The sequence below is a fragment of the Natator depressus genome, chromosome 16 (genome assembly GCF_965152275.1).
Source record: "Natator depressus isolate rNatDep1 chromosome 16, rNatDep2.hap1, whole genome shotgun sequence".
Taxonomy (NCBI): Eukaryota; Metazoa; Chordata; order Testudines; family Cheloniidae; genus Natator; species Natator depressus.
In genome coordinates this window covers 2,367,591-3,409,857 of record NC_134249.1, presented here as the reverse complement: position 1 = coordinate 3,409,857, position 1,042,267 = coordinate 2,367,591, and the positions used below count along the sequence as shown (strand labels likewise).

The following is a 1,042,267-nucleotide window of genomic DNA, read 5'->3' as shown; positions in this document are numbered from 1 at the left end:
GGGAGGTCAGCATTGTGGGCAGGGGAGCCTGGAAGGCAGCACAAGGGTGATGGGGAGAAGGATCCAAAGGGGGCACGGAGGGAGGGGAGCAGGAGGAGAGCTGGGCAGGGCCTCCCTGGGAGAAGCAGCCTGCCTGTGCTGGGGGGCACAGCGGGAGCAGTGCCCAGAGCTGGGGAAGTGCGTGACATGGGCAGGACGGGGGTTAGTAGCAGCCCTGGCTGGGCAGCGAGGTGGCTGAGGGAGTCCAGGGGAGAGATGCCCAAGGCTGGGAGCAGGGTTTGGGGGGATGAAGAGCAGAGGGGCAGGCTGGGGTGGGCAGGGGGCCCGGGGGGCTGCAAAGCTGGGTGGCGGGGCAGGAGAACAGGGACCAAGGGGGCAGGAGGGGATTCCAGGCAGCAGTACCAGTACTGAATGGTATTTCCCTTGGTCTCCTGCTGGCCCCGGGGGTGGAAGGTGAATCCGCTCAGACCTGCACAGTGTTGGAGAGCCTCAGCTGGAGCAGTTTGGGGTGCTGGGGCTCAGGGATTGCACACACCCTGATGGCTCTCCGGGTTAGGCTTAGCAAGCTTGCCCCTTGGCGTGAGGGCAGAGCCAGGCGCTGGCAGAGCAATGCCCCGGCTGGGGGTGTGGGTACCTTCTGAGCCACGCCCAGGGTGCACATCTCATTGTGCACATTCCCGCGAAGGAAGTTGATGAGCCCTTTGTTCTGAGTGAGCTTCTCCTCCGTCGAATGCGCAAAAAGCTTCTTCCCTTGTTCTAGAGGTAAACTGAGGATTTCAGTCAAAGGGCAGACCCAGGTCCCTCCCCACGATGCGCCAGGCTCTGACGGGGCAGGCCTGGCACTGCATGCTCTGCTGCGAGTGGGTGGAACTCACCGTCACAGAATTGGTGCCCAGGGCACGTCACTGAGGTGACCAGCTGAGGATCTGGCTCCATGTTTAACCCCCACCCCTTCTGGATTGGATAATTCTATGGAAACATCTTGGGATTTCCATTGTAGAGGCCAAATTCTGCATCCTCAGCCAGCCACACATTGCTGCTGCAGAAGCCAGACAGCCCCATGCACCCGTGGTCTGACCTACAGCAGCCCCCGCCCAAACCTTGGGCAGGTGACTCCCAGTCTGGGGTGCCCCTCAACAGCTCCTGTCACCGAGGGCCAGCACAGCAGCCTCTCTGGGGTTTTTTGCAGGACCCAGACCTCCCTCTGCCCAGGGGATTTCTGGTGTGTGTCCATAAGTGTTAGGCAGCCAGGATTTGGACCCATATTTCTAAAGGCTCACAATGCCCATCAGGCATCACTGCGGGTTATTGGTCACTAGACCTCCATGCCCACGCCCATCTCCCAGCTCATCAATATCTGTGGGGTTTCCTTCTCCCCCATCTCATCTGAGCCCTCTCTGGAGCCTGCTGCAAACCCAGCTACAACCTCATCGGCCCTGCTGCCTAGGATTGCACTTGGCTCCTGGGTCCTGGCAGCTTGACAGGCTCAGGAAGGCTTTTCACTCCAGCCTGTCACAGCCTGGCCAAGAAAGAGAGCATCACCTTGCAGTGAGATGATGGCACGCAGCTCCCGGATCTGCTGCTTGATGTCCCTCTTCCTCTGGAGCTTCATGGTGGCAGAATGAGGCAGAGAGTATCCTGTCACAGTCACTCAGACTTTGGGTCCCTGCCTGGAGACACTTCTAGCCCTCTCCTCCCACCAGCCGCTGAGCAGGAGAGAGATCTGCCTTTAGAATCAGCTTTTCTATTGTCCTTTGACTGTGACATCAGGAGGATCTTTGTGACACAGTCACGCATCACTGGGTTCTCAGTGGTGGCAGTTGGGTGCGTGTGTGTTCTCTTTGCGTGCTGTCACAGCCCTGCACAGGGAGCTGGTCCAACAGGCCTCAATAACACTACCTAGAAAGACCACAGACTGGGTTCGGTGGCAAAGGCCTTGGCCAGGTTTATTGTCAACGGAGCACGGCCCTAGGACCCTGGCTCCCTGGTTACAGGGACACTAGCACATGTATGCCCATGACAATGGACCAGATCAGCCAGCAGCGGGACTGTCTGCTGCCCCCTCAGCTGGACACGGGTGCCCCTCCGGCGACTGCTCCTTCCACACATCGGTACAAACAAGTTCATCCATCAGCCTGTCCTCCCATCCTCGTCTTACTTGGGGTCGTGTGTTCCTGTGCCAGCTCCCAGGATTGTGCTTATATCGCACCTGTGTGCTGGGGTGGACCTGGGCTTGCCTTCCGGAAGGTGTTTACATGAATACCCAGGGCCTAGGACTTCCTGGGAGGGCCTGTGTTTCAGCAACGCGAGCTATGCCTTTGCCAAGTTCATGTGCAGGACATAAACTTCTAAGCAAGCATCTGGTTTATGATGATTGGCAATCCCTCGATTCGAGGATGATCTATACCACAGATTTGCATATGGGTCCTGAAAGGACTCAGGAGTCTGATCCTGGCACCACAAATCCACCCGCAGTAGGTACAGACATTTTGTGGCAGGCCAGCTGCTTGCTGGGAGAAAGTTATTTCTTTTTCCTTCCTCCTCTTTCTCTTTTCAGCTTCAAGGACAAGACGCTTCTCCACAAAGCGGGCCACTGCCTGATGGAGGATATGGCGCCATTGGGGTCAGTTGGTGGCTTGCTCCTCCCAGCTTGTGATGTCCACATCAGTTTTCTTAAGATACACTTTCAGTGTGCCTTTGTAGCATTTCCTCTGACCACCACAGGATCTTTGACTATGGGTGAGCTGAGAGTAGAGGACTGGTTTTGAGAGGCGAGAGTCTGGCATCTGCACCCAATGTCCAGCCCAGCGAAGTTCGTGCATAAGAATCATTGCTTCACTGCTGGTGACATTGGCTTCAGTGAAGGATGCTGGCGTTAGTGTGGCGATTTTGCCACTTGATGAAAAGGATCTTCTGGAGGCATCATTGGTGATACCTCTCCAGACTCTTGTGGTGCTGTCGTTAGGTCATCCAGGTTTCGCATCCATAGGGGAGTGTAGGAACAACAATTGTCTTATAGACCTAGATCTTGGTGTCCTGCTGTAGGTCACAGTCCATGAAAACGCATCGGAGCAATTTCCCACAGGAAGCATTTGCGCACTAGATCATGTGCTGGATCTCATTCTCGATTTTTGCATTTTGAGAAAGTTGGCTACAGAGGTAGCAAAAGTGCTCAACTGTCTCCAAAGTCTGACCCTCGATGGAGATTTGTGGTGGGTCATGTGCAAGGCTTGAAGCAGGTTGATAGAGCACTTTAGTCTTCCCTATATTGAGTGAGACTGTCTCCTCTTGAAGTCTAAAGTCTTCAGGGTGTTGGGATGTATATATACATTGTGATTCATATATCCATGTAATATGTTATAGGTCATTGTGGCCTGGTATGAATGACGCGTGCTTGACATGAATGCGTGCATTGCAAGTTAGCAACCAAAGCAAGGACTTAAGGTCAAGGACTATTAGAACTCTGTGCAAAAACAATCTTATGTTCTGAGAAAAATATGGAAAATCATCAGAAAAGGAAATAACACCAGCTGGACTGATATAAAATTGTATAAGAATTGGAGGAAATGGCACACCTGGGATCATGGCGGCCCGCCTAGGATTGTCTCTTTGGAATTGTGTGGGTAGAAGGCCTAGTAAACAAAGGCAAAGAACCGATGATGCGACGGAATGGACTATAAGTGGGTGCCTATGATCTCTGCAAATCGGAGTCGTTTATTGACCCAAAGTCCCGTGTGGATATAGATGTGGTTTTCGCCAGCTTCCCGCAACTTATGATCCTATCCTGACGGAAGGAACCTTGACTGGGCAACGGGACCATTCTGACCTTTGGACTCTGGTATAGTATGTTTGGGGTGTGAATGCGGAGTGAGTAAGGTTTGTTTTGTAATCAATAAAGAGCATTTAGAGCAGGGGCAGGCAACCTATGGCACGTGGGCTGAAGGCGGCACGCGAGCGGATTTTCAGGGGCACTCACACTGCCTGGGTCCTGGCCATCGGTCCGGGGGGTTCTGCATTTTAATTTAATTTTAAATGAAGCTTGTTAAATATTTTTAAAACAGTATTTACTTTACATACAGCAATAGTTTAGTTATATATTATAGACTTATAGAAAGAGACCTTCTAAAAACGTTAAAATGTACGACTGGCATGTGAAACCTTAAATTAGAATGAATAAAAGAAGACTTGGCACCCCACTTCTGAAAGGCTGCCGACCTCTGATTTAGAGTATTATATACTAACACCGTGTCCAGTATCTGCTTGCTCCCGTATCCCATAGGAAGACCTCTATTGCGGGTCTAACAAGTGGTGGAGAATGCGGAGGGGAGAGAGATATTAAGGAGTGCCGGATTTCGAGATGGGGTCTTACAATGTTGGGGGAGTCCTTATTTAAGACTAATAAGGGTGATTCCTTATTTGTGAAATGTGTGAGAAAAAAAAAACGTGTGAGACGTGGTGTTAGTGTAATAATGTTTAAAACACTGTTTAAGAAGAGAAGTAAAGGAGTGGAAGAGGCACCCCAGTGGACTAAAGTTAAAGTCCCTTCTCTGTTAGAGAAGGAGATTATTGCATTTGGGACATGCTCTTGGATGGAAGGTGCGGTGGAACCAGATGTAATATTTGATACCTTAGAGAACATGTTTGAGAAATATGTACAGCTGTACAAGCCTAATGCCAGTAAAAAGCAAACGGCTGTAGTATGGCTGTTGTGGCAACCTGTAAAAAAGGTAATTGCATGTAAGGGGGAAATCTGTGAAGAGTTACAAACATTACAAGAGAATTTTAAAACTTGCCAGGAAAATATGGAATGGGAAGTGAGGCAGGCACAGATAATGCAAACTCAGAACTAATGGGGAAACAAAATAGGGAATTGGAGAAAAGAATGATAGATTGGGAAAAGATTAAAGCAGACAAAGATAAATTAGACCATCAAGTGATAGGAATGAAACAGTTAATTCGAGATTTGTCTAAGGAAAAGGAAGAGGCGATCGCAAGCATTTCTCACAGTTGTTGCCAGAAAACTATAGCAGCATTGAAAAAGCAAGAGCAAATACAGGAGCTGCAAGTTGTGGCTGTATGTCAGAAAGAGAGAGATTTGGATTTGGATTCCAATGATATTTGGTATGGAGAGGATTTGTGAGGGGGGTCAAGAGAAAAGGGAATTTGGCCAACATTGAGAGGGGCTTTATACTATGTTGAGGGAAGAAATAAGAAACTGTTCGGGAGAGCCTAAGCCAGGAAAGTCTGTAAGAGCGAGAGAACCGAGATCAACCATTAAGGATGCAGCAGGGGAGATACAGTCAGAGCAGACACAAATAATCCTTGCTAGTTCATCAGAGTTACAATTGATGGTAAAGTCAGTAGGCCCAGTGAATATGAAAAATTTAGCCACGTGGCTAGTACAGTGGGCAGAATTAGGAGGAACAGAGAATTTAAATATGAGTGAATTTTAAAGATTAATCAGGGCAGCTACCACTGGAGAGATTAGACAGGCAGTAGATAGAGTGAGAAATGCTTTGGACAGGCAGCCAGAAGCACAACATCTGATACCATGATTTATTATGCTGTTAGGGAAAGAGACAGGTCAAAGACCCATGAAGGTGTTATCCAGTGCAGATTACATGAAGCCTGGAGATTCACCCAGGGATTACCTGTTAAAGAGAATAACTTTGGGATTTGTTACCAGCTTTGCCTGTTACTTTTGGGTATGCTCATTTATTAGGGTTACTCTCTGGGGGGGGGGAGGTGTCTGTACTTCTATCAATGTACTGCTTGTGACACTTATGTTCTCACACGGAGCTCTACCTCTCCCTGCTGCAAGTTCCCTCCCAGTGGAGCTATCCTGGAGGACCTAGGTTCCCCAGGGCTGGGTTCTTCCAGCCCCAGAATCAGATGAACACACAAACACAGACACATTAACAGAGCAAATCTGAAAGGACCAAGTTAATCAGCACTCCCAAGCTGACCCCTTATATGTCCCAGGACTCAGCAGGCTGGATCCAACAGCACCTCTAAGCTGCCACCCTCATATGTCCCTGGTTCAGCACATCTCTACCCCCACTTCCACGTTACAATTGTTCTGGTCGTAACCCACAGGAGGAGCAAACCCCACAGGATTTTTCAGCACTGCAGGGATCTTTAGCTTAGGTACGAGGAGTGTTGCTGCAGAGCGAATGAGGAAACCAAAGAACACCAAAGAGGGGGAGAGAAAGAGAGAAGCAACCAGCTTAATCATGAAAGTTATTTATTGCAAGGTGATAAACATAGGGGAGCCAAGCAAACAAAACAGTTATTATAATAAATCTAACTTAAACTTGATTATGAAAGTCAGGTTTAGAAAACTATAACTGATCATGCAAATCAGGGTCAGAAGGCTATATTTGACAAAGCCCTGGCTGGGATGATTTAACTGGGAATTGGTCCTGCTTCGAGCAGGGGGCTGGACTAGATGACCTTCTGGGGTCCCTTCCAACCCTGAGATTCTATGATTCTATGATCTAGAGAGAGAGAGCTGGGTTCTCACCACTCCGTGAAGCTGGAATCGATCAGGGGTCCCAGCTGATGGTGGTAGCTGAGGGACAGGCAGAGCCCCCAGCATGATCAGTCAGGAGAAGTTGAAGTCCCAATGGACCTGATGCAGATTTTGGATCCAGGCATCAGAGCACTCACTTGAGCATGGGTCGGGGTTTTTGTAGAGAAACAACAGTGGTTCAAGGGAGAACACTAGATTTGTTTGTGTAAACTGATGGCTCAAGGGAGTATCCCAAACTTGTTTTGTTCAGGTTAGATAATGGGAGCTGATCATCCCTGGCTATGGGTGGTGTTCCTTGGAGGGAGCTCACAATGTAATTAGGGAGCTTCACTATTTTGGATTTATTACTAGAATTGGTCTGATAACCACTGAGCTGGGTGTGTGTAGGTGTGGGTTCATTAACATCTGGAGCAGAGATCCCCCATCATGCAGTGCTTCCCTGCTTTTCTGGTCCCAGAGTTCCATGCAGTTCTTGCCTTGGAATCTCTGTTCTCCATTCTATATGCTAATGGAGATGCCTCCTTGTCCCATCTTTGATGTAAATGAGGCTAGGGGAGTTTCTTTAATCCTGTCACCCTTATCCCAGGGGTTTAGGTGTGTCTCCCACGGCCTCTTCATTGCTTTTTGTAAGTCTTTCTTCTGATCAGTTTTGCTTCAAGCAGAGGCTGCAGGGGGGAAGGTCTTTCATAAGTCAGACAGGCTGGGTACTGTGCCCTAGTTCCCCAAGAACACAGAGCTGCAAGGTTATTGGCTGGAGAAACTGGAGGTTGCCAGACATGTCACAGATGGTTCTTTGATGGCAGTTAATTTGATTCAGAGGGAATTTTGGAATGATGTGTTTAAAGGATTAGACAGACATTTTTTAGCACTGTCTACTAATTTGGTGAACCAAGCAGCCCAGGATGAGGGGTTAACTGTTATGGATGCACTGGAGCACTGGATAGTATGCCAAAGAATAATTAAAGGGGGAAGCCAGGTAGAAGGATTGAAACCCAGAGTACCTTTTGTTGAAGCAATAACATATTCAAAGGAGAGTGCTGATCGATCAGGATACCGTGAGAGAGGAAGAGGCCACAGTAGAGGACAAAACATCCCACCTCAAGGAGGTAGAGGGTGGAATAATCAAAATGAGCCCCAAAAGGGAGTAGACATGGAGACGTGGGATGGGAGACAAACTGATGAATTGACCAGAGAAACGCAAAGGATGGAAGGAGAAATGTTTAAGGAGCAGAAAAAGGTTGCAGCTGGGCAAACTGAGGGTTCAGCGAAACCGGCTCCACAGGGAAGCCCGGATGACCAGTCGCTCCCCCTGGAAATGGGTCCTGAGGAGTGGGAGACGGTAACTAGAGTACGATGGGATTCAAACAGGGGGCCTAGGACAACTGTCACTGTGGGAGATAATGGACCCAAAAGTGCCCTATTGGATAGTAGCGCTGGTGTAAATATTGTAAATAGAAGTTGTGATTTGACTCGATATGTGTCAGAGATCATTACAGCAGCCTCCTTTATTGGGGAAGGAGTGACAGGAAAAATGTATCATTCAGTCGAAGTAGCTATACCCAGAGAGAGTGGGGGATTTTTGTTGTAAAGAATCAATGTTTCAGATAGATCAGGCGGCTGAGCCAGTAATATTGGGGACTCCTTTTCTGAAGAGGAATTGGGTCGTTTTGGATTTAACGAATGGAGTTCTGTGGCATGTGCCTGGCTGGACGGAAAGTGTCCTGACAGCAGGGTACACTCCAGGAATACGTGCTGCAGACGCAGTGGAGGAGATTATACTGGATCAACAGGATGTGGGTAAAGGGGTTTCCCGACGTATGGATTAAGAATAAAGCAGAATGTGGTAAAATCAAAGCATGTGTTAAAATCATGGGGGACGAAGTGCCACCACAGAGACAATATAAATATCCTTTGCAAGCAGAGGCAAGAATTAAGAAAATAATTGAATCATTAGAACAACAGGGAGTGATTGAAAAGGGGAATTCTGCATACAATAGCCCAATCTGGCCTGTATTAAAAGCCTCTGGAGATTGGAGATTGATAGTGGATTTAAGACAAATTAATAAAGCTACCCCGCCTCCCACACCCCTCCAGGCACCAACAGTAGCAGATCTACCTCAAGTAATGGCAAGAATACAGGGGGCCCTAAATGGGTCTCTGTCACAGATTTGGCAAATTGTTTTTTCACCAACCGACTGCATCCCAATTCTTGGGCCTGCTTTGCGTTTACTTTCAAGGGAAGACAGGACTTATTTAAAAAAATTCCAGGGCCTGCACGGTGCCCCGGCTATTGTACACCAACATGTGGTGTGAATGCTGGATCAATTATCCAAAGAGGATCGGGAGAATGTCACCTCATATGTATACAACAGATTAGTGTGGGGACACTGAAGAGGATGTGACTGAGTGGACTACAAAAGTGTTAAGAGTAATCCAGGAAACGGTTTTCAAGGCTGACAAAGAGAAAGCCCAACTAGTGCAGAGAAGAGTGAATTATTTGGGGAGCAAGGAATTCAGGTAGAAATTTACCAAGGCCAGAGGATTCTCATGCATTGAGGGTGATGTTAGGAGGGTTTAACTATTTAAGGAAACACACCTGGAATTCTGCTGCTATAACTGGACCCTTGTGGAGTTTACTAAAAAAGAAAGTAGAACGGGACTGGGGGCCGGAACAAGAAAAAGCTTTTTGTCATTTAAAACAAGCCTTGATGCAAACTCCAGCTTTGAAATTCCCAGAGATAAACCAGCCATTTGTGATTAAGTTGGCAGCAACTCAATGAAGTCTAGTGGCGGTATTGATGCAGGAAATTGACAGGAAGTTAATCCCGGTAGCATACAAGTCTAGAAGATTAACTCTAGAGGTGGTTAGGGACTATTTAGAAAAGCTGGACGTGCACAAGTCCATGGGGCCGGACGAGTTACATCCGAGAGTGCTGAAGGAATTGGCGGCTGTGATTGCAGAGCCATTGGCCATTATCTTTGAAAACTCGTGGCGAACGGGGGAAGTCCCGGATGACTGGAAAAAGGCTAATGTACTGCCAATCTTTAAAAAAGGGAAGAAGGAGGATCCTGGGAACTACAGGCCGGTCAGCCTCACCTCAGTCCCTGGAAAAATCATGGAGCAGGTCCTCAAAGAATCAATCCTGAAGCACTTGCATGAGAGGAAAGTGATCAGGAACAGTCAGCATGGATTCACCAAGGGAAGGTCATGCCTGACTAATCTAATCGCCTTTTATGATGAGATTACTGGTTCTGTGGATGAAGGGAAAGCAGTGGATGTATTGTTTCTTGACTTTAGCAAAGCTTTTGACACGGTCTCCCACAGTATTCTTGTCAGCAAGTTAAGGAAGTATGGGCTAGATGAATGCACTATAAGGTGGGTAGAAAGCTGGCTAGATTGTCGGGCTCAACGGGTAGTGATCAATGGCTCCATGTCTAGTTGGCAGCCGGTGTCAAGTGGAGTGCCCCAGGGGTCGGTCCTGGGGCCGGTTTTGTTCAATATCTTCATAAATGATCTGGAGGATGGTGTGGATTGCACTCTCAGCAAATTTGCAGATGATTCTAAACTGGGAGGAGTGGTAGATACGCTGGAGGGGAGGGATAGGATACAGAAGGACCTAGACAAATTGGAGGATTGGGCCAAAAGAAATCTGATGAGGTTCAATAAGGATAAGTGCAGGGTCCTGCACTTAGGATGGAAGAATCCAATGCACCGCTACAGACTAGGGACCGAATGGCTAGGCAGCAGTTCTGCGGAAAAGGACCTAGGGGTGACAGTGGACAAGAAGCTGGATATGAGTCAACAGTGTGCCCTTGTTGCCAAGAAGGCCAATGGCATTTTGGGATGTATAAGTAGGGGCATAGCAAGCAGATCGAGGGATGTGATCGTTCCCCTCTATTCGACACTGGTGAGGCCTCATCTGGAGTACTGTGTCCAGTTTTGGGCCCCACACTACAAGAAGGATGTGGATAAATTGGAGAGAGTCCAGCGAAGGGCAACAAAAATGATTAGGGGTCTAGAGCACATGACTTATGAAGAGAGGCTGAGGGAGCTGGGATTGTTTAGTCTGCGGAAGAGAAGAATGAGGGGGGATTTGATAGCTGCTTTCAACTACCTGAAAGGGGGTTCCAAAGAGGATGGCTCTAGACTGTTCTCAATGGTAGCAGATGACAGAACGAGGAGTAATGGTCTCAAGTTGCAATGGGGGAGGTTTAGATTGGATATTAGGAAAAACTTTTTCACTAAGAGGGTGGTGAAACACTGGAATGCGTTACCTCGGGAGGTGGTAGAATCTCCTTCCTTAGAGGTTTTTAAGGTCAGGCTTGACAAAGCCCTGGCTGGGATGATTTGACTGGGAATTGGTCCTGCTTCGAGCAGGGGGTTGGACTGGATGACCTTCTGGGGTCCCTTCCAACCCTGATATTCTATGATTCTATGATTCTATGATTCCTACGGAGCAGCAGTTTGGAATCTGTGAAGGAGAATGTTTAGCTGCTGTGTGGGCCATTGAAGCTTTTGCTTTGACTGCTGGCCCAGCCGCTATTCTAATGCAACACCTCACTCTCCCCTGAAGTATATTTTACCAGGGAAACTGCAGGGGAAAGGCGTATTAAATAGCAGGATGGCCCAATGGACCTTGATGTTAACTAGCAGAGATGTTACTTATGAGAATAACAAGCAAGCAATGATGTCACCATATGCCCTCCTGACGGAAGGAGAGGAGCCTGAATGCCCACTTCCAGAAACTGCACCAAAGTTAGTTGAAGAAGCACCCCCGGTAGATGAAGTGTTAAGCTGCAGGGAAAAAGAGGTTTGGTTTACAGATGGTAGTTCATACCATGAGAACTCAAATTGAGGGGGAAACTATTTCTGATTCTATGAGTTTGACTTCAGCTCAGGGAGCAGAGGTCAGAGCTCTTGGTGATCAGCTTAAACAGAAAAATAATGTTGCAGACTGTCTTTATGTCTATATGAATTCAGACTTTGTGGAACAAGGACTGTTATACCGGATTGGGATTTGGAAAAAGAATCACTGGGAAACAGCTGAGGGGAAAAATGTGGTCCAAAAGTAGGACTGGAAATCTCTCTATGATTGGTTGAAAAAAGACCCAGGAAAATTAAGAGTAAGACATATTAAAGGTCATCAAAAGCGGGAAGGGAATGAAAAATATTGGAATGATAAAGTGACTGCATTAGCTAAATTAGCAGCAAAGGAACCTTTGGGAGTTATTTCGGAGTAACAGCCGTGTTAGTCTGTATTCGCAAAACGAAAAGGAGGATTTGTGGCACCTTAGAGACTAACCAATTTATTTGAGCATGAGCTTTCGTGATGTGCCATAGGTTGCCTGCCCCTGGAATAGAGAATACTCTCTTTAAGATAAAACAAATTGGAATATGCCCTGAGGCGCAAGAGGACGTAGAAAACTTTGTTAAAAACTGCATAAGGTGTGCAGCAGATGGGAATAGACCACCGAATTCGGGACCCTTGTTGCACGAAAGAATTTGTGGGGCCATGGAGTAGAATACAGGTTGATTATATTGATAAATTGCCTAAGACCCAAAGGGGGAATCAGTATTTATTAGCGATAGTAGATTTCTTTTCTCATGGGTGGAGGCGATTCCCACCAGAAATCATACTGCAGAGACCACTGCCAAAAAGTTGCGAGAAGTTGTGTTTAGTAGTAGTGTTTTACTTTACTCCAAAAGTAATTGATTCAGATAATGGGCCACATTTTGTAGGAAGAGTAATTAAAAGTTTATTAAAAACCTTTGGAATTAGCGATCATCCTCCAGGGACAGTCGAAAGGACGAATCAAACTATTAAACAAGCTCTATGCAAAGTAGTGCAAGAAACTGGCAAAGACTGGGACGATAAATTGCCAGTGGTATTGGTGGGAATACAAAGTAGTGATCAGCTGGGTCCTGGCTACCAGTCTATCAAATTCTCTTTGGAAGGCCTATGAGACTGCGGAGCCCTTTACTGTGTGAGGAAGAAGAAGAAGAAGTATCAGTTACCAAATGGGCCAGGGAGTTACCAATAGAACTTAAGAAAATGGAATTTAAACTGACTGACGCCATTGAAAAAGCAAGAGACTATGTGGACTCTCATGTGGCTCAGGACAGTAAATTATGGAAAATCAGAGACACAGTAATGTATTTGAAATTAACATCGAAAAATCATGTCCTGGAGCCTAAATCATGTCCTGGACCATTTTCCATCATGAATGAAATGTCACCTACTGTAGTGCAGATTAACAAGGGGGGAAAGGGAAAGTGGGTCCACACATCACAATTAAAGTTATGGATTAAATAATGTTCCTTTCTTTTTCTTTTAGTTTATCTTCCAGAGGGAAAGGAATGCCCAGTTGCACCGGAGATTATCCTGTATGGACCTTGGATTTGGAGTTTGTATATGGTGCTACAATTTTTGTAATTGGTTTATTGCTTATGTTTGCTTTGCTTTGTATTTTGTGCTTAGTAGAAGAATTATGTTGTGTGCATTATATTTTAGGAAGAAAAAAATAATACCAGAGCTTGAGCGAAGATAGACGAGGTTAGTGTAAGTATTTAGAATAATACGGCTGGAAGCATCAGACATTATTCCTATGGAATAATGGCCATGGATGCAATATTGAGGATCCTCATAATTCAAAAAGGGTGGAAATATGGTTTCTGGCTTTTATGTTTTTTGAATATTTGGGGAAATTTAGGGGTACATGGACATACATATGGGAGCATCTCTAAGATGGAGGTGTGGATGAGAGGGAATTATACATTTGACTATTCGTGGGACAGAATGGGAAAACAGGATCAAACAAAACCAGATGTAAAGAAAAACCTTTTGAAGTAAAATTTGAAATATGGTGGGAAGATGGCAAAAATGTGACATGGGAGTATCTAAAGCCAAAAGTTTTGGAAGAGGAATGGAGATATTTGTACATACTAAGGAGGGAAGGTCACCTAAGGTTTAGATTTAGTAATGATGAGAACAATCTGAATATGAGTACTCTGAACTGTATCTTTTGGAGTTTGGGATTTGATGTAGTCACCCTAGATGTGACTAATGAACAAGAATTGGCTATTACTCATGTGGGATGGAGTGAGTCAATGGCTCTTAAATTATGGGAATATGGTGTAGTAGCAAATCCTTCCATAATGATAAGATTGAGTTGTTTTAGGAAAATCAGTGGGGGAATATATTTTGGGGGATATGGTTGGTTTTTTTTGTTTATTAATCACTAAATTTGTTTATTAATCACTTAATTCACTAAACAAGATTGCACCAAGAATCATGGCAGATGAGCACCCATATAAGAGGGGAGAAGTAATTGAAGCCCCAGCTGTTGTGGATAAAACAATCTGGTTGGAAGGAGCCTGGCAACAACAATGGGGAGACGGGACTATACAAAATAAGAGAGGTATAGGGGAACGATCATAGGTAGTATTGGTGCTGGAGCTGGAGTTTTAAACTCATTTGATATTGAGACGTTACAAGGGAAAATGTCAGCTTTGGGTAAGATTTGGGGGGCTATACAGACACGTGTGACACAAAATTTTGGTGCATTATCGGAAAAAAGAATCAGAAGTGTGGAACTCCTGTTGAACCAAGCCCAAGCCTTGAAAATGTCTCTAAATGTAGATCTGCTAGGTGTGTCGGGATTGACAATAAACGGTACCAGTAATACAATGTGCACAGATGCAAACTTAGGGGATACAGTACCTAGAAAGAATGGTCAATCTGTCAGGGAATGGGCAGTGGCCTTTTGAATGGTTCAAAGATCCCCATATATAGAATCAACGAATTACAGGGTGAAAGAAATATAGGGAGTTTAATTGGGATCAAGCCACTCTGAGGGGAGAGTAGAAAGGCAGAATGCTGTTACACAACACAGGGAAGCAACGAAAAGCAACACAGGGAAGCCACACAATGGACTGGGTGTTGTCAAAAATTATTAATGGAGAGCTATGGCAAATAGAAATAAGTGGGACACGCTTGATTCAAGAAGAAGGGGATTATAAATTAGTGGAATTAACGAAACATTGTGAAGAGTGGGGATGAAGCAAATGGGCGTGCTCACAACTAACTTAGTCCCTAGAGGGATGTCATTTGAACCATTCAAGCGGACAATGTACCATGCAATATTTAGCCTCTAATGGCACAAGAGTGTTTGATTTAGGCAATGGGTGTATTTGTGTGATAACTACTGAAAAACATGTATTTTGTGGAGGTATGACAGAAAAAGGCCCAATTGAGTCATGTAAATGTAATGTAACAGAGGTCAGTATGAATGGAATTATTTACCGAGGGGATCTATTTTTAAAAAGGGAAATTGTTTGGGAACCAAAAGGTGCGGACTGGGCCTTTGATCTGGGGATACATGGGGAACAGTGGGGGAAAACTGATGAATGAAAGCGAAAAAAATCAGGCAATATGCAAAAGATGTCTCCAAGCCTGCTCAGCTGGGGAAAATTAACATCCTGATCCACACGGGTCAAATATTAAACCTCGGGAAAGAAGGAGAAGAATTGGTGATTTCTCATTGGTTTGATGTTTTTAAAGGATGGTCTCCCACGGTACCAGCTCTTCTAAATTTAATGCTACATCCTAGTGTGATATTATTTGCATTAAAGAGTTTGTTAACCTTTATTATGCTATGTTTATACTGCCAAATAACAAAGTGACAAGAAGTTTTGAAGCAAGTGATCTATAAAATTGAATTGCTTGCGAAATTATAATGTGATACAATAAGTAATGGCATTAATCATGTATCAAGGGAGGGAATGTTGGGATATATATATATATATATATATATATATATATATATATATATATATTGTGATTCATATATTCATTTAATATGTTATAGGTCATTGAGGCCTGGTATGAATGACATGTGCTTGACATGAATGCGTGCATTGCAAGTTAGCAACCAAAGCAAGGACTTAAGGTCAAGGACTTATAGAACTCTGTGCAAAAACAATCTTATGTTCTGAATAAAATATGGAAAACCATCAGAAAAGGAAATAACTGATATAAAATTGGATAAGAATTGGAGGAAATGGCATGCCTTGGATCATGGCGGCCCGCCCAGGATTGTCTCTCTGGAATTGTGTGGGTAGAAGGCCTAGTAAACAAAGGCAAAGAATCGATGATGCGACAGAATGGACTATAAATGGGTGCCTATGATTTCTGCAAATCAGAGTCGTTTATTGATCCAAAGTCCCGTGTGGATATAGATGTGGTTTTCACCAGCTCCCCATATCTTATGATCTTATCCTGACGGAAGGAACCTCAACTGGCCATCAGGACCATTCTGACCTTTGGATTCTGGTATAGTATGTTTGGGGTGTGCATGTGGAGTGAGTAAGGTTTGTTTTGTAATCAATAAAGAACATTTAGAGTATTATATACCAACACTGTGTCCAGTATCTGCTTGCTCCCCATCCCGTAGGGAGACCTCTATTGAGGGTCTAACAATATGCTGATGATTGTGTCATCCTTGCGCACACTGAGAATGACCTTCAGCCCATACTGGTTTTTCTTGCAAAAGCTTACCGAAGCCTAGGACTCTCACTCAATATTGACAGGTTTCAGAGTAGCAGCCGTGTTAGTCTGTATCCGCAAAAAGAAAAGGAGGACTTGTGGCAACTTAGAGACTAACAAATTTATTTGAGCATAAGCTTTCTTGAGCTACAGCTCACTTCATCAGATGCATTCAGTGGAAAATACAGTGGGGAGATTTATATACACACAGAACATGAAACAATGGGTGTTACCATACACACTGTAACCAGAGTGATCGGGTAAGGTGAGCTATTACCAGCAGGAGGGAGGGGGTGGGGGGGAGAACCTTTTGTAGTGATAATCAAGGTGGGTGATTTCCAGCAGTTGACAAGAACGTCTGAGGAACAGTGGGCGGGGGGAGGGGGGGAATGAACATGTAATGACCCATCCACTCCCAGTCTTTATTCAAGCCTACACCAACATTCCACACAAAGATGGACTACAAGCCGTCAGGAACAGTATCTCCGATAATGTCATGGCAACAAAGTCCGTTGCCAACTGTGCCCACATATCTATTCAGGGGACACCATCACAGGGCCTAATCACATCAGCCACACTATCACAGGCTCGTTCACCTGCACATCTACCAATGTGATATATGCCATCATGTGCCAGCAATGCCCCTCTGCCACGTACATTGGTCAAACTGGACAGTCTCTACGTAACAGAATCAATGGGCACAAATCAGACGTCAAGAATTTTAATGTTCAAAAACCAGTCGGAGAACACTTCAATCTCTCTGGTCACTTGATTACAGACCTAAAAGTGGCAATTCTTCAACAAAAAAACATCAAAAACAGACTCCAACGAGAGACTGCTGAATTGGAATTAATTTGCAAACTGGATACAATTAACTTAGGCTTGAATAAAGACTGGGAGTGGATGGGTCATTACACAAAGTAAAACTATTTCCCCATGTTTATCCCCCCCCCCACACACACACACACACACTGTTCCTCAGACATTCTTGTCAACTGCTGGAAATGGCCCACCTTGATTATCACTACAAAAGGTTTCCCCCCACCCCCCCACTCTCCTGCTGGGTAATAGCTAACCTTACCTGATCACTCTGGTTACAGTGTGTATGGTAACACCCATTGTTTCATGTTCTCTGTGTATATAAATCTCCCCACTGTATTTTCCACTGAATGCATCCGATGAAGTGAGCTGTAGCTCAATATTGAGAAGACTAAAGCTTTATGATAGGGCCCGACTGGCTCACCGCCTGGCTTTTGCTGCGTTTGGTTCAGGCCTCAGGTCCTGCACCAGGCCCGGTGCTCCAGGCGCTCTCTCTGTGTGCCCTTCAGCAGTTTCTGCTGTCTCAGGACTCCCTGCCTCCACAGGCGAGCCTGGCAATGACAGCCCGGTCGCCTCATGTCAGTCCCAGGCAATTGGCTGAAGCTGTAGAGAAGAGCAGAATTCTCAGACACATAAATGAAAACGATTTCTTGGGGAAGAGTTAACATGGCTTCGGTAAAGGGAAATCATGCCTCACCAGTCAGACAGCTGCAGCGGCACAGGAGCCAGCAAGCAGAGCTGTAACAGGGGAGTCTGAGGGGGAGTGTGCAAGGGGAGTTTGTCTTGTGGTGCTTGTTGAAGGTTTGTTTTTGCTGTGGGTGGTGGGTTTTGGTGGGGTTTGTGTTTCCCAGATTAACAGGGTTTACGTGGGAAGGGTATGACAGATACAGAGGCAGCAGTGGGAGTGACCCAAGTAGTGGAAGACACAATGAGGATGACTGGATGTGGAAGCTGTGGTATGTCCATGATCCTGGAGGGGGGACCTGGAAATAATTTCGTCTGCATGAACTGCCGCCTGATAGAGCTGATGGAAGAAAAGATCAGAGGATTGGAGATGCAGGTGGACAGTCTGCTTGAGTTTAGAAGGGGGTTCGAGCAAATTATGGAGCAAAGACACGAGGCGGCTGAAGGGAAAATCTCAAACTTGCAGATGGAAGCCGGACAGAAGAACTCTGAGGGGAGACTGCTGGGTGAAGAAAATGGACAGTGGAAGCTTGTGACTAAGAGAACCAGGCAGAGGAAAAGATGGGCTAGTGAAGCAGAAATAGAGCTCAAGAACAGGTTTGCAGAGTTGGAAAATGAAGAAGGGGCTCAGCAGGTGGTCACTGAAGGTGGAAGGGCAAGGAAGAAGAGAAGAGCGGCTAGTCCTATAGGAAAAGGGGAAGAGTCAATGGAGACTACACCAAATATGAGCCCCACATGGATACAGGATGGGTCAAAGAGCATTACAAGGGAGAATAGGAATGGAAAGAACCGGGGATAGACGGGAGAATCGCACCGTCACCAGAAAAGGCAGGTCTACGTGATCGGGGACTCCTTACTGAGAAGAATGGACAGGCCTGTAACCAGAGCTGATCCAGAGAATAGAAGGGTGTGCTGTCTACCAGGTGCTAAGATACGGGATGTGGACCTGAGGTTGAAAAGGATCCTAAAGGGAGCAGGAAAGAATCCACTGATCATCCTTCATGTGGGAACAAATGATACCGGTAGATTCTCGCTGGAATGTATCAAGGGAGACTATGCCAGGCTGGGGAAGATACTTAAGGAAATCGAGGCGCAGGTGATCTTCAGTGGGATTCTGCCTGTTCCTAGAGAAGGGCAACAAAGGTGTGACAAGATTATGACTATCAACAGATGGTTCAGGCAGTGGTGCTATAAGGAGGGCTTTGGGATGTATGGCCACTGGGAGGCATTCATGGACAGAGGACTGTTCTCTCGGGATGGACTTCATCTGAGTAGGAAAGGAAATAGACTTCTAGGATGGAGGCTGGCACAACTGATTAAGAGAGCTTTAAACTAGGAATTTGGGGGAGATGGTTGCGAGATGTCCAGGTAATCTCCACGCCGGATTTTAACATTAAGAGGGAAGAAAACAAAGTAAGAAAGGGTACAGCCGTGGGTAGGAGAATGGACATAAGGAGGAAGGGCAGTGTGGGTACCAGTCTAATAGGTGATACTGGCGGTAGAATGTCTGTGCCTAATCGGATAAAGAATGTGAGTGAGGCCAAACAGCAAAAATTAAGATGTTTGTACATCAGTGCGAGGAGCCTAGGTAACAAAATGGAGGAACTAGAGCTACTGGTGCAGGAAGTGAAACCAGATATTCTAGGGATAACAGAAACATGGTGGAATAGTAGTCACGACTGGACTACAGGTATTGAAGGGGATGTGCTGTTTAGGAAAGACAGAAATAAAGGTAAAGGTGGTGGAGTAGCATTTATATCAATGATGAGGTAGAATGTAAAGAAATAAGGAGCGATGGAATGGATAAGACGGAGTCCGTCTGGGCAAAAATTACATTGGGGAAGAAAACTATTAGAGCCTCCCCTGGGATAGTGCTTGGGGTGTGCTATAGACCGCCGGGATCTAATCTGGATATGGACAGAGCCCTCTTTAATGTTTTTAATGAAGTAAATACTAATGGAAACTGCATGATCATGGGAGACTTTAACTTCCCAGATATAGACTGGAGGACAAGTGCTAGTAATAATAATAGGGCTCAGATTTTCCTAGATGCGATAGCTGATGGATTCCTTCATCAAGTAGTTGCTGAACCGACTAGAGGGGATGCCATTTTAGATTTGGTTTTGGTGAGTAGTGAGGACCTCGTAGAAGAAATGGTTGTAAGGGACAACCTTGGTTCAAGTGATCATAAGCTAACTCAGTTCAAACTGAACGGAAGGATAAACAAAAATAAATCTGCAACTAGGGTTTTTGATTTCAAAAGGGCTGACTTTCAAAAATTAAGGAAATTAGTTAGGGAAGTGGATTGGACTGAAGCACTTGTGGATCTAAAGGTGGAGGAGGCCTGGGATTACTTCAAGTCACAGCTGCAGAAGCTATGGGAAGCCTGCATCCGAAGAAAGGGGAAAAAATTCATAGGCAGGAGTTGTAGACCAAGCTGGATGAGTAAGCATCTCAGAGAGGTGATTAAGAAAAAGCAGAAAGCATACAGGGAGTGGAAGATGGGAGGGATCAGCAAGGAAAGCTACCTTATTGAGGTCAGAACATATAGGGATAAAGTGAGACAGGCTAAAAGTCAAGTAGAGTTGGACCTTGTAAAGGGAATTAAAACCAATAGTAAAAGGTTCTATAGCCATATAAATAAGAAGAAAACAAGGAAAGAAGAAGTGGGACCACTAAACACTGAGGATGGAGTGGAGGTTAAGGATAATCTAGGCATGGCCCAATATCTAAACAAATATTTTGCCTCAGTCTTTAATGAGGCTAATGAGGATTTTAGGGATAATGGTAGCATGACAAATGGGAATGAGGATATGGAGGTAGATATTACCATATCTGAGGTAGAAGCGAAACTCAAACAGCTTAATGGGACTAAATCGGGGGGCTCAGATAATCTTCATCCAAGAATATTAAAGGCATTGGCACGTGAAATTGCAAGCCCATTAGCAAGAATTTTTAATTAATCTGTAAACTCAGGGGTTGTACCGTATGACTGGAGAACTGCTAACATAGTTCCTATTTTTAAGAAAGGAAAAAAAAGTGATCCGGGTAATTACAGGCCTGTTAGCTTGACATCTGTAGTATGCAAGGTCTTGGAAAAAATTCTGAAGGGGAAAGTAGTTGAGGACATTGAGGTCAATGGTAATTGGGACAAAATACAACATGGTTTTACAAAAGGTAGATCGTGCCAAACCAACCTGATCTCCTTCTTTGAGAAAGTAACAGATTTTGTAGACAAAGGAAATGCAGTGGGTCTAATTTACCTCGATTTCAGTAAGGCATTTGATAGGGTGCCACATGAGGAATTATTAGTTAAATTGGAAAAGATGGGGATCAATATGAAAATTGAAAGGTGGATAAGGAATTGGTTAAAGAGGAGACTACAGCGGGTCATACTGAAAGGTGAACTGTCAGGCTGGAGGGAGGTTACCAGTGGAGTTCCTCAGGGATTGGTTTTGGGACCAATCTTATTTAATCTTTTTATTACTGACCTCGGCACAAAAAGTGGGAGTGTGCTAATAAAGTTTGCAGATGACACGAAGCTGGGAGGTATTGCCAATACAGAGAAGGACCGGGATATCATACAGGAGGATCTGCAGTAATAGTAATAGGATGAAATTTAATAGTGAGAAGTGTAAGGTCATGCATTTTGGGATTAATAACAAGAATTTTAGTTATAAGCTGGGGATGCATCAATTAGAGGTAACAGAGGAGGAGAAGGACCTTGGAGTAGTGGTTGATCACAGGATGACTATGAGCCACCAATGTGATATGGCCGTGAAAAAAGCTAATGCGGTCTTGGGATGCATCAGGCGAGGTATTTCCAGTACAGATAAGGAGGTGTTAGTACCGTTATACAAGGCACTGGTGAGACCTCACCTGGAATACTGTGTGCAGTTCTGGTCTCTCATGTTTAAGAAGGATGAATTCAAATTGGAACAGGTACAGAGAAGGGCTACTAGGATGATCGGAGGAATGGAAAACCTGTCTTATGAAAGGAGATTCAAGGAGCTTGGCTTGTTTAGCCTAACCAAAAGAAGGTTGAAGGGAGATATGATTGCTCTCTATAAATATATCAGAGGGATAAATACCACAGAGGGAGAGGAATTATTTAAGCTCAGTACCAGTGTGGACACAAGAACAAATGGATATAAACTAGCCATCAGGAAGTTTACACTTGAAATTAGACGAAGGTTTCTAACCATCAGAAGAGTGAAGTTCTGGAACAGCCTTCCAAGGGAAGCAGTGGGGGCAAAAGACTTATCTGGCTTCAAGATTAAACTCGATAAGTTTATGGAGGAGATGGTATGATGGGATAACATGATTTTGGCTATTAATTGATCTTTAACTATTCATGGTAAATAGGCCCAATGGCCTGTGATGGGATGTTAGATGGGGTGGGATCTGAGTTACTACAGAGAATTCTTTCCTGGGTATCTGGCTGGTGAATCTTGCCCACATGCTCAGGTTTCAGCTGATCGCCATATTTGGGGTCGGGAAGGAATTTTCTTCCAGGGCAGATTGGAAGAGGCCCTGGGGGTTTTTTCGCCTTCTTCTGCATCATGGGGCATGGGTCACTTGCTGGAGGATTCTCTGCACCTTGAAGTCTTTAAACCATGACTTGAGGACTTCAATAGCTCAGACATAGGTGAGAGGTTTATTGCAGGAGTGGGTGGGTGAGATTCTGTGGCCTGCGTTGTGCAGGAGGTCAGACTAGATGATCATAATGGTCCCTTCTGACCTTAATATCTATGAGTCTGTGAGTCCATTAGAATTCACTGAGGGAGTTGTGAAGCAAGGAGATTCCTTTCCCCAAGAATCAGGCAGGCGCAGAGAATACTGAAGAGGTTTATTTACGGCACCAGAAGACTGATAAACACCTTCAAAAGTATGGTGTTACAGTGACCAATTATATACCTTTTCTTATCAATCCATCTGCATTTATCTTGTACTTACAGAGACAAACATTGTTTCAGAGAGAGAGCGAGAGATCACTTAACTCGATAACGACAAGAGCAGAACATACACATTCTGATTACATCAATTATCTATGACTGCCCTTAAGGCGAGGGGTGGGGTGGGGGTGAGTGTTTACAGATATCCGGAGAGCTCTGGAGGGGTTGTACTGTTCTTTCTTACTGAGAGGCCGAGTTACTGGCCAGACATCTGACCATGTAAGTTATCAAGTGTTTACAGCTGCCATTGTCCTTGGGCCTCTGGTATTCCTGCTTGTTAGTTATGTGGGTTTCTGCCTCAGCTGCTAACTGAATTTTTACCTCTTGCCTAACAGGGTCAACAGGCATGTAGACAAGGGTGACCCAAGTGGCTATAGCGTACTTGGACTTTCAGAAAGACTTTGACAAGGTCCCTCACCAGAGGCTCTTAAGCAAAGGAAGCTGTCAAGGGATAAGAGAGAAAGGCCTCTGCTGGATCAGTAACTGGTTAAAAGACAGGAAACAAGGGTAGGACTAAATGGTCAGTTTTCAGAATGGAGAGAGGTAAATAGCAGGCTCCCCCAAGGGTCTGTACTAGGCCCTGTGCTGTTAAACATATTCATAAATGATCTGGAAAAAGGGGTAAACAGTGAAGTGGCAAAATTTGCAGATGATATTAAATTGCTCAAGATAGTTAGGTCCAAAGCAGACTGCACAGAGTTAAAAAGGGATCTTACAAAACTGGGTGACTGGACAATATTGATAAATGCAAAGTAATACATACTGGAGAACATAATCACAGCTATACATACAAAATGATGGGGTCTAAAATAGCTGTTACCACTCAAGAAAGAGATCTTGGAGTCACTGTGGATAGTTCTCTGAAAACATCCACTCAGTGAGCAGTGGCTGTGAAAAAAGCTAACAGAATGTTAGGAACTACAGCACTGGGAAAGGGATAGTTAGTAAGACAGAAAATATATGCCCCTATATAAATGCGTGGTACGCCCACACCTTGAATACTGCATGCAATACTAGTCTCCCTATCTCAAAAAAGATCTATTGGAATTGGAAAAGGTTCAGAAAAGGGAAAAAAAATGATTAGGGGGATGGAACAGCTTCCAGATGAGGAGAGATTAATAAGACTGGGACTTTTCAGCTTGGAAAAGAGAGGACTCAGGGGGGACAGGATAGAGGTCTATAAAATCATGATTGGTGTGAAGAAAGTGAATAGGGAAGTGTTATTTACTCCTTCTCATAACACAAGAACTGGGGGTCACCAAAGGAAATTAATGGACAGTGGGTTTAAAACAAACAAAAGGAAGTATTTCTTCACACAGCACAGTCACCCTGTGGAACTTGGTGCCAGGGGATGTTGTGAAGGCCAAAAGTATAAGGGGGTTCAAAAAAGAACTAGGTAAGTTCCTGGGGACAGGTCCATCAATGGCTATTAGGCAGGATGGTCAGGGACACAACCCCATGCTCTGAGTGTCTCTAGCCTCTGTTTGCCAGAAGCTGGGAGTGGACAACAGGGGATGTCACTCAATGATTGCCTGCTCTGTTCATTCCCTCTGAAGCACTTGGCCCTGGCCACTGTCAGAAGACAGGACGCTGAACTAGATGGACCTTTGGACCTTTGGTCTGACCCATTTTTATGTTCTTATGCCTGTCCCCCTGGGAAGCCCCTGCCTGCCCTCATCCAGATTCTTTCATCTCCTGGAGCCTTTTTCTACTACAAACAGCAATGAAGTGAGCTTATGCTCATGAAAGCTCATGCTCAAATAAATTGGTTAGTCTCTAAGGTGCCACAAGTACTCCTGTTCTTTTTGCGAATACAGACTAACACGGCTGTTACTCTGAAACCTTCCTAAGCTTCTAGTGGATAAAGCAGTGCACTGGCACTATTCCTGGTTCTGCCACTGACTTACTGTGTGCCTCAGTTTCCCCAGCTGTCTAATAGGGATCATGATACTGCCCTCCTGTGTAAAGCCCTTTGAGATGTATGGATGAAAAGCCCTGGATAAGATCTAGGTGGTATTGTTATTACTCTGTTACCTGCTACAGGTTTCCCTACACACCAGTGATAAGTGGTGAGTGCAATATGCTCACAACACATGGCTCTCAGCAGCTGTGATGCTGCTCACACCCTCTGGTGTAAATCCCAAGCAGCAGAATTCTGGCACATGGTGAAGGGCCCGTACAAATTTGGTCTCTGATTCTGGGAGAAGGGCCCTTGGTGGCTTGGCCCTGTCACATTCCGTCTTGTCTGGCTCAGTGAGCGGCTCCGATCCTTCAGAGTTAGCCCTTCCTATGCACTCCTTTGATCCTTCCGCCTCTTGCTTGGAGGCTTTGTGCATGCCCTTGGAACAGCCCCCCCCCCCCCCCGCCCCATATCCACCAAGTTCCTTTCCTCTACTGCTTTGATGGGGCCATCCTACCCAGAGCTCCTCCAGAAACACTTATCCTGCTGAGCCGCCTTGCACTGGTGCCATTGGCCTGCACTTTGAATCTGCAGGGCAGTGTCGCTGCAGGCCTCTGGACTGCTGTGTGCCCTGCCAGTGTCCTGAAAATCAAGGGGCCTCCAGCTCTTTAATTCTGCAGACAAGAGAGAGAGATCATCGTCTCACTGTCTCACTGCTTGGGGAGCCACAGGTTTCCTTCTGCAGCCCCCTGGAAGGACTCATCCAGCCAATCTGAGAACCACCATGAAATGGGCCAAACCCCAAACCTTTTAGCCTAGCCCCCTCCCAGCTCCATATGATGGGGGTCTGGATGAAACAGCAGCCAGCAATTTTGCAAAATCAGAGAGATGAGATTTGCGGGGGAAGAGGCAGGATAGGTGGTTTGGTGGTTGATGCCTAGGACTGGGGATTGGGACCATTTCTATTCCCACTTCTGCCACTGACTCATTCTGTGACCTTGGGAAAATAATTCCTTTGTGCTGTGCCTCAGTTTCCCCATTTGTGAGATGGGAAGAATACTTCCCATGCTCACAAGAGGGTGGCAGGCTAACACCATCCTTTCTACAGCTCTTTGAGATCCTCCCATGGAAAGAGCTTCAGAAATATTAGTATTGGGTTAAAACAACCTCAGCCCGTGTCATTCCAGTTTGCCAATGACAGAGGCAGCCCCAAACCAAACCTTTTATCCGCCCTCCTGCCCCTGCGGCAACAAACCCAGATGGTTCTTATACAAGGGAGCCTGTCTCCAAAGCAGCTCTGGGTCGGCTTTGGAAGAACTAAAGCAGCTGTTGGAGGAGCATCTGGCTCATGTTGCTCTGCGGCTGGGGGCACACAGCCCCTCATGGCTGCAGGCTTTTATCAGAGACTCTAGCAGGAGTCTGCAGGATGACCCAGGCACCCAGAGCCGGGGGTGGGGCAGGGCTCGGCTGGAATGAAATTGCCCCAACAGGGAGAGGAGCCAGTCGCTAGCTGAAAACCTCGGGGTTGCTGCAGATCATTCCCCAAGCTTTAATTTCCCACCGTGCCTTTCTTGGATGAAGCACTAGAACTGCCACTTTGACTGACAGGAAACAGCTGTGCCCAGTGTCCAACATACCACGGTGATACCTCCTCCCATGGGTGCTCTCGTTGGCCTGGCAATGGCAGTGGTCCCACTGTGCAATGCACATCCATCTGCTGGCGAAAGGCACTGGCTCGACAGGCCTGGAGAGGGACCCTCACAGCCCGAGACAAGAGCCCTGTGAATGGTAACAACCTGCTGCTGGTGAGTCGAAGGACGGAAAGACGGAGGAGAGCGTGGCCAGCGTGAAACCAGCAAGGAGGCCTGCCGTGAAATCTCTGCTCTCTCTGCTGGGAGATGATTAGCACACGGACCAACGGGCTGCTTGCTGAAAAGAACAGACCCCATTTAATGTGAGGAAGGAGCACTGCACCCCAGCACACCTCCTGCTTTCTGGGCCTCTGGAGCTAGATTGCTACACAGCGCTCTTAAACTGATTCAACTGTGTCCACACGCTGCTGCCACTCAGTCCCCAACACCCTGCCCTTGGGTATGGACCCCCACTGCATACCTCAGCTACCTCCTTGCCCCAGACCTGCCCTCTCTTCCCCTATCCCCTACCCCCCGGGGGAGGGGGGGCTTTTGCTCAGTAGATTCTCAGCTTTCCTTCATACAAATGAGATGATTCTTGTGGTGATAACCTTGACAAGGTGAACCATGTGCAAGGCCTGTCTGTGTGTGCACAGCACCTATGCAATAGCTCTGTGGTGTCATCTGCCCTGTTCAGGGCCCTGGGGACTCTGGGATTCTGCAGCCATTGGGGTGGGGATTATTCCAAGATGCCACAAAAAAGTTAACCTTTTTGCTTCAGAATTTGCCACTCGATGACAGCCAGGTGCCTGGGTTTGGTTTCCTGGCTCCCTACCCAGCCAGGACCTGCCTGCAGCTGCCTCTCCACCTTTCGCCACCAAGGAGTATTAAACAGGCTCACAATGTATACTCCCTGCCCAGTTCCAAGGAGCCAGGAAGCAGGGGCTGGAGGGCCAGAGCTAAAATTCACTGCCCAATACTTCGTTAATGCAGAGATCAACTTGAGTGGCAGCACCTTGCACCCCGCCAGAGCATTAGTGCACCTCAACTTGACCCTCTGAAAACCAGGAACTACCCACCAGGCATCCCCAATCCCTGTCACACTGCCCTCCCCACTCCCCCATCTCCATCCCCAGCCTCACCCATCCCATGGCCATCACCATCCTCAAGCCCTTCCAGTCCTATTGCCACCTCCAACCCCTACCCTTGGCTCCATCCCCATCCCCAGTCCACCCCGACTCCATGGGCTGGGAGTCAAGACTGCTGGATTCTATTCCCAGCTCTGGGAGGGGTATGGCGGGACCTTGGGCTCCAACCCTGCCTGTTACTGGCTCATGTGTGATGCTGGGCCAGTCACTTTCCCTCGCTGTGCCTCGCTTTCCCAGCTGGGACGTGGGTAACAACGCCCACTCCTCCCTGGAAAGAATGGTGGGGATCTGGGTGAAAAGCCACCGGTGAGTCCTGAGAACAACTGGTGTGAGCTAGCCCTGCAGGCCACACCTCAGTTGCAGTGCACAAGCCCAAGTCTTCACATGCCCCTGGGAAGGTTTGCTCCTAACCCAGGTGCGTGGATTGTCCTGGCTCCCCGGGTAGCAATGCTTTGAGAGCCTGGTCCTCACTGCTGGGTTTCATTGTCCTGGCCCACAAGGTGGAACCACCTCGAACCTCTGCAGGGTCTGAGAGTTGACAGGTCTGTTGCCCCCGACTCCTCTGCAGCCCTGGGCCCTGCTGGCAAGAGCTGCATTCCCACACCTAGCATAAGAATCCTGCTTTGTGGCCCTATCAGCTAGTCCTGGGGCAGCTAGCCTTTTGCCAGTGGGGGGCATTGCCAGAACTCGGCACATTGGGCACATCACCAGGGGAAACTCAGGGGCCTACAGGATCAGGCGACAGCTGAGAGGTGGTTTGGAGAATCACAGAAATGGGCTGGAAGGGACCTTGAGAGTTCATCAGGTCCATCTCCTGCATGCTGCAGCAGGACCAAGTTAGCTTAGCCCAGCAGTTCTCAAACTGTGGGTTGGGACCCCATTGTAATGGGGTCATCAGGGCTGGCGTTCGACTTGCTGGGGCCCAGGGTTGAACCTTGAACCTGGAAACCAAAGCCTGAGACCCACCGCCCGGGGCCAAAGCCCAAGGGCTTCAGCCCTGGATGATGGGGCTCAGGCTTTTGGCTTTGGCCCCTCCCCTGGGGCAGTGGTGCTCAGGTGGGCCATCCTCTTGGGGTCGTGTAGTAATTTTTGTTGTCCGAAGCAGGTCGCAGTGGAATGAACTTTGAGAACCTCTGGCCTAGTCCATCCCTGACGGGTGTTTGTCAAACCAGTTCTTAGAAACTTCTCATGATGGCGATTCCACAAACGCCCTAGGTAATCGAATGCCAACAGCACAAAGCGCTGCACAGACACCGGCTTCTAATTTTCCCCAGGGGTGCTCAACCTTCACTCAGGCTCTGGCCCTGCCCCCACTCCACCCCTTCCTCCAGCCCCCACCCCACCCAGCCCCACCTCTTCCTGCTCCCACTCCACCCTCGGCCCCACTCCTGGCCCCACCCCCGCTCCACCCCTTCCCCCCAGACCCCACCCTCCCTCTTCCCCATCTCTTTCCATCCCCTCCCCCAAGTGTGCCCCATCCCACTTCCTCCCAGCACCTCCTGCATGCCATGGAACAGCTGATCACAGCGAGCAGGAGGCGCTGGGCGGGGATGAAGTAGATTGGTCAGGCCGCCAGTGGGTGGGAGTGCAGGGGAAGGGAGGGGAGTTTGGCTGCTGGTGGGTGCTGAGCACCTGCTAATTTTTCTCCATGGGTGCTCCAGGGCTGGAGCACCCATGGAGTCGGAGCCTGTGCTTCGGGGCCTGAAGAGGCAATTAGGGACCTCGGCCCACAGTCTCGCCTTCAACAGTGGCTTTAAGAGATATTGATTCTTGTTCCAGCTTATTGCTCACCATGGGGTGGGAAATGTTCTGCATCCCTTACTTGGAGCCAACCCTGAGCCCCATGGGACTGGGCCTTAGCTGCATCGTGGCACTAACCATTGTGAACTAATGGCTTCGGGTGACTTGCCGTGTGTACCTGCCCCCCCGAGCACCTGCACAGCAGCTTTCAATGCCTGGGCCCCCCACCATCCATGCTGCACCCAGGAGGGAGCCGGTGAACTGGAGGACCCAAGACTTTTAGCTTCCAAATTTCAGCTTCTCTTTCACATTTTCTGTGTTTCCCACCCCCCATTTCTCTTAGTTCATCAAGTATCTAATCAGAGTTCTCTTCAAAACAAGCGCTGGGGGTTCTTACGGGCCTATTCCCCATCGTTAAATTAGAACTGCCTGCCTGGAACATCCCAGTTCGGGACCATGGGAAGAAGCCTGAATCCAGAAGGGTGTAGGCCCTATTCAGACACACAGATCCTGGTTTCATGCTAACGTCCCCAGGTCCATCAGAGAGCAGAGACTCAGGAAACAAAGGAGACACAGAAACAGAATCTTACTCCAAGTTCTCCAGGAGGCATCAAATGCTGCGCAAGGCTGGAAGCGAAACCAGGCCTGGTTAGATAAAGACCAGGAAGCGTGACTTCGCCGGCTGCAGAGGACACGGTGAAGGGAGCATGGCAGGAGAGGGTGGTGGGAAAGAGAGTCGGAAGTGATGGATGGATTGGATCAAAGAAGATGGGGAGCTGGTGGCTCTTAGTGCTGCCTCGGACAGCTGATGGTGGCAGATGCTTACACATCTTGGTGATGGGATAAGGGGAAGACCAAGAAGAAAGTCCAAGGGATGTGTGCACACACACACTATGCTCATTTATCATTGTTTATTTGAGAGAGATTTCCTGTTCATTGAACCTGATCTGCACACAATCAGCACAAACATTATTCCAAATGCTCTCCTAGCAGGGGCTCCCTGCTGGGGCTTTTTAGCGATTCCAGCTGTCACTCCCCGTCCCCGGGTCCCCTTCAGTTGGACAAACCCAGAAACTCCTCCTCTCCTATAAGAAAAGGGAGAAAACGTGTCACCACAGGCTATGCACAGAGCTGCGCACGCACCCAGAGGCCGTGGCCGTGCGCATGGTGTGAGTGCTGGACAGGCAGCCGTGGAGATCGCAGCGACTGCAGTCCCGCCAACACCAGAACTGTTCGATCAATACAGACACAGAATTAGGAAACAATTTCTTTCAGCGGGGTCACAGGTCTGCACCCCCTGGGAGGGTGCTTCCCAGCATGGGTACACACACACTAGCTCTGCTTGAGCCAGTGTGCTAAATAGCAGTGTCACCAGAGGTCATGCAGACATTAGCTCAGGCCAGCCACCTGACTACAAACCCGCCCAGACCCCCAGGGACAGACGCAGGTGGCTATCCCAAGCTGCCCCCCGGCCACCCTGCTATTTTTAGTGTGCTAGCTCAAGCAGACCTAGCACCTGTCTGCCAGCCCATGCCGGGAAGCCCGGTCCCAGCTGCAGTGCAGGATAATACTGCTGCCTACTGAGATCAGCCTGACCATCAGCCCCAGAGTCTGTACCCTGCAGCAGCCACTGTCCCTTCCAAGTGCTTCTCGGGGCCTTTTGAATGTCTTCATTGGTTTCTCATCTATGGCATTTCTAAGGGGTCCATCACCAGAGGCTCGGGTACACAGGGGCAGATTCGACATTCCCTACTTAGGCCAAAGACTCCGAGCTCATGGAGAGCGAGGCCTGCCTGACAGGGCCTCCACTGCAGAAAGGCAATGGCAGCAGCCGGTTGACAGTCGCTATGTATGTGAAACTCCTGAGCAATAGCATAGCCGCTTGCCAGTGGCTGGAGCCCTCATCCAGCCCAAGGTACGCTCAGTGGGGAACAGGTGAGCTGCAAGACCTCCCCTCCATCACAGACATGGCTTCCTTAATCCTTGACCCACACAGCTGGCACATGATATAACCCCAGAATTAGTCCTTCTTCCCATCAGAGCTCAGCAGGGCCTGCCAACGTTCCCTTGAGATACTGGCACTGGGCTGGGTACCTGGCAGATCTGGGATGTACCTGTGACAGGAGGCAGAAGCCAAGTGGTTAATGGAAACCTATTTGCCAGTAGCAGCTCAGAGCTAAGTGTATCGTGTAGCAGAGCTGTTGACGCATTCAAGACCAACCCAGAGGGGAGTAGCACCTACTGGCTAGAGTAGGGAACTGGCCAAAAGGATACCTAAGTTCTGTTCCTGCTTCTGCCACTGACTCAAGTGACCACGAGAAAGTCACTTAGGAAAACACTTTCCAAGGTGGGTGCCTGCAGTGACCACCTAGATCTGTGGTTCCCAAACTGGGGTTTGTGAAATGTTACAGGGGTTCTCAGGGAAAAAATTCCCTAATGGCGGACAGAGCTGTCCCTAGGGACCCCGGGCAGCATGGGGCAAGCAGCCCGGAGCCCCTGGATTTCCAAGAGCGAAGCAGGTTAAAGCAAGCATATCTATCACACTGTGGAGATTTAAACTTCAAGACTCTTTGTAAGAAATAGAAAGGGAGGTGGATATTTTTTGCTGTTTTTAAAATTAAATAGGCAGCTAGTATTGTTTTTAAAATGATTATGAAGAACAAGTTTAAGCTTTGTTGGAACATGCGTCGTTTGCCTGGACTGCTCAAGACCTGAGTGCTTGTGTAGAAGGAACTCTATGAGTTGGCTTCTTAAATCCCTTCATGCTGTTTCACAGCTGATACTCCTTGATGAAACCCAGGAGCCTTGTCTTATAACAGGCTTATTCAAAGTGATACAAGCTACGAAAGTGAGATCTGGGAAGAGTGTTGCTGTTTTCATAATGTAATAAAAATACTGTAATGATAAATTAATAATAAATAGTGTGTAATAAGCATGTCATAAAAACAAATTTTATATTTCCAAGATCACTGCTTTTATAATTTATACTCAGGTAAAGGAGAGAATCCCTGGAAATATTCATTTTTAGAAGGGGGATCATGAGACTTGACATTTTAGTGAAAGGGGTTCACAGGTTGTTAAAGTTTGGGAACCACTGCCCTAGAGCCATAAACCAGGCACACTGTGAATAGAACCAGCCAGATTTTCCAGCGTGTTGCCTTTACTTGGAGCTGCAGGGACTCAGGGTCTCTGAAATCCAGGCTTTTATATATGGATTTAGATACTTAACTGTAGGCACCAAGTTTGATAATGTTGGCACTAGCCTGTCTCTGTGGTGTGCCTCAGTTTCCCTGCCCATTAAAAAGGAGCAACCTATTCTCCACAGATGTAAAGGACTGGTGAAAAGTGCTGCATGGCAGGAAGCAGGGCCTGCCACAGAGCCAGTCTCCGGGTAACCTAACGAGCGCAGCTGGCCTGTAGCCAATGAGAAAAGCCAGCAGACCAGTCTTAAGCCCAGCAGCGGCAGTTTAGTGGCTGCTCAGAGCACTCGCTCCCGACTGTGATAGCTCTTGTTCACTGCCAGTCCTGCTCCTGCCTTGTCTCACTCCAGGTGACGTCGGCTCTGACCCTTGGCTCTGGTTCTGACTCTGGGCACCAGCTCCTGTGCTAACCATGAGGCATGGCTCCCGCTTTTATCACAGGGCGTGATCACTCACTTCCCAGTCACTGTCGCAACATTAGTGCCAAGCACTTGTTATGGTTTCAAATGGTTAAATCTGCTCACTCACCAGCGGGAGCAGGCAAAGCAAAAGACAATAGGAGACTGAGGGGAGAAAAGGGGGGCCCAGGTGTGGGGATTTTCACCCCAGGGGGAGACCTGTATGCAGCCGTGGCACCTCTGAGCAGGGCAGGAAAGAGGACGTGAGAGGCATAGGCACCAACTCTGTGGGTGCTCCAGCCCTGGAGCACGAAAACAAATGAGTGGGTGCTGAGCACCCACTGGCACTAGGGTTGCCACCTTTCTATTTGCACAAATCCGAACACCCTTGTCCCGCCCCCTGCCTCACCCTGCCCCGCCCCTTCTTCAAGGCCCCGCCCACTCCATCCCTCCTCCCTCGGTCTCTCGCTCTCCCTCACCCTCGCTCATTTTTCACTGGGCTGAGGCAGGGGGTTGGGTGCGGGAAGGGGTGAGAGCTTCGGCTGGGCCAAGGATGAGGGGTTTGGGGTGCGGGGGGGGCTCAGGGCTGGGGGTGCAGGCTCTGGGGTGGGGCCAGGGATGAGGGGTTTGGGGTGCAGGAGGGGGCTCCAGGCTGAGGCCGAGGGGTTCAGAGTGGAGGAGGAGGTGGGGAGGGGCTCCAGGCTCAAGTTTGGGTGCAGGAGGGGGCTCAGAGCTGCAGCAGGAGGTTGGGGTGCAGGAGGAGGTACAGGGTTCAGACTCCGGCCTCAGGCAGCTCCTGGAAGCAGCTGGTATGTCCCTGGGAGGCCTGGGATGGAGCTGGGGGTGGGGGGGCGCCCAGAGGAAGCCAGTGCCTGAAGCGAGAGAATCTGGGGGCAGGGCTGAGGGGGTAGAGAGATGGGGTGTCTGCTGCGGTGTCAGGTTACATCCTTAGTGGAAGAACCAACTTCCCCGAGCTGCAAATGCTGGTGGGCCGAGAGGGCCGGAGCCGATGGCTGCTGCAGGAGAGTTAGCTTTGTGATAGTACCATGCGAGCCGTACCGTCTGCTGGGACCCCGCAGTACTCCTTGCACTCCTTCTCCGTGTAGAACTTGTTCCCGTTGCCCTGGCAGCCTCCATAGTTGAAGGTAGTGCACTTGCCCTGGGTTGCATCAAAGGCCCAGAGCATCACTGGTTGCTGACAGGGCCCTGGAACTATGGGTAACCTGCAGGCCGCTGGGAGAAAGAGACAAGAGGGGAGAAAGAGTGGGCAGGCAGCAGCATCTGCCACACTGGCATATCTGGTGGGTGGAGGAGAGGAGTAGGGCTGTCAGGGGCAGGCTTGTCTGTACCCGAGTGGTAGGGCTTTAACTGCACCGGCCTAGGTAAACCAGCACAATGCCCCCTCTTCCCCACCCACACTGTGGAAGCAGTTATACCTGTGCTTGTACTGGAATAGCTGGTCCTGTACAGGGAATTGGCCAGACCAGCAAAGCCCCCTTGGAGAGCTTATACTGGCAAAAGGATTCTTTTACCCATAGAAGTTGCATCCGCACTCCTCTTTGCTAGAGCTCTGCTGGCAAAATGTGTAGTGTAGCCCTGGCCTGGGAATGGGAGTAACAGCAGTGTACAGCATCTGTACCCCACTCTTAACTGCCCCACACTACAGGTGGTCCCATTCTATTGATATCAGGCAAAAAGGCCACCCCTGACCAGCACAGTTATACCAGGACAAAACAGTGGGTGTAACCCGGACCTGAGGCCTTTCTAGAGAGCCCATCACCGTAGTATCTAGGCATGTTCTCTCCATCCCCTCATTTCACTCCACAGAGATGGACTGGAACGGATTTCCCGGAGTTGCTCTGAGCCAAGTACAGCAGTTCAGGGCAGAGAGGTTGGGAAGGTGCAAGACACCACAACAGTGCAGCAGCTGGGGCAGTGGCACAAGGGCAAACCCACAATTCCCTGACCGCAATCAGCCAGGCCCGCCACGGGGCTTGTTTGGTTAGGCTCATTGTGCCGCCCGCCCTGCGGCTGAGTATCTTATATTGATTGTTGGGGATAGCTGTGGCTGAAGGCCCCAGGGTAATCCAGGGGGGAGACCTGGGAAGTTAACCGGGTCAGGTCTTTTATGGCAAACAGACACAGTTGGGCAACATTTTTTTGGCAAACAGTAAATTTCACTGAAAAATGCATTTTGGGGGGCACTGAAACTATTTGCAAATTTGGGTCGAATTCAGTGAATAGTTTCAGCCTCCAAAAAAAGAAAAGGAAAAAATTGTTAGAAAACAAGAAAACAACTTGTTTCAGCCATTTCAGTATGAAATGTTTCGAGTTTTATTTTAAAATTGTGTTTCCTTTAGAAATATAGCTAATATTAAACAAAAGGTGAAAACCACCCAAAAATGACCCAAAATGAAACACCAAAAATAATTTCATTTTGGGTCAAAGGAATCATTTTGTTGGATCCAAAACAGATGGGTTTTGCTTTGGCCCCTGAATCACAAAAATCAGATCTAGCCACCTCTCCATTTTCAAGTCACCTCCTGCAGTCGGGCCTTGGACACGGATGCTGTCTTGTCTCATTTTGGCCCCTGGCTGATTTCTCAGAGCTGTCCCCACTGCGCTGAGCTCCCTCCACACTGACAGCACATGAATGTGTCACTTCCCCCCGGCACGGAGCCTGGGTCACTTGAACAAGGAAAGAGCTCTGAAGCAGGAAGCCTTGACCACAAAGGAGGAGCAGAAGGCTGGGGGCCCACAGATCAGAGGGATGGCGAAATCTGCCCCTCCTGCACTGGCCAGGGACTGCACAGATGGTTGCTTGGACTTTAAAGGGCTTCCCCCCCTTACCCTCGGTTCTGCAGGTCTGAAGACACTCCTTTTCCGAAGGGAAGTTGTTCCCATTCCCAAGACAGCCACCATAGTGGAAGATCTCACAGGCCATAGAAGAAGAGTTGTAGAAGAACCGAACTTTCATCCCCATGCAGGGGCCCACATCTTTATTCAGCCGACAGAAATCTGAACACATCAAGAGGGTTGATCCTAGTGAGCTGCATTTTACGGCCACAGAACCACATGGTGTGTGATGGTGACATCCAGGGGCTACGTGGCCGTGTCCCCTTCCCTCTGCCCACTGAGCTGTCTCCCCGGGGACATAGCCTAATCCCCAGACCTCTGAGGAGATTCAAACATCTCCCATTTCCATGTGCTGCTTTCCCCCACCTGTGGGATTTCCCATGGAGATCACCCAGCTCTGTGGGGCAGGGGGAGCAATGGTCAGACCTGGACTAGGGGCAGGTTTGTAGCATAGGAAGCTGTGTCCCACAGGAAAAGGCAGAGAGTCCCAGCTCTCTGATGGCCACACTGCAGTTGCCAGTAGCCCTGGAAGGTCCCGAGGCAGGAGACTTTAAAGTGATAGCACCTGGCTGCCTAGAAAAGCTATTGCAGGTAAAAATCGAGGTTTTCAACATGAATTTATTCTGTGTTTCTGCTCCTGCTGAGGTCTGTGCACAGCCATCCCTTTTCCAGGCAGAAGGAGAAGAGTTCCAGTGGGAGTACTCCAGCCATCCCCAGAGCGTGGTGATAACTTCATCCCACCCCACCCCACCCCACCGTGCAGAGACCCCATCTTTGTACAGACCTTCCTTTTTGCTGCTGAGTGGTGGCAGGGGACCTGCAGCTGAGCCCTCTTGCTCGGGCAGGACAGCTCTCCGAGACCTCTGCACACAGAAGAAAGAGCAGCCCATTAGGTGAATAAGTTTCCATCGACAATGCAATGGAACAACCGTGAGCCATAAGTCCCAGCATCTCTCCAAGGATGGCAACGAACGCAGACATTCCCCAGGCCTATAAGATGAGGGACACACAACCCTGCTGGGAGCAGGAGCAGGTCCATGGGCGGAACCTATTCTCCCAAGTGAAGGATGGGCCCAGGAAATCACTGGGATTTCTAACAGAGCTTCTGCAGCATTCTGTAGCTTCCGCTCCCTCTTCACCCCTGGGAACGGCTAGGCGGGGGGTGGGGGGGTGTCAGTCCCAGTTTGGGTAGATGTATGGGGGGTCAGTTGGGGGGGTGTCATCCCAGCTCAAGTAGATGTACCAGCAGGGGGAGGAGGGGACAGCTGGGGGTGTCCATCCCAGCTCTGGTAGAGGTACCAGCGCTCTCTCTGCTCATGGCAGGTGGGCTCCAGCCAGCTGTCCAAGTACGTACCTGGGGGACGCATGGGACTGCACTCACGTGGCTAGTCCATCCATGTCACAGTGGCCATGCTGCTATTTCAGCTTGAGCAGAGCTAGCACAGCCACTGTGCTGCACAGAGGTACCCACGGAGCCAACCCGAACAGCGCCAGTCAGTAACGAAGCGAGCAGCTGTCGTCTATCAGGCAAAGAAGTTTGTGCATCCCTAAGAACGGGCTACCAGGGCCGTAGAACAAAAAGCTGCAGCTTGCACTAGGTGCCCCGTTTGAGAGGACCCGCAAGCCAAGTGGCATGACCTGGAGTCACAGTGCCAGTCAGTGAAGTTTGGCTCTGCTCTTGGCCTCCGTGATATCTTGTAGCAGTGAGTTCCACAGACTAAGTGTGTGTTATGTGAAAAAGTACGTTAGGTCATCCTGCGATTTGGCAGGAGCTGGACTCCTGGGACAGGTAATGGGACATGAAGTCTTTCGCCTCTTTGTCACCTAAAAGTTATTGGCCATTTGATAGCCCCTGTATGCCATGCATTTAGTGGTCTCAGACCACTTCCTACTGAGCAAGTGTCTCACAAATAACCTCCACTACGGCTAAGACTAATTGAAGGGCTGTTGGTACAATTGGCACCAATTTACCCAGCTGAGGGCTTGGCCCTAAGGTTTAAACAGGCCACAGATTCTGACGTGCCTTCTCTCTCTTCAAAGAGGGTCCCTCTGAGTCCAGGTGGGGCACACAGGTGGACGGCGGGGCCTCCCGGATCCAGAACTAGCTACTTGCACCAAACATGGAACATTAAAGTAAAATCAAATGTAACAAAGCGGAGTCTTCATGGGGTCTTGCCTCGGCTTAGAAGTTAATCACTTGCGCCCATTTCGTTCCACTGTACCCTAGGCTCCTTACAAGGTCTACTGTCATCAGGGATACAAGCACATCAGGAGACGTCAGTGCTGGTGAAGGGCCATCTCCCAAGGTGGCTGAGAAAGCCAGGCTGGGCCCTTCTGAAGAGCTGCCAGCCTGAGCAGCATGCACCCCCTTAATCCAGCGGCCTGGTTACCACAATGAACGTGGAAATCCAGACTGCACTTTCTGGAGGGATGCCTAACGCTCCAGCGCAATTCTCTGAAGACCCAGGAAATTCAGATTGTGAGGTTCCTTCCAGCCCCACAACTCACCTTGGGTTCAGGTTGGGTCTCGCTGGGAACACATTCACCTGCACCAAGGGACAGGACAGGAGAGCGTTAGTAGGATGGGAGATAGGAGTTGGAAACGGATGGAGAGGCAGCTGCTAACTGGCCTGCCCTACTCTGTGCAGTTTGCCTCTATCATCGCAGGACACATGCACTCTGTCTGTGGACTTCTAGGAGGCCCCAAGCTCCCCCCAAGGTCTGCACACAGAGCGAAGCCTAGGAATCCCACCATTGTTCCATGCTATCTCCATGGCCCCTTGGTGCGGGTGGAGTCTGAACTACATGGAGCTGGCGAAGGCAAGAGCGGGCGGAGTGAGGGCAGGAGGAATGGGCAGGTGCAGCTGGTTGGGTCCTTGGATTCTCTCCCACCACCCAAGACCTATGTGACAGATGTTAAGGCAGCCCCAGGCTTTAGTACCAGGCATTGCTAGGGAATAGGCTGGCAAGGCTCTCATGGACCGTGCTGCGTATCTGTGTCAATACAGCCCTGTCCCCATATAGCACATGAACAGAAAGGCTGAGATCTACCCTGCCTGCCCCCATCAGGAGAGTTTCCTGCATAGAACGTCTGTGATTTCCTTACCCTCCCCTCTGGCCTTTTACTCACCCATCAATCCCCCAATGCTTACACTTCTGTTTGGATCGCATCACCCTGAAATTGCAAGCCCACCCGCACGGCCACAGCTGTACAGTGCCTGGCATGAGCAGGTGGGGGCAGTTCAGCGTCTAGAACCAGAGAAGTGTGGGGCTGGAAGGGACCTGGAGAGGCCATCTCATCCAGCCAGACAGGACCAAGTCCCCCTCGCCCATCCCTGACGGGGTCTGTCCAACCGGTTCTTAATCCCCCCAAAGATAGGGATTCCGCAACCTCCCTCACGAACCTATTCTAGTGCTTCACTGTCCTAACATCCAGCCTAAATCTCTTTTGCTGCAGATTACCCCCGTTCCTTCTTGTCCTGCCTTTGTGGACACTGATCTTTATAACAGCCCTTAACATGGCTGAAGCCTGTTGTCAGATCCCGACTCAGGGTTTGTTTCTCAAGACTAGGCGGGCTCAGTTTTCTGAACCTTTCCTCACATCTTTCCTAACGTGCAGTGCCCAGAACTGCACACAGCACTCCAGCCAAGGCCTCCCCAGTGCCAAGCAGGGCAGGGCAGTTACCTCCTGTGTCCTCAGGGAGCTCCCCATCAAGTGATTCAAATGCAGAGTGACTGTGTGTCTTAGTAGTTCAGCCCTTCCAGTGCCACAGCCCATGCTCCCCTTTGGGGCCTAGGATCACACTACAGATAGTCTGCCTCAGTTTCCCCTCTTGGAGTGTTCAAATAAAACATCCCCCAGGCTTTCCCTTGGCCAGAAGGACTCCTCCTTGGGGACTGGGTTTATTCATATGAAATAAACTACAAATAAAACTCAAAATCCACATCTGAGTCCTCCCAATATACAGTTTCTCTTCCTCCTACCAGGCTCCTGGCCTAGGGCAACTGCCTGGTCTCAGGCACCTCTCTGCAGAAGCCTTTCATCACACTCTGCAACAGCTTCCCCCAGGGCAGCCTCTTGCTGCTCTCCCCAGGCACTCACCCTCCCCGCATTGCACACTCAGCGGTGGCGCTGCAGCCCTACGGGGCAAGCCACCCTGGTACAGCCATGTGGACCGTTCAATCCCTGGTTCTTGTCCCTTTCCTTCTCCACCGTGGGGGCTCAGCAGAGCTGCGGCTGCAATGAGCTGAGCAGGGGGGGCTGTGTGTGGACTGTCACTCACCAGGGACCTCTCTGGCCAGCTAGCGCATGAGCTCACGGAGGGGAGTCTGTCTAACTCATCAGTGGAAACGCATGCAACCTCGCCGGTAGGGAGCGCAAGTGGGTGTAGTGTGAGGAACTCCCCCTCCCTGCCGGGGAACTCCTGGCATTCAGAAGCGGGGCAGCGTGTGTGGGGCAATCACCCAGCGACGAGCGAGGGTGCTGGGGACACATCGGGGCTGGGAATGATGACAAGGGTTCCCATTCTCCACACTAGTGGGAAATCATGCTGCTTGGGGGTGCACTATGCCTAAGCCTCCTGGAGGCCTGCAGCCATCTAACTAACCCGTGCCCATCACCACAGCATCTGGGCACCTTCGAGCCCATCATGCGGCTCTGTTCTGGATTGTAGCTGAAGGTGTGTGGGGCCTGGGAGCCTGATCCATTCAGAGACGGCCAAGTCGCCTTGTCTCCACACAGCTCCTCTCTGCTACTTCTTACTCACCACAGATCTCTCTTCCTTTCTCCCACTTTCCTGCCTCTTGTCCATCCCTTCAAGCCCCTGGCTGCTCTGCTCTTCCGACCTGCCCGTGGCTCTACACCCCATAGTCTTCACAGTAATATTATTATGATATGATTATGGCATAATTATGATGTATTTTGTGCAAGATAAGGCATGTGAGATACCATTGGAAAGGTTATGATTTACTGAATGTGATTATCCTATTTGTGCGCATGTATCACGTTGGTATCTAAAGTTAGGAATATTGTCTACGCATCTATTACAAATGTGTTTACATCTGGGGAATGCCCACTAGACAGAATGCAATCAGTCTAGATGGCTCGCTGGGAAGGGCCATTAGGGAAAACAAGAGGTCTGAGAACAGGGGTGGGCACACTTTTTGGCTCAAGGGCTACATCAGGGTTCCGAAACTGTATGGAGGGCTGGGTAGGGAAGGCTGTGCCCCCAAACAGCCTGCCCCTGCCCCCTATCTGCCCCCTCCCATTTCCCACCCCCTGATTGCCCCCCTCAGAACCCCCTACCCGTCCAACCCCCCCCGATCCTTGCCCCCTGACCGCCTCCTCCCAGGACCCCCTGCCCCTAACTGCCCCTTGGGATCCCACCCATCCAACCCCCCCTGCTCCCTGTCCCCTGACTGCCTCGACCCCTATCCACACCCCCATCCCCTGACAGGCCCCCCAGGACTCCCACACCTATCCAACCACTCCCTGTCCCCTGACTGCCCCCTGGGACTCCCTGCCCCTTATCCAAACCCCCCTGATCCCTGCCTCCTTACCATGCCGCTCAGAGCAGCAGAACTGGAGCTGCACCGCCCGGCCGGAGCCAGCCACGCCACCACGCTGCCCATCAGGAGCTTGCAGCCCTGCCACCCAGAGTGCTGGTGGCACAGTGAGCTGAGGCTGCTGGGGAGGAAGGACAGCAGGGGAGGGGCTGGGGGCTAGTCTCCCCAGCCAGGAGCTCAAGGGCTGGGCAGGATGGTACCATGGGCCAGATGTGGCCCACGGGCTGTAGTTTGATCACCTCTGTCTTAGAAGATGCTAATCTCCCACCGGGGAGCCTTCCTGGGGACACTTCCTGAGGATGCTACAAACAGCCTCCAAGTAATGTCTGCTGTGTCCCTACAGGGGCATGTGACCAAGTCACCTGGTACTGGACTCCATCTTGAAATACCAGTGTTTTTCCACTGACTGGGTGTGGAAACTAAGAGACAAAGGGTTCCCGCCATATACAAAAGCTATTTAAGGCAGTGGAGTGACACAATTGTGGTTCTTCACTTACTCCCTGCCCAAGAAGATTGCTGGAAACACCTGAGAAACAAAGACTGGACTAGGGAAGAAGGGCTGAACCCAGGCTAGAGGGATTTGTAGCCTGTGAAAGAAATACCTGGAGTTTTGAGCTGCAAACAAGTGTAGCTTGCCCTCAAGAATCTCTACGAACTGCCTAAAACAAAACTTAGGGTGAGAATTTGCTACTGACATCCAATCTCTTTCGTATATTAGGCTTAGATTGTGTTTTAGTTTATTTGCTAGGTGATCTGTTTGCTATCCCTTATAATCACTTAAGATCTATCTTTTGTAGTTAATAAACTTGTTTTTGTTTTGTCTAAAACCAGTGTATGGGAATCATAACTGGGGGCAGTAAGCTGTTGCATATCTTCCTCCACATTGAGGGAGGGGGTGAATTTCCTAAGCTTGCACTGTACAGTTCCCTGTGCAGCGTAAGATGGTATAATTTTGGGTTTACACTCCAAAAGGGGGGCGTGTACCTTAGGAAGTGTGAGGTGTCTTTGTGGAGCCTTCCCATGCAGAGAATCCCTAGATCTCAGCATGTGTGTGTAGTTGCAGCTGGGTGTGTCCCTACCAGTATGTGTGTTGGAGGGCGCTTGAGGGCCTGTCACAGCAATACAGTGTAAAGTGAACCCAGGTTTGTGGGTCAGGCGGACTCAGTGGTACCCCAATTCCAGGTGGCACCCTGGGGGGAACCCGTCACACAGCCATGCTGCATTCTCCCTCCCTGCTATCGGGCTGGAGTGTGGTCTGGGAAGACCGGGCGAGTAACAGAACATAGAGACCATGGAGGTGCCTGAGGCTGAGGGGAGGAGGGGGGCCCTGCAGTGACATCTGATCATAGATGGGTTACCTTTGTTAATCATGATGAAGATGGAGTCCTCAGGAATCCCCATCTCCTGAGCAAACTGCCTGAAATCCACAATAAGGCCTTCTCGCAGCTCCGGGCTCCTGCCTGGAGAGAACCCAAACTTCAGCAGGTGTGTGAGTGGTGTATGGGTTGGGAGAGGGTTTGAAATCCCACCTCCTCTCCCTCCCACAAAGCTCCTGTAGCTAAAGGCAGGCCCACTCTGGGCAAGCTTCCCCTTTCCAACTCAGTGTGTGGAGCACACCATCTAGAGTATCAGGTCAGACCTTTGCTCCATCAGCCTGTCCCCAGCAGTGGCCAAGTACTTGTAAGGACCAATATTTGTATTGCACCTCAGTCCTGATGAGACACAACCCTTGACACCCTAGCCCTGGGCCTCTCCTGAGCAGACCCTGCCAAAGCCAGAGCAAATGACCCCTAATTGGGGGGATAATTGTGTGGGGACTGTGACCAAAGTTGGGCTGGGCCAGACTCTCCAGTTCGGAACAGGTGGGGAGCCCCACACAGGTCAGATCACACCCGGGCAACAGCCTCACTGTCACCCCGTGATGAATGCTGGGGCCTGAGCGCGTTGCCAGTGCCACAGCCAGATGCCATGGTCACAGACACCTGCCATAGAGTTTGGCTGTAATGGTCAGTCCGAAGCTACTTTTCTTCTGCATTAGAATGATGGCGTATTCCTCATAGTTGGTGTGCACCACGTAGGAGTCGATGGTCACGTCCCAGCCTGCAGAAAAGGAAATACACACACAGCTGCAAGAGGGCACTTCTGTAAAGGGACATGAATAGGGGATAATCTGCCAATTGAAAGTGGGCTAGATGAAATGAGGCAGCTGGGCCAGGGTCCTAGCCTGTGCTATTTGCTGAACCTGGCTGCTTCTGCCTAAGCCGTGGTGGCTTTGAAGTAGCCACAGTTTGAGCTAACCTGGACTCACTGCAGGAAGAATGTACCATCCTTGCAGGGCCCCAAGGCTACCCCACAGTGTATGCGCTGCACCTGACCTGATTTCACTGGCCATGATTCACTGCTGCATTACTCTCATTTTATACCCAGGTAACTTCACTGCATCTAAGAGAGTTAAAAACAATGGGTGATAAACAACTTAAACTGATTCAAAAGAGAAACTGACAGGGCTCTTTTAATTACGATTACTGTTCGGGGATCTTCAAAGTTAGAGGAGGAAGAGATCTAGAACAGGATTGGCCCCTGCACTACTTTCTTCGGACCTTTATCCCAAAGCCTGGATTTAAATGTCCTAAGCTACGGAGCTTCTACCACTCCATTGGGAGATTGTTTCACAGTCTCTACTAGATTTCCATGTTAGACTTTACTTCCCAGGTTGGTTGCATTTTCCTTCCCTTCATTCCATCCTAGCTGGGCTGTCGTCCCTTCTTTTTCTACATCAGGTTCTGCATCCAATGGTTCTAAGTACATGCAGCTCTAGGAGAAAAGCAGAGTTGTCCTTCCCACACTTACTGGGATTATAGTAGGTGTATTTTCCAGGTATGTTGGTTTTTTGATACTCTCCGGAAACCTGTGTGCAGACACCTTGCCTGGGAAGGGGAGAGAAAACCTCTAATAACTGCAGCTATTCCCAGTCCCACTCCAATCACGGGCCACCAGAGTTCTTTAGTCACTGCCAAGTGACGCACTGTAGGCCCCTAAGGCAGTGGATCCATTGGCCCTGCCCCCACCCCAGCACCCATCACAAGAGACCTTCAACTCCCCCCACCCCTACTTTCTTGTCCCAATGAGTCTGGTGGACCTGGGCCTCCACAGATGAGAAATAAGGAGCAGGATTTGACCCTGCATGATTAGTATAGTGGGACAGTACCAAGCAGTTTTGCCTCCTTTTATTTTGTACTGTCATTTTAAGGCTTTTTAGGCTTTGGTGCTGGAAGCAGGGAGGAGCCTGTGTAAACGTCTTTTGATGCTACCACGTCAAAAGGTCCCAGGCACCTCCAGTAACATCAGCATCAGTCAAAGCTGCACTTGCTCCTCAGCTGGAGTAGATAACAGCTCTGCAATCAACTTGTGTGTCTGTTCAGGGGCTCCCTGACAATCACGTGGGTGGTTTGAATGTTTGTACTTCCATTGAAATCCATTCCCTCCTTCCAGGGTGTAATTCCAACCAAGAGATGCCTGCGATTGAGAGTTAATTTCTCCTTTGGCTCCTTCCCGCTGTGCCCAGACTCTCCTCTCATTTCACCCCCAGAGCTCAAGGGGTTTCATGAATAGGCTGTTTAGCGATACCCCCATTTTGTAGCTGGTGAATCTCAGGCACAGGCGGGGGAGCCATGTGTCCATCATTGCAGAAGGCGGCATGTAAGCGGCCCCCTGCAATACTGAATCGCAATGGGCCCGATTTTCAGGACCATCCAGCTGAAGCCAGTAGGACCTGCAGGGGGCAGAAGCTCTGAAACAGGCCACTGGAGGGAGCTGCAGCTCTGAGTCTCCGGGGTGCACAGTACGTCCGGGTTCTGCTCCTGTGTTTTGGGTAACTGGGGAAGAGTAGTTCCTGGGAGCCTACCTGAGTCTGGTGCTGGTGGTGCTGATCCGATTACTGGTCAGCCCTGGCCCCAGCACCAGCGTGCCCATGTTGAATTTATCCTTGTATTGCTTCATCCAGGTGCACGTTGTGCCCGTGGCAATGTCGTACCATTTCCCGTATATCTAGGGGAAAGGAAAGCACAGCCTGTGACTGCCCCACCCTGCGCCCCAGACAGGCCCGCCAGGGACGTGCCGCCTCTGCTGAGGATTTGGGGAATTTTCAGGGTTTTCTGCAGAGTTTAAACTTTCATTGCAAAATACTGATGAGCCTGATCTTGTGGGGCACCAAAGGTCAGCTTAGGTGCCCGAATAGCTCTGAGGGCCTGGGCCTGAGCCCCTACAAATCCCACGGACTTCAGTGGGGTTACAGGCTTTTCAGGAGCAGGTCCCAGCTCTTCTGGCTGCTTTAGGAGTGTGAACCAGGCCTGACCTGCCTGGTCTTCAGCCAGCCTGCACCAATGACAATGCTAAGAGGGGTGAGCTACCCCATACATCTCCAAGGTATATGAATTCCAAAATCTAATGATTGCAATTTAAATGTTATCATTAACCATTTCACTGTGGGTTGTCCAGAAACATCTGGCTAATGCACTTCTACTTGCCCTCCCAACTTAGTGTCAGACCCACTGCCTCCTGACTCTGCTGGTGGGGCAGCAGGGAAAGCTGCTGCTGAATCCTAGCTGTTCCTTCCCTGCTGGGCTCAAGCTCCAAACCCTTATTCTCACATAGCTGCGCATTACACCACTGGGCCAGCCCTATAGCCATGTCTCTGACCAACAGCTTGTGCCAAGGCTGAAGAAAGCAGAAGAGACAAAGTAGTTAATGCACAGTACAAAGCCTAGATCAGAGGTCCCCAGACTGTGGGGCATGCCCCTGGCGGGTGGGCAGAAGAACGTTTGTGTGTGTGGGGGGGTGCTGCTGGGGCCCGGTGTGCTGCTGGGGCCCAGGCAAGGCCACATGGGAGGAGGGGAGGGAGCGCCACCCAGCTCTGCTCCTGGCCCCAGCCCTGGCTGCTTGCCCCACACCTGGGGCTCCACTCCCGGCCAGCCCTGGCTGCCAGCCCAGTCCTCAGGGCTCCGCTCCTGGCCCACCCCCAGCTGTGGCCCCAGCCTTGGCCTTCTTATCCCTATCCATGTCCGCCCCCCATCCCGGAGCTTCAGCCCCACTCCCGGCCCTGGCTCTGGTGGGAGGGGCATAGACAGGGGTAAGGTGGGGCGTGAGGTAAAAAGTTTGGGGACCCCTGGCCTAGATAGATACCTAGGTTATGTCTACACTACAGCCTGTGTCGGCAAAACTTATGTTGCTCAAGGGTGTGAACATTCCACCCCCAATAACATAAGCATTCCTGGGCACCGTGCTCTGTCGGCGGGAGGTTCTCCTGCCAACACGGCTTCTGCCGCTCGCAGTGGTGGTTCTGCTACGCCAATGGAGAGCTCTCTTCCCCACACGCTCTGCACTGACCCGGACAGCCTCACCATGGCTCAGCCTGGTAAGCAGTCTGACTCCTTCTCAGGGTGGCCTTTGAAAAAAGTGTTGTCTGTTAAACGCCACTTAAAAGGAATCGGACGGGGACCACTTGGCTCCAGAGTCTGGCACTGGTTCATGTGACAGCTCTGCCCACAAGATAGTTTCCCCTCAGATCCCCTTGACTGGTTGCTCGCACTGCAGTCTATGCGGATTCTTTTCCACAAAGCAACTTGTTCCCTGTCTGATACAAATCCTGCAGCCCCACAGCCATGTACATGGGCACCCTACATGGGAAAGGTGCATTGCCCATATCTGTTATATCACACACACTCACTCATTCACTTCCCCCTCTGCACACACTTAAGCCCTTCCTATCAGGGTGTCTGCAGTGAGATGCAGCACCTATCCCAATATGCATTCATCACAGGTGCACCCACACTAGCACCCTAGCTCTGTACCCCCCTAATTGATGTCGGTCAGAGTGAGACCTTTCCAGGTCTGGCCCAGCTCTTGTTGGAAGAGGACCTGAGACAATGACTGAAAACACTGGCATTTTTAGAGACAAAACACACTTCACTTTTCTAATCTGCTCCTGAGAATTAATGTAAGCGCTAGACAGTTGTTACCCGTTCAGGGTCGAAATTCTCCTGCACTTGGATATCCTGGGCTTGGCTCCCAGTCGGGCTCCCTCTGGCTGTGGGCAGATTGGAAAGAAAGAGAAGGAAGAAGACCCCCTGGAACTTCATGGCCCCGAGGTTGGTTGTGCCCCTCAGCTTCAGAATGGATGGACTCAGCCCTGGAAAGTGGATGCTGCAAAATGTGAACTCCAAACCCCTGGCCACGGCAAGAGGTGAATGGCCGTGGGTGGGCAGAGCATGTCTGAGTACATCCCAGGCAGCCAATCAAACAGAGAGTGCAGCCCTGAGGGATCCAGATAGTGCAGGCTCAGTGAAATGGAGACTTCTGGATCAAGCTGGGGGCTTGCGGCCTCAGAACCGCTTGCACCTTTCAGGTGGCTGACCAGTTCACATTGTTTGATGGGCTATTTCGCTGCCAAACAGAAATGAGCTGGTTTCTCTGGTGAAGCAGCAACGGGGTTAACACAACAATCCGCAGTATTTTAGATGTTGTTAGCAGCAGTCACTGTCAAATAGCTTTGTATGAATGCAAGTGTCTTGAAAATGAGGGACTGATAGTCCTGGCTAGAACAAAGCTTGCTCCTCACAGCTCTGCCTGTGCCCTTTGTCCCAGCCCTGGGATCGCTCTGTGTCCAGCTCTGCCACTGCCCCTCAGTCCTGACCCACAACCTGCCCCACTACCACCACCAAGGCTGATCCAGCCCCGGGATCTCCACATGCAGCTCTGCCAGTGCACCTCAGTCCAGCCCTGGACTTCTCTCCCAGACTGAGAAGCATGTTGAACTAAGTGGCATTTTGGTGATTTGAACCACTGTCCACTAGCGACTCAGAGGAGAAACCTTGGTGCTATTTTTGTTTGTGCCCTGAGACAGAAGATACATGTACAACTGCTGAGCTAAAAGGCTAGTCAGAACAACACTGCGTTCTTCGAGCATCTTCCAGCTGAGTCCTAAAGGCCCCCTCTGGCAGGGATGATGGAAGTCTCCTCCTGCCGCTGAGATGGAGGTGCAGTGAGACATGCTTGCAGCAATGCTGTTGAGCCACTCAATACCTCAGTGCTGTCCTAAGTGTCCAGAAAAGTGAGGGGTCTCCAAGAATGAAGCCAGGAGATCACTTGTTTTGTTTGTGGCGCATGGCTCCCAAATAAAAGCCCATTGTTTAAGAAGGTCTGTGGCTCTGTATGTTATGACAGCAGGGAAGCAGCATTGTGTCCACTTTTTAGATGGGGAAACTGAGGCCCAGAGTAGTGAAGTGATTTGCCTAAGGTCACAGAGTGAGTCTGTGACAGAGGCAGGAACAGATCCCAGGTCTTTTAATCCTCCATCCTGATGTTTAACTGTAAGACTTTCCTTCCCCAGGACTAACCCACAGGGACTAACCCACCATCTGGTGAACAAAGCCTTCTCTCCCTTGGTTACTTAGGAGCCATAGAGAATGGAAAGACAATGTTTTCCATGTGTAGCTCCCTAGTGATATCTATACTTAGATTGGATTTGATGGGTTATTGCAATCAACAAATGGCCGAACTTCTTGTTTCGTCCTCCACAGATAGGATCAGATTTTGCGACAAACATTGTGTTTGCATCAGTTCTCACTGCAATCTCTTCTGGAAGCCATCATGTAACCATCAGCCATAATTAAGTAGCTGTCGGCATGGCCAAACCACAATAAATCTTAGCAACTGACAATGAACCTTTATCCTCTAGCCCCAGAGAGGCTCTTTCACTCTCTTACAGTAGCAATGGAAAGGGTTTAATACAGATCAGTCATGCAAGGCCAGGTTGTCTTCATGTTCCCCTTGCTGCTCCCCATCACTGTTTGTGTTCAAAGACTGATTAACTAAATCAAACAGTGAGAGGGAAACTGCAAACAGCGCCAAGGACACCCCCCCCAAAAAAAAAAGTTTAAAATCAAGGTTTTTAACTAATATTTGCAAATAAAGGAGCAGAACCAGAGAAGCTGGCTGCAAACCATCCTGCCCTTTCCCCCACTCCTGCAGAATTTTCCAATCTCTTCTTCTGGATCCCAAGCCAATGGGCGTTTTGCCTGAGAGAGGCATGAGTAACCAGCTGCCTTTAGTCCCTCCCCTTTGTAACTGAGAACGCCTTCAATTATTAAAGCTGAAAGAATGTTTAACTAAACAATGAATTCAGCCTTCAACTAAAAAACAACAAGGAGTCCAGTGGCACCATAAAGATCAACAGATTCATTTGGGCATAAGCTTTTGTGGGTAAAAAACCCACTTCTTCAGATCTATGCATAAGCACTTCTTCAGATCTATGCATCTGAAGTGGGTTTTTTACTCACAAAAGCTTATGCCCAAATGAATCTGTTGGTCTTTACTGTGCCACTGGACTCCTCGTTGTTTTTGTGGATACAGACTAACATGGCTACCCCTCTGATACGTGGTAGCCTTCACCTAGGATGCGATTTGCTAGTGCAAGATCTTCCACTCTCTTTCTCAAGTGTGGAGCTGTGTGGGAGAGGGAATGAGCTTCCCGCACCTGGCTGCATGTCACTGGCCAATAAAGCTGCACATATACATTTGTGTTGCCAAGAGTGGGCCAGAAGAACAGCATGTGTGAGAGTGACTGTAAGCAGATATGTTGCATTGACACAATGCTGAGGTCTATGACAACAGCCACAAACAACTGGGGGCTTCTCTCCTAAGCACTCTTTTAACAACTGGCTGATTGCTATGGTGGGCAACTGCCTGACTACTCCCAGATGAGCTCTGTCCTGACGCATGGACCAATCCAGACTCAATGGAGGCCTAGGAGATAGGCTGGAGCCTGTACTTCCGTGTGTCATTTAGAACTGACCTTGTTTGGAGTCTGTTATACTTAAGGAATCCAGAGATGTTCTACAAAGACTAGAGCTCAATGCCTGTAATGAAATGGAGCCACCACCGTCTGCACAATAATAGCTGGCACAGAGCTGTGGAACGGTTATATTAGAGGGGAAATATTGGCGGGCCACCTCAGTAAGTGCTTGGGGTTTTAACTTCCACATGGACACCCACTGGCAAATAGCTTGGGTCAGCATCTGACCCAAAGGGTAGCATCCCCAAGGGTGGCCTAAACAGGCATGAACCTGGAGTAGGAATAGAACCTAGGAATGGCCATACTGTGTCAGACCAATGGTCCATCTAGCCCGGTGTCCTGTCTTTCAACAGTGGCCAATGGCAGGTGCTCCAGAAGGAGTACCTTCTGGCATGGCAATCACTGAGTGATCCATCCCCAGTCATTCATTCCCAGCTTCTGGCAGTCAGAGGCTAGGGGCACACCTAGAGGATGGGGTTGCATCCCTAACCATGTTGGCTAATTGCCATTGCTGGAACTGTCCTCCATGAACTTATCTAGTTCTTTTTTGAACATCCCCTGGCAATGAGTTCTACAGGTTGACTGTGCTTTGTGTGAATTACTTGCTTATGTTAGTTTTAACCCTACTGCCTATTAATTTCATTGGCTGACCCCTGGTTCTTGTGTTATGTGAAGGGGAAACTAACTCTACATTATTCATTTTCTCTATAACAGTCGCAATTTTATAGATCTTCATCATATCCCTTCTTAGTCGTCTTTTTTCCCCCCAAGCTGAATAGTTCCAGTCTTTTAAATCTCTCCTCATATGGAAGCAGTTCTATACCCCTGGTCATTTTTGTTGCCCTTGTCTGTACCTTTTCCAATTCCAATATAACGTTTTTGAGATGGGGCGACCACATCTGCACGAAGTATTCAAAATGTGGACCTACAGTGGATTTATATAGTAGAATTATGATATTTTCTGTTTTATTATCTATCCCTTTCCTAATGGTTCCTAACATTCTGTTCGCTTTTTAGACTGCTGCTGCACATTGAGTGGTTGTGGATAATTCTCTGAAAACAATGTCTCCAAAATCTCTTTCGTGAATGATAACAGCTAATTTAGACCCCATTATTTTATATATATAGTTGGGATTATGTTTTTCAATGTGCATTATTTTGCATTTATCAACATTGAATTTCATCTGCCATTTTCATGCTCAGCCACCCAGTTCTGTGAGATCCCTTTGTAACTCTTTGTAGTCTGCTTTGGACTTAAATATCTTGAGTCAATATAATCTGCAAACTTTGCCATCTCATTGTTTACCCCCTTTTCCAGATCATTTATGAATCAGTTGACCAGCACTGTCCCAGTCCAGATCTTTGTGGGACCTACTATTTACCTCTCTCCACTTTGAAAACTGGCCCTTTATTACTACCCTTTGTTTCCTCGCTTTTAATCAGTTACTGATCCAGGGAGGATCTTCCCTCTTATCCCATGACTGCTTACTTTGCTTAGAGCAGGGGTGGGGAATGCTAGCTGGCATATCGAACTGAACAAAAGCAGCATCACTTGCCCCATAACTTCAGCTGAGTAGAACACAACGCCATCCACGGCCTCAGAAACAACTCTGACATTATAATCAAAAAGGCTGACAAAGGAGGTGCTGTCATGATCATGAATAGGTCGGAATATGAACAAGAGGCTGCTAGGCAGCTCTCCAACACCACTTTCTACAAGCTATTACCCTCTGATCCCACTGAGGGTTACTAAAAGAAACTACACCATTTGCTCAAGAAACTCCCTGAAAAAGCACAAGAACAAATCCGCACAGACACACCCCTGCAACCCCGACCTGGGGTATTCTATCTGCTACCCAAGATGCATAAACCTGGAAATCCTGGACGCCCCATCATCTCAGGCATTGGCACCCTGACAGCAGGATTGCCTGGCTATGTAGACTCCCTCCTCAGGCCCTACGCTACCAGCACTCCCAGCTATCTTTGAGACACCACTGACTTCCTGAGGAAACTACAATCCATCGGTGATCTTCCTGAAAACACCATCCTGGTCACTATGGATGTAGAAGCCCCCTACACCAACATTCCACACAAAGATGGACTACAGGCCGTCAGGAACAGTATCCCCGATAATGTCACGGCAAACCTGGTGGCTGAACTTTGTGACTTTGTCCTCACCCACAACTATTTCAGCTTTGGGGACAATTTATACCTTCAAATCAGTGGCACTGCTATGGGTACCCGCATGGCCCCACAGTATGCCAACATTTTTATGGCTGACTTAGAACAACGCTTCCTCAGCTCTCATCCCCTAAAGCCCCAACTCTACTTGTGCTACATTGATGACATCTCCATCATCTGGACCCATGGAAAAGAAGCCCTTGAGGAATTCCACCAGGATTTCAACAATTTCCATCCCACCATCAACCTCAGCCTGGACCAGTCCACACAAGAGATCCACTTCCTGGACACTACGGTGCTAATAAACAATGGTCACATAAACACCACCCTATACCGGAAACCTACTGACCGCTATTCCTACCTACATGCCTCCAGCTTTCATCCAGACCACACCATACGATCCATCGTCTACAGCCAAGCTCTGCGATACAACCGCATTTGCTCCAACCCCTCAGACAGAGACAAATGCCTACAAGATCTCTATCAAGCATTCTTACAACTACAATACCCACCTGCTGAAGTGAAGAAACAGATTGACAGAGCCAGAAGAGTACCCAGAAGTCACATACTACAGGACAGGCCCAACAAAGAAAATAACAGAACGCCACTAGCCGTCACCTTCAGCCCCCAACTAAAACCTCTCCAGCGCATCATCAAGGATCTACAACCTATCCTGAAGGACAACCCATCACTCTCACAGATCTTGGGAGACAGGCCAGTCCTTGCTTACAGACAGCCCCCCAACCTGAAGCAAATACTCACCAGCAACCACACACCACACAACAGAACCACTAACCCAGGAACCTATCCTTGAAACAAAGCCCGTTGCCAACTGTGTCCACATATCTATTCAGGGGACACCATCATAGGGCCTAATCACATCAGCCACACTATCACAGGCTCGTTCACCTGCACATCTACCAATGTGATATATGCCATCATGTGCCAGCAATGCCCCTCTGCCATGTACATTGGCCAAACTGGACAGTCTCTACGTAAAAGAATAAATGGACACAAATCAGATGTCAAGAATTATAACATTCAAAAACCAGTCAGAGAACACTTCAATCTCTCTGGTCACTCGATTACAGACCTAAAAGTTGCAATATTACAACAAAAAGACTTCAAAAACAGACTCCAACGAGAGACTGCTGAATTGGAATTAATTTGTGAACTGGATACAATTAACTTAGGCTTGAATAGGGACTGGGAGTGGATGGGTCATTACACAAAGTAAAACAATTTCCCCATGTTTATTTCCCCCCACCTCCCACCGTTCCTCAGACGTTCTTGTTAACTCCTGGAAATGGCCCACCTTGATTATCACTACAAAAGGTTTTCTCCCCCCTCCGCCCCCTGCTCTCCTGCTGGTAGCTCATCTTAAGTGATCACTCTCCTTACAGTGTGTATGGTAACACCCATTTTTTCATATTCTGTGTGTATATAAATCTCCTCACTGTATTTTCCACTGAATGCATCCGATGAAGTGAGCTGTAGCTCACGAAAGCTTTATGCTCAAATAAATTGGTTAGTCTCTAAGGTGCCACAAGTACTCCTTTTCTTTTTTAGTAGTGGTTTGTTTATATAATCAGCTGATCTGAAAGGACACATTCATCATGGTCTAATCTTGTGCCATCAGAACTGATATATTTTTATTAATATTTATGAACATTTTAAACTCTTTAATATGACAAAATCTATATCAGTTAACAAACAAAGTATGTCTTTTACCAAATCACATCTCTTATTTTCTTAAATTTGCAGCTCTAAGCTGAGAGAGTGTGTCACATAAAAACAAGTTTTGAAACTTATCAAATGCCAAAAAATTAACAAGTGTCTAAATCTGAGGCCCGCCTTGGAGCTTGAGGCTCAGGCCAAATGGCCCTTCTGGGCCCCCCACAATTAGCCCTGTCCACGAGAGGGGTGGAGCCTATGTCATTGTCTGTGTAGATGCTGCTGTTACTTACATTAGCTGTTTCCTGCCATCAGCTGTTGGCTGTCATTCTTGTCAGTTTCATAGCTCCTTGCCAGAGGCATCATTTTGGAGGGTAGGGGTTGGCTCCTGCCCCTCCCTGAGTTTCATACAGGAGGTGTGCTCCCAGACCGAGCTCTTAACTGCAGCACAGCGTGAGTGTGGAATGGGAGTTCTGCAGTGGAGAGGTGCCCCTGGGGCAGGGAGCCAGTATTTTGTTTACAAACGGAGGCAGGGTGATTAAGATAAGAAAGGGCTGGTGATTAAATTAAGAATCTGGATGTAGACAGATGAGCCTGTAAAACAGGAATCCCTCTGCAAGGGTGGGGGGTGTTGAAGAGAGAACACAAGGGAATGGAAGAAATACAGCCAAGCCCTCTCTGAGCCAAGGTTACATTAAGAAAAGGGGGAGATTTGAGGGGTGTAGGTGAAAAGAAGGGGCCAAACTCAGGGAAGGGTTAACAGTGGTACAGAGACATTCCCATGCTACCTGTGGTATTTATGTGGCCCCATCACCATAGTATCTGAGGCTGCACCTTACAAGGTCTCACCTATTTCTCCTCCCAGCCCCTCGGTGAGGTTAGGCCATGCTGTTATCCCCATTGTACAGATGGGGCACTGAGGCATACACAGACTAAGGCTGGATTTTCAAAGGTATTTAGGCACCTCATGGGATTTTCAAAAGTGCCTACAAGGTTAAGTTCTTTGTAAACCCATCTAGATGCCTAGCTACATCTTTGGGTGCCTAAAAAGGCTTTGAAACTCTGTCCCTAGGCACTGGTCCGAGGTCATACAGGAAGTCCCTGGGGGGAAGTAGCACCCAGGTCTCTCAGCGTTAGCTCCCTATCCACTGGACCAGCCTCTCTTTGCTGCATACTGCAAAAAAGGAGGACTCGAATAGATGGGAGCAAAACCAAGGCGTCCAGTTCTCTGAGCCCCAGTCTACACTACAGGGTTAGATCCTATTTAGCTGCATTAGGTCGATTTTATAATGAATACGTCTACACAACCAACCCCGTTCCGTCGACCTAAAGGGCTCTTAAAATCGTCTTCTGTACTCCTCCCCAGCGAGGGAAGTAGTGCTAAAATCAACCTTGCTAAGTCAAATTTGGGGTAGTGCGGACACAAATCAATGTTATTGGCCTCTGGAAGCTATCCCAGAGTGCTCCAATGTGACCGCCCTGGACAGCCCTTTCAACTCCGATGCACTAGCCAGGTACACAGGAAAAACCCCGGGAACTTTTGAATTTCATTTCCTGTTTGGTCAGCATGGCGAGCTCAGCAGCACAGGTGACCATGCAGTCCCCCCAGAATTGCAAATGAGCTCCAGCATGGAGTGAATGGGAGACACTGGAGCTGATTGCTGTATGGGGAGACGCATCTGTGCAGGCTGAACTCCTATCAAAAAGAAGAAATGCTAATATATATGCCAAAATCACACAGGGCATGGTGGAGAGAGGCTACACAAGGGACACACAGCAGTGCCGCGTGAAAGTCAAGGAGCTCAGGCAAGCCTTCCAAAAGACAAAGGAGGCAAATGGTCGCTCCGTGTCAGAGCCCCATAAATGCCGCTTCTGTGATCAGCTGCATGGCATTCTAGCAGGGGGACCCTACCACTACCCCACCACTGTCCATGGACATCTGCAAGGGGGAAGTCTCACACAACACAGAGGAGGATTTTGTGGATGAAGAAGAGGAGAAGGAGGAGGAGCAGAATGCGCAGCAGGCAAACGGTGAATCCCCGGCAGCCAGGATCTTTTCATCACCCTGAAGCCAATACCCTCCCAAGGCTAGATCCCCAACCCTGAAGGAGGAGAAGGCACCTCTGGTGAGTGCACATTTGTAACTACAGTACAGGGTTTAAAAGCAATAGTGTTTAATGTTTGATTTGCCCTGAAGACTTGGGATGCATTCACAGCCAGTACAGCTACTGAAAAAGTCTGTTAACGTGTCTGGGGATGGAGCGGGAATCCTCCAGGGTCATCTCCATGAAGCTCTCCTGGAGGTACTCTGAAAGCCTTTGCAGAAGGTTTCTGGGGAGGGCTGCCTTATTTCATCCTCCAAGGTAGGACACTTTACCACTCCAAGCGAGTAGCAAGTAGTCTGGAATCACTGCAGCACAAAGCATGGCAGCGAATGGTCCTGGGTTTTGGTCTCATTCAAGAAACATTCGATCTTTATCTTTCTGTGTCAGCCTCAGGAGAGTGATATCATTCATGGTCACCTGGTTGAAATAGGAGAATTTTTGTAAGGGAACAGTAAAAGGACCCCGTTCATGCTGGGCTGTTTGCGCTTGGCTAAAAGGGATCATCCCAAAGCCACATAGAGGGGTGGAGGGGAGGTGTGTGCTGCACATCCACCCCAAAACCACAGCCCCTCCTTTTAAATGGCAAACCCAACTGGCATTGCATGCTATGGGAAAGGAGGATGCTGCAGTTTGAAAACATTCTCACATGTTATGAAGGCACTAGTAGCCAAACCCCCGTACCCTTTGGCTTACTATGGCTGCCCAGAAACCGAATTTTGTTGCCCAGCCGTGTCACCATACCGGCAGGCTCAATATAAAAGGCACAGAGCACCTACCTCTTCTAATCGTCCTGGTGTCTGGCTGTTCAAAATTGGCAGCCAGGCGATTTACCTCAGCCTCCCACCCCACCATAAATGTCTCCCCCTTACAGATATTATGGACCATACAGCAAGCAGTAATAACAATAGAAATATTGGTTGCACTGAGGTCTAATCTAGTCAGCAAACAGTGCCAGGGAGCTTTTAAATGTCCAAAGGCACATTCTACCACCATTCTGCACTTGCTCAGCCTATAGTTGAACTGCTCCTTACTACTGCCCAGGCTGCCTGTGTATGGGAATAGGGGTAGGCTGGGTCTCCAAGGGTAACTATAGGCATTTCAACATCCCCAACAGTAATTTTCTGGTCTGGGAAGTAAGTCCCTTCTTGCAGCTGCTCAAACAGCCCGGAGTTCCTAAAGATGCAAGCGTCATCCCACGTTGATGTCGGTGAAACATTCCTTGTGATCCACCAGTGCTTGCAACACCATTGAGAAGTACCCCTTGCAGTTTATGTACTGGTTGGCAAGGTGGTCCGGTGACAAGATAGGGACATGCGTTCCGCCTATCCCCCCACCACAGTTAGGGAAACCCATTGCAGCAAAGCCATCCACTATGACCTGCACATTTCCCAGAGTCTCTACCCTTGATAGCAGAACGTCAGTGATTGCGTTGGCTACTTGAATCACAGCAGTCCCCACAGTAGATTTGCCCACTCCAAATTGATTCCCGACTGACCGGTAGCAGTCAGGCATTGCAAGCTTCCACAGGGCTATCGCCACTTGCTCCTCAACTGCCAGGGCAGCTCTCATCTTGGTATTCCTGCGCTTCAGGGTGGGGGAAAGCAACTCACAGAGTTCCAGGAAAATGGCCTTATGCAAGCGAAAGTTTCCCAGCCACTGGGAATCATCCCATACCTGCACGACTATGCAGCCCCACCAGTCTGTGCTTGTTTGCCGGGCCCTGAATCGGCGTTCCACTGTATCAGCCAGCCCCACTGCCACAATGATGTCCCAATTGCCACATCCCGTGCTTTCAGGAACGTCTGTGTCCATGTCCTCCTCAGAATCGTCCTCGTGCTGCCGTCTCTTAGCCAGGTTCTGCACATACTGCAGTATAATGCGCGAGGGGTTTACAATGCTCACAACAGCAGCGGTGAGCTGAGCGGGCTCCATGCTTGCCGTGCTATGGCGTCTCCATGGGTAACCCAGGAACAAGGGCGAAAATGATTGTCTGAAGTTGCTTTCATGGAGGGAGGAAGGGGAGACTGACATGTACCCAAAGCCACCCGCGACAATGTTTTTGCCCCATCAGGCATTGGGAGCTTAACCCAGAATTCCAATGGGCAGCAGAGACTGCTAGAACTGTGAGATAGCTTCCCACAGTGCACCGCTCCGTGAGTCGATGCTAGCCACAGTAATGAGGACGCAGTCCGCCAACTTAATACGCTTAGGGGGGACATACACAATCGACTGTATAAAATTGATTCCTAAAAATCGACTTCTATAAAATCGACCTAATTTCGTAGTGTAGACATACCCTGAGACTCCAGCAAATGGTCCCAGGTGATCAGGAAGGATGTCCTGGTTGACAGCATGAAAAGCAGCACAGAGGTCAGGAAGGATGAAGAAAGAGAGACAATGAGAGTCAGATGAGAGGAGAGCACTTAACCCCAGTGGGTGGCAGGCTCTGCCTCATGCTGGGTTGTACTGGCTGCTGTGCAATTTTAGATTCTAACTGAAAGCCATTTTGTTTTGTCATTTTTTGTTCTGAGTTGGAGAAAAGGAAGGAATGAGAAAGAGTTGTCTGAGTATCAGATGTGATTATACATCAAATTCTTAGGGTTTCAGATGTATCCAGGCCAATTCCAGAACAAAGAACAGAAATTGCATCCACAGAGTCCATAAAGTCGATGATTATCGTCAAGATTTGTATTATTCACTGGGCACCATCTGTGTGCTCAGCACTGTTCAGAATATGCCAGAAAATGTAGTCCCTGAGCCAATGCATATAAGCTGTGTAGCCCAGGATAAGATGGCTCAGATATTTAAGTATGAAGTGTAGAGTTGAGCATTTCCTAATAATCAGTGCTGAGGCACTGATGGGAATAGAAGTTTTATTTAAGGACTAGAAGATTTGACTTTCCAACTTTCTTTCAAGAGGAAGAGCTGCCCAGAGCTCCTGTGTCTATTTTCCTTTCCTGTCTTCAGTGGCCCTGATATAGCTCAGAAGGCTCAATTTTTTTCTCAACTTTAAAATGTGTTTGGTTTTAACTATTCTCCTGTGAGAATTGCAACTCAATCAATGCACTGTTGTGTTTAAGAGCCGCCTGGAAAGTCACGAGCCTTTTAAACTGAAGGGAAAGCCGTGTTGCCAACTCTCATGATTTTGTCATGAGTCACATGATAATTGTTTCCTTAAAGCCCCAGCTCCTGGAGTCAAGGGGAGATGTGATGATTTCAGCCCTCAGTCTTAAAGAAAAATGAAGTTTCTAGCCCTTGTGACTGTGGAGAAAGCTTCAAAATGTGACCCCAGTGCACCTAAAGATTCAAAAAGCAGAAGGCAAAGGAAAAGAACCCCACAGCTATGATTTGTACATAATCCCATGATTTTAAAGCCAATCCCATGATTTTTTGGTGAGCCTGACTCAGGATTTTTAACATGTGGGGTTGCAGTACTATGAAAGCGACTTGAAACTGTCAGTTTCACTCCTGTTCAAGGTCAGTTTCTAGTCTATTATTTGTAGTGATAGAGCTCCAGGCAGGTGCACTATAAACACATGGGGCCTTGCCCTTTTAGGATACTTCCAAAAGTTAAATGATCTATTCCAAAGCTTGGGGAATGGCAAAAGAGTGACAGAAAGTAACCTAGATTTTTCTACAAATGTTTCAATTGTTGTATTGAAGAGTTAGTAGCAAAGTAAGAATATACATTAAAATTTTAAATGTAACCAGTGTCCCTTAAGTGACTTGTCACAAGATGTCAGAACATGTTAGTATTAGAGCTGAGTGGGTCTAATAATTATTTATTTTTCTTTCTTTATATAGGAATTCTGCTGCAAAATCCTACCTCAGCGCCTCATCGTGGCAGAGCGGTGACCCTGGCCGTCTGACAGCTATGGTAGTGGGGCATATACCCTGGTAGGCGTAGCCATGCTACAAAGGTGTCGGACTATCCAATCCAGGGACGGGGATTGCTCTCTCAGAGGAAAAAGCGCTTTTCCTTCTCCTTAGAGGTTGAAGGCTAGCTAAGCTTGAGGAGGTACGCATGTGTGCTCGCCTAGCCAGTGGGATGGCTTGAAGTTAACAGCTAAAACAACACAAGTAAATGGGTCTTAGGTCCCTGCACGTCATTGAACCGTTCTATGGTGCTGGAGCAGAAATTGAGCAACGAGAGGTTGCTAAAAATGCCAGGTGCCAGGCCAACATGGAAAAGGCCGACGCTCACTGTGTGTACTTACAACTGTAGGTCGCTGGCGAGGGAGGAAACTTTAAACCATCTGATGGAGGAGAAGAAAAGGATAAGATGCGATATCCTCGGTGTCTGCGAAACCCGATGAAAGGAGGAGCTGGAAGCCAACTGGAAGGATGGAAGCGCTATGAGGCTCGGAAAGGGAGATGGTGCTGGAAATGTTGGAGGCGTCGGATTTATGGTCAGTAAGGATTGGCCTTCGAAAGTCATATCATGCCAGCTAATATCATCACGTACTGATGTGCTGCATCTTCAGATGGAGTCAAAAGCTACCCTCAAGGTCATCCAGGCCTACGCTCTCACAAGTGCAAGTGAGGACGAAGAAGTGGAAGAATTCTACCGAGAGCTCGAAAGAGCCCTTGCGCAAAAGTCCACTTACACTGTCACAATGGGAGATTTCAATGCCAAGGTCAGGAGAGGGAAAGCTGGCAAAAAGTTCATAGGGAGATAAGGCAGCAGCAAAAGGAATGAAAGAGGAGAAAGGCTGGTAGCAATGGCAGAAATGAAAGAACTGTACGTGGCAAACACCTGGTACAAAAAAAAGACCACAAGAAGGTGGACGTGGATCTCGCCAAACACAAAGAGCAAGAATCAAATCGACTATATTTTAGCCAATAAAAGGCGCATCGTTCAAGATGACAGGCTTCAGAGTAACAGCCGTGTTAGTCTGTATTCGCAAAAAGAAAAGGAGTACTTGTGGCACCTTAGAGACTAACCAATTTATTTGAGCATGAGCTTTCCTGAGCTACAGCTCACTTCATCGGATGCATACTGTGGAAACTGCAGAAGACATTATATACACAGAGACCATGAAACAATACCTCCTCCCACCCCACTCTCCTGCTGGTAATAGTTTATCTAAAGTGATCACTCTCCTTACAATGTGTATGATAATCAAGTTGGGCCATTTCCAGCACAAATTCAGGTTTTCTCACCCTCCGCCCCCCCACACACAAACTCACTCTCCTGCTGGTAATAGCCCATCCTGTGTATGATAATCAAGTTGGGCCATTTCCAGCACAAATCCAGGTTTTCTCACCCTCCGCCCCCCCCCCCCCCCCACACACACACAAACTCACTCTCCTGCTGGTAATAGCAGGAGAGTGAGTTTGTGGGGGGGGGGGGGCGGAGGGTGAGAAAACCTGGATTTGTGCTGGAAATGGCCCAACTTGATTATCATACACATTGTAAGGAGAGTGATCACTTTAGATAAGCTATTACCAGCAGGAGAGTGGGGTGGGAGGAGGTATTGTTTCATGGTCTCTGTGTACATAATGTCTTCTGCAGTTTCCACAGTATGCATCCGATGAAGTGAGCTGTAGCTCACGAAAGCTTATGCTCAAATAAATTGGTTAGTCTCTAAGGTGCCACAAGTACTCCTTTTCTTTTATCATTCAAGATGTCTCTGTGGTGCAGCCCTTCAACACCGGCAGTGACCATCGCCTGCTTAGAGCGAAGTGATTTTCGACGAAGCGGTGGAAAAGAAGGCGCTACAGATGGCAAACAGGAAACAGCGGCCGAAGACATTAGATGAAGCAAAGCTGAAGAAAGCGATTTCTGGGTTTGACTGGAGCCAGACGGAAAAGTGTGATGAGGACTATAGTGTCTTTGCTGACAAGCTGAGACATTGCATAAAAGCAGCTGAAATTGAAAAGCTGAAGAAGGCGAAGGGAAGAATCTTGAATGAAACAAAAAGCTTGTTGGAGAAGAGGAGGAACATGAAAAAGAGCTTGGATAACAACCTTGAGTACTCCATTCTGTGCAAGCTTATACGGCGAAAACTGAAGGACAACTTTGAGAACTTCCAGAAAGAAAAGCTCCTCAAAACAGCTGAATCACACAAGAGCCTCAAGACATGCAAGCGGGAATTGATGCAGTATAGATTGAGCATAACAGCATTGAAGAACAAGGACGGAGAGACAGTAATCGACAGAGCAGGGATGGAGGAGGTCTGCAAGGACTTCTATACAGAACTGTTCAAATCAAGAATCAATGTCCCTCTCCCAACGCTCCAAGAGTCAGAAGAACGCATCCCCCCAGTAATCATCAGTGAAGTCCGAAGCGCACTACACCAGATGAAGAAGGGAAAAGCTCCAGGCAAAGATGGAATAATGTCAGAAATGATTTCTGCAGGAGGCGAAAAACTTTGGAAGGCCCTCGCTTTAAGAGTTAGTCAATATCTTGAAGAAGGAAAAATACCATCAAGCTGGAAGGAGTTGAATACCATCTTGCTGCACAAGAAGGGTGATCGAAAAAAGTAGCTCCTGGAGTTTAAAGTTTCCTCCCCCAGCAAAATCTGAAATGGTGCCCCTGCTGGCTGGAGCTGTGAAAATACCATCAAGCTGGAAGGAGTCGAATACCATCTTGCTGCTCAAGAAGGTCAATAGAGAAAATCTTAAGAACTACCGCCCTATATGCCTGCTCTCTCACATCTACAAGCTCTTTACAAAGGTGATAAGGAACCGACTCTCGGAGAGTCTGGATGAACAACAGCCCAGAGAGCAGGCAGGGTTTAGAAGAAATTTCAGCACGATCGGCCATATATTTACCCTTAGCCAGCTCCTAGAAAGAGCAAGGGAATACAAACTCCCCCTGTGCATTGCTTTCATCGACTATGAAAAGGCCTTCGATAGCATCGAGTTTAACGCACTATTAACGCACTATACTACTCATTGGTATACATCCGATGAAGTGAGCTGTAGCTCACGAAAGCTTATGCTCAAATAAATTGGTTAGTCTCTAAGGTGCCACAAGTACTCCTTTTCTTTTTGCGAATACAGACTAAGACGGCTGTTACTCTGAAACCTGTCTTCAGAGAACTATCCACAATGACTCCAAGATCTTTCTCCTCATTAGTTGTAGCTAAATTAGCCCCCATCATATTGTATGTATAGTTGGGGTTATTTTTTCCAATGTGCATTACTTTACATTTATCCACATTAAATTTCATTTGCCATTTTGTTGCCCAGTCACTTAGTTTTGTGAGATCTTTTTGAAGTTCTTCACAGTCTGCTTTGGTCCTAACTATCTTGAGCAGTTTAGTATCATCTGCAAACTTTACCACCTCACTGTTTACCCCTTTCTCCAGATCATATATGTCCTAGGACTGAACCTTGGGGAACACCACTAGTTACCCCTCTCCATTCTGCAAATTTACCATTTATTCCTACCCTTTGTTCCCTGACTTTTAACCAGTTCTCAATCCATGAAAGGATCTTCCCTCTATCCCATGACAACTTAATTTACGTAAGAGCTTTCTGGAAATCTAAGTACACTATGTCCACTGGATCTGCCTTGTCCACATGTTTGTTGACCCCCTCAAAGAACTCTAGTAGATTAGTAAGACATGATCTCCCTTTACAGAACCCATGTTGACTTTTGCGCAACAATTTATGTTCTTCTATGAACATCCGAGAGTGCTAAAGGAGTTGGCGGATGTGATTGCAGAGCCATTGGCCATTATCTTTGAAAACTCATGGCGATCGGGGGAGGTCCCGGACGACTGGAAAAAGGCTAATGTAGTGCCCATCTTTAAAAAGGGGGAAAAGAAGGATCCGGGGAACTACAGGCCAGTCAGCCTCACCTCAATCCCTGGAAAAATCATGGAGCAGGTCCTCAAGCAATCAATTCTGAAGCACTTAGAGGAGAGGAAAGTGATCAAGAACAGTCAGCATGGATTCACCAAGGGCAAGTCATGCCTGACTAATCTAATTGCCTTCTATGATGAGATAGCTGGCTCTGTGGATGAGGGGAAAGCAGTGGACATGTAGTTCCTTGACTTTAGCAAAGCTTTTGACACGGTCTCCCACAGTATACTTGCCAGCAAGTTAAAGAAGTATGGGCTGGATGAATGGACTATAAGGTGGACAGAAAGCTGGCTAGATGGTCGGACTCAATGGGTAGTGATCAATGGCTCCATGTCTAGTTGGCAGCCGGTATCAAGTGGAGTGCCCCAAGGGACGGTCCTGGGGCCGATTTTGTTCAATATCTTCATTAATGATCTGGAGGATGGTGTGGATTGCACCCTCAGCAAGTTTGCAGATGACACTAAACTGGGAGGAGAGTTAGATCCGCTGGAGGGTAGGGATGGGATACAGAGGGACCTAGACCAATTAGAGGACTGGGCCAAAAGAAATCTGATGAGGTTCAACAAGGACAAGGGCAGAGTCCTGCATGTAGGACGGAAGAATCCCATGCACCACTAGGGACAGACTAGGGACCAAGTGGCTAGGCAGCAGTTCTGCAGAAAGGACCTAGGGGTTACAGTGGATGAGAAGCTGGATATGAGTCAACAGTGTGCCCTTCTTGCCAAGAAGGCCAATGGCATTTTGGGCTGTATACGTAGGGGCATTGCCAGCAGATCTAGGGACGTGATCGTTCCCCTCTATTCGACATTGGTGAGGCCTCATCTGGAGTACTGTGTCCAGTTTTGGGCCCCACACTACAAGAAGGATGTGGAAAATTGGAAAACATCCAGCGGAGGGCAATAAAAATGATTAGGGGACTGGAACAGATGACTTCTGAGGAGAGGCTGAGGGAACTGGGATTGTTTAGTCTGCGGAAGAGAAGAATGAGGGGGCATTTGATAGCTGCTTTCAACTACCTGAAAGGGGGTTCCAAAGAGGATGGATCTAGGCTGTTCTCAGTGGTAGCAGATGACAGAACAAGGTATAATGGTCTCAAGTTGCAGTGGGGGAGGTTTGGTTGGATATGAGGAAAAAATTTTTCACTAGGAGGGTGGTGAAACACTGGAATGCGTTACCTAGGGAGGTGGTGGAATCTCTTTCCTTTGAGGTTTTTAAGGTCAGGCTTGACAAAGGCTTGGCTGGGATGATTTAGTTGGGGATTGGTCTTGCTTTGAGCAGGGGGTTGTACTAGATGACCTCCTGAGGTCCCTTCCAACCCTGATATTCTGTGATTCTATGTGTCTGACAATTTTATTCTTTCCTATTATTTCAACTAATTTGCCCGGTACTGATGTTAGACTTACTGGTCTGTAATTGCCAGGATCACCTCTAGAGCCCTTTTTAAATATTGGCGTTACATTAGCTATCTTCCAGTCATTGGGTACAGTAGCTAATTTAAAGGACAGGTTACAAACCATAGTTAAGAGTTCCGCAATTTCACATTTGAGTTCTTTCAGAACTCTTGGGTGAATGCCATCTGGTCCCGGTGACTTGTTACTGTTAAGTTTCTCAATTAATTCCAAAACCTCCTCTAGTGACACTTCAATCTGTGAGAATTCCTCAGTTTTGTCACCTACAAAAGATGGCTCAGCTTTGGGAATCTCCCTAATATCCTCAGCAGTGAAGACTGAAGCAAAGAATTCATTTAGTTTCTCTTTGATGACTTTTTTGTCTTTAAGTGCTCCTTTTGTATCTCGATCGTCCAGGGGCCCCACTGGTTGTTTAGCAGGCTTCCTGCTTCTGATGTACTTAAAAAATATTTTGTTATTACCTTTTGAGTTCCCCCAGAGTAAAATGTAGAGCTCAAAGGGACCTTGAGAAGTCATTGTAGGGGGCTGGACTGGATGTGGCAGGATCAAGTAAACCTAGACCATCCCTGAGGGTGTTTGTCCAACCTGCTCATAGAAACCTCCGGTGATGGGGATTCCACAACCTTCCTGGGAAGCCCATCCAAGAGCTCACCTGCCCTTATCATTAGAAGGCTTTCCCTACTATCTCACCAAAATCTTCCTCACTACAGATTAAGCCCATTACTTCTTGTCCTACCTTCAATGGACCTGGAGAACAATTGATCCCTGTGCTCTTTCTAACGGCCCTTCACTTATTTGAAGACTGTTATCAGGTCTCCCCTCAGCCTTCTTTTCTAAACATGCCCAGGGTTTTAATCTTTCCTCATAGGGCAGGTTTTCTAAACTTTTTATCAATTTTGTTGCCCTGCTGTGGACTCTCTCCAATTTGTCCACAGCATTCTTAGCCCTGGCCTACACTAGGACTTTAGGTCGAATTTAGCAGCGTTAAATCAATGTAAACCTGCACCCGTCCACACGATGAAGCCCTTTATTTCGACTTAAAGGACTCTTAAAATCGATTTCCTTACTCCAGCCCTGACAAGTGGATTAGCGCTTAAATCGGCCTTGCCGGCTCGAATTTGGGGTACTGTGGACACAATTCGACGGTATTGGCCTCCGGGAGCTATCCCAGAGTGCTCCATTGTGACCGCTCTGGACAGCACTCTCAACTCAGATGCACTGGCCAGGTAGACAGGAAAAGAACCGCGAACTTTTGAATCTCATTTCCTGTTTGGCCAACGTGGCAAGCTGCAGGTGACCATGCAGAGCTCATCAGCAGAGGTGACCATGATGGAGTCCCAGAATCGCAAAAGAGCTCCAGCATGGACCGAATGGGAGGTACGGGATCTGATCGCTGTTTGGGGAGAGGAATCCGTGCTATCAGAACTCCGTTCCAGTTTTCGAAATGCCAAAACCTTTGTCAAAATCTCCCAGAGCATGAAGGTCAGAGGCCACAACAGGGATCCGAAGCAGTGCCGCGTGAAACTTAAGGAGCTGAGGCAAGCCTACCAGAAAACCAGAGAGGCGAACGGCCGCTCCGGGTCAGAGCCCCAAACATGCCGCTTCTATGATGAGCTGCAAATGCCATTTTTGGGGGTTCAGCCACCACTACCCCAGCCGTGTTGTTTGACTCCTTCAATGAAGATGGAGGCAACACGGAAGCAGGTTTTGGGGACGAAGAAGATGATGATGATGATGATGATGATGAGATTGTAGATAGCTCACAGCAAGCAAGCGCAGAAACCGGTTTTCCCGACAGCCAGGAACTGTTTCTCACCCTGGACCTGGAGCCAGTACCCCCTGAACCCACCCAAGGCTGCCTCCTGGACCCGGCAGGCGGAGAAGGGACCTCCAGTGAGTGTACCTTTTAAAATACTATACATGGTTTAAAAGCAAGCATGTGTAATGATTAATTTGCCCTGGTATTCGCGGCTCTCCTGGATGTACTCCCAAAGCCTTTGCAAAAGGTTTCTGGGGAGGGCAGCCTTATTGCATCCTTCATGGTAGGACACTTTACCACACCAGGCCAGTAACACGTACTTGGGAATCATTGTACAACAAAGCATTGCAGTGTATGTTTGCTGGCGTTCAAACAACATCCGTTCTTTATCTCTCTGTGTTATCCTCAGGAGAGTGAGATATCATTCATGGTCACCTGGTTGAAATAGGGTGCTTTTCTTCAGGGGACACTCAGAGGAGCCCGTTCCTGCTGGGCTGTTTGCCTATGGCTAAACAGAAATGTTCCCCGCTGTTAGCCACAGGGAGGGAGGAGGGTTGAGGGGGTAGCCACGCGGTGGGGGGAGGCAAAATGCGACCTTGTAACGAAAGCACATGTGCTATGTATGTAATGTTAACAGCAAGGTTTACCCTGAAAGACTGTAGCGACTGTTTTATAAAATGTGTCTTTTTAAATACCGCTGTCCCTTTTTTTTTCTCCACCACCTGCATGTGTTTCAAGGATCACAGGATCTTCTCCTTCCCAGAGGCTAGTGAAGATTAGAAAGAAAAAAAAACGCACTCGAGATGAAATGTTCTCCGAGCTCATGCTGTCCTCCCACACTGACAGAGCACAGACGAATGCGTGGAGGCAAATAATGTCAGACTGCAGGAAAGCACAAAATGACCAGGAGGAGAGGTGGCGGGCTGAAGAGAGTAAGTGGCGGGCTGAAGAGAGTAAGTGGCGGGCTGAAGAGAGTAAGTGGTGGGCTGAAGAGAGTAAGTGGTGGGCTGAAGAGAGGGCTGAAGCTCGAATGTGGCGGCAGCGTGATGAGAGGAGGCAGGATTCAATGCTGAGGCTGCTGGAGGACCAAACCAGTATGCTCCAGTGTATGGTTGAGCTGCAGCAAAGGCAGCTGGAGCACAGACTGCCACTACAGCCCCTGTGTAACCAACCGCCCTCCTCCCCCAGTTCCATAGCTGTAGCCAGACAGCCAGCCCCCCGCCCCCCAGACCAGCATTGCTGGAAACACACGGGAGCCAAAAACCACAGGGCACTTAACATGAATTCCAGCACAGCCTTTGAAGCTGAGAGAAGCACAGGTGTGCTGCTACAATGTGCCTCTGGGAACATATACAACAATTGGGCTCACAGCAGGCAGAGGCGCTGTGACAGACATGGCTCTTAGCCCCTACTAAATAGCGTGATGCACACACACCAACATCCTAGGTGGGAAAATATTTACCCTAATAAAAGGAATGTCCGGTAGTCGACACTTCTTGTTTCTCTCCCTTGCAAGCGTGAACTTCTCTTGCGAGAGCTGGCGTCACCCCGACAGACCAGCCCCAATTTGGCATAGAAAGGAGAAAGAGAATAAAGGAGTACAGAGGTATAAGTAGGGGACCTACAGCACCATGATTTTTGAGTGCTTTTCACTATCTATCTGCTGGTCAGATAAGTGACAGCCTCCCAAGGCTTCTGCAGCTAAGAGGGTCCCTAAGCCTTGTCCCTTATTCGTCTTTCCGCGGAATTGAGTGACCGATCCTGGCTTGGCACCGCTGGAATCGAGAGATGCAAGGAGGGTAAGAAGCACCCACACCTGATCTCCTATCTTTAGTGTACACATATTTTGAAATAGAGCTCTATACTTTGTTTTCTTTCTTTGGGATTGTAGCTTCAGTTTTGTAACTTGTTTGTGTGTGTAACATCTCTACACTTAAATAAGTAGGCACTAGCAATTTTGTAACCACATGATTAGAATCTAGTTTAATAAATTTTGGTAACCATTTGTGCATAAGCCTGACTTGTTTCTCTGGTTTACTGTGAAGCAGCCAACACAATTAAAAGAACCTCAGCCGTTTTGGCTATAAAGCCTGGCCATTAGGTGAGAGTACTAAGAGCCTAGCGTTGAGTTGTGCCGCCTCCACGGAGCAAACTCTTGGGGCACCTGTCAGTCAATCCTGACTGCCCGCTGCGAAGGAGCTCTGAGCTCTAGCAGTTAAAGTCACGGGTGTGGAGAGGCTCTTAGTGCTGCCATTGGGGCACCTGTCAGTCAGTGTTGACTGCCCGCTGCGAAGGAGCTCTGAGCTCTAGCAGTTAAAGTCACGGGTGGTTAGGACCTTGGGGCATCCGTCAGCCTAGCCCGGGCTGCCCGCCGCGAAGGGACAGTGCCTCCTAGCGGTTAAAGTCACGGATGGTATAAACGGGCATAGCTGGCACCTCACCAAACATCCCTGGCCATCGGCTAACAGATTTGGCGTCACGAACAGGATTGTGATATAGGCTGCACTACAGTAACACAATGAAACCAGTCATGATAAACACCACAGAATTCCCTGAGCTAGAGAAAAGTTTGACCCAAGAGGGATGGGGAAATCCTCTGTGGAGCAAAGAACTGCTGGAGAAATATTGGGGAAAACCAGCAGAGATCTGGCAGCATTTCTGTAACTGGAAAACTGCCTGCAAGATGAAGAAAGGGAAAGGAAAAGGTGCTTGTATATGGCTGCTTACTAACATTTGGCAAGCTGCCTGTAAGGATTATCATAGTCTGGCAATAGAATTTAATAGGCTACAACAGGAAAGGGACACACTGCGCAAGGAATGCCAGAATTTAGATACCAGAGTAAGAACACTGAATAGGGATATGGAACATCTTCAGAAAAGATTACTTCCCTTAATTGAGAAAGAAGGGATAGAACGAAGGGAAAAGCTGGAGACTAAAACACGCAGAATCAACCGGGCTAAAGTTGAGACTGCTCTCTGGCTAGACCCTGAGGAATGGGATGGAGACATTTGGGATTCAGCACATGAGTCCCCCTCCTCTGAGGAGGAAGGTCCCTCTGTAAAATTAAGACCAGCTATCACACAGCACAAATCAGAAGAACATGAGGGAAATTTGAGTGGGGCAGAGCTGGATGAAGAAGGGGATGACAATGATCCATCCACCTCTTCAAAAACAAAAAAGGGAGGTAAAAAGGGAAAAGGGAATAAAGCTCCAACACACTTTACCAAAATTACCACCCGCCAATATACTCCCATGGAGTTAAAAACAATCCAGGGAGATTTTGCTAAAAAGCCTGAGGAAGGTATAATAGAGTGGCTGGTCCACCTCTGGGACACTGGGGGTGGATATATACGCCTGACAGCCCAAGAAACTGAGCGCCTTAACTTAGGTGCAGGAATATTCCTGGAACATTCAGAGGGGAACACCCCTAAAACACTTTGGTCTCTGGCTTGTCGATGGGCAAGAGGAATTTACCCAGCAGACCGAGATGAACCCACAGTAATGCACTGGACCAACATAGATGAGGTAAAAGCAGCTCTATTAACTGTGGCTGTCATTAGCATGCTTGGCCAAAACCCTCAAGAGTTAACCTATGAAAGTCCATGGGAGGGTCAGGTAAATGTAGATGATCTCAGACCCCTGCTTAAGGGAGCTCCGAGTAACCATAGGGCTATGGCACTGTCCCTTAGATCAGAAGCTGCAGCACATAACAGTACCTTTCGGGCACTGCTAAACCTTCTGGTGTCATACTTTAGAGAATTCAGAGACATCAGAGCACTGACAGGCAAAGCTAAGATGCGTTCCCTTCAGGGAAACAAGGGGGCACCATCTAAAGGACATAAAAACAAGCGAGAGCCAACCCAGGAGGAAAAGGAGCTTAGAGCCAAGTTGTGGAGACAATGTCTGGCTTTAGGTTATCCCAGAGATGTGATAAATGGACTGCCCACAGAGCGGCTAAAATTATTCACCACCTTTAAAAGAGCTGACTGGGAGACAACTAATGCTACTCCCAGTGCACCTCTGCAGCTCTCTCCTCCCCCCCACCTGCAAACACCCGGTATACTCCATTGCTGCAGCAACTGCAAGAGTTACCAGAGCAGGGAAACTAGCTTGCGGGGGTCAGTCTCCTCTCCTAATAAACCAGCTTAAATCCAAAGAGGAGAAAACAACAGCAAAAGACCCCCGGATACACGTAACTGTAAATGACAAACACATTATTCCTTTCTTAATGGACACAGGGGCTCAAATGTCCATGATTAAGCGAGAAAGTTTTCAGGGCTCGCCACTTACTGGCCGAAAGCAGGTACTTGTTACAGGAGTAAATGGCAGTACCATAACTTACCCATTAGTTAAGATAAAACTGGATATCCCATTGCAACCCCACCATCAGCCCCGAAAATATGAGGTGATTTTGGGCAATGCCAACATACTGGGCATGGACGTTTTAAGAGGAAAGAAGGGAAGGATTAATGGGGAAAGATGGGCTTTTGGAGTCAGTTCTGTTCCTCATGCCACCCACCTGGAAGAGGAAAGCCCTCCCCACTATTCTGTAAACTTACTTAGCAGCGCGCCTGCTCTCCCGCCCTCAACAGTAACAAACATAAAGCAGTATAATGTCCCAGCTGAGGCCATAAGCCTGGTTACTGACCTGATCAAAGATTTGGAACAGCGAGGAATTTTAATTCGTACCCACTCTCACTTTAATTCTCCTGTGTGGCCCATCAAGAAACCAAATGGCAAATGGAGACTCACTATAGACTATAGGAAGCTAAACAGTAACACTGGACCATTAACTGCAGCAGTCCCTAGCATAACAGATATTGTAAACACCATACAAACCTGGGATAAACCTTGGCTAGCAGTATTAGATGTAAGGGACATGTTCTTCATGGTCCCTTTGCAACCAGCTGACCAGGAAAGATTTGCTTTTACTTGGAGAGGTGTACAATACACTTTTACCCGAATGCCACAAGGGTTTAGACACTCACCCACTATTTGCCATGGGGCACTGGCAAAGGTCCTAGATGACCTTATACTGCCACCCAATGTACAAACTGTGCAATACATTGATGACATCTTAATAGGTGGGAAAACCTCAGAAGAGGTACAGGAGGCTATGAATCAAATCAAAGAAGCACTAGAAGCCCTTAATTTAGAGTTACCAGCTGAGAAATGCCAAGGTCCCTCCCAAGAGATAAAATTCTTAGGTACTGTATGGATGGGAGGTAGGAGGTCTGTGCCTAATGACACTGTGCAAGAGCTAAATCAGGCACCCTCCCCTGAAAGTAAAGATCAATTGAGACAGATTTTGGGAACCCTGAGGTTTTGGAGAAAACATGTACCTGGCTTTGCCATTATAGCCAGACCATTGTACAATTTGTTAAAGAAAAGTGCTGCCTGGGAATGGGCTCCTGCCCATGAGGAAGCCCTCAGGCAACTGATAGGGGAGATACACACCTATCAGGCTCTGGGTCCCATACATCCTGAAGCCCCATTCCATTTGTACCTAACTGTGGGAGCCACTGGAATGTCTTATGCTCTCTGGCAAGAAAGTGACACTGCTCCCAGACGACCAATTCAGTTTGGTTCCAAGTCATGGCAAGGGTCACAGGCTAACTACACGCCTTATGAGAAGGTGCTCCTGGCAGCTTACACAGCCTTGAGAGAAACTGAGGAATTAACTCAGGATAAGGACATCACAATTCACACTCCTCTTCCAATCATTAAACCTATATTGGAAGGGAAAGAGTTACCACCTGGTGTAGCACAAAAAATGACTATCCAAAGATGGGCACTTTACATACACCACAGGGTAGGTAGTGCAGACACTGCACAAAACCCCACTATGATTCAGGAATCCCTATGGAAAGTAGGAATGCCTGATGAATACCGCCTGCCTCCACAGCAGTCTCCCATTAAGGATGCTGCCCCATTTGATCCTTCTAAGCCTGAGGGAGTATGGTTCACTGATGGCAGTGCCAGGCTGGTAAAAGGAAAATGGAAGGGAAAAGCTGCAGCAGTGCCTGCAGACACCTCTGCAGCACCCCTAACTGCTGAAATTGATGGGTCAGCACAACTTGCAGAATTGGCTGCAATTAAACTGGCCTGTGAAGCAGGAGCCACCGCAGTATATACGGACTCCTATGCGGTATGGGCAGGTGCCACTCAGTGGATCACTAACTGGAAAAATAACCACTGGGATATAGGAGGTAAACCAGTATGGGGACTGGAATACTGGAAGTGGTTATATCAGCATGCCCTGCAACAACCCCTGTCTATAGGACATGTCTCAGCTCATCAGAGGAATAATACCCCAGCTGCACAGTTAAACAATTCAGCCGATGCAGCTGCCCAGCTCTTTACCACACAAGTAGAATGGGAACGCTTATATTCATGGTTACATGATAATTTAGGACACACAGGAAGTGATGAGTTAGTGCGGCAAGCACATATCAGGGGGTGGCCTATCACCCACAGACAGGCTAGAGACCTGGTGCAAGCCTGCGCTATTTGTGCTGAGACTAGAAAACATATAGCAGAAGGACAAAGGTTTGCCAGGCTAAGAGATGGGAAAACACTATGGGCAACCTGGCAGGTCGACTATGTCGGACCACTGCCCACTACAAGGCAGAGGTGGAAATACATCTTGACTGGGGTAGAAATTGTTTCAGGGATTGGCTTTGCATATCCAACCCGATTGGCAACAGGGTTGTCCACAATTATGGGACTAAACCGCTTAACAGCAATTGTCCCAATGCCTCAAGAAATCCAATCAGATAATGGTTCGCATTTTAAGAATAAACTTGTAAGGGAATGGACCCTTAACCATGGAGTCCAATGGACCTTCCACCTTCCATATCGACCTCAATCTAATGGCATGGTCGAGCGCTGGAATGGGTTGCTAAAGAATCACTTGAAGCCTACTGATGGCACATGGGGAGACAGATTGGACGAAGTGGTGCAGAGATTAAACAACAGACAGACTCCTACAGGAAGTCCAATCAGCAGGGGATTCTTCCCTAAAGGGAAAGCTATCTCCCCTGCCAGAACACCACTGCACAGTTCCAAGTATGCTCCTGGAGACACTGTGGTGATTAAACACCCAGCCCTGGGAACCTTTACCTGTGTTTTGCACGCCTATAAAGAGAAAGGTGTATGGAGTGCCTTAAATGCTGATAAAAGGCTAATAACCATTACAGAGGCTTGGATCGCATCCAAGACCGGCTGACCATGTGATTTATTGCAGGAATGGTCCCATGGTTCCGAGCAACCTGCCAGCTAACCTGTCAGCAAAATGGACCATGCAGCAGACCTGTTTGATCACTAGAGACTACTATGGACTGTTGATATATTTGCCATTACTTATAATAGCAGGTGTAATTTTTGCTTTTGGTTTTAAAATAAGTTTTTTTAGCTAGAACACGACCTACCAGAGATATGTTCCTGCAAGCCCTCATGATCCTTCTGTTGGCTCCAGTCACCTTGGCAATACCAGAACATCCTCTTCGGGGAGCAATCCAAACCATCGCCTCAGCTGCTGGTGCTACAAATTGCTGGATGTGCACCTTGCTAAATTCAACCAATGGACTGGGAATTGAATTTGTACCACTCAGCCTAAATGATTGGTGGAACAAAAGTGACATCTTTCAGTGGGGAGCAGCATGGTACACCAACAACCCTCGCATTGACTTGGGGGAGGTGGGACAATGGCATCGCACTGTTTGGGGACGGCCTGTGAAATATGTAACGGGATCATCTAAAGAAGTTTATGTAAATCATTCAGGGCAAATAGAGCAAGATGTGGTTGCTATTAAAGGTGCAGTTAAAATTTTACATGCAGTGGCTGAGAATGGACAAACCTCATGGATGCAATGGTTAGCTCAACACTTGGGATTTTCCCTCTCCCCGTTTTTACATTCGGTTGTAAATACTGTTTTAACCATTTTAATTATTGTAATTGTTTTTTGTGTAACTTTATGTATTATGAAACGTTTGATTCAAACTGCTCTTTCCTCCACACAAATCAGATACCTAGAGCTAAAAAGGGATCCTAACCAATTCCGCGAACCCTCATCCTCTAATTTGGTTGTTGGGTATTTCTAGATTTCCCCAAGGAGGGCAAGAGGTGCTGGCATCACCGCCACCTTGCAATCTGGGATGTAGTGTGGTGCATCAGGGGGTGGAATGTAGCCAGACAGCCAGCCCCCCCCTCTCAGACCAGCATTGCTGGAAACACACGGGAGCCAAAAACCACAGGGCACTTAACATGAATTCCAGCACAGCCTTTGAAGCTGAGAGAAGCACAGGTGTGCTGCTACAATGTGCCACTGGGAACATATACAACAATTGGGCTCACAGCAGGCAGAGGCCCTGTGACAGACATGGCTCTTAGCCCCTACTAAATAGCGTGATGCACACATACCAACATCCTAGGTGGGAAAATATTTACCCTGATAAAAGGAATGTCCGGTAGTCGACACTTCTTGTTTCTCTCCCTTGCAAGCGCGAACTACTCTTGCGAGAGCTGGCGTCACCCCGACAGACCAGCCCCAATTTGGCATAGAAAGGAGAAAGAGAATAAAGGAGTACAGAGGTATAAGTAGGGGACCTACAGCACCATGATTTTTGAGTGCTTTTCACTATCTATCTGCTGGTCAGATAAGTGACAGCCTCCCAAGGCTTCTGCAGCTAAGAGGGTCCCTAAGCCTTGTCCCTTATTCGTCTTTCCGCGGAATTGAGTGACCGATCCTGGCTTGGCACCGCTGGAATCGAGAGATGCAAGAAGGGTAAGAAGCACCCACACCTGATCTCCTATCTTTAGTGTACACATATTTTGAAATAGAGCTCTATACTTTGTTTTCTTTCTTTGGGATTGTAGCTTCAGTTTTGTAACTTGTTTGTGTGTGTAACGTCTCTACATTTAAATAAGTAGGCACTAGCAATTTTGTAACCACATGATTAGAATCTAGTTTAATAAATTTTGGTAACCATTTATGCATAAGCCTGACTTGTTTCTCTGGTTTACTGTAAAGCAGCCAACACAATTAAAGAACCTCAGCCGTTTTGGCTATAAAGCCTGGCCATTAGGTGAGAGTACTAAGAGCCTAGCGTTGAGTTGTGCCGCCTCCACGGAGCAAACTCTTGGGGCGCCTGTCAGTCAATCCTGACTGCCCGCTGCGAAGGAGCTCTGAGCTCTAGCAGTTAAAGTCACGGGTGTGGAGAGGCTCTTAGTGCTGCCATTGGGGCACCTGTCAGTCAGTGTTGACTGCCCACTGCGAAGGAGCTCTGAGCTCTAGCAGTTAAAGTCACGGGTGGTTAGGACCTTGGGGCATCCGTCAGCCTAGCCCGGGCTGCCCGCCGCGAAGGGACAGTGCGTCCTAGCGGTTAAAGTCACGGATGGTATAAACGGGCATAGCTGGCACCTCACCAAACATCCCTGGCCATCGGCTAACAATAGCCTCCACACCCAGACGCCCAAGAACGCGGTGGGGGGCCACCGGCCAACCAGCCACTCTGCCACAGAGGATTGCCAAAAAAAAAGAAGGCTGGCATTCAATAAATTTTAAAGTTGTAAATTTTTAAAGTGCTGTGTGGCATTTTCCTTCCCTCCTCCACCACCCCTCCTGGGCTACCTTGGTAGTTATCCCCCTATTTGTGTGATGAATGAATAAAGAATGCATGAATGTGAAGCAACAATGACTTTATTGCCTCTGCAAGTGGTGATCAAAGGGAGGAGGAGAAGGTGGTTAGCTTACAGGGAAGTTGAGTGAACCAAGGGGTGCGGGGTTTCATCAAGGAGAAACAAACAGAACTTTCACACCGTAGCCTAGCCAGTCATGAAACTGTTTTTCAAAGCTTCTCTGATGCGTACCGCGCCCTCCTGTGCTCTTCTAACCGCCCTGGTGTCTGGCTGCGCGTAACCAGCAGCCAGGCGATTTGCCTCAACCTCCCACCCCGCCATAAACGTCTCCCCCTTACTCTCACAGATATTGTGGAGCACACAGCAAGCAGTAATAACAGTGGGAATATTGGTTTCGCTGAGGTCTAAGCGAGTCAGTAAACTGCACCAGCGCACCTTTAAACGTCCAAATGCACATTCTACCACCATTCTGCACTTGCTCAGCCTGTAGTTGAACAGCTCCTGACTACTGTCCAGGCTGCCTGTGTATGGCTTCATGAGCCATGGCATTAAGGGGTAGGCTGGGTCCCCAAGGATACATATAGGCATTTCAACATCACCAACAGTTATTTTCTGGTCTGGGAATAAAGTCCCTTCTTGAAGCTTTTGAAACAAACCAGAGTTCCTGAAGATGCAAGCGTCATGTACCTTTCCCGGCCATCCCACGCTGATGTTGGTGAAACGTCCCTTGTGATCCACCAGAGCTTGCAGCACTATTGAAAAGTACCCCTTGCGGTTTATGTACTCGCCGGCTTGGTGCTCCGGTGCCAAGATAGGGATATGGGTTCCGTCTATGGCCCCACCACAGTTAGGGAATCCCATTGCAGCAAAGCCATCCACTATGACCTGCACATTTCCCAGGGTCACTACCCTTGATATCAGCACATCTTTGATTGCGTGGGCTACTTGCATCACAGCAGCCCCCACAGTAGATTTGCCCACTCCAAATTGATTCCCGACTGACCGGTAGCTGTCTGGCATTGCAAGCTTCCACAGGGCTATCGCCACTTGCTTCTCAACTGTGAGGGCTGCTCTCATCTTGGTATTCATGCGCTTCAGGGCAGGGGAAAGCAAGTTACAAAGTTCCATGAAAGTGCCCTTACGCATGCGAAAGTTTCGCAGCCACTGGGAATCGTCCCAGACCTGCAACACTATGCGGTCCCACCAGTCTGTGCTTGTTTCCCAAGCCCAGAATCAGCGTTCCACAGCATGAACCTGCCCCATTAGCACCATGATGCATGCATTGGCAGGGCCCGTGATTTCAGAGAAATCTGTGTCCATGTCCTGATCACTCACATGACCGCGCTGACGTCGCCTCCTCGCCCAGTATCGCTTTGCCAGGTTCTGGTGCTGCATATACTGCTGGATAATGCGTGTGGTGTTTAATGTGCTCCTAATTGCCAAAGTGAGCTGAGCGGCCTCCATGCTTGCCTTGGTATGGCGTCCGCACAGAAAAAAGGCGCAGAACGATTGTCTGCCGTTGCTCTGACGGAGGGAGGGGCGACTGACGACACGGCTCACAGGGTTGGCTTACAGGGAGCTAAAATCAACAAAGGGGGTGGGTTTACATCAAGGAGTATTTCAGGCAGGACTTCACGGAGGGTTCCAATAAGAAATGGTGCACCTAAGTTATTGTTCTTATTGGAACAAGGAGGTTAGTCTGGCATCTGATTGATACATGGCTAGATTTACCTTGCTGCACCTTCCCTGTGAGTGACTACAGTGTGACCTAGAGGAATGAGTCCCCTAGACGGGGGAGGAGGCAAATGAGTACAAAACAAATCTGGTCTATTTCTTGTTTTGATCCACTCCATCTATCTTTTACATCTTTGGCTGGCAGCAGACGGACTGCATGCCATCCACATCTCATGGCTGCTCGGCAGAAGATGGTGCAATAGGACTGCTAGCAATCTGTATCGCCTGCCTGCTCACCATAAGACGGTTCAATAGGACTGACTGCAGGACTAAAGAGAATGACCTGGTCAAGTCACTCCAAATTTAGTCCCTGCGCCCATGTCTGCCCAGGAGCTCCCAGTCGACATGGCCAGGAGCACCTCGGACACGACGATGACGGCTACCAGTCGTATTGCACTGTCTGCTGCCACAAGGCAATGGGTTGCTGCTACTGTGTAGCAATGCAGTACCGCGTCTGCCAGCACCCAGGAGACATACGGTGACAGTGAGCTGAGCGGGCTCCATGCTTGCCGTTGTATGGCGTCTGCACAGGTAACTCAGGAAAAAAGGCGCGAAACGATTGTCTGCCCTTGCTTTCACAGAGGGAGGGAGGGAACGGGGGCCTGACGATATGTACCCAGAACCACCCGCGACAATGTTTTAGCCCCATCAGGCATTGGGATCTCAACCCAGAATTCCAATGGGCAGCGGAGACTGCGGGAACTGTGGGATGGCTACCCACAGTGCAACGCTCCGGAAGTCGACTCTAGCCTCTGTACTGTGGAAGCACTCCGCCGAGTTAATGCACTTAATGCACTTAGAGCATTTTCTGTGGGGACACACACACTCGAATATATAAAACCGATTTCTAAAAAACCGACTTCTATAAATTCGACCTTATTCCATAGTGTAGACATACCCTAAAAGTGTGGTGCCCCAAACTGGACACCATACTCCAGCTGAGGCCTCACCAATGCTGAGTCAAGTGGGACAATGACCTCCCATGTCTTACATACGACACTCCTGTTAATACAGGCCAAAATGATATTAGCTTTTTTTTCGCAACTGCATCACATTGATTCACATTCAATTTGTGATCCACTGTAACCCCCAGATTGTTTATAGCAATACCACCACCTAGCTAGTTATTCCCCATTTTGTAGTAGTGCACTGATTTTTTTTCCTTCCTAAGTGAAGTATTTGGCACTTCTTTTTATTGAGTTTCACCTTGTTGATTTCAGACCAATTCTCCAATTTGTCAAGGTGAATTTTGTATTCTAATTCTGTTCTCCAAAGTGCTTGCAGCCTCTCCCAGCTTGGTGTCATCTGCAAATTTATAAGCATGTTCTCCATTCCATTATCCAAGTTATTAATGTAAATATTGAATAATACCAGACCCAGGACTGACTCCTGTGGGACCCCACTAGATATGCCCTCCAAATTTGATAGTGAACCATTAATAACTATTCTTTGACTACTGTCTTTCAACCAGTTGCACTCCCACCCCCAGAGGTGATGCGGGGGGGAGGGCATGGAGGGTCAAGTGCTCCCCCCCAGATTGGCTTGCCGGGGGTGGGGAGGGAGAGGGGCTCTGTTCTGCTCTCCCTGCGCCACCCCCGGGCACATTCGCCACTCTCCCTGGTACGTTCACCGCTCTCCCTGGCAGCTGGGTGTGGAGCAGGATGGAGCCACTTCTGCCTGGGAGAGCCTGGCTGGGAGTTAGCAGCAGCCTGCTCCCTGCCTGAGCTGGGCTGCTGGGGACAGGACTGAGTCTGTCGCGAGGGGGAAACTCTCGTATCTGTCCACATATTCAAGTTAGGCTGACTGGTCTGTCATTCCCAGGGTCCTCTTTGTTCCCCTTTTTAAAGATAGACACTGTGTTTGCCTGATCCAGTCCTCCCTCTGGGACATCACCCATCCTCCAGGAATTCCCTAAGATAATTGTGAACGGTTCCAAGATTCAGCTTCAGCTAGTTCCTTAGGTATCTAGGATTAATTTCATCAGGCCCTGCTGAACTGAATACATCTAATGTATCTCAATATTCTTTAACCTGTTATTTCCCTATTTGACTTGCGTTCCTTCCCCCTTGTCAATATGAGTTGTGTTGAGTGTCTGATCACCATTAACCTTTTCAGTGAAGACTGAAGCAAAATACGCATTAAATACCTCAACATTCTTGATGTCACAGTTCTTAGCTCTGCTTTGTCACTAAGTAAAGGACCTACACTTGCCTTCATCTTTTTCTTGTTCCTAATGTATTCAAAGAATCTCTTATTGCCTTTATATCCCTTGCTAGGTGTAACTCATTTTGTGTCTTTGCCTTTCTGGTTTTGTGCTGTTCTATTATCCTCCTTAGAAATGTATCCATTGTGACAGGGTCGGGCCAGATGGCTATAGGAGAGTAATAGAAGGCAGATATATTAGCCCCAGGTTAAGTAGGTCCCTTTTCCCAGGGTAAGGTAACAGGGAAGGTTCCAGAACAATCAGGAACCTTCTGGAGACAATTAAGGCAGGCTGATGAGAACACCTGCAGCCAATCAAGAAGCTGCTAGAATCAATTAAGGCAGGCTAATCAGGGCACCTGGGTTTTAAAAAGGAGCGCACTTCAGTTTGTGGTGTGCATGTGAGGAGCTGGGAGCAAGTGGCACTAGGAGCTGAGAGTGAGAACGCGGAATGTTGGAGGACTGAGGTGTACAAGCATTATCAGACACCAGGAGGAAGGTCCTATGGTGAGGATAAAGAAGGTGTTGGGAGGAGGCCATGGGGAAGTAGCCCAGGGAGTTGTAGCTGTCGCACAGCTGTTCCAGGAGGCACTCTAGACAGCTGCATTCCACAGGGCCCTGGGCTGGAACCCGGAGTAGAGGGCAGGCCCGGGTTCCCCCCAAATCCTCCCAACTCCTGGTCAGACACAGGAGGAGTTGACCTGGACTGTGAATTCAGAAAAACGGCCAAGCTGAGGGCTGCCATGAAGCTCCAAGGCGAGCAAATCCGCCAATAAGCGCAAGACCCACCAAGGTAGAGCAGGAACTTTGTCACACCATGTTTCCACTTTGTGTATCATTCCTCTTTGATGTTCAGGTCATTAAAGAGCTCCTGATGGAGCCATATTGTCCTCTTACTATATGTCCTGTCTTTCCTTCACACTGGATTAGTTTGCAGTTGTGCCTTTAATATTGTCTCCTTGAGCAACCCTCCTCTCCTGAACTCCTTTTTTCCTTAGATTTTCTTCCCATGAGACCTCACTGTGATATTACACCCCATATTCTTCATAGAAATATTGTTGTGATATGAATAGGCACTGTGTTTGATATGTAAAGATATGTTTTACGCAAGATGGGTCCTGTGGGGTATAATTGAAAAGGTTATGATCTATTGAATGTGTTTATCCAGTTTGCATGCATGTATCATTTCTGTATCTGAAATTAGGAATATTGACTATGTAACAATTACCTCTGTGTGTATATTTGGGGGAACACCCACCAGACAGTAGGCAATCAGTCACAATGGTCCATTAGGAAGAACAATAAGATTTGGAAGATACTAATCTCCTGCCTTCCTGAGAAGCTCCTGGGGTTGCTTCTTTGACACTACAGGGTCAGGTGATCATGTCACCTGGTACTAAACCCCCATCTTGGGCTTTCAGTGTTTTTCCATTAAGAGGGGATGCGGGGGGAGTCAGACTGGGAAACAAAAGATTCCTGCCTTATGTAAATTCTATGTAAGGCTGGGCAGTAAGTCAAGTAAGTAAGTAAGTCGGACTCTTCTTCATCGCCTCCTATCCAAGAAGGAAGATTGCTAAAAACCCCTGAAGGGAAAGGCAGGGGCTGAGTCCAGGCTGAGATAGGGGTCCAGTCTGTAAAGAGAAATAACTGGAACTCTGAGCTACAGAAACTCTGCAACCTGCCTAAGTCAACATTTAGTGTGAAAAATTACATTATGTAACCTGTTTCTTGACTGTATTAAGCTTAGTTTGCACATTTTGTTTTATTTGCTCAGTAATCTGCTTTGTTCTATTTGCTATCCCTTATAACAGGGGTGGGCAAACGTTTTGGCCCGAGGGCCACATCTGGGACTAGGAATTGTATGGCGGGCCATGAATGCTCATGAAATTGGGGTTGGGGTGCGGGAGCAGGTGAGTGCTCTGGTTGGGGGTGCGGGCTCCGGGGTGGGGCCAGAAATAAGGAGTTCAGGGTGCGGGAGTGGGCTCCGGGCTTTGGGGTGGGGCTGGGGATGAGGGTTTTGGGGTGCAGGAGGGTGCTCCAGGCTTGGATCAAGGAGTTCAGAGAGCAGGAGGGGGATCAGGGCTGGGGTAGGGGGTTGGAGCATGGGGAGAGGCTCAGGGGTGTAGGCTTTGGGCAGCACTTACCTCAAGAGGCTCCCAGAAGCAGCAGCATGTCCCTTCTCTTGCTCGTACACGGAGGCGCAGCCAGGAGGCTCTGCACACTGCCCCGTCCACAGGCACCACCCCTGCAGCTCCCATTGGCTATGGTTCCCGGCCAATGAGAGCTGCAGGGGTAGCACTTGAGGCGGGGGCAGCGTCCAGAGAAGAGCCCCCTGGCTGACCCTACATGTAGGAGCTGGAGGGGGGACATGCCGCTGCTTCCAGGAGCCATGTGGAGCAGCCCCCAACCCTGCTCCCCAGCTGGAGCGCCGGAGCATGGCAAGCCCCAGACCCTGCTCCCCAGTGGGAGCTCGAGGTCCAGATTAAAACGGCTGGTGGGCAGTTTGCCCACCCCTGCCTTATAATCACTTAAAATTTATTTTTTGTAATTAATAAACTTATTTCTTGTTTATTTCAAAACCCAGTTTGTGCAATTCATATCTGGAGGGACGGGGAGGGCAAAAAGCTGTGCACATCTCTCGCCGCACTGAGGGAGAGGGCAAATTTTTATGAACTTGCACTGTACAGATCTTTCTATGCAGCGCAAGACAATATTATTTTGGGTTTATACCTCAAAGGACGTGTGCACGTGTGTGCTGGCCATTCTCCTAGCTGACCTCAGTCTGTGTCTGCAGCTGCATGTTGCCTTATCTGTGTGCGTGCTGGAGAAGGCTGGAGAGCCTAGCACGGCAAGAACAGGGTCAGGAAACCCAGGCTGGTGGAAAGAGCGGGGCTCAGTGAGACCCCAGCACATCGGGTGGCACTCCAAGGAGTGGGGTCCAACCTGTCACAGTTACCTACCAGTTTGAGTTTGCTAAAGTCTTTTTTTTAAGTCCGTTGTCCTTATTTTGCTGCTCGCTCTTTCCTTTCCTTAGACTCATGAAATCTATCACCTATCCATGCCACAGAAGACCTACCTTACCTGTTCAGCTGCAGGTCACAAGAGGACCTTAGTCTTCTGATCCTTACTATCTCTCTCCCTTGCTTGTTGACAACCCTGGATAACGCACTCCTGGTTGCCTGGTAACAAGATGGCATGGTTCCAGTGTGTAAATTTGGTCACTAAAAATTATTCCTGCAAAAATGGAAATGTCTATCCCCACCAAACACTGATGCCTGGCTCAGTGATATGGCTGACCTCGCACCTAACAAACAACTGGCATTCTGCAGAAGGAGAATGCCCGAAAAATTCAAAGCAATGTGGGCTCCCTTTTTAGAGGCTTATGATTAATGTGGACCCTGAAGATAAAAATGTCTCTTCTCTCCCTTTATTGTAACCTTTTTTACTTATGTTGTGTATTGTGATGAATCAGGTATTTTGGTGTATCTGTTAGGTTTGGAAAAAATAATAAATTATAAATACCCCAAAAAAACCACTAGATGGTGCAATAGACTAAGGCATGAGCTACTCACTTCTGCAGATTTCCAATCCAACAAACAGCTAGTGAAATCCAACAAAACCCGTTGCCAACTCTGTCCACATATTTATTCAAGTGACACCATCATAAGACCTAATCACAATAGCCACGCCATCAGGGGCTCGTTCACCTGCACATCTACCAATGTGATATATGCCATCATGTGCCAGCAATGCCCCTCTGCCATGTACATTGGCCAAACCGGACAGTCTCTACGTAAAAGAATAAATGGACACAAATCTGACATCAGGAATCATAACATTCAAAACCCAGTAGGAGAACACTTCAATCTCTCTGGCCACTCAGTAAAAGATTTAAGGGTGGCAATTTTGCAACAGAAAAGCTTCAAAAACAGACTCCAACAAGAAACTGCTGAGCTTGAATTAATATGCAAACTAGATACCATTAACTTGGGTTTGAATGGAGGCTGGGAGTGGCTGGGTCATTACACATATTGAATCTATTCCCTTAAGTTAAGTATCCTCACATCTTCTTGTCAACTGTCTAAATGGGCCATCCTGATGATCACTACAAAAGTTTTTTTCTCCTGCTGATAATAGCTCATCTTAACTAATTAGCCTCTCAAAGTTTGTATGGTAACTTCCAACTTATCTGTATGTGTGTGTATGTATATATATATATATATATATATATATAAGATGTGCCCATACAAATATACATACGTGCACAGTCCCATCTGAAGAGGCTGTGCTCAGGTCTTCACCTGGCTCTTTGAATTGCCTACTCAAAACATAAGATCTCATGTGCAGCATACCCTTTTACTGTCTGCCAAAGGCAGGGATGGAACCCATTGGTCTTCACTATATGTCACATTGTCATTCCCAACATCTTCTCCCACTTACATGAATGCACGTCCCGGACAATTCCCCCACACCCACACACCATGTATAGTGAGCCAGGTCCCCACCAAGCAGTTTATGTTCACCCAATCTCAATCAATCAGGCTTCTGTGTCCAGCACACAGACTTTCATTTATAATGTGAATAGCAGCTAAAACCCACCCTAAATCCAACATTTACAAATTCAGTCCCTGGCTGCAGCAGACCCAGTCATGACCCACCCTTTTGCGAAACATGGTCTTAGAAAGTGTATCATAGAATCATAGGGTTAGCGGGGACCAAATGGGTCATCTAGTCTAACCCCCTGCCAAGATGCAGGATTTGTTGTGTCTAAACCGTCCAAGACACATGGCTCTAGCCTGCTTTTGAAAACCTCCAGTGAAGGAGCTTCCACAACCTCCCGAGGCGTCTGTGCCGTTGTCCTACTGTTCTGACAGGTAGGAAGGTTTTCCTGAGATTTCATCTAAATCTGCTGTGCTGTAGTTTGAACCCAGTGCCTCTTGTCCTGCCCTCTGTGGCAAGAGTGAACAACTTTTCTCCATCTTTTTTATGGCAGCCTTTCAAGTATTTGAAGACCGCTCTCATGTCTCCCCTTAATCTCCTCTTCTCCAAACTAAACATACCCAGCTCCTTCAGCCTTTGCTCGTGTGGCTTGCATTCCATCCCTCTGACTCTGGCTCCTTTCCAGTTTCTCAGCATCCTTTCTATCCATTGGTGATCAAAATTGGACACAGTGCTCCAGCTGAGGCCTAACCAGTGCCGAGTAGAGCAGTACTATTGCCTCTCATGCCTTGCATGTTATGCCTCTGTTAATGCAACCTACAATTGTCTTTGCTTTTTTTTGCAACAGCATCGCATTGTTGACACATGTTGAGGTGTGATCCACCACAGCTCCCAGATCCTTCTCAGCAGTGCTGCTGCCAAGCCAGTTCTTCCCCATTCTGTATTTGTGCATTTGGTTTTTCTTCCCTACGTGTAACGCCTTACATTTATCTTTGTGGAATTTCATTTTGTTGTCTATAGCAGCGTTTCTCAAACTGGGGTCCGCGAGGGAACTCCAAGGGTCCGAGGGCCCCGCTGATCAACTCCTCCCCGTCCCTCCCAGCACCTCCTGCACACCGGGAACAACTGTTCAGCAGTGTGCAGGAGGCACTGGGAGGGAGGGGGAGGAGCAGGGACAAGGCGCACTCAGGGGAGGGGGCAGAAAGAGGCAGGGAACAGGAGGGGCAGGGGTGGAGCAGGGCTGGGAAGAGGTGGGGCGGGGTAGGCCTTGGGGGAAGGGGTGGAGTGGGAGTGGAGCCTGAGGCTGAGCAGGGTGCTTGGGGGTCCGTGAAAATTTTTAAATCAAAATGGGGGTCCTCGAGTTGCTAATGTTTGGGAACCTCTGGTCTATAGCCCACTTCTGCAATTTATCCAGATCCCACTGAATTTTAGCTCCAGCCTCCAAAGTGCTGGCACACCCCTCCACACACACCAGGTTTTGTGTTATCTGCCAATTTGATCAGTGTGCTCTCTAGACCTACATCCAGGCCATTAATAAAACTCTTAAACCACATCGAACCCAGAACAGATCCCTCTGGAACCCCACTAGAGACCTCCCTCCAATCCGACATCATTCCATTAACAGTTACTCTTTGTTTGTGGATGTTTACGCAATTATGTGTCCACTTAATGGTCGTTCTGCTGAGCCCGCATTTCTCCTGCTTACTTGTCGGAATGTCTTGTGGGATGTGTCAAAAGCCGTGCTGAAGTCCAGGTATATTACGTCCACTGCATTCCCCCTATTCACCAAATCAGTTACCCCATCGAAGAAGGAAATCAAGCTGGTTTGGCCTGATTTGTTCTTGGTAAATCCAGGCTGGATGCTGGTGATCACCCTCCATCCTGCAGGTGTTTGCAAACTGAATGATTTATACATTGCTCTAGTAGCTTCCCAGGTATCAAACTCAGGCTGATGGGTCTTCTAGTTCCCCAGCTCCTCCTTTCCCCCCTTTTTAAAGATGGGCCCCATGTTAGCCATTCTCCAGTCTTCTGGGACCTCTCCTTCATCCATGAGTTTGTAAATATTATTGCCAAGCTTTCTTCAGCTAATTCCTTCAGTACCCCTTCAGGTTCTCATGGGGGACTTCAATCACCCTGATATCTGCTGGGAGAGCAATACAGCAGTGCACAGACAATCCAGGAAGTTTTTGGAGCGTGTTGGGGACAACTTCCTGGTACAAGTGCTGTAGGAACAAACTAGGGGTCGTGCTCCTCTTAACATGCTGCTTAAAAACAGAGAAGAATGGTAGGGAAGTTGAAGTGGGAGGCAACCTGGGCAGCAGTAACCATGAGATGGACGAGTTCAGGATCCTGACGAAAGAAAGGAGAGCAGCAGAATACAGACCCTGGACTTCAGAAAAGCAGACTTAGTTTCCCTCAGGGAACTGGTGAGCAGGATCCCCTGGGAGGCTAATATGAAGGGGAAAGGAGTCCAGAAGAGCTGGCTGTATTTTAAGGGCGCAGGAACAAACCATCCCGATGTGCAGAAAGAATAGCAAATATGGCTGGCAACCAGCTTGGCTTAACAGTGAAATCTTCGGTGAGCTTAAACACAAAAAGGAAGCTTACAAGAAGTGGAAATGGAGGAGTATAAAAATATTGCTCAAGCATGCAGGGGTGTAATCGGGAAGGCCAAAGCACAATTGGAGTTGCAGCTAGCAAGGGATGTGAAGGGTAACAAGAAGGGTTTCTACAGGTATGTTAGCAACAAGAAGGTCAGGGAAAGCATGGGACCCTTACTGAATGGGGGAGGCAACCTAGTGACAGATGATGTGGAAAAAGCTGAAGTACTCAATACTTTTTTTTGCCTTGGTCTTCACAGACTCCTAGACTGCTGCACTGGGTAGCACAGCATGGGGAGGAGGTGACCAGCCCTCGGTGGAGAAAGAAGTCGTTCGGGACTATTTAGAAAAGCTGGACGAGCACAAGTCCATGGGGCCGGATGTTCTGCATCCGAGAGTGCTAAAGGAGTTGGCGGATGTGATTGCAGAGCCATTGGCCATTATCTTTGAAAACTCATGGTGACCAGGGGAAGTCACGGATGACTGGAAAAAGGCTAATGTAGTGCCCATCTTTAAAGAAGGGAAGAAGGAGAATCTGGGGAACTACAGACAGGTCAGCCTCACCTCAGTCCCTGGAAAAATCAGGGAGCAGGTCCTCAAGGAATCCATTTTGAAGCACTTGGAGGAGAGGAAAGTGATCAGGAACAGTCATGCCTCACCAACCTGATCGCCTTCTATGATGAGATAACTGGCTCTGTGGATATGGGGAAAGTGGTCGATGTGATATACCTTGACTTTAGCAAAGCTTTTGATATGGTCTCCTACAGTATTCTTGCCAGCAAATTTAAAAAGTATGGATTGGATGAATGGACTATAAGGTGGATAGAAAGCTGGCTAGATCGTCGGGCTCAACAGGGAGTGATCAACGGCTCAATATCTAGTTGGCAGCTGATATCAAGCAGAGTGCCCCAGGGGTTGGTCCTGGGGCTGGTTTTGTTCAACATCTTCATTAATGATCTGGAGGATTGGGATGATTTGCACCCTCAGCAAGTTTGCGGATGACACTAATCTGGAGGGAGAGGTAGATACGCTGGAGGGTAGGGATAGGGTCCAGAGTGACCTAGGCAAATTGGAGGATTGGGCCAAAAGAAATCTGATGAGGTTCAACAAGGACAAGCGCAGAGTCCTGCACTTAGGATGGAAAAATCCCATGCACTGCTACAAGCTGGGGACCGACTGGCTAAACAGCAGTTCTGCAGAAAAGGACCTGGAGATTACAGTGGACGAGAAGCTGGATATGAGTCAACAGTGTGCCCTTGTTGCCAAGAAGGCTAATGGCATATTAGGCTGCATTAGTAGGAGCATTGCCAGCAGATCAAGGGAAGTGATTATTCCCCTCTCTTCGGCACTGGTGAGGCCACATCTGGAGTATTGCATCCAGTTTTGGGCCCGTCACTATGGAAAGGATGTGGACAAATTGGAAAAAGTCCAGTGGAGGGCAACGGAAATTATTAGGAGGCTGGGGCACATGGCTTACGAGGAGAGGTTGAGGGAACTGGGCTTATTTAGTCTGGAGAAGAGAAGAATGAGGGGGGATTTGACAGCAGCCTTCAACTACCTGAAAGGGGGTTCCAAAGAGGATGGATCTAGACTGTTCTTGGTGGTACCAGATGACAGAACAAAGAGCAATGGTCTCAAATTGCAGTGGGGGAGGTCTAGGTTGGATATTAGGAAACACTATTTCACTAGGAGGGTGGTGAAGCACTGGAAAGGGTTACCTAGGGAGGTGGTGGAATCTCCATCCTCAGAGGTTTTTAAGGTCAGGTTTGACAAAGCCCTGGGAGGGATGATTTAGTTGGGGTTGGTGTGACATTCCCCTGGTGTTATCTGGACTGGTGATCTGGTAGATCACTCCAACCCTTGACTCTGGGAGCCAGCCTTACCCTGCTCTGCTGTGAGAACCCCCACTCCTGGGCTGTTCACGCACAGCCTCCAGCATGTAAGCTGCTCCTTGGATTGTGAAACCGAATGACACGAGCCGATATCTCTGGTCCCAGACACAACCCTGGGAACCTCCATCTTGCAGTGTCCAGTTATGCCCACTGGACTCCGCAACCTAAAATGAGTTTGTCAATTTAACAAAGAAATTGATACGTACCAGGTTTGTTATCCCAAAGCGAATCTCTGACATGCTTCAAACCAAACACACTGCCTCAGGTAGAATAAACAAACACATTTATTACTACAAAAGATAGATTTTCATAGAATCATAGAATATCAGAGATAGAAGGGACCTCAGGAAGTCATCTAGTCCAACCCCCTGCTCAAAGCAGGACGAATCCCCAACTAAATCATCCCAGCCAGGGCTTTGTCAAGCCTGACCTTAAAAATATCTAAGGAAGGAGATTCCACCACCTCCCTAGGTAACGCATTCCAGGGCTTCACCAACCTCCTAGTGAAAAAGTTTTTCCTAATATCCAACCTAAACCTCCCACACTGTAACTTGAGACCATTACACCTTGTTCTGTCATCTGCTACCACTGAGAACAGTCTAGATCCATCCTCTTTGGAACCCCCTTTCAGGTAGTTGAAAGCAGCTATCAAATCGCTCCTCATTCTTCTCTTCCACAGACTAAACAATCCCAGTTCCCTCAGCCTCTCCTCAGAAGTCATGTGTTCCAGCCCCCTAATCATTTTTATTGCCCTCCGCTGGATGTTTTCCAATTTTCCACATCCTTCTTGTAGTGTGGGGCCCAAAACTGGACACAGTACTCCAGATGAGGCCTCACCAATGTCGAATAGAGGGGAACGATCACGTCCCTCGATCTGCTGGCAATGCCCCTACGTATACATCCCAAAATGCCATTGGCCTTCTTGGCAACAAGGGCACACTGTTGACTCATATCCAGCTTCTCGTCCACTGTAACCCCCTAGGTCCTTTTCTGCAGAACTGCTACCTAGCCATTCGGTCCCTAGTCTGTAGCGGTGCATTGGATTCTTCCGTCCTAAGTGCAGGACTCTGCACCTGTCCTTGTTGAACCTCATCAGATTTCTTTTGGCCCAATCCTCCAATTTGACTAGGGCCCTCTGTATCCTATCACTACGCTCCAGCGTATCTACCTCTCCTCCCAGTTTAGTGTCATCTGCAAACTTGCTGAGGGTGCAATCCACACCATCCTCCAGATCATTAATGAAGATATTGAACAAAACCGGCCCCAGGACCGACCCTTGGGGCACTCCACTTGATACCGGCTGCCAACTAGACATGGAACCATTGATCACTACCCGTTGAGCCCGACAATCTAGCCAGCTTTCTATCCACCTTATAGTCCATTCATCCAGCCCATACTTCTTTAACTTGCTGGCAAGAATACTGTTTTAAGTAATTATAAATCAAAGCACAGTCCCAAACTGACCAAAGGAAGGGGGGTGACTCACTCAAGAGTCCAACAGATCCTTTGTTGCTGTCTAGGCCAGTGTCCTTTGTTCCTATTAGGCTGAGCTGGGTTTGTCTCAAACGTGCCCTGATGAGGTGTGAACTGCCCCTCTGCTCTTGGGGAGTTTTTGCCTGGGCTTGCCTTAAGCCATGAGGACTCATTTTCAGCCTCATAACTATATACATGAAATTACAACATATAACATTACTATAACAACAATTATTATACCATAACAACAATGCTCAGTACATCATGAGCCTTCTGAAGACACCCGACATGACAAACTTTACATTAGATACCACACAATCATATTATAAGGATGAACATGGGGGTGGAGAGTGTTCCCATGAGGTACAGAACATCACAGTTGGTCCTGCTCTGAGCAGGGAGTTGGACTAGATGACCTCCTGAGGTCTCTTCCAACACTGATCTTCTATGATTCTATGAATAGCATCTGGCCCCACTGATTTGAATTCATTCAAATTGGTCTTAAAGTCTTTGATGTGTTCTTTACCTATCCTGATCTGCATTCTTTCCCCTTTATTGTCTGTGGTAACTTTGCTAGTCGTCCGATCATATGTTATTTTTTGTGAGAAGACTGAAGCAAAGTAGGCATTGAACAGCTCTGTCTTCTTCTCGTCTTCTGTTACCAGCTCACCACCTCCATTGAGCAGCAGACCCACACCATCCCTGAGTTTCCTTTTTTGTCTGACATATTTGAAGAACCCCTTCCTGTTATCTCTAACATTTCTTGACAGCTGTAACTCATTCTTTGCCTTCACTTTCCTGATTTTGTCCCTACATGTTCGTGCTATTCCCATGTATATTTCCTTGGTGACATGCCCCTCCTTCCTTTTCCTGGATGGATCCCTCTTGGTTTGTAGAGAGCTAAAAAGCTCCTTGTGCAGCCACATTGGCCTCCTGTGGCTCTTCTCATCTTTCCTCTGCTTGGGAATAGCTTGATGTTGAGCCCCTAGCATTACATCTTTTAGGAACTGCCAGTCCCATTTGACTTCTTGTCTTCCTAATTGGTCTTTCCACAGGACCTTGCTTGCTATTTCTCTGAAATCCTGTTGAAATCCTCCTTTCTGAAGTCCAGTGCCCTAGTTTTGCTGTTCTCATGTCCTCCTTTCCATAGGATCTTGAATTCTATCAGATCATAGAATCATAGAATCATAGAATATCAGGGTTGGAAGGGACCTCAGGAGGTCATCTAGTCCAACCCCCTGCTCAAAGCAGGACCAATCCCCAATTAAATCATCCCAGCCAGGGCTTTGTCAAGCCTGACCTTAAAAACTTCTAAGGAAGGAGATTCCACCACCTCCCTAGGTAACGCATTCCAGTGTTTCACCACCCTCCTAGTGAAAAAGTTTTTCCTAATATCCAACCGAAACCTCCCCCACTGCAACTTGAGACCATTACTCCTTGTTCTGTCCTCTGCCACCACTGACAACAGTCTAGATCCATCCTCTCTGGAACCCCCTTTCAGGTAGTTGAAAGCAACTATCAAATCCCCCCTCATTCTTCTCTTCCGCAGACTAAACAATCCCAGTTCCCTCAGCCTCTCCTCAGAAGTCATGTGTTCCAGACCCCTAATCATTTTTGTTGCCCTTCGCTGGACTCTCTCCAATTTATCCACATCCTTCTTGTAGTGTGGGGCCCAAAACTGGACACAGTACTCCAGATGAGGCCTCACCAATGTCGAATAGAGGGGAACGATCACGTCCCTCAATCTACTCGCTATGCCCCTACTTATACATCCCAAAATGCCATTGGCCTTCTTGGCAACAAGGGCACACTGTTGACTCATATCCAGCTTCTCGTCCACTGTCACCCCTAGGTCCTTTTCTGCAGAACTGCTACTTAGCCATTCAGTCCCTAGTCTGTAGCGGTGCATTGGGTTCTTCTGTCCTAAGTGCAGGACCCTGCACTTATCCTTATTGAACCTCATCAGATTTCTTTTGGCCCAATCCTCCAATTTGTCTAGGGCCCTCTGTATCCTATCCCTGCCCTCCAGCATATCTACCACTCCTCCTAGTTTAGTATCATCCGCAAGTTTGCTGAGGGTGCAATCCACACCATCCTCCCAATCATTTATGAAGATATTGAACAAAACCGGCCCCAGGACCGACCCCTGGGGCACTCCACTTGACACCGGCTGCCAACTAGACATGGAGCCATTGATCACTACCCGTTGAGCCCGACAATCTAGCCAACTTTCTACCCACCTTATAGTGCATTCATCCAGCCCATACTTCTTTAACTTGCTGACAAGAATACTGTGGGAGACCGTGTCAAAAGCTTTGCTAAAGTCAAGAAACAATACATCCACTGCTTTCCCTTCATCCACAGAACGAGTAATCTCATCATAGAAGGCGATTAGATTAGTCAGGCATGACCTTCCCTTGATGAATCCATGCTGACTGTTCCTGATCACTTTCCTCTCATGTAAGTGCTTCAGGATTGATTCTTTGAGGACCTGCTCCATGATTTTTCCGGGGACTGAGGTGAGGCTGACTGGCCTGTAGTTCCCAGGATCCTCCTTCTTCCCTTTTTTAAAGATTGGCACTACATTAGCCTTTTTCCAGTCATCCGGGACTTCCCCTGTTCGCCACGAGTTTTCAAAGATAATGGCCAATGGCTCTGCAATCACAGTCGCCAATTCCTTTAGCACTCTCGGATGCAACTCGTCCGGCCCCATGGACTTGTGCACGTCCAGCTTTTCTAAATAGTCCCTAACCACCTCTTTCTCCACTGAGGGCTGGCCATCTCTTCCCCATTCTGTGATGCCCAGCGCAGTAGTCTGGGAGCTGAGCTTGTTCGTGAAGACAGAGGCAAAAAAAGCATTGAGTACATTAGCTTTTTCCACATCCTCTGTCACTAGGTTGCCTCCCTCATTCAGTAAGGGGCCCACACTTTCCTTGGCTTTCTTCTTGTTGCCAACATACCTGAAGAAACCCTTCTTGTTACTCTTGACATCTCTTGCTAGCTGCAGCTCCAGGTGCGATTTGGCCCTCCTGATTTCATTCCTACATGCCCAAGCAATATTTTTATACTCATCCCTGGTCATATGTCCAACCTTCCACTTCTTGTAAGCTTCTTTTTTATGTTTAAGATCCGCTAGGATTTCACCGTTAAGCCAAGCTGGTCGCCTGCCATATTTACTATTCTTTCGACTCATTGGGATGGTTTGTCCCTGTAACCTCAACAGGGATTCCTTGAAATACAGCCAGCTCTCCTGGACTCCTTTCTCCTTCATGTTAGTCCCCCAGGGGATCCTACCCATCCGTTCCCTGAGGGAGTCGAAGTCTGCTTTCCTGAAGTCCAGGGTCCGTATCCTGCTGCTTACCTTTCTTCCCTGCGTCAGGATCCTGAACTCAACCAACTCATGGTCACTGCCCCCCAGTTTCCCATCCACTTTTGCTTCCCCCACTAATTCTTCCCGGTTTGTGAGCAGCAGGTCAAGAAAAGCTTCCCCCCTAGTTGGCTCCTCTAGCACTTGCACCAGGAAATTGTCCCCTACGCTTTCCAAAAACTTCCTGGATTGTCTATGCACCACTGTATTGCTCTCCCAGCAGATATCAGGAAAATTAAAGTCACCCATGAGAACCAGGGCGTGCGATCTAGTAGCTTCTGCAAGTTGCCAGAAGAAAGCCTCATCATAATCACTTCCTCCCATGAACCGCCAGCTGAGGGAGGCTAGCCCCCAGCCCCGCCCCTTCCGCCCAAGGTGATGCCTCTTCCATGCCCCCCTCCTGCTGGAGCCCAGCGCCCCACCCCCCCCAACCCTGGAGCACTGGGAAGGTGAGCGGCACGGCCCGAGCTGGGGCCACCCCACAGGGTGACTGGAGCCATGCCAAGAGGGAAATGGTGGGGGGGGTTGGGGGCGGAGCGTGGGCAGGGCCAGCCTGGCTGTTTGGGGAGGCACAGCTTCCCCCAGACTATGGTACCCACTACCCGTGCTTCCTCCCAAGTTTCCAACCACCTTCACATTCGCAACTAATTCATCCCTGTTGGTCAAAACTGAATCCAAAACTGATGTCCCCCACATTGTTTCTACACATGCTAAGAATTTGCAGGACATCTTCTGTTTTGCTGTAATTGTCATCCAACAGACAGTGTTGGTCCTGCTTTGAGCAGGGGGTTGGACTAGATGACGTCCTGAGGTCCCTTCCAACCCTGAGATTCTATGATTCTATATTCTGGAGCGTGCACCAAGCAGCAGGATCTGGCTGCCCTGTTATGCTGTCTGCCCAAGGGTGCAGTTAACTGTTAAATCCAAGCTCTGTGGGCCTTAGTGTGAGCAGCCCCGTCCCAGGGCCCATCATGCTGCACCAGGATCTCCTGCTCACCAGAGGCGCTATTATTTGAATCCTGCCAGGGCTCCGCTGTGCTTGGCTCTGCCCCGCCCCCCCAGAGAGGAATGTGGCCAAAATCCACCTCCGGGGGTTAAGCACCAGAGACCACTCCCACCCTCCTCAGTGGAAAGAGCCTCACTGGAGTCAGTGGGAGTCAAAGCAGGTGCTAAACAGGTCGAGGGAGGAACAGGGAGAGAATGTCTCTGGGGTCCTCCATTCCTGATCACCAGGAGTCTTTGAGGGGTCCAGTTAGCCTCTGGAGTGAGCGCCCCACAGCCCACTACAACCAGGAGGAGCCCCTGCCCATAGGCGCTGACTTCGTGAGTGCTCCGGGCCTGGAGCACCCACAGGGGAAAATTAGTGGGTGCTCTGCACCCACCGGCAGCCAAGCTCCCCTTACCCCTTGCCCCACCTCCTCCTCCTACCCCCTGAGCACGCCGCATCCCCGCTCCTCCATCTACCTCCCAGCCACCACCAAACAGCTGTTTGTCGGTGTAGCAAGCTCTGGGAAGGAGGGGCAGGAGCAGGAACATGGCACCACTCAGTGGAGGAGGCAGGGAAGAGGCAGGGCTGGGCTGGGGATTTGGGGAAGGAGTTGAAATAGGGGCAGGGAGGGGGCAGAGACTTTGGGGAAGGGGTTGGAAGGGGCGGGGCAGGGGTGGGAAAGGGCAGGGCAGGGGCAGGGCCTCGTGGAAGGGGTGGAGTGGGAGTGGAGCCGGGGGTTAAGGGGGGGGTCAAGCATCCAGAGGAAAGCGGGGAAGTCGGCGCCTATGCCCCTGCCACCCGGCTCCTAGTCTAGGCACTTGGGCTGCCTGGAGCTGAACAGGAGAGCAGAAGAGACTCGGAGCGAGTGAGTGGCAGGGTGGCTGGTTTGGTACGTCTGTACTTGGAGCCGGCAGTGCAGTTTTCAGTAAGGGTCGATGTACGTGCATCACCCCGAGTGTGAGCTCACCTGCGCGGTTAGTACGTCCTGCCACCCATGCTACACGCTGCTGTCAGTGCACGAGCTCGTCTGCCCCGGCTGGGAATCCAGCTCCAAGTGTAGACGCCTTCTGTCTGGTTCTCAAAAAGAAAAGGAGGACTAGTGGCACCTTAGAGACTAACCAATTTATCTGAGCATAAGCTTTCCACAGTATGCATCCGATGAAGTGAGCTGTAGCTCACGAAAGCTTCTGCTCAAATAAATTGGTTAGTCTCTAAGGTGCCACAAGTCCTCCTGTTCTTCTTGCGGATACAGACTAACACGGCTGCTCCTCTGAAACCTGTCTGGGTCTGTTAGTGTGTGTGCAGTGGTCAGCTCTGTGGGTTTGTGTGGGGCAGTAGGTGGCCCAACGTCTCCTTGAGAGTACATTTGTGTGTGTGTGTGACAGGGCGAGGGCATCTCTTTGTCTGGGCGTGTCAGTGTGTGCGTGCCTGCATGTGTTAGTGGGCATGTGTGTCAGGCACCTCTCTGTGTCTGAGAGTGTGAGTGACTCTTGGTCTGTCTGGGTGAGCGCCCCCCTCTGGCTGGCTGGCTGGCTGGGTGCGTGTCCCCTTTGGCTGGCTGGCTGCAGGGCCGGGGCCCTGGCTCAAGGGAGGCCTGCAAAAATAAATCACAGGCAGCGATGTCTGGGGTGCTCAGGCTGCCTGCCCTGGCCCCACGCTGCTCCCAGAAGCAGCTGGTTGCTGGCACGTCTTTGCAACTCCTGTGGGGAGGAGGGCAGCTTCGCCCGCTGCCCCCGCCTCCAGCACCGTCCCCGCAGCTCCATTGGCCAGTTCCCAAACTCCCTCCCAGACCCCGCACCCCTCCTGCACCCCAATCCCCTCCCCAGCCCCCTCCTGCACCAAACTCCCTCCCAGACCCCACACCCCTCCTCCACCCCAATCCCCTCCCCAGCCCCCTCCTGCACCAAACTCCCTCCCAGACCCCACACCCCTCCTCCACCCCAATCCCCTCCCAAGCCCCCTCCTGCACCAAACTCCCTCCCAGACCCCGCGCCCCTCCTCCACCCCAATCCCCTCCCCAGCCCCCTCCTGCACCAAACTCCCTCCCAGACCCTGCACCCTTCCTGCACCCCAATCCCCTCCCCAGCCCCCTCCTGCACCAAACTCCCTCCCAGACCCCGCACCCCTCCTGCACCCCAGTCCCCTCCCCAGCCCCCTCCTGCACCAAACTCCCTCCCAGACCCCGCACCCCTCCTCCACCCCAATCCCCTCCCCAGCCCCCTCCTGCACCAAACTCCCTCCCAGACCCCGCACCCCTCCTCCACCCCAATCCCCTCCCCAGCCCCCTCCTGCACCAAACTTCCTCCCAGGAAAAAGACTTGTATACAGGGGCCCACAAAATCTAATAGCCCCGGGCCCACAGGTGAGTTAATCTGGCCCTGGCTAGCTGGGTGCATGTCCCCCTCTGGCTGGCTGGCTGGGTGTGAAGGAGGCCCAGCTCCCCCATTCACGCATTGGCTGTGAGCGCTGCCCCAGGCTGGGAAGAGCCCGAGGTCGGAGCAGGACTCTCCCTGCACCTTTGACAGCGTAGCCTGGCCCGGCAGATGGCTCCAAAGCAGCCCACGGGCTACAGTTTTAACCCTGACATGCAACTTCTTTTTGTTGCCTTTCCTTCTGTGTCGCCCTCACCCCCCCCCGTTCCCCCCCTTTCCCCTCTTCCCCCCCCACCCCCCCCCGCTCAAACCACACACACAAGTGAACTTTGCTGCATTTTCCAGCCATTAAAAGAATAACGCAACAGTTGTCTGCAGGCAGGGCATGGATCCTGGCGGCCTTGATTTTCTGTGTGGCTGGGCCGGGTGAATGGGGCTATTGAGACCCCGACGACTGGCACCTCCGAGAAGGGATTGTCTCCCCTTCCCCCTCCCCCTGCCTTTCCCCTCCTGCCCACCCTCCTTCTCGCTTTCAATTCCGTCCCGGGGAGAGGTGCTCATTGGCCAGGGGCCTGAAAAGGAACAGAGGAGACAAGGGCAGGATTAAAGGCACACTGGTTAGGAACAGGCAGTCTGAATGCAAGATGCACCGTCTGGGAAAGAATGGGGGCTCAGTGGGGCACCAGATCAGTGCGCCTCCCCCCATTCAGTCCTGCCCGCATTCCTGCATCGCTAAGCAGGGCCTTTTCTCCCCACAGCCAGGCCTGCCAGCTCCACGCTGCCTTGTAGTGCACCTGCCATTGCAGGTAGGCATGGGGGCAGGGGTCTTTCTGTGCTGACTGCACATAGTCCGTTGGTATTTGGTTCAGCTGTAGGTGCCAGGCCCGGTGAAGGCTGGGGGTGTGTCAGAGGGATGGGGGAGAGGAGAAAAGGAGCAAAGACGTTTTGCTAGGGAATAGCCCCCCCGGCACTCACAGGGTGACCTCTCGGCGCAGCGCCGTGCCCCCTGCCTGCGGGCAGCCACTCTGCTTTGGATGGGGTGGGGAAGCCTCGTGCACAGGCGGTGGGCAGAGCTAGTCAATACTTCCCCACTGCTCAGTGGTTTCAGCCGTGACATGGGTACGGAGGGCAGAGGACACCAAGCTGGGAGGGGAGGCTACTGCTTCGGGTGACAGAGTTAGACTCTGGCAAATTACAGAAATGGGCTGAAATCAACAAGATGAAATTCAGCAAAGGCAAGTGCAGAGTACTTCACTTAGGAAGGAAAAATCAGATGCACAGCTACAGAGTGGGGAGTAACTGACGAGGCAGCAGCATTGCTGAAATGGATCTGGGGGTCATAGTGGGTCACAAATTGAATGTCACCAATGTGATGCAGTTGCAAGAAAGGCTGATGTTTTGGGCTGGATTAACAGGAGTGTTGTATGTAAGCCACGGGAAGTAACTGTCCTGCTCTGCTCAGCACTGGTGAGCCCTCAGCTGGTGCATTGTGTTCAGTTCTGGGCGCTGCACTTCAGGAAAGAGGTGGGTAAATTGGAGAGTCCACAGGAGAGCAACAAAAGTGGTCAAAGGGTCAGAAAATCTGACCTGTGGGGAAAGGTTAAAAACCCTGGGCATGTTTAGTCTTGAGAACAGAAGACTGAGGGGGGACCTGATAACTGTCTTCAAATCTGTTAGGGGCTGTTATAACAAGGAGGGGGATCATTGTTCTCTGTGACCACTGCCACAAGGGAGCAAGGGAGATTTAGGTCAAGTTTTAGGAAAACCTTTCAAACTCAGAGGCGCTAAGCTCTGGAACAGGCTTCCCAGGGCAGTTGTGAAATCCGTCCTTGAAGGTTTTTAAGAACAGGTGGGACAAACAGGTCTCTGTTTACTTGGTCCAGCCTCAGCACAGGGGGCTGGACTCGATGGCCTCTGGAGGTCCCTGTCAGCCCACGGCTATGACCTGAGGCCTGGCATGGCATCGTGTGCCAGGCTGATCAGTGCTGAGAGGACCTCAGGGGTCCTGGGCGGATGCTAGCAGTGGAATCCCCAGAGTCCCCATTTCACAGGTCACAGCACAGAGGGATGAAATGGCTCAGCTCACAGATGGGGGGCCTGGCTGCCAGCCGGATGCTTCATTTACTAGCCTCCATGTAGGAGTGATACATACTGGGGACCAAAAGGCAACCCATAGCCTTGCCGCTGCCCTTGGTCTCCTCTTGCTAGTCCAGCACCAGGCTTTGCAGTTGTGACTTAAATCAGGCCTTGACCACAGGCCCTGGCCCCCATGAAAACCTTGGGCACTACTGACTCCATCCCCCACTCGTGAGGCTGAGGCTGCACACGGTGGAGCAGAGGGACTGGCCACGGGAGGTGGCAGGCAGGGAGTGGGGACAGCTCTAGGTCTTGGCCCTTTCCCTGATCCCACTGTGATTAACCTGGGTGGAGAGGAAGGGGTCACTGTGGGTCTCCTGTGGGAGCCCAGCGCAGTGGCAGGCAGTGCCCCTCGTTGTCTGTCACTAACCCAAACCAGCACTTCCCAGGAGGAGACCCCTGGCCTGTGGGATGGAGCTGCCTTTGCTGGAATCTGCTCTGTGACTCTTGCCAATGGCGCTGAGGATCCTGTGTGTGGTCCCAGTGGGAGGCCTTGGGAACGGGAGCAGCGGTGTCCGCCCACAGGACACCGTGGCAGCTGTGCTGTCCCCTGAGACAGTGGGAGGCCGCAAGCTCTGGCAGGTGGGAGCCAGGAACGCAGTCTGGGTTCTTACAGGACCCCACCACCATGGGACCAGCTCAGCACCCAGTGTCCCACTGTGACACCGGTGCTGAGCTCTCAGAAACCTCCAGCTCATGTGCTCCCAAACAGCCAGATCTTTTACCCTCCCAGCACCATGGTACCTACCTGGGGAAGGAAAGAGCCTTCACCTGACTGCCTCTGCGGGGCTGAGCCCTGTTCCCGCACTGCTGCCAGGTGAGCCAGGCTGGACCTTGGTCACCTCCCTGGAGCTTGAGTGCCTGGTCAGATGACACACACCTGGCCATGCCACCACAATGGCGCAGCCCCCAAAGCCCAGCAGGAAGCTCCTGTACGTGTGCCCTGGGCGTGGCATGAAGCCTGCCTGCCCACACACCCCCCACGGAGAGGGCAAGAAGGGGCTGGGGCTGAGCACGAGCCCTCATCCCCCATGGGGAGCTCAGCTCCCATGCAGCAGTGCCTCTGGTGCAGGGTTGGGCTCCCCTGTCCCCCCAGGGCTGAGCACGAGCCCTCATCCCCCATGGGGAGCTCAGCTCCCATGCAGCAGTGCCTCTGGTGCAGGGTCGGGCTCCCCTGCGCCCCCCCAGGGCTGTGTGTGCAGGGGCCAGGCGCTGCCCAAGGCCACAGCCGCTGCTTGGAGGCTCTGGCAGGTGCATGGGCATCACCTGCGGGCTTGTTCTGAGGCTAAAGGAGCCATGTATGGGGCAGCGATGACAATGCTTTGCATGTCTGTGGTGCTCTCCGCTCCCAAACCACCTTCAGATCTCCCCAGGGGTGACAGACGGGCAAACAGTGGAGGCCAGGGCTGGGCCTGTCCAGCCGGGCTCGGCACGAGACACCCAACTCCCACCAACTTGCCCCGACTCCTGTGAAAACCCCTGCCTGAGGGTTCAGCCCAAAGTGACGTGAAAAGCTGGGGAAAGGGCTCAGCTCTCCTCAGAGCGGGGCCAGAGCTGCTTGCCCAGGGCAGCCTCCCCGCCAGCCAGAGCATGTCTGGCTGCGGCTAGCAGAGCTCGCATGGCCAAACCAGCTCGCACGCGTCTGCACTGCGCTCGCAGCATATGGAGCAGCTTGAGCAGATGCTCCCAGACGTGGCAAGTGGGGGCATCCTGGCTGGACAGGCCCGCCCAGAGCTGGGGAATTGACTTCCATGCCATGGCTTCACTGCTTTGGTAGCCGGGCTCGCTAGGTAGGTTTGCCAACTTTCTAATTGCACAAAACTGAACACCCCTGCCCTACCTTCTGCCCGAAGCCCTGCCCCTACCCTGCCCCTTCTCTGAGGCCCCGCCCCTGCTCACTCCATCCTCCTCCCTCCTTCTCTTGCTCTCCCCAGCCCTCACTCACTTTCACCGGGGTGGGGCAGGGGGTTGGCATGCAGGAGGGGGTGAGGACTCCGGCTAGGGGTGCGGGCTCTGGGAAGTGGCCGGGGATGAGGGGTTTGGGGTGCAGGAGGGGGCTCAGTGCTGGGGCAGAGGGTTGCGGTGTGTGAGGGGGAGCAGGATGCAGGCTCCGGGAGGGAGTTTGGGTGTGGGAGGGGGTTGAGGGCTGGGGCAGGGAGTGCAGGGTGCGAGCTCTGTGAGGGAGTTAGGGTGCAGGAGCGGGCTCCGACCGGGGCAGGGGATTGGAGTGCAAGAGGGGGTTCAGGGTATGGGCTCCGGCCGGGCGGTGCTTACCTCAGGTGGCTCCCAGAAGTGACAACATATCTCTCCGACTCCTAGGCGCAGGGGCAGCCCTGGGGGCTCCGCACGCTGCCTGCACCCACAGGTTCCCAGCCAATGGGAGCTGCGGAGCTGACACTGGGGGCAGGGGCAGCACGCGAAGCCGCCATGGCCGCCCCTGCACCTAAGAGCCGGACATGTCAACAGATTCCCGGGAGCCGCACAAAGCCATGGCAGGCAGACAGGGAGCCTCCCTTAGCCCCGCTGTGCCGCCAACCGGACTTTTAGCGGCCTGGTTAGTGGTGTCGACTGGAGCCACCAGGGTCCCTTTTTGCCCAGTGTTCCAGTCAAAATCCCGCCATCGCAATGCAGACACACCCTTCGTTAACTCCCAAAGCAAAACACTCCCAATGTCTGGGGAAAACAAGGTGAAGTCCGGAGCTCTTTGGGTTCTGCACAGCCCCCATCCCCACAGAGAGGGCAGAGTCCAGGTTGCTGGGGGAAGCTCAACTGGGCCCTGGTTGACAGCAGCTGGTCAGGAAAAGCCCATTCATCGAAATTGAAACTTTTTGTGGGAAGGGCTTGGGTTCAACTCAACTTATATCAGGAAGGTCTCTCAGGGCCAGGGTCTGGGTCATGACAGACAGGCAGGCAGAGAGACAGGCAGGCAGAGAGCACCACCTGCCCCAGACTTGCCAATAGGCCAATGGTTAGCGACAGCACCTGCCATGGAGGAGGCTCCATTTTAAGTCCCTAACCTGACTCAACAGGCTGGAAAAGCTGTTGTCTGGCCAGCTCTCGTTCTGAGGTTCCAGGGTGAAGTTCTCGGAATTCACACCCTGATTGCATGCGGTTTTACAAAGAGCCCGGGAGGCCCCAGAGCTGGAGTCTGTGCTTTGAGTCGGAGTCTGCACTATAGTTTCTTAGGGGTGAGATTGCAGCTTGGGCTGGCCTACAGGTGCTAGCTTTGATCTAGCTAGTGTGACTGAAGATGAAGCTACCCAGGCTAGCAGTGTGCGTAGGGACGGCATGGTTTGTGCTGCTGTGACTTTCTAGCTTGATTAAAGCTATGGTATGTCTACCCGGGCTGCAATTACCCCTCCCACTGCCAGGGAGACGTCTCTTGGGTGGGGCAGTGCTTGCTGGCTGCCCAGAAGAGCTGGCAGCTGAGCTGGTTGGCAAATGAAGAATTAGTTTCACACAAAGTTTTTTAGTTGATATAGTTTTCTAAACATTTGCCCATTTTCAGCTTTTTAAAAAACTTTTATTTCAATTTCTCTCCCTCAGTGTTTTTATTGCAAATGTGTTCAGAGCTGGGCTTTTGGTAAATCAAAAATGTCGATTTTTTTTTTACATTTTTGAAAACTGTAGTGAAAAGAAGGCCCGATTCTGTTATCAAACAGTGGGGAAAGTGAGTGTCGATAGCGTTCCACGGAAAATTCCATTGGCCACTGTCGGCAGACAGGACACTGGGCAAGATGGACCTTTGGTCTGACCCAGTGTGGCCGTTTTTATGTTCTTTATGCAAAAAAAAAAAGGCAATTTTTCATCCCCAAAACTTTTTGACCAGCCTATATGGCAGGGAAAGAGAGGGTTAAAACACATGAGCATTCAAATATACCACAAGGACCAACAAAGGCTGGGAAGGTAACACTGCGAGCGCTGACTCAATAGAGACCTTCTGGGATTGAACACTAGCAATAAACTGGGGAAACCCACCACACACTGAGTGAGCTGCTGGAACCAATGTCGATTTCCCAGTTACTATGATTTACTCTCCGTCTTGCAGCAATGCCCGTTCACGCAAGCCAGGATCAGGACCCTATTGTGCCAGGTGCTGCATGTACATGGTAAGAGAGGGCCCAGCCCCTGAGAACGGGTGGGGGGCAGGGATGCAACCCACATGCAAGTGATCGGGGGAGGCTGGCAGCTGTCATGTGAGTTACATGATTTTTATATTTCGGTGGGTTTCTCTAGATCTGTAAGTGCCCGGACGCACGTGCGCACAAGCACACGCACACACTCATACATACACCCGCGATACATAAAAGTTGAAGCTGCCTTAGGAATTTAGATGCTCTTTTCCTATTAATCTCTCATGGGAGCTGGGTGTTGAACTCCTATCAGTAACTGCGAATGTCAGCTAGTTGTCCCCTGGGGCTGGCTCTCCTGGGAATCTCACTACCAGACGTAGCTGCATGCTCCTTTTTGTGCTGTGTGATTGCCTGTCTCTCACAGCAGTGGAGATCGGAGCAGGCCCTAGTGGCACTGGGGCCCCACAGTGCAGTGCCACCAAGGAAGAATGGAGAAAGAATAGCAAGTCTTTCCTCAAAGTTTGGGCTCCTGGGCTAGATTAAATAGTATAAACTGAACTATTTCCTTTCCTAACCCTTGCTGGGCTTAACCGGCAGCACTGTTAGCAGTGCCGGTAGCAGGATTTGTTACAATGCTCCTTGGATTCATGTTCCTCACAGGGGGAGGGATAGCTCAGTGCTTTGACCATTGGCCTGCTAAACCTAGCGTTGTGAGTTCAAGCCTTAAGGGGGCCATTTAAGGATCTGGGGCAAAAATTGGGGATTGGTCCTGCTTTGAGCAGGGGATTGGACTAGATGACCTCCTGAGGTCCCTTCCAACCCTGATATTCTGTGATTCCAGCACAGAAGTGTTTGTTTGCTTTTAAAGGGAGCCTCCTTGAACATACAAAGTTGAGCTGCCAGCTGGCCGAGGCTTTGTCCATGTGATGCTTTAGTCCACGCTAGAGGGGTATAAATTCTAGCACCCACTGGCATGCTGCACACTGACTGGCCCTGGTGGCCCCTGCTGGCACGCACTAAAGGTTCCCTAGTCCACATAGTGTCGTCCTGTGCCAAACAGGCCTCCACTACTGAGCACTAGGGAGTTTTTAGTGTGCGCCACCAGGGCCCACCCGGGCCAGTTAGTGTGTAACACACTAGTGCACAGTAGGATTTACACCCTGCAGTGTGGACTAGCACAACATGTAGACAAGCCCCTGGTGTGTTTTTTGGTCACTCCTGGGTCACTAGGTTCAAGGTCTTCAGGGGCCATGTCACCGCAGCTGGAAGGCTCCATGGTGAAGCCCATCATGGGTCAGTCCCAGCCCGCGCTTTCCTTGCAGCTCCCCGTGGGTCCTGAGCCCCTCCATCCCCGCCAGCCCTCAGCAACTGCGAGCGTGCCAGCTGAAATTCTCAACGGCTGTGCGGCCCCTCTGGCGAGTCTCCCACGGATCTCCTTATAGCGAGCATGTGCATCGGTAATGCCAGCTCCTGGAGTCACGGGAACGAGCGGAGTCTCAGCTCTCATCTGGTAAAGTGAGTTTCTTGCCCTTGTAACACAAGAAAGTTTGGGGCCCCCTGAGCCCCTGCGCGCGCTGGGAGAGGAAGCAGAGCGGGACCCTCGGGTTTATCATGATGTGAAATCTGAATTTCAAACCAAGCTCATGCCTTTTGCAGCATCACTCCTGGATTTGAACTCTGGGTGTTGGCAATTGCGCAAGGACAGGGAGTGATTCTTAGTGCCTCCATCTTTGGGTTTTCCAAGAGAGGCCCTTTAAAGGAAGATGATTTTCAGAGGGAGAGTATCTCTGCTTGGGGCCCCCAACACCATGAATCACTTTTGACCAGTTCGGCTGCCCCAGGTAATAGAATGGACAGGTGGGAATAATGTGCACTACTGCCCTCTGCTGGGTGGAATCAGAACGGCTCAACTGTGGATGGTCATGTTGCCTTCTTGTGATTTAGATCTACAAACTCAATATATGGCCCAATGGTAGTGCCAGGACTACAGTGTCCAAGCTGGGGGAGCTGAGGTCACATGTTCTTGTCTGTGCTCTTGCTGATGGCTAGGATGATTATGGACATCGCAAGTGCACAAGACACAATGTCCCTGCTGGGGCCCAGCACGCTCTATGCTGCCATGAAATGTGCACTGCATGAGATGGACATCCTGGAACCTAGCAGAAGCAGCTATCAACATTAATAAGGCTGGAGCAAGGAGATTCTGAGTTGGTACCATCGCAGTCCCACTGGCAAAGGCTGAATCAGTTCATCCCCCAGCCTTCCTGAGCAGGGACCCAACCAACCAGCACTGCCCACTGTCAGGCCACTGCCAAAGGAGAGGTTACGTTTACTCGTCCCATCTCCTGGCAGGTTTTCCACTGCTGGCTGCTTCCACCTGATGACAGCTGGCACAGATCCAGGGCTGAATTTCACCCAAGAGCCCCCCCTTTGGAGATGACTCTAAAACTAGAGACAAAGAACACGTCATGTGCATGCACACATCTCACGCACTCCCCCATCTCATACACACACCCATATATACCCACACCTCATACAAACACACATCCATGTGTCCAGCTGACACACACACACCTGGTCTTATTCCACTCAGTGAGATCAGAAATTATTTGCATAAGAAAACCTGAATGATCAGGTTACTTGTGACAGGGAACATGCAGACTAAGGTGAGTGATTTAGTGACCGAGGCTCCAGTCCTTTAGCATCTGTGTAATTTTAAGCATGTTGTGAGTCTTTGCAGCTATGCACATGCCAAAAGTTATGCCTGTGCTTACAAACCTTGCTGAATTGGAGCCCCAAGCAGAGCACTGGGAATCAGGATATCTGGCTTCTAATTGCAGTTCTGCCAACTGCTGCGTGAACACATGCAAGTCACATGGGGCCAGATTTTCAGAAGAGCTCTGAGACAGATTCTCAGGTGCTTGGCCCCCACAATCAGGCTGAGTGCTTTTGAAATTCTAGCCCTTAAAGAGACACTGTCAGGGAGCTGGGCTTTGCAAATAGGGGCGGTTTTGTGCGGGGCGGGATTTTAAAAACATACATGAATTTTCAAGTGTCTGTTTGTGCGCCAGTGGACAGAGTATTCCATATGGATTTGAACTTTCTCCTGCAGTCACTAGCGTATGAGAACTTGGAAGCAAAACTACCAGGAAGTGAGAAGAAATGTGGGTGTTGGGAAGAGCTGGATTTTCAGTCTGGTTTTGGCCCATCTGTTATTCAAGAAGTGAAGTCCATGTGCCTTTCTAAGAGTGTGCGTATGGGTATTGGTAAAAAAGCAATCCCTCCCCTAGGCTCTGTCTAAACAGAGAGGGATTTTGCTGATGTAGTTAAACCAGCAGTAACCTCCGCTGTGCCCAGTCATATACAACTCCAGTGTAGACAGTGAAGCATGTTAGTGTAGATGCTTCTTAAATCGACACCAGGGCGAGACACACGCTAGGTCAGCAATTTGTCGGACAAGGTGGGTGAGGTTCTGTGGCCGATGCTATGCAGGAGCTCAGGCTAGATGAACACAATGGTCCCTCCTAGACTTAACATCTCTCATTCCTCTCGGCTAGTTTGGGGCCTGTGTCCCTCAGTGGGGTGTTTGTTCCACATTTGGTAAGCAGAGAGTTCTGAATGACAGACAGACAGACACTTCAGCTGGTGCCTCACTAGCACAGAGCAGAGCCCCTTGCTGCAGTGACTCCTCCAGCGTACAGGAGATGGGGAGCTCTTGTTAGCAGCTCCCCCATCGTTCTGCTCCAGCCAGTGCAAAGCCTGAGTGTTTACATCTGATTTCCTAACAAAACCAGCAGCTGCGCACGCCGCTCGGCGAAAACCTGAACACTGCAAAGAACAAAACCTCCACAGAGGAGTAAAGGCCTCGGCCACCAAAGAAAAATGAAATTAGCAGCACAGGTGAAAGAAAATAATCTGCCTGTGGGCTGTGCGGGGCCCTTTGTCCCCTCTCCTGCTCGGACGAGGGCTGAGAAGTGTAGTATTTACAAATTCCGCGGCAGACACAACCCCAGTGCCACGAAGCCCTGCATCTGGGAGCCCTTCCTTCTGCCTTATTTGGGGGAGATGTGCAGTGTGGTTTGGTTTGGTTTTTATGCAGTTCTATGAATACCCCGGGCCTTTCTGCTCACTGTTTAATGGATTTGAATGTGAAAAGGTGGGGAAATTGGGGAGAGGGCAAGGGGAAGAGGAGGGGGGCTGCCCTTTTTGTTCGGGAATGCCGCTCCCGCGGTGGATTTATTTAGCTTTTGGAGGGCTCGGGGTCTTTCTCTCTCCCCCTCACAGAGGCTCTCTTCCTTTCTGCCTTGCACTCATTAGCATAGCAGCTGCTCCATGAGAAGGGCTAGTCAAGAGAAAAGGACAGAGGCGTCCTGGGAATGAATAGGGGGAAAATAGCTGAAAAGGATGGAGGCTTTGAATGAGGGGGAGGCTGAAAGATGTCGCTATAGCTTTGAATTTGTTCAGAGCGAAATAAGAGGGCGCTCTCAAAGGGACAGCCATGGAAGGGGAGCGGGTGGGAGGGACAGCCCCTCCCCCCTCCCCTCCCGAGGGTGACTGCTGCAGGAGGACAGGAGAAAGCAGGAATAGCAGCTAGAGAGCAGTGAGGGACATCGGACCCCATAGAACAGCGCTGGGGGAGGGGGCAGAATGGAGGGGATCCAACCCTGGAGAGAAGAGTGCAGGGATCACAATGGGCCTCCCTTCAGGCCGCCACCCCGGGCTCCATTCAGCAGGGGAAGGTGTTGAAATCCACCTGGAGAGAAGCGTGCGCATGGCATCCACTTCTGTCAGCAGCCCTTAAAATGGTGTCCTTTGGCCACCTCTGTCCTGCAGACCAGCCCCACCAGCCAGCCCCACAGGCTGAAAGGACTCCTGCCCCAGTTCCCCTCTGGAGTGGGGTGCTGTTACGCTAGCCAGCTTCCCAGCAGAGGGTGCTGCAGTGTGCTTATGTCCAGGGTCACGTCTAGGAACACGGTACCTATGGAAGCAGGAATAAAGATGGAACGATGCACTTTCTTGGCTCTGCCTTCATGCTCACACACAGAACATGGGGTCAGAAGGGAATTGGCTCTCACAGGCATGTGAAATCAGAAACTAGGACTAGTGCAAAAAAAAAAACCAAAAACCCAGAGAGTAAACAGTTATCCTGGCAGCAAACCTGATCCCTCTCCCTGAGCAGATGGACAGGAAGGAGGATGAGTTCAGCAACTGGACAGTCTTTAGAGTACAATGGGAAAAATACAAAATTGCAGCAGGCCTGGATAAAAGGGAAGAGAAAATAAGAGCAGCCACACTCTAACAGGAATGGGCAAAGGCTGTCACATGCTTCAGAAGCACCTGGAGATGTCAGAGGCAGATTGAGATGTCAAATGCTAGAAATGCTCCAAAAACATTTTCAACCCATAAAAGATGGCATATATACAAAAGGGACATTTTTAATCGTTATCACAAATCTGGAGAAACAACACAGCCATATACTGCCCAACTGTGTGAAATGGCTGACTCGTGTGACTATCAAATCTTAAAAGATGAACTGATTTATGAGAGATTAGTAATAGGGATGAAAGATGCAGGCGCTCGAATCAGAATGCTTAGAAAACCTACTCAAACTTTGCCAAGAGCTATAGACGTGCATAGCTAGTGAACAAAGTCCCACCCCAATGCAGAGCATAAGTGGAGCATAAGACAGAAGTAATTCATCAAGTAGCACAAGGAAAGCATAAAAATACACCAAAAGTTGTGCAAAATCAAATGCACCAATACAAAGCAAAGGAAATAAGCAAAATGCAAAGGAAGACCTGTGGGTGCCGTGGAGAAAAACATGATACTGGCAAATGCCCTGCCTATGGGGTCATATGGAATTATTGTGACAAGAGAAATCGTTATGCTAAAGCTAAAGCTTGCCAGCAAGTAAAGCAAAGAAAAAAATGCACCCAACTGAGGACACAAGCAGTGACTAAAAGAACGAGATTTTGCATGTGCATGACGTAAATATGGTACAAAAAAGCAAACTGAAATGGCTTGTAAAGCTCAGACGAGCACCAAATGCAAAGCCAATGCAGCAGCCCACAACCAAACAGGAAATTGAATGCCATCTAGATAGCGGGGCATCCAGGAATGTGTGAGGCTGCAAAGACGTCTTCAGTAGGAGGAGAAAGCGAAATTGCACCCAAGCAAAGCCAGATTGAAATTAGATGCTGGAATGATTGGAATGCCATTAAATGACAGTGTAAATTACAAGCAGAAATTTCAGGTAACACACACAACACAGAAGCTACTGTATTCAGCTAAAACAATTTCTAAACCTTGGACAGACAATTCTTACAATAGAATCATAGAACCATAGGGTTAGAAGGGGCCGCAAGGGTCAGCTAGTCCAACCCCCTGCCAAGATATAGGATTTGTTGGGCCTAAGCCATCCAAGGCAGATGGCTCCAGCCTCCTTTTGAAAACCTCCAGTGAAGGAGCTTCCACGACCTCCCTAGGCGTCTGTGCCGTTGTCCTACTGTTCTGACAGTTAGAATATTTTTCCAGAGATTTCATCTAAATCTGCTGCGCTGTGTAGTTTGATCCCATTGTCTCTTGTCCTGCCCTCTGTGGCAAGAGAGAACAACTTTTCTCCATCATTTTTATGGCAGCCTTTCAAGTATTTGAAGACGGCTATCGTGTCCCCCCTTAATCTCCTCTTCTCCAAACTAAACCTACCCAGCTCCTTCAGCCTTTGCTCGTATGGCTTGTGTTCCATCCCTCTGTCATCTTTGTGGCTCGCACCTGGATGCTCTCCAGTTTCCTTACATCCTTTCTATCCATTGGTGACCAAAACTGGGCACAGTGCTCCAGGTGAGGCCTAACCGTCGCCAAGTAGAGAGATACTATCACCTCCTGTGACTTACATGCCATGCCTCTGTTCACACAACATACAATTTTATGGTTTTTTGCAACGGCATCGCATTGCTGATGCCTGTTGAGGTGTGATCCAGCACAGCTCCCAGATCCTGCTCAGCAGCGCTGCTGTCAAGCCAGTTCTCCGCCATTCTGCATTAAGAGGAAAAAATAATGGAAACAATAAAGCAAATGGGAGAAGAAGTCAAAGACCCAAGCAATGTAAACAGAGCACTGGGAAGAGATGACTACCAAATAATTACAACTGAAGAACTATTACCTGACTTGGCAAAAGCAAAAATCTTGTCAGCCAAAGGCGGATATTGGCACGTGCTATTGGATACAAAAAGCAGCTGTTGCTCCACATTCTGGACATTAGCAGGTCGCCACAGAGGCTGAGAATCCCATTTGGGATCAAACCTGTGATGGAAGCCTATCAAAACCGCCCAGAAGATGTGCACACAGGACTTGCAGGGATCAGCCTCATAGCTTATGGCACTTTGGTGTACAGATGCGGAGGCATCATTGTGTAAGCAATGGCAGATCACGATCACAACTTCATCAGTCTGCTACAAACAGACGGAACATCTGAAACTGAATAAAAAGAAGATGAAATTGTGACTGGCCGCCGTCCTATACATGGGACTCATGCTGACCTTCATGTGCTACGACCTGACCCTGAAAAGATAAAAGCAATGCAGCAGATGCCCATACTTCGCAATATTAAATCAGGTCAGAGACTACTCGGATTTGTAAATGAAATTTCTTCCAAGCCTCTTGGCTGTGTGCGAATGCCTGAGGCAACTCCTGGACAAAGATGCAGCATGGACCTGGTTACTTCAAAGTACCGAGGAGCTGGGGGCGACTATCCCACTGAAATATTACGGTTTGAATGACGAGGCAACTGATACAACGTGATGCCAACATGACGGGGCTTGGGACATCACTCCTACAAAAGGGACAGCTTGTAGCTTTCTCATCAAAGTCACTGTCACCAACAGAACAAGGATACACCCACATTGAAAAGGAATGTCTTGCAATAGTGTTTGCATGTGACAAGTTCGGCCAGGCCAGGATGGGAAACCGTTTGAGTAGATAGTGCTCATAAACCACTAGAGAGCATTTTTTAAAAGCTACTGCTGATAACTCCTAAGCATCTTCAGTGCATGATACCGAAACAGAAATGCTACATCTTATCTGTATGCTACAAGGAAGTGACTTCAATGTACACAGCTGACTTCTTATCCAGAGCAGCCTTGTTGCATGAAAATACAACAACCGAACAAGAATATCAGATCCTCAACATGCTAGAAACACAGAAAACAGAAAGATACAGAAATCATCACCCAAGCCAGACATGTGCTGATTGAATAAATCTGAAAACAAATGATCCGAGACAAAGCTTCACAAGTGCTAATATCTGCCATTCTGTCAGGATAGCCTGACATCCAAGGAGAAGCCCTGCCTGCCTCTCAGGGATATTGGAACTAACAAGGTGAACTCAGTTACTATGTAGCATCAGATATAAAGGCCGTCAAATCAAAGTATCCAGATCATTGAGAACAGACCCTCTCTCAAGAATACATCGGAGCCATTTTGCAATAGAAACATGTGTCCGGGAAGCCTGTGATACCAAACGTATATGGGCCAAACTTAACCGTGGGTATCCGAGGACTGGTGAGCAGTTGTGATCCCTGTGGGGAAATGCAGGCTGCAGCAAAGAGAAACAATGAAAATACACACCCTCCTCAACAGAGCTTGGAAAGTAGGAACGGACCTTTTCACCACAAGCCACAAAGACTACCCCATTCTTGTAGATGACTATTCAGACTTCTGAGAAATAGATGAACTGCCAGACACTACTGCAGCAACCATCACAGACAAAGCAAGGAAGCATATCAGCAGGCATGGTATCCCGAGCCGTGTAGGTTCAGAAAATGGACCCCAGTTGACTTGCAGTGAGTGTGTGCAATTTACCTGGGGATGGGAATTCAGTCATATCACATCATCAGCCTACCATGGCCAATCAAATGGCAATGCCAAATCAGCCGTTAGAATTGCTAAGATTCTCTTAAAGAAAGTTGAAAAAGCAAAGACATCCTGGCCATCCTTGAATGGAGAAACACTCCTCTAGAAGGCACGAATAGCAGCCCAGTAGAGCGCTGGATGTCAGGATGCACAGGTTGCCTCTGGGTTTGGGAAGGTTGTTCTTTCACACCTGAGTATTGTGCCAATAGCCCCAGCAGAACTGTGAGCAGCAGTGGTGGAAGGAGTACCAGACAAAAACAAGAGAGGAACACAAAGGCCAACACCTACCATGACTGATGAGCTGAAGACCTCCCAGAACTACAATGAGGAGACCCAGTCAGGATAAAATTACTTCCTCAGAACAAATCATGCACTTGGAAACAAGCTCCATGTGTTGAACAGATCAATCCTGGTTTATATAATGGCATATATTACACTGGAAACACAATTATATACACCCACTATGAACACAAGACAAAAATAATGATGTGGAGGATGGTGACATGCGTCCTCCGCTGAGACTAGATCAGCAGGACCCAGAAAGAACCCCGGCTGATGAGTGAGTGATAGGTCTTGGAACAGACTGTCAGAACTACCCCACCAGGAGAAAGAAGTGCAAGGTTATGTCATCATAAGAAAGACTCGCACATGCTCCAACATAGAATCATAGTACCGGAAGGGACCTCGAGAGGTCATCTAGTCTAGTCCCCTACACTCAAGTTAGGACTAAGTATTATCTAGACCATCCCTAACAGGTGTTTGTCTAACCTGCTCTTAAAAGTCTCCAGTGACGGAGATTCCACAACCTCCCAGTGCAATATATTCCAGAGCTTAACTACCTCGACAGGAAGTTTTTCCTAATGTCCAACTTAACTTCAAACTGTCTGCAAAGAACATGCAAGACTATATTATACAAAGATGTGAAATAACAACTCACCCAGTTCCAGAGGAAAATACCTTAGTTTCCAAGAAAGTTAAGATTTATTTAATTTAAAAAAAGAGTTAGTGTTAAGTTGTGTTAAATGTTATATGCATACACACACACACACACACACACACACTCTCTTAATGGGGATATAATAGAAAGTTAAGTATGGAAGCTGGTTCTGGTATTCATTTTTAATTTTGCTTTCTCCAATCAATGCGATAAAAGGGTTGTTATGATAGCTAATTAGCTTCCTGGCAGGAGGCGCTACAATGTGATGATGTACGAGGCAAGTCTCGGAACTTGGAGAACTCAGTTTCGGGAAGTGCTTGATGAGGGAGGATAGTAAATATGGAGGAAGAAATGAAGCTGGAATATTGCAGGGTCTTGGCTTTCTCTCTCTTTGTGCTGGCATGCAGAATGGGCTGTATGTGACACAAAGGATAATGCCCAGTGACTACTGTCTCTCTTTATGAGACATTTGGAGGATATTTTCTTGGGAAGGGGAGGTTTGTCACGATTCCATAACCAATGAACTGCTGCTCCCGCCATTCCCTGCCCCGTACACCTGGGGCCTGGATCAAAGGAGAGGCATCATAGGCGTGCGCAGCACATTTAATTAGGGCGTGCACTCAGGGAGCCCCGCCCTAGCCCTGCCCCCACCCCGCCCCACCCCCATCCCCTCCATCCCACTTCCTGCCCCCTGACTGCCCCCCTCACAATCCCCAGCCCATCCTGCTCCTTGTCCCCTGACTGCCCGCTCCTGGGACCCTGCCCCTAACTGCCCCCCAGGATCCCACTCCCTATCTAAGCCTCCCTGCTCCTTGTCCCCTGACTGCCCCCTCCTGAGACCCCTCCCACTGTAACTGCCTCCCTAGGACCCTACCCCCTACCTGTCCCCTGACTGCCCTGACCCTTATCCACACCCCCACCCCCAGACAGACCCCCGGGACTCCCACACCTATCCAACCACTCCCCGCCCCCTGACAGGACACCCAAAACTCCCGACCCATGCAACTCCCCCTGCTCCCTGCCTGCCCCAACCCCTCTCCACACCCCTGCCCCGACAGGTCCCCCAAGAACCCCTGACCCATCCAACCCCCCTGCTCCTTGTCCCCTGACTGCCCCCTCCAGAGACCCCCCCGTCCCCTAATCATCTCCCAGGACTCCACCCCCCCGTCCCGACTGCCCTGACCCCTAGCCACACCCCTGCCCCCTGAGACTCCCACGCTCTATCCAGCGCCCCTGTTCCCCGTCCCCTGACTGCCCCCAAGACCCTCTGGCCCGTATCCAACCCCCCCGGCCCAACCGAGCCCCTTACCACACTGCCGCTCAGAACAGAATCCCCACCAAATCCCACCCTCTCAGGGTTCCCTCCCCACTCTGAACTCTGGGGTACAGACACAGGGACCCACATGAAAGACCTCCTCAGCTTATTCTACCAGCTTAGGTTAAAAACTCCCCAGGCACAAATTCTCCCTTGTACCTTGGGTTTAAGTAACGCTGCCACCACCAAGTGATTTTAACAAAGAACCAGGGGAAAGGACCAGTTGGAGTTCCTCTTCCCCCAGCAATCCTCCCAAGCCCTTACACCCCCTTTCCTGGGGAGGCTTGAAAATAATATCCTAACCAATTGGTTACAAAATGATCAAAGACCCAAACCCCTGGGTCTTGGAACAATGGAAAAATCAGTCAGGTTCTTAAATGAAGGATTTTATTTAAAGAAAAGGTAAAAGAATCCCCTCTGTAAAATCAGGATGGTAAATACTTTACAGGGTGATCAGATTCAAAACAGAGAGGATTCCCCTCTAGGCAAAACTTTAAAGTTACCAAAAAATGAGATAAACCTTTCTCTACCAAAGGGAAAATTCACAAGTTGAAAACAAAAGGTAATCTAAAGCCTCTTGCCTTATTTACTTACTCTTTTTGTAATATCAGAGACTTGTACAGGATGGTTTATACGAGAAGGAGTTTTTTTCACCTGATGCTTCTCTGCTTTCCCCAGAGAACACACCACAAAGCCTTCCCCCGCCCAAGATTCGAAAGTATCTCCTTTCCCCATTGCTCCCTTTGGTCAGGTTATTTGAGCTTCTTAACTCCTTACAGGTAAGGAGGAATTCTAGGCTACCCTTAGCTGTATGGTTATGGCACACCCCCTGGACATCCCCTCGACCAATGACATGAATCAAGCCGGAGCGCAGCGGTGGAAGAGTGCTATGACTGACCTAAGTCAACAAAGGTCACGTGTAGCGCTGGAGAGGCGGTGATTGGCTGGGCGGGCCCAGGCAGGCGGGGGCCCGGGGGGGGTCACGGTAGCAGCATGGGGTTCGCTGTGTGACACAATTACAATAACTGTGCAGCTGCTGGGGAAGTTTGTATAGGCAACAAATACACCCTGTGCGGGCAGGCGGGGGGACCCTGTCACCAGGAGTGGCAGGTTTGGAGAAATTTTGGTGGTGCCCAGAACCCGCCCGCACCCAAACTCCGCCCCAAACAAACTCCGCCCCCCACCTGCCCAAGACTCTGGGAGGGAGTTTGGGTGGGGGAGGTCTGGAGTGCAGGCCCTAGGCTGGGGCAAGGGATTGGGGTGCAGGGTCGAGACTCTGGGCGGGAGTTTGGGGATGGGAAGGGGTGTGGAGGGAGGGCGTGCAGGTTCTGGGAGGGACTTTGGGGATGGGAGGGAGTGCAGAGGTGAGGGGTGTGGGGTGAGGGCTGTGGCTGCAGATGAGAGGTTTGGGTGTGGGAGGGGTTCAGGGTGACAGTAGGGATGTAGGGGGTGAGGGATCTGTCTAGGGCTGAGAATGAGGGGTTTGGGGTGTGGGAAGGGCTCAGGTCGAGAGTAGGAGTGTCGGGGGTGAGGGCTTTGTCTGGGGTGGGGGTTTGTGGTGTTGGAGGGGGTTCAGGGCTCGGGCAGAGGGTTGGGGTGCAGGGGGATGAGGGCTCTGTCTGGGACTGGGGATAAGGTGTTTGGGGTGTGGGAGGGGCTCAGGGCTAGGGTAGAGGGTTGAGGGTGCAGTTGGGGGTGAAAGATTTGGCTGGGGGGTGTGGGCTCTGGGGTGGGGCACAGCTGGGGATGAGTTTGGGGTTCTCATCCGGGACAGGGGCCAGAGAGTTTGGGGTTGCTCCGGGACAGGGGCCAGAGAGGAGGACTCCCCCCAGCCCTTTCCCTGCCAGCAGCAGCGAGCTCTGGGGGAGGAGCCCCCCTTTCCCGCCCCCCGAGCAGCACACTCCCCCCCACCACTGTCAGTGCATGTGGTCCCAGGGCCCCTCTCAGGCCCAGGAATCTCCCTCGCCTCCCCCGTGGTGGGTGCCGGGGGGAGCTGCGTGCGCCTCCTCCCCTGCTGTTGCCCCTGCCTGTAGCCTCACTGGGGGCGAGGGATGGGGCTGCCCCTTGCCCAGCGTGGGGCAGGAGCGGTGACTGCGGGTGGGGGGGCCCCCTTTGCTGGTGGAGGGTCCCGCCGGAAAGGGGAAGGGTCTGAGGTGGAAGGGAGGCTCAGCGTCAGTCTGCCCTGGCAGTCGAGAGGGGCGGTACTGTGGTAGTAGCCAGCAAAGGTACTAACAAACTTCAACAGGGCTTGATTTTTTAAAGTGGAAACGTCTTTTCCAAGCTGCTGCTGCACCCTCGGTAGCTCTCCCTCAGCCTCTCAACTCCTCCCCCCTCCTTCCTGTCCTTTCAGACTCCAACAGCCAGTGCTCCCAGTTCTAATAATTACAAGCAACATCTAAACACCACAGTCCCTCCTCTCTTAAGAAACTCTCCCAATTACGATAAACGTTGTTCTAACCACAGGAACAAATAGGAAACAAGGCACTATACTGTTGACAGAAATATTACACTAAAAACACTATAGATACCACATAACATAGTCTCTAGTCCAGACAGGTGGTCGTCTGGGTCTGACAGGCCGTCTCTCAAGCCCTGGTTCCAGTGCAATGTCCTGTTGTGTTGATACTACGGTGAAGTCATCCAGTGCAGACTGGGTGTTGGCATAATCTCCTCTTGCTGCATAGGCAGGTGCAAGATAAGAAGCATTCCATACCTGCCCATCAGAAAGTTGATAGATGTCAGGTCCCTTCTTCTCTATGATTGTAAGAGGAGCTGTGAATTTACGGTCCCCTTTGCATAAAATTCCAGGTTTTCGTATTCTAACAAAGGAACCACACTCAAACTTTGGTTCCTTAGCACCCCGCCACTTGTCTGTGAAAGCCTTAGACTTTGCTTGGTTCTGTTCAACTGTTTTTCTCACATCATCCTCAGTTGGGGCCTCAGGTCGTGCCTTTAACAATCCAGAAATGTTCAGTTTAGTATTCATCGGCTTCCCACGCAGTAACTCTGCAGGTGATCTTTGCGTTGTGGCATGTCGTGTAGCCCGGCATGCTTGCAAGAAATCAGTAGTGAAGATTATCCACAATCACCCTTCCAGTTTAGCCATTTGCAAACTCTCTTTCAAACTTCTGTTAAACCGTTCGATTTCCCCATTGGCTTGAGGATAGTATAGGGATGACCTGTGTAAAATGTTCCTCTCTGCCAGAAAAATTTCAAACTCCAGGGAAGTAAATTGACTACCATTATCTGAAACCAGTTCTTTGGTGTTACCTTCCCTCCTAAAAACTGAAGAGAGGAACTTAATTACTGTAGCAGAGGAGATTTGCAATGTAAATGCTACCACAGGCCATTTACTGAAATCGTCTATTAAGGTGATTGTGACAGGGTTAGGCTCACCACTGCAGCGCCTCCTGCTGTTCACTCTGGAAATTAGCTCAGTTCATGTGGAGCGCCCTCTGCCAGTGGTGTCCCGTCCGTCTCTTGCCCTAGATTGGCGTCTCAACCCGCGTTGCTCCCAGCTTGCAGCGTCCTCTTCAGGACACTTCCCTCCGGCAGTGCCCACTGCTCTGGTCTCACCCCCTTCTGGGGGTTTGGTGTTATCAGCAGTCCTTCTCTTCGCCCCAGTCACAATGGCCAACCACACCCCAGAGTCTAACCCCTTTTGGCAGGGGTCTGGTGCAGTCTGTGATGGCCACTCCTAACGGCCAGGTGGAAGGGGGGACCCAGGCCTGCCGTCTACTCTGGGTCCTGACCCAGGGATCCTTTGGCAGAGCCTTCCTGCCTGCCCTCCTTCTCTCCCTTTGTCCATCTCTGTCCCTGGGCCATTTCCTCTTTGGCCCCTTTGCACCGACTAGGCCCTTTTTCTCAGGGCCCGCAGCCTGGCAGGTACCAGGCGGGAGTTCCCTTCTGCTCCCCCAGCCTATCCAGCACTGCGCTGTCCCTGGTGCTAGTCTCCTCATGCAGGAGACAGATCTTCACCCTCCTAGGCAGCCTTTATATAGGGCCTAGCCTAGCCCTGATTGGCTGGCTGTAATACTCTCCCTGATTGGCTGCTGCCTTGCGCAGTTGCTCTGGCCTGTTGTAGCCCAATCTGGCATGGGGGTGGGGCACCACACCACCACAGTGATGGCATAACGACAGTCACTTGGAGCAGTATCAAAGGGTCCTACAAAGTCAATCGCCACTTTTTCCCATGCAGATTCAGGAAGAGGAACAGGCTGTAATGGAGGGGTACAGGTCACTGCTGTCTTATCATGCATTTGGCAAGTGACACAGGATTTTATGAATGCTTCCGTTTGAGAGTCCATCCCTCACCATCAATACAGATCCCGTAGTCGTTGTTTGGTTTTGACAATTCCTTGATGAGTATCGTGTGCCAGGTGTATGAGTTTTGACTGTAATTCTTCTGGCACAAGTAGCTGGTGTGTACCTCGTAGCACACAGCCATTGAGCAAAGAAAGTTCATCCAGAACTCTAAAATAAGGCAGCAAAACTGGGCCATGGTTTTTAGGATTACTGGGCCATCTGTTTGTCAGAAATTCCCGTAGTTTTTGTTGAATTGGACATGCTGAACAAGCAGCTTGAAATTGTTCTCTTGTAACTGCAGTAAGAGTGCTTGTAATAAGCACAACTACTACATCCTCATTCTCCGGTGGACCATCTGGTGAAGGCAAAGGCAGGCGAGAAAGGCCATCAGCGACCACATTTTGGTTTCCAGGCTTATATTCCAGTTCATAATTGAAAGACAGTAGTCTTGCAGACCATCTAGCAATATGATATCCTGCTCTTCCCAGTCCTTTCGTGGTGAGCAACGTCATCAAAGGGCTGTGGTCTGTGCACAACTTAAACATGCGGCCCCACAGGTAAATTCTAAATTGTTCAGTCGCCCAGACGCAAGCAAGTGCTTCTTTTTCGACTGTAGAATATTTTCTCTCAGCATTACTTAGTGTCCTTGAAGCAAATGCAACAGTCCTCTCTGTGTTGTCCTCATGAAGTTGCGTGAGGACACCCCAAGTCCATAATCAGAAGCATCAGTAGTTACAATTGTGGGCAATGCAGGAGTGAATAGTGCAAGTACTGGACTACGTACAATCAAGTCTTTTACCATTTCGAAACTAGCTTGTGCATCCATTGTCCACACTAAGGTTGAACTTCTCCATAGTAATTCTTGTAATGGTTCAATGACAGAAGCATAATTGGGAATGAATTTTGAATACCAGGAGGTAAGACCCAAGAAGGAACGTAAGGTCTGCAAATCTATTGGAGGAGGAGCATTTGAAATTGCCAGGATATGAGCCGGATCAGGTTTTAGTCCAGCCTGTGAAATTGTATGCCCCAGAAAGGAGAGTTCAGTTTGTCTAAATTTGCATTTGGACTATTGAGCTTGAGGCCTGCTTTGCTGATGCAGTTTAGTACAGACTGCAGGTTATTGTCATGCTCCTCAGAAGTATTTCTGAACACGATAATATCATCCAAATAGCGCTGAACTCCATGTTGATTCTTCAGAATAAATGACATCATTTTTTGGAAGGCACTTGGGGCTGATGCAAGATCATATGGAACATGTTTAAAACGGAATAGTCCCTCGTGTAATAAATGCTGTGAGGTCTCTGCTATCTTCATGCAACATAACCTGGTAGTATGCAGCCTGCAAATCAAGAGTAGAAAACATCTTTGCTCCATGGAGTTCTGCAAATACTTCTTCTATGTGAGGAAGAGGATGGCTGTCAATCACAATAGCTTTATTTGGCTCCCTTAAGTCCACACAAAGGCAAATGCCTCCACCCTTCTTCTGCGTCACTACTATAGGTGAAACCCATTCCGAGGAGTCAATCTCTTCAATAATGTCCTCTTGAACAAGTTTTCTAAGTTCCTCTGAAACAGCTTCCTTGACTGAAAATGGTAAGCGCCGTAATTTCTGTCATATAGGCATCACATTATTCCACATTTTAACTTTATGCAGAAACCCATAAGCACAGCCGAGTTTCTCCTCAACCTGGTGTTGGGTCCCAGCTGAAACTGGTGTGTGTACCGCAAGAGTGCTTTGCTGAGGAAGATCAATTTGTCCGTTAACTATCCTGAGATTTAAAGCAGCCAATAAATCTCTGCCAAGGATAGGAGTGCCTTTGTGGACAATGTAGAACTCTGCAGTTACACAGCAATCACCAAAAGTGACTATTGCTGGCAGGCAGCCATGTACTGGAATATGGTTTTTCAAATAGCACACCAACTGAAGTTTGGGTTCAGTAAGAGACACATCTTTAAAGTAATGCAAATAGATGGAATCAGGTAGTATAGATACTGCTGAGCCAGTGTCCAACATTAACTGAATAGAGTATGATTTGCCTGAGGGTATGGCAGAAACGTTTACAGTGCACTTTATTTGTTCTGGAATATGTGCAGTAGTGATTTTGTCCACGCTCAGCACAGTAACATCTGGTATTGTAACTGCATGCACCTGTTGATTGAACTGGCTGCTGCGACATACTTTAGCAAAATGCCCAATCTTTTTGCAATCATTGCACTGAGCTACTTTTGCTGGACATCCTATTTAGCTTAAAAGGTGTTGTGGGGATCCACAGTGAAAGCATGCTTTTACTGTATTTTGAATTTGCTGATTTGGTGGTTTTTCATTAGTCTCTTGTAATTGTTTGTCTGCAGTGATAATGAACTTTTCTGCAAAGGAGTCACAGCCTGGACTGTGCCTCCTGTATCCATGCTCATTATTTTGGCTTCAGCTGTAGCTGACTCAATCTGGGTAGCAATGGTTATTGCTTTTTCTAGTGTAAGTTGTGGTTCTCGAAGTAAATGTTCTCTTACACGAAGCATGGTTGTTTTCTCAATGAGCTGGTCTCTAATCATCTCATCTGCCATATTCCCAAAGTCACAAGTTACAATCAGACTCCTCAGGGAAGCAATATACTGCATTATAGTCTCCCCTGGTTTCTGTTCACGCTGGCGAAATCTGTAGCGATTAGCTACTACATTCACTTTTGGTACAAAAATTTCTTTAATGCAATGAGTGCAGTCTCATATTTCTCGTCTGCAAGGGGGAAAGTGTAAAATATACGCTGCCCTTCTGCTCCAAGGCAGTGGATTAGCAGAGCACTCTTTCTTACTTCAGAAATCTCTATAGCACTGATTGCAAGCAGATAAGTCTCAAACATATGGATCCAGGCAGTAAAAGCAATTGGAGGCTCACCTGGGCTTTGTAGAAAGGGTGCAGGTGGGTTCAGAGGCAGAAGATCCATCCTCGTTGCCAAAATGTTGTATAGCTAGGCAAGCTACTAACAAACTTCAACAGGACTTTATTTTTTAAAGTGGAAACCTCTTTTCCAAGCTGCTGCTGCACCCTCAGTAGCTCTCCCTCAGCCTCTTCAACTCCTCCCCCATCCTTCCTGTTTCCTGTCCTTTCAGACTCCAACAGCCAGTGCTCCCAATTCTAATAATTACAAGCAACATCTAAACACCACAGGTACTAGGACCCTGCGACAGCAGTTGCTGCAGGGAGGCAGCATTGAGCTGCAGCGAAGAGGCAGGGACGCTCTGCTCCAGGGCCCAGGGAGGTATGCGGGGGCAGCAAGAGCGGGCTGGGGGAGGCACGGGGGGCAGCAGGTGGGGCCGGGGGGGACACCCGGCCCCAAATATTGGTGGATCTGGGCCCCTGGGCTGACTCCACTCACCCCACACCGCTGGGGCCAGCAGCGCAGCAGTGATGTAAACACGGCTCCACCGCCATCACTGCCTGCAACTGCTGCAGCCTCCTCCTCTTCCTCCTCCCACCCCCCGTGAGCCTCCAGCGGGGGAGGGGGGAGGAGCAGCCTTCCCAGCCAGAGCTCAGGGCATTAGGGTGTGCCTGGGCACACCTGGCACACCCCATGCACACGCCTATGAGCAGCATGCTTCCTGTGGTCTCACGTAACACTGGTCTGCTGAGCCTTGTGGCAGCAGAATGCCTCCTGGGAGGGTTTACAGCCACTTAGTGCCAGCTTTTCAAAGAGTGCCCATCAGTACTGAGCTCACCAGAAAACTGAGCTCTGATTATGGGTGCTGAGCCCTTGGAAATCTGGCCCTGAGCTCTTGGAAAAACCTGGTTGTGATGGGTTACCCCCCACTCCAGGGTGCCACCTGATATACTGAATCTGCCTGTTCCACCAGCCTGGGTTCCCTCACCCTGTCCTGCTGAGCCAGGCCCTCAAGCCTCCTCCAGCACACATGTACAGGTAGGGACACACCCAGCTGCAGAAAAACACAGACACTGAAATCAGTTCTGCGTGGGAAGACTCAGCTCAGGAATTGCCCAGCACTCAAGTGCGCACCCCCTCTGCGGAGCAAACCCAAAATTGTATTGTTTTGCGCTGCACAGAAATCTGTACAGCATAAGCTCATGAAAATCACCCCCTCCTTCCAATGTGGAGGAAGATATGCACAGCTTTCCCTGCCCCTCCCCCCAGTTATGAATTGCACAAACTGGGTTTTGGAAAACAAAACATGTTTATTAACTACAAAAAAAAAAAAAGGATAGATTTTAAGTGATTATAAGGGTGAGCAAATAGATCAAGGCAGATTACTGATCTCTGAGTAGTTACTACAACTCCTGAGTGAGCTCGTGGGAGGAAGGTAATATGGATGGGGGGTGTTCAGCTGTTGTGACCTGCACTGGATGTGCCATGTTTGTCTTTCTTCCACAGGACAGAAGTGACTTTGTCTGTACAAAGTGCAAGCTGGTCTCCATATTGGAAGAGAAGGTTCAAGGTCTGGAGCAACAGGTATCAACCCTGCGTTGCATAAGAGAAACTGAAGATTTCCTGGACAGACGTCAGGATATGCTTCTACAGGCACAATGTTCTGAAGATTCAGAGCAGGCTGCACAGCGGGGACTGGAGGACGGTGAATAAATTTGGCAGCATGTGACCTCCAGAAGAAGAAACGGGAGCGTCCATGTACCAGCAACGCAGATACAGGTAAGTAACCGTTTTCATGTTCTCTCCACAGGTACTAATGCGGAGAGTGGATTAGATGATACATCTGAGGGAAGGGAACAGGAGACTCCGCCGATTGGAAGGCATGAGATGCACTGTCCTAGGGATGGGGGTTCCACAACCACCGCTCCCAAGAGAAGGAGGCGGGTGGTGGTGGTCGGGGACTCTCTCCTCAGGGGGACTGAGTCATCTATCTGCCGCCCCGACCGGGAAAACCGAAAAGTCTGCTGCTTGCCAGGAGCTAGGATTCACAATGTGACGGAGAGACTGCCAAGACTCATCAAGCCCTCGGATCGCTACCCCTTCCTGCTTCTCCACGTGGGCACCCATGATACTGCCAAGAATGACCTTGAGCAGATCACTGCAGACTATGTGGCTCTGGGAAGAAGGATAAAGGAGTTTGAGGCGCATGTGGTCTTCTCGTCCATCCTCCCCGTGGAAGGAAAAGGCCTGGGTAGAGACCGTCGAATCGTGGAAGTCAACGAATGGCTACACAGGTGGTGTCGGAGAGAAGGCTTTGGATTCTCTGACCTTGGGATGGTGTTCCAAGAAGGAGGAGTGCTCCACCTAACGAAGAGAGGGAAGAGCATCTTCGCAAGCAGGCTGGCTAACCTAGTGAGGAGGGCTTTAAACTAGGTTCACCGGGGGAAGGAGAACAAAGCCCTCAGGTAAGTGGGGAAGTGGGATACCGGGAGGAAGCACGAGAAGGAGCGCGCGAAAGGCGAGGGCTCCTGCCTCATACTGAAAAAGAGGGACAATCAGCGAGTTATCTCAAGTGCCTATACACAAATGCAAGAAGCCTGGGAAACAAGCAGGGAGAACTGGAAGTCCTGGCAAAGTCAAGGAATTATGATGTGATTGGAATAACAGAGACTTGGTGGGATAACTCACATGACTGGAGTACTGTCATGGACGGATATAAACTGTTCAGGAAGGACAGGCAGGGCAGAAAAGGTGGGGGAGTTGCACTGTATGTAAGGGAGCAGTATGACTGCTCAGAGCTCCGGTATGAAACTGCAGAAAAACCTGAGTGTCTCTGGATTAAGTTTAGAAGTGTGAGCAACAAGGGTGATGTCATGGTGGGAGTCTGTTATAGACCACCGGACCAGGGGGATGAGGTGGACGAGGCTTTCTTCCAGCAACTCACGGAAGTTACTAGATCGCAGGCCCTGGTTCTCATGGGAGACTTCAATCACCCTGATATCTGCTGGGAGAGCAATACAGCCGTGCACAGACAATCAGGAAGTTTTTGGAAAGTGTAGGGGACAATTTCCTGGTGCAAGTGCTGGAGGAACCAACTAGGGGCAGAGCTCTTCTTGACCTGCTGCTCACAAACTGGGAAGAATTAGTAGGGGAAGCTAAAGTGGATGGGAACCTGGGAGGCAATGACCATGAGATGGTCGAGTTCAGGATCCTGACACAAGGAAGAAAGGAGAGCAGCAGAATATGGACCCTGGACTTCAGAAAAGCAGACTTTGACTCCCTCAGGGAACTGATGGGCAGGATCCCCTGGGGGAATAACATGAGGGGGAAAGGAGTCCAGGAGAGCTGGCTGTATTTTAAAGAATCCTTATTGAGGTTACAGGGACAAGCCATCCTGATGTGTAGAAAGAATAGTAAATATGGCAGGCGACCAGCTTGGCTTAACAGTGAAATCCTTGCTGATCTTAAACACAAAAAAGAAGCTTACAAGAAGTGGAAGATTGGACAAATGACCAGGGAAGAGTATAAAAATATTGCTCGGGCATGCAGGAGTGAAATCAGGAAGGCCAAATCACACATGGAGTTGCAGCTTGCAAGAGATGTTAAGAGTAACAAGAAGGGTTTCTTCAGGTATGTTAGCAACAAGAAGAAAGTCAAGGAAAGTGTGGGCGCCTTACTGAATGAGGGAGGCAACCTAGTGACAGAGGATGTGGAAAAAGCTAATGTACTCAATGCTTTATTTGCCTCTGTCTTCACGAACAAGGTCAGCTCCCAGACTGCTGCACTGGGCAGCACAGCATGGGGAGTAGGTGGCCAGCCCTCTGTGGAGAAAGAGGTGGTTAGGGACTATTTAGAAAAGCTGGAGGAGCACAAGTCCATGGGGCCAGATGCGCTGCATCTGAGAGTGCTAAAGGAGTTGGCGGATGTGATTGCAGAGCCATTGGCCATTATCTTTGAAAACTCATGGTGATCGGGGGAAGTCCCGGACGACTGGAAAAAGGCTAATGTAGTGCCCATCTTTAAAAAAGGGAAGAAGGAGGATCCTGGGAACTGCAGGCCAGTCAGCCTCACCTCAGTCCCTGGAAAAATCAGGGAACAGGTCCTCAAGGAATCAATTCTGAAGCACTTAGAGGAGAGGAAAGTGATCAGGAACAGTCAGCATGGATTCACCAAGGGCAAGTCATGCCTGACTAATCTAATTGCCTTCTATGACGAGATAACTGGCTCTGTGGATGAGGGGAAAGCAGTGGACGTGTTGTTCCTTGACTTTAGCAAAGCTTTTGACACGGTCTCCCACAGTATTCTTGCCAGCAAGTTAAAGAAGTATGGGCTGGATGAATGGACTATAAGGTGGATAGAAAGTTGGCTAGATTGTCGGGCTCAAGGGGTAGTGATCCATGACTCCATGTCTAGTTGGCAGCCGGTATCAAGTGGAGTGCCCCAAGGGTCGGTCCTGGGGCCGGTTTTGTTCAATACCTTCATAAATGATCTGGAGGATGGTGTGGATTGCATGCTCAGCAAGTTTGCAGATGACACTAAACTGGGAGGAGAGGTAGATACTCTGGAGGGTAGGGATAGGATACAGAGGGACCTAGACAAATTAGAGGATGGGGCCAAAAGAAATCTGATGAGGTTCAACAAGGACAAGTGCAGAGTCCTGCACTTAGGATGGAAGAACCCGATGCACCGCTACAGACTAGGGACCGAATGGCTCGGCAGCAGTTCTGCAGAAAAGGACCTAGGGGTTACAGTGGACGAGAAACTGGATATGAGTCAACAGTGTGCCCTTGTTGCCAAGAAGGCTAATGGCATTTTGGGATGTATATGTAGGGGCATTGCCAGCGGATCGAGGGACGTGATCGTTCCCCTCTATTCGACATTGGTGAGGCCTCATCTGGAGTACTGTGTCCAGTTTTGGGCCCCACACTACAAGAAGGATGTGGAAAAATTGGAAAGAGTCCAGCGGAGGGCAAAAAAATGATTAGGGGGCTGGAACACATGACTTCTGAGGAGAGGCTGAGGGAACTGGGATTGTTTAGTCTGCGGAAGAGAAGAATGAGGGGGGATTTGATAGCTGCTTTCAACTACCTGAAAGGGGGTTCCAAAGAGGATGGATCTAGACTGTTCTCAGTGGTAGAAGAGGACAGGACAAGGAGTAATGGTCTCAAGTTGCAGTGGGGGAGGTTTAGGTTGGATATTAGGAAAAACGTTTTCCCTAGGAGGGTGGTGAAACACTGGAATGCGTTACCTAGGAAGGTGGTGGAATCTCCTTCCTTACATATTTTTAAGGTCAGGCTTGACAAAGCCCTGGGTGGGATGATTTAGTTGGGGATTGGTCCTGCTTTGAGCAGGGGGTTGGACTAGATGACCTCCTGAGGTCCCTTCCAACCCTGATATTCTATGATTCTATGATCAGAGCAAATAGAACAAACATGCAAACTAAGCTCAATACACTAAAGAAACTGGTTACAAGTAGTAATTTCTTACCCTAAATGTTGTTTTAGGCATTTCTTTCACAGGCCAGACACCTTTTCCAGCCCAGACTCAGCTCTTCTCCCCTACCCTCCGCCCCAGTCCTTGTTTCTTAGATCTTCTCAGCAGTCATCCTGGGCGGGAATTCAGTGAAGGAGGAGCCCTGATTAAGTCACTTCCCTGCCTTAAATAGGATTTACATATGGCGGGACTCCTTTGTTTCCCAGTTTGGGCTCCACCCCTTTTTGTGGAAAAATACTAGCAGGTCAAGATGGGGTCCAGTACCAGGTGACATGATCACATGACCCTGAAGTGTGAAAGCAGTATCCCAGGAAGCTTCTCAGGAAGGTGGGAGATTAGCATCTTCAAAGTCCTATTGTCCTTCCTAATGGCCCATCCAGGCTGATCGCCTACTTTGTGGTGGATGTTCCCCAGGTGCAAACACTTGATTGATACAGAGTCAATATTCCTAACTGCAGATACATGCATAGAAATAGTAAAATCATAGTCAGTACATCATAACCTTTCCAATGATACATCACACGACCCATCTTGCATAAAACACATCTTAGTTATGCCATATTCATATCACAACAATATCTCTGTGAAGAATATGGGACATAGTGTCACACTGGCGTCATCTCCTTTTGCACTGTTATTGTTTTGTCACCTCTTTCCTGGTTGCGGGTGTGAATATGGGGGCACCAGAAGAGGGAAATCATTCCATTTCTTCACAGTCACCATGCATTTTCAAAAGAGCTTCATGAAATTCTTCCTCTACTCTAAAAAAGAAAAGGAGGACTTGTGGCACCTTAGAGACTAACCAATTTATTTGAGCATAAGTTTTTGTGAGCTACAGCTCACTTCATCGGATGCATTCCTCTAATCTATCTGTTTGTCTGCCTGTCCTTTGGGTATTTATATCATACCAAAGCGCTGCTGGTTGAGCACACTTGTTTACTAAGGAGAATGCTGTCAAGTAGTATAGGCTCACAATGTCTTCTTCTTCGTTGCCTTTATTTTTTAATTTATTTTTTGTAACTAAATCAAAATAACAGAAGGCCAGAGCCTTGGGCTGTGTGAACAGAGCTAGGGTGAGTTACACCAGCTGGGAATCTAGCCTAGCGGTTGGAGAAACTAATCTGAATGTTTTCAGTAAATAAATAAAAGTTTTGAGTGAAGACAGGTCTAAATCTTCTTCCCCCGCAGTTCTGTTTAATCCTTTGCCTGCAACCTAAACACAACTGCATCCCAAGACATGGAAAATGCAATGGAGGAGATGCAGAACATGAAACTGACCTGACCAATCTAGTTCACTGTCCAGATTGAGTGAAATCCCCTAAAAGTAAATGGTGGAAAGTAGAGAAGACGAGTAAGATCTGTTTGGTCTTAAATCAACTCACATGTTAGCAACCGAAGGTAGGATTTTGTTTTAATCTTGGTATTGTCCCTTTAACATACCACAGAAAAATATACTGTCCCTTTTTTCCCCCTATTTTTGGCACTGGCTTTTTAATGAGCTTTCCTGCGTGAGGGAAATGATTATTAACAGACTGGTAATTAACAGAGTTCCTAGAACGAAATGCTAGTCGCTTTAGAGCTCAGGTTAAATCAATGAATAAATAAACAAATCACCAAATTCTGGCTGGGAATAGCTGCACGGAGCCCAGCCAGATTTTGGGGCGGGCCAGACATGGAAGGGGGAGATGTGAGATCTCAGATTTGTATCAACGGTGATTCCCATTTTTAGATCAGCATAAATTAAGGCCTCAATCCTGCAACCAAACCCATGTGAAAAGCGTCTGGCTCCCATGTGGAGCCCCAATGGGACACTAGGCCCTGCTTAGTCCTACTCCTTTGTCTCTGACTGTGTCACTTTTTAATAGCACTTGGTGTTGAGCTGTTCCTTGGCGGGGAAACACAGTGATGGTCTAGCAGAGCCCTGGGGCTCAGCAGTAGGAGAGTTTAGTGGGTGACGTTTCAGACTGGAGCAGCTCAATGTTTATGGAGTGAAGATGAAATTAATGCCAAATCCTGCACCTGCTGATGTGGATATATTTCAGTGCAAAAATAATCTAATCTAATTTAACCTAATCTATCATATTTCTAAGGCACCTGTCACTGAGGTTTCTCATATTTGTGTATAAAGTACACTTGTGAATGACGCCTGTGTGTAAACTATGGTGCTGTGGAAATAATAACAAAGATGGTGATGATGTCTCTGCTTCGGCCCTGCATTGACTTGCTCCTCTCTCTGTACCAGCCGCAGGGGATGTGTATGCTAGACACACTATCGCACCGTAGCGCAGACATCACTTTCCATCGCTGTAGGAAATCCTCCTCTCTGAGAGGCAGTAGCTGGGTCAACAGAAGAATCTCCCACTGACTTAGCACTCCCACACTGCGGCTTTCGTCAATCTACTTCCATTGCACAGGGAATGGGGGTAAGACAATCTAACGTTATAGACAAAAGAAAAGGAGTACTTGTGGCACCTTAGAGAAGCTGGTGCATGCATCCGATGAAGTGAGCTGTAGCTCACGAAAGCTTATGCTCAAATAAATTGGTTAGTCTCTAAGGTGCCACAAGTCCTCCTGTTCTTTTTGCGGATACAGACTAACACGGCTGCTACTCTGAAACCTGACTTTATAGAGCAGACCAGCCCTTACACATCACAAGTCGTAGTGTCACACCCAACTCCTGGGCCCGTCTCAGCTCTGCTCCCTCTCTGGGCGGGGACAGCTCTCTGGCAGATTCCCCACTCCAGCACCCTGGGGGGCAGCATGGAGCCTGGCACACCTGAAAGACACGCTGGATGGAGGGGATGTGGTTCAACAGAGTGACCAGGTAGAGTGGCCACTCACCATGTGTCTCCCTCGGAGCCCACAGTGGAGGAGGAAGAGGGCAAGGACAGTGCTGATGGGTGTCTTCTAGCAAGTAGATGCACTGTCCCAGCAGGAGCTCCTGCAGATGTCATACCCCCTAGCACACCCGAGGGTGCAGGCTCTATAACACCCCCAAAGAGGATGCAGCCTGTGAGCCCACCCATGGCCAACCAGCTCCTCTGGCCAGTGCAGCTGGGAAAGCCAGAAGGGCCCTGGCACTAAGTCCCTCCTGCCCTTTGTGGAGCTGATCACCACTAATCCCAGGCACCCTGAGTGTGAGGATACCCTTTGTGCCTGGCTCCCGCCACTGTCTCCTGCCATGCACACCCCCCGGCCCTGAGTCCTGATCAGTCCCAAGCACATGTCGGGTGAAAAGCAGCCTCACCACTGATGCAGGACCAGGGCAAGGACCACAGGGACATTCCAACAGAACCAGGACTGCCTGTGATGACTGTGGTTACGCGGGCCACGCCGACGCAGGGCAGGGTTGTCTGAGGTCTCCTCAGGCTAAAGAGAAATGGAGGCTGAAAGGCCCAGCGCCTCTCCTACAGAAAATCACATGTAGTGAGAGCCCCACTGGACACAATGGCTGGGGAAAGGCCAGGTCTAAAGCAGAGCACACTCACTAGGGCAAGGTATGCACGTTCTGGAGCCTGCCCGTGAGAAAGGCATCGCCAGGCAGACAGAGCCCTCCCAGCCAAGCACAGACTCGGCTGGGATCCATCGTGCAAGTGGGCGTAACACGTGGGCTTCCTCTGCTCGGGAAGGCTGCCAATAGTACTGAGCAATGGGGGCAGGGAGCAATGGCTCTGCCCAAATCCCACATTCAGGAGGGGATGCGATCATGCATAAGCCGCTGCTCCACTGGGCCCAGACCTGTGTCCTTCAGGCCCTGCGTACTCTGGCAAGCTGGACCGAAATCCCCCCGCAGGTCACTGTGGGGTGGGCTGCTCTGCAGTGGCCACGGAAAATTGTCCAGGCAGTTCTGTGCCACTGTCAAAGTGGAGGTCTGGAGCAGATTAAACCTGAAGCTGAGCCCCATGCTCAGGGCAGGCGCTGTGGGGCTGGTATTCGTTCCACTGATTGGATGCCATGCCCATTCGCAGTCATCAACGGGCAGCAGATTTCTGTATTGACAATACACCAACTGCCTCACTGAACTGGGGCACTTGGGAGCTGGGTTGGCGAGGGAGGTAGCTAGAGCCGGTGGGATGAGGACATTCACTGGGTGTTTCTGGTGCCATGCACAGTGCTGAAAGAGTGAATGGTGTCATCGTTTGACTTACTCTGGGCCCCACTGACCACAGCTCCCAGGTTTCTTTTGTAAATGATTCTGGATCCCATTCTGCAGCAAGAGGATGAGCAGGGTCTGACTGCCTGCCAGTTCCCAGCTGCACAAGGGTGCCCTTGGGGCTCTGCTAATGTTGTTAGAGCTCAGCTTGGCTGTGGAGCTCAAGGCCACGTTTGGCCAGAACAAAGAGCGTGCAAATCCAGAGAGCAGGTCTCACCCCAGCCCGCTGCTGAGTCTAACTAGCCACAGAGGTGAACAGCCTGTGTTATAATATGTACATACAAACGGAAAGCCATTGCAGAGACACACTCTGGTTAGGCACCATTCAAACGAGATCCACTAATGCAAACCAGGGCCATACAATGGACACGTGACAGTATATACAATAACAGTACAATAGACACGTGACGCACAGCCTGCTTGTATGCTCAACCCAGGGCTAACCACATGGAAGTGCCCCAGGGATGGCAAGCTGGCACAGTTGGCTCCTATATTTGCCTCCCTGCTGCCCCTGTGCAGAGGTCACCGGGGCCATGTCCGAGCGGAGTGGGGGGAGGGTTGAATATGCTGCGCTCCTCAGCTGGCCAATGCCTTTCCCCCGCCCCCCCACCCAACTGTTCTAAAATGTGCAGAGAATCTGGAAGCTGTAACTGGCTCCCAAACATCCCCCATGCCCACCGTTGCACTATGGAAAACTTGCCTACATGTTGGTGCTTTGCCCGTGCAAGATGGTGCAGATAAGCCAGGACTTGTCTCCCAATAAGCATGAACTCTGCTTCGTACAACTGAGACTTGCTGGATCAGCCACTTGCATCAGAGGGAAAGGGCAGATGCCAAAGAACAAGCATGTACAGTGGGGAAAGGAAATGCAAATTCCACAGAGGGCCCACAAGCAAGGGCACTGCGAGGCAGCCAGAACCCAGCAGCAGCAGGCACTCCAGCTCCACAAGGGCACAGACCCTGAAGGGATCTGCTAAGGGAGCTGCAACAGCGTATGGCATGGGCATGGGTCCCCTTGGGTCTCCGGAACTGTCCCTGGCTATGGAGCGATGATGTGTGCATGTGTGAGGCATGGGGTCAGACTGCAGGAAGAGGCCTAAGAACCAGCAGCACCCTAGCGGGGTATTTTGAGCCAGGCACGGACTCTGCACACGCCTGCCTGGAAAATGTGCGCTGGGCTGAGATGCCTGGTTCGTGACTCTGGGTCTTGCTTGGTTCTGAATAGTCCCTGCTTTGGAGCCTCCTGCACCCGTTTCCCAGCATGCCCTTGTGCTCAGAGCCCCAGTGCTCCCTTTGAACCCTGTGATTTTAGACCAGGTCTCTGTGGGAAACATGCAGCTGACCCCCTGCTGGAATGAGACCTTGACAACCTGGCCAGGAAGGGAAACTTTTACCTGGAATGACAACTAATGACCAGAAGGGTTCCAAGCATTGCTTGTGTTCCCACCCTATTGATGGTGATGAGTCACGCTCAGGGGCAAGACTGGACTAGGTACCCCCTTCCGCTGTGTGTGGGCTCCGTGGATCATGGCGCAGAAGTGGGAAGAACTGCAGGGTATGACATGCAGGGAGAGGTGTAAGTGGCACTGACCTGGCCAAGGTCTCTAACATATTCCCTCCCCACTGGAGCAACCAGAGAAATAATTGTGCCTCTTAGGCTCCAAATTCATTCCCAGCTCTTACTCTGGGAGGTCCTCGCCTAGTCTCACATCACCATTGCTTCTATTGCTCATACCGATCCTGGCAGCATGCTGGGCCCAGCCCAGTACAAGCCCAGAGCCCCAAGGAGCTTCGAGGCTAATCTGAGCTCTGCAGGGCGGGTGAGAGTACCAGCCTAGGGGAGGCAGCACGGGATGTCAGTGGGACACAGTCAGGTATTAGGGCTGTGCCTGTTTTAAGGCAGACTGAAGCTGATGGCAAATGAGCTCACTCTTTAGAGTCATAGACTTTAAGCCAGAAGGGACCATCTTGATCATCTAGTTCAGCGTTTCTCAAATGCGCACCAGGGGCTTTTCTTGTGGCCACAGCTGCCTGGGCTGTGATGGGGGAGAGAGGGGGTCTTCAGTAGTGGTTGGGCCCTGCCCCCCTCTGGAGAGACAAAAGCTGGAGGAGCAGGCAGCCAGTGAGTTCCTCACCTTCCCGTGGTTGTTGGGTCGGGGTTCAGCCCATGGGTGGTGGGTGGCAGGCTCCAGCCGTGGGGCTTCAGGCTCCGTTCCCTGGCCTCGCGGTGGTGGGCTCTGGTCCCAGTCTCTCACGCCCCATCACCCTGGTCCTCGCTGCCTCTCCCAGTGCCTCTGGTGTTTAGATGTTGCTTGTAATGATTAGAACTGGGAGCACTGGCTGTTGGAGTCTGAAAGGACAGGAAACAGGAAGGAGGGGGGAGGAGTTGAGAGGCTGGGAGAAAGCTACCGAGGGTGCAGCAGCAGCTTGGTAAAGAGGTTTCCACTTTGAAAATAAAGTCCTGTTGAAGATTTTTAGTACCTTGCCTGGTTGATACAACACCACCTCCCCATCCAGGGCTTAATTTGTCCCCAGGCTTGCCGGGACTGAGTAAGTCTGCTGTGAAAAGTGATATTTGTATGTTTGTTAATATCGCTTTTCACAACAGATGTACTCTCTAGCAAGTCTTAAAAAAAAGCAACTAAAAAAGCAAAAGAAACAACAAGAAAAAAGACAAGAATGTGCAAAACACCTTATTTGTGTTTCTATTCTGTTTAGGTCCTGTAAAGAATAGAGACAACTGTACATTATTTTTAATATTGAGTCTGCAAAAAAAATCCTACATAAATAAATTACAATGATTTGGGCATGTATTTGTGCATATGTATTTGTTTTTCCTAAAGTTAATTACGTATTTTAGGAAAAATTGTGAGAGCAACCCCCAGCAAGAGTTGGTAGCCGCACTCTTGAGGCCCCCACAAATTTTGTTGTGAAAACCCCTGATCTAGTTTGACCTCCTGCTCAGTGCAGGCCACAGAACCTCACCCACCCACTCCTGTGATGGACCTAACCTCTGGCTGAGGTACTGAAGTCCTCAATCATGATTTAAAGACTTCAAGTGACAGAGAATTCACCATTTACACTAGTTTAAACCTGCCAGTGACCCAGGCCCCATGCTGCAGAGGAAGGTTAACATGCGCTTCCCCCCCCCCCCCCCGGGTCTCTGCCAATCTGGTCTGGGGGGAAATTCCTTCCTGATCCCAAATATGGTGATCAGTTGGACACTGAGAATTTGGGCAAGACACACCAGCCAGACACCTGGGAAATAATTCTCTGTAGTAACTCAGAGCCCTCCCGCTCTCGAGTCCCATCTCTGGGTGTTAGAGATATTTGCTAATAGTAGGTTTCAGAGTAGCAGCCGTGTTAGTCTGTATCCGCAGAAAGAACAGGAGTACCTGCGGCACCTTAGAGACTAACCAATTTATTTGGGCATAAGCTTTCGTGGCTACAGCCCACTTCATTGGATGCATAGAATGGAACATACAGTAAGAAGATATATATATACATACAGAGAAAGTGGAAGTTGCCATACAAACTGTAAGAGGCTAATTAATTAAGATGAGCTTTTATCAGCAGGAGAAAAAAACTTTTGTAGTGATAATCAAGATGGCCCACCCGCTGATAATAGCTCATCTTAATTAATTAGCCTCTTACAGTTTGTATGGCAACTTCCACTTTCTCTGTATGTATATATATATCTTCTTACTGTATGTTCCATTCTATGCATCCGATGAAGTGGGCTGTAGCCACGAAAGCTTATGCCCAAATAAATTTGTTAGTCTCTAAGGTGCCACAAGTCCTCCTGTTCTTTTTCTAATAGTAGTCGCAGATGGGCCATATGGCATTGAGGGCAACTCATCATATAACCTATCAAGCTCAGTCTTGAAGCCAGTTAGGTTTTTTGCCCCCACTGCTCCCCTTGGAAGGCTGTTCCAGAACTTCACTGATCTGATGGTTAGAACCCTTCATCTAATTTCAAGGCTAAGCTTGTTCATGGCCTTGTAGCAACACAGCCATTTTAGGAAGGGTTTGAATGAGGAGAAGGCAGTGGTGTGGTGAACGGGAATTGCGAGGGGGGCAGGAGGTCCATGCACTTGGACAGTGTGGGATGTCCCTGTGGGTAGGCCTGGGTATCAGGGAAGCTCTGAGGCCAAGTGTCTCTTGGACTTCCTGCAGACGGGATTTATGTTTCTGGGGAGGTTAGCAACTGGCAGGGGAGTCCAGGCTGGGAGCCCCACCCCCCCAGGACTCCCTCCCTAGTTTGGTGTTGGGCCTTTCTCAGGAAGGAACTGAAAACTGAGCTGAGAACTAGTGTCCCATTTTGAATTGATTTTGGGCTACTCACAAATGAGGCCTAGGATGAAATGAAGCTGACTCAGCTTACTCAGGCCCTAGTGCAGAATGTGAACCCATCCTTTGCACTCCAAGCACCAGCTCCAGGAGCCTTTGGTCTCGCTTTCATAGTAGCTCAATGGCAAAACCTTCACATTTCCCCCCAGTAGCACATGGTGGGCATTTACCCAAGCACTGGGATTAAGTGCTAAAGGCATAGAGAAGCAGAGGCAAAAACGTAAGCCTGGAAACATAGCTGCCTTGAACTTCTATACTTAAACCCTCTTCCTCCCTGCAACCCTAAAGAGTAGTCAACTGTGTTTTTTAAAAAGGTAACTCCTGTTCTGATCTCCAGTCTGGTGCATTATCATAGTCATACAAACTCCCAACAAAGCATCTATTTAAAATGGGCTGAATTTTGATTACAGGCCTTCCCCTCTCTCTCACAGGCTTTCTTTCTCATTCAGTACTTACTGTGTTAAGCTCCCTGAAATTCAAATAAAATCCCCCGCCCCCCAATGTGTTGTTTGATTCAACCCTGATGTCTAAGCTTGACGAATGAAGGGGAATCTAACAGAAAGACAAAGCTGTGGGCTATGTTGACTTCCCATCACCCCCGAGGACTGGGGAGACTGATCCATCTGTTTTGGAGTCAGTAGTACAAACAAAAGCAAGAGACAATGGCAGGAAACACTTGAAAGTTCAGATTCTTTCTTTGGTTTCTCTTGGAACAGCAGAATCTACGTAATGTGGCCAGCGGACAATAACATGCAGCCAGGGAGGCACAAAAATGCCAGAAGAATGTGCTTACGACACGAAACAAAGACATTTTGGAACAAAAATAGAAAAGGGGGGGAAAAACCTTTGGAGTTCCTAGATTTCTTGGATTTGGTTTCTGTAGAGCAGAGGGCTGCAAATCAATGTAGCCGTGTGAAACTTCTGCTAATAATTCTGATAAAGGAAAATCTTTTATGGCACCTGATTGTGTTTTTCCTTAAAGCCGTGCAACATAGTCTAGAAAACAACTTTCTTACCCTGCAGTTGTGATTACACTGTATTCTCTTCCATCGCCGTCTCTATAGCAAGATGCAAAACATTCCCATGATATTGGGAGTTTCTCCCGAATTTCTTACCCGTGCAGGTGCAGGAGATGTGACGTAGCTTATCATGTACTGAGCCTGGAGCCAGACTTGGGCCAGTTTCATATCTGTTGCCTGCAAAGGTTCTATGTCCATGGTCATATCCTGCTTGCCTTATTCACACAGGTCATGCCACTGTAGGATGAGTAGGGGCTGCAGGATCGGACACACTGAACAGCTGAGCTTTACCGCCTTGATTTGGCTGGAGAGCTACAAGCACTGGATGGTGAGTTTTACAGTGGTATAAGATATATGGTAATCTGATGAGGTTCAACAAGGACAAGGGCAGAGTCCTGCAGTTCGGATGGAAGAATCCCATGCTCTGCTACAGGCTGGGGACCGACTGGCTAAGCTAAGCGGCAGTTCTGCAGAAAAAGACCTGGGGATTACAATGGATGAGAAGCTGGATATGAGTCAACAGTGTGCCCTTGTTGCCAAGAAGGCTAATGGCATATCGAGGGAGGAAGATAGCTCAGTGGTTTGAGCATTGGCCTGCTAAACCCAGGGTTGTGAGTTCAATCCTTGACGGAACCATTAAGGGATCTGGGGCAAAAATTGGGGATTGGTCCTGCTTTGAGCAAGGGGTTGAACTCGATGATCTCCTGAAGTCCCTTCCAACCCTGATATTCCATGATTCTATGATTAGGAGGAGCATTGCCAGCAGATCAAGGGAAGTGATTATTCTCCTCTGTTTGGCATGGGTGAGGCCACATCTGGAGTATTGTGTCCAGTTTTGGGCCCCCCACTACAGAAAGGATGTAGACAAGCTGGAGAGACTCCAGTGGAGGACAACAAAAATTATTAGGCAGCTGGGCCACATGACTTACGAGGCGAGGCTGAGGGAACTGGGGTTATTTAGTCTACAAAAGAGAAGACTGAGGAGGGATTTGATAGCAGCCTTCAACTACCTGAAGGGGGGTTCCAAGGAGGCTGGAGCTCGACTGTTCAAAGTAGTGGTAGATGACAGAACAAGGAGCAATGGTCTCAAGTTGCAGTGGGGAGGTCTAGGTTGGGTATTAGGAAAAATTATTTCACTAGGAGGGTGGTGAAGCATTGGAATGGGTCACCTAGGGAGGTGGTGGAATCTCCTTCCTTAGAGGTTGTTAAGGCCCAGCTTGACAAAGCCCTGGCTGGGATGATTTAGTTGGGGTTGGTCCTGCTTTGAGCAGGGGGTTGGACTAGATGACCTCCTGACGTCTCTTCCAACCCTAATCTTCTATGATTCTATATGGTGCCAGGGAATTGATGAGCCCAATCCATTTCCAATTACAGTTAACCGAGTAACTCGGTGGGAATTGCAGGAAAAGCAGCTAGCAGGAGAGTGCAGGAAGGTGGAAGGTAAAATAGGCCAGCCAGTACTTCCACTGGCAACTCTTCTGGGTGCTCAGGGTAGAAAAGACAGCAGTGGAGACTCCCTGGCCAATGCGTAAATAACTCCACAGCTGAGTTTGGCCCAAAGTATTTGGCCTTCTAGAACATTTGGGCTTTGAAAAATGATTTTTCTGACTGACTTATCCCAGTGTACCCTTGTCAACTGAGCCTCTCAGAGAGGAGCTAGTGAAGGCAGAGCAAAGGTTATGGCTGATAACTAGAAGCCAGGACAAGGAAACGGAAGTGTTATAGACAGAGGCATGAAGGGGTCTGTGAAAGATGTGCCCCAGGCCGTAAAGGGAGCCCAGGGTTGGATTAGAGCTGATCCTATGATCAGCACACTACGCCAGTGGTTTTCCAACCTGTGAGCCCTGGACCCCTTGGGGTCCACAGACTATGTCTAAGATTTCCAAAGGTATCTGCACCTCCATTTGAAATGTTTTAGGGGTCTGCAGATGAAAAAAGGTTGAAACCCATGGCACTGGCCCACAGCTATACACCCACATTACATTTCTGGCTGGCACTGGATCCTGACTATGGCAGTGTCCATGCCAGGCAGTTCAGATATGCTCACACTCCAGACACGTGTCCTCACTCCACGAGAGACAGCAGTGCATTCTACAAGGTCTGTAAGATGTAAAGTAGGCTAGTCATTGGATTTGGACGTATTTCTTAGCCCTGGTCTACACTACAGGGTTAGGTTGAATTTAGCTGCGTTAGGTCGATTTTATAATGAATGCGTCTACACAAGCAACCCCGTTCTGTCGACCTAAAGGGCTCTTAAAATTGACTTCTGTACTCCTCCCCGACGATGGGCGTAGCGCTAAAATCAACCTTGCTTGGTCGAATTTGGGGTAGTATGGACGCAAATCAACGTTATTGTCCTCCAGGAGCTATCCCAGAGTGCTCCAATGTGACTGCTCTGGACAGCACGTTCAACTCCGATGCACTAGCCAGGTACACAGGAAAAGCCCCGGGAACTTTTGAATTTCATTTCCTGTTTGGTCAGCACAGCGAGCTCAGCAGCACAGGTGACCATGCAGTCCCCCCAGAATTGCAAACGAGCTCCAGCATGGAGTGAACGGGAGACACTGGAGCTGATTGCTGTATGGGGAGAAGAATCTGTGCAGGCTGAACTCGGATCAAAAAGAAGAAATGCTAATATATATGCCAAAATCGCACAGGGCATGGAGGAGAGAGGCTACTCAAGGGACACACAGCAGTGCCATGTGAAAGTCAAGGAGCTCAGGCAAGCCTTCCAAAAGACAAAGGAGGCAAATGGTCGCGCCGTGTCAGAGCCCCATACATGCCGCTTCTATGATCAGCTGCATGGCATTCTAGCGGGGGACCCTACCACTACCCCACCACTGTCCGTGGACACCTGCAAGGGGGGAGTCTCACACAACACAGAGGAGGATTTTGTGGATGACGAAGAGGAGGAGGAGCAGAATGTGCAGCAGGCAAGCGGTGAATCCGTTCTCCCCGGCAACCAGGATCTTTTGATCACCCTGGAGCCAATACCCTACCAAGGCGGGATCCCCAACCCTGAAGGCAGAGAAGGTACCTCTGGTGAGTGCACATTTGTAACTACAGTACAGGGTTTAAAAGCAAAAGTGTTTAATGTTTGATTTGCCCTGAAGACTTGGGATGCATTCGCGGCCAGTACAGCTACTGGAAAAGTCTGTTAACGTGTCTGGGGATGGAGCGGGAATCCTCCAGGGTCATCTCCATGAAGCTCTCCTGGAGGTACCCTGAAAGCCTTTGCAGAAGGTTTCTGGGGAGGGCTGCCTTATTTCGTCCTCCATGGTAGGACACTTTACCACACCAAGCGAGTAGCAAGTAGTCTGGAATCACTGCAGCACAAAGCATGGCAGCGAATGGTCCTGGATTTTGGTTTTGATTTTGGAAGCAACATTCGGTCTTTATCTTTCTGTTAGCCTCAGGAGAGTGATATCATTCAAGGTCACCTGGTTGAAATAGGGGAATTTTTGTAAGGGAACAGTAAAAGGACCCTGTTCATGCTGGACTATTTGCGCTTGGCTAAAAGGGATCATCCCATAGCCACGCTGCGGATGGAGGAGTGGAGGGATCATCCCAAATAGCCACATGGAGGGGTGGGGGGGAGGTGTGTGCTGCACATCCACCCCAAAACCGCAGCCCCTCCTTTTAAATGGTAAACCCAACCGGCATTGCTTGCTATGGGAAAGGAGGACGCTGCAGTTTGAAAATATTCCCACAAGTTATGAAGGTGTTAGAAGCCAAACCCGTGTACCCTTAGGCCTACCATGGCTGCCCAGAAACCGAATTCTATTGTCCAGCCGTGTGTGATGTGTCACCATACCGGCACACGCTCAACATAAAAGGCAAAATGCGACCTTGTACCTAAAGCACAAGTGAATTGCTTGATTCACTGTGAAAGAGTCTCCCTTTTGTTCTCAGAAATGCATCATCTTAAATTTTACTTTCCCTTTATATCCCCCTGCAGGTGCAAATGTTTCTATGCTCCTCCTATCATCTCCGTCCCTAAGGTTATTGCAGATTAGAAGGCAAAAAAAACATATTTGCGATGACATGTTTTTAGAGCTCATGCAGTCCTCCTGCACTGATAGGGCACAGCTGAATGCATGCAGGCATTCAGTGGCAGAGTCCAGGAAAGCATTAAGTGAGCGCGATGAGAAGAGGCAGGATGCAATTCTGAGGCTAATGGAGGAGCAAACGGACATGCTCAGGGGTCTGGTGGAGCTGCAGGAAAGCCAACAAGAGCACAGATGGCCGCTGCATCCACTGTACAACCGCCTGCCCCCCTCCCCAAGTTCCATATTCTCCTCACCCAGACGCCCAAGAACGCGGGGGGAGTCTCCAGGCACACAGCCACTCCACTCCAGAGGATGGCCCAACCAACAGAAGGCTGTCATTCAAACAGTTTTGATTTGTAGTGTGGCTACAATAAGCAATGTGCCCTTGTCCTTCCCTCCTCCCCCACCCCACCCTACCCCACCTGGGTTACATTATCAGTTATCTCCCTTTTTTTTAATTAATAAAGAAAGAATGCATGGTTTCAAAACAATAGTGACTTTATTTCCTTTCCCAGCTGTGATTGAAGTGGGGAGGATGGTTGGCTTACAGGGAATTAAAATGAACAAAGGGGGCGGGTTTGCATCAAGGAGAAACACACACAATTGTCACACTGTAGCCTGGCCAGTCATGAAACTGGTTTTCAAAGCCTCTCTGATGCACAGCACACCTACCTGTGCTCTTCTAATTGCTCTGGTTTCTGGCTGTTCAAAATTGGCAGCCAGGCGATTTGCCTCAACCTCCCACCCCACCATAAACATCTCCCCCTTACTCTCACAGATATTATGGAGCACACAGCAAGCGGTATTAACAATGGGAATATTGGTTGCGCTGAGGTCTAACCAAGTCAGCAAACAGCACCAGCGAACTTTTAAATGTCCAAAGGCACATTCTACCACCATTCTGCACTTGCTCAGCCTATAGTTGAACTGCTCCTTACTACTGCCCAGGCTGCCTGTGTATGGGAATAGGGGTAGGCTGGGTCTCCAAGGGTAACTATAGGCATTTCAACATCCCCAACAGTAATTTTCTGGTCTGGGAAGTAAGTCCCTTCTTGCAGCTGCTCAAACAGCCCGGAGTTCCTAAAGATGCAAGCGTCATCCCACGTTGATGTCGGTGAAACATTCCTTGTGATCCACCAGTGCTTGCAACACCATTGAGAAGTACCCCTTGCAGTTTATGTACTGGTTGGCAAGGTGGTCCGGTGACAAGATAGGGACATGCGTTCCGCCTATCCCCCCACCACAGTTAGGGAAACCCATTGCAGCAAAGCCATCCACTATGACCTGCACATTTCCCAGAGTCTCTACCCTTGATAGCAGAATGTCAGTGATTGCGTTGGCTACTTGAATCACAGCAGTCCCCACAGTAGATTTGCCCACTCCAAATTGATTCCCGACTGACCGGTAGCAGTCAGGCATTGCAAGCTTCCACAGGGCTATCGCCACTTGCTCCTCAACTGTCAGGGCAGCTCTCATCTTGGTATTCCTGCGCTTCAGGGTGGGGGAAAGCAACTCACAGAGTTCCAGGAAAGTCGCCTTACGCATGCGAAAGTTTCCCAGCCACTGGGAATCATCCCATACCTGCACGACTATGCAGCCCCACCAGTCTGTGCTTGTTTGCCGGGCCCTGAATCGGCGTTCCACTGTATCAGCCAGCCCCACTGCCACAATGATGTCCCAATTGCCACATCCCGTGCTTTCAGGAACGTCTGTGTCCATGTCCTCCTCAGAATCGTCCTCGTGCTGCCGTCTCTTAGCCAGGTTCTGCACATACTGCAGTATAATGCGCGAGGGGTTTACAATGCTCACAACAGCAGCGGTGAGCTGAGCGGGCTCCATGCTTGCCGTGCTATGGCGTCTCCATGAGTAACCTAGGGAAAAAGGTGCAAAATGATTGTCTGAAGTTGCTTTCATGGAGGGAGGGAGGAGAGACTGACATGTACCCAAAACCACATGCAACAGTGTTTTTGCCCCATCAGGCACTGGGAGCTTAACCCAGAATTCCAGTGGGCAGTGGAGACTGCAGGAACTGTGGGATAGCTTCCCACAGTGCACCGCGCCGTGAGTCGATGCTAGCCACAGTAGTGAGGACGCAGTCCACCGACTTAATACACTTAGTGGGGACATATACAATCGACTGTATAAAATCGATTTCTAAAAATCGACTTCTACAAAATTGACCTAATTTCATAGTGTAGACATAGCCTTAGAGCCTTGACTACTATGTGGGCTGAGGGTGCTCAGTTTCTTGGCCTCAGTGTGCCTCTATTTCCCTCACTGTAATGGGGAAAATGCCCCTTGTGCCTCAAAGGGGGATTGTTGAGCAGCTCAGCTTGCGAAGCACGCAGTATTACTCCTGGGTGTCAGGTGTGGTACAGATTCTACCCAGTGCATAGGCTCTGAGCCGAGCTCTCTGGCTCTCTCCCACAAACAGGAGCATGTAAGACCACAGGCAGAAGCCAGTTCTGCAAGCGCCGTGCACCTGGAGCTCTCTGTGAACTCAATGGGAGTGCTGTGCTGGAGCGGCTGACGGCCTGTTCCCATGGATGCATCTGCTCTAGTGACAGTGGCTCCCATGGGTTTGGATTCGTTAACGTTTCAAAATGAAGCTGGGACGCAGGTCAGAGTCATAGAGTTCAAGGCCAGAAGGGGTCACCAGCTGCCCCCAGATGTCACACGCCACCTCCCTCTCCTGCACACTAACCCAGAGCTTTGGATTCTTTACTATTTTGCCCCTAGAAGGCTGGAGCTGGAGAAGGCTCTGTCCTGGAACTCCTAAGCTAGGCCTCACAAGAGCCTCCCACATGCTGCTGCCTCCCACATGCTCACCCTCCCATTGCCACCCGTAAGCACTAACCCCACCAAATTGGCCTCCCACCCACGCCTGGCTGCTGCTCAGAGCCCTGGGCAATACAAATGCATTGAGACAAAATGTTATGACTGGTGGCTTGGGAAGGTTTTTTCCTGATAAAAATGGAGGGATTATTAATGTGCTGCTCTTCCACCCCAGCCATACACAAGCTGCAAGCAGCCTGTGTGTAAACAGCAGCCAGAAGCTGCAACTGCTAAGTCACAACTGCATGCCCACCTCACCGGCCGCTCCTGAGGCTGTTGCAGGCTGTTTGTGATGCTACTCTTCAGCATAGCTCAGTTTCCCAATAGCTCAGGAGCCAACACCCATGCAGGAGCCATTGCCAGAACAAGCTCCATTAGGGTAGGAAGCTCTGGAGGAAATGAATTACTTGTGGACACAGCTATTTTTCCTCCTCTAAGTGTTGTGAGGTTTGTAATTAGGCATTTTCAGTGCCAGCAAAATTATCATGAAAAATGCTCCAAAAGCAAAGGCCTGGTCCTGACTCAGCCAAACCTGCAATCAGCTTCCTTGCGAACACTGCCTCAGCCAAGCTCGAGTGGACAGCAAGCGCAGAGTGGGATCTTGCCTCCTCCATGTGCTGGGCCTTTGGGCAACTCTGAAGTCAAAAGAATGCTACCCTCTACACTCCTCCTGCCCAGGGAAGACCCTTCCAAGTGTGGGCCCAACCTCACACCATCACAGCCTGTGGGAACCCACTGGGAGCGAAGCAGTGGAGTTAAGGGGCTGACCCCTTTTCAGGGGTTCAGAAGTGTTTGCTCCAGGCTGCAGCCTGGGCTGCAATTAGTTTTATGCAGCTTTCAAAATAAAAATCATTGCTTGCTGTAGTCAAGGGATTGGCAGCATTCTAGGGAGAGCTGGGCAGTTTCTGCCCCTTCCTGGCATTTAACTGAAATATGTTTCTAAATAAAACGTACAGGGTCTTACTTCATAAGGCATATCAGCCCATGCTAGTATCACACCAGTACTGCACCCAGGCTGGTATCACACAGATGTGACCCAGACAATGCTGAATGTTTCCCAGAGCAGCTGGGCAGTCAGCTTGCTAGGGTTATATATGCTTGTGTATTCACACTTTGGCAAACCATGCTCAGGGCTCTGGTAATGCACATCAGGAAGTGCTCTCTCACCAGCCTATGTGCAGGGTCCAAAATTGTTAGCCTGGGGCTCGATCCGGCATCCATTGAAGCCAACAGCAAAACTCCCATGGATATCCATGGGCGCAGGATTGGGCATTTATAGAAAGATGGGGCAACCCCAAACCAAGCTAATCTCCACCAGCCCTTGGGAATGTTCAGACTAGGGTCCTATGCTTTGCATGATGTATGGCCCGATCCTGCTCCCATTGAAATCAACAACAAAACATCCACTGACTTCAAGGGGTATAAGCTTGGGCCCACAGTTCCAGTAACAAGAGCCTTTATCTAGAAGTGTGCATGAGCAGATCTTGCCACACAGCAGCAGAGGAGCCTCCTGCAGAATGCTGAGCACCTACAAGGCCAGAGGGGCTGGGCAGGGCAGCTTACACCTCTCACACATTGCCACAGAGCTTGGGTTTTTCCATTTAACTTTATTTTCAGCACATTAAACTGAAACACTCCACTCAGGAAGTGACTTCAACTCCCCAACCCAGCAACTTAAAGTGTAACCTAAAGCACCCTCATCAGCCTGCGTGGCTCAGGGACAATGGGGTTTACGAAATAATGTGCTGGGTGTGTGATGGGGAATATCTACATGCCCACTAGCCTGATCCAGGAGGTGCTCCCATAGACTTCACAGTGGGAGCAAAGGATGCCCAACACCTCACAGGATCAGAGCCTCGATGCTGGGATTGAACGATGACAATGCCTTGCAACCCTCTGAATGACACCTCTGGGGTTAGTTAGATGCAAGAAGGCTGCTATATTTATTTTTCTATACAAATGAATGGAGACAGCAGTTTAAAACTTAGACATGGGATTTCAAATCTAGGGGATATAATTGTATTGAAGCCATGGCTAGAGGAAGACAGTATTTACTCATCATCCTGATCTAAACCAGCATATTCGAGGAATAATTAGCACAGAGGTAAATGCAACGTGATTAAAAGAGAGAGAGAGACTAACTAGTTCACTGTCAGAAAATGAGAGTACAATCCTGTAGCATTTACAAGCCTGAGATTTATTCCACTCCCTGTTGCTTGGAAATGCTTCACAAATCTTTATTTACTCCAGAGTTCAACAGATGCGTTGGTTTTCCATGTTCCGCGTTTTCAAATACATTCAAGGACACTTGGATGAAAGGCAGGGTACAACACAAGCTTCTGATCAACGTTTTCAACACTGGACAGGAGCAATGCCTTTGCAATGTAGCTAACTGCTTTCTTGTCCCAGGCACATGGGGAGTTGTCATTACCAAGATTGTCACTTCACTGATGTACGTGTGGGAAAGAACAAACCAAAAAGCCACTTTTTTTTATAAAAAGAAAATGAAAAATTTATTTATAAATTTCTCACTCTGGGGCTACAAGTCTATGTCAGACACTCCGGAATCTGCTGTACTGTACAGACTTTATCCAGTTAGAAATGATCATATAGTGACCCACATACAGCTTCAATATAAGCCTAAAAATTCTTAACATTAATTAACATAATTAAAAAAGGTATTCGCATCTAGAGAAAAATCTACAGAAAAACTCCTTTCTGGAGCAATCTGTGCATCAGCGTCAATGTCTGCTTCCTTCACCGACATTATCAATATAGTCTTCTGACAAAAACAACAACAATAAAAAAAGATGACTGCCAAAAGGGGACCAGTCATGCACAAAAGAGCCTCCCCCAACCTGTCTTTTTCTTCTACTCCCCATTTTGGCATGAAGGGTCAGCAGCACTATGAGCCAAACAAGAGGGGGGAAAAAACCTCATTTAAATTTGAATAAATCAGCATCCCTTTTATTTCTCAGGATAACAAAATATATATATATATATATATATCTCTGGGGTTTGCGGGGTTGCATAGAAAATTGAAACTATAGGGACTAGGAAGGGCAGCAGCTTTTCAGTAAAATAAATTTTAAAAAAAAGTGATGCAAAAATACATCAACGCACAATTCCAGAGCAAACCCCCTTCCCCAATGTACAATTTTCAAATTCGAATCATGCCTAAAGCTCCAAGAAGCCGAAGAGGAACAATACTTTTCTTAAACTCACTTAGCAATTCACACAAGAGATTCACAGTCTTAACAGGTATTTTATAAAAATATAAATATGGGTTACATTATGTTGTCTTTACAACACTGGACAGAACTCCCTTTAGCATTGGGTTTATAACCAAGATTTCTTTTAAAAAATCAATCTAGAACTTGGCTTTAAAATACACGATGGTTTTAATAGTATGCCATAAATGTTATGACACGTCATGGTGGCAAATCCGTTAGTTTAAAAAATGTGCAACCGTCTGGTAACTGTAATAAAACCTCATTAGAAAAGATATTGTCCCCCCCTAACAGAAGCACCAACCATCTTCAGTGCTCACAGAGAAAGTTTGCAAACTAAGAAGTTCCTTTTAAATTACAGCATTAACAATAGACACTTTCAAAAGGGCTTCTTTTTTTTAAATCTGGAACTTTTTAATCATATAAATTGTTTAAGAGAGAAAAAACTGCAGGTGAAACCATCATAGACAAAGCAGAATATTCAGTGCAATGAAAAAAACACCCATGGCAGACTCAAGTTTAGTTTTAAGACTAGAAAAAATGCATATTTTCCAAACCGTACTTTGAACCACTCACAAATAGCTTCAGACAAAACCAGGCACACAAACGTCACCCACAAATATATACATATATGATAAATAGTTATAACAACAACAACAACAAAACAGTAGATAACTATTTTTTTTAATTGTAATGGTTTGGATAAGGGGAATACGAGAGGACAGCAAGGAGATGGTAAGGGGTTTAGTGCAGACAAACATAGAGGGATAAAAGGCCAACCGTGGAAAGGAGACTTCTGAAATTTTCTGCATTTTTTTAAATGGATGTTATTGTGCCATGGCAACAAAAAGCAGCATTGCAATTCCATGTGCAGTCACTTCCAAATGCAGGTTAAGATGGGTTCCTCTTCCGCCCTTTCACTTATATAAAGTCAGATGGAATCATTCTGCATTGAGAAGTGTTCGCCAAGTTTCACCAAAGTTAGAAAAAGAAAAAATCCCAAACTATTTCTCAGTAGTTTTCGGGTTGTTCTTGAAACTTTCCTCCTAGACTGCAGGGGGCGCTCACACTCTTTTTCTGTGCAAAAGCAATTCCTCCGCCTGGAGAGTGGAGCTCGTTTCACGTCCATTGTTTCACCTCCCGGGTTCGCTCGTCCCACCCGCGTTCGCCTCCCCGGGACGGGTCGCGGGTCTCTCCCGCGACTGCCGCGGGCGGGGTCGGCTCACGAGCAGGCCTGGGCTGGGTCACACGCTCCAGGGGAGATGCAGGAGGAGGCGGGGGACGTGTCACCGGGCGCCGGTGCGGAGCCCCGGGGAGCGGAGCGGGCTGCCGGGGGGACGCTCCCGCTCCTGGCCGCGGGGACGGGAGCTCGGCTCGGCCACCCGCCCCGCGCATGAGGGGCCCGAGAGCCTCCGCTCGCGCCCAGCTCCAGAGCTTGCATTAACACAGAATGAAAGGAACAGCACCGACTGGTTTTCAGCAAATCACATTCTGAGCTGTTAAAAATGCTGAAATGGATTCACTTCGGAGCCAGAGCGCTTTCAACCCAGGGACAGCTTCCAGGGACTGACACGCCACCAAATGCATCAGCTGGGGGGGTCCGGGGAGGGGGGAGGCGAGCGCACTTTAAAGCATCTGACCAGATCTCTGCCTGAAACCGTGAATACTGTGAGCGCAGCCGAGGTAGATGGCAAAAAAAAAAAAAAAAAAAAAAACCACCCCAAACCAACCAAGACAGAAAACAAATTACAGTAGGAGAAAAAACCCTTGAAAGACAAAACCCCTTTGAAAGCAGTTAAATGGTTTTTCAGTAAAATCTTTGTGGGCCCCCAAATTTCTTTGCAAAAAACATGGAGTCCAAGCAGCTTTGTCATTTAAACAAAAATAAACAATCCACCCAAGCCCCACCTCTCCCCTGTGTCCGGCGATGCGGCTGCTTTGCCCGCCCCGAGGCGGGTCAGTCACGGCTCCCGGGCCGCGGCCCCCCAGCCCACAGGCGGCCGGCTCACCTCCCCCGGGGGCCGCCCGCAGCTCGGGTCAGCGGGCGCGATTTAGGAAGGCACCTTTGTCCCGGGCTAGGCAGCCGGGGGGAGGAAGGGCCCAGCCCGCCCCTCGGAGAGGTCCCCCATCTCCTGGAGGGCCGGGTCCTGCCCTGCCTGCCTCACCTGGAGCAGCCCGCGGGGCGCAGCGCGCTGGCCCAGGGCGGCCCCTTCGGCGGCCGGGGCTGCAGTCCGCAGGGCGCCCGGCGCGGGGCAGGGGCGGGAGGCAGCCCGGGCGGGAGCCGTGTGCGTGCGGGGCGGGGAGGTCCCGGGGTTGCCGGCTCCCAGAGCGGCCCGAGCAGACACGGCCCCTGTCCCCGCCCCGGGGGGCTCCAGCCGGTCCTGCAGAGCGCGCCGCTCCCCGCCACGGGGAGCCACGGCCCGGCCCCGGCTCGCTGCGCCCCGGCCCGAGCCCGGCGGCCGCGGCGTCACCGGCTGCCCGCGGAGTACTTGGCCTTGGTGATCAGGTAGAGCACGATGTCCTGGTGGCCCCCGAAGGCGGCGATGTGCAGCGCGCTCCAGCCGTCGCGGTTGGCCAGGCGGATGTCGGCGCCGAACTTGACCAGCAGCTTGACGAGCTCCAGGTTGCCGTCGATGACGGACTGGTGCAGGGCCGTCTGCCCCTCGGGCCCGAACGAGTTCACGTTGAACTCGCAGTTCGTCATGTTCTGCAGCAGCGACTGCAGCTCCTTGGTGTTGCCCTTGCGCACCGCCTCCTGGAAGATGCGCTGGCTCTGCGGGGCCGAGCAGGTGGACAGCTCCGTCTGGCTCATGGCCGCGGCCGGGCAGCGGGATCCGGGCGCAGCGGTGCCGGGCGGGCGCAGGTCTCCGCGCCGCCTCGCCCAGCTCGGCAGGGGAGCTCGGCGAGCCCGAAGCTAGGGGCGGGGGCTCGGTGCACCCTGCGGCTGAGCGCGCGGCCTCCGGACAAGCCCCCGGGCGCGGATGCTCATGGAAGCCCGCGAAGGTCCGAGCGCGGCGGCGGCGGCGGCGGCGGGGGGCCGGGGCGCGGGGCAGCCCGGGGGCTGGCGGATCGGATCGGGCCCGGCTAAGGGGCCCCCTGGGCACCACGCTTCCCCGCCGTGCGGCTGCGCGGCCCCCCGCGCCCGGCCCAGCGACTTCCGTGCGGCTCCCGGGGTGCGCGAGGCGGGCGGCCGGCGAGCGCCCCGCTGCTGCCGCCGCCGCGGCTATCCGCCCCGGCGGCGCATCCAGGTGGAGCCCGGCGGCCGGAGCGGGAGCTTTGCTCGGTCCCTCGCAGCGGCGGAGCGTGGCGGGGGGGGCGGCGCTTGGAGTCTCTGTTGTTGAGCCCGCGGCCAGGGGGAGATGGGGCAGCTGCTGTGCTTATCCCGGAGAGGGGCTCTCGTCGGGCAGCGGATCCCCCCCTTCTCCTGAGCGCTCCCCCAGGCGAATCCCCCCGCAGCCACTTCCCTGGGCGTCTTTAGAGGGCAGGATACCCCGGGCAGCTCCTTTTAGGCAGCTTTTATTTGCATAACAATAGCAAGTCTGTGACGCTTCGCCGTATCCACGGGGGCGGGGAGGAAGGACGGTGATTGGATTTCACCCAACGGGGAAGGCGGGGGGTAGGGGATGGGACATTGATACATTGCAGAGGGCGGAGCTCCCCCCCCCCAGACCACGCTGGGGGGAGGGGCGGTGATCGATGGAATGTTGATACGTTTAATTTAAGAAAAAAACCCGCCCCCCGTGACTAGGACCCTGTGGGGAGCTGAGGGGGGGGAGGGCAGGCGTGGGGGTGTCTGCATTGCGCAGTGCTCTTCTCCACGCATTGCAGTGACCAGTTCGGAGCAGTCGGAGATGCTGTTTGGGGCAGAAATACAGCACTTGAAATTCCTAGTTTCTGTAGATTTTATTTTTGTGACAGGGGCATGTAAAGCGTGTTGAGCTCCAAAGGCCACCACGTGCAGAGGGCGACCCTATTTTCCCTTCCGATCTACAGGTCGTGCTTTCCTTCTCCTGCCCCTCATGCAAAGGATCCGTGGCCTATGGATTTGAAAATACTCAATACAGCTTGATCCGAAATAAATGTGGAAAGAATTCAAACCACGTAGGATTATTGCGCTCTCTAAAGGTAGGGGTCGCTAGTGGACAAAAATGGAAACCAGAGGGCTCTGAATTTCTGTGCTTCGCAAGGAAACAGCCTGCAAAGGGTGAAAGGGATAAGCAGCGTGACCCGGGGTCAGTTATTTACAGTGTGAAGAGGCAAAAACTCGGACTAGGACCCTCCGGCTTTTCTCCCTTTGTAAAACATCCAGGGGACTTGTAATATTTCTCCCCACCCACGCCCCGCACCTTGTGCTGCATAACTATGGAGCAGATTTGTAAGTGACACACAAGACCAATGATAAACAGGTCGGCAGTTTTTAACTTTCCAAAATGGGTAAGGGGCATTTATTTAGAAAATAAGGCAATCTCTTCTTTTCACCCCTCTGTTGATCACTGCAGGAAATGGGTTCCTTTTAACCACAGACTTTTACTTGTATTTTGTCTTTGGGGAGTTGCCATTTGTTGCTCTTGCCTGTCATAATCTCCAGATCAGCTCATGTTATAATTAATCTTCCGAAAAGGGAGGCTGCCTTGACTACCAGTCGGATTCAGATGGCGGACTTTAGTACAGCTAAGGAATTGCTGCCAATTTACTACGAATATATTATTTCCCAATCCTCCAAAACCAACAATCTGTGAAGGCTGAAGACTGGTCATTAAGGAGACGACAAGTAATGAAACCCCAGAAAAGCCAGGATAGGCTGTTGCACAAGATCCAGTAGAATCCTGTGATTACTCTGGTTTCTTTGGAGCACTCCCAAATCAGTGTGAGATCTCTGATCGTATTAATAAAAGCAAAAATGCTTTAAGAATATGGGTGCTGAAGAGATGCTGGGGGTGGAGAAACAGGAGATTTTGCAACTAGTTTGAGGACCTCACCAGGCTAGTAGAAATGTGAGAAAGCCATAGCCTCCTTCCTTGTGACAGTGCTAGCTAGCTACCAGGATGTTTAGTGCTTTAAAAAGCCTCCCTCCTTCTCTACAAATAAAAGGTATCACTTCTCCTTATATCATGTAATGGCAATTCTGAGATGTATCTTTGTCTCAGACATGGCTCAGGTTCTGCACTCGGTTAGGCGGCTGTGTGACTGAAGAAAGTGCCTGATCCTGGGAAGCGCCAAGCGCCCAAATTCCAGGGTCAAAATTTGGAAGCACACTGCGTTGAACTCTCTGTGTAACTGAGAGCAAAATCTAGCCCCATATTTTTAAATTAATGACTGCACCTTTTCTAATACATTTTTTCAGCAGCAAGTTCCAGCCGTCAGGTTTCCTCTTGGTTTTTTATAGTTTATGGCTTGTCCTGTGGTTGCTGGAAATTAAAAAGAAATAATTCTTGATAGTTTACAGAACAAGATACACATCCTTGCATTGTATGGCATGTTACAACTTGTGTCCCCTTTGAAACAGTCCTGCTGGCATTCAGATTTGTGAGGGGATTCTCTCAACTTCCAGTGTGGGGCTGCAGTCAGTGAAAGGGGAAGAAAATTTATGATTGCATAAATATCTGAGCAGACTGCAAGCATGACTCCTCCTGCAGACCCCTCCTCCAAATAACAGCATCGGTAAAGCCAAGACCTGGAGAAAAGATATATACATACAGACTATTGGCCATGCATCCGTCAGTGCTTTATAGCCAGGTGGATAACATGGACTAGCAGCCTGGGCTAATGCTAGTTAATATAATATTTAGCAAACAAAAACCTGAAGATCAGATAGCGTTTCTCAGCAACGTTACACTACAGACATAGCTAACAGCAAATGCAATGAGGGAAGTACAGGCCAGGCCTGCTTTGGAGCTGTATTTGGAGCTCAAGTGAAACAGTTGAGGGCATTTTAGATGGAGCTTTCAATGGCTGAAATGTTGCGAAAGAGGATTTTCATTAGGGCTCTCAATTAATCACGTGATTAACTCAAAAAAATTAATCAAAATTAAAAAAATTAATCACAGTTTTAATCGCACTGTTAAACAATAGAATACCAATTGAAATTTATTAATTATTTTGGATGTTTTTCTACATTTTCATATACATTGTATTCCGTGTTGTAACTGAAATCAAAGTGTATATTTTTATTACAAATATTTTCACTGTAAAAATGATAAACAAAAGAAATAATATTTTTCAATTCACCTCATACTAGTACTGTAGTGCAATCTCTTTGTCGTGAAAGTGCAATTTACAAATGTAGATTTTTTTTTTTGTTACATACCTGCACTCAAAAACAAAACAATCTCAAACTTCAGAGCCTGCAAGTAATAGAACCATAGAATATCAGGGTTGGAAGGGACCTCAGGAGTCATCTAGTCCAACCCCCTGCTCAAAGCAGGACCAATCCCCAACTAAATCATCACAGCCAGGGCTTTGTCAAGCCTGACCTTAAAAACTTCTAAGGAAGGAGATTCCACCACCTCCCTGGGTAACGCATTCCAGTGTTTCACCACCCTCCTAGTGAAAAAGTTTTTCCTAATATCCAACCGAAACCTCCCCCACTGCAACTTGAGACCATTACTCCTCGTTCTGTCATCTGCTACCACTGAGAACAGTCTAGATCCATCCTCTCTGGAACCCCCCTTTCAGGTAGTTGAAAGCAACTATTAAATCCCCCCTCATTCTTCTCTTCCGCAGACTAAACAATCCCAGTTCCCTCAGCCTCCCCTCAGAAGTCATGTGTTCCAGCCCCCTAATCATTTTTGTTGCCCTCCGCTGGACTCTTTCCAATTTTTCCACATCCTTCTTGTAGTGTGGGGCCTCCTTCGATGGCCATGAATTTTCAAAGATAATGGCCAATGGCTCTGCAATCAATCCGCCAACTCCTTTAGCACTCTCAGATGCAGCGCATCCGGCCCCATGGACTTGTGCTCGTCCAGCTTTTTTAAATAGTCCCAAACCACTTCTTTCTCCACAGAGGGCTGGTCACCTCCTCCCCATGCTGTGCTGCTCAGTGCAGAAGTCTGGGAGCTGACCTTGTTTGTGAAGACAGAGGCAAAAAAAGCATTGAGTACATTAGCTTTTTCCACATCCTCTGTCACTAGGTTGCCTCCCTCATTCAGTAAGGGGCCCACACTTTCCTTGACTTTCTTCTTGTTGAAGAAACCCTTCTTGTTACTCTTAACATCTCTTGCTAGCTGCAACTCCAAGTGTGATTTGGCCTTCCTGATTTCACTCCTGCATGCCTGAGCAATATTTTTATACTCTTCCCTGGTCATTTGTCCAATCTTCCACTTCTTGTAAGCTTCTTTTTTGTGTTTAAGATTAGCAAGGATTTCACTGTTAAGCCAAGCTGGTCGCCTGCCATATTTACTATTCTTTCTACACATCAGGATGGTTTGTAAAATACAGCCAGCTCTCCTGGACTCCTTTCCCCCTCATGTTATTCCCCCAGGGGATCCTGCCCATCAGTTCCCTGAGGGAGTCAAAGTCTGCTTTTCTGAAGTCCAGGGTCCATATTCTGCTGCTCTCCTTTCTTCCCTGTGTCAGGATCCTGAACTCGACCATCTCATGGTCACTGCCTCCCAGGTTCCCATCCACTTTAGCTTCCCCTACTAATTCTTCCCAGTTTGTGAGCAGCAGGTCAAGAAGAGCTCTGCCCCAGTTGGTTCCTCCGGCACTTGCGCCAGGAAATTGTCCCCTACACTTTCCAAAAACTTCCTGGATTGTCTGTGCACGGCTGTATTGCTCTCCCAGCAGATATCAGGGTGATTGAAGTCTCCCATGAGAACCAGGGCCTGCGATCTAGTAACTTCCGTTAGTTGCCGGAAGAAAGCCTCGTCCACTCAGTCCTACTTCTTGTTCAACCAATCACTAAGACTAACACGTTTGTTTACATTTACAGGAGATAATGCTGCCCTCTTCTTATTTCCAGTGTCACCAGAAAGTAAGAATGGGCATTTGCATGGCACTTCTGAAGCCAGCATTGCAAGGTATTTGCATGCCAGATATGCTATAGGCGCTGACTCCATGGGTCCTCCGGGGCTGGAGCACCCGCGGGGACAAATTGGTGGGTGCTCTGCACCCACCAGCAGCTCCCCGCCCTGCCCCCCCACCCCAGCTCACCTCCACCTCTGCTCCGCCTCCTCCCCTGAGCGCGCTGCGGCTCCACTTCTCCCCCTAGCTCCCAGCGCTCGGGGAAGAGGCGGGGCCGGGGCGGGGATTTGGGGAAGGGGGTCCAGTAGGTGAAGGGAGGGGGCGGAGTTGGGACAGGGACTTTGAGGAAAGGATTGGAATGGGGGTGGGGCAGGGGTGGGGGCGGGGCCAGGGGCGGGGGGGAGGTTGAGCACCCACCAGTGCTGGGAAAAGTTGACGCCTATGAGAGATGCTAGACATGTGTGTCCCTTCATGCTTCGGCCGCCATTCCAGAGGACAGGCTTCCCTGCTGATGACGCTCGTTAAAAAAATAATGCATTAATTAAATGTGTGACAATGAGTTAATTACATTAGTGACTGAACTCCTTGGAGGAGAATTTCATGTCCCCTGCTCTGTTTTACTCGCATTCTGCCATATATTTCATGTTATAGCAGTCTTGGATGATGACCCAGTCCACGTTGTTCATTTTAAGAACACTTTCACTGCAGATTTGACAAAACACAAAGAAGATACCCAATGTGAGATTTCTAAAGATAGCTATATTCAACCCAAGGTTTAAGAATCTGAAGTGCCTTCCAAAATCTGAGAGGGACGAGGTGTGGAGCATGCTTTCAGAAGTCTTAAAAGAGCAACACTCCGATGCGGAAACTACAGAACCTGAATCACCAAAAAAGAAAATCAACGTCTGCTGGTGGCATCTGACTCAGATAATGAAAATGAACATGCATCAGTCCGCACCGCTTTGGATTGTTATCGAGCAGAACCCGTCATTAGCAAGGACGCATGTCCCCTGGAATGGTGGTTGACGCAGGAAGGCACATATGAATCTTTAGCGCATCTGGCATGTAAATATCTTGCGACGCCGGCTACAACAGTGCCATGAGAACACTTGTTCTCACTTTCAGGTGCCATTGTGAACAAGAAGTGGGCAGCATTATCTCCTGCAAATGTAAACAAACTTGTTTGTCTGAACAATTGGCTGAACAAGAAGTAGGACTGAGTGGACTTGTAGGCTCTAAAATTTTACATTGTTTTATTTTTGAATGCAGTTTTTTGTACATAATTCTACATTTGTAAGTTCAAATTCATGATAAACAGATTGCACAACAGTACTTATATTAGGTGAATTGAAAAATACTATTTCTTTTGTTTTTTTACAGTGCAAATACTTGTAATAAAAATAAATATAAAGTGAGCACTGTACACTTTGTATTCTGTGTTGTAATTGAAATCAATATATTTGAAAATGTAGAAAACATCCAAAATATTTAAATAAATGGTATTCTATTATTGTTTAACAATGCGATTAATCCCGATTAATTTTTTTCATCGCTTGACAGCCCTAATTTTCATTGATGTAATGCAATATTTATAGGATTTTGCTTCCCTGGAAAAGGGAAGTATAATTAGGCAGACCAAAAAAGAATAGACAACATACACAAAAGCTAACAGCAGGTTTTTTTTTTAAGGTACATCAGAAGCAGGAAGTCTGGTACACAATCATACTGGATGATTCAGGTGTTAAAGGAGCACCCAAGAAACACTAGGCCATTCGTGGAGAAGCTAAATGAATTATTTGCATCTGTCTTCGCTGCAGAGGACATGAGAGAGATTCCCACACCTGAGCCATTCTTTTTTGGTGACAGATCTGAGGAACTGTCCCAGATAGAGGTGTCAAGAGAGGCGATTTTGGAAACAAATTGATAAATGAAACCGTAATGTCACCAGGACCAGCTGGTATTCACCCACGAGTTCTGAAAGAACTCAAATATGAAATTGCAGAATGGCTAACTGTGCTATGTAATCTATCATTTAAATAACCCTCTGCACCAGATGACTGGAGGGTAGCTAATGAAAGGCCCATTTTTTAAAAAGGCTCCAGAGGTGATCCCAGCAGTTAAAGGGCAGAAAGCCTGACTTCAGTACTGGGCAAATTGGTTGAAACCCTAGGAAAGAACAGAATTATCAGACACATAGATGAACACGATTTGTTGGGGAAGAGTCAACACATCTTTTATAAAGGGAAATCATGCCTCACCAATATATTAGAATTCTTTGATGGGGGCAGCAAGCATGTGGACACGGGTGATTCAATCGACGTAGTGTACCTGAACTTTCAGAGAGCCTTTGACAAGGTCCCTCACCAAAGGCTCTTAAGCAACGTAAGCAGTCATGGGATAAGAGGGAAGGTTCTTTCATGTATCATAACTGGTTAAAAGACAGGAAACAAAGGGTAGCAATAAATGGTCAGTTTTCAGAATGAAGAGAGGTAAATAGTGGTGTCCCCAGGGGTTTGTACTGGGCCCAGTCCTATTCAACATATTCATAAATGACGTGGAAAAAGGGGTAAACAGTGAGGTGGCAAACTTTGCAGATCATACAAAGCTACTCAAGATAGCTAAATCCCAGGCAGAATGCGAAGAGTAAAGAAGGATCTCACAAAACCGGGTGACTGGGCAAACAAAATGGCAGATGAAATTTAATGTTGATAAATGCAAAGTAATGCACATTGGAAACACAATCCTAACTATACATATACAATGATGGGGTCTAAATTAGCTGTTACCACTTAAGAAAGATCATGGAGTCATTGTGGATAGTTCTCTGAAAACATCCACTCAATGTGCAGCAGCAGTCAAAAAAGCAAACAGAATGTTGGGAATCATTAAGAAAGGGATAGATAATAAGACAGAAAATATCATATTGCCTCTATAGAAATCCGTGGTATGCCCACATCTTGAATACTGCGTGCAGATGTGGTCACCCCATCTCAAAAAAGACATATTGGAGTTGGAAAAGATTCAGAAAAGGGCAACAAAAATGATTAGGGGTATGGAATGGCTGCCATATGAAGAGAGATTAATAAGACTTGGACTTTTGTGTTTGGAAAAGAGACGAATAAGGGAGGATATGAGTGAGGTCTATAAAATCATGACTTGTGTGGAGAAAGTAAATAAGGAAGTGTTATTTACTCCTTCTCATAACACAAGAACTAGGGGTCACCAAATGAAATTAATAGACAGCAGGTTTAAAACAAACAAAAGGAAGTATTTTTTCACACAACGCACAGTCAACCTGTGGAACTCCTTGCCAGAGGATGTTGTGAAGGCCATGACTATAACAGTTCAAAAAAGAACTAGGTGAGTTCATGGAGGATAGGTCCATCAATGGCTATTAGCCAGGATGGGCAGGAATGGTGTCCCTAGCCTCTGTTTGCCAGAAGCTGGGAATGGGCAACAGGGGATGGATCACTTGGTGATGACCTGTTCTGTTCATTCCCTCTGAGGCATTTGGCATTGGCCACTGTCAGAAGACAGGATACTGGGTTAGCTGGATCTTTAGTCTGACCCAGTAGGGCTGTTCTTATGTTCTTCTTATGTACTAAAAATACCCATGACAAAATCTTAACCTTAATAATAAGACAGAAAATATCATAATGCCACTCTAAAAATCCATGGCACACCCACCCACAACTGTGTGCAGTTCCAGTCACCCCATCCCAAAAATATATATTAGAATTGGGGAAAAGTACAGAGAAGGGCAACAAAAATTATGAGGGATACAGAACAACTTCTGTACAAGGAGAGATTAAAAAGACTGGGAGTGTTCATCTAAGAAATGACTAACGGGATATGAGAGAGGTCTGTAAAAACATGACTAATGTGGAGAAAGTGAATAAGGAATAGGAAGTTACTCACCTTGTGCAGTAACGATGGTTCTTCGAGATTTGTGTCCTGTTGGTGCTGTAGTGTAGGTGTGTCTGTGTCCTTGCACTGCTGATTGGACAACTTTGGTAGCAGTGTCCATTTGGCCCACAAATGCGCCATCTCTCCTCGTGCTGTGCCATGAGGTTAGCAAGCATGCGGGCGCTAACCATCCTCGGGTCCTTCTCTACCCAGAGTCATAGTGAGAACTCTGAAGTAGAGGAGAGGAGGGCAGGTCATGGAGCACCCACATTGTCAGGGACACACATCTTGAAGAGCCATCGTGACTGCACAAGGTGAGAAACGTCCTTTTTTTTGAGTACTCTCCCTATGGGAGTCCACTGTAGGTGACTCCAGAGCAGTGTCCCCCTTGGAAGGCTGGGACTTCAGAGTCGGGTCAGTCACAGATGACAGGACTGTGGAGCCAAAGATGGTATCGGAGGCAGAGTCCCCAGCGATCACATAATGTTCCGCAGAGGTGTGGGCTGACACCCACCTTGCCACTCTGCAGATCTCTGAGATGGGGACGTCCTTGAGGAAGGTGACAGATGAGGAGCTCGACCTCGTGGTCAGTGACCCCAGAAGCATCACATTATGAATTTGGTAGCTGCCTGATGCAATTCAAGACCCACTTGGAGAGTCTTTGAGCTGATATCGCTGAGCCCTTAGATCTTTCCACCATAGAGAGAAATAGTCTACAGGACTTCCTGAAGGCCCTTGTCCTGTGGAGGTGGAATACAAGGGCTCTCCTAACATGTAAGGTGTGTAGTATGGCCTCCCTATTGTCTCGGTGAGAATCATAGAATCATAGAATATCAGGGTTGGAAGGGACCTCAGGAGGTCATCTAGTCCAACCCCCTGCTCAAAGCAGGACCAATCCCCAATTAAATCATCCCAGCCAGGGCTTTGTCAAGCCTGACCTTAAAAACATCTAAGGAAGGAGATTCCACCACCTTCCCAGGTAACGCATTCCAGTGATTCACCACCCTCCTAGTGAAAAAGTTTTTCCTAATATCCAACCTAAATCTCCCCCACTGCAACTTAAGACCATTACTCCTTGTCCTGTCATCTGCTACCACTGAGAACAGTCTAGATCCATCCTCTTTGGAACCCCGTTTCAGGTAGTTGAAAGCAGCTATCAAATCCCCCCTCATTCTTCTCTTCCGTAGACTAAACATCCCCAGTTCCCTCAGCCTCTCCTCATAACTCATGTGTTCCAGGTGTGAGGCGTGGGGTAGAAGGCAAGAAGGTAAATAGGTTGATTGATGTGAAACAAGGAGATCACTTTAGGGGTGAACCTGTGATGCAGCCTAAGTGTAACCCTGTCCGGGAAGAATACTGTATATGGGGGATGCGCCATCGGAGTTGCTATTTCCCCTATTCTTCTCGCTGCGGTAATTGCAAACAGAAAGACCGTTTTCACCAATAGGTGTGCTAGCAAAGAGGTGGCCATAGGTTCGAAGGGGGGCCTAGTCAGCCCTTTCAACACTACGATTAGGTCCCACGAGGGAGAAGGAAGTCGAGGTTGAGGGAATAGGTTTGTTATTCCCTCTTAGTGGTTGGGTGTGATAGAGCCGAGCACCTAAGTTCCCTCTAAGCTGCATGGTTGCACAGCAGGCTATAAAGGGCCACGGAGTCATGCAGTCACAGGGGCCTGGAGAGGTAGGGGTGGGCAGGGACTGGAGAGGGGAGCAAGCTGGGGCATGCAGGGCTGCCATGGGCCTCTCCCCCGGCCCCAGAGCTCCTGCCACTGGGGAGAGGGCTCAGGGGAGTCGTCTGGCCCCAGCCCCGGGGCAGCCTTCACCCCAGACTCCTTATCCCTGGCCTCACCTCAGAGTCCTCATGCCCAGCTAGAGCCCTCACCCCTGCACCCCAATCATCTGCCCCAGCCCTGAACCCCCTTCCACACTCTGAATCCCTTGGCCCCCACCCCCACCACACATCACCTCCATATTGGTGCATATAACAAAATTCTGCACATGGATGTAAAATATTAGAGGGAACATTGCTGAGTACCCTTCTAAGGTTTGGTGAAATGCTGTCATAGCTGCTAGGTGGACCCTGAGCGAGCACAGGAATAACCCCAATTTTCTAAGGGTCAGAACATATTCCAGAATATGTGGAAGAGTTGCTGACACCAGCGAGATCTGTTGGGACGTGCACCAAATCTAGAACCTGGGCCATTTCTGCAGGTAAGTGTGCCGTATGGCGGACTTCCTGCTGTGCAGTAGAACCTCTTGCACTTCCTCTGAGCATGAGCTGTCTAGGTGCTGGAACCACATAGCAGCCACGCCTTGAGGCGAAGGAGCCCCATGCTGTGATTTATGGTGCGCCCTTTGTCCTGAGAGAGAAGGTGCAGAGTGGCCAGAAGGGAGATCAGTGGGCACATCACAAGCTGCATCTGGCAAGGGTACCAGGTCTGTCTCGGACACATAGGAGCAATCAGAATTATGTGAGCTCCGTCCCTCTTTATCTTCAGCAGGACCTTCAGCAGAAGAGGAAACGGACGGAAGGCATAAAGACAGTCCTTGTCCCAGAGAGTGCTGTCCACTCCCCACCCTGGAACAGTATGATAGACACTTCTTGTTCTGGTAAGTGGTGAACAGGTTTGTGGATGGTGTTCCCCACCATGTGAATAAGTTGTGAAGTACTGACGAGTGCATCTCCCACTGGTGGTCATGCAGGAATGTGTGACCAAGTTTGTTCACTATCTTGTTGTGCATGCCCAGGAGGTAAGCCACGTACAAGGAGATGTTGTGAGAGATGCACAGCTCCAGTTTCATTGCCTCCATGCAAAGAGAGGGCAATCTGGCTCCTCCGTGGTGATTGAAATAGTATATGCAGGCTATGTTGTCAGTTAGGATCTTTATTTGTGACCCTGTTATCAGTGGAAGAAAATGGGCACAGGTGTTCCTGCCTGCTCTCAACGCGAGGCGATTGATATACAGGGATATCTCCATTTGCCTTGCGCTGGGAGGCATTCAAATGCGTGCCCCGTCCTAGGAGGGATGCATTGGTGGTAAGGAGCAACAAGGGTGGTGCCTGATATCTGCTGGGAGAGCAATACAGCGGTGCATAGACAATCCAGGAAGTTTTTGGAAAGCGTAGGGGACAATTTCCTGGCGCAAGTGCTAGGGGAGCCAACTAGGGGGGGGCGCTTTTCTTGACCTGCTGCTCACAAACCGGGTAGAATTAGTGGGGGAAGCAAAAGTGGATGGGAATCTGGGAGGCAGTGACCATGAGTTGGTTGAGTTCAGGATCCTGACGCAGGGAAGAAAGGTAAGCAGCAGGATACGGACCCTGGACTTCAGGAAAGCAGACTTCGACTCCCTCAGGGAACAGATGGCCAGGATCCCCTGGGGGACTAACATGAAGGGGAAGGGAGTCCAGGAGAGCTGGCTGTATTTCAAGGAATCCCTGTTGAGGTTACAGGGACAAACCATCCCGATGAGTCGAAAGAATAGTAAACATGGCAGGCGACCAGCTTGGCTTAATGGTGAAATCCTAGCGGATCTTAAACATAAAAAAGAAGCTTACAAGAAGTGGAAGGTTGGACATATGACCAGGGAAGAGTATAAAAATATTGCTCGGGCATGTAGGAAAGATATCAGGAGGGCCAAATCGCACCTGGAGCTGCAGCTAGCAAGAGATGTCAAGAGTAACAAAAAGGGTTTCTTCAGGTATGTTGGCAACAAGAAGAAAGCCAAGGAAAGTGTGGGCCCCTTACTGAATGAGGGAGGCAACCTAGTGACAGAGGATGTGGAAAAAGCTAATGTACTCAATGCTTTTTTTGCCTCTGTTTTCACTAACAAGGTCAGCTCCCAGACTGCTGCGCTGGGCATCACAAAATGGGGAAGAGATGGCCAGCCCTCTGTGGAGATAGAGGTGGTTAGGGACTATTTAGAAAAGCTGGACGTGCACAAGTCCATGGGGCCGGACGAGTTGCATCCGAGAGTGCTGAAGGAATTGGCGGCTGTGATTGCAGAGCCCTTGGCCATTATCTTTGAAAACTCGTGGTGAACGGGGGAAGTCCCGGATGACTGGAAAAAGGCTAATGTAGTGCCAATCTTTAAAAAAGGGAAGAAGGAGGATCCTGGGAACTACAGGCCAGTCAGCCTCACCTCAGTCCCTGGAAAAATCATGGAGCAGGTCCTCAAAGAATCAATCCTGAAGCACTTACATGAGAGGAAAGTGATCGGGAACAGTCAGCATGGATTCACCAAGGGAAGGTCATGCCTGACTAATCTAATCGCCTTTTATGATGAGATTACTGGTTCTGTGGATGAAGGGAAAGCAGTGGATGTATTGTTTCTTGACTTTAGCAAAGCTTTTGACACGGTCTCCCACAGTATTCTTGTCAGCAAGTTAAGGAAGTATGGGCTGGATGAATGCACTATAAGGTGGGTAGAAAGCTGGCTAGATTGTCGGGCTCAACGGGTAGTGATCAATGGCTCCATGTCTAGTTGGCAGCCGGTGTCAAGTGGAGTGCCCCAGGGGTCGGTCCTGGGGCCGGTTTTGTTCAATATCTTCATAAATGATCTGGAGGATGGTGTGGATTGCACTCTCAGCAAATTTGTGGATGATACTAAACTGGGAGGAGTGGTAGATACGCTGGAGGGGAGGGATAGGATACAGAAGGACCTAGACAAATTGGAGGATTGGGCCAAAAGAAATCTGATGAGGTTCAATAAGGATAAGTGCAGGGTCCTACACTTAGGATGGAAGAATCCAATGCACCGCTACAGACTAGGGACCGAATGGCTAGGCAGCAGTTCTGCGGAAAAAGACCAAGGGGTGACAGTGGACGAGAAGCTGGATATGAGTCAGCAGTGTGCCCTTGTTGCCAAGAAGGCCAATGGCATTTTGGGATGTATAAGTAGGGGCATAGCGAGCAGATCGAGGGACGTGATCGTTCCCCTCTATTCGACACTGGTGAGGCCTCATCTGGAGTACTGTGTCCAGTTTTGGGCCCCACACTACAAGAAGGATGTGGATAAATTGGAGAGAGTCCAGCGAAGGGCAACAAAAATGATTAGGGGTCTAGAGCACATGACTTCTGAGGAGAGGCTGAGGGAGCTGGGATTGTTTAGTCTGCAGAAGAGAAGAATGAGGGGGGATTTGATAGCTGCTTTCAACTACCTGAAAGGGGGTTCCAAAGAGGATGGCTCTAGACTGTTCTCAATGGTAGCAGATGACAGAACGAGGAGTAATGGTCTCAAGTTGCAATGGGGGAGGTTTAGATTGGATATTAGGAAAAACTTTTTCACTAAGAGGGTGGTGAAACACTGGAATGTGTTACCTAGGGAGGTGGTAGAATCTCCTTCCTTAGAGGTTTTTAAGGTCAGGCTTGACAAAGCCCTGGCTGGGATGATTTAACTGGGAATTGGTTCTGCTTCGAGCAGGGGGTTGGACTAGATGACCTTCTGGGGTCCCTTCCAACCCTGATATTCTATGATTCTATGAAAAAAGGAGATCCCTTTGCCTACATTGGCTGTGTTCTTCCACCAGTCCAAGGAGTTCCTGATCCGGGTGGGCAGTGACAGGGGTTTGGCCAGACGGTCCCTGTTCAGTCTGTGAACGAAGCTGAACCACAGCTGTAGGCATTGCAGGTAAAGTCTGGCGTATGAAATCACCGCCGTGCCGGTTGCCATATGCCCCAGGAGCTAGAGGCAGATTGTAGCTGGCACTCAAGGGCTGCATTGAGCCCTTTCTATAAGTGATACCAGGGATAGAAACCTGTCCTGAGTTAGGAAGGCTTTGGCCTGTCGTACGTCTTAGGTCAGCCCCTATGAATTCCAGGTGTTGCACTGGTGTGAGGATTGACTTCTGGGAATTGGTCTGTAAGCCCAGCTCTGTGAACAAGCGTATCATGTCCTCAGTGGCTCGACAAGCCTCCAGAAGTGACTGGGCTCTGAGGAGATAATCGTCCAGGTAAGGGTAGATCATTATCCCATGGGATTTTAGATGGGTGACTACCACTGAGAGAACTTTGGAAAATACTTTCGGGGATGATGAAAGTCCGAAGGGGAGGACCCTGTATTGGGAATGGTCGTTTCCCAGAGTGAACCTGAGGAAACATCTGTGACCCAGTAGTATTGAAATATGAAAGTAGGTGTCTTGTGGGTCAAGGGCCGAAAACCTGTCTCCCTGTTCCAGTGACAGAATGATTGTCAATAATCTGACCATCGTGAACTTCTGAGCTTTGATGAACTTGTTGAGAACTCTGAGGTCCAGGATGGGTCTCTAACATCCCTTCTTTTTGTGTATTAGGAAATAGCGAGAGTAGAACCCTTTGCCTTGTAGATGTTGAGGTATTGGTTCTATGGCTCCTAACTGCAGGAGGCGATCTGTCTCCTGCATAGTAGACTGTCGTGAGAAGGGTCCCTGAAGAAGGACGGGGAAGGGTGTTGTGGAGGGGTAGGAAGGTGAAGTGGATAGAATATCCTGATCTGATGATGTCTAGGACGCATCTGTCCAAGGTTAGGCACTCCCAGGCACTGCAGAACGCTGCCAAATGGTGGCTAAATGGGTGCATGGTCACAGATAGTAGTGGGGAGTGGTTTCGCGGTGCCTCGACCTGCCTGTCAAAAGTGGTGTTTAGGGGCAGGTGGTTGGGTTGAGGTCTGGGAGCCCAAAGACATTCGCTTTGAGAACTTTCCCTTTTTCCCTGGGGCTCATGGTTCCATTGTGACAGGAATTGGGATGAATAAGGCCTCTGCTGGTATTGAGGGCTAAAACATCTCTTTTGTCCTGGTGTGTAGATTCCCAGTGACCCGAGAGTGGCCCTGGGATCCTTCAAGGAGTGGAGAGAGGCATCGGTCTTCTCAGCGAAGAGCTTCACCCCTCCAAAGGGGGGGATCCTCCACCGTGGTCTGCACCTCCTTTGGGAATCCCGAGAGGTGGAGCCATGATGCCCGTCTCATCACCACTGCCATGGAGTGTCGAGGGCCGATTGCAACGATGTGTTTGCAATCGGTTGCCCCTCCTGGAGGATGGCCTTGAAGGAATACCGGGAGCGCTCCGGCAGCTTATCAAAGAAAGTTGTGTAATTTATTGTAATTTGTGTCATACTTTGTCATGAGTGCCTGGTAGTTGGCATTCTGAAATTGCAAGGTGGCCAAGGAGTACGCCTTCCTACCAAAGAGAGCAAGGTGTTTCCACAATCTCTGTCATAGGGTGTTGTCGTAGAATGGTGCTGTCGGCCATGAAGTTCCCAACATCTACCACAATGGAATTGAGTGGTGGGTGGGTGAATGGGAATTCTGATTCCTTTGTGAGGACGTAATATTTTTTGTCCACCTGCTTTGTCCCCGCTCCGGTGTCAACACAAGAACAAAGTCTTTTCTTTCTTCTTTTTGTTAGTTTTGGGTTTTTTTCTATTTTTTTTAGGCACAGCCATATAAAAGCCAAAAGAAAGCTAAAGGTTTCTAAAAGCTAAAGATTAACAACTGAAAAGGAGAGTTAATGATCTGCTAACGGACAGCTAAGGCTCCATTTCCAGTCAGGGCAGTTGAGAAGCCGCTGAGGATAGCGTAGCAGGAAGAGAGACAGCGAACTGACACCGTTACTGAAGTTCTCCGATCAGCAGCGCAGGGACACAGACGTACCTACAGTGGAGCACCCATAGGGACACTACTCAAAGAAGAAGTTATTTACCCCTTCTCATAACACTCGGACCAGGGGTCAGCTAATGAAATTAACAGGCAGCAGGTTTAAAACAAACTAAAGGAAGTATATCTTCACGCAATCCGCAGTTAACCTGTGGAACTTGTCAGGGGATGTTGTGAAGGCCAAAATATAATAGGGTTCAAAAAAGAATTAAATAAGTTAATGGAGGATAGGTCCAGCAATGGCTATTAGCCAAGATGGTCAAAGACCCAACCCCATGCTCTGGGTTTCCCTAGCCTCTGACTGCCAGAAGCTTGGACTGGACGAGTGGGAATGAATCACTCAATGATTGCCTGTTCTCTTCACTCCCTCTGAAGCATCTGGCATTGGCCACTGTCGGAAGACAGGATACTGGGCTAGATGGACCACTGATCTGACCCAATCTGGCCACTTGTATGTCCTGAAGGTTCCAACAAAGGCATGTTTTCTCCTTGTTGCCTTTGTGGGCCTGGCCCTTCCTAATGTTATTGGCCGACAATCTAGAGGCTCCTACCTCTGCCTCCCTGTGGTTATGAGTATAATGCACTTAAGGCCAATGAGAGCTTTCCATGAAAACATCTGTCAGGGGAGCCAGGGAATTCTGGGAGCTTCACCTTGCCAAGTTTCTTTGGAATCATCCCATGGGGGAAGGGGGAGCTGACCCCATGGAGCAGGCAGTGGTTGTCGATATGCAAAAGATCCATGGGGAAATCCCGTGGGTCCCAGGGCATCTAGAGGTCTAGTGCCTCCATGTGGCAGCCCAGCCTAGCCCCCACCAGTATCCCAGTTGTGCTTGGGCAAACCATCCCCTTCAGTAAGGCTTGCACAGCACAGAATGGGAGAGAGAGTCTGTGGAAACCCCCTTGGGTTTACAGGTAGATGATGCCACAGAGCTTGGTTTATTCTAGCCTCATACCCACACTGGAAGAAAAGAACAGGTAATATATTTAAATAAATACAAATAGATAGGTGCCTTGACATACCCAGAATGTTTTGCAGAACAGCAGCTGAGTTCTCCCTGAATGTACCTGAAATAATTGACAAGTGACTAAATAACTTGGGATCCAACTTTGATAATGTGTATTTTGGCGCACTGAAAGCTGTGTTAAAATTACAAGCTATCACTTTAAGTTATAAGGGTTTCCTGGTTCTGCTGGTAGGCTAGGGGAGTCTGCAGGGAAGAAGCAAGTGATTACAGCTGCAAAGAGTTGGCCTCTAGAGTGGGGTGAGTTGTGTTTCTCTGCTTTGGGGTGCAACCTGCTTTGTTTCTCTCTGTTTTTGTTTCTTGTGTGTTAGAATTCTGGATTCTAAGAAATAAAGTCGTGTTATGTTGTAACTTCCAGAAAGAGTATTTTATGTTTTCATCTACTTTTTCCATGTGTGTGCAATGAACATAACACATATAAATTCATATTTCCCTGTCCCTGAGTTCCTTGGGAGCTCCGTCTAGATCTCTAACTGTAAAGGGCCCCTGGGGAGGGTAGTGGACCTTGAATCTGTCTGTGCTTGCAAGGGAACATAGTACATGGCACAGTGGTTGCTGACTTTCTGGCTCATTAGGGCTGACGGGAGGCAGATTCTAGTCCTGTGAGAGCATATAGTGGAGAGGGAAGTGCTCCCACGTGGGCAGGAACCTGGAAAACTGGGGTGTGCTTAGGACTTAGGTGTACTTGTCTACACTGAGCTTTTTGCTGCCCCCAGACCAGCTCTTTGGTTGGTAGCAACGGCTGCGGAGCTGGTTAGTGTAAAGAACAAGATTTTTTTTCACCACAGTGTTGATTTAATTTGCCATGAACATGGCTAGACACATGTGCATGGTCTATTCCAGAGCTCTTACCATTAATGGCAGTGCCATGGTGGTAGGTTCTAGGAACAATGCTTGGGGGCAGACACAGCCTTTTACTTACAGCACCTGGTGAACTAGGGACCATTTCCTGGCTGCACAGATGAGTGATCATTAATCAAGAGAGAAACCTGCATGAACTGTGGAATATTTCTGGGTGAATGATGTCCTTTATTGTATATGTGCCCTCTGCTTGGGCTCCAGGGACAGCAAGACTACATAACTGGGTGCTTTGGATTACCGTGCCCACTGTTTTGAACAAATGATAAAGGTTTACAGGCAAACAGCATGATCAGAAACCTAGGGTACTTGAGCCCAGTGGAATCTTGCCTACCCTTCAGGAATGTTAATTGCTGTTTAACTGTTCATGTACCAAAGTGTTCTGTGCCCATCTGAAAGCTGCAAGTGTGATTTATATTGTGTAGAGATGGTCTAAACTCACTTTAGAGGCTGCTTGTCTTCCCCAGTGAACATGGTGGCTGACCCAGACCACCATCCTGCCCAGAGCGGCCTCACTCAATACAATTCAGACACAATGTGCTTTATCTAGGATCAAATCTCTTTCAAAGCAAATGACTGAATTGCTGAAGACAAAAGTGCAGGAATTGCTGACTATAAATGTTTCTGGGAACAACATGCAAGAATGGAAACTGAATGTGGACGGAAAGCCTGGGGAAAATGTACCAAAATATTACACCATATTGGGTAACAAAACTATGTTTGAATAACGGGTGTTTCGGCATTTCATTCTGGGGCTTTATCTCTGATTTACAAAGGCTATCCCTATTCTTACCAGCTCATTCCAAAAACAAATGATCCCAAACTCCTCTAATTCCCAGCATCATTCACCTCTGACACCACCTTGTGTCTCTCCATATGGCCACTGGGAAAGCCAGTCTTGGTGGTGGATCTGGCAGTGTAATGTCTTCCATTTGGCCCAGGTCTGGAGCAAATGGTGAAACCTGGGTGGGAAATGTAAAGCTGGCCACCACATTAGAAATGTTGGGTGTGACATTTTCATGGCAATTATGTCCACTGAAAAAGGCAGCATAAAAATACACCCATCCAAATAAAGGATCACATGATCAAATCTTACTGGTAAAGACAGCTTAGTATCAGCATAGCGCTAAACTCCTCTATTCTGGCATCACCACGGAGACAGCACTGCTCATGCTAACGGCAGTGAGAATAGCCGAGCTGCCTGCAGGTTGCTTCCAGAGAATATTCTTCCTGCCTGGCATTGCTGGGCTGGGATTCTGTGATTAGGAGAGGTACAGTAAAAACCAAGTCAAACCCCAAATGAAATCTCCTGAACTAAATATACCGGGACCTAAACAGCAGACTGATGCTTGGAGCTACTATATCACCACTCCGAAGACAACAACCCACGTCAAACTGCCTTTCCCTTCCCCCAAGCCACCCGGAGTGCGCTCTTCCCACGGTGGAGTCAGTTGGAGTTAACTTTCTGTGACCCAGCTACCCAGAGTGGGCACATTTGCAGTATGGTTCTCTGTGCTCCAGATCCCGTGAGCTGGATTTCCACTAGGAAGGAAAGCCCTTTTCGTGCCAGAGGACTACTCAGCCCATGATATGGCTTGCACTCAGCGAAGGAGTTCCATGGCGTGGGAAGATAGCTGTCGGTCGGGTGCAATCCAAGAAATTGGTTTCCAGGACCATTCTACATCAACTGAGACACAGACGGCACCTCTCCAAGCTGTTCCGTACCCTGAGTTTTACTGGCCATCACTGATTTCATATGGCCTATGATTTAGCCTTTCCCACTCCTGTCTCCTCCCGCCTTCCCAAACACAGCTTCTCCCACCCCTGCCCATGCCCTGCCTCATGAGTGCAGCCTCTCCCTCCCTGCTCCTCCCCACCCTCCCTCCCATGGCCATCCCCTCCGCTCCGCCTCCCAAGCACGGCCCCTTTCGTGTGCCCTTTCCTCACACCGTCCCAGGCTGGTTTTCCCACCGGCTGTGTGGTGGCACAGGGCCGAGTACTGAGGGAGGCTGTCGGAGGCAGGATCTCTGTGCTTCGTTTGCTGCAGTGCAGAAGTTAGAAAGGGTGTCGTGAACGAAGCAGGGGCTGTGGGGAGAGAGAGGATGGATCCATGGTTCAGGCAGTTAATAGCCACCCTGGAGAATCTGGGTCTATCTCTACCTCAGAATTCCTGTGTGATGTTGGGCAAGTCTCTTAAACCAAATTGGTCATAGGTGGTCACCCTGTGACCCAGCGTGAGACCCTGGGGTCTTATTGCAGAAATGCTGAGCACTGGGAGCTGGGCTTTGAACCTAGGACGTGCTGCAGAATGCTAAGGACTCAAAAAAACAGGTCCTAGATGTCTCAAATTGAGCACCCAAAACCAGAGGGTACATTTTTACCTTAATCTCTCTGTTCTCTCAGCTCCCCAGTTGTGAAATGGGGATAATACCCACTCATTTCACAAGGGCATTGTGAAAATAAGTGCATTCATGTTTGTGCATTCATTCAATGCTATCATGGTGAGCACCAGAGAAAAGCCCATGAGGAAATAAATAATTCTGTCTGGAGAGGATGGTTTGAATAGTAAATGAGTGCATGAGGCCATCCATTGAAGACTGAGGATAAAACAAAATACCAAATAGTTGCTCATTAAGTGAGCACCATCCATCCTGTGCACTGAATGAGGCAGGGTCCTACGGGAAAGAACAGCATGTGATCATGTAATTAAAGACTGTCTCCTAATGCATACACACAAGGGGAGCAAATGAAGGCAGCAGAGGCAACCTTAATTCTGGCATTACCTCATTTTTGAGTGCTTGACTTTGTTATCTTAATAATGTTCTTTGAACACAGTTTTGTGTGTGTAATACAAATATAAATCTTAGGGGTTGTCTGCACACAGACTGGCACTGAATAACAAAATGGGGTGAATTTCAGATCTGTTATTTCAGTGCCCATCTGAGTGTGGACTCTCTCAGAGTTTTTTATTTCGATTTAACTGAAATTGGTTAAGACCCTCAAAGGTGTGACTGACTCACCATCATGTTGGCAAAGGTGTGAATACAACCGTCAGTGCCAGTGTGTGCCTTAGCGAATGCTCTTTTTCTATAGCACAGAATATGTGGGATGTGCAGCGTTGCCGGCCTGTGTCGTCACACGCTCCCGTGTTCCTTTGCATGCACACACAAGCCCGTTTTGCTTAGCAAATGTAAAAAGTATTTTTAATTGTTCCCTTTCCACCATTTCCTCTGCACAGGAGCCTTTACTGCGGAGTTGTACAGCACAGGACTTAATGTCACAGGCAAAGAATTGACTACGTGCAAATCTGGAACTGAATTAACCCCACACCCCCGAGCATGCACAACAGGGGGAAGGAATGAGCTCACTTTGGCCCACTCAGGCTCCCTCCACCATTGGAAAGAGCCTTGATGGTTAGGGCTAGACTGGGACCTGGACTCCATGTCTCTGCCCAGGAACAATGGGGACTAAGAACTCCTAACACACCCTGGTGTGGACACCTGGCCCTTTGGACTGGGTGCACCAAAGGAAGTGTGGGTGCGAGTGAACAGCGTGGTGGGGAGTGGAGCAGCCTCTCGGCCAGCTGAGCTGGCCTGGGGTGGCTGCTGCCATTTGCTGATGGTCTAAGCCAGGCGCAAATGTTATCTCCCCTCCCTCTCCTCCTCCCCTGTCCCTGGAACAAGGGGGCTGCAGGGAGGGAACTGCGGCTTTGGGGGGAGGATGTCTCTGACTCACAATGTCTCCAGCCTATCCCTGGCTTAGAGCTGTGTTGAAAGGCTTCCTAACCAAGCTATGCAACAAACCAAACTGAAGTGTTTGGGCTAAGTCTTTATACCACAGGAGTCCATGCAATAAGGAAGGCCAAGCAGAAAGCCAGCCTGCAACGACAGCTAAGCGAGACAGGGTGTTTGGGATGAGCAGACTGGAGCACTGTCAGTGGCTCTTAGTGCGTTCCTGCTTCCCACAGATGGACGTCAGGAGTTATCGCATTCAGCACAGATCCACGGCTAAAGGGAAACCCCTGGAAACAGAGAATTGCCCACAACGGTTTTACTCAGGAGAAACTTGTCTCCTTCCTTTCAGGAGGTAGCAAGCAAAAGCTGGAAAAAGGGGGAAATGGCTTTTGTTGTGTGTATCTGACGTTTGACAGACGCAGTGTGAGCAGACCAAGGCCGCTCTGTGATATCCGGTGTGGGAAAAGTGGCACTGATAATTCCACGAACCTAGCGTTAGTAAATCCCTGTCATCTTCCTGCTTCAGCTGCAGTGAGCTGGAGTTTAACCAGGCAAGCTGTGAATTCCTTGGCAAAAGGAGACCCTCGGCTCCTAAAGGGGCCAATTCTGCCACCTTTTCTCTGGCTGAATAGCACCCGACTGCTCAAACAGTTCCCTGGAAGCCAAAGGGGCTGCTCGTGGAGTAAACTATTACTCAAGTAAGGGTGTCTGAGTCTGGCCCAAAGGTGGCAGAATCGAGCCCAAAGTAAGCTCCTTCCTAGGGCCTGTGTCAATCAGCTACTCACGTCACCTCATTTTGTTATTGTTCTGCCCTATCTAAATATTCCAGATCAGCCAATTTTGCTACAAGAAAGTTGGACACCTATCATGGGCCCAACCTGTGAGGTGCTGAACATGCTCAAATTTCCATTGCAAACAATGGGAGCTGGGGATGCTTAGCACCCTGCTGGATTGGGCCCTGACTGCAGGAGTATTGCCACTGCAAGCAAGCTGGTGAGCAAAATAACTCATCAGACAGGAAAAGCACAGAACAAATGTTAATTCCTGGCAGAGGGGCAGGAATCCATGCTGGGGAAAGGCCAGAAAAAACTCCAATTTAACACACAACAGTATTTGAAGTTTCAATTTTTGAATGAAAGACAAACCATGTGATGTGTTTCTGTGTCTCTCCCAAACCCAGGTCGGCTTTCTGACACCAGTTAGAGTTTCAGGGTGTTGAGAGCTGGGATTGTAGCCAACCTGGTGGCAGTAACTTTCGAAAGCCCAACAGATATTCCACCTCCCCCAACTCTTGGGTTTTCCTTGCAAAACCAGTAGTCGCACCCAGTGATTTATCTGTTCTGTTCTAGGAATAGGGGGGTGGGGGATGTCACACAAAGGTCTGGATGCTGCAGACATGGGAGTGGGGGAGGGGGGAGAACAGTGCACTGTAACACGGTTAGCAAATGACCATGCAAAACAACAGAGAAAAACAGAGAGCGGGAGAGAGAGAGGAAGAAAATATTTCCCCTGCTTAGGAAAATTTAGCGCCAGAGATCAGGGGCTGATGTTCCCCTGGCTTCTTCTTAATCCCAGCCGCATTGACTGAGAACGTGTTGAATCCTTGGGCTTAAATGTGCTTTACAACACTCAGCGCCGTGGATTGGGCGCGCTGGATTTCTGTTTGCAAAGAGCAGCAGCCAGGCAGTGCCCTTTGGGGAAGGAGGCACAAGAGAGCCCAGCAACCCGCCCAGGCCTCCTTAAAGGGAGCCGAGGAACTCAGGGGGCGGGGCCAGAGGCAATCAGGATGGGGGCGTGGCCCCCAGTTAATTCATTGAAATGTGTCAGAGGGAGCGTGGGAAAGAGCAGAGCGTTTCTTCCCAGCGCCAGAGGAGAAAGAGAGGGAGAGTGGATAGCGATCAAACAACAAACAGGCTCAGGGCGAGCGGAGAGGAAGCACTGGGCCTAGTGCAGGAACTGCGGCAGACAGGCACTGGGCAGGACGGGCCTTAGGCGTTCGCCTTCGCCGCCAGTCACTCCTTAGAGCAGCAGCATGAACGTCAATCCGAATTTATGACTGAAGATGTATTTCGGAGGGGGACGGGATATTGACTGATGCCCTGGCTCAGGGCAGGGGCCCATCTTGGATGCCCTGGGCTGAGCTCTTGGGCATTTTTCTTCGCTGCTGGGTTTTTTTCTTGTGATTTAAAAAAAATGCAAAAAATGATCATTGTTAGCTGCAGGAAACAGATCCGGATTCCCAGGTCGCTCTCGCAGTTTGCATTCCTAGAATATAAATAACGAGGGCTGGAGATGGAGTGCATGGGAAGAGACATGCTGGCTATGGATGTAGAAATTTAGGGGTTTACCTTGCAAACTGCTGAGTACCCCTAATGCCCCCTGGTTTCAATGGAACCTGAAGGTGGTGAATACCGTGCAGGGTAGTGGCCTCCCATCCAATCCGTGCATCACGTTTACACAGCACCCAATGTGCCCTCACCAGTGTACAAACCAGTCATCTCATAGACTGCCAGAGGATGCACCGTGCGGTTCTGGGCATCGGAGCTGCTGCTGCACAAAATCCCATTCTAGCTGGAGCAGCCCTACCAAACACATGCCAAAGGAAGAGTTCAGAGAGTATAGACAATGAAGGGAAATCATTCACCACTCAAAGGTCCGAGCTAATCTTTACCTACAATGGCCCATTGGAACAAATAGGGCTACTCACGGAGTAAAGGCTGTTCACACGAGGAAGAGTTTTCAGGATCAGTCCTGTCTGAGTCATAGAATTTCAGGGTTGGAAGGGACCTCAGGAGGTCATCTAGTCCAATCCCCTGCTCAAAGCAGGACCAATCCCCAATTTATGCCCCAGATCCCTAAATGGCCCCCTCAAAGGATTGAGCTCTCAACGCTAGGTTTAGCAGGCCAATGCTCAAGCCACTGAGCTATCCCTCCCTCTCTCCCATTAGAATATCAGGGTTGGAAGGGACCAGGGACCAGGGAGTGCCAGTTCTAAACCCTGCTTAGAACCAGGCCCCAGTTCAGCTCAGAACTTCTGCATGTGTGTAAGTCCCACTGATTTTTGGGCAGCTGAGATATTCAGCGCCTTACTAGCTCCAGCCTCAAGTTGGCAAGTGCTTGGAGAAATCAGGCAGCCAGAAGTGAGTGGAATTACAAAGCCAGGGCCCTTGAAGAAGTGCAGGAGAGGCCTAGGTGATACACAGCAAAGGCTGCCACTCCTGCTGCTAACCCCTTCACACACACAAAAGTGGGAGATGAAGGAGTGGGGCAGCTTTGGTCACATGTGCTCTCTGAATGACACTTCAGCCTTTGAAAGTTGCATGGGAAACTACAAATTGCATATTCCAGGTTACCCTGGAATCCATAGAGAGCCTGGTCAAACACAGGCCCTGATCCTGGAAAGACTCATGCACATTCTTACATTCACTCTTCCGCTGACATCAGTGGGATTAGTCACAGTGCATAAAGTTAGGCAGGGTCATAGGTGCTGATCCTGCAATGGGATCCAAGCCAGGGGGCACTTAGGCCTACCCGGGGATCCATGGACCCCAGGCAGGTGTCTGCACAGGCCCTGAGAGCAGCAGTGCAGATCCAATTGCCCTAGTGCGGCCTTAGATTAGACTAGCCTCCCAGAGTGTTTGCAAACAGTGTTTCACAGCCATGGAGAGGAACACCATGCTTTCAAGTTTAATACATCAGGTATTTCCATTTCCTCCCCATGGCAACAGTCACTAGGCCATATGACAAGCCGGCCCAGTCAAACAGCATCAGAGTGGATTTGGCTTAACCAAGAACAGACATTTGTCAAAAATGGTAAACAGGGACTATTGGCACCAGTATAAATGTAAGAGAAATGGTTTCTGGTTTATGTGGTTTTATTTGCTCTGGAGTTTATGCCATATTTTAGCTTGAAAATAATTTTATGGCTCGTTTAATACTCAGTCCCTAATGCTAACAGTTGATAATGGCAACCTGCAATCTGACAGCAGGAAAATGCTTCTAGGCCAGTGGTTCTCAAACTATTTACCATTGTGGGCTGCATATGCAGCTCTCTGTATTTTAGGCAGGCCACATCCACACAATATCTATACTACCTGCATGGCCCTGATGTCACATGGGCCGCAGCTATGTGCTGTTTGGGCCGCAAGTGGCCCACGGGCTGTGGGTTGAGAACCACTGTTCTAGGCCCTGGGCTTCATGGTTTTAATACATTTACATATGGAGAAATCTCCCCCCTCATTCCTTGGCTAGGATCTGAGTCCAGTGGACCCTCCAGCAGCTCTCTGATCCCTGGGATGCTATATTCAGTGGATCCCCTGTCAGCTCTCTGATCATGGGATGCCATGTTCAGTGGATCCCCGCCCTGGCTGCTGCCTGATACATGGGATGCTATTATATAGATATCAAATGGTAACAACTTTTTGTCACTACCACCGGGGCTGATTTCAGGGCATTCTGAGTGGTCTCTTGAGCCAGCCAAGCCCCAGACATTGTTCATTTTATACAGGGAATATTCAGCCAGAGTGGAATGTTTGATTCCTAACCAGGACTCTGTCCTGTGAAATCTCCATTCCAGGCTTTGCCATGAGCCCAGGGCATGTTGGGACAGGACTTGGGGAGTTTAGTCTGCACTGGTCTGCATGAAGTCCAGGCAAGGCTTGTGATGTATATATTTCATTGCCTAAGTCAGTGCCTTGATTTGAGGCTCTCTCCTGTCCTCTGGGGTGTAACTATAACCCTCCTTCAGAGACACCCCAAAGGGAAGCTCTGAAGCAGGGGCATACTCATGGCTGAGTGAAGATGTTGAATAGACCAAAAGCTGTTTGCGCCTGTAGGTGGCCTATGAGAAGTGTTGCCTTGGGTTCAACCTAAGTCCCAGGGGGCAAGTATCCACTTTGCACACGAAAATACCCCCCACAACCAGCCACTAACTGCCCCCCCAGCTGGCAGCCAAACCAAGGAGAACGCCCCACCCAACAAGGTCAGCACGTCAGCACAATGCGGGGCAGCGTGCATTGCCACGACCTCTGCTGTAGCCCCACTGGGTACCTAGACGGAGTCTCTTCCCAGCGCTGCTGTTAGCCTTCATTTAAAAGGCTGCCAAGGCCATCTGAGGACTCGATCACTGCACCTAGTTCTTGAACTCACCCAGCCATGAGCCAAGTAAAGGAAGCAAAAATCTGTAGCTTTACGTGTTGCCTCTGCTCAGCGCTCTGAGCCCAGAGATAGCGCCGGAGGACAGGGCTTAGCCAAAGCCTTTGCTTCACAGAGGTGTCCCCCAGTATGGGTCTGACCTCCCCCAGCCCGGCTCCAATTCAAGCCACAAAGTCACGGCATGGACAGCTAAGCTGCTTGCTCACTGAGCCAGTCAAATATGCAGCATGGTTTCCGCTCCAGATTACACCAGGAAGGAAGTTGGCTCGGAAGGGGATGGGGGCTGAGGTGGGGGGAGAGGGGAGGGAAGCACATTCCTGGCTAGTGAGGAATAGTGTTTAAAAATTCATTTGTAAACGGAAGCTAGCTGGAGCGCCAAACACCTTGTCCCTATCAAACTCATAAGGCTATGCAGGGAATACACAAGGGGGAAACCGGTACTCAGACAACATAAGAAGTAGCATGCAATTGGTCAGTGTTTGCAGTTCAGCTGGGCAAGTTGTGTTAATCAAAGCAAGAAATCCAGCTCTGGGCTAGTCGCTCAGTGTCAACAGCGCAGTGTCACTGCTACCCAGCAGTGTTTAGCTCTGAAACAAATCCAGCCCACAAGCCCTGCTCAGGCCGCCGGGACGCACAGCCGTGTTCAAGACAACCCCGTCCGAAGGTGGATTTCTGAGCATTGAAAACTCAGCGGCTCCGCAGTGAGCTAGACTGAGCCTTAACTGCACTGGTGCTCCTGCCCCACTGGAATAAACACCAGCCAGGCCAAATGGCACAAAGCGATTTGCTCAGTGGAGGCCAAGGAGAGTGTGTGATCAAGTGGTTCTAGCACAGGACTGGGATTCGGAGACACTGGTTCTCAGCCGGCTGTGTCTTAATCACTTCCCATTTCTGGGCTTCAGTTTCCCCATCAGTGAGAAATGCCTCGTAACAGCTCCTTCCCTCTCTGCCAGGGTGTTACACACTGTCACCGAGCACAGCGTTAGCCTGGGGAACTCACTGCCTCACTGAGGCCAAACCTTAGCATGTTTCAAAAAGAGCTTGGCCATTGATACGGCTGGCAAGCCAATCCGGCGTCAGAATGGTAGAACAAGAGCTTTTCAGAGGCCCATTCTGCTCCTCAGTCTGACCTCCTGCAGAGCGCAGGCAAGAGAGCCCGGCTCTATCCAGCCTTCTGCTTCAGGGATTGAGCCACTCTCACATAGAGGGGGTCCCTCAGAGGCAGATTATCTCATTGCTGCCTGCTGCAGGGTCCTTGCATCTTCCGTCCAGCACTAAGCACGGGCAGAGCCATGCTGGAGCAGCTACACTGGGCTGGCCAGTCCTGGGTGCCTGGGCGGTGTTTGTGCAAAAGGCTCTACAGGAGGGGGCGTTACTGTTACTGCTGGTAGCCACGGGGGAGACGAAGGCCAACGATGAGTGTTAACAGGAGCTTTCACAAAGGGGCTTTCAATGGAAAAAGGCCTCCATTCCCAGGCCAAGCGCAGTGCCAGCCATCTCCCCATCAGAAAGGGAACAACGTCCCTGGGCAGCCAGTGTCTCTCAGGTGAGCTCCTTCCACCTCATAACTTCATTTATGAACCACATGTGCCTAACACACCCAGGCTGCCCTTGCCACATAGGCTCACACAACAAAGAGAAAGGGCTCATTACCGTGCTAATCAATGTTAAACATTAGTACAGCAGCAACAATGGCTTCAAAAAAAGCCGCCAATTAGGAAAACAGTATTTTTGTCTGATTAAAAAGCTGGGTTGAATTCTCTTTGATGTTTACCCACCATTCAAAACTGGCCAGTTTATGACTTCCTGAGTGCTGCTCAAGGCCGGTTCGGCAAGGAGCTGGGCTTTGAATCCACCTTTATTACTAGAGATAAGCTTGGCGCGCAGATTACATCTCCAGCGTCGTCGCCTTTGTGCAAGGTGGAGCCGAGCCCCAAGCCACTGGGAGCTAGCACTTGGAGCCTTGCTTCAGATGGCTCAAACCTACCACCTGCAGATCACAGCCCAGGCTGCTTCCGCTTCCGCCATCGGTATAACTGGTGAGGTGGAAAAACATATTGCCATCCTCTTTGTGGGCCAGTCCATACAGGGAGTCTCCCGGGGGTTACACAAGGATGTGTTATCCAGCAGGGTTCTGGCCTCTAGCCCACTGGGAACTGTAAGGTCTAGTGGTTACAGACAGCATAGCGCCATGTAACAATGATCCTGCAACCGGGCCTTTTGCTTCTAAGCAGACGAGCTGTTACTACTTGAACTGACAGCACTAGCAGAGCCACAAACCTTTACAGGTGGTTGGGTGGGGGAGGGACACGGAGCCAACGTTTCGTGGGGGTTACACAAGCACATTCTGAATGACGGTAAGGTAAAGTGGCTGGAAGGTGGGGCTCTCATCCTAGAGATCTGGGTTCTCATTTCAGTTCTGCCTGATGTGACCTTGTGCAAATGCTCAGTCACTTTAGCTGTGAAAAGGATGATGGACAGTAACCCCCCCCCCCCCCCCGCAGGAAAACTTGGCACATGCTAAGCAGCAGGAAGAGTGCAGTGATATTAACACTAATCAGTGAAAGCGCTGGGACCTGACGAGCTGGGAGGTGTGTTGCATTCACTCAGCTCTCCCGTCCCCCAAACTGTTTCACGGCATGACTAGGTCATAGAATATCAGGGTTGGAAGGGACCTCAGGAGGTCATCTAGTCCAACCCCAAAGCAGGACCAATCCTCAATTTTTGGCCCACATTTCTAAATGGCCCCCTCGAGGATTGAACTCACAACCCTGGGTTTAGCAGACCAATGCTCAAACCACTGAGCTATTCCTCCCTACAACCAAGGATGAACACACCTCGCTGGCCGGAGAGGCACTAGCATCAGCAATGCTGAGCTCAGATTTCTATGGCAAGCTTTTGTTTTAGCCTGTGTGGGGCGGGGAAGAGTGCAGCGGGCCTGACCCCCTCACCCAAGAAGATTATGCCCTGGCTTCTGAGGTAAGAATGGGGGAGGGGGCTGCTGCCTGTGCCCTCCCTGACTCTCTGGGGGTGGTGAGAGGACCCCTGCTGTGGCTCCTGAGGGGAGGGGACTCTGGTGCCATGACTGGGGAGAAAAGGGGAACCCCTGGGCCGCTTCAAGAAGGGGATGGCATCATGGGGTGGGGATGGGCCCCTGTGTCATGGGGTGCCTAGAGTCCCAGATGGCCTTAATGCGGCCCCAGGCCTGACCAGCCCCCAAAAGATCCCTGTAACAGCTGCATCTAAAAGTCTGTGAGAGAGATTCTGACCCAGTTATGTTGGTGTAAATCTGGAGCCACTGCAGTTAAGTTAAAAGGTTCCTCTGACTTCCCAGCAAGGTGTTTGAGACCAGGATCTGGCCCGGCCACTCCAGCTCTCTGTCCCGAGGAAGACGAAGAGAATTTTCTTCCAGAATTACCAAGCTGGCTTGCCAAGCAAGGTTTGCAGCACTTCCTGCGGGGAATTTGACTTCCCTCCCTTCTTGCCCTAACGCAGCCAAAGGTTTGGCTGCAGGAAACAGGGTCCCCATCTCTCACAGCTGTCCATGCCTGCACCGGTCCCTGAGCCAAAGGCTGGGGTCTGGCCTGGCAGCTCCTAACCACGGCTTTGTTTAGTTAAGGGGCTCGGCAGGGCTAAGGGCAGTAGCTAAGGGCTGGTCTGCAAATGGAGAGGCGCTGAAATAACGTCAAGTCCCAGCCAGTCAGTTCAGTGCGAGGTTGGGGGTGGACACGCATATTTGGGGGTAAAAGTGGCCCATTGCAATTTACGTCAGATTAACGCAGGGTAAATTCCAGAGTAAATGCGTCCACTTCTGAGCTGATCGGCGGGGCTGCCGGTGCATGCTGAGCACCACTGTGAGTCTCCCACCCTGGAGCACCCAGGGAGTCAGCGCCTGTGGCTGAGAACATCTGTCCTCGCCCTCTGCTACTGAACAGCCGAGCACTGCGCTCCTGTCTGGTGTCGCTCGTCTCACATGAGGCTGGGTGATGTAGAGCTCAACAAAGCTAGGAGCATTGTTACCAGGACTACCGATACTTAGTAACATAGCACCGACCCAAATTCGCTCGGAGGGGCTTCCAGCTAAGATCCGTGAGAACAGTGACCTGCCTTTGGACGCAGACCTCTTCAACCACCCACCAGGTCGCCTGCCTTCCAGAGGTCCTTTATGGTCACTTAGGCCATGGTGAAATCTGCTTGGCGCAATGAGTGATCAGCTGCAATAGGCCTTAATCACTCACTCGTCACTGACCCTACTGTCAGCCCACCAGATTTTGACCTGCCAAGGTACCTGCGGTCATCCCTGGACCAGTTTCAAACAGGACAGGACAACTGTGTGGCCAATCTCTTCAAATGGGGTTTCTCTAACATCCCGTGCTGCCGTGCAGTCAGCTTCAGACTGTGTCGCTTAGCCTTGACGAGTCCTGGCCAGCTTAATTCTACAGCGGCTCTCCGCCTGGCTGATGATGGAACTATCAAATGGCTGAGCACTTTGTGGGTATGTTGCTGAAGCCCATCTCACAATCGGCCCCATGACCTGACCTCAGAGAAGAAGGATGAGCGAAGAGCTGGGACGCAGCCTCCCCATCGCTCTGGGGGTTTCTGAGAAGGAGAATAACGACACGTCTGGCTCGTCTGCTCTGAAAGCACCATCGGTTTGACGTGGGAGGCACAGAAGGGACGTCAACCACAAGCCTCTTGCCCCGTATGCCGCTCCCCAAAGGGTAACAACAAGCTGAGGGAGTAAAATCACCCGCAGCTTTTTAGACCACAGGCTGCTCAGAGTAGCTCACACCCTCGCCCCCTGAAGAGCTGTAGGCTGCCCCAGAGTAGCCAAAGCAACAATTCTGCTGCAGAGCACGTGGAGTGGGACAAGAACTGTGTCCTATAAAAACAGCTTCCCTGAGTCTTTGGGCCAGCTTGGCTCACCTCCCTCTGTGTAGCCCCACCCCTGCTGCAGGCCTGGCCATGAACCCATTGTGCCTGATGCCCTGTGCCCCACAGGCCAGGAAGAGGCATCTGCTTATCAAAGCTGGTAGCTACATTCTGGACCAGGCTTACAATGACGCTGGGCCCACACTGGCAAGGGGCCCATCATGGACCCATCTAACCCATCCTCACAGCAGGGTCTGGCCCCTCACCCAGGCAGTCCAGCGCCCAGGCTTTGCTATGTGAGTGGCTCCCAGCCAGCAGGTCCCGCTGGCCTGCAGGGGGTTTGCCACCCAGCAGCTGGGCTCTGCCATGTGGGCTCGGCAGGGCTGCTGGTTGTGGGGCCAGTGGGCATGGCCAGCCCAGGCAGGTTCGTGGGGGTTGAGTTGCAAGGGTCTGCCCTGCTCCCCAGCATGGCTCCGGCTCCAGCTCCAAGCAGTCTCTGCTGCCCGCCACTTGTGGGGCCCTGCCTGCCTCCCCGGGGCTGAGCCACCTGGGACTGATGCAGAGGCCTGGCATGTCTCAGCCAGTAGGAGGGGAGGAGCGCGAGGGGCTCAGGCAGGCCCCACAAGGCAAGTGGGTCCTGAGGGGGCCCAGCCCGGCCAGGCCCCAGCCTGCTCTGGCCTGGCTGATCGCACTGTTCCCGAGGGGCTGACGTGATCCCCTCCCTGAAGGGACATCCCCATTGCCTCCAGCTGGCCCCTCGCTCCAGGGAATGACCCTCCCCCCCGCGCTATGCCCCATTGCCCCCATGGGAGCCCACAGATATGTTTGGCACCAGGCCCACAAAAAGTTAATGAGCCCTGGCTGTATTGTCCTGTGAGATGAGGGGCTGCAGGACTGGGACTGACTCTTGCTCATGGTAACTAGATTTGCTGAGGGCTCGCCTCCATGGTCTTGTCCCTCAGGGCTGGGGCGTGATTTGCTGCAATTTCCCACACAGCGTACATAGTGAGGAGCCACCCACACAGCAAGGACACGTGTTCAGCCCTTCTGTGTCCAGATGGGGCCATGAGCACAACTCCCCTCCATCCTCCTTTTTGCAGGAACAAGGACTGAGCTGAGGGGATCCCATCAGCAACAGACCAAGTGTCTCTGCCTGAGAGTGGAGACAGCATTTTGGGAGCAGCAGTAAAGCCCAGGGAGACCAGTTTACTACCAGCTCTGCTTCAGGGGCACAGCAGAGAGGACCAATGTATCTGTCCAGCAGGCAGAGCAGGGCAGGGTCCTGTCTGATCAGCTGGCAATTGGAGGCATTCCAGTGTTTACTCCATCCTTTCATGCAATGGGACAAATTCAATCCTGCAATTTTCAACTCTATTCAACAAACTGTAGAAGGCTCAGGCTGGCGTCCATGGAATCTACCAAGGAGGAAAGCGAAGCCCGTACCTTTCCCCCAGCACATGATTTACCACAATTGGTTGCTGCCATGCGTCGCTTACCACTGGCATGGATTATCCCAGGCATTTGGTGAGTTCGTCCAAGGAAACTCAGGAGAATGTCAGACAGTTCTGTGGCAGTCATTCTAAGCATGGTCACCCTAAGGCCTGGGAGACTCCAGTCCCCTATCCTGCCACAGACTTTGTGTGTGTGTCCTGGGGCAAGTCACTTAGGTGCTCTGGCACCATGGGTAAGAATGGGATAATACGACTTCGTTAGCTCACAGGGTGTTGGGCGAATAAATACATTAAAGCTTGGGAAGTGCTGTGAGCGTGACTGATGAATGCGCTCGGTAAGAGATAGGGATGATTATTTCTACAGCACCTTTCAGTCCACAGTAGTCCAAGCCTTTTACACACACAGCAAGCTGAAATGTGTATTATTGGCAGGGATTATGGCATCCACCATTTGAAATGCAGCCATCTCTGGGGTGGAACACAGGAGCTGTTTAACAGCACAGGGCAACACGACACAATAGGTCAGTGCTGGCAGCTAAGACAAATCTTGCATAATGACAGGTTTCAGAGTAACAGCCGTGTTAGTCTGTATTCGCAAGAAGAAAAGGAGTACTTGTGGCACCTTAGAGACTAACCAATTTATCTGAGCATAAGCTTTCGTGAGCTACAGCTCACTTCATTGGATGCATGCAGTGGAAAATACAGTGGGGAGATCTTATGTACACAGAGAACATGAAACAATGGATGTTACCATACAGACTGTAACAAGAGCTATCAGGAAAGGTGAGCTATTACCAGCAGGAGAGCCGGGGTGGGTGGGGGAGGACCTTTTGTAGTGATAATCAAAGTGGGCCATTTCCAGCAGTTGACAAGTGAGGAACAGTGGGGGGGAAGGAGGGGGGAATAAACAAGGGGAAATAGTTTTACTTTGTGTAATGAGAAAAGGAGTACTTGTGGCACCTTAGAGACTAACCAAATTATTTATTAACCAAGAGATCTACTTCCTGGACACTACAGTGCTAATAAACGATGGTCACATAAACACCACCCTTTACCAGAAACCTACTGACCACTATTCCTACCTACATGCCTCCAGCTTTCACCCTGACCACACCACACGATCCATCGTCTACAGCCAAGCTCTGCGATACAACCGCATTTGCGCCAACCCCTCAGACAGAGACAAACACCTACAAGATCTCTATCAAGCATTCTTACAACTACAATACCCACCTGCCGAAGTGAAGAAACAGATTGATAGAGCCAGAAGAGTGCCCAGAAGTCACCTACTACAGGACAGGCCTAACAAAGAAAATAACAGAACGACACTAGCCATCACCTTCAGCCCCCAACTAAAACCCCTCCAACGCATTATTAAGGATCTACAACCTGTCCTGAAGGATGACCCAACACTCTCACAAATCTTGGGAGACAGGCCAGTCCTTGCCTACAGACAGCCCCCCAACCTGAAGCAAATACTCACCAGCAACCACATACCACACAACAGAACCACTAACCCAGGAACCTGTCCTTGCAACAAAGCCCGTTGCCAACTGTGCCCACCATCTATTCAGGGGACACCATCATAGGGCCTAATCACATCAGCCACACTATCAGAGGCTCGTTCACCTGCACATCCACCAATGTGATATATGCCATCATGTGCCAGCAATGCCCCTCTGCCATGTATGTTGGTCAAACTGGACAGTCTCTACGTAAAAGAATAAATGGACACAAATCAGATGTCAAGAATTATAAAATTCATAAACCAGTCGGAGAACACTTTAATCTCTCTGGTCACGCGATTACAGACATGAAAGTTGTGATATTACAACAAAAAAACTTCAAATCCAGACTCCAGCGAGAAACTGTTGAATTGGAATTCATTTGCAAATTTGATACAATTAACTTAGCCTTGAATAGAAACTGGGAGTGGCTGTCATTATGCAAGGTAACCTATTTCCCCTTGTTTTTTCCTATCCCCCGCACCCCCCCAGAGATTGTTGTTAAACCCTGGATTTGTGCTGGAAATGGCCCACCTTGATTATCATACACATTGTAAGGAGCGTGGTCACTTTAGATAAGCTATTACCAGCAGGAGAGTGGGGTGGGAGGAGGTATTTTTTCATGCTTTGTGTGCATATAAAAAGATCTTCTACACTTTCCACAGTATGCATCCGATGAAGTGAGCTGTAGCTCACGAAAGCTTATGCTCAAATAAATTGGTTAGTCTCTAAGGTGCCACAAGTCCTCCTTTTCTCATTACACAAAGTAAAACTATTTCCCCTTGTTTATTCCCCCCTCCTTCCCCCCCCCACTGTTCCTCACTTGTCAACTGCTGGAAATGGCCCACCTTGATTATCACTACAAAAGGTCCTCCCCCACCCACCCCCGCTCTCCTGCTGGTAATAGCTCACCTTTCCTGATAACTCTTGTTACAGTCTGTATGGTAACATCCATTGTTTCATGTTCTCTGTGTACATAAAATCTCCCCACTGTATTTTCCACTGCATGTATCCGATGAAGTGAGCTGTAGCTCATGAAAGCTTATGCTCAAATAAATTGGTTAGTCTCTAAGGTGCCACAAGTACTCCTTTTCTTTTTAAGACAAATCTTGTTATCACTTGATACTGCTGGGAGACAGGAATGGAATTACAGAGGTGGGAATTCAGCCATGACTCTGAGGCACACCTCTACCTTTATAAAAAATGCCATGCGATTGTCATTCTCACACCTGGCCAGGACCTGGCTTTTACATCTTATCTCAAAGATAACCCAGATCACAATTACTTGCAGCCTTGGTGCAGCATGGGGCCAGAGGACAGCATGACCAGCACTCTGTGCAGCATGCTGGGGCTGTTTCTTGGAGGTCCCATGCCCGATCTGACCAGTGTGGTCTGGGTTAGCCTGTGAGCCCTAGGACGAGAGCTGCACAGGGTGGTACACCTGGCATAGGGCCGTTCAGAGATCAGGTTGTCTTAGCCAGTGTTTCCCAAAGGGTTGAAAGCTGAGCCCTGCTTCAGAAAATCATGCTCCCCTTCAGTCCTGCCATGTGTGGTTAAAGGCCTGCACATTGCCCCGCCCTGTGGGAAACCCTGGGGTGTGTGTTTTATAGTCATGTAATCCACTCGTCTTAATACTAAGGCATTGCTAGTAACCGAACAACAGGAGTTAACATCTAGCCAGAGCTTCTTAACTGTGGTCACGGTCGGACTAAGGAAAACCCAACAGCCACTGTCAGCTCCCGCACCCTGGAGAGTCTCGTCATTCTCTTAAAGCTGCAGTAACACCATGTTAATTTATTTCCATTTAGCTATATAGCTATAGATCAGAATTAGCTTAACAGCACTCTGTAAGTCTTGCCACAAGTTTTCTTTGACACAATGACCTTCTATATTTGCTTCTATATTTGCTGTTTTACTGAAGGTCTTTTTATTTCGAGGAATGATGGCATTTGCATTTTCTTGCAGCTTTTGGAGCACTACTGCATCATTTCTTCTTTCAGCTGAGTCTAGCCTTGCAGGTGACACTTGCCAATGTCTCTGATTTCGTCTAGACACTTGTCCACCAGTAGCCCTGACATCAGAAGCTAGCAGTGCTACCTTTCCCCATAATTTGCAAACTGGATACAATTAACTGAGGCTTGAATAGAGACTGGGAGTGGATGGGTCATTACACAAAGTAAAACTATTTCCCCATGTTTATTTCCCCATCCCCACCCCCCACTCTTCCTCAGATGTTCTTGTTAACTGCTGGAAATGGCCCACCTTGATTATCACTACAAAAGGTTCCCCCCCACCCCCCTTGCTGGTAATAGCTCACCTTAAGTGATCACTCTGGTTACACCCATTGTTTCATGTTCTCTGTGTATATAAATCTACCCACTGTATTTTCCACTGAATGCATCCGATGAAGTGAGCTGCAGCTCATGAAAGCTTATGCTCAAATAAATTGGTTAGTCTCTAAGGTGCCACAAGTCCTCCTTTTCTTTTCCCCATAGTGGCTCTCTGAGCCCAAATTCTACCATTTCAGAACATATTCTATCATTCACTTTCAAATAAGGTGGTTCTTGTGATTCTCAATCCTAATAATTCTTTTGAAAAACCTGACTGATATTTAATCCTTTCCCTATAGCCTTCTTAAAAAACCCTAGGTAATCTGTTTCTAAACTTTCTGTTAAATAACAACTGTGCAAGTGATAAACCTGGTTGTAATGGCAATGGTGTACAATTTAATAATGCCAGAAATAAATCATATTTGTTTCTTCAGCTTTTGTTCGTAATCTTACGAGTTTAACACTATTTTCAACTAGCCCATTATCTTGTGGGTAACCTGGACTTGATGTACTATGTTTGAAATCCTATGACATGGCAAGACTTTTATAGACTCATACACATTAAGGCCAGAAGGTCACGATCATCTGTCTGACCTGCACATTGCAGGCCACAGCACCTCACCCACCCACTCCTGTAATAGACTCCTAACGTCTGGCTTTTAAATCCTTGAGTGTGAAACTGAAATCTTTCATTTCTTTTTGGTAAACAGTATTCCTCAAATTCTTTAAGACAAACTCATAGTCAACTTGTACTCTAAGCTTAAGCTCAAAATATTTTTTTATTAAAGCTAATGTTAAAAATGATATAATACACAGGTTAAGGAAAGAGTGTCTGTAAGTCTGGGTATAGTGCTTAGTCCTTTGGGCCCTCTACTGGTTTAAGCATTTCCAGTCCAACAGGTCATTTTCAGCTTCTCATAACTCTCTCAAAGGTTTGAATTGGGCAGTATGTTCATTCTTAGCACTCTCACACTTGTTCTCAGTACGCTCAACTTCAACACAACTGATCTAAGGGCTAGTCTACACTACCGCGCTCCATCGCCACAACTGCACGGATGCAGCCCTAGTGCATCTGGTGAAGACACGCTATGCCGACAGGAGAGCGGTCTCCCATCAGCATAATTACTGCACCGCAACGAGAGCCTCTTCCGCCGACCTAGTGCAGTGTGGACACCGCTCTAAGTCAGTGCAACGTATGTCGCTCGGAGGGGAGGGGGGGCTTTTTCACCCCCCCCCGAGCAACATAATGTACATTGACTTAACGAGTAGTATAGACAAGCCCTCCGAGTGCTTGCTACCGGCATGCTGTTCATCAGTACCCTGCTCTCCGCACGCCTGCGCACAGAGCACTCATTCTCAGTGCACGCGCTCAGGACGCCCACTCGCCGCAGCCTAGTCCTCACGACGCGTGCTTGCAGCATGCTCACTCCCTGTACACTTGTGTTCAGCATGGTCACCCTTCGCGTGCCAGCTCCGCATGCTCATTCACAGCACGCTCATGCTCGCCAGGCTAATCCTCAGCACGCTCGCTCACCAGACGCTTGCTCTCAGTACAGTCACTCTCAGCAGGCTCGCATTTAGTCAGGGAGCCACTGGTCTCTGGAAATGTCTCCAGTTGATCAAGCTGTTGTCAAGTACAGAAACTGAAAAAGAAAACAAATGCCGTTTTTCTGATAACATAAAAAATGACGTGAGCATTTTTAACCAGCTCTCATGCCCCAGTGAGGGCTGATGGGCCCTGTGAGCGAGACGAAGGCCCCGCCCAACATGCACTAGGGACTTACAGGTTTCTCTGGTGCATAACGTTAGGTGCGGCTGACATGCTGTGCTGGCTGCGGGGGCCATCGTCCCCAGGTCGCCCGCAGACCGGTTGGTGGGCTGAGTTCGCTGAGCCTTAACAAATGTACTTCATGCTGGCAACAACCACCTTTGCTTTGTCACTTCCGAATGATTCACTTGACATCCTTGCAGTGCAGTCAGTGTGTCTGGAATACGCTAGACAGTGCTCTGCCCCTGCTCTAACAACACTGGCATTTGCAATAGGAACATAAAAGTTGTGGATTATTTTAGCTGCAGTGACAAGGAGCAGAACAGCCAGGGACAGAGCTATTGCTCTACCCCTCAGCTGGCCTAGGACCTGAGCATGTTACACTTGCCTAGAAGTTGAATTAACAAGAATCTCAGGGCTGGGGTGGTGGGTTTGAGCTGGCTGCCTTGTCCTGGCTCTGGTCTCCCACTGCTGTACTCAGCTACATGCAATCTGGTCCCACTTCAACCTGGGACGAGCCCCCTAAACTATCCTATCTTCCTGTATTTGAGCTAATCTCTGTTCCCAGCATGGCAGCCCCCAGGGTGTGAGCCTAGGTTTGAACTACACAGACACTCTGGAGGCCCAGGACTCAGTCTGAGCTGGGTCATAGAATATCAGGGTTGGAAGGGACCTCAGCAGATCATCTAGTCCAACCCGCTGCTCAAAGCAGGACCAATCCCCAATTTTTGCCCCAGATCCCTAAATGGCCCCCTTAAGGATTGAACTCACAACCCTGGGTTTAGCAGGCCAATGCTCAAACCACTGAGCTATCCCTCCCCCCACCCCTTCATCCTTGAAAAGTACTGTAGAGCAGGGGTTCTCAACCTCCTTCTTTCTGAGGCCCCCTCAACATGCTATAAAAACTCCATGGCCCACCTGTGCCACAGCAACTGGTTTTCTGCAGATAAAAGCCAGGGGCAGAGTGAGGAGGGGAGCAAACAGGGCAGTTGCCCAGGCCCCATGCCACACGGGGCCCCCACGAAGCTACATTGCTCAGGCTTAGGCTTCAACCCTGAGTGACGGGGTTCAGGGCCCTGGGCTTCAGCCCCATGCACTGGGGCTTTGGCTTTCCACCCTGGACACCAGTGAGTCTAACACTAGCCCTGCTTGGCGGACCCCCTGATGCCTGCTCGCAGCCTCCCCAGGGGGCCCCGGCCCCCTGGTGGAGAACCACTGCTGTAGAGAACCCAAGTACCATGTAGCTAGTTACATGGGGGTCTTTCAGATGAGCCTTTACAGCCCTGTTCGACATAGACCCTGAAGCCCCCAGGGCATTTCTGAGAAAGCAGCGATGTGTCTTGGTCATGCTTTTCCCCATGGCTGTTGTGTGCATTGTCGGCGGGGCTGGCACCCCCTGCAAAGTGGGGGCTGCTAGTTTGGGACACTTCCCACTGGGGCTCACTATGGAACTGGCAGCTCTTATTCGCTCCTGGAGCTCAAAGTGAAACTGGCTGTTTCCTCCATCACCTGATGGGCAATCGAACCCCAACTGCAGTGTCATCACCCTTGCAATTGTCACTGCTGTGCTGGGGAGCTAAGAGACTGGGACAGCCTTGTCAGTATGAGGATGAGTGGGGAGGGAGGGACCGCAAGCTGCTGAGGCCCTGGACAAGCCAAGGAGTTTGCTGTTCTTAGGCAGCATGGCCATCACCAGTCTCAGACCAGCGGAGCAAGGGCTCCTTGGAAAGGGCAGTTTTAGTATCGCCAGTGGGGACTCGAACAGGGACGAATGACTAAATAAAGCTGCACAGGTCATTGGAGGGATCCAACTGACTGCCTCTGCCCCTGCCGGCTCAGCACTGTGGGTGAACACTGGCTGCCTGAAGGCTGTGGCCTGGAGGGCGGGAGCCGCAGCGTTAGCACGGTGAGAAGCGTTTGGAAGACATGTCTGGGAGTGCAGCGTGAGCTGCCTGTGCAGGAATTCCACTGGCCCGTAAATGACATGCTGAAGCCAAGAGACCCTCAGGCCTTGTTAGCAATAACAGCAGTTCCTGGCAGTTAATGAGGATTAAGTGAGGATTTCTGCAAATGCTCCTTCCATAAACGAGGGTGGAGCTTTTCCAGCCTGCCACGGCTGTGAGCAGCACAAAGCCAGCAGTGCCTTAATGCTGCGAATAACACCAGGCAGCTCACAGCTCCTCTGGCTGAGGGCCTCCCAGGGAAGCTGGTGGCAGTGTCATGGTTACCTCTGTGCCTTCCAGCAGGACCCCTGCTCCAGCTCCCCTAGCACTGGCCACGGTGCCCAGCGGGAGTCCCGGAGGAGACCACTAGACCACAAGGAGACTTTCTGTGGCTGACGGGGGTGTGCCCAGGGCCCTCCTTTGCTCACAGAGCTCTGCCATTGGGCATCCCACAACTCCCTACATTTCTCCTTAGCGCCGGGGTGCTGAGCTCAGTGTCCCCCATCAGCCACCACTTGCTGCACATCCCCCTTCCCCAGCCCTTGACCTTTGTTTTCATTTCAGTTGGCTTTGGGGACCTCCCAGCACGCTGATGAATGGGCCATTGTTGCTCTCCTGGGCAGGGCCTGGCCTGGCATCCACTTAGGGCAGTAAGCCTGCACCCTTGCCTACACCCATGCATGCTTTGTCCATGGGCACCCGAGTAAGGCAATTCAGCCATCGGCTGGCTAGCTCCAAGCCGAAGAGAGGCTGCTTTGGAGCGCCCTCAGGCAGTGGCTTGCAGGCATTTGTGGTTGGAGGGCTTTAAACTAGGTTAGATGGGGTCAGGTGACCTAAGCCCACAGGTAAGTCAAAAACATGGAACTATGGGAGAAGGGTAGGAATCTGGGGGGAGCATGGGCTGTTATAGCAGGGATAAAGGAGAGATAAGACAGAACTGGGGGGGAAATTAAATCAGCATCTTAGATGTCTGTATAGTAATGTGAGAAGTATGGGGAATAAGCAGAAAGAACTCAAAATGCTAGTAAATAAACAGAACGATGAATATTGGTATAGAAGGGTACAGCTTGCTCAGGAAGGACAGGCAGGGGGAAAAGAGAGGAGGTGTTGCCTTCTATATTAAAAATGTACACACGTGGGCTGAGGTTGAGATGGAAATAAGAGACAGACTTGTTGAGAGTCTCTGCGGAAGGATGAAAGGGGTAAAAAACAAGGGTGAGGTCACGGTCCGGGGCTACTACAGACCCCCTAGCCCGGTAGAAGAGGTGGATGAGGCTTTTTTTAAACAACTAACAAAATTACCCAAAGCCCAGGACTTGGCAGTGAGGGGGGACTTCAGCTCCCCAGGCATCTGCTGGGAAAATAACTCAGCAGGGCACAGATTATCCAACAAGTTCTTGGAATGCATTGGAGACAATTTTTTATTTCAGAAGGTGGAGAAAGCTACTAGGGAGGAGGCTGTTCCAAATCCGATTTTGACAGTAACTGGTTGAGAATTGAAAGTGGAAGGCAACTTGGGTGAAAGTGATCATGAAATGATAGAGTTCATGATTCTCAGGAATGGTAGGAAGGAGAACAGCACAATAAAGACAGTGGATTTCAAGGAGGCAGACTTTAGCAAACTCCGGGAGTTGGTAGGTAAAATCCCATGGGAAGCAAGTCTAAGGGGAAAAACAATTGAAGAGAGTTGTCAGTTTTTCAGAGAGACATTATTAAGGGCACAAGAGCAAACTATCCCACTGCGTAGGAAAGATAGGAAGTATGGCAAGAGACCACCCTGGCTTAACTGGAGGTCTTCAATGATCTAAAACTCAAAAAAGAGTCCTACAAAAAGTGGAAACTCGGTCAAATTACAAAGGATGAATATAAACAAATAGCACAAGTATGTAGGGACAAAATTAGAAAAGCCAAAGCACAAAATGAGATCAAACTAGCTAGGGACATAAAAGGAAACAAGAAAACATTCTACAAATACATTAGAAGCAAGAGGAAGACCAAGGACAGTGTAGGCCCGTTACTCAATGAGGGGGGAAAGACAATAACAGAAAATGTGGAAATGGCAGAGGTGCTTAATGACTTCTTTGTTTCAGTTTTCACCAAGAAGGTTGGTGGCAACAGGATGTCTAACATAGTGAATGCCAGTGAAAATGAGGTAGGATCAGAGGCTAAAATAGGGAAAGAACAAGTCAAAAATTACTTAGACAAGTTAGATGTCTTCAGATCACCAGTCCTGATGAAATGCATCCTAGGATACTCTAGGAGCTGACTGAGGAGATATCTGAGCCATTAGCGATTATCTTGGAAAAGTCATGGAAGACAGGAGCGATTCCAGAAGGCTGGAAGAGGGCAAATATAGTGCCCATCTATAAAAAGGGAAATAAGGACAACCCAGGGAATTACAGACCAGTCAGCTTAACTTCTGTACCTGGAAAAAGAAAAGGAGTACTTGTGGCACCTTAGAGACTAACCAATTTATTTGAGCATAAGCTTTCGTGAGCTACAGCTCACTTCATTGGATGTGAAGTGAGCTATACCTGGAAAGAGAATGGAGCAAATAATTAAGCAATCAATTTGCAAACACCTAGAAGATAATAAGGTGATAAATAACAGTCAGCATGGATTTGTCAAGAACAAATCGTGTCAAACCCACCTGATAGCTTTCTTTGACAGGGTATCAAGTCTTGTGGATATGGGGGGGGGGGGAGCGGTAGATGTGGTGTCTCTGGACTTTAGTAAGGCTTTTGATACTGTCTTGCATGACCTTCTCATAAACAAACTAGGGAAATACAACCTAGATGGAACTACTATAAGCTGGGTGCATAACTGGTTGGAAAATCGTTCCCAGAGAGTAGTTATCAATGGTTCACAGTCAAGCTGGAAGGGCATAACAAATGGGGTCCCGCAGGGATCGGTTCTGTGTCCGGTTCTGTTCAATATCTTCATCAATGATTCAGATAATGGCACAGAATGTACACTTACAAAGTTTGAGAACGATATCAAGTTGGAAGGGGTTGTAAGTGCTTTGGAGGATAGGATTAAAATTCAAAATGATCTGGACAAACTGGAGAAATGCTCTGAAGTAAATAGGATGAAATTCAATAAGGATAAATGCAAAGTACTCCACTTAAGAAGGAACAATCAGTTGCACACATACAAAATGGGAAATGACTGCCTAGGAAGGAGTACTGAGGAAAGGGATCTGGGGGTCATTGTTAATCACAAGCTAAATATGGGTCAACGGTGTAACACTGTTGCAAAAAAAGCAAACATTGTTCTGGGATGTGTTAGCAGGAGTGTTGTAAGCAAGACACAAGAAGTAATTCTTCTGCTCTACTCAGCGCTGATTAGGCCTCAGCTGGAGTCTTGTGTCCAGTTCTGGGCGCCACATTTCAGGAAAGATGTGGACAAATTGGAGAAAGTCTGGAGAAGAGCAACAAAAATGATTAAAGGTCTAGAAAACATGACCTATGAGGGAAGATTGAAAAAATTGGGTTTGTTTAGTCTGGAGAAGAGAAGACTGAGAGGGGACATGATAACAGTTTTCAACATAAAATGCTGTTACAAGGAGCAGGGAGAAAAATTGTTCTCTGAGGAGAGGACAAGAAGCAATGGGCTTAAATTGCAGCAAGGGCAGTTTACGTTGGACATTAGGAAAAACTTCCTGTCAGAGTGGTTAAGCACTGGAATAAAGAGGGTTTTGCATACAGCTTTAGTGCCCATGGGCATTGCCAAGGCTTCTGCTGCCCACTGGGTGCCTAGCTGGCATGGGGCACGGTTTGTGCTGCTGGAATGTCAAGAGGGGCGAATGTCAGAGCCTTCAATATGGTTTCTGTCTAGCTTTGCTAGTGGCACAGCAACCAGGTGCTGAGCGCCAGGCCAGTGCCTCCTGGTGTCGGCTTTGGCACCAGCACTGGCCCTCTAGGAGCATTGGCGTGGTGCATGAGTCCCTCTTCCGCAGTCCCACAGTGTCCAACCCTGTTGGCAATGGAGGGGAGGGAGGGAGCAGGGGAAAGTTCACCAGAGACAGTCAGTGGCTTTGCAGCCTTGCACGACCACTGCGCTATGCCCTCTGAGGCATGAGGCCGATGGTAATGTAAAGGACTGTCTGTGATTCCATGGTGAGCCTGGTGGAGTGATCCAGGAGTTCACATTTGTTACTGGCTTGGGGAAATGTAATTACAGACTACACCGCCAGTTTGGGGCGACTGCCCTTGTTTTCTGACAGTCTGCCCTGAGGTAGGCACTCACAGTCGTGAGCCACTCCAGACAGCATGACATGTAGCCTAGTTTGGGGATGGGGGTCTGCTGCTGACTGAGCCCTGCAGCCCCACTGTCTCTGCCTGGGGTTGGGAGGGGAAGATGGGGGAATGGAGACCAAGCTCCCCACCAATGAATAACCTCGCTGGGAGCCCGCGAAGTCCTAGCCCTGGCCCTGTCTCCCCAGACTGGGAGGTCCAGCATCCACTGCCTCCCTCTTAGCTGAGCAACCAGCCCTTCGGACAAAGATGGCCACAACTTGTTGCATTTCAGATGAGCTAGGTGAAGCCCTGGGGTCCTGGCGATTTGCCAAAGGGTCCTTGGCTGGGCAGGGCCTGGGTATCACCCATGCCGCAGGGCAATGTTACGGGGAGACAAGAAATGATACAGTGCTTCATGGAAGCAAAGGGAGGCACTCAGCACCTTCTGGAGGAGCCTCCAGTGCCTCTCAGGATCAGGCCCAAGAGAGAGACAGCTGAAGCCTGGGGACTGAGGAGGTGGCCAGCTCAGTGCCTGCAGGCTGGGAGGTGTTGGGGAGCAGTGGAGTTCCTCACATCACATTCACGCCCCACTCTGGAGCTGGAGGGAGCTGCTCTGTGGCAGGAGGGCTGTGTGGATGGGGGTTCTCTGAGGGCGGCATGGACATGGCTCCATGGGTGGCTACTGAGCAACACCCCTTCCCCCAGTGACACCAGTGCAACAGAGGACAGGGATTGGTCCTGGAACATCTCAGATTTAATGATCTCCTTGGAGGCCATTTGATATCAGGCCTGTAGGTACCATGGCCCATTACAGTATGGATCATGATAACCCTTTGCCCCAAACCTCAGATAATGGCTCCCCCAAGGAACCAAACTCCCATCCCTTAACATCAAACCAAAGTCCATTTCCTGTTAAAGCCGCAGTGGCTCATCGGGGAATCAGGATCCAGGAGAGATTCCCAGTCCCTAGTCAGGAACCCTCCACCTCAGCTCAGCTCAGCTCATAGAAGCTTTGGCTTCCCTCTGCGGTGCCCAAAGCTTCCTTAAACTGAGAGACCACTCGCCCAAAGTGTGAGCCCTCCCAGAATACTTTGCCACACTGGGTGCAACAGTAGAAGTAAGACAGGTCCGCTTTGCCCAGCACCCCAGGCGGGATGGCTGCTAGCTGCAGGGAGGCACCTGTGGCCAGTGTCATGGTCTCCACATTGAGGTCTGAATCCTCTAGCCACTGGCAGTTTGGATTGTAAACTGGCTGCGGGTAGTCAAATTCTGAGGTGTCAGACGCTGGGTTTGTCTTTTGTTTCTCTTCAGACTTTGCCAGCCACTCTGTGGAAACAGGAGAGAACAAACAGACACTGAATACTGAGTAACAGGTGTGATTAGCTGGGTTGGTGCTCAGCAACCTCCCCCCCCATATGATCTTTCTTTACTCTAGGTTCATCAGCCACCCAAGGAACTGGGATTGCAGGCAGAGGGCTGAGAAGACTGTAAGCCTTTCTGATTCTGGGCTGCTGCATGGGCCGATGCAATTCTGGAGTTTGCTTTAAGGGTCTGTCTCTCCTGCAGTCAGAGGTGTGACTACAGCACGGGGGGATGTCCCCAAGCTGGCTTTGATCTAGCTAGCTCGGATAACAACAGAATGGACTAGCCGCTTGAATACATACCCAGAGTCCTGGCTGGCCTTGTCCACATTGCAAGGGAATGTGCAGGCAGGCATAACCATGCTAGCTTCACTCTAACTGGAATACAATACTGAAGACATGGTGACGCAGGCTTCAGAGCAGGGTAGAAACCCAAGTATGTACACAGGGTTCTGGCAGGCTTGTGATCTGATTGGTAGCCCATGCTAAAGCCCTTGCCACCAATGCTAGCTAGATTAAAACTAACCTGGGTAAAATGACCTGTGCTACATCACACCTTCCTTTGCAGCGTAGACATACCTTATGTTTAGGGCCCTGTGTAAATCACAATTTTATGAAGGGCACAGAAATTGTGATAATGCCCCCAAACCGTGATATTTACAGTATATTTTAAAAGGAAAATGTCTATAATAAAGTATTTAACACAAGAGATGACCTCAGCTTACAGTGCTGTGTGCACGCAGAAGAACAGAGTGCTGTGCACATGCAGGGGCAATCCATGAATGAGGAACGGTCAAGGTTCCTTCCCCACTCTGAACTCTAGGGTACAGATGTGAGGACCTGCATGAAAGACCCCCTAAGCTTATTCTTACCAGCTTAGGTTAAAAACTTCCTCAAGGTACAAACTTTGCCTTGTCCTTGAACCCTATGCTGCCACCACCAAGTGTGTTAAACAAAGAACAGGGAAAGAGCCCACTTGGAGATCTCTTCCCCCCAAAATATCCCCCCCCCCAAACCCTACACCCCCTTTCCTGGGGAAGGCTTGATAAAAATCCTCACCAATTTGCATAGGTGAACCCAGACCCAAACCCTTAGATCTTAAGAACAGTGAAAAAGCAATCAGGATCTTAAAAGAAAAATTTTAATTAAAGTAAAAGAATCACCTCTGTAAAATCAGGATGGTAAATACCTTACAGGGTAATCAGATTCAAAACATAGAGAATCCCTCTAGGCAAAACCTTACGTTACAAAAAGACACAAAAACAGGAATATACATTCCACCCAGCACAGCTTATTTACCAGCCAGTTAAACAAAAGGAAATCTAACGCATTTCTAGCTAGATTACTTACTAACTTAACAGAAGTTCTGAAGAGCATTCCTGACCTGGTCCCGGCAACACCATCATACAGACAGACAGACAGACCCTTTGTTCCCCCCCCGAGCTTTGAAAGTATCTTGTCTCCTCATTGGTCATTTTGGTCAGGTGCCAGCGAGGTTCTCCTAGCTTCTTAACCCTTTAGGGGTGAAAGGGTTTTGCCTCTGGCCAGGAGGGATTTTATAGTTCTGTATAACGAAAGGTGGTTACCCTTCCCTTTATATTTATGACAGGAACAAGTGAAGTGACTAACGATGCTTAACTTTAATTCACAAATAAAACAGAAATAAGCAAACATTTAGGGGATTGAAGATGCTTGTGTTTGCTGCAGATTTTAATTGTAAAAAATCATTTATGTTCAATTGTAATATTCATTCCATGCATATGCCTTGAAATTGATTAACTTTACTTGTAAACTTCATTCTGGAAACTCTGTGAAATTCAAGATTTTTGCCATTGACACTGCCATGAATTTTCTAAAAACATAAATCGTGACTCAGCCAGGGTGTCAGTTACAGCAGCCTCTCTGGTGGTGGTGCCTCAAAGCAGAACAGCTGTAGTCATGGGCACTGCTTCCCAGGCCCTGGGTCCACCCTCTGCATGCTCCTACCCTGGGGGAGTGTAGGGTGTGTGCCTATCATGGCCCACAGCAGTGCCTACACCAAAGGAATTCTCCCTTGGCCCCAGTGACATACAGGGGCCAGAGTGAGGAGCTGGGGGGACCCTACCCCCAGAGTATCATCTGTGGCTGCTCTAGACTGTATGGTATTGGGGAACTCTGCTGATTGCTGTGGCCAAATGAGGACACACAGAGCCCCCAAGTTAAGCTTCAGCAATTGCTGCTCATCCAGGCGGCCTGCAGCCATGTCACTTTGGGTTGCCTGGATGTGCTTGGATAGGAAACCACCAAGGAAAATGCAGGTCCTGGTGATCAGAGGCAGGGTCTCTACTGAACCAATGGCAAAATGTGTGGCTTGTGGGTCGAGTGCTCATGGTAGTGCTGTCTGTTATGTGTACTTTGAAACTGAGGTCCAAACAATTGAAGCTCATTAAATATCAGACTGCACATTCCACAAGAGGAGGGATATTAACCAATGTCTTGGATAAATGCCAGTTTGGGCAACACATTCTGTAATTCCCTCTAAAGTTTATGTCGATATGGTATTCTTTGCTTCCTGACATGAGACGTTGTGTAGTTGCTGTGTACTTTCAAACTGCTGTTGCACTACACCCCAGAGGTGGCTGCATTTCAGAGGACACCGATAGAGAGAGAAAGCAGAAAGCTTGCAAAGTGTTTTGTGGTCTGTGAGGATGAAAGGAGCTGTGCAAATGTTAGATAGCATTATGAATAATTATCTGGATTAGCGATCAGCTTCGGAAAAGTAATTGACGCAATTAACAATCTACACTGGATTGTTCTAGATTCAGGTCCTAAAGGCATCAGGCACTAGATGGTCTAGGTGTTGTGTTTTGCAGAAACACAGAATTGGAGCACAGTTATGCAACCCCCTTGTTCCTCCCCTCTGTCCCCCCAAAACAAGGTGATGTTTGTTCTGAGGTGAAAGAAGCCAAAGAGACATGCTCCTCTGACTCCAGGTGATGTGATCCTGCACTGATAGCTCCCTGGGGAGTTCAGTCTGTGCACCTGCTCCTGGCAGGCAGCTTTGGCTGGGCACTTCCTAGAGCATACGTGCTTCCATCTAAAATCCCATTGTGGGTGCAGGGACCGATGCCATTGCCAACAAAGACACAACACCTATTAGTTTTTGGCACTGCAATGCAGGTTCTCATTGCTTGTGTCCCAGTGGCAAGGGCGCGGCTGGGTCTTGGGATCAAGGAGGCAAAAGTCCAAGATTGACTTGACTGTCATCCATCAGGAAGTCTGGCAGAAAGTGACACAGGGAGGCAGACTGAGTATATTAGCAGGGGCTGATTCATCCTTGGCATGGAGAGCTCTCCTGCCTAGACAACAGTTATAAAACAAAAGGCAACTTACATCTATCTGGTATGACATCACTGGGGCTGTTCCTCTCCAGGGCACAAGAGAGCTCCGTCAGGAGTTGCCTCACTGTTCCAGGGAGTGCAATAGAGTAATACAGGAATCGTACTTAGCTCTTCAGCCCTAGATCTCAAAGCACTCTGCACAGACGCTCAGTGCCATTCTCCAGTGCCTGTGGCAAGTGATGAAGTGACCTGCCTGAGGTCACAAAGCAGAGCTAGGACTGACTCCTGGGCCAGTGACTCCTCCACCAGCCCATAATGCCCCACGTGGGTGGAGACTGGAATTCAAACACAGGGTGGTGTTGCTGGAGAAAAATCCTAGGGTTGAAAGCAAGAGGGTTCTAGAGACGTATGTAATACGTTCTGTAGAAATGGCTCTGAAATCCTATGGGGATAAATTCTGTTCTGTCTCCTGGGAGCCACAGCCCAGGGGGGCAGGGGAGGGGGAGCTTTAAATCACGTTTACACTCTCCAGAGTCTGTGCTGCTGTGGGGACTGCATGAGCAGCCCCAGGGACGGCCAAGAATCCCCCCGGCCCCAGCACTCAGTGTGCTGATACTCTCCGTGCTGAGCCCACCGTGCCCTGAGGCAGATGCTGCAAGAGAGCGCTGTGGAGAAGCCCTTACAAGAGCCCTGCACAGCTGGAGGAATCTTTCTCCTGCCTCTTCCCGCTCCCTCTGTGGCCCAGGAATGCCCCAGAGCGGCACACAGGAGTGGAGCAGAATCAGCCCTGTGGACGGTCCAGACGCGGGTCCTTCCTTCGGGCTGGTTAACCCTCGCGTAGAATTCCACGGCAGGGAGAGTTCAGTTTCCTGCCCCACAGCGCTGTGTGACCATGCATGGAAAGAGTAAGGGCCAACTCAACAGAGGTGTATTCCCAAGCCAGGAGCACTGCTAAGCATGCTCTAAGCGCCTGGCTATGCAGGGCCCGTACCATGTGTACGCATTTACACCTCTGCCAAGAGGCTGTGAATTGCTATCAAACCAGAGGAAGGGTGGCCGTGTGGTCAAAGCACATGTTTGGCACTCAAGGGCCCAGGTGCCTGGTTCCAACTCCGATAGAGCTGATCTTGGAGAAGCCACTTCCTCCTTTGTGTCTCAGTTTCCTCATCTGTAAAACTGGGGTAATAATCCCTCCCTCCCTATCCCCCAGTGGCATTCAGAGACTTCACTAATTAATGTATAAAGTACATTCAGATCCTCTGATGGAAGGTGCTGGAGAAGGATCCAGTATTATTATTCTAAAATAACGGGTTTCTCAGCATGTGTCTATAATCCTGGCCCCAAGGGGTGTGAGAGTCATGACAGACACAGCTACCACGTTAGCTGATACATTTAAAAATGTCTAAGCACCCTGTGACCAGATCCAAGCACTGCTGATCAGTAAAACGGGAATGCCCTGTGAATGTATTATATGCCTTTTCTAACATTCCATGTGGGATCTCTATTCTAAACTATCCGACCGCCACAGAAAGGAAACAAAGAACTGGGTAAATGTGATGACAGACCCTGACCAAAATGTAAAGACATGAGGGCTGTCACTCAAACCAACACCACCCAGGAAGATTTCAGGACACAGTCTATGGCTGGCTTAAGACACTCCTTGTCCTAAGCTTGTTGTGTTCAAGTCCATCCATGGAGTCTTTAAATCAAGGCTGGATGTCTTTTGAAGGGAGCCACGTGCTGTTAAATTCAGTGCAGGAGACACTGGGGCAGTTCTTTGCCCGGTGCTATGCAAGAGCTCAGCATAGATGATCACAGTGGTCCCTTCTGGCTTTAAAAATCTGCAAATCTAGGTAGGGACTTTTCAGTTTATTTTGCCTGTTTGACAAGGGGCAGGCAAAGCCGAGGGAGGCACCGATTCCAGGCCAGAAGGGACAACTGTGATCATCTAGGTGGAGCTCGTGCACAGCACAGGCCAGAGACCTGCCCAACAGTCATTCCTACAGCAGAACTTTTAGAAAAACATCCAGCCTTTGACTTTAAAACTGCCAGTGAAGGAGAATCCACTAGGACCTTGGTAAGTGGTTCTAGTGGTTTATTATTCTGACTGTTAAACATTTACCCCTTATTTCCAGTCTGGAACACAGACTGACTGTGTGACCGAGGACAAGTGATTACTCTCCTGGGCCTCACTTCTGCAGAATGGAGAGAATAATCCTTCCTTTCTCCTGCCCACCTTTTTTCTGTCCTGCCTATTTAGATTGTAAGCTCCTAGGGACGGAGACTGGCTCTCACTATGTATCTGTGCAGCGCTCAGCATGACGGGGCTTTGTACCTTGGCTGGAATCTCTAAATGCTACTGTAATACCAATAATCAGGGGTCACCCAATGAAATTAATAGGCAGCAGGTTTAAAACAAACAAAAGGAAATATTTCTCACACAACGGACAGTCAGCCTGTGGAACTCATTGCCAGAGGATGTTGTGAAGGCCAAAACTATACCTGGGTTCAAAAAAGAACTAGGTAAATTGATGGAGAATAGGTCCATCAATGGCTATTAGCCAAGATGGTCAGGGATGTAATCCCATGCTCTGGGTTTCCTAAGCCTCTGCCAGATGCTGGGACTGGAAGACGAGATGGATCACTCGATAATTGTCCTGTTCTGCTCATTCCCTCTGAAGCATCTGGCTCTGGCCACTGTCAGAAGACAGGATAGGGGCTAGATGGACCATTGATCTGGCCCAGTATGGCTGTTCTTAAATTCTAATAATGATCAATAATAACGATGACCTCAAACACAGCAGTGTGGAGCCCCCAGAAGTATTGCACTGATTTTCAGGTCGGTGGCTGTATTCAAAAATAAAATGAAAAAAAAAAAGACAAACTGAATTTTGGTCTTTGTCTCACTGAAATGAAAACCCACAAAAAAGTCATTTGGGTTGAACGAGGCAACATTTCAGAACATACTATTTGCCAAAAAAATCCACCAGCTCTAGTGCTGGGGATGTGGTAAAATCCCTGGTTTGCCCTATCACATCGCCCCCCTTCTGTCTTTGAAAATGCATGTTCAGCCCTGAAATGGTTAAATATAAACACCCCTTTCGGTTATTTTCTTCTCTGAAGGTACCAAGCTGTCATGGTTGGGCTTTACTGATAGTCAGTTGAGCTTTTGTGCTCTTCCAGGAAGGCCTGGCATTTCCCCGTCTCTTTGGAAATCTCCCTGTCTGTCAGCCATGGTGCAGCCCCGCGAGCTCTCAGCCACGGGGACTTCACACCTCTCCCACCGGTAGCGTGTGGGATTTAAAAAAAAATTCCTCAAGGCAGCCTGTACAGCGTGAAGTACCAACTCCCCCCGGCCACCACTCCCCTTCCCCTGTGGGATGTGACTGGTGAGACGGGAGGGGGCGGGAGGGTCATTGTTACAAAGAGAAGGAGAGAAAGGCTTGTGACACCCAGCATTTTGCCTTTCGATCAGCCCCAGCCCCCTCTTAATTGTGGTGCTTCAATGGGTTGAAAATGCAACATCACTTCAAAGTAACAATTTTTCAATGGGAGCTTGTAAAGCTCCCGCCCCACCCCCCTTGATGGAATTCAGTTCAAAGGCTTTTGAAGATGCCTGTGTCCCTGTGGCAGCCTGTCTGAAAAGGCCACTGGGAGCCAGTAAGCAGGGTGCCAACTCAGCAAACAATCTTAGAAAAAAGTCGCTGTGAAAAGGTCATCTCCGTGGTGGCTCTGGAGAGAAAGGGCTTCGTTTGGAAGGGGCTGGGGGAGGAGAGGGGAAGATTTCTTTAAGGAGGGATTTTTCTCCCCCTTCCTTTCCTAAAGCAGGGTAAATATGGCGCCTTATCTTGTGAGAGTACTAAAATACACAAAAATGAGGAGTCCTTGTGGCACCTTAGAGACTAACAAATTTATTTGGGCATAAGCTTTCGTGGGCTAGAACATGGGCTCTGGGACGACAGAGTCCAACAGCCTTTGTGCAAAGGGATTTTTGACATTTTATTCTGTGTACGATTTATAGCCCACCAAGGGTTTGACGAGCAGAATATATCTCCCAGCTTTTAAACACCTAAGTGTGCTAAAAGCAGGGGTGGAATTGGGAAGTGACAAGTAGAGCTATTCTTCCAAACTCCTCCCACAAACTAAGCTCCGCCCACTGGAGCTGCCAAAAGGAGCTGCCACAGACAGCATAGGTTGCACAGATCTTCACAATATGCACGCCCTTTCCCCATGTTCTGTGTGCCAGAACTTCAGTGGCATTAGCAATGCTGACTTTCCCCTCAGGACACAGGTTACCTCATGAGACTCTCTTGGGCAATGGCAGACTCCTTCACGCACACCCATTGATGTGGGTCTCATTACCCCACTGCGCACAGCGCCCAACCTTCTGCTCTCCTAGTGCTGGCTCAGCCTAGGAAACTGGATAAGAATCATAGAATATCAGGGTTGGAAGGAACCTCAGGAGGTCATCTAGTCCAACCCCCTTGCTCAAAGCAGGACCAATCCCCAATTTTTGCCCCAGATCCCTAAATGGCCCCCTCAAGGATTGAACTCACAACCCTGGGTTTAGCAGGCCAATGCTCAAACCACTGACCTATCCCTCCCCCCAAGCGATGGCCATGTCCTATGCCCTATGCGATGTCCTATGCTCATGAAAAAAGAGACACTGACAGGAGCAGAAATCCTCATTTCCCTCCACTCTTTATCTAAGAGTCTTCTCCCAGTCATCTCTGCCAGGGCTGCGACTTGATGCTTGGGTTCCAGGATCCAAATGCAGCTGCGCTGACACTGAATGCATCCGATGAAGTGAGCTGTAGCTCACGAAAGCTTATGCCCAAATAAATTGGTTAGTCTCTAAGGTGCCACAAGTCCTCCTTTTCTTTTAGCAGCAGTAGTAAATATTTATGAGGGTGGCACTGGAACGATGGGATGGTCTCCATGACGGCAGGTGTTGGTAGTGCCGTAGAATCCAGATTAGCCAAACTGCCGGAGTGGTTCGGATATTGGGAGGCAGGAAGAGGATCACAAAGAGACTGTGGGAGGGCTGGAAGGAGTGGCAGGCCAGCTTCCTGCGTCCCACTGTAACAATTTTCATGGCCTATTCCAGGGCCTCACTTTCACACTGGTAGCAGTGCTTAATCCCGCGCTATTTAGGGTGAAATGGGACTTCTTGCCTGTTGAGACAAACCCAGTGTTGCAGGGAGTCAACTAATCTCCATGAAGAGGAGTTGGGGCTCTGGAGAGGGGGACATGCCTACACCTTGTGAGGACAGCTGAATGCCCAGGCAGCTCTGAGGTCATGAGGGGTAAAAATAAAGGTGGTTACTGTATTCTTATTGATGAAGTTCATTCTTGGAGAAATGAAGCCCCCCCAGACAGGGGAAACAATGCTGGCAGCAATCCAGCTCTCGGAGCGTGAGGGAGTGCTTCTCTGACCTGCTGTCTTCCCGAATGAACGCTCCCCCACTGGTCAAACACATAAATAACGACCCCACTCACTGTCCAGCTACAGATCCCAAAACACTCTGCTTTACAAAGCATTAACTCCACTTTACAGACAGGGAAGACAGGCCCTGTGAGGTTAAGTAACTTGCAAGCGAGTGTCGGAGCTGGGACCAGATCCCAGCCCCCTGATTCCTATCCCATGCTCTTTGCCCTCTGTGTAAAGTGGTGGCTAATGAGAAGCCAGGCTGGAGGCTGGCCCAGCTTGAGGGGGATTTGTTTGAGAGACGAAGGACTAGAAGGGGGAGACCTGGTGATCAGAAGCACTGAATTCTCCCTGCAGAATATGATTGTGGTACATTCTACCCACCCTTGTTAAGGACGCCAGTGGAAGGCATGAGCTGACCAGTCCCCCCAGTGTCCTTTATTCATGACAGGGCACTCTGCAGAACCAGGTCCTGGCGAGCCTGGGTCCCATTGTTAGCAGGATCCCCCGCACACCAGCACTGAGTTGGGCACAGGGCTGGGGAATTCCTCGCATAGCACCCATGGGAAGAGCAATGGACCAAGAGCAGGGGAAAGGTGGTTTTCAAGGATGGGATTTTTTAATGGAGCTTTGCTTCTCCATCACTTAGGCATTTTGAAACCCCTACTCTTAAATGTTTGCTTAGGCCAATCAATGGTAGATACCATGCTTTAAAAATACTCTCCATATGTCGTGTGAGTTCCAGGCTGGGGTAGGAGGCTCTCCCAAACTTGGACCCTGTCGGAGGGTATTAACCTAGTCTCACTTGGGGTGCTTATGCCACCCCAGCAAAGGGTCCATCTCCTATTCTCTTCTCATACAGGCCCACCTGTGGCAGACAGCCTGCATTCCTACCCGTGAGGCCGGAGAGCTTGGACCTGGGCACCAATGCTCTGGTGTCTGTACTGGCTGGGCAGCAGCAGTAGGTCCCTGTGGAAGTGTGATCCTCGAGGAATAATGGCCACCTGCCATATCCTGAGACACACAAAGTTCTGCCAGGCAGTTCTGACATGCTCACAGCCACACCCAGCTCTCAGGGCTGTCACTGTGAGCACTTCCCTCACACTGGCAACATACTCCCTTGTAATGTGGCCAGTAAGAGCTAGGTGTTCTGAAGAAAGCACTTGTCATAAAGACTTTGCACTAGTCTGAAAACACACCCGGGAGCATTCTCGGAGGACAAAGGTCCATGAGAAACCTTCCCTTGGTGAGAGATGGCTCCTGATAAGGGAAGTTCCGAGCCTGAGAAACACACTCTATTGAAGGGAACTGAAGATGCCTGATTATCTTTTCCTTCCAGATAATTGTGATAAGCAAAGGACAAAGGACTCTGGATTGTGCAACCAGTGCAACACAGGAGGGGCCAAGTTCTTAGGGCTTTCTCGGAGCCCGGTAGGATGGAGATTGGGTGCTAAGCCCTGTGCCCCTCTTTGCCCTGCTGATGCAAAGCAACAAGGCAAAAAATGACATGAAGCAGACCAAGACTCTCCTCGCTCTCGATAGGGTTTCATGGAAGGGAAAGGGATCATGCTGGATTCTCTGCCTTCCCCCTAGCCTCCCCAGAAACCCTGCCTGGCACCCCCTGTCCCCGACAAGTGAGCACAATGTTTTGTTTTGCTAGGTTTTACTCTTGCAAAAGCAAAGGACACAGTTGGCTCTTGCTTATTCTCTGCTCACCGTCAGTATAATACTGATGTGATGTCTGCACGGTTCTGGGAACCCACAGCTACTACCTGTCAGGGTATCTGCAGCATGGGAGAGGGAAGGGGGCTGACAGACATTTCTAATGAATATCCAGCCTCTGAGACATTCATGCCGGGCTCTAGGTCTATCCCCAGCTCTGCCCCTGACCTGCTTTTTGGGGCAGGGACTCTCTCGCTGTGTATGTAGAGCACCAGGCACAGTTCAATGCCATTACTATTTGATATTTATATTGTGGTAGTGCCTAGAGGTCTCAAACAGGCTGGGGCATGTTGTGCTAGGTGCTGCACAAACCTGTAGGAAAAATGGGGCCCCAATCTCATCTGGGGACGCTAGGTGAGCCTGTAATAAACAATAATAATTCAGAACAACATATTATGGCTATGGGGTTGCTCTTTCTAGTGTACACTCAACCTTGCACTGAATGCTAATCTTTCTGGGGCAGTTTGGTCTAACGGTTGAGGATGGGAGTGAATATCAGGACTTCTGCCTTCTACCCCGGCTCTGCCACTCGCTGCCAGACCTCATGGAAGCTCCATCACCTAGCCGTGCCTCAGTTTACCCATGTGCAAAGCGGGGATAATAGTGCTCACACACCTTTGCCATTGATGAGTGAAAAGAGGTATGTGGCTCCTTCAGCTGGAGATCCCTGAGCACTGTCCCTTGGGGTCATTACTCTAAGCCCGCTGCGTGTGTTCATGGAAGTCTGGGCTGGGTTACTGCATGTCCACCCTTATGTGGCAATTGGATCGGCACAACATTCAACATGGAGTGCCAGAGTGCTGGCTTCTACGCCTTGTAGTGGAGCGAGCCAAAGTAGCATGCAAAGGTCAGGCATGAGATTCTGTAGCATCTGATGAAGTGGGTTTTAGCCCACGAAAGCTTATGCCCAAATAAATTTGTTAGTCTCTAAGGTGCCACAAGGACTCCTCGTTGTTTCTGTAGCCCTCTCGTGAGTCCTCAAGCCTACCTTATTTTAAAGTGACAGCTCCATCTCAGCTTCAAGTTTAATTAACGGAGGGCTCTAAACAGACTGATGCCTCTTTAGCTGCAGACTTGAGTCCATGGCTAAGGAGGCTGTGGGGTTCACCAAGTTGTGAGGAAGTGCCGGTGGGTTTTGTGCATTACCCTGGCAGCCCCTAGTGTCAGAATCACTGGCCTGGCTCCAGAGAGCTTCAGTGGAGAAGGGGGGGGATGTAGAAAGACCCCAACTCTTCCCTGGGAGACATGGGGCGTAAACCTCAGCACAGAACAATTTATAGCTGCAAAGCTTTCCCTGTTTGGCTGCTTCCTCCCCCCTTCCTGAGATCACAGGCCACACCGCAGAGTGAAGGGCTGAGAAAATTCTCACGCTGTAATCAGCAGTGCAGTGAAGAGTGACCTTAAGAAGCTGGGGGGAGGAAGGGAAAGAAATACTGAGTCACTTCTGCGGGCAAGTGAGTGGGAAACGTGCTGAACAAACAGGTGTCCAGGGTCACAGCCAGGGAAGCGCTCATGGGCTGTATGCACAGCAGCCTATCTGCAGCAACCCCATCTTAACAGTCATTTTTCCCATGCTGTTCGTGTGACACAAACAAGGTTCCTCCATCCACCCTCTTGCCATTTGCACTGTCCCACACCAAGGGTGCCTCTGGAGCTCACCACACTGCCCAGTGCTGCATTCACAACCACCAGACCTTTTAATGAACAGCCCTGGGTCTCTCCAGGGATTTATTCCCAGCTCTGCTGCTACATGGAGCAAAATCTGGGAGGACTGGAAGGATCAGTAGCATCAGCTTGAGCCTGGCTCAGTGCAGGAATCTCAATCTTGACCTGCAGCATCCTGCTAGTCAGTCCTGGGCCTGCACGTGTTGTGCCAGTGCACCTCCATCTTGAGATGAAATATCCCTGTTTGTCTAGCGTCAGGGAGCCACAGCCTCTGCCAACACCCGTCACTACTGCCACACAACACCCCCGGCTAGTCCAGCCTGAGCTGCCCTGCGTTCTGTCAATGCCTGCCAGTCCTGACCTACAACTCCCCACCTCTGCCTGCCCTGCCACCCCCGGCTAGTCCATGCCTGGACAAACTTTCAGCAAAGACTCGCACCCCTGCCAAAGGAACCATGGCACAATACACAGGCAAGGTGGAAAAACACCCACTGGAGATGAGGACGAGGTCACCAAGATTGTTTTGCTACTGACCTAGAGAGGATTGGAACCCGTCAGGAGTGAATGCCAAGATGATGAACCCGTTGTGAATCCTCGGGCCGAGAGCTTTAGCCACGATCTTCCACTTCCCATTGGGGTCACCATCACTGGTAGAGGAGAAGAGCCATGTTCTGCCACGTCCTCTTCCTCCCTCTGCAATCTCAGCCACCAGAATGAGGCCCCAGAATGCACTGACTTCTCTCTCTGGGGCACATCCATCAGAGAGTGACAGCACCTAATGCAGCAGCTGCAGGGTGGATGAGGTAGCTCTGAGGACAGCCATCCGCAGCAGGACCAACCATGGTAGTAAAGTCAGATCTGTCACATGGCAGCCCTCTTCCCTGGGCAGCAGGTGCGGGTCGCACCCCTCTAGTGTGAGAGGCAGATATCCGACTGCCGCTGCAAAGGCTGTTCTATTACAGCGGGTGGAGCGTGGGGGGGCGCAGATGGGTCTTTCAGAAAGGTCTGATCTATTTCACTTCTGTGGGCTTTCAGTGCAAGCTGTGAGGAAGAGGGGGCTGGAGATCCAGTCAAAATGCAACAGAGTAAGTTATTGTTGTTACAAATGCTCTGCAGTTTGCTTATACTAGTGCGTCACATTGACTCAGCAATTCTCAGATTCCCAGGCCAGAAGGGATCATCTAGTCTGATCCCCTGCATAGGACAGGCCAGAGAACATCCCCAAAACAATTCACTGTGAACTAGAGCAGCTCTTTTAGAAAAACAGCCAGTCTTGATACAAAACTTGCCAGCGATGGAGAATCCACCATGACTCTGGGTAAGTTGTTCCAATGGTTAATTACAGCTTCAACATGCTTTACAAGTCCTGGCTCAATGCACCTCCAGCCCCCTGTGAGGCAGGCCAGTATTATTCCCATTTTTCAGATAAGGAAACTGAGGCACAGAGAAATCAAGTGATTTACCTAAGGGTAGCCAGCATCAGAGTTGGAATCTGAAGCTGGTTCCAGATTCCCAATCCCCTAGCTAAGCCACTTGATTACACATCTCATAGGAGCCACTGCAAATCCTGAATGTGGCAACCTCTTGTGATGAAGATTGTAATGCGAGTTGGAAACACTGCACACCAGCTATCAGCTGAGACAAAAATTCTGCACACAACAACGTGCCCAAGTATTTGCTCTCTGTTCTCAGAGCTAGGATACCCCCTCTGCATGCTATGAAACAGCTGCGAGCTTGACATCCAACACGTCAGCAACACATCCAGCCCAGAGTAGCCTGGCTCTGCCACTGTGCACAGCTTTGCAATCAGGAGCAGGGCATCCCAAGGTAACCGTCTGGTCCCTCCTCATATGTCCTAGGTTGATATATCTGATCCTCCATCATTCTCAAGCTTGGAATGGCAAAAGGAGTCACAGACAGCATAGGAAAATCACAGGTGCAGTAACGAAAACCGACTCATATATTCGAAAACCAGAAGGGATCTGTTGATCATCTAGTCCAGGGTTCATCAACCTTTGGCACGCGGCCCGTCAGGGAAATCTGTTGGTGGGCCAGGACGGTTTGTTTACCTGCAGCGTCCGCAGGTTCGGCTGATTGCAGCTCCCACTGGCCGTGGTTCGCCGTGCCAGGCCAATGGGGGCTGCGGGAAGCGGTAGCCAGCACATCCCTTGGCCCATGATGCTTCCTGCAGCCCCCATTAGCCTGGAACGGTGAACAGTGGAAGCTGAGATCAGCCGAACCTGCGGACGCTGCAGGTAAACAAACCAGCGCGGCCCGCCTGCCGATTTCCCTGACGGGCTGCGTGCCAAAGGCTGATGATCCCTGATCTAGTCTGACCAACTATATAACTTAGGGCCTAGAATTTCTCCCATCAAATTCTGTATCAAGGTCATAACCCCTGGTGTAGCTAGAGCATGTTTTTAAAGAAGAAGAATATCAAAGGCAATGAAAAGATGCTACTAGGAGGCAGAACAAGGCTGGCTGTTTGTATGTTTGCTCCTGATTTGTTGGGAGGCCATTACCAGAGCTTGCCAGATTGAAGACAGGCAGACATGAACGCGTCTGAGTGCATGGCATATATGGGACATAGCCAGGCATGTCTACAAAAGTCAGCAAAAATAGTGACAATTTTTCACAAAAAAATTCAAATTTTTAATCTAAAGTACCCAAGCATGACTTGTGTCTGGGTTCTCACATTGCCTGATTTCTCCTGTCACAGCCCTACTAAGATATCAGTCACCAGGGCTGGCCTGCATTACAGTAAGTCTAGGCAAGTGATATTTTTGATCTCCCCTGGCCTGGTTCGAATGACCTATGTGACGGTCTCCCATTCCACACTGTGGCTGAAACCAGCCTGGCCAGCGGGTGGCGCTCCACTATAGTGTCCCTGGAAACGTGGTGACCTAGGTGTGGGCATGTGTCGCCCGGGCCTAGTGGCCCCATTAGGGACCCCACATTACATCCCATGTAATTTTTAGGTGTCTTATCATTTCAGTCTTGTTTTTGCAAAATCAGTTTTGCAGCAGAATCCTCCCCAGCGATGTTCTTGGGGTTCGCATCGCTGGGGTGAGGGTGCAGTGCTAAGCTAAGGGAAGGCACAGCTCAGTGAGCCTGAACCACCAACCCACAAACACAAAACTGACTTGCTCATTTTCCCCCCTTTGTCATGGATACATAAACCACCCCTGGGAAAGCGGTGGGGACCACCATGCTGGGAATTCCAGGTGAGGCAGTTCTGTCTGGGCTTGTGAGCAATTTCTGGCAAATCTGGATAAACCCTAAACAGACTGGATTGGAAAATGTGCCCAAACCTTGGGAAACCTGTACAAAGCCCAAGGTAAAAATTCAAATGAGTTATTATACAAGGATTAAATGTCCATTAATAACATACAAGCCCAGCCATAAAAAGGAAGGGAAACAAGTCAAACAGAACGGCACGGAAAAATACCTTACTAGAGACGTTTCCAACATGGCAAGTGCCAAGGGGTTCTTGTCATTCACCGCCTGGACCCCCCGCAAAACTGATCGGCCTTAGCAAATGGCCCTTTGCAGCTTCAGGCCCATCTGCACGCAGAGGGCCAAAACCGTGCTAGCTGCATCCTTTAGTTGCATTTCAGTCCCCTGGGCATGGTCTCCATCCATATGTGACTCTCACAGACAGCTGCTTTGGCATCACATACTCCGTTATCTCACTGTTCAGTCCCCTAGCAATCACAATTGTCCTCCCAAAGACCCTGAAAAGGCCACAGTTGAAAACATTTGAGGAGACAGTCCCCAGCCTTGCTTGGAGAGAGTGGAGGAGATGCATGGGTTATTGTGGAGAAACTGGAGATTATTCTCATTTCAGGGAACTGTGGGATGCAAAGGGCTGGATCCTTCAGGGCAGAGTGGCTGCTTTGTGTTGCACTGCCAGCATAATCTGGTTACAACCACAGCCCCTGGAGTATTGCCCCAGTGCAAAGGTGACCTTGCAGAGACAGAGCTAATGCCGCATGCCCTCTCTGGTCCTAAAATCTATGAATCAAGGTTCCCCTAAAATCTCTCAGCCAGAATTGCTGGCATGTGATTCAGATTGTTGGCTAAGCAAAGCGAGGGCCTATGCTCAACTCTGTGGCCTTTCTCTGCCTGCCTGTCTGGATGTAATGCAATAACTTTTGGACACTGCATCTGATTTCAGGGATGTTCTAGGCATAGGTGCTGGAACTAGGGTGCTGCTTCACCCCCTGGCTTGAAGTGGTTTCCATTATATTCAGGGTTTACAGTAGGGGTTGGCAGACTTTCAGAAGTGGGGTGCCAAGTCTTCATTTATTCACTCTAATTTAAGGTTTCACATGCCAGTCGTACATTTTAACGTTTTTAGAAGGTCTCTTTCTATAAGTCTTTAATATATAACTATACTATGTTGTATGTGGGCAGAACCTATTGATTGCAATAAAAAACAAAAAACCAGATCTCCCAGAAAGAAAAAAATAAAATAAGAATGGAAGGAAGGGGGGGGGGCACAGTATGGGGGAGGGACATACAGAGCCCCTGGTACCGGGAACACACTCAGAGCCTCTGGCATGGGAAGGAATGAAGCACCCAGGCATGAGAGGAGAGCAAATGGGGGGTATAGAAAGTGGCAGGTGTGTGGGACAATGGTATGAGGGAGGGGATACACAAAGTGGTTGCAGGGAGTCCCTGAAAAAGGGGGAGGGTAGGGTAGGACATAGGGACTTTGTGGGGGGGACACCAGGGGAATGCAGTAAGCCCCAGGTGTGTGCATTGAGCTCAGCTGGCAGAAGCAATGACGTGCGAGACGCTCTAGTCACATCACACTCCCTATGCACTACGCTCTGAGGAGAAAGGGGCACCTATCACAGCTGAATATAAACCAAAGCATTTCTCTTTTCCCATTCAGGACTCTGGAAACTGGCTGAACAAGCTGGGCCAGTCTTGGGCTACTGTGGAATGGGAACAGCTCTCAGCAGGGAAAGCTCTGACAGGACAATTCCCCCCAGCCAGGCAGAGTACTGGGAATGACAATCACACATCTACTGCATCTTCCCCTCAGCCCAAAGGTCCTTGCACTTAATCAATAGTAAACCCTTTGCATTTATAGAGCTCCAAGTGTTTCACAAAGTAAAGGAATGATCATTGTCCATACACTACAGAGACAGGGAAACTGAGGCAAGGCCAGGTTAAGTGACTTGCTTAAGGCTGCGCTGTAGGTCAGTGGCAGATCCAGCAATGAACTCAGATCTCCAGACTCCTCTTCTAGTGCACTGCCCACTGGACCTCGTTGCCTCTCATCACAAACTGCTTCTATGTCACTCACTGAAATGCTGCCACAACGGGGGTGAAGCACGGCAGCTGCAGCCAACACCACAGCAGAGCAGATTAAGACAGGAAATGAAGAATACCTCCCCACCGTGTCTCTAAGGCAGTTCGAGCTGGACTGTAATCGCTCCAGCTGCAATCCGACCCAGTTTAAGAGTAGCCGTGGAGGCAGCATCTGGGGCGTTAGAGACACTAGCAATGAGAAGCCACTTTGCAGCCTGTGGTTGACACAGTTTGCAGAGAGTTAGATGGGAAAGTCCTTCGACTGTAACTAATGCATCTACGGGAAATCATTGCACCCAGCGTTCAAAACAGCCCTCTCCACCCAACGGCCAGTGGATGAGTTCTTCTAAATCATAGTGCAAAGGAAAAGAATCCGTGTGGCTGGATTACTATAGCTGTGCTTAGAGGTCCTGAAGTTTTTCTGATCAGGGTCTTTGTTTGCAAGCTCAGAAGGGTCTTGTCTATGGTGCAAGTCCTTGGCAAACCTACACCAGGTCTGGAAATGCTCTTTCCAGGCTGAGCCTGATTCCCTGGCACTCCGCACCCTGTGCAGACAGGTACACCAGCACAAAGCGGGGGGTGAAAGACTCTGAGTCTGATCTGGTAACGTTTTACACGCTGCACCACAAGGTGCAGCCTGCAGAATCAGAGGCTTCCTGTCTAGAAAGGGCTAGAATATCATCTGTGTGGGGCTGGGTTTTTCCAAAGGGGGAGCTAGCCCCCCAACTCCCATTGGCTTTGAGTTGGGTCCCTAACTCCTTCTGTAAAAGCGGCATACAGTCCTGTGGCACCTTATAGACTAACAGACATAGTGGAGCATAAGTATTTTGCTCCAATACGTCTGTTAGTCTACAAGGTGCCACAGGACTCTTTGCCACTTTTACAGATCCAGACTAACATGGCTCCCCCTCTGATACTTAACTCCTTTTGGAAAGCCCAGCTGTAGTTCTTGCTGCAACGTTTATATTTTATGGAACTGCTATCTCAGTAAAAAGACTGGAAATGAGTCCTTCAATTAAAAAGGCCACACAAATAACAAGGGGCTTTAGGAGCGGCTACGGCACTATCTTTACAATACCCAGCTGCATGGAAATTGCTGGGGAGAAGAGATGATCGAGGAATTGCAACACAGTGCTGACTTCACCTATTGCAGCTCTGTACCTGAACACTGTCTACACACCAATACTATTGTGTGGGTCTAAATCCTTGTAACTTATTTTTGTACTGAAGTCAAATGACCAACAAATCACACGCACAAAAAAGCTGCTATAAAATGTCTACTTTAAACACAATCCTCATCCTGCAGTTACTAGGGCTGGGTTCTCAGCTGGTGGGTACCGACATCAGTGCCCTGAAGCTGACGGAGCGACACTGATTTACACCATCTGAGGAACTGGCCTACAGAGCCTCAGGATGCTGAGACATTTAACAAATTTGGAGTTGGTCCCTGGGCTATTGCAAATCCTGCCAACAGAGTGCAAAGGTGCTCCAAGCGCAGGAGCACAGTCCCCTCACCGGCTCAGGCAGGAACGCAAACCCCTGGCCAGGCTGCATTAACCTGTTAGGTGCCCACTCTGTTACCTGCATTATCTTCTTCTGTTAAGAGTCCACCGAACTGCATCAATTGCCTCATTTGGTCTTTGGAGATCTTCAAGTACTTGTCGCAATTACACAACTGGCAAAAGGAAGAGAGAGGAAGATTAGAAAGAGGGTGGTAGCAGAGTCCTCTGCCGCTCTGCAGCACCTTCTGTCCAAGGATCTCACAGCATTTTGCAAACCAATGAATTCAGCCCCACAATGGCCCTCTGCGGTTGGTCAGCATCATCAGCATGTTACAGCTGAGGAAACTGAGGCACGGGGTCAGAGAGTGAGGCTGTGACAGCACTAGGGCAGGACACAGATCTCCAGAGTCCCAGGCTTTGACTCTCCTTCCTGTAGTAGAGGGCAATAGGGAAACCCACAAGAGAGTTACAAGATCAGGGGGAAAAAAGCAACACCCCAACCCAACTCATCGCTGCTCACACTGGCTATGCAGCCGGGGTGGCACTCCCAGCCTGCTGCCGCGTCACAGGGCTGCCACATGCTCCTCCAATGACACTGCATCCCCAGCCCAGTGTCAGGCACAGAGATGAGCTGTGCCCTGCGCCAGGCCTGCAGCAACATGCTGCCTTGTGCCCACTTTGGATTCTGTCATGGCCTCTGCAGCCAGCTGGCTAGGTGGAATGTGAACTCTTCACCCATCTGACAGTGCAGCCCCAGCTCAGGGATTTCAAGGGATCTGTTCAGGCTTCCCCAGATGCCAGCCAGCTCAAAGTGAAGAGTGGGGTATATGTGTGGGTCTGGAGGAAGGTAGCTGGGGGAGGCACTCTGCCCCAGCTAGTCACTTACAGCAAACCCAGTTTATAGCTTGAACTCTGGGTCAAAGTCTCAAGAGAAAAAATAGCTGCCCAGCTTTATTGCGTAATGCTCCCATAAAGAATAGTGTACCAAGATGACCATTAAAAGCCCATGATAGGGCTTATTCATTAAGAGCTCATAATTTAACATGGCAAATCCAGCAGTGCTTTCTAGGAATCCCCATCCTGCCCCCCAAATAAATGAATGCCTTCAACCTTTCATGGCTAGCCAACTCCAACCCAGTTCAGCACTGGGAGGACAGACACCTGCTGCTTCGTACCCTGAAGTATAGCTCGCTCAGCTGGGACCTGGATGCTGCCATAAAGCACCAGAAGCTGAGACTGTCTGTAAATGTCAGCAAGACCCCATGAGCCAGAGTTACAGCTTTGAAACTCACTCTTTGGCTCTCCCTACAATATTTGCATAAATAGGCACAGAACTGAAAAGCTTGCTGAGGTAATGAGCTTTCTTAATGGGGCACCGTTGCCTTACAAATCACTTCTCTGGGACAGATTTTACTTATCACAAGTAACACACATGGGCCCACAGTCTCCAAAATGACTAGTGATTTAGGGGTCCCAATCTGAGACATCTTAAAGGGGCCTGGTTTTCAGAAAGCACTGAGCTCTGTGACAGGTTTCAGAGTAGCAGCCGTGTTAGTCTGTATTCGCAAAAAGAACAGGAGGACTTGTGGCACCTTAGAGACTAACAAATTTACTTGAGCAGAAGCTTTCGTGGGCTGCAGCTCACTTCATCAGATGCTGCAGCTCACGAAAGCTTATGCTCAAATAAATGTACTAGTCTCTAAGGTGCCACAAGTCCTCCTCTTCTTTTTGAGCTCTGTGAAAATCTGACCCCTTCACGGTGTGCTGGGGTTGGGCCTCAGGAACTGAACACACCGGGTCACTCTGCACTTTGGAAATCTTAGGCCAAGATTCCTAGCACTGAGATTGGAGGAAAAAATATTTCTCTCTCTTTTCCAGTTGGTTGTGACTGCAGGTAAAAATCCTGGCACAAGTGAAGTCAGTGCTCAATCTCCCACTGACCTCAATGGGGCCTGGATTTCACCCAGGGCCTTTAGTGGTGCTCTGTTGCATCAGTTTCACTGTTCTCCCTTGTACCGGCAGTTAGTGTAGGTCTTCCTCACAGCAAAAGGGGAGAGACAAACTATTTAAAACGTGGGATGATGTGACTAATGCCACAAAAATTTACAGGGGGACTCAGGTGTGATTCCCAAAGTGACCTGTAACTCACTAAAAATCCCAAAAGACTAGGCTCCAAGTTGACTAGTCCCTTGAAAGAGCTGCAGCCAAGGCAAGTGATTAGAATCATAGAATCTCAGGGTTGGAAGGGACCTCAGGAGGTCATCTAGCCCACCCCCCTGCTCAAAGGTGCATACATTTTAAATGCAGTGAGTTTCCTGGTTGGGGTCTGATCCAAAGTCTACTGTATGAAGTGAGAGTTTCACTGACTTCAGTGGGCTTCGGATCAGGTCTTTAGCACTTCTGATATGTTTGTGGAGCACTAGCTGGACGCGGCAGAGAGGTCACATCTGGCGGCTATGGCTCCCCTTCTCCTCAAGTGGGAGAATCAGAGAGGAAAGTGGGACAACTATTCGTTAGAAAAAAATTTACAATCACAGCTCTGGCACCCACCTCCCAAACCACACGCAGGGATGGGGCAGAGCTGTCCCCAGTCTGGACAATAACCTGGCAGTCAGGCACTCCAAGAAATGAGGCAATAAACCCCAGCCTGCAAATGACTCAGACTGTAAAAGGCCTCTGCCTTCCGCTCTCTGAAGCTGCATTTCAAGCAAAGCCTCAGACAGTGGGTAAAACGGAAAGTCTCAGAGAGGCCATGCTATCGGGGACGAGAACTCTTCAGAGAACTCACTTTCTATGCACTGTGGCAAATGCTTTGAGTTCTCTGATCAGCCACTTCCTTCCAGCCCTGTACAGCTGTTTTGCAGAGTACAAGGTGCCCTAAATGCAGTAACATCCATTTTCCCCCTCCCCTCCTCAGTGCATGGGCCTTGCCACATGGCTGGATCAGATCAGACTGGTTTGGAATCCGGCAGTGACCAAAACCTTTGCAAAGGAAGGAGACTATCCCCAGGGTTGCTGGCCCATTGAACTGTGCTGTACAGGGAGGGCTGGAAGGAAGCCTCCCCTCAGACCCTGCTTATGCCCTTCAGTAGGAAAGCTGATTTGGTTATAATTTTAGGGCCAGATTCTGGGATTCTCCTTGGGTGGGGGAGAGAGGAAGCAGGGAGCTCCCTTGCACACCTGGTCCGTGGCAAAGCTCCCACTGACTTCAATAGGTCCCGGATTTCACCCCAAGTGAGTGCACTGGGGAAGTCAGATGCCCCAAAGAGGGTGTGGCTGAGTAAGGATGGCCCCAGGGCCTCAAGCCCTTTCTGCACCAGCTAGTAGCTCAAAAAGTGTGTGGGAACCTCACCTCTGTGCCCTGGAGCCTGTTGGGGGCTCCCCGAACCTCTCCCTATGGTGGCGGTGACTCTAGAGACCATGATAATGGCCTTGGTTTGCAAAGCTACCCAGGGTATTATCCACTGAACCCAGAGCTGTGGGAAGGGAACAGTGTAGCCCCAGGCTGGGTTCGCTGACTCCTTGTGGATAGATCACAGAACAGCCTGACCGGCAAGCCTGGAGGCCTTGTGTGGAGTCCAATGCACACAACCTGCCAATGCCCTGCAACTTTCTCTCTTGTCAGCAGGCTCAGACAATGCCGTCAGCCAGTGGTCACAGGGCCTGACAGAGCAGCACATGGATGGTGCAGGCATAACCTGGGGAGCTGAGGTGATGCGGCAGGAAGAGGAGCTCACTTTGAGGAGCTTGCAGGGGTATTAACCTCTCCAGCCATCAGAGGTCTCTGCCCTCCAGCCAGCCAGGTAGTGGACAGCCTGGGAGTCAGCACTGATCTGTGACTCTCAGATTACAACAGTGTTATGAAATGCTGGCTTCCCATTCTGCCTGGTCCCCTCTTCTCAGGCAGGGCCTGATCACCCTTCAACCCCTCCAAGCCAGCCTACAACAGATCACTCTGCCTGGCATGAAGGCAAAGGCCACAGAGGAATGACAGCTTACAGAGCCCACCGAATCCCGTCTCCTACGCAACAAGGGCACTGCTCTAGCTCCTCATTCAACACCTGGTCACAGTCTAGGACCTGGTCCTGATCTTTAAAGCCTTCAACAGACTCAGGCCTAGCTACGACCGGAGATGTGAGGGGCCAGGGAAAAATGGAAACTGGCTGGGGGGGAGGAGGACATTTTTTCCCTGTTTTTTTCTGACACCTGGTATGAAAGAACTGGAAATTTTGGGACAAATGTAAAAGAAGCTGTTATATACAATATTTTCTCTCAGAATGAACAGTGAAAGAACTTTCAGAGTAATGTTTAAAGCAATGTTACTGCTGCCCTTCTAATGCTTTCTAATACTAGTAAGTATTGAAAATGAAGATACTTTAGAAATGTACAGTATTAGAAGTAAAGAAAGTTTAGTTTTGATAAGCAAGTAACTACTACAGATATTTCAATTTTTCCCAGAATTTTGGGGGAGGTTTGAAAACCCCCAGAAACACACATTTTTTCCCCATGCCTTCAAATTTTTCTGAAACTTTACATCCCTAGTGACAGCACCTCAGAGACTGCTCCTCCATCTGTGACCCAACTGCCCTCCAGGGGGCTCTGCAGATGTTAGGGTTTGTGGGGCAGGACGTTCTCAGGGAAAGGCCCTCAACTGTGGAGCTTCACACCAATGGAAATCAGATCGGACTCAAGGCAGACTCCACTTACACTCAGCTTAAGACCTCCTTTTTCACACCGCCTGATCCCAACAGCCAGGGCTGGCTTGGCAATAAGGATGGAGAAAGGAGACAGAAGAAGTGAAAGAAGGAAATCTAAGTAATGGCCCCTGATTCCAAGAGTGTAGGGGAGAAAAGAGACCTCTGTAGGGTAGTGTCACTAAGTATTCAGAGCCTATATACGGTACTTCATTAGCGAGAGAGTGAAAGAGAAACATGGTGATGACAGACAGGCGGACAGAGTCAGTGGCCTACTCCCCTCCTAAGTACGGTTCTAAATCAACAATACCAGGATCACTTTTTGATACCACGTGATTTGCAAGTTGTCTGCACACATGGGAAGAGGGACCCTGCAATCTGATTCCTCATTTCTTGTTATATGCTCTGTATTAAAACATGAGGCTTCCCAATTCTTCCAGTTCTCAGATGCTGCAGAGCAAGCAGCTTTCGATCCTTTCCCAAGCATTCATTTCCCTGAAAACCTGCACAGGCTTGTTGCTTTTGGGGTTGGTTTGTTGTTTTTTTTTGACACTTTCATGGAATGAATCTGGTTCAGTGGGTGGTGCCCAAGTGACTCCCCCCAGCGGTAGGAACACAAATGGTCAGATGTGACACAGAGCTCCTGCCAGAGTCTGGGAAATACACAGCCCAGGGAGGGAGTGGTGCCGATGCAGCCAGATGGAAAAGGGCAAAAGAGCTTTGCAAAAAATTTAAGGAAACATTTTCAAATTCACCTACATGATGTAGGAGCCTAAGCCCCATTTTCAAATGTGACCTAAACCCCACGGATTTTCAATGGGACTTAGGCTCCAAATGCCCATGGCACTTTTGAAAATGGTGCTTCAGCTCCTAGGTCACTTAGACCCAAATCCTCAAAGGTATTTATGCTCCTAATGCCTATGGATTTCACGGGGCCAATCTGGGCCACAGGCACTTTGGAAATGTTACCCTTAATCAATATTTCTATGTCTTTTCTTCCTTAACATTTCCAGAAGTGTTGGCCAACTCAGGCACCAGCAAATGCATGGGGAGCGTGAGACCTGAGCGTGCTCATGATTACCAACAGGAGCAAAATCTAGGTCCAGCTCTGGGCCACATGAGAAATCCCTGCAAGTCTCCCATTCCAAGGAACCGTGTCTCCCCACTGAAAACAAACATTCCTCCTTCACTCTCTTTTTTAAAAAGACTCAACCAAGGAAAAAGTGACACCAGATGCGCTCTTCTGAAACACCAGGAACTCAGCGGAAAACCTGGTTGGGAGAACCAGAATTCTCAGAGAAGTCAGGTCTGCACTGTGAAGAATCACGAGGGAGTCACTTCTGATTTCCCGAGGAACAAAACATAAGGCAGGGTTAAATTATAACTTCAGGATGTTATCGGATCAGATCTTCTCAGGGTTTAACTGTCTTGAATAAACACAGACCTTAAATCTCATGATTGTCTCACTTTTCATTTGCGTGCCACTCCTGCATTTTAACTGCATCTCTTCTAGGTGTAACCATGCTAGGGCTTAGACAGAAACTCAGAAATGCTTCTGCACAACTTGCAGGTGAGGTTGAGATGGGACCAATTTACTGAAATGCCCTGAAAAATGTTTGAGAAAAACTGGTGCACTTTTTGACCACAGGGGAAGAGACTGTTTCTCTTTTCATTGAACATGAGCTCTGTCTGCACGGCAGCTGGGAATCGACATGGACTCCCATCAGTATTTCCCATCTCTGAGGCCAGCTGAAATGCTGATGTCCAAGCTCTTGATAACAGAAGCTCTGGGGCGACTGAAGGTCAGTTAGGGATTACTGTCTGAAGCTCAGCTCCTGAGCTGTGCAGGATCATCTCCAGAGTCTCTAAGAGCAGAGACCTACTGCAGCTTCTTTCCTGAGACGTTCAGGAGCCCCTCAAACCAGTTCACTCTCCTCTAGCCTCCTCATTGCTCTGACACTCCTGGGTATGACCTTGGGTCTGTTTACACATAACAGAGACCTGTTCTCCCACTCACAGGTTGAAGGCGGGTCCTCTCCTAATTCCCGTTAATGTTACTGGGAGTTAGGCCCATCACTGGTTCCTCCCCGCGGTGGGCGAGCAGACCCCTTTGTGGGGAGGTTCTACAGCCTTCTCACGTATGCATCTGCCTTTGCACACTCCACTTGCACGGGAGACTGCTGGGGCAAGGCCTCTTTTGAGTGATGCTGCCCCCTACAAGCTAAGAAATTTTCTCCTGGGCAAGATTTGCACGTGATGCTGAACAGAGCTACAAAGGCTGCTGCTCTGCAGGGCACCTGTGACCTACCCAATGTGTATGTCTCACAAGCCGCCTTGGGACATCTGGCATGGAAGGTGCCTTATAAATTTTATTGGATTGCAACACAGCAGACAAAGGTGAATTGGCCGCATTTATTGCATTCCCTTCCTTGTCACACATGCAGCTTGGAAAGCTTGTGCCAAAGTCTGCACAAGGCAGCCTCCCTCACTATACAGCTCCCAGTTCCATCCAGAAGGAAAGAGCACCTTGTTTGATTTGTTCAGAAGGGATTACAAGGTGACTGAGCCAGCTCTGTGCCTGGGAGAGCAAACAGTCAGGCTTTTGGGTGTGTTTTCCGTCAAGCAGTATCATTCTTCCAAAACATGGAGTGCCGAGTGTTGCAGGTTCACACAGCACTGTACAAACACAGATAAGGAAACGTTCCCTGCCCCGAAGAGCTGACAGTTTAAATAAGACAGGCAACCCTAAGCTATTCCAGATGGGAAGAACTTAGGGGAGGCTGGTGTAGGCCTAGAAAACAGGAGACAAGGTGCTCAGGAAGGAGGAGAGAAAAAGGCTATTGGCAGATGAATGAGAGAGTCTTGCGGGAGTAGGGGGCAGTGTGATGGTAGCCATGGACCTGAGGGTGGGAAGAAGAGACAAAGGAGATGGAAGGGGACAGGACTGGGAAGAGGCCAGATCTCCTGGCTTCCAGCCCAGTGCACTGTCTATTGGTTCATGCCAGCACTTGCTGGTCCCCATTGTTAAGAGTCTCAACATGAGGCCAAGGGCTGGATGGGCCATGGAGGCGTAACTTCCCTCTGGCCTCAAGAAGTGGTCAGACCTGAGACACATTGGTAGGAGGAGGAGCTGATGTTTCTGTTGTGGGGATATGCACAGACTGGCCATCTCTAGAACACAAAATCACATTAGCAATAATTCCAGCTGTTCAAAATGAAATCTCTCCTTGCAGTTTGGCAGAGTGCTCCAGTGGACAAGGCACAGGACTAGGACTACTGGGTTCTCTCCCCAGCTTGGCCACAGATCAGCTGGGTGACCTGGTGGCCTATGGGGGGAATAAGGTTTATCTCCTAGTCCTAGACCAGAGGTGGGCAAACTACGGCCCGCAGGACCGTCCTTGCCTGACCCTTGAGCTCCAGGCCGGGGAGGCTAGCCCCCAGCCCCTCCCCTGCTGTCCCCCCTCCCCTGCAGCGTCAGCTCGCTGTGCGGATAGTGTGGCTGGCTCCATCCAGGCAGCAGGGCTGTGAGCTCCTGATGCTCTGAGCGGCATGGAAACGGAGCAGGGGTGGGATAAGGGGTAGGGGGTCCCGCGGGGCAGTCAGGGGACAGGGATCGGGGGCAGTTGGATGGGGCAAAGGTTCTGGGGGGTACGGTCAGGGGATGGGGAACAGAGGGGGTTGGATAGGGCGTGGGAGTCCCGTGGGGCCTGTCACAGGGCAGAGGTGTGGATGGGGCCAGGGAGCAGGGGGGTTGAATAGGGGGTGGGATCCCGGGGGGGGGAGGATTGGGGAAGGGGGGTCCTGGGAGCGGGCAGTCAGGGGACTAGGAGCAGGGGGGATTGGATGGGTCGTGGGTTCTGAGGGGGGCAGTCAGGGGGCGGGAAGTGGGAGAGGGAGAATAGGGGGTGGGGGCCAGGCTGTTTGGGGGCACAGCCTTCCCTACCAGGTCCTCCATACAGTTTCGCACCCTGATGTGGCCCTCGGGCCAAAAAGTGTGCCCACCCCGTCCTAGACGCTCTCTTGCTATAAGGCTACCCTCCCTCCTGGGCCATGAACACCACGACCAACAAAGCCATCCCCAGGCCCCAGCTCCCAAAGGAGTGGGGCAGGCACAGCAGACAAATAACCACTTTGTGGCAGTGGCAATTAATCATCATAAAAATTTCAATGAAAATGGGTTTAATATCCCCCCTAAACATGGTGGAACCAATTGAACGGCGTGGGCAGCTTCCCGTCAGGAACGCTGCCCTGGTCAAAGCGCACCAGCCATCTCCTGTAGAGGGGCGAGACGAGCCTGCCGGGGCGGGCAGGGGCAGACAGCCGCACTGGCAATGCTCTCCCAGAGCAGCCTTCTCAGTCTGAGCTCCGCTGATGGGGAGTTTTACAGAGGTACTGGTGGGGAAGGAAGGAGCCTCTCAATGGGAAAAGGACTGACTTGCATACGTCTGTTTTCCCTGGACCTGTTGTGCTAGGTTAGAAAAAAACAGGGCCCAGAAAAGGTGGTGCAGATATAATTAAAGCCAAAATTCATGGGAACATTCTTCAGCCCTTACTGACGATGACACAGCTAACATGAGCCTTGCAGTTCCGATGGGAAAATATTCAGAGGGGTTGAGACAGCTAAGGCGGAATACAACTGCCTGGCCACATGACTCCCCTCAGCCAACGGGACCAGGAAGGGGTTGCATTTGAACAGGGGCAGGCAAGCTGTTCGTCAGGTAGCAAAGGGAGAGACAATGTCTCCTTTGGAGCAGCAGCAAGAGGACATCAATCAGAGCTGCCTGAGCGTGACAGTGACGGGCTGGAGCTCCGCCTGGAGAGCCGCTTGGCTTCCCTGCGCACGACACCTGCTAGAGCTTGTAGCTGTGTCAGGAGGGTGCAGGGAGCCTCAGCACTGCCCCTGCAGCACCGCACGCAGCGATGAGCTGACCTGCTGACTCCAAACCCCTGGCACACGCCCAGTGAATGGGCAGGAGCAGAGCAGCCAGTGCCTCTCCTCTTCCTCCATGCACAACATCTCAGGTGAAGTTATGCCACATAATCACAAGCCCCTGTGGAGCAAGGAGAGCATCATCTCTCCAGGCGCCCCAGCCTTGTCCTGGGTGGCGTCAGTGCTAGGGCTGGCTCAGTCTCTGGGGACTCTCTGCTCAGATGGCTGCCAGCTGCTGTTAACGGGATGTTATTCCATGGGCCGAGAGCAGCTGGCAGGGGATACCCTTTGGCGATTGCCAGCCGGGGCTGGCTTCACGCTGCTGACCTGGAGGTGAAAAGCTCTGCCCCAAACCCTGCAGGTCTCCAGGAACACAGGGCACCGGGTCTGGGACACGTGAGCAGGGCAGAGAAGTGCTGAGAGAGAGAGGGCTGGCAGAGAAATGCAGGTTGCCGCAGAGCCTTTATTCCAGGTGAGCACACAGCAGAGGAGGAGCCCTCCCTTTCTCACGCTAGGGCAGCCCTTGCCAGCTCACGCTTAGTCACCGGCAAATCCCAGGCTAGCTTCGTTCTGCCCCCTGTGAAATGGATCTTGGCTGCGCCCCTGCTGAGGCAATCCCAGACCTCGGGAGCTGTGGCAGGTGTGTGTTCCCACGGCAGCCCTGCTTCCAGCTGCCAACTGCTAGGCACAAAGAGTGCACGGCGCTAGCCCCATCGGGCACAGGAATCAGGCATCTCACACATGGCCCGTCTGTCTGACAAGGGCTAGGTCAGAAGCCAGGAAAGCCGAGTTTCCTGGCTTGGAGGGTGATTTGGGGGAATGAATAATTTCCCAGCTCATTGGAAAGAGGAAAAATAGGGGTGACTGACAGCTAGAGCCAAAGGTGTTTAAAGACTCAGTGGTTAGAGGGGAGGGCTTGAGGGTTAGGACTCCTAGCTGCCACTGACTCACTGTCTGGCCATCAGCAAGCCTCATGGCCCTGCCATGCCTCAGTTTAAATGGGGATAAAACGCCCCATCTTTGTATGGTGCTCTGAGCTCGGTGGCTGGCGGGGGACGTGAGCGCTGAGTACAATAATAACCAGGTGAGTGCAAAGGCTTCAGCCAAATGACCCCCCCAGCATGGCCAAGGCTGGACTGAAGCATTCTGCACGGAGACTGCTGGGCAAGGCACTTGCGGAGCCTCTTCCGCAGCAGAGCTACCTGGGGCGGGGGTTGGGCTCTTCGCTACCGGGCGGCCCCTGAACTGCTACTTCCCTTGGAGCAAAGAGTCTCAGAAGCAGCTCAGACAAGGGCCCTGCTGGCACGACTGGCTCTGATTTCCAAGCTGTTTGACTGGGGGACGCAGATAAATGGCATACAGCTGCCCAGCAGCAACTTCTCCATGCACAGAGGTGCAGGACAAGTAACCCAAGGAGAGTGCCCTGTCATCTGTGACAGCCTCCTGCTAAGAGGGGAGAGAGTGAGATTGTAGGGAAATCACTTTAGACAAGAAGATGCATAAAGAAATGCATTATTGAGCCCTAGAGAACACAGGGGACAGTCCTGAAAGCCACGTCCTTCCTGAGCCCCAGGGAGTGGTGTGGCCGACCCATGAGCCAGCGGGCTTTCCTGAATGGCCAGCGGCCTGGGATGGTGATTCTTTGTCAGGGTTATGGCCTAGTGCAGGGGTAGGCAACCTATGGCATGTGTTCCAAAGATGGCACGCGAGCTGATTTTCAGCAGCACTCACACTGCCCGGTCCTGGCCACCGCTCCGGGGGGCTCTGCATTTTACTTTAATTTTAAATGAAGCTTCTTAAACATTTAAAAAACCTTATTTACTTTACATACAACAATAGTTTAGTTATATATTAAATACTTATAGAAAGAGACCTTCTAAAAAAGTTAAAATGTACGACTGGCACGCAAAACCTTAAATTAGAGTGAATAAATGAAGACTCAGCACCCCACTTCTGAAAGGTTGTTGACCCCTGGCCGAGTGGATGGGGGGAAGCAGTAGACGTGCTATGGCTAGATTTTTGTAAGGCTTCCGACAGCCCCACATGACAGGCTCATGAGCAAACCAAGGAAATGTGGTTGAGAAGAAATTACTATAAGGTGGATGTACAACTAGTTGAAAGACCATTCTCAAAGAGCAGTTATCAACAGTTCTCTGTCAAACTGGGCAGTTGCATCTAGTGAGGTCAAACACGGGTCTGGTACTATTCAATATTTTCATTAATGACTCGGATAATGGAGTGGAGAGTATGCTTATAAAATGTGTGGAGGCCACCAAGCTGGGAGGGGTTGCAAGCACTTTGGAGGACAGAATTAGAATTAAAAAACAACCCTGACAAATTGGGAGAATTGGTCTGAAATCAATAAGATGAAATGTCATAAAAACAAATGTAAAGTACTCTGCTTAGGATGGAACATGCACAACTACAAAGTGGGGAATAACTTGGCGGTGGCAATACTGCTGAAAACCATCTGGGGGGTTGTTATAGTGAATCACATGTTCAATGAGAGTCAACAATGTGATGCAGTTGCAAAAAAGGCTAATATCATTATGGATGTATTAACAGGAGGTAACTATCCTGCTCTACTCAGCACTGGTGAGGCCTCAGCTGTAATGCGGCGTCTAATTCTGAGTACCAAATTTAAGAAAGATGTGGACAAATGAAGAGAGTCCAACAAAAACTATGAAAGGTTTAGAAAGCCTGCCTTCTGAGGAAAGGCTAAAGAAACTGGACCCGCTTAGTCTTGAGAAGAGAAGATTGACGGGGGGCCTGAGAACTGTCTTCAAGGGTTGCTATAAAGAGGACAGAGATTAATTGTTCTTCATGTCCACTGAAGGTAGGATAAGAAGTAATGGGTTTAATCTGTGGTAAGGAGATTTAAGTTAGATATTAGGAAAAACTTTCTATTAGGGAGTTAAGCTCTGGAACAGGCTTCCAATGGTGGTGCTGGAATCCCCATCATTGGAGGTTTTTAAGAACAGTTGGGACAAACACCTGTCAGGGATGGTCTATGTTTATTAGGTCCGACCTGAGCACAGTGGGCTGGACTAGATGGTTACTGAAGGTCCCTTCCAGCCTGACTCGTTCATGATTCTATGGCGTTGCAGGATTGCTGGCACCACATCTTTTGGCTGAAATGGAAAATTGCTGTCCTGGCCACTTGTCCCCATTCCAGATCCCACGGGCACTTCCTGAAGGAATCATGGGGTTAGTCCCAGTGTCTAAGTCCAAATCCAGCTCAGGTGAACCTATGCTTTGCCCCCTAAGTCTCCCTGCTGTTTCTATTAGCTACAGCCCTGTTCCCCATCCTGGTCCTGAACAGCTGTGCTATTTTCTAGGATTAGGGGTGTGGGAGTATTCTTGTAGCAGAACCCTCAGATTGGGGTGCATTTAATGGGAAGGAGAGATGGGAGGGGAGTGGAGAGGAGCAGGCTGGGGACACAGGTCCCTAATGGGGCAATGGCTAGTTCTCTCCTGCCCCCTAAAGCCTTCCATACTCCCACCCTGACTTACAGCTTCCCCTCTGCCTCACCACAGCCTTTCAGCCTCCTCCTGTAGAAACTCTCCCTTTTTCAACAAAATCTGCTTCTCCTGACCGGCTTGCTCCATGATGTCAGAACTCAGTGTTTACGACACTGAGGTGCTGGTGAATGTGATGTCACCAACGCTGGATTGTGACACCACGAAGTGAGTCATGCAGGAGGAGCGGCTGTTTCTACCCAGCTATCTTACAGACTCAGTGAGGATCTGGCCATGTCACAGGGTTAGTGTCTTTGCCTAGGCTGGCTGGGACATGTCAGAGGTTCTTTAAGACCTCTGTCCAGTGCCACTGCTGTGAGCTCCCTGAAATCTGTAAGGACAGGGATCAAGTTGCAAGCATGCCCACTGCAAACTAGATATCTTCAGAAATCTGAGCAGACTCAGACAGAGCTGAATCCTGGGACTGCCCTGTTTAGTGCATACTGAATATGACACAGTTCAAAGGAATTAATGAGCCAAACGGAGCCAGGGGAAACACCCCTGATGGTCAGATTTTCTCTGTGTATATTGGACAGGGAGGAGAATGCAGGTGAGAACGCCTCTGGAATGGTAGGACCAATTGGGGAGTTGGTTTGGTACTGGCTCTTCTGGATCCTGTTTGTGCAGAATGATACCTACCTTCTCTCTCCCACCTGGGTGGGGAATTGACACGCAGGTTATTTCAGATAGGGAAGGTGATGCAAACCACAGATGACATTCTTCCCTTCCCAGAGCTAAATGCTGAGCCAGTGACAGAGGAAACCTCAAAGGGCGCCAAGCTTTGGATGCTCTGAGCTGGAATCCTGACAGTTTCAGTGACCTCTCCAGCTCCTCTCAGACTCACAGGGGGAACAGCTCCTCTCTTTGGGCTTCCATCCCAGCTCCAACCCAGGAAGCTGAGAAGCTTAATGAAAAACTTACAAGACACAACTTTAATAACCAAACTTTCTGGAATCTACAAAGCTCCCAGGGGCTAGGGTGAGTTTGGCTGAAGTTCTGGGGGTTGGTTGGTTCAGATTTTAACTAAACCATTTTTGCTCAGCCCTTTATCTGCCCACCCTTGGTAGTCCTAGGAGACCCATCAACCAAGTATGAAATCATCAACCTAGTACTAAATCAGGGGATTGGTCCTGCTTTGAGCAGGGAGTTGAACTAAATGATCTCCTGAGGTCCCTTCCAACCCTGATATTCTATGATTCTATGATGATTTAGGCTTTGAACACAATAATTTAGGTAGCTGTAATAATGTCCAAAAGAAAATCCACCTCTCTTTGGCCCCATGACAGCAGAGGTTGTTTCATTATTTCTGTAGTTATATGGAACAATGTGAACCTCATGCTGCCTGTTTAAGCCATTATATGGACTGCGAGTTGAATGTTAGAACTGGCTTGGCTGGATCTACACTGGTGAAGTGTCACCTCCTTGCGCCCCTGGGACTTTCTGGCTTGGGAAAACCCTCGGTAAGTCAAAAGAAATTGTAAATGTCAAATAAGTTTCCAAGTGCAACAAGTCAACTCCTAGCAGCGCCTGAGGTCAGCGCAACACAACAGCTGTCTTTTACTCAGCATCTCTCTTTTCCTAATCAGGTCCCAATCTCTTCCATTCCTTTCCTTCCCCACCATCACTGCATGGTTGAGCCAGATGTCACCAGGTGGAGTGATAATGAGAAAGGGCCACTCCCTGATGAATGCAGATTGCGGGTCTCATTTCTGCTGTTACAGTCAATGAGCCTGTCGTTAAACACAGGGTCCTGGGCATCCAAAATCTTAATTCAGTTGTGCATCCAGATTAGAAAATTCACCAGAATGGAAATGAAATGAACCTGAAAAGCTTGGCTAAGTTTCCTCATCCTAATGGCTCATCAGATCAAACTGTCCTCCTCCACTAGAGGCAACACAGGGAGAACAAGGGTTTCTCTGGAGAGTTTGGTACCTCTGCTCCTTCCCCAAAGCAGGAAGTCCAAAGACTTGAGGAAAAATTAAAAGTAAAAAAAAAAAGGGTAACGAGATTTTACAAATTTCAAATAAAGGTTTGTGTTTTGGTTTGGTCTCAGTTTGGGTTGAAGGTTTGTGCCTGGTTTTATTTGATCTGCATTGGTTTGCCCAGGCCCTGTGTGTGTGCAAGAATGTTTACCAGTGTCAGTGTATGAAAGTGTGTGTGTGTACCTTTGTATATATTTATATTTTCCATCACTCTTTTCCCAAGTTTCCAGCTCCTCCTTGTGACATACACAGTTCTGATCCCCAGAAAATCCCATCTTGTTCTCATAAGCTCACTGGGCCTAATTCTCTGCTGCCATCATGCACCTTGTGGTGTCATTTACACCGTTGTAAATGATGTCTGCAAGTGCAGAGGAGGGAGAGTCAGCCTATGGACAGCCACTCCTTCCCTTGGAGAGAATGGCCATCACTCAGACATGGCTTCAGAGAACAACAAATTTCTGAGCATCCTGAGGTGTTTCTATTTTCCCTTTGCACTAGGCAACTTTTATCTTGAGCTACTGACATCCTGGTAGCCGGGAATTCTACAGCTGATGTCAACGTGTGGCACCCAGGGAAGATTTAATACCATCCCAGTGTAGGCGGTGGCGGGGCAGTGAAGAGATGCTCGTTTTCTCTTGTTGCTTTTAAAATGAACTTACATCTTGCCATCGTCTATCCCCTGAAGGATCCCAACGTGCTCTACACCTACAGTCTATGCCTGACTGATCAGCGATCACACGCAAGGCTCTGCTAGCCCACCCCAGAAAAGCAGCAAAGATTTGACAGCACACAACAGCTCAAGTGACCCATTGTGGACAAACACTGATGAGCACTGTATCCTGTTTGATTATATAACAGGGTGGCCTGTGAGAGCAAGGGCCATGATTCAGTGACCAAGGAGGTCCCTTAGTCCTAAATTAAATCTGCAGGGGGAATTTAGGGAGGCAGAATGTGACGTCCTAAGCTGGAATTTGGCCAGGACTAACATCCCTATTTGTTCAAGGAACGATGGTATTGTTATGACCGTAAGAGACAGGTCTCTGCCTGTCACTGGGGAAATGGGAGTCGTGTTGGGGCAGTGGTACACTATTTATTGATTCATCAGCATCACTTCCCTCATGGGCACCCAGGCATTCCTTAGAGGTCTCTCATGCAAGTACTGAGCTAGCCCAACCCGCTCAGCTGGTAAACTTTGTGGGATCACAGCCCATGACAATACAGCATTCCCACTGCTTTCTCTGCTCCCTCTTCATTATTAGTCATAGGTTTCTGGAAGGTTTCTCATGCATAAGAAAGTGTTTCAACTTATATCAGCCAAATACTCCTATTGTGAGTGACCCACTCCAGCTACTGTGAAATACAGAGTTGAAACATGATGTTTCTATTCCCCTTGGAGGTAAAAGGTGTGGGAAATCAAACATAAGGAATGTCTTTAATTAGTCTCATTTGCATAGCAGTTGGAGAGGCTCACCTGATTGTTAAGGGCCTCATTTGTTTGGGAGCATGAAACAAGAACCTCAGTGCATTCAAATGGAGCAGATTAGCGGAGGTTCTGTGATGACAAGATTGGGAGATACAGCTGGAGGTAGGTCATCCATGGGTCAGAGTCAAACTGGCCAGAATTGAAGGCCAGACTTGTTGGGTGACTTTAAAAGGTACTATCTCCAGCTGTGTTTTATTTTCAGCACTCTGAGGAATTGCCCCTTTGAAGCCATCTCCTCCTGCTTATACAGCCATTTTCTTATGGCTGCCCATATCAAGAGGTTAATAGCAACAGGCCTGATCCTGTGAGGTGCCGAGCATATTCTGGGACCTACAACTCCCCGAGGTGCTCAGACACCCAGGGGATGGACATGTGTAAGAACCCAGGTGGAACAGAACAGAAATGACGTCAATGGGAGTTCAGAGTTTGGGCACCCCCCCAAAAAAAGTGCTCAGCACATTGCAAGATCAGGGTCTATAGTGGTTGCTGCCCAAGTCAGCTGTGCTCTGAGAATCCAGTAGCCAAGGCAGCTGTTTCACTCATGGACAAAGCTGTTGGTACCGACCAATAAGATATCAATTCCAGCATGCGCTGGTTATTGTCGGTCTGTCTGAGCGTGCTACAGGAGACACTCAGAGCAGCTACTTGGATCCCCCAGTCAGCTAGCACAGGCCATGCCATTGTCATTCGTGAGCTTTATTCTGGGAGCTTTAGAAATACATGAAGGAACTCTGCTTTCAATGACCATAGTGATGTTCCAGTGCTCAGAGGGCGTGGGAAATACAGTGGACCTGGAGAGTGGTACTGAGTTCTTTGAGGACTGCTAAGCTTTTTGCATGCTCTGGATACATGACACCCACACTACTGGCTTGTCACACTCAGACACTTGCTGAGCGTGCACACAGCCTGGGATACACGCTGTCATGGGGCAGCCCTGCTTGGCACACCCTTCTGCTGTGGTCTGTCGCATGACAGGCACACCTGCTTCACTTTTCCCTCTCCAGCTTTCTTGTCTCATTACTACCCCTCCTTAGGGCTGGTTTATTACAACAGCATAGTCCAAATAGTCCATACCGAAAGTCCCAACCCTGCAGTCCATTCCTCACTCCAGTGCAGGCAGTCACTAAAACTCTAGACATCTCGTCTCTTAATGGCACCAGCACCTTGGCCACACCTGGACTTGCTGTCAGTCCTCCCCAGCCCTGATACCAGTACAGCCATCCCAGCCCTTTCAACTGAAGTGCAGTCTCGCTCTTCCCAGTGTGAGCCCCAAAGCCTCTCTGCTGGGAGCATCCCTGGACCTCTCGCTGTCCCCCTGGGTCCAGCTCTCTGACTCCTGGAGATGGCAGTGGGCAAGCTCCTCGCTGCCTGCAGCCCTCTTTAGCTCTTGGCAACAGCTCTCCAGCTTACAGCCAGCAGGCAAGGCCCTCTTGCTGCCTGCCTGCCTTCAGCCTTCCTCCAGGAACCACCTTCTGCTTCCTTCCAGGACTCCTCCAGTTCCCTGGTCTCTGGCAGCTTTTACCTGCCCTTCCTGGCTGAACGAGTCTGCTCTGATGCACTGGAACCTTCCCCTGGCCTCTAGTTCACCAAGTCTCTCCTCTACCAGTTCTTGTCTTCACCGATCCTTCATAGCCCCAAGGTGCTGCCACGCCCTCTTACCCGACTAGCTGGGAGAGGGCATGGCAGCTCTGGTACAGGAGAGCTGGACCTACTGCACTTCATTTACTGGGGCCAGTTACGCTGTGACACACCCCCAATTCCTCAGTGTGCACCAGGTACACACAACAGCATGCCCTCACCACACATACCCATTCCCAGCATGCCCCTGCTGCATGCATCCCCTGTGTGCAGCACATCCATGGGTTCACAGTGCATGCCACCCACACCCAGACCCACAAGGGTGCACTGCTGACACTCATCCACAGCCTGTGAAGCATGACACACTTGTGGCATGCCCTGGACATCCTGATCCACAGCCTCCCCAGCATATGCACCCCCCGCCGCCAACGAGCTGCACTGCAATCCACGGATGACCCGCTGAGCTCAGAACAGCATGTATCACTGAACCTGGCACACGGGGCTTTGTCTCACATGCCTGGCACATCCAGCAATGAAGCATTTAACCCTCCAGAACCAGATCCATGGCAATGGCATGCAGAATATTTCCATTTCTTTGTATATACAGTATATGCCATCCCGCAAAGCTTGTACACAGCAGTGCAACTCACTGATCACTGGGCCCCCCTCATTCTACTGCCTTAATACTACATTGCCTTGGGCATATAAAACTGAACTTCCTGGGCTTAGTCTCTCTGACATGAAGGGTTTCATGTCAATGAGACTGTCCCTAACTTGCACTAAAACCATATGCAGAATTTAATTAACACAGATCTCAAACGGCATATCTTTATTTTTCTATTCTCCTTCTGCACATCAGTAAGCAGCCAAACCAATAAGCATCCAAACTTGCATTTGTCCTGACATCTTGCCAGCTAAAGTTTGATCCAAATCAGAACATATGAAGAACAGCTGTGGTCTAAACCCTTTTAGAAAGCTGGGTCTGCAGAAGCCCTAACACAACCTTAACTGCAGAGCCCAGCAAACGCTGCAGCAGGAGCACTGTTTGCACAGCGCCTAGCACAGCAGGGTCCTGGTCCATGATAGCTGGGGCTTCTATGGGGCTCTGGGAACACAAACAATAAAGGAAGAAAGAGTGTTGCCTAGCATCACCCAAGCTTTAGTTTAGAGAGTAGCATGCCCAGTTTTAGCTGTGGATGGTCCATCATTATGAGGAAACCAGGAGGGTGGGTGCGGGGCTGGTCTCAGCCCAACTGTAGGAACATCTTGCTCTGTACTTGGTTAGAGAAAACGAAACCAGCCCATTTCCATTCTCATTCCTGCTGCACCTGGTTGCACCCTGGCCATGCACATAACATGCCTTGCACCAGCTCAGCACGTCGCATTCATGCCCAGCTGAGAGCATCTTCGTGATGCCATACACCTCCCAGAACAGGATGGACCTTTCCTGTGTGTGTGAATGTGCAACGTGACACCATCAAACGCTGGAAACGTGAAACACACAAGTCTGCTCCTGACCATTCATGTGACTGACAGCGGCAGGACCACCTTAAAAAAGCATGATGGTTTCCTTGCTGGTACAGCACGGCAGAAGAAGGGTTAACATTCCAGGGCTCGGTCTAATTACTGTTACTCTTGATCATGCTAAGCTGTATCCACCTAGCTACACCTCTCCCGCTGAATACAGGAGTCTGTTCTTTTTGGACTGAAGATGGCCAGGCCTGGTGAATATGGATTTGTTTCTTCTTTTTAATACGTTTGAGCTAAAATTGACCCAGGTGCTTTAGAGTTAATCATGTGTGACAAACATGAGGGTTCTTCCCCTCTGCTCCAACTGGAAACGCTGCGTCCAGAAACCTGAAACACAACCTACACTCTCGTGAAAGCCATTGAGGTTGGCTTGCTCTGCAGAGCTCACTGAGACCAAAGGCCAAGAAGGGGGCAGCAAGGCGGCACGCTGGGGGCACCAAGGAGGCAGCAAGGGGCACACTGGGGGCACGCTGGGGGCACACTGAGGGCATCAAGGGGGCACACTGGGGGCACGCTGGGGGCACCAAGGAGGTAGCAAGGGGGCACACTGGGGGCACGCTGGGGGCACGCTCAGGGCATCAAGGGGGCACGCTGGGGGCACGCTCAGGGCAGCAAGGGGGCACGCTGGGGGCACCAAGAAAGCAGCAAGGGGGCACACTGGGGGCACGCTGAGGGCATCAAGGGGGCACGCTGGGGGCACCAAGGGGGCGGCAAGGGGGCCCGCTGGGGGCCCGCTGAGGGCAGCAAGGGGGCCCGCTGGGGGCACCAAGACAGAAACTCTGAGCACAATAATTGTGCCTCCTGGGCAGCTGCAAAGCTGTGGGTGTTTTACGCCTGAGAAAGACCCAGGTTTGTCACACCGGCGCAACAATTCATACAAACCCGACGGCGCGTTTGTTTATGCGGCGGCACTACTGCAAGTGTCAGGTCATGAAATCAAGCTCTGAGATGTCAGCTCATTCGAAAAATGAAGACTGAATGGTCACCCTTAACTCTGCCCTCCAAAGCACGCACGGACATCGAACGCTGGCCTCCCCTTTCACACTGTATCTCATTCATCAAGTAACACAAAACACGATACGCACAAAGCTGGAACTTCCATGCAGCAGGCACATGTCTGACTACCACGTAACACAGACTCTGTGTCTGATGTACCAAAAGCCAGCCCCTCTGTCGGCAAAAGCCTTCAGAGCAGGAGCAGTGGAATTTCCCGAAAAGTGGGGGGGGCCACGAGAGCCTGAATCATGGCCCCGTCCCAGCATTGCCCCTTCCCCCTAATGCCCTGCCATCATACTGCCCCTTCCCCCAAAGCCCCGCCCCCATGCCACCCCATCTTCCCAAGGCCACCCCCCCACACCGCTTCTTCCTCCCAAGCACCTGCTTGCCCCACCTCCAGGGCTGTGGATGTGACTGAGGCAGGCCAGAAGGGCCCGGCTCCCTTTCAACCTGACTCGTTACAGCCGAGTCCCCACTGGTGCAGTGACCTGCCTGGAAGGGGCAGCAGTGTGTTGAGGGTCACAAGCAGGCGCGGGGGGAGGGGAGGGGAGGGATCATGTTTCAGTTGTTGTCTTAAGCTGGGAACACATGCTCCTGTACGGTGCACTATGGAGTCCTGAGGGGACGCTCTGCCCCGCACATTTGAGTTGGATCCCAGCTGATCACTGCCTGCTGCTGTGTGTTTGCTCCAAGCTCCCCTTTCCACCTCAGCCAGCAGGAGCTTGGTTCCTAGGCAGCGCTAACTCGGGCGTGTCCCCCTCCCACCATCATTTCTGGTGTGACATTAGAGGCCATATAAGTAGGGGCATTGCCAGCAGATCGAGGGACGTGATCGTTCCCCTCTATTCGACACTGGTGAGGCCTCATCCAGAGTACTGTGTCCAGTTTTGGGCCCCACCCTACAAGAAGGATGTGGAAAAATTGGAAAGCGTCCAGCGGAGGGCAACAAAAATGATTAGGGGTCTGGAACACATGACTTATGAGGAGAGGCTGAGGGAACTGGGATTGTTTAGTGTGCGGAAGAGAAGAATGAGGGGGGATTTGATAGCTGCTTTCAACTACCTGAAAGGTGGTTCCAAAGAGGATGGATCTAGACTGTTCTCAGTGGTAGCTGATGACAGAACAAGGAGTAATGGTCTCAAGTTGCAGTGGGGGAGGTTTAAGTTGGATATTAGGAAAAACTTTTTCACTAGGAGGGTGGTGAAACACTGGAATGCGTTACCTGGGGAGGTGGTGGAATCTCCTTCCTTTGAGGTCCCTTCCAACCCTGATATTCTATGATTCTATGATCAGACTGGGCGTGTTTCACACCCACTTTGCACTGGTGTGAATGACTGTGCAAGATGCAGGGCAATGGGGAATCAGGCAGCAAACAAAGAGCAAACTGAAGATCCTTCCAGACAAGGAAGAGGAGCGTACAACAATACACAAGTCAGGCCTTGGATTAGGCTGGGTACATCGGCGCTGGAGTCTAACAGCCAGAACCTGCTATCTCTGTCCTTCTGCACCCCCAGTCAGAAGTATCTATGGCTCCGCTCTGGCATGCCCCCAACAATGCTCAGAGCCCTTCACTACAACAGAGGGGAGAGCCACTGTATTCCAACAGTGCAGTCTACAGCCACCCTCATCTTTGTTAGGAGGTGTGGCCATAGACAGGAGCCAGAGAGAGCAAGACATGCTGGGACTTACAGGCTTCACAGGCTGTAGCCAAGATGAGGACAGCTGCTGGGCAAATTAAGTGCAGCCACTGGATCCTGGCAAGTGGTTAAGATGGCTCCTGGCTACGCAAAGTTTAGGCAACCCCCTGAGTCCTGAACACAGTAACATAAAGCCTAAAGCAGTGGTTCTCAGACATCTGTATTGGTGACCACTTTCACACAGCAAGACTCTGAGTGTGACCCCCGTTATGAATTAAAAACTCTTTTTAAAAAATATTTAACACTATTACAAATGCTGGAGTGAAGCATGGTTTGGGGTGGAGGCTGACAGCTTGTGACCCCCCCATGTGATAACCCTGTGACCCCCCCAGTTTGAGAACCCCTGGCCTAAAGGCTCAAACTCCAGAAGCTTATTCAGATTGTCAGCTCTTCGAGGCAGGGACTGTCTTTTTGTTCTGCGTTTGTGTCAGACCTGTCCTGGAGCTCCTCTAAATACAGCTCCTACCACTAATACGGAGAAGGCAAACAAGGAACCCAACATTTATTATTGTTATGACTCTCTCAATTTTAAAGCCAATTTCTTGATCTTTAAGGCTTCCAGTTTGGTGGCCCTGTAACCATTCATCTTCAGGTCTTGTGGGATGGATGGCATCAGGGCAGAGCATGGCACCTCACCCACCCCGAGTGCTAGGATCTTTAGGTGTGTTTCAAATGCTGCTTTTTCTAGTGAGACTTAAACAGAAGCTGCAGTAGAAAATGGGAATTACAAAAAAAAAAAAAAAAAAAGCGTGAGAAAGGAAACGTGAGCCAGCCCCGAAGCGATGTAACCAATCCAGCAGAAACAATAGCCCGGGAAGAAAAACCAGTTCCTACACACAAGGTGGAATAGGCAGGGAGAGGGAGGGGGAAGGGCATGGAAAGGCAAACCCAGTGCACTTTCAAGCACTGCAAAACAACAAGGCGATTATTAGCCTGAGAGCTGCTAAGGGCAACGCTCCCCCCTTCCCTGGGGGCCCATGTGAAATCAAGATGGATAGCATGGCAAATGTGCCTTCCCAGACGGCAGGGCTGCGGGGTGCCCCCGGCCACTTCCCAAACTGGCTAAGCAGCTGGGGTGCCAGGATTTCTGGTGTCTGAGGGCAGATCTCCACAGCAAAAAACACCCTGCGCAGTGAGGCTTAGAGCCTGGCTCACCTGCGGTAGACGTTTGAGCTCAGGAGCCTGGACTCCAAACCGCGCCCGAATGGCTACACTGCTGTTTTTAGCCCTGCAGCACGAACCCCGCAAGCTTAAGACAATTGACTGAGGCTCTCAGACTTGCTGCTGAGGGTTTTCTTTCGCTGTGTAGACGTACCCTAAGCCACTTGTCATAGGAGCCTGACCGGAAAAAGCTGCTACTCGCGGGCAAGATACTGACACCCCAAAAGGCCCTGCCTGCCCATCACTATGATGGGAGGCCTAGCTGCCCCTGCTGGGTAGGCAGAGTGACACAATAGCTGCCCTCTAGGTCCCACAACGGGGCCAGATTGTCAAAAGAGCTCCCACTGAGGAACCTAAATAAGGGATCAGAGTTTCAAAGGGCTCCTGGGAGAGTGTATGTGCATGTACGCGTGTGTGCATGCATGTGCCTGGGTTAGCATACGTACATGCACATATGTGCGCTTGTATATGCGTGTCTGTGCGTGCATGTGTACATGTGTGAGTATGTATGTGTGCATGTGCATGCATGTTTAAGTATGCTTGGGGTGCACATGTATAAGTGTGCATGGGTGTGCATGTATACGTGTTCTGGTGGGTACTTGTGGATGCGCACATGTGTGTGTCTGCACATGTTGGGCATTGACCCTGGTGAAAAGGTAGCCCTGATTTAGGAGCCTAAATGGGAGCTGAACTCCCTTGGGGGGGGGAGGGATAGCTCAGTGGTTTGAGCATTGGCCTGCTAAACCCAGGGTTGTGAGTTCAATCCTTGAGGGGGCCATTTAGGGATCCGGGGCAAAAATTGGGGATTGGTCCTGCTTTGAGCAGGGGGTTCGACTAGATGACCTCCTGAGGTCCCTTCCAACCCTGATATTCTGTGATTCTAAGCATCTGGCCCCATCTTGGGATGGATTTCTAGCAAAGCAGATCATCTGCTACTAACTCCTAATACACAGGATTTGGGTCTACCAGATACCTTGCTTTGGGAGATATAAGGATGGTCCTTAGGGGAGATGGAAAGGGACACGCTGAACATCACTGAATTCTGGGGGACGGGGGGTTGGACTGGACAGAGGGTAGGAACGTCTTCTCATCTGTATGTTTCAGAAATCATCATCAATAAATTACACAGGTAATCTGTCCATCTGTCTCTCCGTGGCACATAAGCCAATAGGGTCCTTTTGAGACACAAGCCAGCAGAGTATAACCTGTTTGCTGGTCAGTTAATGGGGTTATCTACTTGGTCTGGTTTTTCTTCAAGGGTCAATAAGGATACAAACTATTGCTGCCTATTGACCTAGAGTCAGGACAGACAGCCAATCAGCTCCATGGATTGGCTCCAAGTTGCTCATGTTCCCAGACACCTCCGTGAGGAGCGCCCATGGCATGTGGTGAGTGCAGCGTGAAGGCCTACCAAGCTAGGCTGTAACAAATGCCTCACGCTGGCGAACTAACTACTCCTGCCCAAGGGGGCCTCGATATTTATCCAGTAGCGCTGCCCAGCCCGGGAGTGCACTGGCAACTTCCCGAGCCTGATGGCGACAATGGAGCCAACTGCAGGGGCCTTCGTCTGACACAATGGACAATGGGTCTCCAAGGAATCTGTCGCAGGCCTAAAGCCCAGACTCTCTCTTTGTTGTGAGATCAACCACCAACCTGAGAAGATCGACAAGACTATTGGCCACCAGAACTGCGAGAGGGGAATGTCGATGGGGGGCTAATGGAATGTCTGGCTCTGCTGATGCCATATCTAGTCCTGGAGGACTGATTGTGTCCTGAAATGCCTCAACCTCCTCTTCAGGTCCAGGCTACCGGTTATTACACCAGGATTCCTACTGCTCCTTGCCAATAAACGGGAGCAGGGTGAAGTGCCTTCCTCCCCGGCACTGTCTCATCAGCACTCGCCAGGAACTCATATAGCAAGCGGATGCTGTTTGGCCATGTCTGTACTAGGGACATTTGCTCACTGATACCACCCCCAGATCAGCTCTGAGGTCCACAATGCAAGGGGAATGCTGGCTGCCAGAGGTAACAGGTGTGCTCTACATGCCTGAAAGTCACATCGACGGATCCCCTAATTTCCAAAGTCCTGGCTGGTTAACTCGGCCTGGGATGCTCTCCACTAGGCAGGATGCACCACAGCTTGCTCCCTCAGGCTTACACAATCTTGAGGAGGAGCCAGAAGCAAGCATGTGCCCCTCCACACACAGTTTCTCAGCAGATCAGCACTGGCCCTGGACCTCACACTGAGATTCCGAGTCAGTTGTTACCATCACTAGCCCTGCTTTTATACACAGCATAGAGACAGGAGGGGAATCGAACAAGGTCACACAAAGAGTCACGGGGCGAGCTCAGAACAAAACCCCTGTGTGTCATTCACAGCCCCCTGGGCTAACCACTAGACACAAGGCCTCTGCCTTTCAGTCCGGAGTGAAGTCAAATGCCGTTGGCTCACATACTCAATGGTATCTCAGCAACCAGAAGGGGTAGAGACTTTTGTTTTTAGAAGAGAAGCTTAGACTCTGTAGAAAACATCACAATATGCAAAATCTGTAAGGACTTTTCTTACCCTGTTGATTTCAATTGCCCCGGCCATTAGTATACAGCCCGCATTAGAGCTGCCTCTGCTCCTAGTATTCATGAATGTTTCTTCCTTGGTTCGAATGCAGAGCCCATGGCCATGGGATCTGAGCATCATTCCAGGATCCTCTCAGTTAGTTATGGACAATTCATGGGTAGTCAAATCAATGTGGGGACAACAAAATCACATCATGTTTCCATAGGCCGTGCTGAGTTTGTCCTCTGGGTCAGTGAGCCGATATAAACAGCATGGGAAGGCACAGTCCTAGCTCTTTCTTCTGGCTATTACAGGCCAAGCAAGAGTTCGTGTACGTCTCCGGTTTTTGCTGTGGCTCAGAAGAGGGTGAGGATGTAGCTCTGTTCCCAGCAGATGTTTCTGCCTTGACACGCGGGTGAGCCCTCAGAACACTGCAGCTGGATTGCTGCTTCCCATCATCCTGAGTCAGCTTTCCAGGAGGCAGAGCTCTCTCGCTCCCAGAGACCACCAAAGGGGGCCTTGGATTCTCAAAATACCTGTCTGAACTCAACAGAAGATGGCTGTCCAGGGTGGTGGTGGTGGTGGTGGTGGGGGGGGTGTTTTTAAATAATTGGTATCAGCATCTTGATAGCCTGAAGTTCTCATGGTTACTCCTGTAACCTGTCAATCTTAGCACTCATTGATAACTCACAGTTGGCTTGGAATCTTGGCCACACAGTGATCGGCTGCTGTGTGACTGCAGCTTGTCCGAGACACATACAGATATGTGACCTGAGTACCTGACATCCAAATTCAGCCCTTCAGTTAATAAGGGAATAAAGATCTGAGGGCAGGGATCCCACATTTGCAACACTGTGGGCTCCACAGGCAGCTTTCCAGTAGCCTGAGGGTGGCATGTATGTTGCACACTCAGGTACATGCGGTCTACCCCAGAAATAAACCCAAATGGCCATTCCATATGATGGGGGTAGCTGTGCCTGTACAGGGTGGAGTACTTGATCCCTGTCACCCTGATCCGCATGGCACTTTGGACTCCTAGCTCCACAAGTACGACACCTTGGCTGTCTGAAGGCAGAGGCGGAGTGAAGGGGTCACAGATGCATTACGGGCTTGCAGGTTGCACTTTCGTCTGCCCAGCAAAAGGAGACTAAAAGGCCAACAAGAAAACTCTGGGAGGCTGGGAACAATTCACAGAGATGCCTCACAGCAGAGTTTTCCTCTGTGTCAATGGCACTGGGGAGTCCATGCTTCTTGGTCAGTGGCTCCAGGTCAGCTCTGCTCAGCTCTTGGTTTTTCTATTTGCTGCTCCTCCAAACTGAGTCTAGGTGGGATCTTTCCGGATCACACATCCTCAACAATAAAGCATCTCCAATTGCAGCGTTGTCCTCAGTGAGCTGGAACTGAACCCAACTCCCTCTCCCAAAACCATGCTTTTGTCTGCAGCACTACTGCAGTGAGGAAAGCCAGCAGATACAGCTCTGATTCAGACAAGGAGCCAACTATGAGAAGATGCCATTATATGCAATCACATTTCAGAGTAGAACAGTTGCTGTCTACTCTAATACTGAGTGCTTCCCATTTACTGATCCTTGTATCTCATTTTGGAATCTTCATTTCGAAAGCCTCATTTATTTACAGTGATCAAATGCTCCCAGTTTCCGTAAGATGGCTAAAGGTGTGCATTAAGACCCAGAGATTACAGCTCCAAGCATGCAATTCTCCTCCTTAATCAAAGTGACCAGAACTTTTAGATCAGAGGAGTAGACGTCATGATGGGATTTCTCTGTAATGTATGCTTTGAGTGACACACTTGCAAAAGGGCTGCTTTTATTGTATACCTGACCTCAGCCCCTTGTGCGCTATTGTGATCACCTCCACATTTGTTGCAAGCTAATCTTTTCTCTGCCATTTGTTTCCCCTTATGTTCTATCTTTGTGCCTTGGGATGCATTTTCAATTAGATGCACTTCAGTACTTTCACTGCTTGCTGATGCTTTCACTTAAGCAGATTTCCCAAGTTCTCCAAATATCCACTCTTCTTTCCAAAGCCAGGTCCTATTTCTCATAATATCCCTTGTTATCAGTTATGCCACAACAAAATTAGTTCTCCCATCAAACCGTCTGTGAACAGTTCAAACTCACACAGTTTCACTTTATTCCATAGGTTGTAACATACTGGCCAATCTTCTCATCGAGAACCTGGTTTCTTGTGAAGAAAACGTGCCTTTTCCACGTGACGTCCTTGAATGGGTCACAGGACCTTCTCAGGTTTCTGAAGGCCTCTGCCTAGCAGTTTGCAGTCCTTCCTGCCCTTGTGGACATGCTATTGCTCTCCAGTGCCTCTGGACCTACCATACGCAGCACGGCGGAGAATTTCACCCTCCTAGAGTTGCCAGCTCACACTATTGTATCAGAAGCTGGGAGTGGACGACGGGGGATGGATCACTTGATGATTACCTGTTCTGTTCCTTCCCTCTGGGGCACCTGGCATTGGCCATTGTTGGTAGACAGGACACTGGGCTAGATGGACCTTTGGTCTGACTCAGTATGGCCGTTCTTATGGTCTGATGAGTCTCCTGACATTTGGCATTTGCTCCTGGAGTTAAATGATTACCCAAGAATCTCAGTTTTCATTAGAGAAAAAAAATTGTAGCTTCCTTGGTTGTGGAGTAAATCCAGGAGGCAAATGAGCAGAACCCTCAATGTATGATTTTTAAAAAATCTTGTGGTTTTTGTGAGCCTGATGTGATCTGTGAACTCGTGGAGTTGGCAATACTGGATTTCTCTTCGATGCCACTCTGGCTGGGCTGCAGCCACCTGCTCCCATTCTCTGCCAGGATCCCTCCCAGACAGGGATTCGGCTGGTTTCCTTTGCTTCACTTTTGTCCGAGATGTCATTTACATGTGACACCATGTAATACTGGTGCGACACACAGGAATGCCAGTACGGCAGACTGGTCTTGCTTCCTACTCACAAACCTCATGACCCGGGTCAGGCTAATATCCCTGTGCCCCATGGCAGGGTTACTATATGTTGCCTGCAGTGGTTGCTGTTCCAGCCCTTGGTTTTACAATGTTTGAAAATCCCTGGCTTCCAACTCTCCCCTCGCTGTCCCCTTTCACAGGGCAGGAGCTCTTACAGATGCAGGGAGGCTCAGCTGATGAGCTCATGGCTGCAATCCATGACAATAACAGGAGACATGCCTGCAAAAACTGAAGGCTCAACACAAACATGTTGTTTCTCTGTCTTGCTGACCCAACCATACAGCTCTGATTGTGCAATCAACTAAGCCACAATCCATCCCGTGGCACTCAGCACAGACATGCTGTCACCATCTGCCTCTAGGCCTGCCGGGTTCCCTGGAATCTCTGACTTCTCTGGGGCCGATGCCACTCAGCTCACATGCCTGCTTTCCGTGCCAGGGCCGGGTTTTGTGAGCTGCGGCACAGAAGGTGCAGCCCAGGAGGAGCAGGGGAAAAGGCGGCTTTAAACGTGCTTTGTGCCATCTGGATTCTGGGCTGGTGCAGGAGTGAAAGTGGCATAAATCAGAGCAACCTTTCCTGGTTGTCCATGGCCTGAATCACAACCCATAATGCCAAGTGCTATGGCTGCTCTCCCTCCTCCACTGGCAGAGCAGGGGTGAGTGCAGCATAAAGCAGCTTGTGACAGCCCTATGCTGCTCCCATGCTGGCCCCCTACAGCTCACTGATCACCCCTATCTGTCACTGGAGCAATTTATAACCGGGGCAGCGCGGGGGGCAGAACCAGCCCTGGACATTTTAAGAGACTGTTTCATTGGATTAATACAACCATAGAACCAAGGTGTGTCATGAGGATAAGTGTGAAACTGACCAAATCCCAAGTGTTTTTCTCCTGTTTCTATGGAATTCTTTAGATATTTTCCCCACAACAAATGGTTCAGTGCATTTTTTCCTTAAAGCACCCTAATAGCTAGCAACCCATGGGCAACCCCACAATAATAAATAGGACCCTGCAGCCCAGTGCTCATGAGCAACCCTACAATACTAAACAAGTATGTTTAACCCACCATCCATATGAAACATTACAAACCAATATGGAGAAAAAGGGTGCAAGCAAATACATTTCAGTTTCCAGCGTCCAGAGGCTGTGATTAACATATGACTGATCTCTGGCAATACCTTGACACATCAAACTTTGATGAGATGTCAGAGAAAGGCTCCCTCTGTCTCCAACAGCTGGGGTGAGGAGAAGGAATCTAAGCGGATCTCCTAGCACCCTACTAAGCTCACAGAAAACGGATCTGCTCTCCGTCCAGGCGAGCTGTCACCAGCAATGGGGCTGGAGTGGGTGGGTAGGAATGCCGGACGTATGAGCAACTTAAGCGAGACATGGTGAATGTGTGGCAGGGAAAGGTCTTGTTCCACCATGTGGAAGATCTAGAAAGAGACAGGCATGGTGCCCCAGCACGCTATTATCTCGGGACGCTGCTGACTGAGAGGCCCAATCTCCGCTGCAAAAAGAGCTGGAAGAGCCTAAAACACTCACTGGAGGGAAAAGGTAAAAGCGAGAGCTACGTGGAAGCTGCTGGATCCTGCCATTTATTGTGCCCCAAATCCCGCTGCCTATGTAAAGAACATGCACCCAAGGAGCCCAGTCCCTGCCATTCTGTAGCAAAACAACAACACTGATCTTGGGCATGAATCCCTGCTGGGTTCTGCACCCAAGCCCCTTAAATTCCACTGTGAAACTGACCTGGGTCCTGCTAACATGGCATAGCATGGCCATGCTGCAGGGACCCCCAGCACAGCTGTGATGGTTGGCCTCTCTGCACCTACACCCTGCCCGAACAACTGTGCTTGTGCCAGTGCATTCTGGGAAACAGTCTTAGCTGCTGGGGTGGGGGACAGAGGGTTGTGGGGTGTCTCCCCACTGCACAGGCCTGGGATTGGTAACCTATTTACGCAAGGCACAGGTGGAAGGACCTAGGGGGAGCCTGACACTTAGGTTACAGTCATCTGTTGAGCATGAATGTGACACTGCTCAGTAAAAACAGCGAGGGAACGCATCTTGAGAAGGATTTGCCCCACCCAGCCTGGCTCTGTGTGCTACTGCAGCAGCATACGTGAACTGAGGAAGCCCCTTATAACTCCTAGTGCAGGCACTACATAAGGCTTCAGTGACTCCTGTGAACCACAGTTTAGGGGCGTGCCGGAGGTGGGACGAGGTAGGGGTGTAGCACGTAGATCCTGGGTGAGGCAGCCAGAGACGGGCTAGCTAAATTGTATCAGGAACTGTGCCAGCCCCTGGAACAGTCTAGGATGGAGAGGGCAAAACACTGTTAAAAGCCACCCCTAGGCTGCATGCACGATCCTGCCACCAGCATTCATCCAGAGCCCTCCAGGTGCTGCGGGGCAGGAGTCTGTTGGGCTGATTGGAGTGTCCTGGTGTGACTGAGAGTTGAGTTTAGCCCATGGGCAGAGGCAGGTTGCAATTTATTGAGGCCCTAGGCACAAAGAACCTTTGGGCCCCCCACATTCTGGGGGCCCAGAGGCACCAGAACTGGGGCAGCCATGGCCCCCCACTTTTGAACATGGGCGTAGTAGCCTCAGACAGGTGTGGAACAGCGGCAGAATGGGCATAGTTCGGGGGGCAGGGGGGATGTTGCCTCCTCAGACTGCAAGGCTCAGGCCAGACAGGACAGGAGGAGTGGTGCCTCACGTGGTTACTATCTTGGCACAAAGCCCAGGTGGCAGCAGGGGCAGCCTGTCACCAGGAGCAGGAAGGCTGAGCCAGAAGCAACGGGAGTTGGACCAGAAGAGCCCTCCCTGCCTGTGACCTTCCCGGGGCTCCCCACCGCCTCCCAACCAGGGCAGGGCCTCTTCTCCCAACAGAGCATGTCTGCAGGCCTTGAGGAGGGGCAGAGGGCCAGACTGGAGCCCCCGCCCTGCGTCCCACCAGCAGCAGTGTGCTCTGGGGGTTGGGGACTCAGGCTGGGGGCTGCTCTCAGGCACCACCCCACCCCCTGCCCAGGGCAGGCAGTGTGTGTCGGGATCCCCACAGCAGCCCTGGCTCTTACCACTGCCTGGCTTTGGCTTCTGGCCTGGCCAGCGGGTAGGGCCCCGGGGGAAAGAGGAGAAGCAGGGAGCGGGGCCTCAGTTCTGGCACCAGTGGCCTCTCCACTTGTACCCAGGTTCCAGTGCTCCTGCGGGGGCCCCTAAACTGGCTGGGGTCCCTGGGCATGGGGCCCATGGGCCCAGGCATTAATCCACCACTGCCCATGGGCTATCTATTTCTGGGCTGGGTGAAAATCTGTCGAGCTCAGGGCCTCCCTGGTATCATGCTGCCCTGTGAAAAGGTCCCTATAAGTCATCACAGCCAGGCCCTTGTTGGACATGCTCAGCAGAGGGGCCAAGGGTCGAATAGGCCGTGGAGAGAAAACTCTCCTCTGACCACAGATGGGGTAGGTCTGGGGTGGGGCTGAAGCTCACTCTTAGGGTACCTGGGGGAACCGTGCACAGCCACTAGCCACGCTGTCCGTGAGCTTGGGGTGCCAGGCTCCAGGGCTTGCATCTCAACACACAAGAATCCCTTGTAATTCAGCCCAGCCAACACTACTTTGGCATGAACTGTCATGTGCCCCAGCACTGGGCACTCTCCTTCGCCATGGCTACGCTCCTGGGCAGGGCATCCCTCATAGTAAAAGAAACCTGAATGAACCCTCTGCAGAAGCAACTCATATCAATTCCTCCACTTAACCCCACTTCCCGGCTGGCCTCTCCCAGCACAGGGGTGACCTCATGTGGACTGTCTGAATACACAGGGATTGCCCTGTCTGTCTCATGCCAGCACTGAATCTCTGGCTTTACTGCAGGGACCACTAGGCAAATGGCATTCTAAGGAGTTTGCAGCCCTCGTGCAGTCTCTGTTGGTTGCAGGTTCACACCCACAACTGGTCCACTCAGTCTGCGGTTTAGGAAGCTCCTGGATTCCTCACCAACACAAAGCTCACACCTAGCAGCATCCATAAGCAATGCTTTCGATCATCTCTGGGTGGTTAGGAGACTCTCTCCCCTCCTGGCCTGAGTTATACCCACTGTCATCACCTCTCACCTGGGCTACCACCATGCCATATACCTGGGCACTAAGCCATCAGTGTTTAGGACTCTCCAACTAGTTCAGCACATCTCAGCAACACAGCACGGCTTCCCACAGAACAGACAATCCAGCAGAAAGTCTCCATCCTTATCTACAAGGTGCTCCATGGAGTGAGTCCAGGATAGCAAAAAGATTACCTCCAGCTGCAGGATGAAGACTATGGCCAACAAATCCACTCTTCTGGCCCAATGGGATTCTCAACAGTAAGGATAAAGCTCATGGCTGCAGGAGACAGAAGTTCTTGGGGGCTGGTCCGAGATCATGAAATGAACTCCCCCAGGAGCTAACGACCATCACAAATCAACCTAGCTTCTACTGCAAGTGCCGGGCGCACTTCCCACACTGGCCTTCTCTAACCTACTGTGTGTAGATAATATATATACATACAAATCCAACACAAGACACTCCACCGAGAACAGGACCATGGAATTACATTTCTCCTCTGCACTTAGGGCCTGATCCAAAGCCCTTTGAAGTTAATGGAGTCCTTGTACTGGGCTTGACTGGGCTTTGGATCAGCTTCTAAGAATTGACTAGTCGCATCTCAGGGCTTTTCCTGCCCCTTTTTCGCTGCACAGCGACACAGCCCAAGGGGTTGCACGGCTTGTCCCCAGCGGGTCAGGAAGCTGCACTCCGCTGGAAGGGCACGCTTTGTGGGGTTATACCTGATCATTCATCACAAAACTCAGGAGGTCTCTGGGGTGGAGAGGGAAATGATGGGAACAGGAAACAAAGGAAGGTAAAGAAAAGGGTCAATGAATTTCTAAGAGGCATCCCATTTAACTGCACTGCCTGGATCTGTAGCTTGAGGAGTTCACTTTGCCGCAGAATAAAGAAAGGAGGGACCCATGAATATCTGAAGTCCCGAAATCCTGTTGTAATGGGAGTAATAATTCAGTGTCTCTTAGTGTACCATTCAAACCCAGAATTAGCCCTTCAGTCGGGCTCCAAACAGGTGAATTCTCCCCTGCCTGTGTGCTAAGGGCTACCTTCCCCAATGACTTTTAGTGTAGGTCCCAGGCACTGGGACTCTCATCATCTAGAACTCTCATCATCAACCTATGAAGCCCACACTCACCATCAGATGGCAAAGATGCTTGGAGTGGAATCCCCATTACTCCCTGTAGGGCTGAAACCATTTCCTCTGCAATGGAAACATGATCCCAAGGTGCAATCCCATGGCCTATTGATTTCATAGGGCATCCGGATCCCAAGGCAACGAACCACAAAGCTTGCTACTGATAACAAATCCATGCAGGGAGCAAGGAAAGGTGGCCTTCAGTGCAGCTGTCTGCTGGAGGCTCTGCACTGCATGGGATGGGGAATTAGAGACAGAGGAGCCAAGGTAGACATAGGAAGGCAAATGGAAGCCACAGGGCTTTAAGGTGGAGACCAGATGTGAGCATCCACCTGGGCGAAGAAAAGGGCAGTGTCTGGTCACATCCCTGCATAGGCTGGGAGCTGGACTTGGAGCAGGAATATGGAGGGATTTAGGTTGGGAAAGGGCACGGAGCCCACGGTTCCCAGCAAACCTCTGCCACACAGACCTTCTGGGTTGGTTTTTGCTCAGGGACCAACTCATCACCCTCCTGCACCTCCAACCCCGCATCCCCAGCCCCACCCCAGAGCCCGCACCCCCAGCTGCAGCCCTCACCCCTCCTGCCCCCCAACCTCCTGCCCCAGTCCAGAGCCCACTCCCACACCCTGAACTCCTCATTTCTGGCCCCACCCCAGAGCCCTCACCCCTTCCCGCACCCTAGCCCCCAATTTCATGAGCATTCATGGCCCGCCATACAATTTCCATATCCAGATGTGGCCCTCGGGCCAAAAAGTTTGCCCACCCCTGCTCTATCTCCTACCCACTCTCCTGGCTGCACATTGCATCTCATGCCCACATTAAACACGAGCACATTAGGCAGCCTGTGGGCAGGCTGGGGAGTGAGGAGGAAGGGAGGGTGCATTCACAGATTCATACATTCCAGGGCCACAGCGGACTATTGTGATCATGGTCTGACCTCCTGCAGAACACATGCCTGAGGACTCCCCACAATAATTCCTACAGCAGATCTTTCAGAAAAACATCCAGTCTTCATTTAACAATTGTCAGTGACTTGGTAAATTGTTCCAGTGCTTCATTATTCTCCAGGTTAAAAATGTAAGCCTTATTTCCAATCTGAATTTGTCTAGCTTCAACTTCCAGCCATTGGAGCATGCTACATGCTCTGTGCTAGACTGAAGAGCCCAGTATTAAATATTTGTTCCCCATGTTGGTACTTATAGACTGTGATCAAGTCACCCCTTCCCCGTCAGCATCATGCTACTGCAGTTAGAGCGGGTGAGATGCAGCACTCCACTGTGCAATGTGCCAATGAACGGAGGGAGCAGGACTAGCTTGGGCTGAGCAGGCTGCCACATGAAAGGCTGGGCTGAGAGACACCCCACTGGCCATCCCTCACTGGCAGCCAGCTGCCTCATTCCCACTGGAAGTCAATGGGCGTTGCGCACCTCACTCTCATCTGTGCCTTGGAAGGTCTTCCCCAAACGACCATCTGGACAGGAATGGTTTCATGATTTTTTCAGACGAGGCTTTCCCCTTGTGGATTGGGAAGCCAAACCCCACAACACTCTGCTACTTCCTGCCTGAGAACCAGAGCCCGAAACTAACGACAGACACAGTTAAACTCAACTGGTTGCAAACAGATCAGGGCAGCTTCTCTCCTCCGGCTGAATGAAACCCACAGAGCCCACAAGCAGCAGGACGCCACAGAAGCATGCTCAAATGGGAGCACGCTTCCAGTAGGGGTAACCAAGGCTGTTGTTACTAACACAGGCAGGAAAATATTGGGACAGAATTTGCAAATGCGGGTGCCTCACCTCCACCCACATCTGGTTCCCACCCTCTGGGAGATGTGTTGCACAGCCCCATTGAAAAGCAATCCTGACAACATTTTCACCCTGGAGTTAGGCACTGCATCCAGATTTAGGCACCTGAATACAAGTGGCTGATTTTCAGAGGTGCTCAGCAGCTACAGCTGGCTACAATGGAAGTCAGGTTTTCCCAAGGAGCAGGGCAGCACCAGATGGTAACTCTGAGGGTCTCAATCTGCTCAGGGGACTGTGCCAGTCCTTTGGTGCTTCCTCCCTGTTCTGTGCCAGCTCAGCTGTCCTGGCCAGCGCGTGCACAGGGCAGGCAGAGCCAACTCCCTGCCCACTGTCACTCTGAAAGAGAGGTAACAGCACAGAGGCAGCTGTTCTCCCTCCACAAAGGCTCTGGTGAAGCACGTGGCCTGTACAGGGATGTAAGGGGCTCCTTTCACCTTGCTCCCTGCTTGGGCCCAGCCAGACTCACTGCAGAGCCCAGCATGCACTGGGGATGCTCAGAATCAGGCAGGGGACTCAGCACCCCTAACTCACAGCACTTGCCTATTGGCAGAACTGGGCCCTCATTTAAGGGCCTGCAGACGTGTGGCCACCTCACTGTGCCCCCTAGTATCCTAAGGACAGCCCTCCACCTCATTTTCCCTTCTTATTTGGGACCCCCAAATAAATTCCTCTCAGGGTTTTCCAGTCCGGCCACAGCAGCCCTCCTTAAGGGCTAATTTGTTAATGTAACACTCAAAACTAACTACAAACATCTTCCTTTCAGCCTTCGCTTGGCACAGCCCAACACCCCTCTCTGAGTCCTTCCCTGCCCTATCTAGCTGGAGCCATTCCCTTGCTCAGGGTCTTCCTTGCAGGTGCCTCTTTCATGTCCCCTGTCTCAGTACAGCCTCCTGAGCTTCCCCCTTCCGGCAGCCACCAACCAGCCACCTTTCTAGCAAAGGTGAGGCCCACTCTGTGAGCAGGGCTGGCTTGGCCTCAGGGTCTGAACCCAAGGCAAAGCCACCCTGCTACAGGACCAAAATGTGGATTTTGTTGCCTAACCTAAGGGACAAAAGTTGCACAATGTTGGACATTCTGCTTTCTGTTGTCATTGCACAAAAAAGCTTTGGCCTCCCTGGGTGATGGGGCCCACACCTGACAGTGCTGCTGTTAGAAACAGGGCTGTTCTGAGTGCACGGCTGGATCCTTGTGCAGCATGGCTGGGGCTCAGCACACGACATGATTTGTCACCTGCCGCACGGAAACAGCGCCAGAAGCTGGGTACGGCTTTGGCTTATATGATAAAAAACAAAGTTTTTTCGGTGACTCTCCTCCCAAGTTTGTGTCTGTTCCACTATTTCTCTTTTTGCAACAGGGCAAGCTGCTGTTCTTGTTTCCCATGTTAGAGGACACGAGGGTTGTGAAGGGGATGGGTCAGCAAAAAACACAGGAAGCTTTCTGAATCCAGTGCACTGGATCCATTTTTTTTGCCAGGTTCAGATAAGGATCCTCCTTCTGGGGAATGGGGTAACCTATGGGATTGGAATCAAGACTTTGGGGATTGGGAATGGGCAGTGGAAAAAGGCAGGAAAAATGGTAACCTTTGCACTGGGTGCACTGGTGTCCTGATTTTTATGGGGACTGTTCTATACTCTGCTCCACTTGCTGTCATTTCACCCAGCAAAACAGCAGAGGTCAGCTCGATAAAAGGAGTGTTTCTCTGCTATCTGGCAATCCAGCAGGCTCATTCCTGTACGTTTGCCTTCGACCATCCAAACACACTCGTTCTCTTACTAACTCAGTGACTGCAAACAACAGAGTTCATGGAAGTGAATGACTCTCCCTCCTTATTTACCCTCTTCTCACGATGCTTCCCCACGGCCCCAACCTCCTCCCCACGCCCAGGAGCTGGGCCCATGGTGAGAATGTTATTTACTCACAAAACAGAAGCACACTTGCCAATTTGTCCTGACAAGAGGGCTGCCCATTTAAACAGCTGTCCGGAAAGCTAGTAAAACAGGCTGACTGTCTGTAAATGGACACAGCATCTGGCAGGGTTGGGACAATGCAGAGACAAACAGCTCAGCAATCAGGGCTTGTGCTCCGTTGGTGTCAGGAGGCAGAGACGATGCTCTCGGCTCATCCAGCTGCAGGAAAAGGGCTCTCTCTTCTATCCACACATGGGATCTTCCACAAGACAGGAGCCAAATCGGCACTGGGTCAAAGAGCTGCACGGCTCTTGTGTTTTGTTGGTTGTGTTTTGCTGATGTCAGGCCCTGATGTGCTCCTGACACATTCCCACCTGCTTGGGAGGCAGTGGGGAAAGTGACACTCCTTAGGACATTTAACGGGATGCACTGAGCAATGGTCTGCAAGGAACAATCAGGAGATGGATGATATGAGACCTAGGAGGGATTCCACTTCCAAGGCCTATGACAGGAGCAGCCTCAGCCTCAGATTCCAAGTCCCCCGGACCTGTGATGAACACAGGAATTAGAGTGGGTTGGAAGGTGGCTTTAAGTCGTCAGTGTGCTGCGGCTCTCTGGGTTTGCCTGCCAGCCAGCTTCACTCAGAACAGTGTTGGGAAGCACAGAACAGCCACAGCACGATGTGCTCCAGGCACGTTACCCTCCCCTCCCATCTCCCACCCCAATCCAAGGCCTGGACCAAGGCAGGTACTGGCGGAGAGCTCCCTCGCCCAGCAGCTATTCCCGAGGGCCGTTTCCACCCCCTGTAGATCCCATACAAGGACAACAGCACAAGGATCAACTGAGCCCTTGGATCTGTGGGCAGGAGGGAGTGAGAATGAGGCTGTGACCACGGAGGGCGATTATGCCTTGGGGGGGCCCTCGATCCTCCAGCCCTGCTCTGGGAAGGGGATCAGGATGTCAGTCTGTCAGCACTTTCTCCCTTCTAAATTTCTCAGGCGTTTATATAGTGCCCCTCACTGTGGCATCGGGGCTGTTCTCTGGGCAAGTGACCAGCTGAGGAGACTGTGAAGCCAGCTATGAAGTCCAGCCCAGTGGGGCAGCCCCTCCTGGGTCTGCCTGCTCTTGGCTCAGACGCAGCTCAGCTGAGCTCACGCACCTTGCCTTCCATGTCTTGCTGGACGAGTTTGAATGGATTTTTCTCCCTCGAGGTAACTGAGCTCACGCAGCCTAGAGAAAACCCCAACCCAGCTACATGGAACTATCCTGACTGGTTGAGAAACTGACAAGAGCCAACCGGCCCTGTCTCTGAATGTAGTTCAGAGCCATCTGCTTCTGACAGGCAAGCAGTCGGGGCGTGCACGCCATGTGACTTGCTCTGTCACTGCCAGACCCCCAGCCAACACAGACAATCCCCAGGAGGCGCAGGAGCTGTTTTACTAGAGGAAGCCTTGCTTTTCATGTCTCAGACAATGGTGGTGAGGATCGAATGGTTTCCCCTGGTTTGTCTCTGCCCATTCAGCATGGCATCTCCATCTCTCACTGCTCTTGGTGCCACCTCCCAGCTTACGTCGCCTTCTTCAGTGAGTCCTCCTCCACCTCATCTCTCTCCCAGAACTGTCCAATGAGCGTGGGCCCCCCCCAGAGGTGTGGGAAGTACTGGCCCAGCTATCAGGTGTCTTTCCCATCAGCCAGCTGGCAGCAGAGGGCCTAGTGTAGCTTCTCATTTCTACCAGAGTCCTTTCTGGTGCAGAAGTCCCTCCCAGAGCATCAGCACTTGGCATCACAGCTTCCGTTACTGCCCCATGCTCAGCTACCCGAGGCAGGCAGCACATGGTACTGAACTCCCATGCACCTGGAGTCAAATTCCCTTGGCCAAATTCACTGCAGTTGTTTGGCTCTCAAGTCAGCTGAACCTGGACGTGCCCATTACTCATAAGAGTCCGGTTTAGCTGTGCGTGTATTTCCCTTTGCATCTTGCATCACTCGGATGAATTTTCGTGCTTGTGACAGTAGCATGGTGTACATGCCACTGGCAGGCACGCTGTGGGCAGTACCTCGGTTGTTATCAGCAGCCTCTGCTGTTCCCACAATGGACATCCCCTGAGCGGAGGCGGTCACATTTCCAAAGGACATGTGGTGGCTTCGCAATGTGGACAAAACCCACCAAGGGTCTAGTCTGAGCCCAGCAAACCCCAGTTCTTCCAATTAGCTTAAACTTTACTTTTGTGTTGCACGCAATGAAAAGGGTTAACGAGCATGCATGGGATGCACTCACACACACATATACACTGGTGTGCACTCACACATGTGCATACATGGGATGCACTCACCCACACACGTATACACTGGGATGCACTCACACATGAGCATACATGGGATGCACTCACCCACACACGTATACACTGGGATGCACTCACACACACATATACACTGGGATGCACTCACACACACATATACATACATGGGATGCACTCACACATGTACATACATGGGATGCACTCACACACACACATACACACTGGGATGCACTCACACATGTACATGCATGGGATGCACTCACCCACACACATATACACTGGTGTGCACTCACACATGTACATGCATGGGATGCACTCACACACACACATGCATGGGATCCACTCACACACATACACATGGGTTTGCACGCATATATACATACATGGGTATGCACTCTCACACATACATGGGCATACACTCACATACATAACAGGGTTATGCAACCACATACATATACACACACGGGTAAGCACTCACATTTGTGGGTATACACACAGGCTCACACGCAGATTCATACACATTCACATGTGCACACAAACACACTCACATATATAGGTGCAGAATGGGACTCTTCAGGTTGAAGTTAAAGTTAGGTACCTGCTAAAGCACTTTGCTGGATTGGGGCCATGGCGCTCAGCTCCTTGCAGGATCGAGCCCTTTCTCTGCCCCTGGATATTTTAACCATTCAGCATGACTCCTTTCGCTAGACATTGCACTCGCAATAGGAGACTTATCCCACACAGGACAAGGGCTGTTAATCTCATTAGACTGGCTGCCCTTCTGTAAACACCTCCCCACATGCACACACACACCTACACACACTCATTAGTGAGCAGAGGAGTTTGCAATAACTGACCCGGAGTGAGGCAGATCAAAGCTCTTAGTTTGCTAACAACTATTAGCCAAACTGTCTGTGGGTTTTGGTGGCTTTGCTGAGAAGGAACCGTTCTCTGGCTCAGCCCCCACTCTGCTAAGATGTGTCACCATGAGACGGGCAACACTTCCTTCTTCATTCTCGGCCGAAGCACTGCTGTGTGGGGCGTATCTGGGCCCCCCTCCCCGCAAGGTAAAGGGAGAGAATGAGAGGGCAGAGACTTGAGCTTTCTACAAAGCCGTCACTAGCAGGAATGTTGTGATCACTTTGGGAAGCCCTTGAGCTGCTTCTAAGCTAAAAATACTCTCCAAAGACATTTCAAAATCTGCCCTCCTTCCCCTGGGAGCAGGCTAACCCTTGCCATGCCTTCAGAGATGTGCAACAGACTGCAGCAAAGACAAGATGTGCCTATCTGGAGCCCAGAATTCGGCATTCACTGTGCGCTGTCCTATTTGCTAACCCCCTTTTCTTGCTCTCTGTTTATCTGCACCTGCCTCCCATATACCTGAAGTGGCTTTCACATAAGACTAGCACACTGCAGCTGCTAACCTTCTCAATGACCCTGCAGAAATGATGGTGCCATTGGATCCTTGCTCATTAATCCCTGCCCCAAGGAAAGCCAGTGGAGTAAGTGCAGATACCGTTAGAAAGCACACAGCCACCTCTGTGGCGATGGGAGCCACCTGATAGACTGTGATCACCTGCACTCTGCCCACCACGCCATCGCCACCAGCACTACGCCTCCGTGCAGCCTCGCACGGCAGCCACTGGAGAAAAGAACTGACCTGCCGCAGGAGTGTCAGTGATGTGCTGCTGCCCCGTTCAGAGCTGTCTCGATGCTGGAGAGATGTGAATCAATGTCTCTGTCCACTTTACCTCTCCTCTGTGATTTGCGTTGCCCTGGTATGTGGCCAGTCTGCTCCCTCCCCGGCTGGTCCAGAGAGATGCACACACAGCGTTAGATCTCAGCAGCGTGGCTTGGCAGAGCCCTGATCGGAGGAACACTCCTAGATGTTAAGCAGGGCCAGGAGGGGTCCCCTCCCCAGTGCCCAGCTCCCTGCTCTGGCCAGGCAGCATGGGAGGCACTGGTGAGCAAAGTGGCTGAGGGAAAGCAGCAGGAGGCTGTGGTGAAGGTCTCCCCCACTGGCAAGGCCTCTCATTGCTTCCTTGTGCTCTCCCATCCCCGTTTTCTCTTGTCTCAGACTGTCAGTTCTTTGGGGGAAGGGCTCTCTTTGTTCTGTGTCTGTACATCACCTAGGGGTACTGGGTCTGGGCGGAGGCCCCAGGTGCTATGGCAATACAAATTCATACAGAATAATAGTAATAATGTAACCACAGGTTGAGGTTGAGCAACTTCTTGAAAATGGACAGCAGTAGGAGTCTACAATCCCCAGCAAATTCCAGTTCCATCCCAGCTTTTCCAGCCTGGCTAGGTTCCTTTGTGTCAGGGAGTGTTCAGAATGGTTCACTGCCTGCTTGACTAATGAGAAGAGAGATTTCCCTGGGCCACTGAGAACAGGTCCCCCCCTGGGGCACTCCTGCCTCTGAGAGCCCCGTCCTATGCTGAGAGCAAGGCGCCTAGCACACAGTGAGTGCCAGCTTGGAGCACTCTAAAGTCAGCAGCAGTGACTCTGAACTAGGCTGTAGCAGAAATCAGGGCAAACAGCTCTTCCCCCGGCAATGGGCTTGCCTGATAATTCTGTGAGTTACTGAGGAGCTGTCAAAGGTAACCCGCTGGACCACTATGCTATAAATTGATTTGTAAGCAGTACTGCGTAAATACCATTTCAAGCAAGGCAGACAAATCGCATCTTGAACTTTTAGCAAGAAAAATTCAAAGGGATCCAAGTTACAGTAACAGCTCTGCCGCCCCTTGGAAAACTCTCTGCATGACCCCACTGGACAAGGCAATGCTTGCGGTGCAGAGCCAGTCTGGGATCGGCGAGCTAACCGTGCAGCTGTCAAATGAGGGGACTATTACACAGTCTTGCGCTGCTGGCCACTGTGGCTTGACCAATGTTTTAGCATGTGAACAGCAGGTTCCCAACAACCCAAACTGGGTAACGTGATGTCTCACCATCAATTCCTCCAAGATTTCGAATGATCAGTTTCCTGCTAAAACGCATCTCCCCTTGCATTGTGCTGATGGAGGAGCACAAGGACACCGGGGTCCGGGCTCCGGTTTCAGCAGGATTTTTGTTTCATAAATCACAGCAATCGTACACGTACGCAGAACCTTTGACACTAAAGCAGAGCTCGGAGGTTGTACTCTCAGCTGGTGTAAAATGAGTGTAGCTGCACTGACCTCAATGGAGCCACCCCACTTTACACCAGCTAGCCCAGACCAACGCACTCAGACTCAGCAAAATATTTGTTGTTGCCCACACTGCTCGCTTACAGAGCTATAGAAAGCAGAGAAAGGACCCAGGCACCTCCTCCCCATCCCCTGCAGACACAGGACATTTATCATGTATCTAGACGCTGCTCGCCCTGACAGACTGTCATCCCTGCTCAGCACCGCAGAAGGACCAAAGCCTTCAAGCCCCCGGCCAGAAAGCCATGCCTCCCAGAACCCATAATGTGCTGATCAATTCACACTTGGGCAAGAATCCTCGGGTTACGTGTCTAATCCCATTCAGACCCGTGGAGACCTTTGACCAGGCACAATTGTAAGTGAAAAGGATCCTGCATGGAAGAAATCAAATTCCTTTCCCCGCTGCATTTCCTGGGCTTGCTCACAGCCCAGGAGTCACCAGCATTTCCCCAGAGAGATCAGCCTCCTGGTTCAGCCAACAGTGCCCTGGAGGAGCTGCCTCAGTGGGTCAGGCAGTGCCAGTACAAAGGGGAGAGGGCTTGGTATGAAAGAAGGGCGTTGTACTGGCACCCCTTCTGAGATGTATTAGCTCCTGGGGGCTCCACCTGAAGCTATGCTTGAGCCGCCTTTGAGGGTGTAAACGTGCATTGTATCCCTGGGAAAAACAACAGTCTTAGAAAGGCTTAACCAGGAAACCCTTTGGTACAGGAGACAGTGGAGGCAGATGATTGGTTCCTGGAAGAGGGGAAACCCATGGCAGCCCAGGTTGGCTGCAGGCCTCCTAATGGCCTCGCTTGGCTCTGCTTTGGCGCTTATCTTGCCAGGGCATTTTGAAACCTGCCTTGCCCTACGTCCGGCAATAGGGGAGGGTTTGTGAGTTAATGGGCAGTCCCTTTATTGGCATGGCAGAAGCAAAGCACAGAGCAATGTAGGTCCTCCAGAAACAGTAATTGTCGCCTTGCTCTTTAATTCAGAGACAGAGTGGTGGACTCGTAGTTGTTTTTAACTGCGTGGACAATCACTTTTAGTGGAGATCAAATTCCGGGCAAAGGAGCACTGCGTGCTCCAGGGATCAAGAGTGGAATATGGACTTATTCAAATCAAGCCCAGGTGGGCAGTGACCAAAAACTATGACTATCTGGCCAGCTGCTTGGTGGAAAGAGGGGGTGACTCTCCAGTGTCAGTGAGAGTTGGTGTCGGTAGCACAAAAACTCCATCGCAGCTGGCACTAACTGCTGACAATCTCACCAGCAACACCAAGGTCAGAACATGCCCTGGAGACCGAACTCTCCTCCCTGCCCTAAGTGGGGGTGAAGTCACACTGGTGGGGCACTGTTAGCACACAGCAACTGGGTGGCGTCTCTTTAAAAAGTCCGAGCGTCTTTAGTGGTGCTCACTGTGTTCTGAGTTTTAGAACCCAGCCGGAGCAGCAGTGCGTACACATGCTGCGTACAGTGAACAAATCGTTATTTGGATCCCCCCTTGCCCCTGGGGTTTCTCCGTGTTATTAGTGTTGGGCAAAATACACAACAACTGGCAAGCTTGTTCTGCTGATGTCTCTGCTGTGCCTCCTCTGGAAGTGACTGGAAGACTTAGGGTTCGACCCAGTGCCTATTAGGAGTGCCAACTTTCTACTTGCACAAAACTGAACACCCTTGCCCCGCCACCTGTCCCTCCCCTCCTCCAAGGCCCAGTCCCTTGCTCACTCCATTTCCCCCCCCCCCCCGGTTGCTTGCTCTCCCTGCCTTCACTCAGTCACTCATTTTCAACAGCCTGGCTGAGGGGGCTGGGGTGCGGGAGGGGGTGAGGGCTCCGGCTGGGGGTGCAGCCTCTGGGGTGGGGCCAGAAATGAGGAGTTCAGGGTGCGGGAGGGGATTCCAGGCTGAGGCAGTGGGTTGGGATACGAGAAGGGGTGACGGCTCTGGCTAGGAGTGTGGGCTCCGGGGTGGGGCCAGGGATGAGGGCTTTGAGGTGCAGGAGGGGGCTCAGGGCTGGGGGGTGGAGCCGAGGGGTTCGGAGTATGGGATGGGGCTCTGAGCTGAGGCAGGGGGTTGGGGTGTGGGGGGAAGTGACGGCTCCGGCTGGAGGTGCGGGCTCTGGGGTGGGCCTGGGGATGACAGGTTTGGGGATCAGGAGGGGGCTCAGGGCTGGGGGGTGGAGCCGAGGGGTTCAGCGTATGGGATGGGGCTCTGAGCTGAGGCAGGGGGTTGGGGTGTGGGGGGAAGTGACGGCTCCGGCTGGAGGTGCGGGCTCTGGGGTGGGGCTGGGGATGACGGGTTTGGGGTTCAGGAGGGGGCTCAGGGTTGGGGGGTGGAGCCGAGGGGTTCAGCATATGGGATGGGGCTCTGGGCTGAGGAAGGGGGTTGGGGTGTGGGGGTGGTACAGGTTTTGGGCTGGGGGTGCAGGTTCTGGGGTGGGGCCAGAAATTAGGGGTTCAGAGAGTGGAAGGGGGCTTTGGGCTGAGGTAGGTGGTTGGGGTGTGGGGGGAAGTGACGGCTCTGGCTGCGGGTGCGGGCTCTGGGGTGGGGCTGGGGATGAGGAGTAGGAGGTGCTCCAGGCTGGGACCGAGGGGTTCGGACTGCGGGAGGGGGATCGGCGATAGGATCTCTGTGGTTTGCCCGGGTGCTTTAAAAGGGACCGGGGTTCTCGGCCACGGCCACTGCTTCTGCACCAGCAGGAACGGCCAGGGGCCCCTGTGCAATTGCCCCCTTTACCCCCCCATCGGCAGGCCTGACTCGGTTAAATGGGCTGGAGGGGGGCGACTGGGAGCACAGCCTGCCCAGGGAGACCAGGGATGGAAGAAGATCAAGGCTGACAGGGGGAGCAAACCGGCCCCACCTCTCCTGTCCCACAGAGGCGACACACGGCAGTCAAAGGGAACTTTACCTGCTTGCAGACTAAGCAGCGGGACTAAGCTTAGCTTTCCAGCCTGGGAGTGGAGTCTAAGTCACAATCAGGGCTGGTATTCACATCGAGGACACAGGGCCCAGGGCCAATTCAGAGCTATCAAACACCCATGAAACACCAGGGTGCTCCAAAGACCCTCCGTGCTCATGTGGGCAAAGTCTTCTTCCAGGTAAAGCTGTCACAGCCCAAGTGTCGTGCAGCTGGCAGAATCCGCACCGGCACTCCCCTGGCTCCCTGCTCCTCACCCCAGCCCACCCGAAGCTGGGCCAGGGCAGTGCATGCATACAGTGCCTGGCTGCGCTGTGCGTGCACACACTCCAGCCAGTGGCCATGCACAGTGTGTGTGGAGTCAGCATGGCCCTGCCGTGGGAAGGCTGGGGCTCTGCAGGAGGAAGCCAGGCACTGGCTGGTGTGGGTTTGTCGAGCTGCACAGGACCAAGCAGCTGTTTGGCTGCAGATCAACCCCCCCGAGCGAGGCAGAGGCTGGCTGCTGGGGCTGAACTCTGGCTGCCACTTCACAGAAGGGAATCTCTGCTCTGCATGAACGGCTAAGCCCCCTGAAAGAGCCAAAGTCCTGCCACTTAGTTTGGAGTAGCCCCTAATGCCAGCCCCAGTGCATGCTGACCGCCTGTGCTCCCATCATCTGGAGAGTCCAGCAATGCCACTGCCTAAGGGGAATGAGCTTGGTAGCCAAGCTATTCTGTGTCACCTGAACCATACCTGCTGGGAGCGGAGTTATGTTCACGTTCAAACAAGGCAGGCTTCTAGTCCAGTTTCCCTGACCAGCGTAGCCAGGGATTAGAATCATAGAATATCAGGGTTGGAAGGGACCTCAGGAGGTCATCTAGTCCAACCCCCTGCTCAAAGCAGGACCAATCCCCAACTAAATCATGTTTGGGAACCATGTTACGAAGCCGCTATAGGCTACCCTGTGAAGTGTGCTCTGCACACCTTGATTTGGAGGAAAACCCTCTCCACAGTGACATCACACAGAGGTTTAAGACAGGAAGTGAAGAATAACGCTGTCAATGGGAACTACACAAGGAATTTCAGGCAGGAAGGACATGACTGCTAGGAATGGAGTTTGCCGGGCTCTAGGGTGAACACCCTTCTCTAGCCAAGGAGCTGTACAGTCCACAGGGGCGTAGGGACATTCACTTCCCCTCTCATCCAGCGGCAGCTCAGAGGGAAGAGGGCCCCTCACTGAGTCACCAGCCCACAGCGTGGCTGGCAGGGCGGGATCAGCAGCAGCAGCATTCCTGGAGCGCTGTCCCCAGGCACCATGTTGGGGGGTTGAGGGGGGTTCTGTCATCCCAGCCCCCTGTGTTGCTCTCATGGAGGGGATTTTGCAGACTAAAGTGCTCCCTGGGCCTGCCGCTCTCGCAGTGGGAGATAGCAGTGCTCCTACTCGACCCACGGGGCCCTCCCAGCAACACCACTCCACAGCAACGCCTGCTGGCAGGGCAAGGGACAGCCGCCCATCCCGGCTCCAGAGCAACGCTCCTTCCCGGGCACAGTGCCAGCAGCTAATGGGAAAGGTCAGGGGGCAAGGAGGGCAATAGGGATAGGCATATAAAGGACTCATTGTGCGGCCGGGCCCTCTCGGCTGTATTCATGCAGGGCTAGTGGTTAAAAAACAAAACGCAGGCCAGAAATATGACAAGACACCTCTTTCCCAGGCTGCTGTTAAATTCTAATTAAACATTTCAGCACGCTTGAGCCGACGTCTGCTTCTCAGGCCCAGATACTCAGCTGGAAAACATCCCGCGCAGCTTCCCCTCCAGTGGGAACGTGCTTGCACGAATACTGACCCCGAGAGATGCCTGGGGCCGATGTGGGGGGTGGGAGGATCGGCATTAGGGCAAGCAGCCTGTTCCCAGCCCTGACAGAGCTTGGCAACCCCAAACCATTTCTCCTGCATGTTTCCAGGGAGCGCGGACATGCCTGGTGCAGAGAAGGGAATGGGGGGATTTCGTTTCCAGGTGTCATCGGAGCAGCCCTCGGAGAGGGCAACACCTGCCACCAGCTGCGAGATGCTTGGCTGGGCAGAGCAAACAGGACCAGCTCCAGAAACGTTCAGGCATTGTCAGGCCAGGGGACTCGCCTGACAACCCTTCTCCATGTGTGTCTGGCACAGGGCAGAGCGCCTCTCCCTCCTCCTAGCCCATCCTCACACCAATCACCCCACACTGAAGGAAAGGGGAGCGGGAGGAGTGGTTCTCCCTCCAACACCCTGTTATACACCCTTCTCTGAGTCTACCCCAAGCAGGGAGCTGTCAGCCAGCTCCCCGCACAGACCCATTCCCCAGCTCTTTCTCCAACACCCCCCAGCCCCCTGCAGCTCCCTGGGACACTGCCAGACAGGCAGAAATAGGAATGCTGGGTCCATCCACCCACAATGGCAGGGCACAGTCCTCTGAGACAGCAGATACGAGAGAAGGTACGGGCAGCTTCGCCCAACTGGAAGGGCCAGATAGTCAGGGGACTCTAACATAGCCTAATGGTCCCGTGCACACCTTTGGCCACCCCCTCCGCAGGGAAATGACCTGTCTCCTCCAGGCTCACACCTACACACACCTCCCCTCTGTGCTGGGCCCACTGAGCCCTGGTCTATACTGGGAAAAAGCACCAGGCAGAAAATATGGCAGTATGGCCAAGGGCAGTCGTGTGTGAGCTGGCCCTGATTAACCCACACGGGGCACTTTCTCCAGGCCTCGGTTCCCCATCGGGAGAGAGGACTAATGACACTTCCCCTCTACCCAGCCCAGGAGCAGCCTGAGGCGGGGTCTGTCTCTGGCGCCCATGGGACACACATCTTAAACTCTTCTGTCACCATCAGCAAGTCTTTAGCCAGACCCTGTGCGCAGAGGAGTGAGCAGGGTGGCCGGGAATCTGTTATGCTTGGGGGTGGGGGGAGATGCCAAGACAAGCTCTGCTCCTCGTTATCCAATCGACGCCTGTAACAATTTATACAACAGAGCTTTAGCAGTCGCACTAGGGTGGGCAGCTGGCTCCCTTTTATAAGTTATTTATATTACCCAATATATATTATTGTTCTAGGCGCTGTACATTGTTTATTAGGTGTATTATGGTAGCACGCTGGAGCCCCAGTCCTGGCCCAGGCCCCACAGTGCTAGGCGCTGTACATTTCTTATTAGGTTTTGTAGCAGGCTGCACTCCGATCCTGCCTTCCAGCACAACAGAAACCACTCCGACTACAGTGGTTGTGTATCCACACCTTGTCAATTACTCGTGTTCCCTCCAACAGCACCTTCACAGTCCCAAGCAGCAGTGCTGGTTACAGCTTCCCCTGAGCTTTTGGCTCTTTCCCCAGGGCCTGAGAGGAACAGAGGTCTCCCTTCGCTGAGGTCTCTGTGAGACTGACTCAGCTAGCCCTAGGCCTGTCCCTCACTTCCTTTCTGTGCCCTTCTGAGCAGTCGTGAGCTGATGGGCTAATTGGCTCTGCAGCACACCCAGCCTGCCAGCCTGATTAGTTAATTACATCCCAGTCCCAATCTGCCCTCTCTGGAGAAACCGATTAGTGCCATCTCCAAGCCATGTCACAGGAGTGTTACGGTAGCACCTAGAAGCCCCGGTCATGGCCCAGGACCCCTTCGTGCTCGGTGCTGTACAAACACAGAACTGCTGCTACAAACTAGCGCACAAACCATTTGTGTCATCACAAGGCCTGTACCTTGTCCTGATCCCTGCATCGCCAACCTCCAATATTCACAAATCATGAGTTGCCCCCAGCTCCAATCATCAGACTGACTTTAAACTCATGAGATGTTTTAAAAAAAATAATCAGTATTGGGTTTTCTTTGCTTTCTGCGGCTGGAGCCTTGAGGAGTCTTGTTGTCAAACTTTTCTCCACAACCAGGAGGGGTAGACACTTATTGTTTGTTTGTAAATGAAAGCTGAGATTCTTATATAATCACATGACTCCAGAAGCTGGGGTTTTAAGGGAAACAGTAAATAGCATGAGATCTGTGATAAAATCGCAGTGTCTGTAACACAGTGACACTGGGGTATAGCTACAGGGTTCAGTCTTGTGTTTTGAAGGCTCATAGGCACCCTCTTGGTTTTCATTCACAAAGAATGTGGCACATTATTGGGCCCTGACTTCTAGCTGGTTCTGAACTATTAACAACAACAAATAATAAATTAACACAAGAGCCAGCAGGAGAATTTTCATTCAAAACAAAATGTTAATGGTGAGCAGGTTTCCAGGACCATTTTCACATGCGTCCTGAAATCTCTTCCCGCCATTTTCTGACAAGCTGAAGTAAAACAAAATGGGGATCGTGCCTCTTTTCTGCTTTTTCGTGGTCGACAGAGGTGGTTATGAAAGGTGGTGTGTTATTTTTTTCAAACAAAAATGCCCAGGGCTCAGTGGAGTGGGGTGATGTGCAGAATTATGCAGCTTGGTCTAATTTCACATTGAACAGGGACAGAGTTAGGCCAACAATGAGTCATTCTGAAAAATCTCACCCTTAGGTCTCATCTAGACTTTAAGATCACGTTGACTGGAGAACTCGTGAAATGATGGCACAGCAAGAGGCGAAAGATGAGGTAATGCTGAGTTGGGGTTTGACTCACACTGTTCAAAATTCTTTGTTGTTAATGTCTGTAAAATTTCAACAACTACTTATCTCTCTGGAGAAAGGAAGTCTTTGCTAAAGATTTAATGGGCTGATTGGCTCTTCCAATCAAGGTGTGATTGCTAACAACGAGCAGACTTCAGTAAGTGCTTCAGAAGAACCAGGCAAGAGCAGAGTTGACATTCCTGATATTTTAAAGATAAAAACAAGCAGAAAAACAAAACGAAACCGATGGAGAAAAGTTTGAATGCTTTTTTATCCACCAGAAAGAACCAAAATAAGGGCAAAGCCCCAATGTTTTTAAATTGATTTGGCGGTCACCTTTAATACATTGAAATAGTACAATAACTGGTCGAGATAAAAAAAGAATAGTCAAAACATCTGAGGAACCAACATCTATCTATCTGGCAACTCTCAGCTGGTTTTTTTGGGTTCTTTTGTGCAGCTGTCTAGATTTATTAAATACAAGTGGAGGTTTGAATATTAGTTTCAATAATATATCACTGTACCTGTTCCCAGGCACTTAGAGACAATCAAAACACAACAACTCACATGGACTCCAGCAAAATTCATGTGTCCATATTGTGTCTATATTAATCACTTTGCTACTGGATTAAATTATAACACTGTGCAAAGCATGTCTCTAAAAGGCTCTTTTAAAGAGTAACAGGCTGAATCCACATCAGAAGTTGCCTCTCCACTTTGCAGGACAAAGTAGCTGCCCACTAACTGTTGTTTTGCTGAGCTATTTTTTGCCTGAGTTTCCAGTACCTGCTTATGCCATTTTTAAGAGACGTAACATTCCCCTGCCCTGACTTAGGTAAGTAACCGAGCTGTAATGTTCTGGCACGATGTCATGTTGTTTGCCTGGGTGTATTCTGTAGGGAGCAGCTTTGCACCTCAGGCATGATACAATCTGAGAGGCTGGGGCAGAGAGAACCAACTGTACTGAACTTTCCCACCTTCAGAAGAGAGCTGCCGCACTACCCCTCGCCAGCACAAGGTTCTCCAAGAGCTGCATGTGTCTGCGCACAGTGGCACTGTCTGCACCTAGAGCTGGGGGTGTGATTCCCACGCGCCCAGACGTGCTGGTGCTGGGGAGCAGAGCTGTGGTAGCTCAGGCCGTGGCGACACAGGCTAGCCACTCCACATGCATGCCCACAGAGCCCGGGCGGCTGCCTGGGCTTGAGTGTGCTGGTGATGAGAGAACGAGTATGGTTGCGGAAGCATCATACCCCCAGCTCCAAGTGTAGATGTAGCTGAGTTAAGCAGAACTTTTAAGAGCCTGTCTTCACTGCAGTGCTAGCTCAAGGTAGAGCCTGAGTGTTGCCCCAGCCCAACTCCTGTCCACACCATAATCTCTAGCTCGAGTTACGTGGTGTTTTAAATTCAAGCTAGCTGCCTTGTTGAGGGCAGGGTTGAAGCTTGAGCACCACGGACACTAGAGCTACTAATGCAGTGGGGACTCAGTTAATCCAGCGCCCCGTGCAGCTCCAAGACTGCTTTGCAGGTGACGCTCTCAGTCGAGCTAGACTAACTCGAGAGGAGTTAACTCGAGTGTGGATAACTTGAGCTAACACAGCCGTGAAGACAAGCCCTAAGACTATCTATGATATCGCCATCCAGTGGCTTCCAAACATATGACACAAGTGACCATTGCAATCTGTTGAAAAAGTATAAAAACTAAATGCACCAAAAAATGAGGAAAATCCTTGAAACCGTCCACCAAGCCTGGCAACGTGATCCAGTGCCCTTTACCTGCAGATCACTGGCTCAGCTCTGGACCAGCTTGCAACCTAAAGTCATTCGCACTAGACAGTTCTTTGCTAGCCAACATGAAATAAGCTGCAGTTTCAGCCCATGCCCTTATGAATGATATCCATGTAATAAAAACCACCACTACAGCTAACAGCCCCAACCCCCTGGAAAGAGTGTAAATCCATCATTCGAAACTTGCAAGGCCCTAGAACCCTGTCCTGCCCTGTCGGTCACAGATCAGACGGTGACAGTTTGTTCTGGGGATGCAGTGGTTCAAATTTAGACTCCTGGGTGGGTGGAATTCTGTGGAACTGGTCTCTCCTGCTCTGAGAACATTCCATCCTCCCTGCTTGCGTAATTGGAATTAAACACCCCTAGTAAATATAGTTGTTCTTTTCTAATTCACCTTAGAACTTATTAACTATTGCTCCAACACACAACCCCTCAGGCACAACAGGACTGGCCGGGGGCAACTGAACTTCCCTCTCCCCCAGAGAGGCTCCAGCCTGTTCAGAGTTGAGCCATATGGGTTGAGGGCACTGGGGTAGCCTTGCACTGCTGCTATCCACGCTATACCTGTTTCACGCACTCAAGACTGCAGTCTATGGTGCTAGTAATGCAGCATTTTTCTCCAGCATGGAATTCCCATAAGAAAAAGAGAAAAACCACCCTCAGTCGGTGCCCATCTGTGTGAGCAGCAGCAAGGAATCATTGCTCACAGCCTGCGGACTCCGTGGAGTCCACAGTCCCCCATCACTGCAGTGGCACAAGGGGTCACAGGACTCCCTACATTCTTAGTAAGTTGCTGCAGCAGAATGGCTGGCAATACAATTGAAGAATGGAGAGCCACAGGCCAGATCTTTACTTGGAAGCTGCAAGTTCTGTATTTGCAGGTGTCATTTGCACTATCCTTCAGTCAGGCTATTAAGGTAGCCAAGCAAAGTGCACCTCACTGGAAAGCAGTGGATGTTGGTTAATTTCAACCTCACCTGTAGAGATGTTGTTGCACACAAATCTTACTCACAATATCAGGGCTTTGGAACAGTCTCCCCAGGGAACAGAGGTGCCTGCTCCATGCACGGGCCATTGAGAACTAGGTTATGCAAATCACTAGATGATTTACTGTTGGCACAATCCTGGGGAATGGACCACATGGAACCTAACAGATCTTTCCCAATGCTGACTTCTTGAATTCTGTGTTAATTTGCATCCCCATAAGCCTGCAGGGGACAGTGAGACGCAGCTTCCACCCTGAATCCCATTCCCTAGGGGTGGGAAGTTTATAGCTGCACTGTTTTAACATGCACTAGACTGAACTGCAGAAGTATATCTCCCCTTAGCCTGGGCCTGAAAGCACAAGGCTGCTACTGTTGTGGTTGTGTGGCAGGGGTCCAGGGATGGGAATCAAGAGAGCTAGTTCCCAGCTTTACCACACACTTGTTGAGTGGCCTTGGGTGATCTTTGTGCCTCAGTTTTCCCACCTGTAGAAAAGGCTAGGGTCATTTATCTGCTCCTCTGAAGCGCTTTGAGGTCCTCAGATGAAACAGCAATTTGTAAGTGCTAAATAGCAGCGTTATTGCTGCGAATGGTCCCAGCTGTGCCTGGCTCCCACTCTCCCCTTCGTCAAGAATGGTCCTCGGGGCCATGGGGACACCAGTGTATAAAAGATCTGCTCCGATACAAACTGGATTAGTTCAGGGAAGCCCTGTGGACGGTGCTCTACCGGAGGTCAGACTAGATGATCACAGTGGTCCCTTCTGGCCTTAGAATCTATGACTAGTGCACACAAATGCAAGGGACCCTGTTGGCTGCTTTGTTACCTTCCCAGCGCCGGCCAGCTCACACCTTCCTTTGCACCCATTAGTCACGCCCAGCACAGAAGGAGGCTGCAGGAGCCCCCAAGTTGACCGACATGCTGAGGAGCAGAGAGGGAGGATCAGAATTCCCCGGCCAGGCTACAGCGTAACAGGGTCAAGAGAGGGCAATACCGCAGTGCACACACAGGGCCCTGGGCAGCTGCTGAATGCCAACCTCTGACTGGTGCTAGGTGCCCACCAGCTAGGTGGAGTGCAGATGGTGGGCGCATGCATCAGCATTCCCCACCCGGGGCACCTTGCTCCATGGTGGCCATAAGGCCAAACCCAGTGACCTCACTCATGTATTGGTCTCTGCACCCCTATCATCCTGTTGCTGTTTGTTTTTAAACACCCTGCTGCAGAACCTCAGATCAGGAGACACCAGCCTGATCGCTGACTTAGCTGACAAGTTCTCAGGCTTTTCCACAGCCTGCCAATGCCCTCCCTCACTCCCCTTGAGGAAGCGCGCTCCTGATGAGAGAGTATCGGGAGTAAGAAAGAAAAGGAAACAGACAAAGAGTCTGACATGTTCTGCCCTCCTGTCATCTTGACACGGAAGGAGGAATGCTGGCAGGGAGGGAAGGGTTCCCAGGGAGTAGGAACTTCTCCCTGGGCTGCTGTCACCTCGTAGTCCCTGGGGTGTGAGAATCAGACTCTTTATCCCTTCATTAGGCACTAACATACTGTACTAACCTTTTCACATGAAAGCTACAGTCTGTTCTCCAACAAAAGCTCAGAGTTAGTTCCCAGGCATGGGGGAAAATCAACAATCCTGAGCAGGGGCTCTGGGGCAGGCAGCCTTTCCCTGTTAGCGCTCTGTCAAGATCAATGGCCAAGTGCTGATGGGCACCCCAGTGCCAAGGGCTGTGTGTGATGCCTCCTTATAGGGGAGCAACACCCTCTGACACCAGCCTCAGCCAGAGAGGAGCCTGTGCTGATCTGTACTGACGTGGCTCAGGCTAGCTCAACCCACTGAGCGAGAGGATTGTGGTGATATGGCTGAAAGCTGAGGCAGGAATTAGGAGGGACAGCAGCAGGGTCTCTGGCAAAGCTGAGACACATCTGTCTGGGAAAGTTGAACCCCATTGTGAACTGCTGGCCATGCAGACCATGGGCCTCTGTTGACTTCAGTAGCATCCCCTCCGATGCATGCTGGTTTAAGTGAGAACAGAGCCATATCCCAGAAGCTGGCAGGGCACATAACCAGCAGAGATTCCTCTCTCCTATTCCCTGCTGTCCAGTCAAGGGAACGGGTTACAGGGCCCCACTTGTGGGTGGATGCTGTGGTAATTGGCTTCCTAGCTAATTAATCACACAGCCAAGGAATACTGGGAACAGGAGGTGACACACAGAGGCTGCATTGTGGGAGGGACAGAGATGCACCCTCCAGAGATGAGGCAGTGGCTGGGATACCCACTGCAAGTGAAAGAATCAGCAGAGCCGCAACCTGCGCTGAAGTGAACTGAGGCTTCAGGGGCTTGGCTTGTTTCTCTGAATTGTTTTTGCCCATGTCCTCACTTCAGCCCAGATGGAAGCTGGAAGGACCAAAGCACCACACTTCTTCTGACAACTCTGGCCAGCAAGATTCCCAGGCCACCAGATGGACAAACATGGAAGCTTCTGCAGCTACTGTTCAGTGTGGCTGGGTAACTGTTACCACACCCATTTTACCCATGGAGAACCCAAAGACCCCATTTTCAGAAGAGCTCAGCTCCTGGTTAAGCCCATAAATGGCCAGGTCTTCAAGAGGGCTGAGCACATGGGTGCGCATTGGCTGCTGAGCTCTGTGAGGGAGGAACACGTCACACTGGCTAGGAGATCCCTCTATGGTGTACAGCAGGAAGGAAGGGGAACACTGCTAATTTGCTGTGGGAACATCTTTCCTCCTCAGGCTATGTATTGAAGGTGATTGGCAAAGGGTGGAAAATTGAGTTTGTGCCTTTTTTTTTTGCTTCTTGATATAAAAAAGTGGGCTCCAGAGGGTCCTGTGTTAACTGAAAAGAGGAGTATTTTTATGCTTTTTAAAAACTTTAACATAATCAGAAATGTCAAGTCTTGTTATCCCTGTTTTTGCTGGAGAACTCTTTGGTTGACTCAGTAAGTGGAGCTGAGAGGTTTCTCAGCCCTGAATTGAAGGAGTTGGGGCGCTGAATGCTTAACAAAGAGAGCTTTTCCCCAGAGTGTTTGGAAACAACAAAGAGTTTTAAAGACTCTGAATAAAAATCGCCTCCCTTCTCACTTAGTCAGGTGTCACGGCCTCACTGCTTCTACTGTCAGAAACACTCAAGTTCCCTGGGTGTCCCTAGTCTTCCAGAGTAGACAAAACCTGAATTTCTAATGTGACAAACACACACCCACACCCCCCTCCCGGCCCTTCTTTCTTCATGACAGAGAAACAAAAAGGGCCATGATCCCATGTTATTTCTTTTGCAGATCTTCTGTAACTCACTTCTCGAGTTATTCATCTCTGTAGCTGTACCTGTTGTGTTACCAATCATATGTGATGGCAGGCTTACTCTGAGAGCTGGTATCCCATCCTTTAGGATGATCTAGGAAATTAGTGCACACTGTATGGTTCATTCAGCCCTTGACCGTACTGAGAAGGTAACGTTGGTGGGTTTTGTGCTGTGGACACACGTTCACTAGGTCCTGGACTGAGACCACTGAGTCATTTCCTTAGGGCCTCTGGAGAGCCAGGGGATGGAAACTATAGGCATAGTTTGACTTCTATATTTGGGGCGGGAGACCGGGGGGGGGGGTTGGGGGAGGGGGGCATGGGGCTTAATACTATCAATAAGAGGTATAGGTCTAATTTCTGAATTTACTGATTGCTAGTGGTACTTAAATTACAGTGTACTTGGAATCACAAACACAGTTTACATTCATTATTTAATTACCCTTTATTTTAACTTAATTATTTGCCATGTTTACCAGCTACCACTTAAAAATCAACATTAGCAGGAAAACAACAACAGATTCTTGGCTACACAGATCAGAGCACTTTCAGGTAACTATGAATCATGTCTCACTGGTTTTCATAAACACATACATAAATACATAAACACATGATGCACACACCAGACAAACCCATCACTAAAGCCTGTCCCCTTTGCCATCTGCCTAAGCGCGTTCCACTCCCATGTAACCTTCCCTGCTCGCTCTGTCACTACCTTGGGCTTGACACAGTCAGTGCTGTACGCTACACAGACCCTTGGGACACACCTCAGATCTTATGTTCACTTGCTCCAGTGTTACCAGGGCCGATTAGAATGTGGCCCCTGTGGACCTGGATGCACAGAGTGCCTGGAGTCACCACTCCCCCCACCAAATGTTCCTCCGCAGGGAGGAAGCAGGCCCAGATAGATGGGAGAAATCCAGGCGCATCCCTAGAGTTGCCAGGAGTCCGGGTTTCGACCAGAACTCCCGGTCGAAAAGGGACCCTCGCGGCTCCAGTCAGCACTGCTGACTGGGCCATTAAAAGTCCAGTTGGCGATGCAGGCAGGCTCCCTACCCGGCTCCATGTGACTACCAGGAAGCTGCCAGCATCTCCCTCTGGCTCCTAGGCGTAGGGGCAGCCATGGGGGCTCCGTACGCTGCCCCCGCCCCCAGCGCAAGCTCAGCAGCTCCCATTGGCCAGGAACTGCGGCCAGTGGGAACTGAGGAGGCAATGCCTGCAGACAGGGGCAGTGCGCAGAGCCACGTGGCTGTGCCTACGCCTGGGAGCCAGAGGGAGGTGTCGCTGCTTCCTGGGAGCTGCCTGAGGTAAGCGCCACCCGGAGCCTAAAACCCCTCCCGCGCCTCAACCCCCTACCCCAGCCCTGAGCCCCCTCCTGCACTCTGAATCTCTTGGCCCCAGCCTGGATCCCCCTCCTACATCCCAAATCCCTCATCCCCATCCCCATCCCCAGCCCAGAGCCCGCACCCCCAGCTGGAGCACTCATCCCCTCCTGCACCCCAACCCCCTGCCCCAGCCTTGAGCGCCCTCCTGCACCCTAAACGCCTCATTTCTGGCCCCATCCCAGAGCCCGCAACCCCACACCAGAGCCCGTACCCCCTCCCATACCCCAACCCCCCGCCCCAGCTTGGAGCCCCCACTCACACGCCGAACCGCTCGGATCCACCCCCCAGCCTAGAGTCCCCTCTTGCATTCCAAACCCCTCATCTCTGGCCCCACCCCAGAGCCTGCACCCCCAGTTGAAGCCCTCACCCCCTCTTGCACCCCAACCCCCTGCCCCAGCCCAGTGAAAATGAGCGAGTGAGAAAAGGTGGGGGAAAGCGAGCGACAGAGGGAGGGGGATGGAGTGAGCAGGAGCCTAGGCCCCAGAGAAGGGGTGGGGCAGGGGCGGGCCTTGGGGAAGGAGCGGGGCAAGAGAGGTCGGTTTTCTGCAAATAGAAAGTTGGCAACCCCATCATGTGTCGCCTCTGTGACGTATCCAGTTTCGGGGGGCCATGCCCCTCATGCTTTCCCCGATCTCCACCCATGATGGTAACAGCTTCCAAGAGTCTCACTGCTAGTGTCACACACCCACATAATGGTATAATTGGTGCCACGCGTCACTCTGTAAAGTAACGGCGTTAAAACTATAAAACGCAGTGGTGCTGCCTGCCTGGAGACATACCGTAGCCCGTCTGGGGGCGCCCCCCGGGAGTCTCCTGAGGTAGCTAAGCTGCTCTTACAGGAAGGCCACTTTTCTTCTAAGCTGCTATCGTCTGATTTGGGTCATCGGGTTTGATCCAAACAAGTCAGAGGAATGGAATTCAGGGAGAAGCAAAGGTAAGATAAACGCACTCTGTACAGGGGCCTTTCCTGGGCTTGGTTCGTTGCGGTGAGTTGAGTTAAGCAGTCAGGTTCACTATGACTGTGAAATACTGGTCACACAAACCCGCTGAGAAACACTGCACGAGTTTAACTTATTGTTCGGTACGGGTGCCTCAGGATCTGACAATGTGTGCAAACCCTACTGTATGCGTGGAATAAATATTTTAGCTAATATGCACTTCTTATTCACTATTTGTATTTCAGTAGCATCTGAAGACCCCAAATCAGAGCAGGGCCCCATTGTGCTGGGTGCTGTACAGAGAGTGAGAAACAGTCCCTATCTTAAAGAACTCGCCGTATAAATGGATAAGACACAAGATGGGAGAGGAAACTGAGGCACAGAAACTTGCCCAAGGTCACATGGCAGGCCAGTGGCAGAGCCAGGGACAGAACTCAGGTCATCTCAGGTCAGTCAAGGAGTAGTTGCAGCCAGGTCTACATTAAAAGGTTAAGCCGACCCAGCGATGTCGCTCAAGGGCGCTAAAAATCTCAGCCCAGTGCCCTGCCCATTGTACGCATGTCCCCTCAGGAGCTCACAATGCTTTAACCAAAGGTGATGTGTTAAATCTCACTACAGTCCTGAGAAGTCGGCTTTCTCAGACCCATACTGCAGATGGCAAAACTTAGGCTCTCCAGGCGAAGCCGTTTGCCCATGGTCCCACAGCCAACTGAGGAGTACCACTGGGAATAGAACCCAGGAGTCCTGACCCCTAACGTCCAGCTGGCTTGCCCTGTTCTGATGCTCACAGTGTATGCTGGCAGCTTGGCACAGGACAGCCAATCTGAGACCTGAAGTGTCCTTTTAATCTAGAGATTTAGGCCCAGATCCTCAAAGGTATTTAGGCTCCTAACTTCCATTGATATCTAGGTTCCTAAGTACCTCTAGGTTGCGTTTGTCCTGGACGAGGGTGGATTTCGGTTTCTGAAAGGCCTCCCTGATGTTTGTTTAAGGGAGGCTCCAATGCAGACACCATGCTCTCTCTCTGTTTTGAATCTGCCATGGCCTTTGGGTTTCAGTCCCTTTCCCAGGCTGCCACCTGCGATGCAGGTGGTCAAGGCAGGGCAATAAGCCCGCACCTCGCAGCCCACTGGCCCCTTGAACAGGAACGTTAGATGCCCCTGAGTTAGGAACCCTAGTGATGCCCCTCTGGCTGAAATTAAGGTCTGGCAGGATGGTTTCTCTTTGGATCAGAAATCTGTGAGAGAGTCCGGGGGACATTCATGGGGCACTCTGCTTAGTTACAGGAATATACCCCATGTCCTGCTTCCCCGAGCAGTAGGAGCATAGACACCAACCTCTGCAGAAAATCCTCAGCCAGACGCTCCAGCCCTGTGCCAGGGGTAGCTGCAGCCAGGTCCACACTAAAATGTTAAGCTGACCCAGCGACACTGCTCAGGGGTGTTAAAAATCCACCCGCCTGAGCAATGTTGGTAAGCCAACCGACCCCACAGTGTAGACAGCTACCACGTCTCGGGGAGAGGTATTAACTACAGCGACAGGAGAACCCTGCTCATCACAACAGTGATTGGCTACACTGAAGCATGCGCTGTCGCGGTTTAAGTGTAGACATAGCCTGTGACTCTGCTCCTTTTTTTCAGGGTCCCACTGCAACTGCCTCTGCCTACTCACACACAGCATGGACTCAACCCTGGCTGCATGGGCTGGTCACCTGGCTCCAGGCATGAGCCCCCCTTGCGTCCAACTGTTCTGCACTACAAAACTCCCTGGCTCCTACTGATGGGCATGACGGAGAACGCTTCTCCCCCGCACCCCCCACTGAGGCCTGTGATTGTCTTGCACAGAAGACCCCTGCTGGGCGCCATTAGCACTTTTCAGCATAACAGTACCCATGTCCTCAGGCTAAACTAGCCTCTGCTCAGTTTCACCCATTCCTCTTCTTACAGACCTGATTCCCAGCCCCGTTGGGGTGCCTTCTGTATATGAGTGGATGGAGCAAAAAGTCTTTCTAGGAGGCTAGTCCACCAGGAAGCTCGATTTCCTGATGCTCTTTATCTGGCCAGGCATCCTGGAATGTACATATGCATGATACCGACACAAATATTTGCCTTGTGCCACTGCCCCAATCCCAGGCATTTAAATGTGGTCTCTCACCAGCCACACGGGGGCCTGGCCTGAAGGCTGGCTTCCGGCCATGGCTCTTGGGCTTGGACCTGGCTGTAGCTGTTGACAGCCTAGCTCCAGCGGGGCAGCTCGATAAGTGGCCTCCTGGGTCGCTGCTGCTAAGGCTGTAGTGCTTGAGAGTGATGCACTCAGTACTCAAGCTGCACGTGTGCTGGGAGGATCAAGGAGCTACCCCAGCTCCTGCACACTCAAGGAGAGACTCTGGCTCTTTGGTGCTTGCCTGTGAGCTGAATACGCCACCCATTGATGCTCAAGGTATTCCGGCCTTTGAGAATCTCCAAGCAGTTCAGCAGAATCCACCTGGGCAATGCACATGGACTCCATTGCTAACTCTACAAATCATATTATGCTCAGTCCAGCTCCAGTGCCTTCTGCTCAGAGCCATGCAGAGCATAAGAACGGCCCTACTGGGTCAGACCAAAGGTCTATCCAGCCCAGCGTCCTGTCTTCCGACAGTGGCCAATGCCAGGTGCCCCAGAGGGAATGAACAGAACAGGGAGTCATCAAGTTACCCATCCCCTGTTGCCCACTCCCAGCTTCTGGCAAACAGAGGCTAGGGACACCATCCCTGCCCATCCGGCTAACAGCCGTTGATGGACCTATCCTCCATTAATTTATCTAGTTCTTTTTTGAGCCCTGTTATAGGATTCATCCTCCCCTGCAGTGTTTATCCAGTCAAGCCTGGCCATTATTATTTCCAGGGGACAGATGTCTTTGCCCCCTCGAGTCACTGCAGTCTGATTGGAAGCTCCCAGCTGGCTTGGACTGGCTCTGTGGAACCAGGGACAGCAGCACCGTACGTGGCAGCAGCGGGAGGGACAGTGAGCACCTCTGGTTTCAAGCTCGGGGACTGAAACACACGAGGCCGCTTGAGCCCCCTGATTGCGCCTCCTCCAGGAACGAGCAGCAGCACTTGGCAGCGCTTGTCCATCTCGCTCCCTGCCTCAGCAGTGGGTCTGACGGAGGAAATTCAAAGCAAACCTCTCTGAGGGACCTGTCTCCTTAAGACGGGAGTTCACAGCCGCTGTGGGAGCATTGGGAATGGGGGCCTGAGCTGGTCAGAAGGGGGGGGCCGGATGGGGGGGGGAAAGAAGTCTGGGAGGACTGTTCCCAGTGAGCAAATGGCCACAAATCACCAGACCCACTATCCCTGAGGCTGAAGACTGACTGGGCCAGGGGGACCACACTGCCATTTTGGCCCTGGCAGACAGGCCTCAGGCGCACTGGCAGAGCAGTGCAGGGGAAGCTTAGCCTGCCAATGCCTGTCCTGTCTCTGTTTTGTGTATCCCTAAAAGGCTGCAGCCCCCCAAGGCTGCCAGTCCAGCCCTTTCCCCAGCCCTCATGTTGCACACAAAGGCAACATAAAAACGACATGAAAAGATCCACATCCAGGCCCCTGACTAGAGCCTAGTCTGGGAGACAGCAGCGTGGTTTGAGCTTCGTGACTGAGCTATTGTCCCAGCCTTTCTGTGCAAGGCATGCATGCAGCTCCCACACCAGCGCAGGGCTTCCAGCCTGCGGTCTGCGCTCACTTTACAAGACATGGAAAATGATTCCCATAAAAGTGAGAGTTACAGGGAGTTTTGAAGCAGAACGCCCTTTGGCGGCCCGTCTGCCAGAGACACATCTGCTTGCTCCTGTTTAGTCTGACTCCTCTCAGGATCACTGCTACTCTGGCTTTGTCTTGGCCAAAGGATTGTTCATAATAAAAGGGCACCTCTGGCTCCATGCCGTCTGTGCCCTGCTAAAATTACAGAGTCTGAGTGGAACAACAAACAAGGCATCGAAACATCTAGGCTGGCATGCAGCTGGACTGCTGGAGAGCATCCAGGGCTAATTAGACGCTGATTAAAATACAGAGAGAAAGAGCAAAGGGGCCTGAGTTTGGATTCTGAAAACACTGCAGACACCATCACTATCTGTCACGTTTCCAGCAGCTTGGTTAGTAGTTTGTCAGCACAAGTGGGAAGGGGCTGCCTCCCAGCCACATTGCCAGGGCACTCGGATCACCTCCTGGAGGCTGAGATCCAGGATCAAGCTGGCTGAGTAGCTGAGCTTGCTCCAGTTCTGCTCATTCCCTGAGGACAATCCATCCTGGCCACTGATCACCTGGCACAGTCCCAGCGAAACCCGAGGCAGTAACGCCGGTCCGGTGCTACAGTAAATGGAGCCCATGACGCACCGTGTCCATAGTGTTGTGACCATCCCCGTCATCTGTGGGATCTAACTGTACAGCTGAAAACCCAGGGAAGGAACGACCTGGTCCCAGGGGCACAGAGAGCAACTTGGGGAGACAGGGAGTCAAGAGGAGGCAGCATGAGCCACACAGCTCTCAGGGGAGGAGAGGAGAGAGCTCATGCTGCAGCCCTGTTGGCTGACCTCTACCAGCAGCAGGCATCCTTGGCTGGCAGTCGGCTGTCATTTCCTTCTCCCTCAGCCATGGGCAAGCAGATGCTTCAAAGGAGACCACTGCCCAGAAGCAAGAGGCAAGGAAGGCCCAGATGCAGAAAGGGAAACGAGCACTCAGGCAGAAGTGCAAGCACATGGCGCCTTCACCAAGGGTCGGCAGTGATGCTTTGGAAAGCAGCACCAGAGCCGAGGTTGGTGCAATCGCACCCTGTCCTTTCGTCCTGCCTCAGCGGACGGTGTAAAGCCATCTTTCTAGGAGGGTCCAGTGCTGTGTGCAGTGGGGTGACAGGGTCGTGATCTCCCATTCATAGAGCTGTCACTCCTATGGTGAGAGCAGATCCAGAGTGGTGGGTTCCATAGATCTGCTGCTACGAGAAACGAGGCAGCGAGTTCAGAATCCGGCCCTTCCCGTAGACTGACACTTTTGTAGGTCAGCTGTGTCTTGGCCAGGCACCCCCCTCTCTGAGGGGGTTGGTATTCTGCAGGGCTGGGGACCTTGCGGCCTGCGAGGTGGATGTGCGTGGTGAGGTCTCCAGGGGTTTGGATAAGAGTCTGAACTTTGAGATGCTTATCTAAGGCAAACCCATGCTCCAGTCGTTTCAGGGTAAGGCCATTGTTCATTTCCATGTGGAACAAGATGCCTGGGTACTGCTTTGGAGCAGTAAGGAAAGGTTGAGCCACCAGGCAGTGGTGGGTGTTGATGGGGTCTCTCATTTCACATGCCCCAGTAATTCTCCTTTTAGACTGGTGCTTGACCCATGTACACAGCTCCTAACCCCATCTGTGCAGGGCTATTCACCCTCACCAGGAACCTCCTAGCTTAGAGACAGCATCTAGAGAATCAAGAAAGCTGCTCAGCTGGAGAGACCTCCTGGGATGAGCTGCACTCTGAATTCCGCAACACCATCCCAAATCCCAATAATAGGATCATAGAAGATCAGGGTTGGAAGAGACCTCAGGAGGTCATCTAGTCCAACTCCCTGCTCAAAGCAGGACCAACACCAACTATATCATCCCAGTCAGGGTTTTGTCAAGCTGGGCCTTAAAAACCTCTAAGGATAGAGATTCCACCCCCTCCCTAGGTAACTCATTCCCGTGCTTCACCACCCTCCTAGTGAAATAGTGTTTCCTAATACCCAACCTAGACCTCCCGCACTGCAACTTGAGACCATTGCTCCTTGTTCTGTCAGCTGCCACCACTGAGAACAGCCTAGCTCCATCCAATTTGGAACCCCCCTTCAGATAGTTGAAGGCTGCTACCAATCCCTTCCAACCTTTAGATTGGAGGCTCTGTGCTGCAAGCTGCAACACTGGCCCTGCCGGAAGAGGCCTCCCCATCCAGTCCGACCAGTGCCAAACCCTGTTCCAGACACAGGCACAAAACTCCATCTACAACTGCTTCCAACTGTGACTTTTCACTGCTGCTCAGCTGATAGTCCTCTGGGGCTTGACAAACCTCTTACAGAAAGAGCAACACTAGGAATCTGGCAGTATAATAAACTTTGGCATTTAATTCCTCAAAGTCAGATTTGCAATTTCTTCTGCTGATGACCTAACATTTGTGTTAACATGTCCCCCAAGAGTGTTAACCGTTGACTTATATTTAGCTTGTGATCCACTATGACCCCCAGATCCCCTTTCTGCAGTACTCCTTCCTAGCCAGTCATTTCCCATTTTGTATGTGTGCAACTGATTGTTCCTTCTTAAGTGGAGTACTTTGCATTTATCCTTATTGAATTTCATCCTTTTTACTTCAGACCATTTCTCCAGTTTGTACAGATCATTTTGAATTATAATCCCATCCTCCAAAGCATTTACAACCCCTCCCAGTTTGGTATCGTCCACAAAACGTATAAGTGCACTCTCTATGCCATTATCTAAATCACTGATGAAGATATTGAACAGAACCAGACCCAGAATTGATCCCAGCAGGACCCCACTCGTTATGCCCTTCTAGCTTGACTGTGAACCACTGATAACTAGGGCTGTCAAGAAATTAAAACAATTTTAAACTGGTAACAATAATAATATACCATTTATTTAAATATTTTGGATGTTTTCTACATTTTCAAGTAGATTGATTTCAATTACAACACAGAATACAAAGTGTACAGTGCTCACTTTATTTTTGATTACAAGTATTTGCACTGCATAAAAACAAAAGAAATTGTATTTTTCAATTCACCTAATACAAGTACTGTAGTGGAATCTCTTTATATGAAAGTTGAACTTACAAATGTAGAATTATGTACACAAAATAACTGCATTAAAAAATAAAACAATGTAAAACTTTAGAATCTACAAGTCCACTCAGTCCTACTTCAGCCAATCTCTCAGACAAGCAAGTTTGGTTACAATTTGCAGGAGATAATGCTGCCCATGTCTTGTTTACAATGTCACCTGAAAGTGAGAGTAGGTGTTTGCATGGCACTGTTGTAGCCGGCATCCCAAGATATTTATGTGCCAGATGTGCAAAAGATTCATATGTCCCTTCATGCGTCAATCACCATTCCAGAGGACATGCGTTCATGCTGATTACGGGTTCTGCTCGGTAACAATCCAAAGCAGAGCGGACCGACGCATGTTCATTTTCATTATCTGAGTCAGATGCCGCCAGCAGAAGGCTGATTTTCATTTTTGGTGGTTTGGGTTCTGTAGTTTCCGCATCAGAGTGTTGCTCTTTTAAGACTTCTGAAAGCGTGCTCCACACCTCGTCCCTCTCAGATTTTGGACGGCACTTCAGATTCTTAAACCTTGGGTCGAGTGCTGTAATTATCTTTAGAAATCTCACATTGGTACCTTCTTTGCATTTCGTCAAATCTGCAGTGAAAGTGTTCTTAAAATGAACATGTGCTGGGTCATCATCCGAGACTGCTAGAACATGAAATATATGGCAGAATGCAGGTAAAATAGAGCAAGGGACATGCAATTCTCCTCCAAGGAGTTCAGTCACACATTTAATTAACACATTTTTTTAACGAGTGTCATCAGCATGGAAGCATGTCCTCTGGAATGGCGGTTGAAGCATGAAGGGGCATACGAACGTTTAGCCTATCTGGCATGGAAATACCTTGCAATGCCAGCTACAAAAGTCCCATGCAAATACCTGTTCTTTCTGGTGACATTGTAAATAAGAAGTGGGAAGCATTAGCTCCCATAAAAGTAAACTTGTTTGTCTTAACGATTGGCTGAACAACAAATAGGACTGAGTGGACTTGCAGGCTCTGAAGTTTGACATTGTTTTGTTTTTGAGTGCAGTTATGTAACAAAAAAACTACATTTGTAAGTTGCACTTTCACGACAAAGAGATTGCACTACAGTACTTGTATAAGGTGAATTGAAAAATACTATTTCTTTTGTTTATCTTTTTACAGTGCAAATATTTGTAATAAAAATAATATACACTTCGATTTCAATTACAACACAGAATACAATGTATATGAAAATGTAGAAAAACATCCAAAATATTTAATAAATTTCAATTGGTATTCTATTGTTTAACAATGCAATTAAAACTGAGATTAATCACAATTCATTTTTGTAATCGCGATTAATTTTTTTGAGTTAATCGCGTGAATTAACTGTGATTAATCGACAGCCCTACTGATATCTATTCCCTTGGAATGGTTTTCCAACCAGTTATTCAGCCACTTTATAGTAGTTCCATGTACGCTGTATTTCCCTAGTTTGTTTACGAGAAGGTCATGCGAGACAGTATCAAAAGCCTTATTAAAGTCAAGATACCCCACATCTAACGCTTCCCCCCATCCACAAGGCTTGTTACCACAGGCGCCACCGGCTTCCTCCAGGCACCAGGGATGCTCAAACCCCCACTCTGCCCCAGGCCTTGCCCCCACCTGACCCGTTTCCCCAAGCCCCCACCCTCGCCCTGCCTCTTCCTGCCCAGTTCCACTCCCTCCCCCGAGCGCACCGCAACCCCGCTCCTCCCCGTCTCCCTCCCAGCACCTCCTGCACGCCTCAGAACAGCTGATTGCGGCGGGCGAGAGGTGCTGGGAGGGAGGGGGCGGAGCTGATTGGCAGGGCTGCTGGCAGACAGGAGGCGCTGAGGGTGAAGTGGGGAGCTGGCTGCCGGTGGATGCTAAGCCACTAATTTTTCCTGTGAGTGCTCCAGCCCTGGAGCATCCATGGAGTGGGCGCCTATGCTTGTTAGCCTGTCAAAGAAAGGTATCAGGTTGGTTTGACACAATTTGTTCTTGACAAATCCATGCTCACTGTTACTTATCATCCTATTATCTTCTAGATGTCTTGCTTAATTATCTTTCTGGGTACTGAATTTAAGATGACTGGTCTGTAATTCCCCAGATTGTGTTTATTCCCCATTTTGTATACTGGCACCATATATGCCCTTTTCCAGCCCTCTGGAATCTCTCCCATCTTCCACGACTTTTCCGAGATAATCACTAGGGCCCTACCAAATTCAGGGGCCATTTTGGTCAATTTCACGGTCATAGGATTTTAAAAATCTTAAATGTCATGATTTCAGCTATTTAAATTTGAAATTTGACAGGGCTGTAATTATAGGGGTCCTGACCCAAAAAGGACTTGTGGGGCGGTCACAAGATTATTGTAGGGGGGGTTGCGGTACTGCTACCCTTACTTCTGCACTGCTGTTGACGGCGGCGCTGCCTTCAGAGCTGGGCGGCTGGAAAGCGGCAGCTGCTGGCCAGGAGCCCAGCTCTGAAGGCAGAGCCGCCCTCAGCAGCAGCGCAGAAGTGAGAGTGGCCTGGTACGGTGTTGCCACCCTTACTTCTGCGCCGCTGCTGGTGAGGTGCTGCCTTCGGAGCTGGGCTCCCGCCCAGCAGCCGCTGCTCCCTAGCTGGCCAGCTCTGAAGTCAGCACAGAAGTAAGGGTGGCAATACCCTGTCCCCCCTAAATAACCATGTGACCCCCCCCACAACTTCCTTTTGGGGTCAGGACCCCCAGTTTCAGAAATGCTGCTCTCCCCCATGAAATCTGTATAGTATAGGGTAAAAGCACACAAAAGACCAGATTTCATGGGGGGGGAGACCGGACTTCATGGTCCGTGACGCATTTTTCATGGCCATGAATTTGGTAGGACCCTAATAATCACTAATGGCTCAAATATCTTGAAAAACAGCTCCTTGAGTATTCTTGGATGTATTTCATCAGGCCCTGGTGACTTGAAGACATCTAACTTGTCTACATGATTTTTAATTTGTTCTTTCTCTATTTGAGACTCTGATCCTAAGTCATTTTCACTGGCATTCACTCTGTTAGACGTCCAATCACTACTAACCTTCTTGGTGAAAACTGAAAAAAAAAAGTCATTTAGCACCTCTGCCATTTCCACATTTTCTGTTATTGTTTCTCCCCCCTCACTGAGTAATGGGCCTACCCTATCCTTGGTCTTAGTCTTGCTTCTAATGTATTTGTAGAATAATTTCTTGTTACCCTTTAGGTCTCTAGCTGGTTTAATTTCGTTTTGTTCTTTGGCCTTTCTAATTTTCTCTCTACATGCTTGCATCGTTTGTTTATGTACATCCTTTGTAATTTGACCTAGTTTCCACTTTTTGTAGACTCTTGTTTGATCATTGAAGATCACTGAAGATCTCCTGGTTAAGCCAGGGTGGTCTCTTGCCAGACTTCCGGTCTTTCCTACGCAGTGGGATGGTTTGCTCTTGTTTCCTTAATAACGTCTCTCTGAAACCCTTCCAACTCTCTTGAACTATTTTTTTCCCTTAGACTTGCTTCCCATGGGATCTTACCTACCAACTCCTTGAGTCTGCTAAAGTCTGCCTCCTTGACATCCATTGTCTTTATTGTGCTGTTTTCCCTCCTACTCTTCCTTAAAATCATGAACTCTCTCATTTCATGATCACTTTCACCCAAGCTTCCTTCCACTTTCAATTTTTCAACCAGTTCCTCCCTATCTGTCAAACTCAAATCTAGAACAGTCTCTCTCCTAGTAGCTTTCTTCACCTTCTGAAATAAAAAATTGTCTCCAATGCATTCCAAGAACTTGTTGGATAATCTGTGCCCTGCTGAGTTATTTTTCCAACAGATGTCTGGGTAGCTGAAGTCCCCCATCACTGCCAAGTCCTGGGCTTTGAATGATTTTGTTAGTTGTTTATAAAAAGCCGCACCCACCTCTTCTTCCTGGCTAGGTGGTCTGTAGTACCCCCCGACCATGACATTATCCTTGGTTTTTACCCCTTTCATCCTTACCCAGAGACTTTCAACAAGTCTGTCTCTTATTTCCATCTCAATGTCAGTCCAAGTATATACATTTTTGACATATAATGCAACACCTCCTCCCTTTTTACCCTGCCTGTCCTTCCTGAGCAAGCTGTCGCCTTCTCTACCAGTATTCCAGTCGTGTAGTTACTTGATTTGTATCTGAAAACGTGGGGCTAGCTTGGTGCAGTGGATTCATGCACAATTTGCACAGCTCACCTATTACACAGGCCCACTGAATGCTTGACCTGACAGGTTAGTTTAGAAGATATCATCTCAAATATCCAATTGTCTCAATGAAGTTCAGCAGCCGAATTCGAATATACCCTTTTATCCAATGCACATTCCTCTAGCTGCTGTCTGACCCATGCTCAAGGCCCTTCCATCTAAAGGCTTTTACACGTGCTGCTCCTTAGGCTTCTGCATACATTGGGCCAAAACATGTGGTTTCATTCCTGGGCACTGAGCTCTCCCTGGCTTTGAATGATGACAGAGCCATGTGAAATTTGGTGGTTTCTGGTCACTGTGGTTCCTGGATCACGATCATAAGATCATAGTTTATCAGGGTTGGAAGGGACCTCAGGAGGCCATCTAGTCCAACCCCTTGCTCAAAGCAGGACCAATCCCCAATTAAATCATCCCAGCCAGGGCTTTGTCAAGCCTGACCTTAAAAACTTCAAAGGAAGGAGATTCTACCAACTCCCTAGGTAACCCATTCCAGTGCTTCACCACCCTCCTAGTGAAAAAGTTTTTCCTAATATCCAACCTAAACCTCCCCCACTGCAACTTGAGACCATTACTCATGAGCCACACAGGGTTCCAGTCTCTCCATTCCCCACTGACTGAGGTGTGAAACCAAAGCCCAGTTCAGCCCAAACTGCCAAGTTTTGCCTGCTCTCACATCTGTGCAAAGCTGTGAGGTTCTCTTGCTTTCACCATGAAGCCATAACCTGGCCCAGACTGGCTTGAAGATGTCTGGCCTCTTGATGAGCTTGGCCTGGGTTCTGCATCTGGAATGATACACAAGTTTTCCCTGTGTCTGCAGTGAACATTCATGAGGTTGAGAGGCTGCCCTGTAGTCACTTATTTCCTCAATAAATAGTTAGAGCGTCAAAGGAAGCATCTCTTCCCTCCCCCGCCCACTGCAGCAAGTGGCTTTTCACAAAGCTTTAAAAGGTTCCGCTGACTTTAAGGGTTCACACACTCCTCACTTCCTGGTTTTGGCTGTGAAAGGAAGCTGAAGTACGGAACGGCTCTAGGGAGAGTACTGATTCCTAGCCCTGAGGACACCAGGTGGTCCTTGGATATCATGGGAAAACTTCAGTCTCACATCCCCAGCCCAAGCAGATCTGCTAAATTCACATACACATCTGAAATTCTAGGGCTCACCCAAAGTGAACTAAACCCCCTTAATAATATGAGATGCAACCACTACATGTCACACTTAGGTGCATTTTTTTTGTCTGAGCTGTTTTTCCTTTTCTGCTCTGGTGCTTGTGAATCTGCTAAAGAAATCTGGTTTGTACAATATAGTCAAGCTGGAATTCCCACTCCACAACCAGATGATTGTTTGGTTCTGCTCCAGCAATGGTGCCATGGTGGTAATTCTAGTGTAGACAGGGCAGCCTCAGGTGTCTTAACTACAGCTGCTTAGCAAAATACAACAATATTTTTTGTGAGATAAACTTTTTGTAGATAAACCAAAACCTGAAAACTTTTGATTCTGAAATTCTCTCTCGAAACGACGTTGAACATTCCTGCACGGAAATGTTTCATTGATGTTTCTGGAACCAAACCAAAGTATTTATTAGTTTTGACTTTGTTCACCGTTGAACTGTGTGTCACATGGTAATGGGCCCCTGCACGTGGAAATGGGGCCAGCCGCCAGCCACAGCTATGCCATAATTAATTAGATGCTTCCCAGTCTGATTGGGACTGATAAGGACAGACAACTGGGCCTTACAGAAGGCCTGAGAGCGCAGACTGGATGTGGGGCCAGGGCAGCAGACAAGCTCCTGTGGACGGCCCTGAGCCAGGCTCTGCAGGTGGCTGAGTGCTCCAGGGGAGCCACCATGAGGGTCCTGGGCTCTACAGCAGAGCAGAGAAGAATGCAAGAAACAGAGCCTAGAAAGGGGCTGACAATGGCTTCAGGTAACCAGCCTGGGAGAGGGGAAAGACTCTCACAGGTACCCCAGAAGGGGCTGGGAACAGGGCCTAGAAAGCAAGCTGAAGTAAAGACCCGAAGGGCTTTCTGTTTGTCTGGTATTCTTCATTTGGACTTTTGCTGTTCTGGAAGGGGTTATGTTTGTTTATCATTTGGCCAGAGGGCTAAGCTACATCTCCAGCACAGACTGGTGTGTGGAAAACCAAGGGGGGAGGGAAACTGAGGCAGGGAGTGGTAGCCATGCTACACTTAGCCAGCAGGGGACACTAAGGGGCAGCCATGTCCTATGACACTGTGTCTTGCTGAGTCGCTGTGGTGCCTCATGGGAATTGTCATTTGGGTGCCTCATGCCCTCATTTTCTTCTATGGGCTGGGGACCCTAGCTGGACTACATATCCCAAGATGCACTACTCTCTCCCATCTTGCTGAACTGTTGTGGTGCTTCATGGGAGATGTAGTCTGGCTGGCCCATAGAGGAGGATGGGAGCATGAGGCACAGCAGAGGCATTGCCAAATCAAGCTTTTTGGTTTTCAGGTGTTTGTTTTCTCAACAAAAAAAAAGAAATCAGTTTTTCCCCACAGAAAGCAGATATTTTTCATGAAAAAATTCCTTTAGCTGCAAAGGTGATTTGTCACTGAAAACAGACTTGACAGAATTACGCACTATTCACAGCAGGGCTCCATGGCACAGAGCATAACACACCGCTGGCTGCTGCTCCCCTGCCTGTGCTAGCGCGCCCACCCTCTGCTACTATTGGCGGAGCTGAGTCATGACAGCAACAGCAGGAAAACTCGCAAAAGCAGCCTGCATACAACCCAGGCTAGGCTTCGCTAACCGGCTCTCCGCTACAGCATCCGGGCCCCAGTTCCAACTGGCCAGCACCTTCAACCAGCACTCATGAGATGCCCCACAAGCATCTCAGCCAGGGCATAACCCCAGGTAGTGCCATTAACTTGACTGCAGCCATTCTCTATACAGGAGATTCTGGGGCGCTTCCAGCCTGGGGCGCTTCCAGCCTGGGGCGCCAGTAGAAATGAAGACAGTGGAACCTTCGTAACGAATAAAGCGATTCACTGAGAAAAAAGCATCGGCATTGTTAATTGAGCCTATAAAATGTCGATGTAGTGCTGAGTAAAAGGCAAAAATTACAACTGTAAAGCTCCCTTTGCAGCTTCCAAGATTCTCAAACAGGGACAGAAAATATCATAATGCCACTATATAAATCCATGATACACACCAACACCTTGAATACTGTGCGCAGTTCTGGGCACCCCATCTCAAAAAAGATATGCTAGAATTGGAAGAGTTACAGAGAAGAGCAACAAAAATGATTAAGGGTATGGAACAGCTTCCATATGAGGAGAGATTTTTAATCTGGGACTTTTCATCTTGGAAAAAAGACAACTAAAGGGGATACGAAAGAGGTCTATAAAATCGTGACTAGTGTGGAGAAAGTGAGTAAGGAAGTACACAAGAACTCGGGGTCACCCAATGAAATTAATAGGTAGCAGGTTTAAAACAAACAAAACAAAGTGCTTCTCCACACAGCGCACAGTCAACTTGTGGAACTTGTTGCCAGGGATGTTGTGAAGGCCAAAAGTATAAGTGGGTTCAAAAAAGAACTAGGTAAGCTCATGGAGGGTAGGTCCATCAATGGCCATTAGGCAAGATGGTCAGGGATGCAACCCCATGCCAGAGTGTCCAGCCTCTGAGTGCCAGAAGCTAGGAGTGGACAACAGGGGATGGATCACTCGACGATCGCCTGTTCTGTTCATTCCCTCTGAAGCACCTGGCATTGGCCACTGTCGGAAGACAGGACACTGGGCTAGATGGGCCGTTGGTCTGACCCAGTATGGCCGTTCTTATGTTTGTTGAGCACTGGGCTGACGTCACCAGCTCATTTCACATCAGCCACCAGATGGTAACAGCTTACAGTAATTACTAAGATTGGAGTTAGGGCCTTAAAGGAGGAAGACTGAAAGGGTGTGTATCCCCTGGCTAATTCAACGAGCCATCCAGCCCTCCCATCTCCATTTCAGAGGGCATGAAATCAACCAACACTCACCCCATCTCCTTCCACCTCGGCCCACCTGGATTTTTCTTCCCTCCCAATGTGACCTCTCTTCCTTTACCGCACCTAGATTCCCTGCATAGATCCTCCTGATAAGGACCTCCAATCCTTTTTATGAAACTCTGGGCACTCTTGCTGTTGAGCCAGCCAGACATAGAGAAATCCAACCCCGCAGGCATATTTAGCGGTGTACAGTGCTTCTGGGACAACTTTTACCAGGGCAAACCCTCCCCCACGATGCACTAGTGGTAGAGGCAGAGGCATGGCATGGCAGGCACATACAGGGCAGGAGTTTGATTAAACAACACAGGGGAGTGGAGTTACCAGGGGAAAGCAGCTGGGAGAATGGTTTTTGTTGAAGGAATTTGAGTTTGGAATAGACAGGGAGGACTTGGGATCAGGAGGGCATGTTGAAAATTATGTAAGTTATCCTGCAACCAGTGCACTGGGCCACATCACTTCTCTATACAGCCCTGCTGGAAACCAGCAAACCCCTTTGACCATACTGAGTCAAACCTCCTCCTGCTGAACTTTAACCAAGTAAGGCCCACACCAGTCAAGAGAACTGCTGTATAAATTCCTTTCACCAATATTTTATCACAATATTTCACTATACTCTATTTGCAACATACAAATCTTTTTATGACTGTACTGAACTGGCCAGTGCATGTGTGTGCATGCACATGTGTGTAGCACTCCCCACTGCTGGATCAAGTCAGAATTCCTCAACTATGTTTCATAGTCCCTACACTGCTGATAGCTAGGGAACAGTCTCCTATTTCAAGTGATAGAGCCTGTGCTTTGGGGGCAGGAGAACCTGAGCTCTCTCCCTCCTGCCACCATGATGTCCTGCGTAGCCACGGCATGCAGCAGAGCATGGGCTGCTACAAGAATTTCATGTATGTTTCTTTCCAAGAAAACCCGGTAAAGGTTATTTTGGTTTATAAAATGTGCAGAAAACCCTGCTCGCTGGGATCCACATGGAGCACTGACAAAGAAACATGGGGCCAACCTGACCTTTTCATGCAGGAGCTCGGCTCTGCACCAACCTGCCTCCATGCTATATAGGGTGAACAATTCCTTCAGCACATGCCCCCCTGGAGACTTACAGCCTTCCAGCCAACATCCTGACTGCACTGCAGGGGCTGTAGGTCACAGAACCACTGCTCTGAGCTTTGTATCTGGCTGCCTGGGGTAGCTGAAGCTGAGCGTCAGCCTGCAGTTTTGCTCCGAGGAGGGCTGCAGTGCCGTCTGCGCCCTGCCGGGCTCCGAGTGAGCAGGGAGTGTGCTGTGCACAGTGAGGAAGCCGCTTCTGCTACCCTGGGAAAGTACAAAGTTCAGACGATACCTTCACGCTGTGCTGAGAGCCACAAGGCGTAGACAGCAGGGAAATGCTTGCTGAGCTTCCCCTGATCTCTCATCACCTCTGTGCTTCTCAGCCCTGCTGCCTGCGGACTCTTTCATCTGAAAGAGCAAGTGGCCCTTTCATCTTGATCAAACTGCAAGGAGGTGAGAATCCACACAGCAACTCCTCTCCGATTGCAGCAACATTTCACTCTTTGCAAACAGCCTTGGTGATTTCCATGGTACCTTGGCGGTTAATTGGATAAAAACCTCTGTGACCAAATGGCTTGTAGTCAAAACAACACCACTTCCCCCATTTGTTCTCATCAGTCTGGGTCACTTGGCAAAACTGCTCATCTGCAAGGAACAGTTTCAGATGGGTGAGGAAGGAACGTATCACTGGCCAAAGCTCGTGCCTGAAACCATGCTTAGGCACCGATATTCAACGTAGTCAACATTTGCTTAGGGTGCTCAGCTCCCTGAAAATCTGGCCCCTTTTACTTTGGTACCTACAGACAGGCTTAGATGCCTAGCTCTAAGTAAGAATGGTTTGAAATTTTTGGCCTTTCTTTCTTTTCATCACTGCTGTTGTGAAGCATAAGGAGATGTCAGGTTTTGTTCTGGACTCACTTACACCACTGTAAACCATTAATAATTCCACTCATCTCACTGGAGTTACACTGATGTAAAACCCAACCTAAGTAAGAGCAGGACCAGCTATATCTGGACTGGTAGATTTCCCCACCACATTTGGAAGGCCACTTTCAATGAGAATTGTCAGGTGATCCATAGATTTGCCTGTTAGAAGGTACCATTATAATCATCTAGACTGACCTCCTGTGTAACACAGGACAGAGAATTTCACCAGGGATTCCTTCAAGTAACCCAACAATTTATGTTGAATTAGAACACATTTTTTAGAGAAAAGAAAAGGAGTACTTGTGGCACCTTAGAGACTAACCAATTTATTTGAGCATAAGCTTTCGTGAGCTACAGCTCACTTCATCGGATGCATAAATTGGTTAGTCTCTAAGGTGCCACAAGTACTCCTTTTCTTTTTGCGAATACAGACTAACACGGCTGTTACTCTGAAACCTGCCTTTTTTAGAGAGTCGTCCCTTCTGCATTAAAGCCTTCAAATACTAGCCATACAGAAATCACTAGCCACAGAAACTTGCCAGTTCTTTAACAGGAAGCCAGAATTCTCATTAGTCTCACATCTACCCACATAAATAAGAATAAAATTAATAATGATTCAGCAAACAGCCTTAAGCTATACAGCTTCCACCAGCAGAGCATTCCACATCCAAGTTTTGCCAGTGTTGATACTCCCTAGCTAGCAGCACAAGGGACTCTGAACTGGTGAGCAGCAGAGGATATTAATTCATAGCCAGCTGCTGGGAGCAAGGTGTGTGGTGACTTGAATTCAACCTTACCCTTGCTGCACCTTGAAGAGACACAGAATGATCTTGTGCTTAATGAAAAGTACTGGAAGAAAGAATGCCTGAATTCTGTTCTTTGCTCTTTGCGTGACCAGAGACAGCATCAGCTTCCCTGTGCCTGAGTCTCCCTGGCTGTGTTATACTTCCCCACACAACGGCAATGTTGTGAGACCAAATTAGTCAATACTCATGATGTGCTTTGAGATCCTCCAAAAGGAATAGGTTAGAGGAGGAAAGGTACCTATCTGCTGTTGGTATAACCCAGGCATGTCATTCATTCCCTAGCCTCCCCGAGATGAGTTGTCTCAGACTCCATGCTGTGCAGATGGTGTGGGGATGGAGGCTGAGAACTGCTTCTTCATCAGCCGTATGCAAAAACCCAAAGGCATCAGGGACGGCACACTTGCTTCCTTTAGGAAGGGGAGAATCCCCCAGCCAGTGTCACCATTTCTCATTACCTTTATAGGACTATACCAAACCCGGCACAGTACAGACAAGGGCCCTGCCCTAACAAGAGAGGCTGCACTGGAAGGCCCGGAGAAGGCACAGTTTGTGGGAGCATAACAGAGAGAAGAAAAGGAGAAAGGCAGATTGGAGAGGAACTCAAAGAGGAGGGTGCACGTAGTTAGAAGCACTGCTGGACATTGGAGCAGGTGTGCACAGATGTGCAGAAGCAGTGATGATGGGGGGAGATACTGGTTTAGCACAAGGCAGGACTAAGGCTGAAAGAATCAATAATGCAAATATAGGCTGCACATGCCAGCCGCACAGTCACATTGCAGGAGGGAGGGCTCCCTGGCCACAGTCTCCAAGATCAGTCAGACTGGAGGCATTAAAACCACAAGAGGCCCTACATTCAAACTCAAACCATGATCAAAATATATGTTGGGGTGACAAAGCAGGACCAGGCCAGGCTGGATCCTAACAGATACAAGAACAGAAGATACCACAGCTACTACCAGAGAGTGTGGGAAGAGAACGCATGGTCAACAAAATGCGAGAAGCTCTTAAAATAGGGATGAAAACCTTTATAATGCAATGTCAACCAAGAAGGAGAAGAGGGATTTCCACTGAATACAAAATAAATGTTTGGCCAGATCCCCTAAAAAGCTGTAAAAACAATGAGGAGTCCTTGTGGCACTTCAGAGACTAACAAATGTATTTGGGCATAAGCTTTCATGGGCTAAAACCCACTTCATCAGATGCATGGAGTGAAAAACGCAATAAGCAGGATATATATTACAGCACATGAAAAGATGGGAGTTGCCTTACCAAGTGGGGGGTCAGTGCTAATGAGACCAATTCAATCAAGGTAGAAGTGGCCTAAATGGACTCAAATCAGACATCAAGAATTGTAATATTCAAAAACCAGTAGGCGAGCACTTCAATTTCCCTGAACACTCAATAACAGACTTAAAAGTGGCAATTCTTCAACAAAAAACTTTAAAAACAGACTTCAACAAGAAACTGCAGAACTGGAATTAATTTGCAAACTGGACACCATCAAATTAGGCCTGAATAAAAACTGGGAGTGGCTGGGTTACTACAAAAAAGTAATTTTCCCTCTGTTGTTACTCACACATTCTTGTCAACTGTCCACCTTGATTGAATAGTCCACTTCCATCTTGACTGAATTGGCCTCGTTAGCACTGACCCCCCCACTTGGTAAGGCAACTCCCATCTTTTCATGTGCTGTAATATATATCCTGCTTACTGTATTTTTCACTCCAGGCATCTGATGAAGTGGGTTTTAGCCCATGAAAGCTTATGCCCAAATACATTTGTTAGTCTCTAAGGTGCCACAAGGACTCCTCGTTGTTTTTGCTGATACAGACTAACACGGCTACCACTCTGAAACCTAAAAAGCTGTGTGAGGCTGTGTGGGACTGATGGTTCCACAACCCACTAACCTTGGGGAAAACGCAATGGGTGGGATTTTCAACAGCATCTAAGTGATTTAGGAGCCTCAATGAAAATCATTGGGATTTGCACTCCTGAATCACTTAGCCTCCACCCAATGGTTCCCAGCTTGGCTTTATAAAGTGTAAGTCAATCTTCCTCTGCAAGCTCTTCATAAAGCAGATAGACACCCTGTAGGGTCAATGTGAAGTACCAGTGTATACATGTGTGCACACACAGACACATATCATAGCCCAGATTCTCATCTCATTTACACCAGTGTCAAACCGGAGTAACTCAGCTGGCTTCAATAGAGTTAGTGCAGATACCAGTGGCATCACTGAGTTCAGAATGTGACCTTGAGTAACAAACCATGCCACTCTCACCATGTGCAGCAGTATTTTATTAATAAAGTCTAATAACAAGCTCTTACTCTACCCACCCTGTAGACACTAAAGCTAAGCTAACAGCCAGGAGGCTGGAATGGCTCAGACCTGGCATCAACAGTCTGACCAAACAGGTTTTGTACCAAGCATAAGGCAAGTGTTTAATGTCGTCCATTGGAACAATTTGGTTCCGCCTCCTCCCATGTGAAATTAGCTCCGCATCGGTACTGTGACAGGGGGTGGATGGGATCGGAATCTAACTGCAACAGCTGAAGCTGCTGACCCAACGGTGAGCATGAGAATGGGCTGTAGGCACACTGGAGGAGGCATAAGGGCATAAGGGAAGGCAAGTACGTTAGACAAAAACAAAACAGTTTGTGACCAATCAGTTGCTGCCTTCGTTTACAGCAAACGGCCCAGTCCAAGCCAGAGGTGACACTGCAAATTCAGGGGGCTTGGGAAGAAACTCACCTGTGAAAGAAACATGGAGATCACTTTGTACCTGGGCACGATCTGCTGAGCCAGGCCCTGTCTACACTAAATTGGCAGTGCTGCGATCGATGCAGTGGTGTTGATTTAGAGGGTCTAGTGAAGACATGCTAAGTCGATGGGAAAGCGCTCTCCCATCGACGTCTGTACCCCGCCTCCCCGAGAGGCAGAAGCTATGTTGGTGGGAGAGCATCTCCTGTCGACATAGCGCACTACAGACACCGCTCGAAGTCAACCTAAGTTACATGGACTTCAGTTACCTACCTGAACTAGCGTAACTGAGATTGACTTGCAGCATCAGTGTAGACCAGCCCTTAGTGCTGCTACTCGGGTGCAAATGCAGCCTTTAGCACTTTACACAGCCAGGCTGGGACGTAGCTACATCCCAGCCTGCAGCAGAATGTCTTGGGTCCCAGGACAAAGACACTCATGAAACAATTGAGATGCGGCTGAGAAAACACCAGCGGGAGGACAAAAGAAGCCAGGATGAGGCTGTTTGGTCATGGTTAACTGTAAACCTGTTTGTGATGGTGTCAAGAATCCTGGGGTGGAAGGAGGATGGTTGGGAGGGGGAGTAAGAAAGGGGGAAAGGAGTGGAGGAGGGGGCTTAAAACACTTTCAGAAATACTTCCATGAACTCTATTTGCCTTTCTGATCGCTTTGAATTTAGTCATTTGAAAGTAAAACAACCCCTTGTCCCAGGCAGTAGATCATCTCCTTCTCTGTCTTAGATCATGAGTCCCGACCCTGGAAGGAGATGTATAAACGGAATTGATTTGCTGTCATTCATGAGGTTTGTTTACCTCATATCTGTCCACATTTTAGAACAAGAACAAGAGTAACACATAGGGATGGATCCTAAGCTGTGAGGGGATGGATAGAGCTCCACTGATTTTGATTTACATCAACCGTGGAGCTGGTCCGCAGGCCAAGGCTTTCCAAAGTGACTAGTGATTTTGGATGCCCAACTTGAGGCACCTTAAAGGGACCTACTTTTCAGAAAGTTTTGAACATCTCCCCTCTGAAAAATAGGCCCCTGTAGAAATGCCTCAAGTAGGGCATGCAAAATCACCAGTCTTTCTGGAAAACCTTGGCCAAAAGGTACAAAATGGGTCTTGACGGTGGGGTTGGCATTTCCTGCTTCTGCCGCAAATAGCCAAATGCTTAGTGAAGAACAGATTGAAAGCAGCTAATGAACCAAGCTCTCTTCAAACAAATCAGTGATTGGCACCTTCCCCTTCTTCATTCATCCCTTGTGCCTGGTTCTCTATCTCACACAGAGTGCCCCTGCTCTCTGTCCTCCACCTTGCCTTCTACACTTCCAGGCAATCTTCTCTCCATTCTTTCTGGTTGTTTCCCTCATGCTAATTTCCCAGCAGTTTTCATCCTTCTGTAAGGGTCTCTCCCCCTCTTTGCTCCACCCCCACTTTCTTTCCTCATAACATCTCTTTGCTTTTCCAACTGGCCTTCCTTCTTCTAGCTCTTTTTACCTGGAACAATTTCTCTCTCTTCCCCCTTACTATTTTCTCGACCATTCTTTCTTCCCTTTATTTCTCCTTCTCCCTTAGTTCTTTCCCTGTCACTGTCTTCTGTTTCATCCTCAACTTGACCTCCCTCTTCCCCTCACACCGGTTCCCCTCCCCATGTTCTCTTCCCGCATCCACCACTCACTCACTGCAGAAGACTCTAGTGTGAGCATTTTGCACTGTTGGTCCCATAGGTTCAGTTCTGTGGGGGAAGCAATGGTGGGAGTGCAGTTATCAATTGTTCTAATTGCCATTTCATCTGGCCCTGTGCTGAGCAGGTTCAATGGCATGTAACTTGAGATTCCAGCAGCTGGAATACACTAGCGTTCTCCCCATTGGTGACAGCCATGCTGAGGAATTTTAAGAAGAAAGTCTAGTGGATGCAAAGCCTGGAAAATGTGACAAGTCACTGAAGCTCAAGTTCTGACTCAGTTTCCCCACGGCAACCCATCTAAAGGCTAGCTGTGTCCATTGAGTTGGCCCCATCAGCTTATTCAGAGATTCCTCCCCAAACACACTAGATGATGACTTGTGCTGCAGAAATGAATGAACTGCAGTTCAAGAAACTGAAAGCCACAGGGGCAGTTCTAGAGCTGTCCCACTTGATCAGTCAGAGGTTCCCTTGTCATTTCACTCCCCCCAGTTCCACAGGTACCAGAATAATTAGCCAGGACAATCTGGGGGCAGAGGGAGAGACAGACACATATTTGGTGGGAGTGGTTGGGGAAGAGGTTGCTACTGATATGCCCTGGGCTCCATGAACTTTCTGGAGGGATGGAATGAATTAAAGAAAACAAACAAAGCAGGGAGTTCCCCCTCCTGGAGAGGGTCACTTGGGACGCCTGCACTTTTTCAATCCATTTCCAGTTTGGCTCCTGCTTCCGCCTTTATCTGAAACCAGTTTCCGTTGTTTATCCCCAGCGCAGCAGATTATGAATGAGACACTATTAAAAGGTTCATTCTTCTGGCTGTCAGGAACAGCAGAACTGCCCCAGCTTTAGTGTGAAAAGTCTGCACATCTCTTGGATCGAGATAAAGGTGCGTGTTTGTGGATGGAGGGGTGTGCGTGTGCAAGTGTAAGGAAGGGAATAAAGGTGTGAAATGGACGGCACAGCAATCTGCCTCCATGGATGCTCCCTCAAGGGCCTGGGATTTTCGTCACTCCATGTCCTGACTAACACCGCAGTGAGCTCCGCAGCAGGAAAGGCTTAAAGGCTCAGGATGGGAGGGCTATGAGCAGAGGGGCTTGGAGATAGCCAGTGCTGAAATGGTTGAGGAGGATCAATGCTGTTTTCTCGCTCTGGAAAACCAGCTCTTACCTATTGAAATAAACAGTGCAGGAGGACAGTGGAGTGTTAGACCTGTTATTGAGCGAACAGGAAACAGCTGTATTCGATTAGGCCGGACTAATTTGGTGACTCCGATAGCCTGGGAAAAAAGCTCCCGCTCCAGCACTATTTCTTTTCTACAGAAAATCAAACAGAAAGTAAACACCCTGGTCACATGGGGAGGGAGAGTGCCAACATTTCCCTCACTCCCCTTCTAGGGTCTGCAGGGAGGGGTTTGAGTGACAGCTCCTCACAAAGCCCAATACCATGTGGTTAATCTGTGGGTCAGATAAGTCAAGGGAGCCACTGGTTGTGGGGAGATGCCATGGCCTGTGGTGGTTCAGTGGCTGAGGTCATACAGGAGAGTGTGATGGGCTGAGTGGGGGTCCTTCCAGCAGGGCTGGTGTCCTCTCTCCCTGCTGATCACCTGGAGATGACACTAAGATGAAGCGATTTGAGGAAATGGCAGAAATCCTGGCCTCATCCGCTAGCAAGGGCACCTGCCCACCAACCCTGAGATGGTGCCCAGACAGCTCCACTAGAATTGTCACCCGAATAGCAGCAATGCCCAGCCAGGGACCTTTGCCTGCGTAGAGGCCTAAGTGCTCTTCCAGCTGCAGCCTTGTCTGAGGCCATTCATGCCCCCATCACGTCACAGCTGCCCTCTTGCACGGTGCTATACCTAAGGCTGAGTGTGGAAGCCAGAGCAAAGCATCAGCTGCTAGAATAAATAGAATCCCAGCTCCTGATCCTGGCCAGCTCCCAGAACAGAGTTAGACTAGTTGGTTTTGTGCCATCCCTCTGCCCCAGGCCCCAGCTCAGTCCTTTTGGCGAGTGGGGCAGGAAAGCTGAACGGTTTGGGCATGGCTACACTGGAAACTTCAAAGCATTGTTGCGGCAGCGCTCTGAAGGGCGAGTGTGGTTGCACGCGAGCGCTGGGAGAGAGCTCTCCCAGCGCTCCTGGTAATCCACCTCCACAAGGGGATTAGCTCCAAGCGCTGGGAGTGCGGCTCCCAGTGCTCAGAGCCTGTTTACGCTAGCGCTTTAAAGCGCTGACTTGCTGCGCTCAGGGGGGTGATTTTTCACCCCCCTGAGCCACCAAGTCAGAGCGCTATAAAATGTAAGTGTAGCCAAGCCCTCGGTGTGCCCCCTCCACTCCCATGGTCAGGAACCTCCTGCACTTGCCAAGTGCTGACTCCTCACCGATCACACTCCTGCTCTCTCATCTCTCCTGAGTCGCTGGTGGTGGCAAACAGCAAGTGAGTCCAGACACACTGGATTCAGAAGCCTGGCTTCTCCCCTTCCAAATTCTAACCCAGGGGGCACTTGACGGCCCCCAGAAGCCCTTACTCAGCACTTTTGAGCTGCCCTGAACATCAGGACAGGTGGTGACTCTCATTCCACCCACCAGAGAGCCAAAATCTCGCTTCTCGGAAGCCAGGCCCGTTTCCTTCACAGCTCTTTGAAAGAACTGGCTGTTGCCCAGCCTTAATAGAGATGGGAATTTAGGAGCTGAAGAGGCAGCCTAAGTGGCCTCTAAGAATATTTATACTGCTGTCCACACAGATTTCTCAGAGATGGTAACGTGTCTCCTTAGCGAGCGGTGCTGTGCTGGGCCTCTCAGTGACGACCATATTCCCTGCTGGCCCAGTCACACACCAAGCTGCCTTGTTTTGCCAGCATAATCCTGATTCTTAGAGGAGGCTTTTGTTTTACATCCGTGAAATTTCTCACCTGGAGAAACACCACCCCAGGGTGGGCAGCAGCAAACATGTTTGTCGCTCTCCTGCTTTGTCTCACTGCTGGAAAGCTAACACCAAGTCCTGGGGTGACCCATGCACATGGCTTATTCAGATGCTTACGTATCAGCCCATCTGAGCTTTCATTATACTGCAGCTTCAGCTGGCCAAGGCCTTGGAGTCATACATTACTGGGATCTGTAGTGAGAGCCACCAAGCTCATACGGAGAGTGAGATGCTCAGAAGCAAGCTTGCATCCTCACCTCTAGGCGAGTCTTTGCAAATATAACTCATCCGAATGACTCGGTTCCAACAACAGGAGTAAGAACAAAGGTGAGAGGTAGGAGTTATCTCCTAAAGAGTCACCTGTTGACTGAGACATAAAACCAAGGCCCTGACCACTTATGGTCATTAAAGGACGCATGGCATTTTTTGTCAGAGTAGTTAGTCTTGGAACCATTCAAAGGGATAAAGTGTTCTTCACTGCCTGTCCTCCACTGTAGTGTAGTGTTGCGGCAAGCCGCTAACATTGGTTGTGTTCGACCCTGAAGATGGATGCATTTTAATGCTGATAAAGTAATCTCTTTGGGTGTGTAAGTGTGTGTGTCCAAGCACCCACACACAGACCAGAAAACCGGTCTGAATCCTTTTGGATGAAACACAGTAAACATACAATATCCCTAACAGAAATGTTTAAGCATCCCTCTGTTATTAGCAGCCTCTTGCCCTAGAACCTGTACAGAATTTAAGATTGCCTGTGGGGTTCTCGCTGTCAGCTTGGGGGATTAAACACTCCATGACTGGTGCAGGACTTAGTCAAGGGAATTTGCTCCCCTGGGTGCTTTGGTAGAGTCTAGCAAGCATCACAACCTGATGCAAAGACAGCTGAATTTGATTTAGCTTCACTCTGGTTTGGGTTTTTTATTTGGTTGGTTAGTTAGCCAGACAAATGTGCACTGGGTTTTTAATGCTACCTGGTTTGGAGTGACGTGTGCTTTCTATGGCAGTGTGGCCTCACTGCAAAGTTAAGAGTTAGGGAAGTTCTGATCTGCATCTGAACTTCCTGCCTGATTCCGATCCCTAGAAACCAGAACCTGGACTTTGATGAAACTCAGATCCAGACCTGAGCTGTGCAGCTTCCAGGGCATTTCTCTAATATTCCCCCACAAAGGCAGCAGGTGGAAAATAGAGCATTTCCCTTCCAAGTTCAGGTCTTGCTGTGAGACTTGATTGGTCAGATAAGAACCCTGCAGATGGAGTCAGTGCTGATCTCTCCTGCCCTGCCTGCTGTGGTTTCAGAGAGAGCAACGGTTTCCGAGATATTCCCTGTACTTGAACTGGAGACACTGCTAGAGCCAGTGACGTCCAGAATCAGGATGGTCTGTCTGAGTGAGCCCTCTCTAGCGTTTCTGAGGACCGGCTGGTAAAGGGAAAGGAAACCAACACTTGCCAGGTCCATTTGTGTTACCCAGGGAGTGAACCTGCCCCATCCCCTCTGTCTGGGAAATGTTATTGCTACAGGGATATGCCAAATGGCCAGGATAAAAGACAAAGCCTCTGACCAAACCTTCCCTCCGGCCTTTCCTGGAGGGCTGATAAACTCTGAGTCACTTGTTTTCCATTTCACCTGCTTCAATCTGGGCTTCCTGCTTGCAGTGAGTCCCGTGGAGAGGCCACCAGGAAGGCTGTTCTGGTGAGACCTGTGCCTTGGTCACAAGCAGGAACACGTGGTTCCCATCCCAACGCTGCAGCTCTACAGATGTGGATTAACACCCCAAATTCAGGATCCTCATGCAAATGGAAAGGCACCTTTTAGCCTTTGGAGAGTCCCCCCTCACTGCTCTGGGATTGCTCCTACAACCTTTTCTCATCCTGAATACTATTGTACAGTGCATTCTAGGCTGGTTTCTCACCAGTGTCTCACCAGGGTTACGGTTGTGTCTCACCAGGAAACTGGCTAAAGCCCAAGAGGCTATTCTGGGTACAGACTGTAAGTCAATACTTGAACCTCATGCGGAACTGATGAAGCACAAGGTCTGTCAGCACATTTGCCTTCAGCGTCAGCCAGACTCTAAACCGAATGGGAATCTCAGCCTGTATCTGTGAGGATCCCAGTGATAGTGGCCTACGCAGGCCCCTGGCCTAGGCCAGAGCGTGTGCTGAGTTCTGGGATGCTGGTTCCCACGTACTGCTATGACACAGCCAGCAGAACGCAAGAGAGAGGGAGTGAAAGAGGGGCCCTTTCAAGTGTGACAATGGAGCTTTCCCCCATCATCACTAGGCAGCGAGATACATGCTGCGCTGACACGGAACTCTGCACAACAAAAGCCAGTGTCCAAACAAATCTTCTCAGGCACTGGAGTCCCCCGGGTGACCTGGGGTTAGCCTGGACTTTTGCTACTGCCTGGCCCTCTGGAGGAAGAATGTCCCTTTACACTGTGCGCCACAACCGGTTCCCACGGATTTCAACCTGCTCCTCTATTTATCAGCACCGATCCTCTAATCCCTTTTGTGAAGCGCTGATTCAAGCTCAGTACAATGTAGCAAAAAGGGAGGGGGGAAGAGAAACAGCCCCAAAGAAGGAATTAAAACCCTTTACCTTTCCATGGCAATTCCCAGCCGCACTCTTAGGCCTTTACCTTTGTTTGTAGAGCTAACCTGTGGAAATGAAGCCAGGAGGAATCTAATCGGCTGGTGACTGGACTCTAGGCTGTGTTTAACAAAAAGTGCTAGCTGTTTTCTCCCAGGTTAATCCAGCTTTGAGTCTCTTTTGTGTTCTTTCAGAGCCCAGAACATTCTAACTCCCAATGACTTCCTTCAGCATCTCTAAGAAATCAGGCCACTTGTACACAGGGCCTTAAATGTGGATCCAGGTACCTACTTTAAGGCAACCACTGTTACAAATTTTTGCACTAAGGGACTTTCCAGTCAGTACCAGAGCTGGGAATAGACTCTCAGTCTCCTGTTCTAACCACTAGACCATAGTCCATCCTGGATAACACAATCTCTGCTGAGCAAATGTCTCACTTCAGGAGCAGTGACAACTACACCCCAGAATATGCTTTCTGCGTGCAGATTGACCAAAGCTGGATGCTTGATTTGATGCTGCCTACAGATACTTTTTAACTAACACCATTCCTTCCCCCACTTAAACCCCTCTACTGACTCCTGTGTGCATTAACAGAGGATCCTTGAGTCCTTCCCGAGATAACTTGGGAACAAAACAGTTTCCATGGGTTGTGCTACTTACAAATGAGTGGTTTTCAACCCATTGTCCTAAATCCAATGCTGTTTTCTTTGCAAACTGCAGGAAAAAAAAAAAAGTAAAAGAGGAAGAGACAAGCCCAAATGCTAATCTTGTTAGGTCAAACTGTTCTCTAAACAGATGGAGATATAAGGCAATGGGATTTTTGTCTTTTCTGGGAAGGGGTTAGATTTGCAGGGCACTAGAGGTCATTCCGGGCAAACTGGCAGCTTTGGTCTTTGTGTCACAAAAGCGAGCAGAAAGTAGAGTTATAATAAATGCTTGGAGCTCAGCCCCTTATTTGGGGGTCTGGTTAGGGATTTACTTGCTGCCATCATTGTCTCTCCAGGATAAAGCTACTGTGAACCTTGGCTCCAGGTCCCACCTCCAGCAAGGCCCAGTAAAAGTTGGGAGACTAATGTACAGAATAAAAGGCACCTCAGGATGAAGACTCGGTAAGAAAACCCAGAGGTTCATTTCAGCAAAGAGCTCTACAAATGCGCCTTGCTCAAGGAGTGCCGTTCCCCAGCTGGAGAGTCCTTTCCCCATTGCAGCGTACGGCTGGCAATGGGGAACAGCCAGAGAGACACCAAATAATTCTTCCTCATTAGGGTTTGCCATGGCTCTCGTGTCTACAGGCCTATGCCAGGTCCCTGTGCCGCTGTACGTAGGATATGGCCAGGCCCTGAGATGCCAAACATGCTGCTGATTTAATTAATAACCCTTAGTATGAGACCACCCAAAGCTCAGCAGCATAGCACCAGTTCAAACACAGGGCCTCCAGCTCCCAGCACAAACACAAATGTCACCTCCACGCACACAACCATACGCATACCCTAATAAAATGGGGAAAATTCCACAGGCCGCATGCAGGCAAAACCTTCATCGAAGGCAAAGTACTTCACAACGAATGGGCCCAGCTCCTGACCTGGGTTCTGCCAACAGGACAGGGCTGGTAGAGAAGAGTCTGGTTGTAGCAGAGGGCTCAACAGAAAAAAGTACCAACAACTCCCATTCTGCCTTGTCCCCAGTCTCCCTGAGATGCATTGACTGAGTGCATCTCCCAGAATGTCTCCAAAGCCAGGGCTTCTGTGGAACTCCAGCCAGTTTTAAAGCCACTCCCCAGGGAGGAGCCTCAGGAGGAGGGTCCTGGGGTACCCCTGGGGTGCAGCTCCCATCAGGGAGGTACAATCTGTATATCCATGTGCTCAGAAACTGAGTTCATACAAGCACCTTAAGGCTGCAATTTACAAAGGAGATTTGGACATGCAATTCCCATGAATTAATGTTAATAGGACTGGTGCACCTAAACCCTTAGGAGGCTTGGCAAATCTCAGCCTAGGGTTCAGAAACTCCCGAGAATCTGATGGGCAAAGCGAGCCCAGCTGGCTCTGCAGTGAGACAGGCTCTCACATTAGATTTGTAGCACATGCTGCTCCCACTGGGGTGGCAGAAGCATGAGAAAGGCCTCTGTGTCAGTGCGTTCATTTCTGGGCCTGGCCCAAGACAGAGGCGAAAGGGAGCTCAGCAAGGTTTAGTTTGGGGCGGGGGAGGGGGAGGTCTGTACTTTCCCCAGACTGGTTCATTGATCCCTTGCTACTTCCCAGACTCAGCCAGCTCGAGGCAAACAGCTGGCCTAGGACATTCGGAGCTCCAGAACTGCACAGAAACCAGCAATTGTCCTGCAGCCATCCCCTCTTCCAGGCCACTTGGCTGACCCTCATGCCCTGCCATTTGCTCACAAGGTGCTGACTCCAGCAGTCAGCAGCCTTCTCCAGAGGGCAGCTCCCCAAAGGAATCCCTGAGTTTGCCGTCCAGATGGAGACCAGTACTACCTAGCCATAGGGTTGCTAACTTTCTAATCACACAAAAGTGAACACCCCTGCCCCGCCCCTTCTCCCCCCCCCCGTGCTGCTCCCCTGCCCCGCACACCCCTAGGGGACTGTGACAGGGGAGTGAGGAGCAATGTCAGGGCTCCCTGCATCCAGGTCACTTTCCCTGCCTGGGCTGCATATGGAGAGGGCAGGAGAGCAGCAGCTCCTGATGCCTCAGCCCAGCTCAGGTGGGGAAAGTGACCTGGATGCAGGAGCCCTGGTGTGTGTGTTGGGGGGACTGTGTGAGGGAGACTGTGTGTGTGTGTGAGAGAGTGTGTGGGTAAAACCAGCGAACAGAAGCCAGAGCTGGCCAAAACACCAGCCATGTGCTGCTCCCCCTAAAAGGGAACCGTCTCACTAGCTCATCCTTCACATTTCTCATATTTCTCTACCAGGGCTTGAATTAAATGTTTGTATGACATTGGGGTGAATTAAAAAACCGTTTAAAATGTTTTAAAAATAAAAAATATGAAAAACTTTAATACATTTTATTTACAGTGTCATTATTCATACTAGTCTTGCTAGTCCTTCCCCCCAGGCAGAGAGGCACAGAGATTAGGATCAGGACAAGCTGTGCCCTCAAAAGACCAGGCCCACCCTCCAAATCGGACCCGACCCGCATCCCTCCCCAGACCAAACTGGACCAGACCCACATCCCTCCCCAGTCCAAACCCCCTGAACTGAACCAGACCCACATCCCTCCCTAGACCAGAGGCTCTGGTGAGGGGATGGGGCAGGGGGAACTGGGTCTCCCCCAGGAGTGCTGGTGAGGAGATGGGAAGAGGGCACTGGGTCTCCCCCAGGGGTGCTGGTGGGGAGATGGGGCAAAGGGACTCCAGTTGCTCCGTGGAGCCCACGCTGAGGGCGCTTACCTGAAGCAAGGAGCACCCCCTTGTCAGGGTGTCCATCCACTGGGTGCCGGTGCCACCTCCTGCCCAGCATGGACCGGGACCCCCATGTTCCCTGGCCTCTGCATATGAATAATGGTGGGGCCAGGGGTGGGAGGCTGCATGCGCAGCACCCTTCCACCAGCGGTGCCCCAGGCCTGGCAGGGGCCCCGAGAGCCCAGGGAGGAGGTGGGGGCCACGCCACGGTGGAGCCCAGAAACCCCTGGGCCTGCTGCCTAGCCTCCCCCCTGCCCTCTGCTCGCTCCACCAAGTGGTATGAGCCTCTGGAGAGGAGGTGGGGCCGGACTGGAGCTGCAGCGGCTGAGGGCTCCTCTCCGTCCCCGTCACTGGCCGGAGGCCTCAGCTGGCGGCCGGCTGGCTGAGAGGAACAAGTTGGATGGGGGAGGAGCAGGGAGAAGGCACCCCTGGGCCTGCCAGCCGAGAGGAGCGAGGCGGGGAGGGAGGGGCTGGGCTCGAGGGAGAGGAACCAGAGCCATTACCCTTCCACTTTCTCCCCTGGGTAGGTGCTTTGCCCTCAAAAGGCGTCAGCAGGGAGCAGTTTCTGTTCTCAGGAGAGCAGTTGGTCTGCACTGCTTTGGATCGTTATTGAGCAGAACTCTTCATCAGCATAGAAGCATGCTCCCTGGAATGGTGATTGAAGCATGAAGGGACATATGAATTTTTAGTGCATCTGGCATGTAAATATCTTGCCACACAAGCCACAACAGCGCCATGCAAATGCTTGTTCTCACTTTCAGGTGACACTGTGAACAAGAAGCGGGCAGTAAACGTAACCAACCTTGTTTGTCTGAGTGACTGGCTGAACAAGAAATAGGACTGAGTGGACTTATAAGCTCTAAAGTTTTACATTGTTTTATTTTTGAATGCAGGTTTTTTTTGTACATAATTCTACATTTGTAAGTTCAACTTTCATGATAAAGAGATTGCCCTACAGTATTTGTATAACTATTTCTTTTGTTTTTATGCAGTGAAAATATTTGTAATAAAAAATAAATACAAAGTGAGCACTGTACACTTTGTATTCTATGTTGTAATTGAAATCAACATATTTCAAAATGTAGAAAACATCCAAAAATATTTAATTAAATGGACATCTATTATTGTTTAACAGTACGATTAATCACAAGATTAATCGTGATTAATTTTTTTAATTGCTTGACAGCCCTACTATAAATCCAATCCCAAGGAGAATACTGCTAAAGTCCGGGTGAGTTAGCAAATGCAGACCTTCCACTCTGCTCACTCCAGCCACAAGGATGCCCGCAAGAACCCTGTGCTCCCCCAGAGTGACACCAGCATGGGAGTGTCCCTTTGCTGGGAATCCCAGCACAGTAGGGCCAGCCCCTCTAGGACCAGCCTGGGAAGTGTCCCTTGAAGGATGTAGCAACATCGAGTTACTAACGGACTCTCAGAGAAAGATACTGAAACCTGGGTGTCTGCACTTCGGTACCTCAATCTATACATGGACGCCTAAGTAACGAGCCTGATTTGAAATGGCCCTGGCTTCACATGGGAGCTACTAGTGCTCTGTGCTAAAACTCAGGCCACATATTTTGGTGTTTAACTTATAAAATCTTAGCATCCAGCCTCAGCCACAGATGTTTGGTTGTTGCCATCTGGGGATTTCAGTTCCAGCCACCTGTAGAATCAAATGCACTTCGCAAACAAGAGATAACTCTGCTCCTGACCTAGGGGAGAGCAAGGGTGTGCGTCTCCTATGCAGAAGGCACCACACCCTACCTGACTCCTGCACTTGATTATGACTCCAAGAGAAAAATCCACCTGTCTAGGCAAGAGGCCTTTAATTGGGTGTAGATGTCACATTCTGCACATCCCAACGCCCTCCCATGCCCCAAAGACTTTGGTTGTTTTACAAACAGAAGCAGAAGCATATAGTTTCCTCTCTGTACCGTCCCAATCCCCTTGAATGCTGATGTTTGGAGACATTCCTAAAGGGCTCGAGCTGCTGCTACGATTATTTCTCTCTTGCTTTTTCATCGGGAGGGACAGAAAAGAGAAGTGTCAGCTCTGTGCTAAGCTGAGAGAAAGTGAGGCCCAGTTCCCAGACTCAGGGGAAGTTCTAGGCCAGGCGGACATGCCTGCCTGAGAGCAGACGTGGCCCCATGGGAGCCGAGTGTGAGAACCTGCTGATTGCTAAGCAGTGTGGGAAAGTGGGAGGATGGGCAGGCCAAGCAGACTGGCTTTAGTCACACTAAAGGCAGTGGGAAACAAACAGCCTGAGAGAGCAGGAAGGAGTGGCCAAGGCTGGGAATTTCTCTGTGCGCGCGCACAGAACTACATCAGAGCAAGTGAGTTACAGTATTTGGGAGAGGGGGGCACTCGGATCAAAGCAGAGCAATCAAGCGATTCATAAGGAAACAATTAATCTGCCACTCACTGGAAGGGATGCACTCACAGACATGCAGCCTGGGGAGCTCTCTGTGTTCAAAGCTCCAAGACAGCCTGAAATGCTGCCCGGTGAGTGCAATGCTGGCACTGCCAGGGCATCAGGAGACAACATATAGAGAGAATTTTAATTTCTTACTCCCTAAAAACAAATGGGTGTTGCTGGAAAATGGTTTTTAGGCTTTAGAATGCCCCTGTTGTGTACTACAATATACCACAGCCCCCTGAGCAGCCTGGGACACAATGATCTCTGCATATATCTGCACCCTTCCCTCATTTCCCCCCCAAAATCAACTGCCATTAAGGAGTGCAGGTGAAAGTGGTCGGATTCTGACATTTCACATTGAAACAGGCTCCAAGGGGAATACCACATTCTGTGTTACTGTGGATTTAGTTTTGCTTGGCTAACACTGACAGGTGCATGTGACCTTGTCTACTTTCCAGTCTCCTGCTCTCACCTGGCTGCGCCCTGTCCTATTCAGGCCTCACTGCAGCCATTGCCGTGGGATCTAAGTGTCGGGGCTGGGTCTGCCCCAAGAAATAGGGTCTGATATGAAATAACCTGGTTGATCTTACATAAGTGATTCAGTTTTGCAACTGACATTAAAATATTAAAGCCAAACCCTGAGGTACTTACTGGGCCCTATTCAGACAACCCCCCATTGGAGCTAGTGGGAGCAAGGGCTGAGTAAAACCTGAGGAAAGAGGTCCACATCTGGCCTGCAGTGATTAAACCCTTTGGTGACTAGGAGCAGCCTTTACTCCAGCGTGGTACCATTCACTCCCTCGCTCTCCTGCACTAGAGACTATCACCCTCTCTCCAGCTGACATGCAGGGAGCCCATATCTTGCCCAACTGAGAGCCACACTAGAAACGTGCATGGAGCTTGAGGGCAGTATGGTCCCATGGACAAGCTGCATAAAACAGAGTAGATACAGTTGCCCTCATCTTTACTAGGGAAACACAGCGCATGGAAACTAGAGGCCTCAGCATGCAATGCTCCCTGCTGAGCCAATCATCCCTGCATGCTTGGCCCTGCAGCCTCCACAGACCCAACTCGATACTAGAGACAAGAGCAGAGCCCTCTGGGCCACAGCTTTGCCCACCGATCTCCCAGCATCTTTGTACTGGCACTGCCTTTAACCACAGTCCCTGTGTTCATGAATAGTGCTAAGTCAAGCTTACTCTATACTGTGCATCTTCAGCACAGTGTAGATGCAGGACAGGGAGGCCAGGCTGACATGGATGACACGACCCTTTGCAGAAGATTGCTCTGTTACTATCTTTCTCCCCTTTGCAATGAAGGCTCTAGCCAGCTTTGCTCTGATATGAACTAGACGGGGGATCAAATGATCCCATAAAAAATCTTGCTTGGGAAGTATTGCTAAGCCACTCATTCTTTTGTACCTTAGCTGACAAATATTGCAGATCTTTGGCTATAAAATGCTGCTTTTACCCTTCCAAACTTTGCCTGCAAAGGCTGTGTTACAATCCAGGGGATCCCTGGGAGCCCCGCAAACCTAGTGTGCTGGTGCTAAATGTTTTCAAGATTTTCAGACTCTATTTAGACTTTGATGCTGCTGTCAAGAGGCTTAGCAAGTTGACTTCAATTGCTAAACCAGATGGCAGGCACTGGGAATGAGCTGGGCTTCTGAAAGTTAAGAAGATAGCAGAAATATAGAGAGAGTGGAATTGGCACCCGTAGCATGATGCCCCTGACAGCTGTCCATCTGTCATCTTGGCTGAGAAAGGATACTGTGGAGGGCAGACTGTGCTAATGCCAGCTGAAAAAGGTGGGGAGAAAGAGGGCACCTTCTGCAGCTTTCACTTTTCTGCCTGGATCTAGTCATGCAAGGTGCTGGGCTGGGTTTTCCTGCCCTAAACAGCAGCTCTGTGGCACTCTGGAGAACAAGGGCAAGTTACTCAGCAGGTGGGAAAGAGTGAAAACTGATGATGCTAAAAGGCAGGGCTGGCACTGACTCGCATCTGCACAGTGCCAACCCCTTGCTCCCAATGTCTCAATCTGCACACACAGCCATGTGTGACTGCACTTGCCCACACTGGTAATTTGGGATTGGGAGAAATATGGCTTTGTTTTTTCCTCCCTCAGCTTGTTAGAGACTCAAGCCTGTCCTGGGAATCATAGAATAGAATCACAGAATCATAGAATATCAGGGTTGGAAGGGACCTCAGGAGGTCATCTAGTCCAAACCCCTGCTCAAAGCAGGACCGATCCCCAATTAAATCATCCCAGCCAGGGCTTTGTCAAGCCTGACCTTAAAAACTTCTAGGGAAGGAGATTCCACCACCTCCCTAGGTAATGCATTCCAGTGTTTCACCACCCTCCTAGTGAAAAAGTTTTTCCTAATATCCAACCTAAATCTCCCCCACTGCAACTTGAGACCATTACTCCTTGTTCTGTCATCTGCTACCACTGAGAACAGTCTAGATCCATCCTCTTTGGAACCCCCTTTCAGGTAGGTGAAAGCAGCTATCAAATCCCCCCTCATTCTTCTCTTCCGTAGACTAAACATCCCCAGTTCCCTCAGCCTCTCCTCAGAAGTCACGTGTTCCAGTCCCCTAATAATTTTTGTTGCCCTCCACTGGACTCTTTCCAATTTTTCCACATCCTTCTTGTAGTGTGGGGCCCAAAACTGGACACAGTACTCCAGATGAGGCCTCACCAGTGTCGAATAGAGGGGAACGATCACGTCCCTCCATCTGCTGGCAATGCCCCTACTTATACATCCCAAAATGCCATTGGCTTTCTTGGCAACAAGGGCACACTGTTGACTCATATCCCGCTTCTCGTCCACTGTGACCCCTAGGTCCTTTTCTACAGAACTGCTGCCTAGCTATTCAGTCCCTAGTCTGTAACCGTGCATTGGATTCTTCCGTCCTAAGTGCAGGACTCTGCACTTGTCCTTGTTGAACCTCATCAGATTTCTTTTGGCCCAATCCTCCAATTTGTCTAGGGCCCTCTGTATCCTATCCCTACCCTCCAGCACATCTACCTCTCCTCCCAGTTTAGTGTCATCTGCAAACTTGCTGAGGGTGCAATCCGCACCATCCTCCAGATCATTAATCAAGATATTGAACAAAACCGGCCCCAGGACCGACCCTTGGGGCACTCCGCTTGATACCGGCTGCCAACTAGACATGGAGCCATTCATCACTACCCATTGAGCCCGACAATCTAGCCAGCTTTCTATCCACCTTATAGTCCATTCATCCAGCCCATACTTCTTTAACTTGCTGGCAAGAATACTGTGGGAGACCGTGTCAAAAGCTTTGCTAAAGTCAAGGAACACCACGTCCACTGCTTTCCCTTAATCCACAGAACCAGTTATCTCGTCATAGAAGGCAATTAGATTAGTCAGGCATGACTTGCCTTGGTGAATCCATGCTGACTCTTCCTGATCACTTTCCTCTCCTCTAAGTGCTTCAGAATTGATTCCTTGAGGACCTGCTCCATGATTTTTCCGGGGACTGAGGTGAGGCTGACTGGCCTGTAGTTCCCAGGATCCTCCTTCTTCCCTTTTTTTAAAGATGGGCACGACATTACACAATCAAAACAGCTATAGGCACAACCTGGGGCTCACATGTGTAGGGACTAAGAAGAGGCTGCAGTGTAGGAAAATCACTAGCTAATGAGGAACACTAGGCCCCTTGTGGAATTCGTAAGGGCGTAATTTCAGACTCTGGGGACCCGAGAGGAGTAACGACGAATCGCTGGCCTTAGTTTAAATCCCTTCAGTTTTTCTCTAGCTCTGCTAACCCCATTATTATTTTTCTGTTAGTTTCATCAAATCCAATTAAACCCCCTTTCTAGCCACACAAATCTCCCCTCCTTTCTCACTCCCCTTTCTTGTCTTGCCTCTGGCAGACTCTAAGGAACGCCTGCCCTGGGCGCTAACTCTTCGTCCACACTGCAGCTGTACAGGAGTCAATGGAGTCAAGTATGACCTGACCCAGTTCCAGAATAAAGATGGAGTATAGATGGGACCCAACCCATGTGCCTATGACTGGGTTAAAGCACTGGACTAGGCAGGGTTTTAACCTCAGTCTTGTCTCTGTTTATACAACAACTATTAACTGAGTTATAACCAGTTCAGGAGACAAATGTGGGGTAATCAAATCTCCCACTTCAGCGGCAGTCACAGGGCCAGATCCAGCGGCCTGGCTGACAAACCTCAGCTGGGTATATTGGCTGAGCTCCGTTGACATTAACAGAGTGATAGTGATTTTCCCCAGTTGAGGATCAGCCTTAACACTAATTCAGTGGACAGACAGATGCGTTTGTAGGACACTCAGTACAGACAACACAAAGAGCTACTGGTACTGAGTTAGCAGTGGCAGGCAATTGCAACAGCCAGGAGGTTTACCTTCCTCATGTTGGTAACTGCTCCGGGGATAAAGGAAATCCATGTTATCAGCAAGAAGCTACAACCTCCCAGAGGCTCAATAGCACTTCTGATCTTAGTCAGAGATAACAGACCAGACAACTACAGTGGCAAGGCACTGTGCAGCACCCTGGGCTGCAATGCTGAGCTCCTGAAGTACTGTCATTTCCCTGTGGGTATTCCTCAGCTACCCTGACTGACTCATCCACCAGCATCAACTTCATCTCCATGCTCAGGTACACGCACCAATGTATCTATGGAGAAAATTTGTGAATGCACAATTATGTCTGATCATTTACATACTCAAACCATGGTTCCCTCACAGCTGTAACTTCGTGTCCTGTGTATACTCTATACATCCTGCTAAATGGATACCTGAGAGCAAGGATGTGGTTAATACCCAGAACTGGGCATCAGGAGACCTTTGGTTCTAAACATTTTCCTGTGTGACTTTGGGAAAGTCACCACTCTGTGCCTCAGTTTCCCTAACATGTGATGGGGATAATATGTACTGTGATTGATTAGTTGTACTACAGTAGTGCTTAGAATCACCACGAGAGCAGAACTGCACTGCGCTAGGTGCTGTACAAACACATAGCCATAGTCCCTTCCCCAAAGAGCTTGCATTCTAAATAGACAAGACAGACAAAAGGTGGGAGGGGAAACAGAGGCACAGAAAGTGGAAGCCACTTGCCAGAGCTCACACAGGAAGTTAGTGGCAGAGCTGGGAACAAAACCCAGCTCTCCTGAATCTGAGCCCAGTGCCCTATCGACCAGACCATCCTGCCTCTCACTGAAGAAGAGAAACTTAAATAATGAATGGTTTCAGAGTAGCAGCCATGTTAGTCTGTATCCGCAAAAAGAACAGGAGGACTTGTGGCACCTTAGAGACTAACACATTTATTTGAGCAGAAGCTTTCGTGCGCTACAGCTCACGGCATCGGATGTTTGTCAGGCACTTTGAGACCCTTGGATGGATGCTGCTGTAGAAGGGCAATGTGCTGCTACTTAGGCACGTTGCCCATGCTACAGTTATGGAAAGAGTCACAGCCTTGAATTTCCTGCTTTTTGTACCTGTGCATTCTCAGCTACGGTGTTATTTCTATTTATTGTTGGATTGATGTAGAAGGAACCTGTGACAAATCAGGTCAGTCTCTGAGCAATACTGAACAAAGCAGGAACTATTAAGAATCAGTCAAAAGAACCAATTATCTTAAATAGACAGCCAGCTAGAAACAAGGAACGTCTCAGAGGATGACAATGAGCAGCGTACACCCATGAACAGGATATGCTCCCAAATGATACACAAAGAAATGGGACCGGAAAGGGAGGGGCCCTAGAAACGCAGGTGGGACAGACAGGATTTGCTGAGCAGCCAAGGGTTTTAGGAGATCCCCTCTGCGAAGGTGTTCCCTGCCAAGGGACCTTCACTGAACATGCCCAGCCTGCCAGCTGGTGCTAACGGGCCATAGGAACTGAGCCAACTATAGGATCAGAGACATCAGGTGAGAGGTGAGTGTTCACATACTCAGATGGAGATGTGGAATGGTACTCTATGCGGGTGACAAGACACAGGACAATAATGTGCTGTTGCCCCTGTGCTTGACATTGAATTCCTTGGTATTATTTTAAAGGTGCTGGTGTGTTTCTCTTAGCAAGGGGCTGAGGCTCGCCCATCCCTGTTCTTCCAGGCTGGTTTAAAGTCATCTAGAACCTGCAGGTCAATGAAATGCAGTAGGGCAATCCATGCCTGGAGTAAGCAGGTACAGCTACCACTGAAACCTAGTATAAGCCAGGGTTCAATTTGGCTCAATACCTGAATGAATCAGAAATGATGGCCCCTGAGACCTACAAAAGAATGGACATCTTCCATTCTCCCATGCTCAGTTCTCAATTCGGCTAATCCATTCTAACAGCTACCCAGGGCTCCAAAATAATGCATCTCATTTTCTTTTCATATCTCCTCCTATTGGGAGACAGTGGCTCATCTCACTGGCATGCCAAAAACTCAGACACTGCACAGCTTTGATGGCAAAGGCTTACAGATGTGCCTGGAGCAGATAGTTGGGTGGTGGCTGAGCTCTATAACATTGGAAGAGCCTGGTGAGCTGCCAGGAATTATTTAAGCTCAGTACCAATGTGGACACAAGAACAAATGGATATAAACTGGTCATTGGGAAGTTTAGACTTGCAATTAGACGAAGGTTTCTAACCATCAGAGGAGTGAAGTTTTGGAATAGCCTTCCAAGGGAAGCAGTGGGGGCAAAAGACCTATCTGGCTTTAAGATTAAACTCGATAAGTTTATGGAGGAGATGGTATGATGGGATAACATGATTTTGGTAATTAATTGATCTTTAAATATTCATGGTAAATAGGCCCAATGGCCTGTGATGGGATGTTAGATGGGGTGGGATCTGAGTTATTACAGAAAATTCTTTCCTGGGTATCTGGCTGGTGGATCTTGCCCATATGCTCAGGGTTCAGCTGATCGCCATATTTGGGGTCGGGAAGGAATTTTCCTCCAGAGCAGATTGGAAGAGGCCCTGGAGTTTTTTCGCCTTCCTCTGTAGCATGGGGCACGGGTCACTTGCTGGAGGATTCTCTGCTCCTTTAAGTCTTTAAATCACGATTTGAGGACTTCAATAGCTCAGACATAGGTGAGAGGTTTTTCGCAGGAGTGGGTGGGTGAGATTCTGTGGCCTGCGTTGTGCAGGAGGTTGGACTAGATGATCATAATGGTCCCTTCTGACCTTAGTATCTATGAATCTATGAAACTTAACCAACATCAAATTGTTCTGACATCAACTTCATTCACAAATCCTGGACAGTTCTTGGGTTAAGCATTAGCTTCCCCATGCCTGCTGTGAGCCCTTCTAGATGCTCACACCTGTGGCAAGAATGGTCCTTCCTCTTTCCATTATTCTAGTACTGCAGAATCAAATGGACAAATCCCTGAGCTTTCTGCCTTGGGGGTTACGTGTGAGATTCCATCAGGGTTGGCTTAGCAGAATTCCATGAGTCAGGAGGCCTGCATAGCTAAAAGCATCTCCATGAATTTTGTTCCCATCTATGTGGTCTCCTCTGCCTTTCCGTCTGCACTGGGAGCTGGGTTCTGAAGCACTGCGTGATCACTCGGCCAGTGCAGCAGTTCCAGTTGGCTTCATATTTTTCTCTCAGCACCAGCAGCAGTTGCAACCACATGAATGGTTTGGCGGTTGCAGACGTCTGGCTTTCTTACTACAGCATGAGCTTTTTCTCACCAGTCGCTCTCACACTACACTGTCTTGTGTCTCAAAGCGGCAGTCACAGCGTGGTCTAGGCTGGAAATCTGACAGTCTCTCCCGTGTCATTCAGAACAAACAGAGATGTAAAAAAGCAGCTTCTCCGCAGTGTCCAGAGAGCCATGTGAACAAAGCAAGGGAGAGATTAAGTGGGTGGAGTGCCAAGAAACTGGGATGGGGACCTACAGGACTATAATAATAAATAAATAATGGTCATAGTGTGTGTATATATTTATCATCCTCTCTACACCCCACCAGAGGGGCTTGCGAGGCCAAACATCACAATGGAAACAAACACGAGAGTAGAGTCACAGCCTCTTAAAATACGACGTATCAACACAAACCAAGGGCCCCAATTTTAAAAAAATGCAATGAAAGGGACTGGAAGGCAAGGCAATAAATGTAGGTCAGTGGTGTGAGCTAAGACACCCTCCAGTGCCAGGCTCAAGGAGCAGACTGAGAATAAAGCTAGAGTCAGCACCATTAAAGATTTTCCTTAAAGTCGATCCAGCCACAGTAGAGGAGCCAGGGCAGGTGTAAGAGAATCAAAACCCAGTAGCTCAAATCAGTGAGCCCCCATGCTCCTGCACTCTGAGCATGCTGCACCACTCAGAGGTCTAGTCTGCCCTTACCCTCAATTCACACTACACACATGCATTTGTTTTCCAGCTGTACTGAAGCCTCACTATAAGCAAACACAATATTAAAATATGCCCTTGTTTTTGCGGACCAGTTTTGCCATAAGAAGTGCATGAACATGCAAGCAGGAGCCACACTGGTTAGAAAATTTCCATTCCAGGCAACTGATCTGATGAGCTCACAGCCAGTGACTAGACACTGCACTATATATTTGCATTCATGTTGCGGACAGAAATAATTGACTTTTCCACATTTTTCAGAACACCTGAAACTATGTCAGTAGGTCAGGGGACAAAACTTAGCATTTATTCAGAGTGCATATGCCTATGTCCACCCATGATATCACTGACCTTCCACCACACTGTGGATTGCAGAGGCACCAAACCATAAGTCTGTTATGGAGGCAGCTCATGGAAAGCAGAAATCAAGTGAAAAGTATTGGTCAAGAATTCTTATTAGGCGTGTGATAAGCAGAAGAGATCATATAAGGGAAGCTGGAGTTCGATAGCTGCATTCATGTGTGTGTGCGCGTGTAGATATACACATAGGTATGTGTGTACACCCTCCACGTGGTTACATTTACACACATCCACATGACCATATACACATATATCCACCAGATGTGCATGCAAGAGCGGGCACCATACACACACACCCATTTCCTGGAGACCAGCATCTTTAAACTACCCATTCAGCATTACATAGTCTTTAAATATGCTTTTCTAGCAGACAATTTCTCCACCACTGCCTTGAATGCATGAGATACAATCAAACAGGAAGAGACATAAGAAGTCCCAGTCCATAGGGGCCAGTCCTACTACCCTGACATGACTGGGTATTTATCATTGATAATGACTGCAGCAGGATGAGGCCCATAAGGGAGCTGTTTTCTTCTCCTGCATGGGAGAACCCACTTGTACACCACTGCACTGCCTGAGCCACAGAATTCCTAGTCAGATTTCAAACTTCTTCTGCATTAAAAAGAAGATCAGCCGGACGTTTGGATCAGTGGCCTTGGTCTGGCTCGTTACAGAGTTAGGGGCTGGACAAAGGTCAGGAGTGTTGGGATCCCAGGATTTGGGTTGGGCCCATTTCTGCTATAAACACGGTTCCAATACTTCTGATTTCTCTGCCCCACTGTGTGTGAAATGTTGGAGGTCATGAAAATGATACATTTGTGATCAGATCAGGCGTGGCTTCTTCCACAGGGTAAATTTCCGTCACCTATGTTATCTTTAATAAACAGAATGCTGCTTTTTCCGCTGAGCTCTAAAACAGAGAAACTCGTGTCTTCTTTAATTTATTATTTTTCATTCTGTGAACATTTTCCCGGAGGGGAAAGCAGAAGTGACCTTCTGGAGAACCTCACTGGTGTGAAAGCATCATAAAAAAGAGAAATGTCACCAGCTACCCTACAAAGCAAAAAGGGAGGATAACAATGACCTAAACCTCCCAGGAATGTTACATGCACTGAGACCAAAATTCCTATGCTTGGATGGCACCAGTTAAACACTTAAATATGGATCTAGGAGGCTAATACTGGGCACTCAAGTGTGAAGATGTTGGACTTCATCTGTGGGTTCTGTTTCAATCAATGAATTCCTGTTAAGATAGGAGCTTGGTGAAAGTCACCTGGCTCTACAGTCCTGTTAAATGTGTTCTGTACTTTGTTTAATAAAATGCTTTTGAAGGTTGACTAGCTGGCTCAGGAGACTGTTAGTGGGATATAACGTCTTTTGTTTCTACCTTGCCTGTGTGAGTCCAGCCCAGATTCGCAGGGGAGGTAAATCAGCTTTGTTGCCACCCACTGGCTGTCCAGTAACGCATATGAGGTGATTTTGGAGGGTCTCAGTCCACGTCACAGCAGGCAGCTTTCGCATCACAAAAAACCATCCTCACAACGTGCAGCATTGTTGGGTGTCTGCACAAAGGCCAGAGACTGATACTGGTTGCATGGATTCTCCTGTGTCTCAAATATGGGACCTTCAAGTCAGGGGTTACTCATATCAGTGGGACACCATGATGTACCAATCACGCCATACCTGTTAAATGGTGGGCCTCCGTTCCCCAGAGCTGTCAGTCCAACACCCCGCACAGCAATGAGCTCGCTCACAGACAAATTAAAACAGAATCACCAGTGATATGGACTGAGAGTCACTCTCTGCTGACACTGATTATTATTCTTTCTCCTGTCTTGAAGAGGAAACTGTTGGAGCTTTGGTAAAAACAGGAGACAAAATACTCATCAGGCTGCATGTGCATGTACCTCGGACTCTTGTGCTGAAAGGTTCTTGTGTAACCACCTGTAGAATGCTTTTCCTTGGTGAATAGCAACAGATAACCCCTACCTTCCTGTCTCCCTGGCAGCCATGCACTAGGGAGCTATACATCTTCATTCTCCAGCAGAAGAACACTTACCAAACTGCACTAGTTGACTACTCAAAGCAACACATCCTGCATTTAGGGCAAATCACGTGGAGGTTCCTTAGAAGTGGAGCTGATATGGCTGAATGGGGGTGAAAGCAAGAAGCCTTCATGTAGGGATCATGTAGGGTGTGCGTATCACCGAGATCAACTGGCAGGTGTGAGCAGGACATGGTGGGCCAGGGGGTGGATGGGTCAACCATCCTCCTCAGACACTTGGTGTGGGACTGCATAGAGGGCTATGACCAGGGCAGAGGACTTGCTTTATAAAGCACACTATCAAACAAGTGAAGTCTCTTTAAAATCCCTCCATGTCCAGGAACAAACCTGGCACCCAATCCCATGCGCACCCCACTTCCTAGCAGCAACAGATGCTCCCGTGCACAGCCTTGTGAGATCGGGCCATGAAGCATCAGATTTGGCCTGGCGATGGTGATGGAGTAGCTCTTTGAGTGAGGGTGACTGTTTCACTGACAGTGACAGCTTCATACCTGGGAGCACCATTCCAGAAACAGGACTGCTATTTTCTACATAAAGGGAGGCTGAACTTCCCAGCAAATCACCTCATGGGCAGCTGGAATCTGTTTCATAGGGAGCTCATTGGGAGGCTGGAATTGGAGAGCAATAATTGCTAAATATCTGTCTTGGGAGAATGAAATGTTGGCTGACCGGTCAAGCTTGGCTCATGTGATCTTATGGACCCGAGATGTTACCAGGACCCCAACTGTGAGCAATTCTATTCAGACTTTACAGTTATCCAGAGTATCCCAACCACATGGCAGCAGGTTACAGGAGGAGTAAAATTAGATGTTTCATCCATCCAGTTTGGGTACTTTGCCTTTTTATGTATATGATGCTGGAATATTACTGCTTTATTACCAGTCAATACAGAAACAAAGTATCAGTCACTAAACTTTAAATATGCATGGACTCTTGAAGCCTATGACCTTACTTAATCATATAGCCAATGAAATGAATAATGATCATGCTACTTTGAAATCAGTTCTCTCTGCCCTCTGATAAGGAAAGACTTGACAAATCCTCTGTAATCATCTATGCTCGACTGTCCTCGATTGTAGACAGATGCTGATCTCCATCATTTTCAACAGCACCAGCAGCATCTTGAGGTTTCTGCATTTGTACTAACACCGCTACTTGCTTCTGCTGTCATACAACTTTTCAGTTGATTATTCAACTGTTCAAAGAGCCCCTGAATCCTAGGTCAAGTTAGGTAACTGCCCTATGTGTTAGGTTAGATCTGGTCCCAAATACGCCGTTTTACTTGCCTGTGTAGCTAATACTGATGCCCAGCAAATAGCTTCATTATCCTGCTATGTTTTACAGGACAATTAAGGTCCTCACATGTCCCTGGAATAATACACAGCAGGTCTAATTAAAACTACATGCCCCAGTACTTCCTTTGACCACCTATGAGGGTCTGAGACCTTCAGGCTTCTCTACTCCTGCTTGCAGCAACAGGAAGTTCAGTGGCTACAATCCTTTGTAATGAAGTTCTTGCATCAGGTGATGCCACTGAAAGCCTCAGCAGTAAAGGCCTCTGTCCCCAACACAAATACAGCACAGACACTGGCCATACCAGCTTCTTCACCATGCTACTGCATCTCAGACCTGATCCAGAGAAACTACTGCAGAGCTGAGAGATCTACCCCCATGGCCCCTTCAGCCGTTGGCCTCTCTGCTGGGAATGCCAACGAGGGGGCAGTGGTATAATGGCACTTGCTCTGATGTGGAGAGTTACCCACTGGGGACTGGAATGAGACCATCAAGGCACTTTACACAGGCCACCAAATGGCCATCACGTAGTAATAGCACACAGTCACTGTAAGCCCAGGCTGCAGTCATACCGGCTCTGTAGCCTATGAGCACTCCTATGAGTCAGCCAATCCCTCTTCAAGAGCATTTCAAAGATATCTGTACATTAAGAAAAATCCCTGTAGGGATAGTTGGCTTTTATTCCTTGATTGGACTCTGCTGACTCAAATTGGACCCAAAAAGATCATTGTTCGCCCCATCTCTAGAGCCACATTTCACTGGTGTTTGTAGGCAGGCTGCCGATGCTCCTCTCTTCTGTTCAGAAGCTGTTTGCCAACATTGTTCTCAAAAAGGCCACTTCTGCTTTCCCATCTGGGAAAATTCTCACAGAAAGAAAAATAATAAATGAGAGACAACAAGAGTTTCTCTTTCTCTCTTTTTTTTTTGGAGTGGGGGTGGAGGGAGGAATACAGAGAAAAGCAAAGTTTTGTTTATTGAAGCTATCAAAGGTGATTTAAAATATATCATGTGACAGACCCACAACGCCTTTCTAAAATAAACACTAATCACAGACTTGTGGGTTGATGGCATCAGCTGATGAGCTCTCATGGGAAAAAACAGAGCAAAAGAAGAAACCGTGTTCTCCAACACAGAGAAACTGAGTGAGTGAGAGGGAGAGATGGAGAATTGTTACTGAACTACACACATTACACACAGATAAGGCCTCTGGTGCGGCAGCTATAGCCCATGTTGACGCCACCAGGCTGATTTCACCTCCTGCCAATATTATTAAGTGGAAGGGAAACAAAATCCACAGACTGTTTGCCTCCTAGCAGCTCACACAGACTGGCAGCAAAAAATAAAAAGGCAGTTCTGACTAACCAAACCAGATTCTTTTCTTAGATGCATTCTCCGTGGATCACACTAAGACACTCTGTCTCCTTCTATAGTCAAAAATGCAATCAACAATACAGATGACCTATTTTTGCTTCCATTATTCCACTGTCTACCACCCTGATCACTCTCCTTTTGCTCTGTGGTCAATGAGTAACTCTGCACAGTTGTTGCCAATGCAGTTCTCAGAGACAGTCTATGGAGGACAACATGGAACCTTTGTGTTTGCACCATTATCCCACAGGTCAACAGAAAATCCATGGAAGATACTTTGTCACTTGGCATGGGAGCTAATGTCCATTCCGGAGCTCCTGCTCTGTAACAATTTCTGGCGGAGCCAAGGAGCCAGCTTGATACAGCATTTGAAATTATGTCTTGTCCAGCTGCTGGTATCCTAATGGTACTAGGCAGAGTCTGCTCCTTACGTAAAAGACAGAACTGGCTAAAAATTTCTATGAGACACACCAAATGGAGCACTACATGGTAGCATGGAAGGATTGCTCAGGCTGTACATTAAATGCAATTCAAACACTCTCAGCCACTGATCATCGTTGATACAACACTAATAACAAGCCCACCACAGTCATCCCAGAAACTGAGCGTTAGAGATGTTGCAGGTAACTTCATGCAAATCTGGAATAGTTGCATGAAAACACGATCCTTGATGCTTATAATTCACTGGCGCCAACTGCTTAATCCCAGGGAGTAGTTATTATCCTGTCCATGATAGTGCATCACAGCTAGTTGCTGTGGGGATGATAATGACATCAGTGGATGATGGAAACATGGGGCAAGAGCCATAGAAAAACTAATTTCTAAAGATCCTGTTTTCATGCAAATATTCCGGTATTGTTTTAAAAAACACAAAGGCAAGCATGAGGCTCCATAAAATACTGGGGAAAATGCCGGAAAGACATTGTGCTGTATTCTCCCATTGAACAAATAGTACAAATGTAGACTCAGCCACAATCAGCCATAAAATCTGGATTATTGACCCGCTGTTCTAGCAACCCACTGTGAACTATTTCTGAACTTGTCACGGCTCAAATGTGGGTTACAACATGTGACAAAGACAAAAATGAAGGACACCAAAAATTATTCATATAGAAAACTTATAATGATATTAATTACTTTTGTGTAAAGAACTTTCTACTAGATTTATGATTCCTTATTTCTGACCCAAATCATTTTTGACAATTAAAGTTAGGGGGACATCAAATGTGTGTAGAAAATAGGAACATAGGACATACGCCTAGATAGGTCCTCTTGGGTCACTGAGTCCGGTGTTGCTGTTGCAGACGACCCTGTGATGTCATCCTGTTTGTAAATGTATCACGTGAGGAATATGTAAGAACTTTGGGATTAAAATGAGTGTCATCACTCAAAAAGAGGTTCCCTTGAAAGTTATGACTGTGAAATGTAATTTGCACTGGTCAGCCTGTTCTGAGGGGAGACGGGTACACGTTTGGTGTCGATTTCCAAAGGGGATGCTTTTTTTTTTTTAAAAAATTATTAAAGTTTCCTGCAAAGTCTCAGAAGGACCTAAAGGAACTTAGGAATCTTTTTTTTCCATGGTTTGGAAAAGTTTTGCATCTCCCTGCAAAGAAAAAGAATGAGAGCTGCCGAATTAAAGCCAGAGAAGATTTACAGTCTGTAAAATAAAAAGGTGAGGAGTTCCCATCTGCAGTGAGAAATCATCATCATCTCTCATGTAAGAGGAAGCTGGTTTGGTGGGAAAATGTTCAACTGTCAGAAGAGGAGAGAAATATTGGAACTAACCCTCTGAAACTGGAAGTCACTTTGGTGACAACTATAAACATTTCAACAAGGTCAAGTGAAAAAAGTCTGAGCCATGATTGCTGTATCTGCACAAATCAGACCCCAAACCATCGAGCCTCCTAGTTACATCGAACAGGAAGAGAACATCTCTGTTTTCTTGCTGCACATTTTGGAGCCAAGAGCTCAGTTTCTGGTTCAGGTACCTTTACAGCCTCCTCCTTCAAACACTACAGTGGAAACAGAATGGTCCTGAAGACCAATTCACAGGGCAATGGCAGTCCAAGCCATTCCATTCACAGAATCATAGAAATATAGGGCTGGAAAGGACCTCAAGGAATCATGAGCCCACTCCCCCCCCCATACTGAGGCAGGATAAAGTATATCTATTCTAGCCCATTCCTGACAGATGTTTCTCTAACCTTTTCAGCCACAGAGGGACAGGTAACAATAAGGGAATACTTTGACTGCTTCGGCATCATTGCCAGGAGAAAGCTAACAGTTTGATACTGAATCTTTCCAATTACAGCATCTGAACAACTCACTGCCCAATATTTCTTCCAGGTCCCCTGCCTTCCCAGTCAAAGCTGCTACTCTGGCTTTACCAAGGGCATCAGTTCAGCTGTTAGAACAACAGTAGTTTGAAGCAGTGCTTTATGTTGGTTACAAAGTGGATCTCGAATGGCGTGGGAGGGTTTTTAGTGAGGCTGTTTTGCACTAGCAGTAATATCGGCCTACAGAAAGTATCATTTAGACACATGGTCTGATCCTCCTCTCAGGTTATGTCTACACAGGACCTGGGAATCTGTCTGCCAGCTTGGGTAGACAGATGCACGAGCTGTGCTCAAGCGAATGTGCTGAAAATAGCCGTGTAGCCAGAGGCAGCATAGGCAGCAGCTTGGGCTAGCTGCCTGAGTACATAGGGGGACCACAGGGGTCTGTACTCTGATGGCTACCCCAGCTACACTGCATTTAGGGCATGGGCTTGGACAGAGCTAGCCCAGCTGTCACCTGTGCGGAGAAGCATGCTCCCAGCTGCAATGCAGACAGACCCTCAGAAGCAAACAGAGCATTCCAAAGCATCTGACACCTCTCCTGCTAATAATCTAAAAGCCCTTTCCACCAATGTACACATAGATGCACACTGGGGAGAATCAGACCCTCCTAAGTGTATACCCAGATGAGGTATAACGTGCTTTGGGAATTCTCAGTTTACAGATGTTACAGAAATGCAAAATATTAGTACTGAATTTCCTGGCTTTTGCCAGTTTTTGTCAAAATCCCCACACTATTGTTTTAATTTAACCACATACACACATAGAGCTCCAATAAACTCAGTAATGTCGAAGGAGTTTGATTTTTACCAACCGTTCTATCAAATCCATTGCATGTACTTTGAGAAGGCAAAAGAAGAAGAAGAATGTGTGATTTGGGGAGGCAGAGAGACTTCACGTAGGTGTGGTTGAGAACAGCCCACACTGCAGCAGCGTTCTGATGGTTCCAGCTAAGATTTGACCAAACCAACAAAATATTCCCTTCCTCTTTGTAAAACACCTACCTTTCTTTGTTCTCTTTAACCATGCAACAGGGTAAACAGGGACTTTCTGGCTGTGGTGGAGTTGCAAAACAGGGAACATTTACATCGGAACAGTTCACTTGGCCTGTAATGAGCTCTGTTCTGTGCTATTTGAGATATTTGTACTGGGTAGGATGTGATACCCCAACAGTCCTGCTGCTTTTCTGCTTGCTCCTGTAGTGAAGCCAAGATGCTGTGTTCATAGCATTAGTGTCTACTCTGACTTTGAGGGATATCTGAGGTGTCACAGACTGCGTAGTATGGGTGGGATTTTCAAAAGCATTCAGCACTGGCCGAGCTCAGCTCCCATTGGCTTGAACAGGAGCAATGCTAGACCAATGATGATCACTTCTGAAAATTCAATCCTGCAGCTTCAAATGCAGGACTGAGTTAGAGAGAGAGAAAGAAAAAAAGACTGATATCAGCACGGAGCTTCAAGAGGGAGTGAAACTGACTCAACAAAGAATTCCTCTGAATATGAAAGAAATATTACATATATGTACCATGTGGAATACAAAACATGAATGGACTGTATTGGGGCATCAGTCATGTCAATTAATTTTCCTGGGGATCTGCCATACAATTACTTCCAAATTCTTTCACAGCTAACAGTTCCAAAAAAGTGGTTTCTTGTTACACATCTCTTGTGCATTAAAATTTAAATTCTCAATCAGGTCCAGCAGTTAACCCTCTGAATAAACTACTGCAGTCCGGAGTGGATGATTCTGAACTGGATTTGTGTTAAAGGTGAGTTATTAATAAAATAACAGCAATACTCTAAACGTATGCAGCAACTTTCATCCAAAGATTCCAATGTGCTTTGCAAACACGGTCTCTTAATAACTTTGTGCAATAAACAATGTCATCCAGTTTTACAGAAATGAGTCATGGAAGGGTGAAAAGACATGTGAGGTCACACAGTGAATTAATGGCAGAGCTTGGGCTAGAATTTATTGATCCTGAATCCCAGTATTCTGCTCTAACCCTGAGACTCAATTCAGTGATAGACTCATGAACACTACAGCTGAAATATTATAATTGCCTTTTTGGAAAATAACAACCATTCCCCATATATATGATCAATATATTGCAAAGCTGTGAAAAACATATGAGACACCTACAAAACATTGTACTCTAAAGGTATCTAGTGTGAAGTTGGATAATCAACCTAATTAACATCTAAGGGCTAGACTTTCAATCTCCCACATAATGCAAGTATTTTAAACCAGGAATTGTGTGCCCAGGTGTGGGCAGCTTCCAGTTCTGCCAGGCAACATTAGACAAAGAGGTCCACTCCTACGGACAGCCAGATTTTATAACAAGTATATTAATGCCAGCAGAAAAACCCTGCTCCCTCCTTTAGCTGATGAAATGTATGCTGGGGAGTGGGGATGGGTTATAAGGAAGGGGAACCACAGAAAGATCAGTAGACAATACCTCAGAGACCAAGGGCATACTTGTAGCAGTTGTAAATTGGCAAAATTCTACTGATTTTGATGGACAGATGTCAGTGTCCACCAGCTGAAGATCTGGCCCTGAATGTTTTAGGGCATGGTAACGGGATACAGAGTCTTCCATCTCTCCGTCACTGGATCAAATATAACTGAGGGTGTTGGCAACCAAAAATTACCATTTGACAGCTATTCAGCAGTCAGAGTGAAATGAGTTTGGTTGTTTCCAGTCCGTTTGTAGTGGGCAACCATCTCTATTGCAAAGAACATTATGGCCCCCAGCGCTGGAAGTCCCAGTAGAGAGGTCAAGAGTTGGATGGCATTGGAAGCTCCAAGGGACTCAAAATCAGCTTTGGTTTAAGTTCAGCCTTCTATAAGGGTATCTACAAATATCGTGTGGCTTCTCTCTGCCACTGCATGTAGACTTTTTTCTGTGTTTATTGGGAAAGGCTGCCACATAATGCAAGTCATGTAGGATTTTCCTGTATATCTGCTAGTGCTGGCTGGAGTTAGAGCAATTCAGAGAGCCCTAGCATGGCCGGTGGGCTTACAGAGGGATTCAATCATGGGAGAATGAGGTTTTACAGACTTGTGGGCCTGTGACTACACACAACCTCATCTCCAATATGGAACATACTGCAAACCCCTTTGGAACTGAAATGAAAAAGTTTGAGCAGCTGCAAAGCAAACACAAATGGAGACTAAACCCAAATTATGGTAGAAAAAAGGAATCTCTTCTCAGTGGGCTGTTGTATGGGATATGGCTGCTCCATATTTTTAGTTCACATTCTGCCCATGTTTTTCTTATGTCTGCATCTTTGCCATAACATGCAAGAAGAGAAAATTTCAAATCAATGAAGAACAGAGATTTGCTAATATAAATGTAGCACCAGATGGAGGAGATAATTCCAACAACCAGGGGCTAAGGATGCAGAGGGCTGGTCTTTGGAAATGGCCTACAATGCAGATAACATTACTAATAGCAAATTAGACAGCAAACAAAAAGGGAACACAGACATAAAGACACTGCAGTGTGAAGAACAGTGCTTTGAAGGCACAGCACTAAATTCCCTGTAATTCTCAGGTGCACTGGAATCCTGGAGTGAGGAGTAATTTGAGAATGGTGGGAAGGGAAGGAATTAAGTCTGAGATTTTCAAAGCTGCAAGAGAGATTCATATGCCTACATTAAAATTAATTGGAACTGTGCCCAAATGCCCTTAGCAGCTTTGAAAATCTCAGCCTAAATGCACACCAGAATTTTGACAGACTATAATCATATGGCAGGCTCAGGGTGAGAGGCTGGCACAAAGGTCCAGGCAGGAAATGGTTACAGCAGGAATCAATCTCATCAGCTGGCATGCCATTGCCTATGTATCTATGAAGATTAAACAAATGATCCCCAGAAGGTTTTGCTCATGTCCCCAGACAACTGAGGAAAAAATGTCAGCATCAAAATGTCGTATCCACCGTTGTTGTAGCCTTGTTGATGTGACAATATTACAGAGATAAGGTGGGTGCGGTAATATCTGTTATTGGATCAACTCTGTTGGTGAGAGAGACAATCTTTCGAGCTTACACAGAGCTGACCTGAAGACGAGCTCTCTGTGGCTCAAAAGCTTGTCTCTCTCACCAACAGAGTTGATCCAATAACAGATATTACCTCACACCCCTTTTCTCTCTAGAATCAAAATGATCACCCAAGTAAGTGTCTAACCCAAAGGACAGGGAGTAGTTCATCTCAGTAAGAGTATCAAAACAATGACAGAATAAAGATACTTTCTTCCTCTCTCTCCAACTACTTCTCATTTATGCATTTGCCTCAAATTTCTAATATTCACTACCTTCATAGTCACTTTATATCGCCGGAACTTGGAAATGGAGTACTCTTCCCAGAGAGACTGAACGGACACAAAGAGCTCCCTCCATAAGGATTATGGGAAAGTTAACTTGACCCCTTTGTGACAAATACCAACAGCATTTACGGTAGTGCTTTGGACAACCTGTCGCTGTTGGCCATCCAGAGGTTATCTGTATCACTTGAATAGAAACCCCATCAGAAAGGTCGTAGTGCTCAGTGGAGCTGGGGGGAAAATGGGACACGTTTTACAAAACATTCATCCCCTTGTTTCCCCCTGGGCACATACCCATGACATTTTTCATGGCAATTTTTACTTTTACATTTTTCCATCAACTCCAGAGCTGACTGAAAAGCAGGATGAATTTTTCATGAAAACGTTGTGAAAAATTCATCATATTTTTTTTCATTAAATGACCAAAAATGATGAGAAAGTGAAATTCAGAATATTTTGATCAGCTCTGCTAATGGTGTTTGTCAATGAAACACAAGTGGAGAGTTTGTTATTTCATGCGATAACTGATCTCTTCTTTTTTTGGGTAAATTCCCAGTGAGATATGGCATTGTAGTTTTTAGCTAGTTGAGGCATATCCCAAGTAAGGGATATAGGGCTGATCTCAACTGCCTACATCAAGGTAAAAACTACCTGTGACTTGTTTCCACTATGATTTTACCTCAAGATAGCATGTCTTGATGTAACAACACACCCTTCTTGCAGTGAAGACATAGCTGTAGGTTAGTCCAATGTGTCTGCTATTTCCCGGTGGTCTCTCTTTCGTCTGAACACATCCTTGATCCTGCAATGAGCCTCCAGTAGGCCCTGCGCCTAAGCCCACTGAAGTCAAGGGAGCTCCATCCACACAGACCTTATTGCAGACTCAGAGCTTGTCTGGCCCTTGCTAAGAAAAACTTTCCTGGGGCTAGCATTACTCCGTGCTCTGTACATTGCAAGGCCACAACCTCCAGACACTTTATAAAGTGCGATTAAAAAAAAACAGAAATAAAAAATTGCTACAATGGGATTGGCATGGAATCTGTGAGCAGCATTCCAGTGATCAATCATCCCAAGGAAACAGTGCACTACAGAAGTGAGAGCAGACTTGTCTGATGACACATAGCACACTGAAGGCTGTTCTGCAAACATCTCTGATTGCTTTTTAATGTACAACTTGATGATTGTTGTTCTATATTTACTGAGTGTATTTCTCCAATGCAAAGAGCACATGCTGTAAAACACCACATAGAATCACCGAATCATAGGAATGGAAGGGACCTTGAAAGGTCTTCTAGTCCAGTCCCCTCCACTCATGGCAGAACTAAGTATTCTCTAGTCCATCTCTGACAGGTCATTGTCTAACCAGCTCTTAAAAACCTACAATTACATTCCACAACCTCCTGAGGCAATTTGTTCCAGTGCTTAATCACCCTGACAGTTAGGAAGTTTTTCCTAACGTCCAACCTAAACCTCCCTTGCTGCAATTTAATCCCACTGTTTCTTGTCCTAGCCTCAGAGGTTAAGAAGAACATTTTTTCTCCCTCCTCCTTTTATGTACTTGAAAACTGTTATCATGTCCCCTCTCAGTGTTCTCCAGACTAAACAAACCTAATTTTTTCAATCTTCCCTCATAGGTCATGTTTTCTAGACCTTTAATCATTTTTGTTACTCTTCTCTGGACTTTCTCCAGTTTCTCCACATCTTTCCTGAAATATGGCACCCAGAACTGGACACAATATTCCAGTTGAGGCTGTATCAGTGCAGAGTAGAGCAGAAGAATTACTTCTCATGTCTTGTTTGCAACATTCCTGCTAATGCATCCCAGAATGATGTTCACTTTTTTTGCAATAGTGTTACACTGTTGACTCATATTTAGCTTGTGATCCACTATGACCCCCAGATCCCTTTCTGCAGTACTCCTTCCTAGCCAGTCATTTCCCATTTTGTATGTGTGCAACTGATTGTTCCTTCCTAAGTGGAGTACTTTGCATTTGTCCTTATTGAATTTCATCCTATTTACTTCAGACCATTTCTCCAGTTTGTCCAGATCATTTTGAATTTTAATCTCATCCTCCAAAGCACTTGCAACCCTTCCCACCTTGGTATCATCCACAAACTTTATAAGTGTATTCTCTATGCCATTATCTAATATTGATGAATATATTGAATAGATCTGGACCCAGAACTGATCTCCATGGGACCCCACTCGTTATGCCCTTCCAGCTTGACTGTGAACCAGATGTGTGACTGATAACTACTCTCTGGGAACAGTTTTCCAACCAGTTATGCACCCACCTTACAGTAACTCCATCTAGGCTGTATTTCTGTATACAGGAAGCAAAAGGTGTACATATGTTAGTGACCTTCACTCAGGGAGTATGCAAATGACAGCACTGCAGAAGCATTGTGTGATGGCGGGAGTACTCCAGAAGGAGCCATATGCTGGTCGTCCCACATGAGAGTCATTAGAACATTCCACCCCAGCACAGCATCCTGTGTTCTCTGGAGGCCTCATCTTTCACAGTGTCAGTATTGCAGAAGGGTCTAAGTTTTGAAAATGTTATTGGCATTCATTTTTGTATCCCTCCTCCAGTAAAGTTCGTGTAAACCCATGAGTTCAACTATCCAGGCCTCACAAGCCCTATCTACACAAGGAGAAAAAATGCTTTAAAAAATGAAATTAGCTCAATTGAGTTAGTTTAATAGGACTGGAAACTCCCCTTAGCACCATGTAGATACAGTTTAACACCTAACAATTGTGAGAGTTGGTCATGTTCCCTTAAGATTTCATAGCAACTGGAGGCATTGGGCTGTCAGCTGTGACTCCCTGAGCATTGCTGTATAAAGGGACCACAAATCCTATTTCAGCATAAGGGCCCAGACAATGAGACTAGGCAATGTTACAATTAATGCACCAGCCATTCCACCAGAAGGCAAGGGAGACAATAACAAACAAAGGGCGAGACAGGCCATTTACAATGAAGAGAAGGCGCTCGGTGTTATTTGGATGCAATTATTTTTTACATTTCACTCATCACAAGAAAATCTTTCCCCAAGACAAACAGCGAGGCGCTCACTTCATTCAAAATCCAGGAGGCCCAAGAACAGATAGTATTTCATTGGTCAATCTCAGTGCCGTTACCCGGACAGGGGAAAGGCAGCTAAGAGCTCTCTTGGTGAGAGTTCCCATTGCCCAGCCTTCCCGAACACTGGGTGAGATATGGGGACAGCACATCTACAAACAAACAGCTTGAGTTAATGGGACAGCAGTTAGTTCTGGCCCAAAGGGAGTTCACACCCTGTGTTGTTTTAGTAAATGACTGTAAATGGAACTTGTGGTGCAGGGAACAGGATGGAGAGAGACGGATGGGAACCAACTCATTCAAGGTAGTGGGGGAAGAGCATCACGTCGTGCTGGTGCTAACAGGAAACCAAGTGCTTCACATACATTAGCACCTCATCATATTAACACTTTTATTGCCACCACATCCTTTAGCAGCCACATCACACACAGAGAGAGAGAGAGAGAGAGAGAGAGCAAAAGCAAGATAGAGAGCTCCTCGGCCTTGCTGCAATAGTTCAGCATGTCACCAGAGAAAGGGCCTTCTCCAACACTGCAACACCATCAGTGAGAGGCAGCCACCACTGGCACTGGGGGTGCTTCTAGATCTGTGCTGGGAAAGCAGGCTTCTGTGGTCCAAGTTTGCAGATGTTTTTTTTATTTTAAATACCAAAGCTTTGGCATTATTGTCATTGGGACCAGTCTGCTGACAACAATGGGCAGCGCTTCTCTGGCGTGAGGAGTTTACAGAGCTTTATGACTTTAGTTAAGCCCCATCACACTCCTGTGGGGTAGGCCCATATTTTGCCCATGTTACGATGGGAAAACTGAGGTACAGTGCAGGAATTGACTTGCTCAAGGTTTCACAGAAAATCATTGACAGATAAAGAAATCCTAACTCCACATCACTTGCTCTCACCACTGGACCACACTCCTTCTCAGAGCTCAGAACAGAACCCAGCAGTCCTGACTCCCAGTGTCCTGCATTGGTGCTCTAGTAACAGGGAACAGAACTTTACAGTTTGGTCTCCTCCCACTCCTACAATTTCCTATAAGCCTCAATGCAAAATTATGTTTCATGTTCCTATTTGGGAGCTGGCTGGAATGCTTTGGGCACAAAAGTGGGGCTATTACAGTCCTCCAGAACATCAGAGGTGGTCTGCATCCTTGCCCAGGGCTCTGGATATGCTGAGACGTAATATAAACAGTTTCTTGACATCTGCATTTTTTTGGATGGAGTGATGACTCTTGAAAGGAGTCCATCGATAGGGATTCCCAGTGCTAGGGGCATACAAGAGGCGCAATGGCTGAAATGCTCTGACTGTGTCTCTGTACCAGGGAATGCTGGGAATCTCATATACAAAAAGCACTTTAGTTGTGTAAATGCTAACTTCTAACCACGGGACACATTCAGCTTGGTAAAAACAAGAACATTCCGAGTCCATCTCTATCTCCCTTTGCACTGCCTGAAGACTGCCTCAGAACAGTGCTTCACAGGTCTGTGACTACAGGTTGAGCAGGAGAGAGATGGGGTAAGTCACGGACAGTCTCAGCCTTAAATCTGAATTTCCTTGCTTTTGTCAGTTTTAGTCAGGTTGCTAATGAGGTTTTATAGTGGCAATACTCACAGTCCCTTAATGGCAGCAGCATAGGAGGGTACAGCTATACCTGGAGAAGACAGCTCTAACACGATTGCATCTCCACACTTTCTGCCAGGGGCAAAATGCCCAGCTCACTGGAGCTGGTTTCCAAAAGACAAACCTTTTGCCTGATCTTAGAGCATCTCCAGCTCCAGAGACGGCCAAACAAATGTCTCGATGAAAGGAAATAGAAATGGTGTCCTAAAGATCTCTTGGAACTCAGGCAGTGAAACTGCCCGGAAATGGGAGTACAGGCAGCTCAGAAAGTAAATAACTCATACAATAAAATAATCATTATTATAATTTACATGGGGGAGAGGAGATGGTGGGGCCGTGATGAGAGACAACACAGGTCTCTCCTTTGCAGAGCACCACAATAATCGAGGAACTAACACCACATTTTAAATACTGCTGACGGGTACTCTGAACACTGCAGATGGGCATCTCCTCAAAAAGCATTTTTCAACAAGGAATGGTACTCAAGGAACTGAGTGCTGCAGACGGAACCCTTTCTTTGGCTGTAGTGCCTCCCAGAACGTCTATTACATAACAAACCCGGGTGCCAAACCCACGATCTTTTCATCTGAACCAGTAGATGAAGGGGGAAAGGTCCTAGGTACAAATAGCACCCAACTCCCATTGGAAATCAATGCATCTGACTGCCTTTGAAAATCTCCCCCGAAGCCAAATAATAAATAAACAAATAAATAATACCCCCTAGCTCTTCTCTAGCACTTTTCACCAGTAGATCTCAAGGTGCTTCACAAAGGAGATTATAAACATTATCCCCATTTACAGTTGGGGAAACTGAGGCACAGAGCAGTGAAGTGACTTGCCCGAGGTCACCCAGCAGGTCATGGGCAGATCCAGGAGTAGAACTCTTATCTTCTGACTCCTAGTGCAGTGCGCTATCCACTAGGCAACAAAGCCTAAAATTGTGGGCATTACACTGGATTGGAACAGCAAGTCAATTACCACAATGTCATTACTTGTTAAAGTTGGTCCAATCCTAGCTTATTCACTATGGAGATGCCAGTCACTGCTCCATAGGGAAGGCTGCATGTATCCTGGGGCACTAACTCACACATACGCATGTGCCTCCTTTCTCCACTGTGTCGCCAACTGTCATGATTGTATCAGGAGTCTCAACGGTAGGTTTCTGTTAGAACCCAGCTTCTGCAATCATGTTATTACCCAAGAATATCAGTGTCCACTTAAAAATAGCTTCTGGCTCTCACCGCTCGAGAGAAAAACTTGGAACATGAACCTTAAACATTCCAGCACCAGAAGGCAATGACGAAGAACAAAACATTTCATATTTTTTAAATCTTTATGATTTTTGGGGTGCTTGATTCACAGTTTTTTAACACTTGGAGTCTGTCTGTAATATCTGTCTGTCCCACAACAAGCCTCTTGTCTCCCTTCCATTGGGCAAAGCACCCTGGGCATCTCCCTGCCTATCACATGAGAGGGAGAGAGACTTGCTTAATGCCACCCCCTGGGGAAAGAACATAAGAATGGCCATACTGGGTCAGACCAAAGGTCCATAAGCCCAGTATCCTGTCCTCTGACAGTGGCCAAAGGCAGGTGCCCCAAAAGGAATGAACAGACTGGTAATCATCAAGTGATCCATCCCATCACCCAATCCCAGCTTCTGGCAAACAGAGGATAGGGACACCATTCCTGCCCATCCTGGCCAATAGCCATTGATGGACCTATCTTCCATGAATCTATTTAGCTCCCTTTTGAACCCCGTTATAGTACTGGCCTTCACAACACCCTCTGGCAAGGAGTTCCAGAGGTTGACACTGCATTGTGTAAAAAAATACTTTCTTGTGTTTATTTTAAACCTGCTACCTATTAATTTCATTTGGTGGCCCCTTGTTCTTGTATTAGGAGGAGTAAATAACACTTCCTTATTTACTTTCTCTATACCACCCACAATTTTATAGACCTCTATCATATTTCCCCTTAGTTGCCTCTTTTCCAAGCTGAAAAGTCCCACCCTAATTTCTCTCTCCTCATACGGAAGCCATTCCATACCCCTAATCATTTTTGTTGCCCTTTTCTGAACCTTTTCCAATTCCAATATATCTTTTTTGAGATGGGCGACCACATCTGCATGTGGGCTAGGCCAACCCAATCACCTGAGTGAAGTTTGCATTGAAGGCATATCCTTAGAATCTCTGTGCCTCAGCTCCCCATCTTCATTTCTCCCACCCTTTGCCTATCTTGTCTACTCAGACTGTGAGCTCTGGGTGTAAGTACAGAGTCGCACAATGGAGCCTTCATCTTGGTCTGGACCTGAAGGTGCCCTGGTAATACAAATAATAGTAATGAGCAACAATATAGTGATGGGAATGTTTAGTTTTCCTTAGCTAGATTTCTTAGCACAGGCTGCCTTACTTTGCCCTGGCAGAATTAGCCAATAAAATACTAATTTAGATATATGCCTTTTCCCTTAGCTGGACCTCAGCGCAAATTGACAGAAAGAGTAGAACTGGGGGAAAGCTTGAAGCGCTAGGAGCTTTCTCCTGCGGAATAGATATGCATGTAAATCCCACTTCATGTCCCATGCGCTGAGAACCCTCACGCATGCAAATATCACTGGACCTATGCACAAAGTGCCATTGTGCTGGCGCAGTTCAGGAGGCCAGTTCTGGCTGCATGCAGAGTCAACTGAACTCAAATATTTGTACAAGCTCAGTGCAATCCTTCTGCAGCATGTTGAGCCATCCTTAGGCATGGACATGTCCTAATAGGAAGCCTGGTTGGATAATAGTATCTCAGTGATCGCTGCCGAAGATGTGAGAGCAGAGTCTATTCTTTCCCTGTAATATGGAAGTTTTGAAAGGAACTGGCGTTATCTGTTCCCCCCTCCCCATGGATCTGCTGCTCTCTGATTATTGCCATGGGGACAGTGGGTCACCGTTGATGGATGAACTCCTCAAACCTTCGTTTGATTTGAGATACAAATCCTGAAAACATGGTGTTTGTAGACCCATAAAAACCTCCCTGGGGGAAAGATAAGAGCTGAAGGCAAATGACCTAAATGATGCTCAGAGGGATTTATGGGATCATCTTAAAAGGATTTATTGGGGATTCTTTTTTAATGAGGAAATAATTAGTAGTTTTATCTCTGCTTTTAGCAGCTTTCTCAGTTTTACTACCTTAAGCAAAAGGGTTGTGTGGGCTTCTTAATACAACAGTGACTTAGCCCTACCAGACAATCCCTTTCCTCAAGGAGAAGTGTATTTTAAAAAGCCCTTTGCAGGGTAGAATACACAACAGAGCCCTTGAGCAGATGGCATTGGTTAGGGCTATAACACCGAGCTATTAACTAGCTAGTGCAAGTGTGAGCCTCATCTGCACTAAACTATTCTTCTACTACCTATGGAGGGTGAGGAGCCCCAATAGGCCAGTCTGTATTCCACCCTTTTCTCCTCCCAGGGTAAAATGTGACATCACCCACCAGACGATTTTGCACACAGCTGGTGCAGTTAAGTAGGGGGATCAGGGTTCAATGGAGACCCAAAAAGAAATCATCCTTGCTGGTTTGCCATAAGGAATGTTGCTCCTAGGAGATGACAGGTCTGTATGCTGTGCATGGCATGTGCCCATTCCTACTCACAGCACTGGTGTGCAATGGGGTATGTTCTGCAGGGCCTGTGTTGGGGTGCAGTCCCATCACTCTCTGTTTTAGCATGCAGCACATCACAGCCTGACACAGGGATCTGACCAGTTGTGGCAGCTCCAACACACCATGACACTCAGTGAACTGAATCATTTCCCAGTGTCAGTGACCTTCACACCGAGTGCTAGGGGACTGCTAATGGGCTGCTTCACCAAACCATCCCTTCCAAGAGCTACTATGGCTCTGTAAAAGGAAGTGGATGTTGTTTCCCTACCAGGCATTTGATGAACCATTTCTGATGCTAGTGAAATTGACAATTTGGGTTCTGGTTGGTCTAGGTCTTAATCCTGCCTCAGTGTAGTGGGTTGGACTAGATGATCTCTTCAGGTCCCTTCCAGACTTACCTTTCTCTGATTCTGTGATTTAAATGTATGGTTCCACTAGCAGTTATTCCAGGCCCATGTCATTAAAACACAGATGGCATCCTAGACTACTACTGGATACTGGAAAAATTCCCCATCCTTCTATGGGGCCAGATTGTGCTCTGTCCTTCTGTAGGTGTGCAGAGAAGGAAGTAGAGGAGAGGAGGGAAATGCAAGAAATTTCTCTCCCCTTGCCACAGCCAATACAAGGCCAGGGCATAGTAGCAGTCTCTGTGAGCAAGGACTGTTTGGTCTTTGCTTGCTCTGAGGGGCAACTCACCCAGCAAAGTGCAGGGAGAGGCCCAGCATACCACAGAAGGTGCCAGGCGGGGCTATGAGAATTCTTTTCTTCTCACACCTGAACAACATCATTAGTTCAAAGGCTCTGCAGGCCAAACTCTGCCATCAGTGACACCTGTACAACCCCATGGATTTCGCTAATTAACTGGAATTTAGCAAACAATCCAGTTGATGCATGAGAAGGAACAGCTCCCTCTTCCAAAGCTGTGTTAGCTCTGCTGGGCTCCCAGGAGGGAAACGCAGTTCAAAACACTGTCACTAGAATCAGCAAAGCTGATTCTGGATATGTATATGCAGCCGCCTCCTGGAGAAGGGGTGATTTTTCAGAGAACGGCACTTTCAGTTCCCTGAGGTCTCTGGCCTCTCCCTTAGCAACGTCAGTTCTTGTGAAGGAAACTTCCCTCCCAACTTGTCTGTTTGCCAAAAGGTCTCTTTTCTTCACCAGTTTCCAGAGTCCCCATGCCAGACCCAGCAGGTCACCAGTCAGGCTGAGCTGGCCTCACTCACACCTGTCACAGTAACCTTTCCATACCCTGGAGCTCCAGAGCTTCCAGCCTTTAACTCTGCATTGATTTTTATGCTGAAAAAATAACTGTCTCTAGTGCATGTTAGTGCTGGAAAACAGTGCCTGACTGTCAGCTCTGGGTAGGGAGTTGACTTCATTTCTGTACAGATCAGATATACCCTGAGTGTTGGCACAGCAAGCTTCTCCCTTGCTGCCCCACTAATGACCTGGAACTCTGGAGCTTTCTGGCTTAGGCCCATAGTGCCAGGTGGGACTGAGCTGGGTTGAGACTTTGTTCTCATGCCCAAAGATGGATCAGACCCTTGGGAGCTCTCTTTTACCGCAATGAAAAAAAGAGAAATCCCCAGGATCCTGCTCCTTGAATAATTATATAGTATTTGCTTTACAGATACTCTTAGAGACACTCCCCTGGGATCAGAAGTGGGACCGCTAAACACTGAGGATAGAGTGGAGGTTAAGGATAATCTAGGCATGGCCCAATATCTAAACAAATACTTTGCCTCAATCTTTAATGAGGCTAATGAGGATCTTAGGGATAATGGTAGCATGACAAATGGGAAGGAGGAGATGGAGGTAGATATTACCACATCCGAGGTAGAAGCAAAACTCAAACAGCTTAATGGGACTAAATCGGGGGGCCCAGATAATCTTCATTCAAGAATATTAAAGGAACTGGCACATGAAATTGCTAGCCCATTAGCAAGAATTTTTAATGAATCTGTAAACTCAGGGTTTGTACCATATGACTGGAGAATTGCTAACACAGTTCCTATTTTTAAGAAAGGAAAAAAAAAGTGATTCGGGTAACTACAGGCCTGTTAGTTGGCCATCTGTAGTATGCAAGGTCTTGGAAAAATTTTTGAAGGGGAAAGTAGTTAAGAACATTGAGGTCAATGGTAAATGGGACAAAATACAAGATGGTTTTACAAAAGGTAGATCGTGCCAAACCAACCTGATCTCCTTCTTTGAGAAAGTAACAGATTTTGTAGACAAAGGAAACGCAGTGGGTCTAATTTACCTCGATTTCAGTAAGGTGTTTGATACGTTGTCACATGGGGAATTATTAGTTAAATTGGAAAAGATGGGGATTAATATGAAAATTGAAAGGTGGACAAGGAACTGGTTAAAGAGGAGACTACAGCAGGTCATACTGAAAGGTGAACTGTCAGGTTGGAGGGAGGTTACCAGTGGAGTTCCTCAGGGATCGGTTTGGGGACCAATCTTATTTAATCTGTTTTATTACTGACCTCGGCACAAAAAGTGGGAGTGTGCTAATAAAGTTTGCGGATGATACAAAGCTGGGAGGTATTGCCAATTTAGAGAAGGACCGGAATATCATACAGGAGGATCTGGATGACCTTGTAAACTGGAGTAATAGTAATAGGATGAAATTTAATAGTGAGAAGTGTAAGGTCATGCATTTAGGGATTAATAACAAAAATTTTAGTTATAAGCTGGGGACGCATCAGTTAGAAGTAACGGAGGAGGAAGTCCCTTCTGACCTTAATGTCTATGAATCAGCACCTCATAGTGCTAGACACTGTGTATCTAGTCACTGCCCCAAGGAGCTTGCAAATTTAGCATATGTCGAGTGACAAACATTAAGAGCTCACCTCATTCTTATGTTGGAAAGTCTCTTGGGAAGGTGCCAACTTTTTGTTAAGTGTATGTACAGCACATAGCAGACTGAGGCCCTAAAACTGAACAATGATCAGGTTTTGGCTGATTGCTGCAAAATTCATAGCAGTTAGAGAGAGAAAAGACTCATGAGCCCATCATACCCATCCCCTGGCAGGAGAACATGGTCGATTCAACTGGACTACACTGGAGCTTTGATAACAGGCCAAAGAGAAGAGAGAAGTCCCTAGGCCAGGGGTCGGCAGCCTTTCAGAAGTGGTGTGGCCCAGTCTTCATTTATTCACCTAATTTAAGATTTTGAGTGCCAGTCGTATATTTTAATGTTTTTAGAAGGTCCCTCTCTATAAGTCTATATTATATAATTAAACTATTGTTGTATGTAAAGTAAATAAGGTTTTTAAAATGTTTAAGAAGCTTCATTTAAAATTAAATTAAAATACAGATCTTATCAGTTTAGTGTGATCCTTGCCCTTGCTTTTCCTTGCTGCGTTTTCCAATGTCTGGCATGTATTTGGATACTTTAAGCTGCACGCAGGCTTCTGAGTGATCAGAACCGGCTCCGAGAGGGACAGAGGACAGATTTCATGCACACAGGTATGTGGATCCAAATACTGAAAGCATTGCAAACGCAATTTTCTTCATCTTCAAACAGTTAAATTTTACTGGCAGGGATGTCCAGCAGGTCAGAATAGAGGCCCCATGATCTCTGTCGGTAGCTTCAAGTGCACTCTGCAGATCTCCAAGCTTTGGTGCCCACAATTCTGAGCTTTTTAACTGAATGAGCTGCATTTCGAAATCTTCAACACCCATCCATTGAAATAGAGACAAATCCAAGCCCTGGTCTACACTACGAGTTTAGGTTGAATTTAGCAGCGTTAGATCGATTTAACCCTGCACCTGTCCACATGACGAAGCCATTTCTTTCGACTTAAAGGGCTCTTAAAATTGAGCCCTGACTCATGACATTTGAAGGCATGGGTTTGGCAATGCTGGTTTTGCATTAGGATAATCTAGAGGTGTCATTACTGTTACTGTTGCATGGAAAGTCAGAGAGAGAAGAGAATTGAAAATAGATCAAACCAATTCAGTGAAACGACTTTACAGTGTCTTTTAGCCACCAGGATGCTGGCATTTTCCAGCATGTTAGCCAGCAAAAGGCTTTAAGAGGCTGCAGGCCAGATTCTGATCTCAATGATGTTAGTGTACATTTGAGTAGCTGAACTGGAGTCCATGCAGTTACTCTGGATTTTGACTTGTGTAGAAACTGGCTGTATGTGTGTATGTCTCCTCAGCATCCAGAGGATGGCGTAAAAAGCAAAACAAGGAGAGAGATGATTCTTAGAATTACCAGTGAGCAGATGAAATAACAGAGCAATAGCAGCTGCTGAACAGCTTAGGGGACACTTAAGTGTTTTTGAGATGCAGCCTCATCCAAAATGGCTAGTTAGCGCCTTAGGTGAGAGCGCGAATGCACAGTGCTAGATCATTCGCCATCCCCCTTGCATTCTTCTCTTGGGAGTCCTATTGTTTCTGTGCATGGAGGGTAAACTTTCCAAGCCCTGCACGAGGAATTTTGTGAGCAAGCAGGGTGAGTGATTTCAATGGGAGCTGTGCCCCTAACTCTCTGCAAGACACGTTGACATTTAAGCCTTCAGGTTTCACAGGGCCAGAGCCCTGTGCTGGTTTCTTAGCATCCCCTCTCAGACAAAATGGGGCTGCAGTGAAACCAGATGCAGAAGAGCTGACATTTTCTGGGACTCAGACTCTCCAGCTCCATGTTTTATATTCACTGTAGAGCAGATAAGAATACCAGGGTGTTGTGGGAAACAGGAAGACTTTATCTCTCATCCCATGCTGCTATCATAGCCTCTCTTTTTTTCCACTGGTCTGTTTGATATAAAAAGATACACATTAGGCTGAGGTGGCTTTGTGTTTGTGCATAGTGATTGAGCCTCTGATAGCTCCTTCTGCATGTGCCACAAACAACCATGAAGTGTCTGGATCTCGCTAGAGTAAACTTATAGGCAGCTTTACAAACATGTCTTAAAAGCCCAGAGATATTTGGATTCAGACTGTAAGGGGCTGTCAGTACATTTCAGCTCCCCCATCCTTTCGTGGATGCAGGAGGCAAGCCTAGGTGGGGTATAGCAATCAGTTTTTGACCAGTTAATAAACCATTTTAAATACCTGCTAATACAGCAACTGAATTATAGCCCATCAGGACTGTAAATATTGAAACCCTGCTTATATTCCCAAACAAAAATTGTTTACATACTTAAGATTGCTACAGTAAGTACTATCAGCATTTCATTACAGCTTAAAAAAGCCATCAAAACATAACCATTAAGAAGAATGCAAATGCTAAATAAAGGTTACGTGTATAATGATTTGAATATCCTTACAAATTCATAAATTTGCCAACAAAAATCTAGACATGTGAACACTAATATTAGATGTCCAATAACAACCTTAATTCTGACTCTCTTTGTCCTTTATGTACCACAGTTGCTGAGTCTTCTAATAGCTATGGCATAGAATCATAGAATATCAGGGTTGGAAGGGACCCCAGAAGGTCATCTAGTCCAACCCCCTGCTCGAAGCAGGACCAATTCCCAGTTAAATCATCCCAGCCAGGGCTTTGTCAAGCCTGACCTTAAAAACCTCTCAGGAAGGAGATTCTACCACCTCCCTAGGTAACGCATTCCAGTGTTTCACCACCCTCTTAGTGAAAAAGTTTTTCCTAATATCCAATCTAAACCTCCCCCATTGCAACTTGAGACCATTACTCCTCGTTCTGTCATCTGCTACCATTGAGAACAGTCTAGAGCCATCCTCTTTGGAACCCCCTTTCAGGTAGTTGAAAGCAGCTATCAAATCCCCCCTCATTCTTCTCTTCTGCAGACTAAACAATCCCAGCTCCCTCAGCCTCTCCTCATAAGTCATGTGCTCTAGACCCCTAATCATTTTTGTTGCCCTTCGCTGGACTCTCTCCAATTTATCCACATCCTTCTTGTAGTGTGGGGCCCAAAACTGGACACAGTACTCCAGATGAGGCCTCACCAATGTCGAATAGAGGGGAACGATCACGTCCCTCGATCTGCTCGCTATGCCCCTACTTATACATCCCAAAATGCCATTGGCCTTCTTGGCAACAAGGGCACACTGCTGACTCATATCCAGCTTCTCGTCCACTGTCACCCCTAGGTCCTTTTCCGTAGAACTGCTGCCTAGCCATTCGGTCCCTAGTCTGTAGCGGTGCATTGGATTCTTCCATCCTAAGTGTAGGACCCTGCACTTATCCTTATTGAACCTCATCAGATTTCTTTTGGCCCAATCCTCCAATTTGTCTAGGTCCTTCTGTATCCTATCCCTCCCCTCCAGCGTATCTACCACTCCTCCCAGTTTAGTATCATCCACAAATTTGCTGAGAGTGCAATCCACACCATCCTCCAGATCATTTATGAAGATATTGAACAAAACCGGCCCCAGGACTGACCCCTGGGGCACTCCACTTGACACCGGCTGCCAACTAGACATGGAGCCATTGATCACTACCCGTTGAGCCCGACAATCTAGCCAGCTTTCTACCCACCTTATAGTGCATTCATCCAGCCCATACTTCCTTAACTTGCTGACAAGAATACTGTGGGAGACCGTGTCAAAAGCTTTGCTAAAGTCAAGAAACAATACATCCACTGCTTTCCCTTCATCCACAGAACCAGTAATCTCATCATAAAAGGCGATTAGATTAGTCAGGCATGACCTTCCCTTGGTGAATCCATGCTGACTGTTCCTGATCACTTTCCTCTCATGTAAGTGCTTCAGGATTGATTCTTTGAGGACCTGTTCCATGATTTTTCCAGGGACTGAGGTGAGGCTGACTGGCCTGTAGTTCCCAGGATCCTCCTTCTTCCCTTTTTTAAAGATTGGCACTACATTAGCCTTTTTCCAGTCATCCGGGACTTCCCCCGTTCGCCACGAGTTTTCAAAGATAATGGCCAAGGGCTCTGCAATCACAGCCGCCAATTCCTTCAGCACTCTCGGATGCAACTCGTCCGGCCCCATGGACTTGTGCACGTCCAGCTTTTCTAAATAGTCCCTAACCACCTCTATCTCCACAGAGGGCTGGCCATCTCTTCCCCATTTTGTGATGCCCAGCGCAGCAGTCTGGGAGCTGACCTTGTTAGTGAAAACAGAGGCAAAAAAAGCATTGAGTACATTAGCTTTTTCCACATCCTCTGTCACTAGGTTGCCTCCCTCATTCAGTAAGGGGCCCACACTTTCCTTGGCTTTCTTCTTGTTGCCAACATACCTGAAGAAACCCTTCTTGTTACTCTTGACATCTCTTGCTCGCTGCAGCTCCAGGTGCGATTTGGCCCTCCTGATATCTTTCCTACATGCCCGAGCAATATTTTTATACTCTTCCCTGGTCATATGTCCAACCTTCCACTTCTTGTAAGCTTCTTTTTTATGTTTAAGATCCGCTAGGATTTCACCATTAAGCCAAGCTGGTCGCCTGCCATGTTTACTATTCTTTCGACTCATCGGGATGGTTTGTCCCTGTAACCTCAACAGGGACAAACCAGAACAGAACAGAAAGCCAGTTGCATAAGGATGATTAATAATGTAAGTACAGAGCTGTATTATGGCCAAAGTTTTCAAATTTCAGTATCTAAAGTCAGGCAACTAAATCCATATTTAGTCACCCATAGCTTCCATTGAAATAAATTTTAACTGCAGGCACTAAGCACCTTAAAATGAGACCATTCTAATTAAGGTGGCTAGATATTAATTAATTATTATTATTATTACTGTGGTAGTACCTAGAAGCCCTGGTCATTGACAAAGACCCCAGTGTGCTAGGTGCTGTACAAACACAAAACAAAAAGATGGCCTCTGCCTCAGAGCGCTTACAACCTAAGTGTAAGTAATGGGTGCCTAACTCTTCTGAGAATCCCAGCGCTAGATCCCTAACTTTGCACAGCCCAGGTTACAAGTTTTGACTAAAGATTCCCTGAAGGAACATGTCTTAGTTATGTATTAGGATTAGATCGCTAACAGCATTCTTTGTGTTATGAGCACATGCAATTCAACAGTCAGAATGTTAATCTGCAGCTAGATGTGTGTGCACTAGACCTGGGTATTGTTTACACCGTATGATGCCAGGCAGTTCTAATTACAGTCACAGTGCATGGGATTGTATTTTTAAGTCTTTTTCTTTTAGCTCGAGAGAGACTCAAGCCATATTTTGGTTCAGATCAGGACCCCATTGTATCCAACCCCAAAATTTGTGATTGTGTGTTCAGATAAACCTTCCATGTTTGTCCAGTCTCAGAGGTACTGGAGTGGGTTGGGTAAAACTAAACCTCATAAGTCAGGTTTACATTTACTAAACCAAAGTCAAGGGTGGTTCAGGGCATTTCATCCAGGCCAACAAAATACAGGGAGAGAAGTTCAGATGGAAGGTTCTGGCTTGGGCCCAGCTGTGATTTCAGCATTTATCCAATGAGGGGGATTACTCTGTTCTGCTGGCTTGTTGGCTGAGCGCACAGCCTTCGGAAATTAACACCACAGAACAAAAATTTCTCATGAAAATAACAAATCATACACAATACCACTGCTACAGAAATGAGTGCTCTGGTGTTAAGCAGTCCCAATCAATTCTGGACAACAATCAGGGATGGTTAATGCACACAGGGCTGGTTAACTGTATGGTTAATTCTAGCAAGGGCTGGTTAACCAGTTTGCATGAATATTTGTCTGTCCAAATATAGATGATGTCACGTATGATATGGTTCTCATGCATTTGCTGGGTTTCTGTTTATGCCTTCCATCTTATGGGGCTTAGAAATCCCTTTGCGTGTGCATGTATAACTCATGTTAACAATATCTACACACACATCCCACAGAAGAGCAGAGCCCTGAATTCCTTACAGCATCTTTAAAGTTCAGACAACACTTTATGGCGCCTGCCTCCCAAAAAGGTGCTACTTTGCGGGAAGGATGGAGACATCTGGACTTTGGGTCTGAACTTCAAAACCACCAAGAGGAACAGAGTCACTAAGGGGGAAAAAATATGATAAACATCCAGACCTGGAAGAGGAGAGGGGAGGGGAATCAAGGGGAGGGATTAGCCAGGGGTTGCTGGAATATTGGTTTGCTTTTAGCTCCTTCCTCTCACTTGCTTTTCCTTTTGGGGCAGTGTACCAGGGTGGCTACCCCACTCCTAAAATAGAAGGGGTTAAAAGCAGCCCTGGAGAGGGCAATGGCTGGGGCTGGCTGATTGGCCACCTGGCCTGTATCAAAAGGCTGGGAGCCAGAGGCCCCAGGAGTCTCTCTCCAGGCTGGGAGAGAGCAGGGCCTGGCTGCCTGCCTGACAGGGTACTGAGGGTGGTGCCGTGCTGGGGAAGGAGCAGGCTGAGCGGGGCGCTCCAGGCTGGCAACTCCCCAGGCTGCAGGGCCTGGTCCAAGGCCCATAGAGGTACTGGGTGGCAGAGGACGGCAACAGGCCCAAACCCACTTGCCTATGGTGAGTGGCCTTGTGTCTGCTCCAGGGAGCAGGGGCTTGGTGATGACTGGCAGTAGCTCAGAGTGAGGCAAAGTGGGGACAGTGGGTTGGGGGTTCCCCAGGAAGGGGAGATGTGTGGGGGTACTGCCAGGGGGCAGAACCCCAGAGAAAGGGGCACCGGGGTCTGTGAGGGACACGGGGGCTAGAGCTGTGCGGATCACCGGCCTGCAGAGAGCGCTCCAGGCTGGAAAAGAGCTAATTCCCAAAGACCAGCAGGAGGCGCCGCAGGGGTGAGTCTGCTCCTTTACAGGCAGAGTTCAGAATTACAAATAGTAGAAATACAGATCGGGTTTCCCTCCCGCTGACACATCCCAACAGAAGTCATTCCCAGAAGGTCTGACACTGCTCACCTCTCATGGCACACCCATTAAACAGGGCCAGCACACCTCATACAAATTTCAAAGGCAGTTTTGCTCTACAACTCATTGTACACTTGAAACACAATTAAATGCATAGGTATGACATAAAATAGTAAACAAAAGGACACATTAAGTCAAAGAATCAAAGACGAATATAATCATATCCCAACACAGCTCAGTAATGCCAGGGAAGTCTGAGGAATACATAGAAATACAAAATGCTCCACATGGTAGCTGCTATGGTCACTAGGGTTGCCAACTTTCTAATCCCACAAAACTGAACACCCTGCCCCTGCCCTGCCCCTTTTCTGAGGCCCCACCCTCCGCTCACTCCATCCCCCCTCTCTCTGCCCTCACCCCTTCACTCATTTTCATCAGGCTGAGGCAGGGGGTTGGGGTGTGAGCTCCGGGGTGGGGCCAGAGATGAGGGGTTCAGGGTGTGGGAAGGGCCTCTGGGCTGGGACAGGGGGTTGGGGGCAGGCTCTGAGGTGGGACCAGGGATGAGGGGTTTGGGGTGCAGGAGGGGACCCTGGGCTGGGGGGGTGGAGATGAGGGGTTTGGAGTATGGGAGGCAGCTGGGGTGTGGGAGGGTGTACAAGCTTTGGACTGGGGGTGCAGGCTCCAGAGTGGGGCCAGAAATGAGGGGGTTCAGGGTGCGGGAGGGGGCTCCAGGCTGGGCCAGGGGGTTGGGGCGCTGGGGGTGCAGGCTCCAGGAGGAAGTCTGAGTGTGGGTATGGGCAGGGGTTGGGGTGTGGGAAGGGTTGCAGGCTCCAGGAGGGAGTTTGGGTGTGGGAGGGGGCTCAGGGCAGGGCTGGGGTGCAGGAGGGGTGAGGGGAGCAGGATCCGGGCTTACCTCAGGAGGCTCCATGGAAGCTGCGACATGTCCCTTGGCTCCTAGGCACGGCCAGGAGGCTCTGCATGCTGTCTCCGCCTGCAGGCACTGCCCCCGCAGCTCCCATCGGTCATGGTTCCTGGCCAATGGGAGCTGCGGAGCCGGCACTCAGGGCAGGGGCAGTGCATGGAGCCCCCCCTGGCTGTGCCTCCACCTAGGAACATGTTGTCGCTTTCAGGGAACCACATGGAGCCAGGTAGGGAGCTGCCAGCCCCACCAACTGGACTTTTAACAGCCCAGGGTCCCTTTTTGACTGGGCGTTCCAATCAAAAACCGGACACTTGGCAACTCTAATTCTGAAGGTGCTTACGGGACTGGAACATCCAACTCCTATTCATTTAGTTTTCATAATTTCAGCTTCTCTCTGATAACGTCTAAAAGTTATACATATAATACAAGGAACAAACTGGCATGATCCTTCCTGAAGCTGCCCACAATCTTAGGCCTTGATCCCACTCAGACTTGTGTCCTGCACAACTTTGTACATGGGAGCAGGCTCACTGAAGCCAAAGGCCCCACTCATGTGCACAAAGTTAACTGGGTGTCTTTGCAGGAGTGTTGCCCTGACGGTGAAACAAAATTTTACCACTGAAGACCTCAGTACCACAATGCAAAATCTGAACTAAAACCTTTCCTATCACACTCAGTAAAATTTGACTTTGACACTTAGGGTATGTCTACACTACCTGCCGGACTGGCGGGCAGCGATTGATCCAGCAGGGATTGATTTATCTCATCTAGTCTAGACGCAATAAATGGACCCCCGAGTGCTCTCCCGTCGACTCCTGTACTCCAGCTCTGCAAACGGCGCAGGCGGAATCGATGGGGGAGCGGCAGCTGTCAACTCACCGCGGTGAAGACATCACGGTAAGTCAATCTAAGTAGGTCGACTTCTGCTATGTTATTCATGTAGCTGAAGTTGCATAACTTAGATCAATCCCCCCTCTCCAGTATAGACCAGGGTTAGTAAAGAAACCAACTGCTGAAATGTAGTGAACATCCCAATTGAATACACCACATAACAAAACAACATTTTACATTTAGATACTGGTGCTAACACTTCCAAAGCATCTTCATGATATAAAAACAACGAGGAGTCCTTGTGGCACCTTAGAGACTAACGAATTTATTTGGGCATAAGCTTTCGTGGGCTAGAACCCACTTCATCAGATGTATGGAGTGGAAAATACAGGAGCAGGTATAAATACATGAAAAGATGGGAGTTGCCCTACCAAGTGTGAGGTCAGTCTAACGAGACAATTCAATTAACATGATGTAGAAGCCCGAGTCCCATTTCCAAAAGTGACCTAAGCACTTAGGAACCTCATTTAAAGCCAGTGGGACTTAGACTCCTCAGGCCCAGATTCTCAATGGGAATTAGGGGCCTAAATACTTTCGAGCATCTGGGTCCAAGGGCCAGATTTTCAAAGGTATTTAGGAGTGTAAAGATGCAGACAGGTGTCTAGTGGGATTTTCAGAAAGCACCTCAGCAAGTTCAGCACCTAACTCCCATCCTATCTTCATCTTTAGGTGCCTAAATACCCTTTAAAATCTGGCTGTAAGTTATTTCTGCAAATGGGATTTAGGCTCTGTCTCTTTTATCCAAAAGGACCTAAGGGAGTCAGAACCAGCTGGAAGGTCAGAGTTAAGGCTGCCACTGAAATATGCTGTATGTGAGTTTTCACACATCTGCATTTTTAAAGAGAATGGAGGAGCTGCAAAGGCACGAGAAACTTTGGGGAGGATTTTCAAAGGGTTCAGCACTGGCCTAACTCTGATTGACTCCAATGGGTGCACAGAGAGACCAACCCCGTGTTTATATAGTTTTAATTGATCATTTCCACATTTTTAATGCTTTAGATTTATCAGATGTAGCATTCATAGTTTGTATTATTTTCTAGTGGGTAGATAACCTACTCTAATATACTTACCACTAAGTTAAATAATTTTTTGGTCTAGAAAATGCCTTTAGAAATATTGGTGTAAAGGTATATTAAAAACAAAACAGACTCCTGCAAGCACTGGACTTTATCATATAAAACTGTATGTAGTGAAGTGTCCCAGTCTAGCTTTCACTCTGTCAATGTAAAACCCAGCATATTTTCTTTTCCCATCTCCTCTCAGCAGACCCAGATGTGTGTCTGCAGGTTGATTTGAGGGTATAATTCCGACTCAGGACAGACCTGTGGATGAGCTAACTGCCTCGACTACCCACCCGTCTGAGATGCTAAACATAGTCTCAGGCAGCTAGCCCCTGACACTGCTCTATTTTTAGTGCATTAGCTCAATCAGAGCTAGCACAGACCTGTCTCCTCGAGCTCCTCAACTCAAAGTGTAGAGGTACCCAGCTATGCCACACAGACTGAGGGATGGGATTTTGAAGTGCATTAACCCCAGCTGCGACTAGGAGATGCAGATCCAACACTTCACACTTGATTTCAGCTAGGGAAGTCAGTAGCAATGAGGACAAGGCACAATGCAGCTCATGAAATCTTTTGTTCATATAGCCCTTTGTGACCAGAAGGCTCTTTGTCGTACAGATTGCTATGTTATTCTGGAAGTGCTTGTTGCAGCCCCATAGTTAAGCATGAGTTGAGTTTTCTACTTACTGTTAGTATATTATGGCAGAACCTAGAGGCCTGGGCAGAGACATTGGTGTTGGTGCTCGTCTCCAATTAGCCCATGATGCCTGCCTCCATTGCCGACTTGGTACATTTTCAAACAAAGACCTTGGTGCTTTCTCCCGTGCTACCCCAGGCTTGGGAGGTACTCCCTGTAAACCTCTGCAGCATGACCTCCTTAGCCACCTTCCAATCCCTCCTCAGAACTCTCCTTTGCCATGGCGCCTCCATAAACCCTGACCATGGTTAGGCTGCTGGTGTGCAGAGGCCATTTCCTGTCACATGGACCAATCCTGCCTCATTGGTTATTTGCATTCTCCTATCTGGTGTCTCTTGTCCTGTACTTAAACTATGAGCCCCTAGGGCAGGGACTGTCTCTTTGTACGTACTGCCCCATGGGGCACTGGGCCATGCCCAGGGCTCCTAGCTGGTACAGCAATAACAATCATAAACATGTTGGGTCCTGTACAGACACAGAATGTGAGACTGTCCCTGCCCTAAAGAGCTTTCAATCTAAATAGACAAAGGGCAGGAGGAGAAACAGCAGCACCAAGGGGTGAAGTGATTTGCCCAAGGTGACACAGCAGATCAGCCACACATTAGGGAAGAGGGCTGATGCAATGCCCTCCACATCACTTAAGCTCTGGGAGTGGCCACGACAGCCAGCGTAAAAAAGTTAAAAACTTAAAAAGCTTAGGCTAGTGTTAAAAAGCTTAATGTTCCAGGGGTGTTCCAGAGATGGACATGGAGAGGGGTTTAAATCCAGATTTATGTGGATCCAGTGACCAGGAACTGATACAATCTGCTTGAAGGGGCTGTACCTACTCTTCCATCCCACAGGTTGGAAACAGTTGTGGGGGTGGCCAGTGCCTGGCCCCTGAGAAGTTTCCCTTCCTCAACTGCCCTGCACTTCCCTAGCATAGACTGCAAATGCGGGTGAAGTTAATTTCACCTTAACAAAAAATCTTGGTAATTTTTCCTATTTTTAAAGAGCTTCCTTGGTTCACACTGGACTCTGTACAGGAGATTGTGATGAAGATCCCCACACCAAATTTCATTGCACTAGAAATACAGAGAGATGCAAAGGCCTTTTGATCACTGACACTCTCTGAAGAAGGAGTGATCTGTCACGGTTTGCAGCTCTGTAGGCCTGTCCTGGATTTCCTGCCACCGACTGGAGGAAAATCTCCATCCTGACACCTAACCTTCAAAATCTGGAAGTAGAGAAATATGCATTTCATGATTTTTTTAAATAATCTGCTGCTAATGTAATCATTCTTCATAAAATTCCATAACACCCAGGCCTCCTCAGAATTGGAGGGAAGGTTCCAAAAATCCGATTGCCATGGTTTTAGTAACTGGTTTCTTTATCAAGAAATGGAAGTTACACTTTTCAATGCTACTGAAAGCCCTTGGTCCTCTCTAGTTCATCATTACAGCATCACAAGCTGGCCAAAACCCACCACAGATCTTCCATTCTGAAAAACAGAAGACAAAGCTATTTGGAATGGAGCTGACAAACTTCTCCATAATCAATGGATTTATTCTTTTCCTTTCCACTGGATTTTGCCAATAGATGTTTGGGTATTCATTGAAAAACTGCATTCACTTAACTCTCCTTTGACTTGCCTAAACATTGCTTTATTATGTTTCCAAAGTAACAGCCGATGCCAAAATTAGAATAAGTGCCCTAAATGGATAGTAAGTTGTTTAATTTAGCATTTCAGCAAATGGGAACCATTCTTTATTACAGCTCCTAGGATAGCAGGAGAGTCATATAACAGACCTAGGTGGTTAAATTAAAAACATCATCATATTTTAAATTCATCAGACGCTGTTTAGATCCCCAGAAATACAATACCACTCTTCAGTAAACAGGTGTGATCCAAAAGCAACTCTGAAGGGCCAGCTTTGGGGTGTATACACACCTCTTTAATGCTTTCCATGAACTTCAATTAACTTCAAGTGATCCATAAAATAGATTGCTGATGTTTGTAGAGTGCTCTGACAATGTAACGTGCTGTGTAAGGGACAGGTATTATTTATTATTATTATTACTATCATGGGGGTATGGATCAGTGCTCATGTTGTACTCCCTGTCAGTACCCGGCCCGTGCCGGGGAAGCTAATGATCCAACCAGCGGACCAAATTTGGTGATGAATCCTGGCACATTGCGCATATGCTATTTTACAGCCAAGACATCAGCCAGCTAACCTTTCTTCTGTCCAGCAAAAACAGCAAATACAGACCTAGCAACACAACTAGATAATTTCATACATTAATATGGCAGTTAAGTATAATCAAAAGAAACTCAGTGGCTAGAGAGTTTGGAGGAAAGTGACTAAGTAATCTGCATAGAATCATAGAATATCAGGGTTGGAAGGGACCTCAGGAGGTCATCTAGTCCAAACCCCTGCTCAAAGAAGGACCTAATCCCCAACTAAATCATCCCAGCCAGGGCTTTGTTAAGCCTGACCTTAAAAACCTCTAAGGAAGGAGATTCCACCATCTCTCTAGGTAACCCATTCCAGTGATTCACTGCCCTCCTAGTGAAAAAGTTTTTCCTAATATCCAACCTAAACCTCCCCTACTGCAACTTGAGACCATTACTCCTTGTTCTATCATCTGGTACCACTGAGAACAGTCTAGATCCATCCTCTTTGGAACCCCCTTTCAGGTAGTTGAAAGCAGCTATCAAATCCCTCCTCATTCTTCTCTTCCGTAGACTAAACAATCCCAGTTCCCTCAGCCTCTCCTCAGAAGTCATGTGTTCCAGACCCCTAATCATTTTTGTTGCCCTCCGCTGGACGTTTTCCAATTTTTCCACATCCTTCTTGTAGTGTGGGGCCCAAAACTGGACACAGTACTCCAGATGAGGCCTCACCAATGTCGCATAGAGGGGAACGATCACATCCCTCGATCTGCTGGCAATGCCCCTACTTATACATCCCAAAATGCCATTGGCCTTCTTGGCAACAAGGGCACACTGTTGACTCATATCCCGCTTCTCGTCCACTGTAACCCCTAGGTCCTTTTCTGCAGAACTGCTGCCTCGCCATTTGGTCCCTAGTCTGCAGCGGTGCACGGGATTCTTCCATCCTAAGTGCAGGACTCTGCACTTGTCTTTGTGGAACCTCATCTGATTTCTTTTGGCCCAATTCTCTAATTTGTCTAGGGCCCTCTGTATCCTATCCCTACCCTCTAGCGTATCTACCTCTCCTCCCAGTTTAGTGTCATCTGCAAACTTGCTGAGGGTGCAATCCACTCCATCCTCCAGATCATTAATGAAGATATTGAACAAAACCGGCCCCAGGACCGACCCTTGGGGCACTCCACTTGATACCGGCTGCCAACTAGACATGGAGCCATTGGATCACTACCCGTTGAGCCCGACAATCTAGCCAGCTTTCTATCCACCTTATAGTGCATTCATCCAGCCCATACTTCTTTAACTTCCTGGCAAGAATACTGTGGGAGACCATGTCAAAAGCTTTGCTAAAGTCAAGGAATAACACAGCCACTGCAGTTCCATAGTAGTTACTTGTTTTAAAGTGAATGGCATTTGGACATTTGCAATATTTCTCATTTGTGTAGTTAGAACAGTTAGTGCATCACCTGCTTCTGCAATGTGGGCATAGCACAGGGCAGCACACAGCTCCAGTCTGATTTAACAGGAGCACACATTCTGTGGGCCTTATTGCACATAATTCATGACTTGGAATTTAATTCCTCTCTAAAGCCTACCCTTTCCTACCGGTGTCCCACCATGTGGGACCTACCTTTCAGGAGTAGTCAGGTTTGGCATTTACCTATTCTGAAACTTGAAATCTGGTCTTTTCCCCCCATTCACATAAACAGCATGGTGGAGAGTGCAGTTCACTGGCCTGCTTCTCCCATGAACATCTTTGGGCTTTCTTCTATGCCGGTCCTTGCACATGAAACACCTTCCCTGAACTAATCCACATGGGCACTCCCCTCTCTTTCCATTCTTGGTCACTTCATGTACCTTGATACAAACTATGTTGCAAGTATTTTGGGGACAGACTGTTTCTTCTTGTGTGTCTGCACAGCACCCAGCACAATCACTGGTAATTTTAAAATCATGATGGGATGTTTTTCTGAAAGATCTGCTCTGAATCAAACAGGAATTATTTCAGGAAAGTTCCCTGGCCTGTGCTATGCAGGAGGTCAAACCAGATGATCACAGTGGTCCCTTTTGGAATCTAGGAATCTATCCTGGAGCTTGGGTATTGTGGCTACACAGATAAAAGTAACAGTAATAAATGTCTTTCAGATTTCTGTCTGTAACAGAGTGGCACAGACATGGCCTTTCTCTATCCCAGTGGCCACGATTAGAAGAGCAGACTCTAAGGAAACACAGCCATGGTCCATCTTGCTTTTTCTGTAGTAAATCTATGTGCCTCTCAATGTTTTCCCATCATGACTTTCAATTCCCCTGAAGAGTTAACTTCAGGCTCATTTTGAAGCCCCAAACTATCTGTTTACTTCATCTCATATATGGTGACTAATTCCATCATTCTAAGAGTTGACCATGATGAGAACAAGTGGAACAATCAAGAAGCAAATTAAAAATAGCCAGCATGTGGCACTGTGTCAAGGGTTCATGTTTAGATTTTTTTTTTATTCCAAGTTTCTTTGATAAAATATTTTCCCATGCTGAAAAACACTTGGAATGTCCCCTTCAGAATGGCATTCCTGATGGATGAGCCAGGCGCTCAACAGATTGCATGCCAGCAGAATTGTATTCCCCATGCTCCAGAATTCTCACTCCCACATGCACACCTTAGAGCTGAGAAAGTTGTATATTAATATGTACTAGATAGGACGGATACGTCTTATGGTAAGAATGCCATTTTGGAAATAAATGGTAAAGGAAGGATGACGGTCTTGTAGTTAATGCATTGGACTGAGAACCACAAGATCTGAGTTCTATTCTTGCCTCCACCACTGACTTCTAGCTGGCTTAGGGGGAGATTTTCAAAGGTACAAATGCCTTTCACTTTCAATGGAAGTTGGGTGCTTAATTGTCCTTTTTCCCTTTCAAAATATCCACCTCAGTTTCTCTGTGCCACAGTTTCCAATTTTCTGCTTGTACGTTGTATTCCTTTCTCCCATACTTTGTCTGTCTTGTCTGCTTTAGACTGCAAGTTCTTTGGGGTAGGGCTATCTCTTCCTGTGTGGGTTTACAGCACCCAGCACAATGGGATCCCATCTTGGGTGGGGCCAAAACTGGTCAAATTTTTTTCTGTGAAAAATGTTGAACAAAAATAGTTTCATTTGAAATTTTGTATTTTTCAAGTGGAAATTTTGAAACAAAACAAAAGTTGGGTTTTGATTCCTTTGAAATAATTTTTTTTAAAAACAGAAAACTGATTTTTTTTATTCTGAATTTGTTTCCACCCCCTTTTGTCCTAGAATAAATGATCTCTAGGGTTCAGCTTTTTCAACCCACTTTTTCTTTTTTTCATCTTTCCTTTTCCCACTCAGTAACTTTTCAACACTTCTCCAACTTGGGAAAAGTTACAGAGTGGCAAAGTGATAGCATTTCACTTTGAGAAGTTATTGAGTGGGAAAAGGAAAAATTAAAACAAGAAAGAAGTGGGGAAAACGCTCCCAACCCTAAAGATTGGATGTCATTCATTCTACTGTGTTAGGTAACAAATAAGGAAAAAAGAGTGGAAAACACATTCAAAATTTCTAAATTTAGAAAAAAAATTGGTTTAAAAAAATATAAAACAAACATTTCATTTGAAATTAAATAAAACAAAAATTTTGTTTTGCTTTGTTTATCAATTTCCCATAGGGGAAAAAATGTCAGTTTCCTATAGAAAAAGTTTTTCATGAAACCCCATTTTTCACCAGGAAAAAATTTTGGTCAAAACATTTTAACCACTTCTACCAGGGCCAGTAGTTACTGTAATATAAATAGGAAATAATAAGCCATAAAGCAATGCTCCTCTTCTGTACATGAGCGAATACACTTCCATTACAAGAACCCTTCTTTTTTTTCTCATTGGTGTAGATCCTTTTGACATAATTCAACCACATTATTCACTAGGCTTTTTGTTTGTTTTCTAATATTTTCATACAAGGATTGCCATTGAAAAATCAGCTCTTGCCAACAGTTGCCACTTAGTAGATTATGAAAACCTGCAGATTCCCCATACACTGAGACCAGAAAATAGCTGTGGCCTCTCAGACATCACTGTGCAGCCATTGTTGGTGAACTGACTTTTAAATGGTGACCACTGTGATTTTAAGTGAATTTAGTGCTGGATTGATAGGTCTTATTGTCACAACATTCTCTCTCTCTCCCCATCTCCCTCTGCTATCACTGACCTACCTCTGTCCCTGTGATGTGACATTCCATATTCCTTATGAAAATATGCTTATGATATAACTGAGATGTACTTTATGCAAGATGGCTCATGTGAGATATCATTGGAAATGGTATGATTTACTGAATGCGATTATCCAATCTGTATCCCCGTATCATTTCTGTATCTGAAGTTAGGAATATGTATCTGTATTTCAGCTGTGCTACTTTGGGTGATGCCCACTGCTAACACTTTAGGTACAACAATGGAAAAGCCAGACAGGGCTGATGGCTCATCAGCGAGGACAATAGGCTGTGAAAAGCTTGGCCTTCCTGTGGATACTCCATACTGCCACGTGGATGCTGTGATACTACAGGGTCAGGTGGTCTTGTCACCTGACACTGAACATTACTTGGGACTTCTTGTAACCTTCCACTGAAGGGAGGGGGGTCAAGTCTGAGAAACAAAGGATTCCCGTCTTATGTAAACCCTATTTAAGGGTGGAGAGGAAGGCAAATGGGACTCCTCCTCTCCATGACCTGTCTGCCCAAGAAGAAAGACTGCAAAAGCCAACTGAAGGGAAGGTAAGGGCAGGGAGTCCAGACTGAGACAGGAGTCCAGTCTGAAAAGGAATAACTGGAGCTCTGAACCACAGAAACTTTGCAACCCACCTGCAACAATATCTAGGATGAGAAATACTATTTGTAACCAATTTCTTTAGTGAAACTAGCTTAGTTTGCATGTTTGATTTCATTTGCTTAGCATTCTGCTTTGTTCTGTTTGTTGTCCCTTTTACTACTTAAAATCTGCACCTTTTATAGTTAATAACATTTGTTTTGTTTATTATTAAACCCAGTTTCTGTAATTTCTAATGGGGGGGGGGAAGAAGTGTGCACACCTCTCTCCACATTGAGGGAGGGGGCAAATTTCATAAAACCTTTGAGTATGTAGCCCTTAAAAGGAGCAAGCACCAGAGTGTTGGAGCAAGTCCCTTAAGATGAGTCTTCCCAGAGCTGATCTACAGCTGGGTGTGGACCTGCCTGTGTGTGTGTGTGTTAGAGGAGGCTTTAATAGCCTGGGCCCGTGCTGGCAGAACATGTAGACTCAGTGGTATCTCAGCACATCAGGTGGCTTCCTCAGGGGCATAACCTGTCACATTCCCCTTCTCCTACCTGTCTCAGATCTCTGTCTCACTCATATTCTCCCTGCATAGTCTCCTGTCTTCCATGTGAACCATTGCCAATAAATTTCCCTACTTCTCTCTGCTGCTCTCCTGCCCCCTTATGCTCCCTCCTGCATCACCTTATATTCCTCTACACATATTCCCCCCCGCACCTACCATTTATTCACTTGCTCCTTACAGTGCCCTTCATAGAATCATAGAATATCAGGGTTGGAAGGGACCTCAGGAGGTCATCTAGTCCAATCCCCTGCTCAAAGCAGGGCCAATCCTCAACTAAATCCTCCCACCCAGGGCTTTCTCAAGCCTGACCTTAAAAACTTTGAAGGAAGGAGATTCCACCACCTCCCTAGGTAAAGCATTCCAGTGTTTCACCACCCTCCTAGTGAAAAAGTTTTTCCTAATATCCAACCTAAACCTCCCCCACTGCAACTTGAGACCATTACTCCTTGTTCCGTCATCAGCTCCCACTGAAAACAGTCTAGATCCATCCTCTTTGGAACCCCCTTTCAGGTAGTTGAAAGCAGCTATCAAATCCCCCCCCTCATTCTTCTCTTCCGCAGACTAAACAATCCCAGTTCCCTCAGCCTCTCCTCAGAAGTCATGTGTTCCAGACCCCTAATCATTTTTGTTGCCCTCCGCTGGACGTTTTCCAATTTTTCCACATCCTTCTTGTAGTGTGGGGCCCAAAACTGGACACTGTACTCCAGATGAGGCCTCACCAATGTCGCATAGAGGGGAACGATCACATCCCTCGATCTGCTGGCAATGCCCCTACTTATACATCCCAAAATGCCATTGGCCTTCTTGGCAACAAGGGCACACTGTTGACTCATATCCAGCTTCTCGTCCACTGTAACCCCTAGGTCCTTTTCTGCAGAACTGCTGCCGAGCCACTTGGTCCCTAGTCTGTAGCGGTGCATGGGATTCTTCCATCCTAAGTGCAGGACTCTGCACTTGTCCTTGTTGAACCTCATCAGATTTCTTTTGGCCCAATCCTCCAATTTGTCTAGGGCCCTCTGTATCCTATCCCTACCCTCCAGCGTATCTACCTCTCCTCCTAGTTTAGTGTCATCTGCAAACTTGCTGAGGGTGCAATCCACTCCATCCTCCAGATCATTAATGAAGATATTGAACAAAACCGGCCCCAGGACCGACCCTTGGGGCACTCCACTTGATACCGGCTGCCAACTAGACATGGACCCATTGATCACTACCCGTTGAGCCTGACAATCTAGCCAATTTTCTATCCACCTTATAGTCCATTCATTCAGCCCATATTTCTTTAACTTGCTGGCAAGAATACTGTGGGAGACCGTGTCAAAAGCTTTGCTAAAGTCAAGGAACAACACGTCCACTGCTTTCCCTTCATCCACAGAGCCAGTTATCTCGTCATAGAAGGCAATTAGATTAGTCAGGCATGACTTGCCCTTGGTGAATCCATGCTGACTGTTCCTGATCACTTTCCTCTCCTCTAAGTGCTTCGGAATTGATTCCTTGAGGACCTGCTCCATGATTTTTCCAGGGACTGAGGTGAGGCTGACAGGCCTGTAGTTCCCAGGATCCTCCTTCTTCCCTTTTTTAAAGATGGGCACTACATTAGCCTTGCTCCTTACAGTGCCCTTCTCTGCCTCCTGACAGCATCGAGGCTGCCATCTTCCCTTGGCTTCACTCCCACTGGGACATTAAGAGATGGAGGCCATCTTTGCTAAGGGCAGCCTAAACGTCCTTCAGTCCAGGTTGTAGGCAAATGACAGTCATGCAGACAGCCTCACTCGGCATTAGTTTCTGCAGACAAGGTTTTATGCCTCCACTTCTGCTGCAGGCAAAACAGTGTGTTGTCAAGAATGGCAAAATCATGCTTAACCATAAACATTTCTTTTAAAAAAAATCATTGTATTAGATCTATCCAAGATTCGCCTCTGCAAATTTTTGTGTAGAGCATATTGTCTTAAAGGTACACACAGGAAATAAAACATGAGAAAGCCTGATGAATACCAGTCAGACACCAATACCAAACACTTCCAATTAAACATTTTTAACACCAAACCAAACAAAAATGACAAAGGAAACTCGGGGACTTGAAAACTAAAATTGTGTGAAAGTTCACGCTCAAAAATGTTATTTACATGATTTATATTCCGTGTTAAGCTAACTTCGGAACACAACTTCCGTAGTATGTAGCCATGACTAGCACCCCCAGATATACACACACAAGCAGGGATGTGTGCATGTATGTGCATAAGATTTTCCTTTTCTGTGGAACATGGTAAGCAACCAATTCCAGATGGCAGCTTCTGCTTCTAATAATAAGCCTCTGGTCCCGCTGCAGACTTCCCTCCTTCCCTCAACCACCCACCCACAGAAACAAATGTCCTCATTCAGCTGGCCTGTTACCATGACAGAGATAACTCTCAAACACAGAACTGGCATTTATCTTGAACGGGAAAGGGTCAAATTCTATCCTTATTTCCATCTGTTCAAACACCACTGAACTGTGGCAGAATCTGGCCCTAAGTTAGAGCAGCCTGAGGGTCTGCGCCAGCCTTGGAGAAGGACTCTGTCAGGAGAAAAGCCATCCTCCCACTAGAGAGATTTATGCTTCTTTTGTCATGGGACATGTTACCATTAACCCCCACCCGCCAAAAAAAATCAAAAAGGGAGGTTAGCCTTTCTGGTGGGAACACTGGACAAGCTAAGTAAGTTTCCCTTAGGGAATGGCACTAAAATATCGGAAGAAAGGGGGCGGGGGGGGGGGGAGAAGAGGGGAAAGAATAAAAATTAAAAAGGCTGCGTAATCCTCCTGGGAAAAGAGCACTTTCAACTGCATTCGTGAGCTAGTCCATCTGATTGTCACAGTTCAGAATAGTTCAGATTAACATGCAGGGGGAAGAGCAAACTGCTTCCACAGTATTTCTGTCACAGCCTTATTTCAAAAATTGGAGCCATACTATCCTATTCACATCAATGGAAGTTCAGAGCCTGGACTGAGGGCAGGGGATGGCCTTTGAAAGAAGAAAGGCTATGGTAATGGCCAAAGGTTCAGAGTCCTCTCCAGTGTGTGAGCATGCACAGCTGTGCGTCTTAGAAAAACAGCTCCTGCTTTTGCATACAGATTCTGGGCATTACACACAGGGCCCTACATGGAGTTTGTCTTCCATGTTTTAGAATACAGTGCTCCCAAAGACAAGTGTTTCAAAAAGCACTGAAGACATGGCAGACCTGGGAACAGAATCTTGGAATCTGGACCCCAAGCCTCGAGTTGTAATCACTGGACAACACTCCCTGCATTTATATTGCACTTTTTGTTGCATTACAAGTGCAAGGCCCCTAGGTGACATTCCGAGTCACAAGTATGTAGGGACAAAATGAGAAAGGCCAAGGCACAAAATGACATTAAACTAGCTAGAGATATAAAGGGTAACAAGAAAACATTCTACAAATACATTAGAAGCAAGAAGACGACCAAGGACAGGGTAGGCCCATTACTCAATGAGGGAGAACACATAATAACAGAATATGGAAATGGCAGAAGTGCTAAATGATTATTTTGTTTCAGTTTTCATCAAAAATGTTAGTAGTGCTTGGATGTTTAACATAGTGAATGCCAGTGAAAATAAGGTAGGCTCTGAGGCTAAAACAGGGAAAGAACAAGTCAAAAATTACTTCGACAAGTTAGATGTCTTCAAGTCACAGAGCCTGATGAAATACATTCTAGAATACTCAAGGAGCTGACTGAGGAGAGATACTGAGCCATTAGCAATTATCTTAGAAAAGTAATGGAAGACGGGAAAGATTCCAGAGGCCTGGAAAAGGGCAAATCTAGTGCCCATTTATAAAAAGGGGAATAAGGATAACCCAGGAATTACAGACCAGGCAGCTTAACTTCAGTACCTAGAAAGATAATAGAGCAAAAAATTAAGCAATCAATTTGCATGCACCTAGAAGATAATAAGGTGATAAGTAACAGTCAGCATGGATTTGTCAAGAACAAATAATGTCAAACCAACCTAGAATCATAGAATATCAGGGTTGGAAGAGACCTCAGGAGGTCATCTAGTCCAACCCCCTGCTCAAAGCAGGACCAATCCCCAACTAAATCATCCCAGCCAGGGCTTTCTCAAGCCTGACCTTAAAAATATCTAAGGAAGGAGATTCCACCACCTCCCTAGGTAACGCATTCCAGTGTTTCACCACTCTCCTAGTGAAAAAGTTTTTCCTAATATTCAACTTAAACCTCCCCCACTGCAACTTGAGACCATTACTCCTTGTTCTGTCATCCGTTACCACGGAGAACAGTCTAGTCTACTCCAGATGAGGCCTCACCAGTGTCAAATAGAGGGGAACGATCACGTCCCTCGATCTGCTGGCAATGCCCCTACTTATACAGCCCAAAATGCCATTGGCCTTCTTGGCAACAAGGGCACACTGTTGACTCATATCCAGCTTCTCGTCCACTGTCACCCCTAGGTCCTTTTCTGCAGAACTGCTGCCGAGCCATTTGGTCCCTAGTCTGTAGCGGTGCATTGGATTCTTCCGTCCTAAGTGCAGGAGTCTGCACTTGTCCTTGTTGAACCTCATCAGATTTCTCACTGATTAGGCCTGAAACTGGAGTATTGTGTCCAGTTCTGGGCGCCACATTTCAGGAAAGATGTGGACATATAGGAGAAAGTCTCCATCATTGGAGATTTTTAAGAGCAGGTTAGACAAATACCTGTCAGGAATGGTCTAGACCAGTGGTTCCCAAACTTGTTCCGCCGGTTGTGCCGGGAAAGCCCCTGGCAGGCCGGGCCAGTTTGTTTACCTGCCGCGTCTGCAGGTTCAGCCGATCGCAGCTCCTAGTGGCCGCGGTTCGCTGCTCCAGGCCAATGGGAGCTGCTGGAAGTGGCGGACAGTATGTCCCTCGGCCCATGTCCCATCCAGCAGCTCCCATTGGCCTGGGGCAGTGAACCGCAGCCATTGGGAGCCACAATCGGTCAAACCTGCGGACACGGCAGGTAAACAAACCGGCCCGGCCTGCCAGGGACTTTCCCTACAGAAGCGGCGGAACAAGTTTGGGAACCACTGGTCCAGATAATACTTAGTCCTGCCATGAGTGCAGGAGACTGGATGAGATGACCTCGCAAGGTTCCTTCCAGTCCTATGATTCTATGATTGTGCTCTGCTGTATGTGATGTGTGTGCATGAGAATGTGTGTAAGCTTCTTGACTTGTGCTGCAAGCAGTTGATGAACTGAAACATGAGAACTGAATACACTAATTTTAGCCTTCATAGCTACTATTGTAATCACTGACCAGAAAATGATGCATCCGCTTTTAAAATATCTAAATGAGGAGAGGTTCCACTCTTTGTTTCACAACTTCAAGGAGTGATTCTGGGATGCAGTCTGAGAGACTAGGTGTAGCTTGGATCATGCAGAGAAGAATGTCAGAGTCTTACTGAATTCATCATCTGGACCCATGGAAAAGAAGCCCTTGAGGAATTCCACCATGATTTCAACAGTTTCCATCCCACCATCAACTTCAGCCTGGACCAGTCCACACAAGAGATCCACTTCCTGGACACTACAGTGCTAATAAGTGATGGCCACATAAACACCACCCTATACCGGAAACCTACTGACCGCTATACTTACCTACATGCCTCCAGCTTTCATCCAGACCACACCACACGATCCATTGTCTACAGCCAAGCTCTACGATACAACCGCATTTGCTCCAACCCCTCAGACAGAGACAAACACCTACAAGATCTCTATCAAGAGTTTTTACAACTACAATACCCACCTGCAGAAGTGAAGAAACAGCCTGACAGAGCCAGAAGAGTACCCAGAACTTACCTACTACAGGACAGGCCAAACAAAGAAAATAACAGAACGCCATTAGCCGTCACCTTCAGCCCCCAACTAAAACCTCTCCAACACATCATCAAGGATCTACAACCTATCCTGAAGGATGACCCATCACTCTCTCAGATCTTGGGAGACAGGCCAGTCCTTGCTTACAGACAGCCCCCCAACCTGAAGCAAATACTCACCAGCAACCACACACCACACAACAAAAACACTGACCCAGGAACCTATCCTTGAAACAAACCCGTTGCCAACTGTCTCCACCTATCTATTCAGGGGACACCATTATAGGGCCTAATCACACCAGCCACACTAACAGAGGCTCGTTCACCTGCACATCTACCAATGCGATATATGCCATCATGTGCCAGCAATGCCCCTCTGCCAGGTACATTGGCCAAACCGGACAGTCTCTACGTAAAAGAATAAATGGACACAAATCAGACGTTAAGAATTATAACATTCAAAAACCAGTCGGAGAACACTTCAATCTCTCTGGTCACTCGATTACAGACCTAAAAGTGGCAATTCTTCAACAAAAAAACTTCACAAACAGACTCAAATGAGAGACTGCTGAATTGGAATTAATTTGCAAACTGGACACCATTAAATTAGGCTTGAATAAAGACTGGGAGTGGATGTGTCATTATACAAAGTAAAACTATTTCCCCATGTTTATTCTCCCCCCCCACACACACACAATGTTCCTCAGACGTTCTTGTTAACTGCTGGAAATGGCTCACCTTGATTATCACTACAAAATGTTTTTTTCTTCTCTCCTGCTGGTAATAGCTCACCTTACCTGATCACTCTTGTTACCGTGTGTATGGTAACACCCATTGTTTCATGTTCTCTGTGTATATAAAATCCCCCTACTGTATTTTCCACTGCATGCATCCGATGAAGTGAGCTGTAGCTCACAAAAGCTTATGCTCAAATAAATTTGTTCGTCTCTAAGGTGCCACAAGTCCTCCTTTTCTTTTTGTGAATTCCTGTAGACTCACAAACAAGGACAAAACCTCCGTTTTCTCTAGGATGCTTTTCCTCCCTTCCCCGGTAGTGGGACTGTCACACAGCTCAGCCTTTCCTCTCATCCTCCTGAATTCAATCTTCCTATAAAGAAATATTTCCATAGGTGTGGAGGGCAAGTCTAATGACACTGACAATCATAGAACCATAGAATTGGACTGGAAGGAGACCTTGAGAGGTCTTCTAGTCCAGTCCCCTGCACTCAAGGCAAGACTACGTTTTATCTAGACCAGTGGTTCTCAAAGCTGGTCTCCCGCTTGTTCAGGGAAAGCCGCTGGTGGGCCAGACCGGTTTGTTTACCTGCTGCATGTGCAGGTTCAGCCGATCGCAGCTCCCACCGGCCGCGGTTCACTGCTCCAGGCCAATGGGGGCTGCGGGAAGCGGTGCGGCCCAAGGGGCGTGCTGGCCACCCTTCCCACAGCCCCCATTGGCCTGGAGCGACAAACTGTAGCCAGTGGGAGCTGCGATCAACTGAACCTGCGGACACGGCAGGTAAACAAACCGGTCCGGCCCACCAGGGGCTTTCCCTGAACAAGCAGTGGACTGGCTTTGAGAACCACTGATCTAGACCATCCTTGACAGGTGTCTGTCTAACCTGCTCTTAAAAATCTCCAGTGATAGAGATTCCACAACCTCCCTTGACAATTTATTCCAGAACTTTACCACCCTGACAGTGAGGAAGTTTTTCCTTATGTCCAACCCACACCGCACTTGCTGCAATTTAAGTTCATTGATTCTTCAACTAGCCTCAGAGGTTAAGGAGAACAATTTTTCTCCCTCCTCCTTGTAACAACCTTTTATGTACTGGAAAACTTATGTCTCCTCTCAGTCTTCTCTTCTCCAAACTAAACTAACCTATTTTTTCAATCTTCTCTCATAGGTCATATTTTCTAGACCTTTAATCATTTTTGTTGCTTTTCTCTGGACTTTCTACAATTTATCCATATCTTTTCTGAAATGTAGCGCCCAGAACTGGACACAATACTCCAGTTGAGGTCTAATCAGCATGGAGTATGGCAGAAGAATTACTTCACAGATTCAAAGGCCAATGACAGAAATTGCACTGACGACCTTCTGTCTTTCTCTTTCATCCTCCCCCTGTCCACTACACCATGTCCGGGAAGCAAAGCACATCCCAATGTCCATGTTCTGTTTTCAGCACTCGGCTCCACATTCATATACAGAGGAATGTTGTGACAAACAGGGCAACGACTGCAATCTCCTGGACAAATTGTATCGAATTAAGTTAAGCCTTACTGAATTAAGTGTAAGTATGTAGGAGTTCACTGTATTACAAATGCAAATGTTTACGTATTTGTGTGGGGTTGCATGGAACTTCTTTAGGACGAAGTATGATTAATGCAATCTCTGGGAAGCATTATTAACTACAAAGAACTGCTTGGGACAACACGTATGAAGTGAAGAGACACTTGGCAGGCCTTTAGAAGCTAAGCCCTGGAGAGAGAAACCCATCGTCTACTGATTACCTGCTCCTGGAAACTCTGGTTCAAAGACCCCCAAAATGTATAAAGGACAGACTAAACTTTGTAATGAGAGTTCTTGTTCTGAGAAAAGGGTTTTATGAACTTGAAACCAGTAGAAAACCCGTGTGGGATTAGAAGGACTGCTCACCTGCCAGAGCCCATGCTGGAGTTGGGGTGATCGTTGGAAAACTTATCATATGTGTAGGTTCTTTTATTGATTTTATGATGTTTTCTCTGCATTGTTTTTACCTTAAGAATAAAACATGCTTGCTCAGAAAGAGCTGTGTGGTAGATTAACCGTGGTAATTACACTGTTAACAATCTCCGAAGAGAAGTCAAAACAAGCCTGCTTAGGCTGCCTGTCTTTTGCTGGGGATATCACAGTGTAGGCAGGGAGCTGTGCAACCTGGAAATATCTTGGTCTGTAGGGAGAAAGATGTATGTTTCAGCCCAAGAGAGGCGAGGCTGAGAAACCAGAGTCTAGAGGGGGTGCCCTTGCAGGACAACAGAGGGGGAATGCAGGGTGCAGTTGCTCTGAACTGTGACAAACATACTGCAGTCAAGATAAGGCATGTGATTCTGAGAGAAGAGTGATGCTGTGTTTCTATGTTTGTCAGTTAGGATGATCGCTTAATTCTCTTGTGCAATGAGATGAACCTAGGAGTTGGATGAGCAGGGTCACTGCTGATGAGTGAATGGAGAACGGTATATTTAGTGTATCTCAGTTTATTTACACCTAATCAAGGAGTGAGCCTGCAGCCTCCTTTTTAAGAGTTGTTTGTTTGTAATAAAAATAATGTGGGTGTGGATTGAGAAGACGGGAGTCACGTTTTGCACAGAAAACTACAACCAGTGGAATGGATTGTCCTCTCATTCAGCACAGTGTACATCAGAAGGATCTCCACTGGGTCTGATTCTCCTCTCTGTGACACTGGTGTACATCAGGAGTGACTCTGTTGAAGTCACCAGTGGGGGGAAGAAGAGAATCAGGCCCACCAAGCCTAGTCTGGAGGAACAACATGATAGGGTTGGGCTGGTCTGTGAGTGATACTGTATACGCTGTACAAACAGACAGGGCAAGCTGCACTGGGGAGACCTTCTGGAATACCCTTTAATCTCTGCCTGGCACATTGCATCGACTGTAACGCTGTATGACAGCCCTCTTCTCAAAAGCAAGGCTCTCTACAATGACAAAGAGTTAAGAAGCTCCCAGAGGCAGTTCTGTGAGAACATTTCTCAGAGGGCAGTGCACTTTTATTTGAAACAATTTTCCATTCCATTTATATCTATATAATAGGAGGTGGCTCTGGGGTCCCAGTTTTCCACAAGACCCAGACTTCATTTCTCTGGCTGTGGATGACCCCGAGTCAGCTGCCCTAAGAATAACAGAGGAAAGTTCAATGGGAGAAAAAGATCCGCTCTTTATGATGTAAACTCCCAAACACTGTTTCATGATGCTGATGGCATTAAATTAGCACTTGGAAATTACGCATTTCTTATTTAAATGGATCCTAATATAATGAATAATAAATGAATCACATAATATAAAATATAAATAAATATATGTCCCTAGAAATGTACTTCTGAGAGAATACTAGGGTTGGAAGGGATCTCAAATGGCGTTCTGCGGTTTTATCCCAGAAAGATAATTATTCATCAGTGACAAATTGTGTGATACCCAAAACCGCTTGGGAAATTATTTTTCTGTTTGAAATAGTTTGACAAAAATTATATTTTTTTTCATTTTTGTTTATATGCTTCCTCACAATGTTCTGAGGTATTGTCAAAAAACTAAAATAGTAAATACTTATTTTTTCAGTTTTAGGGGTTTTGTTGTTTCAATGGCAACCCAAATTTTTGGACAAAAACATTCTTTTTCCACAAAAATCTCCATGTCAAAAGCTGTTTTACATAGAAAGAGGAAGTTCCTTACCTTGTGGTAAGTGGAAATTCTTTGAGATCTGTGTTCCACTGTGGGTGCATGCAAGCACTCCATGCACATGGAGTCGGAGAATTCTTGCAAGGAGTGTCTGATGGTCCATGTGTGTACCCTTGCCCGCATCATGTTTACAACTGAGGGCAAACAAAGCAAAGTGGACCAACCCCAGCTCCTTTGCTACCCACAAATCCAGTAAAGGTCTGAAACAGGGAGAAGGAGGGTGGGTAATCAAATACAGATAGGGAGCCCACATCTCAAAGGACCTCCAGTGACAACAAGGCAACTAACTTCCTCTTCTTCTTCTTTGAATGCCAGTCCCTGTGTGTATTCCATTGTGGGTGACTGACAAGCAGTTTTCCTGTAGGAGGATGCAGATGGCAGAGCCATTTGGAGATTGCTGTACCAAACGACAGGTCAGTGGTGGAGTTCTGCACTGGAGCATAATATCTTATGAACGTATGGGTGGAACTCCATGTAGCTGCCCTGCAAAGGTCAAGTAAAGGTACTTCCTGAAGCAATGCCACTGAGTTGCTTGGACTTCTGTAGAATAAGCCATCACTCCATGAGGTGGAGGAAGACACAACAACTGGTAACAGAGCAGATGTGACAGGGTGCTGGGCAAAGGGTTGCTGATTCAGCCCCCTATCACACCAGCTCCCATTTAGGGAAATAAATAGCTGGCTGGAGATAACCTGGCCCTAACTGGGAAAGTAGAGACAGCTGCCACCTAATTACCCTGGAGCTGTATAAAAGCCTCAGGGGAAGGAAGCCAAGGGGGAGCAGAAAGAAAGGGAAAAGGCAGGGAGTGGAAGCAGGGAGGTAGCTCTTCCCTCCTGCCTGCAGATGGTGAACAGCCAACTGTATATAGTGAAACGGTGGTGGGAACAAGTCTGTGAATAAACTGCACCAGTGGTTACTAACCCCAGGGTCTCAGAGTGACTTTGTGAACCTAGCAGAGGCAGGAGCCATGGAAGCCCTGCCGTGCTCTGCTACACCAGGATACAGTCTGAGATCCATTTAGAGATCCCCTGGAAGGAAACAGCTTGACCTTGAACTCTTTCTGCTACAGCTTAGAAGTCTTTGTGCTTTTCTGAATTGTCTTGTCCTCTGTAGACAGAAGGTGAGATCATGTTGCATGCTGATGGAATTAAGTCTCTTCTCCTTAGATGCATGTGGTTTTGTGAAAAAAACAACAACAAGTAAGTGGATAGGCTGAGTTATATGAAACTATGAAACTAGTTCGGGGGTGAATTTTGAATGTAGTGACATAGAGACTTCATCCTTATGGAATATAGTGTATGGCAGATCTGCACCCAGCTCATCTTTTCTGCTGGTTGAGGTAATGGCCACAAGGAATACAACTTTCACTGATAAATGAGGCATGGAACATGTAGCTAATAGTGTGAAGGGACGGTTAGTGAATGCCAAAGTACAAGGTTTAAGTCCCAATGAGGGGCAGGTTTCCCTATTGGCAAGAAGGAAATTCTGCTTAGGCCCTTCAAGAATATGTTAGTCAATGGGTGAGTGACAACTGAATGACCGTCTGATGGTGGATGGCATGCACTGATGGTTGCGAGATAGACATATAGAACTAAGGGAAAGCCCAGCCATTTTGTGAGAAAGAAGCGGTCCAAAACAAGCTGGCAGCCGGTATCAAGTGTAGCGCCCCAGGGGTTGGTCCTGGGGCTGGTTTTGTTCAACATTTTCATTAATGATCTGGATGATGGGAGGGATTGCAGCCTCAGCAAGTTCGCAGATGACACTAAGCTGGGGGAGAGGTAGATACGCTGGAGGGTAGGGATAGGGTCCAGAGTGACTTAGACAAATTGGAGGATTCCCCTCTATTTGGCACTGGTGAGGCCACATCTGGAGTACTGTGTCCAGTTTTGGGCCCCCCACTACAGAAAAGATGTGGACAAATGGGAGAGAGTCCAGCAGAGGGCAACGAAAATGATCAGGAGGCTGGGGCACATGACTTGCGAGTAGAGGCTGAGGGAACTGGGCTTGTTTAGTCTGCAGAAGAGAAGAGTGAGGGGGGATTTGACAGCTGCTTTCAACTACCTGAAAGGGGGTTCCAAAGAGGATGAAGTTCGGCTGTTCTCAGTGGTGGCAGATGACAGAACAAGGAGCAATGGTCTCAAATTGCAGTGGGGGAGGTCTAGGTTGAACCTGAGGAAACACTATTTCACTAGGAGGGTGGTGAAACACTGGAATGGGTTACCTAGGGAGGTGGTGGAATCTCTATCCTTAGAGGTTTTTAAGGCCCGGCTTCACAAAGCCTTTGCTGGGATGATTTAGTTGGGGTTGGTCCTGCTTTGAGCAGGGGGTTGGACTAGATGACCTCCTGAGGTCCCTTCCAACCCTAATCTTCTATGATTCTATGTAGAGGAATATGAGTGGACTCAGGAGATACATGTTCCTGCTGTGCCCAGATGGAAAAATGCTTCCACTTGGCTGAATAGCATTTCCTACTGGAATCTTTTCTGCTATTATTAAGGATGATTTGTTGCAAGGATAGGTTCCTGGGTTAGTGGTTCTGTTGTGTGGTGTGTGGTTGCTTGTGAGTATTTGCTTCAGGTTGGGGGGCTGTCTGTAAGCAAGGACTGGCCTGTCTCCCAAGATCTGTGAGAGTGATGGGTCGTCCTTCAGGATAGGTTGTAGATCCTTGATGATGCGTTGGAGAGGTTTTAGTTGGGGGCTGAAGGTGATGGCCACCAGCCAGCAGAACCACTAACCCAGGATCCTATCCTTGCAACAAAGCCCCTTGCCAACTGTGTCCACGTATCTATTCAGGGGACACCATCATAGGGCCTAATCACATCAGCCACACTATCAGAGGCTCGTTCACCTGCACATCTACCAATGTGATATATGCCATCAAGTGCCAGCAATGCCCCTCTGCCATGTACATTGGTCAAACTGGACAGTCTCTACGTAAAACAATAAATGGACACAAATCAGACGTCAAGAATTATAACATTCAAAAACCAGTCGGAGAACACTTCAATCTCTCTGGTCACTCGATTACAGACCTAAAAGTGGCAATACTTCAACAAAAAAACGTCAAAAACAGACTCCAGTGAGAGACTGCTGAATTAGAATTAATTTGCAAACTGGATACAATTAACTTAGGCTTGAATAGAGACTGGGAGTGGATGGGTCATTACACAAAGTAAAATTATTTCCCCATATTTATCCTCCCCACTCCCCATTGTTCCTCAAACGTTCTTGTCAACTGCTGGAAATGGCCCACCTTGATTATCATTACAAAAGGTCCCCCCCAACCCCCCGCTCTCCTGCTGGTAATAGCTCACCTTAAGTGATCACTCTGGTTACAGTGTGTATGGTAACACCCATTGTTTCATGTTCTCTATGTATATAAATCTCCCCACTGTATTTTCCACTGAATGCATCCGATGAAGTGAGCTGTAGCTCACGAAAGCTTATGCTCAAATAAATTGGTTAGTCTCTAAGGTGCCACAAGTACTCCTTTTCTTTTTGTGAATACAGACTAACACGGCTGCTACTCTGAAACCTGTGAATAATTCACATCACTGTCTTGATTTCTCTTTAAGTTTGTAGTAAACTATCTGTAAATGGCTGAAGATTGGTGATAACCTTATGCTAATCAATGGAACTAATTATCGGTGATGCTTAGGAAATAGGTCTACTTCAAAGCCATAATGCTTCACCTATTGTCACCCAAGGACTGCATACTGTCAAGAGGCTGCAAGAGATCTACCAATCCCAATCCAAATTACAGGAAAATCACTTAGGGTGGAGTTTTCAAATACAGGTTTCAGAGTAGCAGCCGTGTTAGTCTGTATTCGCAAAAAGAAAAGGAGGGCTTGTGGCACCTGTTAGTCTCTAAGGTGCCACAAGTCCTCCTTTTCTTTTTTCAAATACAGTCAGTGTTGGCCTAACTCATCTCCATTGAAGTCAATGGAAGGTTTACCACTCCTAGCTTCCATTTCACTAGTATCTTTCTGACAAGAGATGCTAAACAGCCCTTGCTCTCCACTCACTTCAGGCTTCTTTACAGGCTAAGCCTCCATCTAAAAATCTCACCTACACACCATATTCACTGTCATCCTCTTTGAGGGCCTGAAGGGCATGGGCTACATTTAACCAGAATGGCTTACATTAAAGTCTTGAGAAATAAAGCATCTAATGAGCACAACTGCTAGTCTTGGCCACAGCGCTGTAAATATATCACTTTCAGCTGGCAGGTTTTTAGTCATGAATGAATGCATTTTGGAGTCCCACCTTTGAAAACTCCAGATAAGATTCCAGTTGCACTGCAACATGTATTGCTTTGGTACTTGCCATTCATGTCAATTAGCTGACATGTTCTTTTCCTTCCCATAACCCTCTACTGCTGTCTCCAGTTCATCCCCATGAAGTTCTCAGAGAATGGAAACAGAACTGAGTTAATACATCCTTCCCAGTGAAGAGCCAAGAATGGAAAAAGACTGTCCCTGGAAAACTACTCATCCAGGCACGTTTTATCCTTGTGATAATTTTCCTGAACTAAAACCAATTTTCTCACTAAGAAACATAGGACCTGACATTAGACAACTTAGATTTGTCACATTCAATTTGTTATTTACACTCTTTACTAACAATTGTGTCTCACTCTTCCCCGTGTCAGAGCCAGGATCCCTTCCATTCTGGACTCACTGGGCTAGGAAAGAGTCCCATCTGACCCTTCTCAGCTGAAAGGCATGGGTATTTATAGTGTGCATATACAGAGCACTTTACACTTTGTTCATTCTACTCCAGCTTTTCACTCATATGGGTAAATTTACTTTCATTCTATACAAACCAGGTGGAATCTCACATTTGTCATTCCATGTCATGGATACCAAAACTGCTGATTCTGACTGAGGTAGGTCCATTTGGCTTTTGTAAGCAGCAGTAAGAATGTTTGAATCTGCTTAGGAGAAATTGTGGAAGGTAGAGTAGGAGAAAGAAAAAACAAACAGGGTGAGGGAAAAAAAGGAGCAAAAATGGGGGAAAGAGAGAAAAGTGAATGCAAAACATAGATTATATGCTGTAAGACACCCATGTGTCCCAACCGAAGGTTAGGTTTCCACTATCCTGATTACACAGCACAGGCTGTCCTCTTGCATGAATATTTTGTTTAATTGAATCACTCTTGAAATTAACCATGTAATTAAAACACTAATTTTATGTATTAAAAAAATAGAGACATTGGCAAAACTTGCAACTCCACAAGATTCCTCCATCTTCTGTTTGTGCAGATAATAAATTAAGTGTTGTCAATGCAAAAGCCACTTACTGGAAATACATTTCATAGAATCATAGAATATCAGGGTTGGAAGGGACTGCAGGAGGTCATCTAGTCCAACCTCCTGCTCAAAGCAGGACCAACCCCAACTAAATCATCCTGGCCAGGGCTTTGTCAAGCCTGACCTTAAAAACTTCTAAGGAAGGAGATTCCACCACCTCCCTAGGTAACCCATTCCAGTGCTTCACCACCCTCCTAGTGAAATAGTGTTTCCTAATATCCAACCTAGACCTCCCCCGCTGCAACTTGAGACCATTGCTCTTTGTTCTGTCATTTGCCACCACAGAGAACAGCCTAGCTCCATCCTCTTTGGAACCCCGCTTCCAGTAGTTGACAGCAGCTATCAAATCCCCCCTCACTCTTCTCTTCTGCAGACTAAATAAGCCCAGTTCCCTCAGCCTCTCCTCATAAGCCGCCTAAACATTTTCGTTGCCCTTTGTTGGACTCTCTCCAATTTGTCCACATCCTTTCTGTAGTGTGGGGGACCAAAACTGGACACAATACTCGATATGTGGCCTCACCAGTGCCTAATAGAGGGGAATAATCACTTCCTTCGATCAGTTGGCAATGCTCACACTAATGCAGGCCAATATGCCATTAGCTTTCTTGGCAACAAGGGCACACTGTTGACTCATATCCAGCTTCTCGTCCACTGTAATCCCCAGGTCGTTTTCTGCAGAACTGCCGCTTAGTCAGCCAGTCCCCAACCTGTAGCAGTGCATGGGATGACTCTGCCCTTGTACTTGTTGAACCTCATCAGATTTCTTTTGGCCCAATCCTCCAATTTGTCTAGGCCACTCTCCCTACCCTCCCTATCCCTACCCTCCAGCATATCTACCTTTCCCCCCATCTTAGTGTCATCCGCGAACTTGCTGAGAGTGCAATCCATCCCATCTTCCAGATCATTAATGAAGATGTTGAACAAAACCGGCCCCAGGACCGACCCCTGGGGGCACTCCACTTGATACTGGCTGCCAACTAGACATTGAGCTGTTGATCACTACCCGCTGAGTCCAACGATCTAGCCAGCTTTCTATCCACCTTATAGTCCCTTCATCCAATCCATACTTCTTTAACTTGCTGGCAAGAACACTGTTTGATACCATATCAAAAGCTTTGCTAAAGTCAAGGTATTCATGTCCACCATTTCCCCCATGTCCACAGCGCCATTTATCTCATCATAGAAGGCAATCAGGTGGGTCAGGTATGACTTGCCCTTGGTGAATCCATGCTGACTGTTCCTGATCATCTTCCTCTCCTCTAAGTACTTCAAAATGGATTCCTTGAGGACCTGCTCCATGATTTTTCCGGGGACTGAGGTGTGGCTGACCAGTTTGTAGTTCCCTGGATTCTCCTTCTTCCCTTTATACTCCTCCCTAGTCATCTATTCAAGTTTCCACTTCTTGTAAACTTCCTTTTTGTGTTTAAGCTCACTGAAGATTTCTCTGTTGAGCCAAGCTGGTCGCCTGCCATATTTGCTACTCTTTCTGCACATCGGAATGGTTTGTTTTTGCGCCCCTTCTAAGGCTTCTTTAAAATACAGCCAGTTCTCCTGGACTCCTTTCTCCCTCATATTAGCCTCCATGGGGATCCTGCCCATCAGTGAAGTCCAGGGTCCGTATTCTGCTGCTCTCCTTTCTTCCTTTTGTCAGGATCCTGAACTGGACCATCTCATGGTCACTGCTGTCCAGGTTGTCACCGGCTTCTACATCCCCTACCAATTCTTCCGTTTGTGAGCAGCAGGTCAAGAGGCGCACGGTCCCTAGTTGGTTCCTCCAGCACTTGCACCAGCAAGTTTCCCCTAACACTCTCCAAAAACTTCCTGGATTGTCCGTGCAGTGCTGTATTACTCTCTCAATAGATGTCAGGGTGACTGAAGTCCCCCATGAAAACCAGGGCCAGTGATCTGGAAACTTCTGTTAGTTGTCCAAAGAAAACCTCGTCTGCCTCATCCTCCTGGTCTGGTGGCCTATAGCAGATGCCCACCACGACATCATTCTTGTTGCTCTCGTGTCTAAACTTAACCCAAAGACTCTCAACAGGCTTTTCTCCAGTTTCATACTGGAGCTCTGAGCAATCATACTGCTCTCTTACATACAGTACATACCCTCCACCTTTTCTCCCACACTTGTCCTTCCTGAACAGTTTATACCCATCCATGACAATGCTCCAGCCATGTGAATTACCCCACCAAGTCTCTATTATTCCAATCACAATAGTCTTATTGTAAAGCAAACGTATAGAACAGATTGTAACAATTCGGTTTTGTACTGGTAAGGTTAGTTATCACTTATAAAATTCCATGGGCTGATCCAGCTCCAATGACATCCATGGGAGTCTTTCTATTGTTCTTCCATGGGCGCTGGGCCAGTCCTTTATCAGCACTTGAAAATTCTCCTTGATCAATATGTTTGTTTCTCAGTGAGTAGAGGAAAGAATCCAAGCCCATATATGTCTGCAGATGCCCTTAACTTCTTTTTGGCTTTGTAATGAGTTATTTGTATTATGACAGTGCTCATGTGCTAGGTACTATATGGACATATATAAAGACAATACATGCTCTGAAGAACCTAAAGTCTCTTCCCCTGCTCCAAAGAAATCATAGTAATTAAATCTTATATCTCACGTAGTTTTGGAGAAGCCTCTGATTTCTAGTGTGTTGTTCATTATTTTTCTTTGAAACTGTAGGAATGTATCTTTTCTGCAAGGTTGTCAATATGTACAACAAATACAGGTTGGAAGAGAGCAGGATTTATTCATTTAATGCTGAATTTCAAAAGTGAGGTTGCAGAAAACGTTATACAGCAATTTTTGCACCATTAGTTTGGAAACTGATGTAGATAAATGTGTGCACTTCCTTAGTATAGCCACAGTTATATGCGTATAAAGGTGCTTATATAGCTATAGCTTATTACTTTAATGTAAGCTATAGCAGGTTAGTACTAATAGCTATGGTGACTGGTGGGTCCAACAGCAGTTACACATTTGGTATTTGTAGCAATTCTGCGGAGCTCACAAAATGGATGACAAAAAGGTCAGGGTTCAGGGATATTGATGAAGTACTGTGGGAAATCTTGCAGAGCAACTGCCCTTGCTGTAGCTGTTCTGTAGAATGTGTTCAGTCTTCATGGGCCAGCAGCAAATTCACTTGGGGAACAGATAATTCTGGGCCTGTGTACATGGGGATATGCAGGAAAATTAATCGAAATTAACTAAAGGTGTGAATTTGAAGTGGATTATTTAAACTGTATTAAATCCCTGTGTGAACACCCTCATTCGGAATTAAAGTTAAATTCCAGCATGAATTAAATTAAACTGAATTAAGGCCCCTTTAATTCTGAATAATAGCATACAGACAGGGATTTAATGAGGATTAATTTAAACACTTCAAATTCACAACTTAATTTGGATTAATTTTCCTGGATGTTGCCATGTAGACAAGCCCTGTTACACGATGCAAACGATGTGTGAAACTGCTGCCTTAGGTAGGGGGCAGAGCTGCACACAATTTCTGGGTTTCTTATTTTATGGTATCAAGTTGGCAGGAAAAGAAAAACATTCTGTAAAATGCTATGAATTTTGTGAAAATATTTGCAGGACCAAATTCTGCCAAGTCCATACAACATTCCACAGTGCATACACATAGGCTTGCTTGCTGGCACGCTCTTTGTAATGATATTTATTAAACATTTGTGGATTTCCTGATAAAAAACCATGCGAAAGAGCAATTCCAAAGAGTGACTCTTGGGTGAAATTGACAAGATGCCAGAAATTGCAAAAACAGAGAGACTGCACATCCATTCCTTTATTACCACAGTAATCCCTCCAAGTCAGGACTGAAATGCATTTGTGGGGGAAACTTACACTGACACTGCCAGCACCTATTCTAGAGATAAAGAGAGTCCTTTAGTCCTGCATTCAAGAACATTTCACCAGCACCAAATTAATATAAACACTTCCCATGTATGTAATTTTTTTCTTTAAAATGGGATTGCTATGGTCTCTAATTTTCTCTAGACTGTAATCACAACTGTGCAATGCTACACAGCTGTTGAAATAGTGTGTTATGCATGGAAATGGGCTGAACTTGTAGCTATAGTCCTGGTATATTTCCAGCACATACTGGAGTCATGCCATGATGCAACCAGAAAAGTTAAGAGCATAGCCGGCTTTTAGACAAGGACCCCTGGTTTCAGTATGTGCCTCAGAAAGAACTGACCCCACTTCTGCATAATGAGACATTACAAGTTTGTGTTACCCTCTGGCCCATACAACGCTATAACCCCTTCTTTACATCTGCATGGGGCAGTGACCATTGCACCATTCTGTGTGTAGGAGGGCAGCAGTTTATAGCAGCATAATCCTAAATTTATTTCCAGACTCAGCTATCACACTTTAATGAAGGTTTTCTAATGAGCTGTTTAAATAGTAATTAGAGGCTAACACTGAAGAGGGAGATAAAGTCTGTGGGTATCTAACTCTTCAGGGAAGGACCTGATAAGAAAGAACTGAATGATTTTTCTTCTGGGATCAAATCCAAACAGCAATTATCCCCTTGATATCATGCTGCTTAAACACGAACAGATTGAAAAAATACTTTACAGTGGCTGGTGATGAATGGGCTACTTTCCCTTCATTTTATTAGGAAGGGACTGGTTTTTCACCAGTACCTTAGAGACCAAATGTTTTTTCTGCATGCAATCAAACTCTGATTTTTATGTTTAGGCACAAGCGGCTGGACCTGGGTTACTAACTAACACTCTCAGATCAGAGGTTGCCAGGTCACTGACCCTTTGCTGTTTTAAGTAAGAAGCATTAAACTTTACTAAAAATGAGTCTCTCTCCCCTAATTACGTCGACATTGTTCCAAACACTGCGGCTATGAGCTGTGACATCCATGCAGGATGACATGACTCAGACCTAAGACTCTCTCTCTGTCATCTGAGGTTGTCTGTAAGTTAAATAAATTCTGCAGCCTCAGGTGATTCACCGTGCTGCATCACAAAACAACCCTTTATGGGATTTAAAAAAAAAAAGAGGAAATGATCGAACCGTTAATTTTCTACCATACGATGACAGCTCTGGGAGCTGCTGGCGGCTTGGCTCAAACTGTTATGAAATTAAGCAAATCACAAAAACAGTGTTCAATATAACATTCAGGGCAGATTTTCTGAGAAGTGATTATTATTTATTAATTGTATCACCATAATGCCTTGGAGTCCCAGCCACGGGTCAGGAACCCATCTTGTGCTAAGCACTGTATAGACACAGAACAAGAAGTCAGTTGCTGCCTCAGAGAGCTTCCAGTCTAAGCACTGCCCAGAGCTGCAGAAAGTGCCCAGAGCCACAGAAAGTGCCCAGAGCCGCAGAAATGTGCTGGCAGGCTCTGTGTCTGCAGAAGCCCACACGGGCAGGCAGCAAACATGGAATCACAAGCATAAGGCTCTAACTCAAATGAGAAGGCAAAAGAAAATCTGGAATTAAGGCACTCTCTCCATCCACCAAGGATTTCACTCCGTGCCCATCACTATCGTATCTGAGCACCTGTGGTGTTCAAACGTTGCAGGGATTTCAGATGCTAGATACCACATGCGCTATGATGCCTTGACTCACAAAAGCAAAGTTAAAGACAGTAGACAGACATAATTCTCCATTATCTAGTATTTGGTGGTGATACGCATGAAACCAATACCCTCCGTATCCCTTCTTTTGACATACTAACCAGTCTATGGCTTGTACAGATCCTTGAGGTTCTGCAAGACAGCCGTGGAAAATGGGAGAGCCATTTTCATTGGCTGGAGGGGGATGCTCTTGATAGTTAGCACGATCCCCTGGATCCTGGTGATGAGGCCAATAACGTCAGCAGTACTATCTCCTTTTGGCCACGGGAGTGTGAGACTAGGATTATATCTACACTGCAATTAAAAATTCACAGCTTGCCCATGCCAGCTGACTTGGGTCACAGAGCTCAGATTGTGGGGCTGTTTAATTGCAGTTCTGGCTCAGGCTGCAGCCTGAGCTCTGGGACCCTCCCACCTCGCAAGGTCTTGGAGCCTGGGCTCCAGCCCAAGCCTGAATGTCTACACAGCTACTAAACAGCTCCTTAACCTGAGCCCTGCGAGCCCGAATCAGCTGGCATGGGGCAGCTGCACGTTTTTAATCACATTGTAGACATGGTAGGGACAGGTATGGCTGCATAACAGTGCACAGGCTACTGCTTTGCTTCTGCACTGGCCCCCAAACTCATTTTCAATCCTGAGTCTGTCTGGATTCAAAGCCAGGCCTCCAGCTGGAGCACTAAATATTTAAATAAGGCATCTTCTCACAGACTGACTCCTTCTCTGACTTAGTCCTATGGGGGATGGTGAAAACTGAATTCATATGCATGTTCAAGGAGATGGGGGAATGCTACAAACTCAGATTCACTGCATAATGGCACTGTCCTACCTACCTCCCACGGGGCTGTGAGGATTCCTCTGTTAATATCAACAAAGTGCAGTCAATGAGAGAGAGCTGGGAGGGGAGAGAGAAAGGTCTTATTCAAAGACAGATCTTGTGGTCCCAGCAAAGGGAATAAGACAGGATCTGCCAATGAGAATGGCTAGGTATATCAATGGACCCCTTTAAAAAATGTGCTCCCTGACCACAGTCCCCCAGCCCTCCAAACCTGCTCACTCACAGGTGTACGGATTACGTCAGTCAGGTTTCTGCTCTCTGGCTGCACTGATGCAACCTGCAGGGAGAGACGAGATTCTTGGAGTTAAATGGGACAGACTCAGGGATAACTGTAGCATTTAGACTCTTTTTTTTCTTGCAGTAAATATCCTAAGCATATTAGGGTTTCATTTGGCTACAGAATACAGGGAATATAATGCACAGCCACAAATCCTGAGCATGGAAGGAGAGAAGGAAAAGCAGATCCTGAGAGTTCCCTAGACCTGTGCAGCAGGAATCTGTTCTTGCATTAGCATGACTTGTCTGGGGGAAGGGCATGCAGAGTGCCAACCGCTCAAGCTAACACAAGGACCATCGCAGGTCAGAGGGTACCAGAGGGTTACACACTACAATTCCTTCTTTGGCTCGCAGATTCAAAGGCTCATCCTGAGTAGTGTGCAAAGAGTGGGTGCAAGGACTCTGGAACTGTTAACTCTGCAAAAGGTCTCTCCTGGGAACATCTTTTAGAATCCACTGCCTTAGAACATTTGTTCGTTGTAGCAGTAACACACCACAGGAACGTATTAGTCAGCTATACCACCACCTGATCGTGCTTGGCCAAAGGATGCTAGATGGGGCCCCAGGACTCAGTACTTTGCTACCTTGGAATATCTGCAGTGAAGGGGAGAGAAGGAAAGAGTGTGCTTCAGAAAAAGACATAAAACACCCCAACCCTTGGAAACTGTCCAGCCTTCGCTGGGAAGTTGAGCCATGCCTTGGAGGGGATGGGAATCTCCTTGGAAGATATTCAAAGATTTGAAGTCTGCTACTTCCTTCCACTTACAATGATAGCTAAATCAGAGAGCCTGTCCCTCACTCCCTGCATGTGACAGAGATTCCATGCCAGCGGCTGGGAACCAGGGCTATAGGAAGCAGTCAGAGCTGGGGGGCTTGGAGGGGAAGAGGGCGGGGAGCAGAACAGCATCCTCAAACAGTTTGTGAAATAGAAACATGTTGGATGCATGGCAGATATTGGGAGTGCTTCCAAACTCCCACTGCAGCCAAGAACAGTCCAGTCCAATGTAACAATAGAGAGTTTTCATTTCCTGAGGGCTGTTCCGTCTTAGGAGGGGCACATTCCAGGTGCTACTGACATACTGGAGCAAAACCAGCCTTCGAAGCAGACTCACCTCCCAAGGTGCGTCTGCCTGTTAGCAAAACGTTTACTTTGTAAGTAACCTAAAGCTGTGCATTTCACCTTACAATTCAGCTAGGAGTACCCAATCTCAGTGGTCTTTGAGGTAGTTTGACCCTAAACAGGTAGGTCAGCTGAGCAAGACTGTTATTCTGAGCACTCAAAGGGAGAATTCACAAGCATTAGTGGGAATAACTAGAAAGTCTGACAATACTATTTTTATTGTGATGATTATGCAAAGCAATAGGGTTCACCCTCTGAGTAAACAGCTATGGTCTAATCGGTAAAGCACAGAATCAACAGTGAAGAGATACTGGTTGTAACCTTGGCACTGCTAAAGATCTGGTGTGTGACTAAGATCATTTAAGTGGTATATGCTTCAGTTTCCCCCATTCTAAAATGAGGATTACACAGAATCGTGTGCTTCACAGGGGTGTTCTGAGTGTTGACTTATTGATGTCAGGAAAGTGCTCTGAGATCCTCGGATGGATAGTACCAGAGAAGGGCAAGGGATTACTATATGCTAAGGTTTGGCACCAATGATTAGCTAAGAAGAGAATTCAAATTCCTGTAGTTAACACTTGGCCCAGTAAACAATGTGCCAGATAAGGACATTTTGGAGTGGGGCTGACACTGCAGCTGTGTTCTCCGGATTTCCCCGAATCCCACGGCTCTGTAACCAGGGGAACGATATGCAAGGAAGAGGATGAGAGGGACGCAGACCAGCAGCATATTTTCCTGGCCCAGCCAGAGGAGGTGTCAAGCTCCGCTCACCGCTCCTGTTGAGGGATGATTTCCAGCTAATTGGCTGGGTCAGCACAGATGAGTAGAGAAGGGTCTGAAATCCAATGCAATTAAAGATCTAAACAGCATAACCTGAAAGCTGCTTTGACACTGACATTCCTCCCTTAATAGCCCCATCACAGGAAGTCGAATACCCATAAACACACACACACACACCTCTCCCACCACAATGGATCACATAGAAACCTGTTTGTTTAGTACTGGTCACTCCACTGTCTGCCCATTCCAATCAGCAGAGTAAGACCAGCGTGGTGTGTCCCTGAGTTGTTAGTAAGCAGTCAGACATGCAAATCTGTGCGAATGTGTGCGTGTTGCAACGAGATGGAAACTGCCTGGCAGAGAACTGTGGAGCCTTTTATGAGTAGATTTAGAAGAAAAGCTCAATGCACCTCCATGAAAAACAAATGTTTCCAGATGTTCATTTAAATTTCATATGCCTGGCAAGATTCCAGCAAAACACACATGGCTTGGACTTGATGGTCCCAGAAGGTGGGATTCAGACACAGATCCAGGTAAGGCTGAACTTTGAGACGTCTCAGAGCTACAGATTCCCATTTGAGCAGACTGCTGAAAAAAATGCAGGGATCAGCCATTCTCACAGGGAGAGAGCTGTGTCGCTGGAGCTCAGCAGTGTGTGCCTTCCCTGGCAGGAAGCTGTGTGTCTGAGAGGCGAGGAAACAAGAAGGCTTTGGAGACAGCAATCCCATGCAGCTCCTCGCTGGCTTTCCCTGCGACTGATCCAAGAGTGCCATGTTTACTTACAGCCTTCCTCTCTGCTCAACTGCCAAGCAGCCTTAATGACCGGACAAGAACCACTGGGCCAGGAAATGCACTGTATCACATCAGATAAAAAGGACATTACACAGGGATACCTTGCTGGCATTAACCCTGATTTACCTGGGCTCCAAGTGCTCTGCCCAGGGGCCATGGTTACTCCAGGACAAAAGAACTTTCGCCCCCTTTTGCTGCAGTGAAGGCATGCACCTGGGGGAAGCATTCCCAACAGCAGCTCTTAGTTACCAGAGTCAGAATGTTAACGCCACAGGGTGTTGCTAAAACTGACATTGTTATAGCAGATGTGATTGAGTCCAACCAATGATAAAGATTTAGCAGCATACAGGGCTAGGGATCTGGGTTTAAATCCTCCTTATGACATGTGTGCTTGCTAGATTTTGCATTACTGCCTCACTCCCTGCATCACTGGAACTACAAACCCATCACACTGTGTGCTGCTATTGATAGCCACCGTTTGAAAGAGCAAGCCAGGCACTGAGAGTCTGGAGTAAAGTACGGAGATGGCCAGCAGAGTAAGATCTTCCAGTTCAAGCTGGATTGATATTAAAACATGACGACAAAGTAGTTTTTAAAAGCTGTGAAAGAGGTGAATGAGATTTAACCCTCTAGCTCACGGCCGGGGAGGAGGGGCATTGGACTGAGACTCTGAAGATTAGGGTTTAATCATTAGCTCTGTCACAGCCTTCCTGTGTGACCTTGGGCGTGTCACTTACTCTCTCTGGGCTTTGGTTCCTATCTGTAAAATGGGGACAGTAATTGTCCCTTTCTCCCTTGTTTATTTAGATTGTAAACTCTTTGTAACAGGTCCTGTCTCTTATTGTGTGTCTTGCACATAGCCCAGGAGGTCCTCAACCTCAGCTGGGACTTCTAGGCACTACCACAATACAAATAATAGTAAAATATAGAATAATGTATTGGAGAAAGCATGTTTTGTCTCTCTTGCCTTTGATTTAGAGCTGCACATACAAAACATGTCAAACTGTCAGCAAGGCAGGGCTGCAAATCTTTAGAAACAGTGCACAGTGCGGAATGCACCAGTCTTGAAGCATAAAGTCTTTTTCATGGTGACTTTACAGCTAGGATGAGACTCAGAAATGCCCAGGAAAGTATCAGTTTTCCCATAAACAGCCATTCTGACTTGCTGCTCCTCAGTATGGTATATACTGTACTCAGTAAACATTATTACAAAGACACAACGTACAGTGCAATTACATCCATGAGCTGACCTGAGCTGGTAATTCCGCAGCCCTTCCGTGGTGACTCCATCAGTTTCTACAGCATTTAACATTTCATTTAAATTTCTCCCTCATATGGCTGTGAAGGAAACCATCTGTTTGTGACCTGATGCAGTGCTGTCTGCCTGAGTCTGCGGATAGACACAGTAAAACACTAAGCCTTATGAGAGGTGTGAACTGACACATCCACCTCAATTGGTTGTTAACTCTTAAGACCAATGATGGCAACTTGTAATTATTTCATTGCCGATCATTTTAGCAGATCAGCCAGCTATTCCGGGATTGTGGGCAGACTAGGGGTTATTTCTATAACTCATGGTAGCTAAGGCAACAAAACTTTGCAGGAGCAGAGAGACAAAAACAGCACCAATAATTTTAACAAAAACATTAAAATAATTTCCTAAAATAGTGTTTTCTGCAAAATTTGAGGTGGCAGAAGTCTCTAGAAATCCCTTGCCCTATAAACCCCACTTACCTACTACACTATCTCCTTCCAGTTACCTAACCTACCAACTCTCTCCTACTCTTTGCTGCTTAAACACCTGCCATCTTGTCTCCTTGCCCTCTTTCTGGTAATGGTGAAATGAGTCATCTAGGGACAACTAATGATTTATCCTAAAACATGGTGTAACGAGGGTCGGAATGGGTGGGGGAGAAATGGCTATATTCTTCTGAAGCACCACCCCTAAACCCAAGCTCCACCCATAATGAAATATTATAACATGTTGTCATAGCAATTCAGGCAGCAAGACTTTACAGGAGGGAGAGGGAAACGGGAGCACCAACCAAATTCACATGGTTTCTGAAATCTCTAGAGGACCTTTTCTCTCGGATAAACTCTGTGATGGGGCAGCTGCTCCCAAGCAATGAGGTAATGCCAAACGGGTGCCAATAAGCAATTCTTATTGCGCTGCCATACATTCTGATACACTCACATCCTCCCTGTGTGTAAAACAAGATAGGGGTATTTACAAAAATAATGGACATGTGGTCAAACGACCAAAAATAATGTGTGTTAGTGTGTTATAGCCCCGTGGCCGACGTGCTAGCCAGCAGCTCAGGTACAGAGGAGGGATAGCTCAGTAGGGGAGGAGGAATAGCTCAGTGGTTTGAGCATTGGCCTGCTAAACCCAGGGTTGTGAGTTCAATCCTTGAGGAGGTCATTTAGGGATCTGGGGCAAAAATTGGGGATTGGTCCTGCTTTCAGCAGGGAGTTGGACTAGATGACCTCCTGAGGTCCCTTCCAACCCTGATAGTCTATGATTCTATACAGAGGGTAAGAGTTTGTCACACTCATTCTGATTTTGTTAGGGCTTTTCAAAGAGGTTCAAACTTTTCATTAAATTAAAATATCCAAAAGGCTAATACAGTAAATACTGACTGGGACTGAGAGTGAGAGTACAGCTCCTCTGATGGTGCTGAGTTGTCTGGAGCCAAAGGCTGAGGGCAATATTAAACCACCTTAGGGAGCTATTTTAATCTGGCTGCATAAACCTGGCTGCATTTGGATTTTACATCTAAGTCTCCTTTGCATTTACTTCCATTCTACAGTAGTGAACAATAGAAGCCTATTCACAGAACAAAAACTCTTGCCCATTAAAACAAGACATGTAGAGATGCAAGAGAGCCCCTTTTAAAGTGAACATCTGATGAAAAGGGGTAAAAGTATTGTTCATTTTGCTTCTTCATTAGATGTCTTTGAACTGAATTGCAAAACAGGACCCTTTCTGCAGCTCTACGGCCTTGCTGTTATTTTTTAAAATTTATAATGTTTTATTATTTTTTTCAAATACAAGAGATATACCAAAATACAAAATTCATCATAACACACAGAGTAAGTAAAGAGGGCTAGGATAAGGCAGGGGAAGGAAAGCGAAATATCTATTTTCAGTCTGCATTAATCAAAGACCTCTAAAAAAGCAGCCCAAATTACTTTGAATTTTTTGGGCATTTCCTTTCTGTGGAATGCCAATGGTTCGCAAGGAGGCCATATCATTAAGCCAGGCATGAGCATTTGGTGGCGATCTCTGGCACTGTTTAAAGAAGCATCTTCACAAGGATATCCATCCAGTAGCCCCCTCCCACCTCACAAATCAAAATTAACAAGACCTGGCAGTAAAGCACAACAGCAAAATATATCTCCATTAAACACAAACTTTTATCTTCACTTGTAAGGCCCATCACAGCCCAATCCCACCCAATTTACCACGCTTTATATTGGGATATTGATTCCCACCTCCGCTCTGCCAATGGTACGAGCTTTCACTGCCCAGGTGTTACACTTTTGAACAATCACCTTTGGGGTTTCTCCCATGCTGCTCCATACATTTGCGAGGAGCTCCCTGTAACCATCTGCAAAACCAACTCATTGTCCTCCTTGAAATTCTCCTTTGCCGTGATGCCTGCAGAAAGCTCCTCAGTGGTTAGGCAGCTTGTGTGCCATGACGGCTACTTTTCATGCTGACCACGGTCATCTCACTGTTTCCTTGCCCTCCCCTCATCTGTTTGCTGCCCATGGTCTTACATTGCAAGCTCTTTGGGGCAGGAAGTGTCTCTATTATATGCCAGTACAGTGCCAATCACAATGGGGCCCTGCCTACTGTAATAATAATAAAATACTAATATCCTACCCCAGCAAAGAAAAAAATCAAATCCACTCCAATTCTGTCAGGGCCCAAACCAACAGACAGTCTTTGCAGTGTGTCCTGAAGGTGGACATATTCATGGAATTCTGGACTTGAGGCAGTGATTTCCAGAGCAAGGGATCCTTGTAGTCCTACTTTCTCTTTTATACAGCTCCAGCTGTGGTGGTATAGCACAGGGAGAGAGCCGTCTTTCAGGTAGGCAAACTCCACCCCATTAAAGGTTTCTTTATAACTCAAAAACAACACCTTCAACTTCATCCCGATACCAAAAGGCAGCCAATGCAGGTCTTGGTGCACAGGGGTCATGTGCTCTGGGCACAATACACTGTGTAAGAAGCAGGCAGCTATCTTCCACACCAGTTGCAGTCCAGTGAAATTAAGGTGTAGCCCCACGCTGGTCACGCTGCATTAGTGGGATCCTGAGGGGCAAAGGGTATGGATAGGAGTAATGAGATCCAAAGCTGAGGGAAACAACCACAAGCTCCTAATCAAGATGGAGAAACACAGCCCTAGCTACTGTTTGATACCAATGTCTATAGACACTGCTAAGTGGTGAGTTCTGATGGCCAATGACAAGCACTCTCCACCAAAGGGGCAGATACAGCCTCTATCACCTCTTCCAGCCGCTTTCTTCAATTTACCATTATTGCCTCAGTCCTGTCTGGACTGAGCTTTAGCCAGCTTGCCTTCACCCAAGCCTCAGGCCTGGTCTACACTACCTAAGCTGCGTTAAGTCGATCTAATAATGTATGTGTCTAAACTACCAAGTCGCTTCTGCCAAACTAAGAGGCCTGTAAAGAACTGCTTTTAACCTTGGAGGCCATCCCTTCACAGGTCCAATTGCCAGCAGAGCATGATGCCCGGGAAGGCACCTCTGGTGAGTCCACATTTCCAGTCAAACTGTCGGGGTTACATGCTATTATTTTTTATGTTGAATCTGAAGAAAAAAGGAGATGTCGTGGGTATCAGTGACCACTCCAGTTACGCAGAGGGAGCTCTCCAAAAAAGACTGTTTATGTGCACGGAGATGGCCCTGGAATCCTTCTTTGAGATCTCTAGGAAGCTTTCATGGAGGTACTCTGCAATCCTTTGCAGAAGGTTTCTGGGAAGGGCTGCCTTATTTCGTCCACCATGGTAGGACACTTTCCCACGCCACTCCAGTATTAACTCTGCTGGCATCACTGGGGCACACAGCATTGCAGCATAAGGACCAGGTCTGTACCCAGACGCTTGCAGCATTTGCTCCCTTTCCGTCTCCGTTACCCTCAGGAGAGTGATATCGTATGTGGTCACCAACAGGAAATGGGGGAAGTTTTAAATGCTAGCCCTTAAACCGCAAGCAATTTGACAAGTAATCCACCCCCTTTGGTGAATTCTGGGTCACACAACAACACTTTCTCAGGCGTGCCCTGGTTGTGGTTGGAAGGGATCACTGTGTATTGCAAGAAGCATTGAAAAAAAAAGGGGGGGGCAGCTTCCTGTTTGTCTCCCTTCCCCACAACCTGGTGCTGCTTTTGTAAAAAACTAACTATTTGGAGGCCTTTACACTGGTGCCTGTCCTCAAGCTCCATCCAGGTTGCTAGGGAAAAGGGGCCTTTTCTCAAGTTCCAACCTGTGATCCCAAGGATGTCTTCACAAAAGCAGGTTTCAGAGTAGCAGCCGTGTTAGTCTGTATTCGCAAAAAGAAAAGGAGTATTCATGTAGTGAGCTGTAGCTCACAAAAGCTTATGCTCAAATAAATTTGTTAGTCTCTAAGGTGCCACAAGTCCTCCTGTTCTTTTCACAAAAGCAGCAGCACAAGACCTCTCGCCCACACCTCGTGGTCTTACTCACCACGGCTGGAGCAGCAAACCAACTCCTGCAATAGCCAGTGGTTGTGATTACGTTGTGGCTTGCAGGGAAGTGCATTGAGGGGTGTTTCTTTTATAAAAAGAATTAACCTTGCACCAGAAACAATGCATGCACTGTCAGTGCTACCCTTGTGCTTTGTATTCTTTACAGCTGAAACCTTGTCTGTTGGCACATCCTCCACACTGGGACAGAGTCTTTCCCAGATTAGAAGGCGGAAAAAGACGACTCGGGAGGACATGTTCAATGAATTAATGTACGCGTCCGAGAGTGACAAGATGGAGCTCAGCACATGGAGGATTATGCTATCCAAAAGCCTGGGCATGGACAGCGAGGACAGGGGAGCATGCAGGGAACAAGAGTGTGCCACGGAGGAAGAGATGCTGTGGATTATGAAGGAGCAAACAGACATGTTGAGGCGTCTGACTGAGGTTCAAGAAAGGCAGCTGGATGCTAGAGTCCCTCTGCAGCCAATGCTGAACCTGCTACCATCATCACCCAGTCCTACATCCTCCTCCTCGAAACGTCCTATGAGGCAGGGGTGGGGGTAGGTATCCCTTGCACTCAATACCAGGGGAGGATACAAGGACCAGAAGGTGCCCGTTCCCGCACCTTCGATTGCTACTATAGTGCATCTGTAAGCAAGCTTTCCTGGTTTCTCCCCCCAGAGTGTTATCAGCCCTTTTGCCCCAGGTTATCTTTCTTTTCTTTGTTGTCTCTGTGTGTTTGTGACCATAACAAAAATTAAAGGATTGAAGAGAAAAGGCTCTTTATTCATTCAGCACATGGTGGTTGGTGGGGGTGGAGTTTACAGGGGAGAAATGCACTGGAGGGGACAGTTTGGTAGGGAACAACACAGGTAAGTGTCACATTACTCTGGCTCATTGCTGAAACTGGCTTTCCGAGCCTCACGGGCAGGGCTGGCTCGACCTTTTCTGCCGTCCCAAACAGCAGGGGAAAAAAAAAAGTGCCCGCCGAAGAAGAATAAATAAAAAATGCCGCCGCCAAAGGGCCGGCGCGGGAGGCGTGCCACCCCAGGGAAGGCCGAAGGGCCGGCGCGGGAGGCGTGCCGCCCCAGGGAAGGCCGAAGGGCCGGCGCGGGAGGCGTGCTGCCCCAGGGAAGGCCGAAGGCCTCCCCAGGCACCTGCTTCCTTAGCTAGTGCCTATAGCTGGCCCTGCTCGCGGATACGCAGAGCCCCTGGGACACAGCCTGGGTCAAGGTGTTTGAAGGAATTAGTCTCCTATGGCCCCAGAAGGTTAAAGGATGACAGATCAGTCTCATGCCAGAGGAAAAGATGAGCTAAATAAAAACAATTTCCTGTCCATTGCACCAGTGCCTGTTGCAGGAAACAATGGATGGTTCCCAAACGCAAACTGTCCCTGGTAACAAACCAAACATGCCAATGGGCTTTACACACCCACCCAGAGAAGGAGCTATTCCTGGTGGCTGCGGATTTCAGAGCACAGCTGTGGGTAACAGGAAATGCTCTCTACCACACTGATCAGGAAAGTTTCTTCCCTTTTTTCCCTGTTGTGATTCAAAAATTGAAAAATTCTGACCAGTTTTCTGAGGGGCTTTTCCTGCCTCACAGACTTATAACAAATGTACCTGAAAGCAAAACTAGAGAAAGGTTCAACTCTTCCTGAAGTGACACAAATCCAGCACTATTCAGAGCAGCTTCTCCACGGAAAACGACTGATTTCTACTGAGAATTATAACAGGTGGGGAATCTAAGAATGGCCTTTTTTTCTCATCTCCTCAGATGCACAAAGCCCCATAATCTTGCTTCCCTGATGTTTAGGCTCTGTTAGCAAATATTTCTGACACACTCTAACCCTACTGCCAGCACGGTTCCTATTTGATTCCATTAATCTTTCCCCCCCTCCCCTCCTCATACACTTGCACAAAAGCCCCAGAAGCCCAAGAGGAAGCGATTGCACGTTTGACATATTTGTTATTGTGTCTAGCTCTCTCTCACGCTTTTTGAACCCAGGCCATACAGCAGAAGGACGTAACCTTGAGCTGGGCTAAACCCTGCCGTTCCCAGCAATGGAAATGGGAGAGGGTCTGGAGCTGGAAAAACAAGGAAGTGGCTTTCCCCTTTCCCTTCTGCAGCAATTCTCCCCTCCCTCCCATCACCCAGACATTCCTGTCACTGCACCAGGCGGGACATTAGACAATTAAAACCATGGCATATTAAAGCAGAGTGAACGTCCCACCTGGGAGTAGGCAAAGTCACAGCACGCTGCTCAGAAGCCAGAAGGAAACTCGCAGGCTTGCTACTAAGGTCGATACAAGACACTGACTCACTCACCCAGCATTAGCGAAACAGTCCCCAACAGTCCTTTTCCTTTAGGAAATCCCATCAGAAATAGGCAGACATTTTGTTTTCTCTGTTATCATTATTTGTGCCAGTGGTTAATGGGAACTAAAACAGGTTGCTCTGTTGCCTTGTCTGTAATGGTGCTGTAAGCAGTGTGTCTATCCCACCGTGCAAGGAGCACACCACAATGAAGCCCTACAAATATACGTTGTGATTCCTCCTTCGCCATCGCAAATCCCATGACCACTGTGGGCCCTGACTGGCTCCCTGGTCTGGGCAGTCTCAGCAGACGGAGCAACGAAGAGGCAGGTCATGAACTCTCCTCTTACCCGGGCCCTCTGGGTCAAGGCTGAGGCATGTTGCTGGGCTGGGCTGGGGTAGTAGCAATGCAGGTTTCCCATGTGGTGTAGATAAATAGAGGACTGTGACCCTCCGGGCTGTCAATCCCGCACCTCCCACCAGATACTGTTTACTCTAACCATTTAAAAAGAATACAAATCTTCCCTTTCTCTTTAGCTTATGCTGGACGCTCTGACAAATACTGTTATAAGGGCACATTGTCTGAAGGAACTTGTACTAAGGTCGATTGGATCCAGCTGCCCTGGTGGAAACCCAATTAGGGTTCTGAACTCGCCTTGGAGAAAGTGTTGTATATTGCTCTCTATCAGCTTCACCAGGACACATCAGGAGTGGTTCAATAAATACATTTAATAATCAAGGACATGTCCAGCTAAAAATTATGGCTTCCCTGATGCATTTCTCTTCCAACCGTACAGATCTCTCTCCTTTCCTTCTTCTACTGAGCATGGTTAGTAAAGGCTACTTTGCCTTTATGTGTATGTTTGAGAGGCACAGAGTCCTTAAAAGAGAATATACTCAAGAAAAGCATCTTTCATGTTTCTCTGTTACTACTAATGATATCCTCCCAGACCAGCTACTTTAACTGCTGGATCGAGAGCTGAAATCATGACTTTGCCATATCCCATCACAAGTGAATACAGTATCACACACACACTCTAATGATTTCACTCCAGGATCAAGCAGGTAGAGAGGACTGGCTTAGAAGTAGCAGAAGTTATCAACTTTGATAACTAGTCAATAAGGCAATGGGAGGGGAGAGAGAGATGATAGAAAAAATGGGGAAAGAGTTGTGCTTTATAGTCTGACAGTTCCCCAGTATTTAAGGCCCTTTCTAACAGATCAGCTTCTTGAATCGGGGCTCTTCTAGGAGATGGGGGACATGGTGATTTACAATGGGAATGAGAGAGAGAAAACAGTCACTTTGGGTGTCAAAGATCCTCCTGAAAGATGCCCTCAACTCCCTGGACATAAACAGAGGTTCAGAAGGAAATGGAACTGATCTTACTCTGCCCTGAATATCCAATGATGTAATTTTGTCAACATGCAAGAAATACCTCCTCATGGTTTTGCCCAGCCTTATAACAGTGGTGTGTGTGTACCAACTGGCAGACAACTACATGACTATGTCATGACTTAAAGATGTTTGTATCCTTGAGATTTCACACCCAGAGTTAAATAGAACAAAGCCACATTAGCCATGCCCAGACCTGTTGTTATGAGGGTTCCCAGGTACATGATACAAATTGAACCACCAGGGATTTTTTCAAAGAAGATGCAAGAGTGGCCAGCGGTGATGGGGTTATCACCACAAAAAATACCCAGGGCTTGAACCCTCTCTGGTGTAGACTGCCATGGCTCCACTGAGCTTAGGAGAGAGAACCTTTGTTGGTGTAAATTGGTATAGCTTCACTGACATTCAGTTGAGCTATGCTGATTCATGCTATTTGAGGATTGGGCTCTCAGATTATGGATTAACAGAAAACCCCACTGGCTTCCCATTTAGGGATGGAAAGTTGAGTATATGTTACTTTACAACACAGTCACTGTCTCAGTGACTTCACAGCAGTTACCAGAAACATCTGTCTCTGCACCACCCTCCCAGCGAGGCAAGGAGAGCACCGCACAGCAGAATTAAGATACCAGAAATGTCAATCAGGAAGTAAATATCAGGCCCAAGATGCTTGGGGATGAGACAGGAGTCGATTAGACGTATCACACAAACCCCTCCTCTCCAACAGTGTGCTCCCCGTGAACAAAGCCATCCACGGCTCTTTTCACAGCTAGGGTTGGGAAAGGAGAGAACACAGCAGATAATGTTTCTTTTTTCACTGCCAGCACCTGCTTAGAGATTGCTTTCTGTGATCTTCATGGGTAACCCTGTACCAGGGTTTTACTGCCTTGAAAGAGATGAGAATGATCATGCAGACTAGAGGGGAGGACACCAGAGAAAGGGACCATCCCCCTTGCTCCCTTCCTCTCTTTGTAATGCCTCCATCCCCTGCGGACACATGGCCTTTCTGAATGCTTTGGGTATGCGCAGTGTACTCAATTCCCTGAGGGCAGCGTGCGTGCATGCTCTCCCATCATACTAGAGACCAAGAGAGGAATAATATGAACATATATATTTAGCAGCAGCAAAATTATTTCTCTTACAGAAAGAATATTTCCATGCTGGGCTTTTTCCCTTCCCTTATCACAGATTGTATATTTATAGCGTGAGAATCCTACCTCGCACAAACAAATGCTGCCAGGCCACTGCGCTCAGAAAGGGATCCAGTTCTGCACTCGTCTAAATGCCCCTTTTCGGACAACCCCAATCTCAGCTCCTCTCGTGGGAAACGCTAAAGAACCAGATCTCCCAAGAGATTTAAACCAGGGCCTCAAGCCTGGGAGTGCCTCTAGCATTGCCTTTAGGCAACTGAGCCAGATAAAAAGTCGCTGAGCTAGATCCTGAGCCTCACTCCAACGACACAAAGTAGCCCTAAAGCCAGCAAAGCTGCAGACCGCTGTATACGGCAGGCTCCTCAGCGATGCAGAGCCACAGTAGTGATTCCTACATCTCTTCCCCTCCCAGATCCTGATGCAAGGGGGACTTCACAGGGGAAAGGAGGATGGGCTGAGGCATCCCGGCCGTTGGGAACTGCTGGCTGTTAGAACAGCCTCTTGGGGGGCTACACAGAGGAAAAGAACCTCAGCTGGTGTCTATAGGTGTTATGTTATTGACTTCAATGGAGCTACTCTTGTTTACCCCATCTGGGGATCTGGCCCAGAAAATGGAAAGAAGATGCTAGCTAAGCTTAGTTTCAGTGTCCAAACTGAGCGCAGCACCATGACTAGCTGGTGCAGGGCCATGAGAGCGTGAAATTCCTTCCCGCTAACCAACAGCTTTTTAGTAGAACAGGAGACATGCTGTCCTACTCTACAATTTTTCTCTGGTTATTTGTCCCTATAACCAACAGGACACTGCTTGCTGTGATAGCTGGGGGTAAGAAAACTGCCATCTTGCTATAGACAACAGCCCCCTGAGGCTACTTCCAGCAGCTGCCAACAGAAGGGGCACATCCCAACTCCGTACATCAGTGAACTGCCCATTGTACCATGGTGAGAAACCGTTCTTAATCCCTAGAAGAGGAGGTTGATTTCATGGCAAAATTTCCCCCGGGTTTACAGTTTGTCATGGATGAACAGGGGGGAAAATGTTGTCAATTATGGTGAATGTGAGATTTCTGCTTTGAAAGGGAGTGAAATAATACAATTCCTCTGGGCTGACAGGGCCTGGGGCACCCCTCCCAAACTCACATTTAACGCATTTCAGACAAAAATGCATCCAATGTTCCATTTCCACAATGAACATGGGGATTTTATGGTCTGTGTGGCTTTCATGACATTAAGGTTGATACAGGCCCTTAATCATAGGTAACAGTTTGCTGGATGAAGCCATAGAGTGAGGGTTCGGGGTGTCAAGAGCCAGCTCTGCCTTTTCTCTTGCACAGCTTGCTTTATTTTCTTCACACCGGTATGTGGGACACCACCCTTCAGGGTGAGAACAAAATGCCAAGTCTCTGGGCTTCTTGCAAACTGCTGCAGTGAGACTTCTGATTTATATGAAAATAATCACAATAGAATAGGAATGGAAAATGCATTTAAATTACTGAATACTAATAATATGCCATGGTCACAGGCAGAGACTTCCAACCAAAGATTTTAATGCTCTGGAGAAAAGTTAGTTAAGTATCACAACAGTGAAAGATAAACAGCATGACATCCATTTTAGAGATGAAACTGAGGCACAGCACAGTGACTACCCCCATGGTCAACTAGTGAGTCAATGGTAAGTCTGGGTCCAGAACCTGTAAGTCCCACCTCTAATCACTAGACCACACTGTCTTCCAGCAGCTATCGCTGGGTAACTTTCTGCATGCAATGGACAAAGCTAAGCCTTCCGAAGAGTGAGAAAACTTGAGTGAGGAAATACTTGGAAAGAGATTCTTGGAAAAATCAGAAAGGCGAGGAAGGAAATCACCAAGCTACCTGATTGACTTAGCTACGTCATACGTGGCTGTGAAAAATGTTGTCCCCTGAGCACCACAGTTAGGTCAACCTAGCCCCCACTGTAGATGTGGCTAGGTTGACAGACGAATTCTTCCGTCAAACTAGCTGCCACCTCAGCATTGGGAGCAGCAGATCCACTACACACTGAGGCTGGGTATTTCTAAATCTGCTTTTCCTCCACTCATCCTCTAAAGGGGGAGGGAAGGCTCCTATAGACATTGTCCTCCTTTGTCCACTTCCACACTGTATTATCATCATGCCGAATACGTTTCAGGCCCTTTGGAATGCTCAGTATGTGGGACAAGCCCATGGAAATCAGGATGGTCAGAGTGTCTTCTCAGTCTCCGGAGAAAGGCCTGAGTGGCAGAGACCTACAAAGCACGACACAAAACGACCTGAAGGTTAAAATTATGGGTTGGGAGGTGGATTTTATAAACTCAGAAACAAAGGACTGTGTTAATCTGCAGACATCAGGCCAGATTCCAATCTCCGCTACGCTGGTGTAAAACTGGAGTAACTCCACAAAAGACTCCAATGTAAAGGAGAGGAGTGATGAAGTGGGTTCTAGCCCACAAACGCTTATGTCCAAATAAATTTGTTAGTCTCTAAGGTGCCACAAGGACTCCTTGTTGTTTTTGCTGATACAGATTAACACGGCTACCCCCCTGAAACCTGGCCCATCCTGTTTATTTCAGGCTTTTAGCTTGAAGAGCCCATGTCACCTGTGTAGTGGCCAGACTAGGAAAAGGGAGGGAGTCAGCCTGGAAACAGGACACAGTGCTGAGTGAACAGGATGCTATGTGGGCTACTGTTCAGAGTCCCTGAGGTTCATTCTGCACCGCTGCAGAGTGACAGCTGCAACAGAAACCATCTGCCTGCATGTTGCACTGGGCAACCGGGAGAGGAGAGCAGGATGGATTTCCACGAGGAACTGGCCCAAAGGGAGCCAAGGTTCCCTTTGCAACAGAGGAAACTAGGTTTGGTGGAGACTTTATGAGGGTAGCCATCACTTCAGAACAGACTAACAGAGACTGAGCCCAGTCGAGCCCCAATGTGTATGGGGAGGGTGTTCCATGCACTATGAGGAAGGGTAAGAAAGGATCGAGACAGAGGAACCAGGACAGAAGCATCAGGAGAGAAGAAAAAATTCCAGTGAACACAGTCACCAGCAAATATCTGGCTAGAACTTGATGACTCCCTTTGCTGCCTATTCTGCATGGGGACCTGGGGACACTTTGTTAATTAGCACAGTTGTGAGCGGGCAGTTTAATTTATCAGGTGGAAATCCCAAAAGGAACAGCTGAGCTCACAGGAGCCAACAGGTCTGCACGGAATGGATATGGGGGTCACTTTCAACTGAATAAACTGCTCTGGAAAGAGAGGATCTTTCTTTGCTCATTATCTTGTTGTTTCATCTGCCCTGTAATGGCAGGTGTTTTGATTAATGTATTAAAAGGTCACATCCAGTGGTTTCACTCTGGCTTGGTAGTTTTCACACAAGTTAGCAGGTTGAGTTAAGGACTAGGCTCTGCCATCGTTTTTAACTCCATCTGTGAGCTCATGTGAAAACTACAAATAGCCTCATCTTCCCTAGGATTGAGCTGTGAGTTAGTTAACCCAAGGGGGCTCAGTAGAGTTAAAAACACACCTTTTTCCTAGTGAAGACATAGCCACAGTGGCAGAAAGGGAAGTGTTGAATAAATATTTCTGTTCTCTATCTGGGGAAAAACAGATGATATGATCTCATCACATGGTGATAACACTGCATTCCACTAGTATCACTGGAGGATGTTAAATAGAAGCTACTAAAATTAGACATTTTTAAATCAGCAGGTCCAGGTAACTTGCCTCCAATGGTTTTAAAAAAGGTGGCTGAGGATGGGCTGGATGTTAATGTTGATTTTCAATAACTCTTGGAGCATCAAGGAAGTTACAGAAGACTAGAAGAAAGCTAATGTTTTACTAATTTTAAGGAGAAATGGGATGACCCAGGTAAGCTTGACATCGATCCTGGACAGCATAATAGAGCAGTTGCTAAGGGACTCACAGAATACAAAGTGTACAGTGCTCAATTTATATTTATTTTTGATTACAAGTATTTCCACTGTAAAAAAACAAAAGAAATTGTATTTTTCAATTCACCTAATGTAAGTACTGTAGGGCAATCTCTTTATCATGAAAGTTGAACTTACAAATGTAGAATTATGCACAAAAAATAACTGCATTCAAAAATAAAACAATGTAACACTTTAGAGCCTACAAGTCCACTCAGTCCTATTTCTTGTTCAGCCAGTCAGTCAGATAAATAAGTTTGTTTTCATTTTCAGGAGATAATGCTGCCCACTTCTTGTTCACAATGTCACCTGAAAGTGAGAACAAGTTGTTCTCATGGCACTGTTGTAGCCGGTGTCGCAAGATATTTACGTGCCAGATGCGCTAAAGATTCATGTGTCCCTTCATGCTTCAACCGCCATTCCAGAGGACACGCGTCCATGCTGTTGACAGGTTTTGCTCGATAACAATCTAAAGCAGTGCAGACAGACGCACGTTCATTATCATCATCTGAGTCAGATGCCAGTAGCAGAAGGTTGATTTTCTTTTTTGGTGGTTTGGGTTCTGTAGTTTCTGCATCAGAGTGTTGCTCTTCTAAGACTTCTGAAAGCGTGCTCCACACCTCGTCCCTCTCAGATTTTGGAAGACACTTCAGATTCTTAAACCTTGGGTCGAGTGCTGTAATTATCTTTAGAAATCTCACATTGGTACCTTCTTTGCATTTTGTCAAATCTGCAGTGAAAGTGTTCTTAAAATGAACCTGTGCTGGGTCATCATCCGAGACTGCTAGAACATGAAATATATGGCAGAATGCAGGTAAAATAGAGCTGGGGACATACAATTCTCCTCCAAGAAGTTCAGTCACACATTTAATTAACACATTTTTTTAACGAGTGTCATCAGCATGGAAGCATGTCCTCTGGAATGTGGCCAAAGCATGAAGGGGCATATGAATATTTGGCATATCTGGCAAATAAATACCTTGCAACGCCAGCTACAAAAGTCTCATACGAATGTCTGTTCTCACTTTCTGGTGACATTGTAAATAAGAAGTTGACAGCATTAGCTCCTGTAAATGTAAACAAACTTGTTTGTCTTTTGGCTCTAAAGTTTTACATTGTTTTGTTTTTGAGTGCAGTTATGTAACAAAAAAAAAATCTACATTTGTAAGTTGCACTTTCATGACAAAGAGATTGCACTACAGTACTTGTATGAGGTGAATTGAAAAATACTGTTTCTTTTGTTTATCATTTTTATAGTGCAAATATTTGTAATAAAAATAATAATATAACTTGAGCAGTGTACACTTTGTATTCTTCATTGTAATTTAAATCAGTATATTTGAAAATGTAGAAAAAAATCTAATATATTTAATACAATTGGTATTCTATTGTTTAACAATGCAATTAAAACTGCAATTAATCGTGATTCAGTTTTTTGAGTTAATTGCGTGAGTTAACTGCGATTAATCGACAGCCCTAATTTTTATCAATTACCTGGAAGAAAACATAAAATTATCACTGATAGAGTTTGTCGATGTCCCAATAATTGAAGGAGTAATAAACAGTGAAGAGGACAGGTCACTGATTCCAAGAGATCTGGAATGCTTGTTAAACTCGGCGCAAGCGAGCAATATGCAATTTAATACAGCTAAATGTAAATACAGAGATCTGGGAACAAAGAATGCAGGCCATATTTATAGGATGAAGGACTCTATCCCAGGAAGCAGTGACTCTGAAAAAAGATTTGGGGGTAGTTGTGGATAATCAGCTGAACATGGGTTCCCAATGAGAATGGAATCCTGGGTTGCATAAACAGGGGAATCTCAAATAGTAGAGGTGTGATTTTACCTTTGCATTTTGCATTAGTGCAACTGCTGCTAGAAAACTGTGTCCAGTTCTGGTTTCCACAACTGAAGAGGGATATTGATAAATTGGGGAGGATTCAGAGAAGAGCCGTGAGAATGATTAAAGGATTAGAAAGACAAGGTGGCTGAGGTAATATCTTTCATTGGACTTACTTTTGTTGGTGAGACTACATAAAAGATTAGAAAACATGCCTAGTGATGAAAGACTCAAAGAGCTCAATCTATTTAGCTTAACTAAGAGAAGGTTAAGGGGTGACTTGACTACAGTCTATAAGTACCTACATGGGGAACGAATATTTAATATTGGGCTCTTTAGTCTACCAGAGAAATGTTTAACACAATCCAATGGCTGAAAAGTGAAGCTAAACAAATTCAAACTGGAAATAAGATGTAAATATTTAACAGTGAGGGTAATTAACAATGGGAACAATTTCCCAAGGGTCCTGGTGGAGTCTATGTCACCAACAATTTTTAAACCAAGATTGGATGTTTTTCTAAAAAAATCTGCTCTACAAATTATTTTGGGGCAGTTCTCTGGCCTGTGTTACACAGGACGTCAGATTAGACTATAAATAATGGTCCCTTTTGACCTTGGAATCTATGAAGTGAAGAGACCCAACACAACCCGCACAACAAACGGTTAACCAGTGGAACTCATTGCCAGGGGATGTTGTGAAGGTCAAAACTATAACTGGGTTCAAAAAAGAATTAGATAAGTTGAGGGAAGATAAGTCCATCAGTGACTATTAGCCAAGATGGTCAAGGATGCAACCCCATGCTCTGGGTGTCCCTCAACCTCTGAGTGCCAGAAGCTGGAACTGGATGCCAGGGGATGGATCACTTGATGATTGAATGTTCTGTTCATTCCCTCTGAAGCACCTGGCATTGGCCACTGTTGGAAGACAGGACACTGGGCTGGACGAACCATTGGTCTGACGCAGAATGGCCGCTCTTATGTTTGTGGAGTGAGGAGGGAACTGCATGGGCCCTATAGAGTGCAGTGAACAGGCTGGGCGAAGGGCAGGGAGAGATGTGCATGGCCGCTGCACAGTGCAGTGACAGGGCTGGATATGGAGAGAGAGTTTGCATGGCCTCCGTCCCACTCAGGAAGAAGAAACAACAAGAGGAAGAGAAGAGAACTAATTCAAACAAACGATAAACAGAGAAGCTATATAGTGAAGCCAGAAGTTGCTAATTAATATCATATTGCCTCGAGAGGATTCAAAGTGGAGAGTTCCCCTCAGAAACACAAGCAGACAAAGCTGGCTTGAAACTTCTGCAGCTGGGGCTCTGCATAGGCAGCCTGAGCTCGTGATCAGAAATGTTTGCAGCTGCTCTGGCTGAGTCCAGTGGTAGCTGCTGCTGGTACTGACTTTTCACTTAACTCCCTGAATGTGCTGGGGAGCTGGAATCGGAGCAAGCAACCCACGAAGGGGCTCCCCTCCCCTTCCTTTCCCTCCCCTTCCCTACAAGCCCTTAAACCACTAGCTTCAGTTCACCTCGACTGGGCTGGTGACTTACATCTTCCTCCCCTCACAGGCGGAGATTATCCATGTGTACTTCTGTAGTACCTGGGAGCCCTAGTCATGGGCAGGACCCCACGGGGCTAGGGAGCCTCTCTCCATATCCCTGTCCTGCTTTTATCATTAGACCACGGATGCGGCTACTTATGGAGGGGCTGCTGCTCCCAGCATTTGGAACCACGCTGCCCAGAGCTCAGGGAGGCTTGGCACAAACAAACACCCCCTCCGCTATGGGCAGTGGTTGAATATGCAGTTGGGGAGGCTAGCCCCTGGCCCCTCCCCCTCTGGCCGAGGCCCCACCCGTCCCCTTCCAGAGACCGGAGCACACATCCCCCTGCAGCCGCCAGCGCTGGGTGGGCAGGCGGCGTGGCCGTAGTTCCCTCAGTTCCAGCATCCCCAGTGACAGACGGACGGTCAGCGCAGCCGTGGACCCAGCCCCCACAACCCTGGGCCTTGTGCACACCGGCCCCAGCCTGCCTGCCCCCCCAGCCTCTCGGCCACACTGGGAAGGGAAGTGGAAACAGGCAGATGGAGGCCTGGGGGCAGAACGTGGGCGGAGCCACACCAGGCTGTTTGGGATGGCACAACCTTCCCCTGCCCATGCCCCCTGCATTATTGTATCAGCACATCCACCAGAAGGTCAGCAAATAAAACAAACTGCAGTAGCTGCTGAGTGTCTCTCATATGCTGTGCGATAAGGAGATTTACTGGGGAGCGAGATGAAGAACAGCTCCAGAGTCAACAGAAATAACTAAAGACAAGAATTAAACTCACTGTTCAAGCCCAAGGGCCAGTCAGGAACAATCTGGGCTCCGTAAGACCGGAAATGACACTCATTAGTGCATGTGTGCGTCTGTCAGAAAGGCTCAGTGACCAGTCAGGACATCAGCGTTACAAGTTGACTGTGTGTGGTGGGCACCAGCACTCTACTCCACACGGCCCATTATGAACAGTGTGGCCCCCTGGGCACCTTCACACTGCTGACATTATCTTTCACTAAAACAGGTTTCCTTCCCCCCATTATGGAATCCCCCCATCCCCCACCCTGCCGAAGTGCAGAACTGTCAGTATTCGGCTCTAAATCACAGACAGGCTTACGGGTCTAACATCTGGGACAGACACAGCTGTTTTACCCCACTGCTGAGCTGGGATTCCTGGTTTTCTAAAGGGCTAAGGGCCAGATCCTGCTGCTGTCGAAGACAGTGGTGAAATCCTGACCCCACTGAAGTCAATGGGAGTTTTATTGTTCACTAATATGGGGCCAGGATTTCATCCTGGAAAGTTTCCCACTCACTGCAATGGAAGTAAGATGGTGCTCTAAAGTATCTGCAACCAGTAGTGAAATCTATAGACCTGTGACTTCCATAAAATTGCCTGTTTACACCTCATACTGACAACTGGATAATTTGTGGGGATTAGGGCGGTAAATACAATAAACCTAGAGAACGGCTGCAAGTTAAACTGCTGTTAAACATTATTGTTAGAATCAGTGTAATTAGTGTCCAGTTTTATTTTGTTCTAAAGTCAGCATTGAGATGGGATGTATTGGATGAGGTAACTGGAAAACACCTTGTTCATCTGGATGCCTTTGACCAGAACCCTCCATTCATTTATAATTCTAGCCAAGCAGTCTAAAACCACTGTCTGTTTTTCAGGTCTGTGTGTAATCATGGACTATTTCTCTATCAGAGGTGCAGGATTTACTTTTTATTGTCCTGATCCTTTGTATTACGTGGGACGCTGCCCAGGAAGATCTCAATGGAATTCTGCAGATTCCTCTGGTCAGTTTGTTTCATGAGAGCGTCCTCACTAATGAAGTAACTGTCTGGTTCTCTTGCTATTTTTGACTCTAGAAATGCAAGCGTAACGATCTTTACAGCATTCTCCCACACCTTTCATGCCCAATCATAGGACGCTGTTCTGAGGACTAAATGAATTATCATAGTTTCAATTCCCTGGTATCCTTCTGGTTCCTTTTCAGGGGATGCAAGACCGGTTCTGTTTGCTACCCTAAAGACTGTCTGGAAAAGCATGTGACTATTTGCTGCTTTCATAAAAATGTTTGGTTTTTTAAAAATCTGTTTGCTTTTCGTTGTCTTTTGTGAGCAAGTTATGCTGTTTGTATTACACCCAGGTGTTTGCATAATATTTACTTTGAATTACTTTGTTTCTCTAAATACAGAATCTAAGCCTTAGGTAAAGAGAGAAACATTTGTAGTTTTTGTACATGGCCTTCCTACTGCTGAAAACCAAGTCAAGATCCAAAGAGGATGGAGCTAGACTGTTCTCAATGGCACCAGATGACAGAACAAGGAGTAATGGTCTCAAGTTGCAATGGAGGAGATCTAGGTTGGATATTAGGAAAAACTATTTCACTAGGAGGGTGGTGAAACACTGGAATGCGCTACCTAGGGAGGTGGTGGAAACTCCTTCCTTTGAGGTTTTTAAGGTCAGGCTTGACAAAGCCCTGGCTGGGATGATTTAGTTGGGGATTGGTCCTGCTTTGAGCAGGGGGTTGGACTAGATGACCTCCTGAGGTCCCTTCCAACCCTGATATTCTATGGTTCTGTGATTTAAAACCAACCAAATGCATAACTCTTTACAATGATAGGGAGAACCTGAATTCTAGTTAATTTTAAAAAATCAAGTACTTATCTGTCCTGAGTCCCTTTGCCTGCTGTTTTTGGTTTTACTTTTACATATTCCTGTTTAATTTTTAAAATGGTTTTCTTTAACCTGCTGCTGTGTGAAATACCCAAACAAACAACAAGGCAAACTGCCTAGCAAATTAATCAAGGGAAACAGTGAAAGTGATGGCATACAAAGTACTGTTAAATGTCCAATTAAAAAATAAATAAAAGAGAAGCATTTTTCTCTGTTTCATTTATATACATCCTGGGGTTTACAAATCACAATAAGGAGTTAAAAAAATGTTCAGACAGAAGCATGAGTTTTAAGTTGGCAGAGTTCCTGTAATTCTAACATATGATTAAAATGCTAATTTAAAAGGCATACCAACATCTACTACTGGTTAAAGACGCAAGGAACCCATCATTTGCAAGCAGTATGGATCTCACTACAGGAAACTGCTGAGTAGAATTTTCCAAAGAAGTTGCAGACAGAAGCTCTGTGTGAAGGAAAATCATGGAATTCAAACAAGCTGGAGGATTTTTCTGTGCTTTCACCAAGAAAATCAGAAGGCCAAGAAGCAACACTCCCTACAAGTGCTTACAATTTTCCTTGAAACTATTTTTCAATGGAAAACTGAGCTTTCAGCTAAACAACATTCTTTGCAAAGAGTGTCTGCTTTCTATGGAAAATTTAGATTTTATTTTGAAAAACGGAACACCCGAAAACCAAAATATTTCAGTCCACAACTGAAATATTAAAATTTGGAAAACTTGCTACAGTGCCTTATGGGAGTTGTAGTTCAGCTGCCTCATGTTCCCAATCTCCTCTGTGAGCGGGGCTCTGTAGCCAGACTACATGACGCACCATGGCCAGGAACCCCATGATGCACTACTTCTCCTCTCCAAGAGGAGAGACCATAGGGTATCACTGGAGATGTATTTCAGAGGGGTAGCCGTTTTAGTCTGTATCAGCAAAAAGAACGAGGAGTCCTTGTGGCACCTTAGAGACTAACAAATTTATTTGGGCATAAGCTTTCATGGGCTAAAACCCACTTCATCAGATGCATGGAGTGGAAAATACAGTAGGCAGGTATAAACACAGCTGGGAGACAGGCCAGTCCTCGCTTACAGACCGCGCCCCAACCTAAAGCAAATACAAGCCAACTACACACCACACAACAAAAACACTAACTCAGGAACCAATCCCTGCAACAAAGCCCAGCGCCAACTCTGTCCGCATATCTATTCAAGGGACCAGGGCCAGCCCACAACATTTTGGCACCTGAGGCGGGGAGCTCAAATGACACCCCCATGCCTCCTCGCTTGGGCCAAAACTTTGAAACGTCTCAATTCTGCCTTCTTCCTGTTCTACTCCTCTCATGGTGCTGCTCTGCTACCTACCCAATAAAGGAGAACTAACAACTTAAAATGCCTTGTTCAAAAATTTTAAGTAACACAACTTTCAAACGCCTCAACAGCAAATGTAACTTTTCTTGTCTGCATAGTAAACACGGGCATTTTTATCTGTTTGAATAGTCAAAGTGGTGCTTTCTGTGCCTTCTTGGTTGCAAAGATTTGAACTCCTTCCTGCTGAAGGTCCACAGTCTGGGCCAGCTCATGCTCTATTGAGATGGTTGCAAGGCCGACAAGCCTCTCCTGTGTCATTGTGGAGTGTAGATGTGTTTTTATTAACTTCAGCTTGGAGAAGCTGCGTTCTCCACTGACAACTGTTACAGGAAGAGTTAGAAGTATGCGCAGAGCAACAAAAGCATTTGGAAATAGGGTGGTCATCAAAGAGGGTGGTCATTTGTGCACATATATTCCAGAGCAGCCTTTGGAGTTGATCCTGCTGAAACGTATCTTGAAAGGGCTTTCAGTTCATCACCTAAGTCACTCGCATCAATATCGCACATGTCATCATGTGTCAACACTGTCTCTAGTGCCCTGCATTGCTGGTGTAGGTCTTCTTCAGGTATAGTGAGGAGTTTTGGAATATCAGACAACATCCCAAATATACTGCTGTGTTCCCTGAGCTGCATGAAACGTTCTTCAACTGACTGTATTGCACAATCTAGCACCTGGTTAAAGAATTCAACTTTGAATTGTTGTTTGGGGTCTCTTATGGGATTATCCCGTGCCTCGATATCAAAATGTCATCTTCTTCGATGACACTTGTATTCTTGAATGGGTGGGAAAATAGCTTCAGTGTGAAGTTCCTTTGCCAGTTTCTGAGCACTCTTCAGAACGTTTCAAAATCCCTCATCTGACCAGTAAGACTATAGGTATGACTTTGCTTTGTCCAGTTGTTCCATTGCTCCAGAAATATCAAGGTCAACACCTTGGGGTCTCTTGCTTACAACATTTATTTCAAACAGTATGTCATGCCACAACACTAAGCCACACAGAAATTTGAAGTTATGTATGTTTCTGGTGGTTTCATTTCCCTCTGCCACTGTTCTCCCACGAACAGTTCCTGTCATAGCATTATCCTCCATAATGGGAACTACGGCATCATCTATCTTCCCAATTTGGCGTTTGATAGGCTTTATCGCCTCCACTCAACTTTCCCATCATGTGGCACTCAGTGGTTTCAGTGTCAGAGAGGATGTTTCCAGATGTTGCTTCAAAATTTGCCATCGATGAGTTGATACAGAGAAAAACACATAGATGCTTTGAATTACATTAAAAAATTCAGCAGCCTCACTAGAAGCTGATGCTGCATCACTGACCACAAAGTTCAATGAATGAGAACTCCATGGAACAAAAAAAGCTCGAGGGTTTAACTCTCGGATCCGTGTCTGCACTCCTCTGTTCTTTCCTCTAATGTTGGCACCATTATCGTAGCCCTGAACTCTCATGTCAGCTATCGCAATTCCCGAATCTTTCAGTTTTTTAAGAAGCACATTTGTCATGTCAAGCTCATGCTCAAATAAACTGGTTAGTCTCTAAGGTGCCACAAGTACTCCTTTTCTTTTTTCTTTTTACGAATACAGACTAACACGGCTGTTACTCTGAAATTTGTCATACCAGCTCCTGTAGTATCATCAATGTCAATAAATTCTAGAAAATGCTCTCTGACAGTCACCATTGCAGGGACATTTTCACTAGGTTCTGTTGTTGTTACAAAATGCACCATTAAAGTCATTTGTTCTGTATGGTTGATGTCAGGTGTGCAGTCCAGAATAACAGAGTAATATCTTGCTGACTTCAGATCTGCTACAATCTTCTGTTTGACTTTTGTTGCCAGTAACTGTATGATCTCATTTTGAATTGTTTTTCCAAGTAGTGTTGTGTGTACATTTCTTGGGTGGTGACTCTTCTTAGATGCTCCTGGAGCACAGCATCAAACTCAGCCATCAGCTCCACAATTTTAAGGAAGTTTCCATTGTTTGGCACATACAGCTGATCTGAAGTGCCACGCTGTCAAATATAAAGGGAAGGCTAACCACCTTTAAATCCCTCCTGGCCAGAGCAAAAAACCCTTTCACCTGCAAAGGGTTAAGAAGCTAAAGATAACCTCGCTGGCACCTGACCAAAATGACCAATGAGGAGACAAGATACTTTCAAAGCTGGAGGTGGGGGTTGGGGGTAACAAAGGGTTCTCTCTGTCTGTGTGTTGTTTTTGCCCGGACCAGAGCAGGAATGCAGTTTAGAACTCCTGTAAAGGGCTAATAAGCAATCTAGTTAGATATGTGTTAGATTCTGTTTTGTTTAAATGGCTGATAAAATAAATTGTGCAGAATGGAATGTATATTCCTGTTTTTGCGTCTTTTTGTAACTTAAGGTTTTGCCTAGAGGGATTCTCTATGTTTTGAATCTGATTACCCTGTAAAGTATTTACCATCCTGATTTTACAGAGGTGATTCTTTTACTTTTTCTTCAATTAAAATTCTTCTTTTAAGAAGCTGATTGCTTTTTCAGTGTTCTTAAGATCCCAGGGTTTGGGTCTGTGTTCACCTATGCAAATTGGTGAGGATTTTTGTTAGGATATAGATATTCAGGTCTGTCTGTAAAGGCCTATACTCTAAGAATTTAGGTGTATTCTTATCACTTGGCTAGTTATAGAGGTATAAAAGAAAGAATCAAAATCACTGTCTGCCAGTGTAAGGTCCTTCTCTTACTGTGACAGTCTGAGGCCCAGTTCTTAGGCTAAGGCCTTTGGCTAAGCAACAGGCAGCCATAAACTGGGAAGCGACCGGTCACAGCCTCACATTCCAAACTAGTCACATTGAAAGAAGGTGCTATTGGGGTGTTAGGAATACAATCCTGTCCTGATAGTGCCTATCACCTCCAGAGAAAGGGAAGTGCCTAGAAAATGTAAAAGGAAACTTAGTTTGATAGCATCCTGTCTGGCAAGAACTCACTTATCAATAGCTGGGATGTGAAATCCTCACTTCTATATTGTTTTGTCATTATAGTTCCTACTTTGCTATTGTTTGTCCGTATAATCTCTGTCTGGTTCTGTGATTGTTCCTGTCTGCTGTATAATTAATTTTGCTGGGTGTAAACTAATTAAGGTGGTGGGATATAATTGGTTACATAATCATGTTACAATATGTTAGGATTGGTTAGTTAAATTTCAGGAAAATGATTGGTTAAGGTATAGCTAAGCAGAACTCAAGTTTTACTATATAGTCTGCAGTCAATCAGGAAGTGAGTAGGTGGGTGTGGGTGGGCATGCGGGTGGGGGAAATGGGAACAGGGAATGGGGGTGGGGAAATTGGAATCATGTTTTGCTAAAGGGGGAAATGGGAACAGGGAATGGGAGTGGGGAAATTGGAATCATGTTTGGCTAAGGGCAGGAATGGGAACAGGGACACAGGTGTAAGGCTCTGTGGTGTCAGAGCTGGGAAGGGGGACACTAAGGAAGAAAACTGGAATCAGGCTTGCTGGAAGTTCACCCCAATAAACATCGAATTATTTGCACCTTTGGACTTTGGATATTGTTGCTCTCTGTTCATGCGAGAAGGACCAGAGAAGGAAGTGGGTGAAGGAATAAGCCCCCTAACAATTTTTATCAAGCCTTCCCCAGGAAAAGGGGTGTAGGGTTTGGGAGGATTTTTTTTTGGGGGGGGGGACGTTTCCAGCGGGCTCGTTCCCTGTTATATATTTGTTAGATGCTTGGTGGTGGCAGCAATAAAGTCCAAGGGCAAAAGGTAAAATAGTTTGTACCTTGGGGAAGTTTTAACCTAAGTTTAGGGGGTTTTCATGCAGGTCCCCACATCTGTACCCTAGAGTTGAGAGTGGCGAAGGAACCTTGACACACAGTGCTAGGTTTTGCGTAGCAAGCACTCTCACAATGGCAATGAGCCTTTTCAGAACATTTTGCCAGTAAAGAGACTCTGATGCAATCTTCTTTAGCAAAGCTTTTGACACGGTCTCCCACAGTATTCTTGTCAGCAAGTTAAGGAAGTATGGGCTGGATGAATGCACTATAAGGTGGGTAGAAAGCTGGCTAGATTGTCGGGCTCAACGGGTAGTGATCAATGGCTCCATGTCTAGTTGGCAGCCGGTGTCAAGTGGAGTGCCCCAGGGGTCAGTCCTGGGGCCGGTTTTGTTCAATATCTTCATAAATGATCTGGAGGATGGTGTGGATTGCACTCTCAGCAAATTTGCGGATGATACTAAACTGGGAGGAGTGGTAGATACGCTGGAGGGGAGGGATAGGATACAGAAGGACCTAGACAAATTGGAGGATTGGGCCAAAAGAAATCTGATGAGGTTCAATAAGGATAAGTGCAGGGTCTTACACTTAGGATGGAAGAATCCAATGCACCGCTATAGACTGGGGACCGAATGGCTAGGCAGCAGTTCTGCGGAAAAGGACCTAGTGGTGACAGTGGACGAGAAGCTGGATATGAGTCAGCAGTGTGCCCTTGTTGCCAAGAAGGCCAATGGCATTTTGGGATGTATAAGTAGGGGCATTGCCAGCAGATCGAGGGACGTGATCGTTCCCCTCTATTTGACATTGGTGAGGCCTCACCTGGAGTACTGTGTCCAGTTTTGGGCCCCACACTACAAGAAGGATGTGGATAAATTGGAGAGAGTCCAGCGAAGGGCAACAAAAATGATTAGGGGTCTAGAGCACATGACTTATGAGGAGAGGCTGAGGGAGCTGGGATTGTTTAGTCTGCAGAAGAGAAGAATGAGGGGGGATTTGATAGCTGCTTTCAACTACCTGAAAGGGGGTTCCAAAGAGGATGGCTCTAGACTGTTCTCAATGGTAGCAGATGACAGAACGAGGAGTAATGGTCTCAAGTTGCAATGGGGGAGGTTTAGATTGGATATTAGGAAAAACTTTTTCACTAGGAGGGTGGTGAAACACTGGAATGCGTTACCTAGGGAGGTGGTAGAATCTCCTTCCTTAGAGGTTTTTAAGGTCAGGCTTGACAAAGCCCTGGCTGGGATGATTTAACTGGGAATTGGTCCTGCTTCGAGCAGGGGGTTGGACTAGATGACCTTCTGGGGTCCCTTCCAACCCTGATATTCTATGATTCTATGATTCTCTTGATGCTGATCATCTTTGGTGGCCTTTAACCTTAGTCTCATCTCATGCTCTCTGGTGATTTGCTGCCTTCTCATGGCATGCCAGATTTCTAGCCAGATTTTTCCAGTCCTTTATTCCTGTAGAACCCAGCGTGGCTGGAACATTAGACTGGAAGAGTTTGCAACAAAAACAGTATGCAGCATTCTGGGTTTTTGAGTACATAAGCCATGGCCTCTCCATGTTGTCACCATTGAGGATTTCACACCAGTAATGTGTTGGATGGAAACTTCTATTTTCATTGTCTTTGGGGAACATGAAGTTTTTCACTTGCTATGGCCCATGCAGTAAAAGGAAGTCCCTCAGATTACTGCTCAAGTGGGTCCACAGTCCTGGATCATCTAGACTTAACGAACTAAACTCAGCAGCAGCTGTTTCTTGCGCCTCCACCACACTCTTCTCTGATTTACACTTTTCTTCAGGAATGTGCATGGTTACATCCCATTTGAGATGGAGATATGGATGCTGCAGTCGCTGCCAGGTCACCTGCACTCTAACTGGAAGATCAGTCATCTCCTCACCACTCACATCTTCATTGGGGCCGGAAGGTTCACTGTGAACATGTGTGTCTATGTATCTCAGGAGAGCTCCTTCCTGCTTAGATAGAAAAGTTTCCTTTGCTTTCTTTCTTTTTCTGAATACTGCCCCAGAGGGGGGTTTTCTTCTTTCACTCATGACTGCTGTTCTGGGCCAGCTATAGTGGCTCTTAACACATAGCTGAAGGGGACAAATAAGCAGGCTGGTAGCAGGGCCTGAGTGAGGGAAGATATCAGCATCTTAAGGGCCTAACTGGCTCCTACTACTTCAGTTGACTGCCTGTTCTCCTCAAGTGAGTTCAGGGAAGCACCAGGAAACAGAAAGCTCCCTGAGAAGCCGGTGTTAATCAGTCCAGGCTTCTGGGGGTGCTAGAGGGGTACATAAGAAGCTCCTCCTCCTCTCTCTCCCTGCAGCTCCTGCTGCTGTTATTCCCTCTCACCTTTTCTCCTGTCTGCCTGTTATATCTCTTGTGCCCTCCTTCCTCCAGCACAGCACTCCACCATCTCTGTGCATCTAGAGCAGAGAGAATACATATGCACCAGCAGCAGACACAATTTTCTACACTCTGGGTCCTAGTGGCACCCCTTCCTCCCCTCACAGTCTGGCACCTGAGGCAGCTGCCTCAGTTAGCCTCATGGTAAGGCCAGCCCTGCAAGGGACACCATCGTAGGACCTAAGCACATCAGCCACACCATCAAGGGCTCATTCACCTGCACATCTACCAATGTGATATATGCCATCATGTGCCAGCAATGCCCCTCTGCCAGGTACATTGGCCAAACTGGACAGTCTCTACGCAAAAGAATAAATGAACACATATCAGACATCAAGAATTATAATGTTCAAAAACCAGTAGAAGAACACTTCAATCTCCCTGGACACTCAATAACGGACTTAAAAGTGGCAATTCTTCAACAAAAAAATTTCAAAAACAGACTCCAAAGAGAAACTGCAGAACTGAAATTAATTTGCAAACTAGACAGCATCAAATCAGGCCTGAATAAAGACAGGGAGTGGATGGGTCACTACAAAAACTAATTTCCCCCTAGTGAAACTCATACCTTCTTGTCAACTGTTTGAAATGGGCCACCTTGATTACATTGGCCTCATTAGCACTACAAAAGTGATTTTTCCTCCCTTGGTATTCACCCCTTCTTGTCAACTGTTGAGAATAGCCCACTTACACCTTAACTGAATTGGCTTGTTAGCACTGACTCCCACTTGGTAAGGCAACTCCTATCTTTTCATGTGCCGTGTATTTATACCTGCCTACTGTATTTTCCACTCCACGCATCTGTTGAAGTGGGTTTTAGCCCACAAAACTTATGCCCAAATAAATGTGTTAGCCTCTTGGGTGCGACAAGGACTCCTCGTTGTTTTTACTGGAGATGTAGTACAACCAGAGAGCCCAACCTATAGCGGAGAATGGGAGCTTAAGGCACCTGAACTGCAACTCCCATGAGGTGATATGGCAGCATTTCTAAATCAAAATATTTCTATTTTTGGATGAAATTTTTTCGTATTCAGATTTATGCCAAAACACCAACATTTTCCATTGGAACCTCCCTCTCCTCATTTTTGACCAGCTGTAAGCCTAGTTACTAATGCCAACATACATTTAAATAAACAAATAGAGGCACCCTTAGCACTGACAAACACTTTTATGCCACTCTCCTCAGGTGAGCATGAAGGGTCATGGAAACCAGGACTGTGGGCAACAGGCTGACAGAAGCTCCGTAAACAGCCTAGTATATTGTTGAATTTATTGGTGGCTTCTTTCTCTTTTATAAGTAGGAAGGATGGTCTCATGAGTAGGCCATTGAATTGGGGACCTGGATTCAATTCCTGGCTCAGCCACAGACTTTCTGTGAGAGCAAATCAGATAAACTACTCCATGTCTCAGCCTCTCATCTATAAGATGTGGATAATACTTCCCTATTTCACAGGCGTGTTAAGGAGAAAGTCCACTAATGATTGTGAGGTGCTCAGGCACTGTGTGGATGAGGGCCATATAGGTACCTAGATAAATATTGAATGTTTCTTAGTTTTGAGGAGTTTGTTTTTCCAACCCCAACAGTGAAGTAGACTATCCACTGGTTAACAAGAAAGAGAACAACCTGTTCAAAGACTCAGCAGGCTGTGTGCTTGATGCATGATTTTACAGGGCCCGCTCAGGCTGGTTACAAGACACGAGGCTTTATAGTGCTTCAGAGTATAAAACAAATTAAAAGGAGTCTGCTTCTGAGGCTGCTCCAAGGCTTGGACTGTTGGGAAGGAGAGATCCGTGGGCACAGGGGAGTTGAGGGGGAAAAAGGGGCCTGACAAACATAGACTGTCCCCTGGCTATAATAGGTACATGTATTGTATGTCTGTGTCCAGAACAAACGAGAGTGGCTTGTGACAGGATTTATCAACAGGAGTTGGGCTGGGACAAGTTACTCACAGATGGTGAAGCAGCATGAATTATGAAAATCATCACAAGCAAAAGCCTTTATACCCTGACACATTACTGTGTACTTTGTATATATTGCATATTTACGGGGGGGGGGGGGGAGGGGAATGTAGGAGTATTTAAAAGTGACTATTTATTGTATCCTTCCACCTGTTAAGCTAAGTGCCTTAGTTAGCTGTGCAGGGCTAAGAGGGAGAACTTGGTTCAAGCTAATAAATGTAATATAATTCCCACCCAGCATGACATAAAATAGCTTTTCTAGACCTAAAGATGTCATCCATTTAAACTCCAGTATGCCAGGCCCTTTCCCGGCAAGAACTGAGAGCCAGGCTCTCTTTCCACAGGACAAAGCTCCCATTTACAGCCCTGCAGGATCCTGAGATATTGGACTTTAGAATCTTGACATTTTTATGTATATGGAAAGGCGGGTTATCGGGGCAGAGTGTTTTCACTTAGTTCTTATGAGGTGTGACAGGGTCAGGCCAGATGGCTACAGGAGAGTGTTAGAAGGCAGATTAGTCCCAGATTAAGCAGGTCCATTTTCCCTGCGAAAGGTAACAGGGGCAGTTCCAGAACAAGAAGGAACTTGCTGGAACAAATTCAGGCAGGCAGGCTAATTAGGACACCTGGAGCCAATTAAGAAGCTGCTAGAATCAATTAGGGCAGGCTGGCTAATCAGGGCACCTGAGTTTAAAAAGGACCTCACTTCAGTTTGTGGCGTGCGTGCGAGGAGCTGGGAGCAAGAGGCACTAGGAGCTGAGAGCGAGAAGGCGTACTACTGGAAGACTGAGAAGTACAAGCATTATCAGACACCAGGAGGAAGGTCCTATGGTGAGGATAAAGAAGGTGTTGGGAGGAGGCCATGGGGAAGTAGCCCAGGGAGTTGTAGCTGTCGCACAGCTGTTCCAGGAGGCACTCTAGACAGCTGCAATCCACAGGGCCCTGGGCTGGAACCCGGAGTAGAGGGTGGGCCTGGGTTCCCCCCAAACCTCCAAACTCCTGATCAGACACAGGAGGAAGGTCTCTGGGCTGTTCCCCAACCCACATGGTGGATCAGCAGAGACTGCAGGGATTGTTCTCCTTCCTTTGTCCCATGCTGGCCAGCGATGAGGTTACTTGAGTGAATGGCAGGTTTGAGCCACTAGCAAAAGTGGCCAAGCTGAGGGCTGCCATGAGACAAGCAAATCCGCCAATAGGCGCAGGACTCACCAAGGCAGAGGAGGAACTTTGTCACGGAGGATAATTAAAATGAAAACAAACCAAAAAAAGTAGTCTTCCAAATTGATGAGAGTCCATTCCAATGTGTCGGAAGATCAATCAAGCCATTTGAACTGGGATACAAAATCAAGATGAGGATTTTAAACGTGTAACGATACTGCATGTCTCTACCTATGTGGAAGACAAGCCCGCCTGCTTCTGAGTCTCTCACATCTGGACTCCAGGGTTCTCATTTCTGGAGCACACTGACCAGTTTCTCTTCCTTATGAAGATTCGGATTTCCCATCCATAGAAAACCCTCTTCCTGTCAGACTGGAATGCACGATGCTTCACTACCTCAAAATGACTACTTCCCCACTTTATACTAACCTTGCTTTAAAAACAGCCAGACTGTGCAATTAAGGCATAGCCCAGGGCTAAAGGGCCCCAGGATGTGCTGAGCACTGTACAACTTTTTGAAGGGTGCAGTGTACACTCTCTTCCATGTCTGGCCAGTTGTGCTGACCGGCATGAGGAAAGACATGGCTTTAGCCTTCCAATTTTGCAGAGGCAGCACCCAGGGATGCATTAGTCTGGGGGACTATCTCCACTTAGATATAAAACATTGATTAAAGCTAATGTTAAAAAATATATATAATATACAGGTTAAGAAAAGAGTGTCTGTACATCTGGGTATAGTGCTTAGATTATCCACAAATCCAAAGTTTGTTTTTAAAGTCATAAGATACATATAGTGCATAATCAGCAATAACCCAAATTTAGGTGAATAAATTTAACAATACAGTTTAGAGATTAGCACCCAAGTATTCAGGTACATCACTCACAAGAGTGTCATAAGAGGCTGCCTATAACTTAGCAACATCTAGTTCCATCTCACATGCAGAGTCATGGAGGTGGGACTGAAGATGGGAAGGGGACTAAGCTGATAATCAATTCCCTTGTTCCAGGGGCCACGCTGATCACCACACAGGGTTGGGAAGGACCCCTACCTCCTCCCATAGCATTACACAAATGGCCTGGAGCAACATTGGGATTTTCACCTTTCTCTGAAGCATCAGCTATTGGTCACTGCTAGAAGTTGAATTCCAGACACAAAGAATGGATCAACTGTCTTAGAGGAAGTTCTATGTTCCTGAGCTTGAATGAACAGCTGAGTTGAAAACAATTGTTGGCTCGCCCATGATAGTGATCTGTACATTCAGTTTAAAGGCAGGTGGGATAGTCCAAGAGGAGGGGGAGGGTGAAAGTCTGATGATATTGCTGGGAAGACTTAAAAGCCATTGCCTCAAGGGTTACTGGCTCTTTGGAACCAACCTATGGTCTGAAACACTGATGATATAAGAAACAGGATAGAAGACTACTTGTGAACAGTGTATGGATATTTTCCCTTTGTGGCTGGCCTGCAACGAAGCAGCCCCTTCCTATCACAAGTGCACATATTTTGTGGATTCTCTTGCACTTTCATCTCTTTCTCTGTATCCTCTTTTCCCTGTATGGCTGAGATGTGTGATTTTGAATATGTGGGTGTTCAAAATATGAAAGGATAATGAGCAATGGGTGATTCTTTTTCCAGTGATCTCAGAACTATGGTTAAAAAAAGGAATACGGAAGAGCTTAGTGGTTTCAAATCTAGAAATATCTGCATTCCTTAGAAACACAGCTTCAAAATGCACACACAAGTGCACACTTAATTTACATGCACGGATAGCCAGTTTATGCAATAAATCATGGTATCTGCATTCAGAAGCCCCTTGATAATGTGCATCTCTGCCCATTTGTATGTGCAAATACCTAATTCATGTATGCACTCGTCATGGTAACTGAATGCAAAAATCATGCACTCATTGCTTGTACATTTTTGTCCAGGCAAGTGCATCTATGACATGAGTATCACATTCAAAGGACATTCATGAATGAGTAAAGTCACTTGGCAGAGTTGTGTGTTTCTGGAGAGAAGGATAGTCATAAAGGATATGTCAACACAGCTGCTGGTGACAGACTTGCACCAGTGGGGCTCACGCTAGCATGCTACGTATAGCAGTGTGAACGTTTTGGCTTGGGCTGGAGCTTGGGCTCTCATGTTTAGGAAGGGGGGGGGTGCTTCACAGCCCAAATATCAGAGCAACATCTACACAGCTATTTTTAGCATGCTAGTGAGAGCCTGTTGCCCCAGGCTATGAAACACACTCTCAGCAGCTGGGCAGACATACCTGGACTCAGCCTGTGCATTTTCAAAGCACCTCATTCACATATGTTTTCTGTAAGAAACAAATATTCTATATGGGTGACATTTTCAAAGGACTCTAGAAAAGTAAGATACCCAAATCCCAGCAGTCCTCAATGGGTGTCTAACCCCCTTAGTGTCCCCTGAATACCCTAGCCCTAAGGTTCTTTATCCAGCAAAAATCATCTTTCCCCTGTTCCACCTAGGGATGTAAATATTGTTTTAAAAAGTACCCGTTTAAACTATTAAAATTATATCTGTTAACTGTTTAATAGTTAACACAATGGGGGTCACACTCTGGGGTCGGGCTGCCGCCCAGCCCCACCGGGGGCGTGTGTGTCAGGGTCCGGGGCTGTTGCCCGGCCCCACACAGCAGGGCTTGGGGTCCGGAACTGCTACCTGGCCCCACAGAACAGGGCTCAGGGGCCAGGACTCAGGGCTGCCACAGCGTGGGACTCGGGGTTTAGGGTCTGGGGCTGCCACATGGCCCCACACAGCGGGGGTCGGGGCTGCTGCCTATCTGTTTTAAACGTTACCTGCAATATACTAACGGTAAGCCTAATACTTATCAATTAACCATTTCATATTTTAGATCCTTAGTTCCACCCTGATCTTAGAGAGAGGGTGTGACCTGTAAAATACAGCATGAAGTAGGAGTTGGAGCAAATGCCCAGGGTAAAGGGTCTGTTACCAGCCTTGCCCCGAACAATGTCACCTGTGGCGAGGCTGTACACATTTTAAAGGAAAAGGAAAGAAGTGTTGTCTACTGGTTATAGCAAGGGACAAGAAGTTAGGTTTTTGGAAAGCTATTCCTGGCTCTGCCACTGACTCATTGTGTGGCCTTCAGCAAGTTACTTATGGTATCTGTTCTGTGCATCTGTTTACTAGTCTGTAAAATGGCTATAACACAGAGGTGGGCAAACTACGGCCCGCGGGCCACATCCGGCCCACAGGATCGTCCTGCCTGGCCCCTGAGCTCCCGGCCGGGGAGGCTCACCCCAGGCTCCACCCCTGCAGCCTCAGCGTGCTGCACCACCGGCAGGGCAGCAGCGTGGCTGCAAGCTCCTGCCGCTCAGAGCGGCGTGATAAGGGGGCGCAGGGCAGGTTGGATAAGGGGCAGAGGGTCCCAGGGGGCAGTCAGGGGATCGGGAGCAGGGAGGTTAGATAGGGGGGTGGGGTCCCGGGGGGGCAGTTAGGGGTGGGGGTGTGGATAAGGGTCGGGGCCGTCAGGGGACGGGGGGGTTGGATAGAGGGTGGGGTTCTGGGGCTGGTTAGGGGCAGGGGTCCCAGGAGGGGGTGGTCAGCGGACAACGAGCAGGAAGGGTTGGATGGGTTGGGAGTTCTGAGGGGGGCAGTCAGGGGGCGGGAAGTGGGAGGGGGCGGATAGGGGACAGGGTCCAGGCTGTCTGGGGAGGCACAGCCTTCCTTACCCGGACCTCTATAAAGTTTCGCAAGCCCAATGGGGCCAGAGGGCCAAAAAGTTTGCCCACCCCGGTACAGCAGTATTCAGCGTTGCATGTGACAGAATGAGCACACACCTTTATTACTAGGCTGTAAAATGCTTTGCACTTATTTCATTAAAAGCACCATAGGAGCTCCAAGTTTTATTATTTGTAAATCTTTCTTGTTTCATGTGTGACTTGTCCAAGTTACTGGCAAGTGATTATTTTAGGAAAGGGGTTTATCATAGGACTGGAAGGGACCTCAAGAGGTCATCTTAGTCCATTCATGGCAGGACTAAGTATTACCTAGACCATCCCTGACAGGCTCTTCTAATCTGCTCTTAAAAATCTCCAATGATGGAGATTCCACAACCTCCCTAGGCAATTTATTCCAGTGCTTAACCACCTTGACAGTTAGGAATTTTTTCCTAATGTCCAACTTAAACCTCCCTTGCTGCAATTTAAGCCCATTGCTTCTTGTCCTAGCCTCAGAGGTTAAGAAGAACAATTCTTCTCCCTCCTCCTTGTAACAACCTTTTATGTACTTGAAAACTGTTATCATGTCCCCTCTCAGTCTTCTCTTCTCCAGACTAAACAAACCTAATTTTTTCAATCTTCCCTCATAGGTCATGTTTTCTAGACCTTTAATCATTTTTGTTGCTCTTCTCTGGACCTTCTCCAATTTGTCCACATCTTTCCTGAAATGTGGCGCCCAGAACGGGACACAATACCCCAGCTGAGGCCATATCAGCACGGAGTAGGGCCCAAGAATTACTTCTTGTGTCTTGCTTACAACACTCCTGGCTAATACATCCCAGAATGATGTTCGCTTTTTTTGCAACAGTGTTACACCGTTGACTCATATTTAGCTTGTGGTCCACTATGACCCCCAGATCCCTTTCTGCAGTACTCCTTCCTAGGCAGTCATTTCCTATTTTGTATGTGTGCAACTGATTGTTCCTTCCTAAGTAGAGTACTTTGCATTTGTCCTTCTTATTGAATTTCATCCTATTTATTTCAGACCATTTCTCCATTTTGAATTATAATCCTATCCTCCAAAGCACTTGCAAACCCTTCCAGCTTGGTATCATCCACAAACTTTCTAATACAGACTAACACGGCTGCTACTCTGAAAACTTTCTAAGTGTACTTACTGGGCCATTATCTAAATCATTGATGAAGATATTGAAGAGAACTGGACCCTGAACTGATCCCTGCGGGACCCCACTCATTATGCCCTTTCAGCATGACTGTGAACCACTGATGATTACTCTCTGGGAATGCTTTTTCAACCAGTTATGCACCCACCTTATAGTAGCTCCTCAGTATAATATGCTTATAGCATGCTCTGGAATTAACAACTGAAAAGTCGTTTCACTGCAGAGTAGGCTAGCTTGAAATTGGTCCTTTAAGACCCAGCAGGCTGGATTCTCTTCTGTGCTATTTTTACACTAATGCAGCTGGGAGGGAAAATGGGATAACAAAAATAATCAAATGTGCACAATTCTTAGCCAAATTAGGAGCACATACCAGGTTCCGTATTCCTGACAGCACTTGAGAGAAGTTTCTATCCCAATTGGGTGCCAGCTGGACTGTCCACTGCAACCACTTCTGAAATTACCTCCAAATTATAGCCGAATAAAAGGGATTATCAATGAAAGCCATCAGTGCTCAGCACCTCTGCAGATCAGGCCCTAACCACCTCTAGTCTCTGATTCATTTTTAAGTCCTGCTCACCTTCCTCCCAGTCCATGTGATTTCTTTAAGCGAGTGTGTTTAAATGATGTGCTGAATTGGAACTAAAAGTGTAGTTTAGTAAATTTCAATAAACATATCTTCTAAAACAAAGTGCTCAGTACAGACCCCGTTCCACAAGCTAACAGAACAGCCCAGCCTCCCTTCACAACAGCTTTATGGCCTCCAGCATTGAAAATAATCCAGCATAAATCTAAAAATATCAACTTTTCAGGATGGAGAAGTAAGATGCCAAAAGACTCCACGTACACAAACAACTGGAGATTGGACTCCAAGTCAAATTTGCATTTTTCCATCGTTACCTAGCACTAGACCCAGCAATCTAATCTGAGCCACCTCTGGAATTTTTCTAATGCTGTCTTTAAGGATGATCTTGGCATAAATCAGTGAAGTGCACATTTCCTTTCCTACTGAATGAGGTTATTACAATAACGTGGCTTGACAACACAGTGCATTTGAAGTGTATTACAAGAGCTAACCTGTAGACATGCCTGAGTTTAGCTGACACACTTCAACAGTGGAGCTGATCCTTAGGCACAGTGAGATGTGTGCCAGCATAATGCATCCACTCAAAAACCAGCACGCAGGAAATTAGCCAATTAGCCAGCAACGACATGTAGCAGAATTTGTACAAAGGGACACTGTTATAGAAGACTAGGTGGTGGAAGGGACAGTCTTCATAATAGCCAAGGGCAAGAATCAGAGGGGAAATGAGGAGTTTGTTGAAGTATAATCAAACATTTATGATGACCCTTTTGAAAAGTTATCCTTGAATCTTGTTTATAATTAGAGACTGAATGTCAGAATTAATTAGGAGAACTTATTAAAATATGAACAAACACTTTATGCATAAAAACCACACGGTTTATAAATCTCAACAACAAATTGTGTGTCAGAAGCTTAAATTAGTGGTACAATTTGAATCACTTTGCAGATCTCCCGGTCCCCCAAGTTCCCGGGGGTGATAGAAGCGGGGAGTATGGCAGCCCCAGGAAGTGAAGCTTTTATCACTTAGCAGGGACCCTTCAAGGCCATTAAGAGAGTTGTTAGTGTATTGTCAAGGGTGTCCTATCCAGTCCTCAGTGGACTGGTAATTAACCACTGGAACAATTTACCCAGGGTTGTGGCGGATTCTTCATCACTGGCATTTTTTAATAAGGACTGGATTGCTTTCTAAAAACTGGTGAATTAATTCAGCGGCATCCTATGGCCTTTGTTAGGCAGCTGGACGGGTTAGGGAATCACAGTGGTCCCTTTTGACTTTATAATCTATGAATCAAAAGTGATGTGGAGGAACTTCAGGGCTCTCCATCATGCAGAAACATCCTGATGCTGGGGCAGACAGACATAGAAGCGTCTATTTCTCCTTTTAATAAAGCAAATGTTATCATCAGAAAATATATGTTTTAAATCAAAATTCCATGCAGGAGACTCTTTATGATAAGAATTGATAACTTCCAGCTCTGTATGTTTTGCAAAGTTACTTTCAAAACAGCCCATTATCAGTGAGAAGGCAGCTAATTTATTTGATCAGAATGATTTCCCTTCTATTTGAAAGTTAGAAGAGAACAGAGCTAGCTCTATTATTTTAATACTAGAAAGCACTACTTTATACTTTCTGAAAGATTGTCACTTTTATCTAAGTATCCCTTGCAACATGTGCATCCACACATCACATATGTTACAGTTTCAGAAACATTGTAAAATGGCAAATTCAACGGTGTCCCAATATTCCTCTGTTACTATCAAGACTTCCCAGATTTCATAGAAAAAAGTCTTCTCTCTCCAGCCGTCTGCCCATTTCTCAGACTCTCTCTGCTCTGTGGTCCTCTGCCACAATAACTTTCAGCTCCGCATCCTGACCTAATCCACAGAAGGCATTAGCCATTGCTTGCCTATGGTTCGGCACTGACACCATTATTCTCATGTTCTGGTATTGAGTGACCAATCCCCATATCATCTCTTCCCCACCACCACCAAAGCTGGTTGTGAGTGGTGGGACTCCAGACTGCAGCCTCTCTCCCATCCCCTGGGAATACAGGCTCTCTGGCCTCTTCTGGCCTTCCAGAAAAAAATGCAGAAATAATGGTCTAACACCAAGGTCAGGGCTGACTCCAGCCTTTGTGGAAAAATTATATCATGTTTCCAACAACAAGTACATCCAAATGGATTCCTGTGGCAGCTCTGAGGATACAGCTCTCTGTGGCATCAGGACAGGGCACTGGTCTCCCCACATCAATCAGATCAGAGAGGAGGGGAGTGCAAAGAAAAAGGGATGCCTACATCAATGAATAGGTAGGAGAAAGAGTACATCCTCTCCAGCCACTTTTGCCCCCTAGACAAACTCCTTTCCCACCCTGTCTGCTATAGGAAAACTATTCACCAGGGACTCATTCAGAAGTGAGAGAAGGCCACATGACTGAGCCCTCCCTGCTGAATGGGAGAGTTAGCACTTAATAAATATTTCCCATGCTGTTTGCACCTCTCCCTTCTGATCAGTGCTGCTCTCACTCATTATGCATCCCTCTCAAGAGTACACGGGAACACACATCCGAGGAAGTGAGCTGTAGCTCACGAAAGCTTACGCTCAAATAAATTGGTTAGTCTCTAAGGTGCCACAAGTCCTCCTTTTCTTTTTGCGAATACAGACTAACACGGCTGCTACCCTGAAACCACACAAAACACAGACAGCGATGGAAGAAAAGCCACCGTAATCGCTCTGGTGAAGGTATATTTCATCTCTTTGGTTTTGTTTCAGTTCAGGTGTAAAGCCCTAGAAGCACACTGGTGGCTTTTTCCAGCCATGTGCCCTGTGCTTCACCTCTCACAAGAAAGTCACTACATATAAATTACTGTATAAAGATTACCTGGGGGATTTTTTCCCCCCAGTGTAAAAGGATGTTATTTTATGATTGCCTGTTAGCTGAATCCTCACCAAGTAAACAGTTAGAGAGGCTGCATCTTACGCGTGAATAATAATTGCTCGAATACCTACAGATGTTTTCTTTCAGCTGTACAGTACACACAGGATACAGCACTTCACTGACAAAAAACTAGTGTTATGCCAGTGAAGGCATTTTCCATTCAAAGTCCCTAGTCCATTAAATAGTCACAGCCACACAATTCACTCTGTAGGCAAGTTGTTGTACACTGAAGGAACAGTGGCTGAATTTGAAGAGTAAACATTACAGTAATTCCAGTATCTAAACATTGACAAACATGCATCCAGATGAGAGTAGTTGATACAATCCTGTATAACTATTTTTGAGATAGCAGAGCATCAAAATCCTGTGTTTATCACTAGTTAATTAAGACATTTTCCAGGTGCATTCTTTGTGCTTGAGAAACTTAAAAACTGCTTTAAAAACAGCTAAGAGCAACTCCTTGTATCCCCCAAAACCTAAACCTTCAACCCTGGCATGGAGTTAGTCCTCAGCAAGGATTGGAGTCTTTGACATGTCCGATATGATTTACAAACAACAACATGATAAGTGTTTAAATTCTAACCCTTTATGAGGCTGCGAACTGCCTTACATATTGACTCAGCTGTGTTTATTTAATTCAATACTCAAGCATTTATTTAATGTAAAGTTAAAGATTGTTTTTTATTACAAATATCAAAGGCAATTAAATCCAAACAACTGAGTTAGTTTGACATCATAAATGAGATTTTAAATTAACAAATGCCAAGAAATTCAAGTTATGATTTTGACAGGAGCTGTAACAAAAGCACACTGCACATATTTATCGCTTTATCAAGTAACACAAAGTCTAGCATAAGTGCGGGTGTCTAGTGAGAGCTGTTGTGGAAAATACTATTTTGAATTTCCTGATTTGTGTGCGTTTTAAATCTTAGCCATAATGTTTGCATTAATATAGTTTTAGCATTTCATCTATTGTATTTCTATTTCAAACACATACGAAGGAAAGAGTAAAAAAACTGTGTCTGACAGCTTTTAAAATACAGACCACAGGCCACATCAGATAGATGGCAAATACCTTTCTTAGACATAGTTTTCTTTGTTTGGCAGGGGTGAAAGTGGGCCGGTAGTGGCCGGTACCGTGTACCGGTAAGAACCCGCTCCGGCCCATACCCAGCCCACAGTAAAGCGTTGCCGTGGCAGCGCTTTCACCTCCCTGCCCCTTTCGCCTCCCCCGTCGGTGGCCCTGCTGGTAGGGTCCGTCCCGGCAGGGCCGCCGACGGGGGAGGGAAGGGAAGGGGCAGCGACGTTAAAGCGCAGTCGTGGCAAAGGACCGCCCTTAAAGCGCTGCCGCGGCCCCTTCCCCCCCGTCGGCGGCCCTGCCGGTAGGGTCCGTCCCGGCAGGGCCACCGACGCGGGAGGCGAAAGGGGCAGGGACAGGAAAGTGAAGCCACGGGACCGCTTTAAGGATGGTCCTTTGCTGCCGCCGCGCTTTAATGTTGCTGCGCCCCCCGTCGGCAGGGCCGCGGCAAAGCCCTGCAGCGCTTTAACATTCCTGCTCCTTTGGGCCCCCCCCGGCCGCTGACGGGGGGGGGGGGGGGGGGCAAAGGGAGCAGCTGCCCTGGGGCCGGCGATTTAAAAGGGCCCGGGGCTCCAGACGCTGCTGCCCCTACGGCAGCAGTGGCATCCAGAGCTCCGGGCCCTTTAAATCAACACGGGAGCCCTGGGCGGTGCGGGCCAGCTGGACTGGAAGGGCTGGCTGGGGGATGCTGACCCCCAGCCCCGCCCCTTCCACCCAAGGCCCCGCCCCTTTCACCCGAGGCCCTGCCCCTTCCAGGGGCTGGAGCTGTCCTGCCCCGTACCGGTAAGTCGCCTCAGTTACTTTCACCCCCGTTGTTTGGGTCCCCAGACATTGGTTTGAGTTCACGAGAAGGAGGAATTTGCTCCTACGATAAACAACAACATGAAAGACTGCTAAAAACTTGTCATGGAACAAGAAGATGTGAAGGACCAAGATCTACCAATGCTCAAAACCGCTATAACTGAGGGATATCAGTCTTAAGGGAGGCAACAGCCTGACACCAATGGACAATTCCTGAGTGCTCCCAAGGTAAGTGAAAAGTCCCATGGTCTGTGCCGATATTCTATGGGGAAAATGCCTTCCCAACTCCTCACTGGCTGAGGATTCCAAATGTGTGCACATGAGCAAGAATCACCAGGTTTAAGTATCTGATCCCATTATACTCTGAGAGAGTCATAGAATTTAATGCCAGAAGGGATCACCAAATCATTCAGTCTGGCCTCCTGAACATCACAGGCCACCAACACCACCCAACACCCACACACTAACCCCCACCGAACAAACCAGCCTGGCTTGTTTAAACCAAATTAAGTAACCAACCAAACTCTTAAATTCTTCACAGATTTAAAGGCAAGAAATGCTCTAATTTGCTACATAACATAGCCCAAAGAACCTCAGCCAATAATTTCTGCACCAAGCCGATGCCTAGAAATGAAACAGAAGTTATCTTTTAAAATGACAGCCAGTGTTGACTTAAAGACTGCAAAGGATAGAATGAATCCACCATGTCCCTAAGTGAGTTGTGCCAATGGGTAATCACCCTTCCTGTTAAAAACGTGTCCCTTGTTTCTAGTCTGAATTTGTCTCGCTTCTTAAAGAGCCACTGTCAATAGGCTGCTCTGCCCAATGTGTAATCCTGTCTCCAAAGGACATAAACCTGTCTGCCTGTCATGCAGAAGAACCACCCCCTAGCAGATCTCAAAAACGCAGGATGCAAACCTGCTAGTACCCCAACATCTCTGTTGCTTGAATCACAAAGACAAACACAGGCCCTGCTGTGTGATGCCACAGCCATTATGCCTGACTGGCTTGCTCTGGTTAGGAGACCTGACTCTACTTCTGATAAGGATGATTTCTCTATTCATGTTTCCAGGAAGAAAACAGACTGCGGAGCTGAGGGAGAGCAGCGGGCACACAAACCAGCCCACTGCTGGGAGGTGTAATTATAGGCCTGTAAGCCATGCACGTGTCTTCTTGAACACTCTCCTTGTGGTTTTACATCGGGAAAGGTCGGGCTGAGCAGGCACACCTGCTGCCTGGTTTTCACACGAGGCCTTCATCCGGGAGGAAGTACCTGAAGGACCTGTATTAATTAATTAACATCTTTAAGTCGTTGTTATACTCCCACAATGACTACACCACACAAATGGAAATCTATACAATCAGAGGAAAGGGAGAGGAGATTATACTGATGTTGTAGGCACAATCTCCTGTTACCATCCCTGAAACTTCACTAGACATAACCTCTGTGGTATGTAACCTAAGCAAAGGGGATAAACCATCCTTCTGAGCTAAGAAATTCTCTGAGCTGGAGTATGGTCTCACTTTATGGAGTAACAGGCAAAACACTCCACAGACATCAGCAGGTGTAAAGCACTGGCCCCCCAAGAGACTCACTCACACTGAGTTATCAGCTTATTTAGTCAACATTACTGTATTTACACTGGCTTTCCATTAAAGTTTACACTGCACTGAAAATTGTTTTGACAACATGAAAGCTCCCTGACCAGAGTATCTCAGTGACCTCCTGTTCCCATTGACAACAACTGTAGTTTTCTCTGAAGTCTAGCAATGCTAGTCTTCTGGGGACTCCTAGAAACAAGCTCAGACCACTTGGATTTTGAGCTTTAGCTGTCGTACCCTTCAATCTGCAGTTCTCTTCCTTTGATCAAACTGAGTTAGTCCTCTCTCCTTTAAGGCTTAACACCATACATCTATCCTCCTCAAAAACTTATCAAGATCAAGAAGGTATTTAAAGTTCATTGGGATGCTTTGGGAGAAAGTTATAGGAGAACAGAAAGTACTGCACCAGGAAAATCTTTATTGTGACAGAACGGTGCCTATAAAAGGTGTGTTCCCTGAGCCAAAGCACTTAAACATTTGCTTAACTTTATCAGCAGTTCTCAAACTGTGGGTCAGGCCCCCAAAGTGGGTTGCTACCCCATTTTAACCAGGTCACCAGGACTGGCATTAGACCTTCTGGGCTCTAGGGCCAGGGCCAAGGCCCTGAGGGCTTCAGCCCTGGGTGGCGAGGCTCAGGTTACAGGCCTCCCACCTGGGGCTGAAGCCCGTGGCATTGGGGCTCAGGCTTCGGTCCCCCCTCCTGGGGTTGTGCAGTAATTTTCATTGTCAGAAGGGAGTCGTGGTGCAATGAATTTTGAGAACCTTAAGTCAATGAGACTTAAACAAGTGCTTAAATGCTTTGCTGAACTGCAGCCTAAATGACCATATTTGGATGCAATATTACTGTATGTCTAAGTGAAAAGGGACATTTACTAATGTGACAATAAAGATTTAAGATCCTAAATCAGTAACAGAATGTACCGTACAAACACGCATAGACCTAAAAATGATTCTTGGCATTAGCTAAGCTATCCGGAAAATGGCAGCACAAGCCACGTCCTGGTAGGTAAAGGAAGGAGAAACTGAAATATCTTGTTTATTCTTTTTTTGGTAATTTTCAAAGCCTATTGTCACTGATGTGGGATCTTAAATAGTCAATTAAAATAATGCATTTATGGTGCACCAATTCAAAATGTGTGGAGAAATGCAATGAAAACAAGCACAGGAAGAAACCAGTGAAATGAGTGCGCAATGCAGTGAAAAGTAAATGTAATTAGAAAGCTGAGCTAGCAAGAAACAACTAATTAACAATAACTAAAACCACTTTATTTTTTAAAGTGCCTGGATGCTCCAAGCAGAGCAAATTCCACACTGTCTGAGCCACGCTGGCAAGAGTTCAGCCACCCATTGACCTCAGGTGCAAAGCTGGAACCACTAACAGTGGATGTTGATTGAACACAAAAAGCGAAAAATAAACCATCTCAGAGAAATTCTTTTGAACTGAATACGTGAATACAAAATAGGCCTCTTCACGTTTTATTCTGTGTGAAAGGGTCGATCTTCTATAAGATGCCTCCTGCATATATAATTAATAGTGCTTTTGTCTATGTCACATGCATCCAACAAAGTGGGTAGTCACCCTCGAAAGCTTATGCTCCAATACGTCTGTTAGTCTATAAGGTGCCACAGGACTCTTTGCCGCTTTTACAGATCCAGACTAACACGGCTACCCCTCTGATACTGTCTATATAAAGTAACTTAATGATAGATTGTAAAAGGAAGGAATGATGGTCAATCCTAGTGGATGATTCCTATAGAAACCATACCCTTACTCCCCATAATGTAGGAAAGGGAATGTTTTGAAGCTTTTAGCACAGCCTTGGAAATCAAGCCACAGAGTCTTGGAGAGCTGGGCTCATTCTGTACGTGAATAACTCACGTACTTCTCATAGCTTGTTGGCTCAGGTGACATCACATTAATCCCATTGCAGCAGGAAGCAGAACTGATACGTGGCTCACACAGCAATGAGAGTCCAGCAAAGGTAAAGGAATTGTGACCCAGCATCTATACTCTGCAAGAAGGAACAAATTACTTGAGACAAAACAGCACTCTCACTGACTAGCAGCTCCCAGCAACACAATGAAAATGTGTAACAACTGCGAATAGTTAGGCCACTGTTCTCCATGAATGATAACTTCTACTTGGACTCTTCAGTAGAGATAGTTACACTAGTAAATGGGGACTACTGTCTTTATGCAAAAAGGCACACCATAAATTTGACATAGTTACAGAGGTATAGAATACAAAGCTATCAGACAGAAGGCAACAATCAAGTTAGCACAGTGATAACAGCAGAATTTAGTTTCCATATTATACTTCACAGCAGGATTTGCTGTGTACCCTGGGTTCAGCCCTGTAACCCTGCTCAACCAGAAGCAACATCTCCTTTCTACGTAATGGCTTGGTGCTAATCACAGTCTCTGTTCAGAGGAGTTTACAAGGCCCAATCCCAAAAAGTGTTGAGCACCCAACTCCCAGTGAAATCACTGGGAACTGATGGTGTTTAGCACCTTGCAGAGTGAGGTTATTAATCGGTACGTTAATGAAGGATTTGTCCCTTTCCCCTTTTTAAAAAAAATAAGAGATATATCGCCTGAATCCACATATCAATATTAATCTCTCCCTGATAGTGAAAGTTTTCCCTGTGTGGGTGGATGCCATCTTCCCTGATGTTGCTTCATCACCAATGGCCAACTAGCAGGCCGATGGCTCAACTTACCAGTGGTGGCCATCAGCCAGAGTGCAAATGGCACTGGTTCTACAACTGGAGAGCCTGCTGCCACTGACAAAAACATCAGTGCCTAAGGATGTTTCTGTTGCTTTTGCCCATAAGGAGCTGCCAGCCACCAACTGCCCCCAAGCTGTGTGTAAACACTGTTAATAATTAGTGAAGACCTTGAAGAAAGCGAGGTGACAAAATCTGCTTGGGGGTTTGAATCCGCTCCCATGGAGTAAAACCTCAGAACTACCACTGAGCTCAGGGCCCTTGCTGAGGCACTGATGTGACAATGCTTGTCAACTAATTTTAGTAAAAACTGAACTTGGAGAAATTATTAACTTCAAAACCTGAAACCTGCCCCTCCCCCTGCACAACCCCCATCTTCAATTTGAAAAAGAGAGTTTTAGCCTGAAAAAAATAAACCCCAAAGTGTTATTTCACGGGATTTTTCTAAACCCACATTTGACCCTCCACATTGTCCCGATCAGGAGTATCCCATCTCTGTTTATGTCCCCTTTGACAGTTTGCTTTAACCAAATAGCCCCCTCCTGCCCCTGCCACCCATTCACTTGAGCTGCTCCAGGGCTTCCTCCACAGTGGAGTTTTCAGAAACAGCTGAGTACAGATGCAGCCCTAGGAGCCAACAAGCAAAGTCTGCTCCAGGGCTGTAAGGCTGTAAGGCTTTTAAGCCCTTATGCAGAAGCCAATCAGCAGATGGTTGGGAGATGTCCAGGTAATCTCCCCGCCGGATTTTAACATTGAGAGGGAAGAAAATGAAGTAAGAAAGGATACAGCTCTGGGTAGGAGAATGGACATAAGGAGATAGGGCAGCGTGGATACCAGTCTAATAGATCACACTGGCGATAGAATGTCTGTGCCTAATTGGGTGAAGAAAGTGAGTGAGGCCAAACAGCAAAAATTAAGATGTTTGTACACCAATGCGAGGAGCCTAGGTAACAAAATGGAGGAACTAGAGCTACTGGTGCAGGAAGTTAAACCAGATATTATAGGGACAACAGAAACATGGTGGAATAGTAGTCATGACTGGACTACAGCTATTGAAGGGGATGTGCTGTTTAGGAAAGACAGAAATAAAGGCAAAGGTGGTGGAGTAGCATTTATATCAATGATGAGGTAGAATGTAAAGAAATAAGAAGCGATGGAATGGATAAGACAGAGTCCGTCTGGGCAAAAATTGCATTTGGGAAGAAAGCTACTAGAGCCTCCCCTGGGACAGTGCTTGGGGTGTGCTATAGACCTCCAGGGTCCAATCTGGATATGGACAGAGCCCTCTTTAATGTCTTTAATGAAGTAAATACTAATGGGAATTGTGTGATCATGGGAGACTTTAACTTCCCAGATATAGACTGGAGGACAAGTGCTAGTATTAATAATAGGGTTCAGATTTTCCTAGATGCGATAGCTGATGGATTCCTTCACCAAGCAGTTGCTGAGCCAACAAGAGGGGATGCCATTTTAGATTTGGTTTTGGTGAGTAGTGAGGACCTCGTAGAAGAAATGGTTGTAAGGGACAATTTTGGTTCAAGTGATCATGAACTAATTCAGTTCAAACTGAACGGAAGGATAAACAAAAATAAATCTGCAACTAGGGTTTTTGATCTCAAAAGGGCTGACTTTCAAAAATTAAGGAAATTAGTTAGGGAAGTGGATTGGACTGAAGCACTTGTGGATCTAAAGGTGGAGGAGGCCTGGAATTACTTCAAGTCAATGTTGCAGAAGCTATCGGAAGCCTGCATTCCAAGAAAGGGGAAAAAATTCATAGGCAGGAGTTGTAGACCAAGCTGGATGAGCAACCATCTCAGAGAGGTGATTAAGAAAAAGCAGAAAGCATATTGGGAGTGGAAGATGGGAGGGATCAGCAAGGAAAGCTACCTTATTGAGAACATGTAGGGATAAAGTGAGAAAGGCTAAAAGTCAAGTAGAGTTGAACCTTGCAAAGGGAATTAAAACCAATAGTAAAAGGTTCTATAGCCATATAAATAAGAAGAAAAAAAGGAAAGAAGAGGAGGGACTGCTAAACACCGAGAATGGAGTGGAGGTTAAGGATAATCTAGTCATGGCCCAATATCTAAACAAATACTTTGCCTCGGTCTTTAATGAGGCTAATGAGAAGTTTAGGGATAATGGTAGCATGACAAATGGGAAGGAGGAGATGGAGGTAGATATTACCATATCTGAGGTAGAAGCAAAACTCAAACAGCTTAATGGAACTAAATCGGGGGACCCACATAATCTTCATCTGAGAATATTAAAGGAACTGGCACATGAAATTGTAAGCCCGTTAGCAAGAATTTTTAATGAATCTGTAAACTCAGGGGTTGTACCGTATGCATGGAGAATTGCTAACACAGTTCCTATTTTTAAGAAAGGAAAAAAAAGTGATCCGGGTAACTACAGGCCTGTTAGCTTGACATCTGTAGTATTCAAGGTCTTGTAAAAAATTTTGAAGGGGAAAGTAGTTGACGACATTGAGGTCAATGGTAATTGGGACAAAATACAAGATGGCTTTACAAAAGGTAGATCGTGCCAAACCAACCTGATCTCCTTCTTTGAGAAAGTAACAGATTTTGTAGACAAAGGAAACGAAGTGGGTCTAATTTACCTCGATTTCAGTAAGGCATCTGATACAGTGTCACATAGGAAATTATTAGTTAAATTGGAAAAGATGGGGATCAATATGAAAATTGAAAGGTGGATAAGGAACTGGTTAAAGGGGAGACTACAGCGGGTCATACTGAAAGGTGAACTGTCAGACTGGAGGGAGGTTACCAGTGGAGTTCCTCAGGGATCGGTTTTGGGACCAATCTTATTTAATCTTTTTATTACTGACCTTGGCACAAAAAGTGGGAATGTGCTAATAAAGTTTGCAGATGACACAAAGCTGGGAGGTATTGCCAATACAGAGAAGGACTGGGACATCATACAGGAAGATCTGGATGACTTTGTAAACTGGAGTAATAGTAATAGGATGAAATTTAATAGTGAGAAGTGTAAGGTCATGCATTTAGGGATTAATAACAAGAATTTCAGTTATAAGCTGGGGACACATCAATTGGAAGTAACAGAGGAGGAGAAGAACCTTGGAGTATTGGTTGACCACAGGATGACTATGAGCCGCCAATGTGAAATGGCCGTGAAAAAAGCTAATGCGGTCTTGGGATGCATCAGGCGAGGTATTTCCAGTAAAGATAAGGAGGTGTTAGTACCGTTATACAAGGCACTGGTGAGACCTCATCTGGAATATTGTGTGCAGTTCTGGTCTCCCATGTTTAAGAAGGATGAATTCAAACTGGAACAGGTACAGAGAAGGACTACTAGATGATCCGAGGAATGGAAAACCTGTCTTATGAAAGGAGACTCAGGGAGCTTGGCTTGTTTAGCCTAACCAGAAGAAGGCTGAGGGGAGATATGATTGCTCTCTATAAATATATCAGAGGGAAAAATACCAGGGAGGGAGAGGAATTATTTAAGCTCAGTACCAATATGGACACAAGAACAAATGGATATAAACTGGTCACCAGGAAGTTTAGACTTGAAATTAGACGAAGGTTTCTAACCATCAGAGGAGTGAAGTTCTGGAATAGCCTTCCAAGGGAAGCAATGGGGGCAAAAGACATATCTGGCTTCAAGATTAAGCTCGGTAAGTTTGTGGAGGAGATGGTATGATGGGATAACATGGTTAATTGATCTTTGACTATTCATGGTAATATGCCCAATGACCTGTGATGGGAGGTTAGATGGGGTGGGATCTGAGTTACTACAAATAATTCTTTCCTGGGTATCCGGCTGGTGAGTCTTGCCCACATGCTTAGGGTTCAGCTGATCACCATATTTGGGGTCGGGAAGGAATTTTCCTCCAGGGCAGATTGGCAGAAGCCCTGGGGGTTTTTCACCTTCCCCTGCAGCGTGGGCACGGGTCACTTGCTGGAGGATTCTCTGTACCTTGAAGTCTTTAAACCATGATTTGAGGACTTCAATAGCTCAGACATAGGTGAGAGGTTTATTGCAGGAGTGGGTGGGTGAGATTCTATGGCCTGCGTTGTGCAGGAGGTCAGACTAGATGATCATAATGGTCCCTTCTGACCTTAAAGTCTATGAGAACTGGCAGGAGCAAGGAAGAAATTACCTTCTATTCCACATCATTTTCTCTTAGGGGGCTGTTGTGAACCTTCCTTTGGAGTACTTGCTACTGGTGGTGTTGGAGGCAGGCTGCTGGACGTCATGGCTCATTGGAGTGACGTGGTTTGGCAATTCTATGTTCCCAAACTCCTACTGGTGCAGGGGTGGGCAAACTTCTTGGCCTGAGGGCCACGTTAGGGTATGGAAATTGTATGGCGGGCCATGAATGCTCACGAAATTGGGGGTTGGGATGCAGGAGGGCATGAGGGCTCTGGCTGGGGGGTGCAGGCTCGGGGTGGGGCTCGGGATGAGGGGTGCAGGAGGGTGCTCCAGGCTGGGACCGAGGGGTTCAGAGGGTGGGAGGGGGATCAGGGCTGGGGCAGGGGGTTGGGGTGCAGGAGGAGGTCAGGGGTGCAGGCCCTGGGCGGCGATTACCTCAAGCAGCTCCCAGAAGCAGCGGCATGTCCCGCCTCCAGCTCCTGTGCAGAGGCGTGGCCAGGCAGCTCTGTGCGCTGACCCATCTGCAAGCACCGCCCCTGCAGCTCCCATTGGACACAGGTCCCAACCAATGGGAGCTGTGGGGGCGGCGCTTGGGGCGGAGGCAGCGCGCGGAACCCCCTGGCTGACCCTACACGTAGGAGATGGAGGGGGGACATGCTGCTGCTTCCAGGAGCCACACAGAGTGGGGCAAGCCCCCGACCCTGCTCCCCGGCTGGAGCAGGGCAAGCTCCAGACCCCCATCCCCAGCTGGAGCTTGAGGGTCAGATTAAAACTTCTGGAGGGCCAGATGTGGTCCCCGGGCCATAGTTTGCCCTCCCCTGTACTAGTGCATACATGCAGAGCTGGCATTAGTGAATAGCACATAGAGGGATGAAAGTCCCTCACCATGCAGTCAGTACAGAGATAATAATAACAATCTACAAAACACTGGCATTTCTCTGAATGTGCATAATCATAAGCGATGATGAGGATCACAAGCTGCTTGATGGGAAGTCTAGCAGGGCCAACCTTTGGACTCATACCACTGCCTCTCATCCACCCTGTATCTTTAACAAACAGGATCCAATTCATGATGTTTGTTTTCTCTCTCTTTAATAAATCCCCTCTGCTTCTCCCCTCCTCCCCCATATTATTATTTCTTGGGAGGTTTTGTTTGTTTGCCTCTAACTCTTTGGGAGCAGAAGCCCAAGAATGGCAGTGGCAACTTCTCGAATCACCCCCGGTCAAATGGCAGAGATGGGTGAATGACATTCCAGAGCCGGCTGCAAGGAGATTGCTCCAATCCCCATGACACTTGTTAGTGAACTCTGACCTTGGTCCTGAGGGCAGAGGGGGACCTGTGTCTTGGAATGGTGACGGGATAAAAGCATTACTCAACCTTGACTGAGCTACAGCTGTTACTCACATTACCACTTAGCCCGGGGAACACCAGCCATGGGAAAGTGCTCATTATTATTGATGCCAGTAAAATCCCAGCCTAGCCAACAGCCCCACCAAATTTAAAATAATCCTAACAGTAGGGGGGCCATGGCAGGATTTCATTCAGCGACTCTAACTTCTCTTCTTCCAAACCTCAGCTAAACCCAAGTGGTATTTCACAGTCCTCTGTGCTGCAGGGTTTTTCGTTTTAATTAAGGTAACTTGATAATACTGAGTGCAAGGGACTGGACTAGATCAGTGGCTTTCAAACTTTTTTTCTGAAGAAAATTGTTGATGCCTGTGACCCAACGGAGCTGGGGATGAGGGGTTTGGGGTGTGGGAGGGGCTCAGGGCTGAGGCAGAGGGTTGGGGGTGCAGGAGGGGCCAGGGCTCTGGGCTGGGGGTGCAGGCTCTGGGGTGGGGCCGGGGATGAGGGGTTTGGGATGCAGGAGGGAGCTCTGGGTTTGAGCAGGGCTCAGGGCAGGGGCAGCATGCGAAGCCCCATGCCCCCCCCCCCCGCCTAATAGCCAGACCTGCTGCTGGTCACTTCCGGGGCGCAGCGTGGTGTTAGAAGAGGTAGGAACTAGCCTGCCTTAGCTGGGCAGCACCACCAACGGGACTTTTAACTGCCCAGTCGGCGGTGCTGACCAGAGCCGCCGCGAACCAGTGCCTTCCATTCCGATATCCAGTACTGGGTTGTGACCCACAGTTTGAAAACCACTGGACTAAATGACCTCTCGAGGTCCCTTCCAGTCCTATGATTCTATGATTTGCTCCCTGAACTGGAAGATAGAATGCTGGTTACCTGGTAAGTTCGACACTGACACAAGGCCAGCAGTGGCAATCCTGTGGTTTGCTTTTCAAAGCAGTGTGGTGTGAGTGTGTCACAGCTGGGTCAGGGGCAGCTGGACCCAGTCATCAGAACTGGGGCCCACCGTCATGGGACGGGAATCAAGAGTTGGCTGGGTCAGGATACTGGGAGATCAGAAGCAGGAGACAAACTTGAGAGCAGAACCACAAATCGGTAAGCAGAGTCAGGGGGTCAGAGGCAGGAGACAAACTGGAGATCAGAACCACAAGTCAGACGCCAGGAGTCAAGCTGGGTTGGGATGCCAGGAAGTCAAGCCACGGGAGCGGGAAGCACACAGTTCAGAACAGAGTGAATCCCAGCTGTATGAGCAACTTGTTCCTGTGATGGGTTTATATATAAGCTGTGGACCAATCAGGACTCTCAGGATTCTGCCAGTCAGGTTCCAGGACCAAAGTCCTCTGTTGGGATTCAGCTTCCGCCCTAGGAACTGTTAGCACACCACTGCGTGTCAGATTGGGGCTTCCTAGCTCTTAAGAGTCCTAGGGACCTGGGTTCAAGACCCACAGTTCCTGATAGAGTGCACAGCGCTGTAGGCAGAGGGCATTCCCATCCTCTGCAACCTGCCCTCACTTTGCATTGTCAGTGGCATTTTGGGCTCCCACCTTTTATGGATGGTCAATGAGAAGGGCCATTAAGGGTGAACGCCCCAGGGTATTTAAAAGTGGAAAGGATACTCTCAACTGGTTTATGCTGCTGCTTTCACAGGCCTCAAAGAAACAATCAACTAGCAGCTAAATTATCAGGCCACCTCCTACTGGAAAGAGAAGGTGAATAACAAGGGACTGTGACCACTGGGCCAGGCCCTGAAATGGGAAGAAACCTGCAGTAATAGACTGTGGACAAGAGCGATCCACTTAAACACCATGGGGTTAGGGACAGCTTATTTATTCACAGTCAGCTGTTCCAGGGCAGGGTGTCACCTTAGCCAATTGCTGAACATTTTTGGGGGCGGGGATGACTAGGAGACACTGGGGAGAACAGAAGGTGCATTCTGTCAGAAGAAGCTGGTATCTCAGACATCATTCAGCATGTTAAATACTTATTAAACTGCTCTGGCAATGTGCATATTGACACGCAGAGCGGCTCTGCCAGCCCAACACTCATTCCACCAAAAGAAGTTGCCTATAGCTCTCATGCTCAGAAGCTATCTAGAGAAATTACACACACAAAACTACACTGAAAACATTATTACAATTGCAAAGTCAAACATGCAGGAGTTAGGAAATGCCAGAATGAAGGTTACCCGTACAACCATATTTCAACCCCCTTGTGCATATGCATTATGACAGTCTTTAATTACATAATGAATAATTTTCTTTGAATGTGTTATTTTGTGTATAATTTCCTAAAATTTTTTTTTAAAGGGAAAAACCCCAGAAATTCCATCATGTGGCATCACTCTGACATCCACATGGGTCATCAGCAGGGCTGGACCCTGTAGATCCACTGCACAGACCGCTGCCATTGATTTAATGGAATAATTTAGAGCAGTAATAGGTTGTCATCCTCTATGTGGACCAGCAACACAAGGGGATGAGATACACACTTTGCCAGGAGGTTTCACAAGCATTTGCTGACAGGAGAGGAATTATGACACTCAAGAATCTTGGATTCCTGCTTCAGCTTGTTCCCCAGAAGCTTAACCCCTTCTGCCTTGTTGCCGCCAACCTATCCCTGTCCCACTCCTGTCTCTTCCCTACACATGGCCCCCAGTCCCATTCACCTTGCCTATCTTGTTCCTCTTTTCAGGCTTCTCACCCCATCCCACTCTCTTTGACCAACCAATAGCCTTAATCTCCCCTTCTGGATCCCTGTCAGAGTCCCAAAGTAGGGCAGATTTTCACAGAAACAGCAAAAGGCACAGCACCTATCAAATATCAAGTCCTGCTCCAAAGCCTGGGGGCAGTAGAACTTCTCAAACAAAAGGTCACTTTTTTTTTTTTTTAAATACTGGAAAACAACATCTTATTCCCTAGCCTCTGTTCTTGGAAACACTTGACCTGATTTGGTTGAAACGTTACTGAAAATTGAACTAAAGCACACCCTTTGAATAGAAAATTTCCGCCCAAATGACTGAAGTCTGGCAAAATTATAAGAAACCGAAAATATGATCTCCAACAGCAGAGGCAGATTAAGGTCTCCTAGGGCCTTGGGCCAGAACAAGTTGGGGGGGCCCGTCACCAGAACCGTGGCCCCTGCCCACCCTTCAGTCTACGGACCCGCTGCCATTCCTCCCCTTCCATCTTCGGTCCTGCTCCCATTCTGCCCCTTTGGCCTGCAGCCCTGCCCGTTTCACCCCTTCCACCTGCAGCCCCACCCCTGTTCCACCCACAACCCCACACTGTTCTGCCCCTTCCCCTGCAGCCCCACCCCTATTTCTACCCCTTTCCCTGCAGCCCAGCCCCCGTTTCACTCATGGTCCTGCCCCATTCCTCCCCCCATACTGAGGCCTCACCTTCTGTTTGCTCCTTTCTGCCCCCCACCACTGCAGTGCCAAGACCGGAGAAGCTCTGTCCCCTACCATGGCCTCGGGGCCACAGAGGGGAGTGAGAGCTCCTCCAGCCTTGAGGCCCCAGTAGGGAGCGAGAGGTCCTCCAGTCCTGGCGCTGCAGTGGAGGGTCCAGGCTCTGGGGCTTCCTCTGCCGCCCTGCGCTTCTGCCAGGGATCGGGGTCGGGGTGCTAGGGTTTCCCCTGCCCACCCCGTGGCTTTTGCCAGGGCTCCAGGCTTTCGCCGCCCTGTGACAGATTTCTGCTGCAGCTCCCAAATTGGCCAGAGCCCACTGTCCAAGAGGCTTGTAGTTGGGGCAGCCCTCTCCCACTGCTCAGGCCACCACTGTAGAGAAGACTATGTGGGTACTTTGCAAAAGTCCTGGACTGAGATAGATCTGAAGCTGGGAGCAAAAGCTGCTCTGCCCTGAACAGAATGAGCCTTCACGTGACCTTCACGCTGCAGGCCTGCTGGACTATGGCAGTGAGAGATGTAATCAGAGAGCCTCAACTCTTGTGACTATAATGCAAGTCTCACAATATTTGGCGTTTTTCTTAAAGTTCCAGCTCCTAAAGTAATGTGCTTATATGATACTCTCAGCTTTCATTTAAAAAACAGCCAGTTTCTAGCCTTTGTGGTTCTGGATAATAGCTTGACAATATGATCCCTAAAGGCTCAAAAACATTATTTTTAAAATCTCCTGATTTTTTATGCCAATCTCCTGATTGTCTGGGCCTGACTCATTAATTCTGAATGCTTGGGGCTGATAGAACTAAGTCGTCCAGACACGATTTCTTGGTGTTGGTGTTGGAGGAAACAAAAAGCCAGGAGGACGTTCTAAAATTTTTATCCACTACACGTAAAAGCAGAAGGACACTGCCCAGAGTGGCTTTCCTTGGCTTATGCACAACCCAAATCAGACATAGACATACACTGATAATGGGAATTAAAGTCGGGATTTAAAGTATAATTCAAAGAATTCTCATCCTTAACTCTGTCCTCTGCACCCCTGGTCATTCTTTCCTCACCCACCCTCCTGTTAGGAGTAGAACATTCTGCTCTGGCTCCACCTCCTGAAATGGGTCACGCCTTCTGTTATCCTGACCCACACTTCTCATGCAGCATTAATCTTCCTCTCCCCGTTGTTGCCCCATTTCAACATTTTGCACTCCCATTTATTCTAATGTTATCGTGCACTAGCTAAATCACTCTGTATTTGCTAATTATATTGGGAACATATTAAGCAAGGTTCTAACCTCTTGTGCCAATGTTTAATGACTCAACCTTCAGAAGGGATATCGTTAGACAGCGTTTCCAGACTCTGAGGAAGCAAATGATAAATTCCCCCAAATCAAAGAGTAAGCAAAGCCGTGGTGAAAGCCTCGAACCAATAACTATGTGGTTCAGAAGCATGATATCTTATAACCGTCCTCCTCATCTCTGGTGTGCACAGAAAAGAAGTGCTTTCCTAGCTGATGATTACAGATGGACTTCAGCACAATAGAGCTGCATTATTCTCTTTTCCAGGGGTAAGATAAACTGCCAAGTGAATTGGAGATTAACTATCCAGATGAAAACAAATTCATTGCTATGCAACTGATAGGACTCAGGCATACCACAGCCTAGTTTAGGGCAGGGTGAAGTCAGGTTTGGATAGCTCTCTCAATGGCAAAATAATTTATAACCTGTATTCATGGCACTCTCTGTAAAAGGCCGCCTAACAATGGAGAAGCTTGGAGTCATTGTTCCTTTAGAAGGGCTCACCACTATAGCCCTCACGCCCCTGCCCCCATTTTCTCCCCCAACCCTCCTGATGATGCACCAATAGGCCTCCCTGGTGCCCTTCCCACACCCCACTGTCTCTCTGATCACACAGGAAGAATGATGCGGGGGGGGGGGGGGGAGGAGGGGTGACCACCACCGTCAAATTAGCTATTCATGTTCCAGGCCCCCTTGCAAATCCTTAACTTCTTGTCTCTTTTTAATCTTTTTCTCTAGAGAAAGAAAAGATCAAAGGGCTCGGGGCTGATGCTTTCTGAACTAGACACTTCTTGCCATGGGAAACAAGCGACAGAGGAGGGCTACACAAAGATGCACTGGGGGTGGAAGGAGGCTTTCTTCTTGGGAAATCCTTTCTACAAGCCCTTCCCCACAACCTCTGAAAGCAAGCAGCAGCCACCGAAACACTTACATCACCAGGCCAGGCACTGAAAACAAAATGCCCAGTAGAATTTTTTTAAGGGGTCACTGATTAATAATAGGTTTCAGAGTAACAGCCGTGTTAGTCTGTATTCGCAAGAAGAAAAGGAGTACTTGTGGCACCTTAGAGACTAACCAATTTATTTGGACTCCAAAGGTGCAGCTGAGATGTTCAGGGAAATTCAGAGGGTGGGCTGTCTGGCCCAAGTGCAGGCTGGGGCTGCGTCAAACAGCAAGCAACACTCCATTGCTAGGTGTTACAGCAAGGACATTAGGCTGGATTCAGAGCCTCCGCGCTACACTTCCTGCTTCTTCTGAGTTTAGAACAGACCCTTGGGAAGAAATTTTCACAGGGAGGAGGAATGGGCACACCAACAAAAATGTAGACACACCCCTTCTTCCCCCAACCTTACAACACCAGCACTGATTCAAAGCAAAGAAAGCAAGGGTGAGCGTGCAGGCACCTCTGCATGCCATGCCCAGACCTGGGCACGCCGACGCAGGGCTTCATCACCACAACAGGCACCTGTACTTTGTCGCTGTACTGTGGTATTACCATGGTGGGCCTTTATTTATTTTTAAGGCATGCTACAAGAGAGCCGATAGTACTTATGGGCCACACGCTCCCCACCAGCACCAACAGCCAGGGTGGAGGGGAGCTGAAAGGGCCAATCTCATGGAGACAGGGGAAGAATGCAAGGAAGGCAAGGCAGCTATGCAGTATGCTTCCACCTTCACCTAGCCACAAGTGCTGTGATGAAGCCCTGTACCCTTGGCTGTGTCAGGGGAAAGCTGCTCTTTGCAGTATGTTTCCCTTGAACTCCATAAGAATTACGAGACATGATAAGGACCATTGACTATTCCCCTCTAAAGCTTTTAAACACTCAATAAGGGGGCTGAGAGCAACAAAAGGAAATGCCTCAGAGCAGGTGTTGGGGCTGGGAGACCCACAGATGCAGGGTCCTGCCACACAGAAGACCAAGGATCTATAAGTTTCTCTCCCAGGGTGTCCTGGATTTTGAACCTTTTTGGCCCCAGCTGTTTGCCGTCCTGCCCAGCTGCTTACCTCACTTCTGCAAAGGGGAGATGTGGCGAGGTGGCAGAAATCCAGGTATTGTGGATTTGCCCCAAATTAAGGATGTTACTCACCTTTTGTAACCTTTGTTCTTCGAGATGTGTTGCTCATGTCCATTCCATTCTAGGTGTGTGTGTGCCCACATGCACACTTGTCGGAGATTTCTGCCTTAGCGGTATCCGTAGGGTCGGCCATGGCGCCCCCTTGAGTGCCATGCTCATGTGTTGGCATATTAGGCGCTGCCGACCCTACGCTCTCTTGGTTCCTTCTTGCCGGTAACTCTGACACAGGGGTAGGAGTGCAGGTAATGGAATGGACATGAGCAACACATTTCAAAGAACAAATGGTATTCTATTATTGTTTAACAGTGCGATCAAAACTGCGATTAATCGTGATTAATTTTTTAATCTCATGATTAATTGCAATTAATTTCTTTAATTGGTTGACAGCCCTAATACAAAATGATGGGTTCTAAATTAGCCGTAACCGTTCAAGAAAGAGATCTTGGAATCATTGTGGCTAGTTCTCTGAAAACATCTGCTCAATGTGAAGTGGCAGACAAAAAAGCTAACAATGTTAGGAACCATTAGGAAAGGGATACATAATAAGACAGTACATATCATAATGCCACTATATAAATCCATGGTCACCCAGTGAAATTAATAGGCAACAGGTTTAAAACAAAGAAAAAAAGTATTTCTTCACACAACGGACAGTCAGCCTGTAGAACTCGTTGCCAGGGGATGTTGTGAAGGCCAAAATTATAACTGGGTTAAAAAAAGAAGTAGATAATAGATAAGTTCATGGAGGATAGGTCCATCAGTGACTATTAGCCAAGATGGTCATGGATGCATCCCATGTTCTGGGTGTCCCTAAGCCTCTGACGGCCAGAAGCTGGGACTGGATGACATGGGATGGATCACCCAATAATTGCCCTGTTCTGTTCATTCCCTCTGAAGCTCCTGGCACTGGCCATTGTTGTAAGACATTCTTATGTTCTTAGAAACTCCCTAATCGGTGTTCTGGTGGAGGTGCAGGTCCTTTCCCCATTCTGCAGAAGCAGGAATGTACCTCTGGGTCCACTGTTGTGTCTCATTCTGGGCTAGAGATGCTCCACTGAGCTTACTGTTGTAAAAACCAGGCAAGGTACTAACAAACTTCAACAGGACTTTATTCTTAAAGTGGAAACCTCTTTACCAAGCTGCTGCTGCACCCTCAGTAGCTCTCACTCAGCCTCTTCAACTCCCCCGCCTCCTTCCTGTTTCCTGTCCTTTCAGACTCCCAGCAGCCATTGCTCCCAGTTCTAATAATTACAAGCAACATCTAAACACCACAATTATGTTAGTGTGCTCCTTGGGTTCAGTCATACACAAGGCATTAGGAGGGCTCAGGCTTGTTTTATGTATTTGATGTTCCAACATGTTGGGTCCAACCCTGCACCTGTTTTTGTCAATGGCAAAACTCCCATTGACCTCAATGGTATAGGACCAAATGCATTGGCTAAACCCCTACCAGGAAAAGACAGATGCCAGGATACTAGGATTCATGAGATACAACGTGCTCAGAACATGCTGAAGCTCACCCCCATTACAGTTAGAGGGGGCATCATTCCCAAGTTAATTGTGTTAACACAATTAACTTGGGAATGATGCCTAAGTTAATTGTATCCAGCTAATACAATTAACTTAGGCTTAGCTAAGCCTAAGTTAATTGTATCCAGTTTGCAAATTAATTCCAATTCAGCAGTCTCTCGTTAGAGTCTGTTTTTGAAGTCTTTTTGTTGTAGTACTGCGACTTTTAGGTCTGTAATCAAGTGACCAGAGAGACTGAAATGTTCTCCGACTGGTTTATGAATGTTATAATTCTTGACATCTGATTTGTGTCCATTTATTCTTTTATGTAGAGACTGTCCAGTTTGACCAACGTACATGGCAGAGGGGCATTGCTGGCACATGATGGCATATAACACATTGGTAGATGTGCAGGTGAATGAGCCTCTGATAATGTGGCTGATGTGATTAGGCCCTATGATGGTGTCCCCTGAATAGATACGTGGACACAGTTGGCAAGGGACTTCGTTGCAAGGATAGGTTCCTGGGTTAGTGGTTATGTTGCGTGGTGTGTGGTTGCTGGTGAGTATTTGCTTCAGGTTGCGGGGGCTGTCTGTAGGCAAGGACTGGCCTGTCTCCCAAGATTTGTGAGAGTGTTGGGTCGTCCTTCAGGATAGGTTGTAGATCCTTGATGATGTGTTGGAGAGGTTTTAGTTGGGGGCTGAAGGTGATGGCTAGTGGCGTTCTGTTATTTTCTCTGTTGGGCCTGTCCTGTAGTAGGTGACTTCTGGGTACTCTTCTGGCTCTGTCAACTTGTTTCTTCACTTCGGCAGGTGGGTATTGTAGTTGTAAGAATGCTTGATAGAGATCTTGTAGGTGTTTGTCTCTGTCTGAGGGGTTGGAGCAAATGCGGTTGTATTGTAGAGCTTGGCTGTAGACGATGGATCATGTGGTGTGGTCTGGGTGAAAGCTTGAGGCATGTAGGTAGGAATAGCGGTCAGTAGGTTTCCGGTATAGGGTGGTGTTTATGTGACCATCGCTTATTAGCACAGTAGTGTCCAGGAAGTGGATCTCTTGTGTGGACTGGTCCAGGCTGAGGTTGATGGTGGGATGGAAATTGTTGAAATCATGGTGGAATTCCTCAAGGGCTTCTTTTCCATGGGTCCAGATGATGAAGATGTCATCAATGTAGCGCAAGTAGAGTAGGGGCATTAGGGGACGAGTGCTGAGTAAGCGTTGTTCTAAGTCAGCCATAAAAATGTTGGCATACTGTGGGGCCATGCGGGTACCCATAGGAGTGCCGCTGATTTGAGGGTATACATTGTCCCCAAATGTGTAATAGTTATGGGTAAGGATAAAGTCACAAAGTTCAGCCAGCAGGTTTGTCGTGACATTATCGGGGATACTGTTCCTGACGGCTTGAAGTCCATCTTTGTGTGGAATGTTGGTGTAGAGGGCTTCTACATCCATCGTGGCCAGGATGGTGTTTTCAGGAAGATCACCGATGGATTATAGTTTCCTCAGGAAGTCAGTAGTGTCTCGAAGATAGCTGGGAGTGCTGGTAGCGTAGGGCCTGAGTACCCGCATGGCCCCACAGTATGCCAACATTTTTATGGCTGACTTAGAACAACGCTTCCTCAGCTCTCGTCCTCTAATGCCCCTACTCTACTTGCGCTATACTGATGACATCTTCATCATCTGGACCCATGGAAAAGAAGCCCTTGAGGAATTCCACCATGATTTCAACAATTTCCATCCCACCATCAACCTCAGCCTGGACCAGTCCACACAAGAGATCCACTTCCTGGACACTACTGTGCTAATAAGCGATGGTCACATAAACACCACCCTATACCGGAAACCTACTGACCGCTATTCCTACCTACATGCCTCCAGCTTTCACCTAGACCACACCACACGATCCATCGTCTATAGCCAAGCTCTACAATACAACCGCATTTGCTCCAACCCCTCAGATAGAGACAAACACCTACAAGATCTCTATCAAGCATTCTTACAACTACAATACCCACCTGCCGAAGTGAAGAAACAAATTGACAGAGCCAGAGGAGTACCCAGAAGTCACCTACTACAGGACAAGCCAAACAGAGAAAATAACAGAACACCACTAGCCTTCACCTTCAGCCACCAACTAAAACCTCTCCAACACATCATCAAGGATCTACAACCTATCCTGAAGGACGACCCATCACTCTCACAAATCTTGGGAGACAGGCCAGTCCTTGCCTACAGACAGCCCCCCAACCTGAAGCAAATACTCACCAGCAACCACACACCACGCAACAGAACCACTAACCCAGGAACCTGTCCTTGCAACAAAGCCCGTTGCCAACTGTGTCCACATATCTATTCAGGGGACACCATCATAGGGCCTAATCACATCAGCCACACTATCAGAGGCTCATTCACCTGCACATCTACCAATGTGTTATATGCCATCATGTGCCAGCAATGCCCCTCTGCCATGTACATTGGTCAAACTGGACAGTCTCTACGTAAAAGAATAAATGGACACAAATCAGACGTCAAGAATTATAACATTCAAAAAGCAGTCAGAGAACACTTCAATCTCTCTGGTCACTCGATTTCAGACCTAAAAGTCGCAATATTACAACAAAAAGACTTCAAAAACAGACTCTAATGAGAGACTGCTGAATTGGAATTAATTTGCAAACTGGATACAATTAACTTAGGCTTGAATAGAGACTGGGAGTGCATGAGTCATTACACAAAGTAAAACTATTTCCCCATGTTTATTCCCCCCTCCACCCTCCACTGTTCCTCAGACGTTCTTGTTAACTGCTGGAAATGGCCCACCTTGATTATCACTACAAAAGGTTTTCTCCCCCACCGTCCCCCCCCGCTCTCCTTAAGTGATCACTCTCCTTACAGTGTGTATGATCACACCCATTGTTTCATGTTCTGTGTGTATATAAATCTCCCCACTGTATTTTCCACTGAATGCATCCGATGAAGTGAGCTGTAGCTCACGAAAGCTCATGCTCAAATAAATTGGTAAGTCTCTAAGGTGCCAGAAGTCCTCCTCTTCTTTTTGTGAGACCAGACTAGAGACTATACTGTGTTAGACTGTACGTCCCTCGAGGCTGGGAAAGTGGGACAGTGTCACCCACATCCATGGATCTATAGCCAGAGCAAGCTGTAGTTATTAACAAGAACTGAACTAACTGAAAGTGAACCTGTGGCCTTTTTGATCTGCTGGTTTAGAAGCTGAGTTTAACTGCTGTAGATTTTAAGCATGTGTTTCCTCAGTAGATTCAACAAATGCTGAAGCTCCCCTGAGCCAAAGACAACAGCTGCCCCTACTCACCCTTCTAATACTTGAGCTACTTTCACCAACACCCCCCTCCCCCAACAAAGGAGCACAAGGGTTTTCCTATTATTGTAGCAGCTAAGTGTTTGTGCTGAAAGAAAAATTAAAACTGCCTTGGAAACAGATGCCAAATTAGCACAAGTCACTTACAAACAAAAATGCAGAAATTCTCCAGTAAAAAGATAAAATCCAGCTCAATGTGTTAGTAAATTAACCATCAGTCTGAGGTGATGGCAGGCGCAGTATCTGACGTCCGTAACCCGTGGGTGTATAAATGTATGATTCTTATAAGTCATGCTTTCAGAGTATTTCCGCTGGGCACAAAACAAGCAGAAAATGCCTCCATCCTAAACTAGTCAAAGACTGTAAGTTTAATTAAACCATAAAGACCTTCTCAGTTTTAACTTAGATGGCAAAATCTCTCTCCCACTTCAAGTTTGACCTGTAACATAAACTCTTGTGCCACTCCTGGGTCCCTTTTGAGCAGTGACCAACAAATCTGCTAAACTGAGGAGTGATATTGTAAAATAGACAACTGTCCAATGGGAATAAGCATGACACTCAGATGTCTGTCTACCAGCAACCTAGACAAGGATTTTCATGCAGGTCTCCTATAAAAAACTTTACAAGTGCTAAGTATTCTATGTTTAGCGTCTCTCCTCCCTACCGATAACTTAGTGTTTGTCCCCAATATGTCCATACATACAGGGAAAGAACCTTAGTGGTCCATAAGTACTTTTGATGGAGGATTGTGCATCAAAAGTACTTGATTAGCAATTTGCCTTTTGAGATAAAGAGGGTATTAAAACAAGTACATTAAGTACATTATGCCATGTAACATCTATCCAGCACTCAGATACTGTAGCAGTTAGTGCTATAGAAAACCCTAAGAGGAACAGATAGACAGAATCTCCTGGTCGCCTTACTTAACAACTAAGGTTGTTTTCCCAGCTTAATAAAAACTCCCATACAACACTGTTATAGGTCAGTGTGAGCTGGATCCTGGCAACTGGGTTGCCATTATGGTGATGATCTGCAGAACGAGAGGAGCTGGATGAATACTGTAAAGAGATGTCCTTTTTTTAAAACAAAAACCCATGAATTCACTTTCACAGAATCATAGAAGATTAGGGTTCAAAGACACACTAGCTGTGTCTGCACTCCTTTTATGTCTTTCCATCTCTAACAAACTAGTTTACTGGAAGGAATGTATCCACACAATGAATTTTAAGAAAATTCTGGAGAATATTCCCAGAAATTGAATTTTGAGATTGTAAATATGAACATACGCATTGGAAACCAGGTTCTAACAGTTCTTCTCAACTAATCAGGGAACAGAAACATACCAATAAAACAATTCAGCAAGTCAAATTTCAAAATACTCCAATGAACTTTTTGGGCCAATATACAGACCACGCACTATTGATTAGACTGGAATTTTCAAAGGACCCTAAAGGAGTTTTGTGCTCAAATCCCATTGAAATGCAGTGTGAATTGGAATTCTAACTTTCACAGATGCCTTCAAAGATACCAGACTGAAAATCTTCAGCAAATAATTTCAAGTTGTATACAAATTACTGAATGAAGGAAAACTACAAGCAGTTTGCAGGCAATTTCTGACAAGATTCAGAAGTGAAATTCATAAAGTACATTATTTGCTCATTATAATTTTCAGTGTAACATCCTGAAGAACATATAGCAAGTCCCCAAGAAGTCTTGGTGTCCCTATGAGTGTCAGGCAATATTCCTTACGGCACAAAAATAGCAACAGTTTACTTAGGACTAACCTTCTCTCCTTTCTGATCTTAAAACACGTACACTGCCTCCGTGCCACCCATCACAAAGAAAATCTGAAGAACATAACCACAATCCCTCAGGTCTGCAGGACTTGCCCAGTCACAATGAATATAGATTTTAACAGTGTACAAAGGAATTCCTCTCACTTTGACCATATGCAGGAACTAAAAGACAAAGTAATGAATACTCAGCAACATAGGAACAGCCTCCACCAATGCCCAAGAGGACTGGTTCCCCACGGCCTGCTTGTGCGGATTATCCCAAAGTGATCACCTCTGAGGCCTGAGAACTTCTGCCGCTGTTAATGTCATTGAGTGCTCTTGCAAGTGTGGATAAGGGATAAGGCTGGAAGTTCATTCACCAAAATTAGGAATTTCATTCAGGTCTCCCAAAAGATAGAGCTTCTAGTGTAGTGCAGGTGCTCAGTAAACAGCTCTTGAAAACATTTAAACACTCAGGATGCTAGGGAGGGGTGGCAAAATGTGTGTCCAGGGCTTCTTGCCTCTTGCTCTCCACTTCGCTCATTCTCAGCCTGTCCATTTATATTCTTCCAGCAGTGTCCATCAGCTGTCACCTCTGAGACTGCCACAGGAAGATGGAAAGCCCCCAAAGTGCAAATTTCCACCCCGCTTTGCTATTTTGTGCTTGTAATTTCATTTATTTTCATAATTGACTATGAAACCATAAACATCACTGCAGAAGCTGAGCTGGAAGGCAGAAGTTATTATTACAAGCATACATTTTTCACTAATAGGAACTGGGAAAAATACTGGCAGGCACTTCTTGTACTAATATGCTTTATTGTACAGGCCCGTATACTGAATAAATAGTTTTCCGAGGGTCTGCAGAAGGATTCGGCTGAGTCCTAGTCCCTCTTTAGCCTCCAAAAACCATTTAATGGTTCTCTTTGTGCATTTGCAACAACTGTTATGGTTTTATTGGAAATGGAGACTGTTCAGTGGAGGATCAACAGCTAACAAAGGAAGACTCTTTCAAGCAGGGACCGGAACACTGAGCATTTGATTACTGGTCCACAATGCCCAGATGGCTTTGCAATATGGGAGTGCAATGGCTCAGCACTGCCCAGAATGGAACCCAGGTCCATTTTGGGATAACAGCCTAAAGCGACATATAAACAGATGCAAAGAATGGTTATTACAGGCCCCAGACTGGGTACCTCTTTTCTTCCTCTCTCAGCTAGTATGATATTCATCCAGTGGTAGCATGGTAAACTGAGGACTTATCTTCACTATGGGGGTAAGTCGACCTAAGTTACACTACTCCAGCTACGTGAATAACATAGCTAGAGTAGACTTAGCTTAGGTCGACTTACCCTGGTGTCTTCACTGTGCTGCGTCGATGGGAGGCACTCTTCAGTCGACTTCGCTTACTCTTCTCGGAGAGCTGGAGTACCGGGGTCGACGGGAGAGAGCTCTGCTGTCGATTTAGCGGGTCTTCACTAGACCTGCTAAATCGACCCCTGCTGCATCAATTGCAGCAGCATCGATCTCCCCGTAGTGGAGTCCAGCCCTTAGTCTTAGATATGGCCTCACTCCATGAGTCCCCCTCCTCAGCTATAGTTCTTTCAGCCCAAGGGCAACTTCAGAAATAGATTAATGATCTGGAGGATGGTGTGGATTGCACCCTCAGCAAGTTTGCAGATAACACTAAACTGGGAGGAGAGGTAGATACACTGGAGGGTAGGGATAGGATACAGAGGGCCCTAGACAAATTAGAGGACTGGGCCAAAAGAAATCTGAGGAGGTTCAACAAGGACAAGTGCAGAGTCCTGCACTTAGGACGGAAGAATCCCATGCACCACTACAGACTAGGGACCGATTCACTAGGCAGCAGTTCTGCAGAAAAGGACCTAGGGGTTACAGTGAACGAGAAGCTGGATATGAGTCAACAGTGTGCCCTTGTTGCCAAGAAGGCCAATGGCATTTTGGGATGTATAAGTAGGGGCACTGCCAGCAGATCGAGGGACGTGATCATTCCCCTCTATTCGACATTGGTGAGGCCTCATCTGGAGTACTATGTCCAGTTTTGGGCCCCACACTACAAGAAGGATGTGGAAAAATTGGAAAGCGTCCAGCGGAGGGCAACAAAAATGATTAGGGGACTGGAACACATGACTTATGAGGAGAGGCTGAGGGAACTGGGATTGTTTAGTCTGCAGAAGAGAAGAATGAGGGGGGTTTAGGTTGGATATTAGGAAAAACTTTTTCACTAGGAGGGTGGTGAAACGCTGGATTGCGTTACCTAGGGAGGTGGTGGAATCTCCTTCCTTTGAAGTTTTTAAGGTCAGGCTTGAGAAAGCCCTGGCTGGGATGATTTAGTTGGGGATTGGTCCTGCTTTGAGTAGGGGGTTGAACTAGATGACCTCCTGAGGTCCCTTCCAACCCTGATATTCTATGATTCTAACATGGAATGAAAACAGACCATCTCATTTTTTCCTATTACTCATTTTATTCTACTGAGCTACTGCACATAGAGTCGAATCTTTATTTTGGCTCATGTCCTCTTCCAGTATCATTACCCCTCTCACAAAGGAAAAGCCCTCTGGAGATTTCCAATGCAAACAGGCCCTTATTTTATCTACAACTATTTGAGTACATGACCTCAGATAACCCCTTGGCCAACTGTGTGCCAATTTCTAACTGCAGCCATGGGAACTTTAAATACAGGGAAGATTTTCCAGCCTCTCTCAAAGGAGAAGACACTGGATTTCTTGCTTGCTTTTGTTGCTGAATGAGTATAGGTAAATTAGGGCCTTTGGCCTAAGGGAGGAAATCCCCCAGAACAAACAGTCTCAAAAGGATGCCATCAGATTGTCCCTCTGCAACAGGAGGCTGTTCATTTGACACAGCAGCTCAACCACCTGCGACCACTTCCAGGCACTATCTTCATCGCTTCAGAATGCAGTTGTTCAGCTTTAGGCTACTCCAAAGACAAAGTGTTGCACTTGGGCCAACAAACACATTTAAGGCTGTGTTTGGATTTTTCAAGGCTGGGGAGGGTTTTCATCTTCGTTAGTTGGCTATTTCTGTTTTTGGAGCCTGTGACGGGGTGCCTTAAGCATTGGATAGGGATCTCAATTCCCTCCTGTATACACATCTCAATAAGGCTATGTAGTAAGGCTGGGATTCTGAAGAGCCCAAGGGACTTAGGTGCCCAGCTCCCATAAAAATTCAATGGGAATCATAGAATATCAGGGTTGGAAGGGACCTCAGGAGGTCATCTAGTCCAACCCCCTGCTCAAAACAGGACCAATCCCCAATTTTTGCCCCAGATCCCTAAACGGCCCCCTCAAAGATTGAACTCTCAACCCTTGGTTTAGCAGGCCGATGCTCAAACCACTGAGCTATCCCTCCTCCCTCTTGGGAACCTAACTCTCGTAGACTCCTTGGAAAATCCCAGCCCAACAAAATCAAATAACTAACATTGGAAACAACAAAATGACAGCCCTACAATAGTGATAATTATCTGTCACTGGCACAATCACAAATTGAGAACACATTTCCCTGCATTCATACTGTTATTGGAAGTAAATTAATGAGAAGAAGGAGAGTGTCTCTGAGGTGCACACACTGTGGTGGGAATGCAGGGGCAATCCTCACCCTGACAAAACAGCCCAGCAATTCTGCTCGCATAGCCCTTGTTTCAGTGATGGATTCTGCCACAGTACAACACACACAAAAGGCTCCCTTATTTTGACCCTTCCATGCACAGGAACCAACCTCAACAAAAGATTTAGCTTGTGCTGGAGACCCACAGGGAAAGCTGATTTCCTTTTATTTACTGGTACTCCCAGGATCATGGAAAATGCAATAGGGACATTTCCCCAGTAAGAGCGGGGGTGATATCATGTGCTCATTTCATGAGCCAGCTTCCTCCCAGCTCTATGCTGGCACAGATGCTCCGCTCATTGTTAATAGTTGAAGGTACATCAGACTTCCTCCAACTTGCTGCAAGAAACACATTAGTTTCCAGTTTAAAAAAATACGTTGGTGGTGAGAACTCAGAGATTCAGTAGATGTGTCCTGGAAGCAGCTACACTCAAAGTATCATGTTGGCAGCTCTGTTCAGCTCCTGTGGCTGGGAGGCAGCAAGCCGTCGTATAGTGACAGGTGGTGACCTTGTGGTCCAGACCGCGTTTAATTAAAACAATGGCCAAAACGAACATTTTCTCCCCACTCAGAAAATGTGCTGCTGGCAGTGAACCTTACTCTTAATGGGGAAACTTTTAAAAAAAATATCAATGTGCCGGATCTTTTTTTAAAGGCTGCTGTGCAATAAAAGGCAGCGTCAGTTCGCAAACACTGAACAGGCTTGGGGTGACTGTGCTAGGCAGTGAAGTCATTCCTCTACCTTACAGACGTACAGAAGCAGCACGTGCTTTCCACCTTAGAGGGAACACCTTCAGAGGTCAGACCTCCTACACCTTCTTCCATTTTTGACCTCTTTGCCAAAGTTGCCTGACAGGGATGCCAGCTCAGGTGGGGTATTTTGAAGAAGGCACTTGACCATTAGGAACTGAACTGAAACCAACAACTCATTGAAACCAGGCCACTGAAGACCCATCAAATGATAATGGCTGTCCTTCACTAGTGACTAGCCAGATACAAACCAATGACCTGGAGGTGAAAGACTTCAAGACTGCCTGACTAGAAAGGGGTGCAACTGGGGCTGACAGAAAGTTCCTGCTGCTAGAATTATGCTGGAAAGGTATGCGCCTCTTCTATAAACACTACTGAAAGATATAAGACTCAAGGCCAAGCAAAAAGCAACTGAAAATAAGCTGAAAAATAAAACCAAAAATAATCATGACTAATAATGTCCCTCCTGATCTGGATACAAGCGAAGGGTAACCACAATGAGGAGAGTCCCTTCACTTTGTAATCTGCTGGGCTCCTGCTATAACATTAATACTGTAAAGGCAGCAGATTTAAAACAAACAAAAGGAAGTATTTCTTCACACAACGCACAGTCAACCTATGGAACTCCTTGTCAGAGGATGTTGTGAAGGCCTAGACTATAACAGGGCTCAAAAAAGAACTAGATGAGTTCATGGAGCATAGGTCCATGAATGGCTATTAGCCAGGATGGCCAGGGATGGTGTCCCTAGCCTCTGTTTGCCAAAAGCTGGGAGAGGGCAACAGGGGATGGGTCACTTGATGATTACCTGTTCTGTTCATTCCCTCTGGGGCACCTGGCATTGGCCACTGTTGGAAGACAGGTTTCAGAGTAGCAGCCGTGTTAGTCTGTGTTCGCAAAAAGAAAAGGAGTACTTGTGGCACCTTAGAGACTAACAAATGTATTTGAGCATAAGCTTTCATGCATCCGATGAAGTGAGCTGTAGCTCACAAAAGCTTATGCTCAAATACATTTGTTAGTCTCTAAGGTGCCACAAGTCCTCCTTTTCTTGTTGGAAGACAGAATACTGGGCTAGATGGACCTGTGGTCTGACCCAGTCTGGCTGGTCTTATGTTCTCAAAGGAGAAAAAAAAATTCCAGAATTTTGAATCCTCAACTTCAAAAGCAAAAACTTGATTCAAGAAGCAGTGTCCGGTTTCTGGGCTGGTCAGGATTATGGAATCCCTACCCACTTTTTTGTTGAATTTAGCCATTTAACAATATGTGCTATCTGGATGTCTTTGCATTTCAAGCCTTTTGTTATTCTGATGTTTACAACCCCTTAAAAAAGGGGTTAAGCTATGTTCCTTCATTTGGAATTTACAAAAGGTCATTTCAAGGCTTCATTCATTTCCCCTGGTTCCAATCTGTGTGCTCTTGGTGTTCTTCCTCTTCATTTATAACCTGATAGCTGCAGGGCATTTAAAATACATCATCCACCACCAGTTTCCTCTCTCCTTCAACATACATCAAGTTTTGCATTTAGGTTCTGAGAGCTTTAACTACTTGGTACAACAACAGCACAGTTCAAGATACAATGCCATGGATAAAATTTAACTGAATTTTTTTCTTTAATGTCTATATTTTTTGCATATGAGGAATAAACAGATTTAAATTATTTGGATTCTGGGAGTGAAAGAATGAATCTTTAGCTAAGTGGCCCAGAGGAAAAAATGATTCCTAGGGGCCATGTGGACTTCCATTGTATTGGTGAATAAACCCTGCAAGGTTTACTCTCAGAAGGGCTAGTAAAGAACCAACCCCTGCAGATCCCCTGGGGAATTCATATTCTAATCTTAGAGAAGAATCTTTCTCACCATGAATAATCTGGGAAATGTATTTAAAAATCATTGACCATGTTCTGCAGTGACGTAAAAGTTGTTGTAAATTACACAGTATTGTTGTAGCCAGGTTGGTCCCAGGATACAAGAGAGAGGAGGTGGGTGAAGTAATATCTTTCACTGAATCAACATATTACCACACCCACCATGTCTCTGTAAATTACACATCAGTTACGAGATGACCAGCAAACAGCTGTGAAAGGGAGCCGAACTTCCACCACCCGGCGTTCAGCGTGTGTGCCACCGCTGGAGCCTTTCCCGATGTGAAATTTACACCAATTAATAAATCTCTGGGGACAGATTTCACATCTTGGCTTAAGCTTGTGTAACACTCATTGATTTCAGATTTCAATACAATAGGAGTTGACCAATTTATGCCAGGGTTCAATGTGTCCCTCTGAGTGTTGGGGAAGGGACAGATGGATGTTACAGTGTATGGACTGTTTGCAGGTAAACTGCTTCATCTTTAAGCCTCATTAGATGCAACTCCTTCCCCCAGCACTGTGTTAGGCCTCGTCTACGCTGCCACTTTACAGCACTGCAACTTTCTTGCTCAGGGGTGTGAAAAAACACACCCCTGAGCACTGCAAGTTTCAGCACTGTGAAGTGGCAGTGTAGTCAGTGCACCAGCGCTAGGAGCTACTCCCCTCGCGGGGGTGGTTTTCTTACAGCGCTGGGAGAGCTCTCTCTCAGCACTGCTGCCACGACTACACAGCCATGTCAAAGCGCTGCCGCTGCAGGGCTTTAACGTTGCTAGAGAAGACATACCTTAGTTACACTCATTTTGCACACCCTTGGACTGTCAAGCCAATGCTAATTGCACTAATTCCACTTACACCTGCCTTTTGACCAAGATAGAATCATAGAATCACAGAATATCAGGGTTGGAAGGGACCTCAGGAGGTCATCTAGTCCAACCCCCTGCTCAAAGCAGGACCTAATCCCCAATTAAATCATCCCAGCCAGGGCTTTCTCAAGCCTGACCTTAAAATCTTCTAAGGAAGGAGATTCCACCACCTCCCTAGGGAACCCATTCCAGTGTTTCACCACCCTCCTAGTGAAAAAGTTTTTCCTAATATCCAACCTAAACCTCCCCCACTGCAACTTGAGACCATTATTCCTCATTCTGTCGTCTGCTACCACTGAGAACAGTCTAGATCCATCCTCTTTGGAACCCCCTTTCAGGTAGTTGAAAGCAGCTATCAAATCCCCCCTCATTCTTCTCTTCCGCACACTAAACAGTCCCAGTTCCCTCAGCCTCTCCTCATAAGTCATGTGTTCCAGTCCCCTAATCATTTTTCTTGCCCTCCGCTGGACGCTTTCCAATTTTTCCACATCCTTCTTGCAGTGTGGGGCTCAAAACTGGACACAGTACTCCAGGTGAGGCCTCACCAATGTCAAATAGAGGGGAACGATCACGTCCCTCGATCTGCTGGCAGTGTCCCTACTTATACAGCCCAAAATGCCATTGGCCTTCTTGGCAACAAGGGCACACTGTTGACTCATATCCAGCTTCTCATCCACTGTAACCCCTAGGTCCTTTTCTGCAGAACTGCTGCCAAGCCATTCGGTCCCTAGTCTGTAGCGGTGCATGGGATTCTTCCATCCTAAGTGCAGGACTCTGCACTTGTCCTTGTTGAACCTCATCAGATTTCTTTTGCCCCAGTCCCCTAATTTGTCTAGGGCCCTCTGTATCCTATCCCTCCCCTCCAGCATATCTACCTCTCCTCCCAGTTTAGTGTCATCTGCAAACTTGGTGAGGGTGCAATCCACGCCATCCTCCAGATCATTTATGAAGATATTGAATAAAAGCGGCCCCAGGACCGACCCTTGGGGCACTCCACTTGATACCAGCTGCCAACTAGACATGGAGCCATTGATCACTACCCGTTGAGCCCGACAATCTAGCCAGCTTTCTATCCACCTTCTCGTCCATTCATCCAGCCCATACTACTATAATGTCCTGGCAAGAATACTGTGGGAGACCGTGTCAAAAGCTTTGCTAAAGTCAGGGAACAACACGTCCACTGCTTTCCCCTCATCCACAGAGCCAGTTATCTCGTCATAGAAGGCAATTAGATTAGTCAGGCATGCCTTGCCCTTGGTGAATCCATGCTGACTCTTCCTGATCACTTTCCTCTCCTCTAAGTGCTTCAGAATTGATTCCTTGAGGACCTGCTCCATGATTTTTCCAGGGACTGAGGTGAGGCTGACTGGCCTGTAGTTCCCAGGATCCTCCGTCTTCCCTTTTTTAAAGATGGGCACGACATTAGCCTTTTTCCAGTCGTCCGGGACTTCCCCCGATCGCCATGAGTTTTCAAAGATAATGGCCAATGGCTCTGCAATCACATCCACCAACTCCTTTAGCACTCTCGGATGCAGCGCATCCGGCCCCATGGACTTGTGCTCGTCCAGCTTTTCTAAATAGTCCCGAACCACTTCTTTCTCCACAGAGGGCTGGTCACCTCCTCCCCATGCTGTGCTGCCCAATGCAGTAGTCTGGGAGCTGGCCTTGTTCGTGAAGACAGAGGCAAAAAAAGCATTGAGTACATTAGCTTTTTCCACATCCTCTGTCACTAGGTTGCCTCCCTCATTCAGTAAGGGGCCCACACTTTCCTTGACTTTCTTCTTGTTGCTAACATACTTGAAGAAACCCTTCTTGTTACTCTTAACATCTCTTGCTAGCTGCAACTCCAGGTGTGATTTGGCCTTCCTGATTTCACTCCTGCATGCCCGAGCAATATTTTTATACTCTTCCCTGGTCATTTGTCCAATCTTCCACTTCTTGTAAGCTTCTTTTTTGTGTTCACAATCAGCAAGGATTTCACTGTTAAGCCAAGCTGGTCGCCTGCCGTATTTACTATTCTTTCTACACATCGGGATGGTTTGTCCCTGTAACCTCAATAAGGATTCTTTAAAATACAGCCAGCTCTCCTGGACTCCTTTCCCCCTCATGTTATTCTCCCAGGGGATCCTGCCCATCAGTTTCCTGAGGGAGTCAAAGTCTGCTTTTCTGAAGTCCAGGGTCCGCATTCTGCTGCTCTCCTTTCTTCCCTGTGTCAGGATCCTGAACTCGACCGTCTCATGGTCACTGCCTCCCAGGTTCCCATCCACTTTTGCTTCCTCTACTAATTCTTCCCGGTTTGTGAGCAGCAGGTCATGAAGAGCTCTGCCCCTAGTTGGTTCCTCCAGCACTTGCACCAGGAAATTGTCCCCTACGCTTTCCAAAAACTTCCTGGATTGTCTGTGCTCCGCTGTATTGCTCTCCCAGCAGATATCAGGGTGATTGAAGTCTCCCATGAGAACCAGGGCCTGCGATCTAGTAACTTCCGTGAGTTGCCAGAAGAAAGCCTTGTCCACTCATCCCCCTGGTCTGGTGGTCTATAGCAGACTCCCACCACAACATCACCCTTGTTGCTCACACTTCTAAACTTAATCCAGAGACTCTCAGGTTTTTCTGCAGTTTCATAGCGGAGCTCTGAAACATGATGAGTAAGTTACACCACTGTTAACATCATGTTGGCATTTGGCCCAGACTCCCATGGGAGCTACCTCCACTTACCCCAGGACACTTGGGGCTGAATTTGGCCCACCTTGGTAAACTGGTGACATTCCTAAGCCCGTAGTTGTGGGGGTCATTCCTCTATTATTATTTGTGTTATGGTAGTGCCAGGGACTAAGGACATGGCCCTAGTGCAAGGCTTTGGACACAAGTAAGAAGCAGTCCCTGTGGCAAAAGGCTTCAATATAAATGGAAAGGAAAGCAGTGTTAAGGGCTGAGACTGCACACAAGCTGCCTGATCAATGTGATGGCAGCCACCAGCATGCCAGTGTCATGATTAAAAATAAACCATTGCGTGGGACTTGTTGGGATGGAAGGAGCTTGTCACTGCGGAGGACACTTACATGTGGCAGGAGCCTTTCACTGCGCGAGGAGAGGCTCTAGCAGGAGGAAGCAGCGGGGGAAGGCCTGGGTATGTAGAGAGCCATGCAGGGTACATACCCTGGGGATTCAGGTGTGTCGGGCACTCTGCTCACCTGAGCCATGCCTCCCTGTCTGCACTGCTATTTATACCCGTGCTAGCTGGGCGTGCAGTGTCTGTACTCTACATGCCACCATACATGTAGACGTACCCTCAGATTCTCTGCCTCCTCCTAAAAAATTCTTTCTCCCAAGCCCACATGGCCCAAGGGAGGAGTGTACTATACAGGTCTGGTACACAGGAAGCCATCAGGAAAGGGTAGTGGTAGTTGAGCCCCATCATTCTCTGCAGGGTACTCGGAAATGACCTGCCACGTTTGCATACAGATTTGTCAGCCACAGAGAGAACTTTAACCATGAAATGTTTCTTTTAGAGTCAACATTAAGGTTTTTAAAAATATTACACATTCACTAACTTAATAAAGCACTTATCTGTGACTGTGATGCTTCTCACACACCATGCTCATCTTTAGGAAGGACATTAAAGCCTGCAGGAATTGGTCTGAGCCAGCCTGCTTTCACACAACTGACTATTTTAAATCTAGGAGATTTTCTGAACAATATCTGAGCAAAGAGAAAGACTAACATTCACTGTCACTAAGGACCACCAAACTTCAGAAGAAAAGAAGAAACTCAAATGAAAGGAAAAAACCCACCTTCTTGTGAAAGCCACATCAGGAATAAGTTGAGCTGAGAGTAACCTTTTCAAAAGTGCTTAAGTGACTTGGGAGCCTAAGTCCCATTTTCCAAAGTGATTTAGTCACTGACTTTCAATGAGACTTGGGCTCCTAAGTGCTTACATCACTTTGAAAATGGGATCTGTGCTCCTAAGTCACTTAGGCCTGGTCTACACTACGAGTTTACATCGGATTTAGCAGCATTAAATCGAATTAACCCTGCACCCGTCCACACAACGAAGCCATTTTTTTTTTTGACATAAAGGGCTCTTAAAAGCAATTTTTGTACTCCTCCCCAATGAGGGGATCAGCGCTGAAACTGACACCACCATTTCGAATCAGGGTTAGTGTGGACGCAATTCGAAGGTATTGGCCTGTGGGAGCTATCCCACAGTGCACCATTGTGACCGCTCTGGACAGCACTTTGAACTCGAAAGCACTGGCCAGGTGTACAGGAAAAGCCCCGGGAACTTTTGAATCTCATTTCCTGTTTGGCCAGGCGAGCTTATCAGCACAGGTGACTATGCAGTCCCAGAATCGAAAAAGAGCTCCAGCATGGACCGACTGGGAGGTACAGAATCTGATCGCTGTATGGGGAGAGGAATCCGTGCTATCAGAACTCCGTTCCAAAAATCGAAATGCCAAAACATTTCAAAAAATCTCCGAGGCCATGAGGGACAGAGGCTACAGCAGGGACGCAACACAGTGCCGTGTGAAACTTAAGGAGCTCAGACAAGCGTACCAGAAAACCAAAGAATCAAATGGACGCTCCAGGACAGAGCCCCAGACATGCCACTTCTATGTTGAGCTGCATGCAATTCTAGGGGGGGCTGCCACCACTACCCCACCCCTGTCCAATGATGGGGTACTCTGCCACGCCTGAGGACTTTGCGGACCTGGAAGATGAGGAGGAGGACGACGAGCTTGAGGAGAGCACACAGCACACCTTTCTTCCCGACAGCCAGGATCTTTTTATCACCCTGACTGAAATACCCTCCCAACTCAACCAAGCCGGAGAAGAGACCTCTGGTGAGTGTACCTTTTAAAATATGTTATAAAACATGTTATAAAAGCAAGCGTTTTTTAATGATTAAGTAGCCCTGAGGACTTGGGATGCATTCGTGGCCAGTACAGCTACTGGAAAAGTCTGTTAACGTGTCTGGGGATGGAGGGGAAATCCTCCAGGGACTTCTCCATGAAGCTCTCCTGGAGGTACTCTAAAAGCCTTTGCAGAAGGTTTCTGGGGAGAGCAGCCGTATTCCGTCCTCCATGGTAGGACACTTTACCACGCCATGCTAGTAGCAAGTAATCTGGTATCATTGCATGACAAAGCCTGGCAGCGTATGGTCCCAGTGTTTGCTGGCATTCAAGCAACATCCGTTCTTTATCTCTCTGTGTTATCCTCAGGAGAGTGATATTGTTCATGGTAACCTGGTTGAAATAGGGGAATTTAATTGAGGGGACATTCAGAGGTGGCCATTCCTACTGGACTGTTTGCCTGTGGCTGAAAAGAAATCCTCCCCGCAGTTAGCCACGCAGTTGGGGGGGGGGGGGGAGGGGGGGAATTGGCGCTGAGCTGTTTGCGTTTGGCTAGCAGGGATCTTCCCTGATACCAGCCACGCAGTGGGGTGAGGGGTAAAGCAATCATCCCAGAGAATTGGATGGGGGGGGCGGGGATTAGTTTGGTTTCTGCTGCTGCACGTTAACAGGAAAACCGCAGCACTAAATGGCCAACTCAATGGGCTTTGCTTAGTATGAGAGAGGAGGGCGCTGCTGTTATGAAGGTTGCAGAAGCCAAAAGACTATGGCTTACCATGGCCGCCTGCAAGCCGAAATCTGTTGCCCAGCACTGCGTGTGTGATCTCTAACACCAAAGCCACAGGCACTCAATATAAGATGCAAAATGCGACCTTGTACCAAAATCACACATGCTATGTAATGTGAATAGTGTTGTTCACCGTGAAAGAGTATAGCCATTGTTCTGTCAAATGTATCTTTTTAAATACTTCATCCCTTTTTTCCTCCAGCAGCTGCAAATGTTTCAAGCCTCCCTCCTCTGTCCCAAAGGGTATCTCAGATAAAGTGGTGAAAAAAATGCACGTGCGATGAAACGTTCTCTGAGCTCATGCAGTCGTCCGGCACTGACAGAGCTCAGCAGAATGTGTGGAGGGACACAATAGCAGAGTACAGGAAAGCTGCCGATGAACGTGAGGAGAGGTGGCGGCAGGAAGATCAGAGGAGGCATGAGGCAACGCTGGGGCTACTGCGGGGTCAAACGGACATGCTCCAGCGTCTGGTGGAGGTTCATGAACGGCGGCAGGATCACAGACTGCCGCTGCATCCCCTGTTTAATCATCCCAAACCTGCAACACTATGCGGTCCCACCACTCTGTGCTTGTTTCCCAGGCCCAGAATCAGTGTTCCACGGCATGAGCTTGCCCCAGTAACACCATGATCTCCAAATTGCTGGGGACCGCGGTTTTAGAGAAAACTGTGTTCATGTCCTCATCACCGCGCTGCCATCGCCTCCTCGCCTGGTTTTTCAGGTGCTGATTCTGCATAAACTGCACGATAATGCGCGAGGTGTTTACAATGGTCATAATTTCTGCGGTGAGCTGAACAGGCTCCATGCTTGCTGTGCTATGGCATTTGCTCGGGCAATCCAGGGAAAAGGGCGCGAAATGATTGTCTGCAGATGCTTTCACAGAGGGAGGGAGGGTTGACTGACGACATTTACCCATAACCACCCGCGATAAATTTTTGGCCCCGTCAGGCATTGGGAGCTCAGCCCAGAATTCCAGTGGGCAGTGGGGACTGCGGGAACTGTGGGTTAGCTACCCACAGTGCACCGCTCGGAATGTTGACACTTGCCACAGTACCTTGGATGCACATCGCCGAATTAATGTGCTTAGTGGGGACGCATGCACTCGACTTTATACAATCTGTTTCCAAAAATCAACTTCTGTAAAATCGGAGTATTCGTAGTGTAGACATGGCCTTAGACATTTTTAAAAATGTTACTCTCAGTCTATAGATATCCCCATGCTCTTGTTATACCATTCGAAAACATATAGTTATAGCTCTCCTATAAGTCCAACAAGAATCCAATGTTTGAATTATTCAAGATCTTTTGGTTTTGTTTGTTTGTTTGTCTTAGAGTAATAGTGACAGATTTTCAAAGTAATTAAACTTCAAGTCTTCTAAGGATTTCTGCCCAAATCTGCTTATTTATTTATTATTATATACATTTATTTGATATCCCCTACTGACACAGCTCTCTCTCTTTTGCTAAGCAGCAGAATGAATTATTCTTTGCTTGTAACTGAAAAAATAACCAGCCTGATCCTGCTTCGGTAGGAGAATTTGTCTCTGCACATTCCTCCTGCCCTGGGGCTCTGAAAAAGGACATCCTGCAACTTCTAAAGCTTGGAGGTCTTCAAGAGTTTGGCAGAAATCTTCCAGGAGGCCCATCATTAGCTATTTAAAGCTATCTATGGTATGGGTCTGAATTGCAGAGTTTTACAAAGCTGTGCAGAGGTAGCTGTCAGGAGAAGCTCCTGTTACAGGCAGGGACGAGTCACATCAATAACAACAAAATACCAGGAATTTTCATTGGGGACTTTAAAGGGTCACTGAGGATGTGTTTTTATTAACAAATACGAAGGCAACTGAGAATTGTCTGTGACACTAAACTGAATATGAATGACACTGTATAAAGGCACAGAACACAGAAGGCATAAACCTTTGCTACCTTTCAAATATATGTTTATTGTTTCCTGTTGTAATGCCATGATTCCGTTTTTCACTTTTGGAAACCTTGACCATCGTAACAGAACGTGACCCCTCCCTTACACCTGTCATCAGGGGATCCTAAGGCATTTACTAAGAACAGCCATACTGGGTCAGACCAAAGGTCCATCTAGCCCAGTGTCCTCTCTTCGACAGTGGCCAATGCCAGGTACCCCAGACAGAATGAAAAGAACAGGTAATCATCCAGTGATCCATCCCCTGTTGCCCATTCCCAGCATTTGGCAAACAGAGGCTAGGGACATCATCCCTGGCCATCCAGGATAATAGCCATTGATGTATCTACCTTTCATGAACTCATCTAGTTCTTTTTTGAACCCTGTTATACACTGAACCCTTCACCTTCACAACATTCTCTGGCAAGGAGTTCCACAGGTTGACTGCGTTGTGTGAAAAAATACTTCCTTTTGTTTGTTTTTAAACCTGCTGACTATTCATTTCATTTGGTGACCTTTAGTTCTTATGTTATGAGGAGGAGTAATAACCTTCCTTATTTTCTTTCTCTATACCAGTCATGATTTTATAGACCTCTATCATATCGACCCTTAGTTGTCTCTTTTCCAAGCTGAAAAGTCCCAGTCTTATTAATCTCTCCTCATACGGAAGCCGTTCCATACCCCTAATCATTTTGTTGCCCTTTTCTGAACCTTTTCCAATTCCAGTAGATCTTTTTTGAGATGGAGCGATCACATCTGCACACAGTATTCAAGATGTGGGTGTACCATGGATTTATATAGCGGCAATATGATATTTTCTGTCTTATTATCTATCCCTTTCTTAACGATTCCCAACATTCTGTTTGCTTTTTTGACTGCTGCCTCACATTGAGTGGATGTTTTCAGAGAACTATCCACAATGACTCCAAGATCTCTTTCTTGAGTGGTAACAGCTAATTAAGACCCCATCATTTTATATGTATAATTGGGATTATGTTTTCCAATGTGCATTACTTTGCATTTATCAACACTGAATTTCATCTGCCATTTTGTTGCCCCTAGTTACCCAGTTTTGAGAGATCCTTTTGTAGCTCTTTGCAGTCTGCCTGGGATTTAACTATCTTGAGTAGTTTTGTATCATCTGCAAATTTTGCAACTTTCCTGTTTACCCCTTTTTCCAGATCATTTATGAATATGTTGAATAGGACTGATCCCAGTACAGAACCCTGGGGGACACCACTATTTACCTCTCTCCATTCTGAAAACTGACCATTTATTCCTACTCTTTGTTTCCTATCTTTTAACCAGTTACCAATCCATGAGAGGACCTTCCCTCTTATTCCATGACAGCTTAAGGTTTAGCGTAACAGCCCCCTGTGGTGGTGGATCATTCTTGTTCCCCACTTGCCCCCTCCCCACGCCCCCCGAGGAAAGAGACATACAGGGAGAGTAAGCGATTTGCCCAAAGTCACCCAGTGTGTGAAAGACTGAGACACAGATAGAACCCAGGAATCCAGACACCCAGTCCCCTGCTCTAAGCACTATACCAAACCAGAACAAATATTTTACTAACAACTCCAGAGCTAAAGGTGCAGAAAACTTTCCAGAGGATTGGGAAAGCTCAGTTCAGTTAAATCCTGCTATTCTAGATTTCATCCAGATGATAACTTACACATATCCTTCCCCTTTGACCGTATCACTTGCACTCTGTCCATAATCCATCAACTATCGTTTCACTACTCTGAACATGGCAAACATCTGCCACTGAAGAAGAAGAAAATCCACACAATTTGTCCGTCCCCTCCCTGCCCCCTGAGGCACAGAATGGACACTAGAGACAGTTTTAAGGTCCAGTATTTTGAGAACAGCTAGTTCTAGAAATGGGTGCTTTATCCTTTTGGAGAATTGGAAACCCTCTTTCCTATGGTAGAAGGTGGGAGATCTTCTGCTAGCCCTGACAGATTGTGCAACCACAGGCATTAAGATGACACTGTGTATATGAAATCTCTTTTGATTAATGTTTTGAGTTTTGTAAATGTATTGGTTATAATTTCTCTCTCTCTGAAGCCTCTTTGAGTCATGCCACTAAAGCAATTTGAGTTTACAGGGGGAAAGAAACAATAAATAGATTTAAAAGCATTGCTCAAGCAGGTTTTCTCTGAAGTGTGGGAGCTGACTGTTTTGCTGAGGATGCCTGAGGCAGAACAAAAATAACGAGGAGTCCTAGTGGCACCTTAGAGACCAACACATTTATTTGGGCATAAGCTTTCGTGGGACAAAACCCACTTCATCAGACGCATGGAGTGGGGGTTTTAGCCCACGAAAGCTTATGCCCAAATAAATTTGTTTGTCTTTAAGGTGCCACCTCATTGTTTTTGTGGATACAGACCAACACGGCTACCCCTCTGATACTTAGTACCACAGAGAGAACATCAGCAGAATGGCATTCTCATTGTGAAAAGAATGAGGAGGACTTGTGGCATCTTAGAGACTAACAAATTTATTTGGGCATAAGTTTTCATGGGCTAAAACCCACTTCATCAGATGCATTCAGTGGAAAATACAGTAGGAAGATATATACGTATTTTGTGGGTTTTAGCCCACGAAAGCTTATAACCAAATAAATTTGTTAGTTTCTAAGGTGCCACAAGGAGTCCTCGTTGTTTTTGCTGATACAGACTAACATGGCTGCTACTCTGAAACCTGAGGCAGAACAGACTGCCACTTTCTCCCCTATTATCGTACTGGATCTACAAGGCTAACAGGAGAAAAGTCATGTTAGTGTCAGAGAAGTGAGTGGTGTGATTCAGAAACACTTGGGGGCTGATACAAAGAGTGACTTTTCCTCTCCTGACCCCCCCCCCAGTAAAATCTTGAGGTTGGCAGTGATGTGGTGGCAATAGGGAAGGCAATAACAAAAGAAGAAAGCACATGACAGAAGCCTATGAAATCAAACCCGCTCATTCTGTCTGCATGGAATCTGCATCCCAAAGAGGAGCGTTTAACAATGACTACGGCTCTGTACTGCTCACCTAAGTGGGCAGCCAGGTGAGCCTGTGAGAGAAACCATCAGCCATCAGGTACTACTTGTGTGAAAAAGAACACTGGCCTAATCTGTGCAAGGCCCCAGGAATAATGATCCGACAAGCATTAGCCTCTTCTTAACCGAAATGACTAGGAAAGTCCTTGGGCAAAATTCCAGGCCCAAATCTCACCACTTCCTTTGGTTTGGTAGTTTATTCTTTGTTAGGGCTATTCTGGGTCTGTTTGGATTGCAGAGCAGTATTCTGCTGACATGCCAAGCCTCAGAGCGTTGATGTAAACTGACCACCTGCGTTTTGTTTTCCTTTGACTTGTATTTCAGGACCTAGACTGCTCTGTCCCCATGAGCCAAATTTAAAGGTATCAGAAGGAGTTAGTGTACACAGTGGCTGCAGGCTTGCACTGCAGATTAGCTTTCACTTTCACACCTCGCTGGCCGCAAATAAGAAATCTAATCTAAATGGTGGAACTTTGCATAACCGATTATTTTCACTAGTGTAACATGAGCTCTCCAGTAAAAGGCACTATATGCTGCTGATATAGGGAAAGCCCTGTTTGGGGAGGTATGACCTAACACCAGAGGCTGCTGCAAAATGGGATCTGCCAGAGACATGGAAGGGTGATGCAGGGTAAAAGGTGGGTCTGCCATCGGTAGGGATCATTCCATAGCCACAGGGTCTTTTTCTCTGAATGGTGAAAAATTCATTGTGCTTCTTTACTTTTGGCTTATTACCCAACTTGTTTAAACAGTGAAAATCAGGAAGAGTGCGAGAAACCATGGCAACAGCCGCAACCTAAAGGAAATCACCGGTTAGCCTGGTGTGCAAAAAGCACAGCATCAGCATGTTTGGCCTCAGTGGTTCTCTATAGTCCTTTTCCATACAACCCTCATCCTCAGGGACTTCAGTTTCCACGTTAACATCCCGTCTGCCTGTTGTTCTCCCACCTGGATCAACTCTCCCTGTCAAGATGGCAACTCACTTGACTTTGTCTCCACTAAACATTGCCCCTTGATCTCTCCATTGCTGAGGTCCCTCTGTCCACCCACCAACTCATCTCCTTCACCTCAACCAGCCCCCCTGTGATCTCCAGCTCATTACGGTCCATGACTGCTCTGCCATCCTCAGTAGCCTTCCTCTACTCTCTCCCGCTCTGCTCAGATCCAGTTGTCAGGTCGCCACACTCTAATGAATTCCAAACTGAATTAAAATAGGCAACAAAGACTGGATTTAGATTGAAAATTTATTTAAATCCAGTTTTCTTAAAACCTCACTATGATCCCCAAGCACTGGCACCAATTTTCCAAACTGCCGGGGGATGCTCAACCCCCGGCTCTGCCCCAGACCCCGCCCCCACGGCCCCACCCCGCCTCTTTCAGCCCCCGCTCCATCCCTGACCCCTCCCTGACGGCACTGCGTACTCACTCCTACTCCCTCCCCCCAGAGCCTCCTGCCTGTACACCACGAGTTTTGGCCAAAACTCTTATGCGTGCGTTCTCATTCTATTTTTTTCCTCTCTTGGCCACATCACTCATGTCATCATGGGAAATCAAAGGTTATTTATGTTCTTTCTCTTTAACAGAAGTTTATGTTTCTGCTGGGATTTTCTTCTCGACCCATATTCCTTCAGCCAAGTTAGAATCTTAGAATCATAGAATATCAGGGTTGGAAGGGACCTCAGGAGGTCATCTAGTCCAATCCCCTGCTCAAAACAGGACCAACCCCAACTAAATCATCCCAGCCAGGGGCTTGGTCAAGCTGGGCCATAAAAACCTCTAAGATGGAGATTCCACCACCTCCCTAGGGAACCCATTCCAGTGCTTCACCACCCTCTTAGTGAAATAGTGTTTCCTAATATCCAATCTAGACAACCCCACCCCCCACCCACGCACACACACTGCAACTTGAGACTATTGCTTCTTGTTCTGTCATCTGCCACCACTGAGAACAGCCTTGGAACCCCCCTTAAGGTAGTTGAAGGCTGCTATCAAATCTCCCCTCACCCTTTTCTTCTGTAGACTAAATAACCCCAGTTCCCTCAGCCTCTCCTCGAAGGCATGTACCCCAGCCCTCTAATCATTTTCGTTGCCCTCCACTGGACTCTCTCCAATTTGTCCACATCCCTTCTGTAGTGGGGGGACCAAAACTGGATGCAATACTCCAGGTGTGGCCTCACCAGTGCCGAATAGAGGGGAATAATCACTTCCCTCGATCTGCTGGCAATGCTCCTACTAATACAGCTCACTATGCCATTGGCCTTCTTGGCAACAAGGGCACACTGCTGACTCACATCCAACTTCTCATCCACTCTAACTCCCAGGTCCTTTTCTGCAGTACTGCTGCTTAGCCAGTCGGTCCCCAGCCTGTAGAGGTGCATGAGATTCTTCCTTTCTAAGTGCAGGACTCTGCACTTGTCCTTGTTGAACCTCATCAGATTTCTTTTGGCCCAATCCTCTAATTTGTCTAGGTCACTCTGGACCCTATCCCTACCCTATAGCATATCTACCTATCCCCCCAGCTTAGTGTCATCTGAAAACTTGCTGAGGGTGCAATTCATGCCATCATTCAGATCATTAATGAAGATGTTGAACAAAATTGACCCCAGGAGTGACCCCTGGGGCACTCCACTTCATACCAGCTGCCAACTAGACATTGAACTGTTGATCATTTCCCATTGAGCCTGACGATCTAGCCAGCTTCCTATACACCTTATAGTCCATTTATCCAATCCATACTTTTTTAACTTGCTGGCAAGAATACTGTGGGAGACCATATCAAAGCTTTGCTAAAGTCAAGATATATCACATCCACCGCTTTCCCGATATCCACAGTGCCAGTTTTCTCAACATAGAAGGCAATCAGGTTGGTCAGGCATGACTTGCCCTTGGTGAATCCATGTTCCTGTTCACCTTCCTCTCCTCCAAGGGCTTCAAAATGGATTCTTTGAGCACCTGCTCCATGATTTTTCCAGGGGCTGAAGTGAGGCTGACCGGTCTGTAGTTCACCAGGTTCTCTTTCTTCCCTTTTTAAAATATGGGCACTATATTTGCCTTTTTCCAATCGTCCGGGACCTCCCCCGATTGCCATGAATTTTCAAAGGTAATGGCCAATGGCTCTGCAGTCACATCAACCAACTCCCTCAGCACCCTTGGATGCATTAGATCTGGACCCATGGACTTGTGCACGTCCAGCTTTTCTAAATAGTCCTTAACCTGTTCTTTCACCACTGAGGGCTGCTCACCTCCTCCCCATACTGTGCTGCCCAGTGCAGCAGGCTGGGAGCTGACCTTGTCTGTGAAGACCGAGGCAAAAAAAAACACATTGAGTATTTCAGCTTTTTCCACATCATCTGTCACTAAGTTGCCTCCCCCATTCAGTAAGGGTCCCACACTTTCCCTGACCACCTTCTTGTTGCTAACATACCTGTAGAAACCCTTCTTGTTACCCTTCACGTCCCTTGCTAGCTGCAACTCCAACTGTGCCTTGGCCTTCCTGATTACACCCCTGCATGCTCTAGCAATATTTTTATACTCCTCCCTAGTCACCTGTCCAAATTTCCACTTCTTGTAAGCTTCCTTTTTGAGTTTAAGCTCACCGAAGATTTCACTGTTAAGCCAAGCTGGTCGCCTGCCATATTTGCTATTCTTTCTGCACATCAGAATGGTTTGTTCCTGTGTCCTCAATAAGGCTTCTTTAAAATAAAGCTAGCTCTCCTGGCCTCCTTGCCCCCTTATGTTATTCTCCCAGGGGATCCTGCCCAACAGTTCCGTAAGGGAGTCAAAGTCTGCTTTTCTGAAGTCCAGGGTCCGTATTTTGCTACTCTCCTTTCTTCCTTTTGTCAGGATCCTGAACTCGACCATCTCATGGTCACTGCTGCCTAAGTTGCCACCCACTTCTACTCTCCCTACCAATTCTTCCCTGGTTGGTTATAAAAATCCATGGAGGGCTGGGAAGTGTGGGGAGTGAAACAACACTTTTAGCCTGAGCTACCATTGCCAGCAACTGACTCCAAGACAACACTTCAGTTTAGCTAAATATAAACCTACTCTGCATTAAAGCATTGTTATCTAGTGTTGTCTTGTCAGGACTCCTGGAGTCTATCGTTGACTCTGCTACTGACTTGCTGTACATCCTTGGGAAAGTCATTTAATGCCCTACAGACTACTCGTCTCATATTTTACCTCTTTCTGTTTCTTAAATAACCTGAGATCCTTGGATGAAAGGGGCTGTACAAGTCCAAGACATTATTTTACTGTCATCTGTCATATCACTTACAGCAGCTGCACCTTTTGGGGAGTAAAGTCTCCCTGAAAGGCCCAAGCCCTGTATATGTTGCTCACTAATTTTACCATCTATTAGCTTCTGACTGAGAGTGCCTTCATATCAACAGATGAAATGCACCTGCAACAAAAGACATATTATTTTGAATTATGGTACATAGCAACAAGGTTTTTTGTGATTTTGGGTGTGATATACTTCATACAACCAACACTACGAATGGTAGAAATTGTCCACTTTCTGGACAGGTGTGATTTAGTGTTTAAGATCTTCAGATTAACATTGTTGTGCAAGTCCAAAGTAATAGTCTTACAAAACTGATGCTGTCAAAAAATTACAGATCTGACAAAGTCTCTGACTGGAATCAGTAGATATGATATACTGTACTATATACACTGGCAGAACTGAGCACTGAATCATTAATATGACATGATGTGTGAACAATAAACATTATAAGGGCAACAATGGACACACAAAAAAGCTCCAAAGCTTACGGAATGGAGAGAGAAACAGGAATCAGAATTCTGACTTCTTGACATAGTCAACACACTGAACTCTGACCTTTAAGAGACACCAGGGACTAGAAACCAACAGAACTTAAATTGGCTACAAATATGTTTTCTCATGACATTGGAGAGAAAACATAGGGGACAGTTTCTCTCAGACACATGGGAATTATAGCTGTGTCACTGCCTTCTACAGAGAATTCTGCCTTTTCCTTACAGTCACTCTGTCATTGTCACCCTGTAACCTTTCCTTATTTTCTCCCAGTGTACCAGAATCGTTGCTGGCCAATATACTTCACTGATCTGCCCAAAACCAAGAAAAGTGGGGAAAGCCTCATGCAGAGCGCTATAAAAGGAAATTTAATTTGTGTTACATTGTATCTCCTCTACTATGCTAGTCTAAATAAAAGTGCCATTTTCACTTTGGATCATTCTTCACTGGCTCTGTTTCCACTGGCTAAATTCAGCATATTTCCAACCGGTACTGCTCTCCAGGAAAAAAATGCACATCCATACCTTGATTGGATTTAGTGCTGCAGGACTAGTCCAGCTCCAAGAAATAAGGATGAGAGTCCTCAAATGCAAATATTTGCTTTGTAAATTGAGGATAATTCAATTGTAATGGCAAATTCGGCCTTCTCAGTTCTGGCATTGTGAAATACAGCCCACTGCATAACTAATGCTATTTTTTCAAAGTTTAATATTCACCTACAGCTTTGCAAGAGAAATGAGAGAAGATATACAACTACACAAAACAGAACCTGGATAGACTCTTTCATACACACACACAAAAAGGATCTACAGTCAAAACTCTGAATGGGAAATTTCACTGCAAGTGAAGCTTTTGCAGACACTGAAAAAGAAAATCTACAACATCATATTGACTTCCTTGAAGAAACAGCTGATCTGCTGCATTCCCATATTTGACTTCCACTGGTCTGTGAAAAATATAAACTTCAGGCTAAAACCCTGTGAAAACAGCCAACATGCTAGAGAGACAACAGTCTGCTCAGAGCTGGTAAAAGGGGGAAAAAATCCCAGGCTGTCATTCTTTCCTTGCTGTGACCTTCATGCTCCACTGGATTTCTGAAGATACTGAAATCTTGGCAGGAAAGTGCACAGTCTGTGGGAACCAGGCACTATTCTCCAGGCTCGCTGCTAAGAATTAGGCCCAGTCAAGTCTTTTTTTTTTTTTTTTTGGCCCTGTGCTATACATGTAAGATAATGCAGTGAAATGCTAGTTTCATGCTGGAAATTATTCAGACCTTGTGCTCCAGGGCATAAGCTGACTGGCAGCAGAGGTCAGGAAGAGATTTTTTTCTACTTGTATACCACACTGCAGAACTGGTCAGGGCATTATGCTTTTTTCTTTGCCTTCTTTGGAAGCATCAGGTGTTAATGCTGCTTACAACTTAGGTGAGGTTTTGTAACACAAACAAGGAACCCCAAGGCGCTTTCTTACACTAATCACAGAGCTACACACTCACTGGACTCTTTACTCATTACATGTAAAGCTCACTGGAATGTGTTCCCAGTGCCGCAGAAAGAAGCAGAGTTGTCTCTGACTTTTCCCTCAGCTTCAAGTGAGCATCATTTCTGGAAGAGCTGGCAAAAGTGATTCCTATCACAATGAATTAGTGATTCCTATCACATGCTACAGCATGTGAAAAAAGGGATCTATATTCATGACTGGGTAGTCTCTAATAGTTAGAACAGGAGACAAAGTCAGGACTTCTGGCTTCTATCCCCACAGCTAACTAAATTTTTGACCCTGGACAAGGCATGTATCTTCTGGATGGCTGAGTTAACCTATCTATAAAATAGGTATAAACAACACCTGCCTATTATGAGATGTTATAAGGCTTAATTAAGGATTGTAAACCACTTGAGAACAACAAATACAGTACCTCATATTAAGGTCCTAAAGAAGTGCAATTTGCCCTTGATAAATTAGTACAAACCCTGCTGCTGATTAAACATTGTTGTGTAAAATTGCTCACACTGAAAAGGAGGCCCAGCTCTTACAGACGTCCATACGGAGTTCGAAGATGAAAACACTATGTAACTACTCAGTATAATCATTGATGAAGCCTGCTCGCTCAAACTCAAAACAATCCCATGGACAAGTATCTTTTGAGGCCAATTCACTCCTTCTGCTGCCCTAGAAAGAGAGAATAGTACCAGCTCTGCTTCCCAGTCAGAATCTAAGCGGTACAAGTTGCAGATGATATCTAAAGTGCAAGGCCCAGGATAAACAGTAAGAGGGTCTTACCCTTTGTGTTGAACAATTACACTTTGAAGCAAGAAATCAAAAGTTCCACATTGGACAAGCATCAGACTGATTTTTCATCTCAGGGTGAGAGGGTGGGAGGACTAAGCTGCTAACTCATAGAATCACAGAATATCAGGGTTGGAAGGGACCTCAGGAGGTCATCTAAGTCCAACCCCCTGCTCAAAGCAGGACCAATCCCCAATTAAATCATCCCAGCCAGGGCTTTCTCAAGCCTGACCTTAAAAACCTCAAAGGAAGGAGATTCCACCACCTCCCTAGGTAACGCATTCCAGTGCTTCACCACCCTCCTAGTGAACAAGTTTTTCCTAATATCCAACCTAAACCTCCCCCACTGCAACTTGAGACCATTAGTCCTCGTTCTGTCACCTGCTACCACTGAGAACAGTCTAGATCCATCCTCTTTGGAACCCCCTTTCAGGTAGTTGAAACCAGCTATCAAATCCCCCTTCAATCTTCTCTTCCGCACACTAAACAATCCCAGTTCCCTCAGCCTCTCCTCAGAAGTCATGTGTTCCAGTCCCCTAATCATTTTTGTTGCCTTCCGCTGGACGCTTTCCAGTTTTTCCACATCCTTCTTATAGTGTGGGACCCAAAACTGGACAACTGTACTCCAGATGAGGCCTCACCAATGTCGAATAGAGGGGAACGATCACGTCCCTCCATCTGCTGGCAATGCCCCTACTTATACAGCCCAAAATGCCATTGGCCTTCTTGGCAACAAGGGCACACTGTTGACTCATATCCAGCTTCTCATCCACTGTAACCCTTAGGTCCTTTTCTGCAGAACTACTGCCTAGCCATTCGGTCCCTAGTCTGTAGCGGTGCATGGGATTCTTCCGTCCTAAGTGCAGGACTCTGCACTTGTCCTTGTTGAACCTCATCAGATTTCTTTTGGCCCAATCCTCTAACTTGTCTAGGTCACTCTGTATTCTATCCCTACCCTCCAGCGTATCTACCACTCCTCCCAGTTTAGTGTCATCTGCAAACTTGCTGAGGGTGCAATCCACACCATCCTCCAGATCATTAATGAAGATATTGAACAAAAAAGGCCCCAGGCCCTTGGGGCACTCCGCTTGATACCAGCTGCCAACTAGACATGGAGCCATTGAGCCCAACGATTTAGCCAGCTTTCTGTCCACCTTATCGTCCAGCCCATACTTCTTTAACTTGCTGGCAAGAATACTGTGGGAGACTGTGTCAAAAGCTTTGCTAAAGTCAAGGAATAATACGTCCACTGCTTTCCGCTCATCCACAGAGCCAGTTATCTCGTCATAGAAGGCAATTAGATTAGTCAGGCATGCCTTGCCCTTGGTGAATCCATGCTGACTCTTCCTGATCACTTTCCTCTCCTCTAAGTGCTTCAGAATTGATTCCTTGAGGACCTGCTCCTTGATTTTTCCAGGGTCTGAGGTGAGGCTGACTGGCCTGTAGTTCCCAGGATCCTCCTCCTTCCCTTTTTCAAAGATGGGCACTACATTAGCCTTTTTCCAGTCGTCCGGGACCTCCCACGATCGCCATGAGAACTCCCATCTGGGCAAACCATGAGTGCTGTTAATCATAGGTCTTCTTCACCTGCAGGCACTGACAAATTGCATCCGATGGATGAGCCTTTTATTAAACCACAGAGGGTTTCAAAGCAATATTACATTTCGCAAAGCTCTCAAGCTGGTAAAAAACAGTCCTTGTTATTTCTTTATGTACAGCACTAGTCGCTTTACATACACACAGCAAGACACATCCCTTCCCAGAGAGATTACAGAGCACACGACACTGTACAGGCTCAATGGAGAAGCTGAAATGTTGTGACTTCTGTGAATTTCAGTTTTTTTACACTCTTTGCTGATCTTGTGGGTCATGCTTTAGATAAAAAGGTAACTGAGTGACAAATGTTATTTCAAAAAGATGGCACAGCCCCAGTGGGAGAATCCCTCTGTCTCTGGAGAAGAAGAAAGGCCTTATACAATTAGGCTCCTTTTAATCTTCTAGGTTTTGTGCAGAGCATAACAGAAAGCACAACAGTTACATTAAAAACCCATGATTATTGCCCTTTTGTAAAACTTCTGTCAGGCCTTCCCAAGCTCAGAAAAGGGACCACAAAACAAAATTGCTCTGGTCCCGCTTCCAAAACACGATCAAATGGGGAGATAACTACTCAGCTTACAAGTTTGTGAGAAAGGAGATGGCTGGATGTTCTCATCCTCATCTGGACCAACAGCACAACCACATAAAAGGATCAAAAAAGCCTGCTGATCAGATTGCCGTGACAGAAGCTAATGAGACACATGCACATTTTCAAGCTAAACTACAGCTTGAGGGATCTATATTATTACTTATCGACTAATATTGCCAGGGTTCCCAGGCTGGCCTCAAAGCTTCCTGCAAAGTGCCCTAAGCATAGTGTTTTTCATCTAATCATAAGGCCTTTACATTTGTCCCAGACAAACGGATTGCTCCGTGCCATGTTCACTCTGCGTAAATCAGAGCTTGCACATGATGAGCTTCACAGCCATGAGGTTTGTTACCTTAACCGCACAAAGATGGAAACATTTGCTGAAACTGCTGTACCATTTCAGCTTCTAACTTGGTGGTTTCCTCTCACCCCCAGTGGTTTCAAAAAGGCTGGAGCAAGTCGCTTTGAAACTGAAAGGGCAAAGAACATTAGATATCAGATCTCCAGACAATAAAATATAGCAGCTAACTCACATCCTGCAGGACTTAGGCTGAGGTAATAAGTTAAACAGGACACCAGTAAAGATAAAGTGATTTGCTTATTGGGGATCAGCGCATTCAATGAAGAGAAAGAAACAAGCTATTAGAACTTACAGATAGTTACACAATAAACAGGGGGAGGTTCAGATGAAGAAACTGCAGTGGGGGTCAGAGATGTGATTTTCTTTTCTGCACGTTTGATTTTGGAGGGGTATTATTTGGTTTGTGATACAGTAGTGCCTACAAGCCCCAACTGAGATCAGGTCCCTATTTGTTAGGTGCTGTACAAACATATTGCGGGAAACAGAACTGTGCCCCGAACTGTTTCCAAGCAGAATAGATGCAACAGACAAAGGGTGGGAAAGGAAACAGAGGCCCAAACAGGGGAAGTGACTTGCCCAAAGTGACCCAGTAGCTCAGTGGTAGAACCAGGAACAGAATCCAGGTCTCCTAGAGTCCCATGTAGTTATTTATCCACTGGAAAATACTGCCCTCCAAGCAGGTAGCGGAAGAATTCTTTCCACGTTCAATGGAAGAGTGACATTTCACACCAGACATTCAAACACCAGCTTACAAGCACTTTGCCATTCCAGTTTGAAGCTTGAACTTTGTATCCAAGGAGAACAAACCCAGCACATCTGGAGATGGACAGGCCCTCCTGGCTGAGAATGTGTCTGTAGGCTTCAGGCCAGAAAGATTTTACAGCCAAGTTATAAACCCTTACAGACTGTGCTCTTATATAGCAAGAGCAACCTTTTATCTATCTGTCTGCTCTTTGAATCACAGTGACAAGCACTTGCAGTAAAAAGGCTACCAGGGCTCTGAAGCTGATACCTTCCATTGCATATCTCCTCAGTTCACCACCACTGAAACTGCAATGCTGCCTGTAAGATATCGCATAGAGCAGTATTACTCCCAGTGGAAAGTTTCCTGCTCCCCTCTCCTGAATTTAGCTCCACTATCACAATGGGTTTTCTATGGCAAAAATCTGTTTAGCCAGTAAAAGGAAATGATAGTCCTGTGTACCTCAGTCCTATTGCAAAAGATCATTAAATAAACAAACTTATCACTGTACAGTTAGAAATGTAAATGAAACTATCTGCAGCTGTTTCACTAGAGTTCATGTGAGATTTTATTGAGAGAGATTTCATAAAACCACAGGAGTCAGAGAAGAAAGATCTAGTAAGTCATCCGTCTCTGCCAGTACAGGTTTGTTCCCTACAGTATCTTTAGTGTTGTAATCAATCTACTTTTAAATGTCCAATCAGCGGAGTTCCTCTGCTTTCCTTCAGAGATCATTCCATGTCTAGCAGATAATAATCTAACCGATCAAGGTGCTCGGGATGCTGTACAACAAGATGATGTTGGTGAAAGGCAGAAATGGGTATTGATATGGGGTCTCAAACTTTAAAATTAATTTAGAATGTCCTGGATTTCAGCTATATGTACCTGTGTGTACAGACAGACAGACAGACACTCACACACAATGGTCTGCTGAGGCATAATTTTACAACCTAAGCTTCATAAAGTCTTCCAACCAACCTGGTTTGGTAACTGACCTTGAAAAATCCCAGGGCAGTCCCTAAGAACTTCTCTAGGTCCTTCAAGATGAGCAAAGGCACCAGTATATGGATTGTATGATCTAAAATCCATCTTCTAAACTCTGCTCTGTGAGACAGGGAATCAGGCAGGATGACACATTGCTTCCTGACAGGTTTCAGAGTAGCAGCTGTGTTAGTCTGTATCCGCAAAAAGAACAGGAGGACTTGTGGCACCTTAGAGACTAACAAATTTATTTGAGCATAAGCTTTCATGGGCTACAGCCCACTTCATCAGATGCATAGAATGGAACATATAGTAAAAAGATATATATACATACAGAGAACATGTCAGATCTGACATCAGGAATCATAACATTCAAAAACCAGTAGGAGAACACTTCAACCTCTCTGGTCACTCAGTAACAGACTTAAAGGTGGCAATTTTCCAACAGAAAAGATTTGAAAACAGACTCCAACGAGAAATTGCTGAACTGGAATTAATTTGCAAACTAGATACCATTAACTTGGGCTTGAACAGAGACTGGGAGTGGCTGGGTCATTACACAAATTGAACCTCTTTCCCTATGTTAAATATCCTCCCATCTTCTTGTCAACTGTCTGAAATGGGCCATCTTGATTATCACTACAAAAGTTTTTTTTCTCCTGCTGATAATAGCTCACCTTATTTACTTACCCTCTAAGAGTTGGTATGGCAACTTCCACCTTTTCATGTTCTCTGTATGTATATATATCTTCTTACTATATATTCCATTCTATGCATCTGATGAAGTGGGCTGTAGCCGACGAAAGCTTATGCTCAAATAAATGTGTTAGTCTCTAAAGTGCCACTGTTCACATTGCTTCCTGCAACACACAGAAAACGCTTATCTGTGATTGACTATCACAGCTGATAATGAACCTCCAGCTCTCTGGCAGTGGAACAGAACTTTCTTCAGCCAAGGGCCTGTAGTTCAGAGACCATTAAGCTCAGCTCCATGAAGACAAGGAAGGATGGTGATGCAGGTCAAACATCCACATTGCCCAGCTGACCCTGCTGAATAAATATTATACAGTGCTTGGGCTTTCCCATTTGTTCCCTTGAAATCTCTGCACTAGCTTTTGTCAGATTGCCAATGGGACTTCTGTGATATGAAGAGAGTTGAAAGCTCCTGATTGCCTTTGCAGAAGTGACAGCTCTCATGCCAAGGGAGCACCAGAGTGAGCTCATATTCAAAGGCCATGGTCCTTAAGCCAGTCAAGACAAAGGGCTTGTCTACACTACCTGCTGGATCGGCGGGCAGCGATCGATCCAGCGGCGGTCGATTTATCATGTCTAGTGGAGACGCGATAAATTGACTGCTGAGTGCTCTCCCCTTGACTCCGGTACTCCACCAGAACGAGGAGCACAAGCGGAGGCGTCGGGAGAGCGTCAGCTGTCAACTTACTGCAGTGAAGACACCGCAGTAAGTATATCTAAATACGTCGACTTCAGCTATGCTATTCACGTAGCTGAAGTTGCGTATCTTAGATCGACCCCTTTGGGTAGTGTAAACAAGCCCAAAGTCAGAGTACATAATGTGGAGGGAATGGGGGGGATGGCTTACGGTGGTTTAAGGTCTAGTCTGTTCTTCATTCATCCTGAGTAAACACAATTAACTCCATTAAGTTTCTTATGGGAAGTGCAGTGGGGCCTTTTAGACAAGATCTTAAAAACTAAGTTTTGCATACTCTGTGTTTCTATTGAAGATCCCAAGGAACAGTAGGGTTTTGCCTGGCCCCTCCCCTTTTTTTTTTGGTTAAAAATGCCCCACCAACACGGTTGTACAGCATGATCTGCACTGGTAGTCTGATTTCCAGAGGTCCTGGGTACCCAGTACTCCCACTGGAATGAGGCAATAGCTAGTGAGGAAGTGATTCCTGTAGCATAGAGGTGTAAGGGGTTTGGGTTTCCTGTGAGAGGAAAGGTACTGTACACAAAATAAGTTAGTAGTGCAACCTCGGAGACATCTGAATCTTCTTGGTTCTGGATGCAAGTCAGCACTGAAATGCCACATCCTTACAATGTGGTTACATTTAATATAAGATATAGAGGAGATCAACAGGGCGGATTAGACAGCCCCAAAAGCGGGTTGAGAAGCAGCAGGACTTTAGCCAATAGCTACTTGTAACATCCAACAAACAGAGAAGATTTTGAGCTAAAATTACACAACTACAGCAACTACTTGTAGACATATCAATGTAGAACAAGATACTGCAACAATATTTAGGCAGCCGCTTATATAACAATACTGCACCGCATACTTGAGTCCTCACCTGCATATCACTGTGCTACAACCTTTAGTCCTATCTCTCTATTTTATACATATATTTACCTGTGTGCTTCACTCTAAATATCTTTTCAAAAATACAAACCAATTTGACTCAAAAACAGGGCCTGTCCCCTAGCATGTGTGAATAAATACAGCTCTTTTACCATCATAATACACAGGTACAGATTTTTTCTGGAAGGAGGAGGGTACGTAATGGATTTTGCTAGGCATTGCTTTATACAACATAAATAACGGTGGCTGAAGAGCAGCACAGATTACAGAACTGCGATGTTAAGTAGTTCTAACACCTGTATCATAAACTGGGGTACAGCTGTAGTCACGTGGGCCCAGGATACTAGAGAGACAAGGTGGGTGAGGTAAGATCTTTTATTGGACCAACTTCTGCAGTGAAACACACGCTTTCGAGCCACACAGCGCTCTTCTTCAGCTCTGGGAAAGGTACTCCCAGCACCACAGCAAAATGTGAGGTGGAACAGATTATTTAGCATAAATAGCACATATTCTAAGGGACCATTCAGGGTAGGTCCTGCAAAGTTTATTAATGGGCCACTCCACCTTGAATGGCCCCTCAGAATATGAGCTAATTACTTACGCTAAACAATCAGTTCCACCTTACATTTGGCTGTGACGCTCAGAGTACCTTTCCCAGACAGACCTGAAGAAGAGCTCTGTGTAAGCTTGAAAGCTTGTCTCTCTCACCAACAGAAGTTGGTCTAATAAAAGATATTACCTCACCCACCTTATCTCTCATAAACTTGGGGGGTCAGTTTTATACCACAATTTCCAACCCAGCACTGAACAGCACGCTAACCCACAGAAACCTTCCTACCAATGCTACAAAAAGAAGGATTCTGTGTGGACTCCTCCTGAAGGTCGAAACAGACTGGATTCTACATAGAGTGCTTCCGCCGTCATGCACGGGCTGAAATTGTGGAAAAGCAGCATCACTTGCCCCAAAACCTCAGCTGAGCAGAACACAATGCCATCCACAGCCTCAGAAACAACTCTGACATTATAATCAAAAAGGCTGACAAAGGAGGTGCTGTAGTCATCATGAATAGGTCAGAATATGAACGACAGGCTGCTAGGCAACTCTCTGACACCACATTCTACAGGCCATTACCCTCTGGTCCCACTGAGGGTTACCAAAAGAAACTACACCATTTGCTCAAGAAACTCCCTGAAAAAGCACAAGAACAAATCCTCACAGACACACCCCTGGAACCCTGACCTGGGGTATTCTATCTGCTACCCAAGATCCATAAACCTGGAAATCCTGGATGCCCCATCATCTCAGGCATTGGCACCCTGACAGCAGGATTGCCTGGCTATGTAGACTCCCTCCTCAGGCCCTACACTACCAGCACTACCAGCTATCTTCGAGACACCACTGACTTCCTGAGGAAACTACAATCCATCGGTGATCTTCCTGAAAACACCATCCTGGCCACTATGGATGTAGAAGCCCTCTGCACCAACATTCCACACAAAGATGGACTACAAGGCGTGAGGAACAGTATCCCCAATAATGTCACGGCAAACCTGGTGGCTGAACTTTGTGACTTTGTCCTCACCCACAACTATTTCAGCTTTGGGGACAATTTATACCTTCAAGTCAGTGGCACTGCTATGGGTACCCGCATGGCCCCACAGTATGCCAACATTTTTATGGCTCACTTAGAACAACGTTTCCTCAGCTCTCGTCCCCTAGCCCCCCTACATTACTTGAGCTACATTGATGACATCTTCATCATCTGGACACATGGGAAGGAGGCCCTTGAGGAATTCCACCAGGATTTCAACAATTTCCACCCAAGCATCAACCTCAGCCTGGATTAGTCCACAAAAGAGATTCACCTCCTGGACACTACAGTGCAAATAAGCGATGGTCACATAAACACCACCCTATACCAGAAACCTACTGACCATTATACTTACCTATATGCCTTCAGCTTTCATCCAGACCATATCACACGACTCATTGTCTACAGCCAAGCTCTACGATACAACCGCATTTACTCCAACCCCTCAGACAGAGACAAACACCTACAAGATCTCTATCAAGCATTCTTACAACTACAATACCCACCTCCTGAAGTGAAGAAACAGATTGACAGAGCCAGAAAGGTACCCGGAAGTTACCTACTATAGGATAGGCCCAACAAAGAAAGTAACAGAACGCCACTAGTTGTCACCTACAGCCCCCAACTAAAACCTCTCCAGCGCATCATCAAGGATCTACAACCTATCCTGAAGGACGATCCCTCACTCTCACAGACCTTGGGAGACAGGCCAGTCCTTGCTTACAGACAGCCCCCCAACCTGAAGCAAATACTCACCAGCAACTACACATCACACAATAAAAACACTAACCCAGGAACCAATCCTTGCAACAAACCCCGGTGCCAACTCTGTCCGCATATCTATTCAAGGGACACCATCATAGAACCTAACCACATCAGCCACACCATCAGGGGCTCACTCACCTGCACATTTACCAATGTGATATATGCCATCATGTGCCAGCAATGCCTCTCTGCCATGTACACTGGCCAAACCAGACAATCTCTACGCAAAAGAATAAATGGACACAAATCAGACATCAAGAATTGTAACATCCAAAAACCAGTAGGAGAACACTTCAATCTCCCTGGACACTCAACAACAGACTTAAAAGTGGCAATCCTTCAACAAAAAAACTTCAAAAACAGACTTCAACGAGAAACTGCAAACAGGAATTAATTTGCAATCTGGACACCATCAAGTTAGGCTCGAATAAAGACTGGGAGTGGATGGATCACAACAAAAAGTAATTTTCCCTCTGCTGAGACTCACACCCCTTCTTGTCAACTGTTGGAAATGGGCAACATCCACCTTGATTGCTTTGGCCTCGTTAGCACTACAAAAGTAATCAACTGTTGAGAATAGGCCACTTCCACCTTAACTGAATTGGCCTCGTTAGCACTGACCCCCCACTTGGTAAGGCAACTCCCATCTTTTCATGTGCTGTAGTATATATACTGCTTACTGTAACTTTTACTCCATGCATCCGATGAAGTGAGCTGTAGCTCACGAAAGCTTATGCTCAGATAAATTTGTTAGTCTCTAAGGTGCCACAAGTACTCCTTTTCTTTTTGCAGATACAGACTAACACGGCTGCTACTCTGAAAAAAGAACAAGTACATTATCGGATATCTGAATATATCCATTTGTCCTGATGCAGTATCTGACCCAGACTATGTTCACACCATCTGCTCAGCACTGTGATATTCCCATCTTATGGGTGCTCCTGAACATCTGGACCACCCGCTTTCTGAGTGACTTACAGACACTGTTTCAACAACTTTTGAAATCAGATATAAGTGGAATTCTAGGAAAGCACACTCTGATGTGCTTTCCCAATATTCATTGCCTTTGGTGCAAAATTTGCAAGCTCCACAGTTCTGGGAGACCCTGGTAGCTATTTACCAGAGGGAATGAAACAGAAGATACTGTTTCTTGGCCCACTGTAGACTTGGCTCATTTACCCATAAAGGAATGCTCCCTTTCTAGTTAGTTTTGTATATTTCTTCCCTTCCTCTCTTTAAAACCCTGATAAGATAAGAGATGTTACAAGTCACAAGATGTTACAAGTCACATTACAGTTTTCAAAGGAATCGATTTCAGCATGTTAATGTAATGACTGAAACAGTGAAACTGGAGGAGATCAGAGTATGGAGAAGATTGAGGCATAACACAATCAATAATTATTTTTAAAAAACCCAAACAATCCAAGAGTATCCAATGCCAAACACAATCTGGATCTATCAGCTGGCAACAAAGTAACCAACCTAACAGACCCTGAGACAAAAAAACCTAGCCTTCAAAACCTACAGACCCTTCCCCATCAGTGTAATCAATAGTTATCAAAATGACAGAGCCAGATTAACCATGCCTTAAAATTAAAACAGCACATGCTAGGTAGAGAAAGGAGGAACAAAGAAGACTATATCCATGAACATTAAGGTTAAAAGAAGATCTGAAACCAGATGCTAACACTCTTCATGTGCATCTGTGCTATTCTAACTTTTTCACCAACATTTCTAAAGGATATTAGCACATTCCAAAAGACACACTCCTTTGTGAAACCTTTCCCAAGTCCAGGTGGGAAACCTGGAACCTCAAAGCAAGACCAAAGGATGTGAAACCCGAGTACTACAATGGTGTCAGCTGTGCACAGCTCAAGCAGTGCTGCTAATTCAGAAAGGAAGAGTCCTACCTGACAACGGCTGAAGACATCTGCAAGGGATACTTGAACATTGAAGTGCTTCAGAACCTGGAGGGCTTGCTCCTTTGCTTTTTCCGAACAGTCCACAGAGAAACACCTTCCTTCTCCTACCTGGGACTGCAGCTTCAAAAGACAAAATCACACACCAAAGAGATGTCAATCAATGCACTCACACTGCTGGGATCTGGGCTCATTCCCATATGGTAGCTTTGGTTTTAATAACAAAGTTTGATGCTATTGTGTTAACTCACTAAATTCAGATCTAGCAAACACAGAAGGTAATTTAACACTTAGCCACCTTTGTAAAGAGCTTTGAGCTTGCTGGAGCAATATAATGTTCAGAATATACCACATGACAGCCAGTTTGAATTCCCCTTTAAATTAGATACACAACTGTAGAGGTGCTCTCTAGGATGGAAATGGGGGATTTTATTTAACCATTGCTCTCATACTGAGGCCAGCTGGAAGATTGTACGCTGGTATGAGAAAAAACAAGCTAAGAAATGAGAAGCTAGCACTTGACAATAGCTTGGCACTGTGACATTGCACTCTATATGATTTTATAACAATATGCTAATGAGTGTGAATATAATGTAACTGGAATATGCTTCATGCAAAAGGTCTCTTGTAAGGTATCATTACAAAGCTTATAATCTACTGAGTATGGTCATCCTATTTGTATAAATGTATCACTCTTGTATCTGAAACTAGAAATATGAAACATAACTCTGAAGTCCTATTGTAGTTATGCAAAGTGTGGGCCATTAATGGTGATTTGGAATCTTAATGGCTCCCATTAACCAGGACGATTACCTGTAGATGGCTCTGTTTTACTTGTAAGTCTTCCTGTGTACCTGTGGGCTGGCAAGTGGGTAATGAAGTCTTACAGTGACATGTGATCATGTCACCTGAACAGGAATCCATCTTTAACCTGGTGCTTTTCCATTGAGAAGAGGGGTGGGAACCCAGAGGGACAAAGGATTCCCGCCTTACGTAAAAGATATGTAAGTGGGTGGAACAGAACAAAGGGGGCGGCCATCATGAGAAATCCCCTAGCTACCACCTGAGCTGGAACAAGGGCTGTACCATGGGAAAGGATTGTGCCCAGACTAGGAAGGCATCCAGTCGGTGAAAGAAACTTATTGAAACATCTCTGAGGGTAACATTTTATCTGTAATCAGTTTTATTACTGTACTAGACTTAGACTTGCGTGTTTTATTTTATTTTGCTTGGTAATTCACTTTGTTCTGCCTGTTACTACTTGGAACCACTTAAATCCTTCTTTCTGTATTTAATAAAATCGCTTTTTACTTATTAATTAACCCAGAGTATGTATCAGGGGCAAATAATGGGGGGCAAACAGCTGTGCATATCTCTCTATCAGTGTTATAGAGGGTGAACAATTTATGAGTTTACCCTGTATAAGCTTTATACAGGGTAAAACAGATTTATTTGGGGTTTGGACCCCATTGGGAGTTGAGCATCTGAGTGTTAAAAGACAGGAACACTTCTTAAGTTGCTTTCAGTTAAGTCTGCAGCTTTGGGGCACGTGGTTCAGACCCTGGGTCTGTGCTGGAGCAGACTGGCGTGTCTGGCTCAGCGAGACAGGGTGCTGGAGTCCCAAGCTGGCAAGGAAAGCAGGGGCAGAATTTGACTTGGCACATCAGGTGGCAACCCCAAGGGGGTTTCTGTGATCCAACCCGTCACAGACACCACTTCACCTTCCTAAGTTTATCTGCACTGCACCTTTTTACCTCGAGTTAGCTGGTTGCCATTTAGCTTGGGTAGTAACTGTGGCCACTCCCCACACGTGTGTTCCACAGACAGGTTTAGCACAGATGTTTGTATCCTGGAACACACATTTAGGGAACGTCCAGACTAGCCTTTGTAAATGTGTTAACTACTTTGAGATAATTGGCAATCAATTAACTTTAGTAAACAAGCCTAGTGTTTACTAGTGTATAATCCTGCTGTCATTTTGTAACATGCACAAGGGATGTACAAGTGCTATGTATCAAATGGCAGCAGTCAATTCCCAATACAATACTCTACATCCTAAAGTAGTTATTTTCCTAGTGCAGTTCCCTCCCTCTGCCTCCTACTAATGGGTCTGATCGTGAAGTATCTATGGAGACAGGAGAAGTGTTAAAAGTAGAGTCAATGGAAGCTCCACTTCTGTTATGACTGCAGCACTGAGCCCTAAATAACCAGACAAAGGCCACGTCTATACGATCACTTATGCCAGCAAAATTTATGTGCGCTCAAGGGTGTTAAAAAAAACACACCCCCTACGACATAAGTTTTGCCGGCATAAGTGGTAGTATGCATAGCGCTATGTCGGTGGGAGAGCTTCTCTCGCCATCACAGCCACCAGCACTCCTGGAGGTGGTTTTATTATGACAATGGGAGACCTCTCTCCCGTCAGCACAGAGCGGCTACATGAGTGATCTTACAACAGTGCAGCTGCATCAGTCCAGCTGTAAGCTCATTAGTGTAGATGTGGCCTCAGTATTTAAAGGGTTCTCTCATGCACCCAGCAACAAACTGTATTAACTAGTAAACCCGCAAGGTAGATTCTATGATTACTCCAGCTCCAGGTACAAACAGAAAGTGAAGACAGGTAGGACTTTTTGTATCTGCAGTCTGGAATCTGTCGTCCTCACAATCCCCAGCGGTTTTACTGCTCTAAATGAATTTGTGGGTCACAAGACAGGGCACGTGACCTTCTACAATGGGTACTGTATCATTTCAACTACTGAATGCTATAGTTAAACGTATCCCCCCCAACACTGCATTAATGGTATTTGGGAGGGTAATTGCATTCTGTTTCATTGAGGGATATGGGCATTTGCTATGGGGCTGAGTGCAGGGGCTGTTTTATTTTTTTTCACACACATAAAGCAACTCAAGCTTCCAATTGGGCCTGTGTTTGGCATTTCCAGCCTATCTCCTCCAAGCCTAAAGAAAAGCTCCAAAGCATTAGAGCAGCAGATAGTGTTGTCAGTACTGATACAGCCAAGAAACAGGAATCTCTTTTTACTCCTTGGTGAAATGGATGGGAAGTGAATTGCATTGAATCATGATGGATAAGCCGCACAGAGCCACTTTGTTCTGGGATGTGTTTGCTTTATTTTACATTGTGAGATGCAGTGTAATTTCTCTCACCTCTGGTTGAATATAAAGTGTAAAAGAAACTTATTCCCATCCCTCTGACATTCAGAGCTAGAACAAGCCTTACAAAATCCTTTATATGTCAATGGCGTTCAGTACAGGAAACAGATGAAAAGTCAGTCCAGCTGTTGCTTTCACATTTGACTTTTCCTCTCCTCCACTTTATGCATCCCAGTCCATGAAATGACACTACACAAGAGAAATGCCAGAAACACTTAGCACTTACTGTCTGATATGGGAGTCCAGAAGTTAAAATGACCCTTCCTTCCTGCCTCGCAATCTGTGAACGATGGAAAAGCCCATAATTAACACGGGTAAAAAATACCAATGAAAAATACCTCCCAATCAGATCATATTAAAAAACAAACACATTTGGTGAAACAGATTCCATGCCATAAAGCCTCCAACATGAATGAAATGAGCCTCACACCCTTGTGAGATAGGGCAGAGCTATGGGGAACAAAGGCACAAAGACTTGTCCAAGCTCACACAGGAAGTCTGTGGCAGAGCTTATCTCATGACTTCCAGACCAATCCTTAACCACAAGACCATCATTCCAGTACAGAGTTTGTTCCGAATGATTGAGGGGTTCCCAAGCCGTAATCTTGATGTTCGTGATTTGGTGAGATTCATTTGGAATGCTTTGGTAACGAAACAGGCGAGTGACTCTAGAACCGAGATGCTTCACAAAGATGAAAATGTGCCTGATCTCTGTGTGACAGAGCAGTATCCCCACCTGTAAATGTACTACAGGCTGCTGGGGTAGATTTCCCCTCCCCTTAGGTACTGTATATGGATTTACGTTTCACTCCTAACAGAGGCTGCACTCTGAACTAGGAATGCGGTTACCTCTCATCTCTATGCCTTGCCCTGTGTTCTGTTAGAGTCCTTACTCTCTCTCTATGTATCCGACCTCAAGACATTGGGGCCTCTCCTCTGGTTGGGAGTCTGGGAAGCTCCCTCTGGCTCCTATCAACACTAGTCATTATGCTGGCAAAAGGAAATGCCTAGAGATCAACGCAGTGCAGTCTCTCTACTTTCACCCCAGAATGAGCTGGGCTGTCACTAAGTGTAAACAGGAAAGGCAAAGCTTTAGAAATTAAATTGTGTGTTTTTTAAAACCACTTCAACTCTCTCTCAGCTACAAACCATTGCATGTTCTTCTTGGGCCCATCCAGTCTAGAGAAACACATTAGAAGAGAGAAATCCCTGAAGTCATAATCTCCCTTTGCAGTTGATTCATCCATGATTCAGCTAGGTACTATTATCATTATTATATCTTGAGGAGTTTGCCCATCACATGGAACATGATAAGGGTGGACTACACAGAGCTTTGTTCCGAACATGTCTTGCCAGAGGGCCCTTTTTATTCTTACCTTTGTACAGTTACTAGATACTACCACTAGGCTGAGAGAGCACTCAAGGCCACCCCCTAACATGCTGGATGGTGCTCTGACGCAGACAACAAGCTTACTCTCTTAGTAAGGCACAGGTCTCCAGAGGAACTGGGGCCATGGGAGTGAAATCACCAGGTCAGCTCCAACTCACACTCTTCAGTGAGCATTACAAAACAGCACCAGGAAATCCAGAATGTGACTGGCTGATGGTGAATCACTGCTACAGCTTATGGCACATTAGTGCCTGCCCTGCTGGACCTTTATCGCTCAATTAAATTACAGGGATTTGCCAACAAGGGAAAAGAGATCTCTTAAATTCCTTCAGACCTATGTGTACTTCAAAATAAGTCTGAGGATTTCACAGCGGGAACACTTCATTCAGACTTCCTGCTGCTGGGGTTAATTAGTTCAAGCTCGATAAAAGCCCCTTATCTAAATGGCACTGGAAAGGCAAGGCAAGTCACATAAATAAAAATAAGAAAAGCAATATTTTTTCCTGAAATGTTTGTCGGCTTTTGTAGCAATGCCTGGCTGAAGTGCACACAGGCCAGAGGAGCCTATCTTAGACGGAAACCAATGGGAAACATAATTCAAGGAGAAGAGCACGTTCTCTCCTCTTCACAGAGAGAAATAAACAAATGGAACTCTGGTACTAACTGGCCAGGAGTCAAGTAAAAGGACAGACACCAAACTCCAGGCTCTAGCAGCAAGCTGGAGTGGGCCAGTGCACAGCACTCTGGACCAGGAGTCAGGGGATATGGCCTGTTCCCAGCTCTCCCAGGAAACACAGAGGTGACTTTGACTAAGTCACTTCACCTCTCTGGGCCTCAGCTTCACACTCAGGAGAGCAGGGATGATGATACAGACCTGTCTTTGTAAGGCGCTTTGAGCTCTCTGGAGGAAGAACTCTGTATAAGAGCTAGCTACTAGTATTTATTACTTGAAAAGGCACCATATGCCAAAGGGACTATCCTGTTCTGCTGTGGAGCTACTTTCAATGGCATTAGCTATGCAATAAGTATAGCGTTCTTCAATATGAAAGCACAATCTAGGTACGATAGGTGTTGTGCAAGCTTCGTTGTACAGTGTTGTCTGTGCATCTCAATCCACACCTGCACCCAGTTGCTATGCCAGGCCCTGCAAATGTATCTCATGCTAGCCAGCAACACTCATGAGCCTTAAACCACTATAAATATGCTTTAGTCCTGACCTGCTGTGCGTTTGCTATACCCCTGACCTGCTATATCCCTGCTATTTGAATCCTAGATTTCTCCTAAGCACACATTCCTGAAAATGAGCAACGGCTCCAAATCCCGACTGTAGTTTCATAACACTGGCTTATGAACCAGACCAAAACCATCCAACTCATTTGTACCAAGATCACACAGACATTGGGTTTGGTGTGAATTTAGGGAGCAGTATTTCCCAAACCACAGGAGGGATATTGCTGTACCACTACCATAAGCATTATTCCAAGAGGGTACAGTGCAAACCCAGAGATGCAGGCTGGCATCTTGCTTTTAAGCAACATCTCAGATAAAATCCAAAAGCTGAGACCATCCACTTAGTAATATTCACATTTGCTTTAGCAACTGGTGCTGGAAAAACAATAGGAAGCAAATGCAAGGCTATTCAAGGGGCCTTGCTTGGCAGATGAGTTGCTAGAGTGATCTTTGCAATGTGAGAGCAAGAAAGATGTCTGTGTGTGTACGTACGTGTAATAATGATATAATTGAAATAACTGTAATGGAAAAACAAACCCTGACTTTGCGTGTGCATGCTGTGGGCCCAGGTGACACTGGTGGGTTATTGTGATAGCATCTTTCAAACACACCAAGCCCTGGTGATCACTCTTCAAATCTCTCTCCTATTTCTGGGAGAGCTGCTTGCTGCCTTTCTGTGTGCGCAATGTTCAGCATTCAATTTTTATTTAAATCATGATTCTCAGATATAAAGGGGGCAGAGATATCCATTTTTATCTCTGATTATCCAAGCACACATCAAAGCTTCTGCAATGCAGTAACTCTCCAAGGGCTTTTGATAGCGAAAGGATGTTTGCCTGGTCACCATAGAGAGTACAATCTGAAACATCCTGTCCAGAGTATGATAAGGCATCAGAAGGAGAAGAGATGGATGGGGGGGGGAGGTAGATGAGGGATAGCTAGTGTGTTTTAATGACTCATGTAAGTCAGGGATGAGATATTAATTATTTCTTCAGAAGTTAAGGACCACTCAGGACTCCAGCCAAGCAGACATCTGAAGAAGAAACTTCCTGTACACTAGGCCTGGTCATCACAGCATATTTGATAGCAACATATTGCGTGGGCTGGATATCTCCATTTCTGTCATAGCAGAAATATGTGTGAAATGAAAAAGTGTGTGTCTCTTTCCTCCTAGCCACAGGGGGTCAGACAGAGTGGCTATGGGAGTCCAGATTCAGTGCTAGCCACCTCAGCACATTTTACAGGTACTTCCTTCTTGAATGTTCAATTCTGATTCATTTCTAGACATCCTGGAGTTGTTTAGCCAGGCTGGGTGTACGTGTACCCCATACTAGCAAGCTAGGAAGTTTCCTGATATTTTATCCTGGACATCTTCACTCACATGCAGCACAGTCCTGCTTTGATTATGTTCCCTCTGGGGTGTCTAAGAAACAAGCCAGACAAATTATTTCCCTTCCTGTGGTTCTATCCCATTATCGACCAAATGCCTTCTGGGCCCCAGTCTTTTGCCCTAGCCGTGATGGCACTGCACCATTATAAATACTCGTAAACTACTGGTCACACCTCATGCACTTTTATTCTTTTAATTGCTTGGCAGCTCCCAGCACTGCTGTCCATGACAGAAGAGTGCAGCTATGAACAAGCCTCGAGATCACAGAGCTCTAAGGTGCCCCAAGTACTCCTTTTCTTCATGCAAACAGGGTTTGGTCCCACCCTCTCTCCCCATGAAGTGGAAAGCATAGCCAAAATGATAACCATGGCCAGGTCTGCGAGGCCACTTGTGACAGTACTGAGACAGACAACGGGGTGTTAGCACAGGAACAGGATAAGTGTGTAGCAGGCAACGCTCCCAGGCTTGTTGGGCACAGGGGAATATTAATCCCAACTGAAATCACATTCGTTTAAACACTGTGCTTTCCCTACGTGGTGACAACTAAAGCAACCCAACCAAGACTGACCTCAGCAGCTTTTCTATGGTTGTCACCATTCTCTAGCGTGCGGACGTCCACTCCGAGGCAGCGAAGGTGGCGCCCAAGTCCCTGCAGCATGTTATCACAGACCACGCTGAACTCCTTCGGGGAGACAGAAGGAGGGGGATGCAAGGCCGCCATGCCAATCACTTTGGCTTGCTACAGAAAAAACAGACATTCAGGGTTGACTGAAGTTTGTTTATTTTAGTTCAAATGTCTGCTGCCTGGAGAGTCCCCTGAGACACCATCCCATCTTTGGGAGGCTGTATTAATGTAGCAGGGAACCTAATCAGGGTACTTGGGGCTGCAACCCCAAACCAGCCTCCAATGCTCAGCTTTGCTTCTAGTATCTTCAAATTAATAGGCCGGGTTGCTTGAAAGACCTGTTTACAGTCTGTAGGTGGTGACAGAGCTTAGAACAGGGAGCGGCTGCAGGGGGCGTTATTAAACGCAGCATCGCGGCTGCAGGGGGCGTTATTAAACGCAGCATCGCGGCTGCAGGGGGCTTATTATACGCAGCATCGCGGCTGCAGGGGGCGTTATTAAACGCAGCATCGCGGCTGCAGGGGGCGTTATTAAACGCAGCATCGCGGCTGCAGGGGGCGTTATTATACGCAGCATCGCGGCTGCAGGGGGCTTATTATACGCAGCATCGCGGCTGCAGGGGCCGTTATTATACGCAGCATCGCGGCTGCAGAAGTAGTATGGGTTACCAAATGAAATAGGCAGCACGTTTAAAATGAACAAAAGGCAGTATTTCTTCACACAGTGCACAGTCAACCTGTGGAACTCTTTGCCAGAGGATGCTGTGAAGGCCAAGATCATAATAGGGTTGAAAAAAGACCTAGATAAGTTCATGGGGGATAGGTCCATCCATGCCTATTAGCCAGGATGGGCACGGTTGCAAAACCATGCTCTGAAGTCTCCCAGGCCTCTGCTTGCCAGAAGCTAGGAATGGGCAACAGGGGATGGATCACTTGGTGATTACCTGTTCTGTTTATTCCCTTTAAAGCGTCTGGCATTGGCCACCATCAGAAGACAGGATACTGGTCTGACCCAGTATGGCCATTCTTATTTTCTTATCTCAGATACCAGTGGGTGGTCGCTGTGAGTATATGCTCACTTTTCAACGGTGACACAGTATGAAGATATTTACACTTTTAAATCTATGTTGCTGCCTTTTCTCAAAGAGACTTGAAGCTCTCTGGGGCAGGGCTTCTCCCACTTCGTACTTGTGCAATGCCCAGCACAATAGAGCCCGGATCTCAGTGGGTCCCTGGACACTACTATAATAAACATCAACAATAGTCACTTGACTAATTAATTGGATTGTACAGGTGACAATGATGGATCCTGAGTTCACAAGGAAGTCCAAGCCTGTAAAACTTATTGTAGCAACCTTTGCAGCAATAGCCCAGATATGTTTAATTTACAATATTCCCATTAGTTTAGGATAAAAAGAAAAAAGAAAAGGAGTACTTGTGGCACCTTAGAGACTAACCAGTTTATTTGAGCATGAGCTTTCGTGAGCTACAGCTCACTTCATCGGATGCATAGCATATCGTGGAAACTGCAGAAGACATTATATACACACAGAGACCATGAAACAAAACTTCCTCCCACCCCACTCTCCTGCTGGTAACAGCTTATCTAAAGTGATTATCAAGTAGGGCCATTTCCAGCACAAATCCAGGTTTTCTCACCCTTCCCCCCCCCCCCCCACACACACATACAAACTCACTCTCCTGCTGGTAATAGCCCATCCCTCTTTGAAACCTCTCTTTATAATGCGCATGATAATCAAGGTGGGTCATTTCCAGCACTAATCCAGGTTTTCTCACCACCCCCCCCCCCACACACACACCCCCCTCCAAAAACCACACACACAAACTCACTCTCCTGCTGGCAATAGCTCATCTTACAATGTGCACAGCAATAATCCAAGTTTAACCAGAACGTCTTGGGGGGGGTTTGTAGGAAAAAAACAAGGGGAGATAGGCTACCTTGCATAATGACTTAGCCACTCCCAGTCTCTATTCAAGCCCAAATTAATAGTATCCAATTTGCAAATGAATTCCAATTCAGCAGTTTCTCGCTGGAGTCTGGATTTGAAGTTTTTTTTGCTTTAAGATAGCGACCCTCATGTCTGTGATTGCGTGACCAGAGAGATTGAAGTGTTCTCCGACTGGTTTATGAATGTTATAATTCTTAACATCTGATTTGTGTCCATTTATTCTTTTACGTAGAGACTGTCCAGTTTGACCAATGTACATGGCAGAGGGGCATTGCTGGCACATGATGGCATATATCACATTGGTGGATGTGCAGGTGAACGAGCCTCTGATAGTGTGGCTGATGTTGTTAGGCCCTGTGATGGGGCCGTCACCTTCAGCCCCCAACTAAAACCCCTCCAACGCATTATTAAGGATCTACAACCTATCCTGAAGGATGACCCAACACTCTCACAAATCTTGGGAGAAAGGCCAGTCCTTGCCTACAGACAGCCCCCCAACCTGAAGCGAATACTCACCAACAACCACATACCACACAACAGAACCACTAACCCAGGAACCTATCCTTGCAACAAAGCCCGTTGCCAACTGTGCCCACATATCTATTCAGGGGACACCATCACAGGGCCTAACAACATCAGCCACACTATCAGAGGCTCGTTCACCTGCACAGCCACCAATGTGATATATGCCATCATGTGCCAGCAATGCCCCTCTGCCATGTACATTGGTCAAACTGGACAGTCTCTACGTAAAAGAATAAATGGACACAAATCAGATGTTAAGAATTATAACATTCATAAACCAGTCGGAGAACACTTCAATCTCTCTGGTCACGCAATCACAGACATGAGGGTCGCTATCTTAAAGCAAAAAAACTTCAAATCCAGACTCCAGCGAGAAACTGCTGAATTGGAATTCATTTGCAAATTGGATACTATTAATTTGGGCTTGAATAGAGACTGGGAGTGGCTAAGTCATTATGCAAGGTAGCCTATCTCCCCTTGTTTTTTTCCTACAAACCCCCCCCAAGACATTCTGGTTAAACTTGGATTATTGCTGTGCACATTGTAAGATGAGCTATTGCCAGCAGGAGAGTGAGTTTGTGTGTGTGGTTTTTGGAGGGGGGTGTGTGTGTGTGTGGGGGGGGGGGTGGTGAGAAAACCTGGATTAGTGCTGGAAATGACCCACCTTGATTATCATGCGCATTATAAAGAGAGGTTTCAAAGAGGGATGGGCTATTACCAGCAGGAGAGTGAGTTTGTATGTGTGTGTGGGGGGGGGGGGGAAGGGTGAGAAAACCTGGATTTGTGCTGGAAATGGCCCTACTTGATAATCACTTTAGATAAGCTGTTACCAGCAGGAGAGTGGGGTGGGAGGAAGTTTTGTTTCATGGTCTCTGTGTGTATATAATGTCTTCTGCAGTTTCCACGATATGCTATGCATCCGATGAAGTGAGCTGTAGCTCACGAAAGCTCATGCTCAAATAAACTGGTTAGTCTCTAAGGTGCCACAAGTCCTCCTTTTCTTTTTTCTTTTTACGAATACAGACTAACACGGCTGTTACTCTGAAACCTGTCATTAGTTTAGGATAGTAAATTTTGCTGAAAAACCTTGTATGCAAATAGAAAGATGCTAACATCAATGGCAACTTGCTATGTTGTTTGTATTTCTAAACGACATTTTCCAGCGGAGGAAATAAATGCACTGACCTATGCAGGGAACCTTGTGTTTAACCCCACTAGTGCCAGTACTCATTTCCCCAGTGAAATAGGAAAGTGAGAAGGATTTTTGCTACCCCAGGACTAGAGAAAGGCCTGCAGACAGGCTTGACAGGCATGGCTAATAGCCTGCTTGAGAGGTGAGGCCACTGTATACTTTGAAGAGATTGGGAGCAATGTATAGTTCTTTGAAGATGTTTACAAACCTGCTTGGAAGCTGATGGCGTTTCTTGTTGATTCATCTGCTTCTTTGCCCTGGGTTTTGTGGTAGGTTTACCCACCAGGCTCTCAGTGAGATCTGAACACAGGCCAAAGCCTAACGGATCTTCACACAGTTTCTTATACACCTCCAGCAAGCAGTATGCATCAGAAGCTACAAAACAGAATATGCCCATCAGTTTGGTTTTGACCAAAATAGAAAGAGAGGCTTTTGTGATGAAAATAAGAGTGACTTCACCTATACAAATGCAACTACATCCAATCGCCCTTGGTAGCTGCAGGTATCTAGCACTGTATCTTACAGTCTTGTATAGATTCAGTAAATATAATAATCAAACAGGCTTTGACCCAGAATCCCATTTCATCAGTCCAGAACTAGCACAAATGTGGTATCTTTCCCCTCACAGAATTCAAAGAGACGGAGCCACACTCAGCCTTGACACAAAGAAGCTGCAACTCCCACTGTTTGAGACGTTCAATTCTAACTTGAGGATTTAGCCACGCAGCCCCCATTCATTTCAATGGAAATTGTGTGACAAAATCTCCTAGTCAGCTATGCATATCTCAAACACTGACCTGAGTGGGAGTTGCCTCTGCTTACAGAAGGACTGAATTTAACACTGGGCTGGTACTGTTTTACCACTCCGTGGATTTCCGCTGTCTCACTGTGACTCATCTCTGGATTTATCCCTACAGTTCACATTGACCTGCCTGGACCAAGGCCCCTACAGTAGAGCTCCGAACGCCATCCATGCCCATTTTGAATTCAGTGCCTCCTTGCGATACACAGGACATAACAGTGGTTTCCCAGAAAAGCTGTGTGCAGTGAAATGAAGCAGAAGGAAGTGGACTTTTTTTCCTTTTCAACTATTCAGAGGAGTTTCCATTGAGATTATATTTCATCAGAGTAATTTGACTGGTAAAGAAATTCTTTTATCAGAGAAACAATGATTCATTGGACAGCTTACGCTCCAGCCATTAAAACTAGGTCCATAAAAGGACAAACAAAACATGTGCTGGCTTCTTTGAACAGGAACTAATCTGCAAAGCCATTTTCCTCTCTGCTAGTTAACATTTTTTCAGCATCTACACATCTGATGAAATGCGGGCCCATGACAGAGCTGTCCATAGCACCTTGCTCTACAGTTACATGCTAACCAGACCTGCATAGAGGATTTGTTCCTCCCGCAGCGGCCGTTTCTCCCAGTTGGAGAGCTGCTCAGTTTTATTAAGAGGTTTCCCCAGGACATGCTGCACCAACAGACTGAGCCCTCTTTCTGGCTGCCTGAACCCTCTGTCTCCACAGCTCTTCTCCTGTGACAGTACATCAACTTGAAGGCTGCTCTTCCTCCAGCATTTCTGTAACTGAAGGGGGAGAGAAAGATGCAAAACAAACAGATTTCAAAACAGATCCTGAAAATATCACATGTTGCAGTGGGGTGGAAAGCACAATCAAGGCATGTGGTCAGGGAGTAATCCTAATGTAATCACCTTTCACTTCAGTAAAGGTACACACAGCCCTGCTATCTCAGACAAGGGCTGGCATGGCAAACTGGATACCTGAACAGATATTGGATATTTGCTTGACAAACACACTTGTTGGAAGTGAACTTGGTTTCAAAGCCTGGAAGGGAAACAACAGCCTAGTTTGACTGCATCATAACGGGAGCGCTTTTTTGAATTATTTTATTTCATACTTTTTATTAAAGCAAAGTTACAATAAAATGTTAACAAACTACATTGTACATTACCTATTACTTAGTCAGGACCAAGTTCATATTCAAAGAACCTGGCTAAAGATTCTGGCTTGCTGACTGTGGAGCCCTCCTCCTCTGAGTATGCTAAAAAGGGTGACCAAATTTCTCCTGGAGCATTTTCCTAAGATGTTAAGAAGTTGGGTCAGGGAGTGTCTCTTCTCACGCGTTTGCAGAGCACCCAGAGGAGAGAGTCCCTGAGCCAACTGAGACCACTGGGCACTAACACAATACAAATAATAAAGAAATAATTACCACAGAACCCCAGCATCTTCCTCCCCATTTTGTTTTTTCTGAGCTAATGTGTTAAACAGAAAAGGTGCCTCAGGATTAGAGCAAACAATGACAATTCTGAAATGTCCCTGACTCAGTCTGGATAGAACTAAGGCTGTGACTACCTGTGGACACTAGAGTTTCCCCAGCACTTCCTGAGTTACGACGACAACCCCAGGAGTTTGGCTAAATCCCAACCTACCTCCTTAAATTCCCCCTGCAGTTTCAAACAGATGCAATTTTTTATTTTCTTACTAAAATTACTGCATGCTGCTGCACAGCTACTGAGTTCTAACCTAGAGCCAGCTGCATTTCAGTAGCAGATGAGTGCAAATCCTGTACTGCGCTGACTCTACAGCTCCATGCTCTTAATAAGGAGCTGTCTATGAAATCCATAACAACTCTATGGACACTACCAAATGTCAGAATAATGACACTTTTATAACTTTTATAATAAACTTTCATAAGTTTTATAAATTCTGCAAGAATTTGCTCATAGCAAGTATGAGTGTGATGGCTGTGTTCAAAAAGCCCCCTTGGTGAATGGACTTCTGGCTCCATTTTAGTTCCTTTCATAAAGGTAAAGTGGAGAGCTATTAAAATACCCAGCCATGTCTTTTTAGCTAACCAAAACTGAATGCTTGTGTCTCTCTCTAAAGAATTACATCACCCCAGGAACTAGAGATGGAAAAGACCTATTAGGTCATCTAGCCATCTCCCTGCCAATATAGGATGCAGAAAGACAACGCTGTGAAATAATGACAGTTATCTTCCAGTATAGTCAAGAGAAGGCATTTTCCAAATCTTCAGATTCCCATTCTTACTTGTTTATCTACTGCAAGCAGGTCCACTATGCCTTGCACCTGCTTAACCATTTCTTTAAAACCAGAGCACGTAGCAGCTAGGCTGTGCAGGTCTCCGGACGTCCCATAACCTGCAGAGACAAAGCCTCAAATCACACAGATAGAAAAATGAGTTCGGAGTACTGGTGCATGGCAGGCTAACCTGAAAGCTCTGGGTTCTGGTTCCAGGTGTGCTAACCCAGAAAGATATCAGTTCTGGTATTGGGTGGGTTAACCCAGAGAGCTATGGGTTCTAGTAGCAGATGAGCTAACCCAGAGAGCTATGGGGTTCTGGTTCCATGTGGGCTAACTTGGAAAGCTCTGGGTTCTGGTACTGGGTGCTCTCTTAATTAGCCTGGTTTGATTTCTGGTACCGAGTGGGCTAACCCCAAGCATCGTGGGTCCTGGTACTGGGTGGACTAACCCAGGGAATTATGGGTTCTGGTATGGAGCAGGCTAACCCAGACAGATATTTGTTCTGATACCAGATGGGTTAACCCACAGACTTGTAGTTTCTGGTGTGGGGCAGGCAGTGGTGGAAGCTGTTCATCTAATATAGAGGGCTCCCAAAGCGATAAGAGAAGCCTGTTCTAACTGGACTACATTACACCCTACTGGGGAAGGCCCCATGTATAGAGGGCAGGGAAGATGAAATTCCTGTTGTTCCTATGTATGTGAAGTAGTGAGAAAGGCTGACAGTTCCTGCAGTGGAAAGCAGAGCATAGGGGAAAGCTTAAGTTACCTAGTTTAATGATGGTTGGATCTGAGAAGAGGGTCTGGACAAAGTGAGAAAGCTCCTCCATCTCATCTGGCTTGAGGAGCTGCAACAAATCCAGGAGGAACACCTGCTCCTCGATAGCAATCTGCATCACCGAGACGCGTGGCTTTCCCACCACTCCAAATGATGGCCTCCACTCCATGTCGATGCCAACAACCTGGCCGGGCTGCAGCACATACAAAAGGCTTTCTTTACTCAGGGCTTGTCTACACGGGACATAGACTGGAACAGCAATTGTGGAACAGCTCCCTGGCTGGACACTCTACTCTGGACTAAGAGTGACTTTATTGCAGAATAATTACTCTGTTTTGGAAGTGCACTAATTATTGTGAATAAAGTGGATTTTATCCAGATTACAGTGTCCCATGAGAAGTTTTTCCTGGTAGCTCGGGGTGAGCAAACTTTTTGGCCCAAGGACCACATCTGGGTATGGAAATTGTATGGTGGGCCATGAATGCTCATGAAATTGGGGGTTGGGGTGCAGGAGGGGGTGAGCACTCTGGCTGGGGGTGCGGGCTGTGGGGTGGGACCAGAAATGAGGAGTTCAGTGTGCAGGAGGAGGCTCTGGGCTAGGGGAGGGGGTTGGGGTGTGGGTGATGGGGGGGATGAAGGCTCTGGCGGGGGTGCGGGCTCTGGGGTGGGGCCAGAAATGAGGAGATCAGTGTGCAGGAGGGGGGTCCTGGCTGGGGCAGAGGGTTGGGGTGCAGGAGAGGGATCAGGGCTGGGGCAGAGGGTTGGGGCATGGGAGGGGTTCAGGGGTGCAGGCTCTGGGTGGCACGCATGGAGTGGCCTCCAACCCTGCTCCCCGGCTGGAGCATGGGAGCAGGGCAAGCCCCAGACCCCGCTCCCCACTGGGAGCTCGAGGGCCGGATTAAACTGGCTGGAGGGCCGGATGTGGCCCGTGGGCTGTAGTTTGCCCACCCCTGTGATAGCTTATTCCACAATAGCTATTCCAGTCAATCTCCAAGCCCACAGGCCTCAGAGATTTCCTACAGAAAGTGCCAGGCATGCTCCTGCTGCTCCTGGCATAGGCTGACATGTATTTGATGATGAAGGTCACAAATATTCCACCCCATGTTACATAACTGACACTAAAAAACCAACAGCAGGGAGATGCTTACCTGCAGCACCTTCTCCCTCCACCTCAGTATCCCTTCCCATGTCTGCAGAAAGTGAATATTCTCCCTGGGAATGGGGATCTGGTAATAACCCTCCTTCCTATCCTCTTCATAGTCATCCATTGTGCTCTCGGCATCTTCTACCCTGCACAAAACAAGAGCCAGCAACTTTTAACAGGGCCATCCTAAGATTTCAGAGCCCAAGAGACATCAGAAAGTCCTAGAACCCCTCTCCTCACATCCCTGTCACCTCCTCTCACTCCATCTCTCTTCTCTCTCCACTTTCTCTGACCCTTTCCTTACTCTTCTCTTTCTTTCTGTTCCTTTCAGCCTTGACTCACCTTCTCTCCCTCATCCCCTGCCCCTAAAATCAGCAAAAAACATCAGTGTATGTGAGACAGAGATGGAAGCTTGGAGCACAAGTCCATTCCATCAATAACACATACACATTGGAAGTAGCCTCCAGACTAGAAAAGCCTCCCAAACCCAGACTTCTCATCATGCATTACTCACACTCCATTCTCTTTCCCAGAACTGACGTGACCTTGAAGCCAGCAAGCGAGCTCTAACTTCGAAGATAGCACATTGTAAGGACTCGACTTCCAGCCCCTCACCATGAACCCAGGAACCCACTAGCTGGCATGGCCCCATGCACGTGGACAGGCTGGCTCTGACCTGCTTAGGGCCCAAACCAGAGCTTCGGTTTTCTCATTAGACAGGAACAGGCAGAGAATCACAGGCTGCCCCACCTACAGCAGGATTTCCACCACCTAGGGGCCATTGCCTCTGGCTCAAGAGGCCTCCTCTTCCATTAGCTTAGAGTGGGATGGCTCATAAAGGGTTCACTGACCTTTCCTTCCTATGCCAGTTTCCCCCAGCCCTTTCCCTGTACAGCATCTACACCTGTTATTCCCTCTGTTCTATGGAGCTGGACAGACAAAAACCCCTAGAAGGTTTTCACACTACTCCACCACCTCCCTGCACTTTGGGGTCTAGGTGCTAAGAACAGTGGTAAGCTGAACTCACACCCAGACTGAGATTCCCCACCTGTTTCACTCTCCTACACTAAGACTTCAGGCAGTGCCCCAGAGAGAGGCGTAATGCGAGTGCATTAACACCCTGGCACTGTTAGGGAGATGTCTGCAGAAGTGGGGTTTGTGAGTTATCATGGATTTCCTAGAACAGAATCTTACACAGCACGAGTTGGTTCCCCATACAGCAGAGGTTCTTGCAATAGCTTTGTAAATGCTATAATAGCTTTGTTCTTGTGAACCTTCCAGATGATGCAATCGAAGGAAAGTAAGAGTAAGAGAAAAACAGCTATTTTGTACGTATCATGAATTTCTGGCTAGTCTCTTTCCCACAGAGACTTTAAATGGTTTATTATTTGAGAAAATATTTACTAACCTTGTGTTTCAGGGACTGTGTGACTAATTTTGTAACATAGCAGCTTGGTGCTGTGCAAACATTCCCTCGCAGAGATGGTATGTGTGCACGGTGAAGTCAATATTTGTGTAAAATATTTGATGAAGGTGTGAAATCTCATCTCTCCCGGAATATTCTGATCTGCACAGCTCAAGAGGAGCATGTGGTGGGACCAGCAGCAGAGGTGATGTCATCATTCATACTCTGATACCATCTCTTTCCCTTGCAGCGTGAACGCCCTCTGTGGGAACCTGCTGCTAGATTGTTTCAAGTGCTAAGAAAAGAGAAGTGGCTACATTTGGATCCAGGGCTCCATGGACTGCAAAGTACGTCACCATGGTGGGTTAGGATTCTTATCCTAGGAAGACTGCGGTACAGAGGGCTTCACTTACCCATCCAAATACACTGCGAATGGCGGAGCTGGCATATGCCATTGAGGTTACTGACATGCTGAGTTCTGATGTTGGTTTCCTGCCACGGTGCATGCCTGGAGTTTGTGGCTCTTTCGCAGGCATGGGCCCCGCCTGCCCGCTGTTTGGGGGCTTACCTTGTATGCAAAGAAAGATCATGCGCTGCCAGTAAGGTACTGCCCCCCGCCAGGGGCAGTCTCCTGCAGGCCCAGATTTCAGTGTCTCCTGAGCATAGCTGCTGTGCTTCCCTTTCCACTAGGCTCTGTGCCCTTTGCTGGCTGGTGATGAGGTGGGGGCAGGCTATCATCTGTCTCCCGTGGCAGAGGCTAGCGGCTGCAGGACTGATAACGCTATGCAGTCCATGAGTCCCCAAGTGCAAGGCTGCCATTGCACCCAGGCTACTCAGCGAGACAGCCCAGAGCTCTTCTGCTTTGTACTAAACATTCAGGGCCAGATCCTCTTCCTTGTGCAAAGTCCAAGTAAATGCACGGGCTGCTTGGGGGAAAGAATACCTCCTTCCTTGGCCACAGTGGGCTGGTAGAGCCAGCAGCAGCTTCTTGAGAGACCAGAGGACTGCAACAGCCTTGACTGAGGCTCTGCACACCTGCAGGAATCTGGCTGCTGTGACAATCTGGCTGGTGGACAAGCATAGGAGCGTATGGATCCACGTGCCTCCTCCAGCTTGGCTCGTATCCAAAACACCTCCCCATGCTCTCATGGTTTAAGCCCCATGGAACACATTTTCACCGCAGATGGGAGTCGTGGACACCACTGCATGGATTCTCTGCATACTGCCTCCCTGCACAGCATAACCGCACCAATTCTGCTACCTTTTATATCCTACGTGCTAGAGGGAATGGGCAGGTTGTGCCCCTCAGGTGGCGACATCACCAGTATCATGCAACTTCTGGATTCTTTAAACTTAGTGCTCCCACCCTAAGATCTGGCTACTAGATGTTTTCCTGTTAACTGCCTCTGTCTGAAATACCTCATGTACACTGCCTGAAAAAAAGGGTGTGGGGGGAATATACTCTGAGACATGAGTCAGGAAGGAAAAGCAAGATTCAAGAAAGAAGCAAAAAGAGGAGGAACACCAGACTAAGCAGCTCCTCAGCAGTTCGCTCTCAGCTATTTGCACATGGATTCTTCAGAGTGTGGTGGATTTAACTTTAAACTGTGGATTTAACTGAACAGCTACTGGAGCTCAGACAACCATTTGCAGTGTGAGCTGTAGCCACGAAAGCTGATGCTCAAATAAATTTCTTAGTCTCTAAGGTGCCACAAGTCCTCCTTTTCTTTTTATCCAAATGCAGCCTCTCTCTCTGCAGGCTGGGATTTCCCTCTATGAACTCAGCAGTCCAGTTTACTCAAAGGGGGACGGGGGGTAAGATTCTGTGTTGTGTCTCTAAGAAATAAAGTACAGAACTCTCCTCCTGAGGGCACTTTAAGCCACTTTTGTCTCTCCCAAATCCAAGCTGCTCTGGGGGCCAGAGAGGTCACTGGCATAATTCATATATTTCTGAAGTCGGTATAATCCATGATATTTACCTCTCCTGGACCTTGAGCTTCTGAAGTTCATCGGCCACTCCATAAGGCAGGGTCTTCTCAGGTAAGCTATAGCGGAGAGCCCACCTGGCTGCTGTGTTCAGATCACAGTAGCTGACTAGCAGTTGGATCAGCTGCTCTTGTAGCCATCGATTCTCCCCAACTGTGTTCTGCAAGAAAGCAAGAGTAACAAAATCTGTTGGTGCAGGTTCCATCTTCAGCACATGACTATAAATTTCCAAGGACAGGGTGCCCGACGTGAGGAACTCTAGGGCCTCGACAAGAACTGGCAGCCTGAACTGACAGAGGAGGGAGCAAGAAATGAGCATGTGCATGTCCTTCCCACTTTAGAAGTAACATTGTTTGAGCCCAGACTGCTTTGGCTTACTGTACAGGCCTACTCTTCTGCCATGCAGATGGATTGCTCCTGGGGACCATGTGACTAGGGCACTCCAGATCATCTGAAGACCATGGGCAGAGCAAAGAGAGGACACTTGCCAGCAGTGTACCGAAGGACAATGCAACTCAGACTGTGTGATGACCAGCATGTCCAGTTCATCTCACATACTGACAAAATAAAACAGAGTCAGCTTAACAGCTGGCCAGACAGAGAGCAAAGGTCTCCAGAGTCTGTTAGCTGTTTGAAACAGGATTGGATTAAGGCAATCTGGGCTGAGGCATACCATGACACAGGGCCCACAGTGGCCTTACCATGACACTTCCCCACTGGCAAAAGCATTGGGCGGGGGGGGGGCTCTCCTCCCCTCCCAGAGAGGAATAGCAGGATGGGGCTCTTCCCCCCACCTTGAAGCACCTGTGTAGGTGATTGGGCCTGCGCTCTTCCCCTACAACACACAGAGGGTCCTGCTGGGAGGCGTCAGCAAAGCCTCTCCCAGAGCAAAGGGGCCTTGGGGTTAAATTGAGATGAATGGGACAATTCACCCCTCTCAGGGCTATTGTTTCAGGCTGTCTGAAAACTCCGGCAAATGTCACTGCATCAGCTCCAAGTCTTCAGGCTTTTCTTCACAACCACCAGGTCTAGAAACCCACTTAACAAATGAAAATGACGACTCTGTTGTAATCACATGACTTCAGGAGCTGAGGCCCTTATAGAGCCAATGCCTTATCCAACCCTGCTCATAAACATCCATTATCTGCTTGTGATAATTGCTAAGCTAAAGATGCTCTCAACATGCTAGCTGTATTTTAAAAATCCCTGTAACATTTCATTACAGTGATTCACAGCAAAAGGTGGAATACGAACCGCTTGTCTGTTACATAATGAATTTCAGTTTTGCACGTAGTAAATTAATTACTGAATTAAATGAGCATTGGCAAGGAACCGCCTATCTTCATAAACACTGCAAAGTTTATGGGCCCCTTTTTGCTCTCCAATAACCACAGCCAAAGTGATTACTTTGTTGTGTATTAGGAAGTGTGCTCAATTTTGCCATTATTTGAAACTTTTCTATTGTTTCCTAACACAACTAGGTGCAAAATCCCCAGTGTGCCAGCTGTATCTGGGCTCCCACAGAGTTGCTATCTAAGCAATAGCCTCCATATGCCAGATGGTTAAAAGGATCAACTACGTACTAAGGCATATGTGAGCAATGCATTGCCAAGGGAATCCTGCTGCAGACTGGCAGCACCTCTTGATGCTTCAGAACAAGACTGGGCATATACAACAAAAAGGGAACAGTTCAAGTTAGGACCACTGTGTCACCTTGCACTTGCTCTGCAGGAGCCATAGCCTTCCTGGGGATGTGGCATTTGGCTTCCAGCATCAGTACCACAGAGACAAAAAGGAGTCCGGTGGCACCTTAAAGCCAAACAGATTTATTTAGGCATAAGCTTTTGTGAATAAAAAACCCACTTCTTCAGATGCATGGAGTGAAAATTACAGATACAGGCATAAATACACTGGCACATGAAGAGAAGGGAGTTACCTTACAAGTGGAGAACCAGTATTGATAAGGCCAATTCAGTCAGGATGGATGTGGTCCACCCCAATAATTGATGAGGAGGTGTCAAAAATAAGAGAGGGAAAACTGCTTTTGTAGTGAGCCAGCCACTCTCAGGATTATCTGGCTGTTTGGACTCTCTCCTCAGACCCTACGCTACCAGTGCTCCTAGCTATCTTCGAGACACCACCAACTTCCTGAGGAAACTACAATGCATTGGTGATCTTCCTTACAACACCATCCATGGATGTAGAAGCTCTTTACACCAATATGCCACATGAGGATGGACTACTAGCGGTCAGGAACAGTATCCCTGATGAGGCCACGGCACACCTGGTGGCTGAACTTTGTGACTTTGTCCTCACCCACAACCATTTCAGATTTGGGGACAACTTATACCTTCAGGTCAGCGGCACTGCTATGGGTACCCGCATGGCCCCACACTATGCCAACATTTTTATGGATGACTTCGAACAACGCTTTCTCAGCTCTCGTCCCCTAGCGCTTCTCCTCTACTTGCGCTGCATTGATGACATCTTCATTATATGGACCCACGGGAAGGAGGCCCTTGAAGAATTCCACCTGGATTTCAACAATTTCCACCCCACCATCAACCTCAGCCTGGACCAGTCCACATAAGAGATCCACTTCCTGGACACTACAGTGCAAATAAATGATGGTCACATAAACACCACCCTATACTGGAAACCTACTGACAGCTATACTTACCTATATGCCTTCAGCTTTCATCCAGGACACATCACACGATCCATTGTCTACAGCCAAGCCTTAAGATACAACTGCATTTGCTCCAATCCCTCAGACAGAGACAAACACCTACAAGATCTTTATCAGGCATTCTTAAAACTACAATACCCACCTGGGGTAATGAGGAAACAGACTGACAGAGCGAGATGGGTACCCAGAAGTCACCTACTACAGGACAGACCCAACAAGGAAAGTAACAGAACACCACTGGCCATCACGTACAGCCCCCAGCTAAAACCTCTCCAGCACATCATCAACGATCTACAACATATCCTGGAAAATGATCCCTCACTCTCACAGACCTTGGGAGGCAGGTCAGTCCTCGCTTACAGACAGCCCCCCAACTTGAAGCAAATACTCACTACACACCACACCATGGAAACACTAACCTAGGAACCAATCCCTGTAACAAACCCCGTTGCCTACTCTGTCCCCGTATCTACTCTAGCAACACCATCAGAGGACCCAGCCACATCAGCCACACCATCAGGGGTTCATTCACCTGCACATCTACTAATGTGATATATGCCATCATGTGCCAGCAATGCCCCTCTGCCATGTACATTGGCCAAACCAGACAGTCTCTACTTAAAAGGATAAATGGACACAAATCAGACATCAGGAATGGTAACATACAAAAGCCAGTAGGAGAAAACTTCAATCTCCCTGGACATGCAATAACAGATTTAAAAGTAGCCATTCTTCAACAAAAAGCCTTCAAAAACAGACTTCAAAGAGAAACTGCAGATCTACAATTCATTTGCAAACTTAACACCATCCATTTGGGCTTGAATAGGGACTGGGAGTGGCTGGCTCACTACAAAAGCAATTTTCCCTCTCTTGGTATTGATACCTCCTCATGAATTACTGGGCGTGGACCACATCCACCCTGAATGAACTGGCCTTGTCAACACTGGTTCTCCATTTGTAAGGTAACTCCCTTCTCTTCATGTGCCAGTATACTTATGCCTGTATCTGTAATTTTCACTGCATGCATCTGAAGAAGTGGGTTTTTTACCCACGAAAGCTTATGCCTAAATAAAGCTGTTAGTCTTTAAGGTGCCACCGGATTCCTCATTGTTTTTGTGGATACAGACCAACACAGCTACCCCTCTGATACAGCACCACAAAGAGACCATCCGCAGAATGGCATTCTTATTGTGAAAAGAACAAGGAGTACTTGTGGCACCTTAGAGACTAACAAATTTATTTGGGCATAAGCTTTCGTGGGGTAAAACTCACTTCATCAGATGCATGCAGTGGAAAATACAGTAGGAAGATATATATTTATTTTGTGGGTTTTAGCCCACGAAAGCTCATGCTCAAATAAATCGGTTAGTTTCTAAGGTGCCACAAGGGCTCCTCGTTCTTTTTGCTGATACAGACTAACACAGCTACCACTCTGAAACCTGATCCGTATTGTGGTGACACTCCATGACTCTCTTCTTAACTGCAGACATGGTGGTTCTACCGAAGAACAAAAATACTGTACAAATGGCCATATTCTGCAGACCTGGTCAAAGTTTGGCCAGTATGGCTCTGTCAGTTACGAGTGTGAAAAGTGCCAAAATAGCTAAGCCAGCAAAAGCCCTAGTGTTTTGCCAATATAGCTTATTTTGTTCGGGGAACTGGTATAAGTTATACTGGCAAAAGAACTGTTTTGCCAATATACGCTGCACCTCCACTATAAGGGTTTGTTGGAATAGCTATACTGGCAAACCCTTTCCAGCGTAGACAAGGCCACAGGAGCTAAATGTAATTTTTTAAGAAAGCGCCATGTTCCTTCTGCACATTCACCAAAGATCCCTGCCCAGTAGCACAGCTGCACCTAAACTGTATTTGCAGGGTTGGAATTCATTCCCAGGGATTCTCTGCACCTTGCTTTTTCACCCAGGACATGTGCAAACAAAGCTGAACCCGTGGAATGCTGCTGGGGCCATCGGGCCTCATTCTTGAGATTCTTTGAGCAAGGAAAAGGTGAGACGTTGTCTTCAAAACAGACAGTCCTGCTTCAGATCAGGAAATAAATCTGCTGATGGCCCAAAGTCAGAAAAGGAAAAAGAAAAACACAGAAATGCAAAGAAGATAGTGATTGGGAAAAAAGAAGAGGAGGAATCATGTTTGCAGGTGGCAAACATGAGTTAGGACAGATAGCTGCATGAAGCCAACTTCATTGCAAGTATCACTGGCTAAACTCGTGTTGCATTTCCGTGGCTCTGCCAAATGGTGAAGCATTTTTTTTCTCATGACAGCATCATTATTTTCAACCCAGTTGCTAAGGTGAAGGGGAGACATCCAGGAGGAGACAGAAGTGAGACAGGTGTAAGAGGAGATGGGAGGTGGGGAGATTAGCAGGCAAGGAAAGTCAGTGTCTATATCCTGGGGTAAAAGGAGGAGAGGTTATTAGAGGGGAAAGTGATGGAGGAGGAGGAGGTGGGAGATTACAGCAGGTTTTGCAGTCTTCTCTTTGAAATGACTGCATATTTCTGCACAGAAAGGAGGAGGGCAGGATCTTGGGGAGGGGAAAAATAGGTAATGGGGATCATAGGAGCTGTACTCCTCATGGCTGGAGAAGCAGAGCTGCTTGGCAAGAGATAGGGGTGACCATGATCAAAAGGGAGAGAATAATCCTCTAATGATCATGCACATGGGAAACAAATCTGAATAAAACTGGAAAGAGCAGCAATGAGCCTGACAGGACTAGCCTTCACATGGGCCAGTTCCAGAACCCACTGAAGTAATGGGAGTCTTTCCATGGACCAGCATGGCTATTGGATCTGGCTCCTATTCACTACACGAAGACCGATCCTGTCATAAAGCGATTATTTCTGTGGCCTCATATCCATGACTTTTTCTGATTTAGCTATTTGTAATAACTCATTTCCCCCTCCACACCTTCCCTACTAAGCATCCCAGTCTGGATGCTTTGTCCATCTCCCATCTCTGTGCCTTCTTCTATGGCACCTTATGCAATGTGGCCTTGCTTCAGGAAAGCACTGAAGTATGTTTTTCAGCGCTTTCCTGAATCTTCCCTGTCCCAGTGTGCCAAGACCCTTCCTTATTCTCATTCAAAGTCCCTCCTGAACACTCACTTCTTTTGCAATGAATTAATAACACAGTAAGACTACAAAGTCAGTCCTTCCTCTGGGTTTCCCACCATCTGTCCTGTCATCTCTCTGTCCGACTGCCACAAAGTAACTCTTTAGACCAGGGACTGCCTTTACTTTACTTTTACACAGTCAGTACTTAATAGATAAATATTACTGTTTCAGTGATTTACATCTGGGAGGGATGATGGGTTTTTTTGAACTGTAACAGAATTAATTTTTAGCCACAACAGTGGCTTTTGAGAAAAGTTAAATTTCCTCAGAGATATTACATTCTGAATCTGCGTGAAATGGAAAACAGCTTCGGTCAACAGAAAAAAATGCATTTGCTGCAAAACTAACTATTCCATAGAGGGCAAAGGCTTGCAAACGAACGACTTAGCAGGAGGCTATAATGGGGGTGTTTTGTCCCCAGAATGGCATGTGAACTGATGGAGATGGGAACATACCTCCTGGATGACATTTGCCATTACACAAATATTTCTGTTTCTGTAAATGAAAACTTTTGAAGAGAAAATAGGTATTTTCCCATGGGTCCATTAGCAAACCAGACTACAATGGATCTGTTCTGATTAACGTCAACAACGACCTGCTCCACTGTTCCTCCGAGCAAGAGAAAATTATACATCAGCAAGGCGTGTTTACATCCCTTTCAGATTCCTAGACATATCGTCCTACCCTTAATCCACAGCCACACACAAAAATTCCCTAAACCACCATTATGAATCACATACTTGCAAAATCTCACTGTCACAAATGAGGCCAATAAGTGTTCCATAGTACAGCAGGAATTGATGACATCATTGTATGGGCAAAGTCATTTCAGAAACAATTGCAAGAGTAATCTAGTTACAGTGGCACTCAGAATGATCCCGGGGGGTAAACTGAAGAAGCATGCAGTATCATTCATTCAGGTTAGCCTCCCTAACTTTCACAATTCTGCCTTGGGGAGCGATGGGAAGGGAGCAGGAATACTGGCTGCAGCGTTCTCTCTCTGCAACACATTTGCTGCTGAGGGCAGCCTTCACACAGGCCTTGGGGATGAGTGTTGGGACATACCTTGCTGCTGGAAATAGGAACAGCAGTCTGCAGGACATTTGCTGCTGAGGGCAGCCTTCGCACAGGCCTGGGGGATGAGTGTTGGGACATACCTTGCTGCTGGAAATAGGAACAGCAGTCTGAACCTCCCAGCTCATAACCAGAATTCCACATATTCAAAGCACTTTGTAATAAGACTGAGGAATCCTCAAAACCCCTCTGTGAGGCAGGTCCATCATCATTAGTATCATTATTTCACAAAGGGGGAAACGAAGGTGGATGGGAAAGTCATTTGCTCAAAGCCTCTCAAGGAGCCATCAGCAAAGCCACAATTAGAACTCAGGAGCATCTACTTCCCTAGTCTGTGCCTGTTAGACCTCACCTGGAGGACTGTGTCCAATTTTGGTCACCAATAGACAAAAAGGATATAGGAAAACTGGAGAGCATCCAGATGCAAGCAACAAAGATGATCAGAGGGATGGAATGCAAGCCACACGAGCAAACGCTGAAGCACCTCGGTATGTTTAGTTTGGAGAAGAGGAGATTAAGGGGAGACATGAGAGCAGTCTTCAAATAATTGACAGGCTGCCAGAAAAAAGATGGAGAAAAGTTATTCTCTCTTGCCACAGAGGGCAGGACAAGAGGCACTGGGTTCAAACTACAGCACAGCAGATTTAGATAAAATCTCAGCAAAAACTTCCTGTTAGAACAGTAGGACAATGGCACAGACGCCAAGGGAGGTTGTGGAAGCTCCTTCACTGGAAGCTCTTTCAAAAGGAGACTGGAGAGCCATCTGTCTTGGATGTTTTAGACACAACAAATCCTGCATCTTGGCAGGAGGTTAGACTAGATGACCCTTGTGGCCCCTTCTAAGCCTACGATTCCTCCAGACTACACCGCCTCCCTAGCTGTACTCTCCTCCAGACCAAGCCCCTCAAACAGCAGATCACACCCTTAGGGGACATGTGAGATGGTTCATTAGCCAGCCCTCCAGTGTCACCAGAATAGTCAGCAGAGAACTCGTCCGCCTGCTTGTGTGTTAGGGAATAAGGTTCCCAGCATCACCTCCCTCCCCAGAGCCAGCACACTACCCAGGAGAGGGTAGGAGTTACCTCTACAAGAGCAAAAGTGCTTACAAAGACTAACAGACTGCTCCATTATTAAATGAACCAGATTTCAAAGGGATCATACAGCTTCCAGAGCCCACCTTCCACACTTTCTCAGATCAGTTACGAAATGATGAGGCCAAGAATCACTATACTTATCTCAGCCCTGGGTCCTGCATCTTCCACCAGCAGCCGGACTTCAACAATATCCACTGACAAATTCAGGAGCCCTTTCAAACAGGGATCTCAAATACCAAAGATAAAAGAATCTGCCCTGACATCCTTGTAATACATGGCAAAGAACCCTAGAATTTAGGAGACATTTAAGCTACAACATTCAACTGACAATATTTCAAATAAGCAACATGTTCTCACCCTCACCATTATCGCAACAGAAACATCTATAAATTCTCAGGTATAAGTAATTCAAAAACTATTCCATTTGTTAAGCCAAAGAAGTTAATTTTGTGCTTCTTGTATTGTTTCTAAGATGCACCACCTTTTGGCACAAGCCCCCGCCACCCCCTGCAGACCAAACTCCCTTCATTCTTAGCATTAGAAGTCAGCGTTTGGTACTGCAGGCACAGCATGCTGAAGAATCAGAGGGGGCAGTGCAGAGTGGGGAAGAAAATTGGCAGCATGTGATGTCCAGAAGAAGAAAGAGGAGAACTCATGTACCCACAATGCAGATAGAGGCAAGAAACCATTTTCAGGCTCTCTTCACAGGTACCATGGCGGAGAATGGTTTGGAAGAGTCATCTGAGGGAAGGGATCAGAAGGAGACCCCATCGACTGGAAGGCATGGGATGCGTTGCCCTAGGGATGGGGGTTCCACGACCATCACTCCCAACAGGAGGAGGTGGGTGGTGGTGGTCGGGAACTTTCTCCTAAGGGGGACAGAGTCATCCATCTGTCATCCAGACCGGGAAACTCGAGACGTGCGCTGCTTGCCTGGAGCTAGAATTCAGGATGTGACAGAGTGTCTGCTGAGACTAATCAAGCCACTGGACCACTACCCCTTCCTACTTCTCCAATTGGGCACCAATGATACTGTCAAGAATGACTGTGAGCAGGTCACTGCAGACTATGTGGCTCTGGGAAGAAGGATAAAGGAGTTTGAGGTGCAAGTCATGTTCTCATCCATCCTCCCTGTTGAAGGAAAAGACCCAGGTAGGGACCATCGAATTGTGGAGGTAAATGCCTAGTTGCGCAGGTGGTGTCGGAGAGAGGGCTTTGCATTCTTCAACCATGGGATGTTGTTCCAGGAAGAAGGATTGCTCGGAGGAGATGGGATCCACCTAACTAAGAGAGGGAAGAGCATCTTCGCAGGCAGGCTTGCTAACCTAGTGAGGAGGGCTTTAAACTAGGTTTGCCGGGGGATGGAGACCTAAACCCTGAGGTAAGTGGGGAAGTGGGATACCGTGAGGAAACACAAGGAGGAGGGTGCAACAGCGGAGGCCTCCTGATTCATACTGAGAAAGTAGGGCAATTGGCTAGTTATCTTAAGTGCCTGTACACAAACACAAGAAGCCTGGGAAACAACCAGGAAAAAATGGAAGTCCTGACAAAGTCAAGAAACTAAGATGTGATTGGAACAACAGAGACTTGGTAGGGTAACTCACATGACTGGAGCACTGTCATGAATGGGTATAAACTGTTCAGGAAGGAAAGGCGGGGGAGAAAAGGTGGAAGAGTTGCACTGAATGTAAGAGAGCGGTATGATTGCTCAGAGCTCCGGTATGAATCTGTAGACAAGCCTGTTGAGAGTCTTTGGGTTAAGTTTAGAAGCAAGACCAATAAGGGTGGTGTCGTGGTAGGCGTCTGCTATAGACCACGAGACCAGGATGATGAGGTAGACGAGGCTTTCTTTGGACAACTAACCTAAGTTTCCAGATCACGGGCCCCAGTTCTCATGGGGGACTTCAATCACCCTGGCATCTGCTAGGAGAGCAATACAACGGTGCACTGACAATCCAGGAAGTTTTTGGAGAGTGTTGGGGACAATTTCCTGGTGCGAGTGCTGGAGGAACCAACAAGGGGCCATGCTCCTCTTGACCTGCTGCTCACAAACAGGGAAGAATTGGTAGGGGAAGTAGAAGTGAGTGGCAACCTGGGCAGCAGTGACCTTGAGATGGTCGTGTTCAGTATACTGACAAAAGGAAGAAAGGAGAGCAGCAGAATACTGACCCTGGACTTCAGAAAAGTAGACTTTGATTCCCTCAGGCAACTGATGGACAGGATCCCCTGGGAGACTAATATGAGGAGGAAAGGAGTCCAGGAGACTCCAGGAGGAGGCTGTATTTTAAAGAAGCCTTATTGAGGGCGCAGGAACAAACCATCCTGATGTGCAGAAAGAATAGCAAATACGACAGGAGACCAGCTTGGCTTAACAGAGAAATCTTCGGTGAGCTTAAACTCAAAAAGGAAGCTAAAAGAAGTGGACACTTGGACAGATGACTAGGGAGGAGTATAAAAATATTGCTTGAGCATGCAGGGGTGTTATCAGGAAGGCCAAGGCACAGTTGGAGTTGCAGCTAGCAAGGGATGCGAAGGGTAACAAGAAGGGTTTCTACAGGTATGTTAGCAACAAGAAGGTGGCCAGGGAAAGCATGGGACCCTTACTGAATGGGGGAGGCAACCTAGTGACAGATGATGTGGAAAAAGCTGAAGTACTCCATGCTTTTGTTTTTGCCTCAGTCTTCACAGACAAGGTCAGCTCCCAGCCTGCTGCACTGGGCAGCACAGTATGGGGAGGAGGTGAGCAGCCCTCAGTGGTGACAGAACAGGCTAAGGACTCTTTAGAAAAGCTGAACATGCACAAATTCTTGGGGCTGGATGCAATGCATCCAAGGGTGCTGAGGGAGCTGGCTGATGTGACTACAGAGCCATTGGCCATTATCTTTCAAAACTCACTGGGGGATTGGGGGAGGTCCTGGAAGATTGGAAAAAGGCATAGTGTCCACCCTTAAAAAAGGGAAGAAGGAGAATCCAGGGAATTACAGACAGGTCAGCCTCACCTCAGTCCCTGGAAAAATCATGGAGCAGGTCCTCAAGGAAACCATTTTGAAGTACTTGGAGGAGAGGAAGGTGATCAGGAACATTCAACATGGATTCACCAAGGGAAGTCATGCCTGACCAACCTGATTGCCTTCTATGATGAAATAACCGATTCTGTGGATATGGGGAAAGCGGTGGACATGATATATCTTGACTTCAGAAAAGCTTTTGATACGGTCTCCCACAGTATTCTTGCCAGCAAGTTAAAGAAGTATGGATTGGATGAATGGACTATAAGGTGGATAAAAAGCTGGCTAGATCGTCGGGCTCAACGGGTAGTGATCAACGCTCGATGTCTAGTTGGTAGCTGGTATCAAGCGGAGTGCCCCGGGGCCAGTCCTGGGACCAGTTTTGTTCAACATCTTCATTAATGATCTGGATGATGGGATGGATTGAACCCTCACCAAGTTCGTGGATGACATTAAGCTGGGGGCAGAGGTAGATACGCTGAAGGGTAGGGATAGGGTCCAGCGTGACCTAGACAAATTTGGGCCAAAAGAAATCTGATGAGGTTCAACAAGGTCAAGTGCAGCGTCCTGCACTTAAGACGGAAGAATCCCATGCACTGCTACAGGCTGGGGACCGACTGGCTAAGCGAAACTTCTGCAGAATAGGATTACAGTGGACAAGAATCTGGATATGAGTCAACAGCGTGCCCTTGTTGCCAAGAAGGCTAACAGCATATTGGGCTGCATTAGTAGGAGCACTGCCAGCAGATCAAGGGAAGTGATTATTCCCCTCTATTCGGCACTGGTGAGGCCACATCTAGAGTATTGTGTCCAGTTTGGGGGCCCCTACTATGGAAAGGATGTGGACAAACTGGGAAGAGTCCAGCAGAGGGCAACGGAAATGATTAGGGGGCTGGGGCACATGACTTATGAGGAGAGGTGGAGGGAACTGGGTTTATTTAGTCTGCAGAAAAGAAGAGTGAGGGGGGATTTGATAGCAGCCTTCAACTACCTGAAGCAGGGTTCCAAAGAGGATGAAACTCAGCTGTTCTCAGGGGTGGCAGATGACAGAACAAGGAGCAATGGTCTCAAGTTGCAGTGCGGAAAGTCTAGGATGGATATTAGGAAAAACTATTTCACTAGGAGAGTGGTGAAGCACTGCAATGGGTTTCCAAGGGAGGTGGTGGAATCTCCATCCTTAGAGGTTTTTATGGCCCATCTTGACAAAGCCATGGCTGGGATGATTTAGTTGGGGTTGGTCCTGATTTGAGCAGGGGGTTGGACTAGATGACCTCCTGAGGTCTCTCCCAACCCTAATCTTCTATGATTCTATGATTTATTCAGTCTTCTTCACTGGCTGCCTCTTACTTCAACTGGCCTCTGAGAGTTCAAGCTCAAACTTGCAAGATTCTGCTTTGGGTCATTTTTGGTAGTGTATAGTATATGCTATTTGCATAATTCTTTAGGGCCCTATTGTGTCTTCAATCCACATTCACCATGCCCATGGACATGAGCTGTGTGTACGGGATGTGGTCCAGCCCCTCCTGATGGAAGATTCACCTAGCAAGACCTATCTTTTTTGCCTGATGAAAGAATGTGGAAGGTGGACAACAGAACAGGTGTTCTTAAATTCATACGTGTATTAGGCAGCATGTTTGTTTCCTATTATCACTCTGGTTCCTCTTTCTTGCTTCATGTTATTTGGAGACTTAGCTATAGACGTTTTCCTTTTCAATAATATGCTAATATGAGATCCTCACTGGATGACACCTTTTCTGAAAATTCTTCAAAATGCTTAAATAAAATAATGAAGAGGAAAATACTTGCCCAATAGCACTGACTCCCTCACTGGCAGGCTATGAAAAATAGAACCCTATATTAATGACCAAGACTTGGGTTATTACTTCTAATTTTTATTTCACCAGTCAAGGAGCTCACATGGCAGCAAGCCAGAGCTACAAGAAGTATGTTTGTGGGATCTTTAGCAAATGGAAGGATCGGCAGTGGATTTTTTTTCTTTAATCTCTCTTGGTGCATTTAAACTCCTGGTGCTTTTTGTTCTGTTGAAGGAATGCTTGAGAGGGCAAACTGAATTAACTCTGAAATTCACACCCTGGCAAATTGGACTGATTTCCTAAATCCATAATTACAACATTCCTCAGAGACACACATTCTTTCAGAGCAAACAAGCAAAGATTAGTTTCCTGATTTTTGTTTTGTTTTGTTTTTTGCTTCTAAACAATCATCTGTTTATGTGGTTCTCTTCTGGGCACCAAACTGGTGAAGTAATCTTGCCTAAAAGTATAATAGAGCCAAGCTATCAACTGAAAATAGCCCAAACTCCTCTGTGAAATACATAAGATTTGTACAGTCCCTTCACAATCCAGTGTATTTCTTGCAGAAGCACTCAGATAGATAGTGATCCATTACAGGGCTATGAAATAATCCAGGATGATTATTGGATGACTGGACTGTTTTACTGCTGGAGGAAACAGAATGCAGGGGAGAGGGGTGTGTGTGTGTGTAAAATGTTGATAACACTGAGCAAATGTAGCTCTGATATCTGAGTGCCTCTTCTGGGCACATATAATACAGTTATAAAGGTCTAGATTGTAGCATCAACACCCTCCCCAAACTGGGGGGTAGGTTAAGATATGCGCAGGGTGCCCCCAGAGCTCTGGGGAAATCATAGGCTTCAGCAGCCCCTGCTACATCTTTTTATGGTACAGCGAGCACTTCCTCTTTCCTTGGCTTTAGCCCGTATGGAAGAGTGGGCAGCCCCATGGCCCCTCACCTCTGGTGTGCATCTCCCTGACTCCTTTGGGGAGTCTGGTACCACTGTGGCTCCTAGACTCCCATTGTCTTAGTGCAATGGGAGCACAAAGACTTGGGTTTTTCAGTCATCCTGTGGACTGCTGTGTTTTCATGGGTTAGGTGGAGTCCCGTTTAGATGTGTTGTACAGGTTACTATTTAGAATGCAGAGTCTTATATGCCAAAAATGGGGGATTATTAGGTTTTTTTGCCTAGTAATTTTCATAAGAACATACGAACGGCCAGACTGGGTCAGACCAAAGGTCCATCCAGCCCAGTGTCCTGTCTACCGACAGCGGCCAATGCCAAGTGCCCCAGAGGGAGTGAACCTAACAGGTAATGATCTAGTGATCTCTCTCCTGCCGTCCATCTCCACCCTCTGGCAAACAGAGGCTAGGGACACCATTCCTTACCCATCCTGGCTAATAGGCATTCACAGACTTAACCTCCATGAATGTATCCAGTTCTCTTTTAAACCCTGTTATAGTCCTAGCCTTCACAACCTCCTCAGGCAAGGAGTTCCACAGGTTGACTGTGTGCTGAGTGAAGAAGAACTTCCTTTTATTTGTTTTAAACCTGCTGCCCATTAATTTCATTTGGTGGCCCCTCGTTCTTAGATTATGGGAACAAGTAAATAACTTTTCCTTATTCACTTTCTCCACACCACTCATGATTTTATAGACCTCTATCATATCCCCCCTTAGTCTCCTCTTTTCCAAGCTGAAAAGTCCTAGCCTCTTTAATCTCTCCTCATATGGGACCCAGTCCAAACCCCTAATCATTTCAGTTGCCCTTTTCTGAACCTTTTCTAATGTCAGTATATCTTTTTTGAGATGAGGGGACCACATCTGTATGCAGTATTCAAGATGTGGGCGTACCATGGATTTATATAAGAGCAATAAGATATTCTCCGTCTTATTCTCTATCCCTTTTCAAATGATTCCTAACATCCTGTTTGCTTTTTTGACTGCTGCTGCACACTGCGTGGACGTCTTCAGAGAACCATCCACGATGACTCCAAGATCTTTCTCCTGATTAGTTGTAGCTCAATTAACCCCCCATCATACTGTATGTATAACTGGGGTTATTTTTTCCAATGTGCATTACTTTACATTTATCCACATTACATTTCATTTGCCATTTTGTTGCCCAATCATTTAGTTTTGTGAGATCTTTTTGAAGTTCTTCACAGTCTGCTTTCGTCTTAACGATCTTGAACAGTTTTGTACCATCTGCAAACTTTGCCACCTCACTGTTTACCCCTTTCTCCAGATCATTTATGAATAAGTTGAATAGGATTGATCCTAGGTCTGACCCTTGGGGAACACCACTAGTTACCCCTCTCCGTTCTGAAAATTTACCATTTATTCCTTTACCCTTTGTTCCCTGTCTTTTAACCAGTTCTCAGGCCATGAAAGGATCTTCCCTCTTATCCCATGACAACTTAATTTACATAAAAGCCTTTGGTGAGGGACCTTGTCAAAGGCTTTCTGGAAATCTAAGTACACTATCTTTGCAACAAAGCCCTTTGCCAACTGTGTCCACATATCTATTCAGGGGACACCATCATAGGGCCTAATCACATCAGCCACACTATCAGAGGCTCGTTCACCTGCACATCTACCAATGTGATATATGCCATCATGTGCCAGCAATGCCCCTCTGCCATGTACATTGGCCAAACTGGACAGTCTCTACATAAAAGAATAAATGGACACAAATCAGACGTCAAGAATTATAACATTCAAAAACCAGTTGGAGAACACTTCAATTTCTCTTGTCACTCGATTACAGACCTAAAAGTGGCAATATTTCAACAAAAAAACTTCAAAAACAGACTCCAACGAGAGACTGCTGAATTGGAATTAATTTGCAAAGTGGATACAATTAACTTAGGCTTGAATAGAGACTGGGAGTGGATGGGTCATTACACAAAGTAAAACTATTTCTCCATGTTTATCCGCCTCCGCCCCCCCCACCCTCCACTGTTCCTCAGATGTTCTTGTCAACTGCTGGAAATGGCCCACCTTGATTATCACTACAAAAAGTCCCCCACCCCCCACCCCCCGCTCTCCTGCTGGTAATAGCTCACCTTAAGTGATCACTCTGGTTACAGTGTGTATGGTAATACCTATTGTTTCATGTTCTCTATGTATATAAATCTCCCCACTGTATTTTCCACTGAATGCATCCAATGAAGTGTAGCTGTATGCTCAAATAAATTTGTTAGTCTCTAAGGTGCCACAAGTACTCCTTTTCTTTTTAAGTACACTATGTCCACTGGATCCCCCTTGTCCACGTTTGTTGACCCCCTCAAAGAACTCTAATAGATTAGTAAGACATGATCTCCCTTTACAGAAACCATGTTGACTTTTGTGCAACATGTTCTTCTGTGTCTGACAATTTTAGTCTTTACTATTGTTTCAACTAATTTGCCCGGTACTGATGTTAGACTTACTGGTCTGTAACTGCCAGGATCACCTCTAGAGCCCTTCTTAAATACTGGCGTTACATTTGCTATCTTCCAGTCATTGGGTACAGTAGCTGATTTAAAGGACAGGTTACGAACCATAGTTAATAGTTCCGCAATTTCACATTTGAGTTCTTTCAGATGAATGCCATCTGGTCCCAGTGACTTGTTACTGTTAAGTTTCTCAATTAATTCCAAAACCACCTCTAGTGACACTTCAATCTGTGAGAATTCCTCAGATTTGTCACCTACAAAAGACAGCTTGGGTTTGGGAATCTCCCTAACATCCTCAGCCGTGAAGACTGAAGCAAAGAATTCATTTAGCTTCTCCGCGATGACTTTAGCATCTTTAAGTGCTCCTTTTGTATCTCGATCGTCCAGGGGCCCCACTGGTTGTTTAGCAGGCTTCCTGCTTCTGATGTACTTAAAAAACATTTTGTTATTACCTTTTGAGTTTTGGGCTAGCTGTTCTTCAAACTCCTTTTTGGCTTTTCTTATTATATTTTTACATTTAATTTGGCAGTGTTTATGCTCCTTTCTATTTACCTCACTAGGATTTGACTTCCACTTTTTAAAAGATGCCTTTTTATCTCTCACTGCTTCTTTTACATGGTTGTTAAGCCACGGTGGCTCTTTTTTAGTTCTTTTACTGTGTTTTTTAATTTGGGGTCATTATTTAATGTAATTTAATACATTTAAGCTGAGCCTTTATTATGGGGTCTTTGAAAAGTGTCCATGCAGCTTGCAGGGATTTCACTCTAGTCACTGTACCGTTTAATTTCTGTTTAACTAATCTCCTCATTTTTGCATAGTTTCCCTTTCTGAAATTAAATGCCACAGTGTTGGGAAGTTGAGGTGTTCTTCCCGCCATAGGAATGTTAAATGTTATTATATTATGGTCACTATTTCCAAGCGGTCCTGTTATAGTCACCTCTTCGACCAGATCCTGAGCTCCACTCAGGACTAGATCAAGAGTTGCCTCTCCCCTTGTGGGTTCCTGTACCAGCTGCTCCAAGAAGCAGTCATTTAAAGTATCGAGAAATTTTGTCTCTGCATTTCGTCCTGAGGTGACATGTACCCAGTCAATATGGGGATAATTGAAATCCCACACTATTATTGAGTTCTTTATTTTGATAGCCTCTCTAATCTCTCTTAGCATTTCATCATCACTATGACTGTCCTGGTCAGGTGGTCGATAATAGATCCCTACTGTTATATTCTTATTAGAGCCTGGAATTACTATCCATAGAGATTCTATGGAACATGTGGATTCATTTAAGAATTTTATTTCATTTGATTCTACATTTTCTTTCACATATAGTGCCACTCCCCCCGTCCCACCCCCCACACAACCTGCTCTGTCCTTCCGATATATTTTGTAATCCAGAATGATTGTGTCCCATTGATTGTCCTCGCTCCACCAGGTTTCTGTGATGCCTATCATATCAATATCCTCCTTTAACACAAGACACTCTAGTTCACCCATCTTATTATTTAGACTTCTAGCATTTGTGTACAACCACTTTAAAAACTTGTCACTGTTTATTTGTCTGCCCTTTTCTGATGTGTCAGATTCTTTATGTGAATGTTTCTCATCTGACCTAGCCCATACTTTATCCTCTTCCATCCTCTCCTCCTGACTAAAACCTCTATCTATCAATAGACAGGTTTCAGAGTAGCAGCCATGTTAGTCTGTATTCACAAAAAGAACAGGAGTACTTGTGGCACCTTAGAGACTAACAAATTTATTTGAGCATAAGCTTTCGTGAGCTACAGCTCACTTCATCGGATGCTTATGCTCAAATATGCTTATGCTCAAATAAATTTGTTAGTCTCTAAGGTGCCACAAGTCCTCCTTTTCTTTCTATCAATAGACTCTCCTCTAAGAGAAGTCTCTGTCCAACCCACGTGCGCCTCTGCAGCAATTGGCTTCCCCCCCATCTCTTAGTTAAAAACTGCTCTGCAACCTTTGTAATGTGAAGTGCCAGCAGCAGCCTGGATCCACTTTGGGTTAGGTGGAGCCCATCCTTCCTGTATAGGCTCCCCCATCCCAAAAGTTTCCCCAGTTCCTAATAAATCTAAACCCCTCCTCTCTATACCATCGTCTCATCCATGCATTGAGACTCTGAAGCTCTGCCTGCCTACCTGGCCCTGTGCGTGGAACTGGAAGCACTTCTAAGAGTCATCTTTTTGATTATAACTGTAACTGACATTCCTCTGGCCACTGCTGTTAGTAGGCGGTGACAAGCACTGCGGAAACAAATACATTCATGAGATCCTCCATTTGGCTTTAATGGCCCTTGGTCCTCAGTGTGCTTCCACTTCTTTCATATGACCCTGAAAGTCTTGGGGTGCTTTGCACTTTGTATTGTAATATTCACAGCAATTGTGCTCCTTATATTTGGCTAGCTAACAAGTTCCTATGTGTCCCTGCTGTAGAGTTTAACAGTTTGCTGACGGTTGCATTTGTTAATCTAATACTGACCCTACTGAACCTGTAGCCATAAGCCAATTACCTTCTTCTTTATTCAATACAAAATCGCTTTCTGGTGAAGCTGTGCTTTCAAACGCATGCTTATTAGTGACCAAAACTTGTACACACTGTTTAGCAGCAATCTAGCACCATTGGGTTGGGGGTTTTAGGATTAGAAAGCTGGTGTTGCCTCATCAAAAAACATTTTGAAACAGTGTAAAGAGATTTTTCTTTGCAGTACTTTCTCCCCAGCTCTCCTCCCACTCCCACGTGCTCACGGATGCTTGAATTAAGGAGCTTTGGCCAATGTTTTCAAAGCTGAGGCGTAGGGAAGTAGGTGTCACTACCCCCCAGAATGCAGTTGGAGCCTGACTCACACTGAAACCCAGCTAAATAGAAGAGATTGATTTTCAAAGCTACAGTGCAGCTGCAGCTCCCAGCCTGGAGCTGCTCAGACCCTTTGAGAACCATCCTACTCCCAGTCTCAACCCGTCTGGCGCTCGGTTTGGAAACTGTCGGTCACTTTCCCTTTAAAACGTTTCATGGTTCCTGCTCCATTACCCCAGCCTCACGTCAAGTCATTAGCTCGTTTGTGCCTCAGGACAACTGACTGCTCTGGAAATGGCTAGTCTGTCATCAGAAATACAAACCATTATAATTAGGACATTATAATCCCCCATCAAGCAGGTATGTTCTGGTATTTACACTTGGTGACAAATCATGTTTTGCCAGGTCTTTTGGGGCGGGGGAGGGGGCAGAACATGCCATTTGTCCAACTTTCCCCATGTATTTCCCCCCAAACAGCTTCAGGTTTGTTGAATAAGAAGGTCCAATTTCCTTTAGACCAACAACACTAACATTATTAATATGGATGCACATTTTACTGCTGTCAGTGTAGAAAGCAGAATGTAATTAAAGATTAAGTGGTGCTTGATCCTGCAGTAAATGCAGATAGACCTGCTTTCTGGGTCAGACCCAGGTACTGTTCTCAGCAAATTGGGTCAGTTTTCAATGTCTGTGATGTTATATCAGCTATAAATAAAGAAATTAAACTACTCACTAAATTTAACTGGAAAAATTAAAGAAAATCTATTTCTGAAATCTCTAGAATACCAATGTTTCAGCTACTTCCATTCCCCTAACTTCTGTGAGAGCCTTCATATTTCATAATGAACCTATCTACAAACTACACACTCTCTCCGAAGTTCTGTGATACTAAGTAATGTGTACATGAGAGGCAACAAACAAAAGCAGAGAGCTCTTCATGATTGTTACTTCTTCCACACTTCCTCCACTACTGGGCTTCCGGTCAGTTCCTGATAGTGTCACAAGGCAGACATGAAAGGCAGCAAGCAGAATGATGAAAGGCGTAGTAGCAGCAGCGAGGGAAAATTTGAAACACAGCCCTGGGAGAGGGAAGACACTGCCAGCTCTCAACTGGTACAGAGCAATGACCTCATTCCTAGGTTCATGAGATTTTGGACTTTAAATCTGTCACGGATCCAGGACTGAATATTGCCTGTTCTGCAACTCCCCAAGCCAGGGGAGAATGAGAAAGAAACCCCCCTTTCTCATGTTTTGTAAACATGGCAGCTGTTTAAAAGCTGCTCCAAGTTTTGGAATGTTAGAAGCAGCTCTGGTGCAGATTGTTTAACAGGCAGAGTGTATGCAAGGAGTCAAAGGTGACTGACAGCTGTCACATACACAGAGACACACTATAGTCACAGCTACATAGATTCCTAAGTGCAGATCTACAGCTGGTGTAAACTGTCACCGTTCCTCTGGTGGAGCTATGACAATTTACACCAGTGGAGGATCTACCCCATTTATTTTAAGGTCACAAGAGACCATTCTGATGATCTAATCTACCTTTCAGGAAGACACCATCTTCAAGTGATGGAGAGTCTACCATATCTCTAGGTAAATAGTTCACTCAAATATATAGTAAAAATAGATTCGCTAGACAGACAGGTACAGAAAGACATTGATATATCAGTTGGTAACTATTCCTTGAATGACACTGTACTTTGCTTAATGCCTTGTAGATCCTCAGTTCCTTGCAGTACATCAGAGGGAATTCAGATCAACTAAAGTGGCTGACAGAAGTCAGAAGCCCAAATGGAGCATGTTTATAAACTAAGCCTGTGACCTCTTGTGCTCATTAAAGATCCGACAACTAGTAGGAGTATTAGCCTGTTATCATGGCCAAACAACTTAAGTAATAACTTTCTCCCTATTTCAATTCCCCTCAGAGTTTCAACAGGATTCTTCTTCACTTCGTATCCTGAAACCACTGTGGGTTGTTGTCCTGGAGCAGACTGGCTGTTGCATTTTAACTCCAGGGATAGCTACATTTCAATGGAGGATGAAGAGATCCCTGTAGATCCTTTGGGATTAAAACGGCTTAAAGGATCTTTAGCTAAAGGACTTTGGGAGCTTTGGAGCTGTAAATACAGGGTATTATTGATGTTTGAAAGACAGATAAATAATTAGAGTCTAAGAAATGTTAGAGTCTAAGAAAATTTAAGCCTGTGGTCTCAAATTCTGACAATCATTGAAGTGTGTTTTAGATAAAGGAGGGTACGTGGTCCATGCCTATCTCTGCATGTTATCTCAGGACTTCTATTGGAATAGCATTTCATATGGTCTAGATCTTGGTGATCTGGGTAGTTTTTTTGGTTCTGTTCTGTTTTGTTTTACATTTTGTGGTTACCTTATACTGTAAAGTCACATTAGTAACAAGCCTAGAATTTTTGTGGGAATAGAGTTATATAATTGCAGCAAATCCTAGCATCTGACCCCAGGGCCCTCAGAGAACAAGGCTTATGAGCTCAGCATGTTCGATTTTCATGGTCAGACATTTTAAATAAATAAATAAATTCTCTCATTGTCACAGCTGGGAAAGGAGACCTGATTAGCTGCAGCTTCTTCCAGAGCTGAACCTAGCTAACAGCTGGCTCCAGAGTCCAGCGTGCATTACTATAACACTAGGGTAGTCTGCAAACCAGAGGTAGGAAGTACAGCAGTGCCTACCAACTTAAAAGTACACAATGCCGCCAAACATTAGCTAAACTAAAACAGGAAAGGATGATGAACTACAGCTTTACAATGGGTGACTAATAAATCAGTGAAATAATTTAGAAATGCCAGCTCATGGTCTGAATATTAATTTTGCAGGTGTTTCAGTTTTGAGAAACGAGGGAATGTCCTTTCCCATGAAGACATCTCTTCAGCAATTAGTGCAGGACATCTTTCGGACAACGTAAAAAGGCCCTGATCACTTGAGGTCATAAAACATGCCAGGGCACTATCTGCAACCTTGACAGCCTGGCTATGTTCCACTGGACAATTACATTCCGCCAACATTAAATGTACTAACTAGTTTCAACTGCATCCAACACTGTTGTTAGTTACAGGTAGTGTTGCTGTGTACTGTTATAAAGTTACACCATTCTACCCCACAGGTGAAGGGATTTCATCAATGGGCAAATGACATACTTTTACATATATCTAGATATACACACACACACATTCTTATAGTCTCTGGAACAATTCAATGCACATCGTAAACAGTCACACTGAACAGCTCTTCTACGGAGCTCACAACCCTGCCAAGCCCAAGCTACTCTTTGCTGGAATGCCCTATGTCCTCAGCCAAGCCTCCCTCTCTATACCCACTGGCTTACGTACTAGAACAGCAAAAAAAAAAAAAAAAAAACCCAAAACACAGGGTTTTGAGGTTTTGATGGGAGACAGCTTTTATTTTCTTCCCCCTTCATTTTCCACAAACTTAAAACAGCTCAACTTTCTTAGTCAAACTTTCACATAACAAAAATACTGAGTGGTGGGCAGAGCCAAGCCTCAAACATCTCCTGGACAAATTCACAGCTGGTATAAACGGGCACAGTTCTAGTTAATTCAATGGAGGGAAATGGTGTGAAAAGTTATAGGTCCCTGAACACAAGAGAAACACCTAGTCAAGCTTAATTAGTTATTGTTAGCACTCCAACTATAATGAATCTACATGAGACTGGGAGAGTGTGATATCAAGCATATTTCTGTAAGTCACCCATGACTTTTCATAATTCATGAGTGGCACAATGAAGTACTCATCCCTAATAAGTGAAAGTGTCCTTTATCACACAGCCTTCTATTATGCCTCCAGTTTTATACAATATTTTAATAGGTTTTTAATGTGTTCACTTTTTAAAGTTGGTAAAATGGCTGAAAAATATAGTCCATGTTTTCAGACCTAAGCAAAGTAATTTTCCATAGCATGCTTCTGAGACACTCCTCTTGGGTGGGAAACATCAGGGTCCATGGCTCTAGCTCACCTATCATCCACCAAAATTAGAGGACAAATTAGAGGATTGGGCCAAAAGAAATCTGATTCCCTCTGTCATACATATTTGATCAAAGTGATTTTTTAAAAAACTGTTAAGCATGCTGTGTGTACCCTTCCTTAAGCCAAAGGGAAGAAAAACCAACCAGCCTTCAATCCGGCTCTATTTCCGAAGGGGACTGGGGACAATAACCCGGGCAACTTGATTTTGTTCTGTTTTTTTCCTGCTTTTCCTCCATCAAAACACACCTTACCATCTATTTGTAAAGATAGAAACAATTTTTCTCTCCTGTCCCTTTCTATGCTACTTGTGAAGCAGTAAGGCAAGCTGACGCACAGCAACGCAGCTGGCATTCCTCTTGACCAAAAGCAGCACTTCTTCCCCCTCCCTGCACTCTCTAGGCATCTACGCACGGGGAAGGTAAGGGAGGATGTATCTGTCCTTCCCAATTAACCACATGTTCCCTGCCTTCAGCAGAGGCTGCAAACGTCACATATTTGATTCAACCAGCAGGCAGATACACGAAGCTCTATCGTGCCTTTTTGGCTGAACATAAACCTAATTCAACTACTCAGCGTAGAAACATTATGTCACCTGGCCACACAAATGTGATATATTGCCGGCACCATGAGGACAGGGAGCTCCAAGGTTCTGACTCTCAGTTTAGATCATGGTTGTTGCTTCGATCGGCTCAAAAAATGGTTTTTAACCCCATGGAAACTTTCAGCTTCTCAGAGAAAAATCAAAATGCAAAAATTTTTCGTTGACAATTGAAAATTTTCACCTGAAAATTTTAATTCAGAAATATCGCTGTGGTGCCTCTTGGGAGTCATAGTCCAGATGCCTCATGCCCTAATGCTCCTGTAGGCTCTTTGTCTGGACCGTATCGCCTGCTATGCAAAGTCTCCCCCTCGCTGCGCTGCTCAGTGCGCCATGAGAGATGCCATCAGGTTGTGGAGCCTGACCCCTGCAGAGGAGGCACCTGAACTGCACCTCCCATGTAGCACTGCAGCAGCGCTCTCACATATACATTTTCAGTCTGCGCGTGTTGTTTTTCAACAAAAAGTCAAAATTTTCCATGAGTGGCAAATGGCCGATGCTACTGTCGTGGGTCCTGTACTTTTTCTTGGTGTGGTGGGTCAGGGCGCCGCCCCTTGCCCCTATTCTTGGGCATTGTGGGCTCCGCTAGTGCTCCGGTGGGAGAGAGGGGAGCAGGGAAGGGGCCCAGGTCCGCTCTCCTACGCCTGGTGCCAGCCCCTTCAGCTTTGCGGGCTGCTTATCCTCTCTCCGCTTGGGTAGGGTTTCCCTCAGTCCTCTGTGCTGGAGGAGTCCCTCTGCCTTGTTTGGGCAGGGTTTCCCTTCCCCTGGTACTCTGGTTAACAGCAATACTCCCCCAAACTCTAGTCAGCTCTCCTTCCCACTCTGTCTGACTGAAGCAGGGTTTTTCTTATTAGGTCTTGGGCGGGGCCTTAATTGGCTCCAATTACCCCATAGTAACCTTTCCCTAGTCTACAGAGAATAAGGCCTTGATCATCCTAGGGTTTACACACCTCCCATCTACCACTCTCCTGCTGCTCTCTGGCCCTGCTGTATCACACATGGAAAGCAGATACTTTGTGTGAAAAAATTCATTTAGTCAAAACCCCAATGTTTAGAAGGGGCCAGTGACAACTATTGAGTTTGTGCTGAAAAATCTCCCAAGAATAACAATACAGAAAACAGGATTTCTGAAACATGCATGGAGCACATTGCCACTTTGACCTTTCCTTTTTTAGTGCAGGTTTCAGAGTGGTAGCTGTGTTAATCTGTATCAGCAGAAAGAACAAGGAGGACTTGTGGCACCTTAGAGACTAACAAATTTATTTGAGCATAAGCTTTCGTGGGCTAAAGCCCACTTCATCAGATGCATGCAATGGAAAATACAGTAGGAAGATAGATAGACATACAGAGAACTTGAAAAAATGGGGGTTGCCATACCAACTCTTAACGAGACCAATTGATTAAGGTCGGCAATTATCAGCAGGAGAAAAAAAGCTTTTGTAGTGATAATCAGGATGGCCCATTTCAAACAGTTGACAAGAAGATGTGAGTTATAGTAGGGGGAAAATTAGCATGGGGAAATAGTTTTTAGTTAGTGTAATGACTCATCCATTCCCAGTCTTTATTAAAGCCTAATTTAATGGTGTCCAGTTTGCAGATTAATTCCAGTTCTTCTGTTTCTTGCTGGAGTCTGTTTTTGAAGTTTTTTTGTTGAATAATTGCGACTTTTAGGTCTGTAATAGAGTGTCCAGGGCGGTTGAAGTGTTCTCCGACTGGTTTTTGAATGTTATAATTCTTGATGTCCGATTTGTGTCCATTTATTCTTTTGCGTAGAGACTGTCCAGTTTTGCCAGTGCAGTCGCCTTGTTGGCATTGTGAAGCAGAAGCATATCTACATGTGGGATTATTTAGGTTTCCCTTCAGAAGTACGGGTACACACTCTAATTTCTTTAATGTGATGCCAAAGACAGTAATCACTGATAACCATAAGAGTCAGGGCTGATAACAGGCACGGTTAAGCAGAACTGCTGTGATTATTATTTAGTTGTTAGAAAGATATAAATTGGCTGCAGAAACCAATGCACACTTTTCCTTCTAGATTCAGACAGTCCAGCATTTGCATATCCTCTAGTTTAGAGACATACAAAGAAACTCCTGGCTACATTCATCATTTAGTGAGGCCTTATTTAACTCTTGATGTACAAAGACAGAATCTACTATGGTATTGGTAGGTGTCTCAGCTCCTGGAGTAGGTACAATCCTTCAATGAGACTGTATATATAATGCACTCATTCTCCATGAACTGGCTGATACATTTTGTTATTTTATACCAATCTTTTTCTATATGTCAATGTTAGATAATGGAAACAAAGACATGAATAATATCGGGTTTATCAATTATCACTGAAGATACCTCCATTTCAAATACAAACGTGAATTCAGAGGTTTTTGCCAAGATGACGATTACCAACCCATTGCTAATCTTTCATCGGGCTCTGATTTGGCAAGGTGTTTGAGCATGTGTCTAACTTTCAGCATTTGAGTAGGTCCACTGAAGTAAAGGGGAACTGCTAGGGTTTTTTTTTACTTTGAACTCTGGGGTACAGATGTGGGGACACGCATGAAAGACCCCCTATGTTTATTTTTACCAACTTAGGTTAAAAAAATTTTAAGGCACACATCTGTTTTTGTTTTTGGACAGTATTGCTACCACCACCAAGTGATTTAGACAACATTTAGGGAAAAGGGCCACTTGGAGTTCCTGGTTTTTTTAAATATTTTTCCAAGCCCCTTTACCCCCTTTCTTGGGGAGGCTTGAGAATAATATACTAACCAATTGCCTTTAATAAAAGTACAGACCAGACCCTTTATTTTTAGGACACTAAAATCAATTAAGTTTTTAAAAGAAAAACTTTTTTATTAAAAAAAAAAAGTAAAAGAAGCACCTTTGTAAATTAGGATGGAAGGTAATTTTACAGGGTAATAAACAGATTTAACACACAGAGGATTTTTTTAGGCTTAACTTTAAAGTTACAAAACAGGAATAAACCTTTTTTTTAGCATATGGAAAATTTACAAGCTAAAACAAAAGATACTTTAATGCGTTTTCTTGCTATTACTTACAATTTTGTAATTTTAGATGTATTATTTTAGGATTTTTTTAGGAGATGGTTTTTTTGCCATTTTTTTGTTTGTTGTTTGTTTGTTTGAGAGGGCACACAACAAAAAAAACACAAACAGATTTTTTCCCCCCAGATTTGAAAGTATTTTTTTTATTGTTTTTTTTGGTCAGGTGCCAACTAGGTTGATGGAACTGACTAACCCCTTATAGGTAAGTGATTTTGTACCTTTGGCCAGGAGGGATTTGATGTTATTGCATACATAAAAGTTGTTACCCTTCCCTTTATATTTATGACAGGAATACTCACACGTTTAAAATTAGGCGCATGCTTACATACCTTGCTGACTGAGGGCATTACAAGATAAGGTCACTGAGGCCATGTCTACACTACAGAGTTAAGCCAACCTAAGTTATATTGACTATCATAAACTGCTGTAATTACATCACTTGTGCATGTTCACACAGTGCTCCCTTTGTGTCGGCAGAGCGTGTCCACAGTTGGTGCTCTAGCACCAACAGAATGAGCAGCGCACCGTTGGTAGCTATCCCACTATTCAAATCGCCACTTTCTTCCACGAGGAGTTCTGAGAATGCATTGCCGTGCATCATGGGGGTGGGATCACCACCTCATGAGGCAGTTTTCTCCATCCCATAATTCAAAGGGCCTCCAACTACATTTCATAACATTTTTCAGCTACCCCTGTAAACTTTGTGCCTGCCATCTCTGCCTGAAAGCACAGATCCTGCACTGTTCACCAGTCTTGTGATAAGCATTATGAACACAACATGGCTGATCCTGCAGTATTTCATGAGCTGTGAATCTGAACAGGAATCTGTGGTGCCTACCCTGCTGTGTGCCACGGAAAGAAACAATTCAAGACTGATGTTGGCATTCACGGAGCAACTACACACATTGGACCGTTGCTATTGGGCTCTCAAAACAAGCACTGAGTGGTGGGATTGTGATGCAGGTCCGGGATGGCAAGCAATGGCTGCAGAACTTTCATATGCACAGAGCCACCTTCCTTGAACTGTGTGCGGAGCTCATGCCTGCACTGCAGCACATGGACACCAAAATGAGAGCTGCCCTAATGGGTGAAAGCGAGTGGCAATCACTGTGTGGAAGCTGGCAACTCCAGACTGCTACTGGTCAGTTGTGAATCAGATTGGAGTTGGGAAGTCCACTGTGGACAGTTGCGGTGATGCAAGTGTGCATGGCCATTAATCGCCTTCTGCTGCAAAGGACTGTGACTTTGGGCAATGTGCAGGAAATAGCAGATGAGTTTGCGGCAATGGGATTCCCTAACTGCGGCAAGGATATAGATGGAATGCGTATCCCAATTTTGGCCCCAGGCCATGTTGTGACAGAGTACATCAACAGAAAGGGATACTTCTCTCTGATATTGCAGGCGCTAGTGGATCACCGTGGTCATTTCACTGACATCAATGCGGGGTGGTCAGGGAAGGTGCTTGACGCATGCATCTTCAGGAACATCGGCCTATATAGAAAGCTGCATGCAGGGACTTTCTTTCCAGACCAGAAGATTCCACTAGGGGATGTGGAAATGTCCACAGTGATCCTGGGAGACCCAGCCTACCCCTTACTCCCATGGCTCATCAAGCCTCACACCCAGAAACTCTGACAGCAGCAAGGAGCACTTCAGCAACAGGCTCAGCAGGTGCAGAATGACTATAGAATGTGCGTTTGGCAGATTAAAGGGTTGCTGGTGCTGCCTTTTTGGAAGGTTAAACCTCAAGGAGGAAAATATTCCCCTGGTCATAGCAGCCAGCTGTGCTCTGCATAATATTTGTGAAGTCAAGGGGGAAAAGTTTCCCCAGGGGTGGAACACTGATGTGTTTCACCTGGCAGCTGATTTTAAGCACCCAGACACCAGGGCTAATAGGGAGGCTAAACAGAAAGCTATTCAAATCAGGGAGGTTTTGAAGCAGCATTTTGACAGTAATGTGTCTTGCTGTAATGCATGCAGCCAGGCACTGTTTACTTGCCACCTTGAATGACGTTTGTAATGATTCCTGCCCGAGTATTAATTGTAGTCTGAAAATGTGCTGATTGCCACTGTGTATGAATTTCTGCTGAAACCGCCGTGTAGGTCAAAAATAAAGAATCATTGTCTTTGTAAGACTAAATTTTTATTAACACAGCAATACACAGATTAACATTTCTTACAAGGGACATAACAGTGAGCAGCACTCTCTGAAATGAGGATCTCACAGCTGTGTGTAAGTCCAGTTGTCGTTATGGCAAATGTCCCTGGGGTGGAGTGCCAGGGATACTGAGATGGGCCGGGAACATGTGAGGAATGTGTGTGGGGAGTTTGGGGAAGGTATGGAAAGCAATTCTGTAAGGGCTATAGGGGGAGTCGAGCATGCATGTGTTCCAACTGCAGCACAATCAGGGACCTGAGCATCTGTGATTGGTCATCTATGAGTTGTATTGTCTGCTCCTGGCCCTCAATTATCTGCTCTTGCCCCTGTCTCTTCTCCTGGCTATCTATTTCTAGTTTTTCATTTATTGTCTATCTCCATGCTCTGTGCTTGCTATCAGCCTGATCAGACAATTGCAGCACTTCTCAAAACATGTCCTCCTTACTCCTCCTTGTTCGCCTCCTTATCTGACAGAGGCATTCCGCTGGTATGTAGGAGCTGGCCCTCAACGGCACATCTGCAGAAGCAAAGGAAACAATACACAGAGTCAGTATTGCATGTGCACTCAGAGTCTTGAATCATAAAAGTTACACACACTTCTGTCTCATTTTCCCTTGGCAAGCATGAAGCACAGCTTGAGAACTAAACATGGTGAGTCCTCCCTGGCTGCGAGGGAGAGAAGGTGGGACAAAGGGTCTGGATGGTTTCAGAAGGGGATCCGTACAAGCGCCTAGGGACACTATTCTGAATAGTGACACCATTTTCCACAGGCAGGGGTGATCGAAGCTGAAATCACACTACTGAGGGTAATCGAAGATGCAAGGGTGCATCTCCTACATGCGTGCAGCTTCAGACCAGATCCGCATGCTGCTTGCCTGTGTGCTGCTTTGGTTCCTGCAGAAGTAATTGCTGATTGGCGCAGCAAAGTTTCCTACAACGGGGGAAGAAACACAGCAGCTCTGCCAAGGAACCTTCGGCAGAGGATTGCAGAGTACCTGCAGGAAAGTTTCCAAGAGATCTCTGTGCAGAATTTCCAAGAGATCTTGGTGTGCATTAACAAACTTTTCCATAGGGCCTCCACTGGATAGCTGCACAGGGGAATGCAAGGCAGATGCAAACAATATCTAGTGTTGTTAATTTCAATCTCACATGCACCATGTAACAAAATAAAGGACTCCTCTACTTCATATCATCGTGCAGTACCAAAGAAAAATGAGTACTTACCAGAGCTCCCTCTCCTGCGTCAGGCACGTCAGAGCCAGACTGCTGGAACTAGCTAGACCCGTCTGGAGTTAAAAAGAGGTCCTGACTCGCCACATCACCAGACGAGCCTGTTGCTTTTTGCACATCCTTCTCTAGCTCAACCTCCTCGTCCACGGGATTGACTCTGCTGGCCGCTGCCTCCAGTCCCCAGAAAGTATCCACAGGGCTCTTGGTGGTGGAGGTGGGGTCACTGCCAAGGATTGCATGCAGCTCCTTGTAGAAGCAGCATGTTTTCAGCACCAAGCCAGAGGGACAGTTGGTCTCCCTTGCCTTCTGATACACCTACCTCAACCCCTTGAACTTAGCATGGCACTGCTGCATGTCTCTTGCATGCCATGCCACGAGCAATCCGCTCACAGGTGTCAAGTTCCTACAGCTGGATCAGAGATAGTCTCCTCTTCCCACAGACCCAACAGGTCCAGCAACACCAGTGTACTCCAGGCGGGATCACATTTGCTGCGGAAAGCTGGCATGGTCAGCTGGGAAGATGCATGTGAGCTGTCCACCCCGAGCAACCATGAAGAGGAATTTCAAAAATTCCTGGGGTTTTAAAGGAAGGGGGTGCATGCCTGTGTACCTAGCTGTAGGGCAGCAGAGTAGGAACTGCTGACAAGAGTGGTCATGATGGGCATTGTGGAACACCTCCTGGAGGCCATTTAAGATGACACAAGCAAGCACATTGTCTACAATGATACTGCATCACACTAATTTCGTTGAAAAAGCTCTATGCTGCTCATCCAGGTGGTTTTATTATGTCAGCATAGCAGGAGAGTTAAATCAGCAGGGGGAGGATTGTTGTGTATAGACTTCCACAGTTTTGTCAACAAAACCTGACTTTTGTCGACAAAACTGTGTAGTGTAGACAAGGCCTGAGGTCGCAGAGGCAGGAAAACTCCAGCAGCTCCTTTCCATCTACCACATCTTTAGACCCCTCATAATCTGGTTACAGACCTAGAGATGCATAGGCACTGACTCCCTCTCTACACAGCGGGTGTGCTCGACCCCTCCTCTGCCCCAGGCCCGCCCCTACTCCACCACTTCCACCAAGCCCCCATCCCGCCTTTTCCTGCCCCCCCTTCACCCCAAGTCCCACCCCACCCCTTCCCCCAGGCCCCACCCCCGCTCTGCCTCACCTCTTCTCACCCCTTCCCCCAAGTATGCCCCATCCCGGCTCCTCCCAGCACCTTCTGCAGAACAGCTGTGGCATGCAGAAGACACTGGGAGGGAGTGGGAGGAGCTGATCAGAGTGGCCACCGGTTTGCAGGAGGCGCTGGGGGGAGGAGGGAGCTTGGCTGCTAGTGGGTGCTGAGCACCCGCTAATTATTTTCCATGTCGGCGCTTATGTAGAGATGGCACTAGTTATGTTAAAAGATCTTCTCAAGCCTATGGACAATAGTCTACACCGGTATTCTTAGACACACCGGCAATGTTTAACAGTTGACAAGGCGGGATGCTGACCTGTTTGCTTTGTCCTGTCTCTGATCCTGAAGAAGAAAGAAAGCCCTGTGTAAAAGGCAAAAGGCACTATATCTCCCCCCTCCTCCCTCCCTCTGGATCCTCCCCTCTCCTGCTTCTCTATAAGCGAAAAGAGCCAACCCCTGGAAGGAAGGAGTTCACCATTTTCCTTCTCATGTTTAACAAACATACAGCTATCCTACTGGTGCTAACAGCCTGTTAAGTGGCTGGCAACCTGTTCCCTTCAACTGTCCAACCAAATCAGAGAAGTCTTTTAGCTGCCTGAGGTCTACACCCATAAGTATCAGGGGGTAGCCGTGTTAGTCTGTATCCACAAAAACAACAAGGAGTCCGGTGGCACCTTAAAGACTAATATTTATTTGGGCATTCACTTTTGTGGGTAAAAAACCCACTTCTTGAAATGCATCTGAAGTTTATGAAAGCTTATGCCCAAATAGTCTTTAAGGTGCCACCGGACTCCTTGTTATTTTTACCCATAAGTATCTGCCTCTGGCACCACCCAGCAGGACAATGCTGATAATTTAGGTGGGATTTTTAGGGGGAACCCTAGCTAGCACAGCCACAGCTTTTTAATGACAGCAGGACTCTTACAGAGAGAGAGAGAGAGAGAGATTATAGGATTTCTCTTGGAGAATAAGAGAGAGCAGTGAATGCAAAGTTGTACTTCCTTAGGGATGTTTTGTGGACATCAGAGATCACACGAGTAGTGGTTTTTCATCACAGAATTTCCTAGCATTTCATTATTACATATATATTTACTTACAATATTATGTCAAAATGTGTCTCTGAACTCTCCTGTTTACACTCCAAGAGAAGCCATATTCAATACTGTTAATTAGTTTTGTATCAGTGCTAACAAATCCATATAATGGTACATCAACACTAATGAATCATTACTATCTACTGTACTATGAGACCCAGAAACCATAAATACCTTACATTTATATAGTAAACCTGCTGAAAATTCTCAGGACAAAGAAGATGATTTTCTGACTATGTTTACTGGTGGCCCTTGACAGTTGTCTTACATAATTTAATAAATATTTGTAACTAAATAACCTCAGTATTTGCAGTGTTCAACGTGTTTCCTACAGTAAATACAGAGAATCACAAGAGAAGACCACAGTAATCTTGCCTATTTACCCTAGGTAAAAATGGCAAGTCTTTTACAGCCAATGCTGTAATCATAGACACATACATACCCCTCTACACACACAATTATGCCATGTGTGTAGGTAAGTTCTGACCAAGCTAAAAAGCTGTAATAGTGTAACATATAGTAAATTCTTTTAACACCAGAGTGGGATATTTTTAAATGGTCTTAAAATGAGGTCCACACAAAGAAACCCTAAAAAAAGTGGTAAGGGAGCATTTCACACTCACCTGAACATGATCGGCCCAATTCTCCTGAGTCATGGTTTTCTGAAAAGACACAAAAAAATCTCTAAAAAATGTTTTTAAAACATCTGGTATGCACTGAAAATCTCTGGGTTCTCATATATCATCATGAAGAGCACATTAGAAAAATATTGCTTAGATTAGGTTGGATATTAGGAAAATTAGGTTGGATATTAAGAAAAACTTTTTCACTAGGAGGGTGGTGAAACACTGGGAATGGGTTACCTAGGGAGGTGGTGGAATCTCCTTCCTTAGATATTTTTAAGGTCAGGCTTGACAAAGCCCTGGCTGGGATGATTTAGTTGGGGATTGGTCCTGCTTTGAGCAGGGGGTTGGACTAGATGACCTCCTGAGGTCCCTTCCAACCCTGATATTCTATGATTCGTTAATTCAGAGAAATGTTGGAGTACAGCACAAGACTATTATCCAAACCTCAATCTGCGCTTACAATATGAAGGTCACACAGAATCCTATCCAGATCATAGTGAAGCTCCTCATATACATTATAAAATAGAGATAATCCGACCAGACCTACTTTGTAGTAGGTGTGAAACTACAGATAACTTCCAACTGCACAGCTAGGTAGGACTGCTGAAAACTGAGACATTGCTGAACTCAGTAAAGCAACAGAACAGAATGTAACAGAATACTTAAATTTCATGATGCTCTTAGCACACCCAGTGCGATCTCCCAGAAACACAGGAGAAGCCTCCAGGCCTATTCAGGCTGCTGTTGAGCAACTGAATACTGGAAAAAAAGTTCACATTGGTCACACGGAGAAGCGGCCCTCTAAAACATGAGTGTGCTTCTATTCAGGGAATTAATGAGCTTGGAATAGGACAAATGGAAGGTACCCTTCCCCTGAACACCAGCTTTGTCTTTGTTAATGTACTTAGGATGACTACACTGCCAAACACAGTGGATCAACTCTGTCCTCCTTGAGACCCAAAATGTTGATTGTGAGAGAACCTCTTGCAGTTTACTGAACACCCTCAACTGCCACTGAAGTCAGCGGGAGTGGACAGCATTTAATGACTTGCAGGAATGGTCCTTATCATAAATATAATAGTATAATAAAATATACTCATAATTCTGAACTAGATGTATCAGTCTATAATATCTCAGTCCAAGCACTCGTAACAGAGATTTCTGAGTCTCAATGCCTTTCTGTATCACTACAGCATGACTACACTTCGCTTCCATACCAACCTCATATTTCCAGCACCTCTATTATATTGTTCAAATCACAACAAAAATAAATCCATACACACATTGTACAAACATACCTCAACAAACCTCTTGTAGAAGAGATATTTCAGAGAGCCTAGGTGTCGCTGATTTATGACATTTGGACAGAGAACTGAAACAAAAGAAAGGCCTTTAAGTCAACACAACTTCTGAACTTCCTTGAAGCGTTCTTTTCTAGATAGTACTTTTTTCCTCCCCTGATATAAATATCACTTTAAATGATGCAAACACAGAAAGACGCTATCCAAACCTGAAACAAAGAGGGCCAGAAGCATCCTGGCCTTGCCTATATTAACACTGCTAACTGTGTTTAAAAACCAGATTAGTATTTGTAGTGTAAACAAGCCCATAAATATATTTTGCAATTTGGCATGTGCTACAATAGGCAGTTTTCTGCTGCTGCTGCTGCTTCTTCTCTCTCTCTCTCTTTTTCTTTCTTTCTTTTTTTTTTTTTTTTTGAGGGGGTGGTGAGAAAAATCATTTAAGCCTTAGCGATATATGCACTGGACATAACATATATCCTAAATATTCAGGACACGTTCCAATATAGAGGAAAATGTGCAAGAATTTAAACACTGTGGAGCAGATTCAAAGAACAAATTCAAAGAAAACAGAATTACCAACATCAAGCAGAAAGTCACAGATTTTCAAGAGACGGACTACACACATCTTTGATGCACCAAGATGTTCCAGTAGCAAAAACAAGCTAATACAAAAGAGTAAAGACAAGGGGTACATTTTCAAAAGCGCCCAAATGACTTAGGAACCTAAATCCCATGGACTTTCAATGAGATTTAAGGTCATAAGTCACCTTGAAAATGTGACTTGGGCATTGTCTACCCTACACAGTTTTTGTCAACAAAAGGCAGTTTTTACTGAAAAAATAAAATCACCTCAACGAGAGGCATTGAACTTTTTGCAGCAAAGTTAAAGCGACAAAGCGTCAGCGTAAACGCTGCCATTCATTATATCACCAGAACTGGCCTCACCCAGTATCCCACAATGCCCACTGTGACCGCTCTGCTCACTGTTTTGAACTCGGCTGCACTCAGAGGTGAAAGTAAGCCGGCAAGAGCCGGTGCGCCGTACCAGGGTGGATCGGCTTCCCCAGGCGCAATTGAAAGGGCCTGCAGCTCCCAGCAGTGGCTGGAGTCCCCGGCCCTTTAAATTGCTGCCAGAGCCCCGCTACCGGAGCCCTGGGGTAGCAGCGGCCGGGCTGGGGCGGCAATTTAAAGGGCCCAGGGCGGTAGTGGCAGCCAAGCCCTGGGCCCTTTAAATCATCCCCAGGGCTCCGGCAGCCTCCGGGGACAATTTAAAGGGCCCGGGGCGGTAGTGGCGGCCGGAGCCCCTTCCCCAGAGGCCTACTGCCGGAGTCCTGAGGAAGTGGCGGCGGGGCTCTGGGGATGATTTAAAGGGCCCAGGGCTCCAGCCACCGCTACCACCCAGGGCCCTTTAAACCGCTGCCAGAGGCCCCGGCTGCCGCTGTTACCCCGGGGAGGGGGAAGGAGGCACTTGCCGGTACAGGTTGGGCCGGGGCTGGCTCTGACCTCCCCCAGCACCACCCCTTCCGGGGGCCAGAGCCGGCCCCAGCCCAGCCCCGTCCTGGTAAGTCCCTAGACTTACTTTCACCCCTGTCATAGGATTTTCAAAATCATAAATTTCATGATATTAGTTACTGAAATGTCACGGTGTTGTAATTGTAGGGATCTTGGCCCAAAAAGGAGTTTGGGGGGGTGGGGGGGCCGCAAGATTATTGTGGGGGGGTTGCGGTTCTGCTACCCGTACTTCTGAGCTACTGCTGACGGCGGCGCTGCCTTCAGAGCTGGGCAGCTGGAGAGCAGCAGCTGCTGGCTGGGAGCCCAGCTCTGAAGGCAGAGCCGCCGCCAGGAGCAGCGCAGAAGTAAGGATGGCCTGGTATGGTGTTGCCACCCTTACTTCTGCACTGCTGCTGGTGAGGTGCTGCCTTCAGAGCTGGGTGCCTGGCCAACAGCCACCGCTCTCCAGCTTCCCAGCTCTGAAGGCAGCACAGAAGTAAGGGTGAAAATACTGTGACCCCCTAAAATAACCTTGTGACCAAGCTTGCAACTCCCTTTTGGGTCAAGACCCCCAATTTCAGAAACGCTGGTCTCCCCAATGAAATCTGTATAGCATGGGGCAGGGGTCCTCAACCTTTTTCAACATGCTATAAAAACTCCGGGGCCCAGGGGTGGTGGAACTCGGGGCTCTGGGCCGAGAGGATGACCCTTGGGCATAGGCAGTTTGACTTCTATTTTGGGGGGCGCAAGGACTGGGGAGGCTCAGGCCAGCTCCGCACAGCGGGGTTCAGGGCGGGAGCACCACCTCCACCCCCGACTCACCGCAGCAGACCACCCACCTGTCTGGGTTGTGGGGGGGCCTCAACCAAAAAATATGACTCAGCTCAAAAACTTTGAAAACCACTCAGGATGCAGGGAGGGGGTAGCTAGGGGCTGTGTGTGGGCAGGGGGACAGATCAGGTTGTAGGGAGGGGATAGCTCAGGATGCAAGGAGGGGAACAGGGGGGCAGCTCAGGGTGCAGACGGGGGTAGCTAGGGGCTGTGTGCGGGCAGGGGGTAGCTAGGGACTATGTACAAGCAGGGGTAGCTACGGGCTGCATACGGGCAAGGGGGGTAGATTAGGTTGCAGGGAGAAGGACAGCTAGGGGCTGTGTGCCAGGAGGGCTCCCCCTGTGGTGGCTGCTCCCCAAGGGCTCTGCTGGCCCCAGAGCTGGGTCTCCTCATCCAGGCAGCTCTTACCAGCTGCGTGAGCAGTCAAAGAGGGCTGGAAGCTGAGGAGCAGCCGCAACCCCGGGCACCAGCAACAGACGGGGGAATGCCATGGCTGCCCACTCCATGGCACCACCAGCCAGAGGAGCAGCTACCCTGCACTGCCTGGCTCTGACTTCCCACCTACAACCCGGCCAGAGGGCAGGGCCTGAGGAGGCCTGGGGGAGAGGAGAATGTGCAGGGGGATGGAACAGCTCCCAGACTGCCCCACTCTCGGAAAGGCACTGCAGTCGGGGGGGCCAACACCCTTGTTCCCTGCTAGCTCTGCCCATGGGCTAACAACGTCTGCCTGCGGGGAGCACCAAAGCTTAGAGCTTCAGTCCCACATGGATCCCAGCTTCAGTAGGGAGTGGGGGATGCTGGGGCTCCCGGCTTCAGCACCGCACCGCTCCTGGCTTTGGTGGGTGGGGGAGCAGCTTCAGCCTTGCACCACGCCCAGCTTCAGCCCCGCAAGAGGGTGCCGGGGCTCCTGACTTTAGCCCCATAGGAGGTGCCCGGGGCTCAGGGCACCGGGTTTCAGCCACAGGACCCTGTGGCCCCCCCCGAAAAGGCTTGCAGACCCCTGGTTGAGAGCTGCTGGTATAGGGTAAAAGCACACAAAGCACCAGATTTCATGAGGGGAGACCAGATTTCACGGTTCGTGATGCGTTTTTCATGGCTGTGAAATTGGTAGGGCCCTAGTCATGTGGGACTCTGTCACAAGTCTTACTAAAATCAAGATATAGCACATCATCTGCTTCCCCGTTACTCACAGCGAGTAACCCTGACAAAGAAGGCAATTGGGTTGGTTTAGCGTGATTTCTTCTTGACAAAATTATGCTGGCTATTCCTTATAATCCTATTATCCTCCAAGTGCTTACAAATTGATTGATTGATAGATAATTTGTTCTAGCAACTTTAGGCTGACTGGTCTATAATTCACTGGGTCCTGTTTGTTACCCCTTTTAAAGAGAGGTGCTATGTTTTCCCTTCTCCAGTCCTCTGGGACATACACCTGCTGACCAGGAGTTCTCGAAAATAATTGCTAACGGTTCTGAGATTCAGATTCAGCTTAGGTACCCTAGGATGAATTTGATCAGACCTTGCCGACTTGAATATATCTAACGTATCTAAATACTCTTTAATTTGTTCTTTCCCTATTTTGGCTTGTGTTCCTTCCCCCTTGTTGTTAATATTAAGTGTGTTGAGTATCTGGTGAGCCACAATCTTTTTGGTGAAGACAGAAGCGAAACTGGCATTAAATACCTCAACCTTCTTGATCTCACCAGTTACTAGCTCTCCTTCCCCACTCACTAGAGGACCTACACTTTATTTAATCTTTCTCTTGCTCCTAATGTATTTAAAAGAACCTCTTCTTATTGCTTTTTATGTCTCCTGCTGTGCCTTAGCCTTTCTGATTTTGTCCCTGCCTGCTTGTGCTACTCTTTTGTACTCCTCCTTACCAACGTGTCCACCTTTCCACATTTTGTAGGATTCCTTTTTGATTTTCAGGACATTATAGAGCCCCTGATGGAGTCATATTAGCCTCTTACTATTCTTACTATCTTTCCTTTCCACAGGGATAGTCTGTAGCTGTGCTTTTGATACTATCTTCTTGAAAAACTGCCAGGTCTCCCAAACACCCTTTTCCCTCAGAATTTCTCACCATGGGACCTTACCTACAAGTTCTGGGAGTTTGTTGAAGACTGCTTTTTTTGAAGGCCATTGTCCTTATTCTGCCGGTCTCACTCCTTCCTTTCTTTAGAACCATGACATCTTATAATTTCACGATCACTTTCACCCAAATTGCCTTTAGATTTGCAATCAATTCCTCCCTGGCACTCAGAATTGAGTCTGAAATGGCTGCCCCCGGCTATACAGCACTTTTCATCAGCAAATTTCCAAGCAGGTCAATATCATTATCCCTATTTTACAAATGAAGACACTGAGACACAGAGAGGTAAAGTGACCTGCCCATAGTTACACAGACCAATGACAGAGCAGGGAATTGAACTCAGATCTCCTGAGTCCCAGCCCACTTCCCTCTCCAAGATAGCATAAGACAATTTGTTGCAAGCGCTTTGGAGAAGGGGCCGTTCTTTCATTACGTGTTTGTACGGTCCTGGGCCTGGTGCATGGCTGAGGTTCCTACGCACCAGCACAAAGCAAATCTTGCATCTTGGCAGGGGGCTAGACTAGATGGCCCTTGGGGTCCCTTCTAACCCTGTCGCTCTACGATTCTAATAAATACTCCCTCCCTCAACATATATCACTGGATGTGTATTATTACAAAATCTTGCAGTAGCACCATAATGGGATTTAGTCTGGATTGCATTTCGCATTTGGGACAGACATGTGAAACCAGGAATTCCACCCTTCCACCCATCTTAATCATTTGGTAGGGAGGAAGCCTAATACTAACAGCCAGAAAGCAAAAACAAATGTGATGTCCTCTTTACATACAGGGTTTGAAATAGACATACACACACACTGCACTGGCGTTACATGGTCTGTGGGTGTCTTTTGGGATGATAGCTCTTCAGTTTTGTAGATCTGGTGATTGACTGTATAAAACTGATAATGCACCCCATTCCTTCTGATTCACTATTAGGTCCCACTCAACCCTGTCTTTACATTACAGCAAAAGCCTGATTCTCATTTGCACTAACTCGCTTCACACTGCTCTTGCAATGTTAAGGGGCCTTCGTGTAAACGAGAACCAGCTCCCCAGAGTTGAAATCTTTGGACATAAGGAAATAAGAGAACTAAAGCCTTTATCTTCTGTACTGAGGGATATTTCCTATGGTCTATTTGGAAGAGGGAAATGTTTTAGACCCATAGCACTTTCTCATGAGAAGAGTCCCTAATGCAGATTAGGATGAAGTGGCATAGAGTGCAGCTGGATAGGATATCCTTTTACTGTAATTTCCAGGACCCATTGATTTTACATAATTTCATTCAATGGCCCCAGGAAATAGGAAAAGCAGTCTCCATAGGGGAAAGGGAGTAAAAATCCACAGACTCTCGGAGGCTCTTGACCATCCCATTAAACTTGTAGTCCAGACACCAGCTGGGCCTCCCAAGAAGGCAGAGACACAATGCTAGTGTGAGCACTTAGATGAGAGCCGAAAGAATGAGTGCCACACAGTGGGCTTCTGGCTCATCTGACGACGTGGCAAACTCTGCTTCAGAACAAGAAGGGAAGAGTGGGTTTGGCCATAACAGAGTGCAGAAACCAAGAGACCTTTGGATTGCTCCAGAGTCCTCACACAGAGTCTTTTCCCTAGATTAACTAGGGCCCTTTAGGGGTCATCTTCAGCAGTAGCTTGTACTTCAAAGGGAAAAGACACAGTTCTTTAGAAAAACAGGGAAAATGACAAGGGAAGGGCCCAGACCAGCAGCATGTTCGAAGCCCAACTCTCCTTCAGCAACCTGGAGAGAGTGAGTGGTGATTTGGCTTACACTATATTTCATATCCTTGTGGGAGAAGGTGGGTGTACAAGCCAGTGGTCACTTCCAGGTAAAAGTTCCTGACCTTGTGTGAGAGGCTCACATCTCCTAATAATGAATTCACACAGGCATAGACAAAGTTGCACTGGTATTTGACAATAGGGCTGAGACACGCAGCAGGAAAATCTTCCACAAGTGGTGGGAAACAATGGTTTACAACCCCAGATGATCTAATTTAATGGAACAGTGAATCCTTCTACCTGAACTAATGCACAGATTTCTGAGCAGCCCTCTTCTGCCCTCTACTGTTTAAATACTTGAGAAATAATAATTCTCAGTATATATCGTACACTGTTATCCCTAGGGCTTAAAGGTTTGTACAAAATGCAATTCAGGATTAAATGTAAGGGAAAAGCTGGTGGCAAAAACCACAAAAAATAAGCCAGCAACAGCATTCATGCCAGCAAGTTAAAGAAGTATGGATTGGATGAATGGACTGTAAGGTGGATAGAAAGCTGGCTAGATCGTCAGGCTCAATGGGAAGTGACCAACGGCTCAATGTCTAGTTGGCAACCGGTATCAAGTGCAGTGCCCCAAGGGTTGGTCCTGGGGCCGGTTTTGCTCAACATCTTCATTAATGATCTGGATGATAAGATCGATTGCACCCTCAGCAAGTTCACAGATGACACTAAGCTGGGAGGAGAGGTAGATATGCTGGAGGGTAGGGATAGGGTCCAGACTGACCTACACAAATTGGAGGATTGGGCCAAAAGAAATCTGATGAGGTTCAACAAGGACAAGTGCAGAGTTCTGCACTTAGGACAGAAGATGCACCATTACAGGCTGGGGACCGACTGCCTAAGCAGCAGTTCTGCAGAAAAGGACCTGGGGATTACAGTGGACAAGAAGCTGGATATGAGTCAGCAGTGTGCCCTTATTGCCAAGAAGGCTAACGGCATATTGGCCTGCATTAGTAGGAGCATTGCCAGCAGATGGAGGGAAGTGATTATTCCCCTCTATTCGGCACTGGTGAGGCCACATCTGGAGTATTGCATCCAGTTTTGGGCCCCCCATTACATAAAGGATGTGGACAAACTGGAGAGAGTCCAGCGGAGGGCAATGAAAATGATCAGTGGGCTGGGGCACATGACTTACAAGGAGAGGCTGAGGGAACTGGGATTGTTTAGTCTGCAGAAGAGAAGAGTGAGGGGGGATTTGATAGCAGCCTTCAGCTATCTGAAGGGGGGTTCCAAGGAGGATGGAGCTCGGCTGTTCTAAGTGGTGGCAGATGACAGAACAAGGAGCAAGTCTCAAGTTGCAGTGCGGGAGGTCTAGGTTGGATATTAGGAAACACTATTTCACTAGGAGGACTGTGAAGCACTGGAATGGGTTACCTGTGGAGGTAGTGGAATCTTCATCCTTAGAGGTTTTTACAGTCCGGCTTGACAAAACCCTGGCTGGCATGATTTAGTTGAGGGTGGTCCTGCTTTGAGCAGAGGGTTGGACTAGATGACCTCCTGAGGTCTCTTCCAATCCTAATCTTCTATGATTCCATTATTCTAAGCCCTTGTTATTTATGCTAAGAAACCATTTAACAGGATAAGGTAAAACTTCATGGTTAAGGTAGTAAGTAGATAGGCTTTTCAGTTAATTTATGCTGCAATGGGGCAATATCTATAAAGATCTGTCAGTTGACAGTGAAAGCAATTTCCATCTCCTCCCTCGCTAGTTAGGTGCATCAGGCATGCACATTCATTCTAACTATGATGATGATGATGATTATTACTTGCTTTACTGAGGGAATCCCTCACTCACAGTTACAACATCAGGTACAATTTGTGAGATTAGCTCTACTTTTGTGTGTGTTACTCTGCTTCCATATTGTATTCCTCCATATATACACTGTTTAGAGAGAGCATGGAATACCAGCTTAACGATTTCAATCCCATAACCAAACAGAAACTTTCAATAACAATATCTGTAAATCAGCTAGTTCAGTCCCAGAGGGTCTCCAAAGTAAATATCCCATAATAATGAGCAGACTTGTTACAGCAGAACATACTGACCTATCTTTATATGCGAGGACCAGCTCTATGAAAATGAATAGCTTTTCTTCTCTCAGGCAGATGCCCATAATCTTCCTCCTTCCCCAGTTCAGCTAATTAAACAGAATTTGCATCCACTTTACTGGGAAAGCTAAGGGACTCAGAACAAAATCCCAGTGATGAGTGCATCACAGTTGTGTGTCAAGAGGAGGGAGCGTGCACAGGGCAGAGGAGGAGGACAACAAACTATAAGACACATGGAGCTATCATGTGGCTGTTTATTTTCGCTGGGACCCCATCTGCTGATATACTGAATCATCTCTGGTCTGTCTCATAACTCTTAGGATCGGTAACAACATAAGTTGTTTCGCACATTAAGGACTGGCCAGCTCCTAAATCTTGCTTAGGGGGATCAGTGGGGTTTACTGCACTGGGAGAAGGGTGAGTTTTCAGATAATGGGACTTGCCTAGAACTGAGTCGCAGATGGGCCTGCTTTCCCATGCCAAGAACCTCTACCCTCCTCCAGGCTTCCTTACCAAAAGCAACCTCCCCCTGCTGCCCAGTTTGCCTGGGATCTGTCTGAGAGGAGGTACGCTAAGTCTCGTGAATCTCGTGAAGAGGGTTACTGTCTGTTCGGTGGCTTGCATTGCTGCCTGCTTTTAGCAGGCAGTTGTCCAAGTATGGGAATATCATAATTGCATTTCTGCGCAGGTATGCTGCAACCACGGCCAATACCTTCGAAAACACTAGAGGGGCAGTAGAGTGGCCAAAGGGAAGGACCCTGTATTGGAAGTGGTCCTGTCCGATGGTAAAATGGAGAAATCTGAGATGAGAGGATGTATTGTTACATGAAAATACGCATCCCGGAGGTCAAGGGATGAGAACCAATCACCTCTTTCTAGAGCTGGAATTATGGTACCTACTGTGACCATCTTGAATCGTTGTGTTTTGACAAACTTGTTGAGTCATTGTAGATCGAGTATTGGTCTCTAGCCACCGGATTTTTTCTTTGTGAGAAAATAGTGGGACTAAAATCCTCTCCCTCTGTGTTCTCTGTGAACGGGTTCTGCTGCTCCTAGCTTCGTGAGGTGGCTCACCTCCTGGCACAGTAGAGACTCGTGAGAGGGGTCCCTGAAGAGGGACGGGGAGGGAGGATGGATAGAGGCGTTGGGGGAAAAATGGGGGATGGAGTAACCAGTTTGTATGATTTCTAGCACCCATTTGTCAGATGTGATGGTCTTCCAGATTGGATAAAATGGAACTAGACAATATCTGAATGGTTGGGAGAGAGATGGTGTCACCAGCACAGATAGACCTGGGGTTCTCGTGTCCTCAACCAAAGCTTCAAATTTGTTGTCTGGAGGTTGATGGTTGGGACTCAGCTACTGAAGAAGTGGATTGGCATCCCCTCGGGGGCCTGTGACTCAAATCACCATTGTTGTTGCGAATACATGGTCTGGCAAAAGTGTTGGGGTACATAATAATTTCTCTGTTTTTTCCTGGGTTTTGGTGTATAGATTCCAAAGGATTGGAGTGTCGCTTGTGAATCCTTGAGGGAGTGGAGAGAGTCATCTGTCTTCTCATCAGAAAGAGTTTGGGACCCTCGAATGGCAAATCCTAAACCATGGATTGCACGTCCTTAGTGAAGCCGGAGAGATGGAGCCATGAGGTCTCTCTCATCACAACAACTGTTGCCACTGAACTTCCAGCTGTGTCCGCAGAATCAAGTGCGGCTTGCAGGTCTCTTTTGGAGATGAGTTGTCCCTCTGATACAAGTGCTGTGAATTGTTCTCTCTTGTCCTCGGAAATAAAATCAGTCAATTCAGACATTTTTGTGTAGTTAATATAGTCATATTTTGCCAGAAATGCCTTGTAGTTGGCTATATGGAGGTGTAGTGTAGCCGAGGAATAAGCCTTGCGGCCGAAAAGATCAAGTCTTTTCCACTCTTTGTCATGAGGTGTGGTTTTGGGCTGTTGTTGCCTATCACGTTCCTGGACCGCATCCACCACTACGGAATTGGGCGCTGGATGTGAAAAGAGGAACTCTGTGCCCTTGGCTGGTACATAATACTTTTTTGTCAGACCTCTTGCAGGTTTTGACAGGGTCCATCAGCACATCATTCATAGAGATTTTTGAATGAAGCAGATGTATGCAAAATGTCCACTAGTTTGTGTTGTGCCACTTGGACCTCCTCAAGGGAGATGTCCAGGGAGCTAGCCACCCTTTTAAATAGATCCTAAAATAGTCTGAAATTGTCCCCTATATTATTGGGAGGAGGCATAATGGTGTCATCTGTGGATAGTGATGGCAAGTGGGTAGGTGGTGCTCCTTCCAGGATCGGAGGTTCTTCCTCATCTTCCTCCGGTTCCCCTGCCACCATCAAAGATCCAGGCACCGAAGCTGCAGATGACTGCTGTATGCCGGGTCTGGATGTGGCAGGCAGTCCCTGTTGTGTGGGGTATGCCGCCCACGGGTTCCAGTATGCCCACTGGGGTGGGGGAGACGTGCGGGCCTCCAGGGCTGGCCGTACCATTGAAAATACTAGGGATCAGTGTAATATGTCCCCTGAGGGGGTCCTGAGTTAGTCAGTTCATGGTAGAGAGGAGATTGTGGAGGGAGATCTCCTTGTCCTTCCTCACTCTCATCCTCCTCTTCACTCGAATAGGGAGGAGCAGAATGTATTGGAGATCACAGAATCATAGAATATCAGGGTTGGAAGGGACCTCAGGAGGTCATCTAGTCCAACCCCCTGCTCAAAGCAGGACCAACACCAATTAAATCATCCCAGCCAGGGCTTTCTCAAGCCTGACCTTAAAAACCTCAAAGGTAGGAGATTCCACCACCTCCTTAGGTAACCCATTCCAGTGCTTCACCACCCTCCTAGTGAAAAAGTTTTTCCTAATATCCAACCTAAATCTCCCCCACTGCAACTTGAGACCATTACTCCTTGTTCTGTCATCTGCTACCACTGAGAACAGTCTAGAGCCATCCTCTTTGGTACCCCCTTTCAGGTAGTTGAAAGCAGCTATCAAATCCCCCCTCATTCTTCTCTTCCGTAGACTAAACATCCCCAGTTCCCTCAGCCTCTCCTCAGAAGTCATGTGTTCCAGTCCCCTAATCATTTTTGTTGCCCTCCGCTGGACGTTTTCCAATTTTTCCACATCCTTCTTGTAGTGTGGGGCCCAAAACTGGACACAGTACTCCAGATGAGGCCTCACCAATGTCGAATAGAGGGGAACAATCACGTCCCTTGATCTGCTGGCAATGCCCCTACATATACATCCCAAAATGTCATTGGCCTTCTTGGCAACAAGGGCACACTGTTGACTCATACCCAGCTTCTCGTCCACTGTAACCCCTAGGTCCTTTTCTGCAGAACTGCTGCCAAGCCATTCGGTCCCTAGTCTGTAGCGGTGCATGGAGTTCTTCCATCCTAAGTGCAGGACTCTGCACTTGTCCTTGTTGAACCTCATCAGATTTCTTTTGGCCCAATCCTCTAATTTGTCTAGGGCCCTCTGTATCCTATCCCTAGCCTCCAGTGAATCTACCTCTCCTTCTAGTTTAGTGTCATCTGCAAACTTGCTGAGGGTGCAATCCACACCATCCTCCAGATCATTTATGAAGATATTGAACAAAACCGACCCCAAGACCAACCCTTCGCGCACTCCACTCGATACCGGCTGCCAACTAGACATGGAGCCATTGATCACTACCCGTTGAGCCCGACAATCTAGCCAGCTTTCTATCCACCTTCTCGTCCATTCATCCAGCCCATACTTCTTTAACTTGCTGGCAAGAATACTGTGGGAGACCGTGTCAAAAGCTTTGCTAAAGTCAAGGAACAACACGTCCACTGCTTTCCCTTTATCCACAGAACCAGTTATCTCGTCATAGAAGGCAATTAGATTAGTCAGGCATGACTTGCCCTTGGTGAATCCATGCTGACTCTTCCTGATCACTTTCCTCTCCCCTAAGTGTTTCAGAATTGATTCCTTGAGGACCTGCTCCATGATTTTTCCAGGGACTGAGGTAAGGCTGACTGGCCTGTAGCTCTCAGGATCCTCTTTCTTCCCTTTTTTAAAGATGGGCACTACATTAGCCTTTTTCCAGTCGTCTGGGACTTCCCCTATCGCCATGAGTTTTCAAAGATAATGGCCAATGGCTCTGCAATCACATCCGCCAACTCCTTTAGCACTCTCTGATGCAACGCATCCAGCCCCATGGACTTGTGCTCGTCCAGCTTTTCTAAATAGTCCCAACCACTTCTTTCTCCACAGAGGGCTGGTCACCTCCTCCCCATGCTGTGCTGCTCAGTGCAGAAGTCTGGGAGCTGACCTTGTTCGTGAAGACAGAGGCAAAAAAAGCATAAGGTACATTAGCTTTTTCCACATCCTCTGTCACTAGGTTGCCTCCATCATTCGGTAAGGGGCCAACACTTTCCTTGACTTTCTTCTTGTTGCTAACATACCTGAAGAAACCCTTCTTGTTACTCTTAACATCTCTCGCTAGCTGCAACTCCAGGTGTGATTTGGCCTTCCTGATTTCACTCCTGCATCCCCGAGCAATATTTTTATACTCTTCCCTGGTCATTTGTCCAATCTTCCACTTCTTGTAAGCCTCTTTTTTGTGTTTAAGATCAGCAAGGATTTCACTGTTAAGCCAAGCTGGTTGCCTGCCATATTTACTATTCTTTCTACACATCAGGATGGTTTATCCCTGTAATCTCAATAAAGATTCTTTAAAATCTTTATTGAGGCAGGGCAGAAAAGGTGGGGGAGTAGCACTGTATGTAAGGGAGCAGTATGACTGCTCAGAGCTCCGGTACGAAACTGTGGAAAAACCTGAGTGTCTCTGGATTAAGTTTAGAAGTGTGTGCAACAAGAGTGATGTAGTGGTGGGAGTCTGCTATAGACCACCGGACCAGGTGGATGAGGCTTTCTTCCGGCAACTCACGGAAGCTACTAGATCGCATGCCCTGATTCTCATGGGTGACTTCAATTTTCCTGATATCTGCTGGGAGAGCAATACAGCGGTGCATAGACAATCCAGGAAGTTTTTGGAAAGCGTAGGGGACAATTTCCTGGCGCAAGTGCTAGGGGAGCCAACTAGGGGGGACGCTTTTCTTGACCTGCTGCTCACAAACCGGGTAGAATTAGTGGGGGAAGCAAAAGTGGATGGGAATCTGGGAGGCAGTGACCATGAGATGGTTGAGTTCAGGATCCTGACGCAGGGAAGAAAGGTAAGCAGCAGGATACGGACCCTGGACTTCAGGAAAGCAGACTTCGACTCCCTCAGGGAACAGATGGCCAGGATCCCCTGGGGGACTAACATGAAGGGGAAGGGAGTCCAGGAGAGCTGGCTGTATTTCAAGGAATCCCTGTTGAGGTTACAGGGACAAACCATCCCGATGAGTCGAAAGAATAGTAAACATGGCAGGCGACCAGCTTGGCTTAATGGTGAAATCCTAGCGGATCTTAAACATAAAAAAGAAGCTTACAAGAAGTGGAAGGTTGGACATATGACCAGGGAAGAGTATAAAAATATTGCTCGGGCATGTAGGAAAGATATCAGGAGGGCCAAATCGCACCTGGAGCTGCAGCTAGCAAGAGATGTCAAGAGTAACAAGAAGGGTTTCTTCAGGTATGTTGGCAACAAGAAGAAAGCCAAGGAAAGTGTGGGCCCCTTACTGAATGAGGGAGGCAACCTAGTGACAGAGGATGTGGAAAAAGCTAATGTACTCAATGCTTTTTTTGCCTCTGTTTTCACTAACAAGGTCAGCTCCCAGACTGCTGCGCTGGGCATCACAGAATGGGGAAGAGATGGCCAGCCCTCTGTGGAGATAGAGGTGGTTAGGGACTATTTAGAAAAGCTGGACATGCACAAGTCCATGGGGCCGGACGAGTTGCATCCGAGAGTGCTGAAGGAATTGGCGGCTGTGATTGCAGAGCCCTTGGCCATTATCTTTGAAAACTCGTGGCGAACGGGGGAAGTCCCGGATGACTGGAAAAAGGCTACTGTAGTGCCCATCTTTAAAAAAGGGAAGAAGGAGGATCCTGGGAACTACAGGCCAGTCAGCCTCACCTCAGTCCCTGGAAAAATCATGGAGCAGGTCCTCAAAGAATCAATCCTGAAGCACTTACATGAGAGGAAAGTGATCAGGAACAGTCAGCATGGATTCACCAAGGGAAGGTCATGCCTGACTAATCTAATCACCTTTTATGATGAGATTACTGGTTCTGTGGATGAAGGGAAAGCAGTGGATGTATTGTTTCTTGACTTTAGCAAAGCTTTTGACACGGTCTCCCACAGTATTCTTGTCAGCAAGTTACGGAAGTATGGGCTGGATGAATGCACTATAAGGTGGGTAGAAAGCTGGCTAGATTGTCGGGCTCAACGGGTAGTGATCAATGGCTCCATGTCTAGTTGGCAGCCGGTGTCAAGTGGAGTGCCCCAGGGGTCAGTCCTGGGGCCGGTTTTGTTCAATATCTTCATAAATGATCTGGAGGATGGTGTGGATTGCACTCTCAGCAAATTTGCGGATGATACTAAACTGGGAGGAGTGGTAGATACGCTGGAGGGGAGGGATAGGATACAGAAGGACCTAGACAAATTGGAGGATTGGGCCAAAAGAAATCTGATGAGGTTCAATAAGGATAAGTGCAGGGTCCTACACTTAGGACGGAAGAATCCAATGCACCGCTACAGACTAGGGACCGAATGGCTAGGCAGCAGTTCTGCGGAAAAGGACCTAGGGGTGACAGTGGACGAGAAGCTGGATATGAGTCAGCAGTGTGCCCTTGTTGCCAAGAAGGCCAATGGCATTTTGGGATGTATAAGTAGGGGCATAGCGAGCAGATCGAGGGACGTGATCGTTCCCCTCTATTCGACACTGGTGAGGCCTCATCTGGAGTACTGTGTCCAGTTTTGGGCCCCACACTACAAGAAGGATGTGGATAAATTGGAGAGAGTCCAGCGAAGGGCAACAAAAATGATTAGGGGTCTAGAGCACATGACTTCTGAGGAGAGGCTGAGGGAGCTGGGATTGTTTAGTCTGCAGAAGAGAAGAATGAGGGGGGATTTGATAGCTGCTTTCAACTACCTGAAAGGGGGTTCCAAAGAGGATGGCTCTAGACTGTTCTCAATGGTAGCAGATGACAGAACGAGGAGTAATGGTCTCAAGTTGCAATGGGGGAGGTTTAGATTGGATATTAGGAAAAACTTTTTCACTAAGAGGGTGGTGAAACACTGGAATGCGTTACCTAGGGAGATGGTAGAATCTCCTTCCTTAGAGGTTTTTAAGGTCAGGCTTGACAAAGCCCTGGCTGGGATGATTTAACTGGGAATTGGTCCTGCTTCGAGCACGGGGTTGGACTAGATGACCTTCTGGGGTCCCTTCCAACCCTGATATTCTATGATTCTATGAAAATACAGCCAGCTCTCCTGGATTCCTTGCCCCCTCATGTTATTCTCCCAGGGGATCCTGCCCATCAGTTCCCTGAGGGAGTCGAAGTCTGCTTTTCTGAAGTCCAGGGTCCGTATTCTGCTGCTCTACTTTCTTCCTCGTGTCAGGATCCTGAACTTGACCATCTCATGGTCACTGCCTCCCAGGTTCCCATCCACTTTTGCTTCCCCTATTAATTCTTCCCGGTTTGTGAGCAGCAGGTCAGGAAGAGCTCTGCCCCTAGTTCCCAGCACTTGCATGAGGAAATTGTCCCCTACATTCTCCAAAAACTTCCTGGATTGTCTGTGCACCGCTGTATTGCGCTCCCAGCAGATATCAGGGTGATTGAAGTCTCCCATGAGAACCAGGGCCTGCGATCTAGTAACTTCTGCGAGTTGCCGGAAAAAGCCTCGTCCACTTCATCCCCCTGGTCCGATGGTCTATATTAGACTCCCACCACGACATCACCCTTGTTGCTCACACTTCTAAACTTAATCCAGGGACACTCAGGTTTTTCTGCAGTTTCATACTTGAGCTCTGAGCAGTCATACTGCTCCCTTACATACAGTGCAACTCCCCCACCTTTTCTGCCCTGCCTGTCCTTCCTGAATAGTTTATCTCTATCCATGACAGTACTCCAGTCATGTGAGTTATCCCACCAAGTCTCTGTTATTCCAATCACATCATAATTCCTTGACTGTGCCAGGACTTCCAGTTCTCCCTGCTTGTTTCCCAGGCTTCTTGCATTTGTGTATAGGCACTTGAGATAACCCGCTGATCGCCCCTCTTTCTCAGAATGAGGCAGGAGACCTCCCCTCTCACGTGCTCCTGCTCGTGCTTCCTCCTGGTATCCCACTTCCCCACTTACCTCAGGGCTTTGGTCTCCTTCCCCGGGTGAACCTAGTTTAAAGTCCTCCTCACTAGGTTAGCCAGCCTGCTTGCGAGGATGCTCTTCCCTCTCTTCGTTCGGTGGAGCCCGTCTCTGCCGAGCACTCCTCCTTCTTGAAACACCATCCCATGGTCAAAGAATCCAAAGCCTTCTCTCCGACACCACCTGCGTAGCCATTCGTTGACTTCCACGGTTCGACGGTCTCTACCCAGGCCTTTTCCTTCCACGGGGAGGATGGACGAGAAGACCACTTGCACCTCAAACTCCTTTATCCGCCTTCCCAGATGCGAGGAGACTCGGTGCCGAGCATGACATGTTTGCGTTGGTGCCGATGATAGGGGAGTCAGGGACAACTAAGAGACTAAGAGACCCTTGTGGCTGAGAAACTGCTGCGATGTCTGTTTGATTGGCCCCGAGGCAGTATCATTGTCGGTGCTGGGAGCTGCTGTGTATAAGCTTGCACTGAAGGCTGCGCCGCTGTGTGTACCGAGCATGCCTTTGAAGGAGCCACCGTTTGTCCCAGTGCCATGCCATTGCGTGCGGATCGCAGCGTTGGTATTGGCAGTGCCGAGGCATGAGGTTTAGAGTTCCCCTTAGTGCCTCTGTCAGAGCCGGCTCATTTAGAGTCTCTGCCTCTAGCGGTACCAGTGGTGCTGGGTGGTCCTGCTGTGTCTATAACCGGTGCTGACAGTGCAGTCGATGCCGGTGCTTAGTGTCCACTCGTGGAACGTCATGTCTTGGCTGATTCCTGCATTGGGGACACAGGTGCCTGCCTTTTTGACGTTTTTTGGCAGGTTGCTCAGATGCATGGTTGAGGAGGGACCCCTGTCAGAAGCCGTGGTCAGAGAAGTTTCACCAGGAGGGCTCCGGGCTCAGATGCAGGTCTAAGAGACTTCTCCTTAAGGAGGAGCTTTAACTGCAAATCTCTAGCTCTTCTTGTCCTAGCAGTGAGCTTGAGGTAGTGCTGGCACTTCTGAGTTGTGTGCGTTTCGCAGAGGCAGCGAACACACTGATCGTGGCCATCTGAGACAGGTATAGCAAGCTTGCAGTTGAGACAGCGTTTAAAGCCCAGGAAACCAGGCATTCCTGTCAGTGGGGGCTTTCGCTCTCAGAGCGGCTGTGTATTCGAAGGTTCAACTGAAACTTCTGCCCAGCCAGTAGTTCAAAAGAAAAGGAAAAGGAAAAAGGGTTTTGTTTTGTTTTAAACTAGGTGACAGGGATAAAACAAAAAGGGAAACAATGTAAATAGCTGTTAATGAGAAAACTAAGAAACTAACTGTTAAACTAACTAACTACTAAGTAGCGAGGCACTGCTGATTGCTCTGACTCTGTAGCGGAGGGCATAGAGAAGGAACTAAGTGGGGGGGCTGGTCACACAGCATCAGTTAACTGCCTGAAGCAGCATGAGATGGGGACCATGCATGTGCGACCCAACCGGGCACTGTTACCAAAAGTCTCTGAGTACAAGCACAGGGGCGCACAAACACCTAAAATGGAGCACCCCAAGGGACAGCACTCAAAGAAGAACAATTGGAACCAAATCCTCAAAAACCGCAAACACCTGCCAATGCGTGTCCTGACTTGCAGCATGAGCTCTCCCTGGAACATTACCCTGCTCATATGCATGGAATTTCAGGGTGTACTGACATTTACAATAAAAAGAAAACTGATCAAAGGTTCCAAGTAATTCTTCAGTTATACTGTATGTTAATACCCATAGGTAAATTCAAGGGCTGAATTTTTTAACTGAGGCATTGTTTTTATTATCCTGCACTAACAATAATACAAACAACAATGTTACAGATCAAGCTGGTGGCCAAATCTCTTTCACACTGCAGGTACCTTGCTGGGGAAAAGATGAGGGAAACCTTTGGAAATATGAACATACATTGGGGTGGTGCACTTAAAGTCCCACCCGGGTTCCAGAAATAGATCCACATAGGAAATTCCATTAGAACAGGCAGAATCCTTCAAATTGCTGGAGTCTTTGTCACTCATTGCCCTGGCAGATCCACCTACCCCTATCTGCTGTACCCCCCAGTCTCTTTTTGCAGAACCACTGGTACATACCCTACAGTCATTAATACAGCAGGTGCAGTTAGACAGATCTGGCAGTGTATGAATAAAAATCCTGAAGAAGCTAAAAACTCACCAACAGGACATGATGATAATAATGATGCTTTGTAGTTATACCATATAGTGTTTTATACCTTCAGTGTGATTTCTAACCCTGGGTAATTCAACGGGCACTGTAAACTCCAAAAGCACATTTCTGTCTGAACTGTTTTTCTTACTGTTGTTACAAGTAACATCTAAGGTTAAAGGAAACAAATCTCTGTTTTTTTTCAGCTTGCTCGCTCTGTGCTTTGACAGCACTTTATGCACGGACAATTGCACCATTTCTCCTGTACAGTCTGTTTCCTCTGCGTGTGGGTCTTTCACAGGTTTGGGAGAGCAATTCCTTCAACTCCCTTTGTAAATTGACAGGGGAAGTATGACCTACTGGATGTTCAGGCTTACAAGGCAGAAAATCCTCAGGTCTAACCCTGGGTGAACCATCAACCTGTTGTATGGTTTTAAACAAATCTCTTAATTCCTCAGTGCCTCAGTTTGCCCACCAATACAATGGGAATTAATTACAATTACATGCTCCAGGGGAGGGTTTGTGAGGATAATTCATTTATGTTTGAGCAGCATTTTGGAGATGTGAAGATGAATATGTAACACAGTATCACTACAGGATGGAATGGAATTCACAGCTTAGGTTAGCAAATAACATTCAGTCCCAGAAAACAGGGAAATATGCAATATCCAGTTGTGCTGATGGAGTGAGGGACCTACACCGGATGCAAATTATAGGGGGCACCTGAGGATTTCTGCCAAGAGTCATTACCTTGTTAATGTCACAATGCAAGGAAACCTAATTACCTCTCCCAGTAATAATCAATGCAAAATGTTAAACAGAATGGATTCTGAGTGACATTTAGGAGTGAAGCAGATCCCTTAGAAGGATGTGAACTGTATTACTTCTCCCGTAAGGTTGCAAGAGCCCTTTAAATTCCCTTCAACAGCAGCCATCCCTATTTCACAGGAAAGATATATGTGCCTCCTTCTTCTCATGGCTTATCTCTTTTAAGCTGATTGGCTTGTAACTCACAAAGTCAGAATCCCCAGATGAGTAATGTGTGGCCTCTTATGTGAGCCTGATGGAGCCAGTACTCAAAGCTGACCATCACATGTTTATGCAGAACCATTCTGAAGCCACGATTTGTGCCATATCATGGAAGAAACAGCCAATTAGTCACTAGCATCTAGTTCTTCAACAACACAAAGTGAAAATTTCCATAATTTATGTGCTTTGTTTTTAAACAACATCAATTAAGCTCCAAATGACAGCAGACGTTGCTTGCTGGACATGTGGGAGGATGGATTAAATGATTCACTGGAAAGGTGATTAAATGATTTAGTGTAATATCACATACCTGGATCTAGATTATATTGTTCTAGGAGCCTGAAGACCAGTTTGCTTAACATTTTGTGGTTGAGTTTGTTAGGTCGTAAACCTTGATACTGCCTGTAAACAAAACAAAACAAAAGCAAGGAAGAAACATCAATGCAAGCAGATAAGATACTTCTCCCTTTTAATAGCAGGGATGTTGTCTGATGCTTGGTGGTGGTGACAACCTCTTTTCCCTCCTCATCTATTACAGCTGAGCCTATACCATTCTTTCCTCCAACTGGGTCTAAATTAGCTGTTACCACTCACGAAAGACATCGCGGATAGTTCCCTGAAAACATCCACTCAATGTACAGCAGCAATCAAAAAAGAAAACAGAATGTTAGGAACCATTAGGAAAGGGATAGATAACAAGACAGAAAATATCATACTGCCATTATATAAATCTATGGTACGCCCACACCTTGAATACTGTGAGCAGTTCTGGTCACTCCATCTCAAAAAAGTTGCATTAGGAAGGGAAAAAATGCAGGGAAGGGCAACAAAAATTACTAGGGATATGGAACAACTTCTGTATGAGAGATTAAAAAGACTGGGACTCTTACATTTGGAAACGAAACAACTAAGTAGGGATATGATAGAGGTCTATAAGATCATGACTGGTGCGGAGAAAGTGAATAAGGAAGTATTATTTACTCCTTCACATAATACAAGAACCCAATGAAATTAATAGGCAGCAGGTTTAAAACAAACAAAAGGAAGTACTTCTTTACACAACACACAGTCACCCTGTGGAACTCATTGCCAGGGGATGCTGTGAAGACAAAAACTATAATTAAGTTCTAACAAGAAATAGATAAGTTCATGGAGGATAGGTCCATCAGTGGCTTTTAGCTAAGATGGTCATGGATTCAACCCCATGCTCTTGGCATCCTAAGCCTCTGACTGCCAGATACTGGGAGTGGATAAGAGGAGATGGATCACTCGATAATTGCCCTGTTCTGTTCATTCTCTCTAAAGTATCAGCCACCATCAGAAGACAGGATACTGGCCTAGATGGACCACTGGTCTGACCCAGTCTGGACATTCTTATGTTCTGGAAAGTCCTAGCCAATAAAGCCTCCATATGGTCCAATTAAACCTTCAAAACACTGCTTCTGAGACAGCAGCAAGGTGGAGAGCTTACTTTAAGGTAAGTGCTGCTCTTTCCATCAGTTAGCTGATACTTGTGTCTTCGTCAGTCTCCGATTCTCCATTCAAGGGCTTTAAGAGTTCACATCAGGACCTGACTTCCAGCAACCTAGTACGTAATACCCACTCTGCTTTTATTAGCATTGTATCTGCTGCATGTATGCTGTTATTTTGATTGCACTGCTGGTGCTTACTTGGCATAAGCCACTTTAGTGGGAGGTGGTTTATAAATTAAAAAACAACCCTGATAATTTCACTGGAAAAGGAATGATGAGTATATACATTTCTTGTTTTTTGCCACTGTATCACGGGAATACTAGACACACATGCATGGAGTGAGTGCAAAGGCTTTTTACTTTGACTAGGGCTATCTGCAGATGGCTCCCTCACAACTGCACCACTTCCTGGCTTAGCACTGCTATCTGAAGCTGACGGAAAGGGAATTTTCAGTTAAAATTCAACTGAAATCAGGGTTACCAACTGACGATCCTCATTCTCATCCCCACGTCTCTCTGCCAGATATGCACAATGGATATTGCGACTCTCAGCCTTCCACAGCAAAGCCCCAGAGTCAGACGGCTGTTGAGGTCTCCTGGATAAGATCTACTTCAATGTTTTTTCATTTTTAGCTTCCCCGCGCAAAGTGCTCAGCCCCTGACACTTCCAATGATATCAATGGGAGTGATAGGTGCTCAGTGCCTCACAGAATAAGGCCTTCGGAAAGACCAAATTTCACAGTTACCAGAAATTTTCCCTTCTCTGATGGGAAGTGACTTACCCTGTGGCTTTTAACATGTTATTAGTGAATGTAGAAAGAGCACTGGAAAACATATTGTCCTTAGCTGATAGCTATTTAGCACCTGCTCATAATGTTATATAATATTGTATGCTGTTTGGATATAAGAAGGACAAAACGCTGGAAAATAGAATAATCTTCTACCTTGAGATATCTGTAGTATTAAAATTAGGTTCACACCACATATCCAGGGTCTGCAAGAGTTTGCACTGGAGATCAGGATATTCTGCCACATAAGCCTCCACTAGGTTAGTTTTCTCTTGAAGTAGTAATGGAGTGCACATCTAGGAAGAAAAATAGTTTTACACTTGTGAAGCACTACAGAGACATTGTGCTTTGTACCTAGTGCAGACTGCTGCCCATCGCATTGGCTCAGCAGCACTGGCCACAGCACTGGAGAGGCGGAGCCAAGTCTCCAGCCACTCCCAGCCTACAGGCACAGGAGCAGTCCCATTTTGCTGCTGCTCAGAATGTGGAGAGTGAGCCTTATACCCCTGCATGCGTGCTCGGGATGGGCCACACTCTGTCTCAAAGTCTTCAATACCTAGGTCTGTAAGTGCTTGAGAAAAGTTTTCTGAATTGCTTCAATGTTAGAAAAATATTTCTACACTGAAATATGCTTCAAGGAAGTTTTCTACACAGAATTTTCAACACAAGTATTATCAATAACATTACAAACCTTTGCATTAGAATTTATTTAACCAAGGCCACCTCTTACCACCACGTAGGTAGAAAATACCTCTTATCTTCCTACACCCATTATTCTGAATGGGGGGAGCAGGGGAGGAGATGAGATTATTTTTGCATTTAATAAACCTTATTACAGAAACAATAATTTGCAAAACAGAATCAACACAGCTGGAGTATCATCCCAGTTAGAAAAATATTCTATTAAGATGGAATGTGGTATAAAAAAATCTTTCAGCCACTTCACAGACTGAAATGTCATTTTTAGCAGCTCCCTAGCGACTTCTTGCAAATTAGATATTAGTGTATAGTACTGGTATATAACTTCCACTTTTGTGAAAGACTGTGCGTCTTGTTTAGCAAAGGATACATATGATGATAGAGGAGACTACAGGGGAAACAGACTTACCTTCTCCACATCTAGTTCCAGCTGTAAGTTTAGCTTTATACTCAGAATGGCTGCCTAGAAAACACAAAAGGTAGAAAATATTTCTGGTTGTAGAGGAGAATGTGTGTTTGGGAGAGCTTATAAACAGATGTGTTTCTAAACTGAAGTATAGATGGTTTATACACATTTTCCACAGAATGATTCTTTTTATTGTTATATTCTGAATGTGCTAATTACATGCATTTGGCTGCACAGATTTCATTTAGAAATCCACAAAAACATCATCAGTGGCACTACACGTTTTAAACAGTATTAAACCTCAGAAGAAAAATTCTGAGATTAAGCACTCTATTAAAAAATTTAGAGCGAAAAACCAGAGTCTCTAGTCAAGTGTTTGGAAAGACTCAACTGACAGGTAATTTTCTCCAGAATATACATTTAAAAAAAGGAACAAAAAAGGATATTTATGAGTTAACTTGAACACAAATCTTGCTGCTTTTAAATTTTCTATGTAGTTATATTTTGTGAAAACATCTCATTCATAAATTTGAATACAACTAAAATAAGATTTTTAGTTTCAATCACTTAAATGTAGCTCCACATACACGAGATGCGATGAATCACAAATAAAAGGATGATAATGATTATATTGTGCCCTTTTATGCTGTGTTCTGAACATTGATGAACTAAGTCTTGTAATCCCCATGTGAAGTTCCTCAGAATCAGTATCCTAATTTTGCAGATGGGAAAGTGAGCCACAGAGTGGCAAAATGATTTGAGGAAGGTCACACAAGCAGTCAGTGGCATAACCAGGAATAGAACCAAGATCTTCTGCATTCAAATCCTATGTTTTAACCCCAAGAACTTGCTTCCATACTGGCTTCAGTTTCCCTCCTCTACTAGGTGCAACTCCCACCCTAGTACAATAAGGTGATACAAAACAAAGGATAACTGTTGCTCATGAATTCAAAATCAATACACCCATACCATTCTGCCAGGGGGTTGCTAAAACATGTTCTTTGAGCCCTGATTCAGCAAGGCACATAAACAGTCCTTAAGCCCATCCCTATTCAGCAAATCACTTAACCATGCACTTCAGTCTCAGGCCTTGTCTACACTACCAGGTTTTGTCACCAAAACTGCCGTTTGTCGACCCAAACAGTGAGTGCATACACACTGCAAGGCAACTTTTGTTGGGGAAAATGCCTGGTTTGGGTGACAAAACTCATCCACCCTCACGAGAGATTTAACTCTTTTTCCTCTACATTTTTGTTGACAAAGTGCAAGTGTAGACACCACGCTTCATTTCATCGCTTTAATTGGCCTAAAAGGAGGTATCCCACAATGCCCATCCTGACCCATCCCATCTGGTCAGCAGTTTAAACTCCACTGCCCTGCAGAAAGGTAAACAACCATCCGCCCCTCCCCCTTAGAAGCCCTGGGAATTTTTGAAATTCTATTTCCTGTTTGCTTGGCGTGGAGAGGTCTCATCGTATTTTCCCAGGTGACCATGGTGGCTTATCGCAGCAAATGCTGTCCCGCTTGGACCACTGCAGATCTGTTGGATCTGCTCAGTATATGGGGAGAGGCAGCTGTGAAGTCCCAGCTGCGCTTGTGTCAGGGTTCCTTCCCCACTCTGAACTCTAGGGTACAGATGTGGGGACCCACATGAAAGCTCCCTAAGCTTATTTCTACCAACTTAGGTTAAAACCTGGTACACTGCCACCACCAAGCAATTTAACAAAGAATCAGAGAAAAGCCCACTTGGAGACGTCTTCCCCCAAAATATCCCCCCAAGCCTTACACACCCCCTTTCCTGGGGAGGCCTGAGAATAATCTCCTAACCAATTGGTTACAAAATGGTTAAAGACCCAAAACCCTGGGTCTTGGAACAATGGAAAAATCAGTCAGGTTCTTAAAAGAAGGATTTTATTTAAAAAAAAAAAAAAAAAAAAGGTAAAAGAATCACCTCTGTAAAATCAGGATGGAAAACACTTTACAGGGTAATCAGATTCAAAACACAAAGGATCCCCCTCTGAGCAAAACTTAAAGTTACAGAAAACAGGAATAAACCTCCCTCTTAACACCGGGAAAATTCACATAAAACAAAAGATAAACTAATCCGCCTTGCCTGGCTTACCTATACTGGTTGCAATATTGGAGACTTGGATTAGGATGTTTTGGAGAAGATGGATTTCTGTCTGGCCTCTCTCAGTCCCAAGAGAGAACAACCAGATAAACAAAGAGCACAAACAAAATCCTCCTCCCCCGCCAAGATTTGAAAGTATCTTTTGTCCCCATTGGTTCCTTTGGTCAGGTGCCAACCAGGTTATTTGAGCTTCTTAACCCCTTAAAGGTAAAGAGGAATTTTAGGCTACCCTTATGGTTATGACAGCTTGAGACGTAGGAATTGGGATACCTATGGGCAGATGTCCCAAGGCTTGTGCAAAAAGGGCTAAGATCGGGACATGTTAGAGTGCAGAGCGAAGATAAAGGAGCTGGGGCAGCCGTACCATAAAGTGAGGGAGGCAAACCGTCGCTCAGGTGCTTCACCCTAAGACCTGCTGGTTCTATAAGGAGCTGGATGTTATCCTCAGTCGTGACCCCACCTCCATCACCAAGAGCCCCGTGAATACTTTGGAGGGCACAGAGGCAGCAGAAAGAGGACCTAACCCGGAGGATGAAGTTATTAATGAAGAGGTGGAGTTAGATGAGAAAGTGCAGCTCCCAGTGGAATCAACCGGTGGGGCGGTCAGGCAGCCAGGAACCATTCTCCACTCCAGAGGTGTCTAGCCAGTCTCAGCAGTTGCTCTCCGGTGAGCAAGAAGCAGGAGATGAGGTTTCTGGTAAGTGGCTGTGGTTTGTGTAGTATGGAGGTGGGTTCAGGGTATAGAAGTGTACAAGGTTGGCTGTGTTTCTGTGAGCTGGACATTTCCCTGTATAGCTAATCAGTATGGGGAACAGTGTGTTGATGCACGCCAAGATCTCACAGGAATCCTCCAGAGAGATCTCCAGGAAAGTTTCCTGGAGGTACTCGGTAATCCTCTGATGAAGTTTCCATGGCAGAGTAGCTTTGTTCCTTCCCCCATTGTAGGAAACTTTCCCACACCACTGGTCAATCACCTGTGCAGGGACCAAAGCAGCACATAGACGAGCAGCATAGGAAGCAGGGCAGAAGCCACAAGCATGGAGTAGATGTAGCCTCGTTTCCCTGCTTACCCTTAGCAGTGAGATATCTGCTAGAATGACCCCCGCCTGTGGAAAAGTGTGGAAGAATTTTAGAATTTGTTCCCCAGAATGCTGCATCACAACCCTTGCAAACAGTGTGTGCTCTTTTCCCCATGTGAAGTAGCCCCCTCTCCGCCCCTGCCAACACTCCCCATGCTTTGGCTGTTCGCGGAGATGTGTGCCTGGCTAGGGTCAGTGAGAAAGTGACGGCAACTTTGCAAAAGGCGTATTTAACAGAAACGTTTCAATGCTGTGCGTGAATTTAACAATCCCATGTCTGTGCATTATCCCCTGTGCTTCACCAGATGTGGCCTTCAGGAACACCCCACGTACCCCAGCCAAGCGTCTCCACCAGATAAGAAAGCGCCCAAGACGCAGCAAAGACGACATGTTCCGGGAGGTCCTGAAGTGCAGCAATGCAGAAAAAAGAGAATGAAAGGAGTGCTGGGAAGCCAAACGGCCGGACAGAAAAGAGAATCATGTGTTTAAGGATGCTACTAAGCAGATGATTAAAGTAATGGAGAAACAAACACAGATGCTGAAGTCCTTAATAATGCTGTAGACTGAGCAGATCAGTGCTTGACCTCATCTGCAGCACATTCAGAACTCTTTTCCATGCCTCCCCCCAAACTCTGCCCGCACATTCCTTTCCACCTTCCAGGGCTTCTCAGTTTCCCCTTCACTCCAACCCCGCAGACAACTTTCACAATGACAGCTGGACCTACACACAGCTGCGGGATTCTGCCCTTCCCTGGCTCCTCCTTTCCCGCCAAGCATCTGTGTGTTTGTGTGTGCTGTTTCTTGCGCAATAAAAGCAAACTTTTATAATGGTAAATCATCTTTATTTTTTTTTCTACAAGATGAGATTGCAGGCACTGCCAATACATGCACAGGCATTGTAATCACTTTCTTACAGGAATTCAAGACCCCCAAATGTCACCATTGCCTCCTAGGGAAACTACATGGGATGTAACATTGAAGCAGCTCAGACAGAGATATATGTTACTGGTGGTCATTGTCAAAGTGCTGCCTCAAAGCCTCCCTGATTCAAATAGCTCCCCTCTGGGCTCCTCTGACAGCCCTGGTAACTGGCTGCTCAAAATCAGCAGCCAAGCCGTCTGCCTCAGCACTTGACCCCTGAGCAAACCTTTCACCCTTAGCTTCACAGAGATTATGCAACATACAGCTATGACCATAGGAATATTATCCTCAGTGAGGTCCAACCTGCCATAAAGGCATCGCCAGCGTGCCTTTAATCTGCCAAAGGCACATTCCACTGTCATCCAGCACCTACTAAGCCTGTTCTTGAACTGCTCCTTATTGCTGTCCAGGTGTCCTGTGTAAGATTTCATGAGCCACGGGATACGCAGGGTCCCCCAAGATCATTATGAGCGGTTCAACACTCCCCACTGTAATCTTCTGGTTAGGAAAGAAAGTCCCACTTGCAGCTTTCTCTACAGGCTGGTATTCCTGAAGATGAGTGCATCATGCACCTTCCCAGACCACCCCATCTTGATGTCAGTGAAATGCCCACGGTGACCTACAAGCACCTGCAACACCACAGAGAAGTACCCCTTCCTATTGATGTATTCCATCACAAGGTGCTCTGGTGCCAAAATTGGAAAATGTGTGCCATCTATTGCCCCTCCACAGTTTGGGAAACCCATTTCTGCAAAGCCATCCACTAATTCATGCATACTTCCTAGAGTCACGGTCTTTCGTAGCAGGTTTAAAAGAGAACTGGATACATTCATGGGAGGTTAAGTCCATTAATGGCTATTAGCCAGGATTGGTAAGGAATGGTGTCCCTGGCCTCTGTTTGTCAGAGGGTGGTGATGGATGGCAGGAGAGAGATCACTTGATCATTACCTGTTAGGTTCCCTCCCTCTGGGGCACATGGCATTGGCCACTGTCGGCAGACAGGATTCTGGGCTGGATGAACCGTTGGTTTGACCCAGTATGGCCGTTCTTATGTTCACCATTCAGTGCTTGTTTCCCGAGCCCAAAAGCAACGTTCTACCCTGCACACCTGCTCTGTGAATGCCAAAAGCAATTTAAGTTGCTCCTATCCATATCACGCAGAATGTTGGGCGCCTGGAAGTCTTCAGTTAGGAACTTCACGATTAACTGCACTGCCATCTGCACTGTCTTCAGGAGAGTTAATAGAGCATAGGAAAGCAGTGCGGGATCCATCCCTTCTCACAAAGATGACGGGGTGCACAGCAAAGAAGGGCCGTTGAAAAATGCCGCGAAAAAAAGCCCATACTCCATGGGACAAAAAACAATGCATCACGGGACATTTAGCACTGTCCGACAGAAGGACTGCGGGATAGGTACCCACAGTGCATTGCTCACACTGTCAATGATGATGCCCCCACTATGGATGTGATCTGCTGACAGAGGGAGCAAGTGTGAACACAAAATTACGATTTTTATTATGTCGACTTTTGGGTATCGACGTCACTTTTGTCAACACAAATTGGTAGGGTAGACATGGCCTCCGTGAGTTAAATCTCAATCTTAAGCACATACTTAAGTGATTTGTTGAAATGCTTTTCTTGGTTTTATGACTACCAGTGTTAGAAACAAACAAACAGAAGGCCCTATTGAAGGGTATATTTACAGAGTCCAGATCTTTGAACAGAAAGGACAACATCAGATAGTATCAGCATGTTTACAATATGAATAATAAAAGAAGAGATAAGCCTAACTGAACTAAAGATGTGACTGACTTGGCTACTGTATCTATTTTAATATTTATTTTGTTATTGTGATGTTTGGTATTGTTCAACTCCACAAAAAAGTCTTCTATAAAATTACCCCATTTTTAATACTATTTTTACAGAGGATAAGATCTCCAGGGATGTAACAACTCATTCAGGGACTCATTTTGCTGTCCGATAACAAGTATTTCAGCATATAGATTATGTGCTTTAGCTGATACTTAAAGATACACCCCACCACGGTCACTGAGTATTTTTCCATCACACAGCTTTGTGCATACTCTACACTGGACCAAGAGTAACCAGAATAACTGGAAACTAGTAATCATGTTAACTTAGTTGTAGAAGCATCAGATCAAAGTTGGATCTGCAAGACAATAGGAATTCCAAATCCTAGCTGCCTTCACCACCTTCCAACTGTTAAGCAAGACCAGCAACTACCTTTTAAAAATGATCCCCTCAGCACGTTATCCAGGAACCCTAAAATCCTTGTAATGTCTGCATGCACAATGCATTTATTAGGAAGGCCTCTACACGCACTCTAAAACCAACATAACCCACATGTGAAAATTCCTCTTACAATCCTGAATACTAGCATGTGCTGCTTTTTCTGCTCCTACTAATGCATTCCAGTTCCCAGTAAGAATAAAAACAACAGCAAAGAAATAACCCAGGCAAGCATTTGGGCTATATTAACTCCCCTGCCCCTCCCACATACTTCCAAAGTGGATCAAATTAGAAGCATAGGAAAGGTATATGTTTTTCTTCCATTTCCCTTCCCAAGCCTATGGAGGGTAGGTACGTGATGAGGGCTATTTACTGACAGGGGTGCCTGATACAGGAAAAAGGGTAAAACAGGAAGAAAAGGTGATGACCAATGGTCTGATCCAAAGCCACTGAAGACAATGAGTCCTTTTATTGTCTTCCAAGGGCTTTGGGTCAGGCTCTGTTCAAGCAGCAGTCAGAATAAACATCATATCTGGACAAAACACAAAAATGATCCAAGATGCTGTTCACATGGGAACCGATGCCCACAGCTTGCCCGCAGTTAAGACATTCTTCTTAAAATGGCTACCATCTCCTATGGTTCTCAGTGGGACTCGGATGACAGGCAAAGATGACCGTTTACCTGCTCCTCAGTGTTCTTCTCCACCTCATCCCACAGGGGGCTGTCATCTTCCCTAAGCGCAATTTGGGGGTGACCATTAGGAATGATGGGATGTGGGGGGGAGATTTTGAAAGAGGATGATTTTTTGTTTATCCGAAGATTTTGTGTGTTAGCCTTTACTGATGGGAAAACTTCCAGCTAAAAAAAATAAAAATGAAAACATTTACCAATAAATGCAAGTATTTCTCTTCAGATATTACTTGTTACACCAGATCTACTCAAATAGAGGGGGAAACTCAGATGTGTGTGTGCGTGTGAGCACACACACATGCACAGTGTAATGCAGAGTACAGGGGGGATGGGAAAACAGGTGTGTGCACATGCAGGGGACTGTGGAGAACAGGATGGAGGAGAATCGGGTGTGTGTGCAGAGGCATCTGGAGGACAGGAAGGACAGGGAATTTGGATTGGAACCCTGTGTGTATGCGCATGCACATAAGTATGTTGGAAGACAGGAGGAAAGGGGAAACTGGACTGAACACTGGCTGTTTTGTGCAGCTTCGATGACACAGCACAGCTTTAAACCCAGTGTAACTAGTCAGTATGTCTGGCCAGGCTACTTTGTGATGCGCCTGAGTTACATTAAGCAACAAGAGTGTATCTGTGAATCTGGCCCTAAAAGGTTTAACGTTGATACTACCGTCTTCCAATTAGAAATAACACATAGAATCATAGAATATCAGAGTTGGAAGGGACCTCAGGAGGTCATCTAGTCCAACCCCCTGCTCAAAGCAGGACCAACACCAACTAAATCATCCCAGCCAGGGCTTTCTCAAGCCTGACCTTAAAAACCTCAAAGGTAGGAGATTCCACCACCTCCTTAGGTAACCCATTCCAGTGCTTCACCACCCTCCTAGTGAAAAAGTTTTTCCTAACATCCAACCTAACCCTCCCCCACTGCAACTTGAGACCATTACTCCTTGTTCTGTCATCTGCTACCAATGAGAACAGTCTAGAGCCATCCTCTTTGGTACCCCCTTTCAGGTAGTTGAAAGCAGCTATCAAATCCCCCCTCATTCTTCTTTTCCGCAGACTAAACAATCCCAGTTCCCTCAGCCTCTCCTCAGAAGTCATGTGTTCCAGTCCCCTAATCATTTTTGTTGCCTTCCACTGGAGGCTTTCTAATTTTTTCATATCCTTCTTGTAGTGTGGGGCCCAAAACTGGACACAGTACTCCAGATGAGGCCTCACCAATGTTGAATAGAGGGAATGATCATGTCCCTTGATCTTCTGGCAATGCCCCTACTTATACATCCCAAAATGCCATTGGCTTTCTTGGCAACAAGGGCACACTGTTGACTCATATCCAGATTCTCGTCCACTGTAACCCCTAGATCCTTTTCTGCAGAACTGCTGCCTAGCCATTCGGACCCTAGTCTGTGGTGGTGCATGGGACTGTTCCATCCTAAGTGCAGGACTCTGCACTTGTCCTTCTTGAACCTCATCAAATTTCTTTTGGCCCAATCCTCTAATTTGTCTAGGGCCCTCTGTATCCTATCCCTACCCTCCAGCGTATCTACCTCTCCTCCCAGTTTAGTGTCATCTGCAAACTTGCTGAGGGTGCAATCCACAGCATCCTCCAGAGCATTTATGAAGATATTGAACAAAACCGGCCCCAGGACCAACCCTTGGGGCACTCCACTTGATACTGGCTGCCAACTAGAAATGGAGCTATTGATCACTACCCCTTGAGCCCAACAATCTAGCCAGCTTTCTATCCACCTTATAGTCCATTCATCCAGCCCATACTTCTTTAACTTGCTGGCAAGAATACTGTGGGAGACCATGTCAAAAGCTTTGCTAAAGTCAAGGAATAACACGTCCTCTGCTTTCCCTCCTCCACAGAGCCAGTTATCTCGTCATAGAAGGCAATTAGATTAGACAGGCATGACTTGCCCTTGGTGAATCCATGCTGACTCTTCCTGATCACTTTCCTCTCCTCTAAGTGCTTCAGAATTGATTCCTTGAGGACCTGCTCCATGATTTTTCTAGGGACTGAGGTGAGGCTGACTGGCCTGTAGTTCCCCGGATCCTCCTCCTTCCCTTTTTTAAAGATGGTGTGACAAAGCTCTGTCCTTGCCTCCGTGGGTCCCACGTTTCCTGGCGGATTTCGCTAGCCTCAGAGGCTCACTGTGATCCTCCACGTAACCCTTCTTTCTCTAGAGACAAGGGTCACAGTCTACTGAGCCATTTTCATCATAAGCCAGCGAGGGAGGTGAGGAGAAGTTATCCTTCCTTGCACAGTCTCTGTTGTCTCCTAGTCTAACTGATTAATCAGGGGGTGGCGGAGCCCGGGTCCACCCTCTACTCCGGGCTCCAGCCTAGGGACCCTAATAGTATCAGCTATGGTAGCTGACCTTTTAGAAACATGACATGTACAATTCCCTGGGCTACTTCCCCCACAGCAGCCCTCACTTCCTCAAGCTCCACTTCACCCTTACCTCAGGGCCTCCTTCCTTGTGCCCGATATGGTGTGTACTACTCAGCCTCTCCAACAGCGCAACTTCCTCCCACAGCTCCTGACATGCACACCCATCTGGCTGACTGGGAGGCTTTTAACTAGTTTCAGCCAGCCCCTGATTGGCTTCAGGTGTCCCAATCAACCTAGCCTTCTCCCTGCCTTCTGGAAAGTTCTTAATTGGCCCCAGGTGTTTTAATTGACCTGGAGCTGCTTCCATTTCACTTAACCTGGTACCAGGGATTTGTTTAGCCTGGAGCTAATATATCTGTCTCCACTACTTTTCTATAGCCATCTGGCCTTGCCCCGTCACAATGGGCACTACATTAGCCTTTTTCCAGTCGTCCAAGACCTCCCCCGATCCCCATGCATTTTCAAAGATAATGGCCAATGGCTCTGCAATCAGATCCACCAACTCCGTTAGCACATGATAACATCCTCATTGAGTTTCTTTTTTATTGTTCACATCTTAATTTTTTAATTAAAAAAAGAAAATTTCCACACAAGAACTATATTAAAATGCAGTTAACATATCAGTGTTTTGGGGTAAAATACATTACAGGGATGTTTTAATTGTGCACAAAGCAACCCAGGAAAGTCACAGTTAAGATTAAATTTAAAAGCAATCCAAACATATTAAGGTCTGGAAAGTCAGTTAGAGAACCCAAACAGCTTTAACTCTGCCCTATAGTGACACCATAGCAAAAGAACAATATAATGTATATTCTAACATCAGTTGAATCTAATCAATTTAAGACTACAAACATGAATATGCTATAATCATAATCATATTAGGCATCACTAGAGGGCTGAGTTAAGGTAGTCTGCCTGTCTGAAATGTGAATTGCTAGACCCTTAACATGTTTGGATTTATTTTAAGTTTATCCCTAACTCTGAATTTCCTGGGTTTATCATTCTTGTTTTTTGGAATAATTAAACCATCCCAGTCATGTATTTTACTCTAAATTACTGACATGTACTCTCAACCCTAACCCTGTGTTACTGCAGCTTTTGTTTGAGACCACTAAGATGGGTGTATTTAAAATAAATAAATGGTATATTTTAATGCCTTTACCACCTAATTCCTAATTTTAGCAATTAGCCCTAGATACAATTAACAAATCTGTCTCTTTTATTGAAAACGAGCAAATATTAGCTCAATTCAACATATTTATGAAATCCATTTTCTGTACAAAATCAATAAATACAGAAGGAGAAGGTAATTTATTTGTTAAAAATGAAATGCAAAAATTATCTCCCCATCCCTGCTAAACCTTAACCCCAATGTTCTTGTATAAAAAACAAACAGAAAAAGAAAAAAGTTCCTAGATTTCTAATGCAGAGAGCTTTGAGTGGGAGTTCTCTCAAGCCCAGGAATATTTCTGGTTGTCAGAGGATAAAAAGATTATTTATTGTTTCCTTCCTAAACCCAGCTCCACTACCACCTGTTCAGAATTTAATATAAAGCTGTTAAACAAAACCAGAACTTTGATGCTGATTGCGAAAACAAGTTTCACTGTATCTGACCCGAGAAGCACTTACCTCTGATCCACAAGCAAAGGAATTTGATTTTTTTTTAGCACAGCTATCTTTTTACCTTTATAAGCTGTTTAAAAAATGTAAATAAAATAACTCAGTGGACAATAGAGGGCATTCATCCCCCAGAAAGACAGCCGCCACCCTTAGACATGAAATATCGCAGCACATTAAGTCATGAGACCCCGCTAATCAAAGCTGACAGGGCACTGAATGTGATTTCTGCTGAGACTTAGCGATATCATGGGGCACTGAAGCATGCACAGCCTGCCAGACTGCCCCGTTCATGTGACAATGGCTTTTATTCGCTAAAGGGGCCTGCAAGTGACAAGAGTCTCCTTTGTCTTTAGATTCCTGCATTTGGAGTGCAGGAGAGGTTCATTCAACCAGCCCCAGACACTCTTTGAAAGGCTGAAGTGTAACATAAGATGACCATGAAACACTAGCTTGCCTTCTGCCTACCCCTCATTCTTCTAAAGCACAGCCTGGCCTATTCAGCGTCTCTTCACAGAATAGCATCGTACTATATTAGCCTCTGGTCTGCTGAATTCCATCATTGTTTAAAAATACCGGTGGCCATCTTGGTTTTCATAAAGCCATTCACCAACACCGAAATGGAGAGCTCAAGAAAGAGAGTTCTGAAAGACTACAATACTATCAGCGCCTTGGAGTCCTGCACAACACATGGTGTGCATGAATTTAGTCCAGGCTCAGCCTGAACACAAAACGGTCTAATACACAAACACTAGATAGCTCAATGTATGGTTTAGGACAACTACTGAAACTAACCTTGCAACTATGCTTGGCTCATGAAGCAGCTATATAAGAAAGAGGCAACTATATCTAAAGGCACCCCAGCTGGAACTGTATAAATAGACATTTTAAATCGCTCTGCTTAGATACTACCCCCGTTACCAAACAATAGCATACACTCTAATCGTCAGCTTTAAAACCCCTTTTTGTCAACACCATAGTACTGCATTCCATCAGCAGCTGCCATCAACTGCATTCACACCAGAATGGATACACATCCAGAAACTTGCCACACAGCCACTTCTGCCTTTTTCCTTAACTGCCACCTTACTTACAGTCAGAAAAATAAAGCTCCCTCTGTATGTTTTGGGAGCACTAGTGCCATCCAGTGGCCAGTGAGGCTCATCTCATCCTCGCCTACTCCAGGGGTGCCTCACAGAATGCATCTACTACCTGCCACTATTACAGCAGAACCTCAGAGTTACGAAAACCAGAGTTACGAACTGACCAATTACACCTTATTTGAAACCAAAAGTACGCAATCAGGCAGCAGCAGAGACCGGAAAAAAAAAAAGCAAATACAGTATAGTACCGTGCTAAACATAAACTACTAAAAAATTTAAGGGAAAGCAGCATTTTTCTTCCACATAGTACAGTTTCAAAGCTGTATTAAGTCCATGTTCCATTGTAAACTTTTGAAAGAACCACCCCAACATTTTGGTCAGAGTTACGAACATTTCAGAGTTACGAACTCCATTCCTGAGGTGCTCGTAACTCTGAGTAGCAGGAATTATTCACTTCTGTGGCATCTGACAACAAAAGGGTGCTATCTCCAAATAATTCAAGATTTATCTTCCCATAACTATTTTTTATCCCCCCACTACTTCCATCCATAGCCACAGTGTTCTAATAGCACTGGAGGAGACAACCCAAAATTCACAAATCCCAAGAGAATGCTTTGCTCAGCTGCACAAATAACTGTTATTCTGACAGACAAATTGGTTCAGCCTTCGAGAAGTTCTAATATTGAAGGCGATGGGAGGGATCAGTTCTCCTTTAGAAGTAAATGAGATAACAAGCACACCAGTCTCTAGGAACATCAGGGACTTCATTGTCTGCAGAGACACTGTTCTCTTATGCAATTTGTGAGGGGTGGGACATGAACATGTGAGGCAAGGATGCAGACCTCTGAAAAAACTGTGCATTGTTCACATAAGAATATTAAATGTGTCCAGTGGCCTAAAGGGAGTGTATTTCTCTGGAGTAAAGACTGAAATCTTGGTGCCCCATTCTATAGATAACCCTTAGGGCTTAAACAAGAAGTTGGAGAAAGCAGAGAATAATATCAAATATTTAAAAGGATTTCAACCTTCCGAAGACTTAAGGTGGGACAGAAGGGGGCGAAGAGGCTCACATCTGAACATTTGTTACTGCCCCATCTGAAAGGAGCCCTACAGAAGGCTACAGCAGAATCAGCACAGGGATAGCTCAGTGGTTTGAGCAGTGGCCTGCTAAACCCAGGACTGTGAGTTCAATCCTTGAGGGGACCATTTGGGATCTGGGGCAAAAATTGGGGATTGGCCCTGCTTTGAGCAGGGGGTTGGACTAGATGACCTCCTGAGGTCCCTTCCAACCCTGGTATTCTATGACTCTATGAAAGCACAGTGTAGACATCCTCACCATGGCTTGCAGCAGAGGCCTCATAGTCCTAGTGCCAGGATTGTCTGTCACATTCTATTACTCTACTCTGTCTTGGAGCATACAGGCCCAGCACTTGCATTTGTTCTTTTGGTGATACTATAATTGGGAGGAAGATATGGGTAAGGGAAATGAAATAGCTCTGATATCCCATGGACAACACTGAGAAAAAACACCTTATTTGGTTCTTCTTCTTAAGGAAAAAGGATTATGAGCCAACTCTTCCTGCCCGAGGAGTGCTCAAGTCAGGGAAAGGATCCTAGAGAAACAGCTTCACACATAATTTGGAGCTTTCCAGTTCAAAATGCTTGAAGGAATCTGAATTTTCCAAAAGATAGCAGTGAAAAACTCATCTGTGTCCCTAGAGCCTCAAATGTCCAGCAAAATCTTATTTACAATCACACTTGAAATTAGTCAAAACACCTTGATTCAGTAATCCCATGAAACAGAGAATCTCGTTGGCAAGATTTTCAGTCAGGTGATATATACCACAAAAGATGTCCCTCACAATATTCCATTACTGGTCAAAACCAGGACATGTGGAAGGGATATTTTTTTATTTTAAGTACCCAAAAAATTAACCAAATTCTTGCGAACCTCACAAACGGAGTTGGGTTTGACTGGAGTTGTGTGCTCACCCACTACGAGGCATGAGGTTGAAGGAAGAGTAAATAAGTACCACCACGTACAACGATCATACGAAATTACACCACGCACAGCCCTTGCTGCCGTTACAAAATAGAACTTACACAGAAACATAACGAAAAACAGGCCCAGACACAAACAGAATCAGAGCTCTCAGTGTGCAAATCAAGTTGAAAATCAGGACCCACCTCTTTGTACTTGCCCTTGTGGTAAACATGACCAACATGTCCAAGCAAACTGTTCTGGTCTGCTGTACGTAGCTGAAAAATGCCGATCAGCGGGTCAAGGAGATTAACTTGGCTCTGGGCTAGTATTCTGAATACTCGGGCCTGGAGTTTCTTCAGCCTCAAGCCAGACTAAGAAATCAGAATCAAACACAGGCTTCATAAAGACCAACAGAATTCAATGACAGTCCAAAATGTAGTTTTTTAAAACATCAGACAAGGCAATGCATTGGAAAGGGGTTCTCCAGCTCCCCCTTGAACTTTGACACACAAATCAGGGCAACACGCTACACACATCATAGGCACCGACTCCATGGGTGTTCTGGCTCTGGAGCACCCACAGAGAAAAATTGGTGGACCCACCGGCAGCCAAGCTCCCCTCCCCCACCACCTCACCTCACCTCCGCCTCCTCCCCTGAGCGCACCGCGTCCCTGCTTCTCCCACTAGCTCTCAGCGCTTGCCACCACAAAACACCTGTTTCGTGGCGTAACAAGCTCCGGGAGGGAGGTGGGAGGAGCGGGAACGTGGCTCACTCAGGGGAGGAGGTGGGGAAGAGGCGGGGCTGGGGCAGGGATTTGGGGAAGGAGTCCAATGGGGCAGGGAGGGGGCGGAGTTGGAGTGGGGACTTTGGGGAAGGGGTTGGAATGGGGGCAGGGCAGGGGCGGGAGGGAGCGGAACAGAGGTGAAGTCGGCACCGGGCCGGGGGCAGAGGCAGGTTGAGCACCCACCGGCGCCAGCAGAAGTTGGTGCCTATGACACACATTACTTCACAGTAGCCAGTTAAAACAATATTAAATGTTGGTGGGGTAGAACTTGGAGAGGCCTGGTGCAAACATTAATCTGAGCATGGGGGAACACCCCTTTTTGCTAACAGAACTTCTTGCACTATTCACACCTCCAACTCAACACGAGAGTAAGAAACCAGGACAGAGGAGGTTCCTTTTGTGGTACGTGCCCACAGTAGAAACAAGCCTCGTGGCGCTTGCATCCACCAGCTCTCATGCATAGCAGGGAAGGGTTGCCTGTGGAGAACTCAATTTTATTCCCAGTCTTGTTCCCAGGCCCTGGAGCGGCCCTGAGGCAAAAGGATGGTGTCATGACACAATTACTAATACATACTTTCATACATAATCATTCTATTAAAACTTTGGAGTTCTTGACTCTCAACCCTGTGTTTGATTCAACTACAACAGACTGTAATGGCAGAAAATAGAGTTCTTGGGGCTCTGAATGGAGAAGCTGAACTCGCAAACTCAGGCAGTTTGAAAAAAAAAATGAAAAATGAAACAATACAAAGACAAAACCACCTAAAGTTCACAGGGAGCAATATAGAGAAAGGAAAAATCTCAAGGTATCAGAATGCAACCCAAGGAAATGAATGAATTACCACTTTGATGACCCTACAACTTCAGCTTGATCACCCAAGCTACCAGGAAGATTCATATTGTTACCACTTTCAGCACTCTGAGTGACAGAAGCTGCTACCACATTGCCAGAGTTACATAATCATACAGTAATTGTCTTCTATGTGCAAAACTGGAAGAGCATACAGTGATTGGGCTTATGGGATGTTGGTTCCAATGGGAAAGCCTCCAGCCAGGGAAAAGACTGAAAGGTCCATATTCCAGCAAGGCAGCTTGATTTGGGGAGACAGAAATTCTAGGCAGTGGGAGGAAATGGAGAGATATTTTAGCACCATTGGTGTTGTTTCACTTTCAGGCCAGCGTCACTGGAACATGCTACCTCAGTATGAATTCCATCAGCAGGTCACATTATGCTTGTGGGTACACTAATGGAAACTGGACTATGGAATAAAGTGATTGGAGGAGGGGGAGGCAGTTTGGGAGCATGAATATCCCTCTCTCTTTTCTCCAGGCTCTGTCTCTTTCTCTCTCTAACCTGCTGAACAGCAGGATGTTCCTTTATCCAAAGTTGCAACTCATTGGTGATGTAATACCCCAGGGACTGCCCTTTCCCCTTCCAGTCACTGCTGCTCTCCAGCATGTCCAGGAGTCCTGCCAATGGGTCTTCCAGAGCTGCAAAACCCCGCCTGGTTTCTTCCTTGAGCTGCTGAGATACAAAAACACATTGTCATGTACAAATAGATTAGTGAATCCTCCCTTCCCCCAGCTTAACACAAAGATTTTTTATTATTATTTAATTAAATCTATTCAGAGAGGTAACTGTTGCTATTCAACCACCATCCATGCTTCTAGTGACTTTTCATGTCATTTCAGATTCCTTCATGGCCCACTGCACCTCAAACCCAATGGGAAAAGCAGCAATTGTCCACACTAATTATCCCATAAAGACAGAGAAGTTGCTCTGCAGGACAGACAAAGGGGCTTAGGATTTGGAGGAGGCGGGTGTTATTGGAGAAGTGGCGACAGTAAAGGCAGGCAGGTTTACAAACCCTATTATCTACACTTCTAACATACCTACAGATAAGAACACAGATTAAAAAAAACAACTCTCCATTCCTGCACTGTAAACCTTTACATTCATCACATAACCACTGCAATCACAATTATGCAACACCTTACATTAGAGTGGAAAACCCTGAGACTAAAATAGTTAAAGTTTTAAATACAGGATAAAACATTTACCATCAGACTTGCTGAAAACTCAAATAGCCTTATCTGAAATCCAATTTTCCCTTCTCCAAAGAAGGGTGAGGTATTTGGTTTAGCCTACCATTCCCATTTTAGAGTGGACATCTCATTAAAGTTATAAGATGAAAAGTTTGGAACATGGACAAAATTTATGTTATAAATCTAAGGAATTTCAGGGTGATCTGTTTAAAAAAGTTAAGGAACTGAATGCTCACTTTGTGAATGTTAATAGGCAACTTACTACCCACCTGGTCTAAGTGATAAATTATCAGTACTAGGCAATATCTTTATAATGTTTACATTAGAGGATAGTTTCCAAGAAACTCAGGGGGTTGGCAGGGAGAAGAAGTGGCATCCTTCAGTAGCCCCACAAATACCTTTCACCACATGGTGCATGTACTGGCATGGAGCAAGGGGAGAGCAGAGACAGAAGAGAAGAATTCAGTAACAGCAGCTGCTCTCTTTTTTCTGGCTAAGAAGCAAAATCTGAAGGGTGTTGATTTCTGCTTGCAGCAAGTTTTACTAATTTATTCTACATGATGATCCCAGTTGCAGTTTCCAATGGAAACAGTATAAAAAAGACGGAAAAATGACATGGAAAACAAAAGAACATCTAGAGAAAATATGCCAGTCAGTTTTTTTTTTCCTTTTTATTCATCTAAAATATGTATTGGAAGACAGTGTGATTTGCCAGTAATTTTCTGTATCCCCTTTCATGTTGGGAAAACCTTGAGACTATAACAAATATAAATCTGTTTCTCTTTCCTGGGTTATCAACTGCATCAAGAAGAATACTGATGACTAACAAAGATGTGTGTTTAGACAAAAGTCTGCTAAACTAAGTCTCCCTAAGTATATTTCCCTGTGGCAAGAGATTGTGATGTCAAACACAGGACTCTAACCTCACTGCAAAATTCAGCAGAAGGAGAAGCCAGGCTACAGTGGAACGTCAACCACAAATATCTGACACAACAGCCAAAGGAAAACAAAGCGACTAGCAAAATAAACTGCACTATGTATAAATGGTCTCTTTTTTCAAAGCCCCACTTCAGCACATTTGAGATTGAATGAGAGCTTTCTCCACCCAGCTCAGGATCTCCTTGGCTGGAGTCAGAATCCGAGCTTTGGCAAGATTCACCACAGAACACAATGGCCTTATAAGACAGCAAGTCCTCACTCACACACACATATCTCAGAACAGTTGCAAAACTGGCAAGAACAGCAATGACAATATGTCTGGATTGATTTTTGATTAAGGATCACTCAGATATTCTAAGCAGTGGGAAAATCTCTCTTTCAAGTCTGCTAGTGATCTAAGGGAGTGATAAATGGTATGACAAATTAGAAGATTGGGCCAAAAGAAATCTGATGAGGTTCAACAAGGACAAGTGCAGAGTCCTGCACTTAGGAAGGAAGAATCTCATGCACTGCTACAGACTAGGGACCGAGTGGCAAGGCAGCAGTTCTGCAGAAAAGAACCTAGGGGTTACGGTGGACGAGAAGCTGGATATGAGTCAACAGTGTGCCCTTGTTGCCAAGAAAGCCAATGACATTTTGGGATGGTTAAGTAGGGGCATTGCCAGCAGATCAAGGGACGTGATCATTCCCCTCTATTCGGCATTGGTGAGGCCTCATCTGGAGTACTGTGTCCAGTTTTGGGCCTCACACTATAAGAAGGATGTGGAAAAATTGGAAAACGTCCAGCAGAGGGCAACAAAAATTATTTGGGGGCTGGAGCACATGATTTATGAGGAGAGGCTGAGGGAACTGGGATTATTTAGTCTGCAGAAGAGAAGAATGAGGGGGAATTTGATAGCTGCTTTCAACTACCTGATAGGGGGTTCCAAAGAGGATGGATCTAGACTGTTCTCAGTGTTAACAGATGACAGAACAAGGAGTAATGGTCTCAAGTTGCAGTGGGGGAGGTTTAGGTTGGATATTAGGAAAACCTTTTTCACTAGGAGGGTGGTGAAGCACTGGAATGCGTTACCTAGGGAGGTGGTGGAATCTCCTTCCTTAGAGATTTTTAAGATCAGGCTTGACAAAGCCCTGGCTGGGATGATTTAGTTGGGGATTAGGTCCTGCTTTGAGCAGGGGGTTGGACTAGATGACCTCCTGAGGTCCCTTCTAACCCTGATATCTATGATTCTATAATTGTATGTAATGTGCAGAAAGTAGTACATGAATGAACATCTGAAATCAGAGATGAAAATACCTATTAGGTCACCATGCTCATCACTCTGCCAGTGCAGGATTCTTCCCTAAAGTACATTTGCAATTATATGGCAAGTCTAGCAATGATTCACGTGACAAGGCTGCCTTGGGAGACTATTCCACAGCCTAATAAATCTCATGGTTAAGAAACTTTTGCTGATGTCCAGTCTATTTTCTTTTGCCCATTAGTCTGAGTTACAAAAGCAAAGAACCTTCTGCTAATCCCGATGGATTACTCAAAAATTAAGTTTATTTCTCTTCTATGTACAAATCATTGAAGTCTCTAAAACCCCAGAATTGGGGTCCTAGCCTAAGGTAGAGATCTATTTTTCAATCAGTGTTCAAGGGGTGGAGAGGTGGGGGAGGTTAATGGAAGTGATTAACTCTCTTTAGCATTGACAGGAATCACATACATAAGCCACCGCACCCTGTGCCCGGTTGAAGCAATAGGTGCCTTGGTGAAATCAATATATCTAATCTTTAACTTTACTCATTTATTGTTAATTCAAGGTTAGGGTCACTTTGCTTCAAATTATTTTGTCTGGAACAGTGATGATGTCAAATGGTAGATAGGGGTGGGGTGAGTGGTTAGAAATTCAGGGCCTTATTCTGTTCTCAAATGAATGCATGAAGTTCCCCTTGGCATCAACACGGGACACAACTGTGTATCTGAAGGTAGGAAATGTCCCAAAAAACTGATTAGTACCGTTGCGTGGCAGCAACCTGATGACAGCTGAGAGAGAAAAGTGTGTGTGTCTGTCTGTCATATGTCAGTGCAGACATCAAGAGTACAGTCCCCCCATTAGAATCACTGAATCATTTTACCCCTCATCGTCATTGCCATGCTTCCCCGTCTCCTGCCTCATCTATACAAATGACCTTTCTACTGGTCTGGAGGCCCATCTTTCAGTTTCAAAGAGAAGTGGCTCATCTGCATTGGCAGATGTAGAGATATGGCAGTGTAGTGAGTGGGATCCATGTGGCTGTGCATGCTTGTCATGAGCCCACACGTGTATGATGAACATTTAGTCTGTAAGGGGGTCTGTCTTCCTTTGGCGTAATTCAGGAGCAGTTCACAGCAAATAACCTGAAATCACTTGCATTCCTGGGATGATGCAGTCTGAGAGACTTGCTGAATAAGTTATGTAGGCTGGGATGAGCCATGGAGACCCTTAAGTTACAAAAAAGATGTGGTACAGTCTGCCCAGGACACTTTAATGGGAGGCTTTTTCATAATATTTTGGTTTGCAATCCACCCAAATTCCAGTTTGCACAGTGTATAGATTTTGATGATTATTTTTCCCTGTTGTTGTTCTGGTGGAATGACCTGTCCTCAAACCCTAACAATTAATGTTTTCCTCTTTCTCTAGCATAACTTGATAGAAAGCCCCCGTCTTCAGAACTGTTGAGCTCTAGTCTGTGTCAGTAATTGATGATTCAAAAAGATACCTCTCGATCGTTGTATTTCCAGCTGTTCAATTACTAAGGCTGGGGGACCGCAAGCCAGAAGAGCTGGAAGGTCTAAATGCACCAATCAAGTGTGATGACCGAGCAATTCCGACCCCTAGGATGTAGCACGTAGGCGAGGGCCCTTTGGGCACACTAGCACAGTCGACTGGATATATTCCACACAACGATATCATATTGTGCAAGTTCCCAAGTATTTCAGGAAAACATTTCTGCTATTAACCTGGCTGCAGAGCAGAGACTGCTAAGCACGGGAAGCTAAACAGCAACCAGGTATGTCTAATTTTTTTGTTAATTTCCTGAGTTCCCAAATTTAGATGAAGTATGTATCATTCCTGTGGAGAAATCTATACATGGCACCTAGAAAACATAGGGCTGTTTAAAAATATATCAATAATTTCACAGAGACACTGTCCAGCCAAATCGCAGCACACTGCTCCAAAAATCAAAAATGAAAAGACATCATGAACTATGAAGGCTTAAATATTTATCCACTTAGCAAAGCGCCCCCACCCCCTATGAGTAGATGTGCAGGAGATTTCAACACTCTCCTTGCCAGGCATAAGGATGACAGGGTACTTCACATCTTCAGATTTCTTACTCTCTACATTAATTGGACAAAAAATGTTTAAAATAAAAGATAACTTTGATTTTTTTTTTTAAACAACTCAGCCTGTCTACTGCAGCCCTTGTATGTGCGTCCCACGACTGCTGCACATTGGACAAGGCTGCCTTTTATTTTCCCTTCACACTGCAGATCCGTAGGTCCTTCCCCTATGTATTGGAATTGAAAGCCATCATGAAGAATTGTGGGTCTGACCCAAGGGCTTTGAGGCTGGACATGTTTTGCATACCGTTATTAGCTCCAGTGTGAAGGGGAGGTTCACTATACAGCCTTACCTTGTTCATCTCTTTCTTTGTCCAGAGGGACTGAAGAGTTTTCAGCAATAGGAGTGAGTCCTGGCCTGGAGAGGAGGGAGGAAGGGGGAGAAGGGAGAAAGAGAGGGATATGGGAGAAAAACAAAACAAAACAGATTTAGTGCTTCTGTACAGGCAGTCCAGATACACTGGGGCACTGTTCTGCTGAAGAGAAATAGGCCCCTCCATGCCACTGTTTGAAACCACCAACCTTCCAACTGTCATTCAGGATTAAAGTGCTAAAATCCCTCACTCTGGAAGCCTAACAAAACCACAACAGACATCATCCATGCATAGCTTTAACTAAACACCCACACACATGTAAACGCTTATTCAGTGCAAAGCTCTCGGAGTGTATTTACAACGAAATCGTGTCACCATTCTTCAGCAAATATGACTGCACTGATCTCTCCCATTTTTGAAATAAAAAACTGTACAGTACCAAGAAAAGGAGTACTTGTGGCACCTTAGAGACTAACCAATTTATTTGAGCATAAGCTCAGTACTAGAAGAGTTAGTTTCCTGCTTGGTTTAGAAAGGATTATCAATGCTTTCTGAAACTTTCACTGGAATAGATGGAATAGACCTGGGCTTGGACCTCATCCCAGCACTCAGATGAGAGACAGGAGTGGGTGAATTTGTTTGGAGGCCGCCTTAGTAATTGTAGGAGACACTCTGTCAGTTGGCAGTAATTGCCAGGCTGCTGTTCTTCAGCTATACTTGTTTGTGTTATTAGATTAGGCCCAGAGTTTATGGTGATCCTGGCAAGGCATAATTTATTGGAGGATGACAGAGGATGATATACTCAAAACCCACAAATGTGATGCCGACTAAAATTACGGGAACGTCATCTGGGCTTTTCCACTGCTTTTACAAACCAAACCAATAATCACAGCAACTTTTTAAGCTTTCTTGACAAAAAGTGTCATCAGAAAGTTTTAAAAGTAGATTTTGTAACTACTTGAAAATTTAAATTAAAATCCCTTATTATGCATCAAACCAGTCAAAATGGGGTTCCTGGAGCCATCAACATTTAGGCATATTTAATTTAAAAGGCAATACAATTCTCAATATTGGTCTCTGCATGTTTCATAAGAATATTCTTACTCAATTTTGCACCAATGAGAACATGTTACTGGGGAATTTTTTGCTAAACTGTGAAGTCCAGAATGTAGTCATTGAAAATAGGCTCAGGCCTCTTGGTTAATTAACAGGTTTCAGAGTAGCAGCCGTGTTAGTCTGTATCCGCAAAAAGAACAGGAGTACTCGTGGCACCTTAAAGACTAACAAATTTATTGGAGCATACGCTTTCATGGGCTACAGCCCACTTCATCAGATGCATAGAATGGAACATACAGTAATGTAATATATATATATACACACACACACACACACACAGATAAGTTGGAAGTTACCATACAAACTGTGAAAGGCTAATTAGTTAAGATGAGCTATTATCAGCAGGAGAAAAAAACTTTTGTAGTGATCATCAAGATGGCCCATTTAGACAGTTGACAAGAAGATGTGAGGATACTTAACTTAAGGGAATAGATTCAATATGTGTAATGACCCAGCCACTCCCAGTCTCTATTCAAACCCAAGTTAATGGTATCTAGTTTGCATATTAATTCAAGCACAGCAGTTTCTCGCTAGAGTCTGTTTTTGAAGCTTTTCTGTTGCAAAATTGCCACCCTTAAATCTTTTACTGAGTGGCCAGAGAGGTTGAAGTGTTCTCCTACCGGTTTTTGAATGTTATGATTCCTGATGTCAGATTTGGTTTGAACAGAGACTGGGAGTGGCTGGGTCATTACACATATTGAATCTATTCCCTTAAGTTAAGTATCCTCACACCTTCTTGTCAACTGTCTAAATGGCCCATCTTGATGATCACTACAAAAGTTTTTTTCTCCTGCTGATAATAGCTCATCTTAACTAATTACAGGTTTCAGAGTAGCAGCCGTGTTAGTCTGTATCCGCAAAAAGAAAAGGAGGACTTGTGGCACCTTAGAGACTAACAAATTTATTTGAGCATAAGCTTTCGTGAGCTACAGCTCACTTCATCGGATGCTTATGCTCAAATAAATTTGTTAGTCTCTAAGGTGCCACAAGTCCTCCTTTTCTTAACTAATTAGCCTCTCACAGTTTGTATGGTAACTTCCAACTTATCTGTATGTGTGTATATATATATATTACTATATGTTCCATTCTATGCATCCGATGAAATGGGCTGTAGCTCATGAAAGCTTATGCTCTAATAAATTTGTTAGTCTCTAAGGTGCCACAAGTACCCCTGTTCTCTTTTTGGTTAATTAAATAAACTTGAAAAAGAGACACAATTAAACTACCCTCTGTATGCTATATATAAAACCTAAATAACTGACTTCGAAATGTGGGAAAACTTGTATCTTAGTATCCCACTTCGGCTAACAGAAAAGCAACCTCAAGTGCAAAAACTTTTGCCTCAACTCGGCTACATTATAAAGTGTGATAATTATAGAATATTGTAAGAAGCCAGTTGATTGCACGTTGAACCGAAAGCATTGTATCACTTGTTCAGGTATTTCTACCATGCGGTTCCCTCTAGGAAATACCACAATCAGCTTGACTTGATGTTTACAATTCATTGCATAATATTTTACATCATCATTGGAAAAGTCAAGCTCCACAACCATTGTTGAGCCACTGACTTTTGCAAGAATAAAAATGCATCTTTTACACACACAAACACATAACCCTCTCCTATTGATTTCAAAGGGGAGGTGTGCCCATGTGAAAAGTCAATATATAGCCCAACGTGTTCAACAGAATTCATTGCAAATCTGAACCATTATTAATGTGTGGAACGCTTTGGGATCATACAGAGAAACTAAGAGTTATGACTTTGCATAAGGCCAACAGTTAAACCTGTTACAAGCTTTCTAGACCTCTGTCATCAAAACAAGTTCCTTCTTTGGTGACCCCCCCCCCCAAATCTTTCCACAGTTGAAGCAAAATCCCACCCAAATCTCATGACTGCTTGAATACAAGGATAGAACAGTAGCAATGCAAATAGTCGTTCCAGTCGACTTCCAGTGACACAGCACTGTCACCAGCTCTTCTGAAAAACATATGCTCATCTCCTCAGATGTAGGATAAATGCTACAATGCAATCACAAGTGCAAACCAACTTCAAAAACAATTAAAGAATTTTCAATGGGATGTATACAACAGACAAGTAAGCTATCACTCCCACATTTGCTCCCTCCCTGTCTATCCTGCTCCTGCATTTCCACAGCCCTGGTAGAACCCACACATTCAGCAGACTGTAAGATCTTCCCAGCAGTTACTCCTCCTTTGAAAAAATTAGATAAGTTCATGGAGGATAATGGCTATTAGCCACGATGATCAGGGATATAACCCTATGCTCCAACTGCCAGAAGCTGTGACTGGACGACCAGGGATGGATCACCAAAATTGTCTTCGTCTCTGCATTCCCTCTGAAGCACCTGGCATTGGCCATTATTGGGAGACAGGATACTGGGCTAGATGGACCATTGTTCTGACCCAATATGGCCGTTCTTATGTTCTCCTGGCTGTCCGGGGCTGCTGTCAAGACACAGTTCCAGGCAGCCAGGCTACTTCTCCTTGTCTTTCCTGTCTTCCCACACTGCTGGCAGAGAAAAAGAGAGGTGGCAGTGGAGGCTAGCACCGGCTGCCGCAGTCTCTCTTGCCGCGGGAAGGTCTGGTGGGAGAACAGAGGAAAACAATGGGAGAGAGGGCATAAGCAAGGCAAATTGGATAGGAAAGAAAGTGGGGAGTGGGATCGGACAAAGCGATACACTTACAGGGTGTGTGTATGTGGGAGAGCACAATAGTGAGAATGAAACAAAACTACAGTTTCTCCCTTGGAAAGCAACCACACTCCAGCTCACTGCAGGCCCCTTGTCTACATCCAAGATTCCACTGAACAAGGAATCATATATAGAAATAGTAAGTACACTACACAAATCCTAATTCTCAGCAGCAGTCCCCTCCTCTCCCTTCTACAACCTCATGCAGACTTGGGGATGTCTATGAGAACATTCAATCAAGGTTCGGTGAATATAACATCTACAACCCAGTGACAGACAAAAAGACGGATTTGTGGGGTGGGAGGGCACAAATGAAGCTCAGAGGCAACACCCTTTGCTGCCCAGCTCCACTGCAATGTTCACAAGGAAAGGGGAGAGGGTGCTGGAGTTTGTATTGAACTCTGCTTGGACACCCTTATCTGTCCTACCAGACTTTGTGTAAGTGGGGGAATGGTCCCGCTACTGTGGGGAACTTTCCTGGCTTATACACTACCCCGGTGGAATGGGCTAGCGAAAGGATCTGAATCCTCGCTCCCGCTCCCTTTACCCAGAGGCCTGTCTGACCTTGAGGGCTCCCTCCCACTCTCCTGTGTGGCAGAGTCCTCGTAACCCCAACAAGGCTGGGCCCAGGATGCCTGGGGGGCTCGACCCCCCACCTTGTTGTGGTCATGCAGGACAGGGGCTAGGGTGTCCCCACTCCGGGGTGCTCTCTGTGCTCTGGATGCTTCCCTGACCCACTGATCGTTCCATACAGTTCAAAGCAAATACAATTTATTAAACAGCAATCAGTTTAAAAATAAGGAAAAACGGGAAAGGTAAAAGGAAAACCCATCACCCCACTCTCTGGCCTGGGGACGTCACAACCAGCATCTCTGGAACATCATGGCAGTTCACAATCTGTCTCTCCCCCGGCCGAGGCCCCTGTCCAAGCCCTGGCTGTGCTGCAGGGATGCTGCAGGTCAGACACTTGCTCTGGCGGTGGCCAAATGCCCTCAGGCTCTAGGTGGCAGGACCCTTCTTCCCAGCGTCAGCCCCCCATCAGGGTTACAATCCCCCTCCAAGTCTGGCCTGCAAGGCCTGTTGGCTGGGAGCATCTCCCTATGCTGGGCCCGCTGCCCAGGGTCCCCCCTCACTCTCCCCAGCTGCTCACCATATCCAGCTCTGGACAGCTCCAGCTCCACCTCCACTGTGCCTCAGCACTGCTGCTGCTCTGCCTCTAGCCTCCTGGGCTACTACTCTGGCCCCTCTGGCTCTGGTTGCTACAGCTCTGCTCCCAGCAAAGGTCTGCTCTCTGGGCTGTTTCTGTGGCTCTGCTCCCAGCACTGACATGCTCCCTGGGCTGCTTCTCTGGTTCTCTGGCTGGCACAGCTCTGCTCCTGGAGGATGGGACCCCTCTTGCCTCCGGACTCCCTCGTTAGCCTGCCCACCCTGTCAATCAGGCTGACATGGAGCATTGGCCTCTCCCCATTATTCCTGGGTACTGTCAGTATCAGGGTCCTGATTTCCCATTGACACTTCCCCTTTCTTTTGGTACTGGGAGCTAGACAACCAAAAAAAACCCGTGAGTTTTAGTAAAGGGCCAATGTCCTCTTACATTTGGCTAGGAAACATGATATAAATTTGAAGTTCTTACCTTCTCTGGCTACTGGAAGGGAGGAGGCACTGTCTGTCTCCTCTTCCCCAACCAGAACCTCTGGGGGCAAGATGGAGGTCTCTCCCCCATCCCTCTGGCTGCTGTGAGGGGTGGAAAGATGTCTTCAATATTTTCCCTCTCCCGCCATGGTTTGGCCCTTCTCCGCTGAGATTATCTCTAGTGCCTATCCCTGCAGCAGCCCTTAGATTTCACAAGCAGCAGCATGAAATCAACACTATTCTTGACAGAACAGTGTCAATAGTGCTGCTACCACAGGGTTGTCAATAACTGCCCATGCAGGGTCTTGTCAGTTTCATTCTGCTGTGTGCTGTGAGCAGCACAAGGGGAGCAGCAGCATAGGAGCTGGCTGTCTGCAGGTTCAGGAAGAAGAACCTGCGTCGCCTCAGGTTTCTTTCCAACCAGACTAGATATTTTTCAGATAAAAGTTATATTCAAGAGAAACTGATGGCTTGCTATGGAAAGCTCCCCAATAACTACTGGCAAGTGGATTTTTCAAGTCCTGAATTAGATAAACTAACGACACAGGGATGGACCCACAACAAATAGGTGTGAAGATGGTGTGGGAGAGCTGCACTCTTAGCCTCCAAAACATGCATGCCAAAGAGAATAGTGGGGAGCAAAGTCCAGTGTAGCCAGTGAGACCATGAGTTTGTGGTGAAAAGTCTCAGAGTGCCCTGGATTGGCGATCTACTCTACTTCCCAAGGCAAAGCAGAGACATCAATATCACATAAACAATCACTACAATGGGCACTGATCTTCATCCTCATTAGCAGGCTCCACAGAAGTGCCAAGCTCGGAGGGTGGTCCAGAAGCTCTGAGCCCTAGAAGAGGTCCCGCAGAAATACCCTGGTGGAGCCCTGGGAAAGAAGCATATTCTGCACCTGCTCATTGCAGGCGCAAAAACCTGACTTCCCCTCTGGCCCCTTCCCCAAACACTAAATTCATGTTTTAATAATTGTTTTTACAGTAATTCAATAACATTTAACATTTTTAATTAAGAAAATAAACCCTCTTCCTTTGTCCAGTAATAAAAGGGGGTCACTGTAAATCCAGTCTTTCCCAGTTCTCAATGTCTGCGGTTGCATTTAAAAACCATGAAAACCACAGGGTTTATATTTTTAAGTTGGAAAAGTGCCTCTCAGGAAAGCCAGAAACTTCTTTCTATTCATTCTCTTTTTTCTTTTTGCATAGATCATTCAGAACACATTGTGATCATGACAAAACTGGCACACACAGGCTGCTGAAGTAAAATGATGGTTTGGTCGTGTGCCATCTCAAAATTTTACTGAAATGTACTGGCAACAGAAATCCATTTTCTAACCAAAGCCACTCGTGTATCTTGCAGGGGAAAATGAGACTTCAACCCCCAAAGAAGAAATTCACCAGTGAAAAATCTCTCCGTGTTTTTTCTTTGTGTCAAGAACCAATAAATGCCATACAGCCTGAGACCTGGAAGAATTATGGTCAACTAATTAAAAGAAACTGAAAGTAAGAGAAAGAAGATAATGTGATTGAAATTTAGGATTGCATCAACCAGTCAATTACAGCTGCACTTTATAGCTGGTAAAGGTCAAGTTCTATTTGCCAATGCTCAGGCCTTCTCTAAGGCACTGTTAACTCACATCTCTAGCCTGAAAAATGGGCGGGCTTTCATTTTTTAAAAATTAAGTCTTTATTACCATGTCTAACAAGAGGCAGATAATAAATATAATGATTTTCAAACCAAATCCACCCATCAATTAGGTCATAAACAATTTTAACTTTCCCCTTATGGTTTTTGCCTAAAATAATACTAAAACCCAGGAAACAAGCCTATCCTCAATGAACATCTTCAGTGCATCAGAATGATCATTTGGGACAATTCTGCAAAAGAAAAGAGGGTTGCAAATATTTAAATATCATACTGTTAAGCTGTACATACATGTATGCAGCATATCTGGAGCTAAGAACTCAACAAATAAGTAGCTTACAAGTTGGAGGTGCAGGGTTGCGGGCAATCACACTCATATCACAGACACAAATGTACAAAACCAAAGCCATGGTCTCAACTGCCTTGATTCCACATGCAAAGTAATAAACAGTTTAGATTTACTGAAGCCTTTATCAAAACCTGATTTGTCAACAGTCCCTCAACAAAACATTTGTATCCTGACACGCAAGGTACGCTGGATACATAAAGTGGAAGGTTAGTGGGTTCAGGGACCAACTTGAAATTGTTTGGGTGACATTAAAGATAAATTTCTATCTTTTCTGATTATCAGATATTGTTTTTTAAGGTAACTAGCTTTGAATTTTCAGACTAACATTGGGGATAAAAAAAAAAAAAGATACAAAGTTCCTCCATAAGCAACAGATAGATATTTACAACCTTAAAGTTTTCAGCCTTGAATATTCTTCATGTACACATCTTACATAAAGAAACTTCCAACTTCACCACATACTGGTTGGAATAATTAGCCTCTCCATCCTTACTGCACTGTGTAAAGGGATTCTTTGAGCTTGTGAACATGTTTTTACAGGAAACTGCTCTTGCCATTGTGAATTCCATACTTTCTTTGTAATTATACACTCATTCATAAAAACACATGTAACAAACACCTGAAGCAAGACATTTTTAAAATATTTGGGCAATTTTATAAGAACTAGCATTATACTTCACAATATACATTTTGAAGCCCTGCATCATAACTGCATTTAAGAGCTCACTAAGAGAAAGCAGACATTAAGAGGAGAGGAAAAACAAGCAGTAGATGAATTTTGGATAATTTGAGAGACTGGAGAAAAGATGAATGTACAAATACCCAGATAGAAGTATACAGAAGGGAGTGCAACTCTCCTGGTGCTTTATAGGAGGCTTATTAAACAACTCATTACTACTGGGTTTTACTGTAGGAAAAAGAAAAAGCACTGCCAACATGCTGACTAGCTAGTGGAATGGAAATACATACCAATTAGAGATTATGGTTACCTAGCCAAAGGATCGTTTAGCTCATTCATTGATTTTTAAAGTTAGAGTCCTATTACTACAGTATTGTTGGATCCTGCCAGACCCTCCTTGCTTTGTGCTGAACACTCACTGCCTCCCAAAAGACTCATTTAACCCTCTGTCAGCTTCAGTATGAGCATGAGGAGTCCCCGAGTAATGTAGGAGCTAAATGGGGAAATCCCTCAGAAAACAGTTAGAAGCTCAAAGGAAAGAGACCACCCACTGTCCAACAGCCCTGAAACATGTTCCTGAGAACTGGGGATTCAGTGCTGCTTTTTCCAATTCCTTTTGCAAAATTTATCATGCTTCAGCAGTAGAGGCATCCAATTAAAAATCAGACTTATGGCCAACTAACATAACCCTCTTCTGGTTTAAAGCTTCTCTGGCTGCAGAAGAAAGGAATGGGGCCAAGCAATCAGTAAATCAGAATAAGCAATAGAAGTAGGCGGAATTCAGTCTCTGAATGGCAATGGTTTAGCCCATCAGAATTTAGGACAATCTACAGCATTGAGAAGCAGGTTTTTCATTACTATCATTCCGTCTCCTTCAGATCAATCAACTATGCATTCTCCTCCTAAGAACATGTGTTTTAAATGACATCTAATGGTATAGCCATAATTTCCACATACTTTCCAAACAGTGCCAGGATCACATTTCCTACTTTATTCACAGTGCAATGCAACCCCTGCTTATTTTGTATTTATGCTGATACAACAGTATAGCTAAAATCGCCACTATTGATTTTCTACAACTGTACAGTCATTTTTTCTTTTAATATTTCCATTCTATTCACTATCTTGAATAGACAACTCACAAAGCACTTCACTGAATATAACATGGCATCATGTGGCGTAGTTGTGTACAAGAGTTGGTGTGGTAAGCTACTGTAAAAATATAAACAAAATAAAAATACAGGTTTCCAACATTGAACATTTTTGAATATGAACATTTTTTATAGTGATCAAAAAATAAACACATCAGGAGGTAATGGAAGAGACAGCGCTCCAAAGCAATGATAAACTCTATCATAAAGATGAGTAATACAGCAAGGAAAGTTACTAGCATGAAATTGTCATTGTCGCAGGGTAGGTCCACCTGTACAGGGGATGTCAGTTTGTGAGGGAATTAAAGTAGAGCTTGGGAGACCTAAATATCCTAGTCTCCCAAGTCGCCACAGCAGCCCTGGCTCCTCGGGTAGCGTGGCCTAATGCTCAGAGACTGTGCAGCAGCCCTTTGGTTTTGGGCAGCGTGGCCCGAGTCACTAGGACCACCCTTCTAGGTAATGCAATGCGGCCTGGTGGCTGGAGTCAATGGGACTAGCCTTTCATGGCAAGGCAGTGTTGTCTAGTGGCTTAAGTCAATGGGACTACCCTTTTGTGGCAGGCCAATGCTGCCTAGTGGCTGGAGTCAATAGGACCACCCTTTTGTGGCAGGGCAGTGTGGCCTAGTGGCCTGAGTCAACAGGACTGCCCTTTTGTGGCAGGGCAGTGTCATCTAGTGGCTAGAGTCAATAAAATCGCCCTCCATGGCATGGCAGTGTGGCCTAAGCCACAGAGTGGGGTGGGCTGCCACCCAGGGGTGGGCAGCAAGCTAGGTAGGGGGACTTAGGCCCTCATTACTCCACCAGATCCCAGCCCAGGCCCTGTCTGCTGCGGGATTATCTGCCACCGAGTCAGCGGGTCTCATTCTGAAACACACTGAGTCAAAGCCCTGTACCTCAACCAGATCAATGCTTAATCCCCTGGGGCTACTTCCTACCAGTTCTTGCACGGCTGGTAGTCTCAGGGGTTCCACGCTCTCTCCTCTGACTGTGGCATCAGGTGGCTGGTGGTCAGTTGGAGCCGCATCCCGGCTGGCTTCTGCACCCGTGAGTGCCAGCAGTCCCTCCGCAGAAGTCTGCAATGCAACTCTGTTCCCTTCAGCAGTCAGCCCAAACTGAGCTGAGCTACTCCCTGGTTAGAGCTGGAGCATGCCCAGCAGGGACAAGGGGCATGGCCTTCTTAGCCCTCAGAATATGATTAACCCCTGCTGAACCAGTGCAGGGTAGGTACACCCCGTCACAGTCATGCTCAGAGATTCCAAGGCTCGATGGGACCGCTGTGATCATCTAGTTTGATCTGTATAACACAGACCATAGAACTTCCTCAAAAGAACTCCATTTTGAAATAGGTCAGTGTTTCTCAAAGAGCTGTCTGTGGACCAGCACTGGTCCCTGAGATCTCCCTGACACAGTTTAGGAAGGCAGCAAGCTGGTCCCTGGCATCAAAAAGGTTGATAAACACTGAACTAGAGCATAAGGAGTGTATTGCCTCTGCAGAGCCACACCCTTGGAGTACACAAGGAGACTCAAGTTCTCCAACTGTTCTTATTTGAAAGTTCACTCTGCAAGGAGGGACTCCATTAGCCTTCTGGTCCCTTCTCGAGGCCCAAGACAGTGTGATTCTTCCTGGAACCATACTGTTTCCTCTTTATTTCCACAAACAGCACCACCAGTTCTCATAGCAGTTTGGTTACGATGGTCCTGCTTTGAGCAGGGGATTGGACCAGATGACCTCCTGTGGTCTCTTCCAACCCTGATACTCTATGATTCTATCCTCTCCCACCCCCTTCTCTGATGTTTGGGAAGTTTCAAAAACTGCCTCTCCCTCAGCGACCCCAACTCCTCCCACACCTTCTCCCCACAGCTAAAAATACATCAATAGGTTCATGGCCTTGGGGGTGTGTCATAAACATACAGCTATGGGTGGCATAAAATCCCTCCTTAATCTGCAAGGGGTTAAGGAGCTCAAATAACCTTGTTGGCACCTGACCAAAAGGACCAATAAGGGAAGAAGATACTTTCAAATCTGTGGGGGAAGGTTTTGTTTGTTTCTCTTTGTTGTTCTCTCATGGACAGAGAAGGACCAGGGCAGGAAGAACCATCTCCTAAAACCCTACCTGAAATAAGCATCTCCGATTACAAAAATTGTAAGTAATAGCAAGGAAATGCGCTAGATTATCTTTTGTTTTAGCCTGTGAATTTTCCCTGTGCTAAGAGGGAGTTTATTCCTGTTTTTGTAACTTTGAAGTTGAGCCTAGAGACGAATCCTCTGTGTTTTAAATCTTTTATTACCCTGTAAAATTACCTTCCATTCTGATTTTACAGCAGTGCTGCTTTTAAATTTTTTCTTTATAATAAAGTTCTTCTTTTAGGAACCTGATTGATTTTAGTGTCCTAAAGAAAGGGTCTGGTCTGTCCTTTTATTAAAGGCAACTGGTTGATATATTATTCTCAAGCCTCCCCAGGAAAAGGGTGTGAAGTGGCTTGGGGGGATATTTTTGGGAAATAGGAACTCCAAGTGGTGCTTTTCCTCAATCTTTGAATGAAACACTTGGTGGTGGCAGCAATACCATCCAAGGACAAGGAAAGAATTTGTGCCTTGGGAAGTTTTTAACCTAAGCTGGTACAAATAAGCTTAGGGGTGCTTTCATGCAGGTCCCCACATCTGTACCCCAGAGTTCAGAGAGGAGAGGAAATCCTGACAGGGTGTTATATAGATAGAATCATAGAATATCAGGGTTGGAAGGGACCTCAGGAGGTCATCTAGTCCAACCCCCTGCTCAAAGAAGGACCAATCCCCAACTAAATCATCCCAGCCAGGGCTTTCTCAAGCCTGACCTTAAAAATATCTAAGGAAGGAGGTTCCACCACCTCCCTAGGTAACGCATTCCAGTGCTTCACCACCCTCCTAGTGAAAAAGTTTTTCCTAATATCCAACCTAAACCTCCCCCACTGCAACTTGAGACCATTACTCCTTGTTCTGTCATCTGCTACCACTGAGAACAGTCTAGAGCCATCCTCTTTGGAACCCCCTTTCAAGTAGCTGAAAGCTGCTATCAAATCCCCCCTCATTCTTCTCTTCCGTAGACTAAACAATCCCAGTTCCCTCAGCCTCTCCTCAGAAGTCATGTGTTCCAGTCCCCGAATCACTTTGGTTGCCCTCCGCTGGACGTTTTCCAATTTTTCCACATCCTTCTTGTAGTGTGGGGTGCAAAACTGGACACAGTACTCCAGATGAGGCCTCACCAATGTCGCATAGAGGGGAACGATCACGTCCCTCGATCTGCTGGCAATGCCCTTACTTATACAGCCCAAAATGCCATTGGCCTTCTTGGCAACAAGGGCACACTGTTGACTCATATCCAGCTTCTCGTCCACTGTAACCCCTAGGTCCTTTTCTGCAGAACTGCTGCCGAGCCATTCGGTCCCTAGTCTGTAGCGGTGCATGGGGGTCTTCCGTCCTAAGTGCAGGACTCTGCACTTGTCCTTGTTGAACCTCATCAGATTTCTTTTGGCCCAATCCTCTAATTTGTCTAGGGTCCTCTGTATCCTATCCCTACCCTCCAGCGTATCTACCTCTCCTCCTAGTTAATACTTGCTGAGGGTGCAAACTTGCTGAGGGTGCAATCCACACCATCCTCCAGATCATTAATGAAGATATTGAACAAAACCGGCCCCAGGACCAACCCTTCGCGCACTCCACTTGATACTGGCTGCCAACTAGACATGGAGCCACTGATCACTACCCGTTGAGCCCGACAATCTAGCCAACTTTCTATCCACCTTATAGTCCATTCATCCAGTCCATACTTCTTTAACTTGCTGGCAAGAATACTGTGGGAGACCGTGTCAAAAGCTTTGCTAAAGTCAAGGAACAACACGTCCACCGCTTTCCCCTCATCCACAGAACCAGTTATCTCATCATAGAAGGCAATTAGATTAGTCAGGCATGACTAGCCCTTGGTGAATCCATGCTGACTCTTCCTGATCACTTTCCTCTCCTCTAAGTGCTTCAGAATTGATTCCTTGAGGACCTGCTCCATGATTTTTCCAGGGACTGAGGTGAGGCTGACTGGCCTGTAGTTCCCAGGATCCTCCTTCTTCCCTTTTTTAAAGATGGGCACTACATTAGCCTTTTTCCAGTCGTCCGGGACCTTCCCCGATCGCCATGAGTTTTCAAAGATAATGGCCAATGGCTCTGCAATCACATCCGCCAACTCCTTTAGCACTCTCGGATGCAGTGCATCCGGCCCCATGGACTTGTGCTCATCCAGCTTTTCTAAATAGTCCTGAACCACTTCTTTTTCCATAGAGGGCTGGTCACCTCCTCCCCATGCTGTGCTGCCCAGTGCAGTAGTCTGGGAGCTGACCTTGTTCATGAAGACAGAGGCAAAAAAAGCATTGACTACATTACCTTTTTCCACATCCTCTGTCACTTGGTTGCCTCCATCATTCAGTAAGGGGCCAACACTTTCCTTGACTTTCTTCTTGTTGCTAACATACCTGAAGAAACCCTTCTTGTTACTCTTAACATCTCTTGCTAGCTGCAACTCCAGGTGTGATTTGGCCTTCCTGATTTCACTCCTGCATCCCCGAGCAATATTTTTATACTCTTCCCTGGTCATTTGCCCAATCTTCCACTTCTTGTCAGCTTCTTTTTTCTGTTCAAGATCAGCAAGGATTTCACTGTTAAGCCAAGCTGGTCGCCTGCCATATTTACTGTTCTTTCTACACATCAGGATGGTTTATCCCTGTAATCTCAATAAAGATTCTTTAAAATACAGCCAGCTCTCCTGGATTCCTTGCCCCCTCATGTTATTCTCCCAGGGGATCCTGCCCATCAGTTCCCTGAGGGAGTCAAAGTCTGGTTTTCTGAAGTCCAGGGTCCGTATTCTGCTGCTCTACTTTCTTCCCTGTGTCAGGATCCTGAACTCAACCATCTCATGGTCACTGCCTCTCAGGTTCCCATCCACTTTAGCTTCCCCTATTAATTCTTCCCGGTTTGTGAGCAGCAAGTCAAGAAGAGCGCTGCCCCTAGTTGGATCCTCCAGCACTTGCACCAGGAAATTGTCCCCTACCCTTTCCAAAAACGTCTTGGATTGTCTGTGCACTGCTGTATTGCTCTCCCAGCAGATATCAGGGTGATTGAAGTCTCCCATGTGAACCAGGGCCTGCGATCTAGTAACTTCCGTGAGTTGCCGGAAGAAAGCCTCGTCCACTTCATCCCCCTGGTCCGGTGGTCTATAGCAGACTCCCACCACGACCTCACCCTTGTTGCTCACACTTCTAAACTTAATCCAGAGACACTCAGGTTTTTCTGCAGTTTCATACTTGAGCTCTGAGCAGTCATACTGCTCTCTTACATACAGTGCAACTCCCCCACCTTTTCTGCCCTGCCTGTCCTTCCTCAACAGTTTATATCCATCCATGACAGTACTCCAGTCATGTGAGTTATCCCACCAAGTCTCTGTTATTCCAATCACATCATAATTCCTTGACTGTACCAAGACTTCCAGTTCTCCCTGCTTGTTTCCCAGGCTTCTTGCATTCTATATAGGCACTTGAGATAACTCACTGATTGTCCCTCTTTCTCAGTATGAGGCAGGACCCCTGCCCTCTCGCGTGCTCCAGCTTCGTCCCAGTATCCCACTTCCCCACTTACCGCAGGGCATTGGTCTCCTTCCCCCGGTGAACCTAGTTTAAAGCCCTCCTCACTAAGTTAGCCAGCCTGCTTGCGAAGATGCTCTTCCCTCTCTTCATTAGGTGGAGCACGTCTCTGCCGAGCACTCCTCCTTCTTGGAACACCATCCCATGGTCAAAGAATCCAAAGCCTTCTCTCTGACACCACCTGCGTAACCATTCGTTGACTTCCACGATTCGACGGTCTCTACCCAGGCCTTTTCCTTCCACGGGGAGGATGGACGAGAACACCACTTGCGCCTCAAACTCCTTTATCCTTCTTCCCAGAGCCACGTAGTCCGCAGTGATCCACTCAAGGTCATTCTTGGCAGTATGACTGGTGCCCACGTGGAGAGGCAGGAAGGGGTAGCGATCCGAGGGCTTGATGAGTCTCGGCAGTCTCTCCGTCACATCGTGAATCCTAGCTACTGGCAAGCAGCAGACTTCTCGGTTTTCCCGGTCGGGGCGGCAGATAGATGACTCAGTCCCCCCGGAGAGAGAGTCCCCGACCACCACCACCCGCCTCCTTCTCTTGGGAGCGGTGGTCGTGGAACCCCCAACTCTAGGACAGTGCATCTCATGCCTTCCAATCGGCGGAGTCTCCTTCTGTTCCCTTCCCTCAGATGTATCATCTAGTCCACTCTCCGCATTAGTACCTGTGGAGAGAACATGAAAACGGTTACCTACCTGTATCTGCGTTGCTGGTACATGGACGCTCCCCTTTCTTCTTCTGGAGGTCACATGCTGCTAAATTTCTTCACCGTCCTCCTGTCCCCGCTGCGCAGCCTGCTCTGAATCTTCAGAACATTATGCCCATAGAAGCATATCCTGACGTCTGTCCAGGAAATCTTCAGTTTCTCTTATGCAACGCAGGGTCGATACCTGTTGCTCCAAACCTTGAACCTTCTCTTCCAATATGGAGACCGGCTTGCACAATGGGATAGAAAAGGAGGTTGTCTACGCACTCAGGAACGGAAGAGGAGATGGTCTCTGGGACGGTCTTTCTACTAAGATGTAGCCCACACTCCAAAAAGTTGGAGACCTCCAGCTGTCTATAATGTAATAACCACCTAATGTATGTATAACAGATTGCCAGTGTGAATTTCAGATATTTTTAAAGGAATATTTTCCAAATTCCCCAAAGTCAGTAGAGGCTAGTTACTAGGAGCCTGGTAAGTTTGAATTGTACGGAATAGCTGTTCCTCACCCCTGGAATGTTTATAATGAACTGCAGAACACACACACACACACACAGGATGAAATCATACAAAATGAGTGATTACTTACTTTCAGAAGCAACAAACCTTTTTAACAAAAATATTAGAATTTACAATCTTTTGTTACCAAGAGCAGTTCTTATTTCTTAAGCTTCTCTCCCTGAAACCCAATAAGACAAGTATGCCTTTCTAAAATATATAACTATGCTGACATTAACTGGATCAGAGCAATAAGAAAAGAAAATGAAGTAACAACATGGTTAGCAAACGGAGGGATCCTTCTTTATTAGGTATTTCTGGCTCCACTCCATCCTTAGGCTCAGTCTCCAGCTACAACTTTCTAAATGACAAGTGTTGTGACATCTACCACAGTTCGAAAGTTGTTTCTGAAGTTGGAGACGGAGCTTGAGGATGAAGTGAAGCCAGAAGTACCTAATAAAGGAAGACCCCCTCCGTTTGCTAACTGTGTTGTTACTTCCAAGCTCGGGATTAAGCAGATCTAGTGTTTCTTACTGAATTTCTCTGGAGAAAAATTTGAGACATTCAGAGAAACTCCTCAGAAACGAATGGTGGCCATGAGCCAAAAACAACCCTTCACGTGATCAGTACATTCTGCAATGCCTCTAAGAGTCTGTCATGTTGACAAGATGATGGTAAAGACCTAGGAGAAGTCGGAATTTGGAGACAGAGACTGGGAGACAAAAGGGTGAGGGTGGAAAGGGAATGGAGCAAAGGGGAGAGAAAAAAGGGGTAAAGGCTGGGGGGGACGACAAAAGGGTAAAACAAAGACAGCATGAGGAAGGCAAACAGAACTGCAGTAAAAGACGGAAGGGCTAAAAGGGAAGAAAATATTGGAGAGCGAGTCAAAGGAGAAGCTTTTTATAAAGACTAAGCTGTTAAAAACACACATTTGAAGGCAAAACTAATCTTTTCTGGAAAAAATTTTTTTACCCTAAAAACACCTTTAATCTTTTCATTATAAACTCATCTTTTTTTACATAAGGCAACAACCTTACCAAAAAAAAGTCCCACTAAGAAGTCTTTTTTAAAGGCACTACACTTTCCAAAACCCACTTCATAAACCCCCACCAAGAACATAGCAATACAATTTTTACTTATTTTAACTCTCAGTTTAGTGACTTTTTCCAATTATATTTTTTAAGCGATAGAAAAAAAAAGTGGGGGGGGGGACTTTTCTCTTGCTGCAGATGCCCCTTGAATGATAATGTTGACGGAGGGACGAGTGGGATGGGGGATTACATTTCTGAAATAACAGATGGGGCTATTTGTTTAAGAGATGGGCTATCCAAATATCCAGACGCTCATCTAACCTCAGCAGTGCTGTGTCTTGCTGAGCCTTGTTGCCTCTCTGATAATCTAAGAATATAGGCAAGTCAGCCTAATCACAATATTAGTAAATATTTCTTTATTTCATTAATCATGGTTTCACAGGACACAAAACTACAACAGAAAAACACAATTATAGAAAGCCAACAGTGTCTTCCTATAAGCCCAGGAAACCTGGTAAAGATCAGAAAAAATTATGAATTCTAAAATTAATATATAAACAGTTTCCTTTCTTATCCTAAACATATTATTCTTTCATACTCAATGGTGCTGAGAATACCACAATAAAGGGACAGCAGGAGAAGCAGCAGACTGGAACTAAGTTTACAGGCTTTCAGTTAGGTATCCTAAACACTTTGCAGTTCAGAGGGAAGGATCAAATGCAAAATAATTTCTGAAAGCAAAAATAGTTTACCAATGTCCTCCCTTCCAAGCATCTCTGGAAATGCACAAATCCTAACGCTAATAGCCTTTGACTGGTTTTCCGTAAATACCGATTCTTCTATGTAAAACAAACTGTCCATAGTGAGGACTTCTATTCAGTGACTTGATGCTATTTGGTTCTGGTTTGAAGGGTATATCTAAACTTAAAACACTGACACTTTAGTCTCCACTCAGGTTCGGATGATATTGGCAGAGCTATGTGAAGGGAGAGAAGGAATCCACACTGCACCTATTTGGTCCTACTTCCCCTCTCTAGCCAGCATAACAAGAATCTCACCCTGGGGTTTGCTTTTTTTAGAACTAATTATTTTACAGTTCCTAGTAAACTGGCCAGATCTAGAAGCTTTACAGTTTAAAAAAATGGAAAGTCTCCAGCATTCTGATTCTGACATGAAGTATTTCTAGATTTTCTAGTATTTGTTCTTCCTGGAAAAAGATCATTATAACAGATAGTGTCTTTTTCTTAACACATAGACTAGAAGGCCAAAGCTGTCACCTGTGAGAATAATTTCCCATTAACATTAGGTATTAGAGAGAGCATCAGTCACTTTGGAGTTAAGGTTGTAACTAGCTTTCCTAATAAAAACCATGGTTTGTTCCATCCCCTCTACTATGCCTGACATGGAGAGCATGCATGGCAGTCGGTGACTGGAGCTGAGTTAATGATTTTGGGCGTACTTTAATTTTGCATTGCTATTGCTTTTGTTCTGTGTTAAACATTAATCTAACTTTGAAGGTCCCAGCTTTCCAATATTTGTGGGGCTTTGCCTCTCTCAGGGTCTGATTCAATGCCCACTGAAGCCTGATTTCACAAGGCCCTTCAACTGCAATGTACTCAGTGTTTCATTCCACTATGTAACAGATATATATTTACAATCTTAACTCCAGTACATCAGAGATCTTTTGGCTTGGGAATTTGCTATGGGAAAAGTCTTGGAAAACTGAAATGGATGATTCCTCATTCTTTATCTTTACGGGCTTTTTAAAATACAAATAGAAACAGACATTTTCGGGGAGTATTATGGGGGCTGTGGAAATATGGCTCCAATTTTTAACTAGTGTCTAATGAAGCTTTTACAACGGAAGATACTTCAATTTATTCTTCTCCCGTTTTGTGGTGAGATGCTGAACAGAATGTCCTAAGTGCGATGCTGCTACATTTTCAAGAATGCTGTCATATTCTCTCCAAATACATTATATTTTGTTTATTTATTCAGCAACTTGCATCTAAATCAGTGGGCGAAGATAAAAGGAGTGCACAGAAACTCACCAGCAATGTTTCATCTCTCATTCTCAGCTAAGTGTGGATCAAAGTGTGGATCCCTTAGCCATGCCTGCCTGTGCCCCATAGACTGCTCTGCCTGCTTTCCCAAAGGTCTGCTGGGATGCTGCCATTTTCCTCTTTGAACCCTCAGAACTCCAGATTGTCATAAGCTATCACCTTTCCACCTTGTGGGTAAAGCACTCTCCCTCATCAAGACAAATGCCAATCCAGACAGCAGTGAGTAATCTTCTACCCTTCCCAATCCAAAGAGCTATAGCAACGTGGCAGGTTTTCTACAGTGACCTGTTGCCTTACCCAAGCAAGCACATATTCTTTCAAGGGAAGAATTTAATTGGAAGAAACATTGTCAGCCCCCAACAAGCTGCAAACAGAGTCTTATTTACATAATGGGAAAGGTCCAAAAACCTTAGACAAAAATAATTTAAAAAATCACAAAAAGTTGGAGATAGAAAGGACCTACTAGACTGCCCAGTCCATCTGCCAAATAATTTGTAGATTCTGGGCCTGGTTCCCCTCTCTGCTTTGCTAATGAAATTACCTCGATTTACACCAGTGTAAGTGAGAATCAGGTCTTCCAAATGCAGACTGACACTACAAATCACTGTATTTTAAAATAAAATATTTCAAAATTATTTCCTCCTTTATTTACTCGCACCCCAAAGTTGCTATTTTCCTCAGCAACCGTGAATGACAACCCCTCATACAGGATATTATGGGCAATACTGCTGCTTCAGCCGTTCCTAGGTGGGATTTTCAAAAGTGCAATGGGAGTTGAAGACCTACCGTTAGGAATGTCACACACTGCTTGTAGGAGGCTCAGAGAACCCCGGTGACTGATCTTTGCAGCTCCAAAGCTTTCCAGGTCACCTTTAAGTAATCCAGTCAAGAACCAAATTTATTTTCACCAATTGGCTCGAACAACCCCTTCTCCAATATGAGTTGTGTGCACTACAAATAAACTCAGGCTAAAATTTGCCAATTAGATAATGCTTTAGTTGACTACATAATTTGCCTCTGAATTTTCAGGATTCCTGGTAATGGGTACAGGAAAACCAAAGACAGAGAGATCACGTAAAAATGGCAATGTCCATTTATTTATGCAAGGCAAAACTGACATGTTTACTCCTTTATCTGAGGTAAAATTGGAAAGCTCTGGTGCCCACCACACTTGACGCTTGTAAAGTTACAGCACACATACTGGAAGCTGAAGTACAAAAGAAAAGATACCTGTCAACATACCACTGACACATTTCCAAGAGGCCTATTGGTTGCTATAGTAAATGGGGAGGGTTATGAGACTGCCTGGTTACAAGTATGACTGACGCACATCTCAAACAATTGTTCTTTTCCTGTTCGTATGACAAAAACAGGATGTTGAGAGGTGTTTATCTGAATGAATAAGATAAGCAAGCACTCTGACATTCATGGGGCAACACTCCCTCCCCCAACCCTAAACTATCAAGTGTTATTATATAACGTATGGAACCATGGTTTCCCCACTATCAAGAAACTGCTCAGAAAATTTTATATGATCCATGAGCACCATGGCTGATACTACAAAATAAAAGCATTTTGGTTTAGACCATAATATGCAGATATTCCACAATTTTTTTCCAGGAAAAAGCAGTCCTCTTTATTAGAGGTTTTTCAAAGAAAATAAATTTGTTTTCAAAGTGAAGTCTGTATGTACTTCACTTCTAGAGGAGATTACAGTCCTGGCCTCTGTGGTAACACTAGGTGGAGCCTCTCACAATACCCCGCAGAACAGACTGCTTTACAAAGGCATTTGTGACACTGAATTAAGTTACTGTAACAAAGTAAAAACACCAGATTAGTTTGTGATACCCTGACTCATACTTAGTCATACCTTGCTTCTCTAACATTAATTTTAATGGGACTACTGGAGGGATAAAGTATTACCCAGTGTGACTAAGGTGTCACAAAACTGCTAGATGTTGTGCTCATTGCCCAAAGTACTCCCTATAGGGCTCATGCTAGTAAGCCCCATTGTACATGCAGCAGCGTTTGCAGGAACTGGTCCAAAAGGGAGGGAGGCAGAGGAACTTTCATTTAATCTGAGGTTTCAGAGTAACAGCCGTGTTAGTCTGTATTCGTAAAAAGAAAAAAGAAAAGGAGTACTTGTGGCACCTTAGAGACTAACCAGTTTATTTGAGCATGAGCTTTCGTGAGCTACAGCTCACTTCATCGGATGCATAGCATATCGTGGAAACTGCAGAAGACATTATATACACACAGAGACCATGAAACAAAACTTCCTCCCACCCCACTCTCCTGCTGGTAACAGCTTATCTAAAGTGATCATCAGGGAGGGCCATTTCCAGCACAAATCCAGGTTTTCTCACCCTTCCCCCCCCCCCCACAGACACACATACAAACTCACTCTCCTGCTGGTAATAGCCCATCCCTCTTTGAAACCTCTCTTTATAATGCGCATGATAATCAAGGTGGGTCATTTCCAGCACTAATCCAGGTTCTCTCACCACCACCACACCCCCCACACACACACACACCCCTCCAAAAACCACACACACAAACTCACTCTCCTGCTGGCAATAGCTCATCTTACAATGTGCACAGCAATAATCCAAGATTAACCAGAACGTCTTGGGGGGGGGGGGTTTGTAGGAAAAAAACAAGGGGAGATAGGCTACCTTGCATAATGACTTAGCCACTCCCAGTCTCTATTCAAGCCCAAATTAATAGTATCCAATTTGCAAATGAATTCCAATTCAGCAGTTTCTTGCTGGAGTCTGGATTTGAAGTTTTTTTGCCTTCAAGAACACTATCCCCGATAATGTCACGGCTAACCTGGTGGCTGAACTTTGTGACTTTGTCCTTACCCATAACTATTTTACATTTGGGGACAATGTATACCTTCAGATCAGCGGCACTGCTATGGGTACCCGCATGGCCCCACAGTATGCCAACATTTTTATGGCTGATTTAGAACAACGCTTCCTCAGCTCTCGTCCCCTAACGCCCCTACTTTACTTGCGCTATATTGATGACATCTTCATCATCTGGACCCATGGAAAAGAAGCCCTTGAGGAATTCCACCATGATTTCAACAATTTCCATCCCACCATCAACCTCAGCCTGGTCCAGTCCACACATGAGATCCACTTCCTGGACACTACAGCGCTAATAAACGATGGTCACATCAACACCACCCTATACCGGAAACCTACTGACCGCTATTCCTACCTACATGCCTCCAGCTTTCACCCTGACCACACCACACGATCCATCGTCTACAGCCAAACTCTGCGATACAACCGCATTTGCTCCAACCCCTCAGACAGAGACAAACACCTACAAGATCTCTATCAAGCATTCTTACAACTATAATACCCACCTGCGGAAGTGAAGAAACAGATTGATAGAGCCAGAAGAGTTCCCAGAAGTCACCTACTACAGGACAGGCCTAACAAAGAAAATAACAGAACGCCACTAGCCGTCACCTTCAGCCCCCAACTAAAACCCCTCCAACGCATTATTAAGGATCTACAACCTATCCTGAAGGATGACCCAACACTCTCACAAATCTTGGGAGAAAGGCCAGTCCTTGCCTACAGACAGCCCCCCAACCTGAAGCGAATACTCACCAACAACCACATACCACACAACAGAACCACTAACCCAGGAACCTATCCTTGCAACAAAGCCCGTTGCCAACTGTGCCCACATATCTATTCAGGGAACACCATAACAGGGCCTAACAACATCAGCCACACTATCAGAGGCTCGTTCACCTGCACATCCACCAATGTGATATATGCCATCATGTGCCAGCAATGCCCCTCTGCCATGTACATTGGTCAAACTGGACAGTCTCTACGTAAAAGAATAAATGGACACAAATCAGATGTTAAGAATTATAACATTCATAAACCAGTCGGAGAACACTTCAATCTCTCTGGTCACGCAATCACAGACATGAGGGTCGCTATCTTAAAGCAAAAAAACTTCAAATCCAGACTCCAGCGAGAAACTGCTGAATTGGAATTCATTTGCAAATTGGATACTATTAATTTGGGCTTGAATAGAGACTGGGAGTGGCTAAGTCATTATGCAAGGTAGCCTATCTCCCCTTGTTTTTTTCCTACAAACCCCCCCCCAAGACGTTCTGGTTAAACTTGGATTATTGCTGTGCACATTGTAAGATGAGCTATTGCCAGCAGGAGAGTGAGTTTGTGTGTGTGGTTTTTGGAGGGGGGTGTGTGTGTGTGGGGGGGGGGGGTGGTGGTGAGAAAACCTGGATTAGTGCTGGAAATGACCCACCTTGATTATCATGCGCATTATAAAGAGAGGTTTCAAAGAGGGATGGGCTATTACCAGCAGGAGAGTGAGTTTGTATGTGTGTCTGGGGGGGGGGGGGGGGGGAAGGGTGAGAAAACCTGGATTTGCGCTGGAAATGGCCCTCCCTGATGATCACTTTAGATAAGCTGTTACCAGCAGGAGAGTGGGGTGGGAGGAAGTTTTGTTTCATGGTCTCTGTGTGTATATAATGTCTTCTGCAGTTTCCACGATATGCTATGCATCCGATGAAGTGAGCTGTAGCTCACGAAAGCTCATGCTCAAATAAACTGGTTAGTCTCTAAGGTGCCACAAGTCCTCCTTTTCTTTTTTCATTTAATCTGAGCAACCACCACAGGAACTCTGGGACTTAGAACGACTTCAGTACTTGGAGGAGCCCTTACTATCTCAGCATAATTTCAACGATGAATTACGCAGCTTAGCATTAATGTATAAACACTATACATATGCACTGAAGCTGCTATATCTTTAAAACATATTGTTCATTGTCCTAGATCTTCTGCTTCTGAAAGGCAGATCGGCTTTCCTGATACGTGCATCTTTCGAAAGGCAAGTAATACTGCACACAGGTCAAGGCTTATTGAGCTACTGCGAAAATATAATCAAAAGACATTCTGAGCAAGCCAAGAACACTAGATATCTACAGCTCTTAGAGCTCACGCTTAGTCTCAGAGTGCTGGTGCATGTTATAACTGCTTACTTCCACTTGCAGTGAACATGCTTCGCCATCTTTCTCTAACCTCCCCAGCAGTTCAGCAGAAAAGGACCTAGGGGTTACAGTGGAGGAGAAGCTGGATATGAGTCAACAGTGTGCCCTTGTTGCCAAGAAGGCCAATGGCATTTTGGGATGTATAAGTAGGAGCATTGCCAGCAGATCGAGGGACGTGATCGTTCCCCTCTATTCAACATTGGTGAGGCCTCATCTGGAATACTGTGTCCAGTTTTGGGCCCCACACTACAAGAAGGATATGAAAAAACTGGAAAGCGTCCAGCGGAGGGCAACCAAAATGATTAGGGGACTGGAACACATGACTTATGAGGAGTGGATGAGGAAACTGGGATTGTTTAGTCTGTGGAAGAGAAGAATGAGGGGGGATTTGATAGCTGCTTTCAACTACCTAAAGGGGGTTCCAAAGAGGATGGATCTAGACTGTTCTCAGTGGTAGCAGATGACAGAACAAGGAGTAATGGCCTCAAGTTGCAGTGGGGGAGGTTTAGGTTGGACATTAGGAAAAACTTTTTCAGTAGGAGGGTGGTGAAACACTGGAATGCGTTACCTAAGGAAGTGGTGGAATCTCCTTCCTTAGAGGTTTTTAAGGCCCAGCTTGACAAAGCCCTGGCTGGGAGATTTAGTTGGGGATTAGTCCTGTTTTGAACAGGGAGTTGGACTAGATGACCTCCTGAGGTCCCTTCCAACCTTGATATTCTATGATTCTATGAACACTTCTCCTTACCTCTTCCCTTACTTACATTGTTGTTGGGGACAGGTGCTCACCTGCTGAAATTCAGAGCTGTCAGTGCCAAGAAAATAAACTGACAGCAGATGTACAGAACTGCTGGGCCACCTCTTAGCAACCTAATTCTCCTCTCCTGGTCATGTGATATATGGGCAACACTATTGGCTAGAAACTGCAAGGTACAAAACTGGCTTTGTAGCATATTAAGAACATAAGAACGGCCATACTGGGTCAGACTAAAGGTCCATCTAGCCCAGTGTCCTGTCTTCCAACAGTGGCCAATGATAGGTGCCCGAGAGGGAATGAACAGAACAGTTATCAACAAGGGATCCATTTCCTGTCACCCATTCCCAGCTTCTGGCAAATAGAGGCTAGTGACACCATCCCTGCCAATCCTGGCTAATAGCCATTGATGAACCTATCCTCCATGAATTTATCTAGTTCTTTTTTGAACCCCGTTATAGTCTTGGCCTTCACTACATCCTCTGGCAAGGAGTTTTGCGTTGTGTGAAAAAATACTTCCTTCTGCTTTAAATCTGCTCTCTATTAGTTTCATTTGTTGACCCCTAGTTCTTGTATTATGAGAAGGAGTAAATACAACTTCCTTATTTACTTTCCCCACACCAGTCATGAGTTTATAGACCTCATAGACATAAAGGTCAGAAGGGACCATTATGATCATCTAGTCTGACCTCCTGCACAATGCAGGCCACAGAATCTCACCCACCCATTCCTGCGAAAAACCTTTCACCTATGTCTGAGATATTGAAGTCCTCAAATCATGGTTTAAAGACTTCAAGGTGCAGAGAATCCTCCAGCAAGTGACCCGTGCCCCATGCTGCAGAGGAAGGCAAAAAACCTCCAGGGCCTCTTCCAATCTGCCCTGGAGGAAAATTCCTTCCCGACCCCAAATATGGCGATCAGCTGAATCCCGAGCATGTGGGCAAGATTCACCAGCCAGATACCCAGGAAAGAATTCTCTGTAGTAACTCAGATCCCACCCCATCTAACCTCCCATTTATGGCCATTGGGCCTATTTACCCATGAATAGTTAAAGGCCAATTAATTGCCAAAATAATGTTATCCCATCATACCCCCCTCAATCATATCCCCCCTCAGTCATCTCTTTTCCAAGCTGAAAAGTCCCAGTCTTATTAATCTCTCCTCATATGGCAGCCGTTCCATACCCCTAATCATTTTCGTTGCCCTTTTATGAACTTTTTCCAATTCCAATAGATTTTTTTGACATGGGGCGACCACATCTGCATGCAGTATTTAAGATGTGGGCATACCATGGATTTATATAGAGCAGTGGACACCAACTTGTCAATTGTAATTGACTGGTCGATCCTGGAGCCTCTGCCAGTCAATCATGCTCTCCGGCCACTAAAAGTCCAGCAGCGCAGGGGGGCTCAGGAAGGCTGCCTGCCAGCCCTGACCCCACAACGCTCCTAGAAGCACTGGCTGCTGGCACATCTCTGCGGTCCCTCAGGGGGGAGATAAGGTGGCTCTGCGCACTGCCCCAACTCTGCGGAGCTGCGGGGATGGCGCTTGCAGGCGTGGGTAGTGGGTAGTGCATGGAAACCCGCTGCCCCCCTCCCCCTCAGGGGCCTCAGAGACTTGCCGCAGCACCTCCCAGCCAGAGCCTGCACCTCGTCCCCCTCCTACACCCCAACCACCAGCCCGAGCCCGTAGCCCCCTCCTGCACCCAAACTCCCTCCCAGAGCCCACATCCCTCACCCCCTCTTGCACCCCAAGCCCCCGCCCCATCCCGGAGCCCCCTCCTGCATCAAACTCCCTCCCAGACCCTGCACCCTAACACTCTAGCCCAGCCTGGAGCCCCCTCCTGCACCCAAACTCCCTCCCAGAGCTTGCACCCCTCAGTCCTGTACCCCTACCCCCTGCCCCAGACTCAGCCAATGCACACCGCACAGTTGAGAATGTTACACTGATTTGTGACAATCCTTGAAGGATTTTGGATCTCTAAACCACAAATGACACTGATAAAAAGTAAAACTCATGAAATGTCCAGTGGATTCTATGAGACTAGGTGCAGTGTGACCTTATGACCCCTGTACCAAACTCCTTCCCAGAGGCTGCACCCTGTCCCGCATCCTCCCCTTCGTCCCAGCCCGGTGAAAGTGAGCGAGGGTGGGGCAGACCAAGCAATGGAGGGAGGGGGGAATGGAGTGACTGGGGCAGGGTAGATCCTGGGTTGATCTTAAATTCAAAAAGTGATCTTGTGCCTAAAAAGGTTTGAGACCACTATATTATGATCACCAAGTGGTCCAGCTATATTCAACTCTTGGACCAGATCCCGTGCTCCACTTAGGACTAAATCAAGCATTGCCTCTCCTCCTGTGTGTTCAAGCTGCTCCAAGAAGCCGTCATTTAAGGTGTCAAGAAACTTCATCTCTGCATCCCATCCTAAGGTGACATGTACCCAGTCAATATGGTGATAGTTGAAATCCCCTATTATTATTGAGTTTTTTATTTTAATAGCCTCTCTAATCTCCCTGAGTATTTCACAGTCACTGTCACCATCCTGGTCAGGTGGTCGGTAATATATCTCTACTGCTATATTCTTATTATTCAAGCATGGAATTACTATCTATAGAGATTCTATGGTACAGTTTGGTTCATTTAAGATTTTTACTTCATTAGATTCTATGCTTTCTTTCACATATAGTGCCACTCCCCCACCAGCATGACCTGTTCTGTCCTTTCGATATATTTTGTACCCTGGTATTACTGTGTCCCACTGATTATCCTCATTCCACCAAGTCTCTGTGATGTCTGTTGTGACAGTGCCCCCCATAAAGCTTTAGGGAAATATGCTTATGAATATATATATGAGACATAACTGGAATGTGTTTTATACTACATATGCCATGTAACATATCTATGTAAAGATTATGATCTACTGAATCTATTAATCCTATTTGTACGCATTTATCATTTTTGTATTCCAAGTTGTGAATATTGGCTGTGTACTGGCTTAATTTTTAAGTAACCTTTGTAAAGCATTTGGTCGGTTTCTTGAGAGAGGAATGTGCAAATTAGGTGCCCAGTCAAGAAGCACTTAGCGAACAATGGATCTTGGAATGCTTCAATCCACATAAGAAGTCTACCTGAGGACATTCAAGGAAGCATGTGAACCATGGCTGCTCCCTGTAAGTTCTGAGTCCTGCATGGACATGTGACTTGCCTGGGTGACTCCAAAACTCCATCTTGGAGCTGGACTTTGTATAGGAAAGAGGAGGGGGTGTCCACCCACAAGAGAAAGTCTATTTAAGCCCGTGGGAGACCCCTCCATTTTGTCTTCAGCTTGCTCAAGAGAGAGCTTCTCCACCCCCAAGAATACCTGAAAGAAACTGGAACAAAGGATAGTAACTACAGGGGGTGTGAGTGCTTGCTGGACCCAGACTAGAAGGAGGCTAGTCTGTAAAAGAGGCTCTTTTGGGAACAGAAGGCATGGTAATTCTGTGAGCATTCAGTAGAGAAGGGACTGGACACTGCAGGGCATGTTCCAAGCACTCGGGGGTTGCTGTGTGCCTACCACTGCCTGTACAGGGAGAGCAAGGCATGCAGAGGCCAGGAAGGCAGTGCTTGTGCTTCCAGAGGCTGGTGGTTTCAAGGAGCTGATCTACAGCAGGCACAGACAAGACTGCTTCATGCTAAGGGCAGGTAGTGGTAAGGTGCCTGACATCCCTGGATAGCCCTGAGGAGCATCACACCATGTTTTCATTGTATACTGCTAGGCACAGAGTCTTCATCTAAACATGCAATATGATTTATAAAGCACCAATTGCCAAATAACTTGTTCGCTGTTGTATGGACTTGACAAGTGATGTACATAATTAAAACATGATAACAGAACATAAACACACCCTCTTAAAATTCAAAATGCAAGTATAAACGTGGGGCCAGCAATAGTTATATTTAAGACAGCTGGACAGTGGAAAGAGGAGGGAGATGGACTAAGATGGACAAGAGGGAGCAAGTTGCATATGCTAGGGATCAACAGAGCAAAGGCCTTAGCCCAATTGCCTGCTGTCCTAAAACACAATGGTGGGATCCCCAAAAGGCAGGTGGTATGTGAGGACAGCTTGGAATCATAACACTTGACTGTGACAATCCGTTGCCCTTCTATACCACCTTCTATCCAAGGAACTCAAATCACCCATGAGAATTCATTACTTATAGCTGGGGCAAAACCAGGCAGCTGCTTAGGCCCGAAACCTGCAATAGACTCCACATGGATGTAAGGAACTGCCACAAGGAAACACATTATAGGATGAGGGTCACGGTGAGTAGTGTTGCTGCAGTGAGTACGATATTAGTTCCATGAAGTCTGTACTGGCTTCTTCTGTGGTACAACTCAAGGTTCTAACAAGTTCTATAAAGCACTACACAAAGCTACCTGAGAAACCCACCTCTCTCTATATATGATGCTGCAGGCTAAGATCACCTTCAGCACTCTTACATACAGTCTCTCTAAACTGCGGGAAGGAGGGTGTGACATTCTACATCTTGAGGGAGTGTCCTGTAACCCCCATATTCCTCATTTACATATAACTTGCATATAAAGCATGCCATGTGAAGTATCAGGGGAAAGGTTATGAACTGCTGAAACCCACAGTTCGTCCTATCTATCTATCTACCTATCTATATCCTTAGTGTATATGAAGCTCCTCAGAGACAACAGCAAGGAAAGTAACCAATGCCTGGGCAGGGTGTCAAACAACCATCAACAGCCATTCTCCAGCAAGGGAGCTACAATGCAATGACTCACCTGCATAAGGCCGTGCCAGGGAAATTGCTCAACCTTGCCTGGAGACTCAGCAATACCCCCCAGACATGCCTGGACTTGTGTTCTCCAAGCACATGGACTAAGGGTATAAAACAGAACACAGGGGGGCCATGCTTGGCCTTTCTCCTGCCCGCACCTATGCTACAAGCAACAAAGACACTCAGAAGAAGACTGAAGACTTCAACAGAAGAGATTAGCCCAAGTTTAAGGGACAAACCTGTATATTAAGGACTGCAATATCCAGTGGGGTGAGAAAAACTGCTTAATCTAGATGTTGCCCAGTATAATTGGATTGAGAGTTTAGACTACATGCTTATATTTTATTTATTTTGGCAACTAACTCTGACTTTTTGCCTATCACTTATAATCACTTAATATCTGTCCTTTGTAGTCAATACATTTGTTTAACTGTTTATCTTTATTAGTGAGTTTGCCTGAAGTGGGGTAAATCTGCACAGGTTTGCAAAGGCTGGTGTATATCCACTTTCCACTGATGAGGCAGTTAACCAATTAATAAATTTGCAGTGCTCGTCTTGAACAGTGCAAGACGGTATATTCCTGAGGTACAAGGTTGAGAACTGGGGGGATTTGGCTGGTGCCTTTCTCTGTGTGATTCATGAGTGGCTCTGGGAGCATTCATGCAATCTAGCTGGATGTGGGGCTCCACATGCGTTGGTCCCGAGTGATAACAGCGCCTGGAGCGGTTTGCTGCTTGTCATTAGCAAGGCATTCTGAGAAACAGCGCAGGCTGGACACAGTTAAGGGGGCATAGTGGTCCCACAGTCCCAGACTGTACCCCACAGATCCCGTCACAGAGGGTTTGAAGGGCTCTGTTTTTGGAACCTGATTTTTCAACCAATCTGAAGGCATAATGTTGAGTCAGAATCTGTTGACCTTCTTGGCACAATGCTTTTACAGTGATAGTCATTAACATCTTAATACTTTCTCTCTGCAGGTCTTTATTGTTACCATGTCATGTGCCAGCAATGCCCCTCTGCCATGTACATTGGTCAAACTGGACAGTCTCTACGTAAAAGAATAAATGGACACAAATCAGATGTCAAGAATTATAACATTCATAAACCAGTCGGAGAACACTTCAATCTCTCTGGTCACGCGATCTCAGACCTAAAGGTCGCAATATTAAAACAAAAAAATTTCAAATCCAGACTCCAGCGAGAAACTGTTGAATTGGAATTCATTTGCAAATTAGATACAATTAACCTAGGCTTGAATAGAGACTGGGAGCGGCTAAGTCATTATGCAAGGTAACCTATTTCCCCTTTGTTTTTTCCTACCCCCCCCCCAGACGTTCGTGTTAAACCCTGGATTTGTGCTGGAAATGGCCCACCTTGATTATCATACACATTGTAAGGAGAGGGGTCACTTTAGATAAGCTATTACCAGCAGGAGAGTGGGGGTAGGAGGAGGTATTTTTTCATGGTCTCTGTGTATATAAAAAGATCTTCTACACTTTCCACAGTATGCATCCGATGAAGTGAGCTGTAGCTCACGAAAGCTTATGCTCAAATAAATTGGTTAGTCTCTAAGGTGCCACTTAAAAAGTACTCCTTTTCTTTTTAGAGAGAGAGAAAGAGACAGACAGATATAGAGACACAGAAAGACAGAGGGACAAGGATGAAAGAGAGGAGAATGAAGGAGAGACTCAGCCAAGCCAAACAAAATTTTGCTTGAATGATTACATCTGTTGGAGAGTCCCCAGCTTGCTCACTTCCTTGCTGAGGAATTGTTTTAATTCTGTCTAGGAGGTTTCAAAAATTCCCAAGGAAAGCTTCACTGTACTCACTAAAACTCGGAACTGGCTGAACTTCTGTTGGGCTGAGTTTCTAGGGTCCTGCTACATTCATTGCAGCAAAACCTGAAAACTACCCTGTGCGAAATTTTTCTGAGGTAAAACAATGTAGAATGAAGACACATAATAATACTTATTTTAGTTTAGTTATCCCAGGAAAAATAAATAGTTCTAACAGTTTTTATCATAATGTCTGGTTAGCTGACTGCAAGGAATGTCAAGAACAGAATGGAAATGGATAACAACAACTAGCTCTTACACTACTCATAAATTAAAAAAAATGAGATGCACGAGTCTAGAATGAGGTGAATGCATTACAAGCCAGATTCTCAGCTCGTGTGAATTGGCATAGCACCATTTAAATCAAGGGACTTACCTCACCCATGACTCCAAGTCATCACCACATCCCTAGTCACATGGTTTCTCACTTGCTCTTAGAACAGGAGTGGGCAAACTATGGCACAGGGGCCGCATCCGGCCCTCCAGCAGTTTTAATCCGGCCCTTGAGCTCCCACTGGAGAGCGGGGTTCAGAGCTTGCCCTGCTCTGGCACTCCAGCCGGGGAGCGAGGTTGGGGGCTTGCCCCGCTCCACATGGCTTCTGGAAACAGCGACATGTCCCCCCTCCAGCTCCTATGCATAGGGGCAACCAGGGGGCTCTGCACGCTGCCCCCGCCCCAAGCACCACCCCCGCAGCTCCCATTGGTCAGGAACCATGGCCAATGGGAGCTGCAGAGACGGCGCCTGCAGACGGGGCAGCGTACAGAGCTGCCTGGCCACGCCTCTGCATAGGAGACATAGGGGGGACATGCCGCTGCTTCTGGCAGCTGCTTGAGTTAAGCACCTACCGGAGCCTGCACCCCTGACCCCCTCCTGCACCCCAAACCCCTGCCCCAGCCCTGATCCCCCTCCTGCCCTTCGAACCTCTCTGTCCCAGCCCGGAGCACCCTTCTGCACCCCCCACCCCAGAGCCCACACCTCCAGCCAGAGCCCTCACCCCTTCCTGCACCCCAAACCCCAATTTCATGAGCATTCATGGCCCGCCATACAATTTCCATACACAGATGCGGCCCTCGCGCTGAAAAGTTTCCCCACCCCTGTCCTAGAATGTAGCTCTGGAACCTCTGGTGGTGGTACGAATTGTCAGTAGGGTAAATAGAACCTCTCTCTCTCTCTCTCTCTCTCTCTCACACACACACACACACACACACACACACACACACACTTACTTTAAAGGAAAATTGTTCTTATGATAAATACAGAAACATGAAAACATGTATTTAAGTAAACATATGCAAACAGCATGTCTTGAGATAGCCAAGAGGGATCTGATTCCTTGCTGGAAAGGATGCATTTTTCTCCCGGAGGGGAGGAATATATGAGACTAATGGGATTTATTTCAGGTAATAAATCAAATTGGGGAACAAACGGGTTGGGGGCAAGTCTTTGGTGGCTATCAGAATTCTGCAATCTGACTAGCTGTGCATTGGCCCTTTCAGTCTGTATTCTCTGGGAGAAACAAAGTCTGAGCTGTAGCAAACCAAGTCACAGAACTGACTTCCCCTTCCACATCTCCTCTGAATTTGTCCTCTGAATTTGTAACATTGCATCATTCATTATAAAAAAGGAAGTGTCATAGGGTTGAGTGACCCACAGAGCTTCTCAATTCTTACCTACAAAAGGAGATACAAGTAGTTACACAGTGAGCTTCAGTACTAAGTACAAAGACTTCTTCAAAGTGTACTACTTACACAGTCCCCAGAAACATCTGCTTTGCCTCGTTAGCAACTCTATGGATTTCTATTTCCAAATTTGAGGGTTGGGGGGAGGAAATGAGCTGTTGTAAAGATGCTACTGATGGAACTAGGAGCACAGAAAAGCCACAAAAAAGACTGGGACAAAAACTGACATTAAGAAACAAAGATACAAATCTGTGGTTTTGAAGCTGGCCATCTCCCCACCACAACCACGTGCACTGTTGGCATGCCACAGGTGTATACCACAGGAGAAAGTGGAAATGTGATTGCTAGGGGAGGGCTGGCAGTCCTGCATCCATAAAACATTCATCCAGAGGTGCATTTATGCCTCTGTTACATTTTCCAAAGTGTGTGTGAACTAACATCTTTGGAAATATTTAATCTCTTTGCTGCTGGCAGGAATTTTTCCTTGTGCCAGCACTAACCACCATCTCAAAAAACAACCCACACCTAATTTGTCCTCACTTCAACACTTCCCATTGTGTCAGGCCTTCTATGTATCTATATTTTCGGTTGTAAGCCTGTTAGGGCAGAGACTATCTTTATATTTCTGTATTCTACAATCCAGAGCACAGGGTCTCTTAACTGTGCCAACAAGAGTTTTCTACGGAACAAACTCAAGTGACTGGCCCGTCTCAATACACCAGGGACATTCCAGCCACAAAGTGGGCTTACTTCCCCAGATAGGCCCATTACACAGTACTGGTCAGCATGTGGTTGTGGGAGTCACAAGAGGGCTACACAAAAATGCAGAAGCATTCTCATCAGGAGTAAAGTCACAAGCATTGTAGTAGGGATGCAAACTGATTGGGACCCTTTTTTAAAGGTCATCCAGATTTTTATTTTTAGCCATTTGTACAACATTTGAAAACTCTGAGCAGTTGTAAAATATTAACCCTATCTTTGAGATAGGAGGCCCCTTCTGCGTACAATGTTGCCCCACCCCTTGAAGAGATGTTTCTATTTTCTCACAGCGGGAATCATCATATTAAACACTAAGCAGCTGTATCTAGTGACCTTTCCACAATGAGGATGAAGGGAATTTTTCTGGAAATAAGGCTCACTGTCCAATGGTGGAAGCAGCTGAGATCAATGGAAAAGATGGCTGTAGGGCAGCCATAAGAGTCAGTGAAAGAAGGCCACCCAGCCAGTGCCTATGAAGGGCACCTAGCTGGCCCAATGAGAGACACCCGACTAATCAGGGAGACAAAAGGCCATCCACCCCTATCAGAGAGCAGACTGAAGAGGAGTGACTTGCAGGACAGGTGGAAGATTCACTTGGGAATATTAACTGAAAAAAACTCATCACCATCGAAGAGTCACTTACTGGTTTTTGCCTTGGGGAATAACATTCATCTCCAGTAAGCGCAGCCCAATACAGGAAAGACTCTCTGAGCAACAAAGCGGGAGAGCCCTTTAGGAGTAATAACAAGCAGCACATTTTTATGAAAAAGCAACAGGACCAGCATAAAATAAATCAGGGGTTTTGATTTAACAGGGCAAATACACTGAGCCCTCCTACCTGCTGCAAATCTCTGTGAGGAGCAAGATCTGGCTTCATATTTACCTAAATTGTCTGTCGTTCCCAGTTTCACTCTGAACTGGCCTAATGCCCTGAGGTTAGACTGTAGAACTCAGTCAGCTTTTGCACTCATATGACTTAAGAAATGGAATGTGGCCTTTTTTCCCACAAGCCCAGAGAACATCATAAAAGCTGAACTTTAGCCCCTTTTTGAGCAGGCAGTACAATAGCAAGGAGGATGCTGTCAATCCCTGGAGGCTCTACCACTGAAAAACATCACCAGTCTGAAGTAAAAGGTCAGTGGTTACTTAGGATCGCATCTCTTGTTTTCTTCAGTTTTTCCTCCTCTGTCAAAGGCAAACAGTTAAACATTCCCCCCTCCCTCCTTCTCAGAAATGCAGGAAGGAAGTGCTTGCAAAATAGTTTAATTTAAAAAATCCACAATCACACACAAAGAGCAACCACTGGCTTAGAACCTGGACAGAACTAGTTCTGTTTCTACGACCTCATAGTTCTTTAGAAAAGTAAAAATGAAACTTGATTATAGCAGCGTCATTCCCCTTGCTCCAAGTACAGGTGGAGGCTGTGTTTCTACTCTATTACACTTTTATTTAGGTGTAGATACCTCACATGTAAACATTTGAAACTGGTTGCTACAGTCACTTTCTTGTACTCCTACAGAGCACAAATAGCTGGGTGTTCTTTTTAAACTGAAGAAGTCACAGCCTATCTTGTGGAGAAGGTCTATGGAGTAGGGGGGAGATGAAAAACAGCAAACATGTTATGCTGATAATAGCCACTGAAGAGGACTAACAACCTCAGGTGTGGTACAAAGATACATTTCTGGTTCAAATCTGGCCCTTCTCAGTAGTGACCAAATTCTGTACCAACTGTTCTAACGGCTGTTTAGTTACTTGTGTCCAGTTTATTGCTGCAAGTGTCTATGACACATACAGCATCACTCCAATTTGCAGTCCATTTTCCCAGTCTAGTGGGGACCTGGCTGGATGTTGCTCAAGGCCATTTTGGTATAGCTGGGATTAGCCAGGTATTCTGAAATCCACTAATCTTATGCAGAAGAATACAAATGGGAAGAGACAGCTGTGGTCTTTCATCTTAACTACCTCTGCCATGCACCAGGTAGCCAGCTGATGGTCCAGCTGGTGTACAGACCCTGAAGCCATGAAAGGATATTCATGGAAGAATTCTCAGATATTGGTAGTTTATGCTCTGTGTCTTTGGGCATATCCTAAACATAAGCAGTCCGTCCTTTTCGCTGGACTGACTCATTTGGTGAGTTTCAGAGCATTGCCTGTTCCACACCAGCATTAGCACAACAGCTAGTCGATTTCTTCAAGGCCTCAGAGACGAATGACTTCCATGGATTTCTGTGTTTCTTATTGGTGCTGAGGCATCCTGTCTTCCCCTTCTAATCAGGATTATGACCCATAACTGGTGTTAGAAGAGGCTCTCAATTCCCCAACTGCTTCATACACTTTGTGACCATGAGAACTGGTGATTGTCATTCCCTTGAGATAGTGCATCTCTGTTGCCTGCAGTTTGTTCAGAATGCAGCAGCACTTTGACTCAGTGGTTTAAGTCAAACTATGATCATGTTACTCCTGCCCTGCGTTCCTCACATCGCTCGGCTAGAATGTGGCGGACTGATTTCAAGTTGGCAATGAGACACTGTCAACAAATCACATTTCTGCTGATTTCTTTTTACCCACTATTATCCTAAGTAATGCTTCGATAACTGTAACTGAAAAAAAATGAAGATAAACCCTTTTTTCACTTTATTTAGGAACACAGGAATTGCTAGACTGGCTCAGACCTGAGGTCCATCTAGCCCTGTATCCTGTCTTCAAGACTGGCCAGAACCAGATGCTGCTGAGGAAAGTTCAAGAATCTCTACAGTAGGCAGATTTCTGCAATTATAGCATTTTGTGTATTGCCCACTTTCATGGCTATATAGTCAGTTTAATAAAGCAGGGAGATGAAAACATTTACAAAACAGGGAAACAGGGTTGTAAACCAACATGAATTGACCAGGGGCTGAGGCTGGGTAGGACCCGAAAATACTTTTTACTAATATTTGAAACTGACATAATTTTAAACTGACACATTGTTTCTTACATCCCTGAGGGCTGTACAATCCTCTAATCACCTCCTCAACCCTCATCCTCTTGGCTATCCATGCTCCATGAGTCTCTGTATATTACTGCTATGTTCCAGGCCAGCACTTTGGATGTTGGTGCTGAAGGCTATGGGGTGTGGAAACTGCTCCTCTATGCAGACAGTTGTCTCAGTTCATTTTCCCCCACTAAAGAAACATCTCAAGATTCCTTTTGCGTTTCAGAGCTATCCCTGTTATTAAATTACAACTATCCAATGCCATATTTCACTTTCTTGCTTACCCCAATCCATTTTAGCCTCTTCTTTAGTCACTGTACTCTTTTAATCAGCATTATCTGTATGTGTTTTAAGAGGGTTTCTAAAAATATATTGTTATTATTTGTACTGCAGCAGCACCTAGAGACCATAATCAGGATAGATAAGGGCCAGGGCTGGATTTAGGGGTGCCATCATGATGTCAACTATGCGATTTTCTAGCCCAACTGGGCTATTTTTAGCTGTCAGTTGCTGGGGGATTTTGGCAGCTGTGAATCACGGTATTTGGGGCTATTTTGCTGCCCTGCTGCTGCTGGCCACACTGCTCGGATGTTCTTGGGAGGGAAGGAGCCTCCTGATCTGCCCCACCCCCTGCCAAGATGCCCCACACGCTGCTTGTTGTACGTTATGGCTCCTCTCCTTACGTGACATTTGCAGCATGCGCAGAATTCTTGTCCAAGGAAAGCAGAATTTTTTTCTGCAGAAAATATGTTGCAGTTCTGCCTTTTGCCCACCAGATGCCACTGTGGCACCAGAACAGCCTAAGCTGGCTGATGCTGACTGGTCTGGCAGGCAGTGGCAAACAGCTACCAGGTGGGTAGCTGATGCACTTTTTTCTCAAGTGAAAAGCCACATCAGCCTTCTGGGACCCAGTTTAGGAGGCAGAGAGGACCACACAGGGCTGGTGGGGGGGGTCACAGGATCATATGGGGATTCCGGAGGGGGGCTCCAGGCAGGGCCACATGGGAAGGGAGGGCACTGACGATGCTGTGCCTAGTCGCGTGTAAGGTGTAAATCCAGCCCTGATAAGGGCCCCAGTGTGCTAGGCACTGTACAGACACAATGTAAGTAGCAGACAGTCCCTGAACCAAGGGCTTACACTCGAAAACAAAACACCACAAGGAGATGAAACAAAACAAATGGAGGAGAGTGGATGAGGCTAATAGTGGCAGGAACAGATTGTTCGATAGACTAGCTGAGTACACAGTCTTTTCCTCACTGCAGAGTTAGCCCAGGTTCTGGTATGGATGTTGCCCCAACCCCCCTCTCATCCACATAAAAAATCCTCTAATCCAGGTTTCAGGATGCTTTAAGCCTGGGCTAGCAGGATATAGGCTTGAGCTCAGGTTTTGCTTCAGCCTGAGCTGAAAACCCACCTGCTCTGCAGTGAAAACTCAGGCTAATCAAGACCAGGGGTTGTTAGTCCTCCAGTGCTATCCCCCAATTCCATCTGAGCTGTACTTTCTTGTCTAATTCCTGCCTTATTCCACACTGTATTTTGGCCCCATGTTTGCCTGCTCAATTTCTGCTACACTTCCACAGAATCAGAGATGCCATCCCAGATGCCTTTGCCCATGGTGCCAGCTGGCCAGAAGCTGACACCAGCCTTCTGGTAAAGCTGTGGCGTGATAGTAAGACCCATAAGAGCACTTCTGCACAGGAGCTCAGGAAGGACAGACATGTTCTCCCAAAATACACTGTGAATGAATTTATAGTAGCCCAGTTTAATGCACCGCTAAGAACCCTGGGATATCCTGCCCAGCACACAGCTAGTACAGCACTACTGTAGATGCAGCCACACAGTTCTGGCATGGGTAGGACTTTCCCGTGGAGATGCTCCACCTGTGCTGGACTAGCCTTGGTTAGACTAGCCTTGGCTAACTTTTTAAAGTTGTAAGCCTTTTAATTGTTTTATTATTGGGGTACAACCACCCTGATCTCCTCAGCTGGGGCAGGGGGCTTTATACATAAAATAGTAACATAATGGGCTGTAATACTTTGGTCTAATTTTGGTCGATGGGTTTAGTGTGCAGGTACTGGGTGGTGTTAGTGACCTGTGAAATACAGGAGGTCAGACTAGGTGATTTGATGGTCCCGTCTGGCCCTAAACTCTATGACTCTACCTAGGCCAGTGGGTAGAAAGGACAGGATTCTCCTATACTAACCAGGGTTCAATAATACATAACAAGGTTTTAGAATATACCCTTTCACAAACTGCCTTCTACGAGTCTAACCTGGAAACTGTTTCATCAACACAATGAATTCATTCTCTGAGTACAGAGTTTACAGCATGTATTCACGTTTTAGCCTTGTTTAGACAAATTTAGCCGCCAGACAATTTTACTACTGCCAGTAATATATTGGGAACACTGTAAACAGAACTGCACTGAACCTTTTTAATAATGATGGCTCTTTCAGAAAGAACAAATGAAGACTGACAATCAACTAAAATTCAGTGGTATCATGGAAAGGCTGATAGTACACAGAAGACATCCTAGTTCAGGGCTTCTCACAAGAAAATTTTTGGTGGCCGCTCTGACAATTTTTCGTAAAATACTCAATTAACTTTAGGAAAAACAAATAAATATGCATATATACTTGTCCAAATCATTGTAATTTATTTATGTAGGGTTTTTTTGCAGACTCAATAATAAAAATAATGTACAGTTTTCTCTGTTCTTTACTGGACCTAAACAGAATAGAACCAAATAATGTGTTTTGCAGGTTCTTGTCCCTTTTTGTTGTTGTTTCTTTTACTTTTTTTTTGGTTGCTTACTTTTTTAAGACTTGCTAGCTAGTAAGTCTGTTTGTGTGAAAAGTGATATTTGTATTTTGTTAATATCACTTTTCACAGCAGCAGACTTGCTAGCTAGCAAGGAGGCAGTGAAAAGTGATATTAACAAACTTACAAATATCATTTTTCACAACAGACTTATTCAACCCTGGCAATTCTGAGGGACAAATTAAGCCCTGGATGGGGAGGTGGGTAGGGAGGCAGCTCGGGGCCAGGGGTGATGCGGGGAGTGAGTCCAGGGATCAGAGCCCTGCAGCATGGGGCATGGGTTACTTGCTGGAGGATTCTCTGCACCTTGAAGTCTTTAAACCATGATTTGAGGACTTCAATAGCTCAGACATAGGTGAGAGGTTTATTGCTGGAGTGGGTGGGTTAGATTCTGTGGCCTGCATTGTGCAAAAGGTCAGACTAAGATGATCATAATGGTCCCTTCTGACCTTAATATCTGTGAGTCTATTAGCTGCACAGCCGGTGAGTCCGCGGCCGGAGAACGCAGTGGGGGCCATGGGGGATGTGGAGGGGTGGTAAGCTTGGGTCTGGTAGTCACTGCCACATGGCTGGGGGTTGGGGTTGGATTGCATGGCCCCATGGGTGGAGTCCGATACCCTGTGGCTGGGGGTCAGAGCATAGGGCCAGAGCCTGGGGCCAGAGGAGGCAGCAGGTGTGTGTGTGGGGGGGTGAGCCTGGGGCCAGGGCCGGAATTAGGGCTCAAAGCCCGTAGCCAGGGGATGGAGCCTGACACCACACGGCTGGGGCCTGCCACCTGCCACCCCAGATCTGAAGCCTGAGCCCCGCCACCTGCCTGCTCCTCCAGCATTTGTGGCTCCAGAGTGGGACAGGGCCCAACCCCTACTGGCAGCCCTGGGAGGGGCCACTGCTTTGCTCCTCCCACATCACCATCAAGGAGGCTGTGGCCACAGGAAAAGCCCCCAGTGGCCGCATTTGAGAAGTGCTGCCCTAGCTGATTTAGTTAGCCCCTTGCACTTGAATTCTTTTCTCCTACACTAAGAACAGATGCTGAAGTTTTAATATATTCAAAAGTAGTTTTCCCCCTAAATTTATACTTACCCAAATGCTCCTGATTTTCCTGAGCAGCCCCCAGCCAAGGCTTGATTAAGCAGATCTCTTGATTTAGAGACCTATATTACCCCAAAAGGGATTTATATTATAAAGAAATGTAAAATTGACTGTTGATTTGAGGCCTGGCCTAACAAAAGATGCCTAGCACTGTAGTATAGCATAGTACTGAGAATGTAGCTAAATGCTGCAATGCAATTTCAGACACAAAATTAGAAATATGGAGCTTTTATGAAACAGAGTTTCATAAATGACTCTCCTAACCCTTTCTGAAAGAGAGCCACTGCCCCCATACCAGGGATGAGGTCTTCAGGTTCTCCACCATATTTATTCCTTCTTTTAAGATGCTGCACTTCAGCCTTATATACCATGACTCTCATCACTGCCCTGCTCTGGAACCCATCAATATTACTGCTTGAATATCTGGCTGGGACATATGCCCTAGTAATATGATACTGACCAGTCACCTCCTACGCCTGGGTACTTCTGGGGAATTCTGTGCCACTGTGCAATGCAGAAATTAATATTGTGCGTGCAGAATTTCCTTTCCCCCACAAAATTGACTGCAGTGCTGCTAGCCACCACTAGGGGCTGCTGGACCCAGCAGAGCCCAGCTTGCACACAGAACACACTGCTGTGGCGAGGGAGAGGGAGCTTGAGGGTTCCCGGCAGCTGCTGTTCCCAGCATGACCTGAGGGAAGGAGAGGGCAGCGCGCAGGAAACTCCATGCAAACCTGGGACCGAGCATCAGGCTGTTTCTTCCTCTGGATTCCTGGGCTCTTGGAGATGGAGGGGGGTTTCTGGCCTGGGGGGCCACAACTGGGCTCTGGAGGGGAGGGGTGCGGGTATCTGGGCAAGGGGGGCCCCATATCAGGGCTCTGCGGGGAAGGGAGTACGGGTATCTGGGCAGGGGCGCCCTGTGGCTGGGAAGGGGTTCAGGTATATTGGCTGGGGTCCCCCACAGCTGGGCTGTGCAGGGGAAGGGGTTGTGGGTGTCTGGCCCCCCAGCTGGGCTTGGGGGAGGCAAGAGGGCAGAGACACAGGAACTGGGTTGTCATGGGGTTTCTTTAACTCTTTACTCCTGGGGGAATTTTTGTGTGTGTGTCTGTATTGTTACTCACATATTTGACAGGTATTTTGAAATAAATTACCAAAATAATTGAAACTGGCGTGATTATGTACTGTTGTTTTGACAAATAACATTTGCAGAATTTTTTATTTTTTGTCACAGAATTTTTAAGTTTTTGGAGCAGAATGCCCCCTGGAGCCAAAGGCACCACTTCCATTGTGCTTCTGACCAGAAACCAAGCTCAGTCATTTTCTTGGCCTAAGACTGTATAAATTCTATTGACTTTTGCCAATGTAGCAACTAGTTTATTAAACAAATCTTATTCTTTTTTTTTTTTTTAAGTGTCCTTTAAAGGAGAAAAGTTTAGTGACCAAGACATCTGGTTACAAAAGGAAGGGAAGAAAGTACCGAATAATCTCCGGTCACATGTAACTCACAGATTAATCTGGCTTGTATGTGAATTCCAGTGGTTTGGGATCATACAGCCTCCAAACTGTTTATGTGAGACATGTGTTTTTCCTGTTGTACTGCAGTAATTGTTTTGCTGATCCGGGTGATGGATGGTGGAGAAGGTTGTGTCTGGAAATGTGCTCAGAAGTCGACAGGAAGCTGAGAGGGCCCTTGCCAGGACTTCCTTCCTGTAGACAAAGGGAGGAGGGAATGGGGGAAAAACTTGGCTGTGTCTGACTCTGAGAAAAGTCTTACCATTCCAGCTGGATTACATTAAAATATTTTAAATTTTTCAAAAGATTAAAGTATCCTTCTTCTCTAACTCCTACCTAAGTGGTAGGCTCAGTGGGGGCTTAGACAATGAATTGTATTGAGGTTCTAAAAGTTGCAATGCAGCTGTAGAAGCAGAATCAGGTGTTGGAAACTGAACAAATGGAGATCAGATTTCAGAGATTTCCAAACAGAATGTCAGTCTTATTTGCAACACAGCTGGCAAACCACAGGAACATAGGGATTTCCACAATGGATCAGACCCAACATCCATCTAGTCCAGAATCCTGTATCTGACAGTGGCCAGCACCAGACGGAGATGTAAGAACACCCCAGTAGGTACATGTGGGATATCATGCCCCCCATGAAGGTCTCATCCTGGTCTCTATTAGTCAGAGATTAGCTTAAGCCCTGAAGCACAAGGTTTAATATCCCTCCCCAAATTCTGTTGTCATTAATTATAACAACTTCAGCTATTACTGAGCTCCATATAAATATCCAAGGCCTTTTTAAATCTTGTTAAGCTTTTGCCCTCAATGAACAATCCAGGAGCATTCTGGCCAACTCTTCCACCTCTCTCAATGGAGACAAAAAAAGATTTGCTTAAGGAGCCTTCCCTTGCACAGAGTCATCCTAGCACATATTTGTCACAGACACTAAACTGTGATCCCTCGCACACTTAATTCATCTGCCCCCTATAAACTCCTACCATGGAGCCATCTTCCATCCACATCAACAAAAACACACAGAGGACACTCAAGAGTGGGAACTCTCACTCCCCTATATCAGTGGTTCTCAACCAGGGTTTTTTCTGTGGTGTGGTGTGTAGATGCTGGTGAGTATTTGCTTCAGGTTGGGGGACTGTCTGGAAGCGAGGACTGGCCTGCCTCCCAACGCCTGTGAGAGTGGGGGATCGTTTTCCAGGATAGGTTGTAGATCATTGATGATGCGCTGGAGAGGTTTTAGCTGGGGGCTGTACGTGATGGCCAGTAGTGTTCTGTTATTTTCCTTGTTGGGCCTGTTCTGTAGTAGGTGACTTCTGGGTACCCATCTCGCTTTGTCAATCTGTTTCCTCACTTCCCCAGGTGGGTACTGTAGTTTTAAGAATGCTTGATAGAGATCTTGTAGGTGTTTGTCTCTGTCTGAGGGATTGGAGCAAATGTGATTGTATCTTAGGGCTTGGCTGTAGACAGTGGATCGTGTGATGTGTCCTGGATGGAAGCTGGAGGCATGTAGGTAAGTATAGAGGTCAGTAGGTTTCCGGTATAGGGTGGTGTTTATGTGACCATCATTTATTTGCACTGTAGTGTCCAGGAAGTGGATCTCTTGTGTGGACTGGTCCAGGCTGAGGTTGATGGTGGGGTGGAAATTGTTGAAATCCAGGTGGAATTCTTCAAGGGCCTCCTTCCTGTGGGTCCATATGATGAAGATGTCATCAATGTAGCATAAGTAGAAGAGGGGCGCTAGGGGACGAGAGCTGAGGAAGCGTTGTTCTAAGTCAGCCCTAAAAATGTTGGCATATTGTGGGGCCATGCGGGTACCCATAGCAGTGCCACTGACCTGAAGGTATAAGTTTTCCCCAAATCTGAAATGGTTGTGGGTGAGGACAAAGTCATAAAGTTCAGCCACCAGGTGTGCCGTGGCCTCATCAGGGATACTGTTCCTGACCGCTTGTAGTCCATCCTCTTGTGAAACCAATCCCAGGAACCAGTCCCTGTAACAAACCCCGTTGCCTTCTCTGTCCCCATATCTACTCTAGCGACATCAGAGGACCCAACTACACCAGCCACACCATCAAAGGCTCATTCACCTGCACATCTACTAATGTGATATATGCCATCACATGCCAGCAATGCCCCTCTGTCATGTACATTGGCCAAACCGGACACTCTACGTAAAAGGATAAATGGACACATATCAGACATCAGGAATGGTAACATACAAAAGCCAGTAGAACACTTCAATCTCCTTGGACACTCAGATTTTAAAGTAGCCATTCTTCAACAAAAAGCCTTCAAAAACATTCTTCAAAAAGAAACTGCAGAGCTGCAATTCATTTGCAAACTTAACACCATCAATTTGGGCTTGAATAGGGACTGGGAGTGGCTGGCTCACTACAAAAGCAATTTTCCCTCTCTTGGTATTGACACCTCCTCATCAATTATTGGGAGTGGACCACATCCACCCTGACTGAATTGGCCTTGTCAACACTGGTTCTCCACTTGTAAAGTAACTCCCTTCTCTTCATGTGCCAGTATATATTTATGCCTGTATCTGTAATTTTCACTCCATGCATCTGAAGAAGTGGGGTTTTTACCCACGAAAGCTTATGCCTAAATAAAGCTGTTAGTCTTTAAGGTGCCACCAGATTCCTCATTGTTTTTGTGGATACAGACCAACACAGCTACCCCTCTGATATGAGGATTTTCACTGTCACTATTGAAATGATAAAATTTCCTCATGTAGATAAAGTCAGAGACAGACAAACCCACCTAAACAAAAAAACCCAAATCAAAACAAACAAACAAAAAACCCAGAAAGAAACAGACTCACTATTCCTCTCAAGGAAAAACCAAAACAACAAGTAGGCCGAGCTATCACAACAGCCTCTACTTTGAAAAAGGAATCTGACCCTCCCCTCCCCCAAAAAAGCCTCATCCACAAACAAAGAATTGGAAACAATGGAAACCATGAAAATAGCCCTCACATCAGGATAAGAACAGCTCTTTACACATCAAAATAAGCGCACAACTGAATAGGAGTCTGACACTTTATAGACACCGCTTCTAGGTTCATAGATTCCAATGCCAGAAAGGCCAACTGTGTTCATCTAGCCTGACTTCCTGCGTAACATAGGCCACATAACTTCCCTGAACTACTGTCTGTTTGAATTAGAGCAGATCTTTCAGAAGAACATCTAATCTTGATTTAAAAATTTCCAGCAAATCCACTACAACCCTTGGTAAACTGTTCCAGTGGTTAATTACTCATACTTAACATAGTTCTGAGGTCCCTCTTTCCTGCATAGGATTGGGACATGATGCCACTGTTTTTTATTACACATACACATGCACGTGTGCACACACACATCTATGCCTTTGCTGCACGTTACTTTGTAATCTAAATAGGAACTCTTTTATTAGACGGATAATTACTGCTGACACATGACTGAATAAAAGAAAAACTAGATGATGGATAAAACTGAATGATCACTTGTGTAAGGCATCGTAATTAAAACTGTACATTCCTGTGCACAGATGGGGGTTGTTGAAACACTACAATTGTCAAACATTTTTTTAAAATCAGAGTCTAATTCCCAATGTTCTGACAGCTGACTATTCTCAGAGAGTCTTGAAGGTCCAGTCGCCTTCATGGCACATTGTAAGATGCATTTGACTGGTTAGCACTTGATTCACTGTTTTTGTTTTATTCCTGTTTGGGGTTTAATTTTCTGACACTACAGAAATTAGTAAAACATGCACAAAGCAAATCTTACTGACCAATACAGATAGATCAGAGTGCCTGCACAGGCAGAAAACTCACCATCAGTGTGATCGCTTGGGTTGCTCTCCTGATTCATCCTTTCTAGATGGACACCAAATTAAAATGTTGAGCTAAAATGGTGCAGTCAGCGCTCCCAATTCTGAAAGGAAAAGTGCAGAGTTACTGTCCTGTGGAACCTTCACAAGTTTGGAAAAGGAAATTGTAAGTTTTCACTCCATAAATAAAGGGGTGTTTGAACTCGGCAAAGTGGGGGAGAAAGTGCCCTGGGATCTATTTTCTCATAGAAACTGCAGCACACAGTTTGAAGGATGAGGGCTCCTAAGGGCAGGGCTGGCCAACCTGAGCCTAAGAAGGAGCCAGAATTTACAAGTGTACATTGCCAAAGAGCCACAGTAATACGTCAGCAGCCCCTCATCAGCTCCCCCCCATCCCGCTCCGAGCGCCTCCCACCCACAAGCAGCCCTGCCAATCAGCGCCTCCCAATCAGCTGTTTTGTGGAGCGCAGGAGGCTGGGGTGGGGGGAGGAACGAGGGCATGGCAGGCTCAGGGGAGGGGGCAGGACCTGTGGCAGAGCCAGGGGTTGAGCAGTGAGCACCCCCCGACACCTTGGAAAGTTAGCGCCCGTATCTCCAGCCCTGGAGTCGGTGCCTGTACAAGGAGCTGCATTTTAACTTCTGAAGAGTCGCATGTGGCTCTGGAGCCCCAGGTTGGCCACCCCGCCTAAAGGTATATCTACACTGCAGCTGGAAGATGTAATTCCCTGAGAGGGTAGACATAGGCATGCTAGTTCTGCTCAAACTAGCACCTAAAAATCCTACCTGACATGAATTTGGGCAGCTAGCTAGTGCCTGCTTGGCCATGCTGCTGTGTTTAGGCACTACCTCAGGCAGAGCTAGTGCATGTAGATCTAGCCAAGCTGGGAATCATACCTTCCAGCAGCTGTGTAGACACATGCTGCACGAGGAATTATTAATCTAAACCCATGGTGGAAGACAGCACATCATCAGATGAGCACATCATCTCAATTATTCCCACATATTCAACAATGCAGCTTGATTTCTACATCAATGTAACATTAAATTTTAGGTTCATATTTCACAGACGCCAATGTAAGTCAAAGCCTCATCTTGAATGTTATCTGTTTATTTGTCCCCATTAACAAAAACAAAACCTACATAACTTTACAATTTTGCAAACTGTTGATACAACAATCATATTTGCATCATTGTTACACTGCCCCACCTCCTTGTTTGCTCATCCATCCATTCATTACATCTTGGCTGTGGCTGGGAATAGAACCCAGGTCTCCTGAGTCCCAGTCCACCGCCTTAACTACATCCTTCCTGCTGACTCACATTAGAAGATTGTTTGTCAGGAATAAAATTCCCCTCAAGAACACCCAGATTCAGTGTTCTTGTGAACAGCAATGCACAGAAGCCTACAACTATACTAGGAAAGAGAAGGGATTTAAGTTATTGGATAACCTGTTAAAGGCTTACTTCAGGTATGTGCACTTTTTGAGTGTTATAAATACGATCCATGTGAAGTGAATGGTAGTCTCATGAGCACTTCAGAGGACAACATGCAACCCTAGAAGATGACTTCCCCAGGGTTCTAGTGAGATATAAACATCACTCTGAGGGTGTCACTCACAGTTTACAGTGTCACCAGAAACTGACAATAAAATTATCGGTTTCAGAGTAGCAGCCGTGTTAGTCTGTATCCGCAAAAAGAACAGGAGTACTTGTGGCACCTTAGAGACTAACATTTATTTGAGCATAAGCTTTCGTGAGCTACAGCTCACTTCATCGGATGCATTCAGTGGAAAATACAGTGGAGAGATTTATATACACAACGAACATGAAACAATAAGTGTTACCATACACACTGTAACGAGAGTGATCGGGTAAGGTGAGCTACTACCAGCAGGAGAGTGGAGGGGGAAAAAACCTTTTGTAGTGATAATCAAGGTGGGCCATTTCCAGCAGTTGACAAGAACATCTGAGTAACAGCCGGGGGGAGGAGGGGGAATAAACATGGGGAACAGTAGGAGGGGAAATAAACATGGGGAAATAGTTTTACTTTGTGTAATGACCCAACCACTCCCAGTCTCTATTCAAGCCTAAGTTAATTGTATCCAGTTTGCAAATTAATTCCAATTCAGCAGTCTCTCGTTGGAGTCTGTTTTTGAAGTCTTTTTGTTGGAGAATTGCGACTTTTAGGTCTGTAATCGAGTGACCAAAGAGACTGAAGTGTTCTCCGACTGGTTTTTGAATGTTATAATTCTTGACGTCTGATTTGTGTCCATTTATTCTTTTACGTAGAGACTGTCCAGTTTGGCCAATGTATATGGCAGAGGGGCATTGCTGGCACATGATGGCATATATCACATTGGTAGATGTGCAGGTGAACGAGCCTCTGATAGTGTGGCTGATGTGATTAGGCCCTATGATGGTGTCCCCTGAATAGATATGTGGACACAGTTGGCAACGGGCTTTGTTGCAAGGATAGGTTCCTGGGTTAGTGGTTCTGTTGTGTGGTGTGTGGTTGCTGGTGAGTATTTGCTTCAGGTTGGGGGACTGTCTGGAAGCAAGGACTGGCCTGTCTCCCAAGATCTATGAGAGTGATGGGTCATCCTTCAGGATAGGTTATAGGTCCTTGATAATGCGTTGGAGAGGTTTTAGTTGGGGGCTGAAGGTGACGGCTAGTGACGTTCTGTTATTTTCTTTGTTAGGCCTGTCCTGTAGTAGGTGACTTCTGGGTACTCTTCTGGCTCTGTCAATCTGTTTCTTCACTTCAGCAGGTGGGTATTGTAGTTGTAAGAACGCTTGATAGAGATCTTGTAGGTGTTTGTCTCTGTCTGAGGGGTTGGAGCAAATGCGGTTGTATCGTAGATCTTGGCTGTAGACAATGGATCGTGTGGTGTGGTCAGGGTGAAAGCTGGAGGCATGTAGGTAGGAATAGCCGTCAGTAGGTTTCCGGTAGAGGGTGGTGTTTATGTGACCATCGCTTATTAGCACCGTAGTGTCCAGGAAGTGGATCTCTTCTGTGGACTGGTCCAGGCTGAGGTTGGTGGTGGGATGGAAATTGTTGAAATCATGGTGGAATTCCTCAAGGGCTTCTTTTCCATGGGTCCAGATGATGAAGATGTCATCAATGTAGCGCAAGTAAAGTAGGGGCATTAGGGGACGAGAGCTGAGGAAGCGTTGTTCTAAGTCAGCCATAAAAATGTTGGCATACTGTGGAGCCATGCGGGTACCCGTGGCAGTGCCACTGATTTGAAGGTATACATTGTCCCCAAATGTGAAGTAGTTATGGGTGAGGACAAAATCACAAAGTTCAGCCACCAGGTTTGCCGTGACATTATGGGGGATACTGTTCCTCACGCCTTGTAGTCCATCTTTGTGTGGAATGTTGGTGCAGAGAGCTTCTACATCCCTAGTGGCCAGGATGGTGTTTTCAGGAAGATCACCGATGGATTGTAGTTTCCTCAGGAAGTCAGTGGTGCCTCGAAGATAGCTGGGAGTGCTGGTAGCGTAGGGCCTGAGGAGGGAGTCCAAATAGCTGGACAATCCTGCTGTCAGGGTGCCAATGCTTGAGATGATGGGGCGTCCACATTTCCAGGTTCATGGATCTTGGGTAGCAGATAGAATACCCCTGATCGGGGTTCCAGGGGTGTGTCTGTGCGGATTTGTTCTTGTGCTTTTTCAGGGAGTTTCTTGAGCAAATGCTGTAGTTTCTTTTGGTAACCCTCAGTGGGATCAGAGGGTAATGGCTTGTAGAAAGTGGTGTTGGAGAGCTGCCTAGCAGCCTCTTGTTCATATTCCGACCTATTCATGATGACGACAGCACCTCCTTTGTCAGCCTTTTTGATTATGATGTCAGAGTTGTTTCTGAGGCTGTCGATGGCATTGTGTACTGCACGGCTGAGGTTTTGGGGCAAGTGATGCTGCTTTTCCACAATTTCAGCCCGTGCACGTCGGCGGAAGCACTCTATGTAGAAGTCCAGTCTGTTGTTTCGACCTTCAGAAGGAGTCCATCCAGAATCCTTCTTTTTGTAGTCTTGGTAGGAAGTTCTCTGTGGGTTAGTATGTTGTTCAGAGGCTCTAAAGGTCTAGAAAACGTGACCTACAAGTAAAGACTGAAAAATTGGGGTTGTTTAGTCTGGAGAAGAGAAGACGGTGGAGATGAGTGGGGGAGGACGACCATGATAATAGTCTTCAAGAACATAAAAGGGTGCTATAAAAAGGAGAGTGATAAATAGTTCTCGTTAGCCACTGAGTACAGAACAATAATTAATGGGCTTAAATTGCAGCAAGTGAGATATAGGTTAGACATCAGAAAAAAAATTTCCTGTCAGGGTAAGCACTGGAAAAAACAACCTAGAGAGGTTCTGGAATCTCCATCATTGGTGATTTTTAAGATAAGGTTAAACACCTCTCAGGGACAGATAATACTTAGTCCTGCCTCAGTGTAGCAGACTGCACTAGATCTATCAAGATTCCTTCCAGTCTTATTTTTCTATTATTTTAATGGGTCTGCATAAATATATCACACTAAGATGTGACTTTTTCCTCCCTACTGTGATTGTGACCCCCAAATATGTTGGCAGCAAAAGAATGCAAGGATAGGAGGAAGATTATTAAACCTATAAAATGGAGTATTCCCTTAATCCTCTCTAGAAAATAGTAACATAAGTACATTATTGACCAGTCCAAGCAAACACACCCACTGAAACGGCACAGGACCCTCCCAGGAATATGGTCATATTTAGTAGGCAGCGGCAAAGGAGAAGAGCTTCCCCACTTGTAAAATAACATCTTTTCAGGTTGCTCACTCATGAGTTCCAGACCACAGTCACTGGCACAAACATTCAGCATTTGGGCAGATTTTCAGAACTCTGACAAGATTTCTTTCAAATTCCCTCTTGAATTTAGATGAGTAATTCCAGAAGACCAACTCTATAACAGTTCTTACCTATTGGCAATATTATTTTAGTGAGCAGCCATTTTAGGAAAGACCACAGCATACAACATCAGCAGTCACGTTCAGAGATCTATAGAATAGTTTTTAAAATGACACTTTCAGCTCTTGCTTCCCACAAATACCTCTTCTATTTGTTAGTCAGAACCCTGAGAATACCCCACTGTGACGACTCATGAGAGGGGCACAAAACAGCAAGTGACCCTCCAGCAGGGTCAGGTGTCCCCAGCAGCTGGCCCAGGTGGGGAGAGGAAGGAGTGGTGTCAGAGCCAGAAGGGAAGAGGCAAGGCCAGAGCCTCTCCTCTTCCAGCCACTCTGCCTGGTATACTGCCTGGTGCAGCGCAGTGGCTGACCGGGAGAGTGTGCCTGGCTGCGGCAGCAGCAGGCTGTCTCCCACCCAGGCTCAAATTCTGGGGACAGGAGCTGACTCTGAGCATGCCGAGGATGGCAGGGTGGCTCCGACTCACTCAGCTGCTGTCCTGGAAGCCAAACCCAGGTGGGAACCAGCCTGCTGTCACCGCAGCAGGCATTCTCCCAGGCAGCCGCTGTGCTGCACTGGACAGCATCTGGGAGTAGCTCCGCGGCCTGGCTGCCAGGAAGAGCAGTCAAACATGCCAGGGGGAGGCGGCAGAACAGGAGGACAGAATCCCCCCTCCCCTCCCCTCCCCATCCCAGGTAATGTGGGATGGGGAGGGGAAGAGCATGGGGGCCCCAGGCTGGGGGCGGGGTGGAGTCATGTGGGGAGGTCACATGTCCTCCCCTGTGTGTCCCTTCCATGAGTCACCTACCAGGGAAACTCATACTGATGCTGCTCCATAGCCCCGTAGCCTGCTTCCGAGAAATAAATGTCTCTCATTTTCACTCAGGTGTTGATCACTCTCCTGCTGCTGCATTGCCAGTGTGTGAAGAAACAGACTGGGAATTAAGTTAGGCATCTGTATAGCCATGCAGAGCACTAATCAAATCCCATTGTTTTGTGGATCAGGTATTATCTTAATAACTAGTGGATGTGATGACTTGTGGAAAGTACCTTTTTCTTGGATACCTTCAGAAAAAAAACAGGCAAGTCATATCTCCATTTTGGCTACTGCCTCAAAACTATGTAAATTAGGATGGAATTTGTCATTCTACATATTCTGCTTGGACTATTTTTATTGTATAGAGCCCTGAGAATCTAGCCTAGTAAAACAATAATCTAAGAAATTATTTAACATACAAACTCTTCACATTTGGGCTGCACACAATGAGACTAGGTGTCCAGACGTAATGTGATGTTTGAAATGTTTAGCCATGGCGCAAAGAAGCTATACTATTAATGGCATTTCCCGCCCCCCTTCCCTTTTTCCAACTGTGACAGCATGGGGAACCCTGCTTTTTGTACAATACCTGTTTTTAGTTTCCCTCTGCAGACGTTTGCAGTTTTTCAAGTCATTGGCATTAAACGGACAGGTCCCATAATTCATTAATGTTTCTTGGCAGAAAAAAGAACCTCCAGACGCTGCTTCTATTTTTGTTGAATGGTAAAAAAATCACAATTTCCCTTCTGTTTGTGGTTTCTTTCAAGCCTAAGGTTTTTAAAAAAAAAAAAAAAAAAAAAAAACCACTTCTCTCTTTTACATCGTATTAGAGTAATTTTGGAGTGGATGTTAAATTTAGTTCAATTATTCTCCATGCAGAGAGGTATTTTCTCATTTCTCCCTACTCGTCTACTCTTCTTACTTTCAGGCTTGAGTCTGATTGTGCACCATGAGTTAGTCTCATCAAGGACTGAGCCTCATATGTCTGGAGGAGGAAAATGTCTCTGACTTGGATCTTACATAGAGCTCAGCTCCACCAGACTTCACTAGTTTTGCAGTGGTTAATAATGACACATTAGCAACAGGCCATTGTCATCGTGTACAGAGTGTCTTCAAAAATAAACCTATATGTGAAACTGACAGGTTTCAGAGTAGCAGCCGTGTTAGTCTGTATTCGCAAAAAGAAAAGGAGGACTTGTGGAACTTTAGAGACTACCCAATTTATTTGAGCATAAGCTTTCGTGAGCTACAGCTCACTTCATCGGATGCATTCTGTGGAAAATGAATGCATCCGATGAAGTGAGCTGTAGCTCACGAAAGCTTATGCTCAAATAAATTGGTTAGTCTCCAAGGTACCACAAGTCCTCCTTTTCTTTTTGCTATATGGGAAAGTTAGAGGAAGAGAGTTCCATAAACAGCTTCTTCACTGCAGAGTTTAACCAATGATTTCCCCCTCCAACAAGTATCTCACTGGCAGCTCCCAAGAAACTGTCACCGTGCCGTTCTGTTGGTGCTGTGAGAGCTATAGTTCATGGCTGTGACACCACTCCAATGACAGGTTTTGTTCTGGGCTTTTTAAAAACCAAAATGCCATAATGAGTTTCACAGCAATTTAACCAATCAGTTTGCAGAATGAAAATGATTTGAAGTCAGCTGAATGAATGCCTAGTTCACCTCCTGACAGCCCCAGGGCAGGGAAGGGGGAGGAAGGGAGTGCTCTGGCTGTGAGCCTCACGTGGGGCTGACAGTTCAGGCTGTCAGCACAGGGGAACAGGGCTCCAGTGATGTATGTAACACTGTCTATACTGACACTGCGCCACCCTAACTACATTGGCTTAAGTGCTACACTTCTCTCGGAGGCGGAGTTATTAAGTTGCTGTAGTGCCTGACTTACATCTGTGGGAGCCTAATTGTAGCACAGACACTTATAGAGTTAGGTTGACTTAAGCCGCCTTATGTCAACTTAACTCTGTAGTATAGACCAGGCCTTAGCAGCACCTGAGATCATGACTAAAGCTACGTTTTAGTCACGGACATTTTTAGTAAAAGTCATGGACAGGTCATGGGCAGTAAACAAAAATTCATGGCCCGTGACCTGTCCATAATTTTTACTATATACTCCTATCTAAAACTTGGGGGCCGCAGGTGCTCCGGGGGGTGGGGGGGGCGGGAGGGAGTGGTAGTATTCCAGGGGCGCCGTGGGTGCGGAGGGGGAGGGGGGCCAGGACCCCTGCTAGTCCTGCGGGGGAGGCAGCTGGTGGCCCGTGATCCCTGCTGGTGCTGGGGGTGGGGTGTACAGGCAGTGGCACGCAGCCCGGGACCCCGATGGGTGGGCAGGGCAGCAGGACCCCTGCTGGTGCTGGGGGGAGGGGAGGCTTGGTGGGGCTGGTAGGCTCCCTACCTGGCTCCAACTGGCACGTCCCTGCAGCTCCCAGGGGGAGGGACGGCCAGCAGGGCTCCGTGTGCTGCTCCCACCACAAACGCTGGCACCGCAGCTCCCATTGGCCAGGAACCGCAGCCAATGGAAGCTGCGGGGGCGGCGCCTGTAGGTGTGGACAGCATGCAAAGCCCCATGGCCCCTCCGCCTACGAGCACCCACCCACACCCTGAACTTGGGCCCCTGAGTCAGCACCAGCCGCTGCAGAAGTCACAGAGGTCACAGAAAGTCATGGAATTCGTGACTTCTGTGACCTCCATGACAGACTAGCAGCCTTAGTCATGACTAATACTTAGTCCTGCCTTGAGTGCAGGGGATTGGACTAGAAGACTTCTCAAAGTCCCTTCCAGTCCTACGATTCTATGATTCTAACAAAATACAGGGAACTGAAGGCCCTGTTTTCTTTTCAATGCTATCAGTGCAAGTGGGGTCACAAGCAAGAGTAAGCAAGATACAGGAGGCAGGCACAGAAAAACAAGTATTGTTTTTTCTTTGACATTTTTAAATACAGTGTTGCCAGTTCTTGCAATTTAATCACAAGTCTCACAATATTTGGTGGGGTTTTTTAAGCCACAGCTGCTAAAATGAAGAGACCGCATGAGACTCAGATTTTGACAACCTCAGGGAACTGATGGGCAGGATCCCCTGGGATATCATCATGAGGGGGAAAGGAGTCCAGGAGAGCTCGCTGTATTTTAAAGAATCCTTATTGAGGTTACAGGGACAAACCATCCCGATGTGTAGAAAGAATAGTAAATATGGCAGGCGACCAGCTTGGCTTAACAGTGAAATCCTTGCTGATTGTGAACACAAAAAAGAAGCTTACAAGAAGTGGAAGATTGGACAAATGACCAGGGAAGAGTATAAAAATATTGCTCGGGGATGCAGGAGTGAAATCAGAAAGGCCAATTCACACCTGGAGGTGCAGCTAGCAAGAAATGTTAAGAGTAACAAGAAGGGTTTCTTCACATGTTAGCAACAAGAAGAAAATCAAGGAAAGTGTGGGCCCCTTACTGAATGAGAGAGGCAACCAAGTGACAGAGGATGTGGAAAAAGCTAATGTAGTCAATGCTTTTTTTGCCTCTGTCTTCATGAACAAGGTCAGCTCCCAGACTACTGCACTAGGCAGCACAGCATGGGGAGGAGGTGACCAGCCCTCTGTGAAGAAAGAAGTGGTTCGGGACTATTTAGAAAAGCTGGATGAGCACAAGTCCATGGGGCCAGATGCGCTGCATCCGAGAGTACTAAAGGAGTTGGTGGATGTGATTGCAGAGCCACTGGCCATTATCTCTGAAAACTCATGGCGATCGGGGGAGGTCCCGGACGACTGGAAAAAGGTTAATGTAGTGCCCATCTTTAAAAAAGGGGAGGAGGAGGATCCTGAGAACTACAGGCCAGTCAGGTGAGGCTGAGTCCTTGGAAAAATCATGGAGCAGGTCCTCAAGGAATCAATTCTGAAGCACTTAGAGGAGAGGAAAGTGATCAGGAAGAGTCAGCATGGATTCACCAAGGGCAAGGCATGCCTGACTAATCTAATTGCCTTCTATGATGAGATAACTGGCTCTGTGGATGAGGGGAAAGCGGTGGACGTATTGTTCCTTGACTTTAGCAAAGTTTTTGACATGGTCTCCCACAGTATTCTTGCCAGTAAGTTAAAGAAGTATGGATTGGATGAATGGACTATAAGGTGGATAGAAAGCTGGCTAGATTGCCGGGCTCAACGGGTAGTGATCAATGGCTCCATGTCTAGTTGGCAGCCGGTGTCAAGTGGAGTGCCCCAAGGGTCGGTCCTGGGGCCGGTTTTGTTCAATATCTTCATAAATGATCGGGAGGATGGTGTGGATTGCACCCTCAGCAAGTTTGCACCCTCAGCAAGTATTAACTAGGAGGAGAGGTAGATACGCTGGAGGGTAGGGATAGGATACAGAGGGCCCTAGACAAATTGGAGGATTGGGCCAAAAGAAATCTGAGGAGGTTCAACAAGGACAAGGGCAGAGTCCTGCACTTAGGACGGAAGAATCCCATGCACTGCTACAGACTAGGGACCGAATGGCTAGGCGGCAGTTCTGCAGAAAAGGACCTAGGGGTTACAGTGGACGAGAAGCTGGATATGAGTCAACAGTGTGCCCTTGTTGCCAAGAAGGCCAATGGCATTTTGGGATGTATAAGTAGGGGCATTGCCAGCAGATCAAGGGATGTGATCGTTCCCCTCTATGCGACATTGGTGAGGCCTCATCTGGAGTACTGTGTCCAGTTCTGGGCCCCACACTACAAGGAGGATGTGGAAAAATTGGAAAACGTCCAGCAGAGGGCAACCAAAATGATTAGGGGACTGGAACACATGACTTCTGAGGAGAGGCTGAGGGAACTGGGATTGTTTAGTCTACGGAAGAGAAGAATGAGGGGGGATTGGATAGCAGCTTTGAACTACCTGAAAGGGGGTTCCAAAGAGGATGAAGCTAGACTGTTCTCAGTGGTAGCAGATGACAAAATGAGGAGGTCTCAAGTTGCAGTGGGGGAGGTTTACGTTGGATATTAGGAAAAACTTTTTCACTAGGAGGGTGGTGAAACACTGGAATGCGTTACCTAAGGAGGTGGTGGATTCTCTTTCCTTAGAAGTTTTTAAGGTCAGGCTTGACAAAGCCCTGGCTGGGATGATTTAGTCGGGGATTGGTCCTGCTTTGAGCAGGGGGGTGGACTAGATGACCTCCTGAGGTCCTTTCCAACCCTGATATTCTATGATTCTATGACTCAGTCTCTCTCCTTTTTTTTTTTTTTTAAACAAAAGTAAGTTTCCAGTCCCCATGATTGTGAAGAAATGCTTGAAAAGGTTAACTGAATGTAACCTAAAAGCACAGAAACCAGAATAAAAAGTAGCCAACCTTTAATATTTTTTTAAAATGTCATGATTTTTAAGTCAATCTCTTGATTTTCTGGGGACTGAATCATCATCTTTGAATGCTTCAGCTTGGTAATATTGTCATCTACACAAACACAAGTACCAATGTTTGAATTAAATATTTAATTGTCAATAATCATTTCAGTTTTCCTTTAACTGCTCCATCACCACCTAACATGGAAGGATATGGAGCCAGAGAGGCACCCAGCACAACCCAACACATCCCAGAAAGCACTGGACCATGAGTATGGAGTGCGGAGATGGGCAACAGTCCTGGACGTCCATTTTAGTTAAAGCAATACACATGCACATCTTTCAGGGTCCTGGCAAAGGCATTATGGATCTGATCCAAAGCCCACTGAAGTCAATGGGAGTCTTTCCACTGATGTCAACAGTTTTGGGATTTATGCCCTATGTCATAGTTCTTCATTGTTGTAGTTATCCAAATGTCATCACATTTCTTTGGTAAGTCAGTATAGTTACCTGTATATTAAGCCTATCTCCAGACATTTTCTTAGGTCAGTTTTATTCATCAGAAATACATGGGAGTTTGTCAATAATACCTTTCATTGTAAAAAGGGTATGAAAGGCAAAAGTCAAGTTCAAACTGTTCTCACTTAGCCAACTCCCTCAATACATAAATCTTCAAACTACACAGAAACCCTATATTTAATTTCTTGAAAGCAAGGGAGAAGGGCAACTATCAACATCAGGAAAAAAAAGAAGTCTGAAAGCAACACAGTCTGAATTCTGTGCAGAAGCAGCCCCAGGCAGTTTCACTTCTTTATCAATGGTCTGGAATGTTACTTGTCTGCACATAAAACTTCATAGCCCCATAGTGGATTGGCTGAGATGCTCACCTCTGACCCATCTGGACCCAGCTTGCGGAGCATTCCAGAACACAACAGCAAAGCAGAATCCGAAATATTTGATCTATTAGTGAGAGCATGTAATGCCAGAACTCTCAAATTAAATGGAGAAGGACTTCATTATCAATTAAACATATCATTTAGTTTATTACAAATCAATCTAATAAACATATCCATCACTCTCTGTCTCTGTTTTATACATACAGCTTTTGTTTAAGTAATTATGTATTGGATTGTTTTGAAATGTAAATTTCCACTTAATTACAACAGGATTCAGTGGAACTCTGTGTGTCTTGCCTGCACTGAACAGACCAAGCGTGGTTGAAGTCAGATACCATCTCGAGGCACTCTCCAAGGAACGTGCAATAAGAATACACAAATTATTGTGAAATCAAGCTAATAAATAAAATCTGAGACCTTAGTGCAAGCTCTTTGGGACAATGTCTTCATGCCTGTGTGGATAATGCCACATTGTGGGTATCAACAGAATACCAATAATAAACAAACAATAATAAATCTTCAGAAATGACTTTTTCAGTTACATATGCCAATGCCTAACAGTCTAGCAGAGGTTCACGTCTGACCATTCATACATTCAGAATCTGTAATTAACTTTGCAGATCACAAGACAGCAGCCACATGCTGTATGACCCACTCCAGAGCAATTGAGTTACTCAGCTTTAGAGAGGCAGTGAGGTTAAAGGTACCCACTCTTTTCCCTCCCGCTTAGGATAAACAGATCACGGGTACTATCAAATTGAAGCAAATTTAATGGCATATGACTTAACTGATTTTTCCAGAAATTAAATAAGGAAGGTTTATTCAGAGGGTTGATAAAGATGATACAACAGAGGTTTTTGAGACGAGACAAACCTTGCTCTCAAAAGATAAATCTTTTCACACCTGGGAAAATGCTCTAAAATGACGACTTCTGGAAGAGTCATCATTGCTGGAAGGATACAAACTTTCAGCAATCTTTTCCTCATAAAAGCTATGGTCTGAGGTAAATTCTGACTCTGAATGCATGTGTAAGTCAGTGCATCTTCTACCTGAAATCTTTTGACAAAATTAGTTTTGGACCCTTTCCCCTTGTTAGTCTTGAACAGCCAAATATTGAGGGAGCTATTGAGGGAGAGGCAGACATCATCTCTGCCTTTCAAGTCTTTTCACAAACCAACCTTTAGATCTCCCTGTCAGACAGTTTTCTTGCTCATGTCCTGGAACCCATTTTTAAGAGCTGATTAAGAAGGGGCTCATTTGCACCCAAGGAAAGGGAAGTTGCTATTGACTGAGGAACAGCTGCCTCTTCTACATAATCAGATGTAGGTTTAATTTGAGCTATTTTGGAAGGATCTTCACCTACCATCACCTCAAAATGTAAGTAGTCCCTGTACAGAAAATGCCTCCCCTATCTTGGGAGCCCAGTCCACACAGAGAGGCTTCTGCTTCAGCAGGGCAGGGGGATACATACCCCCAGCTGAAATAATGAGTTTTTCCATCCACAAAGGCAAAGGTGATTCAGCTGCAGGTCACAGCCTTCTAGGTTTCCCTTTCTTTAGAGAACTTGTAAAGCACTTTGCCAGCAGCACAAGCAGATACACCCTGAAAACTCCAATGACCATGCTCCGTTTGCTCATCTTTCTGTTTTTTTTCAAGTTAATCAGACTTGGTCCCTTGGCATGTTTGCTCAGGAAAAGAAGGTAAAACTGAGGGAAGGGGACCAGATGAGAGACAAGGAAGGGTTTCCAAGTCAAAGGATGGTTTCTCAGTGTCCAGCGTGGCCATTTCTTTACCCTGTGTTAACACAGAGAAAGGATGCTAGCTCTGAACCACAAGCTCCAGAGCTGAATTACAGGTCTCTCTTAGTTCGGGAAAGAGGCAGAGGGGCAGTGTCTGTATGCTGGTCTCCAGCACCCTCTGCTGGCTAAATATCACAGACATTGCTCAGAGCAGAAAATCCATTTGACAAACAACTACTACAGTGAGTACAGGAAGTTTTAGGATGGAAAGGCCCATCTCCCTCTAGCCCTCCCACACCTTTCTTTCTTTTCTGAACAACTTCACTGCTCGAAGTTGTTCTTTTCAAATATCTGCCCAACCGTTCCTATAAACTGACACTAATCACAGATTAGTCCTCCTTGCCCTCGATGTTTCAGTCCATAGATTAAAAACCCCATATTACAAAACCCATTGGACTTTTCAATTGTTCTCCAGGTCCACTGAAGGAGGACAAGAAGTAATGGGCTTAACCTGCAGCCAGGGAGATTTAGATTAGATATTAGGAAAAGCTTTTTAACTATAAAAAGATAGTGAAGTTCTGGAATAAGCTTTCAAAGGAGGCTGTGGAATCCCTATCATTGAAGGTTTTTAAACACAGGTGGAACAAACACCTGTCAGATATGGCCTAGGTTTACTTGGTCCTGCCTCAGTGCAGGGGGCTGTACCTGATGAGCTCTCAATGCCCCTTCCAGTCCTAAATTTCAGATTCTTCCAGTGCTCATATTTTCCTTAGCGTTACCCTTCTCCCTTTTTTACCCACTGCCTATAAGAAAGAAAGAAAGAGAAAGAAAGAGAAAGAAAAAAAAGAAAGAAAAAGAAAGAAAGACATCTATTCCCTTCCTTTCTTTCAGAAATGTGTGTACATCAGGGAGGTGATCTCTTCCTTTAGTATTAAGTTTTGAGGATGGACAGCATGGATACACAGCATGGACACCAAACAACAACATGATTCAATACAAACATCCAGCAATGACCACTGTGAAGGAGAAAAATCAAGAACTCTGCAGTGAGCAGATACCAAAAGTGAATGTTTCTGCTGGAATTCTCAGTAGTATAGTACATTCTAAATATTTTATATCACACATTAAGGTGTCCATTGAACAAGGGATACAGAGAATATACTTTGTGCACAACATTGTGCAATAGAAATCTCAATGTCTGGAATTTTATGATTTTGGAGTGCTCGATTTTTCCACCTTTACACTGTTACTAGTTTTTTGAAGTTACTGTGACATTATACCCCATATTCTTTATGGAAATATGCTTATGATATGGATATGGCATAACAGATATGTTTTATCCAAGATGGATCTTTTAAAGAATCATCGGAAAGGTTATAATTTACTGAATGTGATTATCCAATTTGTATGTATGTATCATTTCTGTATCTAAAGTTAAGAATATTGACTCTGTAACAATTACAACTGTGTGTGTATTTCGGAGACACCCACCAGACAACAGGCCATCAGCCTTGATGGGCCATTAGGAAGAAACAATGAGACTCTGAAGATACTAATCTCTCTTCTTCCTGAGAGGCATTCTGGGACGTAGCTGTGACACTACTAAGTCATGTGGTCCTGTCACCTGGAACTGAACACCATCTTGGACTTCTAGTCATTTTCCATTAAGAGAAGGGAAGAGGTCAACACTGGGAAACAAAAGATTCCGGCCTTCTTTAAAACTTATTTAAGGCTGGGGAGTAAGGCAAACACGACTCTCCATTCACTGCCGTCCTACCCAAGAAGAAAGACTGCTAAAAGTACCTGAAGAGACAAAGGAACTAATCTGAGGGAAAGACAAGGGCTGAGTCCAGACTGAGACAGAGAAGTCTAGTCTGTAAAGAGAAATAACTGGAACTCTAAGCCACAGAAACTCTGCATCCTGCCTAAATCAACATTTAGGGTGAGAAATTACATTTTGTAACCTGCTTCCTTAGTGAATCAAGCTTAGTTTGCATGTTTTACTTTATTTGCTTAGTAATTTGCTCTGTTCTGTTTGCTATCCCTTATCACTTAAATTTACCTTTTATAGTTAATAAATGTATTTCTTGTTTATAACATAACCCAGCCTGTGCAATTTATAACGGGGAGTGAGGGGGGGCAAGAAGTTGTGCATATCTTCCTCCACATTGAGGGAGGGGGCAAATTTATGAGCTTACGTTGTATAGATTCCTCTACAGTGCAAGGCAATATTATTTTGGCTGTACCTTCCAGAGGGGAGTTGCACTTGAGTGCTGGGCAATTTCCTAGCTGAGCCTTCCCATAGAGAACCGTTTGCAGACTCTGTGTGATTCTACCACTGGTGCTCCCTACCTGTGGATGTGCTGCCAGAGACTGGAGAGTCTGATTCAGCAAAACAGGGAGAGGGAGCCCAGACTAGTGGAGCAGGCGGGCTCAGTGAAATCCCAGTACATCAGGTGGCATCCCAGAAGGGGGGGTCCAACCTGTCACAGTTACGTTCCCTGATTTTTATTTTATTGCTTTAGGGAGAAAAGGAAGAAGAAAAACAAAACCCACAGTTTGCCAGTTAACATGCTAGGGCAGATAGAGGTAATGAATGTAGAGAATCCCATGCACCACTCACTACAGGCTGGGGAACGACTGGCTAAGCAGCAGTTCTGCAGAAAAAACCTGAGGATTTTGACGCCTTCTTTTCATTTGACATTGGATAATAAAGCACAAACATAATATTGGTCTCTGACCTGAGCTGTGGAGTGAATACATGCTTTGAGAGCTTTGCAGATATCCAAAGCATGCCACGATTTCTCTTTGGAATGTGATGGATCTGAGCAGAAGGATGGAAGAACAATTTCCTGTGCTTATGGAGTCTGGAGTTAAGTTCTAGTATGAAGACAGGGTTGATTCTGAATACCACCTTAGCCTTATGTTACGTGCAGTATGGAGGATCCAGAAAAAAAGCTCCCAACTCAGAGACCCTATGAACAGACAAGATTGCTATCAAAAAGGCCGCTTTAATGGTTAGAAAGTAGAGAGTCTCCTTTATTAGTTGTTCAGATGAGAAGCAAGTAAGATTCCATAAAAGAATCTGATGCACGTTCATAGAATATCAGGGTTGGAAAGGACCTCAAGAGGTCATCTAGTCCAACCCCCTGCTCAAAGCAAGACCAATCCCCAACTAAATCATCCCAGCCAGGGCTTTCTCAAGCCTGACTTTAAAAACCTCCAAGGAAGGAGATTCCACCATCTCCCTAGGTAACGCATTCCAGTGCTTCACCACCCTCCTAGTGAAAAAGTTTTTCTTAACATCCAACCTAAAGGTCCCCCACTGCAACTTGAGACCATTACTCCTTGTTCTCTCATCTGGTATCACTGAGAACAGTCTAGATCCATCCTCTTTGGAACCCCCTTTCAGGTAGTTGAAAACAGCTATCAAATCCCCCTTCATTCTTCTCTTCTGCAGAGTAAACAATCCCAGTTCCCTCAGCCTCTCCTCAGAAGTCATGTGCTCCAGTCCCCTAATCATTTTGGTTGCCCTCCGCTGGACTCTTTCCAATTTTTCCACATCCTTCTTGTAGTGTGGGGCCCAAAACTGGACACAGTACTCCAGATGAAGCCTCAACAATGTTGAATAGAGGGCAATGATCAAGTCCCTCGATCTGCTGGCAATGCCCTTACTTATACAGCCCAAAATGCTGTTAGCTTTCTTGGCAACAAGGGCACACTGTTGACTCATATCCAGCTTCTCATCCACTGTAACCCCTAGGTCCTTTTCTGCAGAACTGCCGCCTAGCCATTCGGTCCCTTGTCTGCAGCGGTGCATGGGATTCTTCCGTCCTAAGTGCAGGACTCTGCCCTTGTCCTTGTTGAACCACATCAGATTTCTTTTGGCCCAATCCTCTAATTTGTCTAGGGCCCTCTGTATCCTATCCCTACCCTCCAGCATATCTACCTCTCCTCCCAGTTTAGTGTCATCTGCAAACTTGCTGAAGGTGCACTCCACGCCATCCTCCAGATCATTTATGAAGATATTGAACAAAACCGGCCCAAGGACCGACCCTTGGGGCACTCCACTTGATACCGGCTGCCAACTAGACATGGAGCCATTGATCACTACCAGTTGAGCCCGACAATTTAGCCAGCTTTCTATCCACCTTCTCGTCCATTCATCCAGCCCATACTTCTTTAACTTACTGGCAAGAATACTGTGGGAGACAGTGTCAAAAGTTTTGCTAAAGTCAAGGAACAACACGTCCACTGCTTTCTCTTCATCCACAGAACCAGTTATCTCATCATAGAAAGCAATTAGATTAGTCAGGCATGCCTTGCCCTTGGTGAATCCATGCCGACTGTTCCTGATCAGTTCCCTCTCCTCTAAGTGCTTCAGAATTGATTCCTTGAGGACCTGCTCCATAATTTTTCCAGGGACTGAGGTGAGGCTGACTGGCCTGTAGTTCCCAGGATTCTCCTTCCCTTTTTTAAAGATGGGCACTACATTAGCTTTTTTCCAGTCTTCCAGGACTTCTCCCGATTGCCATGAATTTTCAAAGATAATGGCCAATGGCTCTGCAATCATACCTTCCAACTCCTTTAGCACCCTCGGACGCAGCGCATCCGGACCCATGGACTTGTGCTCGTCCAGCTTTTCTAAATAGTCCCGAACCACTTCTTTCTCCACCGAGAGCTGATCACCTCTTCCCCATGCTGTGCTGCCCAGTGCAGCAGTCTGGGAGCTGATCTTGTTCATGAAGACAGAGGCAAAAAAAGCACTAAGTACATTAGCTTTTTCCACATCCTCTGTCATTAGGTTGACCTCCCTAATTCAGTAAGGGGCCCACACTTTCCTTGACTTTCTTCTTGTTGCTAACATACCTGAAGAAACCCTTCTTGTTACTCTTAACATCCCTTGCTAGCTGCAAGTCCAAGTGTGATTTGGCCTTCCTGATTTCACTCCTGTATGCCTGAGGAATATTCTTATACTCCTCCCTGATCATTTGCCCACTCTTCCTTTGCAAGGATTTCACTGTTAAGCCAAGCAGGTCGCCTGCCGTATTTACTATTCTTTCTACACATTGGGATGGTTTGTTCCTGCAACCTCAATAAGGATTCTTTAAAATACAGTTCACAGGATGCAGAAGAAATGCTGCTCTCCTAAGAAAAATGCTGGACATCTGGGTAAGATGAAATTCACTACTTGTCTGATGCACTAAGGATGCTAGAAAAAGCAGCAACTGGATCTCTGTCAGGCCCAGACTGAATCCATCTTGAAGAAATTTGATTACTGATGCAGATGTGGGGGTGAAACCTTTGTCCTGGTGCCAATGGTTAAAACTCAACCTATGCTGAGTTAGTGGATTCATTTCTAGAGCTAAAATTGTGCATAATATCTCTCTGAATAACCTCATTGGCTTAAGAGGCTCTGTTCAACAACCACGCACCTCGGCTCACACCATCTAGATTCTGTTTCATGATTGGCCCTTTTAATGTAATATCTCTTTCAGATGGAAAGTAGGTCAGAGAACTAACGCCTCCTTGGACAGAATGGGGATACCAGAATTATCAGTGCTGCTTGTCTCCTGATCTTCTGTAGCATTCTGGTGAGGAAAGGAGAGGGAATCCTTTCTGGCCACCTTTGCAACACAGCATCCATTGCCTTGTCTCTGTGATCCCACCAGAAAAAGAAGAACACTGAAACTTTTTAATTCAGGTGGGATGTAAACAGATCTATTGCTGGGAGACTGAATTATTTTAGCAGGAGATGAAACACCTCTAGGTGTAGTTCCCAATTCTGGATGATGTAACTTTCACCGGCTGAGCTAGTTGGCTGTATAATTCAATTGTCCCTTGGATGTGAAGGCTGCAAACTGTCTGCAGATTCTCCTTTGCCAAAGTCATCAGGAGATGAGCTTCTCTTTGAAGGACTGTATACCTTATTCCCCTTTGTCTGCTTATGCATGACATGACTGAGATGTTGTGTGTCATGATCAGGATGAGGCAAGTCCAGATATGGGTGTAGAGCCTTGAGATCATGCTGGGCTGCCCTCAGCTCTCACCAGTTTTTGCTTTGCTTGCTCTCATTTGGACCAGATCCCTTGGACAGTCCTTAACTCTGTGTGAATGACCGGAGAGTTCTCCTGGGTTGAGATACCTCCGTTGAGGGATGGATAAGGGATAGTTGAGGGAGGGATAAGAAGCGGCTCTGTAGTGGCCTAATGTGAGCACTGGCCCACTAAGAATGTCCATACGGGAGACCATTGATCCCAGAAGAGACAGTAGCATATGAATCGGTATTCCCCTTGAGAGCCTGACTATTTTGTTAAGATTTCTCAGCTTCTCGTCTTCCCTGAAATAAGGAACTTTGGAGAGGACAGTGACTGTTTCCACTAAGAGACTGGGAATGCACTGAGACTGTTAACTGACTCTTTCACAGAACTGTGGCTCTGCAGCATGCTAATCCATTCATGGTACAGTCTATGACTGCCTCTGAATGAGGCTTAGATAAGGAGGTGACCCAGGAAGAGATAGACATAGACCCCTTCTGAGAACTGATTTTAACACTATCAACACTTTCATAAACACTTTTAGCACAAGCTCTTGTAATGTCAGAGCACAACTTAGGAAGCGTCTGTGAGACTTCAAATTGGGATACAGAGATAGGCATCTTTCAAATCTATTGAACTCAGGCAGTCCCACTTGTTGATGGCAGCATAAAGGTCTCCATCTTGAATTTTGATTTCTTCATTAGCCTGTAGAGATACCCGATGGCAAAAACTGCTCTGTAGACTTATTTATTTGTTTGTTTTTAATTAGGAGCAATATGGGGTAAGGTCTTGTTTCTGCTGAAAAGGAGGCAGTTTCAATTGCTTCAATTCAAAAGAGATTTAAGATGACTGTCTGCATACCCTAACTCCTCCTCTTCCTCAGCGAGAAGCCTTTAGGCTTGTGATTTATTTATGTACAGGCTGAAAGAGACCATTCTTGCAATGCTGTCCACGTACGTTAGCACTGCTTGTGAAAGTAGGTGGGGCACTTAGGATGTCTGATGACACGGTGGTTGTTTTTTATTTATTCTTGTTGGCCTGATGCCCCCAGTAGCTTTCATGCCCAAAAGAGGGGGCTGAGATTATGCCTGCCTAGTCCTGGATGCTTGTGAATGGGCCTGGATAGTAAAGATGCCACTCTTTCAGGTAAACATTTTTCACACTTAGAAACAACTAGCCCCTGATCACCAGGGGAAAAGCACATTTATCTTTGGTAGTGATACCAGGATAAATTTTGACTGGTGGACACTGAGGAACCTTATCAAATGGAGGCCATGGGAAGTTAGGGGTAAAAAGAAAGTTATGGTGGGCCAAGAGGATCCTCACTGTCTGCTGGTTCTTCCACATTTGGGTAGTTGTCCCTTTGATCACTCCATAGTCATCTGCTGGGGGAAGGAAGTAGAGGTGGTAGCAAGGCATGACAACCTGCAACAGAAGCTGGAAGCAATAACCAGAACAGTAGGGCCTGGTGCCCCACAGCAGTAGATGGGAATGACAGCCCAAAAGCTAAGATACAGCAACCCACAGCAGCAGCTGAAGATGACAGCCCAATACTTTCTCAGTCTTTTAGATGTGGCAGGAAAATCCGAATTAGACACTATTAGACACTCAGGGCTGTATGAAGAGGGATCTCAAGAATCATAGAATCTCAGGGTTGGAAGGGACCTCAGGAGGACATCTAGTCCACCCCCCGTAGGACTAATCCCCACCTAAATCATCGCAGCCAGGGCTTTGCCAAGCCTGACCCTGAAAACCTCTCAGGAAGGAGATTTCACCACCTCTGTAGGTAACGCATTCTAGTGCTTCACCATGCTCCTAGTGAAAAAGTTTTTCCTAATATCCAACTGTGACAGGGCAAGGCCAGATGGCTATAGTAAAGTAGTGGGAGACAGATATATTAGCCATAGGCTAAACAAATCCCTGTTACCAGGATAAGCAAATGGCAGCTGCTCAGGTCAATTAAGACACCTGTGATGCCAATTAAGATCTTTCCAGAAAGCAGGGAAGACAGCTAGGTTGATGGGGACACCTGAAGCCAATCAGGGGCTGTCTGAAACTAGTTAAAAGCCTCCCAGTTAAGTCAGGAGGGGGCGTGTGTCAGGAGCTGGTGGAGGAAGCTGCGCTGTGGGAGAAAACTGAGCAGTATAAACCCTATCAGGCACAAGGAAGGAGGCCCTGAGGTAAGGGTGAAGTAGATATTGAGGAAGTGGGGGCTGCTGTGGGGAAGTGGCCCAGGGAATGGCACGCGTCTTGTTTCCAAAAAGGTCAGCTAACATAACTGATACTATTAGGGTCCCTGGGCTGGAGCCCGGAGTAGAGGGCGGGCCCGGGCTCCCCCCCATTTTTCCCCCTGAATTAATCACGGAGACTGGGAGACAACAGACTGTGCAAGGGAGAGTAGCTTCTCCTCACCTCCCTTGCTGGCTTATGATGAAAATGGCTCAGTAGGCTGTGACCCTTGCCTCTAGGGAGAGAAGGGCTACGTGGAGGGTCACAGTGAGCCTCTGAGACTAGCGAAATCCGCCAGAAAGTGCAGGACCCATGGAGACAAGGACAGAGCTTTGTCACACAACCTAAACCTCCCCCACTGCAACTTGAGACCATTACTCCTCGTTCTGTCATCTGCTACCACTGAGAACAGTCTAGATCTATCCTCTTTGGAACCCCCTTTCAGGTAGTTCAAAGCAGCTGTCAAATCCCCCCTCATTCTTCTCTTCCACACACTAAACAATCCCAGTTCCTTCAGCCTCTCATCCTAAATCGTGTGCTCCAGCCCCCTAATCATTTTTGTTGCCCTACGCTGGACTCTTTCCAATTTTTCCACATCCTTGTAGTGTGGGGCCCAAAATTGGACACAGTACTCCAGATGAAGCCTCAACAATGCTGAATAGAGGGCAATGATCATGTTCCTCAATCAGCTGGCAATGCCCCTACTTATACAGCCCAAAATGTCATCAGCCTTCTTGGCAACAAGAGCACACTGTTGACTCATATCCAGCTTCTCGACCACTGTAACCCCTAGGTCCTTTTCTGCAGAACTGATGCCGAGCCATTCAGTCCCTAGTGGCTGGAACAGTGCATGGGATTCTTCCGTCCTAAGTGCAGGACTCTGCACTTGTCCTTCTTGAACCTCATCAGATTTCTTTTGGCCCAATCCTCTAATTTGTCTAGGGCCCTCTGTATCCTATCCCTACCCTCCAGCGCCAGGTCCAAGCTGAGCTGCTGCCACTGCTTCCCGGGTGCTCATCTGCTCAGGGAGGGAGGCTGCTGAAAACCCTGCCCAAGCCTAAGCACTTGAGAGAGGCCTGGGTCTCCACAGAAGATGAACAGATTTCCAAGCAGGCACTTGTCAGCGGGGTTGAGTGTCTGGCTTTCCCTCACTTTGCTTTCTCTGCCATGGTGCTCTCTGCATGAGTGAGCAGGGCATAGCAATCCCAGTGAGGAGAAAAGGAATCCTCTCTGCTGATAAAGGCAGACCCTGAGACAATGGAGATTTAAGCCTTTCCCCCTTTTTTTCTTATTCAAATTTGCTCTGCGGCAGGGAGGAGCTGGTCTGCTTGCCTGCAGCTGGGAGAGGCAGACAAAATTTACGCTGAAGTTTCTCAGATGTGGAGCCAGCCACACCTCTCCTGCCTCTGATTGACAGGTCTGATCTGCCTCCAAGGCTGCACAGAGCAAAGGACCCAATGTCAGGGATCTATGGATCTCATTATAAATAAGAAAGTGACAGATTTCAGATGTGCCTAAGATTCTCTTTAGGCACCTGTGATGAGGTTTTCCTTACACTCCTCATCAGCTTCTTTCCTTTGTCAAAATGGTCAACACACCATGATTTATTCAGAAAGCAATGTTTCTGTCCAGAAGGCTGCTTTACCTGTCAGACATTCCTCTTTTACCCTGGTTTCTTGTTTGTACCTTCCTGCATAGCCATCACATATGAATGCAGTGTAAAGCACCCTGCTTTTTCTCAGATACTATCTGGCTATTCCACTGCACAGAGCCATTTAAATTGAACAAGGGTATTATCAGGTGAGGCTTGCCAGCATGGGCACATTCTCAATGATGGGACTCAGGATTTTAATGCATTAATCCAATATGGGTGTAGGGTAATTAAGAACATATGATTGTTACAGTCAAATAGTGTGGACTATTTGCATGCTAATATTGAGAATGCTTTTCCAACAGTACTAGTGAAAGAGGGATTTTATCATTAGTCTCACAATACTTGTTTTTTTCCTTAAAGGCACAGGATTTTTTTCCTGATGTCACGTGATTATGCAAGAATCTCAGCATTCTTTTTTTTAAAAGAAGATGATGTTTCTACCCTTTATGGTTTACAGAATAAAATCTTGAAAACATGAATTTAAATTCTCGGAAACTACAAGGCAAATAAAGAACCCAAACATTTATTCTTTAAAAAAATCTCCTGATTTCTAAGCCAACCTCATGATTTGTTAGGGTCCAGCTCATTATTTTTGAATGCTTCAGATTGACACTCTTTCCATCTGCTGATTGGGCAGAAAGGAACCACCTGATTCCAGTGTTACCAACTCACAGAAGTAAAGGAACTCTTCTCCCCTCCCCCCTTTTTCCAGTTTCGGTTGTGGTTACGAGGGTGAGAAAGAACCCAGGGCTTTAGTCATAAAGGTAACGTGTAATAAAAAATACACTGCAAAACGACATGAGTACTTATTCCATACAACACAGTCATCTTGGGCATTCAGAAGGTCATTTTAATTTTAGATTCTTCTAATGTCCTGGATTATTATGCATCCTTAGATAACATAAGAGTGCCTACCTGTAAAATTGGATGGTTGGTAGAGTTTAATTAATTGCAGTTGTGGTTATTACATCTTCAGAGAGAATTACATTTTTTATGTCTACTGTTTAACCACCTTCTGAAAGGCCTTCAAGTTATGATAAGTTTAACCATAAAATGATTTTAAAAGTTAATATAACCATATTATACTCCTTTGGGGATGGGCAGGAGTTATTTCCATCAGATGATCTGGCATCTGGATGGTAGGCAACTAATTCAAAGTTGAGCTGGGGGCAACTGCTGCAAAGATTATATTCTTCATAAATCTTCTGCTACTTTCAACACTAATGCATACAACTCTCCATGGGACATTTCTGTGGTGCCTAACAGCCTTGTAGGAGAGGAAGAAGGAGGAAAGCTGCAACTTCCAAACAATTTAGTAATCTCCTCTAATGCTCCAGCCATCCCCAAAGTACGGTTGCAGCAAGGCTCTTTCTTAAAGCAGTTAGTGGTCAACTTTGCACAAATAACACTCAAGAGATACCTGATCTTCATTGGTATGTAAGCATGAAGCAGCAAATTGTGCTGGTTAAATCAGTGGATCTGAATCTCTCTTAAAGCTCTCGTTACAATAATTAAAGTCTAGCAATTTCTTGAAAGTAGAAATATAGAGAGAAAGATTGGGGCAAATCTGTGTTGAGTCATCTCTGAGATTCTCACAAACACACAACACTTGGGTAAAAGTTGACCACGGATAAAATAATAATTTAAGAGCAGCTGATCATTTATTGGGTGGACTTTTACAAAAAATCTCTCTATATATATACATACCGTTATAATAACTTAGCAAGTGAGGCACTGGCATTGGATTGCATAGGCTCCTTCAAGAACCACACGGAGCTATAATTCATTTTAAGTATTCCACTACTCTTTTACAGTTCCCTACTTCATGTCTTGTACAGTGCCACACAGATAGCTGGTGCATAAAAAGTAGGAGGGCAAATGCCATGGGGTCCTAAGTTCAAATATGGCCTTAGGAACTACAGGAAGGGGTAGTGGAAGGCTGTCTGACTATATTTTTAAGTGAGTTTTAAAAAGGGCAGCAGTCATCCACTTCCTGGGGTGGATGGAAACATTGCACTGGCAGCCCTCTGCTCAGCAATTTTAAAAAAGAATGTTGAGAAAAATAAATAATTATGTTTAGAAGGGGCATTTCTGACCTATGCTAATCAATACTTTGAGCTCTACCACTGTTTCCCGCCCACTCCTCTAACAGCATGCAATGAGTAAATGTACTTGTGACATTATGCCCCTCCCCCCCATATTCTTCATAGAAATCTTGTTATGATATGAATATGGCATAACTAAGATATGTTTTATGCAAGATGGGTCATGTGAGGTATCATTGGAAACGTTATAATTTACTGAATGTGATTATCCAATTTGTATGCATGTATCATTTCTGTATCTGAAGTTAGGAATATTGACTATGTAACAATTACAACTGTGTGTGTACTTGAGGAATGCCTACCGGACAGTAGGCAATCAGCCACAATAGGCCATTAGGAAGAACAATAAGACTTTGAAGATACTAATCTCCCACCTTCCTGAGAAGCTTCCTGTGTTGCTGTTTTGACACTGCAGGATCATGTGATCGTGTCACCTGGTACTCAAGCCCCGTCTTGGGTTTCTAGTGTTTTTCCATTAAAAGAAGGGGTTGGGGGTCAGACTGGGAAACAAAAGGTTCCCACCATATTTAAGTCCTATTTAAGACTGGGGAGTGATTTAATCTGGGCTCTTCTCCACTGCCTCCCTGCCCAAGAAGGAAGACTGTTGAAAACACTGGAAGAAACAAAGGAAATAAGCTGAGTCCAGGCGAGACAGATCAGCCTGTAAAAGGAATCCCTGGAGAGTTAAGCTGCAAGCAGTGCAGTCTACCTTCAAGAAACTCTGCAACCTGCCTAAAACAACACTGAGGGTGAGAAATTACTACTTTTAATCAGTTTCCTTAGTGCATTAAGCTTAGGTTGTGTGTTTATGTTGCTCAGTAATCTGCTTTGTTCTGTTTGCTATCCTTTATAATCACGTAAAATTCATCCCTTATAGTTAATAAGCTTGTTCTTTCTTTTATTCCAAAACCCAGTTTGTGCAATTCATAACTGGGGGTGCATGGGAGACGGGGAGAAGAGCTGTGCATATCTTCCTCCACATTGAGGGAGGGGTGATTTTCATGAGTTTACGCTATGCAGATCACTATATATCACAAGACAATATAATTTTGGGTTTACATTCCAGAAGGTGTGTGCACAGAAGTGCTGGGCAATCCCCTAACTGAGTCCTCCCACACAGACTCCACAGTGATTCTACAGTTGGGTGTGTCCCTACTCGTGTGTGTACTGGAAAGTGGCTTGGAAGCCTGTCACAGCAGCACAGAATAAGGGGAGCCCAGGCTGGTGGGACAGGCGGGCTAAGTGGGTCCACAGCATATCTGGTGGCACCCTGAAAGGGGGGTCCAACCCATCACAGTTCTGTCGTCTATCATCAGGGTGAGGAAGGACACTAAATCATGGCATGGATGAGCTGCTTTGTCCAACTCCAGCAAACAAAGAGGAAGTTTACAAACTCTAGGATTAATAACTGCAAAAGAAAGATAAAGTTTCTCACCAATATGGAGCAGCTATTCCTGAAATACAGCACAGGTAGTGAATTACCATTTACGACCACAATGCAAACCTACAATACTTTGCCTAATTCCTGAACAGACATCACCCCATGGTAAATAGTTTAAAGGTATGTGTAGTGTGGTCACACAGAAAAAAATAATAATAAAATGACAACTAAAGGCAAACAAGAGAAAATATCAAGATGGGAAAAATATGACAATAAATACAAATGGTGTGACTATCAGATATTACAATATATATAACTAGTGCCCTACCAAATTCATGGCTGTGAAAAATGTGTCATGGACCATTAAATCGGACCTTCCCCATGAAATCTAGCAACTGGAGGGGAGGGGAGGGGAGGGACAGGACTGGGGGCACCCCAGCCAGGGGCTCCTACTGGGCCCCTACCTCCAGCTGCTAGTCACCTCCAGTCTGGAACAGGACGGACTTACTCTTCCCCTGCACAGCCACTCGGGGGCGGGGGGGGGGGGGTGGAGATTAGATCCACCTCCGGGTACCTCCACTAATTAGGTGCCTGGACCCTGGAGAAAACGCGTATGTAAGGTGAGGTGGTGGCCTTGGGGGGAATAGGCGGTAGGAGGGAGTGGGGTGAGGCGAAATTTGGGACGTGCAGGGCTGCGGCAGCCAGAGAGACTTTCCCCAGGTCCAGGGCTGCGGCTGCCGGGGAGAGATGGCCCTCGTTTCCCAGCATCAGCTCTGTGGCTGCTGTGGCAGGGGAGAGACCCCCCTCCTTCATAGCCCCAGCTTGGGGGCTTCTGCGGTGGGGGAGAGACCCCCCCTCCTTCACAGCCCCAGCGCAGGGGCTTCTGCGGTGGGGGAGAGAAGGAGACACCCCCCTCCTTCACAGCCCCAGCGCAGGGGCTGCCGCAGCGGGGGAGAGAGGGCACATCCATCGCATTAGAAAGGTAAGACTACTGATCTGAAAATATGAGTTGTGTGCTTTTATTTGTAGAACAAAAAAAGTTTATTATAAAGTTTTTTTTATATAGCGCTTTTATCCAAAGCGCTTTACAATAGTTAGCTAATGGTACAAACAACATTTGTAAAGATCATTAAGGGGTCTGCCGAGACCCTCAGCAATTTTCAAGTGGTCCACGAAAAAAAGTTTGAGAACCACTGCACTAGATCATAATGAGAAGAAAAGGTGTGTCTGAACTCCACATGGCCACCTTACATATGTCTGCAAGGGGTACGTCATTGAGTATGGTTGCAGTTGATGCTTGCACTCTCGTGGAATGGGCCCATACCCCATAGGTAGGGACCATCCCAATTGTTGATAGTACAGTGTAATGCACCCAGAGACCCACTTCAATTCTCTGGGTGGAGAAGGCCTGCCCTTTAAGTCTCTCTGCTGTGGCCACAAATAGTCTAGGAAACTTCTGGAAGGGCTTCATCCTGTGTAGGTAGAAGGCTAGGGCCCTACAGACATCAAGGGAATGAAGCTGCTGCTTCTCTTTTGAAGCGTGTAGTTTGGGAAAGAAGGTTGGCAAATGTATGCAGGGGCAGGGAGTTGTATGGGCCCATGGCGCCCAGGCTCCAGCAAATTCAGGGCATGGGGGGCCTGGCTCCCACAATGTTCAGGGCTGGGTCTCTCCCCCTCCCCCGAGTGTCCCTGCCAGCCCTAGCAGCAGGCGGCTGCTGCCTGCAGCTCCGAGCTGCGCTCCCTTTCCGGCCCCTGCCGCCTACAAGGGAGCAGCGGCGGGGGCAGGCTGAGGCGGCTGCCGCGCCTGCGGAGGGACGGGGGAGGCGGCGCCTGGCAGTCCACCCCCACCCCGGTCAGGCGACTCCAAGTTGACTCTGAGGGAGAGGGTGGGCTCATCCTGGCTGGACCTCCTGCGCAGCATGGGGGGGCTTGGGTGAGTGTCGTGCCGAGGAGGGGCCTCCCCCTCCCCCGGAGCTCACTGCTGCCAGCGGGGAGAGGGCTGGGGGAAGTCCTCCTCTCTGGCCCTCCGTTGCAGTCCCAGGGCAACCTGCCTGCTGCACCCCAAACTCCTCATCCCCGGCCCAGCCCCATGCCCTGTACCATGTCCCATACCCCAACCCTCTATCCCAGCCCAGAGCCCACACCCAGCACCCAAACTCCCTCCCACAGTCCGCACCCAGCATCCCAAACCCCTCCCACACCCAGCACACCAAACCCCCTCCTCCACCCCAAACCCCCTGTCCCAGCGAAGAGCCTGCACCCAAATGCCATTCCAGAGCCTGCACCTCTCCCGCACCCAAACTTCCTCCCAGAGTCTACACCCCAAACCCCCTCCCAGAGCCTTAGGCAGATGTGTGGAGCGGGGCGGGACATGGACCCATTCTGGGCACCACCAAAAATCATACAAACCTTTCACCCCTGAACGTCTGGGCTGATTGACGTGGGAGCGGGAAACCACTTTTGGTAGAAGTTTGGGATGCAAGTGCAGTGAAACTTTATCCTTCCGAAAAACGTGGTTAAAGGAGGGGGTGCCATCATGGCTCCCAGTTCACCAACCCGCCTTGCAGAGGTGACAGCCATTAGAAAGGCGACCTTCGTGGAAAGAAGAGAAAGGGAGCAGGAGGCCATGGATTCAAAGGGAGAATTCATTAATGACATAAGGACTAAGCTGAGGTCCCACTGAGCAGCGATAGGTGGGATGGGTGGGTATTTACATATAAGATCATTCCAGAACCAGGCAGTCAAAGGGAGGTTAAAACTGAATGACCCTCCACTGGATGGTGGAAAGCATTAATAGCTGCTGCATTCACCCTGATGAAGCTGAGAACAAGTCCCAATGCCTTCAGATAGAGGAAACTGTCCAACAGCATCTGGATGCCAACAGTCCTGGGGGCAAGACCTTTCTGTTGGGCCCAAGAGGCAAAGCACACCCATGTATCTTGGTAGGATCATCTCATGGAGTCCTTCCTGCTATTGGAGAGGACCTCTTGTACTGCTGACAAACATTCTCTAACTAATGGAGGTCTCCATCCAAAAACCAGGTTGTCAGATGAAGCGTCTGTGGATCAGGGTATCTGAGTGTGCGATTGTGTTGTGTGAGCAGTTCTGGGAACGTCGGGAGTAGGAGTGAAGGATGTTTCGACATGCAGAGAAGCAGAGGAAACCGGAACTGGTGAGGCCAGAATGGAACAATCAGGATCATTGTTGCCCTCTCCCATCAGAGTTAGTGAAAGACGAGTGGCATGAATGGTAGAGGAGGAAAGGCACAGTTGACCTGGTCCAACCAGTCAAAGACCAGGGCGTCACCCCGCAAATGGGCACCAAGTTCTCCCTTTGAGCTGTACTGAATGCACTTAGAAAAGAAGTACTTGTGGCACCTTAGAGACTAACCAATTTATCTGAGCATAAGCTTTCGTGAGCTACAGCTCACTTCATCGGATGCATCGAATGCACTTGGTGTTAGTGTGAGATGTAAAGAGGTCCCTGATTGGAATTCACCATGAACCAAAAACATCTGCAATTACCATGTGGTCGGTTGCAAAGTTCCTGCTAAGAACATTGGCCATCATGTCCTGGGTCCCTGACAGGTAGGCCACCAACAAGAGGATACAGTGTGCAATGCACCATTTCCAGAGATGTACAGTTTTCGCACACAGTGCTGGGGACCTTGTGGCTCCTTTCTTGTTTACATAGTAAACCACAGTGGTATTCTCCAACATGACAAGCAAGCTCGCTGATCAATTCCTGAAATTGACGATAGATGACACAGCTGCATTCAGGGATGACAAGGGGAACCTCTCCAGATTCGCTGGTACTTCTGGAGCCAGGCTGACCGGATAATGCATCCAGCCCCGGTTCCGAATGTCTACTTGACAAAGGACAGGGTGATGAAACAAGGGATTCCTCCTGGGTTGAGCAAGATGGTTCTGAAGGTGAATTTTGGGGCCACGAGCTCAATATGGCCAACCTGGTTAATCCTCCTGTTGCTGCAGCTATACCAATGGCTCCTGGAGTGAGTGGATAACATGATTTTGGTAATTAACTGATCTTTAAATATTCATGGTAAATAGGCCCAATGGCCTGTGATGGGATGTTAGATGGGGTGGGATCTGAGTTACTACAGAAAATTCTTTCCTGGGTATCTGGCTGGTGAATCTTGCCCATATGCTCAGGGTTTAGCTGATAGCCATATTTGGGATCGGGAAGGAATTTTCCTCCAGGGCAGATTGGAAGAGGCCCTGGAGGTTTTTCGCCTTCCTCTGTAGCATGGGACACGGGTCACTTGCTGGAGGTTCCTTTGCTCCTTGAAGTCTTTAAACCATGATTTGAGGACTTCAATGGCTCAGACATAGGTGAGAGGTTTTTCGCAGGAGTGGGTGGGTGAGATTCTGTGGCCTGCGTTGTGCAGGAGGTCGGACTAGATGATCATAATGGTCCCTTCTGACCTAAATATCTATGGATCTATAAGACAAAGGAGGGTACTGCCACAGTGCCATTGGAACGCTCTGGTAAGCATGCCTTTAGAATGGAAGTGGCAGATCATACTCAGAGGAACCAGAGTCCTGTACAAACGGGGGTGCCAACAGGACCGATGGAACAGGGTGTGCTGTAGGAACATGACCAGAGGGCAACAGATTCAACACAGGAGAGGGAGCACTCTTAGCAGGTGAATGGACTGGAACACATGGAGACCTCATCCAATCCAGGGCAAACTGTTCATGAAACCTAGGAGTACGTCCAATTATCCCTGGTGTTAACAGCACCCAGTCCATGGATGGACCCAGGGCTGGTAAGGGGGTCTGCCTCAGTGCTAACAATTCATGCTGTGCCTGCGGTGCCAATGCAGAAGGGGTGCATGGTTTGGGGACAGATATATCCAGTGAACGATAAAACTTCTTCTCACTCTTGTGGGCCTTGGGATGTGCTCCTCCTCTGTGACCGGAACTCATGGATGGTACAGCCTCTTCCTTGGATCTGAAGGAAGACTTACTGCCATGCTTATGCGCATGCTTCCATGTTTCACAGCTAGGTCCGGGCAAGGGGACCATAGCACTGGCACCAGTGGATCCGTACTGGGACTCCGCAGTAGGAGGTGCACTCCTGGACTGCTCAGGCCAATGTACAGGGGTGGGTTCTCTGGCCATGATCTGACTATGGCCTCATGGCTACATCCATGAGGTGAAGCTTAAGGCATAGGGCCTGGTCTTCCTGGGTACAGGCAAGAAAGGAGAGGCAGATATTGCACCTGGACATGATGTGGGTGAGAGGTGGAGAATTCCCCCAACCTCCCAAATAGCTGTACAGTTAGTGGGGTGCTCATGGGAGCTTAGAGCCAATTTTCAGGCAATGACATTGTAATTTTGTTTTCCAGATGGCAGTTCTTGCCTAGTATTCAGGCTCTATTAATATTATTCATATAAACTACTCCACAGAGTTGGAACAGAGCTATTGAAGTGTCCACTGGAGAGAGGAGAAGAAAGAAAAAACACTACTGTAGAGAACCATGCTACTGTACACAATATTAAAAAGGAGATGCCTTCAGAGCACAGTGTATTAAGTCATCTCTTTATTAAGTCCCTGACTAATTAAACAATCCTCTTGTCAAAGGGGATAATCATTGTTTGTGTGACTAAGGCTCTGTAAATATAATGGGATAGTCTGCCTCTCTCTCTTTTCTCCAATTCCTCTAAACAGCTGGGTGATGCGCTCCCTGCCCTACAGGAAACCTCCACTCATCTGTCATTCTTCTCTGTCCAGCAGATCACTGCTACTCCAAGCAGCATCAGAAGCCAAGCTGAAGACAATAACACCTCAGATACACAAGCAATCAATCTGTTACCAAGCCACTAAAGAGTTCCGCAGTCTTTGAGTTGCTGAGAGAACAATTAGCAGGAAAGAAGATGTGGTTCCTGCAAAGGGAACACAATGAAGGCTGCGTTGATCTACAGATTGCAAGGGAGAGTGCTGAAATACAAGCATTTCCATTAAATGCTTTTGACTTCACCATCAAGGAGTAGGAAAGAAGTTTAAAATGATAAAAGCAAAAGCCTTTATATAAGATGGCACCAGACTCACTGTTCCACCTGCATGACCGTCTGTTACAACTTTACAGGTCACTAGCCAACAGTTAAAGACTTAAAGAGCCAAATTTTCAAAGATGATCTCCAATTCTGGGAGCCCAGTTTCAGTCATCACAAGCTTAATTTTCAGAGGTGTTCATTCTCCACAATTCCAATTGGCTTCACCAGGAACTGTGGATATCCAGCACCGCTGAAAAACAGGCCCCATTTTACATTACTCAAAATTACAGATCATTTTTGGAAACGTGAGCCTTTTTAAAAGTTAAAGTACTTTCTTGCAACCTGAAAGTTTAAAGATTTGCCAACATGCACTTCATACCACATTGCTTACATATGGCAGAGTAATTCCCTCTTCAGCAAATCCTGTGAAAATTCTGCCTTTGGTTACGCCTGCTGAGAGAATCCATGGACTTCCAGCTGTCACAGTTCAATTTTTTCAGATATAGAAATAATAATGTCAACAGCCATTAGTTGTCCTAGTTAAAGTCATTCATGGAAGTTTCTGTTTGTCTATTGCACTATACCGCGATAATAACCTAAAGAGCAAGACAGGTTAAGATTTTCGTGTAAGAAATTTAAGTATACAAGTATTTGGAATTTGAAAATCCAGACTTGGTATTCCAAAAACAAAATGACATCACTTTTAAAATATGCAGCCTTTGCACAATTCCTACCTCCAGAGTCTTGGGGAATAAGAGTCCGGGATTCAAAACAGGGATGGAGAGTCCTCTTTTGAATCCCAGACTCTCATTCCCAAGGCTCCGGAGGTAGGAATTGTGCAAAGGCTGCATATTTCTTTCTTAAAGCTAACTTCTGATCACCCCTAGCTGGCTGCAGCAGAACTCACAAGAGAGTAGTATTGATGACAACATATGTCTCTGTTAGCAATCAGCACAGTTTCATATGAAACCAGAAAATACATCAAATCCCATGTCTTCAGGTTTTATTACAGCAAACGAGCCAAAACTTCTGTGTGAGAAGTAAACGGAGAGCAGGGGGGAGATCAATTAGTATGTGAAGAGATGTTCAAAACACCCTGGAGTGAGCAAAACAAAAATGATCCACGAGGCTCTCAAGCTGGGCAACATACGACAAGCAAGTCACTGATGAGGTCTGATCTAGCATTTATGTGGGATACAAGGGAAATTAGATGATAAAGACCAAAGGAGGCACACTAGGCACATAAAAGCCCTCATTAGCATTCTAGGAAATATCAAAAACAGACTTAGAAGCTAAGACCTCATCTACACTTACAATGTAGATTAATACAAGTACATTGCTCAGGTGTGTGTGCCATAGCTATGCCAACCTAAACCCTGGTGTAGATGCAACTCGGTCAATGGAAGAATGCTTTCATCAGTCTAGCTACTGCCACTTGGGGAAGTGGATTACTTACAACAACTGAAAAACTCCTTCTGTCACTGCAGGAAATGTCTACACCAGGGGTCTGCTGGCGGGCCGGGCCGGTTTGTTTATCTGAAGCGTCTGCAGGCACGGAGCCCCGCAGCTCCCACTGGCCAATGGGAGAGCTGCAGGAAGCGGCGCGGGCTGAGGGACATGCTAGCCACTGCTTCCCACAGCTCCCATTGGCCGGGAACAGCTACGGGGCTCTGTGCCTGCGGACGCTCCAGATAAACAAACCGGCCCGGCCTGCCAGCACCTTTACTCTGACAGGCTGAGTGCCAAAGGTTGCCAATCCCTGATCTACACTATAGTGCTACAGTGCGGTAGCTGTGCCACTGTAGCACACACAGTGTAGTCATAGCCTAAGAAGCTGGAAGAGAAAGGTTCAGTGCAAGTGGGCAGCTAATTCTTTCTGCATCTGAGCAGCTCTATACTCATGACAGACAAGTTTCAAAGAAAAGGAGGACTTGTGGCACCTTAGAGATGAACCAATTTATTTGAGCATAAGCTTTCGTGAGCTACAGCTCACTTCATCGGATGCATTCAGTGGAAAATGCAGTGAGGAGATTTATATACACACAGAACATGAAACAATGGGTGTTATCATGCACACTGTAAGGAGAGTGATCACTTAAGATGAGCTATTACCAGCAGGAGAGTGGGGGGGAGGGGAGAAAACCTTTTGTAGTTTTCTAGTTCGCTACAAAAGGTTTTCTTCCACCCCCCACCACCCCCCACTCTCCTGCTGGTAATAGCTCATCTTAAGTGATCACTCTCCTTACAGTGTGCATGATAAACACCCATTTTTTCATGTTCTGTGTGTATATAAATCTCCCCACTGTATTTTCCACTGAATGCATCCGATGAAGTGAGCTGTAGCTCACGAAAGCTTATGCTCAAATAAATTGGTTAGTCTCTAAGGTGCCACAAGTCCTCCTTTTCTTTTTTGCGAATACAGACTAACACGGCTGCTACTCTGAAAAAAGTTTCAAAGAGCCACCCTTGTACTCTGCCAAGCAAACTAAGCACCTGTTTTATCTCCAGAGGCTGAGGGCTTGGCTACACTTGCGAGTTACAGCGTAATAAAGGAGCCCCAGGAGCACTAGTTCACTACGCGTCCACACTAGCAAGGCACGTAGAGCGCTCTGACACTGCGGCTACAGTGCTGCTGGTACTCCACCTCAGCGAGTGGAATAACGTTTGCTGCACCTTGGCTACAACGCCCAGGAGTCAGTGTGAATGAGGTGTTGCATTACTGCACTCTGATTGGCCTCTGGAAACATCCCATAATCCCCTTAAGTCAAGTGGCCACTCTTGTCATTGTTTTTGAATCACTGTAGGAATGCGGATGTGCCCTTTCAAAGCTCCGTTTCTGACAGCCAGCATGCTTTTCTGCTCCGAGACAAAGCAACCACTACTGTGGAATGCTGTGTCTAAGAAAGAGAGGTGGGGGAGGGAAGGGTGGGTCTGCTGCTGTCTGAACTTACAAGACAGCATGCTGACATGCTCACAGCCCCCCCCAAAACCCACTCTCTCTCCCCCCACATACACACAACACACTCCCTGTCACACTCCACCCGACCCCACCCCCATTTGAAAAGCATGTTGCAGTCACTTGTATGCTGGGATAGCTGCCCATAATGCACCGTTCCCAATACCGCTGCAAGTGCCACAAATGTGGCCACGCCACTGCACTTGAAGCTGTCAGTGTGGACAGATTGCAGCACTTTCCCTACTGCGCTCTACGAAGGCTGGTTTAACTCAAAGAGCTCTACATCTGCAAGTGTAGCCCTGCCCTGAGTCTGTGATTAGAGCACTAATCTGAAGGGTAAGGCAATAGAGGGAGAAAACCTTATCCTGCAACAGATCCACTGATGCCAATATATCACCAGAAGGACGAGTAAGAGCTATCCAAGCCACCTGACAGTTAGGATGCTGTCACACAGAGCCCCATTTGTGGTTCACTACTCTGTATCAGCAACTCTTTGTCTGACCAGCCTGGTCGTCAGGCAGAGAAAATGAAGGTATCTTTACTTAAAAAGTAAACAAAGCCATCAACCTAGTGAGTGGGGGAGAAAGCCTCTGACACACTGGCAATGAATATCATTGTAAAATGTATATATTAACACTATATGAGGAATTATGAATGCTCACTGATATTATGCTTAAAGTCTGTGACCAAACACACACAGAAGCAGGTTTTCCCCCAGACCTGAGGAAAGGGAACTATCTACCTGTCTCCAATGTAAAATAAGCATTTTGGAATCAAAACTATGGAAGTCCAATTTACATATGAATCAGCAGGGGGGTGGAAACTCCACAGGAAGAAAAACAGCATGAGGTCATCCTGCATCTTGAAACAGGGTCAATGAACTCAGAGACATACGAAGAAACAAAGAGCCATGTTGGATCTTTCACATAGGGAGACAATGGAAACCAGCACCCTGTACTTTTGTGGAAGGTACTGACTCAGAGAAAGTCAGCAATGGCTGAAGAAGAAAGATTGGTAAGCAGAGACCCTAGTTTTCCATGATAAAAAAAACCACAACATTTTTTGATTAAAAAAAACCCCATAAAAATCTGTGTTTTCCCCCAATTAAAATGGAACGCTGAATTTTAGTTTCCCTGGCCACAATATATATAGGTATCTGTTGAACCCAATGTTTTACTGATATATTTACAATTTTTAAGCTGACAGCCAGAGCGCCCATCCATTCTCCTGATTATCTGAATTTTTGATTATCTGATCTGACCCCATTCCCAATTATATTGGATAATTGGGGATCCACTGTATAGGTCTTTATTTTTTCACAAAACGTAAAAACTAAAGATTCTTTGTAAAAATGAAAATTCTGCATTTTTCCATGGCAAACGGATTTCTAGGATCCCTGTTGGTAAGAAATCTACCTTGAACAAAGACTGTAGCTTGTTAAGATAGGTCTTAGCCATTAGAAAGCCTATATTTATTTTTATTTGGCTGTAATCATTTTTATCGTTATCCCTTGTACTTGAACTCACTTAAAACCTCTCTTTTTATGTTGTTAAACTTATTTTACTTTTAATCTAAAGCAACCCAGTGCTATGTTTCAACTGAAGTGACTGTTAGCTCCAATTAAAGTAATAAGTGATGCTTTTGTCTCTTTAAAGGAGCAATGAACCTTCTTCAGGGCAGACGGATTGGGGAAAACTCTAGTATGGGAGTGTGTTGGAGTCAGCTTGCAAGTAGTAACAAGGTTGGTGGAGGTTAGGGTGGGGCTCTTGTGTTATAGGCACACTGCTGGGGTCAAGGTGTGGAATAGGGGCTCCACAGCACACAGACACTCAGGGTATATCTGCACTGCAATTAGACACTCATGGCTGGCCCATGCCAGCTGACTCTGGCTCGTGGGGCTGTTTCATTGCTATGTAGACTGGCTGCAGCCCAGGCTTTAGGACCCTGCAAGGTGAGAGGGTCCCAGAGCTCAGGCTACAGCCCGAGCCCGGAAGTCTACACTGTAATGAAACAGCCGCACATCCTGAGCCCCGCGCCCCCGAGTCAGTGCTGTGGATTTCTTTGCAATGTATACATACCCGTAGGGAACTGCATGCTTGTCCGCTGGCTGTTGATGTCCGGGCTATAAGACACTGCAGCAGAGCATTTAAGCACCCAGAGTTAAAGGGCAGGCAGTAACACAACCTCTCACTGGTGTAAAGTTGAACCCCAAAATGTCACAGATGCATTAAATCCACTTCTAGTACGGATCCTAAGAGTGTCACTGCCTCTCCACGCTGGCAGTCTCCATGATTTAACACAAGAGAACCTTATGAGCCAGAAATTCAGATGGGGATGCTTCTCCTCTACATAAGAACATAAGAATGGCCATACTGGGTCAGACCAATAGTACATCTAGCCCAGTATCCTGTCTTCTGACAATGGCCAGTGCCAGATGCTTCAGAGGGAATAAACAACACAGGACAATTTTGAGTGATTCATCCCATCATCCAGTCCCAACTTCTCGCAGTCAGATGCTTAGGGACACCTCAAGCACGAGGTTGCATCCCTGACCATCTTGGCTAATAGTTCTTGATGGACCTATCCTCCATGAACTTACCTAATTCTTTTTTGAGCTCAGTTATATTTCTGGCCTTCACAGCATCCTTGGCAATGAGTTCCATAGGGGTACTGCATGTTGTGTGAAGAAGTACTTCCTTTTGTTTCTTTTAAACCTGCTGCCTGTTAATTTCATTGGATGACCCCTGGCTCTTCTGCTATGTGAAGGCGTAAATAACACTACCCCAGTCACTTTCTCCACATCATTCATGATTTTACTATCATATCCCCCTCTTAGTCATCTCTTGTCTAAGATGAACAGCCAGAGTCTTTTTAATCTCTGCTCATATGAAAGCTGTTCCATACCTCAAATCATTTTTGTTGCCCTTCTCTGTACCTTTTCCAATTCTCATCTATCTTTTTTGAAATGAGTTGACCAGAACTGCACGCAGCATTCAAGGTGTGGGTATACCAGGGATTTATACTGTCGCATTATGCTGGGATACAGCACAGATGTGCCTTTTACTGAAGGCAAGGTGAAGTCCAGGAGGAAATACGTACAGTGGAAAAGTCTGTGTTTTACTTTCCATCTGGTCTAGGGCTGCTGCAGGAAAAATTGCAGAAGTATTGTAAATGTTTTTATTTTAGTATATCATCAAGAGAGAGATTATAGTGCTATGCTTCAATTAGTAAATGCTCCTCATCTCAATCCAAGTTAAACTCAACAAGTATAAGGGAGACATCCCAAAAGAAATCTACCAAAGAAAAGCCAACATGATGTGATCCTAAGGTACTATAATTATAAAAATGTCCATATTTTTAACAAAGCAGCCTATATGAAATTAGCCTTAAGGCTTTTCTTCCTGCTTTCTCCCTTTTCTGTTTTTCTCTCCCCTCCTTTATACCCCCACCCCAGCCTCATCGCTGCAGCCAAGTTTTAAACAATACACATGGAAAAGCAGCTTTCAATCTGTTCCTGGAATGGCTAACTTAATGAGGCCACATGGCATCCCAGGGCACTCTGGAGGGAAGGGTTCGAAATACTTATTAGTGCAGGCTGTACTGCTTTAAATAAATGTAAAAATATTTCAACTGGCTAGTGTGTCAGCTTCTTCCCCCCTGTTGCCCAAAGAAAAGAGCATCCATATTATTTAAAGAATGAAGCAGTTATGGAAAAATAGAGAGATCCATTTTCCTCTCCAAATTTAAAGATTTATGGAACAATACAAATCTCTCGCAAAAAGCAGAACACTTTTGCAAGTATCAAAATGCTCAAAAAACTGTTGCCTAAACAAATACCGGTTTTTCCTGAGGTATATTTTCCAGATGGTAAGAAATCAAAGTTCATTTCAAATTACAACAGATTATAAACAGACTTGGATTCATCCCAAACTGCATATATTAAATGTGTTTGGCCCCACTGAGTTCAAATTCTATGTGGCAGACTGAAGGAGATGCCAATCATGGGAAAACTCTACACGCGAACAGAAACGTCAGGTTATGGCTTCCTTCTTGAGCAAAGCAGAAAGACATGCTCTCCCATTTGAGGGTGTAACAGACCCCAGTGTTTTGCACCCTTTTTCTCAGAAAAAGAAGTTACATCTATTTATAATTTACATTGTCCTCTATATTACCATAAATACTGAAGGCTACTGGTGCTGCTGATATCAGTAATACGAAAATTGCTTTTCCAAAAAAATTTGGTTCGATTGCTGAAAGGAGAAATTTTCCTTACCTGTAATAACTGTAAGTATAATATCATATATGTAATATGAGTTAAGTATTATTACATATTTTAAAACTATGTTAAAATGCTATTAAAGTTGCAATTCAAGGATGCAAAAGTTGAGAAATATGCCTGTGCGACCTTAACTTTTATCCCTTGGGCATATGATATAGTCTTTAATTATATGATCACATATAGTTTTTTTGTACAGAGTCTTGCCTCATTCAGTGCACAAGCAGTAGCAGAACAAAATGCAATACGATTCTTCTATACATGGTTCTCTTGCATCAGCAGAACCTACTGTATTGGCAACAAATGAAACAGAAATCTGGGTGGACTTTCTAAGGCAGGGGTTGGCAACCTTTGGCATCCAGCCCGTCAGGGTAAAGCCGCTGGCGGGTCGGGCCAGTTTGTTTATCTGCAGCGTCTGCAGGCACGGAGCCCCACAGCTCCCAATGGCCGTGGTTCGCCGTTCCCAGCCAATGCTTCCCGCAGCTGCCAATGACCAGGAATGGCAAACTGTGGACAGTGGGAGCTGTGGGGCTCTGTGCCTGCGGACGCTCCAGATAAACAAACCAGACCGGCCCGCCAGAGGCTTTACCCTAACGGGTCGGGTGCCAAAGGTTGCCGACCCCTGTTCTAAGTCTTAAGTCTCTTTCCAGTAAATGCTCTGAAACCTTTTCACGTTAACCCTGTGAATAAGGTCCTCCCCTGGAGACGCATATGGGCTTGGGGACAATGTTGCCTCATTACCACCTGAAGAGTGTAGCACCAACTTATCTTTGCAAAAACTTGCAGAAGGTGCAATGTCACTAAGCTCACTCACTCTACAAGCTGCTCATCACAAAAATGTCATGTCATGTAAAAAGCTAGAGTCTGTTTTATAGTAGGGGTGTCGTTAAGCACACAGAACAACAGCCAAAGTGATACGTTAGAAACATTTAACTACCATCTATTGCACAGAAATATCATTTTGACTATGGCTAAAAATTTTTGATTAGATCTGAATTTTTTAAAAATTAGGAAATATATTTTGTTACCCATCTGTGCATAACATGCTACAAAGCTTGTTTATGACCATTTTCACACATCTACAATTTTCCAGGATTATCGTTACTGTAGAAGAACAGTAATATTTGACAATCTCCATCCTCAGCTATATTTCACATATCGTATTAGCAAACAAGATTTTTTTTAAAGTGCACTTTCATACTCAATATACTTTGGATAGTGCTCTTACATAATTACTGTTTGACACCATCCAGAAACACTCAGAAGACTTCTCATTTGAACCTTGAGTCACCAACACAAAAGGTTCACTGAAAAATGAAACACTAAACCAGAACTTTTAAATAGGCACTTAAATTAGGAAATCAGTTCTATAAACGTAAAGTATCTGAAAAGTCAATTTATTATTGATAAATACAGGCCTGCCAATTACAAAATTCACAGTCTCCAAATTGGAGGCATCTGTATGCCAAAGTTACATCAAAACCCTGATTGCATCACTCTGGAATTTAACTCCTTAAGATGCAAACAGAAATACCCTTAGCTGCAATTTATAAAGAATAACAAAGTGTTTAAAAATCTTATTTCTGAACAAAAATTCTGTACAGTAACTCCTCATTTAACGTTGTAGTTATGTTCCTGAAAAATGCAACTTTAAGTGAAACAATGTTAAACGAATCAAATTTTCTCATAAGATTTAATGTAAATATAGGAGGTTAGGTTCCAAGGAAATTTTTGGGGAGCAGACAAAAGGCATTATATACTGTACAGTACTGTACTGTGTTTGGGAAGTGCCCCTGGCTTACCCCACATAGGCACAGCCCGCTGCAGGCAAGGACGCTAGGAAGCACCTTCGCAGCAGCTGTGACAGCTTACCCGGAGAAGAACAGGAGCTGACTTTGCCGGGGGATGCTTCAGGCCTGCCTCTTCCCGTCCCCGCTCCACTCCAGCCCACCTCTTCCCACCCCCACTCCACCTCAGCCCACCTCTTCCCACCCCCACTCCACCTCCTCTCCGGAGCACACCGCATCCCCGCTCCTTCCTCCCACCCCGAAAGTCCTAAGCGCTGCCAAACAGCTGTTTGGCAGCACTTAGGACTTTCTGGGAGGGATGGGGAGGAGTGCAGATGCGGCGCTTCCCTGCTCTTCCCCCTCCCTCCCAGTGCTTCCCTGCCGCCAAACAGCTGTTTGGCAGCTCTTAGGATTTTCTGGGAGAGAGGGGAAGGAGTGGAGCCGCAGTGCTTCCCTGCTCCTCCCCCTCCCTCCCAGAAAGTGCTAAGCACAGCCAAACAGCTGTTTGGTGGTGGGGGAAACACTGGGAGGAAGGGGGAGGAGGCAGAGAAGAGGAACTTGTGCAATGCTCCCTTGTAAAGTCGCTGCTCTTCCACAAAATCTTACAAGCAGTGGACAGAGCAGGAAGCCAAACGACATTATAAGGAAGAACTGCACAACTTTAAACGAGCATGTTCCCTAACTGAGCAGCGACGTAACTTTGAAACAACTGTGATAAAGTTCCTCCTCTACCTTGGTGGGTCCTGCGCTTATTGGCTGATTTTGATTGCTTCAGAGATTCACAGTAGCCCTCAGTTTAGCCACTTTCGTGGCTCAAATCTGCCGTTCACTCAGATACTCTTTTTTTCCCATGCTGGCCAGTGATGAGGTTAAGAACAATCACCACAGTTTCTGCTGATCCACCATGTGGGTCGGGGAACAGCTCAGAGACCTTCCCTTCTGGTGGAACCTCCTGTGTTGGGTCTGGAGTTGGGAGGTTTGGAGGGAACCCGGGCCCGCCCTCTACCCCGGGTTCCAGCCCAGGGCCCTGTGGACTGCAGCTGTCCTGTGGTGAGGACAAAGAAGGTGTTTGGAGGAGGCCATGGGGAAGTAGCCCAGGGAGTTGTAGCTGTTGCGCAGCTGTCTAGAGTGCCTCCTGGAACAGCTGCGCAACAGCTACAACTCCCTGGGCTACTTCCCCATGGCCTCCTCCCAACACCTTCTTTGTCCTCACCACAGGACCTTCCTCCTGGTGTCTGTTAACACTTGTACTCCTCAGTCCTCCAGCAGCACGTCCTCTCACTCCCAGCTCCTTACATGCACACCTCACTAACTGGAGTGACAGCCTTTTTAAACCAAGTGTCCTGATTAGCCTTAATTAATTCTAGCAGCTTCCCAATTGGCTACAGGTGTCCTAATTAGCCTACCTGCCTTAATTAGTTCTAGAAAGTTTCTGAGTGTTCTAGAATAGTCCCTGTTATCTTACCCAGGGAAAAGGGACCTGCTTAACCTGGAACTAATTTATCTACCTTTGACCACTCTCTTGTAGCCATCTGCCCTGACCCTGTCACACAACGTTAAACGGGAGGACGTTAAGTGAGGAGTTACTGTAAGAGTCTTATAAAGATGTCAAGTATTTAGCTCTCAAGAGATTTAGCAATTGAACAGCAGCTTCTCAATAGTTCAAGTATCAGAGGGGTAGCCGTGTTAGTCTGGATTTGTAGAAGTGGCTAAGAGTCCTGTGGCACCTTTATGCTCTAATATGTCTGTTAGTCTATAAGGTGCCACAGGACTCTTTGCCGCTTCAAAAGTTCAAGTTTGGTTGCTCCCATTTTTTTTATCTGACATTGTAAAAAGGAACTGTAGCTGGTCGGTATCCCTGACGCATTTCACCAGTTGAACAGCAGCACCTACTGGTAATAATTACAACTTGGCTTATACTCTGCAACCAATCACATCTCCAAATCATTTTCCTCCCCAGAATAAATCATTTATTCAGTGGACAATGCTGCAGCACTCTACTGAAGATGAATATCCACTAATGTAAGTGACGGTATGGTTCACTAGAGAAGTCACTCTATGCCTAGTCTGGTAAATGTTCTCTTGTACACTGCTACACTCTTTAAACATAAAAGCAGGCATCCACCCAAACAGCACATTGAGAAAATATCATGGAAAGGTAAAAATAACAAATAGTTAAAAGTAATCAGGCTGATTATTAAGACAAAACAAAATATTCTCATTAGCTCCTTCTGAAATATCTAAACTATTGTGAGCAGTTTTTCTACAGAGAAAATAGAAAAAAGAAAAGGAGTACTTGTGGCACCTTAGAGACTAACCAGTTTATTTGAGCATGAGCTTTCGTGAGCTACAGCTCACTTCATCGGATGCATAGCATATCGTGGAAACTGCAGAAGACATTATATACACACAGAGACCATGAAACAAAACTTCCTCCCACCCCACTCTCCTGCTGGTAACAGCTTATCTAAAGTGATCATCAAGTAGGGCCATTTCCAGCACAAGTGAGCTGTAGCTCACGAAAGCTCATGCTCAAATAAACTGGTTAGTCTCTAAGGTGCCACAAGTACTCCTTTTCTTTTTTCTATTTACGAATACAGACTAACACGGCTGTTACTCTGAAACCTCTACAGAGAAAGTTTTTCACAATGAATAAAGAATTTGCAGTTAAAACTGACAACAGGCTTGTCTATTATCCAACAAAGAAAATTTTCTCTCCTCTCAGTAATAATTATTTCCATGTGATGGGATCCAATATGAAACAAAAGGTTTTTTGGATGAAGAAAGTAGAGGTAGATGGCTTGCTGAGCAGGTAAGGAGCTTGAAGTACTCAAGGAAGATGTATGAATGTTCTCATGGCACTGCTAAAGAATAAATATCCTCAAAATCCACCATACGCATAAATAAAAAGAGTTACATAGCCAAAGGGAACAGAATAATTCTAATAAACTAACCACCATAAAGGAGAGTGGTCACTTTGGATAAGCTATTACCAGCAGGAGAGTGAGTTTGTGTGTGTGGTTTTTTGAAAAAAAAAAGGGGGGGGTGGTGAGAAAACCTGGATTTGTGCTGGAAATGGCCCAACTTGATTATCATACACATTGTAAAGAGAGTGGTCACTTTGGATGGGCTATTACCAGCAGGAGAGTGAGTTTGTGGGGGGGGGGGGGGGCGGAGGGTGAGAAAACCTGGATTTGTGCTGGAAATGGCCCAACTTGATTATCATACACATTGTAAGGAGAGTGATCACTTTAGATAAACTATTACCAGCAGGAGAGTGGGGTGGGAGGAGGTATTGTTTCATGGTCTCTGTGTATATAATGTCTTCTGCAGTTTCCACAGTATGCATCCGATGAAGTGAGCTGTAGCTCACGAAAGCTTATGCTCAAATAAATTGGTTAGTCTCTAAGGTGCCACAAGTACTCCTTTTCTTTTCACCATAAAGACATGCCTTATTGGAGATTATTTTTTTAAGTGTTCATTTACCCCCTTTCATACCTCACCATTCTTAGCTGCTGGAGTAACAAACACAATATAGCACTTAAAAGCAATCATAAATCTAAACTAAAACGACATAGAAAAAGATCCAGAATGAATGCCATCTCCTGTGCTCTAAAAAGATGCAAAATTGTTTCAAAGGTTTGTAAGCACTGATGCCTTACAGTGCAACAATATTTTAAAATTCTATGCAAAGAAGACTTGGCCTACACTAAAGACTTAAAAAAAAACGAGGAGTACTTGTGGCACCTTAGAGACTAATATTCATAGTAAATAGGCCCAATGGCCTGTGATGGGATGTTAGATGGGATGGGATCTGAGTTACTACAGAGAATTCCTTCCTGGGTATCCGGCTGGTGAATCTTGCCCATATGCTCAGGGTTTAGCCGATAGCCATATTTGGGGTCGGGAAGGAATTTTCCTCCAGGGCAGATTGGAAGAGGCCCTGGAGGTTTTTCGCCTTCCTCTGTAGCATGGAGCACAAGTCATTTGCTGGAGGATTCTCTGCTCTTGAAGTCTTTAAACCGCGATTTGAGGACTTCAATAGCTCAGACATAGGCGAGAGGTTTTTCGTAGGAGTGCGTGGGTGAGATTCTGTGGCCTGCGTTGTGCAGGAGGTCGTACTAAATGATCATAATGCTCCCTTCTGACCTTAATATCTATGAATCTATGAATTTTTTAGTCTCTAAAGTGCCACAAGTACTCCTCAGTTTTTTTGCTGATACAGACTAACACGGCTACCACTTTGACTACAGACTTATGTCAGTGTAACTATGTCGCTCAGGGGTGTGGAAAATCCACACCTCTGAGCAACAGTATATACTGACCAAACTCCTGATGTAGACAGCACTGTGTCAACAGGAGAAGCCCTCCCGTCGACACAGCTATCACCTCTTGGGGAAGTGGAGTACCTACGGCAACAGGCAAAGCCCTCCCATCAGCATGTGCAGCATTTTCATGAAGCGCTACATCAGTGCAGCTACATCAGTGCAGCTGCACTGTTGCAGCACTGTATATGTAGACAAGCCCTAATTATAAAAATTCTGAATAAGCATCACTTTACAAAAATAAAGCATAACAGATAATACATGCTATACTCATCACATAATTTTAATAGTCATGTCCCCATGAGAAAAGAAGAGTACACAGCTCTGTTGAAAAAAGTTGTATGTTTGGAGTGGCCAGAGACGGTACTTGGCAATAGTATATGACAGAGGCTGGGGGTGGATTCTTACACCAATAAAAAAAATCCCATTGACTTCACTGGGCTTGAATTGGGCCCAAGGAAAGCTTAAACTAATGGTGTTCCTCCAAACCACATTTATTTCCACCTCAGCCAAATTGGGGAATAGGTAGAGGAATTTATTGTCTTAGTAGGGCTACAGCATTAATAATATTTAGCCTTATTTTTCACACCAGTGGATGTTACACCATCAGTACCTCCCCACTAGCTCTACTGAACTTTTACTACTTCCTACACCCATGAAATGGGAGTAGGGTGAGACTGACTGCCTCCGTGAAAACATGAAGTAGGATAATTCATCTGGAAAACACCGAATACATTCAGCTGGAGTTTTTGGTGGGGAAGGGAAAGTTTTCATAGACGTAAGTGCCAGCAAATGAGAAGGGGGAGAACATTCCACCTTTCACAAATGTGCTTCCTGAAGTACTGCTAAATAAAATCCCTCTCACCAGGTCTGCCCAACACAAGGGGGAGATTTGTTTAACAGGCTGGCACTGCGATCTCATTGCCACAACTATACATCATCTAGGGGTGCCACCTCCAAGGCACAGAAAAACCAGCTGATCTGTGGATGGGGCCAGGACCCAGGGCTGGGGGCAACCCCGGGGAGGAGTTCAACTCTCAGAAATTTATGCGAAACTTGGAGGGACTCTGCGGCAAGACTAGGGTGCCACTTCCCTATTTGCTGGTGTCTGCTCTTGGCACGCTGCATGCACACAGTGCGGGACTCAGATGCCGGCCAGGTAGTGGCAGAGCACCCTCACCTGTGACATGCGCAGCTGGTCGTCAGAATCACTGCATGAGTGGCCTGCCTCCGATGGAAGCACGAGGTGAGTCAGGGAGCATATGCAGACAACAGATACTACTTTCAAACTCTCCAGCTCTGGGCGCATGGTAAGCATGCTTAACCCTCAGCAGGGACCGTTACTGGAAGAAGACCCAACCAAGCCAGTCCAAAACTGGCCAGGTAGCAACGCTAACATCATCCTTGTCACAAGTGAGTAGAAATGTGAAGGGGCATTTGGGTAAAAGACAACTCTGCCACAGTAAAGTCCCACAGTTATTATAGGTTTCAGAGTAGCAGCCGTAGATTCCGATGAAGTGAGCTGTAGCTCACGAAAGCTTATGCTCAAATAAATTGGTTAGTCTAAGGTGCCACAAGTCCTCCTTTTCTTTTTACAGTTATTATAGGGAGGGATGGTAACACTGCCTATTATTAAGGTTGCACTACACTTCCCATTACAGGACTCTGTTTTCAGTTGCTATAACTGTCTGGGCTGAATTATCCATGACAAGTATCATAGAATTCTGATACTGGAAGATGGAGTTGTGATATTTGACTTAGATGCCTCTGAGATGCAGTACTTCAGCCACCTGGACATCAAGGATTTTGAAGCCTTCTTTTCATTTGACATTGGATAATAAAGCACAAACAAAATATTGGTCTCTGACCTGAGCTGTGGGGTGAATATATGCTTTGAGAGCTTTGCAGATATCCAAAGCATGCCACGATTTCTCTTTGGAATGTGATGGATCTGAGCAGAAGGATGGAAGAACAATTTCCTGTGCTTATGGAGTCTGGAGTTAAGTTCTAGTATGAAGACAGGGTTGATTCTGAATACCACCTTAGCCTTATGTTACGTGCAGTATGGAGGATCCAGAAAAAAAGCTCCCAACTCAGAGACCCTATGAACAGACAAGATTGCTATCCAAAAGGCCACTTTAATGGTTAGAAAGTAAAGAGTCTCCTTTATGAGTTGTTCAGATGAGAAGCAAGTAAGATTCCATAAAAGAATCTGATGCACGTTCATAGACTATCAGGGTTGGAAAGGACCTCAAGAGGTCATCTAGTACAACCCCCTGCTCAAAACAGGACCAATCCCCAACTAAATCATCCCAGCCAGGACTTTCTCAAGCCTGACTTTAAAAACCTCCAAGGAAGGAGATTCCACCACCTCCCTAGGTAACACATTCCAGTGCTTCACCATCCTCCTAGTGAAAAAGTTTTTCTTAACATCCAACCTAAAGGTCCCCCACTGCAACTTGAGACCATTACTCCTTGTTCTCTCATCTGGTATCACTGAGAACAGTCTAGATCCATCCTCTTTGGAACCCCCTTTCAGGTAGTTGAAAGCAGCTATCACATCCCCCCTCATTCTTCTCTTCCGCAGACTAAACAATCCCAGTTCCCTCAGCCTCTCCTCATAAATCATGTGCTCCAGCCCCCTAATCATTTTTCTTGCCCTCCACTGGACGCTTTCCCGTTTTTCCACATCCTTCTTGTAATGTGGGGCCCAAAACTGGACACAGTACTCCAGGTGAGGCCTCACCAATGTCGAATAGAGGCGAATGATCACATTCCTCAATCTGCTGGCGATGCTCCTACTTATACATCCCAAAATGCCATTGGCCTTCTTGGCAACAAGGGCACACTGTTGACTCATATCCAGCTTCTCGTCCACTGTAACCCCTAGGTCCTTTTCTGCAGAACTGATGCCTAGCTATTCGGTCCCTAGTCTGTAGCAGTGCATGGAATTCTTCCATCCCAAGTGCAGGACTCTGCCCTTGTCCTTGTTGAACCTCATCAGATTTCTTTTGGCCCAATCCTCTAATTTGTCTAGGGTCCTCTGTATCCTAACCCTACCCTCCAGCGTATCTACCACTCCTCCCAGTTTAGTGTCATCGGCAAACTTGCTGAGGGTGCAATCCACGCCATCCTCCAGATCATTAAAGAAGATATTGAACAAAACCAGCCCCAGGACCGACCCTCATGCTGAACTTTTCTGGAAAAAATCAGCCACAACAGATCCGCTGTTTCCGAGAACAAGGTGTGGTTGGATATTGATAGATGTTTGGCTGTGTGCGTGTGCGTGTTCGTTCCCTCTGGGTGCTGCCCTGTGCAGACAGCTAGGACAGCAGACCTCGAGCGAACCACCCAATGACTACAAGATCCATTAAGTAATGAAGGCACCAAACCAGGTTTATTGTCGACGAAGCACAGTACTAGTATCCCGAAGACTCTATCGGACCACGAATACATATATGCCCATAACAATGGATCAGCTCACTGAACACCGGAACTTCCCATTCCTCCCTAGGCCAGACAAAGATACTCCCTCTGAGATGCATCTTTATACCCCAATACAAACAAGTTAGTACTGCCACTCTGACATAGTTAGTTACTGCCCCCTGATGTGGTTAGTTACCACCCATCACCTTGTACATGGTGGTTCAATCAAAACATCTCTATTATGTACTGTCATCCTGACCTTATTTTTTAGGAGAGGTGAGTCTCAGCTTTGCCCAGTTGAGGGAGAAGCTATGTGAAACCCGCAAAACCATAGAGACTGCTTTAAATAAGGAAAAGGCCAAGCGTAAGGGGATCATCGTTAAAGAAATCCGGGGATGGCAAATTGAGGATACGGTAATGTTGCAAAAGCGGGGGAAGGCGGCCCACACTCTGGATACCAAGTGGGTGGGTCCATACTCCATTGTGAGCTTCATCTTTAATCTACTTATGCATCTTACTGTTTCCTCATTAAATATCTGTAAATGTTTTAATCAGCCAGAAGGGTCGATTGGGCCTTGGCATCTGATGGATACTAAATACTCTCTCAGAGTAGGAGGGGTGTCAAAGAACTAGAAAAGGTGGTGGGGCAATGCTGACTCTAGGAAGAGTGACAGGAGTGACTACTAAAAATAGCTGCCACCACATGGTGGTTTCCATTTTAAGGATTCACAAATCCAAGTTCTGATTTGCAGGAATACAAATGAGAAATTGCCACAGTGATGTACAAATGAGTTCCAGAGCAAATATTATTCACAGCTACATTAAAAAAATTGAAAAATATAAGAAGATCTTCTACCTTTCTTAAAACCAAGATTTTAAAAGTAGCCAATTATTTGATTTACAAGATCTTGCCCAGCAACTTTTATCTAAAAGGGAATTTCTAGGAATTCCCAACAAAGAAGTTGTTCGAACAACTAATTTGTGCAATTAGTGCACAAATGTCTATTTCTCACGCACAGCATTATGCAGAGGGTGGAGTCTACAGTGTATCTGTATGCTTCTGGAATTCATAAGATACAAATTGAAGAAACACACCAGGAGCTAAAATGAGTTTCCGAGAATAAAAACAGCTGTTAAAGAAACAAAAGCCAAAAATTCTTCCTGGCTGCTTGCTTGCCTTCCCCCTCCCCCCCACCCCCCTTCAATTTAAACTTAAAACAAAATGAAAAAAAAATCTGTTGGAACCCAACTCGTCTCTAACTAAAAATGTGGTGTCTAGCCTAAAAACAGAGGCTGCTGGACATTATGCCAATATGAACAGGATTCCCATGGACCAGTTGCTTCTCAAGCCCTTAATGTGGTTCAACTCAGACAAGTGGTTTTAGGATTCCCAGCTAAAAATCTGCAATCTACATCTGCAATTCATTGGAGTTTCTTAATTTTTTTTATTTGTTCAACCAACGCCATGCAATCCGGTAACAACCAATTACTGATCCTGCAGGAGTCCCCACTTCCACTTCCTAAGAAGAGCTCCCTTGGCACTGGTAGTGCATGTGCATTTGATCAGTACTGGTTTGCCAGAATCAACAAACTTTATCCGATAAAAGTAATGAAAATGCTTGGCAACCCAGGATACACAATTATGAGACACAGTCTAGGAATGGCAGGGACAGAACTTCTAGCTTCGTGTGTAGTATGAATCATTTCTCCCATTTCCTACAAGACTCTAGTCACATTACATTTAGGGGGAGCTCTTATGTTAAGAAGCTTATACAATTCTCTGTTTCAAAGCGAGGTGGCTTAGAGCCAGTGGTTTTAATTTTATTTAAAAGAAAATGTAAAATTTCCATCTAACTGCTGGGAAGAAACTGCTGTGTTGGAAACAGCTGTGGGGTAAAACTTTCATTGAAATGTGCCAGAAATCAGGCACTCAAATGTCAGCGTTACTGGCTGCTGTACATCTAATCAGCTGGATGCAGTGCTAAGAACTAATGCCAGTCTTGCTAGTAAATCTCAACAATTGTTTTGTGGGAGCTGGATAGGGTTTACTATTATTTAGTTCTTATAAAATACATTACATGATCAAAGTGCTGTAGCAAACAGAACCTTCACATCACTCCTATGAGGCAGATAAATAATTATTAATGTCCCTGCCCCATTAACTATTTCAATCTTCCATTGTAATGGGAACCAAATATGTAACATTGTGAGAGTTAAAGGTATGCATTGCAAATTGTATATCTAAAATCAAAAGTCCCACAAACTCATTTAAAAGAGATACCTGCACTGATTGAAGAATTAACCTTATTTTTTTAGGCATTTTATAGTGCTTATCCCCTTATCATCCAAGTGAGTCAGAAGGAAACTCTGTCACGTGGTATATAATGTGTCTTTACTGCCCTGTCCATCCTGTGTAGAAGGTAAGGTCGTTGGGGACCATATTTTATCTAGTGCCACTGCTATGGTTAAATAAATTGTCATAAAACTCATAACTAAATTACATTTGGAGATGGTGTAAAGGGTCCCAATAGTCAGAAAGAACAAGCTATAGCAGACATTCCCTCCCCTTTGCCCCAATTTAGATCAAGTTGTACATTTATGAGGAATTTTTTTTAATTCCTTACACTGATCGTGCTGCCATCACTATTGACTTCCCTAGCAAGCTTCACTGTCCCAGCACACAATATAATCCCAACATGAATTCTAGCAATGGGACACAGTAAGCTCTACAGAGCAGGGATTGTTTTTTCTTATACATCCGTATCGCACTTAACCTCTTTAGGGCTCTACCATAATATACTGTATGACATTGGTGTATCTAGATACCTCTCATGTCCTTGACCCTTGACAATCTGGCTACAGACCTAATTTTGGCACAGAGGCTGCACTGTTTGTGCTGTCAAATGATCTCCTACTGAAGATGGATAAAGTTTCAGTGTCCTTGCTAGCATCATTACATTTCTCAGTTGCCTTTGATACCACCAGTCATTCATTAAGTGTTGCTGACTCATCTATGGACTGTGGATCATACTGCCCCCCAGTGTCTTGGTTCTTTCCTCTTAGAAAGATCACAATGCGTAGCTGTGAGCAAATGCTGTTCTTCCCTGAAGGGTCTTCAATCCAATATACTATTCTGTCACTCCTTCTGTTCCACATGTACATGGGGCTGCTAGGCGGGTTAGTAAGGAGACATGGGATGTAGTGATTTCTGTGGACTGATGACACCCAACTATATGTGTCTAATTATCAAACTTGGACAACAATGCAGTTCAGTACTTCCGCCAGTTAAGACTGAGGCATAATTGAGAGCAAGCTGGCTGAAACTCAGCTCAGCAAGACTGAGGTGAGGACGACAGGCTGGAGGAAACAGTCAGAGGAGATGGAGTACTTGTGGCACCTTAGAGACTAACAAATTTATTTCAGCATAAGCTTTCGTGAGCCACAGCTCACTTCATTTGGATGCATTCAGTGGAAAATACAGTGAGGAGATTTACACACAGAACATGAAAAAATGGGTGTTATCATACACACTGTAAGGAGAGTGATCACTTAAGATGAGCTATTACCAGCTCTCCTGCTGGGGGGGGGGTGACCTTTAGTAGTGATAATCAAGGTGGGCCATTTCCAGCAGTTGACAAGAACATCTGAGGAACGGGGCGGGGGGGGGGGGGGAGGGGAATAATATTGCATGTCTTCTGCAGTTTCCACAGTATGCATCCGATGAAGTGAGCTGTAGCTCACGAAAGCTCATGCTCAAATAAATTGGTTAGTCTCTAAGGTGCCACAAGTACTCCTTTTCTTTTTGCGAATACAGACTAACACGGCTGTTACTCTGAAACCTTACTTTGTGTAGGTTTCAGAGTAACAGCCGTATGACCCATCCACTCCCAGACTCTATTCAAGCCTAAGTTAATTGTATCCAGTTTGCAAATTAATTCCAATTCAGCAGTCTCTCGTTGGAGTCTGTTTTTGACTTTTTTTGTTGAAAAATTGCCACTTTTAGGTCTGTAATCGAGTGACCAGAGAGATTGAGGTGTTCTCTGACTGGTTTTTGAATGTTATAATTCTTGACATCTGATTTGTGTCCATTTATTCTTTTACGTAGCGACTGTCCAGTTTGACCAATGTACATGGCAGAGGGGCATTGCTGGCACATGATGGTATATATCACATTGGTAGATGTGCAGGTGAATGAGCCTCTGATAATGTGGCTGATGTGATTAGGCCCTATAATGGTGTACCCTGAACAGAAAAGTACTCCTTTTCTTTTTGCGAATACAGACTAACACGGCTGCTACTCTGAAACCTGTCAGAGGAGATGGTGGCAGTAACATCAGCCCCTTTAACTGAGCCACTGTTTCTCCATTGGTCATGAAAATTCTCTATTTAGGGATGATTTTATATGGAACTGGTCAGGAATTTTCTGTCTCAATGATTTTCTAATAGAAAATGCAGTTGCTAAAAAACTGATGCCCCCATCCTCCCTAGCTAGACTATACCTACCATGATACACCCAGAATCACATGATTCCCCTGATGCACCATGCAGCTCAGTCAGCAGGGTCCACTTTGCAGAGTGGGAAATGTATTCTTCCAGAGAAGCCAGCCCACAGGAGAGAAAGGGGGAAACAATAGGCTTTACAATGGGGGCTCAAACCAGAACTCCTATAAGGAAGAGAAAGGCAGCTTAATGATGATTTGCTCTGAAACAAAGAATTTTTGGCCAATTCAACAAAACAAAACACTTTGATTTTAGGAATATTGAAATGTTTCATTTCGATTGAAAATGTTGAAATCTACTGACATTTCTGAATCAAAAACTTTTCAAATTTCTGTTCTGTGAAAAATCTCAGAATTTTATCTTTTCATCCTATTTCAGGACAAACACAAATGTTGAAAAAAGAAAAGGAGTACTTGTGTCACCTTAGAGACTAACCAATTTATTTGAGCATAAGCTTTCGTGAGCTACAGCTCACTTCATCGGATGCATACTGTGGAAAGTACAGAAGATCTTTTTATACACACAAAGCATGAAAAAATGGGTGTTTACCACTACAAAAGGTTTTCTCTCCCCCCACCCCACTCTCCTGCTGGTAATAGCTTATCTAAAGTGATCACTCTCCTTACAATGTGTAATGTTGAAATGTCAGTAATTCCCCCAAGATGGAAATTCAAAATTTCACTCAGATCTAATTTTAAATAAAGACATAAGAATGGCCCAGCGAGCCCAGTATCCTGTTTTCCAACAATGGCCAGTGCCATATGCTACAGAGGGAATCAATAGCACAGGGAAATTTTGAGTGATCCATTCCCTGTTGCCCAGTCCCAGATCTGACAGTCAGAAGTTTAGGGGCACCCAGAGCATGGCATTGCATCTCTGACCATCGTTGCTAATGCCATTGTGACGGGGCAAGGCCAGATAGCTATAGTAAAGTAGTGTGAGACAGATATATTAGCCTGAGGCTAAACAAATCCCTGTTACCAGGATAAGCAAATGGCAGTTGCTCCAGGTCAATTAAGACACCTGGGGCCAATTAAGATCCTTCCAGAAAGCAGGGAAGACAGCTAGGTTGTTTGGGACACCTGAAGCCAATCAGGGGCTGTCTGAAACTAGTTAAAAGCCTCCCAGTTAAGTCAGGTGGGGGGGTGTGTCAGGAGCTGGTGGAGGAAGCTGCGCTGTGGGAGAAAACTGAGCAGTACAAACCCTATCAGGCACAAGGAAGGAGGCGCTGAGGTAAGGGTGACGTAGATATTGAGGAAGTGGGGGCTGCTGTGAGGAAGTGGTCTGGGAATCGTACTCGTCCTGTTTCCAAAAAGTCAGCTACCAAGAGCTGCTACTATCGGGGTCCCTGAGCTGGAGCCCAGAGTAGAGGGTGGGCTTGGGCTCCCCCCTCCCCTCCCCTCCCAATTCCTGAGACTGGGAGACAACAGAGAATGTGCGAGGGAGGATAGTTTCTCCTCACCTCCCTTGCTGGCTTATGATGAAAATGGCTCTGTAGACTGTGACCCTTGCCTCTAGAGAGAGAAGGGCTACGTGGAGGGTCACAGTGAGCTTCTGAGGCTAGCGTAATCCACCAGGAAGCGCAGAACCCACTGAGACAAGGTCGGAGCTTTGTCATACCATAGATGCACCTATCATCCTTGAACTTATCTAATTCTGTTTTTCTGAACCAAGTTATAAAACCCGACTGCTGTTAGATGATCATATTAAAGCAGTAACCATAACCGCTTTTTCCAGCTGTATCTGACTAGAAGGATGTGACCTTTTCTTTTGTATGTCTCCCTTGTATGTCTTCCCCATATTATAGTCACTTCAAGGTTATTTGATACACTATTATTTGACACACTACTGCAATACACTCTATATGGGGCTATACCTTAAAATTATTGGGAGACTGAAGCTGGTGTGGACTGCAGCATCTTGCTTATTGTGCAGGATATATCACAGGGAGTACACAGTACCAGTGCTGAGATGAGCACTGGCTGCTATTGGTCTCCAGGCAGAGTTTAAGGTGCTGGTTATGACTTACAGAATTCTATATTGCCTGGAGATCACCTACTTGAGGGATCATTTCTCTCCCTAACATACTGCATCAAGGAGTGTAAGTAAGGAAAACAGCAATGGGATGTGGAGCGGAATTTGTAGGTGAAGACAAGAAGTCTGAATTTGATACAGACGGGAAGACGATGGGTGACTTGAAGAAACAAACTGGGGAGAGATTACTCTTTTCCAAGCACAAATATCTGAAATAGCAGCAAAGAAAATACTGAAAATGACTGGTTGAGCAAATTGCTATGGGTATAAATAGCTTTTTCCAATTTACTCCAGTGTGGAAAATATCCAGCAAACTGTAATGTTGAGTCCAATTAATCAAAGTACAGCAGGAGTGCCAACAGGTGTTTATTTTGGTGGGTTCCTGTATGCTGTAACACATCGGAATACAATTTCAGCCTCTGATCTGATTGTAGGTATGTTGTATACCTAGCACTTTGAAATCAGAACAGCTGAGCGAGAAGCAGCTGTGTGAAAAGCACATGAGGCCAAGAGCTTCCATTTCACTGGTAGCCTTATGGGAGTTGCCACAACACCCAAGTAAACAAGATGGCAACAAACAGACACATTGTTTATCCTAGAGATTAGCCCAACATAAACCTGCACCCCTGTCCCATTTAAAATGCCCTTGCCCCCCTCATCTCAAAAGAATGGTTTGTCCCAACATGGGAGTCTATATCACATTGAATTTAGTGGCCTCTCAATGCAATTCAGTACACCACAGAAAGAGCAGGAAGGAGATTAACTTTACCCTGGAGAAGTTATTTACATTTAATAATTTCAAACAAGGTCTAAAATTTCATTTTGCTGTTCCAGGCTGGCGCCAAAGCTCCAGGCTAGATAAAGGGTATGTCTCCAGTGAAATTAATTAAAAACCTTGCGCTCTGGCTCTAGGACTCTACGAGGTGGGAGGGTCCCACAGCTTAGGCTGCAGCCCGAGCCTGGAAGTCTACACTGCAATTAAACAGCTCCACAGCCCGAGCCAGCTGGCAAAGGCCAGCCACAGGTGTCTACTTGCAGCGTAGACATACCTATAGATACCAGTATCCAATATAATGAGCCCCTCTCTCTCAGACTAAAGGATCAGATAAATAAATCCATAAATCTGAGGCTACGTCTACACTACCGTGGTAAGTCGGTCTAAGTTATGCAACTCCAGCTACATGAGTAACGTAGCTGGAGTCGACATAGCTTAGGTCAATTTACTGCGGTGTCTACGCTGCGCTGGGTTGACAGGAGATGCTCTCCTGTTGACTTACCTTACTCTTCTCGTTCAGGGTGGAGTACCGGGGTCGACCAGAGAGCGATCTGCTGTGGATTTGGTGGGTCTTCACTCGACCCGCTAAATATACCCCCAGTGCGTCAATCACCAAAGTGTTGATCCAGCGGTAGGATAGACATAGCCTGAGAGTCACTCCTTTATGCAGTTTGGGCTTCTGAACTTGTCCTCATGCAACAGGTGATCAGCCAAGGAAGGTCCCCTCCTCAGGGCAAAGCTTCAAAAGGCTGAGGTCTTGCATAACCTGAGGGGGCACATTTGCCTACAGCTCCCCCTAAAGATTTCCTGGAACACCTGCTTAACTATGAAAGTTCATTCTTGTCTGGCCCATTGTTTCAAATAGTTCTTTGAAGCTCATAGAATCATAGAATATCAGGGTTGGAAGAGACCTCAGGAGGTCATCTAGTCCAACCCCCTGCTCAAAGCAGGACCAATCCCCAACTAAATCATCCCAGCCAGGGCTTTCTCAAGCCTGACCTTAAAAACTTCTAAGGAAGGAGATTCCACCACCTCCCTAGATAACCCATTCCAGTGTTTCACCATCCTCCTAGGGAAAAAGTTTTTCCTAATATCCAACCTAAATCTCCCCCACTGAAACTTGAGACCATTACTCCTTGTTCTGTCATCTGCTACCACTGAGAACAGTCTAGAGCCATCCTCTTTGGAACCCCCTTTCAGGTAATTGAAAGCAGCTATCAAATCCCCCCTCATTCTTCTCTTCCATAGACTAAACATCCCCAGTTCCCTCAGCCTCTCCTCATAACGCATGTGTTCCAGTCCCCTAATCATTTTTGTTGCCTTCCACTGGACTCTTTCCAATTTTTCCACATCCTTCTTGTAGCGTGAGGCCCAAAACTGGACACAGTACTCCAGATGAGGCCTCACCAGTGTCGAAGAGGGGAACGATCACGTCCTTCGATCTGCTGGCAATGCCCCTACTTATACATCCCAAAATGCATTGGCCTTCTTGTCAACAAGGGCACACTATTGACTCATATCCAGCTTCTCGTCCACTGTAACCCCTAGGTCCTTTTCTGCAGAACTGCTGCCTAGCCATTAGGTCCCTAGTCTGTAGCGGTGCATTGGATTCTTCCGTCCTAAGTGCAGGACTCTGCTCAGGGTTTACATTAGTCATGTCTCCCCTCCACAGACATTACATACACTCAATAATACATAAACATTTGCATTTTTAATACAACGAACTCCTAAGATATTTAAACTTAATTCAATTAGGTCTGCCCAGGATATTGCAGTAAATGGTCATATCTGTCATACATCCCATATATTTAAATGTCTGGAAGCTGGTGGGCTAGCGTTGTCTACGGATGGCACTGGATTCTCTAATTTGGTCCCCTTTGGGGTAGACCAGAGCCATGGTCTGTGGCACTTTAGGGCACTCCGACAGGTTCATTTTTACGAAAGTAGATGTTTGTTTGGTTTTTTTCCCTAGAACTCTCCTTTACTTTCCTCTGGCTTCTAAAATAGAAAAGAAACTGTAATGCTTTTTTAAAATCACAAAGATCCCTCCTGGCCTTGGAATCTATACATCTATGAACATTTTGTACATGTACCTTGAGACATATAAGTGAGCACATTTAAAACACAATTTAGTGACAAATAAATAGATGTTGCTGCTAGCTTTGCCAAAATGTATGCACAGTTCTGAACTGGCAAATTAAACTGGCTTTCTGATTGAATGAAATTTGAACCTGGGTAGCTCTCTAAACTATTGGTGTGCATTCTCAATCACACAGATGTTTGGTTCAGAAGAAGGTTATCTTTATTTCCAATGAAGGTTTCCCTGGCTCAGAGGTTGGCTGAGAAGCAGAAATGCAGAAAGGAAAGCCAGGTATGGTGCAAGTTGCAGCCACTAAAGAACTCTCTCCCCATACCCCACAACGTTAATTTTAGCATCAGTTATTTAACAGATGGAGAAGGTTCAGTTGTTGATAGGATACTAGCGATCATCAACCATTTTATCTTAGCAGCTATCCCTAACAGCATTTCTCTCTAGGACATCTGCTCCAGTCAAGGAAGAGAATGGTGAAAGCCTTTTGGATAGCATTAATAAAAAGAGGGCACAGCTGTTGAGCCTCTGTATATCTTTTTATTCTTCCTTTTACATCATTACCAAAAAGTCTGGAAAAGAGCCTTCAGCCTCTGTGGTTGAGGAACATGCTCGTGCAGATTCCGCTAAAATGAATGCTTATGTTTCTAAAGGAGGTAATAAATGTCAAATGAATAGGGGAGCTGTGGGTATGCCACCAACGTGGATTGTCATTTAAATACTTTCTAATTAAGAGAACAATGGAAGCATGTGTCTGGGAAGGACTTAACCTCCCTCAGCTGTTTGGCCAAGGGTGCTCCAGAGAATTCTATAGAGAAGTGGGCAATGAGATAAACAGATTTCCAGGGGAAGCTGCATTAACATGTGCCTGTGGCACCCAGCAATACAGATAGGGAAGGAATAAACATTTCTGAAGCTCTGTGAATAAAGACCTTATTCCAAATTTCCGCCATCTCAGGAACTCAAGAATATTTTTAATCTTCTGTAACCAAGGGTTAGAAAGTAGGATTTTGTTCTCCACTTCATTGTGTAGGAAAGCTACACTATATAAAACTACTCCTGAGGGAATTCTGTGCCAAAAAATTAAAAATTCTGCACACAATATTTTAAATTCTGCAAAATTCTGCATATTTTATTTGTCAAAAATATCATCACATCAGTTTCAATTATTTTTGTACTTTATTTCAAAATACCTGTCAGCAAGTATATCTGAAACAATACAGACATCCAAAAAGATTCTCTGCAGCACCAATTCTGCAGGGAAAAATGAAATTCCACACAGAACATTAATTCTATGCAAATTCTGCATTGCAGAGTGGTGCACAATTCCCTCAGAAATACAAAACAGACATGCTAACTTTTAAGTATTGGCTAAGTAGCTATCATACACTTTCACTTAACTTTAAAAGGGCACTATCAAATATTTAATAAAATTTTTACTGCTCCAATGTTTCTTTAAGGTTACAATATAGCAAAACATTTGCTTAATTTTCAACTTATTAAGTCAAACTTTATGTCAATGCTTGAGGTTAAGCACCTGCTGAAGTGCTTTGTTACATCAAGGCCCAAACAGAGATAATATTCTGCATTAGAAAACTATTTTCACTGGGTCAAAAGAACATATCTGAGTCAACTTATCTTTTGAGTGTTGACCTGGCCTAAATGTTTCTCTCTCTTGCTTTAATGTGGTAATGATTTTTTTTTTAAATCCCTTTTCATTCCCACCCCAGATGTATACTGTATAACCTTTGACTAAGGAAAGAGGTAGGACTGTTGTGCTTATAAAGAGTCTGGATGTTTCTTTAACCTGAAGCAATATAGCTAGATATATCTGCTGGAAGCCAGCCTCCCCTACCACAGTAGGGAAGATTTAAGAAGAATTGCATTAATTTTGTTACTATGCAGAGGGATGAAATAAAGATGCATTAGACCTCCCTTCCAACCAGTGGTGCAAGTAGAAATCATTTCTTGCTGGTACTGCACTCATGGGAGGGACACAAGGGGGGGCACATGACCTCCCACATGACCCTCCATGTGACTCCTCCCCACCCAGCCCGTGGCCCCCACACGCTCCCCGTCCCTTCCAATACCCCCCTTACCTGTCTCCCCTGGTGCCACCTGTACTTCCAGGTGTCACTGAGGATCCAGCAGCACCCCAAATTGAAAACTTCTTAAATGAAAGAAGGATAGGAACGACAATCACCCCACTTTCCCTTAACACACTAACAGTACCTCCCATATGTCCAAACCAAGCTTCTGCCAGCTTGTCTTTATCGAAGGGTATGTCTTCACTACTAACGTTAAAGCACTGCAGCGGCAGCACTTTAACATGGCTGTGTAGTCGTGGCACCAGTGCTGGGAGAGAGCTCTCCCAGCGCTGTAAAAAAACCGCCCCCATGAGGGGAGTAGCTCCCAGCGCTGGTGCACTGTTTACACTGCCACTTTTCTGCGCTGAAACTTGCATCGCTCGGGGAGGGGGGGGTATTATGTCACACCCCTGAGCAAGAAAGTTTCAGTGCTGTAAAGTGGCAGTGTAGACAGGGCCTAAGTGTTGCTCTCCGCCAGGCACTAGGAAAGCAAAGATGCTGCGCCATCTGGGTATGATGTAAAAGAGGCATAGAACTGTGTGTGCCATGTGCAGCGTGATAGAATGACAGCCCACAGTGTTTTATTATTTTCCTCTGCCTGACATACAGGAGAGGCAATCAAAATCAGCCTGGCAGAACATGCATGAGAATTGTCTCTGGACAGATAAGCAATTGATCAAAATCATTCTCTGATCTCTTGGGGCCAAATCCTGTTCCCATTGAAATCAAAAGAAGTTTTTCTGTTGAGTTCAATGGGAGCAGGCTTTGACATTTGGAGAGGAAAGAACAAAACCACTCAAGCAAGGGCTATGTTGCTTATACCACAGGTATCAAAGGCTGCTGACTCATGTGACTTTATCCATTGCAAGGCAGAAATCAGCTATCAATGAAGCTAGAATAGTCTTTGTACCATATACAACTCATAAATCCATCTACAAAGGATCAAGGAAATGTGAAGTCTCCAGATTACAGTCCTCAGTCCCTTGGTTAGAATGCTCCATCAGTATATGTTCATAGACACGGTCTCCCACAGTATTCTTGCCAGTAAGTTAAAGAAGCATGGGCTCGATGAATGGACTATAAGATGGATAGAAAGCTGGCTAGATTGTCGGGCTCAACGGGTAGTGATCAATGACTCCATGTCTAGTTGGCAGCCGGTATCAAGTGGAGTGCCCCAAGGGTCAGTCCTCGGGCCGGTTTTGTTCAATATCTTCCTTAATGATCTGGAGGATGGTGTGGATTGCACCCTCAGCAAGTTTGCAGATGACACTAAACTGGGAGGAGAGGTAGATACACTGGAGGGTAGGGATAGGATACAGAAGGACCTAGACAAATTGGAGGATTGGGCCAAAAGAAATCTGAGGAGGTTCAAGAAGGACAAGTGCAGAGTCCTGCACTTAGGATGGAAGAATCCCATGCACCGCTACAGACTAGGGACCGAATGGCTTGGCACCAGTTCTGCAGAAAAGGACCTAGGGGTTACAGTGGACGAGAAGCTGGATATGAGTCAACAGTGTGCCCTTGTTGCCAAGAAGGCCAATGGCATTTTGGGATGTATAAGTAGGGGCATTGCCAGCAGATCGAGGGATGTGATCGTTCCCCTCTATGCGACATTGGTGAGGCCTCATCTGGAGTACTGTGTCCAGTTTTGGGCCCCACACTACAAGAAGGATGTGGAAAAATTGGAAAATGTCCAGCGGAGGGCAACAAAAATGATTAGGGGTCTGGAACACATGACTTCTGAGGAGAGGCTGAGGGAACTGGGATTGTTTAGTCTACGGAAGAGAAGAATGAGGGGGGATTTGATAGCTGCTTTCAACTACCTGAAAGGGGGTTCCAAAGAGGATGGATCTAGACTGTTTTCAGTGGGAGCTGATGACAGAACAAGGAGTAATGGTCTCAAGTTGCAGTAGGGGAGGTTTAGGTTGGATATTAGGAAAAACTTTTTCACTAGGAGGGCAGTGAATCACTGGAATGGGTTACCTAGAGAGATGGTGGAATCTCCTTCCTTAGAGGTTTTTAAGGTCAGGCTTAAAGCCCTGGCTGGGATGATTTAGTTGGGGATTAGGTCCTTCTTTGAGCAGGGGGTTGGACTAGATGACCTCCTGAGGTCCCTTCCAACCCTGATATTCTATGATTCTATGGTATTCTATATTCTAAGTTTGGGAATGATTGCTTAAAGTAATGATTAGATACTGAGCATGGAGAAATGGTTGTAGGGAAACACAGCAGCCATTACACAGCAATTAGCTCACACTTTGGAAACATTTTTATTGAGAGAGAACGTTGGCCAGTACACTGAAGCTAAACCTTTTTTTCCCTTATGTGCTGCATATCTTTGACTTCAAACTCGTAAGTGAACAAAGGGGATCTCTATTCATGTCTCAGCCAAAGGATGGCAACTCTTGCAAAGTGTCACCCAATTTATTCCTCCCTACTGGAAGTGCAAGTCCTTAAATAAAACAGAACTTGACTCTTTTTCTTCTTAGTTCTGGCATAAGAGTGCTGCCGTCTGAGCCAGAGTTCTCAGTCTGTTACTGTCTAATAAACAGCTGTTAAGTGATATTTCCTTTCTGGGTGTTCTTCCAAACCGCCCAATTCCTCTTCCTCTAAAGAAACCAAATGTATGTAATTCTATCTACCTGAGACCTTATACTGCTCCCATCAGTACAATATCCGAGCACCTAATTGTCGATTTACTTTATCTCTTGGGAGGAAATGTTGTAAAAAAATTAACAGGGAATTAAGTTAGCATTTTTATTACAGCAAGACCAGGCTGCCATAGTGAAGGGTTTGCAGATACTGCCATTACAGCTCGCTATTCTTAACAGGTTTGCAAATCAACTAAAAAAATGTCCTACTGGCTGGAACTCAGCCCAAAGTCTCTGCCAAAAGCAAAGTTCTATATGCACTGCTTTTCTCTATAGCAAGGTTTCATTTCTCAGGGTGGGTTGCTTAGAATGTATTGTGATACTCAGAGTAAACGGGTATTACTTTAGATTAAAACATTTTTATTACTCATCATCTTATAGCAAGAACATGAGAATAGATTCATCTAATGGAATACATATTTATATCTGAAATAGTAAGACTTCAATTTAACCTCTTTCATTCGCCCCTCCACCCAAAGAAAAATGACTTAAGACCCAATCATGCAAAAACTTACACATACACACTGTGAGTAGCCCCCTTTATACATATGCTGAAGTTTTGCAGAATCAGGGCCTAATCTAATAGGTCTTCCTCTACGTCTCCAAATCTGTTATTCAATTTACCTAAGTGACATAATACTCATAGTTAATGGCAGTCAATGTTAGCAATAAGGCTAAGACAGCTCATGCCTTTGGTCTCAATATAAATGCACACATGGTACACAGAAGATGATCCTGGCATATGTTATAAAAGTAGGTTTAAGATTAGAGGTTGCTCTATAACATCATATCAAGGATAGCTATTTCTAACCTGGCATTCTAATCTCAAACAAAAGATTGGTTCAAAACTATCATGTCATATAAACTGAAGGTTACAACCTCTGCAGTTGATAAACGAAGAGAAGAGATATAATTCACAGAAACAAACCCCAAGCCCCCCAAATGAAGTGGCAGAAGTGTACATTGCAAATCAAATCTAAATTGTGCTTCTTCAGTCCCTTGCCGCAAACAAAATTATCTGGTACTATTATTTGTGACAGCAACTCTCTGAAGCCAACCTAGACATACTGACATTCTGAAAGAGCATAGGGTGACCACGTTGTGACGGGTTGGACCCCCCATTTTGGGATGCCACCTGATGTACTGGGGTTTCACTGAACCTGTCCTGCTCCACCAGCCTGGATTCTCTCTTCCTGTTTTGCTGAATTAGGCTCTCCGGCCTCTTGCAGCACACACACACAGGTAGGGCCACATCCAGCTGCAGACACAGACTGAAGTCAGCTCTGTGTGGGAGGATTCACCCAGCACTAACATGCACACCCCTTTTGGGGAATAAACCCAAAATAATATTGTCTTGCACTGTATAGAAAAATCTGCACAGCACAAGCTCAAAAATTCACCCTCTCCCTCAATGTGAAGAGAGATATGCACAACTTCTTGCCCCCCATTAGAAACTGCACAAACTGCGTTTAATAATAAACAAAACAAATTTATTAACTATAAAAGGCAGATGTGAAGTGATTATAAAGGATAGCAAAGAGAACAAAGCAGATTACTGAGCAAATAAAACAAAACACACAAACTAAGCTTGATTCTCTAAAGAAACAGGTTATAAAATGTAATTTCTTACCCTAAATTTTATTTTTGGCAGGTTGCAAAGTTTCTGTAGCTCAGAGTTCCAGTTATTTCTTCTTACAGACTGGACCCCTGTCTCAGTCTGGACTCACCCCTGCCTTTCCCTTCAGGTTAGTTCCTTTGTCCATTCAGGTTCTTTCAACACTCCTCCTTCTTGGGTAGGCAATAGAAGAGAATCCCGATCAACCCCCTCCCAAGCCCTTAAAAAGGGTTTACCTAAGGAGGGAATCCTTTGTTTGATCCCCATCCCCCTACAGTAGAAAAGTACCAGCAGTGTCCAAGGGGGTATTTTTCATCAGGTGACATTATCACCTGACCTTGTAGTGTCAATGCAGCATCCCAGGAAGCACCTCAGGAAGGTGAGAGATTAGTATCTTCAGAGATCTCTTGTCCTTTTTAAATGAGTCATTCAGGCTGATCGCCTACTGTCAGGTGGGCGTTGCCCCCAAGTACACACACAGTTGTAACCGTTACATAGTCAATATTCCCAATTTTAGATACACAAATGATACATGTGTACAAATTGGATAATCACATTCAGTAAATCATAACCTTTCCAATTATATCTTACATGAGCCATCTTGCATAAAGTCAGGTTTCAGAGTAGCAGCCGTGTTAGTCTGTATTCGCAGAAAGAAAAGGAGTACTAGTGGCACCTTAGAGACTAACCAATTTATTTGAGCATAAGCTTTCGTGAGCTACAGCTCACTTCATCGGATGCATTCAGTGGAAAATACAGTGAGGAGATTTATATACACACAGAACATGAAAAAATGGGTGTTATCATACACACTGTAAGGAGAGTGATCACTTAAGATGAGAAGGATTCTAGGTGGACTCCTCCTGAAGGTCGAAACAACAGACTGGACTTCTATATAGAGTGCTTCCACCGATGTGCACGGGCTGAAATTGTGGAAAAGCAGCATCACTTGCCCCATAACCTCAGCCGTGCAGTACACAATGCCATCGACAGCCTCAGAAACAACTCTGACATCATAATCAAAAAGGCTGACAAAGGAGGTGCTGTCGTCATCATGAATAAGTCGGAATATGAACAAGAGGCTGCTAGGCAGCTCTCCGACACCACTTTCTACAAGCCATTACCCTCTGATCCCACTGAGGGTTACCAAAAGAAACTACAGCATTTGCTCAAGAAACTCCCTGAAAAAGCACAAGAACAAATCTGCACAGACACACCCCTGGAACCCCGACCTAGGACATTCTATCTGCTACCCAAGATCCATAAACCTGGAAATCCTGGATGCCCCATCATCTCAGGCATTGGCACCCTGACAGCAGGATTGCCTGGCTATGTAGACTCCCTCCTCAGGCCCTACGCTACCAGCACTCCCAGCTACCTTCGAGACACCACTGACTTCCTGAGGAAACTACAATCCATCGGTGATCTTCCTGAAAACACCATCCTGGCAACTATGGATGTAGAAGCCCTCTACACCAACATTCCACACAAAGATGGACTACAAGCCGTCAGGAACAGTATCCCCGATAATGTCACGGCAAACCTGCTGGCTGAACTTTGTGACTTTGTCCTCACCCACAACTATTTCAGCTTTGGGGACAATTTATACCTTCAAGACAGTGGCACTGCTATGGGTACCCACATTGCCCCACAGTATGCCAACATTTTTATGGCGGACTTAGAACAATGCTTCCTCAGCTCTCGTCCTCTAGCCCCCCTACATTACTTGAGCTACACTGATGACATCATCATCTAGACCCATGGAAAAGAAGCCCTTGAGGAATTCCACCATGATTTCAACAATTTCCATCCCACCATCAACCTCAGCCTGGTCCAGTCCACACAAGAGATCCACTTCCTGGACACTACTGTGCTAATAAGCGATGGTCACAAACACCACCCTATACCGGAAACCTACTGACCGCTATTCCTACCTACATGCCTCCAGCTTTCATCCAGACCACATCACACGATCCATCATCTACAGCCAAACTCTATGATACAACCACATTTGCTCCAACCCCTCAGACAGAGACAAACACCTACAAGATCTCTATCAAGCATTCTTACAACTACAATACACACCTGCTGAAGTGAAGAAACAGATTGACAGAGCCAGAAGAGTACCCAGAAGTCACCTACTACAGGACAGGCCCAACAAAGATAATAACAGAACGCCACTAGCCGTCACCTTCAGCCCCCAACTAAAACCTCTCCAACACATCATCAAGGATCTGCAACCTATTCTGAAGGACGACCCATCACTATCACAAACCTTGGGAGACAGCCCCCCAACCTGAAGCAAATAGTCACCAGCAACCACACACCACACAACAGAACCACTAACCCAGGAACCTATCCTTGCAACAAAGCCCCTTGCCAACTGTGTCCACATATCTATTCAGGGGACATCATCATAGGGCCTAATCACATCAGCCACACTATCAGAGGCTCGTTCACCTGCACATCTACCAATGTGATATATGCCATCATGTGCCCCTCTGCCATGTACATTGGCCAAACTGGACAGTCGCTACGTAAAAGAATAAATGGACACAAATCAGACGTCAAGAATTATAACATTCATAAACCAGTCAGAGAACACTTCAATCTCTCTGGTCACTCGATTTCAGACCTAAAGGTCGCAATATTACAACAAAAAGACTTCAAAAACAGACTCCAACGAGAGACTGCTGAATTGGAATTAATTTGCAAACTGGATACAATTAACTTAAGCTTGAATAGAGACTGGGAGTGGATGGGTCATTACACAAAGTAAAACCATTTCCCCTGTTTATTCCCCCCTCCCCCCCCACTGCTCCTCGGACATTCCTGTTAACTGCTGGAAATGGCCCACCTTGATTATCACTACAAAAGGTTTTCTCTCCCCCTTCCCCCCCCGCTGGTAATAGCTCATCTTAAGTGATCACTCTCCTTACAATGTGTACGATAACACCCATTTTTTCATGTTCTGTGTGTATATAAATCTCCTCACTGTATTTTCCACTGAATGCATCCAACGAAGTGAGCTGTAGCTCACAAAAGCTTATGCTCAAATAAATTGGTTAGTCTCTAAGGTGCCACTAGTACTCCTTTTCTTCTTGCATAAAGTATATCTTAGTTATGCCATATTCATATCATAACCATATTTCTATGAAGAATATGGGGTGTAACGTCACACACACATTTCAGAAAAACAGAATTATCTCCATTTTCAGGGTGTCTCCTGTGCCCCAACAGTTTTACAAAACAGTCTCTCGTTCTGGTTTTTGTAACCTTGCACAGGTTTCTGTAATCACCTGAAGGCGCTGCTGGCCAGCTTAACCAGAAATTGATGATAAACTTTCAGAGCACCCAGTGATTTCCCCCATCATCTGCACTTAAGAACCATCAGCCTTGTCTACACTAGCATTTTTTCCCGAACTCTTTCCCCATTGTGACAGGTTAAAGAGTGGTAGCCATGTTAGTCTGTATCAGCAAAAACAACGAGTAGTCCTTGTGGCACCTTAGAAACTAACAAATTTATTTGGGCATAAGCTTTCGTGGGCTAAAACCCACTTCAGATGCACGGAGTGAAAAATACAGTAAGCAGTATATATACTACAGCACATGAAAAGATGGGGAGTTGCCTTACCAAGTGGGGGGTCAGTGCTAACAAGACTAATTGCGTCAAGGTGTAACTGGTCCATCCCCAACAGTTGAAAAGAAGGTGTATCGATACTCACACCTTCTTGTCAACTGTTGGGAATAGACCACTTCCACCTTGACTGAATTGGCCTTGTTAGCACTGACCCCCCACTTGGTAAGGCAACTCCCATCTTTTCATGTGCTGTAATATATATATATATATATATATATATATACACCGCTTACTGTATTTTTCACTCCATGCATCTGATGAAGTGGGTTTTATGCCCAAATAAATCTGTTAGTCTGTAAGGTGCCACAAGGATTCCTCGTTGTTTTTTCTTTCCCCATTGTTTCTACTCTGTTCAGCTCCACAGGTGGCCACCACTTAAACAAGGCAATTGCAGGTGCCACAGTGTTAACTACTCTATAAATCTATTTAAATGAGATTATGCTTAACATCGCAGCAGGGTCTTCAAGCCCTATCTACACTAATGAATGTTCACTCCACTGGTGGAAGCAATGGTTGGAATAGTGTAGGATACAGCCATATATTCTGAGTGAAAGGAGAGTGGTGACTTTGCTGCTGAAAAGGAGGTGTCAACACCCTTCTTTGTCACCCACACTCCATTCACTCCAGTTGATGTCCACCAAAGCCATACCATGCATTCACTTCCTCCCTCCCCACCCTGTGAAAAGTTTCTTTTTTATGAAAATGTGGTCATCCTATCACGACTTAAAACAAACCTCAAAATATGTTTAGCAATAATTCTTTAGGATCTGCAAAACAGATTTCCACGGTCTAAGGGTCAGCGTAATTTATCATCTTAAGCTATGACATGGATAAGTAATTACCCATTATTTCCTAAGTCTACTGCATCTTGAAGGCTGCAAATGTCGTTTAATAAGGTACTCTACTTTCACAGTAACTAAATTAATACAGCACAGCTTCCCAAATCCAGTATCTCCAGTTTAAAAATGCATACTAAAAACCATGGTATGAAAGAGTCCCAGCTGTATAGGACCATTTATAGGATGCAAAGTTTACACAGAAGGGACATATCACACACTACATTATGTCTCTATCAGCATACCAGCCTTTTCAAATCTGCCCTAAATAAAAACAACATTGACAACACATTGTGTCTGAGGCCAGCTGGGCTGCATACTCTTAGCATAGATTTGGCAAAGCTTAGATTGTTCTTTGCACTTCTAACAAACAACTCACTTACAAATGGAAATTTTGCTAACGTTCTTAAATCTTCTTTAATGTTCAAATGTTATTAGGAACTTGTTCAACTAGGTATCCTGGAGGGATCAACTCATTGGCCACCAAATCCATGGAGACAAAGTTCTAGATTACTTAGAACCTAGTGGAATATGACAGCTTTCTTAGGAGCCAAAAGAGAGACAAAGACATTTTTTAGCCTGTGTACATTACTGTGCTAGCCCTTTACTGACGCATCAAAACATGATCTTAAAGAACTTTAAAACTCTTGTTACAAACTGTGTTAGGTGGACAAAGATATGATTGTCAACATATGGAAATGTTTAGGAAATGTCTCCATTTTCTGTCCAAGTATTCTACAGTCAAATACAATAGAGTAGGCTAAATGTATAGCAATTCAGTGTTCTACACAAAGACTGTCAACAAAAGTTGCTTATTTAGCTTATAAACAAAGTCCATTTGTCCTTTTCGTGAGGGAGGGAGCTTTTGAAAGATGCTGGCTGCATTATGGCAGGTAAGAAATAGCAAAGTACATGTAAACTAAAAAATGAAACACAAACTCCATCCAGCATATATGATGGAAAAATTCAGGTAAAGCAAAATTTTGCATAAAAGGAAAAACCTTGGCTATACATTAAAATCATAAAATAAACTACCAGCTATATCTGAAAAGATCCGGGACGTATTCCTTAGATAACTTCTCACTTCATAAACTTTTTCATCAGGTTTTCTAGTTTCTTTTCACTACCCCATGGGTCATAAATGTAGTATCCCAGAACAAATAGGATTTATAGCAAACATACCTTAGCACTTCTGTCATGGCTAATTCCCCACTCTAGCACTTCAAGTGCAGAAGGTGGGGGCCCGCAAGGATTCTAAAAATTAATACTGGCCACTCCAGGCTTGTATTAAACTCCCAAGGTTACAGCTTTTCTCTGACCTTGGATTGGTAGATGTTGCCACCACCCAAGCGCAGAACCCCCTTGAGAGCCGAGGAAAGCACGCTTGGGAATTCCTTCCTGTGGGGTACCCTCAAGCCCTTTCACACACACACACACACACACACACACACCCCCTCCCCCCAGGGAAGAGCTGAGAAAGAAAAAAAATGGAAATCAGCTGTTGCCACCAGCTAATTAAACATGTGCACAAACCTCTTAAGACACAAAAATCCAATTGTGTTCTTAAAAAAGGTAAATTTTATTTTTAAAAAAAAAAGGGAGAAAATACATCTGGGAACTCAGGCTATTGCTAGATTTTAAAAGAGCACTACAAGGATTAAGCACCAAGAATAGCTTTCTTGAGGTCCAGCTTCAAGGTTACAAGCAAAACAAAAGCACTTGGGGTTAGCACAGAGGAGTCCACAAGCCATAAAGAAATAAAAGGGATAAACCTAATCACATCTTCCTAGACATTTCCTGATCTACTTACATATCTGAGTTTTCAAATGAGTAGTTTCTAGGTATGATACTGATTTTTTCATACCTGGCCCAAGCTTCTTACAGCATAGCTCTGCCCTGTCTGCCTCTCCCCGGAAGAACAACAGAAAAAGGGGGAACTGTTTTTCAATTTTAAAAAGCTCTAGCCTTCCCATTGGCTCTTTTGTCCAGGTGCCCACTCACTTCCTTTTACCTATGCATAGCAGTGGGACTTTTTAACCCTTTACAAGTAGAGCAATTAGAGAACAGCTACTAAGGGTATGTCTTCACTACCTGCCGGGTCGGTGGGCACCGATCGATCCAGCGGGGATCGATTTAGTCTAGACGCAATAAATTGACCCCCAAGCGCTCTCCCGTCAACTCCTGTGCTCCAGTGCCGTGAGAGGCGCAGGCAGAGTCGACGGGGGAGCGGCAGCCGTCGACTCACCACGGTGAAGACACCACGGTAAGTCAATCTAAGTACGTCGACTTCAGCTACGTTATTCACCTAGCTGAAGTTGCATAATTTAGATCGATCATCCCCCCCGCCATGTACACCAGGACTAAGAGGGATTTTATAGCTACTGGCTGGCTGTCCATAAAAGGGAGGTACCCCCCCCCTTCATTTATCACAACTTCTACTAGCAAATCATTGCACAAGAGAGAGAAACTCTTCACCCTTTTGTCCGGGGTTGCGAAAAATCAACCCAATGGTTTTTCTTTTTTCTTCCCCCATTTTTTGAACTTCAGTATAACTCTGAAATCGTAACAAGAAGTTAACATATATTTGAAAGAATTGTAATACCGAAAACTTTAGGGTCTAATTTCAAGATGTGAAAACTATATTCTAAAAAGTTACAAGGGATAAGATCATCAATATTTTTGTCTCTCTTAAGAATCAATTACAAAATTACTAAAGAGAACGGTTTAGAAGCCTAGAGGGAAAGACACGAATATCACAGGAAACAAGGGCAGGGGTAATGGGAGGAATGAACTGTCAATGGATGTTGAAAAGGGAAGTGGGGTGGAGTCATGAACTCTCAGGGGGTTTAGTTTGCTAGAATCCAGAAACTTCTGGAAACTATGCTAGACATAGTATAATAAGGCTGTCTAGAAACTGGCTAGGTTTGTTTTTCTTTTCTTATCTTCAGTCTTCACAGTATTGAATTCACTAAGTGATTGTTACTCATTCTGTAGAAAACCTGAAAGTCATCGATCACTATTGCAAATGGGTGATTACTCTTTAGTTATTACCAATCATCAAGGAATGGATTTATCTGATCCAACATGCTTCAAGTTGAAGGAAGTAGAAGAGAACAAAAGATTAAATGGACAGAAGTATGAAAACAGATAAATCTTCCACAGTAAAATGTAAACATTGCCAAGAATGATTAAGCAATAAGACAGAAACAATGTGTGCTTAACTCAAGAAATGCAGAAAATTGGTTTCTTTGGATCCTTCAAGAACAAATGTGCAAGTGAACGAAACTTTGTCTTTGGAACTTGAAGAGCAGAACACTTACGAGAATGATGCCCTTTCTGATGCCACTATTGTCATTTAAACATAGCTGTGATGACAATTTAACCTTCTTCCAAGCCTTCCAGAAGCTCTTCAACCTGTCTCTGGTCATCTCTTACACCCCAAAATAGCAAAGATCAGTTAGCAAACATGCCATAACAATAATTGCAAGGCAAAGATGAAATTGACAAGAAATCTGCAACCTTGTGTTATGCCAACATTGCCTTGAATGTAGCACAAAATTAGATGTAAAGAATGTAAAGAAATGACTGAAGCACTAGGTCCTGGATATAGTCTTCCAGACAGGACAAACTCACAGGTCAACTATGAGATCCTACAAAGGAAGAAAAAAGGAAATGCAAATCAAGAATTAAAAGAATCAACAATAAAACAGGAGTGTCGGCAGAATATGACAAATGATCCCATAATGGATACAAGCATCAATAAAAGGTATCTATTTAATGTTATTGTTTCTCCATCTGAAAAGAAAGCACAAGATATTCTGCTCCAGTTTCTGAAGATGCTATCTAACAATACAGAGTAAAGGAGACATTTGCTAGGTCACTGGAAATAAAATGAAAAAGATTAAATAACTTTTCAGGTGCAATCAACCTAAACTTTAAACCTTCCTGAGAAAGTAGTACCACCTAAAGTCATAAAGTGTACTGGCCAAGTTCAAAACTACTTCAATAACTACCTTTAAGACTAATGGCTGACTGATATAAAACGTAGAATGAATGCCCCAGCTTCCCAGTAACACTTGCTGGAATTCTCAGAAAGATGAAGTCTCTACATTCATAGTTAACTACCATAAAAGTATGTTATTTGCACTGAGAACAACAATGAATTTATTAAAACACAGAATTCAACAAGAGATGGACTCTTCAGAGATACTAAACTTACAAAACAATTGAAAGAGGCTCTGAAGGGCTTGAAATTACCAACTGACTACTGTGATGGTATCTGTGAAAATCTGACTTCGTCTGTTAACACCAGAACTAGATCCATAAAGGATAAAATCAAAATATGAATCAAACAAGCTATGAAAACTTTCAGTTGCTTAGTCAACATGTCTCATCTCAAATACAAAGGTCATAAGCTGAGCCGCAAATAGGTGGAGGAGGCTAAAATATGGCTAATGGAATGTAGCCCTGAGTTCCTTTCTTCCCTTCCAGCATTCAAAATTTAAAAAAATCCAGATTTTTATCCAATTTATATATATTAAAGAAAGTTGGATCACAATGGTGGGGAAGTTATGAAGGAAAATTGTGGAAGAATAAAATTTAAATTGTGTCAGTTTTTAAAAGACCTGTGTTTCTGTCCAGCCACCTCAGCATTGACTGAGTACATACAAGAACATTCAGAATGGTTTTGGCAAAAACCAGCAGGGGAACGATGGCCTTAAAATAACATCCAAATATTAATAATTTTGGCTCCAAGAGTTTTGGATTGACCTTTACACATTTTGGCATGGGGGAAAACTGATCCCTAATCTTAGCTAAATTCTGTTCTGGTGCAGGGTTAATTGCTGAGCTGTAACTTTCTATTTGCTGTTTCAAAGTGCACAAGTAAAGTGATTAATACTTTACAGCAAGCTGCAGGGTCACTGTATTTCATTTTGCCAGTTCTATCAATGTTGTTAGCCACACTTTGTTCTATATGTTTGTTGAATACAAACGAGATCTGTATTATTATGAGAACAAAGGAAAACAAAAAACCCAAGCAGGCCAAAGATTACCACATTTTATGTCCTCTATTATAAGACACCAAAATAGAGAAGGTAAAAATTTGTTCTGGGATACATACCAGGCAGTGATTCTGTCAAGGTGCTCCGTGGATGTCAAAAGTGCCTCTATAGAACATGCATGGCACTAAACCCCTACCCATGGATTCAGTATGGAGTCCTCTCTTGCTCAGAATATGTGCTTTATATTTAATGTTTAAAGCCTTTCATTTTACTTATAATTAAAAAGAAATTCCATCAATATAAAATACTGAATACAGAAGACAAGTTAACATAAAAAAATAAAGAAGTGTACAAGACACCGTGAGAACAGATTTAAAGAGAGAATATTTTTACATCCTCTTCTTGGGTAAGTTTAAAGAATTTTTGATGCTGGGAACTATATGGGCCAGAGGGATTGGTAATCAGAGAGAAACAGACCTTTTCACCTCTAAGTTGAAATCCAAACCATGTCGATAGTGGCCCAAAACCATTATCTTAACATCTGCTAGCTGTTTGGTAATCTGTATGAAATGAGTTAGATTTCTTAGTATCCACATCACAATCACACTAATTGGCAGAACACTGACAGTCTAAACCAGTGGTTCTCAACCTTTCCAGACTACTGGCTCACTTTCAGGAGTATGATTTGTCTTATGTACCCCAAGTTTCACCTCACTTATAAACTATTTGCTCACAAAATCAGACACAAAAATACAAAAGTGTCACAGCACATTATTACTGAAACATTGCTGACTTTCTCATTTTTACCATATAATTGTAAAATAAATCCATTGGAATATAAATATTATACTTCCATTTCAGTGTGATACTTGAGCCTGGTTTTCACTTGTGAGCCTTGTCGCTCTGGGAGACAGCGAAGCGACAGCAACAATGAAGTTTTTCTCCACACTGTGTCTATTTCTACTCTTTGTCTCCAGAGCAGTCATAGCAGAAAATGAGACTTCGCAAAGATATGTTGACCCAAAAGGTAACAGAACATCCAAAGCATGGTTCCCAAGGTCACTGTACTCTTTCTATACTAAACACCAGAACCAGAGTAGTGTGGAGTCATTAATCTTCATTTGCAGACCAGGGTCTGAGGACAACAAAAGAAGATTTTCTTGCTGACTGGCAGTGAGGTTATGTTGCTAACATCTGACAAAATGAATGGGTTTCTCACCGAGTTGAGTTGAGATGAGTTGTGTTGAATGTTGGGGAAATATGACTTGAACTCAGATGTCAAGTGGGCCAAATGATCTACATATGAGTGAAAGCTAAAAAATCTACTGCCTTACTTGTATGCACAGGGTGTTCTGTCTTCAAATGTCATTGCAAATGCACTGGCTTCATTCAGTTATTTGACAGAGTTTCTCCACAAAGGAAACACAAACCTTTAGGTGGATTGCTACTTGCCGATGTGAATCCAAAAGCAATAGATTCCCTGGAGAACTGATAATGGCTTTTTTCCCCCCAATCATCTTCAATTTCTTTCACTGTCGCCATTACCGCTGCTTCCCGCTCTTCATTTTAAAAATCTATCAATTTTTATATCACAAGCACATACACACCATGACAACTTCAACCCCATTAATCTTCTTGCACTCATCAGTAAAGGGCATAAAACACATGTCTAATACCATGTTTACCACTTTACATTACCCTATAATATACAGAGCAAGTCATTGTCTGTATGAAATTTTAGTTTATGATAACTTTGCTAGTGCTTTTCGTGTAACCTGTTGTAAAACTAGGCAAATATCTAGATGAGCTGACATACCCCTTGGAAGACCTCTGTGTATCCCTAGGGGTACACATACCCCTGGTTGAGAACCACTGATCTAAACAGAGAGGTCAAAGACTGAATGTACAGCAGACATGAAATACAAAATTAGTAAATTTCAGTTATGAGTACACATGCTAAATTATAGTTTGTTGGGGAGGGTGAGAGAGAGAAACTTCACCCCCACATTCAGAATAAAAACACAATACAAACAAGCAAACAAACTTTCAGTGTTCCCTCTTTATGCATATTGGTTCTGATTTGATAAAGAACCTAAGCATGTAGTGAAGGCAATTGCTATTCAGCAAGGCACTTAAGCAGGTGTTTAACTTCAAATCATTGTGAATTAAAGATGTGCTTAAAGTTAAACATGTGCTAATGTGGTCTGCTGAATAAAGGCCAAAGTCCATAAAAGGCTTTAAATCCTTTTTGTTTTTAATCTCATTGTATTCTTTCTTCACTCTTCCTCAAAATAAAATAAATTAATATAACCACATAAATACTAGATAATAAAAAGGCCCCTCTTCCTTTACATTTCCCCACAATAAGTGTGAGGTTTTACAACAGTGATCTCCAAATTTTTTTGTCCATGCCCCCACCTTACCTGGTCCACCCCCACCCCCACAAGCCATGGCCGGGAGCCAGGAGCAGGTGCACAGTCGAGGCCAGGAGCTGGGGGCCATGGCCAGGACCAGAGCTGGGCTGGTGGCCAAGGTCAGGGCCGGACCTGCAGCTGGGGGCAGGGTCAGAGTGGAGCTGGGGACTGAGCGGGACTGTACGGTGCTCCCTCCCCACCCGCACCATACACCCTCGAATGTTCCTCCACGCCCTCATTTTAAAAGAGCCAAAGCAGTTTTGAAGATCTGTAAGCAATGCCATAAAACAATGGTCCCCAACCTTTCTGTGGGAATAGCATATTCCTATTCCCAGAAGACTATGGCGGGCGCCAGACACCCCACCGCTGAAATGCCACCGAAACGCAACAGTGGCAAGAAGCGTCACCACCAAACTGCCGCCAAGAAACGGCGACGCGTCTTGGTGGCATTTCTGCGGCGTGGTGTCCTGCAGGCGCATGCAACTGCCATTTTGTTGCCCAGTCACCCATGTTTGTGAGATCCCTTTGTAACTCTTCATAGTCAGTTTTCATAGTGAACACCGGTGCTGCTCAGAAAGCAGCCCCAACTCTTTCTGGATAGCATGGGGCCTGCAAATTTTAAACAGAACTAACCCCTTACCATTGTGCCCGCGGGCACCGCGTTGCGGACCCCTGCCATAAACTTTTAACAGTTAATCCTGTCAACTATCCTTTAGAACAGCGGTTCTCAAACTTCATTGCACCGCGACCCTGTTGTGACAACAAAAATTACTACACGAACCTGGGTGGGGGGCCCCGAAGCCCGAGCCCTGCCACCCCAAGCAACGTGTGGCAGGTTTGGGTTCCCCCACCCAGAGCCCCAGCATGTTTAATGCCAGCCCTGGCGACCCCATTAAAATGGGGTTTTGACCCACTTTGGGGTCCCGACCCACAGTTTGAGAACCACTGCCAGAGAACAATGTTGGTGAAAGAGAATCATCACTTCATTCCTAACCTCTCTACAAAATGTGTTTGAAGGATATATTATAAACAGGTTTTTAAAGCAGCAAAGGGAATCATGCCCATGGTGAAGAATAAAGACGTTAGTGTGAAAGGTATAGTAATTACTGGCACTATCGCCGGGAGATTTTAATTTATTACATTTATGTATCACTATAGACCAGACATTGTATGCAATTCCATGGGGGAAGATAATCAAAGCCCCTCCAGGAACTAAGAGCAGTGGGGAAACATTAGGCTAATTCAATCACGTTGTACAGTAACACCTCCAGAGAGGTACTACCTGCTGGGGGGTCTCGCCTAAACTAGTTCAAAATGGATTTTCCAGAGGCTAACAGACAAAGGACTTTTGGATAAACAGCCTGAGTTTAAACTGACTAAGGGCCTTCTTTCTGATCCAGCAAACAGACAGACCCACCTGTCCAAGGTTGGAAGGATGACACCAACCAGGGCCCTTGTGTAGATGAGGGGTGAGCTCTGGTAAGTTTATCAGAATGCATGTACTAATAAACTTTTTTTTATTTTGAATATCTTTTCTGTGGTGCTTTTACTTTAATAAATGTGGTTGCTTAGAAAAAGCTGTGTGGTAACTTAAAAGTATGGGCAATTACCCAGTTCATAGCCTTAGAAGAGAAAGCAAAACAGAGATGCTGGCCTGTTTAGGCACTCAGTCTTGCTGAGGAACGCACAGTGTAGGCAGGGAACTGTGCAACCTGGAAAAACTTGTCTCCGCCCATGAGAGGGGATGGCTGAGGAGCCAGGAGCTTAGAGTCAGTACCCAGGCTGGACCATGGATGCGGGAATACAGGTGCAGTTGCCCTGAGCTGTGACAGTCAGGTTCATAAAAGTATAAGAAGAAAGGAAAGTGGATTATTCACATTATCTGAATGTACTGGTGTAAGAACTAACAGCCTAGCCCCAAAGAAAGTAAGGGAGAAATTTAGGTTTAGACTTTAGGAAACACTTCCTGATAATGAAAGCAATTAGGCATTAGGGCAGACCCTGAAGCAGAAAGGGAAGCATTTTCAATGGAATTGTTCAGGAGGTAACACAGCAACATAGGGTAGTGTTGTGGGTTTGACTATGGGACAGATAGTAATTATTGCATGACAGTCGCATGGAGCATTGCATTTATTGCTGCTCTGGGGAGATGTAATTTTTTATTTGTTTGAAGAAAGATAATAATGTCCATATAACAATAGTGACCAGCTCGTAAGTGGATGAATTTAATCTTAATATCCAGCACTCACGCAATGTTTGGAGGGGGTAGTTTGGTTAAGAAGGGATCTAAATAAGGAAGACGATGAAAAGTCAGGTGAGTTTGAAGAGAGCACTTTTCCAAAATTTAGTGTTTTATTACTTTTTTGAAAGGCATACTTCACCCATGGGAAAGGCGTCTGGGCAGAGATGGGAGGCCAATCTGCAAGGAAAGAAACAAAGCAGGCAACCATGGCTTTCTGCCTTTCAATCTTCACCTGCAGCCAGAGGGAACAGGGGATAGACCGGAGAATCGCACCATCACCAGGAAAAGGCAGGTCTAAGTGATTGAGGACTCCTTACTGAGAAGAACAGACAAGCCTGTAAACAGAGCTGATCTAGAGAACAGAAGAGTGTGCTATCTGCCGGGTGCCAAGCTACGGGATGTGGATCTGAGGCTGAAGATCCTAATGGGATCGGCAAAGAATCCACTGATTGTCCTTCATGTGGGAACAAATGATATGGCTAGATTCTCGCTGAAATGTATCAAGGGAGACTATGCCAGACTGGGGAACACACTTAAGGAAATCGAGGCACAGGTGATCATCAGTGGGATTCTGCCTGTTCCTAGAGAAGGGCAACAACGTTATGACAAGATTATGATGATCAACAGATGGCTCAGGCAGTGGTGCTATAAGGAGGGCTTTGGAAGGTTCCATAGCTATATATAAATAAGAAGAAAACAAAGAAAGAAGTGGGTCCACTAAACACTGAGGATTGATTGGAGGTTAAGAATAATTTAAGCTTGGCCCAATATCTAAACAAATACTTTGCCTCAGTCTTTAATGAGGCTAGTGAGGAGCTTAGGGATAATGGTAGGATGACAAATGGGAATGAGGATACGGAGGTAGATATTACCACATCCAAGGTGGAAGCCAAACTCGAGCAGCTTCCTGGGACTAAATCGGGGGGCCTGGATAATCTTCATCCAAGAATATTAAAGAAACTGGCACATGAAATTGCAAGCCCATTAGCAAGAATTTTTAATGAATCTGTAAACTCAGGGGTTGTACCGTATGACTGGAGAATTGCTAACACAGTTCCTATTTTTAAAAAAGGAAAAAAAAGTGATTCAGGTAACTACAGGCTTGTTAGTTCGACATCTGTAGTATGTAAGATCTTGGAAAAAATTTTGAAGGAGAAAGTAGTTAAGGACATTGAGGTCAATGGTAATTGGGACAAAATACAACAAGGTTTTACAAAAGGTAGATCGTGCCAAACCAACCTGATCTCCTTCTTTGAGAAAGTAACAGATTTTGTAGACAAAGAAAACGCAGTGGATCTAATTTACCTTCATTTCAGTAAGGCATTTGATACAGTTCCACAAGAGGTATTATTAGCTAATTGTCTCTTGATTAAGCTTAGAAGTGTGAGCAACAAGGGTGATGTCGTGGTGGGAGTCTGCTATAGACCACCGGACCGGGGGATGAGATGGATGAGGCTTTCTTCTGGCAACTCATGGAAGTTACTAGATCGCAGGCCCTGGTTCTCATGGGAGACTACAATCACTCTGATATCTGCTGGGAGAGCAATACAGCGGTGCACAGACAGTCCAGGAAGTTTTTGGAAAATGTAGGGGACAATTTCCTGGTGCAAGTGCTGGAGGAACCAACTAGGGGCAGAGCTCCTCTTGACCTGCTGCTCACAAACCGGGAAGAATTAGTAGAGGAAGCAAAAGTGGATGGGAACCTGGGAGGCAGTGACCATGAGATGGTCGAGTTCAGGATCCTGACACAGGGAAGAAAGGACCGCAGCAGAATACGGACCCTGGACTTCAGAAAAGCAGATTTTGACAACCTCAGGGAACGGATGGGCAGGATCCCCTGGGAGAATAACATGAGGGGGAAAGGAGTCCAGGAGAGCTGGCTGTATTTTAAAGAGTTCTTATTGAGGTTACAGGGACAAACCATCCCGATGTGTAGAAAGAATAGTAAATATGGCACGCGACCAGCTTGGCTTAACAGTGAAATCCTTACTGATATTAAATGCAAAAAAGCAGCTAACAAGAAGTGGAAGATTGGACAAATGACCAGGGAGGAGTATAAAAATATTCCTCGGGCATGCAGGAGTGAAATCAGGAAGGCCAAATCACACCTGGAGGTGCAGCTAGCAAGAGATGTTAAGAGTAACAAGAAGGGTTTCTTCACGTATGTTAACAAAAGAAGAAAGTCAAGGAAAGTGTGGGCCCCTTACTGAATGAGGGAGGCAACCTAGCGACAGAGGACGTGGAAAAAACTAAATGTACTCAATGCTTTTTTTGCCTCTGTCTTCACGAACAAGGTCAGCTCCCAGACTGCTGCACTGGGCAGGCAGCACAGCATGGGGAGGAGGTGACCAGCCCTCTGTGAAGAAAGAAGTGGTTCGGGACTACTTAGAAAAGCTGGACGAGCACAAGTCCATGGGGCTGGATGCGCTGCATCCGAGAGTGCTAAAGGAGTTGGTGGATGTGATTGCAGAGCCATTGGCCATTATCTTTGAAAACTCATGGCGATCGGGGGAGGTCCCGGACGACTGGAAAAAGGCTAATGTAGTGCCCATCTTTAAAAAAGGGAAGGAGGAGGATCCTGGGAACTACAGGCCAGTCAGCCTCACCTCAGTCCCTGGAAAAATCATGGAGCAGATCCTCAAGGAATCAATTCTGAAGCACTTAGAGGAAAGTGATCAGGAACAGTCAGCATGGATTCACCAAGGGCAAGTCATGCCTGACTAATCTAATTGCCTTCTATGACGAGATAACTGGCTCTGTGGAAGCGGGGAAAGCAGCGGAGGTGTTGTTCCTTGAGTTTAGCAAAGCTTTTGATACGGTCTCCCACAGTATTCTTGTCAGCAAGTTAAAGAAGTATGGACTGGATGAATGGACTATAAGGTGGATAGAAAGCTGGCTAGATTGTCGGGCTCAACGGGTAGTGAGCAATGGCTCCATGTCTAGTTGGCAACCGGTATCAAGTGGAGTGCCCCAAGGGTCGGTCCTCGGGCCGGTTTTGTTCAATATTTTCATAAATAATCTGGAGGATGGCGTGGATTGTACCCTCAGCAAGTTTGCAGATGACACTAAACTGGGAGGAGAGGTAGATACGCTGGAGGGTAGGCATAGGATACCCTAGGGCCCTAGACAAATTAGAGAACTGGGCAAAAGAAGTCTGATGAGGTTCAACAAGGACAAGTGCAGAGTTCTGCACTTAGGATGGAAGATCCCATGCACCACTACAGACTAGGGACTGAATGGCTAGGCGGCAGTTCTGCAGAAAAGGATCTAGGGGTTACAGTGGATGAGAAGCTGGATATGAGTCAACAGTGTGCCCTTGTTGCCAAGAAAGCCAATGGCATTTTGGGATGTATAAGTAGGGGCATTGCCAGCAGATCGAGGGACATGATTGTTCCCTCTATTCAACATTGGTGAGGCCTCATCTGGAGTACTGTGTCCAGTTTTGGGCCCCACACTACAAGAAGGATGTGGAAAAATTGGAGAGAGTCCAGTGGAGGGCAACAAAAATGATTAGGGGACTGGAACACATGACTTATGAGGAGAGGATGAGGGAACTGGGATTGTTTAGTCTGCGGAAGAGAAGACTGAGGGGGGATTTGATAGCTGCTTTCAACTACCTGAAAGGGGGTTCCAAAGAGGATGGATCTAGACTGTTCTCAGTGGTAACAGATGACAGAACGAGGAGTAATGGTCTCAAGTTGCAGCGGGGGAGGTTTAGGTTGGATATTAGGAAAAACTTTTTCACTAGGAGGGTGGTGAAGCACTGGACTGGGTTACCTAGGGAGGTGGTGGAATCTCCTTCCTTAGAAGTTTTTAAGGTCAGGCTTGAGAAAGCCCTGGCTGGGATGATTTAGTTGGGGATTGGTCCTGCTTTGAGCAGGGGGTTGGACTAGATGACCTCCTGAGGTCCCTTCCAACCCTGATATTCTATGATTCTATGAAATTGGAAACGATGGGGATCAATATGAACATTGAAAGGTGGATAAGGAACTGGTTAAAGGGGAGACTACAACGGGTCATACTGAAAGGTGAACTGTCTGACTGGAAGGAGGTTACTAGTGGAGTTCCTCAGGGATCGGTTTTGGGACCAATCTTATTTAATCTTTTTATTATTGACCTCGGCTCAAAAAGTGGGAATGTGCTAATAAAGTTTGCGGATGATACAAAGCTGGGAGGTACTGCCAATTTAGAGAAAGACAGGGATATCATACAGGAGGATCTGGATGACCTTGCTAACTGGGGTAATAGTAATAGGATGAAATTTAATAGTGAGGAGTGCAAGGTCATGCATTTAGGGATTAATAACAAGAATGTTTGTTATAAACTGGGGACGCATCACTTGGAAGTAACAGAGGAGGAGAAAGACCTCGAAGTATTGGTTGATCACAGGATGAGTATGAGCCGCCAATATGATACAGCTGTGAAAAAAGCTAATGCGGTCTTTGGATGCATCAGGCGAGGTATTTCCAGTAAAGATAAGGAGGTGTTAGTACCATTATACAAGGCACTGGTGAGACCTCGTCTGGAATATTGTGTGCAGTTCTGGTCTCCCATGTTTAAGAAGGATGAATTCAAACTGGAACAGGTACAGAGAAGGGCTATTAGATGATCTGAGGAATGGAAAACCTGTCTTATGAAAGGAGACTCAAAGAGCTTGGCTTGTTTAGCCTAACCAAAAGAAGGCTGAGGGGAGATATGATTGCTCTCTAAAATATATCATATGGATAAGTACCAGGGAGGGAGAGGAATTATTTAAACTCAGTACCAATGTGGACACAAGAACAAATGGATATAAACTGGCCATCAGGAAGTTTAGACTTGAAATTAGACCAAGGTTTCTAACCATCAGAAGAGTGAAGCTCTGGAATAGCCTTCCAAGGGGAGCAGTGGAGGCAAAAGACATATCTGGCTTCAAGACTAAGCTTGATAACTTTATGGAGGGGATGGTATGATGGAATAGCCTAATTTTGGCAATTAATTGATCTTTGACTATTAGCAGTAAATATGCCCAATGGCCTGTGATGGGACACTAGATAGGGTGAGATCTGAGTTACTACAGAGAATTCTTTCCTGGGTGTCTGGCTGGTGAATCTTGCCCACATGCTCAGGGTTTAGCTGATTGCCATATTTGGGGTCAGGAAGGAATTTTCGTCCAGGGCAGATTGGCAGAGACCCTGGGGGTTTTTCACCTTCCTCTGCAACATGGGGCATGGGTCACTTGCTGGAGGATTCTCTGCTCCTTGAAGTTTTTAAACCACGAGTTGAGGACTTCAGTAGCTCAGACATAGGTCAGGGGTTTGTTACAGGAGTGGGTGGGTGAGATTCTGTGGCCTGCGTTGTGCAGGAGGTCAGACTAGATGATCACAATGGACCCTTCTGACCTTAAAGTCAAGGAGTTGGTCTGTGCAAGAAGCATTTGCAGCGTTGGCTCATGCAGAGAACTTGACAGTGTTCAGCGATGTCTCGGAAATGAAGGAACTGGCTTCTTTTTGCACAGACTTCACTTGTTTGTGTATTTTTAACAGTCCTCTGAACATTATTGGACCATGTAAGTTCTGTGACTGTCTGCATGCTTGCTGCCAAGAACATAAGAATGGCCATACTGGGTCAGACCAAAGGTCCATCCAGCCCAGGATCCTCTCTACCCACAGTGGCCAATGCCAGATGCCCCAGAGGAAGTTAACCTAACAGGTAATGATCAAGTGATCTCTCTCCTACCTTCCATCTCCACCCTCTGGCAAACAGAGGCTAGGGACACCATTCCTTACCCATCCTGGCTAATAGCCATTAATGGACTTAACCTCCATGAATTTATCCAGTTCTCTTTTAAATCCTGTTATAGTCCTAGCCTTCACAACCTCCTCAGGCAAGGAGTTCCACAGGTTGACTGTGCGCTGAGTGAAGAACTTCCTTTTATTTATTTTAAACCTGCTGCCCATTAATTTCATTTGGTGGCCCCTCGTTCTTAGATTATGGGAACAAGTAAATAACTTTTCCTTATTCATTTTCTCCACACCACTCATGATTTTATAGACCTCTATCATATCCCCCCTTAGTCTCCTCTTTTCCAAGCTGAAAAGTCCTAGCCTCTTTAATCTCTCCTCATATGGGACCCAGTCCAAACCCCTAATCATTTCAGTTGCCCTTTTCTGAACCTTTTCTAATGTCAGTATATCTTTTTTGAGATGAGGGGACCACATCTGTATGCAGTATTCAAGATGTGGGCGTACCATGGATTTATATAAGAGCAATAAGATATTCTCCGTCTTATTCTTTATCCCTTTTCAAATGATTCCTAACATCCTGTTTGCTTTTTTGACTGCTGCTGCACACTGCGTGGACGTCTTCAGAGAACCATCCACGATGACTCCAAGATCTTTCTCCTGATTAGTTGTAGCTCAATTAGCCCCCCATCATACTGTGTGTATAACTGGGGTTATTTTTTCCAATGTGCATTACTTTACATTTATCCACATTACATTTCATTTGCCATTTTGTTGCCCAATCACTTAGTTTTGTGAGATCTTTTTGAAGTTCTTCACAGTCTGCTTTCGTCTTAACGATCTTGAGCAGTTTAGTATCATCTGCAAACTTTGCCATCTCACTGTTTACCCCTTTCTCCAGATCAGTATTCTTCCTCAAGAGCCTTCCACCCCACAGTTTCTCTGATCTTTGGGAAGATGTCCCCTTCCAGGATAACAGTGCATTTTGCCAGGCCTGCAATTCATGCATTTGCTTTTAGGTAGATGGACAACAGCTTCTTTCTTTTCCTGCCATGGATTGTCTAATCCCCAAGGAGGCTGTTTTCTTGGCCTCTTTAGAATAATCCTTCCATATGGAACTGGACCGTAGTGCAGACTCTTTAAACACCAGAGGGACTCCTTGTGAGTTGGGACTCATATTCATTCTGGCCTCTCTACACATCACCACACACAACTATCTCAACACTTTAGGCAGCATCCACTGCAGTGACATCAGAGGAAGAACCAAAGGAGGTGCTGAGGGCTGACAACAGTACAGCACAAACTAGAACCTCTGAGACAGAAACCGCATCTGTTCCTTCTTTGGCTGCATCCACCCCATCAAGCTGGCAGCTTGGGGAGGAGAGGGGGAAGAAAGAGGAGAAGCAGGGCTTCTGAACTCCTTCTCCATGCTACTCCGATATAGGGGAATGGTCAGGTGACCTCTTGCACTGCTGGAGAGAAAGGCCAGTTCTAGGTTTCAAATTGTCAGGCACAGCTAATTTACAGTACTGTTTTACTCTATTGGACCAGCTCTAATTTTCAGTTTTGCACCTATATACAGATGTCTTAAGAAGCTGCACCTTTGCTAATTAAATATATATTTACTCAAGAAAGAACAACATCAGTAATATCCAATTGATAAATTCTCCTCTTCTGGGAAAGCAGGAGGGCTTCAAAAAGGACTGTTCCACTCTCTGCGGGCAAGTAGGAAGGAAGGAAATGTGAATTATAAGCTTCTACAGGTCCATTTTTAATAGGAAGGAAACTACATTTAAGTAGAAAAGGCTATGCTTAATATCACTGCACAAGCTGGGAAAAGCTAGAAAATTCTAGGCTAAGGATAACAGTGTGTCCTCACATCACATTGTTGGATCTTCCATCACAATGGTGAAGGGAGTAGAACCTGGAAAGCCCATCTTTGACTTTGCATCACAACAGTCACATTATTTAAACAGTCACAATTGGGTATTCACCTCCAAATAGCTCACCTTTGGCTTCTGTAATGGGACTAGGGATCTAAATATTGGTTTAAATTAACCAGTTAAATGATTAAAATTATATTGTTTAACCAGTTAACCATTAACTGAGGTAACTCCGTGGGGCCTGGCAAAGCGTGGGCTGTCACTGGGGTTTCTCCAGCCAGCCAGCACAGCACGGCCATAGCTCAAGCCCCCTCCAGCCCGGCTGGGGCTTGGGTTCCGCCAGCATTGGGGTCCCACTGACCAGCCCGACGCAGCCGGGGCTGAGGCCCCTCTAGACAGCCCGCCCATGTGGCCAGGGCTGCTCTGGCCGGCCGCCTGCTAGCCCGGTGTGGCCAGGATCCCTCCTGCCAGTCCCGCGTGGCTGGGGTCCCTCCTGCTGGCCCGGCGTGGCCAGGGCTGCGGTCTCTGCTGCCGGCAGGGGATCGCCATGGTTAACAGTTAAGGCCAGTTAACCAGTAAGCCTAATGCTTACCAGTTAACCTTTTACATCCCTAAATGGACTATTAAAAAAATCACATATTTTTGCTTTTAAAAAACAGTGGTAACTCATAACTGAGCAGAGACAAAGACTCTGTTGATACAACAACATGTGGCTTAAATCTGAAAGGAGAAAGAAAGCTGTTCTGTTAAATTGACAGCTCTGCACACAGGGCTTATATCTTAACTGGTATAATAAATCATGGAGAAAGAGTTCTGTTTGGCTGAAATAAGCATTTATTTGGACAGGGAACAAGTGGGTTTTAAAATCACTCTGGACACTGTACACAAAATTATTTCTTCATTTTACTTTCTTTGAGTATTTCCCAAAAGTTTTGCATTTGCTCTGTTTAGAGCTATTTACTCTGGTATTTAATCTATTCCATGTCAGCCTGCCAAAACCATTCAGCTCTTATCTAAACAGCTCCTCTCTACTCATTGTGGGGGTTAGATCTCGCTCCAAAGGAGCATTGCTGGTGACAAGAAAGCAGCTCACTCCATTTGCATCATCACATTGAACCCTGCCATTTTCCTGCACTAATCCAGATGAAGGATTGACATAAAGTCCATGTTTTCTTCTAACCGACAGCCAATCCCTCTCTTCCTCTCCTGACTTTGTCCCTTTTTACTAGCACAGGCCCTATCTTATTCCAAATAGCTTTTAACACTTTTTCTTTTCAGACAAACGTTCTTATTTATGTATAAAACTTTGTGCAGTGGCTGCCACTGCCTGTCCACATCAGCAGAGTATCTTAACATGCAGGGTATACTGAAACCAACAAAAAACACATGAGACTTAAAATCCTTAGGCACTGATTCTCCCAGTAACTTTAAAGAGGTGCTCAAGAAGTTACCAGCTTTACTCCGTCCTTGGAACTCCCCACCAGAAACACCCCCATTGGTCTCTAGATCCTAACCAGTTCCATCATTGCTGGTGTACACTAAAAAACGAGAAGAACTTGGCAGAGTTCTAAGCACAATACTGAAATGTAACTGTAGATCGGACTAAGGACTGCAGCAGTGTGTTTAAATAAAAATCAGATGGTACCTGGAACTGATTACAGCCCGCAAGCAAAGAGGATGCTGGCACGTATTAATGACATTTAACACCCATAGGTCATTGTTAAATGATTGGCTGACACATGCAAACATGTCATTATACTACTCAGATGAGTCTTCAAAGTAAGATGCAAACCAAAATATAAACTGTGCCATAAAACTAAACTAGCCTTTCCAGTTAGTTTGTGGAACTGAACTGTGAGAAAAAAGTTGTAGGAGACAGTACTTGACAGCAGAGAAAAGTATTTCATACAAGCATCTGGGGCTTCCCTTCAGCAGTTTATATGGAGAACCATACTCCAAATTTTGTTCCACAATGCCCACCTTGTGTGTGTGGTAAAGTAGGGAGAGGATGAGAAAGTGTGACATGGCATAGTATGTAAGTAAGGGGAGAATTTTTGGGATACAAGTTTTTGTCATTCAAATTCTGTTATCACTGATGGGAATCATGAGGGTAAAGCCCTTCAGAAAGAGTTAAAACCACCCCCTTCGCATCCCCTAAGTGAGAATTGCTTTAAAAATGTCACCTCAGAATCCTATCTGGAAAATGTGTGCTTATTCCATTTCACCTTTGCTCTTCTAGCACAAAAAAAATTTTTTTAGAAGATGAAGATACAGTGATGATTGTGATAATACCATCTAACATTTACATGCTGACACTACCTTTCATTCTGGAATATCCCAAAGCATTTCAGAACAATATATACATTATTCATTTTGCCTCTCACTGAAAAGCAGCCACCTCTGAAACAAAGCTAAGAAGCTGTTTATGAGTTCAGAAGCCCAAGCCTTTAACACAATTGCAGAAATCAAATGCTTTTAAAGCCCTGGCCATGATCTTCTATTGCCCTGAGTAGGAGAATTCCACTTTGCAGAGCTGGCCATTTGAGTCCCTGCTGAACAGGGATACAGTTCCATCAGTTCTTGGCTCATGCCAATCAACTACCTGGAGGTCTGTGTAAGGGGCTCAAGACCCCATCCTTCCCACAGTTCAGTAGTCACTCACACCAGGGCTCAGCTCAGCTCCTGCTTTCCTCCCACTGCCACCATCTGATCAGTGGAAGTAGGGAGGACATGTTGGCAGTAAGTTCTCTGTCTCCCCTCCCCTCCAACTTGCTGCACGCTCTGCCTACAATGATTATGGAGCAGTACTAGAGGGAGAGAATGGGTCCACTAGAGGCCTCCCATTCTTACCAGAGAAAACCTGGGGAAAGCAGGAGAGGGGAGGGGATAGAGTGGGCAGTACTTCATCTTTAAAAATTATTCTGCATCCCAAAAATAAAATTACAGCCCTATAGCATTTTAGGAGTTCACAGCATATGACAGAAGTCTTTAAGGCATACAGCAAAGAATGATCTTTTGGCTAAAGCAAAGGATCTGGAGCCAGGAGATATGAATTCCATGGTAAGTTCAGAGACAGGTGTCCTCAGTGATCATGGACAAGTCACATAACCTCTCAGGTTGGCATTATCACCATCTGTGTAATCCAGATAACGACTACTTCTTAAGAGGCTCTGAAGGCACTATAAAGTAGTGTGGCCCAGTGGACAGGGAAGAATTGGGTTCTGTTTCCAACTTTATCACTGACCTATTGTATGAATTAGGCCAATTCACTATCTCTTTCTGTACTTCAATTTCCCCATCTGTAAAAGGAAATAAAAATACTGGCCCATCTTTGTAAAGTGCTTTGAGGTCTGTAGATGAAAACGGCTATACAACAACTAATGAATATTACTGAAACTGGAGAGGGAATTTACAGTTACAGTAAAGCAATGCACTGAAATTGAGATTTATGCTATACAGCCGTGGGTCTGGTATATGAAGTAAGTGCCATTTACTTAATTAAGACCACTCAATCTGGGTATGATCCAATGTGAATTATTCAGAAACTGCATCAAATTAAACTGGGTGGCTCTGAATTTTTTTTTTAAATCAACATCAGTAAGTCATAGAGTATATTCACAGCCAAGCCATGACTCCTACATGCGAATAAGGCTCATCTTATGAGGGATAGCTCAGTGGTTTGAGCATTGGCCTCAATGCTCAAACGCAGGGTTGCGAGTTCAATCCTTGAGGGGGCCATTTAGGGATCTGGGGCAAAAATTGGGGATCGGTCCTGCTTTGAGAAGGGGGTTGGACTAGATGACCTCCTGAGGTCCCTTCCAACCCTGATATTCTAATAGCTAGGAAATTCAAAGCTAAAGCAGATTACTTGCCTTTAATTTAAAGTATTATCAGAACAAAAAACAAAATCACACCCCTCACTGGTAAGAGTTAACCACCTGTCTTACTTTTGATTTTCCTGGCTTTTGCCACTTTTCTCAACACTTTAATAATACTTAACACTTAATATAAACACCTTTCAATTTCAAAGCACTTTATGCCCATTCATTCATTCATTCTCACAAACTCTTTGTAAGGTAGGAATTATTACCCTGCATATTATAGATGGGAATCTGAAGAAGAGATATTAAATGATTTGGCCATGATCATAGAGGGAGTCAGTGCTGGGATTAGAACCCCAGAGTTAATGGGGGTGGTTTTTGGTGCTCTATATTTAAAGAGGATTTTTTTTTTTTTAAAGAAATGGTGATGGGAGCATTAAAAAATACTAAAGGCACTATAACAGCTCTCAAGGGAACACATGTATGGGGTCATGCCAATCCATAGTGTAACTACACTGATAAAAGCATATTATTTAGGTAATTAAATCCATAGTTAAGAAAGTGTGATAGTTAGCTGATAGACCGCTAGTACCTCCCACACACAGTATGAGTGATATATCCCAGATCCTAAACTTTGTACTCTGCAGAACACCAAATTAAGAATTATGTTTACATCAATATCTATCTCTCTAACAGAAATGTAATCTTGTTAATGGTGATCTGTGTGGCAGTCCAAATATTTTTAATATGAAAGACTGCCCCCTAGTGAAATTGAAGGTTAAGTTTTAGAATAGGTACAGGGGTGACTGTGCTCAGAATGGAATCAGATTTTTATGGCATTTTTAATGACTATGCCACACTTCATTCCCACTTGAACAACAGGGAAAAATAAATCAAATAGAGCTAATTTGTGAATTACTTCTTTGCAAATGTCTTTGGGTTACTTTTTAATCCACAGGCCCTGCTACTTGATGGTTCAGTTGTCTAAACTTCAGATTAAAAATACCTAGAACAACACACTTGAAACCAAAGCGCCAACAGCTCAGTGTCGCCCTTCCAAGGCACATAAACTGAGTTCTACACAATCTACTATGTCTACGAGGAACTGGAGTGAGGTGGTCATTTTGAAGAGACCTTATAAACTGAGATCCTATTTGCTTAGCATGGACATGTGAGATCCTCTAGGCTTCTCTAGTTGGGCTTCTACTATGTTCAAAGGAGTCTGAATGTACTAAATATGGAAATTCACTCTAACATTCTGGATCATGAAATGAAATGGCATGACTTGGGACACAAATGAATCCAACCTTTGCAATGCCAATGGGAATCACATATAAAGTCCACAGATCAAAGGTAAAGGAACCTCCCAAATCTGTTCCCAAATATGACTGCCATATCATAAAACATCATAAAACACTTGTTTGAAAGGATATCACCAGTAAGAATGGCCATATAAACAATAATGGTGGTGAGCAAGTTCTTGCTACAAGCTTTCAGAGCTGTGACTTTGCCTTTGTTCAGGTTTGCTTTAATGCATCTACATGAACAAAATATGCTAGCAGAACCCTGCAAACATGCACCATATGCTTTTTGATCTGGTGCAGTCCGTCCCATCATGAACAAACTCTACACCGGACAAGTCACGATAAAATTGGTCTTCAGAGCACAGTTTAAGTTTATTTTTAAAATTTCACTGTCAAACTATGAAAACAGAGCCATCCATCTTACAGAACTACCCATCAATATTAGCTTAAATAAATTTAGGTCTAGTGGACCAGCAAACTTACCCAAGAAGGAGGACAGTGCATGTGTTGCCTGTTCAGTGATGACAGAATAATTCCTCCACTGTATACACTAAAAGGAATTAAACAAACCTGTCAGAGTTTACTCATTTCTCTACATACTTAGTCCCTAATTCAGGACAGCTCTTAAACACATGTACAAGTCCCACTGAGGTCAATGGAATTTAAGTACACGCTTAACGTTAAGCAGGTACTTGAGTGCTAACCTGAATAGGGATGAATTTAAGCACATGCTTAATTGCTTTCCTGAAAGGGGGCCTTAAACACTTGCTAACATCTCTACTACTTACTAAATGTAAAATCTCCACTAATGTAATATTATGGTTGCACAGTTAAAATCACTAAAGAGTGAAAAATGCAAAAGTTAAGCATTTTAAAAGCAATGTTAACTGTGCCACATTTCCACATCCCACATGGACCACAGCTTAGCAGAGAGACCATCTCCTTCCCATTCACACTCATGTAATGTCCCTCTGGCAACTGCAGCAATTGCTAACCAGAAAAAATATTTTTCAATTATGTGGCCAATTTTTATCAAACTTCTCCCAGGCCTCTTTCCCTTTGATATAACTAAATATAACATGATATAACATGCCTTGCATAGAGTTTGTAACCCTGATAATTTCTGAGTTGAAAGTAAAAAAGTTGCAATTCTGTCCCGTAATTCAAAATGCCAAAATCTATTTCCTTTGTTTCCAAAAATGTGAAGTTTCAATCCCAAACGGATACAATCCTACTTTTGTTTGTATAGTACCTAGCACGAGGCCCCATTATTGTTTGGCCCTTAGGCACTACCATAATAAATATGATTATTATTAATATTTTCCCAAAAGTTAAGCCATTTTATATCTGACAAAAACCAAAGTGAGTAACTCGTATCCAGCAAACATTTACATATGCATTCTGCAAGCAGTGCAAAATTCCTACTGTGCTCAATCCCACATGAATTGATTTTGTTATTTTCCACCCAATTCTTTTTCTGACTTAACAACTCCTTCCTTGGGGAAGACTACTTTTAAAAGATCAGCAGTGGAAAAACACTGAATGTTCCTGAATGTTCTTAAAGTGGGAATTTTTCTTTCAGAGACACATAACCCAAACATGACTGAAAGAATTTATATGAAACTTATTCTAAGTAAAAAGAAAAGGAGTACTTGTGGCACCTTAGAGACTAACAAATTTATTTGAGCATAAGCTTTCGTGAGCTACAGCTCACACGCATCCAATGAAGTGGGCTGTAGCTCACGAAAGCTTATGCTCAAATAAATGTGTTAGTCTCTAAGGTGCCACAAGTACTCCTTTTCTTTTTGCGAATACAGACTAACATGGCTGCTACTCTGAAACCTCTTATTTTAAGTAATCACCGTCGAACATATACCAAGCATGGAAACTTTCAGTCCAGAATGAGAATTCTGGGGAAAGATATGAGCAAAAGAAAACATGGGATGATAATGAAAACCTTTTGCAACCTTAACTGTTGCTACCAGAGAAACCACAGCCTCACACTATATCCTGGTGAGTTTCTGGAGACCGTTATTTACCAGCTGCTCTTCTCATCTGACTAGCTGATGAAAGAGCAAGACATGCACCACAGAAATTCACAGTAGCGAGATTCAATAGAGCATGCATATAGAGCATGCATTACTGTACATCCCATCTATAAAACATATCTGCACAGCTTGGCTAATGTGCCAGGATTTGTGTGAACATATCACAATGCACGTCAACAATGTCCACGAATAAACTGCTTTGTAAGATTGTAGTAAAGAACATGTCAATGAGAGCACAGAGTATGTTAACAAGAAAGGAACTGCTCTACAATGTCAGTACCCTCACATTTACATTATTTGGTCACAGCTGCATAATGAAGAGCAGGGGCTGATTAAAAGCCACAGAGCACACGTACACATTGTGAAATACCAGTTTATCCCTTTTCTATTCTATGAAATATCTAACAAACACCTTGATCATCAGAATTCCAGTGTGATGTACACTGAGTACAGTGAGCATGTTTCTGTTCTCACATGGGGCTACTTTTTTCCAAGAGCTGTGCTCATTTCAGCTTTGCATCACCTTTAACACAGTTCACCTTAAGGACTAACAAACACTGTTAAGTGTCTTTGGAAAAGAAACTTTTTGTGGCATGGAGGTACACAAAATCTTCAAAGCAAAACTTTATGGGGTTGGTTTTCCTCCTCTGAACTCACAAATGAGTTCTGTGAATAATATTAGTCTGATGCAGTTTCAAACGAGCTGCTCAAACCCTTCCCCTGACTAAATATGTCTTAGAATAAAAACACTGATTTTTTTTTTTAACAAAAACCCTTTGTTAAATTACTGCAAGGGCAAAACTCCACAAAAAGTTATTATAAAACTACCTGTGCACCAGGTGAGCTAAATATGGCTCCTTCTTCTGCACACAATTACAGTAGATTCTATCTCCCCATCCATAAAAGACTGTCTGTGGAACTTATACCCAGGCATACATTGGATTTTTGGGATGTATTTCACTATACATTGGAGTATCTTCTTGTTGCCTGTGCGTAAATGTTAGAAAAAGCACTGCGAATCAGAAATCCTAGGTTACCTGTTGTATGACCATGAGCAAGTCACTTCCCTCAGAGTAAAAAAGTGGATAACATAATCTATCTAGAGTACCTGGAAGAATTGTGAAGCACTTTGAGATGTGAGGTACGATATAAAAGGACAAAGTATTATTACTAATAAAATACACTGAACCCTATCCGTTTTTTTAATAAAAAACATAGCTCTGGCCCAATGGCATTAAAAAAAATCAACATTTTAATTTTTAGAGACTTCCATATGCTTCAGAGATTTCTCTGTCTCTGAGACAATGGTTATTCCCAGTCTTGGAGATGATAGCACAGAAAAGATAGTGAGAAACACTGCATTGATCACTTGCATAGACTGTTGCTCAGCCGTGACAAGATTCTGTCATGGCCATGGTTTATATATTGATCAGATGGGGCAGATGTGTTTGTTTTTGAGGAATTTCAACATAGTTCATAAAAAGCTCTATAATGGGACAGCTTCTTTGCATCTACTGCTCAGTTTCAGCATTTGGACACTACTTTAAATCTTGCAATGTCTACACTACAGACCTTAAGGTCTTCCACGTAGCCGCTCTCCTGCCAGCATAATTAAACCACGCCAATGAGCGGTGTTAGGTATGTTGGTAGGAGAGTATCTCCTGCCAACATAGCACTGTCTACACTAACACTTTTGTCGAGGCTGGGATGATTTAATTGGGGATTGGTCCTGCTTTGAGCAGGGGGTTGGACTAGATGACCTCCTGAGGTCCCTTCCAACCCTGATATTCTATGATTCTATGAGGGTGTGTTTTTTCACACCCTTGACTCGTTTGCCGACAAAAGTGCTAGTGTAGACAAAGCATATTTCTTCCTATTTAAAGCCCTGCAGTTTGTGATTAACATAATAATATTCCCCTCATAATATCACCTGTTTGCACTCTTACTTATTCTGCCTCAACTAATTGGAATACTGTCACCTGAGGCAATTTCTTTTTTAAATCCCCAACTGAAAATCTTCCTCTTCTCTTTTCCCTAAAGCATTCTGTGATGCTGTGTAAGAAGGATGCTACATAAACACTGAACTGTATATGATCTTACATCCAGCAACTCTCACAGCTCCTTAGTGCCATACTGGCATCTAATGGCAGTGCCGAAAATTGCAAATTCACTTCACTTAAAGGTACCAGGAAAGGAGGGATTTATGGTAGTGATATATTTCCATCATTTTATTTCAACAACAGCTTACAGATGAAGGGTCATAATAAAACCAACCAGAGATTACAGTATAAAATATTCACCATTAGTGGCCTTCTGTGGTAAGAATTGGAAATTTCATGAATTTAGCTACTAGCGTGTTAGCAAAGAGCACTGCATGGCAAGTTTCATTAAGGCAGCATTTGCCAACTAATACGTCTCAGTTCTCCGTTTTACAAAACCAAAAAATCCCCACAACCCAAAAAATTAACAGGTTTGTTCCTATTAAGTCTCCCGAAGCTGTTTTTTGTCTCCAAAAATACCAGAGGCCTTTGGCCACAGCTGTATGTTCAATAACTAAACCGTGGGTGGATGTTTGCCGTCTCCCCTTTTGGAGTCTCAAGTTTTTATTCACCAAGTGAGGCCCTGGCGAAAAGCGTGCGACGCGCTTAACGCTGCGCAGCCGGCAACCGGCCGCAGCGCAGCGCTGGGGTGGGGTGGGGTGGAGGCCGGGGCCGGCCCGACCCCGCCCGCGGCCACCCGCCTCTTCAGCGCGGAGCGTCGGGCCCCGAGGGCAGCGCCCGCCCTGAGGGGCCCCTGCAGCGAGGGCCGCGGGGACCTGCCGTCCCGGGGGCCGCGCCCGGCCTGGCTGGGCCCCGGCACCGCACAGAGTCGGGCCGCGCCCTGCTCTGCCCCCGGGTCCAGCCCGGTCCCGCTGCCGGCCCGTGGGGGGAGCCTGCGGAGCCACTCACCTGACAACGCGCCGGAAGCCGGTAGCCGCGGCCGGGCTCTGGCGTGCGGCGCCCAAATCCTTCCCCGCCGCCCGGCGGGCGGTTCCCGGGACACGCGCCGCAGCGCCGCCTGCCGGCCGGAGCCGCCCCTCCGAGACGGGCGCGGGAACGTGCCTGGCTGAAGAGCGCCCCCAGGCGGTGTCTGCGCCGCCCCGCCCCCGTGCCCGCGCGTGCCCGGCCCGACGGGGGCCAGCCCGGGGTTGCCTGGGGGATGGGGCATCCTCAGCGGCCTGCTCCCCAGCTCAGCTCCCACCTCGTCTGGCCCTCAGCCCGTCGCGGCCCACACGCAGCCCGGTGCTGTGCGAAGGGTAAAGGAGGGCGCCCGGTGTCCCTCCAGCCTTGGCTTTGGGTGCCCTCGCATGTCCCCTCTCCTGGGCTCGTCTCGGTACGGGCCGGTCCTTTCAGACTGCCTCCTGCGGAGCCTGTCCCGTCGCCACCGCCCGCCCGCCCGCCTGCCCCAGTCTTACTGGGAACCCCAGCAGTGAGTCGCAGAGCCCAGGGCGCCTGACCCGGGTGGAAGGACCCTGCTGCTGGGCGGCGTGTGTGTTCCCATGGGGCTAGAATCCGGGCGCTGGAGCCTGCGGCGGATGGAGGGTCCCAGCGCCCAGGCTCCAGCCCATCAGGAGCTCTGTATCGCTGTTTGCCCCTCTTTCTGCTCTGTCTTTTTTCAGTTGGGGTAACTACTCGGCATTCTGAATGAAAATATAACATCGGTTTACATAATGGTTTTAGTCCTCTTTTCTCTCCTGTTATTTTGATTGCCTAACATTTTCCTTGCTTTTTGACTTCTGCTACGTATTGAACAGAAGTTTTCAGAACTATCCACGGTGACGTCCAGGTCTTTTCCCTGAGTGCTTACATTTCCTTTAGATCCGAAAAACGTGTATACATAGGTTAAATTATTTCTTACTGTGGGCAACCTTTCATTTGCCAGTGTATCTTCTCTGCCATCATACTGCCCAGTCAGCTAGTTTTGTTCCTCACAGTCTTGCCTCGCCTTGACTAAAATTAAATAATCTTGTGTAATTAACAGATATTGTCACCTCCCTGTCATGCCTTATTCCAGATTGCTTACATGTTAAACCACTCCAGTTCTAATACAGATCTTAGGGCAACTCACTGTTAACCTTTTGCCATTAGTTCAAACTTCTTGTTTTCTGTCTCCTCGCTGTCAATATCTAATGAGATAAAACTTCACCTCTCATCCCATGGCTACTTAGTTTTCTTAAGAGCCTCTTGTAAGAGACTTTGCATAATTAGCACAGGAAAAATATCAAATTCTGTTATGAGATGTAAATACAGAAGTATGGCTTCCCAAAGTCGCTAATCAACAGAATTGTTTTCATGCCAAAAAGAAAGGGGAGCAGCAGCAGTTCTCAGGTGATGCTCTGGCACACCGATGATTCATGGAATTCCTAGTCTGCAGAATGTTTGTAAAATGAGCAATAAGTGATTGGGGTGTATTTGACGTGATATGGCACCACAGAAAGATCTGTCACATATCTTATAAAGTGCCCCACAAAATGACTCAGTTGGAGATCTGCTGTTCGACAGAATCTGTTGCTACTGGCACAGGAAAGAAACCTTCCAAGCAGCGTGTAAGGAGAGCTGTTCTTCCTCTCCCTGAAAAGAAAATGGATATGGTTCTTAACTATAGATGGGCTCTTGATACTGCCATTCAACCCTAATATCCCCAGAAAGAGGGACTAGGACTAGACTGGTTTCAGAGTAACAGCCGTGTTAGTCTGTATTCGCAAAAAGAAAAGGAGTACTTGTGGCACCTTAGAGACTAACCAATTAGGACTAGACTGTCATTCCAAATGCTAAGCAGAGGAACCCACTGGTTCACTAGGGCACAACACCATTCAATACAAAAAAGCTGCACAAACAGGGAGACCTATTTGTACCCTTCTTTTGTCTCTAATCAAATTGGCTTTTTGTTACTCAGAACACACACCCACTCTTTGCAGCCACATACTCCAGGTGGATTCAGCAGGCTTACAATTTGTGAGGGTCTCTCCAAGTAAGAAAAGGGCTCCAAACTGGCAAAGGAGCCATGACTTGTCCAAACTCCAGAGAGGAAGATTGGGCAGTGAGTTACCTCTCCTACTGCTGAATTGGTTTAGTAATTGTTTAGCTGCCTCTCTTTCTTGTGCTGCTGAAGGAGGTTGCTGGATTATGATAGAACATATCTTTTTTATACTGCACAGGAATAACAGATTCCTTTATTATGTGGGCAGCGTGAGATTTCAGAGTCCTTAACTATTCATATCCTTGATTTTAAGTAGTTGGCACTTAAATTAGGTGATAGGTAACTATACTGTTGTCATTTAGCAACCTTAACTGGCTTTGGAAAGCATTTTTATTGGGTTTCAGCCAGAACCCTAATGTTTAAATTGTGAACATAAATCCTACATTTACATGTGAAATGTGGAGTTTGAACATATTTTGTGCATGAAGTTTAGGATCCTGTGCTGAATCATTTGGCCGTAACATTTTTGCATTGTATTAATATGATTATTTTATTTTTGACTGTGTCCAAAAGCTTCCCAGGCCCTTCACAGAACACAGAGAAAGGCAGAGCACCTGGCCAAAAGTGCTTCCTATCTAATTTTATGCATTCCACCTTTTCTTTGTGAAATACAGTGAAATACTTAGAGTACAATGCAATAGGTGAACAAATCTGTGTTTTATATGCTTTATACAGATTTGAGGCCAGACCTGCATTCAGTTATACACAAGTGTGTGCAACTGAAATGTCAATCTCACCGTCTATGTTCCGGCAGATATTTAGGATGACTCCTCCTACTTTTGCTCATTTCCTTGAAATCTTTGTGTTTCTGAACCCATTGAGTAATAAAGGGAGTATTTAGCGAAGTATGACTTAGAGGCTGCTGAACTTCCTTGTTAGTCCTGAATTCCAGGCAGGCGCACCTGTCTGTCAGCAAAGACCTGGGTGAGGCTTTAGGCAGCTGCCAAGGTAGCCAGACCCTGAAGGACTTTAGAGAGGAATCTGTTTTATTTGGGTATACGGAGAGAAAATGGCATATCGAGACTTCGTAAGAGGCTGGCATGAAGGAATTCTGGCTATGGATAAGGGGGACTGGGACTCTGCCTTGAAAATCTTCTCCAATATCGAAGAGCCATCCTCCAGGATCTATTTCAACATAGGCTGTGTGCATCTCTTAACAGGGAACCCTGAGGGAGCCTTGCAGGTGAGCAAAAGAAAAAAAAGTAAAGCAAGTCAAAAATGTAGGAAGGGAATCTTGTGTTTTGTGTTTACTTTTATCTGGGAAAGAGAAAAGATGGTTAACTCTGAATGGAATGTGGAAATCTGCAATTATATTATTTCCTAGGAGATTTTCTAGTTATTATTATTTGTATTACCACAGCGCAGATAGAATGAGGAAAAGAAAATTATACTTTGCTACTGAACAAACCTTACAGTACATATTTCAGAGTAATTTACGGTTGCCTGATATCAGACAAATCTAATTCTGTTCCTGCTCATGACTCTTGAGAACAAGCCAGTTTCTCTCACATTCTGTTTCTCCCCCTTCCTCAATCAGTGAAGACTGTGTCTTAGATTTATATGTGATGGCACATCTAAGTAATCTCCTGGTGGTTTTTCCAATGTGGCTGTGAATTGATAGTGGCTCATTAATGGTAAACATATGTAATTGTCACAGTGGATTACAACTGAGAGGCCAATCTAGTGGTATATTCTATAATTAGATATCACCAAGCCAGTAACAAATCGGCACTCCTGAATTACTATATTAGTCTCACCATGCAAAGTAATTCACATTGGAAAACATAATCCCAACTATACATATAAAATGATGGGGTCTAAATTAGCTGTTACAACTCAAGAAACAGATCTTGGAATCATTGTGGATAGTTCTCTGAAAACATCCACCCAATGTACGGCGGCAGTCAAAAAAGTGAACAGAATGTTGAGACTCATTAGGAAAGGGGTAGATAATAAGACAGAATATATCATATTGCCTCTATATCAATCCATGGTACCCCCACATCTTGAATATTGTGTGCAGATGTGGTCGCCCCATCTCAAAAAAGCTCTGTTGGAATTGGAAAAGGTTCAGAAAACGGCAACAAAAATTATTAGGGGTATGGAACAGCTTCCATATCAGGAGAGATGACTAAGACTGGTATTTTCAGCTTGGAAAAGAGACAACTAAGGGGGGATATGATAGAGGTCTATAAAATCAGATGTGGAGAAAGTAAATAAGGAAGTGTTATTTACTCCTTCTCATAACACAAGAACTACGGGTCACCAAATGAAATTAATAGGCAACAGGTTTAAAACAGACAAAAGGAAGTACTTTTCACACAATACAAAGTCAACCTGTGGAACTCTTTGCTGGAGGATGTTGTGAAGGCCAAGACTATAACAGGGTTCAAAAAAGAACTAGAGAAATTCATGGAGGATAGGTCCATCAATGGCTATTAGCCAGTATGGGCAGGGATGGTGTCCCTTGCAGAGACTAGAACAGAGGTGGGCAAACTACAGCCCACAGGCTACATTCAGCCCGTGAGACCGTCCTTGCCTGGCCCTTGAGCTCCTGGCCAGGGAGGCTAGCCCCCGGCCCCTCCCCTGCTGTCCCCCTGCCCCCGCAGCCTTAGCTTGCCCTGCGGACAGCATGGCTGGCTCCATCCAGGCAGCAGGGCTGCGAGCTCCTGCTTCTCTGAGCGGCATGGTAAGGGGATGGCGGCAACAGGAGGGGTTGGATAAGGCATGGCAGTCCAGGGAGGGCCTGTCAGGGGGCAGAGGTGTGGCTAGCGGTCAGGGGGGCAGTTAGGGAACAGGGAGCAGGGGGGTTGGATAGGGGGTGGGATCCTGGGGGTGAAGGATTGGGGTGGGGGGTCCTGGGAGTGGGCAGTCAGGGGACAAGGAGCAGGGGGGTTTGGATGGGTCGGGTGTTCTGAGGGGGGCAGTCAGGGATGAGAAGTGGGAGGTGGTGAATAGGGGGTGGGGGCCAGGCTGTTTGTGGGGCACAGCCTTCCCTACCTGGCTTTCCATACACTTTTGCACCCCGATGTGGCCCTCGGGCCAAAAAGTGTGCCCACCCCTGGGCTAGAAGCTGGGAATGGGTGACAGGGGATGGATCCGGATGACTGGAAAAAGGCTAATGTAGTGCCAATCTTTAAAAAAGGGAAGAAGGAGGATCCTGGGAACTACAGGCCAGTCAGCCTCACCTCAGTCCCTCGAAAAATCATGGAGCAGGTCCTCAAAGAATCAATCCTGAAGCACTTACATGAGAGGAAAGTGATCAGGAACAGTCAGCATGGATTCACCAAGGGAAGGTCATGCCTGACTAATCTAATCGCCTTTTATGATGAGATTACTGGTTCTGTGGATGAAGGGAAAGCAGTGGATGTATTGTTTCTTGACTTTAGCAAAGCTTTTGACACTGTCTCCCACAGTATTCTTGTCAGCAAGTTAAGGAAGTATGGGCTAGATGAATGCACTATAAGGTGGGTAGAAAGCTGGCTAGATTGTCGGGCTCAACGGGTAGTGATAAATGGCTCCATGTCTAGTTGGCAGCCGGTGTCAAGTGGAGTGCCCCAGGGGTCGGTCCTGGGGCCGGTTTTGTTCAATATCTTCATAAATGATCTGGAGGATGGTGTGGATTGCACTCTCAGCAAATTTGCGGATGATACTAAACTGGGAGGAGTGGTAGATACGCTGGAGGGGAGGGATAGGATACAGAAGGACCTAGACAAATTGGAGGATTGGGCCAAAAGAAATCTGATGAGGTTCAATAAGGATAAGTGCAGGGTCCTGCACTTAGGATGGAAGAATCCAATGCACCGCTACAGACTAGGGACCGAATGGCTAGGCAGCAGTTCTGCAGAAAAGGACCTAGGGGTGACAGTGGACGAGAAGCTGGATATGAGTCAACAGTGTGCCCTTGTTGCCAAGAAGGCCAATGGCATTTTGGAATGTATAAGTAGGGGCATAGCGAGCAGATCGAGGGACGTGATCGTTTCCCTCTATTCGACACTGGTGAGGCCTCATCTGGAGTACTGTGTCCAGTTTTGGGCCCCACACTACAAGAAGGATGTGGATAAATTGGAGAGAGTCCAGCGAAGGGCAACAAAAATGATTAGGGGTCTAGAGCACATGACTTATGAGGAGAGGCTGAGGGAGCTGGGATTGTTTAGTCTGCAGAAGAGAAGAATGAGGGGGGATTTGATAGCTGCTTTCAACTACCTGAAAGGGGGTTCCAAAGAGGATGGCTCTAGACTGTTCTCAATGGTAGCAGATGACAGAACGAGGAGTAATGGTCTCAAGTTGCAATGGGGGAGGTTTAGATTGGATATTAGGAAAAACTTTTTCACTAAGAGGGTGGTGAAACACTGGAATGCGTTACCTAGGGAGGTGGTAGAATCTCCTTCCTTAGAGGTTTTTAAGGTCAGGCTTGACAAAGCCCTGGCTGGGATGATTTAACTGGGAATTGGTCCTGCTTCGAGCAGGGGGTTGGACTAGATGACCTTCTGGGGTCCCTTCCAACCCTGATATTCTATGATTCTATGATCACTTGATGATTCCCTGTTCTGTTCATTCCCTCTGGGGCACCTGGCATTGGCCACTGTCGGAAGACAGGACACTGGGCTAGATGGACCTTTGGTGTGACCCAGTATGGCCATTCTTATGTTCACGGAGCTCCAGACAAACTTACCACCCAGACAAACTGGACTTAATGATGAAAGGTTATTACCAGAGCTGTCCTTACCCATACGCAAACTACACAGCTGCATAGGGCATCAGGAAATTTGGGGAACCAAATTGCCCCAAATTTCCTGGTGCCCTACACAGCTGTGTGCTGCTCCAGCGGCCAGCCTGATCCCCTGGCCGGCTGATCCCGCCAGGAAAGTTGCCCCTGTTCCCACCCCACGCCCACTCCACCCCTTCCCCCATAGCCCCCGCCCCTAGTCTGCCCACGCCCTGCCTCTTCCCACCCCTGCTCTGCCCCCGCCCCACCCCCACTCCACCCCTTCCCCTGAGCTACATCCTGGGGGACTGCAGCAGGGGTCTGGCGCTCCGCGCCACTGGTGAATGCTGGGGGGCAGTTCCCTCCTGCCCCCAAGTACCAAGGCTGGGAGCCAGGGGAGCAGAGCAGAGCAGGTTGGGGCCAGATCACTCCACTTCCCGCTGCCCTGTGAGTGCAGGGTTGGGCCTGCCCTGCAATCACTGGGCAGCAGGAAGTGGAGCAACCCGGCCCCAACCCGCTCTGCTCCAACCTCTCATGCTGGGGGACAGTTTCCCCCCAGACCCCAAGCCCATGCCTGCTCCCCACAGACTCTAAGTGCAGCCCCCCTGCTCCACGCAGGCCTGGAGCTTGGCTGTAGACAATGGATCGTGTGGTGTGGTCTGGATGAAAGCTGGAGGCATGTAGGTAAGTATAGCGGTCAGTAGGTTTCCGGTATAGGGTGGTGTTTATGTGACCATTGCTTATTTGCACTGTAGTGTCCAGGAAGTGGATCTCTCGTGTGGACTGGTCCAGGCTGAGGTTGATGGTGGGGTGCAAATTGTTGAAATCCTGGGGGAATTCCTCGAGGGCATCTTTCCCATGGGTCCAGATGATGATGATGTCATCAATGTAGCGCAAGTAGAGAAGGGGCGTTGTGGGACAAGAGCTGAGGAAGCGTTGTTCTAAGTCAGCCGTAAAAATGTTGGCATCCTGTGGGGCCATGAGGGTACCCATTAACTAACAGTAATGTTAGTTGGTCGTTTATGCTCTCCAATGGAATAATTTCACAAATATTGCATTTTTACAAGAATTCTCTCTAGGTCTGCTCGCCACAGTCGAGTTTATTTTGTTCTAAATGTCTAACAGTGTAAGCATATGCAGTGCTGGAATGGGTAGTGATGGGTTTAGAAGGAGCCCTGCAGCAGCATAGGTCCCCAGAAGAATTCTGCCGGACTCAGCAAAACTTCTCCAGCTGAAGTGGGTCTCTGTCACTGTTTGGAGGTGGATAGTGTTCTTTCCTTGTGCCAGCTTAGTTTACCTGGTCAGTGCAAGGGAAAAAGAAAAAAGCATGGAGAGTCTAGACTAGCACAGTGTGTTTTGCATTTCTCTGTGTGATTGTCATGTGCCCCTGCAATGGGATGCACAGACCCTGTCCCAGGGCTAGCGGAGAAGGAAGGGCCACATCTGTTTGTATTGATTGCAAGAGAACACACAATGGGGTAGAGTGTTGTATCAACCAGGCAAGGTACTAACAAGCTTCAACAGGACTTTATTTTCAAAGTGGAAACCTCTTTACCAAGCTGCTGCTGCACCCTCGGTAGCTTTCTCCCAGCCTCTCAACTCCTCCCCCCTCCTTCCTGTTTCCTGTCCTTTCAGACTCCCAACAGCCAGTGCTCCCAAGTCTAAGAATTACAAGCAACATTTAAACACCGCAGTAGAGACAACTGGAAGGAAGGGGTGGGCTCACTCCCGCTCTATATAAAAGGTCAGTTGCTGAAAAAGGCAGAGCGGAAGGAGGTGTGTAGGGGGAGAACAGTGCCTGTGGTGCTCTTTGAGGCTGAAGATGTATTTTACTCTAATGAAGGGAGAAGCTTGGCTGGAAGGGCTGGGTGAGCCCTGGGAAGGGTGGAGGGACAGAGCCATGAAGTCCTGCAGACCAGAGGAGGAACTGATGGGCTTTGTGTGGGTCAAGTGAATGTCTGATATTTTCTTCCTGTAGGTTAATACAGCAATGTGGAAAAACTGAGGCACAGCAGCATACCCCATGGAGAGCAACAGTGACCCTCTTACAGCCCCACATGGGTGTGCAAATTCAGGGGAGGGAGAGGGCCAAGGAGCCTTCCTGTCCTTATATCCCTGCGTAGGGTGAGGGCACAGTCTGGCCTGGGTCTGTGCTTTTCACCAGCCTTGGCACGGCTCCCTTTTCAAATGCAGACAGTTCCAGTATATAGAAAATCCAGGATTTCAGGCCTTGTCCATTCCCATCTGCGTTTCGCCTATTTATAATCATGGTAGAGGAGATGCACCCCTTACTCTCCAAAAGCACGTACTAACTAAAATAACCTTCCTGGATGGCGTTCTGCTTTGACACCCACTGCCATGAACTAAGTTTACCACAGCTATACAATGGTTCCCTTTATTCATCTGGGAAGTAGGCCCATCTGTGGTTTTAAGATAAGCAGGAATACTGACTTTTATGTGCATGGTGGGGAATCTTTCCATTTTCTCCTTCGCATCCCCCACTCTCCACCCCATCACCACCTGCTTTCAATGATCCCCTCTCAAACCAAGTGGTACCCAAAATGATTCTTCCCACAGCTCATCTGTGTCTGCTCGAAGTGGCCAAGAACAGGCTATACAAGGTGCTTCCAGGTGTGAACAGCCAATTATGCTTCAGGCAAATAGGCCTTCAGCTTACAGGAGCCTGGGTCTGCTTTCCACAATCCTGATTCCCGACAGGGTTATTTTAGGAACATTCCATCACTTTCTCCTGGGACTGTTCTAATCTGCAACAAATCATTTTGATGGTTCACATGCATTCTCCCCCACACAGGAACTGCGCCTGGGTTTCAGCCACCATGCCCTTCCATAGCTCGAACAAATGCCTTGCAATCACATCTGTCAGGCATTAGCTCTGTTATGTGGTTTAGCTAACTTGTGTCATGTCTGTATTTTTCTTCTTAGGCCTTTGATAAAACAGTTACCAAGGACAACCATCTAGCTGTTGGCTTCTTTCAAAGAGGGTTTGTCCATCTGCAGTTAGCAATGTAAGTGTAATGCTTGTCCATTTCACTCTTTGCCTCTCTTTCTTAAATGATATTTCACCCTTCTGAAGTGCATTTTGTCCAGTGTTCTCAATGCACTTTGCAAATATCAGTTAAGCCTCAGAAGATCTTTGTCAGTTCGGTCAGTATAATCTCCATGTTACAGTTGGGGAGGCTGAGGTTTAGAGAAGGGAAGTGACTTCCCCAAGGCCTCACAGTGAATCAGTGGCATAGCAAGTTACAGAACACAGACTCTGATTACCATACTGCATTGTATGTGTACTCAGACACACCAAAAGCAAAAGTTAATAAACTTAAAGACAATGTAACTCGTAGCCATAGCACAGACACCCTCTCTAAAACTCTTGTATCTGAGTCCATCCAAAATCTTCCAGTCACTGAGCAAAGACCAGAAACATATCAGACAATTGATCTATCAAGTCTGGTATCCCACCTCCCCAGGAAAGACCATTTACTAGGGCTGTCGATTAATTGCAGTTAACTCACACGATTAACTGAAAAAAATTAATTGCAATTTAAAACATTCATTGGAATTTTAACCGCACTGTTAAACAATAGAATACCAACTGAAATGTATTAAATATTTTGGATGTTTTTCTACATTTTCATATATATTGTATTCTGTGTTGCAATTGAAATCAAAGGGTATATTATTTTTATTACAAATATTTGCACTGTAAAATGATAAACAAAAGAAATAGTATTTTTCAATTCACCTCATACAAGTACTGTAATGCAATCTCTTTATCATGAAAGTGTAACTTACAAATATAGATTTTTTTTGTTACATAACTGCACTCAAAAACAAAACAATGCAAAACTTTAGAGCCTACAAGTCCACTCAGTCCTACTTCTCGTTCAGCCAACAGCTAAGACAAACAAGTTTATTCACATTTATGGGAGATAATGCTGCCCACTTCTTATTTACAATGTCACCACAAAGTGAGAACAGGCATTCTCATGGGACTTTTGTAGTCGGCATTGCAAGGTATTTAAGTGCCAGATATGCTAAACATTTGTATGCCCCTTCATGCTTCGGCCACCATTCCAGAGGACAGGCTTTCATGCTAATGATGCTCGTTAAAAAAATAATGCGTTAATTAAATTTGTGACTGAACTCCTTGGGGGAGAACTGTATGTCCCCGGCTCTATTTTACCTGCATTCTGCCATATATTTCATGTTATAGCAGTCTCAGATGATGACCCAGCATACGTTGTTCATTTTAAGAAAACTTTCACTGCAGATTTGACAAAATGCAGAGAAGGTACCAATGTGAGATTTGTAAAGATAGCTACAGCACTTGACCCAAGGTTTAAGAATCTGAAGTGCCTTCCAAAATCTGAGAGGGACGAGGTGTGGAGCATGCTTTCAGAAGTCTTAAAAGAGCAACACTCCATTGTGGAAACTACAGAACCCGAACAACCAAAAAAAAAAATCAACCTTCTGCAGGTGGAATCTGACTCAGATAAGAAAATGAACATGCATTGGTTTTCATGGCTTTGGATCGTTATCGAGCAGAACCCATCATCAGCATGGGCGCATGTCCCCTGGAATGGTGGTTGAAGCATGAAGGGACATATGAATCTTCACTTCTCAGAGTTCAAGCAGCAGAGAGTTACTGTTCCTTCTTGTCAGGGATTTTTATTCTCTTCCCCCAGAGTTCAAGCTGATGGGATGAGTTCACCTGCAGGTCTACTCTCCCTGAGTATGAGGGGAAGCAATCAACAAAGTCTTTAATCTTTAATGTTTCTGTGAGGCTGGCAGACCAGGTCATGCTACAATGTATTCAGGTCAATTCACTTTTGTATTATAGATCAGTGGTGCAAGTAGAAATCATTTATTGCCAGTATTGCACTCATGGGAGGGACAGAAGAGAGGACATGTGACTTCCCCACGTGACCCTCCATGTGACTCCTCCCCGCCCCCAGCCCGGGGCCCCCACGCTCTCCCCATCCCCGCCGACACCCCCCTTACTTGTCTAAAGTTTTACAACTGCAGATGCAGTGGTAAAATGATGCTTTGGGCCCCTGGTGCCACCTGTACTTGCAGGTGTCACTGAGGATCCAGCAGCACCCCAAATTGAAAACTTCTTAAATGAAAGAAGGATAGGAAGGACAATCACCCCACTTTCCCTTAACACACTATCAGTGCCTCCCTTATGTCCAAACTAAGCTCCTGCCAGCTTGCCTTTATCTAAGTGTTGCTCTCTGCCAGGCACTAGGAAAGCAAAGATGCTGCGCCATCTGGGTTTGATGGAAAAGAGGCATAGAACTGTGTGTGCCATGTGCAGCGTGATAGAATGACAGCCCACAGTGTTTTATTATTTTCCTCAGCATGACATACAGGAGAGGCAATCAAAATCAGCCTGGCAGAACGTGCATGAGAATTGTCTCTGGACAGATAAGCAATTGATCAAAATCACATTCTCTGATCTCTTGGGGCCAAATCCTGTTGCTATTGAGATCAAAAGGAGTTTTACTATTGAGTTCAATGGGAGCAGGCTTTGACATTTGGAGAGGAAAGAATAAAACCACTCAAACAAGGGCTATGTTGCTTATACTACAGGTATCAAAGGCTGCTGACTCATGTGAGAAAGTCAGCAGAAATCTTATCTTTGTCCATTGCAAGGGAGAAATCAGCAATCAATGAGGCTAGAACAGTCTCTCTATGACATCTAACTCATAAGTCCATCTGCAAAGGATCAAGGAAATATGAAGGCTCCAGATTACCTTAAAGTCCTCAGTCCCTTGCTCCCCTCAGTATATGTTCATAGTCCAGAGGCTGGAGCAGAAAAGAGGCAAAATGGACCTTTTAGCTTCTGCCAAGTGCCAAGTAAAGGGAAATCTGTTCTCACTGTGAAAGATGGTGTTTGGAGTCACATGGGCAAGTTACATGTCCATCACCCCCACCCATATACTAGTTAGAATGTTCACAGGAAAAGTCCATTAAGTGTAGACAGGTGTTTTCCAGGGTCCATTGTGAGCTAAGTGTTCCTTAATGGGCCATTCAGCTTGACTTATCCCTTCGTATGCTGGCTAAATACCTTGTGGGCGTTACCACAGGAGCAAACATGTAGGAAACATAGCTAATATTCATAACTTCAGAAACCAAGATGAATATACATGCATAGAAATAGCATAATCATAAGTACCAGCTATTTCATGTACATGACTATTCCTAAAAGTTATTCTGAAAAATCACACCACGTACCTGAGACCCTATGTGCCAGCACCATGCCCCACTGGAGTTTTGTTATCCGTTATGTAACAGAGATGGAGCCAGTGACATGACTCCATTTAGCCTAAAATGGCAAGGTTAATTTTTAGCTGTTCAGGTGTGACTGAGCCTTTAGTCAGTGAGGGCATACTGGCTGGCACGCATTCAGGTTCATAGAATTATAGAATCATAGAATATTAGGGTTGGAAGAGACCTCAGGAGGTCATCTAGACCAATCCCCTGCTCAAAGCAGGACTGACACAAACTAGGGGGGAGGGATAGCTCAGTGTTTGAGCATTGGCCTGCTAAATGCAGGGTTGTGAGTTCAATCCTTGAGGGGGCCATTTAGGGATCTGGGCCAAAAATTGAGGATTTGTCCTGCTTTGAGCAGAGGGTTGGACTAGATGACCTCCTGAGGTCCCTATGATTCTAAATCATCTCAGCCAGGGCTTTGTCAAGCCAGGCCTTAAAAATCTCTAAGGATAGAGATTCCACCACCTCCCTAGGTAACCCGTTCCAGTGCTTCACCACCCTCCGAGTTAAAACCTTTTTCTTAATATCCAACCTAGACCTCCCCCACTGCAACTTGAGACCATTGCTCCTCGTTCTGTCATCTGCTACCACTGAGAACAGCCGAGCTCCATTCTCCATTCTCTTTGGAACCCCCCTCCAGGTAGTCGAAGGCTGCTATCAAATGGGCTTCAGTGTTCCTGTGCAGATAACTTTGTAATGTTCATAAACCTGGTATATGCTGAGGTGGTTTAAAGCATAACACAGGTTTTTAGGTTTGCAAATCTGTTAACCTCTGCCTCTTTGAGATTTTATTATTAATTATTATTATTATTTTGCTGGTCATAATGTGGGAGGATATCCTCTCCGCCCTCTGCTCATGAGGTTATGTATGTGTCTTGTAGCACTCTTCTGAACACCAGTTGGAAGGATTTTTTTTTTTTCAGTAAGTGTGGACTGATTCTTTTCTCTTAGAAGGCATGTAATTTTTTCAGGTTCACACTGATTAACACAGAAAACAATTGGGGCTGTTAAACTTTATTCAAATTCCATAGAAAATTAAGTTCAGCTATATTTTCCAGTACAGTGATGAAATGGGTGTTTGTATATACAAATACCAACATGCTTAACTACTCACTTCCCCCAAAATACTTAGTATTTCAGTCTGTTTATATGGAATATGGGAGTTGGGTGAGGAGCCATTTCAGCATATGTGTGACTTATTAGAAGACAAATTTTAAGTAGAACTGTATCCTAAACTGCATTATGATATTGTACCCAAACATTGCATTTCAATGGGAGATTCAACTTCTTTTATAGGAGCAGAACAGACTCCTGAAACTCTTACCACAAAAGTGGTCCATAGACACGCAAATAGTCCCATTGTTTTCAATAAAAAGAAAAGGAGTACTTGTGGCACCTTAGAGACTAACCAATTTATTTATTTAATTGGTTAGTCTCTAAGGTGCCACAAGTCCTCCTTTTCTTTTTGCGAATACAGACTAACACGGCTGCTACTCTGAAACCTGTCATTGTTTTCAATGGGATTGATCGAATGATTAAGGGTTTACAGGATTAGGTTCCAAGTTTGTAAATTGTTCTAGATGAAACTGACAATGCCTGAGCTGTCAGATCAGAAGGAGCTTTATTCAAATATAGGTGGGAAGATGTGTGATAAGTCTTAGCTCCGTCGTTAAGATGAGGAACATATTTTCAGCAAAGTTCTTGGCAGATTCCTGAGGCAGGAATGTCAGTGTCATTTTGGCATTTTGGGATGTATATGTAGGGGCATTGCCAGCAGATCGAGGGACATGATCGTTCCCCTCTATTCGACATTGGTGAGGCCTCATCCGGAGTACTGTGTCCAGTTTTGGCCCCCACACTACAAGAAGGATGTGGAAAAATTGGAAAGAGTCCAGCGGAGGGCAACAAAAATGATTAGGGGACTGGAACACATGACTTCTGAGGAGAGGATGAGGGAACTGGGATTGTTTAGTCTGCGGAAGAGAAGAATGAGGTAGGATTTGATAGCTGCTTTCAACAGCCTGAAAGGGGGTTCCAAAGATGATGGATCTAGACTGTTCTCAGTGGTAGCTGATGAAAGAACAAGGAGTAATGGTCTCAAGTTGCAGTGGGGGAGGTTTCGGTTGGATATTAGGAAAAACTTTTTCACTAGGAGGGTGGTGAAACACTGGAATGCGTTACCTAGGGAGGTGATGGAATCTCCTTCCTTAAAAGTTTTTACGGTCAGGCTTGACAAAGCCCTGGGTGAGATGATTTAGTTGGGGATTGGTCCTGCTTTGAGCAGGGGGTTGGACTAGATGACCTTCTGAGGTCCCTTCCAACCCTGATATTCTATGATTCTATGATTATAATCTTCACTTATAGTTCTCTCACCCACAAAACTGGAAAATGAGGCATTTGTCTTCTTTGTGTTGCTGCTCCAGTTCCAGTTAGCAAAATGCATGTTAGACTAGTTTGGCTGCAAAGAAGAATCCTATATACACTCTGGACAACACCTGATTCCCATCAGGCTGCAGAACTGGGCTGACATCAGAATCCAAACATCCTCTGGTCAGTGCAAGCAGAGGCATTCCTCTAATGATTTGGACTTGATGTGATGCAGTATGAATGTCATGGATATTTCAGACCAATGGGGAGAAACAGAATAAAAAACACTCTTTAAACACCTTCCGTCGTTCCCCCCCCCCCCCCACTCCTCTTGAGGACTCCTGACCAATTTAACAGCACAATACATATGCTAACAAACTTAAACAAAGCCTTTGTTTAAGTTTGTTAGCATATGCATTGTGCTGTTAAAGCCGTATAAAGAATGAATGCCCTCCCTAGCCCTGTTCTGCTCCTTTAAGGAGCAGAGCACAGCCCCTGAAAGACTTTTGGGAAACTGGCAGTTTATTACATCACTGACACCACTTGGAGTTACAAACTGTGACTCACCTGTGCATATATTTTACCTGCTTTAACCTCAATAACTCTCATTTCCTTTTCTTAGCTAATAAACCTATAGTTAGTTTACTATAGAATTGGGTGCCAGCCTTGTCTTTGGTGTAAGATCTGGAGTACCAGCTGATCTGGGGTGACTGGTCTCTTGGGACTGGGAGAAACCTGATGTGGTGTGGTTTGGAGTTTAAAGAACCTTTTATCACAAAGTTCAGCTTGCCTGGGTGGCAGTATAGACTGGAGAGTCTGAGAGGACTGTCTGTGATTCCATGGTGAGCCTGGTAAAGTGATCCAGGAGTTCACATTTGTTATTGGCTTGGGGAAATGTAATTATAGACCACACCACCAGTTTGGGGTGTCTGCCCTTGTTTTCTAACAGTTTGCCCTAAGGTAGGCACTCACAGTCGTGAGCCACTCCAGACAGCATTACAGTTTCACAATGGCTCCTTTGTGGGTCTTCTTGGTGGGCAGGAATAACACCTTCTGTAGGAAGCCAGTATTTCTACATTAATTAATGCTCCTTTCCATTTGATGACTTACACAATTACAGAGGATTACAATGCAAACACCTCATACAATCTTATATAGTCTTACGGGGTACAGATGTTATAAGTAAGATTAATACATGGAGCATCCTACAAGCCTTCATAAAGTCTAAACAATAAACATGTTCTTATAAATCTAAGTCATATTTTAACAATACTAACACACAGGTGAGTTAGACTGTTTTCCAGCTGTGCATCTGTCAGTGTTCAGTGAGGCCTGGGGCCTTGGCATGAGCTGGCACCTGGGCTCCTAGCAACACAGACCTCACTCCACTTCCCTCCGTCCCTATTATGATTTTAGTTGTCCCCATAAGGTGACCTTTGTGTCTCTGTGGCTGCTCCCCTCTGTTGAGGGAGGGCGGCCATTGCCATTCCTGTTGGTCAAAATGGCTGAGCCAAATTCTGCTCTGAACAACACTGGGGTAAATTCAGAGTAGAACTGATTGGAGGAACGTCAGTGGAATCATATTCTGTTAGAATGTACTGTTCCGTTGAGAAGTTCATTTAGGAAGAAGAAAGGGAGAGAAAGTTTAGACAATGTGAAAACAAAATGTTTCAATTCTTCATTTTGAAAAGACTATTCATTCTGATTTTTTAAAATTCTGTATAGAAATGTTTTCAGCAATTTGAAATGAAAAAAAATTCCTTTGCAGAGAACTTCACATTTTTCAAATTTGGAATGAAGCCAAATTTAGAACTCTGGAATTCGTTCTCCAAGCAGATCTTCCATCCTCCGCACAGCTCTAATTCAGAGCAATTCTATTTGTAATCAGTGGAGTTCCTCTGCATTTATACATACGTTGTTCAAAAAAGATTGATTCTCAGGATTTGTCTACACAGCAGAGACAAACCCACAGCTGGCCTATGCCAGCTGACTCAGGCTCACGGGGCTTGGGCTGTGGGGCTGTTCCATTGCTGAATAGACTTCCGGGCTTGGCCTGCAGCCTGAGCTCTGGGACCTTCCCACCTCACAGGGCCCTAGAGCCCAGGCTCCAGCCCTAATCCATAAGTCTACACTACGATTAAACAGCCTCCTGCCTGAGCCCTGAGAGTCTGAGTCAGCTGGCACAGGCCAGCCGCAGGGTTTTCTCAGTCCCTTCCCCTTTAGTTGGGAATTGTTGTCCAGTATCAGCACTACCCTTCAGCACTTTCTTTTTCTCTGAAATTTCTGCAAGGACACTAGTTAGGATAAAATTGAAAGGGATCCCAATTCCCATAATTGGAGCATAATGTGAATAGTTTCTAGAGTTAGCAAGGAACTGTTAGTCTTTCCACTTTCTCCCATCTCCTCAGTATCATGACTGCATTTTGGATGTCAAAAGTTAACAGACTCAGACAGTGGGATGAGAGCAGATCATCATGGAGGAAAGGGAAACAATAGTCTACATTTAGGGATTCCATATGTTTCTCCAGTGAAGCTTCCTCTAACCCAGGCTGCTGGGAAGAGAAGAATCCTCTTTGCTAGTCTGGTTCCTGAGCTTGATACTTTTTTCTGCAAATTTGGGGATTCAGTTCTCATCTTCATCTCTATCCTTGTGCATTGCAGGTATGAAGAAGCTCTGTATGACTGCAGCATGGCCCTCACTCACCTAAGAAATAACCCTTTCATTGACTACAAACAACTGGGACTAAGGCACATGCTCTGTGCCTGGGAGGTGAGTGTGTGGGTGGGTAGGAGATATGTCTTTACTTATCGGCAATGGAAAGCCAACCGGATGCTTTCCAAGCTGTGTGCATCATAATTTCTGTGTTTGACAGTAAAACCCTAAGGTCCAGATCTACATGAGGATATCAGTGTACTACCAGTCCAACTTGCACAATATTAGCACTGCGCTGGAGCTTACCTGCTAGCCTGGGAAAACTGGGGGAAAGTGATCTAATTCCAAAATTCAAACAGTATTTTTATATTGAGAGAGTGAGTAGCTGAAAAGAAGTGTGTACAGAACATGTGAGTGGAGATGCGACCACCCAACTTTCTCTCTCTAGTTCTGCTGAGGTTGTTGAGGTGCAGTTAATCCAGTTAAGGAGTAGAGAGTGGTTCCTGAGAGGCATGCGTTTTTCCTTAAATTTTATCCCAGTAGAATCCGTATCAGTGTTGCAATGAGCTAAAGATGCCATCTTTGACCAGACTGCAGTCTCTGTAGAGATCCCTTGAGGCCAATGCCTGTGTTGTGCATAAATTTTGAGAATGGATGAATAAGCAAAATCCACATATCCATATTCCTGTACACAGAAATGTCATATTATCTGCTGCTTATCACGGGTCCACCTGTTATGGATTCACAGGGCTGGTCTGTGCCCCAACCTGTAACCCATCCCTTGGGAGTGACCCTTTTAGTGGGCCAGGCCTCAAGGAACCACACAGTTCCACAGGGCAGGCCGTGGTCTGTCAGACTCCAAGACTGGGCCTTTGGGCACCAGTGGTCCCTGTCTCTTTCCGTGCCTATCTGCAGCAAATCCAGCCAAGCCAGATGCCTATGGGAGGCTGGTAGGGTTGCCAACCCGCCAGGCAGAGGTGAAAGTAAACCAGTCCAGTACAGTATGGCATACCAGCAAGAGCCGGTACACAGCCGACCATACCGGCAGGGGGCAGCTTCCCCAGGCAGACAGTTTTAAAGGGCCCTGGGCTCCCAGCAGAGCCCTGTGGCTCCCGGCTGCTGCCGCAGCTACCGCTACCATGGGGCTCTGGCGGTGATTTAAACAGCCCAGGGCTCCCGGCCACTGCTACCGAAGCCAGAGCCCCGGGCCCTTTAAATTGCCGCCAGAGCCCTGGGGCTCCTGGCCGCCGCTGCAGCTACCACTACCATGGGGCTCCGGTGGTGATTTAAAGGGCCCGAGGCTCCCAGCCGCAGCTACTGAAGCCGGAGCCCTGGGGTAGCGGCAGCGATTTAAAGGGCCTGGGGATTTAAAGGCCCCACCCCTTCCGCCTGAGGCCCCGCCCCTTCCGCCTGAGGCCCCGCCCCTTCCGCCTGAGGCCCCGCCCCTTCCGCCCGAGGGACACCCCTCCCCCCCCCGCCTGCTCAGGATCCCTTAAGTTACTTTCACCCCTGCCTCCAGGGTTGTCCTGCAGTCTCCAGGAATGAAAGATTAATCTTTAATTAAAGATTATGTCGCGTGATGAGACCTCCAGGAATACATCCAGCCAAACTTGACACCCCTAAAGGCTGGTGCTGTACCCAGGCAGGGCACAAGGCTCACAGCGAGTATTGCAGCCGTGCAGGCAGCCTTCTCAAAACAAGGTGACAATTGATTAATCGCCTGGCCACAGAGTCTGGGAGTTCTCAGGTTGGCACCGGAAAGTAATAGTCCGTCCTGGCCACGCCAATGCAGTGAAACTGGTTTTCAACTCCAGTACTGGCTCTGGCTCTTTGCCTTCATTCCAGATGAGAGCTGCTGAGTCCTTCCACAGGGCAGCCCTTATTCCAGCCACCCGACACCTTTTTGCCTTTGTTCTCCAGCTGAGTTCACGTGTTCTGCCTGGGAGGGGGGTGGGCGGGAGTTCCTGCTGTTAGGTGTCAACTGTTCAGTCATCGGGATGGGGCAAGAGGTGGGGATGGGGGTCACATTGTCTCTTCACATCCTCTATTGACCTGGGTTGGTTTAAACCTGTTCTTTAATGACGCAGGACAGCAAAGTGACACACATACCTCATATCTCCTGAGGTGTTCGAGAAGTGGTGTTAACCCTTTTGCACCCACAGGGTAGCAATGTAAAGTATAGAAGGAAACTGAGGCACACATAAATTCCTAAAAATAGGTCAGAAAATTCCCACTTCTTCACACATCCCATGGGCCTAACTGGAAGACATGGCCCTAAGAATGTAAACTGTGAACAAATCCCAAGATGTACTTAACAAGGCCTGGTCTGCAATTGGTAGTGTTATTTGGCACATTCTTTTAAACTCCCAGTGTTCTGTCCAATAATTATAAATGTAAACACAACAGAAATTACTGCCGCACAATATAAAAGAAAGACAATTTACACAACACTGGAAATAATCTTAATGTCTGTGTATGTTCTTTACTCAGTGTATATAACTTGTATATTGGGGATTCTATCCCATGTGGCAGATGTGATGGGTTGTTGTGACTTCCCTAGCTCATGCACAGTGAATTCCTGTCAGGGTTCCCTCCCCACTCTGAACTCTGGGGTACAGATGTGGGGACCTGCATGAAAGACCCCCAAACGTATTTCTACCAGCTTAGAATCACAGAATCATAGAATATCAGGGTTGGAAGGGACCTCAGGAGGTCATCTAGTCCAACCCCCTGCTCAAAGCAGGACCGATCCCCAATTAAATCATCCCAGCCAGGGCTTTTTCAAGCCTGACCTTAAAAACTTTTAAGGAAGGAGATTCCACCACCTCCCTAGGTAACACATTTCAGTGTTTCACCACCCTCCTAGTGAAAAAGTTTTTCCTAATATCCAACCTAAACCTCCCCCACTGCAACATGAGACCATTACTCCTTGTTCTGTCACCTGCTACCACTGAGAATAGTCTAGAGCCATCCTCTTTGGAACCCCCTTTCAGGTAGGTGAAAGCAGCTATCAAATCCCCCCTCATTCTTCTCTTCCGTAGACTAAACATCCCCAGTTCCCTCAGCCTCTCCTCAGAAGTCATGTGTTCCAGTCCCCTAATCATTTTTATTGCCCTCCGCTGGACTCTTTCCAATTTTTGCACATCCTTCTTGTAGTGTGGGGCCCAAAACTGGACACAGTACTCCATATGAGGCCTCACCAGTGTCGAATAGAGGGGAACGATCACGTCCCTCAATCTGCTGGCAATGCCCCTACTTATACACCCCAAAATGCCATTGTCCTTCTTGACAACAAGGGCACACTGTTGACTCATATCCAGCTTCTCGTCCACTGTAACCCTTAGGTCCTTTTCTGCAGAACTGCTGCCAAGCCATTTGGTCCCTAGTCTGTAGCAGTGCATTGGATTCTTCCGTCCTAAGTGCAGGACTCTGCACTTGTCCTTGTTGAACCTCATCAGATTTCTTTTGGCCCAATCCTCCAATTTGTCTAGGTCCCTCTGTATCCTATCCCTACCCTCTAGCGTATCTGCCTCTCCTCCCAGTTTAGTGTCATCTGCAAACTGGCTGAGGGTGCAATCCACACCATCCTCCAGATCATTTATGAAGATATTGAACAAAACCGGCCCCAGGACCGACCCTTGGGGCACTCCACTTGATACCGGCTGCCAACTAGACATGGAGCCATTGATCACTACCTGTTGAGCCCGACGATCTAGCCAACTTTCTATCCACCTTATAGTCCATTCATCCATTTTAACCAGCTTAGGTTAAAACTTCCCCAAGGCACAAATCCTTTCCTCCTCCTTGGATGGTATTGCTACCACCACCAAGTGATTTAGACAAACATCCAGGGAAAAGGGCCGCTTGGAGTCCCTGTTTCCCCAAAATATTCCCCCAAGCCCCTTCATCCCCTTCCTGGGGAGGCTTGAGCATAATATACTAACCAAATGCCTTTAATAAAAGTACAGACCAGACCCTTTATCTTTAGGACACTAAAATCAATCAGGTTCTTAAAAGAAGAACTTTATTATAAAGAAAAAGGTAAAAGAAGCACCTCTGTAAGATCAGGATGGAAGGTAATTTTACAGGGTAATAAACAGATTTAAAACACAGAAGTGTCCCCTCTAGGCTCAACTTCGAAGTTCCAAAAACAGGAATAAACCTCCCTCTTAGCATAGGGAAAATTCACAGACTAAAACAAAAGCTAATCTAACGCCTTTCCTTGCTTTACTTACAATTTTTGTAATCTGAGATGCTTATTTCAGGTAGGGTTTTAGGAGATGTTTTTTTCCTGCTTGGTCCCTCTCTCTGTCCCAAGAGAGGACAACAAAGAGAGCACAAACAAAACCTCTCCCCCTCCCACCCCCATTTGAAAGTATCTTCTTTTCTTATTGGTCCTTTTGGTCAGGTTCCAACCAGGTTATTTGATCTTCTTAACCCTTTACAGGTAAAGGAGGGATTTTATGCTACCCTTAGCTGTATGTTTATGACAACACTTCTCTGAGGAATTAAGGGACAGAGGTCACAGACTAGTGCAGTCTGTGTGACAAAGGGGTTTTGAGAAGTAAAAACATTTTAAACAGAGATGCAGCTGTTGTACATTTTAGCTAGTCTCCTTTACATTACTTTGTTTCCTGTGTCCTGAATCTTTTTGGATGCACTGAAAATCAGGTAGAAAAAAGTTTAATACTCCCCTAAATGTGAAAAGAGTCATTGTGTGTCTCCGGTCAGGCATGTCCCAGAACCTGTCAGGCAACTTTATTCATGCATGTGCTCCTTAAAATGCTGTGTAATAAAGCTTCTATACAGCAGCAGTGTGACTCTATGGATCTCTATGGATCTCTTCCTGCATTTCCTTCCACTTTGTTGTCATGCCTTTGAAAGCAATGGGTGTGCCTTTCGAAAGCGCAGGGCCCCAGGCACGTCTGAAGAGTGGCTGGGGGAATGGGATTGGTGCACACACTGGCAAGCACAAACATATATTCATGAAGCATTCTTTAGAAGATATCAAGATGTGTATTCACACCATGTTGACCATCTAATGTCCTCTGAAAAGGTTTCACATTTTGCAAAAAATGAAAACAAAATACCACTGGAGGACTTCACCATCAGCACAAGTGTATGTCCCCTCCAATGGCGATGGTGATAAATCATCGTTTGTGATTAATACTCTAATGATCTGCTTTCATCTTAGTATCTCAAAGATCTTTACAAAAGTAAGCGCTAAACCCTGGTCCCACACAAGCTAATGAGAGTTTTACCACTGAAATCCATTGGACCATAGTTTAGCCTTAATTAATCTCCACAACACCTCTGTGAGGTGGGTAAGTATTATTATCCATGTGTCAATAACAATGAGGAATAGGACTCAGTAGTTCTGGATCCTAGTCCTATGATCTTACCAGCAGACCATGGCCCATCTCAGGTTATGTGCTTATTTTCCCCACATCAGTTCACTCCTCCAGCATCTGCCACTCGGACATCTCCCAGACTCCATTCCCCTTGGTGCCACTGTCCAACAAGCCACTGCTCTGTCCTCAACCTAAATGCTAGCTGAGGAGGATCTTCTGGTCAACTTTTCCACCATCTCTTTTTCTTCTTTCTTTATCTAGTAGGAGAACAGTAGCATTACAGCCTCTGGCCTCTGATCAGGAGGATGGGCAATAACTATTGAGGCAGGAGCCACTGCTGGTCCTTGGGTTTGCCAGCAATGCACACTCCTAGGGAAAGCAGGTATTGCTCTTCATTTTTGTCGCCTCCTTAATGCCACTTATCTCCACTAGCCCAAAGGTTACTTCTAAATCACAGACACAGACCTACCTTTTTATGTCCTGGGCCCAGCTTTTCAATGTGGGCACCTTAGAGTTACATGCAGGTCTCCCATTTGGATGCTTACATTGCCTCTTGGGCTTGTAAATGCCGATTTAATGAGCCTAGAGGTTGATTTGATTCCTAAATGTGGGAATTGGACACCTTGTTAGGAAGCCCACGTGTGATACCTGGGCCAGATGTGTTCCATTATAGTGCTGCTAGCTGTGTAAGTCCTACATGCTCTCCTGCTCATTGTACATGTGTGTGCAGGCCTAACCTGCCGCATTAATAGCACACTGGGTCTGGGGAGAGCTCAGCGGAGCTTTCCTGAAAAGCATGGGGTTCTGCGGTCGGGGAAAGCTGCAGGAATGCTACAGGCACCCCCTATAACATCTGGCTATTGACATCTGGACCGAGCTTAGCACCTCTGGGCCAGCCTCTTTGTGGTGTTTAGATGTTGCTTGTAATTATTAGAACTGGGAGCACTGGCTGTTGGAGTCTGAAAGGACAGGAAACAGGAAGGAGGGGGGAGGAGTTCTAGAGGCTGAGGGAGAGCTACCGAGGGTGCAGCAGCAGCTTGGAAAAGACGTTTCCACTTTAAAAAATAAAGCCCTGTTGAAGTCCTTGCCTGGTTACTACAACACTCTTCCAGCCAGCGTTCAAGACTTTGGTGGATCCTCATACTAAGTTGCCTGGTTATTGTCTGAACTCTGTAGAAGAGCACATATCTGTCCATGTGACTCCCCACTGCTTTTCCTCCCAGGGTGTGCCTAGTGAATGTGCTGTCACTGAGTACGGTGTATGCCACAGAACAAGGGTATCACAGCAGCAGGATACATGCTTGCAGAAAGCCATAAAATATACACAGGGAAATGTTAGAGCCACTGGTGCCTAGAGAGGGACTAAACTACAGTGCCTCAAATGTTGTCAGAGATGATCCTCCTTTGAGAACTCTTCCTCTTTTGTGCCCCATGTACCTCTTTGCTTCCAGCACCCTGGTGGCTAGTGCTGATCTGACCCAAAGGCTCTGAGCCTAGCAGCACAGCTTTATGAAGGGCAGAGTTTATTTTCTCTGAGCTCTGTATGTGAAGCTTTGTAAGACAGCTCTCGCAGCAGAATTCCCGTGATCAATAGCAGAGGAAAGGCTGATCTGGTTGCTGTGTCTGTGATGCTCTGGGCACGCCTTTCTGTTTCACTTGTGTTTCTGCATTTGGTTAGCTTCAGTGAACTTCCAGTTGTTTTGATTCCTCGAGTTGCTGGTGAGAGTCTCATCCCCTTACTACTGGTTTTAGGTGCTGTACAATACTGCAGCAGTACAGTGCCGGCTTGGGCTGTGGCAGGAAGCTAGAATAACCCTGGAGGAGGCTGTCAGACAGAGGCCTGAAGGAAGACCCACAAGCCTGGATGTTGCCCTTGAGCGGGTGCAGGTGAGACTGACTATAAATAAGGCTAAGATTTAGTCATGGAGGTTGCGTAGGTCACAGAATCCATGACTTCCAGCAACCTCTGTGACTTCAGCCTCCGGTGTGGTCGGGAGCTGCAGGGTCCCCCGCTCCCCCGCAGGGGCAGGGAGCTATGGGGTACCCCCACCATCTCTGGCAGCCCCCAGAGTTCCAAGCTGGCACTGGTGGAGGGGGAACCCCCAATCTGCCAGCCGCTGCAGGCCCCTGGAGCTGCAGGCAGCGGGGGGAACCCCTGAGCTCCCAGCCGCCATGGGCGGTGGGGGAACCCCCAGAGCTCCCAGCTGCTGCAGGTGGCGGGGGGAACCCCTGAGCTCCCAGCCGCCATGGGCGGTGGGGGAACCCCCAGAGCTCCCAGCTGCTGCAGGTGGCGGGGGGAACCCCTGAGCTCCCAGCCGCCATGGGCGGTGGGGGAACCCCCAGAGCTCCCAGCTGCTGTGGGTGGTGGGGCTTGCAGAGCTGCTGGAGGCAGGGGTACCCCACAGCCCCGAGCTGCTGCAGGCGGTTCCTAGCCCCTGCGCAGTTGCCCCGCTTCAGGAAATGTGGGGACCCACGGATCCCCATTTTGTCAGGGATATTTTTAGTAAAAGCCAGGGAGGTCAGGGCTTCCATGAACTTTTCTTTTTTGCCCATGACCTGTCCATGACTTTTACTAAAAATATCTGTGACAAAACCTTTGCTTTAACTATAAAGGGTTAAACCCTGGGGATTTCATAGGGCCCAAGTTAAAAAGTCTCCACCTGGGCTATGAGCACTCCAAAGATTGGGGTGTTCCAGCTGTTGTATCTGCCCCCTGCCTGCAACCTGCCTACAGTGGCTTTTCCTTCCAAGCATAGAAGTTGTGATAGCCTGTCAGAGCAATTGTCCATCTAATTTAGGATCCTGTCTCAATCACTACCAGATGCTTCAGAGGTAACAAGTAACACCATAGTGGACAGTTATGGAATAATCTGGTCATAGGGGAAGTTTCTTCTTAGCTGCTGCCAGTTAGGGATCTGCTTGTGTTCTAAAGCACGGTGGTGATCTCCCCTATAAAATGCTGTAAAAAACCCTGTCGAATGTAACTCTGGATCTTCTTATTGTCCATAAAAATGGCTAATCCTTGGCCTCAGTGATATCTTGTGACAATGAGCCTCAGAGGTTAATTACTGGTTAATTCACCAGTTAAGCGCTGTATTTCCTTTTATTTGTTTTAAGTGTGTTGCTTTTCGATTTCATATCTTGTTCCTGTATTATCAAAGAGGGTAAACAGGAGCTCCTGATTTATCTTTTCTAGACTGGTCATTATTTTGTATACCTGTCATGTCTCATCTTATGCATCTGGTCTCCAGAGGAAACAGTCCCAGTCTTTTCATTTGCTCCTTGTATAAATCTCTCGCCATCCTGCTAATGACTTTTAAGACTCATCCCTGAACCCCTTTCATATCTGTCATGACTTGTATGAGGTAGGGTGACTAGAAGTAAACATAATATTCCAGAGAAAGCTTCACCATTGATTCCCAAAATGGCATTATGCTATTTTCAGTATTATTTTCATCCCATTCTTTGTACTTCATAAAAATTGATTTGCTTGTATGGGATCTGAATGCTAGACTCTAGTTACAATTTACAGAGAACATTAAAATCGAGGAAGATGAACAGGAGAAGCAGATTAGAGATTTATTTAGCAAATCTTATTTCATGCTCTCCCTTCACTTATTTCATGCTTCCCCTTCCTGGTAGCTCCAGAAATCATCTTATGCACAGAAGTGTGAACTATCTTAGCTTCTACACGTTGGTCAAGTCCAGGTCACACTTTTTAAATTACATAATTTCTGCCACACTGAATTCCCTGGATTGACCAGACCCCATGGGGGAAGCAGTATTTACTTTTATTTTTTAAATGTTAAGCTGTGGTTAATGATATCTGGTGTCCTTGGTTTGATCTCTTCCCCACCCCCCACACCTCCCACTGTAGAATCATCTCCTCCTGGAGCCCATTCATGTTCCCCTGGGGGAATTTTTCAGACCACGAAAGGAGGAAGTTGAGCAGCTGGATTCAAAAGATTTCCTGGGTAAACCCAAGGTAAGGCCCCCTAGGCTGCAGAAAAGTCAGTCCTACTGTAAGAATGTTAGCATAGTGCCCTGATGACTGAGGTCAGCAATGAGCAAACTACGATCCAGGGCTCTGGTTGCTCCTGAGAACATTACTGCCAGGGTCCTCTACCCGCCACAGCACCGACAGCCTCCTGAGAGCAACATTGCTTGGGCCCTCTGCCAGCCAGAGTGCCTGAGAAATATCAGCTGAGATTCTTTAGACTCTAAGTGCAATGGCTCTGTCGTTAGGAACCAGTCTTTCAAGACATGTGGGCTCACCTAACCAGTCCCACAGGGTTTGACCCTCTGAGCTGTAGCAGATTCCCACTTGTTGTGGGATGACTTTTTTGTTGTTTGGTTAATGCCTTTTAGAGAATATTAGCAGGTCATCAGAAGATTTCTCTTCTCATTTCTGTTATCTCTTCACCCTTTGTGTAAGTGTCACAGGCCAGGAGCCTCTTGAGTGCAGGGAAAATGAATGGTTGTGCTCTCAGATTCACTCACAGACATGTAGTGTGGCAAGAGCTAGAAAACCAAGCCCCTGGAGTAGATGGGGTTACTGCCTGGACTTAGCTCTGCACTCTCCATTGTGTGCTGTGACTTTTTAAGCCCTGCCACTTGGTGCTAGGGACTCACTCATGGGGAAACCAGGGTCAGTGGCTGGTTCCCAGAGGCAGTTTTAACAGGGCCGGGCTGTTCCTTCATGTGATCCAGAGGCTGATCTGATCTGTCCTCTGGCAGGTGATCTCCTCCGTCATTCCCAATGATGAGTACATCGGATTTGAGCCTCTCAGGCCACAGGTGAGTGGGACAGTGCAATGACTTATGGTAACTTGATTTATGCATGGCAAGGTCATGTAATGGCATCGCTGTCATATAGCTCCACTTAGGGTCCCCAGCCAAAGGCATCAATCAGGATGAGAACCTATCACGGACTACATAATATTTTAGTGTGCAGAGGTTTCCCTGGGGCTCTGAGTCCTGCATGTCTCCCCCTGCCTAGCAATTCCTACCGTCCAATTGCCATATCACTGCAGATATCCTTCCACCCCTCAGACCCCATCAGTCTTGCTTCATCGTTGGCCAGAGGGGCTCAGATGAGGCACATAAGTCTCTGCCCCCTGAATAGAGCATTCTTTTCTCTGCACTAAATTAAAGCTGCTGCAGCAGAGTCTATGTAATGTTTAACTCACTTGCCCAGCCCTGTGAGCCTGGTTCCTCCGGGGGAGAGGGGTGCACTGTCATGTGACTATTAGGAGCGGGGGAACGCGCAAGTAGGTTGGCCTCCACTGGGTGGGGTGGGCAGAGAAGAGGGGGCTGCCAGCACTGCTCAGCAGTGTGGAGTGGCCTTGATGACTGTCCCTAAAGTGGTGATTGGTTGCATGACAAGTGTGAACAGGAGAATAGGAGGGAAAATGTCAGAGACTGAAAATCCCGCTCAGACTCTGCATTTCTGCCTGATACAAGCTATTACAAATCATTATGGGGAAGTTCTCTGGCCTGTGTTATAGAGGAGGTCAGCCTAGATGATCACAATGGTCCCTTCTGGCTTGGAATCTGACTCTATGAAATAGACGCTGTTGTTTCTCCACAGAGACAGGGCTTTTACGAACCCAGTGTCAATGCTGTGCGGTAAGTGACCAGCCCCAGCTGGCTTTGCTCTTCTGTCACTATTTCTATTCATGGCACCTTGTCTTGGCTGCAGAGGTTTTGGTTTGAAGACTCTGTAGCATCCTAGTCCCAGAGATCTATCACTGTGGAGAAAATGCTGTGTGTGAGAAAGGTTTGTGTGACTGTGATAGCCATTGTAGTTAACAACAACACCTGGCACCTATAGAATATTACGGTTGGAAGAGACCACTGGAGGTCATCTAGTCCAACCCCCTGCTCAAAGCAGGACCAAACACCAACTAAATCATCCCAGCCAAGCCTTTGTCAAACTGGGCTTTAAAAATCTCTAAGGATGGAGATGCCACCACCTCCCCAGGGAACCCATTCCAGTGCTTCACCACCCTCCTAGTGCAATAGTGTTTCCGAATATCCAACCTAGACCTCCCCCACTGCAACTTGACACCATTGCTCCTTGTTCAGTCATCTGCCACCACTGAGAACAGCCTAGCTCCATCCTCTCTGGAACCCCCCTTCAGGTAATTGAAGGCTGCTATCAAATCCCCCCTCATTCTTCTCTTCTGCAGACTACACAAGCCCAGTTCCCTCAGCCTCTCCTCATAAGTCATGTGCCCTAGCCCCCTAATAATTTATAAGTCCGCTGGACTCTCTCCAATTTGTCCACACTCCTTCTGTAGTGGGGAGACCAAAACCGGATGCAATACTCCAGGTGTGGCCTTACCAGTGCCAAATAGAGGGGAATATCACTTCCCTCCATCTGCTGGCAATGTTCCTACTAATACAGCCCAAAATGCTGTTGGCCTTCTTGGCAACAAGGGCACACTGTTGATTCATATCCCGCTTCTTGTCCACTGTAATCCCCTCATCCAGATCATTGATAAAGATGTTGAACAAAACCGGCCCCAGGACTGACCCCTGGGGCACTCTGCTTGATACCGGCTGCCAACTAGACATCGAGCCGTTGATCACTAGCCATTGAGCCCGACAATCTAGCCAGTTTGATAGCCACCGTATAGTCCATTCATCCAATCCATGCTTTTTTTAACTTGCTGGCAAGAATACTGTGGGAGACCATATCAAAAGTTTTGCTAAAGTCAAGATATACCACATCCACCGCTTTCCCCATATCCACAGAGCCAGTTATCTCATCATAGAAGGCAATCAGGTTGGTCAGGCATGACTTGCCCTTGGTGAATCTATGCTGACTGTTCCTAATCACCTTCCTCTCCGCCAAGGGCTTCAAAATGGATTCCTTGAGGACCTACTTCATGATTTTGCCAGGGACTGAAGTGAGGCAGTAGTTTCCTGTGTTCTCTTTTTTCCAATTTTTAAAATACGGGCACTATATTTGCCTTTTTCCAATCGTCTGGGACCTCCCCAATCACCACACATTTTCAAAGATAATGGCCAGTGGCTCTGCAATCACATCAGCCAACTCCCTCAGCACCCTTGGATGCATTAGATCTGGACCCATGGACTTGTGCACATCCAGCTTTTCTAAATACTCCTTAACCTGTTCTTTCACCACTGAGGGTTGTTCACCTCCTCCCCATGCTGTGCTGCCCAGTGCCGCAGTCTGTGAGCTGACCTTGTCTGTGAAGACTGAGGCAAAAAAAGCGTTGAGTACTTCAGCTTTTTCCACATCATCATCTTCCACATCACTATGTTGCCTCCCCCATTCAGTAAGGGTCCCACACTTTCCCTGACCACCTTCTTGTTACTAACATACCTGTAGAAACCCTTCTTGTTACCCTTCATGTCCCTTGCTAGCTGCAACTCCAACTGTGCCTTGGCCTTCCTGATTACACCCCTGCATACTCTAGCAATATTTTTATACTCCTTCCAAGTTACCTGTCCAAATTTCCACTGCTTGTAAGCTTCCTTTCTGAGTTTAAGTTCACCGAAGATTTCACTGTTAAGCCAAGCTGGTCGCCTGCCTTATTTGCTATTCTTTCTGCACTTCGGGATGGTTTGTTCCTGTACCCTCAATAAGGCTTCTTTAAAATACAGCCAGCTCTCCTGGACTCCTTTCCCCCTCATATTATCCTCTCAGGAGATCCTGCCCAAGGGAGTCTAAGTCTGCTTTTCTGAAGTCCAGGGTCTGTATTTTGCTAGTCTCCTTTCTTCAGGATCCTGAACTCAACTATCTCATGCTCACTGCTGCCTAGGTTGCCACCCACTTCTACGTCCCCTACTTCTATAACACCTTGCAAGGGTCTCAAAGCCCTTTGCAGACATAGATTAAGCCTCACAGCCACCCTGTGAGGAAGCTAAATACCATGTCACAGGTTGGGAAACAGAGAGAGCGAGGTTAAGTGACCTGTTCAAGACCACATAGTAAGTCAGTGGCAGCACCACTATTAGAACCCACAACTATTGACTCTCAGTCTTCTGGCTCCAGCCCCCAGGACAAGGCTTCCAAATGCTCCTGTCAGCACTGCTGTAACTGGGGCCAAATTCAGCCTTGGTCTGAGGAGGTGCAGCTCCATTGACTTCCCTGGGTTTGTGCTTCCAATACTCCAGGGCTGAATCTGGCCCACTGTTTTCATCTGGAAAAGCTAGAAGGTGGTTCCTGAATAGGGTTGCCAACTGTCTAATTGCACAAACCCAAACACCCATGTGCTGCCCCCTTCCCTGCCCCTTCTCAGAGGCCACACCCGGCCCCACCCCTTCTCAGAGGGCCCTCCCTCCGTCGCTCGCTCTCCCCCACCCTCACTCACTTTCACAGTGAGTCTGTGGCAAGGGGTTGGGGTGTGGGAGGAGGTGAGGGCTCCAGCTGGGGGTGCAGGTTCTGGAGCAGGGTTGGAGATGTGGGGTTTGGGGTGCAGGCTCTGGGAGGGAGTTTGAGTGCAGGAGGAGGCTCGGGGCTGGGGCAAAGGGTTGGGGTGTGGGCTCCAGCTGGGAGGCGCTTACCTCGGGTGGCTCCCGGAAGCCTACCTACCCTGGCTCTGTGCGGTTGCAGGCACTGCCCCTGCAGCTCCCATTGGCCACAGTTTCTGGTCAATGGGACCTGCAGAGCTGGTGCTCAGGGCAGGAGCAGCGCACAGAGATCCACTGGCCGCCCCTGCGCCTAGGAGCCAGATTGCTTCTGGGAGCCACGTGGAGGCAGGGTAGGTAGGCAGGCTGCCTTAGCCGTGCTGTGCCGCTGACTGGACTTTTAGCAGCCTATTAAAATCTCCCAGATTGATTTCAATAGCCTCCAGGAGATTGTGGCTAATTCCAGAAGACTCCCTGCCAATCTGGGAGGGTTGGCAACCCTATTCTTGGAGCCACTTGAAACTTGACATTTTCATTCAGCAGGAAATGCTGACATTTTGAAATTGTTTTCATTCCAAATCTAAACAAAAATGAAAAAATTTAAGTTTCCTGTGAAACGAAGTTTTCCAAAACGGTTTGTTTCAGGTCAGTCAGAATGTTCCATTTAAATGAAATTGAAATGTTTCATTCTGATTCCAGCCTTTTATTTTACACTATAACTTATAATAGACTATAAACGCAAATACATTTCTAAATGAAAGGGCATTTCAAAACAAAAAAAATCAAAATATTCTTTTTTGATCAGGTTGACCTTATTGAAACACTTGTAAGGAAACATTTTGTGAACCAGAATTTGTCAAAAATCAACACATTCCCGCAGAAAGTTTTTATTATGTTGAAATGGTATTTTCTGATGGAACAATGCTCTGTCAGGAAAGCTGCACCCAGCTCTAGAGTTCACACACTAGAACAGAGGTGGGCAAACTACAGCCCAGGGGTCGCATCCGGCCCTCCAGACCTTTTAATCCGGCCCTCAAGCTTCCGCCGAGGAGCGGGGGCCAGGACTTGTCCCGCTCTGCGCAGCTCCCACAAGCAGTGGCATGTACCCTCTCCAGTTCATACACTTAGGGGTAGCCAGGGGGCTCCACACGCTACTCCCACCCCAAGTGATGCCTCCGCAGCTCCCATTGGCCAGGAACTGCGGCCAATGGGAGCTGCAGGGTTGGCGCTTGCAGACAGGGAAGCATGCAGAGCCACCTGGCCGCGCCTCCGCATAGGAGCCAGAGAGGGGACATGCCACTGCTTCTGGGAGCTGCTTGAGGTAAGCACCACCAGGAGCCTGCACCCTGACCCCCTCCTGTGCCCCAACGTCCTGCCCCATCCCTGATTCCCCTTCCACCCTTTGAACCCCTTCATCCCAGCCCGGAGCAACCTCCTGCACCCCCAACCCCTCATCCTCAGCCCCACCCTAGAGCCCACACCCCAGCCGGAGTTTCCCTGTGGGAATTCTCAGAAATGGCTGGAAGGCAAAAGAGGGAACCTCTCTCTGCGCCAGTCTGTCCGTCATCTGCTGATGGCATGTTCTTCTCCAAAAGTTCATGGGTTATCATCTCTGACAGACCATAAATATGATAATTGCACCATGGAGACAAAGCCCAAGGCTACTGCTGCCTATGAGGGGAGATGTTCCCAAGGGAAGCATTCTCAAGCTTACTCAGCTCACAACTGAGTATGTGGCGAGGAAGGATGGGCTCGTGGTTAGAGCTCTGAAGTGAGACACTGGATCTGGGTTTCCAGCTCTACCACAACCCTCTTGTCATTGGACCTTGGACAGATTTAGGTGTCTAACGGTGTGGAGCCTCAATGAAAGTCCAGTCTGAACTGTAGGTGCTGAGCTCTTCTGAAAATTTGTCCCTTGATCACTCTTTACCTTAGTTCCTCATCTGTAAAATGGGGGTAATGATGCTCTCCTACTGCACAGCGGTGTGGGAAGGAGACACTCCTTGATGGTTGTGAGATGCTATGGGGATGGAGACATGTAAGTACTAAGAACAGAGTAGAAGGGTGTGGCTTTCCTCAGATGCCAGTAAAAAGACAGGTCCTCCAGCAGAATGCAGTGGGGACTCCACCCCAGAGAAGAGTGGCATTGTTCCAGGGTGCCCTGGCACTTGAGGGGCAGTGAATCTCCTACAACTCTTTATATTTCAAAGTGCATTGACAGAAGAGCCAGTGGAAAGGTCACAGGATGGCAATGCCCATTCCTAGCCTGAATGTCTCCAAGAAGGATACCCAGAGGGACAAAGAGAAGGGCATCCCATTAAACCCAGTGGTGTCCACACCCCACAGTGGGAGAGTGACAGCCCCAAAGGGTGCTGAGTAAAGCTGTTCCTTTTTTTCCCTCTCCAGAGACCACGACTCAGGTTACTATCGAGTCGTGACTCATTATTACCCGGAGGACTCCGAAGAGATGGCAGTGAAGGGCAGCACTATCATCTTTGTACTAAATAAAGGGGCAGATGGCTGGGCTACAGCCATATGTGACGGACAGGTATGTGGAACTGGCGGGCTGGCACTCCTGCCTCTAGCACAGCGTCAGTAGAGGCTACAGCTGGGGCTTGCTGAGGCTTTAATAGGATGCTCCTTTGGTAGCTCTCAGGAGCAGGAGCAGCCAAGAGGGGGGATATGACAGTAACTTCTCTGAAGCTGCCAGTTCACTTTCATAGATTGGACACTGTGATGGGGCGATGACTCACCGCTGCAGCGCCTCCTGCTGGTTGTCCAGGGAATTAGCTCTTTTCAGCCAGGAGCACCCTCTGCCGGTCAGTGTCTCGCCTGCTGCTGGCCCTGTGCCCCTCCCAGACCCCAGTGCCCTTCTGCCCCCTGGCAATAACCCCTCAGTCTGGGTCTCCCCTCCCCAGGGGACCCCCAACCCCTCCCTTACCTCAGTGGCTACTGTCAGTCATCATCTAGCCCCCACTCCCTGGGGCAGACTGCAGTCTGTACCACTCATCATTGACAAGGCAGGGGGGTCAGACCAGCTGCCTCTGTCTAGGTCTGGACTGGGCTGCTCCTCTGCAGCCTTAGTACCCTTTTGTGGGCCTTTACCTCGGGCTGCAGCCTGGGGCTCTGCTAGGCTGGAGCTCCCCAGCTCCCTCTGCCCTAGGTACCCTCCTCAGCTTCCTAGTCAGCCAGGTCCTCCTCTCTCCACGTAGCTAGACAGAGTGTCTCTCTCAGCCCCTGGCTAACAGCCCTCTTATAGGGCCAGCTGTGGCCTGATTGGGGCATGGCCCCACCTGTGGCTACTTCCCCCAGTCAGCCTAGCTTTCCTCCAGCTACAGCCCTCTCTTCGGGCTGTTTTAAGCCCTTTGAGGCATGGCGGGGTGACCGCCCCACCACACACACTAACAGCAGCAGCTGTTAAGGGCTCTTCAGATCCCACTGACTTTCCCCGTCATCTCTCTAATTCCATTGGCCAGTAAACTGGAGACCTCGGCTTTTTCTGATCCTTATCCCTTCCGACACACATGGATCCTGCATGGGGATTATGCAACTAGAAACATTCGGCGAGAACCACTAGCAGGTGCTCAATTCACACTAATTGTGAAGCCTCGCCTCCTGCAGAATAAAGTGCACAAAATGTGTCTAGGGTTCATTCAGTGGCCTGCTCGCAACTGCCGTGTGGAAAGCAGGGTCCTCAGAAGGGAGAGCAATGTGCTGCTGTGTCCGCAAGTGGGCATCACCACCCACATGCAATCCTCAGTAGGCCAATTTAACATTAGAGGCCAGGAGCCCCGTCATGGGCCAGGATCGCTCTGTGCTGTGACCTGTACTAACTCAGAATAAAGGGCAGTGCCTGCTCCTAAGAGCTTACAATCAAAGTATAAGGCAGAGAAAACAGGTGAGCCCAACAGGCAGATGGGCGAGCACAAAGAAACAGTGAGGTAAGACTGGTCAGTCTGACAGGCAGTAGTCTCAGCAGCCTAACCATTGTCAAGTTCTCTGGTAGGTATCACAGCACAGGAGAGTTATAAAGAGGAAACCGAAGAAAGATGGAGGCAGCTCCTCCTGCGTGTGAGGGGCAACATGGGAGGAAGCACAAAGGTGCCTCTTTAAAAGTTAACAAGTGGGTGAGGAAGGCTAGTGGCTCAGAGGCGGGATTCAACATCTTGAGCGATGATGGGTAGGTGGGGACAGGCTGTGAAGGGCCTTGAAAGCAATGGCGCATAGTTTGTGTTTGTGATGATGGAGAAGGGTGGGCCAGCAGACAGAGTGACCTGGTCAGAGCGGCGTGCCAGGAAATGACAATGCCATAAGGGTGTGAATGACTGAGGGGCAAGGTGGGGTTGTCAAGGCCAGAGAAGACAATCTCCTGCACCGGGCAGAAGAGTGCCTGTTTCTGCTCAATGCAGCCTGGTTTCACCTTATTTTCTGTTCTGCTCTGTATTTCCCCAGAAACTGCGTATACCGACCTCTCACCTGGAGCCTGTTCATGCCCCCAAGGCTGATAAATGGGTAAGGGGACAATCTTGTGACTATGGGGTGTGGAAGGGAGAGAAAACACAGCCAGGCCACTTGTGCTGTGTGTCTGAACCACAGAGCAAGGCAGTGGGCTCTCTCTTCAGAAACACCCCATGTTGTAAGTTCAGGGCTTTCAGCCAGCGAGGGACAATGCGAAATCCAAGCAGCAGGCAAAAGGTGAATTTTTTCCACAGCTCTGATCTGTTTCCTGCAGAGATGAAGCTTCCATTTCTTTTACCCCCTCCTCCTCACAGCTAGGACCCTCCATATTATAACCAATGCAGCCTTGCTTTAATGGCTTGACCTGTCTGAAAGCTGTCTCCACTTGAATCCTCCAGCAGACAAGGTGTGACTCACACCCATGCGCCCACTGCAGCAAGCAGGGAATTTCAGAGCCCACTTTCGTTCTGACATACTAGTGGCCTCTAGCGAATGAACTTCCGCTGGCCCTACTGTGGTTGAGAAACTGGCTCTTCAGGCCTGACTCTGTTATCATTTATCCCATGGAGCTGGTAGTGTTCCCTGCTGTAAAACCATTTCAGTGCAGACATCCAGTCTGTCCACTGCAGAACCTTGGAGCTGAGTGAGGGGCAGATAAGCCCTTGGGTCAGAGGGATCAGCCATGGAAATCCCAGTGAAGATGGATTCCATTTTTGCTCAGATGGGGAGGTGGCCGTCCCCAGACTAAATGTGGGGTCTGGATCCCAGAGAGGTGAACAGAGCTAACAGTGCAGCAAAATAAAACAAACCCGTATGGGTACCAGGTGGGTAACCACCCTCTGGGGAAGCCTGGAGGAGCCTGAGTGCTCCACGTCATACCTGAGTTAATGAATCAGCCATCCCTGAGGCTCTGCCCATCTTTAAAGTCATAGCCTGCAATCTACTCAGTGACGCAAACCAGCTGCCACCTGCCCCTTCTGGCCAGTGGGGAACGAGGGAGCTGAGTTCCCAAAACTTCAGTTCCTTAGAACTGTTCTGCTTCACAGTGGCCTCAGCCACACTCTCCTCACGTGTCTGATCAGTTCGTTTTCATTTTGTTCTCTCGCAGAAAGTCAGTAATGGGATCCCTCTTCCCCCTGTTAAAGTACCCCCCAACCGGCCCCACTTGCAGGAAATGGACCAGCAGCAGCCAGGTAAATCCTACTTTCTGGGACTGAAGGGGCATGTGGGGGTAAGGATCCCAATGGGAGTTGTGTGGGATCACCCACCAGTGCCCCAAAACACCGCTGCGCTAGGGAACCTACACTACCAGCAGGCCTAGCTCCTCACTTGCAGCATGTGGTTCTGGGATGGACTGACCGTGTAACCCAAGAGCACCTTGGTAGCAGGGTAGATCGTGTGTGTCAGGGATGACTGCACACACTTTGCTTTGCTGTGGCCCACTCATTCTGCTCTGAACAGAGACTGGGGGCCACAACTGTGTCCAAATAGAAATGAACTGATTGGCAGGCACCTGGTGATTCAGAGCTGGTGCGCAATAAATGCAGCTGCTGCCATTTGTCACTTGCCCCCCTTGCTATGGTGACGAGTGCAGGCAGGGTTCTATATACCCGTCCCGAGAGGGGAGGATGGACAGCTCCGGCAGTAGAATCGGTGGCTTCTCATGCTGCCTGGAGTCCCTCCAGATGTGGCTCAGTGGGACCCCCCCCAAAGCTGACCAACACTATTTCCTCCAAAGAGGCCCTGCCCATTGTCATGATGGCTGTTTGGCAATGTTTTGCTCTGCAGGACCTGCTGAGGGAGAAGACACTGCTGCAAATGATGCTGATCCGCAAGCAGACTCGCAGGTGCAATGTTCCCCAATGTCACAAACCATTAAGGCTATAAAATCACTGGTGCCAAAGGTAAGGGTGGATTCAGCCCACTTCCACCAAAACTCCAGAGCCACCACAAAACTTTGGGGCTCACTGGAAAGCCTTTTCTTCCAGACCAGTTCCCCCTCCCCCATCCCAGAGAGATCCTAACTCCCAGATGGACTTTTGTCTGTTACTCTTGAGTCCTTGATCTTCCTCTTCTTCTGTCTCTCCGGGCCCAGACTGTTGCTCTGTGCTGTTAACAACCACTGTGTTCTATCACAGAGAGCGCTGCATTTCTGGGGTTAGAGAAATCATCTCTGTATCCTTTTCCTACCTCACATTGGACTTGTGCCTACAGAGCCTTTCTTTGTCAGAGGCAGCTGCTGATGAGCACCCCAGCTGTAAAGGGGAGATAATAATATTTCCGTACCTCACAAGGACATTGTGAGGATAAATACAATAACTGATTGTAAAGTGCTTTGAGCTCTGCTGTTCCTCAACTGCTGGAAATGGCCCACCTTGAATATCACTACCAAAGGTTGTCTCCCCCCCCCCCCCCCCCCCAGCTCTCCTGCTGGTAATAGCTCAACTTAAGTGATCACTCTGGTTACAGTGTGTATGGTAACACCCATTGTTTCATGTTCTCTATGTATATAAAACGCCCTACTGTATTTTCCACTGAATGCATCCGATGAAGTGAGCTGTAGCTCACGAAAGCTTATGCTCAAATAAATTTGTCAGTCTCTAAGGTGCCACAAGTCCTCCTTTTCTTTTTGCAAATAGAGACTAACACGGCTGCTACTCTGAAACCTGCATAAGAATAGGCATTATTGTTATTCTGATATTTGCTGGTGAAATCGCTCTAACCAACCCACCGAGAGCAGATTCTCCATTGCTTCCTGGTTGTTTGCAGGTCCCACTGGCTCAGGACAAAGCATCCTCCAGCGAGAACAGATCCATCCTGCTGAAAGTCCACTGTGACTATACAGTTAAAGTGAACAAGGCCCTGACCTTGTCAGACCTCAGGTCTCTGCTGCGGGAGACATTCAGCCAGCAGGCAGAGCTTGGGAAGCTGAGGTAGGCTTGGTCACAGACTGGAAATAGGGTTGCACTCTGGATACACTCAGCTGGTGCCAAAGGCTGAGTTGGAGTTTCTCCTTCCCAGTGAGCTGCAGCTTTCCTCTTGCCATTGCAGACAAATCATTGCAGTTCCCTGAAGAGGTGTTTGCCCAAGGAGCTAGGCATAAGCTGTGTCTGCCGTCCGTGTTGTTCTCCACAGGGCATTTTGTCTTTCAGTAGGGCTCAGGCAGCCATAGGCACAGTTCACAAGATGAGTACATACAAAGCAGCACAGTGTCCCCTCTCCCAACTGAATAGTCACACAAAGCCCTGCCCCCTGGATATTCCACCTCATTGCTTTAGAGCACAACACTGACTCCTTGGGGACAGGGAATGTGTGAGCAGGGAGGTTTCACAGGACCAAAGGAGTATGGAACTGCACCAGCAGTAGTGAAAGAGGGGGAAGTTTAAAGAGAAATGCTATTGTAGACACCTCTGACCTGGAATGATTTTCTCCCAGCCAGGGCAACATTTAAGGCACACCAGGTTCAACTCAGTTGCACTTTGTGTGCCCAATTTAGAGGTCTTGTGTAAGTCTAAAGCAGACTGAAGTTTTGTCTACTGGAGCTGGAGGCGTAATTTCATATGCGCTAGCTCTGGTTGAGCTAGTGCGCTAAGAATAGCAGCGTAGCCATGGTGGCATAAGCGGCAGAATGGGATAGCCAGCGTAAACTCTCTGCATCCAATCCTGTCTGAAAGCCTAGGTACGTATTCAGGGCCGCCAGCCCTTCCCCCCGGCTGTGGCACGACCGCTACACTTCTCCTTTTAGCACACGAGCTCGCACACAGCTAGCGCAGGTCTGTCTGCCTGAACGGGGAATTACACCTCCAGCTCCACGCAGACATACCCCGGAGGTCCTGGACTGACATGCTTTAGGAAACCAGAGGGAGATGCAAGCTGCACAAGCTTAGATTCACCTCTAAATTTGGCCCTAGTGCATTTTCTCTGTCCTCCTCTCTTACTTCAGCTGCAGGCTTTCAGACAGCAAAGAGTTCATTGTGATTTCGGGAGAAGAGGAATTGGGGAAGATGTGGCAGCAGGTGACAGATGGGAGGCTGACACTCTGGTGCCAGGTACATGCCCCTTTGGGATGCTGTTCTTCCTCACTAGATTCTGATATAATTTCTGCTCTGCCGTGTGGTTTACACCATGGCCTTGTCCCATAGGGCACAGATGCCTGTTCAGACAGACCTGTTCTCTACAGGATGGTAGCACATCATGGTTACACAGCGCAAAGGCCTGAGGATCTGGAATTCAATGAAGGAGACACACTGGACATTCTCTCTGAAGGTAGCTTTCTAGTTCTACCTGAAGTTCTTCACTGGGCAGCTTCAGGAGTCTGTTTGCAGGGAGGGGATGGGGACAAGTTGGGGAACAAAAGGCTTCTTGATAGTTAAGCCACTAGGCCTTATGGGAGACTGACATGTGCATGGGCCTGTACTGGCCCTTTGCGCAGGGATGAATGTCACCCTTAGCAAGGCTCCCTGGTTAGGCAATTCAAGGGATTCCTCGGTCCTTACCCTGTTCCTTTGTGTTTTCCCAGTGAATGAGGAATGGCTTGAAGGCCATTGCAATGGCAACTTTGGCATTTTCCCCAAGTGCTTTGCTGCTCAGGCCAGCATTGGGGCTGCCCTCCCTTAGAGAAGAGATGCTTCTTCCTGCCAGACTCCACAAGAAGCCAGCTGGGCTCTGGACCCCACCTCACCTTACTCATGTCTCCCACAGAACAGGAGAAGCTTGCGATAATTCATTCAGGTCTGACCATCGCCAGCCCTGCTAGGTATTTAATGAAGCTGCCCACACAGGACGCTTCCCAGTGTGGGACCCCATTATCCAGAAACCCAGCAGGATTAGTTTCTGTAGCAGAAATAGCATTTTCTATGGCATGTGTCTGGCCTCAGTATAATAATAATAATAGAAGTGAGATGACAGGTCTGACTGGGGAGTGGGGGAGGTGGGATCTGGGTGCAAGGCATGGGGTGGTGTCTCATGAAGGACACTCTGAGAGGTGCTGACACAGCAAATGGAGATTTCCCATCTCAGACCCAGCCACCAGCTCTTTCTGTAGCAAGAACTTGGGGTTCAAAGGTGCAGATTAAGTGGCAAGAAGAACCAGCTCCTCCAAAAGAGGACGCTGTGCTATGATAGCAGCAGGGGGCCTGGCTCAGGCCTTAATCCCCACTTCCCACCAGGTGGAACAAAAGTGAGGGAAGCTTGACCTTGCCGTCACTGGATATGCCCATGCTGCCGTTAGAAACCCACGGCTGGCCCATGCCAGCTGACTCGGGCTAAGGGACTGTTTGAGTGCGGTGTAGGCATTTGGGCTTGGGGCAATTAAATAGCTCCTTAGCCTGAGCCCCATCGGCCTGAGTCAGCTGGCACAGGCCTGCGGCAGGGGACTAATGGCAGTGCTGACAGACCCATTAAGGCCAGACTGTGGGAGGCAACATGCCACCCAAAGAGCCAGAGCACAGGGAGGCAGGCCTGATTCTCTGGGCCCCACGCAGTGTAGAAACAGCGCTGTTCTGGTTTGAGAGCATTTCACACCCACTTTGGACTGCTGTAAATGAGTGCACATGAATCAGGCATAGGGTGTGTGGCCCCTCCAAGACCCATTGATCTGCCAGAGGCAAAGGGCCCTGTGCCCAGACATCTTGGGTTGTGGGGATTGTCCCTGGTCAGCTGAACACGGGTGTTGTCCCAGTCGGTTCCGTGAAGTTGGGCCACAGCAGGGAGCCAGACCTTGAGGGACTGAGAACTGGGTTGGAGGGAAGGAATGTAGGGCCTGGGGATAAAGAACAGGGTGGGGGAGATGGCCAGGTGACAGGAGCTGAGGCATTGGGGGGAGGGCAGCCAGAGAAACAGGCCTAGCAAAGCCCAGAGGGATCAGGGAGTGGAGAGCCAGAAGGAGGAAGTGGTAAGTGGAGCTGAAAGGAGCCATGGGGGAGCTAAGAACACAGAGAGAGCGGGGCTCATGGGAGTAGATAAAAATAACCTGTGGGGGAGAGGGGTGACCTAGGGTCTCTACTTTGCAAAAAGTGTCCCAGGAACTGCAGGGTGGTTCCTGGGCACCAGCCCCTGGGGCTCTCTCGGCCCATCAGCCACGCAGTGCGTGAGCCTTTGGGAGCTCACTCAGCCCTACTGGCTTGAGGGAGCTCCCTTGGCCTTCCTTCCTGCCTGGCCTCTCGCTTGGCCCAAGCCTCTGGGGAGTTGCTCAGCCCATCAATCCTTAATAGTCCTCCCCTGGCTCAGGGCCCTGTGAGATCACACACTGTCTCTGCTGTGCTAGGCTTTCCAGCTGGCACAGGTTTCTGAAGGGTTGTGCAGCCCCTGTACACCAGGCGTCTTTGACAGCACGGGTCTCTGTGCAGTGGCTCCGTCCCCGACCCTGCAGCTCACGGACACTGGCCTCTCAGCGCTGCAGGGTGCTTACCTGGAACAGGCGGAGCAGGACACTCCTGCCCTCCACCCTGCAGGGCCTCTTCTTGGTCCAGGCCACTGTATGCTGCCTCAAACCCTTGCCCACCCCAGGGCCACTGGCAGGCACAGCCTCTCTAAGGTCACTCACAGCCTGTACCTGGCATACCCTTTCTAGGGTCACTCAGCCCCTTGCACTGCCTGGCCCATGCCCTGCTGCCATAGCCATGGCTAGCCCAGGCACGTGAGCTGCAGCCTGGAAGAGAAAGCTGCCAGCAGGAGGGCTCCTTGTCTGGCTCTTGTTCCTCCCCTTAGACCAAAAGAGCCTGAATTCATTAACTTTTAGGGGGTGCTGTAAAAACCACGCCTCACAAGGGCTGAGGGGGTGGCTGGCTGGCTGGTTGGGGTGGGGCGACTCTCTCTGTTGCTGGGATTCCTGGCTGGTCCCTTGGAGTTGGTTTAGTTGGGTAGGAGCCTGTGATGCTGTTGGAGGGAGCGTTTTTGTGAAGAGGTGTCTGTGTGCCTAGAGTGGAGGTTTTGGGGTGGGGTTTTACTTAAATCAAATCTATAATCCGTGCAGGGCCAGTGGAAGCAGCCTTCGCAGTGTTCAGCTCAAAATCCCCAAATCCCCAGCCCCGCCTCCTCCCCCAGGCATGCCGCATTTCCCCCCGCATTGCTTCCTGCGGCTCCCCCCCACAACCCCCCGCCCTCGCTCACCTCCGCTCCGCCTGCTCCCCTGAACATGCCGCTGCTCCGCTTCTCCCCCCTCCCTCCCAGGCGAGGGGGAGGCAGCGCGTTCAGGGGAGCAGCCGGAGCGGAGGTGAGCGGGGGGGGGAGTGCAGGAAGTAACTGGGGGGAGTAGAGGAACCGCTCCCCGCCGCAGCTCACCTCCGCTCCACCACCGCCGCCTCCCCCGAGCACGCTGCCGCTCGGCTTCTCCCCCCTCCCAGGCAAGAAACAGCTGTTTGGCACGGCCAGCCTGGGAGGGACGGGGGAGAAGCGGAGCGGCGGCAGTGTGCTCAGGGGAGCAGGCGGAGGCGAGCTGGGGCGGTGGGGGCACATTTCTAGGGCCAGCATGGCCAGCGCCGGAATGCCATCCCTAGAAATGGGCCGCCCCGAGCACCAGCTTGTTTTGCTGGTGCCTAGAGCTGGCCCTGGAGAAGGCTGCTGTTGTCTCGCCAGAGTGCGGCCACACACCTGCGGGCGTCATTCCAGGCACAAAAGGACTAACAGGCTACATGACTTAAAGGTACAGGGCCCCATCCTGATCTGCACATGCCTTTCTCACGCTCGGGATCTGTGCCTACATGCCTCCTTCTTCTGCATTAGCATCATCCAGCCTGACCTCCTGTTTAACACAGGCCGTCCAGCCACTCTCCTGCACTCCAGCGTTGTACCCATGGCTTCTAAGTGAGCTAGATTAGAGCATGTCTAGAAAGACAGCCAATCTCGACTGAAAGATGTCACGCGATGGGAAACTCCCCCATATATTTAGGCCATGATTAATTATTCTCCCTATTTTAAAAAAATGCCTTATTTCTAGTCCAAATTGGTCTAGTTCAGTTTCCAGGCACTGGCTCTCAGTCATCCTTTGTCTGCTTGGTTAAAGAGACTTCTGTGAACAGAGCTCTTCCCCTGGGAGGTACTTCTAAACACTGATCAGCTCCCCCCTCAGCCTTCTTTGGAGGGCGGCATTCACTGAGAGGAACCAGGCAGACATCCTGAAGAGATGGCGAGTGCCTTGAAGGCCTCCTCACACTCCCCATCACTTGTGCCACTTCCCCTTTCCTGGGCTGGTGGGAGGGGCTCTCCGTCCGTGACTTGAGCTGCTAAGTGGGATTCCAGAGGCACTGGATGAGAATGGCCAGCAGTGCTGCTGCAGCAGTCAGGACGATGAAGAAGATGGTGGCGGCCCAGAGCCCGCGCTGCTGCCCTTTCACTTGCTCGGGGGCCTCCGCTGAGATCATGTTGGTGAGGTTCAGCACGTAGCCCAAGGTCCAGCCAATGTCCGTGTTCGCAGCCTGCCCGGGGAAAGAGCAAGCGAGCACTTTACTGTGCTGGCAACATACTTGGAGCCCAGAGCCCCTGCTGCTTCCAGAGCTTGTGGGGGAGAAATTCTTGTGCCTGTCTCTGCAGGTTCTGGTCCCTGAGACTAATACAGTCCGGCCCAGTTAGCTGGAGCTTGGCTTCTCTGAAGCCACGTGCATCAAAGAGGTATCCCTATGCAGGAGTGCCATTACCGTGGCTGTGCCCGAGGTCACTGTGCTATGCAAACGCAGCCAGCAGGAGCCAGTACACCAGGAGCCTGGCATCCTCTTCTGACCCCCCAGCCCCTACGGGGGCAGTAGAAGTGGTGCTCCTCTCAGAGGACTGATTCAGCCCTACACAGATATTCATTGCTAGTGTCCCCCAATGCAGCTCTCCCAGCGTCCCTCCTGCTGCCCCATTCTTGGATTCTGTACCCCGAACTGGCCATTGAAGGCCAGCCCTCATTATCATTGGCCTTTGGGGCCTTTGGGGTCACAAGCAGTGACTCTCCTTTGGGACTGGAACCATTGCAATGATTCAGAAGCAGACCTTGCCCCTGCAGTGACCCCTCTGATGGATGATTTAGTTTTATTTTCCCCTTACAAATCTGCCATCATTCTGCACACTTCCATCCCCCCCACAATGTTCCTGTGACCTCTGACTACCTCAGCCAGCTGTGGCAGAAGCCTGCTGTTACACCTATCTGACTCCACTGAAATCAATGAGGTTCATTTGGATTTATGCCAGTGTAAAGGAAAACAGAATTTGGCCCTGTGGTCTCTAGGGAACGTGTGGTGAAGCCATGTGGCCACTAGTGCAGAACTTTCCATGACAGCACACCATAGCCTGCTGCTACCACCAAAGATCTGCAGCCAGGAGGAAGGATGTAGCCGGAATCAAGCCACTTCAGGGCCCAATCCTGCTAAGTGCGGCCGCTTTTGGTGTGATGCTGAGTGCCCTTGATTCCCAGGCGAACCAGTTGGAGTTGAGGGCACTCTGAACTCAGCAGGTCAGATTCTTAGTTACCAGGTGCAGGTGAATAGCCATTTGCATTAGTGGGCATAATTCTCACACTGTGTAGTGATAACTGGGGCCAAGGTTGGAGACAGCGACACTGGGAGGAATGGCAGTTGCTGCCAGGTGGCTGCACAAGCCGGACCGACAATGGCTCTTTACCTGTTGACGGAAATGGATGTTGCTCCACGTTTGCTCGTCAAATTTGTAACCCTCGTGTAGCAGTGTCAGGATGTAAAAGGCCGAGGGGCAGTAATTGTGTAGGCGGCTGTGACTCTCCTCCTGTGGGAAGCTGGCCTGGAGCTGAGAGAGCCATTGGGACAGACAACCGCAAATAGCAGTTAGCAAGGGGCCTGCAAAAAGCCCACCTTCCCCAGTGGTGGAACAAAAGGGAACAAGCAGGATATAGTTCTATGAAACAGCCGAAGTGTCTGTCTCCATTGCTTAGCCAGCAGCCCATATGGCCCCCAGTTACTGGTGCAGAAACCACAGCTGGGGCAGGAAGCCCAGACCCAAGAGCCTTTTTAGTAGTGTGCTGACTTGGCCAGTACTTTGACACTGAAGCTGAGATCCAAAGGGCCTGGCACTTTTTGCAGTTCAGATCTGAGAGCCCTGCATAGCTCCTTCCCATCCCACTTCCTAACCGCTCACTCCCTGTACACTGCTAGGACAAACCTTTCTGCCAGGATGTGCGGAGTGTGACTCCCACCTGCTAATGGGCCTTCAGAGCTCCTCTGCTTTGACGGTTTGTCGTGCAACTCAGGGGCTTCACAGGATAATAGACAAACATGGGCTGAGCTCTCGGCTGCTACTAACAAGAATCTCACCTCCTTCCAGCCTTTAGTGCAGAAGCCCCAGATGGTGGCATTGATGACACTCAGGGGCTGCCCGTTAGTCAGGTTCAGAAAGTAGAAGGTGTAGTAAAATCCAGAAAAGGCCTGTGCAAGAAGAGGAGACATTAAACCTGTGTCCTTCCAGAAGACGCTGCAGAGGAGCATAACAACAATAATTAACTTTCCCTTCTGGAGAACTCTTCATCCAAGGGGAACCCCAAAGTGCTTCACAGCAGTAATGAATTTCTCCTCACTCCCCATCAAAGGCAGGCCAGCATTATTAGCACCATTTCACAAATGAGGAAATTGAAGCACAGAGAGGTGAAGTGACTTGGCCTAGGTGACAATGATAGTCAACAACGGAACCAAGAGTAGATCTCAGGACTGGGCACTAGAGACCTGAACCAGTGCCTGCAGTAGTCAATGGAAAGTCTCCCAGCAATGTCACTGTGGTCTCGATTGGCATCAGTATGCAATCTATAGTACCACATGTTAAGATTCATACAAATTCTACGTTTGTAGGTGCAAAGCAAAGTTAATGCTTTTGCAGTCTGGGCATGGTTAAGGTGAAGGGCTACATCACAGCTGAATTATTTTTGCATTTGTGAATGTAGTCTGAGATCGACAGCACAAGAGACTGAAATTCTTTTGTAGCCATAGATTGGGTACAGCATGGGCAGTCAACATGCAAACTTTTCTCCTGCTACCCATGCCAGTGTGCCCAAGCTGCATCTTGAGCTAAACTATACCATCAAATTGCCTGTTTTCTGTGTTTTTTTTTAATACATTTAAATTCTCACAATTTGATTTACAGCCAGAGCTGGCCTAAAAACACGGGCTGATGTGTGGATTTCAGGGAAGATTGCAAGATTTTGTTTCAGTTAAGTTAATGGATTTTGTTTCAATTAAGTTAATAGATTTTAATATCTATTCCCTAACCAGGACTAAGCACAAAGTGGTAATAATCCTCTTTGCTTAGCATGGAATTTCCTTTGCTTTTGCTTCTGCTGTTGTTTACTTGGAAAAAGAAAACTAAGAGAATTGTGTCTGATCACACATGGAAACGAAAGATGCTCCCATACCATACTCAAGAGTGCTATTAAGATGCATTGACAAGAATGAACCCAATAACAATTAAATGTATATTCAAATCCATGTGCAGAGCGCCTCTGATGCTCTTATGATCACACATGGAGATATGATTCAACATGGTTAGCTTCAAACATGCATGTGCAGACACGCCTTGGCTCTAGCACAAAACTGGGGGAGCTGCACTTGTTGTATACTAAGGGCTGCTTTGAAAGTGCCCCTCATTCCTCAGCTGTGGTTGGCAGTGCATAGCCCCCGTAAGCCATGCTAATGGCACAACTCCCTTGGGCCCCTCAGTGGGATGAGTGTTTCCCAGGGCAGACAAATCACAGAAGTGACCCCCGGGAGGATTCAGCTGGAAGGTAGAAGGCAGCGTTATTACATTAAGAGCCATGAATGGCACATAGAGCTGAGATGGGGTGAGTTTGTTTCACTCTGCTCGTGACCCATCCTCTCCTCTGGGGAAGAACAGCCCCTGCACATAGGTGCATCAGATTTTCAGACATGTCCTCCCTAGCTTCGTGGTTCCTAATGGGGATCTCAGCATTTGTCCCAGGTCAAGTTTAGCTGCGGGTTACACACACATAGTGATACAGCCTCCCTCCAGTTTAGCTGATGCCTTATCTATCTCCTCAGTCCTTTAGAGTGTTACTCCCACCAGTGTGGTAGCCAGCTACAATAGAAGGGAAGGTTCCCTTACGAAGAACTGCCCATGCCCCGGCGGCTGGTAGACCCCGTTGAACCCGCACGTCCTGTTGGCCCCACACGCTGTGAAGTTGAAGAGTTTCTGGATGGCACTCCTGCACTCCGCTGGGGCCCCTGTCCCCCGCACCGTGAGGATCTGGCTGGGGTCATGTGCAACTGGTGCCGGGACGCAGGGACTGTCATACAGGGCAGCGGCAGTGACGTTCTCCTCGTATCCCTTGGGGTAGCACGGGTGGGAGATCTGCTGAGAGGTGAGGTTCTCCTAGAGAGAGGGGAACCCATTAGCAGTGCTCAGGCTTGGGATAGCAGCCAAACCCCTCCCCTCCCCACCTCTCCCCCATCCCCTCCAGTCTGGAGCTTCTGGGAGAGTGGCAGCTAAACCCTTATAGGAAAGTCCTATAGGATTTAGAAGAAAACAAGAACTGTCCTATGGGTTTTCTTATCCATCCCATTGTATTTGAGACTGCAAACCCTATCCTGGTATAGAATGCTATAGGGTGGGTCACAAAGCCCATGCAAACCCCACTCTGGGGCTGTCTGGGTATCTGACCATCTCCCCCGCTAGTCTCAGGCCAGGCCCTGCCTGGCCTCAGAGATGGCACACAGATGATGGCGAGGAAGTCACTGCCCCTTTGACACATCACCCTTCTTTGCTTTTGTCACGTGCTCCTCCTGGAGCTCTTCAGCCCCAACCCACCCAGGCCAAACTGAGGTTTGGCCTCCATCTCCACTTCCCAACCCTCCTCCTGGTTTGTCCATCCCCAGCACATCCAAGGTCATGCCTCTTTGGGAGCCAGCTTCACTGCTGTCTGTGAGACGTCAGGACCCAGATCCCAGGATCTTGACCCTGCACGTCTTCGCACAGAACACAAGGGGGGGCTCAGGGCTATCCTTCAGTACAAACAGGGGTATGAGTGAACTCAAGCCAGCTACCCCTGGCTGTCACCTGTGCACTGACCCGTGCTGAGTTACCCCCTTGCACAACAGCTCCCTTATGCAGGTTAAGAAGAGCAGACCGAAGCACCAGCCTTATCCTGAGGCCCTGCCTGGCAGACCTCCCCCTTAGGCCTCACTCATCCCAGCACCAGGGCTGGGCTTTCCTGCTTGCCACTTCTTGTGCGGATGTCTCTGCACAGCCCTTCTCACGTGCCCTGCGCAGGACGCAGCCCTGGGTGTCAGGGCCTGGGGGGAGCACGGGATAGTCTCTCTGACACCAGAGCACTGCCCGGGTTGGGGTGTGTCAAAGGAAGAAGTAATGTAACATCCATGGCTTCTCGCTGCTGCCTCCTGAAACGTGTGGGTGGGGCCAGGCTGTCAGGGGAAGGACTTCAGGAGTAGAAAGGTGACACATGGTGGGCTGCCATCCTCCAGAGTATGGGTGGAAAATCCAACACCACATTGCTGCAACCTATGCAGCTCCCCCATTGCTGGCTGCATGGTGCAGCTCCTGTGGCATGCGAGGGGTTAATACAAATCCCAAGGCAGAGAGAGAACTGTTGTGTAGCTGACTGGGCTATAGGATCTGCCCCTATTGGTCTCCCTTTCCCACCAAGCCACTGGGTGCTGCTGTCGATTGTTCGCACAGAGTCAAGTCTAAGGACTAGCCAGCAAGAGGGCGTGCGGGGAAGACGGAGTCATAAATCACATAACTATGAGTCACACCCTCGTCTGGGATTTCTGGGAGTTTCCAGGGCATAGGAGAAAGAAGGGAAACCATCTCTCGCTTTGACAGGGAAACCCTGCCTCACTGGGGCTTCTCTCTAGTACTTGCTCAGTTTCACAGATAAAGTCTTTGTTTTGCCTGCTCTGTGCTCTAAAGAAAAGCAGTTGGCAAATGCTTTTTTTGCCTCTGTTTTCACTAACAAGGTCAGCTCCCAGACTGCTGCGCTGGGCATCACAAAATGGGGAAGAGATGGCCAGCCCTCTGTGGAGATAGAGGTGGTTAGGGACTATTTAGAAAAGCTGGACGTGCACAAGTCCATGGGGCCGGACGAGTTGCATCCGAGAGTGCTGAAGGAATTGGCGGCTGTGATTGCAGAGCCCTTGGCCATTATCTTTGAAAACTCGTGGCGAACGGGGGAAGTCCCGGATGACTGGAAAAAGGCTAATGTAGTGCCAATCTTTAAAAAAGGGAAGAAGGAGGATCCTGGGAACTACAGGCCAGTCAGCCTCACCTCAGTCCCTGGAAAAATCATGGAGCAGGTCCTCAAAGAATCAATCCTGAAGCACTTACATGAGAGGAAAGTGATCAGGAACAGTCAGCATGGGTTCACCAAGGGAAGGTCATGCCTGACTAATCTAATCGCCTTTTATGATGAGATTACTGGTTCTGTGGATGAAGGGAAAGCAGTGGATGTATTGTTTCTTGACTTTAGCAAAGCTTTTGACACGGTCTCCCACAGTATTCTTGTCAGCAAGTTAAGGAAGTATGGGCTGGATGAATGCACTATAAGGTGGGTAGAAAGCTGGCTAGATTGTCGGGCTCAACGGGTAGTGATCAATGGCTCCATGTCTAGTTGGCAGCCGGTGTCAAGTGGAGTGCCCCAGGGGTCAGTCCTGGGGCCGGTTTTGTTCAATATCTTCATAAATGATCTGGAGGATGGTGTGGATTGCACTCTCAGCAAATTTGTGGATGATACTAAACTGGGAGGAGTGGTAGATACGCTGGAGGGGAGGGATAGGATACAGAAGGACCTAGACAAATTGGAGGATTGGGCCAAAAGAAATCTGATGAGGTTCAATAAGGATAAGTGCAGGGTCCTACACTTAGGATGGAAGAATCCAATGCACCGCTACAGACTAGGGACCGAATGGCTAGGCAGCAGTTCTACGGAAAAGGACCTAGGGGTGACAGTGGACGAGAAGCTGGATATGAGTCAGCAGTGTGCCCTTGTTGCCAAGAAGGCCAATGGCATTTTGGGATGTATAAGTAGGGGCATAGCGAGCAGATCGAGGGACGTGATCGTTCCCCTCTATTCGACACTGGTGAGGCCTCATCTGGAGTACTGTGTCCAGTTTTGGGCCCCACACTACAAGAAGGATGTGGATAAATTGGAGAGAGTCCAGCGAAGGGCAACAAAAATGATTAGGCGTCTAGAGCACATGACTTCTGAGGAGAGGCTGAGGGAGCTGGGATTGTTTAGTCTGCAGAAGAGAAGAATGAGGGGGGATTTGATAGCTGCTTTCAACTACCTGAAAGGGGGTTCCAAAGAGGATGGCTCTAGACTGTTCTCAATGGTAGCAGATGACAGAACGAGGAGTAATGGTCTCAAGTTGCAATGGGGGAGGTTTAGATTGGATATTAGGAAAAACTTTTTCACTAAGAGGGTGGTGAAACACTGGAATGCGTTACCTTGGGAGGTGGTAGAATCTCCTTCCTTAGAGGTTTTTAAGGTCAGGCTTGACAAAGCCCTGGCTGGGATGATTTAACTGGGAATTGGTCCTGCTTCGAGCAGGGGGTTGGACTAGATGACCTTCTGGGGTCCCTTCCAACCCTGATATTCTATGATTCTATGATTGTATGAAAGAGTCCCTGTCCACCCAACTTGACAATCTTCTGATGCTCTCAGAGATTTTCACGCTCTTCTCTGGCAAGTCAGAGCCATTTATAGTTTGGTTACCCATTTGTTGGTGTGCACAGGGTCTGCATGAGCTCTAGCGTGACATCCAGGGAGAGCTGGCAAAGACGACTTCATGAACCAACCTTGTGTGCACAGACACACCCACTCTACCGAGGCACACAGCAGGCTGGCGCTGCTTTGCCCCAGTGATCGCTTTGGGCTGGTGTTGGATCACCAGGCACTTTGCTGTTGGAGGCAGGGGTAATAAAGGGTTGTTCATAGGCTCAGCCTAGCCAAACTGCCTGCATGGCCCCACCCACACTCCACCCCCAGGGCCCTCCTGTTTCCCGCTGTGCTCTGCGGTGGGTCTTGGCTGGGGCCCGGGCCAGTGGCACTGGAACCAGGGGGGTAAGGGGGCCATAGCCCTCCCACTACCGCCTGGCCCGTCTACTTTTCGCTGGGGCGGACCTCGCCCCCTTCCCTTCCTTTTCCCCCCGTGGCCCCACCCCCCAGCCAGGCCAGCGTGGTGCCCGGTCAGGGAGCCTGGGCAGCTGTGGGGAGCCATGGCAGACCCTCCACCTGCCTGCGGTGCGGGGGGGACAACCCCCAGCCCATGTCCCCGGCTGCCTGGGGAAGGTCCACGATTCCACGCTGGCTCCCCACAGCTACCCACGTGACTCTCCCCGACCTGGCTCTGGGGTGGGAGAGCTGGGGGCTCGGAGCTGCAGCCCAGCCATGGTAAGAGCCGCGCGGGCAGGTGTGGGGAGCTGCGGAGTCATGGACTCTTCTCCTTCCCCGGGTGGGCGGGGACATGGGCTGGGGACTGCTCCAGCCCCCCACACCACAGGCAGGGAGAGGGTCTGCTGTGGCCCCCTCGCCCTCCTCCGTCCAGAGCTGGATCGGCCAGAGCTGTGCAGGCAGCTGTGGAGAGCCTGGGTCCCTCCACCTGCCCTGGGTGTGGAGCCTGGGACAAAGGTAGGAGGCTGCCTGCCTCCACCTCGGGCATGGGCCTTTGCGCCCCCCCCCCACTTTTGGGAGGGTTCCGGTGTCCTTGCCTTGGGCTGGGGCTAGTGCGGACTGGCCTGCAGCCAGGGACTCCAGGTGGCTCGAGCCAGTGCTTGCACTGCCCGCCCACCCAGGGATGAGGGTCGTGCTGCCTGACCTCCTGGCACTCCGGGAGGGGTGGGGGTGCTGCTCACCTGCTGCGCTGGGGTCCGCGATCAGTTGCCTGACCACCTGCCTGCTGCTCTGGGGCTTGGGCTGGGGGCTGTGCTGCCTGTCTGCCTGCCTGCCAGGTGCTCCGGGCTCTGGGCTCCAGCAGGGGAAGCGGGGCAGGATGGGTAGAGCCCCAGGCAGAGGGAACAGGCTGGCCAGGGACTAGCCTCCCCAAGCCCACGGTTCACCTGCCACCCATGGGGTTGTTATCCTGGGGTGCCAAAACCCAGGGGAGTTGAGTGAGGGTGGGGACAAGTATCTGGTGGTGTGGGTGCTTCCTAAGGGTCTCAGACACCATTTGGTGACAGGTTTCAGAGTGGTAGCCATGTTAGTCTGTATCCCCTAACGCCCCTACTTTACTTACACTACATTGATGACATATTCAAGTAGAGTAGGAGCATTAGGGGACAAGAGCTGAGCATCTTCATCATCTGGACCCATGGGAAAGAGGCCCTCGAGGAATTCCCCCAGGATTTCAACAATTTCCATCCCACCATAAACCTCAGCCTGGACCAGTCTACACAAGAGATCCACTTCCTGGACACTACAGTGCAAATAAGCGATGGCCACATAACCACCACCTATACCAGAAACCTACTGACCGCTATACTTACCTACATGCCTCCAGCTTTCATCCAGACCACATCACACGATCCATCGTCTACAGCCAAGCTCTACGATACAACCGCATTTACTCCAACCCCTCAGACAGAGACAAACACCTACAAGATCTCTATCAAGCATTCTTACAACTACAATACCCACCTGCCGAAGTGAAGAAACAGATTGACAGAGACAGAAGGGTACCCAGAAGTCCCCTACTCCAGGACAGGCCCAACAAAGAAAGTAACAGAACGCCACTAGTCATCACCTTCAGCCCCCAACTAAAACCTCTCCAGCGCATCATCAAGGATCTACAACCTATCCTGAAGGACGATCCCTCACTCTCATAGATCTTGGGAGACAGGCCAGTCCTCACGTACAGACAGCCCCCCAACCTGAAGCAAATACTCACCAGGAACCACACACCACACAACAGAACCACTAACCCAGGAACCTATCCTTGCAACAAAGCCCATTGCCAACTCTGTCCACATATCTATTCAGGGGACACCATCATAGGGCCTAATCACATCAGCCACACTATCAGAGGCTCGCTCACCTGCACATCTACCAATGTGACATATGCCGTCATGTGCCAGCAATGCCCCTCTGCCATGTACATTGGTCAAACCGGACAATCTCTACGCAAAAGAATAAATGGACACAAATCAGACGTCAAGAATTATAACATTCACAAACCAGTCAGAAAACACTTCAGCCTCCCTGGTCACTCAATTTCAGACCTAAAAGTCGCAATTCTCCAACAAAAAAACTTCAAAAACAGACTCCAACGAGAGACTGCTGAATTGGAATTAATTTGCAAACTGCACATCATTAAATTAGGCTTGAATAAAGACTGGGAGTGGATGGGTCATTACACAAAGTAAAAACTATTTCTCCATGCTAATTTTTCCCCCCTACTGTTACTCACACCTTCTTGTCAACTGTTTGAAATGGGTCATCCTGATTATCACTACAAAAGGTTTTTTTCTCCTGCTGATAATAGCCCACGTTAATTGATTGGTCTTGTTACAGTTGGTATGGCAACACCCATTTTTTCATGTTCTCTGTGTATATATATCTTCCTAATGTATTTTCCACTGCATGCACCTGATGAAGTGGGTTTTAGGCCACGAAAGCTTATGCCCAATAAATTTGTTAGTCTCTAAGGTGCCACAAGTACTCCTTGGGCTTTTTTGTGTTTTTTTTGCAGAAACCATTTGGTTTTTCCTCTCTCTGGTGTGTAATAACAGACCTTATTAAGACACAACTGAGAGTCTTGCTGCAGACCAGAAGAGCTGAAGTCACTGATAACCAGGTCTAAGTATTACACCTGCTTTGGGACAATGTCTCTGATGCAAGTGACTGCCCAGTCTGCACTAATAGTGAGGCTCCCACACTAACAGCTGAAAACACTGAGAGCTGTATTAAGTGGTGGTCCTCAAGGCATCCCAGAGTGTGGAGATTTGGGTGGTGGTGGGTGGCCAGCAGAGTGGCTGATGCCGGAGTGAGCTCCTGGACAGTGGAGAGAGCAAGGGGCCTTCCCCCTCCTCCCCACCAGTGTGGGAGGTGAACTCTCACAGATGCACCTCTGAACTCTGGGTCTTCACTGACCAGGGGCAACAGCTGTGAGTGGGGTGTGGTGGAGGGAGAAGGGAACTCCCTGACTGGATGACAAACTTAAGAACAGGTAAATAAGAAAATGTGACTCACAAACATTGTATCTGGCATAAATTCCAGAAAAATAATCATTGAGGCTAAAATTTGAGAAGCTGCTGGACATTTTCATGGATAAGCTGGTGGGAAACAGAATAAAGTGAGCCACAAATAACAGCAGGGCAAGGCCACTACATGTTAGTCACCTGTTGTCGGATTCATCCAGATTCAGTATATGCCAGCCTGCAACTCTTTAAACACTGAGTGGAGGGTCCGGCACTCTTCTGCTCTTGCCCCTGCCCTGGCCTGTTGTGCTGCCATCAGGCGTTTATCTTTCCACTGGAAGCACTGCAGCGAGTGTGTGCTGCGGGGACACAGCTGCTCTAGTTAGCCCCATGGCATGTGTGTTTCACTCTGCTGTATCCAGACAGTTGAGCAGCAGAGCAGGGGCATTTCACAGGGGCACCTGGAGGTTTGGCAGCTGTCAAGTGTGCACCTGCCTTGGAGACTTCTGGCACTTCAGCTATTCTCTGCTACCAATCATGGTACAGCTTACTTACTGCCCAGAAGCAGGAAGCATGTGTCACATGGGTCTGACTGGAGGAGGACTCCTCTGGGGTAGAGAAGAGACTGGGGATCAATTTTTGTCCTATGAAAAATTTCAGTGAAAATGAATATTTTTCAGATTTGAATTAAAAAAAAAAAACAAACTCCCCAAACTGATGGGTTTTTTTTCAGTTTGTAGCAGCTAAAACCTGAGGGGGGAATCAGTTTTTGGGGTTTTTTAAAGGAAAGCCTCCAATTTTCTGACAAAAAACAATTTTTTTCACTTTTTTTCCATTTTATCAAAAAGACATTTCCCATCCAAATTTCTTTTTGATTGAAAATTGTTGACCAGGTCTATGAGGGGTTGACTATAAGATAGTGACCTACAGAAAGTGAAGGGGAAAATGCTAATGCCTCATACTGTAATTATTTATACCTTCCTTAGGGCTGCCAGCAGCATCTTCAAGGCCTGGTCTCGCCCATAGCAGAGGTAGCTGTGGGTATAAATGGAGTAGTTGGTCCCATACAGCCGGAAGAAGACTTTGGTGCTGTTGTCCTCAATGGTACCACTGGGCTGGAAGGTTATTTGGGTTGAAGCTCCTCCAAGATCCAGAGCTCCCAGAACCTCAGCTGACTGAGGCCGTATCCACTTCCCTGCAAAGGAGAACTGCCCCCACGACACACTAAGGATTAATTCAGGCTGAAGAAAATCCAAGTTCTCATCACTTACTAAAGATGTTGCGATGGCCTCCTGATTGCCATGTCACTATTTAGCCACACCTTTAGTGGCAGGGCATTGATCTCAATGCCCAGCCAAGGTGCACAGGGCTAGATCCTCAGCTGCAGGCCAGCTCCTCTTGCTGAACATCAGCCTAGATCCACTGACTGCAAAAGAACTAAAATGATTTATGCCAGCTGAAATTCTGGCCATATGAAAGAACGTTGCGTAGTTTCTTTGTAGGTGATAGCAGCAGCAAAGGCAACCTACAGGAGTAGGAATATTATGTTCCAAAATCTGTAAGGTTCCAAAACTGACTGAGAGGAAAAGCACCTCTGGGTTTTAAGTTGAAATTGCATGAGTTTGTTACAAACGTCAACACAGATGTAAAGAGCAAACTTTCACTACTGCACTGGGCCAAGGGGGAGGCAATGCTAACAGGGTTCTGGGCTTCACTCAGGGGGCATTACCTTCCTCCAGTTATCTGGATAAGGCCTTCTGTTGCATGCAGATGCCATGGCTTGGCACAGGACAGGGCCCCCCTGAGTCCAAGCACCCCATGGATGCAATGCTGACGGCAGCTATAGCTATTTGAAGGTTTCCCTGTTATGGAAAGACACCAGAGCTCTCCTACCAAATGAAACACGAGCTTCCTTTGTGAGAGGTTTGCTCCCATGCCAGGGGTGTCAGGAAGCCAGCTACAGGATTCCCATGTAGTGTGGAAATTCCCAGCTGGAGCCAAGCTGGGACAAGCCAGAGAAGGGAGCACGTCTGGGATATGAACTGGGCTGAGATGACCTGCCATGTTGGCTCCTTGTCCGATCCGTTTTCCCTAGAGAAGGAGCAGCCCAGCCAGCCAAGGTCACTCCCCAGCCCTTCCCCCTCTGCCCAGGCACTGACCTTGATGAGTGTCTCCAGCAGGTAGTTGATTGTGATCCAGCCAAAAGATCCTTCCTCATTCCCAGTGAGGATCCGAGCGCCACGGAAATCTACAGGGTACTGCTGGATGGTCTTGGAGACCTCTGCAAAGACCAGGTCGGCTTTTGTGCTGTTCTGCTTCCTGCAAATGGGGAGGGGAGAGATTCCACTGGGCCCCTGATCGGCACAGCACAGCACGCATGGGGGCTGCAGTGGAGGAAGGATTGCCCCTAGCATGCGGCACTCCACTGTGGTTTCAAGGATACTGATGTTAATATCTATAGCAAAACAGCTGGGATGCTTAGGAGAAGGGTGAGAACCCTCCTCCATCTGATTACATGTCTCTTCTCAGGAGGACAAGGGGAACACAGGGAAGGACTGAAAGATCAACCAATCATGTGTCACTGAGAATGGAGGGATCAGGGATGCCCTAACCATCTCCACTGAGCAGCGCTGGTTTGTACATGGATAAAGAGGTGAACGGTTAATCTATCAGCTAGCAGTAATGGCCCCCTCCTACCTCACTGCCACTGCCGTACCCTCCCCTTCTAGTTGTTGATCCCCCACTCTCCTCTCCTACAGCGGCTGGTTGCCCCATTGGCGGGGCCTCTGCCAGAACCACCCTGCATGGGCAGTAGGAGTTCCCAGTGCCCCTCCCCCATTCCCAGCTCCATGGCACTGGTTGGTGTGTATTTATTGTGGTCACTCGAGCACAGGCCCGTGTGTGGTGGGGAACCGGCCTTTCCCTGAGCGGAGCTGCCCTCCTCACAGTCACTCCCGGTACCTCAGCAGCCGCATGCCTGCGGTAGCGCCGAGGTAGGTGGGCGTTTCTCTCTGTTGCTCCACAGGGATGATTGTCATGGCCTTGTCCAGACAGGCCCTCAGGCTGGCTCCGGCATTAGCAGGGTTTTCAGCATAACTGGAGATCCCGGGTCCTGGAATAAAGCATCCCAGTGAGAGCCTGAGCTCAGCCGGGCCCCTGAGACAGGGACTGTCAACGCTGCCAGGTCCTGGCCTCAGAGGCAGATTAGGGGTTTGTGGGGCCCTGGGCCAGAGCAAGTGGGGGCCCCTCCCCACCCTTTCTGCCTGCAGTCCACCCCCCCGCTCCTCCCAGCACTCCTGCTGGGGAGCTGGGGCGGGGTGCGGGGGCTTCCCCTACTCCCAGGCAAAGTGCCAGGAGCGCAGGCACAGCAGGGCAAGCCCCCATGCCCTGACACCGCTCCCCGGCAGGAGCGCCAGGTGGATGGGTTGGGGCATGGAGGCACCCATTTTTCTGGGGGACCCCAATTGGCTGGGGTCCCTGGACATGGGCCCTGTCGGCCCAATGGCTACCTGGTGCCCCGGAGCTGGAGAGCTCACAGCGAGGGTCAGACCCTGAAAATATTGGATTGTTCAGCACAATGGAGCTACCAAATGGAGCTGAACAGCCAGCAACAGCCTTGTCCCATCCAGTCACGGAGCTGAATCCAGCTCTGAGGTAACCAAGGCAGACACATTATCTATGGGTGACACCAGGACTGAACGTGCCCCATTCTCCCCAGAAGCTAAAGTGAGCCCAACAAGCTCTCCCATTGGCTGGCGAAGCTCTTGGCCGGTACCACTCTTCCCCAGGGATGGTCTTGCTGAGGCAGTTTTCAGAGCTGATCGGGCTGCAGGTCACACCATCTGAAAAGACCTCAGGTAGCCAGAAAGAGCACAAGGCAGAGCTCCCCACCTTGGAGGAGAGGGTGAAGCTAGGAGTGATTATCACGCTCATTAAATCTGCACATGATCTGTGCAATTGGCGGCATTGCCATCTGGCTCCGGTAAATGAATCCACTTGTTGGGGTGTCCTTGTTTACATAAGGAGGAGAAAGGCAGGTGTTAGCTTTGCAGGGAAGAATATACAGAGTAAATATGTGCAGGGGCACGAATAGTTGTGTTCATGATGTATGTGGCATGGCTGTTTGTTTGCCTCAATTAAAATCTCATTCTGTTTTGAGATTGTATTTCTGGGATTTCATCTCAATGAGAGTAGCTCAGCCCCTCCCACTGGCCGAGACTGGAGCTGGAATGGGTATGTCAATATTTATCTTCCCCAGATTCCAATGGACCAACAGTTCCACTAATTCAAGCTCACTCACACCCACAGGACCTTTGGTTTGAGCTCACTTAACTGATAACTTGGCTCCCTGTGGCTTTGGAGCCTTGTCTTTCATCCAGAGCTCTAAAGCAGAGGAATCTATGGGATCCCAGCAGTGCTTGCTGGGGCTTCATTCTAGGCTCACACATGCACTAGGCATGGTCCATGCTGATTTCAGCTAGTCAGTTACCCCAGGAGTGCTGGGCTAACACTCCCTGCGCTGCTCTGCCCACCCCAAGGGTTCTGTTTTAATGCTGTTAAACTGTTAAAGACAAGCTTAGTGCTAAGCTTCCCAGTTGTCACTGTGCTGCCCCCCCCCAGCCCTGTGCTGCAATACACCTCTCTGTCCCAGTCTTGCCCCACCCAGCTCTGCTTATCCATCTCAGTCCTAACTAGCAGCAACTTCTGGGTCCTCACTCAGCTCTGCTAGTGCACCTCAGTTCTGACCCTCAGCTGCCCTGCTGGTCCACTTCTGGGTCCCCCCACCCCTGCTGTGCAAATGCCCCTCAACCTCGATCTGCAGCCCGCCCCCCCCCGCTAGCCCAGCCCTGGGCGTCTCATGCCCAGACTGACCATTGTGTCAAAGCTGAACAGTGATTTTGGGATATGGACAAACATTGAGGGGGCTGGGACTGAGAACCAGCAAACTCATTTCACTGGTAATCCAGCCCCATGTAAAGCCAGGCTACCCCAGTTAAGCGACTGTCATACTGCCCTGCTTAATGTTGGGTCTGTGTGTGTGCAAATAACCTGTGGGTAAAGTCTTCCCTTTGCTCTAGGTTGTTCCCCCAATAAAGATGGCTTCTCCAGTGTCACAGACTGAGCTCAGCAACCAATCACAGCCTTTCTTCCAAGCCAGCTCTCCCATTCTGCAGTACGCCCAGCACAGAGCCTAAGGGGAGGGCTCAGGGAGGAGAAACAGAGAAACATCTGACCACGCTGACCTTGCACGGTGCAGGCTTCGGCCTGGCTGACGATGCCGGTGCCATTCTCCTTATCCGCTGGCCATTGGTAGATGTAGAGAGCCGTGTGCGAGGAGCCGGCGTCAAACACCATCCCGTACTGAAGGAGGAGCCAGAAGGGGACACGGGGTCAGAGAGCACTTGCTGCTACAGACAGGTTTTGGGGATTTTCCAACTGTCCCCAGGGAGGCAGCCTGGAGGGGATAGCTGGGACCCAGCTTCACCTTGCAAGGTAATACAGGGAGCTGGTGGGGACTGGCAGGCAGTGGAAGTTCAGAGGCCAGGGGCAGAGACTAGCCAGTGGCAGCTGTGTAAAGACCCCCCAAGGAGCAGCATCAGGGATAAAAGCCAGTATGTCTGGCTGGCTCTGAAACCACAAGCCCCTGCTGCGTGAGCTAGCAGGGAAACCTCTGATGGTGCTTGGCGATGGGAAGATTTTGTCTCCTGTGAACCAGGCGCTAGGGGCAGTGCTGTGCCTCCTTGTTGCCCAGAGTCCTAGCCATGCCAGGCTATAGGGCTGTGTACAGGCATCTCCCTCACCTCACTGACAAACCCCAAACATGCCCAAACCTCCTGTAAAGGCCTGAGCTTAACTCTTGATGGGGCATTGGCTGGATACCTGAGCTACAGCCACAGGTCCTACCTTGGTGCCTGGAGGCAGGTAAACACCCTTCACACCCACAGCCGCCAGGATGAGAGCAATGATGCCAGAAACAACAATGACTGCCAGGAGACACCCAACAGCAACTGCCTTGGGACTGCTTCCCATGGTGACCTGCTAGAACAAGGACCCCGGGTGAGATCAGTCACATCTTTAACCCCAGCACCAGCCCTGGCAGGTACCACAAGCCAGAGAACTTCCCAATCACCTTCCTATTTTTCTGATCACAGCTTTGTTGTTAATGTCTCAGGCCCATCTGGGCAGAGGGACCAGCTCCATATGATGGGTCTTGTGAGGCTAACAGCCCCAGGTGGGCTTGAACGAGCTATCCTCAGCTCTCCAAAGCACTGGCTCTCCCTAGGATTCTCCAGGGGCCCCTTCGATCACAGTCTGCTGGCAGACACCCTCTTCCTCCCACTTCTCAGGCCGCAAGACGAGGAGCTTCACAGCCTGGCATTTCTAGGCCAATGTTTTCCACCCCCACTCTTGCTGCCCCATCACTTCCCCTCCTGCCACAGTCTGAACATTGCCTCTCACTTCCACTCTCTAAGTCAAGCAGGAACTGCAGACCACTGGGGCACTGGGTCTGAGCGACTCTCTGAGCCCTTTGGGATTCCCCATCCTTGTGCACCTGGCAGAATCAATTAATCAGAGCAGTGAGCAAAGGAAGAGGCATGTTAGACCATCATGGCCAGGCCTTCCACTTGGGGCCCATGAGGCACCTTCCCTAGAATGCTCTGCTCGCTCTAGATTGAAATGTTCCAAATGCAGGGCTGGCCTGGGAAGGGTCCGGTTCCTGCCTTACTGGAGTGGGAGAGGGATGTGAGCTAACCCACAGTTGGTCCCCTAGCCAGAGTGGGAAGGTGGCCCTATCTGTGTCCCTGAGTTACCCTCATGTACATACAGAGTGAAATCAAGAAGGGGATGCATGGCTGTAACTAGAAAGGATCAAAGAGGAAGACAATTAGGCCCATTCCCCCTTACACCTCCCAAGATAATCATCCTCCCTCCTTGAGGGTTACATGGCTCAGACAATTGCAGGTTGTCAGGACCTCATCCCCGATGCATCTCATTATTCACTCAAGCTATAAGTGCTGTAACAAGGCCAGAGCTGTGCTGCACAGCAGACCCTGGGAACCCCCAGAAGCATCACTAGACTCTGGTAAGGCTGCATAGCCATTATCTGTCATGTACTCCGTTCATGTGTGGTCCAGTTCCCCGATGAATTCAGAGTAGTTAACCAAACACATTTGGTACATGTTACTGTACATAGTTATTGCAAAAGAACTTGGACCAGTCCCAGAAACACATCCTGGCCACCTGTCCCAAAGAGCCATCCAGCACCAAAGGATAGTCTGAAAGTCACTAGGCTCAGTATACCCATGTCAATGCACTGTAGACATGCTCACATTAATTGTGCACTAGAACATGTGTGACAACCTCAGGACCCAATCCAGCAGAGTGCTGAGAGCCCCCAGGAAATCTTACAGACCTGCACCTCCCACTGATTGCAAGAGGTGTTCAGCTCCTTCTAGGATCAGGACCTAAAATTCAGTGAGAAATCACAGCAGTAGACCCAGTGTGAGAAAATGACAGAGTCTGATTTTACCTGTGCAATGGCCTACCTGCCTAATACATGCAACAGCTGAGTAAAGACACTATGCTGTGCAACCTCCCCTCCCTCTCTGCCATCCAACCTGCTGCGTAGGTTCTGCTTGGTCAGGAGTTGGGCTGGAATAAACAGAAACAGAAAAGCCAGCAAGCAGGATCCGTGGTTCTAAGGCATGTTGTCTAAGGCCACAGAACCCCTGTGTTCAGTTCCCAGCTGAACCACTGATTCCCTACATAACCTTGGCCAAGCTGCTTAATCTACTCTGTGCCTCTGTTTCCCCATCTGTACAATGGGGTTAATGCTCCCGATTGATGATGGCAAGGTGCTCTGATACTATGGTGATCGGAGGTCAGCCTTTTAAATCTAATACTGCCCAGCACCAGACACAACCATTGGAAATAGGTTCCATTAGTAGGAGTTCACAGTTGTTCCCCCTTGTTTTGTGGTTTCTGCACTTGCTGTTTACTGAACATACACAGCATTTCACTGCACAACAGGGCGTGAAGCACAGCGCATTTTGCTGTATTGTTTTGTTGGGGGCAGATGGCCTTAGAATATGCGAAATGCAGTCGGTACAAGTGTTCTACGGTCAGGTTTTACTGTGTACTTCTTGGAAGAGAGGATGTCATTGGCCAAACCTTTCCCATTGCATAGAGCTATAGAGTTCGGACGCTAAGGCCAGAAAGGATCATTGTGTTCAGAGCCTGAGCTCCTGAATAGCAGAGGGAGTGATCTGGCACACATGGAGCAAATAATCAAGCAATCAATTTGCAAACATCTAGAGGATAATAAAGTGAAAAGTAACAGTGAGCATGGATTTGTCAAGAACAATTTGACAGTGTAACAAGCCTTGTGGATAGGGGGAAGTGGTAGATGTGGTGTATCTTGACTTTAGTAAACCTTTTGTTATTGTCTCACATGACATTCTGATAAACAAACTAGGGAAATACAATCAAGATGGAGCTACTGTAAGGTGGGTGCAAAACTGGTTGGAAAATCGTTCCCAGAGAGTAGTTATCAGTGGTTCACATTCACAGTCATGCTGGAAGGCATAACGAGTGGGGCACTACAGGGATCAGTTCTGGGTCCAGTTCTATCCAATATCTTCATCAATGATTTAGATAATGGCATAGAGAGTACACTTAGAAAGTTTGCAATGATACCAAGATGAGAGGGGTTGTAAGTGCTTTGGAGGATAGGATTAAAATTCAAAATGATCTGGACAAACTGGAGAAATGGTCTGAAGTAAATAGGATGAAATTCAATAAGGACAAATGCAAAGTACTCCACTTAGGAAGGAACAATCAGTCGCACACACAAAATAGGAAATGACTACCTGGGAAGAAAGAAAAGGAGGACTTGTGGCACCTTAGAAACTAACCAATTTATTTGAGCATAAGCTTTCATGAGCTATAGCTCACTTCATCGGATGCATAAAGTACAGTCTTTCCATTGAATGCATCCGATGAAGTGAGCTGTAGCTCACGAAAGCTTATGCTGAAATAAATTGGTTAGTCGCTAAGGTGCCACAACTCCTCCTTTTCTTTTTGCGAATACAGACTAATACGGCTGCTACTCTGAAACCTACCTAGGAAGGAGTACTGCAGAAAGGGATCTTGGGGTCATAGTGGACCACAAGCTAAATATGAGTCAACAGTGTAACACTGTTGCAAAAAAACCAAACATCATTCGGGGATGTTGTGAGGATGTGACACAGCAGTGTTGACCTGGAAATGTGCCCTGGGGGTGGGAGACCTGAGAGCCTGTAACCTGAGCCAGGAGGGGGAGGGGGAGGTAACACCTCTGCCCAGGAATGTGAACAGAGGCTGCAGAAGGGAGCCTGCTGGGGGGGTTTAGTTTCAGTTTGGTGCTGGGTGGAGGAACACAGGGAACCCCAGGGCTGGGGTCTAAGCTCCCCACTCCCCCAGAAGGACTTGACTGAGGAGTCCTGGTTGTACCCACAAGCTCTGTTTTGGACTGTGTTCCTGTTGTCCAATAAACCTTCTGTTTTACTGGCTGGCTGAGAGTCTCAGTGAATCCCAGGAAGAGGGGTGCAGGGCCTGGACTCCCCCACACTCCGTGACAGATGTATTAGCAGGAGTGCCATCAACAAGAAGTAATTCTTCTGCTCTACTCCATGCTGAGTAGGCCTCAGCTGGAGTATTTTGTCCAGTTCTGGATGCCACAATTCAGGAAAGATGTGGACAAATTGGAGAAAGTCCGGAGAAGAGGAACAAAAATGATTAAAGGTCTAGAAAACACGACCTATGAGGGGAGTTTGAAAAAATTGGGTTTGTTTAGTCTGGAGAAGAGAAGACTGAGAGGGGACATGATAACCTTTTTCAAGTTCTTAAAAGGTTGTTACAAGGAGGAAGGAGAAAAATTGTTCTCGTTAACCTCTGAGGCTAGGACAAGAAGCAATTGGCTTAAACTGCAGCAAGGGAGGTTTAGGTTGGACACTGGGAAAAACTTCCTACCTGTCAGGGTGGTGAAGCACTGGAATAAATTGCCTACGGAGGTTGTGGAATCTCCATCCTTGGAGATTTTTAAGAGCAGATTAAACAAACACCTGTCAGGGTGGTCTAGGTAATACTTAGTCCTGCTATGAGTGCAGGGGATGGGACTATATGACCTCTCGAGGTCCTCTCCAGTCCTACAAGTCTATGATTCTGTGATTTCTAGTGGGGTCTTTTACTCAGCTGACTTGTCAGCCAAGCTCTTTCCTAGACTCTTTCCATCTCTCGCAGCCTCCCTATAGCCAAAGGCCACACTCTGCTCTCCGCCACACCCAGTGAAGGGGCTAGGGCTGCACTGGTTTGCACAGGGATGACTGACCACACTTAATATTGCTAGCCCACCGACGATGCACAACAGGGAACAGAACACGCCCTCTCCCTTAGCCGGGCTGGAGCTGTGGTGCTAACTGGAGAGCAAAGTCCCCAAGCTCAGACTCTGATATGTACAGGAAGCAGGTTGGCTGGGTGAGAAGGGGAGGGTTGTACAGAGTCATTGTTCAGCCCAGAACTGCACTTTACAGGAACTTCCCAAGCTGCCAGACTCTGTAAGGAAATACCCTCCTGCACCTCACCTGTGCTGCCGACAAGGAGACCTTTGGGGTCACACCGTGGTGCTTCTCTCCTGAGCTTGCATTAGTCCACGCTCGTGGGGCAGCCCAGTGCCGTGTGCCTGGACAGAGGCTGCCAGCACCTAGCGCACCCTGAGGGAAAGTCCCCTCCCTATGGCCCACAACCAATCACCTGCCCCCTGGCAGCCTCTCCCTGTCAGGCCAAGGTGACGCAGCAGGTGCGGGTATGGCTGGACTATTTACCCACAGAAACAGGGCTTTGGTTTTAACTGTTTCACTGCTGGAGGAGGGGCCAGGCAGCATGGCTAGGGGAATCTCGCTTTGTCCTTTGGATGCTGCCATGCCTGATACAACCCGCGGAGCCTCACCTGCAGCAGGTCGGGACGTTCTTGCAGAAACCGCTCTCTGACAGCACTTTCTGACAGCAGTGAAGGGGTTAACGTGGCTATTCCCTGAATCAATTGTAAATGTGCTAGCCAGAGCAGGAGGTTACCTTGCACCCACTGAGAGGAATCCCAGGGCCTGGGGGGCAGGGAGCCCCTGTGGAAACAATGTTCGCTCAGGACTCCAGGGCGTCTTCAGTCCAAATTAAGTTGCAGGCCCAGTGCTTTAAAAGAGACCTCCTTCCTCAGGCCCTCAATCTGTGGGGCAGGTCAGCTTCACCCTCCAGCCGATCTGCTGTTGCTGGACAGTGCAAATAGCGAGACAAAGAGTGGGAGACCTGAGTCCCAAGGAGCTATTCCAGTCCTGTCTCCCCCAACCTCTGCCAGTGTCTCTCTGTCCTGACCTGCAGCCCTCCTACTGTTGCTATACTCCCCCCCCACCCTGCCCTGCCAGTCCCTTCAACCCCAGCCTGCAGCCCCCTGCTAGTCCACTGCTATGCCTTTTGACCATCTGTGTTCAGGGTCGCTCTCTGCAGAGACCTCCACCAGGGCTTTGCTAGAGGATTGAGGCAGCATGGCCCAGGGGGCAGAGCATTTGACTGAGACTCAGGAGACCTGACTTCACTGTATGGACATGCTGTGACCACGTTTTCTCTGTCTTTCCTCTCACCTCCTGCCTATTGACACCAAGTTCTTCGGGACAGGGACTGTCTGTGTCCATGCAGAGCCTGCACAATGGGGCCATCATCTTCCTTGGGGCCTCTTGGGGCCCCTGTCATTATTACTTCTAATCCCCAAGTGCTCACGAGCCTACAGAGTCATTTCCCCTCCACCAGGGCACTAAGCCCAAGGTTGGCTGCTAGCCATTGAGGAGGCAGCTTCATTCAAGCAGCACATGCTTCTGAGATAGTGTGTGTTTGTGTGCACATGCGTGCACGCATGCACACTATAGCCAAGCAACACCTTGCCAAAAATCAGCCAATATAACCCCTCCACTGCTGGATTCTCCTTCATGCCCCATTGCCTGCAAGGGGCCACGCTGATGGGTTTGCAGGGACCTTCTGTCACATGTACCCAGCATGTCTGCGGGCCGTGAGGATGACCATGGTGCAGCGAAGATCCGGTTACTGCCATGGGACTCTTCTTCAAAGTTCAGGGCTGGGCAAGAGGTGGAACTGGCACCTCCTGCCAGTCTCTTGCCGCTCAGCTGTTGCCCTCCTGTCTCCTGGCAGGGTGGAGTAGTTCCCCCACTCATCATAAGACACTCAGCCTGAGATGTATTCAGTGCTGTCCCTGCTCACCTACAGGTGTAATGAGCTGTAATGTGACACCCCCCCCCCCATGGACTGCCCTTTCTCAGGGCCCTGTTTGTGACGCAGCAGGGAGGGGGGAGTGTTGACCTGGGAATGTGGCAGGGAAGTTTCAATGGGGATGGGAGACCTGAGAGCCTGTAACCTGAGCCAGGAGGGGGAGGTAACACCTCTGCCCAGGGAACTGGACAAAGGCTGCAGGAGAGAGCCTGCTGGGGGTGGGGGGGTTGGTTTCAGTTTGGTGCTGGGTGGTGGAACACAGGGAACCCCAGGGCTGGGGTCTGAGCTCCCTGCCCCCCAGAAGGACTTGACTGAGGGGTCCTGGTTGTACCCACAAGCTCTGTTTTAGACTGTGTTCCTATTGTCCAATAAACCTTCCATTTTACTGGCTGGCTGAGAGTCACAGTGAATCCCAGGAAGAGGGGTGCAGGGCCCAGACTGCCCCACACTCCGTGACAACTGGTGGTAGCGGTGGGATGTACTGCACCCCGTGAATGGTGCTTCCTGCTGGGGAACAGTAAAACGAAGGGGGATTGACGGGGACCAGGCATGCTGAAGATTCAGAGAGAGACGGTTTCAGGGGGCGGTTAACCCCTGGGAGTGTGTGACCAGAGAAAAGGACTTTTGCAGTAACAGGGTCCCCCGGGGGATTGCAGCGAGCGGTCCAAGTGGCGGAGGAGTCTGCAACTCAACCCTGGCAAAGAGGTGGTGACCTCAAGAAGGACTGGCACCCTAGGGGGTTCTTCCTGGAAACCGTGGAAAGCTGCCCGGCCTGCGAGTGGCCAGCAGGGAGATGTACGCTAAACACCTTAAGAGTGACCTGGTGGAGCTGTGCAGGCAGAGGGGGCTGCACATTGGGAGGTCCACCAAGGAACAGCTGATTGCCCAGTTGGAGGAGAAGGATTGCTTGGATGACCCGATCCCTGTCCCTGAGGGAAGCCGCCCGGTGGATGCAGCGTGGGCCCTGGGACCTGATCGGGCTGGGAGGGGTCAGACTGCTGCCGAGGACATCCCGAGACCCTTTCTACCTATGCCTAGGGGAGGGGTTGGGGGAAGCCCAGCGAATACTGAGGGCACCCTGACCCCAGCAGCCAGCAGGGGATCCTCCCGGCGGAGCTCCCCATCCCTGGAGTGGAGGCAGCTGGAATGGGGAGAGGGAGATGAAAATAAGGGAGCTGGAGGATCATGAAAAGCAATGTCAGCATGAGAGGGAGGAGAAGGAGAGGCAACGTCAGCATGAACAGGAGGAGAAGGAGAAACAGAGGCAGCATGAAGAGAAGCAGAGACAGCATGAAGAGAAGCAGAGACAGCATGAGCTGGAGCTGGCCAGGCTGAGGAGCAGTGGGGCCCCAGCTGCGGTGAGTGAGGGGGAACCCAAGACTGCAAGGAACTTTGATAAGTGCTTCCTGGCCCAGCGTAAGGAGGGGGAGGACATAGATAGCTTCCTGATGGCCTTTGAGAATGCCTCCGAGATGCACAGGGTTGACCCTGCAGACAGGCTCCAGTTTCTCACCCCCTTACTGGACCCCAAAGACGTGGGGGTGCACCACCATTTGCCCATTGAGGTTTTGATGGGGGGGGACCTAGAGGACTGGCCAAGCAACTCCCAGACTGCCCTGGTTGTGACCTGTAGCCAGAGCCGGCGAAGGACACTGCACCCCGACCTTGGGGAGGGTACCACACCGGAGACGCAGGACCCTACCCTGGTGGGGAGGGAGCACCGAGGGGCACAGCTCAGAGAGGCTGTGGCCTCAGACCCGGCCAATGAGCGGGAACCGGTCCCCATCCCTTCCCCAGCCACTGAGTTCCAGGCCGAGTTGCAGAAAGATCCCTCCTTGCAGAAGCACAGGGACCTGGCAGACCTCAGTGTGGTATGGACCATGAGGAGAGGTTTCCAGGAGAGGTTCCTGTGGGAGAAGGGGTTCCTGTACCGAGAATGGGCTCCCCCAGGGGAAGTGAGAATCTGGCCAGAGCCCAGAAGAAGCAGAAGGTCTGGTATGACCGCACGGCGCAGGCCCGTGCCTACACCACCGGGGATCAGGTGATGGTTCTCATCCCCGTGAGAAAGAACAAACTACAGGCCACCTGGGAGGGCCCTTTCAAGGTCGTCAAGCAGCTCAATGAGGTAAACTATGTGGTGGAGCTGTCGAACCGGGCGCACCACCGCCGGGTGTACCATGTGAATATGATGAAGCCATATTATACCAGGGGGAATGTGATGTTGGCCGTGTGTGGACATTGGGAGGAGCAGGGAGATGACCCTTTAGTAGATCTATTCCCTGGGACCAGAGCTGGTTCCCCCCTGGAAACAATTCCCCTCTCGGATCAGCTAACCCCTGCCCAGCAAGCTGAGGTCAGGGTGGTGCTGCATCCGTACCGACAGCTATTTTCCAACCAGCCTGGATGCACTAATCTGACTGTCCACCAGGCGCAGACAGGGTCGCACCCGCCGATAAGATGCTCCCCCTTCCGAGTCACAGGGAAAACTGCTCAGGACCTGGAAAGAGAGGTCCAGGGCATGCTGGCTTTGGGGGTGATCCAGCCATCTGCCAGCCCTTGGGCTTCGCTGGTGGTGCTGGTCCCCAAAAAGGACGAGTCGATCCGGTTCTGTGTGGACTATCGGAAGCTCAGTGCCATCACTGTATCTGATGCCTACCCCATGCCCAGGCCTGACAAGCTCCTAGACAAATTGGGAGGAGCTCAATACCTTACCACCATGGATCTTACAAAGGGCAAGTGGCAAGTGCCGCTGGATGCAGATTCCCGGCTGAAATCGGCCTTTATCACCCCTCTGGGGCTCTATGAGTTCCTGACCCTGCCTTTCGGCCTCAAGGGAGCGCCGGCCACCTTCCAGCGCCTGGTGGATCAGCTACTGAAGGGGATGGAGAGTTTTGCCATGGCGTATATTGATGACATCTGCATCTTTAACCAGACCTGGGAGGACCATGTGTCCCAGGTTAGACAAGTGCTGGACCGACTCCAGGGGGCTGGGCTGACTGTAAAAGTGGAGAAGTGCAAGGTGGGGATGGCTGAAGTATCTTACCTGGGCCATCGGGTGGGGAGCGGCCACCTAAAGCCATAACCAGCTAAGGTGGAGGTGATCAGAGACTGGCCCGCTCCCCACACCAAAAAGCAGATCCAAGCCTTTACTGGGTTGGCAGGATACTATCGAAGGTTTGTGCCCTGCTTTAGCGCCATAGCCACCCCCATCACCGAGCTATGCAAGAAGGGGAAGCCAGACAAGGTGGTCTGGACCGAGCAGTGCCAGGAGGCTTTCCAGGCGATGAAGGAGGCTCTGGTCAGTGGCCCAGTTCTTGCAAACCCAGACTTTGACAAGCCCTTTATGGTGTTCACCGATGCCTCCGACACAGGACTGGGGGCGGTGTTAATGCAGGAGGATGAAAAGGGGGAGAGACACCCCATTGTGTACCTGAGTAAGAAGTTGCTACCCGAGAGCAACACTACGCGGCCATCGAGAAGGAGTGCCTGGCCATGGTGTGGGCCCTCAAGAAACTAGAGCCTTATCTCTTCCGGCGACACTTCACCATGTACACCGACCACGCTCCCCTGACCTGGCTGCACCAGATGAAAGGAGCCAATGCCAAACTCCTGAGGTGGAGCTTGCGTCTGCAGGATTATGACATGGACGTGGTCCATGTGAAGGGAAGTGCCAACCTGATAGTGGATGCGTTGTCCCAGAGAGGGGGCCCTGAACTTCCCCAGGTCACTGGTCACAGTGACCCCGCTCAGTTCAGTCTCAAAGTGGGGGAGAGATGTGACGCAGCAGGGAGGGGGGAGTGTTGACCTGGGAATGTGGCAGGGGAGTTTCACTGGGGATGGGATACCTGAGAGCCTGTAACCTGAGCCAGGAGGGGGAGGGGGAAGTAAAACCTCTGCCCGGGAAACTGGACAAAGGCTGCAGGAGGGAGCCTGCTGGGGCGGGGTTTGGTTTCAGTTTGGTGCTGGGTGGTGGAACACAGGGAACCACAGGGCTGAGGGCTGAGCTCCCTGCCCCACAGAAAGACTTGACTGAGGGGTCCTGGTTGTACCCACAAGCTCTGTTTTAGACTGTGTTCCTATTGTCCAATAAACCTTCCATTTTACTGGCTGGCTGAGAGTCACAGTGAATCCCAGGAAGAGGGGTGCAGGGCCCAGACTCCCCCATGCTCCGTGACACTGTTACATTCAGATTGTTAGAATAATAGAAACATAGAATATCAGGGTTGGAAGGGACCTCAGGTGGTCATCTAGTCCAACCCCTTGCTCAAAGCAGGACCAACAAGAACTAAATCATCCCAGCCAGGGCTTTGTCAAGCCTGACCTTAAAAACTTCTAAGGAAGGAGATTCCACCACCTCCCTAGGTAACCCATTCCGTGCTTCACCACCCTCCTAATGAAAAAGTTTTTCCTAATATCCAACCTAAACCTCCCCCACTGCAACTTGGGACTCCTTGTTCTGTCATCTGCCACCACTGAGAACAATCTAGATCCATCCTCTTTGGAACCCCCTTTCAGGTAGTTGAAAGCAGCTATCAAATCCCCCCTCATTCTTCTCTTCCGTAGACTAAACAATCCCAGTTCCCTCAGCCTCTCCTCATAAGTCATGTGCTCCAGTCCCCTAATCTTTTTTGTTGACCTCCGCTGGACTCTTTCCAATTTTTCCACATCCTTCTTGTCATGTGGGCCCAAAACTGGACACAGTACTCCAGATGAGGCCTCACCAATGTCGAATAGAGGGGAATGATCACGTCCCTTGATCCCTACTTATACAGCCCAAAATACAGTTAGCCTTCTTGGCAACAAGGGCACACTGTTGACTCATATCATAGGCTGGGGAAGGCTGTGCCTCCCCAAACAGCCTACCGTGGCTCCACCCATGCTCCGCCCCAGACCCTCTCCTGAAGTTCCCTGCACTCTGCCCTAGCCCAGAGAGGCTGGGGCTGGCCAGCCTGCTTCCTGCAGGATCTCAGGGCAGCTGGCGCTGGGGCTGTGCTGCCTGCCCGGTGCTTGGACCATGCCACCAAGCAGCCCAGCGCACCAAATCCAGCACCAGGGGCCAAAAACACACAACCATGGCCACCATCCAGTCCAGGACTAGGAGCCACTGAAGTTACCAGGCACCAACCAGGAGAGATGCAGCCAGCAGCAAGCCAGTCCTATGTTACTAAGGCAATGGCTAGACTAGAAAGCTCACAAAGGAGCAGTTGCACTGATGCAGCTGTGCCGCTGTATCTGTGTAGCTGCTCTAAGCTGACGGGAGAGATGCTGTCCCATCCGCTTAATTACCCCAGCCCCCGTGAGCAGCTGTAGTTTTGTCAGTGGGAGAAGCTCTCACACTGACAGCCCTGTCCACACTGGAGCTTAGGTTGGTGTAACTTATGTCATTCAGGGAGGGCGGTGGGGGAGGCTTAGGGCTTGGCTACACTTGCAAGTTACAGCACATTAAAGGAGCCCCGGGCGCACTAGCTCACTACCCATCCACACTGGCAAGGCACATAGAGCGCTTTGACTCCACGGCTGGTCTGCTTCTGGTACTCCACCTCGGTGAGTGGAATAACGTTTGGTGCGCCCCTGCTGGAGCACCGCGGTGCCAGTGTGGACGCCCTGGTCTGTTAGTGCACTCTGATCGGCCTCCAGAAGTGTCCCACAATGCCTGTTCTAGCCACTCTGGTCATCACTTTGAACTCTACTGCCCTGCCCTCAGGTGACCAACTGTCAGACCCGCCCTTTAAATTCTCTGGGAATTTTGAAAATCCCATTCCTGTTTGCTCAGCCAGGCGTGGAGTGCTCTCAGCAAATCTTTCTAGGTGACCATGCCTCCACATGCCAGGCAAGCCCCAGTGTGGAGCAATGGCGAGGTGCTGGACCTCATCAGTGTTTGGGGGGAGGAAGCTGTCCAGTCCCAGCTGTGCTCCAGCTGTAGGAATTATGATACCTTCGGGCAGATATCAAGGGACATGATAGAAAGGGGCCATGACCGGGACGCACTGCAGTGCAGGGTTAAAGTGAAGGAGCTGCAGAATGCCTACCGCAAAGTCCGTGAGGCAAACAGCCACTCTGGTGCTGCCCCTGCAACCTGCCGTTTCTACAAAGAGCTGGGTGCGATACTTGGGGGCGACCCCATCTCCACTCCGGGGACCACCACGAACACTTCAGAGCCCAGTGCAACAAGGCAGGAGGAGGAGGAGCAGCAAAGCGGGAGCAAGGGTGCTGAGGCGGAGGCAGACAGCCCAAATCCCTAGATGTATGCAGCCAGGAGCTGTTCTTAAGCCAGGAGGAAGGTAGCCAGTCGCGGCCGCTGGTGCTTGGGGAAGGACAAACACCAGAGGAGTTTCCCGGTAAGCGGCTTTTATTTTGTTAAGGAAGTTATTTGGTGCGGGCTCTTGGGGCAAGGAGGGTTAGGGCTGCATGCATGCCTAGATGCGGAATAGGGCGTTGATGGGCTCTCTCACATCGTGGTAATTGGCCTCAGTGATCTCTTCAAAGGTCTCATCCAGAGTGGGCTTGGGCAATGCGCTTGCACAGGTCTCTCTCGAGAGCCACTGTGGTCCTTGGCCCAATAAGGCTAACTTGTCCGTGCCACTGTGCTGTGAGGAGCGCGGGGACCATTGCTGCACACAGGCAAGCTGCATATTGGCCAGGGCGGAAGCCGCATTGCAGTAGAAGACCCTCCCTTGCTTCCCAGGTCACCCTCAGCAGTGAGATATCTTCCAGGACAAACTCCTGTGGAAAATGTGGGGACAGTGTTCAGTATAGGGGCCCCCTGCCGCTGTTGGCTCTCCCCAAGGCACAGAAACCCAGAGGACAGTACAGCCGTGAAACAATCAGTCACGCTTGACCTGTGCTTACTCACCATTTTGGGGCTCCCGTGGGTTATGTGCACTCGCTTTGGGATGGGCAAATCATGCTATTGTGTAGACTGTGCTTGCCCTTAAGTACAGGGGAATCATTGCTCTGTCTGGTGTGAACAATGCTGCCTCTGATAAGTGTTGCATTTTTCCTTTACAGATGCAACCTCGAGATCTCAGCCATCCCTGTTATCACCGGCTGAAAGACTCCAAAGAATCAGAAAGAGGCCACATAGAAGCAAGAAAGATGTTGCATGAAGTAATGCAGCATTCAAGTAATGAAAATTGAAAAGTGCAGGAGTGGCGGGACAGTGAAAGGAGGATCCGCCAGCAGAATGAGGCCCGCCGGCACAAAAGCGTGGTGCTCCAGCAGCAAAGCACGGATCGGCTGATAAGCATCATGGAGCGCCAAGCGGACTCTATCCAGGCGCTCGTAGCCATGCAGGCGGAGCACTACCCTTCCCGCACCCCAAGAAGCTCTTGTCCCACAACTCTTTCCCTTGTGCCCCCTTGTCACCTCCAACCCACTTTCCCCAGCATCCGGGTTCTTACTGCCACCAGCTGCCTCCAACACCTGTAGCTTTACCACCTAGCCCTGAAAACTACGACTCTTACCCGCTGCACTCATCCCCCGTCACCATGCAGTACAGCCACCCTGCAGTGCAGCACTCATTGCACAGCACTCCCGACAGGAAGGCTGAGTATGATAACAGCACATATGCAAATCTATTATTGTACTGTTCCCCACCCCATCCCCTTGCCCTTTCTGTTTCCCAAGCAGTTGTGTTTCTTTTCAATAAATGAATTTTCTTTTCAATAAATGGATTTTTTGGCTTCGAAAACATTCTTTATTACTGCATAAAGTAAAAGATACCTTAGCCCAGGAAAGAAACAGGCACTGCAAGTCAGTGAAGCAAACACAGATTCCTACTAACATTGGAACCACTGCACTTCACTCCCGTGCAGGGCACCAGACATTACTGGTGGCTTTCAGCCTCAAATTGCTCCCTCAAGGCATCCCTAATCCTTGCAGCCCCACGCTGGGCCCCTCTAATAGCCCTGCTCTCTGGCTGTTCAAATTCAGCCTCTAGGTGTTGAACCTCCGAGTTCCATGCCTGAGTGAATTGTTCACCCTTCGCTTCACAAATGTTATGGAGGGTACAGCACGTGGATATAAGCACGGGGATGCTGTCATCAGCCATATCCAGCTTCCCATACAGAGAGCGCCAGCGGCCCTTTAAACTGCCAAAAGCATACTCCACAGTCATTCTGCACCGGCTAAGCCTGTTGTTGAACCGCTCCTTGCTGCTGTCAAGGCTCCCTGTGTAGGGTTTCATGAGCCAGAGCATTAAAGGGTAAGCGGGGTCTCCAAGGATCACAATGGGCATTTTGACTTCCCCTATGGTGATCTTCTGATCTGGGAAAAAAAGTCCCAGCTTGCAGCTTCCTGAACAGGCCAGTGTTCCGAAAGATGTGTGCGTCATGCATCTTTCCCGGCCAGCCTGTGTTAATGTCAATGAAACGCCCACTGTCATCCACAAGTGCCTGGAAAACCATAGAGAAATACCCCTTCTGATTAACGTACTCAGAGGCTAGATTGGCTGGTGCCAGAATTGGAATAAGTGTGCCATCTATCGCCCCTCCGCAGTTACGGAACCCCATTTGTGCAAAGCCATCCACAATGTCATGCACGTTACCCAGAGTCATGGTTCTTCTGAGCAGGATGCAATTAATGGCCCTGCAAACGTGCATCAACACGATTACAACAGTCGACTGTCCCACTCCAAACTGGTTAGCGACTGATCGGTAGCTGTCTGGAGTTGCCAGCTTCCAGATTGCAATAGCCACCCACTTCTCCACCATTAGGGCAGCTCTCAATCTTGTGTCCTTGCGCCGCAGAGTGGGGTCGAGCTCCTCACACAGTCCCATGAAAGTGGCTTTTCTCATCAGAAAGTTCTGCAGCCACTGCTCGTCATCCCAGACTTGCATGACGATGTGATCCCACCACTCAGGGCTTGTTTACCAAGCAAAAGCAGCTTTCCATGGTGGTGAGCATGTCCATGAATGCCACAAGCAAACCTGTGTCATATGCATTACTCGAGTCAATATCATCATCGGAGCCCTCACTGTCATTTTGGATCATAAGGATTAACTCGACTGCCAAACGTGACATACTGGCGAGACTCATCAGCATGCTCCTCAGCAGTTCGGGCTCCATTCCCGCAGACCAAAAGGGAAGACAGAGTGTGCAGCACAAAAAACGTTGAAAGATGGTGCCAAATGTGGACGGAAGCACAGGGATTGCTGGGATGTGAACCGATGCATCACGGGGCGTTGGGACAGGACCCAGAATGCCCCACCCCCTTCCCACAAGCCACAGCGCCAGAATGGGAAGAGGTGCTCTGTGGGATAGCTGCCCATAATGCACTGCTCCCAATGCTGCTGCAAGTGTGGCCATGCCAGTGCGCTTGTTCCTGTCAGTGTGGACAGACTGCAGCGCTTTCCCGACTGCGCTCTCCGACGGTGGGTTTAACTCAAAGCGCTCTGCATCTGCAAGTGTAGCCATGCCCTAATTCACACCTCTGAGTGACGTAAATTGTACTGACATAAGCTGTAGTGTAGACAGAGCCTAAAGCACATTCCATGCTGGAACCTTATCAGGATGAAATCCCGGCTGTTGGGAAAGACTAGGGCTGGTTGGAAAATAAATATTTTCCGTGATAAATTCAAAAAGAATTTCTCCCTCCTCCACTTTTTTTTGTTTGTTTCTTTTGGGGTTTTTTTGGTGAAAGCAAAATTAAAATGTGGTTTTTTGGATCCACTCCATCACTCCCCAGGATTTTTATAGCTCTTACTCCTGGGGGAATTCTGCACCAAAAAATCCAAACTTTTGCAAATTTCTGCATATTTTATTTGTCAAAATAATCATACCAGTTTCACTTATTTTGGTGATTTATTTAAACTACCATACAGAAAAAAAATCACAATAACTGTTCAGCATTTCCTAAACACATGAAAGTTAAGTTACAAATACTTTGTAACCAAGACCTTGCATTCAGTTATAATCCTGGATTTTCATTTAAATTACATTACTTTTATTTTGGGGTTTGGTGTTCTGTAAAGTAGACTGTCACTTTAAATTTCTCAGACTATCATACATGGAAGTCATACAGTTTTGCTAATCGTTGTCCTACATTTTGTTTAAATGGATAAGCAAAATAGATCCTGATCTGTAATCTAACCCCGTTGTGCCTCTCTGGCACAGGAAAAAAAGCAAGAAAGCACATAGGGCACGTCTACACTGGCAGAGTGAGAGCACCGGCAGCTACAGCGCCGCTCAGAGAGCGCTGAAGGGAAACCGCTGTGGTGTGTTCACCCTGTCAGCTGCCTGCACAATAGCGTGTTCACACTTGCAACACTTGCAGTGGTATTCAGAGCGGTGCACTCTGGGCAGCTGTTCCACAGAGCACCTCCTCCTCTTCTGCTGCTAAGACTTGTGGGAAGGCGGAGGGGGTCACGGGGCATCCTGGGTCCTGTCCCAATGCCCCATGATGCATTGCTTCGCACCCCAGAAATCCCTGGGCTTCCATCCGCATTTGGCGCCATCTTTCAATGGTTTGTGCACTGCGCGCCCTGCCTCCTCGGGCTGCAGGAATGGATCCCGAGCTGCTGACCAGGATGCTGCTCGCTCCGACCAGCACGTCATGAGTGGCCGTGGAGTTATTCCTTAAACTACAAAAGGCTTGTCTACACTTCCAAGTTTTGTCATCAAAAGCTGGCGATAGCATATAGCTTACACACTGCAAGGTCACTTTTTTGGGGAAAAAAACCCTAGTTTTGGCAGCAAAAAACTTCCACCCCAGCGAGGGACTTTTGTCTTTTCCCCTCCCTTTATTGTCGACAAACAGCCACAGTCAAACACAGTTTGACCCCCGATTTTATTGGCCTCCAGAAAGTATCCCACAATTCCCCTGCTGCCGCTCTCAACCCGCCCCTTCCCCTTGCAAGTCCCAGGATTTTTAAATCTCATTTCCTGTTTGTTGGCTTCCCAGAGGAGCTTCCCAGGTGAGCATAGCTGGCTATTACCCCAAACTCGCTCCCATTTGGACCTCCGCTGAGTTGTTGGATCTGATCACTATATGGGGAGAGGAGTCTGTTCAGTTGCAGCTGCGAGTGACCCGTAGGAATCAGGACACATATGGGCAGATGTCTCGAGGCTTGTGTGAAAAGGGCTGTGATCAGGACACACAGCAATGCAGAGCGAAGATAAAGGAGCTGAGGTAGGCCTACCATAAGGCAAGGGAGGTGAACCATCACTCCAGTGGTGCACCTAAGACTTGCCGCTTCTGTAAGGAGCTGCATGCTATCATAGAATCACAGAATCATAGAATATCAGGGTTGGAAGGGACCTCAGGAGGTAATCTAGTCCAACCCCCTGCTCAAAGCAGGACCAATCCCCAACTAAATCATCCCAGCCAGGGCTTTGTCAAGCCTGACCTTAAAAATATGTAAGGAAGGAGATTCCACCACCTTCCTAGGTAATGCATTCCAGTGTTTCACCACCCTCCTAGGGAAAAAGTTTTTCCTAATATCCAACCTAAACCTCCCCCACTGCAACTTGAGACCATTACTCCTTGTTCTGTCATCTGCTACCACTGAGAACAGTCTAGATCCATCCTCTTTGGAACCCCCTTTCAGGTAGTTTCATAGAATATCAGGGTTGGAAGGGACCTCAGGAAGTCATCTAGTCCAACCCCCTGCTCAAAGCAGGACCAATCCCCAATTTTTGCCCTGATCCCTAAATGGCCCCCTCAAGGATTGAACTTACAACCCTGGGTTTAGCAGGCCAATGCACAAACCACTGAGCTATCCCTCCCCCCTAAATAGGGCTCCACAAGGATGAGGGGCTCTTTATGTATTCATAGAATATCAGGGTTGGAAGGGACTTCAGGACGTCATCTAGTCCAACCCCCTGCTCAAAGCAGGACCAATCCCCAATTTTTGCCCCGATCCCTAAATGGCCCCCTCAGGGATTGAACTCACAACCCTGGGTTTAGCAGGCCAATGCTCAAACCACTGAGCTATCCCTCCCCCCATGGATAGTTGAAAGCAGCTATCAAATCCCCCCTCATTCTTCTCTTCCGCAGACTAAACAATCCCAGTTCCCTCAGCCTCTCCTCAGAAGTCATGTGTTCCAGTCCCCTAATCATTTTTGTTGCCCTCCGCTGGACTCTTTCCAATTCTTCCACATCCTTCTTGTAGTGTGGGGCCCAAAACTGAATACAGTACTCGAGATGAGGCCTCACCAATGTCGAATAGAGGGGAACGATCACGTCCCTCGATCTGCTGGCAATGCCCCTACATATACATCCCAAAATGCCATTGGCCTTCTTGGCAAGAAGGGCACACTGTTGACTCATATCCAGCTTCTCATCCACTGTAACCCCTAGGTCCTGCGTGTCCTGCTCACAGCCCTTTTCACACAAGCCTCGAGAAATTTGCCCATATGTGTCCTGATTCCTATGGGTCACTCGCAGCTGCAACTGAACAGACTCCTCTCCCCATATAGGGGGGAGGGATAGCTCAGTGGTTTGCGCTTTGGCCTGTTAACCCCAGGGTTGTGAGTTCAATCCTTGAGGGGGCCATTTAGGGATCTGGGGCAAAAATTGGGGATTGGTCCTGCTTTGAGCAGGGGGTTGGACTAGATGACCTCCTGAGGTCCCTTCCAACCCTGATATTCTATGATTCCTTTTCTACAGAACTGCTGCCGAGCCATTCGGTCCCTAGTCTGTAGCGGTGCATGGGGTTCTTCCGTCCTAAGTGCAGGACTCTGCACTTGTCCTTGTTGAACCTCATCAGATTTCTTTTGGCCCAATCCTCTAATTTGTCTAGGGCCCTCTGTATCCTATCCCTACCCTCCAGCGGATCTACCTCTCCTCCCAGTTTAGTGTCATCTGCAAACTTGCTGAGGGTGCAATCCACACCATCCTCCAGAGCATTTATGAAGATATTGAACAAAACCGGCCCCAGGACCGACCCTTGGGGCACTCCACTTGATACCGGCTGCCAACTAGACATAGAGCCATTGATCACTACCCATTGAGCCCGACAATCTAGCCAATTTTTCTATCCACCTTATAGTCCATTCATCCAGCCCATACTTCTTTAACTTGCTGGCAAGAATACTGTGGGAGACCGTGTCAAAAGCTTTGCTAAAGTCAAGGAACAACACGTCCACCGCTTTCCCCTCATCCACAGAGCCAGTTATCTCATCATAGAAGGCAATTAGATTAGTCAGGCATGCCTTGCCCTTGGTGAATCCATGCTGACTCTTCCTGATCACTTTCCTCTCCTCTAAGTGCTTCAGAATTGATTCCTTGAGGACCTGCTCCATGATTTTTCCAGGGATTGAGGTGAGGCTGACTGGCCTGTAGTTCCCAGGATCCTCCTTCTTCCCTTTTTTAAAGATGGGCACTACATTAGCCTTTTTCCAGTCGTCCGGGACTTCCCCCGATCGCCATGAGTTTTCAAAGATAATGGCCAATGGCTCTGCAATCACATCCGCCAACTCCTTTAGTACTCTCGGATGCAGCGCATCCGGCCCCATGGACTTGTGCTCGTCCAGCTTTTCTAAATAGTCCCAAACCACTTCTTTCTCCACGGAGGGCTGGTCACCTCCTCCCCATGCTGTGCTGCCCAGTGCAGTAGTCTGGTAGCTGACCTTGTTCATAAAGACAGAGGCAAAAAAAGCATTGAGTACATTAGCTTTTTCCACATCCTCTGTCACTAGGTTGCCTCCCTCATTCAGTAAGGGGCCCACACTTTCCTTGACTTTCTTCTTGTTGCTAACATACCTGAAGAAACCCTTCTTGTTACTCTTAACATCTATTGCAAGCTGCAACTCCAGGTGTGATTTGGCCTTCCTGATTTCACTCCTGCATGCCCGAGCAATATTTTTATACTCTTCCCTGGTCATTTGTCCAATCTTCCACTTCTTGTAAGCTTCTTTTTTGTGTTCACAATCAGCAAGGATTTCACTGTTAAGCCAAGCTGGTTGCCTGCCATATTTACTATTCTTTCTACACACTGGGATGGTTTGTCCCTGTAACCTCAATAAGGATTCTTTAAAATACAGCCAGCTCTCCTGGACTCCTTTCCCCCTCATGTTATTATCCCAGGGGATCCTGCCCATCAGTTCCCTGAGGGAGTCAAAGTCTGCTTTCCTGAAGTCCAGGGTCCGTATTCTGCTGCTCTCCTTTCTTCCCTGTGTCAGGATCCTGAACTCGACTGTCTCATGGTCACTGCCTCCCAGGTTCCCATCCACTTTTGCTTCCCCTACTAATTCTTCCCGGTTTGTGAGCAGCAGGTCATGAAGAGCTCTGCCCCTAGTTGGTTCCTCCAGCACTTGCACCAGGAAATTGTCCCCTACCCTTTCCAAAAACTTCCTGGATTGTCTGTGCACTGCTGTATTGCTCTCCCAGCAGATATCAGGGTGATTGAAGTCTCCCATGAGAACCAGGGCCTGCGATCTAGTAACTTCCGTGAGTTGCTGGAAGAAAGCCTCATCCACCTCATCCCCCTGGTCCGGTGGTCTATAGCAGACTCCCACCACGACATCACCCTTGTTGCTTACACTTCTAAACTTAATCCAGAGACGCTCAGGTTTTTCTGCAGTTTCATACTTGAGCTCTGAGCAGTCATACTGCTCCCTTACATACAGTACAACTCCCCCACCTTTTCTGCCCTCCCTGTCCTTCCTGAACAGTTTATATCCATCCATGACAGTACTCCAGTCATGTGAGTTATCCCACCAAGTCTCTGTTATTCCAATCACATCATAATTCCTTGACTGTGCCAGGACTTCCAGTTCTCCCTGCTTGTTTCCCAGGCTTCTTGCATTTGTGTATAGGCACTTGAGATAACTCGTTGATCGCCCCTCTTTCTCAGTATGAGGCAGGACCCCTGCCCTCTTGCACGCTCCTGCTTGTGCTTCCTCCCGGTATCCCACTTCCCCACTTACCTCAGGGCTTTGGTCTCCTTCCCCCGGTGAACCTAGTTTAAAGCCCTCCTCACTAGGTTAGCCAGCCTGCTTGCGAAGATGCTCTTCCCTCTCTTTGTTAGGTGGAGCCCGTCTCTGCCTAGCACTCCTCCTTCTTGGAACACCATCCTATGGTCGAAGAATCCAAAGCCTTCTCTCCGACACCACCTGCATAGCCATTCGTTGACTTCCATGATTCGACGGTCTCTACCCAGGCCTTTTCCTTCCACGGGGAGGATGGACAAGAAGACCACTTGCGCCTCAAACTCCTTTATCCTCCTTCCCAGAGCCACATAGTCTGCAGTGATCCGCTCAAGGTCATTCTTGGCAGTATCATTGGTGCCCACGTGGAGAAGCAGGAAGGGGTAGCTATCCTCGGTGGTGACCCCACCTCCATCGCCAATAGCCCCATGGATACTTCACAGGCTGCTGAAAGAGGGAGGAACCTTGAGGCTGAAATTGTGGATGAAGAAGTCGAGCTAGAAGAGGCTGTGGTCCTCCCAGCGGGGTCATCCAATAGGGCATGGAGCCAGGAACTTTTCTCAACTCCAGAAGTGCTTAATGGGGAGCAGGAAGCAGAAGAGACTCCAGGTAAGTTGCTGAGGCTTGTGTAGGGACTTGAAAAGTGGGAGGCAGGTAGTGTGTAGCTAATCTGCATGGCCAAGCAGGGTGTCGATGGACATCGAGACCTGCAGGGAATCCTCCAGAGGCTCTGGAAAGTTTCCAAGAGGTTAATCCTCTGCCATAGATTCCAAGGGATTGCAGCCTTGTTAGGTCCCCCATTGTCGAAAATTGTACCATGGCATTTAGCAATCACTGGAGCTGGGACCCAAGTGTCACATAGCTGAGCTGCATATAGACTGGGGTGAAAGCCGGAAGCATTCAGAAACTGAGCCTTGGTTTCCTTAGTCATCCTCATCAGCGAGATGTTGGCCACCTGTGAAAAACTGTGGGATAATTTTATGAGTTCCCTGCAAAGCTCCCCTGCAACCCAAGACCTTTTTGTCCATACGCACAACTGCCTTCCCCCACTCCTGAAACTCACCATGATTGGGGTGCTCACGGAGCTGTGTGCCTGCCTAGAGTCTCAGAGAGACAGTGATTTCTACGAGCATAATGCTCTTTTTACTAAAATGTTTCAGTTGTTTGTTGGAATGTAACAATCCCTCTTCTGTTCAGCACTGACCTTGAAGAACACACCACGCGGACCGGCTATGACAGATAAGAAGAAACCCGAGGTGCAGCAAAGAGGAGATGTTCTGTGAGGTGCTGCAGCACGATGAGAGACAGACCAGGGCATGGAAAGTGCTGCAAAGCCGATAGGCAGGACAGAAAAGAGAGTGCGGCTTTCGCTAGGCAAGCGGATGATACAAGTGCTGGAGGATCAGACCGGGATGCTCAAGTCCCTGATCCAGCTGCAGACTGAGCAGATCCGTGATCGACCTCCACTGCAGCACGTGCAGATGCACAAGTCTTTGCCAACCCCCCCGCCCCACGCCCACACATTCCTTTTCACTCCACAGCCCTCCTGGGTTTCCCCATTGCTCCACCCCCTCTCACGGCTTGGACAATGATGGCTGGAGCTACACCCAGTTGTGAGGTTTTACCCTTTTTCACAATAAATAACGGCTAAGGTATTTAATGGTACAGCGTTTTTAGTCTGTGTTCTACAAAAGCGTATAGCAATGAATCCACTCTCAGCTACAGGCTCCGAAAGCATTGTGTTGCATGGATCTTGGGCCCCAAAATTGTACATAGATGCAACAGGGAAGCAACTCCAAAGCAGACATGTGTTACTGCCCCGAATTGTCAAAGTGGTTCCTCAGAGTCTCTCTGATGTTAATAGCAGCCCCCTGGGCTCCTCTGACAGCCCTAGCATCTGGCTGTTCAAACTGTGCAGCCAAGCGCTCTGCCTCAGTGCTCCACACCTGAGCAAACCTTTCACCCTTAGATTCACACAGATTATGCGAAGTGCAGCCTGCGGCTATGACCATGGGAATATTATCCTCGGTAAGGTCTAGCCTGCCATTGAGACACCTCCAGCGAGCTTTCAAACAGCCAAAGGCACATTCGACTACCATGAGGCACCTGCTCAGCCTGTTGTTAAAAAGCTCCTTGCTGCTGGCCAGGTGCCCTGTGTATGGTTTCATGAGCCAGGGCTGTAAGGGGTAAGCTGGGTCTCCCAGGGTTACTGTGGGCATTTCCACATCCCACACTGTGATCTTGTGGTCTGGAAAGAAAGTCCCCGCCTGCAGCTCTCTGTACAGGCCACTGTTCCTGAAGATGTGTGCGTCATGCACCTTTCTAGACCAGCCTGCACTGATGTCTGTGAAATGCCCCTGGTGATCCACAAGTGCCTGCAACACCATGGAGAAGTATCCCTTCCTATTGATGTATTCAGAGGCAAGGTGGTCCAGCGCTAAAATTGGAATTTGTGCACTATCAATCACCTGCCACAGTTAGGGAAACCCATCTCTGCAAAGCCAGCCACTATTTCATGCACATTTCCCAGAGTCACGGTCCTATGCAGCAGGATGCGATTTATTGCTCTGCACACTTGGAGTAATACAGCCCCAACAGTGGACTTCCCCACTCTAAATTGATTTGTGACTGACCGGTAGCAGTCTGGATTCGCCAGCTTTCACACAGCGATTGCAACACGCTTCTCTACCGGAAGGGCAGCTCTCAATCTGATGTCCTTGCACCGCATGTCGGGGCCAGCTCAGCACATAGCTCCAGGAAGGTTGCTTTAACCATCCTAAAATTCTGTACCCACTCGTTGTCATCCCACACCTGCATGACAATGCGATCCCACCAACCAGTGCTTGTTTCCCTAGCCCAAAAGTGATGCGCTACTGTATGCAGCTGCTCTGTGAATGCACAAAGCACTGATAAATTGCTGCCGTCCATATCACACTCGGGTGCCTATAATTCATCCTCTGCTAACTTTGCGAGTAACTCTGCGAGTACCTGTGCTGCCACGTGCGATGTCCTCACCACAGCTAACAGCGCATAGGAGAGAAGTGCGGGATCCAGCCTCTCTCACTGCAGATGCTGGCGTGCACTACAAAAGAATGACAGTTGGAAAAACGGCGCAAAAGGAAGCCAGAGACCTTTGGAGGGGTGGGACACAAAACAGTGCATGATGGTACATTTTGCACATCCCAGGATGTGCCGCTCTCCATTTCTGCATTCCCACAACACCTAGCGACGGATGGTGTCGCCAGGCACTGTGGAATACATACCCTCAGTCCATTGCTCTTGCAGTAGACAAAGGGGCCCTGAACGTGGACACGATCCTTCGACAGAGGGAGCAAATGTAGACACGCTTTGGCGACTTTGTTTTTGTTGATTTTTCCCTGTCGACATTAGTCTAATCGACAAAGCTTGCCAGTGTAGACAAGTCTAAAGACAAGAGGAGTGTGACATTGATCTCGCCACGCGTAGTAGCTACGACACGAGATTGTTTGTGGCATTCAAGGAGGTGCTGACTACAGTGGAATGCCGCTTTTGGGCTCGGGAAACAAGCACTGAGTGGTGGGATCACATCGTGATGCACGTCTGGGATGACGAGCAGGGGCTGCAGAACTTTTGGATGAGGAAAGCCACATTCATGGGACTGTGTGAGGAGCTCGCCCCAGCCCTGCGGTGCAAAGACAGGAGAATGAGAGCTGCCCTGCCGCTGGAGAAGCGCACGGCCATTGCACTGTGGAAGCTGGCTACCCGAGACTGCTACCGATCGGTCGCTGACCAGTTCAGAGTGGGAAAGTCGACCGTTGGACTTGTGTTGATGGAAGTGTGCAGGGCCATTCATCACATCCTGCTCCAAAAGACCATGATTCTGGGCAACCTGGGTGACATTGTTGATGGCTTTGAACAAATGGATTTCCCTAACTGTGGAGGGGCAATAGATGGCATGCATATTCCAATTCTGGTACCAGACCACCTAACCACCGAGTACATTAATCGCAAGGGGTATTTCTCAATGGTTCTCCAGGCGCTTGTGGATCACCGGGGGTGTTTCACGGACATTAATGCAGGCTGGTCTGGAAAGGTGCAGGATGCACGCATCTTTTGGAATACTGGCATGTTCATGAAGCCGCAAGCAGGGACTTTCTTCCCGGACTAGAAGATCACTGTAGGGGAAGTCGAAATGCCCATTGTGATCCTGGGAGACCCTGCCTGCACCCTAATGCCGTGGCTTATGAAGCCATACACGGGGCAACTTGACAGCAACAGGGAGCGGTTCAACAAAAGGCTGAACAAGTGTAGAATGACTGTGGAGTGTGCTTTTGGCCATTTAAAAGCCCGCTGGTGATGCCTCTATGGGAAGCTGTACCTGGCCGATGACAATATTCCTATGCTTATAGCCGCGTGCTGTACGCGCCATAATATTTGTGAAGGGAAGGGTGAAAGCTTCACTTAGGGCTGGACCGCAGAGACTCAGCACCTGGAGGCTGAGTTTGAACCGCCGGAGACCAGGGCTATTAGAGGGACACAGTGCAGGGCCATAAGGATCCGGATTGCCTTGAGGCAGCAATTTGAAGCTGAAAGCCACTAATATTTGTTGCTATGCTCGGGAGTGCAGTGCTTGTAATGCTGGCAGGTGTTTGGTGCAGATGATGCAATATGTGGGTTTAACATAATTGTCTGTTGCTTTGAGGGCTCTGTTTGCTTTCAATTAATAGAATAAAGATCGTTTTCAAACCAACACAATTCTTTTATTAAAAGACAAGAACCGGAGGAGAGAGTCAAACCAAAAAACCATCAGCAGTGAGGGGATGGGAGAAGGGAAGGTCCCAAGAGGAGGAGGAGGGGTCCCGGGATGGCTAAAGATTTTGTACGTCCAGGGATCATATCCAACCTTCTCCTTTGGAGTACAATGCAGCAGGTACTGTACTTCAGCAGGGCCAAACTGCAGAGGATGGGTGTTCAGTGCAGTGGGAGTCTGCAGGGCTGGACTGTGATGGGGCAGGAGTGGAATGCAGCGGGTACAGACTGGAGCCAGGAGGTTGATAAGGACGTGTTGGCGGTGTCTCGGGGGAGCATGGAAAAGAGTTTTGCGACAGCGGCTGCAGGGGAGGGCGGGTGTGGAGCTGCTCAGTTTGAAGAGCTAGTATTGCCTGAAGCGTCTTTGCTTGGCACGCCATAACCTTTAAGAGCTGCTCTGTGGCTTAATTCTGTCATGCTGCGTTCTCCTTTTGGTCCCTCTTCTCGCTGTTCCGCCACTCCTTCATTTCCTGCTTCTCGGCAGCGGAGTGCATCATAACATCACACAGAAAGTCCTCCTTAGTTCTTCTTGGCTGCTTTCTAATTCTGCACAGCCGTTCCGCCGCCGATAACAAAGAGGGAGGCTGGGCTCCCAAGGTCATCTCTGTGAAGTTTAAACACAACATTTTACAGAAGCAGTATTGTTTGCAACACAGACAACACTGATTCAGTGCTTTAAAACACAGCCGGTACTCACACACCTGTCACTAACTGGCTGACCCCAGGCAAGCACACAATAAGCCACAAGACCCGCAAAATGGTGAGTAGTCACGGGGGAGGGTAAATCCCTCTTCCCAGACCCTGCTGTACACTGGGCACGTGGCTCCTGGGGAAAGCCAGCAAGGAGGGGGGCGTGATAATCATTCCTGTCCCCATTTTCCACAGGATGTGATCATTATGGAAGATATCTCGCTGCTGGGGGTGAGCAGGGACTCAAGGGAGGGTCTTCTCCAAGCCTGCGGCTTCTGCCCTGGCCCCATGTGGCTCGCCTGTGTGCACAGTGGCACGGGAAAATTACCGTTAATGGGGCAAGAAACAAAGCAGCTCTGCTGAAGAACCTGTGGCAGCAGATTGCCCAGTATCTCCACGAGAGTTTCCTGGAGATCTCCGAGGGAGATTCCCGTAAAGTGAGGCATGCGGTGGGAGACAAGCCTGCTTTCTGCAACCCTTCTGCCCTCCTGCCCCCAACAACTCCCTTCAGCAATTCCCAAAATCAGATCCACTTATCAGGTCCCTCCTCTCCTTTTTGCACTTTGCCAGGCTCCGACAGCTGTGACTGGCTAATCTCCTTCGGGATAGAAAAACGTTCCTGGCTGCATGCATCTCTGACCTCCAAGTAGTCCTCTGCCTCTGGGTCCCCCTCCCACTCCACATCCTCATCCAAGATTTCCTCCTCCTGGCTTGGTCCACTGTCAGCTGGCACATGAACCACTGAAGTATCCACAGTGGCCTTTGCAGTGAAGTTGGGGTCGCCGCCAGGTATCACATCGAGCTCTTTGTAGAGCCGGCAGCTCCGCGTGGGCACAGCACCTCAGCGGCAGTTTACCTCCCGCGCCTTGTGGTAGGCGTTCCGCAGCTCCTTCACTTTGACCCTGCACTGCAGTGTGTCCCGGTCATGGCCCCTTTCTGTCATGCATCGTGAAATCTGTCCGTAAGTATCTTAATTCCTACGGCTGGAGCGCAGCTGGGACTGGACAGCCTCCTCTCCCCAAATGCCGATGAGGTCCAGCAGCTCGGCACTGCTCCAAGCGGGTGATCGCCTGGTGCGTGGAGCAGGACTGGCCACCTGGAAAGATGTGCTGAGACCACTGCACGCGTCACCGAGCAGACAGGATGGGGACTTTCAAAATTCCCAAGGAACGTCCGGGGTGGGCCTGATGGTTGGTCACCTGAGGGCAGGGCAGTGGAGTCCAAATCAACGACCAGAGAGGCGAGAACAGGCATTGTGGGGCACCTCCCAGAGGCCAATCGCAGTGCTGTCATTGACCAGGGTGTCTACACTGGCCCCACGGCACCGTACCCCCGGCGCAGGAAGCTCGACGCCGCTCGTCGGGTGGGTTTTTTACAGCACAACAATTGCGCAGTTTCTGTGCACTCAGTGGCTTGGCCGTGTGCTCCCCTCGGGAGTTACAGCGCAGAACGCTGCTTTACTGCCCAGAAACTTCCCAGTGTAGACAGGGCCATAGACCTTCCTAGCTGAGGATTCTGTTACTGTCATTTACAATAATGCTCCTTTACACCATTCTGGCAAGGTAAAGGAGCCTTAATGGACTAAGAATGGGAACAATTAACTAACAATGGGAACCATAGCAGCCTGCCTGTTTAGTTGTTACATTTCTGCTTTGCCTCAGGGACAGAGCCTGTTTCACACTGCCCTAGGCCTCCAAGCCTGGGATGCAGCAACAGCAAGGAGAGAGACAGGTGCGTCTTTCTCACTCATTTGCACACAGGCAGGTGCCCAGCCCCACCCCCTTATCCTCTCTCCATAGACCCACTCACACACGCCTAGACTCCCTCCCCCCGCCCGCTCCAAGGTGATCTGCAGTCTCTGCTGCCAGCTGCTCCCAGCAGATGCGCCCGGGCTGCCGCGGAAGAGGCGTGTGTTCCCCACAAATTTCTTTGCTCCCCTATTTTTCTGCAGGGGAGCCAATAAATCTGCAGAAGATCTGAATTCTGCGCTCCCCAGAGGGCACAGAATTCCCCCAGGAGTAACCTCCCCCCTCCTTTTTTCCCTGGGGTGAAGAGGGGTGAGGAGAAGGGAAATCCAGGAAACTGAAATTGTTAAAATTCAATTTTTAAAAAAAATTGTTTAATTTTGATGAAAACTAGAAAATTTTAGAAAAACAGAAAAATTTCCAATAAAAATGTTGCTCGAATTGGAAAAGCCATGCTTGACATTAAGGCCTTTGCCTGTAGGTAAGAAACGGTCCCTGCCCTCGGTAGACAAGACAGACCCGCGATGGGAAGGCAAACATAGGTCTGGAGAAGGGAAGGGATGTTCCCAGTATCGCACGCCTCTGGCCGCTGCCTCTCACCCTGCTGCTGTTTTAGCTGGATTTGACAAAAGTCTTGTCTGACTCTGCCTTTGGCAGGTTCCTGTTCCCCCCTCAGGAAGGGCTGTGGCTCAGGTCAGGCCTAGTCTTTTGCTGGCATAGCTGTGCTGTCCAGGGCTGTGAGGATGAGGATGATTTTGCCAATGTAGATCTGCCAGCAAAAGCCCTAGTGCAGCCACAGCTCGGCCCCCAAAAAGCCCTTTTGCTGGTACAGCTGAGCCCCGGCGCCCAATGAAATCAGCTGCGCCGGCAACAAGACCGTCACGCCCCGTAAGCGGCACCTGCGGGAGCAGGGTTGACAGCTATGCCGCGAGCGAGCCTGGCCCAGCTTTCCAGTGTGGACACGGCCGGGGTGTCGGCAGCAGGAATTTCTCCGCCTCTGTCCCGGGGACAATTTGTCCCCATTTAGCCCAGACTTCGCACCTCTCTTTGGCATTGAGAGGGTCTCTACAGTGGGGCAATGGTAAAGGAAGAGTGGGAAGGGGAAACAGCAGAGAACTTAAAAAGAACAGGAGGACTTGTGGCACCTTAGAGACTAACCAATTTATTTGAGCATAAGCTTTTGGGATTTTACAGGGGTTTACCCTTCCCTTTATATTTATGACAGGCCCCCCAAATCTCAGCTAGGGTGAAACGCTGGCTGGGATTTCTTCCTGGAGCTCTAGGAAAAACAGAGTTAATAAGACACATGCACCTCTAAATATACTACCAAGTACATAAAGACTAACAATATTTTCCACATCTTAAGGACGATTTGGACCAGCTGATTCTGGGAAACTGTCACGGGAGAGTGCATCAGCCACTTTGTTAGAAGCTCCTGAGATGTGTTGGATGTCGAAATCAAAATCTTGGAGAGCTAAACTCCACTGAATAAGTTTTTCGTTATTTCCGGTGGCGGTATGCAGCCACTGTAGTGCAGCATGGTCGGTTTGCAGGTGGAAACGCGCCCCAGACATGAGCTGTAGCTCACGAAAGCTCATGCTCAAATAAATTGGTTAGTCTCTAAGGTGCCACAAGTCCTCCTTTTCTTTTTGCGGATACAGACTAACACGGCTGCTCCTCTGTTACTCTGAAAGCCGAGAACTTGGCAGCCCCAAGAAACCCCTGGCGCTGAGTCTCAGAGCCCGCGGCAAGAGCCCGGCCGGGGCGGGAGGCTGGAAGCCCGGCGGGGCGGGTCTTGGCGGCGGCTTTTGCTTTCGCTTTGCTTCTGCGGAGCCAGAAGCCGCCGAGCGGGTCGCGGGGCAGCGCTGGCTCCGGGGCATGAGAGCGAAGCGGGTCGGCGCGGCGGGCCGCCTGCGCGGGAGGGCGGCCGGGCGGTAGCTCCGCGGCGGGCGGCCGCTGTCCGGGAATCCGGCGCGGCGCGGAACCAGCGACCCCGGCTGCTCGGCGTCGTCTCTGGTGCCGGGTCGGGGTGAGTCGTTCCTGCGCCCCGGGCCCCCGAGCTCCCCGGCGGGATGGCAGCGGGGCTGGAGGAGCCCGGGGAAGTTCACTGAAAAGCAGCGAGAGTTGGGCACGTGGCTCCCTCCGGCTCCTCTGAAAACCTCACGGATCCGCCCCGGGGGCCATCTCGTCTGGTGTCCTGGCTACACAGTCACCGCCCCCGCGGCTCCCGAGCGGGGCAGGAACCCTGCCGTGGGATAATCGCCCCCCACATTAGTCTCCTGGGCTCTGGCTCAGAGCTGGAGGCAGACCCTGTAATATCCCTGCCAGAATGTTGTCAGCCATCCCTCTTGGCACCTGAAGATTTTGTTATCCATGTTAATGCCCAATCCCCTGTTGAATCTTGCCTTGTTGTTGTGTGTATTGTGATAGGACCTAGGAGGCCCCCCAGGGTGCCAGGTACTGTACAAGGAGGCAGCCTCCGCCCCAGGGAGCTTACAATCTGAGGACACGGGCCTTGTTGACGTCTTGTGGCAGGGAGTTCCACAGTATAGCTGTACACTCTGTGAAATAGTATTTACTTCTACCTGTTTTGAATTTGCCACCATTTAACCTAGCCTATATTAAATTTAAAATTCAAGCCTGGATCTCTGTTAGATCATCTCATCTATCTCCCTGGGGCCAGTTCAGGGCTGTTCCTATAATTCACCATTTTAGAGGTTTGGGGGTTCTGACAGGGACCTGTATCTGCCCCATCCTCTTCCCTGCAGAAACCACATGGACTCCACCAGGTGTGTGCTCAGTGAAACTTTATTTCGATTCCCCTTCACCAATATCAGCACAGTCTGCCAGGCTCCTGCCTGTTTACACTCGGCAGAGCTTTAGGCCCTCTCAGCAGGATGTGACGGGAACAGAGATCTCCCTACCGAGGCCTCTGCTTCAGGAGGCTTAGCCCTGTTCCTCCTTCTCTCCCCTGCACGTCCTTCCTTCCTGGGCCTCTTCTATCAGCCGAGGGCTGATGGGGCTAGTTGCGTTCTTACCCTCCCAGCCCAGCAGCCTGGCTGGATCATTACCCCAGTCAGTTTCTTTTGGGGCACTAATTCGCCTCTCAGTGACCAGAGAGCAGGCTCCCCTCTGCACTCTCTGCACTGTCACAGGGGGCGTCATTAGCACGCTGAGGCGTTACCTTTCCTGGGCTTTGCTCGGGTTATGGAGAGAAGAAAAACGATGTAATGTGGACTGGGGGAAGCGACTGCCTGTTTCCTGCAGCATATCCGTACGGTGCCACATTCTCACCACGTCGGCAGGCATGTTCCTGCCTCTCATTTAATGTCCAGCCTCTGTCTCCTCTCGTGCCAGTGAGAGTCCAGAGCGCACGGCGGAGGAGGGCGGTTGTCGTACTTTGGTTGCAGCACAGTAAATACAGCCCGTGGGGCACCCCAAGGCCTGTTGATGCCCAGCTCACGCCAGGGTTAGCCAGCTCTAGGCATCCCGAGAAGAACCTGCCCTTCGCCTGCTCTCGCCTGGCTCCCTTATAGCTGGTTTCTCAGCTCCCCGTTAGGTTCCCTGCACAGCATCTCGTTTCCTCCTGGGGAGGCGAGCAGGGTGGGGGAGGGAGAGGAGCATGTGGAGAGTCGCTGCCCATGCCTGCCCTGCCTCTGGCTGCCTGCTGGGGGGGGTCAGTTTTGGGATTTGGACATGCCAAACATGCTTCACACCCGGACCAGGCTCAGACAAACGTCACTGAGAGCTGCCATTCCCAGTAAGGCCTGGTCTTGCGGTGGGGGATCAGGGAGGTTGCCCTGGGGTGCCAACATCTGGAGCTGCCATATCATTTGGCCAGGTTGGTTTTGTTTCTTGCCCCCGTGGTGCAGAGCTTCCTGCAGCCAGGGGAAGTTTCTGGGGCTTGATCTGACCCAGCCCCGTCTGCTCCGTGCAGGGAAGTGGGAGGGGGAACTCTGTCTCCATCCTCTCCTCCTCCCCCCAACCCCCCCCCCCCCCCCCGGTCCCTGGGTAGCTGGGGCATCCCCAGACCCTCCTCCTGGCTGCCTGAACAGCTGCATGTGAGCTGCAGAGCTGCCTGGAGGGGTGACTGAGCACTGGTGCAGCTTCTCTTTGCTTTCCCACAGAAACCATTTTCTGCAACGAAGCAAAGGGATTCTGCTGGGGGTGGGGGGATTTTTCTGCTGTGCTACAGTAGCTCAGAATTTCCCCAGGAGTAACCTGTACACTGACTTATTCACAACGAATAATTGGCTTGAAACAGTGCCATACGGCATAGCTGAGCTTGCTGGTCTCACCCACCCAAACAACACCTGGCATCCCTTAATGTGAAAACCCTTTGACGTGAGCACAGAACTAAGCGCCAGGAACTCCCAGGTTCACCTATTCCCTCTGAGGCCTGGAATGTTTAGCCTCTGAATCCATTTGTAAAATGAGGGTCCTTCTCTCCGCACTGCTTGTATGTGTCTTAAGTTATGAATGAAGTAAAATGCTTTCTTTGCATGCATGTCATTACACTCCCAAGCCTCTTTATTTTTCTGTATTAAATATATTTTACACAAAAATCAAACCCTTCCCCATCCCATAGCCCTAGATCCGATGTGTGTGCCCTGTCTCCCACCGACCCAAACAGCTCTGCTAGTCTAGAAAGGGGAGGCGAATGTGTGGAGGGGCAAGGAATGGAAAATGAATCTAGAAATGGTGCAGGATCTTGCACTTTGACTTTGGGTTACAGTTTGGATGAGACTGTCTGCTAACTAGGAGAGCAGAACCAGCCATGGGGTCAGAGATGATGGAGTTGGACAATGGGGGTGGCATTGTGGTTGGCTGTTCTGCTCAAGTTTTTATGCCAAGGGCCTACGGCAACTTGAACTGTGCTCTGCATGGCATGGAGCAGAGGTAGCCATCACCAGCAGTTCAGCCTCCCTGGGCTGGGCCAGGCCTGCATATTATGTTGTTATTTGGTCTTATGGGAGCTTTTTCCTCTCTGAGCCTCCTCTGCTCCTCCCTGCACCCAATCCACCACCAGGGTCATCTCGTTCGCTGTACCATCTGGATGTACAATTGCTCAAATAATGTATGCTTGTGAGGCTGGAAACAGACTCACTGCAGCAGTGACAGGCTCAATGGAACACGTTAGCCACCCACCACCTTGTACTGAACTCTCTCTAAGAGTAAACCCAGGAACTGGCTGGAAAGCAGGAAGATGGGGTGTGTTTGTCTTGACACAGCTTCTGCTTTGCTCACAGATTGGCGCAGCAATGTTAAAGCACCTGTTAGGGCGGGATATCAGGTCTCTTCTTGCAGTGGCTGCAGCTTCAGGAATAGCTACCCTCATCCTCATCCTTGTTCAAGTGAAGGATGTTTATCTGCCTGCAAGAACCAAGGTAGGTGCAGTTGCTAGAGTACCTTGCCTTCAATGACTCATCCAAAGACTAGCTAGCTGTGTGGGTTTGATAGCCTGTTAGAAATAATGTCACACATTTTCCATGCCCCCAGACCTGCTGTGTGTCATTCTGTCTGTTAGTGGTTCTGCTGTGTAACTAAACTAGTTTCTCTTGACCTTTATTTCTACTTTCTCTTTTCAGATCTTATGAGCATCTTGTATGTTTCCTCTCCTCTGTCCTTCTTCCCAGAGTTTCATGTTCCTTCCCTATTGTCTCTTTCATTCTTGCTTTTCTAAGACTGTTGCAAAACGACCACTTCCTGATTTCCCAGCCTCCAATAGCCGTGAACAGGCCCCAGGCTTGAGCTATTCCACGTGTGTCTCCAACTCCTGAGAGCTCTGGGAATGTCACTACCAGGGCGTGAGGCTTGCTGTTTCACACCTCACTTCCCTTTCCACCTCTACTTTATCTAACTGCAAAACCCAAGGGATAGAAACAAAGGCCCGGTTAAAGCTGGGCGGGAAGGTCAAGCCTGAAAGTACAATTCTTTATACGCAAGAGCTGAGAACACATACAGCAGCCCTTGTGCAGCAGTGAGCGCTCTGTGATGTCATCTTCCCTCCCGGTTCCCCCTTCAGTACGGGATGGTGTTTGACGCCGGCTCCTCGCACACAGCTCTCTACATCTACCAGTGGCCAGCGGATAAGGAGAACGGCACTGGCATTGTCAGCCAGGCTGAAGCCTGCACCGTGCAAGGTCAGTCAGATGTTTCTCTCTCTCACCCTTATGCCCTCCCCTTGGCTGTGTCCGTGTGCCGAGAAATGTGTGTGAAATGCTTCTGTCAGGGGCAAAGGTTGCTGTGCTATTTACTGCCATGCTCTTGGATTAGCCCTCACGCCTAACACCCCTCCTTCTGCCTGGATCTCTATGTTTCAGGGAGAGCAACTGGGCCCCATTCATCCCTGGTGGGATTCCACAGAAGTCAGTGGAGTTGCACCAGGTGTGAGTTTGGCCACTGACGTTATAGGTGCGGGACAAGCGCATTTATTATAGGTGGACTTTGCTTCTTTAGCTACCTGCAGTATAGTGCAATGGACCCCGGGGAGTAAAGGTGGAGGCTGAACTGTTCACAACACCTCTGTGCCATGGAAAGACCTGCAAATCCAAAATGGGAGAAGTGAGTGTGACCCTCCCCTGTCCCTAGACTGCTATCCGGAAAGCAGGGGTGACACCCAGCTGTACTGTAAAATGCAGTGAGCCTGGGGGAATGAGACATCCCCAGGCGTGGACACCCTGATTTTTGCCTACATTCAAGCTCTGTGTCGTGGTGACGGGCAGACACCAGACGCATGGGTGTCCTATGGCCCAGCAGACAGGCGGGAGCAGCCTCTCCCACAGTGCTCTACTGCAGGAGTGTCATTTGCTATGGGGCAAGGAGGGCAGTTCCCCCCCGACCTTGGTTGGCCCTCCACAGGCTTTTCCTAGGTCTATATGCTCCACTTCCTGCACACCCTGAGGCTGCAGGATATACAGATAATGTTCTCTGGGCTGACAAGATTGAATTTTTCTGAAATGACTCCCCTGCTCTGGTACCTCCCCCAAGTCCTGCTCACAGCCAGGACACACAGAGGCATGGAAGACCATGACAAATACCTGGGGCAGGAGGAATCTTTATAGCCTCTGTGGGTCAGCGTGACATTTGGGTTGGTTTTCTGTTACGCAGCCTGGTCTGCTCCTTCCTGGGACCATGAACTCCCCCGGGTCGGGTCAGAGGGTTGGGAACATGCTGCTCTGGGACCTTGGTGTGGGCCAGGATCTGGCTTTGGGGTGTGACTGGGGTTTGTGCCTGTGAAACACCGTCCATGCTCCTTGAGGCTGGCTCTGCAACCTCGTCCTTAGGAGCGATTTCCCCAGCAGCTGCTGCGTGAGTGAGACAGCACGAGCAAGGGGAAGAAAGCTGGGAAAGAGGATGGACAACAGCAGGCCCTAGGTGACCAGAGGCCCTGGGCAAGGCTCCAGCCGTATCACTTCTAGCAGGCTTGGGCATACTTGGGAGCTTCCTTCTCCACTATCCTTTCACCCTGCCCCTCCAAGCCAGATCCCAAACAGCAGAAGCCAGCTGCACAGCCCAGCCTTGAGGGCTGTGGGTCTGTCAGTGCAGAGAGGATGCAGCTTGCAGGTGGGGGCGGGGGACAGGGGGATGCAAGTGCTCAAAGGAGGCAGAAAGGGATTGCCCACTCATGTATGGATAACGGTGAAGCCTCCAAACTGCATGGCCCGTGGCAGGTGTCTTCGCCTTGGGCAAGGCCTGCAGCTTGGAGGAGGGAATTCCAAGGGAAGGCCAGAACTGCGCTACAGGGAATCACTGGTGTGGGGCACTGGCGCCTGGTGCTGCTCTAGCTGCTTGGCACTGGGACTGTATCTGAAGCCTGGGAATGTCTCTGGGTACGCTTTTCACCCTGGAGATGACTTCCAAATGTCAGGCGTAGTCCCAAGAGAAGTGTGAACTTCTGGGAGACGTGCGTCTTTCTCTGGGCTGCAGTGAAGGGATTTGTTAACCGCCCGCCACTAGAACTAAACCTGGCCACACATGATCCAGGTTCTGACATTGCCCAACAGCTGAGCGCAAAGGCAGGTGTCATGAGCAGATGGTGCATGGAACATCCCATCCCAGCTGCAGATCACCAGCGCCATGGTTCTGGCTCAGAATGACCATGCTGAACCATAGGGCATCCCTGCAGCTGGGCCTAGTGCGTTCTAGTGAGTTAATATTTAAGTAACCTGACATGGTCCGTTTAAGACTGAACCACTCCCAGGAAGCCAGCAGCAGGTCTATGGCTCTGGTGGTTGCCCTGCATTAGGGCCCAGCAATAGCAGTTGTTTACCAGCTTCTCTTCCCTGCATGCTGATGACCCTCACTCTGGGTTCTCCAGCCCCAGGTGCCAGCAGCGTTGCCAGTCCCTGTCTCAGGGGCCCGGCTGAGCTCAGGTTCTCACTGGGATGCTTCGTTCCAGGACCTGGGATCTCCAGTTATGCTGACAACCCCACTCGGGCTGGAGCCAGCCTGACGGCCTGTCTGGACAAGGCCATGACGATCATCCCTGTGAAGCAACAGAGAGAAACGCCCACCTACCTCGGTGCTACTGCAGGCATGCGGCTGCTGAGGTACCAGGACTGATTGTGAGGAGGGAGCTCCGCACAGGGAAAAGCCGGTTCTCCACCACACAGAGACCTGTTCTCTTGTGACTGCAGCACTGGCCTCTTGCGGGGCTGAAATGATGAGGCAGCCATGGCTTGGTGGTGAAGCCTCTGGTTCACCATACGCTCAAATCCCGCAGGGCTGACCTGGCCCTTCCCCCTCCCAGGTTAACCATTTCAGTCACCTGCCATTCGCCGGGGGGAGTCTTTGGGGACAGACTTCAAATCCATGCTGTGCACACGTGGTAACATTTTCCATGTGCCTCTGTCACACTCGTGCAGCTTGTCCACCTACTGCCTTCCCTCCACTCCAGAGTAGGCTGCATGTCAGTGGTGAGCGTGTGCATTGCTAAACTCCCAGGGGGGCTCCTGCAGGACAAGTCAGTCTAGGTAAGGCTCTTAACATCAGGGTGCCGTGGCAGTGTGAGGAGATGCAGTTGAAATTTTCCGTGTAAGTACCAGAAACTAGTAATTAAGCATTAACTTCATTCCTGTTCTGTTACTGACTGACTTGATGGAGTGTCAGGAGCAGAGGGCCCTTTTCTCACCCACTTAGGCACCTCTAGGGAAGGTGCTCGTGTTTAGGTTTATTACCCCTCTGGGAAGGGATTAGATTAGGCAGTCCCTGTGCATGCCGCATCATATCCATCAGGGGCCCAGTGGAATCTCTCCCCTCCCCATTTGCAGGGAGCAGAACAGCACAAAAGCCGACCTGGTCTTTGCAGAGGTCTCCAAGACCATCCAGCAGTACCCTGTAGATTTCCGAGGTGCTCGGATCCTCACTGGGAATGAGGAAGGATCCTTTGGCTGGATCACAATCAACTACCTGCTGGAGACGCTCATCAAGGTCAGTGCCTGGGCAGAGGGGGAAGGGCTGGGGATGACCTTGGCTGGCTGGGCTGCTCCTTCTCTAGGGAAAATGGGTCAGACGAGGAGCCAGCATGGCAGGTCATCTCAGCCCAGCTCATATCCCAGACGTGCTCCCTTCTCTGGCTTGTCCCAGCTTGGCTCCAGCTGGGAATTTCCACACCACATGGGAATCCAGGGCTCTGGAAGCTGGATTTTGAGTCCCTGACACCCCTGACACAGGACCAAACCGCTCACAAGAGGAGCTGGTGTTTCTTTACTTAGGAAGGTGCTGGTGTCTCCCTGTTTCAGCTTCAGGCAGCAGCACGTCCATGGCGGGAGGGATTCGGGGAGACCCTGACCCATGCCAGGCCTCAGCTTTTGGATGAGACCGATATCTAGATAAGCGGAGGAAAAGACACCCCTTGCGTGGCAGCTGGTCTCCTAGGCCCCACATCTCAGTGCAGGAGTTATGGACACTGATTAACAGACATGCTTCCTCGCTCAGCCTGCTTTCCTATGGAGATGGGCACTCTATCCCCTGGCCCTCCAGTGACGCTGTTCTTAGCTCCAGGCACCAGTGGTGAACTGATTCCTTGTGGTGGGGGCAGTTCTCCTTCACAGGGACGTGGATACACCCTGAGGCAGCTGCGGTTGTGGGAGCACTGGACCTTGGAGGAGCCTCGACTCAGATAACCTTTCACCCTGGTCATGCCATTGAGGACAACAGCACCGAAGTCCTCTTCTGGCTGTATGGGAGCAACTACTTGCTTTATACTCACAGCTACCTCTGCTATGGAGAAAACCAAGCCTTGAAGAAGTTAATTGCGTCCCTCAGAGCGGTATTCTCCTTAACCTGCTCGTTCCCTCTTCACCAGGCCTGGGGCTCACTGAGTTTGGTAGCACAAGTGCAGAGGGATGTGCACTTGGCCCTGTGGAGCTAGTGCACCTTTGGCTGTACAGTGCAGCAAAAGGCAAAGCTAGTAATAACTTGGCACTTCATATAACGAGACCCACACCCCTCAACTACTTACCCCTTGGCTCCCCGTGCGGGAGGTGTTAACCCTGTGCTGCGGGAGGTGTTAACCCTGTGCTGCAGAAGGGAAACAGGCAGAGAGAGGGCAACGCCCTAAAATATTACCGCTGATGTGGGGTACCCACCGGAGGTGCCTCTGGCCTGGTTTTCAGAGCCACGTGGCACCTGCAGCTCCCATTGACTAGAACTGGGGTTGCCAAGCACCTCTGAAAAGCTGGCTTGAGGTGTCTCCGGTTGGGCACCAAGCATAGTGGCTGTGTGCGAGTAGCTGCCGTAAGAGGCTCGTCCTACGCTCCAGGAGGAGTCTGTGGCCTGGGTGGGATCAGAGCTTGAGTTCTCTTGGCACTTAACTCCCCTGGCTGTAGGCAGGGGTGTGTGTGCAGCACAGAGCTTTACCCAGCTCCGGGAATACGAGCAGCATAGCAGGCTCTGCATGGCCCTGTGCCGGGGCGAGTCGCAGGGAGAGTAGATGTCCTTTCAGTCTATCAGCGGGTTCTGTAACAGGGCACTGGCGCTGGGGCACATGCATGCGACCCAGGGCCCTCTGTCAAGGCATTGGCTCTGCGCCTGAGACAACTGACCTCCGCTCACGTGACAGCTTGGAGGCAACGTTTTCTAGAAGAGGGAGCCTGCTCAGCTGGGACAGACAGCGGTGTCAAGGAGGGACCGAGCAGGGGCTCTTGGCACTAGGCAGGCAAAAGGTCTGGCAGCAGATTCCTGCAGGGACAGGGTTAGCAGCCTAAACAGGGAGAGGCTGCCAGCGAGCTCTCGCTTTCGGGAAGGGGTGGCAGAATCTGTGTGAGACGTGGCCCGCTGAGCTGACACTGAAATTCTGCTGCTGGTGGGGGAGCCAGCCCACAAGCTGTCCCCTGGCTTGCTGGCTCCAGTTTTTGTTACAGGTTGGGTGAAACAATGGGAAATGCTGGGCAAAATGTCCGAGTGTGCAGTGTTTTTGTAAAGACGAATCAGTGCCTGCCCTTGGCTTTTGGCTCTTATCCACCTGTGTTCTCCCCTTTAAAACAAGCTGATCTAGCACAAGGTGACCTGACAGGAAAGAGAAACCCAGCGTGAGATTGTCCATTCATCTGCCACGTGCAAACCATAGGAGGATCCATGGCAAAACTAGCACCCTCACTGCCTTAGGATCTCTGTTGAGGAGGCTCTGGATGGTCCTGAATCTAAGTGGTTGCCCATAGAGTATAATATGAATCCTGTCTTGATCTTTTGTTACCTGGGAATGAATGTCTCCCGAAGGAGTGAGGCTGGTGGGATGCAGGACTGTGAGCCAGTGGGTGCATAATGGGAGGAATGCAGAGCACTGGTGCTGAGGGGTTGGTCCCAATCCAACCCTTGTTCTGCTGAGTGTACACAGGGGCTGTCAGCCTGCAGGAGCAGAGCAGGTGGGGCTAGTCAGACCCTTCTTGATTTTTTTCCCCTCCCCATCCAACAGTTTAATTCCTGCAGCCGGGTAGCTGCTCTTGAGGGAAAGGAGATCACAGCTCTGAATGGGCCCAGAGTGGAAGGGAATGTTCCCCCCTGAGAGATTAGCAGGCTCCTTTGCAGGATTCAGGAGAAAATCAAGCGTGCATAGGGACGGGCAGCATCTTGGGGCTGCCCTCTGCTTTCTTCACTGTGGGACATTCCAGACTGCTAGGGCTGGCGTGTGTGTGTGTGTGTGTGTGTGTGTGTGTGTGTGTGTGTGTGTGTGTGTGTGTGTGTGTGTGTGTGTGTGTGTGTGTGTGTGTGTGTGTGTGTGAAGTGGTGGGGAGGACTGGGGTTTGGCTGCTATCCCAAGCCTGAGCACTGCTAATGGGTTCCCCTCTCTCTAGGAGAACCTCACCTCTCAGCAGATCTCCCACCCGTGCTACCCCAAGGGATACGAGGAGAACGTCACTGCCGCTGCCCTGTATGACAATCCCTGCGTCCCAGCACCAGTTGCACATGACCCCAGCCAGATCCTCACGGTGCGGGGGACAGGGGCCCCAGCGGAGTGCAGGAGTGCCATCCAGAAACTCTTCAACTTCACAGCATGTGGGGCCAACAGGACGTGCGGGTTCAACGGGGTCTACCAGCCGCCGGGGCATGGGCAGTTCTTTGTAAGGGAGCCTTTCCTTCTCTTCTCGCTGGCTACCGCATTGGTGGGAGCTGGGTTCTGAGGGGGTGCTGTGGGGGGAAATTCCCATTGGTACTAATGCGAGCGAATGTCTGAAAGCCAGGCCCAGCCCGGTGCACAGAACAAGCTGCTGTTATGTCTCTCTTGACATTTCCTTCCAGAGTGTGGCATCTTGGTGATAGCTGTACTGGGGGCATGTGGGGCAGGGCGTGGGGAGAGTTATCATTTTGAACTCTGTCTATACACATGGGACAGTGAAGTGGATGTGTTGTCTACATGGGCAAGTGCAAAGGTTCAACTTAATCTAAACCGGCCTGGGTACAGCAGTGCCCAGACCTGTGCGGGTTCTTAGAGCACGTCCCATTGCAATGTGCTCGTTTTACCCGCGTTAGAGCAACTACGAAGAGCAGTGTGATGTGGTGACACAGGTGTCACGAGTGCACCAGGGACCCGAGGTTTGCCCGGCTAGCTTGCGCTGGACCCCGCTGCAGTGTCGACACCGCTCGTGTCAGCCATGCCAGGGTGGGCGAAGCTAGTGCAGGTAAGTCTGCCTGAGCCACAGTCACTCCTCAGACTGCAGGGCAGACGCCCCGGGGTTCAGACCCGGTTATTTTTCGGTTTAGCCTACGCTGATTAGGAATTGGTGAAAGCGAAACCAAAACACACGTCGCTCAGACTGCAATCAGAGCGTCCGCGGGCCTCGCGCCATTTAAATCCGCCCAGTGTTCCCACCCAGACAAGGCCTTAGGAAAGGAAGTGGCTCCCAGCTCTGCAGTGTGGGCACCATGCAGACATGCGGGGGGCATGTGAATAGGCAGGTCACGTGGACCAGTTCTGAGCTACAGCACCCTGCTCCTAACCCAGTGCCACTTTTTTTCTGGAGACAGACTCCCAGATGCTGGTGGTGCTCCTGTGGCTTCCACAAAAGGGATGGGGGACGGTACCCCTCTTTCACCGCAGCGTGAATGCTGCTGTCAGAAGGGAAAGATGGGCTCCACGCCAGTCCCAAACCTCCCCAGCCTGCATGTCGTAGCTAGGGAGAAGCTAGTGCATGTTCCCGAATGTCTGTGCCCAGGAATTCGGGCGGCTTGATGCCTCAGTCCGTGCTGTCTCTCAGGGACAGTCAGGCTTTCCTGAACTCCCCTTTCTCCCAGGCCAGTGCAGAGACTATGGAGGTGTTGGACTGACATATGCCCATTTCTCCTCTTGCCCATCCATGCACCCATCAGACTATATTCCAGTGCTGCCTCTGTCTGGTGCAAGCTGCATCTCATGAATGTAACCCTTGTTATTTAGATCTTATCTACAGCTCTGTGTGCTGGGAGAACTAGAGGGGTTCCCTGGGCTCAGTTCTTTGAACTCACGAGACACTAGGAAGCTTGGGCTCTCCTCTCTGCCCCATAGAATCATAGATAGGCCTTGGTGATAATACTGGCCTACGAGCATGTGCCCTGGGAAGTCATGCTTCCAGCCATGGGCAGTGGCTCAGTGCCTGTGTTCAGATCCATAGCTAGTTCTATCCCAGCTGTGGATGGAGAGCCTCCAAGCCCATTGCTCTGCATCAGGCACCGTTCACTGGCACTAATTTCATGTCCAAAGGAGGGTAAGAGAATCCCCCCCCACACCCTGCCTCCTTTCTGGGGCTGTCTCCTTTGAGATGGAAGCTGGTTTATGGAGACTGCAGTGAAGAGTCGGAGTGGCTGAGGCTCTTGGCCTGTGGAGAGCATGTCGCTGAGGGCTGGCTGCTTGGCTAACCTGCTTTGTTTTTTGTTTTTAGGCCTTTTCCGGGTTTTATTCCGTCTTCCACTTTCTGAACCTGACCAGCGGGCAGCCCCTGAGTAACGTTAATGCCACCATCGAGCAATTCTGTGCTAAGGACTGGAAGGAGGTGAGACCCCCAGTTAGCAGCCACCAGTGCTGTCATGTAATGCCTGAATCTAGATGCACAGGGAAACTAGAGAACACAAGGGTACCATTAGCAGGCTGGGATTCTCCTTCCCTTGGGATCTTCTGTGGGGCCGGGGAACCTTGGCTTGGGCAGAAAGATGGGGGACAAATCGGTAGCTTCTGGATTCTAAATTATGCTGGGACTTCTCCCCCCCGGGTTTTCTGAAGGTCAACCGGCTCGTTGCACATCAGTGGTCTGCAGAGCATTTCCCGAAGGTGTGTGTAACTGTCCCTGCTGCGGTGCTGAATTATTTATCTGTCTCCTAGCGGTGATGCATCTTGCTAGGTTCCCAGAGGTTTAAATCTCTGCTCCTCTCAGTGCCTTGTGCAGTATCTGGCTGAGGGGTAAATTCAGCCATGATCAGATTTGCTGATGGGTGGGCAGCAAACTGAGAGGAAAGACAGAGCAATGGGAGCTACAGAGAGCCTGGGAGAGGGAATTGCAAAGCCCTGTCTATAGCAGGGAGAGGAAACAAACAGCCCAAGGCCACAGAGCTGGAGCCAGCCGTGGCTCTCCTGGCTTAGTAAAAGGAGTCACTTTCCATCTTGGCTCCATCCTGTGAGCCTAGTTACTTGTGTGAGGGACCCAGGGCCATGCCATAGGAAGCTGTGGCAGCGGGAATGGGAGGGGAGGCCCCTCTGTGTTCTGAAGGGATCAGAGCTCCTGCAGCAGAGGCATTCTTTTGGTGACTGGAAGCAGCGAGGATAAGCATGCTGTAGGAGGGACCTCCCCTGGAGAAACCCTCTGGCCTGCTGCTCCTTCTCATGCAAAACCTGCGTGACAGATTCTTCACCCTGCCCTCTCAGGATGGAGACTTTGCTGGGCCCGAAGTCCTGAGGGTCCCAGTTATCCCAGTGGCAGAGCAGAGCGTCCTTCCAGTGAGTGAGTGCAGGGTAAAGCAGTGAGGAGAGTGGGGGCTGCATGCCTAGGGTTCAGGGACGGGGCATAGAGCCCTTGCTGCCCTCTTGAGGTCCCCAGCATGGATCTGGTCCAGGTTTGTAGCAACTGGAGTCTAAAGCACAGTGGGTGCCTCTGCCACGTGCCTGGCTTGGAGCTGAAATAGCAGGTCTGTGGGGGGAGGGGGCGCGGTGGGGCGAGGGGGCCTCTCTGACCTGTGACTCGCGAGAGTAAAGCTACCAATGGGCTAACTGGGAATAGCAGATTTGCACTGACCTCCTCCCCCGCCCCTCGTGTCCCTAGTTGAAAATGGTGAGTCCTGGCATGAACAAGACCCGCCTGCAGGATTACTGCGCTGCCAGCACCTACATTCTCACCCTCCTGCTGCAAGGCTACAAGTTTGACAACCAGACATGGAGCAAAATCCAGTTCCACCGGCAGGTAGGACGTCTACCTGGCAGGGTCCGCTGCCCCCCTGAGTGGGTCTGCCTTACCACGGTGGGCTCCCAAGGGAAATCTGCTCCATGAGTGCCCAGATGAGGGGAGATGGAGATAAAGGGTCTGTGCAGTCTTTACCCCGCTGCCCCCAGCCCTGCGTGGGCATTGCAATAGCTCTCCCCTTCTTCCCTCCCATGGGGGTAATACAGCCTGCTGGGGTTCTTGGCATTGGAATCTCAGCATTGGAATCACTGCTGCCATCCAGTGGCTGCCCAGCTACATTACACAATCCAAAGTGTACAGTTGTGCCAGTCTGGAAAAAAGTTGCATTTTGTCTGTGTCTCTCTCCCAATAGCCAAACAAATTAGGAACCAAAAGGCCACTTGAGTCACCCTGCCCGCCCCAATTCTCCTGCAGCCAGTGCAGGTCTGTTTCCTTCACTGGGAGCCTATTTGTGCAGTCTGGTGCAGCAGCCCCTAAAGGCCAGTCTCTCCATTACGCTGGCTCTCACATAAATCCAGCCTGTGGCAGGTGAGCCTGAAACACAAGATACGCGAGGCAGTCAGGTTGCAGGATTCCAACCCCCGCCGTCTGGATTATAAACCCTGCAGACGGTAGGTGCTCTGTGTGACGGGTTGGATCACAGAAACCCCCTGGGAGCTGCCACCTGATGTGCCAAGACTACTTCTTCCCCTGCTTTCCCGGCCAGCTAAGGACTCCAACACCGTGTCTTGCTAAGCCAGACATGCCAGTGTGCTCCAACACAGACCCAGGGTCTGAACCATGTGCCCCAAAGCTGCAGACTTAACTGAAAGCAAGTTAAGAAGTGTTCCTGCCTTTAACACTCAGATGCCCAACTCCCAGTGGGGTCCAAACCCTAAATAAATCTGTTTTATCCTGTATAAAGCTTACACAGGGTAAACTCATAAATTGTTCACTCTCTGTAACACTGATAGAGAGATATGCACGGCTGTTTGCCACCCCCCCCCCCAGCATTTACATACTCTGCGTTAATTAATAAGTAAAAAGTGATTTTATTAAATACAGAAAGTAGGATTTAAGTGGTTCCAAGACAGAACAAAGTGAATTACCAAGCAAAATAAAATAAAGTACGCAAGTCTATGTCTAATAAAACTGAATACAGATAAAATCCTCACCCATTCCAGTAAGCTTCCTTTTACAGACTAGTTTCCTTCTAGTCTGGGTCCAGCAATCACTCACACCCCCTGTAGTTACTGTCCTTTGTTCCAGTCAGAGTAGCTGGTTCCCAGGGAGCTGGAAGGTGGATTAAGCTAGACAAGCTCAGTCTAACCCAGGCCCCTGTATCCTCTGTAGCTCTGTGGGCCTAAATACTGCAGCAGAGTCCCTGCATTCTGGGCAGATCAGAGACTAGGATGTGATTTGTGTGTGCTGGAGGACAGGACAGATTATCCCATCACTGCCGACTGCCAGGTTCTTGTCCCTTCCCCTGACACATCTGATGCTGGCCACTGCCAAAGACAGGATACTGGACCATATGGATGTTAGCTCTGAGCCAGTCTGGCAATTCCTGTGTTCTGTTCTAAGGCAGATTAATGGAGACTATATGAATGAAATCTGAAGATCAGTAAACCAGTCCTGTCACCCCGGGTTTGCTGAGATTTCCATTCAGTTTCTTTGGTGCTGTCTCTAGCCCCGCAGATTTGCACTCACATAGCAGCACTGCGTTTGAAGCTGGGAGGCGGGGTGGGAGGTTTTGGCACATGGCACTCTGGAAAGGCATGGCAGGGTTTGGTGCTGTGGGAGAAACTCATTAGCTGGATGCTTCTTGAAATATTCCATGATGAAACTGCTGATGTTTAACTTGCCGCTGTTAAGTTTCAGAATTAACAATTCCTTGAGATGAATGAGACAGGTTATGGCTCTCTGCTTTCATCTTGGGCTGTCTGCAGGCTGTTAGCCGATGGCCAGGGATGTTTGGTGAGGTGCCAGCTATGCCCGTTTATACCATCCGTGACTTTAACCGCTAGGACGCACTGTCCCTTCGCGGCGGGCAGCCCGGGCTAGGCTGACGGATGCCCCAAGGTCCTAACCACCCGTGACTTTAACTGCTAGAGCTCAGAGCTCCTTCGCAGCGGGCAGTCAACACTGACTGACAGGTGCCCCAATGGCAGCACTAAGAGCCTCTCCACACCCGTGACTTTAACTGCTAGAGCTCAGAGCTCCTTCGCAGCGGGCAGTCAGGATTGACTGACAGGTGCCCCAAGAGTTTGCCCCGTGGAGGCGGCACAACTCAACGCTAGGCTCTTAGTACTCTCACCTAATGGCCAGGCTTTATAGCCAAAACGGCTGAGGTTCTTTAATTGTGTTGGCTGCTTTACAGTAAATCAGAGAAACAAGTCAGGCTTATGCATAAATGGTTACCAAAATTTATTAAACTAGATTCTGATCATGTGGTTACAAAATTGCTAGTGCCTACTTATTTAAATGTAGAGATGTTACACACACAAACAAGTTACAAAACTGAAGCTACAATCCCAAAGAAAGAAAACAAAGTATAGAGCTCTATTTCAAAATATGTGTACACTAAAGATAGGAGATCAGGTGTGGGTGCTTCTTACCCTCCTTGCATCTCTCGATTCCAGCGGTGCCAAGCCAGGATCGGTCACTCAATTCCGCGGAAAGACGAATAAGGGACAAGGCTTAGGGACCCTCTTAGCTGCAGAAGCCTTGGGAGGCTGTCACTTATCTGACCAGCAGATAGATAGTGAAAAGCACTCAAAAATCATGGTGCTGTAGGTCCCCTACTTATACCTCTGTACTCCTTTATTCTCTTTCTCCTTTCTATGCTAAATTGGGGCTGGTCTGTCGGGGTGACGCCAGCTCTCGCAAGAGTAGTTCACACTTGCAAGGGAGAAACAATAAGTTTCGACTACTGGACACTTCTTTTATCAGGGTAAATATTTTCCCACCTAGGATGTTGGTGTGTGTGCATCATGCTGTTTTAGTAGGGGCTAAGAGCCATGTCTGTCACAGCGCCTCTGCCTGCTGTGAGCCCAATTGTTGTATACGTTCCCAGAGGCACATTGTCGCAGCACACCTGTGCTTCTCTCAGCTTCAAAGGCTGTGCTGGAGTGCCCTGGTGTTTTGGCTCCCGTGTGTTTCCAGCAATGCTGGTCTGAGGGGGGGGGCTGGCTGTCTGGCTACACAGGCTCACAGCCAACACCAGTTACACGCTTCTCACTTTCCTCCCAACTGCGGGGGCTACATGCCCTTCAGTTGTTAAAGTTGCAAATTTAAATTTTAGAGCACAATTTCACAGCAATGGAGGATGGGGGCAGGTTCTGCGGCTGGGCGTGGGTTCCGGTGCTGTGTGAGGACTCTGGGATGGGTTCCAGGGCCAGTCGAGGGCTCCAGAGCAGGTTCCAGGGCTGGGCAAGGGCTCCGGGACTGGGTGAAGGTTCCAGAGCTGTGTGTGGGCTCTGGAGTGGGTTGTGGGGCCGGACGAGGGCTCTGGGTGGGTTCTGTGGCTGGGTGAGGGCTCCAGGGCCTGTTCCAGAGCTGGGTGAGGGCTCTGGGGTGGGTTCCAGGGCCAGACAAGGGCTCTGGGTGGGTTCTGGGGCTGGGTGAGGGTTCCAGGGCTGGGTGTGGGCTCTGGAGCAGGTTCTGGGGCCGGACAAGGGCTCTGAGCGGGTTCTGGGGCTGGGTGAGAGCTCTGGGGCAGGTTCCAGAGCTGGGTGAGGGCTCTGGGGTGGGTTCTGGGGCTGGGCGAGAGCTCCAGGGGCAGGTGAGGGTTCCAAGGCTGGGTGTGGGCTCTGGAGCGGGTTCTGGGGCCGGACGAGGGCTCTGGGGTGGGTTTCAGGGCCGGACGAGGGCTCTGGGCGGATTCTGGGGCTGGGTGAGGGTTCCAGGGCTGGGTGTGGGCTCTGGAGCAGGTTCTGGGGCTGGACGAGGGCTCCGGGGCTGGGTGTGGGCTCTGGGGCTGGGTGAGGGTTCCAGGGCTGGGTGACGGCTCTGGGGTGGGTTCTGGGGCTGGGCAAGGGCTCTGGGGCCAGGTGAGGGTTCCAGGGCTGGGTGTGGGGTCTGGAGTGCATTCTGGAGCCAGGCAAGGGTTCCGGGGTGGGTTCTGGGGCTGCTGAACAGCAGAATGACTACCTAAGAACAAGCTCACTCTGTATTGCTGTAGATCACTGAAGAAGGCTCCAATTCACCTCCTTCCCTGCCCAGCACTGAGTGCCCAGGAGCCAGCCCTTCGTCAGTCCATAAAACTTCTCTGCTCTCTCCTCTCAGGTGGCTGCTGTGGATGTGGGCTGGAGCCTGGGCTACATGTTGAACCTCACCAACACGATCCCTTTGGAGGCTCCCGACCAAGTGAAGGGGCAGCGGCCTGACCTGTGGGCAGCGGCCGTGCTCACCACCTGCCTCACGCTGGCCGTGATCCTCTGGACAGGCCTGGCTCTGGGCTATCAGAGGCGCTTTGCCACCTATGAGACTATGCTGTAGCTGGCCGGTGCTCCTCGGGCTGGGGCCCTGCTGCCCTCAGGAGCCACACAAGGCTTTCCCCTGGACATCATGTAGTCCCGTGTTTACAGACATTTGTGGCCTTGCAACCTGGTGCCCCCACTAGCTGCTGGAGGCAGGGTCTGGGAGAGAAGCCCCTCGCCAGGGAGGGTGGGAATGTTGGGTTTGAAGGACAAGTGCCGCTTGTTGGCAAACTGGTGACACTTTTCAGTAAAATCTCAGCCCTGTGAGCTGTGCTGGCTTCCTGCTCTTCCTGCCATGTTCCCCCCTCCTCTTTCCGGTCAGCAAGGCCCCCTGTGCAAACAAAGTCCATCCTGAGGAGGGTGCTGCTGCGCCCTGCAGAGCCCAGTTTGGGGGGGATGGCCGAAACGGTTTGTGGGGGAGGAGCTTAGTCTGTGGTGAGTGTCCAGGGGGTGGCAATGGAGGGGGTGGAGAGGCTGGTTTACAGGGCTTGGGGAGGGGCGGTTGTGGAGCTGAGCTGGAGGTGACGGGGTGGCTTGGGAAATATGACAGAGAGGGGGAGCGGTGTGGGCAGGGGCCTTGGCCTACTGGATTTGGGGTTCAGGGGGAAGCTGGAAGGGTGTTGGTGAGGCAGGAAGCATTGGCTAGAGTGCCAGGAGACTCCAGGGCCAGCTGGAGCAAGGCAGAGGGAATGGGAGTGACTGAGTCTCCTCCTGGTCCAGTGAGCATCAGACGACATATTCAGCAGTGCCTGGATGCAGGGGCAGCTGCAGCAGCTCTGCGGAAGCAGACTCTTGCCCTTTGGCTGTCACTAACAAGGAGGGGCTGGGTGTGGCACACAGGGGTGTCAGTTACAGACTGGGTGTTCGGGCCAGGCTCCAGATACCTCCCTGGGTCAGGGTTACAAAAGATTAATATGGCAGGGGTCAACCTCTTCTTACCCTGGCTTATACATGTGTAAGGGAGAGAGAAGAGAGGCAGGCACAGGTACCACATGGGAAAGCCACCTGGCATATGAGGCTGCTGTGGGCGTTGCACAAAGAACTCCATTTCCCATCAAACCCAGTAAGACTGGGTGCCTCTTCCCAAGCAGATCATTGTGCCACCTTGTCACTGGCTCTCAGCCTACCTGTGACAGGCCCTGCTAAAGTGAGTGTCCAGCCCAGCTCCCTCTTGGGATAAGTGAGTGCCCAAGCAGCAGGACACTAGTTAATTACCAGCTGGTTCTTATAAAGGGTTATGGGGGCTCAGGCAGGCGAAAACGCCAAGAAGAGGCCCCTGGAGAAAGAACTCCTCAGGGCAGCGGGCTAGGAATCTACCCCGGAGGTCTGTCCTAGGGAACAGAGGCTCTGGGGAGACGAACTGTCCCCAGAATGCAGAAAGAGAAAACTCCTAAGGGGAGGGCTTCTGGGAAGAGTGAGGGCTGGTGAGGAAGCACAGCGGGAAAGGAAACTATGACTAGGGTTGCCAATTTTGGTTGGATGTGATCCTGGAGATTTCATCACATGACGTAATCTTTAATTACCAATGAATCGTGAATTCCTGGAGACTCAACAATCCTGGAGGGTTGGCAACCCGAACCAAGGAAGAGTGTTCCTGGTGTGAAAGGCTCTGAAAGCGAAGAGGTATGAATGCCAAGTCTCACTGAAGCCTTGTTGCCATGAAAGGACTTCACCAGGTAGCGGTAGGTTCCCCAACTGAGAGGATTTATATGCTGCTCTGAGGAAGGGGCATTGTGGTTTGACCTCTGTGGGGCCCTTGACCCAAGAGGATCAAGACCTTTCCCCAGCTGACAAATGGCCCTGACTCCAGAGGAGGGCTCTGAATCAAGAGGGCCTCACTAGTCAGGGACCTGGACATAAGTGGAATTGTTGGACTAACGTTAACGCAGATCCTTCCTGCTCCAGTTAGGATACTGGGTGGAGGCCTATTTGGGTAATGGTTTGCCTTTGGATTAGATAAACTAGACCCCTGAAGGGACACTGCTCACTATACCTCAGTCTCGTTAGACTTATTGAAAGTCCATTAGGGCAAACTGAGGCAGAGATGTAATTATGGCTCTGCACAGGGTGGGGGGCTCCAGGCTTGAGGGCCCCCAGTACATACTTCCAAATAGCTCACTAAACATGCTTGTAAATAAAATGAAAATCCTGTGCTTGCCAGTTCTTTCTGGGTCCCCCCACAAGTTTACAAGCACAAACTCTGAGGTGCTGGAAGTTCCAGCACGGTGGCTGCAGCATGTGGCTACTGCCCCATTGAGGACTGAGGCAGCCAGAGATGCAGCGGTCCAAAGCCCTGGCAATTCCAGGCGTTTGCATGTGGAGTTGAACCTCTGAACAATGCAGTGGAGGTGGAGTGGAGCTTGCAAACAACTGTGCCAACTGGAGTAGTAGTTCTGTGTCGGTGACTGCCTTGTAGTTAAATGTAAAGCCCAATTCGGTGATTATTTGGGGGAGCTGGAGCAGTCTGGGTTCAGGGGTCAGTGTAAGCATAGTGCAGGTGGGTAATAGACTCAGCCATCCTCTGGGATGAGGCCCGCTAAGGTCTGTATGTCCTGGCTGATGAATGCACAATGCGTTATGGTTTCAGGCTGCTACCTGGGCAGTCATTAAACCCTGTGGGCTACAGGATGCAGGAACCTGAGGCTTTGCTTATTTCTGCAGCAGCATCTCTTCTCCTGCTGCAGAAATGAAAGAGGCAGCGACACAGGCTCATGTCATGCTGGACTTCACCTTGGAGAGGAGGTTTTATTCCATCTGATGATAAAATCAGACTCACAACCAGGGCCTGGATCCCCTTTCATATGGTCTGCATCAGCTCTTCTGTGGGATGGGGGTGGGGGGCTGATGCTGGGATTGTTCCGCAGCCTGTCTGCTCTCCCTTGCACCCCAGCTTTTAGAATGATGATAGGAAGAGCCCTCTCCCCCTTGAAAGTCCCATAGAGAGGTCAGAAGAACAGTAGGATGGCCAAAGTTGGGGGCATAGTTCAGCTCACATCTAACCCATCACCCACGCTGACAACCCTACTGTACCTTGTGATCAGGTTCTCACTTTGTTCCCAAGTCTTCTTAGAGCCCCTGAGAGCTCTGCAACAATATTAAGACCCACGGCTGGGTTTTCTGCTTCCTGTAGCAAGATTCTGTAGAGTGTGCAGGGTCTTTCCCAACACAGCCTTTCTGACGTTTTGGGGTTCAACCCAGACCAGTGACGGGTTGTGCCACTGCCTGCCTGGCATAACTCTGGGTGCCTTAAATGCTCTGTTTATGCGGCTCACAGCCTGGACACCAACAGCTGGCAGACAAGCGTGCAAGGCACATCCCGGACACCAACAGCCAGCAGGCAAACGTGCAGGGCACGGCACGGACACCAGCAGACAAGCGTGCAGGGCATGGCATGGACACCAACAGCCATCAGACAAGCGTGCAGGGCACTGCCTGGCTTCTACCCCCAGTTAGTGTTTCAAAGTGACCCCAACACTCTGAGTCCTACATTTCCCAGAACTGTCTCCCCGCTGTGCCCAGCCCTCTCCTAGAACACTCACAGAAATGATTACACTTGCTGCTCCTGTAAAGAGAGGAACAGCAGCTTGGTCTCTTGATGGGTGTTACAGTCCCTCCAGTTCAATCAAAGCACTGGGCTGGTTTGGATAAAAAGTAAAACAGTTTATTCAGTTACAAAGCCAGGGCCAGGTTTGAAGTGAATTCAAGTACAAAGGATAAAGATAAAAGCTAAAATTTGGCTTAACAAGCCACGGTCTTTGTTCAAGTTAATTTCCTCACCAAGCTTCCTTTTCCAGTGATGGCTGACTGGTTCTGAGCCAGTATCCCCCAGAGTCCCAGCTGCTGCTTTGCCTTGTTGCCTCAGGTGAAGGATCATGGAAATTTCTCTGCCCCTCTCTTATAGGCCAATAAACCTTTGAAAAGTTTCTCTCACAGGTCACTGACCCTGCTGCCAGAGACAGGAAGGCTCCCTGGGGGTGCAGGCTCCATCTCCTGCTGAGATTGTTATGTGCTCATGTTTTCCCCACTTGCTCTCCTGATGGCTTTGTTTGCCTGCCAGGCAGATGTGCTTCTCTTTGTCTTTGGTCACACCTTGCTCCAGCTGTATGGAGACCCAGTCATGCAGGCGGAACCACATTCCTTTTTCGGGGGCGGGAGGGGGGGAAACCGGTTTATTAACTCTCCTTAACATGCCTGGTTTAAATACATTTGAGTCATGAGTCCAGCACCACTGTATAAGCTTTTGCAGGTTGATCGTACAACCATCAGAATATTACTGATAAGGCTACAGTGAGTTATTAGTTGTCCAAGGGCATATTTCATGCCACCTTTTGGGTAAATATCATGACACCAGCGTGTTAGGTGTAGTGATTATGTCAGGCCTGTTGAGCAGCTGACATAGAGAAGTGAACCACCAACGGGCCCCCTGGGTGACAGCCTCCCATCAGGAATTCAGTGTTCTTTGTCTGGGGCCACACACCTCCTCTTACTTTGAATGTGGAGGCCTGGTATAGCTGGCTTTTCTCAAGGGCTAGTACTGAGTGCACTGGGTCTTAGCAGCTCCTCATGTTTGGTTCCCAGTAATCGAACAAAGAGTGAACTTGCTGTGCTATGCTACACGGAGGGCACACACAGTGTAGTGACTCATGGGTGTGCAGCAATTTCAAAGGAATCTTGCAAGCAAACAATTGTCCACACAACCAACAATATACATGTTCTTGAATGTGGAGTGTAGTCAACCTTCCCTGCCAAGAAGGAGCTGGCCCTGACCTCCTCAATGTATCAGTGGCAGGGAAACTTTCCTGGGCATTGAAATGATTTTGGAATCAATCTCTTGGGCCATGTTACACAGAATATCATTTAACCTCCAGCCACCCACCCATCCAAACCAACTTCACAGACATATTCTTCACACTTGACCATCCTTAGGATCAGCACCTGCCATGGGTGACAGAATTCCCTGAAGTTCAGACAGAGCAATGACATATGACTGGCAGCCCTGGACTGCCAAAGGGGCTAAGTGGAAATGCCTGCAATGCCATTTAAAAGAGTGAGTCAGCAAAGCCAGCTCCACGCCCGAGTTCTCATCGGGGTCACCAACAGTGCAGCAGATGATTCCACAGCTGCCTCAGCATCTTCACCCAGGCAGGCCCAGAGAGGACGGGGCTGGCTGGATCCCCCTGCTGTGGACTTCTGGGTTTGGAGAGCTGTAGGGGATTTTGCTAGTAGCAGCTCTAAGACGGCCACAGTTTGGAGGCCACTACTCTCTGGGCAGCAGTAAGAAGCCTTCCCAGGTGGCCATTCAGCGCATGATGGCACAGTGACCCCGCCCTGTGGGGATCCTTGTATTGAGATCTGTGCACAGCAGTTACTTTTCTTCAGCCCATCCTTGTTCTCAGCTAGGCTGTTGGTCCAAGAGCTGTGCAGACACGGACACACCCACAACCCTGTCAGTCAGTCTGGGATGGGATGGTGATTCCATTGACGGCTTCCTTTTGACCCATTTAACAATGATGACACATTGCAGATGTGCAGGGCACTCTGGAGCCATGCAGCATATGCACACTGGCAAGATGAGCTTCCACTGCTGATTACCTTGGGAAGGTTTGTAGTCTTTCTCATCTCTGTGAAAGCAGCTGTTCATGGCACCCAGCTATCTGCCTGCAGTCCAGGCTTCAGACTGAGCCGAAGCCCAGAAGGTGCCATGTCAGAGCTTTTAAATACATTGATGGTTTCTAATGCCTCAGAATGACAGGCATTTACTTTCACAGACCACATCACAGTTTCTCTTCTCTGCTTCTTGTAACAATTACTTTGCTAATGAAATAAAGTAGGAATAAATTCAAAGTTTCTGTGCTTTCTCCAGAGAAAGTAAAACCCAGGGCCTAGCACTCGCAACAGAAATATTGATTAGGAAATAAATCACAGAACTGGACAGAAAATGAAGGCAGGTGATGGAAGACAGTGATGGAGACGATGTTATAGGCAGAGAAGAAATTGGATGAAATGTACTCCAGTGCATGGGCCAGGGAAAGACTTGTATACCACTGGAGCCCTGGCTGGATTTCTTTGGTGCAGAGACCTTGTGCGGGGTTGAATTTCTCCCATTGGAACTATCAAAGAGGACAAACTTTAAACATCCAACCTAGAGCAAAAATCCCAGGGCTCTCATTACTGACTTATTTAAAGATTTTTGGGGGACAGTCCTCCCACCCCCAGGGGTATCGAGCAGAGCCTGGGAGGGAAGCTACTGGGGATGAACTGGATTTGACTGGTACACAAGGGTGGAACCGGGTACTCCTTGATCCTAGGCCAAGAGACCACTGAAGGGGTTTTCCACATTATCCTTCACATCCTGAGGAGCTCTCATCTCCTCACCCTCAAAGGGGCTCCTGGGAAAACCCCCTGGGGACGGAGGTGGGAACAGACTCCCTTTGGGAAGACTCCAACTGTTATTCTGATATAGCTGCTAATTCTCACTAACACTTGAACACTCAATTCGCCTTTTCATTAATGTGTCAGTGGAAACGTCTCATTAAAGTTACATCAAATGCAGGATTGGGCAGATGTCAGCTCTAAATTTACCAGAGACCAGAGCTAGGGCTTGGATCTCATTTAACCGCTGCAGACTCAGGTGATGCCTTCCTAGCTGCTAGGACCTGTCGGTCCTGGCAAAGCCTGACATGGCAATGTACTGCCCTTAGCATGAATTACTGGACCATTTACCAGTGCACCCACAGTGCAAGGGAGGGCTAGCAGCATGAGTCCCTCAGCAGCCCCGAATCCCTATGGGTGGGAGCAGAGGGAGAGACATGGTTTTGCAGGCGTGCCCCTCCCAAGAATGTTTGTTAAAAAACAGTTGCTAGAGCCAGTCAGGACCATGTATTTATGTGCCCTGCGGTGGGAGAGCGTGGGACTCATGTTAGAGCTCAGTGAACAACTGATTCTTCTCAGATCGCTGGAAGTTCCAAACAATTGAAAAAACCTGCAGAAATATGGTTCTGCTCAAGCTGAACCCAAACATTCCAGTGAATCAAAAATGTCCATTGTTTGGATTGACCCCAAATGCTTTGTTTTCAGGCATTGTTAAATGGCTAGATTCACACAATGGCCAGCAGAAGAGGACTCCTTCTTACAACTTTTAGCCCAGGAGTTAGGATGTGGGAGAACATGTCTGACTCCCCCACTCCACCTGAGGTGGGCTAAAGATTTGAACTCAGGTCTCCCCACCGTTACAGGAAAGGGCCCTCGCCACCGACGTGGGGGTCTCTCGGTAGCAGATGCTGAGCCTTTTCCACTGTGTATAAATATTTATTGGAGCAGGGACTTGGGTCTCATCTATTGCTCGGTGAGTGCCCTAACCACTGGACTATGGTGTCAGTCTGTGCTGGTCTCTCTCTCTCACCCACTGACTATTGAAGCATGGGCGGCCAGTGACCCGGCTGATGGGGGAGCCTAGCCCCTGGCCCCTCCCCTTGTGCTCAAGGCCCCCTGCCTCCCCGTCTCCACCCCCCCCGCCTCCCCGTCTCCACCCCCCCCCCCGCCCTTCTCCCCTGCAAGATCCCAAAGCACCCCTGCCACGGCCCCCAGCCCCAGCGCCAGGTGGCCAACCCCAGAGCGCAGGGCAGCACGGCCCTAGCACCAGCCACCCTGAGTCCTTGTGGGAGGCAGGCCAGCCAGCCTGGGCCAGCCAGGGCAGAGCGCTGGGAACCGCAGGAGGGCGCCTGGCTTGGGGGTGGAACATGAGCTGGACAACGCTAGGCTGTTTGGGGGGGCACAGCCTCCCCCTGTGTACAATACCTGCCGCCGATGTTATTCAAGTATGTTGTAGAAAGTGACAGTGTTTCATAAGAACATAAGAATGTCCGCACTGGGTCAGATGAAGGGTCCGTCTAGCCCTGTGCCCTGTCTGCTGAGAGTGGCCAGTGCCAGGTGCTTCAGAGGGAATGAACAGGATAAGCAGTTTCAAGCCCCACACCAAAATATCCTGTAGCCTGGTGGTAAGCACACTCCTCTGTGAGCAGGAGACCCAAATGCATTCCCCACTCTACAGCAGGCGGAATTGAACTTGCATCTCCCACATTGCAGGGGAGTGCGCTGACCTCGCAGTGCAAAGGTGGTTGGAAGCCAGCTCCTCCCCCAGCTGTCTGGCGAATGGCTCTTAAGCCTCTGGTGACTCCAGCCCAATTTTGTTTTTTTGTTTTTGGCCAAAATTATTCAGCAAATTTGTGTCAAATTCACAAATAGTTTTGGGTTGATTTTTCAGCTAATAAACCATATTCATCTGAAAAATAGTGCCCCGCTCTACTCTTGCTCCCTCCACTGATTGGTTCATGTAAGAGGCTTGTGAACCTGGGTTGCAGCTAGGGGCACGAGGGCCAGATTTTTACAGGTATTTAGGCACCTGAAGATGCAGTTAGGCACCTAATGGGATTTTCAAAAGTACCTAAGCTCCTAACTCCTACTGAAACCAAGGGGAGTTCATAAGAACACAAAAACATAAGAACGGCCATGCTGGGTCAAACCAAAGGTCCATCTAGCCCAGTATCCTGTCTACCAACAGTGGCCAATGCCAGGTGCCCCAGGGAGAATGAACAGAACAGGTAATGATCAATTCTCAGCTTCTGGCAAACAGGCTAGGGATACCATCCCTGCTCATCCTGGCTAATAGCCATTGATGGACCTATCCTCCATGAATTTATCTAGTTCTTTTTTTAACCCAGTTATAGTCTTGGCCTTCACAACATCCTCTGACAAGGAGTTCCACAGGTTGACTGTGCGTTGTGTGAAAAAGTTTACGTTAGACACTTAAATGCTTTTGAAAAAATCCCATTCGGTGCCTATCAGCATCTTTAGGTGGCTAAATACCTTGAAAACTCCAGCCTCAAGGGGTAGTGGCTCCCACTCCTCGTGCGATATAGGGCCTAGTTTAAATCTTGCTGTGGGGTCAGTTATGTTCTGGGGGTGCCCACCCCTCAAGTCTCCATTTAACAGGGTGTCTAAGGCCTCTCATTAGTGGCGGGTGCAAGGTGCTGAAGCCCTGGCCATCTGCTCCTGCTGAATGGCTCCTACCCCAGGAAGTGTATGAGCAAGCCAACAAGGCAGAAAGCCAGCGTCAGGACGATGAAGAAGATGGTGGCGGCCCAGAGCCCGCGCTGCTGCCCTTTCACTTGCTCGGGGGCCTCCGCCGGGATCATGTTGGTGAGGTTCAGCACGTAGCCCAGGGCCCAGCCAATGTCTGTGTCCGCAGCCTGCCCGGGGAAAGAGGATTAAGGGGATGGCCAGGATGGTATTAAGGGGATGGCCAGTCCCCAAGAGGTGCGAGCTACTAGTAGCCTCAACTCCCACAGGGAGACGGGGACACCCAGATTCCTGACTTGCAGTGCGCGTGGTATGCCGCCTGAGAGTCACTGGCATGGGCACAAGGAACAGAGGCTGTCCTCGCTCTGCACCACAGCAGAGCACAGACTCTGGCAGCAAAACACCTTCCCAGCCCTTGGCTTCCAAACCCTGCCATAGGTCACAGGGCACAGGGGCATCTAGACCCTCTTTCTCCTCATTTCGGGTCCTCATCGTAAAACTACCTCATGATTTTTGCCACAACTGCGCACAGTCCATCAGCACTTGCTGAGCTGCAGCAGGGACCCGGAATCGCAGGACTGAGGAGGACTGGTGAAGTTCTTGGGGTGGGAAGCCAAGGATTGCAAGAGCAGGAGTGGGGGCAGGTCAGGACTGAGGTGCACTGGCAGAGCTGTGGGCTGGAAGAGCAGGGGCATAGTCACTGCAGTGAACCGTTAAGTCTGGAGAGGAACAGGCATGGACTAGCAGGAGTGGCAGCCATGCCCTTCGGCCCCTGAAGCGAGAGCACCTGCACCATCAGCTGAGCCATGCTGACTCTAAGTGGGTTGACATGCAATCCTTCCTCCCAGCCTCTGCACTTGGACTCTTGCTCACCTTCATCTGGAACTTGATGCTGCTCCAGCTGGTTTGGTTGAATTTGTAGGCGTCGAGCAGGAGCACCAGGATGTAGTTGGCGTTGGCGCAGTACTCTCGCAGCCTTTGAGCTTTCTCTTTGGGGTAGCTGGATTTCAACTGGGGGGTGAACAATCGGCACAGGAGAGAGAAGGGCTGTTAACCGCAGCAGCCTGACAGGAGCTCTGAGCCTACAGCAGGGGCAGACTTTGTCCTGGCAGCTCCCTGACCGTCTGGGGTGTGGAGGGAGGGATTGGTGGCCCGCATCTCTCTCGGGTTCAGAGACAGATGCTTGCTCATCGACCAGGCAGGTATTTCCTAACTCATCAAATGAGCTGTGATCGGACAACTGGGCTGGCTGCCCCACCCCAATGTTAATCATGTACAACATGGCCATGACCTCATTCTCTGTCCCCAGCGGGACCCATGTCCAGCCTGTCTCTGCACTGCCCTGCTCTCCCCAGCCAGGGGGCTGTGCACCCACCCCAACAGGGCCCCCCTTCCGTAGGCTGGATCCGTCCTGAGAGCGTCCCTGTGCGCCAGGCCAGATAGGAGGGTTTGTACAGCACAGCAGCTGGGTACGTGCAACCTCAGCAGTGAAAATTCCTCTGGTGCTGACTGGCCATTCCCACTCCTCAGCCCTGTGTGGGAGTGATGTTGGTCATCCTGGGGAAGCTGCAGGATGTTTTCTGGGTGAGGGAGATGGTGCTTTGGGCAGTTTTGTCCCCTCCCCTTGATTTAAATTGATCACTCGGGACCATTTCATTCCTGACGGTGGCCAGCTGAGAGCCCATCAGCATGGCTTCTGGCTGCCACAAAGGGTGCCATGGAGTGACAGGATGCGCTGCCTCCCACCAGAGTGGGAGCATGCTGCATCCACAGGCTTCAGGCTCCTGCCAGCCTGGGGAAAGCAGCTGAGCCTGGGAACTGAGCCTGCACCCCCATGGGCAGCTCAGAGCAGAGATCGCTGGCCCTCTGACTGCTCCCAGGGCACTGAGCTTGGTGATACCACCTACCCCTTCAATAACCCTGGCCTGCCTTGTGTGAGAGTTCCCTTCCCTCTCCCCTCTTGGGACCCTTTGCTTTGCAGTCCCCACAGATGGCCCCTGTAGCTTCCATGCCCCCTCACAGCACATACGTCTGTCCAGTTTCTCGCACAGAACTTCTGGACAGTGTCCTCGACAATGGCCAGGGGCTGCCCACTGGTCAGGTTGAGGAAGCTGAAGGTGTAGTAAAAGGCAGAGAAGGCCTGAAAAGCAAGAAACCAAGAGGTCAATAGGAGGCCTGAGCATGGGTTCCATTGTTGGCTTGACTTTGTGGAGTATGATCCTGCGCATAAAGCACCGGCCTGCAAGCTGTGCTCCAGCACTTCTCCCTTTTTCGAGCTCAGAGAAATCCCGTCTAGGATTGCCACCTTTCTCATGGCTGGTAACCAGATCCCTGAGGCCCCGCCCCTTTCTCTGTCTCTTCTCCAGAGGCCCCGCCCCCATCACATGCTCCTCTCCATCCCAGCCCCGGAGGTGCCACCTCTGAGGTACATCTCCCACACATCCTAGGGGTAATAAGCACAATTTGCACATCCACAGAGGGATTTTCATTTACAAACACTCACTTGAACTTCTTCATTTACACACACACACACACACATACTCACTGGTAGATTTGCTTCATCAGCAAACCTGTTCTGGGGCGCAGGGGAAGGGAGCTCCCCCTTTTGCACGTACAGCTGGGGTGAAAGGGAAGACTCCTCGCTATATTTATTTGGATGCTCAGATTGGGGTACAGAGTCCCCTTGTTTGCACTGGTACCTAAGAGAGAAGAAGGTCCCACCCCTTGCACACACGGGCGGGAGGGATAGCTCAGTGGTTTGAGCATTGGCCTGCTAAACCCAGGGTTGTGAGTTCAATCCTTGAGGGGGGCCATTTAGGTATCTGGGCCAAAAATTGGGTATTGGTCCTGCTTTGAGCAGGGGGTTGGACTAGATGACCTCCTGAGGTCCTTTCCAGCCCTGATATTCTGTGATTCTATGAGTGTGGAAGAAAGAGGTGCTCCTCCATTTGCAGCACACCCACCTGAGAGAAAAGAAAACGAGAGCACTTCCCTCCATTTTTTGCACACCCGCCCAAAGGTCCATCTAGCCCAGAGTCCTGTCTTTGGACAGCGGCCATTGCCAGGTGCCCCCGAGGGAATAAACAGAACAGGTAATCATCAAGTGATCCATCCCTTGTTGCTCATTCTCAGCTTCTGGCAAATAGAGGCTAGGAACACCATTCCTGCCCATCCTGGCTAATAGCCATTGATGGATCTATCCTCTATGAATTTATCTAGTTCTTTTTTGAACCCTGTTATGGTCTTGGCCTTCACAACATCCTCTGGCAAGGAGTTCCACAGGTTGACTCTGCGTTGTGTGAAGAAATACTTCCTTTTACTTGTTTTAAACCTGCTGCCTATTATTTCATTTGGTGACCCCCTAGTTATTCTGTTATGAGAAGTAGTAAACAAAGTCCGGCTGGGATGATTTAGTTGGTGTTGGTCCTGCTTTGAGCAGGGGATTGGACTAGATGACCCTCTGAAGTCTCTTCCAACCCTAATATTCTATGATTCTATGAACACTTCCTTATCTACTTTCTCTACACCAGTCATGATTTTATAGACCTCAATCATATCTCCCCTGAGCCGTCCCTTTTCCAAGCTGAAAAGTCCCAGTCTTATTAATCTCTCCTCATACGGAAGCCGTTCCATACCCCTAATAATTTTTGTTGCACTTTTCTGAACCTTTTCCAGTTCCAATATATCTTTTTTGAGATGGGGAGACCACATCTGCACACAGTATTCAAGATGTGGGGCATACCATGGATTTATATAGAGGCAACATGATATTTTCTATCCTATTTTCTATCCCTTTCTGAATTATTCCCAGCATTCTGTTTGCTTTTTTGACTGCCACTGCACATTGAGTGGATGTTTTCAGAGAACTATCCACAATGACCCCAAGATCTCTTTCTTGAGTGATAACAGCTAATTTAGACCCCATCATTTTATATGTATAGTTGGGATTATGCTTTCCAATGTGTATTACTTTGCATTTATCAACATTTAAATTTCATCTGCCATTTTGTTTTCCAGTCAGCCAGTTTTGAGGGATTCTTTTGTAGCTCTTCACAGTCTGCCTGGTCATAACTATCGTTAGTAATTTTGTTTCATCTGCAAATTTTGCGACCTCGCTGTTTACCCCTTTTTCCAGATCATTTATGAATATGTTGAATAGGACTGGTCCCAGAACAGACCCCTGGGGGACACCACTATTTACCTCTTTCCATTCTGAAAACTGACCATTTATACCTATCCTAGCCTATATTTTAACCAGTTACCAATCCATGAGAGCACCTTCCCTCTTATCCTGTCGCAGCTTATTTTGCATAAGAGCCTTTGGTGAGGGACCTTGTCAAAGGCTTTCTGAAAATCTAAGTACAGTATATCCACTGGATCCCCTTGGTCCACATGCTTGTTGACCTCCTCAAAGAATTCTAGTAGATTGGTGAGGCATGATTGCCCTTTACTAAAACCATGTTGACTCTTCCTCAACAAATTATGTTCATCTATATCTCTGACAATATTGTTCTTTATTATAGTTATTAAAAAATATTGCTCGGGCACACAGGAGTGAAATCAGGAAGGCCAAATCACACCTGGAGTTGTAGCTAGCAAGAGATGTTAAGAGTAACAAGAAGGGTTTCTTCAGGTATGTTAGCAACAAGAAGAAAGTCAAGGAAAGTGTGGGCCCCTTACTGAATGAGGGAGGCAACCTAGTGACAGAGGATGTGGAAAAAGCTAATGTACTCAATGCTTTTTTTGCCTCTGTGTTCACGAACAAGATCAGCTCCCAGACTACTGCACTGGGCAGCACAGCATGGGGAGAAGGTGACCAGCCCTCTGTGGAGAAAGAAGTGGTTCGGGACTATTTAGAAAAGCTGGACGAGCACAAGTCCATGGGGCCAGATGCGTTGCATCCGAGAGTGCTAAAGGAGTTGGCGGATGTGATTGCAGAGCCATTGGCCATTATCTTTGAAAACTCATGGCGATCAGGGGAAGTCCGGGACGACTGGAAAAAGGCTAATGTAGTGCCCATCTTTAAAAAAGGGAAGAAGGAGGATCCTGGGAACTACAGGCCAGTCAGCCTCACCTCAGTCCCTGGAAAAATCATGGAGCAGGTCCTCAAGGAATCAATTCTGAAGCACTTAGAGGAGAGGAAAGTGATCAGGAACAGTCAGCATGGATTCACCAAGAGCAAGTCATGCCTGACTAATCTAATTGCCTTCTATGATGAGATAACTGGTTCTGTGGATGAAGGGAAAGCAGTGGACGTGTTGTTCCTTGACTTTAGCAAAGCTTTTGACACTGTCTCCCAAAGTATTCTTGCCAGCAAGTTAAAGAAGTATGGGCTGGATGAATGGACTAAAAGGTGGATAGAAAGCTGGCTAGATTGTCGGGCTCAATGGGTAGTGATCAATGAGTCCCTGTCTAGTTGGCAGCCGGTATCAAGTGGAGTGCCCCAAGGGTCGGTCCTGGGGCTGGTTTTGTTCAATATCTTCATAAATGATCTGGAGGATGGTGTGGATTGCACCCTCAGCAAGTTTGCAGATGACACTAAACTGGGAGGAGAGGTAGATCCGCTGGAGGGTAGGGATAGGATACAGAGGGCCCTAGACAAATTAGAGGATTGGGCCAAAAGAAATCTGAGGAGGTTCAACAAGGACAAGGGCAGAGTCCTGCACTTAGGACGGAAGAATCCAATGCACGCTACAGACCTATGTCACTGGTACCTACATGTACCACGACCACCGGCTCCTCCCCAGCACTGCACATACATCTGTCTAGACATCTATTATTATTGCCGAAACCCAGATGGTTTGGGTGAAACTGAACTGTTGGCAACCCTAATCCCATCCCCTCTTTGTGTCTGTGTTCCAAGGGGTAATTTGGGGATAATTGAGCACGTTCTTATGTAAACTGCTTTCGCATTACTGAGCTGTAAGTGCTAAGCATTACGGTTGTCATGGGGAGAAGGAGATGCTTTCCAAGTTTAAAGGGATGAAGGGGTAGGCTTGGTTGAAACTCTTCTGTCAATAGTATTTTGCGACAGAAAATTGGGTTTTAGACTTAACACAGTTTTTCATGAAGAGTATCTGGTTTCCAGGGAAAATTTTGACTTTTTGTGGAAAAAACAAATGTCACCCATGTGGCTAATAGGGAGATATCTCTAAGAGACCTGTTCAGGGGGGCTGGGTAGCAGTGAGTTGTGTCTGGGTCATTGTTGCTAGGCGGATGTAGCACTCCCCACCCAGAAGCCTCTGGAATTGGGTGTGGCTGGTTTGGGTCTGCTCCGTTCCCTGTTGCTGGGGTCAGGCTCCATGAGGGCAAGTGGTCAGGGCAGGGCTTTGCACAAGGTCATGTGCTCTGTGCAGGCTGGAGAAGCTGAGCCCAGGAGCAGGAAGCAGCTGTTTGCCCTAACTCGATGATGTTGTTAACCCTCCAGCAGGGAAGCATGGGCAGTGTTAATTATTGAAAGGGGAAATTGGGAGGGAAAGTTAATTTCTCTTATTTTGATTGTATACTTGGAATGTTGCTTGAATTTAGCCAACCTGTTTTATTTAAATTGTCTCAACTAGTGCAATTCACCTACTTTTGTGTAAATGTGATAATGGGGAAGGAGTCATTTCTATTTTGCTAGTCTCAGTTTTGTATGTTCTTGTAACAAGGTTTTTTCAAAATCAATGTACTTTACTGAGTTAATCGGTTAGTTGACTGCCTAACAGTGATGTCAGCAGAGGAGGAGGAAGAGTCTGCATGGATTCCAGCTGAAGATTCCTACAGGCAAGTGGAGGGAAGATGTTGCTTTTGACTCAGCAGACTGTAACTTTGGTAATCAGAAACTCAGGTGAACTCAACCTAAGCTTTTGGGAACTCTGAGGGCTTGTCTTCACTATGGGGGTAAGTCGACCTAAGTTATGCTACTCCAGCTACGTGAATACCTACGGAGGTGGTGGAATCTCCATCCTTAGAGATTTTTAAGGCCTGGCTTGAGAAAGCCCTGGCTGGGATGATTTAGTTGGGGACTGGTCCTGCTTTGAGCAGGGGGTTGGACTAGATGACCTCCTGAGGTCCCTTCCAACCCTGATATTCTATGATCATATTCTATGATTCTATGAATAACGTAGCTGGACTCAATGTAGATTAGGTTGACTTACCCCAGTGTCTTCACTGCACTGCATAAACCGGAAATGCTCTCTGGTCGACTTCCCTTACTCTTCTCGGAGAGCTGGAGTACCGGGGTCAACCAGAGAATGCTCTGCCATCGATTTAGTGGGTCTTCACTAGACCCGCTAAATTGACAGTGTCCCCAGTCGTGGAGACCAGCCCTGAGTTTCTTCTCACAGTGTTTCTGTGTGGACTGATCTGTTTAGATTTGTTTTCTTTATGTATAACTGTGAAGATAATGTATGTGGATTATAAAATAGCCATGTTATGTTTTAAAATCTAAGTTATTATTTATTATGTTTCTTTATAAGATTTTATAAAGTAGGCACTTAATTAAGTTAATTCATTTTGGGACTTGAATGTGGGGAGATTGACCCTGTGCAATCTCCTGGCTGAAAATCCTTAGAGGCTGAATTCTGGGTCTCCAGCGGCTTTTCTTCGTGAGTTGTGGGTTGTTTTGGGCACTGGAGAAAGGCTATGAAGTGAACTCTAGCACACACAAAGGTTACACAAACACCCACAATCTGGCAATTTTGATTCAGAAATTTTCAGTGCCTCATGGGAACTGTAGTTCCGGTACCTCATCCCCTTTCTCCTCCATGGGCTGTGCAACCCAGCCGGCCTACACCTCCATGGGACTCCCATGATGCACCAGCAAGAATGGGGAGACGATGGGATGGGAAATGAGAGTCCAGACAGAGAGTCCAGCCCCCACAGGAGAATGGGGCATGAGGCACCCGAACTATAATTTGCATGTCACAGCAGCAGCTCCAGAGGATGTTGTTTAATGTTGACCAACCCAAATGAAATATTTAAATTTGCTTCCACAAACTGAAATAAGACGTCATTGTGATCAACAAATCTCAAAACAAACAAACAAACAAAAACCCATCCCCAAAAAACCAACCCTGGGGTTTTCAACACAAAGTTGAAATTTTCCCTGGAAAGTTCCTCTCCCTTCCATTTACCTACCACTGCAAGTGAAGGGTCACCCTGGGCCAGGTCACCACTCCATTCTCAAAAGTGCTATGATTTCTGTTTTGCAATACACGTTCCCTCTCTGTGCTGGCACATAAGAAGCTGCATTCCCTTTGCTCAGGGCAGCAGCCAGCCTGAAATGCCCCTGGGAGTGGTGAGATGCACCTCTCACCCTGGTCAGCCATGCACAGTTGTCTGAAAGGACTGGTTTGGGTTTGCTGCATCTGTGTTTGGGGCTCCAGCTCAGTCCTGGGCAATTAGGGGCTGTGAGGGAGGCACGCTTAGCCTCTCTGAAGGGGCACAAAGGGGCACTCAAAGAGAACAAGGGTTTAGAGATTGTTCAGAAGAGGGGTCAGAGAGGATTTGCCTTACAAAGAACTCCCCGTTGACCGGGGGCTGGTAGATCCCATTGAATGTGCAGGACTGACTCTGGCCACATGCCGTGAAGTTGAAGATCTGTTTGATGGCCATACGGCACTCAGTGGCATTCCCTGTGCCCACCAGCGTGGCGTTCCAGGAGGCTTGGGACAGGGTCAGCAGATGAGAGGCCGTGCAGGGGATGCTGTGAATGGAAGCTGCTTTGGTGGTTTCCTGGTATCCTTCAGGGTAGCAGGGGTGATTAACAGAGCCCTGGACCATCATGTTCTGGGAACAGTAAAATCACATGGTCATTCGTAGAGTGAAGACTCATTCCTATCCCCTGCCCTCATTAAACCTGATGGGGCATCCCAGCCTAGGGATAGGAACATACTGGGAGTCAGACAGGACTGGCAGGCAGCTCAGTGAGAGGTTTTCCTTTCAAGGCCACTGGCCCAGCTGCTGGGGCTTCTTACTATGGAGTTGTATCATCATCAGATGTATTGTTGGCTTTGTCAGACCCAGACCTATCTGTGCGTCTGCAGCCCCCTGCTTTCCCTCTCATGCAAGCCTCTTGCGGCTCTGGATGCACACTGAGCTGCATGGGAGAAGAGTGCAGGGGCTCTTGGAGGCTACAGGTGTTGCCAAGCCTCTGGGACCCAGCAGCCTCCCCAGCTCATCTGGCAAAGTGCAATTCAGGTCCTTCGGCATCACGCACCAACCCTCATGGCCATGTGGCCTCTAAGGTGAGTGTGATCCCCACTGAATCCCTTTCAAGCAGGAGGCTGAATGGTAGACAATGCTAGAGTCCCAGAACCCTGGCAGTGTCTTCCACCTTGACAAGCCCCCCGCCCTGGCTCTAGCTCAGGGTCCCCACAGCCCGTAGGTATCTCTGCAACCACTGGAGATGGCATCTCCTCCTCCTCCCTTGTACATCTCAGAAGGGCAGCATCAGTCAACCCCTTCCTGCTCTCCCCACTGTTCCTGCCTTACAAGGCCTCCATCAGCCAAGCCCCTGCTTCTCTCCTCGCCTCCCAGAGATACCTTGAAAAATTTCCCGGCTTCAAACTCCTGCTCCCCTCCATAGGCCTGCTTTATACCAGAGGCTGCTCCTCACCCCGCACTCCCATGGAGCCTGCTGCAGGTGCTAAACCCCCTCTGATGCCTCTCCGTGTGCTCCCATTTGCATTTAATAGAAACAAAATCCCATTGATAGAATGAGGGTAGAGTCAAACTGCCACCAAATGTTCTCTCACTTCTGTTATTTTCAGGATCAGCTGCTTCAGCGCCTGATTCTGTCCATAGCAGAGATAGCTGTGTGTGTAGATAGTGTAGTTAAACCCATAGAGCATGAACTTAGAGGCTTTTGTCTGGTCGGTAATTGGACCAATGGGGATAAAGCTGATTTGGGTTGATGCTCCTCCAAGGTCCAGTGCACCCAGGATCTTGGCTGATTGAGGATGGATCCAGTCACGTTGTTTGGGAGAATACTGCCAAGACAAAACAGGGATCACATGGAGAGACAGCTCCAGTCTTAAGTTATTCCTATGGGATGCGGGCTGTGTAAGAACCAGTATAAAATCAAATTGAATTGAATCAAATAGAATAAAACAGAAGGGGTTAACTGCACTGCAAAAGTCACCTGCCTACAGAATCTGAAAATATAGCCTCTGAAAACACTTGGAACTGAAATTTGAGCTGGTTTCACCCAGGAGTGACCCTTGATTTCCTCTTTGTGTTTACTAGGGAAACTTATTTATAATTTTTGCTTCTCTTTCATCTGTAAGCTTAAAAATGGCAGGTTTGTTTGTGTCTGTGTCATCTGATACTGTCTCTGGGATAATTGCTGTACTGAGGTGTCAATAGCTTATTGGTCATGGGGTTTTTAAATGATACATCCTCTGAGAATGATATTACATCATACTGGAATACAGGGAGCTGGCTGGCTTGGGGATTGATACTCTAATGGGATAAGGAACCTTTCACCCCTATGTTACTAGCAGTAACGAGTCTGAAAGTTGTTACCATCTGACGGCTGCTTGGTGCCGTAGCCTCCATGCAAAGTTAGATAGTTTCTATCCAGTCCTTCCTGGGCATTATCATTGTGGGCTGCTGTCAATCCAGTACCTTTCATCAACCTGAATTAACTTACGCATTTAAGAATCTAAAATAATAACAATAGCAGAGATGGGTGTTTCCATTTCCCACTAGCCACACCTTAGTGAAGGAGTCCAGCAGATAGTTGATGGTGATCCAGCCATAGGCGCCTTCCTCTTCCCCTGTAATGATCCGAGCCCCATGGAAATTCATAGGATACTGTCGTATGGTCTTAGCAACTTCATTCAGGACCTGGTCTGCAGCTGATTTGTTTTTCATGCTAAAGGGTGTGCAAAGGGAAAGAGTCACAGCAGTGAGACAATGCCAGGACATCCGATTTCACAGATGCCGGATTTCTGCAGCAAACATTCCACACTGCAGGAGACTGGTAGGTTTTCGTGCCTCTTTCTGTTAACTGAACCCAAACTGCATTTTTGTCTTGATTTAGAATCATCTAGATCAGAGGTGGGCAAACTACGGCCCACAGGTCACATCTGGCCCGCGGGACCGTCCTGCCCGGCCCTTGAGCTCCCGGTAGGGGAGGCTCGCCCCCGGCCCCTCCCCTGCTGTCCCCCCTCCCCCACAGCCTCAGTTTGCTGTGCCGCCAGCGCTCTGGCCCTCCACTCCTGCTGGGGAATGCGGCGGCATGGCTGCGAGCTCCTGCTGCTCTGAGAGGCATGATAAGGGGGCGGGGAGCGGGGGGGTTGGATAAGGGGCAGGAGGTTCTGGGGGGCAGTCAGGGGACAGGGAGCAGGGGGCGGTTGGATGGGGTGGGGTGGTCAGGGAGCAGGGGGAGTTGGATAGGGGGTGGGATCCCGGGGGGTGGTTAGGGGCAGGGGTCCTGGGAGGGGGCGGTCAGGGGACAAGGAGCAGGGGGAATTGAATGGGTTGGAGGTTCTGAGGGGGGCAGTCAGGGGGCGGATAGGGGGCAGGGGCCAGGCTGTTCGGGGGGCACAGCCTTCCCTACCCGGCCCTCCATACAGTTTTGCACCCCTGATGTGGCCCTCGAGCCAAAAAGTTTGCCCACCCCTGACGTAGATAAAAGCATGGTAAAAATAACACTGCTCTCCTTCTTTCATGGAACTTCACCCCAGGTTCTGTATAATTGTTTCATAGCATCTGTCTTTATTTGCTTTAAGTATTTCATAGATTCATAGATTTTAAGACCAGGAGGAATCAGTATGCTCTCGTGTGACCTCCTGCAGAGCACAGGGCCTGGAATTCCTGCATCAGGCCCAGGAACTTGCAGCGGAACTGGAGCGTCTCTTTCGGAAGACATGCACCTTGGTTTAAAGACTCCAAGTGATGGGAAATTCATGAATGCCGAGGCCAGAAGGGACCATTGTGCTCATCTAGTTGGACCTCCTGTGCTGGATCATATTAAAGAAGTTCTGTATTAAAATCACAAATGAGTTTGATTCCCCATAGTTTAAATTCCAGGGTATTACTAATTAAGAGGTCTCTTGGTTTTTGGTCCTGTTTCTCTCCCTCTGTGTGTGAAACTTGCAAGCTGCTAATTGTGTTAGTACATTCTAAGACAGAGTCTGTTCTCAAAGCAATTCTTTGTAACAACTGCTCACACAGAGAGAGACTCAAAGCAATACTCTGTAACAACAGAAACAACACCCAGAGACTCCCCGCCCTTTTGTTGTATTCATCTCGCTTTGTTAACAATTGTGATTAAAATAGAGATAGAGGATGTATGTGAATGGATGCTTGGTGTGGATAACAACTGAATGATCAGGGAGGTGCCAGCCTAAGAATCCAGTGTCCATTGGCTGAAGAAGGCGACAAGTGGAAATAACCAGAGGACCCCCGGAGGGCAGACTGGAATCCACCCAACAACCACAAGAATGGGAGAACCAAAGAACAAGATAACATCTGGCAGCACGGAGCCGTCAGGAATGTGCCATCTGCTGATTGATTCAGCAAAAGCATGATGAAGCAATTCCCATAGACTGTCATAGGAAGAAATTCCTATAAAAATGGACTCTAGAAAGTGAGAACTTTGGGGTCTGATTCTGCAAACCAACTTCCAGGAGCATCAGATGAGCATCTGACGAGGCCCTGCTCCCTCCTCGTGTCCAGGCCACCTGGCCAGTGGCTTGGCATGAGCAACTCTAAGGCTGGTAACTATGATAACAACCTTGCAGAACCTTTGTGTGTGTGTGTGTGTATGAATGAATGTGTGAATAAATATGAAATGAAATGGAATGGAATGTTATCGCTATAACTAACTGCTTACTATGATTCTTTCTGTATTCACAATAAATGTGGTATTTTGCCTTTTCCCCTTTAATAAGATCCTGTTGGTTTTTATTTTATTGGTATAACACCTGCACATCACAGGCCACAGAACCTCACCAACCCACTCTTGTGATAGATCCCTAACCCCTGGCTGAGTTACGGAAGTCCTCAAATCATGATTTAAAACTTCAACCTATAGTTATAGTCTAACCTGCTACAACACAGGACATAGAACTTTCCTGAAAAGCTTCCTAGGTCATATCTTTTAGAGACACATGCAGTCTGGATTTAAAAACGTGTAAGTTCTCAGCTTCGCTAAATTGTCCATGAAGTGTCAGAGCTAAACCAAGGTGCCTCACAGCAGCAGACACTTGTTCCCCATTTTGAACCTAGATTTTCTGACAAAGTAATGGACAAAGAAAGTACCACAGAGAACCACAGGACTATTGCTAGGGTGCTGCCATCTGAGGGGGAACTCATTAAAGGCTATAATTACACCATCTATTCCCAGACAAAATCTTTAAATACAGTAAACGCATTGTAACTTTGTGGTTATAAAAGACTATGGGAGTGGTTAGGGAGCTAGCCTTTGACTTAGGAGACCTCAGTTCATTTTTCTGTTCCAGCACAGCAGCAGTCCTGTGTGACTTTGGGCATGTCACTTAGTTGCTCTGGGCTCAGTTCCCATCTGTACAGTGCGGGTAATAGCATGTCCCTGCCTCGTGAGGATAAATACATTAAAGACTGTGCAGTGCTCACACAGTATAGTATGGGGGGCCATGTATGTCATTCCAAATTGAGGATGATGCTTTGAAAGTAACAATTCAAAGTTAAGGTTCCACAAAATCCTCGAGCCCACCTGCCCCTCACTGCCACCACTACCTGGGGTCTGTCCAGTGAGGGAGACTCCATGTTGATGGCTGGTATCCCAACTGCTTTCCACTTAAAAATCATTAACAGTGAATGTCTCCCTCCCGCTGCCACGTCCAGGGCCAGAGGCACAAGGGCTCAGCATCCCCAGTCAGGGCCAAGTTTTCTGGAGAGCTCAGCACCCAGCATGCACCCAGTGTGCTGAGCTCTGCTGAGGATCTGGTCTCTTTTTTAGGTGCCAGAACGGGAGCTAAGGGTGCTTGTGAGTGCTGAGCTCGTTCTAGCCATACTGGGCGGGGGTGTCGTGTCACCACAGAGCCTTTTGTTTACCCAGGAGATGCTGTGTTATTACCTCAGCAGCCTCATGCCTGCTGTAGCTCCAAGGTAAACTGGTACCTCCCTCTGTCTCTCATCAGGAATGACCTTCAGGGCATCCTCTAGACAGCTCTGGAGGGACTCACCAGCTTTGGGAGGGTCATTGGCGTAGCTCGATATGCCAGGTCCTGGAACACAGTTATGTTGATAAGAGTGACTGGGGATCAATGAGAGGATGTAAGGGCTGAGGCCTGGTACCTCATGGGAGTGTGATGGGTAACCTGCTGTGAATCCCTCAGTAACCACGTCACTTAACTCTCTGCTTCGCCTCCTGAAGCATGATCATTAGGTGGAAGGAGCCAGGTGGCGTGCAGGGTGTGCTGTAGTGGGCAGTCTCTCACTCCAGGCCAGAAGACAGGGACCCCCTGGCACTAGGCAGCACAGGCTGGGTTATTCTGGAAGCCAGGCAGCCAAGCAGAATCACAGGGTCTGCTTGTGTCCAGAAGCTTCAATAATGAATCCTCTTTATTTGCGTTACAGACTAGCCCTGGCTTCCCTCTACCAGGAGGTAAGATCACAGGGGGCCATATTGTGCCCTTATGGCATAGTTCTGTGCTGCAGGGGCCACCTGTAACCTTTGAGTGCTTCTCACCATGCCAGCACAGTTCCCAAACCTGTGGTCAAAACTCCTACATAGGAAGCTTGCTGCAGAGATACAGGCCACAGAGTCCCCGCTCAGCAGAGGCATCTGTGTTCATTTGCCCCCATTGCAGCCATTTGTTCACGGAGACCAAAAGAGGAAACAGGCCCCCCCCCCCAAAAGCAGAGATACTGGAGTGTTTCAAGCTCCCCAAAATAATGCGGGATAAGTTTAGCAACAGGTGAGCAAGCAAAGACTCCAGGGCCCAGCCCTGCCTGCTAACGGGAAGCCTGGGATTTCTTCTTGACTCAAACTCCCTTCCTAGCACCACTCAAAAACTGACATCAGGGAGATCTCATTTAACCTAGGAAATTATTGCCCAGCGAGAGTCCCTCCTGCAGGGAAGTGGGAAAAGCCCTACAGCAGCTGATGAGCCTTGCTCTACCAGTTACATTCTGGTACAAGATCTCATGCCATGTTGCCCAGGGGATTGGTGGAGCGGTGCACTGAAAGCTGTTTTGTAATTGTACGTGATCACTTTGAGTCCTCCGGGGTTTTCCTGGTGGTGCTTGCAGGTCAGGAAGCTCTGTAAGGAAGTGTGCAATCTGACTCTTCAGCAGTCTGTCTGCAAACACCCAGCCTACAGCGAGGTGGAGTGAGACGTGTTTGCCTTAGGGAACAGGCTGCTTTATTCTCTCTTGTTCTGGGGTTCTTGTGTGTTATTGTTCTGAATTCTAAGAAATAAAGTAGTATTACTTTTTGGGCTGTCAAGTGATTAAAAAAATTAATCGTGATTAATTACACGATTAATTGCACTGTTAAACAATAATAGAATACCATTTATTTAAATATTTTTGGATGTTTTCTACATTTTCAAATACATTGGTTTCAATTACAACACAGAATAAAAAGTGTACAGTGCTCACTTTATATTTATTTTTATTACAAATAATTGCACTATAAAAAACCCCCAAAGAAATAGTATTTTTCAATTCACCTAATACAAGTTCTGTGGTGCAATCTCTTTATCATGAAAGTTGAACTTACAAATGCAGAATTATGCACAAAAAAACTGCATTCAAAAATAAAACAATGTAAAATTTTAGAGCCTGCAAGTCCACTCAGTCCTACTTCTTATTCACCCAATTGCTAACACAAACAAGTTTGTTTACATTTGCAGGTGTTCTCATGGCACTGTTGTAGCTGGTGTCACAAGATATTTACGTGTTAGATGTGTTAAAGATTCATATGTCCCTTTGTGCTTCAACCACCATTCCAGTGGATATGCATCCATGCTGATGACAGGTTTTGCTCAATAACAATCCAAAGCAGTGCAGACCAATGCATGTTCATTTTCATCATCTGAGTCAGATCCCATCAGCAGAAGGTTGATTTTCTCTTTTGGTGGTTTGGGTTATGTAGTTTCCGCATAGGAGTGTTGTTCTTTTAAGACTTCTGAAAGCATGCTCCACACTTCATCTCTCTTAGATTTTGGAAGGCACTTCAGATTCTTAAACCTTGGTTTGGTTAGAAATCTCACATTGGTACCTTCTTTGCATTTTGTGAAATCTACAGTGAAAGTGTTCTTAAAATGAACATGTGCTGGGTCATCATCCGAGAATGCTATAACATGAAATATATGGCAGAATGAGAGTAAAACAGAGCAGGGGACATATAATTTTCCTCCAAGGAGTTCAGTCACAAATTTAATTAATGCATTATTTTTTTAATGAGCGTCATCAGCATGGAAGCATGTCCTCTGGAATAGTGGCCGAAGCATGAAGGGCCATATGATTGTTTAGCATCTCTGGCATGTAAATACCTTGCAATGCCAGCTACAAAAGTGCAAATGTCTGTTCTCACTTTCTGGTGACATTGTAAATAAGAAGAGGGCAGCGTTATCTCCTGTAAATGTAAACAACTTTATTTGTCTTAGTGATTGGCTGAACAAGAAGTAGGACTGAGTGGACTTGTAGGCTCTGAAGTTTTATATTGTTTTGTTTTTGAGTGCAGTTATGTAACAAAAAAATCTACATTTATAAATTGCACTGTAATGACAAAGAGATTGCACTACAGTACTTGTATAAGGTGAATTGAAAAATACTATTTCTTTTGTTTATCATTTTACAGTGCAAATATTTGTAATAAAAATAATATACACTTTGATTTCAATTACAACACAGAATACAATGTATATGAAAATGTAGAAAAACATCCAAAATATCTAATAAATTTCAATCGGCATTCTATTGTTTAACAATGCAATTAAAACTGAGATTAATTGTGATTAATTTTTTAAATCATGGTTAATTTTTTTGAGTTAATCTCTTGAGTTAATTGTAACTAATCGACAGCCCTAGTTACATTGTAATCTTCCAGCAAGAACATTTTAACTGCTCTGTGTGTGTGTGCCATGAACATAAGAGCTGGCAGGGCTCCTTCACCACAGTTGTTGCAGTGAGCGCTGGCAGGTTCGGGGGGAGACTCTGGAGAGCCATATCTTCATTCCCAGTGAGCAGCAAGACTGGAAGCCAGGGATTCCTCCCTATCTCCTCCGTCATGGGTAGTGGCAATGTTCCTATCCCCTGCTCAGCCAGAGCAGAGAAGGAAAGGGAGGTGATCACTCTCTTGGAATGCAGAACTCAGTGATAATTCCTGCATTCCAAGGGGGTTGTCACAATGTTCCTTGTCTGTGGTGATGTGTCCCATCACTATAAGAGGAGTGAAAACCTGTGCAGATGCCATGAAACCACCCTGGGCTTCCACTCACAATAAATGAAGGGTCACTAGAGGTGGGTTCTGTTGTCTGTCCCATTATAAGTGAATCCAGACAAGGGGTGAGGGATAAGCGTTGTGGACTCATCTCTCCATGCAGTGTCACTTCTGTGGCTGAGTTGCCTGTGTATATAGACAACTGTGGCTAGCTGTGGTGCACCCCAAAGTGCTGAGATTTTGGATGCTGCACTGAAAAGTCCCCCAAAGCCCAAGGTCGGGTTGGTTTGCTGTGGCCAGAGGCTGTGCATGGTGCCAGAGAGCAACTGGAAACAGGAATCTTGATTTCAGGCAACCTAGCTGCAGCAACTCTTGCTGTAACCACTGTGCTTCCCCAGTGTCAGTAGGGCACGATCGTCTTCTGTGGAAGAGACCTGTTCACCAAACTCTTACAATTCATCCAATATTTCCACCACCCAGGTGTCCTGCTGCATAAGAAATCTCAGGGGAGCCCTGAGCCCATGGTGTTTCCCTCACAGCGGGGCAGGAATACTGACCTTGGACATTACAGGATAACATCTGGCTGACCACTCCAGTGTCATTCGTTTTGTCAGATGTCCACTGGTAGACGAACAGAGAGGTGTGGGATGAGCCCGCGTCGAACACCATCCCGTACTGGAAGGCATAACCAAGACCTCATGGTTCAGGTAAACTAGAGCAGAAACTGGACCCTTCCATCCTCCCTGCACTAATGTTTGCTCAGAGGCTGAATAGGTCAGTGAGAGTTAGAGGCATGTGCTTCTTCTCCTTAGCCGAATGAGCCCTCTGATGTCATAGAATATCAGGGTTGGAAGGGACCTCAGGAGGTCATCTAGTCCCACCCCCTGCTGAAAGCAGGACCAACCCCCACTAAATCATCCCCGCCAGGGCTTTGTCAGGCTGGGCCTTAAAAACCTTAAAACCTATGCTTTAGTTGAAGGTAAAGTAGAAACAGGCAGGTTCCTAGAGCATGCTGCCTCAGCTAATGTACACTGGCTAACGCCACTGAAGTCAACCAGTTTCCAGCCCTGCCCCTGCAGTCCACAAACTGATGCTAATTTACACCATCGGAGCAACTGCATTTTCTTTGTTGCGGTTTTATTGATTGTTTATTTTCTTTGTTGGTTTAATGTTTGTCAGTGTGGTTCAAAGATGCCATATTGACAGCCCTAGGCCTGAAGAGCTCACCCCCGCAGAATGCAGGCTATGACGGTGTAATCTCTCCCTCCCCCCGCCCCCGCCTCCATGTGCTCAGCTCTGTACATGTCTGGGGTTGAGGGAAGGTCAGTCACTGCAGTGCTCATTGAGAACACCCATATGTTCACTGAGACCAGAATCCAGAATTTCTTCTCAGCAATCCATCTTTCACTCCATGACTGCACCAACCATTCCATCATGTAGCATTTTCAACATCACAAACTCAGATCCGTGCAATTTTATGTCTGTGGCATCTACAGAGGCTCTGATGTGTTACAGGACTTTGCTATAGGACAGAGGTTTCTCAGAAATTTTCAAAGCATGGGTCACAACTTACTAGAGATTCCCAGACAAAAACTATGCTAAGACAGAGTTAAGGTTGAGAGTTCATATGAGTAATTTAGGGTAAAATACATCACAAGGATTGTGTAAGTATTCCCAAATCCAAGAATTATAAACCTGGGAAGTTCAGAGTTAAGGTTACACTTAAAAGAAATCAAAATATGTTAAGCTATGAAACTACACATTTAGGGTACCCACACAACCTGAACTCTGCTTTTATGTGACACCATGCCAGATCCATAGCAGTATGAGACAAGCATTTTAGTATATGTGGTACCACAAGAGATTAACTGATTTGGAATTATGGATTTTCTTCTTCTTTCCCCCGCCCTCCTCGTGGTGAGCCACAACTGGCCCCTCTGGACTCCTATCTCAGGGACACCTCCTCCAATTCACAATCACACGGGCCACCTGATCTCCCATTTGTTATCTCAGGGACCACTTCCCCTCCCACTCATGGTTATATAACATCTCTATGGCAACGATGACAACTGTTTACATGAAAAAGTAACATTCGGAAAGTCTTTAGGCTGGGATTTCCAAAGAGATGTAAGGGACTTAGGCGGCCAAATCTTGAAAGTCAAGGGGGGCTGGGCACCTGAGCTGTCAGAAAGTCCCAGTTTAGATGTACGTTAAGCTGTATGTTTATGGGATGTAGCGGCCAGAAATAAGGAGACTTAGGCTGTGTCTACACTACCACTTTCAGCGCTAAAACTTCAGTCGTTCAGCAGTGTGAAAGAACACCCCCCGAGCGACAAAAGTTTTAGCACTGAAAAGCACCAGTGTAGCACAGTGTAGCCACGCTCCCGGCGATAAAGTTACCACCCCTCGTCTGGGGTGGTTATTTTTTATCACTGGGACAGCTCTCCCGCAGCGATAAAGGGTGACTACACTGCCCGTGTCACAGCTCTGCTGTGGCCACGCTGTAACGTGGGCAATGTAGTCATACCCTTGGAACCATGTGAGCAGCCACCTGTCTCCACGCCGCCAGCCAGTCTCTGCAGACCACAGCTGGAGCATTGCTGTTGTAGGATCAAGTAGAAGGAGGGAGAAACTTGGGAGTGAAAGAAAATGATCTCTCACAGAATGTCTACTTCTGATGTTGCCCCAAAGCGGTAGCAGAGTAGATATAGCCACCTTCTACTTTAGCTTTCCTATCTAGGCAGTCCTGCTGGGCTGAGGGTGAACAGACATCCTGATATTACTGGGACCATTCTGATACACTGGGGCTTTGTCTTATATATGCAACTATATCCCCCCTCCCCCCTCCCTGCAAAAAGTCCCGATTTTTCACACTTGCTATCTGGTCTCCCTAGCTGGGCTTGTGTGGATTTAAACAGAGGGTTGAGCACCTAATGTTCCATCTCCATGTTAATTTCTGCACCTCCACCAAGTGTGTCACAGTGTGAGAGTCCTTTTGAAAACGTGCTGGGATTGAGCGTTGGGGATGGCACTGGGATGGGTCCTTAATTTGTAAAGGCACAAAATTATGTTCTCTTCTGCCCAGCTGGGCCAAACAGCGGTCTTTGATTGGAAGTTTGTACAGTGCCTAGCACAATGAAGCCCTGATGCTGACTGGGGCCTTTCCTTCCAAAGCAATAACAATAACTCTGCAATTTCTTGTGTGATCTGTTGTATTTTTCAAACACATGTGAGTTCTGCCTATATTTCAGTTTTTCTTCAGTATGCAGGGAGGTTGGGAAGTCTATACCTGCAAAGCTATGGCATGCACTCTTGCTTGTTGCTAAAAATATTAACTTATAAAATTTTTGGTAAACACTGAAACTTACAAGCACCCATACAATGTTACTGGCCTCTGTATTCTGTAGCTCAGAGACTCACCTTGTTGTTAGGTGGTAAGGAAACATTCTGGATCCTCACCAGGCTGAGAACCAAGACGATGGATGAAGACACAGCCAGCGCCACCAGAATGGCAGGGATGTAGCGTCTCAAATCGATGCTCATTTTAAAAGTCACCTGCACACACACACACATGCAGAAAAGTAGAAGGGCAGTTCAAAGGGTTGGTTGGATGTGGCCACTGGGGATCATCGCTGTTTAACAGAAAGCGCGAAATGGGGATCATGATTCTGACCTGCTTTGTAAAGTGCTTTGAGATCAATTGATGCTGTAGAACAGCTAGGGATTATCATTATCCCGCACAGGCAATGTTCCCCTCTGGCCATTCATGGGTCAGCCTCTGTTTTTACATTTGAGGCTTATTTTTGCAACTGGATATTTTGGAGACATGCGGATGAGCAGTCCATTCTGATCCCTGGCCCTGAGCCCCGGGCCCTGCCCTGCCATTGCTAAGTTGGACTTTACCCTCAGATCAATGCAAAACGACCACTGTAACCGGCGCTAGCTGACTGCTTCAGCAGAGGCTGAACTTCCCCTTCCATTGGGACCGCGGACTCCTTAGCCCGGGGAACTGGCCATTAGGGGTGGGCTGGCGTGGGTGCATTTGTGCTGCCCCTGCCAAGGTGGTGCCTTGCATGAGCATTAATGGAAGGGGCAGCGGCCAAAGCAGCTTGGCCTAGGCAGCCCCCCGAACTAAAGGCAGCAAATGATCCCTCACAGAGGTTAACAGCTGGGAGCCGAAATACAGCTGTCACCGGGCTTGGTACCATGGAAAGAGCTGGCAAAGGTTTGCCAGCTTCCAGCTACCTTGTCTCAAATACAGCGTGGCCTGAAGAAAAATGCATCTAGGGCAACCCTCATACACAGTGAAGAGAAGGGTTGAACTCAAACCTTCCCCTGCCCCCACAACCAAGCTGCTCAGCTGAAAGCCGAAGGGCAGGGATATTGCCTTGTGAGGGGCTCAGAGCATCTGCGGAGCGAGGCAGGGGCAGAAGGTTTGAAATATTGTCCAAGGAACTCCAGGTATGAAACAGATTGTGCTGACTAAATCCATCAGATCCCACATGACAGATAATGATAACAACTGTAGTAAGATGAGGCCCTGAAACATAAACCGTTGGTATCAGAGGCCTGGTATGAGGCCTGAGGCCTGAACCAAAGGAATGGTCAAGACTTTGTTAACATAAAGCAAAGTTAAGCTGTGACCCAGAGGCAGGCCCTGCTCACAAAAGTTAGCAAGAAGAAGGCTGCTAATTGGACGTATACACATATCTAAAGGGTATCAAGCACTAATAGAATAAACATGGACCAGGATGGCACCAGAACCGTCTGGGACAAACACATTCCACAGAAATAATGAGGAACAGGCTGAACCATCCTAAAAGACAGGGTCAAAAAGACAATATGATGGATAGACTTGTTTGTTCGAACCAACATGTACCAGGGGAGAGGCAGCACCCCAACACGCAGAGGGGCTGTACCTCGATGCGTCGGGAGTGATGTGTAACTTGTTTGTACCTGTGTACAAGAATGCATCCCTGAATGGATGTCTTTGTCTGGCCTAGGGGGCAGTGGAGAGTCCCGCCACTGACTCAGCTGGTCATTGTCAGGGGGCACATATTCGTAGTATGTCCTATAGAGTCTGCGGGGAACTATTACTATGCTTCTTTTGACAATAAACCTGGCCGGGTGCCTTCGTACCTTATCAGACTCTGTGGTCATTGGGTGTTCTCTTGGGGTCTGCTATGTCAGAGATCTACAGAGCCGGGGCAGCACACAGGGGAAACACATGCACACAGACGACTGTTATCAACATTAAACAGAGCAGAGCACCACACTGGTGACGTCTGACAACAATGACAGTAGCTGGGTTTATTTTGAAGGGAAAGCCAAAGGGGAGGCCATCGGGACAAGAGAAAATTGTATGGAAATATATTGAAATTTTGCTAATATTCACCCACAGAGGATTTATGGGAACAAGGCGGTGATCCCAGTGGGAACTGTTATGGGAGGTCTCACGATGGCAGATATTTCATTTAGTTATTTATTACCCCGGTCGGTAGACATCTGTCACCATGGTAGCAAGGGATGCTTTCCATGGCGTGGAGTGTATCATTTCAGGCAGGCAGAGAATCAGTCTTCGCTCCCCTAGAGTCTCACAGACAGAGGACGGGGAGAGACTTGGACACCTGGCAGAGCCACCAGGATTCCACGTCTCACACTCAGCATGGGACATGGGTACATAGACATCTGGCAGCTCTTTCTAAATTGGCCAAGTCCATGCTGAACGTGACCAGAGGCAAATGTCCTGTTGGACACACCCTTCCCTGGGCAAACTATCTTGTGCAGCCACAGAGCTATGTGCTGCTTGCAGAGTGCTGCAGGTGAATCATTACCACCACTGTCTTATTATGCATCTGACGAAGTGGGTACTCACCCACGAAAGTTTATGCTCCAATACAGCTGTTAGTCTATAAGGTGCCACAGGGCTCTTTGCTGTGTCTTATTATTGTCTCCCAATCACTATCCCTTTCCTTGACTCTGGAGGGGGGAGAGTTTCCCAGCCTCTGGGATGTGGAAATCCCATGCCTGGCTGTGCTGAGATCTGGTCTCAGGGGTCACTTGGAGGGATGCAGCGTCATGCTTCAGGTTTTCCACTCCAGAGGGTTTCGATGTGTGGAATCGTTCTGGACTTAAGGTAAATCCTTGCCGTGGGGAGCGAGTGGGTGAGAATTTCGCCCACGGTCTCCCTTTGAAGGTGGGTTGTGATTATGCTATAGCACCTGGCCTTGGCCAAGAGAGCCTGGATCATGATCCTGGGTGGAGAAAAGCTTCCTGCAAGGACAGCACTCTTGTGTGCTAAGCACAATGACTCCTGCAGAATGACTTCATGGGGGTAAATAGCCTTTCCCCCATTTCCTCCAATAAACTCCCTCTGGGTCCTTGTAAAATGAGCTGTACATTCCAGAGGTTAAATTCTAACATCTCATTTGCATCCCAGGTGATAAGGACAGGTAATGATTACCTTTAATTTCCTAGTAAAGAGAGCCAGCAATGTGTTCCTATATCAAGCCTCTTATTGAGGTTACAGGTACAAAACATCCCGATGTGTAGAAAGAATAGTAAATATGACAGGCAACCAGCTTGGCTTAAGAGTGAAATCCTTGCTGATCTTAAACACAAAAAAGAAGTTTACAAGAAGTGGAAGATTGGACAAATGACCAGGGAGGAGTATAAAAATATTCCTCGGGCATGCAGGAGTGAAATCAGGAAGCCCAAATCACACCTGGAGTTGCAGCTAGCAAGAGATGTTAAGAGTAACAAGAAGGGTTTCTTCAGGTATGTTAGCAACAAGAAGAAAGCCAAGGAAAGTGTGGGCCCCTTACTGAATGAGGGAGGCAACCTAGTGACAGAGGATGTGGAAAAAGCTAATGTACTCAATGCTTTTTTTGCCTCTGTCTTCACGAACAAGGTCAGCTCCCAGACTACTGCACTGGGCAGCACAGCATGGGGAGGAGGTGACCAGCACTCTGTGGAGAAAGAAGTGGTTCGGGACTATTTAGAAAAGCTGGATGAGCACAAGTCCATGGGGCCGGATGCGCTGCATCTGAGAGTGCTAAAGGAGTTGGCAGATATGATTGCAGAGCCATTGGCCATTATCTTTGAAAACTCATGGCGATGGGGGGAAGTCCCGGATGACTGGAAAAAGGCTAATGTAGTGCCCATCTTCAAAAAAGGGAAGAAGGAGAATCCTGGGAACTACAGGCCAGTCAGCCTCACTTCAGTCCCTGGGAAAATCATGGAGCAGGTCCTCAAGGAATCAATTCTGAAGCACTTAGAGGAGAGGAAAGTGATCAGGAACAGTCAGCATGGATTCACCAAGGGCAAGTCATGCCTGACTAATCTAATTGCCTTCTATGACGAGATAACTGGCTCTGTGGATGAGGGGAAAGTGGTGGACGTGTTGTTCCTTGACTTTAGCAAAGCTTTTGACACAGTCTCCCACAGTATTCTTGCCAGCAAGTTAAAGAAGTATGGGCTGGATGAATGGACTATAAGGTGGATAGAAAGCTGGCTAGATTGTCGGGCTCAATGGTAGTGATCAATGGCTTCATGTCTAGTTGGCAGCCGGTATCAAGTGGAGTGCCCCAAGGGTCGGTCCTGGGGCCGTTTTTGTTCAATATCTTCATAAATGATCTGGAGGATGGCGTGGATTGAACCCTCAGCAAATTTGCAGATGACACTAAACTGGGAGGAGAGGTAGAAACGCTGGAGGGTAGGGACAGGATACAGAGGGACTGTCATAAATATAAAGGGAAGGGTAAACCCCTTTAAAATTCCTCCTGGCCAGAGGAAAAATCCTTTCACCTGTAAAGGGTTAAGAAGCCAGAATAACCTCGCTGGCACCTGACCAGAATGACCAATGAGGAGACAAGATACTTTCAAAAGCTGGGAAGAGGGAGAAAAACAAAGGGTCTGTGTCTGTCTGTGTGATGCTTTTGCCGGGCACAGAACAGGAATGGAGTCTTAGAACTTAGTAAGTAATCTAGCTAGATATGCGTTAGATTATGATTTCTTTAAATGGCTGAGAAATTAAGCTGTGCTGAATAGAATGGATATTCCTGTCTGTGTGTCTTTTTGTAATTTAAGATTTTGCCTGGAGGGATTCTCTATGTTTTGAATCTAATTACCCTGTAAGGTATTTACCATCCTGATTTTACAGAGGTGATTCTTTTTTACTTTTTACTTCTATTAAAATCCTTCTTTTCAGAAACTGAATGCTTTTTCATTGTTCTTAAGATCCAAGGGTTTGGGTCTGTGATCACCTATGCAAATTGGTGAGGATTTTTATCAAACCTTCCCCAGGAAGTGGGGTGCAAGGGTTGGGAGGATTTTGGGGGGAAAGACGTTTCCAAACAATGCTTTCCTAATAAATAAACCCAGATAAACATTTGGTGGTGGCAGTGGAAGTCCAAGGGAAAAGGGTAAAATAGTTTGTACCTTGGGGAAGTTTTAACCTAAGCTGGTAAAAGTAAGCTTAGAAGGTTTTCATGCAGGTCCCCACATCTGTACCCTAGAATTCAGAGTGGGAAAGGAACCTTGACAGGGACCTAGACAAATTAGAGGATTGGGCCAAAAGAAATCTGATGAGGTTCAACAACGACAAGTGCACAGTCCTGCACTTAGGACAGAAGAATCCCATGCACTGCTACAGACTAGGGACCGAATGGCTTGGCAGCAGTTCTGCAGAAAAGGACCTGGGGGTTACAGTGGACGAGAAGCTGGATATGAGTCAACAGTGTGCCCTTGTTGCCAAGAAGGCCAATGGCATTTTGGGATGTATAAGTAGGGGCATTGCCAGCAGATCGAGGGACATGATCGTTCCCCTCTCTTTGACATTGGTGAGGCCTCATCTGGAGTACTGTGTCCAGTTTTGGGCCTCACACTACAAGAAGGATGTAGAAAAATTGGAAAACGTCCAGCGGAGGGCAACAAAAATGATTAGGGGACTGGAACACATGACTTCTGAGGAGAGGCTGAGGGAACTGGGATTGTTTAGTCTGCGGAAGAGAAGAATTGGGGGGGGATTTGATAGCTGCTTTCAACTACCTGAAAGGGGGTTCCAAAGAGGATGGCTCTAGACTGCTCTCAGTGATAGCAGATGACAGAACAAGGAGTAATGGTCTCAAGTTGCAATGGGGGAGGTTTTGGTTGGATATTAGGAAAACCTTTTTCACTAGGAGGGTGGTGAAACACTGGAATGCGTTACCTAGGGAGGTGGTGGAATGTCCTTCCTTAGAAGTTTTTAAGGTCAGGTTTGACAAAGCCCTGGCTGGGATGATTTAGTTGGGGATTGGTCCTGCTTTGAGCAGGGGGTTGGACTAGATGACCTTCTGAGGTCCCTTCCAACCCTGATATTCTATGATTCTATGATTGACCCTTCTGCTTATGTCATGTGTGGCACAGAAGGGGTTACCCAGAGTCTTTCTGCACATGGGAGCTTGAGAGACCATCTCTGCATCACTGTTTCCAACCTTCCAGGCTCAGCCCTTGCTGTGCCTGCCACCTCCCGTCTACACATGTTGGCTTTATCCCACCATGGCGCTTGGGCTAACCCTAACCCCATCTCAAGACCAAGACTGTGGCCTTGTCTCCATGTTAGTGCACAGGCTGGGGGAGACAGTAGCAGCAGTCCCAGTGTGTAATATGCAGTTGGGGGCCTTGGAGCAGCTGGCCCCTGCATTGCCCTTTATCTGGTTGAGCTCGCCAGTTCACGTACAGTGCGTGCTGGACAACCATGGTCAGTACAAGGAAGAGCCTCGCTAGGAGACCGAGATGATGCTTTCAGAAGCCCCATAGCACCTCCCCTTAGAGGAACCAGATTACATACTCGTCCCAAAGGTAGCACCCCAGCAGCACAGCATCCCCTCCCAGTGTGGGGGCATTGGGAAGAGTGCCACTGACTGAATCAGCCATGCACACCTTTTCCTAAAGGGGGCCCATGGAATTCTCCCACTCAAGTATTAAGACCTAACCCGGTTTGGCTGATGAAATCTGATAAGGTCACAGTCCGAGGTGGTATCTCCTTAAATGTGGGGCAAGAGGATCTTACTTTTCTAGCACTGAGGTGAAACACAGTAACAGGATGTATATCCAAGGCACCAAAGCAATGCAAAGCAGACTGAGTGCGGGTGATGTGTAGCTCTGCACCCAGAGGTATCTCTGTTCCTTTGTCCCGCTTCTGTTTCATGGCAGAAGTGCTGACTTTTTTCTGATTAGAGATGTTTCATCTTTCAACTTCTTCCTGACTTGAACAAACCTTTGCAAAGTTCAGGCTGAGATTTTCAAAGCTATTGAAGGGCTCAGGATGCCCACTTCTCAATAATACTAGTGGGAACGGAACTGGGCATTCAAATCCCCTGGATGGCTTTGAAACCCACCTGTATTCTCCTGGGGCTGGGACAGTCCCCAGTGGAGTTCTGGGCAATGGGCAAGCCAGTCTATAACATGCATTACTGGGACCTGGCCACACTGAGTGGAGCTCTGGAGGGGAAGGCTATTGGAAACAAAGTCCTTGAGCAGATGCACCCCAGAGATATGGAGCTCAGTCAGCAGTGTTCAGCTTCCCAGCAGTGTCCTCAGCCCTGGCCTAAAGGGTGAGGTGAAGTGACTTGCTGAGTGGAGCCCACCCCTTGGCGTTCCACCCCCCTTTTCTTAAACCAAGGTATGTTTCTGCATGTGAAAAAGACTCCCATATACGAAAGCAGCAGAATCAGTTTTACCAGGCTCCTCTGGCTGCACTATCCCTGAGGAAACTCCTACCGATGGGTGACAAGTGCTCACCGGGGCGCAGGTGAAGCCATGGGACGGAGAGGTGTGTGTGAGAGGAACTTGCAGTCTGCTGTTCATCAGGCTCTTGGATCTCCCGTAGTAGTGCAGCAACTTGGCGCTGGCAGCAGCTAATAGCTGATGGTTCAGAGGGCAGTAAAGAGTCCTCACAATGTACCAGCCAGTTGTGCAGGGGAGATGAATTCCTTCCAGACACCTACTGGTGATTGGTTCGCTCCCTGGTTAAGTACATCACATTCTGCATCTCTACAGTACAGCCAGTGCCTGCCAGTTCCTTTTTAACATCCTGTTAGATAACCTGACACTGGGCCCATGTGGCAGGGAGTTTCCTTGGCTGACCTCATCATGCACATGGAAGGGCAGTATACTCATTAGCTTCTTACAGTGACCCTCCTTCCCTACTATTTCAACTCTGAACCCTGCAGTTTATTCATTTCAAGGTGCACTGCGGTGTCTGATAAACTTAAAATATACTTTATCTATCTATCTATCTATCACATATATGCACATTACAAACTGGATACCTGAATGCAACGGAGAACATTTAATACATAGTACTGTTGCATAAATGAGTTTCTGGAGATGCAGCTTACATTAGTTCCCCAAACTAAATGATATCAACAAGAGGACTTCTTGCTGGTATAGCTGCATCAGCAGAAGGGTGTTTGATGGCACAGCTATATCAGATGGGGTGCGTGTGATATTTTTACACTTCTTGCTGACATAGCTATGCCAGTACAATTTCTAAGTATAGACCATCCTCAAGTAAATTTCTTGATAATTTTGCTAGGATTTGCTAGTTTCCCCAGGCAAAAACTTTGTTACTAAGGGTTGTAAATGTTTATGTATCGAGAAAATGATCTTATGAGGAAGTTGTAGATATAAGAAAAACAAGTGGTTTGAAAGCCAGGAAATTCTACATGAAAATGAAAAGAAAAGTGAAATAGTTGAATTATGCAGTGTGGAGGTAGCCGTGGGCCCAGGATATTGGAGAAACAAGGTGGATGAGGAACTATCTTTTATTGCACTAACTTCTGTTGGTCTTTTTCCCAGAGTGAAGACGAGCTCTGTGCAAGCTCGAAAGCTTATCTCTCACCAACAGATGTTGGTTCAATAAAAGATATTACCTCACCCACCTTCTTCTCTATGATATTTGACAGTCTATTATGGACCCAACCTTAGCTCCCCAAGGCTCCTCACCAGCCCTGCATCTAATTCAGGGGGGACCCCATCACCCATAAATTGTACCTCTGCTCATTTGCCAAGATACAGCACCCAACTCGCTCTTCTGCAGGAACCACCCTCCCACGCTATATTTGCTACATGTCTTACCATAGACCACTCTCCAATTCAGCCTCCCTTGATAGCCAAGCTGCACCATAATTTCATCTCCTCCCCCATGTCTCATTTCTATTCCACCTTCACACTCTAATAAAGAGAATACAATGTTTTCACTTCTTATCGTCTGCATGTATAGAATCATAGAATCGTAGGACTGGAAGCGACCTCAAGAGGTCATCTAACTCAATCCCCTGCCCTAAGAATTATCTAGACCACCCCAGACAGGTGATTGTCCAACCTGCTCTTAAAAATCTCCAATGATGGAGATTCCACAACCTCCCTGGGCAATTTATTCCAGTGCTTAACCACCCTGACAGTTAGGAAGTTTTTCCTGATGTCCAATCTAAACCTCCCTTGCTGCAGTTTAAGCCCATTGCTTCTTGTCCTAGTCTCAGAGGTTAATGAGAACAATTTTTCTCACTCCTCCTTGTAACAACCTTTTAAGTACTTGAAAAAGATTATCATGTCTCCTCTCAGTCTTCTCTTCTCCAGACTAAACAAACCCAATTTTTTCAATCTTCCCTCATAGGTCACGTTTTCTAGATCTTTAATAATTTTTGTTGTTCTTCTCTGGACTTTATTCAATTTGTCCACATCTTTCCTGCAATGTGGCACCCAGAACTGGACACAATACTCCAGATGAGGCCTAATCAGCACGGAGTAGAGGGGAAGAATTACTTCTCGTGTCTTGCTTACAATACTCCTGCAGATACATCCCAGAATGATGTTTGCTTTTTTTGCAACAGTGTTACACTGTTGACTCATATTTAGCTTGTGATCCACTATGACCCCCAGATCCCTAGTCAACATACAGTTCCCTACACCACCTAACACCCAGTTGTAAACTTGTAGTGACATTCTTCCTCTGGCCTTCTCTGGCGATGAAAGAATATCACTGTCTCAAAAGGTGGGCTCAGTCACGGCACTGACTTTCTCTGCATTGACATCAATGAGGGGAATGCTCCAGTAATTATTCTACCCAAGTTTGCCACAGGGGTTAGTGTTACCATGCTTGCAAACAGTGCCACAGGATGTCTAAAAGACCATCTCATGCTCCACGATGAAGACTATGGTCAACAGCTCTATTCCTCTGACACAAGGGAAGTCTCTACAATAAGAGTAAACCCTGTTCATGTGGAAGACAGACCTTTCTTGGGAGCCAGTCTGGGACTGGAACTAAGGACCAGGACTGGAACTAAGAATTAAGTTTAGGCTTGAACTTAGAGGAGTGAAGTTCTGGAACAGCCTTCCAAGGGGAGCAGTGGGGGCAAAAACCTAACTTTTCTCAAGACTGAGCTTGATAAGTTTATGGAGGGGATGGTATGATGAAGTTGCTTACAATGGCATATGGTCCATCAGTGACTGCTATTATGAAATATCTCCAATGGCTGATAATAGGACACTAGATGGGGAGGGGTCTGAATTGCTACAGAGAATTCTTGCCCAGGTATCTGGCTGGTGGATCTCACTCACATATGGTTTAACTGATATCCAGATTTGGGGTTGGGAAGGAATTTCCCTCCAGGTCATATTGGCGGAGACCCTGGTTTGGTTTTGTTTTTTGTGCCTTCCTCTGCAGCGTGGGGCCTGGGTCACTTGCTGATTTGAACTAGAATAAATGGTGGATTCTCTGTAACTTGAAGTCTTTACATCAAGATTTGAGTATTTCAGTAACTCAGCCAGAGGTTATGGGTCTGTTACAGGAGCGGATGGGTGAGGTTCTGTGGCCTGCAATGTGCAGGAGGTCAGACTAGATGATCATGATGGTCCCTTATGGCCTTGGAGTTTGTTAGAAACCACCCCAAACCTCCCCTCCTTCCACTCCAAGTGCAATACACATTTCTTTTACCTGCCTTCTCTAACAAACACAGAGCAACTTGTATATTAAAAAAAACAAACCAAAAAACCCCATCCCAACCCTACCAAAACATTCCACTGAATACACTTCTCCTTCTTTGGGGAGTATGAGGAGAAGAGAATGAGACAGATGTTAGGTTGCTTAACGTATTGCCGGGGGGGGCACTCAGATGCTATGCTGTGGAGTAGTATGAGAGCGTATGTAGCATAGAATAGAATCTTTAACATCAGCATATGATTTAGGATCAGGCTATATGTCTCAGCTGCAAGTCAGCATCTGCAGCACACTGCACCCCTAACGGCTTAGTGCACTGGCTCAGCCCTGACCCATAGATAAGAGTGCCAGCTACTGTGTTGCCCACCCTCCATCACGCTGCTCCCTTCTGGTTTTCCTTGAGGGGAGATTAATAAGACTGGGACTTTTCAGCTTGGAAAAGAGATGAGTAAGGGGGGATATGGTAGAGGTCTATAAAATCATGACTGGTGTGGAGAAAGTAAATAAGGAAGTGTTATTTACCCCTTCACATAACACAGGAACTAAGGGTCACCAAATGAAATGAATAGGCAGCAGGTTTAAAACAAACAAAAGGAAGTATTTCTTCACACAACACACAGTCCACCTGTGGAACTCTTTGCCAGAGGACGTTGTGAAGACCAAGACTATAACAGGGTTCAAAAAAAGAATTAAAAAAATTAATGGAGGATAGGTCCATCAATGGCTATTAGCCAGGATGGGCAGAGATGGTGTCCCTAGCCTCTGTTTGCCAGAAGCTGGGAATGGGTGAGAGGGGATGGATCACTTGGTGATTACCTGTTCTGTTCATTCCCTCTGGGGCACCTGGCATTGGCCACTGTTGGAAGACAGGGTACTGGGCTAGATGGACCTTTGGTCTGATCCAGTATGGTCGTTCTTATGTTCTCTCCTATCCAAGGACTGACAAGACCCTGCCTGGTTTGGCTTATGAGATTGGATCAAATCATAGTCTGTGGCAGCATCTGCTCACCAAAGAAACAGAGGGAAAGAAACACTGAAGGGTCCTGCTCTCCTGTTTCTGATATTACTAACATTACAAATGAAAAACAATGCACATGCACCCATGTGCACTCACACACACACACATCTATACATATATGATGGGGAGCTGGTAGGTATCCCTAGACTTCGGTTGCCTAACACTTTTCATAAGAAAGGATACTTGCAGCCTTTTCTTTGAGAAGCTTTCACACCTCCATTGTTAAGAGGAAAACTCCCTGGGCTAGAGAAGTGCCTTATTCTTTGGCCCATGAGATTCCGTTTTGCTTTTGCTGAGCTATAATCTGTTAAAAATCATCATTTCCCTTCTCTCACTTTTGTTGCTCAGCAAAATGTTGGAGGTCTGCCAGCAGAATATATGTGTGTGTGTGTGTGTGAAATATATATATATATATATATATATATATATGTGTGTGTGTGTATGTGTATATATATTTGTAACCTATGTATCTAAAAATATATAAACTTATCTGTAGTGATTATCATGTTGATGCAAATGCAACCTTAAGTAATTTTTCTAATATCCAGTAAGACTCTGCCAACTATGATACCAACAGATGCTTTCGTTTTTTCTAAACCAAAGCTCAAAGCACTGGCATTATTTGGGGTAATTAAACTCAGTGATGAGCATCATCTTAGTGTTACTTTAGCTGTATGCAAGCTGTAATGACGTTGATTACGAAAGTCTCACCTCAGCTTTCCTAAGGGAAAACATGCCAACCTCAAGCTGCAAAGAGAATGATGCACTGAGCAGAGCTTGGGCTGAATGCTGCAGCGGTTTTAGGAACAGCATGCAGGGCCCCCCATTTCTCCACCATTGAGACTAGTGAGGTCATTCCAACCCTGAAGCTCTAAAGTGCTTTCAGCACCCCATGGCAGTCTGTATTCTCTGGATAACATGGCTCTGTTCAATTTCTGGGATCAGACTTCTCGCCAAAGGTTGACAAGTGCAGTACTATCATGGCTACTCTTCAGTACAACTCTAGCAACTTTATCTGCCAGGTTTGAATCTTTGTATTTACACTTTCACCAAAGTATAAAAGTTCCAGTTCCAGGAACTGTTCCAGGCATTCCCTATTACTCATGCCTGCTCGCCTGCAGAGTCCAAGCTGGGGGGGGGAAGCAGAGATTTCAAGAGAGCTGTGTGGAGCAAGAGGGTCTGATTCTCCTCTCTGAACACGACTTTTGCACTAGTTTGATTTCCGTTACTTCAGTTATTTATCCAGGATAGCCAAGAGGAGAATCAGGCCCTTAGTGTAATGCCTACAAAGGCTCTCTGACAATTGTGGCTGGGCCAGTGACAAGCAAAGACTTTTCCTCTTCACCTTCTTTTCCCCCCGTACTCTCCATGTGACACGTATAGATATCAAATACACCTGGAATCTGTTGTTAATAACTATAGGTCTTTCTGGCTCTTAAATCAGAAAAGCTATCACTCTGTTCCCCTACTAAAGACACAAGCAAGATCACATGATGTACCTTTGTTTACCCCATCTCTATGCCCCCAGGAATAGGAATTGGGCTGCTTAAAGGAAATCTTCAAACTATTGGTAGTCCCTTGGTCAAGAGTCTCTCATAATCTAAATATGAAGGGAACAGTCTCTTCCTCTGACTAGCTAAAAAGAACTCTCCAAATGTTGGCAAACAAGGGTAACATCCTGCTGGCCTTTGCAGAGTGAACCATTGTATCCTGCAAGTTAATCAAGTTTTAGAGAGGGGTAGAGAAACTGTAATGTAAGTAGAGTCAGGATGAGCTCTAACCTGACATCTGGTGGTGAGCTGTGGCGGGTTGGGGAAAAGAACTTCAGGGGCTGATCTTATTTGCATAGGCACATCCACCCCACCTACACAGTTACTTTGGCTGCTGTGGGATCTCCAGTTTCTCTGTTATTGGGGCAGGCAGAATAAAGTTTTATTATCCTGATTATGTGAATCAAGGACAGTGGAACTGTACTTGGCTTTTTGTTATGATGGAGGGACTCACCATGAACTAAATAGCACTCGCTAGGCAAGGGACATGAATTCCAATTCTCAGTGATTAGAGAGAGAGATTGGGGACAGGTGTTTGTACTATGGGCTGCCTTTTGAGGGCTATACATGCTAACTGCATTGTCTCCACTCTGTAATAGCAGAGCTAATTTTGATTCTACTAGGAGTCTTGTTACAAATTGCAGAGCTGACTTCACTTTGGGCCAATGGTGTATCAGCACTGGGGCTCTCTTACTATGAGCTGAAATTACTGAATACAGTGTTATGTAGTAGGAGGCCTGAAGATATATTGGTGAGCAGCTCACAGGATGGCTACTGGGGAAGAGCAGCTTGTGGAGCGGCTCACAGGATGGCTACCAGAGAGGAGCAAGTGGTGGAGAGGAGCGGCTGGCAGTGAAGGCTCCAGCAGAAACCCACAGAGAGGTGGGGCAGTCAGCCATTGGCGCACTTAAGGTGCCCCTTTACTCCCCCACATTTCCACACAGGCTGGGGGGAGGGGGGATTAAAACTCTGCAGATGAACTTTTGAACTCTGGACTCACCAAGGACAGAGTCAGAGACTTTTGGGTTGCTGGACTTTGGGGTTGTTGGACTTTGGGTGACTTTGGGGTTGCTGGACTCAAGAACCAAAGGGAAAGGACATGGCCCAATTTGCTTGGGGTGGGTTTTTGCTCATGGTTTGTGTTATGAATCCTGTTGGTGGTGTTTCCCCAACATAATGCCACATTGTTTTTCTCTGTTATTAAAAGGCTTTTGCTACACTCAGACTCTGTGATTGCGAGAGGAGAAGTATTGCCTCTTAGAGGCGCCTGGAGGGGGGGTGCTGGGTGGTGGCACAAGCTGGTTTTGCATTGTGTTATTGGAATGGAACCCCTAGATACTGAACCTGGCCCTTGTTGCTGCCAACTCTGATGAGCAGAAGGGTTATGGGGCTTTTTCCATTGACTGTGAACCACTCTCCGCTGGTGCACTATGTTGGGGTTCAGGCTCTGGCTGAGCCTTTTGTGTAGGGTTATCTGCTGCTGGTGGTGCAGGTTCCATGGGGCCTTCTGGTGTTGGGGTTGCAAGTACTGAATTCATTGCTGGCAATGGTTCTGGTGCTGGTTGTTCTGCCGGTTCCGGTTCTGAGACTGGCTCTGTCTGGGTCTCTGTGACTGGATCCACTACTGCTGTTGCAGATGTTGGAATGGGGTCCAGTTCCATCACCTCTGACCGGGTCCTGGTAGAAGTTTCCAGAACAGAGCTAGGTGTGACAGCTTGCTTAGCCTGGCTGCAGATGACCATTCCCACCCTCTTGGCTAGCTTCACATGATTGGCCAAGTCTTCCCCCAACAGCATGGGGATGGGATAATCATCATAGACTGCAAAAGTCCACATTCCTGACAAGCCCTTGTACTGGACTGGCAACTTGGCTGTAGGCAAGTCAAAAGAGTTTGACTTGAAGGGTTGAATCATCACTTGAACCTCTGGGTCAATTAAGTGGGGGTCCACTAAGGAAGCATGGATAGCTGACACTTGTGCTCCGATATCCCTCCATGCGGTGACCTTCTTCCTGCCCACACTCACAGTGTCCCTCTGCTCTGAGGGTATCTGGGAGGTATCTGGGCCTGAGGACCTCTGATTCTGGTGCAATGAACTGTAATCTGTTGGGGTTCTTGGGGCAGTTGGCCTTTACATGCCCTGGCTCATTACATTTAAAACATGGTCCAGCTGCTGGGTCACTGGGGCGAGGTGGATTGCTGGTGAATGGTGGAGGGATGATAAGGTGTCTGGAGTGTTCCTTGGGGTGTAGTTGGGGCCTTAGGCTGCCCCCGGTAGTAGGGTGTGGTCTGAGGTTGTCCCTTCTGGTATCCGCTCCAACTGCGACCAGGGTTGTTTCTCTCTCCTCCCTCCACCTGTTTTGTTCTGGTTTGCCCCGCTTCTCTGGTGGTCTGGGACTGCTCGTATTGATCAGCATAAGAAGCAAGACTTTCTGCTGAGTCCATTTTCTTATCCCATAAACACTGTTTTATATCCTCCTTGGCCATATTCAGGAATTGCTCCTGAGTCATCAAATCACACATTCCTTCAAAGCTAGTTACACCCCTTCCTTTGATCCATTTATATTTGACCCAGATCCTTCATCTGGTTTATATAAGCCACATTACTTAGTTCAGGTCCTCCCTTAAGGGCTCTAAATTTTACTCTGTAAGTTTCAGGTGTAACTTGAAATTGTTTTAAAACCAAATCCTTGAATTTATTATAGTTAGAAGCCTCATCTATAGGCATCTTATTGAATATGTGCAGAGCCCTTCCAGTCAATTTTGCGACCAATGTGGTCATATTGTGAGCTTCAGGAATTTTATGGAGTGTGCACAGTCTCTCAAAGGTGAGAAAATATTTAGCAATATCCCTGGATTCATCATACTGTGGACATAGTCGCTCCCATTTGTGGATTGTTGGGTAAGGATTGTTAGGGTTATCTGGTATATTGTGCTGAGCCTTTGCTTTCTCCATCTCCAGTGCATGCTTCCTCTCTTTTACCTTCTCCTCCAGTTCTTTTTCCCTTGCCTCCATAGCTCTCCTGCGAGCAGCGTCTTGGGCTTTTTCTGCCTCTTTCGCTGCCTCCAGTCTGGTTAACTCCAGCTTGTGTTGTGCCTTGGTTTCTGTCATCCTAGCCTCTCTGTTTTTAACTAACTTTACACCCGAGAGTTAGAAAGAAAACCACATAACAAAACCAAAAAACCTGGCTTGTAAAATTTTGCTGTGCTGTAATGTGATACCTATGTTCTCTGATAGTTTTTTTTTTTTAAAAAGGGATTTTTCTGTAGGCTGAGAATAGCTAACACCTTTGTCTCCAGGCAAATAGACAGAAAACCCTCTAGCTGCTCTTAGCTTAAAAAAAAACCTCTTTAGGTCTGCGAAAAACTTGTGAATTTCCCTGCAGGAGGTTAACCACCCTGCCTTTAGGTAGAGAAAACTCCAGCTCAAAAAAGAAGAATCCCTTTGTTATGCCTCCTGCTCTGTCCCCCAGGCAGAGACACAGAATCTACAGCTGCAATCCTCTTACAAAACCTTTTAAAATCCTGCTGTGCTTCTGGTTCAAAATGATCTCAAAAAAAAAATCTCAATGATCCCACCGCTGCTACCATGTCAAGGTTCCTTCCCCACTCTGAACTCTAGGGTACAGATGTGGGGACTTGCATGAAAGACCCCCTAAGCTTATTCTTACCAGATTAGGTTAAAAACTTCCCCAAGGTACAAACTTTGCCTTGTCCTTGAACCCTATGCTGCCACCACCAAGCATGTTAAACAAAGAACAGGGAAAGAGCCCACTTGGAAATGTCTTCCCCCAAAATATCCCCCCAAGCCCTACACCCCCTTTCCTGGGGAAGACTTGATAAAAATTCTCACCAATTTGTACAGGTGAACACAGACCCAAACCCTTGGATCTTAAGAACAATGAAAAATCAATCAGGTTCTTAAAAGAAGAATTTTAATTAAAGAAAAGGTAAAAGAATCACCTCTGTAAAATCAGGATGGTAAATGCCTTACAGGGTAATCAGATTCAAAACATAGAGAATCCCTCTAGGCAAAACCTTAAGTTACAAAAAGACACAAAAACAGGAATACACATTCCACTCAGCACAGCTTATTTTACCAACCATTAAACAAAAGGAAATCTAACGCATTTCTAGATAGATTACTTACTAACTAACAGAAGTTCTGAGACTGCATTCCTGATCTGTTCCCGGCAAAAGCATCACACAGACAGACAGACCCTTTGTTCCCCCCCACTCCAAATTTGAAAGTATCTTGTCTCCTCATTGGTCATTTTGGTCAGGTGCCAGCGAGGTTATCTTAGCTTCTTAACCCTTTACAGGTGAAAGGGTTTTGCCTCTGGCCAGGAGGGATTTTATCGCACTGTATACAGACAGGTGGTTACCCTTCCCTTTATTTTTATGACAAATATATATCACCAATATATTTTTCACCCCATATTAATAACAGTCCTACTGACTCTGGCCATTTGGCCATGCTTCTCAGAAGCCAAGGGGAGTCCTATTGGCACAGGTCATTGGACCACGCAACTCTGAGGCTGAGGGTTGCCATGTAGACTTAACCACGGAGCTACCATGCCCTTCCCCCCACCCCCCAGCAGGGTGACATGGTGTACTTGCCCCGCGACACATGGTGGAGAATGCAGGCAACGGTTGGGACCTGCTAACAGGACCCAAGCAAGGGGAGACCGCCTGAAGTAAGCAGTGCAAAGACAGATGGAGACAGACAAACATCCTCAAGCAATTCACCCAGATCCTCCATGGTGGGCAGAAGTAGTGGGTACAGCGGCATCAGCCTGCGACCCTCACCAAAGCCGTTAAATTGATGGAGGATTACCTGGCAGCAGAAGCTCCAGAGCCGAGATCCCCCGAGCCGGAAAGGGGAAGGATAGTCCAGCCGGAGAGAGTCCCTGTTGCAACTAACTGGGGAGAGCATGGCGCTTACCCTGAATCTTGGCTACCAGCTCAAGCCTCGAGGAGAGGCGGCCAGCTGGCTGAGGACTAACCTGGATGGAAGAAAACCTGTTGGGGTGCACCCACCAGGGGAAGCTGGGATCAGTGCTATGAGTGTGGGCAAGAGGGGCACTTTCCCCAAGATTGTCCATACATGGATTACAGTTACAGCCAAGTATGAGTAGCCAGCCCCGAGGCCTGAAGGAAGGGCACTGTGCAGGAGGACCCCGACGCAGGTCCTGGTAGACACCAGATGCAGCCAGAGCCTCATCCGAGATGGTGTGGTACCTAACGCTGAGCCCACAGAGAAGGCAATACATGGGGAACATATGGCTCTATGCCATGGCTAGGCTTAAGATGGAGATTACCCCGCATAATGCGGTCCTCCAGGTTTGGGTCACCCCCAGATTAGTGTATCCTGTGATCCTGGGGCGTGATTGGTCTTGGTTCAAGTTGCTCCTAAGGGGCTACAGGTGTTGAAACCTGGGCAGGGACAAAGAAGTGACCCCACAGAGAGGACTACTCAGCTGACCGGTGAATCTTGACCCAGGGAGGACCCTGCAGACCCCCGTCAACCACAGAGGGACCATCATCCCAGACTGAAATCCCCGTGGAGGATGCCAAGAGGGAACTCAAGAATGATGGGGATTTTGTCCAAGAACAGAGGGAAAACCCTACCATAAGCCATGCCTGGGAACAAACAATGACCCCCAGCCCAGAGGTAAGGGATCCCCAAGGGCCCCACTTTGAGATTCAGAGGGACCGCATCTACTGGGTGATTAAAGATCCCCAGGCACGGGAAGACCTCTAACATGTGCTGGTTCTGTGAAGGCTACGTCGTGGACTCCTGCACTTGGCCCATTCGGTGCCTTGAGTGGGACACCCCAGGAGAGAGAAGACCCTCCAAAGGGCGGCCCGATGGTTCTTCTGGCCAGGCATCCACCAAGAGGTAAAGTATTACTGCGCCTCTTGCTTGGAGTGCCAGCAGGCCAGACCATAGGGGATACCCAAGGTTTCCGTCATCCCCTTATCCATGATAGGGGTTTTCTTTGAATGTATTGACCTAGACCTGGTGGGACTGTTAAACCCGCAATATAGGTCTCCCAACAGGATGGGGAGCAAGCAGATACTGGACACAGAGTTAATATGTAATACTCTAAATGCTCTTTATTGATTACAAAACAAACCTTACTCATGCCACATTCACACCCCAAACATACTATGCCAGACTCCAAAGGTCAGAATGGTCCCGATGGCCAGTTGAGGTTCCTTCCATCAGGATAAGATCATAAGATGTGGGGAGCTGACAAAAACCACATCTATATCCACACGGGACTCTGGATCAATAAACGACTCCAATTTGCAGAAATCATAGGCACCCATTTATAGTATATTCTGTAGCGTCATTGGTTCTTTGCCTTTGTTTACTAGGCCTTCTACCCACACAATTCCAAAGAGACAATCCTTGGCTGGCTGCCATGATTCCAGACGTGCCATTTCCTCCAATTTTTATACAATTTTATATCAGTCCAGCTGGTGTTATTTCCTTTTCTGATGATTTTCCGTATTTTTCTCAGAACATAAGATTGTTTTTGCACAGAGTTCTAATAGTCCTTGACCGTAAGTCCTTGCTTTGGTTGCTAACTTGCAACGCACGCATTCATGTCAAGCATGCGTCATTCATACCAGGCCTCAATGACCTATCACATATTACATGGATATATGAATCACAATGTATATATATTTCAGAGTAGCAGCTGTGTTAGTCTGTATTCGCAAAAAGAAAAGGAGTACTTGTGGCAGCTGTAAGCAAGGACTGGCCTGTCTCCCAAGATCTGTGAGAGTGATGGGTCGTCCTTCAGGGCGTTCTTGTCAACTGCTAGAAATGGCCCACCTTGATTATCACTACAAAAGGTCATCCGTCCCTCCCCCCTGCTGCTCTCCTGCTGGTAATAGCTCACCTTAAGTGATCACTCTGGTTACAGTGAGTACGGTAACACCCATTGTTTCATGTTCTCTATGTATATAAATCTCCCCACTGTATTTTCTACTGAATGCATCCGATGAAGTAAGCTGTAGCTCACGAAAGCTTATGCTCAAATAAATTGGTTAGTCTCTAAGGTGCCACAAGTCCTCCTTTTCTTTTGTGTGTGTGTGTGTGTATATATAATCTATATCTCCCAACAGGATCACTAGAAAGGAGCAGTGCAGGAATCTGCTACATCCTGGTGATCGTTGGCTATGCCATCCGGTACTCCGAAGCTGTCTCTTTGCTGCCTGCCACTGCACCTAAGATTGCCACCAAGCTGATGAAAGTCTTTGCCAGGGTGGGGATACCACAAGAGATCCTAACTGATCAAGATACCAATGTGACATCCCATCTGATGGATGAACTCTGCCACTGACTCAACATCCAGGCTTTCAAGACGTCAGTGTACCACACTTAAACTGACGGGCTGGTAGAGCGTTTCAACCAGACATTGAAAATGATGTTGCTTAAGTTTGTGGAAGAAAAGCCCTGGCACTGGGACATGTTACTCTTGGCCCTGCTGTTTGCTGTGTGGGAGGTCCCCAAGGATCGACAAGCTTCTCCAAGTTTGAGCTCCTCTACGGGAGGCAACTCTGTGGCAATCTCAACCTTGTTTGTGAGAACTGGGAGGAGCAAGAAACCCAGGTTACAGGGGTGGTCTGCTATGTGTTGCAACTGCATGAACAACTCCATACTCTGTGGACTTTCGACCAGCGGAATCTGTTACAGGCACAACACATACAAGGACAGCGTTATAGCAAGGGGGCCAGACTCTGCTGTTTCAAGCTGGGAGATTGCTATCCTCCACGGAGTCCAAACTGATGGCCAAGTGGCAGGGACCCTATGAGGTCACCAGACGGGTGGGGCCAGTGGATTAGGAGATCCGGCTACCGGGATGATGGAGAGAGACACACATATACCACATTCACCTTCTGAAGGTGTGGAAGGCCAGGGAGGGCCTGCTCATCACCCCTTTTCCCTCTGGAGCCCAAACTGGGGCCGCAAGTCGACGGATCCCCTAGAGTCAGGGCCAGCTATGATGGGCACCAAACTAAGCCCCAAGAAGCAAGGACAGCTACAGCAGGTCTTGCAGGCCTTCCCAGAAGTCTTATCTGCCCTTTCTGGGTGGACGGAAGTCATGCATCACCATATAGCCACCCTACCAGGCCAAAAGGTCCGTGATACCCAGAGGCCCCTTCTGAAGAAGATGTGGGAGACCATCCAGAGGGAATTAGATACCATGCTGGAGCTGGGGGTAGTAGAAGAATAAAGGAGTGAATGGTGGAGCCCGATTGTCCTGGTCCCAAAGCCAGACAGGACCACTTGCTTTTCTTTTGACTTTCGGAAAGTCAAGGCTATTTCACGCTTCGATGCATACCCCATGCCCCAGGTGGAAGAACTCTTGGAGAGCCTACAAGGGTCAATGTTCCTGTCCATGCTCGATCTGACAAAGGAGTATTGGCAGGAGCAGATTTACCATGAAACAAATCGTGCGGTGGCATGGGGTCCCCAATGACAGGGGGCCCCTCAAAATTCAGGAAAAATATCTGACAACCTACCCCTGAGTCCCAACCAGCAGTGCAGCAGGGCTCAGGCAGGCAGAACGCCTGCATGCCATGGCCAGTCGTCCCACGCTGCTCACGGAGGTGGCTGACTGCTGGCACATCTCTGCGTGCCCCTGGCTGGGGGGAAGGCAGCTTTGCGTGCTGCCCCAACTCTGGGCAGAGCACGGGGACCCGCTTCCTCCCTCCCTTGCAAGGGGCACACAGAGAAATGCCAACAGCAGGGCTAAGGGGGCACCCTGCCCAGCCAGCCTCCCTTCCTCCATGCTGCTTTGCTCCCAGAAACTGTTCCCCAGGGAGACTCGATATTTGACCATCAAGAAAGAGGCACTAGCCATGAAGTGGGCAGTGGAGGCCCTGCATTATTGCTTACTGTGAAACTCCTTCCAGCTAATTACAGACCACACACCCCTCCGCTGGCTCAATAACATGAAAGACACCAATGCCCAGATCATGCATTGATACCTCTCCCTACAGCCATATGATTTCTGCGTCTTTCATCAACCGGGTAAGGCACACACCAATACAGATTTCTTTTCGAGGTGGGATAGGGAGGAGGACAAGGAAGGACACCAGATAGGTGCCATATTGAGGAGGAGGGTGTGAGATGGGGTATACTTGCCCCACACTGGAGTGGAAGGGGTTAAGGCAGAGCTCTTAGCAGCGGAAGCCATGCCCCCTCGACCCTGCTGGGCATGCTCCAACTGCTACAGCAGTATTAAAGGGAGCAGCCTAGCTTAGTCTGGGCTGACCACCAAGGAGGATGGATGCACCTAGTTGGCTCCAGTTGAGGAGCAGCCAATATCCAGGAAAGTGGGAGAAGAAGACCCCGAGGCCCAGGCAGGCACCTAGGTACCTGTGGCTGCCCCAGGGAGATTGTGGTCACCACCCAAAGAGCCCTGAGACTCCAAAGACACTCTGACTTCAACTGCAGGAGTCACAGTAGGAAGTAGCCCAGGGAGGGACTAGCCAGTGTCCCTGCAGCAATCAGGATGTTGAGAGCGGATTCCCCGCTGACTTAGTGGCAAACCCATTTGCCACTACCAGGGCCCTGAGCTGGGACCCGGGGGAGCAGGGAGGGCCCAGGTCCCCCTACCCAGCTGACCCCACTTCAAGGGGTGGCCCATCACACCCCCTCCTGCTGACTTTGGCTGTTGGGCCGCACTTCCCTGCAGCCAAGGGGAGTCCTACTGACTTTGGCCATTAGGCTGAACTTCCCCACAGACAAGGGGAGTCCTATAGGTGCCAGCCACTGGGCAACGCAGCGCTGAGGCTGAGGGCAGCCATATAGACTTAACCGCTGGGCTACCATACCCTTACCCCATCCCCAGGATGATGGGGTGTACTTGCCACGTGACAAGGAGCTATAAAGGATTTGGTTGTGTTTTTCCTCTAAATTTTCTCAAGGAGTAAGGATGTGTCTGTCTAGAAATTATATGAACTGTATGGCACCAGAAGGAAAAAGACTATTGAAAGATAGCAGCACTTCATAGATATATACATTTGAAATAGTAAAAGAAATTGCTTAAAAAAGGGGAATTCCAATGCATAGTCTATGTTAATAGAGAAATAAAATCCTTGAAATGAATAATACATAAAAAGCTTCCAATAAGAAAAAGATCAGCTATTGACCCTGCCTCCAACTACTGAATATCGAAACTGAGAGAACAGAAATCTGAGAATTCATTTGGCAAGTGTCCAATAGAAATCAGAGGGTTGCCCTGTTCAACATTCCCTGAAACCCAGGTATAAAACTGAGGTCATTGTGGGGGAGCTCAGAGTTTGCTGAACCCATCAAAAAAGCTATTGAACCAATAAAGTGTTACCAGACACTTGGATAGCCTCTCCCCTCCCCCAAGGTCACAGAATTAAGAAGAGGAGTTAGCTGACCCCACAAAAGAAGTTGCAGAATCCAGAAGTGCCACAAGACAGTTGGACCAGCCACATGGACAGATTCCCCACATCCCAGGACTAGCAAGCCTGAGAAGAAGTGGTGAGATTTCATTTCAGAGACTGTTTTTTTTTTTCTGTTCTTCAAAATAAGTAACTGAAAATTCCCTTGTTGAGTCTGTATTCTTTCTAGGGAGGTCCCAATGAACTATATTTTGGAATTTAACTGAGCAATGCTATTTGCACATTTCTTCTTTATAAGTCCAAGTAGATTGGCCTAAGAGAGCCTCAAACCATAACTTTAAACAATTGATTTTGATGTTTTAAACTAGATCCTCTCAAGCCAAGCACCAGAAATAGTAGGGGCCACATGGGTCAGAGTGCCCTAAGACAAACACATCCTTACTCCCTGAGAAAATTACTTGAAGTGTAATAAATGTATCAGAAATTCTGAAGAACTGATAATTGAAGATCACAAGTAACTATAATAAGAAATCTTGGTGATTTATAGTCTTCCTTCATATAATTGTTGGTCCCCAACACCTATGTTAATTGCTTGCAAGACTGAATGTGTATTTTGTGTTCAATACATATCTAGGTTTGCTGCATCTAAACATGATCTATAAAACTGTTGATTATAGATCTATGTGGTTCTTAGTGAATTAATAAATCTGAGTGGTTAAAAATCTCAAAGTATCCATGCATGTAGGGGTAAAACTCAAGAACCCTACATTCAGAACTCCCTTAATTGAAACTGAGCAGTGAAAAAAAGGGGGTGGGGCATAGTGAATGGTCTTGACTTGGGAGACATGATTTTAAATGCTAAACCCTTCATCATGGTAATGTAGAATGTAACTACTGACACCTTGCTGTGTCCTTAGTTCAGTACCTAGGCAGAAGTAAGTTGGCAGTCGGCAACAGTGTCTCATTGTTTCAGGATCACAGATCCCTGTTCTCCCTGATCCACTTAATTATCCCTCTTTATGTCACGCAAAATGTCTTTCCTGTGTGGTGCCAAATCAGGTCTTTCTGCATGACTGGTGTTTAGATGCTGCTTGTAATTATTAGAACTGGGACACTGGCTGTTGGGAGTCTGAAAGGACAGGAAACAGGAAGGAGGGGGGGAAGTTGAGGAGGTGGAGTGAGAGCTACCCAGGGTGCAGCAGCAGCTTGGTAAAGAGGTTTCCACTTTATTTTTAAAGTCCTGTTAAAGTTTGTTAGTACCTTGCCTGGTTGCTACAACAATGACCCGATCTGGATGAATACAGAAAGTGCCAAAGGGGAGAGCATGGGAGCTTTACTGCTGGATGGAGGAAGCACACTGGTGTCTGGAGAGTTATTTCTAAAGCAAACTATGCACTATTCTAATTTACCAGTGAAATAAGAACCACTTTACAAACGCTAATGGTTATCCAGGCCAACCTGGTATCAGAGCTGAGTTCTCTATTCTCTTTTTTTTTTAATTGTCATTGAAGTGTAGTATATGGGAATTGGCTACATGCTACAAAGCGAGGAAGACAGAAAAGAAAACAAAAGAAAAGAGCAAAGTAGCAAATGAAATCGCCTTCCTCTAATGAGCCACATAACCTCATTGATGTTAGTGTGCGGCTGAAGCCACATAGAACTGTGTGAAAGCTAAAGAGAAGATAAATGAATGAGGGCATCCATTAGTCTGATATAGCTCAAGTCCAGAATATCTATAAATCAGAGCAGGTCTGCAAGAGATCTGGGATCACAGGTATATCTGGTAGCACTAATACCCTGAGGAATTTGAGATCCCAGAGAAATGTTTGGTTAAAATATCTTTTCAGTTATAAAGAAATCTGTTAAATTATAAGTTCAATTTTTATTTACTGCTGCAATGGACATGGGACGGCTCTGTACTAATTTATGAATGATACACTCTGCAACCTGGTTATTGGGATGTTCATTGTTTGACTATATTGGGTTAAATCAATAGAACTGTTAGGAAACAAGCAGGAAGGTGAAAATGGCACAAGGTAAGACACCCCTCAGCAGCCACGTGAGGGTGGTTACAGGGTAATGGCAGAACCATTGACTCTGAGGGGTCTGGCTCAACCTTCTACTGAGCCCACAACCAAGCAGGGCCAACAGTTGGGAACAGAGAAGAACAGAGAGCTCTGGATGGACAAATAGTGGCTCTCTACAGGGGAATGTAGCTGTTGTGGAGGGGCTGTCCATGCCAACACCCAGGATCCACTGGGGTGTCTGAAGAAGCCTGGTGGTCTGCCTGGCCCACCATCACAGGATGGTTTTAGGTATGATAGACAAATACACAGACTGTTTTAAAGTCTCTCTCTCTCTCTAAATGCTTTATTCCTACTGTTAAATAAACTATCCTTGGGTGTAAGGAATGCCTGTTCACTGCATTCACAGCAGCATTACCCATTGCTCACAGACTCTTGAAGGGAAGAACCACAGGCACTTAACCCAGCTGGACCTGCTGGGTAAGCCCAGTGGATATGCAGGGTGTGTAACCCAGGGGCTGGTCTGAGAGTGAGAGAATCAAGTGATTCCACAGTAGGGTAGGTAAAGGCCTGATGCCTGACACCTGAGTGGGCCACTCAGAGAGTCCAAAGAAGGGACACAGATGCTGCTAGACCTGCAGCCATGACAATTACTTGTGTTGTGACTAGAAATGGCTGAGTGGAACAGGGCACTAGACTGAAATGCAGGACATCTTGTTAGTTCTGACTCCCCTAATTATGGGTAACTTTGCTGACAACAGAAAAGGGAGCAGCTTTCGCCATTTCATTTCTCTCTCTCTTCTTTTATGAGAAGAATAATTTTAAAAATTTTTCCAAAGAGCTTATCGAAGTATCACTGATGTGCAGTCTGTAACTGAGAGACATGGTCCCTCCTAAATCATTGAGTGAGTGGTTACGCAGCAAGCCAGCTGCTAGGACCAACAAATAATTATTTCATTCAACTACTTGCTCCCTCTAGTAAAAGTCTCTAGCACATGTTGAGGGTGGTGTAAAGTGCAGTAAAATGCTTGTAAGAGTTCTGTATGCAAAGTGTTTATACATTGGGCCAGACTGGGAACTCTTTCTCCCATCAGTGAGCAGTTACTCACAGTTGTCATCTCATTGACTTTAATGGGGCTGTCTGGCCCAAAGAGCTTTACAAATATGTATATATGTATGAATCATTTCACCCACCTCTGAAATGCAGCTGCTTCTGGAAAGGAAAATGAGAACCAGTGAATGGACATGGATTTATGGTCTCTCATATTTTGTAGCTTAGGTGTTATGAATAGTTTCAGATGTAGAGGGAAACCAGTAGATTCTGGCTTTCTGTCTTGTTCTACCTAAAATAAAATGCCTAATATGCCTTTTAGCTCACTTTTCAATCACAGATGCTGCTTGGCATCTTTTGGCAGAAAGTGAGAAGCAGTTTTCACTTCAGTAGAAACAGGCTGTTTCTTAAAAACAGCTGTGAAATTTGAAAAAAATAACAAGGAGTGTCTGAAACTTGGGTGGGAGCAAATGAAATCTCATGTCTGCAAAAAGGTTTTGTAGATGTGGTTGAAAGTTTCTTGAAACATAGGGAAAAATTGTGAAAATTCCTTCTCTAAAATCTAAAATCTCAACAATAAATTTTGTTGAAAAATCAGAACTTGGTAAATGTTGACCATCTCTGCTTTCTGGCTGAGATTTTCAAAGCCAATCACGTGGCTTGCTTTTAAAAGGAACTTGGTGTCCAAATACCTGAGATTTTGCAAAGTGAAAGCACAGAGTTTTGCCCAATGTCAACACCTCAAACAGTGTGGGTGAGTTAAGTGTGTGTGTCACATGCGTAGACTAAACATGTGTCATAAATATAAAGGGAAGGGTAAACACCTTTAAAAGGCCTCCTGGCCAGAGGAAAAACCCTTTCACCTGTAAAGGGTTAAGAAGCTAGGATAACCTCGCTGGCAACTGACCAAAATGACCAATGAGGAGACAAGATACTTTCAAAAGCTGGGGGGAGGGAGAAACGAAGCCTCTCTCTCTGTCTGTGTGATGCTTTTGCCGGGGACAGAACAGGAATGGAGTCTTAGAACTTAGTAAGTAATCTAGCTAGATATGCGTTAGATTCTGATTCCTTTTAAAAGGCTGAGAAAATAAGCTGTGCTGAATGGAATATAGATTTCTGTTTTTGTGTCTTTTTGTAACTTAAGGTTTTGCCTAGAGGGATTCTCTATGTTTTGAATCTGATTACCCTGTAAGGTATTTCCCATCCTGATTTTACAGAGGTGATTCTTTTTACTTTTTCTTCTATTAAAATTCTTCTTTTAAGAATCTGAATGCTTTTTATCATTGTTCTTAAGATCCAAGGCTTTGGGTCTGCGTTCACCTTTACAAATTGGTGAGGATTGTTACCAAACCTTCCCCAGGAAGGGAGGTGTAAGATTTGGGAGGATTTTGGGGGGAAAGATGTTTCCAAATGGGCTCTTTCCAAATTATATCCCTGTTAGACGTTTGGTGGCAGCGGTGAAAGTCCAAGGGCAAAAGGTAAAATAGTTTGTACCTTGGGGAAGTTTTAACGTAAGCTGGTAAAAGTAAGCTTAGGAGGTTTTCATGCAGGTCCCCACGTCTGTACCCTAGTGTTCAGAGTGGGGAAGAGAGAGGATGTTAACAAGATAAATTACAAGATGTAAAGGAGGCCTGGAGAGCAGAATGATGGGGAAGCTGACAGAGACATTTCCCAGGGTTGGTTAGTGTCATGAACTCTAAACTATTTCCTCTGTGGTGACATCACAGGCTGCTTGACTCCACACCCAGCTGTATACCTTACCAGGCACTGGAATAGGTTACTTTTTTATAAACAGGATTATGGTGTTGCTCTTGGCAGGCTTGCAGGTTTTGTAGCATGACTCAGCCAGGAATGAGATTTAAATATACTGTAGATTGCAACAAGATAAACAAAGATTATTGGCTAATCATGCTGTTCCTCGATCAGGTGAGGAAGTGTTGTTAATACTTTCTAAACATTTTCACAGCGGGATCTGACCAGGCAAAGGCAGCCAGTCAGGTATGCCAGGGTAAGGGAGTCAATTCTAACCCAAGGTAACCAATCTCTATTTCCACCACTTCCCCATGTCAGGATTCTGTTTGGTGCACACAGTAATACTCTGAAAAAAGAACAGGTGTACTTGTGGCACCTTAGAGAGTAACAAATTTATTAGAGCATAAGCTTTCGTGAGCTACAACTCACTTCATCGGATGCATGGAATGGAACATATAATAAGATTATATATATATACACACATACAGATAAGTTGGAAGTTACCATACAAACTGTGAGAGGCTAATTAGTTAAGATGAGCTATTATCAGCAGGAGGAAAAAAAACTTGTGTAGTGATAATCAAGATGGCCCATTTAGACAGTTGACAAGAAGATGTGAGGATACTTAACTTAAGGAAATAGATTCAATATGTGTAATGACCCAGCCACTCCCAGTCTCTATCCAAACCCAAGTTAATGGTATCTAGTTTGCATATTAATTCAAGCTCCGCAGTTTCTCGTTGGAGTCTGTTTTTGAAGCTGTTCTGTTGCAAAATTAAAGGAGTACTTGTGGCACCTTAGAGACTAATACATTTATTTGAGCATAAGCTTTCGTGAGCTACAGCTCACTTCATCGGATGCAAAATTGCCACCCTTAAATCTTTTACTGAGTGGCCACAGAGGTTGAAGTGTTCTCCTACTGCTTTTTGAATGTTATACTTACCTACTTGCCTCCAGCTTCCATCCAGGATACACCACGCGACCCATTCTCTACAGCCAAGCTCTAAGATACAACTGCATTTGCTCCAATCCCTCAGACAGAGACAAACACCTACAGGATCTCTATCAAGCATTCTTAAAACTACAATACCCACCTGCTGAAGGGAAAAAACAGATTGACAAAGCCAGAAGAGTACCCTGAAGTCACCTACTACAGGACAGGCCCACAAACAAAATAACAGAACGCCACTAGCCGTCACCTTCAGCCCCCAACTAAAACCTCTCCAGTGCATCATCAAAGATTTACAACCTGTCCTGAAAAATGATCCCTCACTCTCACAGATCTTGGGAGAAAGACCAGACCTCGCTTACAGACAGCCCCCCAACCTGAAGTAAGTACTCACCAGCAACCACACAACAAAAACACTAACCCAGGAAGCTATCCTTGCAACAAAGCCTGATGCCAACTCTGTCCACATATTTATTCAAGTGACACCATCATAGGACCTAATCACATTAGCCACGCCATCAGGGGCTTGTTCACCTGCACATCTACCAATGTGATATATGCTATCATGTGCCAGCAATGACTGGAAAAAGGCTAATGTAGTGCCCATCTTTAAAAAAGGGAAGAAGGAGGATCCTGGGAACTACAGGCCAGTCAGCCTCACCTCAGTCCCTGGAAAAATCATGGAGCAGGTCCTCAAGGAATCAATTCTGAAGCACTTAGAGGAGAGGAAAGTGATCAGGAACAGTCAGCATGGATTCACCAAGGGCAAGGCATGCCTGACTAATCTAATTGCCTTCTATGACGAGATAACTGGCTCTGTGGATGAGGGGAAAGCGGTGGACGTGTTGTTCCTTGACTTTAGCAAAGCTTTTGACACAGTCTCCCACAGTATTCTTGCCAGCAAGTTAAAGAAGTATGGGCTGGATGAATGGACTATAAGGTGGATAGAAAGCTGGCTAGATTGTCGGGCTCAATGGGTAGTGATCAATGGCTCCATGTCTAGTTGGCAGCCGGTATCAAGTGGAGTGCCCCAAGGGTCGGTCCTGGGGCCGGTTTTGTTCAATATCTTCATTAATGATCTGGAGGATGGAGTGGATTGCACCCTCAGCAAGTTTGCAGATGACACTAAACTGGGAGGAGAGGTAGATACACTAGAGGGTAGGGATAGGATACAGAGGGCCCTAGACAAATTAGAGGATTGGGCCAAAAGAAATCTGATGAGGTTCAACAAGGACAAGTGCAGAGTCCTGCACTTAGGACGGAAGAACCCCATGCACCGCTACAGAGTAGGGACCGAATGGCTCAGCAGCAGTTCTGCAGAAAAGGACGAAGTGAACAAGAAGCTGGATATGAGTCTACAGTGTGCCCCTGTTGCCAAGAAGGCCAATGGCATTTTGGGATGGATAAGTAGGGGCATTGCCAGCAGATCGAGTGACGTGATCATTCCCCTCTATTCGACATTGGTGAGGCCTCATCTGGAGTACTGTGTCCAGTTTTGGGCCCCACACTACAGGAAGGATGTAGAAAAATTGGAAAATGTCCAGCGGAGGGCAACAAAAATGGTTAGGGGACTGGAGCACATGACTTATAAGGAGAGGCTGAGGGAACTGGGATTGTTCAGTCTGCGGAAGAGAAGAATGAGGGGGGATTTGATAGCTGCTTTCAACTACCTGAAAGGGGGTTCCAAAGAGGGTGGCTCTAGACTGTTCTCAGTGGTAGCTGATGACAGAACAAGGAGTAATGGTCTCAAGTTGCAGTGGGGGAGGTTTAGGTTGGATATTAGGAAAAACTTTTTCACTAGGAGGGTGGTGAAGCACTGGAATGCGTTACCTAGGGAGGTGGTGGAATCTCCTTCCTTAGATATTTTTAAGGTCAGGCTTGACAAAGCCCTGGCTGGGATGATTTAGTTGGGGATTGGTCCTGCTTTGAGCAGGGGGTTGGACTAGATGACCTCCTGAGGTCGCTTCCAACCCTGATATTCTATGATTCTACGATTCTAATGCCTCTCTGCCATGTACATTGGCCAAACCAGTCAAAAGAATAAATGGACACAAATCTGACATCAGGAATCATAACATTCAAAAACCGGTAGGAGAACACTTCAACCTTTGTGGCCACTCAGTCAAAGATTTAAGGGTGGCAATTTTGCATCCGATGAAGTGGGCTGTAGCCCACGAAAGCTTATGCTCTAATAAATTTGTTAGTCTCTAAGGTGCCACAAATACTCCTTTTCTTTTTGTGGATACAGACTAACACGGCTGCTACTCTGAAACCAGTAATACTCTGAGGTTCTCTCCTTTGGCCTGAATGCTTTGATCAGTTCTAGTAATCCACTGGCCCACGATTTCAGGATGTAGCTCAGCTGGGACATCAGGAAGTGCCCACTTCTATATTTTAATCAAATTCAGGAAAACACTTCATCCCAGTTAGTGTGTGTGTGTGTGTGTGGGGGGGGGGGGGTGCTGAAAGTTCCAAGGATAAAAAGGTTGGGGGGAGGAGAAGAGAAAATAATGAAGTGTGAGCAACAGAACGGGGGGAACGGCCTGGGAAGTATAGGGTGATGGGGATGGATAACTATGGGGACTGTTAAGGCAACACAGAGCTGTTCATCTTGCAGGCACTGCTTCGAAGCTGGCCCCATTTAGTAGTGCACGAAAGTCATAGCCTTGCAATGGGCTGTATGAAACAAACTGGTGACGTCACTCCAATTCCACGGGCTCCTCTGTAAGCTCAGAATCACACATGCATAACAGCCCCCAAAGTGGGGCTGACTGCATTCAAAATGGCACATTAGGACAGCTATGCAGCATGTCCAAGGCACATGTGCTGGAATACACTGAGAAAACAAAAGGCTCTGGCTTCCCAGATACGGAGAGGTTTCAGCCCTAGGGGTCATTTATTCAAGTCGTCTGAAATCCTGGTCTCACTGAAGTCAGCTGAGCTCCGTTTTGTAAATGTACATTACTTTGTATACCTGCTGGAATAAGCCACATATCGGAACCTATGCAGGTAGAAGCCTAGAGGCAGCTGTCTGGCTACTGTGTGGTTCTAAACCTCTTTCAGGTACTTCAGAGAGATGAAGCTAGCAGCACCTGTCTGAATTTGGGACACTCTCCAGAAGTAAGTGGCTAGGACCCCAAGACGGATTTGGTTATTTCATCTGTGCATCCCTTTTACACTGATAATATTTCAAGATTGGATTTTTTTAAAAGACATGTTCTAGTTCAAAAGGAATTATTTGGGGGCACATCTCTGGCCTGTGTTATTCATGAGGCCCGGCTAGATGATCACAGTGGTCCCTTCTGGCCTTGGAATCTATCAATCTATTTGTCATTGTCATTTGTTACCCAATGTAACTCCATACAAGTTACCAATGTAATGTAAATCAGAAATATTCTTGGTTTTGTTTGACTAACATGATGCCCAATACGAGAGAGAGAGAGAGAGAGAGAGAGAGAACACCATGCAGTGGAAATTGCTTTTTAAAATGTGGGACACATGGCAGGCAATAGCCCAAATATCAGCTTGGGATTTTACAGAGAGAAATGCAGCACGTTGGCTGGTCTGGGGCAGCGGGCAGCAGTGTATGGAGCAGCATCCAGGCAGCAGCAGCGCAGAGGAAGTGACCAGAGCCAGGGAGTGGACAGTCTGGTGAGAGGTGCCGGCTGGGACTGCAGGGAGAGCAGGGCTGGGAGCAAGAGCAAGAGGGCTTGGGGACCAGATTGTCTGGGGAGGAGGAGTAGAGGGCTTCAGGACTGAGAAGTGGGGAGCAGGGGTCTGGATGGCATCCCCACTCTACATGGCACTCCACAGCCTGGTAAGACAGCTCTTAGCAAGCAACAGTAACTTATATATATGGGGGGGAGGGGTGCACGTGTGACAAAGGGGCTTGCCCCATAGGGGCTGGAGGCCTGGGGCTAGACAAACCTGATTCCTAAAGAGGCACACCTGGGTTCAATCAAGTCATTCCCTACAAAAGGCAGCAGGGGCTGGAATGAAGGGGGAAGGGCAGTGAGTTGTGGGAAGTTCCCTGCAGAGAAGACCCTGATACCAGGGGGTTTGGAAGTCAGAGCTAGAGACTCAAGGCAGGAAAGCCAGGGAGTCAGCTGAATTGGAGACTACTGGGAGTGAGCAGGCTCCAGCAGAAAGAGCTGGGCTGTGGGCTTTCCCTCCTGAGACTACAGGCAGGAAAAGCTTGGGAGGGTAAGACAGGGGGACTGTGTTGTAGAAATTTGAATTTTCTTTTGGAGCTTTATTTATTTATGTGACTAAACATGGACCCCTGAGAAGGGGTGGTAAAGGGACAAGGCAAGTCTGTGTGGAGTCTGGTTAAGAAGCCCCTGAAGAAGGGGAACCAGAGGCTGGGTGCTGCAGGGCGACCTCTGGCTGTAGGGGGGTCCTCAGGTCATGGGCAGCTTTATTACAATATGGAATGGTGGGTCCTTCAAACAGACAATACAGTTGGTGGGAGGCTGGAGTAAAAAGTTTGGGAACCACTGGAATAAACCAGTCCAGCTCAGGCTAAATGTTCCCATAACACAGTGAGAAATCCCTTCCCTGCCTGGAAATCAAGGCCAGGATTTAAGATACCTGGTATGATAACACTAATAATCTCCAGGTGAGTTTATTTAATCTGCGAGTGAGTGACCCACAGGCTCTGTCTGTGTCCAGCAGCCTCAATGACAAATCCACTTCATCTTCATTATAACTAGCTCCTGTCTCCTCTTCCCAATGAGGGGCATAGCAGTGACCGTATGGATGGATAAACTAATGGAAGATATTGTAGAGCTGGAGCCTAACATGGTGTGACTGCAGCAGCCACAAACAAGATAAGAGAAATGGAGGCTATTAGTATGTAATGAATTTCCTGACCCTGTCTACTGCAGATAGGTAGGATCTGTGGTGGTGTTGCTTGCCAAAGATTTGTATCTGTCTGATAGGAATTACTAATATCAGTCACTCACTCTGCTTGCAGGTTCAAGTTGTGCTCAGCAAAGAAATGGCTAGGAAGCCTGTCCTGGATATGGTCTGCAAAAGGAGGCAGATTGTAGACAACAGCAACCCATATGTGGCCCTAGGCATGGGCTGAGCTCTGATGATACTAATCAGTGGTGCAGAGACAGAATCCCAGTCAATAACCCATTGTACACCCACGGACATGCCTGGACACAGCATGGTGTACATTGTGCTCTCCTCACAGCCCACAGCGGTACCAGGTGAAAGCACTGGTGGCTCTACGGTGGGTTCCGCTGCACCAGCAAAATACGCAGCACCATTTAGATTTGGCCTGGCCGTGAGTGGGATGCAGTGCAGTGCGGTGCATGGGGCCGCAGCACCACTCAGGTTTGACCCAGCCATCCCTCATGACGGAGGGTCTGCTGAGCCAAAGTTGAGTGCATGATGTGGCGACCTAGTGCATGGGGTTGTAGTGCCATTCATGTTTCTGTGTGTCGCCTGCCCTGGCCATGCCCAGATCCCACTGTTGCTGACATCATCGTGCTGGGTCCGAGGGGACCCATCAGGCCAGGAGCCTGGAGATTGGAGTGGGGTTGGGGATAACACTCCCACTGGAAGTTGGCCAGAGCTCAGGGAGAGGCGGAACAGGAAGCAGCCCCCTAGTCACACACAGGGCACAGACCCCGCATACCCATGGTGAGGTCAGCGACCCCACAGGCCTGGGCACACTCTGACCCAACATCCACCTACTGAGCCCCCCGCTCCTTGGTATATTGTGCACCCATTGATGTGGGAGCTTGCTTCCGCCTCTGGGTTAAAGAATTCTTTCCATGCATGCCATTTCTGCTTTTTGGTTTTTTTCCTCTGTCACGTGTAAAGAGACTAATGACCTGAAATGAACAAAACAGCCAACCTTCATTTGCAACAAGGGGGATGGGGCAGCTGCCAGAGTTACTAATCCTCTGCAAACAGTTACTCAGCAGGCCAAGAGTCACAAGCTCTAGCAGCGAAACAGATGCGCAGGGCGAACCTGCTTCCCACCCACCATTCACGTAGAACCTGGGCACCAGGAGCCAAGATGCCCAGTGCAGGAAATGTGCATTTGCCACACAGAAGTTATGTTATGTGCAATAACAAGCACCACCCCTATGTAATGAGCAGGTCTGCTTATATACAGATATAGTCAGCAGTATGGAATCAAAGCAGAGACTTTCAGCTCTTAAACAAAAACCCCTCCTACCTGAGCTATTGGCAGAGAGGTAAATCACTGCAGGGCTGGGGACACCCCAGCCAGTGACTCCTATGCTGTGCCGGGATCGGTAGCTAGTCCCAGCTGAGCTGGAGGTGGGAGAGAAAGGGGCTTCCTCTTCCCCTGCAAAGAGTGGCTGGGACTATGTCAGACCCACCCCCAAAAACCTCCCTTGGCTGCAGGAAGCTCAGCATCCTCCTCACTTCCTTCCCCTATCACTCCTCAGCTGCAGGGGGAGGGGTCACTGTATGGGGAGCTGCTCCCTCATCCATCCAACCCCTATGCATCTGGACCTCCCATACCCGCTCCCTGCCAAACCTCACCCTGTACACCCAGACCCCGCAGCCCTCCATACCTGAACCCCACCCCACTGAACCTCAACCCCTGCATCTGGAGCCCCCCTGCAACCAGACCCCCTGCCTCCAGAACCCCACCTCTGCACCCAGAACACCCTCACTGAACTCCTTGCACTTAAACCCCCACCCTGATGAGCCCCACCCCCCTGCACCCTCCTGAGCCTCCACATACAAACCCCACCCCACTGACCCCCAACTAGCTGCACCCAGACCCCCACCCCCCAAGCCCCACTCCCCCAGCACCCAGACTCCCCTGCTAAGATCCCACACCCAAACACCCTCTCCCCGCTGAGCCCTGGCCACCTTCACCTGGAAGCCCTTGTAGAGTCCCATTGCCCCTGGACCTGGAACACCCTTAATGAGCCTCTGTGCATCCAGATCCCCCCACACCCAGACCCCCCAGACTGAGCTGCCAGCACCCAGATTGTCCCACACAGAAACCTCTCACCCCACATCTGGATCTGCCCTCCCCCACCCCCCGCGCTCCTTCACACTTGGATCCTGCCTGGTTGAGCTTGCCTTCCCCATACCTGGTGCACCTGGCACAGAGGGGCAGGGCCCCAGGGTATTTCTGGGGCAGGCCCAGCCCTTGTGCTGTATCAGGGTTGGGTGCAGCATCACCACTGAGCCCAGGTTGTGGTGGTAGAGGGGCTGCAGGGTGATCTCCCACCTTCGTGCAGCCAGTGGCCTGTGCTCCCACTACCATGCTGGAGCCTCCGCATTTATTTATTGACAAATAAAGCTTGCAGAATTTAAAAATATTGTGTGCAGAATTTTTAATTTTTCAGTATAGAATTTTTAATTTTTTGGCGCAGAATGCCCTCAGGAGTAGTCAGACTCTGCTATGGATTTCCTGTATGGCTTTGGACAAATCAGTGTTCTCTGCCTTAGTTTGTTCATCTGCCAGATGGAGCTTAGCTGAATCATAGAATCATAGAATATCAGGGTTGGAAGGGACCTCAGGAGGTCATCTAGTCCAACCCCCTGCTCAAAGCAGGACCAATCCCCGACTAAATCATCCCAGCCAGGGCTTTCTCAAGCCTGACCTTAAAAACTTCTAGGGAAGGCGATTCCACCACCTCCCTAGGTAACGCATTCCAGTGTTTCACCACCCTCATAGTAAAAAAGTTTTTCCTAATATCCAACCTAAATCTCCCCCACTGCAACTTGAGACCATTACTCCTCGTTCTGTCATCTGCTACCACTGAGAACAGTCTAGATCCATCCTCTTTGGAACCCCCTTTCAGGTAGTTGAAAGCAGCTATCAAATTCCCCCCTCATTCTTCTCTTCCGCAGACTAAACAATCCCAGTTCCCCCAGCCTCTTCTCAGAAGTCATGTGTTCCAGACCCCTAATCATTTTTGTTGCCCTCTGCTGGACGTTTTCCAATTTTTCTACATCCTTCTTGTAGAGTGGGGCCCAAAAACTGGACACAGTACTCCAGATGAGGCCTCACCAATGTCGAATAGAGGGGAACGATCACATCCCTCGATCTGTTGGCAATGCCCCTACTTATACATCCCAAAATGCCATTGGCCTTGGCCACAATGGCACACTCTTGTTGCAGGCTGCGTGTCAGCATGAATCCGGTAATGGTTCTGAGTACATAGCACATGATATGTAACATAATATGTCTGCCACACAGACAACTTCTCTCCCCAAGCCTTGCTATCATAATCAGTCTGTATATCATGGGAGCATCTTGAGGCCCCAACTGAGATCAGGTCTCTGTTGTGCTAGGTGCTGTACAAACACATGGTAAGAGGCAGTTCTTGTCCTGCAGAGCTTGCAGTCTAAACAGACAAAAGGAAGCAATGGTTCAGTAACTCACCCAAATTCACAGGGGAGTGACAGAACCTAGATCTCCTGCCTTCTTGCATAGGGAATCGTCTGCCAGCTTCCTAACCGTTGCAGTGGCTACCACAGTGGGTATCAAGAGAGATTCCCTGTTGGTGTAACCATGGGGCTATTTGCAGGGCACTCTCTGTGGGGGCACCTGCGGCATTAGAATTAGCTTCCCCCTATCAGGAATAGCCTGAATCCGATGACCTGCCAGGCATGCTACAGACCTTCTCTTTTTTGCTGGGCATTTGAAAATGAGGGAGCATTATGAGGGCTGTGAATTATGGAGGGGAGGGTAATTTGAGCAGTTAGGCTGCCTGTTTAGCTGGTTGCATAAATCCACATAAACAAATAATAAAACAAAGTAGGTGTCCTCCTCAGAGGTGGTCAGGTGCCCCCCACTGGATCCTGGCTCTGCAGCGCCCCCAATCCCACCCACCTCCCCAGCCAGAGGAAGCGGGGGAGAGTCAGCCCTCCCTTGGGAAACTGGTTGGTCAGCCATCAGGCAGACACAAGGTCCTTAGAGTTGATGATGTAGCTATAACATAAAGGTCAGGCAGTCTAATGCTTCCTGCTGAATCAGAATGGGATTCCTATGAACAGGGGTGTGTGATGTGGCAATCTAGCTGTGTCACAGCTGATTAGAGAGCACTGCCTCCAGGAGCCTTAGTGCTTGTACACACTAGCGCTTACATCAGTATAACGGGGTGTGGAAAAGCCACCGCCCCCAAGCGTCGTACGTTACACAGACCTCAGGGCCGTTGCGGACTGTGCTCTGTCAGTGGGAGAAGCTACTGCTGGGCGCGGAGGTGGAGTAATTATGCCAAGGAGAGAGCTCTCTCCTGCTGGCATTGAGCCTCTGCACTAGCCACGCTACAGCAGTGCAGCTACATCAGAACAGCTGCTGCAGCAATTCTGGTGTAGATCAGCCCTTATTAATTTTCCCTTCTAAAGCTGATGCTCTTTCTGACCTCTGGTAGCCCTTTGCTGATGGCTTTTAACTCTCCATGGAGACAGGCCCTGACCTAAGGCCTGTCCCAGCAGCGCCCTCAAGTGCTTCCTCTGCTTGTCATGCTGGGTGACATTTCTGCTTTGGCCATGCACAGCTGATCTCTGGCGAGCATCTCTCTGTCTAGCTGACCTGCAAGCAAGAGCCACTGTGCTCTGCTCTACACGACACTGCAGCCTGGCCCAGGCTGATAATGAGCCCAGCGTCAAGGAGGCGGAATGGTGGTTGACAGTCAGCGATGTACCGTCTCTCCTCAGTGCCCCACATACAGCTCAGGCCCACCTGCAATTTTACCCAAAGCCTTTAAGAGGGCTAAGGCGCTCGGCTACATGCCTGAAAGCCATAGGGCTGAGTCGTGTTTGACCCCACACTGAAAGGACCACATCTGCTTTGGGTAAGGGCAGGCAAAGGCTGGCCACCCCGCTCCCTTGTGTTGTTGGCTGTGGAATTGAGGTGCCTTAGTGGCCTGAGCCTGTGAGCCCAGAGCTTGGGGGAACTTGGGCTTGACTGACTTTAAGGGGGGCGTGAAGGTGAGCCACGCTGTGATCTTTGGGAAGAAGGGCGTACTGTGGTTCTGAGTGGGTTTCCTGGGTGTTGGAATGGGATCCAGATTTATATAACAATAGGCCTGACCCCAAGCCCTGGAACATCCACAATCCAGTTCCTGATCGGAATGTAACAGCTGCCTTCTCTCATTCGAATAGGTTGAGCATCAGTCCATCTAGACACATGTCCCTAAATCCAGAGACTGAGGAGCCTGGAAAGGTGCTGCATCGTAGCTGGTACGGTTGGTCTGCACACTAGAAATCAGAGAGTGGCAAGCCTGAGTCACCCTGTTCCCTGCAGGACTGATGGTGGTGCTGCTTTGTCTGACCGAGTCTGACATGAGCGGTACTGGCCGGGGCTGTGCTATGCAGCGGAACCTGTTTCCATCTCCACGTGCTGGGGATATTTGCAGTGTATTCAGTATGTACATTTACAGGAGGGTACATTCCCTAATGCAGGCCTGTGGGGCAGTGCAGCTGGTTTTCTCACAGCCCTGCATTCACCTTGTGAGTTCTGGTTCCCCCCACAAGTCAGACTAACCCTTGGTCCGCCTGATGTCAGAGACGTATCTAATTATGCTGATTTTCCCCAGCCAGAGGGGTTTTCCAGAGACACTGAGCCTGATTCTTGATGATGAGTCATTATTTTCAGTAGCTCCCTATAAGTGTAAAAAAGCTACCTTCCTGAATTAGTTGTGTCTTACACCCCTTTGCACAAGTGGAGATGAGAACAGAGGGTGCAAAGCAGTTGGAATAGGGTCACAATGTTCCATTTGCATGGGACGTACCTTTTAAGAAGGCTTACACTCCCACAACACCCTGGACTTTATAGTGCAGTCCTGCATGGGTGATGCTTTCTTCCTGTGCATTAAACTCAGCCCAACTCCCGAAATGTGCACCTGGGTTTTGATGCCCTGCAAAGATCAGGGATCTTTTACTAATACCCACAGGCTGTGGGTTCATGGATGGAAAAGGAGGGCTCAGCATTACCAGCTTCTAATAATATAACAGCTCCTGCCCCTCCCCCTGGCACTGCACCCCAGAGTGAGCACTGGGCATGAGTGCAGCCCTTGCTTGTTGTGCTTGTGCCTTGTGGGCAGGAGAGGAAGCATTAGCAGCTGAGCTCCAGTGTCAGGAAGACTCTGTCTCTGTGCTCTGGATGGAGAGGAGAGGCCAGGGCCATTCACTTGTGCTGAAGCCCAGCACAGGGCCCTGTTCTGGCCTAAATCTGCCTAGAAGACTTTCCTCACAGAGCTGGACTTTTCCAGGCAAAGGGGGCATGGTTCCCTTGTCTAAATGCCTAGGTGCTGCTGGGGCTAGTAACCCACCTGTGTGACAAATCCCTTAGGCGACTCTGCTTGTTCTGAGCAGCCAGATCCCTTTAAGCCTTTAATCCCCGCAGCCTATCAGGCCAAACATCAGACCCAGCCCCAGGTTAAGAAGCGTAAAGCGTTTGGAGCTGACATTTTAACCCATGCCATTAGCACCCGCTGCAAACTCCAGCAAGTGTCTTGGAAATGTCAGCTCAGGGGAAGCCAACAAAGAGCCAGAATGCCTCCTGACTAGAGGCTCCAGGAAGCAGAAAGGATGGAGAGGTGAGGCACAGCCTGACTTGGATAACTACATACACTCCCTGGGACCACCTGAGTCAGCAGCTAAGGAGCCTCTTCTGGCCTGGTGACAATAGCCCTGGTGACAATAGCCTTGTGGCTGTTGATTTCAGGGCAGCCACATCCACCAATGGGCATCTCCCAGGGAAATCCCAGCTTCAAGAGCAAGAGGATTTAGTGTTGAGAGTGTCAGAGGAGCTCTAGTGCGGGCCACAGCCTCAGCACAGAGGGGCAAGCTGCTGGAAGCCAGCAGACCTACATGCAGAGATGCTGTACAGGGAGTCACAGGGACATTATTACCATTGCTTGCATTGGTTCATTGCTGCGTTGACACAGTTCCTTGTGTTTGGCCCAGTAAAGAATCTGTGGCTGAGACTGCCACGGTCTGCATTTGGCTCTTGTCACAAACTCCCGGCTGAGGTAGCAGACCCCTGCTACCTGTAGTGGTGGTTGGTTTGGGAGGGGCTCCCAGCTCCAACGGCTTACTTCACGGGTGCCAGAGAGAAAAAAAGCAGGCCACTGTCCCTTACTCTCAGAAGAGCACATTCTTGCTTGGGGTGCTTGACCCAGCCCATTGGGTATGAGGGGCCAGGGTCCCTGTCACATGCACTACAGAACCCTGTGTGAGTACCAGGGACAGTCACAGTCAATGGGGAACAGGGGCTGCTACCTCCAGGCACACCAGGGATGGGGTATAAGTCCTCTCAAAGGGGTGGGGAGGAGTCAAAGCCCCGATACATAGTGTTTCCTGTGCATCAGCCTGTGGAGTGTGCTGGGTGTCACAGGAGCAGGATGCACCAGGATGTGCATTACCTGCCATCCTCCTGGGCAGCAAGCAGTTTGCTGAGGCACAAACCTTCCCATGTTTCTCTGGGGGCAGCTGGGCTCTGCACGGCCCCTTACTCAGGGTTGTGTCTCAACAACATGATCAAGTCCCTAGGTGTTTTATATTTACTTGGCAGCACTGGCCCTTAAGTACATGCATTGCAGCTCCCATGTACTGCCCCTGGAGCCAGCCAGGCACCCTTAATGGTTAGCATCTCAGGATTCAGAGACAGAGGAAATGTGGCAAGTCCCCTGCTCCTCACCTGGCCATTAAGTAACTTCTGGCCTCAGAAGGCTCCACCTTGGAATAGGAGCCCTTTATTGACTTGCTGTCAGGAGTCTGCAAATGAAGGAAACAAGCGAACATACTTCTTCCTGTTTATAGCTGATGGTGAGTACCCCTCGACCCTCCAGATCCACCCTGAAAGTTACCTCGGGATCATCCTGGTCAAGGGAACTTTGAAACCAGAACAAGAAGAGACCACAGAGAGGACAGATTTCTTTACACAGCATTCTGCTCCGGGAAGGAGAGAGAAATGTTTCTAGTGCCACAGCATCTTCCAAGATGCTGAAAAGGCTATATGTGAGCATGCATGGGCTGACACTCTGGGTGGAGTGAAAGGAAACAAGCCCTGAACTATTTCATTGTGTTACGCTACACAGACTGCAACTCCGTTGTGGGAGAATCTCCGTGGGGAGTGCAGTTGTCTGGAGATAAACATGGTTCTTCTACACGTGGAATGGTTCCACTGTATTCATGCCACTGAGCCATAGGACAAGCCAGGTGTGAACTCAGCAGGATGCTGGGTCTGAGCTGTGATCCTGGGGCACCCCGTCCTACAGCAAGTCACTTCTCTGTTGTGCTGTGTCATAAATATAAAGGGAAGGGTAAACATCTTTAAAATCCCTCCTGGCCAGAGGAAAAACCCTTTCACCTGTAAAGGGTTAAGAAGCTAGGATAACCTCGCTGGCACCTGACCAAAATGACCAATGAGGAGACAAGATACTTTCAAAGCTGGAGGGGGGGAGAAACAAAGGGTCTGGGTCTGTCTGTGTGATGCTTTTGCCAGGGACAGAACAGGAATGGAGTCTTAGAACTTTTAGTAAGTAATCTAGCTAGATATGCATTAGATTCTGTTTGTTCAAATGGCTGAGAAAATAACCTGTGCTGAATGGAATGGATATGCCTGTCTTTGTGTAACTTAAGATTTTGCCTAGAGGGATTCTCTATGTTATGAATCTAATTACCCTCTAAGGTATTTCCCATCCTGATTTTACAGAGGTGATTCTTTTTACTTTTTCTTCTATTAAAATTCTTCTTTTAAGAAACTCAATGTTTTTTCATTGTTCTTAAGATCCAAGTGTTTGGGTCTGTGGTTATGTCATAAATATAAAGGGAAGGGTAAACCCCTTTAAAATCCCTCCTGGCCAGAGGAAAAATCCTCTTACCTGTAAAGGATTAAGAAGCTAAAGGTAACCTCGCTGGCACCTGACCAAAATGACCAATGAGGAGACAAGATACTTTCAAAAGCTGGAAGGAGGGAGAGAAACAAAGGGTCTGGGTCTGTCTGTATGCTGCTTTTGCCGGGAATAGAACAGGAATGGAGTCTTAGAACTTTTAGTAAGTAATCTAGGTAGGTATGTGTTAGATTATGATTTCTTTATATGGCTGAGAAAGGAACTGTGCTGAATAGAATGACTATTTCTGTCTGTGTGTCTTTTTTGTAACTTAAGGTTTTGCCTAGAGGGATTCTCTATGTTTTGAATCTAATTACCCTGTAAGGTATCTACCATCCTGATTTTACAGAGGTGATTTCTTTCCTTCTATTAAAAGTCTTCTTGTAAGAAAACTGAATGCTTTTTCATTGTTCTCAGATCCAAGGATTTGGGTCTGTGGTCACCTATGCAAATTGGTGAGGATTTTTACCAAACCTTCCCCAGGAAGTGGGGTGCAAGGGTTGGGAGGATTTTGGGGGGAAAGACGTGTCCAAACTATGTTTCCCAGCAAACCCAGTTAGAGTTTGATGGTGGCAGTGGAGATCCAGGGACAAAGGATAAAATTAATTTGTACCTTGGGGAAGTTTTAACCTAAGCTGGTGAAAGTAAGCTTAGGAGGTTTTCATGCAGGTCCTCACATCTGTACCTTGAGTTCAGAGTGGGGGAGGAACCTTGACAGGTTACCTATGCAAATTGGTGAGGATTTTTATCAAACCTTCCCCAGGAAGGGGGGTGCAAGGTTTTGGTGAGGATTTTTGTGGGAAAGACATTTCCAAACGGGCTCTTTCCTAATAAAATAAAACCGCAAAAAGAAAAGGAGTACTTGTGGCACCTTAGAGACTAACCAATTTATTTGAGCATAAGCTTTTGTGAGCTACAGCTCACTTCATCGGATGCATTCAGTGGAAAATACAGTGAGGAGATTTATATACACACAGAACATGAAAAAATGGGTGTGATCATACACTCAGTAAGAAGAGTGGTCACTTAAGGTGAGCTATTACCAGCAGGAGAGCGGGGGTTGGGGGGAACATTTTGTAGTGATAATCAAGGTGGGCTATTTCCAGCAGTTAACAAGAACATGTGAGGAACAGTGGGGGAATAAACATGGGGAAATAGTTTTACTTGGTGTAATGACCCATCCACTCCCAGTCTTTATTCAAGCCTAAGTTAATTGTATCCAGTTTGCAAATTAATTCCAATTCAGCAGTCTCTCGTTGGAGTCTGTTTTTGAAGTTTTTTTGTTGAAGAATTGCCACTTTTAGGTCTGTAATCGAGTGACCAAAGAGATTGAAGTGTTCTCCGACTGGTTTTTGAATGTTATAATTCTTGACGTCTGATTTGTGTCCATTTATTCTTTTACGTAGAGACTGTCCAGTTTGGTCAATGTACATGGCAGAGGGGCATTGCTGGCACATGATGGCATATATCACATTGGTAGATGAGCAGGTGAACGAGCCTCTGATAGTGTGGCTGATGTGATTAGGCCCTATGATGGTGTCCCCTGAATAGATATGTGGACACAGTTGGCAACGGGCTTTGTTGCAAGGATAGGTTCCTGGGTTAGTGGTTCTGTTGTGTGGTGTGTGGTTGCTGGTGAGTATTTGCTTCAGGTTGGGGGGCTGTCTGTACGTGAGGACTGGCCTGTCTCCCAAGATCTATGAGAGTGAGGGATCGTCCTTCAGGATAGGTTGTAGATCCTTGATGATGCGCTGGAGAGGTTTTAGTTGGGGGCTGAAGGTGATGGCTAGTGGCGTTCTGTTATTTTCTCTTTTTTGGGCCTGTCCTGTAGTAGGTGACTTCTGGGTACTCTTCTGGCTCTGTCAATTTGTTTCTTCACTTCGGCAGGTGGGTATTGTAGTTGTAAGAATGCTTGATAGAGATCTTGTAAGTGTTTGTCTCTGTCTGAGGGGTTGGAGCAAATGCGGCTGTATCGCAGAGCTTGGCTGTAGACGATGGATCGTGTGGCCAACCTTGATTATCACTACAAAAGGTTTTCTCCCCTCCCTCCTGCCCCCACTCTCCTGCTGGTAATAGCTCATCTTAAGTGATCACTCTCCTTACAGTGTGTATGGTAACACCCATTTTTTCGTGTTCTGTGTGTATATAAATCTCCTCACTGTATTTTCCACTGAATGCATCCGATGAAGTGAGCTGTAGCTCACGAAAGCTTATGCTCAAATAAATTGGTTAGTCTCTAAGGTGCCACAAGTACTCCTTTTCCTTGACATTGTCAGGGTTCCGTCCCCACTCTGAATGCTAGAGTACAGACGTGGGGACCTGCATGAAAACCTCCTAAGCTTACTTTTACCAGCTTAGGTTAAAACTTCCCCAAGGTACAAACTATTTTACCTTTTGCCCTTGGAATTTCGCTACCACCACCAAACGTCTAACCGGTTTTATTTTATTAGGAAAGAGCCCATTTGGAAACGTCTTTCCCCCCAAAAATCCTCACCAAAACCTTGCACCCCCCTTCCTGGGGAAGGTTTGATAAAAATCCTCACCAATTTGTATAGGTGATCACAGACCCAAACCCTTGGATCTTAAGAACAATGAAAAAACATTGAGTTTCTTAAAAGAAGAATTTTAATAGAAGAAAAAGTAAAAAGAATCACCTCTGTAAAATCAGGATGGGAAATACCTTACAGGGTAATTAGATTCATAACATAGAGAATCCCTCTAGGCAAAATCTTAAGTTACACAAAGACAGGCATATCCATTCCATTCAGCACAGGTTATTTTCTCAGCCATTTGAACAAACAGAATCTAATGCATATCTAGCTAGATTACTTACTAAAAGTTCTAAGACTCCATTCCTGTTCTGTCCCTGGCAAAAGCATCACACAGACAGACCCAGACCCTTTGTTTCTCCCCCCCTACAGCTTTGAAAGTATCTTGTCTCCTCATTGGTCATTGTGGTCAGGTGCCAGCGAGGTTACCTTTAGCTTCTTACCCCTTTACAGTTGAGAGGGTTTTTCCTCTGGCCAGGAGGGATTTTAAAGGGGTTTAGCCATCCCTTTCTATTTATGACATGCTGCAATATAGCAAATCACTGCACATAGCATTCAGCAAGACAGAAGAAGGTTCTCAGCTTACCTTTGCCTTCCCAGTGCAGTACTGGGAAGCACAGTCCCCACTGCGAGAGCTGACAATGCACAGCTGGAGAATCTGTTGGCAGGTAAACACAGCGAAGTTTTAATCCAACTGTGCAGCTGTACAACATGGATGGCGCATATAGAGTTACTCAGCCAATCAGCCCACCCTCCCCACCCCCATGGCAGTATCTTTACTTGCCATACAGCGCCTTCCTGACACACCCCTTTGGCATATCTTGCCCTGTCTGTTTATTAACAGGAAGGTCTCTTTCTGCTCCTGTGATGACGCTTCTCTGGAGCATGTCAGCTTACAATAGTCTCATTTGTAGAAGAAAACCACACTATTTCCTTGAGAGGTTTATAATGAGACATTTGTTTTCTTTGACTCTTGCTGTGTGTAAATGAGGTGGGTGAATGGAATGTATGCAACAGCAAGGGGCTAATCGCATCATGGGAACCCAGCCACAGTGCAGCCAAGGGCTGGGCAAGCTTTCCCTCATGGACCTGCCAATGTGCCTCTTTGCTGGTCCAGTGTTCACAGTCCCTCCCACTCCCCAGAGCTCTGCCAGCTCACCTCTGTCCTGACCTGCAGCGCCCCCTCCTGCCATGCTGTTCCCATTCTTGGTCCTGTTCAGCAGACACTAATACTGCCAAATAGCAAATGTAACACCCCCCTACAGGGTAGACTTGTGGCTGCCCCTAGCCCACTTTCCACTGTGAGCTCAGCATGTGCTGAAGTGCCCAGGGGCTAGGTACAAAAATGGGGACTTCAATTCAGGGTTGCAATTGCTAACTCCTGGGCACCTTGCTGCCTCGGGGACTCCACTGCCTGGAGTTAGACACCCAGCCTCCTGACACAGTGCATAAGCAGGGTCACTGGAACAATGTGTGCAGTGTGGGTGCTGAGAGCCACGGAACCAAACTGTAAACCCGGTGTGGGATGGAAACCACTTCAAGTCAGGGGGTGCTGCCACACCCTAGCTCCCCTAGTTCCAGCAGCTATGCACAGGGGAGGGTTAGGCACCACAAAAGCCAGCACACCGAACAGGGAGCTGCCTAAACTAGCCCGTAGGAAACATCAAGGAGAAGGGAGAGTTGTGACCTAACCCCCACCCCCCAGAGCCTCTCCTGGAGTTAAGCGCTTAAGCCAGGTCAGCCCTTTCTTGCAAGGAGCAGTGGTAGATTTATAGCCCAGTGGTTACACTGCTCATCTCCAGGAACTGGGCTCAAGCCCCCAGTGCTGATTCAGAGCTGGAAATCGAATGCAGGTCTCCCCCCTCCCAGCTGAATACCCTAAGCCTTGAGCTAGAGTGTGTGCAGGGGGACTGCCTCCTCTTCAGCCGTTTTGTGCGGGGCCCAATCCAGAAGGCAGTCTCTGAGGACGCTGACTGGATTGGGCCCCATAGGCAAGATGGGCAGGGGAACACCTGTCTTGAGGATCCTGCCATAGCTTAGGCACTGAGCAACTGGGTGGGTCAGAACTGGGGTTTTGCGCATGCCCACTGGCAGAAAGTTAGGTGCCTAAATCCCTTTGTAGACCTAGCACTTAGCCTCTCTGGATCCTTTTTTGTCAAATGTGGGTGGTAATTCTTTCTTCCTCCCTTTGGCTGGCTGGGGTATTTAGACGGTGAGCTCTTCGGGGAAGGGACTGTCTCTTACTCTGTGTGTGTCTAGGACAGCAGGGCTCTGATCTTGGCTGGAGCTTCATACAAACAACAATAATGCATTCACTCTTCTCTTCATTGCAGTGGGACAGTACATTCTCTAACACATTCACTTAGGCTGGTTGCCTGCCACATCCTGAGTTCATTGCTACTCACTGAAATGCTGAGGGATAATCCCAGCAAGCTGGAACAGCAGCACTCACAATGGAGTCCAGAAACCGGTGATGAGTGAATTTTAAATTTCCAATGTATACTAACAACAACTGCAGCACTGGACACTTTCTGGGAATGAATGAGCCACAGATGCCAAACTCACAAGGTTTATTGCCCTCCCATCCCAATAATAATCTTGCTCCTTGATAGCTATTTGCTTCACTGGAGGGTGTCACCCACAAGACTCCACATAGTTGCCAGGATGGACGTTAGTCACATAGGACCTCATTCTTTCAAAAATGTAAGTCTAGAGCAACCCCAGGGAAGTCAGGAGAGTTACACCAATGTAGAACAGGTGGGAGGTCAGGATCAGAACAACAGACTCTAACCAGTGTGAATCCTACAATGAACATTACCTGTGCCGGAACAGTAGTAAGAAGACGCAGTATTGTCTGTTGGACTAAGCACAGGCTTGGAAACTAGGGACTCCTCAGCTCCTCAGTTCAAATCTTTGTGCTTACATGCACTGACTGCCGTTGTAGTTTAGGGCAAGTAACTCACCCTATCTGCCTTAGTTTCCCCATCTAGGAGTTGACTATGACAATATTTATTTACAGGGTGTTATGAGGATTAGTTAGTTACCTTTGCTCTTGACACTTGGGTCAAGAAACATTTTGAGGCTTGCCAGGGAGCCAGACTCCTGTGGTGCTTCGGACTTAAAATGAAGCTAACTTTAGAGGGTGGAATTTTACCAAGCCGTTGCCCTTATCATAGTCTGAAAACTGTTGTAGGAGGTATTTTACCAAAATGTGGAACAAATTTCTATAGAACAGGATACTTAAGAAATAGCCTAAGCGAGGAGGACGTGTGTACCAAAAAGAGGAAATAGATAAAGCCCAGCATGATGTACAACAAGGGTGTAACTGCCCCATAATCATAGGGGAAGTAAGACCATCTACAGACTGGACACAAACTGCAGGAGAAGGTCTTTTACAGCTGTTGGTAACTTATGCCTCTCTGCAGATGGTCTGTCTTTACTAACCATTCATCAATAAATCCAGTCAAAGCTGACTCATCCGAGGTTTGTTATTATTTGCACTAATCCAGACTCGAGAGAACCCTTCTCACTAGATATATAACCAGAGTTAAAATCAGTATCAGTTTATTGGTTATCAGTGAATTGGTTATTTATTATTGACAATTCATTAGTGATCAATATTGTGAAGTGCTATGTAAGCACTAAGGATCTAATTCATCCCTGGGGGTAACTCCAGTGATGCAATTACACCTGGGTGAATTTGGTTCTGAATATTATTGAGATCTCCTGACACTGACAACACTCCCATGAGAAATAGGCGCAGAGAGAATAACTCTATCCTTAAGAGAGCAGCTCCTTTCAGAGATGCTGGATACGGACTACTGGCTGGACCCGATACTGGGGAATTGTTGTGAATTGGTTTTTGAAAGGCTTTTTTAGCCTACAAATTGCTAAGGAAGCTCTGGAACTGAGACTGTTCCTAGCTGGCACTGACCTTCCTGCTCAGCACCTATGTCCAGTTGGGCTGATCTCAAATACAGTCCTCGGTGAGGTCACTAGCTCAACCAGTTTAGCATGCTGGGCTGATGGCGAAGCTCAGGCCCGTGAAAGGTTATTGACTCAACATCTCTAACATGCTGGGACTATGCCAAAGCACAGGCCCCTGTGGGTATGTTTGCACTGTAGTTCAAAACCCACAGCTGGCGTGGGCTGAGGGGCTGTTTAATTGAGGTGTACGTGTTCTGGCTCAAGCTGCAGCCCAGGCTCCAGGATCCTGTGAGGTGAGAGGGTCAGAGAGCTTGGCCTGCAGTCGGCGCTCCAGTGTCTATACAGCAATTAAATAGCCCCTTAGCCTAAGCTCCATGAGCCCGAGTCAGCTGGCATGGCCCAGCCATGCATTTTGAATGGCAGTGTAGACACACCTTGCCTGGTCACTGGCTCAGCACCTCGACTTTGCTGGACTTATGTGAAGGCCCAGAATTTGGCAAGGCCTCTGGATCAGCACCTCTATTGGACTGGGATGGTGCCAAGGCACAGGACGTTGGGAGATTGCTGGCTCAGCTCCTCAGTCTTGCTTGGCAAATGTCACAGAATGTGCGTTTCTGAGCTCACTTGCCCAGGACTCAGCTTGTGGTGTGGTGGGATAGCCACTGTGCCAGCAGGGGTTCAGCACCTCTAGCTGCTGGGTGATGGGCAGGCATGGGCCCTTGTGAGGTTTATGGGTTCAGGAACAGAGAGCCCTCCTGTGGCTTTGGGTTTAGGCAAATTCTGATCTTTTACACATTAGTTAATTTTATGCTGTACTTTGAAACTATAAAGCACTGTGTAAGCAGCAGCTATCACTCCTTGTCATTCATATTGAATGGTGATTAAACAATATTGCATGAGGAAACCCTTCTGTGTTTGGCTGGGGAGTCCCTAAAATCAAACTGGTGGATGGGGAGGTCTCAACAGCTTTAACACCCATCTCAGTTCTATCACATATGCCTGTCATCTACTGCAGTGGGCTTTTGTGGCTGGTTGTCAGTGTCACCCATTCAGGGGGCACGCTGTCCCCCTTGGAGTGAGCTTGCTGCAGCCTAGGCTAACCTTGCTAGGTCTCCCAGCTCAGGCAGTAAAGACTTGTGCCGTTAGATCCATTGGTCTCCAGTTTAGTCCCTGGTGCTAATGAGCCACACAGGAGGTGCAGCATTATGTCAGCACCAGCAGAGCACTTGCTGGGGCAGGATGTAGCAAGGGATCTCTGACACACGCACCCATAGACTCTGAGGCCAGAAAGGGTGCGTGTGTCAACACATTGTGCGTTAGCAGAGTTCTCAGTGCTCTGTTAAGGTTGGTCATTTGGAGAAGGGAGCACATACAGCTAAACCTGTTATTAGGCAACAGTCTTTAGACACTGCTCCCTGGAGTCTCCATATGCAGTTGGTTTGGGGATCATCTTCGTAAAGCAACTGATTTGATGGGGATTTGCATGCTCCCAGAAGTCAGGCTTCTTGTCAAACACCAGAGCATAGGCAGTGCTACCTACTAGTCAGAATGGGAGTCTGGCCTAGTGGTTGGAGCAGATTCAGAGGGCAGAGCCAGAGTCGTGGTCAGGAGATAAGTCAAGTCAGAGTCAGGAGTTCTGAGGAAGGCAGAGACTAGGGCAGGAGCAGGAGTGGGAGCAGGCACAGGTTGTAGAAGGGCTGGTACAGGAAGCAAGTCTGGCATAGCCGCAGGCATGGAATGCACTGAGCAGCCACTGGGCTGCTGTTGCTACAAGGCTTAAAGGGCAAGCTGTTGGCCATTCTGTCCAATCAGGTAGCATGGTCACTTAGTGACCATTTGTTGGGCCCAGCCAAGCTCATTAGGTTGCTCGGTGACCTTTCCCAGAGCCAGCTGAGTTCCTCATAGACTTCTTGACTTTAAAGCCAGACAGGAGCATCTTGATCATCTACTCTGACCTCTCGCACATTACAGGCCACAGAACCTCACCCACCCACTCCTGTAACAGACCCCTAACCTCTGGCTGAGATACTGAAGTCCTCAAATCACGCTTTAAAGACTGCAAGTTACGGAGAATCCACCAGTTACACTGGTTTAAACCTGCAAGTAACCTGTGCCCCATGCTGCAGAGGAAGGTGAAACCCCCCCAGGGTCTCTTCCAATCTGACCCAGGGAAAATTCCTTCCCAACCCCAAATATGGCGATAAGTTAAACCCTGAGCATGTGAGCGAGACCCACCAGCTGGGAAAGAATTCTCTGCAGTAACTCAGAGTCCTCCCCATCTAGTGTCTCGTCTCCAGCCATTGGAGATATTGCTGCTAGCAGTCCCGGGTCAGATACATGCCATTGTAGACAGTCCCATCGCACCATCCCCTCCATAAACATCAAGCTCAGTCTTGAAGTCAGCTGTTTGGCCCCCACTGCTCCCCTTGGGGGGCTGTTCCAGAACTTCACTCCTCTGATGGTTAGAAACATTAGCCTAATTTCAAGCTTAAACTTGTTGATGCCCAGTTTATATGCATTTGTTTTTGTGTCCACATTGGTACTCAACTTAAATAACTCCTCTCCCTCCCTCGTATTATCCCTCTGATGTATTTATAGCGAGCAAACGTACCTCCCTTCAGCCTCTTTTGGTTGAGTCTCCTCTCGTAAGGTAGGTTTTCCATTCCTATATCATCCTAGTAGCCCTTCTCTGCAGCTGTTCCAGTCTGAATTCATCTTTCTTAAACATGGGAGACCAGGATTGTATATGGTATGACAGACGAGGTCTCACCACTGCCCTGAATAATGGGACTAACCCTTCCCTATCTACTGAAAATGCCTCGTCTGATGCAGCCTTTTTCATGGCCACATCACATTGGTGGCTCATAGTCATAGCTCATCCTGTGATCAGCCAATACACCCAGATCTTTCTCCTCCTCTGTCCCTTCCAACTGATAAGTCCCCAGTTTACAGCAACAATTCTTGTTAGTTCCTAAGTGCATGACCTTGCACTTTGCACTTTTAAATTTCATCCCGTTTCTATTTCTCCAGGTTTCAAGGTCATCCAGATCGTCTTGTATGATAGGCCGGTCCTCCTCCATATTGGCAATACCTCCCAACTTTGTGTCCTCCGCAAATGTTATTAGCACACTCCCATTTTTTGTGCCAAGGCCTTTAATAAAAATGTTAAATAAGGTTGGTCTCAAGACCAATCCTTGAGAAATTCCATTAGTAACCTCCTTCCAGCCTGACAGTTTGCCTTTCAGTATAACCCATTGTAGCCACCCTTTTAACCTGTTCCTTATCCACCTTCCAATTCTCATATTAATCCCCATCTTCTCCACTTTAACTAATAATTTCTCATGAGGAACTGTATCAAATGCCTTACTGAAATCCAAGTAGATTAGATATACTGCATTTCCTTCACCTAAAAAAATCAGTTATCTTCTCAAAGAAGAAGATCAGGTTGGCTTGCCATGATCTACATTTTGCAAAGCCATATTGTATTTTATCCCGATTACCATTTACCTCTATTCCCTTAACTACTTTCTCTTTCAAAAATTGTTGCATACAATTGAGGTCAAACTAACAGGCCATAGTTTCCTGGATCATTTTTTTCCTTTTCTTAAAAATAGATACTATATTAGCAATTCTCTAGTCATAGGGTATGACCCCCAAGTTTACAGATTTATTAAAAACCCTTGCTATTTGACTCTACATGTCATGGCGCCAGTTCTTTTAATATTCTTGGATGGAAATTATCCAGGCCATCTGATTTAGTCCCATTCAGATTTTTGAGTTTGACTTCCACCTCAGTTGTAGTAATTTCTACTTCAATATCCTAGTTCCCATTAGCCACACTGCCACTAAGCTCTTAATTAGCCTTATTAAAAACTGAGGCAAAGTATTTGTTTAGGTGTTGGGCCATGCCTAGATTATCTTTAATCTCCACCCCATTCTCAGTACTTAGCGGTCCCACTTCTTCTTTCCTTGTTTTCTTTTTATATATGTGGCTCTAGACCCTTTTACTATTGGTTTTAATTTCCTTTGCAAGGTCCAACTCTGCTTGGCTTTTGGCAGGTCTCACTTTATCCCTACAGTTTCTGACTTTCCGTGCTGATCCTTCCCATCTTCCATTCCTTTCAGGCTTTCTGCTTTCTCTTAATCACCTGTTTGAGATGCTTGCTCATCCAGCTTGGTCTGCAGCCCTTCCCTATGAATTCCTTGCTTGGGATGCAAGCTTCAGATACTTTAAGTTAAAAGTAGCAGAAACTAACTCCTGTTGGGTGTGTCTTGTTATACTGTTATAGTTTATTAAAATGTGTGTACGTTAAACCCAATATGTAATTTGTAAGGTGTCAAGGTTCCTCCCCCACTCTGAACTCTAGGGTACAGATGTGGGGACCTGCATGAAAACCTCCTAAGCTTACTTTTACCAGCTTAGATTAAAACTTCCCCAAGGTACAAATTAATTTTATCCTTTGTCCTTGGAATATCCACTGCCACCACCAAACTCTAACTGGGTTTACTGGGAAACGCAGTTTGGACACGTCTTTCCCCCCAAAATCCTCCCAACCCTTGCACCCCACTTCCTGGGAAAGGTTTGATAAAAATCCTCACCAATTTGCATAGGTGACCACAGACCCAAACCCTTGGATCTGAGAACAATGAAAAAGCATTCAGTTTTCTTACAAGAAGACTTTTAATAAAAATAGAAGTAGATAGAAGTAAAGGAATCACCCCTGTAAAATCAGGATGGTAGATACCTTACAGGGTAATTAGGTTCAAAACATAGAGAATCCCTCCAGGCAAAACCTTAAGTTACAAAAAAGACACACAGACAGAAATAGTCATTCTATTCAGCACAATTCTTTTCTCAGCCATTTAAAGAAATCATAATCTAACGCATACCTAGCTAGATTACTTACTAAAAGTTCTAAGACTCCATTCCTGTTCTATCCCCAGCAAAATCAGCATAGAGACAGACCCACAGACCCTTTGTTTCTCTCCCTCCTCCCAGCTTTTGAAAGTATCTTGTCTCCTCATTGGTCATTTTGGTCAGGTGCCAGCGAGGTTACCTTTAGCTTCTTAACCCTTTACAGGTGAGAGGATTTTTCCTCTGGCCAGGAGGGATTTTAAAGGGATTTACCCTTCCCTTTATATTTATGACATAAGGCTATAACAGCAATTCAAAATGGAGTCTGAATCACCATTTTGTGAACTCCATCTTGTCACCCCCTTTGTGCCCTGCCATCCTGACCTAGTTATAACTTGATCAAACTGGTTTTTCCTGCCACTGAGCGATCTCAAGAACAATTTTACCTCAGACTGTGTTCCTCCTCTGCGGGTTTCAGTTACCCAACGGGTGCAGGTCCTGGACTTCACTGCCGCCACAGACGTGCTGATAGTGAGATAATTAGGGTTCTCTTAGTTGGGGTTTTATATGGTTGATTGCCAGGGTGATTTTGTATTTTGGGCCTGAGCTTCATGCTCTTGTTGTAAGCTGCTGTTTCACTGTTTTGTGTTAATTTCTATAGCTACTGTTTATTTCACGCTTATCCCCTTCTCCTTATTGTACTTATTCCTTCAATACACTTACCTGCTGTTTTAACTTTACCTATAGTCAGTCTTTATTTCTCACACTATATATAGGGAAGAGGGAGGGAGATCTATCTGTGTACCAGTCCACCGGTGATAGACATGGCAGAAGGCAAGTCTGCTGTTCTGAGTAAAAGGGGCTTGTTTTATTTCTTGATACCTACACCACTATACATATAGAGTTACCCTGGCTCCCCTTTGAGGTAACACTCCAAGCATACTTCACATTCAAATCCTTGAGTTCTTCAGTCCAGTCCACTTCCCTAACTAATTCCCTTAATTTTTTAAAGTTTGCCCTTTTGCAGATCTATTTTTGTTTATCCTTTCATTTAGTTTAAACTGGATTAGCTCATGATCACTCGATCCAAGATTGTCCCCTACAACCAGTTCTTCTATGAGGTCTTCACTACTCACCAATACCAAATACCAAATCTAAAACAGCATCCCCTCGTGTTGGTTCAGCGATTATTTCATGAAGAAATCTGTCAGCTGTCACATCCAGGAATATCTGGGCCCCACTATTGTTAGTAGCACTTGTCCTCCAATCTGTAGCTGGGAAGTTAAAGTCTCCCATAACCACACAATTGCCAGTAGTATTTGTTTCATTCAAAATATTGTAAAAGTCTCTATACATTTAGAAATTGTATCTCAGGGGTCTGTAGCATAGGCCAAGAATTATCCCAGGGGAACCTCTAGAAGCTTTCTTCCTCAAAGTGATTTTGGCCCAAACAGACTCTGTCTTATCCATTCCATCACTTCCAATATCTCTACCATTTACACCTCATCATTAAGATACAATATTACTCTACCACCTTTCCCTTTATTTCTGTCTTTCATGAAGAGCACACACCCTTCAATACCTGTACTCCAGTCATGAGGACTATTCTACCATGTTTCTGTTATCCCTATAATCATAGAATCATAGGAATGGAGGGGACCTTGAGAGATCATCTAGTTCAGTCCCCTGCACTAAGTATTATCTAGACCATTCCTGACAGGTGTTTGTCTAACCTGCTCTTAAAAATCTCCAATGACGGAGATTCCACAACCTCCCTTGGCAGTTTATTCCAGTGCTCAACCACCCTGACATTTAGGAAGTTTTTCCCAGTGTCCAACCTAAACCTCGCTTGCTGCAATTTAAGCCCATTGTTTCTTGTCCTATCCTCACAGGTTAACGAGAATAATTTTTCTCCCGCCTCCTTGTAACAACCTTTTATATACTTGAAAATTGTTATCGTGTTCCCTGTCAGTTTTCTATTCTCCAGACTAAACCAAAAAAAATTTTTTTTCAATCTTTCCTCATAGGTCGTGTTTTTTAGACCTTTAATTATTTTTGTTCCTCTTCTCTGGACTTTCTCCAATTTGTCCACATCTTTCCTGAAATGTGGTGCCCAGAACTGGACACAATACTCCAGGTGAGGCCTAATCAGCATCAAATAGAGCAGAAGAATTACTTCTTGTGTCTAGCTTACAACACTCCTGCTAATACATCCCAGAATGATGTTTGGTTTTTGCAACATGTTAACTGTTGACTCATATTTAGCTTGTGATCCACTATAACCCCCAGATCCCTTTCCGCAGTACTCCTTCCTAGGCAGTCATTTCTCAGTTTGTATGTGTGCAACTGACTGTTCCTTCCTAAGAGGAGTACTTTGCATTTGTCCTTATTGAATTTCATCCTATTTACTTCAAACCATTTCTCCAGTTTGTTCAGATCATTTTGAATCTTAATCCTATCCTCCAAAGCACTTGCAACCCCTCCCAGCTTGGTATCGTCCGCAAACTTTATAAGTGTACTCTCCACGCCATTATCTAAATCATTGATGAAGATATTGAACAGAACTGGACCCAGAACTGATCCCTGTGGGATCTCACTCATTATGCCCTTCCAGCTTGACTGTGAACCACTGATAACTACCCTCTGGAAACAGTTTTCCAACCAGTTATGCATCCACCTTATAGTAGCTCCATCTAGGTTGTATTTCCCTAGTTTGTTTATGAGAAGATCTTAATATCTGGTTTCACTTCCTGCACCAGCAGTTCTAGTTCCTCCACTTTTTTACCCATGCTCCTTGCATTGGTGTACAAACATCTCAGTTGTTTCTGCTTGGTTTCCACCCAGTTGGCTACAGTCATTCTACTGCCAGTATTGTCTACCTGACAGTGCCGATACCAATGAAGCTAAGAATCTTTCCTCTTAACGTCCTTTCTCCTACCCACTCTTGTTCCTTTCTCCATTGATGTATCCTCTCTTACTTGGTTTTCCTTCTGCTCAATGTTAGAATCAGCCATGGAGATTACATGAGCATCTCCCAACCATCTCCTGCAAGTTCCTAGCTTAAAGCTCTTTAAATCAGTTATACTAACCTCCATCCCAGAAGTCTATTTCCCTCCCTACTCAGGTGAAGTCCAAACCATAAGAACAGTCCTCTGTCCATGAATGCCTCCCAGTGATCAAACATCCCAAAGCCCTCCTTATCACACCACTGCCTGAGCCATCTGTTGATCATTGTAAGCTTGTCTTGCCTTTGTTCTCCTCCTCTAGCCACAGGTAGAATCCCACTGAAGATCACCTGACTTTAAGCATCTTCCCCAGCCTGGCATAGTCTCCCTTGATATGTCCCAGAAAGAATCTAGCAGTATCATTTGTTCCTACATGAAGGACAATCAGTGGATTCTTTCCTGCTCCCATGAGAATACTCTTAGGCCTCAGCCATATCTTAGCTCCCGGCAGAACCACAGAAGCCTGTGGAACCCCATAAGATTGAGTCCCTAATGATGAACTATTAGAACTCATTTACAAAACTTTTCTTAAACATTACATGAATATATTGTCTCATACAATAGAATTATATAGTATATGGAGGCAGTGACCATGAGATGCTCGAGTTCAGGATCCTGACACAAGGAAGAAAGGAGAGCAGCAGAATACAGACCCTGGACTTCAGAAGAGCAGACTTTGAGCAGGTGGATGAAGGAATCTGGGTGAGGAGAGAGTGGGTGAGGAGAGAGTACCAGTCAAGTGGGGTGAGCCTGAGCCAGCTCAACCCTGTGCAAAATGGGCTTTCACACTGAACGTTAATAAAGAACTGACTGTGACACTGCCAGGAGCAGCAAATTGGTGGACTTCCCTGTAACTAAGTCTTGCTTCTATGTGTTCTTGACCTACCATGAGATCATGAAGCATCTGAACAGCTCAGGGTCCTGCTTCTACTTACAGTGCAGCAGCATGGGCTTTTTTATCAGCTATTGTGCAGTGTCTAATAATGACTGGGGTTGTGAGAGCAACAAGCGTACACACCGAGTACCTTCTCAGATTCACTGACCCACTCACCCCGGCTAGGCTGTTAGGATGGAAGTCTTCACTGTGCAGAAGGTTAGCACGAAGTGTATGTGCCACTTAAGTCACACTTAAGCAGTATTTTGAAGGTGTATGTAGAACTTAAGTGGTGCCTTGGCCTTGTTGCACTGCCTACTGCACAGGGAGGAATTTCACCCTGTGGCCACTTTTTTGGCTCAGTAGATTTCTGAAGTACTGTAATGGCTTAAAGGGGAAGAGGGGCAAGGGGGAGTCACTGAGGGAAGATCCAGACCCTAAGCACAGACAGGACAGGATCCCCCTAAGTATGGGATTTGGTGACTTTGCCTCATGCTGTTGACTTGCACAGACATGTCTTGGTAACTAGGCATACCCCTTTGTGCTGAAATTACAAATATACCACATTCAAAAGCACTGACCTCGTGCCTACTGTGCGCTTGTGGAGGTTTGCGTTGATTGAACACAAGACTGGTTTGGCTGCTCTGTAGAGACTCTCTCTTTGTTCCAGGCTTGAGCAAGATCATGTTGAGATTTTTACAGGCACCTGGAGCTTCGTGGGGAGCTGACTTTTGTTTGCACATAGGAGTAATCTTTGTGGTCAGGGAGAATTTGAAAGACATTTCTTCTGTGTAAGTCTCACAAAAGGCAAGTTAATCCTTTTCCTTAAAGGGATGTTTTGAAAGATGGTATTTCAGACACTGGCCCATTTTGGATCATGGGGGCTCATCTGGATGTTGAACTTCCCTCCCATCCTACATTTTGCAGAGTCATCCTGATATTTGCCCATTGTGTCTTGTGTCTTGCAAGCACAGTTTGCAGAAATATTGAACTGCCCTGGAAGCAACTGCTGCCTTGTGCAATGCCACAAGCTTCCAGTGCACATGAAGAATGTGCCTGGTAATAGCTCCCTTCAACGAATATAGCATGTGCTCTTTTCCATAGCCAAGGAACACTGCCATGGCCCTGCTTGATGCTTCGGAGGACAGCGAAAAGCAGATAGTTTATTTGGCCAGTGGTGCAATGACAAGCAATCTGATATGAGTAAGAATTTGTTCCTAGCTGAGCTCATGCCATGGTTGATATTTATCTCTCTTTGAGCATTCAAACTGGGGTTGTAACAGCCCCCTGGCCAAACCACAGCTATTTGTTTTGGCTTTCCTCCGTTATGGGAAATGGGGACTGGAGGATATGTCCATAAGGCCCTGCCTGACGCAGACTTCAACTGGGGAGACAAGGTGAACTGGAAAAGCGGCACAAACACCAGAGTGGCTGGCATTGCCTGGGCACTAGCTCCGAATAGAGTTTGGAACACAGTTGCCAACTTTCACGTGGTAAATAAGCACCCCAACTTTCACAATAAGCCAAAAATCAAGCTAATCCCATTTCAAAACAAGGCCAAAACACGCCAATCCCTAAGAACCCCAACACTCTGTGTGACTAGATCCCCCAGCGTGCAGTCTGGGACTGTGGTGGGCCTGCTGGACATCCCTGACCCTTGCCCCTGCTTGCTCCCCTTGTCCCCGCTTTCCCCTGCTTGCTGGGAGCCGACAACAAGCAACAAGCTACAAGCCAAAAACTACCCAACAAGCAACTCACAAGCCAATTAAGCCAAAAACAAGCCCAATTTCTGCGTTTTTTTCCACAGGTTTGGCATGTCTGGTTTGAAACTGTCTGACCACTGAGCTAGCTCACTCTTGTTCAGTTACAATTAGTACTGCAGTTCTTCCCTGGGTGCTGGCAGTTGGCCTGAGAGACTGGCTCTTTCGTTTGAGCACTACGGTCAAAGGGCTGGGCTGGAACAGAGCCCAAAGCTCTTTGCCTCTTGATTACCTGCTGGGCAGGTGGGCCGTCTTTGAAAGTTGCTAGCCATCTGATGGTGGTTCAGTCGCCTGTGTTTGTGGTAACAGTGCAGGGTCTCATTTTTGCTCCTAGAAGACAGCACATCTGATTCTGACCTCACCTTTTCATGCCTGTGTAACTCCATTGACTTCACTGGAGTTACTAGTGCAGGTGAGAAGAAAATTCAGGCCCAGCATATCATCATCATTGAAAACCCCAAACGGACATAGCTCCTTGGAGATCCAGCACCACAGGATTGATCTCTAGCTAGGTTCTTAAGGTGGTCTGGCTGGATATTCAGTCTGGGCTAGATTCACAAAAGGATTTAGGTGCCCAACTGCCAAATCCCAGAGTTAGGCACCACTGGTATTTGCAAAACCCCAGTTTAGCAGCTGCTGAACCCTGTAGGTGCCTAAACTCATCAACACCTAGGTTTTTGCAGTAAAACTTCCCTAAGTGCCTGTGTTTCTGCCTCTGGGCATGTGCCCTGCAGTCTCTCTCTGGGTGTGTAAGCCCCAGTGTGAGGTTCACAAACCGGGGGAAGATAGGCATTCCTCCACCTAACTTGCCTGTGGAGCCCATTCTGAGCACACCTAATTCCACACAAAATGGGGAAGCAGGGGATAGGGTAATAACCTGGAGTGTGGTATATCCTATTTCAAGTTACCCTCTGTCTGCTGAGGAGGCTAGACCTGAACTGGGATCTGCCACCTCTCAGGAGTGTGTTCTAACCATGGAGCGATCAGATCGTCTGACACAGGGGTACCTCAATCTATGCTGTTGACGCTGTTCCACTGTGGATTAAATAATTAGAATCATGGGGTGGGGGGAGAGAGAGAGTGTGTGTGTCTGAGGCTGACTCTGTAGCCTGTTGCACTTACCCAGGATGTGCGGGATCCAGTCCCCTACATCAATGACTCTTTAATTATTTATACTCCTCAGTGGAACAGTTTCCACAGGAGAGCCTGAGAGCACCCCCCCCCCCCCCATCAGAATATTCTATAGCTCAGTGGTTAGGGCGCTCACCTGAGAGTTGCAAATACCTGTTCAAATTCCTTCTTTTCAGGTAGAGAGGGGACTTTAACTGTTGGTCTCCCATATCCCAGGTGAGTACCCAAACCACTGGGGTAAAAATGATGAGGGAATGCCAATGTTGTGAGAGAACTGGATTTGACATAATCCACAGCCTTAACCCTCCACCCCCAAGCTGGAAGCGAGAACACCACAGAGTCTGGAGAAAAATCTGGCTTTACTTAGGCAGACAAAAAGCTGCAAGCTGCAGTTTTACTGACTGGGATACATTCAGTGAAGGACAGATGCATGAGAAAGGGGGGAAGAGTGGAAAATTGACCTTGATTCTGGTGTCTGTGTTTGTAAGTCTGTTTTTTTTTGCTGAAGTTGCTTTGCTGGGAAGGAGAATAATGAATTATTACTGGCTGTTCCTAGAGAAATTGGTAGCCTATTAGGGGCTATTGTGAGTTATGTGCTTTGTTCAGAGAATAGCTATAGTTTGGTTAGAAAGCATGCTTTGAAACAGTTTGAGGGAGCTTTTGTTCGAGCACCAACTGACCTCTTCTCCCCAGCAGCTGGACAGAAGGAGGGCTCCGGAGGCCTGGTTTTTGATCACTCAAAATCATAGAATCATAGACTATAGAATATCAGGGTTGGAAGGAACCTCAGGAGGTCATCTAGTCCAACTCCCTGCTCAAAGCAGGACCAATCCCCAAATAAATCATCCCAGCCATGGTTTTGTCAAGCCTGACCTTAAAAACTTCAAAGGAAGGAGATTCCACCACCTCCCTAGGTAACGCATTCCAGTGCTTCACCACCTTCCTAGTGAAAACACTTTTCCTAATATCCAACCTAAACCTCCCACACTGCAACTTGAGACCATTACTCCTCGTTCTGTCATCTGCTACCACTGAGAACAGTCTAGAGCCATCCTCTTTGGAACCCCCTTTCAGGTAGCTGAAAACAGCTATCAAATCCCCCCTCATTCTTCTCTTCCGCAGACTAAACAATCCCAGTTCCCTCATCCTCTCCTCAGAAGTCATGTGTTCCAGTCCCCTAATCATTTTTGTTGCCCTCTGCTGGACGCTTTCCAATTTTTCCACATCCTTCTTGTAGTGTGGGGCCCAAAACTGGACACAGTACTCCAGATGAGGCCTCACCAATGTCGAATAGAGGGGAACAATCATGTCCCTCGATCTGCTGGCAATGCCCCTATGTATACATCCCAAAATGCAATTGGCCTTCTTGGCAACAAGGGCACACTGTTGACTCATATCCAGCTTCTCGTCCACTGTAACCTCTAGGTCCTTTTCTGCAGAACTGCTGCCTAGCCATTCAGTCCCTAGTCTGTTTTTTAGGTGCCTAAGTAAGTACCTGTGTGAATCTTTCCCTTTATGTCTGTCATTGGCAATCTTATCATGCCATTGAAGCTTTTGGCAAAGACGTGATCACCAGCTGTGTAGTGACATTACAACACACATTATAATTCATTTGTCTTCCATCCTAAGAAGAAGAGCTCTGTGTAGCTCGAAAGCTTGTTTCTTTCACCTACAGAAGCTGGTCCAATAAAAGATATTACCTCACCCGCCTTGTCATCCTAATAATATGTTCATCTCAAGAAAGCTGCTGAACGAGTGCTGAAGGAGGCAGTTGCTGGGTTCAGCTTCAAATATCCTCATTGCTGATCTTGTCCCGCCACTTAATATGGAGTAGCTGGCAAAGACAACAAGAATCAAAAATTTCAATCCACCACTCTTCAGCCGTCATCAGCGCCCAAGTTTTACTGCCATACAGTGAAGTTGATATAACCGTGATTCTGTAGATTTGCAGCTTTCTAGAAAGCTTGATGTCACAACATCCCCACAAAACCCCATTTCATACCTTTGCTGAGAGAATTGAATGGTCTGTGGAGAAAGAATTACCCTTTCCTGCCTAGAGATGATCCCTTCAAGTCTATGTGAGGCCTGCTGGTGGAATGGTGTGCAGAAGTTGGCTCTACTTTCTTCTGTTGCTGTGAAAGCAGTTAACATAAAGTTCATTAAAACAACAAGGAGTCCAGTGGCACCTTAAAGACTAACAGATTTATTTGGGCATAAGCTTTCGTGGGTAAAAAACCACTTCTTCAGATGCAACTTCAGATGCATCGACCTCAGCCTGGAGCAGTCCACACGGGAGATCCACTTCCTGGACACTACAGTGCTGGTAGGCGATGGTCACATGGACGCCGCCCTGTGCCGGAAGCCTGCTGACCGCTGTGCCTGCCTGCATTCCTCCAGCTTTCATCCAGACCACACCGCATGGTCCATTGTCTACAGCCAAGCTCTACGATGCAGCCGCGTTTGCTCCAACCCCTCAGACAGAGACAAACACCTACAAGATCTCTATCGGGCATTCTTACAGCTACAGTGCCAACCTGCTGAAGTGGGGAAATGGATTGATGGAGCCAGAAAAGTACCCGGAGGTTACCTACTGCAGGACAGGCCCAACAGAGAAAATAACAGAACGCCACTAGCCATCACCTTCAGCCCCCAACTAAAACCTCTCCAACGCATCATCAAGGATCTACAACCTATCCTGAAGGATGACCCATCACTCTCACAGATCTTGGGAGACAGGCCAGTCCTTGCTTACAGACAGCCCCTCAACCTGAAGCAAATAGTCACCAGCAACCACACACCACACAACAGAACCACTAACCCAGGAACCTATCTTTGCAACAAAGCCCGTCGCCAACTGTGTCCACATATCTATTCAGGGGACACCATCATAGGGCCTAATCACATCAGCCACACTATCAGAGGCTCGTTCACCTGCACATCTACCAATGTGATATATGCCATCATGTGCCAGCAATGCCCCTCTGCCATGTACATTGGCCAAACTGGACAGTCTCTATGTAAAAGAATAAATGGACACAAATCAAACGTCAAGAATTATAACATTGAAAAACCAGTCGGAGAACACTTCAATCTCTTTGGTCACTCGATTACAGACCTAAAAGTGGCAATTCTTCAACAAAAAAACTTCAAAAACAGACTCCAACGAGAGACTGCTGAATTGGAATTAATTTGCAAACTGGATACAATTAACTTAGGCTTGAATAAAGACTGGGAGTGGATGGGTCATTACACCAAGTAAAACTATTTCCCCATGTTTATTCCCGCCTTCCCATCCCCACCCCTCCCTGCTGTTCCTAAGACGTTCTTGTCAACTGCTGGAAATGGCCCACCTTGATTATCACTCTCCTTACCTGATCACTCTGGTTACAGTGTGTATGGTAACACCCATTGTTTCATGTTCTGTGTGTATATAAATCTCCCCACTGTATTTTCCACTGAATGCATCCGATGAAGTGAGCTGTAGCTCACGAAAGCTTAGGCTCTAGTAAATTTGTTAGTCTCTAAGGTGCCACAAGTCCTCCTTTTCTTTTTGTGGATACAGACTAACACGGCTGCTACTCTGAAACCTGTCATAAAGTTCACTGTTGCAGGAGTTGCAATATGTAATAGAAGTGTTGAAAGCCTTGCTAGAAATGGCTATTTCCTCTCATCTGCGACCAGACTCTCTCTCGCTTTCCTTCTCTCCCCCTCTTTGTGTGTGTATGTGTGTCTACCAGTTTCTTTCAGAGGTTTTGCAGCCTATAATCCCAGCTGTTAATTGAGTTCAGTGGTGGCGATGTGAGGGAGGGAACAGCGACAGGTATCGGCATGTCTGGCACTCTGGAAAAAGGGGATTTGCATGAATCTGAATGGAAGGGTTCCACGGTGCCCGAGATAAACAGTTTGGTTTCTTTTACTCTGTCATTGTTGCTTCACTTCCTGTTCCCTTGGCACCTCATGGCAGCTGCTGAGACAGAGGCCTTTACTCTTTTACCTGTCATGTGTGGTAGGATCGGAATGACATGGCTCTGTGCTGCTCTGCACTCAGCGAGACAGCCCAGAGCTCTCCTGCTTTGTACTAAACATTCAGGGCCAGATCCTCTTCCTTGTGCAAAGTCCAAGTAAATGCACGGGCTGCTTGGGGGAAAGAATACCTCCTTCCTTGGCCACAGTGGGCTGGTAGAGCCAGCAGCAGCTTCTTGAGAGACCAGAGGACTGCAACAGCCTTGACTGAGGCTCTGCACACCTGCAGGAATCTGGCTGCTGTGACAATCTGGCTGGTGGACAAGCATAGGAGCGTATGGATCCACGTGCCTCCTCCAGCTTGGCTCGTATCCAAAACACCTCCCCATGCTCTCATGGTTTAAGCCCCATGGAACACATTTTCACCGCAGATGGGAGTCGTGGACACCACTGCATGGATTCTCTGCATACTGCCTCCCTGCACAGCATAACCGCACCAATTCTGCTACCTTTTATATCCTACGTGCTAGAGGGAATGGGCAGGTTGTGCCCCTCAGGTGGCGACATCACCAGTATCATGCAACTTCTGGATTCTTTAAACTTAGTGCTCCCACCCTAAGATCTGGCTACTAGATGTTTTCCTGTTAACTGCCTCTGTCTGAAATACCTCATGTACACTGCCTGAAAAAAAGGGTGTGGGGGGAATATACTCTGAGACATGAGTCAGGAAGGAAAAGCAAGATTCAAGAAAGAAGCAAAAAGAGGAGGAACACCAGACTAAGCAGCTCCTCAGCAGTTCGCTCTCAGCTATTTGCACATGGATTCTTCAGAGTGTGGTGGATTTAACTTTAAACTGTGGATTTAACTGAACAGCTACTGGAGCTCAGACAACCATTTGCGGTAGGTCATTTATCCAAATGCAGCCTCTCTCTCTGTGGGTTAGGATTTCCCTCTATGAACTCAGCAGTCCAGTTTACTCAAAGGAGAGGTGAGTGTGGCACTCTGTACCTCAAGGCAGCATCCTGGAACACCTGTATCCACTATTGTCACATAATTATGGTATGTTTTGTACAAAATACGCCTTGGGAGGTATAATTTTAAAAAGCTCAATCTGTTGACATTAACATCCTGCTGGATTGTATGTGCTAGCATTGTGGGTGAGGTTATGAAGTTTTGCTATGTGCATGTCAGTGAGGGCTTGAAACTAACCCGGATTCTCTCACTAATAGAGAGTGAATAGGGAAGAGCTCAGCGCTGAATCCCCGTCCCACGGTGGGGCACAGGAAATGTGGCATACAGAAGACCCACTCCCCAGTGCTGATTGAGGCCCACCCCATGAATGGTGTGAGGCCAGTAGAGGCCCCCAGAGTGCTGGGAATGAGTCTCCTTGGAATCCAGTTGCTTGGGAATGCAGCCCAAAGCAGGTGGTAAACTCCTTCTAAGGCTAAATACTGGCATGAGACCAATAGTCAACAAGTACTGTACAGGAAAGTTGAAAAGAACTTTGAAGAGAGAGTTCAAGAAACTGGTAAAAGGTAAATGGGTGGGTTCCACTCAGTCTGCCTGCAGGATTCAACCCAGTGGGTTTGGTTGATTAGCCTAAGATAACAGATCCTCTTTGCACCCCTTCTGGGGGTTTTGGTGGGAACTGCTGCCTGGACAGCCCCAGTAGGTTGCATTTCCACCAAGGTGGTGCATCACAACCAGGCCTGGGCTGGCTGGGAAGGCCTGGCAGCAGGTGGCTCACTGCTTCAAAGCAGTGGATGTTACAGTCCCCAGGCCGCAGCTCTCACCACATCCTGGGGCGGAGGGAGATTACCACAGCCTCACTGTCCCTGTGGCTCCCTTTGTGGGGGTGGTATGGGGACCTGAAGGGGGATGGGTTCCCCTGTGACTGTCAACCGGGGTAGACTGTCATCAGTGTTCCCTGGCCATGTCTCTTCTCTGGACTGGGAGGGCCACGCCAGGTGCCCAGGGCCTGCACCAATATCGGCCACCCACCCAACCTATCTTGAAACACGGACCCAGGAGTCTAACATGTGCACGTGTCAGAGGCATGAATGAAAGCCCCATGGTGCAAAGAGAGGGCTGGCACTCACCTGCTGAGATGAGAGATCCTGAGGCCACTGATTCGTAGAGGGTGCACCACCTCCCTGACTTGTCCGCCCTATTGTGGAGGTGGAGAACAAGTGTACATGCTAGGACCCTATGATGGGGCGCTGTACTCACCGCAGATGGTGCTTCCTCCTGGTCACTCTGGGGAATAGCTCACCAGGTCGATGCCCCTTCCAGCGGTTACGTTCTGCCTGTGGCCCCTCTCTCACTCCAGGAACTGCAGCATCCTCTTCATGACTCGGCCCTCCGGCCAGGTCATGTGTGGTGTCTCCTTCAGGGATGTGCATCGAAGTCCCTGCTCACCAGCAGTCTCAGGCATCCCTCACATTCACTGCCCTGGGCAACACCCCCTCAGTGACTGGCAGGGAAACCCAGGCCCTGCTCTCTACTCTGCGTTCCGGCTCAGGGACTCTCCGAACAGCAGCCATGGTGTGTTTCCCCCCTGCACCCTGCTACCTTTCCCTGAGCCTCTTCCTCACCTCCTGGCTCTCCCCACTCCTGTGGATTTGCCAGCCTCCGAACTCCTTCCACCCAAGGAGTAACCATGGGCTAGTTGTCTCTATAGCCCCCTGTCCTCAACACACCTCCTTTCTTCCAGCGTGTTACTGCAGACTACCTCCCTGCAGCCCCCTCCGCTTCCAATTTCCTGACTTTGTATAAACCCTGGCTGTTCCCAGGCAGGGGAGCTTCCCCCAGTTAGGGCTTTCCTCCCAGGCTTAATTCTCCCATATTGCAGCCTAATTAGCTGTTTGGGACAACTTGGCCCAATTCAGCTCTTGCAGGGCCAGTGTGGGGAGTACACCCCATCACAGACCCAAAAAGATGGTGAACTATGCCTGAGCAGCATGAAGCCAGAGGAAACTCTCGTGGAGGTCTGTAGTAGTCCTGACGTACAAATCAGTCATCCAACCTGGGCATAGGGGGAGAAAGACTAATTGAACCAGCTAGTAGCTGGTTCCCTCTGAAGTTTCCCTCAGGATAGCTGGCACTCATCCATATCTGCAGTTTTATCTGGTAAAGTGAATGAATAGAGGTCTGGGGGCAGAAACAATCTCAACCTATGCTCAAACTTTAAATGGGTAAGAAGCCTGGCTCACTGGCATGAAGCTGGACATGAAATGGGAGTTTCTCGTGGGCCACTTCTGGTAAGCAGAACTGGCACTGTGGGGTGAACCGAATGCCGGGTTAAGGTGTTGGTTGATACAGAGAGCAGGATGGTGGGCATGGAAGTTTGACCCTGCTAAAGAATGTATAAGAACTCCCCTAGCCCCAAAATCAACTAGCCCTGAAAACAGAAGGCACTGGAGCATTGGGCCTATACCCAGCCGTTGCTGGCAATGAGAGCTGTGGGGACTATGCTGCGACAAGTTGGCGAGCTGCTTCAGCGGGCCTTGAAGCTTAGGCCATGGGCCTGGGTGGAACTGCTGCAGGTGCAGATCTTGGTGGTAGTAGCAAATATTCAAAGGAGAACTTTGAAGGGTTCCATGTAAACAGCAGTTGAACATGGTCAGTCAGTCCTAAGAGATAGGTGAGTGCCATTCTGAAGAGATGGGCAATGGCCTCTGTTGCCCTCAGCCAATAGAAAGGGAATCAGGTTCAGATCCCTGAATGCAGAGGGGCAGAGATGGTTGCCATGAGACATCCAGTGTGGTAACTCAACCAATCCCGGTGAAGCTTGTGGGAGACATAGGGAGAGTTCTCTTTTCTTTGTGACAGGCAGGGCACCTTGGAATGGGTTCACCCTGAGAGAGGGGCCGGAGCCTTGGAATGCATCATGTTTCTGGTGGCATCACATGAGCTCTCACTGGGGGAGATGGTGTAAATCTCGTGCCGGGCCGTACCCATACTCACAGCAGGTCTCCAAAGTGAACAGCCTCTAGTATATTAGAACAACATAAGTGAGGGAAGTTGGCAAACTGGATTTGTAACTTCGGGATAAGGCTCGACTCTTAGGGTTGGGTCAGTCAGGCTGGGGCACAAAGCAGGGCTAGGTGTGAGCCATGGCTAGATGAGGCACCGCCCTCTCCTGGGCTGGGGGAGGGGAAGCTGGCAACTCTGGATGTAAGCCGAGCCCTTCCTGTGGATTGCCCCAGCTGCAGTGGGCATCACACACCTCTCTCCTTCCATGGGGACAGGAGTGGAGGTGGCACTCTGCCTCAGCCAGCACCTAGCGTTGACTTAGAACTGGTGTGGACTGGGGAATCCTACTGTTCAATTAAAACAAAGCGCTATGAAGGCCCGCTGTGGGTGTTGATGCTAGGTGATTTCTGTCCTGTGCGCTGCATGTCAGAGTGAAGAATCAACGAATCACAGTAAACAGCAGGAGTAACAGCAGGACCCTCCTAAGGGTTCTCCTTATGCTGAGTTAGATGCTTGAGGTTGTAAGAAGTGACTTCCAGGAGGGATGGGGGCTGTCTCCTCTTGTGGCTGGGATACTGGTGGTCCAGCTGGTTAAGTTGGCTGCACCTCCCTTCTTGAGGTCTGCAGATTCCTTCAGCTGAGTCCTGAGCCTCTTAGGGTAAGAAGAAAATGTTCTCCACTGATTCTCTTAATGGGATCTAGTTACCAGGGCAGCACTATAGAGACCTCAGCCTCCCTGGGTTGCCCACCAGTAACACTTTCTTTCGTGGAGGAGAACAAGCTGCCCTCTCCTGCAGAGTTGTGATAAGCATTAAACCCTACAGTTGAGACCACACAAACCTGTGTGATAAGGCCATAAAAAGCTGCCCTATGACCATTGGGTTAAGAACACCAGGGGTTCTTGTCTACATTGTCTCTTTGTCCACTCTGGCATAGTCTGAAGCCTTGGGATTCGCTGCCAGAAGCACTAAGAACTGCCACTTAAAGTTGCTGGGATGGTGGACCCCACAAGAGCAGAGCCCACTCTTCTGTACACTCCCCAAGACTGTCCAAAGTGAAGTCTGAGGTGATGATGAGGTGCTTGAACCGCTGTGTTCAGGGCTGTGGAGACTTGACGACATGACAGGGTGAGTGAAGTCTCTTCGGCTGGCCCAATAGTGGCTCTCTGTGAACTGTTACTGAGGAGGACTCTGCAGATATGATATCCTTGAGTGTATTGCCAGAACTGGAGGTTGGTTTATGAAGTCACTAGCTGAATCTGGAATAGAGAACTGGGCTGGGAGTCACCAGACCAGTGAATGCTTTGTGCTGCTGGCTTAGGAAGGTTCTGAAAATACTGATTCCATGAGGTTATTTGCCTCATATGATGTCCTACTTCTTTTCTCCAGTCTCCCATTTTCTACAGAATCTCGTGATGATCACAACAAATCATGAGTGCTCACGTGGCTGTACAATATGGGAGATGGGCCACCTGGGGAGATGGGACCCAAAATAACCCCCAAAAATAGCCAAATGCCTCATCATCTAATTAGTGATGCACAAGAATGGATGACTGAGAGTCCCGCTGTCCCTACCTCCTCTCTAGTGAAACCAAAGCCTAGGGAATGACAGTGGCAAAATCAGTGGGAAAAGAAGGCCATGTTGAGCTTGACTGTAGTTTGGCACTGTGAAGAGACATGAAAGGTGTAGAAAAAATGGGGAACCTCCAAGCTGCTGGTGAAGTATCAGTACTCTTACGGATTTTTCATTTGCCTGGAGCACTGCCAGAAGGAAGCTGACTTTTACCCGGAGTGCATCTCATGTTTGTGGGGAAGCTGGTGCTAAAGATTACCTGGTTCTTGATCAAGGTTTCATGCGTAGCAAAGCAGTACCTTGCTACCACCTACTGAAAGTCAGCCCTTGACCCAAGACTCTGTCTCTTTCCCCAACAGCTCTGCTCCAGGGTGAACCTTCAGTGGGATATCAAAGGTGCCCTCAGCGCAGGGTGGAGGTTGGTTCCCTCCTGGGGCAGAAGGGCAGGGTGACCCTCTCCAGCCACCTCCTTTGCTCCCATCTGTGCCTGGAGGCCCACAGGGACTTGGGCCCAGGCAGGATGGCCCTCGCTGGCTCTCTCAGGAACCAGGCCCATTACATCCAATTGGTTGACCTGGTGGCCGCAATTCTTTCCAGCCAGGCTGTCTCTCAAAGTGAACCCCAGTGGGGATGCTGCTCCCTGCCACGAGAAGCCACAGAGGAAGGCTTAATAGTTGAGCCGCAGGAGAACATGGGAGGCTCAATAGTCGGCCCCTAATGGGTAACTTGTGGCCCTTGAGTGACACTGCACTAGGGTTGCCAGGTGTCTGCTTTTCCACCTGAAAAAAGAAAAGGAGGACTTGTGGCACCTTAGAGACTAAACTGGTTAGTCTCTAAGGTGCCACAAGTCCTCCTTTTCTTTTTGCGAATACAGACTAACACGGCTGCTACTCTGAAACTTTTCCACCTGACAGGTTTCAGAGTAGCAGCCGTGTTAGTCTGTATCCACAAAAAGAAAAGGAGGACTTGTGGCACCTTAGAGACTAACCAATTTATTTGAGCATAAGCTTTCGTGAGCTACAGCTCACTTCATCGGGTGCTGTAGCTCACGAAAGCTTATGCTCAGATAAATTGGTTAATTTCTAAAATCTTTAAGGTGCCACAAGTCCTCCTTCTCTTTTTTCTACCTGAATGTCTGGTAGAAACCTGCAGTAACCAGCCTCTGCCACAGGGGGGCGGGAAGAGCAGCAGCTGCTGCTGGAGCCTGGAGGAGGAGCTCGGCTTAGCAGCTTCTGCTCTTCCCGCCCCTCCCAGCCTGATGGAAAGAACTGGTACCAGCACCATGGGGGGGGGACCTGTCTCCCCCCCCACAGTGCCCCGATTCCCCCGGCCCCTCGCTCCAGGGACCGACCCCTGCTGTGCCCCGATTCCCCACCCCGGCCCCTCGCTCCAGGGACCGACCCCTGCTGTGCCCCGATTCCCCTGGCCCCTCGCTCCAGGGACTGACCCCTGCTGCGCCCCGATTCCCCACCCCGGCCCCTCGCTCCAGGGACCGGCCCCTGCTGTGCCCCGATTCCCCACCCCGGCCCCTCGCTCCAGGGACCGACCCCTGCTGTGCCCCGATTCCCCTGGCCCCTCGCTCCAGGGACTGACCCCTGCTGTGTCCCGATTCCCCTGGCCCCTCGCTCCAGGGACTGACCCCTGCTGTGTCCCGATTCCCCTGGCCCCTCGCTCCAGGGACTGACCCCTGCTGTGCCCCGATTCCCCACCCCGGCCCCTCGCTCCAGGGACCGACCCCTGCTGTGTCCCGATTCCCCTGGCCCCTCGCTCCAGGGACTGACCCCTGCTGTGCCCCGATTCCCCACCCCGGCCCCTCGCTCCAGGGACTGACCCCTGCTGTGCCCCAATTCCCCTGGCCCCTCGCTCCAGGGACCGACCCCTGCTGTGCCCCGATTCCCCACCCCGGCCCCTCGCTCCAGGGACCGACCTCTGCTGTGCCCCAATTCCCCTGGCCCCTCGCTCCAGGGACTGACCCCTGCTGTGCCCTGATTCCCCACCCCGGCCCCTCGCTCCAGGGACCGACCCCTGCTCTGCCCCGATTCCCCTGGCCCCTCGCTCCAGGGACTGACCCCTGCTGTGCCCCGATTCCCCACCCCGGCCCCTCGCTCCAGGGACCGACCCCTGCTGTGTCCCGATTCCCCTGGCCCCTCGCTCCAGGGACTGACCCCTGCTGTGCCCCTATTCCCCACCCCGGCCCCTCGCTCCAGGGACTGACCCCTGCTGTGCCTCGATTCCCCACCCCGGCCCCTCGCTCCAGGGACCGACCTCTGCTGTGCCCCAATTCCCCTGGCCCCTCGCTCCAGGGACTGACCCCTGCTGTGCCCCGATTCCCCACCCCAGCCCCTCGCTCCAGGGACCGACCCCTGCTGTGCCCCGATTCCCCACCCCGGCCCCTCGCTCCAGGGACCGACCCCTGCTCTGCCCCGATTCCCCTGGCCCCTCGCTCCAGGGACTGACCCCTGCTGTGCCCCGATTCCCCACCCCGGCCCCTCGCTCCAGGGACCGACCCCTGCTGTGTCCCGATTCCCCTGGCCCCTCGCTCCAGGGACTGACCCCTGCTGTGCCCCGATTCCCCACCCCGGCCCCTCGCTCCAGGGACTGACCCCTGCTGTGCCTCGATTCCCCACCCCGGCCCCTCGCTCCAGGGACCGACCTCTGCTGTGCCCCAATTCCCCTGGCCCCTCGCTCCAGGGACTGACCCCTGCTGTGCCCCGATTCCCCACCCCAGCCCCTCGCTCCAGGGACCGACCCCTGCTGTGCCCCGATTCCCCACCCCGGCCCCTCGCTCCAGGGACCGGCCCCTGCTGTGCCCCGATTCCCCACCCCGGCCCCTCGCTCCAGGGACCGGCCCCTGCTGTGCCCCGATTCCCCACCCCGGCCCCTCGCTCCAGGGACCGGCCCCTGCTGTGCTCCAATTCCCCACCCCGGCCCCTCGCTCCAGGGACCGACCCCTGCTGTGCCCCGATTCCCCACCCCGGCCCCTCGCTCCAGGGACCGGCCCCTGCTGTGCCCCGATTCCCCACCCCGGCCCCTCGCTCCAGGGACCGGCCCCTGCTGTGCTCCAATTCCCCACCCCGGCCCCTCGCTCCAGGGACCGACCCCTGCTGTGCCCCGATTCCCCACCCCGGCCCCTCGCTCCGGGACTGACCCCTGCTGTGCCCCGATTGGGCAGGCGGACAGGCTCCATGTCAGCTCCTCCCAGCCCAGCTCTGCAGGGGGCAGGTGAGTCCCAGGGGATGGGGGAGCGAGCAAGGGAGGGAGGAGACAGGTGGGTGGGGCCTCGGGGGAAAAGCCCGGGCAGGGGTGTTCGGTTTTCAGGGATTAGAAAGTTGGCAACCCTGCACTGCACCTGTGTCCAAAGAAGTTGTCCTTTTGCTGGTAGAGCCCTCATGGAGTCATGAGTGGATTTGCTGTTAACACTGAGGACTTAAGTTGCAACAGGTATGTATTTCTGTGCTTTAAATTTCCCTGCTGGTGACATGCTGTTCTCATAATTTGCTTTCTGACTGGAGGTAGAGAAGGAGAGTTCTGATAGATGAACACAAGCTGTAGTTGGGTGCTGTTTCGCCTTTTGGCTGCTATGCTCTTCCCCTGCCCTCCCCTCCTCCCCCACCACCAGCCAAAGTGAAGCTTTTTCCATCTTCCCCTGCTCTTGCAGCCAAGGCAAGATTAGAAGAAGAGAGCAATTCCAAGAATCAACCACTTTGCATAGACCCCCAGCAAGATTTTAACTCATAACTAGTGGTGAGCTGGAGCCGGTTTGCACCGGTTCACGCGAACCGGTTGTTAAATTTTGAAGCCAGTTTAGAACCGGTTGTTAAAGGGGTGGGTAAAGTCCAGCCTGCGGGCCACATCCGGCCCCCGGGACCATCCTGTCCGGCCCGCCTGAGCTCTCGGCTGGGGAGGCTCCCCTGAGAATCCCTTTTTTAGTTTTTACTCACCCGGCAGTGCTCCGGGTCTTCGGCGGCACTTCGGCAGCACATCCTTCAGTGCTGCCGAAGACCTGGAGCAACTGAAGGACCTGCCGCCGAAGTGCTACCAAAGACCCGGAGCGACTGAAGGAACCGGTTCTTCAGCTTTTGGCAGCTCATCACTGCTCATAACCCCTGAGCTACAGAGTCAGGCCTCAAAGTTCTTTGGCACAAGCATATGGCATGACCTTAGGCATGTAATGGTATTCACTGAGCGTAGGGCACTGTGTAATCCCCTACAGTGAGAGCTCCAAGGCATGCCCAAGAGTTTTCTGTTGATGCGGAGAAGTTCCCCTTTCACATTCAGGAGAATGGCTAAGTGGTTAAGTTATTGGAGTTAAGCTTTAATGGGCATGAAGCTGCATGGGTTTCTATTCTCCTTCTGTTATCATGCCTGTGTCCTCTGCATACTTAAAGCACATGTGCTCCATTTCTGGGAGTGCAGTTAGTTGTTGATTGTATCAGGTGGGTTGTGTTCCACCCTTTCTTCTGAAATTGCCTTTAATTGTGGAGCAGAGGGTCTTTCTAAACATCTTGGAAATGACAATTCTTGGCTCTTCTTCCTCCTATTGTGGAAGTGGACCCAATAGAAGCAGCATGTGCAGGGGAGAAAGAAGAGGGATTTTCAAAACTGGGCACATCTGCGGATTCCATTCTCCATGTGAGCATGGCCATCTAGGAGCATGGCCTGCTCCTAGACCTCTGGAAAACCATTCTTCCTGAAAGCTACCTAGTTTTGAGAGCTGTGTATCGATCAACATCAATTGACTTTCCACATGTGGATAGGGGCTCCAAGCTCCTGAAGGAGCCCGGTGAGACCAGTATGTTTATTTATGTCTTGGTGAGGGATGGAACCTACTGTTTGAAGTTGTAGGGGGCTGGAGCAATAGTGAGGCTTAATATATAAGTCAGGTTCCAAGCAAACCCTTGACTGGGTGGACAGGAGTGTCAGACCAGGGAGTTTAGAGTCAGCAGTTTGGTTCCTTCTTGGAAGTTCTGATTCTTCTTTGAGTGATTGTTCATATCCATTCCAAGCAGGTGTGTGTGCGCCGCATGCATGCCAGCCGGAAGATTTTTCCACTAGCAGCGTCCGTAGGGCCCGCCTGGGCGCCCCGTGGAGTGGCGCCTTCATGGCGCCCAATATCAGGCCCCGCCAACCCCCACCCGCTCAGTTCCTTCTTACCGCCCATGACGGCAAGCTGGAACTTTGCTCGCTCTTACAGCAAGTGACTTAGCAGTGTCTTTGTTCTTAGTGTAAATAGTTATTCTCTATAGTTATACTTTTCATATAGATAGTAGTGTTTTGTTAGATAGTTCGTTTCCCCTTTAGGGGTATGACCGGGTCTCTGGGGTTTAAACTCTGTGAGTCCTGTGGAAAGTTTATGCCCAAGAGTGATCCTCACTTGTCTTGCCTGCGGTGTCTTGGTGAGACTCACCGAAAGGACAAGTGCCGCATTTGCAAGGGTTTCTGCCCAAGAGCCCTTAAGGACAGAGAGCAGAGACTAAAACTCCTGCTTATGGAGACCGCAATCTGACCCGGGACCCAACAATCCGGCACCGAGCACGTCCTCTTCGGTGTGCAGCGCTCTGGCGCCAACGGCGCATGAAACGGGCCCGGCTAAGGACTGTAGAGTCCACCGGCATCGCCACTACTCAGGCCATAGGGCGTCAACCTCAGTTCGGCACCGTTCTCCATCTCCGGTGCTGGTAAAGAAGAAGAGGCCGGTGAGGGACTGATCACCCCCTTTGAAGCCGAAGGGGCCGGTGCCGTCCGCGAGTGCCTCGGGCCTCCACCTCGCTTCCACCCAGGGTTTCATTGACTCCTGCCCCGGCCGGGGTCCAGTCGAGTCTGAACCCTCCTCGGTCCCTGGACCATCTGGTGGACATACAACCACCATCGACGCTGGAGGCGTTCGAGGCAGCAATGGACCCCAAAGGAGGGGCAAATCTCCGGCAACCGCACGCCCCCTGTTCCACTCCAGGGGTAAGCTAACCATGATGGCCCGTCGGTCTCCATCTCCGGCACCGCCTGCACAGATGCTGGAAGCACACAGCTCCCTGGAATCGAGTCGTTGTTCGTTGGCGACCCAGGGGACTGCTCCTCCGTGGTCTTATTCGGAGACCTCGGAGGTGGAGGTAGACTCAGTTCGATCTAGCAGATTGCGGAGCAGAAGGTCCAGGTCCCGGCGCAGTCACCAACCATACCCGGCACTGTGGCAGCAACAGTGGCAACCACCTGCTCAATAACCCTTCTGGACACCCTGGGCGTACCATCAGAGCCAGGGTCAAGTCCATGGTCCGCGCTCCAGAACGGTGTCAGTGTCCTCGGCGTCGTTCGTGCCACAGTCAGCACCGGCACCGCCGATGATGGCACTGCCCTCAGGTGGAGTGGCCCCACCGACACACATGGTTTTGGCACCAATACCTCAGCCAGCTCCGGCACCGGCTCTCCAGGTGAAGGCACCGGAGGAAGCCTCAGCTATGTCCCTACCAACCCCGATGGTCTCGGTCCCACCGGATTTATCTGTCTCGACACCGGCTGCGGTGCAGAGTTCTTCATCGGTACCGGCTCCACAGCCCGAGTACCACGTGCCGAGGGACCCCGGAGTGGGACGAAGGCAGTGAACTGGGCCCACCTCCGGTTCTCTCTTCCTTGTCCTCGCCCAATGAAGCGGTCACAGGGACTTCGACAGCCCCAGCTTTGGAGGACAACCGGGTTCTTCAACAGCTTTTGAGGCGGGCTGCCCACAGCCTGGGGATTCAGGCAGAGGAGGTGGAAGACAATTTAGACCCTGTCATAGACATCCTGGCTCCCTCCGGCCCATCCAGGGTTGCATTGCCATTTATCAAGTCGATAACTGAAATATCTAAGAACTCATGGCAAACTCCTGCTTCTCTGGCACCTACAGCCAAGAAATCCAAGCGCTGCTACTTTGTTCTCTCTAGAGGGTATGAATATCTTTACACCCACCCTCCTCCAGACTCTTCGGTGGTCGACGTGGCCAATCAGAGAGAACATCAAGGGTTTCAAGGATCCACCCCTAAAAACAGGGATGCCAAGAAACTGGACCTGTTTGGCCGGAAGGTCTACTCAACATCAGGCCTGCAACTTCGTATAGCCAAACAGCAGGCCATAGTAAGCCACTACGGGCATAACACCTTCTTGTCTATGGCTAAGTTTACAGAACTTTTGCCCCAGAAAGCTCGGGGGGAGTTCTCTGCACTCGTGGAGGAGGAGAAACTGGTCTCCCAAGCGTCTTTGCAAGCGGTCTTGGACATGGTGGATGCAGCCTCCCGCACTTTGGCCACAGGGGTGGTTATGAGGAGAGACTCCTGGCTACAGGACTCTGGTCTTCCCCACGAGGTCCAGCAGACCATTCAAGACCTTCCCTTCGAGGGTGTAGCTCTCTTCTCCGAGAAGACGGATAAGAGACTTCACAGCTTGAAGGACTCAAGGGCTACCCTTCGTTCGCTGGGGCTTCACATGCCTGCTACCCAGCGCAGACATTTTTGGCCTCAACCTGCCCCTCATCCTTACCAACCCCAAAACCACCAGGACGCTCCACATAGGCGGAACAGGAGCACTCGGAGGAGGCAATGCCCTCCCTCTGGACAAAGCTCAGGCCAGCCCAGGGCCCCACAGGGCTCTAGACCACCCTTTTGAGGGTACGGTCGAGGACGGCTTGCCAGTACGACCTTTGGATCCTTCCCATATTACTTTCTTGTCCCGTCTATCCCCTTTCTACCATGCCTGGTCTCAAATTACTTTAGACTGATGGGTGCTCCCAACAGTAGAGAGGGGATATTCCATCCAATTCTGTGCCCTCCTGCCCCCCCAACCCTCTTCCCCGTCCCTCTTCAGGGACCCCTCTCACGAGCAACTTCTGTGTCAAGAGGTGCAGTCCCTCCTCTTGGTAGGAGCAGTGGAGGAGGTTCCTCAGGAGCTCAGGGGCAAGAGTTTTTACTCCCAGTATTTCCTCATACCGAAGGCCAAGGAGGGCCTCAGACCCATACTGGACCTGTGACAGCTCAACAAGCACGTAAAGAAACTCAAGTTTTGCATGGTCTCACTAACCTCCATTATCTCTCACTGGATCCAGGAGACTGGTACGCCATCCTCGACTTGAAGTACATGTATTTTCATATCGCAATAGTCCCATATCACAGATGCTACCTCAGGTTCGTGGGGAACACAGGCCACTACCAGTTTGCTGTCCTCCCGTTCGGGCTGTCTACTGCCCCGCGAGTATTCACAAAATGCATGGCAGTCGTCACGGCGTTCCTGCGCAAGCGCCAGATACAGGTTTTCCCATACCTCGACGACTGGCTGATCAGAGGTCGCTCAAGAGCCCAGGTGGAGGCTCAGGTCGAGTTTATAAGCAGGACCTTCCTCGACTTAGGTCTCCTCCTGAACAAGGAGAAATCTACTCTGTCCCCGGTGCAGAAGATAGAGTTCATAGGCGCGGTCCTGGACTCTACTCAAGCCAGGGCGTACCTCCCGGAGGCCAGGTTTCACTCACTTCAGGACATCATACAGAGCCTCAGACAGTTCCCCACGACGTTGGCAAGAAACTGTCTAAAGCTGCTGGGACACATGGCCTCCTGCACATACGTGGTGCAGCATGCCAGGCTCAGGCTGCGCCCACTCCAGTCTTGGCTGACGTCGGTGTACCGACCAGCCCGAGATGTGTTGGACAGGGTCGTAACCCTGCCCCGCCTGGTACTGGACTCCCTCCTATGGTGGCTTAACACTCGAATGGTTTGCGCAGGGGTGCCTTTTGCCAGCCCTCAGCCCTCACTCACCTTGGTGTCAGATGCCTCCGATCTGGGTTGGGAGGCTCACCTAGGGGACCTCAAGACCCAAGGCCTCTGGTCTCCGGTGGACCTCGCTCTTCACATCAATGTCAAAGAGCTGAGGGCAGTGCATCTGGCCTGCTACACTTTCAAAACGCACATAATGGGCAGATGTGTTTCAATCCTCACGGACAACACCTCAGCGATGTTTTATATCAACAAACGGGGGGTGCACGTTCCTCTCCCCTGTGCCAGGAAGCCCTTGCGCTGTGGGATTTCTGCATAGAGCACTCGATCCACCTGCAGGCCTCATACCTCCCAGGGGTGTGAAACACACTGGCGGACAGCCTCAGCCAGACCTTCCATGGCCACGAGTGGTCCCTTTGGCCAGACGTGGTGAGCTCAATCTTCCAGTTCTGGGGCTCTCCCCAGATAGACTGTTCGCCACTCCGGGCAACAAGAAATGTCAGACATTCTGTTCTCTCGGGAACCATGGTGCGGGATCCATCGGGGACACCTTCCTCCTCTCGTGGGAGGGCTGCCAGCTGTATGCTTTCCCACCCATCCCCCTAGTCCACAGGGTGCTCCTCAAGATCTGCAGGGACAGGGCTCGAGTCATACTCATAGCGTCGGCGTGGCCGCAGCAGCACTGGTTCACCTCGCTCCTGGAAATGTCCATAGTGGCCCCACTCACCTTACCGCTGGTCCCCGACCTGATCACACAGGACTCCGGCACCCAAATCTGGAGTCGCTCCACCTTACAGCCTGGATGCTCCATGGCTAAGTGCCACAGAGATGTCTTGTTCGGACCAGGTCAGACAAGTCCTCCTGGGTAGTAGAAAGCCCTCCACCAGGGCTACTTACCTGGCTAAGTGGAAAAGGTTCTCCATCTGGGCGAAGCAACGTAGTCAGTCACCTCCCCTCACCTCCATATTGTTTATACTGGACTACCTCCTTCACCTAAAGCATCAAGACTTGTCCCGGTCATCAATAAAGGTCCACATGGTCTCTGAGTTCAATACCCTCACTCATGGCAGGACTAAGTAATAACTAGATCATTCATAGAATCATAGAATATCAGGGTTGGAGGGGACCTCAGGGGGTCATCTAGTCTAACCCCCTGCTCAGAGCAGGATCAATCCCCAATTAAATCATCCCAGCCAGGGCTTTGTCAAGCCTGACCTTAAAAACTTCTAAGGAAGGAGATTCTACCACCTCCCTAGGTAACGCATTCCAGTGTTTCACCACCCTCCTAGTGAAAAAGTTTTTCCTAATATCCAACCTAAACCTCCCCCACTGCAACTTGAGACCATTACTCCTTGTCCTGTCCTCTTCTACCACTGAGAATAGTCTAGAACCATCCTCTTTGGAACCCCCTTTCAGGTAGTTGAAAGCAGCTATCAAATCCCCCCTCATTCTTCTCTTCTGCAGACTAAACAATCCCAGTTCCCTCAGCCTCTCCTCAGAAGTCATGTGTTCCAGACCCCTAATCATTTTTGTTGCCCTTCGCTGGACTCTCTCCAATTTATCCACATCCTTCTTGTAGTGCGGGGCCCAAAACTGGACACAGTACTCCAGATGAGGCCTCACCAATGTCGAATAGAGGGGAATGATCACGTCCCTCGATCTGCTGGCTATGCCCCTACTTATACATCCCAAAATGCCATTGGCCTTCTTGGCAACAAGGGCACACTGTTGACTCATATCCAGCTTCTCGTCCACTGTCACCCCTAGGTCCTTTTCTGCAGAACTGCTGCCTAGCCATTCGGTCCCTAGTCTGTAGCGGTGCACTGGGTTCTTCCGTCCTAAGTGCAGGACCCTGCACTTATCCTTGTTGAACCTCATCAGATTTCTTTTGGCCCAATCCTCCAATTTGTCTAGGTCCCTCTGTATCCTACCCCTGCCCTCCAGCATATCTACCACTCCTCCTAGTTTAGTATCATCCGCAAATTTGCTGAGAGTGCAATCCACACCATCCTCCAGATCATTTATGAAGATATTGAACAAAACCGGCCCCAGGACCGACCCTTGGGGCACTCCACTTGATACCGGCTCCATGATTTTTCCTGGGACTGAGGTGAGACTGACTGGCCTGTAGTTCCCAGGATCCTCCTCCATCCCTTTTTTAAAGATTGGCACTACATTAGCCTTTTTCCAGTCATCCAGGACTTCCCCCGTTCGCCACGAGTTTTCAAAGATAATGGCCAATGGCTCTGCAATCACAGCCGCCAATTCCTTTAGCACTCTCGGATGCAATGCGTCCGGCCCCATGGACTTGTGCAAGTCCAGCTTTTCTAAATAGTCCCTAACCACCTCTTTCTCCACAGAGGGCTGGCCACCTACTCCCCATGCTGTGATGCCCAGTGCAGCAATCTGGGAGCTGACCTTGTTCGTGAAGACAGAGGCAAAAAAAGCATTGAGTACATTAGCTTTTTCCACATCCTCTGTCACTAGGTTGCCTCCATCATTCAGTAAGGGGCCCACACTTTCCTTGGCTTTCTTCTTGTTGCCAACATACCTGAAGAAACCCTTCTTGTTACTCTTAACATCTCTTGCTAGCTGCAGCTCCAGGTGTGATTTGGCCCTCCTGATTTCATTCCTACATGCCCGAGCAATATTTTTATACTCTTCCCTGGTCATTTGTCCAATCTTCCACTTCTTGTAAGCTTCTTTTTTGTGTTTAAGATCAGCAAGGATTTCACTGTTAAGCCAAGCTGGTCGCCTGCCATATTTACTATTCTTTCTACACATCGGGATGGTTTGTCCCTGTAACCTCAATAGGGATTCCTTGAAATACAGCCAGCTCTCCTGGACTCCTTTCCCCTTCATGTTATTCCCCCAGGGGATCCTACCCATCAGTTCCCTGAGGGAGTCGAAGTCTGCTTTCCTGAAGTCCAGGGTCCATATTCTGCTGCTTACATATTCCGTATTCTGCTCCTGACAGGTGTTTGTCTAACGTGCTCTTAAAAACCTCCAACCACAACCTCTCTAGGCAATTTATTCCAGTGCTTAACCACCCCGACAGGAAGTTTTTCCTAATCTCCAACTTAAATGGTCCTTGCTGCAATTTAAGCCCATTGCTTCTTATTCTAGCCTCAGAGTTTGAGAACAATTTTCTCACCTTCTGCCTTGTAACCTTTTACGTACTAGAAAACTGTTATCATGTCCCCTCTCAATCTTCTCTTCTCCAGATTAAACAAACTCATTTTTTTCAATCTTTCCTCATAGGTCATGTATTCTAGACCTTTAATAATTTTTTTGCTCTTCTCTGGACTTTCTCCAGTTCTCTGGACATCTTTCCTGAAATATGGTTCCGAGAACTGTATGGAGGAGAGTGGAAAATTACTTCTTGTTTCTTGCTTACAAGACTCCTGCTAATACATCCCAGAATAATGATTGCCTTTTTTGCAACAGTGGTACACTGTTGACTCACATTTAGCTTGTGATCCACTATGACCCCCAGATCCCTTTCAGCAGTAGCCCTTCCTAGGCAGTCATTTCCCATTTTGTATGTGTGGAGCTGATTGTTCCTTCCTAAGTAGAGTACTATGCATTTGTCCTTATTGAATTTCATCCAGTTGACTTCAGACCATTTCTCCAGTTTGTCTAGATCATTTTGAATTTTAGTCCTATCCTCCAAAGCACTTACAACCCCTCCCAGCTTGGTATCATCCGCAAACTTTATAAGTGTACGCTCTGTGCCATTATCTAAATCATTTATGAAGATATCGAATAGAATCGGACCCAGGACCAATCTCTGCGGAACTCCACTTGTTATGTCCTTCCAGCTTGACTGTGAACCGCTGATAACTACTCTCTGGGAATAGTTTTCCAACCAGTTTTGCACCCACTTTATAGTAGCTCCATCTAGGTTGTATTTCCCTAGTTTGTTTATGAGAAGGTCATGCGAGACAGTATCAAAAGCCTTATTAAAGTCACATCTACTGCTTCCCCCCATCCACAAGGCTTGTTGCCCTGTCAAATAAAGCTATTAGGTTAGTTTGACATGATTTGTTCTTGAAAAATCCATGCTGACTGTTACTTAGCATATTATTATGTTTTAGGTGTTTGCAAATTGATTGCTTGATTATTTGCTCCATTATATTTCCGGTCACTGAAGTTAAGTTGACCAGTCTGTAATTCCCCAGGTTGTCCTTATTTCCTTTTTTCTAGATGGGCACTATATTTGCCTCTCTCCTATCTTCCATGACTTTTCGAAGATAATTGCTAATAGAGATATCTCCTCGGTCAGCTCCTTGAGTATTCTCAGGTGTATTTCATCAGGCCTTGCTGACTTGAAGACATCTAACTTATCTAAGTAATTTTTAACTTGTTCTTTCCCTATTTTATCCTAGGATCCTACCTCATTTTCACTGGCATTCACTATGTTAGACGTCCCATCGCTATTCACCTTTTTGGTGAAATTGAAACAAAAAAGGCATTTAGCACTTCTCCCATATCCACATTTTCTGTTATTGTCTTCATTGAGTAATGGGCGTACCCTGTTCTTGGTCTTCCTTTTGCTTCTAATGTATTTGTAATATGTGTTTTGTTACCCTTTATGTTTATTCTTATTTTGTGCCTTAGCCTTTCTAATTTTATCCCTACATGCTTATGTTGTTTTTTTATATTCATCCTTTGTAATTTGACCTCCTTCCCAATTTTTGCAGGACTCTTTTTTGAGTTTCAGCTCATTGAAGATCTCCTGGTTAAGCCATTATCTTTACTCTGTTGTTTTACCTCCTACCCTTCCTTAAAATCATGAAATCTATCATTTCATGATCACTTTCATTCAAGCTGCCTTCCACCTTCAAATTCTCAACCCTATTTGTTAAAATAAAATCCAAATCAATGGCTCCATGTCTAGTTGGCAGCTGTATCAAGCGGAGTGCCCCAAGGGTCGGTCCTCGGGCCAGTTTTGTTCAATATCTTCATTAATGATCTGGAGGATGGTGTGGATTGCACCCTCAGCAAGTTTGCAGGTGACACTAAACTGGGAGGAGAGGTAGATATGCTGGAGGGTAGGGATAGGATACAGAGGGACCTAGACAAATTAGAGGATTGGGCCAAAAGAAATCTGATGAGGTTCAACAAGGACAAGGGCAGAGTCCTGCACTTAGGATGGAAGAATCCCATGGACTGCTACAGACTAGGGACAGAGTGGCTCGGCAGCAGTTCTGCAGAAAAGGACCTAGGGGTTACAGTGGACGAGAAGCTGGATATGAGTCAACAGAGTGCCTTTGTTGCCAAGAAGGCCAATGGCATTTTGGGATGTATAAGTAGGGGCATTGCCAGCAGATCGAGGGATGTGATCGTTCCCCTCTATTTGACATTGGTGAGGCCTCATCTGGAGTACTGTGTCCAGTTTTGGGCCCCACCCTACAAGAAGGATGTGGAAAAATTGGAAAACGTCCAGCGGAGGGCAACAAAAATGATTAGGGGACTGGAACACATGACTTATAAGGAGAGGCTGAGGGAACTGGGATTGTTTAGTCTGCGGAAGAGAAGAATGAGGGGGAATTTGATAGCTGCTTTCAACTACCTGAAAGGGGGTTCCAAAGAGGATGGCTCTAGACTGTTCTCAGTGGTAGCTGATGACAGAACAAGGAGTAATGGTCTCAAGTTGCAGTGGGGGAGGTTTAGGTTGGATATTAGGAAAAACTTTCTCACTAGGATGGTGGTGAAACACTGGAATGCATTACCTAGGGAGGTGGTAGAATCTCCTTCCTTGGAAGTTTTTAAGGTCAGGCTTGACAAAGCCCTGGCTGGGATGATTTGATTGGGGATTGGTCTTGCTTTGAGCAGGGGGTTGGACTAGATGACCTCCTGAGGTCCCTTCCAACCCTGATATTCTATGATTCTATGATTCATGTGAGTTATCCCACCAAGTCTCTGTTATTCCAATCACATCATAATTCTCTGACTTTGCTAGGACCTCCAGTTCTCCCTGCTTGTTTCCCAGGCTTTGTGCATTTGTATATAGGCACTTGAGATAACCCGCTGATCGCCCCTCTTTCTCAGTATGAGGCAGGAGCCCTCCCCTCTCACACGCTCCTGCTCGTGCTTCCTCCCGGTATCCCGCTTCCCCACCTACCTCAGGGCTTTGGTCTCCTTGCCCCAGTGAACCTAGTTTAAAGCCCTCCTCACTAGGTTAGCCAGCCTGCTCGCGAAGATGCTCTTCCCTCTCTTCATTAGGTGGAGCTCGTCTCTGCCTAGCACTCCTCCTTCTTGGAACACCATCCCATGGTCGAAGAATCCAAAGCCTTCTCTCCGACACCACCTGAGTAGCCATTCATTGACTTCCACGATTCGACGATCCCTACCCTGGCCTTTTCCTTCCACGGGGAGGATGGACGAGAACACCACTTGCGCCTCATACTCCTTTATCCTCCTTCCCAGAGCCACGTAGTCTGCAGTGATCCGCTCAAGGTCATTCTTGGCAGTATCATTGGTGCCCAAGTGGAAAAGCAGGAAGGGGTAGCGGTCCGAGGGCTTGATGAGTCTCGGCAGACTCTCCGTCACATCGCGAATTCTAGCCCCTGTCAAGCAGCAGACTTCTCCGTTTTCCCGGTCGGGGCGGCAGATAGATGACTCAGTCCCCTGAGGAGAGAGTCCCCAACCACCACCACCTGCCTCCTTTTCTTGGGAGTGGTGGTCATGGAACCCCCAACCTTAGGACAGTGCATCTCATGCCTTTCAACTGGCAGAGTCTCCTTCTGCTCCCTTCCCCCAACACGTAACATCTGGGCCACTCCCTGCAATGGTACCTGTGGAGAGAACATGAAAACAGTTACTTACCTGTATCTGCGTTGCTGGTACATGGACGTTCCCCCTTCTTCTTCTGGAGGTCACATGTTGCCAAATTTCTTCACCGTCCTCCTGTCCCCGCTGCGCAGCCTGCTCTGAATCTTCAGAAACTTGTGCCCGTAGAAGCATATCCTGACGTCTGTCCAGGAAATCTTCAGTTTCTCTTATGCAACACAGGGTCGATACCTGTTGCTCCAGACCTTGAACCTTCTCTTCCAATATGGAGACCAGCTTGCACTTTGTACAGACAAAGTCGCTTCTGTCCTGTGGAAGAAAGACAAACATGGCACATGGCACATCCAGTGCAGGTCACAACAGCTGAACACTCCCCATCCATATTACCTTCCTACTATGAGCTTCCTCAGGAGATGCAGTAATTACTCAGAGAGGCCGTTAGGGTGTAAGCCTCAGTGGGCTCACCCCAGGCGAACTCCCAGGCAAACTCCTGCTGTTTGCTGCTCTGCTGTCCCCCGCTGCTCAAGAGGATGGATCTAGACTGTTCTCAGTGGTAGCTGATGACAGAACAAGGAGTAATGGTCTCAAGTTGCAGTAGGGGAGGTTTAGGTTGGATGTTCGGAAAAACTTTTTCACTAGGAGGGTGGTGAAGCACTGGAATGTGTTACCTAGGGAGGTGGTGGCATCTCCTTCCTTTGTGGTTTTTAAGGTCAGGCTTGAGAAAGCCCTGGATGGGATGATTTACTTGGGGATTGGTCCTGCTTTGAGCAGGGATTGGACTAGATGACCTCCTGAGGTCCCTTCCAACCCTAATGTTCTATTATTCTAATAACCTTTTCCCATGGCCCATTGTTTTAATCGATGTGCCGTTACCTTAAATAGTTAATCACAATATGCTGGCTAGACTGGATGTAAACTACTTTGTGTCTGTTACCCAGGAGTAAACACAAAGCCCTGGCTGGGATGATTTAGCTGGGGATTGGTCCTGCTCTGAGCGGGGGTTGGGACTAGCTGACCTCCTGAGGTCCCTTCCATCCCTGCTATTCTATGATTCTGTGGCAAAGGCCCAGTTACAGATTCAGCCAAGAGGAGAGAGAAAAGGGTGTGTCAACTACGCAACTCACTTTATTGGGGGCTGGACCCCAGCAAAAGTTACAGGCAGTTGCTGATTCTCCCACAGAGGCTTTTCCAGCAGCTGAGACCAGCTAGCACAGGAGAGGGCTCCACCCATGTCCATTATTAAATGGGTGACAGTAGGGTTGTGACAGGGCAGTCTGCCTCTTACAGGCAGTACTGCCTGCTGGTCAGCCCTCCCCAGCATGTGGCATGGCCCTTTAACCATTTGGGGGCTGATACACAAAGCGTGAGGAGCTATGGGGAGAGAGGAAAGAGGTCCCTGAAAGAAGTTACTGCATCTTTAAGGGTGCAAGACCTGGAGCCCTGCAGATAGGATGGGGAGGGCTCCTGTCTCACTCAGCCAATAAGGAATGAGCTGGGAGAAGGGGCCAGCATAAATGCTGCCTCCTTTTTTCATAGCAGAGCAGATGCCTACATGCATGAAAGGAGTAAGAAGGCTCCTGCAGGGCCCTGAGTTAGCAGGGTGTAGCCAGGGAACCCTCTGAGGGCCAAGTGGAGCCAGCTGAGGGAGATAAATTACAACCCAGCTCAAGGAGGTGTTCTGGGGCCTTCTGGTAAGAAGAGGGATAATAATTGCTTGAGTTACCCAGCTGTAGCAGGAGGGCTGGGGACTCCTGCCCTAAGGAGAGACAAAAAGACAAAGAGAATCCTGAAGGGACTGGGAACAATGCTGAGAGGGCAGGCTGCAGCAGCAAGTTTTGTTTATTTGGCCCCTTTTGTCTGAGGCTGTGTGACAAACAGGCCCTAATACTCTTCATATGATTGAGGCAAGAGTGGCTGAAGTTAGTGGCTTCCTGAGAACGGAAACAGAGGCAGGGAGTATTTGCAATGCCTCCCTAAGTACAAGGTGCTACAGGACAGATATGCCCCACATCAGAGGTATTTCTCTATGGACAGAACACAAAGGGGCTGAGGGCAGCAGAGAATGGGCCCAACACCTTAGAGCTGGGTGTGGTCTTAACCTGCCTTGCAGAGTCCCTGTTTTCCTTTCTCTGTTGTGGCAGTCGTGTTTGTGCAGAGTGGAAGTGCTGCTGATCAATATATTTCACTATAGGCCGGTGTTGCTGCTGAAGGCGGGGCACCTCACACCATCTAACAAAGGCAAAAATTAAACTCTGCAACAGAATTTCAGATATTCCAGTTTCCTGTGCCTTCACCATCTAAACTTCCCACAATCACCTTGGAGCTAACACACCAGACATTAAAACTTCAACTGTCCCCTCCCAAATTTTGCAGTGACCCATCACCTTTCGCAATAACCCAGGAAGGCAGACGAGCTCACCAGTATGCCCAGAAAACCGACAACTCGGCTGTGGTGCAGCAGCTGTGTGCTGTATTATTCTAGAACAGTGGTTTTCAACCTGTGGACCTCTGGGGGTTCGCAGACTATGTCTAAGATTTCCAAAGGGGTCTGCACCTCCATGTGAAATATTTATAGGGGTCTGCAAATGAAAAAAGGTTGAAAACCTCTGCTCTAGCATGCTGCCTTGGACATGGTAAATAACCCTCAGGGAGGCCAGTTAAAATTACTATAAAGCAAAAGAACCTTGAAAATGGAGAGAAAGGAGCTTGTGTTTGGAGTAGAGCCTGGAGCATGGAACCTGGTGCAGGAGCTGAGGCCCCAAAGTCAGGCCATGGCTTAAAGCAGATTCACTGCCCAGTACATGAACTTGGGAAAGCTGTTATTAGTGTCCTAGGCACTAGATATTTAAGTAAGCATATTCCAGCTAGCGATACATCCCATTGTAGCACAGGATGGGATGGTTGGACAAAACAGTTAATAGGGATGGTTTGTCCAAGATACCAGGAACAAGGGGCGGTAACAGACAGATGTCAGGAAATATGTCTGGTGGTGTCTATGTGTATGCTAGCGGTTTTCGCCTTAATTCGTTGTGTGGCCTAGGGGATGGCAGAAACTCCCGCTGCCAGCTGAGCCATTCCTTGCTACTAGGCTAAGGTGACAGTATTTCCCAAAGGGAAAACGAGACACAGCACAGGGCTCGCCCGAGCCCTGCCTGCCCCGCTGTGCGAGACTGGGGTCGCCAGTGTCCCCTGCACACATTCCTCCGCACCCCGCTTTTTTGACACCGGTGGTCAATTATCCCATTTACTCTTGCTAACTGACAAATGCCCATTTTTGCCAAAAAAGTTGGAACAGCTGGGACAAGGCTTAAAAAAGGGACTGTCCCGGCCACAGCAGGATGTATGGTCACGCTAATCCGGGCACTCACGTGTCAGTGTACCTGTAACAACAGAGCCAGGGCGCTGAGACTGTGCCTAGGGGCAGTGAACCTGGCCGAGTGCCTTTGTCGCTGAGCTGTGGCTGGGGTCTTTCTTCCTGAGTAACGCTGAAGAGCGGCAGGTCAGCAGGCTCTCTGCTCATCACGCTGAGCTGCAAGGACAGAAGCACAGAGCAGCCTGAGCAGCGCTACGGGGGCAATAGCATTCCAGCCTCCAGCACTTCCCCACACGAGGCAGTGCTGTCCACGTCTGCTGGGCCAACTAGCTCTGCAGAGCGGGACAGCACACGGCATGGACACACACGCAAGCCAGCCGGCAACACTGTTTGCCTAGTGGTTAATGCTGCCCACTGACCCAAGGGAGCTGTGGGTGTGATTCTTAGTCCTGGCCCCTCTTTCCCTGAGTTGCAGGAGTGGGAACTGGTTTCATTCCTAGCTCTTGTTGCTGGCTCTGAGGCTATCGGGGACTGGGGATGGTGGTCAGACAGCACCACCAAGTGGGTGGAGTGTGAATTGTTGGTTTAGGAAAGACAAGTCTACACTAGAGACATAGTGGTGGAGAGGAGGGGAATTAAAACAAAAGGGCTCTGGGGGTTTCTATAAAGGGACCCCCTTGTATTGTCACTGCAATCACCTTGGACCTAGGGACAAAGACAGTGAAAAGTCTCCTTTGGCTGAAAGGTCAAAAGGTGGCAGGAGAATGCAGCTAGGTACTGTGGTTCTGAAGAGAATCACCCACCTGTGCATGGAGCTGCTGTGCAGCTGAGAAGTGCATCCGTCTCTCCAGGAGAACCACAAGGGCTGTCACCGCTTAGCCCTTCACATGGCCATGTGGTTGGTAAAAGGACCTGTGCTTTTCTATAGATCGTTTAATGCTGTCACACAACAGCTCGGCCCCAGGGGCCCAGCACTCGGGCTTGTCTTCCCCTCTGTAAGAGCCCTGCTTTTCTGCTGCAGCACTTCTTTGCCTGCTGCAATTTTAGAAACGTTAAAAGTCTTTAAACCCTCGCTGGGCACCAAAGAGCAGATTTGTCACGTAGCACTTGGTTATCGTGTTAGTAACCAGGCAGAGAGAGACTGTATGAAAAGAAAAAAGCTTTTCTCTTGCTTTCGCCAAAATGTCTGTTTTTATTAAATCACATCTTAAAACCTATAAACTTTCATGTATTTGAAACATGGTTATCATACACAAAGCAGCAAGTAGTCCCAAAGAAACATGTGAACAGTGGATATGGTAGATCTAGCCCAGCTGGAAGGAGGTCGGTGTAACCAATCACAAACAGCATTTAAGGTTGTGGGGGGTGCTCAGAAAGATTCTTCTTTCAGCCTTTTGGCAGATCTGCCCTGCTGGCTCAGAGCCCAGGATCTGTCCTTTGAAACGCAGCTTGAATCCCCCACAGAGGCAAGACCCACACTTCAAAACTCTCCACTAATTTTGGGTGCTTCAGATCTTCGGTAGCCAACTTGTGCACCTGAGCTGTCTGACATTGGCACTCGAGAGCAGCAGTGGTCATTTTTGGAAATTTGGGGGTGAAGAGTTTGGAGCTCTCCGCATGGGATTGATCCAACTGTAATTTTCAGTTGAAATGGGATGGGAAAAGGAAAGATTGTTCCTCCCCCAAATCTATTGCCTGCCTGCTGAAATGAAATCCTCAGCTACTGCTATCTGCTTTGTTCAGTGCAGTGGTGAGGAGGCCACACAATGACTTAAACATGTGGGAAGTTGGATACATACGCTCCTCCTCTGGAAAGGTTTGATTTTTGCAAGAAGCTGCATGCCCTCAACTCCCATGGAAATCAGTGGGAGTTAAGGACACTCAGCACAATACAGAATTGGGTCCTACACATTTGATCTTTTACATGGCATTGTCAAGTAAATGGTTAGATTTTGTTGCTTTCATTAATGCTGACAATTGTATTTACTTTTTCTCCTTCCTACTGGGAGAAAGGTAATTTGCCCACCTCCTCCATATTCCTAACAGATATACACAAATATAAAAGGACATAAGCTACTCTCATAAGGACATGATTACTCTCTCTATGCTTTGTAGACCTGTGATTCTGTAGGTGTTTTTCCAATCATTGCTTGGAGCTTTTTTCTTTAAGGAAAATCAATGCCAGGAACCCAGGCTGTGCTAGGAACTCTGATAACAAACTAGTGTGTGGTTTTGAGGGAAATAATTGGTTACAAGAAACAATGGCAGGATTCCGTGTGTGTGTACACATGCATTAACTTATTTATACAGATGCATGTGTGTAGTTCTCCCCACTCACCAACAGTCCTCCTCTCCTACGCTAACCTGGGTCATTTTTATGACATCTCAAAGTTGAGGATTAATCTCCGGGGTGGTGTCCCTTGAAACCCTCACGTAAGAGTGAGCAGGATGTTTGAAGAGGGATGCGACCTCTGTGTCAGAGTTTGAGTCAAAACTCCAGCTCCCCCATCTTCTATTCAATTGTGTGTAAATCCCAACACCAGCCATGGTTTAAGGGTTTAAAGCCAATTGCCAAAGGCCTGTCAATGCAATAACATTGAACTTTTCTCCCCATAGGGAGAGAGCTGGATACATCAGTAGAACTCCACAAACTGATTTGCACAGCCGTAGGCGAAAGGTTACATTCAAAAGCCGAAAAAACATGTATATCATGTGGGGAATGGGAACAGTGGAGGAGAGACGGGCACATTATTGCTATATAAACTCCAGAAGGGGAGTCTCATGAAGGGCTCACAATTGTACACAGTAACAAAACTCTCCAGCAGCTGCTTGAGGTTCTATGCAAAAGTTTTCATGTTACTGAAACCCAGACACAGCTCCCGTTGAAGTTGATGGAGAGACTTCCAATTAGTTCAGTGACAGCTGAATTGGGCCCCAGCTGCAGAGGGAGCAGCCAAATATCGGGATCAGTTAAAGACACCACCACTTTGCAACATAGAACATAAGGAAGAAATGTGAGTGCTAACAGAATGATAACCAAATACCCTCAACTCCCATGATATGGGTCTCTTACCTTTGGTAAGAGACCCATACACCAATCTTTTTCCTTTCAATTTTAAATATATTTTAAAAGCAATGGAATAGCAATCATTATCTTTGAACTCTGACCTTTACTAAATATTTAAGGAAAATGCAATGTAATTTTCCTTCACATGGGTTCTTAGAACGTAATATCCATTATTTTCACCTCTAAATTCACTATTTCACAAATTCTCTCCCATGTATCATATGTCTGAATCAAAACTTCCAGTTGTGTCTCTCCAGCACAGGTAAGAGATTGCACTCTAGCTTTTATACCCAGGGCCCTGACTCCGATCGCACACAACTTATCATCACTGGTTTCACAGCAGGTTTACAGTGGTGTAACTGAGTTCAAAATCAGGCCCATCATCTCTAAGTCTCACATGTATTCATTAAACTCCCAGGAGCTAGACAAAGCTATCAGCAGTCAGATTGACCCATAGCTGTGGGTGCACTAGTTTCTGATTGCCGTTGGCTTGCACTTCCTCATCCAACAGAACAGCTGGAGGAAAATTCGTACTAGACAATGGTGTCTCATTCAGCCCCCCGAATCTAAGGCTGTAGGCCCCTGGCTGCCTGTCTCCCAGTGGGTGAACTCCCTGGTTTACTGCTTTGGGGCTGCAACAAACCTCGGCTTCAGCAGATGTTTGCTGCATCAGTCCAGGCCTCCTGTAACAAGTCCAGCCAGCAGGGTTTGAATGAGGGACGTTCTGATTCTGATCACGAATGCTCATAGTGTTGAACAGTTATTTTAAGAGGCAAGGCAGGGACAAGATGAATAGACCATTTCTGGGATCACATGTGCATGTGCTACTCTAGTTTAGTGCCAAACTTTGTTTTCAGTGATCTTTGCCTCCTGTAATTTTTGTTTAACTGATGGGAAACAAATTCAAAATAGACACCAGCCAACACTAGGCCAGAAGGTGCTCCCATTTACACCTGTGCAACTCACCTGAACTCAAATGGGGGTGAGGGGGAAGGGAGTCATTTAGATAGGATTTCACCCAGCATCCTCAAAACAAACAGATTTGTGATCCGGGAAGGGAAGGGACTTCCTCTAAAATCTCTGATGCATGGTTCTGACAACTCCTGCCAATGCCATTCCTGTTATAGTGACCTAGAAAGGTTCATTATTGTGCAACAAGCCACCTTGTATTGGACCCCCAAACAGTGAATCCCAAAGAAGTGTTCAGGCCAAGACGGGCCTTGCTATGGTGGTGCGTGGTTAGTTAGGCTGAGTTAAGAAGAGGAGTTCGTGGATGTGTCTTCGTGTTTGCCTTTTCTGGAGACACATTACCATTCGGTGACTGGACAGTTACTCTGGAGAGGCCAAGGAGGCACTAAGAGAACCCTTGCATTCTGCTGCGTGGAGCAAAGCAGATGGGAACAAATGGGAACATGCGTCTCTCACACACAATTGGAGAGAGGCGGCCTGTCTACAAAAAACACACATATAGTGTACACACCATCTCTCCCAAGGAGCATCACAGGAGGCAGAACTGGGTTCAGACAAGCCCCGAACAAGCAAGAGGGGAGACCCAGGCTGAGCTGAGCCAGAAGAATTCACTCGTTCCTGGAGTCTCACCCAGGGAAGCAGCAGCCCTTGGAGGCAAAGCTGGGCTGAGTGCAGACTGCAGGGGATGTGGCTCAAACCACTCCTGAGGTCCCTGGGTAGGGGTGGGGGAGAGGAGAGTTCGGTGGGCTCTCCTGTTCATGCGCAGGGGAACCCTCATGTGGCAGCAGGGTGGGTGGTTGGTCGGTTTCCCACACAAGCGTCACTGTAAGTGGAGTTGCACTGTAATGAGAGAGGGCCTGCCTGCCAACCCCCCTCCCCGCCCCATGAGTGGGGGCTGGTAGCTGCAGTGGGAGTGGGGTGGCTTTCTATGGAAACCCATATCTTGGGCGTTGTCTACACTACAGACTGTACCGCTGCAGCGGTGCCCCGTAAGGCTTCCCATGGAGCCGCTCTCCCGCCAGGATCATTAAACCACCCCAATGAGCAGCAGTAGCTACGCCAGCGGGAGAGCGTCTCCTGCCAACAGAGCACTGTCCACACCGGCACTTCTGTCGGTGAAACTGATACCGGACGGGGAGGGAAGGGGGGTTCACACCTCTGACTGACAAAAGTTTGACTGACAAAAGTGTTAGTGTCGACAAGGCCCTAGTTTTCTCTTGGAAGCAGCTTCTTCAAGACTCCTCCCTACTTCTCCATCCAGGGCCCAACAAACTTTTCTCCTGCTCAGCCAGAGCAGAGGAGGAGGGGGAGATGACAATCCCATTAGAAAGCTGTACTGAACATTTACATGGGAACTGATAACTGCTGGATGCACACACACTCACTAGAGTGGAGTGATGTTTCTCAATAAACTGTGTCTACCACACGCCGGTGTGTGATCTTTGTTAAAATTTCCAACCACTGCACTAGCCCAGGTGCACTTCCACAGAACAAGGACCAGAATAACCTGGATGCTGGCATTTTACCACTGTTTCATCCAGCCCCTGATCACAGCAGGTCTAGACAAAACAGGTGTTAAAATCCATGTGATTGGGTCTATACTAGCACGCTCCCTTCGGTGGGAAATCTTCACGAAAAGCTTGCTGCAGACAGAGCTCTTAAGGGCCGACAGCCAAATGAAAAGTAGCTAAGCAATTAGGGACTTTCCCCTGAGTCCACTATAAACAGAGTTGCACTACAACTACATTTATTAGAAGTGGGCTCCACGAAAAGTTTCAAATAGCAATTACAAATAAGAGTACTGTTAGAAAGGGGACCACTTTGGGGAACAGAGTGCATGGCTTAATACAGATTTATAGCTTAAAAAAAAATGTAAAATGAAAAGAACCATTTTATAGGTGCAATGACACACTTTAGGATGTGCACATAAGTCAGTAAACATAGCTCTGGTATCTCATCGTGCTGCAATGGGTACACAGAGCATGCCAATACATGGCCTATGCACTACCCAAAGCCCATTCCATAGAGCTTAGGTGGGCTTGAAGTGGTGCACAGAACTGAAGCTGGCCCCCTGCATAGGGTGGATTTCCCCTTGTGTGCATACGATATACTGACTGGTGAATGCAGGCCCCATTGTGTGCAACTGCTGACATGTTGATTCCAATGGAAGATGTCACATTATCTATGTTTTCCTCTAAGGCCTAAATAGCGACAAAGTTTTTCTGCATCCTATATCCTGCTGACTCCTTCCTGTTCCACCAGGCATTCTAAAGGATCAGCCAGTCTGAAGTCTGAAGGCTAGGACTTTAACAGGGTTTAAAAGAGAACTGGATAAATTCATGGAGGTTAAATCCATTAACGGCTATTGGCCAGGATGGGTAAGGAATGATGTCCCTAGCCTCTGTTTGCCAGAGGGTGGAGATCACTAGATCATTATCTGTTCGGTTCACTCCCTCAGGGGCACCTGGCATTGGCCACTGTTGGCAGACTGGACACTGGGCTGGATGGACCTTTGGTCTGACCCAGTATGGCCTTTCTTATGTTCTCAGCCAGCTAGGAGTGGATGAAAACACAATTTCTTCCTTTCAAAATTAACTTCCAAAGTGATATTAGCACAAAAGACTTTAAATGGTTGATAGGCAGGAGGTATAAAATTCCCATACTGTCCTCCCAATTATAGCTTTTAGAACATTTTTTCATCCCTTTAGTCAAATGATCACTGCAAATACAAGAATCTGCTCATGTCATAATACCATAAAACTACATGGGATAGATCTTTGGAAACGAGAGAAATGCATTCATTATTTTCAGTATACTATACTATACAGTCAATTGAACCAGTAAAACAGTCTGAAACATTCATTCAAACTTACATCTCCATATAGGATAGGTTATGCAACTGTACAATCTACCTTTCTACTGCAACTCTAGTTCTAGAAGTGCTCAATCATAATAGATATACAATAGTTATACAGATAAATGATCAAAGTGTATATATTAAAGGCCCTTTCAGAGTCACATAGTATTTTCAATAGTTTCCACAATGCTACATTTATGCTACCACATTCACTGAAATGGGGCTTTACTTGAGACGAGGAGAGCATTTTATCATTCTTCACTTAACATTGTAAGCAACAACCCAAATCACGCAAGCAAACTGGAAAGTGACAGAGTCAAATATGGATGTGTTTTTGCGTCAACATCTTAATGCTGTCACTGTCATTTCATTTCTAGGCTGTCACAGAATATCCAACTCCCACCTCCTCCTGAGGAGCAGAGAGATATTAACATGCCAAATGTTAGTTCAGTGACATATAGCTTTAAACAAATCTGCTATGACATTTTCTTCCAAAACCACTTATGGTGGTGCCAAGAACCCTTTTAGTCTGCAAATCTGAGCATAAATCAACTAGAAGAAGAACTGTGCCCCCAATGACCAGCAGCCATCAGAGCATCCTGGTGGCCCCCTGGAGAGGCAGAGCAATGTGCTCACCTTTCTCGACAGCTGGCTGCACTGGGGCCATGTCATTCGCAAGCAGATATTGATGAACTATTTGGTTCGTCATGGTGATTTCTAATGATCGGAAACTGTCTCCCTCTCCCCCACTACTTACTGTACGTGGATTATTTCATAAAGATTTGACATAAAAGGTCATTAATGTACATGGGTCAGTAGTTTTAGCCAGTGGCCTGCTCCCCAGTATTAAAACAACACATGGGGCACGAAAGAGAAAGGGGATTTTCCACAGATCAGAATTAATGTTCTTTATACATTTTTTTTTCCCTGCACTGCACAGCCAGGTACTTTTACAAAACACCACATCAGGAGCCCAAGCTAACCCTCCATGGTTATTCTCCTGTATATTTTACCTCTCTGAAAGAGAAAGGATATAATTGCCCCAGATGGCCAGGGTGACCTGTGCAGACTACAGTAATATTTAGCCCCTAGACATTCAGGAGACTAGAAGACTAAAAAAAAAGTCAATAAATTCCACAGTATATCCTTAAAGATATTCAGCACAAATCCAGATTTGAAAACCATAGCTACTCACAGATGAGAGCTGTATAAGCCGTGTGTCTCAGACAAAAATGATTTGGAGGGGAAAGCTGAGAACTACAAACGGCTCAATAGATTGCTGGAGAAAACTGTGGTTTGCAAGTCAACAACTGGCAGCTAGGTGAATGTGGGAAAGATTCAAAATGCTACTCACCAGTGCTACATACTTCAAGAAACATTTCATTCTATTAATTCAAACACCTAAACCCCCTCGGAGGATTTCTCATTCTCAAATGATCTTCTATTCCATCCTGCAGTCTGCAAGAAGAGCTCATCTTTCTAAAATGTAACAATATACTGAGTGAACAATTACCACAGCTATTAATTTCTACCTCATTGTTATATCTTAATGAAACGGATGAAGATTCCACTCCGTCATGTACTGTATTTCTAACCTAAACTTACAGCAAAACTAAAACCATACAGTTTTGCAAGTAGCAGAGATAAAGTAACAAAGTTGTGTCTAATTGGAGGGGCAACATACATTGATAAGAGCACATACAATTAGTGTAACACAACTACTCTGAAATTAAAAATAAAACCAAAACCAAACAGGATTGATCAATGCAGCAGACATGCAGGGTCTGCTAAGTAACATTCAAATCATATTGCTGGTGATTAAATATGTCTACAGAAGATATATCACGATTTCGAATATATTTTCGAGCAGACTAAAAAATACCTCATCTATTGATTACTGATGTGTTATTTGTAACTAATTAAATATTGGGAGGGTTTTCCCCTCTGTGTATAAAAATTGCACTTATTTTCTATTAAACCAAAATACGTTAAACTTTAATTCTGTACTTCAATGTGTATTGACATTAGGTTGCTGAACCTTGCCTGTCAAAGCTTGCAGGATTAAGTATGGCGTTCCTTGCCTTCCAACATCCCTAGCACAGCAAAGAGAGCCGCTGGGGTGCACCCGTCAGTACAATGCCCTTCCTGCTCTGGGCTTCAAGTCACTGCTTTACTATAGTGCAAGGATTATTTATTTAAATTTTTTATAAGAAAACCTGAGCTTTAAATGTCTTTAAAAGGACCTGGAATTGATTCTGGCCCATCATGACCTGAAACAGCTCAGTCCTGCAAGGAAATTTCCCATTTGACACAGCTCCTTCTGAGAGACAAAGGCTCTGCAGGCAGTGTCTGTGGAGTCACATCATTCCCCTTCAAGTCTGTCTTTACCCAAAAGCCTTTTGTCCTGACAGCCCTTCCTTCCATCTCTTCGGCACTGCTGCCTCCTGCAGGGCTCCCCGTGCCAATGAAAAAAGTCTCTGCCACAAGCATGACTTGTGAGACTCTGGTGATCGCCCTCCTCGTGCGATGGCTTCTCCAGCTCATAAGATGTCATCGTAATCCAACAGTTTGGAATGCTGGCGAGTCTTCCAGAGGCGGTAAAGGCGGAAGTCAAAGTAAGTTTCAATCATTTGCTTCCCTAGGATGAGAACCAAAACGAAGCACAGAGGTTACCCCAGTGATGCACTGGGTGAAGCAGAGACCAAGCAGCCTGCAGCAGCCAAAAAAGATCAATTCTCACTGTTTCATGGATGTGCACAGGAGAGTCTGTCTGAGAGAGTCTCATGTAGGGACACTGCTGACAGCTGTCACTCACTCATGGCATCATTTGCCCAATCTGAAACTGCCCATAAAAGGTGTTGCCTTGACAACCCCAAAAATGGGTGATCATATTATTCATACTCAACATTGGAGAGCCCAGACAACAGCAAGGCGGGCTCCCCTCCTAACAGCCTGCCAGTGTGTACCCACCCGCACCCAGAAGGTGAGATACAGCTCTGTTTCCATGTCCCATTCTGTTCTTGGCTTCTCTGTACAGACTGCCAGCAAAGGTGACGATCAGTGGCTGCTGAGAGTCACAGTACAACTCACGCCAGCTCTGTAACTCCAGCTCTGGGAGACACTAGCTAGAATGACAGCAGGGAACTCAACACTGACCTACTGGAAAGTTATGGACCAAAAGAAGGTACAGTCAAACCTGTCAGGCAGTAACAGAGGCCCCTCTCCTTCATGCTTATGAGATCTCCAATCTCCATGGCTGCAGCAAGTTTGGTAAGGCAAAAGTTCACTTTAGCTACCCAGATCTGCCTTTTGCCATAGTGAAAACTTCAGCCGAACACTTTGGGGGGGAAATGTGGACTTGGGTGGTTTCACTACTGGTGTGAATCCTTTTTGCACCTGGTTGACTGAAGTATTTCACTAGGACAGTCACTTTACAGAAACCATGCAAGGGAGGTGGCCAGCGTAGCTTCACAAAACCCAAATCCCCACAAAGCATAAGAAAAACAAACAATCCTAGATTCTAAAAAGCAAAACAGAGGGAGGGACTTTTCTCTTTTACAGCTGATTAAGATCAGTTTGAAATGTCTGCATGACAGGTAGCCAGGGATTAAAGTGGTTACATTGTGTGTCCTAGATTTATCGAGACGAAAAAATTGCAATGCATTCTCGAGCCCAGCTCTCCTGCAGAGCCAAGAACTGCTCTGCTGGGCACTACGTACAACATGTATTGTGTGCAGAAGACACAATCTTTTCTATTGAACTGATATAATTAACTCTCTGCACAAGGCCATGTGCCACTGCATGGTTTTGTTGTGGATCTTAGACATGCACTTTGAAAATGCAGGGCCCCTCCTATGAGGTGCACAGTGCCTCTGGCAAAATGCTGAGGACCCTCAAGTCAGTGGGAGTTGAGGATGATCTTGTTAATGTCAAACAGAGTTAGGGTGCTCAGCTTCTTGCAGATTGTAAGCTATTTGAGGCAGGGACTGGACTGTCTTTTTGTTCTGTATTTGTACAGTGCCTAGATTCCTACGGGCTGCAGTAATACAAATAAATAGATCTAAAACACGTGGACACAGTACTACATGGTAAACTATTAGTTACATTAGGGAAGATGGGGATCATTACAAAAATTGTAAGGTGGATAAGGAACTGGCTAAAGGAGAGAAGGCAACAGGGTACGCTGAAAGATGAAGTATCCGACTGGAGGGTGGATAATGGTAGAGTTCCTCAAGGATCAGTCTTTGGACCAATCTTATTCAATATTTTTATTAATGACCATGGCACAAAGAGTAGGAGTGTGCTAATAAAATTTGCTGAAGATTGGGAGGCGTTGTCAATACAGAGGAGGATTTTTATACAGGAAGATCTGGATGACCTTGAAGACTGGAGTGGCATTAATGGGATGAAATTCAATAGTACACATTGCAAGGTCATGAACTTAGGGTCTAATAAGAATTTCTGCTACAAGAGGAGGAGAGAGAGCTGGGTGTTGGGTGACCAGAATTGTACAGAGTATTCCAAACAAAGTCTTACCAGTGCCTTGTACAATGGCATTAATACTTTTCTATCTCTGCTGGGTATGCCTCACCTGATACATCCAAAGATTGCATTTGCCTTTTGTCCAGCTGCATGACATTGGTGGCTCATAGTAGTCTTGCGATTGACCCAAGTTCAAGAAAGATGAATGTGAACTGGAACAGGTGCAGAGAAGAACTACTATGATCAGGGGAATGGAGGGCCTATTTTATGAGAGGAAACTGGAAGAGCTTGGCTTGTTCAGTCTAGCAAAAGGAAGGCCAAGGGTCATATGATTGCTCTCTCTAAATACATTAGGGGGGGTAAATACTAGGGAGGATGAAGAGCTATTTAAACTAAAGGACAGTATTGGCACTAGAACAAATGGATATAAACTGGCCATGAACAAATTCAGTCTGCAAATTAGAAGATGGTTTCTAACCATCAGAGGGAGGTGGTTCTGGAACTGACGCCCAATAGTAGTTGTGGGGGCAAAGAACTTAATTAGTTTTAAGAAAGAGATGGACAAAATTTATGAGTGAAATTGTATGATGTGGTTGCTTGCGATGGTGGGGGGGTAGGGCTCAGCAGCCCTGGGACTCACTTCTGGTTTTTAGCCAGCCACTGGCAGGGGTCAGAAAGGGATTTTTTCCACCCTCAGTGCATTCGGATTTATTTTAAACCTTCTTCCGCTGAAGTATCTGGGATGGCGACATCTGGAGATAGGACACTGGACAGGGAGCGCCAGGGCTCTGAGATGACATCAAACATTCTCTCTTTCAGGTGCTTGGCTGGCTGGTTCTTGCTTACATACTCAGGGTCTAACTGATTGCCATATGTGGGGTTGGGAAGGAATTTTCCCCCAGGTCAGATTGGCAGTGACCCTGGGGTTTTCTTTGCCTTCCTCTGCAGCATGTTGGTGCGGGTCACTTGCCATGATTATCTGGGTAGATCTCACTTAATCAGTTCCCTGCCATTGCAGGGACCTCAAGCACTGGTGCACCTCAGTCCCTGCTATTCTCTGCTTGTGGCACAGAAGTCTAGTCTCCTGAGGGCTGTAATATTTGGTCTCACTTTGGTCGATGGGTTGAGTGTGCGGGTGCTGGGAGGTGTCAATGGCCTGGGATATCCAGGAGTCAGATTAGATGATTTGATGGTCCCTTCTGGTCTTAATCACTATGATTCTGGCAATGGCAAACCACAGTGGATAACTTCTGCAAGGCCAACAGTGCATCCCTTGTATCTGTGACTGTTTAAACTGTGAAAATCTACCAAACAGAGCAGGTGGCTAGAAGCCACAAACGAGATATCAACCATACAAGGAAAGAAAATGTGTCTACAGCCTCTAAAGTCTCTCAAACTACGGACAAGAAGAGACTATAAAAAGATGGTTTCCACTCAGCTCTCCTGTTAGCATGGGCAGTCTGTTCAGAACTAGTGTTGTTGTTTAGCATCCTCTGGAGGAGAAATACTCACATGCATCATTAAGGAAAAGATTCTACTCCCAGATGTGCATGTGCTTCTCTCCTATTGACCTCAGCGTGCTCTGGTAACTTACCGAATCTCCTAAGCTACCTCTGCCCAGAAGGGTCAGTATTAGTTCCACGTAGAACTGGGCAACATTTTTTGAAAGAAAAGTTTATTTGACAAAAAATGCAGTTTCTGTTGACTTGAAACTATTTGCAAATTTGACACAAAGCTTCAGTCAGTCACAAAATAGCCAGAGGAAGAGGTGCTACTTTCCCACCCCTTAAGCCCAGTGGCTAGGGCACTCACCTCCTGTAGGAGCTCAAGGTTCAAGTCCCTGCTTTGGAACAGACCTGAAATGGACTTCTTTTGAGTCACCAAAAATTTGGAAATTTACAGATTTGATTCAACACGAACTGAATTTTTTTTCAATTGTTTGGAACTGCCATCAAACCAAAACATCAATTATTAGCTCGGCTCCTGTTACAGGCCCTTTTTGTTGATCTGCATTAGCTCTGGAGAGCACTGTCCAGCTACAAACACAACGAAGGGTGCAACTGAAAGGCAAAAAGGGGAGGAAATGTGAAAGGGGAAAAGCCAGACCAGGAGGAATCCACCATACAATCAATGATAAGGTCATTACAAACAGGAGAAGGTTTCAGTGACTTGGCTTTTTGGGGCAGGGCTTCAGGAAGTTGAAGAGTGCTCCTTTGTGAAAGGGGCCCATGGAGGAGGCAGTGATGTTGGAGGAGTGCACACTCACGTTTATAGCAGAAGAAATTACCTTGAGCTGAAAGTTCCAGTGGCGACTCAAAGACAACCCTATAAGGAGTCATTAGGTTTTTCAGATTCTGAAATAGCTGAAATGAGATGAGATTTAAAAGTTAGTAGCTGAATCAAAAGAGGAACTCCAGGTGCTTCAAATTAAACAACGGATGGGCAGGCACAGGGCAATGGAAAAGGAGAGAACTCAGCACTCTTCAGAATAGTCAAACTCAAACCTTTGGGTCAGCCCCTGTCAGGAGAACAGCTGGCTCCCAGCCTGGTCGCTAGGCAACCCAGCAAGCTCAGCCAGTCTTTGCCAAATGGCCATGCTTCCTGATCGGGCCGGGGAGCCAGCAGCCTGCTACTTGAGCCTTGCAGTGGCCGCAGCACAGTGGCTGCTTAAAGCATGCCATGCTGCAGCTGTGCTGGCTTCCACTTCCTTCTCTAGCCCTCGCTCCAGCCCCTGCTTCCAACCTGACTCCTCCCCACTCCAGTCTGTGCCTTGCCTCGTTGCCCTAACCTTTGGCTTGGCTTCTTGACCCTGACTCCAGTGTTACCCTCTGACTGGTAGGGGACTCCTGGATCTGTGCTCACTAATATGCTGAACTGCCACCACAACCACTAGGCAGGGTCCTGCTCCACCCATGCCCCAGCGGCTCACAGCTCCTGTGCTGGACAATAGGAGCCCACGCACACAACCACTGGAAGAATCCTGCCTATAAGGGGCAGCTGAATACGGCTGTGATTTTCAAAGACACCTAAGGGAGTTAGATGCCCAGCTCACGTTGACCCTAGCTCCCTCTGAAGATCCCAGGTTAACTCCATCAGCCCTTTTGGTTATTGGTAGGGACAGAAGGTGGGAAAACTCACTAGACAGTAGCACTGCTGAAAAGGATGTGTGGGTTATAGTGGATCACAAACAGAGTCTGAGCCACCAGTGTGATGCAGTTGTGAAAAAGGCTAATATCACGCTGGGTGCATTAGCAGGCGTGTTGTATGTAAGCCATGGGAGGCGACTGTCCCACTCAGCATGGGTGAGGTCTCCGCTGGAGAACTGTGTCCAGTTCGGGGCACCTACCCTATGGGCATGTTTAGTCTTGAGAAAAGAAGACTGAGCGGGGACCTGATAACCGTCTTCACACATGTGAAGGGTTGTTACAAGGAGGAGAATGATGAATTATTTTCCACATCCACTAAAGGTAGGATAAAAAGTAATAGGCCTAATCTGCAGCAAGGGAGATTTCAGCAAGGTTAGTTATTAGGGAAACTTTCTATCTAGAAGGATGGTTAAGCACTGGAATAGGCTTCCCAGGGAGGTTGTGGAATCCCTGTCACTAGAGGTTTTTAAGAACACATTGGACAGACACCTGTCAGGGATGGGCTAGGTTTATTTGGTCCTGCCTCAGCACAGGGGCTGGAAGTGATGAGGTCTCGAGATCCCTTCCAGCCCAACATTTCTATGATTCTCTGATCTTTGTCTAAGGCTTCAAGGAAGGGGCTTGTGTTCCCATTCTTCACTTTTCCTGAAAGGCTCTCACAGGCCAAACTGAGCAGTCCCTTCCTGCCTATCTACTATATGGCCCACAGGGTGGCTCATCCTTTCAAAGGCACACACCAGCTGAGCTGCTGTCTTCCTGAGGTGGGATGTACAGCACATCTGCAAAGAAGGCAAATCCTTAGAGAAGAGGGGCTGGGGAAAGGGCAACATGCCCCTTGATATTAGAGATGAAAGCCCTTTAATCAGATCTCCCAACTCTGTGACACACCAGCTGACCTGCCCATAGAGAGCTTCTGGCCATGGCCCAGGGCCGCTTACCTTCTCCCCATTGGGGTTTCCCAGAACATAGCAGCCCATGATGTGAATGACATTTGGCTCAGGGTTGATTTTGCTCATCAGTCGGCTCAGCCGCTTCCAGAAGCTGGAAGTAATAGGAGAAAACAAAATTACCATTTAAAATCCACCCCCTCTGTAGTCAGGCACCCTGGCAGTGGACACATGCTGTCCAGGGAGACCAAAGTGGGACCACCCTGGGGGAGACACAAGCCTCTCTCCCTGAGCTCATTTACAAGATTTCCCATGGAAATCCCCCCTGCCTCACCTGTTCCATGCCTGTAAGGTGGGTTGAACCTGCCTGCAGCAGCATAGGGCACCTGCACTCACATGTGGTGGGTTGCTGATGCTCTACTGGGATGGCACAGTGGTGAGCTCCCAAAGCAGAGCTTGGCCAGTTGATTGTTGTGAATAATACTTGCTGCAAATGTTGGAATTTCCCCCCGTAGAATAATTCTTTGAACTCTCACCCTCATCTCTGCCTCTGCCAAGCAGGGCAGCACAGTTGGACTCCTCTCCCCTCAATGCTGGTCCCAAACCTTTTACATCTTCATAGTTCCCAGGGTTTTTAGATTTGCTTTTCTTTTATCTTTTCCCTTCCGATTTCCTCTTTCCTCCCTTTCTCCCATTCCTGACAATTGTGCTGCACGATGTTACCAGCGTTAACGTGTTTGAAAAGACAGTGTAGCACTGGTTCCTGCAGAGCGCAATGAAGCAGCAGAAGGCAGCTGCAGTGAGTAGCGGCCCAGACAGACAATGCCAGCAGACAAAGCGAGACTCGAGGAGCTCGAGCTAACCTGCTTAACAAAGAGAAGGTTAAGGGCTGGCTTGGTCACAGCCTAGCTAGCTACGTGGGGAAGTAATATTTGATAATGGACTCTTCAGTCTAGCAGACGAAGGCATGACAAGATCCAATGGGCGGAAGCGGAAGCCAGACAAATCCAGACTGGAACTGAGGTGTGCATTACAGTAGTGAGGGGAATTAGCCATTGAAACAATGTCCCAAGGGTCATGGTTGATTTCCACCACTGGCAATATTTAATTCAAGCTGGGATGTTTTTCTAAAAGCTCTGCTCTAGTTCAAACAGGAATTAATGCAGGGCAGTTTTCTGGCCCATATTACACAGGAGTCAGACTAGATTATCACAATGAATCTATTAATAAAACTTTAGCCTACCCACCTCCATCTACATTAAATAGACCAGAGAAAGGGCACCCAGGGTTGGGAAATAAAGCGACTCACAGGATCATATCTTCCTCCTTCTCCACTTTGGCAAAGGTGGCAACTTTATTCTTCAACAAATATAAGTGGCCAGGACCTCCCTGCATGGAGAAGAGAGAGAGAGACAGTAGCACACCATGGAGAAGAGAGAGAGATGGTAGCTGCCCTGGCCTCAGAGAAATGGACTGGCTTTTTCCATCTCTAGTGACTAAGCTTCTGCGGGACTGTTTGAGAAGCACTGGAGAGGGCAGAGCAGACACTCTCCAGTCTGTGAGTGACACTGAAGTCATAAGCAGGTTGACTTTGCTCCAGACAGAAGAATAAACAGCCCTGGCCTCCACTTCTCACCTTAGGTGGGATCTTGGCCTCAGAGATGTTGGTTAACCGACTGGCAAATATAGTGGTCGGGGCCAGCTGTGTGGCTCACAGATGTGCAGCATTCTCACCATATGGTGATGAGGAATTCAAAGGGCACCTGTATCCGTGTCATAAATAAGTTTTCACTCTGTCCTTACTCAGGAAAAACTCCTATTGACTTCAATGGACATTTTCGTGAGTAACAGCTGAGTGAAAACTCAGCCAAGGCTTCAGGATTTGGCACAGTCTGCCCATCCCCCACCAGGAGCAGCATTGGAGGAACCTTGATTATCACTACAAAAGATTTTTTTTTCTCTCCTGCTGATAATAGCTCACCTTACCTGATCACTCTCCTTACAGTGTGTACGGTAACACCCATTTTTTCATGTTCTCTGTGTATATAAAATCCCCCTACTGTATTTTCCACTGAATGCATCCGATGAAGTGAGCTGTAGCTCACGAAAGCTTATGCTCAAATACATTTGTTAGTCTCTAAGGTGCCACAAGTCCTCCTTTTCATTTGGCTGGTATTGCTACTTTAAGGATCTCTGATGGTGTGGGGTTGGGAAATAATGGGCAAACAGAGTCAAGGAGGCATGGAAAACCATCATTACTCTAATTGTAGAAGACACAAGGATTGGACATTTATATGGATAGTGAGAAAACCCAGAGTTATGTCAGCAAGAATTAAAAACAAAAATCTCAAAAAAGTTTGGTTGGATTGCCACATTCCTGCTCCAGGGCATGAAGAGACTCAGCAGAAACCTCTCTTTGGGCAAATCACTCCATAACTGCTCACGGCAAGTTCTGGTCCTGGCCATTGGCAAGGACTGGAACCCTGGCCTCATCCAGTATAGAAGTTCCTATGTTCCTGTATTAATGCTGCAGGATGCTTTATGAAAGTAATCAATAACTATCAAGCTCCAAATCCCTGCCCCTTTGTCTGTGAGCTTCCTTCTGAAGTCAGATTGCATGGATTTGCTAGAAAGCTGTTGAAAAGCTGCCAAACCCTGCATTTGCTGCACTAAGCCAAATTTCCTTTGCTGCCATCACAGTAAGGTGAGGATACTCAAAGGTCGACAAATGAGAAATGGGAATTGAATAGATGCGATTGCTTTAATAAAAGCCTGCTGCAGGCTGGCTTTGGAATATTGTTTTCTGGAGTTAATTTGTCCCTGGAGAAAATACTGGCTTTTAACAAAGTGCCAAGGGCCTTTCACATACCTGACAGAAAATCAACATTTTCCAAATCTTGCAGCCTTTCCGATAAATGTTCAGCTTCTTCTCTATTTCCTCTGCAAAAAAGTGAAGGGAAGATGAGTGAGCCACATAGAAGGTGGAACGCTGGCTCTTCTACAGAGATTTTCACTAGCTCTCATTTGTGTTTATTCTGTAAGGCATCATGGGCCTGACTTTCAGAGGCGCTGAGCACCCACAAGTCCCACTGATTTCAAAACAGGCCCCGGACTTTAGAACTTTGGGAGTCAGGAATCCATGGCTTCTTCCAAAGAAGAAAACAGAACACTGGATTACAATGAAATCCCCCATGCACTCAGCCGCTGGAGAGCTACCAGTTACTGCTCATGTGAAACTCGGGGGGGGGGGGGGGGGGGGGCAAAGAAAATAACACTCACGTACCTAGAATATCTTCAAAGGTGGCATGTTCGTGATCCTGGAACCGAACAGAAAGGGTGTTTCAAACCTAGGGGCTGCTAGATCAGGGGTGGGCACACTTTTTGGCCTGAGGGCCACATCAGGGTGCGAAACTGTATGGAGGGCCAGGTAGGGAAGGCTGTGCCCCCCAAACAGCCCTGCCCCCTATTTTCCCCCTCCCATTTCCCGCCCCCTGTCTGTCCCCCTCAGAACCCCCAACCCATCCAACCCTCCTGCTCCTTGTCGCCTAACTGCCCACTCCCAGGACCCCCCGACCCAATCCGCCCCCTGGACCCCACCTGCTATCTAACCCCCCTGTCCCCTGACTGCCCCCCCCGACTCCTAACCACACCTCCGCCCCCTGAAAGGCCCTCCCGGGACTCCCACACCCTATCCAACCCCTCCTGTTCCCCGTCCCCCGACCGCGCCCCCCCAGAACCTCCACCCCATCCAACTGCCCCAAATCCCTGTCACCTGACTGCCCCCCAGGACCCTCTATCCCTTATCCCACCCCTCCCCGCCCCCGCCACCACCCCCGCTCCTTTACCATACTGCTCAGAGCAGCAGGAGCTCACAGCCGGAGCCAGCCGCGCTGTCCGCAGGGTGAGCTTAGGCTGCAGGGGAGGGGGGACCGCAGGGGAGGGGCCAGGGGTTAGCCTCCCCAGCCAGGAGCTCAAGGGCCAGGCAAGGATGGTCTTGTGGGTTGGATGTGGCCTGTAGGCTGTAGTTTGCCCACCTCTGTGCTAGATACTCATCGTTTAAAGAGATCTCCTCATGCGACAGAACAATGCTACACTAGGTAAGCACATACTTTGGGATTCAATTAAACCAACTGGTGGTCTCAGTCAACATCACAGGCAACATTGCCCTTATGTTAAGACCCATGTGTGACAATAAACATAAAATTTGTAAGTTACAGGAAGTAGATGGACTTCAAAAAGTAAATACTGCACATTGTTTGTGTGTTGAATAGGGAAATGTGTTGGGTGAGCCCAGGACAGAGGTCCACTGCAGAGATACGTGGAGTCCTGAATTGTCTAGGAACGGGTCAAATGCAGCAAAGAACTTTGTAGCCTTCCAACACACAGAGCTCTGCTAATGTGCCTCAGTCCCAACCTGCAACCCAGACTCTATTCAACTCCTGGTGCCATACAGCACGGACGATGTTCCTCAGTCCCAGCTCGCAGCCTCCTTGTTATTCTCATCCCAGGTCCCTAGACACATGCTTCTGATGATGCCCTTCATCCTGTCCTGCAGTCACCCCACTATTCCAGTCCTGGGCTCCCTACAGAGCTCTGCCAATGAACCTGGATCCTGACCTAATATGTCTGCTGCCAAAATTCTGGGCCTCTCTTGATCAGGTATTTGCCAGCTTTACCCAGTTGTGTGATGGTTCTTCTGAGGCATTCTGATGCCATCTAGGGACTAGGATACAATCACTAAACACATTTCCAATTGTGAGCCAACCCAGCATTCCAGTACCCAATGAACCTGCAAAGAGCTAGGCTACTCACGTAGAGAATGGGGATGATGGAGGGGTCATCCCTGCGGATAATCGTCGGGATGTACTCAGCTTTGGGGACCTTGGAAGAAATAAGCTAGGAAGGGAAATGAGAAATAGAAATGGGTCATGAGCAGAGACACAAAGGGACTGTGGGCAAGCACTGTACTCCGGGAGTGATGCTGTCTGCATCCTTTCTCCATAAGAAGTCTCCATAATCCCCCTGGATGCAAATATTTCTTCTTTCAGGTCAGAAATAAGCTGCTAAAAGAGGCTATTTCCATTCTCTCTCTGAACTTCAGAAAGCAAACAGCAGGGACCCTTGGCCCAGCTAGAAAACAGTGGTATGGCCAAAGGCAGCCAAACACATTATGCAATACAGCTGTGATTACAGCAAGGGCCTTGGCTTAAAGGCACCCTCCTGACATGGTATCAACTAGACCCTCAAGCCAAAATTTATAACTGGTATCCAGGGAAAGCTGGGATTCCTCCCCCTGCTGGTAACTAAAGCAAAATCCCTGCTCAGTCGGAATATCCTGGCCATTCCTCTGCTAGGCCTCCTGTAGCTCCTGGGCTCTTTGCCTGATCACTTCATCAGCCATACTAAGAAGCCCTCTCCACTCCTGGTCTGTCCTTTTGCATCCCGGCTGTAGCAAGGGAACAGCTCAGGAAGCCAGCCGTCATCAGCACTGAGGGAGGCTAGTCAGCTTCACCAGTGAAATGTTAACTAAGGGAGTGCCTGGAGCATCAGCCCAGGGACAAAGCTCAGTGGGCGCATTTGCAGAAGTCAATAGCAGAGTGGGAGAACATGGCAAACGTACCATGTGCAAGGGGCCTCTTTTGGCCTCAATTGGGCATGAATTCTAAGGACAAGATGCCAGTTTCTGCTTGTTGCTACCAGTGCACCTGTAATTAGATACATTCTTCCAGCCGCATTCACGGTAGATGTCACACCCTGTCATGGCTCCACTGACACAACTCAAGTCCCTCCTTACCTAGGCCCAGACAGTAAGTTAAAGCATCAGGCCCCACATTTCCACTTCCTGTTAAACCGATGGGGAGATGTCTTTCCCTGACACCCCCACCCCTTGGACTAGGAAAATAATCTGCTTTGGTGGGGGGATGCCAGGGAAAGAATAAAATGGAGGAGTCTAAGGAAAAGACAACCTCACTTAGTACCACTGTCCTCTGTATCAGCAACCCAATGGCATGCCAGAGCAGTGGCCCATTCATGCCAGAGCAGTGGCCCATTCATGCCAGAGCAGTGGCCCATTCAGATGAAGCATCAGCAGTGCCCTAATGGTTCTGCTGCCCAACTAGCCACTTGAGTAGGAGTCAAACCCAGATTTCTGTACTCCATTTTTGCTCAGTCAACCGTTGTTTGCCTGAGTGGGGGCTAAGGAAGGATGTCGGGATTTGACCCTCCGTAAGGACATCACTAAACCAGACCAGCGAGAACGGGAGTAAAGAGGAGGGAAGGCTGAAGGGCCAAGCCTATAAGAACAGGTTAAAGTGCACAAAGGGCATTGTGGAGCTGCAGTGTACAAGTCAAATGAGGAGGCGAGAGTGTTTCTAACTGCCAGCCCTGCACACTTCCCCTAGGATGTGAGAACCAAGGTGGGTCATTTCCTTTCCATGCCTCATCACAAATGGCATCCTCTCTTACCCCCGAGTAGCCCCAAGAGAGATCTGAAGAGCTGTGAGGCAGAACTGGAGGTTCTGCCTTTCTTCCATGAATACCCTAATCAGCAGCTGTGAAAAGATGAACGAGGTTCCTGGACAAGGGAAGGTGAGGGGTGGGAACAGCCCTCACCATTATTTTTGGTGGAATAAAGTCATCTCCATCACACGCCATAGCTTCAAGTTCCTTCTCTGTTTCCCAGTTCAAGTCAAAGTCATCATCCAGAGCACAGCAGTAGTCCTGAAGATCATGGCCTGCCAGACAACAGCAGGACAGAAGCATTACACCAGGCCACAGAGCTTCTTGCATTCTCCACTCCTATCCTCCTGGCAGGGCGACTAACTTGTTCAATGTATCACACACCATCAGACTTACAACCTTCATTCCCAAAGCGACAGGTCACCACAGGGACCATTCCAAAGGGTTCAGTGCTTCACCCCCGACCTCGGGCCATTTAACCTGACCGATAATCACAGGCTCTCCCTGTGCTGCAACTGGGGGCTGCCTGCAGCATGCGCAGGCAGAGCCACGCTGGCCTGAATCTAGCTAGCAGGACTAAACATAGCAGGGAAGCCACGACAGCATGGGCTGCAGTGCAGCCTGGCCCAGCTCGTCTGGGACCCTGGGGAAGGACTCGAGGAACAAGCCCATGCTAGTGTCCATGCTGCTGCAACTTCACTGCTCTAGGTGCCCGAGCTAGCTCGATGGAAGCGAGTGGGGGGCTGTCTGCACATGCTGCAAGCCCACTCCTGACCGCGGTGCTGCCATACCCTGAGAAGGAGCAATAATGCCCAGAGCTCCCTTATTTCAGCGGCAGCTTGAGGGCCGTGCTCCCTGGGCGCTGCATTCAGTCACTCTGGAGTTAGTCAGTGCTAGATTCAGCTCCCACGTGCTACCCAGACGGAGCTGGAATCCTGCGGTTCACAAAACCACGGAGTTTGAACTGGCGTGTCGCAGGCAGGCTGTGGCAACGTGGCACCCCAGGATTCAGAGTTTCTTGGCAGGTCAAAGAAACTCATTGGACTTTTAGGCCCCACCAGACTGTAATGGTGCAGCCCTCTAAAGTCACCCAGCAGCTGTGCCCCGAAACCCCAGCGCTGCTACTAGAATCATCCTTCCATGGAGTGAGGGCTTGACTGGGGCTTGGCAGCACAGCAGTGCTGGCCTCGACCTGCTCCCATAAATCACTGCCTCGTGCTGTCTGATGCTCCTTGGGGAAAACATACTTCAAAATCAAAATCAAGTAATCACTCACGAAAGGCTAAGAATGGTTTCTGAAGCCACCGACTCAGGCAAGAGAGCCAAGCTGCCAGTGCTGGCCTGTGGGAGCCAGAGAGTCAGTGACAGGTGCAGAGGAGAACATACCCCTTCTGAAATGCCCCCTTTCCATTAGTCTCAGAGATGGCTGGGGAAGGGGTAGAATTCAGATTGCCTGGGAACAATCAAGTCATGTTTTGAACTTGGTCCTTCTAGCACTTTCCCCATCCACCCTCTTCCATGATGCCCTCTGGGTTTGGAGAGTTGGTTTCTTGCTTATTAGTTTAACGATTACACAATATGATCCACCCCTAGATCAGGAAGGCCCAGGACTACTCGACCATGAGAATAACTCCCCCACCCTGGAATACGTCAGTAATCTATAGGAATCCAAGGGTTTGCAGTGGTTTCACCACATTCTGGACTATTTCTAACATGCTGAGACAAAACAACAGCCCCATTATAAAGGCAGGGAGAGGACACTGGGGATCCCTGGGGACATCTGCACCCAAGCATCTGATCCCCTATGCAGAGCGTTTACACAGTGTGGGCGGGGTTACCTATGTGAATCCTCTGCAGGGCCATGGGAGCCCAGGTCCCTCCAGGAGACCATCTCTGCTGTAAAACTTTAAATCCAGACTCTGCCAGCTGCGGAGCTGTTAACCAAAGACACATCTCAAGGGTCACCTCTCCTGTGCTCCGAGTTCCTGCCAGCCTGGGATAGGTAGGCACTAGGTGCGGGGCCCCGCATGTGCCCCAGCCTGCCTCACTGCGATCGATTGACCCCTGGAGTGCTGACTTGTGTGAACATGGCAGTGCAGTGCCGTGGTTAGCCCTCATGGAACACGGGAAGTGGTGACAAGTCTATGGGCCACACTTTGCTGGGCATTCATTCTGCAACTAAAGAGCACCAGAGGTAAGGCTACATGTGCCTATGCGGAGTGTTAACTACTTCGCTCTAATGAAAGGAAGCAATCACAGGGGGCAAGAATGATGGACAGTTCACTCCTATGAGATTCCAGTCCATGCCTTGGTTGGCAGCTTTGGCCATGGGAAGAAGCTCAAAGGTCTCAGAACTCACTTTCTCGAGAGTCATGGAAGGAATCAGCTTTGATGGGAGTTGGGTCACTCCAAGACCTGCTGAAGCTTCTCTCTCGCCGCTCACCAAATGCTAGGATAAAACGAAACCAGGACATTAACAGACTCGAAAGCCACCGCTGCTCTGCCAGCAAAACAAAACACCCAGCAGGGTTCCATCAAAGCTAAAGATCACAAACATCCTTGCATATTTGTTCTTCCATGTGACGAACAAGTGCCCAGCTTATGGATGATGGCATGCAGAGGTGTTAATTTCTGCACACAAGTGCGTGCTGGTGAGTGAGACACAGAAGAGGAATTTGGTAATCTGCCCCTAAATGTTATTGCCCAAACTTGAATTTATTAATTATAGTTCCAACATCTCCAGGCACATGCACTATGAGAGTATGAGAAGATCCTTGTTATGTGTTGGGGTGTTTCCCAAGATGTGGGGGGCACACCTTTGGGAGAGATGTAAAGGACTAGCTGGGAGGTAGAGGGACACATATAAGCTTCGCAATTGTTCTTCAGCCTCAGCTTTCATTTTTAAAACATCTCTCTTGAAAACATGACCTGAGTGTTATCCACAATGTTGTTTGCCTGAATCTGCAGAGAGCCTGAAACAACAGCTTTGAGATGAGGTGTTCCCAATCCATTTCAAAGGGCGCTAACACTGTTCATTATTACACTACTTGTCAAAGGAAGTGTCTAGACTGCTATTGGGGCGTGACTGCAGTTTGACATGACACACTCAGACTGCTTTAATCTGGCTAGTTCAGGGGCCGAAGCTGAGGAGCACGGGCTGGACCCTGGGTAATCTCCCGGAGGGCTTCGGCAGTCTCATACAGCCCACGCCAACGTGCACGCTGCTGTAGCTTCACTCTTCTGGTAACCGAGCCAGGTTAAAGCTAGCTCAAGTATGTCAGCTCACGCGGCAATTACTCACCAGGACGGCATTTAGACATGCCCTCAGTGTGGGCAAAAGGAGGGGAAGGGTCATATTGGGAAGACAGCCCCCCCGGAGAAGCCCCCAGGAGAAAACTGGAGCAGGCCATGCAGGGGTGGCACACACATGCTGGGCTGAGAGGTGAGCTGCCCTTGCTGATAGGGCTTGTGGGCCGGGAGTAAACGGTTCACTGGCAAGAGAAAAATGTGGCAGTGTGACTGCAAAGGGCACCACTTCCCCAAGCATCGTCCAACGCACCCCTCTACTGCTGACTAGCTCACCAGCCCCTAAGACCAGCCACCTGTCATGGGGGTCCCCTCTTTTGCCTCCACCTCCTCCCTTCCACACATGGCCCATTTGGTCATGCTCCTCACATCTCTTTTCCTTCTGCATCCCTACCCATCTCACACCTCCCCATGAGGGGTTCTCCCTCTGGGTCCTGTTCTTGGAGGCAGCGAAAGAAGCAGGTGATTCCCGGAACCTGGGCTCAGCAGTGGCGACAGCTGGGAGGGTTGGTAGGAAAGCAGCCTTCTCTGCAGGGCAAGTGCTACTGGGCTCAGTGGTAGGGGAGAGGGAGAGAGAAGGTACCATAGGGCTCAGCACTGGCAGAAGGGATGGGGGAAGAAAGCTGGAAAGCAACTCCCTCTGAGTCTGGGGTGCGGGGGTTCGTGGGCCCCCACCACCATGGTGCATACAAATGGCCACTACTAGGAAAGAGGAGGGTGAAAGAAGGGGCCAGGGGTCTATGCCCAACATCTGAGCTGCAACTCAGATTGCCTTGATAAGTGCAGAGGGAACTGCTGGCCGCAGGACAGAGTTCCGGCCCATACGTTTGCCACCCCATCTGATGGCTGTCTTGTCACCAAGCCCTTCCCGTCACCCTTCAGGCCCCTTGGATGTAACTCTCTTTATTTAAGCACAAATTGTCACACTCCCCAGCTGCCAGAGCCCACTAGTCACACTACAGTGGCAGAGCTGGGTTTTCCTCTTAGCTTAAATTCGGGCAGGCAGGAGGTGAGGGCATCAGGTGGGGAGCGGGGAGCGGGATGGGAGGAGAGAGGTGGAAAAGGGACAGCTCAGCCCTGTGAAAACACAAAGCCTCCTGGGTTTGTAGCTGTGCCCCATGAAGCAGTGAGAAGCCTGGCAGCCCTCATTACCCGCAGCATGTCTCTCAGAGTGACTTAATTAGGGAGTCTAACCCTGCAGTGCAGTGCAGCCCTCTTATGCACCCATCTCTAGCATTAGCGCGTACAGGAGCCTTATGCACCTGTGTCCCACACAGAGCTGGGGACCCCTTCCTGACTGCCCCTGCATGGCCCTAGCAACCACATGGACTCTGCACGCCGGGGCTCCTACCCAGGCAAGGGAAGGGGCCTATGTCACGTCACGCTGCCTGCTCTGCGAACACAGTTAAAGGCCAGTGTCATACATGGGGGGAGGGATAGCTCAGTGGTTTGAGCATTGGCCTGCTAAACCCAGGGTTCTGAGTTCAATCCTTGAGGGGGCCACTTAGGGATCTGGGGCAAAACTTGGGGATTGGTCCCGCTTTGAGCAGGGGGTTGGACTAGATGACCTCCTGAGGTCCCTTCCAACCCTGATATTCTATGATACATTGGTGTGTATGGAGGCTTGGGAGACCAGCTGGCCTTCTCTTCTCTACACACAGCAGTGTGAGGGAGGAAAACCCCTTCTCAGCACCTGTGCTAGGTGCTTTCCAGTTCTCTGCTAACAACAGACAGCAAAACAATGACTAATTACAGAGGAATCTGGTTCCTCAGCACCTTTCTCCAGCCCCATGTCCCATCAGCATTAATCCTCTGCCTCCCACCTCCCGGCCACGCCTTGCAGCTTCTCACTCACTTTGTGCTTTCACCCGGCGGCTCCCCACCATGCGCAAATGCTTCCGAAAATTCCTGAAAGAAAAGCAACATAAACCCAGTGATGAGCGCTGGGGTCAGTAGCCAACTGGCCCGAGCAGTAGCAGTGGGGAGGTTCCCCTTTTCCAGGAATTTAAGTGCAGTCACGCACAGCAGAACTCCCAGAGCAACTCCAGCTGCATTTGTTCAGTGGCCAGGGTGGGGCTCGTCTGCCAGCTGAGGGAAGCGGCTGTGTTCCCTTTCAATCCCTGGGCCACAGAGCTGCTGTGCATCAGCCATCCTCACACAGCTTCCTCTGGGCTGTTGCCTCCACTCTCCCTGAGTCACGTTTCCGCACCTATCTCCCCACAGCCCCAAAGCATGCTTCCCACCTTAGCTGGTAAAGGGCTCGAGGAGCTGCCAACTCTTCCCATCCACTTGGAAACCAAAGGCAGGTATTCCACTCCTCCCCGCCCCAGACACTGCGGCGGGAGTGCAGAGGTCCTCTTCACCCCCCATGCTCACGCCGCACCCACAGCTCTGTCCATGCCCAAAGCACATTTGGGGGTGCTTCCAGTGGTAACATTCACTGACATTAGGGACTTGAACACTAGGCAGGTAGGTTTCTGCGCTGACCCCAGGGGCCTCTTCCGTCTTTAAATTCCCCTCCAGAGTCAGGGCAGGTGGTGACAACCCCTCACGGGTCTGGATTGCCCCCCCAGAATGTGACAGTCATGAAGCAGGAAGGTTCCCTATGGGCAGGTGTTTCACCTCTACTTGCTAATCGTGCCTCTCTCAGCATGTACCTTCCTGCTTGGGATTCACAGGCCAGGGTATGGGTGGGATACAGAGGAAGCAGAGACCCCAGAGGTAAAGGATGCCGCAGGATGGCACCTTGATACATGGCAACTTCCCCAAGGAAATCACCCCAGACTCAGTTCTACACGAATCAGACCTGAGTGTCAGCAGCTGCCCTGAGAGGATAGCTCCACAGCCCACGGCAGGGAGCCCCCCAGCGCTGCACGACAGAGGGGAGCGCTTAATAGCTGTGTAGACAGCACTTTAATACCCCCTTAATAGCTGTGTAGACAGCACCTTAAGCTACAGCTCGAGTGGGGGCTGAGTTTGGGAGCCCAGCCCCCTCCCCATGCTTCAGAGTTCAAGCCTCAGCCTGAGTCGCAACTTCAAGGCGCGGTCTACACAGCCATTGTCAGGGCACTAGACCACTTCTATTGGCCCAGGTTGGGAGCTTGCTGGCGCGGGCTGTGTAAATACGCCCTGAGAGAGACCAAGGCCGAGGCCCAAACGCAGACGGAGCCCCGAGGGTACGCTGTGCCATCTCTAGGTTCCCCAAGACTGACACGGACTCACTGAGGCTCTCACCTGCTCACCACAGTGAGCATGGAGCAGTACGTCAGAGCTGGCTCCAAGGGGACTCAGCGGGTGTAATTCACACATGTGGGAGGGGGCAAAGAAAAGTCTCCATTCTACTTCAACTTGCTTCTCTGTCTGGCTCCTTGGTGTGTAAATTACTCTCATCTGGCACCTGGCAGGACTGATCAGCTTTACCGGGAGGTCACAATATTCACTATCCTGGGTCAGGCCACTGGTCCCTTTTAGATGGGTATCCAGTCCCCGGCTCTGACCTAGACTTGTGGCTTCCTAAACACAAACTGCCCCTGGCTATTGTGCAGTGCTCTACATGGAGTGGGGGCAGGATTCCTTCCTGATCCCTGTGGCAACTGGCCAGTGCCCGGCCAGAGGTGTCAGATCTGATTACACGTGAGATGTCAGTGTAACATGTCATTCTCGAAAGGAAATGGGCACATTTCTGGAAGGGAGACCAGTAAAATGCAGCTTTCAAACCTACGTTGTACCAGGTTAATGCCCAAATGTTTGCCCTTCCCTGCCAGAGCTAACATGCACTCGAACCACCCAGTGCTAATCTCAACCACCCAGTCTGCTGTAACCAGCTGTAGCATTAGCAAAAACATTCCGTCAAATGCTCAGCTCCCCTTGCAGGGTGGGCCCAGCCCCCTGGGAACAGGGCTTTGCAATACGATAGCATTCTCTCACTGTGCTGAACACTAGAAGGACAGCATGATCTGTCCCTAAGTGAGAGCTCTGGGCTGCGCTCCAGAAACGTCCCCTGAGCAGTGCTGAGAGCAGCACTAACAGGCTCTTGTGGGAGCTGTATCCCACTCTCCAGAGCTGGCGGGAAGGTCACCATGACACAAAGCCCGTGGGAGATCAGGAGAGTAAACGTGGTAGTAAAAGGACCCCTTCTCCTGCCCCTCTAGAAAGAAATGCTCTGGAAAGGAGTGACATGATCCCACCTAGCTGCCTTCAAGGAAGCAGGCCGGGCCCCTCCATCCTTACTGACTTGTGCAAATGTGTCACTCTGTCTCGTGTCTGACCTCTGTCCTTATCCATAAGGAGCAGCCGAAGAGTCAAGGAGCAGCAGCATTTACCCTTGGAGGAGCGGAAGTCACCGGAGATATGATGACCCCTACCCAGGACTCGTGGTGTGGGCGCTTAGGGCGAATTATCAATATCTGCACTCACCAACACAACACAATCTGATCTTTTAACTTGTCAAAAATCTCTTCATCCATCCAAATGCAATAAGCAGCAGTTAAGTTAAAAATGGAAAGAGACGCTATTTGTTATTTCTCTTCCTAAATATAGCTGCCACTGCCAGCACCAACTTGCCACCACAGTCTCTACAGCCACGACTCCATACCCTGGGAGGCATTCCGTCCAACAGATTCTTGAGACAGATGCAGCCCATCCCAGGGTACAATTTCCCACACTACACAGCAGGCAGGTCTGTCTGGATTGAGGAATTTTCATAGAATCATAGAAGATCAGGGTTGGAAGAGACCTCCAGACGTCATCTATTTCAACCCCCTGGTCCAAGCAGGACCAACACCAACTAAATCATCCCAGCCAGGGCTTTGTCAAGCTGGGCCTTAAAAACCTCTAAGGATGGAGATTCCACCACCACCCTCGGGAACCCATTCCAGTGCTTCACCACGCTCCTAGTGAAATAGTTTTTCCTAATATCCAACCTAGACCTCCCGCACTGCAACTTGAGACCATTGATCCTTGTTCTGTCATCTGCCACCACTGAGAACAGCCAAGCTCCATCCTCTTTGGAACCCCCCTTCAGGTAGTTGAAGGCTGCTATCAAATCCCCCCTCACCTTTTCTGCAGACTAAACAAGCCCAGTTCCCTCAGCCTCTCCTCAGAAGTCATGTGCCCCAGCCCCCTAATCATTTTTGTTGCCCTCCGCTGGACTCTCTCCAATTTGTCCACATCCTTTCTGTAGTGGGGGGCCCAAAACTGGACACAATACTCCAGATGTGGCCTCACCAGTGCCGAATAGAGGGGAATAATCACTTCCCTCAATCTGCTGGCAATGCTCTTACTAATGCAGCCCAATATGCTGTTAGCCTTCTTGGCAACAAAGGCACACTGCTGACTCATATCCAGCTTCTCGTCCACTGTAACCCCTAGGTCCTTTTCTGCAGAACTGCTGCCGAGCCATTCGGTCCCTAGTCTGTAGCGGTGCATGGGATTCTTCCATACTAAGTGCAGGACTCTGCACTTATCCTTGTTGAACCTCCTCAGATTTCTTTTGGCCAAATCCTCTAATTTGTCTAGGTCAGTCTGGACCTTATCCCTACCCTCCAGTGTATCTACCTCTCCCCACAGCTTAGTGTCATCCGCGAACTTGCTGAGAGTGCAATCCATCCCATCATCCAGATCATTAATGAAGCCCCCAGGACCGACCCCTGGGAAACTCCGTTTGATATTGGCTGCCAGCTAGACATCGAGCCGTTGATCACTACCCGCTGAGCCTGACGATCTAGCCAGTTTTCTATCCACCTTATAGTCCATTCATCCAATCCATACTTCTTTAACTTGCTGGCAAGAATACTGTGGAAGATTGTATCAAAAGCTTTGCTGAAGTCAAGGAACAACACGTCCACCGCTTTCCCCATATCCGCAGTGCCAGTTATCTCATCTTAGAAGGCAATCAGGTTGGTCAGGCATGACTTGTCCTTGGTGAATCCATGTCGACTGTTCCCAATCACCTTCCTCTCCTCCAAGTACTTCAAAATGGATTCCTTGAGGACCTGCTCCATGATTTTTCCAGGGACTGAGGTGAGGCTGACCAGGCTGTAGTTCCCTGGATTCTCCTTCTTCTCTTTTTTAAAGATGGGCACCATATTTGCCTTTTTCCAATCGTCCAGGACCTCCCCCAATCACCATGAGTTTTCAAAGATAATGGCCAATGGCCCTGCAATCACATCAGCCAAGTCCCTCAGCACCCTTGGATGCAGCGCATCCGGCCCTATGGACTTGCGCATGTCCAGCTTTTCTAAATAGTCCTTAACCTGTTCTTTCACCACTAAGGGCTGCTCACCTCCTCCCCATACTATGCTGCCCAGTGCAGCAGGCTGGGAGCTGACCTTGTCTGTGAAGATCAAGGCAGAAAGAGCATTGAGTACTTCCGCTTTTTCCACATCACCTCTCACTAGGTTGCCTCCCTCATTCAGTAAGGGGCCCACACTTTCCTTGACTTTCTTGTGTTGCTAACATACCTGTTGAAACCCTTCTTGTTACCCTTCACATCCCTTGCTAGCTGCAACTCCAGTTGTGCTTTGGCCTTCCTGATTACACCCCTGCATGCTCAAGCAATATCTTTATACTCCTCCCTAGTCATCTGTCCAAATTTCCACTTCTTGTAAGCTTCCTTTTTGAGTTTAAGCTCACCGAAGATTTCTCTGTTAAGCCAAGCTGGTCGCCTGCCATATTTGCGATTCTTTCTGCACATTGGGATGGTTTGTTCCTGTGCCCTCAATAAGGCTTTTTTACAGCCAGCTCTTCTGGACTAAGCCCGACAATCCTGACATTTACCTGTGCAACCACCACGGACCCCTCCAATCCCCTGCAGTTGCTGCCTGAGGCAGTTTCTAGCCCCAGGGCTCCACTGCACATGCCCCGGTTAACAGGTACGTACAATGCCAAGGTGCAAGTCCAGCAGCCGCGGCAGTGCTTTTGCCCATGCACCAGACGCATTTTCATGGTTAGTGCAATGCTGGAGCTCCCATCCCACTGCTCACATCCTTACACCTCCTCCTGACAGTGGAAAGGACTCTGGAGTGAGCCTCTGAGATGGAGGAGGGTCTGGGATTGAATAGAGAGCCCCACTTTATGGCACTGACCCCTTAGTTCCGGGCAGGCAGCACAGTTAGCCGGGGTACTAAGAGCCAGAGAGAACCACAGGGGCCTGGCTCTGTCCTGCAGCCTCAGTAATGAATCTACTTTATTCATTGCAACCAAATCCTCTCTCTTCTCCACCACAAGAGAGAATGCAAACCAACTTGGACCCCACAACCTGACCTGATCCCTAGGGTCTGTGGGAGGTAAGGAGATGCATTGCATACTCCCACAAAGACCGCATCACTCTACCCTCCATTTACTCTCTCCTCTAACTACTCAGGGTAGGGCCCAGTAACCGAATTACCTGACCTCTGTGTACATCCATGGCTGATGCACAGCTCAAATACTGCCAGGCTGGGTGAACAGTGATGACTCTCTCTTTTCTAACACAGAAATATCGCCATCTAGAGAACTCTCAGCCATCTCCTTTTTAAAGAAACACTGTCTAATCATTTATAGGGTCTGTAATTGTCTCTCATTTCTCTCCATTGCTGATAAAAAAGAAAATTTTAGACACTAGAAAATGCCTTCTCTTCCCTGCCAATTTCTTCCTTTTGTGTTGCAGAAACATTGATTTTTTTCTCCCTCTGTTTTGAATAGAACTGCAGTGAATATGGCTGTCTTTCACACTGTCATTAATTCAGAGTCTTATCCTGCCCATCCAGTTGCCAAAAATACACACGTGCTGGTGCATTTGTGACATTAGAAAGTTCAAAAACTGTAAATGGAAATGACTCGCTAGGCATTTAACTGGCCATCATCACACAGTTTCTGTAGCAATATAATTCATTGCATCTGTAAGTTATGCACCTACATTGTTACATATCTGAGCCTTAAGATCCTGTCTGTTTTGATTTGGAGCTTAAAGTACTTGACAGTGTCCCTTTAAGAAGACTGGAGACTGGCTAACTTGCTTACCACAGACTCATTGCCCTGCAGACTTTCAGCATGGCCACCTCTAGCATCCTCACTAAAACAGCAACACAGACAAGGGACAACCACGTTCAACATCATCAAGCGTCACTGATGACACCCGACGGGCCCATGCAACGCCAGGCAAGGTTACAGGAAAACAGGCCCTACCTCTGAATAACAGCTGCCGAATCATTTTCTCGTTTCCGTCTCTTCCTCTCTGCGTAGCCCCTGAATGCCCTGGGAAACCATTTTAGGCCATTAACCAACTACACAGCTTTGAACTGAAGATGACATGAAACAGACAGACAGAGAGAGCAAGCTCTCACCAGACAACAGAGAGAGAGAGGCATGACCCTCCCAACACAACAGGCTGGCTCTGCGGAAGAGACCCAGGCCACATGGAACCATACAGAAGTCAGAGACTGGCTGAGAGGAGACCATCAAACCATTGTGTACTGGTTATTTACAGTTATTACAGGTGGCTGGGAAGGTGGCTGCTCCCAAAGCTAGCACAAGGATACCCAAAGTATGGCCTGCAAAATGGCTGACACTAGCTCTCACTCTTAACATGGAGATTTGGACCTTAGAGACTACAGATCCAGCATGCAACACCCAGGGGTGCTGGAACAATTTGTAGGGGGCAGGGGGTGCTGAGAGCCACTGAACTAAACTGTAAACCCTCTGTATGATGGAATCCACTTCAAGCCAAAGGGTGAGGCAGCTCCCCTGAGCACCCCTAGATCTAGCACCTATGGCAACACCTGTTCTCGCCTGGATCAAGTTAGGACAGAGCATGCTGGGACCTGTAGTCTCCATGTTAGAGATGAGGGTGACTGAAATCTGTTCTATTTAGGCATCCAGGTGCAGCCATCAATCATCTGGCAAGCTGACCATGCAGCCTTCAAGCAGGGGAAGCCCTAGAGAAAAATGAGATGGTGGGGGGTTCTGTCCAAGAGGTCAACAAACAAGGAAACAGAATCAAAGGCTGTACTTACGAGATGCTAGAGATCCCAGGAGAACCAGAGAAAGGAAAAGAGAAGAGACGTGCGTTAGTGCTCAGCCACTGCCGGGCATTCTGCATATTGAATCCTCATTAGAGAGGGGCAAATGTTTCTGAGGGATGGGAGGAAACGGCCTCTTCAAAAGATCTCCAAGTCAGAGCCTGATTGTGAAATCTGGACTCTTGGAGACAGCATGTGACCTAGTCACCCCTGAACTGGCAGGGAAGAGTAAAATCGGGCCCAGCCAAGACCACCACATTCCCCTGGAGCCAGAACCATGCAGGGGAAACCTCCCATGCTCTGGGAGCAACAAGACCCAGGTGGTGCCTTCCGCACCTTCGCTATGTGGGCTGCAGAGAGGAGCCAGCCAGAGCCCCCAGCTGGTCGGTCGCCGGCAGAAGCAGCCGAAGCAGGGACCTTTGGACATTCTGAGAACTTCTGTGGGTTTGCCCAGACTGTCCCTGCCCTGTGCTGATTGGATATTTGCTCCAACTGCCTTCCCTCACAGTCTCTTCACTCCACACCTGCCCCTCTTACCCTCTTCTCCGCTCAAGGACCCTCTCGGCCTCTTCTCTTCCCTTTTCTTTCCAGAAACTGATCCCCTCATATGTCAACCCACCAAAAAATAAACCATGGCACTGCCATGCCATTTGCCATCATGTGATGGGTCAATCTGCCAGTGTGCTCTGTCCCTTCCCTGCCCAGTGTCTGCCTGGTGTGTTTAGAATTGTCAGCTCTGTCTGCTACTCTCGATACAGCACCTAGCATAATGGGGCCCCTTTCCTGGTTGGTCCTTAGGCAGTACTACAATAAACACATTAAATCATAGACTATCAGGGTTGGAAGGGACCTCAGGAGGTCATCTAGTACCACCCCCTGCTCAAAGCAGGACCAATCCCCAATTTTTGCCCCAGATCCCTATATGGCCCCCTCAAGGATTGAGCTCACAACCCTGGGTTTAGCAGGCCAATGTTCAAACCACTGAGCTATCCCTCCCTGCAATAAATAATAATAAAAATTAAAGCCCATAGGATGTGCTTACACCAGTGTGACACCTGAATGTGACCCATTGGGCTCAAGTGGCCGCTTCCCCACAAAGGGACGAAGGCATGTCCTGGCTTGCAGCATATATATTCTCCAGAGGAAGGCCAACATGGCTGTACTATAAATCTCACAGGTTACAGGAGCAGACAATGTGCATATTATCTAACACCACCATCCTTGGAAATGGAGCCTGGGGACTCAGAGACATCTCTGGGATCTCCTTGGATTTAAGGAACAGAGTTGAATACCCAGACATTTTAATCAAGATAGCGCCACGTTTCCTTGGGTCCTTTCCAGAAAGGGTCCTTAAAGTAGCTTTCCTCACAGAAAGATGATAGATTCAGACTCTCACAGCTCCATTTCTAGGGTTCTGTTTTCAGAAAAGCTCGGAGGGGTCCCTTCTGACTCTCAGCAGTCTAACCATTCCCATGTCACGTAGCGAAGATGACTGGAGACAGTGGAGGATGCTCCCAGAAGCAGAGGAAATGCCTGCTTGCTTTGTGGGCATTTTGGTTTATTAGAGTAAGTCTGTGAAAAACAGCTTATTGCAAATATTTATCAATTGCTATTTGCAAACAGTGAAGTGAGAATCCATGAAATTAGCCTCTAAGACAGCACATTGGGGCTCCTTAAACCTGCCTATCTCTACTTATCTATATCTATCTATCTATCTAAGCTATTTCTAACATGCCCAGCCTGCCTGTGGCAGCAGCATTAGATGGCAGGTGGTGCTGAGGGGTTCCACGTGCCCTGCCTTCTCAGCCTTAAGAAGGGTCATGAAGGACGAGAAGGGCAAAGAAGCTACATGAGGACAGGAGCATAGCAAAGGTGGCAGACACAGAATGAAGAAGCTCATACTCATCCCCTGGGGTGAGTCTAGCATGCCAAAAAATGCAATCTGAACCCACCCATGGCTCTTAACTAGAACCTGCCAACCAGCTCTGATCAGGAAGTGTTTCCCCTGTGTAGGCTCATATGCCAGGCAAGCGATGCAGGGCCCAGTTCAGGTGGTGGGTGAAAACTGTTCTCTGGTCCGGACCTCTTACATACCTCAGCAACTCGTTCCTCCTGTACTGACCCTACTCCTCACCACTTCCTTGGGCTTCTACCTGCCATCAGAGAGCTGGCCCCTGACATTTCTGATGTGGCTTCAGGAACATCCCAGGAAAAACTTTTGGCTTCTTTTCAGAGCTGGAATTAACCCCTCAGTACCGAGGTGGAGAAAGGATCAGGGTGCAAGGACGGGGCATGGGCAGGCATGCTTAATGATTAGAGTTGGGAGTCAGGGGTCAGAGCCAGAGCCATAATCAGGGTCAAGCCAAGGGTTGGAGCCAGGGTTGGGAGCCAGAGGTGTGGCATAGGAGCAGGGACCTGGAGCGAGGCATGAAAGCAGGAACCAGGGGGAAATGCAGATGTGGGATAAGGACGGCAGGAATCAGGAACAGCCAGGAAGGCAGGCTCAGGAGTTAGGCCAATAGGTAGAGTTGTAGTGACTGGCAGCCAGCCAGGAATTCACCTAGTTGCTCAGACAACTTCCTGTGCCTCCTCCTGGTTAGCATAGAGCATCCAGGCCAATCGGTGGGGCTGGACATCTCCTCCCAAACAGGAGCTTTGTAGGTGGAGCCCTTGGTGAGCTAGACTCCAGCTCCACTAGTCCCCTTTTCTAGTGAGATGCTGAGTTGCAGCGGTACTCTGAGCGCAGCCGGCATTCAAAACCCATGATCCCTCACATCGCCCCTCGCCCACCCTGGGTAGCAGTGAGACAGGTTTCCAGGGGCAATTTTTGTGGAAGGTATTTACCAGGTCAGGGGCATGGATGTTCTCCACCGGTTCCCAGGAGCTTTCTTCAGGATTGCAGCCTTTCCAGTCCACAAGATACCAGAGTCTCCCCGCATCTGATTCTGGCCTCAAGCATCTCATGGACAATATACTCATAGTGGCATTGAACACGTATTGGGGGAGGGGGGGCGTAGAGTGAGGATCGATGAGGGAATGGGTCCTGAATGTAGGGTTTCAAAAGAGATACAGGAAACTAGGTGTATTCAGAGGGAATGTGTTAAATTGAGTGATGTGACTGGATTAATTTGCAGGTGAGCTCAGTAAAAGCCAAGGAAGTGGAAGTCCAATTTTCTAGATAGCCTTCCGTGTGCAGGTTTTTCATTAAGAGCCACATCCTCTGGCCTACTGAAAACACAGGCCCTCCTGTCATCAACAGTCCCATATTATTTGTAGCTCTTGGCATCTTCCAGGTGAACATTTAGGTAATCTTGGGTTTGACATTTCTGTTGTACCCAATCCAGGGTTGCTGGGTTTGAGAAGTTGTGGTAGCTCCAGGTAAAACTGAGGGTGGAACCCATAGTTTGAAAATAAAGGGCTTTGTTCTCTAGAGGGGTGTTCTGCATTATTGTACGTGAACTCTGAACATAACAGCATTTCAGCAAGGACCAGACATTCCGGTGGAAGTTTATGTAGCATTGAAGATACTGCTTCAGGATCTGGTTGGTTCTGTTTGACAGTTGTCTGGAGGTGATGGGCAGAGGAGAGACAGGAGCAGATGCCCAAAATCTGGAGAGCTTCTTGCCAGAAGCAGGAAATAAATTGAGTACCATGGTTAGAGATGATGTGCTCTGGGAGGCCATGGAGGCAGACAACTTGATCCACCCAGAGCTGGGAGGCTTCCTGGGAAAGGGTAGACCAATGCAGGGGACAAAATGAGCCATCTTTGTGAAGTAGTCCATGACTGTCGGAACAGTCATGAACCCACTGGACTCTGGCAGTTCTACTACAAAATCTGGGGCAATGACTTCTAGGGGCCAGGTGGAGTCTCGAGGGGTTGAAAGAGTCTGAGGGGATTATTGTGTGGTATCTTGGAGTGGGTGCAAGTTGTCACATGCTTGTAGGGTTGTAGTCCTTAGAGGTCCAGGGGGAATGTATATATGACCTTTCACATAAGTTACCCCACCTTGGACATTGTGGGGTTCCCTAATTATGGCTGACCCTGATTGTGTGAGGGTTAAACAGGTCTTGGCGGGGAGCCAGGCACAGAAAGTTATGAGATTTGAGGATGCAGGAAGTTTTAGGGTTTGAGCCCTTTGGATCAGTATAACATTTTCCCTTCTGGGACAGGGCATTGACCTTGCTATTTTTGGGTCCTGGACAATAGGAGATTACAGAAGCACAAAAAGAATAAGGCCCACTGACGTTGTTGGTAGAGGGCCTTAGCCCTATGCAAATAGTCCAGGTTCTTATGATCAGTGTACACCTGGACAGGGTACTGGTCCCCTTCTATATAAGTGGTGCCACTCTTCAAAGGCAGATTTCTTTCTCCAAAATTTCATAATTTTGCTCCATGTGTGACTTTCCTGGACTAAAAGTCGAGGACCATGTCTTTGGGATAGCACTGCTCCTATGGCCAGGTTGGAAGCATCATTTCTATTATGATGGCTTGCGCGGTATCAGGGTTGACCAATAAATGAGTGGTGGTAAATGCGAGTTTTAATTGCTCCAAGGCCTGCTGGGCCTCGGGAGACCAGAGGAACCTGGTGTTTTTGCAGAGCAGAGTCATGAAAGGGGCAATCCATTTGAAAACCTTGGGATGAACTGCCAATAGATGTTTACAGCCCCAGAAAACACCGTAGGACTCAAATGTACCATGTGCTGCCCATGCGAAGACTGCCTTTACCTTGAACGGGTCCATTTCAGTATCAGTGGGGGACTGGATGAACCCCTGGAATTCTCTGGGGGGACTGATCAAAGGTGCAATTTTCTAGTTTAGCACAGAGGCCATGTTAGTGCAGCCTCTTCAGGATGGAACGGATGTACATGATGTGTTGTTCAGCATTGTCTGAAAAAATGTATGTGTCATCCAGGTGAGCTACCACGTATTGGCCCAGAATGTCCCGGAGTACGTCATTAATAAAATGTTGGAACATCGCAGGCATGCTTGTCAAACCACAGGGCACCACGAGATAGTCAAAGTGGCTAAAACAGATTTGAAAGGCAGTCTTCCATTCATTCCCAGCTCTAACATATCCCAGATTATATTCTCCCCAGAGGCCTAGCTTTGTGTACACCCAAGCAGTGCTCATGTAGTCCATTAGCTTGGGGATCAGTTTGGGGGAGATTGGTTTCTAATAATAAACGGATTCAGCCTCCAATAATCCATGCCTAGTCAGAAGCGACCACCTTTTAAATGCGTGAGGTGGATTTATGAATAAACCCATGGCTAGGTTCTCCTAAAAGGTAGCTGTGCAGAGCAGATGGTTAGGGTTCAGACTTGGCATGTGTATGCCTGAACAGAACTCTTACCCTGGGCAATCACAGTCCCTGTGCTGGAGAAAGGCGTCTGCATCTTTTTTTCTCATTGTAATCACTGTATTTGGGTTGGAGTTAAGGACTGGGATCCGCAGGGAAAGTTCTGTTTGCTGCCCATTTCCTGCGGTCAAGCAGTGCTGCTGGTAGAATTCTGAGAGAAAGCTGACTTTTAGTTCATGCCAGTGGATAAGGGGGTTGTGGAGGGCCAGCCATGAGATGCCCAGGATCAGAGGGAAGTGCTGGGAATGGATGGCACTGAACGGTAAGATCTCTCAATGCCCGTGGATAGGAACTTCGAGAGGGACAGTTTCGGTGGCCACTGGTGTGGAGGATAAGATGGACCTGTCAGTTATTGCTACTAGGTCTGGACCACAGGGCAATCTGTAGTGACCTGGCGGCTTCTGCATTGATAAAGTTGTCTGCTGCACCCAAGTCAAAGAGGGCCCACAGCAGAGGAAGTGGTTGAGGGTGTCGCGGGATTTGTACCTCACGTAGTACTTGTGGGTACAGTGCCAGGCGCCAGGAGCCAGCACACATTCCTGTCAGGACCCCAGTTCAGGGATCAGGGGACCATTCTGCCAGGTGCCCAAGCTAGCCATCTTCACTTAGCCTGGGCTGGCTTGTTTCACAGATTGCTTCAGGCTCGGTTCCTCATGGGGCAACTGGAGATAGCATGGCCCAGCTTGACACAGTGGTATCACTTGCAATGCCTCTCTTCAGGGGTGAGTTGCCAGTGCACCAGGTCTACTTGGTCTAGATAATACTTAGTCCTGCCATGAGTGCAAGGGACTGGACTAGATGATCTCTGGAAGTCACTTCCAGTCCTATGATTCTGTAATTCTACTTGCATGGACTCAACTGGCAGAGCAGAATCCAAAGGGGAGGGGAGGTGTGGTTGGAGCTGTCAAAAATGGTTGATATTTCCTACTGCAGGGCATCCTGGTTTGACAGAGGACTGCTGGCTACCAACAGGGTGGAGGCCCAATCCAACGCCTCCCCAGTCAGCAGGCTGACCACCTGGCCCACCTTGGCTTTGTCAGAAGAGTATGTCTGCGGATGAAGCAAGAACAAGAGCTCATGAAGTTCAGGAAGCCTCGAGATTTGGAGCAGTTCCCATCAAAGCACTCAGGCAGTGGAACAGCAGGTCCCAGCCTGGGTGACAGCACAGCCAGGTGGACCCCGAAGCACAGTGTTCTCTGCTTGGAGTTGATGGGCTTGCTCCCACAAGGCCTGATTCTCAGCAGCCAGCTGCAAGTTCTATGCCTGCAATGCTCAGCTGCCTGTCTGGAGGCAGATCACCTGCTTGTGCAGCACGGATGGCTCCGGGGGTCTGAGAAACTTCCGTAGGTCCATCCTCAGCTGGGCCCAGTAGGGGGAGTGGATAGTGGCCCGAGCAAGCTGTCAGGACTGGGATAATGGGCGGCCAGGCGTAATGGATAGAGGTGGGAGCCAGGAACCGAACAGGGTGTCAGAGACAGAGTCAGAAGACAAGCCAAGGGTTGAAGTTGGAGTAAGAGTCAGGGGATGAGCTTGAGCTGGAGTCAAGCCAAGTGTCAGAGCTGGAGTTGGTAGCTGGGCCTAGGGCACAGGAGCAGGGACCTGGAGCAATACAGGAAAGCAGAAACTGCGGGCAGATGGGGATCTGGGATGAGGAGGGCAGGAACTGGTGGGAAAGCAGGGCTCAGAAGACAGGCTAGTAAGCTGGGTCCATGCTGGTAGCTAGCCTTGGATTCACCTAGTTACTCAGGCAACTTCCTGTGCCTCCTTCTGGCTTCAGTAGTGTGTCCAGGCCATTTGGTGAGGCTGGACATCTCCCCTAATCAGGAGCTTTGTAGCTGGAGCGCTTGGTGAGCTAGAGCTCCACTAGATCCCTTCTCCTTGGGCTCTGGTGAGCTGCCAGGTGGCAACCATGGTCTGAGCACTGCCTATGGACCGGGTTTGAGACCTGCAATCCCTCACATAGAGAGGGGGAGAAATGGAGAGAAGAGGGAGCAATGGAGAGGGAAGAGAAGGGGACAGTGAAGATGGGGAAGGCGTGGGAGGAGAGGGGGAAGAGCATTAGAGTGGGGAAAAGGCTCCCTCAGTTTCCCTCTCCATCACATGTCACTGTCACTGGAATACTCTTGTTATTTCAGCCTAATGGGAAACACTTCAGGGATTTCACTAAGGAAAGAAAAATGCTCCTGTCAATGGCCTTGATGGGAGCCAATTCCAGCTCTACTCGGCCTCCCAGTGGCAATTTCCTCCCAACACACAATAGTCTGGGGGCACCTGAGCCCAAGTGCAGGCTGGAAGGGAACAAAGCTGCTCCTAGTTCAGATCAGATCTCTCCACTCTGGTTAGTTTAAGTCTTTGTCTCTCTTGCTCATTCGCAGGCCTCGTGCCAGTGCTGTGGAGCCCAGGGCCTCCCCCAGCAGTGACAAGAGCAAAAGCCACCTAGTCCCTTGGCCTCAGCTGAGGTAGCAGCAGCAAAAGAAGCAACTGAGAAGTGCCTGGGCTGATACTCCTGCAGGAATAACATCACTGACAGCTCTCTCCACAGGCCACAAGCCAGGGTGTGTTGCCCACACATCAAGCAGAGGAAGCACATCATAAATTAGAGAGCTAATCAAGAAAGAAGTTAACAAAGGGGGGAATGAATGAGTCAGAGGGCGTGTCTACACTACCACTTAAGTCGATCTAACTTACATCGCTCAGGAGTGGGAAAAAGACACCCTCCCCCAAACCTAGCTTCTGTCTCTTGCCAAGGTGGAGTAATTATGCCGACGGGTGCTATAGTAGATCTAACGTAGACCTAACCTGAGTAAACAAGGGGGAGCGACTGAATGACTGAAGTAGTGAACGAGCCTGAATAAGCAAGTAAGGGAAGACGGGAGAAAGAAAAGGACTGCGTTATGATCTAGCTCCACACTCACCGCCCTGCCCACCCAAACACACCATTGTGCCAGCCACAGAACCTGGCTGTCTGAAGCGTTGACACCCTCCGACGCTGTCGTGCACGGGCCCACACTAACTATGAGAGAAAAGATTGGTGCAGCAACAGCCATTCCACTTACGCTTGCACAGTTGTAGTAGCAGTTTGAAAACTGAAGAGGTTCTCCTTGGGGAACCAGGTCCGTATGGGAACATCACCTGGAAGAGACAGAGCTAACACTGAGTGTCCACCAGACATAAATGGGTTTCACACAGATGTAGTTAGTGATGGGGACATCTTCCAAAACAGTCTCCCACTGCACCTCTTCTCAACAACCAAACACGCTTGAAGGCTGGCAATTTCTTTCCATTCATAGGAAAGAATCCTGAACACAATTTGCTACTTCTTCCATGCCAACAGAAATTATCTTTTACCTTCTGTAGTAATGTGAAAGACCAGCTGAGCTTGAAATACACATGAGCCTCACCAGTACTGTGCCCTGTGCTAAATGGGACATTAGAGATGTTTGTACATGTGTGTCGGTTTGTGCACATGTAACTGCCATGTACTTTATGGACTGGACTGTACCTTCTCCAATGTGTTTGCCTGATGTGTTACTCTGAAGGGAAGCTATCCTAAGGAGAGAGATGCCTCTTGATATAGGAAAACTGGGAAGCAATGTCACCAGTTCTAGGCCATGTATATCTGGATTGTCCCCCCTTTAGAATTCAAATGGAACATTCGATAGGAAGACTGGAGGCACCTGAGACACCCCAGAACTCACTTGGCCCCCTCTGTGTATAAACTATCCTGCACCAACCAATGGCTGCTTTTTTCCCACCTCCCTTGCAACAGCACATCAATCTCCACATCATTGCTAATGACAAAGAGCTTGAACAAAATCATTACTGAGCATTGAGTCTGCTTGTCCCAGACACACAAACAGAAACCAATGCAAAATGGAGCACAGATCTTAAACAGTTTATATCTGTTTGTGATCCTTAAACCCACAGCCATCAGGTGGGGCTCTGAATTCCTGCCTATCCCACGATTAGATGAAGAGCTCCTACTGAGTAGATGCCTCAGGGACTGATAGTGTGATGGACTGTCATTATGCTATGGAGGCTTTCAGCTCGAGGTTACTGGTTCAGATTCAAACGAGGAAAATTATGGGCAACAGTCAATACCATCTGACAACAGGTCCTGGAATAGCCTGGATGAAGGGAGCTGCTAGTCTCGATCTACTTCCCGGTAAACAGGTGTCCACATCACAAAAGACATTAATTGCCCCCACCGGTCCCCAGCCTCAGCAGAGAGAGTGAACGGGAGGATTGAGCTATACTTTCACTCCTAAAAGTAGTTCCAGTATGTCAGGGGTGAGGAGCAGTGGCATCCAGGAAGTGTCTGCTAGCCTTGCTTGGTAATTAGAGAGTGGATTTCAGACTCCAGGGCTCATCTGGCAGGGTAAACTTTTGTTTATAAGCATGAAGTTCTCCTTTTCTTAAAGCAGGTCATAATCCACCCAATCTGAGAGTTGCAGTGTAAACTGAGAGTTGTAAACATTGATCTAACCAAAAAACAACAGCAGTGCAGTGCTTTTCCTGGAGTTTAATGACCATTTGCTATAAGCAGATGACCTAAATTGCAGCTGATGGATCCACTTAGTTGTTAACCCCCACAAAATGACTAAAGTCAGTGCAGTTGTTGCTACTGTACGGTGAAAATTGGAGGATGGTGATAGGCATAGGGAATTATTTAGGGGTGATGTTGTCTGAATTGGCAATGATGTCCTCTGCATTAGCCAGCCAGATTGCCTGAAATGTCTCAACATTTCTTTCAGTGGCAGTATCACACCAGCAGCTGCACAAGAGACAAGAGCCCCTAACCCCCGAGAATGGAGTTCAGATACCAAGGGGATGAGTCTGGTTTAGACTGAACTGCTAGGCAGCACGATGATATTGCAGCATTAATTCACACCAGGAGTCCCTACACTGCAGGGCAAGAGCAGAACTAAAATTCAAGCCTTTGGGGAAATGAGGGAATAGATTTCTTGCTTCCACTCGTTGCTAGGGGCACAGTTCCAATAACTTCTGCTCTTGCCACGTGTGAATGATTTGCTATGCAACATTTCATGAAATCTGTTGCATTTCCACTCTGTAGCCATGGGTTTGCCTACGGCTGTAACACTACAGTACAAGTGTGAAATTCTAGCTTGCGAGGGCTACATCTACACCACAGCACTTACAGCAGCCCCGCTGCACCGACGCAGCTTGCTGTGGAGATGCTCTACGCCCGGGGTGCGCACACTTTTTGGCCCGAGGGCCACATCGGTGTTGCAAAACTGTATGGAGGGCTGGGTAGGGAAGACTGTGCCTCCCTAAACAGCCTGGCCCCCGCTCCCTGACTGCCCCCCTCAGAACTCCCGACCCATCCAACCCCCCCTGCTCCTTGTCCCCTGACCACCCCCTCCTGGGACCCCCGCCCCAACCGCCCCCCAGGACCCCACCCCCTATCCAACCCCCTCTGCTCCCTGTCCCCTGACTGCCCCGACCCCTATCCACACCCCCGCCCGCAGACAGGCCCCCCCGGGACGCCCACGCCTATCCAAGCCCCCCGTTCCCCATCCCCTGACACCCCGCCCTGCCAGAACCTCCGCCCCATCCAACCTCCCACTGCTCCCTGTCCCCTGACAGCCCCTCGCCCCCCTGGGACTCCAACACCTATACAACCAACCCCGATCCCTGTCCCCTGACTGCCCCCTGGGACCCCCAGCCCCTTATCCAACTCCTCCCCTCCCCCCGCTCCCTTACCATGCTGCTCAGAGCAGCAGGAGCTCGCAGCCACACCGCCCGCACTGCCCAGCAGAAGTGGCGGGCCACAGTGCTGACTGCGCGGTGCGCTGAGGCTGCGGGGGAGGGGGGACAGCGGGGGATGGGACGGGGGCTAGCCTCCTCGGCCGGGAGCTCAGGGGCTGGGCAGGATGGGCCCACGGGCTGGATGTGGCCCGCAGGCCGTAGTTTGCTCACCTCTACTCTAAGCTGATGGGAGTGAGCTCTCCCATCGGTTTAATAACTTCTGCTTCTGCCAGAGGCTCTCCCACTGACATAGTGCTATCTATGCCAGGCTTAGGTGGGTGTAATTTACATTGCTCAAGCATATGGATTATTCACACCCGAGTGACATAAGTTATACTGAAGTAACCTTTAGCCTAGACAAGATCTGAAAAAACTTTCAGGATGTGGTGCCAATATGTATAATGGGGTTTGATCATTGAAGGTTTTGGCAAGATCATGATAAACTGTCAATTAAGAATCAACCATCAAAAACTAGGGGTGTCAAATTTCCAGAAATTTTGAAGGCAGGGGGGAAAAGCAGGTTTTTTCAGGGGAGTTCTGGAAAATAATAGAAATGTTGGGAAAAAACAAAATATGTGCAGTAGTTACTTGCTTATCAAAGCTAAACTTTATTTACTTCTTTAAGAATGAGAAATGTATTATCTATAATTTAGTTAGTACATCAAAAGTTCTGTTTGGTGTACTTATGTAAGCAGAGGCTGAATGAGCTCTCCCCTGACATCTAGTGGTGAGCTGTGGAAAAGGACTTCATGAGCTGATCTTGTTTGCACAGCCCACCCACCCTGCCTAGGTGCTCAGCATGATGGGATTTCTTGCCCAAATGGTCACTTTTGGCTGGTGTTGGATCCCCAGTCTCCTTCTTATTGGGGCAGGAGTAACAAAGGGTTGTTATCCTTGTGTGAATCAGGGGCAGCAGAACTGTACTTGGCATAGTGTGATTTAGGGACTCACCCTCAACTAAATGGCACTTGCTAGGCAGGAGACATGGGGTCCAAAGCCCAGTGAGTGGGGATAGGTACTTGTGCTTGGTGGTATGGGCTCCAGACATCACTTGACCTTGCCTTTCTCCACTGTGTAATAACAGAGCTAATTTAGACTCAATTGAGAGTCTTGTCATACGCAGAGCTGAAATCACTGATAGCTAGGTCTGAGCATTAGACCTGCTTTGGGACAGTGTCTCTGATGCAAGAGATTGCCCAGTGTGCACCAGCAGTGAGGCTCCCCACTAACAGCTGGCATCACTGAGAGCTGTGTTAAGTTGTGGGACCTGAAGACAGCCAGGTGGTTTGGCAAGTGGCTGGCAGGGTGGCCAGCAGAGAGGTGTGGTGATTGGCCGGCAAGGCAACCAGTGGAGACGCTAGCAGGGAGGCGTGGAGCACCGATCAGCAGGGTGGCTGGCAAAGAGGAGTGGCAAGTGCCCAGGCAGCGGAGCGAGTGAAGTGCCTTCTTATCCCCCCTCTACCCAAGGCAGGAGGTGAACTCTGCAGATGCACCTCTGGACTCTGGGTCTGCACTGACTTAGGACAACAACTGTGAATGGGGTGCAGAGAAGGGACAGGCATGTTATAGGTACCTTTGGTTGCTGAACTTAAGAACCTGACAGAAAAGGACACTGCCCAACTTACTGGGGATCTGTCTTTTGCTTATGATGTATGTTTATGAACCCTGTTTGTGGCGTTTTCCCAAATTAATGCTGCGTTAGTTCCCTCCTTTTATTAAAAGTTTCTTTTCCACACACAGACTCTGTGCTTGTGAGAGGGGAAGTATTGCCTCTTAGAGGCACCCAGAGGGTGATATGTAATTGTCCCAGGTTACTGGGTGGGGGCTCGAGTGGGTTTTGTGTTATACTGTTGAAGAGAAACCCCTAGATATTGAACCCAACCCTTGTTGCTGCCAATTCCAACAGGCAGAAGGGTTACACTTATTTATTTAATAAGTAAAATTATTTAGTTTTTATCTGAATAATAATGACAAACATATCTAGTATTAGGGATAGGGTTGCAGCTGCACACTAAGGTGAACAGAAAAAATATATAAAAAGTTGAAAATAGAAAGCCTCAATATTGTTGTAAACAAAAAGGAAGGTCATGTCCTTTGGGCTCAGAAAAATGGATGTAAATAGCGCTCACCTGACATTATCATGCAGACACAGAAGAAATTCATGTTTGTAGAGAAAAGCCCAGAAAACTAACGTTCATAATTTAGTTAAAATACAATATTAAGGACCAACAGTAAATTTGTATATACATCCAAACTTTATATTAGTAACACCAGATTCTTTAATAGTGCATTATCATATATGCCATAAGTGTTAAAATTGTAGACATAACTAGCCATCTGATGAACCAGTATAATATAATTTAAACAGTTGCTAATGTATTCTGGGAAATGCTAGCATAGCTCAGATTTTTCCTTCTTTCCTTTCTCTTTCAGTGGTCATTCTGAGAGAAAGCTGGGCAGCAGTGACCATGAGATAGTCAAGTTCAGGATCCTGACACAAGGAAGAAAGGAGAGCAGCAGAATACGGACCCTGGACTTCAGAAAAGCAGACTTTGACAACCTCAGGGAACTGAATGAAGGAGGCAATCTAGTGACAGAGGATGTGGCAAAAGCTAATGTACTCAATGCTTTTTTTGCTTCTGTTTTCACGAACAAGGTCAGCTACCAGACTACTGCACTGGGCAGCACAGCATGGGGAGGAGGTGACCAGCCCTCTTGTGGAGAAAGAAGTGGTTCGGGACTATTTAGAAAAGCTGGACGAGCACAAGTCCATGGGGCTGGATACGCTGCATCCGAGAGTGCTAAAGGAGTTGGCGGATGTGATTGCAGAGCCATTCGCCATTATCTTTGGAAACTCATGGCAACTGGAGGAGGTCCCGGATGACTGGGAAAAGGCTCCTGTAGTGCCCATCTTTAAAAAAGGGAAGAAGGAGGATCCGGGGAACTACAGGCCAGTCAGCCTCACCTCAGTCCCTGGAAAAATCATGGAGCAGGTCCTCAAGAAATCAATTGTGAAGCACTTACACGAGAGGAAAGTGATCAGGAACAGTCAGCATGGATTCACCAAGGGCAAGTCATGCCTGACTAATCTAATTGCTTTCTATGACGAGATAACTGGCTCTGTGGATGAGGGGAAAGCAGTGGACGTGTTGTTCCTTGACTTTAGCAAAGCTTTTGGCACGGTCTCCCACAGTATTCTTGTCAGCAAGTTAAAGAAGTATGGGCTGGATGAATGGACTATAAGGTGGATAGAAAGCTGGCTAGATTGTCGGGCTCAACGGGTAGTGATCAATGGCTCCATGTCTGGTTGGCAGCCGGTATCAAGTGGAGTGCCCCAAGGGTTGGTTCTGGGGCCGGTTTTGTTCAATATCTTCATTAATGATCTGGAGGATGGTGTGGATTGCACCTTCAGCAAGTTTGCAGATGACACTAAACTGGGAGGAGAGGTAGATACACTAGAGGGTAGGGATAGGATACAGAGGGCCCTAGACAAATTAGAGGATTGGGCCAAAAGAAATCTGATGAAGTTCAACAAGGACAAGTGCAGAGTCCTGCACTTAGGATGGAAGAATCCCATGCACCACTACAGATTAGGGACCGAGTGGCTAGGCAGCAGTTCTGCAGAAAAGGACCTGGGGTGACAGTGGACGAGAAGCTGGATATGAGTCAACAGTGTGCCCTTGTTGCCAAGACGGCCAATGGCATTTTGGGATGTATAAGTAGGGGCATTGCCAGCAGATCGAGGGACATGATCGTTCCCCTCTCTCATCTGGAGTACTCTGTCCAGTTTTGGGCCTCACACTACAAGAAGGATGTGGAAAAATTGGAAAACATCCAGCGGAGGGCAACAAAAAAGATTAGGGGACTGGAACACATGAGTTATGAGGAGAGGCTGAGGGAACTGGGATTGTTTAGTCTGAGGAAGAGAAGAATGAGGGGGGATTTGATAGCTGCTTTCAACTACCTGAAAGGGGGTTCCAAAGAGCATGGATCTAGACTGTTCTCAGTGGTAGCAGATGACAGAACGAGGAGTAATGGTCTCAAATTGCAGTGGGGGAGGTTTCGGTTGGATATTAGGAAAACCTTTTTCACTAGGAGGGTGGTGAAGTCCTGGAATGCAATACCTAGGGAGGTGGTGGAATCTCCTTCCTTTGAAGTTTTTAAGGTCAGGCTTGACAAAGCCCTGGCTGGGATGATTTAGTTGGGGAATGGTCCTGCTTTGAGCAGGGGGTTGGACTAGATACCTCCTGAGGTTCCTTCCAACCCTGATAGAATCATAGACTATGAAAATATTCCAGATAACAGTTTCTTTTCAATTTTTCCCATACAAGGCTTTGGGGGGGGGCGGGGGGGGAAGGGTGGCGGGGAACAGAAAAAACCCCTAATTTTTCCCCAAAATTTTCTAGTTTTTCCAGACCCTCATCTCTCTATCAAAAACCTCTTACAAGGTGCATATGGAGCATGCTATTAATCCTATCACTCTCACACAGGACAGCTGTTGGCTGTTTACAGCAGGGCAGCATTTGATGTGAACTTTCAGGCTGTGAGACAAGCCACAGGACCCCTCTCTGCAAAGAACAGGAGTAGGTCTCTGAATTGCAGAATGAGAGACAGATGAGCGAGTGACTGAGGTTTCTGCCTGCCATTGAGAAAGCAGCACGAGCAGTGACAGAAGCCAACTGGCCTTCAATAAGCTCACATATAAGTGAGGAAAACTGATGCAGTTAATGTCAAGAAATGTGAAGTTGCTGTTTTTGCTGAGGTTTAAGAGCAAGGTTCTGTAAATCTCTTGCAGACGTGTGTAATTATTACTCTTGTAAGCAGTGCTACTCACATGAGAAAGCACTATTAATGTAAGGGTTTGCAAGATCAGGCCCAATGCCATGCAGTTGGTTCTAGTTCTTCTGCGTAAACAGTCTTCTTACTATACTCATTCTCAGAAGTAAAGTTTCAGGAAGGCAGAGGCTATTTGTCTGTTTAGCAGAGGCCATTTCCCCTCACAAGGTTGCATAGCTGAAAATATCTCTCTTAAAGTCTAAGGAGGGAAAGTTTGAGAAGATCAAAATGAGGAATGGAATCTTTCAAGTACAGCATTTGTTTGGCTTTGGGGATTTTGTTTTGTTTTTTTTTTTCCAGTAAGTGACATTGATAACTGCATTTTATAACCTACCATTCTCGGGGCTTTGTCCCATTGATTCATATTGATTAATCTGTAAGAGCTCCATTCCAGCAAAGTGCATTCTTTAATATTCAAAAAAATGGTTAAAGACATAAATATATCAAGTTCAAAATGTTACCCCTTTACCTTCCCAACTCAAACCAGCTCTGGTGGCTCACACTGGACCCAAATTATTAGCAGCGTACGCCCATTACTACCTACACAAAACCAAATCCCAAAGAAAATTTGGGCTCTCTCTCTGATAAGACCAACCACAGAAACTACATTCTTATTGTGCTCTCACACAACCCTTCTCTCTTTGTCATTACACACAGAACAATCCTGTACCCGGGCAGAGTCACGTGTGACAAAAATGAAGGAAAACTCTTCTCATTTTTTGTATTGAAGAAACCGAAATAATAAATTAAGGCCAACATTTTCAAATGTGGGGTTTAAGGTTAAGCATAGATACCCTATGATAGATACTAAATAAAGGTGACCTGGTTTTCACTGGCCATGGATAGTATTGGGAGCTGTGGTGTTCAGTACCTTGAAAAATCCGGGGATTTTTCTTTACAGTAGTCTACGTATGAATTTTGGTGCCTAACTTCAGGTAGCCAGGTTGGAAAATGTGGCCCCCACCTAACCCTCATGGCATTTTGCACGCACACCACTAAGGGCAGGATCCGGGGAAAAGCCATTGTTTGAGCTCCCTTATATTTTCTTCTCCTTGCATATGAGGCCCGAGCCCTCCTGTAGTTAACTTGGCACCTGTCTCTTAAAGGCTGTTTGTAAAAACAGTCAAGAAAACAACGCCAGCACCTTTGCCACAGTCAGACATCTTCCTTCTCACTGACATAAACTAGAGAAAGAGATCGATGTACAAACATTGCATTAAATGTAACACACTGCGTACGAATTGAGGTATAAAATGTGATTAGTTGAAACAATAGTAAAGAATAAAATTGTCAAACACATAGAAGAACATAAATTGTTGCGCAAAAGTCAGCATGGTTTTTGTAAAGGGAGATCGTGTCTTACTAATCTATGAGAGGTTTCAGAGTAGCAGCCGTGTTAGTCTGTATCCGCAAAAAGAAAAGGAGTACTTGTGGCACCTTAGAGACTAACAAATTTATTTGAGCATAAGCTTTCGTGAGCTACAGCCCACTCAGAGTTCTTTGTGGGGGTCAACAACCATGTGGACAAGGGGGATCCAGTGGACATAGTGTACTTAGATTTCCAGAAAGCCTTTGACAAGGTCCCTCACCAAAGGCTCCCGCACCAAAGGCTCTTACGTGAATTAAGATGTCATGCAATAAGAGGGAAGATCCGTTCATGGCTTGAGAACTGGTTAAAAGACAGGGAACAAAGGGTAGGAATAAATGGTAAATTTTCAGAATGGAGAGGGGTAACTAGTGGTGTTCCCCAAGGGTCAGCCCTAGGACCAATCCTATTCAACTTATTCATAAATGATCTGGAGAAAGGGGTAAACAGTGAGATGGCATAGTTTGCAGATGATACTAAACTGCTCAAGATAGTTAAGACCAAAGCAGACTGTGAAGAACTTTGAAAAGATTTCACAAAACTAAGTGATTGGGCAACAAAATGGCAAATGAAATTTAATGTGGGTAAATGTAAAGTAAAGCCCATTGGGAAAAAATAACCCAACTATACATACAATATGATGGGGGCTAATTTAGCTACAACTAATCAGGAGAAAGATCTTGGAGTCATCGTGGATAATTCTCTGAAGATGTCCATGCGGTGTGCAGCGGCAGTCAAAAAAGCAAACGGGATGTTAGGAATCATTAAAAAAGGGACAGAGAATAAGACGGAGAATATCTTATTGCCCTTACATAAATCCATGGTACACCCACATCTTGAATACTGCGTACAGATGTGGTCCCCTCATCTCAAAAAAGATATACTGGCATTAGAAAGGTTCAGAAAAGGGCAACGAAAATGATTAGGGGTTTGGAATAGGTCCCATATGAGGAGAGATTAAAGAGGCTAGGACTTTTCATCTTGAAAAAGAGGAGACTAAGGGGGGATATGAAAGAGGTATATAAAATCATGAGTGGTGTGGAGAAAGTGAATAAGGAAAAGTTATTTACTTGTTCCCATAATATAAGAACGAGGGGCCACCAAATGAAATTAATGGGCAGCAGGTTTAAAACAAAAAAAAGGAAGTTCTTCTTCACTCAGCGCACAGTGAACCTGTGGAACTCCTTGCCTGAGGAGGTTGTGAAGGCTAGGACTATAACAGGGTTTAAAAGAGAACTGGATACATTCATGGAGGTTAAGTCCATTAATGGCTATTAGCCAGGATGGGTAAGGAATGGTGTCCCTAGCCTCTGTTTGTCAGAGGGTGGAGATGGATGGCAGGAGAGATCACTTGATCATTACCCGTTAGGTTCACTCCCTCTGGGGCACCTGGCATTGGCCACTCTCGGCAGACAGGATACTGGGCTGGATGGACCTTTGGTCTGACCCAGTGTGGCCATTCTTATGTTCTTAGGAAAGCTTTAGATATTACAGAAATCAAAGAATTTCTTAGCCCCAGATGATGACATGATAGATCATTTTGCCTGAAGATGCTCACGGTGTGAGCAGCAAATAGAGCACTGAGGAGGGAAGAAGTACAATTGCATATCACTCTGTTGTGTCCATAGAAAGGCACTATATGGTGTCATTCTGCAAGGAGGACTGAACTGTGTCACTCCATCCACAATAGTGTTTCCAGGGAAGCAGCATATTACAGAGTGTCTGCCCAAGGTAGCGTCCATCAAAGACGCTTTACAGCATCACCATGCAGAGTTTATGAGGTGTTGCAATAGGCTTCCTTATCGACCCTCTGCGGCATCAACTAGTGCTGCTGCTGCCAGGCTGGGGGCTGAGCCAACAGCAGGACTCCCACTGGTCACATCAGGAGCGTTTGAGGCTGGGCGCTATCCACTCCGAGGAGCTTGCTCCTGCTGCCAAACAGAAGATCCCAATTGTGCATCCTCCTGACTTATTCTATGCTCACTGTTTTGCCACCTCCCTCTGCCCAGTGCCGGCACCACATACTAGCAAAGCACTCAAGGGGAAGCCCAAGGGATACTGATTCAAGTTCTCTAGGCCAATCACTGTTCCTGGAGATTCATTTCTGAAGCCAGGAGAGAGGTGCAGCAGTCCATGTCAATAGGAACCATTGTACCCTTTGTGCACACAGCATCCACACTCACTTACCAGACACTCGATCAATACTATACATCCTCTCCAGCTTTTTCCGACGCCATCCTGTCTCGCTGGGCTGGTGCTGCTCCAGGTCAAAGGAGTGCTGGGAGTGGGCTGCCAACCGAGCACAGGCTGGGCAGTCCTTGGAGCCCTGCCGACTGCCTGCCCAGCCTTTGCAATGCCTGCTAATGTTGTGAGAGCTGCCAGCGCTCTGCAGGGGCTGGCCATGATGGCAGTCCTCTCGGCCGGTGCCTTTCATCACCACCAGTTCCATGCTCTCGTTCTCATGGTCCGACAGCATCGGCCTCTCACCAGAGATAGTATACACCCGTGCCTTCGGCCCCTCACTCGGAATCTTCTCGGCCTGCTCCTCAGAGAAGCTCCTCTCAAACTTGCCATCTGAGATGACAGACAGCCTGCGCTTGTTCTGAGCTGCCTGCTGCATCTCAGGGGAGTCTTCATAGGAGTCCGCTAACAGGTGATCTGAAACAGAGGGTACACTTGGTATTTATCGCTTAGACCCTTGGCTTGCCCCAGGCACTGACATAGTAGGTGCTTTGGAGCTGTAGCCTGTGTTATCTGTGTAGAAGGGGGAGAAAGAGAGGAGGGCAGATACACCTGTGAAACTAGGCAGTAGAATGTGTACCCATTGCCCTCATAAATCTCGACAACTGGTGCTGAAACAAGAGGCATTTCTTGCAGTTGTGTCTACTTTATTTCCTTGCAAACGTCCCAAACACAAGAAAGGGCTGGAAGCTGACAGCAGGGGAACCAACATCTTCATGATTCTGGTCTTGAGCTTGCAAATGCTTACTCCCTGGAACAGTCTTTACTCAACTGAGCAGGCCTATTAACTTCAACAGGGCTGCCCATCTAAACAGGGGCTACTTAGGTGAGGGAGGTTTGTAGATAGGGCCCCTGGCTTGAGGAACAAACACCAAAGGCATGCATGCACCCAAAAGCATGCCCAAACCTTTCAGCCTATTCCCACAGAGCAGACCCCAGCAACGACCATGGGAGAGGGAGGAGAGTTGGAAGGGCATTCTGAATAATGGCACACAGACACGTACACACCATCCAACTTGGCTCTGGTACTGCCACAATGCACATGGCTTCAGACTGTTCCCAGAAAGCAGGGATTGCCTAGGTCAGGGGTATAGACATGGGCATCCGTATTTGCAGAGTGTATGTCCTCTGGACTCTGGGAACAAGCTATTGGTCTGGGCATTCTTCTTGCACTGAATTGTTTTCTGCATCTGTTATTTAAAAACAAACGGAAGGAGAGGGGGAAGCATCAAAGATTTCAGGCCGATTTTGTGCATGCACAGCAAATCCAAAGAGGAGTCAATCCCCAGCTGCGATGGGAAGACCTTTTCTAGGTGACACCACCAGCAAGCAGTCATCATTGTTTGTAAACCATGTTTGCATCCTTACAGAAGCTGCACTGAAAGGAAGAAGCAATGACTCCTTGCATGGCATAAATGTAGCCAGAGCTGAGAGAGAGAGAAGCTCAGCATGTGGAGGGGAATTACAGATGTAATCTCCTTTCAGAGTACATGCAGTAAGTGAAATGCCAGGAAATCTCTGCATTATTCTTTGCACAGACCCAACAGCTGTCTCCACCCATCTGCCAGCCCCTTTCTTTTTTTTCCCCACAAGAGCTGTTTAATCATTTTGTGGGGGGGTTGGGCAAAGGAGGTGCATTCCCTGCCAATTACTTTTTAATGAGTCCCCTAGCTGCTTCCCAACTGAAGGAAGGAGAAGCGCAAGGAGATATTAACATCTAACATGGACAATAAAAAACAAACCCAAACCTTTGCTTCATTAGACTTTTAATGAAAATGTTTCCTCTAGTGGCTGAGCTGTGATTAGAAAGAATCTCTAAAAGAGTTCAGGGCCCAGCCAGCCCCGTAACTACCCTCCAGAGAGTGCAGGAGCTGGCCTAGACGAATGGAGTAGCCTTAGGACAAAGATTTGCTGTGGTGCATCTGCAAATAAGTCTGCTCCATTGAATCATCCACCCCACCTCCTCATCCCTACACTTAGCCCCACTTTCCTTCCCTCCGTAGGGTCCCCCCATCTGACTGGGGGAGGTGGAGCAGCAAGACACCAGCGAAAGGAGCTCTTCAACTGCAGCCTTCCATTTCTTCTCCAGCTATCAAACAATGATAGAATACCATTTATTTTAAATATTTTTGGATGTTTACTACATTTTAAAATATATTAATTTCAATTACAACACAGAAAACAGTGTAAAGTGCTCACTTTATATTTATTTTTGATTATACATATTTGCCCTGTAAAAAAATAACTTTTTTCAATTCACCTCATACAAGTACTGTAGGGCAATCTCTTTCTCATGAATGTTGAACTTATAAATGTAGAATTATGTACAAAAAAACTGCACTCAAAAATAAAACAATGTAAACCTTTAGAGCCTACAAATCCACTCAGTCCTACTTCTTGGTCAGCCAGTCACTCAGAAAAACAAGGTTGGTTACAATTTGCAGGAGACAATACTGCCTGCTTCTTGTTTACAATGTCACCTGAAAGCAAGAACAAGTGTTTGCATGGCGCTGTTGTAGCCGGCGTTGCAAGACATTTACATGTCAGATACGCTAAAGATTCGTATGTCCCTTCATGCTTCAACCATCATTCCAGAGGACATGCGTCCATGCTGATGATGGGTTCTGCTTGATAACGACCCAAAGCAGTGCAGACTGACACATGTTCATTTTCATCAACCGAGTCAGATGCCACCAGTAGAAGGTTGATTTTCTTTTTTGGTGGTTTGGGTTCTGTAGTTTCCACATCAGAGTGTTGCTCTTCTAAGACTTCTGAAAGCATGCCCCACACCTCGTCCCTTTCAGATTTTGGATGGCACTTCAGATTCTTAAACCTTGGGTCAAGTGCTGTAGCTATTTTTAGAAATCTCGCATCGGTACCTTCTTTGCGTTTTCTCACATCTGCTGTGAAAGTGTTCTTAAAATGAACATATACTGGGTCATCATCCGAGACTGCTATATCATGCAGAATGCGGGTAAAACAGAGCAGGAGACAATTCTCCCCCCAAGGTGTACAGTCACAAATTTAATTGATGCATTATTATTTTTAACAAGCATCATCAGCACGGCTGCATGTTCTCTGGAATGGTGGCCACAGCACAAAGGGGCATATGAATGTTAGCATACCTGGCACGTAAATACCTTGCAACGCCAGCTACAAAAGTGCCATGCGAACGCCTGGTCTCACTTTCAAGTGACGTAAATAAGAAGAAAAGGAGTACTTGTGGCACCTTAGAGACTAACAAATTTATTAGAGCATAAGCTTTTGTAAGCTACAGCTCACTTCATCAGATGCATACAGTGGAAAATATAGTGGGGAGATATTATATACACAGAGAACATGAAACAATGGGTGTTACTATACACACTGTAACCAGAGTGATCAGGAAAGGTGAGCTATTACCAGCAGGAGAGCGGGGCGGGGGAGGGGGGAGAGGACCTTTTGTAGTGATAATCAAGATGGGTCATTTCCAGCAGTTGACAAGAACAGTAGGAGGGGAAATAAACATGGGGAAATAGTTTTACTTTGTGTAATGACCCATCCACTCCCAGTCTCTATTCAAGCCTCAGTTAATTGTATCCAGTTTGCAAATTAATTAAGCAGTCTCTCCTTGGAGTCTGTTTTTGAAGTTTTTTTGTTAAAGAATTGCCACTTTTAGGTCTGTAATCGAGTGACCAAAGAGAACGAAGTGTTCTCCGACTGGTTTTTGAATGTTATAATTCTTGACGTCTGATTTGTGTCCATTTATTCTTTTACGTAGAGACTGTCCAGTTTGGTCAATGTACACGGCAGAGGGGCACTGCTGGCACATGATGGCATATATCACATTGGTAGATGTGCAGGTGAACGAGCCTCTGATGGTGTGGCTGATGTGATTAGGCCCTATGATGGTGTCCCCTGAATAGATATGTGGACACAGTTGGCGACGGGCTTTGTTGCAAGGATAGGTTCCTGGGTTAGTGTTTTTGTTGTGTGGTGTGTGGTTGCTGGTGAGTTTTTGCTTCAGGTTGGGGGGCTGTCTGTAAGCAAGGGCTGGCCTGTCTCCCAAGATCTGTGAGAGTGATGGGTCGTCCTTCAGGATAGGTTGTAGATCCTTGATGATGCGTTGGACAGGTTTTAGTTGGGGGCTGAAGGTGATGGCTAGTGGCGTTCTGTTATTTTCTTTGTTGGGCCTGTCCTGTAGTAGGTGACTTCTGGGTACTCTTCCAGCTCTGTCAATCTGTTTCTTCACTTCAGCAGGTGGGTATTGTAGTTGTAAGAATGCTTGATAGAGATCTTGTAGGTGTTTGTCTCTGTCTGAGGGGTTGGAGCAAATGCGGTTGTATCGTAGAGCTTAGCTGTAGACAATGCATCGTATGGTGTGTTCTGGATGAAAGCTGGGAGGCATGTAGGTAAGCATAGCGGTCAGTAGGTTTCCGCTCTATGGTGGTGTTCATGTGACCATTGCTTATTAGCACCATAGTGTCCAGGAAGTGGATCTCTTGTGTGGACTGGTCCAGGCTGAAGTTGATGGTGGGATGGAAATTGTTGAAATCATGGTGGAATTCCTCAAGGGCTTCTTTTCCATGGGTCCAGATGATGAAGGTGTCATCAATGTAGCGCAAGTAGAGTAGGGGCATTAGGGGACGAGAGCTGAGGAAGCGTTGTTCTAAGTCAGCCATAAAAATGTTGGCATACTGTGGGGCCATGCGGGTACCCATGGCAGTGCTGCTGATTTGAAGGTATACATTGTCCCCAAATGTGAAACAGTTATGGGTGAGGACAAAGTCACAAAGTTCAGCCACCAGGTTTGCCGTGACATTATCGGGGATACTGTTCCTCACGGCTTGTAGTCCATCTTTGTGTGGAATGTTGGTGTAGAGGACTTCTACATCCACAGTGGCTAGGATGGTGTTTTCAGGAAGATAACCGATGGATTGTAGTTTCCTCAGGAAGTCAGTGTTGTCTCGAAGGTAGCTGGGAGTGCTGGTAGCGTAGGGCCTGAGGAGGGAGTCTACATAGCCGGACAATCCTGCTGTCAGGGTGCCAATGCCTGAGGTGATGAGGCATCCAGGATTTCCAGGTTTATGATCTTGGGTATCAGATAGAATACCCCTGGTTGGGTAAATCTCCCCACTATATTTTCCACTGTATGCATCCAATGAAGTGAGCTGTAGCTCACGAAAGCTTATGCTCCAATAAATTTGTTAGTCTCTAAGGTGCCACAAGTACTCCTTTTCTTTTTACGGATACAGACTAACATGGCTGCTACACTGAAACCTGTAAATAAGAAGCAGGCAGCATTATCTCCCTTCAATGTAAACAAACTTGTTTGTCTTAGCGATTGGCAGAATAAGAAGTAGGACTGAGTGGACTTGTAGGCTCTAAAGTTTTACGTTGAGGGCAGTTATGGAACCAAAAAAAAAAAATCTGTATTTGTAATTTAAATTTTCACGATAAAGAGATTGCAGTTCAGTACTTGTATGAGGCAAATTAAAAAATACTATTTCTTTGTTTATCATTTTTACAGTGCAAATATTTGTCATCAAAAATAATAATATAAAGTGAGCACTGTGCACTTTGTATTCTGTGTTATAATTTAAATCAATATTGAAAATGTAGAAAACATCCAAGATATTTAATAAATTTCAATTGGTATTCTATTGTTATAAGTGCAATTAATCATGATTAAATTTTTTGAGTTAACTGCAATTAATTGACAGCCCTAATCACATCCTTATGATATTAAATTAGTTATTTATTTACACTTCATTGATTGACAGACACACAGGGTGGGCCTGTCAGACAAGCCTGCATATTGGTGTTAATAGTGTGAATTTCTAAGCAGTCTCAAATTCTGCTTTCAGAACTTCAGTTATTGACACTGCAATCTGTTGGGTTACTCCAAATTTACACCAGTGTAAATGACAGCAGTACTGGCCTGACATATGATTCAACCTGTAAATTGAAATAATTGTGGCGTTAAAATTCCTGTGAAAACAGTCCTAGTTCTAACTTCATAAAAAGTGTGATGGAATTTGTTAAAGTTGTAACTGGAGGGGTGAATGGATGGATTTTCCTACATCTGCTCCTTTTCCCTGATTAAAAAGTGGTTTGACTCTAAAGAGCAAGGAGTTTTCACACAGAAATATTGTACATCTCTATAGGCCACCCCCATGGGCTGCCTCTCTCAAGCGAACGGGTGGCTAATTATTTCTCTTCCTAGCCAAATGCTTAGCATCTTTCATAACTACATGTAGGAAAAACAATTTCATTTGCCAAGGGAATAGGAACATTCAATTAATTCTTTTTCAACTGAAAGTTTAAATCCACAAAGGAAAGTTAATAAAAATGTAAAAAGTGGGGGGTTTTCATGCATCCATCAATTACATGAAATCACTGCCCTGCTCAGAAATGAATCCACGCTCATTACAGGTATGCTGAGTCTGTGTGCTGGATCATTCCTCCCACTATGCCTCAGTAGTCCTGTGGCTTTGTGTGCCCATTGGGTGTTTGAAGAGTCCATCTTGCAACTGCAATCCCTTTACGTCTTCTCCTCTGCTCCTGTGACGAATGAGGTTCAGTTGCCAGGCAGATGAGCACTGTGGTGGCTTTGGCTTGGCTATGACAGAGTGCGGGGTCTATGGTTTGTTCTCCCAAGGGGAGCAGTCAGAGCTGATACAGGAGCAAAGCTACTTCCCTCCAAAGCCGAATATAATATTAGCTGTGGTGATGTTCACGGCAGGGACAGAGAAGCAATAACTAGGAGCTTTTTTGGAACACCTTCTAAGAATTATCTGAAGCAGACCTCTGTTAACGCCCTTTTCATGGTCACTGCTGCTCAGTTTCATTTCATCTCCACATTGTTCTTGCCACCTCTCCCACAACCAGCTGCTCCGCCAACAGCTATGCCAGCCCCAGGGCAGTGACTCAGGAAACCTGATATTGTGCCCTCCTCTCTCTCTAGGCAAATGGGAATGGTGCAACCTGACTTATTAATCACTCCTGTTCTCCCTGCTTTTTTCCCCACACACAATAAACGCATTCCCGATAGAATCTCATCTACTTAATTTCATTGGAGCAGGCAGATTAGGGCTCCTAGAGTGGATTCCTTTTCAGCCCGATTACTGCTCCTTTTGGATCCAGTTTGGCTGTCTGGTAACACTGACTGGTATGCAATGGCACGACACATGGAGTTTGAATCTCAGGGCCAGACCCCAGCTGCTGTTCATCAGCATCACTTCACGGCACTTAGCAGAGCGATACCAATTTACACCAACTGAGGACCTAGCCTTCCACCTCCATGTCTAGTCTGTGCTTGGCCGCTCCTGCAGAGGTTGCTGACGCCAGGTAGTGTCAGTTGTGGTGGTCTTTTTAATGGGAACACTTGTCTACTGGGAACAGGAGACCATGAGGCTTCAGAACAGCTACCCACAGGAGCTGGATCTGAACAGGCCATCAAGAGGCTGAATGTTCTGTGACGTTGCACCCCATAAGGCTTTATGGAAATATGCTTATGAATGTATATATGACATAACTGGAATATGTTTTATGCTACATATGCCATGTAACATATCTCTGTAAAGGTTATGATCTACTGAATCTATTAATCCTATTTGTATGCATGTATCAATTTTGTATTCCAAGTTATGAATATTGGCTGTGTACTGGCTTGATTTTTAAGTAGCCTGTGTAAAGCATTTGGTCAGCTTCTTGAGAAAGGAATGTACAAATTAGGTGCCCAATCAAGAAACACTTAAAGGACAGTGAATCTTGTAAGGCTCCAATCCACACAAGAAGTCTACCTGAGGACATTCAAGGTAGCATGTAAGTAATGGCTGCTGCCTGTAAAAACTGAGTCATGCAGGAACATGTGACTTGCCCATGTGACTCCAAAACTCCATCTTGTAGCTGGATTCTACATAGGGGGAGGGAGGGGTGTCCACCTACAAGAGAAAGTCTATTTAAACTCCTGGGAGACCCCTCCATTTTGTCTTCAGCTGGTTAAGGAGATAGCCTCTCCACGCCCAAGGATACCCGAGACAAACTGGAACAAATGACAGTAACTGCAGGGGGTGTGAGTGATTGCTGGACCCAGACTAGAAGGAGACTAGTCTGTAAAAGGAAGCTTTCTGGTGAGGTTTTCATCTGTATTCAGTTTTCTTGGACATAGACTTGCGTGTTCTATTTTATTTTGCTTGGTAATTCACTTTGTTCTGTCTGTTATTACTTGGAACCACTTAAATCCTACTTTCTGTATTTAATAAAATCACTTTTTACTTTTTAATTAACCCAGAGTATGTATTAATACCTGGGTGGAGCAAACAGCTGTGCATATCTCTCTATCAGTGTTATAGAGGGTGATCAATTTATTAGTTTACCCTGTATAAACTTTATACAGGGTAAAACAGATTTATTTGGGGTTTGGACCCCATTGGGAGTTGGGTATCTGAGTGTTAAGGATGGGAACACTTCTTAAGTTGCTTTCAGTTAAGTCTGCAGCTTTGGGGCATGTGGTTCAGACCCTGGGTCTGTGTTGGAGCAGACTGGCGTGTCTGGCTCAGTGAGACAGGGTGCTGGAGTCCCAAGGTGGCAGGGAAAGCAGGGGCAGAAGTAGTCTTGGCATATCAGTTGGCAGCCCCAAGGGATGTGATCCAACCCGTCACATGTTCAATATCTCATTATCAGCCCTGTGATCCATCCAATCTCCCAGCCCACTAGCGTTGGTTTATTCACTCCAACACCTTCCTCAGAAGCTTGGACATGACACTTCTTTCCATACTGGTTTTGCTCATTCCTATCTGGCAAAGAGCGGCCGTTCCTTTTCCAATTTGCATGGAGCACAGGCCCACACAGCTCTCACATCATGAGCATCACTGATTAGACATTGCCAATGACACCAGCATAATTATCTGAATAACATTTGTTAACCCATTTGTAATCCCTTGACTGGATACAGAAACAGAACAAAAATACTTCTGTCACTGTCAGCGCAGTTTGGATTTTCACCCGCTAAAAAACAGATACTTAGACTCCAGAGGACTCTCTCGGCATAAAATAATTTTAACCCACTGTAGGTCAAACTGAGTGCATTGTCTGACCCAGTGACATGTTCCTTTAAATTGACCCTTTAAATGCCCTTTTATTTGACCGTGTCTCTGTAAAAGCAGAAACAGCATTTCCTTGCTCTTGCCTTCTTACACTGAGCACACTGTTGTACCGACTCAGGACCAGATTCTCAGCTGGCTGTCACCAATTTACATCAGCTGGGGAACTGGCCCCATATATCAGGCCAAACTCTGTTCTGTATCAGCCCTCTGACTTCAGTGAAGCTGTACAGGTTCTATGTCAGAGCAGATTTTGGCCCACTGAGTGAGGACAGCAGGAGATAAAAGGGAGCAAATCTGTTAGCAACCAAACTGAGGATGAAAGTGTCCTGGATACAGAATCCCAAACCCAGCACTGGAGACAAAGAAGAGATGGACATCTAGATAAACCCCACTGTTTGAGGGAGCAAAGAGGAAATAACTACCACCTCCGATTTCAGAAAATGGGTGTTTCCTTTTTTTGCAGTTACGCTTCTCTAGCTATTATAGTTCTCCAGCTATATTATAGCTTTGCCATTAAATGAAGGGACAGCTATTGCCTCTGGACCCTTAACTTTGTGAGATGAGAAGGAACAGCAGGGTTTGAGAACTTAGATCTGCAGCTTCTTTCAAACATGCACCCATGCTGTTCATGTTAGGGCAAATGAATGTTCATGAGCTATGGAGATACATGCTGCATCTGAAAGAATCCGGCAGAGTGATAGGGACCAGTCAGAGCCAGGCAGAATGTGAACTGAGCAAGTTTCCACTCAGAGAACTCTGGGAACACTCTTCAGTCTTGTTTGACACACAATACCCCCTGCAATTCCAATCATGAACCATCACATATCTCTGCTGAACTGCAACACCTGTGGTCATCCTCTTCTGGGCTCAGTGGTTTGAGCATTGGCCTGCTAAACCCAGGGTTGTGAGTTCAATCCTTGAGGTGTCCATTTAGGGATCTGGGGCAAAAATTGGGGATTGGTCCTGCTTTGAGCAGGGGGCTGGACTAGATGACTCCTGAGGTCTCTTCCAACTCTGATATTCTATGGTTCATAAATTTCTCAAGCTCTACCTTAAGGCTAGCTAGGTTGTTCCCCTACCAGCCGTTGCCAGTTAGGAGGCTGGTCCAGACCTGGCTCCTCTGATGGTCAGAATCCTTCTCTTTCCCACCTAAAGTTATTCATGGCCAGTTTGTACCCATGTGTTCTTGTGCGAACATCTCAACCTGGAGCCTCCAACACTGCTGCTGTGTGAGTGCCGAAGGGAGTTCTGGGAAGTCTAGAGGCACTCACCCCCCACAGAGTGGTAAGACTTGGAATGATTATTTCTTTACTACTTTCACGTGTGCAGCCTTTAAACATCTGCCTCTGTGAGTGACCGTTGGTTAACATATTCTTTCCCCTACTCTTCCTTGCAGATCATTACTCCAGAGGACAGCAATCTATTCTTCACTAACTCCACTCCAGGGCTTCACATGAAAAGCCTCCAGCTGGTAGCAATGACCTCATGAGGGTCAGCGGGTTTTGAGGTTCAAAATGCTAGTGCAGCCCACAAAATGTTGCTCATCTTGGGAGCCTTCCTGCACCAGGTACCTCCTGACTGATCAGGATAATCCAGGGATGAGGTGGAGACAGGAAGAGGAGGACAGGTTGACAAAAGAAAGACACACACACACACACACACACACACACACACACACACACACACACACCACGCATTATATTCTCAGCCATGAGGTTATGCATGAAGTTTACAGTAGGTCAGCCAGCATGGGCCCAACCCTCCCTCATAGCATCCAAGGACCACCAGAAAGATATCTCAGTGGCCCACAGGGTTGCAGAACCTTCATCCTCTACCAATAACACATCATCTAGTAGGACAGCTGGCCTATTCCAAAATGGCAGCAATGGTAGAAAAATGGCTCATGTTCCCATGCCTGCAATAACCAAATGCAGCGTGGCCAGTTATTCCCATGAGCAACGTGACAGCTAAGACAAGCTGTCCAACAGCAGAGAAGACCCGCCTGCTTCCTTCTAAACCCACCTGGAAAAACACCTTCACAACAAGACACAAAGCAGGTAACATATACCTGGACTGCCAGTCACCCAAGAGCTCACTCTCATGAAGCTACCAAATCCCATGTTTAGTTAGCAGGGACCCATCTCCCAAAACAAAAAATGTTAAGTGGTAATAAACACTCTCCACTCCTCCAACAAAAATCGTTCTTGCTGAAGTTACACACTGCGGTACTCTGCAGAATCCTGTCTGCCGATACGTACGACGGGAATTTAATTCCACAGGGAAGGAGGAGTCTACCTACCATTCACAGCTTCAGTGCCTGAGGGCTGGGCATCTGTCAACTGCAGAAGCATTGCAAACAGCACCCCAACCAAAGCCTTCCAAATGAATCACAGCTTGCCACACTATCCAGACAGTGGCAGCTGGCCCATCCTGCTGATATACAATTGGTTTGCAATGATTTATCGCACCCCCAGCTCCCTGCCCTATCACACACACACACGCACGTGAACACACTCACACTCTCCAGAGACACGCACGTGAACACACACACACACACACACACACACACACTCCAAAGGCAGAAGCTACCTCTGAAAGACAATAGATTATCAGGTCACTGGTGCAACACGAAGCAACAGTTTGGAACCGCCAAAGCCACAGGTTCAGCCGCTTTCCCGCCCCAGCCTCCGTCAACACAAAACCAAAAGGAAGTGTCAGTCAGACCATGGGGTGGGGCAGTGCTGGAATGAATTCAGAGGGTGTCAGTGCTGCTGGCATCTCAGTGGAGGAGCTCGTGTCTGGATGGGGAGTCTCTGGGGCTCCAGCCTTCTGCCTCAGAGTTGAAGGCTTAGCTGCACCTGGCAAAGGAAGAGGTGTCCTGGCTGGAAGACTCCCATTTGCTTGCCCTTCAGCATGAAGTCTGCACCATTGCCAGCGCTTCCTCCCTCAGAGCAAGAGGAAACCCTGTCCACAGTGCTTCTAGGGGAGATGAGGTTCCTGCTATCCACGTGTCTACCTAGTAAGGCTTTTATCACTGCTATATCTGAGTGCCTCTGGCTCCCCCTGACTCTAGTGGGAAAGGGCAGGACTAATCTGATCCTAGGGACATTTTCTTGCCCCTATCATCTCCCTCTGCCCTCCTGGGACTCCAGCCAGGGTAGAGGGGAGTGAATTTAGGAGAGAGAAAGCAGGGCCGATTGGAGTGGATGTAAAGGTGGAACATAGGAGGAAGGTGACAGAGGAGCAATTAAGACTGAAGAAGGGGGGGCAGTTAAAACCCAAGAGTCTGGCAGGCAGAACAATAAAAACAGGGTGAGTTACAAGAGGGAAGAGGAAGAAAAGGAAATTCAGGTGACACAATAAGTGAAAAATATAAATCTATAGAAAATCTAGACCCAAAATATTGCAGTGAAATACACATTCATGTTTCCTTTAGCTGTCAGGAACCAATGCTGTCTCTAACAGGGTTCCTGACATATATATGAAACATGAACGCGTATTTCAAATACTGCAAATACTTCAAGTCCTGCAAATAAACTCCAGTTTAGCCTTCATCTGATCCATTCTGTGATGTCATAGAATCATAGAATATCAGGGTTGGAAGGGACCTCAGGAGGTCATCTAGTCCAACCCCCTGCTCAAAGCACGACCAATCCCCAACTAAATCATCCCAGCCAGGACTTTGTCAAGCCTGACCTTAAAAACTTCTAAGGAAGGAGATTCCACCACCTCCCTAGGTAACGCATTCCAGTGTTTCACCACCCTCCTAGTGAAAAAGTTTTTCCTAATATCCAACCTAAACCTCCCCCACTGCAACTTGAGACCATTACTCCTTGTCCTGTCATCTGCTACCACTGAAAACAGCCTAGATGTCACAACCATCCCCACAAAGTGACTGCTGTGTCATAGGCTCTGGCACTAGACAATAGGAGCAGGCTAGCGAGAAAGGAGGCAGTTTCTGATCAAACACAACAATCTCAGTAATCACAAACAAATCAACACACAATCCTAGTAATCAGCACTCATGAGAAAGGGAGCAGAGACCAACCACACAGCTATTTCAGGAGAATGGATGAAAGATGGCAAAATGTGTTAGAGTTTGGCAAGCGCTCTTCAAAGAGCATGGACTGTTGGAGTGCATTCCTTAAGGGTGAGATGTGGGCTGTATTTGGAAGAACGTATAGGCAGGAGGGCATTGAAAACTGTCTCTCCTGCAGAAAGAAGCTGCCAAATTCCCACCAGAGGAAACAAGTGAGGAGTATGGTTTGCAGATGGCAATAAATAAATAAATCTATCCACCTCCAAAGCCAAGACATATTTAGACACTCCCAACCAGGAGAATGAGTCAGGGTGCTCAGGAGAGCTCTGCTGTGCAGGGAGGCCCCTCAACACAGCTGAAAAAAAATCTGTAATTGACTTGGTTGGGATTTCAATGGGTGATGAGAAGGATTCTCCTATTCTGTTAAGCAAGGGTTGAAAGAGCTGCCTCAGCTCTATCTCAACCTAGCACTGTGCTACTAAACCATCTATCCAGCAGCATGTGCATGGCTGCGTGAGTCCCCTTTTTGCAGGGATACCCGGGTGGATTCATACAATGGGGCAAGAGTAGGAGTTCTGTGAAACAGTTTCTCTAAGTTGAGGATTTATCATACATGTGGCCTCTCTTATAATTCCAAATCAGTCATGTCCCAATGAGTGAAGGAGTGTAAACAACAGCAATGCTGATTACTGTCACTTCAAGGAAATAGAATATAAATTCTCCCCACCATGGCTTCTCTCATCATAACAGCAGCGTTGGAAGTTAAGTGGCGACGCTGCACGCACAGCTAGTCTACGTAGCCAGGTGTTTCTACCACTGCCATACTGGTCCTCCCTACCCCCTTTCCCACACTTATTTTGTCAGTAGACTCTAAGTTAGGGACTGTCTTTCACTAGGCATTTGCGAAGTGCCTAGCACACTGCGCCTCGATTCTGATTGAGGTTTCGGGGCACTACCCCAGTATAAATAGTCAACAATAAAAAGAGCTGCCTATGGTCCCTTTTTAGAACCCTAGTTTTCACACTACAAAGCCTGCAGGTCTCACCAAGTGAAGACTCTCGGTGTGCCAAGACATATACAACACAGCCACACACACACGCTGTGCATTCACATACACATGAGGCTCGATCCTGCAAGATGATGAGCACTCTGGACCCAATCCAGCAAAGCAATAAAATAGGGGCTGGGGCACATGACTTATGAGGAGACGCTGAGGGAACTGGGATTGTTTAGTCTGCAGAGGAGAAGAGTGAGGGGTGATTTGATAGCAACCTTCAACTACCTGAAAGGGGGTTCCAAAGAGGATGGAGTTCGGCTGTTCTCAGTGGTGGCAGATGACAGAACAAGGAGTAATGGTCTCAAGTTGCAGTGGCGGGAGGTCTAGGATGGATATTAGGAAAAACTATTTCACTAGGAGGGTGGTGAAACACTGGAATGCGTTACCCAGGGAGGTGGTGGAATCTCCTTCCTTAGAGGTTTTCAAGGTCAGGCTTGACAAAGCCCTGGCTGGGATGATTTAGTTGGTGTTGGTTCTGCTCTGAGCAGGCGGTTGGACCAGATGACCTCCTGAGGTCTCTTCCAATCCTAATCTTCTATGACTCTATGTGCTTAACTTTTAGCATTTAATTTATTCCACTGAAGTCAACGGGACTACTCATTATCTTAAAGCTAAGCACACAGTTTGGCTTTAATCCAGCAAAGCCCTCAGAGTGCTCAAGGATCAAACCCATAGAATGGAGAACATTTGCGGAAAGGCTGATATCTGACCTCTCTGCTTGTGGGGACAACAGAAACTTGTGCCACATTTTGCACCTACAAAAGCCCTATTGAATTTAACAGAATAACCTTCCTACTGTAATGATTTTTGCTCCATCATATCCTACAGAATATGCTAAAATTATATAGAATTTCATAAGATGATTAATAAATCTATGGAAAAGATTGTATTCTCTATTACAGCGGTGGCCAACCTAGGGCTCCGGAGCCACATGCGGCTCTTCAGAAGTTAATATGCGGCTCCTTGTATAGGCACCGACTCCGGGGCTGGAGCTACAGGTGCCAACTTTCCATTGTGCTCACTGCTCAACGCCTGGCTCTGCCACAGGCCCTGCCCCGACTCCACCCCTTCCCGCCCCCTGCCCTGAGCCTTTTGTACTCTCGCTCCTCCCCCCACCCCCGAGCCTCTTGCGTGCCACGAAACAGCTGATCGGAAGGGGGAGGTGCTGATCGGCGGGGCTGCTGGTGGGTGGGAGGTGCTGGGAGTGCGGGTGGGGGAGCTGATGGGGGGCTGCTGACGTATTACTGTGGCTCTTTGGCAATGTGCATTGGTAAATTCTGGCTCCTTCTCAGGCTCAAGCTGGCCACCCTTCTCTATTATATTCTACGGGCTTTTAGACCAATTTCTATTGAACCCTATTGATTTAGATCCTATTCAATTCTCTAAGGTTTTTCCATAAGGGCCGCAGGCACAAGTACATTTATTTGACCCTTTCACTGTCCGATCTGTGCCCACAGACAGATAGTTAGGGTCACAAGCACTCGGATTTGTTCCCTCAAGGCTAATATGGATCCAAGAACATGCACCACTGTAAGTGCACATATACGTGTTACAGGTTCTGAGAATAACGAGCCTCCGTTGGTTCCGTTTTCCCCCACATGCAGTGATGCTGAGCATACTAACACCATCACTGCTTGCTGTTCCTGCTAGGTCAGGGTCAGGGCAACTGTGCTGAAGGCACTCGCCTGTTCTCCGTAGCATGCAGCACCGAAGCAGACATTGATCACAACGGTCCCTTCTGGCCTTGGTACCTATGAATCATCGGCACCCCAGAGGCATTATTTTGTCTGAGACTATCATACCTAACAAATGCAAAGGGACATCACACTTCTTACCAGCACTTCAGCAGGCCGGCCAATTCCGTAGGTTGTCAGCATTGGCTAAGCAGGGAGTTACCTGGCTGTCTGGCAAAAGCGGATGTATTATTTCATACATTGGGGACAAAAGATAGTTCCCCACATGTGCAAAACGTCAGCTGTGTTGCTGAGGCCCCAAATTGCAAATGCTAGGGCTTTACGTCCTAGGGCTTTACGTCCTATGTCCGTAGGGCTTTACATCTGTAGGCCTTTACGTCCCATTAAAAACTTCCTCCCCTGCAGAGGAGCCTGATGTCTTCATGGGGGCTTTTAGTGGCTGCGCTGCGAGTGAAATGTTTTGTATCTACAGCTCTGGAGCCTCTTGTCTTTCTCTACAGAACAGGGACACCCTAGGGAACAGCCACGCAAGCTTGTCCCATCAAAATGCCTCAACACTGATCTGTAAGACTGTAGCAAAGGGGCGTGGCCTCCCTCAGAGACCAACCGCGAAGGAGAGCCACACCCATCTACACACTTACAAGGGACCACCTCTAGGGGTGTCTACACTACACAGGTGTCTTTTTATTTTAACACATTAGCTAACATGCTAAAATCCTAGTGGAGAGTAGGTAACTGTAATTTTAACACGTTGGTGAAGGTAAACCCTAGGAGCGAGCTTATCTCAACCAACTAATGTGGGTTAACACTACAACTTGCCCTATTCTTACCAAGTCCACTGTGACACACGAGCACCATCCACACATCAGGATAAAAGACACACAAGATTTCTCTTACCTGAGCCGTTTCTGCCCTCAGGGTGGTTTTGTGAAAGATACTCTCCAAAAGCCCTTGCTGCCCTGAAAATCCAAATGCCAGGGAACACACAGCGGCAGATACAAAAAGAGAGGAGTAAAGGTTAGTGTTGGAACAGCTATTTGCAATCACAAAGAGCATTTTAATGAGTGCTATTTCCCAAAAGTCCCCTTGTTCCTCCCTCTACTTCCAGCTGATGCCAACACAAGTACACTATGATGGCTAAAAGAAAAGGAGGACTAGTGGCACCTTAGAGACTAACCAATTTATTTGAGCTACAGCTCACTTCATCGGATGCATACACTTTTTGTGAATACAGTCTAACACGGCTGTTACTCTGAAACCTGTCATTATGATGGCTAAGGGTGCCTCAGCTTGTATCGGACTGGAACATCTCTAGGAGCAAGATGGAAGTGCAGCTCCATGGTTTGTTCAGCCTTTGGCCTCTCTGGTGAGACTGCAAACAAGGGAACCAACTGTTGTACAATATGGCCTTGTTTTTTATGACTTGGAAACTTGACCACTTGGAACTGGGCTGCACTGCCTCATTTCCGAGAGCTGCCAAATGGCCCTGACATGGTAACAGCTACCAGCTTGGGTCAAATTCAGAGTGGCAGCCTAGTGAAGAGAGCCTCTACATTCCAGTCCCAACCAATCTTCTGATCCTTTTTCTTTATGTTCCAGCATGTTAGCAGCCCCAGCTCCTACAATATGAATAGCCATCCATTCACCTTACCCTAAGCTATGGGGCACCCATTACACTCCCCCTGGTGCTACTGAACAAGATTGTTTAAGAGGTCATTAAGACCAGTAAAAATAAACAAACATGCTCATGACAATAATTACATTTACAACAAGTAGGTAGCACAGTAGGAAGGTGAGCTGCAATGGGGACAGCTCTCTCTCTCTCTGCTGGAGTACTTTTGCTATCTTTCTCCTTCAAAGGTGCTTGACCTCAGAGTAAGCCTCTGTGGCTCTCAAGGTGAAGCTGCAGTTGCTGCCATGAGAGGCTGCTTGTGAAAGCAACAGCACTTGTACTCAAATTTACACTTACTCTCAGCTCCTGACTTCCCTTCTATTCTGCCATTTGATGGACAGGACAGTGCAGCAGCCCTTCACCCATGCAGTCAGCAGTTTTCCTCGCTGCACGTATACACTATCTCCCCAGAGCGTATTCACGAGTGTGCCTGGCATAGGTAAGAATGAAAGGCCCATTTGTGAGCCGCAAACAATATTACACTGGAAATGGAGACTATCAGAGCAATAAAGAAGGGAAGTGATCTGATTTCCCCAGGACTAATAACTTTACCATTGCAGGATGCAAAATGTATTGAGCTGGAGAGCTGATTCCACCTGTGAAAGCGGCAGGGCTTTGGTTAGTTCTCTGCTTAGCTACACATAGCAAACGTAGCGTGCTAAGGCTTTGATATTGTCATCCATCCCACATGTCCCATCCAAAGACAGAATGTTCCTTTGAGACAGGCTTGTTTTGGGAGCAGCATGCTCTCCCCCCTGTGCCTTTGTTACAGTGTGGGGTGGGGAGGGGCAGAGCTAGAGTCCCACCCCATTGTCAGGGTAGCCCCCCAAGGGGCACCAGCAGGAAGCCACCTTTGCACTTGGGACATTCCTAGATTTCAAGGCTGAAGGGACGATTGTGATCATCTGGGCTGACCTTCAGTATGGCACAGGCCAGAGACCTGCCCCAGAATTGTTCCTAGAGTAGATCTTTTAGAAAGACATCCAGTCTTGATTTAAAAATGGTCAGTGATGGAGAATCCATCATGACCCTTGGTATGAATGAGGTAGAGGTTTTTAAGGTCAGGCTTGACAAAGCCCTGGCTGGGATGATTTAATTGGGGATTGGTCCTGCTTTGAGCAGGGGGTTGGACTAGATGACCTCCTGAGGTCCCTTCCAACCCTGACGTTCTATGATTCTATGTGGTTCCAGTAGTTAATTACTCTGACTGTTAAAAAATTAAGCCTTATTTCCTGTCTGAATTTGTCGAGCTTGAAAATTTAGGAGGATGTACGGGATGCTACTGTGACTCACCCGTGCCTCAGGACAGGGGTGAAAGTATCATAAAAGGCTTACTGGTACGGGGGCCCTGCTCCAGGCCCCCAGAAGGGACGGGGCCTGAGGCAGGAGTGGTGGGGCTGGGGGGCCAGCCTCCCGCAGCCAGCCCTTCCATGCTGCCCAGCCCGCACCACCCGGGGCTCTGGTAGTGATTTAAAGGGCCTGGGGCTCCGTCCGCTGCTGCAGTAATGGTGGCCAGGAGCCCCAGGCCCTTTTAAATCACTGGGCCCTGACGCAGCTGCCCCTTTTGCCCCCGCCCCTCCGTTGGTGGCCCTGGGGGGCGGGGAGGAAAGGGCAGAGATGTTAAAACCTACCAGCAGGGTCACCAACCGGGGTGGGGGGGGAAGGAGGGGAAGGGGCAGAGACATTAAAGCTTGAACATCGGCTATGTACAGGCCCGTACCGGCAGTCACTTCCTACCAGTACGCCTTACCGGCCCGCTTTCACCTCTGCTTCAAGGACATAAGAACATAAGAATGGCCCTACTGGGTCAGGCCAAAGGTCCATCTAGCCCAGTGTCCTGTCTTCTGACAGTGGCCAATGCCAGGTGCCCCCGAGGGAATGAACAGAACAGGTCATCACCAAGTGACCCATCCCCTGTCGCCCATTCCCAGCTTCTGGCAAAACAGAGGCTTCTGGCAAACCATTCCTGCCCATCCTGGCTAATAGCCATTGATGGACCTATCCGCCATGAATGTATCTAGTTCTTTTTTTAACACAACCAGGGTGAAGGCTCCTTGTGCCCTCCCACCCCCTTGTGCACCCATCCAGATGTCAGCCACAATACGGCCCTTGCATTATACAAGTCCAAATTTAGGGGCCTGATCCCAGGAATCCTTACTCATACAAGCAGTCCTTGTTCACATGGTGTCAATGGGTAACTCACATAAGCAAGGGCTACTTGTGCGAGTAAGGATTTGCAGGGTCAGGCCCCTAGGGTGCCATTCCTTTGTATACACATAATGAGCCTTCCACATGCATGAAATGAAGAGATTGCAGGGTTGGTTCGTTTGGTGTGTGTCAGAAATTCTTCCTCTGCCTCATTCCATGTAAATTATCTATGTGGAGAAATAAGAGCTTGTCAGCTCTCACATCAGTTGTTGTTATGCTACGTGTGCATGGGGTTTTATATAAATAAAGGATTTGGAATTATTTAGATTAACTTTAGTTTCCGATTTGTTCCAAAGATGTAAGTGCACCTCAATCCAATCAGTGTCCCAGAAATCTCTGCTGATGCCCAGTATGGATTGTCCATCTGCCCTAAAATCTGAGCTGGTCCCATTCTTTATTTTTTGAAGAATTTGCATACTATATGCTGAATGCCACATGTGGGAATATCCTGGAATTTTACCTCTTCACTTGTCAATTACAGTCTAGACAAATTCATCTCCATCATTTCTTAAGGTCCAAATTGTGAGCAGCCCCTGCACAGCTGCTGACAGATGAATAAGAACCTCCCCGCCCCTGCTGTTGCATGGGGCCAATCTGAGGAACCGTCCCTGTGCTGTGCTCCAAAGACCTCACCTCAAACATCTCACTATCTTCCCCAGCAGGAACAGAAGAGGCAACAGGATAGACCCCATGGTATCTCACATGAGAGAGCGATCAGGGCACATGCGTGATTCATTCAGAGGGGGGTTTTGAGTAATTACTCAAAACCTCACTCAGGAATGTTGCTGTCCACTCTGGGCTGGGTCTGCAGACATGTCAACAAAATGTCACCGTCCATGGTATCAAGCACTTTGGACTGACCTAAAAGATCAGCATGGACACTTGATCATTGTCCATCACCAGATTATCGACCAGTGAGACTAGCACAGTATCAGTACAATATTCAGTCATTTATATGCATACATTGCAGCCAATTCCATTTCAAATTCCTGTCTAATTTGCTGTCCACACTAACACATTGGTCTCCTTCTGCATTCCTGCTTTCTGGTATCAAATCCCTTCTCATTGTCTCAGAGAGTTTCAGATATTTTCCCCAGGTGTATTAGCTTGCACTTTGCCAAGCTCCATCTCGTGTAGCTTATGTGTAATTTATCTATGCCATACCCTTTGTGTTATTTCTCTGCCCTCACCAGTTTTCACAGCTATTGCAGTTTAGCACCATCTGCAAATGCCACTTATGCACTGGGTACTCCCTCCTTCAGACTGTTAATGGGGAAGTTAAATTAAACCAGACCTACTACCAGTCTCTGCCGCAGGCAGCCCACTCCTCAATACACGGCAGTTTATCATAACCCTTTCTTTATTTAGAGTCTGTGACCAATGCGCAATTATACATGGTAGTTTTCCTACCTAAGCCAATTTAAAATCACAACAGTTTCATAAGACACTACTGAATGCTTTACTAAAATCAAGCACATGGCAGCTACAGGGTTCTCATGCTCTAATTTTGTAATTCAAACAAAAAAAACAATAAAGTTTTATTAGCAACATTTATTATTAATAGATCTTGTTTGCCCCACTTCCCCCACCCCTCAATTCTGGCACTATGAACACAGCCAACGTGGTTCCAAACCCACCAAAATTCTCCATGACCTGGACAGAAAACCCTTTGCAGTGGTGGACACCTTGGAGCACAGAGAGCAAGGGATATGCATTTAACTGTCAAGTATGAAAAAAGGAAACTTGCCTCAGGTAAATAATGTGACTGCAAAGAGCCTAAACATGTTGCCCCAACTCAGAGGTGTCAGAAGGCGTAGCCAGGGCACTATCAATGTCCAAGATCAACACACTCCTTCAGATTTTCCTCCACCTAGCCTAGATTGACAAGGGCAGAACTCATACAAAGTCTGTCACTGCTTCCTTTGGCTGGTTAAAACAGATTCCTTATTGCTGCTATTTGCTATTATAGGTACCAGCACTGGGCTCAGCTCTTTAAAAGAGACATTGAAATGTTCAAAACAATATAGGAGATTTAGACAGGTTCAGCAGTTGGCAAGAAGCTGGCATGCTGTACAATACGGTGAATCTGGAAGGACTTTATACTATAGGATATTGTATCTCATGTAACCTCATAAAAGGGTCTTGAGCCAGCAGCTGTGTAGAGGCAGCAAAGGGATGTTCATATGTATTGTGCCATAAGCTCATCGAATTGACACAGTTTTAGTGGGGAAGTTTGTAAGAAAACATCATGAGATCCATGAACCCGCAGAAACTGGTATATTGTGAAGACTTCACTTGCAGCACGTATGGCAAGGGAAGGACACGAGAGCTGGGCGTGGGAGCCACCCCACGCATCCACACGGAGAATAATCATCTGAGGCCACCTGCCATGCAACATAAATCCCTCCATTCTGTTCATATGTACTGAAGGGCCCTATGCCATGGTACTGTATGCACAAGACATGGCATGGGAAGACTTTATTCCCACTCACTGCTCTAACAAGGAATAGAGCAATATACTAATGATTCTATGTTACACTTATACAGGATATTTCATACATTATAAGTATGAGCAATGCACCGGATCATTACACTGTACACTACAACTGCATCGGAAGAGGAGGTAATGTTGACCAAGAATGCCAGGGCAACCACCTGTTCTTATCAAGGTACTGGTGATGTCCATGAAGAGCAGATAGGGCCTTGGTTTTTAAACACTTGTTTAAAAGATCCAACATGCAGTAAATTGCATGGAAGTTAATGAATCCATCTGGGAAAGCTGAAGCACCGAGTCAAACCTGCTGGGATTTGAATTTACGGTTCAAGGGATTGCAGGGGTTTCAGACCTGTTGCTGAGACCACGTTATCATGCTTGTCACACAACAGTAAACAAATTCTGATATTCTATGACTCTACGATACATAAAATCACAGGAGACTGGAGGCCCACATGGAGAGTCTCCTCCTCTCTGTGTGGAGGATAGTACAATCCACTACTGGGGCCCATCTCCTGCCCTGCAGAGGCCTCGCCCTAGATAAAGAGGGTATGGGCAGGGGCCAATGATGGAGCTGGCGAACCAAGCATCATCCTCCCCTAAAAGCCCTGTGGAAAAGGTGGCAGCGTGAAATGAAACCGGGAGCTGAATTTTCACTTCCTTGCCCCCTCCATGCTGCAGAAATCCAGGGTACAGCACTTGCTGTGGAAACCCCTGTCACACTGTCAGAGAACCACAGAACCAGGGCAGAGGAATAGAGGCCCCTCGCTATTGGTGATTGGTTCCAAAGGATTTGGGGGCAGAACCACTGCCACACAGAACACGCCTCCCCCCCATGGAACAGTTCAGGGTAGATTCTGCAGGGGGATTGTCAGGAGGTTTTCTGCCCTCCCTCCCCACACATATGCCTTCAGATTGGCATCTCTGCAGTAGGGGCGGTCCACGGGCCATAGCTACGAACAGCCAGTGCTGTGACCTGAGTGGCTGAACACCCAGCACAGGCCCAGTCAGCTATGCTTCCTGATCCCAGCATGTGAACTGGAACTGATCAAGGGGCATCAAAGAGTTCCTACATAAGAATCACCACAGCATCTTGTCATACCTGTACAGCAGGTGCCAAAGTGAGCAAGAGTCTCTTGGCCCGATCCTGGATTCCACAGTATTTGTATTATTTGGAAAAAAGAAAAGGAGGACTTGTGGCACTAGAGACTCACAAATTTATTTGAGCATAATGCATCCGATGAAGTGAGCTGTAGCTCACGAAAGCTTATGCTCAGATAAATTGGTTAGTCTCTAAGGTGCCACACGTACTCCTTTTCTTTTTGCAGACACAGACTAACAATGGCTGCTACTCTGAAACCTGTATTATTTGGGTAACTCCTATCTCCTCCAGACGTGAAGTCACATACAGTGGCAGCCCAAAATGATTCCCATACACCCAGCATTAGCCATCTGTCAAAAATCCATGCCATCATCTGAACCATTTGTGGGGAGGGATAGCTCAGTGGTTTGAGCGTTGGCCTGCTAAACCCAGGGTTGTGAGCTCAATCCTTAAGGGGGCCATTTAGGGATCTGGGGCAAAAATTGGGGATTGGTCCTGCTTTGAGCAGGGGGTTGGACTAGATGACCTCCTGAGGTCCCTTCCAACCCTGATATTCTATGACCAAAGTTGTATTTTCCACAGCAAGACATCTACACTCCAGCTTCTTTCCTCTTGCTAAACTCACAGGGCTGTTATATGCTGAAGAGAATTTCATTTTCTTTATAGAATATGTATATTTAAAAAGTATTCACTGTGCATTTTAGCCTCATACTGTGGGCAGACATTCCAGAAGTCTGCCAAGGCCCTGCTGCATTTAAAGCTTTGATGGACAGATTTCTTTATAAACTAAAATAATTAGGGCTGTTGATTAATCGCAGTTAAGTCATGCGATTAACTCAAAAAAATCAATCACAATTAATCGCACTGTTAAACAATAGACTACCAATTGAAATTTATTAAATATTTTGGATGTTTTTCTAAATTTTTAAATATATTGATTTCTATTACAACACAGACTACAAAGTGTACATTGCTCACTTTATATTATTTTTATTACAAATATTTTCATTGTAAAATGATAAACAAAAGAAATAGTATTTTTAGTTCACCTCTACAAATACTGTAGTGCAATCTCTTTATTTGGAAAGTGTACCTTCCAAATGTAGATTTTTTTGCCCAGTAACTGCACTCAAAAACAAAACAATGTAAAACTTTAGCGCCTACAAGTCCACTCAGTCCTACTTCTTGGTCAGCCAATCGCAAAGACAAACAAGTTTGTTTACATTTATGGGAGGTACTGCTGCCTGCTTCTTATTTACAGTGTCACCTGAAAGTGAGAACAGGTGTTTGCATGGCACTGTTGTAGCCAGTGTCACAAGACATTTATAGGCCAGATGTGCTAAAGATTCATGTGCCCTTCAAGCTTCGACCGCCATTCCATGGGACATGCGTCCATGCTGATGATGCATTATTTTTTTTAAATGAATGTTCATTAAAATTGTGACTAAACTCCTTGGGGGAGAACTGTACGTCTCCTGTTCTGCTTTACCCGCATTCTGCCATACCCGCATTCATGTTCTAGCAGTCTCGGGTGATGACCCAGCCCATGTTGTTTGTTTTAAGAACATTTTCACAGCAGATTTGACAAACCGTAAAGAAGGTACCAATGTGAGATTTCTAAAGATAGCTACAGCACTCGACCCAAGGTTTAAGAATCTGAAGTGCCTTCCAAAAATCTGAGAGGGGCGAGGTGTGGAGCATGCTTTCAGAAATGTTAAAAGAGCAACACTCTGATGCAGAAACTACAGAACCTGAACCACCAAAAAAGAAAATCAACCTTCTCCTGGTGGCATCTGACTCAGATGATGAAAATGAACATGCGTTGGTCCGCTCTGCTTTGGATTGTTACTGAGCAGAACCCATCATCAGCATTGGACGCATGTCCTCTGGAATGGCGGTTGAAGCATGAAGGGACACATGAATCTTTAGCACATCTGACACGTAAATATCTTGTGACGCTGGCTACAACAGTGCCATGAGAACACCTGTTCTCACTTTCAGGTGACATTGTAAACAAGAATCAGGCAGCATTATCTCCTGCAAATTGTAACCAAACTTCTTTGTCTGAGCAATTGGCTGAACAAGAAGTAGGACTGAGTGGACTTGCAGGCGCTAAAGTTTTACATTGTTTTGTTTTTGAATGCAGTTATTTTTTGTACATAATTCTACATTTGTAATTCTGTACATAATTCTGTACGTAATTTTGTACATAATTCTACATTTGTACATAATTCTACATTTCATTATAAAAGGATTGCCCTACAGCACTTGTATGAAGTGAATTGAAAAATACTATTTTTTTTTGTTTTTTACAGTGGATATTTGTAATAAAAAATAAAGTGAGCACTGTACACTTTTTATTCTGTGTTATAATTGAAATCAATATATTTGAAAATGTAGAAAACATCCAAAAATATTTAAATAAATGGTATTCTATTATTAACAGTGTGATTAATAGTGATTAATTTTTTTAATTGCTTGACAGCCCTAAAATAATCTGAACTATATTGCCTTTTGCACTGTCCATTTCTAACCACATCACTTCCTCTCTTCTTACCCCACTATCACCGGGATTTAAAGCTGTGCCTTAGAGCTTCAGAGTGACAAGATGCCTTAAGTCGATTTGTCAGCACAGTCTCAACTGGGCTCTACAGAGAAGTCTGCTGTAATTTTTTCTAGCAAAAAGAGCCCTCCGGGCTCCTATGAAAAGTTCACTTCCTCCAATCTTGTGAACGGCTACGACTGGGGAAGCAGCCAGTGCTACTAATGGACCTATTCCCTTTATGATTGTCCACATAATATCAGCCCAGCAGCCACCAAGAAACAAAAGGCAAATATCTCGAGAGGGCTGCAGCTTGCCGCACAGCAGGGATGGAGCCAGCTCTCTGCCATCGTCATGGCCAATGTTCCGCAGTCAGTGTAAGATGTGAAGCTCATCTATATTTTTTTTTAAATCCCAAGTCCCATCAAGCAACAGAGAAGTTTTTCAGGATCTCCCAGGAGCCATAAGAAAGGCCACACTGGGTGAGACCGAAGTGTCCTGTCTTCTGACAGTGGCCAGGGCCAGGTGCTTCGGAGGGGATGAACAGAACAGGGAATCATCAAGAGATCTATCCCCTGTCGCTCATTCCCAGCTTCTGGCAAACAGAGGCTCTCCCTGCCCATCCTGGTTCATAACCATTGATGGACCTATCCTCCATGAACTTATCTAGGTCTTTTTTGAACCCTGTTATAGTCTTGGCCTTCACAACATCCTCTGGCAAGGAGTTCCACAGGTTGACTGCACTGTGTGAAGAAATACTTCCTTTTGTTTGTTTTAAATGTGCTGCCTATTAATTTCATTTGGCAACTCCTAGTTCTTGTGTTATGAGGAGGAGTAAATAACACTTCCTTATTGACTTTCTCCACTCCAGTCATGATTTTATAGACCTCTATCATATCCCCCCCCCGTCGTCTTTTCCAACCTGAAAATTTCCAGTTTTATTAATCTTTCCTCATAAGTCTATCATATTAAAAGGTAACAGGGATGGGCAATGTACACCCAAATTCTATAGCATGGACCAAGTACCAGGGCCAGCTCCAGTGTTTTTGTAGCTCCAAGCGGCAAAAAAAAAAAAAAAAAAAAAAAAAACCTTGCCGCCAACACAGAGGCAGAGTGATGGTGCGGCCGCCGAATTGCCGCTGGTGACCGAAGAAGAGTAGCGTCCCCGCCGCTGAATTGCTGCCGAGCATAAAATACGCTGTCATGGAGTGACCGCCGAAGGCAGATTGCTGCCCCAGAGCCCAACGTCCTGCCGCTCCTTTACATTTGCCGCCCCAGGCACCTGCTTGGTTCGCTGGTGCCGGGAGCCGGCCCTGCCAACTACCATGAAAAGAAAACCTTTCAAAGGGTAAATGTAATGGCCTGAGACATTCCAATAAGTGGAGATATTTGGTAGGTTTGCGTTTTTATTACACAGGATGGCGTTTTTATTACAGGGGGAATTGAAGATCACCTCACTGGGAAAGCTACCACCAGCCGTGTGGTCAGATAAGAACATAAGAATGGCCATACGGGGTCAGACCAAAGGTCCATCCAGCCCAGTGTCCTATCTACCGACAGTGGCCAATGCCAGGTGCCCCAGAGGGAGTTAACCTAACAGGTAATGATCAAGTAATCTCTCTCCTGCCATCCATCTCCACCCTCTGACAAACAGAGGCTAGGGACACCATTCCTTACCCATCCTGGCTAATAGCCATTAATGGACTTAACCTCCATGAATGTATCCAGTTCTCTTTTAAACCCTGTTATAGTCCTAGCCTTCACAACCTCCTCAGGCAAGGAGTTCCACAGGTTGACTGTGCGCTGTGTGAAGAAGAACTTCCTTTTATTTGTTTTAAACCTGCTGCCCATTAATTTCATTGGGTGGCCCCTCGTTCTTAGCTTATGGGAACAAGTAAATAACTTTTCCTTATTCACTTTCTCCACACCACTCATGATTTGCACCGCTACAGACTAGGGACCGAATGGCTCGGCAGCAGTTCTGCAGAAAAGGACCTCGGGGTTACAGTGGACGAGAACTTGGATATGAGTCAACAGTGTGCCCTTCTTGCCAAGAAGGCCAATGGCATTTTGGGATGTATAAGTAGGGGCATTGCCAGCAGATTGAGGGACGTGATCGTTCCCCTCTATTCGACACTGGTGAGGCCTCATCTGGAGTACTGTGTCCAGTTTTGGGCCCCACACTACAAGAAGGATGTGGAAAAATTGGAAAGAGTCCAGCGGAGGGCAACAAAAATGATTAGGGGACTGGAACACATGACTTCTGAGGAGAGGCTGAGGGAACTGGGGATGTTTAGTCTTCAGAAGAGAAGAATGAGGGGGAATTTGATAGCTGCTTTCAACTACCTGAAAGGGGGTTCCAAAGAGGATGGCTCTAGACTGTTCTCAGTGGTAGCAGATGACAGAACAAGGAGTAATGGTCTCAAGTTGCAGTGGGGGAGGTTTCGGTTGGATATTAGGAAAAACTTTTCCACTAGGAGGGTGGTGAAACACTGGAATGCGTTACCTAGGGAGGTGGTGGAATCTCCTACCCTAGAAGTTTTTAAGGTCAAACTTCACAAAGCCCTGGCTGGGATGATTTAGTCGGGGATCGGTCCTGCTTTGAGCAGGGGGTTGGACTAGATGACCTCCTGAGGTCCCTTCCAACCCTGATATTCTATGATTCTATGATTTTATAGACCTCTATCATATCCCCCCTTAGTCTCCTCTTTTCCAAGATGAAAAGTCCTAGCCTCTTTCATCTCTCCTCATATGGGACCCGTTCCAAACCCCTAATCATTTTAGTTGCCCTTTTCTGAACCTTTTCTAATGCCAGTATATCTTTTTTGAGATGAGACCACATCTGTACGCAGTATTCAAGATGTGGACATACCATGGATTTATATAAGGGCAATAAGATATTCTCCGTCTTATTCTCTGTCCCTTTTTTAATGATTCCTAACATCCTGTTTGCTTTTTTGACTGCCGCTGTACACTGTATGGACATCTTCACAGAACTATCCACGATGATTCCAAGATCTTTCTCCTGATTAGCTGTAGCTAAATTAGCCCCCCATCATATTGTATGTATAGTTGGGGTTATTTTTTCCCAATGTGCATTACTTTACATTTATCCACATTAAATTTCATTTGCCATTTTGTTGCCCAATCACTTAGTTTTGTGAGATCTTTTTGAAGCTCTTCACAGTCTGCTTTGGTCTTAACTATCTTGAGCAGTTTAGTATCATCTGCAAACTTTGCCACCTCACTGTTTACCCCTTTCTCCAGATCATTTATGAATAAGTTGAATAGGATTAGTCCTAGGGCTGACCCTTGGGGAACACCACTAGTTACCCCTCTCCATTCTGAAAATTTACCATGTATTCCTACCCTTTGTTCCCTGTCTTTTAACCAGTTCTCAAGCCATGAAAGGATCTTCCCTCTTATCCCATGACAACTTAATTTACGTAAGAGCCTTTGGTGAGGGACCTTGTCAAAGGCTTTCTGGAAATCTAAGTACACTATATCCACTGGATCCCCCTTGTCCACATGGTTGTTTACCCTGCTCCAAAAAAGAACTCTAATAGATCAGTAAGACATGATCTCCCTTTTCAGAAACCATGCTGACTTTTGCGCAACAATTTATGTTCTTCTATGTGTCTGACAATTTTATTCTTTACTATTGTTTCAACTAATTTGATGTTAGACTTACCGGTCTGTAATTGCCAGGATCACCTCTAGAGCCCTTCTTAAATATTGGCATTACAGTAGCTATCTTCCAGTCATTGGGTACAGTAGCTGATTTAAAGGACAGGTTACAAACTATAGTTAATAGTTCTGCAATTTCACTTTTGAGTTCTTTCAGAACTCTTGGGTGAATGACATCCGGTCCCGGTGACTTGTTACTGTTAAGTTTCTCAGTTCCCAAACCTCCTCTCATGACACTTCTATCTGTGACAATTCCTCAGATTTGTCACCTACAAAAGATGGCTCAGGTTTGGGAATCTCCCTAACATCCTCAGCCGTGAAGACTGAAGCAAAGAATTTATTTAGTTTCTCCGCGATGACTTTATCGTCTTTAAGTGCTCCTTTTGTATCTCGATCGTCTATGCTTGCATGATGCAAACCAAACCAGACAAACTCAAAGTATTTGCCATGTACAAGGATTGAAAGGATCCACTCTGATGACTAGCTCATTAAAACATTAAACCCCTGCCTCGGTGGGGTGGGCATTTGGCACAGGGCATATTGAGCAATACCAATTGATGATGCCAGCAGAGCTGGGGAATATGCCCTGGGTAGAACCTTCACAGATGAATTAACTCTTTGAAGGTTGTTCATTTGAAAACAGTTATATGACACTTGAGAGAACTGCATGGTACAATCTTATGTGCTGGCATGTCAGACATTTAGGAGTGAACTTTCTGTTTTGCACAATATAAGCAAATATTTATCATATATTGGACATTTTTCAAATATTTGCCATATGGCTATAGGTACTGTGTGTGTCAGCATTTCTAGAATGCAGAGGTACAATGTAGTTTCTACTGAAAAATGTTCCTACTCTAAGTAGCCATTAGTTACATTCCCTACAGAAAGGAAAGGAGTACTTGTGGCACCTTAGAGACTAACACATTTATTTGAGCATAAGCTTTTGTGAGCTACAGCTCATGTCATCCGATGAAGTGAGCTGTAGCTCACGAAAGCTCATGCTCAAATAAATGGGTTAGTCTCTAAGGTGCCACAAGTCCTCCTTTCCTTTTTGTGGATACAGACTAACACGGCTGCTACTCTGAAACCATTCCCGACAGAAGGATTGTTGAGAGAGACACATTATTTCTATTAGCTTAATGTAGCCTTACTAAATGCAGTGTGAACTGCACTGTTCATTAGTCCTTGAGGTACTCACTCACACATACATTAACCAAAGGGACAGGACAAGATTTTGCCATACAGGGTGTTTCTGAGGAACACAAAAAGTTATGTCATTATATATGTAAAGTTCATATACCAAATGTGATTTCCTGATTGCAAATCAATGCCATTAATTACCTGAGGTTTGTTTGTGTGTCCCCATGAGTGATTTTTTTTGACAGGCCTCCCGCTAGGCAGATGGTTCCTTACACCTCATGTCATTTGCTATTTAAACCCACTGGAAAGCCAGAATAAAACTAAAAATAAATAAGCAGTATTCTCCACTGGAGCTTGCAGGTCAGCCAAAGATAAAGGGAGCAAAGAAACCAGCATCACATTCTTTCCCAGCCCACACAAACAAGCCTGATTGTCTTGTCAGTTTAGTTTGCTTTGCAGAGATAATACTGTGTGTGTCTGGAAAAACAATGAGGCGTCTAAAATATTTGCACGTTCAAGCACTACTCGCCTAGTGAATTTCACCAGGAGGAAAGAGAGGAGGCAAATGCAAACATCTGCAATACTGAGTCTCATTATGCCCCCCCACACACACGCACACCCTGCCCTCTGCAAATGCCCCAATTTCTTCTATGCTGATATTGTAATGCAGTTAGCCCAACGTTCAGACTGCACACCCCATGCATCACATTGCATTTGCGTTAGCATTTCGTTTAGCAAGGCCTTGTTTTCTTCCCAGCATGGCCAGAATCTTCTTGGGTAGTTATTTATATCCCACCCCTGCCATAACTTGTCTAGACGGAGGTTATCACTCACCTGACTTTAGCTGCTACAGAAGACATAGCATCATTCCTCAGAGTCTTCCTTTTGGATACAGCTGTGCCCATATTCGCTGGGAGAAAAGCTTTGGAGGCAACATTCATTGCACAAAACCTCCGCCCATAACGCTGAGGGGAAACAGCGGTAACAAAGAGACGGCACGAAGTCCCGCAGCGTGCCCCGATCCGCTGCTTTATTCCTCCCGCCGCGGAGCCATGTGCACTAGGATCCCAGGCGGGCATTCAAGGGGCCAAGCCCTGCCCTGGCACAGTATCTGTACTGCCTCCTGCCATTCATCTCCTGGCAGCCTGGAGGAGCCGCACAATAGACCCGGCTCTCGCTAGTCAAACGCTTCGGCAAACCCGCGGCCTGGCTCCCCGCCGGCTGCCTGCGCAGGGACGGCTGCAGGGAGCTGGGTAATGGGAGGTTCAAGGGCGCTCCCTCTATATGCCGTGTAGGCTCCCCCCCTGCACGCCCCCCGTGCTGACATCACGGCCGGCATGGGAAGGAGGGGAGACGGGGGCTCGTCTCCAGGGGAAGGGGCGCCCCGCGGCGCGAGAGGGAGAAAGGGAAGCTGGAAAAGCGGCTCGGGAAAGCGGCGCGGGCAGTGCACCTGCCGCGCCCCCGGCCGCCGCGCGTGTCACTTCGCGGCGCGTGCTCCAGGCGCCTGGGGCCGCGCGCCTGCCCAGGACGGGGCGGCGGCGCTCGCTCCTCGGCCGGGACTCCGCGGCTGCCGTGGACGGGGCCCTGGGCCTCGAAGCTGGGACAGGGCAATGGGTGGCTGGAGCAGGGGTTTCAATCAGCCCATTAGACAGCCGGGGCCAGGTGTGAAATCTGCCCCCAGCTCTCGCCCTGTGTTTCTCTCTGTGTGCAGGGCCTTTGAAAGGGGTGAGAGCCCTGCCTGCTTCCCCCCAGGAGCAGGCTTGGGGTGTTCCACTCATCCCTTATCTTTAAACAACCCCCTTTTTAAAGTCGTGCTGAAGTCATCCCCAAGTCAACGTGGCCTGCAGAGCGGAGCAGAGCGGAGCAGGCGGTCTGGCTGC

General features: G+C 47.5%; 8 protein-coding genes and 3 long non-coding RNA genes across 18 annotated transcripts; 4 read left to right on the top strand and 7 right to left on the bottom strand.

The window, feature by feature from the left end:
- Positions 1-29,905: 29,905 nt before the first annotated feature.
- Positions 29,906-47,179, bottom strand: AMBP (alpha-1-microglobulin/bikunin precursor). Its single transcript, XM_074973555.1, has 10 exons — positions 46,991-47,179; positions 44,878-45,020; positions 43,824-43,900; positions 42,956-43,073; positions 42,332-42,429; positions 37,917-37,954; positions 36,193-36,271; positions 35,403-35,570; positions 33,612-33,785; positions 29,906-30,039 (listed from the first exon to the last, which is right to left on the bottom strand). The coding sequence occupies exons 1-10, from the start codon at positions 47,108-47,110 to the stop codon at positions 30,008-30,010; spliced, it is 1,047 nt and encodes a 348-aa protein (XP_074829656.1). The 5' UTR covers positions 47,111-47,179; the 3' UTR covers positions 29,906-30,007.
- A 94,429-nt stretch (positions 47,180-141,608) lies between these two features.
- On the bottom strand, positions 141,609-726,429 carry EXD3 (exonuclease 3'-5' domain containing 3). Of its 4 annotated transcripts, none has more exons than XM_074974168.1 (22): positions 726,340-726,429; positions 721,827-721,893; positions 628,845-628,944; positions 582,491-582,555; positions 577,197-577,367; positions 575,261-575,428; positions 560,885-560,938; positions 559,933-560,072; positions 557,827-557,918; positions 537,773-537,846; positions 536,472-536,510; positions 503,443-503,609; positions 500,063-500,204; positions 498,906-499,107; positions 498,146-498,255; positions 496,458-496,659; positions 495,282-495,448; positions 491,331-491,501; positions 486,979-487,032; positions 483,573-483,704; positions 215,931-216,024; positions 141,609-142,966 (listed from the first exon to the last, which is right to left on the bottom strand). In XM_074974168.1, exons 3-22 carry the CDS (start codon positions 628,879-628,881, stop codon positions 142,191-142,193), a joined length of 3,057 nt encoding a protein of 1,018 aa, XP_074830269.1. In that variant the 5' UTR covers positions 628,882-628,944; positions 721,827-721,893; positions 726,340-726,429; the 3' UTR covers positions 141,609-142,190. The 4 variants fall into 4 exon arrangements, with proteins under 4 accessions (XP_074830269.1, XP_074830271.1, XP_074830273.1 ...); XM_074974170.1 differs by lacking the exon at positions 141,609-142,966 and adding an exon at positions 152,486-152,568; XM_074974172.1 differs by lacking the exon at positions 141,609-142,966 and adding an exon at positions 195,859-196,857 and having other exon boundaries at positions 577,197-577,364.
- Positions 149,610-150,028, bottom strand: NRARP (NOTCH regulated ankyrin repeat protein). Its single transcript, XM_074974173.1, has one exon. It carries the CDS (start codon positions 149,970-149,972, stop codon positions 149,628-149,630), a length of 345 nt encoding a protein of 114 aa, XP_074830274.1. The 5' UTR covers positions 149,973-150,028; the 3' UTR covers positions 149,610-149,627.
- Positions 151,066-167,994, top strand: LOC142000091 (uncharacterized). The gene is made up of 4 exons (XR_012642156.1): positions 151,066-151,285; positions 161,526-161,637; positions 164,846-164,977; positions 165,808-167,994. It is a non-coding gene; the product is annotated as an uncharacterized LOC142000091 (long non-coding RNA).
- LOC141999798 (uncharacterized) lies at positions 532,420-535,096 on the bottom strand. Its single transcript, XR_012642073.1, has 3 exons — positions 535,071-535,096; positions 533,574-534,068; positions 532,420-532,866 (listed from the first exon to the last, which is right to left on the bottom strand). It is a non-coding gene; the product is annotated as an uncharacterized LOC141999798 (long non-coding RNA).
- Positions 617,682-624,962, top strand: LOC141999990 (uncharacterized). Its single transcript, XR_012642146.1, has 3 exons — positions 617,682-617,765; positions 619,274-619,385; positions 624,924-624,962. It is a non-coding gene; the product is annotated as an uncharacterized LOC141999990 (long non-coding RNA).
- A 2,990-nt stretch (positions 726,430-729,419) lies between the features above and the next one.
- On the top strand, positions 729,420-767,251 carry NOXA1 (NADPH oxidase activator 1). The gene is made up of 15 exons (XM_074973600.1): positions 729,420-729,593; positions 736,062-736,144; positions 744,441-744,549; positions 751,536-751,670; positions 753,661-753,768; positions 754,521-754,580; positions 755,374-755,411; positions 760,572-760,713; positions 762,618-762,677; positions 763,732-763,816; positions 764,412-764,527; positions 765,393-765,556; positions 766,567-766,672; positions 766,766-766,889; positions 767,143-767,251. Exons 1-15 carry the CDS (start codon positions 729,420-729,422, stop codon positions 767,238-767,240), a joined length of 1,602 nt encoding a protein of 533 aa, XP_074829701.1. The 3' UTR covers positions 767,241-767,251.
- Positions 767,252-770,593: 3,342 nt separating this feature from the next.
- On the bottom strand, positions 770,594-792,482 carry LOC141999747 (ectonucleoside triphosphate diphosphohydrolase 8-like). The gene is made up of 10 exons (XM_074973485.1): positions 792,347-792,482; positions 787,629-787,763; positions 786,968-787,085; positions 784,686-784,836; positions 783,884-784,043; positions 782,702-782,932; positions 774,681-774,947; positions 772,886-772,996; positions 772,221-772,361; positions 770,594-771,037 (listed from the first exon to the last, which is right to left on the bottom strand). The coding sequence occupies exons 2-10, from the start codon at positions 787,752-787,754 to the stop codon at positions 770,846-770,848; spliced, it is 1,497 nt and encodes a 498-aa protein (XP_074829586.1). The 5' UTR covers positions 787,755-787,763; positions 792,347-792,482; the 3' UTR covers positions 770,594-770,845.
- A 25,555-nt stretch (positions 792,483-818,037) lies between these two features.
- Positions 818,038-836,707, top strand: LOC141999714 (ectonucleoside triphosphate diphosphohydrolase 8-like). Of its 2 annotated transcripts, XM_074973427.1 has the most exons (10): positions 818,038-818,156; positions 821,377-821,514; positions 822,153-822,270; positions 824,529-824,679; positions 825,400-825,559; positions 826,170-826,400; positions 828,424-828,690; positions 830,485-830,595; positions 831,856-831,993; positions 836,260-836,691. In XM_074973427.1, exons 2-10 carry the CDS (start codon positions 821,389-821,391, stop codon positions 836,470-836,472), a joined length of 1,515 nt encoding a protein of 504 aa, XP_074829528.1. In that variant the 5' UTR covers positions 818,038-818,156; positions 821,377-821,388; the 3' UTR covers positions 836,473-836,691. The 2 variants fall into 2 exon arrangements, with proteins under 2 accessions (XP_074829528.1, XP_074829529.1); XM_074973428.1 differs by lacking the exon at positions 826,170-826,400 and having other exon boundaries at positions 836,260-836,707.
- A 7,462-nt stretch (positions 836,708-844,169) lies between these two features.
- LOC141999881 (ectonucleoside triphosphate diphosphohydrolase 8-like) lies at positions 844,170-912,688 on the bottom strand. Its single transcript, XM_074973731.1, has 10 exons — positions 912,603-912,688; positions 866,317-866,451; positions 863,454-863,571; positions 859,582-859,732; positions 856,233-856,392; positions 855,272-855,505; positions 854,031-854,303; positions 847,561-847,671; positions 846,405-846,542; positions 844,170-845,701 (listed from the first exon to the last, which is right to left on the bottom strand). Exons 2-10 carry the CDS (start codon positions 866,437-866,439, stop codon positions 845,519-845,521), a joined length of 1,491 nt encoding a protein of 496 aa, XP_074829832.1. The 5' UTR covers positions 866,440-866,451; positions 912,603-912,688; the 3' UTR covers positions 844,170-845,518.
- A 44,406-nt stretch (positions 912,689-957,094) lies between these two features.
- Positions 957,095-1,041,706, bottom strand: NSMF (NMDA receptor synaptonuclear signaling and neuronal migration factor). Of its 4 annotated transcripts, XM_074973827.1 has the most exons (15): positions 1,041,222-1,041,703; positions 1,026,437-1,026,498; positions 1,009,607-1,010,077; positions 998,505-998,580; positions 989,258-989,326; positions 982,947-982,999; positions 980,145-980,234; positions 977,939-978,060; positions 976,139-976,222; positions 974,610-974,643; positions 974,196-974,266; positions 972,636-972,715; positions 971,378-971,480; positions 969,581-969,656; positions 957,095-965,449 (listed from the first exon to the last, which is right to left on the bottom strand). In XM_074973827.1, the coding sequence occupies exons 1-15, from the start codon at positions 1,041,464-1,041,466 to the stop codon at positions 965,352-965,354; spliced, it is 1,734 nt and encodes a 577-aa protein (XP_074829928.1). In that variant the 5' UTR covers positions 1,041,467-1,041,703; the 3' UTR covers positions 957,095-965,351. The 4 variants fall into 4 exon arrangements, with proteins under 4 accessions (XP_074829928.1, XP_074829930.1, XP_074829931.1 ...); XM_074973829.1 differs by lacking the exon at positions 976,139-976,222 and having other exon boundaries at positions 1,041,222-1,041,706; XM_074973830.1 differs by lacking the exon at positions 1,009,607-1,010,077.
- Between the last annotated feature and the right edge of the window lie 561 nt (positions 1,041,707-1,042,267).

Excerpts from the sequence above, each read along its gene's own strand:
- AMBP (XM_074973555.1), bottom strand. The coding sequence starts at position 47,110 with ATGAAGTTCCAGGGGGTCTTCTTCCTTCTCTTTCTTTCCAATCTGCCC. Across the intron at positions 43,074-43,823 it reads ATACACCTACTATAATCCCA|GCTGGGACGTGACCATCGAC; the intron begins GTAAGTGTGGGA and ends CCTTTTCTGCAG. Across the intron at positions 37,955-42,331 it reads CTTCATCATGATTAACAAAG|GTGAATGTGTTCCCAGCGAG; the intron begins GTAACCCATCTA and ends CCCTTGGTGCAG.
- NRARP (XM_074974173.1), bottom strand. The coding sequence starts at position 149,972 with ATGAGCCAGACGGAGCTGTCCACCTGCTCGGCCCCGCAGAGCCAGCGC.
- EXD3 (XM_074974168.1), bottom strand. The coding sequence starts at position 628,881 with ATGAATCAGGAGAGCAACCCAAGCGATCACACTGATG. Across the intron at positions 575,429-577,196 it reads AACATCCTGCTGTTCAGCAG|TCTGGCTTGAGGCTGAAGAA; the intron begins GTTAGAGAGAGA and ends CTGATTTCTTAG. Across the intron at positions 560,073-560,884 it reads TGGAACTAGATGTGGAGAAG|ATGTGCACTCCATTACTACT; the intron begins GTAAGTCTGTTT and ends TTTTCTTCCTAG.
- NOXA1 (XM_074973600.1), top strand. The coding sequence starts at position 729,420 with ATGGCATATCGAGACTTCGTAAGAGGCTGGCATGAAGGAATTCTGGCT. Across the intron at positions 744,550-751,535 it reads ACATGCTCTGTGCCTGGGAG|GTGCTGTACAATACTGCAGC; the intron begins GTGAGTGTGTGG and ends TACTGGTTTTAG. Across the intron at positions 760,714-762,617 it reads CAGCCATATGTGACGGACAG|AAACTGCGTATACCGACCTC; the intron begins GTATGTGGAACT and ends GTATTTCCCCAG.
- LOC141999747 (XM_074973485.1), bottom strand. The coding sequence starts at position 787,754 with ATGGGAAGCAGTCCCAAGGCAGTTGCTGTTGGGTGTCTCCTGGCAGTC. Across the intron at positions 787,086-787,628 it reads ACCTGCCTCCAGGCACCAAG|TACGGGATGGTGTTTGACGC; the intron begins GTAGGACCTGTG and ends CTCCTCCTTCAG. Across the intron at positions 772,997-774,680 it reads CGGGGCATGGGCAGTTCTTC|GCCTTTTCTGGATTTTACTA; the intron begins GTAAGGGAACCT and ends CTTCTTGCACAG.
- LOC141999714 (XM_074973427.1), top strand. The coding sequence starts at position 821,389 with ATGTTAAAGCACCTGTTAGGGCGGGATATCAGGTCTCTTCTTGCAGTG. Across the intron at positions 824,680-825,399 it reads GCAGGCATGCGGCTGCTGAG|GGAGCAGAACAGCACAAAAG; the intron begins GTACCAGGACTG and ends CCCCATTTGCAG. Across the intron at positions 825,560-826,169 it reads TGCTGGAGACGCTCATCAAG|TTCTCCTTCACAGGGACGTG; the intron begins GTCAGTGCCTGG and ends TGGTGGGGGCAG.
- LOC141999881 (XM_074973731.1), bottom strand. The coding sequence starts at position 866,439 with ATGAGCATCGATTTGAGACGCTACATCCCTGCCATTCTGGTGGCGCTG. Across the intron at positions 847,672-854,030 it reads CGGTCAACGGGGAGTTCTTT|GCCTTCTCTGCCTTTTACTA; the intron begins GTAAGGCAAATC and ends CTTGCTTTTCAG. Across the intron at positions 846,543-847,560 it reads GTGCGAGAAACTGGACAGAC|TTGAAATCCAGCTACCCCAA; the intron begins GTATGTGCTGTG and ends TTCACCCCCCAG.
- NSMF (XM_074973827.1), bottom strand. The coding sequence starts at position 1,041,466 with ATGCCCGCCTGGGATCCTAGTGCACATGGCTCCGCGGCGGGAGGAATA. Across the intron at positions 978,061-980,144 it reads CTTCCATGACTCTCGAGAAA|GCCATGATCTTCAGGACTAC; the intron begins GTGAGTTCTGAG and ends GTTGTCTGGCAG. Across the intron at positions 972,716-974,195 it reads AAATGTTGATTTTCTGTCAG|GGAGGTCCTGGCCACTTATA; the intron begins GTATGTGAAAGG and ends TTCTCCATGCAG.